We start from the raw sequence: 826,427 nt of genomic DNA, 5'->3' as shown, positions 1-826,427 counted from the left end.
CGTGGTGTTCGCTGTGAGCCAAGGCTCCGTGTTTAAGGACCTACTTTGATCTATAAAGGTTTACTTTAAACAAATTATCACTTTGATGGAAAGTTGTCTCATTCGAAATCATGCACCATCTTCTTATATCTATAAATCTTTAAAATTTCCCCTTATAAATAACTGCTTTCCAGTCCTCCAACTGAACAATCTAAATGTATGAATATAGAAAAGATATATAGATATAGAAAGATGTGGTGTGAGTGCCAATGAGACAACTCTCCATCCAAATAACAATTTAAAAAAAAACAACATGATTATAGGTCAATGTACGGCCTTCAACACGGAGCCTTGGCTCACACCGAACAACAAGCTATAAAGGGCCCCAAAATTACTAGTGTAAAACCATTCAAACGGGAAAACCAACGGTCTAATCTATATAAAAAAACGAGAAACGAGAAACACGTATATATTACATAAACAAACGACAACTACTGTACATCAGATTCCTGACTTTGGACAGGTGCAAACATTTGCAGCGGGATTAAACGTTTTAATGGATCCAAACCTTCCCCCTTTTTTCTGAAACAATAGGATAACATCACAACATAGAAAAACACACGATAAAATATCAATTGGCAGACTTAACTCCATAAAAAAACGTAAATTAATACAAAATGAACGAATGAACGAATATACACATTTCTCACGTCAAAAGACATTTACATCTTATTTATTTGTGTTCTAAACATTTTTTTTAGTACTCATTGAAGAAATGAATTTATAACAAGCGATACGGATTGTTATTTAGCACTAAGAAAAGTTCGCGTATTTATACGATCGGTTACTAGCCAAAAACGAAAGTCAAATCTCTGTGGCAACAATACATCGGAATACCCCCACGGTCATCGCGATGTAAAAGAGCGTCCAGGCGGCGAGCTGATAATGTTCATAGAGATATTGATTTACCAACGTGGAAAAGTCTTTGATATTCAAAAAGAACTGTCTTCCTTCTCAATATCTTTTGCTATGTTAATAATAAATTTATTTTCTGTTTGACAAGATTTTTGATTTTCTTTGTCCAATTTTTATAGTCTGAGGCTACTCAGTTGGTATCTTCAAAGAGCGGGACATCAGCATTTGTACATTTTGATTTGTTTGGATTATTGATTTTACCATTTGAATATTCATTGTAATTTGGAGCTGTATTGGATTGGATTGTTTGAATGAATGTTTCTTTTAAGTAATGATATTTTTTGTCTATTTCGATATTACCAAGGTGGGTAGACTATAGCAGTGTGACCAGTAAATTAGAATCTAATAGGTCGGTATACGTATTTGCAACCGCTTTTAAATTACGTCATTGCATCATCACTTCAAATATAGTTATAAAAAAGAAGATATGGTAAGATTGCTAATAAGACAAATGTCCACAAGAGACCCAAAAAAACGCAGACATTAACAATTATAGGTCGCCGTACGGCCTTCAACAATGAGCAAAGCCCATACCGCATAGTCAGCTATAAAAGGCCCCGATAAGACAATGTAAAACAATTCAAACGAGAAAATAACGGCCTTATTATATCAAAGAAAAATGAACGAAAAACAAATATGTAACACATAACCAAACGACAACCACTGAATTACAGGCTCCTGACTTGGGAAAGGCACATACATAAATAATGTGGCAGGGTTAAACATGTTAGTTAGTTGGTTAAACCATGTGATTAAAAACAATAGACTGAACAGGTTGTTAACACTTTCAACTATCAATAGGGTCAAGCAACATTTTCGGAATGATAAATTCATGTAAGCGTTAATTGTGTTACAGTTACGAAATTTTAGTGATGTTGATCCTAAAACATTGAACTGGTCATGATCTAAGTTTGTGAATTATGTTTGCAGTTTTCTTGACATGCATTGTGACGTGTCATCGTATTAATTCTATATTAGAAAACTATAGCAGTTATATTAGAAAAGTATCGTATTCATAAATTTTTGATATTAAAAAATCGTCGCTATGATATAAGACAAATATCGCATTGATATTTTAAAATATAGCAGTATCGTTGACTTATAGGTGATTTTGGCGTAGCAAACAATTGAATTCATCTCAATTGCATTTCACTGAATTTGCTACATGATATTTATAGAATGTGTACATCTACAAATGATAAATCCGGCATTTATGTTTCATTTATGCAATAATTCAATTTTCTCGTTTAAATACACCTTGCTTGTTATTACATAAAATAACTCATGAAAATTATACACCAGACGTATGTCATGTTAAATGTCACCTTGTTTTAAGAAAAGAGTCATTACTTTATACCGAGAAATCTGCCTTTCTTCGTACAAATGCTAATATTCGTCTGAAATTTCCCACAATGCAACTCCTTGATATAAGACAATATCGCTCGTTGATATAAGAAAAGCTTTTATCGAATCGCTTCTTCCATAGACTTATAATGGTTAATATTTAATACTTTCGATAAATTAAAGTAACATGTGATTACAACTAATGAGCTAACAGTACCTAACTATTAGTATTACAAATTGCATATCAAACATTCAAGACAAAATATATGTACTTTTGAACAATCTGGAATTTTATTGCCTTATGGATTTTATGGGGTCGGTCTTGGTAACCCTTAAATTTACACCAAAGAAAAGGTATGCCTCAATACACGTTCAGGCTGAATTTAAAACAAAAATGACCGTTAAGTTCTATTTGTAGAACTGATTGAATACGGACAATTTCGGTTAAGCCAGTAGAATATATCAATAGGTATATATATATTCGTTTATTCAAGAAAATGCACAGCATATAATATGACTGTTTACTTTTTGATTGTATAACGGATAATCATATGCTAAAGTAAATGTGAACTATAATTGGTATATGTGTTATTTTTAAACGAAATGTAATGCGAAAACAAACAAATAAATGCATAACCTTGTTTTCCCTTGCAACGTACTACAATTTCAGAGGTATTCAATACCTCTCCACAAGAGACCGACTGAGACATCGTTTGCCCTTCAACAATAAGTAATACACATACCACTGAATCAGCCTTCTTCATAAATGCAAAAAAGTACAACAATTCAAACGAAAATCATAATGGCCAGATTGTATGTACAAAATAATACCAAAAATATAATATATATAGAAACAAACGACAACCACTGTGCTATATGTTCATGACTTGAGACAGACTCATATAGAATTTGCCCGGTTAATCTAGTTTGAAGGCGCTACAACCCTTCCCTTACCAATTTTCTATTGAAAAGGGTGTTAAAAACTTTCCAATATACTACTATTCAATAAAAGTAAAATCGCAAAAATACAGCACTCCGAGGAAAATTCAATCGGAAAGTCCCTTATCAAATGGCAAAATCATATGACAAAACATATCAAACGAACGGACACCAACTGTCATATTCCTGACTTGGTACAGGCATTATTAAATGTAGAAAACGGTGGATTGAATCTTGTTTTACAGCGCTACACATAAACTTCGGTGTTGACATGAAAAATCAATTATATGGTCATTTTTTATAAATTTCCTGTTTCAAAACTTTGAATTTTTCGATAACCTAAGAATTTGTTTATTCCGGGAATATATTAACTTAGCCATTTGCACAAATTTTTGGAAATTTTGGGTCCTCAATGCTCTTCAACTTTTTACTTGTTTGGCTTTATAACTATTGTGATCTGTGCGTCACTGATGAGTCTTATATAGACGAAACGCGCGTCTGGCGTATACAAATTATCCTGGTACCGTTGATAACTACATTTCTCTAAATCTATGGAAATTTTTCCCTTTCCGAACCCATTGTATAAAAATATTTAATCAACGTGTGGTTGCTGGTGATCTCAAAAGATCATTGGATAATTTGTAGGGTCATGACCTTTTTAGCTAACTGGATGATTCAAAATATGCTAACAGGTGTTAATGAAATTGACAACTTCGTGCAATGTGAAAGGCACTCGAAGGGGATTTTCGGTTAACAAAAACAGAAATTGTAGTTTTAATCATTAGAGAAACAGATTCTTACATAGTTACTCGTGGATTATCGGATTTATCCAATCTCGATAGTTAAATAATAAATTGTAAAGTCCTCGCCTAGGCGGCTCGGACTTTAAAATTGATAATTTAACTATCTCGATTGGATAAATCCGATAATCCACTGGTATCAATGTAAAAATCTTTATGTATATCACAAATATGACAGTCGCATCACATTTCGTTATATTTACAACGATGCGTGAACAAAACAGACATGATAAATAAAAAAGTCAAAATATGGGTACAGCAGTCATCACTGTATTAAATCTCAAAACAAACAGTTATTTTTATAAAAAGCACAAAAAGCATCTATCACATTAAAAAACACAACCATTGCTTCGCGTGTCTGACGTATGTATAACGTTAAATCACAAAAATACTGAACTCCCGAGGAGAATTAAAAACGGAAAGTCAAATGACAAAAAAGGATAAAACACATTAAACGAATTGACAACAACTGTAATATTCCTGACTTGATACAGGCATTTTCAAAAGTAGGAAATGGTGGATCAAACCTGGTTTTATAGCGCTAAACCTCTTACTTGTATGACAGTCGTATCAAAGGAGTAGGTTCAGTAAGACCCCTTTTTGGCCAAAGAAGCTTAAATAATCCAAAATATATTGATGAATAATTAAATAAAATTAAAACTTGTCAGAGATGCAAGGAGTATAGTTTGATTCGACAGATACAAGGTTTGTCTATATATTAACTTGGGAAAAAAAAACATGTTACCTCTTATGTTTTAAACAATAACTCGAGACGTACATCAGATGCGCGTTTCGTAAAAGAAAGACAAACACAAATTAAAAAAAAAGTAAAAGGACAAAACAAAATATGCAGTTAAAGAAAATTGAGAACTATCCATTCTTAAAAATTAAGCAAATAACAGCTGCGGTTATCTTTTCCATATTAAGTATTTCGTAAACAGTTGAGGTATAATTATGATAATATCAACGATGATTCATGACAAGACAGAAGTTCTGACTACTTGGCTGTTTATAGCCACGGGGGGAAAGCTCAACCAGCAATGGCTTTGACTGACTGATTGTATATAAACTCCAAGATACCAGGAGATTGACATTTTGTGCAACAGACGCAAGCATCATCTCAACAAGACCTACCATTAAATATAAACACATATATAATTATACATTTATCTAACTAGGGATATATAAAACAAATAAAAGTTACGAAGTGGAAACATTCAAAATAATACAATCAGGATTTTTCTCCAGACAAATAATATGATCAAGAATTATTTTCCTGGTAATTTTGCATTGCTCTTGGTGCCAGTCTATCCTCAAACGTTTTTAATACGTCTCCCTTCTTAACACGCACCTCTTCAAGGGCCTCATTCAATTTATCTTCGTTTGCATTGAGAAAATTCGGAGGAAAGTCAGTTGTTATAGTATATTTTCTAAAATCTGAAGAGTGTGATACACGTAGATTGACAAAACGAGAAGGAGAAGACTAAGGCAATACTATTTTATTAAATTGAATCAATTTAAAGAGATGTTTAAAAGTCTATATAATTATGTGTTGTTGAGGGGAAGATATCTCTGTAAAAGAAAAACTTAAAAGTAGTTAATGTTCTAAAATCGATGTGTCACCATCGTTTTTAGAAATACTAAGAAACTGTGTATCATCGAATACTTATAACAAATATTTTTATAAATTTCCTGCTTACCAAACTTTTAATTTTTCGAAAATCTAAGGATTTTCTTATCCAAGGAATAAATTACCTAAGACGTATTAAGCAAAACTTTTGGGAATTTTGGATCCTCAATGCTCTTCAACGTTGTACTTGTTTGGCTTTAAACATATGTTGATATGAGCGTCACTGATGAGTCTTACGTAGACAAAATACGCGTGTCGCGAACTAAATTATAATCCTGGTACCTGGTAACTATTAGGCATTGAATGAGTAACAGTAAACCAGATAGAACGCTTTTGAATAAATAACAGGCAATTATATATACACCTCGCCATAATTTAAGCAACACCTGAATTTTTTTCAGAACCATCTCTTTACTGAACATGTATTTTTGGATTCATGCTTCACCCGTACATCTGGAAATATTGTCAGGCATTACAGTGCCTAGAAATAAATCCTTGAAATGTTAAGAAATTTAATTTGTTTTCCTTCATTTTGATGTGCATTTTTGTTTATTCCTACAGAAATTAATAAGAGGTTCCCGTCATGAAATGATTGTTATGAACTGTTTTTTTTTTTTGTATTCAATAGAGTGGCAATAGACATCTGTACAAACGGAAGTAATAACACTGTGTAACTTTTTAATCAATTACAATCAAGGACTTTGTTTATTTTTCATCTTGAGAAGTATTGATAAAGATTGTCAATACCTACTCATGAACACTTATAACGACTGCTAGTGATGTTCGATACTCATGGAGGAGGAGGAGTCCACTAAAGAATCATTTTTCTAAAATCACTTAACTTAAGCTGTTATAAGTGCGTCAGAATATGATATCGATTAACATGTAGGTCATTTACCAGTTGATTCAATTGTTGAAATTTACACTCAGTCAAGAATTAAACATCAGATGATCATATTATAATTGTATGAGAGTCAAATCTGTGTTTTCTCCAGATAAATACTTTGATAAAATATGATGTTCCTGGTATTGTTTTATTCTTTTTAGTGTCTGCCGATCTATCCATATACGCAAAAATCATTATACCTACTAAACATGCACCTCTTCAGGGGCGTCATTTGGTTTATCTGCAATTGCATTGAGTATATAAGAAGAAAATTATGTTGATTAGGTAGGCTACGGTCTGTTGACAGAGACGGTATATAGTCTACGTACGAAAAACGGTATTTTGGATTGAAAACTAAAATTGACAAAATGAGATTATTGAGGAAATGCAATGCTATTAGATTTTGGATCAATCTAAAGAGAGTCCATAGGCCCAAAACTATATAGGTGTTGTAGAGGAGACATTGGTGCTTCGTTTAAGAGAAACTCAAGTGTAATACATGTTTAAAATCTGACATTGACAAAATTGGACTAAAGCAATAGTAAGGACAATTTAAACCAATGTTGTACCATTTACCAAGATTACGAGAAGATGAAATCAACACAGATATGAAATTGCATCACTTGATTATCTCAATTTTATAATTCATTGAATACAACTGCTCCTTTGATAGAGAAGATTTATACAGTTGAAATTATGATAATTCTGCAATTTAACAAAAATGTCTTATCACAAACGCAAGAATGAAGGAAATTTTATCTTACAACCCGTATCCGTAAACATGCTGTTGTCACAATCGCAACAAAAGCTCACTGTTATAATTTCAGATATCTTTTTTACTCAGTATGTGAACATCTACAATGATTTCCGAATAAAATTGTGTAAACAATAATTTTAAGTAAGTGTTAACTGTTTCATTGGACTATTCCAAATATTAATCATTATTTGTTTCGTTTTCCCGTATGTTTATTTTGTGAAACCGAACATTACGGTGTATACAATAATTTTAAATAAGTGTTTACTGTTTCAATTACTATAATTTTTTTCGGTTCACCGTATGTTTCTACTGAGAAACAGTAGGTTTACATTATTGGTTAATGTTCTTAAAAGGTCAAATAACAAATCAAAATGGATACAACTGACGTTAAAAAAAATTAAACACAATCGACTAAAAAATAATTTAGTAACTTAGTTACATTCTTTTCAATGGATTTAATAGAATGCCAACTTTTTTGATAATTTTCTATTTTTTTTTTTATTCATTTAAAATGTTACAACAATAAGACAAAACCTTTATCAGGATCGCTGCAAAAAAAACAATTAAGAAAGCCAATGATGAGTAAGAACAAACACAGTTGAAGAGCAAGATCTAAAAAAGTACCTTAAGGTGGTACCCAACACTTTCACTAAAATTAATTTGGCTCGTTTAATTTTCATAAAATTATGACACAGTATTTACTTTGACCCTTTGACAAAAATATAAAAGTTTCAAAAAATTTGAACCAAGCATTTTATCAGAAAAATTACACTGGTTATATAGCAGTTTGACAAACACTAATTTTGATCATTGAGAAGCTTAATATTCCTATAAAAACACAACGTCATTAAAACGTCTAGGTGATTTTACAGAGTTATCTCCCTGTAGTGTTAGGTACCACCTTAAAAATTAACGAGATTTGAACATTGTTCTTTTTTTTAAGCTGTTACAGTAAACAACGGAGATAATGCGATCACTTCACTTTGTCAACGTATACTCACTAGAGTATTCCTTTGATAACACTAGTCAATTGAGAAGGATCTTTTAACAGCTTGAATTTGGATAAACCTGTCATTCACATTATCAAGTTTAACGGAAAGGCCTTATCATATACCAAAGAATGACGAACATTTTATCTTAAATTCCTTATCAATAACCATGCTGTTGTCATCGACAACCTGTAAAAATTTAAACGTTGGTTTAAAGCAAAGCTGTACACTTTTATAGTTTCAGTTAGTTTTATCACAGCTAACGAATTTCAAAAAGGATCGGCAATATATATATTATCAATTAAAGTTGTACCAGCGTTCGCCTAAATTGTATAAATTTATAAGATTTTGATAGAGTCTTAATTTGAATTTACATGACTCATTTGACATCGTGCTATTACTAAAGAAGGATATCTGTTATCCGAAATATCTATCATATTGTTCGTTTTATTGTGCTTTTTGGTGATGTTGTACCCTTTTAGACTTATATATTATCATGATCATTATACTTAAGGTGCAAAATTATTTTGAAAAGATAACGTTTTTTTAAGTCAATTTAAAAAAAATCAAAGTTAATTGATGAGGCAAATTGAAGTTGATGCTACATATTTAATTAACATTGATAAAGAAGGCATCAGAACACACTAAATACTTTTTGAAATTTGATAATATTTTACCCTTGTACATTTTATAAAATAGATATTAAAAAATCTCATGTAGCTATTAAAATTTTGTTCAGGGTCTAGTCTAGTAACATTTTGCGTGATATTGATTATCAATAAATATAAATTGTTTATAGCTTTAAAAAATATCGCTTTGAAAAAAACTTAACAAAACATTCCAGTTTTTATATGAAAAAAATTCAAAAGCTCAAATTAAACGCAAGATGCGGGTCACGTTTAAAATAGACACATCTGTGACGTCAAATAAAAACAGTTCAAAAGGCCAAAAAGAGTACGAAGTAGGAGAGAATTCAGAATGAAACATTATGCAAAGTTTTGTCAAATACAGATCAGCTAGTCTTTTCCTAGGGTACAAAAGTTTTAGTGTTTTGAAATATCAAATTTATAATTCTGACCACATCAATTGTGATTCATGGCAAGACAGAAATTTTGACAATTGGCATTTGATACCTCGTAAAGAAAACATCCCCCTACAGTGTCATCGACTCAGAATTTGTAATTAAATCAATTATAGATACCAGGATTTGAATAGTGTTCGACAGATGTGCGTGTCATAATACATATTATATCGGTCATTAGAAGGAGATATATAAATATACATAAATCTAACAGGGAAGATAACGTTAGGTTGACGAAAGTAATAAAGTCCAATTATATAATCATACCCGTATGTTATACATCGCGTGTCGACAATCGTTTTAGTCCTTCTAATTTCGTAGGATAATTTTCAACAAAATGTGTTTATGTAAACATGACTTATTAAGCTTATAAGGTAAGTTAAACAGCTTTTGTATTATACATGAGACTTGTCGCAAATATAGCATACTATTTTGTCCCACTTTATTGATAAGTGAACAAAAATAATTGTACCTAATCAACGAATATCGATGGGCGTATTTCATGATGTCACCGTCAAGTTTTGGGATACATAGAAATTTTGTGTAATCGAAAACTAATTGTGCCTATTAATTAATAACACTTTTAGGAATGCTTCGTAATAAATGCATAAAGTGCATTTGAATAAATCACATGCAAATATCTAGTTTTAAGGTGGTATGGGAGTCTAAAATAAAAATGATAGAATTTGTTCATAATTTGCCAAAACGAAGTATCTATTGATATATGTTGAAAAATAAAATAAAAATTATAGGTCACCGCGCATTTTCTCAAGCTACAGGACGTGACAAAATGACACATTTTGTATGGATTATACAGGAAAAAACACCAATTTGTGATTAGAAACTAAACAAAATGATAGAATTGTTAAATACTTAAGGAAAGATAGCTTTCAGACAATGCTTTGAGAATATCAAAAGAAAAGATTGGGTCACCGTACGTTTTTTCCGGCTAAAATACAAAATAGGAAAATTCGATGTAGAATCCTTTAGAAAATGCATTGTTTTAGAGTTACCTCCCCTTAAAATGCCAATTTAAAGAAAAAATACAAACAACCAAAAATAATCAACATTTGCAATAATAATAATATTTATAAGTTACATTCTTAAAAATTGGTTCTTTTAAATGAAAATTCACATTAAATATCTGCATTCCTGCATCAAATTTTGATAACTTGATAGAAAATCTGGACCTTTGGTTCACTGTTTTTAACAATCCAAGATGGAGGAAGACACCCATACCACCTTAAAACAATACATAATACACGAACGAACCCACAAACAAACACACGAGTACCGGAAATCATACTTGGACTTTTGTATGCTCTTTGTTCTGCAATGGCAATCAGACCAGCAGGAAAAATACGATAGCAACAATTGTGTAATGTTCGCAATCGGGAACACATATCCAGTTTATCTACGTTTGTATTGAATGGTAACAGGTTTTGTTATCGTATATAATGATACACGTGCTTAACTGTGCACACAATTTATTTTTACATCAGAAAATATTAAAAGGCATTACAGAACCTCTGTATAAAACATTTAGATGTATTTGAACACTTTTTCCTTCAATTTAATGTGCATTTTTATGTGTTCCTACAGAAAATTCCCGTCATGAAATGGATTTTATGAAATGTATTGGTATCAGATAGAGCGGTAATACAGATCTGTAGAAAAGTAAGTGATTAACACTGTGTAACTTATTAGTCAAGTACAATTCAGATGTTTGTTTATTTTATCATCTTGAGAAATTTTGAAAAAAAATGTAAATACATTCTCATGAACTCTTATAACGACTGCTAGTGATGTTAGATACTTAGGGGGGATGTCAATAGTCCTTTGAAGAATATTTTTTCAAAGAACATGACAATATGTATGACTAAAGCTGTTATAAGTGCGTTTCACTTATCATAAATTGATATTGATTATACATATAGGTCGTTTATCAGTTGAATAATTTGTTGAACTTTACACTCAGTCAAGATATAACAGTCAAATCTGATTTTTTCTCAGATAAATTATATGATGAAATATGAATAAATACAACACCAGTATCTCAGTTTAGGACTGATGGTGTACTAAAAGTGTAATCATAGATCACCGGAATATAATGACTGAATTATTCGGGTTAAACATTTACATGTAAATGAAACAAAATTGAAAATAAACATACAAGACTAACAAAGGGAAGAGGCTCCTGACTTGGGACAGGCGCAAAAATGAATCAATAGTTATACTAAAATATGCCATCTTTAATGACTTGACAACAGTTACGTAAATATATCCCTTCTGAATTAGTCTGTTTAATGGTTGGGTTAGCTTTTAAGGTGAATGACGACATGGTTGTGCTTTGTATAAAATATTGGATGTGTGAAATATTAGAACGTATAAGATGTCTGCATGTAGATTTATATTAACTTTCAGTAAACTCAAATACGTCGTTAAAGTTGAGATACATCAACACAATAAGATGGTGACAAGGGAACGTCATCATTTAAAAGTGGATAATTTACAATAGGAAATGAACATCATCTCTTTGTCGTTAATTTTGGTATTAAGCGTCCTGTTAAAGATATAGATATCAAGATCCAGGAAAGGAAGTTTTCACTGTTAGTATTAGCATTTAAAATAAAGTCGTATTTATTGAGAGCCAATATATTATCCAAGTATCTCAAAGTGTTCTTAATTTTTTTTATCGGATGTTGCTTCAATGGCTGAATATAGTCATCAATTGTTAATCATAACAATACAGAAACAGGACTGTAATAAGTGGTGCACAGTTAATCCCTATTGGAATTCTGATAACTTGACGGAATTAGGAATCTCCCTAGCAAACAATAATTCTATCTAGTAAAATTTCAAGGGCAGTTATAGTATCAAAACAGGTCCAGTGACATTTAGTTTTTTTGTTTGTTGTTACTAAAAAAATTACCTTAAAGAGTTTGAACATATATATTCGCATTCTGAATTTTTAAATGACCATTTAAGTAGGTGTGTGGCTTTTTTAATAACGAGATTATCAGGCAAAGAAGTATATAGTGTAGAAAATCAAAATTGTGAACAAATTCGAAATCAGCAATATAAGCATGCAATGTATCAAGTGCTTCCAACGAATTTTTGACACTTTAAAAGTAATTCATTCAATTATTTTCAATGGCCTTATTTGAACAATTTATTACCAGGTTTTGTATTGTACCAAGTGTACTAGTAAGTAGAATAGACAGTTTAGTAATGGAACAATTGCATGAAGACGAAATAAATCTCTACTTGTAAGATGTTATGTGCAGCTTCGGAAGCCAGTACATAGTTGGAACTTTCATTGCATTTTGGTTCTGCCTGTAAAGAGGTAGCTAAAAGCTTATGTTTGTTACAAATGTCATTTTTCGAAAATAGATTTAGTTGGCATGTTGGTGAATTCGTGATTTCCTTTTACAGATCTCAATGTAAAATTCACGTCATACAATAATGGTATTATAAGCAGCCGTATAAACCGAGACAAAAAACAAATTCCTTGGCGAGTTCCTGTAATTTATTATTGATACGAGAAATAGGCATATTATGGTTGTTCTTAGGAGTAAAATGTTCTTTGAAATGAGTAAAACGAATATCAACTATGCTCATTACTGAATTTGGGGAAAAAACAAATTAAGGATATTTTGTCAGCTTTTTCTCGTTTTATCCATTTCAAGCTGTAAATACGGAGTGAGTCGTGGATCATGTTACGACACTTAGTCCACTTAATCATGTTAATAAGTGACGGGGGATGATAAAAGGACCTGAATTAGTCCAGCAGCTAAGTCCAATATTTTGGGACAATTGATCACTTTATGGTAAAAGCATGAAACTTTGCACAGTGTTAGTTATGATGCTTATAAACATTTTTGGATATGGAGCCATCAAAAAAATTTCGACAATGGCCGCCAATTTCAAAATGGCCGCCAACAGTCATGAAGCAGAGTCCAAAAATATAGTTTAATTTAACATTTGAAAATAAAAGCACAAAACTTTGCATATTGCTAGTTATGATGATTATTAATCTTTTCTGAATATGGAACAATAAAAAAAAAAATCAATAATGGCCGCCAATTTCAAAATGGTCACCAACAGTCATGAGGCAGAGTCCAAAAATATGGTATAATTTATCATTGAAAATAAAAGCACAACACTTTGCATATTGCTAGTTATGGTGCTTATTAATCTTAAATGAATATGGAACAATCAAAATAATTCCACAATGGCCGACAAATTCAAAATGGCCGCCAACAGTCATGAGGCAGAGTCCAAAAATAATGGTATAATTGATCATTTGAAAATAAAAGCAAAAAACTTTGCATATTGCTATTTATGATGCTAATTAATCTTTTCTGAATATGGAACAATCAAAAATAATTGCTTCATGGCCGACAAATTCAAAATGGCCGTCAAAAGTCTTATTATCAGAAACTGTATCGTGTATATCTAGAAAGCTATTAATAATCAACACATATTTGTGCTTTGCAAAACTTTCAGGATTTCAGGTCATCAAATATTAAATTACATACTTTTTGTTTGTCTTTTTAACTTTTTCGATTCAAGCCTCACTGATACGTCATTTGTAGACGAAACACGCGTCTGGCATACAGAAGTTATATACAAGGAATATATAAACTAATTTACGATCATATTTCTTACAACATGGCTACTGAAAAGACGTTCAGGGTATCAAGTGTAGAATATGACAAACCAACTTAATTTAATAATATTGATTGGGCAAATGGCATCCTATGCTAAGAAATAATAGATGAAAAACGTATATGCCCATTTGATTCTAAACGTCTCAATGTTGGTGCTGGTTATCAATCTTTAGCTGACAATATTTAGAAGTTTCATGAATTACGATTGATGCCTGAGGGCATTAATGTGTGCATTGAAACCTTATTTTAAGATGAGGGATCTGGAATAGCACAGTCTTTCATTGACCAAAAGGCATGTTGGCACAAATCTTGCAACTTAAAACTGAACAGGACAAAGTTGGATAGAGCAGAAAAACCAACCTCACATGAGAGAATAGATGATAAAGCAACCACATATAAAAGAAAACTAGACATAGATTCTCCATTCAGTCCACCAGTAACCCGTCTGTGTGCTTTTTCTGTAATAAAAATGGCCAAGAAGCCCTTCATGAGTCCTCAACGTTTGTACAGGATACACGTGTGAGAGAATGAGCAGTAAAATTAAATGACACGTTGTTACTTGCAAAGTTAAGTGCGGGTGATCTAATTGCAAAGGAAGCAAAGTACCACTCTAAATGTTTTGTTTCCTTATATAATCGTGCCTCTCAAATTGAAATGAAAAATGATAATGTCGAATCTAAGAAGGAAAGTCAAATCCATGGTATTGCATTTTCAGATTGTCAGATCTATGTAAACTTTATACGGAAAGAATAACATGTCTAGGTGCAGATGTTTCATCTCGAGTTAATAGTACACGACTAAAACACAGAATTGTAATTTCCCTAACTTAGATGCTTACAAACAAGGTCTTGAAAACATTCTTGCTTTCAAAAATGACATTGGTCCTGCATTGAAGAGAGTCTGCTTAGAAGACTTTGATAATGAGTTTGTCAACATATCAAAAGCAGCTACGTTTGTTCGTAAAGATATTTTCGCATCAAATTCAGAATTTAAAGGAACCTTCCCAAAGGGATATAAGGAAGCTTATGTACCCCAGTCATTGGCTACTTTGGTCAGTATGATTCAATTTGGACCCAACATTCAGGATCGTTCATATTCTCAGTCGACATTAACAATATCACATCTTCTGATGTATAGTTGTACAAAGAAACTATCCAACCGTCACATGAAAGATCATGAACCTCCAGTTTGTGCTTATTTGGGAATCATGATCCATGTAAGACAAGCAAACGTGATCTAGTAGATACTTTCTTCAAACTTGGACTGTCTGTCTCCTACGACCGAGTGTTAGAAATTTCTACTTCCATGGCCAAGGATGCTTGTCTCGTCGTTATGTCAAAGAAGGTATTGTTTGCCCTACCAATCCACTACAAAATTTATTTACTTCATCTGCTGTAGACAACATTGATCACAATTCAAGCAGTATCTCGTTAAGAGATTCATTCCATGGTACAGGTATATCTTTATTCCAACATATTTCAGAGGATGTTCAAGGCGTTGTTCAAACATTTGACCAATCTGAACCTATGTTGAAATGCCAATCAAAGACAGTGTCTCTTTTACCAGAGAGTTATTCAAATCTTCCATCAGCTGTACTAATATTCATCGAATCAGATATCCCATTAGTTGAAGGAGAACTTTCAATTGATATGTCCTCATTCCCAGCTGCATTAAAGGGGGAATTCAAATGGCTGAACAGCTGTGGATAGGTTTTGGCACTGGAAAGAACTTTCTATATATTTCAATTCATGGATTGTGCCTTGCTCTAGGATCATTGAAATTGAAAGTCTTTCCACTGTCCCATTCATTTACCGGTTGTGACACAGTCTCAGCTTTTTCTGGGAAAAGTACGAAATCAGCCTGGGACACATGGTTCGTATATGAGGAGTTGTCAGAAGCATTTCTGCAGGTTATTGAAAATCCAAATGAAGTGGAAATTTTAAAAGTGTTAAAAGTAATAGAACGATATGTTGTGCTTTTGTATGATCAGTCTAGTACAGCTAATATGGTGAAAGAGTTTAGAAAACAGTTTTTCACGCAGAAGACAGGAACAATTGACAATAGTCCTCCATCTCGAGATGCACTTCTTCATTGAACATACGAAACGTGCAGCTTACCAAGATGTTATTTGGCGCAATTGTTTAGTTGCAAATTCAAGTATGCCATCACCAGATTTATTTGGTTGGCAAAAACTTGATGGTACTTGGGTACCATTCTGGTCTATGGTTGCTGAAGCTTCAATGTCATGCCAAAAGTTCATCTACTGTGGATGTAAGAAAGGATGTATAGGAGCATTTGAATTCTTGAAAGCAGCGTTTAAATGCACAGCATTATGCAACTGCTCACCGGACTTTGAAAGAGAAACTGATCGTGACTGTGCTTTCTTTTGATTTCCCTGCATTTGTATCATATTCTAATTATAGTTTTAATCTGTTGCTATGTTAAATAGTTACTTGTGAGTTTTTTTTTATTTCTTATCTCATTTCTTAAAAAGAAATACTCTTTGCACTGATTCAATACTGCATATGTTGTTTTTTTTTTCATTTCAGGAAAATTGTGAAATTTTCTAAGGTCATTACCTGTAACTGTGAAAAATAAGAACTCGTCGAAGACGCCATTTTGAACTGTATCGGCCATTTTTATTTCATAGTTAATGTCACCTGTTACATTAAATAATAATTTATTTGTATATACGTGCTTATATTGAAATAAATTATCCATTATTTTTTCATCATTTTTATACCATATTTAAAAACAAACGTCAAATTTTGACATGTTAAACGGCGCCATTTTGAATATTGCCGCCATTTTGAAAATATTATCTATGCACCCAGGCATTAATGATACACTTTAGGCCTTTGTCGATATCAAATGATCAGTTTCACGGATTTGGTAACTTTCTATCACACAATGATGGTGTATACATACGAATACTGTCAAACTTAGACATTTTGACGCGCCATTTTGAATTTGGACGCCATTTTGATGATTTCTGTATTATAAGGTTTAAAAAAATAATAATTGACATATCTTAATTGTATTTACTTAAGTTTGTGACATCTTCTGACCTCATAAAAATTGGAAGACTTCATAAAGTGAATTATGTTATACTAATGTCGGCCATCTTGAAATTGGCGGCCATATTGGATTTTTTTTTCGTGGCTTCATATCTGAATTTTGTCTACACCCCTTAATCTTTCACTATGCCAAGTGTCATGCTTTTACCATAAAGTGATCAATTATTCTGATATCCGCTGGACTATTTATTGAGGAACGATTTCAACTCTCGGTCATGAACGATGTTAAGGTTTCCTGTTATAACAAGGGAGCTGGGAACATAAATGTATAATGATTATGATCTGTATTTAATACCCTGCTTATTAAGTATGATTTTAACAAGATGTGGGGTATACATGCATTTGAAAACAACCCAATGACACAAAAACAACTAAACGTTATGTAAAATTATGTCAACATATGTATATATATATATAGTTTGTTTATGGATCTAAACTGCTCCTAATTAACTTGATTCTTCTTATTAATGTTCCATTTATACTTCATTTTGCTTAATGTCAATAATCATTAAATGACGAGCATTCTTTTGACACTGTATTACTGATTATACCTTACTGTAACACATAGTAATTGTCTTGATTTTTTGTTATCATGTACAACATTGTACAAAGTACCTATATTCTGAAGTGAAGAGTTTTTATTTTTTTTTACGAAATTTCACATTTTGATTATTTTTAAAGACCGTATGCATGACTTCAAGATATTATATTTATTTTGTTTTGCCAAATCGCGATTTCACTGACAAAGACCTCTTCTCCACGAGTTTGACATGTTTGATAATAGTTATAGATTAAAACAGTTATAAGTATACACGACTTAAAAGATGAAAGCAAACATGTTTAGATGATATATATAAAAAAGTTATTTGCTGGACATGGTTATACAAATAACACAGCAGAAGAAAAAACACAAAACGTTAACCCCAAACCACTTCATTGTCCTAAATATGAATGATATATTTGCCACTGGACTTTTATCAATTATTAATCAATAAACCAAATCACTTAAAGTTGAAGGATATTGAAGTACCATTATTTTCGTTAGTGGTAACCATCGTGAACGTTCAAAGATATTGAGTTTGTTTATAGTGAACTGTTGATTCGAAAAAAAAAACACTGGAGTAGAAACTCTTTAAATACAGCATACAATTTGTATGGTGAATTTCCATTTAAATAAGCTTTGAACATTTGACAAGTAGTGGTAACATGCATGCTTCTACCATGATACTGATCGACTTTGAGTAATCAAAACGCACAATGACCAGTACAATAATTCACAACGAACAGTACTAATCAAACAAACTAAAGACAACGAACCGTACAGTGATAACAGTCTTTAAACAAATAAAATATAACAAAAGGTTTGTCGTTGTGAGTATTTTGAATAAGCAGGTGTATGAATTACTTGTAAAAATTCTAAAATAAAAACTCGGTATAACACAAACCTCATTAACTAAAAAGACAAAACTATATTTGTTGTTTAAAATACATAATTGGTGTCCGTATAACAAGTATTATATAAGTGATATAACATTATCAAAGAGCGACAAAAGATACCAAAGGGACAGTCAAACTCATAAATCTAAAACGCACAATGACCAGTACAATAATTCACAACAAACATTACTAATCAAACAAACTAAAGACAACGAACCGTGCAGTGATAACAGTCTTTAAACATATGCAAATGAAATATAACAACAGATTTGTCGTTGTGAGTATTTTGAATAAGCAGGTGTATGAATTACTTGTAAACATCCTAAAAAAAACTCGCTGTAATACAAACTTTATTAACTAAAAAGACTTGTTTAAAATACATAATTGGTGTCCGTATAACATCTATTATATAAGTGACATAACATTATCAATATGCACATTCCATTAAACATCCTTACTAACACAAACCGTAAGAATGTATGCATATTCGTAACTGTATAAGTATTAGATTAAAATAAATAGAAATGTATGATTGCAAATGAGACAAATATCCACCAAAGTTCAAATGAAGTGGATGTAAGCAGTTAAAGGCAATCGTACGGCCTTGTGTGCACCACATTCTTAAGGTTATTTCGAATAGACAGAACAACTATTACAGTCATTCCTTATCATTCCATTTGTATCATAACCTCATAAATTATACGAGACAACCATTTCCCGTATTATGCTAAAAACTGGCTTTAGAATAAATGCGTTTATTTACGATATGCAAATATAAAAAAGAAGATGTGGTATGATTGCCAATGAGACAATTATCAACAAAAGACCAATATATCGCATAGTCAGCTATAATAGGTCACGATAAGACAATGTAAAACAATTCAAACGAGAAAACTAATGGCCTTATTTATGTAAAAAAAAATGAACGAAAAACAAATATGTAACACATAAACAAACGATAACTACTGAATTACAGGCTCCTGACTTGGGACAGGCACATACATAAATAATGTGGCGGGGTTAAACATGTAAGCCGGATCCCAACCCTCCCCCTAACCTGGGACAGTGGTATAACAGTAAAACATAAAACTATATGAGAAGGCCCCTCAACACTATGTTCACTAGATAAAGACAATTGCCGCCAGTATATGCTCCAAAACATATAGCTGAATAAAAATTAGAAAATATACAGGACGAACAAAGGCTAGAGGTTTCTGACTTTAATTAATTTGGACAGGTTTTATGAGTGCTAAACCTCCGCCTTTCACCTCTAGCCAATGTAGACATATATAACTTAAACGTCCACAACTTTGAGTGTCACTGCCAAAGAATGAATTGTTGGGTCCATAACAAATATTGCCTCTGCAGCTGCCCCAAAAAGTCCACTCTGAACTAAATCTGCAGAATTGGTCTTTTACATATGCACTATAGTTTAGCTGCAATCTCCCTTTACGTTTAATATGACGGTGTGTAGTAATTATGTAAGCAATCCAATATTTTTTTTTACACGAGACTTAGACATGTTAGATGAAGTCCGAAAGACAAAAAGAATCAACAATACTGTATACAATTCTATAAGCAATCATCATTCAAAAATGTTAAAGAGGTACACCAAAAAATAAAAATAGTTTTCCCCATTTTCACGCAAATCTAATTTTGTAACTCGCAACTCAACTTTTGTAACTCGCAACTTGACTTTCGTTACTCGCAATTCGACTTTTGTAACTCGCAACTCGACTTTTGTCACTAGCAACTCGACTTTTGTAACTCGCAACTCGACTTTTGTAACTCGCAACTTGATTCTCGACAAGAAGTGAATCTGGAAGTAAATGTACGGTGTGTTTGGCCAAATTCAAAACCACTATTACCAAAGTCAAAGCAATAAAGTAATTAGAAACACAACATGCTTGACTTTCTTAACATCTGCCATTTTGTAATGTTTGTCAGCACGATAAGTGTAACAATGCAGTTGAGAATGTCAGTGTTTAAATAGGAAGCTCAGGTTTCTGAACATTTTTTAACTTAAAAAATAGGACAGAAATGACTTAATGGATAAGCACTGATGCACATGTCCATAGTATGGAACGCCAACACTGTCTTGTTCTGACCAATTTCATTATATGAAGTGCATTTACCTTTATATGATGTGCATTTACCTTTATATGATGTGCACTTGTCATTATATGACGTGCAAACACCTTTATAGGATGTACAAATATTCTTTTTAGTATGTCCAAACATCATAATATGTGCATGTATACTTATATGATGTGCAAATATACTTATATGATGTGCAAATGTACGTATATGATGTGCAAACATTCTTATATGATATGCAAATATTCGTATATGATGTGTAAATATCCTTATATGATGTGCAAATGTACTTATATGATGTGCACAGATCTGCAAATATAATTATATGATGTGTAAATATACTTATATGATGTGCATTTTCCATTATATTATGTACAAACATCTTTATATGAAATGGTTGTGTCATCATATTATGTGCTTGTAACCTTATATGATGTGGTTTGGTTTACTTCATTAAATGATGTGGTAACGTCATTATATGATGTGCTTTCAATGAGCATAATTACGATTAGAATTATTACTGTCTACGTCATAAATGATTCCGATCTGCTTCTACGGAATTACTACAAACCCGGCTCAAATCTGTAGCTATCGTTTGGAAAATGGTTAAGATATGAAAGGTTATAAACCTTGGCATGTTGGTACCTCTAAATATAAAAAATCACATCTAATATTGTGGAAAATTGTCAAAATATAAATTGCAAAGTTTAGTTTTAATCGACGGGTCTACAATAATGAACATTCGGAGTCAACAATAATGAACATACGGTTAAAGTTATTAAATTAAAGAAATAATTGTTTTATGCCATGCTCTATGCTCATTTAAACAAGGGAAGGCATTACATTTGTCAATATCTTTATACCTAGCGTAAGTGTTTTTTCTATAAGAAGTAAATACATGTTTTTCCAGTATGTTCATTTCTGTAAATTTTGCCTTGCTGATAATTTTAGCTGTTCAAGTTTCTCTTTATATATTAAAATCGGACATTGATAGGGTAATGGCTCATATAAGGGACCGGTCATTTTGTAACCCAAAATGAGGGGATAGGGAGAAATAAAGGGGGCCTTTAATTTTATTATTTTTGAATGGAAAGGTGGTATTCAATTATAAAATAGTTATAGATTTGCCGCCGTAAAATGTTATGGTGATGACTTCATCATCAGGCATATCCGTAGACATCAATAGTTATCAAAGGTACCAGGATTATAATTTAGTACGCCAGACGCGCGTTTTGTTACGCCTTGTTCCGCTAAATCCTAGTTTCAACAAATTCTTCTTGAAGAGTATTTTTCATTGTCACAAGCAAGCACAGTATTCCGAATTACAAATATTATATGATATACTAGATTTAATATCACTGTACATATTCAATATTACATTAAAGATCTTACAATTTATAGTATTCAATAACAATTTATAAAACAAACCATCTCGCCATATTATATAGATATAAGAAGATGAGGTATGAGTGCCAATGAGACAACTCTTCATCCAAGTCACAATTTTTAAAATTAAAGCATTATAGGTCAAAGTACAGCCTTCAACACGGAGCCTTGGCTCACAACGAACAGCAAGCTATAAAGGGTCCCAAAAAATTAATAGTGTAAAACCATTGAAACGGGAAAAACAACGGTCTAATCTATATAAAAAACGAGAAACGAGAAACACTTATGAATCACATCAACAAATGACATGCATGAGTAGATAATTTCAAAGCTATTGTTATAAAATATTTTTTTAAAACTGACGATGTCTTTTGCAATGAATAGAAATAAGAAGATGTGGTATGAGTGTCAATCAGACAACTCTTCATCCAAGTCACAATTTGTAAAAAGTAAACAATTATAGTAAAAATATAGGACTCTCAACACGGAGCCTTTGCTCAAACCGAATAGCAAGCTATAAAGAGCCCACAAATTTGTTTTATAATATTTTCGCCGCAGCCGGAAATTTCTTTAACTAGCTCCTGCATTAATTCATCTTAATCTTCCTCCGAAACGTTTGAAATATTGATTTTTGTTCAATTGCATTGTCTCATTTTTCCTATAAATTTCACTTTCGCTAGCGATAGCTACATATTTGAGCCGGGTGTATAGTTACTCCGCAGCAGCAGATCGGAATCAGTTATGACGTAGACAGTAATCATTCTAATCGTAATCATGTTCATTGACCATAACGACGACGAAACCACATCATATAATGAAGTTTCGACATCATATACAGAAGTAAATCGAACCACATCATACAACATTACAACCATATAATATAATGACACAACATCATATAGAGATGTTTGCACATAATATAAGGGAAAATGCACATCATATAATGATATTTGCACATCATATAATGATATTTGCACATCATATAAGTATATTTGCACATCATATAAGTATATTTGCACACCATACATGTCATATAAGTATATTTGCAAATCATATAAGGATCTTTGCACATCATATAATGATGTTTGCACATCATATAAGGATATTTGCACATCATACAAGGATATTTGCACATCATATAATGCCGTTTCAACATCATATAAGGAAGTAAATCGAACCACATCATATGAGATTACAACCACATAATATAACGACACAACACATAATATAAGGAAAAATGTACATCATATAAGGATTTTTGCACATCATATAAGTACATTTGCACATCATATATTTACATTTGCACATCATATAAGTATATATGCACATCATATAAGTATGTCTGAACATCATATAATGATGTTTGCACATCATATAAGGATATTTGCACATCATACAAGGATATTTGCACATCATATAAAGGTGGTTGCACATCATATAACGACGTGTGCACATAATATAAAGGTAAACTATATTTGTTGTATGGAAGCATTGTTAGCTGTACATGTCTGCTTGGCATGGTTCATCTGACCTTGACCTCATTTTCATGGTTCATTGGTCTTTGTTTAGTTATCTTGGTTAATGTTAAGTTTATGTGACAGTTTTTAATAAAGCTTTATACTTAGGACTATCAATATAATATCAATGATAAGTAAAGAAGGCGAGACATTTTGGTGTGTGCACTCTTGTATTCGAATGGCATGAGTTATGCATAACCCAATACACTCAAAGTGGGCAATATTAACCATATATATATATACATGTATACTAACATAAGCACTTTTCGAGTTAGTCCCTGGTCAATATTACACTCAAGAGGGTGGAAGTCGAAAGTCACCGCTGCAGGTACTTGTAACTTTATTTAATCGTTTAGCCATGTATAAAATACTTCAATTTAAGTAAAGTTACTTTAGTATTTCAAATATATAGAATTCAGTATAGATTGAAAGCCACATTTTGGTATGCAAGTTAATATCAGAATAAAGCTCCTTTGCATGCAAATATTTCAGTCAAATATATTGTTCATATTTATTGGAACACAATTGTAAACTTAGTTTACAATTTGTATACTTGCAGATTAATATAATAGAGTATCTTAAAATTGGACGACTCAGTTAATGCAGAAAATGACCAACACTTATTACCACGCCTAAAGTCTGTGGTTTATGGTGACTTAATCTTCACCCAAGTTGGTGATATTGGTTTCCTCTTTCCTGCAACAATAATTTGCCCTTATGAAACTCCAATCTCCAACACAAAACATATACATATAAATGTTGTTTTGCCCATCTTAATTATATACTATAATAAAATGCCTACTGGGAAAACCCTGCATGAACAGTTGACACTATCTGAATTTTGATTCAAATAATTGTTGACTTGTCATAATTCCTAAAAATCTATTGTACACTGAAAACTGTGCATCAAGAATTTCCTTTTGAATCTTTTAAAAATATTTGAAATTTGAAATTCTTTGTGAAAATAAACAAGTATAATCCCCTTAAATAAATTTGAGAAAAAAAGCCACCCGACCCCCCTTCGAGTAATTTCCTCCAAAATAAATCCCTGCCTTTTTGTAGTAAGGAACCTGGTTGATTTTTTCAGGGTTCGTATAGATAGTAAACCTGGTAAATTGTAGCAAAACCCTGCGGTTGAAAGTTGGCCACGGTTCGTTTTATCGAAAAAGGGGGGGGGGGGGGGGGGGGGGTGAGCGGAACAAATTAAAATTATTCATGTCTGTTTAAGCTTCCTACTTAGAGAAACATCTCAATTGAATGTTATTTTGTAGTGTTAATTCGATGACAATATCTACAAAATGCTTTATTAATCGACATTGTTTTTGAAGCGAGTAACAAACTGTTGTCATTACCAGCGGTTTGATCTTTCGGTATTCTCATGACATATCGTCATGATATCGATAAGCCATATAAACATTTTTGTGCCGAATAGACTGCAAAAATCTGTTAAGATAAATTCTAATTGGCTTAAAAAGTCACGTGTGAAATCGTCAGAAGTGAAACTACATATTGATAGTTGTTAGATCTCATATGTAGTATAACGTAATCAGAGATCAATATTTTAATTAGATTGGGTCAACTAGACAGAAACATACGGAAAGGTCAACTAGACAGAAACATCGCGACATAAATAACCAACATACAATGACATACGAAATAAGTCAATGCAACAAAAACCTGACGACACAAAATACATCAACATGCAGAATACGTCAACTAGACAGCAACCTGACGACATAAATAACCAAAATACATAAACATACGGAAACTCTGCTCTGTAAGATTTCTTTGTCTCAAGTGTAATTACATGTTGCTCTGTTAGTTTTGTTAGTTGCTCGTGTAAGTTCACCTTGCTCCGTTAGATTATTATTGTCTCTAGTGTATTACTAATTACATATTGCTCCGTTAGATTTGTTTGTCTCTAGTGTAAGTATACTCTTTGTTTGTTGCTCGTGTAAGTACATGTTGTTCCGTTAGAATTGTTTGTTACCCGTTAGGTTTTGTTTGTTGCTCGTGTAAGTTCACCTTGCTCCGTTAGATTTTTTTGTTGCAAGTGTAGATACATGTTGCTCCGTTAGATTTGTTTGTTGCCCATAAGTTTTTTGTGTTGCTCGTGTAAGTTCATGCACCTTGCTCCGTTTGATTTGTTTGTCTTTAGTGTAAGTCCATACTGCTCTGTTAGATTTGTTTGTCTCTAGTGTGAGTATATACTGCTCTGTTAGATTTGTTTGTCTCTAGTGTAAGTAAATACTGCACTGTTAGATGTGTTTGTCTCTAGTGTAAGTTCATACTGCTCTGTTAGATTTGTTTGTCTCTAGTGTAGGTATATACTGCTCTGTTAGATTTGTTTGTCTCTAGTGTAAGTAAATACTGCTCTGTTAGATTTGTTTGTTTCTAGTGTAAGTACATACTGCTCTGTTCGATTTGTTTGTCTCTAGAGTAAGTTCATACTGCTCTGTTAGATTTGTTTGTCTCTAGTGTAGGTATATACTGCTCTGTTAGATTTGTTTGTCTCTAGTGTAAGTACATACTGCTCTGTTAGATTGTTTGTCTCTAGTGTAGGTATATACTGCTCTGTTAGATGTGTTTGTCTCTAGTGTTAGTTCATACTGCTCTGTTAGATTTGTTTGTTTCTAGTGTAAGTACATACTGCTCTGTTAGATTTGTGTGTCTCTAGTGTAGGTATATACTGCTCTGTTAGATTTGTTTGTCTCTAGTGTAAGTAAATACTGCTCTGTTAGATGTGTTTGTTTCTAGTGTAAGTGCATACTGCTCTGTTAGATTTGTTTGTTTCTAGTGTAAGTTCATACTGCTCTGTTAGATTTGTGTGTCTCTAGTGTAGGTATATACTGCTCTGTTAGATTTGTTTGTTTCTGGTGTAAGTATATACTGCTCTGTTAGATTTGTTTGTGTCTAGTGTAAGTACATACTGCTCTGTTAGATTTGTTTGTCTCTAGTGTAAGTGCATACTGCTCTGTTAGATTTGTTTGTCTCTAGTGTAAGTGCATACTGCTCTGTTAGATTTGTTTGTCTCTAGTGTAAGTTCATACTGCTCTTTTAAATTTGTTTGTCTCTAGTGTAAGTTCATATTGCTCTGTTTGATTTGTTTGTCTCTAGTGTAAGTATATACTGCTCTGTTAGATTTGTTTGTCTCTAGTGTAGGTATATACTACTCTGTTAGATTTGTTTGTCTCTTGTGTAAGTAAATACTGCTCTGTTAGATTTGTTTGTCTCTAGTGTAAGTACATACTGCTCTGTTAGATTGTTTGTCTCTAGTGTAGGTATATACTGCTCTGTTAGATGTGTTTGTCTCTAGTGTTAGTTCATACTGCTCTGTTAGATTTGTTTGTTTCTAGTGTAAGTACATACTGCTCTGTTAGATTTGTGTGTCTCTAGTGTAGGTATATACTGCTCTGTTAGATTTGTTTGTCTCTAGTGTAAGTAAATACTGCTCTGTTAGATGTGTTTGTTTCTAGTGTAAGTGCATACTGCTCTGTTAGATTTGTTTGTTTCTAGTGTAAGTTCATACTGCTCTGTTAGATTTGTGTGTCTCTAGTGTAGGTATATACTGCTCTGTTAGATTTGTTTGTTTCTGGTGTAAGTATATACTGCTCTGTTAGATTTGTTTGTGTCTAGTGTAAGTACATACTGCTCTGTTAGATTTGTTTGTCTCTAGTGTAAGTGCATACTGCTCTGTTAGATTTGTTTGTCTCTAGTGTAAGTGCATACTGCTCTGTTAGATTTGTTTGTCTCTAGTGTAAGTTCATACTGCTCTTTTAAATTTGTTTGTCTCTAGTGTAAGTTCATATTGCTCTGTTTGATTTGTTTGTCTCTAGTGTAAGTATATACTGCTCTGTTAGATTTGTTTGTCTCTAGTGTAGGTATATACTGCTCTGTTAGATTTGTTTGTCTCTAGTGTAGGTATATACTACTCTGTTAGATTTGTTTGTCTCTTGTGTAAGTAAATACTGCTCTGTTAGATTTGTTTGTTTCTAGTGTAAGTACACCTTGCTCCGTTAGATTTGTTTGTCCCTAGTGTAGGTACACCTTGCTCCGTTAGATTTGTTTGTTGCTCGTGTAAGTACACGTTTCTCCGTTAGAATTGTTTATCTCTAGTGTAAGTACACCTTGCTCCGTTAGATTTGTTTATCTCTAGTGTAAGTACATGTTACTCCGTTAGATTTGTTTATCTCTTGTGTAAGTACACCTTGCTTCTTTAGAATTGTTTATCTCTAGTGTAAGTACACGTTTCTCCGTTAGATTTGTTTATCTCTAGTGTAAGTACATGTTACTCCGTTAGATTTGTTTGTTGCTCGTGTAAGTACACGTTTCTCCGTTAGATTTGTTTGTTGCCCGTTATATTTGTTTGTTACTCGTGTAAGTTCACCTTGCTCCGTTATATTTGTTATGTTGCTCGTGTGTATTTTATTAAATTTGACTTTTTTCCGTGTTACGGACGAAATTTTCTGCCTTTAAGAATGCTTACCTAAGAAATTCTTTACCCTCAAATTGTAGTATTATCCAATATGTATTCATTAGGGCAGCATCTATAATCCCTAGCCATAAAGAACTACCGAGGCAACGGGTTGGAAAGTGGGTGTACCCAATGCGTATTTTATTGATTTTGGCTTTATTCTGTTTTTTGGACGAAAATGTTCGGCCTTTAAGAATGCTTATCCCAGAAATTATGTACCCTCTTGCTGTATTACTATCCAATAGCTATTTATTAAATCAGAGTATATAATCCCTTCTCCCTACATGTAGTTATACAGAACTGCCGACCCGAGGCAATGGGATGGAAAGTGGGTGACGCCAATGCATATTTCATAGAATTTGGCTTTATTTCCATGTTTAGTACGAAATTTTCGTCCTTTAAAAATGCTTATCCCAGAAATTATTTTCCCTTCCGCTGTATTACTATCTAATAGCTATTTTTAAGAACAGAGTCTATAATCCCTAGCAATACAGAACTGTCAAGGCTGTGAGTTGGATAGTAGGTGACCCCAATACGCATTTAAGAATGATTACCCCATAAATTCTTTACCCTTATATTGTGGTACTATCCAATAGCTATTCATTAGGGCAGCGTCTCTAATCCTTAGCCACAAAGAACTACCGAGACAATGGGTCGGAAAGTGGGTGTCCCCAATGCGTATGTGATCAAATTTGACTTTATTTTCCGTGTTACGGACGAAATTTTCGGCCATAAAGAATGCTTACCCCAGAAATTCTTTACCCTCAAATTGTAGTATTATCCAATAACTATTCATTAGGGCAGCTTCTATACTTCTTAGCCATAAAGAAACTACCGAGACAATGGGTCGGAAAGTGGGTGTCCCCAGTGCGTATTTTATCGATTTTGGCTTTATTTCCATGTTTCGTACGAGATTTTCGTCATTTAAAAATGCTTATCCCAGAAATTCTTTACCCTCACGTTGTAGTAACATCCAATAGGTATTCCTTAGGGCAGCGTCTATAATCCCTAGCCATAAAGAACTACCGAGGCAATGGGTTGGAAAGTGGGTGTACCAAATGCGTATTTTATCGATTTTAGCTTTATTCTATGTTTCGGACGAAATTGTTCGGCCTTTAAGAATGTTTATCCCAGAAATTCTTTACCCTCCCGCAGTAGTACTATACAATAGCTATTAATTAGAGCAAACTTTATAATCCCTAGCCATACAGAACTGCCGAGGCAACGGGTTGGAAAGTGACCCCAGTGCGTATTTGATTAAATTTGACTTTTTTCCCGTGTTACCGACGATTTTTTATTACATTTAAGAATGCTTACCCTAGAAATTATTTTGTTTTTAATATTTAAGTCTAAAGTGTGTTATTTTACAAAAATAGAAAGTTTACGTTATATTATTTCTAGATGTTGTTGAAGGGTAAGTGGCAGATATCTGTGGTATTCTTTGGTTCACTATAAAAATAAAGAGATGTGGCATCAGACCAAAGTTCCAACAAAGTGCATGCAAGCAATTATAGCAACCGTACGGGCTTCAACAATGAGAAAAATCCATACGGTATAGTAAGCTAGAAAAAGCCCCGCCATGAAAAATATGAAACATTTCAATTGAGAAAACTAACGGCCTAATTATAACAAAACAATGTATGAAAAACATATATGACAGACATTCACTTGGATAGAAGTCAGCGATATAGCAGTAATGAAGCATTATAATTAACAAAGATCGAAAAAATTTAATATTGGGCCGCGCTAATACGGCTAACACATTTGCCGCCAAAATGTTACTAACACCCACTGAAATACAAATCTATTGTTGAAATGACTTTTTACCATACTGCAAAATAGGATGAACATGACTAGGATAAATACGGACCTCTGAAACAGTTATTGTAAGGTTCTTTAACAGCAGTAGGCGCTCGAGAGTAGGCGTGGCACATTTTCTACACTAGAGGCAATTGATACATGTATAGCATCCTGTTTCCATCCGCACGTGTCTGCGTTTTTATACATCCAACACAGTAAACAAGAACTATCTTTAAAAAAGATATCAGACGTATTTAAATTTGAGTATATGTTTAAAACTATCATTTCGATAACCTTCAGAAGCACAATGACTTAATGATGCAGGACCTCTTTAATTAAATCTCCATCTGAATGTTGATATTTACATGCTCATGTATTAAAGGCTAAGCCTACACAACATGCACAATCCAAACAATTTGACAGTGGTGTACACGTGTACATGTCAAGCACAACTTTAACAATTAGAGATACAACCTATTTCGGTGTGTATATCGGGGACGGACGGATGCCAAAGGGAGGTGATCTATATAATTCAGCTTTAGACAAGTATTTAAATTTGCGATATATGTATTTTGACATGATTCTTTATTTCAAGTATAATATGTTGTACTCTTTGAGATTAGTATTATGCCTTTGAAGTTTTAGACTGCTCTTGCAAGTGAACTAAGTCGATAAGATATATTTAGCACTCGAGCTATTAATAGCCTAATTGACCAGGATTAGCTTCAATTGTAGATCTAATGAACCTGTCAGTGATATTTACCTGCTCAAGTATTTAAGGCTAAGTCTACACATTCCAAACAATTTGAAAGCGGTGATAATGACACCTTCTTTACCTGAATCTATTTAATTTATTTATGTGGATAATTTCATTTTTGAGTTTGATTTTATGTGCATAATGTTTTCCTTTGATTGTAGCATATATCTTTTTCACCAAAACCCCGCGGAAATCTCACATTCGTAGGTGTGTTCTAAAAGTCATGCACGTTCGTACAACAAAGTTTACATTAAAAATAATATAATTTTCCCGAATAAACAGCTGTCATGGATGCAAAGAGCTATTGGAGAAACAATTATTTTAATAAAAATATAAATCATTGTAAGATCTTTAGTTCAAATATTTATAGTTTTTCACTTGCTTTCCATCACGATATAATTAAGGGCAAACGATACAGTTACAGGGGAGGTAATGACGTTGCTAACGTTAAATGTTATTTTTGCGACGTCAAACTGTAACATATCGGGGAAAGATGCATTTTTCGACTGATTTTTGTCATTCAAACTGATTTAATTTGAAAACGAGTTCATAGACCCCTATTTTTCAAAACGGCAATTTGTTTCATTATGCAGGGAGATAATGAGACCCAAATTTTATAAAACTGTAAATAGAGGATTTTTTAAAATTTTGATAAACATGCAGTAAAAAATGACTTTTTTTTCTCAATTCATAAACATTTGATAAATATGAGTTATTTCTGAATAAAAAATTGCATATTTTTTTATGATACTTATAAAATACAGAAATTACCGATTATTTAACAAAAAACCATTTGTGTTTATCTTTTATAACAAAAAAGTTATGTCCGGCTTTCTTTCGAAAAAGAAATTACGGCCACAAATCTGAATTTTGGGCAAATATACAAAATTTCGACCTCATTTTACTCAAAAAGCAGCACATGAAAGTATATTTTTTATTACATATTTGATTTAATCAGGTAAAAAATAGCCTAATATATGCAAATTTTCATGAACTTGTAAATACAGAATCAAAACTGTATCGTATGCCCTTAACGAGACGTTTTTTCAAACACAACCAAATCACCCACCATGACAGCATTTTGTCCAATCACAGAAAGGATTTTCGAGCATGCGTATTATGTTGCCATAGTTAAGCGTCCTTAAGTTCAAAGGGCACAAACCGAAACTATACCGACTACGTCGGAAAATTGATACATTTCTTTAGAATGGGGTACTTAGTATTCTGTAGTAACGGATAAATCTTGTCTGGCAGGGTTTTTAATTACGTCCTACACAGGAACTTAATATTCTTAAGTTGGACGTTTATTTCTTTTTTTGGTGACTTTTAGTTGCAATTAAGGCAATCAATATACATTATTGCACTTGCAGTAAATTTTTAATTCAGATTCACAAATTGTACTTTTACTTCATTTGGTATGTGGTTGAGAATTGTCTCATTTGCAATCAAACCACATCTACTTCATTTTGTAATGGAGAGTTCAAATTTACATGTAACGTAAAATATAAAGATTACTGTAAAGTTTGGTTCCAGTGCGCAAGAAAGATTTTGCAGATGGTTAGAATATGAAAACTTTAGACAGTATACTGTACCTCACACGACTCGTTGGTCTAGTTAAGCTAATAGATCATAATGCATTGATATAATTTTCTTATGTTATTTTTATTCTTTCTTTGAAAATGATTTCCTGATTAAAGTGATATAAACAAAATAATTTTTTTTCAAATGTTATTTCACGTGTTATCATGAATGATAAGTTTTATTGAGTGATGCAATTGTTTAAGGAATAACACGTGATGTGCAGTTAGTCAATCAGAATAAAGTATTACAATGAAACATACATATAATGTAATTATATGGAATTGCAAAAATATTAAGTTCAATTTTAAATAACAGAATAATTACGTATATGGAAAACAAATTTAGTAAGGAACAATTTGGATTTCTTCCTAACTTAAGAACTACAGATAGTCTATTTATATTTAAAACTTTGATTAATAAATATTTAAATTAAAAAAAGAAACCAATATATATATGCTTTGTTGATTTACGTAAAGCATTTGACTCCATTTGGAGAACTGCTTTATTATATAAAATTTTATCTCAGGTTATTGGCAGTAAAATGTATCAATTAATAAAAAAAAATGGATTCAACCACAAAATCTTCAATTAAGATTCATGATAAACTCACTAACTGGTTTGAAGTAACTAGAGGGGTAAGACAAGGAGATTCTTTAAGTCCCACTATATTCAATATTTTCATAAATGATCTTTCTCAAATTTTTAAACAGGATGACTCTGATCCCTTTAAAATAGAACACACACATATTGGTAGCCTCCTATTTGCCGATGATATATTGATAATGTCTGGCCATAAAGAGAGACTTCAGTCAAGTTTAAACCATTTGTCCCGATACTGTGATAGATGGCAGTTAAATGTAAATTGTAAAAAAAAAACTAAATCTATGATTTTAAGCACAAGAAATAATATGAAAATCTTAACCATTCTTTTGATAATAATGGTGATAAATTAGAGCAAATTCAAAAGCTTAAATTTCTTGGGAAAATCATTTGTCAAAATGGAAATCTTATTTATTCAGCACAAAAAGTAGCCAAAACATCTGTGAAAGTAATGTATTCTATAAAAACATAGTAGATATTCTTAATTTTATTGACAAAAGTCCGCCTGATAAAGTACTAAATAAATTTAATAAGTTAACTTTAGGAGTAAAAAAAAATGCTCTTGTAATATAGCTGTTCGGTCTGAATTAGGCAGCTACCCTATTGATTGCTTTATAAAAAGACAAACTCTCCTTTTACATGATAGACTTTTAGGAGAAGAAAAAACTTAAAGAAAGTTCAAACACTAAATTTGGCAAAAACTTTACATAATTCAGGTATTTATTCTTGGTACTCCTATGTTAATCATGTCAGAAGTCAAAACGATTTAGAATTTGAAAACCAAAAATTAAATAAGGATAAAAGTAATAGGCTAATGTACAAACACAATTTGGAAAACTCCTATGAAAATTTATATCATGATAAAATATCAAATTTAAATGAGAATAGTAAACTCCAACTTTTAAAAATAAAATAAAAAAGCTATAACTATGAATCATACCTACTTTCCCAAAATTTTAAACATACACATTTAATTTGTAAATTTCGAATAAGTGACCACTGTTTATTAAGAGAAACGGGTAGATACAGGAAAATTCCCAGAGATTTAAGACTATACTGTAAACCAACTTATTTTCGCGAGTGATTTATTTTCGCGACTTTCGCGAGTAGAAAAATAACGCGAATATAAATCGTCGCGAATATGTGAATCTTAAATCTTTCCTTATTAAACTCCATCAAATAAATCAGAAAATCGCAAAATAAAATAGCCGCGAAGTGGTCAAGAAAGGGTAAAACGCGAAATAAAGTATCCGCGAAAATAAGTTGGTTTACAGTATACACATTGTGATGTACTAGATGATGAGTTCAATTTCTTTTTTAAATGTAAAATGAATGAACAATTAAGAAAATAATTTGTATTTGAAAATAAATATAATAACTTAAACGAGGTTAAAGAACATCAGTTGTTCGACCTGCTAGTGAAATGCGTTTTGTTAAAATATACTTTTTTTCACTTGTTTGGTCTTTTACGAAAAGTTGTTTGTGCTGTATATATAGTCCAGCAGATAGGTGCAATATATGAAGGAATTGTGCACTTCGTGTTAAAAGCACCATATTTTGCTCAAACCTACTTCTATCTATACTCTTAAATTTAAGTTATGGAGGCAAGCTGAAAATATAGTTAACTTCCGGTTAAATCCAAAATGGCGGATGCATATTCCCAAAAATCTACTTTTTTAATTTTCTATCAGAAATATTAGTTTAAACTACAAAAACTGATGTTTAATTTGATCTGAGTCACACCAGATAGTTTTCAATGTTATCTTTTAGTGTTGAAGCAACATTTGATTCACTTCCGGTTCCAATTTTGTGTTAAATTCAAGAAAAGTGTTGACTTTTAAGTTTCAAAAAGTGAGAAGACGGACGTAAAAAAATCAACTACTATTCAGTTCTTTGGAGACGATTCAAATTCATTTATGATGAATACTATTGTTTCATTATTATTTATGAATGAACATAGACCTACGCTTTATAATTCAGCAGTCTAAATAACAATTCAAAGATGAGATCTAAAAGATTCAAGTAAAACTTATTGCGATATCAGATGGTCAAAGACCAGGAACATATTCCTCAAATGTTGGAGATAATGACTGACCTATGTACATGTATAAGTTGTCAAAATATGACAGACGAATTACAGCAATGACCTAAATCGGCAAAGCGTACTAATATTGATGCCATATATGTGACTTTTTGCGGAGCATCTCGAAAATTCAAAGAACGTCAATCGTTACCGTCCACAATCAAACTGAATGCACGAGAAGACGGCAGTGGTCTTCAAAGTAAGATATACAAAAATAGTGCTACATGGCATAAGACCTGTTATTTAAGGTTCATTTACACAGAAATAAAAGAGAGCTTAAAGACATCAAGATGATCGATACAAATAATATATCAGAAAAGACAAACAATAGGAGTAGGAAATTCACTTTCACCAGCCAACTTTGAAAAATAGAAACGAATGGAATATATGTTTCTTTTGTGAATCGTATAAACCAGACGAAATCCTCCATGAAGGAACTACAAGTAATGTTGATTTCCGTTTTCATCAATGTTCACTAAAACATGTGGACACAGCTGTATTAGCGAAACTCAATGATGAGGGCCTTGTTGTACAAGAAAGGAAATACAGTATCGATGTCATATTAATCTTTAATGAAAGACATCAAAAGTTTCTACAGAAGACGAGTCTGAATAAGGAAGAGGCATACCAATTAAACAAAACATAGAATCACAATAGCAAAATTTGTCATCTATTTGAATATTCCAAAACTGAGGAAGATTAAGTACCAGTATAAAAGATGTCAGGGTTATTCTGAGACAAAACGGAACCTAGGGGTGTAAACATTGAAGGCAGACTTTACAGTACACAATTAAAGAAAAGACTTCTTATGTTTTACAATTATTGTTTTTTTTTGGCCTGTGAGAGAGTTTTCACATTTTTACTTAGATGGAGAGTTGTATCATTGGCACTCATACCACATCTTCTTATATGTATTTCTTGCGTATTTCTCTGATATCGAGGAATAACAACAAGGCCTTGCTTTCAAGGATGATTAAGGAACTGCACTTTAGAAAGCTTTGACTCAAACTTCATGCAGATTTATAATGCAGTAAAAATCATTCGCGGCGACATATTTAGTGTTACATATGAGTTTGATGGCAGTTTTCTTGTGTAGTGTCAGGATAATTCGGTTCCAAGATCTCTCTTAACTGTTGTTAGTATGTTTCATGGACCAGATATAACAACTGACTCTTATTCTCAGGAAACACAAAGTCATATGATTATTGCTCAGATGTTAATATTAAACAGCAACAAACAAATCTGTGACTCAAAATATCCTTCAATATCCGCAAATCTTACCCATGCACTTTGCAAGCAATATCAAGAATATGGAAAGTTTGTAGTTCGTAAGTCAAAGAAAATGACTTCAGAAATAGTCATGACCATGCCCATAACTAAAACAACAATGTTGTTAAGCCAGATGAAGGCATAAATGGATTAACAAAAAAAGACATTAGACCTGCGAAGATGGATGATAGCTGTACAAGAAAAGGCAAGACGTGTAAAGAGCACATAGCTCACCTTGCACAGAAACAAAGTGATAAAAGGTTGTTAATCCTTGATGTACTATCTTTGGTAGAAGTAATTTTAAGACGAGTACAGAAATCCATTTCTCGAAGACAACAACGAACTGCGAGCTCTAGATAGTAAAGATATATTTCCCTCAACAGTTGTTGATACTATTTGTCGTTCGTCGAGTAGAAAAGGTTGGACCAATGTGAAAAGTTTAAAATTCTTTTCCCTTTTTATGAATATAACCTACCGAATTAGATTCTTTACCGGGTTTTTATAACATGAGCAACACAATGGGTAACACATGTAGAGCAGGATTTGCTTACCCTTCCAGAGCACCTGAGGTCATCCTCAGTTTTTGGTGGGGTTCGTGTTGCTTAATCTTTATTGTGTGTTGTGTTCTATTATTTGACTGTTTGTCTTTTTCTTGTATTTTTGTTGTTTTCTAGACTAAATATCATGTCAAACAAGTGGAGGAAAGTTTTTTAAACACGAAACTTAACATCCATCCACCGGCATTGAGTCTTAATGGAAACAAATATTGTTGACACTATAGTGATTAATGGTGCAGTTAATACATTTAAACCGGAGCCTCTCAAACTTTTGATGAATTTTCAAAACCAACATTTTGTACATACATTAACAAGAAGGTTGATAGTGTACTAAGAATTGACATAATGTGGGCTACCTACATAGCTATTATACATCAATTTAAAGAAAGCTACAAGTAGCTTCTCACGTGAAGGAAGAGCTGTTTCATTTTCTGTCGCATAAACTGATGGAGGAACACATTTTCAGGAAGTGAATGGTTACAACAGTTGATACCGATGTATTGAAAATTGTTTTGTCTTTCTTTCATGTGGGAAATGCTGCTGATATATGGATTGCTTTAGGACTGGAAACTCTTCAGCTACATTTCAATTCATTAGCTTGCGAACGCTTAAGGACTTGATGCATTCACTGGATGCGGCACTGTGTCATCGTTTGCTGGGATACATGAATGACATTGAATGATGTCACAAGTGCACTCACCGTTATAAGTTACCAGATACATGTATAATCTTCATTGATCTGTTCGTCTCATACACAAATTGATCTATGATAGGTCAGGTCAAGTGGGCTATTCTTATCACTTGGTGTCTATCATCATCTGCCGAAACCACTATTACGCAATTAGTCGAACGATTCGTTATTCTGATGTATGATAGAAAAAATAAATCAGAGATGGTCAATGAGGCAGGAAAGCATCTTTTAGCTAAAAAAGGCAGGTCCATTGAAAGTATTCTGCTAACTAAATCAGTCATTTTTAGAAGACCAAACGTTATATCCATCAAGGTGTATGTGTGTGAGGTGAATGTCTCAACAATTGCCTAGCCCAAATACTTTTGGCTGATTAAAAGCAAACTTTTGGCAAACATTTTAGAGCGATATGTCAGAGGCATCATCTTCATGTCAAGAGTTGGTTCAATTTTAATGAAAATATGGATGTCCAGGTCGTTGCAAGTGTGGACAGTCTGTCCTCCCATGCATGTCCTTGTGTGTTTGTGGTGGGGTTAGTGAATAAAAAGTCTCTCAATTTGTTTATTTGACAAAGAATAATAGTAATATCAGTCCTTTTAATTTGTTTTTGAATAAGATTGCTTATTTGATCAAAAATGTGTACTCTGTCTCTTAATTACGTTTTTTTTTGGTGAAATTTTTGACCGGAAGTTACAAAATTCGAAATATAATACCCAATGACCTCCAGAAATTGATACTTTATGTCAAACCATGAATACACAGTAATATTATCGTATATCAAGCAAATTTTTGCTCCCAAATTTGAGAAATCATTAACCACATTCAGTTTTCACATGTATGTCCGCCATTTTGAGGATAAAACCGGAAGTGGATAAAATCAAGCTTGCCTCCATAGCAAATTTTGTTTAGAATGTTCAAAACTAGGTTTCTACCAAATTTCATGCTTTTAACACAAAATGCACAATTATTCACCTATCTGCTGGACTAATAGACCCCTCTACCAAGAAATTTGTTTTGCATGCACACGTATAAAAATTGCGGTTTTTATCCAACGCAATCATAGATTTTAACGTTGTTTTCAATTTAGACTTGTTTATATTTGTCGTTTGGGCTTGCATCATATTTGCCTTCGGGTTTATATGATCCGTTCATCCTTTTTCGCCTCTTTCAAAATTCAAGAGTCTAATAGTATCCTAAATTGAGGTAAATTAAATGGCCTTCCAAATACTGTTTCGATTACTAACATCTCTGAAGAGACATTGATTCGAAATCCGGAGATGGTGTACAAATTTTTGCAACACATAAAATTGAGAATGGAAATGGGGAATGTGTCAAAGAGACAACAAACCGACCATACAAAAGACAACAGCAGAAGGTCACCAACAGGTCTTCAATGTAGCGAGAAATTCCCGCACCCGGAGGCGTCCTTCAGATGGCCCCTAAACAAATATAAACTAGTTCAGTGATAATGAACGCCATACTAAACTTCAAATTGTACACAAGAAACTAAAATTAAAAATAATGCAAGACTAACAAAGGCCAGAGGCTTCTGACTTGGGACAGGCGCAAAAATGCGGCCGGGTTAAACATGTTTATGAGATCTCAACCCTCTCCCGTATACCTCTAGCCAATGTAGAAAAGTAAACGCTTAAGGTGGTATGGGTGTCTTCCTCCATCTTGGATTGTAAAAAACAGTGAACCAAAGGTCAAGATTTTCTATCAAGTAAGCAAAATTTGATGCAGGAATGCAGATATGTAATATAAATTTTCATTTAAAAGAACCAATTTATAAGAAGATAACTTATAAATATTAATATTTTTGCAAATGTTGATTATTTTTGTTTGTTTGTTTGTTTTTTTTTTTAAATTGCCATTTTAAGGGGAGGTAACTCTAAAATAGTGCATTTTCTGAAGGATTCTACATGGAATATTCCTATTTTGTATTTTAGCCGGAAAAAACTCACGGTGACCCTATCTTTTCTTTTGAAATTCTCAAAGCATTGTCTGAAAGCTATCTTTTCCTTAAGTATTTAACAATTCTATCATTTTGTTTAGTTTCTAACCACAAAATGGTGTTTTTTCTGTATAATCCTTACAAAATGTGTCACGTCCTGTAGCTTGAGAAAATGCGCGGTGACTGTTTGTTACTGTATATCATATTTGTTTTTCTTTTATTGTTTTGTATATAAACTTTAATTGATACTCCCGTTGGTTGCAATAATTGGTATAAATAAAACGAGAACGAGGCTAGACGTCAATAAGACAGCACCCTAACGAGAACGAGGCTAGACGTCAATAAGACAGCCACCCAACGAGAACGAGGATAGACGTCAATATGACATCCACCCAACGAGAACAAGGCTAGACATCAATAAGACAGTGACCCAACGAGAACATCAGGCTATAGAAAATTTGTGTAAACTTGATTTTATATGTAAAGAGAGAGAGAAAAAGAGAGCCAATTAAAAATGTCTTTCTGATTGTGCGGTTTATTTTGAATAAGTTCTTCTTTTCTTTTTAAATATAAACACCTCATGATTTTAAGCACGGGTTTATTTGTGCAGACTGGTTCCCGTTAAATGGAGAATGAGTTTAAACGACTGTTATGTATCAATTCTTCTTGTCATAGAGTTTTGAATTTCATTTCCATATGAAATCTTATCAATTCTGTATTAGTACAAAAATGTAACAACAAAATGGCATTTCTGGCAACTAAAATCAAATGTTTACGTTTTATTTAATGATTTTTATGATCTCACTAGCCCTTCAACACTTATTAAAATTACAAAAATCATAAATTAAAACAATGAAAACCTGTATGGAAGCCCTCCTCTCCTTAATATACATATAAAGACACGTGCAATCCTTTGTGCTTGAAGAGTGGCAAGTCAACCGAGATATTTGAGGTCTTCCGAGTTAACAGTACGTCAGTGCTTTTATTATTGTCTCGTTTTCACTACATATTTTCTCTTCCTGTGTTCATTACTAATCGAACTGAGGCCTTTTAAGGCAACAAGGCGTTGTTCTAAAGTACTGCTCAGGGGCCGTATGCATAAAACATCTTAACTTAAGTATTCCTTAAACTTAGATTTCACTAAGAACTTCCTTAGTTAAGTAAAATTCTTAAGTGGTATGCATAAACTTACTTAAGTCTTCACTTAACTAAGGAATACTTAAATCGGAACCTTTCTCTAATTACCGTATGATATATACTAGCTCGTCACATGTACTCATCCGTGTAAAAGTTTGTTATGATTATTTAAATTTATTGATCAATGCATGCTATTATTTTAAAGAGCTGGGGTTAAACTGATATTGGTATAGATGTAAAACAATTCAATAGAACGTATTACTAACATGTAGTACAATGGTGAACAATTGCCACATATAAGACAACGCTTTTTAAGGTTGATGTTTTGACGGATTGGAAGAAAAATATTTCGGTAATCCAAGATTTTCCTCTACTTAATCTCCAATCATCTTTTAATGGGTGTAATATTTTCTGGATACAACAATATGTTTTAAACTCTAACAAAACATGATCAAGGTTTTAGTGGCGTAGCAGACTAAGGGTAGCATTGTAAGCAAATCATTTTACAAAACACATTATTCAATGAAATGTTTAATAATAGTTCAGCTTATGCGCTGACGTCTACCTTTCCAGACCTCTTGCTTGCATTTGCTTATGGTTTGAAAAAATCTATTTTGATGTGAAATTAACATTTTTATCACTTCCCTTTTACAACAACAAAAAAGGGGGAGGGTAGAATTTTTTCCAGGAATCCATATACAAACTAGGGCATTTTTCAAAAGTCCTACAATCTTTACTAAAACAAAATTATTACAGTAAGTATATTCTCAACATCTTAACGTACTTAGTAATATTTTCGAAACCGCAATATATCTCATTGAATATATAAGGAAAATTAAAAAAAAATAATTTGATACGAGTAAGGTATCATGAATACCTTAGGCAGCAACCATTTGATTTTCTGGGGGGGTGGGGCTATGGATTTTTTTTTCTGTACAAACTTTTTTTTCGCCTGCGGCGAAAAACAATCTATTTTTTTTTCGCAACAAGTCGAAAACATTTTTTTTCTTTCAATTTTAGCATTACATATAGTGGCAGCTGAAGGGGAAACAAACAATTTTTTTTTCTCAGAATCAAAAACAAATTATTTTTTTCTCCAAAAACTGGAAACAAACTTTTTTTTCCAAAAAAATCCATAGCCCCCCCCCCCCCCCCCCCCGAAAATCAAATGGTTGCTGCCTTATATGATCTTACATAAATTTCGAATTCCATGGGGTGTAGCAGTGGGGACTTCTGACTGCCGTAACAGTGATTCCATAAATAATCAACTTATTGTTTCAACAAAATGGAGGTCCATGTCCACACCCACCCCCTTTTATGAAAGAAATCCACCTCTGGGTAGGTCTTAAAACTTTTTGATTTTGTTCCTGTAAGTGAAAAAAATGTAGGGTATGCCCTACATCTTAAAAATAAAAAAAAAACTAAATTGAAAATTCAAATGCCCCCAACCACCCCCCAAACCCCCCCCCCAAAAAAAAAACCCCAACCCACACACATGATATAAAAAATGTGGCTTTGCATGCCCTCTCTTCATTCCTAAATTCTGTTTTAATTAACGGTTATAAATGATACCCGCTCGGTGTATTTTAAAAATTTATAAAACGTGCACGTACAGAGTAAAAAAAGAAAAATAGAACCATGAATTACATGAGTTTAAAAATTAAGTACTTTTCGGTATACACATGAGATATGGGATATAACTACCCACTGTTATATATATCTTGATTTGTTGATTATACGTGATTTGAAGAAAATAACGTTCATCGTTAACATTTAGAAATAAATAAACGAATAATTAGTATTTTATTACTGATATAGTTATTAATCAATTTAATTGTAGATAACCTATTAATGTTCTGCAAAAAACGCATACTTTCGATTGATTTTTAACTATTTTTGAAAATTTAAGGAAGCTCTATAGGTACCTTAGACTTAAGTGTTATCTTAGACGTTTCCTTAGTATAAGGAGTGTTATGCATACCACTTAAGTTTTGTGGGCGTGACTTAAAACAACTAAGATTTTACTTAGGAAACACTAAGTTTAAGATTTTTTATGCATACCACTTAGATAAAAAGGGCGGAGTTTCCTTAACTTAAGTGTTTACTAAGGAAAATCTTAACTTAAGTAGCTTTATGCATAAAGGTAAATATGATTAATTATATGATCATTTTCCCTCACTATGTTGAGACTTTTTTTTAACTTTTAAGAAAGATAATTAAAAGGACTTTTTAAACTGTGAGAAAATTGGATGTTTAAAAATGCACTATTTTCAAACGTTTCTGAAGAATGGCTAAACATAGGAAGGATCTGCATAAAACAGATGTCTAAACCTTATATAAATGAAATAAAAATTATGATGATTTTTTTAAATACTAAATCACAATGATCGAAAGGACGACTGGAAGATTTGAATGACGACAATATGTTAGAATTTCCAATTTTGAAATTAATATTCCAAAAACTAATAAACTAATACCAAGTAAAAAACATTTATGTATTCATAAAGACAATTATTCATTACTTATTAGTATATAATATTCAAAGTATTTCACATCAATTTATACACACAGGAAAAGAATGCATTATTTTTGATGAAGTCTCTCCTAGTCAGGGAAAAAGCGTAAAAGAAGCTTCAAGTTTATAGATGAGACAATGTATAAACCCTGTCAAAACCTGGTATATTGACATGATTGTCAAGAGAAATTTTTATTTATCAAAATTTGTTTTACATCGATTCATGAGAAAAGAGCTAATTCCTGGAGAAGCGGAAACATTTTATCATGGACGAATAGAGGAGGACGGAAATAGAAATTGAAACTTAAACTTAAACTTTGAACTGTGTTTTAATTTTACATCATTAAAACGGAAATATTTGTATCACCAATATATAAATTTTACGAATAATCTATATATTGGTGATCGGCGATTTTATTGATTTTATACAAATTGAAGAAAGTTTTCGCTATTTAATGTGGTTTCTATACAAATGTGTAGGTTTTTTTTTGAAAGGATCACTTCAGTAATATTTAAGAAAATTAAACAGACAAATGAATTACCTTTTCCACTTTCACTTATAGTTCAAGCAGCCAAAATTGTATGCAAAATGTTACCAAAATCTGTGACATAGCTCATTTACTGTACCTTACCCTTTGTAGAATTTTGTTGTTTATGAAAACTGCCGACAGAGTGTTATGTAATTACATTCTTAAGTGTTACATAGCCAAGTTTTGCAAGCTATTTCTTAGATTGCAACGAATAACAGCATAATAGATAACTCAAGCGCTCGATTGTTCACTTGTGTAGAACGGTTTCTTTTAATAAGAATCGTTCAAATGTCATTCATGGGTAACTTTTATCTTTTGTTCATAATGCAAAGTTATTAACCTATTATGTCTGTTTGAGTTGTTCACCCAACTTTTCAATATAACGCCGGAACTATAAACAACTGTCATACACGAGGGAGGTTTCGTTAGCTGTAAAACCAGGTTTAACCCACAATATCTTCGTACAAAACGTTTCTCTGCAGCATTAAATTTGATTTTTCAAGGATCAAATGTTTAACATATAGGACTCTGGAACGGTCAATATACAAGACTGAAGGGCGGATCCATGATTTTTTAAAAGGGGGGGGGGCATAATTCCAGAAAACGGAGAATATATATTTAAATCGGTAACCGTATATTATAAATATTGATTTTGTTATCAATAAATTAAAACCAAAATAATCATTATTTTGCAGTTGTATATCACATTTGTTTTTCGTTTATTAAGTTGTTTTGAATATAATTCAGGCCCACCGTTAGTTTTATCGTTATAACTGTTTTGCATTAGTCAATTTTGGGCCTTTTATAGCTTGCTGTGCGGTGTATGTTTTGCTTATCATTGAAGGCCATACGGTGACCTATAGTTTCTAACTTCTGCGTCATATCTGAGATTACTATAAACTTGAACAGTGTTAAAGCAGGAACATATATATTAACTGGATATACTGTTCCCAGGTTAAAGCAATCCCAGTTGGTCATTTTGGTCTCTGGTAGAGAGACAGTGTCTCGCTGTGAACCATACCACGGCTTCAGAACTTATTTGTATAAAGTATTGCCGATTGACGAATAAATGTCAGACATTTTTTTTTCATTTTTTCTATGTGATCTTCATTTCTGCAAATAATGTTTTGATCAGGCTACATTTTTCATTTGCCTGGTCAGATGTCAGGCACACAATTCATACTTTCAAGAAGACTTGTCATATGATCATATTATTACATAACGATTTGTAAATGGAAAATATATTCTATGAAGCATTGTATTGTTATTTTTGAAGATCAGCTGCCATATTAGACTATAGAGCATTTATTTCAAGACTTAGGTGCGAAGAGACATCTGCGTCCCCCTTGCTTGTGATAAAATTTTCCGGTAACAATTCCTGAAACGATTTGTATATTATGTGCATTAGTTTCCCGCCTCATGTCAAAATATATTCCCAGTTACGATTGACGGCTTGTGACAGAAATGACAATACCAGACGGTTTTGGTCAAACATACAACAAGATGTATTCAAGGTTTTGTGACTTCACAAGGAAGTATGTTATTATATTGTTAAAATAAGACGTGCATTTTGAAAATATTGGCAGCAAATCCCAGGTTGTCAATGTCATATGTACATGTACACAGTAGCACAGGCACTTCGCCACTTGTTTCAGTCAATGGGGGTTTCTATCCAATTTCGTACGAGTGTGGATAGTAAACCCCCATTGACAGAAACAAGTGCCTGTGATATGTAGTTCTTTCAAACAGCTGATCTATATATAGATATGACTGAGTGTCTCCCCTTAATGGTGACATAGGCGGATCCAGGGGGGGGGGGGGGGTATCAATATCCCATATCCCATTAAGTTTTTATCCCAATATCCCGTATCCCTATAATGTTTACCCCTAATATCCCAATAAATATTTTTTACAAATATCCCATAGCCCTAAAACTATTTGGAAATATCCCAAAAAATCATTATAAATTCATTCCCAAGCTCATTTTTTCCTCATCATCACAACTTCAACAATTTTGACTGAAAAATGATCAAATTATATTATTAATTTTCAAAATTACTAACATTTGATTAAAATTACAGGGGTGTGGAAATATTTGTCATGTTTGTTGTGAGCACTTGTCCCTGGGCAAGTAATACTAAAAATTTTACTTGTCCGGAATTTTTTTTACTTGCCCTGATGATCCCAATAAATATTGAAGTATTTCTTGTTAGCTAATATATGATTCTTACTTAGCACTGTTGTGCATCACAAACAAATGAAATCCATTTGTTTATATGTGTAAAAAATTTGGAAAGTAGGAAATGGGTTAACATCAATGGGACAGAAACAAAAGTTCAGCAAACCAACCAATGAAATGACATGTTAAGGACAATTTTGCAGCAGTTTTTGAATAAAAATTGTAGCCAGTAGGTACATATACTAAACCTGAGGACAGTGATTGAAGAAATGTAAACTAAATAATAGATTTTGTGGTGCTTCTCTCAACTGACACACTTGTTTTTTTTCTTATTTATTATTGTCTTGATGGGCAATTAAAGCGTCCCTTCTATTAACCTCTTTTATAACAAATAATGTAAATTTATTTTCCGAAATTTCCATAGATAACCACGATGTCTGAATTCTCGCTTCCGTTTTTTTAAAATTCTCTGTGTCCTCCATTTGCATTTAAGGTTTTCTACTCGACTCATAACTCTTATTGTCTTGCTTGCCCAGCTTTTTATTAAGTATTTATCTGAATCTTGATACAAAATTTAAAGAAATGACACTTCCGGTAAATGATGGAAAAAACCTAAGCGACAATCCCGGGTCAATAGACAAAGCCAATGCAATGTTATCGACTCGGGTTCGCATACTTATTTTTGTTTATTTTGGTAATCGTTCTGTTTCCAATATCATGTAATATTTATTGTCATGAACATTGATGTTTTTACTTGCTGGACACATTGATGTTTTTACTTGCTGAACACAAGGACGTATACGTCCTTGCTGAACATTAGTTTCTTTTACATAAATTAAACAACTTTATACGTTTTGAAATTAATTTTATGTTTTTGTTGGATTTGAACTTTGTCTTGTATATATATTTTTTACTTGTCCACGGGCAACCAAGACAAAAAAAATTACTGGTCCGGTTGTTCAAATGTACGAGTCGGGCATAGCATTTCCACACCCCTGAATTATATTCCTTGTTGAACTAGAATATAAAGGGAAAACAAACTGTGGTAAAGGAAATTTACAGTGCATACTTCAAGTGTTAAATGAGAATATATGTGTCCAAAAGATGAAGTGTTCCATCTTAGAGCAATATCTTTTTATGTGATCTTAAACGATAACATGGATAAATTAAGTGTAAGGGGTATTAATTTCAGACTTTTTTTTAATTGTTCAAACCGTGATGCATATGACTGTAAAATCTCATTTTGATAGCATTCTTCTTTCATTGATAAGAAACTTCATCCTACACGTTAACCTATGTTGGAAAGAATAGAAGGACTCAACCCTGTCTCTTGTCCGAGATTGCTCTGACATCCAACGGCTGTTTTGCCAGACAAGCTGAGATTGTGGGACGTCAGAGCACGTCCATATCAAAAAGAGGAAAATTAGCATGCAAGTTCAATAACTCAAAATTTAACACAAGAAAGCTTTCTGCTTATGCACCTACATTAAACTTAACTGTTGCAATATTTTTACAGCAGGCAAAATTTGCACAGCCCTTGTTTTGCAAAGAAATAACCCAACATTTGACTCTGTGATCTTTAACTTTATGAATTTCATAGATCACAATAGTTTTGTTACTTTTTTTTTAATTTCCTTCCTCAAACCACCAGTAATATAAGAAAAATATATTAATTTTACATTGATTATATAGTAATTATTCGTTATTAACATAGTTTAAGCTTTTAAAAAGCTATTTAAGAGATGATTTCAAATTCAAACAAGGCATCCATTTTATACGGCGAAATATCTACTTTTTGATTTGGGACGTGCTCTGACGTCCCTCAGCCCCATCTTGTCTGGCAAAACAGCTGTTGCACATCAGAGCAATCTGTGAAACGTGGAGACCTCTGAAAATCCTCGCCAGGTAAAAAATAAGAGGCAAAACATATAAATATCCTGTTATCATATAAAGCATCAAAACAAATAAAAATATTGACAACAAAAGGCTTAACTCATCAGATGGATACATCTAACAAAAATCTATGATTATTTCAAGAAAATTATCAATGCATATGAGCATATAATATAAAAAAGAAGATGTGGTATGATTGCCAATGAGACAACTCTTAACAAGAGACCAAGTGACACAGAAATTAACAGGTATAGGTCACCGTACGACCTTCAACAATGAGCAAAGCTCATACCGCATAGTTAGCTATGAAAGGTCCTGAAATGATAAATGTAGAACAATTCAAACAAGAAAACTATAAACGGCCTAATTTATGTATAAAAAAATGAACAAAAACAATGTAACACAGCAACAAACGACAACCACTGAATAAATGAGGGACGAAAGATACCAAAGGGACAGTCAAACTCATAAATCTAAAACAAACTGACAAAACCATGGTTAAAAATGAAAAAGACAAACAAAAAACAGCACACATGAAAGAACATAGAAAACTAAAGAATAAACAACACGAACCCCACCAAAAAACTAGGGGTGATCTCAGGTGCTCCAGAAGGGTAAGCAGATCAGGCTCCTGACTTTGGACAGGCACATACATACAGAATGTGACGAGGTTAAACATGTTAGGTCCGTTTAAGCCGTTTTTGTTAGCTTGGTTTTGTAGGTTTTTATTTTGTTTAAGATTGTCCAACTTCCTCTGATCATGTTTAAATTTCAGATTCAGCCAGTATTTACAGGTTCTCTCTTTCCAAGTCTCCTTCTTTGATTTATTTCTTCTAGAGAATTTTGCCCTGCTTATTTCAGCAAATCTAGTGGATGTTTTGAGGAGTGGAAGTTTTACCAAAAGTTTTTTTCAATTTACTAGCTGTCTTTCAATTATCTGTTCTAAAACATGTAAAAATAAAGCTAATTTTCATATTTTTCTTAAATTGTTAAATTCATGTCAGGAGTGTGACAAATTACCTCTGAATGGTTAATCCTTGAAACATCTTTAAACATGTTAAATATACCATTTTAAATCAAAATAAATGTTCTATTTGTACAAAATTCATTTCCTCACTTTCCTATATTATATTATAGTTGTACACACTTATTTCCTTCGATAAATTTGCATTACTGTGCACAAAAAAAAAGAAAATTGATTAATTGCATGAAACTGATTGTGCCAAAACAATCATGATAAATAACACATTTAAGAGGTTAATGATATGAATATTACTTTGTTTTAACATTTCTAACACAAAGAAACTTGTGGAACTTTTTCTTGTGAAATTATGAATTGACAGAAAATGCCTTAAAAAAGCATCACACTCCTGACATATATAACGCACTCCCACATCTACATGTATGATATAAACATATCACAGTTGCAATAATTTTTTTCTTCTCTTTGGAATAGCCACTTCTGAAAAATAAAGAAGAAGAAAACATTTTTAAAGTCCTATGTATTCTTTGGTAGATGTTTAAAGACAGTTGTCACACTCCTGACATTTTTGGGTGCCTCTCTTTGTTTTTTTTTTAAATGGTTCTAAAAAGAAAGTCCTGTTCTATGGGAAAAGATATCAGAAATTGAAATCAATGATATAGCAATGTGTTTAGTGATTTTTTGTGAAAGTTTGAAGCATTTTTCAATCTTTATAAAATATGTCAGGAGTGTGACAAAATACTGAAAATAGAAGGCTTTTTCTACTTTCAATTACATTAAAACGGTACAATGAAATGACATTTTGTTTTTTTTGCAAATGATCACAAAAGCTCAGGGCTTTCAAAGATTACTATTGTAACTGAAATATATTAAGATTCTTTTTATTGGCAAAAACTTCAATCACTAGTTACTATTATTTTTTTTAAATAAGCTATTCAATTTATATGACGTCATTTTTTGAGGGACCATGCATAAGTGACACATAGTGGTGGACTAATTAATAAAGATACTTGTATAAAACTAGATATCACTGGAATCAGAATGTTCTCTAGTTTATAATGACATAAAAATAAAGTGTACTTCTAATATATTAAAACAATTCCATCCAAAGAACATGGGCAAAAAAATGCCTAATTTGAACATAAAAAACCTGAAATCATGATACATGCACATTTTACATAATCAAAACTGTATGAAATTTACCATGTGTTTATAGGTTTTTACCTTGCCTTTCCAAAAAATCTTGTTTCAGTGTACGGTCGCCTGCTCCGAAAAGAGATACAGTGGCTGCAAATAAGTTTTCAATTTTCACTGCCAAAAAAAACCAGGATGTTTACAGTGTTGCCTCCCCTCAAAACATGTATATTTAATATAATTTTTAAAATTATTTCAATCATTCAACCTGTTTAAATTGAAAGCTAATTAACTAATTTTTACAATCAAATACAAAAAACATGATACTTTTTCATCAATTAAGTAAATTAAATAAACAGGGGATTTTCCTCCATGGTTATTTTTAGTCTGGGAATAACCCCTAGTTTTTTTTTATACGAAACTGTTTATAGCACCCTTAATCAGAACCCTAGGAGGTCTATGTAAAACAGACAACAACCAATCAATGAAATAGGTCAAAATGGTATTCAACAATAGATTCCCTGGACTCTGGTTCAACAGTCCTTAGCATGCTTAGTCAGAACCCTAGGAGGTCTATATATAAAACAGACAGCAACCAATCAATGAGACAGGTTAACATGGTATTCAACAATAGATTCCCTGGACTCTGGTTCAACAGTCCTTAGCATGCTTAGTCAGAACCCTAGGAGGTCTATATATAAAACAGACAGCAACCAATCAATGAGACAGGTTAACATGGTATTCAACAATAGATTCCCTGGACTCTGGTTCAACAGTCCTTAGCATGCTTAGTCAGAACCCTAGGAGGTCTATATATAAAACAGACAGCAAACAATCAATGAGACAGGTCAAAATGGTATTCAACAAAAGATGATAAAATTTTGAGGCCTTGGTGACCGATTGGTCTAAGTAGTCGACGTACTGTATCACTAGCCTGTCAACACTGAGGTTGGGAGTTCAGTTCCTACATGGGACTGGAGCACTCGACTTACTGTATCACTAACCTGTCAACACTGAGGTTGGGAGTTCAGTTCCTACATGGGGCTGGAGCACTCGACCTACTGTATCACTAGCCTGTCAACACTGAGGTTAGGAGTTCAGTTCCTACATGGGGCTGGAGCACTCGACCTACTGTATCACTAGCCTGTCAACACTGAGGTTGGGAGTTCAGTTCCCACATGGGGCTGGAGCACTCGACTTACTGTATCACTAGCCTGTCAACACTGAGGTTGGGAGTTCAGTTCCTACATGGGGCTGGAGCACTCGACCTACTGTATCACTAGCCTGTCAACACTGAGGTTAGGAGTTCAGTTCCTACATGGGGCTGGAGCACTCGACCTACTGTATCACTAGCCTGTCAACACTGAGGTTGGGAGTTCAGTTCCCACATGGGGCTGGAGCACTCGACTTACTGTATCACTAGCCTGTCAACACTGAGGTTGGGAGTTCAGTTCCTACATGGGGCTGGAGCACTCGACGTACTGTATCACTAGCCTGTCAACACTGAGGTTGGGAGTTCAGTTCCTACATGGGGCTGGAGCACTCGACCTACTGTATCACTAGCCTGTCAACACTGAGGTTGGGAGTTCAGTTCCCACATGGGGCTGGAGCACTCGACGTACTGTATCACTAGCCTGTCAACACTGAGGTTGGGAGTTCTATTCCTACATGGGGCTGGAGCACTCGACGTACTGTATCACTAGCCTGTCAACACTGAGGTTGGGAGTTCAGTTCCCACATGGGGCTGGAGCACTCGACCTACTGTATCACTAGCCTGTCAACACTGAGGTTGGGAGTTCAGTTCCTACATGGGGCTGGAGCACTCGACCTACTGTATCACTAGCCTGTCAACACTGAGGTTGGGAGATCAGTTCCTACATGGGGCTGGAGCACTCGACTTACTGTATCACTAGCCTGTCAACACTGAGGTTGGGAGTTCAGTTCCTACATGGGGCTGGAGCACTCGACCTACTGTATCACTAGCCTGTCAACACTGAGGTTGGGAGTTCAGTTCCTACATGGGGCTGGAGCACTCGACTTACTGTATCACTAGCCTGTCAACACTGAGGTTGGGAGTTCAGTTCCTACATGGGGCTGGAGCACTCGACCTACTGTATCACTAGCCTGTCAACACTGAGGTTGGGAGTTCAGTTCCTACATGGGGCTGGAGCACTCGACCTACTGTGTCACTAGCCTGTCAACACTGAGGTTGGGAGTTCAGTTCCTACATGGGACTGGAGCACTCGACTTACTGTATCACTAGCCTGTCAACACTGAGGTTGGGAGTTCAGTTCCTACATGGGGCTGGAGCACTCGACTTACTGTATCACTAGCCTGTCAACACTGAGGTTGGGAGTTCAGTTCCTACATGAGGCTGGAGCACTCGACCTACTGTATCACTAGCCTGTCAACACTGAGGTTGGGAGTTCAGTTCCTACATGGGGCTGGAGCACTCGACTTACTGTATCACTAGCCTGTCAACACTGAGGTTGGGAGTTCAGTTCCTACATGGGGCTGGAGCACTCGACCTACTGTATCACTAACCTGTCAACACTGAGGTTGGGAGTTCAGTTCCTACATGGGGCTGGAGCACTCGACCTACTGTATCACTAGCCTGTCAACACTGAGGTTGGGAGATCAGTTCCTACATGGGGCTGGAGCACTCGACTTACTATATCACTAGCCTGTCAACACTGAGGTTGGGAGTTCAGTTCCCACATGGGGCTGGAGCACTCGACCTACTGTATCACTAGCCTGTCAACACTGAGGTTGGGAGTTCAGTTCCTACATGGGGCTGGAGCACTCGACCTACTGTATCACTAGCCTGTCAACACTGAGGTTGGGAGTTCAGTTCCTACATGGGGCTGGAGCACTCGACTTACTGTATCACTAGCCTGTCAACACTGAGGTTGGGAGTTCAGTTCCTACATGGGGCTGGAGCACTCGACCTACTGTATCACTAACCTGTCAACACTGAGGTTGGGAGTTCAGTTCCTACATGGGGCTGGAGCACTCGACCTACTGTATCACTAGCCTGTCAACACTGAGGTTGGGAGATCAGTTCCTACATGGGGCTGGAGCACTCGACTTACTATATCACTAGCCTGTCAACACTGAGGTTGGGAGTTCAGTTCCCACATGGGGCTGGAGCACTCGACCTACTGTATCACTAGCCTGTCAACACTGAGGTTGGGAGTTCAGTTCCTACATGGGGCTGGAGCACTCCACTCCAATCTTAATTGACTAGGATTGTCTGTTTTTCTACTGAAGGTTGGTGGTTCTCTCCAGGCACTGACTGCCATGAAATAGCACAATTGTGTTGAAAGTGGCATTAAACATTAATCAATCAATCGATTATAAAGTGTTATTATTTTTTCTAATTGAAATGAAACATTTATATTTCCAGATTTTAAGCTCCGATGGCATCAATTTGGGATTTGATGGTCGCAAATACCCGTTTAATGTCTCCGCTAATGCGTCGCCAGTAAACTTAATTTGCGACCATCAAATCCCCAATTGATGCAGTCTGAGCTTAAAATACAATACAGTTATCTCCTAAATGAAACATGTCAAAATGGTCACATATATATATGTCAATGAGACAGTAACCAATCAAAGAAACATGTTAAAATGGTCCCATATGTCAATAAGACAGTAACCAATCAATGAAACATGTCAAAATGGTCCCATATGTCAATGAGACAGTAACCAATCAAAGAAACATGTCAAAATGGTCCCATATGTCAATGAGACAGTAACCAATCAATGAAACATGTTAAAATGGTCCCATATGTCAATAAGACAGTAACCAATCAATGAAACATGTCAAAATGGTCCCATATGTCAATGAGACAGTAACCAATCAAAGAAACATGTCAAAATGGTCCTATATGTCAATGAGACAGTAACCAATCAATGAAACATGTCAAAATAGTCCCATATGTCAATGAGACAGTAACCAATCAATGAAACATGTCAAAATGGTCCCATATGTCAATGAGACAGTAACCAATCAATGAAACATGTCAAAATGGTCCCATATGTCAATGAGACAGTAACCAATCAATGAAACATGTCAAAATGGTTCCATATGTCAATGAGACAGTAACCAATCAATGAAACATGTCAAAATTGTTCCATATGTCAATGAGACAGTAACCAATCAAAGAAACATGTTAAAATGGTCCCATATGTCAATGAGACAGTAACCAGTCAATGAAACATGTCAAAATGGTCCCATATGTCAATGAGACAGTAACCAATCAAAGAAACATGTCAAAATGAATCCATATGTCAATGAGACAGTAACCAATCAAAGAAACATGTCAAAATGGTCCCATATGTCAATGAGACAGTAACCAATCAAAGAAACATGTCAAAATGGTCCCATATGTCAATGAGACAGTAACCAATCAATTTAACATGTCAAAATGGTCCCATATGTCAATAAGACAGTAACCAATCAAAGAAACATGTTAAAATGGTCCTATATGTCAATGAGACAATAACCAATGAAAGAAACATGACAAAATGGTCCCATATGTCAATGAGACAGTAACCAATCAAAGAAACATGTCAAAATGGTCCCATATGTCAATGAGACAGTAACCAATCAAAGAAACATGTTAAAATGGTCCCATATGTCAATGAGACAGTAACCAATCAAAGAAACATGTCAAAATGGTCCCATATGTCAATGAGACAGTAACCAATCAATGAAACATGTCAAAATGGTTCCATATGTCAATGAGACAGTAACCAATCAAAGAAACATGTTAAAATGGTCCCATGTGTCAACGAGACAGTAACCAATCAATGAAACATGTCAAAATGGTCCCATATGTCAATGAGACAATAACCAATCAATGAAACATGTCAAAATGGTCCCATATGTCAACGAGACAGTAACCAATCAAAGAAACATGTCAAAATGGTCCCATATGTCAATGAGACAGTAACCAATCAATGAAACATGTCAAAATGGTCCTTTATGTCAATGAGACAGTAACCAATCAATGAAACATGTCAAAATGGTCCCATATGTCAATGAGACAGTAACCAATCAATGAAACATGTCAAAATGGTCCCATATGTCAATGAGACAGTAACCAATCAAAGAAACATGTCAAAATGGTCCCATATGTCAATGAGACAGTAACCAATCAATGAAACATGTCAAAATGGTCCCATATGTCAATGAGACAGTAACCAATCAATAAAACATGTCAAAATGGTCCCATATGTCAATGAGACAGTAACCAATCAATGAATCCTGTCAAAATAGTCCCATATGTCAATGAGACAGTAACCAATCAATAAAACATGTCAAAATGGTCTTTAACAATAGACAATATAACATGTTATCTAAATTGTCATATGAAGGAAAGACAAATTTAAAATAATTATTTCAATCTGAAAATAGAAACATTTATGTTTCAGTTATTGGTATTTGACATTTGATCATTGTTCAGTGATAATCAACAGATAGTTTTTACATTCAAAATGCCAGAACACCAATGTTTTTGGGATCGTATAATGGTATGATGTCGTCGTCGTCCAAAGACACATCGGTTTCCAGACAATAACTTTAGTTTAAGAAAATGGACCTCTATGAAATTTTTTAAGAAGGTTCAATACCTCAAAAGGAAGGTTGGGATTGATTTTGGGGATGATGGTCCAAACCGTATAGGAATTAGGGGCCCAAAAGGGATAAAAAACGAGCATTTTTCTAGTTTCAGGATAATAACTTGTGTATTAGTATTTTGATTGCTCTGAAATTGTACCACACTGTTTAATACATCAAGTAGAAGGTTGGGATTCATTTAAGGAGGCTCCTGGGTACAATAATTTTTGCAAAAAATTATACCTTTATTTTTTCATTACAAATTTTATTTATTACACTATTAGTTGTAACTTTATGATATGGTACAAAAAACAACCCACCAAAAGTATTATGTTTGGCCCCAGATGACTTTAAAACTTGAAAAAGCTCCAAATTATCTCCCTTTGATGCGAAAATGCCATTTTTTGGCCTTAAATTTGAAATATCTTTTTTAACTCATCGGTGACCTTTATTTTTTATTATTGTTTTCAAATAAGTTGTACATAAACTAAATTATTGTAAAATTTAAGCGATTTCTTATATTAGGTTATTTTTTTATTTCGATATTTCCTCTTTTTCTCCTATTAGTTCAACAGAAAAAAGGACATTAACAACAATGTATGCTTTTTCCAGAGGCAGATTTTAGCTTAAATGAACGGTGACCCCATTTTTTTATTTCATTTTTCTTTTAAGTATATGATAAAGTTCATTTAGGAAAAAATATAGCGAAATCCTATATTAGGGAAAAAAAATCATTTATACCCAGGAGCCCCCTTAAGGGGTTGTGAGGCCAACAGTTTAGGAATTGGGGACCAAAAAGGGGCCAAAAACAACTATTTGTGTAGTTTCCAGACAATAACTTGTGTGTGTAAGTGTATGGACCTCTCTTGACATTGTACCACAATGTACCATATCACAAAGGGAAAGCTGTGATTGAGTTTGGGGATAATTGCCCCAAACTTGTAGAAATTAGGGGCCAAAAAAGGGCAAAAAACAAGCTTTTTTCTAGTTACCAGACAATAACTTTTGTGTAAGTGTATGGACCTCTCTGAAATTGTACTACAAGGTTCCGTACCACAAAGGGAAGGATGGGATTGAGTCTTGGGGTAATTGCTCCAAGGGGGGTAACAGTTATTAAAAGTTTTTTTTCGGGTGGGGGGATTTTTTTTTCAATTTTGTTATTAAGGAATTCATATTTTTTTTCAAAAATTTCCAAATTTCCAAATTTTTGAAAAGTTTAAAGAAGAAATCTACAATTGCGCAGTATTGTGCATGTTGTGCAATAGATTTGTAAGATATTTGACCACATTTATTTTGTGTCAGAAACCTTTATTATGTCAAAAATATGATCACAATCCAAATTCAGACAGTATCAAGCTTGAATATTGTATCCAAATTTGCCCCAACTGTTCAGGGTTTGACCACTGCGGTCGTATCAGGCTGCGCTCGGCAAATCATTTTATTTTATAGTAAACAAGCGAGGAATGAAATGATTGTGCATTATACCTTTATTGTAAGTTTATTTTATTGAAACAGGGAGCTAACATGGCTAACACACAAACATTGATATGTTCATAAGAAACATTCACAATAGTTAACCAGAAAAAGATATACAGATGAAGTACAGATGAAGTTTTATTAAGTGATGCATATATTGTACGTATATCATACTGGATGGGTAAAACAAAAAAATTTAGAAATTGTATTTTGCTGCTTCTCCAAAATGATGGAAAATTAGTACAGCGCATCAAAAAATGATACTATGAAATATTAAGAAGGTTTTTTTTCCTTTTTATTGACAATCTTGTGTGTTTTTGGAGAGGCTGGCAGAAGAATACTTATTTATGACTTGTATCCAGTGATTTATTATTAGGTTATATATATGGACCATAATTTGCTATTGGGCTCGTTTCCTATAACTATAGAAAAGTGATAAAAATGTGTATTACTGTCAGAAAAGTCGTAACTACATCTAAAGAAGCCTTTATTTTTATCAACATACAAGTGTATGCTACTCTTCCCTAGAAAAAAAATTGAAATTAACAAATTTCAAAGATTATACGACCGTATTTTTGTGTCGTTTCTCGCGTTACTTTCCGCTTCCGAAGTGCATAACGCTGACTGATTTATAGATAATCGTCACCGGCAATAAACTTGTCAAAGGAGAAGTAAACTTTTACCATGCATGACTTGAAAGGAAGAACTTTATTGATTTTAGCCCACTAAAGTAGGTTAAAATGTGGAAACCATGTAGATGGTGTACAGGTCACAAGTATCACATTGTGCCTATTTTAAAGATTTTAATTCCAAGTTAAAAGTTTTTTTCTTTACTGGATTTAAAGAATGTTACATTGCCAATAATTTGAAATAAATTGTATATAACTGGAATTTCAAAACCAAATATAAATACATTTTTTGGCTTAAACATCGAGATACAACGATTATGGTATCCTGTATCAATGAAGAAAAAATGGAAATTTCTGAATAAATTGTACTAATTGTTTTCAAAACAAGCACATATTTAGGAGTTTTATAATACTGTTACATTAAAGATGGATTTTAAGAAAAAGTATACTGTTCAGATTATTTTAAGCAGAATTTGCAATAAAATAATGCTTTCGGTTTCTTATTGTTTCCTGTCGCGTTTAAAAAAAACTTTAATTTAACATTGAAAATAGATTTTAAATATTAACATGAAGCAAGTAACACTAGTAATGGTGTTCATTTATGTCTTTTGAAATATATTGTGCAAAATAAAGAAAATAAAGATTGGTTTCCTGTTTAGTTTCCTGTCACGTAAACAGTGAATCAAAATGTATTAATTTTTTCTTGAAAAACTCAATTGTTCCATTAATACTATTCTAACACCAACACAACCCACATAATAAAAGTTAAAGTTTTAGAATTATAAAAAAGGAAACCAAAAGAAACCAAAGGCCGAATACCAAATTATGGTCCATATTGCGATATATATATTTTCTTTTTAGTTCACCTGGCCTAAAAGTCTATTGGCGTCTTTAACTTTTACAAAAATCTCTTGGCTCTCTTGACCAAATTTGGCCACAATCATCATTTGGGTATCTAGTTCAGTGTTCTCCCCAGAAATTTTGGATAGCATCACATTTGGCGTAAAAAAATAAATTGTATTTTTTTTTTCTATGTAATTTATCGTGTCGTGGCAACGCTTTATTTCCTTTATGGTATATACATTTATAGTTCCAGAATTATTTTTTTCCTCTTAGTCTAAATAAAAATATATGTGTGGTTCCAGTTACCCTACCTATACCCAGCTAAATGAATGAATGGTTTATTATAGTGCAACCTGTATAGATACAATTGCACTAAATATGTAGGAAAAAACATGGGTTCTTAATAAAAAATTTGAATAGAAAAAATTCTTTATCATGTCTTTGAAACATATTGGTTCATGGTCCCAGTTGTTTCTTTTTACAAAATGATATATTTGTAACAAAGTTATCTACAAGTAGTCTGTTAATGCTTAGTTTCATCTTTAGGTACCATTGTTTTCTGTCTACTGTGCCATTTGTGCATATGTAGTTATTATTGTAAAATGCGGATTTTTGTCATATCTGGTCCGGTTCCGATCAGTAGTTTACACTAAAATATTAAATGGTCGCCGAAAGCAATGAAAAATACGAAAATAAACAATGTTTGACAAGAGATTGGGAATGAATATGGCATTTTTAATGCATTAAATGGATGAAACATATGCACAAGCCAATTTGATCACTTTCTAAAGAAAGTACAAAACTTATTTTTCCCAAAATCAAAATTTTCACTCTCGATTTAATAGGAAGATAAAGAAAGTAATACTATATTTATTTTTTTTTTATAATATATTTCAAAAGTTGTAAAAAGCTAAGACTCAGTCTCATTTTAAGAGAGAAAAATTGTTTGTTTCTTTGAAATTTCATTTAGCAAACATATATTTCGATTTTTTTATGATTTTCTGATAATACGTTTTCTCCTTGTCGAGATTTGCCGATTGCAAACCACGTGGTATTAATCATGTCAAAGTGACAGCTTGGGGTATTCGTATCCAAACAGTTATCACCCAAAGGGCAATTAACACCTATTTAACCACTCTAAATTGCCTCTATTGTCCGACTTGAAGGGATTACAATTAAAAGTCATATATATTTTTTATGATCATAAGTGGTAATTAGATGAAAGTTCATAATTTAGGAACGAGAAAAATAACATCCTGAAAATAATAATAGCGTCGCAGTAATAATTATAGCGTCGCGGTAATAATTATAGCGTCGCGGTAATTATTATAGCGTCACGGGAAGAAATATAGCGTCGCGGTAACGCGACGCTAAAACGGCCTGGGGAGAACACTGTAGTTTATTAAAAAAAATATGTCTGATGACCCCCTCCTGCCAACTGACATGGCTAAAAATAGAACATAGGGGTAAAATGCAAGTTTGGTCTATTATCTTGAAAACTATAATAAGCAAACAACTCACATTTTGCACCTAGAATTCAAACTTTTATCAACTTTTATTACATTCTGAAGTGGACAAGTAGCCAGAAAACACAAGATGTTTACATTTGATGCCCGAAGCATACCTATATATGACGTCACCTAGTTTAGGCGCCAAGGAAGATAACACCATTTCGCGGATTTTTCGTTTAAATGAAAATTTACACTAACATAATGACTAAAATTGAATGATTTGTTTATTTTGCATTAGAATGGATATAACTGTATTGTATTTGAAGCTTTGCGGACGTTCATCGGTAGTTTTACTGTCGCAAATATTGATTTACCTGTCTCCGCTCAGCGTCGCCAGGTAAACTAAATTTGCGACAGTAAAACTACAGATGGACGTCCGCAAAGCTTCAAATACAATACAGTTATCTCTAAAATCCAAGTCAATTGAAAATTATATCCTAGAATGGAAAGTTCAAATGCACTACTTTTTTTTTCAAAGGTCAAACTATAGGGCTGTGCGGCATATTTTCAACGTTTTTATGGCCCAAACTTTTAAGAGTTAAAAATTATACTAAAATTCTGTACTTCCCCTACCTTGACTTTTGGTTTTCCACAGATTTCAATTTGACCGCTATGCATATGTATATTTACTGGTAACATTCCCAAGTTATATCTCTATGAGATGAAACATAGAGATCATATCTGGGAACCAGTACAAGAACAAGAATAAGAATACTTTGCGGGTTTTAAATTTCATACAATGATTACAATGATTTGTGTTATAACAATGAAATAATAAAATAAAATACATCACAATAGAACACTGAACAGTTATTGCATGCACATGGAAGAGAAAGTAATATGGGAGACAATCAATTTATTTAAGGATTATTCCCCTTTAAACAGATATGTTGTTCCGAGCTGCATAAAAATGCAGCCCCTACTGATTAGATATAAGGGTAGTTTTCTCCCATGTACACACAGCAACCAATTACTAGATATTTATGTATACAATCTTTTTTAAAAATTGCAAGAATATGATAAGCACCTTAGAAATTTGACTGCAGTTTATTAACGCATATATAAGCATTTTCATATAAGTCATAGATGAAATTTGCATACACATAGATAGAGTTATGTGTATTTGATTTAATTTTTTGAATTTAAAATATATATAGATAAACTAAAAGAGATTAAGCCATTTACAGAATTTGTGGATCTCAATTCAAAACTCTGGATTTATAAAGAAAAATACTTAACTTTTTAAGTATATGTTTATCTTCAGTGGTCATTAACCATAATAATTTTGATTTGCAGTCTAAGTTATTAAAATTATGACAGTGCTCATGAGCTTGTGCAAACAATAATTCCCGACATTTATCATATAATGGACAGTTTATTAAAAAATGAAACTCATCTTCTATATCATGAGAACAAAAATTGCAAGTCGTCTGTGACCTTTCTATAGGTTTGTTCTTATGTCGCTCTTTTTCCACTCGTAACTGGTGGGCACTTATACGAAATTTACAAAATATTCGTCTTGATTAAAAACTTTGAATATCAAGATATTTTTCCCTTTGGAAATTACTTTTATGAGAAAAATATATATCAAGCTTTCCAGTAACATTATCTTTATCATTGTACCAGGCTTTCAAAAACAATGTCTTTAACTTTTTCATAATAAGTTGTTTTAATCTATTAATTGAATAATCAATGCAATATGTTTCTTTCAATTCAAGTACATAAACAAAATTAATTATCTATGAATATTATATATCTCCCCAAAAGAGGCCTTGTTTGCGAAACACCTGTATTTACAAAGTGCAACCAATAGATTTTGATGGGTTTTTTTTAATCAGGCCGAAATACTTTGAATTTCACATAAAAATAGATGTGATATGACTATAAATACAAATTAACTTCATTTTGACACATCACAGTAAAAGTGACGAAGTATTGGCTCCTTAAGTATGCATTATTTGTGTTGTAAAGTCAATTTTGGTCAAATTTTTATACGACTGCAAAAAAATTTTGCGATTGTATATTGGTATCACGTTGTCATCATCGTCCACGACGTCTGAAGACACTTAGTTTCCGGACAATTACTTAAGTTTAAGTTAATGGATCTCTATGAAATTTAAAAACTAGGTTCGAAACCACAAAAGGAAGGTTGGGATTGATTTTGAGGGTTATGGTCCCAACAGTTTCAGAATTAAGGGCCTAAAAAGGGGTCCAAATAAACATTTTTCTAGTTTCCAGACAATAACTTGTGTGTAAGTGTATGGATCTTTCTGAAATTGTACCACAAGGTTCCATATCAAAAAAAGAAGGTTGGGATGGATTTGGGTTGGAGTTTTGGCTCTAACTGTTTAGGAATTAGGGGCCAAAAAGGGACCAAAAACAATATTTTTCTATTACTTTGTATTAATTGCTTATTTCTTGACCAATTTCAATTTTAATTTATTCTTAATTCTTTGGGTTCTTTAATATGCTGAATCTAACCATGTATTTGTATTAAGTTTTTGGATTTTGGGCCTTGTTTTTAAATTGGTCCACATTGAGGTCCAAAGGCTCCAAAATTAAACTTTGTTTGATTTCATCAAAATGAATTAGTGGGGTTCTTTGATATGCCTAATCTAATCGTGTATTTAGATATTTAATTTTTGGTCCCGTTTTCAAACTGGTCTACATTAAGGTCCAATGGGTCCAAAATTAAACTTTTTTGTTTGATTTCAACAAAATTGAATATATGGGGTTCTTTGATATGCTGAATCTAACTGTGTATTAAGATTTGGATTTTGGGCCCGGTTTTTAAATTGGTCCACATTGAGGTCAAAAGGGTCCAAAATTAAACTGTTTGATTTCATCAAGAATTGAATTATTGGGGTTCTTCGATATGCCGAACTGACAGTGTATTTAGATTTTTAATTTTGGTCCCTTTTTCAAATTGGTCTACATTAAGGACCAAAGGTTCCTAAATTAAACTTAGTTTGTTTTTCAACAAAATTTGATATGCTGAATCTTACCGTGTATTAAGTTTTTGGATTTTGTGAAAGTTGGCTAGAACAGACGAGAATTTGTTTTTATGCCCCACCTACGATAGTAGAGGGGCATTATGTTTTCTGGTCTGTGCCTCCTTTCGGCCGTCCGTTCGTTCGTCCGTTCGTTCGTCCCGCTTCAGGTTAAAGTTTTTGGTCGAGGTAGTTTTTTGTCGAGCCTGCAACTTTTGTTGCAGAAAGCTCGACATAGGGATAGTTCCGGCGGTGGCGGCGGCGGTGTTAGCTCACTTCTTAACAGCTTTATATTTTAGAAGGTGGAAGACATGGATGCTTCATACTTTGTATATAGATGCCTCATGTTACGAAGTTTCCGTCAGTCACATGTCCAATGTCCTTGACCTCATTTTCATGGTTCAGTGACCACTTGAAAAAAAAGTTCAAATTTGTTGTAATGTTGAATTCTCTCTTATTATAAGTAATAGGATAACTATATTTGATATGTGCGTACCTTGCAAGGTCCTCATGTCTGTCAGACAGTTTTCACTTGACCTCGACCTCATTTCATGGATCAGTGAACAAGGTTAAGTTTTGGTGGTCAAGTCCATATCTCAGATACTATAAGCAATAGGGCTAGTATATTCGGTGTATGGAAGGACTGTAAGGTGTACATGTCCAACTGGCAGGTGTCATCTGACCTTGACCTCATTTTCATGGTTCAGTGGTTATAGTTAAATTTTTGTGTTTTGGTCTGTTGTTCTCATACTATATGCAATAGGTCTACTATATTTGTTGTATGGAATGATTGTAAGGTGTACATGTCTAGCGGGCAGATGTCATGTGACCTTGACCTCATTTTCATGGTTCAGTGGTCAAAATTAAGTTTTTGAGTTTTTGTCTTTTTATCTAATACTATATGCCATAGGTCAACTATATTTGGTGTATGGAAATATTTAATGATCTTTATGTCAGTCGCGCAGGTTTTATTTGACTGTGACCTCATTTTCACAGTTCATTGCACAGTGTTAAGTTTTTGTGTTTTGGTCTATTTTTCTTAAACTATAAGTAATAGGTCAACTATATATGTTGTATAGAAGCATTGTTAGCTGTACATGTCTGCCTGGCATGGTTCATCTGACCTTGACCTCATTTTCAAGGTTCATTGGTCTTTGTTTAGTTATCTTGGTTTATGTTAAGTTTATGGTACAGTTGTTATAAAGCTTAGCTTTTTACTTAGGACTATCAACATAATATCAATGATTAGTATAGAAGGCGAGACATTTCAGCGTGTGCACTCTTGTGATGAAGTTGAAGTCCAATCAATTTGAAACTTAGTACACATGTTCCCTATGATATGATCTTTCTAATTTTAATGTCAAATTAAAGTATTGGCCCCAATTTCATGGTCCACTGAACAAAGAAGAAGATAGTGTGAAGCTCAGGTTAAAGTTTTTGGTCAAGGTAGTTTTTGATGAAGTTGAAGTCCAATCAACTCGAAACTTAGTACACATGTTAACTATGATATGATCTTTCTAATTTTAATGCTAAATTAAAGTATTGACCCCAAGTTCACGGTCCAGTGAACATGTAAAATGATAGTGCGAGTGGGGCATCCGTGTACTATGGACACATTCTTGTTTAAAGTTATAACTTGGAGTAAAATCTGTCACCTTGTTTTATAGAGTTGCCCCTGAAAAATCATTTTCATGCCCCACCTACGATAGTAGAGGGGCATTATGTTTTCTGGTCTGTGGCTCCGTTCATTTGTTCGTCCGTCTGTGCGTCCGTTCGTCCATTCAGGTTAAAGTTTTTGGTCAAGGTAGTTTTTGATAAAGCTGAAATCCAATCAACTTGAAACTTAGTACACTTGTTGCTTATGATATGATCGTTCTAATTTTAAAGCCAAATTAGACTTTTGACCCCAATTTCACGGTCCACTGAACATAGAAAATAAAAGTGGGAATTTCAGGTTAAAGTTTTTGGTCAAGGTAGTTTTTGTCGAGCCTGCAACTTTTGTTGCAGAAAGCTCGACATAGGGATAGTGTTCCGGCGGCGGCGGCTACGGTGGCGGGGGCGGTGTTAGCTCACTTCTTAAAAGCTTTATATTTTAGAAGGTAGAAGACCTGGATGCTTCATACTTTGTATATAGATGCCTCATGTTACGAACTTTCCGTCAGTCACATGTCCAACGTCCTTGACCTCATTTTCATGGTTCAGTGACCACTTGAAAAAAAAGTTCAGATTTTTTGTAATGTTAAATTCTCTCTTATTATAAGTAATTGGATAACTATATTTGGTATGTGCGTACCTTGCAAGGTCCTCATGCCTGTCAGACAGTTTTCACTTGACCTCGACCTCATTTCATGGATCAGTGAACAAGGTTAAGTTTTCGTGGTCAAGTCCATATCTCAGATACTATAAGCAATAGGTCTAGTATATTCAGTGTATGGAAGGACTGTAAGGTGTACATGTCCAACTGGCAGGTGTCATCTGACCTTGACCTCATTTTCATGGTTCAGTGGTTATAGTTAAGTTTTTGTGTTTTGGTCTGTTTTTCTTATACTATATGCAATAGGTCTACTATAATTGGTGTATGGAATGATTGTAAGGTGAACATGTCTAGCTGACAGGTGTCATCTGACCTTGACCTCATTTTCATGGTCCAGTGGTCAAAGTTAAGTTTTTTAGTTTTGGTCTATTTTTCTAATACTTTATGCATGAGGTCAACTATATGTGGTGTATGGAAATATTGTATGATCTATATGTCGGTTACGCAGGTTTTATTTGACCTTGACCTCATTTTCACGGTCTATTGCTAAGTTTTAAGTGTTTGTGTTTTGGTCTGTTTTTCTTTATTTATAAGCAATAAGTTAACTATATTTGTTGTATTGAAGAATTGTTAGCTGTACATGTCTGCCTGGCATGGTTCATCTGACCTTGACCTCATTTTCATGGTTCATTGATCAATGTTTCATTTTCTTGGTTAATGTTGAGTTTATGTGACAGTTGTAATAAAGCTTTATATTTAGGTCTATCAAGATAGTATCAAAGGTTAGTAAAGAAGGCGAGACATTTCAGTGTGTGCACTCTTGTTGATGATGCTGAAGTCCAATCAACTTGAAACTTAATACACTTGTTGCTTATGATATGATCTTTCTAATTTTTAAGCCAAATTAGACTTTTGACCACAATTTCACGGTCCACTGAACATAGAAAATGAAAGTGGGAATTTCAGGTTAAAGTTTTTATTACTCTGAAAATGTTGAAAAAAATATGTCAACCTGTGTTTTTGAGTTATTGCCCCTGAAAGATACTTTTTCCCCTTTTTGCCTGTTATTTAAAAAAATAGGAGCTAGCTATAGGTTAAAAGTGTAAACTATAATACGATCAGCATGACAAGATCTTTTTACTCAGATTTTCCAGTTTTGGAGTTATTGCCCCATAAATATTGATTTTTACAGGTTTTGCCTGCGACTTCTGTCCTCATACCTGTCGGACAGTTTTCAATTGACCTTGACCTCATTTTACAGATTAATGGACAAGGTTAAGTTTTTTGGTCAAGTCCATATCTCAGAAATTTGTTGCATGGAATGATTGTAAGGTGTACATGTCCAACTGCTATGCGTCATGTGGCCTTGACCTCATTTTCATGGTTCATTGGTCATTATGAAGTTTTCCTAGATTAGTTTCTTTCTTAAATACTATATGCAATAGGTCAACTATATTTGATCCATGGAATGATTGTAAGGTGTACATGTCTGTCTGACAAGGATCATCTGACCTTTCTCTACTTTTCATGGTTCTTTGGTCAATATAAAATTTTAATGATTTGGTCTGTTTCTTGTATACTACTAGCAAAAGATCAACTATATTTGGTGTATGGAATGATTGTAAGGTGTACATGTATTTCTGGCTTTGTTAATCTAGCGTTGGCCTTATTTTTGATTTGAACATATTAAGTTTATGTGATACTTGTAGTAAAACTTTATATTCAGGAATATCAACATAAATAGTCAGTAAAGTAGGCGAGAAATTTCAGCGTATGCACTCATGTTTGCACTTTTGGCTGTTAACTAAAAACCTATAGGAATTAGGTTAAATATGTAAATTGCAAAAATTATCAGCAACACAAAGAGTAACTAATATGCGCATATAAGAATCGTAGTTAGCAAACTAGTGATATTTTCACCAGGTGAGCGACACAAAATATTGCAGAAAAGTTGACATAGTCTTTTAGATGCTAGTATTTCATGTATTTGGATTAGATTCATATCTGAAAATATTAAGTCAGTAATTCACAAGTCCAAAAAGATCATGTATTTTCAACTGGCATTAACAATTATAACTCAATGACAACTACATATATTTTTTTTTCTATTTTTAGGTTATAATGGAAAATTGGAATAAGGTAAGATTTACTTTTCAAGTCCAATTGTCATGTGACCTTTTATTTCCATTTTCTTACCAACAATACATGTATGTGATAATTTGTGTCTACCAGACACCATAATATCTCAAGGAAAGTCCTACATTGACTTTGTTTTAATACAGTAACTTCAGAGTGGCGTGTGGAGGCATCACTTTGTCTAGCTTTCTTGTTAGGTTACTGTCTCTTTATTTTATTATCAACATCTCTTTTTAAGCAGTCTACATATATAATTTTATCATTAAGTAAGCATGGTGGTATTTCTACTATCTGATATAAAATTAGTCAGAAAATGATGAGAAAGTACTAAGGGGACAACTAAAGGTGTTAATGAATGACAAATACAACTTCATATCATCAATAATATAACAATGCATAATGAATGAACCGACTTTGATAAGTTTGACCCGACTTATGAAGTCATTTTCCGGTTTACTGGTGAAACAAAGAAAATATTTGTTTCTATAATGCAAAATACACAAATACTATCTGATAAATCGATTTCCAGATTGTCATCATTTTGATGATATTTATATTGTTAACTGTCAACTGCTCGACACAATATGAAACCTCTGAACACTCTGCTCCCATAAAAAAGCTTGATAGTATGACTTATTTGAGGTGAGGATACCCACTATTTATATAGTTATTTGCCATTCAGGAGAATAAATAATTATTGCTTTATTTAACAGCCATTTCATTTATTTTTCATTACAATCTATTAAATGTAAAATCTATGTTTTACTTACAGAAACTACTTACAGCTGCTGGGGATGGAAATGTAAAAGATGTGAATATATGCCTAGAGAATAAAGCAGACATTGATTATCAAAATGTAAGTAAAATATGCTCATCAGGTACAGTAGTAACATCCAAATTAGTACTAGAGAAAATAATTATGTACAGTAAAAAAAACATACAACTATAGATAACTTCAGAACAGTAGATCTTACTTAAATCACATAACTACATGTTACTTCAAAATACAGCAAATTGTAATAGAATAAAATACAATTACATGTTACTTCAAAACCTGACAGTTTAGTATAAACAGTATAAAACACTAGTAGAATAAAATACAATTACATGTTACTTCAAAACCTGACAGTTTAGTATAAACAGTATAAAAGACTAGTAGAATAAAATACAATTACATGTTACTTCAAAACCTGACAGTTTAGTATAAACAGAATAAAACACTAGTTGAATAAAATACAATTACATGTTACTTCAAAACCTGACAGTTTAGTATAAACAGTATAAAACACTAGTAGAATAAAATACAATTACATGTTACTTCAAAACCTGACAGTTTAGTATAAACAGTATAAAACACTAGTAGAATAAAATACAATTACATGTTACTTCAAAACCTGACAGTTTAGTATAAACAGTATAAAACACTAGTAGAATAAAATACAATTACATGTTACTTCAAAACCTGACAGTTGAACATAAACAGTATAAAACACTAGTAGAATAAAATACAATTACATGTTACTTCAAAACCTGACAGTTTAGTATAAATCAAAGCACAACACTGAATGGGAAGCATACCTGTAATCTAATAACACTGAATGGGAAGCATACATGTATTCTAAACAACACTGAATGTGAAACAAACCTGTAATCAAAGCTCAACACTGAATGTAAAACATACCTGTTTTCAAAGCTCAACACTGAATGTAAAACATATATTTTTTAAATTGTTATTATTTTGATAATTCATTTATATATAAGTGGGTATCAGGAATGTCTAAATATAGGATATTACAACAAACCACACCAACCACAAACACCTGACTACTCCAAGTAAATAGACAAACCACACCAACCACAAATACCTGACTACTCCGAGTAAATAGACAAACCACACCAACCAGAAATACCTGACTACTCCGAGTAAATAGACAAACCACACCAACCACAAATACCTGACTACTCCGAGTAAATAAACAAACCACACCAACCACAAACACCCGACTACTCCGAGTAAATAGACAAACCACACCAACCACAAACACCTGACTACTCCGAGTAAATAAACAAACCTCACAAACACCTGACTACTCCGAGTAAATAGACAAACCACACCAACCACAAACACCTGACTACTCCGAGTAAATAGACAAACCAGTCCAACCACAAACACCTGACTGCTTCGAGTAAATAGACAAACCACACCAACCACAAATACCTGACTACTCCGAGTAAATAAACAAACCACACCAACCACAAACACCTGACTGCTTCGAGTAAATAGACAAACCAGTCCAACCACAAACACCTGACTGCTTCGAGTAAATAGACAAACCACACCAACCACAAACACCTGACTACTTCGAGTAAATAGACAAACCACACCAACCACAAACACCTGACTACTTAGAGTAAATAGACAAACCACACCAATCACAAATACCTGACTACTCTGAGTAAATAGACAAACCACACCAACCACAAACACCCGACTACTCCAAGTAAATAGACAAACCACACCAACCACAAACACCTGACTACTTCGAGTAAATAGACAAACCACACCAACCACAAACACCCGACTACTCAGAGTAAATAAACAAACCACACCAGCCACAAACACCTGACTACTTCGAGTAAATAGACAAACCACACCAACCACAAACACCTGACTACTTCGAGTAAATAGACAAACCACACCAACCACAAACACCTGACTACTCAGAGTAAATAGACAAACCACACCAACCACAAACACCCGACTACTCCGAGTAAATAGACAAACCACACCAACCACAAACACCCGACTACTCCCAGTAAATAGACAAACCACACCAACCACAAACACCTGACTACTCCGAGTAAATAGACAAACCACACCAACCACAAACACCCGACTACTTCGAGTAAATAGACAAACCTCACCAACCACAAATACCTGACTGCTTCGAGTAAATAGACAAACCACACCAACCACAAATACCTGACTGCTTCGAGTAAATAGACAAACCACACCAACCACAAATACCTGACTACTCCGAGTAAATAAACAAACCAAACCAACCAAAAATACCTGACTACTCCAAGTAAATAAACAAACCACACCAACCACAAACACCTGACTACTCCGAGTAAATAGACAAACCACACCAACCACAAATAGTCCAGCAGATAGGTGAATAATTGTGCATTTTGTGTTAAAAGCATGAAATTTGGTAGAAACCTAGTTTTGAACATTCTAAACAAAATTTGCTATGGAGGCAAGCTTGATTTTATCCACTTCCGGTTTTATCCTCAAAATGGCGGACATACATGTGAAAACTGAATGTGGTTAATGATTTCTCAAATTTGGGAGCAAAAATTTGCTTGATATACGATAATATTACTGTGTATTCATGGTTTGACATAAAGTATCAATTTCTGGAGGTCATTGGGTATTATATTTCGAATTTTGTAACTTCCGGTCAAAAATTTCACCAAAAAAAAACGTAATTAAGAGACAGAGTACACATTTTTGATCAAATAAGCAATCTTATTCAAAAACAAATTAAAAGGACTGATATTACTATTATTCTTTGTCAAATAAACAAATTGAGAGACTTTTTATTCACTAACCCCACCACAAACACACAAGGACATGCATGGGAGGACAGACTGTCCACACTTGCAACGACCTGGACATCCATATTTTCATTAAAATTGAACCAACTCTTGACATGAAGATGATGCCTCTGACATATCGCTCTAAAATGTTTGCCAAAAGTTTGCTTTTAATCAGCCAAAAGTATTTGGGCTAGGCAATTGTTGAGACATTCACCTCACACACATACACCTTGATGGATATAACGTTTGGTCTTCTAAAAATGACTGATTTAGTTAGCAGAATACTTTCAATGGACCTGCCTTTTTTAGCTAAAAGATGCTTTCCTGCCTCATTGACCATCTCTGATTTATTTTTTCTATCATACATCAGAATAACGAATCGTTCGACTAATTGCGTAATAGTGGTTTCGGCAGATGATGATAGACACCAAGTGATAAGAATAGCCCACTTGACCTGACCTATCATAGATCAATTTGTGTATGAGACGAACAGATCAATGAAGATTATACATGTATCTGGTAACTTATAACGGTGAGTGCACTTGTGACATCATTCAATGTCATTCATGTATCCCAGCAAACGATGACACAGTGCCGCATCCAGTGAATGCATCAAGTCCTTAAGCGTTCGCAAGCTAATGAATTGAAATGTAGCTGAAGAGTTTCCAGTCCTAAAGCAATCCATATATCAGCAGCATTTCCCACATGAAAGAAAGACAAAACAATTTTCAATACATCGGTATCAACTGTTGTAACCATTCACTTCCTGAAAATGTGTTCCTCCATCAGTTTATGCGACAGAAAATGAAACAGCTCTTCCTTCACGTGAGAAGCTACTTGTAGCTTTCTTTAAATTGATGTATAATAGCTATGTAGGTAGCCCACATTATGTCAATTCTTAGTACACTATCAACCTTCTTGTTAATGTATGTACAAAATGTTGGTTTTGAAAATTCATCAAAAGTTTGAGAGGCTCCGGTTTAAATGTATTAACTGCACCATTAATCACTATAGTGTCAACAATATTTGTTTCCATTAAGACTCAATGCCGGTGGATGGATGTTAAGTTTCGTGTTTAAAAAACTTTCCTCCACTTGTTTGACATGATATTTAGTCTAGAAAACAACAAAAATACAAGAAAAAGACAAACAGTCAAATAATAGAACACAACACACAATAAAGATTAAGCAACACGAACCCCACCAAAAACTGAGGATGACCTCAGGTGCTCTGGAAGGGTAAGCAAATCCTGCTCTACATGTGTTACCCATTGTGTTGCTCATGTTATAAAAACCCGGTAAAGAATCTAATTCGGTAGGTTATATTCATAAAAAGGGAAAAGAATTTTAAACTTTTCACATTGGTCCAACCTTTTCTACTCGACGAACGACAAATAGTATCAACAACTGTTGAGGGAAATATATCTTTACTATCTAGAGCTCGCAGTTCGTTGTTGTCTTCGAGAAATGGATTTCTGTACTCGTCTTAAAATTACTTCTACCAAAGATAGTACATCAAGGATTAACAACCTTTTATCACTTTGTTTCTGTGCAAGGTGAGCTATGTGCTCTTTACACGTCTTGCCTTTTCTTGTACAGCTATCATCCATCTTCGCAGGTCTAATGTCTTTTTTTGTTAATCCATTTATGCCTTCATCTGGCTTAACAACATTGTTGTTTTAGTTATGGGCATGGTCATGACTATTTCTGAAGTCATTTTCTTTGACTTACGAACTACAAACTTTCCATATTCTTGATATTGCTTGCAAAGTGCATGGGTAAGATTTGCGGATATTGAAGGATATTTTGAGTCACAGATTTGTTTGTTGCTGTTTAATATTAACATCTGAGCAATAATCATATGACTTTGTGTTTCCTGAGAATAAGAGTCAGTTGTTATATCTGGTCCATGAAACATACTAACAACAGTTAAGAGAGATCTTGGAACCGAATTATCCTGACACTACACAAGAAAACTGCCATCAAACTCATATGTAACACTAAATATGTCGCCGCGAATGATTTTTACTGCATTATAAATCTGCATGAAGTTTGAGTCAAAGCTTTCTAAAGTGCAGTTCCTTAATCATCCTTGAAAGCAAGGCCTTGTTGTTATTCCTCGATATCAGAGAAATACGCAAGAAATACATATAAGAAGATGTGGTATGAGTGCCAATGATACAACTCTCCATCTAAGTAAAAATGTGAAAACTCTCTCACAGGCCAAAAAAAAACAATAATTGTAAAACATAAGAAGTCTTTTCTTTAATTGTGTACTGTAAAGTCTGCCTTCAATGTTTACACCCCTAGGTTCCGTTTTGTCTCAGAATAACCCTGACATCTTTTATACTGGTACTTAATCTTCCTCAGTTTTGGAATATTCAAATAGATGACAAATTTTGCTATTGTGATTCTATGTTTTGTTTAATTGGTATGCCTCTTCCTTATTCAGACTCGTCTTCTGTAGAAACTTTTGATGTCTTTCATTAAAGATTAATATGACATCGATACTGTATTTCCTTTCTTGTACAACAAGGCCCTCATCATTGAGTTTCGCTAATACAGCTGTGTCCACATGTTTTAGTGAACATTGATGAAAACGGAAATCAACATTACTTGTAGTTCCTTCATGGAGGATTTCGTCTGGTTTATACGATTCACAAAAGAAACATATATTCCATTCGTTTCTATTTTTCAAAGTTGGCTGGTGAAAGTGAATTTCCTACTCCTATTGTTTGTCTTTTCTGATATATTATTTGTATCGATCATCTTGATGTCTTTAAGCTCTCTTTTATTTCTGTGTAAATGAACCTTAAATAACAGGTCTTATGCCATGTAGCACTATTTTTGTATATCTTACTTTGAAGACCACTGCCGTCTTCTCGTGCATTCAGTTTGATTGTGGACGGTAACGATTGACGTTCTTTGAATTTTCGAGATGCTCCGCAAAAAGTCACATATATGGCATCAATATTAGTACGCTTTGCCGATTTAGGTCATTGCTGTAATTCGTCTGTCATATTTTGACAACTTATACATGTACATAGGTCAGTCATTATCTCCAACATTTGAGGAATATGTTCCTGGTCTTTGACCATCTGATATCGCAATAAGTTTTACTTGAATCTTTTAGATCTCATCTTTGAATTGTTATTTAGACTGCTGAATTATAAAGCGTAGGTCTATGTTCATTCATAAATAATAATGAAACAATAGTATTCATCATAAATGAATTTGAATCGTCTCCAAAGAACTGAATAGTAGTTGATTTTTTTACGTCCGTCTTCTCACTTTTTGAAACTTAAAAGTCAACACTTTTCTTGAATTTAACACAAAATTGGAACCGGAAGTGAATCAAATGTTGCTTCAACACTAAAAGATAACATTGAAAACTATCTGGTGTGACTCAGATCAAATTAAACATCAGTTTTTGTAGTTTAAACTAATATTTCTGATAGAAAATTAAAAAAGTAGATTTTTGGGAATATGCATCCGCCATTTTGGATTTAACCGGAAGTTAACTATATTTTCAGCTTGCCTCCATAACTTAAATTTAAGAGTATAGATAGAAGTAGGTTTGAGCAAAATATGGTGCTTTTAACACGAAGTGCACAATTCCTTCATATATTGCACCTATCTGCTGGACTAAAACACCTGACTACTTCGAGTAAATAGACAAACCACACCAACCACAAATACCTGACTACTCCGAGTAAATAAACAAACCACACCAACCACAGACACCTGACTACTCCGAGTAAATAGACAAACCACACCAACCACAAACACCTGACTACTTCGAGTAAATAGACAAACCACACCAACCACAAACACCTGACTACTTCGAGTAAATAGACAAACCACACCAACCACAAACACCTGACTACTTCGAGTAAATAGACAAACCACACCAACCACAAACACCTGACTACTTCGAGTAAATAGACAAACAATACCAACCAAAAACACCTGACTACTTCGAGTAAATAGACAAACCACACCAACCACAAACACCTGACTGCTTCGAGTAAATAGACAAACCACACCAACCACAAACACCTGACTACTCCGAGTAAATAGACAAACCACACCCAACCACAAACACCTGACTGCTTCGAGTAAATAGACAAACCACACCAACCACAAACACCTGACTGCTTCGAGTAAATAGACAAACCACACCAACCACAAACACCCGACTACTCCGAGTAAATAAACAAACCAAACCAACCAAAAACACCTGACTACTCCGAGTAAATAGACAAACCACACCAACCACAAACACCTGACTACTCCGAGTAAATAGACAAACCACACCAACCACAAACACCTGACTACTCTGAGTAAATAGACAAACCACACCAACCACAAATACCTGACTACTCTGAGTAAATAGACAAACCACACCAACCACAAACACCTGACTACTCAGAGTAAATAGACAAACCACACCAACCACAAACACCTGACTACTCAGAGTAAATAGACAAACCACACCAACCACAAACACCTGACTACTTTGAGTAAATAGACAAACCACACCAACCACAAACACCTGACTGCTCCGAGTAAATAGACAAACCACACCAACCACAAATACCTGACTACTCCGAGTAAATAGACAAACCACACCAACCACAAACACCTGACTGCTCCGAGTAAATAAACAAACCACACCAACCACAAACACCTGACTACTCTGAGTAAATAGACAAACCACACCAACCACAAATACCTGACTACTTGGAGTAAATAAACAAACCACACCTACCACAAACACCCGACTACTCAGAGTAAATAAACAAACCACACCAACCACAAATACCTGACTACTTCGAGTAAATAGACAAACCACACCAACCACAAACACCTGACTACTCTGAGTAAATAAACAAACCACACCAACCACAAATACCTGACTGCTTCGAGTAAATAGACAAACCACACCAACCACAAACACCTGACTACTTCGAGTAAATAAACAAACAAATTCAACAACTAACAACACATGTTCTGGGTACAGGCACAAAATGTGGAGGGTTAAACCATATTTTCTATGCACAGTCCACCTATCTAGACCATTCAGCATTGGTAATAAAAGTAAAACTCTAACAAAAAACCTGCAAAGTTCAACTACCATAGGTCTGTATTGAAACTGATGCTGATATCATTATACTGATTCAACATTTAATCAAAATTCTGTTTTTAATCAGATAGTTTAAATGGGAAAATATGCATGAAGGGGTTCTCTTAATTCCTTTTTAATCATATTATTGTTCTAAATCAAAAAATATAACTTTTTTCATTTTTCTTTAAAAAATTATTTTATTTTAATAAATAATTATTTTGAATCTACACAAAATCATGTTCTTAATCATACAGGATTAATGAACAAATATTTGTAATAATTATATAAAGTTGGGTCTCATTTTACTCATATTATTGTTCTGAATCAGAAAATATAACTTTTTTACAAGTTTATTAAAAAAAAATATTTTATAAGAATGAATGATTATACTGAATCTACACTAATTCGAATTCCTGTTGTAAATTAGACAGTTTTAATAAACAAATATTTGTAATAATTATATAAAGTGGGGTCTCATTTTACTTGTTTTATTCTACTGAATCCATTGATATAATTATTTTACACATTTCTTGAAAAAAATATTTTTTTAAGATATCAGGTTTAATGGAAGTTTTGACATTTCACAACAAAACATGTTTATTTATTGTTTATGTAGAATATGAATACAAGTGTGACTGGTCATTGTATTCAGTTTTGACCACTGATTCATGTGATATATATTTTGTTTATATTTATTACACAACATTGTCCAGTTTATCAGACAAGTTTTGATGTCAGTTGTATTATTCCAGGAGTATGGAGGGACAGCATTAATGGAGGCTGCCTGGGATGGACACCTGGAGATCTGTAAACTCCTCATTGATACAGGATGTAAGATCGACATCACAGATGTATGTTATCTACTTAGTCTGATCACATTACTATTAATCTACACTAAATCATGTTGTTAATCAGACAGGTTTAATGAACAAATATTTGTAATAATTATGTAAAGTGGGGTCTTATTTTACTCGTATTATTGTTCTGAATCAGAAAATATAACTTCTTTTCATGTTTCTTAAACAAAATATTTTATTAAAATGAACAATTATACTGAATCTACACTAATTCCTGTTGTTCATCAGACAATTTTAATGAACAAATATTTGTAAGAATCATATAAAGTGGGGTCTCATTTTGTTTGTTTTGTTCTACTGAATCCATTGATATAATTATTTTACACATTTCCTGAAAAAAATATTTTTTTAAGATATCAGGTTTAATGGAAGTTTTGACATTTCACAACAAAACATGTTTATTTATTGTTTATGTACAATATAAATACAAGTGTGACTGGTCATTGTATTCAGTTTTGACCACTGATTCATGTGATGTATATTTTGTTTATATTTATTACACAACATTGTCCAGTTTATCAGACAAGTTTTGATGTCAGTTGTATTATTCCAGGAGGATGGACGGACAGCATTAATGGAGGCTGCCTGGGATGGACACCTGGAGATCTGTAAACTCCTCATTGATACAGGATGTAAGATCGACATCACAACAGTATGTTATCTACTTAGTCTGATCACATTACTATTAATCTACACTAAATCATGTTGTTAATCAGACAGGTTTAATGAACAAATATTTGTAATAATTATGTAAAGTGGGGTCTTATTTTACTCGTATTATTGTTCTGAATCAGAAAATATAACTTCTTTTCATGTTTCTTAAACAAAATATTTTATTAAAATGAACAATTATACTGAATCTACACTAATTCCTGTTGTTCATCAGACAATTTTAATGAACAAATATTTGTAAGAATCATATAAAGTGGGGTCTCATTTTGTTTGTTTTGTTCTACTGAATCCATTGATATAATTATTTTACACATTTCCTGAAAAAAATATTCTTTTTAAGATATCAGGTTTAATGGAAGTTTTGACATTTCACAACAAAACATGTTTATTTATTGTTTATGTACAATATAAATACAAGTGTGACTGGTCATTGTATTCAGTTTTGACCACTGATTCATGTGATGTATATTTTGTTTATATTTATTACACAACATTGTCCAGTTTATCAGACAAGTTTTGATGTCAGTTGTATTATTCCAGGAGTATGGACAGACAGCATTAATATGGGCTGCCGATGGAGGACACCTGGAGATCTGTAGACTCCTCATTGATGGAGGATGTAAGATCGACATCACAACAGTATGTTATCTACTTAGTCTGATCACATTACTATTAATCTACACTAAATCATGTTGTTAATTAGACAGTTTTAATGAACAAATATTTGTAATAATTATATCAAGTGGGGTCTCATTTTACTCATATTATTGTTCTGAACCAAAAAATATAACTTTTCTCATGTTTCTTTAAAAAAAATATTTTATTAGAATGAATGATTATACTGAATCTACATTAATTCCTGTTGTTAATTAGACAGTTTTAACGAACAAATATTTGTAAGAATCATACAAAGTGGGGTCTCATTTTGTTTGTTTTGTTCTACTGAATCCATTGATATAATTATTTTACACATTTCTTGAAATTTTTTTTTTTGTAAGATATCAGGTTTAATGGAAGTTTTGACATTTCACAACAAAACATGTTTATTTATTGTTTATATACAATATGAATACAAGTGTGACTGGTCATTGTATTCAGTTTTGACCACTGAATCATGTGATATATTTTGTTTATATTTATTACACAACATTGTCCAGTTTATCAGACAAGTTTTGATGTCAGTTGTATTATTCCAGAGAGATGGATGGACAGCATTAATGAGGGCTGCCGAGGGAGGAGACCTGGAGATCTGTAGACTCCTCATTGATAGAGGATGTAAGATCGACATCACAGATGTATGTTATCTACTTAGTCTGATCACATTACTATTAATCTACACTAAATCATGTTGTTAATAAGACAGTTTTAATGAACAAATATTTGTATTAGTTATATCAAGTGGGGTCTCATTTTACTCATATTATTGTTCTGAATCAGAAAATATAACTTTTTTTCATGTTTCTTAAAAAAGATATTTTATTAAAATGAACAATTATACTGAATCTACACTAAATCCTGTTGTTAATTAGACAGTTTTAACAAACAAATATTTGTAAGAATCATATAAAGTGGGGTCTCATTTTACTTGTTTTGTTCTACTGAATCCATTGATATAATTATTTCACACATTTCTTTGAAATTTTTTTTTTTTTAAGATATCAGGTTTAATGGAAGTTTTGACATTTCACAACAAAACATGTTTATTTATTGTTTATGTACAATATGAATTCAAGTGTAACTGGTCATTTTATTCAGTTTTGACCACTGATTCATGTGATATATATTTTGTTTATATTTATTACACAACATTGTCCAGTTTATCAGACAAGTTTTAATGTCAGTTGTGGGATATGTTGTATATTATTGATATTGATAACAAAGTATTGTCCGTTATAGTTACATGTTATTTATATTATAGAGAGATGGAAAAACAGCTTTACATTGGGCTGCTGGGGAGGGATATCTACAGATCACAAGATGTCTGGTAGAACAAGGAGGTGCCAATCCCTTGATTAAATCACATGAGGTAATATTTTATAGTATATGCCCAGTGTTCAACTATTAAGTAATGAATCACTAAAATGATGTATAAGATATGGTTGGTCAAATGGATTTTCAAGGCTATAATTAAAAGTCATATGATTATTTAAATTGGACTTAAGATATGAAAATGTTTTGTTACTATAAAACACAAGAACATAGACTATCATGCTTGCTGTAATTAAAGTCAGTGTAAACAAACAAATTGTCAAACAAAACTTACACTAATCCGTTGTTATGACAATTATAACAAAGACTAATTACTAGACAATATTTGTATGTTCAATAAGGGGGAAATAAAAAATGTTTAATAATTTTATATTGTGTCGGCACTTTGATAATAATTTGAAAGAGATGATCCTATAAACACTATAATTTTTTTTTCAAATTTCTTTATTCAAATTGTCTAGTGGCAGAGATACCTATCATCTTTGTCATAATTCATTTATTTCCTTATTTAATTCAATATCAGTGACAACTCTAAAAACTATAAAATTCTGTAAAATAACAATATAAAGATATAGGAGGGTAGAAATAAGGTATACACATATAGGAGGGTGTGGATGGGGTATACAGATACAGGAGGGTGTGTATGTGGTATACAGATATAGGAGGGTGTGTATGTGGTATACAGATATATGAGGGTATGAATAGGGTATACATATATAGGAGGGTGTGTATGGGGTATTCATATATAGGAGGGAGCGGATGGGGTATACAGATATAGAAGAAGGTGGATAGGGTATACAGATAGAGGAGGGTGTGGAGGGGTATACAGATATAGGAGGGTGCAGATGGGCTATACAGATATAGGAGGGTGTGGATAATCAGGGGTTAAAAAATGTTGTTACAGCTAACTAGCCCAGGACTTATTGGCAGCAGGATTTTACTAGCCCTGTTCGAAGAACTGCTAGCCCATCAAAACTGACCTGCTAGCCTATGTATGCCTTACAAATCAGAGTTTGCTGCATAATACAGGGTGGGTGTCATGTTTTGAAGGGGACATTATACACTGTATTAAACTAGTTCATTTTTATCTGTTGTAGCACTATGGGTCATTAAGGAGGCTCACGGGTCTAAATCAATTTTTTTTATTTACTATAGGATTTCTCTATATTTTTCTATAAATGAACTTTATCTTATACCTAATAGAACCAGATACTCCGCAGGGCGCAGCTTTATACGACCGCATAGGTCGAACCCTGAACAGTTGGGGCAAGTATGGACACAACATTTAAGATTGATACAGCTCTGAATTTGGATTGTGATTAAAAAGTTGACACAACATAGGTTTCTGACACAGGATGAATGTGGTGTAAGAACTTAAACTTACAAACTTAAAATTTTTAAATTGGACATTTACCTATTATGGTCCAATATCCAAAATCTAAATACATGGTTAGATTAAGCATATCATAGAACCCCAAGAAAAATACTTATTTGGGCCCTTTTTGGACCCTAATTCCTAAACTGTTTGGACCAAAACACCCAAAATCAATCCCAACCTTCCTTTTATGGTCATAGGGTAATATCGAAATAAAAAAAAATAACTAAATTACAGAAATTGCTTAAATTTACAATTATTTAGTTTATGTACAGCTTCTTCGAAAACAACAATAAAAAATATAGGTCACCGATGAGTTAAAAAAGATATTTCAATTTTAATGCCAAAAAATAGCATTTTTGCACCAAAGGGAGATAATTTGGAGCATTTTCAATGATATCTACATTTTAAAAGTCAACTGGGGCCACACGAATTGATTTTTTGGAATGATTTTTGTACCATATGATAAAGTCACAACTACTAAAGGTAATAAATAGAATTTGTAATGAAAAATAAATGTTTAATTTTTTTCTGAAAATCTTATACCTGCAAAAAATAAGTAAAACTGCGAGCTACTGATCACTGATGATACCCCCGCCGCAAGTGGATAATATTAATTGTGTAAAAATATGCAAGTGTTCGGTAAACAGGAAGTTGTCGAGTGATGAATCTGAAAACGCATTACACGGCATAGCTAATTTATATTAACCCTTAAACCAAATTTCCAGAAATCCTTGTATTGTAGTTCCTGAGAAAAATGTGAGGAAAAATTTTCAACTTGGCTATCATGTGTAAAATCAAACAAGTGATCGGTAAACAGGAAGTTGTTGAGTGATGAATCTGAAAACGCATCACACGGTATAGCTGACTTATATCAAGCCTGAAACCAAATTTCAGAAATCCTTGTAGTGTAGTTCATGAGAAAAATGTGACGAAAAATATTCATGGGATGGACGGACTGACAGACTGGCGGACTGATGGACTGAAGGAAGGACAGACAGAGGTAAAACAGTATACCCCATTTTTTTCAAAGCGGGGGTATAATTAAAAGTTATAAATTGGTATCAAACATGTTCATTGGTTTTATCATGTGAAACAAGTGCCGTGGTTTAATTATTATATTTGTTGTCCACACATACAAGGGAGACCTTTTATTGGCGTGCTCGGTAAAAACATTGGCAATATTCGCAGAACATGGTCTCAGATTTTTAATCCTGACGCCACAGCTGACCTTGCCCAGGGGAATCTTCTGTCTATGTCACTAGATATGTTCTTTTCCGCTTTTCCCTATCTTATTTTACATTTTTTTCTGGATGAATTTTCAGCCTCATTAGTACCCCCTTCATCTACCGATTTTTGTTTTGAAACTGACGAAGTTTCTGGGGTGCCCGTTCTAAAATATTTTGAAATATTTTGTTGTATTGTTTCGTGTTCAGCAGTTGTCCGACAAGACCAATACAAAAAACTCTGGTACTGTTAATTGAAAATCTCGACAGAAGCAATGTACAATACCCCCTGTACTGAGAAATCAATATTGAAAGTATGAGATATTGCGATCAATAGATGATACCTGGCCACCCTGAGTTATTTGTTCTATTTTTAAAACATGTACTTGTACAACAGGGTTGCATTCAATATCGTAGCGGCTACGTAGTGCTACAAAGATTTTTGTCTATACTGAACGAGTAGCTAGCGAGTAGCTGCTATCAATATCTATGTAGCAGCTAGGCTAGCTACACGTTCAATAGTCATAAATCTGCGTAGCCCTAAGTAGCCGCTACGATATTGAACGTAACCCTAGACCTGTACAAACCAGTTCAAATCCCGGATGACGTAATTGAATCTGATTGGCTAAGATAGAATAGGGATGAAGGGATTTTCCACTATCTATTTTGGAAACGCCAAGAATTTTTTGTTACTAGTCCGTCGGGCATATTGGGTTAAAAGTTTTGATTGCCCGAGGTGTAAATGCTCTAGTCCCGGGCGTCGGGCTAGTGGATTTTTTAACCCCTGGGATATGGTATACAGATATAAGAGGATGTAGATGGTTCTATACAGATATAGGAGAGGGTGGATAGGGTATACAGGTATAGAACGGTGTGGACGGGGTATACATATATAGGAGAGGGTGGATAGGGTATACAGATATAGGAGGGTGTGGAGGGGGTGTACAGATATAGGAGGGTGTGGATTGGGTATACAGGTATAGGAAGATATAGGAAGATGTGGATGGGTATATTAAGATATAAGAGGGTGTGAATGGGGTATACAGATATAAGAGGGTGTGGATGGGTATATAGATATAGAGAGGATGGATTATCATTGGATATACAGATATATGAGGTTGTAGATGAGATATACAGATATAGGAGGGTGCTGATAGGGTATACAGATTTGGGAAAGTGTTGATGGGGTATACAGATCAAGAGGGTGTTGATTGGGTATACAAATACACTTATATTGGTGGGTGTGGAGATACTCAGATATAGGAGAGTGTAAATAAGGGTATACAAATATAGGAGGGTATGGTTGGGTATATACAGATATAGCAGGTTGTGGTGTGGATATACATGATATACAGATAAAGAAGGGTATGGTTGGGTATATACAGATAATGAAGGGTGTGGTGTGGGTATACAGATATAGGAGGGTATGGTTGGGTATATACAGATAAAGGAGGGTGTGGTGTGGGTATACAGATATAGGAGGGTATGGTGTGGGTATACAGATATAGGAGGGTATGGTTGGGTATATACAGATATAGGAAGGTATGGTTGGGTATATACATGTATAGGAGGGTGTGGATTGGGTATACAGATTTAGAGAGGGTGGATTATCATTGGATATACAGATATATGAGGTTTTGGATGGGAGATAAAGATATAGGAGGGTGCTGATGGGGTATACAGATATGGGAAGGTGTGGATGGGGTATACAGATCTAGTAGGGTGGGGATTGGGTATACAAATACACTTATATTGGTGGGTGTGGATAAACAGATATAGGAGGGTGTGGATAGGGTATACAGATAAAGAAGGTGGATTGGGTATACAAATGGGTACAGATCCACAGGCCGTAATGGTAACGTTTTCTTCTGTTGCTCAGTCCATATCGTTAACTTGGATATGTGTGATGGCTCGTTTCGAAGCTGAGACATTTTGACATATGTGGTTAAATTTTCGGGGGACGAAGTGAGATTACTTTTTCCGTAAATTAGCAAACCCCGAGTATCCTTTTGTGATGCGGCTCCTCATTGTAAATAATCCCATTTTTAACACAAAAAGTTCTTTGAAAATTTAATACTTTGAACACATTTAATAGCTCCATAGATTTTACACATTTATTCTGTGTTCCCCTACTTTCTAAATTAACTCAAATGGTTAAGCTCAGTCACTTGTTTATCATAGAAAAGTGTCAAATATCACTACACAGAGAATTTTTGTTTACACGTGACTTTTGAGTTCCTCATTTCAAGGCGCATTAGGGATCTTGTCCCAAATATAGGAGGGTGAGGGTGGGTATATACAGACATAGGAGGGTGTGGAGGGGGTATACAGATAAAGGAAAATGTGGATTGGGTTTACATATATAGAAGTATGTGGTGTGGGTTTACAGATAAAGGAGGTTGTGGTGTGGGTATACAGATCTAGGAGAGTATGGTTGGGTATATACAGATTTAGGAGGGTGTGGTGTGGGTATACATATATAAGAGGGTATGGTTGAGTATATACAGATATTGGAGGGTATGGTTGGGTATATACAGATTTAGGAGGGTATTGTTGAGTATATACAGGTCTTGAAGAGTATGGTTGGGTATATACAGATTTAGGAGGGTGTGGTGTGGGTATACAGATATAGGAGGGTATGGTTGGGTATATACAGATTTAGGAGGGTGGGGTGTGGGTATACAGATATAGGAGGGTGTGGTGTGGGTATACAGATATAGGAGGGTGTGGTGTGGGTATACAGATAAAGGAGGGTATGGTTGAGTATATACAGATTTAGGAGGGTGTGGTGTGGGTATACAGATATAGGAGGGTATGGTGTGGGTATACATATATAGGAGGGTATGGTGTGGGTATACAGATATAGGAGGGTATGGTTGGGTATATACAGATTTAGGAGGGTGTGGTGAGGGTATACAGATATATGAGGGTGTGGTGTGGGTATACAGATATAGGAGAGTATGGTTGGGTATATACAGATTTAGGAGAGTGTGGTGTGGGTATACAGATATAGGAGGGTGTTGTGTGGGTATACAGATATAGGAGGGTATGGTTGGGTATATACAGATATAGGAGGGTGTGGTGTGGTTATACAGAGATAGGAGGGTATGGTTGGGTCTATACAGATATAGAAGGGTATGGTGTGGGTATACAGATATAGGAGGGTGTGATGTGGGTATACAGATATAGGAGGGTATGGTTGGGTATATACAGATATAGGAGGGTGTGGTGTGAGTATACAGATATAGAAGGGTATGGTGTGGGTATACATATATAGGTGGTTATGGTGTGGGTATACAGATATAGGAGGGTATGGTTGGGTATATACAGATATAGGAGGGTGTGGTGTGAGTATACAGATATAGAAGGGTATGGTGTGGGTATACATATATAGGTGGTTATGGTGTGGGTATATACAGATATTGGAGGGTATGGTTGAGTATTATCATAAAGTGGGTGATAGAAATAAAAGACGTCTTGACTATTTGATAGATGTATTAGAAAAGCATAGTAACACGTCAAGGTGACGTGACGTTACATAAAGCGCGGTACATAGTAAACGTCCAGTGTGCGGTATTTACGATATACTGGGGGCCGCACAAAAGTGAAATTAGCAAAAAATTACTAAATTACATTGAATTTAGCCATTAAGAAAATAAAATGACTGAAAACTTTAAGCATTTCTCAAATGAATTAATGTCGATAAAAAAACTAAATTGAATCTCGCTATTAACACATTTTAAGTCTTTGTATAATTCACTTAGTCCATTTCTTTATCTTCTCCATGGCAACCATTTTAGCTTTGCGACATGTTTTAGTTGCACAGTCTGTATTGTCACCATCGCTATTCAAACTTACTTCAAGTGGGTACAGTTTTGTGATTGGACGCGATGTTAGTCCATTTTTGGTCCATATAACGGCAGATCTTGCTAGTCCGTCTCCTCCTTCATTGAGTTTTTCGACAACGGCTAGTGTCCATTTTATCCTCGGCGAATCTTCATAGATTTGTACCACGTCTCCAATGCTAATCAGCTGTTTATTGTTCCCTGTATTGCGATGATATTCTCGTAGAGCTGTTAAATACTCATGTTTCCATTTATACCAAAAACTTTGAATAATCTGTGATTTCATCTTAAACAGTTTATTTGTAGATTTATGTGTTATATCATTTTGTGAATGTTCCAATTCCTGATTCGTAGGGTAAGATAGTGATGTTATTCTACGTCCGTAAAGTAAGTGGGACGGGGTGAGCGGTTCATCTAACGGGTCGGATGATACGTATGTTAAAGGTCTGTCGTTGAGTATAGCTTCAACTTCCGTAACAATGGTTCTTAATAGTTCAATCTGAATCAATGAACGCCCTAATACCTTTTTGATAGAGTCCTTCGTTAGTCCTATAAGCCTCTCCCAAAAGCCACCATACCACGGTGCTCTTTTGGGTATAAACTTCCATGTAGTGCCGAAGTTGTTCAGTTTTTCTATAACGGATGATGATCTAGTTAATTGCTTGGCGGCTGCAATGAATGTTGTACCGTTGTCTGAAATCATAATTTTTGGTAATGATTTTCTACTGGCGAATCTTCGAAACGCTTATATGAATGTCTCTTCAGATAAATTCATCACTACTTCCAAATGTACAGCACGAGTGTTTGCGCAAGTAAATAGACAAATATATACTTTACTGGTTAGTCCATCTATTGTTTTAACATTCAAGGCGCCAGTAAAATCTACCCCGGTTACTGTAAACGGGGGTGCTTCTGTTAGTCGGTCTTTAGGTAAAGGAGGTGGATCTGGAGCGGAATACGGTCGACCAGCAACTTTCTTGCAGATAACGCATTTATGTATAATGCTCTTGATAACTTGTCGTATCGATGGTATCCAATAGGTTTGGCGTAGTAATGTTACGGTACTCGATAATCCTGAATGAAAATGAGTTACATGTGCGTCCATTATGATAAGTTGTGTCAATTTGTCCTTTGCGGGTAGCAATATCGGGAATTTTGTATAATCTTCAAGAGGTGCATTATGAATGCGTCCGTCGCAGCGAATTAATTTGTCTTTAGCTATGTATAATTTGAGTTGTTTGACAAGGTTGTGTTTTTTCCCCTCTCCTGTTTGCAAATCTTGAATGATTTCTGAATAATGCTTTTTCTGTGTGTATTGTATCCACGTTATAGATGCGTTTTGTATTTCGGTCGTGTTTAACATACCTGTTTGTATAGCTCGTGTTCTACAGTTTGTAATAAATCTTCTCAAGTAAGCAGTAATTCGAAGAAGTTTCTTGAATGAGTTGAATTTATTCAAATCGATGACATTTCCGATCCCTTGTATCATGTGTATAGTAAATTTGTTCTGTGTAGCTTGTACGGTATCTACTCCGACTTCTTGCTGTGCAATAGTGGATAAAATTATTGCTTCATCTGTGTGCCATTCTGGCCAATTATCTTCTTCTGTGAGCCAATCTGGACCATGCATCCAAAGTCTGTTGTCTTTGAACTTGTCTATGGTTATCCCTCTTGACAGTAAATCAGCCGGATTTGACTCACTTGGACAGTATCGCCAAGTCAACTCTTCTGTTAGCTCTGTAATTTCTTTAACGCGGTTTGAAATAAATGGTTTTAAAGTTTTCTTTGAACTTAACCAGGTCAAAACTATCTGGCTATCACTCCATAAAACTGCACGGGTTATCTGCAAAGTGTTCCTAATGTGTGCTAAAAGTCTGCTTCCAATTACGGCAGCCATCAATTCTAATCTGGGTATTGTCAGTTGTTTCAGAGGTGCTACTCTGTTCTTTGCCATTATTAAAGAACTTTTTCCGTTTGCGACAATGTACGCGCATGCGCCGTAGGCTTTCATACTAGAGTCCGTGAATACATGTATAACGTTGTCGTTGTTTGTGTCTGAACTTTCATCAAAGTAATGTCGGGGTACAACTGTCTTTGTGGCTTCCTGTATATCCTTTCTGATATTCACCCATTCTGTGATCGTTGAGTCAGGTAGTAATTCGTCCCAGTTGAAGTTTTTCTCCCATATGTTTTGCATTAACATTTTACTGCGGACGGTTATAGGGCTTAATATTCCTAGCGGGTCATAAATCCTTGATGATTGTTTTAGTACTTCGCGTTTTGTTATTAGTTCTGATGTATCCAGATTAGGCGTAACGAATCCTAATGTGTCACTGGTTGTATCCCATCGTAATCCTAAGATTTTAACTAGTTGATCTTTGTCCATAACGTTTTCGGTTCTTGCTAATACTTGTAATAGTTGACTGTTCGAGGCCCATGAGCGCAAATTAAATCCTCCATCTGCAAATAAACTACGAACGAGTTTAAAGTATTTCAACAGTTCTTCTTCTGATTCAAAGCTTGATACAATGTTATCTACATATAAATCTTTGGTAAGTTTTTCCGTGAAATCAAATGGGTGGTTATTCAAGTGCTTTGATAATACGGCGTTCAATATAAATGGCGAGCATGTAGCACCAAATAGTACGGACTTGAATCTGTATGTTGTTAAATCGCTCTTTGGGTCTGTTGGTTTACTCAACCAGAAAAACCTAGTTACGTCCCGGTCCTCAATGTCCAGTCCAACATTTAGAAACGCCTTTTCGATGTCTGTAGATACTGCATACCTATTCAAGCGGAATCTGAGTAGTATGGCGGTGACTTCATTTAATTTAGGCGGTACATTCAGTAAGCAGTCATTCAAGCTAGCACTATCTGGTGTCTGTTTGCAACTACAATCATATACGATCCTGATTGGCGTCGTGACTGAATCCTTCTTTACTGGGTGATGTGGTATGTAATGCAGCTTGATATTTTGTTTGATTCCTTTGTTATCAACTCTCTCAATGAACCCTCGCTTTTCCTGCTCATCAATTATTTCTCCGTATTTTAAAAGTAATTTTGGTTCCTTCCGTAAACGTTTAATTACACTCTCAGTCCTTCTGAAAGCAACAGCTTTGTTTGTTGGTAGCGGTGGATGTTCTGCTTTCCACGGAAGTTTGGCTATATACCTATTGTTATTGTAAGATACTGCTGTTTCTTCGTACATTTTCTGAAATTCGTCGTTTTCAGTATTTGCGGTCTTATCTTCAACTCCAAGCGATTCAATCTCCCAGAATTTCTCTAGGTTTAATTCCTCTGTCTTGTGTGATACGATAACATTAAGAATAGAGCTCCTACTTGTGGTACATGTACTTGTCATTGTGGATCCTGATAGGAGGTATCCAAGCCTGGATTCAACGGCGGTTGGTCCTTCACCTCTAATAATGTCATCTCCAACTATACTCCAATAATAATCTGCTCCGATTAGTATTTCAATTTCGAACATGTCATCGTCCGATACAGGATGTGCTAATTTTAGTCCTCGTAAGTGTCTCATGTTAATAACTGATTTCACGTGAATTTGTAGTGGCATTGCAATTTCAGGAATAATTAGTACATTTAGTGGTATATTTTCGCCTTCATCTGTTTGAATATAAACTGTTGCCGATTTCATGTGTCTTACTTGTCTATTTTGTTCTCCGAAACCGGAAAGGTGCACTACTTCGTTTCCGCTTGAAACTAAATCCAACTTCTCTGCAAGTGTCTCTGTTATGAAGGACCTCTGCGCACCTTCATCTAACAAAATATTGGCTTCTGTACTTTGTTTTCTCGAACTAACAGTAGCAACGGCTGTCTTTAACAGTACATTTGTAGTTCTTTGTGTTAGGGACGAATGTAATACCGTATTTTCGGTTTCATTGGCTGGCGGTTTGCTCGATTCCTCAGATTTCTCATCTTTACTACATATGCTAGTGTGATGACGTTTGTTACAATTTCGGCAGTTACTTTTTGATTTACAATCAGCTAGTTTGTGGTGACCTAGGCAGTTGAAACACAGTCGTTCACTCTTGACTATATTCATCCGCGCGTTAGCGGTTGTGACTTTAGTGCAGTTGACGGGTGTGTGTCCGATTTCGTGACAAAATGCGCATTGCTTTGTGTTTATCTTTTTATCCAAATACGACCTCTCGTTCTTGTTGAATGATGATTTTGTACGTGATTTTGCGTTGGTCAAGAATGTAGCGGTAGCGAGTGGGCTTTCTACTTTTTCCGGTAATTTGCCGGCTTCCATAATATTAAGTTCTTCGAGAAGCGCTTTGCGTAAATCATGTAGGGTCCAGTTTGTGGATCTGTGTTCTCGTGCTAAATGTTGACGTATCTCTGCGGGTAATTTATTTAGAATTACAGGGACTAGTAGTGATCCATACGTATCGTCTGTCTGTCCGAGTGACTCAAGACCTCTTACATACGTTTCTGTCTTATCATAGTAGTTACGGAGACTAGTAATTGTATTAATTGGAGCCTGTAAATCAAGTAAGGCCTGCATGTAGGTTTGGACGATTTTATGAGTTTGCCCGTATCTTTCCTGGAGTAATGAAATTGCTTTGTCGTAATTTGTGTTCGTCATGGAAAAACCTGCTATAGTTTGTAATGCTTCGCTTTGTAGAAGGGACTTTAGGTAGTTGAATTTTTGTGCATCACTCAGTGTAGGGTTAGTGTGGATCGCGGTTTCATAGGAGTCCCAAAACGATTGCCAGTCTAGTATATCTCCGGTAAATATAGGTAAGTTAACTTTGGTAGCTTGTGATACTCGCTGTTTGCGCTAGACGATGCGCGTGAATTTGAGCTATGCGTATATTGTTGGTTTGCTGATGTTGAAGGTTGACTAATAAATGTAGGTGGAACTGATTGTATAAAACTATCGGCATGAGGGTTCAAATTCAATGAAATTGGTTCATTTGCGGTTAAACTCTGATTTTGAACTGACTTTGACAATTTTGTAATTTGCCGTAATTTATATTCTAAATTGAACATGTACTCATCTGATTCCTGTATTTCCACTGTTACATCTTCATCCGAAGTTTGCTCCAAGATCTTCTCGTTGATGTTCTCCAAAGTTCTTTTCTTCTGAGTGACTACTTCTAATAATGTTGAAATTTCCTCGTAATCCGCTTCGGAACATTGTTGAATTTCTTCAAATTTCTTCAGGAGTTTCGTAACTGCACCTTTGTGTCCCGCTCGTACGGCTTTCATCTTCGTATCCATTTTCCCTTTTGGTTACGGCACCATAATATCATAAAGTGGGTGATAGAAATAAAAGACGTCTTGACTATTTGATAGATGTATTAGAAAAGCATAGTAACACGTCAAGGTGACGTGACGTTACATAAAGCGCGGTACATAGTAAACGTCCAGTGTGCGGTATTTACGATAAGTATATACAGATATAGGAGGGTATGGTTGGGTATATACAGATCTAGGAGAGTATGCATGGTTGGGTATATACAGATTTAGGAGGGTTTGGTGTGGGTATACAGATAAAAGAGGGTATGGTTGAGTATATACAGATATAGGAGGGTATGGTTGGGTATATACAGATATAGGAGGGTGTGGTGTGGGTATACATATATAGGAGGGTATGGTGTGGGTATATACAGATTTAGGAGGGTGTGGTGTGGGTATACATATATAGGAGGGTATGGTTGAGTATATACAGATATAGGAGGGTATGGTTGGGTATATACAGATTTAGGAGGGTGTGGTGTGGGTATACATATATAGGAGGGTATGGTGTGGGTATACAGATCTAGGAGAGTATGGTTGAGTATATACAGATTTAGGAGGGTGTGGTGTGGGTATACATATATAGGAGGGTATGGTGTGGGTATACATATATAGGAGGGTATGGTGTGGGTATACAGATATAGGAGGGTATGGTTGGGTATATACAGATTTAGGAGGGTGTGGTGAGGGTATACAGATATATGAGGGTGTGGTGTGGGTATACAGATATAGGAGAGTATGGTTGGGTATATACAGATTTAGGAGAGTGTGGTGTGGGTATACAGATATAGGAGGGTGTTGTGTGGGTATATAGATATAGGAGGGTATGGTTGGGTATATACAGATATAGGAGGGTGTGGTGTGGGTATACAGACATAGGAGGGTATGGTTGGGTATATACAGATATAGGAGGGTGTGATGTGGGTATACAGATATATGAGGGTATGGTTGGGTATATACAGATATGGGGCAATATGCGCAATTGTTTCTCCATAGGCCGTAATGGTAACGTTTTCTTCTGTTGCTCAGCCCATATCGTAAACTTGTATATGTATGATGGCTTGTTTCGAAGCTGAGACATTATTACATATGTGGTTAAATTTTCGGGGTACGAAGTGTGATTCATTTTTCCGTAATTTAGCAAACCCCGAGTATCCTTTTGCGATGTCGCTCCTCATGGTAAAAAATCCCAATTTTAACACAAGTTCTTTGAAATTTTAATACTTTGAACACATTTCATAGCTCCATGGTTTTTACACATTTATTCTGTGTTCCCTTATTTTCTAAATTAACACTAATGGTTCAGCTCAGTCATTTGTTTATCATAGAAATGTGTCAAATATCACTACACAGAGATTTTTTGTTTACACGTGACTTTTGTGTTCCTCATTTCAAGGGGCATTAGGGGTATTGTCCCATATAGAAGGGTATGGTGTGGGTATACAGATATAGGAGAGTATGGTTGTGTATATACAGATTTAGGAGGGTGTGGTGTGGGTATACAGATATAGGAGGGTGTTGTGTGGGTATACAGATATAGGAGGGTATGGTTGGGTATATACAGATATAGGAGGGTGTGGTGTGGGTATACAGATATAGGAGGGTATGGTTGGGTATATACAGATATAGGAGGGTGTGGTGTGGGTATACATATATAGGAGGGTATGGTTGGGTCTATACAGATATAGAAGGGTATGGTGTGGGTTTACAGATATAGGAGGGTGTGGTGTGGGTATACAGATATAGGAGGGTATGGTTGGGTATGTACAGATATAGGAGGGTGTGGTGTGGGTATACAGATATAGAAGGCTATGGTGTGGGTATACATATATAGGTGGTTATGGTGTGGGTATATACAGATATTGGAGGGTATGGTTGAGTATATACAGATATAGGAGGGTATGGTTGGGTATATACAGATCTAGGAGAGTATGCATGGTTGGGTATATACAGATTTAGGAGGGTGTGGTGTGGGTTTACAGATAGAAGAGGTAGTGGTGTGGGTATACAGACATAGGAGGGTATGGTTGGGTATATACAGATATAGGAGGGTGTGGTATGGGTATACATATATAGGAGGGTATGGTGTGGGTATACATATATAGGAGGTTATGGTGTGGGTATACAGATATAGGAGGGTATGGTTGAGTATATACAGATATAGGAGGGTATGGTTAGGTATATACAGATCTAGGAGAGTATGGTGTGGGTATACAGATAGAAGAGGGTGTGGTGTGGGTATACAGACATAGGAGGGTATGGTTGAGTATATACAGATATAGGAGGGTATGGTTGGGTATATACAGATCTAGGAGAGTATGGTGTGGGTATACAGATAGAAGAGGGTGTGGTGTGGGTATACAGACATAGGAGGGTATGGTTGGGTATATACAGATATAGGAGGGTGTGGTGTGGGTATACATATATAGGAGGGTATGGTGTGGGTATACAGATATAGGAGGGTATGGTGTGGGTATACAGATATAGGAGGGTATGGTTGGGTATATACAGATCTAGGAGAGTATGGATGGGTATATACAGATTTAGGAGGGTGTGGTGTGGGTATACAGATATAGGAGGGTGTGGAGGGTTCTAGAGATATAGGTAAACAATTAATGAATAGAAAATAATTGGATGCAATAATATAAAGAATAGAGAATAATATAAGAATATAAAAAACTGTCAATAATGTGTCCAAAAAATGTAAAAATATAGTTAAGGATGAAATCCCCCCAAATCCCACACCCCTTATGTAGATATAAGAATGCATTTATCACTCTTTAAACTAAAAAGACCAAATGGGGACAGTTGAAGCATTTATTAATATCCTTTAAAAAATTTAGAGTTAAGAGCCTATTTAAAGTCTAAGAGATATATTTAATGAACGAAAATGATATGGTTAGCATCTGTAAAAATAAAAAAAAAACACTCAGCTGCTTCTGGTCTTACTAATTGTAAGATATGTGTAACAAAAGTCTTAGTAATTAACAGATGAAAGTAATACAAAGATTTGTCTGTATTTCAGGGTAAGACTCCATATGATCTAGCAGCAGCAAAACAAAAGAGGCAGTATAAAGAAGTGATGGAATACTTACAGGTACATATAGTGTAATAAATGCTTACATTGAATCAATTAGAAAATAAGTTACAAAAGATAAAGAAATATAAAACTCAGAAATCAGATTTCACAAAACCCAAGATACTTCAGGAGAGAAATCTTAAAAAAATAAATATTCTTTATTGTCTTGAACAATTTTAAATTCTAATGCAATTTTTTTATTATCACGATTTTGATTGGATTACATTATATATTTGAGGAGCTAAATTCCACGCTTTAAGGGACTTTAACTAGCTAAGCCGTCGTTTTTCAATTCACTAATTTATTGTTATGTGATTTCTTCAATAATCAACAAAATTAGCAGATTTCATTCTAGAGTGAACAAGGCGAGAGCAAGTTTTTTAAATTCGATCATGACACCGACAGTATGTTGACAATTAACTGTTTTTTTTTTAAATTTTATATAGAATGCATAAAAATGGAGATAACTGTATTGAATTTTAAACTTTGCAAGTATCCTTTACCTACTTAACTTCTCAGTTCTGTATCACTAGCCTTTTAACATTCAGGTTGTGAGTTTGTGTTCTTCACGTGGCAGGACTTCCTAAATTCACTCAAGCAATCAGTTTTCCACACATATTTTTCGTATTGCTGTCCCTAGTCAGGAGCCTGTAATTCAGTAGTTGCCGTTTGTTGCTGTGTTACCTACTTGTTTTGCGTTAATTTTTTGTACACAAATTAGGCAGTTAGTTTTTTCGTTTGAATTGTTTTACATTTGTCATTTCGGGGCCTTTTATAGCTTTGCTCATTGTTGGAGGCTGTATGGTGACCTACATTTGTTAATTTCTGTGTCATTTGGTCTATTGTGAAGAGTTGTCTCTGTCTCGAAATAGAATTATCTTCATAATGTAAGTTCCAAATGGAAAAAGTATTCTGGAATATTATTTCCACTGGAATAAATATTACAGTATATGTTCCTAACGGAATAAATGATATAGAATATTTGTTCCAACAGGATATTGATTTGATATTTGGCGCATAGTGTTAATTGCCATGACAAGTTCTAGTTCAAGCTCAAATTTTATTTTGGTTCTGATAATCATTTTGCAGAGTTATGGTTCTTGGACTTCACTCAAATATTCAGTTTACCACACTTTATTTCCGTCATGGTTGAAGATATTGATGTAATATTTGTTATATAGTTAACAACATGACAATTAATATATCAAATAAATTTTGTTTCAATAAAATGAATTTTCAGCAGGTGGGAGACTGTAGTGCAATGCAATAGTCCCCAAATGCTTGTTTTCTTTTTTGTCTCTTATTTCAAAAGCAAATCCTTTATGCATGTTATGAAATATGTAAAAACTGTTTAAAGCAGAAGAGATCAGTAATACGCGATTCAAAAATGTTAACATGACCAAAAACAATGGACCATAGGAGTTATTGACCTTACATGACATTTTTTTCCAACTTATTTTAATACTTTTACCCATTTCTGTGAAAACTATAATATAGAAGTAACAACTGTAAACAGCAAAAATGATCAGAAATGCAAGATCTATAAAATTGCCAATTCAACCTAAACAACTGGATAAAAAGGAATTATAGCCTTAAACGACAAAACATGGCTGCCATAGATATAGAAATAAAACATGAGGGTAAAATGCATTAATTGTATTTGTCTTGCTACTGGATGTTAAAAAACCAACAATTAATCAATCATTAATTGTCTTATATCTTGAAAACCACATCAGACATGTCAGATTGAAAAAAAAATCTGTCAGAACCTACCTCCTATTTTCACTATAGCTATATATACGACCGCAACAAAATTTTGTGGTCGTATATTGGTATCATGTCATCGTCGGCGTTGTCCGAAGACAGTTGGTTTCGGGTCAATAACGTAAGTTTAAGTAAAAAAAAATCCATGAAATTTCAATACAAGGTTTAATTTATAACCACAAGAATGATTTTGGGGGTAATGGTCATAACAGTTTAGGATTTAGGGGCCAACAAAGGGGCCCAAATAGGCATTTTTGTAGTTTCCAGACAATAACTTGTGTTGAAATGTATGAATCTCTCTGAAATTATACCACAAGTTTCCATACCACAAAGGGATTCTTAGAATTGACTTTGGGGGGTTATGGCTCAAACCATTTAGGAATTGGGGCAAAAAAGGTACATTTTTCAACATTTTTCAATTTTCAAATTTTTGAAAACTTTCAAGATGAAATCTTCAATTGCACAGTATTGCGCATTAGATTTGTAAAATCTTTGACCATATTTATTTTGTGTCAGAAACGTATAGTATGGCAAACATTTGATCACAATCCAAATTCAGATAGTATCAAGCTTGAATATTGTGTACCAATTTGCCCCAACTGTTCAGGGTTCGACCACTGCAGTCGTATCAGGCTGCGCTCAGTGAAGCATTTTATTATCTTTAAAACTATAACTCTTTGTCAAAATGATCAGTAAGACAGGTTTTGGTCCACAGTTTCCACCTGCATCATTGTGTATTTTTTTTGGGGAGATAGAAATACCTGCAAGGAGATTTTTTAAATTCAAAAACAACCTGTTCCCTTTAAACTTTTAAATGATTATATCTCTCTTTTATCTTGAAAAATATGAAAATGTGTTCTATATATTTCATGTAATGTGAAGCATTTGTATTATATATTTATTTCTATGTGGTTTATAACTTAAATTTTAATAGTTCTACAAGTGATATGAGTGAAGATATATTTACAGTGCATATTCCTCATTTTTCAGACTGTCATGTCAGAGAAATATTCAGGTGTGACTGCTGGACAAGAGATAGAAGGTAATTTTCGTTGACTTTATTTCATTAGCTTTAACTCATTATCATGATTATACAACCACTCTAGGAATTGCAGAATGACAACATGTTTACTGTACGATTTCATTCAATTAATTGCATTGTGTTAAAAATTAATCACTATAATAGATAATAACAAACTATGAAGCTATAATGTCAGCAGCTTTCTAATATATAAAATACATGACATAGCAAGTTAAAGTACCATCAAACTATATGGTCATATATAGTACATGCTTATTTGTACTTTGCAATAGCAAGGAATATTCTACTTTGCTAGAATTATTTCAACAAGAAAAGTATTCATTGTAAAGATGACACCCTAACATGAGAGCTGTTAGAAACCATATATTTTGTCTGACCTGCGAAAAAAGTCATTGAATGCGAGACATAGGGATAATAATCCAATCATGTAATGGATCAGTGATTCAGATAAACTTTGCTTTGTCAAGTCAGTATCTTTGGTTCTATTAAACAGTAGGTCAGCTATATTTCAAATATAGAATAATTGTAAAGGAAGTAGTTGTCGTTTGTTGATGTGGTTCATAAGTGTTTCTTTTCTTGTTTTTGTCTCGCCTTGAGGGAGTCAAAAAGCGAGACATGGGTGTGCTGTTTCCGGCAATTATTTGGCTCCGCCCACTCAGTCATGGTCTATTGACACTGAAACTTTTGCTTAGTTTACAGGTATTAGTTTGTGATTAGGTCAGTTTAAGGGGAACCATTAGTGGCGGGCAAATGTTAACTTGTATGCAGTTTTATAATGATTAGCACATCTCATTTCTATGGAGAATATTTGGCTCTGCCTCCTCAGTCATGGTCTCTTCTTGACTTTAATGCTTTTGCTTAGTTCACATGTGTTAGTTTGAGATAAGATCAGTTTAAGATGAACCGCTAATGTTAAGTCAATGATATGCATATGTTTTGGCATTTACAAGTCTTGTTTCCTTAGAGATTATATAGTATCACCCCCTCATCATGGTTCATTGACTTTGAAACGTTTTCAAATATCTATAGTTTACAACTTAATGTTTGTGTTTAGGTTTGTTTAAAGGGAACACCTTATGATAAGTCTATGGTATAGAGCCTTGATGTAGTGGTTAGTGCACCAGACTACTAACACAAAGGTTACTGAATCAATCCCCGTTTTGGGGAGAAAATTTCAGGAACTGAATTTTCAACTGTCCTTTCACACCATTTGCGAGTGAACGATGATAGTCCGTCGGAAGGGGACAATAAGCGGCTGACCCGTGTGAAGAGACAGCCATATCTCTTGCAAGTAAAAGACACCCTTGTAGATTTCGAAAAAAAGAGCAGGCTAATGCCGCTACAGGGTAGCACTGGCACCTGCTAAGTGGAAAGGGATTAATATTAGTTGCAATATTCCAAATCCACTATGAACAAATATGTTTAAACTAAGTTAATGGTATATTTGCATTAATATCAAAATTACAAAAAGGCAAGACATTTTTCTGTGTTAACAGTTTATTTATAGAATTAAACCGTTGGTTTTCCCGTTTGAATGGTTTAACACTAGTCATTTTTGGGACCCTTTATAGCTTGCTGTTCGATGTGAGTTTTCATCTGACCTTGATATAAGAATAATGAGATGTGGTTTGATTGTTAATGAGACAAATATCCACCAAAGTTAAAATAAAGTGGATGTAAGCAATTATAGGCAACCGTACCCCTTTCAGCAATGCGAATAGTAGGCCCTTACCTCAAATAGGTGATAAGAATGGTATGGAAAAAATGAATTGTGAAAGTTTCCATGAGTACAAGTCTTTATCGAACTGATTTCAAAGATTTATATCAGCAGGGCTTCTTACAAATTTGAAAATAAGTGTTGATCAACTCTTTCAAAAGAGTTTTTCCTTGGTGATTTTATTATATGGAAAATTGCTTTCTAATTGCTTTTAAGATAGCGTTTCATTTTTAGATTTGAAAAAAAGCCTCCATTTTATTTCCCTCGGTCAGATAAAATATGTTCAATTTTTTTTTTTGGGGGGGGGGGGGGGGGTTAAAATAATGGAACTGTGAACCAGTAAAAATATTTCTTGAGAGGCAAGCTGAAGCCGCCTCTGGGTTTTGGATTTTCTTAAGACCCCTTGGTTGCCTCAGGCTATGTTTTCTGTTATTTTGTATGATTTTTGTCTCTATTTTCCGGCTCAATTCTCTGTTTTTTCTTAATTTTTCTCACTGAAAATTCAGAAATTAATGCAAGGTTTTGATTATAGCGAAAAATGCGACAGAGTTGAAACGCAATAATTTAAACTCACATTTTGAAATATTTTGTATGAATGAAATTTCTTAAAATCATAAAAATTAAAATTGCATTTAAGTAAAAAATGACAAAATAGTAATAATAAATGCACGCAATAATTTAATTCTGTATCACAATCTCATGTAAAATAAGCAATAATCTAAAAGTCAATTGGTCCAAGTTATAACACAGTTATTTCGTAGTGCATTTCTTTTAGACAATAAATAGACATAAAAAAATTCCCACCTGCGCTTTCTCAATAATATTTTTACAGTGTGTTGTACTACTTTTGGGACAAATTAATTAAAGATTATAGAAAATTCATCGGCTCTAACTCAAAATATGGAAAATTTTATGTTCCAGGGGTCTTGAAATCTTATGACAATTTCCGAAATGCTTATTTTTAACCTTTTTCAGCTGGACCAAATCACTACTTTACTTTAAAATTCATGAATTAAATTTGTTCACAGTGTAATTGTATCCCACTACTTGCTATTTGAGGCATAAAACATGAAGAAATAAATTTGGAAGGGGTATAAAAAAGATTGGCAAGTAACATACTGTTCACACTAGGACTATATTCGTGGACAACGAAAATCGACAATGAAAATCAAGGCGCGATAACTGTGAACTTGGACCAATTGACCACATTTGAAAGGGGCGGGACAAACTAATCTCCATTGAAATGAGATGTGTTAATGCTTATTTATTCCACAGTATATGAAACAAAAATGCAGATCATATGGAATATAAGTTATTGGGTATTAATATAAGTGCTTTTGATTTTACTGAGTCTATTTTGGGCCAATTTGCGAAAAAAATAGTTTTGTGGGAATCTCTGTGTAGTGATATAGGACATTTGTTTCTTTTTTCAACAATTGACTGAGCTTAACCATTTGTGTGGATTTAAAAAGTATATGACCATATAATGAATGGGTAGAAACTTCAGTGGTATTATATGTATACAAAGTATAAAATTATCAAATAACTTATTGTGTGAAAAAAAGATTTTTTTATAACAAGGAGACAAATCATGAAAAGATTTTTTGTTTGATTTTTTCACCAATTTTGATATAAATAAAAAGGACAAATCTTACTGTATAGCTGTTAACTTTGTTATGATTTGTAAGCCCAGATAGAAGAGAAGGGGCATTACGTGTTACTCATGTCCATCTGTATGTCCGAGCTTAGGTCTAGTTAAATATTAAATTTTTGAACGAATCATGACAATTCAACTCACTAAGACTTTCAATTAAAACTATAGATTCTAACAAAACTTCTAAAACTTACATACAATGAAAACAGGCACTCAAAAGAATAGTTATATGTGTATAGATGAGTAAAGTTATGCTATGCTTTAATAAAACATTTACGAAAAATATCATTTTAGGTGATATGGTTCCAACTGAAATAAAAGTAATGGCTGACCAAAGATCTATTGATTTGTATCTCAAATTACTAGAGTCAGGATCTGAGAAAAAGAGAGACATACGTTTAGTAGTTGTTGGAAAACAAGGTGCTGGAAAGACGTCATTGATTAGAAGATTGTTTGGTGAAGACATTTCAGATGTTACCAGTACAAATGGAATCGAAATTCACAAAATTAAATGCAAAGCAATGTCTGATGATGGCATATGGAAGAAATTAGATGGTATGATGTTGATATTTATCAAAGACAAATCCTTCTCAGCAATTCGAAGTTTCCTTAAAGTATGAATAAGAATTGCAAAGTTGTTTTGTCGAGATTTTGCATTTTAACTTTTCTCGTGCTTAGGATGATTACAATTAGGAGATAACTGTATTGTATTTTAAGTCTCGACTTAATACAATATTGTTATCTCCATTCTAATGAAACTGACATACACCAACGTTAAAACATGTATTTTAAATCTGGCATATGCCGTCTGCGCTTGCGTGTCAATTGATGCCATGTAAATAAGTGACGTTATCCAATCAAAATGAACGTTAAAAAAGTTGTTGCATTAGAATATATAGATATTTTATGATTTTAAAAATTGGTCTCATATGTCAAACGTACCTGAAGTTAAATCAATTTTGAGGAAAATGTTTTTATGCTAGCATTTTAATTAAAATTGAATTATATCTATACATTTTGTAATAAATTCCAATGATAGCAATTGCTTAATATTTAACTGAAAACAGAATAGTGATAAAAGTTGCTCAAGTGCCTAGAACTAAATATATTTGAGTGTGGACTAATCAGTACAAATATCAATACAAATATGTACACTATATAATGAAATTAATTTTAACACACTTTTTTTTAAAATTTTCAAATAATAGGAAAAAATGAAGAAAATGAAATCCATGCAAGGCTGTTGAAACCAATCGAAGAAAAGCTGAGTCAAGACCAAGAAAGGATTGATACACCAGTCGCAGCCGAGGCAAGCAAACCCAATAAGGAAAAAAACCCAAGAAAATATGTTAATGAAACAGAGAAATTAGAGACTGAAAAACTAAATCTTCTAGTCAAGCCATTGGGGAGTGAACCTCAAGTTGAATCTACAGTTGCTACATTGCAGCCAAACAAAGTATTCGAAGAGGCAAGAAGGGATATTAAAACCATGACAGAATCTAAAGTTGATTTTAAGGACAAAGAGGAGTACGCCACATTGTTGTTATGGGATTTTGCAGGAGATGAAGAATTTTATCAAACACATCAAACTTTTTTATCACCAGATGCTATTTATTTAGTTGTTACAAAACTCAATGAGGCTGATGAAAAAGAGGCAAAAGGTAATACATAATGTTTATCAATATACATGATAAGCAAGCATCAAACTCAACACGTTTCAAATTGTTTTGCATCCAGGACACTTTTTATACGACCGCAAAAATTTTAATTCGTCGTATATTGCTATCACGTTGGCGTCGTCATCCTGCGTCGTCGTCGTCGTCCGAATACTTTTAGTTTTCGCACTCTAACTTTAGTAAAAGTGAATAGAAATCTAAGAAATTTTAACACAAGGTTTATAACCACAAAAGGAAGGTTTGGATTGATTTTGGGAGTTTTGGTCCCAAAATTTTAGGAATTAGGGGCCAAAAAGGGCCCAAATAAGCATTTTCTTGGTTTTCGCACTATAACTTTAGTTTAAGTAAATAGAAATCTATGAAATTTTGACACAAGGTTTATGACCACAAAAGGAAGGTTGGGATTGATTTTGGGAGTTTTAGTTTAAACAGTTTATGAATTAGGGGCCAAAAAAGGGCCCAAATAAGCATTATTCTTGGTTTTCGCACAATTACTTTAGTATAAGTAAATAGAAATCAATGAAATTTAAACACAAGGTTTATGACCACAAAAGGAAGGTTGGGATTGATTTTGGGAGTTGAGGTCTGAACAGTTTAGGAATTAGGGGCCAAAAAGGGGCCCAAGTAAGCATTATTCTTGGTTTTCGCACCATAACTTTAGTATAAGTAAATAGAAATCTTTGAAATTTAAACACAAGGTTTATGACCATAAAAGAAAGGTTGGGTTTGATTTTGGGAGTTTTGGTCCCAACAGGTTTTTAGGAATAAGGAGCCCGAAGGGTCCAAAATTGAACTTTGTTTGATTTCATCAAAAATTGAATAATTGGGGTTCTTCGATATGCCGGATCTAACTGTGTATGTAGATTTCTAATTTTTGGTCCCGTTTTCCAATTGGTCTACATTAAGGTCCAAAAGGTCCAAAATTAAACTTAGTTTGATTTTAACAAAAATTGAATCCTTGGGGTTCTTTGATATGCTGAATCTAAAAATGTACTTAGATTTTTGATTATTGGCCCAGTTTTCAAGTTGGTCCAAATCGGGGTCTAAAATTAAACTTTGTTTGATTTCATCAAAAATTGAATAATTGGGGTTCTTTGATATGCCTAATCTAACTGGGAATGTAGATTCTTAGTGTTTAGTCCCGTTTTCAAATTGGTCTACATTAAATACCAAAGGGTCCAAAATTAAACTAAGTTTGATTTTAATAAAAATTGAATTCTTTGGCTTTTTTGATATGCTGAATTTAATCATGTACTTAGATTTTTGATTATGGGCCCAGTTTTCAAGTTGGTTCAAATCAGGATCCAAAATTATTATATTAAGTATTGTGCAATAGCAAGAAATTTTCAATTGCACAGTATTCAGCAATAGCAAGAAATCTTCAATTGCACAGTATTGTGCAATAGCAAAAAATGTTCAATTGCACAGTATTGTGCAATAGCAAGAAATCTTCAATTGCACCGTATTGTGCAATAGCAAATATTTTCAATTGCACAGTATTGCGCAATAGCAAGAAATATCTAATTGCACAATATTGTGCAATAGCAAGAAATTTTCAATTGATTGGAGTTATCTTTCTTTGTCCAGAATAGTAGTTGAATCAACTTAAATCATTGTTTCATACAATGCTTAATGTATATTCACTTTTACTACCAACTGATAAATTAAAACACTCTTTACCATTCAGTGATAACAAGCACTTTTTGTTACATTTTAATATTTTATGATGTATTTAAATGAGTAGTTATTGTTGCAAACTCCATTAGAAATTTGAATTGAGATCAGTTTTGAAAAAAGGGAAAGGGGGATGTGAAAAAAAAATGGTGGGGGAGGGGGGGTTTAATTTTTCTCATTTCAGATTTCATAAATAAAAAGAACATTTCTTCAAACATTTTTTTGAGAGGATTAATATTCAACAGCATAGTGATTGCTCAAAGACAAAAAAAATATTTTAAGTTCATTAGACCACATTCATTCTGTGTCCAAAACCTATGCTGTGTCAACTATTTAATCACAATCCAAATTAAGAGCTGAATCCAGCTTGAATGTTGTGTCAATACTTGCCCCAACCGTTCAGGGTTCAACCTATGCGGTCGTATAAAGCTGCGCCCTGCGGAGCATCTGGTTGGAATATGGAATAACCTTTATGGGGAATGATCCAAGCCAAATATTTGAAACCAAATATATATATAAACCACAAAAATTGTAGAGCTAAAAGTGTCTTTATCATAGGGGTCATTGAAGTACCAGAATCTATGACACGCGAGTTGATATTATTTTTTAATTATTTTTGGTTATATGATCAAATATCCGCTTGACTCGGCTCTATACTTATAAACAAGGCTTCCAAAATTTCCTGACGACAGCCCGACATTTTACAAAGAAATATTTTTGACAGTCAATGATCAGCTGGATACTTAAATGTAACTGAGAGGATGCATAAGATATATGTGTCTTAAGTAATTAGAAGTGTTATATGCAATAAAATTATTTATAACTGTTTTGTTGTCTTCATTCTAAAAATAAATAAAATATTATCCTCGGTATTGTGTCATTTTTCTGTGTATCGGGAGCCATCATTGAATCAGTCAGCTTCAGTACCTGACTTTTCTTATGTTTTCGTTTTTGTTTGTGTTTAAATAATCTATCTTCTCTCTGTGAGTACCTTACACTTGTTAACTTGTTAATTAAGGCCATATTATTTTAAACTGTTGATGACAACTGGCTTTAATTGTAGTACAGCTTGATACATGTGATACTTTTCTTTTTGTGTATTGATTACCTGACCACGTGACCTTTACAACTGATGCGGTATTTATAGATAACATTGAGGAGGCCCAATGAAGGATATTGTTTTAAACCTTGTACTGAACAGTGATAACATTTTTCATTGTACAATTTTCAAACCCGATTTAGAAAATAAGGAATAAATAAAAAATATACTCAGTTGGTAGATAATTTAATGAAAAACAACATGATATGTAAGCATATAACAACAATAATAGCACAATGTTGACAAACACAAGCAATAAATATTACAATGAGTTCATTGAAAAGAAGCACAGATCATAGCACAAGATTACAGTTCATTTAGTCTAATTTAAGATCTAACATTAATCAGCTTGCTAAATGCATTGTTCTGATATACATGGCGGTTACGAACGGATTGCCATTTGCGGATTGCAGGAACAGGGTCGAAGTCTTTAACATCTACACCTACTAAGCTTATTCTCATAAGTTGACCTAAAGCATCAATACCCAGACTACACCTTAGCGATTTAACAATGTTCTGCCTTGAAAAACCCCTTTCGCATTCGACACTTGAAACCGGCAAAATACGTGAAATTTCCATTAAAGAAATTGCATTAGGGAACTGTTCAATTTCAGACGAAGTCTTTATAAGAGTCAGAGATTGTCATGATTGGATATTATTCTTTATGATTTCAATTGTAAAAACATTTTTTTAATATGAGAACAAGAATAGAGAACGCCCCTCTTATTCATTGGACAAGTCAGCTTGGTATACACAAGCGAAGCTTTTCTTGGTGTTTTTACTATATATTTCAATTAATTTTCCCCTTTATAGTACCCCTGTATTTAACACGATGTACAGTGTCAAATAAATAATATATGTCTGATATCATACTTATTCATTTATAAATATACTTATTTGAAGAATAACTTTTAAATATCAGGGAACTTTGTTAAACTGAATGCTCATTTAAAATAATATCTATAAAGCGTAATTAAATAGGATGTTGTTCCGTACATGCTTACATATTTGACCTCGTTACCTGATCATATTTATGTACATTGTTATGCATCATTAGTTCTATTGATAAAGACAAGCTAAGGACACCTCATCAAAGGTAACAAACCTGTAATCAGTGAATGATTTATGGCTTCAATATAACTTATTGAAGGGATAATTGTTTGACAGCTTGTTATGTTGTTGTGATTTAAATAAAAGAAAACGTGTTTTTTCCTACTTTTTATTGATGTACACAAGCTAAAGACCAAGCCGTACATTTATGTATCCAGAGAATTAGACTAACTGAGACACTTCAAAGAATCTTACATTTGCTGCATCTGTTGTAATAAACCCAATTATGACCGAAATATCTTTGTGAAATAGTATGCCCAAGTGGACATGTCCAAAGCCCCAAACGGACATTTTTAATGATCGATAGTTGGTCAAAATTGAAATGACCGTTTTATGAAAAATGCCTTGAATAACAAAAAGTGGCAAACCAATTCTATTTGACCGTTTGAGGCTGAGAGCAGCCGGACTTTTTATGAAAGTTTCGGTCATGACCGGAATATATGACCGTTTTGGAAGCCTTGCTTATAAACCTTGTCATTATGATATTGTGCTGTGGTCCAAGGAAGTACTAATAGCTCAGAAGGCAATGCTTTGGTACTGATATCATATGTATCCTACCTTTCTTATTTTTTGATAAACTATACATTTTTAAGAAAACAAAGTTTTTCCTCGATGAGGACGTGTTGCCTAGGATGAATTTGCCTACACTTATTATGTTCATGTTGGTCCTCAAGATCCCATTTATTTCAGTCATGTCAGTTCAACCTTGGCTTTCAAATTTAGGATTTGATTATTTTAATGTAAATGCAATACGTCTAGTTTGAATAATTGGTCACGTTTCTGTAATATAATGATTACATATGGTCATACTAAATATTTCATAACAAAAAAATCTGGAAAATTTGCATCTTGTATGAAAATGCCTTTTGCTCTGAAGTTTTTGTCCTGATACCTTTGCTAAAATTGGTTTCTCATATATTTATCATGTACAACTGAAATGCTGCACCCTGTCAAACTATTCTTTAAGATTATCTAAAATGCATGTGTTACACATGTGTTAAGCTCAACTCCCACAAACAACCATGTGTGCTTTTCTCATTACTTGGCGTTCATCTTCGTTGTAATATTGGTAAACCTGAACATTTTATTTTATTTGAAACAATAGATCTTAATTAACAAATTAAACAAAACTTACCTAAGTTGTAGTTTGATGTTAATTTGGTAAGGTCCAATCTACCAGAATCACATGAGTGAACAGATGATCACATGATGCAAATCAGACTTCAGAGTGGAGAAAGTCAGGAACTGAAACTTCCATAATGAGGGTGGGCACAAATCACAACTCGGGCGGGCATGTGATTCTGGTAGATTGGACCTTACCAAATTAACATCAAACTACATCTTAGGTAAGTTTTGTTTAATTTGTTAATTTAGTAAGTCCAATCTACCTATAGAATCACATGAGTCTTTAGAGTTCAGTTCTGCACTTTCAGTAAAAATCTATGTAAAGTAGCAACAGTTATACTAAAAACACTACATATTCCACTACTTGGAAACTCTACTAATTCTAAATTTCGGAATTATATACATCCTTATATACACAAACTATCTTATTTTCTCTTGGCCAATAAGATTTCATTACTGAAGGAGCTGTCATTAGTAATTGGTCTTTGATAAAATTTTCGAAACACACTATCTTTCCTCCATCCAGCTGTGCGAAGAATTGTAGCTATAGGAATTCGACCACTAACATAGGAAGTAGCAGCTCCTCTAGTACTATGAGGTGTAAAGATTGTCTATTCCAGCCATAATTAAAACTTGTTTAATCCACTTAGCAATGGTACCCTTTTTTACAGGTTTATACGGTTTTTGGAAACTCAAAAACAATTGAGTGTTATTTAATCTTAATTTATTTCTAAATATTCATGTAATGTATGAACCACACAAATCCTATAATCTGGCTTAAATGCTTCTATAAATATCTCTGGTAACTGATATCCAGGTCTAGTTTGCTTAAGCAAGTCTCCATATCTAATTTTAACTGAGTATGTATCAAGTTCCAAATTCCTAATATCTATTAAGAAAATACTCTGCATTCTCTGACCTGTTGTTAAAGCTAATAACATAGCCAATTTAAATGTTATGTTTTTTAATGTAATATCTTTGTTCCAAGTCTTTAAAAGACTTAGCACCATTTCCACATTCCAGGTACAATTATACCTAGGTAAAACAGGTTTCTTACTAAATATTCCCTTCATAAATTGTTTAACATGAAAATGTTTTCCAATTTGCACATTAGTAATAAGATAAACAAAACTAGATACTGCTGATTTAGCAGTATTAACAGCACTATATCCTAAGCCGTTTAGATGCAATTCTAACAAAAATTTTAATACACTATTTACAGATGGATCAAATCGATCCGTTTTTTCTTTGTCACAAAAAAGCAGCCACTTTTTGATATATGTCCCATACTGTTTTTTGGTAGAATCTCTCCAGGAATTGATGATGATGTCGGCAGCCTCTGCTGATACTCCTCCCTCACACATTTTATTCCTGAGATCTTGAAACCCGCCAATCTCATGTTTTTCAAAGGATGAGTTTGATTTGTTTTGGGATTCGTCAGAATCGTTTCCACTTTTGGCAAAATATATGGTTGATCGCAAATCATTTGTAGTAGCTGCGGAAACCAAGGCTGTGTTGAAAATAAAGGTGCTATGACTAATGCGGTTGCTTTTTCCTGACAAATTTTCTGTAACACTGCACTGATCACACTGAAAGGAGGGAATATATATGCATAAAATGTATTCCAAGTTAAAGAGAATGCATTAACAGCCAAAGCCTTCACATCCGGGCCAAGGGATACATATTGTTCTAATCTATTGTTATGTTTTGATGCAAATAAATCAATGTCACATGGACCAAGTTTATTCATTATACACTCAAAAATACTATCAATAATCATCCATTCCATATCTGAATTAGACTTGTGTCTGCTTAACGCATCTGCTTTTATATTTAACTTCCCTGGGATATGAAAAACACTAAGCCAAATTTGTCTATGTATACACCACAACCATATCTCTTTAGCTAAATTATTTAACTCTTCTTTTCTTCCTCCCATTTTATTCAAATACTTAATAGCAGTTGTATTATCAAGAAATAATTGTACATGTTCATTACGAGTTCTGCAACAAAAGGCTTTTAATGCAAGAAAAGCTGCTTTCAGTTCCAAAAAATTTATATGTTTATTACGTTCACTCAAACTCCAAACACCTGATAATGTAAGATTATTTGTTACATCAAGAGCTCCATATCCTAACATACTACTGTCAGATTCAATTTTTCTATCTGGTGGCTTAAAAACAATTGGTTTATAACTATTATGAATGTTTTCAATCCACCAGTTTATACATTGTTTACTCTCATTTGATAATATAATTTTAGCATCAAAATTTCCTTTATTCAATTTTAATTCAACATCCTTTTGTATTTCTAAAGTTTTGTAAAAAACTGGTGCATATAAGACACCATGTTCACTAGCAACCAATTTTCCAATTAACTGCGCAAATTCACGTATGGTAACAAAACACTTCCTTAACAAAGTTCTGCATAATTTCACAATATTTGCAACTTTCTTTGGTGCTAATTTCACTACCATGCTCACAGAATCTATACTGAATCCTAAAAATTCAATGTTTTGAGCAGGCACAACAACTGATTTTTCTTTATGTATAGTAAATCCAAGGCTATCAAACAATTTCATTGTTTCTTGAACATTATTTAGACATTCCTCATAAGTATCCCCTACCAATAAAATGTCATCAATATACGCACAATTAACATATCCTTCTTTCCTTAAAGAAGATAACACAGGTTTTAACAACTTTGTGAAAATGCGAGGAGCTGGTGATAAACCATTAGGCATAGCTGTAAACTGATACAATTGACCTTTCCAAGTAAATCTCAAAAATTTTCTATCTTCCTTTTTTATTCCTAAGCTGTAATATGCATCTTTTATATCCAACTTTGCAAAGAAATTTTTATTTTTTACTAATTCTAATGCTGACTTGAAAGTTTCCATCTTGAAATGTTTATATTCCAAATGCTCATTCAGATTACTTAAATTTAATATTAATCTAAATGATCCATCAGCTTTAGGCCTAATAAAAATACTAGATAATACTTCCCCATACTGATGAATTACAGGTTCAATAACCTTTTTGTGTAAAAATTTTGTTAACAGATTGTCGATAACTATTTGTTCACTTTCATTAAATTTAATTTCTTTCCGTGAACATGTACCACATGGTTCACATTCAAATTCCAAGTGATAACCTTGACATACAATATTCAAGAGGTTTCTATCACTTGTAATTGTTTTCCATGTCTCACTATACTGAGATATTTTTCCCGCAACAAAGTTGTCAGTAGTATTATGCAGACAATTAAGATTTAATAATGTACATGTACTTACATTACTATTACTAACTGTGTCCATTTCTAATGACCCAGATTCCCCTTTCCTTTCTTGTTGTAGGGTTTCTTCTGCTCTCGTCGAATCTGGGCCTTTTTGGCTAAAAAATTGTTTTTAAAACCACTTTTCCCTTTGAAACTTCCATTGGCATTGTCAGACTTAAAATTATCATTCCGAGAATAAGTGTCCTTAACTTCAGGAACATGTGCCTTATCCTTGTTCCATGTACTTTTAACTTTCATTTTATTGCCCAGTTTAGTACTATCGTCTATTTCTTTCATCCGTTGTTCCAGATTTTCTCTGTCCCCAAATAAATAGTTCGGCGAAATTTTCTCATCTTCGTGGCTCAGGGCTAAATATTTTTTGTCTAAAGCTGGCGTTAGCAACTTCCTTCTTTGACTAGACAGATCTCTATGAGCATACAACAACAAATTAAGGGAGTCCAGGGATAGTTCAAACGTTTCTTCCGATTCTTCCGATGAGCTTTTCAAAGACTTTTCCATTAGCTGAACAACCGGTATCATCCCTTTAACAAGATACCCCTGGGTTCTTTGCAAGGATCTGTCATTATCTTTCAGACGTTTAGATGTTTCCTTAGAACTCCACAGCACTTTGTTCACTTTAGGAACCTCTAGAAATTCACAATTCTCTGGCCGAACAAATTTATCCACTAATTCCTGAACTTCTTTATTTTTATGATCTACGGCAGACTCCGCCCCTTGATTAACAATTTTTGCTATCTCATCGTGTACCGGCGATCCTAATCTTGGTTTCTTGGACAAAATGTTCTCAACTTTTTTCATTTTTTCCATTTTGGACATACTCGTCGTAACTTTTATTCTTTTTTGAGGTGGTTCCTCCGCCACATGATCCTCCTCATCTTCCTGGGAAGACTCATAATCCCGTTCCGATTCCTCCTCCGAGACACTGTCATAAAAAGTATTCGGAGATTTGCCCCGTTTATCGTTTCTCAACTGCGTCGGCGCACTAGGCCCAATCGAATCAGCTGTTTTGTGAAGAACCGCATTTTTAATTTCAATTACGGACTTGGTAAGCTCATTAATTGCTTTCTGCTGTTCAACATAAAGTTTTTGATTGTTAATCAATTGCTCATTGTATTGAGCTAACAAATCCGGTCTCTGTTGATTAACTTCAACACTTGCGGTAAAAGGTACATAATTAGGCTCCGCCCCCTTTTTGTTTTTATCAACTGTCGCTCGCTTCGGAACAGAATGTAAACGGGTAGGCTGTGAAGATGATGGAGCGCCAGTATGAATCAACTGAAGAGAACCATCATCCTTCACCACTATTGCCTGGTCTTGGAAAACATTGCAGTTTTCCACCACTGGATCCAAAATAATAAATTCCTCTGCCATTGTTCGGAATTTCCTAAACACACGTGCCCTCTCTATCAGCGCAAACACATTAACAAAGAAAATTGTTTACAAACATAATTTCATGTCAAATGAAAATTATGAATAACATCACTATAGTAAAACTTTCAAACTACGAACAATTCCTGACTATCCAAACACTAACATATACGAAATTTTAATTTTTTGTCTCCTAAATAAATAGTCTAACTTTGCATTACAAAGGATCAACCTCGTTCTGATTTGCATCATGTGATCATCTGTTCACTCATGTGATTCTATAGGTAGATTGGACTTAATAAAATTTTAAACAAATCACATTAGAGTACCTAGTATGAAGTTCAATTTGTTTCTGTCACCTTATACTTTCTACAGTTGTTTTCTAATGCGGTTCATTTAAATTTCTGACCGGTTTAACCGTTTGGTTTGATAAAACTAATTATACCCCCGCTTTAAAAAAAGGGGGGTATACTGTTTTACCTCTGTCTGTCCGTCCCTCAGTCCGTCCATCAGTCCGTCACTCCGTCAGTCCGTCCGTCAGTCAGTCCGTCCCATGAAACTTTCGTCACATTTTACTCAGGAACTACACATCCACCCTTTCTGTAATTTGATATCAACATTTATATATGTCAGCCATACCGTGTGATGCGTTTTCAGATTCATCACTTGACAACTTCCTGTTTACCGAACACTTGTCTGATTTTACACATGATAGCCAAGTTGAAAGTTTTCGTCACATTTTTCTCAGGAACTACAATACAAGGATTTCTGAAATTTGGTTTCAGGATTTATATAAGTCAGCTATACCGTGTGATGCGTTTTCAGATTCATCACTCGACATCTTCCTGTTTACCGAACACTTGTATGATTTTACACATGATAGCCAAGTTGAAAATTTTCGTCACATTTTTCTCAGGAACTACAATACAAGGATTTCTGAGACTTGGTTTCAGGATTTATATAAGTCAGCTATACCGTGTGATGCGTTTTCAGATTCATCACTCGACAACTTCCTGTTTACCGAACACTTGTATGATTTTACACATGATAGCCCCGCTTTAAAAAAGGGGGGTATACTGTTTTACCTCTGTCTGTCCGTCCGTCAGTCCGTCCATCAGTCCGTCCGTCAGTCAGTCCGTCCCATGAAACTTTCGTCACATTTTTCTCAGGAACTACACATCCACCCTTTCTGTAATTTGGTATCAACATTTATATATGTCAGCCATACCGTGTGATGCGTTTTCAGATTCATCACTTGACAACTTCCTGTTTACCGAACACTTGTCTGATTTTACACATGATAGCCAAGTTGAAAGTTTTCGTCACATTTTTCTCAGGAACTACAATACAAGGATTTCTGAAATTTGGTTTCAGGATTTATATAAGTCAGCTATACCGTGTGATGCGTTTTCAGATTCATCACTCGACATCTTCCTGTTTACCGAACACTTGTATGATTTTACACATGATAGCCAAGTTGAAAATTTTCGTCACATTTTTCTCAGGAACTACAATACAAGGATTTCTGAAATTTGGTTTCAGGATTTATATAAGTCAGCTATACCGTGTGATGCGTTTTCAGATTCATCACTCGACAACTTCCTGTTTACCGAACACTTGTATGATTTTACACATGATAGCCCCGCTTTAAAAAAGGGGGGGTATACTGTTTTACCTCTGTCTGTCCGTCCGTCAGTCCGTCCATCAGTCCGTCCGTCAGTCAGTCCGTCCCATGAAACTTTCGTCACATTTTTCTCAGGAACTACACATCCACCCTTTCTGTAATTTGGTATCAACATTTATATATGTCAGCCATACCGTGTGATGCGTTTTCAGATTCATCACTTGACAACTTCCTGTTTACCGAACACTTGTCTGATTTTACACATGATAGCCAAGTTGAAAGTTTTCGTCACATTTTTCTCAGGAACTACAATACAAGGATTTCTGAAATTTGGTTTCAGGATTTATATAAGTCAGCTATACCGTGTGATGCGTTTTCAGATTCATCACTCGACATCTTCCTGTTTACCGAACACTTGTATGATTTTACACATGATAGCCAAGTTGAAAATTTTCGTCACATTTTTCTCAGGAACTACAATACAAGGATTTCTGAAATTTGGTTTCAGGATTTATATAAGTCAGCTATACCGTGTGATGCGTTTTCAGATTCATCACTCGACAACTTCCTGTTTACCGAACACTTGTATGATTTTACACATGATAGCCCCGCTTTAAAAAAGGGGGGGTATACTGTTTTACCTCTGTCTGTCCGTCCGTCAGTCCGTCCATCAGTCCGTCCATCAGTCCGTCCGTCAGTCAGTCCGTCCCATGAAACTTTCGTCACATTTTTCTCAGGAACTACACATCCACCCTTTCTGTAATTTGGTATCAACATTTATATATGTCAGCCATACCGTGTGATGCGTTTTCAGATTCATCACTTGACAACTTCCTGTTTACCGAACACTTGTCTGATTTTACACATGATAGCCAAGTTGAATGTTTTCGTCACATTTTTCTCAGGAACTACAATACAAGGATTTCTGAAATTTGGTTTCAGGATTTATATAAGTCAGCTATACCGTGTGATGCGTTTTCAGATTCATCACTCGACATCTTCCTGTTTACCGAACACTTGTATGATTTTACACATGATAGCCAAGTTGAAAATTTTCGTCACATTTTTCTCAGGAACTACAATACAAGGATTTCTGAGATTTGGTTTCAGGATTTATATAAGTCAGCTATACCGTGTGATGCGTTTTCAGATTCATCACTCGACAACTTCCTGTTTACCGAACACTTGTATGATTTTGCACATGATAGCCCCGCTTTAAAAAAGGGGGGTATACTGTTTTACCTCTGTCTGTCCGTCCGTCAGTCCGTCCATCAGTCCGTCCGTCAGTCAGTCCGTCCCATGAAACTTTCGTCACATTTTTCTCAGGAACTACACATCCACCCTTTCTGTAATTTGGTATCAACATTTATATATGTCAGCCATACCGTGTGATGCGTTTTCAGATTCATCACTTGACAACTTCCTGTTTACCGAACACTTGTCTGATTTTACACATGATAGCCAAGTTGAAAGTTTTCGTCACATTTTTCTCAGGAACTACAATACAAGGATTTCTGAAATTTGGTTTCAGGATTTATATAAGTCAGCTATACCGTGTGATGCGTTTTCAGATTCATCACTCGACATCTTCCTGTTTACCGAACACTTGTATGATTTTACACATGATAGCCAAGTTGAAAATTTTCGTCACATTTTTCTCAGGAACTACAATACAAGGATTTCTGAAATTTGGTTTCAGGATTTATATAAGTCAGCTATACCGTGTGATGCGTTTTCAGATTCATCACTCGACAACTTCCTGTTTACCGAACACTTGTATGATTTTACACATGATAGCCCCGCTTTAAAAAAGGGGGGGTATACTGTTTTACCTCTGTCTGTCCGTCCGTCAGTCCGTCCATCAGTCCGTCCATCAGTCCGTCCGTCAGTCAGTCCGTCCCATGAAACTTTCGTCACATTTTTCTCAGGAACTACACATCCACCCTTTCTGTAATTTGGTATCAACATTTATATATGTCAGCCATACCGTGTGATGCGTTTTCAGATTCATCACTTGACAACTTCCTGTTTACCGAACACTTGTCTGATTTTACACATGATAGCCAAGTTGAAAGTTTTCGTCACATTTTTCTCAGGAACTACAATACAAGGATTTCTGAAATTTGGTTTCAGGATTTATATAAGTCAGCTATACCGTGTGATGCGTTTTCAGATTCATCACTCGACAACTTCCTGTTTACCGAACACTTGTATGATTTTACACATGATAGCCAAGTTGAAAATTTTCGTCACATTTTTCTCAGGAACTACAATACAAGGATTTCTGAAATTTGGTTTCAGGATTTATATAAGTCAGCTATACCGTGTGATGCGTTTTCAGATTCATCACTCGACAACTTCCTCTTTACCGAACACTTGTATGATTTGACACATGATAGCCAAGTTGAAAATTTTCGTCACATTTTTCTCAGGAACTACAATACAAGGATTTCTGAAATTTGGTTTCAGGATTTATATAAGTCAGCTATACCGTGTGATGCGTTTTCAGATTCATCACTCGACAACTTCCTGTTTACCGAACACTTGTATGATTTTACACATGATAGCCAAGTTGAAAATTTTCGTCACATTTTTCTCAGGAACTACAATACAAGGATTTCTGAAATTTGGTTTCAGGATTTATATAAGTCAGCTATACCGTGTGATGCGTTTTCAGATTCATCACTTGACAACTTCCTGTTTACCGAACACTTGTATGATTTTACACATGATATCCAAGTTCAAAATTTTAAAAAGGGGGGGTATACTGTTTTACCTCTGTCTGTCCGTCCGTCAGTCCGTCCGTCAGTCCGTCAGTCCGTCCATCAGTCCGTCCGTCAGTCAGTCCGTCCCATGAAACTTTCTTCACATTTTTCTCAGGAACTACACATCCACCCTTTCTGTAATTTGGTATCAACATTTATATATGTCAGCCATACCGTGTGATGCGTTTTCAGATTCATCACTTGACAACTTCCTGTTTACCGAACACTTGTCTGATTTTACACATGATAGACAAGTTGAAAGTTTTCGTCACATTTTTCTCAGGAACTACAATACAAGGATTTCTGAAATTTGGTTTCAGGATTTATATAAGTCAGCTATACCGTGTGATGCGTTTTCAGATTCATCACTCGACAACTTCCTGTTTACCGAACACTTGTATGATTTTACACATGAAAGCCAAGTTGAAAATTTTCGTCACATTTTTTCTCAGGAACTACAATACAAGGATTTCTGAAATTTGGTTTCAGGATTTATATAAGTCAGCAGCTATACCGTGTGATGCGTTTTCAGATTCATCACTCGACAACTTCCTGTTTACCGAACACTTGTATGATTTTACACATGATAGCCAAGTTGAAAATTTTCGTCACATTTTTCTCAGGAGCTACAATACAAGGATTTCTGAAATTTGGTTTCAGGATTTATATAAGTCAGCTATACCGTGTGGTGCGTTTTCAGATTCATCACTAGACAACTTCCTGTTTACCGAACACTTGTATGATTTTACACATGATAGCCAAGTTGAAAATTTTAAAAAGGGGGTATACTGTTTTACCTCTGTCTGTCCGTCCGTCAGTTCGTCCATCAGTCCGTCAGTTCGTCCATCAGTTCGTCCGTCAGTCAGTCCGTCCCATGAAACTTTCGTCACATTTTTCTCAAGAACTACACATCCACCCTTTCTGTAATTTGGTATCAACATTTATATATGTCAGCCATACCGTGTGATGCGTTTTCAGATTCATCACTTGACAACTTCCTGTTTACCGAACACTTGTCTGATTTTACACATGATAGCCAAGTTGAAAGTTTTCGTCACATTTTTCTCAGGAACTACAGTACAAGGATTTCTGAAATTTGGTTTCAGGATTTATATAAGTCAGCTATACCGTGTGATGCGTTTTCAGATTCATCACTCAACAACTTCCTGTTTACCGAACACTTGCATATTTTTACACTATTAATATTATCCACTTGGGGCGGGGGTATCATCAGTGAGCAGTAGCTCGCAGTTTCACTTGTTATTACAGTTTGGTTAGAATTTTGAATAAACTGCAATATTTGCAGTCAAGTCACATTAATAAACAAAAATGATAATGTATCAAAGCATTTAATGCATACGGTGCGGGATTTCCTCGCTGTGTTGAAGACCTATGGGTGGCCTTTTTCTGCTCTTTGGTCAGATTGTTGGGTCTTTGACACATTCTCTATTTCCATTCTCAATTCTATACACTTTATTCATCAGAAAATTCTGATACATTAGATAGTGAAGCAGAACCTCATTTCTTTACCCAAGTTTGAATACTGGTTTGAACTCAATTAGATTAGTTCTTTGGAATCATCAACTATCAACTAACTAGAGAGAATAAGTCATCAATTGCATCAACAACAAAAAACAAATTTTGATATATTTATTTTGTATTTCAGTCATTGTGCATTCCTGTCCTTCTTTCTGTCTGTCCGTCCGTTTGTCCGCCAGTCCTGTTCTGCAGGGATGATTCCACTATATAGTTTAGAGCCACTTAACGGCCCTTAAATGGCCAGCGCCCCCCCCCCCCCCCCCCAAAAAAAAAAATGTTTGTCAATATAAATTCCCAATTCAGGAAAATAAAAATAAAAAAATCGGTATTTCTGGAAAAGTTTCCGTCACCGATTACGGCAACTATAATTTTTCATAGTTAGTCGTCAAAACATAGTAAAATCCGGATAAAAATGCTGACTATGATCGCATTTTATTAACAACGATTTAATTATGTCAACAGGAGGTAAACAAATTTTAGCGGCTGGATTCAATTGAAGTTAAAATGTTATGAGAGTATGTGGTCTAGTAAAAGTAGATCGCTCAGCAGGTTGATCAAAAATATGCTGTTTGTCAAAATGGGTGTCAAAACACACCTCGGCAAAGAGCAAATTTTATATCATGTATATAACATTGATGAATGAATTTGAATGGTAAAAGCAGATCGCCCAGCAGAGCCGGTTATGTTGATTAAAACTTGTTTTGTAAAAGAAATTATTTTATATTTAGCTCTTTTTTCCGCAAAAGACAAAAGTTTGAGCGTTTTTGAAAATAATGTTGATGATAGACCATTCATGAAAATGAGACCCCCCCCCCTGAAATATGATGTCATCATTATGGAACTGTTTCAAAAGATATGAAAATTATCCAAATAATTTTAAAGTTCACTGGTTCAACTGCTTTAAATAACTTATCAATTAAGCATATATATATATACTTTTGTAATTGCTTTTCTTAATTCAACAATTGGCCAGTTCTATTTGAAATACATTTAACTTTTTTTCACTGGTTAATATGGCAAGCCGTTTTGCTATTTAATCTAACTTCAAGATATCTCATAAACTTTATAACATATCTTATATAATAGTTCATTAGATATTTGATATAGTTTGAAAGATATCTTATAAAGTTTATAAGATATCTTATATAGTTCACGAGATATCTGAAATAATTTCTGAGATGTCTTATACATATAGTTTATAAGATACATGTATCTCATATAATTTTCTTAATATGATATCCAATGAACTATATAAGATATCTTATACAAAACATATTTATAAGATATTTCATATACTTTAAGATATCTTAAATAAATCTTATATATTATATGAGATATCGTATATATTATGAGATAATTTGAAATTCGAATAAATAGCTAAACGACCTGCCATAGGTTAATGTTAGCTGGTACTTGTGGTATATATGTTTTTTGTAATAGGCCTCGTTTACCAAAGTTAAGATGATAGTGCATCATATGCAATGATATTCATGTATTACAACTTCCCTGGTCTGAATCAAATAATTTCTTCAATCAGTGTACAGAAGAAATTAACTTAATATTCATTTTCCGTTTTTACAGGAAAATGATATATTATTTCGTCTTAGATTGTATGCATAAAAAATTCCCAATTGGGATAAAAATTCCCAATTTGATATTCAAGGGACCCATTTGTAAACACCTGGAATCATCCCTGGTTCTTGTCATCACAACTCCTCTGAAATCACACAACAGAATGGTATGAACTTTGTAGATAATAAGGACATACTATATAGATGTACAGCCAATATTTTTTCTAGGAGTTATGCCTCTTTGAACGTATTGGCCTCAATATAATACTGCAACTCCTCTGAAACCACACAACAGAGTTTTATGAAAATTTCTGTCGAAAATCGGGAATCTCATCATGTAAATTTGTTGTTTGCTTTTATATCTTAAAATTTGCTTTCCATTTCCGATTTTAGAGTTGACTGTTGATATATTATAGTAACATTTAGGCTTTATACAAGTTATATATACAAATATTTACGATTCTATGTATGTTGTCATTTGTTTTTTGTTGTATTTCAGTATTTCTTTTGTTCTGTTGTTTTCCTCTTGTATTTGATGTGTTTCTATTAAAAAAAAACCTCACCATAGCAATGATAAATATAGCTTCCACATTATAAAGGACCATGACAATGTTCATATTAACAAGTCTTGGGTTTTTGTGGATCTATAAGCAGAGAACTTACAGTGCAATAATAAATGTATCTTTTTTTGTTACCAATAATATAAGGATTATAGATTCAGCAACCATTTCATCAAAACCAAAAAACTTACTACTTTAGTGTATTAGCTGTAATTTTTTAGACACAACTGAAAAAAATTAAATGTTTATTTTTGACATATCAACATATGAGTTTGAATGTTTCTTTGGTATCCTTTAACCCTCTTTTAGATGTATTGATTAATATAACATGCGGATATCAAAACTTTTCCTTGTAGACATGTTTCAATTGTGGATGAACTCAATACATTGCTACTGTAGACTTGATAATAAAAGAAAATATCATGTTAGTAATACAACAGAAAGTGATGAAAGTAGGAAGGAGAACAAAAAATGTCTTGACCCTCCAGTAGTCCTTGTTGGTTCACATAAAGACCAGATTACGGCTTCTGAGGGAGAAGAGGTATTTATAGAATAATTACAAATGTATTATCTCTACTACTCAATCAAAAGACTGTTTTTTGTTCAATTATTAAACGTATAACCGAAGAAAGCTAAAAGATTGAGATTCTAATTTTTTGTTTGCCAGTTAAAACTTTTCTTTGCATGATAATCAATAATAATGGTCATTAAGTATAAAACATTTTTTAGTGCTTTGATTACTTAAGAATATATATATATATACCTTAATATATTGCAGATTTTGAATTTATGCAGGAAATGCTTTGATACATATGTCAATGATATTCCTAAAGTTGCACAAAAACATATACAGGATGAACACTTCATTTCAAATACTGACATGACTGCAAATGAAGAAATTGTATTCCAAAATCTTAGACAATCCGTCTTAAAGTTAGCCCGAAAAATGACAACATGGAATACAGAGTATCCTTTAAAGTTTATCCAGCTTGAAAAACATTTGCAAGAAAAGAAAAAGGAGTTGCCCATTATTTCCTTTAAGGACCTTTCAAAAATTTCAACTGAAACACCAAAGCCATTGAATGAAGAGGAACTCATGCTATTTCTGAAATTTCATCATGAAATCAGGGCTCTGGTATATTTTGAGGATCTTCCTGCTTATATTATTTTAGATACACAATGGTTGTCTAATGCTTTTAAATGTATAATTACAGCAGAGAAATTTCAATCAAACGTTAGTCGACATCGATTTCCATGTGAATGGGATGATTTTAATACGAAAGGAATATTAAATAGTAATGTTTTGGAACAAATATTAGAAACAAATTCTACAATCTTTAAATTCGAGAAAAGGCTTAATGCGTATGAGCATAAAGATCATATCCTTAGAGTAATGGAGAAATTTGATATCATTATATGTCCGAACATACCAGACAAAGATGCTGCTGATTTAAAACCTCCCTTCTATGTACCATGCATGATTAAAACAGAACCTGAGGTTGACATTTATGAAATGTTTCATGTGTCAGCTGAAACCTGCAAAAAATCTACTTGGTTGTGTATCAAGTTTATGTTTCTGCCACCTCATCTCAAGAATCATTTGATTGCTTCACTGAGCAGAAAGTACAAAATTGCTGAAGTGCCTGTCTGTGGACCAAATAAACGTCCAATTGCTCTTTTCAAAGGCACTGCAGTCTTTAAGTTACAGGAGGCAACCAATCTACTTGTAATGTTTTTTGCCGATCATATTCAGATTCAGGTTTGGGAATTTGGGCAATATGGTACCAGTGATAAATGTTATTACAAAACCATTGCTGAATTTGTAACATTAGAAATAAAACGAATAATTAGTAGAAGATTCAAAATGACGACTGTTATATTTGACCAAAAGTTGGAATGTTACCTTCAAAAACCAGACTGTGTGAAAGGATCTTGTGAATGGAATGATATACAAACAGATTATTTCTGTGATATGTGTGCCCAAAGACATGACAATGAATGGTCAGAGCATCAACCAGTTAAGGTAATAAATGAATTTAACTTGTTGATAGGAAAAAATACATGTTTTTCATACTCCTAAAGTAACACATTTTGGAGGTGGGGGAAGCACAGAAATACCCGAATTCCGTCGGTTCGTCTGTCCAGTCTTGTTAGTGCTCTCACAGTTAATCGTTCGTAGGTGAATCATTTACATACAATTATTTAAAGTGGTGAATTATATCGTATACATCAAACTATTACTCCAAAAGTGAAAGACAAATTTTGAGAACAGCATGCAAACAAAAAAGCACTTAACTGATAAGTTATCTGAGCGATGTTCTAGGGCTCTTCAAAATTGATTAGGTTATTTTTTAGTGGCGCAAAAGTAGGATTGGAGCAAATAAGTTGTGGCGAAAATGAGTTCTTTTTTGGTGAAAAAAATATCACCTGTATCATCAACGTCTTGAAATGTGTTCAAACATCTTTGAAGATCTATTTTTTAATAAAAGAGATATGCCCCTTGGATATATAGTTTATATGGAAGATTGCATTGTTTGATAGCGCAATAATCAGACATGTGTACAATTCTTAAAACAAATAAGGAGATTGACATCATAGGTTTATATCAGCAATATCTGATACTTTCTAAAATAAGTGCTTATCAAATATTTTTGACGAGTTCTTAGTGGGAGATAGTATGGACATAATTGTGCAACTCGTGATACAAGCATGAAATTTGGTATGAAGGTTGACTAAATGATACTTAAAAAAATCCGCTGCTGGCCAGAAAAAATAATCATTTTTTCAAAATGGCCACCACACATTTCGGAAATGGCGTCATTACAAATTGTCAATAATTCATTAATCCTTTGAAAGGTGTGTTATATGTAAAATCCAATTTAAGATTTGATAAAAAATAAATGACAGTTCCTTAATTACGACTAGACAATACATAAATGAAACTAAAGGTGACTTCCGGTTTCAAAATGCCGGTCAAAAAGTCAAAAATTACAATTTTTATACTTTCAAGCAACTTCACAAGGGATGTAAATCCTTGAAAGATGTGTGATAGGTATAATCCAATGTAAGTTATGATTAAAAGTTAAAAACAGTTCCTTAGTACGACAAAACAACACATAAATGAACACAAATTGTGACTTCCGGTTAAAAAATGGTAGCAAATACGTAGAAAATATTTTTATTATTTCCATCAAATTAACAAGGGATAACACTCTTTGTAAATTTTAAATGCCTAGTTTGGTTAGAAACACAAGTTGCTTATCTTTTAATTATCTGATAGTTGCCTATTCAACAACCCGTACAAGGAAGGCCAGAACGGTAGCATCTACAGTTACCAACACAGATGTATTTTCGCCTCCGCATTTCAAAATTTTCTGACACGAGGATGCAACGGCAGTCAAAGAAGTCCATTTTGGTTTTCAACTGTCATTCTTTCTTTCATCCAACCCCAGTGCTCATGACTTGGTACATGTACCTGTAGAATACATGAATCAGGCTGAGCCCAAATAACTCCTCCTTGATATACTTATCTTTTGATGTGCTCTGGAAAAGAACCTCTTGTAGGCGGAATTGCATCACAATGTCGCTGCGTCCTGGCAAACAATTCACATCGTGCCTCGCTTCATACTTCAGCCAAAAAAAACGTCCTTTACATCTGGAAAACCTTCTATTGTTAGCCAAGCTGACATCTTCCCTTTCTCACGACAATTTGAAAAAGTGCCACATCCACTGAATGCATGGACGAAAGTAAGAGCAGCTACACAAGGACCAAACACATATGATATGTCACGTACAGGAAGCCATCAAAAGGCGTTATTCCTTCCATAACCTATCCACAATTTGTTCTATCTAATTTTGCAATTGCTGCAATTCCTGAACCTTTTACATCTGTATCAATACTACATAAAATTACATTTTACAACACTTTTCATAATTATGCCGAACATGGACAAACATTTGTGTATCTGCTTCTTCATGATTACAAGGGGGTAAATAGGAAGTATCTTTATTGAAATTGCAAAGAATATTTTCACCATGAGTAACATACACATTTTTATTAGTCTCTTAAGAAGCAATTTTGTCAGCAAGAAACTTGAACAATTTGGTTTCGTTGTCATCTTCACAGAGAAACTAATACTACAAACCCTTGAAGTTCTACCAGAATCAACACCTTTCCATCTGGCACAAGAACCTTGACTTTGTCTTGTCACAGCATTTAAATCATTCATTTAGTAAACATCAAATACAATGTCTACTTTTGAATATTTATCGATGCAAGATTTTATATAAGGCAGTAAGACATCATTAGCATAATCATCAAATATTTGTGCCCAACTTTGTGCCCTGGAATTAACCATTGCTGCCCCACCAACGATAAGTGCGTCCGAATTTGGATCAGCAAATCGCAGAATGTTTCAAGTAAACCCATTTGCAGCGATTTAATACCACTATTTCAAGTGACATTCTGAGATAAAGACGGAGGAGCAGTTTAGTTTTTATGGATAAACGAAATATTCCAAGTAAACCGTGACAAGAAATGAAAAGTCTAGAAAAGATATCGAAATCACTTTTAAGGTTATCTAGCTTTGTTTTTTACAAAGACATTTCCAGTTTAATTTTGTGGCCAAAATAGGAAGTTGTTCTTTTTTATTTGGTTATAAAAAGCAGGTACTCCTTCGTTTTGCATTTGCTTCAAAAGATCTTCGTTTTGTTTGGACCAATATCTTAAAGTTTATTTACATATCTTACCTGTTCCCGAATCAACAATTTCCCAAATGGAGTATTTTGTTTTAAAATCTGACGACTCTTCTAGAAATGAATTTCCAAACTCGTCATCACTTTACAATGCCTTTAAAGCTGTTTAAAGAAATCTTTTTGTGTTTTCGTAGAGTCTTCATTATGTCGTTCGTCTGTTGTAGAATTACCCAAACCACTAGATCTTTCAAATTCAACTTTTAGCATACTGACTCCTGGTCCATTTACCATTCATTTGTCTAAAAGGGATCTTCGGTTAATCCTATGGCACCAACATCGCCCTTCACAATTGTATTATTCTGTTTTTGTGCCTGATCAATTGTGTTATAAGAAAGACGTTTGCTGGTCTTACGGACAGGGAAATTTTCATTTTCAAATTCCATTGCCACCTGTGGATGATGTTCGGGAAGGGAAGTCATATCTCGGAGACGGTCGGTAATGATCTAGCATAATTTACACGAACAAGACATAAAACAATACGCTTTCGTGCTTTATATGGACTTTTTGAAAAGTACGAAATCTCACTCATGAAATGAGCATTATACCAAAATCAGAAGAAGTTCTTAATTCATAATTGAACGCCAGGAATTAAACTGTGGTCGTGATGACTCTATTTCCTTACACCAGTCTTTTAAATCATTGAACGCCACAGAGTCATGACATAATTATATATATTCTGAGTTGAGCTTTCATAATCCAAAATTAACAATTCAAGCAAAATACATGCGGTTGTCTAAAATGCCTGTCTATAGTTCAAGGTACATTTGAAAATACATAAAAAGACTCTGCTGTTATTGGTGTTGCAATATTGGCTTCAGTAAGACGAAATGTCCATCCCCTATCACGCAATATATCACCCAGAGCTTTTTAACAAGTCATGTCAATGTGCAATCCACCAAACACATACCTGCCAACTTTTCAAAATGCCCATGGGGGTTTTACGTGCAAAATGGCTGCCACAGTCCCATAAAACCTTCAAGGGGGACTTCAAATATATTTTAATGTTGTTTTTTGGCTTCTTTATACTTTTACAAGCCTTTAGCCATTGTAAAATTAATTGTTTGGTGTAAAATTGTGGACAAAATTGCTGTTTCAAAATTTCCATTTGGGAGCCTCCATGGGGGAAATCCCCCGCAAATAGTGACAGTTGGCAGGTATGCAAACACGACGATACACTATAAATCTTTTCCTTACAAATCAGGCCATTCCCACTGAATTTGATTTAGGCGTTTCCAGAAGTGGCTGATCTGCAGTTACAATTGATGTTTCTCCGGGATTAACCACATTTTCGCCTTAATCATCGAATACCTGAGAAATGATTGGTAGTGCATACCAATCGCTCTTGGTGTCTATAAATAGTTTGCACATGCGCAAAAGTGTTTAACACATGTGTATCATAACCATGAAAAATGTTATTAAACCTGAATTCATAATATCATTAGAAATCAAAAAACACTAAATATATGTTAAATAGTTCAAATGTTTTTGAAAGAATTTTGTTACATTTTCGCGCATGCATCAATACTGGATATGTAAAATATTAATTTTTAAAAAATATGTGATGTAAGGAATGTATCCACCTAACCAGGTAATTGGTTTTTACTAACAGAAGTTCAAAGAAAAGTTTTCCAGAAAAATCAGTATTTTCAAACTAAAGAAAACAGCCATTTAAGAAAATGGCCGTGGCCATCTTGAAAAAAATATTTTTTAATGGCCAGCAGTTATTTCTTAAAAAGTATATAATAATGATGCTTTGTGGTAATTTTCATGCTTGTATCATCATTAGCACAATTCCCTCGATTTTGCTTGCGAATATCTTCCACTATCTGAAGTATTTTTATATTGGCAGTCACATTGAATTCACTCAGAAACATTAATTTCTCTATGATATTTATCCACAGTGTTAAAGAAAAAATACAAAGTGTAGCTTTTAGTTAATGCCCTTGATCCTCGGATAGATAAAATATGTTCAACGCGGGGGACATTAAAACTCTGTTCATTTATTTTCATGTATTAATTCACAAGGAGCTGGACACTTAGATTTTAATATCTGATCATTTAATAGATGTTTCTTTTTTTATTAACAGGGTATTAGCTCTCAAATTCATGGTACATTAAATTCTGAAATTTGATTTGTAACACACTAAAACGTATTTTCAAATCACAGAAAGCCTAAAATAAACAATTATCAATGTGTGGATTTGGTAATATGTATCAGTTTTGTGTATATATTTTTTCTAGACCTCATCTAAAGAACCGTAGAAATAACATCAGGAAGACTCCTGGGGGTCATACGATAGAGACAATATAAATATGAATAAATAGGGATCACATGCAACTGGATTTTTCTTTTAGGTCTGTTTGATTTCATATTGTAGGTAAAAAGAAGGTTTATCATTGTTTATTTCAGTGTTGACATTCTTTTCCTTTTTATAGCTGAATACTAAGGTCACCCATCTTCAGCTAAAGGGTCAAATGAATACGGATTCGATGAGGTCCAACTATTTACTTGCAAGTTATTATTGCTTGACAATGGTAAAGATCTTTTACACTCTGATTCCTAACATTTAAAAAAATGTAAATATCCACTGGAGTAAACTGTCACATTGCTTCAATGCTTAAACTTACACATGAACTGTAATGTGATTTTAAATATTTTGACGTTGTGGTTTCTTATTCAGACAATGATGACCATTTGACTAACAATTTGAAAATCATTTCAGCTTCCAAACAGTTCCGACGCTGCATCTGTAGTAAAATCTGACACAGAAAGCACCAGCCTATCTCAATGTCTATCTAAAAACGTAAGAAGCTGTATCATTTAAGGAGACATCGACTAAATATTTTACAAATAGCTGTCATTATTGCTTGATAATGAATAATATTATTATGCTATAATTACGAAGTACAACACTGCATGTTCTGTTCTGTTAAATAAGGAGAGAACATTATCAATCAATATTTTAATCCAATGTGTATCACTTCTTTCAATTCTTTTTAGATTTACAAGAGCTGTAATAGACAGTTGAATCACACAGCAATTCTAGGACATTATTTTTATATGACCGCAAAAAATGACCGCAAATTGTTTGCGGTCTAATATTGGTATTCTGTCATCGTTATCGAAGTTGTCCGAAAACATTTTGGTTCCTGACAATAACTTTAGTATAAAAGAATAGAAACCTATGAAATTTGAACACAAGGTTTGTGATCACAAAAGAAAGGTTGGGATTGACTTTGGGGTTATTGTCAGAACAGTTTAGGAATTAGGGGCCAAACAGGGGATACAATAAGCATTTTTCTAGACAATAACTTGTGGAATGGTGTTCGGATCTCTTCGAAATTATACCACAAGTTTTCATACCACAAAGGGATGGTAAGAATTTGCCTTTGGGGTCATGACTGAAACCATTTAGGAATTAGGGGGAAAAAAGGGCAAAAAAACAAGGGTTATCAGACGAATGAACAATTACTCAAGTGTAAAACATAATTTAAAAGCAGTGTAAGGGAGGTAATTCAAGCAAAACATTTGAATTACCTCTCATACACTGCTATTTCATTATGTATTGTCTTGAGGTGATTAGTTGTCAATTTATTTTTAAAAGTTACTATTTAAAAAAAGAAGGCTGATGAAGGTGATTTAATTTTATCAATGATTATGTATGTCATTTAAGAAACCGACATGCAAGGACTTCATAGCCAGTCAAGGTCGTTAAAAACTTCAATTGGTAATTGTCATTTAAGAAATAATTCACTTAGAATTGATTTTTTTTTGCATTAGAGTTAACTCCCTTACAAAGGTTTTGTTATGAACAAATGTTGTATTCTCTTGAGCTGAGTAGCTCTCAATTTATTTTTAGAAATTACTATTAAATGCTGATAAAGGAATTTAATTTTAAGGAAAAAACTGGAAATGTGTTTGATGGTTAATGCGCAAAGGAGGGATTCAAAAAGTGTGGAGGGGGGGGGGGGGGGGGGGGGGGGGGCTTTGTGTCAGAAACCTAGATTTTGTCAAAGTGTTGATCTCAATCCAAATTCAGATAGAATCAATTTGAATATTGTGTCAAAATTTGCCCCAGCTGTTCAGGGTTTGATCTCTGTGGTCATATCAGAATGCCCTCAGCAAAGCATTGTATTCAAATACATTATAGCTTTCTTTATTTCATCACTGACAGTCAACAGGGAAGCACATTAATCTACCAGCAAAGACTACAACTTGTTTAAAATTTTATAATTGAACAAAATGTAAAATGACCCTCAAATTTGATAACAGAAAACCTGTTGCATCAGAACCACAACAACATAAGAAGCTTAATATATTAAGAGGTTTTTCAATAAGACAGCAGCAAAATAACACAAAAATCTCTACCAATCAAATGGTGTTAATAGATTCTAAAACAACAAACGGATACAATGGTTGCTGTCTATTGATTATATCTTTAATGAATGCATGGCAATAAGATTAGACAAAAAATTCTACAATGTAATGAAAACAACACGTTCTAAATTTCATGCACTGTGTCTTCAAATGTATCTCAATTGACCACTTGTGTTATAGTTTTTTATTAACCACCATCTTTCATTCAATGGTGTGAAGTTTAAATTTGGTATACATATAAATCATTATATATAATTAACTAATTGTATTCATATTTAAAAATATTTTACTTTTTATTCTACAGGAAGATGCGAGTAAAGGTAAGTGATATTTTTGTATTTTATTTTAGTAATCCTTTGGGGTTTTTTTTCATTTTGAGAACAGATACAATACGTCAAAAATTTATAAATGCTTAAATCATTTAACACATGACATCCAAACTGAAAAGTTTCATTCCATTTGTCTCAGGAACTACATAACAAGGGTATGTCAAAGAACGTCTCGTCCTTTTTCTAAAAAAGCTCATCGAAAGGTACCAATTAAGAACTTGTTGATAAATATTCCGTATCAACTTCACAACTAATACAAGATGGTCTTGAAGTATAGATTTTGCGTATTGACGTTGGTTATCTTCTTAAAAACGTGTTAAAGTATTATTCTATTTGTATTAATATTACTTTTACTGTTCAGTCAGTTTTTTGAGATATTCATTTGAAGTGACTCTGTGCTTATGTATACCATCATACTTTGAACAACACAATTATTTTATTTATTCATATTACTTTTACTTATGTACGGTACCTTGTCATACTTTGAATGACAAAACTATTTTATGTATTAATACTACTTTTTCTGTTAAGTCTATTTTTTGTGATATACATTTGACGTGACTCTGTACTTATGTATCCCGTCATTCTTTGAATGACAAAACTATTTTATTTATTATTATTACTTTTACTGTTAAAGTCTGTTTTTTTGTTATATCTAATTTACGTGACTGTATTTATGTATGCCGTCATACTTTGAACGACAAAATTATTTTATGTCTACCTGTGCGAATTTCAAACGCGCAATTTTACACCAGTACTGAAAACCTTCCATCCTTTATGGGTGGATTTTACATGGTTAAAATGAAATCGTATAATATAAGCAAAATGAGGATGTTAAATTTGATGTATGCCTTTTGTGCTTCTGCGTTATATTTGTTGTTTTTATAGTGATTAAGATGATAACACAATGTTGACTACTGTACCCTTAATTTTGACATTTTTACCAATTATGTCTGTTTGTTTTGTTCACACATCGTTGACAATTTAATGGAATTTGATGCAACTGTCATAAAAGTGAGAGGTTTAGCTAGATATAAAACCAGGTTCAATCCACCATTTTCTACATCAGAAAATGCCTTCACCAGGTCAGAAATATAACAGTTCTTATCCATTCGTTTGATGTGTTTGAACTTTTGAATTTGGCATTTGATTTGGGACTTTCCTTTTTGAATTTTCCTTTGAGTTTAGTATTTTTGAGTTTTTACCTTTTTTGTTTGTTAACAAAGATATCTGAAATTTTGTTTCAGGGTTTGTATAAGTCAGTTATACTGGTGTCATGGGTTTTCAGATTCAGTCCTCAGCAAATTTCTGTTTACCAAAACTTTTCATCATTTTACACATCCAAGTGGAAAATTTTCGTCATTGTTTTTACATTACATTACAAAGTTTATGAAATTTGGTTTCAGGGTTGATATAAGTCAGCTATACCGTGTAATGCATTTCCAAATTTTTTTACTCAAAAGCTTCCTGTTAAATGAACACCTACATAGTTTTACAGTTAAGATTATCCACTTGCAATGGTGGTATCATCAGTGAGCAGTACCTCAGTTTCACTTGTTTCTGTTGTTTTTATTTAATTGTAACTATATGGCCTTTGTGTTTTCCTCTTTTGAATTGTTTCACATCGTTTGATATTAAAGCCCTCTACAGCTTTACGTTTTGTTCATTATTTAAAGCCCTTTAATAACCTATATATACCTTTTTATTTATTTGTCCTTTGGTCGATGAATAGTTGTCACATTAACACTGATGACCACATCTCCTTATTTTATATTGTCTATCATATTTATCATTACTTTTCATAGTGTCATTTTATACAATTTTATAGATAGCAAATTAGACTTCAGTGACATGTTAGATCAAATGATGACAAAGTTAGTGATATCAGTAGACGACAGAGGCACTATTGAACAAAATACTAACCAGGAAAACACCATGCTAGATATAGTGATCAAAAGGGGAGAGCCTAATAAATCTGTTTGCATTGATATTCTAATGCAAAATAGTGGATACAAAGATCTTGCACAAAAATTGAAGTCTGATTCATCAAGCTCAGTACCATCACCCACTAAAACAGGTAAGATCTGTATGTGTCATAATAAAAAAACAGATCCCTGGTGTGTATTAGATTCCTTTACTTGAATATAGCTGTAATAAACCATTTCAATTTTCAATTTTATAGTGTAGTATACTCATCACTGTGTGGTACATATCATCAATTGAATGTCCATCACTCTGTTTGTCAACCTTTATGTAATTCCTATCTTTATCACTTTGTCTTCAGGAAAGTATATTTTGTAATTCCGAATAATTCTATCAACAAGCATATCAAGCGACTCACTATCGAGAGAGCTGCTATTCCACCTGATGCAGTCAGTATCAATATATAAGTGACCAAATTTTATTTTGGTCCACAATTTGTCTCTATTTTGTTTTTTTGTAAGAATATTCAATACTGAGCCTATTTTAAACAGGTAGTCATTGTTGTGATACTTATTTGTGTGTATACATAACTCAGCATACATGTACTTTTTTAATATTTTGACACTGACTAATATGAAAACGTCACGTCATTTCATACGACTTTATATTAGATCTTGTCCTTAATCTTGATATGAGCCAGTTGTATCATTGAACAAATTGTAAATAGAAAAATAAAGTTAAGGTACCTAAAGCTTTTTGTTTGTTACGTTCATGACAATGCTTCTAGAAGGGGCAATATAGTTAAATCCTGAAAATAATTTTTTATCATGGCTTGCAATTAATTATATGTTACAAATAATTTTATTTTTTATTTTTAGAAATAAAATCAATTTGAATTTTTGTATGTAAACTACTTATTTATGGTACAATGCATTTTCTGTTGCATATTTCAGACTCTTAAAAAAAGTGTTATCTATCACTGTTTATTTAGTACTGTTCCCCAATTGTATGGCCAACAAATGTACCTGTTCACTAATTAATAGTAAGAGCTACTGCATTAATATTGATACTTATTCTTTCCTTTGTATTTGTATCGTATCAACTGTTGATTTATTTTCTAGCAACACATGTTGTCCACAGAGAAATCATACTATTTAGACATTCGCATAAGACAGTAGGAAAAAATAATTAATTGACCGATCTGTAGCCAAAATCATGAAAAATCTGTAAAAGAGTCAAGGCAAGGAATAATTTGAGGATACAAATAAATTGTTTTTACAACTCTATAACTACCACCAATATTTTCTATATTTACGGTAATAAGTTAAGATTAACGGTTGATGAAATTTTATACAAATATTAGTAAAACAAACACATGACCGAAAGCAACAATTGGCTCTTTAGCAGAATTGTTCCGCTTAAATGTCAACGGTTTAAAAAATGTATTGGTTTATCATGGGAACTATTTTAAATAGTAGTGAATTAGACAGCATTAAACCATTATCACTGAAGAACTGATGTATAGCAAAAATTTGTATATTATTTTAGAATTACCAGATGTTCCAGATTATAAAATACGTCTACAGAAGAATTACCTAGAAATAATCAAGACGTTAACACACGACCAGTAGATATACAACAGTGAAAGGGGAAGTACAGAAAAAAGACAAACATGATAAGAGGAAGAACATGTCGTTTAAATATTGTTTTTATTTTCCATAAACAAACATTACCTAACAGATAGGATTGGAATGATAAGATAGAAAGATGAATCTATCAACCCTTGAGACATTTTTCAATCCATGTGAAAAGTGCAATGAAAGGATATATACAAACTGCAGTTTAATTCATTTTATATTAATGACTCCGATATAGTTTATTCATATATGTTATAGGTTAATGCAAACTTATTTGTGTTTTTTTTTTACATTTTCAAGTCAATTGACTGTTCACCAATAGATTGATGTCTCATTCTGCTGTTCCAAACATTCTGACACTGTTCCGTATGAATGTGATTGTTCAGTGCAGTTTAGTGTGGATACTTGTTTGTTACACTTTTAATGACATGTAAATTTATTAAGTATTTCAGTTAGCACTTCAGTCTTGTTTTAAATACCCGTCGGGTCGTAAAACAACTCGTGATGACCCGTGTTTGTCCGGATCATGCGCCTTTACTTAGCAATACTAAAGCAATAGTAAAGTTTCGCATTATGGCCATGGTGAATTGTTTTATAGATGAAAGCTTTTTGTACAATAATATTAATTTTTAGATAGTTGAAGAATAATATAGCCTTCCAAGTGAGTTCATATGAACATTAATATTGTCCTAAGCATGTTTTATAGGCTATTTTTCTGTTTTACAGCCCATATATTTGTATCCGTACTATAGGTCAAGAAATGATTGTAGTGTTTTCCAAAAAGATTTGATGCTCGATCATTTTAATTTAATTTTATGGAAAAACGAGCAGAAATGAAAATTGAAACTCTTGATAGATAAATGTCTATGGTTTTAGGAAAGGCACACTCTAATTGATTGGAGTTTCCTTTGGACCAAATATTGAAGACCTTTGTGACATTTTCACACCTGTTTTTGCAATATTTTGTATGAAATTAATGCAGATTGTTGTCATGGTTTTACAAAAAAGAGATTATATTTCATCATTCTAACTATTTGAAATCAAATTCATGGAAGATTATCTTTCCATAAATATATACAGGCATAACACAAATATTAAGCCTTATTTTTGTAGAGCCTGCAATTTTTTTTAATTTTTTTTGCTTGACATAGGGATAGTGATCGGGTGACGGCGGTGGGGGCGTTAGCTCACTTCTTAAAAGCGTTATATTTTAGCAGTTGCAAGACCTGGATGCTTCATACTTTGTATATTGATGCTTCATGTTACGAAGTTTCCGTCAGTTACATGTCCAATGTCCTTGACCTCATGTTCATGGTTCAGTAACCACTTAAAAAAACAGTTCAAATTTTTTGTAATGTTGAATTCTCTCTTATTATAAGTAATAGGATAATAAAATTGATAATGGAAATGGGGAATGTGTCAAAGAGACAACAAGCCGACCAAATAAAAAACAACAGCAGAGGGTCACCAACAGGTCTTCAATGTAGCGAGAAATTCCCGCACCTGGAGGCGTCCTTCAGCTGGCCCCTAAACATATATATACTAGTCCAGTGATAATGAACGCCATACTAATTTCCAAATTGTACACAAGAAACTAAAATTAAAATAATACAAGACTAACAAAGGCCAGAGGCTCCTGACTTGGGACAGGCGCAAAAATGCGGCGGGGTTAAACATGTTTGAGATCTCAACCCTCCCCCTATACCTCTAACCAATGTAGAAAAGTAAACGCATAACAATACGCACATTAAAATTCAGTTCAAGAGAAGTCCGAGTCTGATGTCAGAAGATGTAACCAAAGAAAATAAACAAAATGACAATAATACATAAATAACAACAGACTACTAGCAGTTAACTGACATAAGATAACTATATTTGATATGTGCGTACCTTGCAAGGTCCTCGTGTCTGTCAGACAGTTTTCACTTGACCTCGACCTCATTTCATGGATCAGTGAACAGGGTTAAGTTTTGGTGGTCAAGTCCATATCTCAGATACTATAAGCAATAGGGCTAGTATATTCGGTGTATGGAAGGACTGTAAGGTGTACATGTCCAACTGGCAGGTGTCATGTGACCTTGACCTCATTTTTATGGTTCAGTGGTTATAGTTAAATTTTTGTGTTTTGGCCTGTTTTTCTCATACTGTATGCAATAGGTCTACTATATTTGTTGTATGGAATGATTGTAAGGTGTACATGTCTACCGGGCAGATGTCATGTGACCTTGACCTCATTTTCACCGTTCATTGCACAGTGTTAAGTTTTTGTGTTTTGTCTATTTTTCTTAAATTTACTATAAGTAATGGGTCAACTATATATGTTGTATAGAAGCATTGTTAGCTGTACATGTCTGCCTGGTATGGTTCATCTGAGCTTGACCTCATTTTCAAGGTTCATTGGTCTTTGTTTAGTTATCTTGGTTAATGTTAAGTTTATGTGACAGTTGTAATAAAGCTTAGCTTTATACTTAGGACTATCAACATAATATCAATGATTAGTATAGAAGGCGAGACATTTCAGCGTGTGCACTCTTGTTTAGAAAGGAAGGAACAATTATGAGTGTCAATTTTAAGTGTTATTCCTAACTGTACTGCTGCCTTTGTCTGATTAAATAAATCAATTCATTGAAACACCGGCAAACTTGTAATTCGTCCTATACACCCAAGTTCGAATAGCTTTGTGTATTGTCAAATAAGTTGCATGGTTCAATTTACTGTTTAAGTGTCAAATACACTGTTATGATTTACACCAATTACTGGTCATCAATAATTTGTCTCTTTCACAGTAACTTGACAATAAATTTGAGTTACTTCCCCATTTTGCCACCTTGAACAATATACTTCTTTATCGTATGGTTTATTCTTGTAAAAAGATTAAATCTTAAACATATTAAATGCAAATACATACCAGAATTATACATTATTTACTTTTTGCTATCTAAGAATAATTAAAAAATATGTTGAGACGCAAGCACTTTAGTCAAGTTATCTTCACAAGAAGGAATTTACTTAAAAATGTAAATAGTAATGTCAATTTTATAAAACTATTCAAATAAACAGTGTATAACTGACCTTTGTGAAAATTTGTGTGGAGTAAAATTTATGCTAAATGTTTTGGAAAACTTTTCAAAGTGAAATATTCTTGTGCAAGCGACTAAAGTTGTCATTACATTTATTTTTTTATTATTGTGTTGATGTGTTTGTCATTATACTGTTTACTACTGGTTTGTGAATATTCAAGTATAATATGTAATATATTTTTTGTATGTAAATGCTGAATATTTGGATAGAGATTACAAAAAAAAACACTTTAGCTTGTTAATTGATATAATACAATGAATGATTCTAGGAGAGAGGGTACAGTGAGACATGGAATGAAAAATAATACACCTCAGAGAACTTATTCACGAAAGTGTTAGATATAAATAAAAAGAAATTTCCCCTCAATACTGAAATTGAACTGATGTTTATATGCGTTATGACATGATATTTCTTTTTTTATACGACCGCAAAAATTGAAAATTTTTTGGTCGTATTTGGTATGATGTTTGCGTCGTCGTCCGAATACTTTTAGTTTTCGCACTCTAACTTTAGTTAAAGTGAATAAAATCTAAGAAATTTTAACACAAGGTTTATGACCACAAAAGGAAGGTTGGGATTGATTTTGGGAGTTTTGGTCCCAACATTTTATGAATATGGGGCCAAAAAGGGCCCAAATAAGCATTTTCTTGGTTTTCGCACTATAACTTTAGTTTAAGCGAATAGAAATCTATGAAATTTTGACACAAGGTTTATGACCACAGAAGGAAGGTTGGGATTGATTTTGGGAGTTTTGGTTCCAACAGTATAGGAATAAGGGGCCAAATAAGCATTATTCTTGGTATGGCACAATAACTTTAGTATAAGTAAAAAGAAATCAATGAAATTTAAACACAAGGTTTATAATCATGAAAAGAAGGGTGGCTTTGCTTTTTGGAGTTTTGGTCCCAACAGTTTAGGAATAAGGGGCCCAAAGGGTCCAAAATTGAACTTTGTTTGATTTCATCAATAATTGAATAATTGGGGTTCTTTGATGTGCCGAATCTAACTGTGTATGTAGATTCTTAATTTTTGGTCCCGTTTTCAAATTGGTCTAGATCTACATTAAGGTCCAAAGGGTCCAAAATTAAACTTAATTTGATTTTAACAAAAATTGAATCCTTAGGGTTCTTTGATATGCTGAATCTAAAAATATACTTAGATTTTTTATTATTGGCCCTGTTTTCAAGTTGGTCCAAATCAGGGTCCAAAATTAAACTGTTTGATTTCATCAAAAATTGAATAATTGGGGTTCTTTGATATGCCAAATCTAACTGTGTATGTAGATTCTTAATTTTTATACGACCGCAAAATTTGAAAAAATTTTCGTCGTATATTTCTATCACGTTGGCGTCGTCGTCGTCGTCGTCCGAATACTTTTAGTTTTCGCACTCTAACTTTAGTAAAAGTGAATAGAAATCTTTGAAATTTTAACACAAGGTTTATGACCACAAAATGAAGGTTGGTATTGATTTTGGGAGTGTTGGTCCCAACATTTTAGGAATTAGGGGCCAAAAAGGGCCCAAATAAGCATTTTCTTGGTTTTCGCACTATAACTTTAGTTTAAGTTAATAGAAATCTATGAAATTTTGACACAAGGTTTATGTTAATACTTCAGTTTCATTATGTATATCTCTTTCATATTCATTTGTTAAAATTTACTGTTTGCAATAGCATGAATTGTTCTATATAATAAGGATGTTCTTATCCCGGGCATAAAAACAATGCCGTATTTGGCAAAACCTTTTCAACTTTTGATCTTCAGTGCTGTACAACTTTGTACCTTTTTCACTTTCGATCTTTTATATCTGGGCGTTATGTATTCGGGTTTAGTTTTCTGTAATTAGTTAATACTTCAGTTTCATTATGTATATCTCTTTCATATTCATTTGTTAAAATTTACTGTTTGCAATAGCATGAATTGTTCTATATAATAAGGATGTTCTTATCCCGGGCATAAAAACAATGCCGTATTTGGCGAAACCTTTTCAACTTTTTATCTCCAGTGCTGTACAACTTTGTACTTTTTTCACTTTCGATCTTTTATATCTGGGCGTCACTTGTAAGTCCTGTGTGGACAAGGCGCGTTTTTGGCGTATTGAATTTTAAACCTGATGCTTTTTGTTATCTATTAATCATGTTTTTCTTTGTCTAATATGTTCTCCTATTTATTTGTATTGTAGTCCTGTAATATTATGTTGTCATTTCAATGTTATATTTAACTTTGCCATTAAAGTGCGAGGTTTGGCATGCCACAAAACCAGGTTCAACCCACCACTTTTATTCCCCTTTAAAAGTGTCCTGTACCAAGTCAGGAAGATGGCAATTGTTATGTTATTGTTCGTTTCTGTGTGTGTTGCATTTTAACGTTGAGTCGTTTGTGTTTTCTCTTATTTTTGAGATATTGAGATCAGACGTGGCACGGTACTTGTCTATCCCAAATTCATTTATTTGGTTTTCATGTTATATTTGTTATTCTCGTGGTGTTTTGTCTGATGCTTGGTCCGTTTCTGTGTGTGTTACGTTTCGGTGTTATGTCGTTGTTCTCCTCTTATATTTAATGCGTTTCCCTCGGTTTTAGTTTGTTACCCCGATTTTGTTTTTTGTCCCTGGATTTATGAGTTTTGAACAGCGGTATACTACTGTTGCCTTTATTTATGACCACAAAAGAAAGGTTGGGATTGATTTTGGGAGTTTTGGTTTCATCAGTTTAGGAATTAGGGGCCAAAAAAGGGCCCAAATAAGCATTATTCTTGGTTTTTGCACAATAACTTTAGTTTAAGTAAATAGAAATCAATGAAATTTAAATACAATGTTTATGACCACAAAAAAAACGTTGGTATTGATTTTGGGAGTTTAGGTCCCAACAGTTTAGGAATTAGGAGCCAAAAAGGGACCCAAATCAGCATTTTTCTTGGTTTTCGCACCATAACGTTAGTATAAGTAAATAGAAATCTATGAAATTTAAACACAAGGTTTATGACCATAAAAGGAAGGTTGGTATTGATTTTGGGAGTTTTGGTCCCAACAGAATAAGGGGCCCCAAAGGGTCCAAAATTAAACTTTGTTTGATTTCATCAAAATTGAATAATTGGGGTTCTTTGATATGCCGAATCTAACTGTGTATGTAGATTCTTAACTTTTGGTCCCGTTTTCAAATTGGTCTACATTAAGGTCCAAAGGGTCCAAAATTAAACTTAGTTTGATTTTGACAAAAAATGAATGGGTTGGGTTCTTTGATATGCTGAATCTAAAAATGTACTTAGATTCTTGATTATTGGCCCAGTTTTCAAGTTGGTCCAAATCGGGGTCCAAAATTAAACTTTGTTTCATTTCATAAAAAATTGAATAAATGGGGTTCTTTGATATGCCAAATCTAACTGTGTATGTAGATTCTTCATTTTTGGTCCTGTTATCAAATTGGTCTACATTAAAGTCCAAAGGGTCCAAAATTAAACTAAGTTTGATTTTAACAAAAATTGAAATCTTGGGGTTCTTTGATATGCTGAATCCAAACATGTACTTAGATTTTTGATTATGGGCCCAGTTTTCAAGTTGGTCCAAATCAGGATCTAAAATTATTATATTAAGTATTGTGCAATAGCAAGTCTTTTCAATTGCACAGTATTGCGCAATGTCAAGAAATATCTAATTGCACAATATTGTGAAATAGCTAATTTTTTTTTAATTAGAGTTATCTTTCTTTGTCCAGAATAGTAAGCAAGAAATATCTAAATGCACAATATTGTGCAATAGCAAGAATTTTTTAATTGGAGTTATCTTTCTTTGTTCAGAATCAACTTAAATCTTTGTTATATACAATATACAATGTATATTCACTTTTTACTACCAACTGATAAATTAAAATAATCTTTACCATTCAGTGATAACAAGCAGTTTTTTTTACATCTTAATATTTTATGATGTATTTAAATGAGTAGTTATTGTTGCAAACTCCATTAGAAATTTTAATTGAGATTAGTTTTGGAATAAGGGAAAGGGGGATGTGATTAAAAAAATTGGGTTGAATTTTTCTCATTTGAAATTTCATAAATAAAAAGAAAATTTCTTCAAACATTTTTTTGAGAGGATTAATATTCAACAGCATAGTGAATTGCTCTAAGAGAAAATAAAAAAATTAAGTTCATTAGAACACATTCATTCTGTGTCAGAAACCTATGCTGTGTCAACTATTTAATCACAATCCAAATTTAGAGCTGAATCCAGCTTGAATGTTGTGTCCATACTTGCCCCAACCGTTCAGGGTTCAACCTCTGCGGTCGTATAAAGCTACGCCCTGCGGAGCATCTGGTTGGTCCTGTTTTCAAATTGGTCTACATAGTCCAAAGGGTCCAAAATTAAACTAAGTTTGATTTTAACTAAAATTGAATTCTTGGGCTTTTTTTATATGCTAAATCTAAACATGTACTTAGATTTTTGATTATGGGCCCAGTTTTCAAGTTGATTCAAATCAGGATCCAAAATTATTATATAAAGTATTGGGCAATAGCAAGAAATTTTCAATTGCACAGTATTCAGCAATAGCAAGAAATCTTCAATTGCACAGTATTGTGCAATAGCAAGAAATTTTCAATTGCACAGTATTGCACAATAGCAAGAAATCTTCAATTGCATAGTATTGTGTAATAGCAAATATTTTCAATTGCACAGTATTGCGCAATAGCAAGAAATATCTAATTGCACAATATTGTGCAATAGCAAGAAATTTTCAATTGGAGTTATCTTTCTTTGTCCAGAATAGTAGTTGAATCAACTTAAATCATTGTTTTATACAATATACAATGTATAGATTCACTTTTACTACCAACTGATAAATTAAAACAATCTTTACCATTCAGTGATAACAAGCACTTTATTTTACATTTTAATATTTTATGATGTATTTAAATGAGTAGTTATTGTTGCAAACTCCATTAGAAATTTGAATTGAGATCAGTTTTGGAAAAAGTGAAAGGGGGATGTGAAAAAAAATGGTGGGGGGGGGGGGGTAAACTTGTCTCATTTCAGATTTCATAAAAAAAAAAAAAAAAATCTTCAAACATTTTTTTCAGAGGATTAATAATATTCAACTGCATAGTGAATTGCTCAAAGGCAAAAAAAAAATTTTAAGTTCATTAGACCACATTCATTCTGTGTCAAAAACCTATGCTGTGTCAACTATTTAATCACAATCCAAATTTAGAGCTGAATCCAGCTTGAATGTTGTGTCCATACTTGCCCCAACCGTTCAGGGTTCAACCTCTGCGGTCGTATAAAGCTGCGCCCTGCAGAACATCTGGTTAATGCAGGTCATGAACTACATTGAAAAAAAAGGTTGACAGGTATGATGTTATATTTATAGGAGTTCGGGGATTTTCAGTTTTTAGGTAATTTTTTTCCCTCAACAGTATTATTAACAAATGAAAATAGAAATTATAAGGGTATCCCTTTGATTTTAGCTTTGATAAATGTGTGATCAAAGCCAATTATTTTGTACAAAACAGTGTCAACGTTTTTGAAAATTAGTTTCTTACAATTAAAGAGTGCATACACTACTTCCGTTTGACCTATTTATAGCTGTTTCTTAAATCATGAAATCGTTCATTTCATTTAATGCACATTTGTGAGACATTGTATTCCTCAGAACCTTTGATTATTATACGTTTTTTGTCTATTGTATATAAGTTAAAATATGAATACTTGAGTAGTTGTACTGTTTAGTTTCTGCGACGTTTAGTTTCTTGTTTATATACTTCAGTATGATTTTTTCAGCATTTTATGAAGATTCACAAGTCATTTCAGTTGGAAAGCAAGTCCTTCGATACAGCCGTTGTCGTCAAGCTCTATCAGCAACAATAGCAGGGGGAATTAATTAGGTGGCGCTACAGTCGTCCGTAACGTCAAAAAGTCCGCCAAATCAATCGGCTAAAAGATTGACGTTTAAAGTACTTTTTGCAACTTGTCATGCTTTTATTATAATTAAATTTTAAAATTTGTAGGTTTTGTGACCAATATAATTTTTTTACGACATACAAACATTACAAAAAATAGCTTGTTATTGCTATTCCTTTATCCTGTCAGTTCTAAAAAAATAGCCATCTTTTTTGTTCGCCAAAAAAATCGATTTTTCCTAATTTGACGTTTGCGTATCCAAATACAGAAAAGAACGGTTATAATCTTAAATGAAACCGGGAAACCTATTTCAAATTTATACACTGTTTTGAAGCCATCATTTTTTACTTTTATACATCAATTTTAGTGACCACCAGCCATGTCAATTTGTATCTGGTTTTAACGTGACGGTACCCAAATTGCACCTATTTTGAAAGTTTTTTCAACTACGTTTTTTTATGGTTAAGACAAAATTTTCCATTTTGTGTTTATTTTGTAGCCGTGTCCTTCTTTGTACACCAATTTGATTTTCAATCCATATGGAATCATAGAAAAATTGGTCTGAACTAACCTCCAAACCATCAATTATTCTGAAAGGAGGAGTACCCAAATTGCATCCATGCTTAAATTCGCATCGTCAAAAGTCGAATTACAGAGCTTTTGTTTATTTTTTTCAAATATTTTGAACAATTGAATATTTGTCCATACTAAATCTTCATTATTTAAGAAATGGATACTTGAAACATATTGTATTTGCTAATTTTAAAAAGAAGACGTTTTGATGACGTCGCATGGCGACGTTTCGGTACATTTTGCTTTTTCAGTAAACACTTCATCTGTTGATAAATACTGTGAACGTTTTGTGTATATCTGAATATTTTTACATATGTTGAAAGACGTTCATAGTATCTATACTATTAAACGAGAAGACCTCATTTTTGGTGTCGCTTCTCTTCTTTCCACAATAAATTAATCAACACGACTCTGTGTCCTATATGTACAGTGCATAGTCGCATTTGTCATCCATTCATATGATTATTCAGATTGAGTTATTTTGGGAGAAAAACGAGAAAAAAGGCATCCGGATATTGTCCCGTCATTGGACGAAATTTTAAGTCAGATTATACTTCCGGTTTGCGTTTTTCTGTATACTTTGAACAAACAAATAGTACGAATAAAGTGTATTTTAATTCTGTTCAGAGTTTATTAAATGGAGAGGGTCTGTATACGATGGCAATTGACCACCATGGATAGATTACTAAACTAAGAATTGAAAGTAAATACACTTTATTTATATAGTAATATACAGATAAGCGCTAAAATTATTCATGTGAACTTTTGATACCTTTTCTGAAATTCTCCATTCATTAAATATTTTACAAAATTCATTGATAACAAAACAAAAGATGTAGTATGATTGCCATGTTGAGACAACTCTCCACAAGAGACCAAAATGACACAGAAATTTACGACTATAGGTCACCGTACGGCCTTCAACAACGAGCAAAGCCCATACCGCATACTCAGCTTTAAAAGGCCCCGAAATGACGATGTAAAAAAATTCAAACGAGAAAACTAGCGGCCTTATTTATGTACTAAAAAAGGAATGAGAGAAATATGTAACACACAAACAAACGACAACCACTGAACTACAGGCTCCTTACTTAAATGTTCATAACATACTAGATGTATGTTCATATTGAAATTGATAGAAAACCAAAAATTGGGAATTTTGGAAATGAAGGAGGAGGTATAAAACTTCTAACAACACTTTACATTCTTTTAACTCCGCTCTGAATGCCCGCGATTTCGCGGGTGTGTTCTAGTCAATTAATAAAAATACAAATTGTTTAGTCTCCAGGAAATATTGTAAGATTTCATCTGCTATTTTTGCTAAATAGGTGCAATTTGGGTACCGTTACGTTAGCTACGTTTCTACTTCAAACAGTAAAGTTTAGCTTCTTTTCATTGTACCTGTTTCAAAGTGCTTTAAAATACTGATTTTATTAAAGACATGAATGAAATTTTGATTAAAAGTTGTGGATTTTCACAATTCCATACGATACTTGTATTTTAAAGTAGCTAAAACCCCTTTTGATCCCCTACACCAACTGACGGTGTCATTGTTTTTCTTTTTTCAACATACGTCATGTAACGTTTATAACAAAATATGTGTCAGGGTCATGTGCATAGTAAAAATTTACACATTGGAAAAGTGAAACAACAAACAAGATCTTCTTTATTGCGTTTAAAGCTAAACGTCTTGGAAAATTCTGACAGATCTGACAAATTATTGATAGCCTACTGTATGGATGGACAAAAGCACAAAAATAGCAATAGAAAATGCATTGCACAGGAAATTCTGTAGGAAAAAACATATAAAAAAAGGAAATGAAGGTCAGTTAATAAAATCTTGCTTATATTAGTATCTCTTTACTTAGTAAGCTATATTTCCATTGTCAATTTTAAAGTAATAAGAGCAAAAACTAGCTTATCAAGCCAAGTCAGCCAAACAAGAAGTTAATTCATAGAGATGTGTTCTTACAAAATTGAATTTATTCAAATGGCAAATTCTTGTCAAATTAAGGCATCATTGATCATTATTGAAGTAAAATGCACAAAATTTGTCCCACCAGTTTCATTTCATTTTCTATTACTAGTATTCAGATAAAGTATATATACAATAGTTTGTTTATAAATATGTAATTAAAGCAGCTGATACAGCAAACTGTTCAAGAAAAGAAGACTCATTTTTTCCAAAAAGTTTACTTTCATAATCTATAAAATACACTGAGAAATAAGACAAAGGGCTACTGTGCAAGCTAATCTAATAGTTTAATTTTACAATAATAATGATTCTGAAATTCAAAATTGTGTCACTTTCACTTATAATTTAAAGCATATTTTTTTTACAGAATTTCTATCTATATCTAACTTATAAATCCCTTTTCTGTATTTTACTGTTCAACTAAGAAACATAGGCTTCAGTTTAAAGGCTCTCTTAATTTCAAGAAATTTGTTGTGACTCTTGGTCACACTTATAGAATATAAAATATATATGATCAGTTCTATTTAATTAATAATTATATCAATTTTCAGAAAGATTATTCAAATTGTATAAACAATGTTTTAATGTATTTAAAAATATTATCAGAAGTGTTTAAAAAAATTCTGCTACGAATGATCCCACATATAAAAATTACATGTAGTACATTTCATCCGCCAGATCTAGTTTCTTTCAATATAGCTAGGTTTTTAGCTTTACTTGTAGGTGTCATTCTTCACATTTCTGAATTGTTTTTTATTTTACAGTAATATTTTGTCTTTTAATTTTTTACATTTAGTCCTTCTCTGAAAATAGGAAAGTATCTCTTCTTTATATTATCATAACATAGTTATAAATCGAGTGTCGTTTATTTTCTTTCTAATTTTGTAAAGTAAACTCCTTTTTAAATTTTTATGCATTTTGCTGGGTTTTTATTTTTGACTGGTGATATTAAGGCCAAGGGGAGATAACCACTTGCACACATCGGCATAAAAACCACCGCTTCGTTTTGAAATCAATTTGACGTTTGCGTATCCAACATTCTATTGCCGAGATATTCATATCGAGTGTTTGTCTTAATGAGATGCTTTATTAAATTTAAATTCAGCCCATCATTTTTAGTTTCCTCGTAAATATTTAGATTTTTCAATGAGGAGACTTGACAAGTTTCACCCAAACTCCAAGTTTGCAGATAAAATAAAGAATAAAGAACTTTGATTTGATGGGTGAGCTATGGATACTCAAGATTAGTTAGGTCAATAAGTTTTTATTACGACAATAGTATTTAGTGAGTTAAAATGAGGTTTGTCTCGTCCGTTTTTTTACTGAATTTTCACGATCACGTGACTATTGTTGCTGATAAACTTGGGGTCAAACCGTGAGCTGCTTTCCAACTGATTTGGTGGGGTAATACATTGCATACGGTATTTCGGGAAAATATCTGTAAATCAATTTAGGGTTAAACCTCTATTGGACAGGATGGCAATCGTTCTGTCTGTTCTTGTTTAAAATTATTGATGAACAGCTCAATGAATTCTTCATTCATTTTTGTTAAATTGAAAGAAATTGATTACTCAGTTAAAAAAAGACTGATAATTTCACATGTGAAATAAAAGTGATTATTTTACTCCTCTGACGTCATACAGCAATAGGCGTTGTTAACAGTTGGAAAGCAGGTCACGGTTTGACCCCAAGTTTATCAGCAACAATAGAGTCACGTGACCGTGAAAATTCAGTAAAAAAACGGATGAGACAAACCTCATTTTAACTCACTGAATACTATTGTCGTAATAAAAACTTATTGACCTAACTAATCTTGAGTATACATAGTTTATTCTCGTCAAAGCTCACACATCAAATCAAAGTCCTTTATTCTTTATTTTATCTGCAAACTTGGAGTTTGGGTGAAAATTGTCAAGTCTCCTGAACGAAAAATCTAAATATTTACGAGGAAACTAAAAATGATGGGCTGAATTTAAATTTATTAAAGCATCTCATTAAGACAAACACTCGATATGAATATCTCGGCAATAGAATGTTGGATACGCAAACGTCAAATTGATTTCAAACCGAAGCGGTGGTTTTTATGCCGATTTGTGCAAGTGGTTATCTCCCCTTAATATCACCAGTCAAAAATAAAAACCCAGCAAAATGCATAAAAATTAAAAAAAGGAGTTTACTTGACAAAAATTAGAAAGAAAATAAACGAAACTCGATTTATAACTATGTTATGATAATATAAAGAAGAGATACTTCCCCCTATTTTTCAGGTAAGGACTCATTAAATGTAAATATTAAAAGATAAAATATTACTCCAGTAAAAAAAAAACCAATTCAGAAATGTGGATAATGACACCTACATGTAAAATTAAAAACCTAGCTATATTGAAAGAAATTAGATCTGGCGGATGAAATATACTACATGCAGAATTTTTTTAAACACTTCTGATTATATTTAATGCAATAAACCAGTTTATACAATTTCAATAATCTTTCTGAAAATTGATATAATTATTAAATAAATAGTACTGATCATATATATTTTATATTCTACAAAGTGTGACCAAGAATCTCAACAATTTTTTTCAAATTAAGAGAGCCTTTAAACTCAAGCCTATGTTTCTTAGTTGAACAGTAAAATACAAAAAAGGGATTTAGAGTGGGGTGCTCATTTTCGCCATATCTTTCCATGTATTCTTCGGTTTATGTTCATGTCTTTATGTTTTTGAAGTATACTGATATTTCTATATGAAGATAACTTCACATGCAAAATATTCTTAGCTTTAAAACGTGTTTGTTTTGAGAAAAATCATCTGAAAAGTTGGATTAAAGGGTGTTTGAAATTTCCTAATGTTTTGTCAACGGGGGACACATATTCGCCGTTTTTACTTATCTAATTTAAACCAAATAATTGCAGCTTTAAACAATATTTATCAAATAAATTTCATTATAGATGAATAGCAGACATTTGAAAGGTGTAAAAAAAATGAAGTTTAGTTTTTTTCATTCAGGAAATTGGCTGAAAATCGTTGTCCATATTTCGGTCCTTTGCGGTAAGTGCCGAAATTTAGTCTCATTTTCAAAATAATCATATTTGTTAAAAAAATATAATTAACCGGCATATTTCTTCCATTTCAACCATCCTTTGAAGTTTTTACACCTCAAAATCATGAAACGGCGAAATTGTGTCCATGGCGAATATGAGCGCCCCACTCTATAAGTTTTATACCAAAAATATTAATAGAATTCTGTAAAAAAAATATTTGCTTTAAATTATAAGTGAAAGTGACACAATTTTGAATTTCAGAATCATTATTATTGTAAAATTAAACTATTAGATTAACTTGCACAGTAGCCCTTTGTCTTATTTCTCAGGGTATTTTATAGATTATGAAAGTAAACTTTTTGGGGCTTCTTCTCTTGAACAGGTTGCTGTATCAGCTTCTTCAAATAATTACATATTTATAAACAAAGTATTGTATATATACTTTACCTGAATACTAGTAATAGGAAATGAAATGAAACTGGTGGGACAAATTTTGTGCATTTTACTTCAATAATGATCAAAGATGCTTAAATTTGACAAGAATTTGTCATTTGAATAAATTCAATTTTGTAAGAACACATCTCTACAAATAAACTTCTTGTTTGGCTGACTTGGCTTGATAAGCTAGTGTTTGCTCTTATTACTATAAAATTGAGAATGGAAATATAGCTTACAAAGTAAAGAGAACATAATATAAGCAAGATTTTATTAACTGACCTTCATTTTCTTTTTTCATATGTTTTTTTCCTACAGAATTTTCTTTGCAATGCATTTTCTATTGCTATTTTTGTGCTTTTGTCCATCCATACAGTAGGCTATCAATAGTTTGTCAGATCTGTCAGAATTTTCTAAGACGTTTAGCTTTAAACGCAATAAAGAAGATCTTTGTTTGTTGTTTCACTTTTCCAATGTGTAAATTTTTACTATGCACATGACCCTGACACATATTTTGTTATAAACGTTACATGACGTATGTTGAAAAAAGAAAACAATGTCACCGTCAATTTGTGTAGGGGATCAAAAGGGGTTTTAGCTACTTTAAAATACAAGTATCGTATGGAATTGTGAAAATCCACAACTTTTAATCAAAATTTCATTCATGTCTTTAATAAAAATCAGTTTTTTAAAGCACTTTGAAACAGGTACAATGAAAAGAAGCTAAACTTTACTGTTTTGAAGTAGAAACGTAGCTAAAACCAGATACAAATTGACATGGCTGGTGGTCACTAAAATTGATGTATAAAAGTAAAAAATGATGGCTTCAAAACAGTGTATAAATTTGAAATAGGTTCCCGGTTTCATTTAAGATTATAACCGTTCTTTTCTGTATTTGGATACGCAAACGTCAAATTAGGAAAAATCGATTTTTTTAGGCGAACAAAAAAGATGGCTATTTTTTTTTTCTAGAACTGACAGGATAAAGGAATAGCAATAACAAGCTATTTTTTGTAATGTTTGTATGTCGTTAAGAAATTATATTGGTCACAAAACCTACAAATTTTAAAATTTAATTGTAATAAAAGCATGACAAGTTGCAAAAAATACTTTAAACGTCAATCTTTTAGGCGATTGATTTGGCGGACTTTTTGACGTTACGGACGACTGTAGTGCCACCTAATTAATTCCCCCTGCTATTGTTGCTGATAAAGCTTGACGACAACGGACGTTTCCAAGGACTTGCTTTCCAACTGTTAAGACGTCTGATCAAAACAATTTGTGAATGACAAGAAAAAAGATATAATTATTTTCATCGTTTTACTTTAGTTACATAAATACACAAAACCGTATAACTAAAATAGTAATGTCGTGATCGAACAATCCTGATTAAAAAACACATGCACTACACACATGGTTGAATTTATATGTTGTTCGGTCACTCGTTGATTATTTGATTATATTTGATTTCTGCGATTAGTTTTCCTATAATTATTAGTTTGTTATTATATATATTAACAGTATGATGTCATAATAAATACTGATTTTGTTTGCCTTTCCTTATGGTCTAGAATGTATTTGAAATTAACTCGATATGTTGTTTCTGTCAAATAAAAACTGAACCGTATAAGATATACTTTCGACATTTTGAATTATGTTTTCTTTAAAAAAAAATTACGGAATGGATTGAAAGTAAGAATTTTTATGTATGACCTGTCCATGTAAAGCTTTTATAATAGATTATTTTTGGGAATTGAGGTTTAATTCTATGAGGATGATTATTAGTATTGCCGTTCAATAATTAGTATCCCTCATTCATTAGAAAATAACGCTTTAACGATGGTGGCTGCTCTTTTCAAATTAACAAGCTATTGAAAAGATGGTTATAGACTGATTAAGTATAAAAATGAATTTACATAAACACAAACAAAAAAGAAAGGTATGTGTCCTTGCTTTTGAGTTATTAAATAACTATTGAAAAGACAACAATCGATGCATTAGCTGACAAATTTGGTTTTCGTGAAAGTCATTCGTGCGTTTAGGGGCATTGTTACATCCGTTCCCATGTTAAGTTAATGGCTGGAAACCTATGGTGCTATATTGCATGAATTATTTTCGGCAAATTGAATTCTCATAATTTATAATCAGCACTGCTGTAATTAGGATATTGGGATTAGTTACCTACAGAACAAACATTATTTCTAGTTTATAAAAGAGGGACGAAAGATACCAGAGCGAGAGTCAAACTCATTGATAGAAAATAAACTGACAACGCCATAGCTAAAAATAAAAAGACCGACAGACACATAATAGTACAAATGACACAACCTAGAAAATTAAAGACTAAGCAACACGAACCCTACAAAAAACTGAGGATGGTCTCAGGTGCTCTGGAAGGATACGCAGATCCTGCTTAACATCAGGTACCCGTCATGCTGCTTATTTAATTACAAATCTGGTAAATAGTCTAATTTGGTAGGTCACATTTGTGAAAAGGAAAGGCTATTGTAGTTTATCCTGCACAATCATGATCATTAAGACGCTTGATGAACATTGATAGCGCAAGGATACAGGCGATTTCCTCTATCTGGTAAATGATTTCATAAAGGCCCGTATGACTGATTTTTTTCCCTGGTGAAGACCAAACTCGAAATTGGTCAATTGTTTGCAGAAAATGATTCTCCATTGATTTAATATTGGCAACTTTTTATCTTTCAAAAACTATAAAAAATTGAAAACAACACATTATATAATTTCTTGCGTCCGAAGCCTTTTCTGGGTTTACCTTCATCAGGAACGCTCAAAGCCAAACATTTGAAATCCGACGATGTATAAGTACGGAAACCGTTCAAGAGCTAATTGTCAAATAGACCTAAAATAAATAGCCAAATTCATCTTACACTAACTTTGCCTGAGGGAGTTAAAACCTTAGTTTCTAAATAATTAAAAAAATTATAAACAGACAATTTTAGATGTTTAGTTAAGTTTGTTAAATCATGACAGTACCGAAATACTGACTTCTGAGTTGATGATACATGTACTCTCGGGGACTGACAGACCCCCAGCAGAGGTATCGACCCAGTGATGTAAAAGATTGAAAACAACACGTTAAATTAATTTCTTGCTTTCGAAGCGCTTTTCTGGATTTACCTTCACCAGGAACTCTCAAAGCCAAACATTTGAAATTCGAAGATGCATAAGTATGGAAACCGTTCAAGAGCTATATGTCAAAAAGACCTAAAATAAATAGCCTAATTCATCTAAAGCTAACTTTGCCTGAGGGAGTTAAAACCTTAGTTTCTAAATAATTTTAAATTTATAAACGGACAATTTTAATGAAGTTTGTTAAATCATGTCAGTACCGAAATACTGACTACTGAGCTGATGATAACAGATGTGCTAAGATTGAAAGAAATAGATTTTTAAACCATAATTTATAGCATTATACAAAGAGCAGTGCGGGCTACATGTTTTTAATGGCACTTCATGGATAAACCAGAGGATTCCGAACAATGAACAAGAAGTAAAATCAGAGATTAGTGAACATACATAACAGTCTCATTTCAATATAGAGGCCAAGTTTAATTTTCCTTCAGGATCCCAGTTATGGTTGTCAATTGATTAATATCAACACTTAAAAGTATTGTCACGAGCATCACTGAAGAGACATGTATTGTCGAAATGCGCATCTGGTGCTACAAAATTAGCACGGTTAATTTTATTACTACCACTGGGTCGATGCCTCTGCTGGTGGACTAGTAGCCCAGTAGCCAGTTCTTCGGTACAGGCATGGAAATACGGATTTTTTGTGTTATTAAAATTTGCTGTTACAAAATGATGGAAATTATTATAAATTAAGGAATGTATGTCCCTCATGCAAAGCTCCGATTCCTTTCACGGATTTGGTTATACTTTTTGGACCTTTTGGATTAAAGCTCTTCATCTTTTATATAAGCTTTAGATTTCAAATATTTTGACCACGAGCATCACTGAAGAGACATGTATTGTCGAAATGTGCATCTGATGCAACAAAATTGGTACCGTTAATTTTATTATAAATGTAAAGTACACCTGGTTTGCTTGTACCTTTAGTTCATTTGATTGTTCGGTGCATTCTGATATAGGTTATTTAGTCATTTGACTGTTTAGCAGATTCTCTGATTTAACAGATTCTGATTTTAAAGTAGATTATTTAGTTATTTGTCTATTTTACAGATTTTTTGTTTATTTTTTATTTAATCATTTTGCACATACTCATTTTATTGCAATAGCCCCTAATCAATATCTATAGTTTTGAAATAGGATTTTAACATTAATAAACAGGACACTTTCAAGACATATTTATGTGTGTACTATATCATGTATATTGTTCGATCTGGTTAACATACACCATGAAAACTAAGCCTTACCCAATATGTTTTTATGTTTATGAGATGTTTGTATTTAAGGATTTGTTTTGATTGATATGCAGTTTAACCATACTTAAATCTGAAGGATGTTTTATGAAGCATGTAATTTCATCTTTAATATGTATGAGTATTGCTATATTTACCAATAAAGTTATAAAAATACATGTAATTATTTACTACATCAAACTTAAAACTGTTGTATTAAAGTAAAGAATATATCATATGCCTTTTATACAATTAGGATTTGGTAAAATAAAACAATAATTAAATGTAGTACTCTGTGTTTAATTGTAGTTGTCATTTTCCTGTGAAAGTAGAGGTGAAAGATACCACAAACACATTCAAATTCTTAAGTCGAAAATAAACTGACAACGCCATAGCTGACAAAGAGATAAAAAAACAAACAACAAACAAACAGTTGTTGGCATGACACGGGTTATGTTCTTCTCATATATGTTATGATGGTATGATACTAAACCCCTAACGGGAAGGATTGTGCCTGATGTTCATATGATGAAATCATAATCTTTCAGTCAGTTTAATTGAAGTCTGGAGCTGGCATGTCAGTTAACTGCTAGTAGTCTGTTGTTATTTATGTATTATTGTCATTTTGTTTATTTTCTTTGGTTACATCTTCTGACATCAGACTCGGACTTCTCTTGAACTGAATTTTAATGTGCGTATTGTTATGCGTTTACTTTTCTACATTGGTTAGAGGTATAGGGGGAGGGTTGAGATCTTACAAACATGTTTAACCCCGCCGCATTTTTGCGCCTGTCCCTAGTCAGGAGCCTCTGGCCTTTGTTAGTCTTGTATTATTTTAATTTTAGTTTCTTGTGTACAATTTGGAAATTAGTATGGCGTTCATTATCACTGGACTAGTATATATTTGTTTAGGGGCCAGCTGAAGGACACCTCCGGGTGCGGGAATTTCTCGCTCCATTGAAGACCTGTTGGTGACCCTCTGCTGTTGTTTTTTATTTGGTCGGGTTGTTGTCTCTTTGACACATTCCCCATTTCCATTCTCAATTCTATTAATATTTCACTAAACATAGAAAACGAAAGATGATAAAAAAAACTAGGGGGATCACATATGCCCCGGAAGGGTACGCATATCCTGATACACATGTAAAATTACAAAAATACTGATCTAGTAAAATTCAAAACAGTAAGTCCCTGATCAATTGGCAAACTCAAAGGGTCAAACACATCAAACGAATGGATAGGGGAATAACAGTCAACATTGTGTTATAATCGTAAATACTATTAAAAAAAAAGATTACAAAGAAGCAACAAAAGGCATATAGACAAAGTATATTAATTTAGTAAAAATAAAAAACAAGAATACAAAAATAAATATATAGAGTAATGACGTAATACACCTCATCGTTATTTATTCAATTCAGGATAACTTTTTTCATTCAGGTGCTATCGGGGACGCTCTTTATACAATGCACCATGCATGATACTTTTTTTAATGAGAACTGTTTAAACCATCGTAAATACTTCAACCAAATATTTTTTGGCTATAATTTGAGTTTCGAAAAAGTTGATCATGATCTATCAAAGTTTCCTATTGGTCGCTTTTTAAATGTTCCCTCCCTCAACTCGTTACTGACCTACACCGAAAGTTGTCTAAATTACTGTGTTTTCCCGGATTAGACCAAATTGCGATAAGGTGTATATATAAGTAGAGGTCTACGTCATATTTAACACCAAAAAAACACTAAAAAGGCATACAGGCAAAACACATTAGCAAGAATGAAAGACAAAAATACCAAAAATGGACCAAAGAACCATTACGCAATGACGGGATGTATAATTACAGAGCCACGTCAATCACCAAAAACCGACAAAACAGTAAAAGTAATATTCATAAAGCCTAAAAAAGAATATAATGTAACTACACAAAATCTATACTGCAATACCATCCTGTTTTACTTGTGAAGTTGATACGGAATATTTATCAACAAGGCTATGACACCTTCCAATAAACCTGTAGAAAAAGGATGAGACGTTCTTTGACATACCCTTGGTTCATTAACATTTTTCTAAGACATTGGTGACGTTTCACAAATTTTAGAGTAGGAGCTGCAATCTCTAGAAGACAAAAATAAATAGGGAAATATATATCACATATGCAGGCGAAGTTGATATATTGCTACTAAATTGGGGGAAATGGATAATTTCAAATTAAAATCGTCTCTTTTGTTGTAGATTCTGGTATTGAGATGACCACGAGGTATAAGTCTAAAAATACGCGTGTCTGTTGCATCTGTAATTCCTAGTTATGGGGATATATATTAATGGACATCAATCAGAGAGGTTTTGATTGTTAATTGGAACATCATCAATATATCTAAATGTGAAGTTGAATTAACTGGCTTCTCCGATTCATATAAAAATAAGAGGTCGGCAAGAAGATGTACAGGATGTATGACACCCTTAAGTAATACATGTATAACGTATGCTTTTATTTTTATGTTGAATATGATTGTGGATTATTTCGTTAAGATGATGTTTCAATCTCACATTGGGACAAGGTGGTTTACAGGGTTGGAAAATCAAAAAAAATTTGAACTCAGACTTGATGTCTATAAAGAGAATTTTACAATAGGAGTTATGCCATCATTCAGAACTGCAGAACCATCATTAGACACTGACTATAGTGTATAGGTTAAGCATTCTGAAATTGATTTAGTACATTTGTCGTTCAGATCAGTTTTCTATTTTGTAAAAAAAAATAAAAGAATAACATATATTGCTGACCACTTTGGGAAAGCCATATAGCATGCATAAAGAATTAGCTGGGAAAGTTAAACCAATTATAATCAGAAGTAAAAATTAGTATGAAAGGGAAATCAGATCAGCAAAAAGCACAAATATTAACTAGCAAACAAACAAAGCACATAGTATATCAAACTACTAAACAAATTATGTCTTCTCCGATGATACAAAACTAAAGGCAACAATTGTAAACCGCTGTTCAATAGTTATAAGTCGAATAAGAGAAAACAAATCCGAGATAAAAGTTAACCTCAATCGAGGGAAACATAAACTGTAAGAGGGAAACAACAGAAACACAGAGTTGCAACAAAAAAACAAACATCAATGCAATACTAGTATACATAAAAACGAACTATAAGCTTAAGATAACAACTTCATTTTCCTGACTTGGTACAAGAAATTATAAAAGAGGAACGAAATATACCAGAGGGACAGTCAAACTCATCAATCGAAAATAAACTGTCAACGCAATGGCTAAAATGGAAAAAGACAAACAGACAAACAATAGTACACATGACATAACATAGAAAACTGAGGAATAAACAACACGAACCCCACCAAAAACTAGGGGTAATCTCAGGTGCTCTGGTGTCTCACGACGTGTTGCTTATCTGATAACAAATCCGGTAAATAATCTAATTCGGTAGGTTACATTCATGAAAGGGAAGGGGTTGTAGTTACGACGAACGGAACATATCCGATATCATTTGTGACACAGTTATTACATAACGGTCAACCAACTCGTAATGGCGTCCGTAAAATTTACGAAATGATGATTTTAACTTCACCATTTTGGGACTCTTTATTTAATAGTTTCCTTGTTAGCAGCAACCGTCTATCAAGGAAATCATGATAGGAAATACAAGCACGGGAATATTGTATCAATTGGGATATATATAGACCGCATGCAGGGGTTGCTGGAATGTTGCTACTTAGAAATGGAAATATAAAAAAGATGTGGTATGATTGCGAATGAGACAACTGCCCACAAGAGACCAACATGACACAGATATTAACAACTATAGGTTACCGTACAGCCTTCAACAATGAGCAAAGCCCATACCGCATAGTCAGCTATAAAAGGCCCCAATAAGATAATGTCAAACAGTTCAAACGAGAAAACTAACGGCCTTATTGACATAAAAAAATGAATGAAAAACAAATATGTAACACATAAACAAACGAAAACCACTGAATTACAGGCTCCTGACTTGGAACAGGCACATACATAAATAATGTGGCGGGGTTAAGCATGTGAGCGGGATCCCAACCCTCCCCTAACCATGGACAGTGGTATAACAGTGCAACATAAGAAAGAACTATAATAATCAGTTGAAAAAGGTTTAACTCATCAGATGGACAAAAATACAAGTGAAGTTCACAATTGGAAAGCTGCAATCATCTCTTTTGTCGTAAAGTTTTGTTTTCAATCGACATTAGTTGTCAATTTCTAGATGTAAGTCAAGATATGAACCGACTCAACTGTATATATTGTATCTCTTGTTCGACGAGATAGACATAGTTAACATAGTCACCAAATTTTGAATTATTTAGTGAAAGAACATCATCTTTATAGCGGAAATAAAGTTAAAGGATATTGCTTACTTCTTATCTTTCTTCCTAAGAATCTCATGTATGAAGTCAGCCTCATAATGATAAAGAAAAAAGTCGGCAAAAAGAGGGGCATAATTCGTTCCCATTGGAATGCCGATAGTCTGATGAAAAACAAACGTCCTCCAAACGTAACAAATATGTTGTCAATCAAGAAATCAAGCATCTTGATAATGTCAGTGTCAGAGGCGTTTTTGTTTGAATCAGAGTGATCCTTCACAAAGTAGGATTTATCCCTCCCTAAGACAAGATACCTGTATCTACGTTGGCCCTTTAGTTTGGAATGTTGAATACTTGTGTCAAGTGAAGAAATGTCAAATATTTTAATACTACTAGTAACAAATGTTTTAATACTACTAGTAAACAATGTTTTAATACTACTAGTAAAAAATGTTTTAATACTACTAGTAAAAAATGTTTTAATACTACTAGTAAAAAACCCCTAACGGGAAGGATTGTGTCTGATATTCATATGATGAAATCATAATCTTTCAATCAGTTTAATTGAAGTCTGGAGCTGACATGTCAGTTAACTGCTAGTAGTCTGTTGTTATTTATGTATTATTGTCATTTTGTTTATTTTCTTTGGTTACATCTTCTGACTTCAGACTCGGACTTCTCTTGAACTGAAGTATTATTAAAATGTGCGTATTGTTATGCGTTTACTTTTCTACATTGGCTAGAGGTATAGGGGGAGGGTTGAGATCTCATAAACATGTTTAACTCCGCAGCATTTTTGCGCCTGTCCCAAGTCAGGATCCTCTTGCCTTTGTAAGTCTTGTATTATTTTAATTTTAGTTTCTTGTGTACAATTTGGAAATAAGTATGGCGTTCATTATCACTGAACTAGTATATATTTGTTTAGGGGCCAGCTGAAGGACGCCTCCGGGTGCGGGAATTTCCCGATACATTGAAGACCTGTTGGTGACCTTCTACTGTTGTTTTTTCTATGGTCGGGTTATGGTCCCTTTGACACATTTCCCATTTCCATTTTCAATTTAACAAGATGAAAGAGGTGAAGTTGTATGTATTCTAAAAGATGTTTGGAATTTTAAAGTATCAACATCTGATTCACGCCACCTCTAGAACGGGCAGTTTCACAATAAGTTTGAAGCCCGTCTTTGATTGCTGATAAAATAAATGTAAATAATGTAGAAAGAGGTTCCGTGGAGCTCTTGGAAGACCCAGCAATATACATAGAACAAACCTATGATTATCCAGGATTTCCTCTTTGGTAAGTGTCGTGAGTTGAGTTTCCAAGATAATTGTCAATACCTAATTCGTTTATCAAGCAGTTTATGTAATGAATTTTACACACACACACAAACACGATGTTGTTTGGGGCTTTATATACGGGGACAACAACATGTCATGAAGGTAGGATAAATGTTTTGCAACATTTGGGTCTTTAAAGATTGACGTAGCATGGGCATTGATAGACCCATTCAGTTTATTAATTCCGATTTGTATCAACGACCTCACTGCCTTAATCCATTCAGAAAGAGTGTCTATGTCTTCCTTCTCGCGCATAGCTCATTGCCTGGCATAATCCTCGACTGAATCCATCAAAATTTTAAAGTTGTATTATAATTTTCCAATTGATGGATTGAGGCTCACGATATTTTAAACCTTTAGATAACACATTTCGTAGAGAAGTGTTATTTACAATGTTGAGGTCACCGGTAGTAACGTGGCCAGCCGGATGATATGTGCATTAGGAACTAGCACAAGTGCAATCAGGAGGTTTAGACTTTAAGTCGTCAATATTGAGATCCTGCAAAACGTGTTTGTAATTGAAAATTTTAGTTGCAACATGTTTGGTATAGGTTTAAGAAATGAATGGTACAAACTGATCTTTGAAATAAGGTGGTATTTTCGATTTAACTAATTTATGATGGAGGATATAGCTTAAGTTGACGCCATCAACACCTTTGTTAGCAAAGGAAAGATTAAGGAAAGGTCTTTTCTCTTTTTCATCTTTTCCAATGCGGATTGGCTTGAAAAGTCTGTGACTAGCAATATTCGAAATTATAGCTTCAAGTTTGTATTGGTTTGAATGAGGGTTTGTAACAGTGGATTCCAAGCATGAATTGAACAGAGAATGAAGTTTTGAAAGGGGAAATGAATAAAGTTTCTCGCGAATGTGATGAATACCTAACGGCTTTTGTATAAAGGGCAGCAAGTCATCAATAGAGACATCATACAGAGAAGGTGATGTATAATAACGATGACGATGAATGCGTCTTCGTCGAGGAGTCGAGTTGAAAATATTCATCACATTCACCAAGCTACACGAAGTACTAGATAGAATATCTATACCATCAATTTTGTCATTGCAACCATAAGATGTCGCAGTTCCCAATTGTCTAATCCAGTAGTCCTGTTTGTTGACTACGGAGAGTCGTTGAACGATTAGGATTTTTAGAGCTATGGTATATCTTTTCGATAATGCGAACTGTCATAGTAACGATGGAATGATCGGGCTGATTGAAATGCTGGTATAAAATGTCGTTTGCATTAAGGTTATTGTCTGATCTATGACCGCACATACGTTTGTATAGCCTTCCTTTCGTTTCACCGACGTATAACAATCCGCAGAGGTTTTACTCTAATCTGTAGACAACATTTATCGATTTACAATTCAGATCATCGTAACTTCTTGTAAAATATGACGTCTTGGTCAAATTGCTAGTGAATTCAGCATCTGTTATTTAAATTTCCCAAGTTTTGCAGCCTTTGGTCTCACATTTCGAAATGCGACAGTGTTTTCTGTGTCATCAAAATCCAATTGGTCTTTAAGGAGAACTGATCATGGCTGTATATGTTTAATACTGCTATTGTCACTAGTACGATGATCTGAATGAGTCATGTATGAGATATGTGTCATAGCTGGTGATGAGTGGACACCTGCCGTATCAGACGACACCGTGTCCATCTTGACGTCTGTTTCGGACCTTTTAATACTGGACGACGTCCGAGCCAGTTTCCTATTTGATCTTCGTAAATTCATGCAATTTTAGTTTTGCTACTGGGCGGATGATGCTCTCATAGATAAAATGTTCACAAACAGAGACAACGATCCATTAGTTATGAAAGAGGGACGAAAGATACCAGAGGGACAGTCAGACTCATAAATCGAAATTAAATTTAGCTTTGCTGCTTGGTGGATGATGTCCTCGGGGACAAACGTTTCTATGTATGTTACAATGTCGTTTGTTATTTTTTGGCACTTCCGTTTTTCGATTGTTTCGTTGTTTTCCTCTTATACTTGATTTTAGTTTGTAACCCGGATTTGTTTTCGCTCAAAAGAGTGATGACTTTTAAACTGCGTTATATGTATTTTATTTCGTTTGAAATAGGGTTTTTCCCGTTTGCTATTTGTAGTTATTATTTATAGATGGGAACTAGTATAACTAGTTTGGATACTGGTTATGCAACAGTATGTACTATTTATAAATTTGATGTTAGGTGCAGGAGGCACGAGGAAAGTTTTTGCGGTTTTTTATGGGTGGGGTTTAATGGTACTATATAAAGTTTGGCGGTTTTTTATGGGTGGGGTTTAATGGTACTATATAAAGTTTGGCATTTAAATGTATTAGTATCGAAGGTGCCCACAGTTACGTCGAATTGAAGTTCGTCACATAGGTATTTGTGCAGTTGCTACTGTGTTTATTGTACGTACAGGCGTTGGAGGTATTAGCCGAGGAAAAAGAAACGATGCGAAAGAGGAACAATGTTTATTTGGAAGCACATGAATGAAGTTGAGTATAATGTTGACTTTATTTACAATTCTGGAATTATGTCTGGAGATCATATTATTAAGTTAAAAGCGAATATCAAATATAATGTGTTCTTTTAAAAACCGTTTTACAGGTTTGTGATTTTATTTTAAATACTACAGAATTTGGTTATATCATTCCATGCAATACTGAACCATGTGAACCATGTTGAGTTTATTGATCTGATAACAAAACAACTTTTAAGCTTGCAACTTTTATTTAAAAGTTGATAGATGAAATGCTCACTAAATATTACAGTGTCCACCTTTTGTAGTAAATCTGATTACTGTTTCAGTACAAAGTTCAAGTAAAGAATTCGTAAGACTTGCACTAGATTTGAGACATTTAAACAACATATGTTTACACAATAATATAGTATTAGAGGTAGAATGGATACCTAGGAATGAAAATGCAGATGCGCTTAGTAAAATATTTGATTTCGATGACTGGGGTGTTTCACATATAATTTTTTTTTTAATTCTTTATGTTACTTGTGCTACTTTTGCAGATGACAGAAATAAGAGATTATCTGTATTCTTTTCACATTTTGTTTGGATGGAGAGTTGTCTCATTGGCACTCATACCACATCTTCCTATATCTATGGAACAGTCCTTCTAGTATCATAAGTATCCTTAGTTCAAGTTCATGAGATGAACAAATTAACTGAAATATGGGTCATTTATTGATAGGATATAAACAATGTATCTGAAAGAAGAATTAAAGAATTTCGCAAGGTTCAAAATATTAATAAGAAAGACGTGGTATGATTGTCAATGAGACAACTCTTCACAAGAGACCACATGACGCAGAAATTACCAACTATAGGTACCCTAACGTCCATCAAATATGAGTAAACCCGTAACCGCGTATAATCATCTATAAAAGGCGCCGAAATGACAAAAGTTAAACAATTTAAACGAGAATACTAACAGCCATATATATATGTACAAAACAAAATGAAACTAAAAACAAATATGTAACACAGCAACAAACGACAACAACTGAGTTACAGGCTCCTTCCTGACTTTGGGCAGTCTCATACATACACCATGTTGTGGGGTTCGCCTACCCTTATGTATGTCATATACATGTTATTATTTTGCACAGGTTATTACTTGTACAAAAATTTTATACTTGTAATTACTTGTACGAAGACATCATATACGTTATTACTTGTACGAAGACATCATATACGTTATAACTTGTACAAATACAATTGTACAAGTAATAATTAGTACATTTTTACCATGACCTATTTGAAGTTCACAACAAAGTTAAACACTTTCAATATGTGAGTACAAAGTGTAAAGATGGTATAGAAAACAAATTTCATAATGAAATAATTACATTGTGTGATGGCATTAAATCTTTACAAATCTTTACATAATATAGAGAGACTATTGGTAAAATAAAGAATAAAAAAGACTGAAATTCAAAGTAAAATAACAAATACAGGGATCTCCGAGGAAAATTAAAAAAGGAAGAAACTCTATCAGAGTATTTTTCAGAGGAAAGTGTTGCGTCAATTTCCGTGAATCCAGCTAAAGTCCGCTTCTAAGTGCAGGATTTTATATCTGCATTATAGACCAATTTGGTGGCCTAAAACTGTTTTCTACTATTTGGTTGGATTGTTGTGTCTAAGACACAATCCCCTTTTTCATTCTGTTTTTCTATTTTCCTTTGTTGTATGGTGAATATTTGTCTTACTGGGATCCATATTTCACCACAGAGTTGGTACATGTATACATTTCCTGCAAATTTACTAGTTATAAAATGTTGAATCAATCTAAAGTTTCGGTTTTTATACCCCGAATGCACGAGCCGCATTTGCCGTATTAAACACAAACTCTCCGTATTTTTGTTTTGTTTATGGGCTTCAAATTCGAATTTGCGTTCACCATTTGATTGTTTTGACTCGAGCAACTGATGCGACGCAAAATTACAAATGTAAAAGCTTGATATCTTTGATGAGTAGCAATTTTCAATTTTGTGTTAGGAATATATTTGTTAATTTCAAAAATTTCAAAAGCGAATTGGTTGTTGTTTGCTTATTGGCTTTTCGTTTGTAATTTGAATAATTATTCATGCAGTTTATATCTCGTTTGAATTATATCAAATTATTTTAAGAAAAGGAAAATTCATTAATAGAGTATGTTTCAGATTTAAGTGTGGCGTTTATTTCCCTGAACTATTTTACATTATTGTTTGGTGGCAAGCTGAATTCCGCCTACAAGTGCAGGATTGTCTAGCTACATAATAGACCCATTAATTTGTTGGCCTAAGGCTGATTTCTGCTATTTGATCGGGATGTTGTTTCTATAACATAGTCCACTTTTCCATGCTCTTTTCTTTGTTCTTTTTCGGAGAATATCTGTCTTACTGGGGCCCATTCTTCACCCAATAGTTTGAACATGTTTACATTTTCTTTTTATTTACTGGTTATAAAATGTTAAATCAATCTGAACTCTCGGTTATTTTATCCCAATTACAAGAGGCGCATTTGCCGTATTAAACACAACTTGTAAGTATTTTTGCTTTGTTTATCGGCTTCAAGTTCGAATTTGCGTTCACCCTATGACCGTTTTGACTCGAGCAACTGATACGGCGCACAATTACAAATTTAGAAGCTTTATATTTTTGATGAGTTTCAATTTTCAATTTTTTGTTGGGAATATATTTGTTAATTTCCAAATGCGAATTAAATTATCTCTAAATATCGGATACTTACAATTTAGCTGCAATGCTCTACTTACATAAAAGAAATTATTTAAGATAATTGTATAATCATGCATTATTAGATCGTTTCAAAGCTACGCTGCAACAAAAAGCAAAGGTCCAAATAAAAGGGGAGGGGACAATTATCATTAAAAAAAAATAATGAGAATACTATACTTTTTATTTTTATTCAAGGACATGTATAATTGTGTGCTGGTTACACGATAAATATTTCATATTCCGAATGGACTTGAAAGACAAAGAACGATAATTCAATCAATATTTGTTTTTTAAAGTTCATTTACCTGGCATACACCGATTTACCTACACATGGAAATTGTTGACAAAACAAACCAACGAACAAATGTGTTTATGCTTGTAAGATGTCTCTTTAAAGTGTTGGCTGTAGAAATAAAGGAATGAAAGATCTACTAGTTATTCAAGCGTCGTAGTCAATTAAAATGTAAGTAGAAATAACTTTACATAATAAATTCGATGAAAGTTCGTTTATCATGTTACAAAATTAACTATTAATTTTCACAAACACATTGAGATTAAATAATTATGGTATTATCAATTACAAACAAATAAAGAAAATTGTATAATAAAAGTGCAGTGACACTGTCTTTGAACATCGGTATACTACTGTTGCCTTTATTTTTCTTATTTAATTTTTTTTTAAATAAGAAAAATGGATGACTAAAAAAAGAACAGTGTATTCTTACATTATCAGTTATGTCAATGAACAAACACAGAAACATTATTAACATTTAGACAGATGTCGTTGAAATAGCGCTATCATTCATAGACTTTACAAGGCTTTTTTTATCATGGCGAATCGCTGCTCAACAGTGTGTACAATATCCTCAATAATATTGAATGTTATCTTACACAATTTAAATGTGTGTCTAATTTCTAAATATAGGCATATTTTCAACTTTGTAATTGTTTGGCTTTATAAATATTTTGATATGAGCGTCACTGATGAGTCTTATATAGACGAAACGCGCGTCTGGCGTACTAAATTATAATCCTGGTACCTTTGATAACTATTTACACCACTGGGTCGATGCCACTGCTGGTGGACGTTTCGTCCCCGAGGGTATCACCAGCCCAGTAGTCAACACTTCGGTGTTGACATGAATATCAATAATGTGGTCATTTTTTTATAAATTTCCTGTTAACAAAAGTTTAAATTTTTCGAAAAACTAAGGATTTTCTTATTCCAGGCATAGATTTCCTTAACCGTATTTGGCACAACTTTTTGGAATTTTGGATCCTCAATGCTCTTCAACTTTGTAATTGTTTGGCTTTATAAATATTTTGATATGAGCGTCACTGATGAGTCTTATATAGACGAAACGCGCGTCTGGCGTACTAAATTATAATCCTGGTACCTTTGATAACTATATCTCCAACGGGTATTTAATAATTACAAATATGTATTTGACGTGTACAGTACTCAATAACACAGTTTATGGAACAATTATAGTTGTTAGATTGTTGACATAAGGTAGCACTCCACAGTTAGATGTGTAGTTTCGCATTTTGGCCCCTGTGAATTTTTCAAATATGAGAGCTAGTGTGCAATAAAATTCATTTTTGGATAGCTGAGTATTAAAATAACCTTTGTATTGGGTTTATATGAACATCAAGGTTATGTAATGTATGTAATATAGGCTGTTTTCTGTATGACAGTCCGTATTTGCATGTCCCTACCATACACTGGTCCGGCAATTATTGCAATGTTTTTTTCCAACTTTTTATCGCACGAACTTTGTGATTGGATTATACGAAAAAATGAGGCGAAAGACACCCATTTTTTATTTGATCATTAGGAAGATTTAGGGAAACAGTTTCTGAAAAGGTATCACTCAAAGGCATTGAAATTCTAGTTTGATCCAAATTTTTGGGTGAAATGTGACATGTTCACCCCCCTTTTTGCAATATTTTATGGGAAATAAATGCAGAATGTTGCCATGGATACACATAAAAGAAATTAATTTTCACCCTTTTCACTTTTGAAAATCAAATCTATGGAAGATACTGATTACATACATATGCACATGTACAACACAAACAGTTAGGTTAATGTATTAGAAATCCAGGAATAGGAGATGATAAAACATTTTGTGGCTCATTTTTAATTTTATTTTCTAACTGTGGAGTGCTACCTAATATTGAAAGAACATTAATTTATCATGTTCACACACGTAGATATTGGTGGTTATAAACAACATTAGACCAAAAGCTGTAGATATTGCATTAAGTCATATTAATGGCCTGATTAGTAATTATTTATTTAATCAACATGTTCACACACGTAGACATTGGTGATTTCAAACTGAACTTTAGACATTAGACATAAAATTGGTCTGAAGTAAAAAAAAATTTGTAACAACAACATGAAAAAAAGTAAAAAAGTAAAAAAGACCACGAACAAAGCCGATTTGGTGCTCGATGCTTTATATAACCATTTATGTATTATTGATAGATATAAAAGAAGAACAACAGTTAATATAGCACTTAACATAACTCTTATTCAAGGTTTTGTATTGATATCAAGTAATTTTTCTTGGATGTTCGATATTTGTTATTTGACAGCTATTTTTGTTGGGCCATAAACCACATAACATTTTAACTGCTATTGCATAAATAAAGACAGCAGTAGAATAAAGAAAAATAAACTGAACTCCAATGCAAATTCAAAATGGAAAGTCCCTAGGTCCCACAGTGTGGGAACGGAACTGTACGGTGTTCTAATAATTTGGTCATTCGGGAGACTGTCAAGCGGGGCACCGACATTTGCAAAATAACAAGTTGCTTGATGGAAACTTTGATGAACTCTTATGCTTCTATAAAACGTTTCTGTTTCAAGTTTTGATAGCTAAAACATTCTTTACAGTTCCGTTCCCACACTATGAAAAAATGGCACAAACAAAAGCGGCACACACATCACACGAATGGATAACAAATGTCATATTCCTGACATGGTACAGTATTTATTTGGTATACCACTGTCTAAAAGAAATTGTGACCATTCCCAATGTAAAACAAACACTTGTGGTAATATGTAAATCTTGTCTTGATTCTGAATATATTCGAATATTTGACATTTCAAATTCAGGTTCGAGAATCGTCAATTATGAGGCCACGGTTTTTTAATTTGTTGGTTTACGGATTTTTCCCATAAAAAAAGTCGGGTCGGTCGGTCGGAAAAAAAAAGAAAAAAAATATCTTTCAAAACAGAAAAAAATATGCAAAATAAATATATACTTCACCTTACTAACAAAATGTTTGTCTAATATGCTGTTTTGTCATAATTTCTTAACATTAAGTTCGATGAAATATTATTGATCATTCAGTGATCATGAACGTCGCATGAGTCGATATCGTTTAATAATTTCCTGTAAAAAAGGGGGGGGGTTGCACGAACAAAGACGAAATTACGTCATTTCACAAACAAGAAAAACAGATTCGCGTAGCTCTCAATCAATTCCAGAAAACTTGGTGAATAATGATCTTCAAGCACAAAAACTGATAAAGAAAAAAAATGTAAAAACGTCGTACAAAAATAAGTTTCAACACATGTGTCGAAAAACATAATAGACTCTTCCACTGGAAAAACGACAAAATCGGGTTTATCAGTTGTCATGCAATCCGGTTTTTATCCCAATGGTCGAAATTTTTTGTTATCTATGAAACAAGAAAATTTCAAATGATTTGTTAATATTCAGTACTTAATTGATGTATTCCACCTGTCCACATTTGGAAAAATCTATTTCTCTGAGATGAATCAGATGCATCTTACGGACTGATGACAAATAAGGGAAACGAACTTATTTTGTAATTGGTTTTAAACACAGGTGTTCGTTCCGCAAAATTATTTGCGCAAAAGACATTTCAAGGTCAGTTATAATTGATTTGTCTATTTTTAGAAACGTAAATTGGAAGTTTTATTTTTTGCAACAGAAAGTGTTATCAACTTTGTTAATGATTAATGCATTTCATTTCATAAAAGGGGAAGATTTTAATTATTTTTCAGGGATAATGCATTTATAAGGGTCGGTGGGAATAAAAAAGCATGAAAAGTCAATTTTATTTTTATTCTGAAAATCGGCAAAATCGGGTCGGCGGATCCGTAAACCAACAAATAAAAAAACCGTGGCCTGAATTAAAATTTTAAACTTCGCGGTATCGGAGGTGTTTTGCTTTCCTATTAATATCATGGAAGATCACTAGCGTAGTTGAGAAAAGGTGTAAAAACGACTAATAGAGGACTTGTGCTTCTTGTTTTTCTTCAATTTTCATGCTGATAAACAGTTTGTAATGGTTTTTTTTTAAACTTGCCTCTTAACTTTGGTGAAATTGAATAAGTGACCATTTGTCTGCATGTTCATTTTTGGACTGATTCTGCGTTAAAAAAAGTAAAATCGTCGAAAATAACATGAAGAAACGTTTTACACAGAAAATTTGTTTTGCTTTTTTTAATTAAGTACGAAAAATCTCATTGTTTGTTGTTTTAATTTGCTGTTTAATCTCACAAACCCAACTTGTGTGTTGTGTTAATATTGTGATATATATTTGTGCAATATGTATATAGCAAACGTGTGCCAATATGCACAGGGAGAAATACCTAATTAGGTGCAATAACTTTTGGTTTAAATTGTTTGCAGATCGAAGTTATTCCCTGACCTCTATATAATGAAAACAGCAGTATTACCCTGGTTTTTTCAAGTAAGTAATTTTATTTGTATCAAATAAATACATTTTTATAATATGGCATAAGTACATTTCTGATTTTCTGTTTTAAGTTTGTTTACACGTCTATGGTCTTGCGCTTAGGCTTTGTCTTTAAAGAAATAGATTGTGCAGAATATTCCTCAACTAGTCAATTGATGATTTTACTTGGAAATAAGGAGATGTGACGTGGATTCCAATGATTTACGAAGACCGAACAAAAAACCAAGCAGTGGTTTGTTTATATAAAGACTAAACATTCCAATTGTAAGAATCAAATAACAAACAACAAAACTTCATAATATTGTATACTCTGACAAATTACACTTATAAAAAGAATTTCTGAAAACGTTCATCGGAAGGTACCAAGACCTTGTCGATAAATATTCCGTTTATGTATCAACTGATAATTAATACACGATTGTAAATAGTATAGATTCTGCGTAGTGACGTTGTTTATCATCTTAATAACGTGTTAGAGTATTATATTATTTGTCAGTAATAATATTAATATAACTTATAAGTCTGTTTTTCGTTATATTCATTTGACGTGACTCTGTACAAATGTATCCTTCATACTTTGACCGACATAATTAATTTATTTATTATCAATACTTTTACAATTAGTCAGTAGTTTTGTGATAACCATTTGACGTGACTCTGTACTGTTATATCCCGTAATTCTTTAAACGACAAAAGTATTCGTAAACTTTTTCAACCCTTGGATGGATCTTACATAGATAGAAACAATCTTATCTAAAAAAAAGCAAAACGAGGATATTAAATTTCATGTACATGTAAGCCCATGTGTGCTTCTTTTATTGTTTTATAGTAATTTAAATGATAACACAATGTTGATGGCTGTAGCCTATTTTTTTACATTTTTATCCATTATGTCTGTTTGTTTTGTTTAAACAGAACATATAACGGAATTTGACGAGACTGTCATCAAAGTGAGAGGGTTAGCGACATTTGAAAATGCCTGTACCAAATCAGAAATAAGACAGTTCTTGTCCATTCGTTTTTTATGTGTTTTTTTTATTTTCGATTTTGCCATGTGATTATGGACTTTCCGATGAGATTTTCCTCTAAGTTCAGTATTTTTGTGATTTTACTTTTCACACATTGTTGTCAAAATAATGGAATTTGATAAGACTGTCATACAAGTGAGAGCTTTAGTTAGCTATAATACAAGGTTCAATCAACCATTTTCTACATTTAAATATATGCCTGTACCAAGTCAGGAATATGATACTTTTCTTCATTCGTTTGATGTGTTTGAGCTTTTGATTTTGATTACAGAAATTTCTTTTTGAAATTTCCTCGGAGTTCAGATTTTTTGTAATTTCACTTTTTGCAGATCATTGCTTTGACATTTGTATATGAGCTAAAATGTCCAGCGCCAGGACATTGGCGTCTAAGAGCAAGAAAGTTTTATTGTGGTCAGAGTTATGTGTGTTTGTTGCGTTCACCAGAGAATTCGTATCGAGAGACCTGTGATGGACTGGATTATAGTAGCACGGGTAATACTGCTGTTAATTATCAATAATTAATTGCCCATGATACAGTATCTCCTTTCGTAATGGACTTAACAATAAAACTAAATTCTGATAAACTGCTTCAACTTCTGATTATTTTTAATTAACCTAAAAATTGTGTTTACTATATTACTAATGCATTTAAAAGAGGGACGAAAGATACCAGTGAGACAGTCAAACTACAAATGAAAAGGACAAACAGACAAATAATAGTACACATGAAACAACCTAGAAACCCAAAGAATAAACAACACGAACCCCACCAAAAACTAGGGTTGATCTCAGGTGCTCCTGAAGGATAAACAGATCCTGCTCCATGTGTGGCACCCGTCGTGTTTATGAGATAACAAATCCAGTCTAGTTCGGTAGGTCACATTCATGAAAGGGAAGGGGATTGTAGTTACGACGTAAGGAACATATCCGTTTTGGGAAACGGTTATTTCATAACGGTCAACCAATAATAATATGGCGTCCGTAAAATTTACGAAGATAAGATTTCAACGTCACCCTTTAGAACTCTTGATTTAATAGCTTCAATGTGAGCAACAATCCTCTATCAAGAAAATCATGATAGGAAATGCAAGCACGGGCATATCGTATCAATTGCGAGATATATACCCCGTATGCAGGTGATGTCGAAATGTTGCTACTTAGAAATGGAAAATTTACAATGGAAAGCTGAAATCATCGCTTTTGTAGTAACGTTTTGTTTTCAATCGACCCTCATTGTCAAATACTAGATGTAAGTCTAGATATGAGGCCGACTTAACTGTATCTGTTGTATCCTTTATCTCTGGTTCAATGGGATTGGTGCATTCGACATAGTCACCAAATTTTTAATTATCTAGTGAAAGAACATCAGCTATATAGCGGAAAGTAGAGTTAAAGGATATTGCAAACTTCTTATCTTCTTGCTAAGAAGTTCCTGTGTGAAGTCAGCCTCATAATAATTAAGAAACAAGTCGGCAAGAAGAGTGGCACAATTCGTTCCAATTGGAATGCTTAAAATAGGACAATATCAAACATTTCAAAGAATTCACATTTTCATTATCAAACACCTTCCACATCAATAGTCAATGTATTGTTACAACTGACGATTTGCTTTACTTGGGACAGGCACATGCATATGGAGCGGGTTCAGTATTTTATAGACCTTAAACATCCGACATTTCAATCTGTAGCAGTACATACACATAGTTTTGATACAAGAATAACATTTTTTGTTAGTTTTTCTTAGCTTGATTGTGATGTTATGATGGCACCTTTTTATTTAGAGTGTAAAAGAGGGACGAAAGATACCAAAGGGACTGTCAAACTCATAAATCTAAAACAAACTGACAACGCCATGGCTAAAAATGAAAAAGACAAACAGAAAAACAATAGTACACATGACACAACATAGAAAACTAAAGAATAAACAACACGAACCCCACCAAGTGTAAGTTTCTTTTACTTTCTGTACATGCTATATGATTATATTTGTACACTGTTCATGATGTTGCTGTTTGCAATGTGTTAACTTCTCACTTGCGACATTATGAAGTGAACTATTATCATATATGTCTTACACAAATTGTACCTTGCTATATCATAAACTATGCAATTTGTTAAGAAATAAAATGTGAGAAATACATTTTTCAATGTTTTATAATCTCCACACTTAATTTCTAAATGGCAATTCACAGTACTCAAAATTATTTGCTCAAATTATTTGAAAATTTACAATTGGAAAGCTGAAATCATCGCTTTTGTAGTAACGTTTTGTTTTCAATCGACCCTTATTGTCAATTTCTAGATGTAAGTCTAGATATGAGGCCGACTTAACTGTATTTGTTGTATCCTTTATCTCTGGTTCAATGTGATTGGTGCATTCGACAGTCACCAAATTTTTACTTATCTAGTGAAAGAACATCATCAATATAGCGGAAAGTAGAGTTAAAGGATATTGCAAACTTCTTATCTTCTTCCTAAGAAATTCCTGTGTGAAGTCAGCCTCATAATATACTGACCGGCTTTAGAAACGCAACACTAGATTATTTTTGTGTTATTTTTGAATGAATGTGTCCCCGTCAAAAGCGATGACTGCATGTTACAAACGCCAAAATAATTGTCACAAAGGTCAACAAAGTCTGTCTGATATGTTTTGGGTTCTTTTTTGCACCTTCTGGTTTTGCATTTGTTCAACCTATTAATTGTTTTTGGCAATTATGCGGTCGGAACTTGAGGGCTTTTAAGGTTTTCCTTCAGTCGATTCTTTGGCAATTCAGTTGATGGGAAACATTAATGGCATGAATCTGTACTCAATGGCACTCGGCAATTTGAGTAGCAGTTGACGTTGCGGCCGTAAACCTGTCTAGCAAATGACGTTGCGTAATCAATTCTGTTGACGTTTCATTGTCTCTAAACGTTTATCTGTTCATTGATGTCCAGCAACAAATCTTGTCTACTTGTATCGTTGTCGGAAGGACTGTAAGACGAGTTTCTGAAGTCATACAGTATGGTTGCAGCACGTTTATGTTTTAATGTTTGCAGTATTCTTAAGGGGTAATTCAGTTTTTTGTTTCTCAGTCTTGGTCAAATGGAGATGCAACATTTTTAAACTGGTTTAAGTGATGCAAAGGATTGAAAGAACTGTTTCACAAAGCAAAACAACCGAAACAATCTTTCATGGGTCCAAAATTTCGCTTTAAGAAATTCGTGCGACTTAAAAACTTCGGTATGTTCAATAACCACAGGTTAGTCAGATTTTGATTTTTTTGTACGGAGAAAGAAGTATGATAAACATGCAAAGTAGTTGTAAGAAAATTAAACAAGATTTAGTTAAAAAAATCAATAAAATGAGTGTTGCGTTTCTAAAGTCGTTCAGTATAATAAAGAAACAAGTCGGACAGAAGAGTGGCACAATTCGTTCCCATTGGAATGCTTAAAATAGGACAATATCAAACATTTCAAAGAATTCACATTATCATTATCAAACACCTTCCACATCAATAGTCAATGTATTGTTACAACTGACGATTTGCTTTACTTGGGACAGGCACATGCATATGGAGCGGGTTTAGTATTTTATAGACCTTAAACCTCCGACATTTCAATCTGTAGCAGTACATACACATAGATTTGATACAAGAATAACATTTTTTGATAGTTTTTCATAGCTTGATTGTGATGTTATGATGTCACTTTTTTATTTAGAGTGTAAGTTTCTTTTACTTTCTGTACATGCTATATGATTATATTTGTACACTGTTCATGACGTTGCTGTTTGCAATGTGTTAACTTCTCACTTGCGACATTCTGTAGTGAACTATTATCATATATGTCTTACACAAATTGTACCTTGCTATATCATAAACTATGCAATTTGTTAAGAAATAAAATGTGAGAAATACATTTTTCAATGTTTTATAAACTCCACACTTAATTTCTAAATGGCAATTCACAGTACTCAAAATTATTTGCTAAAAATTGAAAAAAAAAACGAACTATTGGCACTCATGTGTTAGACTCTCTACGGAAATATAAACTGACGAGGCACCTTTTTTGTATATACTGTCTGCGGTATTTTTAATTATTTTAAGATGTAAGCAAAGAACTATGCGTATTGTGAACTACTTTTTCACAATTCAAGATGGCCGGATACAGATAGATAATCTACGTTAAATTAAGGCGGTTGTTTTTAAGCATTTGTAATGCATCTTGTGGAAATATAAATGAGCCAAAGTTTAATCTTCGAAATTTGGCCCATTTTTATTCTAAGAAAAATAGAAGAAAAAATAATATTTCATATATGATTTATACATTTAAATCAAAAGTTTGTACTCTTTCAATACAGATATTGCACGGTGTTGATAATTTTATTTTATCAAATTAAGCTACCATAACTTAAATTGATATTAACACTTAACATTTTTTATTTTTTGTTGTTGACAGTCATGACCATTTGACTCCTACGTACGATGCTTTAATTCCCCAGGTCGTTTATGTCTATTATTGTTTTTAAGACTACATAACTATATAGCTTGGTTACCTTAGTTGTATTTGGCAAAACTTTTAGGAATTTTGGTTTTCAATGTTCTTCAATTTGTACTCTATTTGTCCTTTTTAATTATTTTGGTTTCGAGCGTCACTGATGATTTATTGGTAGACGAAACGCTGGTCGGTGAGATACAAAATTTAATCATGGTATCTATGATGAGTTCATGTATTTGGTTTTGATGTTATATATATAAGTTATATTTGTTATTCTCGTGGGATTTTGTCTATATGTGTTACATTTTAGTGTTATGTCGTTGTTCTCCTCTTATATTTAATGCGTTTCCCTCGGTTTTAGTTTGTTATCCCGATTTTGTTTTTTGTCCATGGATTTATGAGTTTTGAACAGCGGTATACTACTGTTGCCTTTATTCATGTACTTTATAGTATGGGGTTTGCTCATTGTAGAATGAAAGAGTGACCTTTGCTTTTTTTCGACACTAATTTTTTATTTGGGAGATAGATCTGACATCTATTTCTATAAAAATTAACCACTTTCTATTGCAAAATGTTGTTCTTTCAATTTCTTTTATATCAATTTTAGGCAGCAAACTTATTTTCGAACCATATTTCAACAAAGCAGGATGCAGCTCTGAAAGATATCAGCCTTTCCCATTTTCAACTGATGGTAACAATAAGTGTGTGTATCAAAAGTCATTTTGTAATGAACAGGGTCAAATCGTCTACCGTGAAGGAAGTACAATAAATGATACAACATGTATATGTGATTCTTCACAAGGGTACATTTTTGTCACCACGCCAAAACACAACTGTTATTGTTTACCCTTAGAGGAAGACTGTTCATGTCACAAATTCATTTGTGGTAATGAAGGTAAATTTGAACAAACATTTTACTTCACACCTATGATGTAAATATTAAAAAAATTAAAAAAGGCAACAGTAGTATACCGCTGTTCGCAATTCATACATCGATTGATAGAAAAAACGAATCCGGGTTACGAACTAAAACTAAGGGAAAAACATCAAATATAAGAGGAGAACTACGACACAACAGAAACACAACATTAACATGTAACACACAGAGACACGAACTATAATATAACAATGGCCATTTTACTGATTTGGTACAGGACATTTAAAAAAAAAATGGTGGGTTAAACCTGGTTTTGTGGCATACCAAACCTCCCGCTTTTATGGCCATGTTAAATCTAACATTAAAATGACAACAGTACTTGAAAGGACTACAATACGGAAAATCTCTAACCAAATTGCGAAATTAAAAGATTAAACCCATCAAACGAATTAAAAACAACTTTCATATTTCTGGTGTTGTAAATTCCATTTTAATAAAAATTTTACTTCACACCACTGATGTATACCCTAATGTAATGCCGATGTAAAAAGTAAAAACAAAACTACAGAACTCAAAGGAAAATTAAAAACGGAATGTCCATCATCAAAAAGCTCCAACACATCGATCGAATGGCAAACAACTGTCATATTCCTAACTTCGTACATTCCACTTTTTGTTACTGCTGTATATGTGTTGATTTCTTTCTTGAAAAACTACCAGTAAATGTTTGGTAAAGCTCGAGAAAAAAAAAGGTTGATTGTATTTTCATTTTAGTTTACCTATTGTTTATGCACTTGTTCCTCTGCAACAATCTATATTATAGAACATTTCGGTATTGTAATTCATGAAAAACACAAACGGCTAATGCAAATGATAAATTATAGCCGAAAACAAAGATAATAGTTTTTACTGATAAATATCTGTCTTGTGAAAAATAATATTATAACCTTCAATACCGATACACATGTAATTCTATCACTTAACTTTCTATTAACGAAATTGTAATCTTAGTTGATTTCACTTGTCGAACTGTATATATAAATGTGCATGCCAATTATTAAAAAAAAACTTATAACAACCAACTGATGAAACATACTTATTCTTAAAGGATGTGTACTTCAATGAATTACATGTTATTGGTGTCATTACAGAAAATCCGTGTCCCTTTAATCATGTTATTGGTACTGCTGTTCGGAATAAATCATGTCAAGAAATTATCGTCAGAACGTAAGTAATTTGCCACTTTGAAACTCTTTCAGTTTTTTAACAACCCTTTTCGACTTCAGCACGACTTCTGTTTTATTAAAAGAAAGTTAAGAAAGATGTATATTGTCATTATGCTGTTTAAAGGATGTACTGTAATGCACTGTCATATCCTATTATTTATCAATGCGTTTCCCTGTAATTGTGCATGTGATTGTTTGTACTATTTTCCTGTTATATAGTGTTGTCATTGTAACGTTATTTTTTTAGCGGAAGTTTTGGCTAGCCACGAAAACAGGTTCAACCAACCATATTTTTCTTAAAATGTCCTGTACATAGTCAGGAACATGACCATTGTTATATAATAGTTCGTTTCTGTGTGTTACATTTTAGTGTTGTGTTTTTGTTGTTTCGTAGTTTTCATCTTAGATTTAATGTATTCCCTCAGTTTACGTTTGTAACCCAGATTTGTTTTTTTTTCTCAATCAGTTTATGAATTTCGAACAGCGGTATACTACTGTTGCCCTTTTTTATGATTACCTTATAAGCTGGGGGTTAGGCTAGACATAATACAAGTTTCAATCCACAAGTTTTTTCTTGTATAAAGTCAGAATTTGCAGGTGTTATCACATAGTTCGTCTCTTTGCATTTTGGCGTTTGTTTTTCTTTTCCGTTGTTTTCCTCTTATAGTTGATGACTCTGGTTTAAAATTTCAACCATAATTTCTTTGACTCTCCATCGAGCAATTACCTTTCGAACAACAATTATGGTTTTTCTTCCTCAGAAATAGATTATCTTTGCTGTATTTTGCAAAATTTTTAGGAATCTTTGGTCCTTAATGCAGTTCAAAATTTTATTTGTTTGGCCTTTTCACTTTTCTATGATTCGAGCGTCACTGATGAGTCTTATGTAGACGAAACGTGCGTCTGGCGAGAATAATTTTTAATTCTGGTAAGAGTGTTGAATGCATACATGATATTATATACTACTGTTGCACACATAAATAACAGCAATGCTTAACAATTACTTAAAATAGTTTAGAGCATAAACATAAAGTTTGAAAAAAGGAATACCTCAAAATCTGTTTGTTTCCAGGAAGCTTTTATAATCACGATATGAAGTGCTCGATTCTGTTAGCAAAATTCGAAACGTGATATTAGTTTTACAACTTGAAATATTTTTGTAACCTTATTAATTTTATGATCAGTTGTGCGGATTTATGAAAAGTTACCCATTATGTAATGTGTCTCCTAATTAATATGGTTAAATGTGATGGCAAAACAAGAAAATATGTCGTATAAAATTTGATCTGATATACCTTAATTCGAAATACACAAAAAACAGTTATAAGAGTTTAATGGAGAAGACACTAGGACCCAAATCCTATGTCTGACATTTCTGGAGCCTTAAACTTGTAAAAAAAAATGTTAGTTGTGGAACTTTTTTCTGATTATATTATTATAATATAAACATGATGACGTAACAGCTCAATGCATGAAATATGTTTCTACTTATCATTAATACCTCACGGTTGCTGACATGTGTAATATGCATCACTCTTAACTACCTACCAGTATTTATCAATTAAGGTTTCCGAGTTCATTACGTGTCAAGATATAAAGTTAAAATATCAAACTGAACCAATGGTTGTTAAGTGAGGAAACCAACAGAGTTTTAGTATATTTTCCCACTGTGTTGGCTCCTAAGACTGCACGACTTTATTTTCAGATTAAACAGATTATCACAGTAACAAGTCTATATGGGAATGCTCATCTAAATAATAAGCGCGTTAAATAGTTAGGTCCATTGTTGTCTGTATGATCTGAAGCTATTTATACTTTTTAAATTGTCATTACTTGTGTATCTTTTTACATTGGCTATTGTCTTGTTGATATTTTTCCTAATATCCTCAAACAGGTCACAACCAAAAAACTTGTCTTCTCCATTAGAAAACAGATTTAAAGATGTCAGAAATTATTATAACGAAGGTATGTTTGCATTTGTATGGAAAATATCATATGTTAGCCTCTTAAAAAAACATCAACATTGCATCAAATTACTTGTGTATAAAAACAACAAAATAGCTAAATTGTAAAAACTCCAAAATAATCGAGACTGAAATGTTCATGAATTGCACATTTACTGTCAGTTAACTTCGAAACTGGATTTTGGTGTTCTCCTTTCACCAAAGCAGTGCGATTACAGTTGTATCCATGAACATTCCGTTACAGGCTGAATAAAGATGTGTCACTAACATATGTATAAACCACACCCACAACCAGGGAAAAACAATTCTCAAGTTGGCCCAACCCCTCACCACGGGAACACTTGGACACCTGGAAGTCTGTAATAAACATGTTTACAGATGTTTCTCATCATCTAATCCGGTTGGTCGGTCAGAAAAAAAATGCTATTTAAAAACATAAACAAGTATGTATATCATACTAATTTACCTTTATAATATGGTTCATAAATAGTTTTCTCGTTTGAATTATTGTACATTTGTCAACTAGGGGCTATCTATCAATTTGACTCATAACTAAGGTAGCACAATACAAAGATTTGTTCACTCCTAATCAGACAACTTTAAACTGATGTAATTCATTTCATCCTTCTTTATATTTTATAGATGAGGTACCAAAAGAAAGAAGAAAGATTAATCTTTCAAATTGTGATAATTTCATTTTGACATGATTATTACATAATCAATTGTTATGTAATAAGTTGCTATATTGTGATGTCCACACTTGAATGAATTTAGCGTCTTTGTTCTTCATAGCATCCCAAAATATTTTATAGATTCTTGTACAACACAGCTTGATCTCCAAAACTGTGTCTCAGATTTCCACAAACATCAATAGAACAAATGTTATACCACATTGAATTCAGTGATCTCTTATGAATTGATGTTGCAAACTTCATTTAAGATTTATGAGAGAATGAAATACAATAGGAAAAATCTGAGACATAGTTTTGGAGGTCAAACTGTGTTGTGCAAGAATCTATAAAATATGTTGGGATGCTATGATAATTATGTCAAAATGAAATTATCACAATTTGAAAGATTAATCATTCTTCTTTCTTTTGGTACCTCATTTATAAAATTTAAAGAAGGATGAGTGGAATTACATCAGTTTAAAGATGTCTGATTGGGGATGAAAAATCTTTGTAATGTGCTACCTTAAAGACGTATAATGTTTAACCGTTGTGTCATGTGAGGTATGGTGGAAAGTTTTCTCGTTGACAGTCATACCATATTTCCTTCTTTTTATATCGTGTACTGTAAACCTTAAACATTTATTTCTCTTTACAGGTAGAACTTATAAATTAAACTGTATTTACTTTACCGTAGCATTGTTGATTGTCTTGACCATTGGTTTACCAATATACGGTAATTATACATTCTAAGTCAGATGAAAGTAGATGTCATGCAATTATCAGTTAGAAAGTGATACACAAAGAACAAAAAGTTATCTTTCTTGAAACATGCAAAATATGCCTTTCTTAAAATATACGAAAGTTATTAAACTGACATACAAACTTCTAAGTTTAAAACATACAAACAAAGTCATATCAAACACTGCAATCGATCAAAAGACAATAAAAACATGAAAAATAACAATATGCTAAAAAACACAAATCTTTCTAAAATTACCCGTTGATAAATATGAAATTATTAAAAAAACTAAGGTTTCAACTACCTAACGCTTATTTGGTCTTAAATTGATTTGGCTATTTTGTTGGTATTTTTGTCATAAAGCTCTTCAACTGTTTTGGTACTTATACATCCTCGGCTTTCACATATTCGGCGTTGAGCGTTCCTGATAAAGCGGTTCGAACGCATTAAATTATTGAACGTGTAATATTGATTGGTTATAGCATACAACTCACACATGTATGTCATATAAATATTGTATACTAGTATGTCGACATTCTCTTTAAAAAAACAGTTATCCCTGTCTTTAAATTAAAACTATGGTAACATTACCTGGTTAACGAAACAATTTTTAACTTTTGCTTATGTCTTTAACAATCTTGAACGAGTCAAGAAATCATAACGTCTCACAATCAAACACAGTAGTATATATATTTATATTCTACAAGGTGATAAACATAACAAATAAACAAACTTACTTTTGATATATCTCCGGCCTAGATATTATATACTATCAAGTCCAGAAATTGTTAACGAGGTGATTTAAACACGGTGTACTTTATTATAGAAATAATAATTGCAAGTAAAAAACATAATGGGATAGATTGCAACAATAAACAATATTTATAGTTTTCCCTTCTGTTTTCATCTTCAACTTCATTTATCTGATTAGCTGTGTATAGTTGTATCTTGCCATAATTCGAATCAATGAATAGTCATATTTCTGGATGACGTGAAATTGTTATTCGATGTATTACGGTATTTTTGATAAATGAAATTGGTTATGTTTGCAGGTTTATCACAGTGGCCTGATGCATTCTATAAAGTTCCTTCGTTTAAATGGATAGTAGATCACCTAACGTTTTTTGATGTGTTGAAAAACGGAGAAAGTAAAAAGATTAAAAAACAGAGTTCAAAAAAAGAAAAGAACAGGAAACTAATGGAAATACTTTTGAATGGTGGAGAAAACCACTATAATCAATTCCTCGACGCTTTGAACGCATTCGATGAATATCAAGAACTCGCAATACTTATACAAAGCACAGAAGTTACAACTGAAGAAAAAGAATTATTTCAAAATTTGCACTAAAAGAAGGAATTAAAACATATATACTTGTATGTATATAGAAAAGTGATAAAGTTTGTCCACATTGTGCATACACTATGTATAAATGTAATCATATATTTTGAAATTCAGTGAAAAATCATGAACAGTAAAAATAGATTGGAAAGTACATCAAACTTATTTAAAATAAAACAAAATTCAACTCGTAGCCTGAATCCCTCATCTAAAAATATAAAACATTAACACTTGGGCTGTATGTTTTTATTCTATTTATTGTTTGATACTGTATATTCTTTTCTTGATGTATAAAATACAGATACCAAGTCAGGAATATGACAGTTGTTCGCCATTCGTTTAAAAAGTTTGCGCTTTTCATTTTGCCATTTGATTAATAAGTTTGCGCTGTTTATTTTGCCATTTGATTATCGACTTTCCGTTTTCATTTTTCCATGGAGTTCAGTCTTTATGTGATTTTACTTCTTAGTACATTTTTGTTTTTATTCATTGTAATTTCATTTATGAAAATCATTCGATTCTGATTGAAATATTGGACTCAGATTTGAGAAAGAGACCCCACAATGGATTTTGATTAAAGGAACGGACGTGGATCAAAGTATAACATTGAAAGCATTAGTAAAAAGTTAAGGCTACAGACTTTTGCTTTTAGTTAGCTTAGTATATATTCCGAATAATTTATCTATAAAAAAGCACCTGTATTAATGATTTAGCTCGTGAAACACATGTAAAGCTCATTTTGATTAGGGACTGACATTGATAAAGACCATTTGTTGTGTCGACATGTTGCTCAAAACGATTTAATTTCACCTTGTTTCTATATATTTATATATTATTAGTATCGTTTAATAAATCTGAAAACATAAAATTTTGTTTGTGTGTTTGCTGTTCTTAGTTTTGTGTAAAATATTCGACGCATATTAAATTTGCAGAATATATATGTTCTATATACTTTGTAGTTTAGCATAATTGTACATTGTTAAATACATTTGTGTTCATCAATATAATAAATATAAATCTGTTTTCAGTGATTTGATCTGATTTCTTCTTTCTTTGTTCGATATTATGCTTGGTTCATTAGTGTAGAACTATTACTTATCAATCGAGTATGGTTTCGATAAACTAAACTGTACCTAACTGTACTCGACTTTTGTCTCGATTTTCCTATGAGTCTGATTGAGTACTTGATAACTGGTCTGAAATTGTACTCGATCAATTCTCGACCCGACTTGATTAGTCTTGATTAGTCTCGAATTTGAGATTTAGTCGCGACTGGTCTGAGTCATTCCATCTATCTCAATTATATATAAAGCATACACAGTTCCTGCTTATTTAGTAGTTTGAATAATGCTGTCAAATTGATAGATTTAATTGAAGAGTAAAATAAGCTAGAGTTCTTAGGTTGGGTTTCAGACAGTTGCATATGTATAAATTATATAATTCTATTCCATATTACAATTATATATCATCGAACAATATTTCAGGTATTTGGTTGTTTGGTGTATTGCTATCGAATATCAAATGAGTTTAATCTAGTATTTTTTTTATTTTGGATTCCATCAGACAGTAAGCATTAAAACCTTTTATGAGTGTCAAATCAAGTTGAAATTTCATAAAACCCTACAGCTACAATGTATCCCAATTGTTAATTGATATTGCCAAATGCCATGTTAATTATTAGTTTGGTATATTTCTGTCAAATTCTTTGAATTTAACTAATAGATAAAAACAAACCCTAATAATTCAGTTCGAACCAAATTTAGATATAGACATTTGAAACTTTTTATAGCTTACTTATTCAAGTAGATTTGTAGAGTAAAATATGTGCTCGACAAGTAACACACTATCTTTTCAAACTCTGTCCAGTTTATAGTGTGATCAATAACTGCTCATGGATTGCACAAAAAATAAGCTTAACATATACAAATTTTAACTGATACATAAGTACATTACACTTATTATATATAGAATGTAGATTGGCATTGTCGTATGTTGCATAGGTTTTGGGGATTTTCTGTTTTAATGGTCTTTTAATTAGCTTTTGATTTGGGTTTTCTCCCTCTTTTATTAATACAAGGGTCAAAATTAGCCTTCTGTATGAAGTAACATAGAAAAAATACCAAACAACAAAAGAAATTCAAAACGAAAAGTACATGTTTTTCATAAAATGTCAAAATAAAAGTTTAAACACATCAAAGGAATGGGAAATAACTGTTACATTAGTGACTTTGTATTCGCGATTCATTGTGTAGAACATAAGTAGTAATATACATAAAGTAATCACTACTAGACATTTCTTTAGGAACTTAACAGAAAAAAAAAAATAGTTTAATGTGCAGACATAATGTTTATTTTCGGCCGTTGCAAGCCTGGCTTATTTATTTAGGACTATTTTTTGTTATATTTGTTTCAGTTTTTACACACACACATTCGAACATATATCTAAACATGTCATGAACAAAATCATTTAATCATTTTCAGTACTAGATTTACCAAAAACATAAAAATAAGAAGATGTGGTATGAATCCGAACATGGCTAATCAGACAACAAAGTTAAAAAAAAATTGAAAGTGAGCTTTTATTGGCGAATGTGTGGATTTTAACAACGAGAAAACCCAATACGTATCTTCGGCTGTAAAAGATTCTGACATGGAAAATATGAAACTATTTAATTGCGAAAACTAACTAAAACCAATTTCGAAACACATATGACAGACATGAATAACGACAGGCTCTAGTCTTGTAAAAGTTGTTTCATCCATCAGTACTATGAATATGCCTTCATTAACTCTGATCATTTGTTTTCAACAGTATCATTAGTATCCATTTAGTGTACCGGAACATGTGTCCCACGCAGACATGTTGTCAAATATATGCATTAAGGTATGCATTTACATCATGTGAACTGAAATAATAATTAAGTTTGCCCGTTTATAAATTTTGAAATTATCTAGAAACTAAGGTTTCAACTCCTTCAGGCAAAGTTGGCTTTAGATGAATTTGACTTTTTATTTTAGTTTTTTTTTTTACATATAGCTCTTCAACGTTTTAGGTACTTATGTTTCTTTGAATTTCATATGTTTGGCTTTGAGCGTTCCTGATGAAGGTAGATCCAGAAAAGCGCTTCGGAAGCAAGAAATTATTAATCGTGTTGTTTTAATTTTTTTAATGTAAATTCTAGGCTATTATACTACACAAGTAAGTAGTTGCATACACCTGTTTGGGATTTCCATCTCACATGGATCCAATTAGATTTTTTTTTAAATGGTCTTCTCATTTGACTGCAATCAAAATGGGGAAAGTAGTTGTATGTTAACACAAATATCTTGAGGTTTTGATGGTAAGGATATGTTCTGACAAGGTACTAAAAAGTAAAATAACGAAAATACTGAACTCAGAGGAAAATCTAAACGGAAAGTCCATAATCACATGGCAAAATCAAATGACACAACACATCAATAACGAATGGACAAGAACTGTCATATTCCTGAATTGGTACAGGTATTTTCAAATATGGTGAAACTGGTGGATTAAACCTGGTTTTGATAGCGCTAAACATCTCACTTTGTTGACAGTATCATCAAATTCTTTATGTTTACAATGATGCGTTAACTAAACAGACATAATAAAATTAATAGTAAAAGTATGGGTACAGCAGTCATCATCGTGTAACACTTTTAAAAGGAACAATTTAACAGAACACAAACACATCTATCTACAAACAAATGCATTAATTCGCGTGTCTGTCGTCAGAAAAATGTATACGTCTCATATTTTTGTCGTTCAATGTTTATACAAACAATTTTGAAATTTCACATGGGCAATGTTAGCATACAGAGTTAAAAAGGCAAAAGTTTGTAAGAATTAATATCAGAAATAGATCGAGATTTGAAATAGTCCAAAAGTTCTATAGAATTTATAAGAATCCATAAATAGTTCATTCCACTACGCGATTGAATAATTTTGACGTTTGTGGCTTAACGTATTTTCAAATTCATAATATGAATATATCATACTGACATATTATAGAACAATAACATACTGACGGGATTTTTACAGAGTCACGTTATAAGAACCAAAGAAACACAAAAAGTCGCATATACAAAACACACCAGCAAAAAATGAAAGTTAATACAAACACATTGACGGGATGTTTAAGTACCGACCCACGTTAAATGGATATCACATACAACAATCCAACAGTAAAATTAATATTAATAATAGAACAAAGACAAATTAAAGAACAATATAACACGTTGTTAAGATGATAAACAACATTAGTACGCAGAATCTATACATTAAGACCATCATGTATTATTTGTGAAGTTGATACGGAATATTTATCAACAAGGTCTTGGTACCTTCCAATGAACTTTTTTAATTCACCATATATCATTTATCTCTTGAATTTTGCCTACAAATATTGTCTTCAATTGCAGGATTCTGAAGGTGAGGATAGGGATGGAATCAAGGCATCACATGATTTGCCCTATTTGCAATGCATTTATAGATTGGAAAATATCCATGCTGCACAGATAATAAAACATACGGGGTATATATCTCCCAATTGATACGATATTCCCGTGCTTGCATTTCCTATCATGATTTTCTTGATAGAGGGTTACTGCTCACAAGGAAGCTATTAAACCAAGAATTCCAAATGGTGAAGTTGAAATCATCCCTTCGTAAATTTTACGGACGCCATCACGAGTTGGTTGATCGTTATGGAATAACCGTTTCACAAATGATATCGAAAATGTTCCTTACGTCGTACCAACAACCCCCTTCCCTTTCATGAATGTGACCTACCGAATTAGACTATTTACCGGATTTGTAATCACATAAGCAACATGACGGGTGCCACATGTGGAGCAGGATCTGCTTACTCTTCCTGAGCACCTGAGATCACCCCTAGTTTTTTGTGGGGTTCGTGTTGTTTATTCTTTAGTTTTCTATGTTGTGTCATGTATACTATTGTTTTTCTGTTTGTTTTTTTCATTTTTAGCCATGGCCTTGTCAGTTTGTTTTAGATATATGAGTTTGACTGTCCCTTTGGCATCTTTCGTCCCTCTTTTAAAGGTTTTCTATATATTGACATAAGCAATAAAATTAAGAATGGAAATGGGGAATGTGTCAAAGCGACAACAACCCGACCATAGAGCAGACAACAGCTGAAGGCCACCAATTTGTCTTCAATGTAGCAAGAAAAGCACACATCTAAGTTGCTTGCAACCATATATTTTATGTGAATATAACATGTATAAGCTTGAAAGATTGTTTACTGAAAATCAAATCATAAAGCTATGAAATTCTAAAAATGTATTGTACAATAAGTGGTTCTTGCCACGTTAAGCAATATATCTGGCTTATGAAGGCATGTGCTGCTATTTATAATACCTTGTAAATCACTGACCTGCTGGTAAGTCAACTGCTTGTATATGTTCACTAGTAGGCGATATAGGACCTACGATAGTTAATTTGAGTTGTCTCTCATTGCACAGATGGTTATAGTTTGCATAAAAATTAAATATAAAGGAGAGACTTAAGCTTCTTATTAATCTATTGATAAGTGAATTGGTTTAACTCCACGTTAGTTTTAGTGTAAAAACACTGACTGCCTGTAAAATTGATGTGTTAACTTAACTTTATTAGAAGTATAATGCATTACTATGCATATTAAATTTATGAAAATTCATTAGGTCTTCGTCCTTAAATATGTAATGAACGATGTAAACTTGATAATTGAATTAGAAGTGTTTGTAACAAATGTTGTTTTTTCCGATTTTTCTTCTGATTTTAGTGTTTTTCATCGAAGATTCTCAAGTTAATGTTAACTACTTATGTTACGATTTTTAGTTTTTTTAGAAAAAGGATGAGACGTTTTTGATATACCCTTGGTTCATCAACCTCTCTGTTCATACACTGGTGACATTTACAAAGTCTAAGTAGTTGTCAGGGATATTCGATTCACATTTTAAACTAGGAATGTTTATTTAGCAAACCCATATTGTAAATTGTCTCTGAAAACGTTCGTTTTAGTTTTTGTAATAGCGTAAAACCAGTAACTGCATGTACAATTGATGTGTTAACTAAACTTTATCAGAAGAAAATGCATTACATATGTGTATTATATTTCTTCAAATTATTTGTGTCATCGTCCTTTGATATGTTCTAAAATTAATAACAAACGATGGTAACTTGATAATTGAACTTTATTAGAAGTTTTTGTAACATTTTTTTCCCGTTTTTTTCTTTGGATTTGAGTGCTTTTCGTCGTAGATTCTCAAGATAATATCATTGGAATCACCTTTGACAGGGATATTCGATACTCAAGATAATTTCATTGCAATCACCTTTGTCAGGGATGTTCGATACACAAGATAATTTCATTGTAATCACCTTTGACAGGGATATTCGATACACAAGATAATTTCATTGCAATCACCTTTGACAGGGATATTCGATACACAAGATAATTTCATTGCAATCACCTTTGACAGGGATATTCGATACACAAGATAATTTCATTGCAATCACCTTTGTCAGGGATATCCGATACTCAAGATAATTGCATTGCAATCACCTTTGACAGGGATGTTCAATACACAAGATAATTTCATTGCAATCGCCTTTGACAGGGATGTTCGATACACAAGATAATAATCGCATTTGACAGGGATGTTCGATACACAAGATAATTTCATTGCAATCACCTTTGTCAGGGATATTCGATACACAAGATAATTTCATTGCAATCGCCTTTGACAGGGATGTTCGATACACAAGATAATTTCAATGCAATCACCTTTGTCAGGGATATTCGATACACAAGATAATTTCATTGCAATCGCCTTTGACAGGGATGTTCGATACACGAGATAATTTCATTGCAATATCCTTTGACAGGGATGTTCGATACACAAAATAATGTCAATGCAATCACCTTTGTCAGGGATATTCGATACACAAGATATTTTCATTGCAATCGCCTTTGACAGGGATGTTCGATACACAAGATAATTTCATTGCAATCACCTTTGTCAGGGATATTCGATACACAAGATAATTTCATTGCAATCGCCTTTGACAGGGATGTTCGATGCACAAGATAATTTCATTGCAATCACCTTTGTCAGGGATATTCGATACACAAGATAATTTCATTGCAATCGCTCTTGACAGGGATATTAGATACACAAGATAATTTCATTGCAATCGCCTTTGACAGGGATATTCGATACACAAGATAATTTCATTGGAATCACCTTTGACAGGGATATTCGATACACAAGATAATTTCGTTGCAATCACCTTTGACAGGGATATTCGATACACAAGATAATTTCATTGCAATCACCTTTGTCAGGGATGTTCGATACACAAGATAATTTCATTGCAATCACCTTTGTCAGGGATATTCGATACACAAGATAATTTCATTGCAATCGCCTTTGACAGGGATGTTCGATACACAAGATAATTTCATTGCAATCACCTTTGTCAGGGATATTCGATACACAAGATAATTTCATTGCAATCGCCTTCGACAGGGATGTTCGATACACAAGATAATTTCATTGCAATCACCTTTGACAGGGATATTAGATACACAAGATAATTTCATTGCAATCGCCTTTGACAGGGATATTCGATACACAAGATAATTTCATTGGAATCACCTTTGACAGGGATATTCGATACACAAGATAATTTCGTTGCAATCACCTTTGACAGGGATATTCGATACACAAGATAATTTTATTGCAATCGCCTTTGACAGGGATGTTCGATACACAATATAATTTCATTGCAATCACCTTTGTCAGGGATATTCGATACACAAGATAATTTCATTGCAATCGCCTTTGATAGGGATGTTCGATACACAAGATAATTTCAATGTGTACAATTTGGAAATTAGTATGGCGTTCATTATCACTGGACTAGTATATATTTGTTCAGGGGCCAGCTGAAGGACGCCTCCGGGTGCGGGAATTTCTCGCTACATTGAAGACCTGTTGGTGACCCTCTGCTGTTGTTTTTTATTTGGTCGGGTTGTTGTCTCTTTGACACTTTCCCCATTTCCATTCTCAATTTTACCTTTGCTGTATTTTGCAAAATCTTTAGGAATCTTTGGTCCTCAATGCAGTTCAAATTTTTATTTGTTTGGCCTTTTCACTTTTCTATGATTCGAGCGTCACTGATGAGTCTTATGTAGACGAAACGTGCATCTGGCGAAAATGATTTTTAATTCTGGTAAGAGTGTTGAGTGCATACATGTTATATACTACTGTTGCACACATAAATAACAGCAATGCTTAACAATTAGCTAAAATAGTTTTGAGCATAAACATACAGTTGGAAAATAGGAATACCTGAAAATATGTTTGTTTCCAGGAAGCTTTTATAATCAAGATATGAAGTGCTCGGTTCTGTTAGCAAATTTCGAAACGTGATATTAGTTTTACAACTTGAAATATTTTTGTAACCTTATGAATTTTATGATCAGTTGTGCGGATCTATGAAAAGTTACCCATTATGTAATGTGTCACCTAATTCATATGGTTAAATGTGATGGCAAAACAAGGAAATATGTCGTATAAAATTTGATCTGATATACCTTAATTCGAAATACACAAAAAAACAGTTCAAAGAGTTTAATGGAGAAGACACAAGGACCCAAATCCTATGTCTGACATTTCTTGAGCCTTTAACTTGTGAAAAAAAATGTTAGTTGTGGAACTTTTTTCTGATTATATTATTATAATATAAACATGATGACGTAACAGCTCAATGCATGAAATATGTTTCTACTTATCATTAATACATCACGGTTGCTAACATGTGTAATATACATCACTCTTAACTACCTACCAGTATTTATCTATTAAGGTTTTCGAGTTCATTATGTGTCAAGATATAAAGTAAAAATATCAAACTGAACCAATGGTTGTTAAGTGAGGAAACCAACAGATTTCCGGTAATTTTTAAAGGGAGTTTTAGTATTTTTCCCACTGTGTTGGCTCCTAAGACTGCACGACTTTATTGTCAGATTAAACAGATTATCACAGTAACAAGTCTATATCGGAATGCTCATCTATCTGCAGCATAAATAATAAGCGCGCGTTAAATAGTTAGGTCTATTGTTGTCTGTATGATCTGAAGCTATTTATACTTTTTAAATTGTCATAACTTGTGTATCTTTTTACATTGGCTATTGTCTTGTTGATATTTTTCCTAATATCCTCAAACAGGTCACAACCAAAAAACTTGTCTTCTCCATTAGAAAACAGTTTTAAAGATGTCAGAAATGATTATAACGAAGGTATGTTTGCATTTGTATGGAAAATATCATATGTTAGCCTCTTAAAAAAAAACAACATTGCTTCAAATTACTTGTGTATAGAAACAACAAAATAGCTAAATTGTAAGAACTCCAAAATAATTGAGACTGAAATGTTCATGAATTGCACATTTACTGTCAGTTAACTTCGAAACTCGATTTTGGTGTTCTCCTTTCACCAAAGCTGTACGATTACAGTGGTATCCATGAACATTCCGTTACAGGCTGAATAAAGATGTGTCACTAACCTATGTATAAACCACAACCACAACCAGGGAAAAACAAATTCTCAAGTTGGCCAAACCCCTCACCACGGGAACACTTGGACACATGGAAGTCTGTAATAAACATGTTTACAGATGTTTCTCATCATCTAATCCGGTTGGTCGGTCAGAAAAAAGTACTATTTAAAAACATAAACAAGTATATATATCATACTAATTTTATCTTTATAATATGGTTCATAAATAGTTTTCTCGTATGAATTATTGTACATTGGTCAATTAGGGGCTATCTATCAATTTGATTCATAATTAAAGACGTGTAATGTTTAACCGTTACACGTCATGTCATGTGGGGTATGTTGGAAAGTTTTCTCGTTGGCAGTCATACCATATTTCCTTCTTTTTATATCGTGTACTGTAAACCTTAAACATTTATTTCTCTTTACAGGTAAAACTTATGAATTAAACTGTATTTACTTTACCGTAGCATTGTTGATTGTCTTGACCATTGGTTTACCAATATACGGTAATTATACACTCAAAGTCAGATGAAAGTAGATGTCATGCAATTATCAGTTAGAAAGTGATACACAAAGAACAAAAAGTTATCTTTCTTGAAACATTAAAAATATGCCTTTCTTAAAATATACGAAAGTTATTAAACTGACATACAAACTTCTAAGTTTAAAACATACAAACAAAGTCATATCAAACACTGCAATCGATCAAAAGACAATAAAAACATGAAAAATAACAATATGCTAAAAAACACAAATCTTTCTAAAATTACCCGTTGATAAATATGAAATTATTAAAAAACTAAGGTTTCAACTCCCTGACGCTAATTTGGTCTTAAATTGATTAGGCTGTTTTGTAGGTATTTTTGTCATAAAGCTCTTGAACTGTTTTGGTACTTATACAACCTCGGCTTTCACATATTCGGCTTTGAACGTTCCTGATAAAGCGGTTCGAACGCATTAAATTATTGAACGTGTAATGTTCATTGGTTATAGCATAAGACTCACACATGTCTGACATATAAATATTGTATACTAGTATGTCGACATTCTCTTTAAAAAAAAACAGTTATCCTTGTCTTTAAATTAAAACTATGGTAACATTACCTGGTTAACGAAACAGTTTTTAACTTTTGTTTATGTCTTTATCAATCTTGAACGAGTCAAGAAATCATAACGTCTCACAATCAAACACAGTAGTATATATATTTATATTCTACACGGTGATAAACATAACAAATAAAGAAACTTACTTTTGATATATCTCCGGCCTAGATATTATATACTATCAAGTCCAGAAATGGTTAACGAGGTAATTTAAACACGGTGTACTTTATTATAGAAATAATAATTGCAAGTAAAAAACATAATGGGATAGATTGCAACAATAAACAATATGTATGGAGCAGTCAGTCATTGTAGTTTTCCCTTCTGTTTTCCCCTTCAACTTCATTTATCTGATCAGCTGTGTATAGTTGTATTTTGCCATAATTCAAATCAATGAATAGTCATATTTCTGGATGACGTGAAATTGTTATTCGATGTATTACGGTATTTTTGATAAATGAAATTGGTTATGTTTGCAGGTTTATCACAGTGGCCTGATGCATTCTATAAAGTTCCTTCGTTTAAATGGATAATAGATCACCTAACGTTTTTTGATATGTTGAAAAACGGAGAAAGTAAAAAGATTAAAAAACAGAGTTCAAATGAAGAAAAGAACAGGAAACTAATGGAAATACTTTTGAATGGTGGAGAAAACCACTATAATCAATTCCTCGACGCTTTGAACGCATTCGATAAATATCAAAAACTCGCAATACTAATACAAAACACAAAAGTTACAACTGAAGATAAAAAATTCTATCAAAATTGCACTAAAAGAAGAAGTTAAAACATATATACTTGTATGTATATAGAAAAGTGATAAAGTTTGTCCACACTATGTATAAATGTAATCATATATTTTGAAATTCAGTGAAAAATCATGAACAGTAAAAATAGATTGGAAAGAACATCGAACTAATTTAAACATGTTAAAAGAAAAACTCAACTAGTAGCCCGAGTTGCTCATCTGAAAAATGTTTATCAAACGTTTTATATGTTTTAAATCTTGTAGCGTCAAAATATAAAACATTCTACTGTCTTCATTTTCTCTAGTGTTTGAGACTGTATATTCCTCTCTTGATGTCTACAATGCCTGTACCAATGCAAGTCATGAATATGACAGTTGTTTAGTGATTTTCTTTTTAAGTACATTTTTGTTCATATCAATTTAATTTTATTTATGAAAACAATCAATCCTGATTATATATAGGACTCAGATTTGTGAAAGAGACCCCACATTTGATTTTGATTAAAGGAACGGACCTTGATCTAAGTATAACGTTTAAAGCATAAGTGAAAAGTTAAGGATAAAAACGTTTGCTTTATGATTCCGCTTAATTTATCTATAATAAAAGAAAGCATGAAGTATGAATGATTTAGCTCTTTAAACACATGAACAGCTCATTTTGATTAGGGACCGACAGTGATGAAGACCATTTGTTTTGCCGAATTGTCGCTTAAAACGAGTTAATTTCATCTTGTTTCTACATTTTTATATCATATTAGTATTGTTGAATATATCTGAAAACAGATACGTTTGTTTATGTGTTTGCTGTTCTTATTTTTGTTTAGATTATCGATGTGTATTAAATTTGCAGAATATATGCTTTCTATAGACTTTGTATTGTAGCTTACATGTGCATTGTTAAATACATTTGTGTTCATCAACTTAATAAATATATATCTACTTTCAGTTTTGATCTGATATCTTTGTTCGATATAATGCTTGTTGAAATCGTGTTGATGCTTGGGTCATTAGTGTAGAATTCATTTTAAATCGAGTATGCTTTCGTTGAACTAAACCTAACTGTACTCGACTTTAGTAATCACTACTAGACATTTCTTTAGGAACTTAACAGGAAGAAACTTACTAATATATACAATCCTTTGAGCCTAAGTAAAGTCCCACAGACAAAATATTTGCCATGTTTGGGTGTACTTTGTGTGTGCTACTTTGTGTTGGTGAAACTCGACAAATAAACTCATCATATATACATGTACCAGGATTGACATTTTGTATTTGCGCCAGACGCATGTTTCGTCTACAAAAAGACTCATCAATGACACTCAAAACAAAACAAAATGTTAGAAATGCTATATAAAGTACGTAGTTAAAGAGAATTGAGGACAAAAAAAAAAAACGTTTTACCAAATACAGCAAAGGTAATTTATTCGTATGTCTTTATAATTCAAACTTTGCGTAAATTAATGTTGTTGGTGGGGTTCGTGTTGCTTATTCTTTAGTTTTCTATGTTGTGTGATGTGTTCTATTGTTTGTCTGTTTGTCTTACTTCATTTTTAGCCAGTCGTTGTCAGTTTATTTTTTTATGAGTTTGACTATCCCTCTTTTAATGAATAAACACCGGTCTATTTATAAAGACCTATAGTTCAGGGTTCTGTTTACCAAATTAAATCAACCGGCCAGATACTTTGTTATCTACGAAAGTAGTTATCATAAACAAAATTGATCACCGAAAAGACAGAGATCAATTCGGAAAAAATAACTAGGTACTGCCATATCACATGGCTGCATTTATAACATAAAAGGCAATTTGTCTAGTTTGTCCTACAGTAGGTTTTAGTTAAATAGCTTCGTAAATACTAACTTAAAACCCAGTGTAGTTATGGGGAAAACATTACGTTTGCCTAATATGTTAGAGTCCTCAAAATTGCCCTCTTGGATCTTTGATTGCTGACAACTTTATTATCCTCCAGGGTTAAACTAGACTATTATATTTTCGGTGCCAGCTAATATTCAACTGGTCAGTATAACTTGTGATATGTTTTTCACGACCTTTTTAAACCAGTAAGATACGAAACATTACATGGAATCGATGCCTTCAACATCACCAAAGTTATTCAGAACAAAGAAGTAACATCTTAATTGCCTTTTGTTTAAAGCTCTCCTAAACATATTTACAGTATGATAAATGGTTTCAAGTTCAGAAATACATCAATTGAAACCATAACTTTAAAGAAGATATGGATTTTAATTGGGACTTAACCAGCGCATAGGCCAAACGAGAAGAAGGTGAACTAAACATTATTTTCATTATGGGTAAATGCAATCTAAAAAACGTAGAATTGCAAAGTTGAAAAACTGTTGAATAATCGACCGAAGATTGCATTCCAATACAGATAAGGTGTGAATCGTGTGTGATCTTTTCACGATGAATATTTTGTTGTTCCTGTGGAAGAAAGGTCAAATAATATTGTCTGTGTATACAAATTACGAGTGTCTTTTTAAAGAATTATGCATACATGACCAGTCGGGCAATCCCTCACACAAAACATATCATTTTTGTTCTTTCCATTAACAATCCATCCTTTTCTGATTGGGTTCCATTTCTATATTCTTCTGACCAAGACATTAAAGAAACAATAGACACGTCTTCTACCGCTTCAATTTAGACTAATACCTCGAATTAGGGGTAAGCCGTCATTGTAGTACAACGAGACGTTTTTCTTTTTTCATTATCAATTTTCCACAACGCAATATACCAGCTTCACCAGAATGTTGGACCTATTCAAATACACATTTACCAACTCATTCGATATTCGAGAACTTCAAGTCGCTACTCAGTGTCTAAGCACAAAAGTTGATGAACCAAGGTTATGTCAAAGAAGTCTCGTTTTTGTCATTCAAATGAGTAAATAAGTAAACGGTATTCATTTACGGTAGCACTCCACAGTTAGAAAACAAAATTTAAAATGAACCACAAAATGTTTTATCATCTCCTATTCCTGGATTTCTAATACATTAACCTAACTGTTTGTGTTGTACATGTAATCAGTATCTTTCATAAATTTGATTTTCAAAAGTTGAAAGGGGGAAATATATTTCCTTTCCTTTGTATTCAGGGCAAAATTCTGAATTTATTTACCATTATAGTTATCAAAGGTACCAGGATTTTAATTTAGTACGCCAGACGCGTTTCGTCTTCACAAGACTCATCAGTGACGCTAATATCAAAATATTTATAAAGCCAAACAACTGCAAAGTTCAAGAGCATTGGGATCCAAAATTCCCAAAAAATGTGCCAAATACGGCTAAGGTAATTTATGCCTGGGATAAGAAAATCCTTAGTTTTTTTAGATAAATTCAAAGTTTTGTACTTATAAAATTTAGCAAAAAAGGGGGTAAAAATGTCACATATCCCCAACATTTGGATCAAACTAGAATTTCAATGCCAATGAGTGATACCATTTTAGAAACTGTTGTCATAAATCTTCCTAATTATCAAATAAAAAATGGGTGTCTTTCGCCTCATTTTTTCGTAAAATTTAATTACAAAGTTCGTGCGACAAAAAGTTGGTAAAAAACATAACAATAATTGACGGACCAATGCACGGTAAGGATATGGAAATATGGAAAACAGCCTATATTACATACATTAAATAATCGTGATGTTCATATAAACCCAATTGGAAGGCTATTTTAATCCTTAGCTATCCAAAAATTATTTTTAATGCACAATATCTCTGATATTTGAAAAATTCACAGTTGCCAAAATGCGTAGCTACACACCTTACTGTTACTGTGGAGTGCTATCTAAGCATAATAAACGGAGAGTTGGTATTGCCTGAACTTAAAAAAAAAAGCTAGAAAATTTTACAGTAAAACCTTAATTAAAATTAAAATACATATATATATATTCCTTGCTCTGAATAATATTTATACGGTTATCGTTATGTTCAAGCGCTGAATGATATTTATACGGTAATCGTTATTTCCTTGCTCTGAATGCTATTTATACGGTAATCGTTATTTCCTTGCTCTGGAGATATTGATACGGTAATCGTTATTTCCTTTCTCTGAATGCTATTTATACGGTAATCGTTATTTCCTTGCTTTAAATGATATTTATACGGTAATCGTTATTTCCTTGGTCTGAATGATATTTATATGAAAATCGTTGTGTTCTAGCTCTGAATGATATTTATACGGTAATCGTTATTTCCATGCTCCGAATGATATTTATACGGTAATCGTTATTTCCTTGCTCTGAATGATATTTATACGGTAATCGTAATGTTCTAGCTCTGAATGATATTTATACGGTATTCGTTATTTCCTTGCTTTAAATGATATTTATACGGTAATCGTTATTTCCTTGGTCTGAATGATATTTATATGATAATCGTTATGTTCTAGCTCTGAATGATATTTATACAGTAATCGCTATTTCTTTGCTATAAATGATATTTATATGGTAATCTTTATTTTGTTGCTCTGGAGATATTTAAACGGTAGTCGTTATGCTCTGAGTGATATTAATACGATAACAGTTATGTTCAAGCTCTGAATGATATTTATATGGTAGTCGTTATTTCCAGGCTCTAATTGATATGTATACGGTAATTGTTATTTCCTTGCTCTGAATGATATTTATACGGTAATCGTTTTTTCCTTGCTCTGAATGATATTCATATGGTAATCGTTATTTCCTTGCTCTGAATGAAATTTACACGATAATCGTTATTTCCTTGCTCTGGATATATTTATACGGTTATGGTTATGTTCATGCTCTGAATGAGATTGATACGGTAATCGTTATTTCCTTGCTATGAATAATATTTTTACGGTTATCGTTATTTCCCTGTTCTGAATGACATTTATACGGTAATCGTTATTTCCTTGCTTTGGATAATATTAATACGGTAATCGTTATTTACTTGCTCTGAATGATATTGATATGACTATCGTTATTTCCTTGCTCTAAATTATATTTATACGGTAATCCTGTTTTCCTTGCTCTGGATGATATTGATACGATAATCGTTATTTCCTTGCTCTGAAGATATTTATACGGTTATGGTTATGTTCATGCTCTGAATAATATTTATACGGCAATCGTTATTTCCTTGCTCTGAATGATATAATATGGTAATCGTTATTTCCTTGCTCTGAATGATATTGATACGGTACTCGTTATTTCCTTGCTCTGGATGATATTTATACGGTAATCGTTATTTCCTTGCTCTGAATGATATTGATATGACTATCGTTATTTCCTTGCTCTAAATGATGGTATACGGTAATTGTTATTTCCTTGATCTGGATGATATTTATACGGTAATCGTTATTTCCTTGCTATATATTATATTTATACAGTAAGCGATATTTCCTTGCTCTGAAAGATATTTATATGGCAATCGTTATGTCCTTCCTATATATTATATTTATACAGTAATTGTTATTTCCTTGCTCTGAATGATATTTATACGGTAATCTTTCATTGCTCCAACAACAATTTCCAAACAATTTTGAATAAACATGTTTACATTCCACTCTGAACTGTCTTTCCAGAAACAGATTACCTACAGGATTCTCCGCACTACTAATGAAAAATCCTCTGTACAAAATGGCCGACATGGAATTAAAGGAGTCAGTAGTGCCTGGATTGATAAAATCAATTAAAACTCTGATCACAGTTGACAAATATCCAATATAAGACAAGGTTGATGCCGCAATAAATAAAAATAAAATATCCCGCGAGTATTTAAGACTGTCATTCGGTATTTGTTATTAATGAGAGTAAGTTCAAAACCAAAAACAAGTTATATAAACCTCATGTATCTAAGACTGAAATACCATCAGCATTGTTGTATACACCATCGGTATACAGTATCGATAGTTTTCATGCCACCCAACCCATGGTTTCCCACAAACCGAGAAATTTTTGTTTATCCATCAGTACTATGAATATCCTTTCATTGCCTCTGATCAGTGTTTTCAACAGTATCATGTGGCATGTACCAGTTAAGTGTACCAGAATATGTGTCCTACGCAGATATTTTGTTATAGTTAGGCATTGACGTATGCATTTGTATCATGTGAACTGAAATAATGAATTAATGTAAATTCTTGGTTGATATATGATTACAAGTAGGCGATATAGCACCTACGATTGTAAATTTGAGTTGTCTCCCATTGTATAGTGAGTAATAGTTTGCATGATATTCGAATACAAAGGAGATTCTATAAAGCCAATTAAAAATACATATACCATTTTTTGGTTAATGTTGACAAAACAATTAAAAGTAAGTTAAAAAAGTGGGAGAATTATTTTTATAGATCTTTTCTTGAAAAATATATTTGTGCATGTATGTTTAATTAAACATTGGTTATGGATGTGTAAATCGTTTCTTTGATAAAACAGTAATGTGTATTTAGCAAACACATATTGTAAATTGTCTCTGAAAACTTAAGCTTCTAATTAATTGATTGATGAGTTTATTTGGTTTAACTCCACGTTAGTTTTAGTTTTTTGTAATAACGCACTACCAGTCACTGTATGTATTATTGTTGCGTTAACTAAACTTTATTAGAAGAAAATGTATAATTTATTTATAGAAATTCATCGTGTTTAAATATATTCCAAAATTGATAACAAACGATTGGAACTTAATCATGTTAATAATTTAACTTTATTAGAAGTTTTTATAACAAGTTTTGTTTTTGTCCGTTTTTTTTCTGTTCATGTAAATGATTTTCATTGTAGATTATCAAGACAATTTTATTGAAGTCACCTTTGTCAGGGAAATTCGATACACATTTTGTGTTGGAATAATCGCGAGATTTAATTTGTGAAAAGAACTTCACCAGGGATCCTAAATACTGGATGCTTGTAATATCATAAATCAGGGATCATCCAGACCTGCTGTTCGGAATAATGTTTTCTAATGCCCTGATGTGTAACCTTTAATTTTGACCCTCAAGTCATGATGTTGTTCGTTCATCAGGACTATCGAGAGTAGATATGTTGATGTTTTGATATACCTTCAGTTGCCATTAAGACCTCTTGTTTGTAAAAACCCTAAAACGGCTCTCTATACATAATGTTTGAAAAACATTATCACAGAACATTGAGGCTCAATATTTTTATTACCTCCCAAGCATTTTCCAAGGCACACCATTCAACGTTTTGTTATTTATAAAAACAACAGATCAATGAACAAACCTTTAACATGATACAATGGTGCAAAGTACAAGTGCAAAGCTACGTGACATCAAGTAAAGAAACACAAACAGGCACACAGACAGGACACTATAAAAATAGACAATGCAGTAATCATCATAGAACTAGAACACAATGACGGGTTGTAAAAGTACAAAGCAACGGTATATGTAACCAAGCAACACAAAAAGGTATGCAGTAAAACCAAATCAGCAAAAACGAAAGACAAAAATACGAAAATTATCATTGAACAATAACACAATGAGAGGGTGTGTAAGTACAGAGCCAAATGGATACCAACAAAAGAACAGACTAAACATTCAAAGGAATATCCAAAAAGACAAATAAAAGGATATAATAACACGTTTTTTTTTTAAATATAAACAACGTCAGTACCGAGAATATCGTGTATTATTTGTGAAGTTGATATGGTATAGTCATCAACAGTGTCTGGGTACCTACAGATGATTTTGTTTTAGAAAAGGGTGAGACGTTCTTCAAATTGGTTCATCAATTTTTAGCTCATACACTGGCGCCATTTTAAAAATTCAGATTAGTTGCTGCATGCTCTTAAATATCAAATAAGTTTTAACATGGATATTCCATATGCAGATAGAGTTGTCGGAATTTCACAGGGAACTAACTATGCACCACTTATTGCAAACCTCTTCTTGTATTGCTATGAGTTACAATTTACTACCAAAATCAGCAAAGACCCATCGAAACAAAATCTGATTCCAAAATTTAATAATACTTTTAGAGATTTTGATGCTATAAACATGATAAAGGCTCTCGATAATGACGACATCAGTATGTGTACTAAATAAATGTATCCTGTTGAACTTACTTTAAATAAAGCTAATACTAACAATGACCTCTGTCCTTTCCTCGATCTATATAATTAACGGGTAGCTTCCCTTGTCAACATCTGACGGTGTTTAAATATCCCAACTTGTACGAAACATTTACTAAATTTTATCACCGGTACAAGGACATCATTCGTAAATATAACTCAACATGCAGACTTCCTATACGTTCAGGTATTTCAAATCTTTTATGATAATTTTCTTTTTAAAGTACAAACATGTCAGTATTCACATCAAAAGATAACAAAACCATTAAATAGACTTATTAAGAAGGGATATAGTTACGATACTGTTGTTGTCAGGCCATTGAATATTGCATATGTCATGTATGTTGGCTTTAGTATTGATTCACTTATAGGGTCTTTGCATCGGAACTAAACACATTTATTCAAAAACCAGTAGTTGACATGACACGGTTGTGTTCTTCTCATATATGTTATGATGGTATGATACCCGACCCCAACGAGAGGGGTTGGTCCTGATATTCATACGATGATCACATTATCTTTAAATCAGTGTAATTGAAGTCTGGAGCTGGCATGTAAGTTAACTGCAAGTAGTCTGTTGGTATCAACAACAGACTCGGACTTCTCTTGAACTGAATTTTAATGTGCGTATTATTATGCGTTTACTTTTCTTCACTGGCTAGAGGTATAGGGGGAGGGTTGAGATCTCATTAACATGTTTAACCCCGCCGCATTTTTGCGCCTGTCTCAAGTCAGGAGCCTTGCCTTTGTTTGTCTTATTTTTAATTTTAGTGTCTTGTGTATAATTTGGAGTTTAGTATGGCGTTCATTATATTATCACTGAACAATTTTATATATTTATGTAAGGGCCAGCTGAATGACGCCTCCGGGGCGGGAGTTTCTCTCTGCATTGAAGACCTATTGATGACCTTCTGCTCTTATCTAGTATACGGTCGGGTTTTGTGTCTTTGATACATTCCCTATTTCCATTCTCAATTTTATTGGTATATTGCTACTAAAATAGACTGAAATTGAAAATTTCAAAATTAAAATCGTCTGAAGAAACTCCAATCCTAAAAAATAAATAAAATGAAGTCGGCTGTTTACCTAGTACAATCATTAGATAAGATAAGATAAGATAAGATAAGAAATTTTATTTTAAGTCGGGTAACACTATGATTACATTTAAAGCAGTATCAATATGATTTAAATAGTTAATGATACGTGACAACTCATGTCTAAAGTTTATGGATCTCTGACATTGCAAAGCTATTCTCCATAAATTAAATTTCAATCACACCAAGAATTATCAAATATTTCTACTCAGTTTAATATAAATTATTCGGGTACAAAGTAAGCCAAATGTGAATGAGTACTCTGAAATCAAACTTTATGGAAAACCCACCTAAATGTTTTCGCCGAACTATCTTTACAATGGAAAATCGTCAAGCACCTGTACTTTAATTTGATCAGATACATACATTAAAATACGAGATTTATTTTGTAACTATAAGATTATTTCTTTTTTCACTATAACTGACATTTAAATCTTAACATGATCAAGTTTCAATGTTATGAACAAGCTACATCATCTAAATGATATGTTTAAAAATTATAACAATGATGAAGGAGAGACAAGTAAACCGGATAATTTTAGTATAAAGCAGATTGTTATTACAGTATGTGATATATTTTATTATCATTTACCCACAATCAGTTTAACACAATGGTATTAAATAATTTTGTTCTTTACGTCTTTACAAGTAAATTATTAAAAGTAGCTAAAGGTTCAACATCTCTCAACACAAGACAGTGATCGTTAACGTTTTTTTTTTGTTATCCTAGTTGTTATTAATACACCAAATATTAATTAATTTATACCACTAAATAAAAGCAACAGTAGTATACCGCTGTTCGAAATTCATAAATCGATAGCGAAAAAACAAATCCGGGTTACAAACAAAAACTGAGGGAAACGTATCAAATATAAGAGAACTCCGACACAACATAAACACAAAAACGAAATGTAACACACATAGAAACGAACTATAATGTAACAATGGCTATTTTTCTGACTTGGTATAGGGCCTTTTATGAAAAAAATGGTGGATTTAATCTGGTTTCGTGGCATGCCAAACCTCTCGCTTTACTATAAAAGAAGTTGAATTAGGGGAAGATATTATATTACACTTACAAAAAATCTTAACTTAAATTCAAATCTTTGAATCGCGAGTAACTGACAAAAGGGCGATAAGAAGAGAGAATTTGGACAAGGTTTTCATGATAAATTCTCCACTTAAACATCTGTCAACAGGACTGATAGGATAAAACGATATATTGGGACAATATTATTAAAAATTACATACAATTCATATATACACAGGACTATCACAAATTGTATTAAACAGTTGATAGAAATTAAACCCAGTACACAACTAATAACGACAGATTCAACTGGCGTGTGTCCAACCAATTAAAAGAGGGACGGAAGATACCAAAGGGATAGTCAAACTCATAAATCTAAAACAAACTGACAACGCCATGGCTAAAAATGAAAAAAGACAAACAGAAAAACAATAGTACACATGACACAACATGGAAAACTAATGAATAAACAACACGAACCCCTCCAAAAACTAGGGGTGATCTCAGGTGCTCCGGAAGGGTAAGCAGATCCTGCTCCACATGTGGCACCCGTCGTGTTGCTTCTGTGATTACAAATCCGGTAAATAGTCTAATTCGGTAGGTCACATTCATGAAAGGGAAGGGGATTGTAGTTACGACGTAAGGAACATACGGTATCCGATATCATTTGTGAAATGGTTATTCCATAACGGCCAACCAACTCGTGATGGCGTCCGTAAAATTTACGAAGGGATGATTTCAACTTCACCATTTGGAACTCTTGGTTTAATAGCTTCCTTGTAAGCAGCAACCCTCTATCAAGAAAATCATGATAGGAAATGCAAGCACGGGAATATCGTATCAATTGGGAGATATATACCCCGTATGTAGGTGCTGCTGGAATGTTGCTACTTAGAAATGGAAAGTTCACAATTGGAAAGCTGAAATCATCTCTTTTGTCGTAAAGTTTTGTTTTCAACCGACCCTCATTGTCAATTTATAGATGTAAGTCAAGATATGAAGCCGACTTAACTGTATCTGTTGTATCCTTTATCTATAGTTCGATGGGATAGATTCGTTCCCCATAGTCACCAAATTTTGAATTGTTTAGTGAAAGAACATCATCTATATAGCGGAAAGTAGAGTTAAAGGATATTGCTAACTTCTTATCTTTCTTCCTAAGAAGTTCCTGCATGAAGTCAGCCTCCTAATAATAAAGAAACAAGTCGGCAAGTAGAGAGGCACAGTTTGTTCCCATTGGAATGCCGACAGTCTGTTGAAAAACACGTCCTCCGAACGTAACAAATATGTTGTCAATCAAAAAATCAAGCATCTTGATAGTATCAGTTTCAGAGAATTTTTTGTTTGAATCAGAGTGATTCTTTACAAAGTAGTATTTATCCTTCCCTAAGACAAGATACTTGTATCTACGTTGGCCATTCTTTTTTATGAAGCAAAGTAATACCAACTCTTTCAATTTGTCTTTTAGTTTGGAATGTGGAATACTTGTGTAAAGAGTGGAAAAGTCAAATGTTTGAATACTGTTACAAGATGAAAGAGAGTTAGATTGTATATACTCTAAAAGATCTTTAAGTATCCACATCTGATTCACGCCACCTCTAGAATAGGCAGTTTCACAATAACTTTGAAGCCCGTCTTTGATTGCTGATAAAATAGATGTTAATAATTTAGAAAGAGGTTTCGTGGAGCACTCGGAAGACCCAGCAATATACCGTTGTTTGTAAGGACACTTATGTAGTTTAGGTATCCAATACAGTGATGGAAGATCCAGTTCTTCATCTTTGGTTGAAATTCCAAAGGAACATAGAAAAGACCTATGATTATCCAGGATTTCCTCTTTGGTAAGTGTCCTGAGGGTATATGTTGAGTTTCCAAGTGAATTGTCAATACCTAATTCGTTTATCAAGCAGTAGATGTAATGACTTTTACACACAAAATGATGTTATTTGGGGCTTTATCAGCGGGGACAACAATATATTTGTCATGGAGGTCGGATAGGTCTTTTGCAACATTTGGGACTTTAAAGATTGACGTAGCATGGGCATTGATGGACCCATTCAGTTTCTTAATTCTGATTTGTATCAACGACCTCACTGCCTTAATCCATTCGGAAAGAGTGTTTACGTCTTATTTCTCGCGCTTAGCCCATTGCCTGGCATAATCCTCGACTGAGTGAGGTGAGTGCAACTATAATTCGTTAAACAAGATATCGGAATACTGTTTTGCATTAGTTTACTGTTTACTGTTTTGTATTTAACATTCATATCGAAACCTTCTTGTTCTGCTGTTAGTATTGTGTCCCTTTAATGTTGGTACGATACCATTGTTACTTTTATAATCAAAACAAACTCAAAATTAGAAAAATTTTAATCGGATCAAATTTGTTTTAAAACGAATACGGACTTTTAAAGGGGGATCACATCAAGCTGTCTATAAAGCATTTGTTTCCCCTTAGAAAAAAAAATAAGTGTCCGTACAAGACGAAACCTAGATCAATATATCTTTAAGACTGAAAAGAACACAAAAAGGAGAAATTTGATCGTGTATAATGAATATAATTACAGTATTTTATAAAACAGGAGCAGTTTTATAGAGTAAAAGTGTTATATAAAAAGAACTGATGTCTGAAGATTCAACAATGCAAAATTTAATTGGTCAAAATCACAACAAAAATTTTAAAATATTTCTCGAAGTTTAAAATAAATTAATAGGGTAAAAAGTACTTTATATGTAAATGAACTGAAAGGAAAACCCAACTAACTTTGTAATAAAATTCGTCAAACATCTGCAGTTTAATTCGATCATATACATACCTTAACATACCTTAACATACCATATTTATTTTGTAGCGTTCAGTCTGTATTTCTCACTATCAATGACAATTAAATGTGAAAACAATCTGGTTGCAATGTGGTAAACAAGCTATTTTTGGTAACTAAGGTTAAATAAGTTTAAGTACAAGGTCTAAAAAGGATGTTATAATGAGATTATACATTCCAAAATAAATTGTATGTCACACTCTGCTGTATATTTTACCAAGTATTTAACTATGTATTTGTTGTTAAAATTAATGCACGTGAACTATCATAAGTCTAATGTTATGCATTAGATGGGAAAAGTTTTGAAAAAAGAAACACCTCTTCATCCCCTCATCTGGTTCCGGATGGTTGACGGATTGTTCATGTCCATGGGGCTTGGTCCATCTATATCAAGTATCGTCGACAGGGCCTGAAGCTAAATTGCCCTTTACCTATCCTCTTGGCTCATGGCGGAGCATAAGATCGCCACAAGACTTCGCCATCCAGTTCTGTCTCTAGCCTTTGTTTCAGCTTCTCCCCAAGTGATGCCAAGCTCCTTAAGTTCGGCTTCAATCGTTCCACGCCAGGTGGTTTTGGATCTTCTGTACTAACCACAGTTCCTAGATAGATTGTGTAAGTATATATATTTTTTTTTTTTCAAAAGAGTACTAAAGGCAAAATTTCTGCTCAATTTGAATGAATTGTGTACATCAACATCATGTTAAATGTGACGTCATACAACGATTAAAACTTCGACTGATTACTACGATATGTCTACTTAGAAATTAACAGTAAATTCTAGCCAAATTAGAAAAAATGCTGGTTTTTAAAAAAAGAATATTGCATGTGTATAAAGGGAAGAGCGGTATATTACATGCAATTTGATTGGATAAAAAAGAGATTCTACAAAATATATGATCTCACCGACTACCTATTAACAAAGTGTAGTAAACACATTACATCTGCAAAAGGACAACTTCAGCTTTAGCAATTTAACGACAAAGATTTGTCCCGGTAAAGTGTCTTACAAAAATTACAACATTTTGTAATTATAAATGCTTTCTGATTTTTCGAACAGTGTCATATCCCCTATAATCAAAAGTGTTTGGTTTCTTCTGTTAAAAAGATATCTTCCAATGGAGTAATCAAATATTTAATTCGAAGTAACAGATGGACGGACAGACCCACACTGAATGTTCGATTAACACTTTGAATGTATTTGTCGTGATCAATCATCAGGTTAATTGCATCGTATTATAAAACCAGTTTAAATACCTGTGTACATCAAGAAACGACAAATGTGTCAAACTTTAACACGTTTAATTATAATTTCAGAATATAACATTACAGCGTAAACAGTATATATCGTCTTAACATTGGAGCTCCTCGATGATAAACTGTTTTGTTGCAAACTATACTAATTGTGTTTTTTTTTATATTTTGGGATCTTCACTTATTCGTCTCCAAATTTTCTTTATTTCTAATATGTTTTGGGAGTAGAAATTATTTGCAATTTAGTAAGTCTTCTGATTTATCCCCTGTTGCTCGGGGAAACTTTATTTCAGTAATCATAATAATACCAGTTTTAAGAAGCTTCAGTTTAAACAGTTTTCTGACTTGTGTTATAAACTGCATTATAAAATGTAACTTCCCATTATTGGACAATTGAAAATTAAAACTGAAAGGTATTATGTGTCTGCATAGCTCAAAGGCGAAACCATACCAATAAATGTATAGTTTAATTTTGTTTGTTAGTTTATCCATATTCACCATATAGAATATAATATAAAAAAGATGATGTGGTATGATTGCCAATGAGACAACTATCCACAAAAGACCAAAATGACACAAACATTAACAATTATAGGTCACCGTACGGCCTTCAACAATGAGGAAAGCCCATACCGCATATAGTCAGCTATAAAAGGCCCCGATAAGACAATGTAAAACAATTCAAACGAGAAAACTAACGGCCTTATTTATGTAAAAAAATGAATAGTTATCATATTTTTTTTTATCTCAGATTGCCATTTCATTTACCAAAAACAAAAATTGATTGTTTTAACATATGTATTTATAGTCGATTGGGAAACAAAATACTGCAACTTATATCAATCCCTTTCCACTTTGTGGGTGCCAGTGCTGCGTTGCATTAGCCTGCTCCTTCTTAAAATTTCCAATGGTGCATTTTACGTAGATCTATCTTTAAACGGTACAGCTTTTCATCATCCCCTTTGGAAAGACTATCATCGTTTCTCTAGACCATACTTGTAATATATATTTAATATATAACAAGACTATTTAGTAAATAGTTACCACAGCTTGTTGGAAGAAGTGATCATTTAAGTAAACAGAATATCACATTACTCAGTAAACTGCATATGTACAAGCTTTTGATTCTGTAAGTACAAAAGACAAAAAAGTGATACATTAAACATGTTATTCTAACAGAATCAAATGTAAAGTGTCACCAATATTTAGTGTGTTGATATGTTAAACAAACGACAAGTTTGAGAATCGTCTGCAAATCGTCTACTTAGTGTGTCATTAAAAACAGTAGTAAGCTTTAACCAAAGTAACATCTGTCAGTTGCATCGAATCGGCATAACGTAAAGGCTGTGGAAACGACAGACTATATCACAACCTTAAAAAACTTAAATTTTGGGAAAGTTTTATCCTTGAGTATTTGCATTTATTTTTAGCAATGCATGATTGTCAACGTAATCTATTAAATTGAATATGATATTCAATATAATTCTATTAATTATGTTACATAGAATTTTTCATTTTATAAAGACGGTATGTAACCTTGGAGAACGTTCTAGTAACCGACTTTTATCAGCTGAGTCATGCAAACCTATAATAAACTATCTTACCATAAGTATTTACAGAGACTGGTGGCGTGATCAACTACGAAAACAAAATATCATATAACTACCTAAATCTTTATGAATGAACAAATAGATACATCACTTTAAGAAATACACAATTGCAAAAATATTTTCATAAACATGATTATGAATTAAACATGTTAAGACAGGAGTAATTATTTTTTTTATTGTCATGATATATTGACGGTTTCCTTTACATCGAATCGATAAACTTATGTCTTATTTGTCTTTTATTGTTTATATCCAAATCGTTGTAATGGTTACTGTTTAAAAAAAAGAGGGATGAAAGATACTAGAGGGAAAGTCAAACTCATAGATTGAAAATAAACTGACAACGCCATAGCTAAAATAAAAAAAAGACGAACAGACAACTTAAAGTACAAAATACACAACATAGAACACTAAATACTAAGAAACACAAACCCCACCAAAAAGTTGGAGTGATATCAGGTGCTCCGGAAGGGTGAGCAGATCCTGCTTTACATATGGCACCCGTCGTGTCGCTTTTTTTTCAAATCCGGTAAATAGTTTAATTCGGTAAGTCTCATTCGTGAAAAGGGAAGGGTATTGTAGTTACGACTTTAGGAACATATCCGATATCATCATATACGTGAAACGGTTATTCCCTTACGGTAAAGTAACTCGTGATGACGTCCATAACATTTACGAAGGGATGATTTTAACTTCACCATGTGGAACGCTTTGTTTAAAAGCTTCTTTGTGATCAACAATCCTCTATCAAGGAAATCATGATAGAAACACAATCCCGGGAATATCGTTCCAATTGGGAGATATATGGATACTATTTACTTCTTATAATTTTTCCTAAGAAGTTCCTGTATGAAGTCAGCTTCATAGTAATGGTTAATGCTATAGCACAATTACAGTCACTTTCTATAACAAAAGGCAAGTTTTCAAAATTTAGAATTTCTTAATGTTTTGATGTTCTGACAAAACTATTTTAAAGAGTTCAGTTTGAAGGCCATCGGCGATGTACACTCTGAAGATACATGTTCTTCAAATTCAAAAATGTATTTGCAAGTTCTTCACGCTAGTTATTTTACTGGAAGTTTTTCGAATCGTCTATTTTCTATGCGGTGTGGTGAAACAACACAACAAAACTGTGCGCACTCTCTTTCGGCTGTTTATTATTCGTGAGAACAAATGTTAATCTCCTTTTGTAAATCATGGTTATACAACCACAATCAAGTCATTATTTCCTTCCCCAACATCCGCTGCAAACAATCAACTGTTGAGGTAACAGTATTTTGTATACAAGATAGGACATAGCAAGATAATGTGTCAAAAAGACCAACGGTTTTAAGTAAGCTTTAAGTTTTGCAGTTATTGGTTTAATTTTTTTTAAAAGAGGTCGGGCGCTGTAAAACGCTTGCAATCTTTTGTTTAAATTATTATCTGCTGATGTAATTTTTTTCTTTCTATTCCACATTTAAGCCGGATGTGCGGACCATCTTCTTATTTTGAGAGCCGACCATCTTTTTATTTTCGGAGGTGGTCGCCTTTTTGTTTCAAATATCGGATTTTTTTTCGATTCCGCACTATAACATCTCGCTTCGATGATTTGCTTTCATTGACAAACAAGGTGGATCGTCAAATTTCAATATTTCTTTTATAAATCGGACGAAGAAATACGCACAGGACGATAGTGATACGGAAAATTCGGAAGCAGGACAAATCGCACCATTGGCAAATTGCCCCAAACCTAATCGCCCCACTTTTTTACCAACTCGCCTCAAAAATACAAAGCCACGTCATATGTAAACAAGAAGCACAAACAGGTATGCAGAAAAAACATATTAGCAAAAATACTAAAAATATTATAGAACATTAACAAAATGAAGTACAAAGCCATGTCAAATCGATACCAACAAAAGAACAGACTAAACTATAAAAGTAATATTCGAAAAGACAAAAAAATTACATTAAAACAACTTTTTTTTAAATTTTAAACAACGTCAGTTCAAAGAATCTTTACTTCAAGACTATCGTGTATTATTTGTGAAATTGATATGGGATATTTATCATCAGGCCTGGGTACCTACTGATGAATGTACACAAAAAGGATGAGACGTTCGTGACATACCCTTTGTTCATCAACTGTCTGCTCATACACAGGTGACATTTTACAAAAACTAAGTAGTTGCTGCATGCACTCAAATACCAAATAAGTTTAAAAATGTATATTCCATATGCAGTTAACGTAGGCATTTTGCTATTAAGATGGAGAAATATTGAAAATTTCAAAACTAAAAGCGAATATTTCGTCAAAGATTTTAATGCTGAGATGACTGTGCATCTCAAATTCGAGATAATGCTGTGGCAGCCGTGTATGTGGTGTCATTATATCCTAGTTCTGGGGGATAAATTAATGTAAACCAATAGGAAAGTTTGGATTGTTAATGGAAAGAACATCATCAATATATCTGAATTTGAAAATAAATGACTGCGCTTTTTTTTATTTTCTAGTTTTTGAAGGAACTCCAATGCATTACGAATTAAGATGAAGTCGGCTGTTAACCAAAAAACTTCAGCTACTGATACATGTCTGCAACATTAGAAACAAAATACTGTTTGAATGTGCAAAAAAAGAATATTTACGGTAAAAGTTTTAAAACAAAAAGGTGTGTCTCTTTAAAATTTGTCTGAAGAAATTATTTCTTTATAAACATGTGAGGAAACATCAGAATAAATATATACTGCGAAATTGTCCTTTCGTTCGTGAGATACCGCTTTATTTTAGATGTAAATCACGTTATGCAGGTACATTGTAGTTTATCTAGTTTAATCATCAGACATTGATATGACTGCCATCAAACCGAATTTTTCAACATTGGATGACATTTGAAATTTTAAAATGACTATAGGGTTTCATTGTAATACAAAACCCATAGTCATATGTAATTTCTAAAGAATAAGTTATTCAAAGAATGACAGACGACAGAAATAGCATTTATACGATAGTAACAAAATAAAACAGATTTCTTTAACAATATTAGATTAATTTCATCACGATGACTTAACACTGTTCATTTTGTTTACCGATTTACCTTTGAAAAAAAACACCAAAAAAACCTATTACACTCAGTCTAACAATATTATATACGATAGCTTTGTTATGTGTCTACAAACGTAAAATTAGAAAAGAGGGGGAGAGGTTCAGATTAAATCATGGATTTTATTTACATACGTCATTCATGTAACTTAGATTGATCAAATCAACATATTATTCGGTTTGACAATAATAATGGTAATTCAGGATTCATAAACTCTTCAAAGTTGGTATTAGATTATAAAACGCAAACAAAAATAAAATGTATCGGGTCAGAATTTGTTTTTTAACGTGTGTGGATCTTAACGTGGAAATAAATCCAACATTATGAGTGTATATACCTCATTTTCCTGTGATAAAATATGTCAATACATAAGCGTCCGTACAAGAAGAAACGAGATGTTTAGTCCGATTAAAACCAGAACAAAATCGATACACGTTCGATATTTGCATAAATGTATTTAAAAAAAAACCTGTACTATGATTACATTTAAAGCAAAACATTATAATCAAAGTAGTTAATAAAACTTGACAACTCCTATCTGAAGTCCTGATATACTTGATCATTGAAATTACAAAACTATTCTCCCCAAATGAAATGTGAATCACACCAAACAATTAAAGCTATCATCCCCAAATGAAATGTGAATCACACCAAACAATTAAAATATATATCCTTAGTATGAGATGAAATAGTCGGGTACAAAATATGTTATATGATAATGAGTACTTTGGTTCTCAGGGTTTCGGATAAGATATTCGGGTACAAAGTATTTTTATACTATTTTTACTAATTTTATGGAAAATAAGTTTGACACCTGCAATTTAATTGATCAGATACATAACTAAGCATATGCTGTTTAATTTGTCGCTACCATTCTGTATTTCACACTCTCAATGACATTTAATTATGATGACGATCTAGCTTCAAGGTCATAAACAAGCTATATTTTTAAAGGATAAATACGTTAAAGTGCAACTTCATCCAAGGATGTATTAAAGAGATTATGCATTCCAAAATAACGATAAGTTATATTTCATCGTCTGCTTGGCGAAGTATTTAGCTAGTTGTCTGTTAATAACATTAATATTAGTTAACTTCAAGTATTCTGATAAAAAAAACTAAAAAGTAAGTTAAAAAAAAATTGGAAAGTCCCTTGAAACTGACACAATCCGGAGTGTTTGTTTTTGTTTTAATGCCGATTGTGACACAGTAATGACTGCTTTTATACATGCATCGTTGTAAATATAATGGAATATGATGCGACTGTTATACAAGTGAGAGTTTTAGCTCAAATAAACCAGGTTCAATCAACCATTTTCTACATTTGAAAATGAATGTATCAAGTTGGGATTTGAAAGTCGTTATCAGCTGTACAAGGACTCCGAATTCCACAATATCACAAAATGTCAAAAAATTCAAATAGAAAATCGATTGTAAATTCTAAGAAAAAACCAAAAAAAAAACACAATTAATTTAACAGACGATAATTACTCAATTACAGACTCTTGTTTCGGGATTTTCATTTAGATATTGTTACGTGGCAGAAATTGGAACGATTAATACTGAAAGTATGTTTGTGTAATCGATGATTTTGTACTTCATCAAAAGTAATAAAATTAATTTTTGACTTCTGTCAATTAAACAAATAACTTTTCGACAACTATCAATTAAACGCTACAAATATACAAAAAAAATACAGTTAAGCTAAACACAATAATGTTGCTCAACGTATGTATAGTGGACATTTATAACTTTCCCAATGTTAAGTTGACAGGTGTTCTTCAGATGGTAACTCCTACTGATGATCAGAAATATTCAAACAATTTTGAAACGTCGGCTTTCAACATGTATGACAGATGACAGCGCATTCCATCAGTCACTTAAATATATTTAAGATGTTTTTTTTTTTTTTTTACATTTTGCTTTCATACTGACTGAATTAAGCTTGAAATATGTATATTATAACATAGTGACTTTCAATGTTGGGAGTTTCCTCTAGAATTTTTTTTATAAAACAGTAGAATAATTAAATAGTTCAGCTAATTTCAAAGATTAAAATGTATAATTATAATGACATGCATCAATTAATGAATTTGTCTTGAAAACCACCCTAATCACAGGTTATAAAACTACCAACGGAGTACAATTTACAACATGGGGCAAAATTATGTTAATCTCCTTCTATGGAAGACATAACTGAAATGAAAACAAATTATGTTTCTTTCTTATTTAAAGTCTGTGATCATCTGGGACAACACCCCTAATGCGCCTTGAAATGAGGAACTCAAAAGTCACGTGTAAACAAAAAATCTCTGTGTAGTGATATTTGACACATTTCTATGATAAACAAATGACTGAGCTGAACCATTTGTGTTGATTTAGAAAGTAAGGGAACACAGAATAAATGTGTAAAAACCATGGAGCTAGTAAATGTGATCAAAGTATCAAAATTTCAAAGAACTTATTGTGTTAAAAATGGGATTTCTTACCATGAGGATCCACATCGCAAAAGGATACTCGGGGTTTGCTAAATTACGGGAAAAATGAATCACACTTCGTACCCCGAAAATTTAAACACATATGTAAAAATGTCTCAGCTTCAAAACAAGCTTTCATACATATACAAGTTTACGATATGGGCTGTGCAACAGAAGAAAACATTACCATTACGGCCTATGAAGAAACAATTGCGCATATTGCCCCATCTGATTTGTAAAAGCAATTTTGTTTTTTTTATTCAAATCTACATTTTATATATTGATAGTGTCAACATAGAATTTATGCATCTATTTCTAATTTTTTAATACATAACTATTGGTCCATTGTCAAAAGGAGTTTTATATACTTTCTTATATTCTTCTGTCATAACATAAAAATATTTTAACTGCCTATCTATACTAAGCTAAAATTCCAAATCTTTTTGAAAATTATGGTTTAAGGAATTTGATTCAAATAAGTTCACTACCGTTATGGAATAACCGTCTCAGAGATGATATTGGATATGTTCCTTATGTCGTTACTACAATTCCATTAATTTTTCACGAGTGTGACCTACCGAATGTTTTAGCTTACCTGGCCCAAAGTGCCGCCGTCGTCGGCCGTCGTCGTTTACTTTTACCAACATCTTCTCACCTGAAAAGACTTGGTTAAATTTTCCAATCTTCCATAACGGTCAACTAACTGGTGATTGGGTTCGTAAAATGTGACGGGATGATTCCGACTAGCTATATTGTGAGCAGCAACCCTATGTTAAGAAATTTTGGATAGGAAAAGCAAGCCTGAAATATTTGATCCGCTATGTCTAGATTACCACGAGAAACAGGTTTCGTCTTAATTGTACCCTAAATTTGGTACGGTGACGAACAACCGACAAACAGTTCTAGATTAATTCAGAAAAAAATACTCCTCAAAATGATGAATTTAGTGAACGTTATCAAAAACTTGTTTGTTTTATTTTCATTGAATGGTGCAGAAAGAAAGACATTTACAGCAACAGACATTCACACCAACAAAGATTTACACACTAAATGTGCAAGACTGTTTTTTTCAGCACCTTTGGTTTTTTATTGTTATGCATGGAAGAAAAGCAAAGAGGTTATATCAATAGAAAGATCCGGTTTTGTCTATGAGTCCCGATTTTGTAAGATTATAAAAGGAGAGAACGGGTTAAATTGTGTATTTCTTTTCATACTTTTACCTTGAAACATTGTTTAAATCAACAAGTGTGGTTCGATTTGACAAAAGTGATGGTTCTTTGGGATTTTTAAAGCTCGTCAGTGTTAGTATGAGGTTAACAAATGTATCGGGTCGGGTTTGTTTTAAAACGTGAGCGGACGTTAAAGGGGAAATAAATGAATATGATATTTTTTTCGTGTGATAATAGCAGATTATTACATGGCATTTTCATATCGCATGTATCATCATCCCTAGGTGAAATATCAGTTCAAGAGCAGCATGGCTCGAGGGCTGATATTGATGGAGGACTGATAATACATGATATATGAAAAATTACATATGCTTCAACAATGGAGAAAAATGACAGATTCATATATTGATCCTTTTACGTGGTTCCAAAATAGAAGTTCAAAGATTGAAAAGTTCACGGACTTCGGACCCCAGTTTAAGAACCTTCGATATGAAATCTGCCTATGATATGCCTCAATAGAAAGGAAAACATATTTAAATAAGGACGAATCGAAAAAAAATATAATTCATTAATATACATAATAAACACTGTTTGAAAGTCAATTTGTTTGTAAATTATGTTTAAAACTTTTACAAATGCATTTAATAAATATGTTTGTTTGTTTTTTTTGTTTTTTATTATGTTACGCAATATTCTTTCCAGTATCCAAATAATTGTTTTGTATACTTCTTTGTGGTGTTTTTCACTGAAAATGTAGCATTGAGGGTATTTTTCGGAATTTGCCGATTAGCACTGGAATGCCATGCGATAACGTTACGAAAAGGCATGTGATAACAATCGAAACATGTGATACACTTTTCGTATCAGCCCGCTAAGCACCAATTCGAAAAATATGGAGTTAACGTCATTTTAATGTTATTATCATACAGTAAAAATCATATATTATTTAGTTTAAGTATATAATGATTACATTATGACATATGCTTCCGTACAAGACGAAAGGGATCATTCTTAAAACTGAAACAAAATCAATACACATTCGGCACGTGCATACATGTAAAAAAAAAGGTATCCACACTATACTTAATTTTATAGCAATATGAATTAAGAAGTTTATAATACGTGACAACCTGTGTTTGAATAATAATAGGTACTTGATATCTGTAATAACACATCTATTCTCCTAAAATCAATTTTCAATCAAATCAGGAATTATTAAATATTTCTCCTTATCACAGTGGGTATGGTTGTCCTGCGAGAGAACGTACTGTGCTGGTGATTTGGTCCTGACGGGTGCTGGTGGGTCCTGATTCTGTGCTGGTGGGTTTGTTTACATTGTATCAGAACGGCAATAAAACGACTGTTTTGTTGCTTAATTTTTCTCTGATGTGTCATAAGTACCATTCAAAGTATATTATAACAATATTATATTGCAAAAGTCGTGCAAGTTCGTTAAACAGAATTGTCCTGACGCTGTGCTGGTGATAAGAAAAACGGTCCTGGTTCTGTGCTCTGATGTCCTGGTTCTGTGCTTTTATATTTTAGTTAAAAGTGGCATATATTCAAGATCATTGATGCTGTACTGTTATTGACTAATTAGCTGTTGTCTGCTTTCTTGAAATTGACATTGTTGTGGATCTGTTTACTGTTATTATGAGAGAAAAAATACCCCTATTTTTTTAATTTTTTTTTTAAATTAACTGTAATCTTATTTATTGGCCTGTTAATGGAACCCTTCTTGCCCCCTTTTAAGATAAGAAAATATGTTTACGATTTTCGGGATTACGATCATTTTGCAAGATCACCAAAATACGTTGTAGTTTATACAATACTTATATAAAGTAGATGATGTGGTATGTTTGTTGTCAGTGGACAAATTTCCATAAGAAACCAAAGGAAGCATGTGTTAACAACCATACGTCATCGTACGACCTTCAACAATAACCCATACAATAAAAATGTAAAAGGTTTTACATAAAAATGGAGAGCAAAAATATAGAACAAAGGACTTTCTGAGCGTTTGAATCATGTCTTTAGCAGCTTAAAACACATTTGTTTGTGAACAATTGAGTGCTGACTATAAGAATGACAATAGTATTGCGGGTTTGTTTGTTTGGTGTTTTTTTTGGGGGGGTTGGGGGTGGGTTCGGGAGGGATGGGGATAAGTTAGAGCGATGTTACAGTGAAAGCTTGGAATAGTTTCCCGTAAAATTTAAAAGTTGTATCGTAAAAGAAAAATGTATCTTATAGCTGTTAAGAATCACTTGCTGTTAGATTTTTCCAACATATTTTTTTTTGTCTAAACGGTTATCAGGTATTTTTTTTTTTTCGAAAGTTCGATGGAACACTAAAAAAATCACTATTTTATGAAAGAGCAGGCTAGAATATGTCAGAGAATAAAGACGAGATAACCTAGAGAACACTAACAAAATTAAGATTTCTTAGCTTTTTCATTTCAAAATAAATATTTTTGATAAAGAATTACGGGGGAGGAAGTGAACAATGTGTCCTTCTTTTCTATATTTAAATATTTTTCATGAATAAAAATAAAATGTGCCTTGATTATAATTGAAAATGAGTAAATGGAAAAAATACCCAACTAAAATACACTTTTATTTTAATATTGGAAATATCACTAAGCTTTTAAGTTTTGTGTGTCAAACACACCATCTCTGTAGTAATGACTCCTTACTAAGATATTTCACTTCATACATTTTTTTTTCTGCATTTTTTTATATTGTGAATTCATAGAATTATTATATTATAATATAGCCTTAATTCATATTTAAAAAAAACTGAATCTAAAGCCAGATATATCAAACATTTTTGTTTCCATCTATCCGTTTTCAGGACTTTAACAATCAACAATAACACGCCTGGAAAATGCGTACTCGGTTGTCTGAAATCGACCATTTTTAGACACCACAGGCTCCTAAAAAAACAAGCCGGGGTGGGGGTTCAAAGATGCAAATGAAGTACTTATATCAATAGTTTATCTTTTCGTGTACGGTTTATGACCCCTCCTGTGGCCTGTCAATTCCGAAATGTGCAAACTGCAATAGTATCAAAACAGCACAGACAATGAATAATAAATATAATATTGTCCATATATCAAGGGGAAACTTCTTGCAAAGCATTATTATTTATGATTCATTATTGTATTCAGTAGAAAAATAGAATTTAGTGAAAATAAAATCACTTTTTTTGTAGAGAATTCACAGACCTTTGTACAGAGATTTTTGTTATGTTTAGCATGGGATCAACACAATGGTTCATTACCGAGTAAAAAAAAATCAAAATGTCTATCTACCTTGCACATTTTAGAAAATTCAGATCAGATAACGAAACTGGGTCCAGCAACATTTATAAGTAATTTAAGATTGTGACCCTCACAGTTTCCATTCACCACAAATATTCTCGTTACAACGAATCATTTTAAATACAAAAATACGTGTTGCAGCCTTTTGTTTATCTATTAATATATGTATACGGATAAAGTTATGAAAGGCAGCAGGGTCATCAGGGTGAGGAGTCCATGTCATCTGAAATAAATGCTAGGCATAGATCTAGAAAGCGACAGATAATCATGACATTAAAAAAGTCTCTTCTTTTTGACTTTTTTCGAACAAATCGACACATAAAATGAATTATATAGTATTGTGGAATTTTTAACTTATTTTAGATACTATATATTGTTATCTGATATTGGACGAAAGATGTTGCCCTTTTATGTTATTATGTAATACAAGTTCAGATCATTTGAAAACACATATTAAACAGCCAAATGATGCACAAGAGCTAAAATAGGAGTTATAGATCCTGTTGGCAACAATTATCTGGCTAACTTTATTGATTTTGTAACATTTGTTTCAAATATGACCAACTTCCTATCCAAAATCACCAGCACCGTATCAGGACCCACCAGCACAATGACAGGACCCACCAGCACAGTATCAGGACATGAATAAATTGAGAAAATGCTAAATTTTAATAAAATGCAATGTTTTTTCACAAAATTGTTTTGTCGTGTGGATTGCGGTATAGAAAGCGGACTCAATGAGCATTTTTGTTTTACTTTTTCAGTTCGAGATTTTCTGAAAATGAGCATTTTTGTGTTACGCTTACTGAAACAGTTTAGAGGGGCAATTTTTTAATTGTTTATATATGAACCCATAAGAAACGATATTGAAAAATCTCAACTGTTTTCTTCCATTTTTCATGAGTGAAAACGTCATAAATCATCATTTTCGTCTTTGTTTACATTTTTTCATTGATCACCAGCACCCGTCAGGACCAAATCACCAGCACAGTACGTTCTTTCGCAGGACAACCATACCCACCGTGCTTATTTTGAGATAAATGTGTCGGGTACAAAGTATTTCACATGTTAATGAGTACTTTAAAATTCAACTTTATGGAAAACCCACCTCAATATTTTCGCCGAACTAACTTTGCAAACAGCTGAACTTTAATTCGGTCATATACATAACTTAAAATACGAGATTCATTTTGTTGCTATAGGCTTATTATTTTTTCCACTATAAATGACATTTAAATTTTAATATGATCAAGTTTCAATATCATAAACAAGCTACATCATCTAAATAATGTTTTAACAATAATAACAATGATGAAAGACCATACTAGCTAATTTAAATATAAAACATATTTATATTATATGATGTGATATATTTTATCATCATTTATCCACAATCAGTTTAACAAAATTGTATTTACTAAATGTTATTCACGTCTATACAAGTAAAAAGTATTAAAAGTAGGTACAATGGAGCTGAGGGCTAAAAACATTTGAACACAAGACAAAGTTTGTTGTACTCCTGGTTGTTTTTAATGCGCCAAATATTAATTAATTTATACCCCTAAACAAGAAGTGAATTAAGGGGAATATATCATTTTACACTTACAAAAAATCATAACCTAAATTCGAACTTTTGAATCTCGAGTTACTGACAGACGGGCGATTAACTATCATTGTTAATTCTCCACTTAAACATCTGTCTACAGAACTGATCGGATAAATTGATATCTTGGGACAATATTATTAAAAATAACATACAATTCATATATACACAAGACTTTCACAAATTGTATAAACAGTTGATAGAAATTAAACCCAATACAAAACTGATAACGACATATTCAACTGGCGTGTGTTCAACCAATTAAGTGAGGTGATTGCAACTTTAATTCATTAAACAATGCAAGATACCGGAATCATGTTTTGCATTATTTTACTGTTGTTTTTTTTATTTAACATATATATCGAAACCAACTTGTTCTGCTGTTAGTCATGTGTCCCTTTAATATTGGTACTATGTACGGGTTGCAATAATCTTGTTTCTTATTTTCTTTTTGTTAATAACTCTTTAACGTTTGTACTAGGTTACAATTTTTTTTTATTATTAGGACATTATAGCCAAAATGCAAATCTGAAACGATACCATTGTTACTTTTATAATCAAAACAAACTCAAAATTTGAAAAAAAAATAATCGAATCAAAGGAGTAGGTCCGGTAATGACCGTTTTTGGCCTCAAATTTCAGGTTCATCTAACGGAAGATGTTGACCTCTTTTTAAACACGTAAGTGTCTATTCCATTTGAATCAATTAGTTTATGTGAAAGATGTAAACTGATTTTGTCATTAAAAACGATCCGTATCAAGTTCAAATATGAACAATCTACCAAACATGTCGAAAATATAATTTTCCAGATTGTTTTTGTCAAAAATGAAAGTGGCCGCATCCGTGTTCATCCAAAACCTTGATATATGTGATGTATAATCATAAAATACAACTCACAATTCAATATCAAGGATGAACAGGAATGCGGCCACTTTCGTTTTACACGAAAACCGTCTATAAAATCTAACTAAAATGATAGAATTGTGAAGATTTCAGTAATTTAGCGTGACGTCACGTTGCTAGTACTCGATATATGTGCATTGTTTTGCCAAAAAACAAGCCATATTTATGTAGCAGAATCATTCTACTGTCCGATAAATATCTCAAAGTTCACATTTTAACAATTTTGTACAACTGCTATATTTTGGGGCCAAAAAGGGTCCTTACCGGACCTACTCCTTTGTTTTAAAACGAATACGGACGTTTAAGGGGTGATCACATCAAGCTGTCTATAAAACATTCGTTTCCCCTTAGAAAAAAAATAATTAAGTGTCCGTACAAGATGACCTCGATCAAAATATCGTTAAAACTGGAGAAAAAAAACACGAAAAGGACAAATTTGATCGTGTATAATGAAAATCAACATTTTATATTGTTTTATAAAACAGGAGCAGTTTTATAAAAGTGTTATATAAAAAGAACTGCTGTCTGAAGATTGAACAATCCAATATTTAATTGGTCAAAATCACAACAAAAATTGAAAAATATTTATAAGTTTGGAATACATTATTAGGGTAAAAAGTACTTTATATGTAAATGAACTGAAAGGAAAACCCAACTAACTTTGTAATAAAATTCGTCAAACATCTGCACTTTAATTCGATCATATCACAGTGGATCATATTCATACCTTAACATCATACCTTAACATACGATATTTATTTTGTAGTGTTAAGTCTGTATTTCTCACTATCAATGACAATAAAATGTGAAAACAATCTGGTTTCAATGTGGTAAACAAGTTATTTTTGGTAACTAAGCTTAAATAAGTTTAAGTACAAGGTCTAAAAAAGATGTTATAATGAAATCATACATTCCAAAATAAATTGTATGTCACACTCTGCTGTATATTACCAAGTATTTAACTATGTATTTGTTGTTAAAATTATTGCACGTGAACTATAATAAGTCTAATGTTATGCATAATATGGGAAACGTTTTGAAAAAAGAAACACCGCTTTATCCCCTCATCTGGTTCCTGATGGTTGACGGATTGTTCATGTCCATGGGGCTTGGTCCATCTATATCAAGTATTGTCGACAGGGCCTGAAGCTAAATTGCCCTTTATCTATCCTCTTGGCTCCTGACGGAGCATAAGATCGCCACAATACTTCGCCATCCAGTTCTGTCGCTAGCCTTTGTTTCAGCTTCTCCCCAGGTGATGCTAAGCTCCTTAAGTTCGGTTTCAATCGTTCCACGCCAGATGGTTTTGGATCTTCCTCTTGGTCTCCTTCCCTGGGGTGTCTAAGAGCTGTCCTGGTGATATTGAATACAGGCATCCTGAGAACATGCCCCAGTCGTCTGAAGCGCATCTGTCGAATGTCCTTCAGGATACACATGTATTTGGGCATTTCAAGGAGATGTTCATCTGAAATCCGGTTTGGCCAGAAGATTATGCAGATCGCCTCAGACAATTGTGGTGGAAACTTGAGAGCGATCTCATATCTGTTTTTGTTACTCTCCAGCATTCACTTCCATACAGAAGGACACATTTATCATTACTGTTATATAGCCTGTTCTTTCTTTTTCCTGTTGTATTGTTTGGACTTTCCAATGGGTCGTAGTCTTGGTAATGCAGGTCTTGCCTTTGCTAGCCTACTTTTAATATCTTTTTGTGTCGGATCTTCTGTACTAACCACAGTTCCTAGATAGATTGTGTAAGTAAAGATATATTTTTTTTTCTTCAAAAGAGTATTTAAGGCAAAATTTCTGCTCAATTAGAATAAATTGTGTACATCAACATCATGTTAAATGTGACGTCATACAACGATCAAAACTTCGACTGATGACTACGATATATCTACTGGGAAATAAACAGTAAATTCTAGCCAAATAAAAAAAATGCTGGTTTTTGAAAAAAAGAATATTGCATGTGTATAAAGGGAAGAGCGGTATATAACATGCAATTTGATTGGATGACATAACAGATTCTACAAAATATATAATCTCACCGACTACCTATTAACTAAGTGTATTAATCAGCTTACATCTGCAAAAGGACAACTTCAGCTTTAGCAATTTAACGACAAAGATTTGTCCCGGTAAAGTGTCTTACAAAATTAAAAAATTTTGTAATTATACATGCTTTTTGATTTTTCGAACAGTGTCATATCCCCTATAATCAAAAGAGTTTTGTTTCTTCTGTAAAAAGATATCTTCCAATGGAGTAATCAAATATTTTATTCGAAGTAACAGATGGACGGACAGACCAACACTGAATGTTCGATTAACACATTGAATGTACTTGTCGTGATCAATCATCAGGTTAATTGCATTGTATTATAAAACAAATTTAAATATCTGTGTGCAACAAGAAACGACAAATATATCAAACTTTAACACGTTTAATTAGAATTTCAAAATATTACATTACAGCGTAAACACTATATTATATATCGTCTTAAAATTGGAGCTCCTCGATGATAAATTGTTTCATTGCAAACTATACTAAATGTGTTGCGCATGCATTAACAACATTTTTTTTTTTATTATTTGGATCTTCACTTATTCGTCTGTCTCTTAATACTCCTTATTTCTAATATGTTTTGGGAGTATAAATTATTTGCAATTTAGTTAGTCTTCAGATTTATAACCTGTTGCTCGGCGTAACTTTATTTAAGTAATCATAATAATACCAGTTCCAAGAAGCTTCAGTTCAAAAAAAAAATTGACCTGTGTTATTAACTGCATTATAAAAACATAGATTAGACATTTGAAAATTAAAACTTAAAAAAAAAACCCGAATACTGTTATATCTGATGCAGGGCAAGCTCGTGTTGATTTTTCATAAAATGTATTGATTTTCGAGTTTCAGTTAATTTCATGTATCTAAGAAAACGAATATCGAAGGTACAATACAGAAATTGGACAAATATGCCATTAAAACATATGTATGTGACAAATCAACATGAGCTTGCCCTGCATTACATGTAACAGTATTCGTCCATACCAATTTTAAGCAAATTAAGTCGTCTCGCATGCCTCCAGATTTTTTTGAAAGTTTGGTGTTCACCCCAAGAACCGGTTTGGCCACAACATAACAATTTCAAGTTTATTTACAATTTACACAGTGTGTATATGTACCGTTTGTTTAAATAAACATATGTTCTCAGAGTTTATGACTTTATTTATTATAGGTTGACAAATACAGGCAAAGTTTAGATGCTAATGAAGTGTCCTATATTTTGACTTTAGTGGAACCTTTAAAACAGTAGTAAGCTTTAACAAAATTTACATCTGTCAGTTGCATCGAATCGGCATAACGTAAAGGCTGTGGAAGTGACAAAATATATTACAACCTTAAAAAATTAAATTTTGGGAAAGTTTTATCCTTGAGTTTTTGCTTTTATTTTTATCAATGCATGATTGTCAACATAATCTATTAAATTGAATCTGCTATTTAAAATAATTCTATAAATTATGTTACATAAAATTTGTCATTTTATAAATACGGTATGTAACCTAAGAGAACGTTCTAGTCACCGACTTTATCAGCTGAGTCATGCATACCTATAATTAAACTATCTTACCAAAGGTTTTCCTGAGACGGTTGACGTGATCAACTACGAAAACAAAATTTCATATAACTACCTATTTTTTTTTTATAAATGAACAAATAGATACATAGCTTTAAGAAATACACAATTGCAAAAATATTTTCATAAACATGATTTAAACATGTTAAGACAGGAGTATTTATTTTTCTTATTGTCATGATATATTGACGGTTTCCATTACATCTAATCGATAAACTAATGTCTTATTTGTCTTTTTATTGTTTATATCCAAATCGTTGTAATGGCTACTGTTTAAAAGAAAGAGGGATGAAAGATACTAGAGGGAAAGTCAAACCCATAGATTGAAAAAAGAAACTGACAACGCTAAAGCTAAAATAAAAAAGACGAACAGACAACTTATAGTACAAAAGACACAACATAGAACTATAAAGAAACACAAACCCCACCAAAAATTTGGAGTAATCCAAGGTGCTCCGGAAGGGTGAGCAGATCCTGCTTTACATATGGCACCCGTCGTGTCGCTTTTTTTTCAAATCCGGTAAATAGTTTAATTCGGTAAGTCTCATTCGTGAAAAGGGAAGGGTATTGTAGTTACGACTTTAGGAACATATCCATATCATCATATACGTGAAACGGTTATTCCCTTACGGTAAACTAACTCGTGATGACATCCATAACATTTACGAAGGGATGATTTTAACTTCACCATGTGAAATGCTTTGTTTAAAAGCTTCTTTGTGATCATTAATCCTCTATCAAGGAAATCATGATAGAAACACAATCCCGGGAATATCGTTTCAATTGGGAGATATATGGACACTATTTACTTCTCATAATTTTTCCTAAGACGGTCCTGTATAAAGTCAGCTTTATAGTAATAAAAAACACGTGAGGCGAGAAGAGGGACACAATTGGTTCCCATTGGAATTCCAACAGTCTGTCCTCCATACGTAACAAATATGTTGTCATCTTGATAATGTCAGTTTTCAGAGAATGTTATGTCTGAATCAGAGTGAGTCTTTACAAAGTAGGATTTATCCCTCCCAAAGACAAGATACTTGTATCTACGTTCGCCTTTCTTTTTAATGAAACAAAGTAATACAAACTATTTCAATTTATCTTTTAGTTTGGAATGGAATACTTGTGTAAAGTGTAGAAAAGTCAAATGTTTTAATAGTATTGCAAGGTGAGAGAGTCGTAAATCGTATGTACTCTAAAAGATCGTTGGAATTTTTTAGTATTCAAATCTGATTCACGCCACCTCTAGAATAAGCAGTTTCCCAATAACTTTAGAGCCCGGCTTTGATTGCTGATAAAATAGATGTTAATAATTTAACAAGATGTTTCATGGAGCACTTGGAAGACCCAGCAATATACCGGTGTGAGTAAGGACATTTATAAAGCTTAGGTATCCAATACAGCGATGGAAGATCCAGTTCTTCATCTTTGGTTTTAATTGCACAACATTAATTTCATGTTTGCTACGCTTTGGTATTTATTGATATTTTTGATGTGGCAAGTGGGTTGCTTTCTTATTCTTGTTTGAAAGAAATAAACCACTCTATAAGTTCACTTTTCAAATTTTCAGAACGAAATATTATCGTAGTTAAGGTCCTGTTAATATGTGTCCTACAAACCACTAATATATAGAAAAATCTAAATGTTTTTGTTAATATATATTAAATCATGTTGAGAGAAAGTATTTCACATGTAAAAAAAATCTGTTAAACATGGAATAAAAACAATAAAAATAGACCTCTTATAAGACAATACCATGTACATTTGTACATAGTTCATTTATGTCTCACCATCAATTTTACAAAACATAAATGACGCATCAAAACATTAAAGAAAATAGATATTATTGCCTTGCTAAACAGACTTACAAAAGCTGGATTAAAAACGATAGTGTTCTAAAGCCAATATTAGAAATAAAACATTGAGAAGCTAAATGTTCACAGCAGATTATGGCAATGGTTAATGCTATAGCACAATTACAGTCACTTTCTATAACAAAAGGCAAGTTTTCAAAATTTAGAATTTCTTAATGTTTTGATGTTCTGACAAAACTATTTTAAAGAGTTCAGTTTGAAGGCCATCGGCGATGTACACTCTGAAGATACATGTTCTTCAAATTTAAAAATGTATTTGCAAGTTCTTCACGCTAGTTATTTTACTGGAAGTCTTTCGAATCGTCTATTTTCTATGCGGTGTGGTGAAACAACACAACAAAACTGTGCGCACTCTCTTTCGGCTGTTTATTATTCGTGAGAACAAATGTTAATCTCCTTTTGTAAATCATGGTTATACAACCACAATCAAGTCATTATTTCCTTCCCCAACATCCGCTGCAAACAATCAACTGTTGAGGTAACAGTATTTTGTATACAAAATAGGACATAGCAAGATAATGTGTCAAAAAGACCAACGGTTTTAAGTAAGCTTTAAGTTTTGCAGTTATTGCTTTTATTTTTTAAAACGATAGTGATACGGAAAATTCGGAAGCAGGACAAATCGCCCCATTGGCAAATTGCCCCAAACCTAATCGCCCCACTTTTTTACCAACTCGCCTCAAAAATACAAAGCCACGTCATATGTAAACAAGAAGCACAAACAGGTATGCAGAAAAAACATATTAGCAAAAATACTAAAAATATTATAGAACATTAACAAAATGAAGTACAAAGCCATGTCAAATCGATACCAACAAAAGAACAGACTAAACTATAAAAGTAATATTCGAAAAGACAAAAAAATTACATTAAAACAACTTTTTTTTAAATTTTAAACAACGTCAGTTCAAAGAATCTTTACTTCAAGACTATCGTGTATTATTTGTGAAATTGATATGGGATATTTATCATCAGGCCTGGGTACCTACTGATGAATGTACACAAAAAGGATGAGACGTTCGTGACATACCCTTTGTTTATCAACTGTCTGCTCATACACAGGTGACATTTTACAAAAAACTAAGTAGTTGCTGCATGCACTCAAATACCAAATAAGTTTAAAAATGTATATTCCATATGCAGTTAACGTAGGCATTTTGCTATTAAGATGGAGAAATATTGAAAATTTCAAAACTAAAAGCGAATATTTCGTCAAAGATTTTAATGCTGAGATGACTGTGCATCTCAAATTCGAGATACTGCTGTGGCAGCCGTGTATATGGTGTCATTATATCCTAGTTCTGGGGGATAAATTAATGTAAACCAATAGGAAAGTTTGGATTGTTAATGGAAAGAACATCATCAATATATCTGAATTTGAAAATAAATGACTGCGCTTTTTTTTATTTTCTAGTTTTTGAAGGAACTCCAATGCATTAAGAATTAAGATGAAGTCGGCTGTTAACCAAAAAACTTCAGCTACTGATACATGTCTGCAACATTAGAAACAAAATACTGTTTGAATGTGCAAAAAAAGAATATTTACGGTAAAAGTTTTAAAACAAAAAGGTGTGTCTCTTTAAAATTTGTCTGAAGACATTATTTCTTTATAAACATGTGAGGAAACATCAGAATAAATATATACTGCGAAATTGTCCTTTCGTTCGTGAGATACCGCTTTATTTTAGATGTAAATCACGTTATGCAGGTACATTGTAGTTTATCTAGTTTAATCATCAGACATTGATATGACTGCCATCAAACCGAATTTTTCAACATTGGATGACATTTGAAATTAATAACTATAGGGTTTCATTGTAATACAAAACCCATAATTATATGTAATTTCTAAAGAATAAGTTATTTAAAGTATGACAGACGACAGAAATAGCATTTATACGATAGTAACAAAATAAAACAGATTTCTTTAACAATATAAGATTTATTTTATTACGATGACTTAACACTGTTCATTTTGTTTACCGCTTTACCTTTCAAAAAAACCTAGTACAACCAATCTAACAATATTATATACAATAGCTTTGTTATGAGTCTACAAATGTAAAATTAGAAAAAAGGGGGAGAGGTTCGGATTTAATCATGGATTTTATTTACATAAGTCATTCATGTATCTTAGATTGATCAAATCAACATATTGGTCGGTTTGACAATATTAATGGTTATTCAGGATTCAAACTCTTCATAGTTGGTATTAGATTATAAAACGCGAAAAAAGATCAAATGTATCGGGTCAGAATTTGTTTTTTAACGTGTGTGGATCTTAACGTGGAAATAAATCCAATATTATGAGTGTATATACCTCATTTTCCTGTGATAAAATATGTCAATACATAAGCGTCCGTACAAGAAGAAACGAGATGTTTAGTCCGATTAAAACCAGAACAACATCGATACACGTTCGATATTTGCATAAATGTATTAAATAAAAAACTGTACTATGATTACATTTAAAGTAAAAGCAATATAATCAAAGTAGTTAATAAAACTTGACAACTCCTATCTGAAGTCCTGATATACTTGATCATTGAAATTACAAAACTATTCTCCCCAAATGAAATGTGAATCACACCAAACAATTAAAGCTATCATCCCCAAATGAAATGTGAATCACACCAAACAATTAAAATATATATCCTTAGCATGAGATGAAATAGTCGGGTACAAAATATGTTATATGATAATGAGTACTTTGAAAATTCAACTTCATGGAAAACCCAACTAAACATCTCTTTGAACTAGTTTTACCATAGAAAAATGTCGAACCCCTGCACTTAAATTCGGTCAAATACATAGTTTAACATTCGATATCTATGTGTTCCTACCAGACTATAAATGACATTTAAATTTTAACACGATAACATGTCATTAATAAACTATATCATTTTAATAAGACATTTTTTTTTATAAACTAGGTAGTGTTTGTACTAGGCATCAGATTTTTAAATATTAGGATGTGATTGTCAAAAACATTGCAATATTTTACATTTCAATGCCATTGACCAAAAATAGAAATTTAAATCACAACAAGCATTTTATAATGGTTCTCAAGGTTTCGGATAAGATATTCGGGTACAAAGTATTTTTATACTATTTTTACTAATTTTATGGAAAATAAGTTTGACACCTGCACTTTAATTGATCAGATACATAACTTAGCATATGCTGTTTAATTTGTCGCTACCAGTCTGTATTTCACACTCTCAATGACATTTAATTATGATGACGATCTAGCTTCAAGGTCATAAACAAGCTATATTTTTAAAGGATAAATATGTTAAAGTGCAACTTCATCCAAGGATGTAATAAAGAGATTATGCATTCCAAAATAACGATAAGTTATATTTCATCGTCTGCTTGGCGAAGTATTTAGCTAGTTGTCTGTTAATAACATTAATATTAGTTAACTTCAAGTATTCTGATAAAAAAATTAAAAAGTAAGTTAAAAAAAAATTGGAAAGTCCCTTGAAACTGACACAATCCGGAGTGTTTGTTTTTGTTTCAATGCCGATTGTGACACAGTAATGACTGCTTTTGTACATGCATCGTTGTAAATATAATGGAATTTGATGCGACTGTTATACAAGTGAGAGTTTTAGCTCAAATAAACCAGGTCCAATCAACCATTTTCTACATTTGAAAATGACTGTATCAAGTCGGGAATTGAAAGTCGTTATCAGCTGTACAAGGACTCCGAAATCTCACAATATCACAAAATGTCAAAAAATTCAAATAGAAAAATCGATTGTAAATTCTAAGAAAAAAACAAAAAAAAACAATTAATTTAACAGACGATAATTACTCAATTACAGACTCTTGTTTCGGGATTTTCATTTAGATATTGTTACGTGGCAGAAATTGGAACGATTAATACTGAAAGTATGTTTGTGTAATCGATGATTTTGTACTTCATCAAAAGTAATAAAATTAATTTTTGACTTCTGTCAATTAAACAAATAACTTTTCGACAACTATCAATTAAACGATACAAATATACAAAAAAAATACAGTTAAGTTAAACACAATAATGTTGCTCAAAGCATGTGTAGTGGACATTTATAACTTTCCCAATTTTAAGTTGACAGGTGTTCTCCAGATGGTAACTCCTACTGATGATCAGAAATATTCAAACAATTTTGAAACATCGGCTTTCAACATGTGTGACAGATGACAGCGCATTCCATCAGTCACTTAAATATATTTAAGATGTTGTTTTTTTTTACATTTTGCTTTCATACTGACTGAATTAAGCTTGAAATATGTATATTATAACATAGTGACTTTCAATATTGGAAGTTTCCTCTATACTTTTTTTTCTATAAGAAAGTAGAATAATTAAATAGTTCAGCTAACTTCAAATATCAAAATGTATAATTATAATGACATGTATGGATTAATGCTTTTGTCTTGATAACCATCCTAATCACAGGTTATAAAACTACCAATGGAGTACAATTTTTTACATGGGGCAAAATAATGTTAATCTCCTTCTATGTAAGACATAACTGAAATGAAATCAAATTATGTTTCTTTCTTATTTAAAGTCTTTGATAATCTGATTAGTAAAAGCAATACATTTGTTTAGATTTTTTTTCTATTCAAATCTACATGTTATATATTGATAGTGTCAACATAGAATTCATGCATTTATTTCTGATTTTTTTCAATACATAATCATTGGTTCATTGTCAAAAGGATTTTGTATACTTTATTGTATTCTTCTGTCATAACATACAAAGATTTTAACTGCTTATCTATTATATGCTAAAATTACAATTTCACTATCCTAATTGAAAATTATGCTTTAAGGAATTTGATTCAAATAAGTTAACTACCGTTATGGAAAAACCGTCTCAGAGATGATATCGGATATGTTCCTTATCTTGACTACAGTTCCATTTATTTTTCACGAATGTGACCTACCGATTTTTTTTAGCTTACCTAGCCCAAAGCGCCAAGTGAGCTTTTCTCATCACTTGGCGTCCGTCGTCGTCCGTCGTCGTTTATTTTTTACAAAAATCTTCTCATATGAAAATACTTCGCAAAATTTTCCAATCTTCCATAACGGTCAACTAACTGGTGATTGCGTTCGTAAAATGTGACGGGGTGATTTCGACCAGGAAATCTTGGTTTCATAGCTTTATTGTGAGCAGCAACCCTTTGTTAGGAAATTCCAGATGGGAAATACAAGCCTGAAATATTTGATCCGCTATGTCTAGACTACCACAACAAACAGGTTTCGTCTTAATTGTATCCTAAATCTGGTACGGCGACGAACAACTGACGAACAGTTGCAGATTATTTGAGAAAAAATACTCCTCAAAATGATGTGTTTAGTGCACGTTATCACAAGCTTTTTTTTTATTCTCATTGAATGGTGCAGAAAGAAAGAAATTTACAGCAACAAAGATTTACACAATAGATGTGCAAGACTATTCTTTTTTAGCATCTTTGGTTTTTTATTGTTATGCATGGAACTAAAGCAAAGTGGTCATATCACAATAGAGAGACCCGGTTTTGTCTATGAGTCCCGATTTTGTAAGATTATAAAAGGAGAGAACGGGTTAAATTGTGTATTTCTTTTCACACTTTTACCTTAAAACATTAATTAAATCAACCAGTGTGGTTCGATTTGACAATAGTGATGGTTCTTTGGGATTTTTAAAGCTCGTCAGTGTTAGTATGAGATTAACAAATGTAAAAGTTTGTATCGGGTCGGATTTGTTTTAAAACGTTTGCGGACGTTAAAGGGGAAATAAATCCAACCGACTAAATGAATATGATATCCTTTTCGTGTGATAATAGCAGATTATTACATGACATTTTCATATTGCATGTATTATCAGCCCCAGGTGAAATATTAGTTCAAGAGCCGCATGGCTCGAGGTCTGATATTGACGGAGGGCTGATAATACATGAGATATGAACAATTACATGTTATGATCTTTTTATCATATGCCTCAACAATGAAGAAAAATAACAGATTCATATATTGATCCTTTTACGTGGTTCTGAAATAGAAGTTCAAAGATTGAAAAGTTCACGGACTTCGGACCCCAGATTAAGAACCTTCGATATGAAATTTTCCTATCATATGCCTCAATAGAAAAGGAAAAAATATTTAAATATGGACGAATCGACAAAAAATATAATTCATTAATATACATAATAAACACTTTGAAAGTCAACTTGTTTTTAAATTATGTTTACAACTTTTACAAATGCATTTAATAAATGTGTGTTTTTTTGTTTTTTGTTTTTTATTATATTCCACAATATTCTTTCCAGTATCCAAATAATTGTTTTGTATACTACTTTGTAATGTTTTTCACTGAAAATGTAGCCTTGAGGTATATTTTCAGGAATTTGCCGAGTATCACTGGAATGCCATGCGTTAACGTTACGGAAAGGCATGTGATAACAATCGAAACATGTGATACACTTTTCGTATCAGCCCGCTAAGCACCAATTCGAAAAATATGGAGTTAACGTATTATCATACAGTAAAAATCATATATTATTTACTCTAAGTGTATGATAATTACATTATGACATATACGTCCGTACAAGACGAAAGGGATCATTTTTCCCATTAAAACAAAAACAAAATCAATACACATTCGGCACGTGCATAAATTAAAAAAAAAGGTATCCAGCACTATAATTAAATTTATAGCAATATGATTTAAGAAGTTAATAATACGTGACAACCTATGTTTTAATAATAATAAGTACTTGATATCTGTAATATCAATGCATTCTTCTAAAATCAATTTTCAATCACACCAAGAATTATTAAATATGTCTCCTTATTTTGAGATAAATGTGTCGGGTACAAAGTATTTCATATGTTAATGAGTACTTTAAAATTCAACTTTATGGAAAACCCACCTAAATATTTTCGCCGAACTAACTTTGCAATGGAAAAATATTAAACAGCTGAACTTTAATTCGGTCATATACATAAATTAAAATACGAGATTCATGTTGTTGCTATAAGCTTATTACTTTTCCCACTATAAATGACATTTAAATTTTAACATGATCAAGTTTCAATATCATAAACAAGCTACATCATCTAAATAATGTTTTAAAAGTAATAGCAATGATGAAATACTATACTAGATAATTTAAATATAAAACAGATTTATATTATATTATGTGATTTATTTTATTTTCATTTATCCATAATCAGTTTAACAAAATTGTATTTAATAAATTTGTTCTTTACGTCTACATGGTCTTATGAGTAAATTATTAGAAGTAGCTAATGGTTCAACATCTTTGAACAAAAGACAATGATTTTAACGTTTTTTGTTATCCTGGTTGTTATTAATACGCCAAATATTAATTAATGTATACTAAATAAAGGCAACAGTAGTATACCGCTGTTCGAAATTCATAAATCGATAGAGAAAAAACAAATACGGGTTACAAACAAAAACTGAGGGAAGCGTATCAAAAATAAGAGAACTACGACACAATAGAAACACAACACCGAAATGTAACACACATAAAAACGAACTATAATGTAACAATGTCCATTTTCCTGACTTGGTACAGGGCATTTTATGAAAAAATGGTGGATTGAACCTGGTTTTGTGGCATGCCAAACCTCCGGCTTTATTATAAAAGAAGTGGAATTAGGGGAAGATATCATATTACACTTACAATAAAAATTAACCTAAATTCGAAATCGCGAGTTACTGACAAAAGGGCGATAAAAAGAGAGAATTTGGACAAGTTTTCATTGTAAATTTTCCAAATAAACATCTGTTTACAAGACTGATAGGAGAAAACGATATCTTGGGACAATATCATTAAAAATTACATACAATTCATATATACACAAAACTTTCACAAATTGTATAAACAGTTGATAGAAATTAAACCCAATACAAAACTAATTACGACAGATTCAACTGGCGTGTGTCCAACCAATTAAGTGAGGTGAGTGCAACCATAATTCGTTAAACAAGATATCGGAATACATTTTGGCATTAGTTTACTGTTTGTATTAAATGTTCATCTCGAAACTATCTTTTTCTGCTGTAAGTAATGTGTCCCGTTAATGTTGCGCTCTGGTTCTATGAACGGTTTGCAATAATTGTGTTTCTTTTGTTTTTTTTACTCACTCTTTAACGTCTGAACGATGCTACATATTTTCGAATATTAGGATATAATTGCAAAAATGCAAATCTGGTACGATACCATTGTTATTTTATAATAAAAACAAACTAAAAATTAGATACTATTTAATCGGATCAAATAAAATTGAGAAAGGAAATGGTGAATATGTCAAAGTGACAACCACCCGACCATAGAGCAGACATAAGCCGAAGGCAACCAATGGGTCTTCAATGTAGCGAGAATTCCCGCACCCGTAGGTGTCCTTCAGCTGGCCCCTAAAAATATGCATTATAGTACAGTGATAATGAACGTTATACTAAACTCCGAATAATACACAAGAAACTAAAATTTAAAATCATACAAGACTAACAAAGGCTCTAGTTCTATGAACGGTTTGCAATAATTGTGTTTCTTTTGTTTTTTTTTACTCACTCTTTAACGTCTGAACGATGCTACATATTTTCGAATATTAGGATATAATTGCAAAAATGCAAATCTGGTACGATACCATTGTTATTTTATAATCAAAACAAACTAAAAATTAGATACTATTTAATCGGATCAAATAAAATTGAGAAAGGAAATGGTGAATATGTCAAAGTGACAACCACCCGACCATAGAGCAGACATAAGCCGAAGGCAACCAATGGGTCTTCAATGTAGCGAGAATTCCCGCACCCGTAGGTGTCCTTCAGCTGGCCCCTAAAAATATGCATTATAGTACAGTGATAATGAACGTTATACTAAACTCCGAATAATACACAAGAAACTAAAATTTAAAATCATACAAGACTAACAAAGGCTCTAGTTACAGAACGGTTTGCAATAATTGTGTTTCTTTTGTTTTTTTTACTCACTCTTTAACGTCTGAACGATGCTACATATTTTCGAATATTAGGATATAATTGCAAAAATGCAAATCTGGTACGATACCATTGTTATTTTATAATCAAAACAAACTAAAAATTAGATACTATTTAATCGGATCAAATAAAATTGAGAAAGGAAATGGTGAATATGTCAAAGCGACAACCACCCGACCATAGAGCAGACATAAGCCGAAGGCAACCAATGGGTCTTCAATGTAGCGAGAATTCCCGCACCCGTAGGTGTCCTTCAGCTGGCCCCTAAAAATATGCATAATAGTACAGTGATAATGAACGTTATACTAAACTCCGAATAATACACAAGAAACTAAAATTTAAAGTCATACAAGACTAACAAAGGCCAGAGGCTCCTGACTTGGGACAGGCGCAAAATTGCGGCGGGGTTAAACATGTTTATGAGATCTCAACCCTCCCCCTATACCTCTAGCCAATGTAGAAAAGTAAAAGCATAACAAAGTTGTTTTATAACGATTACGGACTCTTAAAGGGGGAATAAAATCCAGCTATATATAAAGCATTTGTTTCTCCTTGGAAAAAAATAAGTGTCCGTACAAGACGAACCTAAATCACAATATCGTTAAAACTGGAAAACACAAAAAGGCCAGATTTGATACGTATATAGATAAAAAAAAAAAAAAAAAAAAAAAAAAAAAAAAAAAAAAAACAGTATATACTTCAGCCAATACTTACATCTCATATATCCCAGTGAACTTGAAATTAAGGATACTACTGATACTAGAAGGACTGCTTCATACCTTGATCTTTTCCTCAATATTGACGTAGATGGACGACTTCAAACGAAAATCTATGATAAACGGGACGATTTCAACTTCCTAATTATCAATTTTCCATTTCTCAGCAGTAACATACCCTCTGCCCCTTCGTATGGTGTTAACATATCACAATTGATACGTTATTCACGTGCTTGTTCACACTATACGGACTTCATATACAGGAGTGTGCTCCTTACGCAGAAACTGCTCAAACAAAGTTGTGAGGAGGACAGATTAAAATTGACACTCCGTAAATTTTATGGACACCATCACGAAATGGTGGATCCATATGATGTCTCTTTAACCAAACTAGCTAAGAACATTTTTACCACATGGTAGATTGTGGTTTGTCATTATGTCGTCTAATCTTTTAATTACCAAACGTGACTTATTCCCGATTGTGACTGTTTGCTGAATGTGAATTCGCACTGCTATAATACGTGTTTCTGTACTTGTTTATCCCAAATTCATGTATTTAGTTTACATGTTTAATGTTATATTTGTAATTCTCATCGGATTTTGTCAAATGTGTTGACGTCTTTTTATTATATTTAGGTGTTTCGGATAGAAAAATTAATCACCTCCTCTTTATTAATTATATTAAATTTTGTACGATTATTTACGTTTGAAGTTGGATTCATAACAAACTGGACATATATATATATTACAATCAATTGCAATATGCATTTTGTTTAAATGAATTATCAGTATTTAGTTCTAATACAATTTTAAATCAATCCTAATTCTTTCTCACTTTTGAATGATAGTTTTTCATATGTGACGTCATGCTGTTTCTAAATTTCATAAATTCAAATGTGGAATAACGTTTGTGCCTTTTCGCCATCGTATGTGACTTCACATTTTTTTAATTACGTTGACGCCTGGACTGATTCGGGTGTGTCTATTTTGTGATAAACTTAGCATTATGTATTCGGGTTTAGTTTTCTGTAATTAGTTAATACTTCAGTTTCATTATGTATATCTCTTTCATATTCATTTGTTAAAATGTACTGTTTGCAATAGCATTAAGTGTTCTATATAATAAGGATGTTCTTATCCCGTGCATAAAAACAATGCCGTATACGTATTTGGCAAAATCTTTTCAACTTTTGATCTTCAGTGCTGTACAACTTTGTACCTTTTTCACTTTCGATCCTTTATATCTGGGCGTTATGTATTCGGGTTTAGTTTTCTGTAATTAGTTAATACTTCAGTTTCTTTATGTATATCTCTTTCATGTTCATTTAATAAAATTTACTGTTTGCAATAGCATGAATTGTTCTATATAATAAAAATGTTCTTATCCCGGGCTTAAAAAACAATGCCGTATTTGGCGAAACCTTTTCAACTTTTGATTTTCAGTGCTGTACAACCTTGTACTTTTTCCACTTTCGATCTTTTATATCTGGGCGTCACTGGTGAGTCTTGTGTGAACAAGGCGCGTTTTTTGGCGTATTGAATTTTAAACCTGATGCTTTTTGTTATCTATTAATCATGTTTTTCTTTGTCTAATATGTTCTCCTATTTATTTGTATTGTAGGCCTGTAATATTATGTTGTCATTTCAATGTTATATTTAACTTTGCCATTAAAGTGCGAGGTTTGGCATGCCACAAAACCAGGTTCAATCCACCACTTTTATTCCCCTTTAAAAGTGTCCTGTACCAAGTCAGGAAGATGGCCATTGTTATATTATTGTTCGTTTCTGTGTGTGTTGCATTTTAACGTTGAGTCGTTTGTGTTTTCTCTAAAATTTGAGATATTGAGATAAGACGTGGTACGGTACTTGTCTATCCTAAATTCACAACAAGATACAATTTAATGTTTTCAAGAAGAGTATGCAGTACTTTGCTCTTGTTTTTCTGCTCGTGGAATTTACGAATTGGTTTTCATGTTATATTTGTTATTCTCGTGGTGTTTTGTCTGTTGCTTGGTCCGTTTCTGTGTGTGATGCGTTTCGGTGTTGTGTCGTTGTTCTCCTCTTATATTTAATGCGTTTCCCTCGGTTTTAGTTTGTTACCCCGATTTTGTTTTTTGTCCATGGACTTATGAGTTTTGAACAGCGGTATACTACTGTTGCCTTTATTTACCTGACGTGATTCAAAACGTGTTCTTAATCCTGACAGTACCTAGTAAAAAGGTAAAGGACAAAAAGACAATAGTAGTCAACATCACATTACTTACTACAACTAGACATGATAAGTAAGAACGCAATCCAGAACAAGGTACAATTTAATGTGTTCAAGAAGAGTACGCAGTACTTTGCTCTTGTTTTTCTGCTCGTGGAATTTAAAAATTGGCTGATAACTCTTATTTCGTGTTGACGGACTGATGGTACACGTAAAGTCAACATTATTATTCTCTGAAATTTATTATAAGGACCCTTGGTTATGACTATATACTCTTTTTTTTCTAGAACATTGAGGTGGTAAATGCAGGCTTTAGTATCGTAGCCATCTGGTTTGAGATGAAACACCGTTCCATCCCATTATAGAAACTTAACTTGTTCTGGTTGGTTGACGGAATGTCTATGTCCATGGGACTTGGTCCATCTATAGCAAGTGTCGTCGACAGGGCCTGGAGCTAAATTTCCCTTTGCTGAGTTCTTGACTCGCAAGGACCAAATTTCTGCTAAATTTGAATAATTTGTGTACATCAACGTCATGGTAAATGTGACGTCACACAACAATAAAAAAAATGCTAGTTTTAAAAAAAGAATATCTAAATCTATATAGGTTGATTTGTGATAAAATGTATTGGGTTGTATATTGAATAAAATTGCATGTTTACAAAGGGAAGAGCGGTATCATACATGTAATATGATTGGATGACAAATTAGATTCTACAATATATATGATATCACTGACTGTATATTAACAAATTGTATTAGTCTTACATGTGCATCTGCACAAGGACTACTTCGGCTTTAGCGATTAAACTATAAAGATTAGTCCTATTTTAGAGTCCTACACAATTATTTAACATACTTTATATAATAGATTAACAAAATGAATGTTACTATACAAAAAAATCATAGAATATAAGACACTACTTGAGAGATAGGATTCAGAACAAATCCTAAACTAAAATGTAATTTCTCATAATTGGACAATTGAAAATTAAAACTGAAAGCTATTATTAGTCATAGTTTAAAGGCGAAAACATACCTATAAATGTATAGTTTAGTTTTGTTTGTTAATCCAAATTCACCATAGAGTATATAATAGTTATTATAAAAAATTAACCAGATATATTTATTTTAGATCGCCATTTTATTTACCAAAAAACAAAAATTGACAGTTTGAACATGTGTATTTATAGTCGATTGGGAAACAAGTTATTGCAACTTATATCAAACCCTTTCCACTTTGTGTTTGCTAGTGCGACTTTGCAGTGGCATTTAGTCTGATATTTTTTCAAAATTTCCATTGGTGCATTTTACGTTAATCTCTCTTTAAACGGTAAAGCTATGTATCATCCCCTTTCGAAAGACTATCATCGTTTCTCTAGACCATACTTTACATATATATTTGATATATAACAAGACTTTCTTTTTCTATTTAGTAAATATTTACCACAGCTTGTTGGAAGAAGTGATCATTAAAGTAAACAGAATATCACATTACTGAGTAAATGCATATGTACAATTTTTTTTATTTTGTAAGTACAAAAGACAAAAAAAGTGATACATTTAACATGTTATACCAACAGAATCAAATGTAAAATGTCACCAATTATCTAGTATTGTTGATGTTGATATGTTAAACAAACGACAAGTTTGAGAATCGTCTGCAAATCGTCTACTTAGTGTGTCATCAAAAACAGTAGTAAGCTTTTGTCAACGTAATCTATTAAATTCAATATGATATGCAATATAATTCTATTAATTATGTTACATAGGATTTTTCATTTTATAAAGACGGTATGTAACCTTGGAGAACGTTCTAGTCACCGACTTTTATCAGCTGGGTCATGCATACCTATACTTAAAATATCTTACCATAGGTATTTACAGAGACGGTTGGTGTGATCAAATACGAAAACAAAATATCATATAACTACCTATTTTTTTTATTAATGAACACATAGATATATAACTTTAAGAAATACACAGTTGCAAATATGTTTTCATAAACATGATTATGAATTAAACATGTTAAGACAGGAGTATTTATTTTTCTTATTGTCATGATATATTGACGGTTTCAATTACATCTAATCGATAAACTAATGTCTTATTTGTCTTTTATTGTTTATATCCGAATCGTTGTAATGGTTACTGTTTAAAAGAAAGAGGGATGAAAGATACTAGAGGGAGAGCCAATCTCATAGATTGAAAAAAAAACTGACAACGCTATAGCTAAAATAAAAAAGACGAACAGACAACTTAAAGTACAAAAGACACAACATAGAAACACTAAATACTAAGAAACACAAACCCCACCAAAAATTTGGAGTGACCTCAGGTGCTCCGGAAGGGTGACCAGATCCTGCTTTACATATGGCACCCGTCGTGTCGCTTTTTTTTCAAATCCGGTAAATAGTTTCATTCGATAAGTCTCATTCGTGAAAAGGGAAGGGTATTGTAGTTACGACTTTAGGAACATATCCGATATCATCATATACGTGAAACGGTTATTCCCTTACGGTAAACTAACTCGTGATGACGTCCATAACATTTACGAAGGGATGATTTTAACTTCACTATGTGGAACGCTTTGTTTAAAAGCTTCTTTGTGATCAGCAATCTTCTATCAAGGAAATCATGATAGAAACACAATCCCGGGAATATCGTTTTAATTGGGAGATATATGGACACTATTTACTTCTTATATTTTTTCCTAAGAAGGTCCTGAATGATGTCAGCTTCATAGTAATAAAAAACACGTCAGGCGAGAAGAGGGACACAATTGGTTCCCATTGGAATTCCAACAGTCTGTCCTCCAAACGTAACAAATATGTTGTCATCTTGATAATGTCAGTTTTCAGAGAATTTTATGTTTGAATCAGAGTGAGTCTTTACAAAGTAGGATTTATCCCTCCCAAAGACAAGATACTTGTTTCTACGTTCGCCTTTCTTTTTAATGAAACAAAGTAATACAAACTATTTCAATTTGTCTTTTAGTTTGGAATGGAATACTTGTGTAAAGTGTAGAAAAGTCAAATGTTTTAATAGTATTGCAAGGTGAGAGAGTCGTAAATCGTATGTACTCTAAAAGATCGTTGGATTTTTTTAGTATTAAAATCTGATTCACGCCACCTCAAGAATAGGCAGTTTCACAATAACTTTAGAGCCCGGCTTTGATTGCTGATAAAATAGATGTTGATAATTTAAAAAGATGTTTCGTGGAGCACTTGGAAGAGCCAGCAATATACTGTTGTGTGTAAGGACATTTATAAAGCTTGGGTATCCAATACAGCGATGGAAGATCCAGTTCTTCATCTTTTGTTTTAAGTGTATATGTAGTGCACAACATTTATTTCATTTTTGCTACGCTTTGGTATTAATTGATATTTTTGATATGGCAAGTGGGTTGCTTTATTATTCTTGTTTGAAGGAAATAAACCACTCTATAAGTTCACTTTTCAAATTTTCAGAGCGAAATATTATCGTAGTTAAGGTCCTGTTAATTTTATATGTGTCCTACAAACCACTAATATGTAGAAAAATCTAAATGTTTTTGTTAATATATATTAAATCATGTTGAGAGAAAGTATTTCACATGTAAAAAAAATCTTTGAAACATGGAACAAAAACAATAAAAATAGACCTCTTATAAGACAATACCATGTACATTTGTACATAGTTCATTTATGTCTCACCATCAATATTACAAAACATAAATGACGCATCAAAACATTAAAGAAAATAGAATATTATTGCCTTGCTAAACAGACTTACAAAAGCTGGATTTAGAATTTCTTAATGTTTTGATGTTCCGACAAAACTATTTTAAAGAGTTCAGTTTGAAGGCCATCGGCAATGTACACTCTAAAAATACATGTTCTTCAAATTCAAAAATGTATTTGCAAGTTCTTCACGCTAGTTATTGTACTGGAAGTCTTTCGAATCGTCTATTCTCTATGCAGTTTGGTGAAACAACACAACGAAACTGTGCGCACTCTCTTTCATGTGATTGAACAATAATATGATGCATATGTATCCGGCTATTATTCGTGAAAACAAATATTAACCGCCTTTTTAAATCATGACTATACAACCACAAACAAATCATCATTTCCTTCCCCAACAACCGCTGCAAACAATCAACTGTTGAGGTAACAATGTTTTGTATCCAAGAAAGGACATAGAAAGATAATGTGTCAGAAAGACCAAAGGTTTGAAGATAGTTTTAAAGTTGTGCAGTTATTGCTTTTTTTTTTTAAAGAAAAGTAGTCGGGTGCTGATTAACGCTTGCAATCTTTCGTTTATATTAGGAATCTGTTGTTGTAAAATAATTTTTTTTCTATTCCGCATTTAAGCCGGGTGTGCGGACCATCTTCTTTTGAAGGCCGACCATCTTTTCCTTTTCGGAGGTGGTCGGCTTTTTTTTCAAATTCCAGATTTTTTACGGTTCAGCACTATAAAATCGCGCCTCGCTGAAATGTTTTCATTGACAAACAAGGTGGACCGTCAAATTTCAATATTTCGTTTATAAATCGGACGAAGAGAAACGCACATGACGATAGTGATAAGGAAAATTCGGAAGCCCCATTGGCAGATTGCTCCACACCTAATCGCCCCACTTTTTTACCAACTCGCCCCAAAAATCGACCAATACTGGTTTCCCAACTCGCCCCAATATATATATATATATAATCGTACCACGTGTAAAAAGGGTTAAATCCGGTTTGTTTTACTCCTACCAACTCGCCCCACTGAAATGAAAAATTATCTACACAGCATACAAAAAAAAATTTGTTATTATTACGAAGATTAAATGGTGTTTGACTTTCTGAAATTATAAACTTAAATATAATTTTCGTATTATTGGAGAATAATTTTATTATTGTAAGCCTAGTTATTTGCATAACTATTGAAAAGAACCCTGTTAATTGTATTATAATGCAATATATCATAATCATTGAAAACTTTCATATACATATAAAGCAACGAGACAAAAAAAAATGTGGTATAATTTTCAATGATATAAAAAGCAATGTGCTTAATTGTTAATGAAACACAAAGTAATGTGGTATAATGGCACATGCGACAAAAAATTAGATCAGTTACTTGATATTAATTTGTAAATTAATTATATTTGATTTAAATTTGAATAAGTCACAGACTTAATTTTTAGAATTCAGTCTTTAGTTTTCGAGTTGGCAGACCCTATTTCAATGGGATTTTACCCTTTTCTTTCATAAGTGGGGCGAGTTGGTAAATACGAGTGGGTCGATTTTTAAGGCGATATACCAGTGGGGCGATTTGTCACATTCTAGGCCAATTAAGTCAATTGTTATATTGAAATCGTTGAAATTGAAAAAAAGTACTTAAACAACGGAGAAGACATGCGCAAGCAATCGCGAAGATAAACAGGTTGAGAACAATCCCCAAAAGAGAAAAATCCCTTAAATGAGGACTGTCTCTCTGGCAAAAGTTCATGTTAATACTGTTAAAGAAAAGACAAGGAAAAACTTAGATTTTGGATAAATGATACATATTAAAAGTCTCTACGTAACAAAAAAACCCAACAAATTGATTATCAATAATTAGAAATTCATATTCTTAATCATGATTTATAGTAGTTTTATTAAGTTTTAAAAAATGCATAATGTGTTTATTAAATCTATTTATGTGACAAATCCATATGTATGGTTACAATCCAATTGGTGTTGTCTGTAAATTCGTCATTATTGGGCTCTTGTCATGAATAATTAGTATCCTTTTCTAAGTTACCTTTACTCGAATTGAAGAGGTCGATTGCCTTTGTAATGTGTCGGTAATCGGACAGACTGCTGCCAATACTGTCTAAACTGTATCGTTATCGTTTAGTTAGGAGTCATTTTCAGCTTGTAAACACGAACGTTAACACGATCACGTGAAAGTTATCTAAATAATCATAATGACAAGCGCTGCATTGTTTGACCAGATTAATGTCTACTGACCAGGCATTATACTATAAAACATGTTTTAGGACTAATATTTATTTACTCCTTGGTTTTGATTGTTATTGTCTTGATTTAATATAAGAATCGTGTCACGTCTCCTTTAATACAATTTTTTTTTGTAAGCTGTGCATATATGCTCGTATTCATAAACTTATCTATAAACTAGTCATACAGGTTTTTCAATCGTCTTTGTTTACCGCCCGTAACATCATCTGATTGGCTAGTGATACATTAGCTTCCGGTACAAAGGTATAATGTAGCAAACATATTTTGTAACCCTAAAAAATATTCTGAGAAAATGACGATATCATCAGCATACATAAGTAGAAATAAATGCAACCCTTTCATCTCATATGGTATGGTATTACCATTAATGAAAGCTCTTTCACAATCGTTGACATATAATGAAGCAAGTATAACACATCGCCCTGCATTAATCCAACTTCATTGGTGATGTAATGAGAATTAAAACCATCAACACGTACACAAGAGTGGTTGCGATTAAATAGAATAGAGAAGAATTGAAAAACAACATAATATATATATATATAATAGAGGAACATTTAAAAAATCAAAGAATGCATAAATGAAGGACCCCCATCCAGACGCTCATTAACAGTTATTTTTTTTTATTTTTTTTTTATTTTATTGTTGTGGTCATTATCATGATTATAATGTCATGTATATATATATGTTATCAACACTCCAGTCTTTCACTTTGAAATAAATGAATAGAGAGATAAAATTAAATGTATGCAACTGTCACCATTTTACAGAAAGCTATGAAACCAAGAGTTCCGAATGGTGAAGTTGAAATCATCCCTTCGTAAATTTTACGGACGCCATCACGAGTTGGTTGACCGTTATGGAATAACCGTTTCACAAAGGATAATGGATATGTTCATTACGTCGTAACTACAATCCCCTTCCCTATCATGAATGTGACCTACCAAATTAGACTATTTACCGGATTTGTTATCACATATGCAACACGACAGGTGCCACATGTGGAGCAGGAATTGCTTATCCTTCCGGAGCACCTGAGATCACCCCTAGTTTTTGGTGGGGTTCGTGTTGTGAATTCTTTAGTGTTCTATGTTGTGTCATGTGTACTATTGTTTGTCTGTTTGCCTTTTTCATTTTTAGCCATGGCGTTGTCAGTTTATTTTCGATTTATGAGTTTGACTGTCCCTTTGGTATTTTTCGTCCCTCTTTTACAACTGTTTCCTTTGGAATTTAGATAAGAAAAAGATGACTCAAATTTTTGCATTATTTCAGAAAGATTCGCATTATAAGTAAACGCTATTATTAAAAGCAAAAACAAGTTTACATTATGTACAAAATTATTTTAAACTTAATCTTTTCGGTTCAATAAACATAGTTGTTGTATTGCATTGATGAGGCTTGCATTACATACTAGATACCCGTATGTAGAAATGACTTGTCGGCAATCGGCAATGTTTATAAAGGAAACGAGAATGGATATTCTTTTTATCCAAGAAGACTACTTTTAAAGGTAATTTTATTTAGCTCTGTTGAATATATATTTTAAATATAAATATACTATGAAAGTTGGTTTCTATTTGTTTGATGTATTTTAGTTTTTGATTTTGCTTTTTGATAAGGGACTTTCCGAATTGATATCTTCGTTGAGTTCGGCATTTTTTTATTTTACTTTTCCTTATTCAGACAGTGCTTTAAGTATCGTAATGTTACCAACTTGTGTGTTATATTAAATGGTCATTGTGAGAAGAAAAAAAAAATGGGAGCATGAGTTTATCAGGGATGCATCATATGTTGAAACTTGTGTTGAAACTTGTGTTTTATGTTTTATTTTTTTTTTAATATTGACCGCCTTCTTTTTTAAATTTACACCTCTGTATCCTCCCTAATCTATGAAAGCCTCCTTCTGCTACTACATGATAAAATATATCTTATGTTACACGTTTATATGCCCTTTGGATACCTCATTCTTAAATATGAGAAGACAACTTTGTAAGCCACGATTTTACCAAGTTATTAATTCAATTCATAGCAAACCAAATTAAAAAGCTGTACTTCGTAATACAAACTTGCTGAGCCTTGTAAGATGCACACATTTATAGGTTTAAAATAAACTTAAAAACAAGTTTTACAGGTTTTTCAATCGTCTTTGTGTATCGCCCCGTAAATGACTTGATGAACAAGTAATAGCTATCAGTGCTCTTTCAATAGGTAGCTTACAAAGGTAAATCTATTTAAAGGTCAATCTAACAAAGAATTAAAAATAACTTCCTTATTGATTGTACACGCAAATGTACCATTGATTATACCGTTTGAATGATGTCCTAGACATAAATTAGTTTCCTGAATGTGTTTTGTACTAACATGAACTACACGACGGTTGCCGAATGTGGAGCAGGATCTGTTAATTCTTCCGGAGCACATGAGATCAACCTGAGTTTTTATGGGGTTCGTGTTGCTCAGTCTTTAGTTTTCTAAGTTTTTTGTGTACTATTATTTGTCTGTTGGTCTTCTCTTTTTAAGCCATAGCGTTGTCAGTATGTTTTCGGCTTATTAGTTTGAAGGTCACTCTGGTATCTTTTTGTTTTCTTTTTACTGTAATATTTTTTTTGTGTTTTTCTGTGTTAATATACTTCCATAAATTTACTACAAACAACGTTGTTGGTGACCTTCTGTTGTTGTCTGCCCTGTGGTCGGGTTGTTGTCTCTTTGACACATTCCCAATGTCCATTCTCAATTTTATTTCTTTACGATTTATATTACTATCAATTGCTAGTTTGTTGTCGACAGCGGTCACTTATACTTTATTTGTATAAGTATTGCCGATTGACAACCAAATGTCAGGTTTTTTCTTAATTTTTTTTATGTGATCTTCATACTGCAAATCGAATAATGTTTTGGAATGCAACATTTGTTGTTTTCTGTCAAGAAAACTGTTCACATGATCACATTTAGTACTAGTACATTGGACATTTCAGAGTAATTTAATATCTTAAAAGGGGTGGATGGTTTTTTTTTCTGAGGGATATCAAAAGCCATTTCTTATGCCCGATTGGCTTAAAATATATCTGAAGGTTGCCCATTTTTGTTTCTGTTGGGTCTTTTGTTGTCTTAACATGTAAAATTGAGGGAATGCTGGCACAATTTGGCATCTGAGGGGTTTAAATCAAAGCACGTGAGTGATTAAAATTTGCCTAAAATTTTTCATATATTGAATGGAATGTCCCATTACGAAATTATTTCTATGCAGCATTTTCCATGTATTTGTTTACCAAATAAGACCATGGAGCAGTCAATATACAAGATTCAGGACGAGTCCATGATCTTTCAAACGAGGGGGCGTCGTTATTTCAGAAAACGGAATATATCTACTACCGACGAGCGGAAACAAACCTTTTCGCTATTTAGGAATCTGCGACACTTGAACTATTGACGTAATACAACAGTCAATTTTCCTTTGTGGCGTCAGACATTTTCTATTTTGACTTAATTTTTTTTCGAGAATCAAAGGCTATGTGATGTCCAGTAATGACGGACAAAAAGCGATAAGAGAGGCCCCTCATGGGGATGTCCAAGTAATCACATAATCACAATTGTTTTGCCGCAATATGAATCACATAATCAAAAACCCCATGAGGAGGCTCATTTTATAAGGTGTATTTAGAGCAGAATTTTTTTTAACGTTTTTATAATCATATAAATCGTGCGAACAATGAGAAATTGTTTTGATGATCAAAGTGTAGCGTACACCCTCTACGTTCCCCTGGATCAACCAGTACGACTGCAACCTATCTTAAAAAAATCCTAACAGAAAAATTTCATTTTTATTGTAGTGACATGTGTAATAACAGTTTAACAAAATACAAATATATTATATAAACAATGAAAAACACCCGACCTATTGGGTCTATAAGTCACTTTCAAATCATAAAACGTATTTCTTTGATCACGGATTTCAAACAAAATAATGAAAAAAATAGAACAATTTATTTCAAAATTAATTCATGATGATGAATTGAGATTTGAATAAAAATAAGAAAATTTAAATATCGACATGATAGTAAATTTCCAGTTGAATAACTAATACATTAATATTTATAATACAGAAACGGAAAATATTTAAATTGACCATGAACATGATGAATAAACCTTTTTAAACTTTAATATTACAGTCAAATACTCTCATTACTGTCAACTACATTATTAAATTAGAAATTACAATATACTGTTATCAAGTTTTGTATGTATATAACACTTAAAGTCTATGCCGGAACGGTTTCAATGTATTCTTAGCTAGCTTTCTAGGATAGTTTGTCGTCAAAAAGGAAATCTTTTCATCGTTGGTCATATTTCGTGATTCATTGTCAGAAAAGATATAATAAAAAGTACTTTCTCTCAAGTCATTGTATAAGGAGCAGAGGAGAATAGAGTGACACTCATCCTCTGTTGATTTGCTGTTACAAAACGTACATGAGCGTTCATTTGGATGCTCGCCGTTATATCTTCAAGTCTATAGCCTCAAAGGAAGAACTCCACATCTCAGTTGTGTTAAAAGATCGTTCAGTTTTGTTCAAATTGAATTTAACATAGGTTTCTATTCCTAAATTTGCATAATCACAAACCCCATGAGGAGGCTCATTTATAAAGTGTATTTAGAGCGGAATGTTTTTTAACGTTTTTATAATCATATAAGTTGTGAAAACAATGAGAAACTGTTTTGGCGATCAAAGTGTAGCGTACGCCCTCTACGTACCCCAGGATCAACCAGTATGACTGCCACCTGTCTTCTTCTTCGGAAGTACACCCTATTTGTAGGGTCACCGCATTAAGAATATACTAGGTTGGATAATCTTTTAAAATGCGTACTCTATAAAATATAAAAATTCTAATATGTAAATCAAATATGTAACTTTGTTTTAGTAAAGCAAAAATAATAAGGATAAAAAGTAAAACTTGTATTTATACTGTACAGATTTTACTGCCATGAGCTTAAAACATTAGATTTTAAAATTCAAAAATGGATAAAACTTAAAATTAATAAGTTTAAAAATGTCCACTTGTTAAAAGATAAAAATATGTGATAAGATTTATTTATGTCAGTGATGATAAAAAGTTAACAATCAAGCGAGGTTCCTCATTAGATGTTTCATTAAAATCTAAAAACTCATTAACCCATGTTATTTATTGCTATTAACATGTATTATTATTATTTATGTTAAAAATAGAACATTGAGGGTCATAGTTTAGATATTATTTATCATTCAGCAACTGGTTTAACTCTCTATTTCAATGGAGTATTTAAGGGTGGAATAACAAACAAAACAATCATTAATAATATGGTCTTATTTATATCCATTCTCATGACCGACACTAGCTAGATTTTTATATGATGTGATGTTCACCAGCAAAGAGTCAAGTACAAATGTTTATTATCACTAAATTTCTGCACTCTTGCTAATTGGTATGCAGAGTATAAATGTTATATATATTTCACTGAAATTCTGCTCTCTTGGTACGTAATGCATATACCCAGTCCTTGCAAATTCTTTCTATAGCTACTAGTTGAGATTTTGGTATGCAACGGTTGATGGAACAGTCAACTAATAATTGGAGTAGAACAATTACAGATTCAATGAATCAGATGCAGTTGTAGTTGATCTGATTTTCAATCATAAAATGTTTGAGTCTGACATGGTATTTTTTTCTGACAGAGTTAAGGCTTTTGCAGTTAATAAGAACATGTTTATAGTTTTCTGTTTCTTCCATACATAGTTTGCAGTCTGCAGATTTTGTTGAATCAAAGCGGTTGTTTATCCTTTGAGTTTTATACGTCCCAGTCAGTATTCTGGATTTAATTATGCCTTTAGCAACATCTCTCTTGTTGTCTCTGACAGTGCTCTAACAATTATTTGGAATTACGGAAATTCCATTTGCTTATTTCCATATGATTTAATGTTGATTTTGTTTCAGCTATCTCAGACCAATTTGGTTTCCAAGTTGAATCTATTATATCATGGATCAATCTTTACCAGTTTTTCGTTTGATTTAAAACTATCTGATGCGCAGAGGGCAATCCATATGACTTGAACATACGTTCCACTTTTATATACCAGCTGTTGGAGTTCTTATCTTTTGTTGCTAATTGTCTGATTCCTATTTTATGCTCAATTGAATTTGTATGTTTTGAAATTCTAAGGAATAGAGAAATCATTGCCTTTTAGATGAGTTGTTCAATGGATTCTGCCCCGAGCAAAATATATATTGCAGCGTCTGTAGATCGTTGTGGTAGAGATAGCAGATGTTTACATGTCTTTTTCTGGGAATTTTTCAATTTATAAATGTCTGTCTTGGTAAAATTCAGAATTTCAAAGCTGTATAGCATTCTTGGTATGACAAATGTTCTCCACAGTTTATATGAAATCAATGGATTTACTCCGTTTATTCCATGTAAACCTGCTCCCATGAGACAATACATGGTAGCTCTAGCAGTAGAGATTATATTGACTTCATTTAGGGTATTTATGTCTTGTCTTTCAATACCCAGATGCGTTATGGTCTGTTTTTCGCTTATCTTCTCGGTGAAAAGAGTTCAAGGTTTGATTCTTTGTTTTTTTTATTGATCAATAATATTTCTTTTTTTTTACTATTGATTTTCACTCTATCATTTCTTGTACAGCTTTCAATGATACGGAGTTGAGTTGATGTATCAATGGCGGATCCCAGGGGGGGGGGGGTCCGGGGGTTGGAATCTCCCTTTTTTTTAGCCACTCAATGCATTTGAATGGGGACATATAATTTGACCCCCCCCCTTTGTCCTGGGTTGGGAACCCCCATTTTAAAATGGCTGGATCCGCCCCTGAGTACCCTGTTCAGAATTTGCTCATAGCATAATATCATCTGCACACGTTTAACAACCTAAGTAATTGGTTCCGATCTTAAATCCAATATTTGTTGCTGCAAGTGTATCTATGATATTCTCATTGTATGCTTTGTAGAAGTTGGCAGATACAATACCCCCTGCTTTACTCCTTGTTCGTTTGTGAAAGCTTGAGCGATACATCCTTGAGATTTTTACTTGAGAGTATTTTTATATAGTTCTCTGATCAGTAACCAGGTTGGGCCTGTAATTCCTTGGTGATATAGTTTCCAAAATGGATGCATGTGATCTTTGACATCGAATGTTTTTTTCTGCATTTAGGGTGATTTAGATAATTTTTCATTATTATCTTTCGCTTCGTTCATTGCTTCGGTGATTAAAAGAACAATGTTTATTGAGGAAGCACCTTTTGAGAAACCGTTCTGTAGTCTATTTTGTTGCTTATTCAAGGTACCTTCAATTCTAGCTCGTAAATAGAGTTCTAAGACTTTGCATAGGATAGAGATAACAGTTATTCCTCTATAATTTGATGGAATTGTTGGCACCTTGACTTTTTTATGGACTGGAGTTAGAAGTCCCTTTTTTATAGCAGCAGGTACATGTTTTGTATAGAATAAGTTATTGAGCAGAGTTGTCAGGTAGTCAAATAGAGCTATACCTCCGTGTATAAGATGTTCAGATGTTAAACCGTCTACATCTCCAGATTTCCGGTTTTTTTTTATTGTGAAATAAGTTTTGAAATTTCAGAGGAGGTAACAGGTTGAACAGTTATGTCTTTATTTTTACATAATTTCACTATTTTTTCTGCATCTAATTTGACCAAATTGTCATGTTCTTTATCGAAAAAGTGATTCGCATTTGTTTTCGCTAAGTTTGCAAAATGTTCTTTAAAAAGTTCATTCATATCATATATTCATTATCTGGAGTCTGCAGAGTATGAGTGAATTGGGAGAAGTTTTTTTTTAATCTAAAGAATAGTTCTTTGTCCCTATCAGATTTCTTTTGTCAGCCCTTTGTTGTCTTTGTTTTGATCTTACTATACGTTTAGCATCAAGCCTAAGTATGTTATATATGTTATCTTTAGAAGGAGGAGATCCTGCTTTTTTTCCAGAGGAAGAATGCCTTTTTTGATTTACTGACGGTATTGGCTAGTTTTGGTGACCAGCTTATCTTGTTCTTTCTAATAAATTTAGATTTTCTTCGAGGATAGCATGTATCCAATGCGTTATTTAAACCAGTAAGTATTTAATTTGTAGCTTGATCAATTCCATATGGTGTTCTAATGTTAAGGTAGTTTCTATCCTTCAGTACTTCCTGTACTTTTAGAGAATATTATAGTTATTCTTATTGACTTTTTCCCAGTTAATTTTGGTACAGATATGTCCTCTATACTGTTTCTGACTAGCCCTTAGTTCTATACAGAGATCGGCAGACACAGGATAATTGTCAGAGGTGTTGTGACCTTCACGTAGGATTTAAACCTGAATAAGTTCTTTTAATCTTATATTGTTCTCAATGTGGTAGAGTGTTTAGCATTAATATTTATTTTCTTGCAGAATAATTAATATTAATTAGTAGTTTTATTATATGTTTATTTAGAGTTCATCAATTCTTCTATTCTCTTATATCTTTTTAGTACAGTTCTACTCTATTTTTCTGGTTCATTAGTCAGTCAGTCATGTGTCATATTATCTTGTCTACTATTGGTCACAGTCATTGAGTTCATAGTTTTGCTTACTAACTTTTTCCAGTTAATTTTGGTACAGATATATCCTCTATACTGTTTCTGACTAGCCCTTAGTTCTATACAGAGATCGGCAGACACAGGATAATTGTCAGAAGTGTTGTGACCTTCACGTAGGATTTTAACTTGAATAAGTTCTTTTAATCTTATAATGTTCTCAACAAATTTGACCAATATGTAGTCAATTTGTGATCTAGATGTTCTTTGAAAATATGTGTGATCAGCTGGGTATTTAACTGGAAGTTCCATTCGATTCTCTTTACAAAAATGTTTGAACAATTCATCTTGGGAGGCCTTTTAATGTTTAATACACGAGGCTTTAAAGTCCTCTGCTATAATAATTGAGTGGTTTTCTTGATACTTGAGGATAATTTATTAGCATCGTGTCCACTATCGAAACCTCTAGAAGGAAGATATACATTAATAAGGCAAGTAGGATTTCTGGTTATAGATTTTTCAATAGCTTGAACTCTGTTGTTTCCGTCTGGAAGTTGATAAAACATTGAAGACATAGATTTTCTGTATAAGATTGTGATACCACCATGTCCTCTCGGTCGATCTTTTGGGGACATTGGTTCATCATCATCAATATGTCTTCAGAAGGTGAGAAAGTCTGAATGGTTTTGTTCTTTTTCATAAATAGAAAGCCATTTTTCCTTAAAAACAATATGTCGTGTTTATCTAGCAGTTCATTCAAATAATTTTTGTCTAGCCTGCAACTTTAGTTGCAGAAAGCTCGACATAGGGATAGTGATCCGGCGGCCGATACGGCGGCGGCATTAGCTTACTTCTTAAAAGCTTTATATTTTAGAAGGTGGAAGACCTGGATGCTTCATACTTTGTATATAGATGCCTCATGTAACGAACTTTCCGTCAGTCACATGTCCAATGTCCTTGACCTGATTTTCATGGTTCAGTGACTACTAGAAAAAAAGATTTTTTTGTAATGTTAAATTCTCTCTTGTTATAAGTAATAGGATAACTATATTTGGTATGTGCGTACCTTACAAGGTCCTCGTGCCCGTCAGACATGTTCACTTGACTGTAAGGTGTACATGTTCAACTGGCATGTGTTATCTGACCTTGACCTCATTTTCATGATTCAGTGGTTACAGTTAAGTTTTTGTGTTTTGGTCTGTTTTTCTTATACTATATGCAATAGGTCTACTATATTTGCTGTATGGAATGATTGTAAGGTGTAAATGTCTAGCTGACAGGTGTAATCTGACCTTGACATCATTTTCATGGTTCAGTGGTCAAAGTTAAGTTTTTGAGTTTTGGACTATTTTTCTAATACTATAAGCAATAGGTCAACTATATTTGGTGTAAAGAAATAGTGTATAATCTATATGTCAGTCGTGCAGGTTTTATATTACCTTGACCTCAATTTTACGGTTTATTACTGAGTTTTATGTATTTGTGTTTTTGTCTGTTTTTCTTAATTTATAAGCAATAGGTCAACTGTATTTGTTGTATGAAAGAATTGTTAGCTGTACATGTATGCCTTGCATGGTTCCTCTGACCTTTGATCAATGTTTATTTTATTTGGTAAATGTTGAGTTGATGTGACAGTTGTAATAAAGCTTTATATTTAGGACTATAAGCATAATATCAATGATAAGTAAAGAAGGCGAGACATTTCAGCGTGTGCACTCTTGTTGTTAGAGATGAAGCCTTTAATATTGAAGGAGACAATACGTAGTGAACTTGCTTTTTCCAAGGTTACATCATTCGATTCACAGGGGGGTCGCTATATATGGATCTATGAGAATGGTTTGTCCTTTGTCTAAAAAAGAAGTTCCATTTTTTTGCCCACTGTGAACAGGATGATTTGGATGTGGTTGAACAGCTTTGGGATAATTGTCTGAATTCTTTGTTTCCTTCAAATGTTTAACAGCAAAACAGTTTTAACTATTAATAGCAGATGAGTCTTTTGATGGGATGAATTTTATGTTTTGATGAGAATCGTGTGGTAAGTTTGAAACTGTAGAATGACGATACTGTATAGAACTATTTGGCACTTTCTCTATAGCATTTTCTATGCGGACAGCAATTCTATTTTTACTATAATCTTTGACTCAATGTGTTATATTTATCTTTAGGAACTTTAAATTTCAAGTCTTCTATGACAGCAAAACTGTTTTTACTATCAATGCTCAGTGTGTTACTTACATCTCCAGTATCTTTAGATTGCATGTTGGATTCAACATTGCCTTTTCTTTGAGTTCTGTATGATTGGTTAAAAAAAATTGTTGAGACGATGTTTGGTTACCAGCAATACAGTTATTACTATCAGAGGTCGGTAACTGAGTTACAAGTTCTCTTGGTATAGGATTGAACATTAGAGCTTTTTGAACTTGCTGATTAATATTATGTCTCTGAGTTAGTCTTGAAGCTTCTGGTATTCTATCTGATTGTCTATACATATACGGTGGAGGAGCCGATACACCATGATGGAATAATGGCTGAGGTTGTGCTTGTTGCATCCATTGATTTGGTGCTGTTGTCGTGGTAACATGAAAAACATGTTGTGGTCGCACCATATGTACAGAAACTTGTGAGTTGAAGTTATTTTGATTTTGATTCCTGAGCGTTATAATTTGGGTTTCGAAGTTTATTAATCCGAGATTGGTCATTTCTCGTTCTAGTTCTTTAACCCTGTTATTCAGTTTTGCACAATGGCAGTTTTGATAAGTAGCATTTGTGGTCAACACATTATGGTTCAAGCTGATATAGTCTACTCTATTTTGGCTGATATCATTAAGATCTAACTGAGCAAGTTTCAAGTTCCTTATTGTGTTATTGTTATCTAAAACGGTGTTTTCTAGAGCTGTACTATGAGCTTCTGCAATGGCAAGCTTAGACTTTAGATCTTCTTGCTTTACGTTCTTCTGTTTCTTTGGTACCGTTTGATATGCTTCCTATTTGGTGGTGTCTGGTTGATCTATTTGGATCTGAGAGCTTGATGTTATGTTTTCAGGAGCTCTTGCATTTATAAGTTGTTGAATACTATACATATTTAAACGCAAGTGGTCTAGAGATGTGATCAGATGTACCAGTTTCTGATGATAATTTAACAATTTGATTGTTCAGGTGAGTTCAGGGAGTTAGCACTTTGTTCAGTGATTTGATCGTCTGTTTCTTGTTCACAAATTGATAGGTTTTTTAACGAGACGGTACACTGCATACAATGAAAACGTTATAATGTTTCGAAGCTCATTGATTTGAAAAAGTCTGATGTAATGTTTTGGCATTGAAAATGTAATTTTTCGTCACATACAACACAGATGATGAAATCATAGTCGAATATGTTTCCAGAGCATGAAGGACAAGTTGGATAGTTTTGAGAGGGGTTATTGTTGTTACTGTAGCGTCATATGAAGCGATGTTTGATATTGTGCTGAGTGCAACATTATCGTCTCTGTTTGGCAGCTGTATTGTTGGTGAATCATGAGTTGAGATCAAATCCGATTGTATAGATAAAGGCAACAGTAGTATACCGCTGTTCAAAACTCATAAATCCATGGACAAAAAACGAAATCGGGGTAACAAACCAAAACCGAGCGAAACGCATTAAATATAAGAGGAGAACAATGACACAACACCGAAACGCAACACACACAGAAACAGACCAATCATCAGACAAAACACCACGAGAATAACAAATGTAACATGAAAACCAAATACATGAATTTGCGATAGACAAGTACCGTGCCACGTCTTATCTCAATATCTCAAAAATAAGAGAAAACACAAACGACTCAACGTTAAAATGCAACACAAAGAGAAACGAACAATATTATAACAATGACCATCTTCCTGACTTGGTACAGGACACTTTTAAAGGGGAATAAAAGTGGTGGGTTGAACCTGGTTTTAAGGCATGCCAAACCTCGCACTTTAATGGCAAAGTTAAATATAACATTGAAATGACAACATAATATTACAGGACTACAATACAAATAAATAGGAGAACATATTAGACACAGAAAAACATGATTAATAGATAACAAAAAGCATCAGGTTTAAAATTCAATACGCCAAAAAAGCGCATTGTCCACACTAGACTCACCAGTGACGCCCAGACATAAAAGATCGAAAGTGAAAAAAGTACAAAGTTGTACAGCACTGAAGATCAAAAGTTGAAAAGGTTTCGCAAAATACGGCATTGTTTTTATGCCCGGGATAAGAACATTCTTATTATATAGAACAATTCATGCTATAGCAAACAGTAAATTTTATCAAATGAATATGAAAGAGATATACACAAAGAAACTAAAGTATTAACTAATTACAGAAAACTAAAGCTGAATAGATAACGCCTAGATATAAAAGATCGAACGTGAAAAGGTACAAAGTTGTACAACACTGAAGATCAAAAGTTGAAAAGGTTTTGACAAATACGGCATTGTTTTTATGCACGGGATAAGAACATCCTTATTATATAGAATACTTAATGATATTGCAAACAGTAAATTTTAACAAATGAATATGAAAGAGATATACATAATGAAACTGAAATATTAACTAATTACAGAAAACTAAACCCAAGTTTATCACAAAATAGACACACATCCGAATCAGTCCTGGCGTCAACGTAATTAAAAAAATTGTGACGTCACATACCAGGGGCGGATGCAGGAATTTTGGAAAGGGGGGTGCTAACCCAGGGCACCCAGGGCAAAGGGGGGATGCAAAACATATGTCCCGATACAAATGCATTGATCGGCAAAAATAAAGGGGGGGTGCGCACCCCCGGAACCCCCCCCCCCCCCCCCCGCCCCCTGGATCCGCCACTGCATACGATGGCGAAAAGGCAGAAACGTTATGCCACATTTGAATTTATGAAATTTAGAAACAGCATGACGTCACATATGAAAAACTATCATTCAAAAATGAGATAGAATTAGGATTGATTTAGAACTAAATACTGATAATTCATTAAAACAAAATGCATATTGCAATACTTATTAATAGCAATTAACTGTAATATATATATATGTCCAGTTTGTTATGAATCCAACTTCAAACGTAAATGATCGTACAAACTTTAATATAATAAATAAAGAGGAGGTGATTATTTTTTTTATACGTCATACCTAAATACATGTATATAATAAGAAGACGTCAACACATTTGACAAAATCTGATGAGAATTACAAATATAACATTAAACATGTAAACTAAATACATGAATTTGGGATAAACAAGTACAGAAACACGTCTTATAGTAATTCGAATTCACATTCAGCAAAACGGTCACAATCGGGAATAAGTCACGTTTGGTAATTAAAAGATTAGACGACATAATGACAAACCACAATCTACCATGTGGTAAAAATGTCCTTAGCTAGTTTGGTTAAAGAGACATCATATGGATCAACCAATTCGTGATGGTGTCCATAAAATTTACGGAGTGTCAATTTTAATCTGTCCTCCTCATAACTTTGTTTGAGCAGTTTCTGCGTAAGGAGCACACTCCTGTATATGAAGTCCGTATAGTGTGAACATGCACGGGAATAACGTATCAATTGTGATATGTAAACACCATACGAAGGGGCAGAGGGTATGTTACTGCTGAGAAATGGGAAATTGATAATTGGGAAGTTGAAATCGTCCCGTTTATCATAGATTTTTGTGTGAAGTCGTCCATTTACGTCAATATTGAGGAAAAGATCAAGGTATGAAGCAGTCCTTCTAGTATCAGTAGTATCCTTAATTTCAAGTTCACTGGGATATATGAGATGTAAGTATTGGCTGAAGTATGGGTTGTTCAACGATAAAACATCATCAATATATCGAAAAGTAAAATTAAAGAATTTCGCAAGGTGCTTTTTCTTTTTGTCTTTTAGAAGGTTCTGAATAAATTCTGCTTCATACGAATACAAAAACAAATCAGCCAGCAGGGGTGCACAATTAGTACCCATTGGAATACCGACTGTCTGTTGAAATATAAATCCTCCAAACTCAACAAATATATTGTCGATCAAAAAGTCCAGCATTTTAATAATATCATCTTCAGTATATTTTCTGGAAGATTCAGTGTGATTCTTCACAAAATATGAAGTATTGTATCCCAAAACAAGAAATTTGTATCTACGATTCCCATTTTTATAGAAAAAGCTCTGTTTTATGAGTTGGTGAAGTCGATCTTTTAACTGAGCATGGGGAATAGTAGTATATAGCGTGGAAAAATCAAAAGTTTTTATGTTGCTGCAAAATTGCAAAGATTGTGATCGAAGGTTAAGCAGTAGATCTTTCGAATTTTTGAGAATCCACATCTGGTTAACACCACTGGTAGAATATATCTCCTCACAATATTTTTGAAGCCCATCTTTAACTGTAGAAAGAATAGTAGTCAATACTTTAGAAAGATGTTTAGTCGAACATTTTGAAGACCCAGCTATGTATCGTTCTTTATATGGAGTTTTGTGTAATTTAGGTATCCAGTATAATGAGGGCAAGTTTTCGTCGTTTTCTTTGATGTTGATACCAAAAGAAAGAAGAACAGATTTATGATTTTGTAAAATTTCATCCTTGGTAAATGATGTTAAAGAATATGTAGGATTACCAGTAGTTTGATCAATTCCAAGCTCTGTAGTGAGACATTGCAAATAATGTTTTTTACATATGAAGACAATATTATTTGAGGCTTTATCTGCCGGAACAACGACATATTTGTCATGCAAAGAGGATAAAGCATCCACAACCTCCGGATTCTTGAAAGGGTTAGAAACTCTTGTACTCATATTACATCTTAGTTTTTGTATGCGTCTCTGAATGCATGATCGAATAGCTTTGATCCATTCAGACAAAGTGTCATTGACTTTGATACCAATAAAAAAAAATACAAATTTATAGATATCAATCAACATGCAGACTTGCACAATTTTTTCTCTCGCTATTTTAAATTTCTAGTTAGGCATGAGTACCATGTATAGAATTGTGTACAAGTTTATCTGCTAAAAATGAGCTACAAGATTCTTGTTTAATTGAATTCATTTTGTTCAGGAGGCTTGTAGAAGGAGGAGTCTGTAATATTTCGTGCATATCTTTGAAAAAAGATAAAAAAAACTTAACTTTTATAATCTAATTCGTTTACACAATTTCAACCTGAAGCAGCAGACTAGCAAACTAAACGCTTATAAACCAACTTGTATAAAACAGACTCTATTTTAAAAGAGTAAAATCCATTTTATTCCTTTTTATAATCTTTTTCAATGTTTACTATAAATGAATACAGATTTCATTAAGAAATACACAACTTTTACAATATTCCATGTTTTTATTCTCATAATTGATAAAACTTACAATAAATGTTGGGGAAATTTCCCAAAATATATGACAGTTTTAAAATATTTGTGGTAAAAATGTATATGACAGCTATTTATTTGGGAAATGTCCCGAAATCATTTTCAACATTAAATTTTATGACATATATGTTGGCAAAGCATTTTAACAAACAGACCTGAAACACATTTCGTGAAATATCCCGACAAAAATAAATTAAGTACAAAATGTATAACACAGATGTCTTCAAATATTTCGGGATTTATCCCGAAAATATGAAATGTATATGCTAGATCTCATGACTAATAATTTCTTTTCACATTTCGGGAAAAATCCCAAAAATATAAAACTAATATCAGACACACACTTGGTGCATAGATTTTATTTACCCACTTCGAAAAAATCCCGAAAATTAAATCTACAGGCAAAAATTATGCATTTTGATTTCTTGTTACCCATTTCGGGAAAAATCCCGAAATAAAATCTACAAGCAAAAATTGTGCATTTTGATTTCTTTTTACCCATTTCGGGAAAAATCCCGAAATAAAATCTACAGGCAAAAATTATGCATTTTGATTTCTTTTTACCCATTTCGGGAAAAATCCTGAATAAAAATCAACAATAAAAAATTATGCATTTTGATTTCTTGAAACATATTGGGAAAAATCCTGAAAAAAAACAAAATCTTTTCACAACACAGAATTTTGATACATAAGAAAATTTGTATGTAAACTTGTTTCTAACATTTGTTGAATTATTATGATTCATAAAAAATATGTCTCCCTTAAAAAAAAGTATTTTGATTATAACCTTACTTTCATTATAGTTCAGAAAAAAGTATTTTTTAAGAAATATAAAGGTTGCTACATGCATATAACAGGTTAAACATAGAAAATAAAATTCAATAAGAATAACTTGTTTTTAAATTTATTTCTAAATTAAAAAGACTAAGATTGCTGAAAGGTATGGTATATGATAATGCATACATATGCAATTACTAACTCAAATAAAGAACTACAATCATGATAATTTTTACTTAATAGTGATTGCATTTAAGGAGCTTAAAAGGCACCAACAAGATTTACAGGATGTATGCCTATACAAATAAGTTGATATTGCATTATTACATTTATACCAAAAAGAACAGTTCAATAGATATCAGGAAGTCTGCAGTCCTTTAAACCATGTTTGTCATTCTTTTTCTCTTGTTTATCTTCAAATCTGTGCCTTTTAAGACTCGCACCAATTTGTTCTTCAAGATTTCTATGTATCCTACAAAGAAAAGGATGTGACTTATTAGTAGATCTTATGGTGTTGATCATTTTTACTATACAAAGTTTCCCTCCCTATACAAAATGCTGTACAATAGTTTTCAATAGGGCTAACAACAAAAAAGATGCATTTTGATTGCCCTTTCAACTCTAAATTATCGGCTTGGACACCCCAAAAAAAATCGATGTTAAACAAAAAATTAAATGGGGAATGTATCAATGGATCACATTTGATGCCCCAGCTTGCATATATCATATAAAGTTATAAAAGGACATAACTGAAGAACAGTAAAAGTGACTCTACCAAAAACACTTGATCTGATTTAGTGGTAATAGGTATTGTGTATAAGTTCCATAAAACTTGGTTTATGCAAACTTAATTTAGAGATTGGAAACAAAAATTCAGCAATTTTTTCATTTTCAAAGGGGCATAACTCTAGAAAATTTAGTGACAACCTCAAAATTCAAACTTGATTTGTATTTTGTGGGAATAAGTATTGTTTAAAATATCATAGCATTTGGTTGAGGTGCAAGCTAAAGTTAATGAATGAAAATGAAAATTTCAGCAATCATTCAATTTGTGAAGAGGCATAATTCTAGAAAAGTTAAAGTGACCCCCTTAAAATTCAAACTTGATCTGTATTTTGTGGTAACAAGCATTGTGTATAAGTTTCATTGCATTTAGTTGAGGCAAACCAATGTTAGAGAATGGAAACTACAAATATAAGCATCTTTTTTCATTTGTTAAGGGGCATAACTGAACAACAGGTAAGTGACCCTGTCCCTTAATTCATACTTGATATGTATTTTGTGGAAATAAGCATTGCTGTGTATTAGTTTCATAGCATTTGGTTCAGAGGCAAACTAAAATTAGAAAACGAAAAGAAAAATTCAGCAATTTTTTTTGTAAAGAGGCATAACTCTTGAACGGTTAAAGTACATGATGCAACCAAAATTCAAACTTGATCTGTGTTTTGTGGTAATAAGCATTGTGTATCAGTTTCGTAACATTTGGTTGAGGCAAACTGAAGTTAGGAAACAGTAACAAACTTTGGGAGGTATGGAAGGATGTACATACAGACGGTCAAGGGTAAAACTACTGCAGGGGCATAAAAAAAGGTCTTCCTTAGCATGTCCCTTAATTGCACAAATGAAGTTATTTGTGAACATGGATGCTTATTAACAATTGGCCAGCTATTGTGTGATTGTAATATGTATATATATATAATATACAACATTCAAATGTCAATTAAAAAAGCAGATGTGGTAAAATTGCCAATGAGACAACTCTCGGCAAGAGCCCAAATGACAGGAATTAACATTTAAGCCAGCTTTACTTGTCTGAAAATTTGACGCTATTTTCAATTATCAGATAAACTTGATCCATAAATGATCCATGCATGAAAATGAAGGCATGGGTGAGTTTAACCGGTCAGGCAAATACAGCTTACAATCATTTCATACACCAATATTAGTGGCCTTATTGCAATTGCTACATAAGTGTCTAAGACACAGAGTATTTTATTTGTGAAACAGCACATTTTGTTAGAAATAACATATTTTTGCACACTTGCAAACTTTCAAACTTACCTTTCACATCTTCCCATATTCAGACTAAGAAAGACCTTGAACTTCACAGAGAACTGAATCAGAGACCTTTCTCTTCCTGTTTGTCTACATGGTCTAGGGTAACTGCATGTTCTATGGATATGTCAATCTGAAATAAGAACAGAATGGCATAAAACTTCATCATTCATGCTGAAAATATTTACTGTGGATTCATTAGGCAGCAACCATTTGATTTTCTGGGGGGGGGCTATGGTTTTTTTTTCTGGACAATCTATTTTTTTCGCGACAAGTCGAAAACAATTTTTTTCTTTCAATTTTAGTATTACATATAGTGGCAGCTGAGGGTGAAACAAACAATTTTTTTTTCTCAGAATCAAAAACAAATTATTTTTTTCTCAAAAACTGGAAACAAACTTTTTTTTACAAAAAAAACCATAGTCCCCCCCAGAAAATCAAATGGTTGCTGCCTTATTATTCATGGGATACCAGTTTTGGCGTTTTGGTTGAAACAGCTGAACCACGAATATAAATGTTAAACGAATTAAAAATTTGCCATCGGGTTGTAAAAATACTTTGACAAAACAAAAAAAACAAATATTGGCAAAATATACAAAATTTCTTTGATCTTTAATTGATACCCATGAAAATAAATAAATCCACAGTAACATCCTTTTTTTACACATGAACTGCTTAAAGGCACATTAATTCTAAATTGTGATTTGCACTAATGGATATTAATTTCTATGAAATTCTGTCTATGAAATCAGGACAGAGTTATGATTTTCACCTTATTTAAATAGGTGGATATTGGATCAATTTCTATGAATTTATGTCTAGAAAAAAACCAAAGTTGAAAATAGATACAATGTATCAATCGTTACGAATAATAAATCGAGTTCTTCAGCAGAAAACTTTAAACAGTTAATAATTCAGGAAATACTGGAATCTTATCAAAACAGATTCTACAATTGGTGACAAAATCAATAAAAACCTATAAATGAGGATTCAAAAGAAATAGAAACATTGATGAATTAGTTAAACAGCTATAAAATAATTAGTATGAACTAAAAAGTTCCTTCTAACATTTAACTTTAAAGGGCAATAACTCCTTAAGGAGTCAATTGACTTTTTTGGTCATATCAACTTTTTTGTAGATCATTATTGCTGCTTATACAGTTTACTATAATAATATTCAAGATAATAACAAAAAACTGCAAAATTTTGTTATAACTACCAATTTCAGTGGCAGCAACCCAACAATGGCATGTTTGATTCGTCTGAAAATTTCAGGGCTGATAGACCTTGACCAATTGAACGATTTTACCCAATGTCAGATTTGCTCTAAAAGCTTCAGTTTTTGAGATATAAACCAAAAACTGCATTTGACCCCATTGTTCTATTTTTAGCCATGGTAGCCATGTTTGTTGATGGATCAAAACTTCGGATACAATTTATAAACTTGATACCCTAAGGAACATTTATTTAAAGTTGGAAGTTTAAAGTAGTTTCAGAGGAGAAGATTTTTTAAATAGTTTACGAAGACAGATTCCAAGTGATGGCATAAGCTCACATGGGGCCCTTGAAGGATCCCTGTGAGCTAATTATTACAAAATATATACCCATTTAGCCTAAGTTTGGTTAAAATGAATTAATTCAGTAGTTTCAGAAGACAAGATCTATGAAAAAGTGTACACCAGACAATGGATGATTCAACAATTAATGCCAAGGGATGGCAAAAGCTCAGATGGCCTCTTTCTTAGGTCAGGTGAGCTAAAAAGAAAAAACAACTTTTGACAAACAGAAAAAAAAATCATAAGTTGGGTATTACATATATATTGAAGCACTCTGTTAATGTAAGTGCCAGGATTCTATAATGGTTGATTGACAAAATATATGTATGCATACAAGAGACCCAAGTCCCAAGTCAGGAGCCTCTGGTCTTTGTTACATGTAGTCTTGTATTATTTTTAATTTTAGTTTCTTGTGTACAATTTGGAGTTTAATATGGTGTTCATTAATTGTCACTAAACTAGTATATATATATTGTTTAGTAGCCAGCTGAAGGACACCTCTGGGTGTGGGAATTTCTCGCTGCATTGAAGACCTGTTGGTGACCTTCTGCTGTTGTTTGTTCTATGGTCCGGTTGTTGTGTCTTTAATACATTTCCCATTTCAATTCTTAATTTTATGTATATTATTGTCCTCTTTCTATGAATGATAAAATTGTGAAAGAAAATGGGGAATGTGTCTAAGCGACAAAAAACCCAACCATAGAGCAGACAAAAGCCAAAGGCCACCATGCAATAGGTCTGTATTAATTCTTTGAAAATAAATGAAATAAAATTCATCTCTAAAACAGTGTTTATATAACATGTATAATGTACTTAGACTTGCTACAATTCCCTATCTTTTTTTTTTTTACTAATTTATATGTTTGCTGATAACTGCCTGTCTACAGATTGCCCCTGCAGATGTCAGTATAATGGTAATCTCCTAGTTATAGCAGTGAAATGTTAAAGGGGCAAAATTGAAAAAAACCAAGAATGTGTCCAAAGTACACGGATGCCCCACTCACACTATCATTTTCCATGTTCAATGGACCGTGAAATTGGATAAAAAATATAATTAGGCATTACAATTAGAAAGATAATATCACAGGGAACATGTGTACTAAGTTTCAAGTTGATTGGACTTCAACTTCATCAAAAACTACCTTGACCAAAAACTTTAACCTGAAACATGCACTTTCATTTTCTATGTTCAGTGGACCGTGAAATGGGGGTCAAAAGTTTAATTTGGCTTTAAAATTAGAAAGATCATATCATAAGGAACATGTGTACTAAGTTTCAAGTTGATTGGACTTCAATTTAATCAAAAACTAACTTGACCAAAAACTTTATCCTGAAACATGCACTTTCATTTTCTATGTTCAGTGGACCGTGAAATTGGGGTCAAAAGTTTAATTTGGCTTTAAAATTAGAAAGATCATATCATAAGGAACATGAGTACTAAGTTTCAAGTTGATTGGACTTCAACTTCATCAAAAACTACCTTGACCAAAAACTTTAACCTGAAGCGGGACAGACGGATGAACAGACGGACGGACGAACAGACGGACGAACAGACGAACGGACGCACAGACCAGAAAACATAATGCCCCTCTACTATCGTAGGTGGGGCATAAAAAATTAGGAAGGATCATGTAGCAAGTCTAATAATGTACTGTACACACAGTCTAACTTTTTTGCTCTATTATATTATTAACCAGTTTCATTTATCAGTCAGGGGCATTACTTAAACAAGTAACAATTAAAATTACCTATACAAGTTATTTTGAAAACGAGGCTATTTTAAATATTACTTATATATATGTAACTTTTCTAAATATTATTTTTATAGTTGTCCAATGATGCAGATTTTACTAGCTTTAACAAATTTTCACAGTCATCTGGTTATTTTTCCCCATGAAATATAATCCGTCTGAAACACTAATTAACATACTGACACACTTATCACTTATCTTTCATACCCATGGATGCTTCTGGGTCAAAGTTGGTCTCTTGGGACTATTAAATTATCATTTTCCTCCAAAATCTTGAAGATAGACTGACACAATGACTGATATAAATAGATACATACTTGTGAATTAATTAAGATTTCAAGTTCTTTTTAACTGCTAACCCAAATCAACTACATGATGTGTTCCTTAAATAAGTGTTATTACTATATTTTTTTCAAAAATGTATAAAACAACTTACCGTATTCAAGTAATTTGTCATTATTTTTAATTTAAACCTTTATCTCCATACTCCTTCTTAAATCTTATAAATTCTTTTTTTTTGGATAGAAAATGATACAATAACTTATTCAAACTACAATTTTAAGCTATGCTTCTATTAGAATTTAAAATAACTCTATTAAGTGATTTTATTATTTTCAAAAACAAAAATTACTTAAATATATAAGTAACTTAAAAATATTACTTGTTTAAGTAATGCCCCTGACTGTTTCTAATTTTTTAATTTTGTAAAGTATTTGGCCTTTAATTTTTTTTTTATTGGAGATCGATCGAGTTACTTATGAGTCTTTTGCAGACAAATTCCTGTCTGACCTAAACACAATTATCAGAGTATTTGTCATTTATGTATTAATATGGCTTGATTTATTAAGGTCTAGATAGGGGTTATGCATACCCGTAGCCAGGGGGGTTCAGATGAACCCCCCTTGAAACCAAATAAGCACCGTTAAAGTCAACGTTCTGTTCAAATTGTGACTGTTAAAGTTGAGTTCATGAGTCCAAATAACCCCTCATTGGAAATTCCTGGCTACGGGCGTTATGTATACAATTTTTACATGTATCTTTATTCTTTAATACATGTATATTAGATTGTTTTTCTTTAATCTCTATTCTTTACATAAATTTCATTTCAGCACTTATTCTCTAATATTTATTTAGTTTTAGTTTTCCTTCTTTTCCCTATTTATTTTTTCCCCCTTAATTCTGTACATTTTGCCTGTTATTCTCTATTTTGTAAACCTCATCTAAACTCTCATCCAGGTCAAATACAATATACTTTCAAGTGGCATACTTGTATGCAAATTCTTGAATTTTAAATTGTAGGCAATTATCAACTCATGAAATTCAGAAACTTAATTCTTAATACTTTGCATTTAAGATCATTTAAGGTGGTACCCAACACTTTTACTAAAAATTATTTAGCTCGTTTAATTTTCATAAAAGTTTGTCAAAGTATTTAACAAACATATAAAAAATTCAAAAATTTTGAACCAACCGTTTTGCCAGAAAAATTACACTGGTTATATAGCAGTTTAAATTGACATTTAACACTAATTTTGATCATTAAGAAGCTTAGTATTCTTTTGACAACACAACGTAATTATAACACTTTTTTTTAAAGGGACTTATCATTATTTATCTGGGAGGATGGGGTGGTCAAAAAACAGGGGGGATCAAGTTTTTTTCTGTGTGTGGAAAAGGGGGTTCAAATTTTTTTATAAATTCAAAGGGATCAATATTTTTTACACATGGAAATAAGTATTTCACATACTTCAAGAAACAACATCATGAACATGTCAAGAAGAACATTGCAACAGTCAAATAGAAATATATTTTTAACACCATTCATATACAGTTAATTAAGACATCACAAGAATTTGGTGATGTAATTGCTTCATAATCCAAATAATTCAGTCGTTATACATGTATTTCACTCACTTTGATCACTAAATTAACAAGCATAACTGCCAAAATTTGTTTTAATCAGCTTAATAGTTTGAGAGAAATTAAGTATAAGTTAAGGAGAAATCTACAGTGATTTGTGCAAAATTTTGTCCCAAAACACAAAGTATGCCGCATCATGAAAGAATAATGTGTAGAGTAATTTATTCTCCAATAAATGATTAAATATTCATCTTAGAATCTGCATACAAACATTGTAATATGAATACAAAATGATTTTAAGATGATGAACACCACTAATGTAACTTTTTGATTTCATTACAAGATCTCTTTGGGTCCATTAATTTATGTATACCTCTTAAATTACTCCTGCAAAATTTGTACTTTTAGGCTAATAAATCAAAATGTTACATGTACTATCACACATATATGAATGAAATGGGACAATAAATGAGTAACTTATAATCTCCATATAAAAGTTTAGCAACTCAATAAGGCCATACATAAAACTTAAGTTTAAGCAGTGTTCAAGAGAAGGCCATATAATAGATTCCATTTAGTGAATAAATGTTGTTACTGTTTCAAAAAGTTATCTTTTAGAGTTACTTAGGATCAAGTTTTCTTTAATAGCACAATACAGGAAATTAGAAAAAAAAGTCAGAAAAAAATTACTCAAAGCACTGGCTTGTGCTACCTATCATGCTTATATTCATGGAAGAGGCCTCATGGAAGTGCCCTATTTCAAGACAATTTTCCCTCAAATATGTTTTTGATTCAATCCACTTAATATATCATTTTCAATATTTTCATGAAATAATATGATAAGTGTTTTGCATGTTAAAATTTTGGCATGTTTGATAGGGAGGGGGTCATTTAAAAAAAAATGTTTTTACTGGGGGGATCAAATAAAAAAAAGTGAAATATAATAGGGGGGATCAAGAAATTTTGTATGTTTGATTTCAAAATGACCAGCCCCCCCCTCCCAGACCTGTAGAAAAAGAATAAGTCCAATAGCTGACTTTACAGAGTTATCTCCCTGTAGTGTTAGGTACCACCTTAAATCAATAACAATAATGTTTCCATAGTAAACAGATGACCCACTATAGCTAGCACTATCATTTTTATAATTATGTTCAGTGGACCATGAAATTGGGGGCAAAACTCTAATTTGATACTGAAAGCCTTCCATGCCCAACAGCTAGTGAGACATAAAACATCTATAGGCAAATATCCTTAGGTGACAGATTATTAAATTTATCACTAATGCAATATTGCATGCATATCAATATAAATATTTTTTTTAATTGATAGATATACAGTGTATATTAGAATTTTTTAAAATTATAAAACATCCTTAATTTCTGTATATGTCTGTGGTATGCAGTGGCAGATCCAAATTTTTTTAAAAGGGACCCGCTTAAATCATGCTTCAGTGATTTGATCCCGAAATAAATTAATCAAACATTTTTTTTTTAAAAGGGGAGGCCCATTACCCATTAGCCCCACCCCCTTAATCCTCCTCATAATAAAACTTTAAGGAGACCATACACAAAACATAGAAATAAACAATTATTGGCATTAAGTATGAAATTATTACTTACAATAAATTTTTCTCAAAATTCTATCCCTGTATGTCATTGGAACATATACTGCATGTGTATTCTAATCCTTCTAATTATTTCACTTTTATTTACACTAATAGACCTATTTCCATTATACTTAATTAAGTCCATTGAATCGATGACATCAATGTGGTGAGAGTATATATATATGTATAAAATTTACTTGTGTTTTTATATTTAAGTACAGCATACACACAATATGTACCAGTAAATGTGACCTGTTTTTATCCAAAGATTTTAGGAAGACATTAAATAAATTTCTCTTTTATCTCATTGGTTACTATATGGATTTATATTGATGTCATGACCTCATTACTTGGACATCATAAAATGTGTAGAGCAAAATAAATTTATGTTGAAAATCCCATACAGTTGTGCTACTCTTATAACTCTTCAATTTATTACAATATTGTTTTTGTGGTGATCTTGTGAAGAACCTGATTATGCAGTGGAGGAAAACAGTTCAAAGAAGAAAATGGCAAGTTAATTAATTCATTTTGAAGTTTAGTTACAGTAATATAATATAAAAAGATAATGTCAACAATTTTCTATCGAATATTTTTTTAAAAGTTCAACGACAGTGGGTTTGAAGTTTAACAGTAATTCATCATTTCCTAATTAATGCATATTATGACTATATATTATATAGAAATGTAATGCTGTCTTGAAATAACTGCATGGTTCAGAATAGTTTGAAGTGAATATTTTGACATATATTATATACATGGACATGTATATAATACAAATCTAAATTGAAAACTACGTTCAAACCTATGATTGCGTTGGATAAAAACTGCAATTTTTATATGTGTGCATGTAAAACAAATTTCGTTGTAGAAGCACAAACAATATTTTCCAAAAGACCCAAAAAGTGAAAAAGTATATTAACAAAACCCATTTGACTAACAGATCATACAAATATATATCCCATGTTCATGCCTTATATATCATGTACTGTATACTGTACAAGGTTAAATAAAAACTGAGGAGGAAAGGAAACACAGGGACCCGGCCATCGGAAAGCTTTATTTTTGTGAAGCCCAGGTGGTCAAGTGGTCTAACGCGTCAGATAAACATGATTAAGTGCAGGGGCCAGTTTCACGAAGCTGTCTTAGGACTAAGACATGTCTTAGGATGGTCTTACGACATATCTTAGTCCTATGTGGGTTTCACAAAGCGGTCCTAAATTGGGACATCTCTTTATATTGGTCATAAAGTTAGGACTATACACGAGAGGTGTCTTATGATGGTCTTAGAATAGTTGTACGTTTATTTATACAACTTTCACTCATTTATATTTAATATCAACTTTGCAAATTTTCTAATATTATTTTATTTGTCTTTTCCCTTTCCTGCTTAGTATTATACCTAAATATTTATAGGTTGACAGATCAAAAATAACGATTTGTCAACATTGAACATTCGATTTATTGATATCAAGAATGCACGATTTTATCCTTTAACATTTTTATAACCGATACAGTGTTGGGTTAAATTTAGAGGAGTTGTATATATACATGTGCATACCTTCTCCAGATGATTTAAATGATCTTACATGTGTATGTTTTTAATAGATCTTTAATAAAAAAAAATTGTATCATGAATATATTGCTGATCAATGAAGTCCTGTTTAGTTTCTCTCTATCTTCATGATCTTATTTAGCTCTTGATCCAAACACAAAAGAGTATTTTTTCATATCATTTTTGCATTTTTTAAAGTTTCTCTCTACCTATTTTAGTTTTCAAGATAATAGGCAAAATTTGATCGAAAAAAAAAATGACCTTCATTGCCCCTACTCCTTTGATTCCATATTGTATATTGTATTGTATTGTATTTCATGTATTTGGACCAGTAGTTTCAGATTACAAAAATTTACCAAAAAAATATTTAAATAAACTATAACTCTGGTCATCTTGACCTAATTGTAGATCTTACTTTGCTGAACCTTATTGCTGTTTAAAATTTATCTCTATCCATAATAATATTCAAGGTAATCAATGTTGTTTTAGTAAATCTTTTTTTTCCGGAGGTCGTGTCAAACTTTTTATATACATTTTTACCGCAAACCAGTAAAATCCGAATGAGTTCCTTGCGAATATATGTAATACGGTAGTACGGGTTGGGGCCTTTACCGTGTATGTATGCTTCGGCAAACTTTACAGGTTGAAAGTGAGAAACATATATTGATATCATACAGAGATATTAAATAATGATACAAATTAATAAACTAACTTTCGCTTGAACCAGTATTCCTATATTTCATTAAGAAAGAGTTTAAACAGGACTGTTTTCTTGGCAGTGCCATGATGAAATAACCAACCCAACCGCGGGTAGGGCACTTTCGCCTACTTCGTGGGAAAGTGAGGTAGGGGTGTTTTATAATTTATTTTTTCATAAATCCAAATTTCATCTACATTAAATTCAGAAAATGAAAATACTTTCATCATTGTTGAAAACATTTAAACATTCTTTTTTATTTAAGCAGAAGCTCAAGTCAATTAATTTGTAAATCATTTAAAAAACTTAAAACAACAGTGCAAACACAATAAATATGATACTTTTATACATGATAATGTGAAGATTTTTTGTTCATTTCACAAAATAATATAATATAATAAAGAATGGAAATGGGGACTAAACCTAATACACGAGCATGTAAAATTCTCCTAATGAGGATGCTGCCAGATTCTTAAGAGATTGGGAAATCACAATGCTAAATAATTATATAACTCTTAGTTATGCATCAGTAGATCAGGAGAATTTGAAATTGTTTATAAAGGACTGTTGATATGAGGTCGTTCACATTATTATTCAAAACATTATTATTCGAATACTTCACTGCATGCATTTTTTTATTTCTATTTCAGTATAGTTTGTTTTTAAATTATTCACTTCAAATTTTTTCATCAAATTTCACTCCAAAATCTCACTCCAAAAATTTCACTCCAAAATCTCACTCCAAAAGTTCACTCCAACACTCCACTCCAATACTCCACTCCAACACTCCACTCCATACAATACATTATGCCGTTGTGGAACAGTATCATTATAAATCACAGCTTTATTCTGTTAAGCTCCTGTGCATTTAGCATGTCAGTTTATACAGGAGATTTAATTATGCTGGCTGAAATTGTAGTTATCAGAATAAACATAAAGATGGAAGAAAATATTTTAGAAGATGTAGGAACTTTTCAAAAACGTCACAGATACTGGTCAAAAACTATACAAAATCCTTTGAAAACACATAGAGAAAATATAATAAAATGCATCAAAAACTAGTGCAAAAATAAATAAAGGTAGCTTTGTTACTCAAATATTAAATAGTTGTTTCCAGATTATTAGGGTTGGTGATATGATGATATATTTCACTTTATTCATCTAATTGTCATAATATTAATTTGTGTGTTTATATATTCAATAACAGATTTTGATAAAAAAAAAAAAATTGAAAACAATTAACACCTTTAATAATTTATTGCGTCCGAAGCACTTTTCTGAATTTACCTTCATCAGGAACACTCAAAGCCAAACATTTGAACTCTGAAGATGTATAAGTACCAAAACCATTGAAGAGCTATATATATATGTCAAAAATACCTAAAATTTATAGCCAAATTCATCTAACATGTCTAAAGCCAACTTTGCCTGAGGGAATTAAAACCTAAGTTTCTTAATAATTTCAAAATTTGTAGACCGACAATTTTAGTAAAGTTTGTTAAATCATGTCAGTTCCGAAATACTGACTTCTGAGCTGATGACACCCTTGGGGACTGATAGTCCACCAGCAGAGGTATCGACCCATGCAGTGATGTAAAAAATTGAAAACAACACGTTTAATAATTTATTGCGTCCAAAGCGCTTATAAATCTGGATAAATGTTTGTCTAAAATTAATACATATGGTCCAAATACATAAAGGGGCCAGTTAGTCCTAACTAGACTGTACGAGTACACTCATAAATATTGGTGTGACCATACACATATGGTCCGACCACACGAATATAGGTGTACCATCCAAATACTCATGCATATGGTCTGGAGCATATATATACAATATGAAGTTTTGTTCGTTTTTCGTTATGTTGAAGACCCATTAGTTGCCTTCTGATGGTTTCTGCTCTTCTGGTAGCCGGGTTGCTGTCTTTTTTACACATTCCCCATTTCCATTCTCAATTTTCATACAAAAAAGGCAGGACCGAATAGAGTGAAAAATACATAACAACTAATAGAATATGCAGGACAAAATTTTTCATCCTAGACCCCCATAAAACCAATTGGTAGCTAGGTCGCTTATCTATACCTTTCTGAGACAGAGGATGGTAAATGGTTATTTTTGTGCGAAGTGATTGTCGTGTTTTTATTTTAGTTTCTATGTGTTTTAACTTTTTAATTTGACGTTCTGTCTTACAAGATTTTCAAATGCTTATAAATTTTGCATAATTACATGTAAATCTCCTGTAAAATTCAAACGCTTAAATTGGCAGGGATTGTCAAGAAATACTTTTTTAAAAGCTGTAAACCAATTATATCATAAATGTGTATACTAAATCGGGAATATCAAGTCAAACGTAAAGTTAATATATACAAGAAGCAGCGACTCAGTCAGAAAAAGGTTCACACCAAAGTATTTTTTTTCGTGCAACGTTCATGACAGAAAACTTTTAACGTGAAATTATGTCTTATTTCATGCTTATTCAGTGCAAGCACCACCACCCTTACCACCCACTTCACACTTAATGACTCCCCCCCCCAAAAAAAAAAAGAAAAAAGAACAAAAACCAAAAAACTAGTCCCTCTTTAAACGTAAATTATACTCTCACACTTGTTTTAACTAAATGTTTACCATATAGGACCATATATATTGAAATCATTTCAACAACAGGCTACCGCCGTACTTTCAAGTTTTCATTCATAATTTTAAGCTCTGCATCTTCAAGTTCAAGGTCACAACCAGTTTGTCTTACCTGAACTGGTTCCCTGATTGCATTTGGATAACAAACGTTCTTCTATCGCACTGCATGTGTGTTGATCACTGACTGTAAGTAGTAGAAGTTAAACTAAAAAAACAGTTAGAAGGTAAGGATGTTTGTTTCATCCACAGACCTGGTACCCGTCGACTATTCTGTAAATTCCACCTTTCTCAGACGAACCACTTCGGTTTGGAAATCCTCGGGTTACCTGACAGTGACAGGTATGAGGAAAATCTGGATTCAGAATATTTTTTGTCATTTGCTTGACCACAATAATGTCAACTGCTCAATGCTTATTAAATAGAGCAATAATTTCTCTTACACAGTTTAAAAAAAAAACAATTTAAAATTCAGAAATAAAGTTATTCATTAAAACAATACATGTACTACCAAATATAGACCTATTCAAGTACACCTTTGGCTTAATTAAGAAGTTCCGGGTCAAGTCGGATACCGATACCAATAGTATATTCACCTGTTACCTATTACCTTATCTGTACGTTCCGCATCTGACGGGCACACCAGCAAACGGTGTATTCTGAAGATTAATATGCTATACACAGGTCATAATCACAGGGTTGACACTACTAAATTGTCAAATTGTTACTTACTGTAGTATTTTAATCAGTAAGACTTTCTAAGATAACGATACGAATACTAAAAATCTGGACTAAAAATAAGGCGTATAGGTAAGCTAAGCGGGCATGACGTAAAACAGTGCACCCTTACAGAACTGAAATGTTTGCAGCAGGTCTGCAGCATACTTGCTGCAGGTCTGCTGCAAACAAAAAGCTTGCAGGAACCCTTTGAATAATGTTTGCAGAAGTTTGCAGCTAGCTGCGAACCTCCTGCAAACATTGCAGCTTTTTGCTGCAAGCTTGCGGCAAGTTTGCAGAAACTTTTATGTTTGCAGTAAGATTGCAGGAAACTCTAGAATTTAAGGGATGTTCGCAGCCAGATTGCAGGAATCTTTGATAATTCTATATGTTTGCAAGAACATTGCAAGAATTACATAAAACGAATGAGCATGCCCATTGGTAACTTCCTGGAAGATACAGATTTGAAATTTGAAAATGTAAAAGGTGTTTGAGTCATGTTATCATACAATGGATTAGTATTTAGGGAGTATTTTAGATTGGAAATTAAAAGAAAAGTTTTTCAAAGACATTTGTTGTAAGTATTGATTCTTCATAGACGTGTAAATATATGAAATTCGTCCCCTCAATGAATTCCTGCTTGAAGTTTTGAAAAACAGTTTTCAAACATGTATCAACTATACATGCAGTACAATCAAGAATGTTTGGAGATTATAACTTATTTTAAAATATTGTGTTGTTATAATTCAAGTTGAATTATGTTAAAATGTTAATTAAAAAGCAGTATATATGCACAAAATAAATTTCAAATAAATCTTTTTTCGTATTTTAAATATATGCATGCAACTCATTTTAGCACGTACTTCAACAACAAGAAATCTTAGAATTATTTTTTAAAGGAATAAACCTTTGCTATGATAATTAATTAATTATGCAAATGATTAATTATTCGATATATTGTATGTATGTATGTAACCAAACTTTCAGAATTTACTGTGTAATAAAGATAATGTGATGTGTATACACAACATGACTTAATTAGTTAGTATTGTATAATCCTTTATGTAGTTCCTGCAAGTTTGCAGCAAGCACGCAGGAGAAAAATTAATTTGAATATAAATGTTTGCAGCAGGTCTGCAGCAAACACGCAGCAGGTCTGCTGCAAACACGCAGGAGAAAGATTAATTTGCATAAAAATGTTTGCAGCAGGTCTGCAGCAACCACGCAGCAGGTCTGCTGCAAACACGAAGGAGAAAGATTAATTTGCATAAAAATGTTTGCAGCAGGTCTGCCGCAAACACTCATTTGCATATAAATGTTTGCAGCAGGTCTGCAGCAAACACTCATTTGCATGGTAAATTGTTTGCAGCAGACCTGCAGCGTATTTGCAGCAAACACGCTGCAAACACAGACTCAGTGTTCGCTGCAAGTCTGCAGCAAGTTCGCAGCAGACCTGCAGCAACTATGTGCAGGAAGATGATTTTTTCAGTAAGGGTGAATCAAAGAATTCAACTTTATTTATAACTAATATAGGACAATGCTGTTGATTAAAAAATACTCCATTCCAGGACCTTTTGTTTTCCAAATAATTAATATTACCAATAATTGATAAGTTCCAAGTCGACGGGTTCAAACAGAAAGATTTGAAAGCAGAGAAAACTGTGTATCTTATAATCGGCATGACTTTATCAGATGACAATACTAATACTAAAATAAGGCTTGCACATAGTTATATACTTTAATTCAGTCATGGACCCGCGATATCACAGGTGTGTTCTAGTTTAATTTAAAGTTCTGTAGGACTCTTTGTAAACAATAAATGCTGGCATAATTAACATAATACTTAATTATTTTAGTGACTTAATCACAATGAAAATCTGTAATAGATCAACCTACATGTAATTAAAAGTCTCTGGTTTTTTGTTTACAAAAATCTAAGCTTTACTTGCATATACAACCCCTATTTTCTATTCGTTTTTTTCTTTTTTTCTACTCTATTCTACCATATAGTAACCGCCTTCAACAAAAGTAAGATGTTGTAATTGAGTTAATATTGATGCTTTGAAATTGAAGATTTGAAAGAGTCTACTGAAGTGCAATTTACAATGTTATCCGGTAGTTTAGATCAGGCCATGCAAAAATGATTGCTTGTTTCCCCCATCCCTGCTGGGAATGAAGATGAAAAAAAAGAAAGAGTTGTTTTGGTTTTAAAATTGTCTGATATTTTTTATAAAGTGTTTAGTTTAAACAATATTTATTCAGATAAATCAACATTTAACAATATTATACAACATGCACAAAAGAAATAATATAATATATTATTGAATAGCAATATAATATTTCCAACAAAAAGTAACCAAAGGTTATATATAGCGTGCAATAAATTCCAATATATAATTGCACTTAAGTGCAATAAATCTTCAAAATTCATGACGTCATGCAATGTCTTTATCTACTGTGGATTCATTAATATTCTTTGGATATCAATTTCCGTGGTTTTCATAGGTACAGGCCTAGGTGAACCACAAATTTAAAAGTTCACAAAGAATAACAAATTTTCTCTATTAGATTGTATGCAGTAACTTTGCCAAAACCATGTTCTAAACAAAACAACACAGTGATAATTCAAACTGTGCAATAAAACATTACTCTGGACTTAAGTACTAACTATAATTATTGCATAGCAATATAATATTTCCCACAGATAGTAACCAAAAGTCACTGATCACTCAAAGATCTGAGTCATTGAAGTGTGCAATAAATCTTCAAAATTCATGAATCTTCGTTTAAACCAATTTTAACTTTCAAATATTATATTGCTATACAATAATAAGGTTATTGCATGAATATTGAGGAATATTGTCCCTTGTAGAACATATTTGATTGCACTCGCAATCTCGTGCAATAACGTAATTCTACTCTAGACAATATTCCCCAATATTCATGCAATAACCCTATAATATTATTTTAATTTATCAGATGCTGTGAAAAAGTGTCCTTCAATTGGACATTATTTCATGAAAAAGTACTATTAAATTCTGTCCTACAAGGTTGACTTTCAATAAGAGGACTTTTTCACAGTGAAAGCTGGTGTCCTTTAAAGGGAGATAATAAAAAATTCACTGATCTTTAATTCTGCTAAGGTTTTTTTACCTATTCTGAATCAATTAAAGAAAATGAAAGATCTAGTCAATGGATCACAGCTTATTGGGAACCACAAGCACCAAATCTGAAGAAACTTCTTACATGAACAAAATTCAGTACCCAGAAGGTGGCAGAAATACAAAAATGCAGGGATCCCAGATGTGGAATGTGCTAAATGCTAGAAGTGAGACAAAGTTAAACTCTGAAATCAGGCACAGCAATTAAACCAAAATTAAAGCATGAACGAGGCCTTTTATAGCTAACTATGCGGTATGGGCTTTGCTCATTGTTGAAGGCCATACAGTCACATATAGTTGTTATTGTCTCTGTCATTTTGGTCTAGTGTGGACAGTTGTCTCATTGGCAATCATACCACATCTTCTTTTTTATATGAACTGTAAATCATAAAAAAATATTTATTGTGCAACCTGTCCCACTTGTAATCATAAGTACATAGGTCAAACCTTTAACCAATAGGCCAATTGATAGAGTGAGAGTTCACAAAGTGACAGCAGATAAAGGACCCTTCAATTAGAAACTCTCCATGTTCAGGAACATTTTGACCAATGTGGAAAGGGAAAATTTAAAGTATATCCCTTTTTAGCTCATCTGACCTGAAAGGTCAAGTGAGCTTTTCTCATCGTCTGTGCCGTCGTCGAGCTGCCCCTGAATTGGTAATTTTAAGTAAATTTTGTAGTTTTTGGTTATTATCTTGAACATTATTATGGATAGTGATAAACTGTAAACAGCAATAATGTTCAGCAAAGTAAGATCTACAAAAAAGTCTGCATGACCAAATTGGTCAGTTGACCCCTTAACGAGTGACTGCCCTTTATCATGTTTATAGTCAACTTTTGTCAATTTTTTCATAAATTTTTAATTGTAATTTTTACAAAAATCTCTTCTGAAACTTTTAAGACAAATTTAACCAAACTTGTCCACAATTATCATTAGGGTATCTACAATGTAGTTTAAAAAATGTGTCCGATGACCTGGCCCGGTGAACCAAGATGGCTAAAAATAGTACATAGGGTGAAATGCAGTTTTTAGCTAAAATCTCAAAAACCAAAGCATTTAAAGCAAATCTGACAAGTTCAATTTGTTCATTAGGGTCGACGTCTATCTGCCTTGACAACCTGTTGTTGGGTTGCTGCCACTGAATTGGTAATTTTAAGAAAATTTTGCAGCTTTTGGTTATTATCTTGAATATTATTATAGATAGAGATAAACTGTAAACAGAAATAATGTAAAGCTAAGTAAGACCTACAAATAAGTCAACATCATGACCCCTTAAGGAGTTACATGTATTGTCCTTTATAGTCAATTTTTAACAATTTTCCTAAATTTTGCAAATCTTGTAAAATTTTACAAAATATTTTAACTACTGGGATAGATTCATGGGTTCATTGTAGATAGATCTAGAGACAATTGTAAGCAGCAAGAATGTTCAGTAGAGTAAGATCTGCAAACACATCACCATCATCAAAACAAAATTTTGTCATGAATCCATCTGTGTCCTTTGTTTATAATGATATGCACATAGACCAAGGTGGGCGACACAGGCTCTTTAGAGCCTCTAGTTTAAGATGTACACCGAAGATAAAATTCCATGTGAAGCCAAGGAACCCTATTTTCTTGAACTGTATAAGCTGACTTTAAATAGGAAGTGAAATTCGGTCCGTAAATAAGATTCCGTAATCATGGTAATATATACAAACTACCGCATGATGTTACTATTAGGTAATGTCACAAGTTGTTACTAGTAATGATAACAGTTCTGTCTGATGAACTCTAGGAGATGCGGTGAAAGTGCTAACAGAAACAATGTTTGATTTACAATGTATAATGTGATTTTTGTCAAGCCTGCAACTTTTGTTGCAGAAAGCTCAACAAAGGGATAGTGATCCGGCGGCGGCATTAGCTAACTTCTTAAAAGCTTTATATTTTAAAAGGTATAAGACCTGGATGCTTCATACTTTGTATATAGATGCCTCATGTTACGAACTTTCCGTCAGTCACATGTCCAATGTCGACCTCATTTTCATGGTTCAGTGACCACTTGAAAAAAAAATTAAGATTTTTTGTAATGTTAAATTCTCTCTTATTATAAGTAATTGGATAACTATTTTTGGTATGTGCATGCATACCTTGCAAGGTCCTCATGCCCGTCAGACAGTTTTCACTTGACCTCGACCTCATTTCATGGATCAGTGAACAAGGTTAAGTTTTGGCGGTCAAGTCCATATCTCAGATACTATAAGCAATAGGTCTAGTATATTCAGTGTATGGCAGGACTGTAAGGTGTACAAGTCCAACTGGCAGGTGTCATCTGATCTTGACCTCATTTTCATGGTTCAGTGTTTATAGTTAAGTTTTTGTGTTTTGGTCTGTTTTTCTTATACTATATGCAACAGGTCTACTATATTTGGTGTATGGAATAATTGTAAGGTGTACATGTCTAGCTGACAGGTGTCATCTGACCTTGACCTCATTTTTATGGTTCAGTGGTCAAAGTTGAGTTTTTGAGTGTTGGTCTATTTTTCTAATACTTTATGCATTAGGTCAACTATATTTGGTGTATGGAAATATATTTTATAATCTATATGTTTGTTACACAGGTTTTATTTGACCTTGACCTCATTTTCACGGTCCATTGTTAAGTGTTTGCGTTTTGGTCTGTTTTTCTTAATTTATATGCAATAAGTCAACTATATTTGTTGTATTGAAGAATTGTTAGCTGTACATGTCTGCCTGGCATGGTTCATCTGACCTTGACCTCATTTTCGTGGTTCATTGATCAATGTTGAGTTTTCTTGGTTAATGTTGAGTTTATGTGACAGTTGTAATAAAGCTTTATATTTAGGTCTATCAACATAATATCAATGATTAGTAAAGAAGGCGAGACATTTCAGCGTGTGCACTCTTGTTTGTGCTTTTTATTTTTAAGCTATATATATATTAATATATGTTCTTTGAAAATTTCTTAATACATTATAGGTCATCAAAAATGTGTGTCATTAATATTTACATGTACTTGGGACCTTTTAAATGTTCAAAACTGTTCTATTTGCTTAAAAGTAATCTGAAGCAATTTCTAGACATGCTTCTATCATCAAGATAAAAAGCCTTGTGACCTAAATATTGATTAATCAGTTAAGCTAAAAAAAAAATTTCATTAATAAACAAATTTACAGATGATTAAGTATAAAACAATTATATATCTATTTCAAGGAAACTATAAGAATGTTTAAAATTTTAAAAAGTCACAGAATCTAACTAGAAAAATTGTAACTTTGCATTATTTGTTAAAGGGACACTCAGTGACAGTATGGACTCAGTTCATCATTATGATAGGAGCACATGTCCTGTGCATGCTGTGTATATAGTATAACAGATTTATTATGTCTAGTCTATCTTAGTTTGTTTAAACTGCCTACTGGGAAAACATTATTACATGTTTACATTCCCAATTACTACTAATAGTCAATTATGTGTGAAAAATTTCATTTTCATGGGTTTTAATCCCCCAGGATATAAATGAAGAGATATGAAAATGTTATTCTCAGTACTGTCTCAGTTACTTACTTAAAGACAATAAAAATATAAAATTAGGGTAATATAATATTCCCCCAAAAAATGAACATTGAGAAGTTCTCACTCTGATATATACATTTCAAAGATCAATAAAATCATATATATCTTTAATAAATCAGATGTGAGGACATGATGGGTAATTTATAAACTCTTTCCTTACTTAGAAAAAGCACCTGGTTTCCTTAAGAGCAGAAATGCAGAGCCTCTATATATTTACCATTCTCCTGGATACTGATTTGTGAACATGTAAAAATAATGCAGATAAATCACTCATGTACATGTAACCTCAACAACGAAAGCGACAAATGTATAATTTTATTTACTTTTTTCAATTTCTCATTGATGTGATGTAAATTTTCTGTTAGAAACTCACACGACTGTCTATTTAAATTAGTGTGACAGTTGCACAAGACTGTTTTATCTTAATTTTACAGATTTTTTTTCTAGGTGTACAACTGTGCAAGTATTGAACATCAGCTTGAAATGCAATGTGACCTAAAAGACAGCATAATAATGGACAGATGTAAGTAATGATAAAATAGTCAATGATATGGGAAATGTATGAAATTGTAAGAAAAGAGTTGACAGACATCATATTTTACACCTGTCCCTCCGTCGGTCAGTTAGCTATAGATCAAAGTACAGCCTTCAACAATGAGCAAAGCTCTACTGCATAGTCATATATATTTATAAACCCTGAAATTACAACTGTAAAACAATTCAGAACTAATGACCTTAATATTAATATACGAATAAAATAACTAAAAACAAATATATGCAACACAGCAACATACAACAACCACTGATTGTCCAGGTTCCTGACTTGGGACAAGCACAGAAGATGGCAGGATTAAACATGTCAGTGGGATCCAAGCCCTCATAAAATCATGTATTTTAGATGTTCTCCTCAAGAAAATCTGATACATGTATATCAGAAATGTAATTAACATCAACCATTGTCAACACTTTTAAAAGTTGTATTTAACTGTATTTGATTTATGCTTATACAAAGAAGATGTGGTATGATTGCCAATCAGACAACTCTCGACAAGAGACCAAATAACACAGAAATTAACAACTTAAGGTCACCGTACTGCCTTCAACAATGAGGAAAGTCCATACCACATTGTCAGCTATAAAAGGCCTCCAAATGACAAATGTAAAACAAGAAAACAAAAAACTAACTGCCTAATTTATGTACAAAAAATGAACAAAAACAAATATATGTAACACATCAACAAATGACAACCACTGCATTAAAGGCTCCTGACTTGGAACAGGCACACACATTACATTGTACCTTAATATTTTAATTCACATATTGGTATAAAATCTATTATGTTTTTGTACGACCCAATTTTTTTTTTTGGATTGTATAATGGTATGATGTCATGGTCGTTATCGTCCGAAGACACATTGTTTCCGGATAATAACTTAAGTTTAAGTGATTTGATCTTTATGAAATTTTCTCAGAAGGTTCAAAGTACCACAAAAGGAAGGTTGGGATCAATTTTGTGGATGATGGTCCCAACTGTTTAGGGATTAGGGGCCCAAAACAAGCATTTTTCTAGTTTCAGGATAATAACTTAGTGAACAAGTATTTAAATTGCTCTGAAATTATACCTCAATTTTGAGACCACACGTAGAAGGTTATGATTCATTTGAGGGGTTATGGCGGGGCCAAAGTTTAGGAATTCAGGGCCAAAAAGGGGCCAAAACAAGCATTTTTATAGAAGCTTCCCTTCTGTTAAGGGGTATGTTAAGGGGCATAAAGAGGGGAGGGGTTAACATATTAGAACACTATGGGATTTTATTTAAAAAAAAAATCAAATGACTTGAAAACTGTAAGTGATAAACCCATGCAGTCTTTAGAAATGATCACAGGACAATAAAACAAATCAAATGAAATATAGGGTGAGTCCCTGGGGGAACCCCCACCCCCTTCAATTTGAGAAAGTGCTATTATCTTGTAAACCGTCCAGACCCCCACCTCTAAACCATATATATTCCTGTATGGGACAATAAAACAAATCATATAAAATAAAAGGGAAGTCCCTGGGGGTCACCCCCAACCCCTCTTGTTTGAGAACTTGTAAATGATCAAAATCCCCACCCCTAAACCATATATATTCTTGCATGGGACAATAAAACAAATCAAATAAAAGAAATGGGAATTCCCTAGGGGTCATCCCCACCCCCTCTTGTTTGAAAACTTGTAAACGGTCCAGATCCCCACCCCTAAACCATATATATTCTTGCAAGGGACAATTAAACAAATGAAATGAAATAAAAGGAATTTCTCTAGGGTTCACCCCCGCCACTCTTGTTTGAAAACTTGTTAACCATCCAGAACCCCACCCCTAAACCATATATATTTTCGTATGGGACAATTAAACAAATTAAATGAAATAAAAGGGAAGTCCTTCAGGTTTACCCCCACCCCCTCTTGTTTGAGAACTTGTAAACGGTTCAGATCCCTACCCCTAAACCATATATATTCTTGAATGGGACAATTTAACAAATCAAACCAAATATAGGGGGAGTCTATGGGGTTACCCCACACCCTTTTGTTAGAATACTTGTAAACAGCAGAGATCCCCACCTCTAAACCTTATATATTCTTGTATGGGATAATAAAACAAATCTAATAAAATATGGGACCATGGAAATGGCTAATTATGGGAGCTTTGTTTGGGAGATTTCGTAACAGCATCCTGTTACAATTACTTCTTGTTTATTACATATTTTAGTGTATTAAAGTAATTATACTGCTTCGACCTTTCAAAATTTAAGAAAGCTCTATCTATTTAATGGATAAATAAATGAAACTAGTCAAGAACTCAACAGATAATTTTTTTTCAGGTTCTCTGATTGTAAGTACCTGTTGGCCACACACATGAATACTCTCATTGATCCTGCATTCAGCTAAATATCAGAAAAAATAAGAACAAAGGAAAATATGCTGAAACTGTACAGTCACTGGTCAGGATTATTTCAGAAGTGCAATTATAATACAATATATGTTACTGGTTAATTTCTATGATTTGTAAATTTAAACAACATACAGAGGCTTTGCATTATTGTTTTACAAGAAAGACACCAAAAGATGCAGTCAACATTTATCATTTTTATCAAAATACGCCCAGGACAAACCATGGGTACACTTAGCTTGAAAGATGGTGCTTTCATACCAAAATTGCCTTGAAGTAAAAGAAATAAAGAACCAAAATTCATGTCAGCAATCAGGGGATAAGATGAAAGAATACAGAATAAGGTACTGTCATGTTCAGTCTTTATAAGAGTCCTGCTGCTCTATATATACAAATATATATGCATTTTGTTATGCCCTGTCATAGCGGTGGGGGTATTTAGTTTTATCCTTGTATGTTTGTACATAATATTAGATTTAAGAAGATGTGGTATGACTCCCAGTGAGACAACTCTCCATCCAAGTCACAATTTGTATAAGAAAAACCATAATAAATAGGTCGAAGTACAGTCTTCAACACATGTACAGAGCCTTTGATCACACCCAACAGTAAGCTATTATTAATTTAAGGACCCAAAAAATTACTAGTGTGCAACCATGCAGCTTTGAAACATTAAACCAAAGGTATATGTGTGGTTCCAGTTACATACTTTTAAAAAATAGGGTCGGTAGGTCGTCAAATTTTTTTATTTTATTTTTATTTTTGAATGTCAAAATCCGGAAAAAAATCATGTGTTTACCGAAATTGTTTCCGGTAATATACACGCCCCAACCGGAAGTCCACCATTTTTACATGTGTTTGGTTGTAAAATAAACAGTCATGATACGTTTTTAGTTAATTTTGTTGCATTCTGTTATGAATTGTTGCATTTTAGCCATAACAGATACTTGTGATGGAAATTCAGATGACAAAAATCTATGAATTTAATTATTTTAATTCACAATCCTCCAATTTGATCGTTTGAAAATTTATTTTTCAGAAATGAAAAAAAAGTTCTAGGGTCGGGGGGTTTTAACTATTGTCGGTCGGGTTACTGGAACCACACATATATTTTTATTTGGCCTTATAGTGCATGATTTTCTCACTTTGTTGAAGACCCATTGGTGAACTTTGGTTGTTGTCTGCACTTTGGTCGGGTTGTTGACATATTCCTCGCATTTCTATTCTCAATTTTATTAAGAAGTTATTGAACTTTATTCTTTGAAAATGTGATGGAGGTATCATGTGCACATGGCGAATCTGTTTATTTGTTTAAGTTCACTATAAACTTAAGTTTGCTTAACCAAATGTACTGAAACTTATACACAATGCTTATAACCACAAAACTCAGATCAAGTACCCATTTGGGTACTGTGTGTCACTTTTACCATTCTTAATTTATGACCCCTTAAAATGTTATATGCAAGCAGGGGCATAATCTGTGTCCCATGGACCCATTCACCATTTATTTATTCACAGAATTTTGAAAGGAATAAATAATCCATGATGTTCATATAGATAAAACATATTGTTTCAAGAATTTTTATCTGTTTATTACAGATGAAACGAAACTGCATAGATGCAGTTTTGACCTATATCATGTATATTTATATAAAAATAATGATGATTGCCAATGAGACAACTATCCACCAAAGTTTGAATAAAGTGGATATAAGCAGTTTTAGGTAACTGTACACCCTTATGAATGATAAAAACCTGTACTGTACATATAGTCCGCTGTAAAAGGTCCCGACAAGAAAAAATATGAACAAAAACATTTGAGAAAACTAAAGGCCTAATTTATATAATTTACAACAAAACAAGTAGCGAAAATCAAATGTATAACATAAGTAAACCAACGACTTATGGAATTACTGGCTCCTGACTTGGGACAAGCACACAAAGAATGTGGCAGGTTAAACACATTTTTGGTTGCTCAAACCTCCCCTAACCTGGGACAGTGGTGTTACAGCACAACATAAGAACAAACTATAAAAATCAGTTGAAAAGGTTTCATCATATTTGTATAGGTCAACTGTCTTGAAATGATCAACAAATACAAGTGATTGTAGAATTGAATAACCAAAAACACACAAACATCTACTGTCAACACCAAATTCCCCAAAACAAAAGCTTTAAGGGGGATCGCAGGCATAAAACAATTTTTATTTTTAAACATAGAATTTTGCTATTTTTTTTCTAGAAATAAACTTTATATATATCCTATACTTAAATAGAAAAAAAAGGATAGGGTCACCGTTCATTAAAACTCACAATCTGCCTTCGAAAGAAGCATGTTTTTTTTGCTAAGTACCTTTTACTGTAGAACTAAAACATGTAATACATGTAATAGGACAAAATGTAAGAGGGAAAAAATGTAATTTCAAAATATAAAGAACTAAATTACAGAAATTGCTTAAATTTTACAATAGTTGAGTTTTAGTACAGCTTATTTTGAGAAAAAATAATGATAATTTAGAGCTTTTTCAGTGGTATAAACATTTAAAAAATCATTTGGGGCCAAAACAAATAGATTTTTTGGTTGATGTTTGTACCATATCATATATTAACCTCTAATAGTATAAGAAATAAATTTGTAATGAAATAGAATGTTTTTGTTATATTTTATTAAATGTTAATTTACTTTGTTCTTATAGGCAGGAGTGAAAGGAAGAGAAAACAAGGCATCAGTAAAGAAGCAGATCAATTTATATTGATATGTAATAATTCCAACTGAATATGTTACAAACATTGCACATGCTATGAAGATTTATTCATATGTATACTATGATTTGTAGTTTTTTGTACAATAGTTTACTATGATGTTATGGTCACTCAAATAAACTTGAAACTTTGTACTTTCAAGTGTTCATTATGAAGTCAGTATTTTTTAAACAATTACAAATAAGTTACTGAACATGGAAATCTTATTGTGGAAGAAGGGTACAATGTGTTATGGACGCATATCTCAATTGCCCTCCTCACCAGCCTCTCACTAATGGAATTTTGACTTTGAAAATTTCCTTAGTTTACACTGAAATATTTGTGATAACGGGGTTAGTTCAGTTTTAGGAGAACCAGGGGTATTTTATATGCAGTTAAATAAGCTTTTGGACAATACATGTGCTTGGGGATTTTAATAATCCTGAACCTTAAATCATAGTTTTATAACTTGCAATCTTTTGCAGTTTACATGTTAAAGTTTATGCTTAGGCCAGTTTAAAATCAACCTCTTATAAATAGGATTTAGAGGAGGCCTAAGACCCCCTTTTTGTGGGACAAATTGGCCTGATATTATATTTAGAAAATTACTGAAGCATGACAAAAGGGATGCAATAGAGAGCAACTTTAATATTTGTAAGAAAAGTAATGAAAAATGTGGTCATAAACAAATACATATTTTTTTTAGTTAGAAACATTTTTTTTATGAAACAAAACTTTTATGAATCAAAATTTTTATGAATCAAAATTTAAATTTTTTTTATGTAAAAACTTTTTTTAGATGTATCAACATTTTGTGTTGTAAAATCTTAAAGATTTTGTTTTTCAGGATTTTTCCCAAATATGTTTAAGAAATCAAAATGCATTATTTCTGCTTGTAGATTTTATTTCGGGATTTTTCCCGAAATGGGTAACAAAAATCTATGTAAAAAGTGTGTGCCTGATATTAGATTTATATTTTCGGGATTTTTCCCGAAATGTGAAAAGAAATTATTAGTCGTTAGGTCTAGCATATACACTTGATTTTTCGGGATAAATCCCGAAATATTTGAAGACATCTGTGTACATATTTTGTAGTTAGTTAATTTTTGTTGGGATATTTCCCGAAAATGTGTTTCAGATATTTTTGTTGAAACGCTCTGCCAACATTTATGTTATAAATAATAATGTTGAAAATGATTTCGGGATATTTCCCGAAAAAATAGTTGTCACATACAGCTTCACTACAAATATTTTGAAACTTTCATATATTTTGGGAAATTTCCTGAACATTAAATGTAAATTTTATCAGTTTTAAGAATAAAAACATGGAATATTGTAACAAATGTGTGTTTCTTTATGAAATTTGCATTCAATTTATGGTTAACATTGAAAAAGATTAGAAAAAGGAATAAAATGGATTTTACTCTTTTAAAATAGAGTCTGTTATAAATACTATCTGACGTTTTGGTGTCGGTAGACGGATAGACGGTAGCATTTGTGAATTCAAGACTTTTTGAAACATTTCCCTCCCCTTATTGGAAATCCCTTTTGCAGTGGTTTTCAGTATTCTAAATATGTCCGAGTCAAGGAAATCGACACAATTGAAGCTAACAGATTTATTTAACCCTACTGCAAGCAAAGTCAGTAGAATAGATCATGATGAAGATCCAACTCACAAGACTTCAAGTTCTCCGATCGAATCACTTGCCCATTCAGGTAAAACATTAAAATTATTATTAGTCCGAAAATATTGAAATTTCTTGTAAATGAGGGTATGGATGAGGTAAATAGACTTGCAATGAATGTAAAGTTAAAACAATAGAAATTTAGAATGGTGCCAAAATATAAAAGGAAAATAAAATTATGGGCAAAAAGAATTATAAATAAATGTTGAAACCCTCATATAACCGGCAGTATGTAGTACTAATATATATAACTGAAACATCGTTGTGTGTTAACCCTCCCCCTTGTCTTCAACCTTAATTACACAGAGTTTCATTGACTTTGATACCAATAAAAAAAATACAAATTCATAGATATCAATCTTTATGCAGACTTGCACAATTTTTTCTCTCGCTATTTTAAATTTCTAGTTAGGCATGAGTACCATTTACATATCTAAAAGACTAATTAATTCTAGTTTCGTTTGTTTATTTCTGCATTGAAAATTCTGTACATGCGTCTTCTAATCATCAACCACGGTCCTGTTTCCCTTCTTATATGACGTTAAATCTTATGTCACAGTAGGGTACAGAGACAGATTTTAGAAAGTGTACGACGGCTTGGAAATTAATTGGCAGATTCTGTGAGGTGATCATATCTTCACGTGTTTTGTTATTTTGTTATAACTTTGAGTTTACCGTAGCATTATAGATAAGATAGTATCGGTTTAAATCAAACACAACTTACTAAAGACTCGAGAGTCCAAAAATTTTGCACCAGACATAATACTACGATATAGTCCAGGCGCGTAGCTACGTTTACGTCAAAACGCCCGGGCGTACACTTGAATATTGGTAAAAAAAAATATGTTTATCTAAATAAATTAAAAAGAACTGGTTCAAAGGACATCAGCCTTCTAAATCTTTCTTTAGACAGTAGCTTTGAATTGCGAATAAAAGTGACAACATTTATTTTTTCAATCAAATGGTACCGTGTTATATTTTTGTTTATTTTTTTGTCAAAGTCTGAATCTACTGTGAATTTTACTTACTTTCTTTTGGTTTAACTGAAGCATTTCATTATATGCTGATATTCGATATGTGTTTGCATTTTTATCGAGCCTGCAACAGTATGTCGCGAAAGAGAGACATAGAGATCATATTGGTTTCGTTGGCGTTGTCACCATATAGATTAAGTATGTGGTTCAAGATGTTTTCAATATCGTTGACTTTGTCAAATCTTCATGAAATTTTCAAAAAACTGGACAGAAGCTTTTTGTGATCAGATCGTAATGATGAAATAATATTTCAAATGTTCCCGTATTTTACTGATAAAAAGGAATTTCTTTTTGAAATTAATAAGTAAATACAATCTGGGGTAAAAGTTTGTTGCAGATCAACAACTTTGTCAAACCTTCATCGAATTTTATGTATCTATGGCAGAAGTTTTTTTATGATTAAGTATTTTTTTTTCATTTTTAAGTTGACAACCGACTTTTAGCAATTAACAGTCGTTCTGGGATTATTAGTTTTACATGATCAATTTGAAAACCTTCAGAGATTTTCATAAAACTTGGGTAGAAGTTAATATTCCAGAATAAGTTTTTTTTTCTAAGAAAATGTTTGATTTTTTAAAAATCTGTAATGAATAAATTCTCTTTTCGCGGGAAGTAATCCCAGGCAAAATCAAGGTTTTTTTAACGGGACCCTTGACGAATGTTCATAATAAACCTGAACATCTATGAAAATAATTTACTTCATGTCATTAACGAAACAAGGGGTTTTAGTTTAAACATATTTTGTTATAGTGGATTGGGAAACAAGTTATTGTAACTTATATTAATCCCTTTCCACTTTGCGGGTGCGAATGCTGCCTTGTAGCGGCATTAGCCTGCTCTTTTTAAAAATCTACAAGGGTGTCTTTTACGTGCAAGAGATATGGATCTCTCTTAACACGGGTCAGCCATTTATCGTCCCCTTCCAACCGACTATCCTCGTTTCCTTAAAACCATACTCGCAAATGGTGTCAAGGGAGTGTCAAAAATTCAGTCCCTGAAATGTTCATCCTGGAACAAGAATCGAACCAGGAACCTTTGTGTTAGCAGTCTGAGGTTTTTATCGAGTGCGGCTCCTTTTATACACATATTAAAGTCACTGGTTTGGACATTTTCTCTTAAACCAATGACCATTAGATTCTAAATCAACACAATATAAATACTAGTAAATTAAACATAAGAGATAAACAAATTAGACTCTAAAGTATGTTGCTATTGATGAGTTTTTAGTGACATAAATGGTATCTCTTTCTCCATAACTCGTTTTCTTGAGGGGGCTTCGTCCCCTCGTACACAGAACCAAAGTGGATGCTTTAGTCTGGACCCGATTGGGACCCTCAAAACACTCGCCGAGGTTTGGGCGTACACTTGTTAATACCCTAGCTACGCCACTGTAGTCAGCTGCGTTTTGGTGAAGACAGTATAATGGCCTGAATATGTTGTATAGTAATTTGCGTCGTTTCAATGTGGTTGCTGTCCCATTGACGTATACAGTGTCCCATATCTCTTTTTACTCACTGCATGGTTATTTGAGTATACCTTCAATTTATATCATTTATAGCGTAAACCATTTAATCGTTATCCACTCGTCAATCGTTTCAAGACTTTTAAGGTTTTGCCGGAAACTAGCGGTTTAAAGGTGTCAGACCACCAATTAAAAATCCCTATCTGTTCAACCAAATTTTGCAATTTTCACAGCTTTCTAAATATTTTACCTTAAGTTTAACTTCATAGAAACCAGGTATATCCTGAATTGTACATGTATCAGCATTCTACATGCCAATTTTCACCATACCTTTAAAGCCTTCTAACAAATTTCCTGACCATCAAACAGAGATACTAAAAAAAAACAAACCTGGTTTTCTGAAAATCTAAAATTAGTATACTATGGAGCGCATTAATCCTCAATTTTTAATGCCAACTCATAGACAAGTAAATTTTGACTCAAAATGATCTAGATATATGTCTCTTTCACCAAAAGTTTCATTTCTGCATATTTGTTGGTTAGTTTAAGTAAACAAGTACATCAAAAGCACTATTTTGTGTCAGAGTAGGGCTACTTTTACATACGTTCTAAATTGGAGGGAGTAATTGGTGGTCTGACACCTAAAACTCTCCACAAGAGACCAAAATGACACAGGAACTAACAACTATAGGTCACCGTACGTCCTTCAACCATGAGAAAAGCCCATACCGCAAAGTCAATCATCTATAAAAGTCTAAGTCATCCCGAGCGTCCGTTAATCCAAATTTAAAACATATTACAGAATTTAACTTTCATAAATGAATCTAAAGCATACATGCTTATGGTATTTTAAAACACTAGTATTATTCATTATCTCTTACAAACAAAGAGAAAGGAAAAAAGTAACATCGGAGATCGACATATTGTAAATTTGTCAAATACATGGTAAAACCTGTATAGCTTTTGGGGGGAGGACAGACCACCTGCCTCTATGCAATCAAGCTTCTTTTAGTGTTACCTTGATTTCGGTTCTCTTTGGACAGCAACACAGTATTTACTAACCTCACTGTGTATCATCGCCACCGGAAATTTGGTACTAACGAAGCGGAGAGAAAGGGAAACAAATTTAACAAGTTTATAATTCCTTTAATTAAGATCATTTCTAGCGGTTTGATCATGGCATCGCTTCTAACACGATTTATTGATATATAAAGCTTTAATTTTTTTTATACCAACAAGTAGCAAACAAATACAAAATTTTGTGTTATACTCCAAAACAGTCCACTTTGTACCAGAAAATGTCGATGTCAATCGTCCTTCGTCGCCCCGTTTGCATGATACTTAACTGCTTTTAATATTTTTTTACAGACACATCTTTAGATTATGATTATATGGCTTCATATTTACTGAAATTCGCTATCAAAAAGACGTCTTCAAAAGAATATGACCAAATTAGTGTTTGCTTATTGTACGGCAACTTGTATCACGTAGTTCGGCGATTTGCAAAATAACAACTTGTGTTCTGAAGGCGTCTTGTAATATACTGTAATGTTAAGATTATATAAATCACTTTATAGATAATAACAAGGGGTGATTTGGTGTACATATCAATGCGTTACCAGCTTATAAATATACGAAATAAATTACATAGCTAAAGATGTTAAAAAAATCTCACAATTGCCATTAATCTGATTCGGATGTCATCATTGCGTACCTTGAAGTGGTGTTTTGGAAGACATCAATGCTTTCTTCGATTTTATTATCCTAAATATATTCGTACGTATTTTATTACTGTAACGTTTGTTTACTTTTGTTGTAAGGGAATAAATGAAAATACAACATCTCCCAACCTTTTATGTTTTCCCCCTTAAATACATTGTTTTGATTTTAAAATTTCTTGAATAAATAAACTATAAACAATTTATTGTTTAGAAGGAAAGTGAACAAAATAATTTGTTTCTATAGCATTTTAGGGGGAAATAAATAATACATTGCGCTTCGAACTAATTTTCTAGTTTCTATAAATTATCGAAAAATAACTTTTTTTTTTATTTAAGGGAGCTACCGTTTGATTTATATGGGGGGGGGATAGGAAAGAAAATTTTGTCCTGCATTTTTTAATTTGTTATCTTTGTCAATTTTTTTTTTATCGAAATTGTCATCCTGGTTTTTTTTTTTGTCTCATCCTGCCTCAAAGCTCCTGTCCTGCTTTTTTTTTTTTTTTTTTTTTTTTACAAATTTCATCAAAGCGACCCCCCCCCCCCCCCCCCATCAAAATCAAATGGTAGCTCACTCCTTCGAAAAAAGTTTCTCATTAAAGAAAAATCATGCTCCCTCAAAACAGTTAGTGTTTAAAATATAATTCTGAAAATAAATCCGCAAAGGAACCGGCTAAGATGGTTTAGTTCGTTTGTAGGACGTTTAACATCTTTTTGAATTATTTGCCATACACGTACGATATTTCCTCCCAAGTTGTCTAATATATATCTCGATGTGCCCTGTGGTAGTCTTGGTGTTTGTATTGTTCAGTGTGATCTTTTGGGTAATTCATGACATAAGACCATGAAAATAAAAATTCTTCAACACGAAATGCAGAAAACATAAAACAAAAAACGCGTGAACAATAATGAGTAGTCAAAGAGGACAATTAATATATGATCTAATAACGACATCGACAAATTCAAGAATTGGGCGAACATATGTAAAAAAATTTATGTGAAAATCTATCAAGAACATTTTTTATTTTTCTCATTATATTTATTCTTTTGTACATGTAAGATTTAGAAACTATATATTCAATATGGTCGTTCCAGGATCCGATGTTAGAAAAAAAGACACCTATATATTCATGTACTATAGATGTTTGTGTTTACTTACTGTTTGTAGCTCTCGGGTATTCACATTTAATGGAGGATGAAAGGGTCTATTTATTTATTTTGAAATTATCATACTTTCAGTTTTTTGGGCATTAAAATTCACACGCCATTTTTTTTTTACCAATGAATAATCTTATCTAGATCGTCATTTAAAATTGTAGCTGTTTCTGTTGTCTTGTCAACCATAATATATAATGAAGTGTCATCTGCGAATAGTTTAATTTGAGATTGAATGTGAATGTCTTCTACAATATCGTTTATAAATACCAAAAAAAGGAGAGGGCATAGAATGGACACTTGAGGGACGCCTGCATTTACAAGTATTAAACATTCGGCACTTGAACCGTTAATAACCACCCACTGGACTCTATTTGTAAGACAATTTTCAAAACCACCTTAGTAAAGAACCCGATATGCCTGCTTGTTGAAGTTTAAATAGCAGTCCCTTATGCCAAACTCGATCAAAAGCTTTACGTATATCATAGAATACTTCCCTTATGTCTTTACCGCTATCTAAAGCATTCCCAAAATCATTTGAAATGTTAATTAATTGATTAACCGATGAATCATCCCGTGTAAAGCCTGATTGATTTTCCGTAAAAATATTATTGCGCATAAAGTGATTGTAAACATGTTGATATACACATCGTTTCATACACTTTGAAATTACACTCAACAAGGAAATAGGTCTATAGTTTATAACGTCATTCGGTTTACTATTTTAAACTGGGGTAACATTTGCTCTTTTAATCCATTCATCTGGAAAAGTAGACGTACTTAACGATAAGTTAAATAGCTTACATAGTGGATACTTCAAAACAGAAGACGCTTCTTTTAACAATTCGGAAACTTATGAGGTCTGGGCCAGAAGCTTTCGTGGGATTAACAATTTTCAATATATCTTTAACTTCAGTAACAGTAAGTTCTATATAACTAATGTCATCACTAATAGTATCACGGTAGGTATAGTGTCCGGCTAGGATCGTGGTTTTTCGAGTGATTTGGTCCATTTTGTTCGAATGAAGTGCGGGCTTTTTCGAGTGATTCAACATGCGATAAGTTCAATTAACGGATATTTCGTAATTATAACAGTTTTTAACATTACTACCCATCTTAAATTGAATACTATATATGTTTTGATCAACAAAGAAGCTCCATTTCCTTGTATTTAATATAAACAAATCAGTGTTTGTTATTGTCCGGGTTTTTTTCGAGAGCAACTGTGAAATCGTCCGGGTTTTTAGACAAATGGTCCGGGTTTTTTTACAGAAAATTTGAAGGTATTCTAGACTTTTAAAGATGACTTTTTCTAGTTAACAACTGTAATTAAGTGAGGGACAATATCATATATTCCCAATAAGTCATTAAAACATATAAAAATTAATCTTTTTTTTTCAATTTAATGCAAATATTCTGTTCGGAGAGCGTTATACAACTACTTTCCAGTGTTCATTTAGAAATAACGTGATCCTTAACAAAACGGTGTCTAGAACATTATGCAGGAAACTTATATTCATTTTAACTTCATTTCATGCTACTTTTGATTTTACAGTTAATATTTTTTTTGTGGTTAACTCGGAGATTAATAAAAGAAACCTATTAATAAAAAAACATAAAAAAACACACACTTAATCCACCCCATTTTTATTGCCATTGCACACAAAATTTTACTAAAATTTCAGATAAAATCAACAATGAAATGAATAGTTCATTAGCCTAAATATGATCCTTTATCAATGATAGACAAATACAAAATGTGTATAGCATATGCTATCACCAGCTAGACTGTCCAGTGCTTAGAACGACACTAGAATCAACATTGTAATGTCTTGATTAATATTCATATTTTTTACTTTTTAGACATTGAAAGGAAGTTATCATGGTGTTTAGTTGCTGTATTACCAATTATTATATTTGCATAATCAGACTTCTCCTCGCAGTTGTACCATTTAGTCATTTACGGTTTTTTTTCTCTCTTAAACAATAAAATAAATAATGTAAGATACAAGACAAATAGAAAATGAAATATCTAAGATGTATACTCTTTTAAGAACAAACATACCTCTTATCTTATACAATATACGTATGAACGTCTCAATTCAAATTGTCTATTCTTATGTTCCGGACCTTATGAGTATTAGGACCATACGCGTATGGTAACGACCATAGCGTATACTCATTTGGTCAAACTGTACGCGTATGTTTGGACCATATAGTAGATATAGGAAGATGTGGTATGAGTGCCAGTGAGACAACTCTCCATCTAAATAACAATTTATAAAAGTAAACCATTATAGGTTTAAGGTACGGCCGTCAACACGGGGCCTTGGCTCACACCGAACAACAAGCTATAAAGAGCAACCAAAATAACTAGTTCAAGACAATTCAAACGGAAAAACTAACGGTTTAGGGGCGAGGTGGGGTAGAAAAAAAAGAAAATTCTAAACGAAAGATATATTTATGTTAATTGGCGAAAAAATTAATAAAGTGGCGAAAAATATATTGTTTTGGCGAAAAAAATAATTGCCCAAGGGGAAACCAAATTTGGGAATATATAGATTTTAAACGTAAACACATAACATCTTAGCTAGAAGAAATGTGTACAATCACTCGATAAAAAAAGGACACACTCGAAAAAGCCCGGACTGCTCTCGAAAAAGCCCGGACATGAGAAACTGAATTTAGTCTCAAAATATCGTTTTCAATGCAATACCAATAGTTTTTGTAAAGTGTCTGTATATCTAAGGATATATAGATTTCATGTATGCATTTCCGTCGACATTTGCATTGGTATGTATAAGAAAATGGCTTTATTTGGTATTTTGGAATAAAAGCATTTTAAGGCTAAATTTAACTTTTTAAACGAAAACCAATGTCAGAATGATACTATCTTTATATCTCAAATACTAACATATCATATATAACCTTGTATATCAAACTCAAGCTTCTATATCACGTCTTGTTAGAAAAGAAGTCTGTTTGTTTACAATTTTGATCATATTCACTCGAAAAAAAAGTGGTCACACTCGAAAAAGCCCGATCAAATCACTCGAAAAACCACGATCCTAGTCGGACACTATACCTACCGTGAGTATGAAGTTCTTCAGGTAACATAGCACTTGAATCATCAATATTTGACTGGGAAGAAAAAAATCGATTACATTCATTTGCCTTTTCGATTTCATCCAATATTAAGTTGTTATTAACCCTTGCTTTCGCTTGTTTTTAATCCGTATATTTGTTTAACCGTTTTCCAACAATTTGTAGTGGACGGGTTACTGTTCATGATTTTTTTAATTAAATTGTTGTTATATTAACCCTTTGATTTTCTTTTTAAACTGGTAACTTCATTTTGTATTTTCTTAATTTTTGACCAATCCGATGGGTTATTATATTTTTTAGCCTGTCTGTGTATTCTATTTTATTCCTTATCTTTTTTCAACCCTGATGAAATCCTTCTGAATATCCAGTTAAAAAGTAGGAGATGTGGTATGATTGCAATTGGGACAACTATCCACCAAAGTTCAAATGAAGTGGTTGTAAGGAATTATAGGCAACCGTACGGACTTCAGCAATGAAAAAAAACATATAAGGTATAGTCGGCTATTGAGGGCAATTGAATGAAGTGGTTGTAAAAAATTATAGGCAACCGTACGGACTTCAGCAATGAAAACAACATATAAGGTATAGTCGGCTATTGAGGGCAATTGAATGAAGTGGTTGACAAAAACCCGACCAAAAAGCAGCTTGAATACTTGTATACATCTATAAAAATATGTATTTTGCATGATGCTAAGGACCGCGTTGCAAAATAATATTGTATATGATAGTATCATACATGTACAATGATCTACACTGAATAACGTTAGGCGAATTATATTTATATTTGATTTATAATTAAATTATATAAATTTGCTAGTTGTATTATACATGTATGTATATGCCGTCTTTTTCAAGAAATAATGTTATATATAAGTCTTGAAAAAGACGGCATAAACATATATAATGAAACTAACAAGTTGCCATACAGTTGGAAAACAAGTTGCCGTACTGTAAATATGTGAACACTACAGTAGCAAGTTGCCGTACCCTAGGCTGGATTCATTTTACTGATATTCTTTAGAAATCGTCTTTTTGAGAGCGAATTACAGTATATATGAATTTTACTTTTCTACATTGGTTAGAGGTACAGGGGGAGGGTTGAGATCTCACACACATGTTTAACCCCGCCGCATTTTTGCGCCTGTCCCAAGTCAGGAACCTCTGGCCTTTGTTAGTCTTGTATTATTTTAATTTTAGTTTCTTGTGTACAATTTGGAAATTAGTATGGCGTTCATTATCACTGGACTAGTATATATTTGTTTAGGGGCCAGCTGAAGGACGCCTCCGGGTGCGGGAATTTCTCGCTACATTGAAGACCTGTTGGTGACCTTCTGCTGTTGTTTTTTATTTGGTCGGCCGGAGTTGTTGTCTCTTTGACACATTCCCAATTTCCATTCTCAATTTTATACTATCATAATCAAAAGATTTGCCAGGAAAAAAGAATGAAAATCAGTTGAGTATTTTGCCAACGGTGGGACGGAGGGCGATTGGCCTCGAAATTTTCTCGGGTACTTAATTATTTGTTTTTTCCTTTCTCTCCGCTTCGTTAGTACCCAATTTCCGGTGGCGCTGAAGTGATACACAGTGATCCTGAACCCTTTAAAAGATCAATTGAAGAAAGAAAAAAATCAAGACTATATTCTTATGACGTCTGTTGAAATTAAACCTATTAGTTGTAGAAATTCCCTAGTGTTGACTTGTTCTCTAGACAGCAAAACTTGAGAAAAAAAAATCCTATCAGAAAAATTTCCGGAAACAAGTCCGGAAACGAGTTGTATAGTATTGTGCATGTAGATCTTCCCGCCGCCTGTCAAAGTATGTTTACTGTAACGATTGTGAAAGAAATGGTAAGAATAGACGGTTTTTGTCAAACATACTCAAAGAAATATCAAATATGTTTTGAATACACAAAGAAGTATATTAAAATAAGACGTGCAAGTTGAAATGCTGGTCCCAGCTGGTGCAGCAGTGGTCTTAGTTCCAAACAACAGTAAAATATATACATGTAATCATTTAATACTAAATAGTCATAGTTTACAAGCAGTGGTGAATCCACTGACTGCCTAAGAGGGGGGCCTGGTTCCAGTCATGCTCCATTGATTCCCTAAACAACCAAGTTTTTCCAACAAAAATCATCACACTCATCTTTCAAAAATCAACACTCATAAAATACCTACAGGCTGGAAACATGCAAATGGAATTCTAGACAGTTCGGAACCCAGACAAATCGTTACCTGGGACAAATTGGCACCTAACTTAGACAAGGCACCTAGACAAAACAGCACCTAACATAGACAAATCGGCACCTTATAAATAAAATTTCCTGGCACTGTTTATGTATGAGGGCATGAACTCAATTTGCATGTTTAGTGTGAATATATAGTTTTATGTTTGAGTGTTATTTATTTGTCTCTTGCACTATTTATAACATTCTTGTCAATATTGTACATTGTATCTTCGAAATTGCCAATCAGGTTAATTCAATAATCTTGCTACTAAACCACTTAACTATTATATGTAAATTGGTCCGTGTAACACTTATCAGTTCAAAATTTTAAAAAGTTTTGAAACTTTAGATTTTTGAAATTTTGATCAAAGTTTTAAAATATCAAAATTTCAATTTGTGTAAAAGTTTTGAAATTTTGAAATTTTAACAAATTACTAAAATATTAAAATTTTAAATATCGTTTATAAATTTGATGAATGAATGAATGAATGATTTTATTCTCATAAACTAGTACATAGCTACAGAGATAATAACAGTTCATATATAATACATATCTTTGTTTCGCATGTGTGAAAATAATAACATTATAATAATATTACAGTTCCTCTAACCAGGAGGAAAGACTTTCAATGATATATATCGTATAAATCTACACATTTTTTCTAATTCTACAACATTTTCAGATGAGAAAACATTTTTAAATTTAATAATGTTTGCATTTTTGTTTCAATAGATAGTGTGGTAAATATTTTTCTCTTTCTATGTTAAAACAATTGCATGACATAATGTAGTGAAATTCATCGCCAATATCTTTAGAGCTACAGAGATTACAAGACCTTTCGGATCTCGGAATAGTTTGCCACCTTCCTGTCTCCACTGGCAAACGATGATTTCCGCATCTAAATTTACACAAAGTATATAAAAAATTAAAAGGCAAGGTCGACAAATACTTTTCAAATTTAAATTCAGTCTTGAAAATTCTATAACATAAACCTTTTGAAGATTGGTGTAAATCTGCACACCACTCTTGTTGAAATTGGTCTTTAAGCTTTTGCTCAATACTTAACTTTATCCATTTTTTGTTAAAATAATCTTGGCAATGCCATATATTTGATCAAACTTATAAAATACTAAACCTAACGTGCAATTTTTATCATTTCACTTTTTGAAAGTTTGATTTTTTTTATGTTTTTATTAAAATATTAAAAAAAGAAAAGGGGTGAAAAGAGGGGTACCTGTAAACACTCATGTAAACAAGGCTCTGATAACAATCATTCTTAGTTATAAATAAATATCACGAAATATATCAAATCATTTTTAATTACAAAATAAATAATGGAAAGAAGAAGCCTTTTGTTTATATTAAACATATTAGACATCACATGGGATAACAGTATCCTGAAATTTTAAGGTTGTGCATCTATCAAAAAAAATTTGTTAAACCTATTTAAACCTGAATTAAATAAGTTGATTTAAATCTCTTATATAAGGTTAGCGTTTGAGATAAATAATTCAGCATGTTCAGAGCTATTTGGTGTTCCAAGTGCCCAACATTTAGAAGTAACAGTGAAAACTGACCAACTCGCAGTAAACCAAATAGTATTATTCACCTTTTTGACGTTCCTGATGAAGGTAGATCCAGAAAAAGCGCTTCGGTCGCATGCAACTTTAATCGTTTTGTCAGTTTCTTTTTTATCGATTGCATGAAGATAATATATTGCCTTTTATGATTTATTTCAGTTCCAAGAAATAACACGGAAGGAATACTTAATGTATATCGTCGCAATGAACGTTGTGCTAGGCGTGCTTCAGCTGGCCCCTAGACAAAAAAGTGTACTGGTTCAGTGATTATAGACGTCATACTAAACTTCGAAATATAACAATGAACTAAAATTAAAATCATACAAGACTTAAAAGGATAGAGGCTTCTGAATTGGGATAGGCGCACAAATGCGACGGGGTTAAACATGTTTCGTGAGATCACAACCCTCCTCTATACCTCTAGCCAATAAAGAATGAAAAACACACAGTAATACGAACAGTAAAATGCACCAGAAAAGGAAATACAAGTCCTATGTCAGAATAGGAAACAAACGAAACTAATCAAAATGACAATGATAACAAATTAACAAAGGAAAACTATATATAAAGCTAGCAGTTACTATACATGTATATATGTCTTTATTATGCACACTATCTTCCTTTTGTATTTATTGCTAATTTGTTCTGGATCATTCATGAAATATGCGTCACTGGCAACAAACAAATCGATAATTTAAAATAGGTTGTTTACGTACATGACGTACAAATTATGAAAATACTAAGGATTCAACTCCCTCGGACAAAATAGCCCTTATAGATGGTTTTTGATGTGTTTCAACTTCACTTTGGCCAAACACCTCTTCAATTTTTTTTGTTCTTATTTTTCTTGGCTTTCAAATTTCAGTTTTCAGCGTTCCGTAGTTGAATTCTTTACTTAAAATTCAGCGTTTTACATTGTACTGTTTTTTCGAGAGCAACATTTGTGTATGGCCAAAAATGGAAAAATCCATCATGCAGCTGACACTGTGGCTTCTCTTTACACGCCCCATTCTGACTGGCTGTTCCTGTGTTCTTTTAGTTTGCTAAAAGTCAATTGTCGTACGATAACTTACAAATGTTCAAATAACAAAATGCAAATACGGAACAATAATATCCCTTAATACAAAAAAACTCCCTTTCCATTTATTTACTATTTAAAAACAGTGGTGGATCTAGCACCCATAATGGAGCTACATGTATGTACAGTACGCCCAGAGAGTATGTAATCGCGAACTCTAATCACCGATTTCCGTGTGTAGCGGATTGACACCGCGAATCACGAATTATACTCCCAATTCCCTCCAAAGATTCCCTCCCAACACCGCGTGGCTGTTAATTGGTTTATTGCCCATCGTATGAACTGAAAATTAATGACGCGTGACAACATCATCGGATTAGCCAGATTTATTACCTTTGTACATTTAATCGATCTTGATTGCACCTGTGTTCTTTAAAATACGGTATTTAAATGTCCTTTCATTGTCAGATAAAAGTGACATTTTTATTTTAAATAAGATAATTATTTTTGTATGTATATGCCCATGTCATTGTCTTATGACAGACAACTTACAACGTATGAAAATACGAATAAAACACTTATTTTGTATTTTCATTATAGTCCGATCCGGTCATAATTTTTGTTTTTTCAACAAAGATGATTTTACCACAATCAGAACCTTTTATGACCTACTCAGTGAGAAATATTCGGTTCATTAATAGTTCAATATTATATAATTAATATCAACTGGCTTAAATCAAAATGATGTTTTTACGGTTATATGTATGAGCAATATTCGGTTCATTAATAGTTCAATATTATATAATTAATATCAACTGGCTTAAAACAGAATGATGTTTTTACGGTTATATGTTCAATCTAAATTAAACCCAAGAGTTAATTTATCAGATCAACAAGTGAACTCTGTTTAATACTTTCAATTTATTTTGAAATGTAAAATATTATGTTTCACTACCTCGGTAGATTACAGACTTGAAATATTTGAATTTAAAAAAGAAACTGTAAAGTGACAAATAGTTTTGTATGTATGCAATGTGGCAGCCCTATATTCATAAATACTGAGATACATTCGCCGCCTAGACACAACACAATAATCACAACCTTATTTATTTATATGGAGAGAAAAATCATATGTTTTTATCCGTAATGATCTGTTATTGATCTTTAATTATTTAAAATAAAATTGGATTAGCGCAATCCGTCCGTATTTTACTGCTTGTTAAAATCCTCGGCGAAATATAAAAAGAAGTATTTCAACAATTTATAAAATAGAATATTGAAATGAAATTATATCGTATTTCAAGAAAGAAATATGTAAAAAAAACATGTGGATCGGATTTTTACGATATCGACAAATTTTCACAGAGGATCTCTACCAACACCCATTAGAAACTGAACGACATGCATCCTGTTTTCATCTACCATTAATATATAGTGTTGACTATGGACGTATAAAATATGTCCGGTTTTATGTCCTCTGTTGACTGAGAAACGTAAAAATAAAAGACTGATGTTGGTTTATTCAGAAAAGGAATATAATTTAGAATCCGGTTAATCAATTGTATCAAAGGACCTTCTAGAGCCTCAATCTTAACGCACACACATTTATGTCAATTTTTTACAAAGCAAGTTTACACCTTGAATGAACTTTCCCACGGTTATCCAGAAAGGTCACCTGAGTTTACTGTTACATGATTCTATTTCCCGCCAAATAAAAATCTCGTGGACAAAATTGATGTCACTATTTTTAGCATTCAATATTGTGAGCGAAGTCAAGTTCAAGTTCAACTACGCACTATTGATCACTGAGATGCGTATCTTCTTCCCACGGCAATTAATTGCTTTAAAAATATTTAAAGATCACTCTTCTAAATACAACACAAAAGTTTACATTCAGTGTGCGTAAATGAATATTATGCAACGACGAGTTGATGCAGCTATAGAAGTAATCCTGTTGTAGCCGAAATGTATTATTTATCCTAAAGAAGTGCTAACAAACCGTGAAGAGAAAATGCCGTAGACCTATTAAGCATAAGGAATGGTGAATAGTATTTTCTTTTTTTTTTGCATATTGCATATACAAGTTTTAAAACGTTATTTTCTTTCTTTCTCACATTTTATACCTTCAGCGTTAATTTCCGTTTATTTTCACGCAAGTATGTCTCTTTTCGTAACTTAAGTTATATAAATTACCGATAAAATAAATCGAGATCATAATCAAGTATAGATTTTTTTATAAAACTTTAATGCAATTGTAAGCATTAACAACAACCTTTGGCTTTTTAAAACTTTTATTTTGTAATCGTAAAATGGAAATTGCGTAGACTTATTAGCATAACAGATAGTGAATAATACTTTCTTTTTTACTTGTATAAACAATTTTGAAACCTGTAATTTTTCTTAACACTGCCTTAATTTATTCAGCGTTAGTCTCTGTTTATTTTTACACGATTATATCTCTTTTAGTAAATTAAATATTTATTAACTGATAAAAAACGGAAGTCAAAATCAAATAGTTTGTTTTTAAAACTTGATTTAAATGTACAGAGTCAGTGCAATTAAAAGAATTAACAACATCGTTTTGATATTTATCTAATCTTTCAATTGTTTCAAGCAATCAGATATAAACTGTAATTATCAATAGACAGGAAATGCAATTGTTTAATTACATAAGAAATCTCGCATACCTTGACTGTCGCTTGCCGGCATAGATCAGAAGGATTAGGGCAATTAATTACCTGGTGTGACACCGCGTCACTCCAGACTGGGAGAGATGTCGCTAATACAATAAACAAAAGGTAACGGATTTACGCGAAAGTCGGAGGGAATACTCCCAAATTTATCGGAGAATTTAGGGAGTGATGTCGGAGTTTCCTGGTGTAACACCAGGAAAAAACTCGGTGTATGGAGTATGGGATGGCTTTCGCCAAAACTGTACTGTATATAATAACCAGTCCAAACGTGAAAACTAATAATAGAAAGATGTTTTTGAAACTTTGAGCTCTTCTATTTTGATAGCATACAGCTTGAATTAAAATGTACTGAATTTTCATCGATAAATCAAATAATTCAAGTTCGTTTTGAAAATGGCGATCACAAATACTACTACTCGGATCTGCGCTATGCGGAAAGTAAAATCAATACACATGAAACAAGACAGAAGTTTCTACGTTATGCCCTTATCGGTATTCTCCAGATATGCGTCAGATCCATATATGTGTGCCTCCAAACGGGAGTACTATATTCCTGTTTTCAAAGGTTTCCTATCTTTCTCCGGTTGAAGAGAAAATTAATACCGTGTTTAAAATATTTCATGAATGAACATTTTACGAGGCTGGCTATGATTTTACAAACGTTAAATGAATACGTAAAAGCCCGAGAGTATCGAAAGTATCATAGTATACCATCTCATCTCGGCCCACAACAAACTCGGCCTTTTCCATATTGGGCATTAGAAAATCGGACTATAACAAAATTCGTAATTATACTTCTTGCTATTAAGACTCATAAACAAAGTTTTTGCTCAGTTCTTATTATTTATAAATTTAGGTTGAGTACATGGTGTCATCCCACCCAACTCCTCATGTTTGAGAACTTAAAAAGTTAAAGAGTCAAGATCCCCACCCCTAAACCATATATAATCTTATACGGTACAATAAAACTAATCAAATGAAATAAAAGGCGAGTACCCTGGGGTCACTCCCACCCCCTTATTGTTTGAAAACTTGTTAACAGTTGAGATCCCCACCCATAAACCAAATATATATTTGTATGGGACAATATGAAATAAATCAAATGAAATAAAGAGGAACTTCAGAGGGGTCAGTCACCCCACCCCTTTCTTTTTGAAAACTTGTAAACAGTCGAGATCCCCATTCCTTAACCATATATAATTTTGTATGTGGCAACAAATCAAATGAAATAAAGTGGAAGTCAAGTCAGCTCCACCCCCTCATGCTTGAGAACTTGGAAACGGTCGAGATCCCCACCCCTTTGTTGCCCCATACAAAAATATTAAATATTTTTTTGTATGGGGCAACAAAACAAATTAAATGAAATAAAGTGGGAGTCCCTTTGGGTCAGCCCCACCCCTCTTGTTTGAGAACGTGGAAATGGTCAAGATCCCCTACCCTTAACCATATATATTCTGGTACTGGACAATAAAACAAATTAAATGAAATAGAAGGCGAGTCCCCAGGTGTCACTCACACCCCCTTGTTGTTTGAATACTCGTAAACTGTTGAGATAAAATTTAGAAGAAGTCCACAGGGGTGACCCCGGCCCACCCCCTTCTTTTTGAAAACTTGTAAACGGTTGTGATCTTCTACCCTTAACCATATTATATGTTAGTCAGGTCTCAGACAGGGTATATACTGTGACATTCCCGGCTTAGAGTTTATATCCCCTGAGCCGAAGGCGAAGGGGATATAAGCCCTAAGCCGGGAATGTCACAGTATATACCCTTTCTGATACCTGAATTACACATATATTACGGATTACCCCTGACTTAATGTTATTTTCCAGTGCAGGTATTTGTTGACAACACATATATATTGAAAAACCCAACCTGATATGTTTGGCATACGTGAAGGATTTTCTAATTTGCTGTGAACATAATTTTATCGTGTATGTTATAATTTATAATAACACTTTTAACATTAAATTTAAGTATTAAAAGTGTAAAATGCGTGATTTTGTATCAAAAATGTATTATTGACTGAAGCACGTCATTATTTTCCCTCTGTGAGCCTCTGACAGTCTGATAGCTTTTGACTACGTCACATAGTAACCGGTGTTATGATGACGTTTTTGAGGTTCCAATTGGGGATAAAAACGTCGTATATACCCCGGCAGATTCCTGAATATATACTGACATCTCTGTGTTGTTATCAAATCACAAACCTCGACACATTTGTAATCCGTAATATATATTCTTGTATTGGATAATAAAACAAATCAGATGAAATAAAAGGCTAGTCCCCTAGGGTACTCTTACCCCTATCTCCTGCCTGTTTGAGAACTTGTAAACTGTCTAGATCCCCACCCCTGAATCATGAATATTGCTGTACATGATTTGAAGAAGATTGGAATGACATACAGGTGTAATACCTAGACGTCACTTGTGCATATATCACTTTACTAGATCAGACCAATTGTATTGGACTTTGCTCAATGTCAGGCAACCATGGGAATGACTAATTTTGAGCGCTTTGTTTGGGAGACTTCGTAGCAGCATTATGTTACGATTATTTCTTGTATACAGTTTTTTTTTCAAGTAGGACAAAAAAGTTAACCATGCAATCTACACAACAAGTTACTTGTCACAAGCTAAAAAAGTATATACATGTTCTGAAATGGTTCAACCAATATTTATCTGAAACTGAAATTGAACTATTTTATATTTTCAGTTTAAAGATCTACTGTCCATTTTTGTTTGATTCAAGTCCAGTCAATTTATTACTTAGTAAAGGTAAGTGAACACTATAGTCAAATTGTTTTGGAACGTTTGGTTATTTATTTTATCAAATGAAATTCAGAAATATATTTCAATTGTAAAAGTTAAAATTAATCTTAAACATGTTAAACGGTCAGAGCTCAGACATAAACAAGTCTATTTTTGTTTTTGACTTAAAGAGGTCAAAACATGTATTTATTATAAAATGTGTTTTCAATTTTAGACTAATTTAAGTCAGAAAATGACAGACCTGTTTAGGTCTATTTATGTTGATGAAAAAACTTAATTTTATGTGGTGGCAAAAGTACACCACCTATGACAGCAAAAACCTGTCTGAGAGTTCTTGAGCTATCTATATTTAATTATTTAATTGAACATCCTTACTAAACACAGATGTTTTACCTCATTTAGTGTGGTTCCAGGTGGTTGTTTTGTAAGGTTAATTAACATTATCTCCGATTTTTTAGACTCTCATTCATATTTTTCTATAGAAGACAAAGCATTTTTTACATAAATAAGGCCGTTAGTTTTCTCGTTTGAATTGTTTTACATTGTCTTATCGGGGCCTTTTATAGCTGACTATGCGGTATGGGCTTTGCTCATTGTTGAAGGCCGTGCGGTTACCTATAGTTGTTAATGTTTGTGTCATTTTGGTCTTTTGTGGATAGTTGTCTCATTGGCTATAATACCAAATCTCCTTTTTAATATTGTCTTTCAATGTTATTATTTGATTTATATGCATGACCTTTTTATAAATATGCGTGGGTCTTTAGGTTAACCAATTTTGATAACTTGTTGACTTGTAGGAGTCCATATTTGCAACTTTTTGATTCTGGTCAATTATTTCTTGCTTAACAGTATTTGACTTATTTAAAGGGAGACAAATCCTAAAACTTACAAATTTAGACCTATGAGTCAAAAGCAGATTCAGACTTTTTTATGTCTGAGCTCTGACTGTTAAAGGGGAGATGATCAAGAACTAACTGGTGACTTCTAAGGAGCATTACACCAGTGCTTATTTCTGTTCTTTTTTGTCCGCACCATATCCAAATATGATTTGAAATTATTCAAGCTACACTTCAAATCTTTCCATGTATGATTTCCATCTCTTTGATTTTTAATTCTTTTTAAACAGGATTAACATTTTACACTCATCTACTTTTGTTAAATAAATTGGACACAAAAAATAATATGACATAATTACAAAATTAATTGCATTTGGGAGTCCAAACCAAACAAAACACAGCAATCATTACAATGTGAGTTGCTTAAAGAGTAAGAGTTTTTAAGAAGTCTCTTGTGGTGTAGGAAAGAAAGATTGGATGTTAATGTCAATGAGACAGCAACCATTCAATGAAAGAGGTCAACATTGTATTCAACCTATGAAAACTTTGTACTTATTATTGAGCAACACAAGTGTCACATTTTTAATTTAATGTTTTGTGTACTGTTGTTTGTCTTTTTCTTTTTTAGCCATATTTTTATTTTGAACATCTATTAATTGTATTTATTAGATCGTGTCCAGTAAATGTGATCCTTGTCCAGTCAAGTTACTATTATAGGTAAGTGTACAGTATATGTGAACTATCAATGACTATATAGGATCATTTACTATTGAAATTTGTTTCCAATGTAAAATATTCAAACTCTATAAGGGGAGATAATCAACATATAGTTTTTACATTTAAAATACCATAAGTCCATAACTCCAATGTTTTTATAGTATGATAGTAAACAAGACACAAAGAATGTGATGACATCAATACAGTATTGTTTGTCTTCAAAAATAGATTGGTTGAACTTAAGCATTGAACTTGTGCTAAAGAAAAATAAAGTGAGTTACATGTATATGTAAATGAGACAGCAACCCAACAAAGCAAGAATGGAGATGTGTAAAGGTCAATATATAGGAGATGTGTACAGGTCAATATATAGGAGATGTGTACATGTCAATATATAGGAGATGTGTACAGGTCAATATATAGGAGATGTGTACAGGTCAATATATAGGAGATGTGTACAGGTCAATATATGTAGATGTGTATAGGTCAATATATATAGGAGATGTGTATAGGTCAATATATATATAGGAGATGTGTATAGGTCAATATATAGGAGATGAGTAAAGGTCAATATATAGATGTGTATAGGTCAATATATAGGAGATGTGTACAGGTCAATATATAGTGAACAATTCAAAAATAACCTCACATGACAAGGTCTACATTTTCATGAATCTGGCCATAAAATTTAGGATCATTCATGTTAATGAAATAACTAAGAAATAATTCATTGAAGCAATAGATTCTAACGTATACTCTGGATAAAATTCGAATATCACAGCCTTGGCCATGTAGGCCATGTGTAAATTTCAAACAATCTATGGCTTCTATGAATTATTTCAATTCTTATAGGACAAATACGGTCATGAAGCGAGGTTGGGTATGCTGTGTGTGGGACTGTTCTTTTTTACTCCTTGTTAGATATAGCATTCTAACACATCTGTATCTTGCATGGATTATTTGGTGAATAACCACTTGAAAAAATCTTTTTAATTCTTTCAATTCTCAAACCCATTTGCAATTTTTTATGTACATGTTTTTCACGTAGGCTTCTGTCAAATCCAAAGTTGACATTTCGTAACTAAGGAGCCGCCATGTTGCTGAATTAAGAAAACCTTCAAATAATGCAAAAGAATAGAAAATAAAGCAAAACTTACCTCAAAAATCAGTTTTAATACAATATCATACGAATTTCGATGGTTTAAGCAACACACACACATTGATATATTTATATAACAAGTACGAATGAAGTATTTTAAAGTCATACTTCAATTTTTCATATATATCTTGCTTAAACAAGTAAATTATATATGATTTATACATTGTATTTTTTTTCACAGATGCTTTAGATGATGGCACAACCTCACTTATAAATTTGGCTGACCTCAGAGGTACATAAGTATTTATCTTATTATTATGTATTGTATAATATATGTTTTTAAAGACAAATCAATTCATAAAAACAGCCTCAATGATATTCATGGTGTTGTGGTATTGTGTTCAACTTAAGTGTGTGAGGTGGTGGGTTTGAACCCTGGACAGTTCAATCAAAGACTTAAAAATTAATATTTGCTGCTTCTTCAAAATGAAGTTTTCACAACTGTCATACAGCCACTTCCTGTTTTCACATCTGCCATACAGCCACTTCCTGTTTTCACGTCTATCATACAGCCACTTCCTGTTTTCACATCTGTCATACATCAACTTCCTGTTTTCACATCTGTCATACAGCCACTTCCTGTTTTCACATCTGTCATACAGACTGTAACCTATTTTCACATCTGCCATACAGCCACTTCCTGTTTTCATATCTGCCATACAGCTACTTCCTGTTTTCACATCTGCCATACAGCCACTTTCTGTTTTCACATCTGCCATATAGCAACTTCCTGTTTTCACATCTGCCATACAGCCACTTCCTGTTTTCACATCTGCCATACAGCCACTTCCTGTTTTCACATCTGTTATACAGCCACTTCCTGTTTTTGCATCTGCCATACAGCCACTTCCTGTTTTCGCATCTGCCATATAGCCACTTCCTGTATTCGCATCTGCCATACAGCCACTTCGTGTTTTCACATCTGCCATACAGCCACTTTCTGTTTTCACATCTGCCATACAGCCACTTCCTGTTTTTCGCATCTGCCATACAGCCACTTCCTGTATTCGCATCTGCCATACAACCACTTCCTGTTTTCGCATCTGCCATATAGCCACTTCCTGTATTCGCATCTGCCATACAGCCACTTCATGTTTTCACATCTGCCAACCATCCACTTTCTGTTTTCACATCTGCCATACAGCCACTTCCTGTATTCGCATCTGCCATACAGCCACTTCCTGTATTCACATCTGCCATACAGCCACTTCCTGTTTTCACATCTGCCATACAGCCACTTTCTGTTTTCACATCTGCCATACAACCACTTCCTGTTTTCACATTTGTCATACATTCACTTCCTGTTTTCACACCTGTCATACAGCCACTTCCTGTTGGTTGATAGTTTGAAATAATACATCACTCATTGTACAATGAAAATTGCTTTTTCTCGGCTTCTATGGAAGGGAAGGATTTTATATTTGATGAGCAGCTTGGTAATGTTGATTTGTAGAATGTTAGCAGTTTTTGTTTCTACTGTGCAACTAATCTTACTGTTAACCAATAGTTTGAAATTAGACAACATTCATTTTACAAAGAAAATGTGCATGAAAATTCATGTTATGATTAACAATGATACAAGTATCCCAAGACCAAAGAACAAAGATATAGACAATTACAGGTCGTCCAACATCCTTCAACAATGAGCAAAACCCATACCATAAAAAAATAAGGAAATGTGGTATGATTAACAATGATACAAGTATCCCTACACCAAAGAACAAAGATATAAACAATTATAGGTCGTCCAACATCCTTCAACAATAAGCAAAACCCATACCATATGATGATAAGGAGATGTGGTATGATTAACAATGATACAATTATTTCTAAACCATAGGACAAAGATATTATAAGTTATCTAAGTTCATATCCATATCTACGGATATGAACGTAGATATTGATTTATCCCCGGTCTTAGTCCGAGTCGAGCGAGTTTTATGCAATTCGGGTACAAAATGTAACGTAAAAAAGTTTTATTGAAATTTGGAAATTTTGCATTATTTTTTACGGGGTGTAGGGTACTACCTCTGGTAGAACCGTACATGTAGTCAAATATAAGACGTTTTTAATACGGAGACAGAGAAACTGGATTGAGTCAAGTTCCCCGGGATAATGGTTAGCAATGTCCGGGGATATGGGTTAGCAACACCTAGGGGCTATGGGTTTTGTAACGTCGTGCGTTAACCAATCAAAATCCTAGATATAAACTAAGCTGGGGATAAAAACAATTACAGGTCCTCCAACAGCCTACAACAATCAGCAAAACCCATATATACCATATACTCATCTATAAATAGCCTTGGTATGATAAAATGTGAAACATTTCAAAAGAAAAATCAACAGCCTACTTTGTACTAAAACAATGAAGGAAAAACAAATATGGTACACAGCTTCTAACTAAATCCACTACGTTATAGGTCCTGTCTTTCAACAGGCACATACAGAATAAAAAATGATTGAATTTAATTTGACTGGTCTAGTTGATCGTAGACAGTGTTTTGAGAAGCTGCAATATGATATTTAATATTGTTCTTTATGTGTGTCTTAATGCTGGTAAATAAAACTTTTGAAATTTTTAGATCTGGGAAAGTGCAATAGATGTTCTGGTGTTTGATGGAAAAAGTCACACCCTGCTTGTAGAATACATTTGTACCTCATTTAGGTATGTGATTAGATTTTTAAGGTTTTGAGTTCAGTTCATTAACTTTAAATAGTGCAGAAAAGTTGAGATAAATGACTGTTTCAATGCTATAATATATTATTTGAATGAAATAAGAAGATAAAAATATTAGGTCAGTATTTGACCACTCATAGTGATCATGTTTCAATTGGCAATAACACAAATACCTCAATTAAAACTCAACAGTATATATTGACTATAATTCTTCTTTTCTATTTTTAGGCTATAATGGAACGTTGGAATAAGGTAAGATTTACTTAATAGGCTTCTTGTAATTTGTAGTTTTGTTCCCCATTAGTGTACAATTAGATACAAGTATGTGATAACTTGAGATTAAAAACTATTATAATTCTAAGTGAACTACCAAACTACTTATTCCAAAAACAAAAAAATACAAAACTGGGACAAAGCAAGGTGCAAGGTAAAAAAAGATTCTAAAAGTAGGTGGTGGGAGATAGTGTATTATTTTTGTAGTACCTTCAGAATCCTTGTTTATTTGTAACTCTAAGTAGGTCTGTAGAGTTATTTGAAAAAAATATTGGGACAATTTTTCTGCATAAAAAAATAAAAATACAGAAGTTATCTCCCCTTGCCATTGTTAAGTTCATGTGAGTTGAATAAGACCAATCTATTTTATGGTATAAAGAGCCGACTGATACAACACACTTTTTTTCTTGTTAGGTTACATTCTCATTGCTTTATTATATCCCACATCTACATTTATTCAGTCTACATACATTTATATATGTATCTCTTTAAGTAAGTTAATAGAGAGATTTCTACTACATGTCTTAAAAAAGTACAAAAGTAGCGGCAACTAAAGGACTAAGTATATTACATGTCTTTAAAAGGACAAAGGTCAAAGTCCAGAAAATACTACAAGAAAGAAAAATCAAGGATATATATATGCCAAATCTAGTCCATGATTTTATAAAAAAAAATTTTTTTTGAAGGTTAACAATTTTGTCGAGCCTGTCCCAGAAAGCTCGACATAGGGATAGTGATCCGAGGGCGGCTAACGTCTTAAAAGCTTCATATTTTAGAAGGTTGAAGACCTGGATGCTTCATACTTTGTTACAGATGCCTCATGTTATGAAGTTTCCGTCAGTCACATGTCCAATGTCCTTGACCTCATTTCCATGGTTCAGTGACTACTTGAAAAAATATTTTTTGTAATGTTAAATTCTCTCTTATTATAAGTAATAGGATTACTATATTTGGTATGTGTGTACCTTGCAAGGTCTTGATGCCCGTTAGACAGTTTTCACTTCACCTCGTCTTTTTATTTAATACTTTATGCAATATGTCAACTATATTTGTTGTATGGAAATATTTTATGATGTATATGTCAATCGCACCGGTATTATTTTACTTTGACCTCATTTCCACGGTTCATTGCTCAGTGTTAAGTTTTTGTGTTTTGGTCTGGTTTTCTTAGACTATAACCAATAGGTCAACTATATCTGTTGTTTGAAAGAATTGTTAGCTGTACATGCCTTGACCTCATTTTCATGGTTCATTGGTCAATGTTTAGTTTTCTTGGTTAATGTTAATTTTATGTGACAGTTGTGATAAAGCTTTTTATTTAGGACTATCAACATAATATCAATGATTAGTAAAGAAGGCGAGACATTTCAGTGTGTGCACTCTTGGTGTTTTTCTTGATAATATAAAATGCATAAATCCCAACAATTATATGCTATTTAAAGAATTCCTCTCTATCTGTTATTTGAAGGAAGGATACTACTGATTTACGTAGGCATTGCTAAACAGAAGAAAACATAATTATTACCTAATTTAACAGTAAGGACATTTATTACAATATATTTTTATTACGGTTTACTTACAGAAACTTACTACAGCTGCTGGGAATAGAGATATAGAAGCCTTAAAATTATGTCTACAGAATGGTGCAGACATTGATTATCAAGATTAAATGTAATTTATATGTTATACTTACAGAAACTTACTACAGCTGCTTGGGAGGGAGATACAGAAGCCTTAAAATTAAGCCTACAGAATGGTGCAGACATTGATAATCAAGATGTAAGTAAAATAGTCACATTCAAAACTACCTTATTTTAATAATTCATAGAAAAATCATTTGAAGATACAGCCTTTTATGGTACATGAACAAAAAAAGACACAAAACTACATGTAACTTAAAATAAAAGCACAGAGAAACAGTGAAAACTACAAGTAACTTCAAAATGTTGAATAATGTACATAAACACACGACAACAATTTACTTTAGAACTATAATAACAGAGGTATAAAAAATAAAAAACAAGTTGCTTCAGAACATAACAGATTGTACATAAGCAGTTTAAAACAAACAATGTTCTACAAATTACTTCAGAACAGAACAAATTGTACACAAGCATTATAAAACACAACTACAAGTTACTTCAGAACAGAACAAATTGTACATAAGAAATATAAAACACACAACTACAAGTTACTTCAGAACATAACAGATTGTACATAAGCAGTATAAAACACACAACTACAAGTGACTTCAGAACAGCACAAATTGTACATAAGCAATATAAAACACACAACTACAAATTACTTCAGAACAGAACAGATTGTACACCAGCAGTATAAAACACACAACTACAAGTTACTTCAGAACAGAACAAATTGTACATAAACAGTATAAAACACACAACAACAAATTACTTCAGAACAGAACAAATTGTACATCAGAAATATAAAACACACATCAACAAATTACTTCAGAACATAACAAATTGTACACCAGCAGTATAAAACACAACTACAAGTTACTTCAGAACAGAACAAATTGTACATAAGAAATATAAAACACATAACAACAAATTACTTCAGAACATAACAGATTGTACACCAGCAGTATAAAACACACAACTTCAAATTACTTCAGAACAGAACAAATTGTACACCAGCAGTATAAAACACACAACTTCAAGTTACATCAGAACAGAACAAATTGTACACCAGCAGGTTAAAACACACAGCTACAAGTTACTTCAGAACAGAACAAATTGTACATAAGAAATATAAAACACACAACAACAAATTACTTCAGAACATAACAGATTGTACACCAGCAGTATAAAACACACAACTACAAGTTACTTCAGAACAGAACAAATTGTACACCCGCAGTATAAAACACACAACTACAAGTTACTTCCAAACATAACAAATTGTACATAAGCAGTAAAAAAAAAGCACATAACTACAAGTTACTTCAGAACAGAACAAATTGTACATCAGAAATATAAAACACACAACAACAAATTACTTCAGAACATAGAAAATTGTACACCAGCAGGTTAAAACACACAACTACAAGTTACTTCAGAACAGAACAAATTGTACACCTGCAGTATAAAACACACAACAACAAATTACTTCAGAACAGAACAGATAGTACACAAGCAGTACAAAATACACAACTACAAGATACCTCAGAACATAACAGATTGTACACAAGCAGTATAAAATACACAACTGCAAGTTACCTCAGAACATAACAGATTGTACATTAGCAGTATAAAACACACAACTACAAGTTACTTCAGAACATAACAGATTGAACATTAGCAGTATAAAACACACAACTACAAGTTACTTCAGAACATAACAGATTGTACATCAGCAGTATAAAATATACAACTGCAAGTTAACTCAGAACATAACAGATTGTACACAAGCAGTATAAAATATACAACTACAAGTTACCTCAGAACATAACAGATTGTACACCAGCGGTATAAAACATACAAATACAAGTTACTTCAGAACATAACAGATTGTACATTAGCAGAATAAAACACATAACTACAAGTTTTTTCAGAACATAACAGATTGTACATCAGCAGTATAAAATATACAACTGCAAGTTAACTCAGAACATAACAGATTGTACACCAGCGGTATAAAACATACAAATACAAGTTACTTCAGAACATAACAGATTGTACATTAGCAGAATAAAACACATAACTACAAGTTAACTCAGAACATAACAGATTGTACATCAGCAGTATAAAATATACAACTGCAAGTTACTTCAGAACATAACAGATTGTACACAAGCAGTATAAAACACATAACTACAAGTTACTTCAGAACATAATATGATAATATATCTGTATGGAAACTGATATTTATATCATTATACTGAATTCAATATTAAATCAAAATCTGTTTTTAATTTGACAGTTTAAATGAGAGAAAAAAAGTACGTAAAGGTATTTTTTTTCTCTCATTAATTGTTTTTGTTTGTTTTGAATTATAGTTGATAAAGTTCTTACTTTGAATATTTACAAGAACATTTTTTACACCAAGGTTTTACAGCGGGTGTAAAACAAATATCACACATGTATGTTATTGCTTCACTTTGACCACATTCCTTAATATATACAAAATTATGTTGTTATTATAAAATACACAACTGCAAGTTACTTCAGAACATAACAGATTGTACATCAGCAGTAAAAAATATACAACTGCAAGTTACTTCAGAACATAACAGATTATACATTAGCAGAATAAAACACATAACTACATGTTACTTCAGAACATGACAGATTGTACATTAGCAGTATAAAACACATCTGAACATAATATAGTAATATATCTGTATGGAAACTGATATTAATATCATTATACTGAATTCGATAAATTTAACAGTTTTAATGAGAGAGAAAATACATAAAGGTATTTTTTTTCTCTCATTAATTGTTTTTGTTTGTTTTGAATTATAGTTGATAAAGTTCTTACTTTGAATATTTATACAAGAACATTTTTTACACCAAGGTTTTACAGCGGGTATAAAACAATTATCACACATGTATGTTATTGCTTCACTTTGACCACATTCCTTAATATACACAAAATTATGTTGTTAATTAGACAGGTTGAATGGACAACAAATATTTGTAAGAATCATATAAAGTGGGATCTCATTTTGTTTGTCTCCTCGTACGAAATCAGGAAATGTAACTATTTTTCATATTTCTTTGAAAAAGTTACTTTTTAAAAAATTGATCATTATTCTGAATCATGTTAATCAGACAGATTTAATCATTATATTAACAAATACTTGTTAGAATTATATAAAGTGAGATGTCATTTTACTCAGAGACTTGTAATGAATCCATTGATGTAAATATTTTACTAATTTCTTTAAAAAAAAATTTTTTTAACATGACAGTTCTGATAGAAGTTCTGACATCTCACAAATAAAACCAGTTGTTTATTTGTTGTTTATGCAGAATATAAATACAAATGTGACTGGTCATTTTATTCAGTTTTGACCACTGATTCGTGTGATATATATTTAGTTTATATTTATTACACAACATTGTCCAGTTTATCAGACAAGTTTTGATGTCAGTTGTATTATTCCAGGTTATAGGACGGACAGCATTAATGTTGGCTGCCTTTGGAGGACACCTGGAGGTCTGTCGTCTCCTCATTGATAGAAGATGTAAGATCGACATCACAAATGTATGTTATTTACTTAGTCTGATCACATTACTATTAATCTACACTAAATCATGTTGTTAATTAGACAGGTTTAATGAACAAATATTTGTAATAATTATATAAAGTGGGGTCTCATTTTACTCGTATTATTGTTCTGAATCAGAAAATATTACTTTTTTTCATGTTTCTTGAAAAAAATGTTTTATTAAAATGACCAATTATACTGAATCTACACTAAATCATGTTGTTAATTAGACAGTTTTAATGAACAAATATTTGTAAGAATCATATTAAGTGGGGTCTCATTTTACTTGTTTTGTTCTACTGAATCCATTGATATAATTATTTTACACATTTCTTGAATTTTTTTTTTTTTAATATATCAGGTTTAATGGAAGTTTTGACATTTCACAACAAAACATGTTTTTTTATTGTTTATATACAATATAAATACAAGTGTGACTGGTCATTTTATTCAGTTTTGACCACTGATTGATGTGATATATATTTTGTTTATATTTATTACACAACATTGTCCAGTTTATCAGACAAGTTTTGATGTCAGTTGTATTATTCCAGATTAATGGAGGGACAGCATTAATGAAGGCTGCCGAGGGAGGACACCTGGAGATCTGTAGACTCCTCATTGATAGAGGATGTAAGATCGACATCACAACAGTATGTTATCTACTTAGTCTGATCACATTACTATTAATCTACACTAAATCATGTTGTTAATTAGACAGGTTTAATGAACAAATATTTGTAATAATTATATAAAGTGGGGTCTCATTTTACTCGTATTATTGTTCTGAATCAGAAAATATAATTCTTTTCATGTGTCTTAAAAAAAATATTTATATTAAAATGAACAATTATACTGCATCTACACTAATTCATGTTGTTAATTAGACAGTTTTAACGAACAAATATGTGTAAGAATCATATAAAGTGGGGTCTCATTTTTGTTCTACTGAATCCATTAATATAATTATTTTACACATTCTTTGAAAAAAATTTTTTTTTTTAAGATATCAGGTTTAATGGAAGTTTTGACATTTCACAACAAAACATGTTTATTGTTTGTTTATATACAATATAAATACAAGTATGACTGGTCATTTTATTCAGTTTTGACCACTGATTCATGTGATATATATTTAGTTTATATTTATTACACGACATTGTCCAGTTTATCAGACAAGTTTTGATGTCAGTTGTATTATTCCAGGAGTTAGGACGGACAGCATTAATGTTTGCTGCCAGGAATGGACACCTGGAGATCTGTCGTCTCCTCATTGATACAGGATGTAAGATCGACACCACAGAATGGGTATGTTATCTACTTAGTCTGATCACATTACTATTAATCTACACTAAATCATTTTGTTAATTAGACAGGTTTTAATGAACAAATATTTGTAATAATTATATTAAGTGGGGTCTCATTTTACTCGTATTATTGTTCTGAATTAGAAAATATAACTTTTTTTTATGTTTCTTAAAAAAAATATTTTATTAGAATGAACAATGATACTGAATCTACACTTATTCCTGTTGTTAATTAGACAGTTTTTATGAACAAATATGTGTAAGAATCATATAAAGTGGGATCTCATTTTACTTGTTTTGTTCTACTGAATCCACTGATATAATTCTTTTACACATTTCTTGAAAAAAATATTTTTTTAAGATGTCAGGTTTAATGGAAGTTTTGACATTTCACAACAAAACATGTTTATTTATTGTTTATATAGAATATAAATACAAGTGGGACTGGTCATTTTATTCAGTTTTGACCACTGATTCATGTGATATATATTTTGTTTATATTTATTACACAACATTGTCCAGTTTATCAGACAAGTTTTGATGTCAGTTGTATTATTCCAGCATAGTGGATGGACAGCATTAATGTTTGCTGCTGGGGGAGAACACCTGGAGATCTGTAGACTCCTCATTGATAGAGGATGTAAGATCGACATCACAGATGTATGTTATCTACTAAGTCTGATCACATTACTATTAATCTACACTAAATCATGTTGTTAATTAGACAGTTTTAATGAACAAATATTTGTAATAATTATATCAAGTGGGGTCTCATTTTACTCGTATTATTGTTCTGAATTAGAAAATATTACTCTTTTTCATGTTTCTTAAAATTTTTTTTTTTATTAAAATGAACAATTCTACTGAATTTACACTAATTCCTGTTGTTAATCAGACAGTTTTAACAAACAAATATTTGAAAGAATCATATAAAGTGGGGTCTCATTTTACTCGTATTATTGTTCTGAATTAGAAAATATTACTCTTTTTCATGTTTCTTAAAAAATTTTTTTTTTATTAAAATGAACAATTCTACTGAATTTACACTAACTCCTGTTGTTAATCAGACAGTTTTAACAAACAAATATTTGAAAGAATCATATAAAGTGGGGTCTCATTTTGCTTGTTTTGTTCTACTGAATCCATTGATATAATTATTTTACACATTTCTTGAAAAAAATATTTTTTTAAGATATCAGGTTTAATGGAAGTTTTGACATTTCACAACAAAACATGTTTATTTGTTGTTTATATACAATATAAATACAAGTGTGACTGGTCATTGTATTCAGTTTTGACCACTGATTCATGTGATATATATTTTGTTTATATTTATTACACAACATTGTCCAGTTTATCAGACAAGTTTTGATGTCAGTTGTAGGATATGTTGTATATTATTGATATTGATAACAAAGTATTGTACATAATATTTACATGTTATTTAATTATATTATAGAGAGAAGGATACACAGCTTTACATTTCGCTGCTGAGGAGGGACATCTACAGATCACAAGATGTCTGGTAGAACAAGGAGGTGCAAGTCCCTTGGTTACAACACATAAGGTAATATTTTATAGTATATGACCAGTGATCAACTATAAGTAATGAATCACTAAAATGATGTATAAGATATGGTTACAGTCTTATTACTTTATTATAACCCACATAATGACATCTACAGAGGGTGTGGATTGGGTATTCAGATATAGGAGGGTGTGGATGGGGTATACAGATATAGGAGGGTGTGATTGGGGTATATAGATATAGGAGGGTGTGGATGGGGTATACAGATATAGGAGGGTGTGGATGGGGTACATAGATATAGGAGGGTGTGGATGGGGTATAAAGATAGAGGAGGTTGTGCATGGGGTATACAGATAGAGGAGGGTGCTGATGCGGTATTCATTTATAGGAGGGTGTGGATGGGGTATGCAGATATAGGAGGGTGTGGCTGGGGTATACAGATATAGGAGGGTGTGGATGGGGTATTCAGATATAAGAGGGTGTGGACGGGTATAGAATGGTGAGGATTGGGTATAAAGATATAGGAGGGTGTGGATGGGGTATAAAGATATAAGAGGGTGTGGATGGGGTTTACAGATATAGGTGGGTGTGGATGGGGTATACAGATATAGGAGGGTGTGAATAGGGTTTACAGATATAGGAGGGTGTGGATGGGGTATACCGATATCGGAGGGTGTGGATGGGGTATACAGATATGGCAGGGTGCTGATGCGGTATTCATTTATTGGAGGGTGTGGATGGGGTATATAGATATAGGAGGGTGTAAATGGGGTATACAGATATAGGAGAATGTGGATGGGGTATACAGATATAGGAAGGTGTGGATGGGGTATACAGATATAGGAGTGTGCTGATGTTGTATTCATTTATAGGAGGGTGTGGATGGGGTTTACAGATATATATATATATATATAGGAGGGTGTGGATGGGGTATACAGACATAGAAGGTTGTGCATGGGGTATACAGATATAGGAGGGTGTGGATGGGGTATACAGATATAGGAAGATGTTGATGGGGTATATAGATATAGGAGGGTGTGGATGGGGTATACAGATATAAGAGAATGTGGATGGGTATACAGATATAGGAGGGTGTGGATGGGGTACACAGATATAGGAGAGTATGGATGGGGTATACAGATATAGAAGGGTGTGGATAGGGTATACAGATATAGGAGGGTATGGATGAGGTATAAAGATATAGGAGGGTGTGGTTGGGGTATACAGATCTAGGAGAATGTGGATGGGGTATACAGATATAGAAGGGTGTGGATTGGGTATACAGAGATAGGAGGGTATAGATGAGGTATACAGATATGCAGTACTTGCAACCTAAGGCGTTACTGTTTGACGTGAACTTGACTGATCAGTGAATGATCGTTGACGGATGTTTGACTGATCGATGAGTGATCGGTGATGGGTGATCCATAGAATCTGTCAGATAAGTCAAACAAGCTATGTGAGAGTAACCGTGACAACGGATCGGATGGATACGTAATTATTTAAAATTCTTATGCAAACCGAATTACACAATGTTTACATTTGATGAACGCAGACCTCTACGAAGACACCTTTATTAGTTAATTTGTAATCGTCTAAGTTGGAATAACAAATAAATAAATATAAATAACTTTTCTCTACTCATATGATATGTATTACTTCATATTCATTTAATTTTTCTAATTTTAGCGAAATAAATTACATAAGTTCAGAATAATGATATATTCGGAATATTAATGTAACACTTATCTGAGGTAAAATGTTGTTGTTTAAAATAAGTACTCTATTTAGCAATTTCATCTTCTTTCGATAAAATTAATGCATTTTTTTTTAAATCTTTTATTTTAAAAGCCTCAAGATAAGTTTAAAGTCTTTTCTTATAAACTTTTTTTGAGGGGGGGGGGTGGGGGTGGGGGGGATGAGATTGCAATTATTTCTTTATTTTAATACAAATTACAAACTGCCATCAGATTTCAGTACTTTTTGTACATCAGGTTTGTTTGTTATTCACAAAATTTGCTAGATTTTAGGGAAAAGATAAAAAAAAGTGTACATGTTGCCTAAAATGCAAATATTCCCTGTTATATTTCACATAATGCAATATTACGGATTACAAATGTGTCGAGGTTTGTGATTGGATAACAACACAGAGATGTCAGTATATATTCAGGAAACTGCCGGGGTATATACGACGTTTTTTTCCCCAATTGGAACCTCAAAAACGTCATCATAACACCGGTTACTATGTGACGTAGTCAAAAGCTATCAGACTGTCAGAGGCTCACAGAGGGAAAATAATGACGTGCTTCCGTCAATAAAACATTTTTGATACAAAATCATGCAATTTACACTTTTAATACTTAAATTTAATGTTAAAAGTGTTATTATAAATTATTACATACACGATAAAATTATGTTCACAGCAAATTAGAAAATCCTTCACGTATGCCGAACATATCAGGTCACGTGGGTTTTTCAATATATATGTGTTGTCAACAAATACCTGCACTGGAAAATAACATTAAGTCAGGGGTAATCCGTAATATATGTGTAATTCAGGTCTCAGAAAGGGTATATACTGTGACATTCCCGGCTTAGGGCTTATAGCCCCTTCGCCTTCGGCTCAGGGGATATAAACTCTAAGCCGGGAATGTCACAGTATATACCCTGTCTGAGACCTGAATAACATATAATATCAATTGCAATCAGTCATTAAAAATACCTTTTGATAAGTTATTTTGTATCAAATGTGAATAGCTGATGGATAAATATGCATAAACTTTTGTTTTTTGTTTAATAAGAATGCAGTTTTTTTTATTTATTTGAATGGAAATTATAGAACGCCTTAGGAATTTTGTACTTTTTATAGTCTAAGATTTGTTATTTTTCATTGAAGCAAAAAATTATCAGAAATAGTATGTTATTATGTTCTTTGCATTGTTTTAAATTACCAATATTTCTTATCATTTGAAAAATGATGTGCACAGTAATTTTATTTACAACTTGTTATTTTAATGGCCTCTGTTGAGATGCGTTCGTTTTTAAAGAATTTCAAGATTATAAGGATACAAAACTTTGAAATGTTAAAAAAATAATACACCAACAGTTTTAAGAAGTACATTTATTCATTTTCCAATCTATTTACGGAAAAAAAACATCAAAATCGCAATATTAACACCTTTTCTAGATCTGTCAGGGTTTGAAAATATATAACATAACTAAAAATGAAAATTGCCATTCTGTTATGATAATATTCAAATTTATGTTTTATCTGTATTCTTCTTTTCATTTAAACTAATTAAACTTTGCTGAATATTTTAATAAAACAGATGTTGTTGATCAGTTGTACTTGAGCGTTTTGTACTTTACATGTCACCATTTTAACTTAAAAAACCGAAACTAGGATTCCGTAATTTGTATTTGTTTATCATGTTTATCATGTGACTTAGTAGAGTTTATAATTAATCCAACAGAAAGGTCGATCGGTCCTATCAGTCCGATCCGTCCGATCAGTCAAGGACTTTTACATAAATCTGACGTATTGGTGACGTGAGTTTGAAGCGAACTTGACTGATTGGTGACTGATCGATGACTGCTGATTGATCGCTAAAACAGTAACGACTAAGGTTTCAAGTACTGTAGGAGGGTATGGATAGGGTATACAGATATAGGAGGGTGTGGATGGGGTATACACACATGGGAGGATGTGGATAATTTGAAAGAGATGATCCTATAGAGACTGCAAATTTCTTCAAGCTGTCTAGTGGCAGAGATAAATGTCATCTTTGTCATAATTTATTTATTTCCTTTCAAGATTAATCGTTTATATAAATATACAGTGTTAATTTTCATTGTTTAACGCGAGCGTACATTTTAAATGAATAAGTTGAATGAAAACTACGGTTCCTTACAGTCAGGATTCTACTTTGTCAAAATTATCTCCCCATTACGCCAGTTTATTTTCACAATCGTAGAAATGGAAGCCATTGTAGGGATGACGCGCTGCCAATCTTGAAAACCGATAAATTTATCCACATTGCACCATTACGATCCTTTATATGTCAGTTGTATTTTAAAAGACAAATGTATCAACCAGCTAATGAGCACCAGTTAATGATCGTGTCTTCATTGATTCAACTTAAAACTATTGTCTGATCGGTTGTCAGGTGGAATTTTCGAAAATTCATAAAAAAAATTAAAAAAAATAATTAAATATTTCGTGGTAGGGCAGACTAGATTTTTTTAGTGGTTGATGATTTTAAACCCTAGTTATCACACACAAAAATTATAATTTTTCGAAGATATGCATTTTCATCATCCAACTTAAAAGACTGTCGTCAAGTACTTTTAGTAAAAAAAATAGCTATTCGAGCACACCTACTATGTTTTTGTGATTCATCAGATATGTATTTCACTTGACCCATATATTTCATCTTTTAGTACTGTGATTTTGTTATGTTATAAAGTCAACATGTAGCTTTGATATATAAAAATGATAGAATCTGAAGCGAGACGATGTATGAAATATTCTTGCTTTGTATGATATCAAGACAAAATATACAACTCAAACCCACTCTAACATAAAAAGGTGCACTCAATTTTCTTTTTTCGATATGAAAAGATATGAAAATAATCCAAATAATTTAAAAGTTCACTGGTTCAATTGCTTTAAATATCTTATCGATTAAATATATATACTTTTGTAATTGCTTTTCTAAATTCGACAATTGGCCAGTTCTATTTGAAATAGTACATTTAAATCAAGGTAAGTTTATAAAGATGATCTGTTGAAAAATTACCCAATGGGTGATTTATTTCAGTGGTTAATATGGCAAGCGGTTTTGCTATTTAATCTAATTTCAAGATATCTCATAAACTTTATCAGATATCTTATATAATAGTTCATCAGATATTTGATATAGTTTGAAAGATATCTTATAAAGTTTATAAGATATCCTATATAGTTCACGATATATCTTAAATAATTTATGAGATATCTTATAGTTTATAAGATATCTCATATAATTTTCTTTATCAGATATCTTATAAAATATATTAGATATCTTATAAACTATATAAGATATCTTATATAAAGTAAATTTGTAAGATATCTTATATAAAGTATATTTGTAAGATATCTTATATAAAGTTTATTTGTAAGATATCTTATATAATGTGTATATGTAAGATATATATTTTAAAATCGATATTTGATATCTTCTATATTACATAAGATATTTATTTTATATAAGATATCTTATAAAAGATATTATTTATGATATCTTATATATTATAAGAAATATTATTAAAGATATCATATATAAATTATAAGATATTTCATATAATTTTCTTAATATGATATCCAAATTATATAAGATATCTTATATACAAAACATATTTGTAAGATATTTCATATACTTCAAGATATCTTAAATAAATCTTATATATTATATGAGATATCTTATATATTACATAAGATATCTTATATATTATGAGATCATTTGAAATTCGAATAAATAGCTAAACGGCTTGCCATAGGTTTATGTCAGCTGGTACTTTAGTTGTGGTATATATGTTTTTGTAATAGGCCTCGTTTACCAAAGTTAAGATGATAGTGCATTTGCAATGATATTCATGTATTACAACTTCCCTAGTCTGAATCCAATAATTTCTTCAATCAGTATACAGGTGAAATTAACTTAATATTCATTTTCCGTTTTTACAGGAAAATGATATTATTTCGTCTTAGATTGTATGCATAAAAAAATCCCAATTGGGATAAAAATTCCCAATTTGATATTCAAGGGACCCATTTAAAAACACCTGGAATCATCCCTGAAGTGTTGCAAGAGTTTATGTTCTATGTTGAAGGCACTTGGGACAACATCCCTAATGCGCCTTGAAATGAGGAACTCAAAAGTCACGTGTAAAGAAAAAATCTCTGTGTAGTGATATTGGACATGTTTCTATTTTTAGCAAATGACTGAACTTAATTATTTGTGGTGATTAGGAAAGTAGAGGAACATAGAATAAATGTGTAAAAACTATGGAGCTATTGAATGTGTTCAAAGTATTAAATTTTCAAAGAACTTATTGTTTTAAAAAGGGGATATTTTACCACAAGGAGCCGCATCACAACAGGATGTTCGGGGTTTGCTAATTTACGGAAAAAGTAATCTCACTTCGTACCCCGAAAATTTAACCACATATGTGAAAATGTCACAGCTTCGAAACAAGCTATCATACATATCCAAGTTAACGATATGGACTGAGCTACAGGAAAAAACGTTACCATTACCGCCTATGTAAAAACAAATAAAGATTTTGACCCACTTGTATATAGTGACCTGCAATACAAGTACTGTTCCATTGAGGTTAGTTATATGTCTTCTGTTTCTGTCCCTGACCGATGTTTTTTTGTATTTGGCATGTGTAGTGCATCATGACATAAGACATTGTTACGTGTACCGTAATGAAATTTCGTGCAGGACTGTTTTGTGTATTTTTGACATGGAACTCTTGACCAGACTATGACTTTTTGGCTCTTGACCTATGCACTTTGAGTGTGTCATCATGATACAGTGTGTTCCATTGTGTATTACCCTGACCTAAAAGTATAATTATAAATTGACCTTGCATCTGAATATGTAGCATGAAGATGTATTGTTATAAGGTGGTGAATCTTGTGGCACGAGAAACTTCATATGAGCTTGACCTTTGCTCTCATTGTACAACTTGTATATTTTGTTTGAATTATATGGAGAACTGTCTGACTGCACTCATACCACATCTTCTTATATCTATATTAGATATATAGATATATTTGTTAGTTTTGTGCACCTTTCCTCAAAATCTGCTTTGTGTTTTCTTTTGTCATGAAACTCTTGACCAGTCTGACTTTTTGACTCTTGACCTATGCATATTGGGTGTGCCTCTTGGTATGATTACCTTGACAAAGTCAGGAGTCTCTGGTTTTTGTTAGTCTTGTATGTTTTTAATTGTAAGTTCGGTTTTATGTATTGGAGTTTGAACTAGTACACATTTTGTTCAGGGGCCATCTGAAGTCCGCCGCCGGGCGAAGGATTTTCTCACTTTGTTAAAAACCAATTGGTGACCTTCGACTGCTTTTTGCTCTTTTGTCATGTAACTGTCTCTTAAACACATTTCACATTTCCATTCTCAATTTTTGGATTGTGAAGAATGTTTTGATCAAATGAAAACTAAATCTTTTAATTGCCGTGAAAAATTAGAGAGAACATTTACTGCTTCAGTAGCACCATGTGCTGCTGTTTTGATAGATAATTCAAAATGTTTCAATCATTTTGCCTTGGATTTCATTTCATGGACATGTAGATATGGATAGTCTGTTTAAGCATCTTGAAAAATCACACAGAAGGTTTACGCATATCAATAAACTGAACTCAGTGGGAAGAACTTTTAAAGTACACTTAGACATAGAGCTCAATCTAGTGAAACACTTTTTTATGCTGGTCACTGTCTGTTATCAAACTGCACCGCAATCCTAAAATAAATATGCACGTTAATTCTTATAGAAGTAGAATCCAAAGAAAGTAGATCACCATTAGGTTAACGTAATGAATTATAATGAATTATGTTATCAATAGAAAAAAAAACACTACCGTACATCTTTTGAGAAGACACCTGAAAAATGTTTCTTGTCTCTCGGGTCTCGTTAGTTGTTTGTCAAAAGTATTCATTTGTCTAACACGTCTAATAAGCATTACGTATCAGGTTTATAACATTTGATTGGGTCAAACTTATTAAAAAGAACGAAAACGAAAAATTCAGCATTTTCTATGTTTTTAAAGGAACATGATAACTCATGAACGGTAAAAGTGACGCTACCAAATTTCAAAACAATTTTTTTTTGTGGAAATAAGCATGATAAGCATTGTCCCAGGTTAGGGAGATGGTGGAGACCCCGCTAACATGTTCAACCCCGCCTTATTCAGTATGCATTTGCCTGTCTCAAGTCAGGAGCCTATACATTTGTCCGTTTCTTTTCTCATTTGAATTTTGTTTTATCGTGTGTTTTTCTATGTTGTGATGTTATACAATTGTTTCATCCCGCTGCAAATGTTTGCACCTGTCCTAAGTCAGGAATCTGATGTACATTAGTTGTCGTTTGTTAATGTAATTTATACATGTTTCTCATTTCTTATATGGATAAGACCGTTAGAATGGTTTTACACTAGTAATTTTGGGGGCCTTTATAGCTTTTGGTTCGGTGTGAGCCAAGGCCCCGTGTTGAAGGCCATACATTGACCTATAATGGTTTACTTTTATAAATTGTTATTTGGATGGAGAGTTGTCTCATTGGCACTCATACCACATCTTCCTATATCTATGTGCTCATTGTTGAAGGCCGTATAGGGACATATAGTTGGTAATTTCTGTGTCATCTGGTCTCTTGTGGAGAGTTCTTCTTTGGCACTCATGCAACATTAAGTGGAGGGTGGGGATCCCGCTAGCATGTTTAATCTGCCTCATTCTGTTTGTATGTGCCTGTCCCAAGTCAGAAGACTGTACATTTTAATTCATGAATTGTCATTTGTTTATGTGTTACATATTTGTTTTTGTTCATTTTTTGTACATAAAGAATTGTCCGTTTCTTTTCTCGTTTGAATTGTTTTACATCGTCATTTCGGTGCCTTTTATGGCTGACTTTGCGGTATGGACTTTGCTCATTGTTGAAGGACGTAGGGTGACTTATAGCTGTTAATATCTGTGTCATCTAGTCTTTTGTGAAGAGTTCTTATTGGCACTCATGCCACATCTTCTTTTTTATTGTGTGTATAAGTTTTGTAGTATTTGTTGAGGCAACTTAAAAGTTAAGAGAACGGAACCCTTTTTTTTTGGACGTTCGGACTAGAGTAACTCTTTATGCCCCTTTAATATGGTACTAACACAGAAGTTCTGACTATTGTGCTGGTACTTCTCATCCCACTAGCACTGTCATTAACACACACACATTTTTATTATAAAAATATTCAGTCTTGATTTTGATTTGATTATTTTGGGCCTATAATGATTATATGCATGCCTTTCACAAGTAGTATCAAATTTGACAAATTTATCATGTTTATTGTACATATACATTTTTGTAATATTTTATAACTTATTTTTTAATTAAATAAAGCTAACAAACTTAAATTGATCACCACTTTCTTTGTATATATGTCTTGTAACATTCCGTTTTGAACAAAACGATTTGTTACATTATACTTCACACGTATTTCTATCACATCTGACATTACAAAGCAGCTATTAAATAAAATTCATTCGAACTTTAAATGTGCAATCAAATATAATTATATGCAAGTCGTCAACCTGCCAAGTGGCTAGATGCATATATCGTTGGCCAATTGAACGACAGGTCCTAGTTTTGTTGTTTTAAAACTTCTAGAAATATTAACGGAAATAAGGAGGGTGCAGATGGGCTATACAGATGTAGGAGGGTGTGGATATGGTATACAGATATAGGAGGGTGAGGATGGGGTATATAGATAAAGGAGGGTATAGATGGGGTATACAGATATAGGAGTGGGTGAATGGGGTATACATATATAGGAGGGTATTGATGGGGTATACAGATATAGGGTGTGTGGATGAGGTGTACAGATATGGGAGGATGTAGATAGGTCTATATAGATATAGGAGAGGGTGGATAGGGTATACAGATATAGGAGGGTTTGGAGGGGATGTACATATTGTAACGAAAACCGAGCGGTCAGGCTTTGATGTTAAACTATAAATGTGTAACCCTTAGTGTGTTGCTATAAGAATGCATGTGTTTTATAACAATGTATAAGTATATATAAACTAAAGTTATAACTGGCGACCCTTCTTTGGTAGCGTGGTACTCTGGTATCGTGGTACTATGCGGTATTCCGGTAGATCTAAGGTTGGTTCTGTATAGGTTTTGTGGTACTTAGTGGTATTCTGGTAGATCTTAGTTTGGTTCTGTTTAGGTTTTTGTAAGAATAACAGACTCGTTAAATAAAAATCAACTTGTATTAACTTTAAGATGCACTAAATATCTTCAATTCATACAAATAGTATATAACTTAACAGTATTCTAGTCTAATAAATAAATACCTTACTTTATTAGAATATCGTAAAGAAAAAAATGGATAGCTGAAATATAAACACCTCGAAAGTTTAGTTTGGTTATCGGCAAATGGTAAATCAAATTCAATGTCAAAAAATAACGTTTCTCTCGAGAAGTTATTCTCTAAATGCAACTTGTTAAGGAATTAACAAGCCCACATTATAAGGAAGTAGTCTGGTTACTACTTAGTCTGGTAAATGGTTTCAGTACATGTATATATTTAATTCGCTTGGAATTAGCGAGTGTTACTTGCCGAGGGTAAAGTCGTACTCAGGTCTCACTAGGCCAAAAACAAAATATTGTTTGTTTCCCCTCCAACAACCGACCCGGTAAAATCACTGCCACCTGAAAAATTTAATTCGCCGTTTTTGTACTAATTGTAAGCTGCTACTGGTCTTAGTAATTTTGAGATATGTGTTACAAAAGTCTTTGTAATTAACAGTTGCAAGTAGTATAAAGATTTGTCTGTATTTCAGGGTGAGACTCCATATGATCTATCAGCAGCAAGCAAAAACAGACAGTATAAAGAAGTGATGGAATACTTACAAGTAAATATAGTGTTGAATTACATATGCTTACATTGAATCAATTAGAAAATAAGTGACAAAAGATAAGGAAATATAAAACTCAGAAATCAGATATCACAAAACCAAGATACATCAGGAGAGAAATCTTTAAAAAATAAATATTCTTTATTGTCTCGAACAAACAATTTTAAATTCCAATGCAATCTATTTATTATCACGATTTTGATTGGATAACATCATATATTTGAGCCGTTTAATTCCACGCTTTACCAGCTAACTAAGTTTAGTCGTCATTTACAATTCATGAATTTGTTGTTCTGTTATTTCTTCAAAAATCAACAAAATGAGCAGATGTCTTCTTTTTCATTTAAGAGTAAACAAAAGAGAGCAAGTTTTTGAATTTCAGTACGTTGATAATTGAATGATTTGTTAATTTTGTATTAGAATGCATAAAAAGGGGGATACATGTATTGTTTTTGTGGAGCCTGTGACTTCTGTTGCAGAAAAGTTGACACAGGGATAGTGATCTGGCGGTGGCTGCGGCGTTAGGTTACCTCTTAAAACCTAAATATTTCAAAAGGTAGAAGACCTGGATATTTCATACTTTGTATAAAGATTCCTTATGTAAAGAAGTTTCCGTCTGTTATATGTCCATTGTCCTTTACCTCATTTTCATGCATTGTTCAGTGACTACTTGAAAAAAAAGTTAAGATTTTTAGTATTCTTAATTTCTCTCTTATTATGAGTAATAGGATAACTAAATTTGGTATATGCCTACCTTGCAAGGTAAGTCTACTTTATTTTGTGTATGGAATAGTTGTAAGGTTTACATGTCCAACTCGCAGGTGTCATCTGACCTTGACCTCATTTTCATGGTTCAGTGGTTATAGTTTAGTTTTTATACGACCGCAAAATTTGAAAATTTTTTCGTCGTATATTGCTATCACGTTGGCGTCGTCGTCGTCATCCGAATACTTTTAGTTTTCGCACTCTAACTTTAGTAAAAGTGAATGGAAATCTATGAAATTTTAACACAAGGTTTATGACCACAAAAGGAAGGTTGGTATTGATTTTGGGAGTTTTGGTCCCAACATTTTAGGAATTAGGGGCCAAAAAGGGCCCAAATAAGCATTTTCTTGGTTTTCGCACTATAACTTTAGTTTAAGTTAATAGAAATCTATGAAATTTTGACACAAGGTTTATGACCACATAAGAACGGTTGGGATTGATTTTGGGAGTTTTGGTTTCAACAGTTTAGGAATTAGGGGCCAAAAAAGGGCCCAAATAAGCATTATTCTTGGTTTTCGCACAATAACTTTAATTTAAGTAAATAGAAATCAATGAAATTTAAACACAATGTTAATGACTACAAAAGGAAGGTTGGTATTGATTTTGGGAGTTTAGGTCCCAACAGTTTAGGAATTAGGGGCCAAAAAGGGACCCAAATAAGCATTTTTCTTGGTTTTCGCACCATAACGTTAGTATAAGTAAATAGAAATCTATGAAATTTAAACACAAGGTTTATGACCATAAAAGGAAGGTTGGTATTAATTTTGGGAGTTTTGGTCCCAACAGAATAAGGGGCCCAAAGGGTCCAAAATTAAACTTGGTTTGATTTCATCAAAATTGAATAATTGGGGTTCTTTGATATGCCGAATCTAACTGTCATGACTGTGTATGTAGATTCTTAACTTTTGGTCCCGTTTTTAAATTGGTCTACATTAAGGTCCAAAGGGTCCAAAATTAAACTTAGTTTGATTTTGACAAAAAATGAATCAGTTAGGTTCTTTGATATACTGAATCCAAAAATGTACTTAGATTTTTTATTATGGGCCCAGTTTTCAAGTTGGTCCAAATCAGGATCTAAAATTATTATATTAAGTATTGTGCAATAGCAAGTCTTTTCAATTGCACAGTATTGCGCAATGGCAAGAAATATCTAATTGCACAATATTGTGAAATAGCAATTTTTTTTATTAATTAGAGTTATCTTTCTTTGTCCAGAATAGTAAGCAAGAAATATCTAATTGCAAAATATTGTGCAATAGCAAGATTTTTTTTAATTGGAGTTATCTTTCTTTGTCCAGAATCAACTTAAATCTTTGTTATATACAATATACAATGTATATTCACTTTTTACTACCAACTGATAAATTAAAATAATCTTTACCATTCAGTGATAACAAGCAGTTTTTTTACATCTTAATATTTTATGATGTATTTAAATGAGTAGTTATTGTTGCAAACTCCATTATAAATTTTAATTGAGATTAGTTTTGGAATAAGGGAAGGGGGGTGTGATTAAAAAAATTGGGTTCAATTTTTCTCATTTGAAATTTCATCAATAAAAAAGAAAATTTCTTCAAACATTTTTTTGAGAGGATTAATATTCAACAGCATAGTGAATTGCTCTAAGAGAAAACAAAAATTTTAAGTTCATTAGAACACATTCATTCTGTGTCAGAAACCTATGCTGTGTCAACTATTTAATCACAATCCAAATTTAGAACTGAATCCAGCTTGAATGTTGTGTCCATACTTGCCCCAACCGTTCAGGGTTCAACCTCTGCGGTCGTATAAAGCTACGCCCTGCGGAGCATCTGGTTGTGGTTTGGTATGTTTTTCTAATACTGAATGTAATAGGTCAACTATATTTGGTGTATGAAAAAAAAATTTGATGTACATGTCAGTCTGACATGTTTTATTTGACCGTGACCCCATTTTTAAGGTTCATTGCTCATGCTAAATTTTTAACCGGTTTTTTGTGTCAAAAATGTGGGTTATTGATTTGGGGCTGTACGGCAGGCGGGCGGGCGGGCTGGCAGTCGGGCGGACGGGCGGGTGGCAACCAAATGTTGGCCGTGCATTTACCCATGAAGCTATCAACCAAACCTTTTAAAATTTTAATATGTTGTTACTGACAACAAACACTACAAACCATTAAAAGTCTGAAATGGCCTATATCTGTACTCGACTGTACTGATTTTTACTCGACCAGTCTGAATTCGTCTGAGATTTACTTGATAATACTCGACAGTAGTCTGAACCATACTTAACAGTCTGAATGTGTACTTGACCAGTACTTAACCATTTTATACGAATCTGAACTGTACTCGACCTAGTCTAAACCGTACTCGACCCAGTCTGAACCGTACTCGACCTAGTCTGAACCATACTCGACCTAGTCTGAACCATACTCGGCCAAGTCTTAACCAACATAGACCTATTCTTTGTATCTATTAACTGAATTTTATCAATTTAGGAATTCTTTTAATAAAAATGAAATTTGAACAACAACTTGAAATTAAAAATGTATTCAATACAGGATTGAAATTAAAATTTCACAATAATCAACCATAATATAACTTCAACTCAATATTAATCAACACTTACATAATAATGTATATCAACTTTTAAAATATAAATAAAACAAGCTGATCAAATAATCTAAAAAAAATGAGTTGTGACTAATATTTTCAATATTATTCAAAATTTTATGAATATTTGAGAAGTATTTTATGGTATTAATCTGGACTATTTCTACCATTAACTTAAGCCTAGTATAGATGTATGGTGTCAGTTGAGTTTAGGTAATAATGCAGTGAATGTTTTTTTTATTAATATTTATATAAAATAATATATAAAACAACTTAATAAATCTTTAAAAAAATGAGAGCTTAATTGTTTTGTTTTATTAAACCAAGAATTTAATATAATCATGATAATAGAATTTCCATAGCAATCCTTGATAACCTTTTTACAAAAGGAAATGTATTCCAAAGTAGCAGTAAAAAACGTTTTCAATTAATCTAAGTATTTTTTTGTCAAATTAACATGGCATACATAAAGCACTTTCAAATGTTCTAATTACCTCAGTACATGTGTGTTTTACAGGTAAAAAGAAAGCCCTTTTTTTCTTAAATTCTTGTATTATTTATTTAGTACATACATGTATATTGAAAGGCCTTGTTATTTAATTTAAACAGGATGTTGCAATTTTGAATCAATGTTATTTAGAATTTAATACCTCTGGCCAGGTGTGATCTTATTTATGAGTTTGCCCCAAATCAGAGGTTATACTTTATATTTCACCACTAATCAGAAAAACAATTTTATTTATTTATTTAATTTTATCCCTTTTTGATATAAGTTATATATAATATATTTTTTTTATCCTGAATATAATCAGAGATATATTTCTTTTATAAGGTTAAATTTTTTTATAAATTTTGTTCGCGGATGTTATATATATATCAGTTAAAAGGAAATTTATTTTAACAGTTAAAAGTACAGGTTTTTTGGTCTAGTATGGTTCAGACTGGTCGAGTATTTTTCAGACCTTTGGTTAAGTATGGTTTAGACTGGAAATATAGGTCGAGTATATGTCGAGAATGGGTTAAGACTGTTTCAGACTGGTCGAGTAATAGTTCAGACTATTTTCAACGGCAAAGATAAGGGTCAAGTACAATTCAGTACAGTCAAGTATGGTTCAGACTGGGGTCGAGTAATGTCAAGTAAAAGTCAGACCAATTCAGACTGGTCGAGTAAAAATCAGTACAGCCGAGTACAGATATAGGCCATTTCAGACTTTAATGGTTTGTAGTGAAAATAGAGGTCAAGTTTAATAATGACGATTTTGACTTTTACCGTTCAGGAGTTACGGTTCTTGAAAGTTTAAAAAATGTCGTGTCCGTGCATTTACTCATGAAGTCAAGTTTGATATTGATAATCATAAATGTTACCTATTAGGAGTTTTGGTCCTTGTAATATTGATAAATGCCAGAACACAAATAAATGTTAAAGAATCCGGTTTACTGTCATTTTGACAGCTCTTGTTGTTTTTTGGTCTGTTTTTCAAATACTATTAGCAAATTAGCAACAGGTTAACTATATTTGGTGTATGGAGTCAAATGCAGTTTTTGGCTTATATCTCAAAAACTAAAGCATTTATAGCAAATCTGAGAGGGGTAAAAATGTTCAATAGGTCAATATCTATCCGCCCTGAAATTTTCAGACAATTCCAACAACACATTGTTGGGTTGCTAGCACTAAATTGGTAATTTTAAGGAAAGGAGTAGGTTCAGTAAGACTCCTTTTTGGCCCCAAAATATAGCAGTTTTACAAAATTGTTAAAATGTAAATCTTTAGTTATTTATTGCACAGTAGAATGCATCTGCTACATAAATATGGGCTGTTTTTGACAATACAATGCACATATATCCGGTACAAGCACCATTAAGTAATGCTAAATTACTGAAATCCTCATAATTCTAGCATTTTAGTTAAATTTTAGACGGTTTTCGTGTAAAACGAAAGTGGCCGCATTCGTGTTCATCCTTAATATTGAAATGTAAGTTGTATTTTATGATAATACATAACATATATAAAGGTTGAGGATGAACACGGATGCGGCCACTTTCATTTTTACCAAAAACCATCTGAAAAGTGACATTTTTCGGCATATTAGGTAGATTTTTCATATTTGAGCTTGATTCGGATCGTTTTTAATGACTAAATCTGTTAAAATCTTTCACATAAACTAATTAATTCAAATAAAATAGACACTTAAGTGTTTAAAAAGTGGTCAAAATCTTTCGTCAGATGAACTTGAAATTTGAGGCCAAAATCGGTCCTTACCGGACCTACTCCTTTTGCAGTTTTTGGTTATTGTCGAGCCTGCAACTTTTGTTGCAGAAAGCTCGACATAGGGATAGTGATCCGGCGGCGGTGGCGGCGGCGGTGTTAGCTCACTTCTTAAAAGCTTTATATTTTAGAAGGTGGAAGACCTGGATGCTTCATACTTTGTATATAGATGCTTCATGTTACGAAGTTTCCGTCGGTCACATGTCCAATGTCCTTGACCTCACTTTCATGGTTCAGTGACCACTTGAAAAAAAAGTTCAAATTTTTTGTAATGTTGAATTCTCTCTTATTATAAGTAATAGGATAACTATATTTGATATGTGTGTACCTTGCAAGGTCCTCATGTCTGTCAGACAGTTTTCACTTGACCTCAACCTCATTTCATGGATCAGTCAACAAGGTTAAGTTTAGGTGGTCAAGTCCATATCTCAGACACTATAAGCAATAGGGCTAGAATATTTGGTGTATGGAAGGACTGTAAGGTGTACATGTCCAACTGGCAGGTGTCATCTGACCTTGACCTCATTTTCATGGTTCAGTGGTTATAGTTAAATTTTTGTGTTTTGGTCTGTTTTTCTCGTACTATATGCAATAGGTCTACTATATTTGTTGTATGGAATGATTGTAAGGTGTACATGTCTAGCGGGCAGATGTCATGTGACCTTGACCTCATTTTCATGGTTCAATAGTCAAAGTTGAGTTTTTTGAGTTTTGGTCTTTTTATCTAATACTATATGCCATAGGTCAATTATATTTGGTGTATGGAAATATTTTATAATCTTTTTGTCAGTAGCGCAGGTTTTATTTGATTGTGACCTCATTTTTACGGTTCATTGCCCAGTGTTAAGTTTTTGTGTTTTGGTCTATTTTTCTTAAACTATAAGTAATGGGTCAACTATATATGTTGTATAGAAGTATTGTTAGCTGTACATGTCTGCCTGGCATGGTTCATCTGACCTTGACCTCATTTTCAAGATTCATTGGTCTTTGTTTAGTTATCTTGCCTAATGTTAAGATAATGTGACAGTTGTAATAAAGCTTAGCTTTATACTTAGGACTATCAACATAATATCAATGATTAGTATAGAAGGCAAGACATTTCAGCGTGTGCACTCTTGTTATCTTGAATATTATTGAAGATCTGTCTGTTATGAAATTTTCAGACAAGGGCTGCATTAAGCAGTTTCATCAATCACCCTTGTTGTATCCAGTGTTTTATCAGGTTTTCTTTAGAAGGGGTCACTCCAAACTCAAACAGTCTCATACCTTTTACTGGTAATGTTTTAATATTATATTCTCGAGTTTCACAGGATCTTGTACGATGACCTGTCACATGACTACACATCAATTTAATTGTGAAGAATGTAAACAAATACATAAGTTTCCTTTCAATAAAAATGCATATTGCAAGGTTATTTTTATTCAGATGGAGATGAAAATTTTTTAGCCATATTTTGTGCTCTTTGAACTTTATGGCATTGTTGGAATCTGATAAATCCAGTGTGACTGTGGTTAATTAACTGAAAGTTATCATTTCTATTTCATGATCATGTTCATTTTTGTGTTGGGTTCTGAAATATATTACAATTTAAAGTTTTTTATGTGAGTATGCAGGTTGCTTAAAATAAGTACTGCATGTACATAGATAATTCCTTTTTGAAATACAGTACAAAGACATTCATTATTTACTAAACTTGCAAGTCCGTATTTGTGTGAAGTTCAATTTAACCCCTGCACTAGTTTTATAATGTAATGTTATGCTAGTCATTATTGTTTAAACAACTAAAAGACAAAAAAAAAATGAAAATCATAAATTAAAGAATATAACACTGAAGGAAGCTCGCTTGTCATGTTTTGGAATTTTGGTCACATTTTCGGAGTCTTCTTGTTTTATCCATTTGAATGCCTTAGCAAATTTTGCCTGGTGACTCCCATTTTCTTTTTATTATTCTGTTAAATGTATAATGATAAGCTGTCTGTTAAAGTCTTATAAAATTTTAACTATTTTTTAATAGATATTGAGGCCTTAACCTTGTCAATAATAAAGCTATGAAAAATCGAGAGGGAACATTTTCCCGCCAAAATTTCAATGGCTTATATCTAGAAAGAAGCAAGGTGACCGATATATATATTTGCTCTTTTGACTCAATTATTAATCCCTTATCAATATATGCTAGTGTTTTGAAAAGTTAATTACTTTGAAACTGAAAAGCCAACTCCCTTAACATGATGTGTCATGTATTTTATTTTAAATTATTTAAGATTTTTATTTGAATTTGAAAAATATTCCTATTTTGAAGCATCCATTTTGTTTTGATCTTTAGATACAATTTAATCATCATCATCTGGAAATAATAACAAAATCAAATGAGTCAACTAATATTCACGTGTGCAACATGTGGGCAGCTGCTCAAATGAGCAATCTGATAAAATGCACATGTGAAACAAAAGCTCATATGAGCATTTGCAAGTGAGGTCAGTAACATGCAAATAAGGTTAGTTTCATATGTGCAATTTTTTTTCGAAAATGCTCACCTAATTTGCATGTTAAAAACATCATGTGCAATCATGTTAGTTTCTAACGTGAGCATCTTATGTGCAACATGTTTAATAGCACCGTTTGCATGGTTTGGTAAGGGTTAGTACACATGTTCCCTATGATATGATATTTCTAGTTTTAATGCAAAGTTAAGAGTTCTGACCCTAATTTCACGGTTCACTGAACATAGAAAATGATTGTGCGGGTTGGGCATCTGTGTACTATGGACACATTCTTGTTTTTTTTACATATTTTGTGGGAGTCCAATTACTTTTTCAAAAATCTTCTTCTCTGAAAATACTTTGCCAAATACTTAAAAACTTTATGTGAATGTTCCTTAGGGTATCTAGTTTATAGATTGTATTCGGGGATTTGATCCATTTAAAAACATAACGGCAGTTTCTTAAAATAGAACATTTGAAATAAACGGTCAAATGAAAGTTTTTGGCTTTCATCTCAAAAACTAAAGAAGTAAGAGCAGCACTGACATAGGTGAAAGTGTTAAACAGGTTTAGATCTACCATTTCAAGTTATCTTCAGACCAATAGGTCAACTGATTGTTGGGTTACTACAGTGGTTCAAATTTACTTGAAGCAATGGAAGGTCCAGGACCTTTAACTTAAAGGTCCTCCTTTTTTCTTAGAAGGACAAAGGAGTAGGGCCATGCAGGAAAGATTAAAAAGGGCTCTGTCTCAGAAATTGACGATTATATATTATCTCAAATATTGTGACATTTCTCTTTCAGTTACAATAATAATTTGATTCTTTTATGTGGACAATGCACCTTTTTGTAGTATTTTTCACAAGTAAATATTAAAATTCACACTTTACAAAGAACTGGCAAAATAACAAAATTCACTATATCGCTGGCGCCGGCAAAATAGTCATTGCTTTCGAAATATGATATTTTGCTTGTTTTAATAAAGATATTTTAATAAAAAACGACAAAATAGCATATTTTCTATTTTGCTGGTGCCGCCACTGCCTAGTTTAAAAAACTCAAAGTATTACAGAATACTCATTCCCACTTGTTCATTGTGTATTCAATAAAAACTATCCGACTTTTGCATGTATCTATCAATTAAGTTTTAAAAGAACAAATAATTTTATTATTTTATGATTCGTGTTCTCGTTAAAGGGGCATTAGCTACGAGATATAGAAACAAAATAAATGTGTTCAATCATTAATGAAAGTGAAATAGTTAGATAATAATTCGCGCTTAGCAGCCAGTTTGGTTCAGTTTTGTCAAAATAAGCAAAGAAACATCGCTAATGAATTATTCACTTGCAAGTAGATAATTCGACCTCATTTAATCCGTATTCATGTGAAGTTCAATTGAACCCCTTAGCTAGAGACGGGTCACGCATGAACTAGGCAGGTGTTCAGGTATTAAAAGAAAAATAATTGAAACATTGGAAGTGAAACAGGGGTAAACCATTTGGTTGACTGATTCGATCTACAAAAACTCATTCTTATACAGGTAAAAACGAATATTAACATATTGATTTAACCTATAATATCAAATAAAACAGACCTAGAAAAATTCAATTGCACGAGTTTGCTATCTATTTATATCTTTGTTTATGTTTATATCGGGAAAGATGACTGTCGGCAGTCTTCAGAAGGTTGCCTCAATGGTTAATTAGATGGCGTCTAGACTTTAACAGTTAAAAATACAGGAAATGATGATACATACTATCGAGTCTAACAGGAATTAGACAGCTAATGCTCCATTAAGTTTTAAACTGAAATTCGTTTTTAAGTTTTTCACAATTGTCAATATTTTCTTAATTAGCTTTTATCTCGAAAGAACGTTTGAGTGTACTGTGTTATTATTTTTATTATCATTTGGTCAAATTAAACAGATTCATGCCTCAATCGTATGAAAAAAGATGTGATATTACTGCAAAGAACACAACTTTCAACCAGATACCCAATGACTTGCATGGATTTATTTAAAAACATATTTTGTGGGAGTCCAATTACTTTTTCAAAAATCTTCTTCTCTGAAAATACTTTGCCAAATACTTAAAAACTTTATGTGAATGTTCCTTAGGGTATCTAGTTTATAGATTGTATTCGGGGATTTGATCCATTTAAAAACATAACGGCAGTTTCTTAAAATAGAACATTTGAAATAAACGGTCAAATGAAAGTTTTTGGCTTTCATCTCAAAAACTAAAGAAGTAAGAGCAGCACTGACATAGGTGAAAGTGTTAAACAGGTTTAGATCTACCATTTCAAGTTATCTTCAGACCAATAGGTCAACTGATTGTTGGGTTACTACAGTGGTTCAAATTTACTTGAAGCAATGGAAGGTCCAGGACCTTTAACTTAAAGGTCCTCCTTTTTTCTTAGAAGGACAAAGGAGTAGGGCCATGCAGGAAAGATTAAAAAGGGCTCTGTCTCAGAAATTGACGATTATATATTATCTCAAATATTGTGACATTTCTCTTTCAGTTACATAAATATCAGTTTTATACACCTGTTTTCTGGACGTATTATGGTATAGCGTTGTCCGTCCGTCCGTTTGTCCATCCGTCAACAGCATATCAGACAATAACAAAACCAATTTGCATGAAACTTTGGTGAAGGGTTTATATATAGTGACGTGAGCTCCCTTTCGTTTTTTTACAAATTTTAGATTTTACATTTCTGAGTTATGGGGTTTTATTCATTAAAAAGGGGGATTTTCCAGTTTTCGGACAAGAACTAAAACAAACCCTTTTGCCAATTTGCAACAAACTTTGGTGAATGGTTTATATCTATTGACATGAGCTCCCTTTCAATTTTTATAAATTTTAGATTTTACTTTTCTGAGTTATGGGGTTTTATGCATAAAAAAGGGGGATTTTCCAGTTTTCGGACAATAACTTTAAAGTGCTTTGAGCAGCTTCTATGAAACTTAGGTGAATTGTTTGTATCTATTGACGTACGCTCTCTTTCGATTTTTATAAATTTTAGATTTTGCGTTTTCAAGTTATGGGATTTAATTAAAAAAAAGGGGTGATTTTCCAGTTTTCAGACAATATCTTTAAAAGTGCTTTGAGCAGTTTCTATGAAACTTTGGTGACTGGTTTATATTTATTAAGATAACCTCCCTTTAGTTTTTCATATATTATTTTTTATATTTTAGAAATTTAACAGTTCTACAAGTGATATGAGTAAAGTTATATTCACAGTGCATATTCCTCATTTTTTTCAGTCTGTCATGTCAGAGAAATCTTCAGGTGTGACTGCTGGACAAGGGATGGAAGGTAATTTTCATTAATAATTTTTGTAATAAATATTTGGTATTTTAATTTGGTTTGGTGTATATGTCTGTCTGGCAGAGTTCATGTCAGGATCTTTTGTGGCCAACTACGTATAAATATGTACCGTAAATTCTAAATTATTGCGTACATTTATTATTGCAATTTTTTTGTACAACTGCAAATTTATTTGTAGTAGTATAATGTTATGGTGTTGTCTGCGTCTGAAGACATTTTGGTTCGCAGACAATAACTTGATTATAAATTCATGGATCTCTGTGAAATTTTAGCCCAACGTTCCACATCGCTAAAGGACAGTTGCGATTGTTTTGGGGGGCTTTTGTCCAGCGGTTTTTTAATAAATACCAAAAAGAGTCAGTTTTACTGGTTCATTGAAAATACATTGGTTTGCAGACAATAACTTTAGTGTATGTGTATGGATGTCTAAGAATTTTTAGCACATGGTTCAATACCACAATAGGAGGGTTGGGATTGGTGTTGGGGGTTATTGTCTTAGTTTTGTAATTAGGGGCCAAAAACATTAATTTGTCTGGTTTTAAGTCAATAACTTGAGTATAATAGATATTTCTTTGATCAAAATTTTAGCACAAGGTTCCACAGCACAAAAGGAAAGTTAGGATTAATGTTGGGGGTATGGTCATAGATGTTTAGGAATTAGGGGCCAAAAAGGGTCTAACAAAACACATTTTTAGCTCACCTGGCCCAAAGGGCCAAGTGAGCTTTTCTCAGCACTTGGCGTCCGGCGTCCGTCGTCCGTCGTCTGTCGTCCGTCGTCCGTCGTCTGTCGTCCGTCGTCTGTCGTCCGTCGTCGTCTGGCGTCGTTAACTTTTACAAAAATCTTCTCCTCTGAAACTACTGGGCCAAATTTAACCAAACTTGGCCACAATCATCATTGGGGTATCTAGTTTAAAAAATGTGTCCGGTGACCCGGCCAACCAACCAAGATGGCCGCCATGGCTAAAAATAGAACATAGGGGTAAAATGCAGTTTTTGGCTTATAACTCAAAAACCAAAGCATTTAGAGCAAATCTGACAGGGGTAATATTGTTCATCGGGTCAAGATCTGTCTGCCCTGAAATTTTCAGATGAATCGGACATTTTGTTGTTGGGTTGCTGCCCCTGAAATGGTAATTTTAAGGAAATTTTGCTGTTTTTGGTTATTATCTTGAATATTATTATAGATAGAGATAAACTGTAAACAGCAATAATGTTCAGCAAAGTAAGATCTACAAATAAGTCAACATGACCAAAATGGTCAGTTGACCACTTTAGGAGTTATTGCCCTTTATAGTCAATTTTTAACCATTTTTCGTAAATCTTAGTAATCTTTTAGAAAAATCTTCTCCTCTGAAACTACTGGGCCAAATTTAACCAAACTAAGCCACAATCATCATTGGGGTATTTAGTTTAAAAAATGTGTCCGGTGACCCGGCCAACCAACCAAGATGGCCGCCATGGCTAAAAATAGAACATAGGGGTAAAATGCAGTTTTTGACTTATAACTCAAAAACCAAAGCATTTAGAGCAAATCTGACGGGGTAATATTGTTCATCGGGTCAAGATCTGTCCGCCCTGAAATTTTCAGATGAATCGGACATTTCGTTGTTGGGTTGCTGCCCCTGAAATGGTAATTTTAAGGAAATTTTGCTGTTTTTGGTTATTATCTTGAATATTATTATAGATAGAGATAAACTGTAAACAGCAATAATGTTCAGCAAAGTAAGATCTACAAATAAGTCAACATGACCAAAATGGTCAGTTGACCACTTTAGAAGTTATTGCCCTTTATAGTCAATTTTTAACCATTTTTCGTAAATCTTAGTAATCTTTTAGAAAAATCTTCTCCTCTGAAACTACTGGGCCAAATTTAACCAAACTTGGCCATAATCATCATTGGGGTATCTAGTTTAAAAAATGTGTCCGGTGAACCGCCCAACCAACCAAGATGGCCGCCATGGCTAAAAATAGAACATAGGGGTAAAATGCAGTTTTTGGCTTATAACTCAAAAACCAAAGCATTTAGAGCAAATCTGACATGGGGGTAAAATTGTTCATCGGGTCAAGATCTGTCCGCCCTGAAATTTTCAGATGAATCGGACATTTCGTTGTTGGGTTGCTGCCCCTGAAATGGTAATTTTAAGGAAATTTTGCTGTTTTTGGTTATTATCTTGAATATTATTATAGATAGAGATAAACTGTAAACAGCAATAATGTTCAGCAAAGTAAGATCTACAAATAAGTCAACATGACCAAAATGGTCAGTTGACCACTTTAGAAGTTATTGCCCTTTATAGTCAATTTTTAACCATTTTTCGTAAATCTTAGTAATCTTTTAGAAAAATCTTCTCCTCTGAAACTACTGGGCCAAATTTAACCAAACTTGGCCATAATCATCATTGGGGTATCTAGTTTAAAAAATGTGTCCGGTGAACCGCCCAACCAACCAAAATGGCCGCCATGGCTAAAAATAGAACATAGGGGTAAAATGCAGTTTTTGGCTTATAACTCAAAAACCAAAGCATTTAGAGCAAATCTGACATGGGGGTAAAATTGTTCATCAGGTCAAGATATATCTGCCCTGAAATTTTCAGATGAATCGGACATTCCGTTGTTGGGTTGCTGCTCCTGAAATGGTAATTTTAAGGAAATTTTGCTGTTTTTGGTTATTATCTAGAATGTTATTATAGATAGAGACAAACTGTAAACAGCAATAATGTTCAGCAAAGTAAGATCTACAAATAAGTCAACATGACCAAAATGGTCAGTTGACCACTTTAGGAGTAATTGCCCTTTATAGTCAATTTTTAACCATTTTTCGTAAATCTTAGTAATCTTTTAGAAAAATCTTCTCCTCTGAAACTACTGGGCCAAATTTAACCAAACTTAGCCATAATCATCATTGGGGTATATAGTTAAAAAAAATATGTCCGGTAACTCGGCCAACAAACCAAGATGGCCGCCATAGCTAAAAATAGAACATGGGGTAAAATGGAGTTTTTGACTCAAAAACCAAAGCATTAAGAGCAAATCTGACAGGAAGTAAAATTGTTGATCAGGTCACGATCTATCTGCCCTGGAATTTTCAGATGAATCGGTTGTTAGGTTGCTGCCCCTGAATTGGTAATTTTGAGGAAATTTTACTGTTTTTTTTTGTTATTATCTTGAATATTATTATAGATAGAGATAAACTGTAAACAGCAATAATGTACAGCAAAGTAAGAACTAAAAATAAGTCAGTATGACCAAAATAGTCAATTGACCCCCTAAGGAGTTATGACCCTTCATAGTCAATTTTTAACAATTTTCTTAAAATTTGAAGATTTTCAATAACATTTTCCACAGAAAGTACTGTTATAAATAGAGATAATTGTAAGCAGCAAGAATGTTTAGTAAAGTAAGATCTACAAACACATCACCATCACCAAAACACAATTTTGTCATGAATCCATCTGTGTCCATTGTTTAATACTCACATAGACCAAGGTGAGCGACACAGGCTCTTTAGAGCCTCTAGTTTTTTGTCAGGTTCACAGACAATAATTTAAGTCTAAGTGTATGGGTCTCCATAAAATGTGAGCAAAGGTTCCATACCACAAAAAGAAGGTTGTGATTTATTTTTGGGATATTGTCGTAGCTGTTTAGAAATGAGGGGCCAAAAACAAGCATTTTTCATGTTTCAGGACAATAACTGGTGTATAATAGAATAGATTTCTATGAATGTTTACCACAAGGTTCCATACTTTAAATTATAAGTTTAGAATGATTTGTGATTGTCATGGCCTTACCGTTTAATAATTAGGGGTGGAAAAGGGGCATCAGACAATTATTGTTCTGGGTCGCAGGCAATAACTTGAAAATTAGTGTATGGATCTCTATTCATTTTAGCACAAGGTTCCCTACCACAATAGGAATTTTAGGGTTTATTTCGGGATTATTATAGTAGCTGTTTATGAATTAGGGGCCAGAGTATGGGTTTCTATGAAATTTTATTACAAGGTTCCATACTTCAAAAGGAATGTTGAGTGTATTTTGGGGTCATGGTCCAAACCCTTTAATAATAAGGGGCTGAAAAGGGGGAAAACCAAGGATTTTCTGTTTTCTGGACAATAACTTGAGTATAAGCCTATTTTTTGCTATTTCATTGTGTCACAAGTTGTTATACCATATAATAAAATTTTGGATTGATTTTAAGTGTTGTAACCTTATTTGTTTAGTTAAAAGGGGCACAAACCATAACTTTGTATAAATTGCTAAATTTTTAGCAATTTCAATGGTGTTTAATTCACTGGACTTGAATTCTTTGGGGGTTTTAATATACTGAATCTAATTAGGTATTTAATATTTGGATTTTAGGGTCAGTTTTTGAAATGATTCATATTAAGGTCCAAAGGGTCCAAAATTTAACTTTGTTTGATTTAAAAAAAAAAAAAGTTGGGCTTCTTTTATATGCTGAATCTAAGCATGTATTTAGATATTTGATTTTTGGCACATTTTTTCAACATGGTTCAAATTGGAGTCCAAAATTGAACATTGTTTGATTTCATCAAAAAATAAATTATTTGTGTTAATTGCTATGGTCATTACAACAGTGTTTTAGATTTTTTTTATTTTGTGCTTCGTTTTCAAAGTTGGTTCAAATTTGGGTCCAAAATTAGACAATTCGATTTCTTCAAACAATAAATCATTGCTGTCCTTTAACGTGTGCAATCGAACAGTGTTTTAATTTTTTGATTTTGAGCTTGTTTTTTAAACTGGACCCCATTATAGGTCCAAAGTATCCGAAATAAAACTTAGTTTGACTTTTAAAATGTGAATATTTGATATGCTGAATCCAACCATGTATTTAGAATTTGAATAATGGACCATCATAATTGGTAAATGTCTAGTTTTGAAATTATTTAAGAACTTATACCACATTCATTCTGTGTCAGAAACTATGCTTTTATTACATATTTGCTCAGAATCTAAATTCAGAGACGTTATTGGACAATTAACAAAAATTTAATTTGGGTTTATAGTTGAAAAAAGATAAAACACCATATCTTATTTTAGAGAACTATTTTTGTGGTATACATAACTGGTTCTTGGAAAGTAAATTAGTTCACAGACAATTACTTTAGTATAAGTGTATGGATGTGTAAGAACTTTTAGTACAAGGTTACATACCACAATAGGGGGGTTGGGATATTAAATAGTTAGACAAGCTCAAGGGGTTCAAATTAACAGGTCCAGGACCTTTAACACTCCAAACTGAAAGGTCCCCAACCTAAATTCCAGGTCCTACTTTTATATGAAGTAATTCATAACTCATAAACTCATCTCGTTTCTTATATAATCTGATAATGGACTTTCCATTGTACAAACAGTTTACAACCTCAAATATTGAAGTACTGCTTACCAATATCAACACCTTTTTTGCTCTGCATTTCAAGAATAAATTCATAGTCACTGCATGAAGGGTTTCCCTTTTTTTGCAACACTATGCAGTGTTGAAGAGAACCTTGTATCTATTTATTACTGTTCATGTTTACATTGCTGCTTGAGAATACATAAGTGTCTGACAATAAATCTTTATACTTGAAATTTGGGTTACTTTCATGGATCCACTGCTTTAAACAAGATAAATGCTGGGTGTCACTTGGTGTATTTTTATTGGGTCTATTTTAAGATTTTGTGTTCCCTTTACAAGTGCACTTCCTTTTTCTAAATGGGTGGGGTACTTCTGGCAGTTTGTTCACGACATTAGACCAGTCAATTCATCAAAGTATAGCTACGATCGATCCATTTATCAGACTTGCTTAAATTTCCGTTCCTGTTTTTAACGATCCTCTTTTGGTCTTTAGTGAGATCTTTTTTTTTTATTTACTTTGTTTTGTTTTCACGGAAGGTTTTGAAGACTGTTCATCATCTTCAGGCTTTCTCTTGAAAGCAGACTCACTTTGTTAAAAAAATGTCTAAATGATTTGTCACGTGACTTATCGCAAACTATTTAAAACCTTGTGTTTCCAAGTGTACAAGGTTAAAAATAACTTTTATCACTCGTCGGCAAGGTCAGGGATGTACATTTCATTATCTCAATTTCAATAATAGTATGATCTAATATGGCTTTGAAATGACGATACTGATGGTTAAAAAGGTCGACAAAATTAATTTTTATTTTCTTTCAAATCGAAGGTCCGTCAGGCGTAGCTAGTAACCAAAACGAAAGTCTGATTGCAACAGTGGAAGGTCGCAGACCTTGGGCCACCGCTAATTTGAAACCATGAAGCTCTACATTTATAGATTTATTGTAAAAGAAATTTTGAATTGAGTCATAGTTTAAAATAGATTTGTTTTTTCATGGGAATTTAATGCATTAAATTGGAGTTTATACATTTTACGTTCAGGTCCTCATCATCTGTTACCCTTCTCATCATGTGTTCAATTTTAGCAGAAACTTTAATAAGTTATTTTTGTCTACAGAGATAAGATAAGGATTTGACCAATCACATTACAGATAGGGAAGGGATATGTGGTCTTTTTATAAAGCTTGTTGCAGTTACAGCAGCCTTTTTTGTATCGCCGAGATTTAAATTGACCCTCCCGCCATCCCCTTTCAGCACATGTTTTAATTGGGGCTACTTGTTCAACAAACAATAGAATGAAGAAACGCTATTCACTAAAAACACCAGGCCAACATAATTTGAGGGAAATTATTTTCCCCCAATTCATTTATACATTTTTAAAATTATTAAGTACATTTGTACACCTGGTGGCATCTACCGCAGGATCTATTTTATTCGCATTAGGTAATCTGCTGGCATATACCGCAGAATCTATTTTTATTTGCATTCACCTGCTCGGATCTACCACAGGTTCTCGAAATTACTTTTGTCTGCTCGGATCTACCACAGGCATAAGTAATATATATTTTTTTGTATGTGTTGTCTGCTCGGATCTACCACAGGCATAAGTTGTATATATTTTGTGTATGTTATTCTTCAGAAACTGTAATGAGTAGCCCCCTAGAAAGCCAAATGTTAAAAAATAATAAATGTTCATTAAAGGATATATTTCATTACAATACATTGTGTAGATAAAAGTTGTTGACATTGATAGATAAGTTGCAGATATTAGTTTGTGACAAATGAAAGAAAAAAATATTGGGAACTATTAAGTATATATGTAAAGTTTGATTAAACTAAGTATTTTTAAATAATTTTCAGCTATTATCACCATAACAAAACATGTGGTAATTGTCAATCACACAATTATAATTGGAGTGACAGATTTATTTGAAAATTTTGTGAGTTTTTCCTAAGTGTTGTTGGTTTTCCTTTCTAGTTCAGTTGTTGGAAGTCCATCAAGTTTATCCTCTAAATGTAAAGTTTCTGTAATTTGTTTCCAATTTTAGCTCAACTGGCCTAAAGACCCTGTGAGCTTCCGTCATCATTTTGCATCCATTTTTCATCCTTAACACTCTGTGGTCTGTGAACTTTTTTCAAAAATCTTTTCCTCTGAAACTGTTCAATGGATTGAAGGCAAACTTTCATTGTAGGATTTCAGCTTTAGGTGGCACTGTAGTATTTCCTGGCCGATAGGAATAATGATAGCCTTTTTAGAATTTTCACCACTTTCTAACACTGCCCATAATTCTACATACAAATTTAAAGTAAACTTAAGTACTTTCATTATAATATTAAGAAATGAATTTGAATATGTATCAGGACCGTTTACGTTTTTGCCATCTTTATAAACATAAGGCCACTAGTGCTTTTAGGTCTTTTATCATGCATTCAATACAAAATTAAAAAAAATTCCAAAAATTCATTTTCACCTCAATGTAATTTTTTTTCATATTTTTCTACACCTGATTCATCCCTCAGTTTGGAAAAGTATGTTCAGTAGATACTGTATTTTTTGTCAAATCACACTGTTCAGATACCTTGACTTAAGTAGGGTACACAAAAGAGCAACCTACATTTCGGAATGTAAATACTACCGTACCACCTTTAAAGTTTGTGATTTTCGTCCAGGTTGATCAATCAACATGGCTGCTGTGTCTAAAAAATCAACAAAATTTGGCTGATATCTCTAAAACTATGGCACTAAGAGATGAACTAACACGGGTAAACATGAACAGCGCAACAAGCTTTAGATCTACTTATCCTGAAAATTATGGAATAACGTAACTGCCTGTTTGAAGGTATTGCCCCTGAAATATTCCCCCCCCCCCTTTTTTAGCAGTTGTTGGCTGTTATCATGAAAATTATAGGAACTAAGTTAAAAATGTAAATTGCAAAAAATATATAAGCACGACAAGATTTATCTACCCTAAAAAAGAGAAAAATATGTTACCCTGTTTTGGAGTTATTGCCCCTAAAATTCACATTTATCCCAATGGACAAAAGAGAGAAAAAAATGTCCTGTTGAAAATGCTAGACAAGAGTTCTTTCTTTTCACAGATAATATGTTGAATACCCTTAAAAACTGTGAAGTAAATTCAATCTATTATATATTGAATAAGGAGATGAGGTATCCAATGAGAAAACTGTCCACCAAAGTTCAAATGAAGTGGGTGCAAGCATGTCGGCTATAAAAGGCCCAGGCATAAACAAAATATGAAACAATTCAATTGAGAAAACTAATGGCCAAATCTATAACAAACCAATATACGAAAAACAAATATGACCAACATGAACCAACAATAACCACTGAACTACAAGCTCCTGACTTGGGACAGGCTGGCGGGGTTAAACATGTTGGTGAGCACTCAGCAACACCCCCCCCCTTAAAACTATAAAAATCATTCACATTGTTGTCAATATAATGGAATTGTCATACAAGTAAGAGGTTTAGCTAGCTTTAAAACCAGGTTTAATCCACCATTTTCTACATAAGAAAATGCCTGTACCAAGTCGGGAATATGACAGTTGTTATCCATTCGTTTGATTTGTTTGAGCTTTTGATTTTGCCATTTGATTTAGGATCCTTCATTTTTGAAAGTTCCTTGGAGTTCGGTATTTTAATTATTTTACTTTTGAAAACTTGTCTTTTATTCCTTTCACGATATTTTTGGAATGTAAAATCTAAACGTAGAACCATGGTTGAAACTAAAACTCAACTGTATGGTAAAAATAGAATTGGACATTTCGTCTTCAATTTTATTTTCAAATTTAAATTTCAATGGTAAGCGAAAAAAAATTATTTTGTTATGCTTTTGCGTCTCATTCAGAAGTAGTCATTTTTTTCTTCTCAAGTCTCAGTTAAAGAGTTTCAATAAAGTTTATTGTAATTTTAACCCCTTGAATTTATATAAGGATTCTTTTTTTTTTTACTTATTACAGCCATAAAATCTCAAGATAATATTTAGTATTTATATGTGAAATTAAAAAAATCTGTAGAGTAAGTTGTAACAGACTTTTTGTCATCAGCATAATTTTTAATTTAACTGGATTTCAAGGAATAAAATGTGTCCTTAGAATATTAAAAAAACCCTGATTTAATCTATAAGTTTCATCAAGGCAAGGATACCATTCTTGTTGGGCTTTATCAAACTCATTTCAAACATTTATACCAGCAATGTTTCGTACAAATTTGAAAACCAGTGCTGGTCAACTATTTTAAAAGAGTTGTGCTCCTTGGAAATATTAATTATATGGAAAATTACATTGTCATTGCTTTCAAGCCTACATTTCTTTTACGATTTTTATAAAAAGTTTTTAAGAACCTCCTTAAATTTTTTTTTTTATTATTGCCCTTTGTCAGATAAAAAATGTACTACACGGTGTACATTGATGGAACTCAGTTCTTTAATTACTTTACTACATAACTTATAGAACTATACAGCTTTTTTAGGTCTCTACAACACTGTCACGCAAATTGTGATTTTTTTTATTAACACATATTTTGTGAGGTATTTACACTCAAAGTATTGTTTCTTGAAAAGGATGTCATATAAGATTTAATAATAGTACATGTATCAAGTTTTCCTATTTTTGGAAAAGCAAGTTGCTGTACTGTAAATATGTCAAGTAGTGCAAGTTCACTCCATCAAAGTCTTTCGCAAAATATTAAGCAGCACTGTTCTTATACATGTTAAAATTCATCTAAAAAAAGAGACAAAAAGAGATGAATATCTGATCTGGAGGGCGGTGGAACCAATCAATTTTGAAATTTTCAGTTTCCAAGTGAACAGCTGTTTGTATAACACAAAATCTAGTCTTTGTTTGGTATGCAAAATAAGACAGAATATTTTATAAAATCATTTTATAAGCATTAAACCAATAGAAATGCTTTAAATAAAAAAGCATTCTATCATGTTAAATTTGTTTATCTTCTCTGTCCGCTTCCGTGAAACCCAATGTGAAACACAGTGGTAATGAATATAAGGAAACTAAAACAGACTTGAAACAGCTCATTGAAATCTACAAATATCACTTTGATATTGTGAATTCAGGTGTAATACCACCATTGATTTTCCCCTATTAGCGATTAGTCTTTGTTGAATTTGCACTTTTCAAAAAGTTGTACAGAATTTTTCTTAGCTTCAAATATAGAAATACTTGGCACGAGTAAAGTTTTGTTCTGTCAAGTACTATAGACAAAATTTCACATAACATTTCATTGCATATAAGAAAATAACCATCACTAGAAGTTAACCAATCAAATGTTTACCTCTTTTTTATCTGTGTACAAGCTTTAGGGGTAAATTCAGTAAAAAATCTCCCATTGACTTTAATGCTAATCTATGTCTTGAATTAAAATACCTGATTTACTTTTAGAAATCAGAAGCTTTCATATATCATTGATTAAAGTACAAATGTAGCCCCATCTTTTGCAACAATAAAAACATAGGGTCATGTGGCATTTTTGGGCATTCACATGGCCTTGTTTACAAACAGTGTAAATTCACACTTAATTCCTTTACTGACCCCCATTACATTTCAACTCTGTAGTAAAATAATTTAGTGCATTCAGCATTCTTTTTTAATTTTTTTTAACTCTAGTGTTGATCCATCTATCAAAAAGTATTTATTACAAACATTATCTACCAATCAGAAGAGCACAGGACTTCAGTTTTATACAGAAAGCTCTTCCCCAAATGGGCGATCCCTGATAAAGTATATTTGCTGAATTTACCCCTTTGTAACCATGTTACCTCAAGTTTCCAAAATATTCTATAGAAACATCAATAAAAAAATAATGGTGCTTTGAAACACCCAAGTTATATGTTTATGACCCAGACATTTTTTTACTGGAATGAAATGTAGGATTAATTTCCTACAACTGTCAAATTCAAGGAAATATTTTTTTTAACCTTTTTCGTATGCAACCTGATGTGACGTACTATGATTTGGTGGTATTACACCTGAAGACTAACTTAGAGGCCTTACATCAATCAAGGATGTCAAATATTCGCCTTGAATTACCTTTATTGCTCATTATCTGTTTTAAACAGAAGTAAAATATCACTAAAAGACATTTTTATGCCCCACCTATGATAGTCTGTCCGTCTGTTCATCTGTTCGTTTGTTTGTCATTCTGTCCATCCGTTCATCCCGCTTCAGGTTAAAGTTTTTGGTCAAGGTAGTTTTTGATGAAGTCCAATCAACTTAAAACTTAGTATACATGTTCCCCATGATATTTAGACAATATACGTATAGTGTCTTGAAATATGAAATTTATTGTATGAGACTTAGAAACGGTGGAAATGCGAGGTTCTACCGAGCATTTCCCCTGTTTCGTCTGAATACAAATAAATTTCATATTTCAAGACACTATATGTATATTGTTTTAAACTTTTGATACTGAAATCAATAAAAAAATAAAAAAAATTAACAAATATTGTTAAAAAGAAGTGTTTGGAATTTCCCTCTTTGGGGTATTTCCCTATGACCGTAGTCAAGGCGGTAGGACATTGACATGTTAAGGAATTAGAAAATGAAAATGAACTTAATTAATAACATTTAATAAACATGGTATATAAATTACCAATTTGAAGACATAACAAGTTTAAATTCATAAAAGTTTGACCATTGTTACTACACGTTGTCATGGTTGTGACGTGACATTAATGATGAAATACATTAGTTCTGGTAAGAAGGCGGGGCTTATAGGTTATTTGATGTCATTAACGTATAAAGCTAACGTTTATACATTTAGCTTTATCCATGCCATTGCTGGTGGAGATTTATTTCCCTGAGGGTATCACAAGCCCAGTAGTCAGCACTTTTTGTGCTGACATGAATTGTCATTGATATGGTTATATTTATAAATTTACTGTTTACAAATTATTGAATTTTTTAAAATACTAAGGCTTTTCTACCTCAGGCATAGATTACCTTAGCCATATTTGGCAAAACTTTTAGGAATTTTGGTTCTCAATGCTCTTCAACTTCGTACTTTATTTGGCCTTTTTAACTTTTTGGGATTCGAGCGTCACTGATGAGTCTTTTGTAGACAAAACGCGCGTCTGGCTTATATACAAAATTTTGTCCTGGTATCTATGATGAGTTTATTTATCTGCATAGTAAAATAGTTGATTGGGTATAAGATCTTTTTTAATGCCAAATAAGAGTTTTACCCCAATTTCACGGTCTACTGAACATAGAAAAATGATAGTGCGAGTGGGGCATCCGTGTACTATAGACACATTCTTGTTTTTATTTTGAAAAAGGAAAAGCGTAATTATCAAATTGCAATACTTTTGCAATATATTTGTATTCTGTGATCATTTAAAAACCTTTAATCATTGTTAATAGCAAAGAAAACATTTCTGTCTTGCAAGAAAATTAGATGCTTTTTATAATGTGGTATTATCTTTGCATAAAGCGTTATATGTGAAAGTCAAGGACCTAGATACTTCATATCTTTTTTGTGCTGTTTCCTAGTAGTGGTGTCAACAATGTATTAGTGTGTGATAAGGTCAGCTTAAGGGGAACCACTAAAAAAAAACATGTTTACCCTGCCACTTTTTGTGCTTGTCCCAGGTCTGGAACTTCTGGACTTATTATTTTTTTTATTTTATTTTGGTGCATCTCTATTTTTCAGAGGTTATGGTGACGTCCAGTTTCTCTGAACTAGTACACATTATTGTTTAGGGGCAAGATTAAGCTCGCTTCCGGGTGCAAGATTTTCCAACTTTGTTGAAGACCACTTGGTGGCCTTAGGCTGTTTTTCTGCTCTTTTGTCGGGTTGTTGTCTCTTTAACACATTTTCCATCATGATGTCCATTCTCAATGTTACTTGTCCCAATCTTTATCGTGTAATCTAAACAATAGTCTAAAAGTCAATTGACCATGATTGAAAGGGTGGTACAAAAAAATCATCCTTCAAATGAGATGTGTCAATGCTAATACCACGATATATCAAACAAAAATGCAGGCCATATGGAATAAGGGAATATAATACCCTTTTTGCTTTTGCTTTTACTGAGTCTGATTTGAAATCTTCTGTTTTATTCTTTCACTAATTTTGAAATGAATATGAAGGACAAATCTTGTGCTAATTGTATAGCTGTTTTTTTTTGCTATGATTTGTTTGCCCCCACCGCAGCGGAGGTTGCATTAAATGTTACCCATGTCCATCTTTACGTCCATTCATAAGTTCATACATCCAAACATTATTTTCCGTTCTCTAACTTCAGTTTGCCTCGACTAAATGTTATGAACCTAATATGCACAATGCTTATTACCACAACACACAGATCAAGTTTAAATTTTGGTAGTGTCACTTTAACTTTCTTGAGTCATACCAAGCTTTTCGTTTAAACTTACGCATTGTTTTTTCGATGTTCTCATGGAAAGCACATACAGTCAAGAAAAATGAATTTTATTGGTTATTATATAAAATAGAATATAATTTTAACATGTTTAAAATGCTTCACTACTGATAACTATCAATCACAACTACAGATTGTAATAAAACAGACATGTACAGTAAAAACAAGAGAATAGTTATATATGTATACTATAATAAATAATGTTATGCTATTCTTCTTTGTTAAAAAAAAAATATGAAAAAATATCGTTTTAGGTGACATGGTGCCAAACGAAATAAAATTAATGGCTGACAAAAGATCTATTGATTTGTACCTCAAATTACTTGAGTCAGGCTCTGAGAAAAAGAGAGACATACGTTTAGTAGTTGTTGGAAAACAAGGTGCTGGAAAGACGTCATTGATTAGAAGATTGTTTGGTGAAGACATTACAGATGTTACCAGTACAAATGGAATAGAAATTCACAAAATTAAATGCAAAGCAATGTCTGACGATGGCATATGGAATAAATTAGATGGTATGATATTGATAATTAAAAAAAATCTATATTATATTTTTAACACTAGTGAACACATTTACCACAATTAATGATTCTGCGTTTTGTTGTCCCTTTAACAAAAGTGTACTTTTTCTATATTTTTGTATTTCCCTTTCTCATACACGTCTTAATTTTTGTGAGATGGAAATGAAAGAAGAGAGCTTAAATACATTTTTGGATGTTTGATTTTAACTGATTTTGATATTGAAAAAGTAATTATGTCAGGTGCAAAAGGTTTGGAAAGATTAGAACTTGTTCTAAATCTTTACTAAGGCACCGGCCTCCCTAACAACACGACAGATTAGCTACTGTTACTAAATGTATTAACACTGAAATATAGTTCCCTATGGTTCTCATGTATGTGCACATAATACACATATAAACTGAAAAACGGGTAAAATCTATTGGAACAGTTCATTCAGGAATTTTAAGGTGTGTTGATGTGCAGGTTTGATTAACAACTGTCATTACCACAAAACAACCAGAGACAAGGTAACCAAATGTAGGCAATTTTCAACGACTCATAGCTGGAAAAATAGCACGGTGACCCATACTTTTTATTATATTTTTGAAAAGAGCATAGTTAAATCTTTATTTTGGCTAAGTATAAGAAAATTCTGTCTCAAAAAATATTTACTAATGATCTACATTAATGCAACTTTCAGCAAAAGTGCTTTATTAATATTCATTTTTCCCAACCATACCTAAATATGAAGTTATTCAAACTACCCCTTCTAATCATCCATGAGTGATATCCATCACTTTGATTGGAACATCTATTGACTTGTTCATAAGGATATTGGCTTAGTAAGATGTAATCATGCAATGTGTCTGAAAGTTCGATATATTTTTGAACTTGTACTTTAGTAACACATGTTAAGCACACAAAAGATTAGACAAGAAAAGCAGGTTCAATTTTGTTTAAGGTCACACAATTTTATTAAGAACTAAAGAAGAACTAATTGTGATATTTAACCACTTTACAGCTTTGTATCTTCCAACTTATGGCGAATTAGGATCATAGATGTATTAACAACAGTGATCTTAAATATGGCAAACCTTATCAGTGCTAATGTCAATTCATTGTTATCTGCCCTGTCTTGGAAATCAAAACTCTAAGCGATAGTGATATTCTAGAGGGGAGAAGGGTGGCATCATTATGTGTTGTATATAAAGCGCAAGCTTCAAAGGTTGAAGAGCTGGTAAGTCCTCATTTAGTGAAGCCTGATTGGCCAACAACTTGCCAATGCATCAAATAACAAATTATTCAATGAAAATGTAAACTCAAAATTTCGTAAATTGATATCAAAATATCTAGCTAATGGAATCCATTGGACCGAGCATTTCCCCTGTTTCGTCTGAATACAAATAAATTTCATATTTCAAGACACTATATGTATATTGTGACATGATATTCGCGTGTAATACACGCTTTTTCAACGGTTTACACGCAAGGATTTTGTCACATGGCGTGTACACGCTTTTCACCACTTTACACGCGATTACACGCTTTTTCATTCTTTTCATTTTTTGGTCGTTAGTGATATCGCTATTCTCGGGTTTTTGTCGAGCCTGCAACTTTTTTTGCAGAAAGCTCGACATAGGGATAGTGATCCGGCGGCGGTGGCGTTAGCTCACTTCTTAAAAGCTTTATATTTTAGAAGGTGGAAGACCTGGATGCTTCATACTTTGTATATAGATGCTTCATGTTACGAAGTTTCCGTCAGTCACATGTCCAATGTCCTTGACCTCATTTTCATGGTTCAGTGACCACTTGAAAAAAAAGTCCAAATTTTTTGTAATGTTGAATTCTCTCTTATTATAAGTAATAGGATAACTATATTTGATATGTGCGTACCTTGCAAGGTCCTCGTGTCTGTCAGACAGTTTTCACTTGACCTCGACCTCATTTCATGGATCAGTGAACAAGGTTAAGTTTTGGTGGTCAAGTCCATATCTCAGATACTATAAGCAATAGGGCTAGTATATTCGTTGTATGGAAGGACTGTAAGGTGTACATGTCCAACTGGCAGGTGTCATCTGACCTTGACCTCATTTTCATGGTTCATTGGTTATAGTTAAATTTTTGTGTTTTGGTCTGTTTTTCTCATACCATATGCAATAGGTCTACTATATTTGTTGTATGGAATGATTGTTAAGTGTACATGTCTAGCGGGCAGATGTCATGTGACCTTGACCTCATTTTCATGGTTCAGTGGTCAAAGTTAAGTTTTTGAGTTTTGGTCTTTTTATCTAATGCTATATGCCATAGGTCAACTGTATTTGGTGTATGGAAATATTTTATGATCTTTATGTCAGTCGAGCAGGTTTTATTTAACCGTGACCTCATTTTCATGGTTCATTGCACAGTGTTAAGTTTTTATACGACCGCAAAAATTTTAATTTTTTGGTCGTATATTGCTATCACGTTGGCGTCGTCGTCCGAATACTTTTAGTTTTCGCACTCTAACTTCAGTAAAAGTGAATAGAAATCAATGAAATTTTAACACAAGGTTTATGACCACAAAAGGAAGGTTGGGATTGATTTTGGGAGTTTTGGTTCCTACAGTTTAGGAAATAAGGGCCCAAATAAGCATTATTCTTGGTTTTCGCACAATAACTTAAGTATAAGTAAATAGAAATCAATGAAATTTTAACACAAGGTTTATGACCACAAAAGGAAGGTTGGGATTGATTTTTGGAGTTGAGGTCACAACAGTTTATGAATTAGGGGCCAAAAAGGGGCCCAAATAAGCATTATTTTTGGTTTTTGCACCATAACTTTAGTATAAGTAAATAGAAATCTATGAAATTTAAACACAAGGTTTATGACCATAAAGGAAAGGTTGGGTTTGATTTTGGGAGTTTTGGTCCTAACAGTTTAGGAATAAGGGGCCCAAAGGGTCCAAAATTGAACTTTGTGTGATTTCATCAAAAATTGAATAATTGGGGTTCTTTGATATGCCGAATCTAACTATGTATGTAGATTCCTAATTTTTGGTCCCGTTTTCAAATTGGTATACATTAAGGTCCAAAGGGTCCAAAATTAAACTTAGTTTGATTTTAACAAAAATTGAATCCTTGGGGTTCTTTGATATGCTGAATTTAAAAATGTACTTAGATTTTTAATTATTGGCCTAGTTTTCAAGTTGGTCCAAATGGGGGTCCAAAATTAAACTTTGTTTGATTTCATCAAAATTTGAATAAATGGGTTCTTTGATATGCCAAATCTAACTGTGCATGTAGATTCTTAATTTTTGGTCCAGTTTTCAAATTGGTCTACATTAAGGTCCAAAGGGTCCAAAATTAAACTAAGTTTGATTTTAAACAAAAAATAAATTCTTGGGCTTATTTGATTTGCGTTATCTAAATATGTACTTTGATTTTTGATTATGGGCCCAGTTTTCAAGTTGGTCCAAATCAGGATTCCATATCAAGTATTGTGCAATAGCAAGAAATTTTCAATTGCACAGTATTGCACAATAGCAAGAAATATCTAATTGCACCATATTGTGCAATAGCAATTAATTTTCAATTGGAGTTATCTTTCTTTGTATAGAATAGTAGTTGATAATATATGTTGGAAATTTGCCAGACATGACTATGATATCATTTTCTATTTTTATTTGCCAATAACTTTATGTAAATAACTTCATTGGAAATTTGCCAATATAAAATGTTGCTGATGAAGCTTTTTTTCCTTATCTTATCTAAAATGTTTTTAGATAATGTATGTTGGACATTTGCCAGACATGACTATGATGTCATTTTCTATTTTTATTTGCCAATAACTTTATGTAAATAACTTCATTGGAAATTTGCCAATATAAAATGTTGCTGATGAAGTTTTTTTTATTGTTTTATACAATAAACAATGTATATTCACTTTTACTACCAACCAATCTTTACCATTCAGTGATAACAAGCACTTTATTTTACATTTTAATATTTTATGATGTATTTAAAAGAGTAGTTATTGTTGCAAACTCCATTAGAAATTTGAATTGATATCAGTTTTGGAAAAAGGGAAACGGGGATGTGAAAAAAAAGGGGGGGGGGGTTAAATTTTTCTCATTTCAGATTTCATAAATAAAAAGAAAATTTCTTCAAACATTTTTTTGAGAGGATTGATATTCAACAGCATAGTGAATTGCTCAAAGGCAAAAAAAACTTTTAAGTTCATTAGACCACAATTCATTCTGTGTCAGAAACCTATGCTGTGTCAACATTTAAAAAGTTTGAAGAAGAAATCTTTAAATGATTTGTAAAATCTTGACATTTGTTTTGTGTAAAAAAAAAACCATGTAATGTCAAAAATTTAATCACAATCCAAATTCAGAGCTGTATCACGCTTGAATGTTTTGTCCATACTTGCCCCAACTGTTCAGGGTTCGACCTCTGCGGTCGTATAAAGCTGCGCCCTGCGGAGCACCTGGTTGTGTTTTGGTCTATTTTTCTTAAACTATAAGTAATGTGTCAACTATATATGTTGTATAGAAGCATTGTTAGCTGTACCTGTCTGCCTGGCATGGTTCATCTGACCTGGACCTCTTTTTCAAGGTTCATTGATCTTTGTTTAGTTATCTTGGTTAATGTTAAGTTTATGTGACAGTTGTAATAAAGCTTAGCTTTATACTTAGGACTATCAACATAATATCAATGATTAGTATAGAAGGCGAGACATTTCAGCGTGTGCACTCTTGTTTCCTTATTCGGCGATAAATACCGAAAATTCGAAGCAATTGTTTGGCTGCCGTATTCTTTATTTTTCTATATGGACAAACAGTAAAAGGTGAGTAGTTTGTGATTAGTTTTAACGATTTTGTGACTTTCTTTCAAATTCACTTTATAGGGGAAATGTGCACAGAAAAAGGTCACTTTTCAGGACCTGTACCGTCGCCTAAAGTGCCAATTGTTAAGCCAAAACGATGTGTACGACAAGATTCAAGATTTATTAATTATATTTTGGAGTTCGAGTTTAAATGATCGAGTGACAAGTAACGCATAATTTGTGCATTCTATGTTGCAATGATAAAAAAAACAATACATGTGAGAGGAGAAATACAATGTAGCTATTTGAATAAACATTTAACATGTTTATCTAATAGAAATCAAATTTATAAACCATTTTTATTTTTCAATTTCAGTTTCAAATCTAGCCAACACGGCAACAGATTTCTACAGGCCATGGGGATAAAAATACCACAGAACTGTTGCATCAGCTCTGATAGTAGCAGCTTTCTTCTGATGAACTACCCAGTTTTAACCAGGCAATAGCAATAGGAGCAATGGCAGAGATAATCTATAGATGAATCATTTTACATTGCCAAAAAAACCAAAACATTATGACATTCTTTCAAATCTTGATGAAGCTAATTCAGTCAAATATCAATTCCTACTGTGGGAGAGCCTTTTCAATTATAAAGAAATTAACACTGAATTCTTATCCGAACTTGACTATGTGACATTTGTATTGTGTGCTGTTATCAAATAAATGTAACTAAAATTGAAACTGGCAGTTGTTTTGAATATGTGCCTAGTGGTGGTGCTTTAAAAGCAACATAACTGACCACTGTTTAATACAATAAAAGTTCAAAGTAGAATATATATTGTTTTTTTTATATTCACAAATTTGTATGAAATTATGAACATTACCACATTCATATTAACAAGTCTGCATCTACGTCATGCGTTTTCACACGCTTTTTGACATTTCATGTCATGTCATAACATGATTTCCCATTGTCAGAGGTTGACATGTATGGAATCCAATACAGAATAATTGAATACTATTTTGGTAATGTCCTGGCCCAAGTCAGGAATATGGCAGTTGTTATCTACAATCAGCTTCTATGTACACCATTTGTGAGTATGGTCTTGAGGAAACGATGATAGTCAGTCGGAAGGGAACGATAAATGGCTGACCCGTATTAAGAGAGAGCCATATATCTTGCACGTTAAATATACCAAAGAAGATTTCGAAAAAGAGCAGGCTCATGCCGCTACAAGCCTGCACTCGCACCCGCAAAGTGGAAAGGGATTAACATAAGTTTGCAAAACTTGTTTCCCAATCCACTGTAAATAAATATGTTTAAATTAAATTAAATCCTACGTATGTTGGTGTTTGCTTTTATTGTAGTTCAGTGTTTCTGTTGTTCCTAAGTATTCATCTTATAGTTAATGTGTTTCCTTCAATTCTAGTTTGTAACTCGGATTTGGGATTCATGCATGAAATTGTCCCAATTTATTAACATAAGTCACGAACACATTTGCTTTGACAGCCTTTAAGCCTTTGATTCTATTAAGTTTTTTTGCCAACTCATTCTTAAAACTACTAGTTTCAGCTAAAAAGGTTTAAAATAATTGAGCATTTTTATATAATCTACTGACCATGATGGCTGAATTTTTAATTGAATCCTATTGGTAATTGTCTTCAAGTAATTTTTTAAACTTTTTTGTCATTTTTGTTTAGCCTGACACATTGTGCCGTGCAGGCATAGACAAAGCTACTCTCGATCAGGGTTCATCAAGAATTAAGTTCATTTTGTGCTCAAAGTCTACATCAATTACTTTGTCAACCTTAATGAAGATTTGGATATTGGTTTTCATGATACAAAATAGTTTAAATAATATTTATAAAAATTGATGTCAATTAGATAAATGAAGGTTACTTATCCTTTTCTGACACAAATAACTTGATCAAATTGTTATGAGACTTATAAGCATTATGTCAGTATGTGTCTTGGATATAAGAAAACTTTTTGAAAATACTGCTTTTGTTTCTTTTGTTTCATATTTTATGTATTATTTACTGAAAAAGGACCTACATAGTGTTTGTGGTTTTCATAAAGAAACATTCTGGGGTTATATGCTTATATACATCAATCACTTCCTTAAATGGGGTAGAGGAAAGAGTCATCTAACACATTAGAAGTATGAAACTGTATTTTGACAAAATATTAATATTTTTTTGTCGCTTGATATAGGTATAGTGATCTTAAAAGCTTCCTATTTTGAAAGGTTGAAGACATATTTCCTTCATGCTGTGCAAGTAGATTCCTTATGTTGTGAAGTTTTTGTCTTTAATATGACCAATGTTCTTGACCTCATTTTTCATGGTTTAGTGACTACTTGAAAAAAGTTAAGATTTTAAGTTTACTTACTTTGTCTCTTATAATGAGTAATATGATAACTATGTGTGGTATGTGTATACCTTGTACGGTCATGATGCCCATTGTCTTTGCGTCTGTTTTTGTATACTATGCGCAAAAGATAAACTATATTTGATGTATGGTATGATTGTAAGGTGTATATGTCTGTCTGGTAATTGACATCTGACCATGACCTCATGTGTATTAGTCTTTTATAAGTTTTATTTGATTCAGTATGTTTTGTAAACCCTTAGGCAATAGGTCAACGATATGTGAAGCATGTTACAATGTATGAGTTTAAGCATACACTAATATCTGGCACGGTTCTTCTGACCATAAACTCATTTTCATGATTTATTGATTAATGTATAATGTTCCTGGTTAAGTTTAATGTATGGAATGAATGTGAGGTGTTTAGTTTTTTAGCTCACCTGGCCCGAAGGGCCAAGTGAGCTTTTCCCATCACTTTGCGTCCGGCGTCCGGCGGCGTCCGTCGTCGTCCGTCGTCGTTAACTTTTACAAAAATCTTCTCCTCTGAAACTACTGGGCCAAATTAATCCAAACTTGGCCACAATCATCATTGGGGTATCTAGTTTAAAAAATGTGTGGCGTGACCCGGCCAACCAACCAAGATGGCCGCCATGGCTAAAAATAGAACATAGGGGTAAAATGCAGTTTTTGGCTTATAACTCAAAAACCAAAGCATTTAGAGCAAATCTGACATGGGGGTTAAATTGTTTATCAGGTCAAGATCTATCTGCCCTGAAAATTTCAGATGAATCAGACAACCTGTTGTTGGGTCGCTGCCTCTGAATTGATAATTTTAAGGAAATTTTGCTGTTTTTGGTTATTATCTTGAATATTATTATAGATAGAGATAAACTGTAAACAGCAATAATGTTCAGCAAAGTAAGATTTACAAATAAGTCAACGTAAATGAAATGGTCAGTTGACCTCTTTAGGAGTTATTGCCCTTTTTAGTTCATTTTTAACCATTTTTCGTAGATCTTAGTTATCTTTTAAAAAAATCTTCTCCTCTGAAACTATTGGGAAAAATTAATCCAAACTTGGCCACAATCTTTATTGGGGTATCTAGTTTAAAAAATGTGTGGCATGACCCGGCCAACCAACCAAGATGGCCGCTATGGCTAAAAATAGAACATAGGGGTAAAATGGGGTTTTTGGCTTATAACTCAAAAACCAAAGCATTTAGAGCAAATCTGACAGGGATAAAATTGTTTATCAGGTCAATATCTATCTGCCCTGAAATTTTTAGATGAATCGAACAACCCTTTATTGGGTTGCTGCCCCTGAATTGATAATTTTAAGGAAATTTTGCTGTTTTTGGTTATTATCTTGAATATTATTATAGATAGAGATAAACTGTAAAGAGCAATAATGTTCAGCAAAGTAAGATTTACAAATAAGTCAACATGACCGAAATGGTCAGTTGACCCCTTTAGGAGTTATTGCCCTTTTTAGTCCATTTTTCACCATTTTTCGTAAATCTTAGTTATCTTTTACAAAAATCGTCTCCTCTGAAACTACTGGGACAAATTAATCCAAACTTGGCCACAATCATGTTGGGGGTATCTATTTTAAAAAAATATGTCCGGTGACACGGCCATCAAATCAAGATGGCCGCCACAGCTAAAAATAGAACATTGGGGTAAAATGCAGTTTTTGGCTTATAACTCAAAAACCAAAGCATTTAGAGCAAATCTGACCTGAGTAAAATTGTTTATCAGGTCAAGATCTATCTGCCCTGAAATTTTTAGATGAATCGAACAACCCTTTATTGGGTTGCTGCCCCTGAATTGATAATTTTAAGGAAATTTTGCTGTTTTTGGTTATTATCTTGAATATTATTATAGATAGAGATAAACTGTAAAGAGCAATAATGTTCAGCAAAGTAAGATTTACAAATAAGTCAACATGACCGAAATGGTCAGTTGACCCCTTTAGGAGTTATTGCCCTTTTTAGTCCATTTTTCACCATTTTTCGTAAATCTTAGTTATCTTTTACAAAAATCGTCTCCTCTGAAACTACTGGGACAAATTAATCCAAACTTGGCCACAATCATGTTGGGGGTATCTATTTTAAAAAAATATGTCCGGTGACACGGCCATCAAATCAAGATGGCCGCCACAGCTAAAAATAGAACATTGGGGTAAAATGCAGTTTTTGGCTTATAACTCAAAAACCAAAGCATTTAGAGCAAATCTGACCTGAGTAAAATTGTTTGTCAGGTCAGAATAAAATTGTTTATCAGGTCAGGATCTATCTGCCCTGAAATTTTCAGATGAATCACACAACCCATTATTGGGTTACTGCCCCTGAATCAGTAATTTTAAGGAAATTTTGCTGTTTTTGGTTATTATCTTGAATATTATTATAGATATAGATAAACTGTAAACAGCAATAATGTTCGGCAAAGTAAGATTTACAAATAAGTCAACTTGACCGAAATGGTCAGTTGACCCCTTTAGGAGTTATTGCCCTTTATAGTCAATTTTTAACCATTTTTGTAAATCTTAGTTATCTTTGATAGAAATCTTCTCCTCTGAAACTACTGGGCCAAATTAATCCAAACTTGGCCACAATCATCTTTGGGGTATATTATTTTAAAAATGTGTCCGGTGACCCGGCCATCAAATTAAGATGGCCGCCACAGCTAAAAATAGAACATAGGGGTAAAATGCAGTTTTTGGCTTATAACTCAAAAACCAAAGCATTTAGAGCAAATCTGACAGGGATAAAATTGTTTATCAGGTCAAGATCTATCTGCCCTGAAATTTTCAGATGAATCAGACAACCCGTTGTTGGGTTGCTGCCCCTGAATAGGTATTTTAAGGAAATTTTGCTGTTTTTGGTTATTATCTTGAATATTATTATAGATAGAGATAAACTGTAAAGAGCAATAATGTTCAGCAAAGTAAGATTTACAAATAAGTCAACATGACCGAAATGGTCAATTGACCCCCTAAGGAGTTATTGTCCTTTTCACGTCAATTATTAACAATTTTCATAAAATTTGTAAATTTTTATTAACATTTTCCCCTGAAACTACTGGGCCAAGTTCATTATAGATAAAAATAATTGTAAGCAGCAAGACTGTTTAGTAAAGTAAGATGTACAAACACATTACCATCACCAAAACACAATTTTGTCATGAATCCATCTGCTTCCTTTGTTTAATATTCACATAGACCAAGGTGAGCGACACAGGCTCTTTAGAGCCTCTAGTTTTTTACCTTGACCTAATTTTATTTGGTCATGTTAAGGATATGTGGAAGTAAATAAGCTCTATATTTTAGGACTGCCAACTTAAAATCAATGGTCAGTAAAAAAGGCGAGATAATTCTGCGTGTATATTAGTCAACTAATTGCAAAACGTTTTAATTGTATACATTTGTACATCGTATCTCATCATAAATTATATCAAGTTAAATTTCTCATATTTCTGAAGAACTGAGAAAATCCCCCCCCCCCCCAAAAAAAAAGAATCACTATTAAAATTGATATTGAAGCTAAGATAGTAAATTTTGTATGACGTTCAAAGTCGATGTGCATAACCCTATCGACTTTGGCTTTAATATCACTAAGCATTCGATTCGAGGCAAGTCTGTTTATCTTCCTGCAAAAGCGTGTCATGAAAGTCAGACGTAGTGCTAATGTTATACCTCCCTCATATTATGAATCATGCAACTATGTAAAAAACATATTTTCAATTTGTACTACTTAAAAGTTGTAATTCGATAGCGTAGTGGACACGGTTCGAAGTGTTACTGTTTATTTCGACACATTACTGTGGAATTTAATGCGACTTTTTTTTAACCAAGTACCTTGTGTTGGCTATTATTGGTTTGTTTTTTTTGCCCTATTTTATCACATTTATTTGTATTGTAGTCCTGTCATGTCATGTCATGTTGTCATTTAAATGTTACAAGTAACATTGCCATTAAAGCGGGAGGTTTGGCATGCCACAAAACCAGGTTCAACCCACCATTTTTGTCGAGCCTTCGACTTTAGTCGAAGAAGCGAGACTAAGCGATCCTACATTCCGTCGTCGTTGTAGTCGGCGGCGTCCACAAATATTCACTCTGTGGTTAAAGTTTTTGAAATTTTAATAACTTTCTTAAACTATACTGAATTTCTACCAAACTTGGACAGAAGCTTGTTTATGATCATAAGAAAGTATCCAGAAATAAATTTTGTAAAAATAAAATTCTATTTTTTCCGTATTTTACTTATAAATGGACTTAGTTTTTCTTCCAGTTAACATTACATACAGTCTACAGTTAAAGTTTATAAAACATTTATTAGATTCATAAACTATCCTGGATTTTTTACCAAACTTGGAAGCTTCTTTCAATCAAAAGACAGTATCGAGAGGGAAATTTTTATTGATGTTTTTCCTCATTTTTGTCTGCGATTAACAGCAAACGTAGGCGAGACACTGGTTTCCGTGGAACCCTAACGAATTTTTATTTTCAAATGCCCTTTACCAAGTCAGGGAAATGGCCATTGTTATATTATTGTTCGTTTCTGTGTGTGTTACATTTTAATGTTGTGCTTCTCTTGTGTCCTAGTTCTCTTATATCTGATGCGTTTCCCTTAGTTTTAGTATGTTTTTTCTCTATCGATTTATGAATTTCTAATAGCGGTATACTACTGTTCCCTTTATTGATACCAGTGCATGAGAGGCTAAACTACATAAGGAAATGGCTGTACCAAGTCAGTAATAGAACCATTGTTTTCCATTATATTCATGTGTTTGAGTTTGAGCTTGAGATTTTTTCCATTTGTGAAGGGACTTTCCAATTTTCGTTTTATTTGTTATTTAATTTGTCTTACTGTATAGTGTTTGTTATTAAATTTATCTATTTGTTTCCAAAACAATTTGAGGTTTTTTTCTCATTATAGGAAGAAATGAAGAAACAGAAATACATGCAAGACTGTTGAAACCATATGAGAAAAAACTTCAGGACAAAGGGACAATTGTTGAAGGATTACAAGGTTGCAAACCTGTTCAGGACAACGATACTTCAACAAATATTGAAAAAGTAAAGGAACTCCAGACAGTACCGAAGCAGGCTGAAATGATGAAACTTCCAGAAAACACTCAAGTTAAGTCTCCAGAACCCACTGAATATATAGTTAAATCTCCAGTTACTACACAACAGCCAAGCGAATCATCAGAACAAGCACACAAGGATATTGTAACCATGCTTAAATCTAAAGTTGATTTCAAAGACAAAGAGGAGTATGCCACGTTATTATTATGGGACTTTGCAGGAGATGAAGAATTTTACCATACACATCAAACTTTTTTGTCCCCAGATGCAATTTATCTTGTTGTAACAAAACTAAGTGATGCTGACAACAAAGACTCACAAGGTAAGATCAATAGGTTATTTTAAAAGCAGTTCACTATTTCTATTATATGACTAAAGATTGCAATAAGACAACAATCCACCAAAGTTGAAATAAAATGGATGAATAGGTTACTTTTCAGCCTTCAACAATGAGAATAAATCTATATCGTATAATCGATTATAAAAGGACTTTACATGAAATAATATGAAACAATTTGGTCTAGAAGACTAACTAAACTTGTCAACTTGTCAATATAGAACTGTCTTCTTTTATGAATATCATAGGTTTGTTTAAGATTAGTGTTTTAAGAAATTAAAAGTTTTAAACACAGATAAATTGATACAATTTTAAAGATACGTATTTATAAATTAATGTAGTGTTTCGATTTTTTTAATAAGTTAAGATGCATTACTGTAAAGTCTTAATATCAACTGCATTTTAGGTCACTGCTGTTTCATTCTTTAGCATAGGATTTGATTATGTCAGAATTTAATATTGAAATTTCGAATGAATTATCGTTAGTCCAAGCATTTTTGTCTTGCTTTGGCGGAGCCAAAAAGCCAGAGAGAGTTATACTGCTTTAGACATTGGTATTATGATGTATGAAGTAGTTTGTGATTGGGTCAATATTGAACCAAAAGTGGTAGGTCAATAAAAATTGATATGTAGTTGTATTAATACTTGGACCTTCCTTTGCCATGAAGATTATTTGGCGCCACATCCTCGTTTAACGAGAAACCGCTAGTGGTAGGTGAATGATATTTATTATGCAGTTGAAAATGCATTCATGATTGGCGAATCTCATTCCTAAAGGATATTATTTGGCACCTCCTCTAACATGTCTAATGGCTTTTGATTTTTTGCATAGTTTACATGTTAATGTTTGTAATTAGATTATTTTGATATGAAAGACTCGTGTTATGTCACTGATATATGACATGCAAATGTATTGCCAGTTGCAAGTTTTATGTCCATGGGAATAATGTGTCTTCACCCACCATCATGGGTTATTGGCAATTTTTACATAATTTACTAGTTAAAGTTTGTTTAAAGTAAATAACTGGTGATAAGTCAATAGTATGTGCTATGCCATTGTATAATTATAATTAGTACATCTCATAACTATGAATTCATTGACCTTGAATGTTTTGTATAACTTACATGTTTAAGTATAGATATTTGCATGTTCATAATAAAAAAAATGCGAGATACATCTCTGTGTTAATAGTTAATTTTTTTTTTTTTTTAAATTATACATACTTTATTGAAAACTTTTACATTTGTTAGTTTGATACAGAAAGTACCGGTACCTTATCCCGGCCTCGTTAAACATTAGATTGTATATTTAGAAAAATTGTTAGTAATTGTTAGTCCTCAAAATTATAAAATATATATACAGTATATTATTGTGTATCAATTATTTCAATATTGATCAATAAAGTGAGAATTTTATTTAAGAGAGAATGTGAGAAGAGAAGAGAAAATAAAAAATAAATAAAACACAAATGCAAAACAAAAACAAAAAAAATAAAAACTAGGGAGAAAAAAAAGAAAAATAAATAATAGAAAGTCCTTGAAATTTGGAATTTGGCAGCAGTATTTTTGTCTTAAGATACAACATTAAATAAATTTGGCAAAGTTGGTTTTCCATTGTAAATAATTCGTACAAACACAAAACAGATATTAGAGAATGTATATGCATTTTTGGCACAAAACAAGAACAAAAGACAATAAACAATAAACAAACATATAACAGTATATTATATAAAAACATGGTGTGAGAAGGCTAAAATAAAATGCACAATAACATTACATAGGGTAATGCTAATTAAGTTGCTTAAGTGTAAATTATTCTAATAATGGAAGCCAGGGGTCCCAGTAGAGGTTGGCAATGTGAAGAGGCTTTGTTTTAAAAAATATATTCTTTTCTAGTATTAGATTTTCTTTTAGATAGTTTTTCAGCCCTGCAAAATTTACTTGATTTTCACATAGTTTTGTTCTATAGATAAAGAATTTTGATAAAAGTATTATTAAGTTTTTTATTTTATTATTTTCTGTTTTTCCTAAATTTCCGAATAAAATTATATCCATGTTAAATGGAATAATTATTTGTGTTTGGTTATAAATCCAGTCCATGAGTCTTATCCACAGATCTGCTATTTTATGGCATGTCCAAAATATGTGTTCAATATCTTCAGTAACTTCACTGCAGAAAGTACATTTATCGCTTTGTTTTATTTTTATCTTAAATAAAAATTTATTTGTGCCCAATATTCTGTGTATTATTCTATATTGGAACCAGTGGAGTTTTGGTATGAATTTATTTTGTAAATCTGTCCAAGCTTTAAAAACTTCTTCCCAAAAAGGGTTTTTACATCTTTTTGTTGGGCCTAAATAAACTAGGTTTTCAATACTAATTTTTTCAGTACTTTCTAATAGCTTATTTAGTTTTGGGTTGTTTTTCAACAACCGTCTTATCCAAGTTAGTTTCAATCCTTTTATATATTTGTCAATATCTATCATTTTCAGCCCTCCTAATTTGTGTTCAGAACATAATATTTCTCTTTTTATCTTGTCAGGTTTGTTTTCCCAAATAAATGAATAAATTTTGTCAGTTAGTTGTTTTAAAGTATTTTTGCATGGTGCTTGTAATGTTAAAAACAGATGGTTCAATTTTGAAATAATTAGTGTCTTAATGATAGTTATTTTTCCAACTGGTGTTAATGTTTGTTTAGACCAAATTTTTATTATATTTTCAATTTCTTTAATTCTTGAACCATAATTCAACAGTTCCATTTCATGCAAATTGACAGAAAAGTTTATTCCTAGTAATGTAAACCTACTGGAACCCCATTCCAATCCCCATTTTACACACATTGTGTCTTGACTGTATATTTTTTTTGCCTATCCACACCACTTTTGTTTTGTCCAAGTTCATATGGAGACCAGACATTTCAGCATATTTTTGGAGTAAGCGAAGAGATGCATCTAGAGATTCAGGTGTACCGTCAAGTATTATTGATGTGTCATCTGCGTATTGGGAGATAAGATATTCTGTGTCATCAATTTTAATTCCTTTAATTTCTTTGTTCTTTCTGATTAAATTCCTAGAATTTCAGCACATAAAAGAAAAATATAAGGTGATAAAGGATCCCCTTGTCTACAGCCTCTTTGAATCTGAAAGAAATCTGATAAAAAACAGTTTTGGGATACTGATGAGCTTATATTTGTGTAAAAAGTCTTTATCCAAAGTTTTATAGAGGGTCCAAAATTGAAAAAGTCTAATACTTCATTTATGAATTTCCATGATACCGAATCAAAGGCTTTTTCAAAATCTATGAGAAGGAGAAGACCTGGCAAATCATTTACCTCTGTATAGAATAAAATATCATATATGAGACGAGTGTTTTCTCCAATATATCTTCCAGGAATAAAACCTGTCTGATCATTGCTAATAATAATGGGTAGAACAGATTTGATACGCTCTGCTATACAACTTGATGCTAGTTTATATGTTGTATTCAAAAGACTTATTGGTCGCCAATTTTTCATAAACTGTCTAGGTTTATCACCTTTTGGTAAACAAGTAATAATACCCTGTTTTTGAGTTATTGATAATTCCCCCCTTTTGTAACCATAAATTATAGATCTGAAAACAAATTTTCCTACATTTGTCCAAAAGAATTTAAAGAACTCATTTGTAAAGCCATCTGACCCTGGACTTTTCTCATTTTTCATTCTACGCATAGCTGTTGTCAATTCATTATAAGTTATCTCCCCTTCTAAAGATTCTTTTAAAGTATTCTTTAATTTTTTAATATCAGAATCAGGTATTTCACTATTAAGATTTACTTCACTCAAGCTTTCTGTTTTAGTATACAGTTTTTTATAGTAATTTTTGGCCTCTTCTAATATTTTATCTTGTTTACAAATTGTCTCCCCTTTTTCATTAACTAGTTTGGGGATGGTTTTATTTATAAAATGTTTAGTTTCCATATTCAAAAAAAAACTAGATGGCTTTTCCCCTTCTTCAATCCATTGCATTTTTGACCTGATATAGTATCCCCTCATTTTTTCTTTCCTTCCCTACTAAAAATAATCAGTGGAATTCCACTGTAATCCCACATAAATCTCACTTGGGAATTCCACTGGTTCCCACTGGAATTCCACTGCACAATTTTGTCGGGATTTTTAGAAGATTCCAGTGGAATCTCAGTGGAATCTCAGTGATATTTTTTCAAAAATCCCACTTGGATTCCAGTGGAATCTCAGTGATATTTTTTCAAAAATCCCACTTGGATTCCAGTGGAATCTCAGTGATATTTTTAAAATCCCAGTGTGATTCTGGGCAATTTCCACTGAAACTTCAATGGGATCCCAATGAAATTTCAATAATTCCAGTGGGATTTTAATGCAAACCCAGAGAAATTTAAATGGATTCTTCAACACTATGTGTAGTGAAATTATTTTAAATTCCAGTGAAAACAGCAGATCAATCACGTTATTTTTTCATGTCTTAAATAGTTTATTGTCTTTTTTTTGGAAATGCAAGTGAAGTGTATAGGTTATTCTTTACTTTGATTTGTATTGGTCTTTTATTTCACTCTAACATCATAGGCCCATATTTACATGTATGTCTTGCCATTTTTAAAATCTCAAATTTGATCCACAATCATGATAATTGAGTACATATGTACTAATTAAGTTTTAAAAGATAATACTTTTTGCTTTTTTGGAAAAGATGTCTCTATATATATTAAATTATTACAGTCATACTACAGATCTCCAATTTTGCGAAAACTAGCTACTATTGAATAATATTTTATTGAAGAGATTGTCTTAAAGATATATTAGTCATGTGTCATACTGTGACAATCCAATAGTAATTATGTATATGCAAAAAATACATGGTCTTATAGTTATTTCCTTGATCCTACATGGTCACAATTTATTTGAAGGAAATGATAGTTTCATAATTTTCAAAAAGGTTGAAATACTTATTCATAATTTGTACTTACCAGAAGATTTAATCCAAAAAATATGAAAACATCAATCTTCACAAATCCAATAGTCATGTCATCAAAAAAATACATCTTCACTTTTTAATATCAATAGAATATAACTTTTGCTCTTTTAAATTTTAGTCCACAACTCTACATCCATGGTAAAATTCATATTTTGGTCATGATAAATAAGACATCTTTTCTTGTAATGGCTGCAAGTTCAAATTTTGAATCTTACCAGTGTTGGGGTTGTATCTATAGGGAGTTGTTTGATTCCTTGCAATATTTTCCTAATCATACTATTAAATTACCTAAATCTTAAATATCTGATATATATAATAATAAATATTATGATATTTACCAACTTTTATCTATTATTTTTATATTTTGAACTGTAGAAATTTAAGAGAAATATACAAAGACATGTGGTCTCCTTCATTGAGCCCCATTGAGTGTGTAAATATCATTTCCTGTCCATTTCACAGAGGCAAATTGAAAACAGATTGGCACATAACATTTTATTACTAATTGATAAGAAAGAGACTGCTTGGAAATAATATTTGTGTATAATCATGATATAATACTTAACTAAATATAGAGATAGACTTAATAATTAATTGTACTTGAAAATAAATAAATTTTAATTACCTGCAACTCCTTTGTTGAAAAATTCAAAATTAAATTGTCTTAAATACTGTAAGTGAAATAAGTATATATATTCTAGTCACTTTATACATGTTTAAATGTACATATATAAATAGCAACACATAACATTTTTCAGGTCCATCATCATTTAATTATCAGCTAAATTCATTGAAATTTTTTATAATGAAAATTCTACAAGTCCAACATCCCACTGGAATTATATATTTATAAAAGACACATGTCCAAATTCCAGTGGGATAATTAGGAATGACAAAGTACAAATTTCCACTGGAAAATATAGAAATAATCCAGTGGAAATGCCACTGAGATACCATCGGGATAAACTTCCCATTGGGATTCCACTGACACTCCAAAACATCTAGTGGGATTCCACTGGATTTTTTTCTCCCACTGGGATTCAAGTGAATCCCAATGGTATCCCACTGGAATCCCAAGTACATTTTCAGTAGGGTTATTATTCTAAGATCGGATTTATGGTGTTCAATTTCATTTAATATTTCCTCTGTTAAGATGCTTTCCTCTAATTTCTGAATTTTTTCTGATAATATTTTTTCTGATAATATTTTTTCCTCTTTATCTCTTTCCTTCTTTTTATAAGATGCATAGGAAATGGTTTTTCCTCTGATTTCTGTAAGTAAAATTTCTAAAAAAAGTTGGTCATTTATTGTAAAGTGGATGTCTAAATCATTAATTTCTTCTAACGTTTCTCTATTATATATTAATGATGCATATTGGTCTTTTACTTTAAGTATAGTGTCTTTTATAGTTTTGGAGTATTCAATATCATGTAAAAGTGAGTTGTTAAATTTCCATAATCCTTTTCCAAGTATGAAATCATTCATCTTCAGATTTAATATTATTGGGGAGTGATCTGATCTATAGCTGTTGTGATTTTGTACATCAACTACATTTTGATTAAAGTCTTGGGATATTAAAAAGAAGTCTAATCTTGCTTGTTTTATGGGATTAGCTTTTCTCCATGTGAACAGTTTTAAATCTGGATTAATTTCCCTAAAGGGGTCTGTTAAATTATAAAGATCTTTTAAGTCTAGAACTTTCTCCTTAGCTTTTGGGTTATTAATATTTTGATAATTATATGTACCAAGACTTTGGTTTTGTACTAAATTATAGTCTCCAGTTATAACAACTGATAGATTGTTTAAAGTTTCTATCACTCCACTCAGTTTTATATAAAAATCTGGTGTATCTTTGTTTGGACCATATAAGGTTATTAGGGTCATTCTCTTTCCTTCGATTTCCATATCAATTCCTAACAAATGTCCTTGATCATCTTTTTTTACTTTATGTATTTTATACTCAAAGTTTGTTGTCAATAAAATTGCTACCCCTCTTTGATTTGTAGCAAATGAATTAAATATGCACTCTCCTCCCCATAGATTTCTTATTGATATTTCATCATTTTCTGAAAAATGTGTATCTTGTAAGCAATATATATTACAGTTTTTTGATTTAAGATAATCAAAAACATCATAGTTTATGTCAGAACAACTGGTTAACAATTTTGATAAACCTCAATTTTGTAGCGATAAGACGCAATGCATTAGATAGTAGTAAGCTTAAACAATACTATTACATTTTTTATGTAATCATTAATTTGATTAAATCGTACATTTGACAAAGTAATTGTAATTTAATCAATACATTGAAGGTAATCGGACCCATCTCTGTTTCCATAATAGTCACACACTTGTAATGCCGTCCGAAAAAAAAATTGAAGGGATGATTTCAACTTTGCATTTGAACTCTGATTAAAAACCAGATTCAACCCACCATTTTTTCTTAAAATGTCCTGTCCATTTCTACGCATGTTGGTGTTTGATTTTGTAGCGATTCAGCATTTATGTCGTTTCGTTATTTCCCTCTTATAAATGATGCGTTTCTCTTGGTTTTGATTTGTGACACGGGTTTGTTTCAGTTGAATCGAATTATGACTTGTATAGCGGTATACTACTGCTCCTTTTATTGAGTAGCTTCCTTGTGAGCAGTAACCCATTGTCGAGGAAACCATGAAGTAGATACAAGCTCTTGACTATTGTATCAACTTTGAGATATATACTCCACTTGAAGGCATTGCTGCTATGTTGCTACATAGAAACGGAAAATTCACAAATCATTTGTTTTTGGTCTTTACATTTGTCCTTAACCGACCCGCATCTATTTATGTGGTATCTGTTGAGTCTTGTATTTTCATCATTTGTTTAGTGAAAAGTGGAGTTTAAAGACACAGGTAGCTTCTTTTCATTCATTCTTATAAGCTCGTGCATGAAGTCAGACTCGTGTGGATAAAGGAACAAGTCATTGGAGTCTAGTTGTAACTAAAATCATTGGGAAAAAATGGATTTGTGTTCATCCAAATCACTATTTGTGTTGAATTTATGCATTTAAACAATGAATAATGCAATATCCAAGCAGTTAAAGAAGACATTTTTTGTAACGCGTATACCGATTCTTGATTTCTTAGAAATTAAAATTTTCATCCATATATTTTATATTAATCTTTGTCTGTATAGTAAAATTTTTTTTAAAGTTGATATTCAATAAATAAAAGTATGATGCTTGCATACTTTTTTTAATTTTAAAATTTTCGCATTCTTAAAAAAATATTAAGGAAGGTTAGGCTACTGTATGAGTTGTTTTTATTTGGTGTTTGGTAAATAGTAAGCATAATGATCGGACAATGATGATGCCAATAACTTCTTTAAAACTAATTACAGGTTTTTACTTAGTTTTTGGCGAATACGGTTGCATCAGATAGAAAAACAATGTTATTTTTTTACTCATTTGTTAACTTTTACTCGAATTTCAAAAAACATGTGCTGTTTATCAAAAACGCTATGAACATTTAAAAAGGCTTTAGAAAATGACTGTTATCTCTCTGCTAAACGTTTAAACTGTTTGCTTACGTGAATCTAATATATAGAAGTCAGAATATACAATCAAACTGATATCTTGGAAAATATGCCCTTATTCATCTATGACCATTGATCTTCATTTAACAGATATTACACCTTACGATTTGTTTAACGACCGGGTAAAACAGATAGTATAGATGTTTAGCTTTTGGCTGATATACAATTTTGAAATGGAATGGTTAAAGTCATTTGATTATTATGCAAGTATTAGAAAAACTGTTTACTTAAACTGTTACAACAATTCAGATTTCATTAAATATTAGATATTTGTTCATCATTTTTTGCATAAATCAGGACATTCGTTTTCACGGATGAATTGTTTTACATTTCTTATTTTAGTGCTTTTATAGCTGACTATGCGGTGTGGGTTCTTTTGTTAAGGCTTATAGTTGTTTATGTTTGTGTCATTTGGTCTCTTGTGAAATATTGTCTTATTGACAATCATACCACATTTTCTTTTTCTTTTTTTTTTTATGAAAAGCTAATTCAAATTCCTTGATATCTAAACAAAAATCTTTTATCACTTGTAATGTCTTTACATAAAAAGTATAAAGGAATGATGCATTAACTATGATTAAAATTATATTACAAGAAAGACAGTAACTTTATGTAGTTTTGTAGCATCTAATTATCAATGCCTCACATAACAGTAAAGCTACTTGTTCTTACATCTCAGCCAGAACAGCAAGGCAACTTTATTTACTCTTCAATGTCCATATGAAAAATAGAACTATTTCTTTGTAGATTTGTTCCGTTTATGGATGAACTCGATACATTGTTACAGTAAACTGGAAGGAGACAAATATAAATCTGATGACAAAAACACAACGCAATATTACATTGATCCACCAGTAATTGTTGTTGGCACTTGGAAAGATGATTTGACCTCTGACATGTCCGGAGCACAACAGGTATAAATTATTCTAAAAGGTTTAATCACACTCACTGCTACAGTTTGTGTTTATTTGTATAGGTGTATGGTATGTTGTTATTTTAGCAATGTTATATTAAAATCAAACAATATGTAATCAGTAGTTTAATCAAAATTGTTTTCTCAATATATTTTAAGAATAGTCATACTTTTCAAACTAATACCCACTGTTTACATTGGTCTTACCATTTTAGACACCGGTTTTCCGCAACAACAGTTTAACATATATTTCTACTTGACAATTATATTATAAAACATAAAAAAAACACTTACTAAGGATTGATTTTAGATTTTTAATTTTGTTAAAGACATCATATACATGTATAAAAGTTTATTTTCCATTTTTTATGTAGTTAGAAGATGCATGCCGAGAACAGATTTTTAAGTATACTGAGGATATGTCAGAGGTTGAACGAAGACATATAAGAAAACACTACTTCATTTCCAATAAAGACGATGATAACAGTGTATTCCAGCTGATACGATTATACATTGGAAACTTGTCAAGATCGATGAAAACATGGAATATAGAATATCCATTGAAATTCATTCAGCTAGAACAGAAACTTCAAGAAAGGAAGAAACTGTTTCCCATCATAACCTATCAGGACATTAAGGACATGTCTTCTGCAGTTACACCAACGCCTTTAAGTGATGGCGATCTGGAGTTATTCCTTCAATTGCACCATGAAGTCCGAACTTTAGTTTATTTCAAGAATCTCCCAAATTATATTGTTTTAGATACACAATGGTTGTCTGATGCTTTTAAATGTATTGTGACAGCAAAGAAATTCCGAGCTAAAAATATTATAAATCAAAAAAGATGGGACACATTTTACCATAGAGGCAAATTAAGCTATATTGTTATAGAAGATATATTTAAAGAAGAGACACCAATTATGTATCAACACAAAGATTACATCCTCAACGTAATGGAGAAATTTGATATCATCATACGTCCAAAGAAATCAGAGGGTGATGATGAAAACCTCTTCTACTATGTGCCTTGTATGATTACAGCAGAACCAGATTGTGACATTCATGAAATGTTCAAGGTCCCAAATTGTACATCGAAAAGATCCACCTGGTTGTGTTTCAAATTTAGGTTTCTACCACCACATCTTATGAATCATGTTATTGCTTCCTTGAGCAGAGAGTATATCGTTTCAGAGCTAGTTGGCAGCAAATCAAGTAAAAGAAAAATTGCCCTTTTCAAAGGCACTGCTGTCTTTGATATACCAAAAACATCAAAATTGAGAAAGTTACTTGTAGTGACATATCCAAATGCAATTCAAATTCAGGTCTGGGAATTAGGAGGAGAAATAAAGGCAGGTGTGTTTAAATACATAGCTGATTTTGTGACAGATGAAATGAACAAAATTATAAGAACTAGATTCAGAATGCCAAATGTAAAATTTGAGAAAAAATGGGAATGTGGACTTACCAAATCAGAGCTTGTAACAGGATCGAATGACTTTAGTAATGAGCATGGCAAAGTATATTACTGTGAGACGTGTACTACAAACCACGAGTTCATTGACGAATGGTCAGATATACCAAGTGAAATCAAAGTATGTATAAGACACATAATGCGCATAGATCATTTCATAACTATTTTGATAAAGTAACATATTAAATTTGCATTTTACAGCAGAACCATGCTGAAATAACCATAGTAGAAAGGCTATATATTTCTTTGCATCCTTAGCCTTTTGAGCATGCTTTCAGAAGATATTGTTTGGTTCATGTTATATTTGTTATTCTCGTGGTGTTTTGTCTGATGCTTGGTCCGTTTCTGTGTGTGTTATATTTGTTATTCTCGTGGTGTTTTGTCTGATGCTTGGTCCGTTTCTGTGTGTGTTACGTTTCGGTGTTATGTCGTTGTTCTCCTCTTATATTTAATGCGTTTCCCTCGGTTTTAGTTTGTTACCCCGATTTTGTTTTTTGTCCATGGATTTATGAGTTTTGAACAGCGGTATACTACTGTTGCCTTTATTTATAGCGAATATATATCTGTTCGCTATCAATAGTATATAAACAAACTGTCCAGTTTAAACAGTGATTTAATAGTTGATTTAAAACAACGTTTTCAACATTGTTACTTGTGAAACTTGTTGTATTTGTTTTTGACAAATACAGTTTGTTCAGAAATTATTGCGTGTATTTTTTTTTCTTCAAATTTTGGGTAATTAATAAAAATGCAATTTGTATAATCATGATAATGTAGATTTTAGGTTAAACTATATACTGATATATTTGGTGACTTCTTATTATTATGACAATCAAGTAGTCGCACTATTCCCATTTAAAAAGCACAAGCTACGAGATACAATAAACATTACAATTCTGATTGCTTTTGTTCAATCATTTATGGAAGTGGAATAGTGAAATAATAATTGGCTTTTAGCAATAAAGATGGTTCAGTTTTGTCAAATTAAGCTAAGAAACAATGAGTATGCATTATTCACCTGCAAGTAAAACCCTTGGCAAAGTGGGGCGCCCGTTTGGCTGTTTTTGATGTAGAAATTGCAAGCCATGTCTGTTCAGAATGGGGATATTGAATTTGATTATGTAGGTGACATGTAGCAAATATAACGTTATTTACAGATGACATTCCAAACTTCTAACAAATTAACATGACCCGACCCATTTATTATTGAAGAAAACTCCTTGTGTATTAATTTAAATAAAAAAAACCTCAACATTCATGAAATATTTGCCAGTGGCAGTTATGCAACCAGGAATACATCAAACAGTCACAATGAATCATATTTCCGGGCATCAAGATAACCGACTAATTATCTACGTTCATTTTACCATTTGTTTTGCAGTTAAATATTTTTGAAGTCAACATTATTATTATAAGCATGAAATTATCTGGTTTTTAAAGAGAGGGTATGTCATTGAATTTCAATAAGTTCATTTTCTTGGCAGTTTGGTTATAAATTTGTAAACTCTAAGACAAAGAGATACACTTTAAATAAAGTCAACCAGATAAGATCTACAGATCCATCTTCTAGGTGATTCATAATTCTTTATATTGTTGGGTTTGAGCATATATATTGATTGTAATTCTAGAATAGAAAATTGAAATTCACAAAAATTAGGGTTCTTGTTCATAACGAAGACATTGGTGAATATTCTATTTATATTTTGTTATTTTTTCCAGCTACCGAAGAGTTTAGATGCTTTCACAGAATTGACATCTGACAAAGAAGACGCAACTCAGACCAACATTATTCCAGGAAATGTAAGGAGCTGTGACATCTTTTAAGTATTTGATAAAGGTGTCCAGACAAGAGAAATTATCATTCTAAAGCTTTTTTTCTGCCTGATTCTCCATGTTTGGAAAATGACTTTTTAGTAGAGATTCCCATGCAATCCCCAGAAATCAAAGAGAACCTTAGTTAATTCTACCAGAAAAGACAATAATTTACTTAGAATTGTGCAATTGATTATAAATATAGACATATATACTGATATACTGTATATTAATTATGTTAGTAGAACAACTACTTTGATTTATTTTATCAAAGTAATATCATAAAAGATAAAAAAAAAAATAGCACTTGGAAAATCATTGACTATTTTACGACTGCATTTCAAAAAATGTTAGCAGTTACAGATGATTTTTCACTCTCATTCTTCAAGACATAATTTCCTTATCAAAACATGTAAATATTCACATTATTTGCTATTTCTTATATGTTGAACATATATCGTGATATGATGTTAATTGTGGTGACATCGTGGTTTCGATAAAGACAATGATGAACATTTTACTTATATTTTGTAAATCATTTTAGCCGTATAAAAGTTCTGAAGCTGCCGCAGGATTGACATCTGACATAGAAGGCACCACTCAGACAAACATTATTCAGGAAAAGGTAAGCAGATGTAACGTCATAGTAAACCAAAAATTGTACTGTTTGGAAAATAACATATTAGAGTCACCAGTGATAAATATGAAAACATTATTATCTTCCAGCATAGACGATAAGTTCTTTTATATGCATGTGACATGGCTCTATACTAATATTTTACGGATTACAAATGTGTTGTGGTTTGTGATTGGATAACAACACAGAGATGTCAGTGTATATTCAGGAAACTGCTGGGGTATATACGACGTTTTTATCCCCAATTAGAACCTCAATAACGTCATCATAACACCGGTTACCTTGTGACATATTTTTTCAATATATATATATAATGTAAAAAACTTTATTGAAATCATTTTTTAACGGAGAAAAAATTGTCAAGATAAAACATTTGCATTTAGATATATTACTAAAAAAAAATAAAAAGACAAAAAACATTAAATATACATGCTGCATTGTGAATGTTCAACTAACACCTGAACTGGAAAATAACATTAAGTCAGGGGTAATCCGTAATATATGTGTAATTCAGGTCTCAGACAGGGTATATACTATGACATTTCCGGCTTAGGGCTTATATATATAAACCCCTTAGCTGGGAATGTCACAGTATATACCCTGTCTGAGACCTGAATAACATATAATATTCCGTTATTGAATCCAGGTATATGTTTGTGTATACATTTTTTTAAAGTGATTAAGATGGTAACACATTGTTGACCCCTATTTTTCACATTTTACGTATTATGTGTGTTTAATTGGTTCAGGTCAAATAAAAAAAAATGTATGTATCCTATTTCCCTACCTATATTTTAATCTTTGAAACGCTTACCTTGAATATTTTTGGTAATTTTTAAATTAGCCCTGTTAAAATCAGAATTTCTCTCCCATTGACTGTATGTAAAAACAAAATGTAAAATAGAATAAAAAAAACCTACTTACCCAATTTTTCAAAGATGTCATAGGAAACACACATATTAGTTTATTTGGCCTCACACATCTTTGTCAATATAATGGAATTGTAAATGGCCGACATACAAGTGAGAAATTCAAGTAGCTATCAAACTTAGTTTCTTATCAGCCATTTTGTTTTTCAGAAAATGCCTGTATCAAAGTCAGGAATATGACAGTTGTTGTCACTCGTTTGTTGTGTTTCAGCTTTTGATTTTGCCATTTGATAATGGACTGTCTGTTTTGAATTTTTCACGGGGTTTTTCTACCTCTGGAATATATGACCTAAGCTGGATTTTGCAAAAAAATTTAGGAATTTAGGTTCTCAATGCTCTTCAACTTTGTACTTTATGTGACCGTTTTAACTTTTTTGGATTTCGAGCGTCACTGATGAGTCTTTCGTAGACAAAACGTAGCATAAATACAAAAAATCCTTTTATCTATGACGAGTCTTATAACAACCACTGGATCAATGCCACTGCTGATGGAGTTTTATTTCCCGAAGGTAAGACAAGCCCAGTAGTCATCACTTCTGTGCTGACATGAATTATCATTGATATGGTCATATTTAAAATTGAACTGTTTACACATCTTTTATATTTTTGAAATACTAAGGCTTTTCTTCCTCAGGAATAGTTTACTTTAGCTGTATTTGGCAAAACTTCTTGGAATTTTGGTTCTCAATGCTCTTCAACTTCGTACTTTATTTTGCCTTTTTACCTTTATTAGCTCACCTGGCCCGAAGGGCCAAGTGAGCTTTTTCTCATCACTTTGCGTCCGGTGGCGTCCGGCGGCGTTAACTTTTACAAAAATCTTCCTTCTTTGAAACGACAGGGCCAAGTTAAACCAAACTTGGCCTAAATCATCATTGGGGTATCTAGTTTAAAAAAAAAGGGTCCGGTGACCTGGCCAACCAACCAAGATGGCCGCCATGGCCTAAAAATAGAACAAAGGGGTAAATTACTAAAATACAGTTTTTGGCTTAGAACTCTAAAACCAAAGCATTTAGAGCAAATCTTATATGGGCGTAAAATTGTTTATCAGGTCAAGACCTATCTGCCCTGAAATTTTCAGATGAATCAGACAACCTGCTGTTGGGTTGCTGCCCCTGAATTGGTAATTTTAAGGAAATTTTGCTGTTTTTGGTTATTATCTTGAATATTATTATATATAGAGATAAACTATAAAGAGCAATAATGTTCAGCAAAGTAATATTAACAAATAAGTCAACACGACCGAAATGGTCAGTTGACCCCTTTAGGAGTTATTGCCCTTTATAGTCAATTTTTAACCATTTTTCGTAAATCTTAGTAATCTTTTACAAAAATCTTTTCCTCTGTAACCACTAGGCCAAATTAAACCAAACTTGGCCAAAATCATCATTGGGGTATCTTGTTTTAAAAAAAAGGGTCCGGTGACCTGGCCAACTAACCAAGATGGCCGCTATGGCTAAAAATAGAACATAGGGGTAAAATGCAGTTTTTGGCTTATAACTCAAAAACCAAAGCATTTAGAGCAAATCTTACATGGGGGTAAAATTGTTTATCAGGTCATCTCTGCCCTGAAATTTTTAGATGAATCAGACAACCCGTTGTTGGGTTGCTGTCCCTGAATTGGTAATTTTAAGGAAATTTTGCTGTTTTTGGTTATTATCTTGAATATTATAATAGATAAAGATAAACTCTAAACAGCAGTAATGTTCAGCCAAGTAAGATCTACAAATCAGTTAACACGACCGAACTGATTAGTGGACCCTTTTAGAAGTAATTGCCCTTTATAGTCAATTTTTAACCATTTTTCGTAAATTTTAGTAATCTTTTACAAAAATCTTCTCCTCTGAAACTACTGGGCCAAATTAATCCAAACTTGGCAACAATCATCTTTGGAGTATCTTATTTTAAAAATGTGTCCTGTGACCCCGCCATCCAACCAATATGGCTGCCATGGCTAAAAATAGATCATAGGGGTAGAATGCAGTGTTTGGCTTATAACTAAAAGAACGAAGCATTTAGAGTAAATGTGACTAGGGTTACATTGCTTATCAGGTCAAGATCTACCTGCCCTGAATTTTTTAGATGGATCGGACAACCCTTTGTTAAGTTACTGCCCTGCATTGGTAATTTTAAGGAAATTTGCCGTTTTTTGTTATTATCTTGAATATTATTATAGATAGAGATAAACTGTAAACAGCAATAATGTTCAGCAAAATAAGATCTTCAAATAAGTCAACATGATCAATCAGTCAATTGACCCCTTAAGGAGTTATTGTCCTTTATAGTTCATTTTTAACATTTTTCATAAATTTTTGTAAATTTTTAGAAAATATTTTCCACTGTAATTACTGGGCCAAGTTCATTATAGATAGAGATAAGTGTAGCAACACGAATGTTCAGTAAAGTAAGATCTACAAACACATCACCATCACCAAAACACAATTATGTTATGAATTTATCTGTGTCCATTGTTTATATGCACATAGTCCAAGGTGAGCGACACAGGCTCTTGAGAGCCTTTTAGTTTTTTATATTGAGCGTCACTGATGAATATTTTGTGGATGAAACGCGCATCTGGCGTATATACAAAATCTAAAACTAGTATTAATTCCCTTGTGCTGACACGAATTGTCATAGATTATGTCATATTTAAAAATTAACTGTTTACAAAACTTTTGAATTTTTTAATTATTAAGGCTTTTCTACCTCATGAACAGATTACCTTAGCTGTATTTGGCAAAATGTTTAGGAGTTTTGGTCCCCAATGATTTTCAACTTCGTACTCTAATTGGCCTTTTTAACTTTTTTTGATTAGAGAGTCACTGATGAGGGTTTTTTAGTAGACGAAACGGGCGTCTGGCGTAAATACAAAATGTAATCCTGGTATTATGATGATTTTATTTACAACCACTGTGTCGATGCCACTGCTGGTGGAATTTTAATTCCCTCAGAAAAACTATTTCTGTTTAATGACTTGTTATATAAGATGAACCCAAACACTTGAAAAGTCATTGAATGTTTACACTTGTATTTCAAATAACAATTTCATCTGTAAACATTTCACATTTAAATATAAAAACATGTGAACAAACAGGAATAAACTGTTACGTTTGATATGTTTCTTTTTATAATTGCACATGTATTGTGCTATGAGTTTAGAAGTTGCAACTGGATTGACATCTGACATAGTAGGCGCCACTCAAACCAGCATCATTCTGTAATATTTAAGCTGCTGTAAAAATATAGTAAAATGATCTGAGTATTTTACGTAGGAGTCCATAGGAAAAAAATCAGTATTCTTAAGTTTGTATTCTGTATTCTAATATGACGTGCTTCTTTCGCTTTGTAAACAACACCGTGATTAAATTCTCCATATATCTATACTTAGCGCAGACTCAGAGATATACATAATAATAGCTGTTACAATATACTTCCCACGTAAATTCACATGTATTGGAACCTATTTGTAAACCATTTGCCGATTTTATTTTTTTTTTAAATTGCAGTTAAAAACGACAAATAACGTATTCTAATTCGGATGCATAATAAAAAGAAGTAATGCACAAGAGCTCGGAGAAATCAACAAAATAAAATAAAAATCCGCGAAAGTCTTTTAATGTTTCTGACGCATTTAAGTCATTTAAAACATGACGTCATACTAATGAAAACGCTACAGTTTTCTGAAAAGTGAACCATCGAAATTCGTATAATATTGTATTAAAATTGATTTTTAAGGTAGGTTTTGTTTTATTTTCTATTCTATTCTATTGCATTTTTCGCATATTTACTGATTTCAGCAAGTCAACATGGCGGCTCCTTAGTTAGAAAATGTCAACTTTGGATTGACGGTAGCTTACGAGAAAAAACATGTTAATTAAAAATGGCAAATGTTGGGTTTGTGAATTTAAAGAATTAAACAGATTTTTTTTTTCTAGCGGTTATTCACTAAACAATCCATGCAAGCTTCAGATTTTATGAATATTCGAGCTTTATCGAACCGGGAGTAAAACAAGAACAGCCACACACACAGCATACCAACCATCGCTTCAGTTTTTTAATGACAGTATTTGTCCTATTAGAATCGAAATAATTCATGGAAGCCATAGATTGTTGGAAATTTACACATGGCCTGGGCCGTGATATTCGTTAATTTTAGGCCATGTGTAAATTTCCAACAATCTATGGCTTCCATGAATTATTTCTTAAATACTGTATAGCAAATCAGATACGGCATTGTTTCGAAAATTACTTTAAGGTAGAGACAGAAACCAAAGGGGACCCTTGTTAACATACCAGAAAACACAATTCATTACGTAAAATTGTGCAGTTAGTTTCAAAATGTGAACATCTATACTGTTTCTTTGTTATGTATACATACAATCTTTTGATTTTCCAAAAACTTGTAATATAAGATCAACTTAAACACTTAAAAAGTTATTAGATGTTTAACATGTTTAACTGTTACAAATAATTTGTATGTAGGGTTACGTATCTACTGATGAAGATTTTTACAGTCTGGTACCTTACATTTTCAAAAAAGGCCATATCAAAACGTGTAAATATACAGTTAATTGTAACATCGTTGCATTAGTTATTTCGTCATTTGACTTGCATGTTGTTAATCATTTCAGTCACTAAAAAGTTCTGAAGCTTCCTCAGGAATAACATCAGACAGAGAAAGCACCTATCTAACTGAAATTATATCTGAAAACGTAAGAAGCTGTATCATTTTAGTAGACATCATCTTAATGTGTAACAAATAAGTCTTCATTTGTAAATAATGTAGAATAATATAAGAAGTTTTCTATTAAAATTACATTTGTTACTGCATGTACAGATCTTCTGTAAAATGGGGAAAACAACTGAGCGAAAATGTATTACTCCAGTATGCATCACTTCTTTTTGTTTAGATTTTATAGAGATGTAATAGAATATTGATAGTTGTTGAATTTAGAATAACGTGGCAAATATGGGACATCTTTTTTTTAAATACGTTTAGTATGGGATTCTAATTTTCGACACTCTTTGGCAAAGTGAAACAGTTGACCTTTCGTGGAACATATAGAAAAGAGCCCATTAAAAACATCATTAGTCTTTAACTTTCATGATTATAGTCAATCAGTTTCTGAATAGATTGGAAATTGAAGTGAAAGTTAAGATTTCTATGCCATGACTAGAAATAATTAAGTGGAAAATTGCAATTAGTACCAACATTAAAAATCGGCCCTGGTTATTAATAAAACACCAGTCTATTTTATTGCTACAATAGAATAACTACTGTAGACTAAGAAGCTAATGTATGTATTCAGAGATTTCAATGAGACAGCAACATCAAAAACACACCAGTTTAAAACAAATTCTAGCATGAAGTAGTATTCAGATATTATTGAAAAAAATTATATAATTTTGTTGTTTTTACAGGAACAGAAGGGTAACCATAAAAGTAAGTGTTCATTTTGTAATTTTAAGTTGTCATCCTTTATTCCTTGAAAATAAAAATAAAAAAATCTTACTGGGCATTATATATCAATTAAAGATAAGATGTTATTCGTATTGATAAAAATATAAGCTGATTTAATTTTTCATTCAAAAGTAAGCTTCTAATTCATGTCTCCCTCGTCTTAATTCGAAGAACTCGTGTACAATATATTAGATATACAATTTTTAGATAATAACAAAAGCATGATTGACATACATGTAATGGTTGATTTGAAACTAACAGGTATAGCAAGTGTCGTTTAAAATATGCGTCACATTCTGTATGTGTCTGCCCGAAGTTAGAAAACAGTAATTAAGTGGTAGTTGTTTGTTGCTGTGTCACATTTATGTCACTAAAATTATGATAAGACAAACGTTATGAAAAAGTATATTATTAAAAGTGTTATCTTCGAATAGATTTTTTTTAGATAACAAAAGAATGCTTTATATAATGATTGATTTGAAATAAATAACAGTAGTAAATATAAAAAGAAAATGTGGTATGATTGCCAATGTAAGTATGTCTCGTTTGAAATATGCAGAATATTTGCATATGTTATGATAAGTTAGGCAATTTAAATACAATTTGAAAAACAGAAACTGTCATACTGTCTATTGTTATTCATAAGAATTGTATTTTAAGTTTAAAAAGTTTTAAGAAAAATTACAAAAGTTTGAAATCTCTTCAATTACGAGTTTTCTCAATGAAATATATTGCCTTGTATTTCTTAAGTATTAAATTAAAAAAAAGATATGATAAAAAAAGTTATGATACAACAACAGTTGTGAAATGTATCTTATCAAAATTTTTATCTTATCTGATTTCAGGCACCATCCTAGATAAACATGACTACATCGTGCAGCAAAGATTAGATGTAAGTGATATTTTAGATCGAATGATGACACATTTGGTAATAACAGTCAAAGACAGACACTACATTGAACATAACAAAAGGCAAGATGAGCAGACCAAAACATTGCTAGATATGGTGATTAAAAGGGGAGGTACAACCAACAATGTCTTTATTGATGTATTAACAGAATGTGGTTACAACGAACTCGCAAACAGTTTGACAAAAGAGTCGGAGAATAAAAGTCAAAGCTCAAAAATAGGTAAGACCTGTATGTATGCATAGTATCTATCAAAAGTTGAAGCTTTTTTTTTTAAACTGTTGTAACTGGAATTGAGCATGTTGGATTACTAATCTCGTTTGTCAGCTGTTAATCCAGCCATGATTTACATAACCTTAAAGTCTTCACTAAATATAGAAACTTTTATATGAATATATAGCAATATCATGATGTCTTTGTTTGGACTATCACATAGTTGAATTATTTTCTTATCATTATGTAGCCCAATTGTTTTCTTCTACCCCCTGGCTATATAGCCAACGTTATGTTATCTAGATTATCTCATTACTGTTAAAAACGCTATAATTATATAATAAAAAAATCATGTGTTAAGGCAGCACGCAATAGCGGATTGGTAAGGCCCCCAATTGTCCCTAAGACGTAATCGTTAAAATAAACTCATCATACATGTCATAATAACAAAGATTAACATTTTGTACGAATGTAACGCGATTTGTCTACAAAATAATTATCACTGAGAGTTAACAGTTAAAAAGGCCAAATAGAATTCAAAGATGAACAGCATTGGGGACCCAAAATTCCAAGAGGTTTTGCTAAATACAGCTAAGGTACTATATTACTGGGCTCGAACATTTTTAGTTACAGAAAAATGTAAAAATTTGTAAACTGTTTCTTTAAAATTATATCCATATCAATGATTCATAAGTGCTTACTACTGGGCTGATGATATATCCAAGTTTTCGCAACAGAGATTAACATTTACAAAGTTGTTCTTTTCCACATATAGCAACTAGCAATTAATAATTTAAAATGGAAATAAAGTTTTCAATTTGAAGGAATAATCAGTCAAAAATGGCCATATGTGAAACAATGAATCCATAAACCTAAAAGGAAGATTAATTTTGATGACTGTTTAACATCACTGTTCTCCGATGCATATTAATTTAGCATTCACATATTTTGATACATCTGTATGATTTAACATCATTAATTGCAAAAGTTTAGAAAGAGGATTGTTAAGTCGAAAATCATTTCGTAGAGAGATACTGATTGCTGCGTACCAATTTTTGACATTTCCAACTCCGATGTCTGTTTGTTTTGCTCACTCATATCAATATAATGGAATTGTATGCCACTGACATACAAATTAGAAGTTTAGCTAGGTATATAATCCACTATATTTAACATAAGGAAATGCCTATACCAAGTCAAGAAATCAAACAATTGCTTCCTTTTTTATGTGTTTAAGCTTTTCATTTTTTGTATTTTTGTACAGACCTTCCGATTATAACTGATCTTGGAAGTTGATATGATTGTTTTTTTTTATCTCTAGTAGTTTCATTTCTTGTCAATAACTCCAGTCTGTATTGCCCGATTCACGTAGTCGTCCATCTTAAGCTTTTGTCAATAGGCATCTTCTCCGGAATCAATCCATAAATTTTAGCCAAAGTTTGCCTCAATCATCCCTGAGATTTCTGATTGCCATTGACCAACCTATATACTAAAAAGTGTTAGCAATCGTTATATTTCTTTGCAAAAAACCTTAAAAAGATAAGAAAAATATTTCATACAAAAGCAAACACACGTCACTAATAATTAATCCCAAACACACTCTAAATATTTAAAACAATCACACCAACACCTGAACGGCAACTTTGATAACTAATTTCATTGACACTCAGTATATTAGAATTAGGCATATTAATTCAAAAGATAAATACATATTTAATATGAAAGAATAGTTACTTAGATGTAAAATATTTCACCAAATTTCAGAATGGACTATTTTTAACAGACATTTATATTTTTAGGATTAGAAGATGTTCCAGATTACAAAATACGTCTACAGAAGAATTACTTAAAAATAATCAAGACATTAAAACACAACCTACATAACGACCAGTAGAATTTCAAATACATAGGAACATGTAGGAAACGGCGGACATTTTTTTTGTAAAGTATATAAATAATCGACCTAATTTCAGGAATCTACACAAATGAATACTGTATGAAATGGACCTAACAGACGAGATACAAAATAAAAACGTATCACACATAGCAATTTATCTATCAAACATTCAGACAATATCAATATTCATGATATCTTAAAAATTCAATCAATTTTGGATCCTGGAGAGTGAATGCAATAGAAATAGCAGATCTGATATTCCATTAATGCATTTAGATGTAAAATGATATCTGATGATGCCAAATCTACAATAGAAGAGAGGCATTATGTTTTCCAGTCTTTGGGTTCGTTCGTCCGTCCGTTCGTCTGTCCGTTCATTTGTCCGTCCGTCTGTCATGCTTCAGGTTTCAGTTTTTTGTCAAGGCAGTTTTTGTAGAAGTTGAAATTCAATCAACTTGAATCTTAGTGCCCATGTACCTTATGCTATTATCTGTCTAATTGTAATGCCAAATTAGAGTTTTTGATCCAAATTTTCTGTTTCACTAAACATAAAAAAAGCGATTGAGACATCCGAGTACTATATAATGAATGTTTGTATTTACCATAAACTTTGTATACATTCTGGTTTTCAAAATGTATACAAAGTTTATGGTAAATAAAAAAATTCAGCATTGCCTTTTTCAATGTAACAGTGCATCCCTTTGTACGAATGGATTACTTAAAAAAAAATGTTTTTCTCTCCTTCGAATAGGTAGTGATATTTAGTTTATTAATGTTTTCATCTTAAAACAATGGTCTTAATATTAAGTATACAAAGTTAATGGTAAAAACCAAAAACTGAAATCTAGAAAGAACTTACTGAAAAAGTGTACCATAAATTAATCTGAATTATAAATAAATAAATAAATCTAAATTGGAAGTAATCTGTTATTGTAAATGCTAGCTCTTTAATCATTGTAATGGTAACAGACATTTTTTATAGCCTATTTTAGTTTTCTATATTTTATAATTCTAAACAAGTTTGGACTCTTTTCTTCAGTTCTGCCAAATGGAAGATCCATTGCCTCTTTTTGGAGTAACAGTGCATCCTTTTGTACGAATCTTTTTTTTTCTCATGAGAAACTTGATTATTTGGTATAGTCGCATGTACATACATTTAATTGTTGAGAAATTTAAAAGTATTAATCATTAGTCATATAGACAAATTAGACACTTGATTATTTTGTATAGTCGCATGTAAATACATTTAATTGTTAAGAAATTTAGCAGTTTTAGTCATTAGTCATATAGACAAATTAGATACTTGATCATTTGGTATGGTAGCATGTAAATACATTTAATTGTTAAGAAATTTAAAAGTATTAGTCATTAGTCATATAGAGAAATGAGACACGTTTTTGTTCGGTATAGACGCATGACTCATTCGTCTTATATAGATAATTGATATGTGTGTACATATTTTGTCCTTGTATACCAAAACCATGAAAACTCAGACTTACCAAATTGTTTTTTAAATATGTATCTATTTTAGAAATTTCAATTTGATCTTTAGTTTAACCATATAGAAATTTTAATTGAAGGATATTTTTATGAAGCAAGGAGTTTTATCTTTGATGTATATGTATATAGCTATCTTTACTAATAAATGCATGGAAATTCACATCATTACTTGCTGCATCACACTTAGTATTACAGTATGTATTCATCGTTGTTGCATTTTCCTCATCAACCAATACTGTTTGTGATCACGCATAGGCCTTTATCTTACATTTTTAGTATTATACAAAATCTTAAAAATACAGGATGTTGGTTCTTTAAAACAGGTATAAGTAGTTATATGTCTTAGAAGGGCCAACACCAATAAGGGGGAAGGGGGAGCAGATAAGACCTCGACATGAAATATTTAAACTTTTCAAATAACAAACTAAGACAGACATGTTTGTCCGCGCTCAACACTCTCGCTAACCTGGGACTGTAATGTAATAACACAATATAAAAATTGACTGCAAATCAGTTAAAAATAAATTTTAAAAAAGCACATCGCAACACAACAATTAAGTGCCAGTCTGCCTAAGAATCAGGCAGTGGTGAAAACATGACCAAAAAACCCCACCCAATTTGACATTGCTTTCAGTTCATAATATGTAGGTATGCACAAAAATAACATTCATTTCTGTTTTCTGTTCTGGTAATAGAAGATACAATTTGGTTGAAATGCACTAGAAATTAACGAATAAGGGGAGATAACTCTGTAATTTGCTATCATTCTAACCAATTTTCTAACCGAGTTATTTGATATTACCAGACACACACAAACGAAAGACTAATAATTTTCAACTCAGGATGATAGTTAGTATTAAATAGAATGATTTGCTCGGTGGGTTTTTTCTGATTATGTTTTGATTTTTACCTAAATTGCCTGATTCCTACAAAGACTGGCACTTAACACATAACATTGACTTCAGTCTCAGAAAATACGTTCAATGCCTTTTTTTTTAAATTTTGGTGTTACTTCTTATACCGAATTGAATTCCAACTAAGGAATGTATCTACCTGATGTGTTGCTCTAATATCTATATGTGTAGCTTGACTTAATTTTGTCATCATATTCATTTAACAAATGTATCTCCCTCTCTGATTCCTTCTTCAGTTTCCATTTAATTGTTTTGCCATTTGACGCCCAACAGCTCTTTGTTATTGTGTTAGGTTTTTGATTTTTTTTTTAAATATTTTGACAATCTAAAAGAGGGACGAAAGATACCAAAGGGACAGTCACACTCATAAATCGAAAATAAATTGACAAAGCCATGGCTAAAAATGAAAAAGACAAACAAACAAACAATAGTACACATGACACAACATACATTGTAGAAAACTAAAGAATAAACAACACAAACCCCACCAAAAACTAGGGGTGATCTCAGGTTCTCCGGAAGGGTAATCAGATCCTGCTCAACATGTGGCACCCGTCGTGTTGCTTATGTGATAACAAATCTTTAAAGAGACATTAATTGTCGAAACGCTAATATGTTGCCAAACACATTTGTACCCTTAATATCATTTTTTCAAAAGAATGTTAGAAAAAGGCATAACTTTAAAATCAGAGTAGATACTTGCAACTAATGAATGCATGATGTTGAAGTAAATGCATGAGTTTAACACTACGCATGCACTGAAAAGTAGTTCACGTCAAACTTACAAAGGAATAATGGCGTGAGGAGGAGAAAAAAAAACAAGTTGTTTGTCACCATTTTGTCCACTCCAAGAATGGTTAGACTTATGGGACAGTTGAAATATTTTGTCAAGTGCTTGTTATAAAAAAATGTTTGAATTGTAAATGGTAATGTTCCAATTGTAAATAGTTAACATGAAATATGAACAGGTATCTGAATAAGGTATATCGCTTATAAGTTAGGAGATATGTAATGGTCTCCAATCGTACCTCCTTCTGAAACACATTAGTCCTGTCTGCTGGAACAATAATATATTTAACATTGAGAATGAATAAAAACAGGCTTCCTGAACGAGTTCAAAATATATGTGTTCACTGTTAGTGGAATTTGTAGTCGTCTGAGTTAAATGTGTTTACATGAGCAACACGTCGGGTACAACACCTATGTTGTGATTTGCTTAACCCTCTAGAGCATCGGAGAACTATCCCAGTGTTTGGTTGGGTTCGTCTTTAGTTTTCTATTTTGATTAGATGTACTATTGTTTGTCTCTCCGTTTGTCCCTACGTCTTTTACTTTTTAAACCTGACATTGCCCGTATATTTTCGACTAGTGAGTTTGAATATCCCTCTGGTATGCTTTGTCTCTCTTTTACGTGCTGGATCCCTAGCAATATAAACCGTCAATAAGAAAACAAACCAAATCTACTGTTAGTATGTAAGCTGGATATATTAAATATCCCTTTGGAATGCTTTGTCTCCCTTTTACGTGCTGGATCCCTACCATTATAAACTGTCAATTAGAAAACAAACCAAATTTACTGTTGTAATGTAAGCTGGATATATTAAATATCCCTCTGTTATGCTTTATCTCTCTTTTACGTGCTGGATCCCTAGCATTATAAACTGTCAATTAGAAAACAAACCAAATCTACTGTTAGTATGTAAGCTGGATATATTAAATATCCCTCTGGTATGCTTTGTCTCTCTTTTACGTGCTGGATCCCTAGCAATATAAACCGTCAATAAGAAAACAAACCAAATCTACTGTTAGTATGGTAGCTGGATATATTAAATATCCCTCTGGTATGCTTTGTCTCTCTTTTACGTGCTGGATCCCTAGCAATATAAACCGTCAATAAGAAAACAAACCAAATCTACTGTTAGTATGTAAGCTAGATATATTAAATATCCCTCTGGTATGCTTTATCTCTCTTTTACGTGCTGGATCCCTAGCATTATAAACTGTCAATAAGAAAACAAACCAAATCTACTCTTAGTATGTAAGCTGGATATATTAAATATCCCTCTGGTATGCTTTGTCTCTCTTTTACGTGCTGGATCCCTAGCAATATAAACCGTCAATAAGAAAACAAACCAAATCTACTGTTAGTATGGTAGCTGGATATATTAAATATCCCTTTGTTATGCTTTGTCTCTCTTTTACGTGCTGGATCCCTAGCATTATAAACTGTCAATTAGAAAACAAACCAAATCTACTGTTAGTATGTAAGCTGAATATATTAAATATCCCTCTGGTATGCTTTGTCTCTCTTTTACGTGCTGGATCCCTACCATTATAAACTGTCAATTAGAAAACAAACCAAATCTACTGTTAGTATGTCAGCTGGATATATTAAATATCCCTCTGGTATGCTTTGTCTCTCTTTTACGTGCTGGATCCCTAGCATTATAAACTGTCAATAAGAAAACAAACCAAATCTACTGTTAGTATGTAAGCTAGATATATTAAATATCCCTCTGGTATGCTTTATCTCTCTTTTACGTGCTGGATCCCTACCATTATTAACTGTCAATTAGAAAACAAACCAAATCTACTGTTAGTATGTTAGCTGGATATATAAAATATCTCTCTGGTATGCTTTGTCTCTCTTTTACGTGCTGGATCCCTAGCATTATAAACTGTCAATAAGAAAACAAACCAAATCTACTGTTAGTATGTAAGCTGGATATATTAAATATCCCTCTGGTATGCTTTATCTCTCTTTTACGTGCTGAATCCCTAGCAATATAAACCATCAATAAGAAAACAAACCAAATCTACTGTTAGTATGGTAGCTGGATATATTAAATATCCCTTTGTTATGCTTTTTCTCTCTTTTACGTGCTGGATCCCTAGCATTATAAACTGTCAATTAGAAAACGAACCAAATCTACTGTTAGTATGTAAGCTGGATATATTAAATATCCCTTTGTTATGCTTTGTTTCTGTTTAACATGCTGGATCCCTACCATTAAAAACTGTCTATTAGAAAACAAACCAAATCTACTGTTCGTATGTAAGCTGGATATATTAAATATCCCTCTGGTATGCTTTGTCTCTCTTTTACGTGCTGGATCCCTACCATTAAAAACTGTCTATTAGAAAACAAACCAAATCTACTGTTAGTATGTAAGCTGGATATATTAAATATCCCTCTGGTATGCTTTATCTCTCTTTTACGTGCTGGATCCCTAGCATTATAAACTGTCAATTAGAAAACAAACCAAATCTACTGTTAGTATGTAAGCTGGATATATTAAATATCCCTCTGGTATGCTTTGTCTCTCTTTTACGTGCTGGATCCCTAGCAATATAAACCGTCAATAAGAAAACAAACCAAATCTACTGTTAGTATGTAAGCTGGATATATTAAATATCCCTTTGTTATGCTTTGTCTGCCCTTACGTGCTGTATCCCTAGCGTTATAAACTGTCAATTAAAAAACAAACCAAATCTACTGTTAGTATGGTAGCTAGATATATTAAATATCCCTCTGGTATGCTTTATCTCTCTTTTACGTGCTGGATCCCTAGCATTATAAACTGTCAATAAGAAAACAAACCAAATCTACTCTTAGTAAGTAAGCTGGATATATTAAATATCCCTCTGGTATGCTTTGTCTCTCTTTTACGTGCTGGATCCCTAGCAATATAAACCGACAATAAGAAAACAAACCAAATCTACTGTTAGTATGGTAGCTGGATATATTAAATATCCCTTTGTTATGCTTTGTCTCTCTTTTACGTGCTGGATCCCTACCATTATAAACTGTCAATTAGAAAACAAACCAAATCTACTGTTAGTATGTAAGCTGAATATATTAAATATCCCTCTGGTAAGCTTTGTCTCTCTTTTACGTGCTGGATCCCTACCATTATAAACTGTCAATTAGAAAACAAACCAAATCTACTGTTAGTATGTCAGCTGGATATATTAAATATCCCTCTGGTATGCTTTGTCTCTCTTTTACGTGCTGGATCCCTAGCATTAAAAACTGTCAATAAGAAAACAAACCAAATCTACTGTTAGTATGTAAGCTTGATATATTAAATATCCCTCTGGTATGCTTTATCTCTCTTTTACGTGCTGGATCCCTACCATTATAAACTGTCAATTAGAAAACAAACCAAATCTACTGTTAGTATGTTAGCTGGATATATAAAATATCTCTCTGGTATGCTTTGTCTCTCTTTTACGTGCTGGATCCCTAGCATTATAAACTGTCAATTAGAAAACAAACCAAATCTACTGTTAGTATGTAAGCTGGATATATTAAATATCCCTCTGGTATGCTTTGTCTCTCTTTTACGTGCTGGATCCCTAGCAATATAAACCGTCAATAAGAAAACGAACCAAATCTACTGTTAGTATGGTAGCTGGATATATTAAATATCCCTTTGTTATGCTTTGTCTCTCTTTATTATGCTGGATCCCTACCATTATAAACTGTCTATTAGAAAACAATCCAAATCTACTGTTAGTATGTAAGCTGGATATATTAAATATCCCTCTGGTATGCTTTGTTTCTCTTTTACGTGCTGGATCCCTACCATTATAAACTGTCTATTAGAAAACAAACCAAATCTACTGTTAGTATGTAAGCTGGATATATTAAATATCCCTCTGGTATGCTTTGTCTCTCTTTTACGTGCTGGATCCCTAGCAATATAAACCGTCAATAAGAAAACAAACCAAATCTACTGTTAGTATGTAAGCTGGATATATTAAATATCCCTTTGTAATGCTTTGTCTGCCCTTACGTGCTGTATCCCTAGCGTTATAAACTGTCAATTAGAAAACAAACCAAATCTACTGTTAGTATGGTAGCTGGATATATTAAATATCCCTCTGGTATGCTTTATCTCTCTTTTACGTGCTGGATCCCTACCATTATAAACTGTCAATTAGAAAACAAACCAAATCTACTGTTAGTATGTAAGCTGGATATATTAAATATCCCTTTGTTATGCTTTGTCTCTCTTTTACGTGATGGATCCCTACCATTATAAACCGTCAATAAGAAAACGAACCAAATCTACTGTTAGTATGGTAGCTGGATATATTAAATATCCCTCTGGTATGCTTTGTCTCTCTTTTACGTGCTGGATCCCTACCATTATAAACCGTCAATTAGAAAACAAACCAAATCTACTGTTAGTGTGTAAGCTCGATATATTAAATATCCCTCTGGTATGCTTTGTCTCTCTTTTACGTGATGGATCCCTAGCATTATAAACTGTCAATTAGAAAACAAACCAAATCTACTGTTAGTATGGTAGCTGGATATATTAAATATCCCTCTGGTATGCTTTGTTTCTCTTTTACGTGCTGGATCCCTAGCATTATAAACTGTCAATTAGAAAACAAACCAAATCTACTGTTAGTATGTAAGCTGGATATATTAAATATCCCTCTGGTATGCTTTGTCTCTCTTTTACGTCCTGGATCCCTAGCATTATAAACTGTCAATTAGAAAACAAACCAAATCTACTGTTAGTATGTAAGCTGGATATATTAAATATCCCTTTGGAATGCTTTGTCTCCCTTTTACGTGCTGGATCCCTACCATTATAAACTGTCTATTAGAAAACAAACCAAATCTACTGTTAGTATGTAAGCTGGATATATTAAATATCCCTCTGGTATGCTTTGTCTCTCTTTTACGTGCTGGATCCCTAGCAATATAAACCGTCAATAAGAAAACAAACCAAATCTACTGTTAGTATGGTAGCTGGATATATTAAATATCCCTTTGTTATGCTTTGTCTCTCTTTTACGTGCTGGATCCCTAGCATTATAAACTGTCAATTAGAAAACAAACCAAATCTACTGTTAGTATGTAAGCTGGATATATTAAATATCCCTCTGGTATGCTTTGTCTCTCTTTTACGTGCTTGATCCCTACCATTATAAACTGTCAATTAGAAAACAAACCAAATCTACTGTTAGTATGTAAGCTGGATATATTAAATATCCCTCTGGTATGCTTTGTCTCTCTTTTACGTGCTGGATCCCTACCATTATTAACTGTCAATTAGAAAACAAACCAAATCTACTGTTAGTATGTAAGCTGGATATATTAAATATCCCTCTGGTAAGCTTTGTCTCTCTTTTACGTGCTGGATCCCTACCATTATAAACTGTCAATTAGAAAACAAACCAAATCTACTGTTAGTATGTCAGCTGGATATATTAAATATCCCTCTGGTATGCTTTATCTCTCTTTTACGTGCTGGATCCCTAGCATTATAAACTGTCAATAAGAAAACAAACCAAATCTACTCTTAGTAAGTAAGCTGGATATATTAAATATCCCTCTGGTATGCTTTACCTCTCTTTTACGTGCTGGATCCCTACCATTATAAACTGTCAATTAGAAAACAAACCAAATCTACTGTTAGTATGTTAGCTGGATATATAAAATATCTCTCTGGTATGCTTTGTCTCTCTTTTACGTGCTGGATCCCTAGCATTATAAACTGTCAATTAGAAAACAAACCAAATCTACTGTTAGTATGTAAGCTGGATATATTAAATATCCCTCTGGTATGCTTTGTCTCTCTTTTACGTGCTGGATCCCTAGCAATATAAACCGTCAATAAGAAAACGAACCAAATCTACTGTTAGTATGGTAGCTGGATACATTAAATATTTCTTTGTTATGCTTTGTCTCTCTTTTACGTGCTGGATCCCTAGCATTATAAACTGTCAATTAGAAAACAAACCAAATCTACTGTTAGTATGTAAGCTGGATATATTAAATATCCCTTTGTTATGCTTTGTCTCTCTTTATTATGCTGGATCCCTACCATTATAAACTGTCTATTAGAAAACAATCCAAATCTACTGTTAGTATGTAAGCTGGATATATTAAATATCCCTCTGGTATGCTTTGTTTCTCTTTTACGTGCTGGATCCCTACCATTATAAACTGTCTATTAGAAAACAAACCAAATCTACTGTTAGTATGTAAGCTGGATATATTAAATATCCCTCTGGTATGCTTTGTCTCTCTTTTACGTGCTGGATCCCTAGCAATATAAACCGTCAATAAGAAAACGAACCAAATCTACTGTTAGTATGGTAGCTGGATACATTAAATATTTCTTTGTTATGCTTTGTCTCTCTTTTACGTGCTGGATCCCTAGCATTATAAACTGTCAATTAGAAAACAAACCAAATCTACTGTTAGTATGTAAGCTGGATATATTAAATATCCCTTTGTTATGCTTTGTCTCTCTTTATTATGCTGGATCCCTACCATTATAAACTGTCTATTAGAAAACAATCCAAATCTACTGTTAGTATGTAAGCTGGATATATTAAATATCCCTCTGGTATGCTTTGTTTCTCTTTTACGTGCTGGATCCCTACCATTATAAACTGTCTATTAGAAAACAAACCAAATCTACTGTTAGTATGTAAGCTGGATATATTAAATATCCCTCTGGTATGCTTTGTCTCTCTTTTACGTGCTGGATCCCTAGCAATATAAACCGTCAATAAGAATACAAACCAAATCTACTGTTAGTATGTAAGCTGGATATATTAAATATCCCTTTGTTATGCTTTGTCTGCCCTTACGTGCTGTATCCCTAGCGTTATAAACTGTCAATTAGAAAACAAACCAAATCTACTGTTAGTATGGTAGCTGGATATATTAAATATCCCTCTGGTATGCTTTATCTCTCTTTTACGTGCTGGATCCCTACCATTATAAACTGTCAATTAGAAAACAAACCAAATCTACTGTTAGTATGTAAGCTGGATATATTAAATATCCCTTTGTTATGCTTTGTCTCTCTTTTACGTGATGGATCCCTAGCATTATAAACTGTCAATTAGAAAACAAACCAAATCTACTGTTAGTATGGTAGCTGGATATATTAAATATCCCTCTGGTATGCTTTGTTTCTCTTTTACGTGCTGGATCCCTAGCATTATAAACTGTCAATTAGAAAACAAACCAAATCTACTGTTAGTATGTAAGCTGGATATATTAAATATCCCTCTGGTATGCTTTGTCTCTCTTTTACGTGCTGGATCCCTAGCATTATAAACTGTCAATTAGAAAACAAACCAAATCTACTGTTAGTATGTAAGCTGGATATATTAAATATCGCTTTGGAATGCTTTGTCTCCCTTTTACGTGCTGGATCCCTACCATTATAAACTGTCTATTAGAAAACAAACCAAATCTACTGTTAGTATGTAAGCTGGATATATTAAATATCCCTCTGGTATGCTTTGTCTCTCTTTTACGTGCTGGATCCCTAGCAATATAAACCGTCAATAAGAAAACAAACCAAATCTACTGTTAGTATGTAAGCTGGATATATTAAATATCCCTTTGTTATGCTTTGTCTCTCTTTTACGTGCTGGATCCCTAGCATTATAAACTGTCAATTAGAAAACAAACCAAATCTACTGTTAGTATGTAAGCTGGATATATTAAATATCCCTCTGGTATGCTTTGTCTCTCTTTTACGTGATTGGTCCCTACCATTATAAACTGTCAATTAGAAAACAAACCAAATCTACTGTTAGTATGTAAGCTGGATATATTAAATATCCCTCTGGTATGCTTTGTCTCTCTTTTACGTGCTGGATCCCTACCATTATTAACTGTCAATTAGAAAACAAACCAAATCTACTGTTAGTATGTTAGCTGGATATATAAAATATCTCTCTGGTATGCTTTGTCTCTCTTTTACGTGCTGGATCCCTAGCATTATAAACTGTCAATAAGAAAACAAACCAAATCTACTGTTAGTATGTAAGCTGGATATATTAGATATCCCTCTGGTATGCTTTGTCTCTCTTTTTCGTGCTGAATCCCTAGCAATATAAACCATCAATAAGAAAACAAACCAAATCTACTGTTAGTATGGTAGCTGGATATATTAAATATCCCTTTGTTATGCTTTTTGTCTCTTTTACGTGCTGGATCCCTAGCATTATAAACTGTCAATTAGAAAACAAACCAAATCTACTGTTAGTATGTAAGCTGGATATATTAAATATCCCTTTGTTATGCTTTGTTTCTGTTTAACATGCTGGATCCCTACCATTATAAACTGTCTATTAGAAAACAAACCAAATCTACTGTTAGTATGTAAGCTGGATATATTAAATATCCCTCTGGTATGCTTTGTCTCTCTTTTACGTGCTGGAACCCTACCATTATAAACTGTCTATTAGAAAACAAACCAAATCTACTGTTAGTATGTAAGCTGGATATATTAAATATCCCTCTGGTATGCTTTATCTCTCTTTTACGTGCTGGATCCCTAGCATTATAAACTGTCAATTAGAAAACAAACCAAATCTACTGTTAGTATGTAAGCTGGATATATTAAATATCCCTCTGGTATGCTTTGTCTCTCTTTTACGTGCTGGATCCCTAGCATTATAAACTGTCAATTAGAAAACAAACCAAATCTACTGTTAGTATGTAAGCTGGATATATTAAATATCCCTCTGGTATGCTTTGTCTCTCTTTTACGTGATTGGTCCCTACCATTATAAACTGTCAATTAGAAAACAAACCAAATCTACTGTTAGTATGTAAGCTGGATATATTAAATATCCCTCTGGTATGCTTTGTCTCTCTTTTACGTGATTGGTCCCTACCATTATAAACTGTCAATTAGAAAACAAACCAAATCTACTGTTAGTATGTAAGCTGGATATATTAAATATCCCTCTGGTATGCTTTGTCTCTCTTTTACGTGCTGGATCCCTACCATTATTAACTGTCAATTAGAAAACAAACCAAATCTACTGTTAGTATGTTAGCTGGATATATAAAATATCTCTCTGGTATGCTTTGTCTCTCTTTTACGTGCTGGAACCCTACCATTATAAACTGTCTATTAGAAAACAAACCAAATCTACTGTTAGTATGTAAGCTGGATATATTAAATATCCCTCTGGTATGCTTTATCTCTCTTTTACGTGCTGGATCCCTAGCATTATAAACTGTCAATTAGAAAACAAACCAAATCTACTGTTAGTATGTAAGCTGGATATATTAAATATCCCTTTGTTATGCTTTGTCTCTCTTTTACGTGCTGGATCCCTAGCATTATAAACTGTCAATTAGAAAACAAACCAAATCTACTGTTAGTATGTAAGCTGGATATATTAAATATCCCTCTGGTATGCTTTGTCTCTCTTTTACGTGATTGGTCCCTACCATTATAAACTGTCAATTAGAAAACAAACCAAATCTACTGTTAGTATGTAAGCTGGATATATTAAATATCCCTCTGGTATGCTTTGTCTCTCTTTTACGTGCTGGATCCCTACCATTATTAACTGTCAATTAGAAAACAAACCAAATCTACTGTTAGTATGTTAGCTGGATATATAAAATATCTCTCTGGTATGCTTTGTCTCTCTTTTACGTGCTGGATCCCTAGCATTATAAACTGTCAATAAGAAAACAAACCAAATCTACTGTTAGTATGTAAGCTGGATATATTAGATATCCCTCTGGTATGCTTTGTCTCTCTTTTTCGTGCTGAATCCCTAGCAATATAAACCATCAATAAGAAAACAAACCAAATCTACTGTTAGTATGGTAGCTGGATATATTAAATATCCCTTTGTTATGCTTTTTGTCTCTTTTACGTGCTGGATCCCTAGCATTATAAACTGTCAATTAGAAAACAAACCAAATCTACTGTTAGTATGTAAGCTGGATATATTAAATATCCCTTTGTTATGCTTTGTTTCTGTTTAACATGCTGGATCCCTACCATTATAAACTGTCTATTAGAAAACAAACCAAATCTACTGTTAGTATGTAAGCTGGATATATTAAATATCCCTCTGGTATGCTTTGTCTCTCTTTTACGTGCTGGAACCCTACCATTATAAACTGTCTATTAGAAAACAAACCAAATCTACTGTTAGTATGTAAGCTGGATATATTTAATATCCCTCTGGTATGCTTTATCTCTCTTTTACGTGCTGGATCCCTAGCATTATAAACTGTCAATTAGAAAACAAACCAAATCTACTGTTAGTATGTAAGCTGGATATATTAAATATCCCTCTGGTATGCTTTGTCTCTCTTTTACGTGCTGGATCCCTAGCAATATAAACCGTCAATAAGAAAACAAACCAAATCTACTGTTAGTATGGTAGCTGGATATATTAAATATCCCTCTGGTATGCTTTGTCTCTCTTTTACGTGCTGGATCCCTAGCAATATAAACCGTCAATAAGAAAACAAACCAAATCTACTGTTAGTATGTAAGCTAGATATATTAAATATCCCTCTGGTATGCTTTATCTCTCTTTTACGTGCTGGATCCCTAGCATTATAAACTGTCAATAAGAAAACAAACCAAATCTACTCTTAGTAAGTAAGCTGGATATATTAAATATCCCTCTGGTATGCTTTGTCTCTCTTTTACGTGCTGGATCCCTAGCAATATAAACCGTCAATAAGAAAACAAACCAAATCTACTGTTAGTATGGTAGCTGGATATATTAAATATCCCTCTGGTATGCTTTGTCTCTCTTTTACGTGCTGGATCCCTAGCAATATAAACCGTCAATAAGAAAACAAACCAAATCTACTGTTAGTATGTAAGCTGGATATATTAAATATCCCTCTGGTATGCTTTGTCTCTCTTTTACGTGCTGGATCCCTAGCAATATAAACCGTCAATAAGAAAACAAACCAAATCTACTGTTAGTATGGTAGCTAGATATATTAAATATCCCTCTGGTACGCTTTGTCTCTCTTTTACGTGCTGGATCCCTAGCAATATAAACCGTCAATAAGAAAACAAACCAAATCTACTGTTAGTATGGTAGCTGGATATATTAAATATCCCTTTGTTATGCTTTGTCTCTCTTTTACGTGCTGGATCCCTAGCATTATAAACTGTCAATTAGAAAACAAACCAAATCTACTGTTAGTGTGTAAGCTGGATATATTAAATATCCCTCTGGTATGCTTTGTCTCTCTTTTACGTGCTGGATCCCTACCATTATAAACTGTCAATTAGAAAACAAACCAAATCTACTGTTAGTATGTAAGCTGAATATATTAAATATCCCTCTGGTAAGCTTTGTCTCTCTTTTACGTGCTGGATCCCTACCATTATAAACTGTCAATTAGAAAACAAACCAAATCTACTGTTAGTATGTCAGCTGGATATATTAAATATCCCTCTGGTATGCTTTGTCTCTCTTTTACGTGCTGGATCCCTAGCATTAAAAACTGTCAATAAGAAAACAAACCAAATCTACTGTTAGTATGTAAGCTTGATATATTAAATATCCCTCTGGTATGCTTTATCTCTCTTTTACGTGCTGGATCCCTACCATTATAAACTGTCAATTAGAAAACAAACCAAATCTACTGTTAGTATGTTAGCTGGATATATAAAATATCTCTCTGGTATGCTTTGTCTCTCTTTTACGTGCTGGATCCCTAGCATTATAAACTGTCAATTAGAAAACAAACCAAATCTACTGTTAGTATGTAAGCTGGATATATTAAATATCCCTCTGGTATGCTTTGTCTCTCTTTTACGTGCTGGATCCCTAGCAATATAAACCGTCAATAAGAAAACGAACCAAATCTACTGTTAGTATGGTAGCTGGATATATAAAATATTTCTTTGTTATGCTTTGTCTCTCTTTTACGTGCTGGATCCCTAGCATTATAAACTGTCAATTAGAAAACAAACCAAATCTACTGTTAGTATGTAAGCTGGATATATTAAATATCCCTTTGTTATGCTTTGTCTCTCTTTATTATGCTGGATCCCTACAATTATAAACTGTCTATTAGAAAACAAACCAAATCTACTGTTAGTATGTAAGCTGGATATATTAAATATCCCTCTGGTATGCTTTGTTTCTCTTTTACGTGCTGGATCCCTACCATTATAAACTGTCTATAAGAAAACAAACCAAATCTACTGTTAGTATGTAAGCTGGATATATTAAATATCCCTCTGGTATGCTTTGTCTCTCTTTTACGTGCTGGATCCCTAGCAATATAAACCGTCAATAAGAAAACAAACCAAATCTACTGTTAGTGTGTAAGCTGGATATATTAGATATCCCTCTGGTATGCTTTGTCTCTCTTTTACGTGCTGGATCCCTAGCATTATAAACTGTCTATTAGAAAACAAACCAAATCTACTGTTAGTATGTAAGCTGGATATATTAAATATCCCTCTGGTATGCTTTGTCTCTCTTTTACGTGCTTGATCCCTACCATTATAAACTGTCAATTAGAAAACAAACCAAATCTACTGTTAGTATGTAAGCTGGATATATTAAATATCCCTCTGGTATGCTTTGTCTCTCTTTTACGTGCTGGATCCCTATCATTATAAACTGTCAATTAGAAAACAAACCAAATCTAATGTTAGTATGTAAGCTGGATATATTAAATATCCCTCTGGTATGCTTTGTCTCTCTTTTACGTGCTGGATCCCTACCATTATAAACTGTCAATAAGAAAACAAACCAAATCTACTGTTAGTATGTAAGCTGGATATATTAATTATCCCTCTGGTATGCTTTGTCTCTCCTTGACGTGCTGGATCCCTACCATTATAAACTGTCAATTAGAAAACAAACCAAATCTACTGTTAGTATGTAAGCTGGATATATTAATTATCCCTTTGGTATGCTTTGTCTCTCCTTGACGTGCTGGATCCCTACCATTATAAACTGTCAATTAGAAAACAAACCAAATCTACTGTTAGTATGTTAGCTGGATATATTAAATATCCCTCTGGTATGCTTTGTCTCTCTTTTACGTGCTGGATCCCTAGCTTTATAAACTGTCAATTTGAAAACAAACTAAATCTACTGGTAGTATGTAAGCTGGATATATTAAATATCCCTCTGGTATGCTTTGTCTCTCTTTTACGTGCTGGATCCCTACCAATATAAACTGTCAATTAGAAAACAAACCAAATCTATTGTTTGTATGTAAGCTGGATATATTAAATATCCATCTGGTATGCTTTGTCTCTCTTTTACGTGCTGGATCCCTACCATTATAAACTGTCAATAAGAACATATCCCTCTGGTATGCTTTGTCTCTCTTTTACGTGCTGGATCCCTACCATTATAAACTGTCAAATAGTAAACAAACCAAATCTACTGTTAGTATGTTAGCTGGATATATTAAATATCCCTCTGGTATGTTTTGTCTCTCTTTTACGTGCTGGATCCCTAGTAATATAAACTGTCAATTAGAAAACAAACCAAATCTACTGTTAGTATGTAAGCTGGATATATTAAATATCCCTTTGGTATGCTTTGTCTCTCTTTTACGTGCTGGATCCCTACCATTATAAACTGTCAATAACAAAACAAACCAAATCTACTGTTAGTATGTAAGCTGGATATATTAAATATCCCTCTGGTATGCTTTGTCTCTCTTTTACTTGCTGGATCCCTACCATTATAAACTGTCAATTAGAAAACAAACCAAATATACTGTTAGTATGTAAGCTGGATATATTAAACATTTATTTGGATGTAGTTAATCACATTATTAGTCATTATGTTTACACGGTAAAGATAAATGTATAAGTCGTTAGAAATAAAAAAAATATTCATTGAAAAAAATGTATTCAGTATAATGTATGATTATTATTTTAAAGATATAATGGTTATTATTTAATACTGTCGATAAATTAAAGTAACATGTGATTACAACTATTGAGCTAACAGTACCTAACAATTAGTATTACAAATTGCATATCAAACATTCAGGACAAAATATATGTACTTATTAGTATTTTTTGTAATTTACCTCTTGTTTCACATGTCAATGTGACGGAGTGTTTTTGAAATAAAAGCATATTGTATTGTATTAGTTTGTATTAGTTTGAACAATCTGAAATTTCATTGTCTTGGGGATTTTATGGAGTCGGTCTTAGTAACCCTTAAGTTTACACAAAAGAATAGGTATGCCTTAGCACACGTTCAGGCTGAATTTAAAAAAAAATGACCGTTTCATTCTATTTGTAGAACTGATTGCATACGGTCAATTTCGGCCATCATTTAAGCCAGTAGAATATATCAATAGGTATTTATATATTTGTTTATTCAAGAAAATGCACAGCATGTAATATGACTGTTTACTTTTGATTGTATAACGGATAATCATATTCTTAGGTAAATATGAACTATAATTGGTATATGTGTTATTTTTAAACGAAATGTAATGTAAAAAGAAACAAATACATGCATAACCTTGTTTTCCCTTGCAACGTACCACAATTTCAGAGGTATTCAATAACTCTCCACAAGAGACCGACTGAGACATCGTTTGCCCTTCAACAACGAGTAATACACATACCACTGAACCAGCCGTCTTCATAAATGCAAAACAGTACAAAAATACAAACGAAAATCACAATGGCCAGATTTTATGTACAAAATAATACCAAAAATATAATATATATAGTAACAAACGACAACCACTGTGCTATATGTTCATGACTTGAGACAGACTCATACAGAACTTGCCCGGTTAATCTAGTTTGAAGGCGCTCCAACCCTTCCCTTACCAATTTTCTATTGAAAAGGGGGTTAAAAACTTTCCAATATACTACTATTCAATAAAAGTAAAATCGCAAAAATACTGCACTCCGAGGAAAATTCAATCGAAAAGTTCCTAATTAAATGGCAAAATCATATGACAAAACATATCAAACGAACGGACAACAACTGTCATATTCCTGACTTGGTACAGGCATTATCAAATGTAGAAAATAGTGGATTGAACCTTGTTTTACAGCGCTAAACATAAACTTCGGTGTTGACATAAAAATCAATTATATGGTCATTTTTTTTAAATTTCCTGTTTCAAAATTTTGAATTTTTCGAAAACATAAGAATTTTCTTATTTCAGGAATATATTACCTTAGTCGTTTGCACAACTTTTTGGAAATTTTGGGTCCTCAATGCTCTTCAACTTTTTACTTGTTTGGCTTTTTAACTATTGTGATCTGAGCGTCACTGATGAGTCTTATATAGACGAAACGCGCGTCTGGCGTATCAAAATTATCCTGGTACCGTTGATAACTATATCACAAATATGACAGTCGCATCACATTTCGTTATATTTACAACGATGCGTGAACAAAACAGACATGATAAATAAAAAAAGTCAAAATATGGGTACAGCAGTCATCACTGTGTTAAATCTCAAAACAAACAATCATTTTTATAAAAAGCACAAAAAGCATCTATCAAATTAAAAAACACAACCATTGCTTCGCGTGTCTGACGTCAGAAAATGTATAACGTAAAATCACAAAAATACTGAACTTCCGAGGAGAATGAAAAACGGAAAGTCCCTAATCAAATCACAAAAAAAGGATAAAACACATTAAACGAATTGACAACAACTGTCATATTCCTGACTTGATACAGGCATTTTCAAAAGTAGGAAATGGTGGATCGAACCTGGTTTTATAGCGCTAAACCCCTCACTTGTATGACAGTCGTATCAAAGGAGTAGGTTCAGTAAGACCCCTTTTTTGCCAAAGAAGCTTAAATAATCCCAAATATATTTATGAATAATTAAATAAAATTAAAACTTGTCAGAGATGCAAGGAGTATAGTTTGATTCGACAGATACAAGGTTTGTCTATATATTGACTTGAAAATAAACAAAACATGTTACCTTTTATGTTTTAAACAATAACTCGAGACGTACATCAGATGCGCGTTTCGTTAAAGAAAGACAACACACAAATTAAAAAAAAAAAGTAAAAGGAAAAAACAAAATACGCAGTTAAAGAAAATTGAGAACTAACCATTCTTTAAAATTAAGCAAATAACAGCTGCGGTTATCTTTTCCATATTTAGTATTTCGTAAACAGTTGAGCTATAATTATGATAATATCAACGATGATTCATGACAAGACAGAAGTTCTGACTACTTGGCTGTTTATATCCTTGGGGGGGGGGGGGGAAAGCTCAACCAGCAGTGGCTTTGACTGATTGGTTGTATATGAACTCCAAGATACCAGGAGATTGACATTTTGTGCGACAGACGCAAGAATCATCTCAACAAGACTCTTCTGTGAGCACGTTACACGTTACTTACCATTAATTATAAACACATATATAATTTTACATTTATCTAACTAGGGATATATGAAACAAATAAAAATTACGAAGTGGAAACATTCCAAATAATACAATCAGGAATTTTTCTCCAGACAAATAATATGATCAAGAATTGTTTTCCTGGTATTTTTGCATTACGTTTGATGCCAATCTATCCTCAAACGTTTTCAATTAGTCTCCCTTCTTAACATGCACCTCTTCAAGGGCGTCATTCAATTTATCTTCGTTTGCATTGAGAAAATTCGGAGGAAAGTCGGTTGTTGTTAATGTAGTATATGTTCTAAAATCTGAAGAGGGTGATTCACTTAGATTGACAAATTGAAAAGTAGAAGACTAAGACAATACTATGAAATTGAATCAATTTAAAGAGATTTTCAAAAGTCTTTATAATTATGTGTTGTTGAAGAGGAGATATTTCTGTAAAAGAAAAACTGAAAAGTAGTTTATGTTTAAAAATCTGCGGCGTATTTCATGGTGTCACCATTGATTTTAGAAATACAAAGAAACTGTGTATCATCGAATACTTATAACAAATATTTTTTTTTAATTTCCTGTTTACCAAACTTTTAATTTTTCGAAAAACTAAGGATTTTCTAATCCAAGGAATAAATAACCGAAGACGTATTAAGCACAACTTTTTGGAATTTTGGATCCTCAATGCTCTTCAACGTTGTACTTGTTTGGCTTTATAAATATTTTGATATGAACTTCACTGATGAGTCTTATGTAGACGAAATGCGCGTCTGGCGTACTAAATTATAATCCTGGTACCTTTGATAACTATTGAGTAATAAATGAGTAGAAGTAAACCAGATAGATCGCTTTTGAATAAATAACAGGCAATTATATATACACCTCGCCATAAGTTAAGCAACACCTGATTATTTTACAGAACCTTTTTTTTACTGATCGTATTACTAATCAAAATATCGATACAATGAATATAGTTTAAAAACTACACATATTACACACACAAACACACCACAAAAATAAATTCAGCAGGTTTAATAAGTTTAACACAGAAATTAAACCATCGTGAATGAAAAAAGACTGTATTATGATCAGCGTAATGCAACGGCAATCGGATCAAAAGGAAAATAAGATAGCAACAATTGTTTCTATTTCGCAATCGGGAATACAGATCCAGGTGATCTACAATAGTCGTTTTACTGTAAACATTGAAACACGTGCTTAACTGTACACAGCATGTATTCTGGAGTCATGATTCACCCGTACATCTGGAAATATTGTCAGGCATTACAGTACCTAGGAATAAATCCTTGAAATGTTAAGAAATTTAAGTTGTTTTCCTTCATTTTGATGTGCATTTTTGTTTGTTCCTACAGAAATTAATAAAAGGTTCCCGTCATGAAATGATTGTTATGAACTGTTTTTAGTATTCAATAGAGTGTCAAAAGACATCTGTACAAACATAGATAATAACACTGTGTAACTTGTTAATCAATTACAATCAAGGACTTTGTTTATTTTTCATCTTGAGAAGTATTGATAAAGATTGTCAATACCTACTCATAAACACTTATAACGATTGCTAGTGATGTTCGATACTCAGGGAGGAGGAGGAGTCCACTGAAGAATCATTTTTCAATAATCATGAATATCGTGAAATAACTTGCATAACTTAAGCTGTTATAAGTGCGTCAGAATATGATATCGATTTACATGTAGGTCATTTACCAGTTGAATCAATTGTTGAACTTTACACTCAGTCAAGAATTAAACATCAGATAATCATATTATAATTGTATGAGAGTCAAATCTGTGTTTTCTACAGATAAATACTTTGGTAAAATATGATGTTCCTGGTATTGTTTTATTCTTTTTAGTGTCTCCCGATCTATCCATATAAACAAAAATTATTCTACCTACTAAACATGCACTTCTTCGGGGGCTTCATTTGGTTTATCTGCGTTGCATTGAATACATGCATACTAGAAGAACATTCCATTAATTAGGTAGGCTACGGTGTGTTAACAGAAACGGTATATAATGAACGTACGAAAAACGGTAGTTAGGATTGAAAACTGAAATTGATAAAATGAGATTATTTAGGAAATGCAATGCTACTAGATTGTGGATCAATCTAAAGAGAATCCTTAGGCCCAAAACTATATAGGTGTTGTAGAGGAGACATTGGTGCTTCGTTTAAGAGAAACTCAAGTGTAATATATGTTTAAAATCTGACTTTGACAAAATTGGACTAAATCAATAGTAAGGACAATTTAAATCAATGTTGTACCATTTGCCAAGATTACGAGAAGTAGCAATCAACACAGATATGACATTGCATCACTTGATCATCTCAATTTTATAATTCATTCGATACAACTGGTGCTTTGATTGAGAAGATTTATACAGTTGAAATTATGATAATTCTCCAATTTAACAAAAATGTCTTATCACAAACGCTAGAATGAAGGAAAATTTATCTTACAACCCGTATCCGTAAACATGCTGTTGTCATAATCGTAACAAAAGTACACTGTTATAATTTCAGATAACTTTTTTACTCAGTATGTGAACTTCTACAATGATTTCCGAATAAAAATATGTAAACAATAATTTTAAGTAAGTGTTAACTGTTTCATTGGACTATTCCAAATATTAATCATTATTTCTTTCGTTTCCCGTATTTTTCTTTTGTGAAACCGAACATTACGGTGTATACAATAATTTCAAATAAGTGTTTGCTGTTTCAATTATTATTATTTGTTTCGGTTCACCGGATGTTTCTACTGAGAAACAATAGGTTTACATTATTGGTTAATGTTAAAAAAAAAAATCAACACAATCGACTAAAAAGTAATTAAGTTACTTAATTTCATACTCTCCGATGGATTTAATGGAATGCCAACTTTTTTGATAATTTTCTAAACTTTATTTATTCATTTAAAAAGAATGAAAGCAAAAGGTTATTAATACAATGTGGTCAAAGAGCTTACTGAATATACCTTTATCAGGATCGCTGAAAGAAAAAAATTAAGAAAGCCAATGATGAGTAAGAACAAACACAGTTAAAGAGCTATATGAAGAAAGTACCTTAAAAAGCAAAATTCATTCAAACGAATTTACAAGATTTGAACATTGTCTCGCATTGTTCTACTCATACTTTTTTGAAGCTGTTAAATTATATTCGGAGTAAACAACGGAGATAATACGATCACTCCACTTTGTCAAAGCGACTTATACTTACTCCAGTCAATCTTTCTCCATCCTGTAAATATAAAGCAAATGTATGTACATACAATTACTAATCAATAACCATGCTGTTGTCATCACTAAATCTGTAAAACCTTTAGCATTGGTTTAAAGCAAAAGCTGTACACTTTTATAATTTCAATCAGTTTTATCACAGCTAACAAATTTCAAAAAGGATCGGCAAATATGTGTGTAAGAAATAACTTTAAAGAAGTGGTCTACTGTTGTCAATGGCCTTTTCAAAATAAATAAGCTGTTATAATCGGAGTAAACAATGGAGATAATAGGATCACTTCACTTTGTCAACACGACTTATACTTACTAGAGTATTCCTTTGATAACACTAGTCAATTGAGAAGCATCTATTCACAGCTGGAATGTGGATAAACCTGTCATTCGTATTCTTAAGTTTAACGAAAAGCACTTATCATATACCAAAGAATGACGAACATTTTATCTCTAAGTCCTTATTACTAAACATGCTGTTGTCATCGGTAAATCTGTAAACAAATTTAGCATTGGTTTAAAGCAAAGCTGTCCACTTTTATAATTTCAGTTAGTTTTATCACAGCTAACGTATTTAAAAAAAGAATCGTCAAATACACGTGTGCGAGAAATAACTTTAAGTAAGTGGTCTACTGGTGTTAATGTCCTGTTGAAAATATTTTGTATTATTTTTTCCCCGTATTTTTCTATTGTGAAGCAGTATTTAAAGACTATATGTTAATTCTTTTAAAACATTAACAGAAAATAAATGTCACAACAAGTCAAAAATGTCACATAAGGGGTTCTCCATTATTAAGAAATAAGAAATGCTAACAGACGGATGACATAGGACTGATCCTGACTAGACCAAATCTGATTCAGCTGAAACAAGTGAACAGAAATGAAAACCCGTGACGATATGAGGCGTATAACTCGATTTGACAGATCTTCGTTATTTCTACATACGAGTAAATAATGGCGCTAGAATCAATCTATTCGAAAGACCAAATCAAATACGTTCCTGTAGAGCAAGACAAATTCAAAAATGAGGAAATTGAATTAGAGATTTTTCTGTATATATATATATCATCATGATCATTATACATAAGATGCAATATTATTTTGAAAAGCTAATTTTTTTAAGCTAATGTTCATTTCAAAAATAATTAAATACCCTATTCAAGTGAAAAAAACCTATCGATCCCCAGAGCCATTGGTCATAAGATGGTGAAGAGAGAAATTATTTGTTTGGGGAAAAACACTAATGTCTTTGAGAAGTTAATTGATGAGGCAAATTGAAGTTGATGCTAAATATATATCAGCATTGATAATTGTTTGACATAAAAGTCATTAGAACACACTGGATACTTTTGTCAATTTGTTAACAAATGTTCGTATTTTTACCCTTGTACATTTCCTAAAATGAATATGAAAAAAATCTCATGTAGTTATTAAAATTCAGTTCAGTGTCTAGTCTAGTAACCTTTTGCGTGCTATTGATTATTAAAAAAACAGAAATTGTTTATAGTAACGAATATCGCTTTGACACAACTAAACAAAACATTCTACTTTTTATATGAAAAAAAAAAACAATAGCTCGAATTAAACGCGAGATGCGGGTTTCTTTTAAAATAGACAGATCAGTGACGCTCAAATAAAAAAAGGTTAAAAAGGCCATATAGAGTACAAAGTAGAAGAGGGCTGAAAATGAAACATTCTGCAGGGTTTTGTCAAATACTGATAAGCTAATATTTTCCTAGTGTAGAAAAGTTTTAGTGTTTCGAATAAGTAAATTTATTATAATTATGACCATATCAATGATAATTCATGTCGAGACAGAAATTCTAAGTATTGCCATTTGATACCTCGTAGAGAAAAATCCACCTACAGTGGCATCGACTCAGAAGTTGCAAATACACTATTTATAGATACTAAGATTGAAATAGTGTATACAGATGTTTGTATCATATATCGGTCATTAGAAACAATATATAAACAAACATAAGATACCTTAAGACTGACGAAGTAGATAAAGTCCAAATAGATTATTCATAACCGTATGTAAAATATCACGTGTCGACAATTGTTTCAGTCCTTCTAACTTCATATGATCATTATCAACAAACTTTTTTGTCACCAAGACTTAGTATCCTCATCAGGTAAGTGAAAAGGTTTTGTAGTTAACATGACACATTTCGAAAATGTATCATACTTATTTGTCACATGTTATTGATAAATGACCAAAAAGAATTGAACCTAGTCGACAAAAATGATGGGGGTAATCATGGATTGTGTAAACAATAAAATATGAGAAATTGAAGACTAATACTGTTAGTATGTGAGCTGGATATATTAAATATTCCTCTGGTATGCTTTAAATCTCTTTTACGTGCTGGATCCCTAGCATTATAAACTGTCAATTAGAAAACAAACCAAATCTACTGTTAGTATGTAAGCTGGATATATTAAATATCCATCTGGTATGCTTTGTCTCTCTTTTACGTGCTGGATCCCTAGCATTATAAATTGTCAATTAGAAAACAAACCAAATCTACTGTAAGTATGTAAGCTGGATATATTAAATATCCCTCTGGTATGCTTTGTCTGCCCTTACGTGCTGTATCCCTAGCAATATAAACCGTCAATAAGAAAACGAACCAAATCTACTGTTAGTATGTAAGCTGGATATATTAAATATCCCTTTGGTATGCTTTGTCTCTCTTTTACGTGCTGGATCCCTAGCATTATAAACTGTCAATAAGAAAACAAACCAAATCTACTGTTAGTATGTAAGCTGGATATATTAAATATCCCTCTGGTATGCTTTGTCTCTCTTTTACGTGCTGGATCCCTAGCATTATAAACTGTCAATAAGAAAACAAACCAAATCTACTGTTAGTATGTAAGCTGGATATATTAAATATCCCTCTGGTATGCTTTGTCTCTCTTTTACGTGCTGGATCCCTACCATTATAAACTGTCAATTAGAAAACAAACCAAATCTACTGTTAGTATGTAAGCTGGATATATTTAATATCCCTCTGGTATGCTTTGTCTCTCTTTTACGTGCTGGATCCCTAGCAATATAAACTGTCAATTAGAAATAAACCAAATCTACTGTTAGTATGTAAGCTGGATATATTAAACATTTTTGGATGTAGTTAATCACATTATTAGTCACTATGTATACACAGTAAAGATAAATGTATAAGCAGTTAGAAATTAAAAAAAATATGCATTGAAAAAAACTGTATTCAGTATTATGTATGATTATTATTTAAAAGATATAATCAGTCTATGGAAGAAGCGTATCGATAAAAACTTTTCTTATATCACATAGCGATATTGTCTTATATCAATTGTAAATATGCAGACATTCCATGCGGAAAATGTTGTTTTCGGCAACGAAAAATTAAGAAAATACTAATTTTAAAACTTATTGTTCAAATATAAACAACAATTGAGTCTAAATATACATGCAGAAGTTAGTTAGAAGCTTACGTCTATGTCAGTGTAACATTTGAAGTGCTGTGTTTTTCTTATATACATAAATAAACAATGCGATACTTTTAAAATATCAATGCGATACTTTTAAAATATCAATGCGATACTTTTAAAATATCATAGCGGTGTTTTTGTTATATCAATATTAGTACCGATTAGTATTAATATTAGACTGTTGTACCCATATTTTGACAATTTTACCTATTATGTCTGTTTTGTTCACGCATCGTTGTAAATATGACATAATTTGATGAGACTGTCATACACGTGAGAGGTGAAGTGCTATAAAACCAGGTTCAGTCCACCATTTTCAAAATTTGAAAATGCCAGTACCGAGTCAGAAATATGACAGTTGTTATCCATTCGTTATCCATTCGTTTGGTGTGTTTTATCATTTGATTATACCATTTGATAAGGGACTTTCTGATTTGAATTTTACTTCTTAGTAGTATTGTATGTAAATAAGCAGTTTTAAGACCATTGCTTAAATTCAAATTGGTTTTTGGTAACATCTTACAAATTTCTCAATTAGTTTTGGAAGCAAATCTAAACAAATAAGAGTTTAATAAACAATGCCGTAATCAAATAATCAAATAGCTAAGTATCAAAATGATTGACCTGTACTTTTGAATCTCCTTTTTTTTTTTAAATTAGACCGTTGGTGTTCCTGTTTGAATGGTTTAACACTAGCAATGTTCTTGTTCTTATATAGCGTGGTGTTCGCTGTGAGCCAAGGCTCCGTGTTTAAGGACCTACTTTGATCTATAAAGGTTTACTTTAAACAAATTATTACTTTGATGGAAAGTTGTCTCATTCGAACTCATGCACCATCTTCTTATATCTATAAATCTTTAAAATTTCCCCTTATAAATAACTGCTTTCCAGTCCTCCAACTGAACAATCTAAATGTATGAATATAGAAAAGATATATAGATATAGGAAGATGTGGTGTGAGTGCCAATGAGACAACTCTCCATCCAAATAACAATTTAAAAAAAACAACATGATTATAGGTCAATGTACGACCTTCAACACGGAGCCTTGGCTCACACCGAACAACAAGCTATAAAGGGCCCCAAAATTACTAGTGTAAAACCATTCAAACGGGAAAACCAACGGTCTAATCTATATAAAAAAAACGAGAAACGAGAAACACGTATATATTACATAAACAAACGACAACTACTGTACATCAGATTCCTGACTTTGGACAGGTGCAAACATTTGCAGCGGGATTAAACGTTTTAATGGATCCAAACCTTTCCCCTTTTTTCTGAAACAATAGGATAACATCACAACATAGAAAAACACACGATAAAATATCAATTGGCAGACTTAACTCCATAAAAAAACGTAAATTAATACAAAATGAACGAATGAACGAATATACACATTTCTCACGTCAAAAGACATTTACATCTTATTTATTTGTGTTCTAAACATTTGTTTTAGTACTCATTGAAGAAATGAATTTATAACAAGCGATACGGATTGTTATTTTGCACTAAGAAAAGTTCGCGTATTTATACGATCGGTTACTAGCCAAAAACGAAAGTCAAATCTCTGTGACAACAATACATCGGAATACCCCCACGGTCATCGCAATGTAAAAGAGCGTCCAGGCGGCGAGCTGATTATGTTCATAGAGATATTGATTTACCAACGGGGAAAAGTCTTTGATATTCAAAAAGAACTGTCTTCCTTCTCAATATCTTTTGCTATGTTAATAATAAATTTATTTTCTGTTTGACAAGATTTTTTATTTTCGTTGTCCAATTTTTATAGTCTGAGGCTACTCAGTTGGTATCTTCAAAGAGCGGGACATCAGCATTTGTACATTTTAATTTGTTTGGATTATTGATTTTACCATTTGAATATTCATTGTAATTTGGAGCTGTATTGGATTGGATTGTTTGAATGAATGTTTCTTTTAAGTAATGATATTTTTTGTCTATTTCGATATTACCAAGGTGGGTAGACTATAGCAGTGTGACCAGTAAATAAGAATCTAATAGGTCGGTATACGTATTTGCAACCGCTTTTAAATTACGCCATTGCATCATCACTTCAAATATAATTATAAAAAAGAAGATGTGGTAAGATTGCTAATGAGACAAATGTCCACAAGAGACCAAAATAACGCAGACATTAACAATTATAGGTCGCCGTACGGCCTTCAACAATGAGCAAAGCCCATACCGCATAGTCAGCTATAAAAGGCCCCGATAAGACAATGTAAAACAATTCAAACGAGAAAATAACGGCCTTATTATATAAAAGAAAAATGAACGAAAAACAAATATGTAACACATAACCAAACGACAACCACTGAATTACAGGCTCCTGACTTGGGAAAGGCACATACATAAATAATGTGGCAGGGTTAAACATGTTAGTTAGTTGGTTAAACCATGTGATTGAAAACAATAGACTGAACAGGTTGTTAACACTTTCATCTATCAATAGGGTCAAGCAACATTTTCGGAATGATAAATTCATGTAAGCGTTAATTGTGTTACAGTTACGAAATTTTAGTGATGTTGATCCTAAAACATTGAACTGGTCATGATCGAAGTTTGTGAATTATGTCTGCAGTTTTCTTGACATGCATTGTGACGTGTCATCGTATTAATTCTATATTAGATAACTATAGCAGTTATATTAGAAAACTATAGCAGTTATATTAGAAAAGTATCGTATTCATAAATTTTTGATATTAAAAAATCGTCGCTATGATATAAGACAAATATCGCATTGATATTTTAAAATATAGCAGTATCGTTGACTTATAGGTGATTTTGGCGTAGCAAACAATTGAATTCATCTCAATTGCATTTCACTGAATTTGCTACATGAAATTTATAGAATGTGTACATCTACAAATGATAAATCGTGCATTTATGTTTCATTTATTCAATAATTCAATTTTCTCGTTTAAATACACCTTGCTTGTTATTACATAAAATAACTCATGAAAATTATACACCAGACGTATGTCATGTTAAATGTCACCTTGTTTTAAGAAAAGAGTCATTACTTTATACCGAGAAATCTGCCTTTCTTCGTACAAATGCTAATATTCGTCTGAAATTTCCCACAATGCAACTCGTTGATATAAGACAATATCGCTCGTTGATATAAGAAAAGCTTTTATCGAATCGCTTCTTCCATAGACTGATAATGGTTAATATTTAATACTTTCGATAAATTAAAGTAACATGTGATTACAACTAATGAGCTAACAGTGCCTAACTATTAGTATTACAAATTGCATATCAAACATTCAAGACAAAATATATGTACTTTTGAACAATCTGGAATTTTATTGCCTTATGGATTTTATGGGGTCGGTCTTGGTAACCCTTACATTTACACCAAAGAATAGGTATGCCTCAATACACGTTCAGGCTGAATTTAAAACACAAATGACCGTTAAGTTCTATTTGTAGAACTGATTGAATACGGACAATTTCGGTTAAGCCAGTAGAATATATCAATAGGTATATATATATTCGTTTATTCAAGAAAATGCACAGCATATAATATGACTGTTTACTTTTTGATTGTATAACGGATAATCATATTCTAAAGTAAATGTGAACTATAATTGGTATATGTGTTATTTTTAAACGAAATGTAATGCGAAAACAAACAAATAAATGCATAACCTTGTTTTCCCTTGCAACGTACTACAATTTCAGAGGTATTCAATACCTCTCCACAAGAGACCGACTGAGACATCGTTTGCCATTCAACAATAAGTAATACACATACCACTGAATCAGCCTTCTTCATAAATGCAAAAAAGTACAACAATTCAAACGAAAATCATAATGGCCAGATTGTATGTACAAAATAATACCAAAAATATAATATCTATAGAAACAAACGACAACCACTGTGCTATATGTTCATGACTTGAGACAGACTCATATAGAATTTGCCCGGTTAATCTAGTTTGAAGGCGCTACAACCCTTCCCTTACCAATTTTCTATTGAAAAGGGTGTTAAAAACTTTCCAATATACTACTATTCAATAAAAGTAAAATCGCAAAAATACAGCACTCCGAGGAAAATTCAATCGGAAAGTCCCTAATTAAATGGCAAAATCATATGACAAAACATATCAAACGAACGGACACCAACTGTCATATTCCTGACTTGGTACAGGCATTATTAAATGTAGAAAATGGTGGATTGAACCTTGTTTTACAGCGCTACACATAAACTTCGGTGTTGACATGAAAAATCAATTATATGGTCATTTTTTATAAATTTCCTGTTTCAAAACTTTGAATTTTTCGATAACCTAAGAATTTGTTTATTCCAGGAATATATTAACTTAGCCATTTGCACAAATTTTTGGAAATTTTGGGTCCTCAATGCTCTTCAACTTTTTACTTGTTTGGCTTTATAACTATTGTGATCTGTGCGTCACTGATGAGTCTTATATAGACGAAACGCGCGTCTGGTGTATACAAATTATCCTGGTACCGTTGATAACTACATTTCTCTAAATCTATGGAAATTTATCCCTTTCCGAACCCATTGTATAAAAAAATTTAATCAACGTGTGGTTGCTGGTGATCTCAAAAGATCATTGGATAATTTGTAGGGTCATGACCTTTTTAGCTAACTGGATGATTCAAAATATGCTAACAGGTGTTAATGAAATTGACAACTTCGTGCAATGTGAAAGGCACTCGAAGGGGATTTTCGGTTAACAAAAACAGAAATTGTAGTTTTAATCATTAGAGAAACAGATTCTTACATAGTTACTCGTGGATTATCGAATTTATCCAATCTCGATAGTTAAATAATAAATTGTAAAGTCCTCGCCTAGACGGCTCGGACTTTAAAATTGATAATTTAAATATCTCGATTGGATAAATCCGATAATCCACTGGTATCAATGTAAGAATCTTTATGTATATCACAAATATGACAGTCGCATCACATTTCGTTATATTTACAACGATGCGTGAACAAAACAGACATGATAAATAAAAAAGTCAAAATATGGGTACAGCAGTCATCACTGTGTTAAATCTCAAAACAAACAGTTATTTTTATAAAAAGCACAAAAAGCATCTATCACATTAAAAAACACAACCATTGCTTCGCGTGTCTGACGTCAGAAAATGTATAATGTTAAATCACAAAAATACTGAACTCCCGAGGAGAATTAAAAACGGAAAGTCAAATAACAAAAAAGGATAAAACACATTAAACGAATTGACAACAACTGTAATATTCCTGACTTGATACAGGCATTTTCAAAAGTAGGAAATGGTGGATCGAACTTGGTTTTATAGCGCTAAACCTCTTACTTGTATGACAGTCGTATCAAAGGAGTAGGTTCAGTAAGACCCCTTTTTGGCCAAAGAAGCTTAAATAATCCAAAATATATTGATGAATAATTAAATAAAATTAAAACTTGGCAGAGATGCAAGGAGTATAGTTTGATTCAACAGATACAAGGTTTGTCTATATATTAACTTGAAAAAAAAAACATGTTACCTCTTATGTTTTAAACAATAACTCGAGACGTACATCAGATGCGCGTTTCGTTAAAGAAAGACAAACACAAATTAAAAAAAAAGTAAAAGGACAAAACAAAATACGCAGTTAAAGAAAATTGAGAACTATCCATTCTTAAAAATAAAGCAAATAACAGCTGCGGTTATCTTTTCCATATTAAGTATTTCGTAAACAGTTGAGGTATAATTATGATAATATCAACGATGATTCATGACAAGACAGAAGTTCTGACTACTTGGCTGTTTATAGCCACGGGGGGGAAAAGCTCAACCAGCAATGGCTTTGACTGACTGATTGTATATTAACTCCAAGATACCAGGAGATTGACATTTTGTGCAACAGACGCAAGCATCATCTCAACAAGACCTACCGTTAAATATAAACACACATATAATTATACATTTATCTAACTAGGGATATATAAAACAAATAAAAGTTACGAAGTGGAAACATTCAAAATAATACAATCAGGATTTTTCTCCAGACAAATAATATGATCAAGAATTATTTTCCTGGTAATTTTGCATTGCTCTTGGTGCCAGTCTATCCTCAAACGTTTTTAATACGTCTCCCTTCTTAACATGCACCTCTCCAAGGGCCTCATTCAATTTATTTTCGTTTGCATTGAGAAAATTCGGAGGAAAGTCAGTTGTTATAGTATATTTTCTAAAATCTGAAGAGTGTGATACACGTAGATTGACAAAACGAGAAGGAGAAGACTAAGGCAATACTATTTTATTAAATTGAATCAATTTAAAGAGATGTTTGAAAGTCTATATAATTATGTGTTGTTGAGGGGAAGATATCTCTGTAAAAGAAAAACTTAAAAGTAGTTAATGTTCTAAAATCGATGTGTCACCATCGTTTTTAGAAATACTAAGAAACTGTGTATCATCGAATACTTATAACAAATATTTTTATAAATTTCCTGTTTACCAAACTTTTAATTTTTCGAAAATCTAAGGATTTTCTTATCCAAGGAATAAATTACCTAAGACGTATTAAGCACAACTTTTGGGAATTTTGGATCCTCAATGCTCTTCAACGTTGTACTTGTTTGGCTTTAAACATATGTTGATATGAGCGTCACTGATGAGTCTTACGTAGACAAAATACGCGTGTCGCGAACTAAATTATAATCCTGGTACCTGGTAACTATTAGGCATTGCATGAGTAACAGTAAACCAGATAGAACGCTTTTGAATAAATAACAGGCAATTATATATACACCTCGCCATAAGTTAAGCAACACCTGAATTTTTTTCAGAACCATCTCTTTACTGAACATGTATTTTTGGATTCATGCTTCACCCGTACATCTGGAAATATTGTCAGGCATTACAGTGCCTAGAAATAAATCCTTGAAATGTTAAGAAATTTAATTTGTTTTCCTTCATTTTGATGTGCATTTTTGTTTATTCCTACAGAAATTAATAAGAGGTTCCCGTCATGAAATGATTGTTATGAACTGTTTTTTGTATTCAATAGAGTGGCAATAGACATCTGTACAAACGGAAGTAATAACACTGTGTAACTTTTTAATCAATTACAATCAAGGACTTTGTTTATTTTTCATCTTGAAAAGTATTGATAAAGATTGTCAATACCTACTCATGAACACTTATAACGACTGCTAGTGATGTTCGATACTCATGGAGGAGGAGGAGTCCACTGAAGAATCATTTTTCTAAAATCACTTAACTTAAGCTGTTATAAGTGCGTCAGAATATGATATCGATTAACATGTAGGTCATTTACCAGTTGATTCAATTGTTGAAATTTACACTCAGTCAAGAATGTGTTTTCTCCAGATAAATACTTTGATAAAATATGATGTTCCTGGTATTGTTTTATTCTTTGTAGTGTCTGCCGATCTATCCATATACGCAAAAATCATTATACCTACTAAACATGCACCTCTTCAGGGGCGTCATTTGGTTTATCTGCAATTGCATTGAGTATATAAGAAGAAAATTCTGTTGATTAGGTAGGCTACGGTCTGTTGACAGAGACGGTATATAGTCTACGTACGAAAAACGGTAGTTAGGATTGAAAACTAAAATTGACAAAACGAGATTATTGAGGAAATGCAATGCTATTAGATTTTGGATCAATCTAAAGAGAGTCCATAGGCCCAAAACTATATAGGTGTTGTAGAGGAGACATTGGTGCTTCGTTTAAGAGAAACTCAAGTTTAATACATGTTTAAAATCTGACATTGACAAAATTGGACTAAAGCAATAGTAAGGACAATTTAAACCAATGGTGTACCATTTACCAAGATTACGAGAAGTTGAAATCAACACAGATATGAAATTGCATCACTTGATTATCTCAATTTTATAATTCATTGAATACAACTGCTCCTTTGATAGAGAAGATTTATACAGTTGAAATTATGATAATTCTGCAATTTAACAAAAATGTCTTATCACAAACGCAAGAATGAAGGAAATTTTATCTTACAACCCGTATCCGTAAACATGCTGTTGTCACAATCGCAACAAAAGCTCACTGTTATAATTTCAGATATCTTTTTTACTCAGTATGTGAACATCTACAATGATTTCCGAATAAAATTGTGTAAACAATAATTTTAAGTAAGTGTTAACTGTTTCATTGGACTATTCCAAATATTAATCATTATTTGTTTCGTTTTCCCTTATGTTTATTTTGTGAAACCGAACATTACGGTGTATACAATAATTTTAAATAAGTGTTTACTGTTTCAATTACTATAATTTTTTTCGGTTCACCGTATGTTTCTACTGAGAAACAGTAGGTTTACATTATTGGTTAATGTTCTTAAAAGGTCAAATAACAAATCAAAATGGATACAACTGACGTTAAAAAAAATTAAACACAATCGACTAAAAAATAATTTAGTAACTTAGTTACATTCTTTTCAATGGATTTAATGGAATGCCAACTTTTTTGATAATTTTCTAATTTTTTTTATTCATTTAAAATGTTACAACAATAAGACAAAACCTTTATCAGGATCGCTGAAAAAAAAAAACAATTAAGAAAGCCAATGATGAGTAAGAACAAACACAGTTGAAGAGCAAGATCTAAAAAAGTACCTTAACGAGATTTGAACATTTTTTTTTTAAGCTGTTATTATCGCAGTAAACAACGGAGATAATGCGATCACTTCACTTTGTCAACTTATACTCACTAGAGTATTCCTTTGATAACACTAGTCAATTGAGAAGGATCTTTTAACAGCTTGAATTTGGATAAACCTGTCATTCACATTATCAAGTTTAACGGAAAGGCCTTATCATATACCAAAGAATGACAAACATTTTATCTTAAATTCCTTATCAATAACCATGCTGTTGTCATCGATAACCTGTAAAAATTTAAACGTTGGTTTAAAGTTAAGCTGTACACTTTTATAGTTTCAGTTAGTTTTATCACAGCTAACGAATTTCAAAAAGGATCGGCAATATATATATTATCAATTAAAGTTGTACCAGCGTTCGCCTAAATTTTATAAATTTATAAGATTTTGATAGAGTCTTAATTTGAATTTACATGACTCATTTGACATCGTGCTATTACTAAAGAAGGATATCTGTTATCCGAAATATCTATCATATTGTTCGTTTTATTGTGCTTTTTGGTGATGTTGTACCCTTTTAGACTTATATATTATCATGATCATTATACTTAAGGTGCAAAATTATTTTGAAAAGATAACGTTTTTTAAGTCAATTTAAAAAAAATCAAAGTTAATTGATGAGGCAAATTGAAGTTGATGCTACATATTTAATTAACATTGATAAAGAAGGCATCAGAACACACTAAAAACTTTTTGAAATTTGATAATATTTTACCCTTGTACATTTTATAAAATAGATATTAAAAAATCGCATGTAGCTATTAAAATTTTGTTCAGTGTCTAGTCTAGTAACCTTTTGCGTGATATTGATTATTAATAAATATAAATTGTTTATAGCTTTTAAAAAATATCACTTTGAAAACAACTAAACAAAACATTATAATTTTTATATGAAAAAAATACAATAGCTCAAATTAAACACAAGATGTGGGTCAAGTTTAAAATAGACACATCTGTGACGCTCAAATAAAAAAAGTTGAAAAGGCCAAATAGAGTACGAAGTAGGAGAGAATTGAGAATGAAACATACTGCAAAGTTTTGCCAAATACAGATCAGCTAATTTTTTCCTAGTGTAGAAAAGTTTTAGTGTTTTGAAATAATAAATTTATAATTATGACCATATCAATGATGATTCATGTCAAGAAAGAAATTCTGACTACAGATATTTGATACCTCGTAATGAAAACATCCACCTACAGTGTCATCGACTCAGAAGTTGCAAATACACTAATTATAGATACCAGGATTTGAATAGTGTTCGACTGATGTGCGTGTCATAATATATACTATATCGGTCATTAGAAAGAAATATATAAAGATACATAAATCTAACGGGGGAGATAACGTAAGATTGACGAATGTAATAAAGTCCAATTATATAATCATACCCGTATGTAAATTATCACGTGTCGAAAATCGTTTTAGTCCTTCTAACTTCGTATGATCATTATCAACAAAATGTGGTTATATAAACAAGACTTATTAAGCTTATAAGGTAAGTTAAAAGGCTTTTGTAGTATTCATGAGGCTTGTCGCAAATATAGCATATTATTTTGTCCCACTTTATTGATAAGTGAACAAAAATAATTGTACCTAGTCAACGAATATCGATGGGCGTATTTCTGAAATTGTCAGATTAACACCACAAGATCGACAAAAAGAATGGGAAAAAGGAGTGACTGGCACACATCGCATTTACTGATGTAGTCTCCCAATTCTGAATTCATTCTAGGCCAGTATACGCATTCTCGTGCACGTTTTAAACATCCTTCAATGCCAATATGAGTATGAATCAGGCTCAGTATTTCGTTTCTCATTGCATTTGGTATTATACATCGATCACCTTTGAATATAATGCCGTTTTGTACAGAAAGTTCGTCACGTACATTATAGAATGGATCTAGTTCACTCGGGTGTTCAGAATTATTCCAGCCATTTTCAATAGTTTTGATAAGCTGTTGTAGTGTTTTGTCTTGTTGAGTAGACTGTGCTATGAGTTTTTGTCTTTCTTCCGATATTGCCAAATAGTCGGTCATATTTATCTGTTCAACTTCGACTTCTATGTCGGAGCGCACCAAGAGTATTTCGTCTTGTGTTTTTGATTCATTGCCATCGGTGCTTCTCAAATATGCTCTGGATAATGTATCGGCTATGTACAGATATTTACCCTGCTTGTACTTTAGTTCGATATCATAGCGTTGTAATCTGAGAAACATTCTCTGTAACCTTTTAGGAGCGTGATATAAAGGTTTTTTGTACAAACTTTCGAGCGGTTTGTGGTCACTTTCAACGTACACCTTGCGTCCGTACGTATATTGATGAAATTTCTCCATACCGAAAACAACTGCCAAGAGTTCTTTTTCTATTTGTGCATAATTCTGTTCAGTTTTCGTCAAAGCACGGCTAGCGTAAGCAATCGGTTGACTGTCTTGCATTAGGGAAGCGCCTAGTCCCTTTTCTGAAGCGTCACATTGTAGTGTTGTTTCGGATTTAGAGTCAAAGTACTTTAGAACGGGTGTTTTTGTCACTGCTTTTTTAATCATTTCAAATGCTTTGTCGTGTTCAAAAGTCCAGTTCCAAGCGTTTTCTTTGTGCGTAAGTTTTCTTATCGGCTCGCAAATATCACTTAAGTTTTCAAGGAATTTTGTTAGGTAGTTAATCATACCTAATAGTCTCTGCACGCCTTTTACGTCTGTCGGTTTTTCCATATTTACAATCGCAGCAATCTTTTCAGGATCTGGCTTAACTCCTTCTGCTGTCAGTAAGTGTCCAATATAAGGCATTTCTGTTGCTCTTAGAACAAGTTTGTCTTTGTTTATTTTGATATTTCGTTCGCGGCAACGGTCCAATAATGCTTTGAGTTTTCTATCGTGATCGAGCGTTGCATTTTCAATGGTCTGTCCTTCACCATAAATAATAATATCATCAGCTACGGTTCGGACTCCCGGTAGATTTTCAATTTCTCTTTCCAAAAATTGTTGGAAATATTCGGGGGCAGGCGAAATTCCAAATGGCATCTTTGTCCAACGGTATCTTCCGAACGGTGTTTCAAAAGTAGTTAAAAAGCTTGACTCGTCTGCTAGGTTTACATGCCAAAATCCATTTTTAACATCACACTTGGAATATACTTTAGCTTTGCTTAATTCTGGAAGTAAATCTTCGATAATTGGCAACGGATAATGACACCGCTTTAATGCTTTATTTAATGGCTTTTGGTCAATGCATAGTCTTATTTTCCCACTAGGTTTCTTGACAATTACAAGGCTGGATACCCAATCTGTTGGTGTATCAACTGGTTTAATAACTCCTAGTTTTTCCAGTCTTTGAAGTTCTGTCTTTAACTTCGGCTTAAGTGCAATAGGTATGCGTCTTAACGGAGACTTAACAGGAGGTATGGACTCATCAATTTCTAATTTTAAGGCTCCCTTAAATGTTCCTTCTCCCTCAAATACGTCAGAGTATTCAGAAATAATGCTTTCCATAGACGCAATGCCTGTTGCATTCTGGTTATCGCATACCATAATGTTTTGAAATTGTATCTTAATTAGATTCATAGCTTGAATGGCCTTTGCTCCTAGTAGAGGTGTGTATTTATCATCAGCAACAATAAACTTGACCTTGTAACGTTTGTGTGTTTTTGGATTCTTTACACGCAGCATGCATGTGCCATACGATTTCATAGTAGACTGATTATACATCGTTAACTTGTCATTTCCACTCTCAATTTGTGAATGAATGAGATAAGATCTCGGAATTAGGTTAGCAGTCGCACCGCTATCTAATTGAAACTTAACCTCTTTGTTCTCATCTATTAATAGCATCCTTGCAAATATCTTATTCTGTATCATGTTTACGTTTACATCGTCTGTTTCTACAGCCATTATCTCATATTCGCTATCGCTCTCGTCTGTTGATAATGTGTTAAATTGCCTTACATCTGATCTTTTACCTCTAGGTTTCATTTTTTGTCTGCATTGGGAAGCGAAATGATTTAGTTTGCCGCAACTGTCGCACTTTTTTCCATATGCAGGACATTTTCCTTTAGTGCATTGTTTTCCACAGTAGGAACAGTTTCTTTTGCTTTGCTTTTGTGTAAATGTTTTATGCTTGTTAAAAGATGATTTACTTCTTACCGCCTTAATGTCTTCTCCTATATCCAAGTTGTTAGATGCTCCTGTCATGGTTTTCATTTTTGCTGAAGTAGATTCTAAAGCACGGCAAATATCTATGCACTTATTCAAAGTCAATTTGTCTTCTTGCAAAAGTCTTTTTCTTGCCGTGTTGTCCCGTATTCCACAGACAATTCTATCACGGATGAGGCTTTCTATTAAATCCTGGTAGTTGCATGTTTTTGCAAGTTTTCTTAGCTTTGAGACGTAAGTGTCGATGTTTTCGGCTTCGCTTTGATTACATATGTTGAAAGTGTATCTTTCAAATGTTTCGTTTGTTTTGCCTATACAAAACGCTTCAAACTTTTCGATCACTTTTGCTATGTCCTTCTTGTCTTCTTCATTTTCGAAAGCTAGTCCATCAAAAATATCCATTGCTTCTGGGCCAATGCAAGTAAGCAATGTTGCAGTACGTAGTTTTGTATCTTTTGTAGATAAACCTGATGCGATTTCATAATTGTCCCATGTCCGCTTGAATTTTTTCCAGTTTGTTGATATATTTCCATCCAAGTCCAGTTTCCCCGGGAATGGAATGTTAAACAATGGTGGGACGGCTGCCATTTCAATCGCTAGTTCTGCTTGTGGTTCTATCGCTTGTTCCTCTGGGATGATCTCTTCTTCCGGCTCACTTATGTTTTCGTTTTCCTCGTTGTCTGACATCGGGTTTTAACATCTGACACCATGTTTATATCCCATAGTATACCATTAAGAGAGAACCAAGTTATAGTGAACTACGTTTAATATACAGCATGGTTAGTCTACATTGGTTTACAAGAATAACATGTGTAACACAGTTGGGCGGAAGTGCCAGTGCGCATGAGTTATTACACGTGCATTATCAAAGTACTGACATACTATACATGTTACAATGTCACCATCAATTTCGGGATACATTGAAATATTGTGTAATCGAAGACTAATTGTGGCTATTAATTAATAACACTTTTATGAATGCTTCGTAATAAATGCCTAAAGTGCATTTGAACAAATCGCATGCAAATATCTAGTTTAAAAACAATACATAATACACGAACGAACCCACACACAAACACACTACATGTAGTACCGGAAATCGTACTTAGACGTTTTTATTCTCTTTGTACTACAATGGCAATCGGACCAGCAGGAACAATACGATAGCAACAATTGTGTAATGGTCGCAATCGGGGACACAGATCCAGTTTATCTACGTTAGTATTGAATGGTAACAGGTTTTGTTACCGTATATATTGATACACGTGATTAACTGTGCACACAATTTATTCTTACATCAGGAAATACTGAAATGCATTACAGAACCTCGGTATAAAACATTTAGATGTATTTATAAACTTTTTTCCTTCACAGAAATTTATGAGAGGTTCCTGTCATGAAATGGTTGTTATGAACTGTATTGGTATTCGATAGAGCGGCAATACACATCTGTAGAAAAGTAAGTGATTAACACTGTGTAACTTATTAATCGGGTGTTTGTTTATTTTATCATCTTTAGAATTTTTTAAAAAGAATGTAAATACCTTCTCATGAACTCTTATAACGACTGCTAGTGATACTTAGGTGGGAGGTCAATAGTCCTTTGAAGAATAATTTTTCAAAGAACATGACAAACGTGAAATTATTAGTATGACTAAAGCTGTTATATATAAGTGCGTTTAACTTATCAAAAATTGATATTGATCATACATGTAGGTCATTTATCAGTTGAATAAATTGTTGAACTTTACACTCAGTCTAGATTTAAAACTCAGATGATCCTATTATAATGATATAACAGTCAAATCTGATTTTTTTCCAGATAAATTATATCATGAAATATGAATAAAGACAACATAGGTATCTCAGTTTGTATAGAGTTTGTCCTATTCTGTACTGCAGAAACACGATGTGTTGGGTCCTGGAGATATATGTACTTCCAGACATTCAACAAATATTCACTATAGTTTAGCTGCAATCTCCCTTTACGTTTAATATGACGGTGCTAACTATGAAATATAATAATAATTAAACTACAAGCCATCCGCTTTATTCCAAAAGGCTATCTGTTTCTTCAGAAAATAACCATACTTCGCGTAGTGATTGTGTAAGCAATCCATTAATTTTTTTACACGAGACTCCGATAAAGTCCAAACAACAAAACGAATCAACAATACTGTATACAATGCTATACGCAATCGTCATTCAAAAATGATAAAGAGGTACACTAAAAAATAAACAAAATAGTTATCCCCATTTTCACGCAAATCTAATTTTGTAATCGCAACTCAACTTTTGTAACTCGCAACTCGATTTTCGTAACTCGCAACTCAACTTTTGTCACTAGCAACTCGATACTCGACAAGAAGTGAATCTCGAAGTAAAAGTATGGTGTGTTTGACCAAATTCAAAACCACTATAACTAAAGTCAGCAATAAAGTATTCAGAAACACAACATGCTAGACTTTCTAAACATGTGCCATTTTGTAATGTTTGTCAGCACGATAAGTGTAGCAATGCAATTGAGAATGTCAGTGTTTAAATAGGAAGCTCAGGTTTCTGAACATTTTTTACCTTAAAAAAAAAGGACAGAAATGACTTAATGGATTAGCACTGATGCACATGTCCATAGTTTGGTACGCCAACACTGTCTTGTTTTGACCATTTTCATTATATGATGTGCATTTACCTTTATATGATGTGCACTTGTCATTATATGACGTGCAAACACCTTTATAGGATGTGCAAATATTCTTTTTAGTATGTGCAAGTATCCTTTTATGATGTCCAAACATCATAATATGATGTGCAAACATATTTATATGATGTGCATGTATACTTATATGATGTGCAAATATACTTATATGATGTGCAAATGTACGTATATGATGTGCAAACATTCTTATATGATATGCAAATATTCTTATATGATGTGTAAATATCCTTATATGATGTGCAAATGTACTTATATGATGTGCACAGATCTGCAAATATAATTATATGATGTGTAAATATACTTATATGATGTGCATTTTCCATTATATTATGTACAAACATCTTTATATGAAGTGGTTGTGTCATCATATTATGTGCTTTCAATGAGCATAATTACGATTAGAATGATTACTGTCTACGTCATAAATGATTCCGATCTGCTAAATGATTCCGATCTGCTTCTACGGAATTACTACAAACCCGGCTCAAATCTGTAGCTATCGTTTGGAAAATGGTTAAGATATGAAAGGTTATAAACCTTGGCATGTTGGTACCTCTAAATATAAAAAATCACATCTAATATTGTGGAAAATTGTCAAAATATAAATTGCAAAGTTTAGTTTTAATCGACGGGTCTACAATAATGAACATTCGGAGTCAACAATAATGAACATACGGTTAAAGTTATTAAATTAAAGAAATAATTGTTTTATGCCATGCTCTATGCTCATTTAAACAAGGGAAGGCATTACATTTGTCAATATCTTTATACCTAGCTTTAGTGTTTTTTTCTATAAAAAGTAAATACATGAATTTCCAGTATGTTCATTTTTGTAAATTTTGCCTTGCTGATAATTTTAGCTGTACCAATGAAACCCTTAACAGAATTCTGATAAGACTTACATCTGATAACAATAGCCTTCTTAACAGAATTCTGATAAGACAGTCGCATCTCAAGCAATAACCTTCTTTACAAAATTCTGATAAGAATCATCGAATATAGTACCAATGAAACCCTTAACAGAATTCTGATAAGACTTACATCTCAAAACAATAGTCTTCTTAACAGAATTCTGATAAGACAGTCGCATCTCAAAGCAATAGCCGTCTTAACAGAATTCTGATAAGTTAGTAGTATCTTGTATCGATGGCTTTCTAAACAAAATTCTTATTTGTCTGTAGCATCTAAGCTGGTCTCTTATGGGATATTGTTCTTCTGATAAGATGATTGTTTCTGAAATACATATTTTGACTCTATCAGAGTTCTGTTAAAGCCTCTTAAAGTTTAATTTGGGTAAGATATCTAGTGATCTTAGCAAAATTTGGAAACAGTTTACAGCTTATTACAAGTGTTAAAGTATGTAAAACTGATATGCAAGTAGTGAAATAGATCCAAGGAGTACGTTACACAGTAAGATACATATCATGTGGCAATTCTTCTTTGAAAATTAACATTCTTATAGTTGCTAGTTAGAAATTGTCTCTTTCTTAACTTGCCAGACCCAGAATTTGATCATTTGGAAATAATCAATTGCAAATGGAGGCTGTTTGTTCAAGTTTCTCTTTATATATTAAAATCGGACATTGATAGGGTAATGGCTCATATAAGGGACCGGTCATTTTGTAACCCAAAATGAGGGGATAGGGAGAAATAAAGGGGGCCTTTAATTTTATTATTTTTGAATTGAAAGGTAGTATTCAATTATTAATAGTTATAGATTTGCCGCCGTAAAATGTTATGGCGATGTCTTCGTCATCAGGCATATCCGTAGACATCAATTGTTACGCATTGTTCCGCTAAATCCTAGTTTCAACAATTTCTTCTAGCAGAGTATTTTTCATTGTCACAAGCAAGCACAGAATTCCGAATTACAAATATTATATGATATACTAGATTTAATATCACTGTACATATTCAATATTACATTAAACATCTTACAATGTATATTATTCAATAACATTTTATAAAACAAACCATCTCGCCATATTATATAGATATAAGAAGATGAGGTATGAGTGCCAATGAGACAACTCTTCATCCAAGTCACAATTTTTAAAATTAAAGCATTATAGGTCAAAGTACAACCTTCAACACGGAGCCTTGGCTCACAACGAACAGCAAGCTATAAAGGGCCCCAAAAATTTAATAGTGTAAAACCATTCAAACGGGAAAAACAACGGTCTAATCTATATAAAAAACGAGAAACGAGAAACACTTATGAACCACATCAACAAATGACATGCATGAGTAGATAATTTTAAAGCTATTGTTATAAAATATTTTTTAAAACTGACGATGTCTTTTGCAATGAATAGAAATAAGAAGATGTGGTATGAGTGTCAATGAGACAACTATTCATCCAAGTCACAATTTGTAAAAAGTAAACAATTACAGTAAAAATATACGACTCTCAACACGGAGCCTTTGCTCAAACCGAATAGCAAGCTATAAAGAGCCCACAAATTTGTTTTATAATATTTTCGCCGCAGCCAGAAATTTCTTTAACTAGCTTCTGCATTAATTCATCTTAATCTTCCTCCGAAACGTTTGAAATATTGATTTATGTTCAATTGCATTGTCTCATTTTTCCTATAAATTTCACTTTCGCTAGCGATAGCTACATATTTGAGCCGGGTGTATAGTTACTCCGCAGCAGCAGATCGGAATCAGTTATGACGTAGACAGTAATCATACTAATCGTAATCATGTTCATTGACCATAATGACGACGAAAGCACATCATATAATGAAGTTTCGACATCATATACAGAAGTAAATCGAACCACATCATACAAGATTACAACCATATAATATAATGACACAACATCATATAGAGATGTTTGCACATAATATAAGGGAAAATGCACATCATATAATGATATTTGCACATCATATAATGATATTTGCACATCATATACGTATATTTGCACATCATATAAGTATATTTGCACACCATACATGTCATATAAGTATAGTTGCAAATCATATAAGGATCTTTGCACATCATATAATGATGTTTGCACATCATATAAGGATATTTGCACATCATAAAAGGATATTTGCACATCATATAATGCCATTTCGACATCATATAAGGAAGTAAATCGAACCACATCATATGAGATTACAACCACATAATATAACGACACAACCACATAATATAAGGGAAAATGCACATCATATAAGGATTTTTGCACATCATATAAGTACATTTGCACATCATATATTTACATTTGCACATCATATAAGTATATATGCACATCATATAAGTATGTCTGCACATCATATAATGATGTTTGCACATCATAAAATGATGTTTGCACATCATATAATGATGTTTGCACATCATATAAGGATATTTGCACATCATACAAGGATATTTGCACATCATATAAAGGTGGTTGCACATCATATAACGACTTGTGCACATAATATAAAGGTAAACTATATTTGTTGTATGAAAGCATTGTTAGCTGTACATGTCTGCTTGGTATGGTTCATCTGACCTTGACCTCATTTTCATGGTTTTTTAGCCATGTTTAAAATACTTCAATTTAAGTAAAGTTACTTTAGTATTTCAAATATATAGAATAGGGTGAGCGGAACAAATTAAAATTATTCATGTCTGTTTAAGCTTCCTACTTAGAGAAACATCTCAATTGAATGTTATTTTGTGGTGTTAATTCGATGACAATATCTACAACATGCTTTATTAATCGACATTGTTTTTGAAGCGAGTAACAAACTGTTGTCATTACCAGCGGTTTGATCTTTCGGTATTTTCATGACATATCGTCATGATATCGATAAGCCATATAAACATTTATGTGCCGAATAGACTGCAAAAATTTGTTAAGATGAATTATAATTGGCTTAAAAAGTCACGTGTGAAATCGTCAGAAGTGAAACTACATATTGATAGTTGTTAGATCTCATATGTAGTATAACGTAATCAGAGATCAATATTTTAATTAGATTGGGTCAACTAGACAGAAACATACGGAAAGGTCAACTAGACAGAAACATCGCGACATAAATAACCAACATACAATGACATACGAAATAAGTCAATGCAACAAAAACCTGACGACACAAAATACATCAACATGCAGAATACGGCAATTAGACAGCAACCTGACGACATAAATAACCAAAATACATAAATATACGGAAAGGTCAACTAGACAGAAACATCGCGACATAAATAACCAACATACAATAACATACGAAATAAGTCAATGCAACAAAAACCTGACGACACAAAATACATCAACATGCAGAATAAGGCAACTAGACAGCAACCTGACGACATAAATAACCAAAATACATAAATATACGGAAAGGTCAACTAGACAGAAACATCGCGACATAAATAACCAACATACAATGACATACGAAATAAGTCAATGCAACAAAAACCTGACAACACAAAATACATCAACATGCAGAATACGGCAATTAGACAGCAACCTGACGACATAAATAACCAAAATACATAAACATACGGAAAGGTCAACTAGACAGAAACATACGGAAAGGTCAACTAGACAGAAACATACGGAAAGGTCAACTAGACAGAAACATACGGAAAGGTCAACTAGACAGAAACATATGGAAAGGTCAACTAGACAGAAACATCGCGACATAAATAACCAACATACATCGACATACGAAATAAGTCAATGCAACAAAAACTTGACGACACAAAATACATCAACATGCAGAATACTTCAACTAGACAGCAACCTGACGACATAAATAACCAAAATACATAAACATACGAAAAGGTCAACTAGACAGAAACATACGGAAAGGTCAACTAGACATAAACATACGAAAAGGTCAACTAGACAGAAACATCGCGACATAAATAACCAACAAACATCGACATACGACATAAGTAAATGCAACAAAAACCTGACGACACAAAATACATCAGCATGCAGAATACGTCAACTAGACAGCAACCTGACGACATAAATAACAAAAATACATAAACATACGAAAAGGTCAACTAGACAGAAACATCGCGACATAAATAACCAACATACATCGACATACGAAATAAGTCAATGCAACAAAAACTTGACGACACAAAATACATCAACATGCAGAATACTTCAACTAGACAGCAACCTGACGACATAAATAACCAAAATACATAAACATACGAAAAGGTCAACTAGACAGAAACATACGGAAAGGTCAACTAGACATAAACATACGAAAAGGTCAACTAGACAGAAACATCGCGACATAAATAACCAACAAACATCGACATACGACATAAGTAAATGCAACAAAAACCTGACGACACAAAATACATCAGCATGCAGAATACGTCAACTAGACAGCAACCTGACGACATAAATAACAAAAATACATAAACATACGGAAAGGTCAACTAGACAGAAACATCGCGACATAAATAACCAACATACATCGACATACGAAATAAGTCAATGCAACAAAAACCTGACGACACAAAATACATCAACATGCAGAATACGTCAACTAGACAGCAACCTGACGATATAAATAACCAAAATACATAAACATACGAAAAGGTCAACTAGACAGAAACATACGGAAAGGTCAACTAGACAGAAACATATGGAAAGGTCTCAAGTGTAATTACATGTTGCTCCGTTAGTTTTGTTAGTTGCTCGTGTAAGTTCACCTTGCTCCGTTAGATTATTATTGTCTCTAGTGTATTACTAATTACATACTGCTCTGTTAGATGTGTTTGTCTCTAGTGTAAGTACACTCTGCTCTGTTAGATTTGTTTGCATCTAGTGTAAGTACACTCTGCTCCGTTATATGTGTTTGTCTCTAGTGTAAGTACACTCTGCTCTGTTAGATTTGTTTGTTGCTCGTGTAAGTACATGTTGTTCCGTTAGAATTGTTTGTTGCCCGTTAGGTTTGTTTGTTGCTCTTGTAAGTTCCCTTGCTCCGTTAGAATAGTTTGTCCCTAGTGTAGATACATGTTACTCTGTTAGATTTTTTTGTTGCCCATAAGTTTTTTTTTGTTGCTCGTGTAAGTTCATGCACCTTGCTCCGTTTGATTTGTTTGTCTCTAGTGTAAGTATATACTGCTCTGTTAGATTTGTTTGTCTCTAGTGTAAGTATATACTGCTCTGTTAGAATTGTTTGTCTCTAGTATAAGTTCATACTGCTCTGTTAGATTTGTTTGTCTCTAGTGTAAGTACACTCTGCTCTGTTAAATTTGTTTGTTGCTCGTGTAAGTACATGTTGTTCCGTTAGAATTGTTTGTTGCCCGTCAGGTTTTGTTTGTTGCTCGTGTAAGTTCACCTTGCTCCGTTAGATTTTTTTGTTGCAAGTGTAGATTCATGTTGCTCCGTTAGATTTGTTTGTTGCCCATAAGTTTTTTGTGTTGCTCGTGTAAGTTCATGCACCTTGCTCCGTTTGATTTATTTGTCTTTAGTGTAAGTTCATACTGCTCTGTTAGCTTTGTTTGTCTCTAGTGTAAGTATATACTGCTCTGTTAGATTTGTTTGTCTCTAGTGTAAGTAAATACTGCTCTGTTAGATTTGTTTGTTTCTAGTGTAAGTACATACTGCTCTGTTAGATATGTTTGTCTCTAGTGTAAGTATATAATATACTGCTCTGTTAGATTTGTTTGTCTCTAGTGTAAGTATATAATATACTGCTCTGTTAGATTTGTTTGTTTCTAGTGTAAGTACATACTGCTCTGTTAGATATGTTTGTCTCTAGTGTAAGTACATACTGCTCTGTTAGATTTGTTTGTCTCTAGTGTAAGTATATAATATACTGCTCTGTTAGATATGTTTGTCTCTAGTGTAAGTTCATACTGCTCTGTTAGATTTGTTTGTCTCTAGTGTAAGTACATACTGCTCTGTTAGATATGTTTGTCTCTAGTGTAAGTTCATACTGCTCTGTTAGATTTGTTTGTCTCTAGTGTAAGTACATACTGCTCTGTTAGATTTGTTTGTCTCTAGTGTAAGTATATAATATACTGCTCTGTTAGATTTCTTTGTCTCCCGTGTAGGTATATACTGCTCTGTTAGATTTGTTTGTCTCTAGTGTAAGTACATACTGCTCTGTTAGATTTGTTTGTCTTTAGTGTAAGTATATACTGCTCTGTAAGATTTGTTTGTCTCTAGTGTAAGTACATACTACTCTTTTAGATGTGTTTTTCTCTAGTGTAAGTTCATACTGCTCTGTTAGATATGTTTGTCTCTAGTGTTAGTATATAATATACTGCTCTGTTAGATTTGTTTGTTTCTAGTGTAAGTACATACTGCTCTGTTAGATTTGTTTGTCTCTAGTGTAAGTACATACTGCTCTGTTAAATTTGTTTGTCTCTAGTGTATGTATATACTGCTCTGTTAGATTTGTTTGTTGTTCGTGTAAGTACATGTTGCACCGTTAGATTTGTTTTGTAGCCCATTAGTTGTGTTAGTTGCTCGTGTAATTTTACCTTGCTCCGTTAGTTTTGTTTGTTGCTCGTGTAAGTTAATGCACCTTGCTCCGTTAGATTTGTTTGTCTCTAGTGTAAGTACATGTTGTTCCGTTAGATTTGTTTGTTGCTCGTTAGTTTTGTTAGTTGCTCGTGTAAATTAATTCACCTTGCTTTGTTACATTTGTTCGTCTCTAGTGTAGATTCATGTTGCTCCGTTAGATTTGTTTGTTGCCCGTTAGTTTTGTTAGTTGCTCGTGTAAGTTCACCTTGCTCCGTTATATATTTGTTAGTTGCTCGTGTAAGTTCACCTTGCTCCATTACATATTTGATTGTTGCTCGTGTAAGTTCACCTTGCTCCATTATATATTTGATTGTTGCTCGTGTAAGTTCACCTTGCTCCATTATATATTTGTTAGTTGCTCGTGTAAGTTCACCTTGCTCCATTATATATTTGATTGTTGCTCGTGTAAGTTCACCTTGTTCCATTATATATTTGTTAGTTGCTCGTGTAAGTTCACCTTGCTCCATTATATATTTGTTAGTTGCTCGTGTAAGTTCACCTTGCTCCATTATATATTTGTTAGTTGCTCGTGTAAGTTCATCTTGCTCCATTATATATTTGATTGTTGCTCGTGTAAGTTCACCTTGCTCCATTATATATTTGTTAGTTGCTCGTGTAAGTTCACCTTGCTCCATTATATATTTGTTAGTTGCTCGTGTAAGTTCACCTTGCTCCATTATATATTTGATTGTTGCTCGTGTAAGTTCACCTTGCTCCATTATATATTTGTTAGTTGCTCGTGTAAGTTCACCTTGCTCCATTATATATTTGTTAGTTGCTCGTGTAAGTTCACCTTGCTCCATTATATATTTGTTAGTTGCTCGTGTAAGTTCATCTTGCTCCATTATATATTTGTTAGTTGCTCGTGTAAGTTCACCTTGCTCCATTATATATTTGATTTTTGCTCGTGTAAGTTCACCTTGCTCCATTATATATTTGTTAGTTGCTCGTGTAAGTTCACCTTGCTCCATTATATATTTGATTGTTGCTCGTGTAAGTTCACCTTGCTCCATTATATATTTGTTAGTTGCTCGTGTAAGTTCACCTTGCTCCATTATATATTTGTTAGTTGCTCGTGTAAGTTCACCCTGCTCCATTATATATTTGATTGTTGCTCGTGTTAGTTCACCTTGCTCCATTATATATTTGTTAGTTGCTCGTGTAAGTTCACCTTGCTCCATTATATATTTGTTAGTTGCTCGTGTAAGTTCACCTTGCTCCATTATATATTTGTTAGTTGCTCGTGTAAGTTCACCTTGCTCCATTATATATTTGATTGTTGCTCGTGTAAGTTCACCTTGCTCCATTATATATTTGATTGTTGCTCGTGTAAGTTCACCTTGCTCCATTATATATTTGACTGTTGCTCGTGTAAGTTCACCTTGCTCCATTATATATTTGTTAGTTGCTCGTGTAAGTTCACCTTGCTCCATTATATATTTGTTAGTTGCTCGTGTAAGTTCATCTTGCTCCATTATATATTTGTTAGTTGCTCGTGTAAGTTCATCTTGCTCCATTATATATTTGTTAGTTGCTCGTGTAAGTTCATCAACCTTGCTCCGTTAGATTTGTTTATCTCTAGTGTATTTACATGTTGCTCCGTTAGATTTGTTTGTTGCCCGTTAGTTTTGTTAGTTGCTCGTGTAAGTTCACCTTGCTCCATTATATATTTGTTAGTTGCTCGTGTAAGTTCACCTTGCTCCATTATATATTTGATTGTTGCACGTGTAAGTTCATCAACCTTGCTCCGTTAGATGTACACTCTGCTCTGTTAGATTTGTTTGTTGCTCGTTAAGTACACTCTGCTCCGTTAGATTTGTTTGTCTCTAGTGTAAGTACACTCTGCTCCGTTAGATTTGTTTGTCTCTAGTGTAAGTACACTCTGCTCCGTTAGATTTGTTTGTCTCTAGTGTAAGTACACTCTGCTCTGTTAGATTTGTTTGTCTCTAGTGTAAGTACACTGCTCCGTTAGATTTGTTTGTCTCTAGTGTAAGTACACTCTGCTCTGTTAGATTTGTTTGTCTCTAGTGTAAGTACACTCTGCTCCGTTAGATGTGTTTGTCTCTAGTGTAAGTACACTCTGCTCTGTTAGATTTGTTAGTTGCTCGTGTAAGTTTACCTTGCTCCATTATATATTTGTTAGTTGCTCGTGTAAGTTCACCTTGCTCCATTATATATTTGATTGTTGCACGTGTAAGTTCATCAACCTTGCTCCGTTAGATGTACACTCTGCTCTGTTATATTTGTTTGTTGCTCGTGTAAGTACACTCTGCTCCGTTAGATTTGTTTGTCTCTAGTGTAAGTACACTCTGCTCCGTTAGATTTGTTTGTCTCTAGTGTAAGTACACTCTGCTCTGTTAGATTTGTTTGTCTCTAGTGTAAGTACACTCTGCTCCGTTAGATTTGTTTGTCTCTAGTGTAAGTACACTCTGCTCTGTTAGATTTGTTTGCATCTAGTGTAAGTACACTCTGCTCCGTTATATGTGTTTGTCTCTAGTGTAAGTACACTCTGCTCTGTTAGATTTGTTTGTTGCTCGTGTAAGTACCTGTTGTTCCGTTAGAATTGTTTATTGCCCGTTCGGTTTGTTTGTTGCTCTTGTAAGTTCCCTTGCTCCGTTAGAATAGTTTGTCCCTAGTGTAGATACATGTTACTCTGTTAGATTTTTTTGTTGCCCATAAGTTTTTTGTGTTGCTCGTGTAAGTTCATGCACCTTGCTCCGTTTGATTTGTTTGTCTCTAGTGTAAGTATATACTGCTCTGTTAGATTTGTTTGTCTCTAGTATAAGTTCATACTGCTCTGTTAGATTTGTTTGTCTCTAGTGTAAGTACACTCTGCTCTGTTAAATTTGTTTGTTGCTCGTGTAAGTACATACTGCTCTGTTAGATTTGTTTGTCTCTAGTGTAAGTATATACTGCTCTGTTAGAATTGTTTGTCTCTAGTATAAGTTCATACTGCTCTGTTAGATTTGTTTGTCTCTAGTGTAAGTACACTCTGCTCTGTTAAATTTGTTTGTTGCTCGTGTAAGTACATGTTGTTCCGTTAGAATTGTTTGTTGCCCGTCAGGTTTTGTTTGTTGCTCGTGTAAGTTCACCTTGCTCCATTATATATTTGATTGTTGCACGTGTAAGTTCATCAACCTTGCTCCGTTAGATGTACACTCTGCTCTGTTAGATTTGTTTGTTGCTCGTTAAGTACACTCTGCTCCGTTAGATTTGTTTGTCTCTAGTGTAAGTACACTCTGCTCCGTTAGATTTGTTTGTCTCTAGTGTAAGTACACTCTGCTCCGTTAGATTTGTTTGTCTCTAGTGTAAGTACACTCTGCTCTGTTATATTTGTTTGTCTCTAGTGTAAGTACACTCTGCTCCGTTAGATTTGTTTGTCTCTAGTGTAAGTACACTCTGCTCTGTTAGATTTGTTTGCATCTAGTGTAAGTACACTCTGCTCCGTTATATGTGTTTGTCTCTAGTGTAAGTACACTCTGCTCTGTTAGATTTGTTTGTTGCTCGTGTAAGTACCTGTTGTTCCGTTAGAATTGTTTATTGCCCGTTCGGTTTGTTTGTTGCTCTTGTAAGTTCCCTTGCTCCGTTAGAATAGTTTGTCCCTAGTGTAGATACATGTTACTCTGTTAGATTTTTTTGTTGCCCATAAGTTTTTTGTGTTGCTCGTGTAAGTTCATGCACCTTGCTCCGTTTGATTTGTTTGTCTCTAGTGTAAGTATATACTGCTCTGTTAGAATTGTTTGTCTCTAGTATAAGGTCATACTGCTCTGTTAGATTTGTTTGTCTCTAGTGTAAGTTCATACTGCTTTGTTATATTTGTTTGTCTCTTTTGTAAGTTCATACTGCTCTGTTAGATTTGTTTGTCTCTAGTGTAAGTGTATACTGCTCTGTTAGATTTGTTTGTTGTTCGTGTAAGTACATGTTGCACCGTTAGATTTGTTTTGTAGCCCATTAGTTGTGTTTGTTGCTCGTTTAAGTTCATGCACCTTGCTGTGTTTGATTTGTTTGTCTCTATTGTAGGTACATGTCGCTCTGTTAGATTAGTTTGTCTCTAGTGTAAGTACATACTGCTTCTTTAGATTTGTGTGTTGCTCGTGTAAGTACACTTTGCTCTATTAGTTTTGTTTGTTGCTCTTGTAAGTTCAACTTGCTCCGCTAGAATTGTTTGTCTCTAGTGTTAGGACATTGTTCTCTGTTAAATTTGTTTGTTGCTCGTGTAAGTTCAACTTGCTCCGCTAGAATTGTTTGTCTCTAGTGTTAGGACATTGTTCTCTGTTAAATTTGTTTGTTGCTCGTGTAAGTTCAACTTGCTCCGCTAGAATTGTTTGTCTCTAGTGTTAGGACATTGTTCTCTGTTAAATTTGTTTGTTGCTCGTGTAAGTTCAACTTGCTCCGCTAGAATTGTTTGTCTCTAGTGTAAGGACATTGTTCTCCGTTATATTTGTTTGTTGCCCATTAGTTTGGTTTGTTCATCGTGTAAGTTCACCTTGCTCCGTTAGTTGTGTTTGTTACTCGTGTAAGTACACCTTGCTCCGTTATATTTGTTTGTTGCCCGTTAGTTGTGTTTGCTGCTCGTGTAAGTTCATCACATTGCTTCGTTATATTTGTTCGTCTCTAGTGTAATAACATGTTGCTCCGTTAGATTTAAGGAATAACAGTACTGTAATTGAAGAGTTGCCACCGTCAATTGTAGATTTGACGGTCGCAAATGCAGTTTTACTGGCGACGCGTAGCGGAGACAGTAAAACGAAGATTTGCGACCGTCAAATCAAAATTGACGGTGGCAACTCTTCAACTACAGTACTGTTATTCCGATTCTAATGCATTACAAAAAGCAAAAATTCGATAAAACTTGAAAAAATGTCTAAATTTGTCAAATAAAAAAAATCCGCGAATCTTCATGAATGATTTTGGCACAAAGACAACATGGCTAAACATGACGTCATACAAATGAAAACTTACAAGCTGGAGGTTATGACGTTACTTGTACGCATCAAATTTGGATAAAATTACATTAAAACAGCGAATTCGAGGTAGGTGTTGTTTTATTTTCGATTATATGGTAGTAATCGAACATTTGTTGATTCATCAATTCAAAATGGCGGGTCCCTCCTTAGTTACGCCTGGTCAACTGTGGATTTGACGGCCACTTTTAGCCAATGAAAAAAATTGTTACATCCAAATTGCATTAGAATTGTTTGTTGATCGTTCAAGTACATGTTGCTCCGTTAGATTAGTTTGTCTCTAGTGTAGGTACATGTTGCTCTCTTGGATATGTTTGTTGCTTCGTTAGTTTTGTTTGTTGCTCGTGTTAGTTCATGCAAATTGCTCCGTTAGATTAGTTTATCCCTAGTGTAGGTACATGTTGTTCCATTAGATTTGTTTGTTGCTCGTGTAAGTACATGTTTCTCCGTTAGATTTGTTTGTCTCTAGTGTAAGTACATGTTGCTCCGTTATATTTATTTATAATTGCTCGTTAGTTTTGATTGTTGCTCGTGTAAGTTCACCTTGCTCCGTTAGGTTTGTTTGTTGCTCGTGTAAGTTCACCTTGCTCCGTTAGATTAGTTTATCTCTAGTGTAAGTACATGTTGTTCCGTTAGATTTGTTTGTTGCCCGTTAGATTTGTTTGTTACTCGTGTAAGTTCACCTTGCTCCGTTATATTTGTTATGTTGCTCGTGTGTATTTTATTAAATTTGACTTTTTTCCGTGTTACGGACGAAATTTTCGGCCTTTAAGAATGCTTACCTAAGAAATTCTTTACCCTCAAATTGTAGTATTATCCAATATGTATTCATTAGGGCAGCATCTATAATCTCTAGCCATAAAGAACTACCGAGGCAATGGGTTGGAAAGTGGGTGTACCCAATGCGTATTTTATTGATTTTGGCTTTATTCTGTGTTTTGGACGAAAATTTTCGGCCTTTAAGAATGCTTATCCCATAAATTCTGTACCCTCCTGCTGTATTACTATCCAATAGCTATTTATTAAATCAGAGTATATAATCCCTGCTCCCTACATGTAGTTATACAGAACTGCCGACCCGAGGCAATGGGATGGAAAGTGGGTGACGCCAATGCATATTTCATAGAATTTGGCTTTATTTCCATGTTTAGTACGAAATTTTCGTCCTTTAAAAATGCTTATCCCAGAAATGATCGATTTCCCCTTCCGCTGTATTACTATCCAATAGCTATTTTTAAGAACAGAGTCTATAATCCCTAGCAATACAGAACTGTCAAGGCTGTGAGTTGGATAGTAGGTGACCCCAATACGCATTTAAGAATGATTACCCCATAAATTCTTTACCCTTATGTTGTGGTAATATCCAATAGCTATTCATTAGGGCAGCGTCTCTAATCCTTAGCCACAAAGAACTACCGAGACAATGGGTCGGAAAGTGGGTGTCCCTAATGCGTATTTGATCAAATTTAACTTTATTTTCCGTGTTACGGACGAAATTTTCGGCCATAAAGAATGCTTACCCCAGAAATTCTTTACCCTCAAATTGTAGTATTATCCAATAACTATTCATTAGGGCAGCTTCTATACTCCTTAGCCATAAAGAAACTACCGAGACAATGGGTCGGAAAGTGGGTGTCCCCAATGCGTATTTTATTGATTTTGGCTTTATATCCATGTTTCGTACGAAATTTTCGTCCTTTAAAAATGCTTATCCCAGAAATTCGTTACCCTTACGTTGTAGTAATATCCAATAGGTATTCCTTAGGGCAGCGTCTATAATTCCTAGCCATAAAGAACTACCGAGGCAATGGGTTGGAAAGTGGGTGTACCAAATGCGTATTTTATCGATTTTAGCTTTATTCTATGTTTCGGACGAAATTGTTCGGCCTTTAAGAATGTTTATCCCAGAAATTCTTTACCCTCCCGCAGTTGAAGTATACAATAATCCCTAGCCATACAGAACTGCCGAGGCAACGGGTTGGAAAGTGACCCCAGTGCGTATTTGATCAAATTTGACTTTTTTCCCGTGTTACCGACAATTTTTTTATTACATTTAAGAATGCTAACCCTAGAAATTATTTTGTTTTTAATATTTAAGTCTAAAGTGTGTTATTTTACAAAAATAGAACGTTTACGTTATATTATTTCTGGATGTTGTTGAAGGGGAAGTGGCAGATATCTGTGGTATTCTTTGGTTCAGTATAAAAATAAGGAGATGTGGCATCAGACAACTATCCACCAAAGTTCAAACAAAGTGCATGCAAGCAATTATAGCAACCGTACGGGCTTCAACAATGAGAAAAATCCATACGGTATAGTAAGCTAGAAAAGGCCCCGCCATGAAAAATATGAAACATTTATATTGAGAAAACAAACGGCCTAATTATAACAAAACAATGTATGAAAAACATATATGACAGACATTCACTTGGATAGATGTCAGCGATATAGCAGTAATGAATCATTAACAAAGATCGAAATCAACGACAAGAAAAATTGAAAATTAGGCCGCGCTAATACGGCTAACACATTTGCCGCCAAAATGTTACTAAAACCCACTGAAATACAAATTTATTGTTGAAATGACTTTTTAACATACTGCAAAATAGGATGACATGACTAGGATATATACGGACCTCTGAAACAGTTATAATATTGTAAGGTTCTTTAACAGCAGTAGGCGTGGCACATTTTCTACACTAGAGGCAATTGATACATGTAAAGCATCCTGTTTCCATCCGCAAGTGTCTACGTTTTTATACATCCAACACAGTAAACAAGAACTATCTTTAAAAAAGATATCCGACGTATTTAAATTTGAGTATATGTTTAAAACTATCATTTCGATAACCTTCAGAAGCACAATGACTTAATGATGCAGGACCTCTTTAATTAAATCTCCATCTGAATGTTGATATTTACATGCTCATCTATTAAAGGCTAAGCCTACACAATCCAAACAATTTGACAGTGGTGTACACGTGAACATGTCAAGCACAACTTTAACAATTAGAGATACAACCTATTTCGGTGTGTATATCGGGGACGGACGGATGCCAAAGGGAGATGATCTATATAATACAGCTTTAGACAAGTATTTAAATTTGCGATATATGTATTTTGACATGATTCTTTATTTCAAGTATAATATTTTGTACTCTTTGAGATAAGTATTATGCCTTTGAAGTTTTAGACTGCTCTTGCAAGTGAACTAAGTCGATAAGATATTTTTAGCACTCGAGCTATTAATAGCCTAATTGACCAGGATTAGCTTCAATTGTAGATCTAATGAACCTGTCAGTGATATTTACCTGCTCAAGTATTAAAGGCTAAGTCTACACATTCCAAACAATTTGAAAGTGGTGATAATGACACCTTCTTTACCTGAATCTATTGTATTTATGTGGATAATTTCATTTTTGAGTTTGATTTTATGTGCATAATGTTTTCCTTTGATTGTAGCATATATCTTTTTCACCAAAACCCCGCGGAAATCTCACATTCGTAGGTGTGTTCTAAAAGTCATGTACGTTCGTACAACTAAGTTTACATTAAAAATTATATAATTTTCCCGAATAAACAGCTGTCATGGATGCAAAGAGCTATTGGAGAAGCAATTATTTTAATAAAAATACAAGTGTGGACACAGATGAGTGTGGATAGTATGTTTGGATGTTTGACAGTGTCTTATGACAAAAGGAGTTCTATGTTTTTCCTATATGGTGTTATGAACTGTGTTGCACGATGACATGGATGACAACCAATCTGAGCATTAGAAGTGTTATTTATTTAATATTTGTTTATGTTCAAGACAGGCATAGAGGAGACAGTAATTACATTAGTTATCAAATGATTATGATAGAATATGTTCTACATCTTTGATTTTGGATACATTTTGTAGCTAGGAGAGCAACACATAATAGGTTCATTTTTTCACGTGTTTTTTTTTCTTCTACTGAATGGGAGATGCTATCTAGATTTGAGAACATGATAGTATAAGGAGCCTGTAACTCAGTGATTGCCGTTTATTTATGTGTTACATATTAGTTTTTTGTTTGTTGTGTGATTTTTTTTAACATAAATAAGGCCATTAGTTTTCTCGTTTGAATTGTTTTATATTGTCATTTCGGTGCCTTTTATAGCTGATTATGCGGTATTGGCTTTGGTCATTAGTTATGGCCGTACAGTGTCGTGAGTGACCTGTAGTTGTTAATTTCTGTGTCGATTTGGTCTCTTGTGGAGAATTGTCTCATTGGCAATCATACCACATCTTTTTTATATGTATTTGCTTACTATTGGTATGGTTCTATTCATATTACTTTGCGGTGGATCGTCAGTATCCATTAGTAAATTTTGTTGTTAAATGTCGAATTGTTCCTCAGATTAGAATATATTTATTGGTTTTTAGTAATGGCAATGCCTGACATGATGCTTGGGGCTAAGTGAGCTAGGAAGTAAACCTCTGTGCTGATTTATATCAATTCTTTGATTATATCTCCTCCAAAGCTGGTCGAGGCAAAGAAAAATTTTGACCAATATGAAAATGATTTCACCATAAGAACCTTTGTGAGCATGCCTTCAAAAACTCATAACTGCGCCAAAAGTAACCCCCCCCCCCAAATGTGTTTTCACCTCCCCTTTTCCCTCATTCCAACCAGATGCTCCACAGGGCGCAGCTTTATACGACCGCAGAGGTCGAACCCTGAACAGTTGGGGCAAGTTGCAGAGGTCGTACCCTGAACAGTTGGGGCAAGTCGCAGAGGTCGAACCCTGAACAGTTGGGGCAAGTTTGGACACACCATTTTTAAAAGCTTGATACAGCTCTGAATTTGGATTGTGATTAAATAGTTGACACAACATAGGTTTCTGACACATAATGAATGTGGTCTAAGGACTTCAACTTAAAAATTTTAAATTGGACATTTACCTATTATGGTCCAATATCCAAAACCTAAATACATGGTTAGTTGCAGCATATCATAGAACTCCAAGAATTCAATTTTTGATGAAATCAAATAATGTTCAATTTTTTTCCCTTTAGACCTCAATCTGGACCAATTTGATAACCGGTCCAAAATATTAAAAATCTAAATACACGGTTAGATTCAGCATATTGAAGAACCCCATATATTCAATTTTTGTTGAAATCAAGTTTAATTTTGGACCCCAATTTGGACCAACTTGAAAACTGGACTCATAATAAAAATAACCTAAGTACATGTTTAGATTCAGCATATCAAAGAACCCCAAGAATTCAATTTTTGTTGAAATCAAGTTTAATTTTGGACCCCAATTTGGACCAACTTGAAAACTGGACTCATAATCATAAAAATAAGTATATGTTTAGATTCAGCATATCAAAGAACCCCAAGAATTCAATTTTTGTTAAAATCAAACTAAGTTTAATTTTACACCCTTTGGACCTTTTAAATGTAGACCAATTTGAAAACGGGACAAAAATTTAAGAATTTCAATACACGGATAGATTCGGTATATCAAAGAACCCCAATAGTTCAATTTTTGATGAAATCAAACTTAGTTTAATTTGGACCCTTTTGGCCCCTAATTCGTTGGAACAAAAACTCCCAAAATCAATCCAAACCTTCCTTTTGTGGTCATAAACCTTGTGATAATATTTCATAGATTTCTATAAACTCATACGAAAGTTATTGTGCAAAAACCAAGAAAAATGCTTATTTTGGGACTTGTTTTTGGCCCCTTATTCCTAATCTGTTGGGACTTAAACTCCCAAAGTCAATCCCAACCTTCCTTTTGTGGTCATAGACCTTATGTTAAAATTTCATAGATTTCTGTTTACTTATACTGAAGTTATTGTGCGAAAACCAAGAAAAATGCTTATTTGGACCCTTTTTGGCCCCTAATTCCTAAACTGTTGGGACCAAAACACCCAAAATCTATCCTAACCTTCCTTTAAAGGTCATAAACCTTGTGTTTAAATTTCATATATTTCTATTTACTTTTACTAAAGTTAGAGTGCGAAAAACCAAATGTCTTCAGACGACTATGACGCCAACGTGATACCAATATACGACCAACAAATTTTCAATTTTTGCAATCGTATGAAAATCTAAGTACATGTTTAGATTCAGCATATCAAAGAACCCCAATAATTCAACTTTTGTTAAAATCAAGCTTAGTTTAATTTTGGACCCTTTGGACCTTAATATGGACCAATTTGAAAACAGGACCAACCAGGTGCTCCGCAGGGCGCAGCTTTATACGACCGCAGAGGTCGAACCCTGAACAGTTGGGGCAAGTATGGACAAAACATTCAAGCGTGATACAGCTCTGAATTTGGATTGTGATCAAATTTTTGACATTACATGTTTTTTTTTACACAAAACAAATGTCAAGATTTTACAAATCAATTAAAGATTTCTTCTTCAAACTTTTTAAATCTAAAATTAAATAGTTGACACAGCATAGGTTTCTGACACAGAATGAATGTGGTCTAATGAACTTAAAATATTTGTTTTGCCTTTGAGCAATTCACTATGCTGTTGAATATTAATCCTCTCAAAAAAATGTTTGAAGAAATTTTCTTTTTAATTATGAAATCTGAAATGAGAAAAATTTAAACCCCCCCCCCCCCCTTTTTTTTTCACATCCCCGTTTCCCTTTTTCCAAAACTGATATCAATTCAAATTTCTAATGGAGTTTGCAACAATAACTACTCTTTTAAATACATCATAAAATATTAAAATGTAAAATAAAGTGCTTGTTATCACTGAATGGTAAAGATTGGTTGGTAGTAAAAGTGAATATACATTGTTTATTATATAAAACAATAAAAAAAACTTCATCAGCAACATTTTATATTGGCAAATTTCCAATGAAGTTATTTACATAAAGTTATTGGCAAATAAAAATAGAAAATGACATCATAGTCATGTCTGGCAAATGTCCAACATACATTATCTAAAAACATTTTAGATAAGATAAGGAAAAAAAGCTTCATCAGCAACATTTTATATTGGCAAATTTCCAATGAAGTTATTTACATAAAGTTATTGGCAAATAAAAATAGAAAATGACATCATAGTCATGTCTGGCAAATTTCCAACATATATTATCAACTTCTATTCTATACAAAGAAAGATAACTCCAATTGAATATTAATTGCTATTGCACAATATTGTGCAATTAGATATTTCTTGCTATTGTGCAATACTGTGCAATTGAAAATTTCTTGCTATTGCACAATACTTGATATGGAATCCTGATTTGGACCAACTTGAAAACTGGGTCCATAATCAAAAATCAAAGTACATATTTAGATAAAGCATATCAAATAAGCCCAAGAATTTAATTTTTGTTAAAATCAAACTTAGTTTAATTTTGGACCCTTTGGACCTTAATGTAGACCATTTGAAAACTGGACCAAAAATTAAGAATCTACATACACAGTTAGATTTGGCATAACAAAGAACCCATTTATTCAATTTTTGATGAACAAAGTTTAATTTTGGACCCCCATTTGGACCAACTTGAAAATTAGGCCAATAATTAAAAATCTAAGTACATTTCTAAATTCAGCATATCAAACAACCCCCAGGATTCAATTTTTGTTAAAATCAAACTAAGTTTAATTTTGGACCCTTTGGACCTTAATGTAGACCAATTTGAAAACGGGACCAAAAATTAAGAATCTGCATACACAGTTAGATTCGGCATACCAAAGAACCCCAATTATTCAATTTTTGATGAAATCAAACAAAGTTTAATTTGGACCCTTTGGGCCCTTTATTCCTAAACTGTTGGGACCAAAACTCCCAAAATCAATACCAACCTTCCTTTTATGGTCATAAACCTTGTGTTTAAATTTCATAGATTTCTATTTACTTAAACTAAAGTTATTGTGCGAAAACCAAGAATAATGCTTATTTGGGCCCTTTTTTTGCCCCTAATTCCTAAACTGTTGGAAACAAAACTCCCAAAATCAATCCCAACCTTTCTTTTGTGGTCATAAACCTTGTGTCAAAATTTCATAGATTTCTATTAACTTAAACTAAAGTTATAGTGCGAAAACCAAGAAAATGCTTATTTGGGCCCTTTTTGGCCCCTTATTCCTAAAATGTTGGGACCAAAACTCCCAAAATCAATCCCAACCTTCCTTTTGTGGTCATAAACCTTATGTTAAAATTTCATAGATTTCTATTCACTTTTACTAAAGTTAGAGTGCGAAAACTAAAAGTATTCGGACGACGACGACGACGACGACGACGACGCCAACGTGATAGCAATATACGACGAAAAATTAAGAATCTGAATACACGGTTAGATTTGGCATATCAAAGAACCCCAATAATTCATTTTTTGACGACGACGAAGACGCCAACTTTTGGGACCAAAACACCCAAAATCAATCCCAACCTTCCTTTTAAGGTCATAAACCTTGTGTTTAAATTTCATAGATTTCTATTTACTTTTACTTAAGTTAGAGTGTGAAAACCAAATGTCATTGGGGACGACAATGACGCCAACGTGATACCAATATACAACCAAAAATTTTTCAATTTTTGCTGTCATATAAATATGATCTCAATTCAAATTTCTAATGGAGTTTTCAACAATAATTGTAGAACTACTCATTTAAATACATCATAGAATATTAAAATATAAAATGTCATACAGTCATGGTGATGATGCCCCTGCTAGCATATAACGTTATCAAGAACTGTAAAAGTGAAGCTGCCAAAAATTGAAACTTAAAGAGTTTAGAGGTTACAAGCATTAATACACATTTCACTAAATTTAGTTGAGACAAACTTAAGAAACTAACTAATTCTTTATTTTTTTTTATTTGTAAAAGGGCATTACACTAGAATGATAATCAAAGTGCTTTTAATCACTGAATGGTTATTAAAGACTGTTTTAACTTATAAGTTGGTAGTAAAGTGAATTTTGCATTGTATATTGTATAAAGCATTAGTTTAAGTTGATTCATCTTCTATTCTGGACAGAGAAAGACAACTCCAATTTTCAAAGAAGATTTCATAAAGCATTGGTTTTAGATAATTCAACAACCATTCTGGACAAAGAAAGATAACTCCAATTCATGGTCTTGAATCTACAAAAATGCTTGTTTTTGGCCCTTAATTCCTAGACTGGTTGCCCAATAACCCACAAAATATACCCCAACCTTCTACTTATGGTATTAAACATTATGGTACAATTTCAGAACAATTGAAATACTTATACACAACTTTTTGTACTGACACTAGATTAATGCTTGTTTTGGGCACCTTTGGAACCCTTATTCCTAAGGGGCTAAAACCTCCAAAATCAATCTTAAGTTTCCTTTTGTGGTTATAAACTTTGTGCTATAATTTTATTGTTTTCTTTTCACTTATACTAAAGTTATTATCTGGAAACCATCCGTCTTCGGACGACAACGACAGGATACCTATTTACGAACGCAAAAAATTCTGCAGTTGTATAAAAATTTCAAACATGTACAATGAAATATAGTTATAGAAATCGATAAGCCTAGATAGGCCTTATAAATTTTTTTAACATAATTGAAGGACCATTTCACTCAGGACCGAGTCAGCAGTAGGCAGTACAGATGTATTAAAACAATCTAGCATCATATTGCTAGTAGCGGGAGAGGCTTTCTCGTGTAATTTTTTTTTTTATAATATGTTTGGTCAATCAAATCAAAATAGAATGCTTTTATTTCCCTAATACTTACATTGTACATAGAGGTGATACTACTTTGACAAATCCTTTTATATGAGAGTTCTCTGTCAAATCTTTATTTCACAAAGAATGAATTGCATAACAATGAACTGAGCTCAAAGCAAAGTACTTTAATAATACACTTAGACAAAGAGCTAAATCCAGTGATATACTTTGTACTACAGGTCCTTCATGAACATCCATCGACCAAAACCCTATCTAAATAACATTCCATACTACATGGTTGGATTCAGAATTCCTGAAAAACACATAATTTTTTTTTATCATATTTTAAGTATATATGCACAGGTTAAAACATTCTTGTGGTATAATCATTCAGTATCTAGCAACTATCAATTTGCTTCATGCACATATTGATATAGGTTGAGTGTCCCTCTGTTGGAAGTAAGAACACACACACCTCTTCCTAGTTTTAGTCAACTGACAAAATATTCAAAACTATAAAATGTTATCTAGAACTAAAAAATTTGAAACAATATATCTTAAATATTTCAAATGGATGTACATTTAATAATATAAATTCTCCAAAATTCACTATATTTTTCCCTTTTAAGCCCAAGGGCCAAGTGAGCTTTTCTCATCACTTTGCCAATGTCGTCCGTCATTGTTAACTTTTACAAAAATCTTCTCCTCTGAAACTACTGGGCCAAATTAAACCAAACTTAGCCACAATCATCATTGGGATATCTAGTTTAAAAATGTGAGCTGTGACCCGGCCAACCAACCAAGATGGCCGCCATGGCTAAAAATAGAACATAGGCCTAGGGGTAAAATGTAGATTGTGTCTTATAACTCTGAAACCAAAGCATTTAGAGCAAATCTGACAAGGGGGTAAAATTGTTTATCAGGTCAAGATCTATCTGCCCTGAAATTTTCAGACGAATCAGACAACTGGTTGTTGGGTTGCTGCCCCTGAATTGTCAATTTTAAGGAAATTATACCGTTTTTTTGGCTATTATCTTGAATATTATTATAGATAGAGATAACCTGTAAACAGCAATAATGTTCAGCAATGTAAGATCTACAAATAAGTTAATATGACTAAAATGGTCAGTTGACCCCTTAAGGAGTTTTTGACCTTTGTAGTCATTTTTTCCTATTTTTCATAATTTTTTGAAATCTTTTACAAAAATCTTCTGCTCTAAAACTACTGGTCCAAATTTAACCCAACTTGGCCATAATCATCACTGAGGTATTTATGTTTAAAAATGTGTGCGGTGACCCTGCCAACCAACCAAAATGGCCACCATGGCTAAAAAAAAACATAGGGGTAAAATGTAGATTTTGGCTTATAACTCTGAAACCAAAGCATTAAAGAGGCTTGCGGGTAAAAAAAATTGGCAAAAAATTAAACATTTGTTTTTTCATCACAAATTCTATTCATGACACCATTAGTTATTACTTTATGATATGATACAAAATTTTACCCAAAAAAATCGATTCTGTTCGGCCCAGATGACTTTTAAAATGTTTGTATCATTGAAAAAGCTCAAAATTATCTCCCTTTGGTAAATAAAATGCTATATTTTGGCACTAAAATTCAAAAATATTTTTTTATACTCATCGGTGACCTATATTTTTTAATATTGTTTTCAAATAAGCTATACATACACTAAATAATTGTAAAATTTAAGCGATTTCTGTAATTAGGTTCTTTTTTTATTTCGATACTACCTCTTTTTCTACTATTAGTTCAACAGAAAAAAAGTACCTTTACCAAAATGTATGCTTCTTTCGAAGACAGATTGTGAGCGTAAATGATCGGTGACCCCTCTTTTTTATTTTATTTTTCTATTAGATATAAGATACAGTTCATTTATAGAAAAAAAATAGCGAAATCTTATATTAAATAAAAAAAAATTATTTAGACCCGCGAGCCCCCTTAAGAGCAATTGAGACATTGGGTTAAATTGTTTTGCAAGTCAAGATCTATCTGCCCTGAAATTTTCAGATGAATCTGACAACTGGTTGTAGGGTTGCTGCCCCTGAATTGGTAATTTTTAAGGAAATTTTGCTGTTTTTGGTTATTATCTTGAATATTATTATAGATAGAGATAACCTGTAAACAGCAATAATGCTCAGCAAAGTATGATCCACAACTAAGTCAACATGGACCCCTTAATGAGTTATTGCCCTTTATAGTCCTTTTTTAATAATTTTGTAAATTTTGTAAATTTTTGTAAATTTAAAAAAAATATTTTCCTCTGTTACTAATAGGCCAAGTTCATCATAAATTGAGATAATTGTAAGAAGCAAGAATGTTCAGTAAAGTAAGATCTACAAACACATCACCATCACCAAAACACAATTTTGTCATGAATCCATCCGTGTTCTTTGTTTAATATGCACATAGACCAAGATGAGCGACACAGGCTCTTAAGAGCCTCTAGTTTATCTTCTGTTTGAGACTGTATATTGACCTCTAGATGTCTTTCAATTACATTCAGTTTGGTGTGGGTTGATGTTTGATTGTTGTTCATGTTACAACCAGATGCTCGACAGGGCGCAGCTTTATACGACCGCAGAGGTTGAACCCTGAACAGTTGGGGCAATTATGGGCACTACATTCAAGCTTAAGTTTTGAAATAAGGGGGAAAATGTAACCTTTTCAATTTATGAAAGGGGGGGATACATTTCCATAGAATAAAACTTTTCTGAAAGATGATTCCATTTATTTTCAATCTGACAATAATAAATATTGAAGTCTATCTCATGCATCTAGAAACAGGTTCAACATTATTTCTATACATGTATAAACATATTCCTAAATGTGGACAAACCTTCATCTAATATTCTACTTCAATTAGTGGAGGAGATCAAATAAAAGTTGCAATAATTAAATACTCCAATGGCAGTCTGTCCTGCTAAAATCTCATGTGATATACCATTTTTGGGTCTATATATTGTCCTTTATATTAAGTTTATTTTGACACAGCAATATATAAAGAAAATGTAAACAATGATCTGGAAATTTAGTTCTTTTTCACAAAATAAACCCACTTAAACTGAACTTTAAATGCAAAAGACCCCTAAATGGCTAACAGATATTGCTATAGAGAATAGTCCATGATTATACATGTATGTGATTTAAAAATTCATGAAATTTACACTGATTCTGTCAGTTGAATGAACTAGAATGAGATAAGTTATATAGACATAAAGGTTTTTTCCAACAGTTGTGGTGTAAATTAAATCAGTTATATTTTATGGTTGACATTTTAATGTATATACAAATGTACATATTGGCTTTTCAACGCATTGATATTTTACAATATCGATTATCTGTTTACTTTTCTATTGTTGGTATTTTTCAGCTTCCTTAAAAAAGTTTTAATACAACATGAGCGCAAGCTTGATAGGGTGTCCTCACACATTTAGATGTGGCTGCAAAGATTTTGGTTGACATACATTTGTATGTGTCCTCTTCTCATCGGTTATTGTGCTATAAAGAATGCATTCTGGCGTCACAATTTCATTTGAAAAGGCCTGCAGAGTACAAATCCAAATGACATACGATAACATATGATTGGTAAAACAAACAACTTTTTTTTTCTCAGAATCAAAAACAAATTATTTGTTTCTTCAAAAACTGGAAACAAACTTTTCCAAAAAAAAACATAGCCCCCCCCCAGAAAATCAAATGGTTGCTGCCTTATCTACACATGAATATCATAAAATATTTGCCAGTGAACCGTAATGAAAATGTTTAGCCAGTGAGCCCAGCTAATGAGCTAAAATGAATAAAACTGTGTGCTTAGTCAGAGTTGGTGATCTTTTTTAGGTATCTTTACACAGAAAACCTGCAAATCTCAGTGGCGGATCCAGAACTTTCCATAAAGGGGTAGGGGGCTCTGACTGACCAGAGGGTTGCCCACTCCCGTCATGCTTTGATGATTTCATATATAATCAACTAAATTTTTCCCACCCCCTGGGTCTGTCGATGCATCTGTTTATCGTTCTGCAAAATAGTACTAATACTGGCTTTTTCCTCTCCTTTATTTGGCCCTAGACAGTTGCTTATCTGTTTATCTTTCTATCACTGGCATTTTTTTGACTATAGAGATTTTATGCGTACAAACCTGAACTAAAAACCCATGTTCTATTGACCCTTTTGGGATGTCTATTTTGAATTTTGGGATGGCGGATTTGATATTTTTTTTAATTTGTGACTTCGGGATTTCATGTTATTAATTTCAGGATTTCGGGATCAGGACCACTCCGATCCCTTATATGCCGATCCCACTCTAAAATAGTGACTTCTTTAGACTTCTGATACTGTATAAAAATCACAACTCAGAACAGGAACAACGACACATGCAGTCACTATGTCTAATTTACTTGACTACTGATCAGCTGATATGCAAAGCTAAAAACAGACACATAAATAACATAAAATAGTGATTGCAAGATTGATTGCACTTAAAATGTATCATTCAGACACGTGTTACATGAGCCGGTTTGTTTACAAATAATAATGTCACGTGTGGCTAGTATAGGCGCACTGACGTCACAATTGCATTGATCTTGCAATACACTACAGTTCACTCATACATAACCCATTTAGTATAATGTATCATGCAAACATGTAACGTGAACATGGTGAATGTGATTGAATATCAAATAATACAGAATTACTGCATATGCAGTTTCAAAAGAAATTAGTTCATCAAATAGATTTTGACACGATTATAGGTCGGGTTGACATGATGATTTCTGTCATCGGGGATAATATTGAGATAAATGGGATTAAACTGACCGTCAACAATGTCTAGTGAAGCACATCTCGAAAATATTATAATTAATAAGCCGTACTTACCAAAATAACTCTATATTAATAAACCCTATGTAAGTGAAATTTCACAATGATAACGATAAATAATTTTGATGATGGCGATGAAGCTGGTTAAATTGGCGCTAAAAATATTCTTACTCCTATTGCTATACGTAATAAAATTTGTATAGAATTACATTTGATTACAAATGTTAAGGTTCAGCATAAAAAAAATTGTGAATATGCAGAAGCATTACAATATATTACTGATAAAGTGTGTATATATTTCTGTAAACGAATTTGCCTGTATACTTCACTAAGGATTACATTTGAGCGCAAGGAGATCTCTATTTGTGACTCGTTTTTTTTAACCCCTTTGAACCCAGGGTCGAAGTTCAAGATGTTAACATATTAACGGAAAATTTTAGCGTTGCTTTTACCATTGAGGCCATCTATTTTTATTGCGGGGTTTCACATATTTAAATCGGAATTATAGAAAAATGGAATGTTGTTAGCAGAATCAAAACAGAAAATAATGAACACTGATTATCAACCAATCAGGGGATGTTTATTTGGGGCATTCGACCTATTTTAACTCAGATTTTGGCACATTTCAATCGAAATTATAGAAAATTGGAATATTGATAGTACATATAAAATAGAAAAAGATGAATACATTTAGCTAAAGAAAATTTGGATAAAGGTTCTGTGTATTCACATTATTTGTACAGCTCTCCTTACTGATGCCATATTTTGGAATTTCCGTGACCTAAATGGTTCGAGAAAATAAATATTTTTATATATAGTATAGTAATAAATCATTGTAAGATCTAGTTCAAATATTTATAGTTTTTCAGTTGCTTTCCATCACGATATAATAACGAGACGTTTTTTCAAACACAACCAAATCACCCACCATGACAGCATTTTGTCCAATCACAGAAAGGATTTTCGAGCATGCGTATTATGTTGCCATAGTTAAGCGTCCTTAAGTTCAAAGGGCACAAACCGAAACTATACCGACTACGTCGGAAAATTGATACATTTCTTTAGAATGGGGTACTTAGTATTCTGTAGTAACGGATAAATCTTGTCTGGCAGGGTTTTTAATTACGTCCTACACAGGAACTTACTATTCTTAAGTTGGACGTTTATTTCTTTTTTTGGTGACTTAATTTTAGTTGCAATTAAGGCAATCAATATACATTGTTGCACTTGCAGTAAATTTTTAATTCAGATTCACAAATTGTACTTTTACTTCATTTGTTATGTGGTTGAGAATTGTCTCATTTGCAATCAAACCACATCTACTTCATTTTATAATGGAGAGTTAAAATTTACATGTAACGTAAAATATAAAGATTACTGTAAAGTTTGGTTCCAGTTCGCAAGAAAGATTTTGCAGATGGTTAGAATATGAAAACTTAAGACAGTATACTGTACCTCACACGACTCGTTGGTCTAGTTAAGCAAATAAATCATAATGCAAAATATATTTTTCTTATGTGATTTTTATTCTTTCTTTGAAAATGATTTCCTGATTAAAGTGATATAAAAAAAAAAAAAAAAAATTTTCAAATATAAAATTTATTTTAATAAAATGGTCTTTTTTTATTATGATTACTAGTTTTCAGAAAGTATATTTTGATTAATTGTCCACCAAGGTATTTTGGTACTGGGTGGGGTTTACGAAATAGAAAATAATTGGCAAAAAGTGCAGAATTAATACATGGCCTAAAAATAGACCTGAGAAATATGAGAAAAAATTAAAGAATAGAGAAAAATGAGGCATTGCTAATCATTATAATAAGACTCGAGAATAATAGGCAAAATAATTAAAGAATAGAGAAAACTCTCCTAAAAATTAAAGAATAAGCATATCAAGAAATACACACCTTGTTACCATTTTTCCAACCTAAATCCAGGATTTGTTTTAATTATGCATGTTCGTAAAGACATAAAAATATTAGAACAACCAAGACATCGTGGCTCGCCTTGTTTATTCCCTTGAATTTGTGTCCAGGGTAAATTTCTAACAGAACTAGTTTTCAAAATGTGCACATACGGACGTAACAGCATGTTTTAAAGTTCATGAATTTTTTTATAAAAATTAAGGAATTTGATGGTTTGCACAAAGGCACTTGTTTCTATCCATGGGAAGATCCACTATCAACGTATGAAACGTATGAAAAATACGTTGATACATGTAGTGGATTTTCCAATGGATAGAAACTGGTTTGTGTCAAGGTTCATGGTGCCCGCCATTGTTGTTAATATTCAAGTCTGAAGATTCCAAAGACCCAAATAACTATAGAGGAATATCTCTTATAATTAAGAATTTAATTCTTCTTTTTGTAACTTCATTGGGCGTAAAAGCGTTGACCGAGGTACATTTTGTATGAAGCGCTTCATTCTAAAAATGTACGCACGGTCAACGCTTTTACAGCCGTATGAAGTTACAAAAAGAAGCATTCTTCAATACTTATAATTACATTTTTAGCTATGATCATGAAAACACGAATTTTATCATTTTTTTATTTAATTCACCTGTGCACTTTATTGTGGGACCACGTGTTATCATGAATGATAAGTTTTATTGAGTGATGCAATTGTTAAAGGAATAACACGTGATGTGCAGTTAGTCAATCAGAATAAAGTATAACAATGAAACATACATCTAATGTAATTATATTGAATTGCAAAAATATTAAGTTCAATTTTAAATAACAGAATAATTACGTATATGGAAAACAAATTTAGTAAGGAACAATTTGGATTTCTTCCTAACTTAAGAACTACAGATAGTCTATTTATATTTAAAACTTTGATTAATAAATATTAAAATTAAAAAAAGAAACCAATATATATATGCTTTGTTGATTTACGTAAAGCATTTGACTCCATTTGGAGAACTGCTTTATTATATAAAATTTTATCTCAGGTTATTGGCAGTAAAATGTATCAATCAATAAAAAAAAAGGATTCAACCACAAAATCTTCAATTAAGATTAATGATAAACTCACTAACTGGTTTGAAGTAACTAGAGGGGTAAGACAAGGAGATTCTTTAGGTCCCACAATATTCAATATTTTCATAAATTATCTACCTCAAATTTTTAAACAGGATGACTCTGATCCCTTTAAAATAGAACACACAAATATTGGTAGCCTCCTATTTGCCGATGATATATTGATAATGTCTGGCCATAAAGAGAGACTTCAGTCAAGTTTAAACCATTTGTCCCAATACTGTGATAGATGGCAGTTAAATGTAAATTGTAAAAAAAAAACTAAATCTATGATTTTAAGCACAAGAAATAATATGAAAATCTTAACCATTCTTTTGATAATAATGGTGATAAATTAGAGCAAATTCAAAAGCTTAAATTTCTTGGGAAAATCATTTGTCAAAATGGAAATCTTATTTATTCAGCACAAAAAGTAGCCAAAACATCTGTGAAAGTAATGTATTCTATAAAAACATAGTAGATATTCTTAATTTTATTGACAAAAGTCCGCCTAATAAAGTACTAAATAAATTTAATAAGTTAACTTTAGGAGTAAAAAAAAATGCTCTTGTAATATAGCTGTTCGGTCTGAATTAGGCAGCTACCCTATTGATTGCTTTATAAAAAGACAAACTCTCCTTTTTCATGATAGACTTTTAGGAGAAGAAAAAACTTAAAGAAAGTTCAAACACTAAATTTGGCAAAAACTTTACATAATTCAGGTATTTATTCTTGATACTCCTATGTTAATCATGTCAGAAGTCAAAACGATTTAGCATTTGAAAACCAAAAATTAAATAAGGATAAAAGTAATAGGCTAATGTACAAACACAATTTGGAAAACTCCTATGAAAATTTATATCATGATAAAATATCAAATTTAAATGAGAATAGTAAACTCCAAATTTTAAAAATAAAATAAAAAAGCTATAACTATGATTCATACCTACTTTCCCAAAATTTTGAACATACACATTTAATTTGTAAATTTCGAATAAGTGACCACTGTTTATTAAGAGAAACGGGTAGATACAGGAAAATTCCCAGAGATTTAAGACTATATACACAGTGTGATGTACTAGATGATGAGTTCAATTTCTTTTTAAAATGTAAAATGAATGAACAATTAAGAAAATAATTTGTATTTGAAAATAAATATAATAACTTAAACGAGGCTAAAGAACATCAGTTGTTCGACCTGCTAGTGAAATGCGTTTTGTTAAAATATACTTTTTTTCACTTGTTTGTCTTTTACGAAAAGTTGTTTGTGCTGTATATAGACCCCACTACCAAGAAATTTGTTTTGCATGCACACGTATAAAAATTGCGGTTTTTATCCAACGCAATCATAGATTTTAACGTTGTTTTCAATTTAGACTTGTTTATATTTGTCGTTTGGGTTTGTATCATATTTGCCTTCGGGTTTATATGATCCGTTCATCCTTTTTCGCCTCTTTCAAAATTCAAGAGTCTAATAGTATCCTAAATTGAGGTAAATTATATGGCCTTCCAAATACCGTTTCGATTACTAACATCTCGAAGAGACATTGATTCGAAATCCGGAGATGGTGTACAAATTTTTGCACCACATAAAATTGAGAATGGAAATGGGGAATGTGTCAAAGAGACAACAACCCGACCATACAAAAGACAACAGCAAAAGGTCACCAACAGGTCTTCAATGTAGCGAGAAATTCCTGCACCCGGAGGCGTCCTTCAGATGGTCCATAAACAAATATACACTAGTTCAGTGATAATGAACGCCATACTAAACTTCAAATTGTACACAAGAAACTAAAATTAAAAATAATACAAGACTAACAAACTTAAGGCCAGAGGCTTCTGACTTGGGACAGGCGCAAAAATGCGGCCGGGTTAAACATGTTTATAAGATCTCAACCCTCTCCCGTATACCTCTAGCCAATGTAGAAAAGTAAACGCTTAAGGTGGTATGGGTGTCTTCCTCCATCTTGGATTGTAAAAAACAGTGAACCAAAGGTCAAGATTTTCTATCAAGTAAGCAAAATTTGATGCAGGAATGCAGATATGTAATATAAATTTTCATTTAAAATAACCAATTTATAAGAATATAACTTGTAAATATTAATATTTTTGCAAATGTTGATTATTTTTGTTTGTTTGTTTTTTTTGTTTGTTTTTTTTTTAAATTGCCATTTTAAGGGGAGGTAACTCTAAAATAGTGCATTTTCTGAAGGATTCTACATGGAATTTTCCTATTTTGTATTTTAGCCGAAAAAAACTCACGGTGACCCTATCTTTTCTTTTGAAATTCTCAAAGCATTGTCTGAAAGCTATCTTTTCCTTAAGTATTTAACAATTCTATCATTTTGTTTAGTTTCTAACCACAAAATGGTGTTTTTTTCCTGTATAATCCTTACAAAATGTGTCACGTCCTGTAGCTTGAGAAAATGCGCGGTGACTGTTTGTTACTGTATATCATATTTGTTTTTCTTTTATTGTTTTGTATATAAACTTTAATTGATACTCCCGTTGGGTGCATTAATTGGTATAAATAAAACGAGAACGAGACTAGACGTCAATAAGACAGCAACCTAACGAGAACGAGGCTAGACGTCAATAAGACAGAAACCTAACGAGAACGAGGCTAGACGTCAATAAGACAGCCACCCAACGAGAACGAGGATAGACGTCAATAAGACAGTGACCCAACGAGAACAAGGCTAGACGTCAATAAGACAGCCACCCAACGAGAACGAGGATAGACGTCAATAAGACAGTGACCCAACGAGAACAAGGCTAGACGTCAATAAGACAGCCACCCAACGAGAACGAGGATAGACGTCAATAAGACAGTGACCCAACGAGAACAAGGCTAGACGTCAATAAGACAGCCACCCAACGAGAACGAGGATAGACGTCAATAAGACAGTGACCCAACGAGAACAAGGCTAGACGTCAATAAGACAGCCACCCAACGAGAACGAGGATAGACGTCAATAAGACAGTGACCCAACGAGAACAAGGCTAGACGTCAATAAGACAGCCACCCAACGAGAACGAGGATAGACATCAATAAGACAGTGACCCAACGAGAACAAGGCTAGACGTCAATAAGACAGCCACCCAACGAGAACGAGGATAGACGTCAATAAGACAGTGACCCAATGAGAACAAGGCTAGACGTCAATAAGACAGCCACCCAACGAGAACGAGGATAGACGTCAATAAGACAGTGACCCAACGAGAACAAGGCTAGACGTCAATAAGACAGTCACCCAACGAGAACGAGGATAGACGTCAATAAGACGGTGACCCAACGAGAACAAGGCTAGACGTCAATAAGACAGCCACCCAACGAGAACGAGGATAGACGTCAATAAGACAGTGACCCAACGAGAACAAGGCTAGACGTCAATAAGACAGTCACCCAACGAGAACGAGGATAGACGTCAATAAGACAGTGACCCAACGAGAACAAGGCTAGACGTCAATAAGACAGCCACCCAACGAGAACGAGGATAGACATCAATAAGACAGTGACCCAACGAGAACAAGGCTAGACGTCAATAAGACAGCCACCCAACGAGAACGAGGATAGACGTCAATAAGACAGTGACCCAACGAGAACAAGGCTAGACGTCAATAAGACAGCCAACCAACGAGAACGAGGATAGACGTCAATAAGACAGTGACCCAACGAGAACAAGGCTAGACGTCAATAAGACATCCACCCAACGAGAACAAGGCTAGACATCAATAAGACATCCACCCAACGAGAACAAGGATAGACATCAATAAGACATCCACCCAACGAGAACGAGGCTAGACATCAATAAGACATCCACCCAACGAGAACAATGCTAGACATCAATAAGACATCCACCCAACGAGAACGAGGCTAGACATCAATAAGACATCCACCCGACGAGAACAAGGCTAGACATCAATAAGACATCCACCCAACGAGAACGAGGCTAGACATCAATAAGACATCCACCCAACGAGAACACCAGGCTATAGAAGTTTTGTGTAAACTTGATTTTATATGTAAAGAGAGAGAGAAAAAGAGAGCCAATTAAAAATGTCTTTCTGATTGTGCGGTTTATTTTGAATAAGTTCTTCTTTCCTTTTTAAATATAAACACCTCATGATTTTAAGCACGGGTTTATTTATGCAGACTGGTTCCCGTTGAATGGAGAATGAGTTTAAACAACTGTTATGTATCAATTCTTCTTGTCATAGAGTTTTGAATTTCTTTTCCATATGAAATCTTATTAATTCTGTATTAGTACAAAAATGTAACAACAAAATTGCATTTCTGGCAACTAAAATCAAATATTTACGCTTTATTTAATGATTTGTATGATCTCACTTGCCCTGCAACACTTATTAAAATTACAAAAATCATAAATTAAAACAATGAAAATCTATATCGAAGCCCTCCTCTCCTTAATATACATATAAAGACACGTGCAATCCTTTGTGCTTGAAGAGTGGCAAGTCAACCGAGATATTTGAGGTCTTCCGAGTTAACAGTACGTCAGTGCTTTTATTATTGTCTCGTTTTCACTACATATTTTCTCTTCCTGTGTTCATTACTAATCGAACTGAGGCCTTTTAAGGCAACAAGGCGTTGTTCTAAAGTACTGCTCAGAAAGGTAAATATGATTAATTATATGATCATTTTCCCTCACTATTTTGAGACTTTTTTTTAACTTTTAAGAAAGATAATTAAAAGGACTTTTCAAACCGTGAGAAAATTGGATGTTTAAAAATGCACTATTTTCAAACGTTTCTGAAGAATGACTAAACATAGGAAGGATCTGCATAAAACAGATGTCTAAACCTTATATAAATGAAATAAAAATTATGATGATTTTTTTAAATACTAAATCACAATGATCGAAAGGACGACTGGAAGATTTGAATGACGACAATATGTTAGAATTTCCAATTTTGAAATTAATATTCCAAAAACTAATAAACTAATACCAAGTAAAAAACATTTATGTATTCATAAAGACAATTATTCATTACTTATTAGTATAATATATTCAAAGTATTTCACATCAATTTATACACACAGGAAAAGAATGCATTATTTTTGATGAAGTCTCTCCTAGTCAGGGAAAGCGTAAAAGAAGCTTCAAGTTTATAGATGAGACAATGTATAAACCCTGTCAAAACCTGGTATATTGACATGATTGTCAAGAGAAATTTTTATTTATCAAAATTTGTTTTACATCGATTCATGAGAAAAGAGCTAATTCCTGGAGAAGCGGAAACATTTTATCATGGACGAATAGAGGAGGACGGAAATAGAAATTGAAACTTAAACTTAAACTTTGAACTGTGTTTTAATTTTACATCATTAAAACGGAAATATTTGTATCACCAATATATAAATTTTACGAATAATCTATATATTGGTGATCGGCGATTTTATTGATTTTATACAAATTGAAGAAAGTTTTCGCTATTTAATGTGGTTTCTATACAAATGTGTAGGTTTTTTTTTTGAAAGGATCACTTCAGTAATATTTAAGAAAATTAAACAGACAAATGAATTACCTTTTCCACTTTCACTTATAGTTCAAGCAGCCAAAATTGTATGCAAAATGTTACCAAAATCTGTGACATAGCTCATTTACTGTACCTTACCCTTTGTATAATTTTGTTGTTTATGAAAACTGCCGACAGAGTGTTATGTAATTACATTCTTAAGTGTAACATAGCCAAGTTTTGCAAGCTATTTCTTAGATTGCAACGAATAACAGCATAATAGATAACTCAAGCGCTCGATTGTTCACTTGTGTAGAACGGTTTCTTATAATAAGAATCGTTCAAATGTCATTCATGGGTAACTTTTATCTTTTGTTCATAATGCAAAGTTATTAACCTATTATGTCTGTTTGAGTTGTTCACCCAACTTTTCAATATAACGCCGGAACTATAAACAACTGTCATACACGAGGGAGGTTTCGTTAGCTGTAAAACCAGGTTTAACCCACAATATCTTCGTACAAAACGTTTCTCTGCAGCATTAAATTTGATTTTTCAAGGATCAAATGTTTAACATATAGGACTCTGGAACGGTCAATATACAAGACTGAAGGGCGGATCCATGATTTTTTAAAAGGGGGGGGGCATAATTCCAGAAAACGGAGAATATATATTTAAATCGGTAACCGTATATTATAAATATTGATTTTGTTATCAATAAATTAAAACCAAAATAATCATTATTTTGCAGTTGTATATCACATTTGTTTTTCGTTTATTAAGTTGTTTTGAATATAATTCAGGCCCACCGTTAGTTTTCTCGTTATAACTGTTTTGCATTAGTCAATTTTGGGCCTTTTATAGCTTGCTGTGCGGTGTAGGTTTTGCTTATCATTGAAGGCCATACGGTGACCTATAGTTTCTAACTTCTGCGTCATATCTGAGATTACTATAAACTTGAACAGTGTTAAAGCAGGAACATATATATTAACTAGATATACTGTTCCCAGGTTAAAGCAATCCCAGTTGGTCATTTTGGTCTCTGGTGGAGAGACAGTGTCTCGCTGTGAACCATACCACGGCTTCAGAACTTATTTGTATAAAGTATTGCCGATTGACGAATAAATGTCAGACATTTTTTTTTCATTTTTTCTATGTGATCTTCATTTCTGCAAATAATGTTTTGATCAGGCTACATTTTTCATTTGCCTGGTCAGATGTCAGGCACACAATTCATACTTTCAAGAAGACTTGTCATATGATCATATTATTACATAACGATTTGTAAATGGAAAATATATTCTATGAAGCATTGTATTGTTATTTTTGAAGATCAGCTGCCATATTAGACTATAGAGCATTTATTTCAAGACTTAGGTGCGAAGAGACAACTGCGTCCCCCTTGCTTGTGATAAAATTTTCCGGAAACAATTCCTGAAACGACTTGTATATTATGTGCATTAGTTTCCCGCCTCATGTCAAAATATATTCCCAGTTACGATTGACGGCTTGTGACAGAAATGACAATACCAGACGGTTTTGGTCAAACATACAACAAGATGTATTCAAGGTTTTGTGACTTCACAAGGAAGTATGTTATTATATTGTTAAAATAAGACGTGCATTTTGAAAATATTGGCAGCAAATCTCAGGTTGTCAATGTCATATGTACATGTACACAGTAGCACAGGCACTTCGCCACTTGTTTCAGTGAATGGGGGTTTCTATCCACTTTCGTACGAGTGTGGATAGTAAACCCCCATTGACAGAAACAAGTGCCTGTGATATCTAGTTCTTTCAAACAGCTGATCTATATGACTATGAGTGTCTCCCCTTAATCAGGTTGGGAACAAACCCCCTGTAAGGTAATTATACCTCTATAGAGGGATAATCCTTCTTTAGAGGGATAAAATTATCCTTCTATAGAGGGGTATTTTTGTTTGCACTGGATTTAAAGCAAATTAGGGCAGAATGGCATTATCTAGTTATATTGGCTATAATCTCTAGCATTATATGCATCAACATATGCACTTTACTAAAAATTGGGATAACCAGTTTTCTGCTAAAGTGACAAAACTTGCAATCTATTGTAAACCTATCTGAACACCTGATCAACAACAAAAGGAATAGTTGACCTTTAAATTTCATGTTAAATCTAACAATAGAAATTCTGTTCAGTGAGGCATAGGTGAGTAGAATTTACCTGATCATCACAGCTTTCAATCATGATGAACAATAGAATTTATATTTAGTCAGATAAGCATCAAACTGGGCATGTGCATATTAAATTAAGTACATTAATTGGTGCATCAACTGTTCCAGGTTACTGCCATAATAAGTAGAGAATGCCATTCTGCCCTATTTTGATTTAAATCCAGTCTAAACAAAAATACCCCTCTATAGAGGGATAATTTTACCCCTCTATAGAAGGATTATCCCTCTATATAGGTATAATCACCATATAGAGGGTTTGTTCCCAACCTGTTAATGGTGACACAGGCGGATCCAGGGGGGTATCAATATCCCATATCCCATTAAGTTTATATCCCAATATCCCGTATCCCTATAATGTTTACCCCTAATATCCCAATAAATATTTTTTACAAATATCCCATAGCCCTAAAACTATTTTGAAATATCCACAGGCAAGTGCCTGTGGAAATATCCCAAAAAATCATTATAAATTCATTCCCAAGCTCATTTTTTCCTCATCATCACAACTTCAACAATTTTGACTGAAAAATGATCAAATTATATTATTAATTTTCAAAATTACTAACATTTGATTAAAATTACAGGAGTGTGGAAATATTTGTTGTGAGCACTTGTCCCTGGGCAAGTAATACTAAAAATTTTACTTGTCCGGAATTTTTTTTACTTGCCCTGATGATCCCAATAAATATTGAAGTATTTCTTGTTAGCTAATATATGATTGTTACTTAGCACTGTTGTGCATCACAAACAAATGAAATCCATTTGTTTATATGTGTAAAAAATTTGGAAAGTAGGAAATGGGTTAACATCAATGGGACAGAAACAAAAGTTCAGCAAACCAACCAATGAAATGACATGTTAAGGACAATTTTGCAGCAGTTTTTGAATAGAAATTGTAGCCAGTAGGTACATATACTAAATTTGAGGACAGTGATTGAAGAAATGTAAACTAAATAATAGATAAACTATTGATTTTGTGGTGCTACTCTCAACTGACACACTTGTTTTTTTTTCTTATTTATTATTGTCTTGATGGGCAATTAAAGCGTCCCTTCTAATTACCTCTTTGATAACAAATAATGTAAATTTATTTTCCGAAATTTCCATAGATAACCACGATGTCTGAATTCTCGCTTCCGTTTTTTTTAAATTCTCTGTGTCCTCCATTTGCATTTAAGGTTTTCTACTCGACTCATAACTCTTATTGTCTTGCTTGCCCAGCTTTTTATTAAGTATTTATCTGAATCTCGATACAAAATTTAAAGAAATGACACTTCCGGTAAATGATGGAAAAAACTTAAGCGACAATCCCGGGTCAATGGACAAAGCCAATGCAATGTTATCGACTCGGGTTCGCATACTTATTTTTATTTATTTTGGTAATCGTTCTGTTTCCAATATCATGTAATATTTATTGTCATGAACATTGATGTTTTTACTTGCTGAACACATTGATGTTTTTACTTGCTGAACACAAGCTAGGACGTATACGTTCAGAATTTTAAAGGAATTAGTGATTTGGTCCAGGTGAAAAAGGTTGAAAAATAGCACTTCGGAAGCTGTCAAAAGATTTCAAGACGCCCTAAAGATAAATTTGTCCATATTTTGAGTTAGAGGCGATGAAGTTTTCTATAATTTTGATATAATTTGTCCCAAAAGTAGTACAACACACTGTAAAAGTAAAAGTTTCTTTGAGAAAGCGCAGGTGGGATTTTTTTTATTTTCATTTATGTTCTAAAAGAAATGCACTACGAAATAATTGTGGTCTCGGACCTAAGAGGTGAAATCTGTAAATATAGAATCTGTACTTTGGCAACTTCCCTAAATCATTTGATGGTGTCAATCTGTCAAATAGCATGAAACTAAAGGATTTAAACTTTTATTTTATAGACTTTCTGCAAAAATGACCAATTTTGGCATTTTATTGTCAAAATAGGCATTTATAGCTTTTTCAATATTGATGCATAAATGGCATCCTGACTTTCTATCTGACAGGTTTTCATGTGTCAATATTTGTGTTTCTATGCCTTTATCTAGTTCTTTTACTCATTTATGAACTCTGAATCTACAGAAAAGAAGATTATCTCAGACAATATGTGCAAAATGTGTTGTATAAATGACCCCTGTCTAACGCCCTGTTTGGATGAAGTCAAAAGTGGGGAGCTTGGTACATAAAATTTGAAGTCCATAATAAAGACCTCACTAAATTTGTATCAAAAACACTTTTCAATGTCTATTGTACCTGTTCCATCTCACATAATATCTTTCTTTTCTTCTGTAGGATAGCAAGTGGTTTAAATATAAGCCTGTTGAGAATAAATTGCATGCAAGTTTTTCCCTAAAAAGGCAAATATCTTTGTATCAGACCATACCGTTTGTAAGAAAAGTTAATTGCAAGAGTCTTTTTGTGCTCAGATTTGTTGAATCATGTCACATGAGTATAGAATTGATAAAAAAGACACAAACTTTTATTTCTTATAGCTTCAATAGGCATTTTTTAATGTAAATATGTGGCACGGCCTAAATTGACCCTAATTTTTTTCCAGTCTTACTTGGCCTAAGACCCTTTTAAACTAATATGATAAGTTATTTGTAACTTTTCTTTCCATTTAAAGTACTTTCAATACATATGTAAGGATTATTTATAACCAAAAAGCTTCACATTTTTAAAATTGCTGGAAAATATTACATCTTCATGTAAGGCCCCCCTTCATTGAAAAACCTCAATTTTTATGCACAGGCTCATATAAATTTGACTTTTGAATAATTATGCCAAGTCTGATAAAATCAAATGAGTACTCTATTGCTTTTAGTACATGATAAGTTATATATTAAAGCATTTAAAAAGTATTTTTTTGCAATATTTTAATTTTTAAAGCCCCAAATGTTGATAATTGAAATTTTTCAATTTTAACGTCAAAATTTTACACGCAAAGATGAGTATAGAACTTAACTTATTGTGTATAATATACATCCTATTGTCATGAAACTTTGTAAGCAGTGTTATAATTTATTAAGCTTTGGTCATACCAAGTTTTTTTAAGATTTGTCAACTCTTTCTATCCTATTAGGTCCGAGACCACAATTGTCGTCCCTTGATATTCGTTGTTCTCAAATATAGTCCCTAGTGTTGACAGTGGGTTACTTCCCATTAATTTTTATAACCCTTCCAAATTTATTTCTCAATGTTTAATGCCTCAAATTGCAAGTAGGGGGGTGAAATTACACTGAAAAAAAATTTGGGTCCAGAATTTTAAAGGAAAGTAGTGATTTGGTCCAGGTGAAAAAGGTTGAAAAATAGCACTTCGGAAGCTGTCAAAAGATTTCAAGACGCCTTAAAGATAAAATTGTCCATATTTTGAGTTAGAGGCGATGAAGTTTTCTATAATTTTGATATAATTTGTCCCAAAAGTAGTACAACACACTGTAAAAGTTTCTTTGAGAAAGCGCAGGTGGGATTTTTTTTATTTTCATTTATGTTCTAAAAGAAATGCACTACGAAATAATTGTAGTCTCGGACCATCTTCATGGGTGTCTTAGATCCTCAGAAACAGACATTTTATACTGCTGTATTGTTTACATTGTAGATATGGCAACAGTTTCCTTGTTCATTTGAGTTCAATGAAGAGTTTCTAGTCCTGCTGTTTGAACACACCTACTCTTCACAATTTGGTAAGTAGAAAACAGAAGCTTGATACCACTTAATCTTGTTGAACCTCAGAACTACAATGTATTTAGAAGGAGATAAACATCTGCATTTGTCTTTGGAGAAATCATCAGGTAGGATAATCTTTAGTCAGAAGTCATCAGGTATGATAACTTTAATTCTAATGCAATTCGTTTGTAACTATAATTTTTATTGGACGTTCACAATATTTTGAAGGGTTAAATTCCACGTTCTACCAGTCTGTAACTAAGAAAGCCACCATTTTAAATTCTGATGTAACAGTTTGGGTGACTTTTACATTTATGTCATTTTACGTCAAAATATTTGTTAGATGGTATTTATTTTTATACGACCGCAAAAATTTTAATTTTTCGTTGTATATTGCTATCACGTTGGCGTCGTCGTCGTCGTCCGAATACTTTTAGTTTTCGCACTCTAACTTTAGTAAAAGTCAATAGAAATCTATGAAATTTTAATACAAGGTTCATGACCACAAAAGGAAGGTTGGGATTGATTTTGGGAGTTTTGGTCCCAACATTTTAGGAATTAGGGGCCAAAAAGGGCCCAAATAAGCATTTTCTTGGTTTTCGCACTATAACTTTTGTTTAAGTAAATGGAAATCTATGAAATTTTGACACAAGGTTTATGACCACAAAAGGAAGGTAGGGATTGATTTTGGGAGTTTTGGTTCCAACAGTTTAGGAATAAGGGGCCAAAAAAGGGCCCAAATAAGCATTATTCTTGGTTTTTGCACCATAACTTTAGTATAAGTAAATAGAAATCTATGAAATTTAAACACAAGGTTTATGACCATAAAAGGAAGGTTGGGATTGATTTTGGGAGTTGAAGTCCGAACAGTTTAGGAATTAGGGGCCAAAAAGGGGCCCAAATAAGCCTTTTTTTTGGTTTTTGCACCATAACTTTAGTATAAGTAAATAGAAATCTATGAAATTTAAACACAAGGTTTATGACCATAAAAGGAAGGTTGGGATTGATTTTGGGAGTTTTGGTCCCAACAGTTTAGGAATAAGGGGCCCAAAGGGTCCAAAATTAAACTTTGTTTGATTTCATCAAAAATTGAGTAATTGGGGTTCTTTTATATGCCCATGGAAGTATTATATTGACATGAACTACTACGACCTGACTTCAAACGGTTCATCTGCGATGCCGTGCCCAATTTAATGACATGTTAATTAACTTGAAACATGGCACTATATTAATACACCAGCGTGTGGCACATTGCGATAAAGTCATGTGTCGGTTGTTTCTGGGGTACGGAAATACACGAAGAAAGCGGATGTTGTCATAAATCCTAAGGAAACAGTTTATACACACGTGTATAGATGAATGTGAACGAGACATACAATCATTAATTCCAAACAAACACTTTGACAGTGGATGAATTTGAGACAGATAATATACCCGATGATTTTTTTTCCTCACATTTTGAAAGTGAGATATATTGTTCGTGTAAATCGGATGATTCGTCACATCTTATCGAATGTAAAAGCAAAGAGTGCAAAATAAAATTTTATCACATAAAACGTTCTGATTTGATGACACAAATGGCTGAAGTCTGCTATCTGTATATTTATGTTAGCTTTCTTGCTTTTGTTGATTTTTTTTCTCCATAAATAGATTGACAACTAATACAAATAAATTTTGGAAAATCACTTGGATCATTTTGAATATCAATGTTTAGTGAGAGTTTTATGTCTCTAGTATATTTTGATTTTTCGTATGGTAGGTGGTGAGCAGTTCTCTTTTCTGTAGTTCCACATAAACGACAGTTATAGTCTGGGTCCATTATTTACCATATCTGTTGACAAAAAAAGACTATATTGGATTTGTTTTAAAGGGTTGAAGGGTAGAAAAAGCACATCATAAGTTGTGATTGAAAGTTGTTTGTCTTATGTCCAGTGGCATGTATTTCATTCATATTCGGGACTGTACATATTGAAAATTGAGCCGATTTAATCAAGATTTAAAAATTCTGATTTCATGGACATGTATATGTTAAGTGCACTGTAAAACAGTTTCAGTTTACGTTTTTGATATAGACATTAAACCTTGTTTTTTAAGTGCATATATAAAGTATTAGATTTACAGTAGAAGTTGATAACTTTAAGATTTGTCCTTGTGAGAAAACAATACTCGGGTCATAAGACTTTTTTTTAAATCTTGGCTAGTATATATATTGGCATAGTCATACATGTTCAAATGATAAAATACTGACCATGGCTTTATATGATCGGAAAGGTCTTTCAATTGCGGGTAGACATGAAGTTTTTATATTCACAATTAAAAAGATATTAACCAACATTATATAAATAGCTACACAACAAAGTGAGATCTCTGTTTTCTTCTGCTGTATTTTGTTGATGTTGGTACTTGTTCGATTAATTTTCGTATTTTAAACTGGAAATTTCTACTTTCCAGGATTATCCAGTACCTTAACTATATAGATTACTCGAAACTTCACAGTATTTATTTTTATCAAATATATTTATTTTTAACCGGCGGTAACCGGAACACACCTTAATTACGATTTAAACTTAACCCACAAACTAATAAAATATTGTCACTCACCACTTCAAAAAGTTGTAGTATTCAAAGTTCTCGTCCGATTTTCTTGTTTTGTACATCAGTCGATTTGTTTTGAAAAATTGAATAATTCTAAAAGACCACAGACGAGATTGAAATAAACAAAGGGGTTTTCCGACAGGTATTAGAGATAACCTTTCGAAATAAAAACCACGTGATGTTAAGAAGTATGTCTGGTCAGTTTAGGACGGCGGCATCGCACATGGTCACAAAGGGCTACAATAACATACTAATTACATTCAGTTTCCATATCTTTTCTACAGAGCTCCCCGGGTTATAAATAAGTGCTAATAAATCGTTGTAGTTCCTGTCAATATAATACTTCCATGATATGCCGAATCTAACTGTGTATGTAGATTCTTAATTTTTAGTCCCGTTTACAAATTGGTCTACATTAAGGTCCAAAGGGTCCAAAATTAAACTTTGTTTGATTTTGACAAAAATTGAATCTTTGGGGTTCTTTGATATGCTGAATCTAAAAATGTACTTAGATTTTTGATTATTGGCCCAGTTTTCAAGTTGGTCCAAATCAGGGTCCAAAATTTAACTTTGTTTGATTTCATCAAAAATTGAATAATTGGGTTTCTTTGATATGCCGATTCTAACTGTGTATGTAGATTCTTAATTTTTGGTCTCGTTTTCAAATTTGTCAACATAAAGGTCCAAAGGGTCCAAAATTAAACTTAGCTTGATTTTAACAAAAATTGAATTCTTGGGCTTCTTTGATATGCTGAATCTAAACATGTACTTAGATTTTTTATTATGGGCCCAGTTTTCAAGTTGGTCCAAATCAGGATCCAAAATTATTATATTAAGTATTGTGCAATAGCAAGAAATTTTCAATTGCAGAGTATTCAGCAATAGCAAGAAATCTTCAATTGCACAGTATTGTGCAATAGCAAGAAATTTTCAATTACACAGTATTGAGCAATAGCAAGAAATCTTCAATTGCACAGTATTGTGCAATAGCAAGAAATATCTAATTACACAATATTGTGCAATAGCAAGAAATTTCAATTGATTGGAGTTACCTTTCTTTGTCCAGAATAGTAGTTGAATGATGAACTTGAATCAACTTAAATCATTGTCTTATACAATATACAATGTATATTTTTACTTTTACTGCCAACTGATAAATTAAAACAATCTTTACCATTCAGTGATAACAAGCACTTTTTTTACATTTTAATATTTTATGATGTATTTAAATGAGTAGTTATTGCTATTTCTTCATTTTTTTTGAGAGGATTAATATTCAACAGCATAGTGAATTGCTCAAAGGCAAAACAAACATTTTAAGTTCATTAGACCACATTCATTCTGTGTCAGAAAACTATGTTGTGTCAACTATTTAATCACAGTCCAAATTTAGAGCTGAATCAAGCTTGAAAGTTGTGTCAATACTTGCCCTAACCGTTCAGGGTTCAACCTCTGTGGTCGTATAAAGCTGCGCCCTGCGGAGCATCTGTTTTTTTCTGTAAGTATGTACGTCCCTTACTTGTTATATGCTGCATTAGAATGGAGATAACTGTATTGTATTTTAAGCTTGGCCTTCATAAAACTTGATTTTACTGTCGCAAATATCTTTACCTAGCTCTGCTGTGCATCGCTAGGTAAACTCAATTTGTGACAGTAAAATCTAAGTTTTACGAAGGCCAAGCTTAAAAAACAATACAATAATCTCCTAAGTGAGAGCTCAACAGGCATGGTAACCAGTGGCGGATCCAGAGGGGGGGTTCTGGGGGTGCGCACCCCCCCTTTATTTTGGCCGATCAATGCATTTGAATCGGGACATATGTTTTGCACCCCCCCCCCCTCTTTGCCCTGGGCTAGCACCCCCCCTTTCGAAAATTCCTGCATCCGCCACTGAACCCTAAAAGCTTACACCAGCGGGGAATAACCCTATTATTCACCGGTGAATAACCTTTTCAGTTTGTTTATTTGTACTTGAGTTACCTCCCATGAAAATGATGTCACAGGCGTAAATAAACAAAATGGCAGCGTTCACGTTACACTGGAAGCCCATCGAGAGACGAGGAAATAAGACATTGGACATGAATATAGCTGAGAGTGCCAGAAGCCGATGATGTCTCTTATAAACGGTCCTTTTCAGGGCCATCAATATTTTACAAAAAGATTCTACTTTTGTTGTAAATTCGAGTATTTTGAACACAAAAATGTATTTTCAAAAGTCAGTCTGTGTGTTATCATGGTTTTGTTAAAAATATAGGCTTTACAGTGTAAGTGTTCAAAATGCCCTTCCACTGTTAGTTCGGTATAATAAAACAATTTTGTCCCGTTGAAAAGGTGAATATCCAAAATTGTCAACCTTTAATGAAATAACCTTCTCGTGACAGTCGTGTTGACAATTTTGGATATTCACCTTTTCAACGGGCCATAATTGTATATTGTATCATTTTTTTTTATTAAGAAAATCAATTTGTCCGACCTCATCAATCACTTAGTTGAATCCAGAATTGAAAAATCTAGGATATCAATAATGTGACACTGGGCTTTTATCATACCTGATGAAGGGAGTAAGTTGGTGTGTTGTATGAATTAGAAAACAATAAAATATCATCAGTACTACATGTAGACCTACAAAATGCCTCTTAGTCTTAAGAAGATCTTTAAATAGGCAAAACTAACCAATATAACTGATTGCAATAAAGGAAAAAGAAAAAATTCAAAATGGCATATTTTTTACCAGGTGAGCGATTGAGGCTCACGAGAGGCTCTTTTTATTTGTTTTCCCATTGTATTCAGGTGTTGCTACACTACACATGCTCATTTTTTCACTTTTGTACAAAAATTTTCACAAAAATAACTCCCATTAGACAGTCTTGGTAATAATAGGCCCTCATGCTATTGTGAATTTGTCCTAAAAACTCCTACACTGAGCTATGTATGGTACTATGGAAGGTTAAATCTCTTTCATTCATGACAAGTTACTTGTCATAAGCTAAAAAAGTATTATATATACATGTTTAGAAATGATACTGCAAATTGACAACAACACTTCAAATGGTCTGCATGGTGAACCAACGCCTGTGTGAATCATACTTGCCACGAAATAACAACTGAACCAAGATTAATGGCTGTATAAAAATTGTCCTGATGAAGCCTGCTTTGCAGGTGAAGACCATAGCAAATAAAATTGCAGACCATTTGAAGTGTTGAACATTGTCAATTTGGAGTATTATTTTAATGTTGCATTCATTTGCATAATTTGACAACCCTGCATACATGTACCAAGGTATCCACTTCAGAAACTCTATCGAAATGATTCACACAGGCATTGGTTCACCACATGGAGTTAAATGTTCAGAGATGGTTCAACCGATATTTATATAAATGTAAAGAACTGAAATTGAGCTATTTTATATTTTCAGTTTAAAGATATACTGTTCATTTTTATTTGATTCAAGTCCAGTCAATTTATTACTTAGTGAAGGTAAGTGAACTGTTTACAGTGGCGTAGCTTGCATGTATGCTCAGATGCTCAAGCATCCACATCAATTTGACAAGAAAAAAATATAAATAAAGATATGTTCGCAGCAGTTAAACTCGGAGGTATAAAGTAAAATCATCGGAGGTATCCGTATGTAACTAGGGTTAGGATATGAGGATAACATCCAATTATTTCCGATGAAGTATATTTGGTCTTTAATTAAGGATAATTTAGTTCATGTAATAAAACAAGATGATAAATCGCAGAAAAGTGTTCTCAATTTTTTTTCGTATGTTGTCGGCTACGGCAAGTGCAGAGGATGATGCACAGATCCTCGGACATGTTTCATCTGAAATTGAACCTAGCAGAGCGATGGCTTCCACAACTGACTAACAACATAACTGACAACTAAATCACAATATCCTGATATCGTTTCCTGTGACATGAAAGATGACGTGAAAAAAAGTAATCTGTAATAGAGTCTGATCATTCCTAGGCTTATCAGTAAATTCCAGTTTCTATCTAGGTCCACATGTTAATTTTACTTTCAATAAAAGAACAAAGTTCCTATGTCCCCTGTATTGCACATATTTTGTGTAACCAAGGAACAAGGGCAATAACTAATAAAAAATATTGTTTTTCCTTTTCCTTTTAAGTTTAATGGAGAAATAAAAGCTTCAGAGAAAATGCAATCGGATTTCCGTTATAATTTATATTTCAAAAGGTCAAAGCTTAGGCAGCAACTATTTGATTTTCTGGGGGGGGGGGGCTATGGTTTTATTTTCTGTACAAACTTTTTTTTCGCCTGCGGCAACAAAATTTTTTTTCCAAAAAAAACCATACCCCCCCCCCCCCCCCCCAGAAAATCAAATGGTTGCTGCCTTAGGACTTATTTTCGAAATTGTCATTGCTGATGATATAACAATCTGGCAAAAATTGTACACATGAGAGTGTAAACAAGACCGGATGGATGAACACCAGGTATTACGATGATGTCCCCTGCGATGCTTTAATGGGATCACATCAGTTCCTTTATACAGAAGTGCCGCTGTGATGGGGCCGTTTATGAGATGTCAAATATAAGATTGGTTTGAAACTTATACATCAAATAAATAAACTATGAATTACATTCAATTTCGAGAATTTAGAGAAAAACATTAAAATTTTGTTTAAAATATAATTATATGACATGTATGAATTGGTGGGTATTTTGAAATTAAACAAACATATAACCAATGCCGGATTCTAGGGGAGTACATGTGCTTACAGGAACAATGTCAATTTCCATCACTTTGATTTTGAATTTTTTTTAAACAAGATTAACATTTTGCCCTCATCTACTTTTGTTAAATAAATTGGAAACAAAAAATAACATGACATAATTACAAAATTCATTGCATTTGGGAGTCCAAACTAAACAAAACATTGCAATCATTACATTGTGAGTTGCTTAAAGAGTAAGAGTTTTTAAGAAGTCACTTGTGGTGTACATGTATGCATGAGAGATTGGATGTTAATGTCAATGAGATAGCAACCATTCAATGAAAGAGGTCAACATTGTATTCAACATGTTCAACCATTGAAAACTATCTTTAAATTAGAACTATCACTGAGTTTGTACTTACATTAATGAGCAACATAAGTGCCACATCTGGAGCACCTGAGATAACCCTCAAATTTTGTTGGGTTTCCTGTCGCTCAGTCTCTAACTGTTAATTTTGTGTTTTGTGTACTGTTGTTTGTTGGTGTTTTCTTTTTTATCCATTTTTTTCTTTTGAATATCTATTATTTGTATTTATTAGATCCCTGTCCAGTCAATGTGATCCTTGTACAGTCAAGTTGTTATTATAGTCAATGTAATCCTTGTCCAGCCAAGTTGTTATTATAGGTAAGTGTACATTATATATGAACTATATAGGATCATTTAGTTTCTATATTGAAATTTGTTTCAAATGTAAAATGTTCAAACTCTATAGAGGAGATAATGTAAAATGTTTAAGCTCTATAAGGGGAGATAATGTAAAATGTTCAAACTCTATAGAGGAGATAATGTAAAATGTTCAAACTCTATAAAGGGTGATAATGTAAAATGTTCAAACTCTATAAGGGGAGATAATGTAAAATGTTCAAAATCTATAGAGGAGATAATGTTAAATGTTTAAGCTCTATAAGGGGAGATAATGTAAAATGTTCAAACTCTATAGAGGAGATAATGTTAAATGTTTAAGCTCTATAAGGGGAGATAATGTAAAATGTTCAAACTCTATAAAGGGAGATAATGTAAAATGTTCAAACTCTATAAGGGGAGATAATGTAAAATGTTTAAGCTCTATAAGGGGAGATAATGTAAAATGTTCAAAATCTATAGAGGAGATAATGTTAAATGTTTAAGCTCTATAAGGGGAGATAATGTAAAATGTTCAAACTCTATAGAGGAGATAATGTAAAATGTTTAAGCTCTATAAGAGGAGATAATGTAAAATGTTCAAACTCTATAGAGGAGATAATGTAAAATGTTTAAGCTCTATAAGGGGAGATAATGTAAAATGTTCAAACTCTATAGAGGAGATAATGTAAAATGTGTAAGCTCTATAAGAGGAGATAATGTAAAATGTTCAAACTCTATAAGGGGAGATAATGTAAAATGTTTAAGCTCTATAAGGGGAGATAATGTAAACTCTATAGAGGAGATAATGTAAAATGTTTAAGCTCTATAAGGGGAGATAATGTAAAATGTTCAAACTCTATAGAGGAGATAATGTAAAATGTTCAAACTCTATAAAGGGAGATAATGTAAAATGTTCAAACTCTATAAGGGGAGATAATGTAAAATGTTTAAACTCTATAAGGGGAGATAATGTAAAATGTTCAAACATCTCTAGAGGAGATAATGTAAAATGTTTAAGCTCTATAAGGGGAGATAATGTAAAATGTTCAAACTCTATAGAGGAGATAATGTAAAATGTTTAAGCTCTATAAGAGGAGATAATGTAAAATGTTCAAACTCTATAGAGGAGATAATGTAAAATGTTTAAGCTCTATAAGGGGAGATAATGTAAAATGTTCAAACTCTATAGAGGAGATAATGTAAAATGTTTAAACTCTATAAGGGAAGATAATGTAAAATGTTCAAACTCTATAAGGGGAGATAATGTAAAATGTTCAAACTCTATAGGGGAAGATAATGTAAAATATTCAAACTCTATAAAGGGAGATAATGTAAAATGTTCAAACTCTATAAGGGGAGATAATGTAAAATGTTCAAACTCTATAAGGGGAGATAATCAACATATAGTTTTTACATTCAAAATACCATAACATCAATGTTTTTATAGTAAACAAGACACAAAGAATGTGATGACATCATTACAATATTATTTGTCTACAAATATAAGCATTGAACTTGTGCTATAGAAAAATAAAGTGAGATATATATGTCAATGAGACAGCAACCCAACAAAGCAAGAATGGAGATGTGTAGAGGTCAATATATAGATGTGTAAAGGTCAATATATAGATGTGTACAGGTCAATATATAGAAGATGTGTAAAGGTCAGTCTATAGGAGATGTATACAGGTCAATATATAGTAGATGTATACAGGTCAATATATAGTACAGGTTAATATGTAGTCAACAATTCAAAAATAACCTCATATGACAAGGTCTACATTTTCATGTATCTGGCCATAAAATTTAGGATTATTCATGTTAATGAAATAACTAAGAAATAATTCATGGAAACCATAGATTGTTGGACATTTACACATGGCCTGGGTAGTGATATTCGAATTTTATCTTGAGCATTAGCGAGGGATAAAATTGACCAATATCACTGTCCAATGCCATGTGTAAATTTCAAACTATCTATGGCTTCCACGAATTATTTTGACTCTAATAGGACAAATACGGTCATCAAAAAACAGAAGTAAGGTTGGGTATGCTGTGTGTGGGGCTGTTCTTATTTACTCCCTGTTAGATAAAGCTCAAACATTCTAATAAATCTGTAGCTTGCATGGATCATTTCGTGAATAACCACTTGAAAAAATCTTTTTATTTCTTTCAATTCCCAAACCCAACATTTGCCATTTTTTATTTACATGTTTTTGACGTAAGCTTCCGTCAAATCAAAAGTTGACATTTCGTAACTAAGGAGCCACCATGTTGACTTGCTGAAATCAGTTAACCTGCAAATAATGCAATAGAATAGAAAATAAAACAAAATCTACCTCAAAAATCAGTTTTAATACAATATCATACGAATTTCGATGGTTCATGCAACACACACACATTTATATGTTAATAAGAAACATTCATAACAAGTACAAATGAAGTATTTTTAAATCATACTTTAGTTTACATATATATCGTGCTTAAACAAGTAAATATGATTTATATTTTTCACAGATGCTTTAGATGATGGCACAACCTTACTTATAAATTAGACTGACCTCAGAGGTACATAAGTATTTATCTTATTATTATGTATTGTATAATATATGTTTTTAAAGACAAATCAATTTATAAAAACCACCTCATTGATCTTCAAGGTGTTGTGGTATTGTGTTCAACTTAAGTGTGTGAGGTGGTGGGTTTGAACCCTGGACAGTTCAATCAAAGACTTAAAAATTAATATTTGCTGCTTCTTCAAAATGAAGTTTTCACAACTGTCATACAGCCACTTCCTGTTTTCACATCTGCCATACAGCCACTTCCTGTTTTCACATCTGCCATACAGCCACTTCCTGTTTTCACATCTATCATACAGCCACTTCCTGTTTTCACATCTGTCATACATCCACTTCCTGTTTTCACATCTGTCATAAGCCACTTCCTGTTTTCACATCTGTCATACAGACTGTAACCTATTTTCACATCTGCCATACAGCCACTTCCTGTTTTCACATCTGCCATACAGCCACTTCCTGTTTTCACATCTGCCATATAGCCACTTCCTGTTTTCACATCTGCCATACAGCCACTTCCTGTTTTCACATCTGTTATACATCCACTTCCTGTTTTTGCATCTGCCATACAGTGACTTCCTGTTTTCGCATCTGCCATATAGCCACTTCCTGTATTCGCATCTGCCATACAGCCACTTCGTGTTTTCACATCTGCCATACAGCCACTTTTTGTTTTCACATCTGCCATACAGCCACTTCCTGTTTTTCGCATCTGCCAACCATCCACTTTCTGTTTTCACATCTGCCATACAGCCACTACCTGTATTCGCATCTGCCATACAGCCACTTCCTGTATTCGCATCTGCCATACAGCCACTTTCTGTTTTCACATCTGCCATACAACCACTTCCTGTTTTCACATCTGCCATACAGCCACTTTCTGTTTTCACATCTGCCATACAGCCACTTCCTGTTTTCATATCTGCCATACAGCCACTTCCTGTTTTCACATCTGCCATACAGCCACTTCCTGTTTTCATATCTGCCATACAGTCACTTCCTGTTTTCATATCTGCCATACAGCCACTTCCTGTTTTTCAAATCTGCCAGCCATCCACTTTCTGTTTTCACATCTGCCATACAGCCACTTCCTGTATTCGCATCTGTCGTACAGCCACATCCTGTTTTCATATCTGCCATACAGCCACTTTCTGTTTTCACATCTGCCATACAACCACTTCCTGTTTTCACATCTGCCATACAGCCACTTTCTGTTTTCACATCTGCCATACAGCCACTTCCTGTTTTCATATCTGCCATACAGCCACTTCCTGTTTTCACATCTGCCATACAGCCACTTCCTGTTTTCATATCTGCCATGCAGTCACTTCCTGTTTTCATATCTGCCATACAGCCACTTCCTGTTTTTCAAATCTGCCAACCATCCACTTTCTGTTTTCACATCTGCCATACAGCCACTTCCTGTATTCGCATCTGTCGTACAGCCACATCCTGTTTTCATATCTGCCATACAGCCACTTTCTGTTTTCACATCTGCCATACAACCACTTCCTGTTTTCACATCTGCCATTCGGCCACTTTCTGTTTTCACATCTGCCATACAGCCACTTCCTGTTTTCATATCTGCCATACAGCCACTTCCTGTTTTCACATCTGCCATACAGCCACTTCCTGTTTTCATATCTGCCATACAGCCACTTCATGTTTTCACATCTGTCATACAGCCACTTCCTGTTTTCATATCTGTCATACAGCCACTTCATGTTTTCACATCTGTCGTACAGCCACATCCTATTGGTTGATAGTTTGAAATAATACATCACTCATTGTACAATGAAAATTGCTTTTTCTTGGCTTCTATATGGAAGGAAATGATTTTATATTTGATGAGCAGCTTGGTAATGTTGATTTGTAGAATGTTAGCAATTTTTGTTTCTACTGTGCAACTAATCTTACTGTTAACCAATAGTTTGAAATTAGACAACATTCATTTTACAAAGAAAATGTTCATGAAAATTCATGTTAAGATTAACAATGACACAAGTATCCCTAGACCAAAGAATAAAGATATAGACAATTATAGGTCGTCCAACATCCTTCAACAATGAGCAAAATCCATACCATATAAAAATAAGGAGATGTGGTATGATTAACAATGATACAAGTATCCCTAGACCAAAGAACAAAGATATAAACAATTATAGGTCGTCCAACATCCTTCAACAATAAGCAAAACCCATACCATATGATAATAAGGAGATGTGGTATGATTAACAATGATACAATTATTTCTAAACCATAGGACAAAGATATTATAAGTTATCTAAGTTCATATCCATATCTATGGATATGAACCTAGATATTGATTTATCTCCGGTCTTAAACCGAGTCGAGCGAGTTTTATGCAATTCGGGTACAAAATGTAACGTAAAAAAGTTTTATTGAAATTTGGAAATTTTGCATATTTTTTACGGGGTGTAGGGTACTACCTCTGGTAGAACCGTACATGTAGTCAAATATAAGACGTTTTTAATACGGAGACAGAGAAACTGGATTGAGTCAAGTTCCCCGGGATAATGGTTAGCAACGTCCGGGGATATGGGTTAGCAACACCCAGGGCTATGGGTTTTGTAACGTCGTGCGTTAACCAATCAAAATCCTAGATATAAACTAAGCCGGGGATAAAAACAATTACAGGTCCTCCAACAGCCTACAACAATCAGCAAAACCCATATATACCATATACTCATCTATAAATAGCCTTGGTATGATAAAATGTGAAACATTTCAAAAGAAAAAATCAACAGCCTACTTTGTACTACAACAAAAAGGAAAAACAAATATGGTACACAGCTTCTAACTAAATCCACTACGTTATAGGTCCTGTCTTTCAACAGGCACATACAGAATAAAAAATGATTGAATTTAATTTGACTGGTCTAGTTGATTGTAGACAATGTTTTGAGAAGCTGCAATATGATATTTAATATTGTTCTTTATGTGTGTCTTAATGCTGGTAAATAAAACTTTTGAAATTTTTAGATCTGGGAAAGTGCAATAGATCTTCTGGAGTTTGATGGAAAAAGTCACACCCTGCTTGTAGAATACATTTGTACCTCATTCAGGTACATGTGATAAGATTTTTAAGGTTTTGAGTTCAGGTCATTATTAAACTTTAAATAGTGCAGAAAAGTTGAGATAAATTACTGTTTCAATGCTATTATATATTATTTGAATGAAATAAGAAGATGAAAATATTAGGTCAGTATTTTACCACCCATAGTGATCATGTTTTTTCAATTGACAATAACACAAATACCTCAATTAAAACTCAACAGTATATATTAAATATGACTTTTCTTTTCTATTTTTAGGCTATAATGGAAAGTTGGAATGTGGTAAGATTTACTTAATAGTCTTCTTGTAATTTGTAGTTTTGTTCCCCATTAGTGTACAATTAGATACAAGTATGTGATAACTTGAGATAAAAACTAGTAGAATTCTAAGTGAACTACCAAACTACTTATTCCAAAAACAAAAAAATACAAAACTGGGACAAAGCAAGGTGCAAGGTAAAAAAAGATTCTAAAAGTAGGTGGTGGGAGATAGTGTATTATTTTTGTAGTACCTTCAGAATCCTTGTTTATTTGTAACTCTAAGTAGGTCTGTAGAGTTATTTGAAAAAAATATTGGGACAATTTTTCTGCATAAAAAAAATAAAAATACAGAAGTTATCTCCCCTTGCCATTGTTAAGTTCATGTGAGTTGAATAAGACCAATCTATTTTATGGTATAAAGAGCCGACTGATACAACACACTTTTTTTCTTGTTAGGTTAGGCCGTTTTTATTAAATAAGTTGGTTTACGGATCCGCCGACCCGAATTTTCGCTAATTCAAATAAAAATAAACGCACATTTGTCCTTAAAAATTATTTCCGCCGACCTCATATTTCTCGATTTACTAAGAAAATTTTAAACGGAATTTTTGTGTTTACGTTTCGTATTCTGGTTCCTATTACTGCATTAAAAAATCGTTAACCAGTGCACCGGAACGTGACTGGTAAGCTTTCCCCGACACCCAAAATCGAAAACAAGTCGCCCTCTTCTTGACGATACTCGCTTTCAGTCGCTTCCGTCATCGGACATTTTCAATTTTTACCAAGTTGATGAAACATCATTTTTTTTATTGATAATTAAAGAAATTAAGACATAAACGGTTCATTATCTTAAGAAAAGAGGCTGAAGCATTGTATTTGCAGTGTGTAGCAGTTTATTTGATAAAAAATACAACTTTTTATCACCTCGAACATTTTTGCAAGTTCCGGTGCTTGTTACTCGAAAACGTACATCAACCTAAATTTCGGCGGTAAAATAAGTTTGTTACTTCATTTAAACGTGATAAAAGTTGCCTCTAGTAAATGTTTAATCCATTTATTGCATTAAAAACGTCATGTTCCTTTCCAAATAACTTGTCAAACATCGTTTATTTTTGTAAATTTTCTTGCATTCGTCCGCCATTTACCGATTCCTAAACTACGGATCTGAACCGGACCAGTTAAACCGAAATCCGTACTTTTACAATAATTATTACGGACGCACGGATGGAACAGCTGACAGACGAATATTGACCACAAAGGAAAAAATTACGTATTTCACATGCATTAAGAGACTTTTAGTTACATCTAATTGATTGGTGTATATAATTCCCTATATTTTTTATGTATTGAATTTGTTTCAAACTTTATTAAAGTTGCTTAACTCGGAGACTATTACACTAGCTAATATCAATATATTATGGCCCAGCTTAAATTATATATTTTTTGATGAGAGACACTGAATTTCATACTTAAGATAGTTTTGAATTAAATTGTAATTGATATATTATAATTTCTTTACATTTTTCAAAATAAAAAAAAATAATTTTTTAGTGCTAGATATTAAATATTTAGTTGGAAGTTTCTCACAAGAACCTAAGTAAAACTTTTAATTTGAAATGTTACTTTAATTGTATACTCAGATATGAATTGAACAATATGAAAAGAACATTATTTAACATATGACCCTTTATACTATAGTAAAATCCAAACATTGTAGGGCACCAAGCGAATGAGCACTTCTCTTTCAAATCTCACCACTTCTCCCTATCAGTTTCAAAAAGAAAAGTCACTTCTCCCTATAATTCTGAAAAAGTGTGAGCCCTGCTGATATCCGTAAACCAAGTAAAAAAAAAAACTGGAAAGATCTAGTTTAAATTTATTTTTTTCCCTCCTCCTACCCTAAGTTTTTTGGGCTGATGTCCGTAAACCAACTTATTAAATAAAAACGGCCTTACATTCTCATTGCTTTATTATATCCCACATCTACATTTATTCAGTCTACATACATTTATATATGTATCTCTTTAAGTAAGTTAATAGAGAGATTTCTACTACATGTCTTAAAAAAGGACAAAAGTAGGGGCAACTTAAGGACTAAGTGTATAACATGTCTTTAAAAGGACAAAGGTCAAAGTCTAGAAAATACTACAAGAAAAAAAATCAAGTATATGCCAAATCTAGTCCATGATTTTATAAAAAAAATAATTTTTTGACGGTTAACAATATTGTCGAGCCTGTCCCAGAAAGCTCGACATAGGGATAGTGATCCGAGGGCGGCTAACGTCTTAAAAGCTTCATATTTTAGAAGGTTGAAGACCTGGATGCTTCATACTTTGTTACAGATGCCTCATGTTATGAAGTTTCCGTCAGTCACATGTCCAATGTCCTTGACCTCATTTCCATGGTTCAGTGACTACTTGAAAAAATATTTTTTGTAATGTTAAATTCTCTCTTATTATAAGTAATAGGATTACTATATTTGGTATGTGTGTACCTTGCAAGGTCTTGATGCCCGTTAGACAGTTTTCACTTCACCTCGTCTTTTTATTTAATATGAGTCAGGCATTACCTGTAAATGGGGACGAAGTCTGTATGAATAATTTTTTTGTAACTTTTTTTTTTTTAAATATTTGTTTAAAAAAAAAGAAACGGAAATACCGTAACCGTTTCCGATTTTGGTTCTGTTGTTAGGGATTTAGTTGTGAAGTTATTTAAATTATGACGTCATATGCAATGTAAACAAAGAAACGCTATCATCAGGTAACGCTTTTTCACATCAAGGAATTATTAAAAATGAAATTGGTATTGCGTGTTCCTTCCTATTTTATACTAGACTGATAAATATATATTTTACTCAAAGTTTCATACAAACGAGACCGGAAAAAGGAAGTACATTGTACATTTCTGCGCAGGTCCGGGATTTCAAAACACGACAAAAAAAAAACTCCGTCCCCATAATACTTTATGCAATATGTCAACTTTATTTGTTGTATGGAAATATTTTATGATGTATATGTCAATCGCACCGGTATTATTTTACTTTGACCTCATTTCCACAGTTCATTGCTCAGTGTTAAGTTTTTGTGTTTTGGTCTGGTTTTCTTAGACTATAACCAATAGGTCAACTATATCTGTTGTTTGGAAGAATTGTTAGTTGTACATGCCTTGACCTCATTTTCATGGTTCATTGGTCAATGTTTAGTTTTCTTGGTTAATGTTAATTTTATGTGACAGTTGTGATAAAGCTTTTTATTTAGGACTATCAACATAATATCAATGATTAGTAAAGAAGGCGAGACATTTCAGTGTGTGCACTCTTGGTGTTTTTCTTGATAATATAAAATGCATAAATCCCAACAATTATATGCTATTTAAAGAATTCCTCTCTATCTGTTATTTGAAGGAAGGATACTACTGATTTATGTAGGCATTGCTAAACAGAAGAAAACATAAGGCTTAAATTAAAATTTTGTTTGTTTGCCCTTTACCGACCGACCCTATAAATTCGTTCCGCCTGAAAATCTTTTATTTGTGTTTACCAGCAAGATTTTATTTTATTTTATTTTTTGTTCCTACCAAAAATCTTACATTTGTATTTCCCGCTCAAAACTTTTTTACAGGAATTCTCAGGTTTTATCTTTCCTGTATAAGGTCTAGTCCGTTTGGTATCACATGAGCGTTTGACATGAATGAACACTTGCATTTGGAGTTTCAAAGCATATGTTTGAAATCGATGTTGAAAGCTTTGAAATCATGATTTAACGAACGTTACTCTGTGTCTTTATACATGAAGAGCAGGGTTCATTCAAAAAAAGTTTGTCCAATACTAAATTATCAACGTGTGTACAAAATATTTTGTAAACAGACTTTGTATCCTATGTAGGGATGGCCTTTGGTGGTCCGTAGATTAGGATGATTATGTTAATGATGCCTTCGACCAGCATTGATATCTTCTGATTTATATCTGACATGAACCAAAGATCTGTAAAGGGGAGAATATTTGGCAGTAAAATCGCCAAGTTTTTCCATACAGATCATTTATAAATGCGGTGTAAAATACGTGACAATTGAGTTTCAAGTCTTGTAGCATTTTTATTGGAAACACAGGCACACACAAAAATTTAAACACTCTAGGGACTTTTTCTACTAGTAATGTACAATGTATTTCTGCCTGGACATATTTTACCAGTACAAAGTTATCTCTTACCTGCTTACAGAAAAACTCTAGGTCTAGGTAAGCGTTCAAGGTACATAGTACTATTAGTGCAAGTTAAAATTCTTAAAAATTCCAGGTATGTAAACGTTTAAAATATGCCGCACAGCCCTATATTTTGAAATTTGAAAAAAATTGTAGTGCATATGAATTCACTTCACACTCTACATGATATTTTTTTTCCAAAACTTGGGACTATTATACTAATAGTCCTAGAAACTTATTAGCAAAAGCATACTTAAACAAAAGCAATACAGACAAAAATGACATCATGCAGATTTTGTATCTATAAAATAAAATATTATACCTACCTGCCTACCCATGACAAAAAATGTACCGAGCTAAGTTATTTTTTGGGAAAGAAAAATAAAATATTTTACCTACCTACCTACCCTGTTTCAAAACATAGAGTCGGAAAAGGGCAAACAAACAATATTTTAATTTAGGCCTAATTATTACCTAATTTAACAGTAAGGACATTTATTACAATATATTTTTATTACAGTTTACTTACAGAAACTTACTACAGCTGCTGGGAATAGAGATATAGAAGCCTTAAAACTATGTCTACAGAATGGTGCAGACATTGATTATCAAGATTTAATGTAATTTCTATGTTATACTTACAGAAACTTGCTACAGCTGCTAGGAAGGGAGATACAGAAGCCTTAAAATTATGTCTACAGAATGGTGCAGACATCGATTATCGAGATGTAAGTAAAATATTCACATTCAAAACTACCTTATTTTAATAATTCATAGAAAAATCATTTGAAGATGCAGCCTTTTATGGTACATGAACAAAAAAAGACACAAAACTACATGTTACTTAAAATTAAAGCACAGTGAAACAGTGAAAACTACAAGTAACTTCAAAATGTTGAATATTGTACATAAACACACAACAACAATTTACTTTAGAACTATAATAACAGAGGTATAAAAAATAAAAAACAAGTTGCTTCAGAACATAACAGATTGTACATAAGCAGTTTAAAAAAAACAATGTTCTACAAATTACTTCAGAACAGAACAAATTGTACACAAGCATTATAAAACACACAACTACAAGTTACTTCAGAACAGAACAAATTGTACATAAGAAATATAAAACACACAACTACAAATTACTTCAGAACATAACAGATTGTACATCAGCAGTATATAACACACAACTACAAGTTACTTCAGAACAGAACAAATTGTACATAAGAAATATAAAACACACAACTACAAATTACTTCAGAACATAACAGATTGTTAATCAGCAGTTTATAACTCACAACTACAAGTTACTTCAGAACATAACAAATTGTACACCAGCAGTATAAAACACACAACTACAAGTGACTTCAGAACAGTACAAATTGTACATAAGCAATATAAAACACACAACTACAAATTACTTCAGAACAGAACAGATTGTACACCAGCAGTATAAAACACACAACTACAAGTTACTTCAGAACAGAACAAATTGTACATAAGCAGTATAAAACACACAACAACAAATTACTTCAGAACAGAACAAATTGTACATCAGAAATATAAAACACACAACTACAAGTTACTTCAGAACAGAACAAATTGTACATCAGAAATATAAAACACACAACTACAATTTTTTTCAAAACAGAACAAATTGTACACCAGCAGTATAAAACACACAACTACAAATTACTTCAGAACAGAACAAATTGTACATAAGCAATATAAAACACACAACTACAAGTGACTTCAGAACATAACAAATTGTACACCAGCAATATAAAACACACAACTACAAATTACTTCAGAACAGAACAGATTGTACATTAGCAGTATAAAACACACAACTACAAGTAACTTCAGAACAGAACAAATTGTACATAAGCAATATAAAACACACAACTACAAATTACTTCAGAACATAACAAATTGTACACCAGCAGTATAAAACACACAACTACAAGTTACTTCAGAACAGAACAAATTGTACATAAAAAATATAAAACACATAACAACAAATTACTTCAGAACATAACAGATTGTACACCAGCAGTATAAAACACACAACTTCAAATTACTTCAGAACAGAACAAATTGTACACCAGCAGTATAAAACACACAACTACAAGTTACTTCAGAACATAACAAATTGTACACCAGCAGTATAAAACACACAACTACAAGTTACTTCAGAACAGAACAGATTGTACACCAGCAGTATAAAACACACAACTTCAAGTTACATCAGAACAGAACAAATTGTACACCAGCAGGTTAAAACACACAACTACAAGTTAAATACTTCAGAACAGAACAAATTGTACATAAGAAATATAAAACACACAACAACAAATTACTTCAGAACATAACAGATTGTACACCAGCAGTATAAAACACACAACTACAAGTTACTTCAGAACAGAACAAATTGTACACCCGCAGTATAAAACACACAACTACAAGTTACTTCTAAACATAACAAATTGAACATAAGCAGTAAAAAAAACACATAACTACAAGTTACTTCAGAACAGAACAAATTGTACATCAGAAATATAAAATACACAACTACAAATTACTTCATTTATAACATAACAAATTGCACACCAGCAGTAGAAAACACACAACTACAAGTTACTTCAGAACAGAACAAATAGTACATCAGAAATATAAAACACACATCAACAAATTACTTCAGAACATAAAAAATTGTACACCAGCAGTATAAAACACACAACTACAAGTTACTTCAGAACAGAACAAATTGTACATAAGAAATATAAAACACATAACAACAAATTACTTCAGAACATAACAAATTGTACACCAGCAGTATAAAACACACAACTTCAAATTACTTCAGAACAGAACAAATTGTACACAAGCAGTATAAAACACACAACTACAAGTTACTTCAGAACTTAACAAATTGTACACCAGCAGTATAAAACACACAACTACAAGTTACTTCAGAACAGAACAGATTGTACACCAGCAGTATAAAACACACAACTTCAAGTTACATAGGAACAGAACAAATTGTACACCAGCAGGTTAAAACACACAACTACAAGTTACTTCAGAACAGAACAAATTGTACATAAGAAATATAAAACACACAACAACAAATTACTTCAGAACATAACAGATTGTACACCAGCAGTATAAAACACACAACTACAAGTTACTTCAGAACAGAACAAATTGTACACCCGCAGTATAAAACACACAACTGCAAGTTACTTCCAAACATAACAAATTGAACATAAGCAGTAAAAAAAACACATAACTACAAGTTACTTCAGAACAGAACAAATTGTACATCAGAAATATAAAACACACAACAACAAATTACTTCAGAACATAGAAAATTGTACACCAGCAGGTTAAAACACACAACTACAAGTTACTTCAGAACAGAACAAATTGTACACAAGACATATTGAACACACAACAACAAATTACTTCATAACATAACATATTGTACACAAGCAGTATCAACATACAAATACAAGTTACTTCAGCAGGGGTTTCATTATCTTTCATGTTGACTGGTAGTTTCCACGTTTCTAGATGGTACTTTTCAATATATTCCATGAATATCTTATATACAAATTCCTACATTTAGGCGGTACTTGTCAATAGCATAGGAGGGTAAAAGTACCGGGTACCGCCTCCTAATGAATGGCCTGCTTCAGAACATAACAGATTGTACATAAACAGTATAAAACACACAACTGGAAGTTACTTCAGAACATAACAGATTGTTCATAAGCAGTATAAAGCACATAACTGCAAGTTACTTCAGAATATAACGGATTGTATACTAGCAGTATAGAACACACAACTGGAATTTACTTCAGAACATAACAGATTGTTCATAAGCAGTATAAAGCACATAACTGGAAGTTACTTCAGAACATAACAGATTGTACACAAGCAGTATAAACATACAAATACAAGTTACTTCAGAACATAACAGATTGTACATAAGCAGTATAAAACACACAACTGGAAGTTACTTCAGAACATAACAGATTGTACACAAGCAGTATAAAACACACAACCACAAGTTACTTCAGAACATAACAGATTGTACACAAGCAGTATAAAACATACAACTGCAAGTTACTTCAGAACATAACAGATTGTACACAAGCAGTATAAAACACACAACCACAAGTTACTTCAGAACATAACATATTGTACATTAGCAGTATAAAACACACAACCACAAGTTATTTCAGAACATAACAGATTGTACATTAGCAGTATAAAACACACAACTACAAGTTACTTCAGAACAAAACAGATTGTACACAAGCAGTATAAAATATACAACTACAATTTACCGCAGAACATAACAGATTGTACACAAGCAGTATAAAATACACAACTGCAAGTTACCTCAGAACATAGCAGATTGTACATTAGCAGTATAAAACACACAAACAGAAGTTACTTCAGAACATAACAGATTGTACACAAGTATAAAATATACAACTACAAGTAACCTCAGAACATAACAGATTGTACACAAGCAGTATAAAATATACAACTACAAGATACCTCAGAACATGACAGATTGTACACAAGCAGTATGAAATATACAACTACAAGTAACCTCAGAACATAACAGATTGTACACATAAAATATACAACTACAAGTTACCTCAGAACATAACAGATTGTACACAAGCAGTATAAAATACATAACTACAGATTACTTCAAAACATAACAGATTGTACATCAGCAGTATATAATATACAACTGCAAGTTAACTCAGAACATAACAGATTGTACACAAGCAGTATAAAATACACAACTGCAAGTTACCTCAGAACATAACAAGATTGTACATTAACAGTATGAAACACACAACCACAAGTTACTTCAGAACATAACATTGTACATTAGCAGTATAAAACACACAACCACAAGTTACTTCAGAACATAACAGATTGTACACTAGCAGTATAAAACACACAACTACAAGTTACTTCAGAACATAACAGATTGTACATTAGCAGTATAAAACACACAACTACAAGTTACTTCAGAACATAACAGATTGTACATTAGCAGTATAAAACACACAACTACAAGTTACTTCAGAACATAACAGATTGTACATTAGCAGTATAAAACACACAACCACAAGTTACTTCAGAACATAACAGATTGTACATCAGCAGTATAAAATATACAACTGCAAGTTAACTCAGAACATAACAGATTGTACACAAGCAGTATAAAATATACAACTACAAGTTACCTCAGAACAGAACAGATTGTACACCAACGGTATAAAACATACAAATACAAGTTACTTCAGAACATAACAGATTGTACATTAGCAGAATAAAACACATAACTACAAGTTTTTTCAGAACATAACAGATTGTACATCAGCAGTATAAAATATACAACTGCAAGTTAACTCAGAACATAACAGATTGTACACAAGCAGTATAAAACACATAACTACAAGTTACTTCAGAACATAATATGATAATATATCTGCATGGAAACTGATATTTATATCATTATACTGAATTCGATATTAAATCAAAATCTGTTTTTAATTTAAGTTTAAATGAGAGAAAAAAAGTATGTAAAGGTATTTTTTTTCTCTCATTAATTGTTTTTGTTTGTTTTGAATTATAGTTGATAAAGTTCTTACTTTGAATATTTATACAAGAACATTTTTTACACCAAGGTTGTACAGCGGGTGTAAAACAAATATCACACATGTATGTTATTGCTTCACTTTGACCACATTCCTTAATATATACACAATTATGTTGTTAATTAGACAGGTTGAATGGACAACAAATATTTGTAAGAATCATATAAAGTGGGATCTCATTTTGTTTGTCTCCTCGTACGAAATCAGGAAATGTAACTATTTTTCATATTTCTTTGAAAAAGTTACTTTTTAAAAAATTGATCATTATTCTGAATCATGTTAATCAGACAGATTTAATCATTATATTAACAAATACTTGTTAGAATTATATAAAGTGAGATGTCATTTTACTCAGAGACTTGTAATGAATCCATTGATGTAAATATTTTACTAATTTCTTTAAAAAAAAAATTTTTCTAACATGACAGTTCTGATAGAAGTTCTGACATCTCACAAATAAAACATGTTGTTTATTTGATGTTTATGCAGAATATAAATACAAATATGACTGGTCATTTTATTTAGTTTTGACCACTGATTCATGTGATATATATTTTGTTTATATTTATTACACAACATTGTCCAGTTTATCAGACAAGTTTTGATGTCAGTTGTATTATTCCAGGAGTATGGACAGACAGCATTAATGTTTGCTGCCCAGAGAGGATACCTGGAGATCTGTAGACTTCTCATTGATAGAGGATGTAAGATCGACACCACAGAGGTATGTTATCTACTTAGTCTGATCACATTACTATTAATCTACACTAAATCATGTTGTTGATTAGACAGGTTTAATGAACAAATATTTGTAATAATTATATAAAGTGGGGTCTCATTTTACTCGTATTATTGTTCTGAATTAGAAAATATTACTTTTTTTCATGTTTCTTAAAAAAAATATTTTTATTAAAATGAACAATTATACTGAATCTACACTAATTCCTGTTGTTAATTAGACAGTTTTAATAAACAAATATTTGTTAGAATCATATAAAGTGGGGTCTCATTTTACTTGTTTTGTTCTACTGAATCCATTGATATAATTATTTTACACATTTCTTGAAAAAAATATTTTTTTAAGATATCAGGTTTAATGGAAGTTTTGACATTTCACAACAAAACATGTTTATTTATTGTTTATGTAGAATATAAATACAAGTGTGACTGGTCATTGTATTCAGTTTTGACCACTAATTCATGTGATATATATTTTGTTTATATTTATTACACAACATTGTCCAGTTTATCAGACAAGTTTTGATGTCAGTTGTATTATTCCAGGATGGTGGAATGACAGCATTAATGTGGGCTATCTGGGGAGGACGCCTGGAGATCTGTCAGCTCCTCATTGATAGAGGATGTAAGATCGACATCACAGAGGTATGTTATCTACTTAGTCTGATCACATTACTATTAATCTACACTAAATCATGTTGTTAATTAGACAAGTTTAATGAAAAAATATTTGTAATAATTATATAAAGTGGGGTCTCATTTTACTCGTATTATTGTTCTTAATCAGAAAATATAACTCCTTTTCATGTTTCTTAAAAAAAATATTTTATTAGAATGAACAATGATACTGAATCTACACTAATTCCTGTTGTTAATTAGACAGTTTTAATAAACAAATATCTGTAAGAATCATATAAAGTGGGGTCTCATTTTGTTTGTTTTGTTCTACTGAATCCATTGATATAATTATTTTACACATTTCTTGAAAAAAATGTTTTTTTAAGATGTCAGGTTTAATGGAAGTTTTGATATTTCACAACAAGACATGTTTATTTATTGTTTATATACAATATAAATACAAGTGTGACTGGTCATTTTATTCAGTTTTGACCACTGATTCATGTGATGTATATTTAGTTTATATTTATTACACAACATTGTCCAGTTTATCAGACAAGTTTTGATGTCAGTTGTAGGGTATGTTGTATATTATTGATATTGATAACAAAGTATTGTACATTATAGTTACATGTTATTTGGTTATATTATAGAACAGTGGATACACAGCTTTACATTGGGCTGCTCAGGGGGGACATCTACAGATCACAAGATGTCTGGTAGAACAAGGAGGTGCCAGTCCCTTGGTTAAATCACATAAGGTAATATTTTATAGTATATGACCAGTGTTCAACTATTAAGTAATGAATAACTAAAATGATGTATAAGATATGGTTGGTCAAATTGATTTTTTTTTCAAGGCTATAGTCAAAAGTCATATGATTATTTAAATTGGACTTCAAATATGAAAAAGTTATATAGACTTGAATGTCTAAATTTTACTATAAAACACAAGAACATAGACTATCATACTGGCTGTAATTAAAGTCAGTGTAAACAAACAAATTGTCAAACAAAACTTACACCAATCCGTTGTCATGACAATTATAACAAAGACTAATACATATAGATATTGAAGGGTGTGGATGAGGTAAACAGATATAGGAGGATGTGGATGGGGTATACAGATATATGAGGATGTGTATGGGGTATATAGATATAGGAGGGGGTGGATGGGGTAAATAGATATAGGTGGATGTGGATGGGGTATACTGATATAGGTGGGTGTGGATGGGGTATACAGATATAGGAGGGTGTGGATGGGGTATATAGATATAGAATGATGTGGATGGGGTAAACAGATATAGGAGGGTGTGGATTGGGTATACAGATATAGGAAGGTGTGAATTGGGTAAACATATATAGGAGGGTGTGGATGGGGTAAACAGATATAGGTGGGTGTGGATGGGGTATACATATACAGGTGGGTGTGGATAGGGTATACATATATAGGTGGGTGTGGATATGGTATACATATATAGGTGGGTGTGGATGGGGTAAACAGATATAGGAGGGTGTGGATGGGGTATACTGATATATATAAGTTGGTGTGGATAGGGTATACATATATAGGAGGGTGCGGATGGGGTTAACAGAAATAGGAAGGTGTGAATTAAGTATACATATATAGGAGGGTGTGGATGGGGTAAACAGATATAGGTGGGTGTGGATGGGGTATACAGATACAGGTGGGTGTGGATAGGGTATACATATATAGGTGGGTGTGGATAGGGTATACATATATAGGTGGGTGTGGATGGGGTAAACAGATATAGGAGGGTGTGGATGGGGTATACTGATATATATAAGTTGGTGTGGATAGGGTATACATATATAGGAGGGTGCGGATGGGGTTAACAGAAATAGGAGGGTGTGGATGGGGTATACAAATACAGGAGGGTATTGATCGGGTGAACAGATATAGGAGGGTAGGAATTGGGTATACAGGTATAGGAGGGTGTGGATTGGGTATACATATATAGGAGGATGTGGATGGGGTACACAGATATAGGAGGATGTGGATGGGGTATACAGATATAGGAGGATGTGTATGGGGTATATAGATATAGGAGGGTGTGGATAGGGTATACAGATATAAGAGGTTGTGGATGGGGTAAACAGATATAGGTGGGTGTGGATGGGGTATGCATATATAGCTGAGTGTGAATAGGGTATACATATATAGGTGGGTGTGGATGGGGTATACAGATATAGGAGGGTGTGTATGGGGTATACAGATATAGGAGGATTTGGATGGGGTATACAAATATGGGAGGATGTGTATGGGGTATATAGATAAAGGAGGGTGGGGATGGGGTAAACAGATATAGATGGGTGTAGATAGGGTATACATATATAGGTGGTTGTGGATGGGGTATACAGATATAGGAAGGTATAGGTAGGGTATACAGATATAGGAGGGTGTCGATGGATATACGAATATAGGAGGTATAAATACAAATATATGCTCAGATATAGGAGGATGCGGATGGGGTATTAAGATGTAGGAGGGTTTGGATAGGTACACAGATATAGGAGGGTATGGATGGGGTATACAAATATAGGAGAATGTTGGTGAGGTATACAGATATTGGAGGATATGGATGGGGTATACAAATATAGGAGGGCATAGATATTGTATACAAATATAGGAGGATGTGGATGGGGTATACAGATATAGGAGAGTGTAGATGGGGTATATAGATGTAGGAGGGTGTAGATGGGGTATATAGATGTAGGAGGGTAAGGATGGGGTATATAAATATAGGAGTGTGTCGAAAGAAGCATGCATTTTTAGCTCAACTGGCCCACAGGGCCAAGTGAGCTTTTCTCATCACTTGGCGTCCGTCGTCTATCGTCCGTCGTCGTCCTGCGTCCGTAGTTAACTTTTACAAAAATCTTCTCCTCTGAAACTAATGGGCCAAATTTAACTTAACTTGGCCACAATTATCATTGGGGTATCTAGTTTTAAAAATGTGTCCGTTGACCCGGCTTACCAACCAAGATGGCCGCCATGGCTAAAAATAAAACATAGGGGTAAAATGCAGTTTTTGGCTTATATCTCTGAAACCAAAACATTTAGAGCAAATCTGACATTGGGGTAAAATTGTTCATAAGGTCAAGATCCATCTGCCCTGAAATTTTCAGATGAATCGGACAACCCGTTATTGGGTTGCTGCCCCAGAATTGGTAATTTTAAGGAAATTTTGCAGTTTTTGGTTATTATCTTGAATATTATTATAGATAGAGGTAAAATGTAAACAGCAATAATGTTAAGCAAAGTAAGATCTACAAATAAGTCACCATGACAAAAATGGTTAAATGACCCTTTAAGGAGTTATTGCCCTTTATAGTAAATTTTTGTCAATTTTTCGTAACTTTTTATTATCTTGTACAAAAATCTTCTCCTCTGAAACTACTGAGACAAATTTAATCAAACTGGTCCACAATCATCATTATGGTATGTAGTTAAAAAAATGTGTCCGATGACCCTGTCTGCGAACCAAGATGGCCGACATAGCTAAAAATAGTACATAGGGTAAAATGCAGTTTTTGGCTAAAATCTCAGAAACCAAAGCATTTAAATTAAAGCAAATCTGACCTGATTAATTTCTTTGTTAGGTCAAAGTCAATCTGCCCTGAAAATTTCAGACTAATCAGGCATTCCGTTGTTGGGTTGCTGCCCCAGAATTGGTAATTTTCAGAAAATTTGCAGCTTTTGGTTATTATCTTGAATATTATTATAGATACAGATAAACTGTAAACAGCAATAATGTACAGCAAAGTAAGACCTACAAATAAGTCAACATGATCAAAATGGTCAGTTGACCCTTTAAGGAGTTATTGCCCTTTATAGTCAATTTTAAACAATTTTTATAAATTTTGTAAATTTTTATTCGTTTATGATATGCCCATAGACCAAGGTGAGCGACACAGGCTCTTTAGAGCCTCTAGTTGTTAATGTCCTTTTTTTTCTGTTGAACAAATAGGAGATATAGCGGTTATATCGAAATAAAGAAAAAGAACTAAATTACAGAAATCGCTTAAATTTTACAATTATTTAGTTTATGTACAGCTTATTCGAAAACAAAAATAAAAAGTATATGTCACCGATGAGTTAAAAAAAGATAATTAAATTTTAATGCCAAAAAATGGCATTTTTGCATCAAAGGGAGATCATTTGGAGCTTTTTCAATGATATCTACCTTTTAAAAGTCACTTTTGGAACTACATTTGTACCATATGATAAAGTAACAACTACTTAAGGACATAAATAAAATTTGTATTGAAAAGTAAATGTTTAATTATTTTCTGAAAATCTTATACCCGTGAGCCTCCTTCATAGGATATACAGATATGATAATAACTAGAACAGACCCGTGAAATCGCGGGCATTAAAGCTTGTGAGATTTTGTGTCTGGAGAATTTCAGTAAAAGATTTCATATCTGGAGAATTTCAGAAAAAGTATCAAAAGGTACTTGGAAACAGTTTACAGTCCTCTCCCTTGTTTCCAATGTCCGTTATTTTTTTCTGTTAAATTCCATTATTTTCGCGTTTCTGTATACTATAAATGAAGTGTATTTGCTATTAACTATGAATTTCTTCTCCTAGACGATTACTGCTATATATTAATTATTATAGAGTCTCTATCAACGCAATAATTATTGTCCTGTCCTTGAGTACTCTTATGAAATTTAAGTGCAAGTTTAAAACCGAAGTCCTGTTTAACTTACATTTTAAAGCGAAATTGTGGACATTTTAATAAAAGCTAGGTTGAAAGTATTGACTATTTTAGGCTGATTTTTTGTAAAAAAAATTATGCCTGAAGAATTTAAGAAATGATATCAAAAGTTACATGGAGATAGGACAATATTTCTAAGTCCTCTCTTTTTAGCTCACCTGTCCCGAAGGGACAAGTGAGCTTATGCCATCATTTGGCGTCCGTCGTCGTCTGTCGTCGTAAACTATTTCAAGAATCTTCTCCTCTGAAACTACTGGGCCAAATACTTTCAAACTTTAACTGAATGTTCCTTATGGTATCTAATTTATAAATTGTATCCGAAGTTTTGATCTATCAACAAACATGGTCGCCATTGCTAAAAATAGAACATAGGGGTCAAATGCAGTTTTTGGCTTATAACTCAAAAACCAAAGCATTAAGAGCAAATCTGACATGGGTTAATATTGTTTATCAGGTCAAGATCTATTTGCCCTGAAATTTTCAGATGAATCAGACAACCAGTTGTTGGGTTGCTGCCCCTGAATTGGTAATTTTAAGGAAATTTTGCTGTTTTTGGTTATTATCTTGAATATAATTATAGATAGAGATAAACTGTAAACAGGAATAATGTTCAGCAAAGTAAGATTTACAAATAAGTCAACATGACGGAAATGGTCAGTTGACCCCTTTAGGAGTTATTGCCCTTTATAGTCAATTTTTAACCATTTTTCGTAAATCTTAGTAATCTTTTACAAAAATCTTCTCCTCTGAAACTACTGGGCCAAATACTTCCAAACTTTAATTGAATGTTCCTTAGGGTATCTAGTTTGTAAATTGTATCCGAAGTTATGATCTATCAACAAACATGGTCGCCATTGCTAAAAATAGAACATAGGGGTCAAATGCAGTTTTTGGCTTATAACTCAAAAACCAAAGCATTTAGAGCAATCTGACATGGGGTAATATTGTTTATCAGGTCAAGATCTATTTGCCCTGAAATTTTCAGATGAATCAGACAACCAGTTGTTGGGTTGCTGCCCCTGAATTGGTAATTTTAAGGAAATTTTGCTGTTTTTGGTTATTATCTTGAATATAATTATAGATAGAGATAAACTGTAAACAGGAATAATGTTCAGCAAAGTAAGATTTACAAATAAGTCAACATGACGGAAATGGTCAGTTGACCCCTTTAGGAGTTATTGCCCTTTATAGTCAATTTTTAACCATTTTTCGTAAATCTTAGTAATCTTTTACAAAAATCTTCTCCTCTGAAACTACTGGGCCAAATACTTCCAAACTTTAATTGAATGTTCCTTAGGGTATCTAGTTTGTAAATTGTATCCGAAGTTATGATCTATCAACAAACATGGTCGCCATTGCTAAAAATAGAACATAGGGGTCAAATGCAGTTTTTGGCTTATAACTCAAAAACCAAAGCATTTAGAGCAATCTGACATGGGGTAATATTGTTTATCAGGTCAAGATCTATCTGCCCTGAAATTTTCAGATGAATCAGACAACCTGTTGTTGGGTTGCTGCCCCTGAGTTGGTAATTTTAAGGAAATTTTGCTGTTTTTGGTTATTATCTTGAATATTATTATAGATAGAGATAAACTGTAAACAGGAATAATTTTCAGCAAAGTAAGATTTACAAATAAGTCAACATGACGGAAATGGTCAGTTGACCCCTTTAGGAGTTATTGCCCTTTATAGTCAATTTTTAACCATTTTTCGTAAATCTTAGTAATCTTTTACAAAAATCTTCTCCTCTGAAACTACTGGGCCAAATACTTCCAGACTTTAACTGAATGTTCCTTAGGGTATATAGTTTGTAAATTGTATCCGAAGTTATGATCTATCAACAAACATGGTCGCCATTGCTAAAAATAGAACATAGGGGTCAAATGCAGTTTTTGGCTTATAACTCAAAAACCAAAGCATTTAGAGCAAATCTGACGTTGGGTAATATTGTTTATCAGGTCAATTTCTATCTGCCCTGAAATTTTCAGATGAATCAGACAACCTGTTGTTGGGTTGCTGCCCCTGAATTGATAATTTTAAGGAAATTTTTCTGTTTTTGTTTATCTTGAATATAATTATAGATAGAAATAAACTGTAAACAGCAATAATGTTCAGCAAAGTAAGATCTTCAATTAAGTCAATTTTACCAAATTGTCAATTGACCCCTTAAGGAGTTATTGCCCTTTAAAGACTTTTTTCACAATTTGTTCATCATGTTGACTTACTTTAAAAAATCTTCTCCTTTGAAACTGCTGTATCAATTTCAGCCAAACTTAGGCTAAATGAGTTTCAGAGTATCTAGTATAAATTTTATATTTTATTTCCTTGTATGTCAAGAAACATAGCTCCTATGGCTAAAATAGAACATCAGGGGTGTGGAAATATTTGATGTGGGCACTTGTCCCTGGGCAAGTAAAACTGTAAATGCACTTGTCCGGAAAAAAAGTTACTTGCCCTGATGGTCCCAATAAAAATTGAAGTATTTCATTGTAGTTAATATATGATTCTTAGCACTGTTACAACTGCATCACAAACAAGTGAAATCCATTTGTTTATTATGTGTAAAAATTTAGTAAAGTAGGTCAACATCTATGGGACAAAAACCTTCATGACCTTACAGCAAACCAACCAATGAAATAACATGTAAAGGTAATTTTTGCAGCAGTTTTGGAATAAAAATTGTAGCCAGTAGGTACATATAATGATATACTAGTTTAGAGGACAGCGAGTGAAGAAATGGAAATTAAATAATGGATAAACTATTGACTTTTTTGCTGTTTCTCTCAACTGATCAACACACTTGTTTTTTTGTTTTGTTTTTGTTTTTATAATTGTATTGATGGGCAATTAAACCGTCCCTTCCATTTACCACTCTGACAACAAATAATGTTGACCTTTGATCTATAAATATAAAGACAAAAAAAATATTTATTTCAGTCCGAATTTAATCCATCCTAGATAGCCAGGTGCAATCTGATATTCACGATGTCTGAAATTCTCGCTTCCGTATTTTTTTTTAATACTCCTTATCCTCCATTTGCGTTTTAGGGTTTTTACTCGACTCATTACTCTTTTTGTCTTGCTTGCCCGGTGTTTTATAAAGTATTTATCAATCTGAATCTCGATACAAAATCATATAAAATGACACTTTCGGTACATGATGGATAAAACCTAATCGATCATCCCGTGTCAAAGGACAAAACCAATGCAATGTTACACAACTCGGGTTCGCATACTTATTTTTATTTATTTTGTTAATCTATCTATTTTCGGTATTATGTAATATTTATCGTCATGAACCATTGGTTTCTTTTACATAAATTGAACATCTTTATATATTTTGAACATGTTGAAATTAGTTCTATATTTCTGTTGGATTTGAACTTTGTCTTTTATATTATTTTACTTGTCCACGGGCAACCCAGACAAAAATAATTACTTGTCCGGTTGTTCAAATGTACGAGTAGGGCGAGTCGGGCATAGCATTTCCACACCCCTGAACATAGGAGAAAATGATTATTTTTTTTGGCTTTTGAAGAAAATAGGACGATCCAAAAAACATTTAAATAAATTGAAAAGCCAAAATAATCATTGATGAGAGATTTAACCAAAAGAATTAAGGTGAGCGATTCAGGCTCTTGAGAGCCTCTTTTTTTTTTCAAAGTCCGTTTTTTTATTTTGTTTTCTGTTATATCTCACTATTTTCGCGTTTCTGTAATACTTTAAACATAGTTTTACGTATCTTTTTTATAAATATTAATGTGAATTTAATTTTCTACTAACTATTAATTCTATAAAGTTTCTTCTCCCTGGCGATCACTGCTATCACTGCAATATTATAAAGAGAGTCTCTATATATAATAGTAGTATATTAATCATAGTATACATGGGGATTATGCAGATAATCGTGAAAATAATTGTCTTCAGTCCCCGTCCTAGTACTTATGAAAATTGTGTGTAAGTTAAAACCGAGGTATGATGAAAGTGGTTCTTACGATATAAAAACCACGATGTGGACAAAGCTCTGATTGGCTTATTTATTTATCTTCTTTTTTTTTTATCTATCATATGATTGGGTATCAATGTTAAAACTGGTAGTCATGTCTGACTTAAAAGTCGGTTTGATGACAGAAACTCAATGCTATATTGTATAGAGAGTCTCTATATATTATAATAGTATATTAATCATAGTATACATGCAGAAAAATGCAAAAATAATTGTCCTTTCCCTGTCCGAGAACTTATGAGTTAAGTTATTAAGTTGTTACTGATGACAAAATAGAGGTCAAGTGCCATAATGACGATTTTGACTTTTACTGTTCAGGAGTTATGGTTCTTGAAAGATCGTAAAATGGCGTTTCCATTCACGTTGTTGCATTTACTCATGAACCATTTAATCTCAGCTTTTCAAATATTATTATTTCAAAATGTAGATACTGATGACAAAATGGAGGTCAAATTTAATATTGATGATTTTCACTTTCACCATTCATCAGTAATGGTTCTTGTGATATTGCCAGGACACAAATAAATGTAAATAAATCCGGTTTGCTGTCGTTGTGACAGCCTCTTGTTTTGTTTATTGCTACTAAAAAATGACATAAAAGAGTTTGAACATATATATTCACATTCTGACTTTTTAAATGCCCATTTAATTAGGTGTGTGAATTTTTTCTTAATGAGAATGTGAGGCAATGTGGTATACAGGGTAGATGCATTTATCAATCCCCAAACTGCAAGGATAATTAAAAGGACCAAATGGTGACAGATGGAGCTTTTATTCATATGCTTAAAAAAAAGAAAATTTAAAAGCCTTTTTCAAGTCTTCAGAAAATAGTGAATGTTGTCTCATGAGTTATATATAAATTCTACCACTGCATCGAGTGTGATACAATATTTATCCGCTCAACGAGCGTTTTAAATATTTAAAATTTAACAGTCAAGAGTGTATAAATATCGTACTACACGATAATTGGTGATGGAATCTGTTTCTCTAATGATTTTGAAACAATATGCAGGCAATTATTCCTTTTTTTACCTCACCTGGCCCGAAGGACCAAGTTAGCTTTTCCAATCACTTGGCGTCCAGCGTTGTCCTGCATCGTCGTCCGTTGTCGTTAACTTTTACAAAAATCTTCTCCTGAAACAACTAGGCCAAATTTAACCAAACTTGGTCACAATGATCATTAGGGTATCTAGTTTAAAATTTGTGTCCGGTGACCCAGTCATCCAACCAAGATGGCCGCCACGGCTAAATATAGAACATAGGGGTAAAATACAGTTTTTGGCTTATAACTCAAAAACCAAAGCATTTAGAGCAAAGCTGACGGGGTAAAATTGTTTATCAGGTCAAGATCTATCTGCCCTGAAATTTTCAGATGAATCGGACAGCCCATTGTTGGGTTGCTGCCCCTGAATTGGTAATTTTATGGAAATTTTGCTGTTTTTGGTTATTATCTTGAATATTATTATAGATAGAGATAAACTGTAAACAGCAATAATGTTCAGCAAAATAAGATTTACAAATAAGTCAGCATGATCAAAATGGTCAGTTGACCCCTTTAGGAGTTATTGCCCTTTATAATAAATTTTTAACCATTTTTCGTAAATCTTAGTAATCTTTTACAAAAATCTTCTCCTCTGAAAATACTGGGCTAAATTAATCCAAACTTGGTCACAATCAATATTGGGGTATCTAGTTTAAAAATGTGTCCGGTGACCCGGCCATCCAACCAGGATGGCCGCCACGGCTAAATATAGAACATAGGGGTAAAATGCAGTTTTTGGCTTATGACTAAAAAATCAAAGCATTAAGAGCAAATCTGACAGTGTTAAATTGTTTATCAGGTCAAGATCTATCTGCCCTGAAATTTTCAAATGGATCCGACAACCGGTTGTTGGGTTGCTGCCCCTAAATTGGTAATTTTTAGGAAATTTGGCCGTTTTTTGTTATTATCTTGAATATTATTATAGATAGAGATAAACTGTAAACAGCAATAATGTACAGCAAAGCAAGACCTAAAAATAAGTCAACATGATTAAAATGGTCAATTGACCCCCTAAGTAGTTACTGTTACTAATTGTAAGATATGTGTGACAGGTAGCAGTTAACAGGTGAAAGTAATATAAAGATTTGTCTGTATTTCAGGGTGAGACTCCATATGATCTAGCAGCAAAAAGAAAAAGGGGGAAGTATAAAGAAGTGATGGAATACTTACAGGTACATATGGTGATATATATGGTGTTGAATTACATAGGCTTACATTTATAATGAAACAAGTAGAAAATAAGTTACATAACATGATGAAATATAAAACTAAAAAATCATATGCCGCAAAACCAAGATCCTTCATGAGAGATATCTTCAAAAAAAAAAGACATTTCTTTACTCTTGAACACACATTATATATTATCACGATATTATCACGATTTTTATTTGACAACATCATCTATTTGAGGCGCTAATAACACTTTTTAGAGTGGCTTTATATTATTATGTTACGTAGTAATATTATGTGAATGTAACGTAAGAGGTGAGACTTAAATAAAATATTGTCTTTTTAATTCCACCCTTAACCGGTTGTCAGCCATAATTTTTTAAATACGAAACAAAAAGTGGACAGATTAGCTACTAAATCTATACAAGCTTACATAAAGTTCCCAAAATAGTCTGTGTGTATATGCACTCTTTATTTAGAGTATTTTTTTTTAAATATTAGTCATTACTTTTTAGCTCACCTGGCCTAAAAGGCCAAGTGAGCTTTTCTCATCACTTGGCGTCCGGCGTCGTCGTTAACTTTTACAAAAATCTTCTCCTCTGAAACTACTTGGCCAAATTAAACCAAACTTGGCCACAATCATTATTGGGGTATTTAGTTTAAAAAATGTGTCCGGTGACCCGGCCAACCTTCCAAGATGGCCACCATGGCTAAACATAGAACATAGGGGTAAAATGCAGTTTTTGGCTTATAACTCAAAAACCAAAGCATTTAGAGCAAATCTGACATGGGGTAGAATTGTTAAACAGATGAAGATCTATCTGCCCTGAAATTTTCAGATGAATCGGATAAACCGTTGTTGGGTTGCTGCCCCTGAATTAGTAATTTTAAGGAAATTTTGCTGTTTTTGGTTATTATCTTAAATATTATTATAGATAGAGACAAACAGTAAACAGCAATAATGTTCACCAAAGTAAGATTTACAAATAAGTCATCATGACTGAAATGGTCAGTTGACCCCTTTAGGAGTTATTGCTCTGTATAGTCAATTTTTAACCATTTTTCGTAAATCTTAGTAATATTTTACAAAAATCTTCTCCTCTGAAACTACTGGGCCAAATTAATCCAAACTTTGCCACAATCATCTTTTGGGTTAGGGTGCTATAAACAGTTTCGTATAAAAAACTAGGGGTTATTCCCCAACTAAAAATAGACATGGAGGGAAGTCCCTTTTTATCAACATTATTGGTGAAAAAGTATCATGTTTTTTGTATTTGGTTGTAAAGATATGTTAATTAACTTCAATTAAAGCAGGTTGAATGATTAAACTAATTTAAAAAATTAGATTAAATATACATGTTTTAAGGGGAGACAACACTGTAAACAGTCTGTTTTTTTGGCAGTGAAAATTGAAAACTTATTTGCAGCCACTGTAGCTCTTTTCGGAGCAGGCGAACGTACCCTGAAGCATGAATTTTTTGAAAGACCAGGTAAAAATCTATGAAATTCATACAATTTTGATTATGAAAAATGTGCAGGTATCATGTCTTCAGGGGTGTGCACATGACCTGATTTCAGGTTTTTTAAGCTTAAATTAGGCAATGTTTTCCCCAGTTTCTCTGGATAAAACTTTTTTATACCATTAAAAGTACACTTTTTTTTTATTCCATTATAAACTAGAGAACATTCTGATTCCAGTGATATCAAGTTTTATACAAGTATCTTTATTAATCAGTCCACCACCAGGGATGATTCCAGGTGTTTTCAAATGGGTCCCTTGAACATCAAATTGGGAATTTTTATTCTAATTGGGAATTTTTTAATCATAAAATCTAAGACGAAATAACATTATTTTCCTGAAAAACGGAAAATGTATATTATTAAGTTTAACCTGTACACTGATGTTCATGTAAGTTGTAACATTTTGAATAATTCTGGATGGGCTACTGTTATTACATGAATATCATTGAACATGATGCACTAGTCTATCATCTTAGCTATAGTTACCTAGGCCTATTAAAAAGCATATATTTAAGCTAACATAAACCACTGAAAAAAATCATTCATCAGGTATTTTTTCAACAGCAGGTCATCTCTTTAAAATTACCTTAATTCAAATGGATTTCAAATTGAACTGGTCAATTGTCGAATTCAGAAAAGCAATTACAAAAGTTCATATACTTAATTGATAAGATATTTAAAGCATTGAACCAGTGTTTTTTAAAATTATTTGGATCATCTTCAAAACTTTTGAAATAGTTCAATAATGATGACATCGTGTTTCATGAATGGTCTAGCTATCATCAACATTATTTTCAAAAAATGCTCAAACTTTTGTCTTTTGAGGAAATAATTTCTTTTACAAAACAAGTTTTCATCATATTATATAACCGGCTCTGCTGGGCAATCTGCTTTTACGAGATCGGCGTCCATTAAACCTTATCCATCAATGTTATATCAAAATTTGAATTTGCTCTCTGCCGAGGTCTGCTTTGACACCCATTTTTAGCTCACCTGACCTGAAAGGTCAAGTGAGCTTTTCTCATCACTTGGCGTCCGTCGTCCGTCGTCCTGCGTCCGTCGTCTGTCGTCCGTCGTCCGTAAACTTTTACAAAAATCTTCTCCTCTGAAACTACTGGGCCAAATTCTACCAAACTTGGCCACAATCATGCTTGGGGTATCTAGTTTAAAAAATGTGTGGCGTGACCTGGCCAACCAACCAAGATGGCCGCCATGGCTATAAATAGAACACAGGGGTAAAATGTATATTTTGGCTAATATCTTTGTAACCAAAGCATTTAGAGCAAATCTGACAGGGGTAAAATTGTTGATCAGGTCAAGATCTATCTGCCCTGAAATTTTCAGACGAATCGGACAACCTGTTGTTGGGTTGCTGCCCCTGAAATGGTTATTTTAAGAAAATTTTACAGTTTTTGGTAATTATCTTGAATACTGTTATAGATAGATATAAACTGTAAACAGCAATAATGTTCAGCAAAGTATGACCTACAAATAAGTCAACATGACCAAAATTGTCAGTCAACCCCTTAAAGAGTTATTGCCCTTTATAGTCAATTTTTAACAACTTTTGGTCATTTTTTGCAACTTTTCTAAAAACTTCTTCTCTAAAACTACTTTGCCAAATTTAACGAAACTTGGCCACAATTATCATTGTGGTTTATAGTTTAAAAAATGTGTCTGATGACCCAGCCTACCAAACAAAATGGCCGACATGGCTTAAATTAGAACATAGTGGTAAAAAGCAGTTTTTGCTTTATATCTTTGAAACTAAGACATTGAGGGCAAATCTTTCATGATTTAAATGTCCATCAGAATAAGATATATCCCCTCACAAATTTTCAGATGAATCTGACAACCTGTTGTTGGGTTGCTGCCCTAAAATGGGTAATTTTAAGGAAATTTTGCAGTTTTTGGTTATTATCTTGAATACTATTATAGATAGAGATAAACTATAAACAGCAATAATGTTCAGCAAAGTAAGATCTACAAATAAGTCAGCATGATCAAAATTGTAAGAGGACCCCTTAAGGAGTTATTGCCCTTTATAGTCAATATTGAACAACTTTTTGTCATTTTTGTAACTTATATAAAAATCTTTTCTAAAACTACTTGGCCAAATTTAACCAAACTTGGCCACAATCATAATACTAGGATATCTATTTAAAAAAAGCGTCTAATGACCCTGCCTACCAATGAAGATGGACGGCATCAGTAAACACAGTAACAGGTGAGCGACACAGGCTCTTGAGAGCCTCTAGTTATCAACCTGCTGGGCGATCTGCTTTTGCAAGAACCAATACTCCCATAATATATTAATCAATTGTATTCGGCTGCTAAAATTGTTTCCCACATGTTGACATAATTAAATCGTTGTTACCAAGATGCGATCGTAAACAGCATTCTTATCCGGATTTTAAAACGTTTTGACAACAAACTATGAACAAGAAAAATTATAGCTGCCTTAATTGGTGACAGAAACTTTTCCGGAAATATCGATTTTTATTTTATTTTCCTGAATTGGGAATTCATTTTCATGTACATTTTTTGGGGGCCGCTGGCCAATTTAAGGGCCCCTGAGCGGCCCTAATCTATATAGTGGAATCATCCCTGACCACTAAGGGTCACTTATACATGGTCCCCCAAAATATGACGTCATAGAAAAAAACTGTTGATTGCACCCTTAGTAGTTTGAAAAATGTGTCCGGTGACCCAGTCATCAAACCAAGATGGCCGCCATGGCTAAAAATAGAACATGGGGTAAAATGCAGTTTTTGGCTTATAACTCAAAACCCAAAGCATTTAGAGCAAATCTGACACGAGGTAAAATTGTTTATCAGTTCAAGATCTATCTGCCCTGAAATTTTCAGAGGAATCGGACAACCCGTTGTTGGGTTGCTGCCCCTTAATTAGTAATTTTAAGGAAATTTTGCTCTTTTTGGTTATTATCTTGAATATTATTATAGGTAGAGATAAACTATAAACAGCAATAATGTTCACCAAAGTAAGATTTACAAATAAGTCAACATGACTGAAATGGTCAGTTGACCCCTTTAGGAGTTATTGCCCTTTGTAGTCAATTTTTAACCATTTTTCGTAAATCTTAGTTATCTTTTACAAAAATCTTCTCCTCTGAAACTACTTGGCCACAATCATCTTTTGGGTTAGTAGTTTGAAAAATGTGTCCGGTGACCAGGCCACCAACCAAGATGGCGGCCATGGCTAAAAATAGAACATGGGGTAAAATGCAGTTTTTAGCTTATAACTCAAAACCCAAAGCATTTAGAGCAAATCTGACATGGGGTAAAATTGTTTATCAGGTCAACATTTATCTGCTCTGAAATTTTTAGATGAATCGGACAACCAGTTGTTGGGTTGCTGACCCTGAATTGTTAGTTGTAAGGAAATTTTGCTGTTTTTGGTCATTATCTTGTAATGAATATTATTATTGATAGAGATAAACTGTAAACAACAATAATGTTCAGCAAAGTAAGATTTACAAATAAGTCAACATGACCGAAATGGTCAATTGACCCCCTTAGGAGTTATTGTTCTTTATAGTCAATTTTTAACAATTTTCATAAAATTTGTAAATTTTTACTAACATTTTCCACTGAAACTAATGGTCCAAGTTCATTATAGATAGAGATAATTTTAAGCAGCAAGAATGTTCAGTAAAGTAAGATGTACAAACACATCACCATCACCAAAACACAATTTTGTCATGAATCCATCTGCTCCCTTTAATATTCACATAGACCAAGGTGAGCGACACAGGCTCTTTAGAGCCTCTAGTTTCAATTACTAACTTAGTTTTGTATTTTCATTTAAGTATATTAATACATTAAAGGGGCAGTGATACTAGCTGTCAAATTCATGTTCACCGTCGGATGTTAATCAAATTCTCATATTTGATTTATAACAATGTAAAACATTTATCCAAACTATTAAAAATCTAAAAAAAAAAAGTTAAAAGGGCACGAGCATAAAAAATGTAGCTTCGTTGTGTGTGTAAATCAATCTAGACACCATCTAATTAACTATCGAGTTGACCGCTAAAGTCATTCTATGACCATCTAAGCGATGTAAACATAATTATAGATATACACAGATTAAGCAAACTTGTGCTTTTGAACTTTTTGAGGTCTATTTGATTCCATATTAAAGATGAAAATTAAATGTATATCATTGTTTTTACCTGTATAAGAATGTTTTTTTGTGGATCGAATCAGTCAATCAAATGAATTACCTTTGTTTCACTTTCTATGTTGACATTATTTTCCTTTAAATAACTTTACACATACAAATCACGTGTTATTGATATCAAGCTCAGGGGTTAAATTGCAGTTCACATGAATACAGATTCCATGAGGTCGAATTATTCACTTGCAAGTGAATAATTCATAATCAATGTTATTTTAGCTTATTTTGACAAAACTGAACCATAAAAACAAATTAGTATTTCATTATTTGCATTTCATTAATGGTTGAGCCAAAAAAATAATATATTAGATTTTTTTTTATATATCTCCTAGCTAGTGCCCCTTTAACAGTACGATTGACAACTGTAATGATCAAGGTACACTTAAACACAAAGGGTGGGACAATAATTGGAATTCCTAATGCCAATCAAAGTTGACCAAATGACATAACATTAGTTTATAGAGAATATGGCAGTCCAATCAATACACAAACGTTGACCTCATTAGTATCTGATATCTCTGTCTTTGTGTTTAATTAAAACTTTCAAATACTAAATCATTGAAATCGGAAGTTCTTAAACAAAGTTATATACTAATGATAGGTTCATTTACGTATATATATCTTTTGATTTACACTGCATTTATTAAATGATCTTTAAATCTTGTTTGAAAGATGATTAAGAAAGGATTAATACATAATATATTTTTTTAAGAAAGGACCAACATAAAAATCTGTATCTGTAAAGAATACAATGGGTGTCTGTTTTTCTTGCAACATTTTAGCAATAATGATATGCTCTTTCATGTGTCGCTGATTTCGGTCTATATGCATATTCAACAAAGGACACTCTATAATTGTAGACAAGAAAATAGTTCATGATCCATATCTTTTTGATTTTGATTAAAACAGTAATATATATACCATTGAAAATGAACGGTTGACAAAAGGTAATTTTCATATCAATAATCTTAATATGATGTTTTTATTATATTGTCCAAATATTGAAACTTAAAAATGTTGGGGCAAATTCTTATTTAATTCATCGAAAAAATGTATTAATGTAGTTTCATTTATTTTCGTTGGTACCAATTTTCTTGGTTAAATGAAAACTTTGCATATTCGTCGTTTTGGCAAAGTCTGCAAACATTCCTTTGGAAATTTATAGTATTCTGTATATTTTAATTAGTGGTACGCATGACATTCACATAAATTGGTATCCAACAAATAATAATGTGTTAAATTGCTGGAAGATGATGATTTGATATTTTGTATATACCATCACAATATACGAATCAAGTTCAGATTGTTTTCTGAACTAATGAGATTTTGCAGAGTTAATGCCCTTGTCAGTTGGTGAAACTATATTTTCAATGCTTATTCCTCATTTTCAGACTGTCAAGTCAGAAAAATCTTCAGGTGTGAATGCTGGACTAGGGGTGGAAGGTAATTCTCTATATCTTCATTTTGTTAGTTTTAACTTTAGATGTTTACTCAGTGGAGATTTACTAATTAAGTACTCCTTAAATTTACCGAGCGATACTCGAGTACTCCCTCGGGAAAACATCTCCAAAATTATTATTCCCATTTTACGTTTTATTTGTCATTGTCTTATAGATGTTAAACTCTCAACAATATTACTTAGGTTCCTGGTCCCAGGAATTTTACCTCGTAATAAATTACTCATATAATGCATTTGTACTAATTAAATATGTATACCCGCAATAATCTAATCAATTAATTAATAAACACCTATTGAAAAATTATTACTCAAACCACAGTAATTCCATGGGAATCGTAAAGAAACACATTAAATGATCAACAAAGGGGTGATGATAAGAACTTACTAATGCCTATAACCATATTTTTTGGGGGTTAAGATTTTACCTTCCCGGGATGAGCTCTTAATAACAATACTTTTTTTCTTAAGAATGCATCAACTATGATAAAAACCTAAACGTATAGCCGGCTTTAAAAGTTCCTGACGTAAAATAAGTATCCATTCAATTGATGAAACTAACAGCCTACTTTTCATGATTCATATGTCAATTGTGAGATTCTCATTGGAAGCATGCCACATCATGAATGATGTGAATTTCATTTGAAAATAAAACATAATTTAGTATTGCCTCATTAGTGATGTTATCCAACAGATCCTGATAAATCATAAATGGGTTGTGACCCCCTTACATTTTAACCCCTTCCCATTTATTTATGTTTGTATGTACCTTTACCAAGTCAGGAGTTTGTACATCAGTGGTTGTTGTTTGTTGCTGTGTTACCTATTTGTTGTTCAATCATTTTGTATGCACTACCTACGATTTTAGATGGGCATTATGTTTTCTGGTCTGTGTGTCCGTCCGTTTGTCCATCTGTCCTGCTTCAGGTTAAAGTTTTTGGTAAGGCAGTTTTTGATGAAACTGAAGTCAATTCAACTTGAACTTAGTCATTGTTAGTACAAATGTTGCTAATGATATGATCTTTCTTATTTTGAAGCCAAAATAGACTTTTGACGGTCCAATGAACATAGAAAATGAAACTGAGAGTTTCAGGTTAAAGTTTTTGGTGAAGGTAGTTTTTGATGAAGTTGAAGTCTAATCAACTTGACACTTAGTACACATTTTCCTATGGTGTGATCTTTCTAACTTTTTTATGTCCCACCTACAATATTAGAGGGGCATTATGTTTTCTGGTTTGTGCGTCTGTCTGTTCTTCCTTCTATTGGTCTATCCGTTTGTTCATCTGTCCTGCCTCAGGTTAAAGTTTTTGGTGAAGCTAGTTTTTGATGAAGTTGAAGTCCAATCAACTTGAAACTTAGTACACATGTTCCCTATGGTATGATCTTCCTAATTTTAATGCCAAATTAAATTTTGTACCCAATTTCACGGTCCATTGTACATGGAAAATAATACTGCGAGTGGGGCATCCGTGTACTTTGGACACATTCTTGGTGTACATTAATTTTTACCGTTAGTTTTCTTGTTTAAATTTGTTCACATTTTTCATTTTGGGATTTTATTGCTTACTATGCAGTAAGGGCTTTGGTCATTGTTGAAGGCCTTACATAAACCTATACTTGTAAACTGGTGTGGCTTTTGATATCTTGTTAAGTCAGTTGTTTCATTGTCAATCATTCCACATCTTCTTTTTTATAAGTAATTAAAAACCTTTAAGCTGCGTATTAAATATAAACATACAATGAAAACAGGCACTTAAAAACTAGTCATATTTCATCTACTACAATAAAGTTATAATGTTATTTTTTGTAGATGATAAAGTTCCAACCGAAATCGAATTAATGGCTGGCAAAAAGTCAGTTCCCTTGTACCTCAAATTACTTGAGTCAGGATCTGAGAAAAAGAGAGACATCCGTTTAGTTATAGTTGGGAAGAATGGTGCGGGAAAGACCTCATTGATTAAAAGATTGTTCTCTGAAGAGAATACAGATGTAACTAGTACAAATGGAATAGAAATTCACACAATAAAATGCAAAGCAATGTCTGATGACGGCATATGGAATAAGTTAGATGGTATGATATAAAATTTGAAACACATTTTGTTCTCCTTTCTTGGTAAAATAATGGATAGCACTTTAAGTTTCTAGTTAAGATATCATTTATGTTTTAGCAATGTCATCGAATTAAATTTGTTGCGGGATAAACTTTCAATGTAATTATTTGGAATCATTGGTCTGACAAGTTCCAATTCAATGCTACGAGGTCGTGAATCTTCATAAATAGTTTGCCAGGTTGGAAACTAGCTGAGAAGCGATTGTTTTTTGTTCATTTTTTGTACAATAAATAGGCCGTTAGTTTTCTCGTTTGAATTGTTTTACATTTGTCATTTCGGAGCCTTTCATAACTGACTATGCGGTATGGGCTTTTCTCATTGTTAAAGGCCGTATGGTGATCTATAGTTGTTAATTTCTTTGTCATATTGGGCACTTGTGGAGAGTTGTCTCATTGACAATTATACAAAATCTTTTTATACGGCTCTATAATGGTATCATGTTGTAGTCTGCGTCGTCGTCGTCCGAAGACACATTTAGTTTCCGGACAATAACTTTAGATTTAGTTAATGGATCTATATAAATTTTTACAAGAAGGTTAAATACTACTAAAGGAAGGTTGGGATTGATTGTGGGGTTATGGTCCCAATAGTTAAGGAATTAGGGGCCAAAAAGGGGCTCAAAATAAGCTAGTTATTTTAGTTTTCAAACAATAACGTGTGTTTAAGTGCATGAATCTCTATGAAATTTTACCACAAATTTCCATACCATGAAGGGATTATTAGTAATGACTTAAGGGGGTTATGTAGCCTTTTCAATAGTCGTCTGGCGCGAAAAGGACGATAACTCAATTTTAGAATTTAATATTTTTGGAGACGGTCAATTTCCGGAATTCCATGCTTGATCATCCCGATTTTTTCTTTGGCCATTGATAACAGAATTATTGCTGCATTCTTTGACAATAAGGTATATTTAACAAGGCAGTATTATCAATGTATTATCGTGGTATCAATATATGTTAGAAATGTTAGATACCTGAATTATTTTTAATTTTGGCAAGGACAATTCATCACGTCCCCTGAAAACATGATTTTGTAAAATATCACTTATTGGCATCTCCGGGCGGCAAGCCAGATTAATTTCCTGATAATCTTTACTACAGCATTCTGATTGTTGTTAATTGCTACATATTACCGCTTTTTTGTAAATCGATGTTTGTTTACATTATCAACAAATGTGAGTAACATTCTAGGTCGAGTTGTCGTTCGTGGTGTATAGTTTGTTCCAAACCATTGTTTGTTTCTGGTACAGGTTGGCAGTTGTTGCAACATAAACACATGTTATTTTCACTGTGTATGTGTGTTTTTTCTTTCTTTCTAATTAGTTATGATTGTTTATAAAAACAAAATGTTTTTAAATTCATTTGGAAGACAGGATTGTCATGTAATTGTTATTTCCCTTGTTTAAAAATAGAAATTGCGTGTTTCTATATTTAACGATTTGCATGACACTATTTAGTACATATTTGTTAAATAATATAGATATTGCTGTTTTGAATTCATTGTAATAAAGAGAATTATATATGTTCTAAAATTCAATATTTGCATCGTTGCTTATCATTTATAACCTTTGTTGAAAGACTTAATCATTTTAGATAAGTTGTTTGAAAATATTGTTGGTTACAAACTTCCTTCTGTTGTTTGATTGAAAGCAGTCAATGGCGCTTTTCAAGGACTGCCAACGCTAATACTGTATATGGTTGGTAACAACATTGAATGATTGAGATGTTTATGAACTGACATTCAGTCCGACCATGGGAAGCTGTGCTCTACCGGATGCGTGCTCAATTATTGGAGTCATTCAATGCTACATTTCTCTACTTTAGGTTTACATAATAAAAATTGTACTTATTGAAAAAAAATATATATTGTTTTCATTTATTTTATTTAGATAGCGCTATCACATTCGGCATCCATCGTATTTTTATTTATCAGTTGTCAAATTAGACCAATCTGCATCCCCTGCATAATTTATCCTTTTACATACATGTCAGACCCCACTCCTTTATTTTTTTAATGGCTTTCAGTTATTTGATGGACACAGGGAATTGATTCCCAGTTCCCTCCCAAAACTCCTACTTAACTCCATATTCTGTTCCTCTGCACTCTTATTTTTTCATCAACAAGAATTATCCCTGTTTTATCAAACTTTTCTCACGATTAAGACCACCCTGCCTCAAGCTTTCATCCATCAAATTCTCATTTCTAGTCCTCTTATTCAACAGTTCCCATAATTCTGTCGAAACCCTTTAAAGTGTCCCAATGACTCGCACCCATTAACAACCCATCATTTGACAAATTATATTAAACAACCTGATTTGTCTCCTATATGCAAAAATTACGAGTCAGGTTTTTTTGCTTTAATATAAATGGCATTTTTTTTCACACATCTCGTTTTTGAACTCCCATGCGTATTTGTTACTATCAACTATATGGCATCAATGCACACAATTCAAACGATCTTTTCACAAAACCTCAAAAATTGCATAGCAAATACATTCTCAGGATTTTTAATAAAGTTTACTTTGCGAGCACAAAGTGAGGAATTTATTATAAAACAATTTGGTAAATCAAAATAAATATCTTAAAGATGTTTTAAAAATAGACTATAGTGGATGAGCTACCACTTCGTGTAACAAGATTTATCTCTCCTGGGATTTAAACACATTGAGATTGAGATTGAATTGTTTCCCTTTGATAACAACCAGTTCCAAAGCAAGATTATTTGTTTGATGATTTTTAATTGATTAACAATATTTTGATAAAGGAAAAGGATAATACTTTCAATTTCGAGGTCTCACAAAGGCTTTTTCACCTTCTATTCTAATTTTACATTAAAAACCCAAATTTAGATAAAAAGGCTAGGTTATGGCTCAAAATGTTTTGGAATTAGTGGCTAAAAATGGGGAATTAGGGGCAAAAAAAGGAAGACAATAACTTGTGTTTAAGTGTATGAATCTCTCTGAAATTATATCACAAGTTTCCATACCATGAAGGGATAGTTAGTAATGACTTTGGGGGGTTATGGATCTTAATGTTTTGGAATTAGGGGCAAAACGGGGGAACAACTAGGTTTTTCTTGTCAGACAATTAAGACAATTTAAAAGCAGTGTAAGGGAGGTAATTCAAAAACAGTCAACATACAATGTTGGTATGTTCGCATTTACCTCCCTAACACTACTTGTAAATTATGTAAAAAGAAATGTCGTCCTTAATATGCATGAAATATTTGCCACTGGACGTTAAGCAACCAACAATCAATGTATAAAGAAATGTCAGGTTTTGGACTTATTTCAAAAAAGGGGGGTGGTTTTAGTTTACATTTTTTTCCCCAAATTTCTCAATTTTCAAATTTTTGAAAAGTTTGAAGAAGAAATCTTTAATTGCACAATATTGCATAATAGATTTGTAAGATCTTGATATTTGTTTTGTGTCAGAAACTCATATGATGTCAAGAATTTTATCACAATCCAAATTCAGAACTGTATTAAGCTTGAATGCTGTGTCCATACTTGCCCCAACTGTTCAGGGTTCGACCTCTGCGGTAGTATAAAGCTGCGCCCTGCAGATCACCTGGTTATTTATATATAGTACAATTGCGCATCAGGTCCATTACATTGGTACCATGTATGCAATTCAATGGTGATTTTCATAAAAAATAAGAATATGTAATCACAGGAGACAAATGGAGCAGATTTAAGAAACTATAGGTCGCCACACATCTTTCAACAACGAGCAAAACTAAACTTGTATAGTCAGCTACCCATTTCTTTTAGTTATTGGCTTAATAACCTTGAAGACTGCAACTGGTAAATAGAAAACTAACACTTACATCACATGGCTATATTTAAGTTTGACTTTTAAAGTAATATTATGATTCTTATTGCATGCTTATCTTTTATTTATATTTTTGAGGAATATCAATAGTATCATCAATTGTACCCGGTAGTTTGAAACTGTATTTACTAAATGAATTGATAATACGATAAGTGTAAATTATCCATCAGGTTTAGTGGGTATTAATATCAATATTCCAACTTACAAAAGAAACCCTGTCTACACGTTTGATAACTCTTCGTGTGTAATTTTGTAAGTTCAATTGTTTAAAAAAAAAGAAGAAAAATTGGATGGACAATATATTGGTAAATGTGTATTTATTATTCTATACTTTGATCTTACTTAATATTTCTCACATTTCTTTAATATTATTGTAATTTTCTAATGATAGGAACCACAGAAGAAACTGAAATTCATGCAAGACTTTTGAAACAATACAAAAAAACAATTGAAGCATCACTTGAACCATCAGTAGAAGAAGGAACACATAAAGATATAAGGGAAAACACATCATTGACAAGTTTTGAGGAGTCAAAAGAATCAGAGAAAGTAGCCTGGCAGCCTAAATTAATGACACCTTCAGTAACCATTGAATCTCTAGTTGAACATCCAGCTACCTCGCAGCAACGAAGTCCGTTATATGAACAGGCAGAACAGGATATTGAAGCCATGCTTAAATCTAATGTAGATCTACATGACGAAGAGGAGTATGCCACATTTTTGTTGTGGGACTTCGCAGGGGATAAAGAATTTTACCACACACATCAAACTTTTTTATCACCAGATGCAATTTATCTAGTTGTTACAAAACTCAATGAGGCTGACGATAAAAGTGCACAAGGTAATATGTCATATAGATCAATTAATAAGTTATACTGAAATTATACTTGACATTTTATTGTATTTTGTCTTATCTTTTATTGTCAAGAATGGTGTTAAAAGTAAAGACACAAAATATGTTAAACAATCAGTCATTCAGATGATTATGATAATAGTTTTTGTTTAAAAGACAAATTTACCAGTCACAAATATGTCATTATTGTATTCTACTGGTTAGAGGTTTCAAAGGTGACAAACTGGAAAATCGAAATTTTGTCTACAAATGTCATATGCCGAACCTGTTCAGGGTTTTACCTCTTCTGTCATAACCAGCTGTTCCCCCGAAGAGCATTTTATAACATTTATGGGCACGTTGAACATGTTGAACGATTATTTTTTTAACGTCTTTAAGCTCCTCTGGTCCAAATGACCTAGTGAGCTTTTTTCATCACTGGTCATCCGTTGTCGTCGTCTGCTATATCTTCACCTCTGATTCTGCTGAACCAAATTTAACCAATCTTGTTTGACACAGCTGAAAAAGAACATAAGGGTTAAATGCAAGTATCGTCTATTATTTTAAATTCTGTTATCAATTAACATGAGTAAAATGTATTTAAACTTGTTTACCTTTTCCAATTGTCTAAATATGTCAAAACTGTTTGACGACTTCTCAGAGGAGTTATTGCCCTTACATGACAAATTTTACCATTTTTATTCAGAATTGTCTATTATCTTGAAAACTATGATAGAAAGAGAGAAACTTCCAAGTTGCAAATTGATCAGCACGACAAGTTCTAAAAATACATATGTAAGGTTGAAATAACTCCTGATTAATTGCCCTTGATTAATCACAATTTTATTCAAACAACCCACCCTGATGTACAACAAGTACACAAAATCATATGACAGTCAAAATTTTCTATTAGAATAAAGAAATAATTCCATTCTTTTTTCAGAACAAAAACAAAAGTGTGTGCATAATTTGATTTATCCTGGTTATTCATGTTTTATAAGATTAATTATTTAGAGGCATTGAAAATGACAGATTTCAAATACCATTGCGTTATTTTTGGATAAAAAAAGAAATATTGGCATATTTAAATAATGCAATCACAAATTTTAATATCTTTTCTCCAATATATGTCAATATCTAAATTAAAAAAACCAAAACATTCTGATGTACAAAAATACTAAATTTTAAGGGCAGTTCATGATTGCTATTAAAAAAATAAATAATTACAATCTCATTCAACACAAACAAAAGTTTAAGTTTCTTTCACCTTGTATTATTCAGGTCTTATATAAAATAACGTATCTAAAGGGATATATAATGATTGATTGAAAATGACATTGCAGTATGTTTCAACTTTTGATTTTGCCATTTTATTAGGGACTTTACGTTTTGAATTTTCCTCAGAGTTTATTGTTTTTGGGGAAGACGGCTTCAAGCCGTCAATCCCCAATGGGGTTGACCAGAGTGACATTCCCTCACATCATTCATTTTGTTTTTATAGTGTGGAAAACCCCCCAACAAATCTTACTGAGATTGATGAGAAGGGGAGACACAAATGAATAGATTGACTGTAAACACTTTTTTACACATTTCCCTTCTGTTTCCCTTGAAATTATCATATATTGAGCTCTCCTTTACACTATTTACGTTTCTTTTACAATCCGGAAAAATCAGTATGACGAGATATTCTAAATATATCCAACCTACATTATATTTTATAGTGACGTCATTGTTGGAATGCCACACTACGTTGAAGCAGGGATATCCTTCACTGGTTATTAAAATCATTGAATGATTACATGTGATTCTTCCGGCGGGAGTCAAAATCTCCCGCTTTTAAGACCCTCTTCCGTCCCTCCCGTTAAAATTTGAAATCTTCCGCTTTTTGAGAATGTCAACCTCGAAAAATCTTCAGTAGAAATTTTTGTTTACAAAATTGATACTGACAGGGAAAAAGTCCGAGAAACTCAAAATTCATATTGGAAAAGTCCGAGAAAAACAGAAGTTTCCTTTAACTGTTTTGATGTCAAAAGGTAAATAGCCTCGAGTTATCTATGAAGGTGTTAAGGATTAGACTGTATAAACAGCAATAAAAGAGTATTGGCAATAACCAGGTGATCAACTAGCAAGTTTAGGACATATGTCTGGATGATTAAAAGTGAAATACTGACAATGGATTAATTAAAGTTGTATAAACAACGACTTTTTTGTGTACTGTTAAAACATTGAACAGTTATATTACTTAACCTCAAGACGAATGTCTTAATGATCTCAAATATGTTATGTATGCCTACTACACTTGTTGCAAAGCTGACTATGGTGACCATAATGACTTGACCAAACATATGGATACAGCAAACCCACCAGAAAGCTCACAACTCTATCAAGTCAACACCACTGTTCAGTTAGTGGTACCAAAATTGACAATGTAGCTTCAGCAGATACTTTTTACCAACTATATATGATGGCTAATCACTCTATCTTGAACTTTATATATAATAAATAAATATTTAAAAAACCCTTATCTTCTATTTCTATCAAGTAAAAATGGCTATGGAGTTATAGAATCAGTAACAAAAAAGGAAAATATGCAGTTTAAACACCAAAAAACCATTGCGTACGTCAATAAAAATGTTGATACAAAATCTCTAGTTATGAGGCACAAACTCCAGCTGAAAATGTCTAAATCTCCAGTTGTGACTTGACAACTCTGTCACATGTCTCAGACATGAGACATTCTCAAAAATTGTGCACTAATTAAAAAATCGTATTTGTTTAATTTAAACATAATTATGTTTGCTGTAGATAATTCAAACATCAATATGCAATACTTTAATTTGTAGGTCATTAACTTTCAAAGTAAACAAAGTCCGAGGGCTACATGAGATTGGGGAGAGAAACGATTTTTTTTCATTTTTTTCTGCAAAACTTTGTTTTGAGAATCTTCCTCCAAATCAGGAGCACCTCAATTTATGAGTAATTGTCCACTCAAATACATGTAAACACTTAAAATGTAACATTTAGTATATGATAAGTAGCTATATATAGTCTTCCATTTTACAAATATTTTAAAATGTAGTATTTGGAAACAAGTTTCACACAGTTTACATTAATCATATTGTTTTTTTTATTAGTACCTGTTCCAGTGTGATGAGAGTTTCAACTGGGAACTTTATCACTGGAAATTTAAATCTGAATAGATTTTTCAGTCCTAACTTTCTTAAGAAATAAAATAAAAATCTCAAGAGTACTGTCACAAAAAATGGAAAATGGCCTTAGCCTGCAGTTCAGTCGTACACTATTAAGATTTCAAAATTATTGTAGTTCTTGTTAAATGACCAAATTCAACTAGTTGAATTTTAGATAATAACTATCAACTTTAATTGAATGTTTGGATTTAGAAGATGCAGATCTCTTCCATTGGTCTAAATTGAATCCTAAAAGTTATAAAGAAACAAAATTACATTAAACAACAATTGATTTCAATATTCACTGTCAACCTTTCTACATGTTTCTAGCTGTTCTTTTTTTCATTTTTTATATGAAAACTATCAAACGATACCACACACCCCTCTCTCCAAAAAAAAAAAATGAAATAGAAACAAGGGCCGTCTTTCCCCTCAGAGCTATTCAGCTCTTTGATTATGGTTTTTGTCGAGCCTGCAACTTTTGTTGCAGAAAGCTCGACATAGGGATAGTGATCCGGCGGCGGCGGCGGCTACGGCGGCGGTGTTAGCTCACTTCTTAAAAGCTTTATATTTTAGAAGGTGGAAGACCTGGATGCTTCATACTTTGTATATAGATGCTTCATGTTACGAAGTTTCCGTCAGTCACATGTCCAATGTCCTTGACCTCATTTTCATGGTTCAGTGACCACTTGAAAAAAAAGTTCAAATTTTTTGTAATGTTGAATTCTCTCTTATTATAAGTAATAGGATAACTATATTTGATATGTGCGTACCTTGCAAGGTCCTCGTGTCTGTCAGACAGTTTTCACTTGACCTCGACCTCATTTCATGGATCAGTGAACAAGGTTAAGTTTTGGTGGTCAAGTCCATATCTCAGATACTATAAGCAATAGGGCTAGTATATTCGGTGTATGGAAGGACTGTAAGGTGTACATGTCCAACTGGCAGGTGTCATCTGACCTTGACCTCATTTTCATGGTTCAGTGGTTATTGTCGAGCCTGCAACTTTTGTTGCAGAAAGCTCGACATAGGGATAGTGATCCGGCGGCGGCGGCGGTGTTAGCTCACTTCTTAAAAGCTTTATATTTTAGAAGGTGGAAGACCTGGATGCTTCATACTTTGTATATAGATGCTTCATGTTACGAAGTTTCCGTCAGTCACATGTCCAATAACCTTGACCTCATTTTCATGGTTCAGTGACTACTTGAAAAAAAAGTTCAATTTTTTTGTAATGTTGATTTCTCTCTTATTATAAGTAATAGGATAACTATATTTGATATGTGCAAACCTTGCAAGGTCCTCATGTCTGTCAGACAGTTTTCACTTGACCTCGACCTAATTTCATGGATCAGTGAACAAGGTTAAGTTTTGGTGGTCAAGTCCATATCTCAGATACTATAAGCAATAGGGCTAGCATATTCAGTCTATGGAAGGACTGTATGGTGTACATGTCCAACTGGCAGGTGTCATCTGACCTTGACCTCATTTTCATGGATCAGTGGTAATAGTTAAATTTTTGTGTTTTGGTCTGTTTTTCTCATATTATATGCAATAGGTCTACTATATTTGTTGTATGGAATGATTGTAAGCTATACATGTCTAGCGGGCAGATGTCATGTGACCTTGACCTTATTTTCATGGTTCAGTGGTCAAAGTTAAGTTTTTGAGTTTTGGTCTTTTTATCTAATACTATATGCCATAGGTCAACTATATTTGGTGAATGGAAATATTTTATGATCTTTATGTCAGTCGCGCAGGTTTTATTTGACTGTGACCTCATTTTCACGGTTCATTGCACAGTGTTAAGTTTTTGTGTTTTGGTCTATTTTTCTTAAACTATCAGTAATGGGTCAACTATATATGTTGTATAGAAGCATTGTTAGCTGTACTTGTCTGCCTGGCATGGTTCATCTGACCTTGACCTCATTTTCAAGGTTCTTTGGTCTTTGTTTAGTTATCTTGGTTAATGTTAAGTTTATGTGACAGTTGTAATAAAGCTTAGCTTTATACTTAGGACTATCAACATAATATCAATGATTAGTATAGAAGGCGAGACATTTCAGCGTGTGCACTCTTGTACTTTTTATATCTGATTTAAAAGGAGAAACAATTGCAGTTCTATGCAATGCAAACAAAATTGAGTATCTTTTCCTAACACTCACCTTTTTTTATGAAGAGGAAAAAACAGTCCTGATTTACAAACTGTATGACAGTTGTTATCCATTTGTTTGATGTGTTTGTGCTTTTGATTTTGCCATTTGATTAGGGAACTTCTGTTCTGAATTTTTCTCGGAGTTCAGTATTTTTGTGATTTAACTTTTTGTTGTGCCTTTTTAATTACGCGGCGGCGGCGGCGTTAGCTAACTTCTTAAAAGCTTTATATTTTAGAAGGTAGAAGACCTGGATGCTTCATACTTTGTATATAGATGCCTCATGTTACGAACTTTCCGTCAATCACATGTCCAATGTCCTTGACCTCATTTTCATGGTTCAGTGACTACTTGAAAAAAAAGTAAAGATTTTTTGTAATGTTAAATTCTCTCTTATAATAAGTAATTGGATAACTATATTTGGTATGTGCGTACCTTGCAAGGTCCTCATGCCCGTCAGACAGTTTTCATTTGACCTCGACCTCATTTCATGGATCAGTGAACAAGGTTAAGTTTTGGTGGTCAAGTCCATATCTCAGATACTATAAGCAATAGGTTTAGTATATTCGGTGTATGGAAGGACTGTAAGGTGTACATGTCCAACTGGCAGGTGTCATCTGACCTTGACCTCATTTTCATGGTTCAGTGGTTATAGTTAAGTTTTTGTGTTTTGGTCTGTTTTTCTTATACTATATTTGGTGTATGGAATGATTGTAAGGTGTACATGTCTAGCTGACAGGTGTCATCTGACCTTGACCTCATTTTCATGGTTCAGTGGTCAAAGTTAAGTTTTTGAGTTTTGGTCTATGTTTCTAATTCTATATGCATTAGTCAACTATATTTGGTGTATGGAAATATTTTATGATCTATATGTCTGTTACACAGGTTTTATTTGACCTTGACCTCATTTTCACGGTCCATTGCTAAGTGTTAAGTGTTTGTGTTTTGGTCTGTTTTTCTTAATTTATAAGCAATAAGTCAACTATATTTGTTGTATTGAAGAATTGTTAGCTGTACATGTCTGCCTGGCATGGTTCATCTGACCTTGACCTCATTTTCATGGTTCATTGATCAATGTTTCGTTTTCTTTGGTTAATGTTGATTTTATGTGACAGTTGTAGTAAAGCTTTATATTAAGCTCTATCAACATTATATCAATGATTAGTAAAGAAGGCAAGACATTTCAGCGTGTGCTCTCTTGTCTAACCATCAAATAGTCTTGCAAAGTTTTAAATGGACAACGATCATGATTTAGCTTGTGCAAGTGTACTATTTCTGTACTTAAAATCTGTAGTACTGGAAATTTACTTTTAATATTTAGTACTATTTCTTTACTTTAAAATTATTGTGATATTTAGGTACTTGTATTTTCCAGTACTTGATTTGAAATATTGGTACAAAATAATACCAACAATGACCACAGTATTCCATGTTTGAACATCATAACTTTATGAGATTTGCATAGATGCCAACCATTACGATTTTTCCGTAATTTTTTCCGATTTTGCGATACAAACTACGCTATTACGGTCAAAGTCGAATAGTGACGGATTCCCAATCATCGCCGTTCAATTTTGTAAATCGCGGATTTTTATCATTACTTTTCCGTCCTGGTCCGGTATTTAGAAAACGACAATGTAATGTTTCCGGTTTCTCAGGAGTTATCAACCTATTGATTGGAACTAACTGACTTCCGAAGAGGAAAACTTGCATTTTATGAAGTAGTTTTCCCCCTTTCTCTACTTCTCCTTGACAAAACGAAAATGTACGAGTCGAGAACATCTGAAAAAGCCTTATGCAATTTTAGATGTCTAAATCATCGACTCCCTATTGAAAGGGGTCGCTTTTGGGGTATAGAACGTGACGACAGAATTTGTGACATTTGTAACAAAAACCAATTAGGTGATGAATATCATTATTTATTTAATTGTACTTTTTTCAATAATGAAAGGAAATCCTTATTACCTTGTAATCTTATTATCAATCATAATACTGACAAATTTTATGAATTATTTAATTCTGACTCTTACAATGTTGTTCTTAAAATTGCAAAATTTTGTAAAATTGTACTATCTGTTGTTAATTAAACTAATATTGTTTCAACCATTAATATGTCCATTTGAAGTTTACTGTCTTCCTTTAAATGCATTACTTTTTCAAATGTATATATGTTAATGAATGTTTATAATGTTCACTGCATTACTTTGATACTTTGTTATTTGTTATATTATGAATACTTATGTAGTATTTGTTATTGTTCACATACCCCTGTTGGGGTCTTTGAGAAATAAAAAACTTGAAACTTGAAAACTTGAACAATTAATGAATGGAATTCATACTACAGACAACATGTTGAACGACAAATTTTAGTGCACATCATTTTGCAACCACTCGTCATTAATTTTTATTGGTAAATGCAAGTTTTTGAATGATTACTGAAAACTTTTCAAAAATACGGAAAATTTGATAGTTTGTTACTGATTGTCTCAAAAGGGGTTGGCATCTATGGATTTGAAATAGACAAACTTTCAAAATGATGAAAATGTAACCGTGCAACCCAAAATCTGTAGTACTCAAATTTCAAGTACAAATCAAGAACTATAAAATACAGGTACCTAAATATTACAATAATTTTAAAGTAACAAAATAGTACTGAATATTAACAGTAGATTGCCAGTACTACAGAATTTTGGTAAAGAAATGGTACCTATGCAAAAATAGCTGTGTATTTCTTTGGATATTGGGCGACACAATATCAACGTTGGAAATGAATCTTTACGCACTTGAAGAAGGATCATAGCTGATATGTTGGTATGAGGCGGTTCTATTAGGGAAACAGGAGCTGGAATGAGCTGAACATCTGAAGAGTTTCCTTGTTCATACCAATTGGCTAAATCGTGGTGTATATATACGTAGGAATCCGTTGTAGGTTTAATGTGCTTGTCATGTAAAGGTGTAAACTATTCTTTGTTGAAAACAAAGTGGCCATATTGTTTACATTAGAGTCCGCCAGGGATGGGGTCGATTACTTTAAAATGTATTCGATTAAATTACAATTACTTTGCTAATAAAATGTAATTGATTACATTACAATTACACCCTTTTTCATATGTAATCATGATTACTTTAGATTACTTATGATTACATTTTGCAATATCAAAGTTTTTTTTATCATTTTTTATCCTCACAAAAAAGCTAATTTTGGTGATTTTTTTAAAAGCCTTAAATTATTCATCTTAATTAAAAGAATTTATAAACGAGTACAGTGTAACATGTGTAATTTGATAAAATAGCTATTACAGACAAGTACATGTCCTTTCTCTATGTAAAAGATATAACTGTATTTTTTCTACAAATTTTAACCAACTGCCTAATTAACAAAAAACCTGAACAAATAAGGAAAAATTAATTAAAGACACATCATTCTATTCAGATCTACCAATAATATCTTCTTTATATTTTATTTTTACTTTAGGCTAGGTAAAAGCTTTAAAATAAGCAAATAAAAAAATGGGGTCACCTACCTCGTTTTCGATTTAAAACACCATCTTTTTCACGGAATTTGGAAATTGGGACTTCTAGTCGATAGCAGTGTAATATTATTTTTGAAGTCCATATCCAATAAAAACTTGTCTGTTCTGTTAACCTTGTTGTTCATACAAACTATTTAAATGATATTACCATTATCTGAGTGGAAAATAATAACCATAAGTTTCTATAATAGTTTTCCCGCCTTTTTATACGACCGCAAAAATTTTCGTCGTATATTGCTATCACGTTGGTGTCATCGTCGTCTTGCGTCGTCGTCGTCCGAATACTTTTAGTTTTCGCACTCTAACTTTAGTAAAAATGACCACAAAAGGAATATTGGGATTGATTTTGGGAGTTTTGGTCCCAACATTTTCGGAATTTGGGGCCAAAAAGGGCCCAAATAAGCATTTTCTTGGTTTTCGCACTATAACTTTAGTTTAAGTGAATAGAAATCTATGAAATTTTGACATAAGGTTTATGACCATAAAAGAAAGGTTGGGTTTGATTTTGGGAGTTTTGGTCCCAACAGTGTAGGAATAAGGGGCCCAAAGGGTCCAAAATTGAACTTTGTTTGATTTCATCAAAAATTGAAAAATTGGGGTTCTTTGATATGCTAAATCTAACTGTGTATGTAGATTCTTAATTTTTGGTCCCGTTTTCAAATTGGTCTACATTAAGGTCCAAAGGGTCCAAAATTAAACTTAGTTGGATTTTAACAAAAATTGAATCCTTGGGGTTCTTTAATATGTTGAATCTAAAGATGTACTTAGATTTTGATTATTGATTATCAGTTTTCAAGTTGGTCCAAATCGGGGTCCAAAATTAAACTTTGTTTAATTTCATCAAAAATTGAATAATTGGGGTTCTTTGATATGCCAAATCTAACTGTGTATGTAGATTCTTAATTTTTGGTCCCGTTTTCAAATTGGTCTACATTAAAGTCCAAAGGGTCCAAAATTGAAGTGATTTTAACAAAAATTTTAATTCTTGGGCTTTTTTGATATGCTGAATCTAAACATGTACTTATATTTTTGTTTATGGGCCCAGTTTTCATGTTGGTTCAAATCAGGATCCGAAATTATTATATTAAGTATTGTGCAATAGCAAGAAATTTTCAATTGCACAGTATTCAGCAATAGCAAGAAATCTTCAATTGCACAGTATTGTGCAATAGCAAGAAATTTTCAATTGCTCAGTATTGCGCAATAGCAAGAAATCTTCAATTGCACAGTATTGTGCAATAGCAAATATTTTCAATTGCACAGTATTGCGCAATAGCCAGAAATATCTAATTGCACAATATTGTGCAATAGCAAGACATTTTCAATTGATTGGAATTATTTTTCTTTGTCCAGAATAGTAGTTCAGTCAACTTAAATCATTGTTTTATACAATATACAATGTATATTCACTTTTACTACCAACTGATAAATTAAAAAAATCTTTACCATTCAGTGATAACAAGCACCTTTTGTTACATTTTAATATTTTATGATGTATTTAAATGAGTAGTTATTGTTGCAAACTCCATTAGAAATTTGAATTGAGATCAGTTTTGGTAAAAGGGAAAGGGGGATGAGAAAAAAAAAATTGTGGGGGGGGGGGGGGGGTTAAATTTTTCTCATTTCAGATTTCATAAATAAAAAGAAAATTTCTTCAAACATTTTTTTGAGAGGATTAATATTCAACAGCATAGTGAATTGCTCAAAGGCAAAAAAATGTTTTTAAGTTCATTAGACCACATTCATTCTGTGTCAGAAACCTATGCTGTGTTAACTATTTAATCACAATCCAAATTTAGAGCTGTATCCAGCCTGAATGTTGTGTCCTGATACTTGCCCAAACCGTTCAGGGTTCAACCTCTGTGGTCGTATAAAGCTGCGCCCTGCGGAGCATCTGGTTTTTATTGTGAAATACCTATAAAAAAAATAAAAGTTTAAAAAAATTGACCAATAATTTCTCCATGAGTGTTCAACAGAATATGCGTTGTTTATAAAAAAAAAAAGATGGGGTCACCGTAATGGAAAACGAGATATTTCTAAAAAGGGGTTAACAATTTGAATTGGCGAGAACACATTTGCGCCGATTCTAAAAACAACGTTGAAAGACATTTAATCGGTTTAGGCGATATTCTTACAAATTAGGGACAACCCAGTTCTCGTTATTTGCTGTTTTGTTGTTTGTTTGTTTTAAACTACAGTAAATGCACATTAATCTACACACGATATTACTTAAGTTTTCAATCAGTATCACAGACACGTAATAAAAATGCGGTGGTTGGAAAACAATGCGTTGTACAAATGTACACACGAATGCTTCTATGAACATTTCATTTCAGGTTATTCATAGTGATGTGTTGACAGAAATTCTTCTTAAAATATTGAAGACATTTTTATATAATATCCAGTAGGACAACCGGAAGCGCCTGAGTAAGGATTTCGGCGCTCAGTGATACGGTTCACTAGACGACGTTGTCAACACGTAATGGCGGCCATTATTTGACGTCGGATTTGGCATTCCTCGTTGAAAGTTACATTTATGACATTCTTGGATGCTTAAACTTTGTGCTACACAACATAAAAGATAAAGCTTTATTCCAGATATTGCAGGTAATTATTTTCAAAGAAGTCGTATCCTAAGAAATGATTTAAACGGCAAAAATAAAGTGTAAAATAATATGAAACATGAATATTGAAATCCAAGTTTTCATCATTTCCTTTTCATGTAATGAATTTACTATTTATCACTTTTATTATTTTATTACATTCGGATTTCGGTCTGGGGTATCCGCTCTTGTCTCCGGAAATATTATACCCACTGTCAACATCCGTTTTCAAACTGGACAGACAAAATTAAAAAAAGTGTTCTTCACGATCTCCCTGGAAATAATTCACGCTATCACTTTGTGAACATTGTAAACATGAAACTGCAAATACGGACCAAAACGAATTAAATTTAAAAGCGTTGATGATCATGTTTCATGCCGACTGTAAGTTCTCTAAAAAAGGGGGTGGGGTGAGTGGGTACTCCATGAATTTTGCTTCACGTCAAAGACGTCCATGTACTAAATCATTAGCATGTAAGACATATTCACTTTAACTCTTGGCTACTTTATACCTGGTCTTATATAAATAAATTCCCATTTTATCTGGGAACAATTAATTTTATCTTCATTATAAACTAACTATCTAACTAATTTTATTCAGGATAAAATCCAGTACAAAAGGATCATCGCTGAAACACACGAACACATATAAAAACATATATAAAACAAAACAACAATAAAACATAACAGCCAACACTTAATGTATTGTGTATTGTTGTCATTATTGCCCGGCAGGGGGCCTTAATTGGAAAATAAAGAATTTTGAACTTTTATATGTCCCTGATTTCATTTATATAATACATGTACACTCAAGTTTAATATTTTATCTATAAAAATTAAATCATTTATGAACACAAATTGATACAATACAAAGGGAAAGGGATTATAGGCACTTGTTTCTGACAATGGGGGTTCACTATCCATACTCTTCTTTCCCATATATAAAAAAATAAACCAGATACATGTAGTATCCCCATTGTAATTAACCAATCACCCGTCACCCATTTGAGAGCTTACACAGTGACATACATTTACATGTCAGACCAGAAACTAACAAATTTCAGTGGCAAAACCAGAACTTTTCATAAAAGGGGAGGGGGCTCCAGTCATGCTTCAGTCCCTATATATATAATCAACCAAATTTTTTCCAACAAGGTCTCAATAGTCATGACAGTGGTGGTTCCATGATTTTAATTGAGAAAAACTGGGTTGTGAGTGTCCCCAAAATGTATATAATTTTAGCTTGTATTGTACATGTTATGATATTTATGTACACTATAATATAATTGAATATAAAAATGTTAATGAAAGGATTGTTAAAACACTCAAATCTGCTCCATGTTATGATATTAAACATTGTTATCTAACATGTTTAACACCGCCACATTATTTATGTATGTGCCTGTCCCAAGTCAGGAGCCTGTAATTCAGTGGTTGTCGTTTGTTTATGTGTTACATATTTGTTCTTCGTTTTTTCATAAATAAGGCCGTTAGTTTTCTCGTTTGAATTGTTTTACATGTCTTATTGGGGCTCTTTATAGCTGACTATGCGGTATGGGCTTTGCTCACTGTTGAAGGCTGTACAGTGACCTATAGTTGTTAATGTCTGTGTAATTTTGGTCTTTTGTGGATAGTTGTCTCATTTGCAATCATACCACATTTTTTTTTTATATTATACAGTACATAAAAAATAAATTTTCAAGACTTGGAAATATTTTCTTTGCCCATTATTGCCTTTAACTTTTATGTATTGAGCAAAATGCTTGAGGCATAATTATTTATAATACTTAGTAAAAACATGTATTTTCTTGGTAATTCATATGGCAAATTTGTATTAATGTGTTGATAATAACAATGCAAAGTTTAATTTTGCTTTGAATAATTTAGTATATAATTTATTTAGTAATTGTATGTACATTTGCTTTATATTTACAGGAAGGAGAATGATGTTCACTATGAATCAAAAATTCAATACATAGGACTTTTATATATCAACAAAAACACTTGTACATGTACATGTGTATGTGTGATATACATACAACAAGAGAACAGTAATCAAATGGAATGTCAACGACCAGTGTCCAGTAATGTTGAAAGCAAAATGATTTTGATAGAAAACAATAGGACTAGAATATATTAAGGGTAAGTAATCCAAAAGTGTCTGTTTAGGGTAAAAACAGTCAGTTATTTACAGTAATCCCACAAATATGAAACAAAAACATAAGACACAAAAACATAATATACATGGTATGCAGACTGTTTTCATAAGGGAATAGACTTAAAATATCTACATTTAACAGTCAGACATAATTATATACTAAATTATTCTTTTTTATATATAAAAGTTGCCAATGGAATAAATTGAGGATGGAAATTATAATTAAAGAGATATAGGTAAAAGATTCATACACAGACTTTAAGGCCGAATGGTATTCTTTTAATAGTTTAAAGATTTTATTCTGTTATCTATGCTGTATAAATGTCAAGATAGTTACATTTGGATTTAAAACCTAATTTCAAGAATGAAAGGGTACCATAATTTAAATTTAATTTATGATAAAAAAAACAATATAAGGGAATTAACTCTTACATGATGTGCATCATATCCATGCAAATGAAGCGTTTTAATAAATCTGACCATTTTTATACGACCGCAAAAAAAGTTGGCGTCGTCGTCTTCGTCCGAATATTTTTAGTTTTCGCACTCTAACTTAAGTAAAACTGAATAGAAATCTATGAAATTTTAACACAAGGTTTATAACCACAAAAGGAAGGTTGGGATTGATTTTGGAAGTTTTCGTCCCAACATTTTAGGAATTAGGGGCCAAAAAGGTCCAAAATTAAACTTTGTTTGATTTCATCAAAAATTGAATAATTGAGGTTCTTCAATATGCCGAATCTAACTGTGTATGTAGATTCTTAATTTTTGGTCCTGTTTTCAAATTGGTCTACATTAAGGTCCAAAGGGTCCAAAATTAAACTTAGTTTGATTTTAACAAAAATTGAATCCTTGGCCAAGTTGGGGTTCTTTGATATGCTGAATCTAAAAAAATACTTAGATTTTTTATTATTGGCCCAGTTTTCAAGTTTGTCCAAATCGGGGTTCAAAATTAATTTTTGTTTGATTTCATCAAAAATTGAATAATTGGGGTTCTTCGATATGACAAATCTAACTGTGTATGTAAATTCTTAATTTTTGGTCCCGTTTTCAAATTGGTCTACATTAAAGTCCAAAGGGTCCAAAATTAAACTAAGTTTGATTTTAACAAAAATTTAATTCTTGGGCTTCTTTGATATGCTGAATCTAAACATGTACAAATTATGTACTTAGATTTTTTATTATGGGCCTAGTTTTCAAGTTGGTCCAATTCAGGATCCAAAATTATTATATTAAGTATTGTGCAACAGCAAGAAATTTTCAATTGCACAGTATTGCACAATAGCAAGAAATCTTCAATTGCACAGTATTGTGCAATAGCAAATATTTTCAATTGCACAGTATTTCGCAATAGCAAGAAATATCTCATTGCACAATATTGTGCAATAGCATAAAATTTACAATTGGAGTCTTATCTTTCTTTGTTCAGAATAGTAGTTGAATCAACTTAAATCATTGTTTTATACAATATACAATGTATATTCACTTTTACTACCAACTGATAAATTAAAACAATCTTTACCATTCAGTGATTACAAGCACTTTCTTTACGTTTTAATATTTTATGATGTATTTAAATGAGTAGTTATTGTTGCAAACTCCATTAGAAATTTGAATTGAGATCAGTTTTGGAATAAGGGAAAGGGGGATGTTAAAAAAAATTGGGGGGGGGGGGGGTAAATTTTTTTCATTTCAGATTTTATAAATAAAAAGAAAATTTCTTCAAACATTTTTTTGAGAGGATCAATATTAACAGCATAGTGAATTGCTCAAAGGCAAAAAACATTTTTTAAGTTCATTAGACCACATTCATTCTGTGTCAGAAACCTATGCTGTGTCAACTATTTAATCACAATCCAAATTTAGAGCTGAATCCAGCTTGAATTTTTGTCCATACTTGCCCCAACCGTTCAGGGTTCAACCTCTGCGGGCGTATAAAGCTGCGCCCTGCGGAGCATCTGTTTTTTTATTTAGAGAAGAGAATGACTTGACCAGACTGTATTGAGGTCAGAGATGGCAATAACAATGAAATACTTATAGATTATCGGTGATCATCTCAACGAGATTGATTTTCTCGCTTGAGCTGGGACGGCGAAAGCGAGAAAGGCAATCGAGTTGAGATGAACAATGATAATCTTTTTATCGCTATTTTACCTATGACGACGCTGTCAATTTCATGTCAATTTCGTTAGCAACGCCACGTGCATGCTTAGTTTCTAGCGATAATTTTCCATCTCAAACGAGTAGCATGATATGAAAATTATCACAAAAAAAGATCAAAGGAAAAATGCACAAAATAGCGATAAAATATATTATAATTATCATTCTTCATTACTTTTTGATTGAATTAACAAACTTAATTTAATAACAAAAAATTTCATTTTCAGTAGACAACACATCCTGTCAGAGGAATAACTTTACTGGAGGATAAAAATTTTGATACCTGGAATCAGCAATTTATATGAAATTTGTTATGAAAGATATATTCATGTACAGAATGGTATCCGAGGTGGTTCAAGTGATTATAAGCGGACATTTTTGTTGAACTAATGCAGGATTTAATAAATGAAAGTTTAACAGACTATGGGCTCCAAAGTTTAGTAACAAGAGGATTTTTTAAATATGTGAGACTCATCAACATTAAAAAGTGCAGAAGTGAAATGTCACCATATTTATTAAAAAAAATCAGATTATTGACTCAGTTGTTTTCATGAATATTTTGTTTTAAGCAATTTCACTGTTATATACTTAATCAGATTCCACGTTTATTTTATACTTCTGACAACCGAATATTATATCTTCCCTCTGGCCTCAAGTGTTTCCCTTTTATTTTGCATGAGTGTAATTTAAAAAAGCTCGCTTTTAGTTTTGGGCAAATTCAAGTTTTGCCATTCCAGAATTATTCGACTTTTTTCCTGGTAAATTAGACATGTACCCACATCATGTTGTATTTTGTTTTGGTACTTTTTCAAGAAATTGTGGATCAAGGCTGAATTTTATCAAATAAGCTAATTTTTGGATATTTATCACATATCACATACTTGAATAATCTTTAAAAAAATTGAGAATATAGATGGGCAATGTGTCAAAGAGATAACAACCCAACCAAAGAGCAGAAAACGAGCAGAACCAGTAGTATGCTTATATTGATTTACTTCACTTTTGCCTTGTTGTTGAGATTGAGTGAAACAATTTTTGTTTTGTTTATTCCTATCAATTAGGGGGGTGGGGACCAGTATTCAACACTGCATAACTAAATGTATATATCCCATCACCAGATATGAAGCAGCCAACCATACAAAATAGGCCCCCCATCACTAAAAGGAGAAAAGAGATGCACAACATACAAAATAGGCACTGGCTACGGTTACATGGAAATGTAACAATAATAAAAATATTATTGTTACATTGGAGACTAATTGCCGGAATGCAAAGTTGGGTGAGGAACCGATTAATTACGAATGTAACAATAATTGTTGAGGCTACGGTTACATTACGTTATTGTTACATGAAAAACAGCAATGTACGCTAGATTTATTAAACTTAAATCTTCTGTAGTTGTTTTGCTTAATTCTTTCATATGTACTAAACAATACTTGTAATACTGATAAATAATAAGTATTATTATTCAACAGTCAAATGGTGTATAACCTAAATAGTTTTACGTATTAATGGGTTTTGATGTTCTTAAAGATACTACTCAAGATTAGGAGTGTTAAAGGCGAAACATATAGTTCAATGGTTTCACTTTTTATGCCCCACCTACGATAGTAGAGGGGCATTATGTTTTCTGGTCTGTGCGTCCGTCCGTCCGTTCGTTCGTTCGTCCGTTCGTCCGTCTGTCCCGCTTCAGGTTAAAGTTTTTGGTCGAGGTAGTTTTTGATGAAGTTGAAGTCCAATCGACTTCAAACTTGGTACACATGTTCCCTATGATATGATCTTTCTAATTTTAATGCCAAATTAGAGATTTTACCCCAATTTCACGGTCCACTGAACATAGAAAATGATAGTGCGAGTGGGGCATTCGTGTACTGAGGACACATTCTTGTTAAAAGTATTTAACTGCACACCTACTCTTATTACTGTCATTATACTTTAAACCATTTTGTTAGGGTGAAAAACTTAAAAAATTGGGATGCGTTTTAAACCGGCGAGACATAAATTTCATACAGCTATACAACTTGACCCAAATTGATACATCAAAAGCAAAGTTTGCTAACTGTAACTGTAACTTAAATGCTAAGAACTTCTGTATGTACACGTAACCGTAGAGTCATAATTTCGTTCATCAAAAATGTGTCGGACTTTAAAAACCACAGTGGCACTTGCTTGATTTGTAGAAAGTGTCATTGTAAAAAAAAAATACAGTAAATAAATTGTATGTAAAAAAAGTATGTATTGTAAATATGAAATAAATGTCTTCATTTTTTATTATTTAGTACACATTACTAGTCCCATCGTACAGCTGTTTTTCATGTAACAATAGCGCTATGTAACCGTAGCCTCAATAATTATTGTTACATTCGTAATTAAACAGATCCTTACCCAACCATGCATTCCGGCATTTAGTCTCCAATGTAACAATAATATTTTTATTATTGTTACATTTCCATGTAACCGTAGCCAGTGCCTACAAAATATTCCATAAGGCTAGCTACATTGTATTATTTGAAATTATATTTCATTTATTTTTTTTACATGTGGAATTGTTTTTTGTAAGTAGTTATTTATTCAATTCAAGGTAATAAATACAGTTAAAAAAATGTACCTTTCAGTAATATGAAAATTAGAAAGTTGGGGTATGATCAATGCCAATAAGACAACTCTCCACCAGATATCAAATGTCTAAAAAGATTAATTTGAACAAAAAGCAGTTAGTGAGCCACATGTATAAAAGACCCTGTTACATGACACAAGACAGGCTGAAAAGGAATATTCTGCATCTGTATGCAAAAGTGAAAATATGTTTAGAAATAAATGCATGTGTAGCAATGGATGCAAATGAATAGTCAATCCAGACAAAATCTCCAACGTTTTGGCATATGTGGTTTATGCACAAAATTGTCAACCAAATTTTACATACTTCATTCAAATAATTTACATTAAAGAGGACAACAAAATAAAAAAAAGAACAGGGCGAATGGGTATAAGGGCAAAGCATCCACGGCGAACAAGTACATAGGCGGATCCAGGGGGCCCCCCTTTCGTGGGAAAAATTTGGTTGATTATATAGGGAATCATTGAAGCCCCCCACTTTTAGGTCATGCATGCAGTCAGCCCCCCCCCCCCCCCACCCCCCCCACTGTAACCAGAGATTGAGAACACTGAGCCCTAAAAATGACACATGCCTTTGACAAAATAAAAAGAGCATGCCCCTGCCAACGCCCCCTTTTAAAAATAAGAAACCAATAAAACACACAACGATAATTATATTAACGAAAGGAATATCAACAGCTTTTCTATGACCGAATCAGATTGAATGTTCATTAAAAACTCAGCGGCAGGTAGCAATATTCACGGAATGAATCTTGTTTTTTACAAGTTACTTTGTAAACTTTTAGTTAAAGTACGATCATGATTTCAACAAATCAGTCGGGGTCCCATGATGTGTAAGCCTAACACTCTAGGGTACCAAGTATGGTATAACGTTGGTATGGATTCAACATATTGCATGCCTTCCTTGGCATTAAGATTAACAAAATTGCTACAAAGAAGAAAAGAATCCAACTTTTAATGACATTTTACGTTGGCATTTTCGGCGCCGGATATTGACAACGTTTATCTATATACTGACACAACTTCGGTTGAGGTTGATTCCGGCAATTCTGCTTAAAAAATCGACAGTATTTATCGTCCACACTTTGCCGCAAACGAATTAAAAAAAAAATACAAAAGCGCGCCATTTTTCAGTTGACGTCGGCCGACGCAAAATAGTCCAATTTTCGGCGTAGGACTACTGAGCGCCGCCGAATCACATTTTGGCCGAAAAGGCACATCCGGTTGTCCTACTGATCATTGTTCAATCAAAGTATATCTGAAAGAAAAGACAGAAATTTGCTTCCGATATCAAATTTCGTTTAAGAACGTTGTTCCTTTTTATTTTGATGATAATTAATTAAAATCATTAGAAATCTAAGACTCCGTTTCCACTAACAATAAAGATCGATCATTTCCGAGATCGTCAATCTTTAGTATTGCAAAAATGAGAAAGATCGGTCTTCAATCAGACTTAAACATTCCATCTCCAGATGTAGTTTTAAAAGAACCAATCTTTCGTCAAGTGAAAACGCTTTATATACATCGCGATCGACTTTTCAATCAATCAATCGATATAACATTTCAAGTTTTATGTAGATATGAAATTAAATTTTAAAATATTCTTTAAAAAAGCTGATTTCAGTGTTTATTCTTAAATGATTTGACAGAACGTGGAGATAATAAAAAAACAAATAAATATATTCTACGTGTTTGCGTCATTCTTCGGAAAATATATTAATAAAAAAAAAAGGAGATGGGGTGTGATTACAATTAACACAATAGACCAATTGACACAGGAAATTATTAACTATGGGTCACCGTACGGCCTACAACAATGAGCAAATCACAAAGGACAAATGTAACACAATTCAAACTAGAAAATACCCCCCAAAAAATAAATGAAAAACAAATATGTAACTCTTTTACAAATAACAACCACTTAATTACAGGCTCCTGACTGGAGACAGGACACGTTTCAGCGATGGACCTATACCGTTACTTATTTGTTCCGTATTTGCTTATATAAATACGTTGAAATACATTGCACCTATTACGAAAAAATCTTTTCAATTGTTTTCTTGTCTTTGGTGTTAGCTATGGGTTCTTAAAAGTTACCTATTAGCGCGTATTTACCAGTTTTAGCGCTAGACCAATGACCTGCTACCTCTTCGCTTATAATCGGTGTGTTATAGGTCGCACCTTTTAAAACAAATCTTTTCCAATTTTGTTTGTCTTGCCTCTGATGCTAGCTTTTGGTTCTAAGAGGTAAAAAAAACCTACTAAGGCGTAAATTCTTGTTTCAGTGCTCGGCTGATGCCCTATTACTTATTCGTTCCATATTCGCTTACTATATATATACGTGTGTTATTTGGTGCACTTTTAAATACTATCGTTTCAATTGTATTTATTCATTATTTTCTTTCTGTAAATTACTAATCTTTAAACGAAATAACCGTTATAAGTATTTTTTCTGACAATTCTTTGTTTATAATGACTTATCATTTTTATGACAAAATAAAATTAATAAATGCAGAACTTCGCGGCATATAATTATCTAATGATCCAAATATTTCCTTATTTAATTTTCTACGATTTTTATTATGCCCCACCTACGATAGTAGAGGGGCATTATGTTTTCTGGTCTGTGCATCCGTTCGTTCGTCCGTCCGTCCGTTCGTTCGTTCGTCCGTCTGTCCCGCTTCAGGTTAAAGTTTTTGGTCGAGGTAGTTTTTGATGAAGTTGAAGTCCAATCGACTTCAAACTTGGTACACATATTCCCTATGATATGATCTTTCTAATTTTATGCCAAATTAGAGATTTTACCCCAATTTCACGGTCCACTGAACATAGAAAATGATAGTGCGAGTGGGGCATTCGTGTACTGAGGACACATTCTTGTTTGTTAATGAAATGGTTAGACCAATTATTTTAGGTATGCAAATTGCCAATTGTTGTTCTGTGTGAGTCAAGGCTCCGTGTTGAAGGCCGTACATTGACCTATAATTGTTTACTTTTATATTGTTATTTGGATAGAGAGTTGTCTCATTGGCACTCACACCACATCTTCCTATATCAATGTATACTAAATGTAAACGCACAAGTTCTAAGAAGATCGAAAAAGCGAGATGCTCTTCAGAGATCGATATAATTTCATTCCCGTGCAAGTGTTAATGGGGTCTAATTAACATCGTTTCTGTTTTGATCATTCATCCTTATGCATCTATGAATATCGAAACATTCCGTAATGTTGCTAGAATCTCAGTCTAAGTATACTCATACAGCTGTCATACCGTGAGTATGAATAGAATCTAGTCCGACCTCTTTTCTCAAATCTCCTGTCAATTGATTTTTTTCCATATGCATTCCTCTGTAATTCTTCATTCCGACAACTTTTAAACACAGACACGATTATGTTTTTTTATACAAAAATTGCGCACCTTGTACAAAAATATTAAAAGTGGTAAATCGGAACTAACTCGGAATGGTCATATGAAAAAAACCTACAATGTTAGAAGCGTATATGTTAACTTTTCTAGATGTACTTTGTTTAAAATGTATGCGTCGTTAGGTTACTGTTTTGTTGGTGTTTATCAGAAATCTAATTATTGTATTCGTGTAAAAATGTAAGTGCCGTACACATTCAATTTTTTTTTCTGGACAAACTTTTTTTTTCGCCTTTGGCGACAAGTCGAAAACAATTTTTTTCTTTCAATTTTAGCATTGCATATAGTGGCAGTTGAGGGTGAAACAGACAATTTTTTTTTCTCAGGGTCAAAAACAAATCATTTTTTTCTCTAAAAACTGGAAACAAACTTTTTTCAAAAAAAATCTATAGCCCCCCCCCCCCCCCCCCGAAAATAAAATGATTGCTGCCTAAGAACCTACGAAAGTATACATGTAGGAAATAGGGAAATAAGTATTGTATTATAATAATTTGATTGGCTCATCTTGTTGTCAAGTATCCAGATTCTGTTTCGTTTCTTGACAGTCATTTTGTGTATTTTTTGTTGTTAGATTGCTGTATAGTTGACTCTCTTTTCGTTCACATATTTTATCCAATTCTGGAACTTGTCTATTATATAAAAACAATTTTCATTTTCTTCTCGGCAAATTAACCTATCAAAACGATTGTCACTCTCTCCATCGGCTCAAAGAGGAATAACTATCATACACGTTTCCAGTTCGCGGAAACGGCGACGTCATAAACTGCTTACGGCATAGTACTGTTGCGCTTGTATATGCGCATAAACAATAGAGGGATTTGTCTTTAATTATAGTTTAATTGTCTGTTGGGACATAATTGAGACATCTATTAATGCTTTTACAGGTGTTAATCACCACTTCATTTTTAGCTCACCTGACCCGAAGGGCCAACTGTGAGCTTTTCCCATCACTTGGCGTCCGTCGTTCGTCGTCCGTCGTCGTTAACTTTTACAAAAATCTTCTCCTCTGAAACTACTGGGCCAAATTAAACCAAACTTGGCCACAATCATCATTGGGGTATCTAGTTTAAAAAATGTGTGGCGTGACCCGGCCAACTAACCAAGATGGCCGCCATGGCTAAAAATAGAACATAGGGGTAAAATGCAGTTTTTGGCTTATAACTCAAAAACCAAAGCATTTAGAGCAAATCTGACAGGGGTAAAATTGTTTATCAGGTCAAGATCTATCTGCCCTCAAATTTTCAGATGAATCCGACAACCCGTTATTGGGTTGCTGCCCCTGAACTGGTAATTTTAGGGAATTTTTGCTGTTTTTGGCTATTATCTTGAATATCATTATAGATAGAGATAAACTGTATCAGCAATAATGTTCAGCAAAGTAAGATTTACAAATAAGTCAACCTGACCAAAATGGTCAGTTGACCCCTTTAGGAGTTATTGACCTTTATAGTCAATTTTTAATCATTTTTCGTAAATCTTAGTAATCTTTCACAAAAATCTTCTCCTCTGAAACTACTGGGCCAAATTAATCCAAACTTGGCCACAATCATCTTTGGGATATCTAGTTTAAAAAATGTGTGGCGTGACCCGGCCAACCAACCAAGATGGCCGCCATGGCTAAAAATAGAACATAGGGGTAAAATGCAGTTTTTGGCTTATAACTCAAAAACCAAAGCATTTAGAGCAAATCTGACAGCGGTAAAAGTGTTTATCAGGTAAAGATCTATCTGCCCTCAAATTTTAAGATGAATCCGACAACCCGTTATTGGGTTGCTGCCCTTGAACTGGTAATTTTAGGGAATTTTTGCTGTTTTTGGCTATTATCTTGAATATCATTATAGATAGAGATAAACTGTAAACAGCAATAATGTTCAGCAAAGTAAGATTTACAAATAAGTCAACCTGACCAAAATGGTCAGTTGACCCCTTTAGGAGTTATTGACCTTTATAGTCAATTTTTAATCATTTTTCGTAAATCTTAGTAATCTTTCACAAAAATCTTCTCCTCTGAAACTACTGGGCCAAATTAATCCAAACTTGGCCACAATCATCTTTGGGATATCTAGTTTAAAAAATGTGTGGCGTGACCCGGCCAACCAACCAAGATGGCCGCCATGGCTAAAAATAGAACATAGGGGTAAAATGCAGTTTTTGGCTTATAACTCAAAAACCAAAGCATTTAGAGCAAATCTGACAGCGGTAAAAGTGTTTATCAGGTAAAGATCTATCTGTCCTGAAATTTTCAGATGAATCGGACAACCTGTTGTTGGGTTGCTGCCCCTGAATTAGTAATTTTAAGGAAATTTTGCTGTTTTTGGTTATCTTGAATATTATTATAGATAGAGATAAACTTTAAACAGCAATAATGTTCAGCAAAGTAAGATTTACAAATAAGTCAGCATGACCAAAATGGTCAGTTGACCCCTGAAGGAGTTATTGCTCTTTATAGTCAATTTTTAACCATTTTTTTGTAAATCTTAATCTTTTACAAAAATCTTCTTCTCTGAAACTACTGGGCCAAATTAAACTAAACTTGGCCACAATCATCATTGGGGTAACTTGTTTAAAAAATGTGTGGCGTGACCCGGCCAATCAACCAAAATGGCTGTCACGGCTAATAATAGAACATAGGGGTAAAATGCAGTTTTTGGCTTATAACTCAAAAACCGAAGCATTATGAGAAAATCTGACAGGGTTTAATTGTTTATCAGGTCAAGATCTATCTGCCCTGATGTTTTCACATGGATCGGACAACCCGTTGTTAGGTTACTGTCCTGAATTGGTAATTTTAAGGAAATTTTGCCGTTTTTTGTTATTATCTTGAATATTATTATAGATAGAGATAAACTGTATACAGCAATAACGTTCAGCAATATAAGATCTACAAATAAGTTTACATGACCAAAATAGTCAATTGACCCCTTAAGGAGTTATTGCTCTTTATAGTTAATTTTTAACATTTTTCATAAATTTTTGTAAATTTTTAGAAAATATTTTCCACTGTAATTACGGGGCCAAGTTCATTATAGATAGAGATAATTGTAGCAACAAGAATGTTCAGTAAAGTTAGATCTACAAACACATCAATATCACCAAATCACAATTATGTCATGAATTTATCCGTGTCCATTGTTTGATATGCACAAGACCAAGGTGAGCGACACAGGCTCTTTAGAGCCTCTAGTTTTTTAACCCTTTAACCCCCAATCCCGCCTGTAGGCGTGATGGCGACAACCATTCTTTGATGGCCCGTATGACCCTCCATACCTTTTTTGAACTGCCTAACCTGAACTGTTAGGATAGCAGGGACTTCAACCAAGCAGTTCATGGTCAATAAACTCTTCTCAGACGTCTGTTTATGAAAATATGGCACTTTGAAAGCTGTTTAAGAGTTCAAAATCGGAAAAACGCGAAAAGTAGCCAAAATCAGGTGGGGGTGGGCATCTTTTGATGGCCACTATGTAACTGGTAGTCATTGTAGGTATAAACTGTTATCGTAAATTCATGCATAGGTGGTATAGGAACACAAAGAGGTATACTATGGCCAATAGGAGACTAGTCTGTAAAATCTAGGTCACCGTTTTGTCAAAAATCCGTAAAAACAGACATTTAGGCAGACCTGACTTAACTATAATAATTCGCCAGCAAGACACGTAAGTCCCATAAACTCCCAGTTAGCATGAATGGACTGCTGTATCTATAGGGTAAGACTTGAATGACAAAGAAACACAGTCTGGTCAATGTTCACCTCTCAAGGTCGTTTTAAAATCGAAAAATATATGGAAAATGACCATTTTTCAGTGGGGGTGGGTTCAAACCCACAAGAAAACCTTCCACCTCCCACCCTACCCCCACCCATGCCATCCGCCCCCAAATCTCAATATATAGTTTAAAAGATGAGCATCAGTTACAGCATCAAGAGTCTGCTAATTTGCATATAATTTGCATATGATTGCAAATTTTCGAAAATGACTGATTTTCCAGAAACCTCTTATGGGGCGAATGAGTTAAACTAAAAATATTTTTTTTTCCCGATTTTCAACCTCTAAAGAGTGTTTAGGTCAGCTTTACACCCCAAAACGACCCTTAAAACCAACAGAAGTCAAATTTAAAAAAATTGATGAAATTGTTTAAACTAAAAATATTTTTTTCCCGATTTTCAACCTCTAAAGAGTGTTTTGGTCAGTTTTACACCCCAAAACGACCCTCAAAACCAACAGAAGTCAAATTTAAAAAATTGATGAAATTGTTTAAACTAAAAATATTTTTTTACCCGATTTTCAACCTCTAAAGAGTGTTTTGGTCAGTTTTACACCCCAAAATGACCCTCAAACCCAACAGATGTCAAATTTAAAAAAAATTGATGAAATTGTTTAAACTAAAAATATTTTTTCCCGATTTTCAACCTCTAAAGAGTGTTTTGGTCAGTTTTACACCCCAAAACGACCCTCAAAACCAACAGAAGTCAAATTTAAAAAAATTGATGAAATTGTTTAAACTTAAAATAATTTTTTCCCGATTTTCAACCTCTAAAGAGTGTTTTGGTCAGTTTTACACCCCAAAACGACCCTCAAAACCAACTGAAGTCAAATTTAAAAAGAATTGATGAAATTGTTTAATCTAAAAATATTTTTTTCCCGATTTTCAACCTCTAAAGAGTGTTTTGGTCAGTTTTACACCCCAAAACGACCCTCAAAACCAACAGAAGTCAAATTTAAAAAAAATTGATGAAATTGTTTAAACTAAAAATATTTTTTTCCCCGATTTTCAACCTCTAAAGAGTGTTTTGGTCAGTTTTACACCCCAAAACGACCCTCAAAACCAACAGAAGTCAAATTTTAAAAAAATTATGAAATTGTTTAACCCTTTAACCCCCAATCCCGCCTGTAGGCGTGATGGCGACAACCATTCTTTGATGGCCCGTATGACCCTCCATACATTTTTTGAACTGCCCAACCAGAACTGTTAGGATATCAGGGACTTCAACCAAGCAGTTCATGGTCAATAAACTCTTCTCAGACGTCTGTTTATGAAAATATGGCACTTTGAAATCTGTTTAAGAGTTCAAAATCAGACTCAGACTTCTCTTGAACTGAATTTTAATGTGCTTATTGTTATGCGTTTGCTTTTCTACATTAGCTAGAGGTATAGGGGAGGGTTGAGATTTCATAAACATGTCTCGCCACGTTTTTGAGTCTGTCCCAAGTCAGGAGCCTCTGGCCTTTGTTAGTCTTGTATTATTTTTAATTTTAGTTTTTTTGTACAATTTGGAGTTTAGTATGGCGTTCATTATCACTGAACTAGTATATATATTTGTTAAGGGGCCAGCTGAAGGACGCATCATGTGCTGGATATTCTCGCTGCAATTAAGACCTGTTGATGACCTTCTGCTGTTGTCTGTTCTATGTTAGGGTTGTTGTCTCTTTGACACATTTCCCATTTCCATTCTCAATTTTATGATTCAAGTTCTCTGATTTTTTAGTTTAGTGTTCCAATATTGAATATCAAGAAGTGTTTGGAAAAACGAAATATGCTCCCTTTAACTGCAATATTAAATAATGTCCAAGATCACGAAGTTACATTGCGATTTGAGGAGGTAACTTCAGTTATACCGAAAAATATCGTAATCTTTCACAATAGTCTCAAGTTTATTTTTTTTATTTATTTTGTTAAATTGTATGAAGAATTTTGTTGTAAATTTGTTTGTTATTCTGTAAAACTGTTCTAAATGTTATTCATATTTTTTAATGACACAAACTCCTTTTAAAATTGATTATTAAACATAAATTTAGACTTCTGATTGTGGGCCCAGTTTTCAAGTTGGTCCAAATCAGGGTTCACAATTATCCTTTGTTTGATTTCAACAAAATTTAAATTGATGGGGTTCATTAAAATGATGAATCTAACTATATAGTTAGATATTTTGCGTTTCTTTGTCAAATTGGTCTAATTGAGGTTAAAATAATTACATTAAACTTTTGTTTGATTTCATCAAAACGTGAATTCTTGGGGTTCTTTGATATTCTGATTCTAATAATGCACAACATATAGTGTTCATACTTGCTCAACTGTTACGGATTCGACCTCTACAGGAAATCTTGTTTGCTATCACTCTGACAGCATCTTGTTAATATTAATATTAATTAAATAAATTATTTTCTTCTCTATCTCTAGGAATCATATTTTCCTTATAAAACACCTAAATGGAGAAGTTCAGCAAGGTAAAAGGTCAAACAATGATAATTTGATTATACTTAATTGCACGAAATAGGCAGTCAACAAAATAAAACAATTAAATGATAACTAATGAGATAAGGCAATGAAGACAAATTATTTTACTTCATTTATTGCATACAAAACTAAAAAAACATTATCGAACTTTCTGCAATAATAGGTTATACCTTTGTGTGTATGTATTGACAATTCTTGCAGATCTTCCATTTGTATAATTAGAGCTACAGAAATCTTCAATACATTGTTTTAAAGTCATAGAGAAAACATGCATGTACTCTTTAGGTCAGTATTGGTGTCTTAACGTCTGTTTAATCCAACACATAATACAACAGATGTCTACTTTTGTAAAGAAAAAATGAACTTGCCTAATTTGACCACAAAGCTAAATAGAGTGTATAGTGCAAGAGATTATTTATTTTCTGAATGACATACATGACATATATTCTGTTGGTTGTAGATTTTTACCTTGTTATCAAAACAAAGACATCATGGTGGTTTACCAGTTGTTATATCAAAAACACAATGGAAATTGTTTGTTATCAATAAAGCTCAAGTCTACGTGGTTTTTTTTTTTTGTCTTTCTGAGAGAACCTCTGACAATTGGTAAATACTACATATACAAATATGGACCTTTATCTTAAGATATCAATACAAATCCTGATGTAAAATCATTACTTTGTAGAGATGTTTCAGTTGTGGATGAACTCAATACATTGCTACTGCAGACCCAAAAGTAATAATGAGGAAATGCAGAGGAAAGAAAATGATGATTACATTTATCCACCAGTAGTTCTTGTTGGTTCACATAAAGATAAAGTTGTACTTACTAAAGGAGAAGAGGTATTATGAAATATATACACACATATATATATAAAAGACAAAGAGGCAGAGAAAATATATAATCCTCAGGGATTTTTTTATTAAAAAATCTCATCACTCATCATTTCTTCATATATAATGCATGAAATTGCTATAAAGAACTTGGTTAATGTTTTAAATCCAGTATAATAAATAATAATGTGCAAATCAAATGCTATCATCTCTCCACGACAAGTATGTTACTATTCCTGCTGACAAAGCTTCAAATAATAATGCTATGTATTTAAATCCTGCTATTGTGGATGTCTTGTAAGAGAATAAGAAATATGTCATAAGGTTTTTCATAGCTTCAATGAACATTATATTGAATAGTATATAGGAGTACTTATTTTGTTCGTATTGGAATCCTAAATTTCACAAAACAGTTGACAAAACTTTGAAAGCATTTTATTAGTACCTCCTGCTTGACTCAGGAATTGCCTGAAATTTTGGTCAATAATGTGCATTGATATATATTAGTTTATTTTCATACCTTTTTAGCTCACCTGACCCAAAGGGCCAAGTGAGATTTTCCCATCACTTCGCGTCCGGCGTCGTCGTTAACTTTTACAAAAATCTTCTCCTCTGAAACTACTGGGCCAAATTAAACCAAACTTGGCCACAATCATCATTAGGGTATCTAGTTTAAAAAATGTGTCTGGTGATCCAGCCAACCAACCAAGATGGCCGCCATGGCTAAAAATAGAACATAGGAGTAAAATACAGTTTTTGGCTTATAACTCAAAAACCAAAGCATTTAGAGCAAATCTGACGGGAGTTAAATTGTTTATCAGGTCAAGATCTATCTGCCCTGAAATTTTCAGAGGAATCTGTCAACCCGTTGTTGGGTTGCTGCCCCTAAATTGGTAATTTTTAGGAAATTTTACTGTTTTGGGTTATTATCTTTAATATTATCATAGATAGAGATAAACTTTAAACAGCAATAATGTACAACAAAGTAAGATCTACAAATAAGTGAACATGAAATGGTCAATTGACCCCCTAAGGAGTTATTGTCCTTTATAGTCAATTTTTAACAATTTTCATAAAATTTGTAAATATTTACTTATATTTTCCACTGAAACTACTGAGCCAAGTTCATTATAGATAGAGATAACTGTAAGCAGCAAGAATGTTCAGTAAAGTAAGACGTACAAACACATCACCATCACCAAAACACAATTTTGTCATGAATCCATCTGTGTCCTTTGTTTAATATTCACATAGACCAAGGTGAGCGACACAGGCTCTTTAGAGCCTTTAGTTAAAATGCTATTACTCAAATTATTACCTTATTGAAACCATACATCTATGATTATCAATTGTCATGATTTAAAAACTACAACACTCAATGATGTAAGCTTTAATTGGAATCAAATCCAGTATTAATTCACACCAGTTACATTTTTATATTATGAACAGTTACATAATTATTTAGTCAAAATTTATTACACACCTTATTAAATACACAAATTCTTGACCTGAATAGTAAACGTACAAATGGGATCTGATCGGCTACATGGTCATATGTGTCTCTCAGTATAAGTATACGGTTTTCCGCCACTGTAGCGGACATTTGTCGTTTTATATTGGAACTCAGATTTACTCATAAACAAATCTTGGTCCTCTAGATGATCATGTTGCCGACGTGGAAAAGATTTTTTGTCAATCACATTATGTTAGTATTGTTCTGAATTTGATTCCTAGCGTCATAGTGATTCTTTAAGTAAGTAAATATATAAAAAGACTTAGAAGTTTATTTAGGTGAATGTATATCATTTATCCTTGTATATAGTAACTATATATTATATTTAGGTTATAGTATTTGTGATAAGCCAAATGAGTTGGAAATATCATGATGGAAAAATCACGGTTTTTCAAGAGTAAAGAGAGATATACAAATCATATGAATACACAGAATTTTGATCCAATTAATCATTTGCCTTCATGTTAAGTTTTTACTTGTTTTTACTGGCTAAAAGCGTGTAATGTTTGTACAATTTCTATTTGAAAACTGGGAAAATTAATATTTTATTACTGTAAAATTAAAAGCTCGATGATTGGAATAATCTTAACTGACAGAACTATATAGTATTAAAAGAGGAGCGAAAGATACCAGATGGACATTCAAACTCATAGATCAAAAATAAACTGACAGCACCATGGCTAAAAAGGAGAAAAGGCAAACAGACAAATAATAGTACACTTTATGGAATACAATAAAACACTTACTTATAGGATTTTTTTCATTGGACATGCTGGTGATTATTTGTATCAATTAACTTCTGGTTATAAACAACAATAATCTAAATTCCGTAATAACTAAACATTTCAATAATTGGATGATCTATAATGACAAACATGTGATTATCAATTTAAGATAAATCAATAGAATTGTTATTTTGCTTGATTATTATTTGAGTATATATAACCATATCTGAAATGTGCTATCATGCTAATACTTATCAAGTTTATTGCTGTATAGACTAAATATATCACATACTTTATATTGAAGATTGAGGACAGATGCAGAGCTTGCCTTGATAGATATGTCCAAAATGTGTCAGAAGATGCGCGAAGACATTTATCAAAAGAGTATGAATACTTCATTTCAAATACAGAAGATGACTCTGGTGTATTCAAGAAAATACGACAAAATCTCTTAAACTTAGCCAAAACAATGAAAACATGGAATATGGACTATCCACTTAAATTTATTCAGTTGGAAAAATGTCTTCAACAGAGGAAGAAGAAGTTACCAATCATTCAATTTCGTGAACTTAAGGACATTTCTTCTGAAACTCAAAAGCCACTTTCTCACAAAGAACTTAAGTTTTTCTTGGAATTTCACCATGAAATGAGAACTTTAGTATATTTTGAGGATCTTTCTGATTATATCATATTAGATACACAGTGGTTGTCTAATGCTTTCAAATGTATTATAACAGCAAAGAAATTCCAATCAGACCCAAGTCGACATCTTGTTAAAGATAAATGGGATGATTTGAATGTCAGAGGATTATTACATAGTGTGGTTTTAGAAAATATATTAGACAGAAATAAGAACATTTTTGAATTTGAAGAAGAAGAGCAATCTAATGATGAGCAAGATAAGCACAAAGATCATATTCTGAAAGTCATGGAAAAATTTGATATCATCATACGACCAAAAACATCAAACCAAGTCGCTGCTGACGAGAAACCTCTGTACTATGTACCATGTATGGTAAAAGCAGTACCTGAAAAGGACATATATGAAATGTTTAATGTGACAAAAAATACATGTAGGATATCTACTTGGTTGTGTTTCCAGTTTAGCTTTCTACCACCACATCTAATGAATCATTTAATTGCTTCTCTGAGCCGGAATTATGAAGTTGCAGAAGTGGGTGTTACCAGACAAGAGCAAAGTAAAATTGCTCTTTTCAAAAACATTGCCGTCTTTGAGTTACAGAAGAATACAAAGTTAACTAAATTACTGGTTATGACATTTCGAAATATTATTCAGATACAAGTTTGGGATTTTGAGGCAGAAATTAAAGCTGGACAGTTCAAATTCATTGCCGACTATATGACACTGGAAATAAACAAAATAATACATACACGATTCAAGATGTCAACTGTAGGATTTTCAAAAAAGTGGGATTGTGGTTTTAAAAAGCCGGGGTGTATGACAGAATCGAGGAACTTTGATATTGTTGGAAAATATTACTGTACAACATGTCTTGAAACACACACCTTCACTGATGAATGGTCAAACCAGCCAAAGGTAAGTAATAATTTGATTATGAAGACATCTGATTTGCATTTAATGCAAAATACTATTTTGTCCCCACGCGACGTGTTGCGGGGACCAAAAACTATTGATTGTGCATATATCTGTCTGTAAGGTTTTGTTATCGCAATCACATGTATAATTCTCTGACAGATTGTTATGAAATATTTTTCAAAGATAAATAACAGCCATGTCTCGGACAAGTAATTTTAAAAGGTGTAATGCCCTTTGATAAATTAATCGTATTTAAAATGGCATCATCGTATTTTTCTCAAGCCTTCATTTTTATAAGATATTATTGTAAAATGTTTTAAACATTAAAAACAGAAGCTTTTTTAAGTTATTGCAATAGGAAAGATCAATTAAGTGCAAAATGGGGCATACGATATATGTTCTTGTATCATGTCTTAAGGTTGCATTTCTGTAAATATTGATACATTTTCCCATAGGAACTCTTTTTATGGCTAAAACTGTTCCACTTTACTATGAAGTTTTGAAAAAAATCTTATCCAAAAATTAAAAGTTCATATATCATGTATATATATGCACTACAATTTTGTTCAACGGTCAAAATATAGGGCTGTGCCTCATATTTTCAACGTTTATATGCATATAAACTGGTAACATTCCCAAGATGCAACACAGAGAGCATTCCTGGGAACCAGTATGTAAACATAATTTAATATTCTAGATATCCCCAAAAGAGGCGTGGTTTCAGAAACAGCTGTGTTTACAAAGTGCAACCTTAATGACTACACAAGACATGAAATGTTGGGCTTTGTTTTTTAAATGTGTGGATATTGTACAAGCCTATTGGAAATATCATAATCAGCACTTGTCATACTTACATTTGTATGGTTTCTTAAAAGTGTTTCAATATTTTGACAATTTCATCAGTTTTTAGTTTATTCTTTTTTCTATACAGTACAAGGAACTGCTAAATGACTTCATATTTCTTCATTGTAACAATTTGTAAGTGTTGTCTATGAGTAAGCGGTAAACCACTGGAAGAATAGAATATCAAATACCAAAACCACTGACCGGCTAACCAGACTTTTTTTCTTTATATATGAAATAATCTTATTTATTTTGAATTTCAGAATTATAATCATGCTATTTAATATAGCACATGATTTATCTAGTATATTGATTACTATGATTGTTAAATTTGAATGAATTTCAACTTAACCAAATTAATAAGCACACAATAAACTTGCACCTAAACAACCTGTCCATCAGCTCAGGACAAGATTTACAGTAAACATGACTAACGTAAATCTATTTTGAACAGCTGTAAACAGGTATAATGTTAATGCATTATTTGACTTCGATTTAAATGTTAGACCCTGTTAAAACTTGTAAAAAGGTCGATTGTTCCTGAGATTGATCGAGATCTATCGAGAAAATATTGATCTTTAGTCTAGTGTTAACGGGAAAGATCGATCTTCTATCGATTTTAACAATCCACTTCCAGAGGTGGTTTTAAAGAAAATCAATCTTATTTGAAACAATCTTTTTTCGAGTGTAAATGCTACGATCGATCTCGATCGATCTTTTTCAGGTGAATATTAAATTTAGATATGAAAATAAATCTACGCATGTTCGGCAGCAAAAGCACACGGGTTCAAAAACAATGAAAGGATTTTTGCCCTGAAGTTTGCAGACACATCATACAGCCACATGTTGGGTTGCTGCCCCAAAATTGATAAAAATTTTAGGAATTTTTAATAGGTTTTGGTTATTATCTTGAATTTGATTATACATGTTATAGATAGATATACATTCTAAACAGCAAAATTGTTCAGAAAAATTCAATAACAGATTTAAGTCAAACATGGCAAAAATTGTCAATTTTATTTTTAGATTTTTAATTGTTTAGCAGAGTAAGATTTAGAAATAGTACACACATGACACACATGACCAAAATGGTCAATTGACCCCTATTACCCAGACTTGGGGTCAATTACATTGGAATGTAATTAATTAAATTACACATTACATTGTAAAAATGGTCAATTACACTAATTACACATTATACAGTTTTTAATAAACAATTTTTATTTTTAAAAATGATCACTCCTGCACACAAACAAATCGTTTGGCAAAGCATTTTGTTTGTTTTCCTTGATTTCGAATTATGTAGACGCTTCAATGCAAAAATACCTTGATTTAAAACGCTCGTTGCCTACAGCATCGGAAAGGTATCACCAAAACCCAACGCTCTTTGACTACAGCATTGGAAAGATATCACCGATAACCAACATAGCAAAATAAAAATAGTGGACAAGAATAATGAGAATGGCCAATAAAATGTTTTGGGTTGCGGTGATTTTACCGGGTCGGTCGGGTGATTGGAAACAAACAATACTTTCTTTTTGGCCTAACCAATCTTATATATGCATGTATAATGTATGTGTAAAATATTCATGTAAACATAGTTTAAGCGTTGCATTTGATAATCATGAGTAATTTTAATGTTTCGTCATTTAGTCTGCATCTCTCTGGTCTGTACACTTTGACAGCCATTCTCAAAAGTATTTCTATAGCAGCTAATGTGGGATATATCGCTTGATTAGAACATGGAGGTATTATACTTCATTAATCAGTAGATGTGTTGATAGAAGAGGAAATTAGTTCCTATTAACTTGCCTATACATTAATTAAGGGGTATTTTGATATCTCAGAACTGAAGTTATTTAAATAATACGTAGCATAAATAAAGAAATTATAAATAAATTAAAAAAAAAATCACTTTATAATTATTAAAAGGTATGCTTGTCACAACATTGAAAATAATTTTGAGTACAAACAATGTATATAATGTCTATATCTTAAAAAGGGCGTATGACATTTACGCCGATTTTGAAAATTTTCATTCTTTCATTTGCGGCGATTTCATTTTTTCATTTGCGCCGATTTTATTTTTTTTCCTACTTGGATTTACAGGTAAGTTACAGGTAAGTTCATACTTTTACATTGGCTGAGCACAGAGTATAAAGACAAATAAGTGACATTGCAATTGGTAAATGGCTATCCCAATGTTTCGGGTTACCATTCAGGCCTTTCCCCAAATGAATTCGATGACTGCTTCACGTTTGACATTGTCTGACGCTCCTTCTGATGACAAATGTAATACATTCTTAGACAACGTACAAGTTCACATTCCATAACGGTCAACCAATTCGTGATGGCGTCAAAAAAATTAACGAAGGGATGATTTCAACTTCACCATTTGGAACTCTTGGTTGAATAGCTTCCTTGTGAAAAAATGCGAACTCTAGAAATGCCCCCACCAGTACGTATGCCAGACAAAGAAAAGATGGCCTTCGTTATCGACAATTACGCCAAATATAGAAGAGACGAAATCATAAGAAAGGAATATTTTAGATGTGTTGCCTATACATACTCGGCAAGAACAGATTTATGATTTGAATGTATTCCGTTTTTATGGATTTGAATGCTACATATATTTTAATCCGTCATTTTAGTATAAACAAAGTCCTTATATCTTAGGTTTTTACTTCTTGATTTTAAGCAGGAGACAACAGTTATATTATGTACATGTTATGATTGACTATTCATAGCATATGTACAACTGACTAACGGAAGAGGTCTTTAATGATAAATGAAAATAACATTACTGGGATGGAGAGTTGTCTCATTGGCATTCATACCTGTTATTTACATGTAAAAAAATCGGCGCAAATGAAAAAAAAAATCGGCGCAAATGAAAGAAAAAATCGGCGCAAATGAAATGCAGATCGGCGCAAATGCAAAACGCCGCTTAAAAATATTTTGCTTATAAGATAAAATACATGTAATAATGGCATTGCCCCTGGACATTTTAATCTGATTAATTACTGTTTGTTTTTACAGCTGTTATTTTTTATCTCTATAATCCTTTTGTGTATACTATAATTTGACAAAATGATTGTGTGCAGTAAATTTAAATTCAAAATTAACTTTCATAAAGACTTTTCACACATTTTTTTGTTTTTGTTTAACATGGTGATTTATTACTTTTCAATCTATTTAGTTAAAGATCTTTCTTAAAAACATATGTATTTTCTCAAATCATAAGACTATTCAGAAAAAAATTCTGTTGGTCAAATAAGTAATATAAAAACTTTAGAATAAATTACAGAAAGTATGAATGTGATATCAATATTTGAACAATAAATATAACATGTATAATTTTACAATTTATATTATTAAATATAAATCCTTATCATGAACACCATAAAAGTACATGTAATTGAAATGTAATTCAAAAGTAATTGAGCATTACATGCCTTTTTCATTGTAATTAATTAAATTACCATTACAAGTAATTAAAAAAATGCTCAATAACACATGATTACATTCAATTACATTGAAAATTGTAATGCACTTAAATAATATTACATTTTCAATTATACCCCATCCCTGCTATTACCCATCCCCATCATAGTTGTTTTTTAACATTTTTTCGTAAATTTTGGACTCCTTTGAAACTACTGAAACAAATGTAAACAAAGCTGGCAACAATCATCATTAAGTATAAAGCATCTGAAAATAACTCTGCCTACATAATGTATATACCATCCAACATGGTCAAAAATATAACATAGGGGTAACGGGCAAGTGTTAATTGTCATTTTTATTTTGAACCGTTTTAAATAGAGAATATCTGAAAGGAAAAATTATATTCAGAATAATGAGCTGTACCAATTCTCTATATATACAATAAAATGTCAGACAACGCATTTGCTCATCAATGTCAAATTGTACATTTTTGTTATCATTTTTGCCTATTATCATGAAAACTATGATTTTTAGAGAGAATTTTCTTTTTAATTTTAATTCTAAAATATAAATACACCATCTTAAATCACAAAAATTATTGGCAAGGCAAGATCTTTTGATAAGTCAAAGAAACTAAACAGACTAAAGATCAGTAATACAAGATCAACAAAATGGAGATTGGGCTTTGTTTAATAATGCCCATACAACAAGGTGAGCAATACCAACCAGCTCTTAAGGAGGCTCTCGGGTATAAAAAATTCAGCAAAAATATAGTAATGGTATCATTGAGAACCTTATGTGATTGGTTAAAACAGTGGTTGAACAAGTAATCACGCAGTGATGTTAAGGTTGTTCGCCCTTGTGAAAAGTAAAAAAATGCAGTGTTTTCAAATTCAATAGTCGGGTAAATAAGAAGTTTGTCTCAAATCATAGTATAGTCGCTGCTGATATTATACTTTAAATAAAATTTTCGAAAAAAAACCCTATTTTTAGACCCAGTGAAAAGTCACGTGACCACCTAAAATAGAAAGTAAAAAGCTGACAAATGAATCGTAGCAGAACAAGGGCATACTGATGATTAAATATATTGTTGAAAACACATATGAATTGCTTATGGTATAAAGTTCATTAAAAAATCATGGTAAAGTGTTGTTTTTAAAGATAATGCATAGAAAAACAGCGTCAAAGGTTCATATTTTGTGCCTTTTTCGCAGTTTCAGACACATTTTTATCAATACTTATATTATTTGCCATATGTTAGAGCAATGTAATTTTAAAATACTCTGTGGGAATCCAAAACAAATTTACCTTGGTGGTCAGTATGCCCTTGTTCTACTCATTTGTATGATGGACTCCTCATTATTTCAGTCAAATTGTCGATTTAAAGCGCTCAACTGACTTTCAATATTCCAAACCAATAACTCCCTTTTGTTAACTGAGAACGCTGATTTGTGTCGAGCCTTCTAATCACTTAATCATGATTTATGTTGTAGTACATGAATCACATTGAATTTTTCCTTTAACATTTACTTTGCTTTATTCTCACAGTAATTTTGAAGTAAATATTACACATTTGGGATGAACATTTAAGAATTAATCCCTCCTTTTTAGATTTTTCTCCAGTTGACACCATAAAAGCTACGTTTCACTTTTAGTATAAATATATGTACATTTTGTAGGTTACTTTTTCACAGTTTAGATATATTTATTTTAATTGAAATATAATAATGATGAAAATAAACAACTTGTTTGTCATAATGCATGTAGCTGTATTAACAACCTCCATAATTTAACACAAAACTTCAAACATACATGAAGATATATGAGATAAATTGGAATATTTACCTTCATTTAACCTTATAAATTAAATAAGTAATCAATATATATAAATATAATATGAGTCTTCTGAGTTTTTCTTTGGAGAATCATTGATGGTATTACAAAGCTAACGCATGATTGGCACAAAATGCACTTATGCGGTGATATTTTGCATGTTATTTATTAGTGGAAAAATTTCATGTCCACTTTTCAGGGCATACGATACAGTAACAGGGAAGATTATGACATGGCTAACGTAAAATGATAATTTTGCAACGTTTAACTATGACTTATTGGGAAAAGATGCAGTTGTCTAATGATTTTTTTCATTCAAATATTTAACTTCAAAAACGAGTTCATTGACACATTTTTCAAAAATGCCATTTGGTTTAATGACGTAAGAATATTATGTGTGCCAATTTTCATGAAAGCATAAATAATGTTTATAAATTTGATAAATATACAGCAAAAAACGATGTTTTTTTTCTACATTCATGAACATTTGATAAATATGAGTTATTTAAAAAAACGATATGCAAAAATTTAAAGGACTTTTATACAACATAATTTAAAATGATTTAACAAAAAACAGCTTGTTTGTATCTTTTGAAACAAAAATGTTATGTATTTCTTTCGAAAGAAAATTTCGTCCACAAATCCGAATTTTCAGCAAATATATAAAATTTTTACCTCATTTTACTAAAAAAAAAAGTAGCACATGAAGATATATTTTTTATAACATTTTTTATTCTATCAGGCGAAACATATCCTAAATGCAAATTGTCAGCAAAATTTTAATATGGGATCAAAACTGTATTGTATGCCCTTAATGGGAAATCCTTCTTAATTAACACTGATCCTGTCACTTCAATTTGTACTGATGCTTGCAAAACAGGTGCAGTTGGATTTATTTTGGTACCGATTGGTTTTATGTAAACCATTTTGTAAACTGGAAAGAGGATTTCCCATTAGCACAAACTTTGCATATTAATGAGCAAGAAGCATTTGCAGTGGCTTTGGCGTCCAAGAGTTGGGCTAAATGTTGCCAAAATAAGAGTGTATATATTCATTGTGACAATTCATCAACAGTTTGTTGTATCATTTAGTGTACCTCTAAGAACAAACTTTTGATGTCATTTTTGCGTGAATTGTTTTGGCTGTCTGCTACTAAAAATATTAGCTTGTTGCAATTCATCTGCAAGGGAAGCAGAATAATATGTTTGATGCCGTTCCACGGTTGCATGTGTTGACTTTTGTCAATTTTTTCTGAAAGAATGCTTACCAACTCCTTTGTGTATGCATCACCTTGTTTCTCAAATGTCCTGTTACTCCATTCGGTTTCTTTTATTTAGGCTCACAGGCACACTTTGATTCTGTGTTAATTTTCAGAAGTACCTTGTGCTGAATTTAGGATACTGAATTCTTGCAAGGCTTTTCTTGTCACAGAATAAGTGTTAAATAACATCAGAAATTTTGTTAATTCAAAAAGGGTTCCATATCTGTCTTTCTATAATCAGCATGGCATGCATGTATTTGTTATGAGGGTCTGAATGGGGGGGGGGGGGGTCTGTTATTCTGTAAACATTTAATTTTCACCCCTATTTTCTTTAATCTTTAAAAAAATAACCCCTTTTTTCTCTAATCTTCAAAATATTAACCCCTTTTTTCTCTAATCTTCATTTTTTTGCCCATTATTCTCTAATCTTCAGTTTTTAAGGGCATTATTCTTTTATCATTTAACCCCATCCAAACCCTCTGTTATTACCAGGCTTTCAATTGCATGAAACATCTCTTATACTTTAACACATGCAGGTTTGGATTATTTTGGAGTACCAGTTTTTCAACTTGATTTTGCTTGCTTCGTACATAAGTGTATTGCTATATTGATAGGCAAAGAAAATATTAAACTGTGATATTTTCTCCCAAACCTGTGTCTGTATGTTACTTGATTTCTTTATACGTACTACTACCAGTTGATTGGTCCCTTTACTGAACTCTATTAAGTGTTAAGCAGGTGCCTTTATCTGTGCAGTAACTCTTCAGCATTCTGCCAGGGCACCACATATATAGCAAACTGGTTATCGGTACAACAGATATATATATATATCTATATACATCATAAAAACGAAGGATCTGAATGGGACAGTGTTGTGTCTTTATCATAACTTTTTCAAAGATTGTAATCACCATCATTAAATATAATGTTTTATATTCCTTTTATAATTGCACAAAGAAGGCACCACTCAAACTAACATTATTCCAGAAAATGTAAGATACTGTAACTATTTAGTACAATAATCTGAGTATTGGGAGGAAATAATTAGTATTCTAAAATTTGTATTCTGCATAGTTTCGAAAACTACTTTGTAGTTCATTCCAAAACATGTAAATATACACTGGAGTAAATTGTCACATTGTTACATTATTTTCTTCAATGCTAAAACTTACACATGAGTTGAATATGAATTTAAATGTTATGAAAATGTGGTATCAAATGCAGACAATAATAACCATTTGACTTACATTTTGTAAATTATTTCAGCCACTAAAGAGTTCTGAAGTGGCCTCAGGATTTAAACCTGACACAGAAACCACCAGTCCAACTCAAATTATTTCTGAAAACGTAAGAAGGTGTATCATTTTAGTAGACATCATCTTAATATTTAACAAATAGCTAAACAGTATTATCGGTTGATAATTTAGAGTTCTATATGCATTTATGGATACAAAATACAATTATTGCATGTCCTATTCTGGTAAATAGGGGAAAAACTATCAATCAATATTTTACTCCAATATGTATCACGTCCATTAGTTCTGTTCAGATTTACAAGAGCTGTAATAAAATATTGAGAGTTGATGAACTTAGAATAACACTGCAATTTTAGGGCATCGTTTTTCAAATAATTTTAGCATGGCTTTCTTTATTTCGAACTATCTTTGTTGAAGTGCAATAAGTTGATATTTTGCAGAAAAGAGTTTGGACAATAAATCAACAATCTTAACGTTATCCTACCAATGCCTCTATTATAAGCCATCATATTCAGCAGAGTGTAGAAAATAATATGACCAATGAGAATCAAATGGAATCACTGAAAATCAATGGGGAACCGCATTAAAATACCAGCAAAGACGATAACTTGTTTAAAATTATACAATTGGAACGAAATGTAAACATCGGCCCTCAAATTTAATAACACAAAAACTGCATCTTCTGACATCAGACTCGGACTTCTCTTGAACTGAATTTTAATGTGCCTATTGTTATGCGTTTACTTTTCTACATTGGCTAGAGGTATAGGGGGAGGGTTGAGATCTCACAAACATGTTTAACCCCGCCACATTTTTGCGCCTGTCCCAAGTCAGGAGCCTCTGGCCTTGTTAGTCTTGTATTATTTTAATTTTAGTTTCTTGTGTACAATTTGGAAATTAGTATGGCGTTCATTATCACTGAACTAGTATATATTTGTTTCGGGCCAGTTGAAGGACGCCTCCGGGTGCAGGAATTTCTCGCTACATTGAAGACCTGTTGGTGACCTTCTGCTGTTGTTTTTTTCTATGGTCGGGTTGTTGTCTCTTTGACACATTCCCCATTTCCATCCTCAATTTAATGCCTATGCTATTGCTGCATCAGAACCGCAACAACATTAGACGCTGAATATATGAAGAGGTTTTTCAATAAGACAGCAGCAAAATAACACAAAAGATCTAAACCAATCAAGTGGTGTTAATAAATTCTAAAACAACAAATGTGAATAGATACAATGGTTGCTGTCTATTTATTATATTTATATTGGGAACACATTATAATAAGATTAGACAAGAAATTCTACAATCAAATGAAAACAACACGTTCTAAATTTCATGCACCTGAACTACAAATGTATCTTAATTGAACACTTGTGTTATAGTTTTTTTTATTAACCACCATCTTTCTTTTAATTGTGTATACGTTTACATAATCATGATAATCATTAACCAGTTTTACACATACTATAAAATATTTCACTTTTTATTCTACAGGAACCTATGTCTCCAGGTAAGTGATATATTTAGTATTTTATTTTTGTTATCCTTTAAATTTGTTTTTTCATTTTGAAAACAGATACATACGTTAAAATTTATAATTATTCAAAAAATAATAAAAGCTGATTTGTTTTATCCCAAGTTTACATCATTTAAATAAATATACAGTATAGTTCTTTCGTACTTAATTTTAAGAACCTATACATTACATTGGATATACAATTATAAAACAATAACAATTTTAACATATTGTTTTGACCGGAGGATTGAGTTGGAATGAAAAGGAATTAAAATATGTGGAATATTGGTGCTTTTCTGGATTTACCTTCATCAGGAACGCTCAAAGCAAAACATTTGAAATCCAAAGATGTATAAGTACCTAAAACCGTTGAAGAGCTATATGACAAAAATTCCTAAAATAAATAGCCAAATTCATCTAAAGTCAACTTTGCCTGAGCGAGTTGAAACCTTAGTTTCTAAATAATTTCAAAATTTATAAACTGACAATTTTAGTAAAAGTGTGCTAAATCATGTCAGCACCGAAGTACTGACTACTGAGCTGATGATACCCTTGTTTTTAAGTTAAATAATGATTTTCCCACTGAAAGTAAATAAAAATATGAGCTGTGAAACAAAAAGCTAAATTTTAATGAATACTTGCCAATCTATAAATAAAGACAACAGTATAGTGAAAAAATGAAATCTCATAAATCAATAAAGAAGAAAAATCAAGTTAACCAACATTTTATCGGGGAATCGAACTACCTCTAAAAACAATAAGACTGGTGGTGTCACAATGTCCTTAATATGCATGCAATATATGCCACTGGACGTCAAGCAAATAGAAATCGAGGTACCAATCACTTGTATGAAAGCATGACTGCTTGAAAACTGAATCTATGTTTGTCAACCAAACTGCTTTATGAATATAACAATCTAAAGTATTATGGAAATATTTATAAAATATTAAAATATTACATCTTAGGTTCCACTAAAGTCAAAATATAGGACACTTCATAAACATATAAACTTTGCCTGTATTTTTCAACCTATAATGAATAAAGTCCTAAACTATGGGAACATATGTTCATTTAAACATACTTAACATATACACACTGTGAAAATTGTAAATAAACTTGAAATTTTATGTTGTGGTCAGACCGGTTTTGGGGGTGAACACTAAATTTTCCAAAAAATCTGGAGGCTTGCGAGATGACTTAATTTGTTTAAAATTGGTATGAATGAATACTGTAACATATAATGCAGTACAAGCTAATGTTTATTTTAAAAAAAATGTATTGATATGTACGAGTTTCAGTTAAATTCAAGTATCTAAGTGAACGCATATCAAAGGTACAATACAGATATTGGACAAAAATGTCATTGAAACATATTTATTTGACAAATAAACACTAGCTTGTACTGCATTACATGTAACAGTATTCGTCTATACCAATTTTAAACAAATTAAGTCATCACATAGGCCTCCAGATTTTTTGGAAAATTTAGTGTTCAACCCAAAACCGGTTTGACCACAACATAAAAATTTCAAGTTTATTTACTATTTTTACAGTGTGTATATGTAGACTATGTTTAAATGCACATATGTTCCCATAGTTTAGGACTTTATTCAATATAGGTTGAAAAATACAGGCAAAGTTTAGATATTTCTGTAGTGTCCTATATTTTGACTTTAGTGGAACCTTAAAGTCAATAATCAACATGATAATCTGTATAGGGATCCTTAGGAGGTTTTAATATTCGTCTGACAGCGTTAACCTTTGTTCCTTGATTCAGTTTTCGTGATATTAGTATGCAATAATGAAATAGGTTGTGCTTGCTGATTGGACAAAGGAAAGTAAAATTAGCAGATGTAGCTCAACAATGAGCAAAACACATACAATATTGTCAGCTGATCCATCAATCTGTCTATCCATCAGTCCGTCAGTCCTTCCCATGAATATTGTTCGTCGCATCTTTCTCAGGAACTACATTACAAGGGTTTCTGTAATTTGGTGTCAGGGTTGATATAAGTCAGTTATACCGTACGATGTGTTTTCAGATTCATCACTCAGCAACTTCTAGTTTACCAAACACTTACATCATTTTACACATTACATCCAAGCTGAAAATTTTCTTACAATACAAGGATTTCTGAAATATGGTTTCAGGGTTTATATACGTCAGCTATAACATGTGCTGCATTTTATATTAATTAAGATTATCCACTTGCAGCGATGGTAACATCAGTGAACAGAACATCGCAGTTTCACTTTTTTCTTTGTTTTTGTTAAATTGGATAGTAACTATATGGCCTTTGTGGTTGTTTTTTCATTTGAATTATTTCACATCATCAGCTTTCTGTTTTGCTAATTAGTTAAAGCTTTTCAATGACCTATACCTGTCTACTTATTTGTCCTTTTGTCGATGAATAGTCTATCGTTTATATTATTCATTCTAAAGTGTTAATTTATACGATTTTAGATACCAAAGTAGACTTCAGGGATATTTTGGATCAAATGATGACAAAGTTAGTGATATCAGTGGACGACAGACGAAGCATTGAACAAAATGATGATCCGGAAAGGAAACTGTTCAGTATAATGATTGACAGGGGAGAGCCAAATAAATCGGTGTGTATTGATGTTTTAAAGGAAAATAGTGGATACAAAGATCTCACAGAAAAATTGTCGGGTTCACCAAGCTCAGTGCCACCACCCACTAAAACAGGTAAGATGTGTATGTGTCATCATAAAACAGATCATAGAGATCCCTGGCGTGCATTCAGTCCTTTTATCGAAATCAGAAATAGCTGTAATAAACCTTTATAAAATTGCACATCTTTATTTTTATCCACAATTTGTCTATATTGTGTTTTTGTAAGAATTTTCTATACTATAAACATGATAAAGAAATCGTAAGCCTATATTTTACATGAGGACATTGTTTGCATACCTATTTATTTGTATTAATTACAGTGCGTGCATGCACTTTATTGACATTTTGACACTGATTTACATGAAAACGTGAAGTCATTTCATAAGACTTTAAAATAGCTCCTACAGTCCTTGATCTTAATATATGAGGCAGTTGTATCAAGAGGTTATTGAACAAATTGTGAAAAGAAAAATATAGTAAAGGTAAATAGAGCTTTTTGTTTGTAACGCTCATAACAATGCTAATAGAGGGGCAATATAGTTACATCCTAGAAATAATATTTCATTCCGGCTTGCAATTAAATTGACACTGTTAAATTGTGTGTTATTTACCACTGTTAAGGTCGTACTGTTCCCCTTTTGTATGTTAAATAAATGCACAACATTAAATAGGAACCATGTTCACTTATTAATAGTAAGAGCTACTGCATAAAGAATGATACTTGGTCTACCCTTTTCATGTGTATGGTATCAACTGTTGGTTTATTTTCTAGAAACAAGTGTTGTTCACAAAGAAATCTTGCTATCGTGCATTTCGCATTATACGGCAGAAAAACCGATGTGTAGACAAACTCATGACACACAAACATTGATTGGCTTGTACAACTCTTTAACTACCACCAATATTTTCTAAATTTGCGGTCATGATTTTGAAATATAAAAGGTTGATGTAACTTTTGTTTATTTATTTGAAACCATAGGCGGATCGGGGTTGATTATATAGGGAATCATTGAAGCATGACTGGAGCGGCCCCCCCCCCTTTAGGTCAGTCAGCGGGCCCCTCCTTAGGAAAAGTTCTGGATCCGCCACTGGAAACTTAAAAAAACACAAAAATAATTAAGAATATTGTATATACAAATTTAGGACTGAAACCACCAAATGCTTTCTTTGAGGGACAATTACTCAACTATATCCATTGAACCATATTACATCACATTTGTAAGTGGTTTAAAAAATAGCATTGAAAAAGCTGACTATGCGGTATGGGCTTTGCTCATTGTTGAAGGTCATATGGTGACCTATAGTTGTTAATTCCTGTGGCATTTGGTCTCTTGTGGAGAGTTACCTGATTGGCAATTATACTACATCTTCTTTGTTATATATACGTACAGATTGCATAATCAGACATATCATATTGAAATAAATCAACAATTGGCTCTTCAGCAGAAATGTTCCTCTTAAAAATTGGTATAATCAATGTATTGGTTTATCGAGGGAACTATTTTCATAGCAGTGTATGAACAACAGCAATATTTGTCACTGATGAACTTATGTTTAACATACATTTGTACATTATTATAGATTTAGAAGATGTTCCAGCTTATAAAATACGTCTACAGAAGAATTACTTAAAAATAATCGAGACGTTAAAACACAACCAGTGAAAGAGAAAATGCAGAAAAAAGATAAACAGGAAGAACATGTTGTTTAAATGTTATTTTCTTTTATTTTCCATAAAAAACATTGTTAACTGTCAAGTTAAGTGGATGATTCACTTTACAGCTTTAGTGTAAAACACCCTGTTAATTAACACAAATAACCTAAGCTTAAGGTCATACATTGTTTGTCTCTTTCAAAGTAATTGACAATAAATTTGAGTAACTTCACTTTTTTCCAACCTTTACCAACATATCTCTTAATTTTCTTTTCTTGAAAAAGATCAAATCTTATAATATATTGAATGCAAATGCATACCAAAATATCACATTATTTTATTTTTCTATCCTAGAACAATTAAAAATACTTTGAAAAGTATTTTATTTATCTCTACTTCCTATAAATGGTTAACTATTTTATTACATGTTTATATCAACAATGGTCGAAAGTGCGAGTGTTTTATAGCAAGCCAAGGACTTTTAAACCCCCATTATTATTTAGAGGTTGCACTTAATGATACATACTGAGACGCAAGAACTTTAGTCAAGTTATATATTGCGAGATATCTTCACAAGAAGAAATTAATTCGTGTTATTTATTCTTTAGTTGTCTATGTTGTGTCATGTGTACTATTGTTTGTCTGTTTGTCCTTTTCATTTTTAGCCATGGCGTTAATTGTCAGTTTATTTTCGATTTATGAGTTTGACTGTCCCTCTTGTATCTTTCGTCCCTCTTTTACTTAGAAATGCTAAAATTAATGTTGATTTTATAAAACTTATTAAATACACTTTACACGACATTGTCATTACATTTACTTTTTGATTATTGTGTTGATGTCTTTGTCATTATATTTTTAAACTTTTTGTTTTGTGAATATTTTTGTATAGTACTATGTAAAATATCTATTGTATATAAATGTTGAATAATTAGATTAAAAAAAATTAATTACTTTATCTTGTCAATTGATATTATACAATGAATGAATCTAGGAGATAGGATACAGTAATACACATCAATTTAAGCTTATTTATAATTAATGTGTTGTTGTTGCTATATATATTGACAGAATGATATCCTGATAAATATTGAAATCAGTTTGTTAACGAAATTACAAAAAACAAACAAAAATAAAAGGTATGTGTCCTTGCTTTTGAGTTATTGAATAAATATTGAATAGACAACTTTCGAGTTCGATGCATTTCTGACAAAAAATTGGTTTTCGTGAACGTCATTCGTTCGTTTAGGGGCATCGTCACTTCCGTTCCCATGTTGAGCTAGTGGTTAGAAAACTATGATGTTATATTGCACGAATTATTCGTCAAATTGAACTCTCAAATTTGATAATCAGCACTGCTGTAATTGGGGAATTGTGATTATATATCTACAGAACAAACATTAATTATAGTTTATCCTGCACAATGACGATCATTAAGACGCCTGATGAACGTTAATATCGCAGGAATATAGTCGGTCTCTATCTGGTGAATGATTTCAAAAAGGTCCACATCATTCACCACTTTTTCTTTCTGGTGAAGACCATACTCTAACGTGGTCTTATGTTTGCAGAAAATGATTTTCTTTAGATTTAACATTTCCACACTTTTTCTTTCAAAAACTATGAACATATTTTAAAGATTTTAAACCATAGTTAACACCATTATCAAAAGAGCAGTGCGGGTTACAGGGCAATGTTTTTAATGGAACTTAATGGATTCTGAACATCTGACAAACAGTAAAAAAAAGAGATTAGTGAACATACATAAATAGCTGTCATGCAATTAGTTGGGAATCTTAGGTCAACATAGAAGCCAAGTTTGACATTGCACAATTTAAATTTTCGTTCAGAATCCAAGATACATGTATGGTTGTCAATTGATAAACATCAACACTTGTATATATAAATGTAATGTAGTTTGCTAGTACCTTTGATTCATTTGATTTCTCGAAGCATTCTGGGGTAGGTTATTTAGTCATTTGATTGTTTGACAGATTCTCTGATTTTAACTGTTTAAAGTAGATTATTTAGTAATTTGTCTAACAGATTTTTGATTATTTGTTTATTTAATCATTTTGCACATACTCATTTAATTGCATTATCCCCTTATCAATATCTATAGTTTTGAAGGTAGATTTTTAGCATTAATAAACAGGACAATTTCAAAACATATGTATGTGTGTATATCATGTATATTGTTCTATCTAGTTAACACACACCATGAAAACTAAGCCTTACCAAATATGTTTTTATGTTTATGTGATGTTTGTATGTTTGTATGTAAGGATTTGTTTTGATTGATATACAGTTTAACCATGCTTAAATCTGAAGGATATTTTATCAAGCATGTAATATCATCTTTAATATATATGAGTATTGCTATATTTACCAATAAAGTTATAAAAATACATGTCAATATTTACTACATCAAACTTAAAACTGTTGCATTAAAGTAAAGAATATATATATCATATGACTTTTATACAATTAAGATTTGATCAAATAAAACATTAATTAAATGTAGTACTCTGTGTTTAATTGTAGTTGACAAGTTTTTCATTCAGATGAAGCTATCTGGGACCCTCTTTAAACAATGCACCATGCATGGTACTTTTTTAATGAGACCTGTTTAACGCATCGTAAATACTTCAACCAAATATTTTTTTACTATAATTTGATTTTCGAAAAGGTGGATCATAATCTATAAAAGTTTCCTATTGGTCGCTTTTTGTCGAGCCTTCGACTTTAGTCGAAAAAGCGAGACTAAGCGATCCTACATTCCGTCGTCGTCGGCCTCGTCGTCGGCGGCGTCCACAAATATTCACTCTGTGGTTAAAGTTTTTGAAATTTTAATAACTTTCTTAAACTATACTGAATTTCTACCAAACTTGGACAGAAGCTTGTTTATGATCATAAGAAAGTATCCAGAAGTAAATTTTGTAAAAATAAAATTCCATTTTTTCCGTATTTTACTTATAAATGGACTTAGTTTTTCTGCGAGGAAACATTACATTCACTCTGTGGTTAAAGTTTTTAAAATTTTAATAACTTTCATAAACTATCCTTGATTTGTACCAAACTTGGACAGAAGCTTGTTTATGATCATAAGATAGTATCAAGAAGAAAATTTTGTAAAAATAAATTTCCACTTTTCCGTATTTTACTTATAAATGGACTTATTTTTTTGGCCAGAAACAAAACATTCACTCTGTGGTTTAAGTTTTTAAAATTTTTATAATGTTCTTAAACTATCCTGGATTTCTACCAAACTTAGACATAAGCTTGTTTCTGATCATAAGATATTATTCAGAAGTAAATTTTGTGAAAAAAAAATTCACTTTTTCCGTATTTTACTTATAAATGGACTTAGTTTTTCTTCCAGTTAACATTGCATACAGTCTGCAGTTAAAGTTTATAAAACATTTATTAGATTCATAAACTATCCTGGATTTTTTACCAAACTTGGAAGCTTCTTTCAATCAAACGACAGTATCGAGAGGGAAATTTTTATTGATGTTTTTCCTCATTTTTGTTGAGTCTGCAATTAACAGCAAAAGTAGGCGAGACATTGGGTTCCGTGGAACCCTTACGAATTTTTTAATTGTTTCCCTCCCTCAGCTCGTTACTTATGACCTACACCGAAAGTTGTCTAAATAACTGGGTTTTTTTCGGATTAGACCAAATTGCGAGATAAGGTGTATGTATAAGTAGAGTTCTACGTCATATGTAACCCCAAAAAAAAAGGCATACAGGTAGAACACAATAGCAAGAATGAAAACAAAAATACCAAAAATGGACCAAAGAACAAGAACACAATGACGGGATGTATAATTACAGAGCCACGTCAATTACCAAAAACAGACTAAGCAGTAAAAGTAATATTCATAAAGACTAAAAAAGAATATAACGTCACTACCAAAAATCTATATTGCAATACCATCCAGTATTATTTGTGAAGTTGATACGGAATATTTATCAACAAGTCTATGATTCCTTCCGATGAACCTTTAGAAAAAGGACGAGACGTTCTTTGACATACCCTTGGTTCATTAACATTTTTCTAAGTCATTGGTGACGTTTAACAAAGTCAGAGTAGGAGCTGCAATCTCTAGAAGACCAAATAAATAGGGAAATATATATCACATATGCAGGCGAAGATGAAATACTGCTACTAAAGTGTAGGAAATGGATAATTTCAAATTAAAATCGTCTCTTTTGTTTTAGATTCTGGTCTTGAGATGACCGTGTTTATCAAGTTCGAGGTATAAGTCTAAAAATGAGGCATGTCTGTTGCATCTGTAATTCCTAGTTATGGGGATATATAGTAATGGACATCAATCAGACAAGTTTGGATTGTTATTCGGAACATCATCAATATATCTAAATGTGAAGTTGAATTAACTGGCTTCTCCGATTCATATAAAAATAAGAAGAGGTCGGCAAGAAGATGTACATGATGTATGATACCCTTAAGGTATACATGTATATCGTATGCTTTTATTTTTATGTTGAATATCGTTGTGGATTATTTCCTTTTGATAATGTTTCAATCTCACATTGGGACAAGGTGGTTTACAGGGTTGGAAAATCAAAAATAATTTGAACTCAGACTTGATGTCTATAAGGAGAATTTAACAATAGAAGTTATGCCATCATTCAGAACTGCGGAAACCATCATAAGACACTGACTATAGTGTATAGGATAAGCATTCTGCTATTGATTTAGTATATTTGTCGTTAAGATCAGTCTGCTATTTTGTAAAAAAAAAATAAAAGAATAACGTATATTACTGATCACTTTGGGAAAGCCATATAGCATGCATAAAGAATTAGATTGGGAAATTAAACCAATTATAATCAGAAGTAAAAATTAGTATGAAAGGGGAAATCAGATGAGCAAAATGCACAAATATTAACTAGTAAACAAACAAAGCACATAATATATTAAACTACTAAACAAAGTATGTCTTCTCCGGTCCAGTTATAATATAAAGGATTAAGTATAAGGTGGTCATCATGAATCGTAATAAAAATAAGATTGTTTCCAAATGCCAAATTATAAGTATTATTTAGTTCTAATCCAATCAATATTTTTAACTGTAATTTTTGCAAGCTTATTTGTATGGCGTAATAGTTCATTTTGTACACTGACCATTTGTCTTTCTGTCAATTTGTAATCAAAAGAACCATTGCGTTTCTTACATTTACCATTTCGTATCAATGATCAAACCCGTTTCGCACCTTATGGGCTAACTGCATTAACCTCATATTCTAAATATATGATATCTTTGTATCGTGTGTTTGTAAATCCTTGAAATCTTATTCAAACATCGGTATTGGAGAAGTTGTTAAATAAAATTGTACAATTAAAATAAGGAAAAATCTTTCATACTATGATCGGTTCAATGACGCAGTACTTGGACTCTTAAATAGTTTTAATAACATTTTTTTGTTTGTTTGCAGGGTTAATCCTTTTTATTTAATTAGTTTTTGAAACTCTAAAGTTCGTTCACTTAAAAATCGGGGATTGCCTAAAGAAAAAAACAATAACCTCGTCTTTTATTGATAGGGTCTAATTCGAGTATGACATAAATGGTAACGCGTTATTTTCGAACAAAGTGTTTGTAATTTTTTGTTCACGTGTATCGTGCTTATCGTCACTGTGATGTAAAGCAATGCTAAGTAAGCTGGGTTTGTTGTGGTGTATTAATTTACAAGTGGCAACACGTGATAGTAAATGAAAACAATAAAACATTTTAAATATGTCTGTCTTCTCATTGAACAAATACTTACATACAAAACTGAAGGCAACAGTAGTAAACCGCTGTTCAATAGTTATAAGTCGAATAAGAGAAAACAAATATCGGGTACAAGTTAACTTAAATCGAGGGAAACATAATTTGTAAGAGGAAAACAAGGAAACAACAGAAACACAGAGTTGCAACAAAAAACAAACGACAATGCAATATACATAAAAAAGAACAAATAAGATAACAACTGCATTTTCCTGATTTTGTACAGGACATTTTAAAAGAGGGACGAAAGATACCAGAGAGACAATCAAACTCAAAAATCGAAAATAAACTTACATCGCCATGGCTAAAAATGAAAAAGACAAACAGACAAACAATAGTACAGATGACATAACATAGAAAACTAAAGAATAAACAACACGAACTCCACCAGCAACTAGGGGTGATCTCAGGTGCTCCGGAAGGGTAAGCAGATTCTTCTCCACATTTGGCACCCGTCGTGTTGCTTATCTGCTACTTAGAAATGGAAAGTTCACAATTGGAAAGCTGAAATCATCTCTTTTGTCGTAAAGTTTTGTTTTCAACCACCCCACATTGTCAATATCTAGATGGAAGTCAAGATATGAGGCCGACTTAACTGTATCTGTATTATCCTTTATCTCTAGTTCATTTGGATAGATGCGTTCAACATACTCACCAAATTTTGAATTATATAGTGAAGGATCACCATCTTTATAGCGGAAAGTATAGTTAAAGGATATTGCTAACTTTTTATCTTTCTTCCTAAGAAGTTCCTGTATGAAGTCAGCCTCATTATAATAAAGAAACTATTCTGAAAGAAGAGGGGCACAATCTGTTCCCATGGAATGCCGACAGTCTGTTAAAAAAACGTCCTTCAAACGTAACAAATATGTTGTCAATCGAGGAATCAAGCATATTGATAATGTCAGTTTCAGAGAATTTTTTGTTTGAAACAGAGTGATCCTTTACAAAGTAGGATTTATCCCTCCCTAAGACAAGATACTTGCAAATACGTTGGCCATTCTTTTTTATGACACAAAGCAATACCAATTCTTCTAATTTGTCTTTGAGTTTGGAATGTGGAATACTTGTGTAAAGTGTAAAAAAGTCAAATGTTTTAATACTATTACAAGATGAAAGATAGTTAGATTGTGTATACTCTAAACGATTTTTGGAATTTTTAAGTATCCACATTTGATTCACGTCACTTCTAGAATAGGCAGTTACACAATAATTTTGAAGCCCGTCTTTGATTGCTCATAAAATAGGCGTTAATAATTTAGAAGGAGGTTCCGTTGTTTGTAAGGACACTTATGTAGTTAAGGTATTCAATATAGTGAGAGTAGATCCAGTTCTTCATCTTTTCTTTCCAAAAGGAACATATAGAACAAACCTATGATTATCCAGGATTTTCTCTTTGGTAAGTGTCATGAGGGTATCTGTTGAGTTTCCAAGTGAATTGTCAATATCTAATTCGTTTATCAAGCAGTAAATGTAATGAATTTTAGAAACACAAAAAAGAGGGACGAAAGATACCAGAGGGACAGTCAAACTCATAAATCGAAAATGGTTTTAGTTTTGCTTCTAGGTAGGCGATGTCCTCGGGGACAAAACTTTCTATGTATGTTACACTGGCGTTTGTTATTTTGTTGCACTACCGTTTTTCGATTGTTTCGTTGTTTTCCTCTTATACTTGATTTTAGTTTGTAACCCGGATTTGTTTTCGCTCAATAGAGTTATGACTTTTGAACAGCGTTATACTAATAATAATTATATTTATTTACTTTTACGAAAAGAAAAGTAAAAAGAATTATAAGTACAAATGATAAGATATATAACAATATCCGACTAGTATTACAAATACAGCATCATAACTAAAAAAAAAACTGTTGGATAAATAAATACCATGACACGTCTTATAGCAATGCGATTCCACACTTAGCAATACAACAATATTCGGAAGTAGATCATGAATGGTAAATATGTCCTTAGAAAGTTTAGACACATCGTATAAATCAATCAGTTCGTGATGATGAGTGTTATTTTTAATCATTCCTCCTCATAACTTTGTTGGGACAGTTTCCGCGCACACTCCTGTATATGAAGTCCGTATATTGTGAACATGTATGATCATAAAGTATGAAGTGAGATATATGTACAAAACATGCGATCGTGTAAAGAGTATGTTACTGCTGAGAGATGGGAAATTGATAATTAGAAAGTTGAAATCGCCTCAGTTGTCGTAGATTGTATAGTCAATTCGTTCATTTGTGTCAATATTGAAGTAGAGATCAAGGTATGATGTTTCTTTTCTCGTTTTTATAAAGATTAGACCGTTGGTTTTCCCGTTTGAATAGTTTTACACTAGTAATTTTGGGCCTTTTATAGCTTGCCGTTCGGTGTGAGCAAAGGCTCCGTGTTGAAGGTTGTACCTTCGCCTATAATGGTTTACTTTTATAACTTGTTATTTGGATGGTGAGTTGTCTCATTGGCACTCATGCCACATATTCCTATATCTATGGAGCAGTCCTTCTAGTATCATTAGTATCCTTAAATCAAGTTCATGAGATGAAAGTATTGGCTGACATGTGGGTTATTGTATGATAGGACATCAACAATGTATCTGAAAGAAGAATTAAAGAATTTCGCAAGATTCAAAATATAAATAAAAAAGACGTGGTATGATTGCCAATGAGACAACTCTTCACAAGAGCAACATGATGCACTAATTACCAACTATAGGTATCCTAACGTCCTTCAAATGGAGGGAGATCACATACTGTTTTTTTTTTATAAATCTGCAGATGCGGATACGTCAACTTGACGATGCGGTTGATACGTCTTTAAATGACCGACCTCAAATATGAGTAAAGCCGAAACCGCGTATAATCAGCTATAAAAGAGGGACAAAAGATACCAAAGGGACAGTCAAACTCATAAATCTAAAATAAACTGACAACGCAATGGCTAAAAATGAAAAAGACAAACAGACAAACAATAGTACACATGACACGACATAGAAAACAAAAGAATTAACACGAACCCCACCAAAAACTAGGGGTTATCTCAGGTGCTCCGGAAAGGTAAGCAGATCCTGCTCCACATGCGGCACCCGTCGTGTTGCTTATGTGATAACAAATCCGGTAAATAGTCTAATTCGGTAGGTCAAATTCATGAAAGGGAAGGGGATTGTAGTTACGAAGTAAGGAACATATCCGATATCATTTGTGAAATGTTTATTTCATAACGGTCAACCAACTCGTGATGGCGTCCGTAAAATTTACGAAGTGATGATTTCAACTTCCCAATTTGGAACTCTTGGTTTAATAGATTCCTTATGAGGAGCAACCCTCTATCAAGAAAATCATGATAGGAAATGCAAGCACGGGAATATCGTATGAATTGGGAGATATATACCCCATATGCAGGTGCTGCTGGAATGTTGCTACTTAGAAATGGAAAGTTCACAATTGGAAAGCTGAAATCATCTCTTTTGTCGTAAAGTTTTATTTTCAACCGACCCTCATTGTCAAATTCTAGATGTAAGTCAAGATATGAGGCAGACTTAACTGTATCTGTAGTATCCTATATCTCTAGTTCGATGGGATAGATGCGTTCCACCTAGTCATTAAACTATGAATTATTTAGTGAAAGAAAATCATCTATATAGCGAAAAGTCGAGTTAAAGGATATTGCTTACTTCTTATCTTTCTTCCTAAGAAGTTCCTGCATGAAGTCAGCCTCATAATAATAAAGAAACAAGTCGGCAAGTAGAGGGGCACAGTTTGTTTCCATTGGAATGCCGACAGTATGTTGTCAATCAAGAAATCAAGCATTTTGATAATATCAGTTTCAGAGAATTTTTTCTTTGAATCAGAGTGATCCTTTAAAAAGTAGGATTTATCCCTCCCTACGACACGATATTTGTATCTACGTTGGCCATTCTTTTTTATGAAGCAAAGCAATACCAACTCTTTCAATCTGTTTTTTAGTTTGGAATGTGGAATACTTGTGTAAAGAGTAGAAAAGTCAAATGTTTTAATACTCTTACAAGATGAAAGAGAGTTAGATTGTATGTACTCTAAAAGATCTTTGGAATTTTTAAGTATCCACATCTCATTCACGCCACCTCTAGAATAGGCAGTTTCACAATAACTTTGAAGCCTGTCTTTGATTGTTGATAAACTAGATGTTGATAATTTAGAAAGAGGATTCGTGCAGCACTTGGAAGAACCAGCAATATACCGTTGTTTGTAAGGACACTTGTGTAGTTTAGGCATCCAATACAGTGATGGAAGATCCAGTTCTTCATCTTTGGTTGCAATTCCAAAGGAACATAGAACATACCTATGATTATCCAGGATTTCCTCTTTGGTAAGTGCCGTGAGGTTATATGTTGAGTTTCCAAGTGAATCGTCAATACCTAATTCGTTTATCAAGCAGTTACTGTAATGAGTTTTACACACTAAAACGATGTTGTTTGGGGCTTTATCTGCGGGGACAACATCATATTTTTCATAGGCGCCGAAATGACAAATGTTCAACAATTTAAACGAGAAAACTAAAGGCCGTATATATATGTACAAAACAAAATGAACTAAAAACAAATATGTAACACAGCAACAAACGACAACAACTGAGTTACAGGCTCCTTCCTGACTTTGGGCAGTCTCATACATACACCATGTTGTGGGGTTCGCCTACCTTTATGTATTTCATATACATGTTATTATTTTGCACAGGTTATTACTTGTACAAAAATTTTATAATTGTAATTACTTGTACGAAGACATCATATACGTTATTACTTGTACGAAGACATCATATACGTTATTACTTGTACGAAGACATCGTATACGTTATTACTTGTACGAAGACATCATATACGTTATTACTTGTACGAAGACATCATATACGTTATAACTTGTACAAATACAATTGTACAAGTAATAATTAGTACACTTTTACCATGACCTATTTGAAGTTCACAACAAAAGTTAACACTTTCAATATGTTAGTACATTCCATATAACAACAATAGCAGAAAACCTGTTCAGGTACAAATGTAGGTAGTCAAAGTGTAAAGATGGTATAGAAAACAAATTTTATAATGAAATAATTACATTGTGTGATGGCATTAAATCTTTACATAATATAGAGAGACTATTGGTAATGTAAAAGAATCAAAAAGACTGCACTTCAAAGATATTCCTTAAGGCAGTATGATGTTTTGAGGGTAGCAGGAATTAAAAAAACTCACAAAGGAGAAGAAAAAAATTATAATTGTACATCAGAAGAACTTCCTATGATTAGAACTGCACATTCTGGAGATGGTCATGAAGGCATTCACAAAACATAAGATGTTAAAAAAATATCATCAGAGAAATTATCAGACTTTTCATTCAGATGTGTGAACAGTGTACTTTGAAAAAAAATGTCGCTCTGAAACCAACAAATTAAATGTTCGTTCTATTAAATTTACAGACTTTCATGAGACTTTAATTCCCAATGCAAGTAAACCTTGATGACTATCAGTCATCATTTGGTCATGTCCATATTGAGAATATAAGTGGATCATGCACTACCAGGATCACTTAACCAAATGCAGTGTTCTGCAACCTTCAATGACATCTGTTCATCTAATATTTAGAAAGGGAATATGATGGACAGCATCATTGCTTATTAAGTTAAATTAATTCAAATTATTATTTCGACATGCGTTCGGGTCTTTTATGGCATACTCAAGCTATCATAAACATCTATAACTAGTTGTTAACATTCTTTTTATTAAGTAAAATAATAAATACACCGATCTCCGAGGAAAATTAAAAACGGAAGAAACTCTATCAGAGTATTTTTCAGAGGAAAGTGTGGCGTCAATTTCCGTGAATCCAGCTAAAGTCCGCTTCTAAGTGCAGGATTTTATATCTGCATTATTGACCAATTTGGTGGCCTAAAACTGATTTCTGCTATTTGGTTGGTATTTTGTGCCTAAGACACAATCCCCTTTTTCAGTCTGTTTTTCTATTTTCCTTTGTTGTATGGTGAATATTTGTCTTACTAGAATTCATATTTCACCAGAGAGTTCATACATGTTTACATTTCCTGCAAATTTACTAGTTATAAAATGTTGAATCAATTTAGAGTTTCGGTTTTTATACCCCGAATGCACGAGCCGCATTTGCTGTATTAAACACAAATTCTCCGTATTTTTGTTTTGTTTATGGGCTTCAAATTCGAATTTGCGTTTATCATTTGACTGTTTTGACTCCAGCAACTGATGCGACGCAAAATTACAAATGTAAAAGCTTGATATCTTTGATGAGTAGCAATTTTCAATTTTGTGTTAGGAATATATTTGTTAATTATAAAAATTTCAAAAAGCGAATTGGTTGTTGTTTGCTTATTGACTTTTCGTTTGTAATTTGAATAATTATTCATGCAGTTTATATCTCGTTTGAATTATTTTAAATTATTATTTTGTCATGCGTTTGGGTATTTAACGGCTTACTAAAGCTATCAGAAATCTCTAGTTGTTAACATTCTATGAATAAAGTAAAATAACAAAAACACCGAACTCCGAGGAAAATTTAAGAAAAGGAAAATCCCTTAATAGAGTGTGTTTCAGATTTAAGTGTGGTGTTTATTTCCCTGAACTATTTTACATTATTGTTTAGTGGCAGGCTGAATTCCACCTACAAGTGCAGGATTTTCTAGCTACATTATAGACCCATTTGTTGGCCTAAGGCTGATTTCTGCTATTTGATCGGGATGTTGTTTCTATAACATAGTCCACTTTTCCATGCTCTTTTCTTTGTTCTTTTTCGGAGAATATCTGTCTTACTGGGGCCCATTCTTCACCCAATAGTTTGAACATGTTTACATTTTCTTTTTATTTAATGGTTATACAATGTTAAATCAATCTAAACTCTCGGTTATTTTATCCCAATTACAAGAGGCGCATTTGCCGTATTAAACACAACTTGTAAGTATTTTTGCTTTGTTTATCGGCTTCAATTTCGAATTTGCGTTCACCCTATGACCGTTTTGACTCGAGCAACTGATACGGCGCAAAACTACAAATTTAGAAGCCCTATATCTTTGATGAGTTTCAATTTTCAATTTTGTGTTGGGAATATATTTGTTAATTTCCAAATGCGAATTAAATTATCTCTAAATACCGGATACTTAAAATTTAGCTGCAATGCTTTACTTACATAAAAGAAATTATTTAAGATAATTGTATAATCATGCATTAGATCGTTTCAAAGCTACAACAAAAAGCAAAGGTCCAAATAAAAGGGGAGGGGACAATTATCATTAAAAAAATAATGAGAATACTATACTTTTTATTTTTATTGAAGGACATGTATAATTGTGTGCTGGTTACACGATAAATATTTCATATTCCGAATGGACTTGAAAGACAAAGAACGATAATTCACTCAATATTTGTTTTTTAAAGTTCATTTACCTGGCATACACCGATTTACCTACACATGGAAATTGTTGACAAAACAAACCAACGAACAGATGTATTTATGCTTGTAAGATGTCTCTATAAAGTGTTGGCTGTAGAAATTAAGGAATGAAAGATCTACTAGTTATTCAAGCGTCGTAGTCAATTAAAATGTAAGTAGAAATAACTTTACATAATAAATTCGATGAAAGTTCGTTTATCATGTTACAAAATAAACTATTCATTTTCACAAACACATTGAGATTAAATAATAATGGTATTATCAATTACAAACAAATAAAGAAAATTGTATAATAAAAGTGCAGTGACACTGTCTTTGAACATCGGTATACTACTGTTGCCTTTATATTTTTTATTTAAATTTTTTAAAGATAAGAAAAATGGATGACTTAAAAAAAACAGTGCATTCTTAAATTATCAGTTATGTTAATGAACAAACACAGAAACATTATTAACATTTAGACAGATGTCGTTGAAATAGCGCTATCAGTCATAGACTTTACAAGGCTTTTTTTTATCATGGCGAATCGCTGCTCAACAGTGTGTACAATATCCTCAAAAATATTGAATGTTATCTTACACAATTTAAATGTGTGTTTAATTTCTAAATATAGGCATCTCTCCAACGGGTATTTAATAATTACAAATATGTATTTTACGTGTACAGTACTCAATAACACAGTTTATGGAACAATTATAGTTGTTAGATTGTTAAACTGTTGACATAATATTGAAAGAACATTAATTTATCATGTTCACACACGTAGATATTGGTGGTTATAAACATCATTAGACCAAAAGCTGTAGATATTGCATTAAATCATATTAATGGTCTGATTAGTAATTATTTATTTAATCATCATGTTCACACACGTAGACATTGGTGATTTCAAACTGAACTTTAGACATTAGACATAAAATTGGTCTGAAGTAGTTTATTTTTTTGTAACAACAGCATGAAAAAAAGTAAAAAAGTAAAAAAGACCACGAACAAAGCCGATTTGGTGCTCGATGCTTTATATAACCATCTATGTATTATTGATAGATATAAGAGAAGAACAACAGTTAATAAAACACTTAACATACCTCTTATTCAAGGTTTTGTATTGATATCAAGTAATTTTTCTTGTATGTTCGATATTTGTTATTTGACAGATATTTTGTTGGTCCATAAACCACATAACATTTTAACTGCTATTGTATAAATAAAAACAGCAGTAGAATAAAGAAAAATAAACTGAACTCGAATGCAAATTCGAAATGGAAAGTCCGAAAGTCCCACAGTGTGGGTACGGAACTGTACGGTTTTCTAATAATTTGGTCATTCGGGAGACTGTCACGCGGGGCACCGACATTTGCAAAATAACAAGTTGCTTGATGGAAACTTTGATGAACTCTTATGCTACTATTAAACGTTTCTGTTTCAAGTTTTGATAGCTAAAACATTCTTTATGTAAATATGAACCAATAAAATCATAAGAAAGATATATGCATCCAAACGTTTTCCTTAGAATGGTGGAGCTCCGTGTAAAACAATCAAAATTGTCACACAACAGCGATCAAAATTGTCAAATAAACATCGAAAAATCAATGTTTGCTACCTGAATTTTCACATGTCCCTTTTCTAATATATAGTCTTACCTGTCTAAAAGTTTCAAAGCCATTGTCCCAGTAGAAATCCAAATATATTCATTTTCTCCATGTCGGATATTTTTATTGACTGTACAATCGCTTACAAGTATACTGTAATATCACCATTTTTCAAATGTCGGAGCCCCGCTTGACAGTATCCCTAATGACCAATGTATTAGAAAACCGTACAGTTCCGTTCCCACAATATGAAAAAATGGCACAAACAAAAGCGGTATACACATCACACGAACGGATAACAAATATCATATTCCTGACATGGTACAGTGTTTATTCGGTATACCACTTTCTAAAAGAAATTGTGACCATTCCCAATGTAAAACAAACACTTGTGGTAATATATAAGTATTGTCTTGATTCTGAATATATTCGAATATTTGACATTTGAATCAAATTCAGGTTCGAGAATCGTCAATTATGAATTAAAATTTTAAACTTCGCTGTATCGGAGGTGTTTTGCTTTCATATTAATATCATGGAAGATCACTAGTGTAGTTGAGAAAAGGTGAAAAACGACTAATAGAGGACTTATGCTTCTTGTTTTTCTTCAATTTTCATGCTGATAAACAGTTTGTTATGGTTTTTTTTTTTTTAAACTTGCCTCTTAACTTTGGTGGAATTGAATAAGTGACCATTTGTCTGCATGTTCATTTTTGGACTGATTCTGCGTTAAAAAAAAAGTATAATCGTCGAAAATAACATGAAGAAACGTTTTACACAGAAAATTTCTTTTGCTTTTTTAATTAAGTACGAAAAATCTCATTGTTTGTTGTTTTAATTTGCTGTTTAATCTCACAGACCCAACTTGTTTGTTGTGTTAATATTGTGATATATATTTGTGCAATATGTATATAGCAAACGTGTGCCAATATTCACAGGGAGAAATACCTAATTAGGTGCAATAACTTTTGGTTTTAAATTGTTTGCAGATCGAAGTTATTCCCTGACCTCCATATAATGAAAACAGCAGTATTACCCTGGTTTTTTCAAGTAAGTAATTTTATTTGTATCAAATAAATACATTTTTATAATATGGCATAAGTACATTTCTGATTTTCTGTTTTAAGTTTGTTTACACGTCTATGGTCTTGCGCTTAGGCTTTGTCTTTAAAGAAATAGATTGTGCATAATATTCCTCAACTAGTCAATTGATGATTTTACTTGGAAATAAGGAGATGTGACGTGGATCCCAATGATTTACGAAGACCAAACAAAAAAACAAGCAGTGGTTTGTTTATATAAAGACTAAACATTCCAATTGTAAGAATCAAATAACAAACAACAAAACTTCATAATATTATATAATCTGCTGAGTTACACTGATAACACGAATTTTTAAAAACGTTCATTTGAAGGTACCAAGACCTTGTCGATAAATATTCCGTTTATGTATCAACTGATAATTAATACACGATTGTAAATAGTATAGATTCTGCGTAGTGACGTTGTTTATCATCTTAATAACGTGTTAGAGTATTATATTATTTGTCAGTATTACTATTAATTTAACTTATAAGTCTGTTTTTCGTTATATTCATTTGACGTGACTCTGTACATATGTATCCTTCATACTTTGACCGACATAATTAATTAATTTATTATCAATACTTATACAATTAGTCAGTATTTTTGTGATAACAATTTGACGTGACTCTATACTGTTATATCCCGTCATTCTTTTAACGACAAAAGTATTCGTAAACTTTTTCAACCCTTTATGGATGGATCTTACATAGATAGAAACAATCTTATATTAAAAAAAGCAAAACGAGGATATTAAATTTCATGTACATGTAAGCCTATGTGTGCTTCTTTTATTGTTTATAGTATCTTAAATGATAACACAATGTTGATGGCTGTACCCTATTTTTTTACATTTTTATCCATTATGTCTGTTTGTTTTGTTCAAACAGAACATATAACGGAATTTGACGAGACTGTCATCAAAGTGAGAGGGTTGGCGACATTTGAAAATGCCTGTACCAAGTCAGGAATAAGACAGTTCTTGTCCATTCGTTTTTTATGTGTTTTTTTATTTTTGATTTTGCCATGTGATTATGGACTTTCCGATGAGATTTTCCTCTAAGTTAAGTATTTTTGTGATTTTACTTTTCACACATTGTTGTCAAAATAGTGGAATTTGATAAGACTGTCATACAAGTGAGAGCTTTAGTTAGCTATAAAACAAGGTTCAATCAACCATTTTCTACATTTAAATATATGCCTGTACCAAGTCAGGAATAGGATACTTTTATTCATTCGTTTGATGTGTTTGAGCTTTTAATTTCGATTACGGAAATTTCTTTTTGAAATTTCCCCGGAGTTCAGATTTTTTGTAATTTCACTTTTTGCAGATCATTGCTTTGACATTTGTATATGAGTTAAAATGTCCAGCGCCAGGACATTGGCGTCTCAGAGCAAGAAAGTTTTATTGTGGTCAGAGTTATGTGTGTTTGTTGCGTTCACCAGAGAATTCGTATCGAGAGACCTGTGATGGACTGGATTATAGTAGCACGGGTAATACTGCTGTTAATTATCAATAATTAATTGCCCCATGATACAGTATCTCCTTTCGTAATGGACTTAACAATAAAACTAGATTCTGCTTTGATAAACTTCTTCAACTTCTGATTATTTTTAATTAACCTAAAAATTGTGTTTACTATATTACTAATACATTTAAAAGAGGGACGAAAGATACCAGTGAGACAGTCAAACTCGAAAATCGAAAATAAACTGACAACGCCATGGCTACAAATGAAAAGGACAAACAGACAAATTATAGTACACATGAAACAACCTAGAAACCCAAAGAATAAACAACACGAACCCCACCAAAAACTAGGGTTGATCTCAGGTGCTCCTGAAGGATAAGCAGATCCTGCTCCATGTGTGGCACCCGTCGTGTTTATGAGATAACAAATCCGGTAAATAGTCTAGTTCGGTAGGTCACATTCATGAAAGGGAAGGGGATTGTAGTTACGACGTAAGGAACATATCCGTTTTGGGAAACGGTTATTTCATAACGGTCAACCAATAATAATATGGCGTCCGTAAAATTTACGAAGATAAGATTTCAACGTCACCATTTAGAACTTAGAATTTAATAGCTTCAATGTGAGCAACAACCCTCTATCAAGAAAATCATGATAGGAAATGCAAGCACGGGCATATCGTATCAATTGCGAGATATATACCCCATATGCAGGTGATGTCGAAATATTGCTACTTAAAAATGGAAAATTTACAATGGAAAGCTGAAATCATCGCTTTCGTAGTAACGTTTTGTTTTCAATCGACCTTCATTGTCAAATTCTAGATGTAAGTCTAGATATGAGGCCGACTTAACTGTATCTGTTGTATCCTTTATCTCTGGTTCAATGGGATTGGTGCATTCGACATAGTCACCAAATGTTTAATTATCTAGTGAAAGAACATCATCTATATAGCGCAAAGTAGAATATGAATATGAACTACCGAATTAGACTATTTACCGGATTTGTAATCACATAAGCAACACCACGGGTACCACATGTGGAGCAGGATCTGCTTACCCTTCCGGAGCACCTGAGATCACCCCTAGTTTTTGGTGGGGTTCGTGTTGTTTATTCTTTAGTTTTCTATGTTGTGTCATGTGTACTATTGTTTTTCTGTTTGTCTTTTTCATTTTTAGCCATGGCGTTGTCAGTTTGTTTTAGATTTATGTGTTTGACTGTCCCTTTGGTATCTTTCGTCACTCTTTTAAAGGATATTGCAAACTTCTTATCTTCTTGCTAAGAAGTTCCTGTGTGAAGTCAGCCTCATAATAATAAAGAAACAAGTCGGCAAGAAGAGTGGCACAATTCGTTCCCATTGGAATTCTTAAAACAGGACAATATCAAACATTTCAAAGAAGTCACATTATCATTATCAAACACCTTCCACATCAATAGTCAATGTATTGTTACAACTGACGATTTGCTTTACTTGGGACAGGCACATGCATATGGAGCGGGTTCAGTATTTTATAGACCTTAAACCTCCGACATTTCAATCTGTAGCAGTACATACACATAGATTTGATACAAGAATAACATTTTTTGTTAGTTTTTCTTAGCTTGATTGTGATGTTATGATGTCATCTTGTTATTTAGAGTGTAAGTTTCTTTTACTTTCTGTACATGCTATATGATTATATTTGTACACTGTTCATGACGTTGCTGTTTGCAATGAATTAACTTCTCACTTGCGACATTCTGTAGTGAAATATTATCATATATGTCTTACACAAATTGTACCTTGCTATATCATAAACTATGCAATTTGTAAAGAAATAAAATGTGAGAAATACATTTTCAATGTTTTATAATCTCCACACTTAATTTCTAAATGGCAATTCACAGTACTCAAAATTATTTGCTCAAAATTGAAAAAACACCCCGAACAATTGGCACTCATGTGTTAGACTCTCTGTGGAAATATAAACTGACGAGGCACCTTATTTGTATATACTGTCTGCGGTATTTTTAATTATTTTAAGATGTAAGCAAAGAACTATGCGTATTGTGAACTACTTTTTCACAATTCAAGATGGCCGGATACAGATAGATAATCTACGTTAAATTAAGGCGGTTGTTTTTAAGCATTTGTAATGCATCTTGTGGAAATATAAATGAGCCAAAGTTTAATCTTCGAAATTTGGCCCATTTATATTCTAAGAAAAATAAAAGAAAAAATAATATTTCATATATGATTTATTCATTTAAATCAAAAGTTTGTACTCTTTCAATACAGATATTGCACGGTGTTGATAATTCTATTTTATTAAATTAAGCTACCATAACTTAAATTGATATTAACACTTAACATTTTTTATTTTTTGTTGTTGACAGTGATGACCATTTGACTCCTACGTACGATGCTTTAATTCCCCAGGTCGTTTATGTCTATTATTGTTTTTAAGACTACATAACTATATAGCTTGGTTACCTTAGCTGTATTTGGCAAAACTTTTAGGAATTTTGGTTTTCAATGCTCTTCAATTTGTACTCTATTTGTTCTTTTTAATTATTTTGGTTTCGAGCGTCACTGATGATTTATTTGTAGACGAAACGCTGGTCGGTGAGATACAAAATTTAATCATGGTATCTATGATGAGTTAATGTACTTTATAGTATGGGGTTTGCTCATTGTAGAATGAAAGAGTGACCTTTGCTTTTTTCGACACTAAATTTTTATTTGGGAGATAGATCTGATATCTATTTCTGTAAAAATTAACCACTTTCTATTGCAAAATGTTGTTCTTTCAATTTCTTTTATATCAATTTTAGGCAGCAAACTTATTTTCGAACCATATTTCAACAAAGCAGGATGCAGCTTTGAAAGATATCAGCCTTTCCCATTTTCAACTGATGGTAACAATAAGTGTGTGTATAAAAAGTCATTTTGTAATGAACAGGGTCAAATCGTCTACCGTGAAGGAAGTACAATAAATGATACAACATGTAGATGTGATTCTTCACAAGGGTACATTTTTGTCACCACGCCAAAACACAACTGTTATTGTTTACCCTTAGAGGAAGACTGTTCATGTCACAAAATCATTTGTGGTAATGAAGGTAAATTTGAACAAACATTTTACTTCACACTCATGATGTAAATATTAAAAAAATTTAAAAAGGCAACAGTAGTATACCGCTGTTCGCAATTCATACATCGATTGAGAGAAAAAAACGAATCCGGGTTACGAACTGAAACTGAGGGAAACACATCAAATATAAGAGGAGAACTACGACACAACAGAAACAAAACATTAAAATGTAACACACAGAGACACGAACTATAATATAACAATGGCCATTTTCCTGATTTGGTACAGGACATTTTAACAAAAAAATTGGTGGGTTAAACCTGGTTTTGTAGCATACCAAATCTCCTGCTTTTATGGCCAAGTTAAATCTAACATTAAAATGACAACAGTACTTGAAAGGACTACAATACGGAAAATCTCTAACCAAATTGCGAAATTAAAAGATTAAACCCATCAAACGAATTAAACTACTTTCATATTTCTAGTGTTGTAAATTCCATTTTAAAAAATTTTACTTCACACCACTGATGTATACCCTAATGTAATGCCGATGTAAAAAGTAAAAACAAAACTACAGAACGCAAAGGAAAATTAAAAACGGAATGTCCATCATCAAAAAGCTCCAACACATCGATCGAATGGCAAACAACTGTCATATTCCTAACTTCGTACATTCCACTTTGTGTTACTGCTGTATATGTGTTGATTTCTTTCTTGAAAAACTACCAGTAAATGTTTGGTAAAGCTCGAGAAAAAAAAAGGTTGATTGTATTTTCATTTTAGTTTACCTATTGTTTATGCACTTGTTCCTCTGCAACAATCTATATTATAGAACATTTCGGTATTGTAATTCATGAAAAACACAAACGGCTAATGCAAATGATAAATTATAGCCGAAAACAAAGATAATAGTTTTTACTGATAAATATCTGTCTTGTGAAAAATAATATTATAACCTTCAATACCGATACACATTTAATTCTATCACCATTTTAATATAACATCTTACCTTTCTATTAACGAAATTGTAATCTTAGTTGATTTCACTTGTCGAACTGTATATATAAATGTGCATGCCAATTATTAAAAAAAAACTTATAACAACCAACTGATGAAACATACTTATTCTTAAAGGATGTGTACTTCAATGAATTACATGTTATTGGTGTCATTACAGAAAATCCGTGTCCCTTTAATCATGTTATTGGTACTGCTGTTCGGAATAAATCATGTCAAGAAATTATCGTCAGAACGTAAGTAATTTGCCACTTTGAAACTCTTTCAGTTTTTTAACAACCCTTTTCGACTTCAGCACGACTTCTGTTTTATTAAAAGAAAGTTAAGAAAGATGTATATTGTCATTATGCTGTTTAAAGGATGTAATGTAATGCACTGTCATATCCTATTATTTATCAATGCGTTTCCCTGTAATTGTGCATGTGATTGTTTGTACTATTTTCCTGTTATATAGTGTTGTCATTGTAACGTTATTTTTTTAGCGGAAGTTTTGGCTAGCCACGAAAACAGGTTCAACCAACCATATTTTTCTTAAAATGTCCTGTACATAGTCAGGAACATGACCATTGTTATATAATAGTTCGTTTCTGTGTGTTACATTTTAGTGTTGTGTTTTTGTTGTTTCGTAGTTTTCATCTTAGATTTAATGTATTCCCTCAGTTTACGTTTGTAACCCAGATTTGTTTTTTTTTCTCAATCAGTTTATGAATTTCGAACAGCGGTATACTACTGTTGCCCTTTTTTATGATTACCTTATAAGCTGGGGGTTAGGCTAGACATAATACAAGTTTCAATCCACAAGTTTTTTTCTTGTATAAAGTCAGAATTTGCAGGTGTTATCAAATAGTTCGTCTCTTTGCATTTTGGCGTTTGTTTTTCTTTTCCGTTGTTTTCCTCTTATAGTTGATGACTTTGGTTTAAAATTTCAACCTGAATTTCTTTGACTCTCCATCGAGCAATTACCTTTCGAACAACAATTATGGTTTTTCTTCCTCAGAAATAGATTATCTTTGCTGTATTTTGCAAAATTTTTAGGAATCTTTGGTCCTCAATGCAGTTCAAAATTTTATTTGTTTGGCCTTTTCACTTTTCTATGATTCGAGCGTCACTGATGAGTCTTATGTAGACAAAACGTGCGTCTGGCGAGAATAATTTTTAATTCTGGTAAGAGTGTTGAATGCATACATGATATTATATACTACTGTTGCACACATAAATAACAGCAATGCTTAACAATTACTTAAAATAGTTTAGAGCATAAACATAAAGTTTGAAAAAAGGAATACCTCAAAATCTGTTTGTTTCCAGGAAGCTTTTATAATCAAGATATGAAGTGCTCGATTCTGTTAGCAAAATTCGAAACGTGATATTAGTTTTACAACTTGAAATATTTTTGTAACCTTATTAATTTTATGATCAGTTGTGCGGATCTATGAAAAGTTACCCATTATGTAATGTGTCTCCTAATTAATATGGTTAAATGTGATGGCAAAACAAGAAAATATGTCGTATAAAATTTGATCTGATATACCTTAATTCGAAATACACAAAAAACAGTTATAAGAGTTTAATGGAGAAGACACTAGGACCCAAATCCTATGTCTGACATTTCTGGAGCCTTAAACTTGTAAAAAAAAATGTTAGTTGTGGAACTTTTTTCTGATTATATTATTATAATATAAACATGATGACGTAACAGCTCAATGCATGAAATATGTTTCTACTTATCATTAATACCTCACGGTTGCTGACATGTGTAATATGCATCACTCTTAACTACCTACCAGTATTTATCAATTAAGGTTTCCGAGTTCATTACGTGTCAAGATATAAAGTAAAAATATCAAACTGAACCAATGGTTGTTAAGTGAGGAAACCAACAGAGTTTTAGTATATTTTCCCACTGTGTTGGCTCCTAAGACTGCACGACCTTAATTTCAGATTAAACAGATTATCACAGTAACAATTCTATATGGGAATGCTCATCTAAATAATAAGCGCGTTAAATAGTTAGGTCCATTGTTGTCTGTATGATCTGAAGCTATTTATACTTTTTAAATTGTCATTACTTGTGTATCTTTTTACATTGGCTATTGTCTTGTTGATATTTTTCCTAATATCCTCAAACAGGTCACAACCAAAAAACTTGTCTTCTCCATTAGAAAACAGATTTAAAGATGTCAGAAATTATTATAACGAAGGTATGTTTGAATTTGTATGGAAAATATCATATGTTAGCCTCTTAAAAAAACATCAACATTGCATCAAATTACTTGTGTATAAAAACAACAAAATAGCTAAATTGTAAAAACTCCAAAATAATCGAGACTGAAATGTTCATGAATTGCACATTTACTGTCAGTTAACTTCGAAACTGGATTTTTGTGTTCTCCTTTCACCAAAGCAGTGCGATTACAGTTGTATCCATGAACATTCCGTTACAGGCTGAATAAAGATGTGTCACTAACATATGTATAAACCACACCCACAACCAGGGAAAAACAATTTTTAAGTTGGCCCAACCCCTCACCACGGGAACACTTGGACACCTGGAAGTCTGTAATAAACATGTTTACAGATGTTTCTCATCATCTAATCCGGTTGGTCGGTCAGAAAAAAAATGCTATTTAAAAACATAAACAAGTATGTATATCATACTAATTTACCTTTATAATATGGTTCATAAATAGTTTTCTCGTTTGAATTATTGTACATTTGTCAACTAGGGGCTATCTATCAATTTGACTCATAACTAAGGTAGCACAATACAAAGATTTGTTCACTCCTAATCAGACAACTTTAAACTGATGTAATTCATTTCATCCTTCTTTATATTTTATAGATGAGGTACCAAAAGAAAGAAGAAAGATTAATCTTTCAAATTGTGATAATTTCATTTTGACATGATTATTACATAATCAATTGTTATGTAATTAGTTGCTATATTGTGATGTCCACACTTGAATGAATTTAGCGTCTTTGTTCTTCATAGCATCCCAAAATATTTTATAGATTCTTGTAAAACACAGCTTGATCTCCAAAACTGTGTCTCAGATTTCCACAAACATCAATAGAACAAATGTTATACCACATTGAATTCAGTGATCTCTTATGAATTGATGTTGCAAACTTCATTTAAGATTTATGAGAGAATGAAATACAATAGGAAAAATCTGAGACATAGTTTTGGAGGTCAAACTGTGTTGTGCAAGAATCTATAAAATATGTTGGGATGCTATGATAATTATGTCAAAATGAAATTATCACAATTTGAAAGATTAATCATTCTTCTTTCTTTTGGTACCTCATTTATAAAATTTAAAGAAGGATGAGTGGAATTACATCAGTTTAAAGATGTCTGATTGGGGATGAAAAATCTTTGTAATGTGCTACCTTAAAGACGTATAATGTTTTACCGTTGTGTCATGTGGGGTATGGTGGAAAGTTTTCTCGTTGACAGTCATACCATATTTCCTTCTTTTTATATCGTGTACTGTAAACCTTAAACATTTATTTCTCTTTACAGGTAGAACTTATAAATTAAACTGTATTTACTTTACCGTAGCATTGTTGATTGTCTTGACCATTGGTTTACCAATATACGGTAATTATACATTCTAAGTCAGATGAAAGTAGATGTCATGCAATTATCAGTTAGAAAGTGATACACAAAGAACAAAAAGTTATCTTTCTTGAAACATTAAAAATATGCCTTTCTTCAAAGATACGAAAGTTATTAAACTGACATTCAAACTTCTAAGTTTAAAACATACAAACAAAGTCATATCAAACACTGCAATCGATCAAAAGACAATAAAAATAACAGTATGCTAAAAAAACACAAATCTTTCTAAAATTGATAAATATGAAATTATTAAAAAAACTAATGTTTCAACTACCTGACGCTAATTTGGTGTTAAATTGATTTGGCTATTTTGTAGGTATTTTTGTCATAAAGCTCTTCAACTGTTTTGGTACTTATACATCCTCGGCTTTCACATATTCGGCTTTGAGCGTTCCTGATAAAGCGGTTCGAACGCATTAAATTATTGAACGTGTAATGTTCATTGGTTATAGCATAAAACTCACACATGTCTGACATATAAATATTGTATACTAGTATGTCGACATTCTCTTTAAAAAAAGTTATCCTTGTCTTTAAATTAAAACTAAGGTAACATTACCTGGTTAACGAAACAGTTTTTAACTTTTGTTTATGTCTTTATCAATCTTGAACGAGTGAAGAAATCATAACGTCTCACAATCAAACACAGTAGTATATATATTCATATTCTACACGGTGATAAACATAACAAATAAACAAACTTACTTTTGATATATCTCCGGCCTAGATATTATATACTATCAAGTCCAGAAATGGTTAACGAGGTAATTTAAACACGGTGTACTTTATTATAGAAATAATAATTGCAAGTAAAAAACATAATGGGATAGATTGCAACAATAAACAATATGTATGGAGCAGTCAGTTATTGTAGTTTTCCCTTCTGTTTTCCCCTTCAACTTCATTTATCTGATCAGCTGTGTATAGTTGTATTTTGCCATAATTCAAATCAATGAAAAGTCATATTTCTGGATGACGTGAAATTGTTATTCGATGTATTACGGTATTTTTGATATATGAAATTGGTTATGTTTGCAGGTTTATCACAGTGGCCTGATGCATTCTATAAAGTTCCTTCGTTTAAATGGATAATAGATCACCTAACGTTTTTTGATATGTTGAAAAACGAAGAAAGTAAAAAGATTAAAAAACAGAGTTCAAATGAAGAAAAGAACAGGAAACTAATGGAAATACTTTTGAATGGAGGAGAAGACCAGTATGATAAATTCCTCGAAGCTTTGAACGCATTCGATAAATATCAAAAACTCGCAAAAATAATTCAAAACACAAAAGTTACAACTGAAGATAAAAAATTCTATCAAAATTGCACTAAAAGAAGAAGTTAAAACATATATACCTGTATGTATATAGAAAAGTGATAAAGTTTGTCCACACTATGTATAAATGTAATCATATATTTTGAAATTCAGTGAAAAATCATGAACAGTAAAAATAGATTGGAAAGTACATCAAACTTATTTAAAATAAAACAAAATTCAACTCGTAGCCTGAATCCCTCATCTAAAAATATAAAACATTAACACTTGGGCTGTATGTTTTTATTCTATTTATTGTTTGATACTGTATATTCTTTTCTTGGTGTATAAAATACAGATACCAAGTCAGGAATATGACAGTTGTTCGCCATTCGTTTAATAAGTTTGCGCTTTTCATTTTGCCATTTGATTATCGACTTTCCGTTTTCATTTTTCCATGGAGTTCAGTCTTTATGTGATTTTACTTCTTAGTACATTTTTGTTTTTATTCATTGTATTTCATTTATGAAAATCATTCAATTCTGATTGAAATATTGGACTCAGATTTGAGAAAGAGACCCCACAATGGATTGTGATTAAAGGAACGGACGTGGATCAAAGTATAACATTGAAAGCATTAGTGAAAAGTTAAGGATACAGACTTTTGCTTTTTGTTAGCTTAGTATATATTCCGAATAATTTATCTCTAAAAAAGCACCTGTACTAATCGTGAAACACATGTAAAGCTCATGAACAGTAAAAATAGATTGGAAAGTACATCAAACTAATTTAAAATAAAACAAAATTCAACTCGTAGCCTGAATTCCTATCTAAAAATATAAAACATTAACACTTGGGCTGTATGTTTTTATTCTATTTATTGTTTGATACTGTATATTCTTTTCTTGATGTATAAAATACAGATACCAAGTCAGGAATGTGACAGTTGTTCGCCATTCGTTTAATAAGTTTGCGCTTTTCGTTTTGCCATTTGATTAATAAGTTTGCACTGTTTATTTTGCCATTTGATTATCGACTTTCCGTTTTCATTTTTCCATGGAGTTCAGTCTTTATGTGATTTTACTTCTTAGTACATTTTTGTTTTTATTCATTGTATTTCATTTATGAAAATCATTCAATTCTGATTGAAATATTTGACTCAGATTTGAGAAAGAGACCCCACAATGGATTTTGATTAAAGGAACGGACGTGGATCAAAGTATAACATTGAAAGCATTAGTGAAAAGTTAAGGATACAGACTTTTGCTTTTTGTTAGCTTAGTATATATTCCGAATAATTTATCTATAAAAAAGCACCTGTATTAATGATTTAGCTCGTGAAACACATGTACAGCTCATTTTGATTAGGGACTGACATTGATAAAGACCATTTGTTGTGTCGACATTTTGCTCAAAACGATTTAATTTCACCTTGTTTCTATATATTTATATATTATTAGTATCGTTTAATAAATCTGAAAACATAAAATTTTGTTTGTGTGTTTGCTGTTCTTAGTTTTGTGTAAAATATTCGACGCATATTAAATTTGCAGAATATATATGTTCTATATACTTTGTATTTTAGCATAATTGTACATTGTTAAATACATTTGTGTTCATCAATATAATAAATATAAATCTGTTTTCAGTGATTTGATCTGATTTCTTCTTTCATTGTTCGATATTATGCTTGGTTCATTAGTGTAGAACTATTACTTATCCATCGAGTATGGTTTCGATAAACTAAACTGTACCTAACTGTACTCGACTTTTGTCTCGATTTTCCTATGAGTCTGATTGAGTACTTGATAACTGGTCTGAAATTGTACTCGATCAATTCTCGACCCGACTTCATTAGTCTCGAATTTGAGATTTAGTCGCGACTGGTCTGAGTCATTCCATCTATCTCAATTATATATAAAGCATACACAATTCCTGCTTATTTAGTAGTTTGAATAATGCTGTCAAATTGATAGATTTAATTGAAGAGTAAAATAGGCTAGAGTTCTTAGGTTGGGTTTCAGACAGTTGCATATGCATAAATTATATAATTCTATTCCATATTACAATTATATATCATCGAACAATATTTCAGGTATTTGGTTGTTTGGTGTATTGCTATCGAATATCAAATGAGTTTAATCGTATATTTTTTTGATTTTGGATTCCATCAGACAGTAAGCATTAAAACCTTTTATGAGTGTCAAATCAAGTTGAAATTTCATAAAACCCTACAGCTACAATGTATCTCAATTGTTAAGTGATATTGCCAAATGCCATGTTATTTATTAGTTTGGTATATTTCTGTCAAATTCTTTGAATTTAACTAATAGATAAAAACAAACCCTAATAATTCAGTTAGAATCAAATTTAGATATAGACATTTGAAACTTTTTATAGCTTACTTATTCAAGTAGATTTGTAGAGTAAAATATGTGCTCGACAAGTAACACACTATCTTTTCAAACTCTGTCCAGTTTATAGTGTGATCAATAACTGCTCATGAATTGCACAAAAAATATGCTTAACATATACAAATTTTGACTAGATACATAAGTACATTACACTTTTTATGTATAGAATGTAGATTGGTACTGTCGTATGTTGCATAGGTTTTTTGGAATTTTATGTTTTAATGGTCTTTTTAATTAGTTTTTGATTGTTTTAGGTTTTCTCGCACTTTTATTGATACTAGGTTCAGAAATTATTCTTCTGTATAAAGTAAAATAGCAAAAATACCAAACAACAAAAGAAATTCAAAACGAAAGTACATGTTTTTCATAAAATGTCAAAATAAAAGTTTAAACACATCAAAGGAATGGGAAATAACTGTTACATTCGTGACTTTGTATTCGCGATTCAGTGTGTACAAAATAAGTAGTAATATACATGTAGTAATCACTACTAGACATTTCTTTAGGAACGTAACAAAAAAATTTAATAGTTGAATGAGCAGACATAATGTTTATTTTCGGCCGTTGCAAGCCTGGCTTATTTATTAAGCACTATCTTTTTTTAGACTCGTGTCGGTTTTTACACATTCACAATTTCATGCAAACATACAAATGTATATCTAAACATGTCATGAACAAAATCATTTAATCATTTTCAGTACTAGCTTTACCAAAGTATAAAAATAAGAAGATGAGGTATGAATGCTAATGAGACAATATAGTTAAAAAAAGATTGAAAGTGAGCTTTATTGGCGAATGTATGGATTTTAACAACGAGAAAAACCAATAAGAATATTCGGCTATGAAAGATTCTGACATGAAAAATATGAAACTATTCATTTGCGAAAGCTGACAAAAAAACATTCACGGAAAAAACATATATGACAGACATGAATAACGACAGGCTCTAGTCTTGTAAAAATTGTTTTATCCATCAGTACTATGAAAATGCCTTCATTAACCCTAATCATTTGTTTTCAACAGTACCATAAGGTGGCAGGTACTCATTAAGTGTACCGGAACATGTGTCCTTCGCAGACATGTTGTTAAATCTATGCATTCAGGTATACATTTCCATCATGTGAACTGAAATAATAATTAAGTTTGCCCGTTTATCAATTTTGAAATTATCTAGAAACTAAGGTTTTAACTCCTTCAGGCAAAGTTGGCTTTAGATGAATTTGACTATTTATTTTAGTTTTTTTTACGTATAGCTCTTCAACGGTTTAGGCATCTTCGAATTTCATTTGTTTGGCTTTGAGCGTTCCTGATGAAGATAAATCCAGAAAAGCGCTTCGGACGCAAGACATTATTAATCGTGTTGTTTTCAATTTGTTAATGTAAATTCTAAGCTATTATACTACACTAGTTAGTAGTTGCATACACCTGTTTGGGATTTTCATCACATATGGATCAAATTAAAAATTTTAAAATGGTCTTCTCACTTGACAGTTATCAACATAAGGAAATTAATTGTATCTAAACACAAATATCTAGAGATTTTGATGGTAAGGATATGTTCTGACAAGGTACTAAAAAGTAAAATCACGAAAAAAATGAACTCAGAGGAAAATCTAATCGGAAAGTCCATAATAACATGGCAAAACCAAATGACAAAGCACATCAATAACGACTGGACAAGAACTGTCATAGTCTTGACTTGGTACAGGCATTTTCAAATGTAGAAAATGGTGGATTAATCCTGGTTTTTATAGCGCTAAACCTCTCACGTTGTTGACAGTATACAAACACATTGACGGGATGTTTATGTACCGACCCACGTTCAATGGATATCACATACAACAATCCAATAGTAACATAAATATTAATAATAGAACAAAGACAAATGAAAGAATAATATAAGATGTTAAGATGATAAACAACATCAGTACGCCTAATCTATACATTAAGACCATCATGTATTATTTGTGAAGTTGATACGGAATATTTATCAACAAGGTCTTGGTACCTTCCAATGAACTTTTTTAATTCACCGTATATCATTTATCTCTTGAATTTTGCCTACACATATTGTCTTCAATTGCAGGATTCTGAAGGTGAGGATAGGATTTGTATCAATGTAACACATGTGTTTCCCTACTTATAAATTAAAAAAAAAATATCTATGCTGGACAGATAATCAAACTTAAAGGTTTTCTATATATATATATTAACATAAGCAATACAATTGAGAATGGAAATGGGGAATGTGTCAACCCGACCATAGAGCAGACAACAGCCGAATGTCACCAATTGGTCTTCAATGTGACAAGAAAAGCACAAATCTAAATTGCACTTGCAACCATATATTTTATTTGTATATAAGCTTGAATGATTGTTTTCTGAATATCAAATCATAAATCCATGAAATTCTAAAAGTGTCTTGTAAAATAAGTTGTTTCTGCCACGTTAAGCAATATATCTGGCTTTTGAGGACCTGTGCTGCTATTTATAATACCTTGTAGATCACTCACCTGCCGGTAAGTCAACTACTTATATATGATCGATATAGCACCTACGATAGTAAATTTGAGTTGTCTCCCATTGCACAGATGGTTATAGTTTGCATAAAAATTAATATAAGGGAGATACTTGAATGTACAAAAAAAGGATGAGACGTTCATGACATACCCTTTGTTCATCAACTTTCTGCTCATACACAGGTGACATTTTATAAAAACTAAGTAGTTGCTGCATGCACTCAAATACCAAATAAATTTAAAAATGTATATTCCACATGCAGATATCGTTGGCATTTTGCTACTAAGATGGAGGGATATTGAACATTTCAAACTAAAATCGAATCTTTTGTCATAGATTCTTATGCTGAGGTGACTGTGCATGTCAAATTCGAGATAATGCTGTGGAAGCGGTGTACTTGGTTTCATTAGATTCTAGTTCCGGGGGATAAATTAATGTAAACCAATAGAAAAGTTTGCATTTTTAGTGGAAAGAACATCATCAATATATCTGAATTTGAAAATAAATGACTGCGCTTTTTGTTATCTTCTTGGGTTTTTTTAAGAAACTCTAGTGCATTAAGAAATAAGATGAAATCGGCTGTTAACCAACAAACTTCAGCTACTGATACATGTCTGCAACATTAGAAACAAAAGACTGTTTGAATGTGCTAAAAGAAGAATGTTTACGGTCTTTGTAAGAATCAGGCAATTTTGAAAAAAATCAAAATATGGCTGAAAAAAAAACCCTCCTACCCAGCCAACTTATTTTGAAGTTACACTCATCCTGAGTTACAAATGGTACGTCTTTAGTGTCTGCGTGTCTGGTAACTTGAGAAATCTTTAGAAACACTTTGGTTAGAATGAAAGCAAATTACAGAGTTAGCTCCGCTAAATTGTAAATTTCTAGTGCATTGTAACCACATTTTACCTCCAATTACCAGAACAGGACAAGGAAACGAATGGTATATTTTAGCATCATTATACATTTTGAACATAAATTAATGTTAACCTGAGTGAGTTTTTGCTTGTTGTGTTTTCACCACTGCCTGATTCTAAGGTAGACTGGCACTTAAAACAAAAAGTTGTGTCTCTTCAAACCTTGTCTGAAGACATTATTTCTTTATTAAAATCTAAGGAAACATTAGAAAAAATATATACGGCGAAATTGCCCTTTCGTTCGTGAGATACCGCTTTATATTAGATGTAAATCACGTTATGCAGGTACAATGTAGTTTGTATAGTATAATCATCAGACATTGACATGACTGCCATGAAACCGATTTTTTTTAACATTGGATGACATTTGAAATTAATAACTATAGGGTTTCATTGTAATACAAAACCCATAATTATATGTAATTTCTAAAGAATAAGTTATTTAAAGTATGACAGACGACAGAAATAGCATTTATACGATAGTAACAACATAAAACAGATTTCTATAATACTATATTAGATTTATTTTATTACGATGACTTAACACTGTTCATTTTGTTTACCGCTTTACCTTTAAAAAACAACTAAAATAACATATTACAATCATTTTAACAATATTGTATACAATAGCTTTGTTCTGTGTCTACAAACGTAAAATTAGAAAAGAGAGGGAGAGGTTCGGATTAAATGATGGATTTTATTTACATATGTCATTCATGTATCTTAGATTGATCAAATCAACATCTTGGTCGGTTTGACAATAGTAATGGTTATTCAGGATTCAAAAACTATTCAAAATTTGTATTATATTATAAAACGCGAAATAAAGATAAAATAAATCGGGTCAGCATTTGTTTTTTTAACGTGTGTGGATCTTAACGTGGAAATAAATCCAACATTATGAGTGTATATACCTCATTTTCCTGTGATAAAATATGTCAAAAAATAAGCATCCGTACAAAAAGTAACGAGATGTTTAGTCCGATCAAAACCAGAACAAAATCAATACACGTTCGATATTTGCATACATGTATTTAAAAAAACCTGCACTATTAAAAGCAAAAGCAATATAATCAAAGTAGTTAATAAAACTTGACAAATCTTGTCTGAGGATGCTGATATACTTGACCATTGACATTACAAAGCTATTCTCCCAAAATGAAATGTGAATCACACCAAACAAAACAAATATATATCCTTAGTATGGTATGAAATAGTCGGGTACAAAATATGTTATATGATAATGAGTACTTTGAACATTCAACTTCATGGAAAACCCAACTAAACATCTTTTTGAAATAGTTTTACCACAGATAAACGTCAAACACCTGCACTTAAATTCTGTCAAATACATAGTTTAACATTCGAAATCTATGTGTTCCTACCAGACTATAAATGATATTTAAATTTTAACACGATCACGATGTCATTAATAAACTACATCACCTTAATAAGACATTTTTTTTATAAACTTGGTAACGTTTGTACTAGGCATCAGATTATCTTTATAATAAAAACAAACAGATTTTTAAAAGGGGTTGATATCCAGCCGTATATGTAGCATTAATTTTACCATAAACAAAAAATAAGCGTCCGTACAAGACGAACATAGATCAATATATCTTTAAGACTGAAAAAACTGATACGTGTGGAATTAAAATCACCAAAAAAAACAACATTTTCCACTTTCATATTGAACATGAGTAGTACAATAAAAAAAACGTACAAGGAAACAAGAAAAATGATGTGTGAAGATTAAACATTCCAATGTCATTGACCAAAAATAGAAATTTAAATCACAACAAGCATTTTATAATATTTCCCAAGGTTTCAGATAAGTAATTCGGGTACAAAGTAATTTTATACTATTTTTACTAATTTTATTGGACATTTGCACTTTAATTCGATCAGATACATAACTTAGCATACGATGTTTATTCGATATTTATTTTTTCGCTACCAGTCTATATTTCACACTCTAAATGACATTTAAGTATGATGACGATCTAGCTTCAAGGTCATAATCAAGCTATATTTTTTAAAGGATAAATACGTTAAAGTACAACTCCATCCAAGGATTTAATAAAGAGATTATGCATTCCAAAATAACGATAATTTATATTTCATCATCTGCTTGGCGAAATAATTAGCTAGTTGTCTGTAAGAACATTAATACAAGTTAACTACAAGTATTCTGATAAAAAAACTAAAAAGTAAATTAAACAAAAAATGGGAAAGTCCATTGAAACTGACAAAATTCTGATGAAGTAGAGGTATTTTCCTAAAAAAATGGGGATTTAATTAAAACTATAAGCTTGGTAGCTTTCACAACTATTTACACCACTGGGTCCATGCCACTGTTAGTGAAATTTTCGTCCTGAAGGGTATCACCAACACAGTAGTCAGTTCTTTGGTGTAGACAAGAACATCATTTAAACGGTCGTTTTCATAGATTTTGCAAAAGTATTATTATTCGATATACATTTTTTTTTATCCAAGACATGTATATCCTTAGCGTATCCGGCACAACTTTTTGGGAATTGTTTTTCCTAAATACTCTTTAAACTTGTACTTGTTTGTATTTCTAAGTATTTTGATCAAAGAGTCACTGATAAGTCGTAGTTAGACGAAACGTGCGTCTGTCGTACCACATTATAAGTGTAGTAACAAGGAGAAAAACATTGGTTGTGTACATTTGTCATACGAAGTAGCAAAGTGTACAAAGGGAATAAAGAAAACATCCATCAGTAAAAGAAGACAAACAGAAAGTACCTAGCAAAACAGGTTAACGACGAAAGTCAATAAAAATACACACCACACAACTTATTACAAGTAAACATGAGTAGTAAAAACGCGATCGTATCACAAGGTATGATTCTATCTGCCCAAGAAGACTATAAGCAGACATTGATGTTGTTTTTCTGCTCGTTGAATATAGGAATTTGGTAACCAACTCTCATTTTGTGTTGTAAACACAAAGAAAGAACAAAAAGACGGACTGATGGCACACGAAAAGTAAACGATAGGATTCCCTCAATTTAACTATAAGAAACACTTGATCATCAACTCTTTTTTCTCAAACATTATATTAGGCTTTGAAATGTTACTCCCAATGGAAATTATAAACTGCATATGCAGGCAATATTATATAATGTTCTTATTAAAAATGACATGTTCACAGTGCGATAGCTAAACTCATCACTTCAGTGGTAAGATAAAGATTTAAATCGACTGTAGTAATTATCTAGATATTAATTAAAATTAAATATATATAAAGCTCATTCGAATAAAAGGTAGCAGATCATAACTAATAAAAACATTTCCATTTGGGATAGATGCAATATTATATCAAATGGGAATATGTGACTTCATCTGGCGAAAACATGCAATCCTGGTATATATGATGAGTTTATTCATAACACAAATAATTTGAACGACAACACTTTGTTAAGTGTCTTTCTGTGTGACGTCAAATACGACCCTATACACTAGAGTTGATTGGATACTGTTTACTCGCGTGGTAATGGATTCATAAAAATTCCAAATAACTTCTGAATAATTTGAAATCTCGGTCTTTTTCTGAAATTCAAAATGTTTTATTTTTCAACCCTGTATACCACCATTTCCCATATGAAATTATAATTTTGAAAAATACTTTGAGTGAAACAATTGATTTAAAATACATATCCGTAAGCAATTGAGGTGGTTGTTAAAATTGATAAATGCTTTTTGCGCTTCTTTGTTCAATATGTGGTTGTTTTTGTTTTAATTCAGATTGTGTGACACAGTAACGATTGTTTTTGTTCAAGCATCGTTGTAAACATATTGGAATTTGATGCGACTGTCATACAAGTGAGAGGTTTAGCTCAATAAAACCAGGTTTAATCCACCATTTCCTTATCATAATGGAATTTGATGCGACTGTCATACAAGTGAGAGGTTTAGGTCAATAAAACCAGGTTCAATCCACCAATTCTACCTTTGAAAATGACTTATCAAGTCGGTGTTTGAAAGTCGTTGTCAACTGTACAATGACTCCGAAATCTCACAATATCAAAAAATGTCAAAAAATTCAAATAGAAAAAGTGATTGTAAATTCTAAGAAAAAAAATTCAAACCAGTTAATTTAACAGACGATAATTACTCAATTACAGACGCTTGTTTCGGAATTTACATTAAGATATCGTTAGGTTGCATACATTGGAACGATCAATACTGAAAAGATCTCTGTGTAATCGATGAAGTTGTACTTCATCAAAAGTAATTACATTAATTTTTGACTACTGTCAATTCAACAAATTACTTTTCGACAACAATCAATTAAAAGCTTCAAATATACCAAAAAATACAGTTAAGTTAAACACAATAATGTTGCTCAACTTATGTATAGTGGACCTTCATAACTTTCCCAATTTTAAGTTGACAGGTGTTCTCTAGATGGTAACTCCTACTGATGATCAGAAATATTCAAACAATTTTGAAACGACGGCTTTCGGCATAAATGGCAGATGACAGTCTATTGCACCAGTCACTTAAAAATATTGAAGATGTTGGCTTTTTTTTATTTTGCTTTCAAACTGACTGAATTAAGCGTGACATATGGATATTATAACATGGTGACTTTCAATGTTGGAAGTTTCCTCTAGATTTTTTTTTATAAAAAAAGTGAAATAATTAAATAGTTCAGCTAATTTTAAAGATCAACATGTATAATTATAATGACATAAAATTGAGAATGGAAATGGGGAATGTGTCAAAGAGACAACAACCCGACCAAAGAAAATAACAACAGCAGAAGGTCGCCAACAGGTCTTCAATGTAGCGAGAAATTCCCGCAACCGGAGGCGTCCATCAGCTGGTCCCTAAACAAATGTATAATAGTTCAGTGATAATGGATGCCATACTTATTTCCAAATTGTACAAAAGAAACTAAAATTAAAGTAATACAAGACTAACAAAGGCAAGAGGCTCCTGACTTGGGACAGGCGCAAAAATAAGGCGGGGTTAAACATGTTTGTGAGATCTCAACCCTCCCGCTATACCTCTAGCCAAAGTAGAAAAGTAAAAGCATAACAATACGCACATTAAAATTCAGTTCAAGAGAAATCCGAGTCTGATGTCAGAAGATGTAACCAAAGAAAATAAACAAAATGACAATAATACATAAATAACAACAGACTACTAGCAGTTAACTGAAATGCCAGACTTCCATTAGACTGACTGAAAGATTATGATTTCATCTTATGAACATCAGGCACAATCCTTCCCGTTAGGGGTTTAGTATCATACCATCATAACATATATGAGAAAAGCATAACCCGTGTCATGCCAACAACTGTTTTTTTTTAATAAATGTGTTTAGTTCCGATACTAGAGCATTTCTCGCTCGGACACACATTCCATAATGCATGAATTAATGCTTTTGTCTTGATAACCACGTTAATCACAGGTTATAAAACTATGACTACAAATGGAATACAATTCATAACATAGGGCAAACTAACGTTAATCCCCTTCTACATGTTCTATGTAAGACATAACTGAAACAAAAACAAATTATGTTTCTATCTTATTTAAAGTATTTGATCATCTGATTAGTAAAAGCAATACATTTGTTTAGATTTTTTTCTATTTAAATCTACATTTCATATATTGATAGTGTCAACATAGAATCCATGCATCTATTTTTTTATTTTTTTGCCATACGTATAAACCATTGCTGATTGCGTTCGTAAAATGTGACGGGGTGATTTCTAGGAAATCTTGGTTTCATAGCTTTATTGTGAGCAGCAACCCTTTGTTAAGAAAGAAATTCCAGATGGAAAATGCAAGCCTGAAATATTTGATCCGCTATGTCAAGACTACCACGACAAACAGGTTTCGTCTTACATGTCTTAATTGTATCCTAAATCTAGTACGGTGACGAACAACCGACAAACAGTTCTGGATTAATTGAGAAAAAATACTCCTCAAAATGATGAAGTTAGTGAACGTTATCACACACTTGGTTTTTTTTTTAATTTTCATTGAATGGTGCAGAAAGTAAGATTATAAAAGGAGAGAACGGGTTAAATTGTTTATTTCTTCTCACACTTCTACCTTTAAACATTGATTTAATCAACCAGTGTGGTTTGATTTGACCATAGTGATGGTTCTTGGGGATTTTTAAAGCTCGTCAGTGATTTAAATATTGACGAATCGACAAAAAATATAATTCATTAATATGCATAATAAACATTGTTTGAAAGTCAACTTGTTGTTAAATTATGTTTAAAACTTTTACAAATGCATTTAATAAATATGGTTTTTTTTTGTTGTTTTTTTGTATAATGATACACAATATTCTTTCCAGTTTTGTATACTGCTTTGTAATGTTTTTTCACTGACAATGTAGCATTGATGTATTTTTTTCCCGAAACAGCCCAGTATCATTCGAAGGCCATGCGATAACGTTACGGAAAGGCATGTGATAACAATCGAAACATTTGATGCACTGTTCGTATCAAGCCACTATGCACCAATTCGAAAAATATTGAGCTAACGTTATTTTGATGTTACTATCATACAGTAAAAATCATACATTTTTTATTCTAAGTATATGATAATTACATTTTGAAATATGCATCCGTACAGGACGAAAGGGATATTTTTCTCATTAAAACAAACTCAATACACATTCGGCACGTGCAAAAATTTAAAAAAAAAGGTATCCAACATTATGATTAAATTTATAGCAATATGATTTAAGAAGTTAATAGTACGTGACAATCTATGTTTGAATAATAAGTACATGATATCTGTAATAACAAAGCCATTCTCCAAAAAATAAATTTTCAATCACACCAAGAATGATAAATTATTTCTTCTTATTTTGAGATAGATGTGTCGGGTACAAAGTATTACATATGTTAATGAGTACTTTACAATTCAACTTTATTGAATAACCGCCTAAATATTTTCGCCGAACTTACTTATTGTCTTTGCAATGGAAAAATATCAAACAACTGAACATTAATTCGGTCATATACATAAATTAAAATACGAGATGTATGTTGTTGCTATAAGCTTATTACTTTTTTTTAACATGATCAAGTTTCAATATCACAAACAAGCTACATCATCTAAAGAATGTTTTAAAAGTAAGAACAATGGGGAAAGACTATATTAGATAATTTAAATATAAAACAGATTTATATTATATAATGTAATTTATTTTATTATCATTTATCCAAAATCAGTTTAACCAAATTGTATTTAAAAAATGTGTTCTTTATGTCTACATGGTCTTTACAAGTAAATTATTAGAAGTATCTAAAGGTTCAACATCTTTGAATACAAGACAATGATCTTTAACGTGTTTTGTTATCCTGGCTGTTATTAATACGCAAAATATTAATTAATATATACCACTAAATAAAGGCAACTGTAGTATACCGCTGTTCGAAATTCATAAATCGATAGAAAAAAAAACAAATCCGGGTTACAGACAAAAACAGGAGGGAAACGTATCAAATATAAGAGAACTACGACACAACAGAAACACAACACCGAAATGTAACACACATAAAACCGAACTATAATGTAACAATGTCCATTTTCCTAACTTGGTACAGGGCATTTTATGAAAAAATGGTGGATTGAACCCTGTTTTGTGGCATGCCAAACGTCCGGCTTTATAAGAAAAGAAGTGGAATTAGGGGAAGATATCATATTACACTTACAAACAAAATTAACCTAAATTCGAACCTTGGAATCGCAAGTTACTTACAAAGGGGCGATAAGAAGAGAGAATTTGGACAGGTATTCATTGTAAATTATCCACTTAAACATCTGTTTACAGGACTGATAGGAGAAAACGATAGCTTGGGACAATATTAGTATAAATTACATACGATTCATATATACAAAAAAACTTTCACAAATTGTATAAACAGTTGATAGAAATTAAACCCAATACAAAAATATTACGACAAATTCAACTGGCGTGTGTCCAACCAATTAAGTGAGGCGAGTGCAACCATAATTCGTTAAAAAAGATATCGGAAAACATTTTGGCATTAGTTTACTGTTTGTATTTAATATTCATATCGAAACTATCTTTTTCTGCTGAAAGTAATGTGTCGCGTTAATGTTATGCTCTGTTTCTATGTACGTTTTGCAATAATTTTGTTTCTTTTGTTTTTTTTACTAACTCTTAAACGTCTGAAAGATGCTACACATTTTCGAATTTTCGGATGTAATTGCAAAAATGCAAATCTGGTACGATACCATTGTTGTTTTATAATCAAAACAAACTCAAAATTAGATACTATTTAATTGGATCAAATTTGTTTTTAAACGATTACGGACTCTTCAAGGGGGAATAAAATCCAGCTATATATAAAGCATTTGTTTCCCCTTAGAAAAAAATAATTAAGTGTCCGTACAAGACGAAACCTAGATCAATATATCTTTAAAACTTAAAAGAACACGAAAAGGAGAAATTTGATTGTGTATAATGAATTTAATTACAGTATTTTATAAAACAGGAGCAGTTTTATAGAGTAAAACTATTATATACAAATAACTGATGTCTGAATATTCAACAATGCAATATTTAATTGGTCAAAATCACAACAAAAATAATTCTCAAAGTTTAAAATAAATTAGTAGGGTAAAAAGTACTTAATATGTTAATGATATGACAGGAAAACCAACTAACTTTGTAATAAGATTCGTCAAACATCTGCACTTTAAATCGGTCATATACATACCTTAACATACGATATTTATTTTGTCGCGTTCGGTCTGTATTTCTCACTATCAATGACAATTAAATGTGAAAACAATCTGGTTTCAATGTGGTAAACAAGTTATTTTTGGTAACTAAGGTTAAATAAGTTTAAGTACAAGGTCTGAAATGGATGTTATAATGAGATTATACATTCCAAAATAACTTGTATGTCACACTCTGCTGTATATTTTACCAATTATTTAACTATGTATTTGTTGTTAAATTTAACGCACGTGAACTATAATAAGTCTAATGTTATGCATTAGATGGGAAACGTTTTGAAAAAAGAAACACCCCTTCATCCCCTCATCTGGTTCCGGATGGTTGACGGATTGTCCATGTCCATGGGGCTTTGTCCATCTATATCAAGTATCGTCGACAGGGCCTGAAGCTAAATTTCCCTTTACCTATCCTCTTCGAACCTGACGGAGCATAAGATCGCCACAAGATTTCGCCATCCAGTTGTGTCTCTAGCCTTTGTTTCTGATTTCCCCCAGGTGATGCCAATAGATATAAGAAGATGTGGTGTGAGTGCCAATGAGACAACCCTCCATCCAAATAACAGTTTAAAAAGTAAACCATTATAGGTCAATGTACGGCCTTCAACACGGAGCCTTGGCTCACACCGAACAACAAGCTATAAAGGGCTCCTAAATTACTAGCCGTGTAACCCTTAATAGTGCCTCTCGTACGAGTTTCCGGTATAGTATGTTTACTTTTCCATTGTGACGTCAGATATTATTTCTGACGACGTCAAATTTTACGGGAATTTTTCTGGGGATCGTTTAGTACTTGCTAAAAAATGCCATTGACAATTATGAATCATTTTATAGTACAACAAACATGGAGTAATAATGCTAAATTTTCACAGCAGATTTTGGCAACGGTTAGTGCTATAGCACAATTACAGTCACTTTCTATCCAAATTTAGAATTTCTTAAAGTTTTGATGTTCTGACAAAACTATTTTAAAGAGTTCAGTTTGAAGGCCATCGGCGATGTACACTCTGAAGATACATGTTCTTCAAATTCAAAAATGTATTTGCAAGTTCTTCACGCTAGTTATTTTACTGGAAGTCTTTCGAATCGTCTATTTTCTATGCGGTGTGGTGAAACAACACAACAAAACTGTGCGCACTCTCTTTCGGCTGTTTATTATTCGTGAGAACAAATCATGGTTATACAACCACAATAAAGTCATTATTTCCTTCCCCAACATCCACTGCAAACAATCAACTGTTGAGGTAACGGTATTTTGTATACAAGATAGGACATAGCAAGATAATGTGTCAAAAAGACCAACGGTTTTAAGTAAGTTTTAAGTTTTGCAGTTATTGCTTTTATTTTTTAAAACGATAGTGATACGGAAAATTCGGAAGCAGGACAAATCGCCCCATTGGCAAATTGCCCCACACCTAATCGCCCCACTTTTTTACCAACTCGCCTCAAAAATACAAAGCCACGTCATATGTAAACAAGAAGCACAAACAGGTATGCAGAAAAAACATATTAGCAAAAATACTAAAAATATTATAGAACATTAACAAAATGAGGGGGTGTATAAGTACAAAGCCATGTCAAATCGATACCAACAAAAGAACAGACTAAACTATAAAAGTAATATTCGAAAAGACAAAAAAATTACATTAAAACAACTTTTTTTTAAATTTTAAACAACGTCAGTTCAAAGAATCTATACTTTAAGACTATCGTGTATTATTTGTGAAATTGATATGGGATATTTATCATCAGGGCTGGGTACCTACTGATGAATGTACACAAAAAGGATGAGACGTTCGTGACATACCCTTTGTTCATCAACTGTCTGCTCATACACAGGTGACATTTTACAAAAACTAAGTAGTTGCTGCATGCACTCAAATACCAAATAAGTTTAAAAATGGATATTCCATGTGCAGATAACGTAGGCATTTTGCTATTAAGATGGAGAAATATTGAAAATTTCAAAACTAAAAGCGAATATTTCGTCATAGATTTTAATGCTGAGATGACTGTGCATGTCAAATTCGAGATAATGCTGTGGCAGCCGTGTATATGATGTCATTATATCCTAGTTCTGGGGGATAAATTAATGTAAACCAATAGGAAAGTTTGGATTGTTAATGGAAAGAACATCATCAATATATCTGAATTTGAAAATAAATGACTGCGCTTTTTTTTTTTTCTAGTTTTTGAAGGAACTCCAATGCATTAAGAATTAAGATGAAGTCGGCTGTTAACCAAAAAACTTCAGCTACTGATACATGTCTGCAACATTAGAAACAAAATACTGTTTGAATGTGCAAAAAAAGAATATTTACGGTAAAAGTTTTAAAACAAAAAGGTGTGTCTCTTCAAAATTTGTCTGAAGACATTATTTCTTAATAAACATGTGAGGAAACATCAGAATAAATATATACTGCGAAATTGTCCTTTCGTTCGAGAGATACCGATTTATTTAAGATGTAAATCACGTTATGCAGGTACATTGTAGTTTATCTAGTTTAATCATCAGACATTGATATGACTGCCATTAAACCGATTTTTTTAACATTGGATGACATTTCAAATTAATAACTATAGGGTTTCATTGTAATACAAAACCCATAATTATATGTAATTTCTAAAGAATAAGTTATTTAAAGTATGACAGACGACAGAAATAGCATTTATACGATAGTAACAACATAAAACAGATTTCTTTATCAATATAAGATTTATTTTATTACGATGACTTAACACTGTTTATTTTGTTTACCGCTTTACCTTTCAAAAAAACCTAGTACAACCAATCTAACAATATTATATACAATAGCTTTGTTATGAGTCTACAAATGTAAAATTAGAAAAGAGGGGGAGAGGTTCGGATTTAATCATGGATTTTATTTACATAAGTCATTCATGTATTTTAGATTGATCAAATCAACATATTGTTCGGTTTGACAATATTAATGGTTATTCAGGATTCAAACTCTTCATAAAAAAGATAAAATGTATCGGATTTTTTTTTCGATTCCTCACTAAAACATCTCGCTTCGATGATTTGCTTTCATTGACAAACAAGGTGGATCGTCAAATTTCAATATTTCTTTTATAAATTGGACGAAGAAATACGCACAGGACGATAGTGATTCGGAAAATTCGGAAGCAGGACAAATCGCCCCATTGGCAAATTGCCCCACACCTAATCGCCCCACTTTTTTACCAACTCGCTTCAAAAATACAAAGCCACGGCATATGTAAACAAGAAGCACAAACAGGTATGCAGAAAAAACATATTAGCAAAAATCCTAAAAATATTATAGAACATGAACAAAATGAGGGGGTGTATAAGTACAAAGCCATGTCAATCGATACCAACAAAAGAACAGACTAAACTAAAAAATTGTCCTTTCGTTCGTGAGATACCGCTTTATTTTAAATGTAAATCACGTTATGCAGGTACATTGTAGTTTATCTAGTTTAATCATCAGACATTGATGTGACTGCCATCAAACCGAATTTTTTAACATTGGATGACATTTAAAATTAATAACTATAGGGTTACATTGTAATACAAAACCCATAATTATATGTAATTTCTAAAGAATAAGTTATTTAAAGTATGACAGACGACAGAAATAGCATTTATACGATAGTAACAACATAAAACAGATTTCTATAATACTATATTAGATTTATTTTATCACGATGACTTAACACTGTTCATTTTGTTTACCGCTTTACCATTAAAAAAACAGAGAAATAACCTATTAAAATCAGTCTAACAATATTGTATACATTAGCTTTATTATGTGTCTACAAATGTAGAATTAGAAAACAGGGGGAGAGGTTCGGATTAAATCATGCATTTTATTTACATACGTCATTCATGTATCTTAGATTGATCAAATCAACATATTGTTCGGTTTGACAATATTAATGGTCATTAAGGATTCAAAAAGTCTTCAACATTGGTATTATATTATAAAACGCGAAAAAAGATAAAAAGTATCGGGTCATATTTTGTTTTATAACGTGAGCAGATCTTAACGTGGAAATAAATCCAATATTATGAGTGTATATACCTCATTTTCCTGTGATAAAATATGTCAATACATAAGCGTCCGTACAAGAAGAAACGAGATGTTTAGTCCGATTAAAACCAGAACAAAATCGATACACGTTCGATATTTGCATAAATGTATTAAATAAAAAAACTGTACTATGATTACATTTAAAGCAAAAGCAATATAATCAAAGTAGTTAATAAAACTTGACAACTCCTATCTGAAGTCCTGATATACTTGATCATTGAAATTACAAAACTATTCTCCCCAAATGAAATGTGAATCACACCAAACAATTAAAGCTATCATCCCCAAATGAAATGTGAATCACACCAAACAATTAAAATATATATCCTTAGTATGAGATGAAATAGTCGGGTACAAAATATGTTATATGATAATGAGTACTTTGAAAATTCAACTTCATGGAAAACCCAACTAAACATCTCTTTGAACTAGTTTTACCATAGAAAAACGTCGAACCCTTGCACTTAAATTCGGTCAAATACATAGTTTAACATTCGATATCTATGTGTTCCTACCAGACTATAAATGACATTTAAATTTTAACACGATAACATGTCATTAATAAACTATATCATTTTAATAAGACATTTTTTTTTCATAAACTAGGTAGTGTTTGTACTAGGCATCAGATTTTTAAATATTAGGATGTGATTGTCAAAAACATTGCAATATTTTACATTTCAATGCCATTGACCAAAAATAGAAATTTAAATCACAACAAGCATTTTATAATGGTTCTCAAGGTTTCGGATAAGATATTTGGGTACAAAGTATTTTTATACTATTTTTACTAATTTTATGGAAAATAAGTTTGACACCTGCACTTTAATTGATCAGATTTATAACTTAGCATATGCTGTTTAATTTGTCGCTACCAGTCTGTATTTCACACTCTCAATGACATTTAATTATGATGACGATCTAGCTTCAAGGTCATAAACAAGCTATATTTTTAAAGGATAAATACGTTAAAGTGCAACTTCATCCAAGGATGTAATAAAGAGATTATGCATTCCAAAATAACGATAAGTTATATTTCATCGTCTGCTTGGCGAAGTATTTAGCTAGTTGTCTGTTAATAACATTAATATTAGTTAACTTCAAGTATTCTGATAAAAAAATTAAACAGTAAGTTAAAAAAAATTGGAAAGTCCCTTGAAACTGACACAATCCGGAGTGTTTGTTTTTGTTTCAATGCCGATTGTGACACAGTAATGACTGCTTTTGTACATGCATCGTTGTAAATATAATGGAATTTGATGCGACTGTTATACAAGTGAGAGTTTTAGCTCAAATAAACCAGGTCCAATCAACCATTTTCTACATTTGAAAATGACTGTATCAAGTCGGGATTTGAAAGTCGTTATCAGCTGTACAAGGACTCCGAAATCTCACAATATCACAAAATGTCAAAAAATTCAAATAGAAAAATCGATTGTAAATTCTAAGAAAAAAACCAAAAAAAAACCAATTAATTTAACAGACGATAATTACTCAATTACAGACTCTTGTTTCGGGATTTTCATTAAGATATTGTTACGTGGCAGAAATTGGAACGATTAATACTGAAAGTATGTTTGTGTAATCGATGATTTTGTACTTCATCAAAAGTAATAAAATTAATTTTTGACTACTGTCAATTAAACAAATAACTTTTCGACAACAATCAATTAAACGCTACAAATATACAAAAAAAAATACAGTTAAGTTAAACACAATAATGTTGCTCAAAGCATGTGTAGTGGATATTTATAACTTTCCCAATTTTAAGTTGACAGGTGTTCTCCAGATGGTAACTCCTACTGATGATCAGAAATATTCAAACAATTTTGAAACATCGGCTTTCAACATGTATGACAGATGACAGCGCATTCCATCAGTCACTTAAATATATTTAAGATGTTGTTTTTTTTACATTATGCTTTCATACTGACTGAATTAAGCTTGAACTATGTATATTATAACATAGTGACTTTCAATGTTGGAAGTTTCCTCTAGACTTTTTTTTTCTATAAGAAAGTAGAATAATTAAATAGTTCAGCTAACAAATATCAAAATGTATAATTATAATGACATGTATGGATTAATGCTTTTGTCTTGATAACCATCCTAATCACAGGTTATAAAACTACCAATGGAGTACAATTTTTTACATGGGGCAAAATAATGTTAATCTCCTTCTATGTAAGACATAACTGAAATGAAATCAAATTATGTTTCTTTCTTATTTAAAGTCTTTGATAATCTGATTAGTAAAAGCAATACATTTGTTTAGATTTTTTTTCTATTCAAATCTGCATTTTATATATTGATAGTGTCAACATAGAATTCATGCATCTATTTCTGATTTTTTTTCAATACATAAGCATTGGTTCATTGTCAAAAGGATTTTGTATACTTTATTGTATTCTTCTGTCATAACATACTAAGATTTTAACTGCTTATCTATTATATGCTAAAATTACAATTTCATTATCACAATTGAAAATTATGCTTTAAGGAATTTGATTCAAATAAGTTCACTACTGTTATGGAAAACCGTCTCAGAGATGATATCGGATATGTTCCTTATCTTGACTACAGTTCCATTTATTTTTCACGAATGTGACCTACCGATTTTTTTAGCTTACCTGGCCGAAAGCGCCAAGTGAGCTTTTCTAATCACTTGGCGTCCGTCGTCGTCCGTCGTCGTTAATTTTTTTACAAAAATCTTCTCATCTGAAAATACTTCGCAAAATTTTCCAATCTTCCATAACGGTCAACTGACTGGTGATTGCGTTCGTAAAATGTGACGGGGTGATTTCGACCAGGAAATCTTGGTTTCATAGCTTTATTGTGAGCAGCAACCCTTTGTTAGGAAATTCCAGATGGGAAATACAAGCCTGAAATATTTGATCCGCTATGTCTAGACTACCACAACAAACAATTTTCGTCTTAATTGTATCCTAAATCTGGTACGGTGACGAACAACTGACGAACAGTTCCAGATTATTTGAGAAAAAATACTCCTCAAAATGATGTGTTTAGTGCACGTTATCACAAGCTTTTTTTTTATTCTCATTGAATGGTGCAGAAAGTGAGAAATTTACAGCAACAAAGATTTACACAATAGATGTGCAAGACTATTCTTTTTTAGCATCTTTGGTTTTTTATTGTTATGCATGGAACTAAAGCAAAGTGGTCATATCACAATAGAGGGACCCGGTTTTGTCTATGAGTCCCGATTTTGTAAGATTATAAAAGGAGAGAACGGGTTAAATTGTGTATTTCTTTTCACACTTTTACCTTAAAACATTGATTAAATCAACCAGTGTGGTTCGATTTGACAATAGTGATGGTTCTTTGGGATTTTTAAAGCTCGTCAGTGTTAGTATGAGATTAACAAATGCAAAAGTTTGTATCGGGTCGGATTTGTTTTAAAAAGTTTGCGGACGTTAAAGGGGAAATAAATCCAACCGACTAAATGAATATGATATCCTTTTCGTGTGATAATAGCAGATTATTACATGACATTTTCATATTGCATGTATTATCAGCCCTAGGTGAAATATTAGTTCAAGAGCCGCATGGCTCGAGGTATGATATTGACGGAGGGCTGATAATACATGAGATATGAACAATTACATGTTATGATCTTTTTATCATATGCCTCAACAATGAAGAAAAATAACAGATTCATATATTGATCCTTTTACGTGGTTCTGAAATAGAAGTTCAAAGATTGAAAAGTTCATGGACTTCGGACCCCAGATTAAGAACCTTCGATATGAAATTTTCCTATCATATGCCTCAATAGAGATGGAAAAAAAACATTTAAATATGGACGAATCGACAAAAAATATAATTCATTAATATACATAATAAACACTTTGAAAGTCAACTTCTTTTTAAATTATGTTTACAACTTTTACAAATGCATTTAATAAATGTGTGTTTTTTTGTTTTTTGTTTTTTATTATGTTACACAATATTCTTTCCAGTATCCAAATGATTGTTTTGTATACTACTTTGTAATGTTTTTCACTGAAAATGTAGCCTTGAGGTATATTTTCAGGAATTTGCCGAGTATAACTGGAATGCCATGCGTTAACGTTACGGAAAGGCATGTGATAACAATCGAAACATGTGATACACTTTTCGTATCAGCCCGCTAAGCACCAATTCGAAAAATATGGAGTTAACGTATTATCATACAGTAAAAATCATATATTATTTACTCCAAGTATATGATAATTACAATATGACATATGCGTCCGTACAAGACGAAAGGGATCATTTTTCCCATTAAAACTAAAACAAAATCAATACACATTCGGCACGTGCATAAATTAAAAAAAAAGGTATCCAACACTATAATTAAATTTATAGCAATATGATTTAAGAAGTTAATAATACGTGCCAACCTATGTTTTAATAATAATAAGTACTTGATATCTGTAATATCAATGCATTCTTCTAAAATCAATTTTCAATTACACCAAGAATTATTAAATATTTCTCCTTATTTTGAGATAAATGTGTCGGGTACAAAGTATTTCATATGTTAATGAGTACTTTAAAATTCAACTTTATGGAAAACCCACCTAAATGTTTTCGCCGAACTAACTTTGCAATGAAAAAATATCAAACAGCTGAACTTCAATTCGGTCATATACATCAATTAAAATACGAGATTTATGTTGTTGCTATAAGCTTATTACTTTTTCCACTATAAATGACATTTAAATGTTAACATGATCAAGTTTCAATATCATAAACAAGCTACATCATCTTAATAATGTTTTAAAAGTAATAGCAATGATGAAATACTATACTAGATACTTTAAATATAAAACAGATTTATATTATATTATGTGATTTATTTTATTTTCATTTATCCATAATCAGTTTAACAAAATTGTATTTAATAAATTTGTTCTTTACGTCTACATGGTCTAATGAGTAAATTATTAGAAGTAGCTAATGGTTCAACATCTTTGAACACAAGACAATGATCTTTAACGTTTTTTGTTATCCTGGTTGTTATTAATACGCCAAATATTAATTAATGTATACTAAATAAAGGCAACAGTAGTATACCGCTGTTCGAAATTCATAAATCGATAGAGAAAAAACAAATACGGGTTACAAACAAAAAGTGAGGGAAGCGTATCAAAAATAAGAGAACTACGACACAACAGAAACACAACACCGAAATGTAACACACATAAAAACGAGCTATAATGTAACAATGTCCATTTTCCTGACTTGGTACAGGGCATTTTATGAGAAAATGGTTGATTGAACCTGGTTTTGTGGCATGCCAAACCTCCGGCTTTATTATAAAAGAAGTGGAATTAGGGGAAGATATCATATTACACTTACAATAAAAATTAACCTAAATTCGAAATCGCGAGTTACTGACAAAACGGCGATAAAAAGAGAGAATTTGGACAAGTTTTCATTGTAAATTTTCCAAATAAACATAGAGCAGACATAAGCCGAAGGCAACCAATGGGTCTTCAATGTAGCGAGAATTCCCGCACCCGTAGGTGTCCTTCAGCTGACCCCTAAAAATATGCATAATAGTACAGTGATAATGAACGTCATACTAAACTCAGAATAATACACAAGAAACTAAAATTTAAAATCATACAAGACTAACAAAGGCCAGAGGCTCCTGACTTGGGACAGGCGCAAAATTGCGGCGGGGTTAAACATGTTTATGAGATCTCAACCCTCCCCCTATACCTCTAGCCAATGTAGAAAAGTAAAAGCATAACAAAGTTGTTTTATAACGATTACGGACTCTTAAAGGGGGAATAAAATCCAGCTATATATAAAGCATTTGTTTCTCCTTGGAAAAAAAATCAGTGTCCGAACAAGACGAACCTAAATCACAATATCGTTAAAACTGGAAAACACAAAAAGGCCAGATTTGATACGTATATAGATAAAAAAAAAAAAAAAAAAAACAGTCTACACTTCAGCCAATACTTACATCTCATATATCCCAGTGAACTTGAAATTAAGGATACTACTGATACTAGAAGGACTGCTTCATACCTTGATCTTTTCCTCAATATTGACGTAGATGGACGACTTCAAACGAAAATCTATGATAAACGGGACGATTTCAACTTCCTAATTATCAATTTCCCATTTCTCAGCAGTAACATACCCTCTGCCCCTTCGTATGGTGTTAACATATCACAATTGATACGTTATTAACGTGCTTGTTCACACTATACGGACTTCATATACAGGTGTGCTCCTAACGCAGAAACTGCTCAAACAAAGTTGTGAGGAGGACAGATTAAAATTGACACTCCGTAAATTTTATGGACACCATCACGAAATGGTGGATGCATATGATGTCTCTTTAACCAAACTAGCTAAGGACATTTTTACCACATGGTAGATTGTGGTTTGTCATTATGTCGTCTAATCTTTTAATTACCAAACGTGACTTATTCCCGATTGTGACTGTTTTGCTGAATGTGAATTCGCATTACTATAATACGTGTTACTGTACTTGTTTATCCCAAATTCATGTATTTAGTTTACATGTTTAATGTTATATTTGTAATTCTCATCGGATTGTGTCAAATGTGTTGACGTCTTTTTATTATATTTAGGTGTTACGGATAGAAAAATTAATCACCGCCTCTTTATTAATTATATTAAATTTTGTACGATTATTTACGTTTGAAGTTGGATTCATAACAAACTGGACATATATATATATTACAGTAAATTGCTATTATTAAGTATTGCAATATGCATTTTGTTTAAATGAATTATCAGTATTTAGTTCTAATACAAACTTAAATCAATCCTAATTCTATCTCACTTTTGAATGATAATTTTTCATATGTGACGTCATGCTGTTTCTAAATTTCATACATTCAAATGTGGCATAACGTTTGTGCCTTTTCACCATCGTATGTGACGTCATATTTTTTTAATTACGTTGACGCCTGGACTGATTCGGGTGTGTCTATTTTGTGATAAACTTACATTATGTATTCGGGTTTATTTTTCTGTAATTAGTTAATACTTCAGTTTCATTATGTATATCTCTTTCATATTCATTTGTTAAAATGTACTGTTTGCAATAGCATTAAGTGTTCTATATAATAAGGATGTTCTTATCCCGTGCATAAAAACAATGCCGTATACGTATTTGGCAAAATCTTTTCAACTTTTGATCTTCAGTGCTGTACGACTTTGTACCTTTTTCACTTTCGATCTTTTATATCTGGGCGTTATGTATTCGGGTTTAGTTTTCTGTAATTAGCTAATACTTCAGTTTCTTTAGGTATAATATCTCTTTTATATTCATTTGATAAAATTTACTGTTTGCAATAGCATGAATTGTTCTATATGATAAGAATGTTCTTATCCCGGGCATAAAAACAATGCCGTATTTTGCGAAACCTTTTCAACTTTTGATCTTCAGTGCTGTACAACCTTGTACTTTTTCCACTTTCGATCTTTTATATCTGGGCGTCACTGGTGAGTCTTGTGTGAACAAGGCGCGTTTGTGGCGTATTGAATTTTAAACCTGATGCTTTTTGTTATCTATTAATCATGTTTTTCTTTGTCTAATATGTTCTCCTATTTATTTGTATTGTAGTCCTGTAAAATTATGTTGTCATTTCAATGTTATATTTAACTTTGCCATTAAAGTGCGAAGTTTGGCATGCCACAAAACCAGGTTCAATCCACCACTTTTATTCCCCTTTAAAAGTGTCCTGTACCAAGTCAGGAAGATGGCCATTGTTATATTATTGTTCGTTTCTGTGTGTGTTGCATTTTAACGTTGAGTCGTTTGTGTTTTCTCTAAAATTTGAGATATTGAGATAAGACGTGGCACGGTACTTGTCTATCCCAAATTCACAACAAGGTACAATTTAATGTGTTCAAGAAGAGTATGCAGTACTTTGCTCTTGTTTTTCTGCTCGTGGAATTAACGAATTGGTTTTCATGTTATATTTGTTATTCTCGTGGTGCTTTGTCTGTTGCTTGGTCCATTTCTGTGTGTGATGCGTTTCGGTGTTGTGTCGTTGTTCTCCTCTTATATTTAATGCGTTTCCCTCGGTTTTAGTTTGTTACCCCGATTTTGTTTTTTGTCCATGGACTTATGAGTTTTGAACAGCGGTATACTACTGTTGCCTTTATTTACCTGACGTGATTCAAAACGTGTTCTTAATCCTGACAGTACCTAGTAAAAAGGTAAAGGACAAAAAGACAATAGTAGTCAACATCACATTACTTACTACAACTAGACATGATAAGTAAGAACGCAATCCAGAACAAGGTACAATTTAATGTGTTCAAGAAGAGTACGCAGTACTTTGCCCTTGTTTTTCTGCTCGTGGAATTTACAAATTGGCTGATAACTCTTATTTCGTGTTGACGGACTGATGGTACACGTAAAGTCAACATTATTATTCTCTGAAATGTATTATAAGGACCCTTGGTTATGACTATATACTCTTTTTTTTCCATCCCCTTATGGAAACTTAACTTGTTCTGGTTGGTTGACGGAATGTCTATGTCCATGGGACTTGGTCCATCTATAGCAAGTGTCGTCGACAGGGCCTGGAGCTAAATTTCCCTTTGCTGAGTTCTTGACTCGCAAGGACCAAATTTCATTTCTGCTAAATTTGAATAATTTGTGTACATCAACGTCATGGTAAATGTGACGTCACACAACAATCAAAACTTTTGACTGATGACTATGATATGTCTACAAAATATTTGACAGTAAAGTTTAGCCAAATAAAAAAAAATGCTAGTTTAAAAAAAAGAATATCTAAATCTATATAGGTTGATTTGTGATAAAATGTATTGGGTTGTAGATTGAATAAAATTGCATGTTTACAAAGGGAAGAGCGGTATCATACATGTAATATGATTGGATGACAAATTAGATTCTACAATATATATGATATCACCGACTGTATATTAACAAATTGTATTAGTCAGCTTACATGTGCATCTGCACAAGGACTACTTCGGCTTAAGCGATTAAACTATAAAGATTAGTCCTATTTTAGAGTCCTACACAATTATTTAACATACTTTATATAATAGATTAACAAAATGTATGTTACTATACAAAAAAATCATAGAATATAAGACACTACTTGAGAGATAGGATTCAGAACAAATAAAAGATGCAATGTTCTGCTGCTACATAATAAAATAATTGTATTTCATGAAACATTTCCAAATTCACCAACCAATTCCAAAAGTTACTTTGTTTAAAGCAACAGCTATCAAGAATCTTGTCGTTTTGACTTCAATATCTTACAGCGTATACAAACCTAAACGTTGACGTAAAACAAAGGCATCTACACTTTGATCATCCACTATTTTGTATTTATAAATGCATTTTTATTTCAAACAGTGTCATATCCCCTATAATCAAAGTGGTTTTATTCTTCTGTTAAAAAAGATATCTTCCAATGGTGTAATCAAATATTGATTCGAAGTAACAGATGGACGGACAGACCAACACTGAAACTTTTAATGTATAGTGTGATCAATCATCAGGTTAATTGCATTGTATTATAAAGCAAATTTAAATATCTGTGTGCAACACGAAACGACAAATATATCAAACTTGAACAGGTATAATTATAATTTCAACATATTACATAATAGCGTAAACAGTATATATCGTCTTAAAATTGGAGTTCCTCGATGATAAACTGTTTTGTTGCAGACTATTATACTAAATGTGTTGCGCATGCATTAACAACATTTTGGGATCTTCACTTATTCGTCTGTCTCCTACTATTCCTTATTTCTAATATGTTTTGGGAGTATAAATTATTTGCAATTTGATAAGTCTTCTGATTTATACCCTGTTGCTTGGGGTAACTTTATTTAAGTAATCATAATAATACCAGTTTCAAGAAGCTTCAGTCTAAAAAAAAATCTGACTTGTGTTATAAACTGCATTTTAAAATGTAACCTCCCATAATTGGACAATTGAAAATTAAAACTGACAGCTAGTATTAGTCTGCATAGCTCAAAGGCGAAAACATACCTATAAATGTATAGTTTAATTTTATTTTTTAGTGTATCCAAATTTACCATAGAGAATATAATAGTTATTATAAAAAATAAACCAGATATATTTATCTTAGATCACCATTTCATTTACCAAACACAAACTTGATAGTTTAAACTCGTGTTTTTATAATCTATTGGGAAACAAGTTATTGCAAATTATATCAAGTCCTTTCCACTTTGTGGGTGCTAGAGAGGCGTTGCAGTGGCATTAACCTGCTCTTTTTTCCAAATTTTCAATGGTGCATTTTACGTGGATTTCTTTTTAAACCGTACAGCTATTTATCATCCCCTTTTAAAAGACTACTATCGTTTTTCTCGACCATACTTGTAATATAGTTTTGATATATAACAAGACTTTTTATTTCTATTTACTAAATATTCACCACAGCTTGTTGGAAGAAGTGATCATTAAAGTAAACAGAATATCACATTACTCAGTAAACTGCATATGTACAAGCTTTTTATTCTGTATGTACAAAAGACAAAATATTCATACATACTAACAGAATCAAATGTAAAATGTCACCAATAGCTGGTGTTGGTCATGTTGATATGTTAAACAAACGACAAGTTTGAGAATCGTCTGTAAATCGTCTACTAAGTGTGTCATCAAAAACAGTAGTAATCCTTAACAAAACTAACATCTGTCAGTTACATCGAATCGGCATAACGTAAAGACTGTAGAAATGACAGAATATATCAGAGACTTGAAAAACTTAAATTTTGGGAAAGTTTTATCCTTGAGTATTTGCTTTTATTTCTATTGATGCATGATTGTAAACGTAATCTTTTAAATGGAATCTGATATTCAATATAATTCTATTAATTATGTTACATAGGATTTGTCATTTTATAAAGACGGTATGCAACCTTCAAGAACGTTCTAGTTACCGATTTTTATCAGCTGAATCATTCATACCTATAATTAAACTATCTTACTATAGGTATTTACAGAGACGGTTGGCCTAATCAAGTACGAAAACAAAATATCATATAACTACCTAAATATTTAAAATTTGATAGTTTTAACATATGTATGTATAGTCGATTGGGAAACAAGTTATTGCAACTTATATCAATCCATTTCCACTTTGTGTGTGCTAGATCGGCGTTGCAGCGGCATAAGTCTGCTCTTTTTCGAAATGGTGCATTTTACGTGGATCTCTCTTAACACCGTACATAGCGAATAATACGTGGCAAAATCCGTATCATATGTCGTATCATCCCGAGACACCAAGATCAGCCCAAGGGCCTTTATGCCCGAGGGATGATATTGGTCGAAGGTGATACGGCATGTGATACGGATTTTTCCATGTGTTATACGCTTTATCATATATTTCAACAGGAGAGTATTATATTATATGAACAGTTTTCTGATCCAAAGCACTGGGTTACCTTCGGTTCTACTTGTGTCTTGTTTTAAAAGCCTTAAAAGAACTGCTCAATTTTCTATCCAAAGCACCTTGGTTACCTTACAATTTGCGTGCTGTTGTTTTAAAAATTGTGTTTTGTATTTTGTATAGTTGTATATATGTAAAAAAAAATAAAAAATAAAGTAGGGGTGGGATAAAGGGTGTGATAAAGGGTAGGGTAGTGATAAAGGATATGCGATAAAGGATGCGCATCAAAGTTGCGGGATATGGATTAAATAGCAGGCTAGTTATCCAATATTCAAAACTACTGTATTTACTACTTAATATATGATAAAGCTTTTCATCATCCCCTTTCGAAAGACTATCATCGTTTCTCTAGACCTAGTAATATATATTTGATATATAATAAGACTTTCTATTTCTATTTAATAAATATTTATCACAGCTTGTTGGAAGAAGTGATCATTAAAGTAAACAGAATATCACATTACTCAGTAAACTGCATATGTGTACATTCAAGCTTTTGATTCTGTAAGTACAAAAGACAAAAAAGTGATACATTAAACATGTTATTCTAACAGAATCAAATATAAAGTGTCACCAATATTTAGTGTGTTGATATATTAAACAAACGACAAGTTTGAGAATCGTCTGCAAATCGTCTACTTAGTATGTCATTGAAAACAGTAGTAAGCTTTAACCAAAGTAACATCTGTCAGTTGCATCGAATCGGCATAACGTAAAGGCTGTGGAAACGACAGAATATATCACAACCTTAAAAAACTTAAATTTTGGGAAAGTTTTATCCTTGAGTATTTGCATTTATTTTTAGCAATGCATGATTGTCAACGTAATCTATTAAATTGAATACGATATTCAATATAATTCTATTAATTATGTTACATATAATTTTTCATTTTCAAGACGGTATGTAACCTTCGAGAACGTTCTATTCACCGACTTTTATCAGCTGAGTCATGCATACCTATAATTAAACTATCTTACCATAGGTATTTACAGAGACTGGTGGCGGGATCAACTACGAAAACAAAATATCAGATAACCACCCAAATCTTTATGAATGAACAAATAGATACATGACTTTAAGAAATACACAATTGCAAAAATGTTTTCATAAACATGATTATGAATTAAGCATGTTAAGACAGGAGTAATTATTTTTCTTATTGTCATGATATATTGACGGTTTCCATTACATCTAATCGGTAAATGAATGTCTTATTTGTCTTTGATTGTTTTTATCCAAATCGTTGTAATGGTTATTGTTTAAAAAAAGAGGGACAAAAGATACTAGAGGGAAATTCAAACTCATAGATTGAAAATAAACTGACAACGCCATAGCTAAAATAAAAAAGACGAAGAGACTACTTAAAGTACAAAATACACAACATAGAACACTAAATACTAAGAAACACAAACCCCACCAACATTTGGAGTGATCTCAGGTACTCCGGAAGGGTGAGCAGATCCTGCCTTACATATGGCACCCGTCGTGTCGCTTTTTTTTTCAAATCCGGTAAATAGTTTAATTCGGTAAGTCTCATTCGTGAAAAGGGAAGGGAATTGTAGTTACGACTTTAAGAACATATCCGATATCATCATATACGTGAAACGGTTATTCCCTTACGGTAAAGTAACTCGTGATGACGTCCATAACATTTACGAAGGGATGATGTTAACTTCACCATGTGGAACGCTTTGTTTAAAAGCTTCTTTGTGATCAACAATCCTCTATTAAGAAAATCATGATAGAAACACAATCCCGGGAATACCGTTTCAATTGGGAGATATATGGACACTATTTACTTCTTATAATTTTTCCTAAGAAGGTCCTGTATGAAGTCAGCTTCATAGTAATACAAAACACGTCAGGCGAAAAAAGGGACACAATTGGTTCCCATTGGAATTCCAACAGTCTGTCCTCCAAACGTAGAAATATGTTGTCATCTTTATAATGTCAGTTTTCAGAGAATTTTATGTTTGAATCAGAGTGAGTCTTTACAAAGTAGGATGTTTCCCTTCCAAAGACAAGATACTTGTATCTACGTTCGCCTTTCTTTTTAATGAAACAAAGTATTACAAACTATTTCAATTTGTCTTTTAGTTTGGAATGGAATACTTCTGTAAAGTGTAGAAAAGTCAAATGTTTTAATAGTATTGCAAGGTGAGAGAGTCGTAAATCGTATGTACTATAAAAGATCGTTGGATTTTTTTAGTATTCAAATCTGATTCACCTCTAGAATAGGCAGTTTCACAATAACTTTAGAGCCCGGCTTTGATTGCTGATAAAATAGATGTTAATAATTTAGAAAGATGTTTCGTGGAGCACTTTAAAGACCCAGCAATATACCGTTGTGTTTAAGGACATTTATAAAACTTAGGTATCCAATACAGCGATGGAAGATCCAGTTCTTCATCTTTGGTTTTAAGTGTATATGTAGTGCACAACATTTATTTCATTTTTGCTACGCTTTGGTATTTATTGATATTTTTGATGCGGCAAGTGGGTTGCTTTCTTATTCTTGTTTAAAAAAAATAAACCACTCTATAAGTTCACTTTTCAGAACAAAATATTATCGTAGTTAAGGTCCTGTTAATTTTATATGTGTCCTACAAACCACTAATATGTAGAAAAATCTAAATGTTTTTGTTAATATATATTAAATCATGTTTAGAGAAAGTATTTCACATGTAAAAACAATCTTTTAAACATGGAATAAAAACAATAAAAATAGACCTCTTATAAGACAATACCATGTACATGTGTACATAGTTCATTTATGTCTCACCATCAATATTTCAAAACATTAAAGAAAATAGAATATTATTGCCTTGCTAAAAAGACTTACAAAAGCGGGATTAAAAACGATAGTGTTCTAAAGCCAATATTAGAAATAAAACATTAAGAAGCTAAATTTTCACAGCAGATGTTGGCAATGGTTAATGCTATAGCTTAATTACAGTCACTTTCTATAACAAAAGGCAAGTTTTCAAAATTTAGAATTTCTTAAAGTTTTGATATTCTGACAAAACTATTTTAAAAAGTTCAGTTTGAAGGCCATCGGCGATTTACACTATGAAAAAACAACACAACAAAACTGTGCGCACTCTCTATCGTGTGATTGAACAATCATATGATGCATATATATCCGGCTGTTTATTATTCGTGAGAACAAATGTTAATCTCATTTTGTAAATCATGGTTATACAACCACAAACAAGTCATCATTTCTTTCCCCAACAACCACTGCAAACAATCAACTGTTGAGGTAACAGTATTTTGTATACAAGATAGGACATAGCAAGATAATGTGTCAAAAAGACCAACGGTTTTAAGTAAGCTTTAAGTTTTGCAGTTATTGCTTTTTTTAAGAAAAGAGGTCGGGCGCTGTAAAAATATAAAACAACACGTTTAATTATTTATTGCGTCCGAAGCGCTTAAAACGCTTGCAATCTTTTGTTTAAATTATTATCTGCTGTTGTATTTTTTTTCTTTATATTCTGCATTTAAGCCGGGTGTGCGGACCGTCTCCTTATTTTGAGAGCCGACCATCTTTTCATTTTCGGAGGTGGTCGCCTTTTTGTTTCAAATGTCGGATTTTTTTACGATTCCGCACTATAACATCTCGATGATTTGCTTTCATTGACAAACAAGGTGGATCGTCAAATTTCAATATTTCTTTTATAAATCGGACGAAGAAAAACGCACAAGACGATAGTGATACGGAAAATTTGGAAGCAGGACAAATCGCCCCATTGTCAAATTGCCCCACACCTAATCGCCCAACTTTTTTACCAACTCGCCCCAAAAATACAAAGCCACTTCATATGTAAACAAGAAGCACAAACAGGTATGCAGAAAAAACATATTAGCAAAAATACCTAAAATATTATAGAACATTAACAAAATGAGGGGGTGTATACGTACAAAGCCATGTCAAATCGATACCAACTAAAGAACAGACTAAACTATAAAAGTAATATTCGAAAAGACAAAAAAATTACATAAAAACAACTTTTTTTAACATTTTAAACAACGTCAGTTCAAAGAATCTATACTTCAAGACTATCGTGTATTATTTGTGAAATTGATATGGGATATTTATCATCAGGGCTGGGTACCTACTGATGAATGTACACAAAAAGGATGAGACGTTCGTGACACATCCTTTGTTCATCAACTGTCTGCTCATACACAGGTGACATTTTACAAAAATTAAGTAGTTGCTGCATGCACTCAAATACCAAATAAGTTTAAAAATGTATATTCCATATGCAAATAACGTTGGCATTTTGCTATTACGATGGAGAAATATTGAAAATTTCAAAACTCAAAGCGAATATTTCGTAATGGATTTAAATGCTGAGATGACTGTGCATGTCTAATTCGAGATAATGCTGTGGAAGCCGTGTATGTGGTGTCATTATATCCTAGTTATGGGGGATAAATTAATGTAAACCAATAGGAAAGTTTGGATTGTTAATGGAACAAACATCACCAATATATCTGAATTTGAAAATAAATGACTGCGTTTTTTTTTTATCTTCTAGTTTTTGAAGGAACTCCAATGCATTAAAATTAAGATGAAGTCGGCTGTTAACCAAAAAAAAACTTCAGCTACTGATACATGTCTGCAACATTAGAAACAAAATACTGTTTGAATGTGCAAAAAAAGAATGTTTACGGTAAAAGTTTTAAAACAAAAAAAAAGTGTCTCTTCAAAATTTGTCTGAAGACATTATTTCTTTATAAACACTTAAGGAAACATCAGAATAAATATATACTGCGAAATTGTCCTTTCGTTCGTGAGATACCGCTTTATTTTAGATGTAAATCACGTTATGCAGGTACATTGTAGTTTATCTAGTTTAATCATCAGACATTGATGTGACTGCCATCAAACCGAATTTTTTAACATTGGATGACATTTAAAATTAATAACTATAGGGTTTCATTGTAATACAAAACCCATAATTGTATATAAGTTCTAAAGAATACGTTATTTAAAGTATGACAGACGACAGAAATAGCATGCATACGATAATAAAATTAAACAGATTTCTTTAACAATATTAGATTTGTTTTATCACGATGACTTAACACTGTTCATTTTGTTTACCGATTTATCTTTAAAAAACCTAAAAATAACCTACTAAAATCAGTCTAACATTATTATATACAATAGCTTTGTTATGTGTCTACAAACCTAAAATTAGAAAAGAGGGGAGAGGTTCAGATTTAATCATGGATTTTATTCACATAAGTCATTCATGTATCTTAGATTGATCAAATCAATATATTGGTCGGTTTGACAATATTAATGGTTATTCAGGATTCAAACTCTTCATAGTTGGTATTGGATTATAAAACGCGAAAAAAGATCAAATGTATCGGGTCAGAATTTGTTTTTTAACGTGTGTGGATCTTAACGTGGAAATAAATCCAATATTATGAGTGTATATACCTCATTTTCCTGTGATAAAATATGTCAATACATAAGCGTCCGTACAAGAAGAAACGAGATGTTTAGTCCGATTAAAAGCAGAACAAAATCGATACACGTTCGATATTTGCATAAATGTATTAAATAAAAAACTGTACTATGATTACATTTAAAGCAAAAGCAATATAATCAAAGTAGTTAATAAAACTTGACAACTCCTATCTGAAGTCCTGATATAATTGATCATTGAAATTACAAACCTATTCTTCCCAAATGAAATGCGAATCACACCAAACAATTAAAATATATATCCTTAGTATGAGATGAAATAGTCGGGTACAAAATATGTTATATGATAATGAGTACTTTGAAAATTCAACTTCATGGAAAACCCAACTAAACATCTCTTTGAACTAGTTTTACCATAGAAAAACGTCAAACCCCTGCACTTAAATTCGGTCAAATACATAGTTTAACATTCGATATCTATGTGTTCCTACCAGACTATAAATGACATTTAAATTTTAACACGATAACATGTCATTAATAAACTACATCATTTTAATAAGACATTTTTTTTTATAAACTAGGTAGTGTTTGTACTAGGCATCAGATTTTTAAATATTAGGATGTGATTGTCAAAAACATTGCAATATTTTACAATTCAATGCCATTGACCATAAATAGAAATTTAAATCACAACAAGCATTTTATAATGGTTCTCAAGGTTTCGGATAAGATATTCGGGTACAAAGTATTTTTATACTATTTTTACTAATTTTATGGAAAATAAGTTTGACACCTGCACTTTAATTGATCAGATACATAACTTAGCATATGCTGTTTAATTTGTCGCTACCAGTCTGTATTTCACACTCTCAATGACATTTAATTATGATGACGATCTAGCTTCAAGGTCATAAACAAGCTATATTTTTAAAGGATAAATACGTTAAAGTGCAACTTCATCCAAGGATGTAATAAAGAGATTATGCATTCCAAAATAACGATAAGTTATATTTCATCGTCTGCTTGGCGAAGTATTTAGCTAGTTGTCTGTTAATAACAATAATATTAGTTAACTTCAAGTATTCTGATAAAAAAAATAAAAAGTAAGTTAAACAAAATTGGAAAGTCCCTTGAAACTGACACAATCCGGATTGTTTGTTTTTGTTTCAATGCCGATTGTGACACAGTAATGACTGCTTTTGTACATGCGTCGTTGTAAATATAACGGAATTTGATGCGACTGTTATAAAAGTGAGAGTTTTAGCTCAAATAAACCAGGTCCAATCAACCATTTTCTACATTTGAAAATGACTGTATCAAGTCGGGATTTGAAAGTCGTTATCAGCTGTACAAGGACTCCGAAATCTCACAATATCACAAAATGTCGAAAAATGCAAATAGAAAAATCGATTGTAAATTCTAAGAAAAAACCAAAAAAAACCCAATTAATTTAACAAACCATAATTACTCAATTACAGACTCTTGTTTCGGGATTTTTATTTAGATATTGTTACTTGGCAGAAATTGGAACGATTAATACTGAAAGTATGTTTGTGTAATCGATGATTTTGTACTTCATCAAAAGTAAGTAAATTAATGTTTGACTACTGTCAATTAAACAAATAACTTTTCGACAACTATCAATTAAACGCTACAAATATACAAAAACAATACAGTTAAGTTAAACACAATAATGTTGCTCAAAGTATGTGTAGTGGACATTTATAACTTTCCCAATTTTAAGTTGACAGGTGTTCTCCAGATGGTAACTCCTACTGATGATCTGAAATATTCAAACAATTTTGAAACATCGGCTTTCAACATGTATGACAGATGACAGCGCATTCCATCAGTCACTTAAATATATTTAAGATGTTGTTTTTTTTACATTTTGCTTTCATACTGACTGAATTAAGCTTGAAATATGTATATTATAACATAGTGACTTTCAATGTTGGAAGTTTCCTCTATACTTTTTTTTCTATAAGAAAGTAGATTAATTAAATAGTTCAGCTAACTTCAAATATCAAAATGTATAATTATAATGACATGTATGGATTAATGCTTTTGTCTTGATAACCATCCTAATCACAGGTTATAAAACTACAAATGGAGTACAATTTTTTACATGGGGCAAAATAATGTTAATCTTCTTCTATGTAAGACATAACTGAAATGAAATCAAATTATGTTTCTTTCTTATTTACAGTCTTTGATAATCTGATTAGTAAAAGCAATACATTTGTTTAGATTTTTTTTCTATTTAAATCTACATTTTATAAATTGATAGTGTCAACATAGAATTCATGCATCTATTTCTGATTTTTTTCAATACATAAGCATTGGTTCATTGTCAAAAGGATTTTGTATACTTTATTGTATTCTTCTGTCATAACATACACAGATTTTAACTGCTTATCTATTATATGCTAAAATTACAATTTCACTATCCCAATTGAAAATTATGCTTTAAGGAATTTGATTCAAATAAGTTCACTACCGTTATGGAAAAACCGTCTCAGAGATGATATCGGATATGTTCCTTATCTTGACTACAGTTCCATTTATTTTTCACGAATGTGACCTACCGATTTTTTAAGCTTACCTGGCCCAAAGCGCCAAGTGAGCTTTTCTCATCACTTGGCGTCCGTCGTCGTCCGTCGTCGTTTATTTTTTACAAAAATCTTCTCATCTGAAAATACTTCGCAAAATTGTCCAATCTTCCATAACGGTCAACTAACTGGTGATTGCGTTCGTAAAATGTGACGGGGTGATTGTGACCAGGAAATCTTGGTTTCATAGCTTTATTGTGAGCAGCAACCCTTTGTTAGGAAATTCCAGATGGGAAATACAAGCCTGAAATATTTGATCCGCTATGTCTAGACTACCACAACAAACAAGTTTCGTCTTAATTGTATCCTAAATCTAGTACGGTGACGAACAACTGACGAACAGTTCCAGATTATTTGAGAAAAAATACTCCTCAAAATGATGTGTTTAGTGCACGTTATCACAAGCTTTTTTTTATTCTCATTGAATGGTGCAGAAAGAAAGAAATTTACAGCAACAAAGATTTACACAATAGATGTGCAAGACTATTCTTTTTTGGAATCTTTGGTTTTTTTTATTGTTATGCATGGAACTAAAGCAAAGTGGTCATATCACAATAGAGAGACCCGTTTTTGTCTATGAGTCCCGATTTTGTAAGATTATAAAAGGAGAGAACGGGTTAAATGGTGTATTTCTTTTCACACTTTTACCTTAAAACATTAATTAAATCAACCAGTGTGGTTCGATTTGACAATAGTGATGGTTCTTTGGGATTTTTAAAGCTCGTCAGTGTTAGTATGAGATTAACAAATGTAAAAGTTTATATCGGGTCGGATTTGTTTTAAAACGTTTGCGGACGTTAAAGGGGAAATAAATCCAACCAACTAAATGAATATGATATCCTTTTCGTGTGATAATAGCAGATTATTACATGACATTTTCATATTGCATGTATTATCAGCCCTAGGTGAAATATTAGTTCAAGAGCCGCATGGCTCGAGGTCTGATATTGACGGAGGGCTGATAATACATGAGATATGAACAATTACATGTTATGATCTTTTTATCATATGCCTCAACAATGAAGAAAAATAAGAGATTCATATATTGATCCTTTTACGTGGTTCTGAAATAGAATTCAAAGATTGAAAAGTTCACAGACTTTGGACCCCAGATTAAGAACCTTCGATATGAAATTTGTCTATCATATGCCTCAATAGAGAAGGAAAAAATATTTAAATATGGACGAATCGACAAAAATATAATTCATTAATATACATAATAAACACTTTGAAAGTCAACTTGTTTTTAAATTATGTTTACAACTTTTACAAATGCATTTAATAAATGTGTGTTTTTTTGTTTTTTGTTTTTTATTATGTTACACAATTTTCTTTCCAGTATCCAAATAATTGTTTTGTATACTACTTTGTAATGTTTTTCACTGAAAATGTAGCCTTGAGGTATATTTTCAGGAATTTGCCGAGTATCACTGGAATGCCATGCGTTAACGTTACGGAAAGGCATGTGATAACAATCGAAACATGTGATACACTTTTCGTATCAGCCCGCTAAGCACCAATTCGAAAAATATGGAGTTAACGTATTATCATACAGTAAAAATCATATATTATTTACTCTAAGTATATGATAATTACAATATGACATATGCGTCCGTACAAGACGAAAGGGATCATTTTTCCCATTAAAACAAAAACAAAATCAATACACATTCGGCACGTGCATCAATTAAAAAAAAGGTATCCAACACTATAATTAGATTTATAGCAATATGATTTAAGAAGTTAATAATACGTGACAACCTATGTTTTAATAATAATAAGTACTTGATATCTGTAATAGCAATGCATTCTTCTAAAATCAATTTTCAATCACACCAAGAATTATTAAATATGTCTCCTTATTTTGATATAAATGTGTCTGGTACAAAGTATTTCATATGTTAATGAGTACTTTAAAATGCAACTTTATGGAAAACCCACCTAAATATTTCCGCCGAACTAACTTTGCAATGGAAAAATATCAAACAGCTGAACTTTAATTCGGTCATATACATAAATTAAAATACGAGATTTATGTTGTTGCTATAAGCTTATTACTTTTCCTACTATAAATGACATTTAAATTTTAACATGATCAAGTTTCAATATCATAAACAAGCTACATCATCTAAATAATGTTTTAAAAGTAATAGCAATGATGAAATACTATACTAGATAATTTAAATATAAAACAGATTTATATTATATTATGTGATTTATTTTATTTTCATTTATCCATAATCAGTTTAACAAAATTGTATTTAATAAATGTGTTCTTTACGTCTACATGGTCTTATGAGTAAATTATTAGAAGTAGCTAATGGTTCAACATCTTTGAACAAAAGACAATGAATTTTAACGTTTTTTGTTATCCTGGTTGTTATTAATACGCCAAATATTAATTAATGTATACTAAATAAAGGCAACAGTAGTATACCGCTGTTTGAAATTCATAAATCGATAGAGAAAAAAACAAATACGGGTTACAATCAAAAACTGAGGGAAGCGTATCAAAAATAAGAGAACTACGACACAACAGAAACACAACACCGAAATGTAACACACATAAAAACGAACTATAATGTAACAATGTCCATTTTCCTGACTTGGTACAGGGCATTTTATGAAAAAATGGTGGATTGAACCTGGTTTTGTGGCATGTCAAACCTCTGGCTTTATTATGAAAGAAGTGGAATTAGGGGAAGATATCATACTACACTTACAATAAAAATTAACCTAAATTCGAAATCGCGAGTTTCTGACAAAAGGGCGATAAAAAGAGAAAAAAAAGAGTAAATTTTTCAAATAAACATCCGTTTACAGGACTGATAGGAGAAAACGATATCTTGGGACAATATCATTAAAAATTACATACAATTCATATATACACAAAACTTTCACAAATTGTATAAACAGTTGATAGAAATTAAACCCAATACAAAACTAATTACGACAGATTCAACTGGCGTGTGTCCAACCAATTAAGTGAGGTGAGTGCAACCATAATTCGTTAAACAAGATATCGGAATACATTTTGGCATTAGTTTACTGTTTGTATTTAATGTTCATCTCGAAACTATCTTTTTCTGCTGTACGTAATGTGTCCCGTTAATGTTGCGCTCTGGTTCTATGAACGGTTTGCAATAATTGTGTTTCTTTTGGTTTTTTTACTCACTCTTCAACGTCTGAACGATGCTACATATTTTCGAATATTAGGATATAATTGCAAAAATGCAAATCTGGTACGATACCATTGTTATTTTATAATCAAAACAAACTAAAAATTAGATACTATTTAATCGGATCAAAGAAAATTGAGAAAGGAAATGGTGAATATGTCAAAGCGACAACCACCCGACCATAGAGCAGACATAAGCCGAAGTCAACCAATGGGTCTTCAATGTAGCGAGAATTCCCGCACCCGTAGGTGTCCTTCAGCTGGCCCCTAAAAATATGCATAATAGTACAGTGATAATGAACGTTATACTAAACTCCGAATAATACACAAGAAACTAAAATTTAAAATCATACAAGACTAACAAAGGCCAGAGGCTCCTGACTTGGGACAGGCGCAAAATTGCGGCGGGGTTAAACATGTTTATGTGATCTCAACCCTCCCCCTATACCTCTAGCCAATGTAGAAAAGTAAAAGCATAACAAAGTTGTTTTATAACGATTACGGACTCTTAAAGGGGGGATAAAATCCAACTATATATAAAGCATTTGTTTCTCCTTGGAAAAAAATAAGTGTCCGTACAAGACGAACCTAAATCACAATAACGTTAAAACTGGAAAACACAAAAAGGCCAGATTTGATACGTATATAGATAAACAAAAAAAAAAAAAAAAAAAAAAACAGTCTACACTTCAGCCAATACTTACATCTCATATATCCCAGTGAACTTGAAATTAAGGATACTACAGATACTAGAAGGACTGCTTCATACCTTGATCTTTTCCTCAATATTGACGTAGATGGACGACTTCAAACGAAAATCTATGATAAACGGGACGATTTCAACTTCCTAATTATCAATTTCCCATTTCTCAGCAGTAACATACCCTCTGCCCCTTCGTATGGTGTTAACATATCACGATTGAAACGTTATTCACGTGCTTGTTCACACTATACGGACTTCATATACAGGAGTGTGCTCCTTACGCAGAAACTGCTCAAACAAAGTTGTGAGGAGGACAGATTAAAATTGACACTCCGTAAATTTTATGGACACCATCACGAAATGGTGGATCCATATGATGTCTCTTTAACCAAACTAGCTAAGAACAATTTTACCACATGGTAGATTGTGGTTTGTCATTATGTCGTCTAATCTTTTAATTACCAAACGTGACTTATTCCCGATTGTGACTGTTTTGCTGAATGTGAATTCGCATTACTATAATACGTGTTTCTGTACTTGTTTATCCCAAATTCATGTATTTAGTTTACATGTTTAATGTTATATTTGTAATTCTCCTCGGATTTTGTCAAATGTGTTGACGTCTTTTTATTATATTTAGGTGTTACGGGTAGAAAATTAATCACCGCCTCTTTATTAATTATATTTAATTTTGTACGATTATTTACGTTTGAAGTTGGATTCATAACAAACTGGACATATATATATATATATTACAATTAATTGCTATTAATAAGTATTGCAATATGCATTTTGTTTAAATGAATTATCAGTATTTAGTTCTAATACAATTTTAAATCAATCCTAATTCTATCTCACTTTTGAATGACAGTTTTTCATATGTGACGTCATGCTGTTTCTAAATTTCATAAATTCAAATGTGGAATAATGTTTGTGCCTTTTCGCCTTCGTATGTGACGTCACATTTTTTTAATTACGTTGACGCCTGGACTGATTCGGGTGTGTCTATTTTGTGATAAACTTAGCATTATGTATTCGGGTTTAGTTTTCTGTAATTAGTTAATACTTCAGTTTCATTATGTATATCTCTTTCATATTCATTTGTTAAAATGTACTGTTTGCAATAGCATTAAGTGTTCTATATAATAAGGATGTTCTTATCCCGTGCATAAAAACAATGCTGTATATGTATTTGGCAAAATCTTTTCAACTTTTGATCTTCAGTGCTGTACAACTTTGTACCTTTTTCACTTTCGATCTTTTATATCTGGGCGTTTTGTATTCGGGTTTAGTTTTCTGTAATTAGTTAATACTTCAGTTTCTTTATGCATATCTCTTTCAAATTCATTTGATAAAATTTACTGTTTGCAATAGCATGAATTGTTCTATATAATAAGAATGTTCTTATCCCGGGCATAAAAACAATGCCGTATTTGGCGAAACCTTTTCAACTTTTGATCTTCAGTGCTGTACAACCTTGTACTTTTTCCACTTTCGATCTTTTATATCTGGGCGTCACTGGTGAGTCTTGTGTGAACAAGGCGCGTTTTTGGCGTATTTAATTTTAAACCTGATGCTTTTTGTTATCTATTAATCATGTTTTTCTTTGTCTAATATGTTCTCCTATTTATTTGTATTGTAGTCCTGTAATATTATGTTGTCATTTCAATGTTATATTTAACTTTGCCATTAAAGTGCGAGGTTTGGCATGCCACAAAACCAGGTTCAATCCACCATTTTTATTCCCCTTTAAAAGTGTCCTGTACCAAGTCAGGAAGATGGCCATTGTTATATTATTGTTCGTTTCTGTATGTGTTGCATTTTAACGTTGAGTCGTTTGTGTACATTTGTACTTGTCTATCCCAAATTCACAACAAGGTACAATTTAATGTGTTCAAGAAGAGTATGCAGTACTTTGCTCTTGTTTTTCTGCTCGTGGAATTTACGAATTGGTTTTCATGTTATATTTGTTATTCTCGTGGTGTTTTGTCTGTTGCTTGGTCCGTTTATGTGTGTGATGCGTTTCGGTGTTGTGTCGTTGTTCTCCTCTTATATTTAATGCGTTTCCCTCGGTTTTAGTTTGTTACCCCGATTTTGTTTTTTGTCCATGGACTTATGAGTTTTGAACAGCGGTATACTACTGTTGCCTTTATTTACCTGACGTGATTCAAAACGTGTTCTTAATCCTGACAGTACCTAGTAAAAAGGTAAAAGACAAAAAGACAATAGTAGTCAACATCACATTACTTACTACAACTAGACATGATAAGTAAGAACGCAATCCAGAACAAGGTACAATTTAATGTGTTCAAGAAGAGTACGCAGTACTTTGCTCTTGTTTTTCTGCTCGTGGAATTTAAAAATTGGCTGATAACTCTTATTTCGTGTTAACGGACTGATGGTACACGTAAAGTCAACATTATTATTCTCTGAAATTTATTATAAGGACCCTTGGTTATGACTATATACTCTTTTTTTTCTAGAACATTGAGGTAGTAAATGCAGGCTTTAGTATCGTAGCCATTTGGTTTGAGATGAAACACCGCTTCATCCCCTTATGGAAACTTAACTTGTTCTGGTTGGTTGACGGAATGTCTATGTCCATGGGACTTGGTCCATCTATAGCAAGTGTCGTCGACAGGGCCTGGAGCTAAATTTCCCTTTGCTGAGTTCTTGACTCGCAAGGACCAAATTTCTGCTAAATTTGAATAATTTGTGTACATCAACGTCATGGTAAATGTGACGTCACACAACAATAAAAAAATGCTAGTTTTAAAAAAAGAATATCTAAATCTATATAGGTTGATTTGTGATAAAATGTATCGGGTTGAAGATTGAATAAAATTGCATGTTTACAAAGGGAAGAGCGGTATCATACATGTAATATGATAAGATGACAAATTAGATTCTACAATATATATGATATCACCGACTGTATATTAACAAATTGTATTAGTCAGCTTACATGTGCATCTGCACAAGGACTACTTCGGCTTTAGGGATTAAACTATAAAGATTAGTCCTATTTTAGAGTCCTACACAATTATTTAACATACTTTATATAATAGATTAACAAAATGTATGTTACTATACAAAAAAATCATAGAATATAAGACACTACTTGAGAGATAGGATTCAGAACAAATAAAAGATGCAATGTTCTGCTGCTACATAATAAAATAATTGTATTTCATGAAACATTTCCAAATTCACCAACCAATTCCAAAAGTTACTTTGTTTAAAGCAACAGCTATCAAGAATCTTGTCGTTTTGACTTCAATATCTTACAGCGTATACAAACCTAAACGTTGACGTAAAACAAAGGCATCTACACTTTGATCATCCACTATTTTGTATTTATAAATGCATTTTTATTTCAAACAGTGTCATATCCCCTATAATCAAAGTGGTTTTATTCTTCTGTTAAAAAAGATATCTTCCAATGGTGTAATCAAATATTGATTCGAAGTAACAGATGGACGGACAGACCAACACTGAAACTTTTAATGTATAGTGTGATCAATCATCAGGTTAATTGCATTGTATTATAAAGCAAATTTAAATATCTGTGTGCAACACGAAACGACAAATATATCAAACTTGAACAGGTATAATTATAATTTCAACATATTACATAATAGCGTAAACAGTATTTATCGTCTTAAAATTGGAGTTCCTCGATGATAAACTGTTTTGTTGCAGACTATTATACTAAATGTGTTGCGCATGCATTAACAACATCTTTTTTTTATATTTTGGGATCTTCACTTATTCGTCTGTCTCCTACTATTCCTTATTTCTAATATGTTTTGGGAGTATAACTTATTTGCAATTTGATAAGTCTTCTGATTTATACCCTGTTGCTTGGGGTAACTTTATTTAAGTAATCATAATAATACCAGTTTCAAGAAGCTTCAGTCTAAAAAGTTTTCTGACTTGTGTTATAAACTGCATTTTAAAATGTAAAATCCCATAATTGGACAATTGAAAATTAAAACTGACAGCTAGTATTAGTCTGCATAGCTCAAAGGCGAAAATATGGAACGCCGGAACTGTCTTATAGTGTAAATATTTAATGTGTTCTGTCGCTTTGCCGTTACGTCCTGTTATTTCTTCTTTATGTTATGTGCAAATGCCTTTATATCCTGACACGGCATCTCTGTGTTATGTCAAATTAGTAATTTGTTTGGTCAAACAATTGTATGATATGTCATTGCTAAACTTTGTTCTGTAAAATGTGCATTACATTATGCTGTAACTACTATATATTCTGTGAATACTTCGGAACTTTATGATCAACCACCTTTACATTCTCTCATATTTTATCTATGTTGTGTCTATTCTTCTTTTACTTAAGTCAGTTAATAATTGCGTCCTGTCTCGAGTGTTATTGTTATGTCTAATGTTCTCAACGTTTTGTTTTGATACAACTTTGTTCTATGTAAATCTCATGATATTATAGTCTTTTGGCGTTATGTTGTGTTTATACATATGTATCTCAAGTTAAAAACATAATACATCATGGTATAATTCATATGCGTTTTGCCGTTCAGCTGATACTCTCTGTGAGCATTTATTACGTCATGTGCAAATGTTTTTTACATTATGTGCAAAAAACTAATACGGTTTGTGCAAACCTCGTTTACCTTATGTGCAAACATTGTTCACCCTATGTGCAAACATCGTTTACCTTATGTGCAAACACCTATTACATTATCAGCAAATACCTATTAAGTTATGTATAAAAACTTCATCATTATGTGCAAATACTATTACGTTATGTGCAAATACCGCTTAAATTATTTGCAAACACCATGAAAGTTATGTGCAAATCCCTATTACATTATGTCCAAACATCTATTACGTTAGGTGCACACACCTATTACGTTATGTCTAAACACCTATTACGTTATGTGCAAACACCTATTACGTTCTGGTAAACGCTTTTTTGACACAGATTAAAACAAAACGCATCAGTGATATACACTTTCAAAACTATAAGTTTTAGCTTTCTTAAAAGCTCTGAACTACTTCTCTGTATTCTTTTTCCGACGAAGTCGGTATAGTTTCTGTTTGTGCCCTTTGAACTTAAGGACGCTTAACTATGGCAACAAAATACGCATGCTCGAAAATCATTTCTGTGATTGGACAAAATGATCTCATGGTGGATGATTTGGTTGTGTTTGAAAACACGTCTCGTTATTTATATCGTGATGGAAAGCAAGTGAAAAACTATAAATATTTGAACTAGATCTTACAAAGATTTATATTTTTATTAAAATAATTGTTTCTCCAATAGCTCTTTGCATCCATGACAGCTGTTTATTCGGGATAATTATACTTTTTTTAATGTAAACTTTGTTGTACGAACGTACATGACTTTTAGAACGCACCTACGCATGTGAGATTTTCGCGGGGTTTAGGTGAATGTAAACACAAAGATACGAGGATTAAGAATACTGAACGCAAATATTTTTTTTAGGTGTAATCACAATATTCTTATATATTATTGCCCTAGTATAACCAGAATTTTTTGTAGTTACATTCAGATGGAGATTTAATTAAAGAGATCCTGCATCATTAAGTCATTGTGCTTCTGAAGGTTATCGAAATGATAGTTTTAAACATATACTCAAATTTAAATAGGTCGGATATCTTTTTTAAAGACAGTTCTTGTTCAAGGTAATGTTCGCGGCAACCTAGCGTGGTTTTGAATAGCCAACGAAACAAAAAACGCAGTGCCATAAAAACACACAGAACAAGCGCACAACTTAGTCCATTGTCGGTGCATATATTGTGCTACATATATAGAGAGATACTTTTTAAACTACGATTTGATCTATCTATATGTTACTGATTTTTCTGATTATTTTTATCATTCTATGATATTGATAAATGTTGCCCTCAACCCGGAACAGATTGAATGTTTTATTTTTACTCACAAATTTTAAATTTAGTGCAACACTTGCAAGTTTAAACGAGTAAAACTTGGGTGCGTAATTGCATGAGCATTTTTTGTTTGCGTTTCTATCTTATAGCATTAAAGAGTCTTCTTTAAAATTTACGGACGAAGAATGTTTCGGATGATGCTCCCAATGTTTCTTTGAAACGATACGAATATATAAAGTTCTGTAAAAACTAAGAAAAAACTTACACTTGTCAGAAAATATACTAGACCGGGTAACATGTTGAATTACTTTAGAGAACTTTAAGACAAATTCGCTAGACATCAGTTCCGTGCATAGTGGCAAAATGCACAATTTAAATGTTTGAAAGAAAACTTATCATCTAAACAATATTAGAACTGTAATATAATTCATGACTATTCCAAAAAGTACGGTTGCAAACTTATCTTCAGCGCAACTAGATATTTATGTATGTGTCTTTCATTTATCGACATAGAGGTAGACGGAGTAGAAACTTTGCCGGATATTTCATGTACTATCACTTTATATTATCGGTTCAGTATACATGTAAGTCACGCAATTGGTTTTAAATGTTACTAAACCGACATTTGTTTCAAACACGGATATATAATTTTTATTCAAAAATAATATTTCGAAACTTCGTGAAAGGGACATTAGGACGCAGCCGGGGGCTTTTTCAAGTAGACAAGATTTTTTTTTCGCGGGAACAAAATAATACAATCTGTGGTAGATTTTTTTAAATATTGCGGAAAACATTTGAACGACACTAAGAAACTATGTTTACATATTGTTTTCGGGGCCTTTTATTGTTGACTATATGGTATGGGCTTTGTTCATTGTTGAAGGCCGTTCGTTGACTTAAAATTGTAAATTTCTGTGTCATTTTGGTCTCTTGTGGAGAAAAGTCTCATTGGCAGTCATACTACGTCTCCTTTTTTTTATCAACTTATTTTCCGTTCACATTTTCCGTAAAGAAATGAGGGTGCATTTTGTTTTTTATATGTAGTTTTTTTTTGCTTCGAATAACAGGGCAGAACTCGGGAGTATAGATCGTGAGACAATATCTTTCCTAATATCAATAGTCTTTATCAATTTTTTTCTTCTTTGAAAGGTGCTTATTTGACAGTTACGTACCTGTCATGTTATTCTTGTGAAAACTATTTGTTTGGTACTTTCAAAGACTGCATACATATTCCATTTGAAGTATAAGGCCACCATACCGACAATTGTCGAGAACAACTAAAGCCGTTATTGGGGTACCGCAGAAGATGTGGTATGATTGCCAATGAGACAATTAACTCTCCACAAGAGAACAAAATAACACAGACATCAATAATTATAGGTCACCGTACGGCCTTCAACAATGAGTAAAGCCCATGCCGCATAGTCAGCTATAAGAGGCCCCGCAATGACAATGTAAAACAATTCAAACTGGAAAACTAAGAGCTGTATTTTATTTAAAATGAACGAAATCATGGAAATACAAATATGTAACACACAAACAACCGACAACCACTGAATTACGAGCTCCTGACTACATGGACTAGGGACAGGCACATACATACATAGTGTGGCGGGGTTAAACATGTTAGCAGGATCCAAACCCTCCCCTAACCAGACAGGTACATTAACTTTACTTATTCTAGAAGTATTTTTGTAGCGTCTAAACCATGATTTTTTTTTAGCGATAACGTATGTTACGCTTATAGACACGAACATCGCTCGTAACGGCTACATATTGCAGATTAGCAACGCAAGTAAAGACGTATTAATGATTGATATTTCAATTTTCAATTTCAGTGTGTAATATATGCATAATAAAACGACCATGAATTAATTACATTTGATCTGAAATGTAATACACACAGTTAATTTTCCGGCATTTGATGGCTTAATATCCTCAGAAGAGAACAGTCTGTAAATATTTATCTAATGTAAGCCAATAGTTGTTGCTGAATTTCAACCACATCATGAAGCAACCAAACATAATTTATATGTGAAAAGTAATTATTTCAAGATAGCGTGTATGTCGACTGAAACTAAAAGGTCCGCCCTGTTATTCGAAGCAAAAAAAAGCTACATGTAAAAAACAAAATGCAACCTCATTTCTTTACGGAAAATGTGAACGGAAAATAAGTTGATATACACAAAAAAAAGAAGACGTGGATTGATTGCCAATGAGACAAATCTCCACAAGAGACCAACATGACGCAGAAATTAACAACTTTATGTCAATGTTAGGCCTTCAACAAAGCCCATACCGCATAGTCAACAATAAAAGGCCCCGAAAAGAATATGCAAAACAATTCAAACGAGAGCACTAACGGCCTTATTTATGTTATGTTCTTTTCCAACTGCACCAAGCGGGCCATTTCATAGGTCGCCATATCTTGCATACATAATCATAACATATAGTTTTTGAGGCGCCAAATTGCATTTATTTATTATAGACTTTTGACAAGGTCAACACATAATATATACGTCTTTTCAGATTATATTGTCTGAGGACGAAGTTATTTTAACACAAATAAAGAGAAACATAAATAAAGTAAACAAATCTTTAATATTTATACACACGTACAGAAAAAAGTGTGTTACCGCATGCGGAAGAATATCTCAAGAACGTTTGCGATATCACATGCAGAGTTATCTGTCTTTGCTTCCTCTTTCGTGGGACATTGAATGTTTTGCTAGAAAATATGAATGCCCACTCAAATGCAATCTATTACAAAAATCGAAATATTACAGAAGAGTGTCCACCATGCACTTGCACAGCACTATAACTAATATAGTGCAATTGAATGATATACAAATGGATGAAAATTATATATACATGTAACTGTAATTTACAAATATTAAAATAATGTATAACAAAAAAAACAGACTTTACTGATTTTTATGACTTCTACGATGAGGTTGAATTTATCATCCACGCGCAGAAAAAACTATCTATCTGTACTTTAACGTCACTTTCAGGTAAAGAGATGTGATTTGGTTTTCTGGGACAAGTGCTTGTGACTGTCCACAAGAACTTGCGGTTATCCGATGTTCAGTACTTCAGTGCTTTGATTCATATATTTAACATAAAGATGTTCTTAACTAGAAACAACACATAACAAGGGTGTTATATTTTTTACAAATGTCTTATTGTCCTTATATTATCTTGATTCACTTTGAGAGCTCGAATCGTATCAATGACATACTGCACATTTTAAGATTCTTGAAAACTGGGAGTTACCTGGCAATTGTTGCATGCATGGTGCTTTAAACTGATGAACAACAGGGTTCTAAAATTCCAATAATATTAAACATGACAAGTGAACTCTCTTAATTTATAATCAGTAGCAGGAAAATTACAGAAGAACTTCAGACTGTAATGATAACTGGAAGTCCATTCTTAAGTAAAACACAGGTCTTAACAAAATTTCTTTCCAGATACTAGCTTTTGATCACAAACAAGCGTCTGTCCAAGTTTGTTACAAATCCAAAAGAGTATAAGAAAGTTATTAAAATTTTAAAAACATTAACCACAGAGTGAATGTGTTGCTTCACAGTGTAAATGTATTATTTCCTGGCAGAAAATTTAAGTTTATTTATAAGTAAAATACGGAAAAAAATAAATTAAATTTTTACAAATTTTAATTCAGGATACATGTACATGTATCTTATGATCATAAACAAGCTTCTGTCTAAGTTTGGAAGAAATCCAGTATACATTTATGTAGTTTAAGAAAGTTTTTACAATTTCAAAAGCTTTAACCACAAAGTGAATATTTGTGGACGCCGCCGCCGACGACGATGACGACACCGACGACGACGGAATCTAGGATCGCTATGTCTCGCTTTTTCGACTAAAGTCGAAGGCTCGACAAAAATGGCAATATTTTACAGAAACTGTCAAAACATATTTTAGAATGATAACATTGAAATCCAATAGAATATATTTGTATGAAACTTTATATTTTTTTATATAAGATTTGTCAGAATAATGATGTGCAGCAAATTCATTTTATGAACATTTGGCTTAATTGTGTATTTAGCTATATTGATCGAACCATTTCCCGCTTATAACTAAACGCATCGAAGCTTACCGTTTATACCGTATATCCCGTAATATTCAATGAATTTAAGACTCTCCGTTCGGAAAATAAGTTTATGTTTCTAATTTATACGACGATATTCGTTGAAATATTGAACAAATAGATAAATCCATATCAACAACTGTGGAATAATGTATTTATTATAAATGTACTTTGTCGGTAAACGTGATTTTTTTGTACGAGCTTTAGAAACAGGACGAAAAGCGAGGCCATAAGGGGATCTATTGTTATTTATTTCCATGTCATTTTGGTATTTCGTGGAGAATTGTCTAATTGGCATTCACACCACATCCTTTTTAAAAGATAGTTAGTATTTTCTGAAATTCAAAGGAAAAATTAGGTTATGATGACCATTTTAGCCACGAAATTATCTATTTATTCTTATAGACAACAAAAGAAACGATATGTGCATCACTTATAAAAAAAAATAATAGAAGAAAACAATAACAATTTACTAAATTATGTATTTTTTTGTATCGTTCTTGATGACACGATTCGAAAAGTTACCAGACGAAATACGGATAAATGAAAGTCACTATTTGGAGTTTCAAGTTGCGGAATTTAATTTTGAGTATGGCCAGTGAAGGTTAAACAAGGCTGATAACCCTTTCTTTCAGATTAATATATGTATGCGTCATTTTTGTGGATTACAGGATAAGGCAGTTTTTAATATGAAAAAAACAGGTTTTTTTTCAGAAAATGCAGCTTTTTGTTACACCCGTCTACCTGTCTGATTGAAAATTGGATCAAATTTTTCCAACATCCCTGTGAGTTTTTAAAAAAATTGTCAGATAAGAGGGGCGGGTCACCTGAAGTGTGCGTTATGCAACCATAACGCACACTTTTAATATGGAGCAAAATAATTTCCCATTAAACTAAATACATAGTATGTATATAGCCTTTTTACACCATTCAATATAATTATGAAAATCCACAGTTTGTTAAAAAGGTCCAACATTTAATTTTCTTCATTTTCAAAATGCATATCATTGATGCGTTTTATTTCAATCTATGTCAAAAAAGCGTTTACCAGAACGTAATAGGTGTTTGCACATAACGTAATAGGTGTTTGAACATAAAGTAATAGGTGTTTGCACATAACGTAATAGATGTTTGGACATAATGTAATAAGCATTTGCACATAATGTAATAGGCATTTGCACATAACTTACATAGTGTTTGCACATAATTTAAGCGGTATTTGCACATAACGTAATAGGTGTTTGCACATTACGTAATAGCTGTTTGGAAATAATGTAATAGGCATTTGCACATAACTCACATGGTGTTTGCACATAATGTAAGCGGTATTTGCACATAACGTAATAGGTGTTTCCACATAACATAATAGGTGTTTGCACATAACGCAATAGATTTTTGCACATAATGTAATAGACATTTGCACATAACTCACATGGTGTTTGCACATAATGTAAGCGGTATTTGCACATAACGTAATAGGTGTTTGCACAAAACGTAATAGGTGTTTTGACATAAAGTAATAGGTGTTTGCACATAACGTAATAGATGTTTGGACATAATGTAATAGGCATTTGCACATAACTTACATGGTGTTTGCACATAATGTAAGCGGTATTTGCACATAACGTAATAGGTGTTTGCATATAACGTAATAGATGTTTGGACATAATGTAATAGGTATTTGCACATTACTTACATGGTGTTTGCACATAAGGTAAACAATTTTTGCACATAACGTAAACGAGGTTTGCACAAAACGTATTAGTTGTTTGCACATAATGTAAAAGGCATTTGCACATGACGCAATGAATGCTCACAGAGAGTCCTTACTCTACGGCAAAACGCATATGAATTATACCATGATGTATTATGTTTTTCACTAGAGATACATCTGAATAAACACAACATAACGCCAAAAGACTATAATATCATGAGATTTACATAGAACAAAGGTGTATCACGACAAAACGTTTAGAACATTTGACATAACAATAACACTTGAGACAGGACGCAATTATTAACTGACCTACGTAAAAGAAGAATAGACACAACATAGATAAAATATGAGAGAATGTAAAGGTGGTTGATCATAAAGTTCCGAAGTATTCACAGAATATATAGTAGTTACAGCATAATGTAATGCATATTTTACACAACAAAGTTTAGCAATGACATATCATACATTTGTTTGACCAAACAAATTACTAATTTGACATAACACAGAGATGCCGTGTCAGGACATAAAGGCATCTGCACATAACATAAAGACGAAATGACAGGACGTAAAGGCAAAGCGACATAACACATTAAATATTTACACTATAAGACAGTTCCGGCGTTCCATACGAAAACATACCTATAAATGTATAGTTTAATTTTATTTTTTAGTGTATCCAAATTTACCATAGAGAATATAATAGTTATTATAAAAAATAAACCAGATATATTTATCTTAGATCACCATTTCATTTACCAAACACAAAATTGATAGTTTAAACTCGTGTTTTTATAATCTATTGGGAAACAAGTTATTGCAAATTATATCAATTCCACTTTGTGGGAACTAGAGAGGCGTTGCAGTGGCATTTACCTGCTCTTTTTTCCAAATTTTCAATGGTGCATTTTACGTGGATTTCTTTTTAAACCGTACAGCTATTTATCATCCCCTTTTGAAAGACTACTATCATTTTTCTCGACCATACTTGTAATATATTTTTGATATATAACAAGACTTTTTATTTCTATTTAGTAAATGTTCACCACAGCTTGTTGGAAGAAGTGATCATTAAAGTAAACAGAATATCACATTACTCAGTAAACTGCATATGTACAAGCTTTTTATTCTGTATGTACAAAAGACAAAATATTCATACATACTAACAGAATCAAATGTAAAATGTCACCAATAGCTGGTGTTGGTCATGTTGATATGTTAAACAAACGACAAGTTTGAGAATCGTCTGTAAATCGTCTACTAAGTGTGTCATCAAAAACAGTAGTAATCCTTAACAAAACTAACATCTGTCAGTTACATCGAATCGGCATAACGTAAAGGCTGTAGAAATGACAGAATATATCAGAGACTTGAAAAACTTAAATTTTGGGAAAGTTTTATCCTTGAGTATTTGCTTTTATTTCTATTGATGCATGATTGTAAACGTAATCTTTTGAAATGGAATCTGATATTCAATATAATTCTATTAATTATGTTACATAGGATTTGTCATTTTATAAAGACGGTATGCAGCCTTGAAGAACGTTCTAGTTACCGATTTTTATCAGCTGAATCATTCATACCTATAATTAAACTATCTTACTATAGGTATTTACAGAGACGGTTGGCCTAATCAAGTACGAAAACAAAATATCATATAACTACCTAAATATTCAAAATTTGATAGTTTTAACATATGTATGTATAGTCGATTGGGAAACAAGTTATTGCAACTTATATCAATCCATTTCCACTTTGTGTGTGCTAGATCGGCGTTGCAGCGGCATAAGTCTGCTCTTTTTCGAAATGGTGCATTTTACGTGGATCTCTCTTAACACGGTACATAGCGAATAATACGTGGCAAAATCCGTATCATATGTCGTATCATCCCGAGACACCAAGATCAGCCCAAGGGCCTTTATGCCCGAGGGATGATATTGGTCGAGGGTGGTACGGCATGTGATACGGATTTTGCCATGTGTTATACGCTTTATCATATATTTCAACAGGAGAGTATTATATTATATGAACAGTTTTCTGATCCAAAGCACTGGGTTACCTTCAGTTCTACTTTTGTCTTGTTTTAAAAGCCTTAAAAGAACTGCTCAATTACCTATCCAAAGCACCTTGGTTACCTTACAATTTGCGTGCTGTTGTTTTAAAAATTGTGTTTTGTATTTTGTATAGTTGTATATATGTAAAAAAAATAAAAAAATAAAGTAGGGGTGGGATAAAGGGTGTGATAAAGGGTAGGGTAGTGATAAAGGATATGCGATAAAGGATGCGCATCAAAGTTGCGGGATATGGATTAAATAGCAGGCTAGTTATCCAATATTCAAAACTACTGTATTTACTACTAAACATATGATAAAGCTTTTCATCATCCCCTTTCGAAAGACTATCATCGTTTCTCTAGACCTAGTAATATATATTTGATATATAATAAGACTTTCTATTTCTATTTAATAAATATTTATCACAGCTTGTTGGAAGAAGTGATCATTAAAGTAAACAGAATATCACATTACTCAGTAAACTGCATATGTGTACATTCAAGCTTTTGATTCTGTAAGTACAAAAGACAAAAAAGTGATACATTAAACATGTTATTCTAACAGAATCAAATGTAAAGTGTCACCAATATTTAGTGTGTTGATATATTAAACAAACGACAAGTTTGAGCATCGTCTGCAAATCGTCTACTTAGTGTGTCATTGAAAACAGTAGTAAGCTTTAACCAAAGTAACATCTGTCAGTTGCATCGAATCGGCATAACGTAAAGGCTGTGGAAACGACAGAATATATCACAACCTTAAAAAACTTAAATTTTGGGAAAGTTTTATCCTTGAGTATTTGCATTTATTTTTAGCAATGCATGATTGTCAACGTAATCTATTGAATTGAATATGATATTCAATATAATTCTATTAATTATGTTACATATAATTTTTCATTTTCAAGACGGTATGTAACCTTCGAGAACGTTCTATTCACCGACTTTTATCAGCTGAGTCATGCATACCTATAATTAAACTATCTTACCATAGGTATTTACAGAGACTGGTGGCGGGATCAACTACGAAAACAAAATATCATATAACCACCTAAATCTTTATAAATGAACAAATAGATACATGACTTTAAGAAATACACAATTGCAAAAATGTTTTCATAAACATGATTATGAATTAAACATGTTAAGACAGGAGTAATTATGTTTCTTATTGTCATGATATATTGACGGTTTCCATTACATCTAATCGGTAAATGAATGTCTTATTTGTCTTTGATTGTTTTTATCCAAATCGTTGTAATGGTTATTGTTTAAAAAAAGAGGGACAAAAGATACTAGAGGGAAATTCAAACTCATAGATTGAAAATAAACTGACAACGCCATAGCTAAAATAAAAAAGACGAAGAGACTACTTAAAGTACAAAATACACAACATAGAACACTAAATACTATGAAACACAAACCCCACCAACATTTGGAGTGATCTCAGGTACTCCGGAAGGGTGAGCAGATCCTGCTTTACATATGGCACCCGTCGTGTCGCTTTTTTTTCAAATCCGGTAAATAGTTTAATTCGGTAAGTCTCATTCGTGAAAAGGGAAGGGTATTGTAGTTACGACTTTAGGAACATATCCGATATCATCATATACGTGAAACGGCTATTCCCTTACGGTAAAGTAACTCGTGATGACGTCCATAACATTTACGAAGGGATGATGTTAACTTCACCATGTGGAACGCTTTGTTTAAAAGCTTCTTTGTGATCAACAATCCTCTATTAAGAAAATCATGATAGAAACACAATCCCGGGAATATCGTTTCAATTGGGAGATATATGGACACTATTTATTTCTTATAATTTTTCCTAAGAAGGTCCTGTATGAAGTCAGCTTCATAGTAATAAAAAACACGTCATGCGAGAAGAGGGACACAATTGGTTCCCATTGGAATTCCAACAGTCTGTCCTCCAAACGTAGATTTGTTGTCATCTTTATAATGTCAGTTTTCAGAGAATTTTATGTTTGAATCAGAGTGAGTCTTTACAAAGTAGGATGTTTCCCTTCCAAAGACAAGATACTTGTATCTACGTTCGCCTTTCTTTTTAATGAAACAAAGTATTACAAACTATTTCAATTTGTCTTTTAGTTTGGAATGGAATACTTGTGTAAAGTGTAGAAAAGTCAAATGTTTTAATAGTATTGCAAGGTGAGAGAGTCGTAAATCGTATGTACTATAAAAGATCGTTGGATTTTTTTAGTATTCAAATCTGATTCACGCCATCTCTAGAATAGGCAGTTTCACAATAACTTTAGAGCCCGGCTTTGATTACTGATAAAATAGATGTTTATAATTTAAAAAGATGTTTCGTGGAGCACTTGGAAGACCCAGCAATATACCGTTGTGTGTAAGGACATTTATAAAGCTTAGGTATCCAATACAGCGATGGAAGATCCAGTTATTCATCTTTGGTTTTAAGTGTATATGTAGTGCACAACATTTATTTCATTTTTGCTACGCTTTGGTATTTATTGATATTTTTGATGTGGCAAGTGGATTGCTTTCTTATTCTTGTTTGAAAGAAATAAACCACTCTATAAGTTAACTTTTCAAATTTTCAGAACGAAATATTATCGTAATTAAGGTCCTGTTAATATGTGTCCTACAAACCACTAATATGTAGAAAAATCTAAATGTTTTTGTTAATATATATTAAATCATGTTGAGAGAAAGTATTTCACATGTAAAAAACATCTTTTAAACATGGAATAAAAACAATAAAAATAGACCTCTTATAAGACAATACCGTGTACATTTGTACATAGTTCATTTATGTCTCACCATCAATATTACAAAACATAAATGACGCATCAAAACATTAAGGAAAATAGAATAGTATTTATTGCCTTGCTAAACAGACTTACAAACGCGGGATTAAAATCGAAAGTATTCTAAAGCCAATATTAGAAATAAAACATTGAGAAGCTAAATGTTCACATAATATAGCAGATTTTGGCAATTTTTAATGCTACAACACAATTACAGTCACTTTCTATAACAAAAGGCAAGTTATCCAAATTTAGAATTTCTTAATGTTTTTATGTTCCGAAAAAACTATTTTAAGGGGGTAGACCTTGGTCCAGGGAGATAACTCTGTAATTCAGTCTTTCGAATCGTCTATTCTCTATGCAGTTTGGTGAAACAACACAACGAAACTGTGCGCACTCTCTTTCATGTGATTGAACAATAATATGATGCATATGTATCCGGCTGTCTATTGTTCGTGAAAACAAATATTAACCGCCTTTTTAAATCATGACTACACAACCACAAACAAATCATCATTTCCTTCCCCAACAACCGCTGCAAAAAATCAACTGTTGAGGTAACAATGTTTTGTATCAAAGAAAGGACATAGAAAGATAATGTGTCAGAAAGACCAAAGGTTTGAAGATAGTTTTAAAGTTTTGCAGTTATTGCTTTTTTTTAAAGAAAAGTAGTCGGGTGCTGATTAACGCTTGCAATCTTTCGTTTAAATTATGTATCTGATGTTGTAAATTTGTGTTCTATTCCGCATTTAAGCCAGGTGTGTAGACTATCTTCTGTTGAAAGCCGATCATCTTTTCCCTTTCGGAGGTGGGCGGCTTTTTTTCAAATTTCAGATTTTTTACGGTTCCGCACTATAAAATCGCGCCTCGCTGAAATGTTTTCATTGACAACCAAGGTTGATCGTCAAATTTCAATATTTCGTTTATAATTCGGAGGAAGAGTAACGCACATGACGATAGTGATAAGGAAAATTCGGAAGCCCCATTGGCAGATTGCCCCACACCTAATCGCCCAACTTTTTTACCAACTCGCCCCAAAAATCGACCAATACCGGTTTCCCAACTCGCCCCAATATATATATATATATAATCGTATCACGTGTAAAAAGGGTTAAATCCGGTTTGTTTTACTCCTGCCAACTCGCCCCACTGAAATGAAAAATTATCTACACAGCATACAAAAAAAAAATCTTTTATTATTATTATTATTACGGAGATTAAATGGTGTTTGACTTTCGGAAATTATAAACTTAAATAAAATTTTCGTATTATTGGAGAATAATTTCATTATTGTAAGCCTAGTTATTTGCATAACTATTGAAAAGAACCCTGTTAATTGTATTATAATGCAATATATCATAATCATTGAAAACTTTCATATACAAATAAAGCAATGAGACAAAAAAAAATGTGGTATAATTTTCAATGATATAAAAAGCAATGTGCTTAATTGTTTATGAAACACGAAGTAATGTGGTATAATGGCACATGCGACAAAAAAAAATAGATCAGTTACTTGATATTAATTTGTAAATTAATTATATTTGATTTGAATTTGAATAAGTCACAGACTGAATTTTTATAATTCATTCTTTAGTTTTCGAGTTGGCAGACCCTATTTCAATGGGATTTTACCCTTTTCTTTCATAAGTGGGGCGAGTTGGTAAATACGAGTGGGTCGATTTTTAAGGCGATATACCAGTGGGGCGATTTGTCACATTCTAGGCCAATTAAGTCAATTGTTATATTGAAATCGTTGAAATTGAAAAAAAGTGCTTAAACAACGGAAAAGACATGTGCAAGCAATCGCGAAGATAAACAGGTTGAGAACAATCCCCAAAAGAGAAAAATCCCTTAAATGAGGGCCTGTCTCTCTGGCAAAAGTTCATGTTAATACTGTTAAAGAAAAGACAAGGAAAAACTTAGATTTTGGATAATTGATACATATTAAAAGTCTCTACGTAACAAAAAAACCCAACAAATTGATTATCAATAATTAGAAATTCATATTCTTAATCATGATTTATAGAAGTTTTATTAAGTTTTAAAAAATGCATAATGTGTTTATTAAATCTAGTTATGTGACAAATCCATATGTATGGTTACAATCCAATTGTCTGTAAATTCGTCATTATTGGGCTCTTGTCATGAATAATTAGTATCCTTTTCTAAGTTACCTTTACTCAAATTGAAGAGGTCGATTGCCTTTGTAATGTGTCGGTAATCGGACAGACTGCTGCCAATACTGTCTAAACTGTATCGTTATCGTTTAGTTAGAAGTCATTTTCAGCTTGTAACCACGAACGTAAACACGATCATGTGAAAGTTATCTAAATAATCATAATGACAAGCGCTGAATTGTTTGACCAGATTAATGTCTATTGACCAGGCATTATACTATAAAACATGTTTTAAGACTAATATTTATTTACTCCTTGGTTTTGATTGTTATTGTCTTATTGATTTAATATAAGAATCGTGTCACGTCTCCTTTAATACAATTTTTTTTTGTAAGATGTGCATATATGCTCGTATTCATCAACTTATCTTTAAATTAGTCATACAGGTTTTTCAATCGTCTTTGTTTACCGTCCGTAACATCATTTGATTGGCTAGTGATACATTAGCTTCCGGTACAAAGGTATAATGTAGCAAGCATATTTTGTAACCCTAAAAAATATTCTGAGAAAATGACGATATCATCAGCATACATAAGTAGAAATAAATGCAACCCTTTCATCTCATATGGTATAATATTACCATTAATGAAAGCTCTTTCACAATCGTTGACATATAATGAAGCAAGTATAATCTTAACAGAGTCAACATTATTTCAGATCCGTCTTGTAGTTGTGGTGCTAAGTTCGAAGATTCACGTCACTTCTTTTTTTATTGTCCTAAATATTCGAATATAAGAACCAAATTATTTAATAATCTAAATTGGTTACCAGACAACTCTCTACTAAATTTGAACACCTTAACCTCCGGCGATAAGTCTTTAACTAATGTTGAAAATGAAAGAATTATAAAGAATGTATATGAATTTATTAAAGAGTCTAAGATGTTTCTAATTGTTCAATGTAACATATTATAAAGTGCAAATTCATGCATATTGTGTATTACCACTCACATCACCACACACCACCTTTTTAGAGTTCAAATAATTTATATATATATACATAATGTATTGTTTGTATGCATGCTTTGTAAATATTCTAATGTTATAAATTGTTATGGGAGAAGACTTTATAAGTTTGATTAACTTGTGTCTCTTCCCTTTTGCACATTTACGCAAATAAAATATGTTTAAACTAAACTAAGCAAGTATAACACATCGCCCTGCATCAATCCCACTTCATTGGTGATGTAATGAGAATTAAAACCATCAACACGTACACAAGAGTGGTTGCGATTAAATAGAATAGAGAAGAATTGAAAAACAACATAATATATATATAAAATAGAGGAAAATTTAAAAAATCAAAGAATGCATAAGTGAAGGACGCCCATCCAGACGCTCATTAACAGTTATTTTTTTTTTTAATTTTATTGTTCTTGTCATTATCATGATTATAATGTCATGTATATATATGTTATCAACACTCCAGTCTTTCACTTTGAAATACATGAATAGAGAGATAAAATTAAATGTATGCAACTGTCACCATTTTACAGAAAGCTATGAAACCAAGAGTTCCGAATGGTGAAGTTGAAATCATCCCTTCGTAAATTTTACGGACGCCATCACGAGTTGGTTGACCGTTATGGAATAACCGTTTCACAAATGATATCGAATATGTTCCTTACGTCGTAACTACAATCCCATTCCCTTTCATGAATGTGAGCTACCGAATTAGACTATTTACCGGATTTGATATCAGATAAGCAACACGACGGGTGCCACATGTGGAGCAGGATCTGCTTACCCTTCCGAAGCACCTGAGATCACCCCTATTTTTGGGTGGGGTTCGTGTTGTTTATTCTTTAGTTTTCTATGTTGTGTCATGTGTACTATTGTTTGTCTGTTTGTCTGTTTGTCTTTTTCATTTTTAGCCATGGCGTTGTCAGTTTATTTAGATTTATGAGTTTGACTGTCCCTTTGGTATCTTTCGTCCCTCTTTTACAGTCTCATTGCTTTATTATAACCCACATCTACATTTATTCAGTCTACATACATTTATAAAATTTTCTCTGCAAGGAGGTGAAGAGATATTTCTACTGTTTTGATGTAAAAAGGATGAGAAAGTTCCTTAGGGGCAATTAAAGGACTAAGTGAATGAAAAACACAACTACATGTCTTAATAAAGACAAAAGTAGGGGCTAAGGACTAAGTGTATTACATGTCTTTTAAAGGACAAAGGTCAAAGTCCAGAAAACACTACAAGAAAGAAAAATCAAGGACATGCCAAATCTAGTCCATGATTCTATAAAAAATATTTTTTCGAGGGTTAACAATTTTTGTTTTTCTTGATAATATAAAATGCATAAATTTCAACAATAACATGCTATTTATAGAATTTCTCTCTGTCTGAATGTTTTATTAAGGAAAGATACTACTGATTTATGTAGTCATTGCTATACAAAAGAATACATAATTATAACCGGAGTTAACAGTAAGGACATTCATTACAATTTTTACTTACAGGAAGTTATTACAGCTGCCCAGGATGGAGACATAGACGCCTTAAAATTTTGTCTACAGAATGGTGCAGACATTGATTATCAAGATGTAAGTGAAAAAGTTGGTTGACCGTTATGGAATAACCGTTTCACAAAGGATAATGGATATGTTCCTTACGTCGTAACTACAATCCCCTTCCCTATCATGAATGTGACTTACCAAATTAGACTATTTACCTGATTTGTTATCACATATGCAACACGACAGGTGCCACATGTGGAGCAGGAATTGCTTATCCTTCCTAAGCACCTGAGATCACCCCTAGATTTTGGTGGGGTTCGTGTTGTTAATTCTTTAGTGTTCTATGTTGTGTCATGTGTACTATTGTTTGTCTGTTTGCCTTTTTCATTTTTAGCCATGGCGTTGTCAGTTTATTTTCGATTTATGAGTTTGACTGTCCCTTTAGTATCTTTCGTCCCTCTTTTACAACTGTTCCCTTTGTAATTTAGATAAGAAAAAGATGACTCAAATTTTTGCATTATTTCAGAAATATTCGCATTATAAGTAAACGCTATTATTAAAAGCAAAAACAAGTTTACATTATGTACAAAATTATTTTAAAGTTAATCTTTTCGGTTCAATAAACATAGTTGTTGTATTGCATTGATGAGGCTTGCATTACATACTAGATACCCGTATGTAGAAATGACTTGTCGGCAATCGGCAATGTTTATAAAGGAAACGAGAATGGATATTCTTTTTATCCAAGAAGACTACTTATAAAGGTAATTTTACTTAGCTCTGTTGAATATATATTTTAAATATAAATATACTATGAAAGTTGGTTTCTATTTGATTGATGTATTTTAGTTTTTGATTTTGCTTTTTGATAAGGGACTTTCCGAATTGATATCTTCGTTGAGTGCGGCATTTTTTTTATTTTACTTTTCCTTATTCAGACAGTGCTTTAGGTATCGTAATGTTACCTAATTGTGTGTTATATTAAATGGTCATTGTGAGAAGAAAATAAAATGGGAACATGAGCTTATCAGGGATGCATCATATGTTGAAACTTGTGTTGAAACTTGTGTTTTATGTTTTGATTTTTTTTTTAATATTGACCGCCTTCTTTTTTAAATTTACACCTCTGTATCCTCCCTAATCTATGAAAGCCTCCTTCTGCTACTACATGATAACATATATCTTATGTTACACGTTTATATCCCCAATGGATACCTCATTCTTAAATATGAGAAGACAACTTTGTAAGCCACGATTTTACCTAGTTATTAATTCAATTCATAGCAAACCAAATAGAAAAGCTGTACTTCGTAATACAAACTTGCTGAGCCTTGTAAGATGCACACATTTATAGGTTTAAAATAAACTTAAAATCAAGTTTTACAGGTTTTTCAATCGTCTTTGTGTATCGCCCCGTAAATGACTTGATGAACAAGTAATAGCTATCAGTGCTCTTTCAATAGGTAGCTTACAAAGGTAAATCTATTTAAAGGACAATCTAACAAAGAATTAAACATAACTTCCTTATTGATTGTACACGCAAATGTACCATTGATTATACCGTTTGAATGATGTCCTAGACATAAATTAGTTTCCTGAATGTGTTTTGTACTAACATGAGCTACACGACGGTTGCCGAATGTGGAGCAGGATCTGTTAATTCTTCCGGAGCACATGAGATCAATCTGAGTTTTTATGGGGTTCGTGTTGCTCAGTCTTTAGCTTTCTATGTTTTTTGTGTACTATTATTTGTCTGTTGGTCTTCTCTTTTCAAGCCATATCGTTGTCAGTATGTTTTCGGCTTATTAGTTTGAAGGTCACTCTGGTATCTTTTTGTTTTCTTTTTACTGTAATATTTTTTTTGTGTTTTTCTGTGTTAATATACTTCCATAAATTTACTACAAACAACGTTGTTAGTGACCTTCTGTTGTTGTCTGCCCTGTGGTCGGGTTGTTGTCTCTTTGACACATTCCCAATGTCCATTCTCAATTTTATTTGTTTACGATTTATATTACTATCAATTGCTAGTTTGTTGTCGACAGCGGTCACTTATACTTTATTTGTAAAAGTATTGCCGATTGACAACCAAATGTCAGTTTTTTTCTTAATTTTTTTTATGTGATCTTCATACTGCAAATCGAATAATGTTTTGGAATGCAACATTTGTTGTTTTCTTTCAGGAAAACTGTTCACATGATCACATTTAGTACTAGTACATTGGACATTTCAGAGTAATTTAATATCTTACAAGGGGTGGATGGTTTTTTTTTCTGAGGGATATCAAAAGCCATTTCTTATGCCCGATTGGCTTAAAATATATCTGAAGGTTGCCCATTTTTGTTTCTGTTGGGTCTTTGGTTGTCTTAACATGTAAAATTGAGGGAATGCTGGCATAATTTGGCATCTGAGGGGTTTAAATCAAAGCACGTGAGTGATTAAAATTTGCCTAAAATTTTTCATATATTGAATGGAATGTCCCATTACGAAATTGTTTCTATGCAGCATTTTCCATGTATTTGTTTAACAAATAAGACCATGGAGCAGTCAATATACAAGATTCAGGACGAGTCCATGATCTTTCAAACGAGGGGGCGTCGTTATTTCAGAAAACGGAATCTATCTACTACCGACGAGCGGAAACAAACCTTTTCGCTATTTAGGAATATGCGACACTTGAACTATTGACGTAATACAACAGTCAATTTTCCTTTGTGGCATCAGACATTTTCTATTGTGACTTAATTTTTTTCGAGAATCAAAGGCTATGTGATGTCCAGTATTGACGGACAACAAGCGATAAGAGAGGCCCCTCATGGGGATGTCCAAGTAATCACATAATCACAATTGTTTTGCCGCAATATGAATCACATATTAAATCAAAAACCCCATGAGGAGGCTCATTTTATAAGTTGTATTTAGAGCAGATTTTTTTTTAACGTTTTTATAATCATATAAATCGTGCGAACAATGAGAAATTGTTTTGATGATCAAAGTGTAGCGTACGCCCTCTACGTTCCCCTGGATCAACCAGTACGATCTTAAAAAAATCCTATCTTAAAAATTTCATTTTTATTGTAGTGACATGTGTAATAACAGTTTAACAAAATACAAATATATTATATAAACAATGAAAAACACCCGACCTATTGGGTCTATAAGTCACTTTCAAATCATAAAACGTGACATGTTTGATCACGGATTTCAAACAAAATAATGAAAAAAATAGAACAATTTATTTCAAAATTAATTCATGATGACGAATTGAGATTTGAATAAAAATAAGAAAATTTAAATATCGACATAGTAAATTTCCAGTTGGATAACTAATACATTAATATTTATAATACAGAAACGGAAAATATTTAAATTGACCATGAACATGATGAATGAACCTTTTTAAACTTTAATATTACAGTCAATTACTGTCAACTACATTATTAAATAAGAAATTACAATATACTGTTATCAAGTTTTGCATGTATATAACACTAAAAGTCTATGCCGGAACGCTTTCACTGTATTCTTAGCTAGCTTTCTAGGATAGTTTGTCGTCAAAAAGGAAATCTTTTCATCGTTGGTCATATTTCGTGATTCATTGTCAGAAAAGATATAATAAAAAGTACTTTCTATCAAGTCATTGTATAAGGAGCAGAGGAGAATAAAGTGACACTCATCCTCTGTTGATTTGCTGTTACAAAACGTACATAAGCGTTCATTTGGATGCTCGCCGTTATATCTTCAAGTCTATAGCCTCACTGGAAGAACTCCACATCTCAGTTGTGTTAAAAGATCGTTCAGTTTTGTTCAAATTGAATTTAACATAGGTTTCTATTCCAAAATTTGCATAATCACAAACCCCATGAGGAGGCTCATTTTATAAAGTGTATTTAGAGCGGAATGTTTTTTAACGTTTTTATAATCATATAAGTTGTGAGAACAATGAGAAACTGTTTTGGCGATCAAAGTGTAGCGTACGCCCTCTACGTACCCCAGGATCAACCAGTATGACTGCCACCTGTCTTCTTCTTCGGAAGTACATCCTATTTGTAGGGTCACCGCATTAAAAATATACTAGGTTGGATAATTTTTTAAAATGCGTACTTTATAAAATATTAAAATTCTATTAAGTTTAAATATGTAACTTTGTTTTAGTAAAACAAAAAAAATTAAAGTCTTTCCATATCAAAGAAATTTTGATAAGAAGAGTTTCTTCATACTGATGCGATAAATAATGGTTTAACTATATTTTTGAGTGATATAAGGGAGATAATATGCTACTTCCGGGAATAATGAATGTCACATCCTGTGTAATATGATAGTTTCTTCTACACTGATTCCAAAAATATATAGTTTCTATATTGACCTTGACCTTTGACCTTGACCTCATTTTCTAAGTTAGGACCTAGGGGACTCAAATAAAAACATTCCAGGGTTATACGGTTAATTGTTTATGAGTTAAAAAAACATACCGACAAATTTATTTTGTATCGATATCTTTTTTTGTTACGAAGGAGATGCACACAGATGATAAACAGTGAATAGGGAGATAACTCTCACAAAGAAAATATTTCGGCTTAGCAGGGTGAATTTTAAAAGCGCATAAACTATACAATACCATATGAAAAATATCTAAGCGACATATTGCGAAACAAACATTTATCGCAAGAACAAAATTTGGCGGGAAAAAAATTAATAATAATCAGAAGAAAAACAATAAGTCCTTCCACAGAAAAGTGGAAAGACTTAATAAGGATAAAAAGTAAAACTTGTATTTATACTGTACAGATTTTACTGCCATGAGCTTAAAACATTAGATTTTAAAATTCAAAAATGGAGAAAACTTAAAATTAATAAGTTTAAAAATGTCCACTTGTTAAAAGATAAAAATATGTGATAAGATTTATTTATGTCAGTGATGATAAAAAGTAAACAATCAAGCGAGGTTCCTCATTAGATGTTTCATTAAAATCTAAAAACTCATTAACCCATGTTATTTATTGCTTTTAACATGTATTATTATTATGTATGTTAAAAATAGAACATTGAGGGTCATAGTTTAGATATTATTTATCATTCAGCAACAGGTTTAACTCTCTATTTCAATGGAGTATTTAAGGGTGGTATAACAAACAAAACAATCATTAATAATATGGTCTTCTTTATATCCATTCTCATGACCGACACTAGCTAGATTTTTATATGATGTGATGTTTACCAGCAAAGAGTCAAGTACAAATGTTTATCATCTTTCGCTGAATTTCTGCACTCTTGGTAATTGGTATGCAGAGTATAAATGTAATATATATTTCACTGAAATTCTGCTCTCTTGGTATGTAATGCATATACCCAGTCTTTGTAAATTCTTTCTATAGCTACATTACTAGTTGAGATTTTGGTATGCAACGGTTGATGGAACAGTCAACTATAATTGGAGTAGAACAATTACAGATTCAATGAATCAGATGCAGTTGTAGTTGATCTGATTTTCAATTATAAAATGTTTGAGTCTGACATGGTAAATTTTTCTGACAGAGTTAAGGCTTTTGCAGTTAATAAGAAAATGTTTATAGTTTTCTGTTTCTTCCATACATAGTTTGCAGTCTGCAGCTTTTGTTGAATCAAAGCGGTTGTTTATCCTTTGAGTTGTATATGTCCCAGTCAGTATTCTGGATTTAATTATGCCTTTAGCAATATCTCTCTTGTTGTCTCTGACAATGCGCCAACAATTATTTGGAATTACGAAAATTCCATTTGCTTATTTCCATATGATTTAATGTTGATTTTGTTTCAGCTATCTCAGACCAATTTGGTTTCCAAGTTGAATCTATTATATCACGGGTCAATCTTGTCCAGTTTTTCGTTTGATTTAAAACTATCTGATTCGCAGAGGGCAATCCATATGACTTGAACATACGTTCCACTTTTATATACCAGCTTGTTGGAGTTCTTATCTTTTGTTGCTAATTGTCTGATTCCTATTTTATGCTCAATTGAATTTGTATGTTTTGAAATTCTAAGGAATAGAGAAATCATTGCCTTTTAGATGAGTTGTTCAATGGATTCTGCCCCGAGCAAAATATATATTGCAGCGTCTGTAGTTCGTTGTGGTAGAGATAGCAGATGTTTACATGTCTTTTTCTGGGAATTTTTCAATTTATAAATGTCTGTCTTGGTAAAATAAAGAATTTCAAAGCCGTACAACATTTTTGGTATCACAGTTTATATGAAATCAATGGATTTACTCCGTTTATTCCATGTAAACAAGCTCCCATGAGACAATACATGGTAGCTCTAGCAGTAGAGATTCTATTGACTACATTTAGGGTATTTATGTCTTGTCTTTAAATACCCAGATGCGTTATGGTCTGTTTTTCGCTTATCTTCTCGGTGAAAAGAGTACAAGGTTTGATTCTTTGTTCTTTTTATTGATCAATAATATTTCTTTTTTTTTACTATTGATTTTCACTCTATCATTTCTTGTACAGCTTTCATTGATACGGAGTTGAGTTGATGTATAATTGACGGATCCAGGGGGGGGGGGGTTCCGGGGGTTGGAACCTCCCTTTTTTTAGCCGCTCAATGCATTTGAATGGGGACACATAATTTGAACCCCCCTTTGTTCTGGGTTGGGAACCCCCCATTTTAGAATGACTGGATCCGCCCCTGAGTACCCTGTTCAGAAGTTGCTCATAGCATAATCTCATCTGCACACGTTGGACAACCTAAGTAATTGGTTCCGATCTTAAATCAAATATTTGTTGCTTCAAGTGTATCTAGGATATTCTCATTGTATGCTTTGTAGAAGTTGGCAGATAAAATACCTCCCTGCTTTACTCCTTGCTCGTTTGTGAAAGCTTGCGAGATACATCCTTGAGATTTTTACTTGAGTCGATGTATTTTTATGTAGCTTTGATCAGTAACCAGATTGGGCCTGTAATTCCTTGGTGATATAGTTTCCAAAATGGATGTATGTGATCTTCGACATTGAATGTTTTTTTCTGCATTTAGGGTGATTTAGATAATTTTTCATTATTATCTTTCGCTTCGTTCATTGTTTCGGTGATTAAAAGAACAATGTTTATTAAGGAAGCACCTTTTGTGAAACCGTTCTGTAGTCTATTTTGTTGCTTATTCAAGGTACCTTCAATTCTAGCTCGTAAGTAGAGTTCTAAGACTTTGCATAGGATAGAGATGACAGTTATTCCTCTATAATTTGATGGAATTGTTGGCACCTTGACTTTTTTATGGACTGGAGTCTCTTTTTTTATAGCAGCAGGTACATGTTTTGTATACAAAGTTATTGATCAGAGTTGTCATGTAGTCAAATAGAGCTATACCTGCGTATATAAGATACTCTGATGTTAAACCGTCTACATCTCCAGATTTCCGTTTTTTTTATTGTGATATAAGTTTTGAAATTTCAGAGGAGGTAACAGGTTGAACAGTTATGTCTTCATTTTTACATAATTTTACTATTTTTTCTGCATCTAATTTGATCAAATTGTCATGTTCTTTATCGAAAAAATAATTCGCATTTGTTTTCGCTAAGTTTGCAAAATGTTCTTTAAAGAGTTCATTCATATCATATATTCATTATCTGGAGTCTGCAGAGTATGAGTGAATTGGGAGGAGATTTTTTTTAATCTAAAGAATAGTTCTTTGTCCCTATCAGATTTCTTTTGTCAGCCCTTTGTTGTCTTTGTATTTATCTTACTATACGTTTAGCATCAAGCCTAAGTATGTTATCTAAGTTATCTTTAGAAGGAGGAGATCCTGCTTTTTTTCCAGAGGAAGAATGCCTTTTTGATTTACTGACGGTATTGGCTAGTTTTGGTGACCAGCTTATCTTGTTCTTTCTAATAAATTTAGATTTTCTTCGAGAATAGCATGTATCCAATGCGTTATTTAAACCAGTAAGTAATTAATTTGTAGCTTGATCAATTCCATATGGTGTTCTAATGTTAAGGTAGTTTCTATCCTTCAGTACTTCCTGTACTTTTAGAGAATATTATAGTTATTCTTATTAACTTTTTCCCAGTTAATTTTGGTACAGATATGTCCTCTATACTGTTTCTGACTAGCCCTTAGTTCTATACAGAGATCGGTAGACACAGGATAATTGTCAGAGGTGTTGTGACCTTCACATAGGATTGTATTTGGCACAACTTTTTGGAATTTTGGATCCTCAATGCTCTTCAACTTCGTACTTGTTTGGCTTTATAAATATTTTGATATGAGCGTCACTGATGAGTCTTATGTAGACGAAACCATGTCTGGCGTACTAAATTATAATCCTGGTACCTTTGATAACTAATTAAACCTGAATAAGTTATTTTTATCTTATATTGTTCTCAATGTGGTAGAGTGTTTAGCATTAATACTTATTTTCTTGCAGAATAATTAATATTCATTAGTAGTTTTATTATATGTTTATTAAGAGTTCATCAATTCTTCTATTCTCTTATATCTTTTTAGTACAGTTCTACTCTATTTATCTGGTTCATTAGTCAGTCAATCATGTGTCATATTATCTTGCCTACTATTGGTCACAGTCATTGAGTTCATAGTTTTGCTTATTAACTTTTTCCAGTTAATTTTGGTACAGATATATCCTTTATACTGTTTCTGACTAGCCCTTAGTTCTATACAGAGATCGGCAGACACAGGATAATTGTCAGAAGTGTTGTGACCATCACGTAGGATTTTAACTTGAATAAGTTCTTTTAATCTTATATTGTTCTCAACAAATTTGACCAATATGTAGTCAATTTGTGATCTAGATGTTCCTTGAAAATATGTGTGATCAGTTGGGTATTTAGCTGGAAGTTCCATTCGATTCTCTTTACATAAATGTTTGAACAGTTCATCTTGGGAGTCCTTTTAATGTTTAATACATGAGGCTTTAAAGTCCCCTGCTATAATAATTGAGTGGTTTTCTTGATACTTGAGGATAATTTATTAGCATCGTGTCCACTATCGAAACCTCTAGAAGGAAGATATACATTAATAAGGCAAGGAGGATTTTTGGTTGTAGATTTTTCAATAGCTTGAACTATGTTGTTTCCGTCTAGAAGTTGATAAAACATTGAAGACATAGATTTTCTGTATAAGATTGCGATACCACCATGTCATCTCGGTCGATTTATTGGGGACATTGGTTCATCATCATCAATATGTCTTGAGAAGGTGAGAAAGTCTGAATGGTGTTGTTCTTTTTCATAAATAGAAAGCCAGTGTTCTTAAAAAACAAGATGTCGTGTTTATCTAGCAGCTCATTAAAGTAATTTTTGTCTAGCCTGCAACTTTAGTTGCAGAAAGCTCGACATAGGGATAGTGATCCGGCGGCATTAGCTAACTTCTTAAAAGCTTTTTATTTTAGAAGTTGGAAGACCTGGATGCTTCATACTTTGTATATAGATGCCTCATGTAATGAACTTTCCGTCAGTCACATGTCCAATGTCCTTGACCTCATTTTCATGGTTCAGTGACTACTAGAAAAAAAGATTTGTTTGTAATGTTAAATTCTCTCTTATTATAAGTAAAAGGATAACTATATTTGATATGTGCGTACCTTACAAGGTCCTCATGCCCGTCAGACATGTTCACTTGACTGTAAGGTGTACATGTTCATCTGGCATGCGTTATCTTACCTTGACCTCATTTTCATAGTTCAGTGGTTACAGTTAAGTTTTTGTGTTTTGGTCTGTTTTTCTTATACTATATGCAATAGGTCTACTATATTTGCTGTATGGAATGATTGTAAGGTGTAAATGTCTAGCTGACAGGCGTAATCTGACCTTGACATCATTTTCATGGTTCAGTGGTCAAAGTTAAGTTTTTGAGTTTTGGTCTATTTTTCTAAAACTATATGCAATAGGTCAACTATATTTGGTGTATAGAAATATTGTATAATCTATATGTCAGTCGTGCAGGTTTTATATTACCTTAACCTCATTTTTACGGTTCATTACTGAGTTTTATGTATTTGTGTTTTTGTCTGTTTTTTTCTTAATTTATAAGCAATAGGTCAACTGTATTTGTTGTATGAAAGAATTGTTAGCTGTACACGTATGCCTTGCATGGTTCCTCTGACCTTTGATTAATGTTTATTTTTTTTTTGGTAAATGTTGAGTTGATGTGACAGTTGTAATAAAGCTTTATATTTAGGACTATCAGCATAATATCAATGATAAGTAAAGAAGGCGAGACATTTTAGCGTGTACACTCTTGTTGTTAGAGATGAAGCCTTTAATATTGAAGGAGACAATACGTAGTGAACTTGCTTTTTTCAAGGTTACATCATTCGATTTACAGGGGGGCGCTTTGTCTGGATCTAGGAGAATGGTTTGTCTTTGTCTAAAAAAGAAGTTCCATTTTTTAGCCCACTGTGAACAGGATGATTTGGATGTGGTTGAACAGCTTTGGGATAATTGTCTGAATTCTTTGTTTCCTTCAAATGTTTAACAGCAAAACAGTTTTAACTATTAGTAGCAGATGAGTCTTTTGATGGAATGAATTTTATGTTTTGATGAGAATCGTGTGGTAAGTTTGAAACTGTAGAATGACGACTGTATAGAACTATTTGGCACTTTCTCTATAGCATTTTCTATGCGGACAGCAATTCTATTTTTACTATAATCTTTGACTCAATGTGTTTTATTTATCTCTAGGAACTTTAAATTTCAAGTCTTCTATGACAGCAAAACTGTTTTTACTGTCAATGCTCAGAGTGTTACTTACATCTCCAGTATCTTTAGATTGCATGTTGGATTCAACATTGCCTTTTCTTTGAGTTCTGTATGATTGGTTAAACAAAATTGTTGAGACCGATGTTTGGTTGACAGCAATACAGTTATTACTATCAGAGGTCGGTAACTGAGTTACAAGTTCTCTTGGTAGAGGATTGAACATTTAAGCTTGTTAAACTTGCTGATTAATATTATGTCTCTGAGTTAGTCTTGAACCTTCTGGTATTCTATCTGATTGTCTATACATATACGGTGGAGGATCCAGTACACCATGATGGAATAATGGCTGAGGTTGTGCTTGTTGCATCCATTGATTTGGTGCTGTTGTCGTGGTAACATGAAAAACATGTTGTGGTCGCACCATATGAACAGAAACTTGTGAGTTGAAGTTATTTTGATTTTGATTCCTGAGCGTTATAATTTGGGTTTCGAAGTTAATTAATCCGAGATTGGTCATTTCTCGTTCTAGTTCTTTAACCCTGTTATTCAGTTTTGCACTATAGCAGTTTTGATAAGTAGCATTTGTGGTCAACACATTATGGTTCAAGCTGAGATAGTCTACTCTATTTTGGCTGATATCATTAAGATCTAACTGAGCAAGTTTCAAGTTCCTTATTGTGTTATTGTTATCTAAAACGGTGTTTTCTAGAGCAGTACTATGAGCTTCTGCAATGGCAAGCTTAGACTTTAGATCTTCTTGCTTTACGTTCTTCTGTTTCTTTGGTACCGTTTGATATGCTTCCTATTTGGTGGTGTCTGATTGATCTATTTGGATCTGAGAGCTTGATGTTATGTTTTCAGGAGCTCTTGCATTTATAAGTTGTTGAATACTATACATATTTAAACGCAAGTGGTCTAGAGATGTGATCAGATGTACCAGTTTCTGATGATAATTTAACAATTTGATTGTTCAGGTGAGTTCAGTGAGTTAGCACTTTGTTCAGTGATTTGATCGTCTGTTTCTTGATCACAAATTGATAGGTCTTTTAACGAGACGGTAAACTGCATACAATGAAAACGTTATAATGTTTCGAAGCTCATTGATTTGAAAAAGTCTGATGTAATGTTTTGGCAATGTAATTTTTCGTCACATACAACACAGATGATGAAATCATAGTCGAATATGTTTCCAGAGCATGAAGGACAAGTTGGATAGTTTTGAGAGGGGTTATTGTTGTTATTGTAGCGTCATATGAAGCGATGTTTGATATTGTGCTGAGTGCAACATTATCGTCTCTGTATGGCAGCTGTATTTTTGGTGAATCATGAGTTGAGATCAAATCCGATTGTATAGAAATGTGTACAAGTTTATCTGCTAAAAATGAGCTACAAGATTATTGTTTAATTGAATTCATTTTGTTCAGGAGGCTTGTAGAAGGAGGAGTCTGTAATTGTTCGTGCAGATCTTTTCTGATAAAATCTCCTATGTCTCTACCATTGGCTTCTACTGAAAATAAACGGTTTTATACATGTTGATTCTATAGACCTGTCGCCTTCCAATTCCCATCCAGACAATGACTGCAATGGCGTAGTTTACGTTGGTGTCGGTATTGATTCGTAGACGGATAGACGGTAGCATTAATGAATTCAAGACTTTTTGAAACATTTCCCTCCCCTTATTGGAAATCCCTTTTGCAGTGGTTTTCAGTAATCTAAATATGTCCGAGACAAGGAAATCGACACAATTGAAGCTAACAGATTTATTTAACCCTACCGCAAGCAAAGTCAGTAGAATAGATCATGATGAAGATCCAACTCACGAGACTTCAAGTTCTCCGATCGAATCACTTGCCCATTCAGGTAAAACATTAAAATTATTATTTGTCCGAAAATATTGAAATTTCTTGTAAATGAGGGTCTGGATGAGGTAAATAGACTTGCAATGAATGTAAAGTTAAAACAATAAATTTAGAATGGTGCCAAAATATAAAAGGAAAATAAAATTATGGGCAAAAAGAATTATAAATAAATGTTGAAACCCTCATATAACCGGCAGTATGTAGTACTAATATATATAACTGAAACATCGTTGTGTGTTAACCCTCCCCCTTTGTCTTCAACCTTAATTACACAGAGTTTCATTGACTTTGATACCAATAAAAAAAAATACAAATTTATAGATATCAATCAACATGCAGACTTGCACAATTTAAATTTTCTATATTGTTTTTTTTTTAAACTTTTTTCTCTCGCTATTTTAAATGTATAGTTAGGCATGAGTACCATTTACATATCTAAAAGACTAATTAATTCTAGTTTCGTTCTGTACATGCGTCTTCTAATCATCAACCACGGTCCTGTTTCCCTTCTTATATGACGTTAAATCTTATGTCACAGTAGGGTACAGAGACAGATTTTAGAGAGTGTACGACGGCTTGGAAATTAATTGGCAGATTCTGTGAGGTGATCATATCTTCACGTGTTTTGTTATTTTGTTATAACTTGGAGTTGACCGTAGCAGTATATATAAGATAGTATCGGTTTAAATCAAACACAACTTACCCAGTAAAGACTCGAGAGTCCAAAAATTTTGCACCAGACATAATACTACGATATAGTCAGCTGCGTTTTGGTGAAGACAGTATAATGACCTGAATATGTTGTATAGTAATTTGCGTCGTTTAAATGTGGTTGCTGTCTCATGGACGTATACAGTGTCCCATGATATCTCCTTTTACTCACTGCATGGTTATTTGAGTATACCTTCTATTTATATCATTCATAGCGTAAACCATTTAATCGTTATCCACTTGTCAATCGTTTCAATACTTTTAAGGTTTTGCCGGAAACTAGCGGTTTAAAACTCTCCACAAGAGACCAAAATGACACAGAAACTAACAACTATAGGTCACTGTACGTCCTTCAACCATGAGAAAAGCCCATACCGCATAGTCAATCATCTATAAAAGTCTAAGTCATCCCGAGCGTCCGTTAGTCCAAATTTAAAACATATTACAGAATTTAACTTTCATAAATGAATCTAAAGCATACATGCTTATGGTATTTTAAAACACTAGTATTATTCAATATCTCTTACAAACAAAGAGAAAGGAAAAAAGTAACATCGGAGCTCGACATATTGTAAATTTGTAAATACATGGTAAAACCTGTATAGCTGCTGGGGGGGAGGGGGCAGACCCCCTGCCTCCATACAATCAAGCCTCTTTTAGTGTTACCTTGATTTCGGTTCTCTTTGGACAACAACACAGTATTTACTAACCTCACTGTGTATCATCGCCACCGGAAATTTGGTACTAACGAAGCGGAGAGAAAGGAAAAAAATAAATAAACAAGTTTATAATTCCTTTAATTTAGATCATTTCTAGCGGTTTGATCAAGGCATCGCTTCTAACACGATTTATTAATATATAAAGCTTTAATTTTTTATACCAACAAGTAGCAAACAAATACAAAATTTTGTGTTATTAATATACTCCAAAACAGTCCACTTAGTACCAGAAAATGTCGATGTCAATCGCCCTTCGTCGCCCCGTTTGCATGATACTTATCTGTTTTTAATATTTTTTTACAGACACATAATTAGAGTATGATTATTTGGCTTCATATTTCCTGAAATTCGCTATCAAAAAGACGTCTTCAAAAGAATATGACCAAATTATTGTACGGTAACTTGTATCACGTAGTTCGGCGATTTGCAAAATAACAACTTGTGTTCTGTGCGGCGTCTTGTAATATACTGTAATATTAAGATGATATAAATCACTTTATAGATAATAACAAGGGGTGATATGGTGTACATATCAATGCGTTACCAGCTTATAAATATACGAAATAAACTACATAGCTAAAGATGTTAAAAAAATCTCACAATTGCCGTTAATCTGATTCGGATGTCATTATTGCGTACCTTTATTTGAAGTGGTGTTTTGGAAGACATAAATGCTTTCTTCGATTTTATTATCCTAAATTCGTACGTATTTTATTACTTACAACCGTAACGTTTGTTTACTTTTGTTGTAAGGGAATAAATGAAAATACAACATCTACCAACCTTTTATGTTTTCCCCCTTAAATACATTGTTTTGATTTTAAAATTTCTTGAATAAATAAATTATAAACAATTCATTGTTTAGAAGGAAAGTGAACAAAATATTTTGTTTCCATTGCGAGGAAGGAAAATTTTGTTCTGCATTTTTTTAAGTTGTTATCTCTGTCCTTTTGTATATTTCACTCTACTCGGTCCTGCCTATTTTTAATAAGTTTATCCTGATTTTTTTTTATCGAAATTGTCATCCTGTTTTTTTTTTGTCTCATCCTGCCTCTTTTTTTAGTCAAAGCTCCTGCCCTGCTTTTTTTTCGTTTTTATACAAATTTCATCCAAGCGACCCCCACCCCATCAAAATCAAATTGGTGTTTGTATTGATTTAATGAATCTTTGGATCGTAAATTTCAAGAAATCATTTGTTTTGAAATACGGAATTGAGAAAAAAAATATGTAACGGGGTCTGAATGATCAAATTTTATTTCGTCCCAACGGATGCGCATTAAGTGTTGACATCCCAAAATGACAAGCCTTTGTAAACTTTTTCCGCTCATTCCGATGTTGCTGTCCTGTGTTAACTGCGCTTATTCGATTACAGTATTGGCAATCTATGTCTTACAGTACAGTACAATAATATTCCTAAAATGGTTACACTTGGAACATACAGACGTTACGCACGGTATTGCGTCGCAAGATGTAACATGAAAAATTGACAATGTTGACTCCATACACGTTGACGTTTTCTTATCAAAAGCGATTTTGCGCTATATTTCAAAAAATATTGCATAGTACCTTCCGTTGGTCGATTTTTATCAAATAAATACCATAAGATGAAGGAATTATTCAAGTTTTATTGTTTATAAGGCCATGAATTTCGTAAGAATTGTTCTTTTTGTATGAGGTGAAAAAAAATGCAAATTTTTCAAATTTTATTTTGGTTAGAATGCATAGCAAACTGATAAAAAAATTCTTTGCGCTTATTCTTGAGGCCGGAGGATCACATGAGAAAATAAACACTTTTATCATTTCTACATCATAAAGTATTTATTTCATAAAATAATTTAGAAAAATATAATGTTATATCGTTTTTAGTTGAAATGATTATTTTTTTAGGATGAAATCACTTTTGTCCAATATCTGAGTGTGCAAGTTTTCAGACTATATATGCAAGGCTCTTTCTATGTTTTTTTTTAAGCACTTATGGTTATATTTACAATTCACAAATACAGCGTTTATATAATTGTTTAAAGTTTATAAGACCGTTGTACCTCGGATTCTAACATGTAAAGGTGGTTTTAGATTTGTGTGAAAACTTTTGTCCATAAGAAATTATCCCTAGTCCCTCTCCCTTTTCTCACTGTGTCTATAAAGGGTATAATCCTGATGTGTGTGTTTTTTTTAATTTTAAATCTGAGGGTTATTTGGATTCAGCAGACTTTTTTGGAATGAACATTTCCCGGCATCATTTCAACTGCCTAGACGGACTAGTGTGTATTCATATAAAAGACAATACTGTGAAGAAACGTCTAAATAACGACCTTGGACATAATGGCTAGACATAGGGAATTGTTTTCTAAAATAAAATTATAAGGTCATGATTTTAGTGAAAACACCCGACTCATAAAGCCATTTGTATGAACTTTTAGTTTGTATCTTTTAAATATGTTAATTTAGTATTATAAATGTACAGAAGCGTATTAGGGACATAGAAAAAAAATAAAATTGGCAGTGAACTTTATTTTCAAAGTCGAAATTTTGACTACAACTTGAAATTTTGACTTTTCAAATCCCGAAATTTTGACTTCAACTGAAATTTTGACTTTCTAAAATCTTGAAATTTCGACCTTTTTTAAAGTCGAAATTTTGACTTTTTTAAAACTCGAAATTTTGACTTCATAAAAAGTTAAAATTTCAACTTTAAACTCAAAATTTCTACTTTTTCTAAACTCGAAATTCCATCTTTAAAATCTCGAAATTTTTATTTCAAAGTTAACATTTTGACTTTTGAAATCTCGAAATTTTGACTTTTTCTAATTACTTTGAAAACTTTGATGTTAGTATTCAAACACAGTCATTATAATTTTAGAAGGAGTAGACATTGACGCAAATTATTAAAGCGTCATCCACACATTTTTGCAATTTATATTCAGAAATTGGTTTTGTTCTTTAATTAAGATCAGTTAGTATTTAATATTGAAGAGTTTCTTTCGGAAAGAACCTGCATTTTGAAAGAACAATTTTTTTCTCCATATTCCAGGCATGTTTTAGTTTCCACGTCACTGTCATAGGATCGACAATCTGATGATATTTAGCATCACAGTTTCAAAGGCCAGTTTAGATTCCCAATAGCAAGTCACTGACTTTGCCTTGTTTAAACAATGGTAAATCAAGTAGCAAAAAATGCCATGCATATTCAGAACAACCAATGAGCTGCTCAGTTTTCTAGTTTGGAAATTTTTAATTGTTGGTTCTTTTTTCTGGAACATTGATTAAACCGTACCAGTTGGCATTCTTATGACACAACTATTAACCCTAGTCTTTAAATATAAGACTGTTGAATAAAAGTATGTCGTAATAAAGGTGTGTCGGAATAACGAGGTTGTCTTGATACACATATATCATGTATATGAAGTCCAGACTTGAAATATGTATTTGAACGAGAAACATATTTTATTTATTCTTCGGCAAAAAAAAAGATTTTCTATCTAAAATAACCTCTTTAAAATGGATTAGTGTATTAAAATATGCTTATCAAATTTATGATGTATATGGCTCTCCGCTTGTTGATATAAATGACTGTGAATGTGATAGACGCAAACGTTTAAATACTGAGGAAAATCGAAATTTTGAGTTTTAAAAAAGTCGAAATTTTGAGTTTAAAATACCTTGAAATTTCGAGTTTGAAATAAGTCGAAATTTCGAGTTAAAAAAGTCGAAATTTTGAGTTTAAAGTTGAAATTTTGACCTTTTATCAAGTCAAAATTTCAAGTTCAAGTCAAAATTTCGGGATTTGAAAAGTCAAAATTTCAAGTTGTAGTCAAAATTTCGAGATTTGAAATGTCAAAATTTCGACTTAGAAAAAAAAAGTTCACTGCCAATTGTATTTTTTCTATGTCCCTAATACGCTTCCGTATAAATGCACTTTTTCTATCTATATTAAATATTTCAGCTGAGGAATCGAAAAAAAAAAACAGTTTGGACATAGTGGCTAGACATGCGATTTATCAAAATTCTGCTCCATAAAAAAGTTTGTTTTACATTTGAAACTTTGAAAATGCTTTTGTTTTTTCAGAACTTTCTATTGAGTATACTTTTATTAGTTTTAATATGATTGATAATATAAAAGTGATAAAAATGGAATCTGAAATTTTGAATAACTTTCCTCATAACACGTAAAGACGGGTTCCTCTGCTTAATATTTTGTTGAGCCAACGCCAAAAAAGCCGGGCATGATGTCAGAAAACAAATCTTGTAGGAAGTTAAAATACCAAATTTCGCAGATTGTATGTGCATAATTACAGGATCTTACAACAGAACATAGGAAAATTCATTTTATTCAATCTGAAAATATTACGCCGGACAAGCGATTATTAACGTAAAATTGCAATTTTTGTGATCAATAAAATAAATGTAATCTATGAAAATTAATAGAATTATGTTAAAATAAGAAAAAAACATATCAAGGCCTTTTTGTAGATATGTGTAGGTAGATGGATTTATTTTTTTATAGCCGAATGGTTGATGTTCTAAAATCATATTGTACCGAAATTTTAATTCGAACGCACTACCGCGCGCAACGTCACAGGGAAAGTTTTTTTTTTATCTTTTATTTGTTATTCTATAGTCAGGATTTTACAATACCCCTACAATCACCACCTGACTATGGTTCTTGGGGTAAACATTGAAAGTTATATACAAGACTATCCATTTGTTTTTTTTTTAATTTGTATTCATAATACAAGAATACAATTATTAAAGAAAAGAAGAATATAGATGCTCACACTCACACTTTCTCTCACTACTTACACACAGTCTCTGCAATCTTACCATTAGTATGCATGCATGTCTATATATAAAGTAAAAATTCAAAATACCACTGCTCACTATAGAATAATTTAAAGTATAAATGATAATAAATCATGACAAAATTGTATGTAGTGGGGACCAGAATCTTTCATAAGATGCTGAGACCGTGTATATTTACGCCAAACATTTTTCATTTTAATCTGAAATATAGATTTTGCAAAATACTCTACAAATTTAAAAGTTAATTTGTTTGATAAATGTTACAAAAAATTGTTATAGTCACTTCTTAAAATTCACATTCGTTATAAGATTTGAAATTTGTAATTTTCATGATATTACATTATTTGATTCCAAGAGGATAATATAAAAAGAAATGATAAGTTTGTGTTAAAACACTTTATTTTATCAATATTTTGAATAAATTAAAACATTTGAATTTGATAGTTTTAGAACAAAAACAAATTTCAATCTCCTTCTAAAGAAGAAAATATTGAAATTGCTTACCTTGATCATTTTTCAATTTGCCTTAAAAAATTGAAAAATGAAAAATGCTCCAACGTGGAGCATTTTCAATTTGTCTATAAAATGTGAAAAAATGAAAAATGCTCCAACGTGGAGCATTTTTCAATTTGTCTTTCAAAATTGAAAAATGAAAAATGCTCCAACGTGTAGCATTTTTCAATTTGCCTTGAAATATTGAAAAATGAAAATTGGTTGAATTTTCTTTTTTAGAAAATTTTCTCAAATATGAAAATGTTTTTGTGTGTAGCATTATTCAAATTTGTAATCGTTAAGAAATTGATATAACAGATAATCAAATTACTGTTTCATTCATTCACTTAAGAAATTTTGTTTTTATACTTTAAATATAATACACATGTACGAGTATGTATTTGTGAACCCGTAAATACACATTTATTACCAAACCCCGAAAAGATAGGAGAACAGCAACGCACCAGCAAACTTTTCTGATGTGGCACAGGAATATCATGCAATCTTTATGTCGCTTCTTATTTTGTTATCTTTATCCAGGTTGACTAAATATTCTCTATATATCCGTTAAATCAAAGAAATGTTGAATTAATTGATAAAGATATTTAATTTTACTCTCAAGTTTAGTAATTTTTTAAAAGTTATTAAATATTTAATATAAGATCTGAACCATTTATCAGTTTTATGATCAAGTTATAACTATGCATGATTTGAAAACATGTATTAGTTGAGGTTTGTAAAAGAATAATGCAAAGCTGATATCAATAACAAAGGCCACCAACGACAGTAGAGAGAGTTATTCCTAAATGTAAAGTAAAAAAAATGTAACATGGAATTTTGATACAATAAAATTTCGTACTTTCATGCATTAGCTACGGGTTTGGTATCCTCGGTGATAACCTAGAAAAAGGTGTAACAATAAAAACAACAAGCGCTATTCTTTTCTCAATGTATAAGGCTGATGAATATGCCATATTCCTTCTAAATACGGCTTATTTTGAAAGTAAGTGAATGTTTCAGTTTTTAACTAGATAAAAAAAAAAATCACTATTTTTGATTAAATTTATTAACTTAGCTAATCAGATATCAATGGTACTTTAACATTTGGCATCCATCGTCTCAGTTGTTCAGATTTACTCATGGTACATTTTGGTCCCGCGAGTCGGGAGATGAATTTTGTTTCTGTTTTTAACTGAAATACATTATTCTGGGAAAACTAATCAGATATGAAGTCGACTAAAGAGACTTTATTAAAATTTCTCAAATTACAAGAGTGCACACGCTGAAATGTCTCTACTTCTTTATTAATAATTGATATTATGTTGAGGGGGGTCGGAGGGGTCCTGATTCCGAAATCATAGACGTAAAAACATGAAACAGCGAGGTCCCGAAAAAGGTTCTGCCCACCCTCTATAAATATTTACACCACTGGATTCAGTGCATTGAATTGTTGTCAGACATGAATAGTATTTAAAAAGTTATACAATGAAACATACTGAACTTGCAATGGTTTTCTCGATAGCACCTGATTAACACACTTTATCTAATCCGATTTACAGACCAACTGCCGATATAGCCAGATACTCAATATAGATTAACCGACCAATCTCTCGGTTAGCCGAGTGCCGGCCGTGGTATAAGCATCGTGAAAACAATGAAAATCCAAACTTTCATCCGGGTCGTACCGTAACCTGACCATTTAGATCACGATGAGCGTGCTGCAATAGTGGTCTGGTTTGATTTTGGCAAAAACGTGCTCCTTGTTTCTCTACCTTTCCTACTGTTCAAAATGAGCAACTGGTTCTCGTCTTGTATTTTTGCTACCGTACGTTACCTCCTTTCATCGTGTCAGAATACATTTTTTAATAATCGTGAAATATATATCACTTATAGTTCAGTAATTTTAATTATTGTAATTGATCGTAACGCAATCAATAGACATAATCAATGCAGAAGAAACGTTGCTATCTTACTTTTTCTTAGTTTCCCCTATAGCCTCATCAATTGATACATGTACATTTATAAAAATTCATATATATGGCATATGAAAATATTTAATGCTGCCGTGCGCTCTCCGTGTATTCATTTACTCGATTCGTGAATGGCGTGCTTTGTAACTGGACTGACGAATACTAGACTAAGTGTTTGTTTTATTTATAATGTTCATAAAAAAAAAATGTGGTATGATTACCAGAGAAACATTTTCCCCACCAGACATTAAATGATGATGAAGTAAGCAAGTATACTAAGAGAGATCGGTTTTTAATTAGATTGAATACTTATCAGAATAATATAACATCTACATCCATCCCTCCCCACCCCACTCCACTCGCGAACCCTGCTCCGTGAGCATGTACAGAAACTGACATGGACAATATCTGTACATGTAAAATGTATTCCCTTCTTTTCTAACATGTTTGACACATTCAGCCAAGATATAGTTTAGATAAATGCTCCTCCGTCTACTCAGCATCGCCTATTAATTTAATTTCTGAACAAAAACAGTTTATTGTTTGCGCTGATTCATGCTTGATTCCTAAAGAAGTCAAGTGTTGAGAATAGTCTTGGTGTGTTCTTCCGTCAAGTATCATTTGTTGAATCAAACATCGATGGTCTAAAAGTTATTCTATTCTTACAAGATGTACATGTATGTAAACAAGTGACTTCTTCACTTCAAGAGAACTAAATTAATGATTTCAACCCCGACAATTCAAATTTAAAGACTATGTGGAACACATCTATCCCATTGAACTAGAGATAAAGGATACTACAGATACAGTTAAGTTGCCTTCATATCTTGACTTACATCTAGAAATTGACAATGATGGTCGGTTGAAAACAAAACTTTACGACAAAAGAGATGATTTCTGCTTTCCAATTGTGAACTTTCCATTTCTAAGTAGCAACATTCCAGCAGCACCTGCATGCGGGGTGTATATATCCCAATTGAAACGATATTCCCATGCTTGCATTTCCTATCATGGTTTTCTTGATAGAGGGTTGCTGGTCACAAGGAAGCTATTAAACCAAGAGTTTCAAATGGTGAAGTTGAAATCATCCCTTCGTAAATTTTACGGAGGCCATCACGAGTCGGTTGACTGTTATGGAATAACCGTTTCACAAAGGATATCGGATATGTTCATTACGTCGTAACTACAATCCCCTTCCCTTTCATGAATGTGACGAACCGAATTAAATACTATATACTGGATTTCATATCACATAAGCAACACGACGGGGGCCACATATGGAGCAGGATCTGCTTTTCCTTCCGGAGCACCTAAGATCACCCCTAGTTTCTGGTGGGGTTCGTGTTGTTTATTCTTTGGTTTTCTTTGTTGTGTCATGTGTACTATTGTTTGTATGTTTGTCATTTTTAGCCATGGCGTTGTCAGTTTGTTTAAGATTTGTGAGTTTGACTGTCCCTTTGGTATCTTTCGTCCCTCTTTTTCAAAGAAAGAAATGACAAAGAAAAACAAAAGTCAGATACATAGACAGATTGATATAAACAATGAATGACAGATTGATAGATCGAAAGATAGATATAAACATGTTGCTACAAAGACAGCTAGATATATAGATAAAAAGAAAGAATGATTTTTTTGTGGTCATTATCGTACTTGTCATTGTACCATTCTTGTTTGGTATTTGTTGATATCACACATAGTTCACACACATACACACACACCTTAACCTTAAAAGATCTTCAAGATATATTGCGCTTAAAACTAGAAAAAAAAACGGAAATAGTAGAACATTTTATAAAAAGTGTCAACAATTTAAACATTTAAAACGCCTATTTGAAACAAATTATATTTTCGCTCTCATTGTTAGACATTTAAATAATGAACATTTTTCAAATTTTAACATGTTTAATATTGCACAGTAAAATGAAAAATGAAAAATTGAAGCATTTTTCATTTTTCAATATCAAACGTCAAATTGAAAAATGCTCCACGTTGGAGCATTTTTCATTTTTCAATATTTTAAGACAAATTGAAAAATGCTCCACGCTTGAGCATTTTTCATTTTTCAATATTGTAAGTCAAATTGAAAAATGCTCCACGTTAGATTATTTTCCATTTTTCAATATTGTAAACTAAATTGAAAAATGCTAAAGGTCAGTATTTTCAATATTTGCTTTTAAGAATAAGATTGAAATATGTTTTGTTTCATAAAGCAAGCAAATAAAAATGTTTTAATATTTTTAAACTTTTGACAAAATAAAATCATTTTTAACACAAACTAATTGTTATTTATTTCAATATCTTCGTTAAATCAAAAATGTAATTTCATGAAAATAACAAATTTCAAATCTCATAGAGAAAATGGTTTTTCGAAATTGATTTCTATAGATTTTTGTTAAATTTTTCAAACCAACTACCTTTAAAATTTGCAGACCAATTTGAAAATTTATTTTTCATTTTAGAATGAAAAATGTTTGGCGTAAATGTACACGGACGATGCTGCTCTATTATTTTTGTTTGCAATATAAAATTCATTTGATTGGTATTGTTTTATTCTGAATTTAAGTCCTATAAAACTAGGAGCTATATTTCTTAACTTACATCTAAAGATGTAGTTTTTAGCTATAATTATTAACAAATTTATAAACAAACTCTTGGTAATAAATCCTAATAAAACTTCCATCTTGCTAATGCTGAAATGCTCATCAAATAATTTAATTTTCTGTAAAAATGACAACCAAAAATTGTATGTAACATTACAATCATAAAATAAATGTTCTATTAGACCATGTATATTTACGCCAAACATTTTTCATTTTAAGCTGAAAAAATAGATTTTGCAAAATACTCTACAAATTTTAAAATTAATTGGTTTGATAAATGTAACAAACATCTGTTAAAGTCACTTCTGAAAAATCATTTTCGTTATGCGATTTGAAATTTGTAATTTTCATGAGATTACATTATTTGATTTCACGAGGATAATATAAAAAGTAATGATAACTTTGTCTTTAAAAGATTTCATCTTATCAACAATTTGAATAAATCAAAACATTTGAATTTGATTGTTTTAGAAAAAAAACATATTTCAACCGCCTTCTAAAGAACAAAATATTGAAATTGCTAACCTTAAACATTTTTCAATTTGCCTTAAAATATTGAAAATGAAAAATGCTAACACGTGGAGCATTTTTCAATTTGCCTTTAACAATTGAAAAATGAAAAATGCTCCAACGTGGAGCATTTTTCAATTTGCCTTTAACAATTGAAAAATGAAAAATGCTCCATTGTGGAGCATTTTTCAATTTGCCTTTAACAATTGAAAAATGAAAAATGCTCCAACGTGGAGCATTTTTCAATTTGCCTTTAAAAATTGAAAAATGAAAAATGCTCCAACGTAGAGCATTTTTCAATTTGCCTTTAAATATTGAAAAATGAAAAATGTTAAATTTTTTTCATCTTCATTTTTAATTTTTTTTAATCAAAGATATTGAAAAAATGGATAATCATTATATAAATATATATAATACACATGTGTGTATGTGTGAACCCGTATGTACACATTAATTATTACCTTACCCCGAAAAGATAGAACAACAACGCACCAGCAAAATTTTGTGATGTGGCGCAGGATCATTATGCAATTGTTTTTCCCTTGTTTAAAACCATGAATTTTATATTTCCCTATTTTGTTATTTACGTTCAGGTCAACTAAATATTTTCTATATATCTGTTAAATCAGATAGATATTGGTATGTTGAATTCATTGATAAAGATATTTGTTTTTACTCCCAAGTTTAGTATTTGCATCGTTGCAAAACATTTGTAAACTTCTTTAAAAAGTAAATGTACATTTAATATAAGATATATATCTACGTTTATGTAACCCCGATCGTGCAAGGGCCGTATAGCCAGTCAATGTCGTTAAAAACTTCCATTTGTTGTCTGTAGTGATCAAAGCATATGTATGCCTGCTCTTAAAAACACGTATTAAATGTAACCTTTCAAAGGATTATTCATAGCTGAAAGCAATTACAATATGGCCTATAAAGCCCTAAACGATACAATAGTTTAACCGAAGCCGAGAGAGTTATTCCTGAATCTAAAGTAAATAAAAAATATTGTAACAGGAAATGTTATTAAAATAAAATTTCGTGCTTTCATGCACTGGCTACCGATTTGGTGATATATCCTCGTTGGCAACCTAAAAAAAGGTGAAAAGATCAAAACAACACTCAGGAAAGCTGTTCTTTTCCCAGTCTCCCTGTATAAGGTTGATGAATATGCCATATTCCTTCTAAAGACGGCTTATTTTGGAAGTCATTGAATGCTCCATTTCTTAACTAGATAAAAGGAATTATATAATTGTTTCACTGTTTTTGGTTTTTATTTACTTAGCTATTCAGATACCAATAGTGTTTTAACATTTGGCATCCATCGTCTCTGTTTACAACTAGAACAAGCTGTGGTCCACATCTCCGAATCTCAATCAGAATTACTCATGCTAAATTTTGGTCCCGCGAGGTTTACACCAAGAGTTCCAAGAGGTGAAGTTGAAATCATCCCTTCGTAAATTTTACGGACGCCATCACGAGTTGGTTGACCGTTATGGAATAACCGTTTCATAAATGATATCGGATATGTTCCTTACGTCGTAACTACAATCCCCTTTCCTTTCATGAATGTGACCTACCGAATTAGACTATTTACCGGATTTGTAATCGCATAAGCAACACGACGGGTGCCACGTGTGGAGCAGGATCTGCTTACCCTTCCGGAGCACCTGAGATCACCCCTAGTTTTTGGTGGGGTTCGTGTTGTTTATCCTTTAGTTTTCTATGTTGTGTCATGTGTACTATTGTTTTTCTGTTTGTCTTTTTTCATTTTTAGCCACGGCGTTGTCAGTTTGTTTTAGATTTATGAGTTTGACTGTCCCTTTGGTATCTTTCGTCCCTCTTTTACAGCAATTATTCTGTTTTTAACTGAAATACATTATTTTGGGAAAACTAATCTGGAATGAAGCAGACATTTTGTTCATTGCTTTGTGGAATTAGATACGACTGTCTTTAGGAGACAAGTTTTGAAAATTTAGGTGTATAATTGTTCCTGTGGTCTTTTATTTTAATAGTATGGTTTATTTGGTAAATGTATATATATATAGTCAAAATAGGTTTGATGTTGTCAACACTGGTATTGCTGATTACTTTGTTCATTTTGAGACAGATTTTCTATTATTTAGAATGAATGTGAGGTGGCATTTCAGTTAAAAATGAACTTCAAATGTGAAGCTAGTTTACGTTTCTTTGGATATAAGAAGATGTGGTATGAGTGCCAATGAGACAGATGGCCTTCTAAGTCATAATTTTTAAAATAAAAACCATTATAGGTCAAAGTACGGTCTTCAACACAGAATCTTGGTTCACACCAAACAGTAAGCTATAAAGTGTCCCCAAAATGACTAGTGTAAAACTATTCAAACGGGAAAAACAACGGTCTAATTTATATACAGAACAAAAAACACTATGAATCACAACTACAAACGACAACAGGGAACATTAGAAGATGACAAAACCTTTAAACAGACTTATTAAGAAGGGATATAGTTACGATACTGTAGTCAGGTCATTAAAACTTGCATATTTTGGCTTTAATATTGATTCACTTATAGGGTCTTTACATCGGAATTTACGCATTTATTTAAAAACCAGTTGTTGGCATGACACGGGTTATGTTCTTTTCTTAAATATTTTATGATTGTATAATACTGAACCCCTAACGGGAGTTGCCTGATATTCCTATGATGAAGACATAATCTTTCAATTAGTTTAATTGAGGTCTGGAGCTGGCATGTCAGTAACTGCTAGCAGTCTGTTGTTATTTATTAATGTCATTTTGTTTATTTTCTTTTGTTACCTCGTCTGACATCGGACTCGGACTTCTCTTGAACTGAATTTTACTGTGTGTATGGTTATGCGTCTACTTTTCTACATTGGCCAGAGGTATAGGGGAGGGTTGAGATCTTAAACACATGTTCAACCCTACCGCATTCTTGCGCCTGTCCCATGTCAGGAGCCTCTGGCTTTTGTTAGTCTTGTATTATTTTTATTTATTAACTTTAGTTTTTTGTATTTAACTTGTTTAGTATGATGTCCATTATCACTGAACTAGTATATATATATATTTGTTTAGGGGCAAGCTGAAGGACGACTCTGGGTGCGGGAGTTTCTCGCTGCATTGAAGACCTATTGGTGATCTTCTGCTGTTGTCTGTTCTATGGTCGGGTTGTTGTCTCTTTGACACATTCCCCATTTCCATTCTCAATTTAAGAAAAGGGTAGTGTCTATTTAAAAAAATAAAAGGTACACAATTATTATGTCTGAAGCTGTCAGGGAGAATTATAAAATCCTTGACATATGATAAAATTATACATATTTAAGTCAGATATGGGAGATCTTTCTATAATGCCCGCCCCTCCTCCCCTCAAAAAAAAAAAGTAAACAACACTTAAATCTTATTCCGACATTACAGATGGAATTTTATATCATTCACGTGAATGACGTCGGAGTGACTCGTTGTGCGCCTTTTCCTAAATTCCACTTTTTTTGTTCTCCAGATCCCACCTTTGTTGTTCCCTTGATTTCATTACCCCAATTTTTATAATCCTTTATCCAACATCCCCTTTTTGTAACCTCAACATTACCCCCTCTCTATATCCCACTTCGAGGGCTAATTGCAAGATTCATTTTGATCAAGATAGATTTTTATGCCCAAAATTATCAGCCTGATATTGAACAGGATTAAAGTTTCGTGATCCCGGTAAAACAAAACAGTTGTGACTTTCTGTTTACATTACGAATATAAAATGGGAGCGGACGAGCTACAAAAAATATAGTTTTTTATTTAGTATCAACCAAGAGGCGATATCGATAAATATTTTAATCAAATTATTTAAAATTTCTCAAATTGCGACAAGAGTGCACACGCTGAAATGTCTCGCCTTCTTTACTAATCATTGATATTTTGTTGAGGGGGTCGGAGGGGTCCTGATTCCGAAATCCCGGGCTTACAAAAATTAAATCTAGAGGCCCCGAATTTTAAAAAAAATCCCGACATCCCGGAATTCGAAAAAAAAGAAATCCCGGATCCCGAAATCCCGAGCTTAAAAACACCCGATCCCGACGTCCCGAAAAAGGTCCTGCCCACCCTCTATGTTGATAGTCCTAAATATAAAGCTTTACTACAACTCTTACATAAACTTAACATGGTCCAAGAAAATTAGAACAAGGTCATATAAACAAAACAAGAAATACATGTACACCTGACAATAAATCACTAAGTATAATTGACCTATTGCTAATAGTTTCTAAGAAACAGACATAACCGAGAAAACTAAACACTGACTAATGAACCATGAAATTAAGGTCAAGGATCTGAACCATGACAGGCAGAAGTGTACAGCTTACAATTCTTCCATACAGCAAATATAGTTAAGGTTCATGTGGACCCTATGGCTAAAATGGCCGTATTTTCACCTCAAAATTTACTCTGAGTACAGACAAACCTGCGCATCTGTAAAAAATTCCAGGCATGGCATGCCCTAGATAAATAAATTTCAAATATGTTTTATGTTTTAGAAAAATAAAAACTTACCAGGATTTTGCCGTGCACTTTTTTTCATTCCTCCAGAAGGTACCAAAATTAACTAAGTTGGGAAACAGGTTTGAGAACTTCCCCACAGGTAATAATTGAAGTGAGCTGTATTGCTTGACATGGACATGAGATGGACAATAGATACCTAACAATAATTGGTCATTTAAACTGTGTACCTGAGTGGACCATATCAAGGTAAACTCAGCTGTTTGTTAATTTTATCATCTTCTGCAGGGACGAAAAAAAGTGTACGGCAAAATCCAGTTAAGTTATAAATTTTCGAATTCATACAATGCATTTGAATTCGATTTATCTAGGGCATGCTATGCCTTAAAACTTTTTCAGATGCACAGGTTTGCCTGTACTCAGAGTAAATTTTGAGGTGAAAATACAGCCATTTTAGCCATAGGGTCCACATGAACCTTAATCTATTGCTTAAAGTTTAAGAAAATCAGACCAAAACTAAAAAAACTGAACAGTGAGCAATGAACAGTGAAAATGAGGTCAAGGCCAAATAAAACCTGCCACACTGACATGCATATCATTAAATATTTCCATACACCAAATAAAGATGACACATTGCATATAGTGTCCAAAAAAAAGACTAAATATCAAAAACTTAACTTTGACCACTGAACCATGAAATTTGGTCAAGGTCTGATAAGCACAACCATGCTTGACACATCTATATCATGTTCTCTATTGTTCAATAAAATATCGTCATTTGATCTCGATGGATAATGCGTGACTCAGGTTGGATAGGTTGATCCGACATGTCTACTGGATCAGAATTCGTATCAGAGCCTCCTCTGATTCTACCTCTATCCCTACTATCACGCTCATTAGTTCTGGTATATTTTGGTGGTATGCCGGAGTGTGTTGTTTTCGAGAATTCTACGTATTAATGACATTTAGAAGGAATTAAATGGAACAGTATTTATAAACAGTATTTATATGGAATATGATGTTGACGATATTGACGAGAGCGTAGATAGATCACGGTATGAAAGTGGAAAGGGCGTAGACTGATCGATGTAAGAGCGTTCTATAATCGCAGAAGAAGCGCGTTTAGATCGTGTTGCATCGAATAAATCTAGCATGAATTGTCGTTTATACGTTACATATAAGATCGTCATTATCGCATTGAAGTTGCAGAATAAGCGTGATGAGAACGTGACCCGTAGCTGGATCATTGTAGAAGCGTAATGAGGATGTAGTAGCATCCTGAAAACAATGAAAATCCAAACTTTCATTCTGCTTGTACCGTGACCCCACCTTTTAGATCGCGGTGAGCGTGGTGCAATAGTGGTCTAGTGTGAGTTGGGCATAAAACCAAAGTTTTAAACTTCATACTAAAAAGCGCCCGTGAGCGCCCGGGAAAAGAAAAAGCGCCCGGGGAAAAGAAAAAGCGCCCGGAGAAGAAAATTAGCGCCCGGGTGAAGAAAATAATAATATTTTATAACAATATTTTTTTTCCTTAAAAAATAACTAATGATTGCTTGTTTTGTCCTTAATATAAATGGGGATATGTACGATGCTACATCTAAAGTGTTACTGCGCTTTTACATTTTAGATTTCAAAATTGTATATAAGTAAGTAAATAAATATAAATAAGAGTATATAGAAGAATCGTGAAAGACATTGTCCTCGATCAAAATGTATATTTTGTTATTTAAAAATAATCGTTGCCTGAAGTCTAATATTTTCGCAACTGCATGGTGAACACTTTTTTATACAGATATTATATCATTTTATAAAACTAAAACTGCTTCAACATGTTCAATGGCTATGCTTATCAGGGTTTTAATGCTTAGACTTAAATTTAAACCAAACACCTGTGTTTTACCCCCTTGTTTTAACTACGGTACATGTATAGTACTGCTTTTTTTCATGTGCTGATTTATTATGTACATGTGTACCTCTTTTAATTTTAATTTTGATTAGATAAATATTTATCTGTGAAATTTGGGTTGTCTTATACATTTTTCATTTTGATATCGTTTTTGAAAAACATGTCTTTTGGTGTCTTACATTTTATAAATCTTCAGCAAAAACTGTGATCCATTATTATCAATCTTTTGAAAAGTATTCATATATTATTGTTAAAATTGAAACATTCATACTTGTTTTTGTGCTTTATTACAAATGTCTATTATCTGAATTTGCAAATTACTTGTCTAAAATAAAAAAAATCAATGTATCAATGTTCATAACTTAACAAACTTGTCTTATGCCAATAAAATTTCTATATATTTTCCCCGGGCGCTTTTTCTGTTCCCCGGGCGCTATATATTCTTCTCCGGGCGCTTTTTCTTCAACCGGGCGATCCCGGGCGTATTTTAGTAGGACCCTTTATTTCTCTACCTTTCCTATACATTGTGTACTAATCAAAATGAGTAACTGGTTCTCGTCTTGTATTTTTGGTACCGTACGTAATCAATACCGAAGAAACGTTGCTATCTTATTTTTTCTTAGTTTCCCCTATAGCAAGTACAAAAAGCATCACCAATTGATACATTTACATATATAAAAATTCATATATGCATAGCATGTATGGCATCTGAAAATGTATAACGCTGCCGCGCGCTCTCCGTGTATTATTACTCAATTCGTGAATGGCGTGCTTTGTAACTAAACTCACGAATACTAGTGTTTGTTTTATTCATAATTTCATAAAAAAAAAGATGTGGTATGATTGCAAGAGAAACATTTTTTTCCACTAGACATTAAATGATGATGAAGTAAGCAAGTATAATTCACAGTACAGTCTTCAACATTGAGGAAACCCAATACCGCACAGCAAGCTACAGAAGATTCCAAAATGAAAAATTTAAAACAATTCAATTCATTCGAGAAAAAATAATTTTACGGCGCATAAATATAACTCTTAGTGATTAAACTCGTTTTAGGTGCAAAAAAATATCGGAAACGGCCAAGGAAATTTATTCGTTGAAAATTTTTTATTTAAAGCATACAGAAAAGGGAATTAGAAGAAAGAAAAATTCCACAACTGTACAACATCAAATCAGAAATTGTATAAAAACAAAAGGGTACTTTATAGTTTAATAGATATTTTAAACCAGTCACCATAGTTTCATCATTAAATGCTGAAAGCTTTTTGATTTATTCTCTTCATACCTTTTTTTCTATTACATCGCAACACGACGATTTGATATATACTGATATGAACAGAAAAAGATGTCGCTTACACGAAGGCGAAATAACAACCCAACTAAACACATAACCAAAAGTCTCTTGGGAAGCACTTATATTGTATTCAACAGAAGACAGGTGTCTCTATACATATATTATGTTGTTTGAAAAATATGATATACTTTAAGCAACTATCAAGTTATTTTTGAAACTGAGTCACACTGGAAGTACATTCGCTTGCACAAACTAAATGTACTTATAAAAAAGTTAAGTAATATAATAGAATAAAAAAGAAGGAGCTGGTATCCTTAGTTCGTTTTGTATTTAATTTTTTTATTCAGTTTATTAATATGTTTCATAATTTAATGTGACGTCCATTTTCGATGAACTAGTACACATTTGTGTAAAGGGTCCAGCTGGAACACGACTCCGTGTTCCAGAATTTCTCGCTGTTTTGAAGACCCACTTGTGGCCTTGCCTGTTTTTGCTTTTTAGTCGGGTTGTTGTCTCTTTGTCCAATTCTCGTTCCTATTCTGACAACAGGGGAAAGTAATTAGTATGAAACAGTTGATTTTACCCTACAGTGGTTAAAGTTCCATAACTCTTAAATATTGTCACATAAAAAGGGGAGTAATGAATGCTATGCTACCAAGTTTATAAACTTTCCGCCATTTACATTAAGTTAAACCTTGCACAATCATATTTCCGTAAGCGTATTACAAAATGATATGAAACAATATTCCAAAACATCGTTCCCTGCAGAGAAATGATAATTATAAAAAATATGAAAGGACCATTATATATACGTTTGTTACAAATGATTAAGAGCTGATTTCAGAGCTGGATTGATTGATTGTTGGTTGCTAAACAAATACTAGGTAGATGAAGCGAAATAAACTAATTATAACTTCTGGTTTGTTATCATCATTATTATAGAAAATTAGCACAAACAAACAAAAAAATCGAAACAATAAAAGAAAAAACACACGGTCAAGATTTTAATAAAACAATGAAAAAATAAGTTATGACTGACAGCAAATTGAATAAGGACCACAACTGTAATACATTCATACAAATTAATAGTTTGGGATACTAGTAGGCAGGTACAGAAAAAGAAAGTTACTGTTTTAGAATGTTTGTAGGGTTCAAGTCTCTGTCATGCCATTTGGGAGTAGTAAAGAACGCTACCAAGATAATGATATATAAGAAGAAAGCGACATGACTCACTAGAAGACGAGTTTTACACACATACACACAAAACTTGTAAAATGACAAAAGATTTATCTTTTGAATATTACCTTTTTATTGACCTTTCTTTTGACTAGCAAACAAAAATTAAGGCTATTCAAAAGAGATTTTATATGTCCATAATTAAACGCAAAATCCACGACCGATCATGATAATAGGCACAAAAGCAGAATGAATGTAGGATGAAAAACTTCAATCAAATAGTTTGGGTGGGAGTGGGGGTGGAAAGGGGGGGGGGGGGGGTGGTGGAGGGGGTGTGAAATTGATGCGAGTTTTGTTTATCCAAAATCGATTTCACATATGACCATATTTTGCAATCAATTTTTCGTTTTTTTTTATCCTACATTGGACTTTTGATGTCGTCCCTTACTTCTTGGCTTTCTGGAAGCGTCGACCATGTGTATTATATTCTGTCATCATTGCAGAAGTTGAAACACTATGTATTTCCGTTTGTGGACCGCCCCCCCCCCCTCCCCCCTTTGTTGGGAAAATTTGATTGATTATATAGGGAATCACTGAAGCATGACTGGAGCGGCCCCCCCTTTAGGTCATTCAGTGCCCCCTCCTTATGAAAAGTTCTGGATCCGCCACTGCCACTGCTGCTGTCGTAAATGATGGTAGCGAGGATTAACTGTCGCTAATGCTTTACTAACTCTAGCCTCAAACACGTTGATTCCTTTGCTTAATAAATGGCGTCAACATTTTCCCACCGTATGAGGGTCCAACCTGAAAATAACACACACTATGCGCACATCACGTTTTAAATGTAACTACTAGTATATGTTCCATGTACATGATGCATATGGTTTGGAATACGTTTGTGTCGATCTATGTCGATCTGTTTTGTTTTTGTTTTAACTTTTTTTGTTATTTCAAAAGAAGATTGTCACTGACTGAGACCCATTTTTTGTGTCGACATATTTGTCCTATAACACTCGTTTTGCTTTCACGTATTAAAGATATAAAATCATATTGAATAAAAGGTAATAGAATGTACATAAAACAGAACCTCATGGGAACTGTTTCATGTTTGTTGAAATACTATTCACATAATTATGATATATTCTTTGCTACATTTGTTCTCTCCGGTAAAATCAAATATAAGAAGTCATTCATCCTTCGAAATATACATTTACCACACATACATGCATGCAAGTTAATTTCGTATTATCTTTTATAAGATGATGCTTATTTGATATTCTGCGACAGAGAATTGTGAATATTAAATATTATAAGCTTGGGAAAAACAAGTTTGTTAAACAGATTCAAAATTAGGAAATGCTGTACAATGCAGAAAAATACAAATTTGAAAACAAAAAATAGCTCAGTGATCAAATTAATATAACATTTACACCCATCCCTCCCAACCCCACTCCACCCGCGAAACCTGCTCCTTGAGCATGTACAGAAACTGGCATGGACAATATCTAATATTCTAATATTGTCCCTTCTTTTCTAACATGTTTGAAATATTCAGCCACGCTATGGTTAAATTCTCCTTCGTCTACTCCGCATCGCTTGATAATTCCATTTTCAGGACAAAAATGGCTTATTGTTCGCGCTGATGCATGCTTGATTCATAAAGAAGTCAAGTGTTGAGAAATGTCCTGGTGTGTTCTTCCGTCAAGTATCATTTGTTGAATCAAACATCGATGGTCTAAAAGTTCTTTTATTCTTACAACATGTACATGTATGTAAACAAGTGACTTCTTCACTTCGAGAGACCTAAATTAAAGATTTCAACACCGACAATTCAAAGAAGAAAAGACAAACAAAAACAAAAAAGAAAAGACAAACAAAAACAAAAATAAGATAGATAGACAGATAGATAGTCACAATGAATGACAGATTGATAGATCGAAATATAGATATAGACATGTAGCTACAAAGACAGCTAGATATTAGATAAAAAGAAAGAATTTTTTTTGTCATTATCGTACTTGTCAGTGTACCATTCTTGTTTGGAATTTGTTGATACCACACATAGTTAACACACACACTCCTTAAAAAGATCTTCAAGATATATTGCGCTTAAAACAAGAAGAAAGAAAACGGAAATAGTAAAACATTTAATAAAAAGTGTCAACAATTTAAACATTTAAACATTATTAGACATTTAAATTAATGAACATTTTTCAACTTTGAATATTGCACAGTAAAATGAAAAATGAAAAATTGGAGCATTTTTCATTTTTCAATATCAAACGTCAAATTGAAAAATGCTCCACGTTGGAGCATTTTTCATTTTTCAATATTTGAAGTCAAATTGAAAAATGCTCCACGCTAGAGCATTTTTTCATTTTTCAATATTGTAAGTCAAATTGAAAAATGCTCCACGTTAGAGTATTTTTCATTTTTCAATATTGTAAACTAAATTGAAAAATGCTAAAGGTCAGTATTTTCAATATGTGCTTTTAAGGATGATTGAAATATGTTTTGTTTTCTAAAACAAGCAAATACAAATGTTTTAATATATTTAAACTGTTGACAAAATAAAATCATTTTTAACACAAACTTATTGTTATTTGTTTCAATATCTTCGTTAAATCAAAAATATAATTTCATGAAAATAACAAATTTCAAATCTCATAGAGAAAATAGTTTTTCAAAAGTGATTTCAATAGTTTTTTGTTTCATTTTTCAAACCATCTACCTTCAAAATTTGCAGAGCAATTTGAAAATTTATTTTTCATTTTAAAATGAAAAATGTTTGGCGTAAATGTACACGGACGTCTATTGTTTCCTCTTCCTCATTACAGAAGGTACATAGACTTGTTTCCTTTTTCTTAATTCTATATAAAAATGTATTGGTAGGTATAATTCTATGTAAAATTTTATATTGAAAGTTCTTTTTAAAATATGTATCCCTACAACATCTTTTCAAAAGAGAAAAATACTTAGACCATTCTGAGATTTCAGAATTTGTTACATCCTCCCATTTTAAAAATTTCTCATATGGGAGTATGCATACTTTATCTACAAGATCTCTGTATACAAATTTTAACTTCTTATTTTCCAAAATCCTTTTAGAAAATGCATCAAAAGGAACAAAATTGTCTAAGTTCAAATCACAATAGTCTTTGATGTATTTTTTTTATATATTTTGGAATGTTAGATAATAAACTATAGTATCTCAAAAAATGTTCCAAATTAAGTTTTTGTCTTACTTGTTGGAATGTTAGTAGTGATTTACTTTGACTATCTACAATGTCCCTTATAAACTGTATACCATATAATTTCCATTTCATATAAACAGGGTATTCAGATAGTGGTATAAAGTTTAAAATATCCAATGACAAAATTTCTGGAACACATAACTTTGTATAAGGCTTTGCCATGTGTAGACATTCAAATATGTCTTTCCAAAATGGATTTTTTACACAATTAGAAATTTCTTTAATCTTATCCTTTTGTAATGTAAAGACTCTGTCACCACCTAACTGTTTTAGTTCTGCTAGTAATAAATTCTGCCAAGAACCTTCTGAATTGGATAAAAATCTCTTTACCCAAGATGATTTAAGATATGTACAGAAAGACTGCAGAAGCACCATATTTAATCCTCCCTGTGAAATATCTGCAATAAGAGTACTACGCTTTACTCTATCAGTCTTACCATTCCAAATGAAATTAAAAAACATAGCACTCAGCTCATTTAATTGTGAGTGAGGTAAATTTGGCAGGGCAGTCAACAAATGAATCAGTCTTGGTAATGCCAGAGTCTTAATTACAGTAATTTTACCTAGTAATGATAATTTTCTATGTTGCCAGCTTTTTAGTATAGCTGAAACCTCTTTGATCTTTTTTCTAAAATTAATATCAAGAATACTTTTTAAATCAAGCGAAAAATCTATTCCTAAAAGTCTAAAGTTTGTGTGTGACCACATAAGATTGTAATTAGGACACAATATTTGATCAGAATATTTTTTGTTACCAATCCAAACAGCTCTTGTCTTTGATTTGTTCATTTTCAATCCAGATAACATATAAAAAGAATCAAAACAATTGAGGCTTTCTTGTAGTGATGTCTCACTACCATCTAAAGTTAGAAAAGTATCATCTGCATACTGACTTAAAAGTGTTTGTTTTTCATGAATGAGGATACCGTGAATTTTGGGGTTTGACTTAAGTTTTAACGATAATAACTCTACACCAATAACAAACAAATAAGGGGAGAGCGGGTCACCTTGTCTGCAACCTCTCTCAAGATTGAAAAAAATTGACAAATTGCCATAATGATTGTTGATTACACAACTCTTAGCACTTTTGTAGAGAGTCTCAAACCATTTGCACATCGAAGGACCAAAAAAAAGTAAGGCGCTCATGTTGTGATCTTCAAGATAATGCATCAAATCATACAATAATCTAGTATTCTCTCCAATGAATCTCCCCTTGATAAATCCCTTTTGAGTGTCACTTATAATAAATGGTAATACAGACTTAACTCTGTTTGCTATAGCTGCAGAAGCTATCTTAATGTCTGTATTTAATAGGCTGATAGGTCGCCAATTACCAATATATCGCCTATCTTTTCCTTCTTTTGGTATACAAGTTATGACACTTTGATATTGAAAATCTGAAAAAAGTCCAGATTCATATCCATAGAATAATGATCGATAAACAAATGGTCCAAGATCTCTCCAAAAGAATTTGTAAAAATCAACAGTAAATCCATCGCTTCCTGGGGATTTCCCATTTTTCATCTTACTCAATGCTAAAGCACATTCCTCGTATGTCAAGTTACCCTCACACAGGTCATGTTGTTCCTGGGTGAGGGCAACATCATGAGAAAAAAAGCTTTCACTTGAACAATCAATTTTTCTCTTTGAATACAATTTTTTATAAAAATTATTTTGTTCTGAGAGAATCGTGGATTGGTCAGATATATGATTACCCTGATCACCAATCATTTCAACCATTGTTTTCTTTATAAAATTTCTCTTTTCTAATTTTAAAAAGTATTGGGAACATTTTTCACCATTTTCATGCCAGTTTGCCCGGGACCTTAATAGTAAACCCTATATCTTCTGCTCTCGCATGGATTCTAACTCTACTTTTTTATCATTTAAATTGGTCTGTACAGCTTCAGTAGGGGCTGTATTCATAATAATATCTAAATTTTGTATATCTTCTTCAAGTTTCAGAGTAGCTCTTTTTTCTTCTTTTGATTTAGATATACTGTGTGTAATGGACAAGGATCGGATTTTCATCTTCAGTACTTCAAAAAAAATTTGATCGTTACAAGAAAATTGTACATGAAATAGGTCATCTCTACTGTCTGAAAGATAGAACTCAGAAACAGTATCCTTAATACACATCTTTACCTTTTCAACATATACAGTATCTCTCAACAACTGTGAATTAAACTTACAATATCCCTTTCCCCTTTTATCAAGACTGGCAGAAAATGTGAAAACAATGGCTGAGTGATCAGTTTTGTATCCAGGTATAATTTTTGCATTTTTCATAAGTGAAAATAAGTCTTCGCTCACTAAAAAATAATCTAATCGACTCTGCTTGATAGGGGAGGTTTGACGCCAAGTAAACTTTTTGTCATCTGGATGACAGGTTCTCCATGGATCTAAAAGTTCAAAAGTTTGTGAAATTTCTTCAATCTTATTACGAGAGTTCAAATTTCTATTGTGCAGAATATTATAAGTGTCCAAATGAAAATCTTTTACAACATTCCAGTCACCACACATCAAGATGCTAGTATTAGTATAGCAAGAGATGTGATGTAAAATATCACTAAACAATGATGGTTCATCAGTATTAAATCCATAAACAGTAACAAAGGTTAACCTTTGTTCATATATTGATAAGTCTAAAACAATAAAACGACCTTTCTGGTCTATCTTAGAATCATGAATCTTAAAATCTAGACCCTTGTTAAACATCACACTAACACCAGCACTTTTATTGTTGCAGTGACTGAAAATGCATGTATTACCCCATTCATCTTGCCAAAGTTTCTCGATATCCTCATTACTGTGAGTCTCTTGAAAACAAACAATAGATGCATGTTTACCTCTAACCCAATCAAAAATATCGAATCTGTTTTTCTTGCTCGAAAATATGCCCCTCACATTCATAGATAAAACTGTAATATTATTATCAATACTCATTAAGTAATATGTTCAATCAGACAATAGAAAAGCAAAGCAGTACAATACTTAAAATAAAAATGCATACCCATACTAACTACACATTTATACATCACAAACATACACAAAAGATGGCGCTTGAAACAATATTCAATATACATCAGATACTTTTTACAGATTGGCTTCATATGATAAATAACATAATGTTTTGTTCTGATAATTTGGTGTTAAATGATTTATTTTCTTTTTAAATTAACAGAAATGAGAACCTATCTATAATATTTTTCTTTTTTTTCAATATTAATATAAATCTTAAGTGTGTTGAGAACGATTTTATGATAAAAATAAAAATAATGGTTTGGAAAATGGAGAATCAGTACAATTATATAGTTGAAATGTTTTATTCATCTCTAAACAAATCTTTGAACATATTTTCTTTAGAAAGTTATGAGTAAAATTTTCTTATAATATATGAAATATCTAATAAAACATTCTAGTAATATAGAGTTACCTCCCATTAATCAAGAAAGCATTTTCACTATTTATAAATAGAGTTATCTCCCATTTATGAACAAACATACAAGCAAAAAAATACCACAATTAATAAGATAGAAAATATTTACATACTTGAACGTTTACATACTTGAAAGTTTTTTTTTAATTTTTTCATCTATATTGTCATAAAGATCAAATTTGATTCTGTGCTCACTATCCTTCAATTTACCATATACACTACAGTTGTAGAACCAGGCATTATTTAGCATCACATTTGTATTTAGTCTAGCTAATAGTCCAAGATTTCTTTGGGTTATATCGTCATGAAATTTAATGTCATTCTTCAACCCCTTCTTATTTCTCATTATCTTGATTTTAATTTCTGTGTTACGGACCTTTGCTATCACAGGTTTGATGTAACCTTCTTTTCCTGGGATTCGATGTATTGCTATGACATCTGATGGTTCTATCTCAACATTTAAGTCTTTCTTCACCATTTTTACAAAAACATCTCGTAAGTTCTCATTTCTCTTTTCTGGAAAATTCACCATTCTTATATTATGTTTCCTGGAGTACTGTTCATTATAGTTTGCAGATTTAAGTGCATCTATGGACCTATGGTTGCAATCTTCCACTTTTTCCTGAAGCTCTTCTATTTGCCTATATTTTGTTCTTAGTCTCTCTTTGAAGTTCTCATTGTCTATATTTAGAGCATCTATCTCATCTTTCAACTTTCCAGTTCTTTCCCTCAGTTTGGTGTTAAATTCCTCAGTGATTGACTCCTTCAGTGTAGACAAAAGCTTACTGACAATGGTTGTCACAAGATCTTTTAAGTCCTTTTGTTTGACAAGATTATCCAGGTCAGATTTTTTAACAGTATCTTGAAGGCTTTTTTTTTATGTCCTTTAAATCTGAATGAATACTAATAAAATCAATACCCTCAAGGCTCTCCTCTGACACATCTGAGAAAGTTCTTTTGTCACGCTTTGGTGGTGGATTTCCTTGATTAGCTATTTGTTGATCTTTCTTTGGTGCTAATAAAGACTGAACTGTTTTATTTCCATCTTTGTTCTTAATTTCCTTATTGTCCTTGGTATTTATCTTATTGGCCAGAGGTGGTGGCATGTTTAGGTTTTCACTTTCAATACACTGAATAGTAATCACTCAAAACTGTTTTCACTATAGAAAAAAGTTTCTATAAACTGTATCTTTCACAAATTGAAATTATGTCCATAAATAAGCCCAAATCCAGGTTGTATTCCAAAAGTTGAACACTCTGGTATAAACTTTATCTCATGAAAATATCAAAAATCACTATAAAAACTGCCAAAACTGCAGAGCTAGTTTAGCTCACAACTACACTGGCGGCCATCTTGCTTTTTTTCGCAGGGAAAGCTGTGTACCAAAATAGCTTGCAAAAAAAATCAGCGGGAAACGGTGTGGTGCATCAGAGTTACAAAATCAACGCAAACGTGCAGCTTAACAGACAGTGAACCAGTAATAGAGGTTCTTGAAGCAGAAGAAACAGCACTTCTATCTTGTGAAAGGACAAGACGTGGACGAACCATAAAAACAAGACAATTGATCGATTTCTTTAAAAATTAGCATCCTTTAGACTATTTTTTCATGATGCAGGGCGGGAGAATAGAGAAAGGGGGCGGGAGAAGGGAGAAGAGGGGCGGGAGAAAGGAGAGAAGGGGTGGGAGAAATGAGAAGAGGGGCGAGAGAAAGGAGAAAGGTACCCCCTGCACGCCCCCTCAATACTAGTAAGACCTATCACTAGTAGCACGATTTCAGTCTGACACGGTCATTTTGGTCTGATCACATCTTGATTGACTTGATTTACCGCTAGAGGAAATTGTCGAGACTTTTTAGACCGTTTAAGACTCCGTTACGATCGATAGTCACATCAGGTAAATCAGTCCGTTAAGGCATGTCAAGATTATCAAGACTGAATCTCCTAGCGAGCTGTTAAGATCCGTTACCACAGTGTCAGACCGAAACAGACCATGGATACAAAATTACGTTAAGATGTTGTCAGACCGTGTTTAGTCGTGTTCCGATTTTATTAATTTGGACAGAAAACGGGTAAAACTTTTCCAGTGTTTATCAGGGGTTGCTCCCCTTTTAAGAATAAAATTAAAATTAAAAAGAAGACGGTTCATGTTAACTGAAAGTCTGCCATGTTTTAATTGAATAAAGAAAATAATCAATTCTAACTCATACCTCTTCCTATTTAATTATTTAACATTTTCTATATTAAAAAAAAACCATAAGTGGTTCAAAGTCATACTGCTGCGCAAACCGTGGTGAATTGAGTTTAAAATCAACAAATTGCCGAAATTATATTTAATAATTTTTCATTGAATATACACATCAAAAACTTTATATTTAATGGTTTACAAGTGATTGTAAATAAATATTTATGCAATTACACACTGGTGCCGTGGGGGACAATGTGTCAACTTGACGTTACAGATAATTTGTATACCCTTAAAAATTACGGATGTCGGGATTAACACTTGAAAACGTAATCTAAATATGTTTATCTAAATATGTTTAATTTATTAAATTGTTGATGTTACTTTTCTTAAATATTGTAAATAATATGCATTATCATTTAACTTTTCATGTTTTCTATATAAATTTCATCTAAGTAATTGTAAACTTAAGACAGGGAAAAACTATAACAGTACTATGTATGTCTTTTGTCGTTTTCTGTTTATTGTCATAGCATTGTCCGTTCATTTTTGTCAGACTTGTGCGTTTGATTTCCATATTTTTTTTATTTTGTCTATAATCCAAAAGCCATTTATAACTTTCTTACATACCAGATTTAGAGGCGTTCGTTAAAAAATAAAGGTTTAATATTATTGCAAAAGTCTGTGAATTATTGAAAATATGACGTTCCGAAAACACAAGTCGCTATATTAAATGCTTGTAAATCTCCATTACATGTGGTGCGCTTTTATTCAAATACCTTTCTGTTATATAAAAAAAGTGTAAAAACAGTTATTGAAATCCAGCTGAAAAAAAGGGAAAACGAATATTGTCTATCTAACTTATTTTTCAAATATCGAATACACAAATAAATCTCTAACCATCAACGCTTGCAATTTGTTTTTACTGACAGGTGTCTGCTGGCATTCGATTGGATATCAGTTTTATGTAGGCGTAACAATTCATCACACTTATCCAATCAGCTGTCTTGTGTGCGATCTCATAAGGTCCACATAGTTTAGTTTTTTATACATGTAATGGTAGCGATAAAAAATATTCGTGCAGAATATACATATACTATGAAACAAACAATATCCTGTCCAAAAATGACTTACGTGACACCATATTATACCAAATAACTATTAAAAAAACTAAGATAGCATACATACATGTATAAAATATTATCATTCATAACAATACTATTTAAAAGTGAAATATTTTACTATTAGAAATCATGGTCCTAGCAATTTAAAAAAAATATCATAAAAGGACGTTGTTGCAATGGTGTGACAGGGAATTTACGATGCGTCTAAAAACAACCTTGGCCGCCGTGGTGCACTAAGGTCTCGAAACTGCACTAAGACCATGATGGAACACTATAGCGAACTTTCTATACTTTTGAAATGTCCATGTGTGGAAAAGAGATCTTACTATACGCTGTACGGACATTTAGACTTATTCACTAGCTGTGTTATACAGCAAAAGATTTAGCAAGGATAGCAAGGATACAAAAATTACTATTTAAATAATGCTAGAAATTAAAAGGAAAGTGTACGGAATTCGCCAAAAAAACCGTATTTTAGAATCACGAAATAATTGAAATCGAATTTAGATTAGATTTGTGATCGTTGGAATTTATTAAGACTGTTTAAAATATCGATCTCTTTATAATTATCTTGTTTAGATCGAAATTAATGAGGTTCATAATATCATATATATATAAGTATATATTAGTATTGAATTGGTCTATACTCATGCAAATAACCCTTTCAATTATAAATACTTATAACCTGATTTTAAAGTAATCAAACGGAACACATACTACAGGAGATGTGGGATATATTTCAATTTGACAGCAACCAAACGACAAAAAACATAGATGAATCAAGAGCGCATGTTTAGTCTTCAACGAGAAACAGGTGTCTATGCAAAAGGTCACGGTCTGAATGATCAATGGTCATAAGTTTGTATAAAATTTGTAAATACAATAAATAAAAACAATTATATGAAATGTTCTTAACAACTTAATATTCATTATTTACACAAGTTCGAATGATCTAAATAATCTACATTGTTTTTATCGTTAGAGACACGTTTGTAAAGCTCATTTTCTGTTCTCTCAATTTTTTTTTACGGTATTCTCTTTTTTCATTTATAACCCACAAAAGTTGCTCAACCTTTCATTCTGACAGCGTGAAAGACCAGAACCAAGGTAACACACTAATATAAGTTTTCACAAACCGGTAATTTCTTCGCCCAGGGATATGAATTTGACATTTAAAGTCCCTCAACAGCTTTACAATACCCGGCCGTGTCACTTCCGCGTATATTGTAGATGGAACGGATAATATACACAATGAATTTCATACACCAGACATACTAATACAGGGGAATTTTACCTTTTTGGAGGACTCCGAAGAGATGGTGCATTGCATGTGCGCTAATTTTGAACAAAAATCCAAATTTTTATTTGGGGTACGTTTGAACACCGCTAATGACCTCCTTAGTGCATTCAGGACATACAATGTGCACTCAGGATCCTTCATATTCATCCTATTTGCACACGGGACGGGATGGGTGAATACATTCATTACACGCTGCTTATTTAAGAGTATAATAGATTTTTTTTTTTTATATAAGATGACCGATAGTGCTGTCTCAATTCAGAGATTGAACATTAAAAAACATGATTAAGTATGTATATAGTACAGAATAGTATTGAACGTGAAAGCGATTCGTTTGATATAAAATTTGCAGCAATTATCCAGTATAAAATGTCTGTCTATCTATAGCTACATCCAACGCTTTACATGTCATGATATGATGATATTCGTCAACTCTCAATCATTTTTTTACAGCCTTTTTTTATCATAATGTAACTTCTATAATAACTTTATGGAATTATACTGAATATAAAAGGGAATTTAACGTATGACTTTTTCAAATTGTTGAAGGCCGTACGTGACTATAGTTGTTAATTTCTGTTTCAGTAAAGTTAATCTCTTTTCATGCTTTTAGAGAGTTGTCTCTTTGGCAATCGTACCACATCTCGATCTTTTTTTTTTTTTTTTTTTATATATTTAAAGTTAGACTTTACCCCCCCCCCTTTTTCATGAAACTCCTCATAGATTTATAATAGATAGCTAACATATAACATATGTTTCGATAGCAAATATAGATCTTATTTTTAAATAAAAGTAAAACTTTGAATCTTTTTTGACAAAACTATTAGAATTTAAGGCTGCCCTGCTTTTATAATAACTGTTAACTTGTTATCATTTCAATGAATATCAAGTAATATTTGTCGATGAACGGTTGTTGAGTTAATGCACGGTATTGTGATTTTTTTTCACAATTGAATTTATAGAACCTTTTGTTAAGATTCATTGTCCTATGAATCAAATTAAAATAGCTTTTTATTATCAGTTCTTTGGCGTTGCAACACCACTGCATGGTCATCCTATGAAGAAAGGAAAGTCATAATATTTATTTTATTAATAATATAATCTTTTATTCGTAAGCAATACAACTTACAGAAAATAATTATTACAAATATTCAATAACATCAGTGGAATATATTTACATTTAAACAATTAGTCAAATAATCATATAAGTAAGTATACCCATTTATATAACAGTACAGCACAGTATAATCAAATATAACACATTTTCAAATGAATTTAATTTTGTGCCTTCACAGTCAAAAATAAAAATTTCCCTTTAATTGTTAAGTTGCTGAAAACATAATGAACAGATACTGGTGAGCACCCAGCCACTTTAAAAGGGGGTCACAACCGAGCATAAAAAAGGGACGAACTATATGTCCCTATTCAAATGCATTGATCGTCTAAAAAGTCTAAGATTCGACGGTTTTCTTCAACAATATGGTTTGATAAATTTCTTTCGAAAACTCATTATACTTTTCACATACTAAAATAAAATGGTATTCATCTCCAAATACTTGTTTATCACACATATTACAAAATTTTGGATATCTCTCAATATTATAAAATCGACAAGTTTCTATATTCAAACGGTGAGCAGATGTATGCGGTATTTTCAAATAAATGATTCTATAAATATAATTTTAATACAGCATGATCTAAATAAAATTGTTGGGGTCAAATACATCTATGCAACAAACATTTAGGCGAGTCTTCAAAAAATTAGTTCATTTCACTATTAAAGCTACCGTTTAATCTATCTTTGAATTCACTTAATAACAAATTCACATTTTTTACACCCTGATCTATCCGTACTTTTAAAACGTAGTCATCCGTATCAATAAATTGTTTAATATCAAAATTGAAGAGTATTATTAACGTCTGGGATGAGTGTGTGAAATCTCTGTTGATGGGAATAAACAAAATTTAGCTGAATTTGTATTATTCAAATTAATGAAAAGGCAAGCTAGTGTGTGTTTAAAATGATATTGTTGGAATGGATTTATAACATGAAAAATGTGTGTAACCGATTTAACGTTGACTTGGACTGCGAATTTGAAAATAATATATTTGTGAAATCACATTCTACAAGATGACATATTTTGTAAGTACTTTAACCTTTGATTCTAATAATTCTAATACTAGTATCTTTGACATGCATTTTATAGCTGACTATGCGGTATGGGCTTTGCTCAATGTTGACGGCCGTACGGTGACATATATTTGTAAATGTCTGTGTCATTTTGGTCTCTTGTGGACAGTTGTCTCATTCGCAATCATACCACATCTTCTCTCTTATATTTATATAGCTATTACTTAAAACTGTCATGTGTACATGTTCCAGGCTCGTGCCGCTGAAAGAGGTCTCCTTTCAAGTTTAAAAATATGTTAATAGGTCGGAAAAACTATCAGAAATATTTATGATAAAAAAAATCAGTAAAGTTCCCAATACTCTTTTTGTGAACTTTCTTGCTATTCCCGAGTGTGTTTTAATCGAAGAATTTTCTCTCCAATGACACTATGGTTATGTTAACCAGGATTGCAATTTAATATTTACGGAAGACTTGCGTTTCAAAAATTTTAAAAAAAGGCAAAATAAAGTACGAAGTTGAAGAGAATTGAGGACCAACATACCTAAATTTTTCCCCAATTTCATCCTCCGTAAGGTTATCTATTCCTGAGATAAAAAGCCTAAGTGTTTCAAAAATACAAAATTTTGTTAACTATAAATCTATAATTATGAACATATCAATGATAACTCTTCCATCCTTCAATTGCAAACCACATAAAACCTAAACAATTCAAGTGCACTTATAAATTAAATGATGAAATGATGTAAAGCAAGACTTTAGTTAGCGTGCTTGCTTTGTTTGTTTTTTTTATTGTACAATCATTATGATAACACCAAATTTAATTCAAATATAATAATTATATAAATACAGGTTAAACTATGCCGATACATATTGTTTAAAGATGTCAATCTTATTCACAAAGTTTGTATAAACAATTATACAAACAAAGCAAGCAAGTAAACCAAAGTTTTGCTTTACATGCATTAGGAAACTTGCTGTAAAGCCTTAATTTAGGCGACTTGCTCAAACAATAGAAAAGGTAAGAGACGGATTTGATAAAATTTAACATATGGATGAAAGTTTGGGTTTAAAACACTCTTATATTTTTAGATCATGTTATTACTACGCATATGGGCACTATTGCCACGATTACCTAAGAGCACCGATTACCTCAGGGCATACAGCAGCGGCCCTAACTGCCATCTGCATTTTATATCGGACAAAAAGCAAAACGGACAAAAAGCAACGGACAAAAAGCTAAATAATCGGACAAAAAGCAAAACGGACAAAAAGCAAAAGTTTCGGACAAAAAGCAAAATAATCGGACAAAAGGCAAAACGGACAAAAAGCAACGGACAAAAAGCAAAAGTTTTGGACAAAAAGCAAAATTATCGGACAAAAAGCAAAAGCGGACAAAAAGCGAATTGCGGACAAAAAGCACCGTATCACACGGGCAATGCTTTTAAAAACTGTGTGATAGTGGTTAGTTCGTATAATAAGTCAACGTTCGGTATAGAATATTTTATTTACCAAATTAGGTATAAGTCAGGGACTCACTGTTTTACACTAGGAATGGTGAAAACTAAAGACATCCAAAACCTTTGATTTCAAAAACATGAAACTATTTTATTGCCAATCAGCCAACTATTGTACAACTAAATAATATTTTTGACTCATTGGCACTCATACCACAAAGTAAAACTTCTTATAAGCGTGATTTTTTAATCAGCGTGCGCCACTCGGCACGTGACCAACGGCTTAATGCAAATTCCCAATCATCACAATAAAAAGGGTGAAACAGCTTGTATACTTTGAGCTTTCGAACTAAATGGTAACCCCAACCCCCAACATAAAATGGTTCAAATTTTGAGTTGGAGCCGTTAGACTGCTCTTTAATTTGATATAATATGTCTCGGTGGATCCAGGGGGGTCCGGGGGTTGGACCCCCTTTTTTTGGCCGATCAATGCATTTGAATAGGGCATATACTTGGACCCCCCACCTTTACTCTGGGTTGGGACCCCCTTTTTTAAAATGGCTGGATCCGCGCCTGATTGCAGTACACTGCACTGTGAGTATTTGTTAGATAATCACACGCGATTTTATCATTTAAAGGAAATGCTTCACGAAATACTAATAGTAACTAAGATCAGTTTATGTGTACTCGTAACAAAAAGAAGAAAAGATTGGGCTGCCTCTCTTCAATTGTGTCTAGTTACCAAAGTAAAATAAAAATTTATAATTCTCTGACAATGCACCTGGTGATATATTGTATATGTCATTCCAACACTTACACTTGTTCTTTTATTTGTGTGGCTATTTAATGACCATTTTAATTCAAAGCTTGGTCAGTTGGATTTGCATCCTTCATTTTCCAGTACTCCAGAATTTCTACATACTTATCACAGTAAGTAATTAAAGGTGTGTGTTAAACGTCAATGCGAAAGCAAAAAATCCATAATTTTTTTTAGAGGGCACATATGTTTCTTTCGTCTGACAGCAGGTATACACCACAGTTATCGTAAATTATAAAAACATATATAAAAAAAAATCGAAAAGAAAACATTATTTTTTTTAACACAAAACAGAGAAAAGTGCGGGGAATCCATGCGCCTTTCCTCCCTGATGTTTCGATATTTTAAAAAATAATTATTCTTTTATCCATGTTAACACGTGAAAACTACACCAGTGAGTTCCATATATGTCATAAACTTACAGCTGGTCCTGAATATGCATGAAGTATTTGCCACTGGACTTTAAACAACCAACAATCAATCACACTACAACTTATAGTATATATAGTTGTGAAATACAAAATGTATATTATAATTATACAATTAGCCAAATAAATAGAATACAATGATACACACTACTGTATATACTAAGTAACTGACATAATTTACAGGATTAATCTCTAAACTATACAAGTAGAGAAGCGAAATGTTTCTTTTGAATAGTAAACAAACTTCCGAACAGTACATGTTTTTTAATGATTTTCCCTGCGGCGCTCAAATAGTTTGCATGGTCTTTTAGCGTTTAGACGTATATGAAATTGTAAGAACCTTTAACGTATAATAGATTCAAATTCGTTATTTTGCTCAATATAAGAAAAACAAAGACATGTATATTTCAAATCTGACGGTCAGACATCACTATTTAAATACACAAATTCATTAATTCTTTATTAACGTTTAGCCCTACGACACCTTTTTATTAAGAATGATGATGAGAGTAATTGTAAAATATAATAGGCATGTTCTTTCTTACGTTATGGATCATTGATTTTGTTACCTGTTGACCCGGTTGATTACTAGCACGTGCCATTGAACTCGACCATTTTAACTAAGTTAAACACAGATTTTTAAAATTAACGCCATACATATATACTAAGTACTATATACATATTATATGAATTAGAAAATAAATTTTATAAGGATACAACATTGTTTGAATGAACATTTTTATACGGTGATACTTTAACACGGTCCCGACAGAGACTGAATGCAGTATCATGATCAGCTGTCGGGATCCGGGAAATCTTTTTTTTTTTTATTTCCGGATGTCGAGAATATTTTTTTCCAAGTTTTATAGAGTAACTCGCACGAAAAGAACATAAAAAAAGCAACAGCTTCCACGGTAAACTATGACATATATCAACAGATAACGAATTAAAGCAACTGTAATACATAAAACAAAAATATGCATGTGTTAATTTGCCTCCGTTGCATTTCTGTGGATTGTCTCATTGGCAATCATACCACATTTCCTTAACTTTTTAAGGTAACGTTTAGGATTTTCCGTTACTTTTTAATCTTCAAATACGAAACACATTTTCACCGGTGTTCACATTTTAAGGTTAAATTGATGGCATACATTTTGGTGTGTATATAATAAACATACGTCCTTGCATTTAATTATCAATATATATATTCATATAAACTAACATTTATTAAAAAATTAATAATTATATAGACGAATAATTTAGTAGTTCCTCAACAAAACAAGAAAAGAAATAAAGAATCAACAGAAGATTTAATCTTTATTTATCTTTTTAATTAACCAAAATATACTTCAAATTATAATATTAAAATACATATATATATATATTAATCTAAAATGCATTATCGAGTAGAAGGGGCGCAACTCGTGGTATCAAACCGATATACTGAACGGATCTAAACAGGATCTGAACATTTTGAACGTAATTTTGTATCCATGGTCTGTTTTGGTCTGACACTGTCTTAACGGGTCTAAACAGCCCGCTAGACGATTCAGTCTTTTCCGTCTGGACATGCCTTGACGAACTGATTTACATGATGCGGCTATCGATCGTAACGCAGTCTTAACGGTCTAAAAAGTCTTGACGATTTCCTCTAGCGGTAAATCCAGTCAATCAAGATGTGATCAGACCAAAATGACCGTTTCAGACTGAAATCGTGCTACTAGTGTATAGATCGTGTTTCGGAGGGATTAAAAATGATAACTTGGCTTGGGAAGAGTTGAAAATAAAAATTCTTCAACACGAAATGCAGAAAAACAATTGTCTACAAAAATGAAAAATGGAAAAAAAACGCGTGAAAAAATAATAAGTAGCAAAGGAGGAAAATTCTATATGATATAATAACGACATCGACATATTCAAGAATTGGGCGAACATATGTAAATTTTTTCATGTGAAAATCTATCAAGAACATTTTTAATTTTTCTCATATATTTATTCTTTTGTAAGATTTAGAAACTATATATTCAATACGGTCGTTCCAGAATCCATGCAATGTTTAAAAAAAAGACACCTACTAGATGTTTGTGTTTACTTATACTTTTTGTAGCTCTTGAGTATTCATATTTAATGGAGGATGAAAGGGTCTATTTATTTTTTTTGAAATTATCATACTTTCAGTTTTTTGGGCATTAAAATTCACAAGCCATTTTTTTTACCAATGATAAATCTTATCTAGATCGTCATTTAAAATCGTAGCTGTTTCTGTTGGATTGTCAACCATAATATATAATGAAGTGTCGTCTACAATATCGTTTATAAATATCAAAAAAAGGGGATGGGATAGAATGGACCCTTGAGGGACGCCTGCATTTACAGGTAAACATTCGGAACTTGAACCGTTAATAACCACCCACTGGACTCTATTTGTAAGATAATTTTCAAACCACCTTAGTAAAGAACCCGATATGCCCGCTTGTTGCAGTTTAAATAGCAGTCCCTTATGCCAAACTCGATCAAACGCTTTACATATTTCACATAATACTACCCTTATGTCTTAACCACTATCTAAAGCCTTCCCAAAATCTTTTGAAATGTCAATTAATTGATTAACCGATGAATGCCCCCGTGTAAGGCCTGACTGATTTTTCGTTAAAATATAATTGCGCATAAAGTGATTTTAAACATGTTTATATATGCACATCGTTCCATACACTTTAAAAATTACACTCAACAAGGAAATAGGACTATAGTTTTTAACGTCATTCGATTTACTATTTTTAACTGGGGTAACATTTGCTCTTTTAATCTATTCATCTGGAAAAGTAGACGTACTTAACGATAAGTTAAATAGCTTACATAGTGGATACTTCAAAACAGAAGATGCTTCTTTTAACAATTTGGGACTTATGAGGTCTGGGCCAGAAGCTTACGTGGGATTAACAATTTTCAATATATCTTCAACTTCAGTAACAGTAAGTTCTATATAACTAATGTCATCACTAATAGTATGAAGTTCTTCAGGTAACATAGCACTTGAATCATCAATATTTGACTGGGAAGAAAAAATACGATTCATTTGCCTTTTCGATTTCATACAATATTAAGTTGTTATTAACCATTGAATTTGATGTAGGTACACTTGCGTCGTTTGTTTTTAATCCGGATATTTGTTTTAACTGTTTTCCACCAGTTAGTAGTGGACGGGTTACTGTTCATGATTTTTTTAATTACAGCAAATTTCAGTCAGTATGTAGCTAATGGTAATATCTTTGGTTAGCTTGCTTGTTAGCTGAACCGTGAAGTCATTGTTAGGTTAGGTAAACTACCCTCATTTAATAGTAGACTAGCCCAACAAATAACCAATCTATCTCTCTGTAGGACTAAGCTACTTTAAAAGGAGGGTAGTGTACCTTATACCTAACAATGACTTCGCGGTTCAGCTAACAAGCAAGCTAACCAAAGATATTACCATTAGCTACATACTGACTGAAATCTGATGTAAATTGTTGTTATACTCATCCTTTGATTTTCTTATTAAACTGGTAACTTCATTTTGTATTTTCTTGATTTTTGACCAATCCGATGGGTTATTATATTTTTCTATTTTTTTCCTTATCTTTTTCCACCCTGATAAAATCCTTCTGAATATCCAGTTAAAAAGTAGGAGATGTGGTATGATTGCAATTTGGACAACTTTCCACGAGAGGTCAAATGAAGTGGTTGTAAGGAATTATAGGCAACCGTACGGACTTCAACAATGAAAAGAACCCATATAAGGTATAGTCGGCTATTGAGGGCAATTGAATGAAGTGGTTGAGAGGAATTATAGGCAACCGTACGGACTTCAACAATGGAAAAAAACCATATAAGATATAGTCGGCTATTTAGGGCAATTGAATGAAGTGGTTGAGAGGAATTATAGGCAACCGTACGGACTTCAACAATGACAAAACATATCATGTATAATCTGCTATTTAGGGCAATGGAATGAAGTGGTTGTAAGGAATATAGGCAACCGTACGAACTTCAACAATACAAAAAAAACATATAAGGTATAGTCGGCTATTTAGGGCAATTGAATGAAGTGGTTGAGAGGAATTATAGGCAACCGTACGGACTTCAACAATGACAAAACATATACCGTATAATCTGTTATTTAGGGCAATGGAATGAAGTGGTTGTAAGGAATATAGGCAACCGTACGGACTTCAACAATAAAAAAAAAACATATAAGGTATAGTCGGCTATTTAGGACAATTGAATGAAGTGGTTGAGAGGAATTATAGGCAACCGTACGGACTTCAACAATGAAAAAAACATATACCGTATAGTCGATGCAATGTTATGTAGTCAATTTAGTCGGCTATTAAGGGCAATTGACTACAATTACATTGCATCGCACATCTGACGTAAACTCTGATATTTAAGATATTTCAGAGATGTGATGTAATCTATAAATCAAATAGATAGTTAGTAATAATTAAAAGGGGTTTCTTTATGGACACATGGATATTTTTTATATGTTGAACAGGTAACATATTGACATAACATTACAATTGAGAATAGAAATGGAGCATGTGTCAAAAAGACAAAAACCCGACCAAAAAGCAGCTTGAATACTTGTATACATCTATAAAAAATGTATTTTGTATGATCCTAAGGACAGCGTTGCAAACTATTGTATATGATAGTATCATACATGTACAATGATCTACAATAACCGTTAGGCGAATTATATTTATATTTGATTTATAATTAAATTATTTAAACTTGCTAGTTGTATTATATGTATATGCCGTTTTTTTTCAAGAAATAATGTTATAAGTCTTGAAAAAGACGACATAAACATATAATGAAACTATTAAGTTGCCATACAGTTAGAAAACAAGTTGCCGTACTGTAAATATGTGAACAGTAGCAAGTTGCCGGCCCGTACCCTAGGCTGGATTCATTTTACTGATATTCTTAAGAAATCGTCTGTTTGAGAGCGAATTACAGTAAATATGAATGCATACTGTCATAATCAAAAGATTTGCCAGGAAAAAGAAAGAAAAACAGTTGAGTATTTTGCCAACGGTGGGACGGAGCCGAGGGCGATTGGCCTAAAAATTTTCTCGGGTACTATATTAAAGGAATTATAGACTTGTTTATTTATTTTTTCCTTTCTCTCGATCCGCTTCGTTAGTATCCAATTTCCGGTGGCGCTGAAGTGATACACAGTGATCCTGAACCCGTTAAAAGATCAATTGAAGAAAGAAAAAAAAATCAAGATTATATTTTATGACGTGTGTTGAAATTAAACCTATTAGTTGTAGAAATACCCTAGTGTTGTTCTCTAGACAGCAAAACTTGAAAAACAAATCCTATCAGAAAAATTTCCGGAAACAAGTCCTGAAACGAGTTGTTTATTATGCATAGTAGATAGTTTCCCGCCGCCTGTCAAAGTATGTTTCCTGTAACGATTGTGAAAGAAATGGTAAGAATAGACGTTTTTTGTCAAACATACTCAAAGAAATATCAAATATGTTGTGAATACACAAAGAAGTATGTTAAAATAAGACGTGCAAGTTGAAAAGCTGGTCACAGCTAGAGCAGTGGTGGCCCTCGTTCCAAACGACGGTAAAATATACACATGTAATACTAAATAGTCATAGTTTACAAGCAGTGGTGAATCCACTGACTGTCTAAGAGGGGGGCCTGCTTCCAGTCATGCTCCATTGATTCCCTAAACAACCAGGTTTTTCCAACAAAAATCATCACACTCATCTTTCAAAAATCAACTAACACTCATAAAATACCTACAGGCTGGAAACATGCAAATGGAATTCTAGATAGTTTGGCACCCAGACGAATCGGTACCGGATAAATTGGCACCTAACATAGACAAATCGCCACTGTTAAAGACAAATCGGCACCCAGACAAATCAGCACCTAGACAAAACGGCACCTAACATGGACATATCTGCACCTTATACATTTTTATCTTTCATCTAAATCACTGTCTAAATATAGTGAACCAAAAAATAGAATTTCCTGGCACTGTTTATGTTTGTGGGCACGAACTCAATTTGCATGTTTAGTGTGAATAGATAGCAATATTGTTTGAGTGTTATTTATTTGTCTCTTGCACCATTTATAATATTCTTGTCAATATTGTACATTGTATCTTCGAATTGCCAATCAGGTTAATTCAATTATCTCGCTACTAAACCAATTAACTATTATATGTTAATTGGTCCGTGTAAAGTTTATCAATTCAAAATTTTAAAAAAGTTTTGAAACTTTAGATTTTTGAAATTTTGATCAGTTAGTCAGTTTCTTGTATATATTCCTCCATTAATTGTGGAGCACTACCCAAAGGGTATAGTTTTAGCAACTATGTACACCTTAAAACATAAGGAAACAATTAATTATACAGATGACTGAATTTGGTTATAATAATCACTAAATGATAATTACATAATTAATTCATAGGATTGTCATCATAAAGTTTTAAAAGATATATAATAATTCATATGTGCTGGGTTGTAAGAAAATTTTAAGAAACAACTGCATATATTTACAAACAATTGATCAAAGTTTTAAAATATCAAAATTTCAAATTGTGTAAAAGTTTTGAAATTTTGAAATTTTAACCAATTTATTAAAATATTAAAATTCTAAATATCGTTTATAAATTTGATAGTTTAGGAATTTGATCAAACTTATAAAATACTAAACCTGACGTGCAGTTTTGATTATTTCACTTTTTGAAAGTTTGATTTTTTATTAATTTTTTGATTAAAATATCAAAAATAGAAAAGGGGCGAAAAGAGGGGTACCTGTAAACACTGAGTGATGTAAACAAGGCTCTGATAACAATCATTGTTAGTTATAAATAAATATCACGAAATATATCAAATCATTTTTAATTACAAAATAAATAATGGAAAGAAGAAGCCTTTTTTTTTATATATAAAAACACATTAAAACATCAAATGGGATAACAGTATCCTGAAATTTTTAGGTTGTGCGTCTATCAAAAAGAAATTGTTAAACCTTTTTAAACCGGAATTAAATAAGTTGATTTAAATCTCTTATATCAGGTTAGCGTTTGAGATAAATAATTCAGAGCTATTTGGTGTTCCCAGTGCCCAACATTTAGAAGTAACAGTGAAAACTGACGAACTCGCAGTAAACCAAATAGTTTTATTCGCCTTTCTGACGTTCCTGATGAAGGTAGATCCAGAAAAAGTGCTTCGGTCGCATGCAACTTTAAACGTTTTGTCAGTTTCTTTTTTATCGATTGCATGACGATAATATATTGCCTTTTATGATTTATTTCAGTTCCAAGAAATAACACGGAAGGAATACTTAATGTACAAAAAAATGTATAGCGTCGCAATGAATGTTGTGCTAGGCGTGCTTCATCTGGCCCCTAGACAAAAAAGTGTACTGGTTCAGTGATTATAGACGTCATACTAAACTTCGAAATATAACAATGAACTAAAATTAAAATCATACAAGACTTAAAAGGACAGTGGCTTCTGAATTGGGATAGGCGCACAAATGCGACGGGGTTAAACATGTTTCGTGAGATCACAACCCTCCTCTATACCTCTAGCCAATAAAGAAGGAAAAACACACAGTAATACGAACAGTAAAACGCACCAGAAAAGGAAATACAAGTCCTATGTCAGAATAGGAAACAAACGAAACTAATCAAAATGACAATGATAATAAATTAACAAAGCACTACTATATATAAAGCTAGCAGTTACTGCCATACACCAGCTCCAGACCTCAATTAAACTAATTGAAAGGTTATGTCTTCATTATGCACACTCTCGTCCTTTTGTAGTTATTGCTAATTTGTTCCGGAACATTCATGAAATATGCGTCACTGGCAACAAACAAATCGATATTAAATTTAAAATAGATGGTTTACGTACAAATTACGAAGAAACTAAGGATTCAACTCCCTCAGACAGAGAAGCCCTTATAGATGGATTTTGATATGTTTTAACTTCACTTTGGCCAAACACCTCTTCAATTTTTTTCGGTTCTTATTTTTCTTGGCTTTCAAATTTCAGTTTTCAGCGTTCCGTAGTTGAATTCTTTACTTAAAATTCAGCGTTTTACATTGTACTGATTTTTCGAGAGCAACATTTGTGTATGGCCAAAAATGGAAAAATCCATCATGCAGCTGACACTGTGGCTTCTCTTTACACGCCCCATTCTGACTGGATGTACCTGTGTTCTTTTAGTTCAACATTGCTAAAAGTCGATTGTCGTACGATAACTTACAAATGTTCAAATAATAAAATGCAAATACAGAACAATAATATCCCTTAATACAAAAAAATCCCTTTCCATTTATTTACTATTTAAAAACAGTGGTCGATCTAGCACCCATAATGGAGCTACATGTACGTATATGATAACCAGTCCAAACGTTGTCCATAAGGGAGCAACCATTTAACTTTAAAAGTGGGGTGTTGTTGTTTTGTCGAAGCGCTAACAATTATATTAAGTACAAAAAATGTATATCGCTGATATAAACTTTAATTTGAAAAGAATTTTCAATTTTTAGAATGCCGACACCTACAAATAGATAGATGGGCGCTTAATGTAGTACAGCGGCAACTATAACGTGTACATATGAATGCTGAAAATAATGTTTATGATATACGTTTATATATGATACGAATGGTTTCAACTATTACAAAACCAGAGCTATAAGTTTGATACAAACGTTTAATTTATTTGGCCTTTTTAATTTTATTTGACTTTATTTGCTTTTTAAATTGATTTGAATCGAGCGTCACCGATGAGTCTTTTGTAGACGAAACGCGTGTCTGGCGCAAACACAGGCAAAATTTATATCCCAGTATCCATTCATGATGAGTTTAAATAGATACCTTGTAACAGTATCTTGGCTCCAATCTACTAATATTTGGTCTTAGTACTCTTAATTTCAGCGTGAATAAGATACATATATATCAAAAACATCCCACATTGTAGACTAGCACAACCTTAATTGGGACACCATGCATTCGGTATTCCTACCGTAACAAAAACATATATTAACTAAAATCATTGATACAAGGCAATATAATTATGATTGTCATACAACCGATAAGAATGAAAACATAACGTTAAAAGTTACGACCGAAGCGCTTTTCTGGATCGACCTTCTTAGGGAACGCTAAAAGCTGAATATTAAGGGCCAACAACTTACAAAGAACAGATTAAATGATATATATTCTTTAGCCAAAATGATTGCAGAAAGTAATAAGTCGTAGAGCAAAACAGAAAAATTTGAAATCAAAAGATATAATACACCGTGTATTGAGCCTTTCTAATGCTTAGAGTTCAGTAGAAAACATATATACATGCTCAACCTAAACATACTATTTGACCTACTGCGAGTTGTTCAGTTTTTACTGTTACTCCTGTTTCTCTTAAAATATAGGTGCTAGAAAAAACAGCAAGTAAAATGGCCAATATCAGATCCGTACGTCTTGTTTTGAAATGTATTCTCTTCTTTTGAGAAATATTTGTCATCCAATTTTTCACTGCTTACAACTGTCTGTCTGTGGTTTTATTTCATACATTAACTTTTAAGTATCAGTATGTTTTCAATTCATATTGTTTCGTTTCGTTCCACTTTTATTTCGTTTCGCTTTTTACAAGTACCCCTCTTTTTGCCCCTTTTCTATTTTTGATATATTTTAATCAGAAATTTAAAAATCAAACTTTCAAAAAGTGAAATAATCAACATTGCACGTAAGGTTTAATATTTTAGAAGTTTGATCAAAATCCTAAACTATCAAATTTAAAAACAATATTTAGAATTTAATATTTTAATAAATTGGTTAAAATTTCAAAATTTCAAAACTTTTACACAATTTGAAATTTTGATATTTTAAAACTTTGATCAAAATTCCAAAAATCCAAAATTTCAAACTTTGAATTGATAAGCTGTGTTACACGGACCTTAATTTACTCGTTCTGGCTCGTGGCATTAGATACCTGTTAATACACATAAACTATATAATATATACTTTAATGCAAAAAGTGACACACTGAGGGCTGCATGTATATTGCAAACACAATATACAAAAGTGACAAAACACATACAATACTCGAAAAAAAAGGTGTTAAACAAGTCAGGTTGATATTAATAATATATCATAAGAATATATTATACGTATATAGATAAATGACCATTGTGGACCTTATTTTTTTCTATTTCATTGATTGTTTTATATCTCTATTAGGATCTAAAACATGTACAAATGTTATTAACTCTATTTTTTTTATAATAATTAAAAAATATTTAAAAGCCACTTACCACTGTTGCATGTTCTAAGTTGCCACTTTTGACAGCCATCACATTGCAAAGCTTCTTGTCTAGGGCGCACAACATTTTGGCACCCGTATATTACAACTCTATTTTTATTTTTATTTTATTTTTTTTCTTGATTATTAGTACTCAGACTGAAGGGTTTGGAAGACAATTTTAAAACGATAATCACAATATGACTTAACTTTTAATTAATACAGTAATATGATTAGTATATAATATTAATAATTAATAGTTGTTAAAGAGTGATGAACATATAAGCATAGAAAGAAGCTGGGTTTTGGGCTTTACTTATTAACGGATGTCTAGTGAGTTAACAATAGCACTTAAAGATTTGTGTTTTGGTAGGGGAGTTCTATCACCCTCTTTGACAGCCGCAGAATAAAGTTTGTTCGACGACGACATACGGGCTACAATCTCATCAGCTGACTTTGCATGTTTCTCGCCCTTACTAGTTTTAAAAGACAGTGTGCTCTTTCTTTTATTCTCATATACATCTTTTGCTTTCTCTTGACCCTCTGAAGGCACATCTGTTTTTGTCGATTTCCCCGAAATTGGTGCCTTTTCACTCAACATCTCAATGTGAAGTCAAAGTTAAACCCATTTCCAAATTTAGCAAGAGAATTTAAGACATTTGTATTTGGCTGAAACACTGAATTGGAAATTTTGTTTTCCACTATATTTTCATTTTTGTCCTCTAGCATGGGTTGATTTGCACATTGAAGTTCCGTGTGGTCTCGTTTCCCGCATTTCAAGCATTGAACTGGATTAAAATCTGGGACCGGGAAATTTTGCGGACAATCTTTTGAGACATGACCGTGATCACCACAAGAGTAACACTTCTTTCCTTGTGGTTGACCTTCATATTTAATTGACACTGACTGGTATTTATACTCATTATGGCTTGCACACGCTGTTATGTTTATGGCTTTTAATATATTAAAACAACAAAATATTGTTTTCAAGTATTGTGTTGTCTTAACAGATGTAAGGATCAAACGAGAACACAAGCTGCACTTTTGATCTCTATTGAGGAATTATTAGATTTAAAAATAATAAATACTGATTAATGCACAACTACAATTAATTATGATTTAATTAAATAATGTTTATTCATACAAACATAATCATTAAGAGTTTAATTAAATGATGATTATTCTTTTTGTAATGCATATTTTATATACGTAACAAATTATAATATCTATGCAACAATTCTTTAATTTTTAATAAAGAATTTATTTTTAAAAACGAGGTGCTGGATTGTCTTGGTGCCAATTTGTCCAGATATCGATATGTCCAAAATGGGTGCCGAAATGTCTTCAGACTTAGGTGCCGATATGTCTTGTTACCACATGCAAAATCTGTCCTGCATTTAAAAAAAGGGACAGAAATAATGCCATAAATTACAGGCCAATTTCAGTAACATGTATACTTTGCAAAATAATTGAGCATATCATAGCTAGTCAAGTAATGGAACATCTCGAGAAAAAAAAACAATATGTTATTTGATTTACAACATGGTTTCCGATCAAAACGCTCTTGAGGGACACAATTACTATCTCTGTCTTTCATTCAGGAACTTGAAAGACAACAATATAAACATACAAACTGATGTCGTGATGGACTTTGCAAAATGCAAAAACCTTTTGACAAAGTCCCTCACAAAAGGTAACTTTACAAATAAAAATACTACGGCATAGACAATAATACCTCGGAATAGATTGGTGTTTTTGTACACCATCGTACACAAACAGTTATGCTAGATGGAGAACAGTCAGAAAAAATTGGGGTAACATCTGGGGTGCCACAGGGCACTGTCCTTGGCCCAATCTTATTTCTCATTTACATAAATAATTTCCCAGAATATTTACAACACAGCACCTTAAGGTTATTTGCTGATGACAGCATCTTCTATAGAAACAGCAAAAACATAGATGATGCAGCCAAACTAAAACAGGATTTAAATTCAGTGGCACAATGGGAAAAAGACTGGTTAATGTCATTTCACCCAGACAAATGCTCCATACTTAGAATTACACAAAAAAAAAAAGAAACCAGTCAACCATGACTACATCCTTCATGGTCACATCCTCCAAACTGAAACAGCTATAAATATTTAGGCATAACCATCCAATCTGATCTAAATGGAATAAACACATAAATAATGTAACAGCTAATATGCTAATGCAAACAGACAACTTATTTTTCTAAAACGTAACCTTAAAGTTTCGTCCCAAAAAATTAAAGAAAGGGCATACATGCCATTAGTTAGACCTAAGCTTGAGTACAGCTCTTGCGTCTGGGACCCTCACACCAAAAATCAAATCAACCAAATTCAGATGGTCCAACGAAAAGCTGCTCGCTATACATGTAATAGATATTACAATACCAGCTCTGTCTCAAATATGCTTGATCACCTACAGTGGCCTACATTAGAAGTGAGACGAATACAAACAAGACTAGTGGTATTCTATAAGATTATACACCAACACATAGTAATCTAGACCCTAAAGATCTTCTCGTTAAATCAGACAGTAGAACAAGACATAAACATACTAACCACTTTAAACAAATTCAAACAAATAAAGTCTTAAAATTCTTACAAGTTTTCATTGTATCCACATACAATAGTACAATGGAACCTACTTCCTACATCAGCAATCCTTTGTACAACAGTCGACTGCTCTTTCACAAATATTCTAAAACTGCATAACATGTACACAGTTTTACCAAGAAATATACATAGGATAACAATCCACAAAACAATTAAATTAAATCACTGTTATATGTTTACTTTATTTATTTTTTCCAAGCACCAATGCAATGTAAAGTAATATTACTGCAAATTTATTCTTTTAAATTGTTAATAAGCCACGCATGCAACGGCACGTACTAGTCAAAGTTGTGACCGAGAAAGATCCTCAAAATATTTTCTCAACTTAGAAACTAAGAACTTTGTTAATAAAACAATTCCAAAACTAGTCAATAATGAAGGCTGTTTAATAAACAAACAAGAACATATTTTATTGGAAGCTAAAAACTTCTATAAAAATTTATATTCAAAGAAAGATACAATAAATAGTGTTGATCTCAATAAGGAAATTCCATTTTTAGACGTTCCCAAGTTAACAAATGAAATAAGGGATACCCTTGAGGGAAAAATCTCCTATTCAGAATTAACATCTGCTATTAAAAGAATGAAAAGTAACAAAAGCCCAGGATCTGATGGATACACCAGTGAGTTTTTTAAATTCTTTTGGATAGATTTAGGTAAATTTGTTCTTAGATCAATCAACTATGGGTATAATATGGGTGAAATGTCAGTATCCCAAAAAAGAGGGATAATTACTTGTATACCAAAGGGAGATAAACCAAGACAATATATGAAACACTGGCGACCAATAAGTCTTTTAAACACAATATATAAACTAGGGTCTAGCTGTATCGCAGAGCGTTTGAAGTCTATTTTATCACTTCTCATAAATAATGATCAAACAGGGTTCATTCCTGGTAGATATATTGGTGAAAATACTAGACTAATTTATGATATCTTATTGTATACAGAAGAACATGATATACCTGGTATTCTCCTCCTTATTGATTTTGAAAAGGCGTTTGATTCAATTTCTTGGAGTTTTATTGAAAGTGTATTAGACTTTTTTAATTTTGGGCCTTCTATTAAACATTGGATCACTACTTTTTATACTAAGATTCAATCTGCAGTAACTCAAAATTGCCATCTCTCAGATTTTTTTGAGATTCAGAGGGGCTGCCGACAAGGGGATCCCCTATCACCTTATATATTTTTACTATGTGCAGAAATACTTGGTATACTTATACGAAATAATGACAAGGTTAAAGGAATCACTATAGATGACTCAGAATATCTCATATCACAATATGCAGATGATACCTCTCTTATACTTGATGGATCACCTGAATCTTTGGATGCATCTCTCCGTACTCTAGATAAATATGCAGATTTATCAGGTCTCAATATAAACTTAGACAAGACCAAGGTTGTTTGGATTGGGAAGAAAAGGTTTAGCCAAGAAACTATGTGTGTCAAGTGGGGATTGGAATGGGGTTCCAGCAGATTTACACTTCTTGGGATAAATTTCTCAGTGGATATTAGTGAAATTGAAAATTTAAACTATAACCCAAGGTTAAAAGAAATTGAAAACATTATAAAAACTTGGACTAATCAAATACTCTCACCAATTGGAAAAATTACAGTGATAAAAACACTTATAATATCAAAATTAAACCATCTATTCCTATCCATACCTAGTCCAAATAGCACAAAGCTGAAACATTTTACTGAAAAAATATTTTCCTTTATTTGGGATAACAAACCAGATAAAGTCAATAGAGACACCTTATCCAAACCGCACTGTTTAGGAGGACTAAAAATGATAAATATTGAAAACTATATAAAAGGTTTTAAATTAACCTGGATAAGAAGAATTAATAGAAATAATTCAAAACTAGTAAAACTATTCCTCTTTTCAGAAAATTTGAATTTTTTGGAAATGCAATTTCTTGGTCCTTATAAAAAGTTGAATAATCCATTTTGGAAAGAAGTATTTGACGCTTGGCAAGATCTACAAAATGTACAAAATAACTGTCAAATTAAAACATGCCCTTTATGGAAGAATGATAGAATAAAGATTGGTAACAATCCAGTACTATATAAAGATTGGACAAAAAAAGGGGTTTGGCTGATCAATGACTTGTTACAGGAAGATGGAAATTTTATGACTTTTGATCACTTTAATAAGGTATACAATATTAAAACTAATTTTCTCACATATCAAGGCCTAATTTCGTCAATCAAAAAGTATTTAAAAGAATATCAAATATGTCCAAATGACTTAAAGAGAGAAAACGGTCCTGTTTTGCCCTCAGTGTTAAAGGTTTTTTTTAAATCCCAGAAAGGTTCAAAAGATATGTATAACATTTTGAATAGTAACAAATCAAATCCTAAACAAAAATGTGAACAAAAATGGTCATTAATTCTCAATGCAAACTTCAATTGGAAAAATATTCATGTACTGCCCTTTCATATAACAAAAAATTCAAAATTACAGTGGTTTCAATACAGAATAATACATCGAATCTTAGGCACAAATGAACTCCTCCTAAAAATTAAAATTAAAGATACAAATATTTGCAGTTTTGGGTGCGGAGGGGTCGAAACAATAGAACATATATTCTGGACGTGCCCATATATATCAAAATTATGGGAAGACCTTAACTTCTGGATATTTGAGAAGACAGAAATAGAACTAACTTTAAATATTGATTTGGTTTTATTTGGTATTTTAACAAAAACAGATAAAAATGATATAAGAAACATAATACTTCTGCTAACAAAATTCTACATCTATAGAAGCAAATTAGCTATGGAACAAACCAATATAATAGCACTTAAAAATTATTTGAAGGAAAACTTATTGATAGAAAAAAATATATTCTATAAAAATAAATTACTCAGTAGGGCAGAAAACTGCTGGAACCCCTGGACTCCTTTACTATCATAAAAAAAAAAAAAAAAAAAAAACCAAATAGACTTCACATATAGTGTATATATTTCATATCCAAACAGCCTCTGTCTTAAAATCATTATCTGCAATGTATCAAACTATTTTTTAGTGTATATAACTATTATGCATACAAATGTGTGTAACCTATTATGTTCATGTGCAAATAAGGAAAAGAGAAATTTAGTATAGAAAACAGTATATATATTTTTCAAAACCTGTGCATTTGTTATACAAATAATTGTATTTGAAAATCTCATTAGTAAACTTCGTTCTGTTTATTTTTCTTTTTTTTTCTTTCAAATATTGAAAATTGAATGTATATTACTAACAAATACTAACAACTGTATAAATATGATATTTACTAATGTTAACGAGGCCGGGATAAGGTACCGGTACCGGTACTTGATGTTTTAAACTAACAAATGTACAGATTTCATTAAAATATGATAAGTTGTGACTGAGTGCAGAAATTTGAAGATAGATAGATAGATAGGGAGGATGGACCCCATGAGTCATGACCCCACCCAAAGACAGTTCACAAATTGCACAGTTAAAACCAAGTGATACATAATACTGTATAGTTATTGTTACGTTGGACATAAGTTTTTTGTAATGCTAAGCTGGGTTAGTAGTGATTAATTACAAATGTAACAATACTATTTGTGTTTCGGTTTAGGTTGTGTTATTGTTATGTTAGATTTATTAAAATTTAAACCGACTTGATCCTGAGTTTTAGATTTTTTGCTGAATTCTCTGATATACATGTAGTTATTATTATTATTGTTTCTATTAGTATTTTTATTCAACAATAATATGTTTCAATAGTTTTTAAGTATTTATTGTTTTAATATATGTTCTTCAAGATAATAATACAGTTTAGTAATGCCAAAGGTAAAGAATATAGTTCAATGGTTCCATGTTTAGAAGAAAAGTATTCATTTCTATGAATTTAACTGCACATTGCAGCATCACTCGTTTGTGATGGCTGTCTTTAATTAACCTGACCAAAAATTTGTAAAACATGCACCCAAAGGATCACACTGGATGTGCTGAAGCTGTCATTGAACAACAATGAATATTAATATTATAAAAGAAAAACAAATGATATTGTTTAAAGTTTAATGTTTCATCTCATTGATTCAACAAAGAAACTGATTGCACAAAGGACAAGGCCTTCAAAAATTGCCCCTTGGGGGCTTGTAAATGAGCAGTGTTCTTAGGATAACAGACAAATGAGATTTTCATTGTCTATGAAATTACTTAAATGATTAGTAAAGACATCTTCAAAGGACAGACAATTAAAAATTCTATTAGAGCAAAGAAGTCCTAAGAATTAAAGAAAAGTAAATAGAATTACTTTTTTACTTATATAAGTAAAAAAATCTGAATGTCTAAGGGACATAACTAAGCCAAAAAAGTATTTACCTATACAAGTAAATAAAATACACTTGACTGTATAAGTATCTTACAAATTTACTTATATACCAGTAAGTATATTAATATTTACTCTAACAAGTAGTACCAAAGTGGGACGAAACTTTAAGGTTACCTTTTAAATGTCTATTATGTAATTATCGATTTTACCTGTAACATTATCATAACTAATTACATATATATTTAAGTAGCATGTGCGACCGACCATGCATGCTTGGCTGATTTTATTGCACTCATTATCAGCTGATGATTTGATTGACAACAGGTAATCTAATCATCGACATTTAGGTCGCTGATGCTGGGCCTTTTAAAAACCTGCGACATTTTTCAGACCATGTCACGGAATGTACTGTACTTAAAGGTCCTCTATTATTCTTAGAAAGGTCCATTTTTTATTTAAAATTCAATTTTTAAAACACCTATCATATCTTACTACATTTACTTCATTTTTGGAAAGTTTGCTATAGCTTGCTATAGCAATAAACTTTCTTAAGGCATCAGCCTCTAACCAGAAGTGAGACAGACTATCTTACTTTAGGAAATGTGTCCTACTTCTAGATAATGCAGTACTGGTGTTTGGCGTTTTGAAAATGGCGATCACAAATACTACTACGCGGATCTGCGCTATGCTTTTTGAAAACTTGTAAACAATCGAGATCCCCACCTTATCTATTTTTGTATGTGGCAACAAAACAAATCAAATGAAATAATTAAAGTGGGAGTCAGGTCAGCTCCACCCTCTCATGTTTGAGAACTTGAAAAAAGGTCGAGATCCCCACCCTTAAACCATGTAAACTATATATATTTTTGTATTGGGCAACAAAAAAAATCAAATGAAATAGAAGGTGAGTCCCCAGGTGTCATTCACACCCCCTTTTTGTTTGAGAACTCGTAAACGGATGAGATCTCCACCTATTAACCATATATATTTTTGTATTGGACAATAAATTAAATCAAATGAAATATAGAAGTCCACAAAAGTGACCGCACCCCCTTCTATTTGAAAACTTGTAAATGGTTGTGATTCCCTACACTTAACCATATATATTATTGTATTGGATAATAAAACAAAACAGATGAAATAAAAGGCTATTCCCCTGGGGTACTCTCACCCCTATCTCCTGCCTGCTTGAGAACTTGTAAACTTTCTAGATCCCCACCCCTGAATCATGAATATTGCTGTACATGATTTCAAGAAGATTTGAAGGTGTAAAACCTAGACGTCACTTATTCATATCACTTTACTGGACCAGACCAATTTGTATTGGACTTTGCATAATGTCAAGCGACCGTGTGTATGACTAATATTGAGCGCTTTGTTCGGGAGAATTAGTAGCAGCATCCTCTTACAATTATTTCTTGTATAAAGTTTTTTTTTTTTAAGTAGGAAAAAAGTTAAAATGCAATCTACAAGACAAGTTACTTGTCACAAGCTAAACAAGTATAAACATGTTCAGAAATGGTTCAATCAATATTTTTCTGAAACTGATATTGAGCTATTTTATATTTTCAGTTTAAAGATCTACTGTCCATTTTTTTTTTTGTTTCAAGTCCAGTCAATTTATTACTTAATAAAGGTAAGTGAACATTATAGTCAGATTGTTTTGGAACGTTCAGTTATTTATTTTATTAAATGAAATTCAGAAATATATTTCAATTGTAAATGATACAATTCTTAAAGGGGAGATAATCAAGAACTAACTGGTGAATTCTAAGGAGTATTACACCAGTCCTCATTTCTGTTCTTTTTTTTTCCGCACCATATCTTAATATGATTTGAAATTATTCAAGCTACTCTTCAAATCTTTACATGAGTGATTTTTATCACTTTGATTTTTAATTCTTTTTAAACAGGATTAACATTGTGCACTCATCTACTTTTGTTAAACAAATTGGAAACAAAAATAACATGACACAAGAAGTCAACTTGTGGTGTAGGAATGAGAGACTGGATGTTAATGTCAATGAGATAGCAACTATTCAATGAAATAGGTCATCATTGTATTCAACCACTGTAAACTTTGTACATATTAATGAGCAACACAAGTGCCACCTGTAAAGCACCTGAGATAACCCCTAACATTTGATAGGTTTTTTGACGCTCGTTTTGTGTTTTGTGTTTTGTGTATTGTTGTTTGTCTTTTTCTTTTTTAGCCTTTTTTTATTTTTAACATCTATTATTTATATTTATTAGATCTGTGTCCAGTCAATGTGATCCTTGTCCAGACAAGTTACTATCATAGGTAAGTGTACAGTATATGTGAACTATATAGGATCATTTACTTTTGAAATTGGTTTCAAATTTATGTAAAATGTACAAACTCTATAAGTTGAGATCAGATCAGGGGAGTGGAAATGCTATGCCCGACTCGCCCGACTTGTACATTTGATCAACAAGATGAAGTTCAAATCCAACAAAAACATAAAATTAATTTCAAAACGTATAAAGATTTTTAATTTATGTAAAAGAAACCAATTTTCAGCAAGTAAAACATCAATGATCGATCAATATTACATGATACCAGAAATACATCGATTACTAAAATAAATAAAAATAAGTATGCGAACCCGAGTTGCGTAACATCAATCACCGGAAGTGTCATTTCTTTAAACTTTGTATCGAGATTCAGATTGATAAATACTTAATAAAAAGGTGGTCAAGCATGACAAAAAGAGTCATGAGTCGAGTAGAAAACCTTAAATGCAAATGGAGGACACAGAGATTAAAAAAAAACAGAAGCAAGAATTTCAGTCATCGTAGATATCAGATTGCCCTTGGCTATCTTAGTTTCTATGGAAGAGACGCTGTAACTGCCCATCAAAACAATAATAAATAATCAAGAAAAAACAAGTGTGTCAGTTGAGAGAAACACCACAAAATCAATAGTTTATCTATAATTTAGTTTACATTTCTACAATCCCTGTCTTCAAATTAAGTATATGTAACTACTGGCTACAATTTGTATTCAAAAACTACTGCAAAATTGTCTTTTACATGTCATTTAATTGGTTGGTTTATTGTGAGGTTTTTGTCCCATTGATGTTAACCAATTTCCTACCTTTCTAATTATTTTACACATATACACAAATAGATTTTATTTGTTTGTGATGCACAATAGTTTCTCGTTTGAATTTTTTTACATTGTCTTATCGGGGCCTTTTATAGCTGACTATGCGGTAAAGGCTTTGCTCATTGTTGAAGGCCGTACGGTGACCTTTAGTTGATAATGTTTGTGTCTTTTTGGTCTTTTGTGGATAGTTGTCTCATTGGCAATCATACCATATCTTCTTTTTTATAAGTAAGAATCATATATTAGCTAACAAGAAATACTTCAATATTTATTGGGATTATCAGGGTAAGTAAAAAAATGTCCGGACAAGTAAAATTTGAGGTTTCACTTGTCCGGGGACAAGTGCTCACAACAAATATTTCAACACCTCTGGAGATAGTGTGAAATGTTCAAACTCTATAAGTTGAGATAGTGTGAAATGTTAAATAAAATTGAGATTGGAAATTGGGAATGTGTCAAAGAGACAACAACCCGACAAAATAAAAAACAACAGCAGAAGTTAACCAATAGGTCTTCAATGTAGCGAGAAATTCCCGCACCCGGAGGCGTCTTTCAGCTGGCCCCAAACAAATATATACTAGTCCAGTGATAATGAACGCCATACTAATTTACAAATTGTACACAAGAAACTAAAATTAAAATAATACAAGACTAACAAAGGCCAGAGGCTCCTGACTTGGGACAGGCGCAAACTCTATAAGTTGAGATAGTGTGAAATGTACAAACTTGAACAAATCTTTTTAAAATCTTCTCAAACCCAACATTTTCAATTTTTACATTTACATGTTTTTCACGTAAGCTTCCGTCAAATCCAAAGTTGACATTTCATTACTAAGGAGCCGTCATGTTGACTTGCTGAAATCAGTAAACCTGGAAATAATGCAATAGAATAGAAAATACAACTAAACCTACTTCAAAAATCAGTTTCAAAACAATATCATACGAATTTCGATGGTTCACGCAACACACACACATTGACATGATTATCAGAAACGTTCATAACAAGTACGAATGAAGCATTTTTTAGTCATACTTCAATTTTACATATATATATCGTGCTTAAACAAGTAAATATGATTTATAGTTATGTTTCACAGATGCTTTAGATAAAGACACAACGTTACTTATAAATTAGGCTGACCTCAGAGGTACATAAGTATTTATCTTATAGTATGTATTGTATAATATATGTTTTTAAAGACAAAACCATACATGTCAACCTCTGACAATGGGAAATCATGTCATGACATGACATGACATGTCAAAAAGCGTGTGAAAACGCGTGACGTAGATGTGGACTTGTTAATATGAATGTGGTAATGTTCATAATTTCATACAAATTTGTGAATATAAAAAAACAATATATATTCTACTGTGAACTTTTATTGTATTAAACAGTGGTCTGTTACATGTATGTTGCTTTTAAAGGAATTATAGTTAACCCGTACCAAAGTAAACTCGTACCAACGTCAACTCGTACCACTAAAAAAAACTCGTACCAATGTAAACTCGTACCACTGCTAACTCGTACCAACTTATTTAAATGCATTTGATTGGTGTTTAATTATGAATAAAGTCTGTAAAATGTATATAATTTGAAAGTGCAATGACCTATCTGTAGCTAATGTTCCATGTGTATTAGATATAGACAATACCTTGGCAGATTTAATTTGTTGTCTCCCTTGAATCATTCTTTTTTAAACTTATACTGATAACCATTGGATTTAATTTTTAATCATTCCAAATCAGTTACATTGAATAGATTTATATACTTTTCTTTTGTTTCTCAAAGGAATTTTATTCACCGAAAGAATTAATTTAGTGTGTTTTAAAGGTTGTAAATTGTTTATGACCAACATGTTAAAAGTATGAATTTTTTTATATATAATATTTTGCACAAGATAATGATTACCGATCGAGGTAGGGTTGCATAGCCAGTCAAGGTCGTTAATTACTTTATGTAATAAATGTTATCAAAATATGACAACTTCGTTTAAGATTTGAAGTAATGTCATGTTCATTTAATGTGTGAGATATGCATTGCTTTGATAAAGAGTAGTGACACCTTCAGAGGAAAGTAAATGATACCTGAAATCATCCTCAGATTAGTCTTTCGTTTGCTATGGTGTCACGGTCTTGTGTGATATTATTTATTAGCCATGGCGTTTATTTCTTTTTATGAGTTTGACTGTCCATCCATGGTTCTAATGGTATTGTGAATAGCCAGTAGACGTAATGGTAGTGTTGGCAGCATAATATTTTAAGTTTAATTCTATTTATGAGTTATGAGTTTGACTGTCCATCTATATTGTGAATAATGGTATTGTGAATGGCCAGTAGGCTTAATGGTAGTACTGGCAGAATAACAAAGAATATAATCAATGGAATGTATTAATTTGATCACACAATCAAAGGAATATCATATATTTTAATTAGCAGGGTATTAAGGTAATTAAGACCAATTAAAAAAAAACGTATTTTTGTCCAAGTTTTCATTAAAATCCAGTATAAAATTACAGTAATTCAACTTTTTTTTTATTAATTTTAGAAAGAAAAAACACCAAAAAAGATTCGTATTTTTTAATATATTTTTAATGGTACGACTTCCCAGTGGTACGACTTTACGATGGTACGAGTTAACTTTTTTGGTACGAGTTAACATGGTACGAGTTTCCGTTGGTACGAGTTAACTTGCTTCCCTTTTAAAGCACCACCGCTAGGCACATATTCAAAACAACTGCCAGTTTCAAGTTTAGTTACATTTATTTGATAACATCACACAATACATATGTGTAACATCTAGTCAAGTTCTGATCAGAATTCATTGTCAATATCTTTATAATTGAAAAGGCTCTCCCACAGTATATTTGACTGAATTAGCTTCATCAATATTTGAAAGAATGTCATAATGATTTATTTTTTTTGGCAATGTAAAATGTCATCTATTATCTCTGCCATTGCTCCATTGCTATTGCCTGGTTAAAACTGGGTAATTCATCAGAAGAAAGCTGGTACTATGAGAGCTGATCCAACAGTTCTGTGATATTTTTATCCCCATGGCCTGTAGAAATCTGTTGACATATTGGATAGATTTGAAACTGAAATTGAAAAAGAAAAATGTTTTATAAATTTGATTTCCATTGGCATTAGATAAACATGTTAAAATGCTTATTCAAATAGCTACATTGTATTTCTCCTCTCACATGTATTGCTTTTTTTTTTATCATTGCAACATAGAATGCACAAATTATGCGTTACTTGGCACTCGATCATTTAAACTCGAACTCCAAAATATAATTTATAAAATCTTGAATCTTGCCGTACACATCGTTTTGGCTTAACTTTAGACGACGGTACAGGCCCTGAAAGTGACCTCTTTCTGTGCCACATTTCCCCATTAAAGTGAATTTGAAAGAAAGTCACAAAATCGTTAAAACTAATCACAAACTACTTACCTTTTACAGTTTGTCCATGTAGAAAAATAAACAATACGGCAGCCAAACAATTACTTCGAATTTTTCGGTATTTATCGCCGAATAAGGAAAAAACCCGAGAATAGCGATATCACTAACGACCGGTCTCACTAATTAGCGACAAAAAATGAAAAGAACGAAAAAGCGTGTAATTGCGTGTAAAGTGGTGAAAAGCGTGTACACGCCATGTGACAAAATCCTCGCGTGTAAACTGTTGAAAAAGCGTGTATTACACGCGAATATCATGTCACTTGACATGTATGCAAAACATTTCCTAAAAACCGCCTCATTGATCTTCAGGGTGTTGTGGTATATTGTGTTCAACTTAAGTGTGTGAGGTGGTGGGTTTGAACCCTGGACAGTTAACCAAAGACTTGAACATTAATATTTGCTGCTTCTTAAAATGAAGTTTTCACATCTGTCATACAGCCACTTCCTGTTTCAACATCTGCCATACAGCCACTTCCTGTTTCCACATCTGCCATACGGTCACTTCCTGTTCCCACATCTGTCATACAGCCACCTCCTGTTTCCACATTTGACATACAGCCACTTCCTGTTTCCACAACCGACATACAGCCACTTCCTATTTCCACATCTGCCATACAGCCACTTCCTGTTTCCACATCTACCATACAGCCAATCCTGTTTTCACATCTGTCATACAGCCACCTCCTGTTTCCACATCCGTCATACTGCCACTTCCTGTTTCCACATCCGCCATACAGCCACTTCCCATTTCCACATCCGCCATACAGCCACTTTCTGTTTCCACATCCGCCATACAGGCACTTCCTGTTTTCACATCTGTCATACAGCCACTAAGTGCCTGTTTTTACATCTGCCATACAGCCACTTCCTGTGTTCACATCTGTCATACAGCCACTTCCTGTTTTCACATCTGCCATACAGCCACTGCCTGTTTTCAAATTTGCCAAACAGCCACTTCCTGTGTTCACATCTGCCATACAGCCACTCCCTATTTCCACATCTGCCATACCGCAATTCCTGTTTCCACATCCGCCATACAGCCACTTCCTGTTTTCACATCTGTCATACAGCCACTGCTTGTTTTCACATCTGCCATACAGCCACTTCCTGTCTTCACATCTGCCATACAGCCACTTCCTGTTTTCACATCTGCCATACAGCCACTTCCTATTGGCTGATAATTTGAAATTATACAACACTAATTGTACAATGAAAATTTCTTTTTCTTGGCTTCTATGGAAGGTAATGATTTTATATTTGATGAACAGCTTAATAATGTTGATTTGTAGATTGTTAGCAATTTTTGTTTTTGCTGTGCAACTTCTTCAATAATGTGAAATTATACAACATTCATTGTACAAAGAAAATGTTCATGTTCATGTTATGATTAACAATGATACAAGTATCCATAGACCAAACAAAGGTATAAACAATTACAGGTTGTCCAACAGCCTTTAACAATGAGCAAAACCCATACCATATAAAAACAAGGAGATGTGGAATGATTAACAATGATACAATTATTCCTAGACCATAGGACAAAGATATAAAAAAAAATACAGGTCATACAATAGCTTTCAACAATAAGCAAAACCCATGCCGTGTATTCATCTACAAAAAGCCTTAGTATGATAAAATGTGAAACATTTCAAAAGAAAAAAATAACAGCCTACTTTGTACTACAAAAATGAAGGAAAAACAAATACATGGTACACAACTTCTAACTACATCCATTACTTTATTGGTACTGTATGTGGAAAGAATCATACCCTGCTTGTAGAATACATTAGTGTCTCATTTAGGTATGTTATCAGATCTTCAAGGTTTTGAGGTCAGGTCATTAAGTCATTAAAAATTACTGTTTTAATACAATTATATATATTATTTGAATGAAATAAGTATCTGAAAATATTAGGTCAGTATTTTACATCCCATCAATACATTTAGCAGTAACAATAATACCTCAATAATACCTCAATAATACCTCAATAATAACTCAATAATAACTCAATAATACCTCAATAATAACTCAATGATACCTCAATAATAACTCAACAGTAATGTATATATTGAATATAAGTTTTCTTTTCTATTTTTAGGATATAATGGAGGATTGGAATGAGGTAAGATTTATTTAACAGTAGCTACTTCAAGAGAAAAAATCAAAATCACTAAAACTGAACTTCCTACACAAAATTGACACCAGGGGTCCTTCACTTTTAATGCTAGAATAGTGTTTTCTGATTGGAGAGTATTTTTAGCTTCATATTAATGGTTTGAAATATAGTATCATAAGGCATTTCCCCCAAAAAAAAACTTATCAAAGAGAGGTAACTCTTGCTTATTTTTTACTACTTACTGTCAATCATTAATCAAAATACACTATAGTCTGTTTTAAAAATTAATTTCTGAAAATAAAAAAAAGAAAACAGTTTGTGACTTCATAACAACAGAAAAGAGGATATACAAATGACCAAAACAAATTATTGATTTTTAAGATTGATTGTTGAAATTATTTAACTTGATTCTTAAAATAATTCAATTTGATTCTTAAAATAATTCAATTTGATTCTTAAAATTATTTAATTTTGTTATACTTACATTATCTTAAGGGTGCCTTCATTGATATCCTGTTTTAGTTCTTTGTATGTCAAATCGTATCTTTCTAATTTTGTAGTCTCTTTCTGACCCTCAGATTCATTCCAATATATAACCTGTAAATAATGTATATACATTTTATTTAAGCTGTCTTTAAAAGTTTGATTTATTTTAAGGCGAAGTGTACGTAATTAAACTACACAATGGATTTTTAAAGGCAGTGCTTTAAGGCCTGACTTTTAAGTCATGAGGTTCATCTTTTCATACGCAATCCATGCTGGGGGTCTTTTGGCCAGAAATAGATCCGGAAATGTTCGAATTTCTCCTCTTCTTTTTATGGTATGATATGGTTTTTGTTTCTTTCATTTACATTGGGGACTAAAGAAACGATCAGTGTATATTGTTCGTTTTATAGAACTTGTTATAAGTGTGTATTTTGCATTATAAGCAGTCAACCTGACTACAAACTATCAATAGTTGTATATTCCGTGTGGAAAGAGGTCGGGTCAATTTCAAGTGTTATCTGACATCTAAAGATTCTTTAATTAGTTCAGACGTTGATATAACAATGAAAAGTCGACTGAACATGATTAATATTGCATCTTCTATAATTCAAAGCGGAATTCGGTTTATGAACGAGAAACTGTAAAGCGTTTTCAATTTCGGTATTAGTTATGTATGTTATCGTCGTAGTATCCTGGTTCCCGGTACTACGTTCCGGGTATAAGCTATTTGGTATATTTGATGTGTAACATTACAATCGGGTACCAGCCAATCTACGTGTGTATGTGTACATGATTTACCGCCAAAATGATTGACTTAAAAAATAGTCCATAAACGTTCCGTATAATGATATGCAAATTCATAATTAATCGTAACTTTTTTTATCTTTGTATAATTAATATAACAAAATGGATTCCACAAAATTGAAAATAGTATTATTTTACGAGGATTTCTCATATTTTTTTCACTTCCGGGCGCAGTAATACGTATGTTTTGAAGAAGCTCGAAGAATTTGACAAAGTGAATTGAGAAGGAAACGGATAGATATACGTTCTTGCTATCAGGTAAAACAATTTAAATGTACAGAACAAACACATTTACTTCACACAAATAGTACAGGCTTAAGCTTTTTATTGTCTAGCTTATACACGACTGTAGTCAAGTGTTTAAACGACGGCGGTGACCTACAAGGAACGGGTCATACTGGGTCAAGTCTAAATATGTAAACACATATCCACGTGCTATTAGGTAGAACGCATCCTAATGCAATATCTACAATTTTTCCTCCTTTATACATCGTTTAACCAGATATATTTCTCCTTTTTACATCGTTTAACCAGATTTATTTCTCTTTCAAATACACTTAAACACGGGTTGTATGTACGTATCTTTTCTAGTGTTTTCTTGTTGTTATTAAAGTTCTTTGTTGATGTTTAGAAATTTTTGAACGACCACTAGAAGCCCGATTTCAGTCTGAAACGGCCATTTTGGTCTGATCACATCTTGATTGACTGGATTTACCGCTAGAGAAATTCGTCCAGATATTTCAGATCGTTTAGTCGCCGTTTAGATCGATAGCCTCATCAGGTAAATCAGTTCGTTAAGGCGTATCAAGACGGAAAAGACTGAATCGTCTAGCGGGTTGTTTAGACCCGTTAAGACCGTGTCAGACCGAAACAGACCATTGATACACAATTACGTTCAACATGTTCAGACCCTGTTTAGATCCGTTTAGTATACCGGTTTGATAACACGAGTTGCGCCCCTTCTACTCGATAATGCATTTTAGATTAATTTGTATATATGGTTTTTTTTTATATTAGGATTTGTTTGAAGTATTATTTTGATTAATTACAAAGAAAAATTAAATCTTCTGTTGATTCTTTATTTCTTTTCTTGTTTTGTCGAGGAACTAATAAATTATTCGTCTATATATGTTGTTTATTTTTTAATAAATGTTAGTTTATATATATGTATATTGGTAATTAAATGCAAGGACGTATGTTAATTGTATACACACCAGAATGTATGCCATAAACCTTAAAATGTTGTGAACACCGGTGAAAATGTTTTTCGTATTTGAAGATTAGTAACGGAAAATCCTAAACGTAACCTAAAAAAGTTAAGGATCCACAGAAATGCACCGGAGGCAAATTAACACATGCATATTTTGGTTTTATGTATGACATTTGCTTTAATTCGTTTTCTGTTGATATATGTCCTAGTTAACCATTGAAGCTGTTGCTTTTTGTTTGCATGTGTATTAATTTAGTGAGATTTACTCTATTTAAGTTGGAAAAAAATATTCCCGACATCCGGAAATTCGAAAAAAGACTTCTCGGATCCCGAAACCTGATCATCATACTGCATTCATTCAGTCTCTGTCGGGACAGTGTTAAAGTATCACCGTAAAATATGCATTTTCTAATCCATATGATAGGTATACTGTACTTAGTATACATATGGCGTTAACTTAAACAAAATCTATTTTAGTTAAAATGGTTGAGTTCGATGGCACGTGCTAGTAATCAACCGGGTCAACAGGTAACAAAATCAATGATCCGTAACGTAAGAAAGTACATGCCTATTATATATTACAATTACTCTCATCATCATTCTTAATAGAAAGGTGCCGTAGGGCTAAACGTTAATAAAGAATTAATGAATTTGTGTATACACGTATTAGTGATGTCTGATCGTCAGTTTTTAATATACATGCTTATGTTTTCAAGATTTTAAATTGAGCAAAAAAACATGAACTGTTCGGAAGTTTGTTAAGTATTCAAAAGAAACTTTTCGCTTCTCTACTTATATAGTTTACAGAGTATTCCTTTAAATTATGTCAGTTAAATAAAGTAGTGTGTATTTGTATTCTATTTATTTTGCTAATTGTATCATTATAATACTAGTATTCATTTTGTATTTCACTACTATATATACTTTAAGTTGTAGTGTGATTGATTGTTGGTTGTTAAAAGTCCAGTGGCAAATATTTCATGCATTTTCAGGACCAGCTGTAAGTTGAAGACATATATGGAACTCACCGGTGTAGTTTTCACGTGTTATAATAGATAAAAGAATAATTAATTTCTAAAATATCGAAACATAAAGGAGGCAAGGCGCATGGAATACCCGCACTTATCAGTTCTTTTCTCTGTTTTGTCTTAAAAAAATAATGTTATTTTTTTTTTATATGTTTATATAATTCACGATAACTGCGGTGTATACGTGCTGTCAGACGAAAGATAAATATGTGCCCTTTAAATGTCTTTTTTACCATGGATCGCTTGCTTTCGTCGTATTGAATGGAAGCTGCGCTCAAAGTACTAATTCTTTGGCGTATAACGACCAACCATGATGTGAACAATCTTCTAAAGATTAATTTTGAAATGTCTGACATTGTAAAGTTCGTCTACAGTAAAACTTTTGTACAAAAAACACTTCATTTTGTTATAAAAATTTTAGTTCGAAAAAACCTTTTTTTTCATACATTTTTTGTTCGATTTAAAGCCAATGTTATCATTAACTACGTTTCAATATTATTTTACAAATATTTTATCATATTCCATCCAAAATAAGAGACTAATTTTTCATGTTTTAAAAAATTAAGGTGTTGCAATACTTTTTTCCATGTGTATATATGTTTCTGCATGGGTGATTTGTACAGTTATATAAATACAGATTTAATGTTTTTACAAAATGCATTCATTTACACGTAATGAACGAATTTGGTAATTGTCATTGTTTGTCGGGAATACACGTACTTGTAATAATTATCCATTCATTTGACTGTTTTTCCCCTAGGGCTAATCATAACCTATGCCATATGGCATGGAGACTTAATAGAATAGTTTGAAAGGGTTTAGGCTATTATTTCGGGCGATATCTTTTTGTGCCAAAAAGTAACTCATTTGCGCCACAACTTAATTGCGCCAATACTTCTTTGGCGCCACTTAAATTTCAAAACTATAGGTATCATTTGCGCCAATAAAATAATCATCTAATTGCGCCAATTTTTTTTTATTTATATAAAATAACTAAATGATTGACTTCCCTCCTTCTTTATCCGGGCTCGGGATCGACAGTTTACCGACTGGCGGAGTTAAAGTCATTTTAATAACAAAAAGTATGCTGAATTAAAACGTTCACTTGTATAAATGTACACAGTTACACCTTAAAATGTCTCTGTACATCATTGAACTAAAGGCTGGTATTTGTAGTTGAGAATAGACACATATATAATGTCCTATCTTGAAGCCATGCATGTATAGTATAAAGTTGTTTGAAATATTTTGGACAAATTTTATACCAGCAAAAACTTCCTCTGAAATTGTACACAGAAATTTTAAATTTTAAATTAGCTTTGCATCCTAATAAAATGATCCCGCTTTCTGGATCGTTACACAATACAAAGTCATCATCTTTGTTTGTAACAACACCAATAGCATCCACTATTCAGTGAAATTCGGCTGGAATTTAAGTTGAGCCGGTGAAGTTTTCTTCTCTCTATATACATTTACTGACGCACATATTTTAAATCTTTCTTTTCTTAGTTTTCTTCTTCAATTTTGACGAGCTCTGGATTTATTATTTTTTTAAGGTAGCTCTGACAACATACCATTTGCTTTTCTTTTGCTATAGGTAAAAAAATATTTACAGGTAAATATGGCACAATTTCATTTAATTAATTGGTAAAAAATAAAGGTTCCGTCGTCAGCATTCACGCCGACTAATTCAGCATTTAGGTTCAGTCTGTGGTTAAAGTTTTGTTTTACAACAAAATCGTTGTCAAACATAATGGAATTTCGGGAAATTGGGACATTGGCTTCTTTATGTCCAAAACACAGTATCCAGGGGAAAATTTTGCATATATTTATTTTCATTTTTCCGTATTTTACTACTAGATGGACTTCGTTTTTCCTGAACAGTTAATTTCATGTTTTGTCTGAGGTTAAAGATTTTTGTGCAGCCATTAATAACCGGTTTGTTTAACCGTACAGTTGCAAGTTAAATGCATATATCCATGCAGGTCAAGATCATGATATAGATAAATGAATGTTGAAACTATTTTGTTCTACATGGCGCTGGACTTTCACTCGTTTGTTCAAAATGCAACAGTCAGACTGAGAGCATGTGTATATCTTATAAGTGGGTGTGGCTTTTTTTCCACCTATTTTCAAACTTGAAAGGAGACCTCTTTCAGCGACACGAGTCTAGAACATGTACATGTGGCAGTTGCAAGTAATAGCTATATAAATATAAAAGAGAAGATGTGGTATGATTGCGAATGAGACAACTGTCCAAAAGAAACCAAAATTACACAGACATTAACAACTATATGTCACCGTACGGCCGTCAACAATGAGCAAAGCCCATACCGCATAGTCCGCTATAAAATGCATTTCAAAGATACTATAATTAGAATGAAAGGTTATAGAGTATATTAAACGTACTTACAAAATATGTCATCTTGTAGAATGTGATTTCACAAATATATTATTTTCAAATTCGCAGTCCAAGTCAACGTAAAATCAGTTACACACATTTTTCATGCTATAAATCCATTTCAACAATATCATTTCAAACACACACTAGCTTGCCTTTTAATTAATTTAAATAATACAAATTCAGCTAAATTTTGTTTATTCCCATCAACAGAGAAATCTCACACTTATCCTAGACGTTAATAATACTCATGCACTTCAATTTTATTAAACAATTTATTGATACGGATGACAACACTTTAAAAATACGGTTACATCAGGGTGTAAAAAAAGTGAATTTGTTTTAATTTGAATTCAAAGATAGATTAAACGGTAGCTTTAATAGTGAAATGTACTATTTTTTGAAGACTCGCCTAAATGTATGTTGCATAGATGTATTTGACCCCAACAATTTTATTAAGATCATGCTGTAAATTATATTTATAAAACCATTCATTTGTAAATACCGCATATATCTGCTCACTGTTTGAATATAGAAACTTGTCGATTTTATAATATTGAGACATATCCGAGATTTTGTATTATGTGTGATAAACAAGTATTTGACGATGAATATCATTTTATTTTAGTATGTGAAAAGTAATGAACTTCGAAAGAAATTTATCAAACCATATTGTTGGAGGAAACCGTTGAGTCATAAACTTATAAGACGATCAATGCATTTGAACGGGGACATATAGTTGGAACTCGCCCCTTTTTTTTGTGTGATCGGTTGGGACCCCAATACAGGCTCATAGTATTTTGAAGCATTTTTGAAGTAATCAAATATAATAAACCAGAGACATATATAATTTGTAATTTATGTCTCTAAATGGACGAATGATAATTTTTACGAAAAGAAAGAAAAAGCAAGTCTATCCGAAAGGTGCTTGTCTATTTGATATTTAAAAGGAAAATGTATAACTATAGTGTGTTCATTGTAAACTTAAACCATAATGCATAGAATTGTCTCTGCATGTTTATAACAGTCACAAGTCACTTCTAGAATTAAAGGTCAGCGATCGATTAAAAATTCGTGCAATTATATTTTGTCAAAATTTTCCAGAACACGTTAAATTTCATATCAGAGCCATATAATACATGTTTTATATCTTTGACTATTATACTAGTAGACTAGTATAGTTTTCTCAGGTTATATTCTCCGTTGATATGTATCTTTCCTTTAAAGTCTTGTTTTTTTTTCTCTAACACTTTAGAATAGTATATACGGGACAACTTCCGAAAATAATCTTTCAAAATGCAAATTTAAAACTTGTATGTCAAATAATTTGACCACATGACAAAAAATTCTACAATAAACATTGGTCACGCTCGACAGATTTCGATATGAGACAGTCACACGTGCCGTTACAATAGCCAGTGTACACGCATCAGCGCACACATGTATGTTAAATAGGTCTGATTGGAGGAATGTTTCCGAAAACACGCCTACCTCAAACTAATACCCAATCAAACGCCTGTACCAGAAACATAAATAATACTTGGAGATTTGGTTGCGTATTATATTCTTTTATTATTGTATTATTTACTTAATCTTAAATTTTTTACTTTTTTTATTCATTTATTTATCCAAATTTTTGCTTTTTAAATTTTTGTTTTTATTAAACTTTCTTATCATTCTAAATTATTTAAATTACCACATGGTAAACATATTAAATTATTTAATGCCCAAAAAGGCGCAAGCCAGGGCCGACCGTGCAAGGGCTGTATAGCCAGTCAAGGTCGTTAAAAACTTCCATTTGTTGGTTGCGTATTCAACATTTGAAAAAGTTTATAACACTCTTTAATTCGAACTAAGAAGCAAAGAATATGCCCGAAATGCAAGTTTCCCAATAAATTTCAGCTATCTAGTGATGAAAATAAAAAAAAAAAAAAAATACAAATTAAAAGTTTTTCGAGTTATATAACTATAAGTCTTTTATCTGGCAAGAACAGCCCAATTTAGCGGACAAGCAGTCAAGTTATTCTTTTTGCTGTTACTGAATATATCAAGAAAGAAAATAAATCCCGATATTAATTTGAAACTTTGTTACTGAATACTTTTCCAAGAAAATATTCACATCTCTTGGTAACATGCATGTCGGAACAGAAAATTCTCTTGGGACGTCCAGTAGCATATATATAACGTGCATGTTGGAACAGAAAATTTGGCATACAGTACTTCAGAACGATGTTCACATTATAATACATTATACCCAACAATTTTGATGACGAATTCCTTCCTTTGTTCGAGAACAATTTTATTTAAATAGAAATCTGTGATTTTACTTTGTCCATTACTTCGACGAACCAGAGCAGGTTAAATATCGACCTGTTTTTAATTCCAATTGGTTCTCTTCTTCTTCTTTTGGTATACAATAGTCCATCGACATTCCATGATAACATGCTCAGTGGCGGATCCAGGAATTTTCGTAAGTGATGGCCCACTGACTGACCTAAGAGAGGGACCGCTCCAGTCACGGTTCAGTGATTCCCTATATAAGCAACCAATTTTTTTCCCAAAAAGGGAGGGGGCAAATTGCATGTTTATTTATGTTTAATTGTCATTTTGCTTATTTTCTTCTGACATCAGACTCGGACTTTTCTTGAATTGAATGAATTTTAAATGTACGTATTGTTATGCGTTTACTTTACTACATTGGCTAGAGGTATAGGGGGAGGTTGAGATCTCATAAACATGTTTAACCCCGCCGCATTTTTTGCGCCTGTCCCAAGTCAGAAGCCTCTGGTCTTTGTTAGTCTTGTATTATTAAATTTTAGTTTCTTGTGTACAATTTGGAAATTAGTATGGTGTTCATTATCACTGAACTTGTATATATTTGTTTAGGGGCCAGCTAAAGGACACCTCCAGGAGCGGGAATTTCTCATTACATTGCATTGAAGACCTGTTGGTGACCTTCCGCTTCCTCTTCGATACATTCCCCATTTCCATTCTCAATTTTATTTCTTTCTTATGTTCAATGTAAAAATGTATATAATTTTAAATTGCAACTATCTATAGTTCCGTAACTTTCTATCAAGGCGTATAAAAGAATGGTCGTTAAGTGCGTATATATATATATATATATTTTTGTTAAATCAATTTTTCTTGTATGTTTCAAACTGGCCTTTACTTTTGACAACGAGTACTTACATTTCCCCATTGGAAAAAATGTGTAAGCAAATTTTTATTTTATCAAATCTCTTTTTTGGAATTATTTAAATTTTTATGAATAATATTCTTTACACCAGAAATGTTATTTATAAACAGTAATGACTAGTGTATCACTATCGGACACGCATGACAGAGATGTATATTATCAAATGATTACCTATGCACCTGAAAGTTTAAAATGGAAAGATTCAAGTTTTCGGTCGTGTACACTGACAGAAGTGAAATGATGCATGAACTTGCAAGTCCGACAGGAAATCGCTTGAATACCTGGAGTTGTCACCTGCCAATACATCTGGGAGTAATACCTTTAGCCATGCTGGTGATCAGACAGGTGAAGGTCTGAATTTATTTAAATAAGTTTATTACATAAAAGAATTATGGACAAATTAGATTTTTGAAAACAATTTTCACGGAACGTCAGGGTAATACTTGTACAAGACATTAGTTAATTTTATTTACTTTACATTAAAGTAAATAAACCCAAGTCAGGAGCCTGTTATTAAGTGGTTGTCGTTTGTTTTTGTGTTACATCAAGGATTTGTATAGTGAGACACTATACAAATCCTTGGTTACATATTTGTTTTTGTTCATTTATTTTCATAAATAAGGCCGTCAGTTTTCTCGTTTGAATCGTTTTACTTTTTCTTATCGGGGCCTTTTATAGCTGACTAGGCGGTATGGGCTTTGCTCATTGTTGAAAGCTGTACGGTGACCTATAATTGTTAATGTTTGTGTCATTTTGGTCTTTTGTGGAGAGTTGTCTCATTGGCAATCATACCACATCTTCTTTTTTATATTTAAATAGTCTCCCCTTAATTTTTTGTCTGTAGTGTTTTTGTTGATTGCTGTATATCACATATTTGTTTGTTTGTAGCTCATGTATACAAGAATAAATCAAGCTGTCATCACTGTTGGGTTCTCGTCTGAATTTTTTACATTACGGTAACTCTGTTAGAAGCCTAGCTCTTTCCAAGCAGAGCCATTTATAGGCTGCTCATCATGAAGTTTAAGTTTTTGGTCTTTGCTGAAGGGTGTGCAGTGACCTATTATATAGTGACTAAAAAAAAAATCACTTGGTCTACATGGTTTATAGTTTAAGTAATGCAAGTCGTCTCATCAAAATTCATACCAAGTGGTGGATCCTGGGGGAGGGTTCAGGGGGTTGGAACCCCCCTTTTTTGGACGATCATGGAATGGAGACATATAGTTGGAACCCCCCCTTTTGTCTTGGGTTGGGAACCCCCCTTTTTTAAATGGCTGGATTCACCCCTGATACCATATCTCCTTAGGCAAAACAAAAATTATGTTTGTTTCCAACATGTTCAATGTAGCTTACAGCTTCTGAGAAACAATTCAAACATTGATGACCTTCTGCTGTTGTCTGCTCTGTAGTCAGGTTGTTGTCTTATTGGCACATTCCCCATTTCCAGTCTCTAATTTCATTACGAAGTATCTGAGAAACAAACCTAACCATGTTAACATTGTATTAAACTGAAATAACCTAAATCACTTAGATTATCCATGAAATAAAATTAAGGTCAGGTCAACCTAACCTGACAGACAAGTAGACCTTGCAAGGTACTCATATACAATAAAATGTATCCAATTACATGTAATAAAATGTAACAGTATATTTTACACTCATTCCCTGAACCAGCTCTTTTAGCTTTTATAAATGTAAAGCTCTATTAAAAATAGCTTACATCATCACCCCAAGACTGTAATACATATTTCTTGCATATATACAACCAACTTTCATGACTTTCATGTAAGGCGAGACAAAATAAATTGATACTTTGAAGTACATGTATTGTTTAATATGTTCGACTACTACATGTACTAGTATAAAATGCCAGTTTCAGAATGAACAGTAATTTAGAAGATTGTCACCATACATGTAGATTCATTCATTCTATTTGAACTACAAATGTATACAGCAAGCTGTCATTTGACTCTAAGTGCAACCAACAACCGTGCCAGGGCTGTAAAGCTTGTCTAGGTTGGTGAAACTTCCATAATCATGCATATATGACACTAACCAATTGTGACGGACTGTGACAGACCCTCACGAAAGGTCAAAAAGGTTTAACACTCCCAGCTGGTGGTACATGAGGCCAACAGTAGCAACGCCAGCACAGAAATTCTTATTATATCCAAATTCTTATTTTTTAAATGTATAATTATCCAAGGTGAATTCAGATATATATGATCATGATGATGCACTTGTAGTATTGACAATGATCATGATGATTGTAAGATAATCACTGAAACTATGAATTTTCATTATTCCAATTTCCTACTTTTTTCCCTATGAATTTCAAGTTTGCTATTTGTTCAATTCACAATTTCCTTTTTGTCCAATCAGAACATCCCATCAACATCATGGCATAATGCTGTTAGCTTTATCAACGTTATTTCCAATTGCAATAAGTAACTCAAAATTATGAATGAATCCACCGTTTCGCAATTTACAGCTACAGAGGTGAGGTACCGTATGAGAGTAATTTAGTGACACTATATATTTCCTATGTATATATGATATATATGCCCCTTCATAATCTTGCTGGGAATCATGCTCAAACCAATGTGATATCTTATCTACAAAAAAAATTTACATTAAGAATTAAGTATTTATAACTTGTATTACATGCGACTTCTATAACATGTATAAAATTAAATAAGTCAATAGCATTAATACTATTTTATATACTACTGTCAATTCAGAAATTAATGTGAGGTTTTTATAATTGCGAAAAATGCGACTGAGTTGTAAACGCAATAACTTAAACGCACATTTTGTGATATTTTATATGAATTAAACAGGATTTTTCACAAAATCGTAAAAATTAAAATCGCATTTAAGTCTAAAATAAAAAAAATCGCAATAATTTGCAAGCAATAATTTCTGAATTTACAGTAACTACATGTATTTGATTTGTGATATTTGTAGTAATAATAATTCAACAAATTCTTTTAATAATACTTTTTTATTTCAAAATAGAATTTGTAGAATATTACTACATACATGACAAAGCAATGGTATGCATAGATTATAACATGTTATATTTAAGTTCTACAAAATTTAGAGCAAAACAATTCATTGATAACAATTCAGGGGAGAGTCCAGCCATTTTGAAAACCAGGACAAAGGGGGGTTCCAATTACATGTCCCAATTCAAATGCATTGATCCTCAAAAAGAGAAAGGGTCCCAACCCCTGGAACCCCCCTTTGGATCCGCGCCTGCAATTTAATGAAACATGCCTGGAAAATTATCTTAAATTTCTTATCACAAAAGTGTAAAAAATTGTCGTTAAGGACGCAATGCTGTCACATCATTTGGAATCAGGGCACAATATCAATATACTCTTTTTTTGCCCCCGGCAATTTAGAGGTTATTGCATATATGCAAACCCAAGCCTTGAAGGTATTCATAACAAATATGTGATAAATTATAATTATTGTACATCACCCACCAGTGGCTATATAAATAGGTGCATCATCATTGTAACATACATGTGAAGATTGGTTGGTTATGAGTTATAAAAAATCCAGTGACAGATATTTCATGCACATTTTAGGACGTGACAGTTATCAATACATTATTAAACATACAATAAATATGAATATGTAGCCATTGTAGAGTTACTCTAGTCCAAATAATTATGACATTTGGCAAGGCTATTTAAATTTTTTCTGGGACATCCTAGGAAGGCGTCTCAGAAAAAAAATAAAATAGCCTTGCCAGACGTCATAATTATTTGGACTAGGGTTACTCCATCAGGGGGTTAGGTCTGGTAATAGGCCCCCCTCCCCCCAACCAAACCATTGTGAATACACACAATGGTTTAGGCAATAAACAGGTGTGTATCCAGCCCTTTTTAAAAGGGAGGATTTAAACCATAGTTTATATGTACCTTTTTCAAATCATGCATTGATCTTCCAAAAAGGGGGGGGGCGTCCAATCACAGGAATAATTTTTTTTACAAGCCCAAATTCTTACTTTGCCTTTGAACAAGTTACTGTACAAGAATGTGGTGTATTAGAAAGTCAATTCATACCTGTATGCACAAATGTAACAAATGTAAACATCTTTCCTTCAAACTCTTGGCCGGATCAATGATTATTCTCATGTCTGATAGGCATGTTTTAAAATATTATTCATTTCTACTCACCAATTGTAATTTCCAGCTCAGCTTATATTGTGATGTAGTGTCCATCTACCATCATGGCATGTCAACGAATTTGTGTAAAATAAATTTGCCATTTGAAGATGCCGACATGCGACAAGTAAAGAGGGTACGGTAACGTTAAATCGTTTACGGGCTTATTTTCCGTTTTTAATCAAACTTGTCAGATTTGATTAATTATCGTCAGAAAATGTCACTAATGGATAGTAATTCAAATTAAACCAGCTTTATTATGCTGTATTCATGTAATATATATAACCTGGTCTTCAAATGTACTTCAGGTACACTGGCCTTTTTCTGCTATAATATTCAAACTTTATCTTTTAACAAAGTCTTCTGGTGTGTAATATTTTTTTTATAAAAGGCTCTCGAATTATAGACTAAGTGAAAAATAAAGATGGAAAGTCAAACGCATGAGTCTGGCAAAAATGAACGGACAATGGCATGACAGTAAACGGAAAACGAGAAAAGACATAGATTCTAGTTATATATATATATATTTTTCCCTGCCTCACTCAAATGCAATTTATATAGCCAACATTAAAAGTTAAATGAATGCATTCATTTACAATATTAAAAAATGTTACATCTTAAATTTAATTAAACATAATTATTAAGATCACGCGTTTTCAAGTGTTCACGCACAGGCACTTGTCTCAGAAAATAAAATTCCTATATACCTTATTATAATAAGGTATATAGGAAATTTTTTGGCACTTGTCTCAGAAAAAAAAAATTCCTATATACCTTATTATAATAAGGTATATAGGAAATTTATTTTCTGAGACAAGTGCCTGTGTGTTCACGGCCGACATCCGTAATTATTTAATACGGGTGTTAAAATGATCTATTGCGTCAACATGACAAATTTTTCACCACCCACGACAGTCTGTAATTGCAAAAACATGTATTGTAATCACTTGTAAACCTTTAATATAAAGGTTCAGGTGCTTACATTCAATAAATAAATGTTATTTCGGCAATCTGTTGAATTTTTTTTAGTCATTTCGCGGCGGTTTGTTCAGCAGTATGACTTTGAGCTATTTTTTAAAATATATACAAAACATGTTAAATAGGATGTAGTAAGAATTCAAATTGAATATTTTTTTTATTTAATTAACATGATTAAAGGGACGTGGTAGACTTTCAGTTAACATAAACCGTCTTCTTTCTAACTTTTATTTTATTTTTAAAAGGGGAGCAACCCCTGATAAACAATGGGAAAGTTTCACTCGTTTTGTGTCCAAAGATTAAAATCTGAACACGACTGGACACGGTCTGACAACATCTTGACGTAACTTTGTATCCATGGTCTGTTTTGGTCTGACACGGTCTTAACGGGTCTAAACAACCCGCTAGATGATTCAGTCTTTTCCGTCTTGATACGCCTTAACGAACTGATTTACCTGATGAGGCTATCGATCTGAACGGCGACTAAACGATCTGAAATATCTGGACGAATTTCTCTAGCGGTAAATCCAGTCAATCAAGATGTGATCAGACCAAAATGGCCGTTTCAGACTGAAATCGGGCTTCTAGTGGACTGAACACAGGAGTGAATGAATGCAACAATTATATATACTGAAGACTTGGGCTGTACAATGATAGTGACGTATATCATACTGATAATCATTCTAGCAGTAATAATGTTAATTTAGGATGTAATGTCTAATGACAGGAATTCATGAGCTATGCCTCAGGCTTTCTGAAAAAATATCAATGACAATGTAAACAGGAACAAAACATTGACACGAATGATGCTCTCTTCTATGCTATATAGTTATTTAGGTATATGTGTTGCACAAGTTTCAATTAAACTTCAGTTATAAAACTTTTTTTCAGGGCACAAACCCACTTTAAAGAGACTTGTCTACTGCCATACCCATCATATTTTCATGCACCATTTGCAAGCAAGAGACTGAATGGTTTGCAAAATTAAAAATCAGGACGGTGTCCAATTAAAACAAAAGAACTAAACTGGATGAATATTGTAGGAGAAATCTAGACATGCTAGAGGAAAGTTTTGATTTGTGAAATTGGTTTTCCTGAAAAGTCATTCATCCTAGCCTGCAGAAAGGAACTATAACTGTCCACCACTAACTGACGAGCTAATGTTGAGCTTCACATATGGAATTACTCAAATACCATCAATGTCTATGTTTTCAGCACAAATTTCACAATTTATGACACAGCTGTGCTTTTTTTTATACCGTTAAAGAGTTGTATACCAAATTTTATTTTTTTATCAATAAATATATATATTATATTAATTGTGTCATCTAAGAACAAAGTCTTGTATTTTGCCAAAAGATGCATACTAGTGAATGAAAGTGGTGCAGTTCATTTTGCTTTGGTATATAGAATTGAATTACAATTGTTCATGTTATTGGAATGCATATAAAAATAAGGAGATGTGGTACAATGTATATGATATTTAGTGAGTTTATCAAGCAAAAGTGAATAAGAAATAGGTATAAGCAGTTACAGGTACTACTGTACAATCTCAAACAAGGAGAAAAACTCATACCGTAAAGAGAATTTCATATTTACAAGTAAGTTTTGTTTTTGCGTTGAATAATTTTCTTCTATTGTTTTAATTGCAAATATGGGAAGTGGTTAAAATGCTAATGAGACAGCTGTTATGGCCACAGAGCCTTAATTGAAAACTTCTTTTTCATTCATACCGGTAGATTTTGCCTGGAGTAAGAAACATATCTGCCAACTATTCAAAATGCACATGGGGGTTTTACGTGAAAGATGGTTCATATAGTCATACAAAACCTTCAAGGGGGCCTTCAAATGGAAGCAGGACAAGTCGCCCCACTGGCTAATCGGCCCACTTTTAAAAAAACCCACCACAAACTGATTTATCAAATCACCCCACATGTGAAATTGGTTAAATCATGTTTAATATTACTCCTGCCAACTCGCCCCACATGTGAAATTGGTTAAATCATTTTAAATCAGGGTTCTCACTAAGGATTTTTGAAGGCGAGTCCAGGGACTCGTCATTTTTGGCCACGGTGAGTCATGGTAACTGTGTTCAGTTTATACAAAATATTTCAATATTGATGTATTTGTGGACTCACCAGTTTTGAAAATGGTGAGTCCAGACAGATTTTGTTGAGTCCAGGACTCATGGACTCGCCTTAGCGAGAACCCTGTTTAATATTACTCCTGCCAACTCGCCCTACTTATAAAAAAACGGTAATTTTTAGATTAATATATATATATATATAAATAAAAATAAAAACTCGCACCACTTTAATAAAAACTAATCTACACAGAATACAAACAAACCGAAAATTAATTTAATTACTATTATTGATATATACTGAAGAATAAATGTAAGTTTTGAAGCTTAGTTATTTGCATAACAATTGAAAAGAAACCTGTTAATTGTATCATAATGCAATATAAGGAATTGAACTTATATTCAATGGGATAACATCTTTTTCCATACGTAGGGTGAGTTGGCATTATTAAATTCATCCTCGTTAATAATATATTTATCTAGATTTCACCGATTTCCATTAGGTGGGACCAGTTGGCAAGAGTTATATTAACAGAATTTAACTTATATACAATGGGATAACATCTTTTTACATAAGTGGGGCGAGTTGGCATTACTAAATTCTTCCTGGTTAATAATATATTTATCTAGATATTATCGTTTTCTATTAGGTGGGGCGAGTTGGCAGGAGTAATATTAACGGGATTTAACACAGTTCACAAGTGGGGCGATTTGGTAATCCAGGTTGGGGCAGGTCTTTTTTTAAAGTGGGGCGAGTTAGTGAAAAAGTGGGACTATTTGCTAATGGGGCGATTGTCATGGATTCCCTTCAAATATATTCTAATGTGGTTTTTGGCTTCTTCTTGCATTAACAAGCTTATAACCATTGTTGAATTAATTGTTTTCTTTAAATAGTCGACAAAATTGCTCTTACAAAATTTCCATTTGGGAGCCTCGAGCTCGATGGGGGAAATACTCTGCAAATACTGACAGTTGGCAGGTATGGTCATCAAAAAAGTTGACATGTTACTATGTACATTTACCATTATGTTACTTGATGTTATTGCTATACACACAGTACAGAGACTGGTCAATCTTTGTGAACTATTTTTTTATGGGGGTCATAGAATATGCGTATACAATCAATAATTAAAAATAGTCTATTTATATTGAAAAGGAAAAGTTCTTATATGTCTAAAGAAGAGGGACGAAAGACACTAAAGGGACAGTCAAACTCATAAATTTAAAGCAAACTGACAAGGCCATGGCTAAAAATGCATTCCATGGCGAGGCACAGAAAATATACTGTAAACAGTAGACTATAGATACATGTATAGGTGAACTAAGGTACAAAAGAACTCTAAATCTAAAATTCTACAAACCACCTCTGTTCTATGGAAGATAATGATATAACTGGACTAGAAATACACACAACCTGTAATTAACTGCCTTTACAGCGCTTTCGCGCTTTGATTTTTAAATTTCACATACGAATTCTGCTTGTAAATTTACACCACAAAATGAAATAAAAAAAGGGGGTAACCGTTTTTGTTTTTGAGATACGAGCCGTTGAAATTAACTACATGATACACCAAAATTACAAAGGATATATAGGGAAAATCATCAAAATTAGCAGATATTTTTACATTATCAAGATTTTCTATTTTGTTGGACAATAAATTTTAAAAAAAAATTGATATACGATTTAAAAATGAAAGACGAATCCATCGGTGCAAAGAAAGTCCTTAGAAACCGTATCAGTTTTTACGCTACTCTCTGTTGAAGTTTAGTTTTTTGGCCGGAACATTGAAATCATCTGGCGACGTCATTGTCTGCAGTAAAGTCGCCACAAATTCTACGTTGAAACTCTATTATACCGTACAATGTCGTAGCAATGGCGTGCGTGTGTATTACTCATCTTCCTATGTATTAAAAATGATCAAAGGTTATAAATTGATAAGGAAGTAAACTAACAAATTTTAAAGAATATTCCTATCGCAAAAGAAAATGCAAGTTTGTAAATTAATTTGCCGCAAACGAAAGAAATTTACCGTAGACTTTAATTTCATCTTTTCTATATTAGAGTGATTTCCAAACCTTTTTCAATGCTGGCATGGATTGTTTAATTCTTTAATGAATCAAATATCGAATTTTAATTTGTCCCGGTTAACACAGTGTTGTCAGAATGAATTGATCGGCTTTAATACTAAGATCGGGTATACACCTCGTTTTCAATCTTACTTCTGCATGTTTGTATTTAAAAAAGTAGACCTATTTTCTGCATATTTTCATGTTCGTCATTTCTGCATGTTGTTAATCTGAGGATTTGCACAAAATATAGTCTACATCATAAACCTATTTCATAAGTCATGTTTACCCACATGCTCAAGACGCATCTCTGCCAAAACATATTTTGTTTTACAAAATTTCCAATCTCCATAACTTTCCCTTTTCTTTAACTAAATGACAAAGAATTGGGTAATGTTTGCTGAATGAAGTTTCAGTAACATAAGAAAATATTTGTTTATTCCATGCATTATTTAAAAATCCTCATTTAAGGATTTAAACTGATTGATTGATTGTTGGTTGCTTAACGTCCAGTGGCAAATATGTCATACATGTTCATGACGAAAGCAAGTAAATGATAAATACAATAGGAAGTTTAGTTCATAAAAAGTAAAATCAAAAAAATACTGAACTCAGAGGAAAATCAATTTGGAAAGTCCATAATCACATGGCAAAATCAAAAAACAAAATGCATCAAAAACGAATGGACAAGAACTGTCATATTCCTGACTTGGTACAGGCATTTTCAAATAACATAACAGAGACCATCCGGGATGATGGTCTGGAAAATTTGGAGTGCCACTGGAAAATGAGGGTATATTGGATAGAGACAGAAAATTTGCCGCGTGCAACAGTCCACAACTATGGCTCTTCAACTATTTTAGTTCTTATACATCCGTGGCTTTAAAATGTTCTGCCTTTAGTGTCCCTTATCTAGGTTTTATCTGCCATGTTATAAAGAAGACGCCAATTGATCCATTATGTAGCGTATCGCACCATACACAACGTATTATGTAATCGTGGCACAAATCAGTGGCTCTGTCCTCAAAATTTCTATCAACCTCTGTTTCTGTTTCCCCCCTTTTTCTACATTTCGTAATGATCGATCAAATCATATTTCCCACACGAATTAAATGTAATAAACACATTGAGATAACAAAAAACCTTTTAACTAATCCTCGTTGTTAGTTTCTGCCATAGAAATGCTGAAATATTTACATATTTTCAGCTTCGTTTCCGATTTCCACCATTTGCATTTGTCAAAATATTTGTTTTTATTTTCCTTCAATTTTCCTTCTACTGCATGATTTTACAATAAAAATTGCCGGGATTTCAACCGCAAATGAGGCCTTGTATATCCTCGAATCATACAAGGAAAAATTAGAGAGGACCCGAATGAAAACTGAATGGTTTAAGAGTCCCCTGATGAAAAATCCGTTGTCATCTCGGCATATGCCGCGAATAGCAGTGGCGGATAGCGTATGTCATCGCGTCATATGTCGTGTATATTGTTGAAAGGGTTAAAGGTTAACAATTTATCTTGATAGTATAAAATGCATAAATTCCAGCAATTGCATGTTATGTAATTCCTGTCTCTGAATGTTATATGAAGGAAGGATACAACTGATTTATGTAGTCATTGCTAAACAGAAGAATACATAATCATTACCTAATAAACAGTAACGACATTCATTACAATCTATTTAATGTACTATATATGTTCTCTGACAGAAACTTATTACAGCTGCTCAGGATGGAGACATATAAGCCTTAAAATTATGTCTACAGAATGGTGCAGACATTGATTATCAAAATTAAATGTACTATCTATTTACTTACAGAAACTTACTACAGCTGCTCAGGATGGAGACACAGAAGCCTTAAAAGTATGTCTACAGAATGGTGCAGACATTGATTATCAAGATGTATGTATGTAAAAAAGTCACATTACAAAACTACTTTAATTTATTAATTTAATACTTCATAGAAAAATCATCTTAAGATATGTCATCTTATGGTACATGTACAATGAAAGACACAAAACTACAAGTTACTTAACAATAGTGTACAATGAAACAATGTAAAACTACAAGTTACTTAAAAATAGTGTACAGTGAAACAGTGTAAAACTACAAGTTACTTAAAACTAAATCAGAGTAAAACAGTGTGAAACTACAAGTGACTTCAAAATATTGAATACTGTACATCAATAATATAAAACACACAACTGGAAGTTACTTAAAAATACAAGATATTGTACATAAACATACGACAACAATTTACCTTTAGAACATAATTGATTGTACATAAGAAGTTCAGAGTAAAACAGTGTGAAACTACAAGTGACTTCAAAATATTGAATACTGTACATCAATAATATAAAACACACAACTGGAAGTTACTTAAAAATACAAGATATTGTACATAAACATACGACAACAATTTACCTTTAGAACATAATTGATTGTACATAAGAAGTTAAAACACACAACTACAAGTCACTTTGGAACATAACCATAATGACAGACTGTACAGTGACACGAGAAGTATAAAACACACAATTACAAGTTACTTCATAACATAACAGATTGTACACCAGCAGTTTAAAACACACAACTACAAGTTACTTCCGACCATAAAAGATTGTACATTGAAGTATTATACTGCTGATGTACTTGTAGCTGCATGGTTCATACTGCTTAAGTACAATCTGTTATGTTAAGAAGTAACTTGTAATTGTGTGTTTTATTTTGCTGATGTATATGTTCTGAAGTAACTTGCAGTTGTGTGCTTTATACATGCTGATGTTCAATCTGTTATGTTTTGAAGTAACTTGTAGTTGTTTATTTTATACTGTTTATGTACAATCTGTTATGTTCTGAAATAACTTGTAGTTGTATGTTTTATTCTGCTTATGTACAAATTGTTATGTTTCAGGTAACTTGTAGTTGTATGGTTTATACAAACACATTGACGGGATGTTTAAGTACCGAGCCACGTTAAATAGATATCGCATACAACAATCCTAGTAAAAGTAATATCAATATTAGAACAAAGAAAAATGAAAGAACAATAAAACACGTTGTTAAGATAATAAACAACATCAGTACGCAAAATCTATACATCAAGAGTCTATCATGTATTATTTGTGAAGTTGATACGGAATATTTATCAACAAGGTCTTGGTACCTTCCAATGTACTTTTTTTTCAGAAAAAGGACGAAATGTTCTTTGAAACACCCCTGGTTCATCAACTTTCTTCTATAGAACATACCATTTTGTTCATAAGAAAGGTCTACAACATAACAGATTGTACACCAGCAGTTTAAAACACACATCTGCAAGTTACTTCAGAACATGTCATATTGTTCCTAAGCAGTATAAAACACACAACTGCAAGTTTATTCAGAAATATCATATTGTTCCTAAGCAGTATAAAACACACAACTGCACGTTTATTCAGAACATAACAGATTGTACATAATCAAGATAAAACACACAACAACAAGTTACTTCAGAGCATACCAGATTGTACACAGCTGCAAGTTACTTCAGAACATAACAGATTGTACACCAGCAGTATAAAATACACAGCTGCAAGTTACTTCAGAACATAACAAACTGCATAATCAGTATAAAACAAACAACTAAAAGTTACTTCAGAACATAACAGATTGTACACAATCAGTAAAAACATACAACTACAAGTTACTTCAGAACATAACAGATTGTACACCAGCAGTATAAAACACACAACTGCAAGTTACTTCAGAACATAACAGATTGTATAACAGCAATAAAACACACAACTACAAGTTACTTCAGAACATAACAAATTGTACATTTGGACAGAAGCTTGTTTGTGATCATAAGATAGTATCCAGAAGTAAATTTTGTAAAAAAGATAAATCCATTTTTTCCGTATTTTACTTATAAATAGACTTAGATTTTCTTCCAGTTAACATTACATACAGTCTGCAGTTAAAGTTTTTAAAACATTTATTAGATTCAAAAACTATCCTGGATTTTTACCAAACTTGGACAGAAGCTTCTTACAATCAAAAGATAGTATCAAAAGGAATATTTTTATTGATTGTTTTCCTCACTTTTGTTGAGCCTGCGATTTACAGCAAAAGTAGGCGAGACACCGGGTCCCGAGGAACCCTTACAATTTTTTTACACCAAGGTTTTACAGCGGGTGTAACACAAATATCACACATGTATGTTATTGCTTCACTTTGACCACATTCCTTAATATATACAAAATTATGTTGTTAATAACTAGACAGGTTAGATGGACAACAAATATTTGTAAGAATCATACAAAGTGGGGTCTCATTTTGTTTGTGTCCTCGAACTAAATCAGGAAATGTAACTAGTTTTCATATTTCTTTGAAAAAGTTGCTTTTTAAAAAAAATGATCATTATTCTGAATCATGTTAATCAGACAGATTTAATCATTATATCAACAAATACTTGTTAGGACTATGTAAAGTGAGATGTCATTTTACTCAGAGATTTAATCAATATATCAACAAATACTTGTTAGGATTATATAAAGTGAAATGTCATTTTACTCAGAAAGTTGTAATGAATCCATAGATGTAAATGTTTTATTCATTTCTTAAAAAAAACAAAAAAAAATTAACATGACAGTTCTGATGGAAGTTTTGACATCTCACAAAAAAACATGCTGTTTATTTGTTGTTTATGTACAATATAAATACACACAAGTTTGACTGGTCATTTTATTTAGTTTTGACCACTGATTCATGTGATATATATTTTGTTTATATGTATTACACAACATTGTCCAGTTTATCAGACAAGTTTTGATGTCAGTTGTAGGACATGTTGTATATATATTATTGATATTGATAACAAAGTATTGTACATAATAGTTTTGATGTCAGTTGTATTATTCCAGGTTGATGGATATACAGCATTAATGAGGGCTGCCGAGGAAGGACACCTGGAGATCTGTAGACATCTCATTGATAGAGGATGTAAGATCGACATCACATCAGTATGTTATCTACTTAGTCTGATCACATTACTATTAATCTACACTAAATCATGTTGTTAATTAGACAGGTTTAATGAACAAATATTTGTAATAATTATATAAAGTGGGGTCTCATTTTACTCGTAATATTGTTTTGAATCAGAAAATATTACTCCTTTTCATGTTTCTTCAAAAAAAAAAATTTTTTAAGATGGACAATGATACTGAATCTACACTAATTCCTGTTGTTAATCAGACAGTTTTAACGAAAAAAATATGTGTAAGAATTATATAAAGTGGGGTCTCATTTTGTTTGTTTTGTTCTACTGAATCCATTGATATAATTATTTTACACATTTCTTGAAATTTTTTTTTTTTTAAAGATATCAGGTTTTATGGAACATGTAGAAGTTTTGACATTTCACAACAAAACATGTTTATTGTTTGTTTATATACAATATAAATACAAGTATGACTGGTCATTGTATTCAGTTTTGACCACTGATTCATGTGATATATATTTTGTTTATATTTATTACACAACATTGTCCAGTTTATCAGACAAGTTTTGATGTCAGTTGTATTATTCCAGGATTATGGACAGACAGCATTAATGTTTGCTGCCAGGAGAGGACACCTGGAGATCTGTCGACTCCTCATTGATAGAGGATGTAAGATCGACATCACAACAGTATGTTATCTACTTAGTCTGATCACATTACTATTAATCTACACTAAATCATGTTGTTAATTAGACAGCTTTAATGAACAAATATTTGTAATAATTATATCAAGTGGGGTCTCATTTTACTCATATTATTGTTCTGAATTAGAAAATATTACTCCTTTTCATGTTTCTTAAAAAAAATATTTTATTATAATGAATGATTATACTGAATCTACACTAACTCCTGTTGTTAATTAGACAGTTTTAATAAACAAATATGTGTAAGAATCATATAAAGTGGGGTCTCATTTTACTTGTTTTGTTTTACTGAATCCATTGATATAATTATTTTACACACTTCTTGAAAAAAATATTTTTTTAAGATGTCAGGTTTAATGGAAGTTTTGACATTTCACAACAAAACATGTTTATTTATTGTTTATATACAATATAAATACAAGTGTGACTGGTCATTTTATTCTGTTTTGACCACTGATTCATGTGATATATATTTTGTTTATATTTATTACACAACATTGTCCAGTTTATCAGACAAGTTTTGATGTCAGTTGTATTATTCCAGGAGGATGGATGGACAGCATTAATGTCTGCTGCCTGGAGAGGACACCTGGAGGTCTGTAGACTCCTCATTGATAGAGGATGTAAGATCGACATCACAGAGGTATGTTATCTACTTAGTCTGATCACATTACTATTAATCTACACTAAATCATGTTGTTAATTAGACAGGTTTAATGAACAAATATTTGTACAAATATTTGTAATAATTATGTAAAGTGGGGTCTCATTTTACTCGTATTATTGTTCTGAGTCAGAAAATATAACTTTTTTTCATGTTTCTTAAAAAAAATATTTTTATTAAAATGAACAATTATACTGAATCTACACTAATTCCTGCTGTTAATTAGACAGTTTTAACAAACAAATATTTGTAAGAATCATATAAAGTTGGGTCTCATTTTGCTTGTTTTGTTCTACTGAATCCATTGATATAATTATTTTACACATTTCTTGAACAAAATATTTTTTTAAGATATCAGGTTTTATGGAAGTCTTGAGATTTCACAACAAAACATGTTTATTTGTTGTTTATGTACAATATGAATACAAGTGTGACTGGTCATTTTATTCAGTTTTGACCACTGATTCATGTGATGTATATTTAGTTTATATTTATTACACAACATTGTCCAGTTTATCAGACAAGTTTTGATGTCAGTTGTAGGACATGTTGTATATATATTATTGATATTGATAACAAAGTATTGTACATAATAGTTATATGTTATTTGGTTATATTTTAGAGAGGTGGATACACAGCTTTACATGGGGCTGCTGAGGAGGGATATCTACAGATCACAAGATGTCTGGTAGAACAAGGAGGTGCCAGTCCCTTGATTAAAACACATCAGGTAATATTTTATAGTATATGACCAGTGATCAACTATTAAGTAATGAATCACTAAAATGATGTATAAGATATGGTTGGTCAAATTGATTTTTTTTCTCAAGGCTATAGTCAAAAGTCATATGATTATTTAAATTGGACTTCAAATATGAAAAAGTTATATAGACTTGAATGTCTAAATTTTACTATAAAACACAAGAACATAGACTATCATACTAGCTGTAATTAAAGTCAGTGTAAACAAACAAATTGTCAAACAAAACTTACACCAATCCGTTGTCATGACAATTATAACAAAGACTAATTACTAGACACCAATCCGTTGTCATGACAATTATAACAAAGACTAATTACTAGACAATATTTGTATGTTCAATAAGGGGAAATAAAAATTGTTTAATAATTTTATATTGTGTTGGCACTTTGAAAATAATTTGAAAGGGATGATCCTATAAACACTATAATTTTTTTTTCAAATTTCTTTATTCAAATTGTCTAGTGGCAGAGATACCTATCATCTTTTTCATAATTTATTTATTTCCTTATTTAATTCAATATCAGTGACAACTCTAAAAACTATAAAATTCTGTAAAATAACAGTATAAAGATATAGGAGGGTAGAAATAAGGTATACAAATATAGGAGGGTGTGGATGGGGTATACAGATACAGGAGGGTGTGTATGTGGTATACAGATATAGGAGGGTGTGTATGTCGTATAGAGATTAATACATGGCCTTTTCCATATCAGCCTGGGTATCATCCCGAGACCCCCATATCAGCCCGAGACGGAGTCGAGGTGCTGATATGGGTCGAGGGATGATACCCAGGCTGATATGGAAAAGGCCATGTATTAATCGCTTTATCGTATACTTCCGACAATAGTTTTATGTAAGGCAAATAAACTAATGCAATAACTAAAACAGTCAAACACTGATGTACTTAGGTGAGGTTAGGTAAAAATTAATAAATTAAGAATTGAAATTGATTCTATAAGCTGGTAGAGCATTCATTAAGGATAAAAATAAGCTAAAAATATTGATAGGTCATGGACCTCCTTTTCGAGATATTTGAGATTTAAAATATGGCGGAAAAAGGCTGACTTGGACTTTTACCTTATATTTGCATTGGTATTATTTGGGTCTCAAAACAAAAGAAAGAAAATTAAGAATCTTCTAAAATTTTGGTTAATGACCTTTCATGAGCTGTCAAAACTTATATGAAAAAATAAATGGGTGTTATGGGGCAACATATTTTACCTTGCATAATATGGAAAAAACCCAAGTAGTCCGAACATTTGACACGAATTCCAAAACCTCACCTAAGTACATCCTTAACTCCTTATATATTTATGGTAACATATCCTATAGAGGCATTTTGAAACATTGAAAATTTGGAAGAGTTTTACGATCATTACTACTCCATGTTTGTTGTACTATAAAATGATTCATAATTGTCAATGGCATTTGTTAGCAAGTATTAAACTATCCCCACAAAAGTTCCCGTAAATTTTGACGTTGTCATAAAAAACATCTGACGTCACAATGGAAAAGTAAACAACCGATACCGGAAACACCGGAAGTAACTTGCACGAGAGGCACTGATATGGGTTTTTTGCACGAGAGACACTTGATATGGGTTATCAGCCCGGGTGGGAAGATATGGCTTGTGCACTTCCCCCCATTACACATATGCAAAAGCTATCATATTAATGCTAAGTATATGATAAATACAGATATATGAGGGTATGAATAGGGTATACATATATAGGAGGGTGTGTATAGGGTATTCATATATAGGAGGGTGCGGATGGGGTATACAGATATAGAAGAAGGTGGATAGGGTATACAGATAGAGGAGGGTGTGGAGGGGTATACAGATATAGGAGGGTGCAGATGGGCTATACAGATATAGGAGGGTGTGGATACAGGGGTTAAAAAATGTTGTTACAGCTAACTAGCCCAGGACTTATTGGCAGCAGGATTTTACTAGCCCTGTTCGAAGAACTGCTAGCCCATCAAAACTGACCTGCTAGCCTATGTATGCCTTACAAATCAGAGTTTGCTGCATAATACAGTTTGGGTGTCATGTTTTGAAGGGGACATTATACACTGTATTAAACTAGTTCATTTTTATCTGTTGTAGTACTATGGGTCATTAAGGGGGCTCACAGGTCTAAATCAATTTTTTTTATTTACTATAGGATTCCTCTATATTTTTCTATAAATGAACTTTATCTTATACCTAATAGAACCAGATACTCCGCAGGGCGCAGCTTTATACGACCGCATAGGTTGAACCCTGAACAGTTGGGGCAAGTATGGACACAACATTTAAGCTTGATACAACTCTGAATTTGGATTGTGATTAAAAAGTTGACACAACATAGGTTTCTGACACAGGATGAATGTGGTCTAAGAACTTAAACTTACAAACTTAAAACTTTTAAATTGGACATTTACCTATTATGGTCCAATATCCATTTGATATCCAAAATCTAAATACATGGTTAGATTCAGCATATCATAGAACCCCAAGAAAAATACTTATTTGGGCCCTTTTTGGACCCTAATTCCTAAACTGTTGGGACCAAAACACCCAAAATCAATCCCAACCTTCCTTTTATGGTCATAGGGTAATATCGAAATAAAAAAAATAACTAAATTACAGAAATTGCTTAAATTTACAATTATTTAGTTTATGTACAGCTTCTTCGAAAACAACAATAAAAAATATAGGTCACCGATGAGTTAAAAAAGATATTTCAATTTTAATGCCAAAAAATAGCATTTTTGCACCAAAGGGAGATAATTTGGAACATTGTCAATGATATCTACATTTTAAAAGTCAACTGGGGCCACACGAATTGATTTTTTGGAATGATTTTTGTACCATATGATAAAGTCACAACTACTAATAATAAATAAATTTTGTAATGAAAAATAAATGTTTAATTTTTTTCTGAAAATCTTATACCCGAGAGCCTCCTTAACCATGTTAACAGGAAAAACAAGTGAAACTGCGAGCTACTGATCACTGATGATACTCCCGCCGCAAGTGGATAATATTAATTGTGTAAAAATATGCAAGTGTTCGGTAAACAGGAAGTTGTCGAGTGATGAATCTGAAAACGCATCACACAGTATAGCTGACTTATATTAACCCTTAAACCAAATTTCAGAAATCCTTGTATTGTAGTTCCTGAGAAAAATGTGACGAAAAATTTTCAACTTGGCTATCATGTGTAAAATCAAACAAGTGTTCGGTAAACAAGAAGCTGATGAGTGATGAATCTGAAAACGCATCACACGGTATAGCTGACTTATATCAAGCCTGAAACCAAATTTCAGAAATCCTGGTAGTGTAGTTCATGAGAAAAATGTGACGAAAAATATTCATGGGACGGACGGACTGACAGACTGGCGGACTAATGGACTGAAGGAAGGACAGACAGAGGTAAAACAGTATACCCCTTTTTTTCAAAGCGGGGGTATAATTAAAAGTTATAAATTGGTATCAAACATGTTCATTGGTTTTATCGTGTGAAACAAGTGCCGTGGTTTAATTATTATATTTGTTGTCCACACATACAAGGGAGACCTTTTATTGGCGTGCTCGGTAAACACATTGGCAATATTCGCAGAACATGGTCTCGGATTTTTCATCCTGACGCCACAGCTGACCTTGCCCAGGGGAATCTTCTGTCTATGTCACTAGATATGTTCTTTTCCGCTTTTCCCTATCGTATTTTACATTTTTTTCTGGATGAATTTTCAGCCTCATTAGTACCCCCTTCTACCCCCTTCATCTACCGATTTTTGCTTTGAAACTGACGAAGTTTCTGGGGTGCCCGTTCTAAAATATTTTGAAATATTTTGTTGTATTGTTTCGTGTTCAGCAGTTGTCCAACAAGACCAATACAAAAAACCCCGGTACTGTTAATTGAAAATCTCGACAGAAGCAATGTACAATACCCCCTGTACTGAGAAATCAATATTGAAAGTATGAGATATTGCGATCAATAGATGATACCTGGCCACCCTGAGTTATTTGTTCTATTTTTAAAACATGTACCTGTACAACAGGGTTGCATTCAATATCGTAGCGGCTACATAGTGCTACAAAGATTTTTGTCTATACTGAACGAGTAGCTAGCGAGTAGCTGCTATCAATATCTATGTAGCAGCTAGGCTACCTACACGTTCAATAGTCATAAATCTGCGTAGCCCTAAGTAGCTGCTATGATATTGAACGTAACCCTAGACCTGTACAAACCAGTTCAAATGCTTTGAATCACGGATGACGTAATTGAATCTGATTGGCTAAGATAGAATAGGGATGAAGGGATTTTCCACTATCTATTTTGGAAATGCCAAGAATTTTTTGTTACTAGTCCGTCGGGCATATTGTGTTAAAAGTTTTGATTGCCCGAGGCGTAAATGCTCTAGTCCCGGGCGTCGGGCTAGTGGATTTTTTAACCCCTGGGATATGGTATACAGATATAAGAGGATGTAGATTGGGCTATACAGATATAGGAGAGGGTGGATAGGGTATACAGGTATAGAAGGGTGTGGACGGGGTATACATATATAGGAGAGGGTGGATAGGGTATACAGATATAGGAGGGTGTGGATGGGGTATACATATATAGGAAGATATAGGCAGATGTGGATGGGTATATTAAGATATAAGAGGGTGTGGATGGGGTATACAGATATAAGAGGGTGTGGATGGGTATATAGATATAGAGAGGATGGATTATCATTGGATATACAGATATTTGAGGTTGTAGATGAGATATACAGATATAGGAGGGTGCTGATGGGGTATACAGATTTGGGAAAGTGTTGATGGGGTATACAGATCAAGAGGGTGTTGATTGGGTATACAAATACACTTATATTGGTGGGTGTGGAGATACTCAGATATAGGAGAGTGTAAATAAGGGTATACAAATATAGGAGGGTATGGTTGGGTATATACAGATATAGCAGGTTGTGGTGTGGATATACATGATATACAGATAAAGAAGGGTATGGTTGGGTATATACAGATATAGAAGGGTGTGGTGTGGGTATACAGATATAGGAGGGTATGGTTGGGTATATACAGATAAAGGAGGGTGTGGTGTGGGTATACAGATATAGGAGGGTATGGTGTGGGTATACAGATATAGGAGGGTATGGTTGGGTATATACAGATAAAGGAGGGTATGGTTGGGTATATACAGATAAAGGAGGGTGTGGTGTGGGTATACAGATATAGGAGGGTATGGTGTGGGTATACAGATATAGGAGGTTATGGTTGGGTATATACATGTATAGGAGGGTGTGGATTGGGTATACAGATTTAGAGAGGGTGGATTATCATTGGATATACAGATATATGAGGTTTTGGATGGGAGATACAGATATAGGAGGGTGCTGATGGGGTATACAGATATGGGAAGGTGTGGATGGGGTATACAGATCTAGTAGGGTGGGGATTGGGTATACAAATACACTTATATTGGTGGGTGTGGATAAACAGATATAGGAGGGTGTGGATAGGGTATACAGATATAGAAGGTGGATTGGGTATACAAATATAGGAGGGTGAGGGTGGGTATATACAGACATAGGAGGTGTGGAGGGGGTATACAGATAAAGAAAGGTGTGGATTGGGTATACATATATAGAAGTGTGTGGTGTGGGTTTACAGATAAAGGAGGTTGTGGTGTGGGTATACAGATCTAGGAGAGTATGGTTGGGTATATGGGACAATATCCCTAATGCGCCTTGAATTGAGGAACTCAAAAGTCACGTGTAAACAAAAAATCTCTGTGTAGTGATATTTGACACATTTCTATGATAAACAAATGACTGAGCTGAACCATTTGTGTTAATTATACCCCCGCTTTAAAAAAGGGGGGTATACTGTTTTACCTCTGTCTGTCCGTCCATCAGTCCGTCCGTCCGTCAGTCAGTCCGTCCCATGAAACTTTCCTCACATTCTTCTCAGGAACTACACATCCACCCTTTCTGTAATTTGGTATCAACATTTATATATGTCAGCCATACCGTGTAATGCGTTTTCAGTTTCATCACTTGACAACTTCCTGTTTACCGAACACTTGTCTGATTTTACACATGATAGCCAAGTTGAAAATTTTCGTCACATTTTTCTCAGGAACTACAATACAAGGATTTCTGAAATTTGGTTTCAGGATTTATATAAGTCAGCTATACCGTGTGATGCGTTTTCAGATTCATCACTCGACAACTTCCTGTTTACCGAACACTTGTATGATTTTACACATGATAACCAAGTTGAAAATTTTCGTCACATTTTTCTCAGGAACTACAATACAAGGATTTCTGAAATTTGGTTTCAGGATTTATATAAGTCAGCTATACCTTGTGATGCGTTTTCAGATTCATCACTCGACAACTTCCTGTTTACCGAACACTTGTATGATTTTACACATGATAACCAAGTTATAAAAATTTTCGTCACATTTTTCTCATGAACTACAATACAAGGATTTCTGAAATTTGGTTTCAGGATTTTTATAAGTCAGCTATACCGGGTGATGCGTTTTCAGATTCATCACTCGACAACTTCCTGTTTACCGAACACTTGCATATTTTTACACTATTAATATTATCCACTTGCGGCGGGGGTATCATCAGTGAGCAGTAGCTCGCAGTTTCACTTGTTTAGAAAGTAAGGGAACACAGAATAAATGTGTAAAAGCTATGGAGCCATTAAATGTGTTCAAAGTATTAAATTTTTAAAGAACTTATTGTGTCAAAAATGGGATTTTTTACCATGAGGAGCCACATCGCAAAAGGATACTCGGGGTTTGCTAATTTACGGAAAAATGAATCACACTTCGTACCCCGAAAATTTAACCACATGTGTAAAAATGTCTCAGCTTCGAAACAAGCCATCATACATATACAAGTTTATGATATGGGCTGAGCAACAGAAGAAAACGTTACCATTACCGCCTATGTAGAAACAATTGCGCATATTGCCCCATCTTCTAACAAAAGATCCAGAGATATCTTAAGATGATTTCACCTTGTACACCACAGAAAATTGTGAAAATGATGGTTAGTATTTTTTTATTTATACCTAGTTATCATAAACAGCTTAAGATAAATATTATTGATAAAGATCAGCCAAAAGGCAATGAAATTTTCGCTTTTAAAATGCATTACTGGCACGGGGCTGAACACTTTTTTTAGGCACAATCATAACTTTGTTTACCCCCGAGAGATCCGATAGGAATTGTTTATTTAATTGAAAAAGGCAAGAAATAACTTACATGTTATATTATTAAATTGTAAGTAAACATGACACAATATAGTCTTGGTTATGTAATTATCACTCTGGTCTACAGGAATAACTGACAATCAAGGGAGATAACACACTTCACACGAGTAAAGTGAGATACATCATCACATGTGCTTTTATCCAATGATTTGACCCTGGTCAGTAGATATCATATGCAAATAAACAGAAAACAAACATGTACATGTATTAAGAAAATCATGAATTACTATTTTTAATACACACGAGCAAAACACTAGATATTGACATTTCTCAGTGAAAAGGGGGGAGGGTCAAACCTTCTTGAAAACAATATTGCTATTCAACTATTAAGCTAGTTAGCTTCTACTCATTGCTTCTAATATAAACGGTTTAAATGAAGTTTGCTAACCAACAAGGGAAAAGCTTTTTTCTTTCTTTGCGATAAAACTTTCAAAAGTTAGATTTTTCTCTCAATAATACTTGTGTATTTAAATTAAATGATAACACAACCTGAGTAATTTTTTTGTCTTATTTCAGTTCCAGACATATCATTACTTTTTTACATGAGATGGCAAACTAAAGGTTTTAAAAAGTCCTGAATAACTGGTAAGCATTTTGTTTTATTAGGCAAGCTCTAAATCATTTATTTATGGTATTTGTGCAATTGAAATTACAGTCGGTATGTTAGAAATATGCTAATATGAAAACTGTTGCTATGGTCTTGATATTAAATGAAAAGGCTTGGTTACTGATCTTTTCGACTCGATATTTCGAGTTAAATCTTGCGGCAACTGTTTCCCATGTAACACTGCAAACTATATTTAGCACTATTTTGATCTGTCGTTATTTAATGACGCCATAATACATGTGATGTCACAATGTTTCCTTTAAAACCTCCTGTGGATTTCTCACTGATAAAAGTTTTCACTGAAATACATGTAAAAAGCCTTTTTTTCTCAAATAGAAGTATGTGAAAGGACAAGTTTTGAAAATTTGCACTTCATTGCACTCTAATTACATGTTAAGAATGAATTTCTCAGTAGTTTCGAGTGGTTTCCACAGTATTAGATACCAGATGTCCACCAGTAAGAATAATTATTTTGGTGTTTTTTTTTATATAAAATCTACATTTTTGCATAATTTCTCTGTCAAAATGCACTTTTAGACACAAGAAAATGTTATGGAATGCTTTAACAGGGTCTGTGTATTGTAATTTAAGGTTATCATCAGAAGTTTTGTCCTTGTTTTGAATAGTGAAGGTATCCTGGAAGAAATTAATTATACATACACATTGTATTAAAAATAAATGAATATAGCGATAAAAGTGTCATTGCCATATAGTGCTGAAACGACTTTATTTTTTTTCAGAAATGGACAAAAATACACAGATTTATTCAGAATGTCATACCGATGAAGATCACCTAAAAATATTTGGAAAAATCAGGACTATGGATTTCAATATGGGACAATATCCCTAATGCGCCTTGAAATGAGGAACTCAAAAGTCACGTGTAAACAAAAAATCTCTGTGTAGTGATATTTGACACATTTCTATGATAAACAAATGACTGAGCTGAACCATTTGTGTTAATTTAGAAAGTAAGGGAACACAGAATAAATGTGTAAAAGCTATGGAGCCATTAAATGTGTTCAAAGTATTAAATTTTTAAAGAACTTATTGTGTCAAAAATTGGATTTTTTACCATGAGGAGCCACATCGCAAAAGGATACTCGGGGTTTGCTAATTTACGGAAAAATGAATCGCACTTCGTACCCCGAAAATTTAACCACATGTGTAAAAATGTCTCAGCTTCGAAACAAGCCATCATACATATACAAGTTTATGATATGGGCTGAGCAACAGAAGAAAACGTTACCATTACCGCCTATGTAGAAACAATTGTGCATATTGCCCCATATACAGATTTAGGAGGGTGTGGTGTGGGTGTACAGATATAGGAGGGTATGGTTGGGTATATACAGATTTAGGAGGGTGTGGTGTGGGTATACAGATAAAGGAGGGTATAGTGTGGGTATACAGATCTAGGAGGGTATAGTGAGTATATACAGATATAGGAGGGTATGGTTGAGTATATACAGATATAGGAGGGTATGGTTGAGTATATACAGATATAGGAGGGTATGGTGTGGGTATACAGATATAGGAGGGTATGTTTGAGTATATACAGATATAGGAGGGTATAGTTGGGTATATACAGATATAGGAGGGTATGGTTGAGTATATACAGGTCTTGGAGAGTATGCATGGTTGGGTATATACAGATTTAGGAGGGTGTGGTGTGGGTATACAGATATAGGAGGGTATGGTTGGGTATATACAGATATAGGAGGGTATGGTTGGGTATATACAGATTTAGGAGGGTGTGGTGTGGGTATACAGATATAGGAGGGTATGGTTGGGTATATACAGATATAGGAGGGTGTGGTGTGGGTATACAGATATAGAAGGGTATGGTGTGGGTATACATATATAGGTGGTTGTGGTGTGGGTATACAGATATTGGAGGGTATGGTTGAGTATATACAGATATAGGAGGGTATGGTTGGGTATATACAGGTCTTGGAGAGTATGGTTGGGTATATACAGATTTAGGAGGGTGTGGTGTGGGTATACAGATATAGGAGGGTATGGTTGGGTATATACAGATATAGAAGGGTGTGGTGTGGGTATACATAGGAGGGTATGGTTGAGTATATACAGATATAGGAGGGTATGGTTGGGTATATACAGATATAGGAGGGTGTGGTGTGGGTATACAGACATAGGAGGGTATGGTTGGGTATATACAGATATAGGAGGGTGTGGTGTTGGTATACAGACATAGGAGGGTATTGTTGAGTATATACAGATATAGGAGGGTGTGGTTGGGTATATACAGATATAGGAGGGTGTGGTGTGGGTATACAGACATAGGAGGGTATGGTTGAGTATATACAGATATAGGAGGGTATGGTTGAGTATATACAGATATAGGAGGGTGTGGTGTGGGTATACAGATATAGGAGGGTATGGTTGGGTATATACAGATATAGAAGGGTGTGGTGTGGGTATACAGATCTAGGAGGGTGTGGTGTGGGTATAGATATAGGAGGGTATGGTTGGGTATATACAGATTTAGGAGGGTGGGGTGTGGGTATACAGATAAAGGAGGGTGTGGTGTGGGTATACAGATATAGGAAGGTGTGGTGTGGGTATACAGATAAAGGAGGGTATGGTTGAGTATATACAGATTTAGGAGGGTGTGGTGTGGGTATATACAGATATAGGAGGGTATGGTGTGGGTATACATATATAGGAGGGTATGGTGTGGGTATACAGATATAGGAGGGTATGGTTGGGTATATACATATTTAGGAGGGTGTGGTGAGGGTATACAGATATATGAGGGTGTGGTGTGGGTATACAGATATAGGAGAGTACGGTTGGGTATATACAGATTTAGGAGAGTGTGGTGTGGGTATACAGATATAGGAGGGTGTTGTGTGGGTATACAGATATAGGAGGGTATGGTTGAGTATATACAGATATAGGAGGGTGTGGTGTTGGTATACAGACATAGGAGGGTATGGTTGGGTATATACAGATATAGGAGGGTGTGGTGTGGGTATACAAATATATGAGGGTATGGTTGGGTATATACAGATATAGAAGGGTATGGTGTGGGTATACAGATATAGGAGAGTATGGTTGTGTATATACAGATTTAGGAGGGTGTGGTGTGGGTATACAGATATAGGAGGGTGTTGTGTGGGTATACAGATATAGGAGGGTATGGTTGGGTATATACAGATATAGGAGGGTGTGGTGTGGGTATACAGATATAGGAGGGTATGGTTGGGTATATACAGATATAGGAGGGTGTGGTGTGGGTATACATATATAGGAGGGTATGGTTGGGTCTATACAGATATAGAAGGGTATGGTGTGGGTATACAGATATAGGAGGGTGTGGTGTGGGTATACAGATATAGGAGGGTATGGTTGGGTATAAACAGATATAGGAGGGTGTGATGTGGGTATACAGATATAGAAGGGTATGGTGTGGGTATACATATATAGGTGGTTATGGTGTGGGTATACAGATATTGGAGGGTAGGGTTGAGTATATACAGATATAGGAGGGTATGGTTGGGTATATACAGATCTAGGAGAGTATGGTTGGGTATATACAGATTTAGGAGGGTGTGGTGTGGGTATGCAGATAGAAGAGGGTGTGGTGTGGGTATACAGATATAGGAGGGTATGGTTGGGTATATACAGATATAGGAGGGTGTGGTGTGGGTATACAGATATAGGAGGGTATGGTGTGGGTATACATATATAGGAGGTTATGGTGTGGGCATACAGATATAGGAGGGTATGGTTGAGTATATACAGATATAGGAGGGTATGGTTGAGTATATACAGGTCTTGAAGGGTATGGTTGGGTATATACAGATATAGGAGGGTGTGGTGTGGGTATACAGATATAGGAGGGTATGGTTGGGTATATACAGATCTAGGAGAGTATGGTTGGGTATATACAGATTTAGGATGGTGTGGTGTGGGTATACAGATATAGGAGGGTGTGGAGGGTTCTAGAGATATAGGTAAACAACTAATGAATAGAAAATAATTGGATGCCATTATATAAAGAATAGAGAATAATATAAGAATATAAAAAAAACTGTCAATAATGTGTCCAAAAAATGTAAAAATATAGTTAAGGATGAAATCCCCCCAAATCCCACAGCCCTTTATTATAAGTATGTAGATATAAGGATGCATTTATCATTCTTCAAACTGCAAAGAAAATTAAGAAGACCAAATGGGGACAGAAGGCACATTTATTAATATCCTTTAAAATTTTTTGAGTTAAAACCTATTTAAAGTCTTCAGAAAATTGTGAAAAATAATCTGAATGTTGTCTTTAATGAACGAAAATAATATGGTTAGCATCTGTTAAAAATAAAAAAAACACTCAGCTGCTTCTGGTCTTACTAATTGTAAGATATGTGTAACAAAAGTCTTAGTAATTAACACCCAGTCTCCCATAAAACCATGCAAAACAGTCCACAAGGGGGGTCATCAGATTTGATTGAAACTTTGTGTGCTTAAACATCATTATGAAAGAAGTTCATATTAAAAATATTTCATCTGGTTCCCATGTCTTTCAGCTTGGAGATGCTGTAATGTACCAGGAACCAGTTTTCCCATGTTTGAGGCAGTATTTTTCTATGAAATTGACCAATTTCAACACCCTGAAACTTATAAATGGGAAAAATAACTAGATAGAGAATGATGATTTATTGAATAATCAAGTGTTAAAGCTTTAGAAACTCATCAGTACATACATTTTTCAAGAAACAGTTTGTGGATTATAACAAGGGAGATAATCCAGTAAAAAATATTTTCAGAAAATCATAAAAAGTACATATTTTAAAAGCTATCCAGCCTTTGGTCCATTAAAAATATTAAGATTACTCACTTTGTTTTATCAATTGTAATACTTAATTATGCATTTTAGCTAATACACTTGCTGGGGTCTCTGTCAAGTACATTGTAGAATTCTTCTCAAAAAATGTCTAAATGTACATTTTCTCACTATAAATCAAAGAATTTAAACTAGTATTTTGTGGATAATTTTTGTCGAGCCTGCAACTTTTGTTGCAGAAAGCTCGACATAGGGATAGTGATCTGGCGGCGGCTACGGCGGCGGCGGCGGTGTTAGCTCACTTCTTAAAAGCGATATATTTTAGAAGGTGGAAGACCTGGATGCTTCATATTTTGTATATAGATGCCTCATGTTACGAAGTTTCCGTCAGTCACATGTCCATTGTCCTTGACCTCATTTTCATGGTTCAGTGACCACTTGAAAAAAAAGTTCAAATTTTTTGTAATGTTAAATTCTCTCTTACTGTAAGTAATAGGATAACTATATTTAGTATGTGCGTACCTTGCAAGGTCCTCATGCCCGTCAGACAGTTTTCACTTGACCTCGACCTCATTTCATGGATCAGTGAACAAGGTTAAGTTTTGGTGGTCAAGTCCATATCTCAGATACTATAAGCAATAGGTCTAGTATATTCCTTGTATGGAAGGACTGTAAGGTGTACATGTCCAACTGGCAGGTGTCATCTGACCTTGACCTCATTTTCATGGTTCAGTGGTTATAGTTAAGTTTTTGTGTTTTGGTCTGTTTTTCTCATACTTTATGCAATAGGTTTACTATATTTGTTGTATGGAATGATTGTAAGGTGTACATGTCTAGCGGGCAGATGTCATCTGACCTTGACCTCATTTTCATGGTTCAGTGGTCAAAGTTAAGTTTTTGAGTTTTGGTCTTTTTATCTAATACTGTATGTCATAGGTCAACTATATTTGGTGTAGGGAAATATTTTATGATCTATATGTCAGTCGTGCAGGTTTTATTTGACCTTGACCTGGTTTTCACGGTTCATTGCTCAGTGTAAAGTTTTTGTGTTTTGGTCTATTTTCTTAAACTATAAGCAATAGGTCAACTATATTTGTTGTATGGAAGCATTGTTAGCTGTACATGTCTGCCTGGCATATGGTTCAACTGACCTTGACCTCATTTTCATGGTTCATGTTAAGTTTATCTGACAGTCGTAATAAAGCTTTGTATTAAGGATTATCAACATAATATCAATGATTAGTAAAGAAGGCGAGACATTTCAGTGTGTGCACTCTTGTGGTAATATAAGTGTTTCTATTTCGAAAGCAGTACAATAATTGACAAATTAATTCAAAGTAACAATGACCATAGTTCAATTACAATTTATGGTGCCATATAAATATATATTGAATTTATATGGTACAAAGGGAGATGATCTAGTAAAACTGATTTAAAAAAAACTTAGAATAACTTTTTTCAAACTTACCAATTCTCGGTACTTTAAACATAAAAGTATATATCTATTTGGTTATATTAAGAGACATAGTTATTAACGCATTTAAGCATATACGATGGTTGGGCTCTTGTTTTAGTATTTTCTAAAATTCTCCTTGAATACATGTAATATTCAAATTTGCCTTTCTCTGAAATCAATGAAATTAATATATCAATCCGTAGACAATTTTGTGGATGTATTTTTTTTTTTTCTAAACCATTATTATACCTAACAATGTTAAACTAACAATGAAGGCAATACAATCAGCATAAATCATGCCATAAATATTGATTATCTATGATACAAAGGGAGGTAATTCTGAGAAAAAATGCATTTTCAAAAATCTGAAGAAAAAAAAAGATTTTTCTTCAAATTTAGTGTTTTGCTCTTGATAAATCTTAAGCCTTTCAAAACTTCCTTTCTTTTCATAAAGATAAATATAAAACAAAGCCTACAAAGGTGTATAAAGAGAATGTTTAGACGAAAACAATCAGGATTTCTTGTACTATTCTGTTGAAAAATGTTAAAATTTGCAGTTGTTAATTGATAACAAACATTTATAGAATTACAATCTGTACATGTATATCCATATAGTTTCAAAGAATATTTTTAAAAGAAAAGAGAAATAGTTTAACAAGGTGTAAATACCTTAAAAAAAATACAGTCAAATTAATAGCATTGATTTTTATATTACCAAGTGATTAATACAAAGAAATCCTAAACTATAAAAACAGACATCTAAACTAATGTGTGCTGTCATATTTTACTTGAGTTAACTCATCATTATAAAACAATCGAATGTATTTAAATGTTTCTTTTAATCAAATAATTATAAAACATTTTTTCTTGCTTTTTAAAGTTGACTTCTTTAGATTGAAGTTTTCAAGATACTAGGCAAAATTTTTAAAAAAGAGGTTAACAATCGTGGTTATAAGGCTATAAGTCGTCTGACAATTTGAGCCATGCAGACCTTTTTGTAGTACTTTGTACTTTTCGATACTGCACTATTTATGTTGCAAAAGTAAGATATAGCGATCCTATATTCTTTCGTTGATTGCAGTGGCGTCAACATTTAGTTCTTTTTTTTAACACCAACAACTTTATCAAAACTTAGATTTTATGAAATTTGGACAGAGCTTATTAATGTTAAGTTTTTTATTGTTAAGAGATATCATAATGTCTGAAGCAAACTTTACAAAATACTTTATATATTTTTTATGTCAAAATTACACTTTAACACTGACACGAACAATCACAGCCTTTATAACGAGGTCTTTTTCAGTTTTTTTCCACCTTGCGTATATAAAATGCTTAGCTGAGCGCAGCCTGATACGACCGGAGATGTCGAACATTGAACAGTTGGGGCATTTTGGACACAATACTCATGCTTGATACTGTCTGAATTTGGATTGAAATCAAATTTTTGACATAATATATATAATTCTGACACAAAATAAATGTGGTCAAAGATCAAACAATTCTATTGTGCAATACTCTGCAATTGAATTCGAAATTTGGAAAATTTTGGAAAAAAGCATTTGAATCCCTTTAATGAATTGGAAAAAAAATACCCCCTTTACCTTTTTGAAACCCCCTTAGAGCAACAACCCCACAACACAGTCCAAGCCTCTCCTTTGTATAACGAAATCTTGAATCTTGTAGTACTTTCCAGAGAGATCCATACACTTTAACACAAGGTATTGTCTAGAAACCAGAAAAATGCTTGTTTTTGTCCCTTTTTGACCCCTAATTCCTCCATATTTGAGCTATTAACACCAAACTCGATCCAAGCCTCAGAGAGATCCATACACTAACACACAAGTTATTGTCTGGAAACTATAAAAATGCTAGTTTTTGGTCCCTTTTTGGCCCTTTATTTCTAAACTGTTGGCCCCATAACCCCTTAAATGAATCCCAACTTTCTACATGTAATATTAAACATTGTGGTACAATTTCAGAGCAATAGAAATACTAATACACAAGTAATTATCCTGAAACTAGAAAAATGCTTGTTTTTGGCCTCTTTGTGGCCCCTTTTTCCTAAATGGTTGAAACCATCATCCCTAAAATCGATCCAAACCTTCCTTTTGTGGTATTGAACCTAATTTTATGGACCCGCAACGAAATTGTTGGTGCCATATAGTTTTACCCTTGTCCGAAATTCCGTCATTCCGAAATTCTGTCATTCCGTCATTCAGCAACAAACCATTATACAGAGTTTTTTTCTAAACGCCTGCAGATATTGGGCTGATTTTTGGTATGTGAGTTAACCATGATGAGTAACAGATGAAGTTTAAGTTTTGTTTCGCTCCACTAATTTTTGCCGAAATTACGGCCTTTGGACTTTGAGAATTTTCAGTCAGTGAAAATCACAGTTATACAGACTTTTTTTTCTAAACGCCTTCAGATATTAGGCTGATTTTTAGTATGTGAGTTAACCATGATGAGTTACTGGTCAAGATTAAGTTTTGTTCCGCTCCACTAATTTTTGACGAAATTACGGGCTTTGGACCTTGAAAAATTGTTGAAAATCACAGTAATACAGACTTTTTTTCTAAACGCCTTCAGATATTGGGCTGATTCTTGGTATGTGAGTTAACCATGATGAGTTACAGATCAAAATTGAGTTTTGTTCCGCTCCACTAATTTTTGACGAAATTACGGACTTTGAGAAATTGTTGAAAATCACAGTTATACAGACTTTTTTTCTAAACGCCTTCAGATATTGGACTGATTTTGGTACATGTATGTGTGTTACCCATGATGAGTTACAGGTCAAGTTTAAGTTTCGTTCTGCTTCACTAATTTTTGATGAAATTACGGGCTTTTGACTCTGATAAATTATTGAAAATCACAGTTATATGGATTTTTTTCTATATGCCTCCAGATTGTTGAGCTGATTTTTGATATGTGAGACTACCATCATGTTTGTGTCCACATGTGTTTATATTGAAATTGCAGATTTTCAACTTTTTGGGACGGGGACATTTGTGTCGGTTTGACACATCTAGTTTTAAAATTATAGAGATCCATTCAATTAAACCAAATGTGTTTTTTTTTTGCAGTCGTATAAAAAGCATACAATATAAAAGTAAGAAAATGTGGTACAATGTATTATAATAGGTTCTTTTTAAAAAAAATTGAAGAAATTTTACATTTTTCTTGGGCCTTTCAAACAACAGCCATTATTTATCAAATCTTCATTGTTTTCTTAGTTATTATTTGGGAAATCTAACAAACTGACTAAAAAGACCTTCTATAAATTCAAAAATAATTGCAATATGAATAAAACAACCGATGTTCAATGTTCCCCCAACTTCTAATTGTTTGAACTGGGTTTATCTTCAGCCTTGACCATTTATCTTTAGAAAGCAATGGCATGAATTTAGATTAGATAACGATTAATTATACTAGATACTTTGCATTACGAACCGATGCTCGGACAGAAGATAAACAGCATATATATCCCCAGCTGCAATGTGGTGCTGAGAGGGACAACAAGAATAGATATTGGGTATATGTCAAGGATACAACATTTCATCTCAGAAGTTAACCAGCCAAAACCAAGAATAGATATTGGGTATATGTCAAGGATACAACATTTCATCTCAGAAGTTAACCAGCCAAAACATTGTACACCCATTGTCCGCTACACGATCTGCAACAAACTGGGAAACCTGACACTCTATATGGCATAGGCTGTTATATAACCAAAGTTGCATTTTCATTTTTGTAAAATATTCTGTTACAGTGTAATTTAAATTTGCTTCGATTAATCTCAAATTTTTGACGGTCACCATGAATAAGCAATTATAATATTATTACAAACGTTAATTTCTGAATTTGTAGTATTTTAAGTTTTTGCATTAAGCTAAAATTCTACGATTTGTTTGAAAATTTAACTATTACTTGTTAGAACTGTTTTAGTGAATCAAAACTAATGTCTTCCCTGTAGAGTCGAGGGGTTAGGACATGAGTAACATAATATATGGTACACTTAATTGGTCTAGTCATGATATAAAATTATTAAAGTATATAGTTTATAGGTGGGTATCTGAACAGTGTTTATAAGGGGAGTGAACTCCAGCAAAAACATCATTGGTGTACTCTAAGGTCTGATTGAAAAAATAAATATGATTTAAGGTAGGAATATGAACATATTTCAAGCTATTTAACCATCAATTGTATGTAGGGGGCAGGGCATGACCCCCATGATGAACTAGAAAGGTAATTAAGATAAAATATGGGTTACGGATTGGGTTCTGAACTTTTTAAAAAGTTTTTAAGATAAGTCTAAACAGTAACATCATTATATGAGGGAGCGGAACATGACCACCGGGAAAAACTCTTAGCTGTACTGCAAAGGTCTTGCCCATTCTGTGGCCTATAAAATAAAATTGCTTACTACCACTCCATTTTAATTGTGATGTCTCATAAGCAATCAGTACACTTCTCTTTCATATTGACATGTCAAGACAAAATGTTGTGTTTTAGGCAGATATATAGAATTACCTATTTGACCTTGAAGGTCAAATATCAAGGTCATTATCCATGGTACACAACACATCATATTTAGGTGCTGACATTGTGTGTCAAGTATTAAAAAAATCTGCAAGGAGGAGAAAAATGTGTGCTCTAGTAAAAAAAACCTGGGGGGGGGGAATCAAATATTTTGACCTTGAGGTCAAAGGTCAAGGTCAACTGGCAGTTTTATTTTATGACTTATACTGTCTTATTGTAATACACCTTCATGCCAAATATCATGAGATGATGTCAAAAGATAAATAAGTTTTCATGATTAAATACACAGATTATTGTTGAAAATATATGAAAATAACCCATTTTTATTCCGTTGCCATGGTAACGGTGTAAGAGACCCTAGCTCAAAAATCATAAAACTTGTAGTACACATATAAACCTTTATAGAAATATTTAAAACATTTAAAAATTCAAAGTACTTTATGAGATTTCATGTCCTTTTGATGATCTTTTTACCAAGTATCCAAAATATACCCAAAATGCCCTTTTTGGACCGGTCAGTCTAAAAATTTAGCAATACTCAAGCTTTAACATTTTGTCAAGTTTCCAAGGACGAATGATGCTTGTTATAAAAATCAATTCAAATACCAGTTAAAAATAACCTTATCTAGCATATTCAGAGCAACAAAATTGTGATATTTTTGTAGATTATTTTGGAAATTCAGGCATTTCCAGTAGATGGTGCTGTAAAATCTAAAAATAGCTTAAAATAAAATTTTAAAGTTAGATTTTTTTTCTCTTGACTATCATAACATGTGTGCAAAATTTCATTTCATTTGGTTGACATGTCATGTGGACCCACTTATAGGCATTTTGCATGGTTCTATCAAAGACTGGGTGTTAACAGATGAAAGTAATACAAAGATTTGTCTGTATTTCAGGGTAAGACTCCATATGATGTAGCAGCAGCAGAACAAAAGAGGCAGTATAAAGAAGTGATGGAATACTTACAGGTACATATAGTGTTATAGAGTAATAAATGCTTACATTGAATCAATTAGAAAATAAGTTACAAAAGATAAAGAAATATAAAACTCAGAAATCAGATATCACAAAACCAAGATACTTCAGGAGAGAAATCTTAAAAAAATAAATATTCTTTATTGTCTTGAACAAACAATTTTATATTCTAATGCAATTTATTTATTATCACGATTTTGATTGGACAACATTATATATTTGAGGAGCTAAATTCCACACTTTAAGGGACTTTAACTAGCTAAGCCGTCATTTTTCATTTCACTAATTTATTGTTATGTGATTTCTTCAATAATCAACAAAATTAGCAGAAGTCTTCTATTTCATTCTAGAGTGAACGAGGCGAGAGCAAGTTTTTTAAATTCGATCATGACACCGACAGTATGTTGACAATTAACTGGGTTTTTTTAAAATTTTATATAGAATGCATAAAAATGGAGATAACTGTATTGAATTTTAAGCTTGGCCTAAATAAAACTTTGCAAGTATCCTTTACCTACTTAACTTCTCAGTTCTGTATCACTAGCCTTTTAACATTCAGGTTGTGAGTTTGTGTTCTTCACGTGGCAGGACTTCCTAAATTCACTCAAGCAATCGGTTTTCCACACATTTTTTTCGTATTGCTGTCCCTAGTCAGGAGCCTGTAATTCAGTAGTTGTCGTTTGTTGCTGTGTTACCTATTTGTTTTGCGTTAATTTTTTGTACACAAATTAGGCAGTTAGTTTTTATACGACGGCAAAATTTGAAAAAATTTTCGTCGTATATTGCTATCACGTTGGCGTCGTCGTCGTCGTCGTCGTCGTCGTCCGAATACTTTTAGTTTTCGCACTCTAACTTTAGTAAAAGTGAATAGAAATCTATGAAATTTTAACACAAGGTTTATGATCACAAAAGGAAGGTTGGGATTGATTTTGGGAGTTTTGGTCCCAACATTTTAGGAATTAGGGGCCAAAAAGGGCCCAAATAAGCATTTTCTTGGTTTTCGCACTATAACTTTAGTTTAAGTTAATAGAAATCTATGAAATTTTGACACAAGGTTTATGACCACAAAAGAAAGGTTGGCATTGATTTTGGGAGTTTTGGTTCCAACAGTTTAGGAATTAGGGGCCAAAAAAGGGCCCAAATAAGCATTATTCTTGGTTTTCGCACAATAACTTTAGTTTAAGTCAATAGAAATCAATGAAATTTAAACACAATGTTTATGACCACAAAAGGAAGGTTGGTATTGATTTTGGGAGTTTAGGTCCCAACAGTTTAGGAATAAGGGGCCAAAAAGGGACCCAAATAAGCATTTTTCTTGGTTTTCGCACCATAACTTTAGTATAAGTAAATAGAAATCTATGAAATTTAAACACAAGGTTTATGACCATAAAAGGAAGGTTGGTATTGATTTTGGGAGTTTTGGTCCCAACAGTTTAGGAATAAAGGGCCCAAAGGGTCCAAAATTAAACTTTGTTTGATTTCATAAAAAATTGAATAATTGGGGTTTTTTGATATGCCGAATCTAACTGTGTATGTAGATTCTTAATTTTTGGTCCCGTTTTCAAATTGGTCTACATTAAGGTCCAAAGGGTCCAAAATTAAACTAAGTTTGATTTTAACAAAAATTGAATCCTTGGGGTTCTTTGATATGCTGAATCTAAAAATGTACTTAGATTTTTTATTATTGGCCCAGTTTTCAAGTTGGTCCAAATCGGGGTCCAAAATTAAACTTTGTTTGATATCATCAAAAATTGAATAATTGAGGTTCTTTGATATGCTAAATCTAACTGTGTATGTAGATTCTTAATTTTTGGTCCCGTTTTAAAATTGGTCTACATTAAAGTCCAAAGGGTCCAAAATTAAACTAAGTTTGATTTTAACAAAAATTGAATTCTTGGGCCTCTTTGATATGCTGAATCTAAACATGTACTTAGATTTTTGATTTTGAGCCCAGTTTTCAAGTTGGTCCAAATCAGGATCCAAAATCATTATATTAAGTATTGTGCAATAGCAAGAAATTTTCAATTACACAGTATTCAGCAATAGCAAGAAATCTTCAATTGCACAGTATTGTGCAATAGCAAGAAATCTTCAATTGCACAGTATTGTGATATAGCAAATATTTTCAATTGCACAGTATTGCACAATAGCAAGAAATATCTAATTGCACAATATTGTGCAATAGCAAGAAATTCCAATTGGATTTCAATTGGAGTTATCTTTCTTTGTCCAGAATAGTAGTTGAATCAACTTAAATCATTGTTTTATACAATATACAATGTATATTCACTTTTACTACCAACTGATAGATTAAAACAATCTTTACCATTTAGTGATAACAAGCACTTTTTAGCTCACCTGGCCCGAAGGGCCAAGTGAGCTTTTCTCATCACTTGGCGTCCGGCGTCCGTCGTCCGTCGTCGTCCGTCGTCCGTCGTCGTCCGTCGTCGTTAACTTTTACAAAAATCTTCTCCTCTGAAACTACTGGGCCAAATCAAACCAAACTTGGCCACAATCATCATTGGGCTATCTAGTTTAAAAAATGTGTGGCGTGACCCGGTCAACCAACCAAGATGGCCGCCACGGCTAAAAATAGAACATAGGGGTAAAATGCAGTTTTTGGCTTATAACTCAAAAACCAAAGCATTTAGAGCAAATCTGACAAGGGGTAAAAATGTTTATCAGGTCAAGATCTACAAATAAGTCAACATGACCAAAATGGTCAATTGACCCGTTTAGGAGTTATTGCCCTTTATAGTCAATTTTTAACCATTTTTAGTTAATTAAAGTAATCTTTTACAAAAATCTTCTCCTCTGAAACTACTGGGCCAAATAAATCCAAACTTGGCCACAATCATCTTTGGGGTATCTAGTTTAAAAAATGTGTGGCGTGACCTGGTCAACCAACCAAGATGGCCGCCACGGCTAAAAATAGAACAAAGGGGTAAAATGCAGTTTTTGGCTCAGCAAAGTAAGATCTACAAATAAGTCAACATGACCAAAATGGTCAGTTGACCCCTTTAGGAGTTATTGCCCTTTATAGTCAATCTTTAACCATTTTTCATAAATCTAAGTAATCTTTTACAAAATCTCCACTGAAACTACTAGGCCACAATCATCTTTGGGGTATCTAGTTTGAAAAATGTGTCCGATGACCTGGCCATTCAACCAAGATGGCCGCCACGGCTAAAAATAGAACATAGGGGTAAAATGCAGTTTTTGGCTTATAACTATGAATTCAAAGCATCTAGAGCAAATCTGACAAGAAGTTAAATTGTTAATCAAGTCAATATCTATCTGCCCTGAAATTTTCAGATGAATCGGTCAATCGGTTGTTGGGTTGCTGCCCCTGAATTGGTAATTTTGAGGAAATTTTGCTGTTTTTGGTTATTATCTTGAATATTATTATAGATAGAGATAAACTGTAAACAGCAATAATGTTCAGCAAAGTAAGATCTACAAATAAGTCAACATGACCAAAATGGTCAATTGACCCGTTTAGGAGTTATTGCCCTTTATAGTCAATTTTTAACAATTTTCATTAATTTGGTAAATATATGTAAATTTTTACCAAATATAGTTCTCTGTTACTAATGGGCAAAGTTCATTATAGCTATAATTGTAAGAAGCAAAATCGTTCAGTAAAGTAAGAACTTCAAACACATCACCATCACCAAAATACAATTTTGTCATGAATCCATTTGTGTCCTTTGTTTAATATGCACATAGACCAAGGTGAGCGACACAGGCTCTTTAGAGCCTCTAGTTTTACATTTTAATATTTTATGATGTATTTAAATGAGTAGTTATTGTTGCAAACTTCATTAGAAATTTGAATTGAGATCAGTTTTGAAATAAGGGAAAGGGGGATGTGAAAAAAAAATTGGGGGGTCAATTTTTTTCATTTCAGATTTCATAAATAAAAAGAAAATTTCTTCAAACATTTTTTTGAGAGGATTAATATTCAACAGCATAGTGAATTGCTCAAAGGCAAAAAAAAATTTTTAAGTTCATTAGACCACATTCATTCTGTGTCAGAAACCTATGCTGTGTCAACTATTTAATCACAATCCAAATTTAGAGCTGAATCCAGCTTGAATGTTGTGTCCATACTTGCCCCAACCGTTCAGGGTTCAACCTCTGCGGTCGTATAAAGCTGCGCCCTGCGGAGCATCTGGTTTCGTTTGAATTGTTTTACATTTGTTATTTCGGGGCCTTTTATAGCTTTGCTCATTGTTGGAGGCTGTACGGTGACCTACATTTGTTAATTTCTGTGTCATTTGGTCTATTGTGAAGAGTTGTCTCTGTCTCGAAATAGAATTATCTTCATAATGTAAGTTCCAAATGGAAAAAGTATTCTGGAATATTATTTCCACTGGAATAAATATTACAGTATATGTTCCTAACGGAATAAATGATATAGAATATTTGTTCCAATAGGATATTGATTTGATATTTGGCGCATAGTGTTAATTGCCAGTTCTAGTTCAAGCTCAAATTTAATTTTGGTTCTGATAATCATTTTTCAGAGTTATGGTTCTTGGACTCCACTGAAATATTCAGTTTACCACACTTTATTTCTGTCATGGTTGAAGATATTGATGTAATATTTGTTATATAGTTAACAACATGACAATATATCAAATAAATTTTGTTTCAATAAAATGAATTTTCAGTAGGTGGGGGACTGTAGTGCAATGCAATAGTCTCCAAATGCTTGTTGTTGTTTTTTTGTCTCTTATCTCAAAAGCAAATCCTTTATGCATGCTATGAAATATAAATGTAAAAACTGTTTAAAGCAGAAGAGATCAGTAATACGCGATTCAAAAATGTTAACATGACCAAAAACAATGGACCATAGGAGTTATTGACCTTACATGACATTTTTTTTCAACTAATTTTAATACTTTTACCCATTTCTGTGAAAACTATAATATAGAAGTATCAACTGTAAACAGCAAAAATGATCAGAAATGCAAGATCTATAAAATTGCCAATACAACCTAAACAACTGGATAAAAAGGAATTATAGCCTTAAACGACAAAACATGGCTGCCATAGATATAGAAATAAAACATGAGGGTAAAATGCATTTTAATTGTATTTGTCTTGCTACTGGATGTTAAAAAACCAACAATTAATCAATCATTAATTGTCTTATATCTTGAAAACCACATCAGACATGTCAGATTGAAAAAAAAATCTGTCATTACCTACCTCCTATTTTCACTATAGCTATATATACGACCGCAACAAAATTTTGTGGTCGTATATTGGTATCATGTCATCGTCGGCATCGTCTGAAGACAGTTGATTTCTGGTCAATAACTTAAGTTTAAGTAAATAAAAATCCATGAAATTTCAATACAAGGTTTATAACCACAAGAATGATTTTGGGGGTAATGGTCATAACAGTTTAGGATTTAGGGGCCAACAAAGGGGCCCAAATAGGCATTTTTGTAGTTTCCAGACAATAACTTGTGTTGAAATGTATGAATCTCTCTGAAATTATACCACAAGTTTCCATACCACAATGGGAATCTTAGAATTGACTTTGGGGGGTTATGGCTCAAACCATTTAGGAATTGGGGCAAAAAGGGGGGAAAACAAGGGTTTCCTGGTTAATGTACAATTAAGACAATTTGAAAGCAGTGTAAGGGAGGTAATCCAAATTTAATATTTTGATTAACTTTTACATTGCCTTTAAATTATGTATAAAGAAATTTTGTATTGTCTTGAGGTCATTAGCTGTCAATTTACGTTAAGAAGATACTATTAAATTTATGGTGAATAAGGAATATTGATTTTAGCCATGTTTTTTTTTATGTCCTTTCTATTATTTTTAGATATTACTATTAAATTTTGCTGATCAAAGTTTTCTAATTTTAGCCATGACTATGATGTCATTTTCTATATAATACTTTTATGATGTATTTACATGGGTTTTTTTTTCATTAGAGTTACCTCCCTTACAATGGTTTTGTTATAATTTTCTAACATGCAGGAATTAAGTGCAAATAAAAGGTCCAAAACAAGCATTATTAAAGTTTACAGACAACAACTTATGTTAAAGTGTATGGATCTCTCTAAAATTGTACAACAAGGTTCCATACTACAAAGAAAAGACTTGGATTGAGTTTGATGGATAATCCTCTTAGAGGATACAAAAACTTTGAAAGGGGGGTTCCAATATTTTTTAAATGGTACATTTTTCAACATTTTTCAATTTTCAAATTTTTGAAAACTTTCAAGAAGAAATCTACAATTGCACAGTATTGCGCATTAGATTTGTAAAATCTTTGACCATATTTATTTTGTGTCAGAAACCTATAGTATGGCAAAAATTTGATCACAATCCAAATTCAGATAGTATCAAGCTTGAATATTGTGTACCAATTTGCCTCAACTGTTCAGGGTTCGACCTCTGCAGTCGTATCAGGCTGCGCTCAGTGAAGCATTTTATTAACCGGATTTTTGTGACAAAAATGTCGGTTATTGATTTGGGGATGTATGGCGGGCGGGCGGTCGGTCGGTCGGGCGGGCGGCAATCAAATGTTGTCCGTGCATTAACTCATGAACCGTTCAACCAAAGCTTTTAGAATTTTAATATGTTGTTACTGACAACTAAATGAAGGTCAAGTTCAATAATGGCGATTTTGACTTTTACCGTTCAGGAGTTATGGTTCTTGAAAGATTGAAAAACGGAGTTTCCAGTCGTGTCCGTGCATTTACACATGAACTGTTCTACCAAAGCTTCCCAAATTTTTATATGTTGTTACTGATGACAAAGTGGAGGTCAAGTTCAATAATGACGATTTTGACTTTTACTGTTCAGGAGTTATGGTTCTTGAAAGATTGAAAAATGGAGTTTCCAGTCGTGTCCTTGCATTACTCATGAACTGTTCTACCAAAGCTTCCCAAATTTTAATATGTTGTTACTGATGACAAAATAGAGGTCAAGTTCAATAACGACGATTTTGACTTTTACCGTTCAGGAGTTATGGTTCTTGAAAGATTGAAAAATGGAGTTTCCAGTCGTGTCTGTGCATTTACACATGAACTGTTCTACCAAAGCTTCCCAAATTTTAATATGTTGTTACTGATGACAAAGTGGAGGTCAAGTACAATAATGATGATTTTGACTTTTACTGTTCAGGAGTTATGGTTCTTGAAAGATTGAAAAATGGAGTTTCCAGTCGTGTCCGTGCATTTACACATGAACTGTTCTACCAAAGCTTCCCAAATTTTAATATGTTGTTACTGATGACAAAGTGGAGGTCAAGTACAATAATGACGATTTTGACTTTTACCGTTCAGGAGTTATGGTTCTTGAAAGATTGAAAAATGGAGTTTCCAGTCGTGTCCGTGCATTTACTCATGAACTGTTCTACCAAAGCTTCCCAAATTTTAATATGTTGTTACTGATGACAAAATAGAGGTCAAGTTCAATAATGACGATTTTGACTTTTACCGTTCAGGAGTTATGGTTCTTGAAAGATTGTAAAATGGCGTTTCCATTCACGTTGTTGCATTTTAACTCATGAACCATTCAATCTAAGCTTTTCAAAGGAGTAGGTCCGGTAAGGACCGATTTTGGCCTCAAATTTCAGTTTCATCTGACGAAAGATTTTGACCATTTTTTAAGTGTCTATTTCATATGATGCAGTTAATTTATGTGAAAGATTTTAATTTATTTAGTCATTAAAAACGATCCGATTCAGGCTCAAATATGAAAAATCTACCAAATATGCGAAAAAATGTCACTTTTCAGATGGTTTTTGTCAAAAACGAAAGTGGCCGCATCCGTGTTCATCCTCAATCTTTATATATGTTATGTATTATCATCAAATACAACTTCCATTTCAATATTTTGAATGAACACGAATGCGGCCACTTTCGTTTTACACGGAAACCGTCTAAAATTTAACTAATATGCTGGAATTGTGAAGATTTCAGTAATTTAGCATATATTAATGGTGCTAGTTCTCAATATATGTGCATTGTATTGTCAAAAAGAGCCCATACTTATGTAACAGAACCTTTCTACTATCCAATAAATGACTAAAAATTTACATTTTAACAATTTTGTAAAACTGCTATATTTTGGGGCCAAAAAGGGGTCTTACTGGACCTACTCCTTTTAACATGTTGATACTGATGACAAAATGGAGGTCAAATTTGATATTGATGATTTTCACTTTCACCATTCTTCAGTAATGGTTCTTGTGATATTGCCAGGACACAAATAAATATAAATAAATCCGGTTTGCTGTCGTTGTGACAGCCTCTTGTTATCTTTAAAACTATAACTCTTTGTCAAAATGATCAGTAAGACAGGTTTTGGTCCACAGTTTCCACCTGCATTGTGTATTTTTTTTTTTGAGATAGAAATACCTGCAAGGAGATTTTTTAAATTCAAAAACAACCTGTACCCTTTAAACTTTTAAATGATTATATCTCTCTTTTATCTTGAAAAATATGAAAATGTGTTCTATATATTTCATGTAATGTGAAGCATTTGTATTATATATTTATTTCTATGTGGTTTATAACTTAAATTTTAATAGGTCTTCAAGTGATATGAATAAAGATATATTCACAGTGCATATTCCTCATTTTTCAGTCTGTCATGTCAGAGAAATATTCAGGTGTGACTGCTGGACAAGGGATAGAAGGTAATTTTCGTTGACTTTATTTCATTAGCTTTAACTCATTATCATGATTATACAACCACTCTAGGAATTGCAGAATGACAACATGTTTACTGTACGACTTCATTCAATTAATTGCATTGTGTTAATCACTATAATAGATAATAACAAACTATGAAGCTATAATGTCAGCAGCTTTCTAATATATAAAATACATGACATAGCAAGTTGAAGTACCATCAAACTATATGGTCATATATAGTACATGCTTATTTGTACTCTGCAATAGCAAGGAATATTCTACTTTGCTAGAATTATTTCAACACGAAAAGTATTCATTGTAAAGATGATACCCTAACATGAGAGCTGTTAGAAACCATATATTTTGTCTGACCTGCGACAAAAGTCATTGAATGCGAGACATAGGGATAATAATCCAATCATGTAATGGATCAGTGATTCAGATAAACTTTGCTTTGTCAAGTCAGTATCTTTGGTTCTATTAAACAGTAGGTCAGCTATATTTCAAGTATAGAATAATTGTAAAGGAAGTAGTTGTCGTTTGTTGATGTGGTTCATAAGTGTTTATTTTCTTGTTTTTGTCTCGCCTTGAGGGAGTCAAAAAGCGAGACATGGGTGTGCTGTTGCCGTCGATTATTTGGCTCCGCCCACTCAGTCATGGTATATTGACTTTGAAACTTTTGCTTAGTTTACAGGTATTAGTTTGTGATTAGGTCAGTTCAAGGGGAACCATTAGTGGTGGGCCAATGTTAACTTGTATGCAGTTTTATAAGGATTAGCACATCTCATTTCCATGGAGAATATTTGGTTCTGCCTCCTCAGTCGTGGTCTCTTGACTTTAATGCTTTTGCTTAGTTCACGTGCGTTAGTTTGTGATTAAATCAGTTTAAGATGAACCCCTAATGTTAAGTCAATGATATGCATATTTATTGGCATTTGCAAGTCTCGTTGCCTTGGAGATTAAATAGTCGCACCCCCTCATCATGGTTTATTGACTTTGAAACTTTTACATATATCTATAGTTTATAAGTTAATGTTTGTGTTTAGGTTTGTTAAAAGGGAACGACTTATGATAAGTCAATGGTATAGAGCCTTGGTATAGTGGTTAGCGCATCAGACTACTAACACAAAGGTTCCTGGTTCAATCCCCATTTGAGAGAAAATTTTAGGAACTGAATTTTTCCGCTGTCCCTTGACACCATTTGCGAGTAAAGGTTTGAGAAACGATGATAGTCCGTCGAAAGGCAAAGATAAATGGCTGAGACATCCATACCTCTTGCCCGTAAAGACACCCTTGTAGATTTCGAAAAAGAGCAGGCTAATGCCGCTACAGGGCAAAGTGCAAAGGGATTAATATAAATTGCAATATTCCCAATCCACTATGTATAAATATGTTTAAACTAAGTCAATGGTATTTCGTATGCAGTTGTATAAGCGTTGCCACAACTATATATATTTGATCATTTATTGGTCCACACTCTATTCTATCTTATGCGGCTTGGTTAGGATTTGTCGAAGAAATTTTGCTCGAATCACTGTAGATTTCGTCTTTCATTATACTAGATTTTTTCTCAAACTATTGAACTGATTATGACAAAACTTAACAAAAATGCTTGAAATAACTAGTATTACAAAGGAAAAAAAGTCACATTCAGTTTATTGAACAAAAATGTCTTCTTTAGGTGTAATACCACCAAATCATGTTACGTCACATCCAGTTGTATACGAAAGTAGGTCGAAAAAAATATTCCCTCGAATTTGACAGTTGTAGGTAATTAATCCTACATTTTATTGCAGTAAAACCCATTTCTGTGTCATAAACATATGTCTCGGGTATTTCAAAACACCATTATTTTTTATTTGGGATTTCTATAGAAAATTTTGTAATCTTGAGGTTACATTGTGACTAAACCTTGTACACAGATAAAATAAGGGGAGAAATTTGATTGGTTAACTTCCAATGATCATGATGATGGTTATTTTCTTATATGCAATGAAATGTTATGTGATTTTTTTTTCTATAGAACTGGACAGGATAAAACTTTACTTATGCCAAGTATTTCTTTATTTGAAACAAAGATAAATTCTGCATATTTTTTTGAAAAGAGCAAATTTAACAAAGACTAATAGGGGAAAATCAATGGTGGTATTACACCTTAAGGTATGAAAAAAATAAAAAGTTACATTTCAATATGTATTTAAATTCTATTTGTTATAGATTTAATCTTCTTTACCCCAAAAAAAACCCGTAAAAATAGGGAACAATTTTGAATGGTGACAAAAAAAGGGGAAGTAACTCTAGTTGAAAAATGTTTGTAATACAACAGTGAAATTTATTTACGAACTAAGAGAAGGTAATTAGTGTTAATTAACAACTGTGTTTGACACCAACACTGTCAAGTGAAGCCATGCACTTAATGGATCACCTAATTTGACAGTTTACGCAGCTAGCTAAACTTCCTGTTCATGAAAGAATTACGAATTTGCCGGTATTTTAAATGAAAATCACTTAGGAAATCAATCTTAAGGCTAAGAAATCCAGGTGAAAAAGGGTCATTTTTCGGATTTGCGGGTGTCCCGGGCGATCCTTAAGAATTGTGAAAATCTCGGGTCACACCGCAGAATACGGGTCAGTTGAAAGGTATGGATTGTAAGGTTTACAAGGCTGTCTGGCAGGTTTCATCTTACTTTGATCTCATTTTCATAGTCTATTAGTTAATATTATGTTTTGATGGTTAAGTCCTTAGATACAATAAGCAATAGTTTAACTATATTTGGTGTATAAAGATATGATAGGGAATACCGTAACATAAACTTTTGGCTCAGTAGGTGGTCAATTGTCCTTGGCTGGAATTTGACGATTCAGCTGGTTTATCTCACAAACAGTAAAAGGGAAAGTGCCATAGTTTGTTGGACAAAAACAGAAAATTTGACCACTTAAAAAATCATGAAATTACCTCCCAGCATCTTTCTTCATCTTGCCAAAAACAGTGTGTTCTTAAACAGCAATTGCACAAAGTGTATATAAACAAAGAAAAATACAAAAATATTATCTGATGACTTAAACCATATATTCTTCTTCAAATTTTCTCTTTGGTCACTATAATCCAAATAATTATGATGTCTTGAAATGTTATTTTGATACTTTGCAGAAACATCTCATCATAAATATTTGGACTTAGGTGGAGCAAATGGCTTTGTTTGCAATTTTGAAAATGGGCTACATTGTATTCTGTTTTGAAATGCATTTACATGATTTTATATCCATAAAGGGCAGTTACCAAGAACAAAATTTAGACAACTAGTTTTCTATCTCCATGCTCTAGTACAAGTAATGTATCATGGTCACTTGCCTAAAAGGCAAGTTGTTAAAAATGACAATATATACCTTTCTCATGGTCTATCAACTTTGAACTTTAACTTAGTATAAATCTTAGAATTTAGATGATTAGATGACTTTAAGGCTGACCAACAATGTTTGATATGCAGGTGTATTAGAATAAGCACATCTCATATTCATAGAGATCATTTGGCCTTTGTTCCCACAGTCATGGTCTGTAAAGTATGCGTATATTTTACATGTTAAACTTTGTGATTAGGTCAGTTTAAGATGAACCACAAATAGTAAGTCAAAGATATTTGCAGTTATAATAGATATTTGAATCTTGATGCAGATTGCGGTATTGGTATGGCTCAGAACATTCAGAACCTTCTGTTCTTCATTCTAATATATGATCAAACATGAGAGTTCCATGTAATAGCAACTCTCCGTATCAGAACACAGCTATATCATAGTGCATTTATTTAGAACAAAACATGTAAATTAAAACAATCATGTTTTATCAATAAAGAGATTACAGTGTAGTGTACCACTTTTTCCTTTCTCAATTTTATTTACATGATTTGATATCCATAAATGGCAGTTAACATTTTATGAACCAAGAACAAAATTTGGACAATTAGTTTTCTCTCTCCATGCTCTCGTACAAGTAATGTATCATGGTCACTTGCCTAAAAGGCAAGTTGTTAAAAATGTCAATTTCGAACCTTCTCCCCAGGTATATCAAATTTCAACTTTAACTAAGTATAAATCTTAAAATTTAGATGATTAGATCTATTTAAGGCTGACCAACAATGTTTGATATGAAGTTGTATTAGAATAAGCACATATCATATTCATGGAGATCATTTGGCCTTTGTCTCCACAGTCATGGTCTGTTAACTTTGAAAAGTATGCATATAGTTTACATGTTAAACTTTGTGATTAGGTCAGTTTAAGATGAACCACAAATAGTAAGTCAAAGATATATGCAGTTATAATAGATATTTGTTTCCTGGTGCAGATTGTGGTATTGGTATGGCTCAGACCATTCAGAACCTTCTGTTCTTCATTCTAATATATGATCAAACATGAGAGTTCCATGTAATAGCAACTCTCCGTATCAGAACACAGTTATTCCATAGTGCATTTTTTAGAACAATGCATGTAAATTAAAACAATCATGTTTTATCAATAAAGAAATTACAGTGTAGTGTACCACTTTTAGGTTAATTATAACCCAGCTTTTAAAAGGTGGGGTATACTGTTTTACCTCTGTCTGTCCATCTGTCAGTCAATCCATCAGTCCGTCAGTCCGTCCCATGAATATTTGTCGTTGCATCTTTCTCAGGAACTGCTTTATAAGGATTTCTGAAATATGGTCTAGGGTTTATTATATAAGTCAGCTATACCGTGTGATGAGTTTTCAGATTCATCACTCAACAACTTTCTGTTTACCAGACACTTGCTTTATTTTATTATAATTACATTTCTTCTTGGGGATTTAACTTTACGTGGAATATTTTTGTTTGTGAAATAGACCTTATATGTTTAAGTTCCATTTTATCTTCGATGTTTAAGATAATATTTACAAATTATTTATCAAAATATACATACTCAATGCAAAACAACCAAAGATTGTACAGTGAATATATGTCACTTTTCTATTATATGCTAGTATAAGTATAAAACTTTGGACTTTTATACCTTTTACACTTCTATTCCTCATTATAAATTGAAGAAAAATTGCAAAGGGTAGACCAACTTTGTTTCATCAGAAAATAAAGATCGTCCATACAGTTATTTTTTTTAGACTTGATAAATCATACTTATTATATGGCATCCAAACTGAAAATGTCGTCCCATTTTTCTCAAGAATTACATGACAATTAAGTAATTCTTAAATTTTGTTTCAGGGTTTATATAAGTCAGTTTTACTGTGTGATTCGTTTTCATAATCAGCAATCGAAAACTTTCTGTTTACAAAATATTTGATCATTTTACACATGCCATCCAAGTTGAAAATTTTCGTCATTTTTTTTCTCAGGAACTATATATGTTACAAGGTTTCTGAAATTTGGTTTCAGGGTTGATATAAGTCAGCTATACCGTGTGATGTGTTTTCAGATTCATCACTCAAAAACTTCCTGTTAACCAAACACTTACATCTTACATCATTTTACACATGGGTTGTCTTCAGTCCGTCCGACCGTCCCATTAATATTTTCGTCGCTTTTTTCTCAGGAATTACATTACATGGATTTCTGAAATTTGGTTTCAGGGTTTATATAAGTCAGCTATTCCGTGTGATGCTTTTTCAGGATCATCACTTAACAACTTCCTGTTTACCGAACACTTAGAATTAAGTAAGATTGATAGTAACTACTTGTAATTTACAGTAGTAGATCAATATTTTTTAGAAAGTTACTATCAGCTCATATTAGTTTAAAGACTATTTATAAACCATAGCCTATTTCCAAATTAAGTGATTGCCCAAAAATAAATATTTGTTATAGATATAAGAAGATGTTTCATGAGTGTAAATGTGACAACTTTCCTTCCATGTCACAGTTTGTAAAAGTAAACCATTATAGTGTATTTTGGCAACACTTTAGTAGAAAGAGCGAAACTGTAAACAGAAAAAACTCTCTGTCATATATATAAATTCAGAAAGAGATATTTTAGTCATGAATTATATTCTGGTCTATGATGTTAAAGGGTGTCCATTGTTGAAGATGCATATAAATCCAGGTGAGCCGTAAAGGTTATTGAGAGCCTCTAGATTTCTTTTTAAATTCAGTTGTTGAAAGTTCATCAAGTTAATGCTTTAACTAAATTATTTCCATTTACTCGGCCTGTGAGCTTCTGTTTCTTTTACAAAAAAAAATTTCCTCTGAAACTCCTGGGCCAAATGAAATCAAACTTGGCCTCAATCATCCTCAGGGTGTGTAGTTTGAAAAAATATCTGACTACCCTGCGCATCTAGCCAGATGGCGGCCATGGCTAAAATAGAACATGGGGGTAAAATGCAGTGTTTGGCTTATATCACTGAAACTAAAGCATTGAAAGCAAATCTGACAAATGTATACAAATGTATATCAGGTAAAGATATTCTGAACTGAAATTTTAAGACGCATCGGACAGTCTTTTGTTGGGTTGCTGCCTTAGAATTGGTAATTTTATGGAAATTTTAAAGTTTTTTGTTAGTATCTTGAATGTTATAATGAATGGAGAAAACTGTAAACAGCAAAATAAGTTCTACACATAAGTTCACACAACCAAAATGGTCAATTGAACCCTGAGACCATTTTAACCAACATTGGCCAATATCATCATCAAGGTATTTAGTTAAAAAATGTGTCAGATAACCCTGCCTACCAACCAAAATGTCTTTTCATTGCTAAAATTGAACATAGGGATAAAACGTTTTGTCTAGTTTTTATGCCCCACCTACGATAGTAGAGGGGCATTATGTTTTCTGGTCTGTGCGTCCGTTCGTTCGTTCGTTCGTCCGTCCGTCCGTTCGTTTGTTCGTCCGTCTGTCCCGCTTCAGGTTAAAGTTTTTGGTCGAGGTAGTTTTTGATGAAGTTGAAGTCCAATCGACTTCAAACTTGGTACACATGTTCCCTATGATATGATCTTTCTAATTTTAATGCCAAATTAGAGATTTTACCCCAATTTCATGGTCCACTGAACATAGAAAATGATAGTGCGAGTGGGGCATTCGTGTACTGAGGACACATTCTTGTTTTAACCGTTATAAATAGAGAAAATCTGAAAGGAAACATATGTTCAGAATAATGAGCTCTACCAATTGTCCATATAAACGTCTAAATTGTTAGACACATTATTATAGAAGTTATTGCCCATAAATGGCAAGTTGAATTTTTTTTTCCATTTTTATACGCCTGTTTACGGGACTTTTTATGGTATACCGTTGTCCATCTATCCGTCCATCAAACTTCAACATGTTAGATATTAACTCAAAAACACTTTAACCAATTTGCATAAAACTTTGATGAATTAATTATATCCATTGACGTGAGCTCCCTTTAGTTGTTTTTTTTTCATTAGAAAAAGATTGATTTTTCCAGTTTTCAGACAATAACTCAAGAATGCTTTCACCAACTTGCAAGCAATGTTGGTGAATTATTTATACCTATATCTATTGACATGAGCTCCCTTTCAAGTTTTATACATTTTAGATTTTATGTTTTCGAGTTACAGGGTTTTATTCATAAAATAGGGGGAATGTTCCAGTTTTTGGGCAATAACTCAAAAATGCTTTTAGCAGTTCTCATAAAAATTTGGTAAATTGTTTAAATCTATTTATGTGAGCTTCCTTTAGAATTTTATAAATTTTAGATTTTATGTTTACGAATTTTGGAGTTTTATTCTTATCAAAGGGGTGCTTTTCCAGTATTCGGACTATAAATTGAAAATACTTTCAGTAATTCTCATTAAACTTTGATGGATTATTCATATCTATTGATGTAAGCTCCCCTTTGATTTTCATAAATTTCTAATATGACATTGAGAAGTAATTGAACTTAATTCTCTGAAAAATGCGACAGGCATATAATGCGCTCATAGCACACCTGTTTATTGCCTTTTATCATTGAAAAATATGATATTTAGAAAGAAACCTTTTTCTCTGAAGCCTCATTATGATAGACAAATAAACACTCTAAATCACAAAAAAGATCAACAAGGCAAGATCTATTAAAAAGCCCAATAACCTAACAGTCTTAAAGATCAGAATACAAGATCAACAAAATAGAGATTTATGGCATGGTATATTCTTGTCTACAATGTTAGAGAGTGTCCTTTGTTAAATATGCTCATAGACCACGGTGAGCGACACAGTCTCTTGAGAGCCTCTAGTTCAGTTATACTCTTCTCTAGTTCAAACTCCTGGACACCATGTTATTATCTTTTATTATTTGGGTATCTATCTAGTTACGATATATGTCTGATGACCCAGCTTGACAACCAAGTTGCGTCTGACATGGCTACAAAAGAACATTACTTTGAAAACTGTTTTTAAATAGAAACTCGACTTTGGCTCAAATGTTCAGAATATTGAGCCTTTGACTGTTTTCTGCTTTTTGGTCGGATTGTAATCTTTATGACACATTACCAATTTGAATTCTCAATTGTATCTATCTATATTGTTTATAACTGTTGACTGCTTATAGAAGTTATTACCCTTAAAATATAGATTTTACCATTTTTACCAGTGTTGCCAGTTCACATGATTAACTTAATACTGTAGGTTGCACTTTGTAAATACAGCTGTTTCTCAAAAACACGCCTCTTTTGGGGAGACCTTGAATATTCATAACAAATTAATTTTGTTCACATTTATGATATCTGTGTTCCATCTCACAGGGACATAACTTGGGAATGTTACCAGTAAATAAACATGTGCATATTGTTTACATTGAAATCTGTGGTGTTACCTTTCATTCGAGGTAGGGGTTAGTAAAGAAAATGAGTGTTAGTTTATACTCTTAGAAATTCAGGGCATATACACGTTGAAAATAAGCCGCACAGCCCTAGATTTTGACCTTTGGAAAGAATTGTTGTGCATATGAAGTTTCAATTCTAGGATGAGATTTTTTCAAAACTTCATAGTAAAAGTGTTATAGTTTTAGCCGTAAAAGGAGTTCCTTTGGGAAATTGCATTGTTAATATTTACAGAAATGCAACCTATAATAGATAGAAAGAAACCTAAAACAGCAACATGATCAGTAATACAAGTTATAAAAATAATTAAACAGTGTTGATATCTTAGTGGACTCCTTATTAAAGTCAGCGTAATTAAGTGTAATGACCATTTTTACCATTTTTCCGGTTTTGCTTCGACATATCCTAAAATATAAAATAAAAAAGACAAGATCCACAAATACGTCAACATGACCAAAATTGTTTACGACTATTTATTGAAGTTATTGCCCTTTAATGATAATTTGTTTGCACATTTTTTTGGTCTGTATTTCTGAAAACTAAAAAAACATACACTTTCGTCCAGCAAGTCAAAACCAACAAATAAGCTGGATTGGCCTGTCTGTCGACTTGTTAATCAAGTTATTGTCCCTTGTGTAATGATATCTTTAAACATAGTTTTGTCCATTATCTTAAAAATTCTAAATATTAAAAAAAGAAAAAAAGTTCAGCAGGATACGATCCACACATTTGTCAGCATGATTTAAATTATCATCTAATTATTCATAGAGATATTCATCATTAATGACGATGTTTAATAAACACTGGCCATTATTGAAGACCATGCCAGGTGGGGGAATCTAGTAAGGCATTTGACAAAGCAATATGTATGATCCTTATCAACAATTGCAAAACACAGCAGCTTGTACATTAGTTTTGCCATAAATGATCGAATGTTTTCCCAGCATATTTAGCAGTTGTTTGCTGCTATTGTGAAATTAAATGAGATAGAAATAAAACCTATTAGCCAGTTTCGAAGTAGTTGCCCATAAATAAACTCATAGATACCAGGACTAAAATTTTACACTTACGTCAGACGCGCATCTCGTCCACAAAAGACTCATCAGTGACGCTCAGAGCAAAAAATATTTATATCCAAATAAAACACGAAGTTGGAGAGCATTGAGGACCAAAAATTCCTAAATGTTTTGCCAAATACAGCTAAGGTAATCTATTCCTGATGTAGATAAGCCTTAGTATTTAAAGAAATTAAAGTTTTGTTAACAGTTAAAATTTCCGGTCATCCCAATGAATAAAAGTTCACTATAGCGTGGTGAAAAAAATGGCTTTTTGAAAATGCTAGATTAACTGGATTTTTTTCTTCTCACAGACACAGATAAATAGATAATGTGTTGAACTTTTATTCCATCTTTCTATCAGAGGAAAAAGTTCATAGAAGATCAATGGATAAAATATTGACGAAAGGTATTCATTCGGGAAATATATACCATGATATTTTTTGTCCCGTATGTTTTGATTTAAAAAGAAGAGGATCTTAGGATAAATTTTTAAAAACTATGAAGTTATTAAATGTATTCAAAGTATTAAATTTTCATAGAACTTATTGTGCGAAAAGGGATTCTTTACTACAAGGATCCGCATCACGAGGTTTTTTTTTTGGAGTATGATAATTTACGGGAAAACGAATCTCACTTCGTACCTCGAAAATTTAACCACACACGTGAAAATGTCTCGGCTTCAAAACAAGCCATCATACTTATCCAAGTTTACGATATGGATTGAGCCTCAGAAGAAAAAGTTAATATTACCGCCTACGGAAAATCTATTGCCCATATTGACCAATTTGATGTCTTCATCATTCTGTTTTATGATTTCACCAATTTCGATATGAATATGAAGTGCAAGTCTTGCGCTACTAGTATAGCTGTTTATTTTGTTATGTGTGTCGTAATCCAACGGAGCGGGGCATTAAGTGTTACTCGTGTCCATATGTTTACCTGTCCGTATGTCTATAAAATATTAAATAAGATATTAAATTTTTGAATGTCACATGGCTGTTGTCTGCCTATTTAAACTTCAGATTCCAACAACACATTTATAGTTAAATACAGTATTTACAGGCAAAGAATTGATAAATGTGTATACTTAATTGAATGGAGTACAGTTGTGATATTCTTCTTTATAAAAAAAAAAACTCTTCATGAATAAAAATCATTGCAGGTGATATGGTTCCAACTGAGATCAAATTAATGGCCGACGAAAGATCAATTGATTTGTACCTCAAACTACTTCAGTCAGGCTTTGAATTAAAGAGAGATATACGTTTAGTAGTTGTTGGAAAACAAGGTGCTGGGAAGACATCATTGATTAGAAGATTGTTTGGGGAAGACATAACAGGTTTTACCAGTACAAATGGAATAGAAATACACAAAATAAAATGCAAAGCGATGTCTGATGATGGCATATGGAATAAACAAGAAGGTATGGTTTTAATTATTTAAAAAATGGTGTGTCCTTATCAGGTACACTTATCATAATGGTCTGATGGTATAGTCTTTCATATATCTGTTGATATCAAGTTCTGTAATGTCTTGTTTTGAGGTGAATCATTGGTACATATTTCCTCGGAAAGAATGTTCTTATACTTTACCAAAAGGAAGGTTTTGCTATGTTTTTTTTAAACGAGACTAAAAGTATTGACCACTGGGGCACTTTAGGCTCAGAGCTTCCTAGGTCAAAGGTCAAGGTAAAAAAAACTTTGGTTTCAGTTGACAACCCCGTGTCCTGTGGTGAAGATCGTGTCCGCTCTATATCTTGAGAACCGTTATGATTTCAAATATTATACTTAACATCCATTTTAACCAACACCAGAGGATGTGTCATGATGTATGTACAACTTCCTAGGTCAAAGGTCTGTCTGTCTGTTGGTCTGTCCATCGCTAACAAATTTGATCCACACTATATTTTGAGAGGACAGCTGTTATAAATATTTCATACTTTATACCTGACAAACATTTTCAACTTAAGGTAGATCATAAGTAAATATTTTTTGAGACAGAATTTTCTTATTTTTAGCCAGAATGAAGATTGTAATATGCTCTTTTCAAAAATATAATAAAAAGGAGGGGTCACCGTGCTATTTTTCAAGCTATGAGTCGTTAAAAAGTGCCTAAATTTGGTTAGATTGTTCATGGAAAAACACATTTGTGTGCATAAAAAAAAATCTATGAAATAGAATTTTGAAATAAATTGTGAAAAGATAGGTTTTGTAATATGTTTTAAGAAAATAAAAAGAAAAAATGGTGTCACCGAACTTGTTTTCTTGCTACAAGTAAAAAGAAAAAAAATCCCTATCTGTCCAGTATAATTTTTGTACTAAAAGAGTTATCTTCCCTTAAATGACTCGTTTGAAAAAAATGATTATAAAAGCAAGAAAATTTATATTTGTTTAAATATTTGGGATTATACAATAAATTGCCAAGTTTTCTTTATATTATTAAACAGTATAACCATTAAATTGCAAATCTGTCTTCAAATTTGCAGATTTTGGCAAATAACTAGACCGATTTTTTACTGTGATTGTTCAATCCAAGATGGCGGTATACCATGAATCTACCTTAACATATATATTAACCAACACCAGAGAATGTGTCATAATGTATGCATCTTAGGTCAAAGGTCAGTCCGTCGGTCTGTCCATCCGTTCGTTGTTCTTAACAAATTGTGTCCGCTCTACCTCTCGAGAACCGTTAATATTTTATACTATGAAAGTAAGTTGAGAATATTTATCAGTTTTAACTTAAAATCTTAGAATAAAATCACATAATTGACATGCATTAGGAACTAGCTACTGAAAAAAAATTTATTTGGCTGCATTTGTAAAAATTTAGTGTTTGTTCTTGATATTTATTCATATATTGTATTTTATGATACATAATATTTATAAATGTTGAGAGTGAACACAAACGTGGCCACTATCATTTAAGACAATAAAAAAAACATATGGCAAGTGACATTAAAAGGTATATATTTAAAAGCTTTAATGACCAATTTAGTCCAAATCTTTTACAATAACCAAATGAATCAATGTATAGACACTGAAGTGTTTAGATATGTTAAGAATCTTTCATTTGATGTACTTCGAATGTTAGGCCGAAATTAGCCCTTAACAGACCTTCTTCTGTGATTCTTTGACTCATACCACATCTTTTTTATACCTCTATAGTAGTCTGGCAACTATTATTAGTAATTTTGAACTAATTAGTAATTTTCAATGTTACGTTTTCTGTTAAGTTAGTTTGAAAGATCTATATGTGGTTGTTACTACATGTGATAGATCAATGATAGTGTGCTTGAAGTCGCATTACTATCAGCTGAGTTTGACGACTGTTTTGAAGCCCTGCCTCAGTGTGATCAGCCAGTCACTTGTAATTAATTAGCAGCTTTCAATTTAAAGTTTTCTGTTAAAAATAGTTTGAAAACAATGTTTGATAGGAATAAGTTATGATAGACAATGATAATTTCTATGAATATGCATGCATAACTAAATTTACTCTATGGTCCAGCAACTTTAAAATAAATAACAATGTTGTTGTCATTCGGTTTATTTTTGTAGAATAGTTCTTTAATCATGTGTATTTTTAATTTGTGAGTACTGTTAGTAAAAATATTATTCATGTTTTGACTATTGATATTTGAATCTTTTTATCGAGAATGAAAGAGGTGCAAAGTTTAAAGTACTTTTTATGTTCTCTAAAACCATTTAGTTTGCTATGTTTTGTTTTCTCTACATTTGTTTTTCTTCGGCTGTTGTCATTTTGTTTTTAAGTACAAAGTTTCTTTCGCCATGTGTAATGTTTTTTTGATACCTAAGAATTTTCTCATTTCTTTTTACACAACATATTAGACAAAAACTATTGTTATTTTCTAATCATAGAAAACTATGAAGATACTCAAACTCAAGCAAGACTTTTAAAACAGTTTGTTGGAAAACTTCAGGACAAAACAAATATTCAAGAACCAGTAGAATCCCAAAGAGACGTTAAGAGTAACACACCAGTACCATCTGTTGATGAATCAAAGAAGTCAGAGACGGAATCTGAGCAACCTAAAATAATAATACATCCAGAAGCAGCTGTACCTCAATCAGAACCTCCAGTAACTCCCAAGCCGTCAAACCAATCTTCGGAACAAGCAGCAAGGGATTTTGAAACCATGCTAACCGCTAAATCTAAAGTTGATGTAAATGACAAAGAGGAATATGCCACATTTTTTCTGTGGGATTTTGCAGGAGATGAAGAATTTTACCACACACATCAAACCTTCCTGTCCCAAGATGCAATGTATCTTGTTGTTACAAAACTCAATGAAGCTGATAAGCCCAATGCACAAGGTAATATTTTTATTGATAAACGAGTATGTTAAACAATTGTTCTTTTTTTTATTGATTTTAAAGTTTGTTCTCAATCAGACTGAATACATAATCTTTTCACTAGTAGTTTTAGATTTTGTTGATTGTAATTTAATATCTGCAAAATTGATTTTATGTTTTTAAAGCTTTTATTATAAGGTTTCAAAATGGTTGATTGTAGTACATATATACAGTCCGCCAAAAGTAAAGCACCACCTAAATATAAATCGCTATATTTTTTAACTATTTGCAAAAAAATATCTATGTTTGGTGTTGCCTATAACATGTATAACATACACTAAGAAAATTCATTACGACCAAAAAAAAAATTAAACTCTGATAAACACGCCAAGCAACTTTTTATTAAAGGTCATCTGCACGTTTTCGAATACACTGTTTCGATGCCTTGAAATCAGCTTCTTACTGTCTCGCGTAAAGGTGAAATTTGACCTTCACCAAGTCACTGTGACATATGACAAGACGTAAATTATTTATGGTTGAACATTGGCAAGCAATTGACATGTCAAATGCCGGTAGGAGCACTAGGAGAATCAGATATAGGTAACAAATTCAATGTTAATGACACCATTATTGTCAGATTTTTACAATGTCATGTTGACACAGGAACTGTAAATGTTAAACCAAGTTCCGGTAAACTCGGGATGTCAGACTGCTTTTTGGAGTGCTTAAGCCAACCCATTTACTCCTGACCCAAAGCTTATATACCATCGGACTCAAGGGGGGTTTGTTAGAATATTGGTATGTCGACTTCATAAAGGCTACCTACATGCAGGCGTCGAAATTAGCGCTAGTCCGGTGGTCTGAGACTAGTAAAATTTGCGTCGGACCAGTAGATTTTGTCAGCTGGTGGTCCGGCGAACCAGTAGAAATTTGTCGATAAAAATCGATAAACACGACATGTTCTTACATGTAGACTACATGTAAGAACATGTCGTGTTGTCGAGAGATCTGCACTAACAGCCAGGCACCATATACTCAGGTTTCAAAGGGCTTATGACCATAAACGCTGGAACATGAGAAGCTAATTACAAATTATTCATTGGTCATAATATGAGAGTCAGTTTCTGAAACGACCAAATGACGGCAGAATACGAGTTTGGCTGGGAAAATTTTTTCGTAGGACCAAAACAACATTTGCCTAACGCCTGCATACGTTGCCAGTGATGTTACAGTATGGGGTTTCTTCTCATTCTGTTGTAACGTGGGTATGCATATTCTGAAGAGTAGCATTAACGGACGGAAATACAGGGATTAGTTGTTTAAAAACATTGCAGCCCCTCATTTTGATAATCCTCCACTTGCGTCAAGACCCTTGTACATATATACGACAATACTAGACCACACAGGGCAAGGATTGTAACAGGGTACAAAGAGCAAGAAGCCGTTGACACTGCTAAAATGTGTCTCCTGATATAAATCCTATCAAAAATGTCTGGGAAGCTATTGGCAGAAATCTCAATCGCAGAAATCCACCTTTGCAAAATCTTTGTGATTTAAGAGGGGCAATTGTTGCTGAATTTATTTAATTTGTTCAACTAAGTCCAGAAGTGTGAGACGCCGAGTTATGGATCTGTACCCGAAGAGAGATGATTACACACCCTATTGACTCAAATGTTGACATTTAAATTTGCCGAACATACCAAAGATTATTTGTAGAGACTTTTATTGATATTGGGTAATAAATTGTTGTAAAAGAATAAAATCACAGTGAAACTTATTTTCCATTTTTGATTTGTGTAATTTTTAATAACGCAAAATTCAAATGCACAGAACCTACATTAATGACCAAACTTAAGTTTATGGATTGTTTATAATATAAGTTTAAGTAATATTGCTAAATGAATATTTTCTATTTTTCAAGTATAATCTGATTTTTTTAAGTAAAAAAAAGCGATGCAATAGATATAGGTGGACTATATTTTAAAAGAGGAATTATTATTGTAAGGTTCAAATTGAAAACACTGGAAAATGTTTAAAATGAAGGTGACGTGAGAAAATGATGTATACATTGTACTGTACAAGTTAATATAAAAGAATATTTTGTCATATAAGAAATTGGACCCTTGGAAAGTTGAACCCGGAAAATTTAACCCTGGATCAAAATCCCAGATTGAAAATTAAAAAAGGATCAATTTTCCAAAACAGGAAAATGACCTCCTCCCTGGAAAATTGAACCCCCTGTATTATTAAAATGAATGTCAAATGTACATAACGTTCAGCTTTTATACAATAGTGTTTATAGCTCTGACAATTTGAAAATCCAAAGAGGGGGTTCAATTTTCCATATGGCAAGTAAAACCGACAGCTTGAATGAAAAAAATGATATAGGCGATACAGCAGATTTTTTCACTGAAAACCCCAAAACTATCGTACAGTTGTCAATTACTAACTAAGAATGAAATAGATTCAACAGCAATTCAAAATAAGAGTACAGAAAAGATCAGTAAAATTGAGAATGGAAATGGGGAATGTGTCAAAGAGACAACAATCCAACAATAGAATAGACAACAGCATAAGTTCACCAATAGGTCGATCTTCAATGCAGCGAGCAATTCCCCCACACGGAGGCATCCTTCAGCTGGCCCATAAATAAATATGTATTGTACGTTTTTCTTTTTTTCAAATATAAATTGAATACATTAAAACAATTGTGATAATATCATTTAGTTTTATTATTTATCATATTAATAAGTTTGTCTTAACCCTGGTTAACAACTTTGATTATAAACAACAGTATGCATTTTGAATTGAATATCTGAAAAAGCGAATGAACAGTTGGATTTCCATTACATTATTGTAGGTTGCATTTCTGTAAATATTGACAATGCAGTTTCCCATATACTCCTTTTACGGCTAAAACTGTACCACTTTTACTATGAAGTTTTGAAAACAATCATATCCTAGAATTGAAAGTTTATATGCACCACATTTTTTTTCAAAGGTCAAAACATAGGGCTGTGCGGCATATTTTCAACCTGTTTATGCCCTGAACTTCTCAGAGTTTAAACTAACACTAATTTTCCTAACTGTAAGGTTATCACAGATTTCATTATCAACAATATACACATGTGTATTTACTGGTGACATTCCCAAGTTATGTCTCTGTGAGATGCAACTCAGAGAGCAAACTGGGAACCAGTATGTAAACAAAATTAATTTTCTATGAATACTCTAGATCTCCCCAAAAGAGGCCTGATTTGAGAAACAGCTGTATCAACAAAGTGCAACCTACATGTAACAATATATTTAAATATCACATGCTTTTTAAGTTCAAAATTTAATTTTAACAAATGATGATTATTTTAAATTAGTAAATAATGCATGTCTGACTTAGGATCATATTATTGATTTCAAGATGTCCACTATCAGATAATGTCTAAACTTACTATAGCACAGAGTTTTTATTAATTATACCCCACGCAACGAAGTTGCGGAGGGTATAATGTTTTTGACAACCACACAACAGAATTTCACGAAACCTTTTCAGATAATAAGGACATACTATGTAGTTGTGCATATCGACGGGAAATTACGATTCAATTTTTTTTCTAGGAGTTATTGCCCCTTTGAACTTATTTACTTTAATGTATTACTGCAACAGTTTGTCATCGCAACTCCTCTCAAACCACACAACAGAATTTCACGAAACCTTTTCAGATAATAAGGACATACTATGTAGTTGTGCATATTGACGGGAAATTGCGATTCAATTTTTTTTCTAGGAGTTGCGCCCCTTTGAACTTATTTACTTTAATGTATTACTGCAACAGTTTGTCATCGCAACTCCTCTCAAACCACACAACAGAATTTCCTGAAACTTTGTAGATAATAAGGACATACTATGTAGATGTGCATATCAACAGGAAATTACGGTTCAATTTTTTTTCTAGGAGTTATGCCCCTTTGAACTTATTTGCTTCAAAGTACTTCTGCAACAGTTTGTCATCTCAACTCCTCTGAAAACACACAACAGAATTTCATGAAATTTTGTAGATAATAAGGACATACTATGTATATTGACAGGAAATTATTATTCAATATTTTTTCTTATACAATTTTTTTTTCTTATACTTATTTAATTTCTCCAATGACAATGTGGGGACGTGGGGTATGTGAGCGTGCTCACTAAGGTTCTTTAATTGTGTAATGGAATTATTGGAATTTCTTACTGTCAGGGACCGTATGAAAATTGTTGAACATGTTTAATTATAATCTAAACATGCGAGATTGTCGTTAATATATGAAACTGTATATTTCACTACATCAACAAAGTAAGACAATGGTGCCAAACAGATATAAAATAGTTCAAAATAAAGTATTAGTAAATTAAGTTGGTCAACTTTGGTAAAAGTTAAACTACCTGATTCAGGTGTTAATATTAAGTTTAAGAAATTACCACTTTGAAAGCACGAACACGTTTTATAATTTCTCAATTATTATGGTTGAAGTTTACAACTAAATATGCCTTTAAAAAGATCATGATAGCAGAGCAGTATTTAAACAATACCCAAATTAAATGTTTCATTAAATACCAATATACTTAAGTACATGCTGTTAACACCCCTGTATTGTTGTCTCATTTCCATTCCTATCATATCTTGTTATGTGAGCAATCCCGCTGCAAATATTTGTCGTAAGTCAGGAATCTGATGTACAGTAGTTGTCATTTGTTTATGTAATTTATACTTGTTTCTCGTTTCTTGTTTTTTATATTGATTAGACCCTTGGATTTCCTGTTTGAATGGTTTTACACTAGTAATTTTGGGGCCCCTTGTTGTTCGGTGTGAGCCAAGGCTCCGTGTTGAAGGGTGTACATTGACCTATAATGGTTTACGTTTATAGTTTGTTATTTGGATGGGGAGTTGTCTCATATGCACTCACACCACATCTTTCTATATCTAAGACACATTGTATAGTCTGTTTGTCAAGAGATTCACTTATGTATTCCTTTTACACAAATAATTTTTAAAAATTGTTTAAAGCAATAATACAGTACCATGATGTGTACTATTTGCGAGTGATGCAGGAAAAGATGTATATCATGCCAAATGCCTTCAGTTGCTGTTAAATTTATGACTTTGATTTGTATCTTCTGAATCGATTTATGATTTGTATACAATTGATATCCTAAAACCGTTGTCATAATTAGTAGGAACTTTTAATAAATTATTATATAAAATATGTCTTCTTTGACTTTGTAGCCTTATTCAGACTATGGATTGACTCAATACATTGCTACAGTAGATTGGAAGAGAGAAAAAATCCATCTAACAAGAAACCGTTGGGTGATAATGATCCACCAGTAGTTATTGTTGGCACATGGAAAGATGCTGTGACCTCGGAAACAGACACGGTATATCATGTTTACTCATTGTAAAATATTTAGACACTGCTATTGTTTGTTCTTGTCTTTAAGGGATTACTTTATTATGTTCAAGTGGAGTTCTAACTAACATACCAATCTAAGTTCTTTTTGTATTTTCTTACGGGTAAAAAATACATTTTGTATGAAGTGTTGAATTAATTTATTTGATGATCTGGTCTGCCAACCAAGATTGCAAACATGGTTGAAGGAAGAATATAAGGGGTGAACTGCAATTTTTGCCTCTAATTTTGAAAACCTATTTTCAGAAAATCTGATAGTGGTAAAATGTTGAAAATGAAAGGCTTTTATTTACGATAAAACTGTCAGACAGTATGTTGTAGAAGTTATTGTCCCAAACATGTGGCAGAGTTGTCAAGCCACAACTGGAGATTTGGAAATTTTCAGCTGGAGTTTGGGCCTCGTAACTGGAGATTTTTTATCAACCTTTTTATCGACATACGCAAATATTTTTGTGTGTGTTCTGTTCTGTTCTGTAAAGGTATTCACCTCCGTTTAATCGGAGCACTCCACTTATCAGATGAGCAATTTAATTTACACACCGAGATTGCGGATATCTTTATATTTACATTAAAAATATGTACGACTAAAAGAAATATTTTAATAGTCTTAAAATATTACGACGATAATAAGTTAAAAATATTATGTACACATCACAATTGCGGTAATAAGAATCAACACGATATCGCGGTAAAAATGTATGCAGCTAATGTTCACCACTTGTATCACAATAAAAATGTACACAGCATAAGTTGCAAATACAATATCACGATAAGAAATGTACACAGAACTATTGCGGCAATAGCGTTCACCACTATATTATGATAAAAATGTTATTTACAGCTTATTTAATAAAACTATAAGTGCCCTGCCAAGGCTATCATTAAAAGTATAAATCACGCACTTCTTGATAGACTGATACAAGTTAGCTTGGCATCCCATGCAGACTGTACAGACTATATTGGATATTGCTCTTGATTTGAAGATATTATAGAGTGTACTAGTTAGCTTGGCATCCCATGCAGACAGTACACACCATATATTTACGATTTCGGTGTTATATTACTTGAAAACTTTAACAGTTAAAATCTAGAACATTTTAGTAAGACTTATTTGCTATTTCAGTATTTAAATATATACTTAAGATTTATAAAAGTTAAAATCTAAAATAATTAGAGCCTTCATACATTTCTTTTACTTGATGTCACATAAAAGTTTTGTTCGCTTTAGATGTAACTGGTAGCAAAGATCTTGTGTTTGCCTTTCTATATCCAGTAGCTTGTCCATTGGCTGATTATTCAGTATATTTGTCTTAGAACAATCCAGTATAATTTCCATCAGTATTTCATCATTACTGACGTCGATTGTACCACCCCCTTCTATCTCTCTTAGCTTGTTGACTAGCTTCGCCATGCATTTTTGTCGTACATCACCTAGCCTAGTACATTCCAGGAGAAAATGTTCAAGGGTTTCATCATTGTCCTTACATAGCTTACAGTCAGGCAGTACTATATTTTTACTGAATTTTGCTTTTATACTTTGAAGCATGTAGGTACCAGTTACTAGCTTACATTTCAATTCCGCTTTTTTGATGTCATATTGATTATTTCAAATACATTTCCAAATGTTATGCGGATTATTTACCGGATTATTTTGCAACGATAAATGTTTGAGTGTTGATTTTGTATTACATTATTCTGTCCAAATTGAAGACCAGTAATCATTTATGGCTTTTTGAAGTTGTTTTTTCCAAATATATTTTGATGGAGGATTTTTCATAATTTCTTCTGCTGTTGGGAGTTGATATTTTTGTAAAATTTTGCTTATACGACAGATGAAGGAATTGTCAAATTCTGTGCTGATTTCTAGTTCCCATTCTAGGATTTGATGTTCTATTGAGCCATCTAGGCGAGAAATTGAGAGAAATAAGGCTAGCATGTTTTTGTCCAGTACCGATTCAATGGGTTCAGCTCCTATTAGTATATATACTGCTGCAGATGCTGTCCTATCTGATAGACATTGAAATTGTTTGAACATTTTCCTCTGTAACTTTTCTAGTTCAGATACATCCTTTTTCATGCATATTTGTACTTTAAGTCCATAAAGATAGCGGGGGACAACATATGTTTTCCAGATCTTTTTAAGTACCAGCGGTGACATTCCTGTTCTGGCATGTAGGCCAGAACCTAGCAAGGCATATATAGTTTGCCGGCCAGTTTTTAGCCTTTCGTCCAAGTTGACTTTGCCATTTGTTGCCCTGGTGATACCTAGATGCTTCAGCTTTTCTACTCTTTTTATTTCTTTTCCATTGAAGCTGTATGAATGCGTTTGTTGCTTTAATCCTTTAGATACGCACATTATCTCTGATTTGTCTGGATTAATTTTAACCATGTCTCTTTAAGTGTGGAAGTCTATAATATTGAGCATTGCCTGTAAATCTGACCGCTCACCCAGTAAGGCAATATCGTCCGCACATGTAGGAGAGCCTACTTGTATGTTGCCTATTTTTGCGCCTAGATTACTACTGGATATTGCATTGAGAATGGTATTATTGTATCGCTTGTATAGCAGAGATGATAATTTTGCTCCTTGACGAACCCCTTGCATGATATTGATACTTTCTGATGTTTCATTATTCCACTTGATTTTGAGAGACAGATCTTGATAGATGTTCCGTAGTAGGATCCACATATCTCCCTCAATTCCATCATGATAAAGCTTATTTAACATGATCTCATGACTCAGGGTGTCAAATGCCTTTTCTGCATCCAGTGCAACAAGTTCTAATAATATTTGAAGAAGACGATATATTAGAATAGTTTCAGTTGTAATAAAGGCTGCGAAGAGGCTTGATGCGCCTTCTGTAAACCCTCTCTGTAATGGATTTTGTGATGGTAGTAGCTCATATTCTAGCCTTCCTTTAACGATTGATTCAAAGATTTTAGAAAAGATACTTGTTACAACAATTCCCCTGTAATTTCCAGGTACGGTTTTATCCTTCTTCTTTTTAAGAACAGGTGTTAATAAACCATTTTTTAGATTTTTCTGAACATCCAAATCGGAGAAAATATCATTGATTATGCTTGCGATTTCTTCTGATAATTCATCTACAGCATATTTGTAATGTTCAGAACATATACCATTTTCATCTGATGTTTTGCCAGTGCTTAGGTTCTTAATTGCACTTTTAACTTCTTCAGGTGTTGCTTGTTTAATTTCTTTTTTGGAATGTTGATTTTCAAAAATGATGTCATTTTGCAATTTAGCCAAGTGGAAGCGTTCCAGGTCAAAGATATTTTTGTCATGATTTGGTGTTCCGAGTTTTTCGAAATGTATTGTCCATGCTTTTAGAATACTTTCTCCTTCAAATTTCTCATTTCCAATGTAAAGAACGTCAGTATTTGATGAATGATTAGATCGTTGTTGCTTTATTAATTTATGGAATGTTTTGCTGTCTTTTTCTGAAGCTTGCATGATTTCATTTATGAACTTTTCCTTCTTTGATGCATGTGCCTGTCTCTGTAGTTGTCTCAGATGACGTTTTTTGTTTTTGAGAGCCAGCTTTTCTTGATCTGCATCCTGATTTTTGTTGGTTTTATCTATCCAGTTCCTATGTGCAGACTTTGCTTCTTTAGATGCTTGGCTAATTTTGCTATTCCATATGCCTTTCCCAACAGATTTTAGTTTTTTCAGCTTCCTGTAGCTCGGAATAGATTTTGTACCAGCTTTATGAAGTGTTAATTCCAATTTTTGTATACGTGAATTTCTTTTCTCCAGATGTATTGTCTAGACTACTTTCAATAGTTGACTTGTAGAGGCTTTTGTCGCATTTTCTCCAGTTTGGCCTTGTATATATTTTGACAGGTCGTAGAGAACATCTTTTAACCTTTAGAGCCATATTTGCAGTGACTAGAGTATGATCAGAGGTATTTGTAGGATGCCTCATAGCTATTTTCACATTTGGATTTGATTGCTGTATAATTCTTTCATCAAACAAGAAATAGTCAATTTGTGAGGTATATTTGCCATTGTGATGAAAAAAGGTTGGCTTTATTGGCTAACCATCTGGTATATATATGGAGATTGTTTATGTTTTTGAATTCTCCAAAGACAGTGTCCCGTTTCCTATTGTCACGATGTAAAGACGCATTCATATCACCACATAAAATTATCTGGTATGTTTCTCTATACTTATCCATAATTTCGGAGATTTGATCTAATGTATCTTTATATTCAATGTCCCCACTACTCTGTGCAGATGGCATATAGGCATTAATTAAGCATGTTGCAATTGGACTGCTGTTTATTGTTATCACTTGAATACGAGAATTCCCATCCGGCATTATATTACCTGTGTTGTTTAGATCTTTCTGCCACAGAATTGCTGTTCCTCCGTAGCCACGGATAGATTTAAAGTCTATTAGTGGGTTTTCGTCATCCACTGATTTGATATTTGACGAGAATTTTTTATTTATTTCTATTGCTATATTTTTTTCCAAAGATAGCAGCCAATGTTCTTGTATACATAGAATTTGCACTGTATCCAGGATTGAATTAGGATACAGGGTGTTGCCTTTCATATTTTGAATATTGATGGTTCCTATTATAAATTCATGTGGTTTATTGTCCAGTTTACTGATGAGGCTCTGCCTGCTCCTAAAAAAGGCTTGTTTGAGTTTATTTGTTCATTATTTAAGGCTTGTTCCGAAATACTTCTATGATGTAATGTACTTCTAGACGGTGGAATATCTGGCTTACATGTACTATGAGATGTGTCCATATCATGTTTTGTATATACATGTCCATCCCTTATTTGGGTGTTCGCCTGATTTGATTCTGGAGTTTGTACCAGATTTTGATGAGAATTTTGGTTTGGCTCCTGATTTTCTTGCACTTGATTGAGAGTTTGTTGTTTGTAAATTTGTTCACTGTTATTGTTAGTGGTTTTCGTCAGTTTTTGATGATTTCTTTGCATTCTGGACCGTTTTTGTCCTTGTGTTTCGGTATTTACTCTTTGGCGAGGTGGTTGAACATTTTTAGGCCTTGTATCATAGCTTATGTGTGTTTTTTGTTGTTGCACATGAGGAGCATATGGGGCGAATACCAATCCCATAGGTGTTTGATAGGGTTGTGGTCTAGTCCACATTGGAGGTCTTGTATATTGTACACCAGGTATCTGTGGATTGTTAAGTGCCTGTTGAGGAAGGTTCTCATTCTGTGGTCTATCCTGTCCAATAGGTGCTTGGTATTGTGGTGGTTTAGTCCATATTGGAGGTCTTGTCCACTGTAGCCCAGGTGTATGTGGATGGTTTAGTGGTTGTTGAGTTTGTTGATTTGAGTTTCCATTCTGACATCTTGGAAATGGAGTGAATTGAGTATTCATCTGTGGATATTGACTAGGTGGTTGTTGATTTCCACTTATGGTAGATTTATGTTGATTACATTCATTTTCCATATGATGAAGTTTACATTTCAGCTCATTGATTTCTGTATTGTGTTTCATTTGAATGGATATGATGTTAAGTTGATGCTCAAACTCCAGTTTCATTTTATTAATTTGCCCTTCAAATTTCAGTTCAAGCTGATGGATTTGTTGGTTAAATGGAAGTTGGCTGTTGTTGTCTAATGGAGATTGTATGCCTAATTTAGATGATAGTAAGTCAATTGTTTGTCTATATTCCTGATTGACTGTTTGAAGATTGCTGATTTTTGTTTGACTTTCAGCCAGTTGTAATTCAAGATGAGTTTGTTCTAGATTGTCCATCTTTTTTGCTCGCTTTGGTTTGGTTTTCACTTCAATAGGTGGAATATGTATATTATTTTTGGTAAGATCTTCTTTAACTGCTGATTCTGGTAGAACAGGTTGGCATGGATCAGATTTTTCTGCTTCAGCTTCAGTTGTATGGCATATTTTTATAGCGTCAGTATCCTGTTGACTCTTTGTTTCATATACTAGCTGTTTTGGATGGGTTTCATCCCTTTGTTGGATCATTTCATTATGCAGTGATTCGTCATATGGAATTGTATCGTCTAGGATTCTGCATGATGAGCATACGTAGGCTGTATGGTTATTGAGCGAGTTTTCGGATATTCCTTCGCAAACAGTATGCAGCCATTGTCCACATATTGTACATTCTACATTATTTTTATCTATAATAGCAGATCCACATACTATGCAGATTTCATCTGTTGTTTCTTCGCCTTCACGAGAAAGTGTATGTAACTCAGAGTCAATAAGTTCATCATTTAGACTAGTAATTGAGTTATAATGACTGTTTATACGTGTAGGGCTAGAGTCGCATAGTTCTTTATCATTGGTGGTCATTAATCTATGTGTTGTTTTTGGTTGATGGTTATGACTATCTTGGTTATAATCATTTAGCTCAACTTGTGTTTGGACTATATGGTGAGAATGCTGTTTAATAACACACGTTTTTTTGTCCTTATCACTGTTACCTGTGGAAGTATTGGTTTGCACAGTTTTGTTGAGTATGGGCTTAGCTGATAAGATGGATTTAGCTTGCCCCTTTTTTGGATTATTTATTTGGTCTTTAGTGAGCTTACACATTTGCTTGATTTTGTTATTTAGCTCAGAGGATGATTTATTGACCAATAGTTCTTCGCATATTTTATCGAGGTCTTCTTGAATAAATGTTTGTACCATATATTCGTTAGCATCGATTCTACATATGGTGTTGAACATGTTTATTCTAAATAGCTGACGACTAGACAAGGATGGATCTCGATTTTTGACAGATAATGATTCCTCAACTATCATTGGTTGTTTGCTGACATCTGGTAGGCTTGACTTGCTTGTTTTGGTGTGTAGCCTATATGTTCTATCTTCAGATTGGTCGTAATATTTATATATGGAGGATTTCAAGATTTCATAAGCTCCTGCATTGCATGTTATGACTAGTGTACCATCTTTAAATTCCATATCACAGGAGTGATCCCTGTCTGTTGCATCAATTTTCTTATCTAGTGCCTTCTTGGCATTTAGCCTGTAGGACATATGCTTATTCCCATGTGATCGAGTAACACTTGGTGTGTATGTCATGGGAGGGTGTCTAGTTCTTGTAGGCCTTGTTATTTCCCTGGAGCCCATGTTGATAAAGTTATTGTATCTTTTATTTATTTATTTCTTTGTCTATAAATTGGTTGTATATTTTATGTTTATTATGACAGATAGCTTGGTATCCCATGCAGTCTGTATTAAAACTATTTGTTGAGAGGATAATAAGCTCTTACGAAGGTGTTTTAGATACAGAATCAGTTAGCTTGGCATCCCATGCAGACTGGTCTGTATTTGTTATATGTATGACTATTGAATTTGAAGCTACGGATTAATATACTTATTTATGTGTCTTTGAGGCTGGTTTTACTAATTTTATTTTCTTAAATTCTATTAGAATTTATCATATTCTAAAGTTTATAATAGCAGTTAGCTTGGCATCCAATGCAGTCTGTATTATAAGCTTTTTGTTGTAAGAAGAACAAAAATATTATTGATGTTAAAGTTCAGTTATATGTTGGTATTCTGTATAATGGACAAGGTTTTTATATGCTATTGCTGTTGTGTATGTTGTTCCGGTTTCAGATACAGAATCTAGTTAGCTTGGCATCCCATGTAGACTGGTCTGTATCTGTTTTATGTATGACTATTGAATTTTAAAGCTACGGATTAATATACTTATTTATATATCTTTGAGGCTGGTTAAGCTAATTTTATTTTTCTTTTCTTTGAGAGAATTTATTATATCCTAAAGTTTATAATAGCAGTTAGCTTGGCATCCCATGCAGTCTGTATAATAAACTTTTTGTTGTGAGAAGAGTAAAAATATTATAGATGTTAAATTTCAGTTATATGTTGGTATTCTATATGACGGACAAGGTTTTTATATACAAACAATGTACTATTGCTGTTGTGTATGTTGTTCCAGTTTTAGATACAGAACCTAGTTAGCTTGGCATCCCATGCAGACTGGCCTGTATCTGTTAAATATAAGTATAAGAATTTAGGATTTGACTTCAGATTTGCTCCAGCAATCAATTTTTATTCTTTCTGCTATTTCACGTAACCAAACTCTTGCTAGATTCTGGCCAGGATGGATCCCGTCCCTGTACAGGTTGTAATTGAAGTATTCCCAGGCATTGACTCTTGACCGTGTACGGTGTTGTTTGCGGGCTTGTAGGAAAAGTGAAAAATTAGGTGAGCGTGTATTTAAGATTTGGTTCGTAGCTCTTATTTTCTCATTTACTTGCCAGACTTGATTTGCAAATGTTTCGTCTTGTTGCTTGAAAGTTTTCGGGTCGAGTGTTTTTGACGTTGATTGTAAGCTTTTATTGAGTATACTGGTACTTCAAGGAAAATAAGTTTGACTTGTGGAAAATCTTGTATATAGTTCTTGATGTCATCAATACAGGAGATAGCTTTGTCAACAGTATCAGAATTATCAGTTGTAATAGATATGTATTTTGAGGATTTTTCTTTGGTTGTCAGATTACATGTACCAAGCCAGACATATAGAGCAATGTCTCCAATTTCATATAATTTAGTGGGTAGATTTCTTTTGAGCCAGGCAAAACTTTGCTCAATTGTCACACCTTTCTTGCACCACCATATAATATTTTGGTCAAATGGACTTATGATATTGTTTCGTAATGAAAATCCTTTGCTGTCAGATAAAATGACAGGGCGCCGTCTTGTTTGTCCTGTTGGAGGCACAAAGTTATGTGTTCTGAGATATTTTGCTAGCTTTGTCTCGGACATATAGATTCGATATTGTTGATAAAAGAGGGGGGTGGTACTATCAGGAACAGCCGGCTACAAGATTCCAAGAAAAATTGGGCCTTGGCAGGGTTTAGTTTTTTTTAGTTAAATAACATTTAAATACGAATTGCAAATATAAAATAATAAAAATGATCTAGCAAACTGCATCTTCCTTTTTTGTTTAAATACAACAATGATTCCATACCTTCAAGCACCTACATAGCAATTTTTACCTAATAAAATAGAAGATAGGGAGGGGGGTTCAAATATTTATTCATCCTAATTTTATATAGTTCAAGATACAGTGATCAGCCATCATACATAGTGGGCAAAAATTACATCTGCTTTAGCCACATTGTCAACTTTTGTACCACTACTGAACATTTTTGTAACAGAAGGTGTTGAATTGATAAAGTTGTGGGCTTTCTGGTGGGTAGCTGTCTCCATATTTTTGGTCAAGTAATTAAGGCCACCATAGTCAGCTTTGCATGAAGTGTAGTAAGCATGGTCTTGACCCTTGTCACTGGACTTGCACCATTTTTTAATTTGGCTATAGTGATATTCTGTCTTCTTTAATTTGATGCTGGGGTACAAGTATTTGGTGATAACATACAGTTTGCATTTTGTCAAATTATAAGACAAACACACTTATTTAGGTTTTCCATTGGACCAGATAGAAGATATATCATATTTGAGTTGATTTTATTGTTTTTGAGGTTCATTATAATGTCCTTTGATGACTATGTTTTATTATTTTAATTTTCTTTAATATTATTTCCATACTTATAATAGATAAACAGAAACTTTTAAATAGCAAAAATGATCTGACAACAGGATGGGATCAAGTCAACATGGCTGAAATCTACAGTTGACTCCTTATTTTAAATACTATTTAACAGTTTTAAAATGTTAGTTAATGTTTTATTAGATTTGATTTAAACACCTTAAATATATATCCAAGAAAGAAATAGTATGCGCTTTTTGTAGGTAATTGAACAAATATTCATGTTAAACTTGATGTTATACCATTACTGCCATTCTAATTACACTTGTTCATTCGAATTTTCCTATCGTGTAGAAAATAAAGCAAATTTATAATTAAAAAAACACCAGATATAATATGAAATGGTGGACACTTGTATTATTTTTATAACATACAGATGCAGCAACTGTTTTTTTCAATATTTGAAAAAAAATATTTAATGTTACATGTTTTGTTTTTAATTAGAGAAAGATTGAGATTGCATGCAAAGAAAACCTGTTAAAGTACACTAATGAACTAGCAGATGATGAACGTGGTCATGTGAGATGTGAATACTTCATTTCCAATAAAGATGATGATCGCAGTGTATTCCAGCAGATACGACAGAACATTCTAAAATTAGCCAGAGGAATGAGAACCTGGAACATGAAATATCCGTTAAAATTCATTCAACTGGAACAACGACTTCAAAAAAAGAAAGAAGAGTTACCAATCATTTCCTATGATGAACTTAAGGTCATTTCAACTGATACATCAATGCCTTTAAGTGAGAAAGAACTGATACTTTTTCTGGAATTTCACCATGAACTAAGAGCTTTGGTTTATTTCAAAGATCTCCCAAAGAATATTATTATAGATACACAATGGCTGGCTGATGCTTTTAAATGTATTGTTACAGCAGAGAAATTTCAAGCTAGTACTACAAATCAAAAAAAGTGGAATGAATTTTACCATACAGGAAAGTTAAATTATGAGATTTTAGAAGATATATTTAAGAAAGAAACAACAATTTTGTATAAACATAAAAACTATATCCTGGAAGTAATGGAGAAATTTGATATAATTATACATCCAAACCAATTAGAGGGTGCTGATAAAAATCCCTTTTACTATGTACCTTGCATGATTAAAGCGAAACCGGAGCGTGACATTTATGAGATGTTTAATGTTATAGAAGATATTGGTAAAAGATCAACTTGGTTCTGTTTCAAGTTTAGGTTTCTACCACCACATTTAATGAATCATTTGATAGCATCACTGAGCAGGAAGTATACAGTTGCAGAAGTGATTGACCAGAAAGAAAACAAAAGACAAATTGCTCTTTTCAAAGGAACTGCTGTTTTTGATATAGAAAAAAACAGGAAAATTAAGAAAACTTCTTGTAAAGACATATCCAAGCCTTATTCTTATTCAAGTTTTTGAATATGTGGAAGAATTTCATAGAGGTGTGTACAAATACATTGTTGACTTTGTGATAGATAAAATAAACAAGATTATAAGTTCTAGATTCCAGATGTCAAATGTAAAATTTGAGAAAAAGTGGGAATGTGGCCTTACCAAACCAGAGTCTGTTACAGGTCGGAATGACTTTAGTCATGAACATGGTACACCATATTTTTGTGAAACTTGTAGAAGACCCCACCATTTCATTGATGAATGGTCAGATCCTTTAAGTGTAAGTGGAATATGTAAATGCCACATTATGTACTTAGAAACACTTTGAAGTATTTTTTTCCGCTGAAAATCATAGAAGTTAGCATACTAATTAAAAATATTTAGCAGTAGTCGCATATGTTAGACACATTTGCTGTCTTTTTCTGACCACCATTGTGAGTATAGTTTGTTGGGTGTAAAAGATAGTTCACCAAATATCATTAAATATACAAAAGAAACATCTAAAACTTTAAAGGAGTAGGTCCGGTAAGGGCCGATTTTGGCCCCAAATTTCAGTTTCATCTAACGAGTTATTTAGGACACTTTTTAAACACTTAAGTGTCTATTTCAATTGATTCGATTAGTTTATGTAAAAGATTTTAACTGATTCAGTCATTAAAAACGCTCCGATTGAAGCTTAAATATGAAAAATCTATCAAATATGCCAAAAAACGTCACTTTTCAGATGGTTTTCGTCAAAAACGAAAGTGGCCGCATCCGTGTTCATCCTCAACCTTTATATATGTTATGTATTATCATCAAATACAACTTACATTTCAATATTATGAATGAACACGAATGCGGCCACTTTCATTTAAGACGGAAACCGTCTAAAATTTAACTAAAATGCTATAATTGTGAAGATTTCAGTAATTAAACATGACTTTATGATGCTAGTTCACGATATATATACATTGTATTGTCAAAAACAGCACATATTTATGTAGTAGAAGCATTCTACTTTCCAAAAAATAGCTAAAAGATTACATTTTTACAATTTTGCAAAACTGATTAATTTTGGGGCCAAAAAGGGGTCTTACTGAACCTACTCCTTTAAGGATTTGATAAAAAAAAAGTTCAGAGTCGTTATTTAACCTTTTCAAACACTTGCAGATAATTATTATTATAGTATTAATGAATGGGTGTTTTTATAATGGCCCTGTTATATGTCCAAGGTCTGTAATGGCCCGAGGCAACGCCGAGGGCAATTACAGACATCCACGTCCATTATTACTGACCGAGGACATATAACAGAGCCATTATAAAAACACCCATTTCTTAATACATTTATTAACCAACTGAATAAAAGTGTATGTGTTAATATACCACCCGTACAGAAAAAAAAGTTGAGGGCCAGTTGATGGCCATGAGGGCTAGCTGTTTTAAGCAAAATAGTTGAGGGCTAGGTGTTAAGCATCCTAGCTCAACTCAAACCTGGCCAAGCACTGTATGTTGGATAGATGTCGCTCAACTGGCCCTCAACTGAAGCTGGCCAATAAGTTGAGGAAAAGTTGAGCAATTGATCTTTGATTTTCATATAGTTGAGCAAAAGTTGAGCTTTCAGACTTTGAAATTTTTGTAGTTGAGCAAAAGTTGAGCATTCAGACTTTGAAATTTTTGTAGTTGAGGAAAAGTTAAGCGTTCAGACTTTGATTTTTTTTTAATAGTTGAGCAAAAGTTGAGCAATTAGAAATATGACCTTGTGATATAAATGTTATGTTCCATCTGTTTTATCTGTCTTTAGTGCAAATGGACAGGAAGTATTATTATAAATTTACACAAAATTTGAGGCAAAATTAAGGGAAATACATGTTTTCAATTTTATACATTTTTCTGTATTTTAACTTAACTAAATCTTTGACATAAAGATAAAAAACAAACAGTATTTCTTTTATTATAAGATATATTAAATATTCAAGATTTAGGTAATTAACAGTTATTATTAGGGGCAAATCTCAAAGTGATCACACTGTCACAATACCCAAAAGAACCTCAAACATTTAAAATTTGAACTGGGTTTGAGCATGCACATGGCAAGTAAAGATGTCTTCTAGCTATCATGAATAAAATATGAATTTTACAATGAATGTAGATAAAAAAAAGTTACAAATAACTGTATTGACATTGAAAAGTGCAGTGTATTCTTCTGATGATATGACTCTTGGATTTAGGAAGATTGGTGTTTAACACATATTTCTGGAAATCTTTTGGTAAGTACATTGGATTAGATTTGATTTCCACCATTTTGAATAAGTGTATAATTATGCTCTTTTAGTTCAAAATAGTGATATTTAAAGTGTTTTTTTTATAAACTTTAAAGAGTGAAGAAAAAAATGAGACAATGTATTTATGCATTAATTTATAAATTGTCAAAATGTGTAAGACAGGAGACATGTTTATTTTATTATTAAGACAATTTGTTTTAGAAAGTATTACTAATAAAATAAGAATATTCTAATATAATGAATTTGGTATAAAACTAGAGATCTATTCTTATTTGCTAGATAACTTCTTAAAAGCAAGGATAAAGCATTCATGTAGTATGTTGTGAGTTAAGATCTTTCAGCAGTATTTTGGCTATAAAGATACACAATTTAAATTTATTTTTTCTACAATGTGTAGTCGTCAGTTTTCAATTACCACATAATGCTCAACTTTTTAAGACCTAGCCCTCAACTTTAAATGACCTGGCCCTCATCTATTGGCCACCTTGCCCTCAACTTTTAATGACCTGGTGCTCAACTGTTGGCCAGGTAGCCCTCAACTCTAATTGCTCAACTGTTGGACACCTAGCCCTCAACTATGATATTTTCTCAACGTTGCTCAACTAATTTGCATAAAGTTGAGCATTGATAGTTGAGGGCTACCTAATTTGCATGGCAAAAATCCAGCTAGCCCTCAACTGGCCCTCAACTATTTGCTCAACTGATGGCCAGCTAGCCCTCAACTGGCCCTCAACTGTTAGCTCAACTGGCGGCCAGTTGAGCAATGCAGTTGGCCTAGTAATCATTTTTTCTGTATGGGCAAATATTCAAGATATTAAGTTGACAGAAGTTATATGTTGAAAAACAGGATGGACAGTGATCCCTATATATGGTTCTTTAATGTTGGTTGCTGGTTACTAAATTAAATAAAATACAAAAAAGTATTATACTCTTTACAACTTAATTTTATTAACTTTATTAAAAACCCTAACTGTGCTTATACAGACAAACCGGGCATTAATACAGGGCCATTACAGAAAAAACAGGGCCATTACAGAAAAACAGGACCATTACAGAAAAAACAGAGCCATTACAAAAAACAGGGCCATTACAGAAAATATATAATTTTTAATAAACAGTCATTTTTGGCAATAATGTACAGTTGGTTAATAAATAATTATTTTAGATTTGGAATTAAGTTTGACTGAAATATAAGTAGAATGTTTAGTTTATCTATAAAACCAGGTTTAATCCACCATTGTCTACATATGTATATGCCTGTTCTAAATTAGGAATAGGACATTTTTTTTCCTTTATTATGATGTGTGAGCTTTTAATTTTACCATTTGAAAAATGACTCTTCAATTTGAATTGTCCTTTCAAGTTCAGTATTTTTGTTATTTTTCCATTGTTTCCGAGTCTGACTTGGAAATTGATGAAAACTAATATACATCATCAATTGTGTGA

General features: G+C 32.6%; 9 protein-coding genes and 8 long non-coding RNA genes across 19 annotated transcripts; 12 read left to right on the top strand and 5 right to left on the bottom strand.

Annotated features, from left to right (window-relative positions):
* Positions 1–36,311: 36,311 nt before the first annotated feature.
* LOC139497851 (uncharacterized) lies at positions 36,312–78,257 on the top strand. The gene is made up of 7 exons (XM_071286090.1): positions 36,312–36,425; positions 67,142–67,165; positions 67,935–68,018; positions 76,645–76,743; positions 77,303–77,401; positions 77,962–78,060; positions 78,249–78,257. Exons 1-7 carry the CDS (start codon positions 36,312–36,314, stop codon positions 78,255–78,257), a joined length of 528 nt encoding a protein of 175 aa, XP_071142191.1.
* A 339-nt stretch (positions 78,258–78,596) lies between these two features.
* On the top strand, positions 78,597–575,814 carry LOC139497850 (uncharacterized). The gene is made up of 12 exons (XM_071286089.1): positions 78,597–78,716; positions 79,340–79,447; positions 94,147–94,218; positions 96,955–97,006; positions 100,672–100,932; positions 101,586–102,038; positions 120,142–120,326; positions 120,564–121,808; positions 127,264–127,344; positions 568,980–568,995; positions 571,467–571,712; positions 573,222–575,814. Exons 1-12 carry the CDS (start codon positions 78,597–78,599, stop codon positions 573,302–573,304), a joined length of 2,922 nt encoding a protein of 973 aa, XP_071142190.1. The 3' UTR covers positions 573,305–575,814.
* LOC139499175 (cilia- and flagella-associated protein 184-like) lies at positions 109,513–112,008 on the bottom strand. Its single transcript, XM_071287858.1, has one exon. The coding sequence runs from the start codon at positions 111,727–111,729 to the stop codon at positions 110,380–110,382; it is 1,350 nt and encodes a 449-aa protein (XP_071143959.1). The 5' UTR covers positions 111,730–112,008; the 3' UTR covers positions 109,513–110,379.
* On the top strand, positions 131,028–133,263 carry LOC139499176 (uncharacterized). The gene is made up of 2 exons (XR_011658137.1): positions 131,028–131,324; positions 132,719–133,263. It is a non-coding gene; the product is annotated as an uncharacterized lncRNA (long non-coding RNA).
* On the top strand, positions 163,421–181,202 carry LOC139499138 (uncharacterized). The gene is made up of 8 exons (XM_071287820.1): positions 163,421–163,568; positions 167,782–167,842; positions 169,206–169,368; positions 173,963–174,250; positions 175,384–175,459; positions 177,353–177,423; positions 178,749–178,826; positions 179,885–181,202. The coding sequence occupies exons 2-8, from the start codon at positions 167,810–167,812 to the stop codon at positions 180,178–180,180; spliced, it is 1,005 nt and encodes a 334-aa protein (XP_071143921.1). The 5' UTR covers positions 163,421–163,568; positions 167,782–167,809; the 3' UTR covers positions 180,181–181,202.
* Positions 189,360–191,985, top strand: LOC139499136 (uncharacterized). Its single transcript, XR_011658122.1, has 3 exons — positions 189,360–189,497; positions 190,188–190,265; positions 191,343–191,985. It is a non-coding gene; the product is annotated as an uncharacterized lncRNA (long non-coding RNA).
* On the bottom strand, positions 259,351–274,002 carry LOC139499134 (uncharacterized). Its single transcript, XR_011658119.1, has 3 exons — positions 273,881–274,002; positions 262,237–262,363; positions 259,351–260,647 (listed from the first exon to the last, which is right to left on the bottom strand). It is a non-coding gene; the product is annotated as an uncharacterized lncRNA (long non-coding RNA).
* LOC139499135 (uncharacterized) lies at positions 273,997–287,765 on the top strand. 2 transcript variants are annotated; one of them, XR_011658120.1, is made up of 4 exons: positions 273,997–274,075; positions 281,789–281,864; positions 284,204–284,615; positions 286,968–287,765. It is a non-coding gene; the product is annotated as an uncharacterized lncRNA (long non-coding RNA). The 2 variants fall into 2 exon arrangements; XR_011658121.1 differs by lacking the exon at positions 273,997–274,075 and adding an exon at positions 279,527–279,573 and having other exon boundaries at positions 281,776–281,864.
* LOC139499177 (uncharacterized) lies at positions 312,558–314,904 on the top strand. The gene is made up of 3 exons (XR_011658139.1): positions 312,558–312,839; positions 313,080–313,103; positions 314,820–314,904. It is a non-coding gene; the product is annotated as an uncharacterized lncRNA (long non-coding RNA).
* LOC139499286 (probable serine/threonine-protein kinase roco8) lies at positions 521,192–567,961 on the top strand. Its single transcript, XM_071287954.1, has 6 exons — positions 521,192–521,448; positions 525,714–526,163; positions 554,904–555,061; positions 557,595–558,848; positions 567,499–567,579; positions 567,929–567,961. The coding sequence occupies exons 1-6, from the start codon at positions 521,217–521,219 to the stop codon at positions 567,959–567,961; spliced, it is 2,208 nt and encodes a 735-aa protein (XP_071144055.1). The 5' UTR covers positions 521,192–521,216.
* Positions 537,434–542,483, top strand: LOC139499133 (uncharacterized). Of its 2 annotated transcripts, none has more exons than XR_011658118.1 (3): positions 537,434–537,632; positions 539,564–539,770; positions 542,174–542,483. It is a non-coding gene; the product is annotated as an uncharacterized lncRNA (long non-coding RNA). The 2 variants fall into 2 exon arrangements; XR_011658117.1 differs by lacking the exon at positions 537,434–537,632 and adding an exon at positions 537,651–538,012.
* Positions 575,815–586,525: 10,711 nt separating the features above from the next.
* On the top strand, positions 586,526–600,419 carry LOC139499174 (uncharacterized). Its single transcript, XM_071287857.1, has 8 exons — positions 586,526–586,697; positions 589,125–589,185; positions 590,550–590,712; positions 593,505–593,792; positions 594,942–595,017; positions 596,912–596,982; positions 598,308–598,385; positions 599,445–600,419. The coding sequence occupies exons 2-8, from the start codon at positions 589,153–589,155 to the stop codon at positions 599,750–599,752; spliced, it is 1,017 nt and encodes a 338-aa protein (XP_071143958.1). The 5' UTR covers positions 586,526–586,697; positions 589,125–589,152; the 3' UTR covers positions 599,753–600,419.
* Positions 600,420–700,673: 100,254 nt separating this feature from the next.
* Positions 700,674–703,981, bottom strand: LOC139497849 (chromosome partition protein Smc-like). The gene is made up of 2 exons (XM_071286088.1): positions 703,795–703,981; positions 700,674–703,745 (listed from the first exon to the last, which is right to left on the bottom strand). Exons 1-2 carry the CDS (start codon positions 703,979–703,981, stop codon positions 702,997–702,999), a joined length of 936 nt encoding a protein of 311 aa, XP_071142189.1. The 3' UTR covers positions 700,674–702,996.
* Positions 703,982–736,582: 32,601 nt separating this feature from the next.
* Positions 736,583–736,998, bottom strand: LOC139497848 (uncharacterized). Its single transcript, XM_071286087.1, has 2 exons — positions 736,851–736,998; positions 736,583–736,812 (listed from the first exon to the last, which is right to left on the bottom strand). The coding sequence occupies exons 1-2, from the start codon at positions 736,996–736,998 to the stop codon at positions 736,583–736,585; spliced, it is 378 nt and encodes a 125-aa protein (XP_071142188.1).
* Positions 736,999–739,487: 2,489 nt separating this feature from the next.
* On the top strand, positions 739,488–753,887 carry LOC139499131 (uncharacterized). The gene is made up of 2 exons (XR_011658115.1): positions 739,488–739,840; positions 753,465–753,887. It is a non-coding gene; the product is annotated as an uncharacterized lncRNA (long non-coding RNA).
* Positions 748,905–753,157, bottom strand: LOC139499132 (uncharacterized). Its single transcript, XR_011658116.1, has 2 exons — positions 751,608–753,157; positions 748,905–750,032 (listed from the first exon to the last, which is right to left on the bottom strand). It is a non-coding gene; the product is annotated as an uncharacterized lncRNA (long non-coding RNA).
* Positions 753,888–757,390: 3,503 nt separating the features above from the next.
* Positions 757,391–822,744, top strand: LOC139497847 (uncharacterized). The gene is made up of 12 exons (XM_071286086.1): positions 757,391–757,516; positions 758,544–758,627; positions 761,630–761,728; positions 762,300–762,398; positions 762,958–763,056; positions 763,700–763,807; positions 783,434–783,505; positions 792,136–792,187; positions 803,193–803,453; positions 805,909–806,364; positions 811,605–811,756; positions 821,788–822,744. Exons 1-12 carry the CDS (start codon positions 757,391–757,393, stop codon positions 822,742–822,744), a joined length of 2,565 nt encoding a protein of 854 aa, XP_071142187.1.
* Positions 822,745–826,427: the final 3,683 nt, after the last annotated feature.

Source organism: Mytilus edulis, chromosome 12 (assembly GCF_963676685.1).
Source record: "Mytilus edulis chromosome 12, xbMytEdul2.2, whole genome shotgun sequence".
Taxonomy (NCBI): domain Eukaryota; kingdom Metazoa; phylum Mollusca; class Bivalvia; order Mytilida; family Mytilidae; genus Mytilus; species Mytilus edulis.
Note: the sequence above shows the minus strand (reverse complement) of the source record. Positions and strands in the feature narration are given on the sequence as shown.

Bases quoted from the DNA above. Each gene is read 5' to 3' on its own strand.
- LOC139497851 (XM_071286090.1), top strand. From the start codon at position 36,312: ATGGATGATAGCTGTACAAGAAAAGGCAAGACGTGTAAAGAGCACATA. The intron at 36,426-67,141 runs GTAATTTTAAGA...TTCTATTTTTAG, and splicing joins ATGTACTATCTTTGGTAGAA to GTTATAATGGAAAATTGGAA. The intron at 68,019-76,644 runs GTAAGTAAAATA...GTATTATTCCAG, and splicing joins CAGACATTGATTATCAAAAT to GAGTATGGAGGGACAGCATT.
- LOC139497850 (XM_071286089.1), top strand. From the start codon at position 78,597: ATGTCAGTTGTATTATTCCAGAGAGATGGATGGACAGCATTAATGAGG. The intron at 121,809-127,263 runs GTAATAAATGAA...AAATCATTTCAG, and splicing joins CAGAGCATCAACCAGTTAAG to CTTCCAAACAGTTCCGACGC. The intron at 571,713-573,221 runs GTAAGATGTGTA...ACATTATTATAG, and splicing joins GCCACCACCCACTAAAACAG to ATTTAGAAGATGTTCCAGCT.
- LOC139499175 (XM_071287858.1), bottom strand. From the start codon at position 111,729: ATGGCAGAGGAATTTATTATTTTGGATCCAGTGGTGGAAAACTGCAAT.
- LOC139499138 (XM_071287820.1), top strand. From the start codon at position 167,810: ATGAAAACAGCAGTATTACCCTGGTTTTTTCAA. The intron at 169,369-173,962 runs GTAATACTGCTG...TATCAATTTTAG, and splicing joins ACTGGATTATAGTAGCACGG to GCAGCAAACTTATTTTCGAA. The intron at 178,827-179,884 runs GTAATTATACAT...TTATGTTTGCAG, and splicing joins CATTGGTTTACCAATATACG to GTTTATCACAGTGGCCTGAT.
- LOC139499286 (XM_071287954.1), top strand. From the start codon at position 521,217: ATGGCTGGCAAAAAGTCAGTTCCCTTGTACCTCAAATTACTTGAGTCA. The intron at 526,164-554,903 runs GTAATATGTCAT...ATTACTTTGTAG, and splicing joins TGACGATAAAAGTGCACAAG to AGATGTTTCAGTTGTGGATG. The intron at 567,580-567,928 runs GTAAGAAGGTGT...GATATTTTGCAG, and splicing joins CTCAAATTATTTCTGAAAAC to AAAAGAGTTTGGACAATAAA.
- LOC139499174 (XM_071287857.1), top strand. From the start codon at position 589,153: ATGAAAACAGCAGTATTACCCTGGTTTTTTCAA. The intron at 595,018-596,911 runs GTAAGTAATTTG...ATCCTCAAACAG, and splicing joins CAAGAAATTATCGTCAGAAC to GTCACAACCAAAAAACTTGT. The intron at 596,983-598,307 runs GTATGTTTGAAT...TTCTCTTTACAG, and splicing joins CAGAAATTATTATAACGAAG to GTAGAACTTATAAATTAAAC.
- LOC139497849 (XM_071286088.1), bottom strand. From the start codon at position 703,981: ATGCCACCACCTCTGGCCAATAAGATAAATACCAAGGACAATAAGGAA. The intron at 703,746-703,794 runs GTATTGATTTTA...CATAAAAAAAAA, and splicing joins GTCAGAGGAGAGCCTTGAGG to GCCTTCAAGATACTGTTAAA.
- LOC139497848 (XM_071286087.1), bottom strand. From the start codon at position 736,998: ATGACAGATGTGAAAACAGGAAGTGCCTGTATGGCGGATGTGGAAACA. The intron at 736,813-736,850 runs GTATGACAGATG...GCTGTATGGTAG, and splicing joins TGTGGAAACAGGAGGTGGCT to ATGTGGAAACAGGAAGTGGC.
- LOC139497847 (XM_071286086.1), top strand. From the start codon at position 757,391: ATGCATCAAAAACGAATGGACAAGAACTGTCATATTCCTGACTTGGTA. The intron at 761,729-762,299 runs GTATGTTATCTA...GTATTATTCCAG, and splicing joins GTAAGATCGACATCACATCA to GATTATGGACAGACAGCATT. The intron at 762,399-762,957 runs GTATGTTATCTA...GTATTATTCCAG, and splicing joins GTAAGATCGACATCACAACA to GAGGATGGATGGACAGCATT.